We start from the raw sequence: 1153433 nt of genomic DNA, 5'->3' as shown, positions 1-1153433 counted from the left end.
AAAAATTAGGCTGGATATGGAAGCTATGAGGTCTGCATTTACACCCTGAAGACGGAGGTTTTAGAATGAATTAGTCTCTGCTAGGTGTTGCAGAGACAGAAATAATTTTACAGTATGCCTCCTTCCCACAGTCCAAACCATGCTAACGGCAGCTTATAACATGAAAAACTATATAACTACAACATAGCAAAAGTAGTAAAAAACAAAAACGCATTAAAAAAATACAAAACCAAGCTGAACAATTTCCACTTAATTCACAACAAAATCTAAAATGAAGATACAAGAAATCAGCAGCAACAAACCACCTAAACAACTGCCCCCCCGCCCCCCGCAAACAGCAGCCCTTTTTGCTTATTTAGTAGGGTATTTCTAAACTACCAGCTTATGATTCCTATGATCAGCAGGGGAGGTTCTGCTGGTAGTGCCACCTCTGGTTGATGCCCAGTTGGCATTCCCCTGTGGCAAGGCCTTCTCGGTGGTTCCCCATTTGTGGAATGGCTGAATCCCTGCTGAGATGCATCTGTCTCCCACATCAGTGACTTTTCAGAGAAACAGTGTTCCATTTACCCAGGCATTTGATGGCTCATATATACTGGCCAAGGCAACTGTGACATAACTGTGTGGGTATGTGATTGCTATTATTTTATGTTTTTGATGTTCCAGATGTTCTAAATTGTTTTCAAACATTTTAAATATGTCTTTATTTAATTTAAATTGTACTGTTTTAACACCCTGAGCTCCTTAGGGAGGAAGGGAGGGGTGCAATTTTAATAACCAAATAACTAAATAAGAAAAACATCATGGTGGTATACACAAAAAATATCAGCAGTTTTTCTGATCAGGAGGGTAGTGTGTGTGTGTGTGTGTGTGTGTGTGTGTGTATACACTTGAAGAATGATGGACTTGAGACAGGCTTGTTGGCACATATTTACAAGCCCCTCCTACAATGTGACTAATGCAACATGTTTTTGTTGGGCTTGGGCAGCGGCAATTTTTTAAAAAGAAATAAATAAAAAATAGGGGTAACAGTATTTATCCAAAATGAGTTTTCTCCACCAAGAGGAAAATAGGCTTTATTTCAAACCTATATAACCTACTTTTTTTTCTTCTTTGCATATTTTCATTTAATTCATGACATTTGACTAAACAAACCATGAGCATCTGCTCCAGCTGTGCCTCCTGCTGATCTGAACCCCCTCGGGTCAGGAGCATGCTGTGGAGCTGTCGACTCATATGGACTCTCCCTCTGTTGGTTGATTTATTTAACGTCTGCTCTCCCTACTTGATGTTCATTGTTTTCCCCGTTACCCTGTGAAAGTACATGATAGATAAAGCCAAAAAGAATAGAAAAAAGAGTTCACATTCAAAGGCAAGGTGATAATAATAGATAAGAAATGAGTATTACGTAGCTCAGAACTGTTTTGCTCATTAAAGGGTAAGAAAATACAGTATGCTACAACAGCAGCAAGAGTTCTTTTAGCAAAGTATTGGAAGACACAAGAACTACCCACGCTGGAAGAGTGGCAGACGAAGGTGATTGACTATATGGGACTGGCCGAGATGACTGGCAGAATCCGTGACCAAGGGAAAGAGACGGTGGAAGAAGATTGGAAGAAATTTAAAGTTTATCTTAAGAACTGTTGTAAGATTAATGAGTGCTAAAATGTCATGGGTAACGTAAAACAGAATTGCAGCGATAAATGATTGGGTAAGAGAAAAAGGATCAAAGAAATTGAATCATAAGTAATTGAAATTAGGGGTTGCTGAAAAAGTTTAAAACAGGGATGCAGAAAAGGGAGGTATGGGGAAGTCGTTGAAATAAGGTTTAAGAAAAAAAGGTGATGAAATTATACATGCTTATATGTTTGTTTGTTAAAGTGTTATGTTGTGAATTGTTAGTTTTTGTGTGTTAATATATGTTGTAAAACCAATAAAAATTTATTATAAAAAAAAAGAAAATACATGCACTATTAGAAACCATTTCAGTCTGAAAACAGATAGCTCAAAATTTAAGATGTCAGTGTTGCAACTATGTATTTCCCCCCAAACATAGGCCACAATCCAAAACTATGTATCCGATGGCTTTTTTTCAGCCAGAACTCAATGGAATTCAGTTCTGGCACCTCTCAGGTGGGTGTCATTGGCATTCTAAGAGAACCAGGGAGGTGTTCACGGCGAGTTCCTGCACCTCTTTTTCTAGAAAAAGAGCCCTGAGTCTCAGTTACCTGCTTCTCATGATACTGTAAGCACTGTAAACTATGGCCGAATGGGACTGTGTGAAAGTGTCTTGGCTAAAGCCTGTGGTTAAGTGATGAGATAGCTTCACCACAAGCCCAGGTTCAAAAAAACACACTAAACCAAACCTCCCTTTACTTATTTATTACACATATTAGTCACTTGCCACAAAACAGGTTCCCAAGTGGCTCACACTGATGAGCATATGCATAAAGACATTATAAAATAAAACAGGTATATAAACATTAACATCCATTAAATAGAATCACAGAACTATGGAGTTGGAAGGGACCTTGAGGGTAATCTAGTCCAGCCCCCTGCAATTCAGGAATCTCAACTAAAGCATCCATGACAGATGTCCATCCAACCCCTGCTTGAAATCCTCCAAGGAAGGAGATTCTGCCACCTCTCGTGGGAGTCTGTTCCACTACCAAATAGCTCTTGCCGTCAGAAAGTTCTTCCTGATGTTTAGTAGGAATCTCCTTTCTTGTAACTTGAAGCCATTGGTTAGAGTCCTACACTCCAGAGCAGGAGAAAGCAAGCTTATTCCCTCTTCCATGTGACAGCCCTTGAAATATTTGAAGAAGGCTATCATATCTCCTTTCCGTCTCCTCTTTTCCAGGCTAAACATACCCAGGTCCCTCAACCATTCCTCATAAGGCTTGGTTTCCAGACCCTTTTAGTTCCCATCCAGGAACTAAACAGATCCAAACCTGTTTAGCTTCAGCAGGTTAGATGCATCTTCACCTTCAGGTAATGCTTTGCAAGCCTGTAAGGCAGCAGTTTTGTCCTCTTCCTCCCCAATCCCATGCTGTTGAAGCAGTTTTGCATGGGAACTATTTCAGTCCCCTGTTTCCCTGATTAAAATGGCATTTAATTGTAAGGAAAACAAAAGCACTGAGCCCACTTTGAGCTCTTATTTTAAAAAGTGCCCATGAGCAGCGCTGAGATACCAACGACAAGAGGAGGCAACACCAGCTTGATTCACAATGCTGGTATCTCCATTCCTCATTTTCAAAGGGTCTTTAATAATACATGTGGTGTGTTAAATATAACCTTGCTGTCGTGACCTTTGAGCATTTTCTGGTGACCTATAAGCAGACAATTTTAATTTTGCATTTGCCTATTTAGTCATTCCATTTAGGGCTCACTGGAGGAAAACAGGAAAGTGAGAGCTGCTCAATTCAGCTTTTATTGGGAATCTGTTTTTCTCTAAGCCTCATCTCAGTCTGTGGGAATAGAGACATTTTACCTGAAGGAGCTGTTATGTTGTGGGTGAACATATCAGATGACACAGCGATTCTTCAAACAGCTCTTGTTTATTCAGAGGCCAGAAAAGAACTGACTGAAGAGCTCAGTCAGCCTGCTTATATAGAGCTCCAGAACAACGTAACTGTAGCAACTTTCTAAAACTATCTAATCACTGAACGTCACTTTCGATCCTTCATTTGCATACAAAATATCCAATCACTGAACGTCACTTTCGATCCTTCCTTTGCATAACTATCTACAGTATCCCCCTGCTGGCCCAGGGTGAGAACTTCAGTACATAACAGGAGCGTCTCTACCCTCACTGTTCAGCCCAGTTTTGAGGGCCTTTTGTCAGTTCCCTCCTTGTGAGATGTGAGGTTACAGGGAACTAGGCAGGCAGAGAGTGGTTCTTGGTAGTGGCACCCGCCCACCTGTGGAACGATCTCCCATCACCAGATGTCAAAGAAATTAACAATTATATGGCTTTCCGTAGACATCTGAAGGTATCCCTGTATTGAGAAGTTTTAAATGTCAGGTGATTTGTTGTGTTTTTTTATATTCTTTTGGAAGTCGCCCAGAGTGACGGGGCCCACTCAGTCAGATGGGTGGGGTACAAGCATCATCAAACATTGCAATCTGAACTCTAACTCCTCCTGCTGTGTGATGATTCATATCTTACTTACTCATATCACAGATACACATATTGCAACAAGTTTGTTTTCAATACTAGAACTAGAGAGGGAGGAATTAAAACAGCAAGACCTAGGAATTGCAGTCCATCCTCACAATATGAACCCTCGTTCTGACCAAGCAAGCAAAAACAGCTCCAGTGAGCAAGCAGACTAGCAGCGACATCACATAATTTCATTATGGGAATGGGAATAAATGTGGGGTGGGAAATCACCATAATGAGAAAACAAATTCTGAGCAAAACCCAAAACAAGTCAGTGAAGGAGTGAACATTGTGTTCTTGTGTCCCCACTCTTGGAATTCATTCAGGAAGGGAGAACATGTGGGAGATCTCTGCTAGCTGCACCTTACTGTATTCATTTGGGCATTTTTGAGGAATATCTTTATGAGCTTCTACAGCTGATCTAGTCCACAAGGCTAATTACACTACACAAATGAGATGGAGTCATATTCCATCCAATGCAGATTTCATGTGTGGGATGTACAGCTGATGTCCCATACATGGGATAGTGTGCAGTCAAATCCCATCTGGTACAAATTTTATTTTCTGCAGAACGTAAGTAGGGGAAAAGGCAGTACCTCACTATGCAATGGATAATCACAACTGGTAGACCAAAAGGCATAAAGATTATGGAGGCTTGGTAGAAATTTCCACAGTGTTGGTGAAGATGTTGATCATGAAGTAAGTGCATTTAAGGAAACTGATCACTCCAGATCTCCCTTGGTGTGGGAGCCTAACTGCACAAGCTTATGCATGCTTAGTCATGTAAGTAAGACCTACTGTTTAATATGGAAAACGTGGTTTTCACTGTTTAGTTTGGGTTTACCAATGACAGGAATGCACTATAGACAGTGCTTGAGAGAGGATGTGTTACTGCAGACAAGGAGCCCAGCAGTAGATATTTTTTCATTAACACCCTGTAATAGGAATGCACAAATGGAGATGCTAAATTATAATGGACCCTGGAATTCCTTATGGAATTATCACATCAAATGCAGCTGCAGTGTCTGCAGGAGGAATAAATAATGAATTGACACTTGTTAAAGAGTGTCGCCAGCATGCCGACTTACCTCAGCAATATTTGGACAGTGTGTTGTGTTAGTCCATAGCAGTGCTGATTTACAGAAGTTGACAGTGGAGACAAAAAGGCCTCTAAGTATATCAGCCACATACATTTTATTCTTAGCAACTAGTCACTAAAATATTTTCCTATCTGGTTCATTCAGTTTTAAATCACAGAGATAATTTTAATAGGCAAAGGAAGAGCAGAGAAAAGGAAAAGGTCACTGGAGTTGAGAATAACAATCTCAAATGCATTTAAGTTAGATTGGCACACTACTGTCTCATTCACACACACGTACAATAAAAGAAGGATTTATGTTGTCAGTTTTTCATTAGTTGCCTGCAAGTTTATTTCCATTTCAAATCAATAACAGGCTTGAAATAAATACATGATTATCAATCCCTTGTTGATTTTTGGCTCCAATTAATTAACTACAACAGATTTTAATTTCAGCCCAGGCTAGCAATATTTTCTTCCAATGTTTGTTTAGTTGGTGATTTGGAATCCTTCTTTGGACCACCTTGTATTTAAGCCCCAGAAGTAATAATAATTACAGGTTACAATGAATTATGTTTCAGGTGTGTGAACTGTCCCACACCTATTTATCTTTAGAAGCTCTGGGAATTTATAACCGCGTTCTTGGACACTCCGTGTCCCACTGTTCCACAGGGTGCTGCTTGGAATTATTGAAACAGAACCTTTGAATGTTATTACCACAATCACAGATTTGGTAACTTGACCTTCAGAGAACAAACCTGAGGGAGTTACAGAGCCCAGGACTCCTTACTCATGGATGATCAGCCACTGGAAGAAAGCATTTTATAGATTCCTTCACAAAAACCAGGCATGAACAAGCAGGACATAAGCTTTGTAGCATATTAAAGAGGTGTGTGGACTCAGCTCTTAGTAGGCAATGTTCAAATATCTTTGAACAGAAGCACTTTTACGCGAGACATGTAATTTGTTACTCAAATGGTCTTGAAAATTAGTCTGCAGTTAATACCTTGAGCAAATGAAGTATTATCAACTAATAATAACACCAGCTATTTTTTTAATAAGGAGCATATTTGTTATAGCATTAAGTAAAATAATAATTTCTAGGTGAAGATGGATCAAAATTGTGAGCCTATGAGTTAAGGAACAATAGGCTGCTGGACTTTGTTTTAGAAAACCTGTCCCTATGTCTACCTTGGCAGCACAGTTACATAGCTTAATCTTCAGAACCACAACATCTTGGCTGGGAGTCCTGGAAAACCTGCTGCCTGCTTTACGGGCCTTTTCCTCCTGGCCTGGGAGGGAAGGGCCCTGACTGACTCCAGCTACAAAAGCTGCTGAACACATTCCTAGGCTTTGGTATTAAGATGATTGGTTGGTTGGTTGGTTGGTTGGTTTTTTGTAAGTTAATGATATTGATTTCTGTATCTTTATTTTTAGATCTTATTATTCATGAGGAAATTGTTTCAGTTTGGTTGTGTACTTTTTGATGTGTTTTATTTATTGTTTATTACTTTTGTTATGTTTGCGATTGTGTAAACCTTGTCATGTTGTGAGTCACCTTGAGCACAGTTTTAACTATGGAAAGGCGGCATACAAATAAAATGATGACGATTATGACGATGACAACATCGCCTGCTCACCTTCCAGTGTGATACAGGGCATCATCTGCCAGCAGAACACTTCTGCTTTCTGTGTATGCCAAACAAACCATCTCTATGCAAAAGAATAAACAGAAACAAATCTGATACCAGAAATGGTATTTTTAAATAATATTTTTTTAAAAAAACAAACCACCAGCTGGCAGGGAGATATATTTCAGCCGCCCAGGACACTTCAGCTTCCAAGAAAGAAGGTACTGTAAAACTGCTTAATTGCAATTCATCAAGAGGTCCAATGCTATCACTTGTGGAGTGAATCATGACTGTGGGGTATGAAAAAGGTATGTTAAATGTTTTGTGGTCCATCCACTCTGTAGGGAGAATAACTTCAAAACCAAGTTCCAGTTGAGGACAATATAAACAAAGTGCAGCTACCCATGGTCCATGGAGGCTCAGCATTAAGTATGGGACTAAACCCACAACTACACATGTCCTTTCTAGGCAGTATAATCACAGTTTCCCAGTTGGTGTATCCCAAGACACCCCAACAGCCCCTTATCCAAGGCTTCACTGTTTGGAGAGTCAAAGGCCCTGGGGCTTTGCTGCTGGCCGCCATCTAGAACCACTGAAGACAAGCCCAAATGGCCAGGTCCTCCTGAATCATCCAGCTGGCCTTCCATCTAATTGTGGGGGGGGGGTTGCTTGGGCAGAGGTAAGTGGGGGACAGAGAGTGGGGGGGTGCAAGAAACCAGAGGCCTTTCTCCTGGGAATGGTCGGCCAATTGGTGCCAAAGAAGGACAGAACATTTTTTATGTATGCTACAACAGCAGCAAGAATACTCATCGCAAAGTATTGGAAGACACAAGATCTACCCACCTTGGAAGAATGGCAGATGAAAGTGATAGACTATATGGGACTGGCAGAAATGACCGGCAGAATCCGAGACCAGGGAAAAGAGACGGCGGAAGAAGATTGGAAGAAATTTAAGGACTATCTTAAGAAACATTGCAAAATTATTGAAGGCTAGAACGATGTTGATTCAGAAATTAAGGAGTTAAAAGCTGTAATGATTATGTGATTAAGAAAAGAAAGGTTAAAAAGTATACAGAAATTAGGGAAAGGATTTGCTGAATTGACTTAATTAGAGAATGGAATACAGAAAGGGGAGGTATGAGGAGGTCGGGAAAGTAAGTTTTATGAATACAAGGGATGGAAACTAAAAAAGAGAGAGAGAGAGAGAGTGGGGGGGGGGTGCAGCAGCACAGGCCTGCTCCAGTGCTGGTGGAGAGAGATTCCTTTCTGCGCTCGCAGAGGCAGTGGGTGGGTCAGATTCGGAAAGCAAGAGAGTTTGCCATGCACAGGGAGCAAAGAAAAGCCAAAGAGCAAGATCAGTAGAAAAAGAATTCACTGAGCACAGGGGAGCAGCTAAAATGTGAGTGCGCTTGCCCCGAAAACTCCTTCCTTGCAATGGTGATGGTGAGTCAGCTCAAACTCTTGTTCCTTGACTGTATTCATGATACAGTCATGGAAATGAGATTTATGTAGGGTGTAATAATAGTTTCATTTCTAATGTGTGCCATCGTAATGGATTGTTTTGAAGTCATTTCTGCACCAGTTAAAGTAATTTTTAGTTGTCTCCCCCCCCCAAAAAAAACCCCCGTGACCTGTCCTGTATTTTGCCTGACCAAAGGTGGCAACCCTAACTGGAACTTAAAAGGACAGAGCAGAGAGACCAAGACTGGGATGGGAGCTAAAAGCAAAACCACAAACCTAATATCAGGTAAAAAAGAAATGAGAAGAAAAGAGGGGTATGAATGGTATCAAAGGCAGAAAAGGGATTATGGAGGGGGGAATCGATATTGCTGCCTAGAAAGTAAAGGACAAAAAAAGAAAGAGTGAGCAAAAATAATGCAATGTCAGAAGACGGAAGAGGAAAAAATCCAGCTGAAAGAGTGTTGTTATTTTTTTTATAAAAAAAAAAGAAAGGCAAGAGATTGGAGCTAGTCACTTTACATATATGTGGGTATGAACGTATGAAGAGAGGGAATGGGATGGTGCACTCGTGAAGGTTATCTATGCACATAATGGGACATGGGTGCCACTGTGGTCTAAACCACTGAGCCTAGGGCTTGCCGATTGGAAGGTCGGCAGTTCGAATCCCTGCAACAGGGTGAGCTCTCGTTGCTCGGTCCCAGCTCCTGCCAACCTAGCAGTTCGAAAGCACCTCAAAGTGCAAGTAGATAAATAGGTACCGCTCCAGCGGGAAGGTAAATGGTGTTTCTGTGAGCTGCTCTGGTTTTGCCAGAAGCAGCTTAGTCATGCTGGCCACATGACCCGGAAAAATTATCTGCGGACAAACGTCAGCTCCTTCGGCCAGTAAAGCAAGATGAGCACCACAACCCCAGAGTTGTTCGCAAATGGACTTAACTGTCAGGGGTCCTTTACCTTTACCTTTTTATGCACATAATATTACACACATAGCTGAGGACCCTGCAAAATATAGGGTCAAATGGAGAGGGCAATAGTAAAATAGAAAACAGACACTGTACTATGAGAAGTGTTGGATCTAGAGTGTGTGCTGACAGCTTTGTTGATAATGATCCATTTGTGTTTGCTTAGCAGTCATCTTGCTGTATTTTCTTGCCGCACTTCCAGAGTGAATAAACGAAGCATCGGTTTAATGAAGAAACTTACAGACTTATACAAATATTAAACTTCCAATTAGTCTTAAAACAGTGCAGTCTGTAATGAAGCTATTGATTTCTTATAAGGACAGGCAGGTTATTCAGCCAAATGTAATTGCAGAGCAGCAAGGCATACATTTCACCTCACTTTTCTGAGTTGGTCTGGAAAAAAATGTACCATTTGTGAGATAGAAGCTTTTTACACGTTGATCCATAATTACTGAAAATACATGGGTGTAAGAAGAAAATGTAAAAGGCCAAATTTAAAAATGGAGGACCTTTATGAAAGTTACTGTAGCACATTCAAAAGAGAAATTGCATGAATGATGTAAGGGTGTAAAGGGAACCATCATAGAAAATGTACGTTGTTTGAAGACCTTTTAGAGGAATGAGTATTTGAACAAGCCGATGTTCTTCACTAGGGAATTTGGATCTGGTGATCTCACGTCTCCAGTGCTGTTTATGGGCTTCCCATCAGGATCTGGTTGGTCACTGTGACATAGCTGTCAAGTGTCCCTTATTTGGCGGAACAGTCTCTTATCCCAGCGCCATGTCCTGCTGCTGTCCCTTATTGATGAGGCTTCATTTGGCTGCTGGCTGGGCTTTCTGCCTTTGGCTCAGAGGGGCTCAGAAGTTGAACATACCTGTGCCCGGAAAATCCCTTATTTTGGCTGCTGATCCCTTATTTTCGAGGCTGCTGGTCCGTTATTTTCAAATCTGTAAGTTGACAGCTATGCACTGTGAGAACAGGATGCTTAGGACAGTCCTGTGCTGTTTATGGGCTTCCCATCAGGATCTGGTTGGTCACTGTGAGAACAGGATGCTGGGTAGATGGGCCATTGGCCTGATCCAGCAGGACTCTCCTTACGTTCCTACACAGCTGTATTAAGAGGCGGTTGCTTTGCTAGAGTAGTTTCAGATGGAAGGGCTTACCAAGGCACAATCCTATACATGTTTACTCAGATGTAAGTCCCACTGTGGTCAATGGAACTGACTCTGCAGTAAGTGTGCATAGAATCTCAGCCTCAGTGAACCTGTCATGTGCATTGCAAACTGCACAGCTGCTTTGCCAGTCCCGGTACCGAGTCTGCTCCACTGCCCAGAGAACAGCATACTAGAGCTGTACAAGCATTTTGAGAATTGTTAGTGGAGCTTCTGCCTGTTAACTGACTAGGGATGGGTGACTCAGTCAATTTCAGTTCCTCTTGGTTTCTCATTTTTCCAATCTACATTTCCACACCAGTCTGTGGTTTTTAAACAAATTAAATGTCCTCATCAGCATTTAAGTGTGATTTCTCCTAATATACAACTTTTTAATGCAATTTTGCTTAATATAGTCATTTTTACAAAGCACATTCCCCCTAGTATCCACATTTTCCCCAACATAATGTATTTTGCTATGCTATTTTCACCAGTATATCTACATTTCTATGTAAATGCAAACCAGATCGACTTCCTCCCCTATCCCTATTCATGGCTTACTTATAGTTAAGTAGATTTGGATTTTATCAAGCTCTCAGCAGTGTCACTTTGGGTGAAGAAGGAACCACAGCTGGGAAGTGTACTTTTCCATCACACACAGAGGGTCTTCCTTTCTCATCCCCCAGTTGTCTGGACTAGATGGACCAACATCTCATCCTTGGGCACCATTCCTCTGGATGAGTACAGACAACCCTATCTTGGCTTTTATAAGCTGCGTCTTTTGGCCAAACAGGGAAACCCTTTTCTCTTCTCCTCCCTGCAAGCTGGGAACAAACCAGGAAGTTTTCCATTAACTATAGTCCCCCACTTCACCTGAATAAGAAGACTTCACAGCAAGCCAGAATCCTGAACCTACTTCAAACAATGGCTTAAAATCCTTGCTTCTCCCAAGGCTGTTAAGGAAAATTTCCCAGCTTAGACAAAAAGTATGCTTCCCAATTCAGATGTTCATTTGGGACATGCTGGGTGTTGTTTGTGTTGAGGTGTATTATATAGCTCCAAGCCAGGGGCTTAAAGCAGAAGCGTATTGAACATCAGCTATGGAGGAGGCAAAATAGTTTTATTTTTAAAAAGTTTCTTTAAAAGAGCAATTATATTTTATGCTTCCAAAAGCAATGTTAGCCTTTTCAATAACAGCTTATGAGAACTAATGGGCGCTAAGTGCATCAGCTAATCCACTGTGGTCCCTTGTGCTGTTTGAGTTTTATTTATTGGCATAATAAATAATAATGTGGAATAAATTAGATCCAATAAAGCATTTCCTGAATACATTTCTGTAACCGTTTATGATTATTTATTCGCTGATGGGTTCAGTGCATAACAGCCTGCCAAAGGCATGTAGGCTTTGTGACTAGAATATGAGAAACGGGTAAAAACACTATCCAGGAAAGAAATGAAAGCACAAAGGCTGCAAAACATTAATTAAGCAGTTTGTTTTTGGAAACAGAAGCTACTCAAAAAAAACCATGCAACCAAGATGGTACACATATCAATTTTTATACCAGTTCAGGTTGAAGGAGGCATAATTTCACAAGGGCTACAATCCTAAACCCATTGACTTGGGAGAAGAGGCAGTTGGTGGTTACTGGACCAGACAGGGCTGCTAGGAGGTCATGGAGGTGTGGTCAAATTGTTCTGGCTTTCTTCCCACCCTCCTTCTGGATACTGTGGACATGTAAACATTGCAATTGTACAAATACTTAGCACCTAACTAAACTGAAAAGTCTCTTACTTTGGTTCAGGGACCAACACATTTCTGGGGCATGGCTCTTTAGGTGTGGCCCTCAAGGAAACAGCTCTGAACATGCCCAGAACAGATGTATGATTATCAGTGCTGTGATACTGCACAGGGCGGGGGAATGTGCAATTGAGAACACTAATCTGTTGAGGCAAGAGCTACTCTACTACAGTGGTGCACCTAGGCAGTCTCAATAGTCAAAACTAGCCTTTCTCAACCTTGGGTCCTCAGGTGTTGTTGGTCTACAGTTCCCATCATTCCTAGCTAGCTGGACCAGTGGTAAGGGATGATGGGAGTTGTAGTCCAACAACATCTGTGGACCAAAGGTTGGGAAAGACTCCTCTAAGCATTCAGCAGTCTAAACTGAAGCTGGCAGTGAATTTAGGATATCCTCACTTTCCAATCTAGCAGCATTGTGATACCACTGTTTTTAGTCTACAGGAATGCAAGCGTTTTCACATACCAACACATTTATCACAGCCCATAATTCTTTACTGGTTAATATGTTTTATGCTCTTAAAGTGATTTACAGATTCACAAATTTACAGATATTAAGTGCAATGGGGATATTTACTACTGGCTTTAATGGGATGTAGATAGTACAATTAAGCATGCTGAAACTTGCTCTGCTGTGTTATCTTAGGCCTTGACCAAAAGAAAGTTAGCTGATTAGACCAGTTGGAATCAGTGAGACCTGCAAATGTTCTGTAAGTTGTCCCATCAATTTCAACAAGATTTCTGGCTCTGGGCTTTTTCATTAAGGATTATTGTTGAAATGGTCTGTGCATTACAAAAGTTTGGCTGGCCAAAGATTAGTCTAAAAGAGGTATTTCCTTGTTTCTTATGCAACATACATACATTTTTCTCTGAGAACAACCGAAACTGGTCAAACCAAATTAAAATTATTCCAATATACAGCAAGCTGTGCATAAAGCTATATGAACCTGCATGTAAGTTTTTAAAATAATAATGTTAAAGAAGCAATCAGGCAATTACAAATATTTTAAACCTGGATATTTAAAGCCATTAGATACCAAATGTGTTTTAAAATAATTTTTATTAAGGTTTATAGAGAAAAATACAAAACTTTTATCTAGATACAATAAAAACACAAAAGTGGGGGTAGAGAAAGAAATAGAAATAAATAAATAAGTAGAAAACAGGTTAAAAGAGATAGAAAAATAAGATTCATAAAATAAAGAACTTCCAATTCTTCATCTGTCTGCTATATAAAAAGCAACTGGATCCCAAATATTGACTGAGGGCAATAAATATTGCTTTTTAGTAAACAGCAAAATTGTAGGCAGAAAAAACAAAAGGTCAAAATCAACATTTGCCTTGTGGAGTCCATATAGAAACCAAGAGATGCATTTACTTTTCTATTTCTATTTAACCTACATATTTGCAGACAGAGGGGTTGTGTTGTATAATAATCCTTTTTTATATGGACAGAGTCAACAGAAGATTATTTGGGTTTCATTTAAAATATGGATTTTAGAATCAGCAATAAATCCCCTTTTGGCTGAGACAAATGAAAGGCAAAGAAATAACGTGGCATTTAATCTTTTGGCTCCTCAAGTTCTGCGCGATTATTTCGACAGTTAATTCAATGTATTTAATGTAAGCTCCCAAGTTGTTCAAAGAAAATCTTGTTTTGAGCCTGCCTCACTGAAGGAATGGCGTGGTCTGGCTTTGCTGTCTTTGGAAGAATTACCTATGTGAGAGGAAAAGAAAGCGAGCATTATGCATGTTAAAAAAGCATTGATGTTCAAGTTTAAATTTCTCAAACTCATCAGCCTTCTTGCTTCCTTCCTTTGAAGTGAATAATATTTCTCTCTTTGGAAATAAAGTGCTTGCTCATGTATTGTGCTGGGAAGCTGTGCTACAAAGTCCATTTGAAAGCTGATTCCTGACACTTGCAAGGTGCTTGAGAAGGTCACAGATGCAGCAATTTTTGTGCCATTTCCCACTGAGCGAACCCAGCTCTCCTTATGTGAAGTTCGGACCTATTAAACAACACCTGCCATGGTGTTTGACCTTTGGCAAGGAACATGAAACCATGTACCCCGCCAGGTCAACCCTCTTCTCCCAAACTGGCTGCTACAAATTGAAGGCTGCCAGTGCTGTTGACCCCAACCTTCAGCACAAAGCAACATTGTGGTGTTGCAGCCACTGGGACCCTCGTTCGTAATTCTGTGCGCTCTCCATCATTGGAGTGGACCACAAGGACAAACCTTCTTGTTCTTTTAGAACAGTGGTGTCCAATTTTTTTTCAAAGAGGGCCAGATTTGATAAAATGAAGGGCCATGGGGGCCGACCAAAGGGCCAAGGAAAGTTGACCTTTTTTTAGGATTGAAATTGTTGAGCTTTTTTTAGAATTTTACCCCAGGAAATAAACTGCCACAGGGGCCGGATTAAACTGACTGGCGGGCCAGATTAGGCCTCTGAAATGGACTTTGAACATGTCTGTTCTAGAAGGTTCTGGGTCTGAGGCTCTTCCATACCACTGAGAAAGGCTTCTGGAAATGCCTTAGCAAAGGACTTTAAAATACAGCTTTTCTTCAGCAAGCTGGAACTGTTTGGACAGGGGTACTTTATTTATCAAAATTAATATATCGCTTGATTGTAGTAAAACCTCTAAGCAGCTTACAAACAATAAAAATAAAACATGAAAATTATCAATAAAAGACTGTTAAAAACAGGTATTTAAAAACATTCAAAAGATCGGCAGAAAATACAGGTTTTAATCTCCACTTCAATGTGGCTGGAAAGGCTTGCCGAAGCAAAAATATTTTAAGCAGGTGCTGAATAGAGGACTGTGAGGGTGCCTGCCTGATGTCAATAAGTATGGGGCAAGTTGGCTGTCTCCATCTTTGCTCCTCGCAACATTCCATCGCCTCACATTCCTCTGACAGGTCTCAGAGGACTTGGGCCCATTATCCTATTTCACCTAAGGCATTCTGGACAGCAGCAGCAGCAGCTACAGATGTTTCCTTTGCTATCATTCAACAAAGAGGCGTATGCGCAGAGATCAAAAAGCCCTCGTTCATGTTTTGGGGAGCCTGGACAGCAGCTTCTTACATTCTCTCAGCCTATGGCATCAACACTCGCAAATGCATTTTGAGTCTGTGGGGATCTGTGGGACATAGGTGGGCAAAGGTCACCCTCGCCCTCTCCCCCAGATGCTTTTGTTCATAGTTGGGCACTGGCTAGTACATGTGTGCTGTCCTTGACTGAGGGGAGAATTCTGGTAGCATGTGGATACTATGCACATACTGCCTATGGGAAATTTGTCTGGGGTGAGTGAGGTTACTTTGTGCCCTTTTGCCTTCCTTTTGCTTTTTGCAATAAAATAAGCTAAAATCTCTGCCACATGCTACCCAAACACTTTAGCCATCAGCATAAACAGCCAAGGTTGCTGTTGGTAGTTAGACCACTGGGCAATAAGAATTTAATGTTAGCTCCCACATCTGTTGAATTCATCTTTCTTGAAATAGATAACATCCATTCAGTTTAAAGAAGGAGAAGGAGAAGGAGGAGAAGGAGAAGAAGTAACAGTTTTGGTTATATTTTATTTATTTATTTATTTTATAATAATTTTTTATTCAAGATTTTTATAACAACACAAACATATAACACATACATAAACAAACAAAGAACAAAAACAAAACATAAAACATGTACCATTTCATATCTTAATTTCTTATACCTTTCTTCCCCGACTTCCTCATGCCTCCCTTTTCTGTATTCCAAATTCTTATCGATTACTCAGCAAATCTTCCCTTATTTTAAATTAAATTTAAACTAATCTTCCTTATTTTCCTTGTCTTAACCATTGCTAATAGTAACCATTTACTTTCCAGTCCAACATCATTCTAACTTTCGTTAATTTTGTAATATTTCTTTAAATAGTCCTTGAACTTTTTCCATTCTTCTTGCGCTGCTTCTCTTCCCTGGTTTCGGATTCTGCTTGTCATTTCTGCCAGGCCCATGTAGTCTATCACCTTCATCTGCCATTCTTCCAGTGTGGGTAGTTCTTGTGTCTTCCAGTACTTCGCAATAAGTATTCTAGCTGCTGTTGTAGCGTACAAAAAGAAAGTTATATCCCTCTTTAACACCCCCTGTCCGACAATACCCAAGAGAAAGGCCTCTGGTTTCTTAGGGAAAGTATATTTAAATACCTTTTTAAGTTCATTATAGATCATTTCCCAGAATGCCTTAATCTTTGGGCACGTCCACCAAAGGTGAAAGAATGTACCCTCCTTTTCTTTACATTTCCAACATTTATTATCAGGCAAATGGTAAATCTTTGCAAGCTTGACTGGGGTTATGTACCACCTATATATCATTTTCATAATGTTTTCTCTTAGAGCATTACATGCCGTAAATTTCATCCCGGTGGTCCACAACTTTTCCCAATCAGCAAACAAAATATTATGACCAATGTCCTGAGCCCATTTAATCATAGCTGATTTAACCGTTTCATCTTGTGTATTCCATTTCAGCAGCAAATTGTACATTTTTGACAAATTCTTAGTACTGGGTTCTAACAATTCTGTCTCCAATTTTGATTTTTCCACCTGGAAGCCAATTTTACTGTCCAATTTAAACGCTTCATTTATTTGATGATAGTGCAGCCAATCTCTCACCTTCCCTTTTAATTTCTCAAAGCTCTGCAATCTCAATTTGTCCCCTTCCTTTTCCAAAATTTCCCAGTATCTTGGCCACTTCGACTCCATATTTAACTTTTTAACTGCCTTAGCTTCCATTGGCGACAACCACCTTGGAGTTTTATTTTCCAGCATATCTTTATATCTGGTCCAAACATTTAATAGTGCTTTTCTGACAATATGGTTTTTGAAACTTTTATGTGCTTTAACCTTGTCATACCACAAATATGCATGCCACCCAAAAATGTTATTAAAACCTTCCAAATCCAAAATGTCTGTGTTTTCAAGAAGCAGCCATTCTTTCAGCCAGCAGAAAGCTGCCGCTTCATAGTATAGTTTAAAGTCTGGCAGGGCAAACCCCCCTCTTTCCTTTGAATCCGTTAATATCTTAAATTTAATTCTGGGCTTCTTGCCCTGCCAGACAAATTTAGATATATCCTTTTGCCACTTCTTGAAACAGTCCATTTTATCCATTATTTGCAATGCTTGGAACAAAAACAACATTCTTGGCAATACATTCATTTTTATAACTGCAATTCGACCTAACAAGGAAAGCTTTAAGTTTGACCAAATCTCCAAATCTTTTTTCACTTCAGTCCAAGTTTTTTCATAATTATCTTTAAATAAATTCACATTCTTAGCTGTCATGTTTATACCCAAATATTTCACTTTTTTAACCACATTCAACCCTGTCTCATTCTGAAACCTTTCTTTTTCAACCTGTGTTAAATTTTTCTCCAATACCTTTGTCTTTAGCTTATTCAATTTAAATCCTGCCAATTGACCAAACTCTTGGATTATTTCCAAAACTCTTTTCGTACTAGCTTCTGGCTCTTGCAATGTAAGTACTAAGTCATCTGCAAATGCTCTCAATTTGTATTGTTTAGCTCCGACCTGAATCCCTTTAACCAACTGGTCCCTCCTAATCATATTAAGCAAAACCTCCAGGACCGATATAAAAAGTAGTGGGGAGATAGGGCACCCCTGACGTGTCCCTTTTTCAATCTTAAATTCTTCTGTAACCACATTATTTACAATTAGCTTTGCTTTCTGTTCAGAGTATATTGCACCTATACCATTCTCAAACCCTTGGCCTACCCCCATCCCCCGGAGGTTCTTCAATATAAAACTCCAAGAAATGTTGTCAAAGGCTTTCTCGGCATCCACAAATATCAAAACAGCCTTGGTGTTTATATTCACTTCCAACTTTTCCAAAATGTCAATTATATTCCTTACATTGTCCGACAAATGCCTTTTCGGAAGAAAGCCCGCTTGGTCCCCGTGAATCTCCTCCATCAAAACTCTTTTCAGTCTCTTTGCTAAAATGTCAGCAAAGATTTTGTAATCCACATTCAATAACGAGATGGGTCGGTAGTTTTTAAGTTGGGTCTTTTCAGTCTCTGTCTTTGGTATAAGTGTAATGTAGGCCTCTCTCCACGTATCGGGTGCCCTTCTCCCCTCCATAATCTCATTGCAGACTTCCTTCAAAGGTTGTATCAGCTCTTCCTTCAAAACTTTGTAATATTTGGAAGTCAGTCCATCCGGTCCGGGGGATTTACCCAGCGTCAAGCCTTGAATGGCATCTTCTATTTCTTGTGCTGATATCTCCTGGTTCAAAATTGTCTTACTTTCCTGCGAAACCTTTTTCAGTCCATTTTCCTCGAGGAATTGTTGTATATCCATTTCTTTCTGCGGCCCTTGTGTGTATAATTGTCTAAAGTAGCTCTGAAAACAGTTCCTAATTTCCGCTGGGTTACTTATGTTCTTTCCTTCCACTTCTATATTTGTTACCGTGTTGAGTTTTTGTCTCTTCTTTATTTGCCAGGCCAGTAACTTGCCACATTTATCAGCAGATTCAAAGGTCTTTTGTCTCATTTGCTTAATTTTCCACTCTAATTCTTGATTCATCAGTTCCATATATTGTGTTTGATAAAATTTAATTTCTCTTAGAATCTCTTGCGATTTTGGCTTCAATCTTAATTTTTTTTCCCCTTCTGTTATCTTTTCCAGGATTTTTTCCTTCCTCTCATTTTGCTTTCTTTTCTTTAATGTATTTTGTTGTATCAAGAACCCTCTCATCACGGCTTTACTTGCGTCCCAGACTATTCTTTTTTCTACTTTAGTCCTTAAGTTAATTTCAAAATAGTCTTTCAAAGTTTTTTGGGCCTTCTTGCAAATCTCCTCGTCTCTAAGTAAGGTGTCATTCATTCTCCATCTGAAGGAGCCAGTTGTTGTTTGCCTCATCACCATCTTTACTGCATTGTGGTCGGAGAAAGTTTTTGGGCAGATTTCCACTTTCTTTATGTTCGGCGCCATACTGCTAGTCACCCAAATTTGGTCAATCCTTGTCCATGTCATTTTGGCTTCAGAAAAGAAGGTTCCCTCTCTTTCTAATGGATGTTTTGTTCTCCAAATGTCAATCAAGTCCATATTGTCAGTCATTTCAAAAAAAGTCTTTGGTAATCTTCCATCTTTTGTCACTACCTGTCTTTGTGCTTTATCCATATTTGTTGAAACTACTCCATTCATGTCTCCCATCATGATAAAATTGTAATCCATATAGTCCATCAAGGTCTCATGCAACTTCTTAAAAAATTCAGCTTTCCCTTCATTTGGTGCATAGATTCCCACTATCAGATACTTTTCTCCTTGAGATTGAATTTCAATTGCCAAATATCTTCCTTGTTCATCTTTAAAAATTTGTTTCGGTTGCAACTTTTCCTTTGCATAAATCACTCCTCTCTTTTTTTACTCTGTCTGAGGATATAAATTCTTGTCCCAATCTTTTGTTTATTAATAATTTTCTATGTGCTCTTGTCACATGGGTCTCTTGTAAACAAATCAAGTCCAATTGGTCTTTCTTTAAGGCATGAAATATATTTTTTCTTTTTCTAGGAATGTTCAAACCATTACAATTCCAGGTTAAAAGTTGCAGAGCCATGATGGGATTATTTACTCTTTCCTCCTACAGCTCCCAATTTTTGTTCCTCGTTTGTCGGTGGTTCCGTATCCGTATCTAATGAAGGATGCCCTTGTCCTGGAAACGTCTCTTTCTGTAGGTCTTCTTCGTGTTCTCCTAAGAACTTGTCTTTATCACTCACTGTCTTTATTCTTCTTTTCTTCCCCTTGTATTTAAAAGACAAGCCTTGGGGAAACTCCCACCTGAATGGTATGTAGTTCCTTTTCAGCAGTGTCACCAAGTCCTTGTAGAGTCCTCTTGCGTCCAAAATACTTTTGGGAATGTCTTTAAAAATCTCAATATGAAAATCTTCAATTCGAAGGGTTGTTTGGTAATGCAGGTTCAATATTTTGTCTCGCTCCTCCTTTGATCTTAGAGTTATTAAACAGTCTCTGGGTCTGTTCTTCCTCTGCCTTGTTCCCAGTCTAAATGCACTTTCTATTTTAAATTCTTCCTTATCCAACTCCTGCTTCCAAAATTCAGAAAATTCTTTTGTCAGATAGTTCACCAGGTTATCACCTTCCTTTTCCGGCACAAGTCTGATCCTTAAGTTCCTCTCCTTACGTTGCATATCCTGCATAGAAAGTGCCAGCTCATACTCATCTAGTTTCCTGTACACTGGTGGAAACTTTTCCTCAGCAGCAGTTGCAATTTCTTTAGCTTCCTCAGCTATCTTTCGTGTTGTAGATGAGTCTTCCAATAATTTCCCAATTGCTTCTGCATTTGAGTTCACTTTGTTCCCAAGGTCAGTTATGCTTTTTGTATTTAAGTCAATTTTCCCAGAGATTTCTTCAATTTTCTTATTTGTTTCAGCAACTTGTACTTTAGTTTCTGCGCCTTGCTTTTTTAGTTCCTCCAAAGAGTCATTTATCTTCCCCAATACCTTAGCAAATGATTCTTCTGAAGCCCTTCTTTTCACTTTTGCCTTTGAGACAATTGTAGTTCCAGAGGCTCCTGATACAGAAGCCCTTCTTTGCATGGAAAGATCCACTTTGTATTGTCTGCCAGATCTCAAGGTTGTTTCTTGTGAATCCTCTTTCTCTTTACCATCTGCCATAACAAGGACTTTTGCTCAAGGTCATTCCCACACTCTTGAGCTGTCAGACAAAAGTTCTCAAATTTTAAGCTCCACTTGTTGCTGAAACAATTTATAAGTCCTCTAGAGGGCGTAAAGTTAATTCTTTACCTTCAAGTTAATCCCACGCTCTCCAGAAAGCAAGCAAAAGTCCTCCTAGTCCCTTTCAATTATTCTTTTCTCTTTCTGAAGAATCCAAGTCAATAATGTCCTGCAAGTAACTTTACTGTGCAACAAAATAGATGTTTCAAGTTGAGAGTAACCAAAGTCAATTACGGATACTTTTTTACCTTCCTATAGCGACAGTTCTTAGCCGGTTCCTTTTCTCCGGCAGTCCGGACCCCAGGTAAAGAGCAGCGGTAAATAGCTCAATTTCTTTTTAAACAGGCAGGAAAACACTTTAGAGTCTTCTCCCCCCCCCCCCGCCTTCGGGGAGGGAGTTCTTTGCTTGGTGGTGGATTTCTTAGTTCCCACAACTCTCCTTTCAAACAGTTACAGCTTAAATGCCTTTCGCTTTGATCTTGCTACAGAACGGAAAGCAGACTTCCTTTTTGGTGCTTGTCCGTCTCGGTGCCCAATTTCTTTAATTTTAGTGTCCAATTATATTTTAGCGTTCAATCCTACTCACGGATAGTTGTTCTTTTTAATCCAAATTCACCGGAAGAAATCAGCGCTCTCCGCTAATGGCGACGCGGCTTCGCTTCGCAGGCTGGGTGAAAGCGACTCTCAGCACCGCTCCATACACCCTCCGCTGGTCCGCAGCCTTTAAAAAGGCTATTTCACAACATCGGGGGGGCGCAAAGGTGCCCGCTGAGTCTCCAGTTCACAGGCTACGCGTCTGTGATTTTTGAGGGTCCCCGCTCCGCCGTAGCTGCAGGACCCGAACCCACGAAGCAGACCTCTCCCGGAGCTCCGGGAGAGATCCGCCATTAAGCGCTGGCGCTAACCGGAAGTTTTGGTTATATTTTAAATACAAAATCAGCTTATACATTCTATAAAAGTTCCCTTTTGAGGACCTGCACACAGAAATAATTTCATCAGAAATTGCAGCCTGTCAACAATCCCAAACAATCCAGAACACCATTTAAGAACCAGGGAATTGAAATGTAAATAGTATGGATTGAGAGATAAAAACCGACTCAGGATACAAAGTGAGTAGTATTTTTTCTTTGTGAAGTAAAACACGCTAAGATGTAATTAAGTGCTTATGAGTAGCAATACAGAGTAATCATATTGGACATATAATCCTTTGTCCAGAGAGTAAAGTCCTGGTTTCCTATAGTGGTAAGAAAATTTCCTAAGCCCCACAGTAATGAACATTGGGATAATCTCATCATACAATGCTGCATCTGTGACTGCCTTTTTAAAGTCTTTTCTTGAATTACGTGTCTAAGCATTGCCATCAGCTACAAGGTGGTATTCTTTTGTGTACAGCAGAGAATAATGTTGCTGAATGTGATGCTTTCAGGTGCGCTTTGATAAGACAGGACAAAAATAAACCACACTGAGCTCAATAGGGAGAGGTCAGGGCCTTCATTTATTTCAACAAAGCTCTTGCCTTAGATATGATATTTAATGATGTAGCCCTGTGCTTCCGCAGCGCATAAAACTCAGCAAAAACCAAGGGGAAATGCAAGCCATCTCCTTCTGGCAGTATTATAAGCAATGCTGACTGCATGTGGCTCATTACAATTGCCAACAGATTTGATTAAACCTTAGTCCTATTCTCACTGGCTTAGCTGTGTGGAATTTAGGGCCAGAGGGAGCTCATTTAACACCATATCTTTAGGGCTATCTAGTTACCTTGAAGGCATATTTCTTTGTGAAATAAGAGGCTTCTCTACAATCCATCCAGCCGTCGTCTTGATCCTTGTGTAAGTTCAGACAGTCAGCATCTATTTATCCTCAATGACAACTTTTTCACCAAAAACGTGTAAAGAGGACTATGTGCATGCAGGGTAGTCAGGAAACAGAGGAGACGCATCCTTAATCCATGCCTTTCCACTTTATTATTATTATTATTATTATTATTATTATTAATTGAATTTATATACCGCCCTATACCTGGAGGTCTCAGGCAGTTATGAATGTTGACAATATGTTTGCAGTTATGCATCCAACCGTGTGTTCTCTTGATTCCTGTACCTCATACTTGATAAAATCTAGCTGGCATGACATGACTGGGTAGGTCCAGGGTGTGGGTCAATGATATGGGATAGGATGATGCCCACTGCTTTGAAAGAGGCAGTGATGGGCCTGCTCCTATAAAAGCCCACCCTACACCCACCAGTCAACTGATGCATCTTTTCTTGGGAAGGCAATGGAGGGAATTGTGGCAGAGCACCTGTAGGCATTCTTGGACACAGCACTGATTCTATATAATCCTGGTGGCCAGCCAGATGTCTGTGGGAAATTCAGAAGCAGAACATGAGCACCACAGCACTCTCCCCATGCTTGCTCTTCAGCAACTGCTATTCAGTGGCATACTGCCTCTGCCACTGGAGGTACTAGATGTCAGTATATGAGAACATCGGAGCTGCAAACAGCCAGATTGTTGACATCACATGATGCGCCTATCTGTGGGAAAGAAGAATTTCCCAGGAAGTTCACAGGCTGGAAAAGTCTCTGTGAAGAGTGTAATTTGAAACCTTCCATGTGCGCATGTACAGGAAGTTTGTCAGACTTGCTAGAAGAACTGAACTGAAAGGATGTGTTTTTCTCTTGTGCTGTAGTCAGAAATAAAAGAATGTAAAAGACGTTTCTGACTAGTCTCCTTTTCCCTACTAGGGAAGAAGCAGGAAAAGGGGGTGTGCATTTTACCCACGCTTGGGAAAATGTCGCCTATCAAAATCTCCCTGGTCTGTCTGGATGTCAGCCAGAGGAGGTTACCGGTATGCAAGCTCCAAGGACAGTGAGAGGGGCTAGCCTCTGTGGAGGGGGCTTGCAAACCGACACTATATAGCCATCATGAGCAGTCACCACTAATAGCCCTATCCTCCAGGTCGATTCTTGCATGACCACATGAGATCAGGGATCTCTGAAGTTTACTCACAAAATACTGGGCAGGGAAAGCATTCTCACCCAGGATCACCGTAATCCCCCTTCTCCAGATGCTACCACAGCAGAGGGCATGCAGTCTAGAAGTCTCTACTGATACTTTTCCTGTTCTTGGTTTTCACAATGGATGGATTTAGAGGTATTAAAGCCAACAGTTTCCTGACCTAAGTTAAACACTGCAGGACAGTTTAATTAAAAGCTTAATTAAATTGCTCTCCCATCTTTCCTCAGCCTGTAGCTCAGGAACACTTATCTGTAACTTCATTATAGATTCCAACAGTACAGTTTAATTACTGCATTTCATTCATTTGCAGACAAATGCTAATATGGGTTTAGAACCATTTACAAAGCCTCTGACCAGATGAGTAGCAAAGTGGTTTTCTTTTTGCTCTGCAGAAAAGGCCAGACCTTCTTGTATAGGAATAGACCCAAAACTAAGAGGACTTCATGGAATAAAATGATGAATTATGAGATGCTGTATTCAGATTTCCGGTTCTCTGAAGCAGAGTCTTTATGATGGGCTTAAGAGCCAGCATGAAAAAATCCTAAAAATATAAATGGTTGAGAAAGGAATTTGTAAAAATGCCATCTCCTGAAGCTTTTATGAACAAATTTATACTAACGCTGCCACTTTTTTATTGTTCTGTTCATGTGCTTCTCAGTTAATTTCAGTGAAGCTGGCAAAGCTTCTTTTGCAGCTTTGGTGTGTTCTCAACACAACATGAGTGTTGCATCTGGGTGCATGTCTGCACTGTAGGGGTTGTTTGGCTCCTATTTTGTGTAATTTTAGTCTAGATCTCATAAACATAGCTTACTTTGCATAGTCTGTGTTCTTCTTACCATACGTTCACACTCTTCCCATGTGAAGGAATCTTTCCCTCTACATGACGGAGGGGCAATGGGGTTGTGGGGAATTTCCTTGGCTTCTCAACCTGGAGATCTATTATGGTGTGGGTTGAATTGCAATGCTTGGATCATATTATTATTATTATTATTATTATTATTATTATTATTATTATTTCCATTTGTATACTGTAGATATACAATATAAAACAAAAAAATTCATGATGAAAACAAGAACAAAAACCATAAACCAATAAATCTGGAGTTCCCTTCACTCAAGTAGCAGACTTGGCTCATAATGGCACATTTCAGGTACCCATAAAGTTGCAGATGGTATGCTTGTCTTATCAGCATTTCATTTCTATATCAATATCGCCCGCACTGGTGCACACAATCTTGAAACTGTGAGATCATTTAAAAAATGAAAATAAAAAGCTTTAACAATATGCCAATGAGGCAAAGCAAACAATTGGCTCTGCTCATGGGTGATAATTACTGTGACTAATCTGCCAGGATTTCCATCTTCACTCTTATTAGCATCACGAGGTGAAGCAAAGAAATCTGCTCCTCTTCAAAGAAATGCAGTCGTTGCTCAGTAACCCTATATCCTCACCATTTTCTGTGGGGTTTTAGCACAGATAACACCAGTCAGATTGTGTTGTGGTTGGGGAGGGAGACACTTCAGTGAAGAATTGTTCTCCCATCAGCACTGCGGTGTGGTAAGCATCTAAGCAGACAGGCTGCACTTTTAAACCAATTGCTTCCTCAGCGGGTGTAGAGATTATTTTCCAACTCCCTCTGAATCCTTTAATATACATATATCTCCTCACGTTTAATCTTCATCTCTCTAGTCTGGGCATACTCAGCTTCTTCAGCTTCCCCTTCTCTTCTAACCCATATTTCATTCACCCACAACATTTTCTCCATTTTGTCAATGTTTTATTGAGCTGTGGAGATCAAACCAAAACACAGCACAGCTCTTGAGACTCTCTGCATTGCTACTTAGAGCAGATGAAATAGGCTTTGATAAAAATGGCGGACAGTCAGTAAAATGACTTTCTAACTTGAAGTGCTGAATACCGTAGAATAAGATAGCAAAATCAGGGCCGTCTTAAGCATATGTGGCGCTGTGGTGCAAAGATCCATCTGGTGCCCCCAGGTTGCCCAGAGTTGTCAACCTTTTTTAAGGGGGGGAACCCCCAAGTATTTGAGCTTTTTTTAAGGAGCTGACACCACACTTATCTCTGCTCAGAAAAAGGCGTCGGCGTCGGCAACTGAGTGAAGCCAGGCGCCTCATGGTATAAGCAGCATGCCTCTCCACGGCCCTATGCCAATCCCAGACGGCCAGGAGGGCGGAGCTGGCCGGGCACCTAAGCACCTCACTGCCTTGATTGCCCCCATACTCGCAGCGCTCCGACTGACAGGTGGGCCGGCTCTTCCCCGGACTCCAACTCTTGGGCACTGGACTCTTGGCCTGGCGCCCCTGAGAGCCCGCCGCCCAGGTGCCCCACACCCCTGGCACCTGTGGTTAAGATAGCCCTGAGCAAAATGGTTCATTGTTAAAAGTTCATATACAGTCTACCTAAATACACGTTGTCTAGACAAATAGCTTGCTTAAGCTGTTGCTATGATAGCAATAGAGGTAGCTGGAGGGTGGAGATGGCTATCCATGGAGTGGGTTGGTGCTAGGGGACCAGCAGGGTTGCATTGTTGAAATCTAGATATGGCCAGGATGACTGGGGTTTGGGTGATGCAAGGATTGGAAGGCAGTGAGATTTGGAAACAAGGAAAGATCAGAGATGAAGAGGGAGTGAAAGGGAGTTGTTTCCTGAGTTCCACCATGATCTATGGATTTGAGGTTTCAGTCATCTACAGATCTTTAGCAGCAGTTCAATAACTGGGTGGTTGGCCCAATCTTCTAAGTCAAAACAGTGACCTAGTTCTGGGGCACGTGCAGAGGTCCAACACAACCGAACTACCACCCTCCCCTTGCTTTCATCATTCATGTTTGAGTCTGCAAGCAGTGTGCTTCTCACCAATGGTGTTGTGAGGGGGTGGCAATGCATTCTAGCAATGTAAGCAGCATTGCCCACATTATACAGTGTTGCTCCCAGCAGCCAAGTAGAACACGACAGCCTGTCCACACTCTGCTTTCTGCAGCCTTACTGCATAGTCCACTGCCAGCCTGCTGCACTTGGCAGGCTGTGAATGGAGAGGAAGCTCCATTATTCTCCCTTTGTCAGTTTCCGTCTTCTCTCCGCTCCTGCAGAAGTGAGAGGTATTACAAATCAATAATAATACGAATAATTCAATATCTCATCCAGGATATGTATGAAATTGCTAAATGGCGACCAAAAAAATAAAATAAAAAAATGTAAGAAACCAATTCCATCTAAAACCTATTTAGGACTAGGTCTCTTCAATTTAATCCACAGTCTCAAAGTACAAAGGTTATACTCATTGCCTTTGTCTGGACCTGCCAGTAAGCTTTAGTGCTCTGTGACAGGGCAGGGAGGAGGGAACTCCACCAAGATCAATTCCGACTGAATGTTTGTATCACAGAGGTCTTGTAATGCCTCCATGTATCAGTAAGGGAACGAGGGTGTCTAAATTGAGTTCAGTGGGAATTTGAAAGTGGGCCATAAGGTTTAAAAAATGTCAATCAAATATTTTTATAACTTGCTCATGATGCCATGTCCCCCCACTGGAGAGTAACCCTAGATTTCCAGGGCATAACATGAGTAATAGCTTTGCCCAAGTAATTTGCTGGGACAATTGTGTGTGGGGTTTTGGTTGGTTTATTTTTAGAAGGCCAGAGTTTGCAGTATCTACAGACCATGGAGGAAAGTGACTTGGCTAATAGGACTATTATATAAAGATGTAAGCATCTGATGAGCAACACTGCTCTAAAAAGGGAACGAAACAGAAGGAAAACAAAAGCCATTCTTGCCAACAGATTGTAAGTGGGCTAGATGCAGTATACTGGGCCCCCAAATCCTGTTGACACCCCCAGAGCCCAGAGTAAGCTCTAACAGCCAGAGTTTGTATTTTCCCTCTGAAATCAGACTATTAATATTAGTCTATGCAAATTTGCATAACATTTGCACATACTAATTTATATGTATAGATTCATGAGCCTGCGCCCCAACTTTTCAAAGTCCCCCGCAGTGCCCCTTCCTGCATTCCTTCACTGCTTTTTATAAGGTTTTTGGTGTTAGTACTGTTATTTAGAAATACTTTTCTCTATACAGTCAAAAGTTCTGGCAATAGAATTTAAAATTCCCTGTGCCCCTCAGCTTCGCCTAATTAAAACTGACAACTCTTGTTTTGAACTACAAACATAATTACCTGGTTGCTTCCATGAACCTGGATAGCTTCAACTGTCTATTGATAATTTATGAGCATCAGATAAGCCACATAAGAAAAATATCAGGTACTGAGGGGTGGGGGGGAAACCTTGCAGCAACTTCCCTTTGAAGTTGATATGTATGCGAACGGAAGATGAACCTTCTCCGAGAACGTTAAGAAATGTGCCACGTTTTTAAAGTGATATCATGACAAGCACATTGCTTTGCATTTTCACGTTTTACTCAAGCTTCAGGGATAGCTGTTCACCAAGAGACTTTTAAAGCCCATTTAAAAGCCTGTGATTTCCTCCAGTGCTACCCTAGCAGCTAGCCTCAATGTAGTGCAAGGATCATGTTGTGTCCTAAGCCATCCCCATGGAATGGATGGGTGTAAAGTCCTACCTTGCTGCAGGAGGTTACCATTAGCCGGCAACACTTTAAACAAAAGGTGGGGGGAGAAATCAGGATAGAATACAGTGATAACAGCAAGAACCTTTATTGAACTACATAACTGGGAAACAGAGGCAAAGCAACTGCTTATATACATTCCTGAAAGCCTGGGCCACTCCCACTCCCAACGTGATTGGCTGCCTAAACTTCCGAACTGCGAATCACGACTCATAGTTCAAGGGCCAGTGGCTGAGGCCCAAATCCTGAAATGTTCTGTGATTGGACATCATGTATCGAATCAGAACACAGGAGCTCAGAATCCTTAGTCCAGACTCAAGCTCAGGAAAATAAATACCACTGAATACATAACAACAGCTACATTGCACACAGCAGTGGGATATCATTTTAGTTTGGGGTGTTGTTAGGAATGGGTCTATGGAGCATGGCCCCAAATCTTTTTCAAAGTGCCTTGTTTCTGAGTGGGTAATGAATCTGGGGGTGATTGAATGAGTATGTGTATGTTTGGTCTAGCCTACTGGGTATGAAATCAATTTGGATGAATAAATTAATATGAGATGGCTTTATTTAAATATGATTTGGGGGTGATGAATGGGGACAACTGAAAGGGAACTGAATGTATCTGTTGATAAATTAATTGGGGGTAAAGGAATTGAAGAACTGGTATTGGGGTGAACCAAGATGGGGTGCAAAATAGTTGAAGTTAGCTGGCTATCTATAATCTATCTAACTGCATTCGCCTTGATTCTATCAGGTTTCAGTTTACTGAAAGAACCATTTGAAGAAACAAAAATAATATCCATAACTGTTTCAAGATTTCAGGATCACAGAGATGGCACAAGATGATCTTGTAAATAAACCTGACCCTAATCTCGCTTTAATTATTTTCAAGCCATTATTGTAATTAAAAATGGTATTTAATAACTTATAAAGAAAACACCTTAATGTCATGACAGGGTGCTTTATTTAATTTGTTAGAGTGAAACCAGAACCCTTTTTATTCTCACCAGAACTTCCATGTAATACTAGTGTTAATTTTATATATTTATGATTCTAGAATATTATAGAAATCTTTCCAGCTCTTCATTGTTTTGTTATATACTCATCATGGCTCAGAACATTCCCCCTGAATGTTCTTTACTTAGCTGGTTTATAACAATCTACGCAAAGCAGCACACTACAAACTATTTTACCTGATCCAAATGCTGTTCTACCTCAATAAACACAACTGAAGTCTCATGTATACCTACTTGGGAGTCAGTCCTATTGAATTAACTGGAACTAACTTCTGAGCAAACACACATAGAATTGAGCAATGTATCTTACAGCTGGTAAATGGTTCTGGTGGCATCTTTTAGGTTCTCCACAGACAAGTGCCTGTATAGGGGCAAATAAGGACCTGGAAACTGAAGCACTGAAGCACAAAGGACTATTTTGAATTATTCATATAATCCAGGCATCCAAAGAGGGAGACTGTTACCATATGATTAGAAACAAGTTGTTAGAGCTCAGAGATCAAGGTTAAAGAATATCATCAGTGAAGAAGATCTTAAAAATTTAAACGGGAGGATTAAATATTCCATATGATTAATTGAATAACCTGCTGTCCACAAAATGTGGATTTTAATTGCAGCTGGCACTGAGCTCAGAGCTGGTGACACTGTTGCAAATAATGAAGATGCACTTCAGTCTGGCAGCATCTTACATGGTTTTCTAAAGAATGCATCAGTTCGCCAGACAAGTGGAGACCAGTGAGTGTTCATTGTGGGAGGAGGTGATGGGACAGAAAACAAGGGAAGGGGTTTTTTATTCCCTTTGTAACCCACCACACATCCTTGCCTTACATTTGCAGTGGTGGATTTCTCCAGGAACTCTTGCCTCGATGAAGATTGCTCCCAGCAGGGTTCATTGGCGGACATCTGAACAACTCAAACCCTGGCTTGAATATTTCTAGTTTTGCAGGAATATTCTAATGGTAGTTCCATCTGGTCTTCTACTAACAATCACTAACCAAGGCATAGGAACGGTGGTAGCCAGATGAGAAAAGGACAGGCCTCCCTCACCTTTAATAGTTGTGTAGGTGAGGAAATTTCAACAGGTACAGCTTGTCATGACCAATCAGTCCAGACACATTGGTCCTAAAGCCATGGCTTTGTAGTCAGCCCTATGCAGCACTGTGAAATCCATGGACACCATGGACTGCATAGGATTGCTACCTTAGGGTGTCAAGATCACTCTTGCACCTTCAGTAGAGTAATTGTGGGGAAGAGGGAATTTCAGCAGGTGCAGTATGGCATCCCAGTTTTGTAAGGGACCTGTGCTTTCACAAGGACCAGGTTTTGCTGGAGAGAGAGGTTTAGAAGAGAAATTGTTACTCTCACATAGCAGAGTTAGAACAATGGTGAACACAACCATCCTTTGAAATTTGCACTTCTCTGAATTTTGTTCTCCAGCCAGTAGTAGGGTAAAATGTGCATTAAAAGGCAAACTAATGAAAGCAATAGACAAAAAATAATAATCATTATTTTAGGGGGAAATTACTTTGCAAAAATATGTATATTAGTCAAACTTGCATACAAAATTGTGTATATTTAAAGTTCACACTAAAATGCTGAAGAGTTTTCATGAGATTTTTTTAAATATAAAAACCATAATGTGGAAATGTGGAGAACTGAACTTAAGCTTGGGGAAATGAGAATCTGAGGGAAACCAAAATGGACAGATTCACCTGCGCCTAATTGCAGTACAAGCTTCTTTGCAAGTAGGGATCATTATGAATCTTTGAAGACCAGGTGTGGTGAACTTGATTTACAGTTAACCATACATGTTCAGGTTTGGCTAGCTTAGCATTACTGGCCTTTCTTTGAGAACTGACCCAACTCCATTTTGCTTAAAGAGGCAACATCAGTGACGCTTCAGACTGCATTACATGAGAGAGCCAAGCTCTTCGCTGAGAGTGGAAAAGTAGAGTTAATAGGCTCTGTCAGTGCTTGGAATTATAATTGGCTCTGTGATTGGAATTCAGAGTCAGGTGCCACTCTGAATTAGTACTAACATGAGTGGTTTAAAGAGATATTTGCTAGTTAATCTTTAGGTTGGTAAAAGAAGACCATCACTTAATTTATTGCCTGTGGAAAATCAATGTTTTCCTAAGGAGATAAAAGTGTGTGTGTGTGTGTGTGTGTGTGTGTTTTCAGCAAAATCACCAAAGAATAAATCTTCCCATTGCCAAAAATAACCACACTTCTCTGGCAGTAGTTTCATGTCTTGGGGACTACTTTAGAGCAAAAGCAGTGAGCAAAAGCAAATGCTATTTTTAAAAATCATGACTGATTATAGGGAGGGAATTGTAATGGCAACTGAGCATCCAAAATGTGCTAAGCAAAGGGCAGAAGAACCGCTATCCCCTTCCTGCAATAAGCATCCTGAAAGCTGAAGCATAATACAGACAAAGAGTAGAAAGAGGCACATCTTATGTCCTGTTTGGGGATTTCCGCACCACTGTGAAGCTGTCCTCCGTTAACATTGAGGCAGAAGACAAGAAAGGGGGAGGCTCCTGGATTAATTAGGAAGACGCTATTCACGTGCCTTTTTAACAGTCATGTAGCAGAGGGGATTTCAGTTACTGCAGCCTTTCTCACTCCTTTGCAATCAGTGCCCCTAATATTAAAGATAGAAGCACCCTGTTTTTAGCATCTGAAACCTGATGCACTGCCTCCGTCTCTCCCAATCTACTGGTGGATGGCTGAGAGGAAGCCAGACATAAATGTTTTTCTTAGTCCCGCATGTATTTATATGACAGAGACTAAGCGCAAGTGGCCTCCCACCCAAGTGTTGCTCATTTATATACATATTAATGTGCACTAATAATAAAATGTCTCAAAGTGATTTATAGAATATTTCAAAATACAGTGCGACATATCAACATTTAAAATCCAGACCACGATGGAATTCACCATGCATACTAAAAGTGTTCATCCACCACTGGGGAGTTGTTCATCTGTAGTGTTCATGTGCAGCTCCACATTGAACGCACTTCATCAGATTAACTAGCAAATGCCCTTGATGTGTCACAATTCCAGTTGGCAATGGGAACATGATGTCCTCGTCAAATGCTGTAGGACATGCTCATTGGGTGACCATGGGCCAATCACCATCTCTCAGCCTAACCTACCTCACAGGGTTCTGGTGAGGATAATATGGAGAGCAGGGGAGCCATGTATACCACCTTGACCTCCTTGAAGGAAAGGTTTTATATATATATATATATATATATATATATATATATATATATATATAATGTAGCTACTATGTAGAAAATGGCTGTCTGTAGCTAAAACTGGTGGTGACGGCAGTGGTCCTATTTAGCTGAGTATCCAGCATCCATAGATTCAGACTGAAGCAGCCATAAAACAGGATATGTAGAAGGTTCTTTCAATGGCATTTGTAGGATAATTATTTAAAATAAAAGGCATGGCAGAAAAATTACAGTTACTAAATGTGTGGAGACTGACCAAAAAGCAGACAGATTTAAAAACTCTTCCTAGTCTCCATCTATTTAGTAAACTGCTGGGGGAAACTTAGATTTCTTCTCCCAATTACATCTTAAATCTTTAATTGCCATTATAAACTCAGGGTTATAGTTAGATTCTGGTTTCAGAGTGCATTTAATCTCTATTGAATTCATGTTTAAGTATAGTATATTCATACTATCCTTAATACTTACTCAAGGTATTAATCCTTGTAAAGAAGCCCCACTCCGTGCCCAATAAGCATGGGACGCCTTTGCCTGGTGGTGCTGTGGCCATAGATTGCAGCAAAATACTGGGTAAGGTTTTGCCCAGTATCTTGTCTTTTGTGATGGGCTCATGGGAAAAAGTCTATCCCATGAGCCCTTGCTGAAGAGAGAAGGGGAAAGCCTATATAAGCCTGGAGCTCACAGCCATTTTGCTTTGAGAGTTTCCCGCCCGCCCACCCTCGTGTTAGAGCCTTCACTGAGCAATTTTGAGTCATTGGTTGATAGGGCCAGAAAGGAATTTTTTTCTCTCAACCTGACTGGCACTTGGTGGGGGGTTTTCCCACCTTTCCCTCAGCGAAATTATGGCTTTCCTTCGTTAGGGGGAAGAACAGTGTTTGTATGAGGACAGAAATGGCATTGATCAGGATCAACATAGTATGGGGGGGCATAAGGGGCCTGAGAGAAGGATTGACCACAGCAAACCCAAGCTAGGGTTTGGTATCTGCCTGGTTAGAATCTGCACCCTGGTCCCCCAGTGAGACTTTGCTTGCTAGGCTTGCACCAGGGCAAGGTTCAACACTGGCCAACTCCCGTTTTACAGGTTTGGAGCGATCCAAACCCAGCGGATCCATTCCATCAACATGGGACTGTAGAATGATGAACTGATCCTAGGACCCAATGCCATGCAAACCCTTGCCCTGCCTGCTGCTGTCAATAAAGATTTGGCCTGGTTTTATCCCATCACTGTTGCACAATCTGGTTATTTTGCTGCTCTCATGGGTCACATAATGCAGCTGCCTGGGCAAAGGAATTCAGATAATAGTGCAGAAAGCCTTGACAAGTGTTACATGCCTATCAGCTTGTATCCTATTAACTGTAGTAATTGATGTATTTTGCCATGTATAAGACTAGGTCAGGCTTCCTCAACCTCACCCCTCCAAATGTTTTGAGACTAGAATTCCCATCATCCCTGACCACTGGTCCTGCTAGCTAGGGATCATGGGAGTTGTAGGCCAAAAAGATCTGGAGGGTCGATGTTGAAGAAGCCTGGACTAGGATTTTTTCCCTAAAAAATAATGACAGAAATTAGGGGGGCGTCTTATACACGGATAGTGCCAAGGGTGGACTGGCGCCTGGTTGTTGCCGCAAAAATTGGGGGCATCTTATACATGGCGGCATCTTATAGATGGAAAAATACGATAAGTTTCATAGAACAGGTTGGGCTATCTGATATTTCTGCATGAGTCCGTTTAAGACTCTCCGACTGAAATCAGTGAGACCTAACTTTGGCTGGATCATTCCCTTTTAGTTTAACACAATATAAACAATGCTTAACATTTATTATTTAGCTGACCCCTCTACAGATGTCCCACTGAAAGGGGTTGCTAATGCACACAGTCTTCAAATCCCTGCTACTCATTAGATGCAACTGCTTGCTGAGTGATGAATGGAAGTGTCTCTTTATGGGTAAATGCATGTGTGTGCTTTAGCTCTGACAAGATCTTATCTACAGCTTATAAAGGAGGGAGGCAAATGTGATATGCTAAACTCCTGCTCTCCAGTAGCTGTTCAAATACTCCTGCCCCTTGGGATGCTTGTGCAGTGCTGCAGAGCTTTCCCTTGCCCTGCAGTCAATATCTCTTCCATGAACGTTTGCTTTTGAGACCCTCAGGGTTTGGGAAGGCTACTTGTTCATAATAGGAGCTCATCAGACCACGACTGTAGTATTTGCTAAATACTCTGCACACGATCCAAAAGAAAGGCAGTTTCCCTTGAGAGTTAATATCTTCCACTACCTTCTGAAAGGGCTTAACTGTGGCTGGACTCTGTCCTTTGACTTCAGGGACTGGGATCGTATCAATATGTTGCTCTGTGTCACCATGGAATCACACATGGTGGAGAGGAGCCAATTGGGCAGCCCAAGTGCATGGACTATAATTGCCAACTCCAAGGGGCCAAGCTCTTTTGGCATCCTTAGTAATTGGGGAGGGTACCCCAATGTTCAGAAAAATAATGGGGTGGTGGAGGCCAAGCATGGAGCTGAGTGCTGGCTTCAGTGGCCAGCTCTAGCTCCTTTTCCTCCTCATGCCACGGAGGGGATGGAGGGGGAAAGCAACCCCTAGCCAGTGGCAGCTGCAGGAGGAGGGGGTGGTCGCCAAGTGCCAGAGAGGAAGAGCTGCCGGCCATTGAAGCCACACTGCTGCCACATTCGGCTCCACCTCTTGGCTCCTCCTGATGTCCTGACATTGTGCGTGTGATGTCTCATAGATCATTGCCCCACCCTCCAAAAAATGTCCTTCGCAAGTTGGTGCCTCTGGCATGGACCCAGTGAGCTGACAGGCAGTATAAGATAGTTGCAATCCTGTGCACTCCAAACAACAATGCAGAAGACAAAAAAATACAATTTGAAACAACGACTCAGCTGCCATTTTCATTCACAACACTGAGTTGTGATTATGACATAAACACATTCTTGCATACTAGGAAAGCAGCAGTCAATGCCCAGTGAAGTCAGAATGACTCCTGTTGTATCATTCTAGCCACAATACACAAAAAAGATGTGTCTTGCTATTCTTTCCCCCTCACAACCTTCCTAGAAACAATCCACCCTCTACCCCAAATTAGGAAGACACCTGTGATCCCAGCCTTGGTTGCTTAATATTTATTGTAAGGAGTTGGCTCTCCATAGGCTTCTACAACTGGCAGAAATAGATATAGCAAATACTATATGATCACATCAACTGCGTGCATTTAAAGCACTCTTATGCCACTTGTAAGAGTCATGGGAATCTGGGAACTCTAGTTTGTTAAGGGGCTGATCTCACATAACTACACTTCCAGGCACCCTTAACAATCTGTAGTTCCCAGAATTCTCTATGCTTTAAATGTGTGGTGTGGGTATGGCCTTGGTGGTTAAGCAGCTAAAGATGTTTTCAGCCTTTTATAGACATAACTGGTTCCTTTGGAACAAACAGGTTCATTTTAAAACATATACTGTTTTCTGTCCGTTTGAGCTTTCAACTTTGTTAAGCCCAAAGGACAGTTGGAAATATTTTCCTTATCATTTGTCATTATTTGAACCATTGACCTGGAGCGGAAAAAATCCATATCTGCTTAGCAATTTGTCTAGTTCACCGTTCCCGCAGGTTGCCTTTGTATTGCTGATGGGAGTATTGCTGTTTTCCTGAGCAACTTGCTTATTCTTAGGAAAACCAAGGTGGGAGTCAGTGTCTTTAAGCACCAGCTTAAAGTACTTTTCAAGAAACAGCTAACTGCCAAAGTGACAAATGAGAGTAATCTTGTGTTCAAAACTGCTTCTGCACCTAGACATATTGTAAGACTATGGGCAAATTATGTTAGACAGAGACAATCCGCTGCAGAATGCCACCATGCGGACCTTCAAAGCTATCTTCTGGGGGTTGGGCAATGCATATCCCGTATATTGCTAAACCATGGTTTAGCATTGCATGCACAAGCCAAAAGCAGCTTTGTGTTTGCATGCTCACCTTCCTCTCTCCTTGCATGGCTGAGAGGAGAACTTTGCTAAAGTAACTTACATTTTCTGTTATTCCTGGATTACATCACATGTGAACCAAATATCAAGTTTTATAATACTTTCTGGTTAAACAAGTTAGCTTCACAGCACATGGTTTGAAGATGGCTTCTTTTTGATATTGTTTTAAGTCGTGTATGAAGAGAAGGAATGGTGGCAGAGGGAGTAGCAGCCTCCCCAAGCTGGTGATCCACCAGATAGTGAGAGGAACAGGCCTGAAGCTGGGCACCAGGAGTTGGAAGGATCATCTAGTCCAGGAGTTGGCAAGGTTTACCTCGCCTGGGCCTGTTCACTTCAGTGGAGATCCCTTCGTGGCCCAGATTGCACAGGCACCCACAATTTCCAACGTCTGCGCAAACACGATTTCTGGTGTCTGCATCTGTGCAGGCACAATTTTCAGCACCGTGGAAGCGAGTCCCCACACTGCACCATGCCGATTTAGCACAGCGGGCAGGGACTCGCCAAGCGGGTGGCTCGGTTTGGGTGTGGTTCATGGGCCATTAAACCACCCCCGTGGGCCGCTTGTGGCCCATGGGCCTTAGGTTGCCTACCCTTGATCTAGTCCAACCACCTGCAATGCAGGAATATGCAGCTGTCCCTTACGGGGAACAAACCTGCAGCCTTGGTGGTATCAGCACCATGCTCTAACCAACTGAGCTACCATAGGAAAGAGACAAAGAGAGATTTCCAGAGTTTGACATCAACCAGCCATAGCAACAGACCCTGATCCCACCCCGTGTCACATAGTCTCCCTGAATTGCCCTCATAACAACAGGAGAGAGTGGAAACCTGCACAGTCAGGGCTGATTAGCTGGGGGTCCTTTTAATATACAAATATAACCTGGTTTTTCTGTCCGGAGATCCTGAGAGGGACCTCTTTGCCACAGGAATTCTTTTGGATTGACTGAGTGTTGCAGAGGGCTGGCTGGCTTGAGAACAAGAAATTGACAGAATGCCTGCAGGAGCCTCTGTAATTTCAATGTGCAGGGGCACCATCTATAGGGGGCTCTGGGTGCCTGAGCACCCACAAAAAAATTGTTGTGGGTGCTCAGCGCCCACACTGCAGGCCCCCGACATAACTTCTGGTGCTTCACGAAGCACCAGAAATCACATCCAAGGCCTCGCAAGACCTCAGAGATGCTTTCCAAGGTCTCACGAGATCTCAGAACCTGATTTCCGGTGCCGCTGGAAGTCAGGTTCCAATACTGGGGGCGCACGTGATGTTAAGATGTCACACGCACTGGGCACTCATAACCTGGGGCCCAAGTCGGCTCCCCAGGTATGTGGCTCCAGAATGCTTGGCAGGGCTGTGCTCTGGCAGAAGAGCTTCCACTGCTTGCTTTTACACTACACTACACTCTGAACATAAATATTGAAATGATTCTGGAAGTAAAAAAAAAATCACAGGAAAAGAGAGAGCGAAAGTAACCATCTAATTGTTCAGTGACATGGGCTTCGCTGCTTTCAGAGTTATCAGCCCAAGGCATTTAAAAATATTTGCTAGAATGCTCACTTATCTGTGATGCAAGAGAAAGCAATCTTCCCCCACCCCCAAGATAATGCTGAAATCATTATGGATTGTGTGGGTAGAAATCATCTGGGGACAAATTATCTATGGACAGAACTGAGTTGTGACCCAGTTAGAACTATGGGAAGAGCAAAAAGTTAGAAGAAACGCTTAAAAATGTTGTTCTTTTCATCACCTAAAGGCTATTTGGAAGCAAACTCTGACTTTTTAAAAACATGCTTACCTTGTAATTCCAAGGGCCGTGATGAAAAGCATGCCGTGCACAAAACAAGATTTATTATGCCTAGCACTCCACATTATAGCTGCTCCACTAACCATAATAAACAAGATACGAAAAGCGATCGTGTAGATAATGTTAGGGAGGAGGGGCGTAGGCAAGATTTTTTAACCATTGCATGTGGCTTGATCTTCACAGAACCCTCCATTTGAAACAGGATCTAGGTTTGGGGCCCTTGTTTTTAAATGACCTGCACACCATTCATAAAAAGTAACTCTCTTCCAAAGCTCTGATTTGTTAAGCAATAACCATCTCTCCTTATTTAACAGCAGTTAACTCCTGTCGTGCTATCAATGTACATGACCTGTGGCAAGGGAAGGAATGAAATAACGAATGGTATTTAGCCTGGAAAGAGTCACCAGAGAGCACCGCAAGAACGGCAGACATGATTTCCTCCCTATCGAAGTTGACCTTTGCTGTGGTCCCAGTGGGATGTTTGTTTACAGAGCATTTGCTCATGAACCAATCTCAAACATCTGGCTGAAAAGGGTTAAGAGTGAAAAACACACACACGGTAGTTGCTGTTGCATGTTAGGCTAATTTATTTTGCTCCTACTTCTGATGTTTTTTCAACATCCCCCCTGCACCTCACTTTCCATGCTGTTGGTGATCTGTACCTCTTTTTATAACTCCTCAGCAACCACTATCTTGATTCAATAACTCCTACTATTGCGTCACTTGCTATACTAGCCTGGCCTTACAATCGTGACTGGGGAAGGTGAAAAACATGACCTGTCAGGGGTGGTGGGCAAGATATGGTCATCTCTCCTGGCTTCTCACTCTCTACTGAGTACTCCCCACTTTTCTGCTAATGGACTTCATTTTGAAGTTTGTAGGTCTGAGCGCATTTGAGGATTCTTTTGCACTCAAACAAATCTCATCTGAAGAGCTGCATCAACAAGACCGTTGAAATAATAATAAAAAAATCTCAATTTGCTTCCTATGGGCCTTGCCTACTTTCTAGAGAATAAAAGAAATTTAACAGCACCAAAGGAAGGACTAAGCAGTTTAGTGGCTGCTGCTCTCCACTGCTCACATCACTTTTTTTTTTTAGGATTAAATGTGATGGTCTACCTTAGCTGCAGCACAGCACTGCCCCTTCTTGTCTGGGCACCTGAAAGTCACAGCAGTGTGATATGAATGGGAAAAAGCTAAGAATTTGTGGACAGGTTGGATGGCAGATGAATTGAGGTGAGGGGGCAGGCTGTGCTAGGTAGCAATGACAAGAATGAATTTAGGGATGAATGGGCCCATTAAAGCCCAGTCCACCCCATCCAGGTAGATTTTTAATGGAGAAACTTGTAAAATCCACCTGGTAATGCTCATTTAAGGGGGGGTGTCTTGAGGTGATCCAAGAATTATGTGAAGCCTGCTTGCTAAGGCAAGGAAAGCCTTGCCCTGCTTGTGTGAGTGACTCCTGAGTAAACATACACAGCTTTGGACTGTAAGTTTGATGGTGGGAGAAAGGAGCAGATTGTGTTAATGATATTCTCCAGTGAGAGTTCCTTGTTACTTTGGTTCTTCCTTTAAATGGGCCAGAAATCATTAGAAATAATTATGTAACCATCAAAAAAAGAAAACCTAGTGACTGCGGACTGCTTCATCCCTATGAGGGGAAACCTCCTTGCAAAAACCAATGAGCTGTCTTTAGTGGTTGCAGTGTGCCTATCAGAGCATTCTTCTTGGACGCTAAAGTACCAGTCATTCGCACCAGGTAATTTTCTTTCTTTTTTATTAACGTCTTTTCCCAACATAATTGAATAGCTTCATAGAGATTTCTGTGATATCGATTTCACCTAATGGAACGTGTTCATTTCCTTGGGGCATTATGTCTTAATGTAGAAAAAGGGCAAGAAGCAGCTTACCCAGCCTGCGTGTTGCTGATTTGTCAGCATTTAATTAATCTGAGACCTGCAGAGCAGATTATTTTTGTACAACCCCAAATAATAATAATAATGATAATGTAGAGACAAAACATTAATTTGTGCCATGAATGCTCTAGTGCATTCAAGGGCTGCAGCGAATGTAGCGAACACAGACTGAATGCTTGTCACATCTTGTTCCCTTCAGGGCTTTATTCCAGCAACATTTTAACTTGCAGTTCGACACTGTCGTGTGTGTCTCCCCACCCCCCCACCCCGCCGCCCAGCTGCCCACAAAATGGGAGGAGGCTTGTAAGGTGAAACAGTGTGATTTTACACCTTAAGTTCTGCTTATTACTGTTAAGGCTTGGAAGATGACAATTTTCTTCAGACTGGAAAAATAATATTTTTTAAGAAAAGAGACACTACAAAATAAATATTTAAAAGGCTGTGCTTAAAAAAAGGTACGTTTGCCTTGACTATGTATTAAACCTCTTTAATACTTTGGGAATAATGTCACAGATGGGGATAGATATTTTTGCTGAGCTCATGCATGTTCCCCCAATACTAGAGAATTTCTAGTATGTAGTCAACCAATTCAAGTCTTGTTTGTTCATTTTTATTTATATCCCACGTTTATGCATTTATATCCATAGCAGGGTACAAGGTTTCTCTCGCTCTCCTTCTCTCCCTCTCCCTCTCCCTCTCTCTCTCTCTCTCTCTCTCTCTCTCGCTCCTTTCACACACTTCTGCCTCCCGACAACCCTGTGAGGTAAGTGAGGCTGAGGCAGAATAATTGGCCCAAGGTCACCCTGTGACTTTCACAACTAAATGAGGATTTGAACCCTGCTCTGTCAAAGCCTAGTCCAATACTTAACTGCTCTGCTCTCCCTGACCATTGGTCATGCTGGATTGGGCTAATGAGAGGAGTCCAAGAATATATGGAGCACCATAGTTTAGCCACCCCTGGCCTACAGAATATATTGTGTGAATGCTAGTAGTATAATCTTTATTCTGTGACTAACTAAGCATTCTTCAGATTCATTAATGATAAAGAGAAAGAAGAGAGGGTGCACATGCACCTCCAGCATGCACATTTCTTGTACACAGGGACAGAAACAACACGTGGAGAAACATGTGTGAAGTGGACCTCATTTCTCAGATTTCCTCCACAGACTTTGCAAAAATACACACACACAACCCCCCCCCCAGCTGTTCATGCCTCTCAAACCCTCCAGTCTGTCAGGCAGTTTCTTTCAAATGAGGAAAGCGAACACTAAGGAATAGTTGAGAAGTATAATCTTAACCTGTCAAAGAGCGGATGAATAATAATTTCCCATTATATCTCTGTATGGCACTCTTTTTCATTATTCCACAGGGATCAATTACCCATCTTTCTGCATAAGAAATGGACTAGAGACACATAGAAAGAAGCTGCCTCCAACTAAGCTGAGGTATTTGTCCTTCTTGTCCAGGGTTACTTCCTGTATTTGACTGGCAGCAGTGCTCCAGGGTCTCAGGTGGCGGGGGGGGGGACGACACACACAGTCTTTCCTCTCACCTGCTGCCTGATGCTTTTCACTGGAAATGCCAGTTAGTTAACCTGGGACCATCCATGTTGAAAGTGGGGCCCCCTCTGTATGTGGCTTCACTCACGAAAAACATTCCTCGTGTGCTTGCAGAGCAAGTCTTGCTGCATATAAAGAACCATACAATATAAAATCCAATTCACCAAAGGCACAGGAATTCATCCCCAAATCCATTTTTCTAGGGCCAGTTATTAGCAATGGATATAATCCATTGATTAGCAATGCAAGCAGGCCATGCCTGATATAAGAAGGTAAAACTAGTGAAGTCCCTAACACAAAGCAGTGTGATTCAGATTCCCTAAGCAGCAATTTTGTGAGCTATTAGAACATGGCAAAATACCCCCATTTTTTAGCAGGGGGTCAGGCCTGCCACATAGAGGATACAGATGAACCTGCTCTACTGGGACCAGACTCTGCGGTTTGTTCATTTGTTGGTATATTTTCAAAGTTTGTTCATTTGTTGGTATATTTGCAGGACAAGAGACACACAGCAAAATATGCAGATGCCACCCTAGCAAATCACTAAATGTGAGAAATGATCCTCCTCCAACTTTTCACTGTTTTTAGTCAATGGGTAAAGTGACAGCTGTGATTGACAGGGAAGGTTGCTGAGCTGTAGAAAAAAATCCAGCCACACCCACCCACTGTCTGAAGAAGAGACTTCCCGATTCATTCCAAAGCCCCCCTCCCCTCTAGAAAATCCTGCTGACAGGTGGGGGGTAGGTGTGGAAATGACACAGTAAAAACTCATAGGTGAACCTTGCATAAACCTGTGCATAACTGGGATTGAAACAGCACCTTCAGGTGACAAACACGAGCCCAATTGTTTCCAGAAACAGTTAAACCCAGGGCTCACTGTTGGTTTATTTGGACTAAAGTTACCTCCAGGAAATTGCTTGTGCCAATCAGCTCTAGATTCCATCATTTCATGACATAGTCCAAAATTAGACCACTTTCAGGGAACACACACAAACCAATTTACTCAATTACATAGGTGCCAATCACCATTGTAGCCTTTTAACTGTGGACATAGCAGCTGCATTTGTGGGAGTTTCTATAACTCAGTGCCTTAGACTGGCAAGCTTGTAAAATACATTAGAATCAGCTATCTCCACTGTGGCCTACTTCTTGTCGTAGTGAGTGGGGCGGGTGGCACCATTTTAGACTGTAGATGGGAGCTTGCATGCCTCCATAGAAATACAGCTTCTCATATATAAGATAAGCCCTCCTACATGAAAACCTGCTCAGGAGTGGAGGAAGAGAAACAAAATGAATGAGAAAAAGAGGGGAGGGTTTTTTGGAGGGAGGGCAAAGAAAGGAGTCTTTTGGCCCAATCCACTACTGACTTTAGCTTCACCCACTGCCATCATGTGGCCCCTGACAGATTAGTTCCAAGGGAATGTGGCCCTCAACAGAAAAAGTTCCCAACTCCTGCATCACCACCACTATGATGAAGAAGAAGAAGAAGAAGAAGAAGAAGAAGAAGAAGAAGAAGAAGAAGAAGAAGAAGATAATAAATGAATTGCTCCCTACTAATTATGTCCCCCCCCACTTTGTAATATTTAACTTTGGGGTGTTATGGGAGGGTAGTACCTCTGGTGGGGGACACATCATGCTCCTTCTGGGGTAGTTTGTCCACCTTTGGTTTCCATCCTGCACTCAGCTCTCACCTGTAGCTCCTGGAAACTGTCAGCATGCAACAGTGGCCACATCCCAGGAAGCGGCTTTGACTGGCTAGTTAAACCCAGTGAGAGTAGCCAATAAGTCTCAATCCCTTGGTGAGTTAGGGACTTCCCCTGCATGCAATGACTGGCTCCGGTGGGTTGAACAGTGGGTCCAATGGTCAAGAAGACACTTTCTGCATGTGCTGTGGAGGAGAGTGAGGGGCAGATGGGCTTGTTAACCTGGGAAGGTAGCGCATTTTGGAGAAGGAAAACTCTGATCCTAAACCTCTGCTGCCTTGCGGTATATCTTCAGAAGAAAACCATACAGAAATCCAGAGTGAAGTCCCTAAGATGGTTGGATGGCACCTCATATGTCTCCTTCCGGCAACTCCTGTAGCCAAGCTGATGCCAAATGTATTAATCTGTTTTCCTTTGGACCACACCAGCAAGGCTGAGGGGGGGGTGTCTTGTCATCTGGACCTCCATACACGCTGCCCAAACTGGCGCCCCGGAAAGGTCACTTCAGTGCTACTAACACAGCAAAAACAACATAAGAGGCAACAATTAAGAGTTTCTGATCTCTGCAGCCACAGCAGGCGCTGTGATTCTCCCCCAGAGGCACACTCCATTGTCTCTCAAGACAGGTGGATGCCAATAAAAATATATTTAACTTTGCTCATTCATTCCCGGCTGTTTCCTTCCATGGTCTTTATCCAGATTTTTAAAGAACATTTCAGATTAACTTTGCTTTCATGCTACTGAAGATAAGGGCTACAATTCCCCAGGTTTCTTCCCTTACGTCTTGCATGCATATTAATAAGGGATTTACTGGAGGAGGAAGTTTTCATATTCTCTGAGATGCAAGAGCAGCCTGTGCTGCAGATGCAGCTGGCTTACCATGGATGGATCTTGCTGGGGTTTCTGGCTCCCCGTCTTCATTACCCAGCTAAAGAAGGTAGGGAGCACCTGATATATGAGTGTATGGCTTTAGAGAGCAGTTCTGTAGCACCCTTAAGCTTATCTGGATCTGTGAATTTCCCAACAGGCAGGAAGCATAAGAAGAGACCAAAGATCTATCTCGTTCACCATCTGGTTTCCAGCTGTGATGAGGAAGATGCCTCCAGGAAGGCTTTGAACGTGGCAGCTTGTATTCAGCAGCTGGAATACCTCTTAAGTGTCTCTCAACGCTGGGATTTCAACCAGCCCTCATGGCTAATGGTCATCTAAAGCCCTCTCCTCCATAGATGTGTCCTTTTAAAACAGGGATGGGAAAATCTGGTGCCCTCCAATTTGCTGGTGGGACTACAACTCCCATCAACCCCAGCCAACATGGCCAGTGGTCAGGGGTGAGGGAAGTGGTAGTTTAACAAAAAAATTGGGGTGGGGGGAGGTTCTCCATCCCCACTTAAAAGCCATCTAATTTGTCTTAAAATGACCTACGTTTGTGAGAATCAATGAGAGTCTAGGTGTGATGACTGGAGTGGGAAATTAGGGTTCCCCTTGTACACAAATAGAAAAGTCTCCCAGTCTAAGGAGTTCTGAAGATGGCAACAAAGGGTAGAGCGATCACATTTGTCCTCCCTCCCTTGCCCACCGTGTTTATTTAACACTGAAGTGGAATGCTTGAACTAATAATACGTTCGTTTTTCAGCAATAACACTGTGATCAAAGCACTAGCATTGACGGCCAATTTATCTCGAGCTGATTTTCCAGGCAGCAGTCCTGAGTTAACAACAGATTAATTGAGCAAGTATTTGATTAAAACCCACAGCATGACAAAAATCTTAGTATATCCTGAAGGTGAGCTTCCCGCACCTTTGACAGCAGTTGGAGAGTTCCTCTTCCTTTCCTGGCATGCAAAATAATCTGTTGGTTCAAATTCCTTCCTTGCTGTAGCCTTGCTAGCTGAGCCTTAACACTCTGGTTCCACCAACTGCTAGCTTTATTGCAAATCAGGTAGTCATAAAGCAGGGATGGGGAACATCTGTGGCTCTCCAGATGTTGCTGGACTGCAATTCCCATCAGCCCTGACCACTGGCCATGCTGCCTGGGGCTGATGGGAGTTGGAGTCCAGCAACATCTGGCAGGTCACTGGGTTGTCATCCCTCTGCTATCAGAGAGGCAGCTGCTGGTCAGGACCTTGGGAATACTTCCTCATCCCCATTCAATTTAGCTAGAGCTCTAGTTTTTGGTTGTAATGCCATCATAATTTGAAAATGCTTGGCTCAAAATACAAAGTTACCCAGTGTGCAATGCATTACGGTTTTTTGAAGTGAGCTCCCTTGCCCCTTCTCATGATTTAAATCAGGAATATATTAAAGGTTTATGTGCTGGTTTTGTGCCAGCACGGTTTTTATTTCTCAGGCTAGGTGCTCAAAAAGGCAGCTGCTCTGTTGACACAAGTTTGTCGATTGCTGAGGTCGACCTGAACTTTTAAATATACCATATTTTTCTGTCTATAAGACACCCTCATGTATAAGACGCTCCCTATTTTGGGGGACTCAGATTTAAGAAAATCAACCCTCGGCACTATCCGTGTATAAGATGCCCCCTAATTTTGGACATTATTTTTTAGGGGGAAAACCTAGTCTTATACACAGAAAAATATGGTGGGGTGTGTGTAATAATGGGCAGGCACCTTACAGAACCATATCCCCAAAGTCAAGCCAGCAGGACAATCAATTTGGCTGGAAATTTCCAATTCAGGAAGTTGTGGGAAAGGGGCTGCATTGTGCAGATGTGTCCTTCAAAGGAAGCTGGTAGAGTATGGCTGGTAGAAATAGGGTGGGGAAAACACCTCAGAGTCCATATGTTGGAGAGTTTGAGGGGGGGAGATCCTTGTGAATAAAATACATGATGCAGTTCTTTCCCCCCATCTCCACTACCATCCAAACGCCATTTAAAGACTGTGCATACACCTCAGAAAGAAACTGCACGTGTACCCCAAAATATGGGGGGGGGGAGGAATAGGTGCATTTTTTTAGGATTCACAGGTGCCCATTCTCAACCCTTTTTGTTACTGAGCTGGGAAAATTTTGCCCATTTCTAATTTTAGTATATGTTTAAATCACTGACTAATAATAATAATAATAATAATAATAATAATAATAAATTATTCATACCCCACCCATCTGGTTGGGCTTCCCCAGCCACTATGGGCGGTTTCCAACAAAACACTAAAATACAATAACCTATTAAACATTAAAAGCTTCCCTAAACAGGGCTGCCTTCAGATGTCTTCTAAAAGTTTGGTAGTTATTTTTCTCTTTGACATCTGGTGGGAGGGCATTCTGCAGGGCGGGTGCCACTACCGAGAAGGCCCTCTGCCTGGTTCCCTGTAACTTGGCTTCTCGTAGTGAGGGAACCGCCAGAAGGCCCTCGGCGCTGGACCTCAGTGTCCAGGCAGAACAATGGAGGTGGAGACACTCCTTCAGGTATACTGGACTGAGGCCATTTAGGGCTTTCAAGGTCAGCACCAACACTTTGAATTGTGCTCGGAAACGTACTGGGAGCCAGTGTAGGCCTTTCAAGACCGGTGTTATATGGTCTCGGTGGCCACTTCCAGTCACCAGTCTAGCTGCCACATTCTGGATTAGTTGTAGTTTCCGGGTCACCTTCAAAGGTAGCCCCACATAGAGCGCATTACAGTAGTCCAAGCGAGAGATAACCAGAGCATGCACCACTCTGGCGAGACACTCTGCGGGCAGGTAGGGTCTCAGCCTGCGTACCAGATGGAGCTGGTAAACAGCTGCCCTGGACACAGAATTGACCTGCGCCTCCGTGGACAGCTGTGAGTCCAAAATGACTCCCAGGCTGCGCACCTGGTCCTTCAGGGGCACAGTTACCCCATTCAGGTTAGTCACCTAGCCATTCTTAAGGGTGGTTAGGTGATTAAAATACAACAGTAGCGTGAATAATCTTCAATGTTTTTATATTCATACATGGAGCACAACAAGCAGTGTAGCCAGGGGCTCAATCTACCCTGCGAGTACATTCTTTGTTCTTATATCGGTCTTCCCAAATGTGATGTTTGGGAGTCGCCCCTAGAAGAGAGATAACTGGCTCTCGGATGCCAGCCAGGCACATGCAAGCAGAGGCACATTCAGATCTGTGTTTCCTGGCATTGCTAGGAAGCTCATCCTGTTCAAATGGGGGAGGGAAAGCCCAGGGGGGTATTACAAACATGGGTTTATGTGAAACAATCGCTGAAAGGTTTGATATTTCCCCTCTTTTAGCGCTAGGAAGAGGGATGCAATTATCAGAATGTATTTTGGAACACATCCGCCATGCCCAGGGTCAGGCAGGGGTAGGGAGAAGAACAGAGAAAGCTGGGAATGCCATCAGAAATACGTGAAATTCATAGCACGTGTTGAGACTAGTGGAGTCTCGCTCATTATTCGATGTTAATACAAGCTATTTGACCCTTCCAATGAGCTTTCACATCCCAGGGAAAACAGCCATCTGTCATGTACCAAGTGATGATGGTTATTTAAACTGAGGCTCTTATTCCCTTATGCCACTCTGCTGCATTTTCAGTGTAATAAAATGCTTGTACCAGCCCCTTAGCCAAATATAAGTAATTAGACAGCATTAGTTACCTCACACTTAAAAACAACTGTATTTTTCCTTCATTGCCTTGAAAGTTGAGCTTACGTTTTCTTCGTTCAACCTACCTAGCAAAATGAGAACTGAAATTGTGTGGACTTGCCACAGAACTCTGAAAGCAGAAGTCTTCCTGAACATGGTGCCTTCCCAGCAATGTTGGCGGGCGCAAATGGGAATTGTAGTCCCAAAACATCTGGAGGGCACCAGGTTAGGGAAGGCTGTTAAAGGTAAATCCTGAATCCTTAGATTCATTCCCCTCCCATTCCCTTTTTGTACCTTTGGTGGTTAAAATGGGCTTCTAAAATGTAAGTGAGGTCAGGAATAAGAAAAATAGCTTTATTCACAGTATTTGGTGACTGAGGGGAAATAAGCAATAGGCTTAACTGCAAAGCAGTTCTAGGTTGTACGGTACGTTGCTTCTGAGGTCCAGCTGAGAGATGGAATATATCACAGAAGTTCAAATGATGTCAGGACAACATTCTGGGTATAATTGCAGCCACAATTATACACAAGTGTACATTCTCCTACCATTTTGCATAATCTCCAATGGGCTTTGAGGGACGTAGATATCTCCACTGCATTCTCTGGGCAATATGCACATTTTTTCTGGTCAGTATCTTTAAAAGTAAGATAATTTACAAAAATCAGCCGAGATATTCACATTCCTAAGGCATGTTGGGGATTGTGCATATTGACCAGAAAATGTGCACAATTGCCTCTTCAATGAAGATTTATGTTGTGAATCGCCCTGAGATCTATGGGTATAGGGTGGTATACAAATTTAATACATACATACATACATGCACATTCTCCATGAGACTAGTGAATGTGCCCAGTTATTATGCACATTATCTACTCAACTCACCTTAGAAATGGACCTTCTGAATGTTATATTGCGATCTTGGTAGGGCCCTACTCTCCACTTCTCTTTCTAAAGGAATAAAGAGATTCTGAAGTGCTATAATGCTGTCTGGTATCTAAAAGAATAAAATTTGCAGTGCTTTCTGACTTGTGCAGAGTATGTTACTTGCATGCTTAATGCTACAGAAGTGTGCCTATTGTATCCTGTGATTGATTAAACTCGGCTTTTGACAGCTTACAGAGATCATCATACTGAAAAGTTAGAAAAATGACACTGCTTGATTAATTTCCTCTCTTATCTGAATATTCATTTGATCCTCCAGATGTGATAAAGTTCAAAAACCAACCCCTCCTTCCCTTTATCTTAAAATCAAATGTGAAGAGCAATACTTCATCTAAGAAGGAAAAAATTAATTGTCATACTGCCATCGTTATTTCACAGGAATCTATTAAAATTACATTTGCATACTACATTATGAGGCTGAGATATAAACCTAGCTTCCAGTGGGGGAAAAACATGTTTACTCATTACAGAAAAGAATTGTTTACTTATACGAGACACAAAATGCTAAGTGAAAAATGGTGTCCTGGCCTATTAAAGCAAATAGCTTTGTCTGGGCAATGTTGGACAAAATGTACATGGCATGTTTTGGGGGAAGAACTACTATATGTAAACATTTCTTCTTAGGTTTTGTGAGACTCATCATGTGTAGTATTGGTCTTGGTTATGGATGGGAGGAGAGATTCAAGCCAAATTAATCAAATTCACACTTCCCAAAACAATAAAGGTAAAGGGTAAAGGGACCCCTGACCATTAGGTCCAGTCGCAAACAACTCTGGGGTTGCGGCGCTCATCTCGCTTTAGTGGCCGAGGGAGCTGGCGTACAGCTTCCGGGTCATGTGGCCAGCATGACTAAGCCGGTCCTGGCGAACCAGAGCAACGCACGGAAACTCCATTTACCTTCTCGCCGGAGCGTTACCTATTTATCTACTTGCACTTCATGCTTTTGAACTGCTAGGTTGGCATGAGAGCTGAATTGCAACCATCCTTTGAAATTTGCAGCTAATTGGATTTTGAGGTGCAGTTCTCCAGCGAAACCATGTTTACAAAAAAGTCTACATTGGGGGGAAGTGTGTCTAAAAAATTACATATTTTACTAAAAAATACAGTGGTACCTTGGTTTAAGAACAGCCCTGTTTACGAACCATTCAGTATAAGAACTCCACAAAACTGGAAGTAGTGTCCCATTTTGCGAACTTTATCTCGGTCTAAGAACAGAATCCAAATGGTGGAAGGGCGGCGTCAGCAGGAGGCCTCATTAGGGAAAGCGCACCTCAGTTTAAGAATGGCTTTGGTTTAAGAACAAACTTCCAGAATGAATTAAGTTTGTAAACCAAGGTACCACTGTAACGTAATACAATGCATTATATTGGAATAAATTGTTTGCTAAAATGCATACACCAGTCGAAACTAAATACAGAAAGGTGTTTATTAGAAGAAATCCCCACTATAATAATGAATAAATTTCACGAGGATTTTTTAAATAAATAAAAAATAACAGATTGCTGCTGAAATTTGGAAAACTGGTTCCTTTGGCGACTTTGGATTATTTGATTAATTCACAGATATAAAAGGTACAAAGAAGGCTTCTAAAAACAGGCAGCAAAACAGCTAAATCTGCATTGACAGCAAATTGTGCAGCTGCCCCACAATTGTCTCAAGGCTGTGCTCCAGTTTCAGATAGTTCTACTCATTTCTCTCTTTAATACAAACTGCAGACTCCAAACCATTTTCTACTAGCTGGAAGGCATCAGCTTCCCAAACCCTGCTGGGTATTATTTTCCAAAAACCGTTAGCTTCCCTTGATGGACTGGCGACTGATCATTTCTGACCATTGGAACTCTCCTTATTGAAGGATGGTGATCCTCAGCCACCATCCCTTTCTAATGTGCCATAGTACATGATGCCATTTTATTACTGTCAAGTTTCCTTTTTCAAAAAAAATCCATTTCTAAGGGAGGTTCATCATTCACACAGCCATCATTCAATATATTTAACAGCTAGTTAAATGAGAATTCAAAATGAAAGCTACTTGAGCATATTTCTCTGGATTTGATTTCGAACCAGACATGTGACCTGCTATTTTTTGGCAAGGGTATATATTGCTTTTCCTGCTGCTTGCATAATTTTTAGAAAGCTTTGTGTAAGCATATGCCTGCAACCCTCATTAAGGGAAACACATTTTAAAAACTATCTTCTGAATCAAAGTATGAATATCTGGGGTTGATAACAACAAATGCACTCTGATTGCCAGAGCAGGTGCTCAATTTATGCATCATGGCTGAAAAGACATATTAATACCTTACCAAAGGAGAAACCTTTCTAGCAGTCTCCAAATTGCAAATAAAATGACAGTCTGTTTCATTAGTGTAATGGTTATAGGGGTTGCTCGTGCGTAAGTTGCCGTCACTCCTGGCTAGGTTCCCTGGTTAAACCTTTTCTGTCTGGACAGCCCTTCACTTCGTGGCTGTTTCAGTCGCTAGCAGAATCCGTCAGTGGGCGTTTCTTGAACCTCTTCCAGCATAGAAGTTCTTTGACGCCAAGTCTCCGCCTACTCTCCCTGCGCGGAAGTCTTCTGCGCAGGGTGGGTGTGGGCAGCGGAGGACCCGTGCTCTCCCCGCTGGTCTCCGGCGAGGAGTCCTGGAGCCCCCTCGCCGATTCCCCCATCTGCCCCCCTTTATCCCTGGTGTTACGCTGATTTCCTTCCCCAGCCGATGAGATGCCTCTCTCCCTGCTGGGCCCTTCTCCAGCATCGCTTGGGAGCCTTGCCTCCGCCTCTGGCTCCGATGGCAGTTCCCTGACAATTAGTTTAATCTCCTTTTGTTGTGATCAAATCTGTCTATCCTAAGGAAGATTTTACATTTGAAAACATTATTAAAAGGAAGCAATTATATCAGCTCCAAGGAGAGGGAGAGGGAGAGAGAGAGAGAGAGAGAGAGAGAGAGAGAGAGAGAGAGAAAGGGTTTAAGGATTATCTATTTGGGCTTCAGAAATGATCAGATGCCCACTGAGTGGCTTTGAGTCACTAGCATCCGACAGCTAATTCCAAAGGTCTGGTATCAAACATCTGTGCCATGTTACTGCTGGAGCACTGGGGGATTAAAACAGCATCAGAGACGGATGTGGGATATTCATTAAAATGGACAATATTATTATTAAATTTGTATAGACAACACTGTGGACAAAGGAATCCTTGCACTGAGTCTCAGTGATACTGAGATATATTTCATTTCAGCTGCAGTTCTACCTGGGAGAAAGCTCCATAGAAAACCATGTGTCTTATTTCTGAGTTGACACATACCAGATTTGTTTAAGATTTAGCTCCCTTGTGTAGTTTACTCTTTGTGAAACATCTTGTGTTCTTGAGATGTACCATGTATCATAATTGGCAGCTTATCTGGACTACTGGTGTCTGACTACACAACTTGTGCTATACCAAGCCAAACAAACACAGCTTCCTAGCCATGTTTTATGGTCTGTCAAATGCTTGATCACCTCCTATTATTGCAACCTCATGCAGGCAGCAAAAACAGAAGCTTGATCAATCCCCTTTTGAACTGCCATCAACTGGCTGGCAGGCTACATTCAGCCTGGTGGGTCAACAGTTTAGCAAATCTGTCCTACTGTAAAACAGGTAGAAGAGCAGAAGAATACTACAATAAAAAACATACATGGGGTTCCCCACCCATTGTATTTCTTATCATTACTTAGGTACCCAACTTTCTCTTTTTCAATGGGAGCTCAAAGTGGTTTGCAAAGCGAAAGTTACAATGGAATATCAAAAACAGTAAAGAAAAAAATCAAAATACTACAAGAACATGTCCTGAATTTCTGTCTCGCTGACATCAAAGGTGAGCTGGAAGATCTCAGGAAGTGGCAGCTCTTCTGCCACCAGATCTCCCCCCCCCCCCGCCTCCCCTCCATTCCTTTAAGTTTGATTGCTAAATCAGGGAGACCTCTCAGCCAAATCCCTTTTCCCCACTGCCTCTGCTATTTCAGCATTTGCTTAGATAGAGCAATGCACACTGCTGTTCCAAAATGATAATAAAATAATACCATGATTTTCTCACTTTTTATTCCCAGTATAAGAAGTCATCTTTGAGCTTTATTCTTCTGTCTGTTGCAGGAACGTGATGGAAGGTCAAATGCATATTTTCCTCAAGTGATTGACACTTTAATCAGCTATTCTTTCCTTTTTCATATGTGTTTGATACTTCCTTTCAGTGTCAGCAAGATACCCAGGCTGTGCATTGTCTGGGCTGTTAATTATTCCACATACTCCCATGCATGGGTGGAATAAGAGCCACCCTAATTACTGATAAAAGAAAACACTTTGTTAATGTTTGGTAAGTCTATAAAAGTAATTAACATCTTCACCTTACCCTAGCCTCTCCCTGGCATTAGGAATATCAGGTTGTGTTTCAGTATCACTGAGAGCTCCTCTGTAACAACATCAGAAGAAGTTCAATACTCTCTGTCCAAATTAATTAACCCCACCAGCCCAGAAGGAAGATAAAGGATTGTGCATGCTTAAGTTTCATGAAGGGAAACTGAATGATCGAACAAAATTTATTACTGAAGTCATAGCTTTGACGTGTTTCTTTCTGCCTCATTGTTAATTGCTTTCCTTAATGTCCGTTCCTTGATGGTGAACACTAACTAAACTGGCTTGCTATGGGGACAATATATTGTGTCAAGATGGTTGTGTCCACAAGGAATATCCAGAGGGATGTCTTCCAACTCCTGTCCAACCCCACTTCCCATCATCCCCAGCCAGGAAGACCAACAGTCATGAAGGATGACATGAGTTATAGTCCAACGCCATCTGCAGGCACACCACTTTGACTACCCTTGATGTGTAGGCTTCTGTTTATCACTGACAAGTCTCACAGATTTGCAGCAAGCTTTTATAAACCAGAAGTAACTCCTATTGATGATGATGATGATTTATTTATACCCAAACCCATCCGGCTGGGCTTCCCCAGCCACTCTGGGTGGTTTTCAACAAAATATTAAAATACAGTAATGCATCAAACATTAAAAGCTTCTCTAAATAGGGCTGCCTTCAGATGTCTTCTGAAAGTCTGGTAGTAGTTGTTCTCTTTGACATCTGGTGGGAGGGCGTTCCACAGGGCAGGTGCCACTACTGAGAAGGCCCTCTGCCTGGTTCCCTGTAACTTGGCTTCTCACAGTGAGGGAACCGCCAGAAGGCCCTTGGCACTGGACCTCAGTGTCCGGGTGGAACGATGGGGGTGGAGACATTCCTTCAGTTCAATGGGACATTCCCAGATTGAGTACAGGAGTGCGGACTTAATTGCTTGAATGTCTGCTGTTTGAGAGAAAGTTTTGCTTAATTGTAACCTATATCTTTACCTATCTTATCAAAAACTTTACAAATTCATTCTGTCTTTCTGGGCATTGTTCCATCCTAAAGCATTTAAAGTCCATTCTTCAGGCAAAAAGGATCCCCAGAGTGACTGACAAATGTTAACAATAAAACAGCCCCTGTTCTCAGGCTTACCGTCTTAAAGATGCAACACAAAAGGGAAAGCGATTGGGAGACAGGAGGAAAAAAGCAAACCCACACAGTACTTCTTAGCCACACAATTGTTGCAGTGTTCTGGGAGCACATGATTTGCTCCCCTTACTGAAGCTAAGCAGGTCTGGGATGAGAGACCAGTAAGGAACCCCACTGATCTCTGCCTTGAGTTCAGTCATGGAATTAAGGTGAGATTTAAATGTAGTATAGAGACAACCAGTCAGGTTGTATATCCACAGCAATGACCAGAGGAATGACCACTGGGAGGAAGGCAGAAAGAAGGAATGTCATGGTACGCCTGCATCAGCACAACTAGACACCTTCATCTGCCCTAGCTACAACAAAGCATGTCTCTCCCATATCAGTGTCTACAGCCACAGTAGGTGCTGTAACTTTCCAGCAGTTTGACTTCACCTCCAAAGGCACACTCCTCCATTGTCTCCCGAGACAGGCAAATGCCAACCATAAATGTAGTTAATAATAATAATATTCAGATAGAGTCAAGCTCTAACTCATTTCTTGACTATTTCCAGTCAGGCTTGCATCTATTTTTTCTCTATAGATGGCATTTTGCAACACAAGAAAAATCTGTCAAGTATAAGATATTTAAGTACCAGAATAGCAGAAGCAGAAAGTATACATAATCCAAAGTCATGCTGTGAGATATTTCTCTTTGAAATACTTCTATTTTTAATGGAATGCTTCTGCAGGGTTTATCTTGGTTTATGACCTCTTCATACACCACATTTTCATACGCAGAGAATTTCCTTATAAGAAAAAAGAAAGTGTATTTTCTTTCTTGTGGAAGTTGATGCAAATATTTATTTTGCTGCAAGTAGGCGGATTCCAAAGCCACTGGGCTTCCTGCCCTATGTGCTCAAGGCAAAATAAACATTTAAGCTTCACAAATGATAGGGTTCTCTTTTCTTTTTTAGTAAGTGAAACTATTTCAGGAAATGTAATGTGACACAACTTTTAGGAGAGGGATGGGAATTTGTGGGCCTCCAGGTGTTGTTGCTGAACTCCAACTCCCACCATTCCTGACCGCTGGCCATGCTGTCTGAGGTTGTTTTAGAATAACGGAAACCAGTGCTATTTTTCTAGAAAAAAAAGGTGCTGGAACTCATCACGAACATCTCTCTCTTTCTCTTAGAAAGGCAGTAGTGCCCACCTGAGAGGTGCCGGGACTGAGTTCCAGTGAGTTCCCCCTGGGGGGAAAAAAGCCCTGACTGAAATATCCCTTTCATATATTCCCCTTTTTGTATATATAGGTAAATTTTCATAAAGCAAATGCAGTGGAGAGACAGCACAGCTGAAGTTAATAATCTCTTTGGTTTTAGGTTGCCCTGCTCACATTCATTTATGCATAGCAAATTCAAGCACATTGTTCTGGTTCCTTTCAAAATATACAGAGTGGGTTTTGTCAAACCTAAATTTCACTAGCTATTCAGCAGGCAGCTGAAGCCAGAGGTCTGCATGATTTTGTGCAGCCACCTGCAAGGTTTAGTTTACCATTTATTTTTTGGAAGCATCACCCTGCTTTCCAGGTTTGCGATTGTGAATTTACATACTGCTGTCTCTTTGTAAGATAAATCATATTTTCATTTCAATCTGCATCTGCTTGGAATAATATTCTGGTGGGCTTCCACTTGCCAGTGTGATCCAGCTTCCATTCTGTTGACTGTGTGTCGTTGGCAGAGTCCCAGGGTTTCATTCACACACTGCTCATTCTTGCCATTATCAGCTCCATAGGCAGAAGGGCAGAATCTCAGCCTTGAATCAGTATTTGGCAGTTGTAATCAATTGAACAGAGGCTGTGGTTGACCCATAGGAACAGTGATGGGTCTTGCAGTGGGACTGGGGGTTACCCACTGTCAACACCATCTTTCTACCTATGCTGCAGCAAAGGCGCCATCTAGAATGCTCAAGTTCCCTTTACCAACACCACTTTATTTGCAGTTTGCTTTGACTGGAGAGTCCAGGGAATCTGTCAGCCATCACAGTGTTGACTATCACAATGTTTGCTCCTACCTCCCATTCCTTTGAGACAACTGGCAGATTGCAATTCACATACACTTACAAATAATGGCTGCATGCGTAGGTATTGTATAAAATAAAATCTGTATCCATGTAGCTGCTGGGCTCCAGCTGACACGTATCTTATAGACAAAAGCAAGAGGTGTAGATCAGGGATCAGCAACCTAAGGCCCGTGGGCCAGATAAAGCCCAAGGGACTCATTTATCCAGCCCGTGGCAACCCCTGCTGCCCGCTGCCCGCTCTTACTGGCTTGGCGTGGTGCCCCACTTCTGGATTTGAAGGAGCACCAGAAATAGCTTGTGTGCATGCGCAAATGCTATTTCTGGTACTCCTCTGACCCGGAAGTGCACCAGAAATAGCGTGTGTGCACACATATGGGCACGGCTCCCCTGCCCTCCGCACAATCGTCACTGGAGACACCAGCCCAAAGCAAGGAAAGCTTGCCAACGCCTGGTGTAGATGATCAATTTATTTAATCAAATGTAGGCTTGCTTTATAAAATGTCAGTGATGCATGGATCCACTTCATGTAAGCAATTTTTCTCCAGCTGAATAAATATCTCCCTACAATTATGTATTAACTTGAAGCCTAGCAGAAATGCTAAGATAATTTCACTAATTGAATATGGGACTCTCAAACACTCCAGCCCATAGACTCTGAAGTATGTAGGGACAGGACTGAGCCCCCTCCCCCAAATCTTGAGGCCTCCTCACGGTGGTGGAGGGCTTCATTGGGCTTACCCGCGGTGGCGGCAGGCCTCCCTGGGCCTTGTGCCCTGGTCCCAACATGTGTGACATCACGTGTCTCTCCTGAAACTCCCAACATCTATTAAACCTAGAACTACAAGACTGAGCTGCAGGGTAGTCTTTGTGGAGAAAAGGAAAGGATTCCTGCAGATATCCTAACCAATATGAATCGACAGCAAACAGATAAGATTTGCCTTTTGAGAGTCCCTAAGCCCAATATACCTTAAAATATATTAACTAGATAGCGGAGATAAACTCTGTTCAATGCTTGCTATTGAGCTTACGTCTCAGGGGTGGTTTGTGGTGATTTTTCTCTCTCGCCACTAAAAATAATTACATGGGATACAAGCGGAGAATAGCAATGATAAAGATTTAAGCCTGACTAGCCACACACTTCTTCTGAATGCCTGAATGTTAAGAAATAGCAAATGCTACAGACTTCATTCTCAAACCATAATCCATGTGCATACAATAGATGTAAAGGGATTACAGGGAGTGGGAAGAATTTGTGAGTTGTGTTATTTGCAGGACAAATATGTTCATCTAATGAGAAGCATCCAGAAAGGCAGCTTATTTATCAGCCATGCTGCAAAACCTTTATACAGATAACAATTATTTCCCTCTGCTCCCATAAGAAACTAGAGCTGCAGGACTCGCTTGCTGTTTTAAGCCTGTCAAAACTTAGGGAAAGCAGATTTGGGATCGTAAACTATTATGCAGTTCAACACAAACTGCCACATCTTCCAGGGAAGCATTTCTTTAAATTTCATGTTTTGCTGAGAAAGTGAGTATTAAGCACATCCAGGAATATGCTATGCTGGAGTTTGGAATGAGATCAGTGCTTTTTATATAGAACCTGGCGAGTCTGTGCATTCAGCCCTAAATAATGAATGAAACAGCTGCTGATGGTCCTCTGAAAACAAAGCGAGTGGCATCTAAGAAAATGTTGGTTCTGGAATTGGTTATTCCTTTTAGTTATTCTCTGTGCTTAGGGATGGCAAAAGCGCACACTGACTTCCCTGAGCAGCTTTTCTCAGCTTAATAAACAGAACAATAACAAGAGTCAAGGACAGAAAGAAACGCTGGGTATTCAGGCATGACTTTTTTAAAAAGTATGTTTTGCATCTGTCTTTGCTAAATGGCGAATCACAACATCAAAGAACTAGAAGGAACCAAAAGCCACCTGGTCCAATCCTCCTGTTGTTAGTTGGGACTCACCATCTTCTTCTTCTTCTTCTTCTTTTAATATATTTTTTATTAAATTTTCAAATTTTTCCTTTGTCACACTCATATCAAATCATATCATCGCATACAACTTTGCTCGTACCGAGCATTGACTCCCCCACCCCACTCCCTGGCTTTCTTAAGCAATCACAACCATCTTAGCATTTCTATATCACCCTATTTACCTTCTTACTATACTTAAAAAAATTTACTTTAGTATTTGTAAAGCTTCAAAAATTATCATTACAAAATATTTTAAATCAAACCTGCAAATGTTCTCAAATGTTTACAATGTTCCTTCATATACTCACCATCTTCTAATCAACTCGCACAGGCTCCAGAAGACTGCCAGACTCAAGGCATACACTAAAGGAGAAGGCAACCACATTCCTGGAGTCCATAGCCAAAGATGACCTGGGGAAGAAATGCTTTCCTGGATCGAAATATGGCGAATGGTTGGCATTGGTTCACGTATGATGCAACCCCTGTTATCAGCTCAGGAGCATACAGAGTTGTGTTTACATGGAGGCACCACTTATGTGAGCACTAGATCAGGCACGTCCAACTCCCAAGAGACTGCGATCTACTCCAAGTATTAAAAAACTGGCTCTGATCTACCCATTGTCCATACCATGATCACCCTGGGACACCCCTGTGATTGATCTGTTGGACATGCCTGCATTAGATGAATCCAAATATGAGCACTTAAATACTGTAACAAACTGGCAGGACAACAGGGAGGAGGAAGAGGATCCTAAGAGGGGTGTAGCTGGGTCTGGAACACACTGGGGCAAACAGGCAATGGGGAAGGAAGTACTCACATGGTGACAGAGGATGGCAAGGGGGTGGAAGTGAACAGGAACCAGAACAGCAGGATCCATCACCAGGGCCAGTGTGGTCCCTGTCCCCATGAACACAGTAGGATCTGAGGCTTAGGGAGCAGCAGAAGTGGCACTCTAGGAGGCTGAGGCAGGCAAGGGCCCACAGCCCACCTCCCTAGTTGACTAGGTGGGGCTCGCTTGCTCTGGGAGGAGGGGTGTGATTCCTCAGCTGGAGTAGGGTTGAAACAGGGTTACATGCCTCATCAAGCCCAGATGATGCAGTTGGCATGGAAAGTACAAAAGGGAAGCAGAGGTTAGTTGCTGTGTCTGCTCAGCCTTGGACCTCCATGGTACTGTTCTTTGGGTTTGAGACTGGACTGTATTCTGACTGCTGGGTTTCAGACTTGGCTACTTGGATTGACCCTGGATTGTATTTCCTGACCTTTGGACTTGTCTGACTTGACCCACCTGGACTTGGACTTTGGACTGATTTGCTGCCAGGTAGGCCAGGGGTTCAGGACATATACACTTTTCTGTTGGTGCAAGGGGGGAAATAGGTATAAAAAGGATAATTCCTGGATACCAAGATCCAAGTTTTGGGTAGGTACTCTTTGATAAGAGAAACCCACTAGAGATTTTAAAACATAATATATGCAGCAAATATGCCCTTCTGCATTCCAGAACTTCCCTCTTCCCCCAGGATAGGAAAAGACCATGTTTGGTAAATTAAAAACTGGTTTACTTACCAACTCTTCAAAGGTCAGGTTAATGTGTTTTTCCATACATCAGTCAGAAAAGTTGCATAGGCATTAAAACATGGCTTAGTGTTAAAGTGGTGAAGGTTCCTAAATTATTGATACAGGAATGGAAGAGAAGCTAGGCTAGGATGGAGCAACCAGCTTAGCCTTTTCACATGCTGACCTTCTTAGGTAGACGGAGGGAAAACAAAGTCTTGGTTACCTAGCCCTCCCCCCGGTGAGTTAAGCCTGGCAGGACAGCTTACTTTATGGTATTAACCCCTTCATGCATTAATTAGACTTAAGTATGTTGGTTATATGAGGCTGGTTATCCCAAATTTCCATTATAGGGAAATAATAGATCAGATCCTTTTGCACCAGTTCTTTATGGAACGTAAGTACAGTCCTGAAGTAATGTGGTTTATTTTTCTGTGGTGCTCATACATTATCTAAGCTAGGGGTAGGAACTAAAGACTAAGGGTAGGAGCCAAGTGTGGTCCTCCAACCCTCATGACTCTTCTCAGGCCACTTCCCCTTGTCAGCTCTGTCCCCTCCTCAAGTGCTTTTGTCTAGCTGGAATGTGCCCTTCAGCTGTGACAATGCCTTAGGCTTGCCTGGATACAGGCTCGAGACATGTGTATGGTGGTGTGAGCATGTAGAAACGTCTTGTTTTTGTGTAGCTGGAATGTGAGTTAGAAGTTAAGGCTCACACCTGTTCCTCCATTCAGTTTTGCCTCTGGCAACTCAGGATCTAAATCCAGTGCCATCTACCAAAACTACTCAAAAATACGTAACTCTGGGCCCCATAACCCATTGTGGGAATGTTAAGAATAGTAGGAAAGGCAATACTGAATAAGTATTATCCTTCCTTCATTCACACTAGTGAGTGATGTAGCACAGCAGATTCCCCTCAATATAGCAGGAAGCTAGTTTGCAGATTCATTTGGATTACTTAACTAAAGAAATTCAATCTGGTTTGCCCATATGGATTATTCCTGGTGTCCTTTTAAGGAAAGACCCAAGGGTATTTCCTTAAAAGTAACAAGAAATTTACTAACATTCAGTTCACGATTAGATCCCTGAAAGGCAAGCTTTACTTAGTAGTTACAAAACAAACTGTGCATTTATCCCATATGGAGATTGAGCTCATGTGCTCTCAGCCAGCAGACAGCAAAATTACATTAAGAGAACAAAATGGCTGCAGGAGAGCAGCCTGGCAACAAGAGAGCAGCAAGCAAGAGCTCAGCAAGAGAGAGAAAATGGCTGCGTGACTTGGCTCTTTTATGGAGTCAGCCAGGGCCACGCCCATCTCCCAGATCACATGCAGGGTGAGGAAGCTCCAGACCAGTGTAACAGGAAGTTACACTGACTGGAGTAACATCCCCCTGCCTGTGCCCACTCTAGGGAAATAGGAAATGTTGTACTTGACTGTTCCAATGGATTACATTCCACAACACCTCCTGCCCCCCTCTCAGTAAGCACCAGCAATCCACTGTGTTGGGAAGCTGGAAAAGCAATAGTGCCCTACCTGTTCTGCCTCACCAGCCACTACCTGCTACAGGTATTGTGGTCCAACAAGATTTAGAAGGCCAAATATTATCACCATGAGGAACAAACCCATTTGATTAAACTTCACTGTTCTGCTTGTATGGCTTCAGCTCTGATGTTCATTTGATTTAACGAAAGTATTTCATGCTTTGGCCAAGATCCAAAGGTTTGCAAATGGCAGAGTGTGGCATGTAGTTATTAAGAGCCCTGATTTACAAGAGCAAGCTGGTGGTTTAAACAGAAAGCTAAGTGCCTATTAATACAGAGTTTAAAAGCTTCTCTGCCTCATTACTGTTTAGCTAAAAGCCTTCCAACTCCATGCTTCTCATTCCCTCACCCCCTACTTGTCAGAATGGAGAGATTGTGGAATATGTCATCATGGCCTGTCCACAACTTCCATCAGGATTCCTGAGAGCATCCTGTTGAGAGCCTGTTGCAGAAAGTACAGAAATGCCGCGTGACCGAATTTATCCAATTAACAACATGAGAATTTGAAAATATTTTGATACGGAAAGGTTTGGCTAAATTGACTTGAACATACTGTCATTTTAAAAAAAATGTTGAATTTGGGTAGTGACAGATTTAAAATAATCCAATTTGGATTATAAGAATCGTCTGTGGTACTATTTACAGCTTTAGGTCCTATAATAGAATATTACCATGAGTGTCTGAGACTGGTAATTATTGTTTTGAAAGGATATAAAAGTAGAATTGAAGTTTGAGGATGCCTCCATGCTAGCCTTTCCTCCTACCGTTAAAACTATTAACAATTGCTCTCTCATTTTTGCCTGAGAAACTAGCAAATTTCTTACGAACTGTTGCATGTGTGTGTGTGTGTTTCTCAGGAGTCACCCTGTGTTTATTTGCTCTTCATATTGCAGAGGTTTAGTAAGTTTTAGAACTTACCCGGCAAGCCAAGGCAGGCCATTATTTGAGCTCCTCGTGCTCCTGTTTCACTGGAATGGAGATGGAGCTTGTGATGAGGGTGGCAATTCTACTGCTCTCCCTTCCTTGCTGTTCCTGCCCATTGTCCATTAGGGGAACAGGGCACTGTCCCTCCAGAGGTGTATTGAGGGGGAGCACCACTGGTTTGCCCTCACTGGGTGCCAAGCCGAGGGGCTGCTGCCACAATGATGTACAATGGAAGGCGGGGGTGTGCATAGTGCAGATCTCAAATTCTTTCTACATTTAAGATCATCAATGCAACATCAATCCAGACTGAATGCAAATGAACCAAAATGTGTTTCCACAATAACACTTTTTATTTACCTCCCCCTCCGTCAACTTTCACAACTAATGAAAACCTGGGGAGCTTTCTGAATTTGCCAGCCGTTCCTCCTGAATAGCAAATGCTTCCTTTAATTAATAGTTGTTGGCACTTCCAGCTGCTGGTGCTTGATAAGCTGTGGGCAGAAGACCTAAAGCTATGAACACACTATTGATTTTACTATTGATTGGGTATCTTCTTTATTTCTTTCTCACTGCTGCTATTTCACATGCAAATGGATGGTAATGGCTCCACATTATGACTGCTCTATTCGGGTGGCATTTGAGAAGGTGCAATTTAATCCAGTGATCAGGATTTCCCAGTGTCTCATGCCACCCCACCCCACCCCCACCATCCAGCATTGTCAGAGAGAAGGGAGAACTTAGGCTGCTGACAGAAAAGGCTGTTATCTTGAAAGAAATACAGCACTGTCTCCCAGAAGACTAATAGAAGAATTATCAACATGTCCTATGGGAGAACAATGATCACTTTTATGTTGGTTAATGTGACAAGCTGCCTAAGGGCACTTCTGCTTGGCAGCTCCCTTATAATATCAGTTTAGTGAAGGCCTTTTGAATCAATAGCATGGAAAGAGGCCTTTGGCAAAGGAGGCTTGTTTCCTCCACCTTGACATAAGAAAATGGGTTTTATAGGTTCCTTTTGTGGAGAGGTCTGATGGGAACAGAAGGGGACCAGAATAAGACAGGAAGCCTCTGTGTTGGCTTGTTATGAAGCATGTGTGGTGGTGTTATGTATTTAAAAATCCTAAACCACCTAAATTAGAATCATCTAAAGGGTGTGCAAAATACAACAGAAACAAAATATGTAACATAATATAAAATCATCATGTGCGCCATAAAAGCATAAGCAACAGAAATATAAATAAACAAGGTACATAGTCTAACCTCAGAGGTCAGATACAGATAGGTAGCCGTGTTGGTCTGCCATAGTCAAAACAAAAAAAAATTTTTTTTTTCCTTCCAGTAGCACCTTAAAGACCAACTAAGTTAGTTCTTGGTATGAGCTTTCGTGTGCATGCACACTTCTTCAGATACCGCTTCAGATACTTCTTCAGGTATCTGAAGAAGTGTGCATGCACACGAAAGCTCATACCAAGTGTGCATGCACACGAAAGCTCATACCAAGAACTAACTTAGTTGGTCTTTAAGGTGCTACTGGAAGGGGAAAAAAAAATTTTTTTTTGTTTTGACTCAGAGGTCAGAAACAGCCTGGGCAAAAAACTATGCTTAAAGGAGTTGTCTAAAATGAATAAATGAGAGTTCCTCATGAATCACAGAGGGCATTTCAGGCTATAAGACTAAACATGGGAATTGCCTCCTTCTGACTTACTGCCCTACAACAGTCCACAAAGCACAGTGCCACCAACAGGTTTGCCCCTGAGTGATTGTATGGGTCTGGGGAGGAAGTCTTTCACCTGGGCCCAAGTTGTTCAGGGCTTTAAAAGTCAACAAGACCTTGAGCAGGATATCTTAGACCAGGCATCCCCAACCTGTGGCCCTCCAGATGTTTTGGCCTACAACTCCCATGATCCCTAGCTAATAGGACCAGTGGTCAGGGATGATGGGAATTGTAGTCCAAAACATCTGGGGGGTCGAAGGTTGGGGGTGCCTGTCTTAGACTTCTATATAGCAGGCATCAGCCTACAAAATTCATGCCACAAAATATGTCTTAGTCTTAGAGAATTCATCCCACAAATTACTTGCTAATCTTCTATGCTGCTAATTTTTGCAGCAGCGGTTTGGTAGTTTATCAACTGCAAGACAGCAGGTGTGTATATGTGTCTCTGTGGGGGTGGGTGTAGCAAAAGGATAAACAGTTGTCCACAGTAAGGCGTAGAAAATGCAAACTGTTACAGTATAAACTACTGTCATGTTGAAGGACACTTTCAGATTGCCGTTTATTGTGGAATCAAGCACTGTTCATGCACACAAGCCTTTTGCAGTGTCCCCACAGTAGTATCGTCATCAAAATGCCAGGGCATGTTTTCTGTACACTGACTCTGGATTTCCACTTAGTTCAGATAATCGAACAAGTAAAAAAATAACCCATCCAGCTGCTGGTGCTCATTGCTTCCCCTTTCTCTCCACAGGGTACTCTTCCACAGGTACGGGAGTTCATACAGTCCCCGGGCTCCTGCCATCTATGATGAAATCTTGTGCCCGGGGGCAAGGGAAGCCAAATGCTCCATCTTGCATTAGTTGTTTGCTGCTGTGACTGAATGGCTAGGGAGCTGCAGTGGGAGCAGCAGCGTGCATTTCATAGAATCATAGAATTGTAGAGGTAGAAGGGATGCTGAGGGTCATCTAGTTCAACCTCCTGCAATGCAGGAATCTCAACTAAAGTATTCATGATAGATGGCTATCAAACCTGAGTCCCATTTGAAACACACACACACAGTATCCTCTATGTGACAAAAGGATGTCACATAGAGGAGGGAGAAAGGTTGTTTTCTGCTGCTCCAGAGAAGCGGACACGGAGCAATGGATCCAAACTGCAAGAAAGAAGATTCCACCTAAACATTAGGAAGAACTTCCTGACAGTAAGAGCTGTTCGACAGTGGAATTTGCTGCCAAGGAGTGTGGTGGAGTCTCCTTCTTTGGAGGTCTTTAAGCAGAGGCTTGACAACCATATGTCAGGAGTGCTCTGATGGTGTTTCCTGCTTGGCAGGGGGTTGGACTCGATGGCCCTTGTGGTCTCTTCCAACTCTATGATTCTATGATTCTATGATTCTATGAGTATTAGCCCTGCTGGGGCTCAAGGTATCATCTCTTGCTTTCCAGTCTCATGGTCCAAGGAATAAGCTTCTGGAGCCAGTGTGGATTGTGGCTCCCCTTACTGGCTCCGGTTAGGTCTTGAGCCCTTGTTCCTGGGGGGCTGCTTGTGTTCTCTGAAGGTGTGGGTGTTGTGTTGGGCATTGGGTTCTCTTCCTTTCTGCTTGTGTGCTGTGCTCCCGAAAAACAGATTTAAAGCAGCATAAGGGAACTCTAAGCCCTGCTGGTAGGGACGTCTGGCCATAGCAGGGCTATCAAGGATAAAGCCAGGAAGGCTGGTCATGTGCCACCAGGGTGACATTTATTGTGTTGTGGTTGTGGCGGTGCAAAGTTGTATGTATTCTCAATGCATGTCCTCCCTGCCACAAGCACATTTCATTGTTCCTTCCCTTCCTCATTGCGGTCACTGTCCCTGATTGGTGGGTTTTGTCAGCATTTCCAGGACCAATGTGTCTGCTGCTTCTGTATTTCCTTGCTGTGTTTTGTCTCCTCCCCTCCTGGCCTAATATTGTGGCCATTCTACTGCTTGAATTGGTATACACAGGAAATGCTCTGTAAAAGTATGGAAATCAAGGCTTAAGCATTAGTCATCATTTGCACCACTGGTTCCCTTGCAGAAGCATTGAACAAATGTCAAAGAAGGACAACAACTTGGGGCTTTCACCTGTTTCACAGTTATGTAATGTTTCAGGAGTGGGGATGGGGGTAGAAGATGTGTAAGTTATGCAGCACAGGCAAGAGAACTTGAGCTCTAAAACAAAACTGAAATTGCTGGCTTCACATGAAGAACAACTGTTCTATCATTCCAGTGACCATCACAGGTGCCTAGGTTGGGCCATGCAGCAAAATTTGAAGTGTTGCTGGTAGCAACATTCCAGTAACAAAAGTAGGTTTTTCTTTTCCAGAACGGGCAATAAGATTCCTTTTCATCTTGTGATCTCCCATAAGAGAGGCTCTTGTACGTAGGGACAGCTGGCCTCTTTCACAGACTCTGTCCAAAAGGCTGCACTAGACACAGAGGCTGTCCATAAGGAAAATAGGGAACAGGTGTTGCCATACTAGTGAGCCACATCTTTGGGTCCTGGGATGTTTCCAAAGTTATTTTATACCATCGCTGAGAGTGGTGAAGGGGATGCAATAGAAGCAGTACTTCTGCTGCAATTGTTAAGGATGGTCACTAGGGTAAGGATGGTTTCATTATTACATTTATAAACATTTGTGCCTTTTTAGTATAAACCTTTATAGAAGATTATCCTGTTCATAAAAAGCTACAATAACAATAAAATAATAATGAAAAAGAGCATAGCCAGGCAGTTCTATAGGAATTGGCATAATTCCAGGCAATCAGCTATTTGTTTGTTTTTTAAAACAATACATTTAAAAATATTTATACTGTACCTTTTACATACAAAAATCTTTTGCAGGATGCCTTACAAATAGATAAAACACAATACAAGAAAATCTAAATGCTGCAGATTAAAAAGCAGCAGCAGCAGCAGCATAAAAGCCAGAGACTAAACTTTCACATTTAAAAGGTCAGAGAAAATATTTTAAAAGTGTTTCTGCCTAGTGCTGTTGTATCATAGGATGTCATACCATAGCAGGATCAAAATATATATGCATGCAGTCATGCTTACATTTCATTTCTCAAATCTCTCTCCATGTATAAGTATGAATCAATGCCCAAAAAATTAACATTAGAATGATTGCATGAAATTAATCCCATTTAACAAATGACTAGGGTGACACCTAGCATGCTTTGCATATTCTGTTTCAGAATAAATGAATATAACCAGGATGGTTTTCCATTTGCTGGCATGAAGGCATCAGATACTATATCTATATATAGATATAGATATATATCGTCTAATTTTATGAATCATCCATTGATTGTTCAAGACAGCAATTGCAACAACATACTCTGCTTTCTTTCACATTCAGAAATGAAATTGGATTGTTACAATGAGCCATTGTCTGGACATAAAGTCACTGTCTCTCACAACAGCTGCGAGGAGTCTGGCATCACGGCAATTGCCAATACTGTTGCACAGGAGGAATAAGCATGAGCCGTAATGTTAATGCATAGCCTACTTAGTGTGAAGAAAGAGAGATGCTAACATATGCACCTTATTGGAAAAAAGGAAAAAATTGGCAAACAGACCGGGGGGGGCGTCTGTAGAGCCTGGGGATGTTGACCATTTGTTCAGAAAAACCAACAACTCAGAAGTATAAAATATGGATGTGAAATCTAGGGCTATTTCCCCCCCCCTTTTTTTTTTAAATTTTGCAATCAGACTTTGCTGGGAGTGGAAATAAGCCTGAGAAATAGCATCCTGATGTCATTATGGTAGATTTTCTCAGAAGCTGCAATGGAAAAGAATCAATAGGTTTGGAGAAAGCTGGATTTGAAAGCAGGCAGAATGACTGGAAGTTAATTGCTGAGGCTGTGAGACAACTGCCATTTCATGTTGCCATGTAGCTTGTTGCCTCGCTCTTCCTTAGGCATGGAGTTCTTTTTCATATGTGAAGCCTGTTGTACAGTCTTCAGGGGGCAAGCTTGCTTTTGCCAGGTAGTTTATGTTAGGTCTAATTTAAGACAAGCAAACTCTCATCTCCTCATCAACATTTCTGATCTTTCATATTGGTCAGAGTTTGAAAATCCCTGTTCACAACAATACGTCGTGGGGAACTATAGAAGAATAACCAATGTTCTAGAAGAGAGGTATATCCTCAGTATCGCTTGATGTTCTTGCTCTCATTTTGAAAATATATTGGCAAATATGAAAATTACGTTGATACTATACTGTACTGAAATGTTTAAATGTTTCTTTGATTGTGCTTTAATCTTCCTGCCACACCCGTGTGGCACACCACGCCCTTTGAGAACCACCAACCTAAGATAATGCATGTTTATATGCTCTTTTCACCAATGCATACAGTTTTAATGTACATTTTACCCCAGTATATGCACTTTTTGTATGCATTAAATATGGATTGAATCAAATCTCTCCCCCATCCCTACTTTCCATTAGCTTCCATCTGTAGAAAGGAGAGCTGCTGGCAGAAGGTGAATACCTTAAGGGGCTTCTCTCCAGCTCCTTAATTTGAAGTCAGCAGGTGGCAAAGTGTGCTTAAGATCAGAATTGCTGCTAGAACAACATGCTCACGTGGCATGTATTTCAAAAACCTTACTGGGCAAGGGGGCAGGGGTAAATTTCATACGGATGTGCCCATCACGTTTTTATGTGCAGCACCAGGCTCAGCTGGAGAGGTGGGAAGGTGGGGTAGACCTACGGATAGCATCTTCATGGCCAGATATCCAGTACATCTTTGAGGGTCTATACATGGTCTTGGGCTCCAGAGGCAGATAGGGATTTTGCTAGTGCGTCAACCACCCAAACAGTCCTCTTACTCAAGCTGACGGAGGTGGTCTTGGGTGTGGCATTGAGATTGGCATGGGGTGGGGGCTTCAGCAACCGTGCTGTGACTACCTTGTCTAAAGTACCTGAGGAGTCGTCATGGTCACCAAGTCAACCATGGGTCCGTTTCAGAAATATCGGGGCCCAGCACATGTCGCAGGGCAGATTTTAGGTCTGGTTTTCTGCACAGTTATGAGGGAACATATTCAGAAGCTGGGGGAACCAGATATGACTCCAGTTGCTATCTAGTCAGGTTTCCTTTCAGGGCTGCTCAAGAGCTTTGGAGGTCCACCCTGGCTTGACTCTGGTCCAGATGGATTTCTTATGGGCTGGAGGTGGGAAGAGTTTCCTATGAGGGATCTTGTTGAGGCCCTGGTCCCTGCTAGTTGGGATGAGAGGATCATGTGGGTAATCAACACAATCATTCCTAAATGTCCTCATTTAGGAAGCAATGGAGCAAACGGCTTCACACCATTCTTATTAGGGCTGCTAAGTACTGAACAGTGAAAGCTTCTCATTTCTCCACCTGTACTGAGAGAAAATAAAATGCAATAGTGACATCTAGTGATCACATCTTAGTAATGCAATAGAGACATTTGGATTTTAAGGGTTTTACACAAGGTGTTTTTACACAAGTGGCTTGCTAGTTCACTTTCCAGGACGGATAGTGAAATGTAACTTTCATTTTTGTTAAAGTGTGTTTCCTGCCTTCTCTGTTCTTCTGCCTTTCTGATGACCTATTGCCATGTGCGACAAAGCTTTTCCCGGCAGCTCAGTTTGTATTGGGCAGATTTCATGTTCTACAGAACTACAAAAAGCTGAATTGCAAGTGGTTGTGGCACTTCCTTTTCAAATTCATCTAACTTTTGCAATTAATTTTAAATTTGCCTTTTGAATCTATTGGCTCAGATTTAACTGCATGTCATGAAAAGGGTCCTGATCTGATGCAGCAGCAGGCTACTGCACACACATCGTCAGAGAATTAGAGTTAGAATCCTCCAAGCAAGTGATGGGAGCTGAGGGGTGCAGGCTTATACTGTATTAAGCCACATGTTTCAGCCTTTGACTGCCAATGTTGCTGATGATCCACTTGTATCAAGGAAGGTGTCTGGAACACTGCACGCCCAGCACAAACCTAGGCACATTTTCTCTTTGTTAACTCAGGGCACTTCCAGACAACCTGTTTGTTGAGCATCCATCCTGATTTCTTTGCAAGGAGGTTAGGCAATGTCTGCTATTTTGTGAGCATTCATCCTGATTAGTTTGTGGGGAGGTTAGAAAATGTTGTGTTATCATTTCCTTATCTCAAAATATCTGACCTTTTTGGAAAGCAGGTTTGTTGCACAAGAGCTCTAAATCAGCTTGGCCTGAATTTGCCAATATGTGACTGAATCCTACCCAAATATAGAGACCGTTTGCCAGTGCCTTACTTAAGAGGTTATTACACCTCCTCCTTCACCCTGTCATGCTCCTTAATGCATAAGCTACCATTTCTCAGCAAAGCTACCTTTGGGAAAGTCACAAGAACTGCATCTTTCAAAGTACATCTTCTCTCTTTCAAAGTGGGCAGGAAAAAAATCCCCGAACAGTCACCCCAACCCACCCTTTTAACTTTCAATCCAGCTTAAATTTGTTTGGCACATCAGGAGACTGAAGTGATATTTATATCATTCCAAGCAGCAAGCTATTCTGGACCCAGTAGCAGACTCCATGTTAGAAAAAGGCTGTTTTTGCCAAGGCTTCTGGAAAATATTGTCTGGCAGGAAGCGGCGCACCAGAGTGAGAAAAGAATCTCTCCTACGTGCAAGCTCTTGCTGGTGATCTTTGCAGTGGTGCCTACATAGCACTTGGGAACTGATTTGTTAGAAGGACAGAATCTAATTTCACTCTGCCTTCACACACCTGCCAAGACTGCTTAAGAAGCCAGAGTATAAAAGTAGGCATGAAGATGTTTGCTGCCCTCCCCTCTGTGTCATCCCCCTTTCCATGGGCTTGTGCTTCCCTACTTTCCACTCTTAACAGATTCTGGTTTTAACTAAAATGACTTCCAGTCCTGGAGGCATGCACTTTCAGTCTCTCTTGGGTCATTTACCTCTCCACCCACCCACTGCTTATATCCCAGTTCATACAACTGCATTGATAAAACACCGCCAAAAAATGCAGGGATTGTACATATGATTGCCATCGTCATGGTTCTTTTTGTAGGTGGTGCTCCTGCATTTTGGGGAAAGGCCAAAGAAAGATGCTCTTGATACACTGTATGTACAGTTTCATCAAACACTGCCTTTTGGGGGGAGGGCAGTTTTATCAAGACACACATCCATAACTGGTTGGGAGCAGGGGAGGGAAATGAGAGCTTACAGCATATCTTGATGTGTATTGGGTTGGAGGAGGAACCCTCATCTTTTCATTTTAGATGACTGGCTTCAAAATTCAGTTGATGAAAGTCACCAAGATTAGAACCACCAGGCATTCAAACTGCATTGGAAAAAAGAGGAGGGAAATAATAAAAGGGCATTCTATCACACATCTAGGAAAAAGCCCAAATGTGAAAAGTATCTTAAATGAGTATTGCTGGCTTCAAAAGACGGAACATCTTTTTCAGATGTATGATTTCCCTTTTATTTTACCAGAGGTTTGCCACCAGCGACAGCTAGAGTATAACACCAAAGCAAACTGAAGTGTATAGGTATAATCTCATCTGGGCACATGAAGGCTGCTCTAAGCCTCTAGTTTGCAAACCGGACAGGGTCTACCTACCAGGATAAGCAATATATGAACAAATATTCATACCCGTTTGGTGGAGGGAAGCCAGTGTGCTTTACCCATCACTTGAAGGTTACATATAAAGGCCTCTTTAAATATTAAAGGGAGGTTTGGCACTTTTTCTGGTCACCAGAAGCATTCACAAACTTGTTCATTCTTCATTGGCAAGGAAATACACGGATCCCCTCCTTTGAGAAGGTCAGCAAAATCTATGATGTTTCCTAGGAGGCAGGTACAGGACTGTTACAGAAAGGTTTGTTCTTGTGCACCAGCAAGTGCACACTGAAGTATTTTATCTGTACATGTAAACTGTTTTCTGGTTTTTAACTTAAGATGTTATGATTGCTTTGTATAAATGTATTGTTTGGTCTCGACAAAAACTTAACTGATTTAGTGAGACACGGAATTTACCACTGTAGAAGTACAGTGAGGTGCACCACCACTCAGCCAAGCAATAGCTGTTTTTTCGTTCCTTCAGCTCCCTCGTGACACCAGTAAATCCAAAATCAGATTTAAAACACTTCTTCTATTGTCTTCACAAAAGACATAGAGGACCTTGTACTTGCATGAAGGCAATCCAAGTTTTGTTTCCTCTCTGCTGCCAGTTCTGGAGAAATTTTAACAGAAGGGAGCAAGTAGCAATGCGTGGGCCAGTCAATGTTCCATGCACCCACGTCAATCAAACTGCATAGGGCAAGAGAAAGGAGGGCAATAAAAGGGCACTGTCTCTGCCAGACAGAAACAAGCCCTCACTGCAAGAGGACATGTGAAGCACGGCAACTTGAGGCGTTTCCCATTCCAAATCAAGAACAGGCTCTGGAGCTGAAACAAGACCCAGGCTCCAATAAAGTGGATTATTTCCAAGCATTTGAGAAGCTTCAGACAGCTGCAGCTAGGATGAGAAGTCTCACAGTCCAGGGTGAAAGAAGAACAGGGACAAAATCAAAACTGCTTATTACCTAGAACTGAGCCGAATGCCCTTTTCTGATGAGCCTAAAGGATATAAACAATATTGCCGAGGTCTCTTGGAAGAACTGCCCAGATGACACGATGCTTGAAGAAAACCTAGTTTCGAGGCTTTTTAGCAGACCCAAGTGCACAGAAGATTTTGCAGAAACTAACGAGGGCACATCAAATATTTCAGGGCTTCGAGACAGCTTGGACCAAGTCCAAATGAGCAACTGTAGCGAATATCCCCACTCGAGCAATGACAGCTCAACAAGTCAGAGTTCCTGGCAGGACCACTTTGTCAGTCTAAAGCAGCAGATGGCCAGGCAGAAGGCAGAGTACGAGACTAAGATTTCAAGGTAAGAGCTCCGTTCCTGAAATTTCTAATGCATTTTCCTTTGGGTTTCTCAGGGGCTCCTACTACGAAAAGACAAGGAGTTGTGTTGGTTTCTAGATACTGGCAACACCTATTGGTTTTTGCCAGAATAAGTTGGAATGATTTACATATAGAATGCACTAAAAATAAAAATAATCACATGCCGCAAACTTTGAACTGGTGCTGTAGTTTTAGCTATGACCTTTAAAGGAGTAATGAACATAACTGTGCTTTGCCAGAACAGTATTTTCTTCCAGAAAGGCCAACAGAAAAATATGACTGTATGACTGGCGTGTATTGGGTGGCTGTCTGTGGGTGGCTGTCTGAATGCACGTTTGTTGGGTGGTGGTGGTTTTCAATAGAAAAAAGATAGGAGTCTGTGCTTTTCACCCTCCCTCTTTTTCTACCACAATATTACTGCATCTTGCAATGAGACTTGAGCTCCTGGGGATAATATCCCTTCCCCCTGCCCTCCACGGGCCCCCTGTAGTCAGTTTGGTTCTGTAAGTGATGAATGCGTGAATATTGTGATTCCAAACAGCAACAGGCATAATAGATAGAGAGATTGATCTGGTCATAGATGTGATGGTTTTAATAATTTTGTATCGGGGCATGTGAGAAGAGCAACAGTATCCTTCTTTGAATTGTGTCTTATTTATAGGGCCAAGAATGAAGCGCTTGAAAAGTGCTATGCTTTAAAAATCACTATGTCAAAAGACAGGAGAAAGGTGGGCTGCAAAATGCTAAACTACAGTGTCTGTGTTTATGCCAACAGCCTGGAGCAACGGAACAAAGAATTGCAGTTAGAGATTAAAGATCTGCGTTCAAAACTGGGTCAGCAACGGAAGTGGCATTGCTTGGTGGAAATTAAAATGCGCAACACAGAGAGGGCACACAGAGATGCGGAGAGAAGGAATGAAGCACTTCAGAGGGAAATGGAAGAGTTTTTTGATACTTTTGGAGAATTAACACATGAAGGAAAGATAACAGAGCAAATTGGCCAGAGCTTATAGGGAGTGACTGGCCTTGATTCAGGCTCCCCTGCTGCCGCCACTCCCATTTCTTACTACATCCAAATGTAAAAGGTGGAAATCCTGGACTTTTCAGAGCAATATAACATACTATGATTATATAGGATTCTTCTTGCTTATATTTTAAAATATTTCTATATGTTGTAAAGTATGTTGTGCAATGCTTAATTCAAACAGTTAATGCAGAATTCAGGGTTACACACTATGATACCATTGACCGTGGCAGGCTCCTGGATTGGCTCCATGGCATGAATTTGGTGTGGGGGGCGGCATTGGTTCTAGTTGCAACATTGTGCCCAGAAAGTAGCATTGAGAAAATGTTCCTCGGGCCCACGGCAGTTACGTTACAGGATCCCATAAGGCACTCTTTTATCCCCAATGCTATTCAACACTAAATGAAGCCGATGAGAGCAGGCATTTGGCGTTTTGGAACAAGGTGCCGTTCATATGCTGATGATACTCAGCTCGGTTTTTCCATTGCATGTGATTTAGGAGCAGCAGTGAAAGACTGGGACTAGTGCCTGGATGCAGTGATGGGCTGAGTCTGAACTATGGGAAGACAGAGGACTTATGGGTAGGTAGTTCTTTGATCTGGGATGCAGGCCCAATTACCTGCCCTGGATGGGGTTGCACTCCCTCTGAAGGAGCAGGTACTGTACATAGTTTGAGTATGCTGCTTGAACCACCACTGTCACTTAAATCTCAGGTGGCCTTTGTGGCTATTAGTGCCTTTTATCAGCTTCAGCTGATATGTCAGCTACAGCCATTCCTGGATAGGGGTAATGTGAACACTGTAGTTCATGCTACAGTCCTGATTACTAAGCCCTGATTACTAAGAGACCTGCACTGACTTTCCATTTTCAGGTTCACAGTTCTTGTACTCGTGTACAAAGCCCTGAATAACTGAGGCCCACGATACCTTAGGGATCTCCTTACCCTAAGCATCCCAAGTTAACCACTGAGGTCATCCAGGAGAGCATGACTATGGGCCAGAAGCATGACTCATGTCAAAGAGGAGTTACACTTTCAAGGGTCCAACTCGACGGCACTCCTTCCCCCAGGAAGTTAAGACAGGCACCAGCCCTACTGAGTTTCAGATGCATGAAAGTTTTTGAACTCTGAATGCTTCTCAATATAACACTCTACTTTTAATTAAAAAACAATCCTTTGAGAGTTTAAATTCTTGCGATTTTAAATTTTGGAGGTCTTTTTTTTTCCTTTCCAGGGGACAATCCCATATAATGGGGTATAGTCTGCTATCTGTATTACTGCAGTGATGGGCAACATGGATAAAGAAAATGAAGACCCATTCACCAAACTGTGTGGCAATCATTTAGAGGTGTATACTGAAAGAGAAGACAGATCCTCTTATCTCACCACTTCCCATTCCTTAGAATAATTATAATATGGAAATAAAGACAAAAGGAGGAGGAAGAGGCAAGCAGGCAGGCAAACTCAGGAGGAAAGCTGCTTACATGTTCACAGTATCTTTGCAAAGGAGGATGGGGAGAAAACCAGAATAAATTAGTCATGCCTCCATTGACCCATTTGACTGTCCTACCAGCTCCAGTGGTTACTAGCTGCCATTGCCAAGAAGGAAGTCAGGTAGACAGTGGTGGAGGGGATATATTCAGGGACCTAAATGTAAGCACAAGGCATAGTTTGAAGGCACATGAGGCCACCACCTTGCTGAAGCTAAGAAGTTCTAGGTTCCTTCAGCGACTGGCTAAGTGGGAACTACATGTATACTTTGGGTTCAAGGATGGAAAAAAGTGGGATAAATTTAACAAAGTAAAATAAAAATTAATGTTCCATGTGGCATTCCCGGTCCCCAGCATTAGCCACTAACACAACAAAGGAGGTACACGGCCTTCTTTATTACGAAGATTGGGGATGGTGGAATGCTATATATCCAGAAAAGCTACTTCTCATGCAGAGAACCACACTGGAATGAAAAAATTATTTTCCACAACAGAACTCATATAGCAAAAAGTTCTTTTAGTTATAATACAGAAGAGGGTTGTCCCCCCTACCCACTCCAAAAATTATACAAAATGCAACTATGAAATCCAACTGGGTACAAACTTTGCATCATAAAAAATTATTGGGGAATGTAGAGGTTCAATAAATTACAATAAAATTGGGGAATGTAGAGGTTCAATAAATAAAATTTTTATCCCCCCCACCCCAGGCACAGAACAGGCTGCTATCCGCAAGCCTAGGGAGCCCGGCGGGAAGTCGCGCCGGTCTCCCCAGGCTTGCGAATATCTGCCCGAAGTCGCGTAGCTCTCCCACGGCTTGCCGAGAGCTGCACGAAGCTTGAAGCGCTGAGCTCAGCGTGCCCCAGGCTTCAGGATGCAGGCAGCTCTCCGCAAGCCTTGGGAGAGCTGCACGACTTTGCGCAGCTCTCCTACGGCTTGCCGAGAGCTGCGTGAAGCCCGAAGCCTTCAGGCAGCTCTCCGCAAGCCGTGGGAGAGCTGCGTGACTTCACGCCGGGCTCCCACGGCTTGCGGAGAGCTGCCTGAAGCCTGGAGAGCGAGAGAGGTCGGTGTGCACCGACGCCTCTCGCTCTCCAGGCTTCAGCGAAAGCCTGCATTCGCCCCATAGGACGCACACACATTTCCCCTTCATTTTTGGAGGGGAAAAAGTGCGTCCCATAGGGCAAAAAATACGGTAAAACCCATTATTGTCATTTCAAAGATCTGCAATTCCCTACTGAGTTTTTAAGTGTACTGGCCTATGCTACAGAATACCTTAATATTATCCATTTGTAACCAATTCTGTTAACTTTAAAAACCTGTGTGTAATGGGAAACCTTGCCCCAGAAACAAAATGTTGCTTTCCTGTTTTATATTTCAAGCAAGGATAGTCAAGGAAAAGGTTTCTAGAAGTGGTTTTTAATTTTTGTAGGTAGGGCAGCTAACCCGTGTGTCCTCAAGATGTTGCTGGACTATGACTCCCATAAAACCTGACTATTGGCCATGCTGGCTGACGTTGGGAGTTCACAGATTATCTGGATAGCACAGATTAGCTGCTCCCCCTGTTGTAGATGGTCAATAATTTTGCTTGCTTTAAATGCAAAATAAGCAACAAGGGCCTGAAAGAACATCACATGTAGATGATACCGGCCATGTCTCTAAATATCCACAGTGGCATTATTATGGCATTTGTAGTTTTCCTGTTTCACATGATCCTGGAGTATTCTAATAATCATCTACACCACCTCTGAGGTTTCCCCTCTACCCAACTAGTGGTTTAAAAAAATATTTTGCTCTTACCTTTTTATTCAACTTAAAATTGCTCTTCCAAAATTATCCATATTTCCCTCCACCATTCCAAAGAAGTATAGAAATACTCATGTTGAGACACAAAAACCAGCAAGCCAGAATTCTTATATACATTTTGTCCACATTTATTTCATTTTTACAGTGGCTTTAATATAGATGTTGAAAGACAAGACTATTGGGGAGAAATGGAAACCCAAATTAAAATAAGACTAAAAGCTAACACTTAATAATTCACTATTAATAACATTATTTTCAAAAGTCGAGTTCTGAGGGGGGAGGCATCTAATCTTGTTGAAGTAGCCATGGTATAAAATAATTCACTTCCATTTTCCACAGAACATTGCACAAGCATCAAGAATGAAATGTGTCAAGAGCCTCATTTAGTACACAGAACAGGTCATTTGATGTATCAATACACTGAGATTTCCAAGGTTTAGTCTGAAAGCACATTTCAAACTGACACAATAAATGACCCGAGACTCCAAACATGGTGAGGATATTAGGGCTTGATGCCATTTTTCTGTGATAATTTGTATATGTAAATCACTTGAATACAGGCACATACATCGCAGCACATGTTTTACAGGGAATAAACAATATTGTAAAAACAAAGGCTTATGGGGGAAATCTGAAAGATAAAAATGCAGATATGAGGAAACAATTTAAGGCTGTTTGTTAAAAACAATATTTTAATGGAGAGCTCTCCAATAGTTCACCTATGCATGTTACAGGCATAATGTACTGGGACCTTCGATGTAAGCGCCATTTAAATCAATGAAGGCCACCGACAGCTTACTCATTTTGACTGGGCTTGTACAATGGAAGTTCCAAAACATTCTGCCCTAAGCCAAAATCTAGCTGGATTGTTTAAAGTTACTGGAAACTAGGGGAACAGCTGACTATAACATCTGTTAGCACAGGACTGCCAAATTCAACCAGTGTGGCTACAGTTTAACTTCAGTGGCAACACAAGTCTTCAGGCTGATTCACACATCAGCTTTTGGAGCTTTCAAACCACAGTGATGTGGCCGAATTACTACAGTGCGATAACACACCCATAGTGAAGCAACTCCTGGTTTAGCATAGCACTGCAAACACTTGAAAAATGTAATCAGCACGAACAGTCTTAAGGTTGTGTGAATCAACCTCTGGAAATCACTGTAGTCATTCTAGAAAAATTAATGAGGATCTACCACAATATAATATTTTAGTTTTAAGAGGAGGGATACTTGAAAAATGCTCAAAAGTTCACCTAAGGTTTTTATTCAAAAGTTTGGCTAGACTGAAATGCTTTGTGTATTGCCTTTAATTAAATACTTCATTGACTTTTGAATTTAACAGTTACATTTGGCCCTTGAAAAAATGTTTCATGCATTGCCCAGTAAAAGACCCAGAAGAGGAAACAGCATTTTTTTTTTGTAGAAATCTACATTTCCTTCAGTATTCCACAATAACTTTTTGTAAAGAAAACCCAAACACTCTGGAAAAGGACAATAGCTAAACATAAACCAACAACCATTTAAAAATATATGCATATAAAAATGTCAACCATATTGCTATGCCAATTCTTGTTGAAAAAATTCATGTAGGCATCAAAAATTCATTACAAAATTGTGCACATTTCTTTTTTGTTTCAGTCACCACTGTTTCCCCTAAAAGATGATAGCACCTCACAGTAGCATCTGCTATGAAAAAGTGGGAAGGGTACAGCTTCATTTCTCATATGCACTTCTACAGCAATCAAATATGGCCATCATTAACATACATAATTCACCTTCATTATGAATGGGAGAAAGATGATTAAGCTGTCCTCTGTGTTTCAGTCTAAGGCACATAGTGCAGCACTAAAGCCCTATATCTGCAAAAAAAATTATGCGTACTTGTGAGAGAAATACTATGGACAGAACCAGGGCTTGTCACTGAGATGGGATCCCATCTTTGTATACATTTTATATAAATTGCCTGTCTAGCATGCACAAGGGTTTGATTCCTGCAAGCTTATCTGGGTACTTTCATAGTATAAATACTGGAAAGCTAATTTATGATGCATAGCCAAAAATTATTTTTAAAAAAATCTAATGAAGAACCTGATTGCTAGCAGTAATTTCTAATCCAGAAAGACATAATGCACTTAAGTCCCATTAATTTAACAAGCTCACAGCCAAGTGTACACAGATCTTGGACAGTTTGAAAAAGCACTTAGCTATGGATTTTGAAACTCAGCTTTCTATTTCAGGGTTATTTCCACCTGACATTAACGTACACTAACTTTTAAGCCACAAAAAAAAAATGCACATCCAAAATGTTTAAAAATAGTTTTATTTTTTAAAAAAATCAATATATTGGTTTAAACTAGTCTCCTCCCCAGAAGCCCTAACTACAATTAATTCAGTCCACAGCAGGCGCAGCAACACAGTTGACATATGAGCCTGTTTCTCCCAACCTTTCCACAGCACATGTAAAAGATTATGGACAGTCGGCAGGCAAGGCTGTTACAGGGAACTGGGGTACGTGGGTGCACAGAAACACACACCTTCCACATCCCATCTAGCCCTCCTGCTTTACTTGGGCAAGAGAATCTGGCTCCAAGCTTTCATTTTTTGACTAAGCAGAGGGAATACATTAGATGATCATAAGGGATGAATGTTAAAGCACCAATCTCCCATTACATACTAGTGCAGGGCCTATATATCCACCCATAGATGAGCACCAGAGGGGAGAGGAGGAAAATTTCCCTCATATGCATTATGGAGAGCCCTACGTAAGCAGCTACTGCGTTCGTGCTGGACTGCATCAACTCCAAACACTTTTAATAAGTAAAGATTGTGTGATGAGAGAGGAGGCATGGTTGTGTTTAGAAGAGCCCTAAAGTGCTTTAAAAAAAAACAATTAACAAAACAGATTGCTGTGCAAAAATGCAGGCACTCTTTCAGAAAAAATAAGCAGCAGCATGACAAAGTAAAAATTAAAATCTTAAATACACAATTTGAACCTTAAGTACATTTTCTTTTCAATTTTGGAACCATTAGAACCAAATGAATTAAGGAACCAATTAATTTACTACTTCCAAGTAGTATATTTCTACTTTATTTTTACAAATTCATATACGTATTGAAATATAGGACCCAGACTTATCTACAATATGCACAATGAGTTAATGGCAGTGAAATCCACAATCAGAATTACAATTATAAAAATAAAATACAATTGTTTTATAGTTTAAAAATGAGAACATGTGTTTTCCTTTTGCTTTGTTCATATGAGAAGATGGCTTGTAATTCTTTAGCACAAGAGATTCTCAACATGCATACCAAGCATAAAATTTAAAAAAAAAATACATAAAGGTATTAAAAGTAGAATCTAAACAAATTATCTTATAATTTTGGTTCACTGTTTTTCATACCGCAACATATAAAAAGTGATCTCAGCAACATTGATGGTGAAGTTATGAAATTAAAGATCAGGCAAGTCAGCTGAGGGAATTTAACCTACTCCAAGTTCTGTCTCTGGAAACAGATGTGCACATCACATTAACTTCAAGTATGTTATCCAAGTACACACATGTCCAGGAAAACATTTAGCTCCAACAGTATCACTAAATGTAGCATCAAGCCCTGATCAATTCCATACTACATACACTGACTTCATCTGTGTGCAGAATTTTACAGACAACGTTCATACTGAATTTACAAAATGTTGATCAGCCTTTCTTAAGCTTGAAGTTCTGCACCTCAGTTTAACAATCCAGTTCCCTACATAAACTGTACAGTGGAACCTTGGGTTGCGAACGTGATCCGTGCAGGAGGCATGTTCGCAATCCGCAGCATTCGCAACCTGCAGCGCTGCATCTGTACACGTGCGTGATGCGATTCGGCACTTCTGCGCATGTGAAAAGCACAATTTAGCGCTGCGCATGCACGAGCGCCGAAACCCGGAAGTAATCCATTCCGGTACTTCCAGGTTTGGTGCGGTCCATAACCCGAAAACGCGCAAACCGCAGCGTTCGCAACCCAAGGTATGACTGTATTGCTGCCAAGACTGGACCAGTATTCTCTGAGGCATGGTCAAGAAGGATGCCTCTGCACTTGAGGAATAAATTCCAGATATTTATAAGGAATGCTATCCAGCATGCATCTTGCACATTATTATGGCCACCAATTCTGTTTCGAAAAACCGATCTCAATTTAGATACTGCAGCTTTTAGTGCAACCTAGCACAAATTTGCAAACTGCATACTTATCTTCCCGCTTAACTCCTGGGGTGTTAAGTTGTAGACTAAAACTACAGATCCGTTCTTCCTACATCTTAATTACCTTGAGCCTAAATTCAAAGAACCATACACCTAGTTCCACATGTCCCAAGGAGCTTCAGAGCAGCCCCCTCCCACAGCACATGGCAAGTCTGTCTTGAAACTGAAGAGTTTCAAAACCAATTTGTGATATGGCCCATGGTGTGGTGTTCAAAGGAAAATAAGAGTAAAAAGGTCTACTGGGCTCACCTAACTTAGAAATCTGGATCCTAGACCCTCCTTCAAAAGCAAAGAATGAGGAACTGGTGGCCCTCAGATGTTGTTGGACTCCCTCCACCCCAGACAGTATGGCCAAGGGGCAGGGATGATGGGACTTGCAATCCAACAACATATGGAGAGCCATGGGCTCCCCATATCTACTCGGAAGTTCATACATTCCACAGAAAATCATGTAAACCTGTAACAGTAACAAAATGAGTTTAAAATTAAGCAGCTCATGCTGAAACACAGGACTTGAAAGGATGGATCCATGAGGGTACAGCTGTGTTGTTTTTAAGCCCAACACCAAATAGAACACATGCAGATGCCTAGGTTAGCCCAAAAGTAAACATTGGGGTACATAAACAAACCCTTGTTATTAGATTTAACCAGCCTGAACTATTTGATAAATTTAGTTTTACTGAATAGAAAATGACACTATTTCAGAGGCTGTGTATAAACCTAAGCACGCAGGAAGCACTCTTCCACACATTACAGGAAGCAGCAAAAAGCACTAGTGACTTGACTCTCTTTGCATACTTACATTGTAATATTATGGACATTTAAGGTATGCAGAACCCTCTCTTAATTTCCTTTTCTGCCACTTCCCCAAATGTACCAAAGCAGCTGTTATCTATTTGGTATGATCTGTGCAGATACGTGCCTCTCTTTATATAATTAATCATAAATATGCATGTTCACACAAAATCATTTCTTCAAAACACTTTCTACAAACAATTCAGACTGAGAATGGGTTGCTTCTAATTTCCGTAATGTTCTGAACAAATGACAAGGGTACACGCAAAAACAGTTTTTACATCTACTCCATCTCTGCAATGCCATTCAGCTACTCAGTATTATGTTTAAAGAAATATGTAGAATATAAAATCTCAACATTTAATAGCCAATTTTCTTCATTCTCCCTTTCAGGTGAGCAGTTAAGTAGAACTACTGACAAAGAATGGCGGTTTAAATATTTCACAGTATTGCCAGAGCATGCTATAGTAGTCTCATGATGGGATTTTGTTATTGAAGGACAGCCATACTTGATTACATATACACATAAAGAGCTTTTAAAAAGGTGAACATTTAAGTGGCTCAAACACACCAAACTGCAGAAGACAGAAAATATTTAAAGGAATAAACTTGATCTAAATTGTAGGAAGAAATGACCTAACTATATTAGCCTCCACTGCTAGAACTTTAAAAATAGCATGGATAAGTTTGAATCCATGTTATATAATACTTACATTCTTTTGTGGCAACAAGACCAATGTGCAAATTTAGGTTTCAGGTTTAGTCCTAATACATAATTAATAGATATAGATTCTGGATTCTTAAATGAGTAAGTGCTAGAATTATCTATTTTGAAGCTGCTGTAGATACAAAATAATGATAAAGGTAAAGGGACCCCTGACCATTAGGTCCAGTTGTGGCCGACTCTGGAGTTGCGGCGCTCATCTCGCTTTATTGGCTGAGGGAGCCGGCGTACAGCTTCCGGGTCATGTGGCCAGCATGACTAAGCTGCTTCTGGCGAACCAGAGCAGCGCACGGAAATGCCGTTTACCTTCCCGCCGGAGTGGTACCTATTCATCTACTTGCACTTTGACGTGCTTTCGAACTGCTAGGTTGGCAGGAGCAGGGACTGAGCAACGGGAGCTCACCCCGTCACGGAGATTCTAACCGGCGAGCTTCCGATCAGCAAGCCCTAGGCTCTGTGGTTTAACCCACAGCGCTAACTAGTAAAGTTATGGAAGTGGCCCACTGGGTCATGTTTTCCCACTGTCTGCCCCATACTTATGCTAGTTCTACCTTTCGGTAATGAAACTGGTCAAAAAAATAACCTTATCACTTGATTTACTGGAATAACATTTCCTATACTAGAAGAAAACAGTTTGCAAATATGTATCTCACTCATTTACGGCTGGGGTTCATTCCTTCATGCATAACCTTCCAGAGGCTATAAGACAGTGGTGGATGGGCAAAAGTGGGTGGCACAATAGGAGCAATTCTTATCTTTGTACAGTAAGTTACATTCCGACCCTGCAAAAGTCAGAGGCTTCTGCACCCCCACATTGCTCCATCCAGGCAAGCAAGAGGCACTGTCACAGTTCAAGGAAACATTCTAGCCAAGCAAAAGCGCTCAAGGCAGGACTGAGCAGGGCCAATGAGAGGCATGGCCTGGGATGGGGCCTGACCCAGGAAGAATTGCACGGGGCAGGCAGTGAGGCAGGAGGGGCTGCATCTGGGACCTGGGGGTGGGGTTCTCCACCACTGATTTACCGCATCTCGTCCCTTTGACATAGGCAGTTTACAAGAGAATGAAATATTACAATTAACATATTTTAAAATAAGAACTGGAAAAAGTGGAGATGCTAGGTGACAAGGTGACAGTACTTCTAAGTTGGTGAAGATATTACCTGAGCAGAGATGTGTGCGCACGTGTTAACTATATTTCTTTGACATTCTATGTGAAGGCTTATTATAAATTATGAAGGACCACCCAGTCATGTAAGCTCCCAGCTCTGGTCTGAAATGGTACAGCCCAGGTTTGCCACTTGAGAGAACTAAGCCCTATAAAAGCATTATATTGAAGAAAAGTGTTACAAGAGCTTTTAAAAGTGGCCATCTTATTTATTTCCAAACTTAAGAGTATGTGTTTAGACAGTGATGCAAGGCTGCTTTATAATGAACATGACATATCTCACCCAACACTATATAAAAATTAAGCACAAACTTCACTTTTGCTGCCAGTAAGCTATAACCGGAACACATTTACATTCCATTCTCCTCCACACTTCAATCCAGTAATTTTCCTCTTCACTTTCCTTTCAGCAAGAAGTTCTTCACAAATGTTTTTCCCCACAACTGTGTGTGTCCCCCCCCACTCCATTTCTTGTTATAGGCAAGCTCTCCCTTGTCACCAAACTGATGCAAAGAGTCACTAGAGCTCAGCCCATGATTCCTTTTTTCAATATTAGAGATGAGTCTTAGAATACGATATTAAAAGTATTTGTTAGCATGTACAGATTGCCTTTCTTTCACCACTGAACAACAGCAGTCTCCCTCCTCCACACACTTAGCATTCAAGAGCAGTTCAACCCAGGGCTGCTTCTTTAAAAACTGCAAGGTTGATGACTAGACATTTTGGCAGGGCAGACTCCAGAAAACAAGCTGTCCCAACCAAATCAGGACAACTGAATTCCTGTGATCTGAACTAGTTGCTCCTCACACTGTTGAAGCACAAGCCTCTGGTTGCTCTAAGAGCTCCAGTGTCACAGCCTTCACACAACTCACTAGAGTCCTTGTGTACTTCTGCCCCACCCACCCCTTCCCCACCTGGGAAAACTTTGTGTGATAATCCTAAGGTAACGCTGAAGCATGAAACAGAGCCCAGTCTCTGTTGCAGTACAGCACATTCAGAAAAGAATGCTCCAATTACTAGATATTTTATACAAAGTATACATACATAATCCTTGAATGCCCCACATTTACAAACATTTATGAAAATATTTTCATAGTGGTTCTGGAACTACAATGTACATTTTGAAAGATTTAAATCCTATAAAACTAACATACATTAACACTATTTACAGTGACGTTAATTTTTAGGACTAGTTTGTCATCACTTAATTAAGTTATACTGGGATAAATCTGCATATGAATGGGAAACCTCTTTTTTATTAAGCACACATTAAGCATATATTCTTAGTTAAAACATAGATTTCTATTTTTCTATTTGTAGGTATAATCGATAATTTAGACTCTCTTCAAAGAATAGCTTAATAAAAATGCTACTTTAAGCAAGTCAGAGTTGCTCTGCAACACCTCCTTATACAACTTTTTGTTAAATACATTGAGTTGTATCAAACCCAATGGGAGGAAGACTGCATCCCTCACCCTGCAGATGTACTATAGAATTACACTATAGAATGAAAAATAATGCCATAGTTATGCATTGATAGTTTTTTAAAAGGAGTAATTTTCTTTCTGTGTTCAGCTTTAGCAAAAGCAGTCAGGGAGGATTCTTTGCATACTTTACATCTTTAGGTATAGAGATTTAGTAGGAAGTCATTTCAACATTTACAGCCAGTAGAATGTCAGACAACATTATGAATCAAGATTGGGCGGCCAAGATGTCAAACAACTTTAACTTTTAGTCTAGAACTTATTCCTTCACTTGTTCCCTGCTAATCGTCTCTTTCTTCCCTCATGTTCCTCTGCTGTTTTCCCCAATGCTGAGTGTTAATTTGGGACACCAACCTGTCCTAAGTGCCATCCATATGGATCCTGCTATACAAGTACAGGCGTCCCCCCACTTACACGGGGCTTATTCTGGGCACCCACGTGCATAAGTGAAATCACATAAAGTGGGAAGCACCCTCTGAAAAGACTCTAAATGCCTATTTCCCCCTGCTCTCTAGCTCTCTCTCCCACTCTCCACACAACTCTCTCTTCAACTTGAGTTAAAGCTCTGGGGCTGGTTGGAGGCTGAAGGCCACACAGGGAAGTAGCTGTGACTGCGCTACCAGCTGTTAGATGGGGAGGCTGAGCAGCCTAACAAAACCCTGCTGCACATCAGGTCTCTTCGGGGCTTCCTCCACCCTCACTGACATCTTCTTCAGACTCCAGAGAGGATCTCCTCGTGTGTCACAAGGACTTTACAGCTTTCTTCCACCATTTCCTGGTTTGATTCTATTTATTTATTCATTTATTTACCAGCGCTATGCGTTCAAGCAGTCGCACGTGAGTAGAATGTGTGTAAGTGGGGGGGGGATGCCTGTATTAAGATTATAAATTACGTCTAGGTTCCAAAGGTTTACACACCTAGTTTTAATTGTGCACTGGGACTGAACCTTAGAAAAATCACTCCTGAAAGTCAGGTACCCTGACGACCAATGCATTGCGGGGGGGGGGGGGAGGGATAATGTGCATGTGGTTCTTAGGATCCTGGCCAACAGTTTTACAGGGGCTCTTTAAAGAGGTAAGTTTTATTTTTAATAACATACCTGAAATTAAGTTCTACTGAAATGAATGACATACCTGAATAAGCACTCTGGATCGGGGCAATCCATTCATCCAAAAATCAACTCATAGACAAATGTATCACAGCAATTCATCAGCTGCTGGCAGGTGCACATAATAAATAGCTACCACAAACAAATTTCATACCATCTCGCATCTCAAGCACAATATTTAAGGGAGGCAGTTCCCATGTTCAGCCGCAAGTCTCAAGTGAAAAGACAGCAATAAATTTACATGCACATCTGGAAAACCCTAAGAGCAAATTCAAAGAGAAGTCTGTAGCAGCAAATGCAGCAACATGATAGAGCTACTCTAAAATGTATTTGTGGACCATTGCCTGAGAGTGCTTATCCTACAAACATCTATTTAGGCTGCAATCCTATACTCACTCACCTGGGAGTAGACCTCACTGAATTCCTTAGGACATACTTCCAAGTAGTCTTGCATCAGATTTTGATGTTAGTAAAGTGCTGGTGCCAGAGCAGAATGATGGTATATATAGTCTGACTTTGGTTTTCAGTGGAACAAGCAGATGTCCATCACCAAGCCAGAAATCTGCATTGTTTAGAGCTTGCCAGTAAGCCTGTTGCACCACCTTGGGATTGTCTCATAACTCTGTTCCTCCCACCATATCTAATACAAAGTGTTAGTCTGGCAACCCACCTACACATTCACATAAACATTTTTATTTTAAACCCTAGGTGAATAGTTTTAACTCAAGCTCAGGGTGTGACGAATTACAATTTTTTAGAGCTCGAAAGAAACTGAATCATTTCAAACTGGTGTTTGCCTTTGGAATATGCCAGAGAAAGAGGGCGGGGGACACACAATTATGTGTAATAAATGTAGTCCTTCTCATACAGTTTGGTGTTTAAAATAGCCCCTTTCACTTTCTTTTAAAAGTTTCTATTTATTCTGGATGTAGATGTAGTTATTTATACATAGGGAGTAAAGATCCCTTTTAATATACAGACCATAAAAGCAGATATTTTAATGTCTATTCAAAGGGTCAAGGTAGGCCTCCAACCCCTTTGAATGCCCCCATTTTTAATCAAGTTTTCCATGGAAATGCCAGAGTATGAAAAAAGGGGTCAGGATTTCTAAGAGTGTTTTATGAACTGCTTTAAAGACCCCAAAAATCTTATTTTCAAAAGACACACTAATGCATAAATGCATGCAAGAATTAAGAAAAATTCCCACATGGCACGTTTTGCTTATTCCACCTTACCCCTTGAAATGAAAGCACTGAAAGAGTACATTCAGAGAAGCAGAGTTACATTCAGATGTAAAGATGAAGCAAGAATTCACAAGTTTGCTTCTTTTATAGAAAAGTACAGAAATTAGGAGGTGGAGAGGAAAAGGCCCCGAGAAAAGAATGCAATGTAGGTAAACAACTGCCTCGATATTTTACAGTACTGAAAATACCAGCAAAATACACTAATATAGCAAATGCATGTAATTGTAAAGATATACATTCAACACCACTTACAATGGCTTTCTTCTTTTTCTTTGAAATTTATATTGATTAAGTTTCAGATGTCTGACAGAATGCCCATGAACTCATTAGAGCTTCGAGTTACTCTAACTGCTCACCTGATGTAGGTTAAAACAGAATAGGTATAGTAATATTTGTTTCGACCCGAGATATGAAGTTGCTTTCATTTTACAACTATTAAGCAGATAGTCTTATTTCAACTGAGTAAAATCACAGGCATTACTTTAGAAAAAAAACATGCAGAACATGGAGTTTCTTGACTTGGTTCCATAAACTTACAAGCATTTCAGGCTCAACAGAAGCAAAAGTTCTTTGCCAATGTTAAATCTGCAAAGCTGATCACCGGCATCCTTCAAGTGTTCCTGTCAAAGCATCAAGGCTGCTGTCTGTGTCTGAAGCCAATGTTTGTTCTGTCGACATGGATGAAATGTCATTGATAGATGATGACTGGGAAGGGCTGGTGTTGCTATTCACTGCTGCATCTGTGCTAAGTAAACCAAGCATAAGAAAATCTGAGGCAAGACATGGCTGGAACCATAGATTTTACGGAATTGTATTCATTGTTCTGGTGAATTTATTGTGGTTTGTGTTATTTATGTGCTTCTGTGTTTGAACACAAATCGCTTACCGTGGTATTTCTTAAAGGAGTGTATATATATGCAATACTGCAAGCTGTCCACTCAAGGGCATCAAATATTTTATAGGAAGCAAAAGCCCTGTACTTTTGAACAAATGAAAACATGTAGCCAGTATGTTGGGAATGGCAGAGTGTACACACTTACGAAAATGAAATTTCAGTTTCTTCCTTTGGATATGTTTGAAATCTTTGTTTCCTAAAAAATATCACCCATTACTCCACAATAGATTGGATCTAGTGTGCCCCTCTATAAATGAAAGAGCCCCTTCCATTTGTAAAAGAGGCAGATCTACTGGAGGTTTCTGTTAGGGAAAAAGGGGACATGGTTTGCAATTCTAGGCCACTTCCTATACTGCTCCAGAGGATTCATAACCATCTGGTCAGGGTGAATAAAAATCAATTTCTAAAAATAATAATCCAAAAACTGTAAATTAGAAACAATTAGAAAAACAATTAGAAATAAATACGTAATCTAAATACAAATGTGTTGGCCCCCAAATTAATCTCTACATTGAATCAATGCCTCTATCAAAGGCACTGAGCAAAAGGGTAAATGAAGAACCTATGTGATCATTTCTCAAATATGAACATTTGCTTTCTACCTACCAAATGTAGACATTTCATTTTCACTTGATGAAAGCAAACTGCTGTAGTCTGCCAACTAACTACCAAACCTTGCTTTGACTTATCAGTGATGGGCAGTTCATGCTTGCTTCCTACTCTGTTTTTGTGAGGTTGGGCTGGGCCAATGTTAGATGCAGCGCTGTGTGCACGTAATTTTCACAACAGAACCACAGTGCTGTACTTACCTGTAATTTTGCACAGAAAATTAATCTCAAATATTGCTCATAATGCCAGGCCATGGTGAACTAGCTTCCATGAGCAAGAGGAAGCTGGGCTTGCATACTCCCTGCCATCCTTCTGCTCCCACATGGTTGGGAAGCGGATTTCTGTCAAGTGTGGCTTGGTTTTTGCCAAGTTTGGTTGCTATTGAAATGAAATCAATATTGCTGCTACTCACCCCTTGAGTAGGCCTGGCATTGTGTGCAAACATGTGCAATATTTGACATTAATTTACAATCAAGTGATGCATAAATGTTATGAAATAAATAAGTAAATAAAGCATTATATGTGAATTGGGCCATTGGATTTGTGCATGAGACAACCTGCACCCAGAATCTTCCAGAGTTCTGGTACTTTAGTTGTACTTTCCTGTTTCCTGGACAAGCTTTTTGCTACCAAGCATGTCAGTCAAGATGTGGGGACAGCACCTCACTCATTCATTTCATATTTGTAGTCTCTAGAGCAGGGAAAGGCTATGTGACTGTATTGTCTCCTAGAACAGCAGTTACAGGAAAGAGAAATTCTGTTTCCTTTTTTGTGGCCTTTGTGCAGTCCCCTATATGACAACAGTGAGAAGTTCTTACCTGGAGAAGGATGTAGAAATTGTGTCAGCTAAAAATAATCATCAGTGCATCTCCACCAACATCAACCTATTTTGTGGCATCACTGTCTATACTATAGCATAATGCCAGGCAAATGTCCGAAGAGACTGCCAGGTTGCTATCTTGCCTGCATTCACCACTGATATGAAGAAAACATGTTTGTAAAATTTAAATTTCAAGGTCAAGTAGGTATGAGCCCCTACAGTGTTCCCCATTACATTCCTTGGGACCGCAAGCCAAGCCAGACAGTGCTTCCATTCATCATTGTTACGGACTGCCATACAAATTTAAAATAAAAAGGAGAGGGGTGTTGTTCCCCATAAATTTCCTTTCAAAAACCAATGACCTTGCTCCCCTACAGTTCTATGGAATGTGATCCCACCATTTTTGTTTCTCATCATGATGGATCTGCCTGCTGCTAGGAGAGAGTACGAGTGACACAAATGTCACTCAGAGCAATGAGGAAAGACTTCCTATTCTCTCCTGAAACCTTAAAGCCACAGAGAACACAACTTTCATTCCTCAGTGGTGAGGGATGGTGTGTGATGTAGTCCATCGTCACCTGGAGGGTCAGAGGCTCCTCACCTGTGCTTCAGGGGGGAAAGGCATCCCATCCACAGCTCTCAACTTCTTCTATCATCTTTCCCCACAAGCTAGAAATTAATATTATAATTCCATGTAGCTCAATTATTTTATTACTAGGTGTTTGTGCACATTCTGAAACAGGCTGCACTGGAACAAGAATTTGAACAACATAACTTACTTGGAAACTTCCATTGTTAATGACAACAGATTTATAACACAGCACAAAGAACCCCTGAAGACAAAAACAGACTATTACATCAATGACTAACCTGAAGGTTGTTCTTTTACCAAACCATTCTTATTCCTTTCTTCCCAATCCATTACTTCTTTATATATTAGTTCTACATTTAAAAGAAATGACAGAGGAAGGAGGAGAGAAAGAGAAGAAAAATTACAAGAGTACTTTTTAAAATCTTGAAACAGCTACTATGATCTGACACAACACTCTCATGCAAACCCCTCCGTCTCAAATAACCACCCAGTCACTGTAAAAGCATAAAGGTAAAGGTAAAGGTACCCCTGCCCGTACGGGCCAGTCTTGACAGACTCTAGGGTTGTGCGCTCATCTCACTCTATAGGCCGGGAGCCAGCGCTGTCCGCAGACACTTCCGGGTCACGTGGCCAGCGTGACAAGCTGCATCTGGCGAGCCAGCGCAGCACACGGAACACCGTTTACCTTCCCGCTAGTAAGCGGTCCCTATTTATCTACTTGCACCCGAGGGTGCTTTCGAACTGCTATACTTATGTTTAATTTTTGTTTATAAAGCATCTATAGGTTGCCCTATGACAAAGGGTTCTCAAACATCATAGCATATAATAAATCATGGTTACCTTTCCATTCTTCAATGGCATGTTCTCTTTCTTCCAACTGTGCATCATAGATTTGAGGAGGAGGCTACAAAAAAAGGTTAAAAATAAAAGTCTTTGAATTCAATGAAACTTAGATTAATTCCCAAGATGAAATACAAGTGTAAAAAAGAAACGATCGTTTATTGAGCTGGGAAGTTCTCATGTGTTGTTTCCATTGAAACAAACATAAGCTGCATAAGAGAATGTTTCTGTTTAAAAGGCTCTTTATAAACTTTTCATCAAAGCTAGTTTCTACTGTTATCACATGATTTGCTTTTTTGAATACAAGGATTAGTAAATGCTACAATTAATAGGGTAGCAGCCAAATAAAGGAGTTTTAGTCAATCAATCATTGTATGTAGTTGACAAATCAATTGATCTAGCAATAAAATTTGCACAGGAATATGATCAAGTTTTCAACAGAATAAGCAATTTTTAAACTTTTACTCAATTTAGTCAAATTTTCCAGTAAAAACCCCCACAAAGGAGGTCTGTGCTTTTTATTTCATTTAATGAAAAGGCATTATAGCTACTTAGCATGAGTTAACAGGCTTATTTAGTCTCAGCAATATTTCAGTGGCCCTAACTCATCCCTAATATGATCTTAATAGGCTGCTGAATTTTTAGTCACGGAGCTGGTTCTCTCCCTCCCATGGATACTACTATCACAGAACTTCTAAATTCCTTTAGACCGTTTTCCTCCCCTAGGTAAAATTTGGAGCTGTCCATAGGAAACAACAGAGAAGCCCACAATTTTAGCATATATGAGATTAGGAGCAGTATGCCAATCTATACGCAAAGACAGAAGCTCATGCTCCAACTCAGGTCTTATTTGGAATCATTTTTCCTGAACTTCCTCCCATTTCAAGCCCAGTGCTTAGCTGCATGTAGAATCCTTGTACTCCATTAACTTTAACATTAACCTCCCGCAGGGCTGCCTAGGCTGCGGATGCGTTCCCGAAGTGCCGGGCGCTCTGCTTTCAGCGCGCCCGGCGCTCCGGGAATCAGGCTGCTATCCGCAGCCTAGACAGCCCTGTGGGAACTCCCGCAGGGCTGCCTAGGCTGCGGATGTCTTCCTGAAGCCTGGAGAGCGAGAGGGGTCGGTGCGCACCAACCCCTCTCGCTCTCCAGGCTTCAGCGAATGCCTGCATTCGCCCCATAGGACGCACCCAGATTTCCCCTTCATTTTTGGAGGGGGAAAAGTGCGTCCTATAGGGTGAAAAATACGGTAAATATGCCCTCAGATTTTCACCAAGGTAAGTAGCACTGCCATAGTGACATCAACCATAAAATTTCTTTTGAATAAACTTTAAAGGTAAACTTACCGCTTCAGCTTCAGCTGGGTCATACCAAACAGTGATATATGGATGACGCAAAGCTTCATCTACCGAAATTCGTTTGTCTGGATCTACTACTAGCATTTTTGATAGTAAATCTCTAGCTTGACCGGCTAGAAAATGGAAAGGGGGGTGACCGTTAGCTGAAGATCCGAAGCATAAAGGTAAGGTACAAAATGCATATTCATAACAAGGACATACCATAAGGTATTTTTTAGTCTTGGATATTTTGACAAGAGACAGTAAGGATGTTGGAATTCACTCAATAAAAGCAACATGCTTAATGTAAACAGTGGATTAAAAAATTGATAATCTGCATTTTGCTAAGTGACAGACAACAGGAATATGCTGTTTTATCAACTAGAAAAAAGTATCCACCCCACCCCAAACAATTACCATAGCATTCTGGTTAAGATCCCTGAAATTTGTTAGTTTGATTTTTTAAATCTGACAGTTCCTACTGCTCTACTAGCACAGAATGCTGTTTCTTACAATGGGGTTTTTGCCAGGACAGTACAGTGATACCTCTAGTTACGAACTTAATTTGTTCTGGAGGTCCGTTCTTAACCTGAAACTAGAGGTGTGCTTTCGCTAATGGGGCCTCTTGCTGCAGCTGCACCACCGGCACACGATTTCCATTCTCATCCTGGGGCAAAGTTCTCAACTCGAGGTAACTCTTCCAGGTTAGCGGAATTTGTAACCTGAAGCATTTGTAACCTGAAGCGTTTGTAACTCAAGGTATCACTGTAGTATGATTCAATTGCAAAATAAAACACAAATTAACAATGCCAAAGCAAAGAAACATATATTGATAGGCTATGGCATACGGTTATAATGTCCCAAATCAAAAAAATAAGTAATTCCTGTCTTCACCAACCGGTCTGGTAACCTAAACTCTATAATGCAACTTGAAGTATTTAAAGCCTGTACAAAAAAATAATGATGCCTGTTTCACAACCTTGAGAAAAATGAAAATACAAGAATAATGCACACATGAAATCTTACTTTTTAGTTTGTCCCGATCAGATTCCGATGGAAATATCCAGTCTGGGAACAACTCTTCAAATTTGATACCTGGATATTTTGGCCTATTTTCTACATAGTTCCGCACAGTAGGCTGCAGTTTTTTCATAAAATCTGCTGATGGTGTACCTAGTTGTTCAATAACTTTATTCCACTGGTCAATATCTGCAACAGTTTCATTTAGGAAAATAAAAGTATTCCCCCTTTCCCACCAAAAAGCATGTATAGTACAAGTATTAGCTACCGTATGTATTTAATTTATTGCATTTATATCCTACCTTTTTCTCCGAAGAGCTCAAAGTGCCATATATGGCTCTTCCCCTCTTCATTTAATCCCCATGACAACTCTGTGAGGTAGGTTAGGCTGAGAGACTGTAACTGGCCCAAGGTCACTCAGTGAGCTTCACAGCTGAGCAGGGATTTGAACCCTGGCCTCCCAGGTCCTAGTCCAACACTCTAAGCACAATCCCACACTGGCTCTTCACAAAAGGTTGTGAAGCATGTTGGGAATGGCTTGAGAGACAAGTTAGATCCAAACTTTGTTGGCATATTTCTACTCAGGGCTGGCAGAATTTCGAAACGCTTCTGCTTGTCACCTATGTGGATAACTGCCTAGCAGGTAGTCACAGGATGTACTCCAAGTGGATTCTGAACTTAAGCATTTAAAAGGTACATGGAGACAAAATTTCAGAATCAACTTGAAAGTAGTATCTTCTTCAGTTACATCCCTCTTCCCTGCACAAAACCAAATCCCAAATCAAAATACTTGAGTTCCACAGGGTGTGTTGGATTTTTCAACTTACAAAAATTAGGAGTGCTCATTAGGAATTTCAAAAGATATTTTGGTTAAATTAAATTAATATAACTTAGCTGTGCTTGGTAAGTAAAATGTGTGTAGAATTGCACTGAAATCATTAAAAACGATAGCCAAGAACTTGCAGTTATGTTGTTGTTGCTTAGCATTAGCTGACATATTCAGAAGGTAAAATTATAATTTTTTGGTTTTCCGAAAGCAGTTTATGTGCTTCTTCCTCAGATATAGACTTACCAAGCTAAATGTTGTCCAGTCAGAAAAATAATAGCAGATTTGAATTCCTCACACCCAAAAACATACTTTAAAGACCCTTCACTGAAGAAATCTCCAAAAATTAAGTTTCAACCCCTAAAATAACATGTCCTACTGGGGCAGCTTCCTCCCCAACAAATATTTATTTCTGGGGAGCTGTACATTTTAACTGGCAAGATCATGCTTTTAATAGTATTTTTGATCCTCAACAACTTTTTCTCCACCGACTTTTATAGAATGGAAGTGTTTGGCAGAATTTCGCCCTCTCAATTCCCTGCCCCTTCTTTAAAGAACTCACTAGAATTAAATGGAATAGATGAGTTCTTCCAATATGGTAGAGGACATTACCCACAATATTTTCTGTTTAACCTGAGTGAGCACAGCACTGGAATGACAGTACCAGTCTATGGGGCTATATAAGGCTAGCTATACTTCTCTTTTTGGGAGAAGACATGTCCAACATCACGTCTTATCGTACTTCTGTAGCCTTCATAAAGGCAAATCCAGATGTACGTTTAAACCGAGGACACAGTGAAAAACATATTTAAAATCCCATTATAAGATTCTCTATGTTAGTTACTACAATAGCTTAAATTTAGTATGCTGGCAAAAGAAAATCAATTTCATAAATTCTTTAGTAACAATCAATGGATGCCAATTGCAACTACAGGCTTGGCAATTTCAACTATAAAAGGTTAAAACATCACATGCTAAATTGCACAAATAAAGACAGCTTCTTGATCTGCATAGATAAATGGATTTTACTAAAGAACTCCACCAATCTAGAGTTAAAGGAACCTTCATTCACTACACAGTCCTAAAACATGTCTACTCAGAGGTTACTACTACTTAATTAAATAGGATGTACTTTCAGGAAAATAAAACTGCAGCCTTGGAAAACTGTGTACAAACCACGTATTTCATTTCATGTATTTCATTACTGAATTCCAGAATATTTTAAAACAACAATTTTGTGCAGTTTCTGCTCTCTGGTGCATTCAGTAGTCTAGTCTACATTAAATAAATATTTTTGGAATAACTCCGTAGGTGAAAACAATCAAGTTCCACATGGCTGACAAATGCTTAATCAGAAATAGATATCAAGTGAGGTTTTTTGGCCATCACCGTAAATCTTCAACAGCACACACCAGAAGTATCAATAATCACAATCCAAATTACTAAAATGTGCCTCTCATCTAGGAACAAAGAGGCCACATGCAAATATAATTATTAGATAGTGCTTGCTAGTAGAAATTAATGAGGCAGTCCCTTTAAATGTGGCCTTCTATAAAGTCCCTCAAGTTGTTAAACTGCAGCAAATGAAATTTAAAATGGAACAAACCATTCTCATCCCTCACACACCTTCAGAATCCCAAATTGGAGCTGCATGGTCCTAATAATTATTAAAAAGGATGTGCATAAGGTACTACAGATAGCTTGGTGTGCCTAAGATCTATACTGTATATTGCAAACAGAGAACACCGTAGTCTTTTTAATATCCCAAAGCACTGAGGAGAAACTTGCACACACTGTACGTACTTCTGGAAGTAAAATGTTTGACAATACATTTGTGTGTGTGTGTGTGTGTGTGTGTGAGAGAGAGAGAGAGAGAGAGAGAGAGAGAGAGAGAGAGAGATGAAAAGCTCCAAATAGCAAAAGTCAATTTGTGAGTAAGTTTTTGTGCAAATTTGTTCTGTCTCTAAATACTACCTCTGTACTTTGTGAGTTGCTCATTCAGAGACCTACTGGAATTTGCCATTTGAACATTCACTTGCTAACTGTGACAAAACAACTGGCTGATTATTTTAAAGCAAGATTCAAGTAGTAAGGTTCTCCCTGACTTTCTTCTAGGTCACAGATTGCAAACCCAAATTATAAACTAACAACCAAATGCTTATTTCAATAGGGACAATAGCCATTTACATGGCTTCCATGTAAATCACAAAGATGGAAAACAATATGGGTATAAAGAGGGAAAGAAAGCATTAAGATGTCAACACTAAGACCCTTCTCAATTCTCTGCTCAGTCATGAAAAGTACCAGTATCTGTTGAAATATATTAAATTATGTGTTTTCTGAAGAGACTGTGATTGCACCTGAGATTGACTTTCAAGTAATATAAAGTAATGATCAGAGAAACAGATACTAGATTGGTGGAGCTCAAACAAGTAAGATGCATTTTCTGCACAGAAATTTGTTAAGCATGAAACACAGATATATGAAGACAGCAAATATGAAAACTAGTGTTAACATGCAACTTAAAAGAGACACAGCATACATGAAGAATTGTGTTAGGTTGGTCATAAGGCTTTAGAGAATAAAATAATATATATGGGAGAAAATTGAGAAAATGAAAATTCAAGCTTCTTCTATTTAATTGTGTTATTAGGTTAACACATGATCAACCATTAAAATCTCATGAAATTAAGCATTCGGAATTATATTTTTCTAACCTGCATGCCTTCACTATCCTTTTGAAGAGAACAGGATAAGATAAGAACTGACAAGACAAAACCACTGTTGTGAGGCTATTTCCATTGTGCAGAGAAATGCAAAAAAAAGAGAAAACAATAAATTTTGAGCAGTAATTTTGTGGAATTTTCAGTTTAAACAGTGCCAATAACATCAAGGAAATTTGCAGCACCATTAAAACTGCAAAAATGAAATTCCAAACAAGAATGATTAATGTTCAAACACCGAAGTTAAATGTGGACAAAGAAGAGAATAAAAGTTTAAGTGCTTGGTTAATATCACAAATTTTGAACATGCGTGGCAGATCCATTCAGTAAAAAGATGAGGGCAGGGGATTAGCATCTTTTGCGTCCATAAGTGTGTGAAATAACTCTTTGGTAAATGTGGATTAAGATTCAAAATTATTAGGGAAGGATACGATCAGTGCCTTGGAATATCACACAACCTTTCACCAATTCTCCCATGATGCAACCAACTGACCAGATATCAACTGAAAGTAAAAGTGAAATGACAAAATTATGAAGTGTCATGAACTAAAGTGGAAAACAAAAACATTTTTACATTAAAAACACAACAATGCAAAAAAAATGAAACTGCTAACGTGTTGTTGAACAACATGGACAAGAACATTTAATCTAAATGCAAATTTTAACTTTTGACGAAGAAACATTTTGTATTAAAAATATAACGCCACCATATTATGGCAGGTCTGGCAATTCCTCAAAAATTGCTTCAGTCTTATTTTCAGCTGTTCACATTTGTGGTCCATAAAAGTCTTATAAAGGATACAATCTCTTCCTGGAAACAGGACCTTATGGAGGACCATTTCTGCCATTATGCACCCAACAGACCAGATATCCACTATTAAATGTTAGGTGTAATAGGGACAAAAGTTACAAATCTACAAACACATTTTCAGTACACACTAAACATTCATGGCAGCTATTCAGAATAACCCAAACAAAAAATTCACCACAGACTATTTTATACAGTATTCTTTAAACTGAAATAATAGCCAACTAGTCCCTGGTTTGAAAGAGTGTTAAACAGAACTAGCGTTTCCTATATTGAGGTACTTACATACGCATAGTCTCCTTCCTGACTGCGTATTTTTTAGTAAAACCTCCATAAGCCTTTGGAGTTTAATTTTTATAGTGGCATATCTGGGAGGCAACATTAAAAGGGAGCTTACACTTTACACATTTCTGCTCTACCAAGAGAAAAACTCAGCACCATGCACCATTGCCTTTTATTGCCAGATTGGCAACCTAGATAATCAGTTTAGTTAACTCTGCTACTGTAGCCACTGAGTTAGGAGATGAGGTAATCTCCACAGCCTTATCAACATACTGTATACTGAGAGGTGGTGTTGGATGAAGGAGGCTGACTAGCCAGCAGTGCCTCCTGCTTCAGAGACCCTCTCCCTCAGAGGATGCTTAGTGCTGGTGGTGGCTCAGCAGTCCCTCCTCCACTACCTCACCAGCTGCATCTCTCTTTGCATCGGAAGATTTTAAAAGATAAGAAGGTAAAACTAGTTCTTTAGGCTGTGAAAACTTGGCAGCACTGCCTCAGGCAATTACCCCATGATGATTGATGGTGGAAAGCCTACTACAGACAGTTCTCAAATGATAAGAATACATTCAAGAAACAGAGAAATCTAACAACTGGTCAAGTACCCAACAAGACGTAATTCTGTTCTGCAACTTACCATTCTCTTTGTATCCCATGCCAAGAATAACCTCTGGTGCTCTGTAATACCGTGTTACTACATATGGGGTCATCATGAAATTAGTACATGCCGTCCTTGCAAGTCCAAAGTCAAGGATTTTGAGAGTACAATCTGATTTTACTACTATATTGCTGGGTTTTAAATCCTAAGAAAAAATACATTCAATTAAATGTTAAAAATTATATAGGGTGGTGCTGTGTTTGGGGTGGGGGAGAATCTGCATGATTAAGAGTTTCTCGGATGGGGAGTCTTGGTACCTTTCCCCTCCCCCCAGTTAACACATTGAGGCTGGAAGAGACTCTAGAGTGAAATTCATCTACTATTGGAAGGAGGGAATAACTAAGTTTGTGGGAGTTCTATCCTTAGCTCTTGCCCCACCCAACAGTTGGCTGCTGTTTTATAGGAGAGGGGAGGTCGCCAATTTGTGCCAATTACACACAGAGAGACATATGACAGGGGTGGCCAACCTGGCATCCACAAGCAGTGGGCCCAAACCTTTGAGTTTCCTCAGAATAAAATAAAAAGTAAGTCTTTCACACTCCTAGAAAGTTACGAAGCAAAATAAGCAGGTACCATCTAAGTGATTTCTGTGAAATGAGCCAACCTAGCTACTCCCGTCTGTCAGTGTTTCAGTCAACCATAAAGAGCTGTTGCTTTCCCCTCTCCTGCTTTTGTCTTGTTTTCTAGTCTTTGGAATGTCCATAGTTTGTCCTTCCTTTTTCACTAGGAACCAAGATGCATCTTTCCTGTGGTGGGGTCATCTGATATTAAGCAGTCCCTAGAAGTTGTTTTAATGCAAATAATACTGCACAATATGTATGAGTAAATATTAAAGAATCCCTCCTTGCCCCCAAAAAGGCAAGTGTGGAAGCTTTGCTAATGGGTGTAGGCTCCTGCTGTGCAGAAGCTGATGTCCAGTCACTCATTAAGAATTCACTGTATAGTTAATTTATAGTACAACTGTATACATGGCTACTCAGAGCTGAGTTTCTCTGTGTTTAATGAGCCTTACTCCTAGCTAGGTGGGTATAGGATGACAACCTAGGCTTTTCAGCAAGGGCAATGAGCTAAAGTAGAAAGTGAGAAGTGGAAACCCAACAGTTCTGGGCACTGAACGACAAATCTGGTTAAGCTTCACGACCACAGGATATCATTTGTTTCCCTCTTGTATGAGAATATAAAAGGGACTGATCGAACATGGCAAGTCCTAATTGCATGTCATTATTAAAAAAAACCCTTTCAAATATAGCTGAATATTTGAATTAATGAGGTTAATTAATGAAAGTCAGTTATCGATATAATTGTAATAGCACTACGTACTCTATGGATGATACCAGCTGAATGGAGATGTTTGATACCACACAGCATCTGGTACAAAAGGTAGGACATTCTTTCATGATCCAACTCCATATGAATTACTTGGCACAAGTTAGCATCCATTAGTTCCATAACTAAATACCTGAAACATTTAAAAAAGTATTTTTTACAAGAGCAAACGTTGACTACAGCTTGTGGTTAGCAATGAGAGATCGTAACCACAAGCTCAGGTACAGACAACAAACTAAGCCAGATCTTAGCTTAGCTCAACACGGGTGAGAGCATAAAAAAGACATGGGTGGTCTAGGAGCCCACAAGTTTGCACAGTCCCAGTAAGTCATAGCTTAACATGCTGTGGGAATGCAAAATGGAAATTACAGTGGACGCAATTATACAATTTTGTTTTCTTAGCAGAAATATTTTTTAGCAATCCAGACTCAAATAATCTATTATTTTATTACTTTGGGTACAAATCTTCCACTGAAGTTAATTGGCAAAACTCCAACTGACATTAGTTCACATCTCAGTTTGAAAATATTGTCAGGATACTGGTTTGACTGCTCTTTTGGCAAAGGAAAATAAAGAAAGCAACTCCCTCTCCTCAGTGTCAGTTATGTGGCCAGTAAAATTTATTTTTTATTTTAGTTATTTAATTTGGATACCTTCCTTTATCCGAAGATCACAGGGCGGTTCACAACATAAAAATACAAAATGAGAACACATAATAAAACAAAAACAAAACAATAACCCATCTCCTAATGATGAAATGAACACTTGGGGGGAGTGTCATTTTTTGTTCATAAGTCTCAATGCTTACAAGAAGGCTTCAGCGTTTTTCTCCAAAAAGCACAATATATTTTAAAAATCATTTATAGCCCAACTGCTTCCAGGCAGAGAACATCAAGAATCTGGTCTTAAATGGATATTTATCAAGAAAACACAATAAAGTAAACTCACACATCTTGAAATTCTTCTAGTGACTTCTGTGGTGTGAATACATTTAATAGACTAATTATCTGTAAAACCAAAATACAAGAATTATAATCACCATCACAATGATTTGCAAAAAAAAATCAAACAGTACATGGCAATGTCAGCATATAGATCAGATTATTTAATAACTTTTTACCTGAAGCTTTGTAGCAAGAAAAATGAGATTAACATAGTGATTCACAAATATTTTAGAATGAACTCAATATCCTCATTCAGTTTGCATAATGCTATTTTTTTTGTCAAGTTCCATAAGGGACAGTCAATATTTCAACATAAATGAGATAAATCAAGTATATTTGTTTAATGGATTGAATAGCTTTATTTATAATAAATCCATGGATAAATTAATAACCAGAGTTTTGAAGTATGACAATTCTTAGATTATGGGAGGAGCACAGTTGCATCTCAGTAATATATTATTTTGCTAGAAGGCCTATAAAATACATTTCCACATTGCATGTTCAAATATTCAGTGGAAAGAGATCAATACCCTATTGATAAAGTGTTTTTCTTACTGCTTTTTGAAGAAAAACATAATGGTTACTAAGAAGTATACATGCTACTAAATATACATTATAAGCCTGCTAATAATAATAGAATCGTAGAATTGGAAGGGATGAGGGTCATTTTAATGGTCATAAAGAGAAACATACTGGACTGTTTTTTAATACATTTCTAGAAATATTGGTTGCCAATCTGTGGTGTAAGCCATAGATCATTCCTATCCGAGGAACTGTTACCTAAAGCCAACCACAGACCACAAAAAACCACAAAGAGACCTGCATGAAAAAAACCAAATTTTGTTAGCTTTTCAAAGAAATATGACAAACTATGAATAACTAGTCTTCTACATTGCAATTAGGAAATAGTCCTAAAACAACTACAGTGTTTCATTACAGGACAGAGCAAAAATTGATCTCTCTCTCAATTATTTAATTATTTGAATCACAAAATAATGGCTTTAGTTCCAGTTTATTCATCTGACATTCATTCAATTATTATTTTACATTTACTTGTTTCTAATATAAATTAACATTACTCACATTTTTGTGATTGACACATTTTAGAAGCACAAGTTCCCTGTAAGCTCGTTTTGCATGTGTTTGGTTCTGAAAAGGGCGACTCAATTTCTTTACAGCAACATTTATTCCAAGAACTGTATCAAATGCAGCACTGAAAAGTTAAAACAGAAACATCTTAATTGCAGCTTTTTAAAATCAGAGCCATGGGTGCCAGGGTATATGACAGACAAGCTCAGTTACCCCAAGGAAACTACTTCTTATTTTAGGTGAAGGGCAAAGTGCACAAATGAAAACCCTCTCGAGTTCTACTTTATTCAACCAAAAATAAATCAGATCTTATTACTAGACTAATTTTAACACCTCTATGCATGAAGCATTTCATCCTGTTCCATTAGTCAAAGTATAGTTAGAAATTTCTTAAAAGGCAGATGCATTTATATCTCAGTCAAAAACTAAGAGACAATTCTTCTCTAGAACAGGTGTTAAGATTACATAATTTCTTTAATCAACTTGTTGTTTTAGTTGAGCTCTTATTCTGACACAGGACTTTTTAAAGGTTCTGTTCATTTTCAACTTCATCACGGAACAGTACTGTACTTCAAAATAATGTTTAGATTCTGTTGTTTCTATGTATGTGTGGAATTAAGGTATGTGCCATGAGATGTCAAGCAAATAAAAAACTACCTCACTTTTAGAAGACATCTGAAGGCACGCCTATATAAGGAAGATTTTAATGTTTAATGTTTTACTGTGTTTTGTATTTTAATTTCTTGGAAGCCACCCAGAGGGGCTGGAGCAACCCAGTCAGATGGGCGGCTAATAATAATAATAATAATACTTTGTTTTGAGTCCTTGATCAAAATTTTGGTGATATTACAGTTTGATGCTTATACTAGTTTTGTCCAATAACTAGCTACTCACCATACAATGCCTTGAGCCCCAGAGCCAATAGGTTTCAATTGTTGGTAACGTTTTAGTACAGTGAATGTCGAGTCTGAGACTTGAACACTGTAAAACTGACTGTCACATTTACTCTCGCTCATGATGTAGTGTCATGTAGTTTTCCTCCCAGGATTTGGCAGTTTTCAAGATCTGTAGAAAGAGAACCAAAAAAAGTGAAACTTTTTATAAATATGTACCCAAAGCTGCCAACAGCATTTCTCTTTAGATGACTAACTTAAGAGACTTGACTAGCATAATGGATGATCCAAAAGTGATTTTAGCAGAATGACTGATCAGTGCAATGCTATCTTAGCGGAGATAGCATTTCCTGTGCACACATGTCCTATTCTGTGTGGGTTTCCTGCCCTGTCCCAAGTAACAGGCAACAATAGGCAAGTGGCTGCCCCATGGAGTCCAGAAGTCTACCTCTTCTCCTTTTGGCACAGCACCATTCTTTTCCAGTCAGTTCCATGGGTAGAATGTCTTCAAGTGCCTTGGAACAGAGGAAGAAGCATTCTGTTCCATTACTTATCTAAAATCTTCTAGCAGTGGTGCCACACCAGACAGAGAAGGGTGCCTTTTCAAACATAAGAGGCTTTCTTACTCCTTCCCATGGCAGTGATGAAGTAGGAGGAGACAACAGGGTGCTGTGTGTTGGTGCTGAAAAAGCTCCAGTTAAGCCGTTTAAGCTCACTGCAGAAAACAGCCATTTAGGAGAGTTGTTTTTACTAGGCTAATACTGACATATACGACTATACGAACACACACTATTTACAAACATTACAAGTAGCATTCTCTCTCTGAGCCCAGAGAGGGTTCTTTGCTTCAAAGTCCTTGTTGTGTTAAAGCCCACAGTCAAGTCCTAAGGTCAGTTGCTTTCAAAGTCCTGCAGCTGATAAGACAGGCATCCCCAAACTCAGCCCTCCAGCTGTTTTGGGACTACAACTCCCATCATCCCTAGCTAACAGAACCAGTGGTCAGGGATGAAGGGAGTTGTAGTCCCAAAAACAGCTGGAGGGCGGAGTTTGGGGATGCCTGTGATAAGAGTTCTCTAACTTCTGAAGTCCACCAATTTTCCGACTTCTTCCTCAGACGATCTTATCATAAAGTTTTCACTTGAATCCATAGTTCCAACAGACAGCCTTCAGCAATTCTCCTACCATGACCCACACAGTATGCTGTAACCTTGAGCCCTTTTATACACAAAGTCACTTGCCAAATCTGCCCACTAGCACAGATAAGAGAGTCACAAGATGCCTGCAGGTGCATGGTGGGGAATGAGTTATCTCTGCTGATTGATAGAGAATTAACCCATTAACATTAATCCTTAACATATTGCCCCCCCCAAGGAAGAACTGAAACAACTGATGACCCTCATATACCAAAGCTGTCCAAGACAGCAAATACACTGCTAAGTTTGTGTCACTGTCTGTCCTCTGTTTCTTTGTTTATGTGTGTGTTGCCTGTCCCTGCTTCACTTATGTTCAGTACAGTGGTACCTCGGGTTAAGTACTTAATTCATTCCGGAGGTCCGTTCTTAACCTGAAACTGTTCTTAACCTGAAGTACCACTTTAGCTAATGGGGACTCCCACTGCCGCCACGCCGCCGGAGCACGATTTCTGTTCTCATCCTGAAGCAAAGTTCTTAACCTGAGGTACTATTTCTGGGTTAGCGGAGTCTGTAACCTGAAGCGTATGTAACCTGAGGTACCACTGTACTTATTTCAGATAATTCTAAAGTTTAAAGGAATCCCAAGGGTCATCAAGTCCAACTCCCTGAACTAAGTCTGTTCCTCCTCCTTCTGAGTCTGTGTGTCCTGTGTGAGTGTGCATGCATGTGCAAGCTTGTGTGCATGAGTTAAATTGGCTCAGGATGGCATACAGCCCTCAAAAGAGCCGCAAACCAATGTCAGCCACCTCTGCTATCAAGTTGTACATTTTTTGAATGAAATTCTTAACCCACAATTCTTCAGTTTTGAACCCATGTATCTGGGAGTATAAGGCCCATTTAATTTAATGGGACTTACTTTTCAGTAAATATGTTAAGTCAAACAATGTCATGTATGATGTTTCAGTTACAGATAGGTAGCCGTGTTGGTCTGCCATAGTCAAAACAAAAAATTTTTTTTCCTTCCAGTAGCACCTTAAAGACCAACTAAGTTAGTTCTTGGTATGAGCTTTCGTGTGCATGCACACTTGTTTGCACTCCTACCAATGGTCCCAAATCCAGATACATTTTTGTGCAGAAGACTAAGAAGATGATCAGCACAGTCAGTTCAGGCAGCACTGATCTGTTTGCCAGTGCTTTCATGTTGTAAGAGATGCGTGAAAACACATCTTCCTTCCCACACCCTGGTTCAGATGCAGGAGGTAGAGAGATTTCTGCTTCCACAGCAGTTGTTTTGTACTCCTTGGTGGGACGTTTGGTGAGCAGAAAATGTTTGAACTCCTAGATTGTGCTTGCTGGAATATGACAAATATTGTAAAATACTAATAAGTATCCGTGTGGGGAGGAGAGAATTAAGTTACAGCACTAGAAGCAAACAAAAATGAAGTTATCCTCAGCCAAACAGACTGTTTTGTTTGGATCACTCTGCCAACTACAGAAATTTCACTGCCTGCTAGGGGAATGTGCTGCAAAATTTCAAAACAAATCCAGGCAGCAGGAGCTTTAAACGGCTTTTAAAAATAAGATGACAAGCTATATCTAATGTTAATGTGAATTACACGAGAGACTGCACTTATGTGAACAAACATCTCAAGAAACTTGACAGTGTTTCAAGCTAATTATATATCCACAACATGCATAATACAGAAGGACTGGAAAATAAAATTAATTGCAGAAGCTGGTGAATACCACTAGACTATACTATGCCAAAACAATGTTTTAAGTTGGCAATAAGGCCTAGATGACTTGAAGAAACCTGCCCAACTGTATACCACCTCAAAATACTCCTGTCATATCTGAATTTCATGGAAATATTTATGTTAAACTTTCCGTCTTTAGCCTTTCTGGTCCCATCATCATCATCATCATCATCATCATCATCATCATCGCTTCTTCCCATTCCTCCACCAACCTCAACATATTATGTGAAGTATCATTAATATGAGCTGGATTCAACGCTCTATTCAAGAAAAGTTATAGGGTACGGAGAAAAAAAAGAACATGCAACAAAGTACCAGTAACTCACATTTCCAAATGATTATACGTTTGCAGCTGGTTCACACATAGCAAACCATGGTATGGTTATCAGGTCAAAGCCAGCTATAGTTTGCTGCAACATTCAAATTGGCAGGTTATGGATTGTGCTTGCCCTCCAATGCAGAATTGGTGGGTTTAAAGTTCTGGTGTGGAAGGAAAGACAAACCACAGTTAGCATAGTTGGATCTACAGGTAAACTGTGGTTTGCCTGAAAAAGAAAGTAAGAAAGGAATAGGAGATTGAAAATTCAAAACTTTAATCTGATGCCAAATCAGCCTCTCTTATAAATCATTAATACATATGACCAAAACTTTTGGTAAATTTGATCAGTGTTTATTAAATATTGCATTTGTGTAAGTAGCAGAGCTTTAATCTAGTTGGCTTATACTATAGTAAAGTAACCAAAATGGAAACTATTTACAAGTTTAATAAAAAACAGCCTCACTAAAGAGTTTAGATTACATTTCACTATTTATTCAAAATACAATTTAAACAAGTTAAATCTTTCTGTTGAAATGTTCAAAATTGTTTTATTACATTCCACTACAGAACTGGGAAAATGTATTTTTGACAGTGATATACACTCAGTTTCCGTTGCCAGGCATAGATACCAATAAGTCAGTTTCTGAGTGTTTACATCTGTGTGCATAATACACACATATATATACCTTAGCCAACATAGATGTTTCTCTGTTCAGAACTGGGCACATTCAGTAAAAGCAAGTCCTTTCATGTCTAGGTGTAAAAAGTAAAACATAACCTCCAATCTTCAGGTGGGCAACATATGGTCTGTGAGCCACACAAAGCACACCAAGTTAAAAGAAAAAGGTGCTCAAAGCCAAACAAGTGTATTTCAGCTTTCCTTCAGATGATAGATGTTTACTAGAAGCAGCTGAATATATTGGAGGCAGGGCATCAGCTTCAAAAATGTGGGGTGACAAGGCTCACACTGCTTTTGAAATTGCAGCCCATATGTCTTAAAAAAAAAATTAAGTACCCTAAGAACCAAAACATTTTTGTATATATAAGCCTACCCAGACATATATGCTTTAATCTGTTTTTAGTTTATTACTGATTTTATCTTTTGAAAGTTTTAAAGTTGTTTTTATTGCTTTTATTGATAATTATATTGTTTTATTCTCTTTATAAACTGCTATGAGGGTTTTTTTTAAACACTCAAGTTGTGTATAAATTTTATGAAGTACATTAAATCAGTTAATCAATCTTGCAGAATACCTGCGTGGCCCAGGCTTCAGCATGCTATAGGTATTTTCCCCTTCAAACCATTGCAAAGTTGCTTTAAAATCACTATATACACTAGGTAGCAATTGTAGCATGAATGCAGACTTGAAATTATTGTACTGTAACTGTACTGTGTTGTAACTTCTGAATAAATGTTTTTTTTTTTTTATTAAAGTGGGGAAGTGGAGGTTGCCACTTGGATAAAGACAATACCATGTGAAGATGCAAAGAACTTGCACACATGGGGTGCATCTAATCCACTTTAAACTGCGGTGTTTACATAGCCTAGCTGTGCTATTTGCCAAGCCAGACAAATATACTAGACCTGGATGCTTATTTCTTTTTCCTTTTCCTTTTTTTTTTTTTTTTTTGTCCTTCTCCAGAGTCAGGTGCGATGAGGATAGAGAACAACAACAACAACAAGTATTTCAAGAGAAACAAAAAGAGGATAAATTAATCCAACCCCATTCATTAAAAACCTCACCCACATAAAGGTAAAGGTAAAGGGACCCCTGACCATTAGGTCCAGTCGTGGCCGACTCTGGGGTTGAGGCGCTCATCTCGCTTTATTGGCCGAGGGAGCTGGTGTACAGCTTCCGGGTCATGTGGCCAGCATGACTAAGCCGCTTCTGGAGAACCAGAGCAGCGCACGGAAATGCCGCTTACCTTCCTGCTGGAGCGGTACCTATTTATCTACTGGCACTTCAACGTGCTTTTGAACTGCTAGGTTGGCAGGAGCTGGGACCAAACAACGGGAGCTCATCCCGTTGCGGGGATTTGAACCACTGACCTTCTGATTGGCAAGTCCTAGGCTCTATTGTTTATTTAACCCACAGCGCCACCCGCGTCCCACATAATGACTGACTATTCCCTCTCTGGTAGGAAAGAAAGAGTACTAGTCCGTGCTCAGTCTCTGCAGTAAATGATATGGAGGCTACCTGCAAGTAGAGTTTCTTTTACCACAGCTAGTCTTAAATTCTAGCTCCAAGTTGAGGGAAAAGAAAGAGAACAGCTGCCACTAACACCACACTGTAGAGAAGCATCACAATATTGAGGACAGCTGGCTCTCCTGGCTACGCCCAATATTCCAGGAATTGGGGAAGAGTGTTCACTTTGTGTAACAGAACCTTTCCTCGGAACTGAGAGAGTGTCCTTAAATCTGGGATTAATAAAACTCCCATAAAAATCACTGATTTTTATGCACAGACTTGTAAAGCACTGTACAATAGATATAACAGAATTTGCTTAAATTAGCTGTCAACATATTGTTACACTGAGGTCTCAGGAGGTATAAAAACTTTGAAGTCCCCATTTTATTTACGTTACTTGTTTCTAACATTTGTAGACCATTTTTCACCATACAAACTCACAAAGCAGTTTATACAGCAATAAATAAAAACAATCCTTCAGGCAAAATAATTATCATATTTAAAACCAAACAGCAAATGTAAAAATTAAAGTTTAATAAATAGGCACAATAAACAGCACAGCAACAACACAAACCTCTGACTTAGATCATGTTAATCAAATCAAGCATAAGTCTAGGTGAACAGAAACACCAAAGAGGTAGCTATTTGTAGGGACGGACATATCAATCTATTTCCTCTGCAGGTTTAATGCGTACAAAAAAAAGGGGTCAGTCTCATCGTGGTGATGTGGGGATTTTATATCCTTTGAAAATCCACCTTTTTTCAGAGGGAAGGAAATTTGTATTTTCAAAGTAGTCCAATGATCGCCTTTTTCTTTCTTCTTAAAAAAAAACAACTCACTAGCAGTACCTCTGTCTTGCCAAAATTCAGATTCAGCTTGTTGATCCTCATCTAGCCTATAATCACTTCTAGGCACCAGTTCAGCACTGATCCAGCTACATGTGGTTCTGATGGTATGGACATACAGAGCTGGGTGCCCAGCATCACCACTAAGATGGTTCCAGCTAGCTCTGCCAAGGAAGCTGTTGGGCAGTGGAGTGAGGATCCCTGTTCTGTATCCATGACCCAACACTAGGTGCATTCCCTTGACCCTGGTACCCAAGGACACTGGATTACTAATGAAAGAATTTGCAATCCTTGTTACTGTCATACTAAGTACCAGGTAGGCTCAGTTGGGACAGTCAGGCTCACCCAGCTCTATGTAATGCATACCTGGTTAGCACTTTAAGATACTTTATTATGCACCTACCTGGCATTCAGCAATAGCACTTCAAGCTGGGAGGGTTGGCATGACTACCTAGGTTCTATTGACAGGTAAATGTGTGTGGTCAAGTGCCTGCTGCCTACTTTCCCTAACATCACCCCTCCACCAGTGTATTCCAGGGAGTCAATATTACACTGCCTGGGATTCTGTTGATCCCTTCTCTCCACAATACAGTCAGCCAGGCACATATCTAACATTCCTTATCTGCTCTGGATCACCAAAAGAGTCACACAAACTGCTAATGCAAAAAAGAGTGTCAATAAAAAGTACAACTAATAAGGCACAGTGGAATATAAAATGACAACTGCTACCAAAGGTTCTCATTAGAATTTCACTGCAGAATACGTGCAATATAGAATAGAAAAGACAGACAAAAAACTCACTAAATACAGAGCCAGTGCAAAAACTGGGCATTATAATTTAAATAGTCAAATCTTAGTGGTGTACCCTACACACACACACACCAGTACAACCAGCAGCAATAAACACTCATAACACTTTCAACCCAGTGCCAGCATCTTACCCACACATTATTTGCTGCCTACTTGACTGGAAGTTACAGCGCTCACTGGCAGTTACCAAACACTATGCTTTGGTAGTAACCTGGGGATAATCTCAAGCTTTTACAAAGCTGCACCAGTCTTCATATTAACTGTATACTTAAAGCTGAAATCCTATTTTGCCCATTAATAAATCCCATTGGGGCTTACTTCTGAGTCTAGGGATTTATCCAGACTTCTTTATTATCTTCAAGGGCTAGGTATCTGCAAGCTTGGTGGAACATCACTGTTTTAAGCATAGATTCCACTGTAGAAGACCACCAAGTTAAACAAACTGGTGAGGGAAAGAGAAAGAGGAATCGCACTTATGCACATTACAAAGTACTTCCCCTTTGCTGTGGTGGTCATTCAGTCTCTGCAACTGTTAAAGTTGTTCAGCCCTTCTCTGATGAAGATTTGGCCAAAAGGCCAACAGATGCATGGTACTTTATTAAACAGGGAATATTTACAAAATGGTGGCATAGTTATCATAAACAGTGTGTCTGATATTAAGTTTTGTGGACTGTTTCATTTGCAGTGGTTAGCAAGTCTTGCTCTGATGTAGCACTGAACTCCTAAGGTGCCCAGAACACCTACAAAATACAGCCCACGGCAAGGAACAAACCCCAGCCCCCAGATCCAAGTTCAGGAGGGGGCTGGAACTCACCATGTTGTGCTTCCAAGGTGTTTGGAGAGCCCCAAAACACAGAACAATACAAATGAGGCTCAACAGTCCCCTCAAACTTGGAGCTGGATACAAGAGAGATAATATTCACATTATGTTTCCAAAGCATGCCGCAACTGTAAGGACAGTTGCCCCGCCCCCAGCTCCAACCTCAGGAGGAAGAGTTTGTCACATCAGTCAGAGGTGGCATGGACACTCACCCCTGATCATTCCAAGCTGCAGAAGCAGACGTAAATGACTAAAAGCTCTTCATCCTGCACAAAGAAAACTAGCACATCAAGGAGAAGACTGGAGTTGAACATTTCTCACCAAATCTAGTTTTCTATGTGATGGTAACATTTTGACATGGAGAATCATTCATCCACCAGCTGACTGAGACAGAATACTGCCCAAGACCATGCTTGCCACCTTATCTTTTCTTTTCCTCCATCTGTTAAGAGGTGGGCCCAAAATGTCTCATGCATGTCAAAGTAATTTCTGCGGGAGGAATTCAATGCCTTCCTCTTCCGATCCTTCCATCAGCACAAGCATTTCTGCTTGCCAGAACAACAACCCCCCTCCACCCACCCACAGTTCAAAGGGGGGGGGGGTGTTCCTGACCCTACAGAACAAATTTGCGGTTAGTGTGCCAGTAGGGCATCAGGTTAGTTGAATTTGGCCCTAGTGTCTAAAACTGACATAGGCAGCTGTAGAAGTACTGAGAAAGAATCTGAAAGCATATGGGGAGATTCTAAGAGTGAAAAAAAACAGATCTTTTAAAAGTGAAACTTATCATTCTGTCTTGTCTGGCTACCACAGGCAAGCAGAATTTTCATGCAGGCATGGGCAGGCAATTTCATACAGGGAGGTAAGCAAAAGAGAGAAGGGTCACTCCATCCTTCCTCCTTCTCCAGCTCACCTTGTTTTTTTTCTGGCTACCACGGAATGCAAGTCCTTTCACCTTGCCCAGCACAGAGACCTGGCAAAGGAAAGGTTGCGAGTCCTCCTTCTCATCTGCCAGTCCACCTGATAGAAGCCTTTTTCTTTTTCTATTAGTCTCTTAGTAGGCTCATAAAAACAGGATTTCTGGCTAGCTGCTTTTCTGGTCTTATATAGGCATTTTCTGTATGCTGAAGTAGGTTCTAGTGAACAAAAGTTTGTATCATACCAATATTAGTCTTAAAGGTGGCACAATACTCTTATTTTTTCTTTTGTTTTCCTTCCTCATTCTCCCCTCTCCCTCCATTTACTCTGTTGTAACTTCCTGTACATATTTGAAGGCCTTTTCTGTCATCTAGAATAATTAAGTGCAACAAATATATATCTTACCATTGCCCTATTCGGGCATTATTGCTCCTGCATTGAGCATTACGGGAATGGGGGTGCATCAAGTAGCTTCACCTGCTACCATCTATGCAAACAGAACAACTATCTATATCAACACAGCTTTCACACATATAGCTGTAGGTACAAAGTGTCTTTCATTTGATGACTGAGGAAATACTAGGGGATTGGGCACTTTGATGCATCCCTGCAATAACACTAAAAGGGCTTATATTGCAGGGGAAATAAAAACTCATAATGCAACTGAAATTTTCTGAAGTAAATTAGATTTTAGATAGTTCAAAAATTAACTTTAGTCACTGTAAAATGTTTTGCACATGATGAAAATCTGCACATAGAGGCTCCCAATATTACCCAATTCAGATTTATTTAATTCACATTGTCAGTGTGGCTAGGAAATTAGGATAGTAACACTTTCCAAAAAATATTTAAATGCCTGAATAAATCTGATTTACTGTATATATGAATAAGGAATGCTCCAGTTTAGAATTCATCAGTTTAATTCTACTACTCCCTGAAACATGATGTACATTGTGTCTTCATAACTGCATGTACAGAAAGAGAGTGTGGTTATTTGCCACAGATATATTAGCAGTTCCATAGGCTGTGGTTTTACATGCACTCTAAAGTAAGGGCTACCTTATTAATTATGTTTCTCTTAGATGAAATCGACTTCTGTCTGTAGGAATAACATGCAACTCATTTATAAATTATCATTTGTAATTTTGCCGTGATTAATATACTGGAAAGCAACAACACAAAATATTATTATCCATGTTCAGTACAGTGGTACCTCGGGTTACAAACTCCTTGGGCTACAAACACTTCGGGTTACAGACTCCGCTAACCGGGAAGTAGTACCTCGGTTTAAGAACTTTACCTCAGGATGAGAACAGAAATCGTGCAGCGGCAGCAGGAGGCTCCATTAGCTAAAGTCGTACCTCAGGTTAAGAATGGTTTCAGGTTAAGAACGGACCTCCGGAACAAATTAAGTTCGTAACCAGAGGTACCACTGCTCTTGTGTATAAACATAACTTATGAAGTGGCTCTAAACTAAACATTAACAAACAAAATGGCTTCAATCCTATGCACACTTCAGTGTAATTCTCAGTGAACTCAGTGGGACTTCTGAGTGAACTTGCATAAGACAGAGTTGCACATCTCATAGTTCTTAGAAAAATTTCATCAAATGAAGCTAAATGTTGGGAAAGTCAAAACAGAAAAGCAATGAACTGATCTGGTACAAATGCCACACTATGCCAATCTATGGCTTAGCATGAATGCACAAGTGTGTGGACTCTCAAGACATTACAGCCACTTTGCCCCCCCCCCCCAGTCAATCTGCTGCTATGTTGAGTTAAAGTATGGCTTGGCTTAGTGTGTCATGTGAACCTAGGCTCATGCTTTAGCTCTCTAACCATGAGCTGTAACCAATGTTTGTCCTGTGATTAACAGCTCAAGATTTGATTGGGAGAGCTAAACCATGAGTCTGAAGGATGACCAAGGCTTAGCTTAGCACAGCAGTTGAATGACCAGTGAGGAATACAGCAGCTTCAATCTCCTCTTTGAAAGTCTGCACACTCACACATTTGTGCTAAGCAATGATTTTGCTTAGTGTGATGTACAAAGAGGATAGCACATAGTTAAACTGTGGGAAATGGTATCACAAGATGTAGTGACCATCAATTTGGATGGCTTTAAAAAGTATTTAGACAAATTCAGGGAGGTGAGCAATGGCTCCTAGATATGATCATGACATTACCTCCAGTATCAGAGGCAGTATGCCTCTGAATATCTTTTGTTTGGGGTCACAAGTAAGAGAGTGCTAATGTGCTTATATCCTTTTTGTACGCTTCTCATAGGCACCTGGTTGACTTCTGGGAGAATAAAATGCTGAACAAGACAGGCCTCTAGTTTGATCTTATGTTCTTAGGTTAGAGGTGCAGTTCTACCGTGTATATCAGCTGCTTAGACTGTACTATGGACATTTATTTTTAAAACTTACATCTTACCTACTTTCAGAGGAACTCAGTATATGTTTAACATATCACAGTACCAAAACAATATTTCACATTAAAGCTATCTCCAATATATATCTAACAGAAAATGTATTGGATTTGAATATCCATGATTCTGGACAAGTAAAAAATACCCCAGAATCACCTTCCCTTTCTATTAAAAAAAGACTAAACAGAGAGCCTTCTCACAAGAACATGAATACAAGGTCAATAATAATGCACTTTCAAATGCAAGAAGGGATGTATAAAGGTCAATAGTAAAAAAAGAAGCAGAAGAAAAACATCTTCCCTATATGTGACCAAAAAAATGCTCTTAACAAAATAAGCTACCAACAAGTATCATGTAAGTTAGAAGGCAACTTTTAGCTAGCATTCTTAATAATTTCAGTTATGTGTTGGCACATGAAATGGAAAAGTGATCTAACAAGCAGACTTCTCTTAAAAGGTAATTTCTCTATGTGAGGGGTATAATTACACAATCCAACACAACTCAAACTCAACAATTTGACAAGCGGACAGTACACCATACTAATTTTAAAGCACAGTCATTCTTATCCAGAGAAGTATGACATCAAGAGGAGCACTAGTGGCAACCTAGATGTGCTATTCAATTACATTAAACAATAACTGCTGCTTGAATTGTTGATCCTTCTCTCTCCTTTGGCAATAATTTAAGAATAGAACAGTTTACTGCGCCTTCAAGATGGGACAGGGGATATTCAAAGAAAGCTTGGGCAGAAATCCAAAACACATTTCCTTGAAAGTACATCCTACAGAAATCAATGGCTTCTACTTCCAAGTAAACGTGCAGAGCTGGGTTGTTAACCTCCACCTTCCATAGCACAGATTAGATAGCTCTGTTCTGGCATTGAAAATGTGTACCAGGACTGTTGCAAAACGCCCATCTGAAAGCTTAGCGAGGGCAGGACCTGGGGGGCTTGGTTTTCCATCAACGCAATCCTATGCGGGCCTGCTTAGTAAAAGTAAGCTCCGCTGGATTCAATGGGATTTGCTCCCAGGCCAGTGTTTAGAGAGGATGGCAGCTTAGAGCAAACCACCACCACCACCGGGACCCTCCAGTCCGACCCCTGCGTCAGAGCACGAAGAGGCCGGTCCATCCCTGGCATCTCCTGCTCACAAACCGCAAAGGACGAGAATCACTGCGGCAGCAGAAGGGGGTGAGCGGCAGGAGGGAGGCGAGAGAGGCGCAGGTACCAGCCAAGCCGGGTCAGCCCAATGCTGTCAGGCGAGGAGATGCCCCGGGAGCGGGGCGGGAAGGACCTCCTGCGTGTTTCGCGACCCCTGAGCGACGACTCCCCTCCCCGGGCGGCACCAGACCGCTTTTCCCCGGGCGGCTGCTCAGGAGACGAAAACGAGTCGTGGGAACGGGGGGCGATGGCGGGGTGGGAACGGGGGGGGGGGTGAACCCGACCGGGGCCTAAAGCGGGAGCCTCCGCCGCCCCCTCTCCAGGGGCAGGAGGAGGAGGAAGGGGGGCTGCCGAGGTGGCGGGGAAACTTTCCAGCCGCAGCTCCGGGTGGGGGAGGGAGGCTGAAGTCATCACGCAGCCGTCTGCGGGGGTCGCCGCCGCCGCCACGCTCCCACCCACAACCCTCCCGGCGCCAGCCCCGCTGGTATCCCTCGGCCGCACCCACAGCTCGCCCGGCCCCAAGCATGCCCGCTCCGGCGCCCGCCTCACCTCCTCGGAATCCCTCGGGGGAGCCACTCTGCCGCTTCAATTCCTGACCCAGCTCTCGGAGACGCTCCAGCCGCAATGGCCTCCCTCGGTCCCTCACAGGCCGCACCAGGCCCCGAGCGTGATGACAGGCAGCCGCCGCGGCCAATCCACGCCGACATTCTTCGAGGGTCGGCCAACCAGACTTTCGGAGGCGGGTGTTAAAGGCCACTATATAAGGTAAGGAGTGACAAGCGCCTTCCTCGGTGACTGGGCGGGAGAGGGGGGGGAGGGGTGTGTGCTTTGAGGTAACGTCACCTGCCTGTGCGAAAGTGAGCGGTTCCAATATTCACATAGGGTGACACATATGGAAGGCCGTTTCCCTAGTATAATACTGTATTAGATGAAGAAGACAAACCAGCAAATGATCGCATGGCTGATGTCAGGCTTCCACATAATTTTGTTTTTCCGCTCTGAGGTGAAATGACGTTAAGCATGAATGAAGCACTCGACACACAGCTAGTTGCCCAACTCCGCACAGCAGTGGAAACGTCATTTTCATATATCAAAACGCTAGGAGAACGGATTAAGTGCGACGTGTTTGCTTTTGAAATGTATTCATATGCATAAATGCCCTGGACTTTGCAATCCCAGCAAAGGGCTGGAACCGTCGGGTAACCTGCTATTTACCACAATAGGATATTGGAAAAGTGTGGCATACAAGGGTCAGTGACAGTGACATTTGAATCTCGTGCTGGTATATCAAATATGGGGAAAGGAGTTTGAACATCGCCATCCACTGATAGAGGAATGCACACCCAACTGTGAAATTAATCTATATTGTTTCCATTACAATGAGACACCTCTATGAAAAATGGCATCTGGTAATTTTATCCTCACCAAGCATGAGATTCATCTGGCAACAAAAGAACACTAAGCAGATGTTCATCCTGTTCATTTGACACAATAGAAATCAGCAGGAAAGAGAAGGCTGCTTCTTTAAGGTACAGTTTTTTCTATATGGGGGTGGGTATGCATTTAAAGATCCAAAACATAATTATACACTATACAACTTACATCACTGGTGTAAAACACTGCAAGGTTTCAAAAAGGGTAGCAGCACATAAGAGGAACCCACATAATTTATCCTTCTGTAACTTAAGCCTTTGGGGGCAAAAGATAGCAACTCTTTAGGGTAATTCCATACTGTATGGAATGTACTGTATGGAATGTAAGATTTGTAAGTTTCTTCATATTACATTTTGTGTATTAGCTAATATTATTTGAACTCCAATTAACATTAAACCATTTGTTCATTAGCTGACTTGATCCTCTTAATTCAAAATAATCAGTAAGTATACCACTGCTAATTTAAATGCTTACTTTTTACTATGTTTTAAAAACTCTGACCAATGTAACAATTTTGCAACCTTACGAACAAGTGTTTTTGCTAAAAGTATGAGTTGTTTTTTCCCTATCCTTGCCAATAAACATCTAATGCTTCAATAAGTGTCCAACTCATTGTAATGATCATTGGAGACTGTGGAAAGAAATATTTTCTGGCAAATGACCTGTGACCAGTGTTACATGAACAATCTAACTTAGACAATTCATTGATAGACTTCCTCAAATAAATGTCTGCAAAGCAAGACCAAAAGCAAGTGTGCATATGAGGTTAACTATGAATTCACAAGTTGTAGGTCAGCATCAAGCCCACGTGTGATGCTGTAATGCCCATGGGAATTTGCACTTAGCTGTGGCAACACCCTAATAATTTGTTCCTTTGCAACTGAACATATACAATTTGTGAGGAAAACAAATGTCACAGAAATCCCTCTTTTCACAAAGAGGATGAATATTATGTTGCATCACATGGTCAATAAATTTTGTTTTCAAACTCAACAAAGTTGCCAACTGACAACAGTACTTCAGTAGCTGTTTCTGCTTCTTTCTTTCTGCATTTTCTTTCAGGATATTCACACTTCCCATAGGGTCATTATTCCCCCCGTTTGTGGTGTTTATTTTATATTATGTTAAAATTTATTTACGCTTTGTGTTAAATACTGCCTTCAAACATTTACAGTTGTTCACAACTGGACTTAACTGTCAGGGGTCCTTTACCTTTTTACAGTCCCCTGAGGCAAGGCAAGAGAGCTTCAGCTCCTGAGGTTAATTTTTTTATCTCTAGATCAGGTGTGGGGAACCTCTTGCCTATGGGCCAGTCTTGGCATGCCAGACTTCCCCATTTGGCCCACGAGGTTATTTTGGGCAAGCCACAGCCAGCCACCCTAATCCTGATGTCATACAGGTAAGGGTGGGGCTTGACCAATCATATTTTACAGCTCCTTTAAAGGTAAAGGTACCCCTGACTGTTAGGTCCAGTCATGGCCAACTCTGAGGTTGCGTGCTCATCTCGCTCTACAGGCCAAGGGAGCCAGCATTTGTCTGCAGACAGCTTCCAGGTCATGTGGCCAGCATGACTAAGCCACTTCTGGCGAACCAGAGCAGCACACAGAAACGCCATTTTCCTTCCCGCCAGAGCGGTAACTATTTATTTACTTGCACTTTGACGTGCTTTCAAACAGCTAGATGAGCAGGAGCTCGGACCAAGCAACAGGAGCTCACCCTGTCGCGGAGATTCGAACCAGCAACCTTCTGATTGGCAAGCCCTAGGCTCTGTGGTTTAGACCACAGCACCACCTGTGTCCCACAGCTCCTTTAGTCCAAACATAAAGTTTATTTTGTTTACCAAATGAGAAAGCAGAACTATCAGTACAATAAAGGGTCACTAACCTATTCTGTTTTATTGAAGAGGTTTTTAACCAAACTTTAGCGGGTGGGGGATAGAGGAATTTGGGTCGTCTTTCATAGCACACTTCTGGCTGCTTTACTCACATGAAAAAATCTGTTTTGTAAAACTGTTGTCAGATAATAAAACTCTGGAAAATCATCTTCAAAATGATTCAGAACATGTAAACTATATGTGAATATAAAAAATAGGTCTGCAGATTGACCCTTAATCTCTTCTATGGGACAGCCCTTCAGGAGATAAGACAAAAATGGGTACAGCCAATACAAAGTGCTCTTGCCAACATGTGTCTCCTGGCACAGCAATGAATCCACGGGCACCTCTAAGGATGTTTACCTGAGGAACCAGCAAAAACTGAACACTACCGACTATGAGATAAAAATAATAGTAGTGGGGGTAGAGCAAGAAACATCAGAAGAACGGGATGTTTTAATGAAAGGAAAAAAATTATGGAACAGGTTTTGCAGGGGAACAAAGAATGTAAGCTCACTTTATCCCAAATCCCAAGGCTTTTGAGGCTGCCAGTGAACTTGAACTAGTTAAATAAATTGAAGTCACTAAGTAGCAGAGAATCTACATCTCATGTGCAGCCTCTCAAAGTTAAAGGAATTTTATCCAAAAAGGGACATTATTGTACAGACTGCTTATTCTCTTCAGTGAGCTGTAGCGTAAAAATTGCTACTTTGAAAACTGCAGTATGGGAACATATTGAGAAATTATCTTTGTGGCAAAATTTATTTCTCTAGGAAGTGAAGAAGTAATAGAACTTCAGCAACACAGTTGCTAGAAATATAGACAGTCATTTTCTTACTTTGGAAAGTTCCATGAAGCTTGAAGATACACCAGTTAAGTGCACAATATGATTACCTGTCTGCATTGTCAGTGGCACTGATACTTTGTGTCAGTTCATAGTAATCAGAAATTTTGAAACATCCCCATACTGTAGTTAGAATTTTTTTCTTCACCCTGATTTGTCCAAGACTATACTGTGAGCTTCATCCAGAGGCACCACCAGGGCCGAAATATGCAGCAGAACACAGCAGAATGAGAAAAAGGGACCCCCAACAAAGCAAGACTAGCGTACTATATTCTGAAGTAATACACATTACCATCTAAAGAGCCCACATCCCTAATCTGCTCTCCATAAGAATAAGAATTTATTACTTATACCTTATCCACCATTAAGTCCTGGATATGAAATTAACTAATTATACCAGTGGATCCGACAGTGTCCACAATGCCAGGCCAAAAGGTTGAAGAAGAGGCATCAAATCACAGCAGAGCACAGGCTAATTAAGAACATAAGAGCAGCCACAGTGGACCACTGCCTCTGGAAGGCTTGCAATCAGGACATGAAAAAGTAATCCTCTCCTGTTGTTGACCTCCAGGAACTGCAAGTTTCATACATTCATCATAACTAATATCCATTGATAGACTTGTCCTCTGTGAGATGCGTCTAATATACTTTTAAAGCTATGAAAACTAGTAGCTATTATCTCCTCTAGTCCCAGTGAATTCCATCAATTAATTTTTCATTGTGTGAAGAAATACTTCCTTTCGTCTGTTCTAAAGCTACCAGTCAATTTCATTGGAGGACCAGCACAATATCCTCAAATAAATCACTTCTTTCCCCCTCACACCATAACCTACACCCTACCACTGAATATCAGGCCCTGTCCTCTCTACAGAGCTCCACATTCTGGGTTATGGGATTGAGTTCTCTTAAGAGTATTACAAAATTTTGAGAGAGTGATGGAATGTTGGAGACTGGCTTTTATAAATAAAGGTTGTAGAAAAGAACCAGAAAACCCAGTCAAGAACATTTTGCAGTCAATAGTCTCTTTAATTGCATAGCGATTGGTTGTACAATAGTTAAATATAAACATACTGAGCTCACACAACAGCCAATAGCTTACTATGGTTAAACAATACTATTCAAGAACATGAAGATAATTTGGCTCAAGTAAACTGGTATTTTGTCAAAAGGAAATTTTCAGCAAAACACAACTAAATCTGAATGATGTTTAAGAAACTTTAATTCACAATAGTGCAGAAGTTGTAAAGTGTAGATAGATGAAAGGATCTGTGGAAATACAGATACAATCGCATAACAGTAAATAGGAAAGGTTAATATAATAGGAAAGAGAATTCCAGTTAAAAATACAAAGCACAAACAGTAAAAGAACTTGTACACAATTAGTAAAATCAGCCCACTACTACAGGCAACCAACATACTAAAAATAACTTAAATGCTATACATTTGTGTATATATAAATACTTTGTATTTAGAACTAAGGCAGCACTCCTATGCATATATACCAAGGAATAAATCCTACTGATTTCAGAGGGACTTACTTCTGAGTAAACATGTATGGATTCAGGCTGCATGTATAGTGTTGACTTATTCACAGTAACTCAAAAGTTATATACATATATTGCACAGTCGTAGAAATAAAAAAACTGTTCGTTAACCATTTGTAAACAATGCTTTTTCCTTTCTTTGGCAATTTTATTATTTCAGCGATGTGGCAAGAGCACTTAGGTGCAAGGCAAGTAACAAATATTTAAAGGCACATTAAAGATCACATTAAAAAATAACAAAACATTCCCAAATACTTTCCAGTTAGTAACAGATCCATTGTACTGGTTTGTGGTTTCCACAGCCCCAAACCCCACTGAAGTAAACAGAATTATGTTTACTTTGCTTTGTAGAATCAGCATCATCAAAACAGTCTGCTAAAGTCTCACTGACAGAAATTCAATTTTGGATTATGGGTAACAAATATTCTACTGTGCAATGCTTATTCCACAGTCACAGATTTTGCCAAATTCCTCGGAAAATCCACCTGGGGAAAAGAAAAGAAAATTATCCTCAATTCAATTTATAGGAGGCTTTTTCATTTAAGAAATTCATGTGCATCACTCAGTAAAACAGACTAAAAATAATAATCACCATACTAGCTGTATTCCTCCCCAAATTCTGAGAATGTATATGGAAATACAACCACAGATAGCTGCATCCCTTCCCAGCTGGCTTTGCCTGACCACTTTCCCTTGACCACTTCTCCCTTCTGTATTCTCTCTACTGCTGTATTTGAACCATAACCCTGGGTCTCTGCTTCTTTCCCTACTTTCCTTCTGACCTTTCCGGCTATGCATCGTCCCTATAGATAATCTAGCAAAATTATCATCAAAATGTGAGAAAATGTATGAAAACTGAGAGAGATTACATTGAAACTGTGTAGTGTAATTGATCGTGTACACTGTTAACCTGTGATTTAAAAGCAAATACGCCCCAGTTGTAAAACTCCCAAGGCACGAAAAAAAAATTAAAACAAATGTTAGAGAAACAATAGAAGGTTAAAAAACAAGCCAGCAACAGCAATTAAAACAGATTATGCATTATGCATAAAATGAAAGTATTCACTGGCAATGGAGTTTTGGCACCAGACAATCCTTGGGTATGGCATCCCATGGTCAGAACAACAAAACTGACAGGACCCTTTCTTCATTTAGCATCCACCTAAACTCTGAAGGTGGAGCACCTTTGTATCCTATCAGTGACTGACATCACTGTTGTGTAGCAGCAGCAGCAGCAGCTCACCCAGGGGGCAGAGCCAGAATGCTTGCTTCCCAGCTGCTGAGTTGCTCACTGCCACTCATTGAGAGGGGTGGGGCAAGGCAAAGGGGAGGTTGGCATGTCGCACAGGCATCTGCTGCAAACCGCTCCTTATAGCTTGGATAATGGGAATGTGCATGTCAAGAAAAATGGCATGCGCTCCAAAACTATTTTTGTAATTGTGTAAACTTGTTTTCTACGCTTTTAGTATTTGGAGCTTATGTTGCAGGGTAAAAGTAAATTAGATTTGATTTGCACTGAATTTCCATCTAAGAGAGCACAACTAGGTCTTTGTTTAAATTCTATGTAATCATTCTTGTTTCAAGTCTGAAGAAACAGGGGAAGTGTCCAAGTGTGTTTGTATAAGTGCTTTAATTGGAGTGTCTAAATATAGAAGTAACTTACATCATATCCTCTGAGAACAGCCAGGTGGAATGAAAGCAGCTGTAGAGGGATAACACTCAAAACTCCTTGCAGGCAATCAACGTTCTGTGGAAGCTCAATAGTTTTGTAAGCAAATTTTGAGCTCTCTGTGTCTTCTCTAGAACACAATATAACAGGGCGGCCCTGCAAAGCAAGAAATCAAAGTTGATTCAAGGTTACATTTTCATTTCATCTATATTTTGCTGCGCATTTCAGACATTTTGCCAACATGCAGCAATTAATGTCAACTGAGCTAAATTTTAAGTTGAAAGCCATTTTGCATATCTCTGTAAACCACGGTGGTATATATTTTATAATACAACGGTATATAAATATTTTTATAAATTAAATAAACAAATTTCATAAAAAATACTGAAGTCTTTCACAATAATTATATATACACAATAAAAACCATGTAAGAACTAACATCGCAGAACACCTGCTAACTATTACCCACTCCATGTATTTTAATTGTTATGCCTTGAAGCTTATGCAGACAAGTTAGTGTGGAAGACAAGTGCCAAACCTCTACTGGAAAAAACATTCCCTAGGTTTACTGACGATGTAACATTTCCAAACCCATGGGATGGGCCATTAAAAAAAATCCCTACTTTCTCCCTTTCTTTCCAGAAAAATACTAAATAAATAAATAAAAGGCCTTGGGAAAATTGAAATGTGTGCAAACCAAACCAAATGTTAATCAAATCAAACCAAATGTTATGTACAACCTAAGAACATGAAATGTATTTTCCTAGTTCCAGCATAATATGCTTGCAGCAGTGTCTTCTGAGCACGCGCTTCCCTAGGCTGAAAATGTCCAGAGGAGCAACAGCTGCTGAGAGACAGTTTCCACCTCATCTTATATCCAAAACTTTGTTCACTATAGTTCTAATGGCCAATTAAAGATACCTAATGTTGTGGTTATGGGATGTGGGTGGCGCTGTGGTCTAAACCACTGAGCCTCTTGGGCTTGCCAATCAGAAGGTCGGCAGCTTGAATCCCCGCGACGGGGTGAGCTCCCATTGTTCGTTCCCAGTTCCTGCCAACCCAGCAGTTTGAAAGCACGTCAAAGTGCAAGTAGGTAAATAGGTACCGCTTCGGTGGGAAGGTAAACGGCGTTTCCATGCGCTGCTCTGGTTTCGCCAGAAGCGGCTTAGTCATGCTGGCCACATGACCCGGAAAGCTGTCTGCGGACAAACGCTGCCTCCCTTGGCCTGTAAAGCGAGATGAGCGCCGCAACCCCAGAGTCGCCTGCAACTGGACTTAACTGTCAGGGATCCTTTACCTTTTTTATGTAGTGGTTATCGCTGTATCATTTGACAGCAATTCCATAATTTGTGAATAGTGTGAAGACTGGTTGCTTTTGTCTGTCCTTAATCTCTACACCCAATCTATTTCATTAAATGATTCCAAGTTCTAGAGTTACTGAGATAAGGGGGGAAAGGAAATCTCTTTCCATGTCCTCCAAACCAAACATATAGAATCATAGAGTTGGAAGGGACCCCAAGGGTCATACTGTCCAATTCCCCGCAATGCAGGAATCTCAGCTAAAGCATCCATGACAGATTGAGTTTATTGTGAATGGGAAGGCTCCATTCCCTATGGCCATTTTGTTGCCCTTTCTGACCTCACAGTTCTACTTTCTCTTGCCTATGACTACCCTTCATAATGATCATCTTGCAGGAAATGCACAGGCGATCTAGTCCTAAAAGTGACATGCTTACTAGGCAATTTACCTGGCGAGCAGTGACCTGCTGCAGAGCATTCTGGCACTTTGTGAAACAGGGATCCTTCATAATGATCATGATAACTGGCATCTGCTTATCTATAAGAGCCAAGGGCCCATGCTTCAATTCCCCAGCCAGAATGCCTTCAGAGTGCATATATGTAATCTCCTTGATTTTCTGCAAAGCAAATGGAACAAGATCACAACCAAAGCACTGGGATAATAAAAAAGCATTTATTACGTTCAAAAATAATTAAGCGCAAGTAGGTAAAACTGACAGATGTTGGAATCCAAAAGACACTTTCATTGTGCCCAAAGTCCCACAGGCAACATTTCACAAGTTACGTGGTTCTTTGGATCCTGACCTATGTGCACTATGGTTCCCATGCCCATATGCAAAACAGGAAGATCAGAGATGCCTTAAATCTAAGATCATAAACGCCACCTTTATTCAGTTCAAAGTATGTTGTTTGAGGTTTCCTGCACACAAGTCTTGATTTAATTAACGGAAGCTGCAAGGCAGCAATAGCTGATGTACTGAGCTCAAAATGAGAAAAAAGTAACACAGCTCTTAAAGAGTTTTTTGAAACAAAACCCATCAGAAATGCAATTCCCGCCCCCCCCCCCCCCCGAAAAGAAGAAATTTTAATCGGTTGGATCCAGACTTTGCCTTCCATGGAAGGAAGGACTCTTTCTGTCCATGGAAGGCTTTATATGTGCAAAAACCTAATATATGCAAAAATGTTTTACTTACAGATGTAACCATATTTAATTATGTACTTATTTAACATATTCCTAAATTGCCCATCTGCTGATCTCGGGCTGGGGTAAAATACAGACAAGTATTCCAGGTAAAACAATAAAAACAAACAACATCCAATTATGCCAAACAAAGAACAGGAAAAATATCACAAATAAAACTGAGATTATGAATTCATACCAATGCACCTTCCAAGCAAGTGGCATAGTTGTAGCCACGACCCATAACCAAAAGTGATCGTTGTTTATATAGTTCAAGTGCCAGATCATGTATCTTCTCATCCAAGGACAGTACTTCCTTGATCATCTCTGCCAACAGGTTAAAACCAATAATTATTTACGGTATTACAGAGCCAACCATTTCAAAAGTAGTAAAACAGAAGATGTGGCCAGGATTGCATGAATTCAGATTGATCAGCTTTAATTTTATTTACTAGCAAAGCACAGTGTTTTGCTCCTTTAAAAAAAAATAAAGATACACAGGGCCATTTTGAATAAAGATATGGAAAATTATTTTCAGTCAGTCCCTATGCTGAACACTCAATAGCTTTTAAACACATCTGCGAATACAGAGGATGATTTAAAAATCAATTTGGGGATTGATTTGAGACATTAAACAAGAGGCTATTCCATTTTATCTCTAAACTGTTTTCTCAATTGTTATTTTTTCCCTGAAGGTTCTGATCTCAATACAGTACAAACTGGAGCTATGACAGTAAAATATGAGCACCTCAAAATATAAAGTTGGATTAAAAATGGTTAACTTATTTTTTTAAAAATAAAAGCTATGGATATTCCTTACTCACATAATAATTTGAAAAACGTTCTACATATCCCGTTTGAAATGGCCCACATATTCTTGAATTTTAGCATTCCCATATATCTATATATCTATATATCATTTGAATGGTAAAAACATGCATACCAGGTAATGACTTCAGACCGCTTATGATTTCTTGTCTTCTGTTTTGCAAGGAAATTCTGTCTTCTGACATCATCAGACCAAACATTACAAGAGAGATGAACTGGCTGGTATATGCCTGAAGATTTTTAAAAAGACATTAAATTTGGCTTGCTTCATGTTTGCTAACTAAACTACCTGCCTCAGCAAAATAATTTCTTACATTACGATGGAGTGGGAATGGCTATAGGTCAGTGGGCAGATCACATGATTTACACTGAGAAGATGCCAGGTTCAATTCCTGACATCTCTAAGTAGAGCTGCAAAATACTCTTCCTGAAACCCTGGAGAACCACTTCCAGTCAGTGCTGACAATACTGAGATAGATGAACCCATCAGTGGTCTGACATGGCAGCATCCTACAGTGTCATAAAACATGGTGCTCTAGCACCATGCAAGGCTATTATTCCAGCAATCTATGCAGAAATGTCTAGGCCTATGATTTGGTCAAAGAAAAAAACCTACCAGTGACTACATATCAGTTACCTTTGTGCTTGCCACCCCAATCTCAGGCCCGGCATTGATATGCACACCACAGTCTGTGTCCCTGGATATTGAGCTTCCAACAGTATTTGTAATTCCAACTGTCAAAGCTCGGCGATCCTTACAGTACCGCAAAGCCATCAACGTATCAGCAGTTTCCCCTTCAATAAAAGAACATATTGACATTTATGCTTCATTCAGAATTGCAGCAGAATTATTAACCTATCATATAAAGTCAGAAGAGATTGACTTGAAAAGGTTGTATAGCTAGAAATGTATAACCCATTCATAGAAGAACCTGGTGGACTGGCATTTCCATACTGTTTCACCCCTTCTGAGTTGGTGATATTGACACAACTTGTAGTTTCTTGGTTCAGAATATGAAGCAATGTTTTAAATACAAGCTGAGCACTATGATCCTCAGGCTCTCCTCCAGATTGCTTTTTAAGAACTTCTCCTGCCCATCCCCCCAGCTGCTGGTGCACCATTGAAAGCCAGAGGAAAACCCCTCCTACACCAGGAATCTAAGGTCTGGAGCCATAGGAAAAATAGTGCAGTGTAGTAAGCTGGAGTGTCATACTAGGAAGACTGAAATTCAAACCCCCACCCTGAGGGACTTTGGAACAGTCACTGTCAGTCTGCCAAACACACCCTACATCATCTTTTGAGGATAAATCTGGGCTGGGGGTAGAACAGTGTATACCAAGCTGAGCTACTTGGAGGAAAAGAGGGTTTTAAAAAAATGTATCAATAGCCATTTGGATTAATTGTCCAAATCAAATGCACCAGATCAGACGATAGAATGAGAATGTACTTTAGTCCTCCTTGACCCTTTCAGACTGGTTCATGGTACCTTTAGGTTTCATCTACAAAATTTTGCAGATCACATGCTTAAATTGCAACGAAGAGACTTGTAGTACCTTAAAGGAAATGAACACATTTTCATTTCGCATAAGCCCTTGTGGACCAGAGTGCACTTCATCAGATGCATAATTATCTTAAATTGGCAGGAAGATAAATGGCAGGAAATTGTAAAAAGAGGAGTCAAACAGCAAGGAAATGAAGACACACAGACTGTGAAAATTCAATTCAATCTTAAATTATCACCGTTATTATTCACAGCAACAGTAATTGGTGATCCAAGCAATTGCTAACTGGCACCTGTAGCGAACCGAAAACCATTATCCTTATTCATGCCCAGATTTACTATATTAAAACGAAGCTTCATTATTAGGTCTAATTTAGCTATTTCATACTTATGTTGTGCCCATCTTGACCGAAGAGCCTTGAAGTCTTCGTTCCTCTATCCTGAAAACACTCGTACCAATTTACATGTTCTCCCTTTGACCTCAACCTGAGTGTTGCCTGACAGAAAATGTGCATCCTTTAGGACAACTTTGTTCTAATTAGGTTGATGAGATACTTAAAATGTAAACTTGTAACTTGTAAAAGAATGGAGTAATTGGGGGTGACTAATGTTTGCTTATACTGTATCTTCTATTTCCTGGAATATTATCATTGTGTAAGCCCCATTGTCCATTGTTAGCAGCAACAAAAAGAAAAACACCACAGCAAAAATAGCACAGGGACAAAAAGAGGCAAACCTGAAGTTAGTGCCAAATGAAAACTCACTGGACTGAGAAAGCCTAATACATTTTGATAGTGTTTTTCTTCCTCTCTGGTGGGAAACCTGCGACCCTCCAGATGTTGTGGGACTACTATTCTCGCCAGCCCCAGCCGGTATGGCCAATGGGGCAACCCAATCAGATGGGCAGGGTACAAATAAATTAGTTATTAGTAGTAGTAGTAGTAGTAGTAGTAGTAGTAGTAGTAATGAAGCCCAGCAACAATGGGAGGGCTACACATTCCCCACCTCTGCTCTATGCTCTCCTGCTATACCACAAAAGAAGCATTTAAGGTTTCTCTCTCTATTTGACACCAGTTCTTTTGCGTCTCACTGTTAAGAGATAACTTGAGGTATAGTGTCACTCTGCTGCCAAGTGGTTCTTTAGTTAATAAAGGAGGGTTCTGGCCTAACTTATCTACACTGTTATCTAATTGCCTCACCAGATACACTCTGCTTATTACATCCTCTACAAACTCTGAAAAGCCTGCTTTTTCCTTTGCAGTACATGATCAACAGAGAAATCTTACAGCCTTGGCATAGGAATGCTATTTCCCTTTTAACACATAAAGCGAATTAGAGTAGTCATAGAATGTTATTTTATATTTCTACTGTGATATGCTTGTAGCAGTTGACATACAAAGCTCAGCTAGTAAAAAGCATTCAAAAATGTAGCCAGGAATCTATCACCTAGGTATGGAGAAAGGGACTGGGACATAGACTCAGGATGAAATCAAGTATGCCTGATCTCACTTGAGAGTGTAAAAAACTATTCCAGACTGGCTCTGAAGCTGTCACCAGCTCATGATAGATCTGAAAACCAAATAAAAAGCTTTGCCAAGATCAACATACAGCATAGATTAAAGCTCACCGGACTGACTGATGAAAAAGCACACATCGTCTCTAAAGACAGGGGTATTCCGATCCAGAAAATCACTGGCAAGTTCCACCATCACAGGTAACTCAGTTAGTTCCTCCAAAACTTGACGGGTCTGTAACCAACATAAAGATAGTAGAGCAAACTTCAGTCTTAACAAAATAAAGCACACTTAAAATTATCCTTAAAGTAGCTTTAGAACAATGGATTATTTCTAGTGTTTCTTAAATGAATAGCTATTATGTAAAGTTATACAGCATAAGCACAATGCATTTCTTGTGCAGAAATAAACTATATTTGCCGAGATCACAAGTGAGGAGAGTGGTGTTGCATTTACATCCCACTTGTGGTAAATGCTGACCACTGTAAGAAAAGGATGCTGGATTAGATGAGCTTTTGATCCAATCCAGCAAAACTCTTCTTATTTTTGTAGGGTATGTTAGATTATGGATGGTTATTTTATTTTAATTTTTATTTATTTATTTATTTATTTTTATTTAAAGATATGGTGAGCATCTTTGGTGGCATGCTTCTGTCAGCAATGAAAGCCGTTCTTTCTTACCAAGGCATCCACTGAACACTCTCTCTTTTTCTGCCATGTTAACCTGTCTATTATTTTTTTAAAGTAACAAGCAGGAAGTGGGGTAGAGCAGCAGAATGTTGGGGGGGGGGAGATAACTTCTTGCTCTTCCCTCCTAGAACCATCCCACCTCCCTGTGGGCTGAGGCAGGAGGGTCTACTCCAGTGCTGGATTTAAGGTCATGTGGGCAGTTTTCCACGAGCCGAGGGAGCACAAAATAACAACAACAACAACATTTATCCAGGTAGCTACCGAGAAGATCCATAAAAAAGCAATTGTACCAAAAGGAATTATTGTGAAAATAAGAAATAATTTGGGGTGGGGGGAGAGAGGCCAAATTTTGTCCTCGCTCAGGATGCCATATTATCAAAGCCCATCCCAGTCTAATCTATGAGGTCCATGTCAGTGCACTTCAGGCACTGTTTGACGCTCCCCAGGTCCCTTCAGCCACTTTTCAGTCAGCTTCTCAGCCAGGACATCAGTTAAGCTTAGCCTGCAGCCCTACACCTCTCTCACACTGCCCACCACCAAGCATTTTCTCCCTGCTTGTCTTAGCTAGGACTCCACCCACCACTCTATCCGCTATGTCTTCTTCCTGAGTAATAAGGAGTTCTGAGGCCTCAAGGCTGTCCCTCATCCCAGCTGTTTCTGATATGCCTTATCAAGTCACTTAGCAGGGAGGGGAAGCGGTCTATGTTGTCTGCCCACAGGCTCTTTACCCAGCCACCCTCTACCAGCAAGTCTTGTTGACTGGGGGCTGTATTCTATCTCTAACCAGGCAGGAAACACAGGGTACAGCAAGGCCACCCCTAAGTGTCTTTCACAGCTTCTGCCCTGGTATGCAGCAGCAACATGGGGAACACGAGGTCAGGTGAGCGCTGCACCCAACCTCACCAAACACAACTGGGTTTATTATGGTATATTTATGCAGGTCCAATGTATTTTTATTGAGCACCACTTTGTGAAAACTGATCAATAAACCTTTTATAAATAAAAGCAAAATAAGAATAGAAAAGTAAAATCCCTGTAGCCATACGTTTCCATTATCTTTCTTATGTGTTCAAGAGTATGCTGAACTTACAGCCACTGCAGCGTGAAAACTGGTTCCGCAACCAATGATTATTAATCGCCTGCATCTTCTGATTTCTTTCAAATGGTCCTTCAAGCCACCTAAAAGAACTGTAGTTTCCATGAAACAGAAACAAGGAGTTATCTTTAGTTCAGAGTAGGTTGCTAAAAAAAAAAAAAAAAAAAAAGAGTAGTGGCAATGTTGAGTGGAATTAAAATTTCCCCCATGTTACCTGTGTTGCTCTCAAAGTTCACCCTTCCTCTCATGGTATTGAAAACAGATTCCGGTTGTTCAAATATTTCCTTTTGCATGAAAGCACTGAAGTTCCCTGTTTTTATAAAACATGACTAGTTAAGTTTCAGACTGCCTTTCTTATTACTGTTCAAATGAGACTTGAATTTGCAGCAAGAGTAACCAAGCACAGAACAGCAATTTCAACAAAAGTCAAAACGGTTGCTAGCAAAGATTGGGCAAAGAATGCAGAAGGGGTTATGGGAATTCACTTCGTTATAAATATTAAATTCTCCTAAACAATGACAAAGCTTAATTAAAGATGAAGTTCATCTGATTTGGTGGCTGAAGGGCATTAGGGTGAGGCAGAGGGCTATGGATCAACTGCCTCCACAAACAAGACACCAGTGGAAATGCCTCCATGCACTGTGCTAAGACTCCACTGGCTTTTCTACTTCCACCCTTTCCTCCTAAACTGTGCTCCTGCCAGCAGACTGGATGGGGGCAGAGCTCTGCATCTCCAGATTTCTAGCCCTTGTGAAGGAGATATCGCAAGGACAAATGGAAATATTAACAGAAGCTTAACTTCTTTGGTGACGTAGCACATCTCTGTCATGTCATTCTAATCACCCAGGTTGCGGAATGTGTTTCCTTAGGCACATCTACTAGGTGCAAGTGCAACTGATAACTTGCTGCCTATTAAAAAGCCACCTTGTTCACACTCGCATCTGCCAGCTACTGAATTTTCTGCCTATGTTTATTTACTGTTCATTGCTCAGATGCTTTACATGTTTCAAACAACATCATACTAATTTTCATTGTTTTTATTAACCGTTAAACTGAGAAATTTTCTTTATAAAGGAAACTTGATGCCTCAAATATCAGCAGGACCAGTTTACTGTTCTGGGGAAACACCAGCTTCTAGAAATGATACTGAAGTATCCTTATTGTCATTCTTTTTAAACTGTCTTTCTTTTTTTCCTCCCTGCCCATCTCTAGCGCTGTTCCTGTGGCTAAGGTTTGACCAGAAAGGCACCTGGTTTCTAATGGATAAATGTTTTCTTCATATGCCCTTGGACCAGCAAGATTGTTCAGCCACCCTTACCTTTCATGATTTGCTGCAGTTCCATCTGCAAAGTCTGTATGATCCGAGATGGGTCATCGCTAGCGCAACGTTCTAGCCGATGAATAGAAAGCTTCCCTTCAGCCACTGCTGCAATGTCATCGTCTTCTAGAAAGATTACTCTGTTGGTGTGTTCAATTATAGCGCTACAAACAAGAATGCAAAATCAGCTAAGTTACAGAATCTCCAATGTAATTTAAATTTGTTCTACTTGCATGTGCAAATAAAAAGGAGCTTGGATTATGCACTCCCCACATCTTGGTCACAACTCAAAGATGGGAAAGTTGCAACACCAAATGAGCATTTGGTAGCCAAGTTCTAGAAAGGCTCTCACATTCAAAATGTCAGCTCCAGCCAGCATGGCCAATGCCAAAGATGATGGGAAGTGTATTCAAGAAGCAATGTCTGAAAGGTTACAGGTTAGCCATGCCTGGATTAGAAGCTGCAGCCAGCAGCAGCCTGTCCCACTGATTTACATTTCTCCATTGAATTACAAAGGTAGGGTAAATAACTAAACTGATCCTGCTAACATAGATCACACATATTTTTCAGTTACCTTGCATCTGAAGCAAAGAAAAATTCAACCGCTTTATCTCCAACAGCATGAAGGCAGGTAGAACTATCTAGTCTTTTCATTCGTGTTTTGCATCGATTCTTTACATTTTCAATGTTGCCTGAAAATTAAAAACACACACACACACAACTGTGAAGATTGATTCATTATGTAGATCAAATACAGAATTACATAATTTTAAAACAGGTGTAGCAAATGTTCTTCCTCCCTCTTCCCCACAATCTGCCCCCTAAATATGGCCTAGGTTTCCACTCAATGCTCCAGAACGTTTTTGGGGATGCACACAGGAGAAGGGGGTGCTATCACTAATCCTTGTGCTGATGCAAATATTTCACTGCCCTAAATGTCTACCTGTGGGGTTTCTAGTGACATGAGCATTTCTGTGTGTGTTTAATGAACTCACTTCCTCAACAATTCTGTACCAAAAGTAAGACCTGTATGTTTATAATGCTTTAATAACTTACATGTTCTATATAGGACAGGGATTTGTTCAGTGGAAAGCTTAGATTCACTTCGAACTCCAATAAGTAGTGGACTCCCCCTCCTGTCAAATAATGAAACAACAGGCAAATTAGTTATAAAACTTTTATTAAGGATAAACTGAATGTTTCAAACAAAAAATATCTACTAGAAACCTTTCCTGTGTGCTTGTCTATTAATATGGACCCCACCAAATGTAAAAAAACCTCTTAAAACTATCACGTATAAAAAAAACCACAGAGCTTTACATATATTCTCAGCTTCTATTACATAGTAATGGACATTAAATACTTTTACTAACCTGGTAGCAATAGCTTCCCCTGGGTAGTGGATACTTTTGAAAACCAGTGCAAAAGCTCCTTCCTGCAAGGGGGAAAATTAAACATTAGTAGGTTGGGGGGCGGGGGGAGGATGGCATGGATGATAGTTACACACAGGGTAAGATCCTGTCATATTATCTCTAATGACCCTTTGAGGGAAAAATGAATCTTTTGTCATTCGGCATCAAGGAATTGTCAGAAACAAAAGATTATCACAAAATGAAGAGGTCAAAAATGCCCAAGTCAGCAATGCTAAACACACATGTGGGACTAATCCCCATTAAATTTAGTCAGGTTAGAGTAAATATTGAGTAAACAGAGAGGAAGGAATGAACTGTCCCAAACAATGATGGAAGAAAATGTACCTTGACTCTACACATTCAGCTTTGGGATCTATGGTCCCAGGGTTATTAAACTAACAAGGAAGTTTAGAAATCTTTTAACTGGTGCAATAACTTTTCCTCTGAGAACTATAGAGGAGGAAGACAAGAGATGGTAAATGGCAAGATTGTGCTCTGGTTATTGCAGTTTGTTATTTCTGAAGCAAAATAAAATCATTGTGCTCAGAAATACTACAGTTTCCTCTATTTCTTCTGGGTTTGCACTTCATTCTTAACCAGCAGCCACAGGGCAGGTATGTAACAAGATGGTATTTTTATTAAAAATGAAAGCAAAATAAAACATGGAATTGAAAGAATTCTTTAAAGTTTTCTCAATGGAACAAAACTGAGTAGTTATTTCCACATTTTAACTTCATACATGAAAAGTAGTTTCATATTGTCTTAAACATTATTTATTATAGGAAATAAAGAGAGAAAATTTCCCACTCACCAGCTGATGAATGACTCTCTCAACCAAGACAGAAAAACTTATGTCTTCAGACTCCCGGTTGTCATACACATATTTGATCAGCTTTGGAATGGTTTCAGTATCTGTTTCAGATTCAAACTCATAACCTTTGGTTTCCTGGAATAGTGGGGGGTGTTTTTTTTTGAAGAAAATGTTTATATCTGTGTGTTACCATCAGGATTTTAAGACTACATACAACATAATCAGGTGTCATCTACAGTTTCAATCACAATTCCTATCATTCCTATCACCTACCAAAAATCACATAAACTTCATTTAGACTGCAATCCTATAAACACTTGCCTGATCATAAGCCCCACTAAACTAGGTACAAATGGTTTCATTAAGCCAAGGTTTGGCTTAGTGCATTGTGAGAACCAGGCCATAGAGCAAAATCTAACCAGGCCACTGAGCTGAAATGGCACACACACATTTTGGGACATCCCGTTGTTTTCAGCTTACCAAAAACTTCCTTAGGTCTTTGTAATTTGTGATGATCCCATTATGGATAACGACAAATTCTGAAAGAAATAGGAAAACGCACAAAAAAGAGATGAGCTAATCAATAACTGCTTAATTCAATCAAAGATTTAAAGTTGGAACCTTTTCTAAATAGCATTTTAAATCGGCAAAGTGCTTTACGTTATTTTCCTCTTTCAGTGACTGTGTCGGGCTGCTGCCACTAGATTTTTGGTAATGAACACACAGTGTGTAAAGCGGTTTTGTAGGAATTCCAATCTGATTTGTGAATGGAATCCTGGCATTCTAGCCTCAGCTGCTTCAGATTCCCTAATTTCATGAATCCTTGGAGTTGCACCTTTGCAAAACCACAACATTCCTTTGTGTAAGAAGAAAAAATACCTGATGTAATCACCAACCTTATCTAATATGCACAAACAATTCATTTCAGTCTACTGGTTTCAAAAGTTGTTTCTGGGAATTTCTACTCTGGTGCAACTCCAGGTTTTTTTAGAAGGTACCTACCGTTACTTTTATCTGATCGTTGTGGGTGACTGTTCACTGCGTTTGGTGCTCCATGGGTTGCCCAGCGAGTGTGAGCAATACCAAAATGTGTCTCGAAGTCTGCCTTTAAGTCTAGACCATCTTGTTCTGTATACAAAATCAAACCCACACACACACAAATCAATCCCAACAACTTTTAACTCAAATTATAGCCACAAAAATATGTAACTAACAGAGTCTTAACTTTCTATTTAATTATAAAAGGGAGACAATTTGTAAATTCTAAACTGTGTGGAAGTATTTGCTTCTATACTTTCAATAAACCACATGATACTGGTCTGTCCATATTATATTGGCTGCATTTATTTCATCAGTACCAACAGAAGAGAGTTCTTTTTTAAAATGAATTGATTTTCTTGAAATTTGCACAAAAAAATGCAAAGATTAATATCGGCTACCTTTTCGCCAAGCCTAAAAAGCTAATCTAAATAAAAATACCTAACAGAACTAGAGAGAAGAAATGGGGGGGGGGGGAGAGATGAAGGGAGGAAAAAGAGGGAAAGAAAAAGAAAACAGTAAAAAAGAGAACTTCCCGTTCTTAATATGTCAGCTAGATAGGGAGAATTATTTAACATAGCCACTCCAAGATAACACCCAGAAAATCCACCTTCTATAAACCAACATTATTATCTTCAATCCTCAAACCCTGATATCATTAAGTTCTTTTTCTTTTTCATGCATAAAGTCTGTAAGAAGGTTCCAATCTTTAGTAAATGCTGGCAGTGATTTTCCCCAGATTAAAAATGTCAATTTCACCATCTCAGCTAAGTCCAGTAATTCCTCCACTGTAGCTAATGATGAATTTTTCTCAATAGGAGAGAGTTCTGATGACATCATATACACCATGGGTGCCCAAACTTTTTTCAAAGAGGGCCAGATTTGATGCATGAGGGCCAAGAAAAGTTGTTGAGCTTTTTTTTAAGGATTGATTGAAGTTGCTGAGCTTTTCTTAGGATTTTACCCCAGGTAACACCTCAGGTTACAAACACTTCAGGTTACAGATTCCGCTAACCAGGGAGGCCTCATTAGCTAAAGTGGTACCTCAGGTTAAGAACGGTTTCAGGTTAAAAACAGACCTCCGGAATGAATTAAGTTCGTAACCCTAGATACCACTATACTGCCACAGGGGCCGGATTAAATCGACCGGTGGGCTAGATTAGGCCCCCCGAAATGGACTTTGGACATGCCTGATACACAAACCACCACAGTCCACAAAGAAGAGCAATTGATATGCTAGCTTAGAGGTGGGGAACTTCAGCCTGAGCCCTTGTGCTGGTTGTTAGTTGGGCTTGTTAGTTGAATCCCCCCTTTCTACTCACTATGCAGCTCCTCATCAAGAGCCTTCACTTTTCCTCTTTTCTTGACCAATTTAATGTACCTTTCCTTATCTTCATTATCATTCCCATCAATTGCAACACCTGAAATACAGAACACAACTTATCGTACAGTCTAAGTTAACACATACAATTGCTAACAAAGCCAGATGAATGTTTAGGCAACTGGTGTTGAGGTAAAGCATTTGTATTGCTCATCGTACCTTAGACAAGCCCTAATGATTTAAAAGCAGCAAAATTTCATGAGGGCACTGGGTGGAGGAATACCTCTACCTACTAAATAAAATAAGCAGCCCAATGTAAGGATGTTTGGATTGTTCTGCCAAGCTCTAATTATCATTGATGGCTATATCTGCATCTCATTGCCATTCAACTCCCACCTTAAAATCTTCTCCTTTATGCACCTGCCAGCTAAGATGTCATTTTATGCATTTGATGAACTGAACCTGAGTCCACAAAAGCTTATGCCATAATAAATTTATTAGCATTTAAAGTGCCACAAGACTCTTTTGTTCTTCTTACAGTATGAGACCAACTTGGCCACTGCTATGGAAATTTTGAACAACAGGATTGTTCACATACCTGCAGAGTCATATCCCCTGTATTCTAGTCTCTGTAGCCCTTTTATGAGAGTTTCAAATATCTCCTTCCTGGTCCGAGGCACCCTGTAGTTCAGATACGCAAAGATTCCTGTTGGGTATTGAAAAGAAGAATGATAAGCTGGTACTTTAATATGTTTACACAACATACTCAGAAGCACATATAAAGTCTTATAAACTCGAAGGGCTACATTTTACGACAAATGCTACAAGGCTTAATCCCGTCACTATAAAGGTTTGGGAGTTTGTCTTGTTACTCAGATGAAGTTTGTTACGTAGTTAAGCAACAACCTTTAGAATGGGGCAACCCAATCCAGTAATTCATAAAGTGTTGCACAATTTTAGTCAGTATCAAGGATTTAATTTATTTGAGTGACATTCCCAGGTTAGGACACCAATTAACGGGTTGCTTTATGACTGGCACACTTGTCAACTGACTGATCAAATTACTGTCAACTGACCAATAAATTAACCTACTATTTGATCATGGTCAAATATTTCATGAAGTCAAGAACACTAACTGAGATGGAAACTTACTGCATATTATAGTGTATTGTCATTTGTTACCATGGCCAGGGAACAGTTTCATGCTTAACAGTTAAACTAACTTGTTTTTGTAATTAGCATCATATCAAACAGGTTGATGCTTAACAGACAATCCCAATCCTTAAATAAGCCATGCTGGAGAGGGTTTGGATGAGGTGCCCACCTACTCAAACATTGGGTAGGTAGAAGAAACCGCCAACATTACCCTACTGCCAATAGCCAGCAGCATTTTGGGGGCAGGTGGGGGTCAAAGCTGGATCCTTTTTTGCTGCTCTTTGCTACTTCAGATTGGTAGGTGCTGTAACTAAAAGCCAATTTCCCTTCCCTACAGCATTGCCTTAAGCCACAGCTTTGTACCTTTTTTCTTGGCCAAATAAAATTAATGCTTTACAAACAGTTGGCAATTATTTGACAATATCTGACCAGTCAGTTGACAAAATAATTTCAACTGGTCTGAATTCCCAGCCCTAATTTATTCAAACATCCCTTCAGAATGTGAGATGTATTAATTTCACTGATCTTTTCCCACTTTTCTTTTCCATTTTTATTCTTCATCCCAGGTATGCAATCTTTCCAATGATATCTTACAGATTAGTTACAACAGATGTGGGCAAGAGTTGGGCAAGCATATAATTGATTATGTACCTGAAAACTTGGGTATACTCCCTTGTTTGTAATCTGTTTTGTTATGGTTAATTCCCCCCCTTTTTGGTACTGTACATAAAATGAAATTATAAATAAACAAATGAGTATAAATGAGAAACTGTGTATCATTTAGTATCCACATCTGAAGCTATACATGTCATGTCAAATATGTATTATCTGACACCAAGAAGGATTTGTACTTTTGGAGCAAAAGTTCTCTCAAAAGAAGATGTGCAAAGCAGATATTGTTACAACAGACCTGAAAAGGAAAACTTTTTAGAATATAACTGCGATTTCACAAAGCCTGTTACGTAACAACCCCCAGCCCAATGTATTGAAGACTTGTGTTTTTGTTTGATTTTCTGTTAAAACATATCAGTTATAACTCTTGCTTACAAATAGTAACATTAAAAAGTTGCCCCGAGGCAGCAAGAAAGTCTGTTAAATTTATGGCTATTAACATTTTTTCCATGTGCTCAGCTCAAATTCTCTGCTACTTTTCCAGAGAAGTGTTTTAAACATTTCTGCATATCCTCATTTTTAAGAAAAGAAATGACCCTTTTGCTGCTTTCCGAACCAGTGCTTTACAACATGTATATTTCAAGACCTGTCAGATTTCCTACATTAAGGCATCAGGTCTTTATGTGTATTATCACTTCAGGGAAGGCCTCTTTTGAGGGATCTGTCCACAATGCAGCCAGTGTCCTGTGTTTGGTAAAGGTTCCTTGTTTATACTGAACTCTAGCACTGCTACTATTCATGCATACCAGGAGACTCAGAAGCCACTAGAGACTTCACTGAAAATGATAGCAGAGCCTGGGCTGCCAAGGAATATATTACAGATTCTTTGGGTCATGGGAAAGAAATTTTCCTTTCAAGCACACACATTCTATTGTGCCTTCTATTAACTTATTAACTGCTCACTTGCACACACAAGGAGGCCAAAAATTCCCAGCACAGAGTCAATACCATTAAATGTCAATGGGCTTGCATGCTAGGCTGTAGCCAAACCCTCTACTGCTTGTTAAACTCATTCCCCTTCTCACATCCTTCCTTCCACAAACAGATTGTCCTCTCTCTTCTAATTGGGTTTATGTGCTGCTCAGCTGGACACTGTGAGGGCATTAGGAGCTGTTTAGAAATAGCCTATATTTTGGAGCAAGTCAGTATGAACTTGGTAGTGATCAGGCAGGAACCTGAACTTCAGTAGCTGATATAGAGTTTTTAGAGAGGCAAAAATAAGTACTGTGGTACCTCGGGTTACATACGCTTCAAGTTACAGATGTTTCAGGTTACAGACTCTGCTAACCCAGAAATAATACCTCGGGTTAAGAACTTTGCTTCAGGATGAGAACAGAAATTGTGCTCCGGCAGCGCGGCAGCAGCAGGAGGCCCCATTAGCTAAAGTGGTGCTTCAGGTTAAGAACAGTTTCAGGTTAAGTACGGACCTCCGGAATGAATTAAGTACTTAACCCGAGGTACCACTGTATTTTCCTTTTAAAAAATAAGTATTGCTACAATGTGTCACAAACGTTACAAAATCTCAACCAGACCTCTTCCTTTACTGAAACTGAAGAATCTGTTGTTGTTCCATCATAATTATTTTTAAAATAAAACAAAACGTAAGTTCGTTTTTGGCCTGAGCTTCTAGCACAAATTGCAAATACAGTTTTAAGTTTCATTTATTGCTAATGCCATTACCTTTTATGAGTGGCAGAATTAGCAAGGGGGGGGGGGAGCTTGAAACTGAGTGATTATTTTTTCAAGTATACGTTGGTGATAGCAAAAACAGTGATGTGTCTTGCAGCAACTTGGAGACAAACAAAACGTGGCACAAGCTTATGTGGACAGAGCTATAGAAAACAACCACAAACTGAACCATGTTTTGAGTTTTACTGAGTTTTATTGAGTTGTACAATAAACCTGTTATTGTTAACTAGACCATTTCCCTTTTGACCTCATTATCCTCACTTATTTTCTTCTTAGACCCTACTTCCCAGCCAAAGCTCCCAAAAGCACAGCTTCATGTTACAGCCTTCCGCATGCTGTTGTCTTTATCATGCAGGAGATAACAGATGACATTAACTACTCCTACTTACAGCTGACTTAATCATTTGGTTTGATTGAAGAAAAACTGAAAAGAATCGGGTTGCTTTTAAAGGATCGCACAGAAGGAATTCTGTACAGGAAAAGACTCAAGTTACAAAGGCGGGTGAGGGAAAGAGCCTTCATGCTTTGTGCTGGCACTTAAAAAACTGAAGTTCCAGCAAAATAAAATAAAAATTCCTTCCAGTAGCACCTTAAGAGACCAACTAAGTTCGTTACTGGTATGAGCTTTCATGTGCATGCACACTTCTTCAAGCAGAGAGTCAGCTAGAAGTTGCACAAGCTCATCTTTGTTTAAGACAGTTCCCTTTATCTCTCATCAAGGCTTTGAAATTCTTGCTTCCTCTTTGAGGAATGCATCTGGTGGGTAAAGAAAGGGTCATTGAGAGTTTTCCAGTGGGGAAATTCCTCAAGAAGCGTCAGAACTTGTAAGTTTACCAGGATCAAGATAGGGGTGTCTCATAGTTTGAGACGAATGAGTCAACACTCCACTCCTTCAGCTTTTAAATATGTACTGCCTTAGAGTATTATAGACCTACCATTTATCTTCTACACTGGAAACGGTATTCTGCAGCAGTAATTCTATTTGATTATGCTCCCACTCTAGCTACTTTGTCTCTCTGTGGTTCATAGAAAATAGTCCATCTTCAAGTGTACTGATGTCTTCCTGCCATTCTATAATCTCAGAACTGCAGTTTTGTATTAGTAAAGGCAAAGGGACCCCTGATCATTAGGTCCAGTCATGGCAGACTCTGGGTTTGCGGCGCTCATCTTGTTTATTGGCCAAGGGAGCTGGCGTACAGCTTCTGGGTCATGTGGCCAGCATGACTAAGCCGCTTCTGGCAAACCAGGAAACGTCGTTTACCTTCCCGCCAGAGCAGTACCTATTTATCTACTTGCACTGGGGTGCTTTCGAACTGCTAGGTTGGCCGGAGCAGGGACCAAGCAATGAGAGCTCACCCCATCGCAGGGATTCAAACCGCCGACCTTCTGATCGGCAAGTCCTAGGCTCTGTGGTTTAGACCACAGCACCACCGGCGTCCCATCCAGTTTTGTATTATCATGGAGTTAATTTGACAAACTGATTAGTCCCCAATACTTCAGTTGCAGCTGTGCACCATATCCAGGCATGTTACTGAACCCTAAGCTTTAATCCAGTTAAATAGCTTTTAAAAAGACGTTACTCACATTCTCTCGACAGTCATTAGTATTACTGCTACAGAGAACCCTCATGTTCAGAGGCAGTACCTTCAGAACAGAGATGCGAAACCCATAGCCCTCCAGATGATACTGAAGCCCACTCCCATGTTCCCTATTTACTGGTCCTGCTGGCAAAAGTTGGAGTCCTACACCTGGACATTCGTAGGTTTCTCTATCTGCTTGGATTTCAGATGCTGGAGGGCAAGCCAAAGGGCTGCTGCCTTCAACCCCCATTTGAAAACTTCACAGAAACATCTTCCAAGATCAGGCTTCACCAACCTGGTGCCCTCCACATGTTTTGGACTACTATCCATATCCGCTCCAGCCAGCATGGCAAAAGGTTGGCAAAGGTCAGCCTTGAAAGAACCACCTGTAAAAACGCTGGCTTAGGAAATCTGCAGGTAAGTCTTTGAAAAAGGGATCCACAGTCAGATTTTTTTCTCATTTCTCCCTTATTTCATGGAGCTCATGTTTAAGTCTTCCACAAGAGATTGTCACAAAAATCCACCTTGTCCAATCTGGCTTTGTACTAAAAGAGCTTCTATGGATGTTTACAATGGGGGCGGGGGGACCCAATGGCTAAAATGTTTTGATTTGAAAGACAGTTAAATTGATATTTTAATCTACTCCTAGATGATACCTGATGGGTGCTTATTTCCTCTGTTTAAAATTCTATTTTACCTCTCTGATTATTATTTTTTGGGGGGAGGGGGGTTATTGGGTTATTCTTGTTTTTATTTTGATTATGTATTTTGTGTTTTTAATATTGTGATTTTATCCTGTGAACCGCCCTGAGACCTGTGGGTATAGGGCAGTATATGAATTCAATAAATAATAATAATAAATAATATACAATGGAAGAAGCAACATCACCAAAAGCAAGCAAGCAAGCTACAGCTGTGTTCTCAGGACTGAACAAGGTTGTCAACCTCTGTTAAAAGTTTTTTAAAATATATGGCATTTTAATGTATTATATGTTTTGAATTTTTCTTTTGAAAAATAATTATGCTTTTAGAACTTCTTATATAACCATGCTTATTTCGCCAAGAGTATTTTAAAGGAGTTTCAGCTACAAGCAGGAATCTTTCACTCCCCACTTCCAGTGACATTTTTGGAACAGTGTTCTTATTTACATATTCATTTTGCATCACCAAAACTGCCTGGTTGCTATGGCAGCAGTGAAGGGTGTTAGAAAGGCTGAGTGCACTGAAATCACATACTTGTTGTTACTTCACACTGAGTCAGCTATACCACTCCTTAGTTAAAACTTAGTTGAACAGTGTAATATCCCTGTTTCCTGCTCTACAACCACAGATGCATTGCTTTTAGTATTTAGTATTATTTCAATTTCTGGTTACAAAATCTTGAATTGTTAACCACAGGTAATATGGGTCATTCCTGATAAGATCTTCTTTAGCGCAGAAGAGTTGCTTAATGAAATTCAGGTGGAACAGAATCTTCTTAAACTGATAAAATAAGGCACTTTTTGTCCTCCTTTCAAAGATAACACATTGCTTTGACTGCGACGGTGGGTGATTTCCTGTTCTGAATGTAAAAATCTGAAGCAAGCCATCTCCTTTCAGCTTTGGAATTAATAATGTCCAACCCAATTCTCAGACATAGGCTCGGGCATTTATTCCATACCAATTTATTCCATTCCTTTTTACTTGACTTAACATATCTTCAGCATCCTTGGATTTTGTTTCTTTTAAGGGTAAATATCCTAAAGCAATTCTCATTTGCTCAGATGTTCTGAAACAGCAATTATATCATAAGGAATTGCAGGCACAGTTTTAGAGATCTGCTCATATATAGCCATTCTGCATATGGCTAGGCCCTTTTATGAGGATTATGCTGCTATCACACCAACAGTTTAGCCATTTTCAGATGTTCAAAAGTGTATTCGATGAATGCGCATGATAGGGGGGGCATAATGGTAGCAGGCTCCTCCTCCTCCCTCCCAGGCTAAATGAATATAAGAGACCATATGTGCAGAGGGCTCTGTTCTTGTAAACAGGGGCCGTGTGCCACCACCCATGCACATACAATGAACATTCTTTTTAAAAACATTTGACTAAGGAAGGCTATTGTCTGAAAGGTGCAATTCCATGTTTCCTAGCACTGGTTGAACAGTGATGCACAAAAGTGACTTGTGCCCCAGCTGTACCGAGTCAGATGACCCATTTACCATGAACACAGGGCAATCCAGGAAGGGAAAGTTCCTGGCCATGTGATTTCATGAGCCTTTAAATGGCAATCCTTTGGTCTTTGCTTTGTGGCGCCAAGATCTCCCCACGTCTTTACTTGCTTGTTACAAGGGGGCATGAACTGAACATTTCAAATGTTGCTGTCTGCCAGTGTCCCATTGAAAGAAAGCCCTCAAAATACATTTTAACCATGTAGGACAGGTCAGCATCTTCGACCAGAAAACCTCTTTTTATGACTTGTTCAGATTTTCTTCCAAGCAGGAAGGAGACGCTGTTACCAATGCAAGGGAAACTATTACTCAAACATTTGCACGAAAGGACATTAATGTCAATTAAAAATACATTTGGCAAGTCTTTCTGTAATTTCAGTTACTGTACCTGGAGCATTTAAAGGACCAAGATTGGGGGGGGGGAGGGAGAGAGAGAAGAGAAAGAGAGATAAAGAGAGAGAGAGAGAAAGTTCCTCTTCTCCCCCTTTGCTGAGAGAGCTAAGTTTAACAGCTCGGCTTTGCTCTCATAAAGAGCATGGAGCGTTAAACTCCTCCATAAGCAAACAAACAAAACCTCCGGAGGAGGGAAGCCAGGACAGAGCATAATGCTACTACGGTCGCCTTGCAGCTCAATGGCTACCCGGAGGAAGGAGAGGGCACAGCAATAAAAGCATCCGGATGGCGAAGGGTGGGGGGGGGGGGCTTGACTGGGAAAGGAAGCGCTAAGCATCTCTTTCTGGGGGGAGGCGAGGTCAGGGTTTCAGTTCATTCCCCTTTCTGACTCCCTAGAAAATAATACGGCTCTGCTTCCACAAAATCTACACAGGTCCCCCTCCCCGCAAAAATGGAAGGGCCCCTTTGTATGGTTAGAACAGCAGCAAGGCATGCCAAGTCTCCCTTTGCAAAGTGTCCCCCCCCCACCTCTCCGAGTGGATCTGCCCGCAGCCCTTTTCCATGATGCCTGGGCTCCCTCGCGCTCCGCATCTAGAAGCGCAACAAAGCAGCCTCCGAGGCTCGCTCCCTCACTCACCGCACATGGCCGATGCTCGCTCGTCCGCCCGCGCTCGCGCAAGAAACCCTCCTTTCCTCTCGCCGTCTCCCTTCGGGTACCAGCAAAGCACGCCGAGCGCAGCAACGCCTCGCTCCTCCGCCGGCCCCTTTTATAACGTGCCTTGGACCAGCCCCCTCGGCGGGTTCATTGGCTGAACGCGCAAGAAGGGAGTTCAGCGCCGTGTGGGGGGCGGGAGGCGGGGGGTCCCCGCTTCTGGCCGTCGCCCTCTCCTGTGGGGCCGAGCGCAGACGGGGCGAGAGGCGCAGGCGCGGACCCTTCGCGGCCTCGGCGCTTCCCTCCTGGCTTGCAGCAGCCTCAGGGCACCTTCAACCGGCGTGGCGACTCTGCAGTGAGCCGAAGGCGCCCGGTAGCGATGGAGGGAGGCGGGCGTGCCTCTTACTCGCTGCTAGTGGGTTTCATAGACAACGCAGGTCTCTTCCGGGGTGTCTTCGTCTCACAACAACAACCCCGTGAAATACGTGAGGCTGAGAAAGAAGCATAGGAACAGAGCTGTCAACTTTCCCCTTTTCTTGCGAGGAATCCTATTCGGAATAAGGGAATTTCCCTTTAAAAAAAGGCAATCGTTGACAGCTATGCATAGGAAGCTGAGCTGAGGCCTCATCCGTGCTCTTTAACACAGTCAGTCTTCTTGGGCCCATTTTGTTCTCTGAGTAGAACCCCAAGATTTACGAAGCAAGGCCGAGTGCAAAAGACAAAGGATTAAGGAGCAGGGTTGATCTTTTGAGCACATTTTCTGCCTAGGGGTTTTGTTTCCAGTGCCAGAATGAACAGGGGACACAGTCCTTTCACACAACAGGCCACACCTGATGTGATTTCTTCATTTCAGCTGCCTAATTTAGGCATGAAAAAGTTGTTTGGTTGCTGCTGCTGTTCAACACTTGGGTGTCAAAAGCCTGTGCTGTTCTGCAGCAAATCACCCAGAGATCTACATTTTGCATCCTGATCAACATTCTGCCTCACCTCTGGTCTGTCCTGACTATCCATGGATCTGGATTTCAGTGACAGATTCAGTGACAGAAGTGGATTTCCCAGTTCTGTCTGGAGAAGCCAAGAACTGAGATTGAGGCTCCCTGCATGCAAAGATTAAACTATGGTCCGTCATTTGTAGAGAGTAATATAGAAGGCAGATGAAACTTTCCATGTGTTAAATCTGGTGGTGAGGGTGGACATAGCCAGAACTTAAAAATGGAATGCAAAAATGGTCAACAAAAGAGATTTAAAGACTCTCTCAAGGCAAATCTTTAAAAAACTGATTGCCAATGCCAAAGAAGAAGAAAAAGCCAGAATCACAGTGTCAGGCCTCTCTTCTGACTTATCCATGTTTGGTCTGCTGTCACAACAGACCATTTGCATGTTTGTACACAGTGTCTGTTTAGATTGCAGGCAGTATTCTTAGGTTGGTGGGGTGGGAATGCTCAGCCCACTCCCCCTGATCCCCCCCCATACCCATTTGGTCTGAAGAAAAAACTACAGGCATTCAAAATTGAGGCAGAAGTATATCCATTGCATTCGGATTCATTTGTTGTTCAGGGCACTAAATGTGTATTCAGACCAGTTCCGTTCAAATTATCTTGTCTTTACCCTGATTTGTCCAAGGTCATTCTGTGGGCTTCATCCAGCAGGTACAAGTCAGGGCAGGACTATGGGGCAAAAGCCCAGGGCCCCACTCAGCCAAATGAGTAGGGGAGCCCAAAATGCAGCTTGCCACATTTTAAACTGCATAGTATACATTCCCATCAGGTGGGATTCAGGGCATAAAACCACGAAGCTTGAAGAATGTAAGTACCACCGACTTCATCACACTAGCCATCGGTCTGAGTATAGATTTACTTCCTCATGGGTAATAATATAACTTACAGATAATTATATAATGTGCAAATAATTATATAACCAACAAGGAATTCAGTACTGCAACATAACAGTGGTGGCTGCTACCCTTGATTGCTTTAAAATAAGGTTAGACACAAATAAATAGCAGGTTCACTGATTGCTGTGAGCCAAGTCAAGCCAAATAGAGCATCCATGAAGAGAGGCAGTGTACTTATGATTTCTGGATTCTTGGGGTAAACAACAAGCAGTGGCTATTAGATCATTCCCTGAGGTATGTGGCTCCCTGCCTGGACCATTGTTAATATTAAGTCAGGGCTAGGCAACCTAAGGCCTGGGGGCCAGATTGCCTTCTCAATCTGGCCCGCGAATGGTCCAGGTATCAGCTTGTTTTTACATGAGTAGAATGTGTCCTTTTATTTAAAATGCATCTCTGGGTTATTTTTGGGGCCTGCCTGGTGTTTTTACATGAGCAGAATGTGTGTTTTTATTTAAAATGCATCTCTGGGTTATTTGTGGGGCATAGGAATTCGTTCATTTCCCACCCCAAAATGTACTCCGGCCCCCCACATGGTCTGAGGGACGGTGGACCGGCCCACAGCTGAAAAAGGTTGCTGACCCCTGGATTAAGTGCTGGACTAGATGAAGCTAATTGGACTCAGGTTATGTTCTTATCTAGTTCTCTCTCAGTTGCTCTTATCATTTATTGTGTTGGAGCTAATCAGGCAATCATCAGTGCCAGTGTTTTTCATAACAGGCTTCAGCCTTAATCTATGAGGTAATAATAAAGAAACTGACTGTGCTTCATCTTAACCAACTCCCATGCACCTGGCACTGAAGGATTACAGTGTAATCTCCAATGTCACAATGTATAACCTGACATTCCCACTCCTGGCCTGAATAGACATCAGTATGGCACTTATTAATTAATTACCCAAATATGGGATTGCACATCCTTGATTTCTTAAGACACATGGGCCTTTCTCATGTCACCCCTCCAGCTGTCTGCCTCCTACTTTGAAGGAATCATAATGGCTTAAAATACAAAACCATGCAAATTATTTTAAGAGCTTTCCCTACAAAACATTAATTGCATGTAGTTAAAGGCTTAATTAAAGTCTTTGGTAGCTATATTGGTCTGATAGAATAAAAATAGATCAAATGAGGCATAATGTGTTAACCAACTGATGCTGGAAATGTGAGGTTTTTTTTTAATTTTTTTACTTGAAAGCCAGATTCTTGTTTAACCTTTTTTGATGTAATAAAAGCTATTGCTTCCTGAATATATCTGCTTTATTTTCATATTTTTGTGTTCCTTGTAGTTCATATCTTTTTCACTTCACTGTCTATCTGAATACAGTATCTAATTCCTTTTCACTATCTCAGAGCTTGTCCACGTTTGAGCATTACTTAGCTGTTAATCCACATTTCCCCCATTTGAATTGGACCGGAATAGTGCACACCCGCACATATTTGAATGTGTACAGTGGTACCTTGGGTTACATACGCTTCAGGTTACAGACTCCGCTAACCCAGAAATAGTGCTTCAGGTTAAGAACTTTGCTTCAGGATAAGAACAGAAATCAGGCTCCGGTGGCGCAGCAGCAGCGGGAGGCCCCATTAGCTAAAGTGGTGCTTCAGGTTAAGAACGGACCTCCGGAACGAATTAAGTACTTAACCTGAGGTACCACTGTATTTGAGGAGCAACTTTTGTCTTTCCCATTAATTCTTTTTTGTTCTCTTTTGTGTTTGTCCTTGCCTTCTAATCTCTTGATTCCATTATGCCATTTAAGTACCAACAGGGTATGTGCACAGAGAAACCTTGGGTTTTTCTTTTAACTCTCTCACACACACCAAAAGTGTGCAAAAACATAGAGCTGGGCAATTGTAAATTTGCTTGTGTGATTTTCTAGTTTTGTACAGATCTGAGGCATCAAAAAAATATAAAGGACTAAACTCCTGATGCCCATGTATTGAGGTAGAAGTAGATGTGGGAAGGTCCATTGCAGAAAGTGACATTTTATCTACCCACCCTAAAGCACTGAAATAAATTGCCTGAGACCCTGAGTGGAACCTATTTTCACCCATTTTATCAGATTATCTCCTCATCAGGTAAATCCAAATTTACAGAGCAAAGCATTGAGACTGGTCTTGTTTGAAGGCAACATAATCTGGATTGCTCAAACACACAGTAAACTCCTGTATGGGCAGGCCCTCAGTGGAATAGATTAAAAGATTCAGTGCTGGCCAATGAGTTCTGGAATCCCTCTTCTTTGCTTGCCATCATATTTGACTTGCCTCAAGTCCATATCTTAACTTGTACTTACAGTACCTGCTGCCACTAAACTTATTTGTGCTTTTGACTTGTATAGAGAAATCTTTAGAAAATTGTTTGTACTATGCCAGAAAAGCTGGAGAAAAAAAAATGTTTACAGTCAATAGTAACTTTGCCACTGACTTCACCAGTATGCAGATTGCCTCATTGAGGCTTCAGTCCTCTGGACACTAATAAAAATAAATAAATAAATAAATAAATAAATAAATAAATAAAATTTATACCCCACCCATCTGGCTGGGTTTTCCCAGCCACTTATTGGGAGTAAGTGCCACTTGACACAGTGGAGCTGTTTCCTCAGAAATGAGTAAGCATGCATGGAATGACTCTTCCAGAAATACTTGTGCAAAACTAGCCCAACTAGCCACTGTATGAGGAAACAGGAGCACCAGCGCTTTCGCTCAGATGTTCGCTCACTTGGTGTTTTGCTTTTATTTAGATCAATAAATTCAGCATAATTTTGTAATTTCATAAATATGTAAAAGAAAGGAAAACAACTCCTTACAGAAACTTCATCAAATACAAAAGCTCCGGGTGCCGCACAAGCTTTATGCAAAATGTATCAAATTAGTGCTAAGGTAGGATTTTAACCTAGTATATCACACAGCATGGAGAAAGGGACAAAACCGGAGAGTTCAGCCACCAGGGGCTTCCAAAAGCACAGGGAGAAGAAGCAAAGCCAGGAGACAGATATGCTTCAACTCTGGTTTTCATTTATCTATTTAGAGATTTATGTAACCGCCTAGCATTTTTGACAAAAATTCCTAAGTAGTTTACAAAATATATATACTTAAACTACAGCAAATAAAGTATTATAAAATAGAAGTAACAATCAGAATGTGATAAACATATTGTAAGAAATTCATAATTTTAAACAGTCAGCAACTGAACAGGATAACACTCTCAGCCATCCAAATAGCCCAGGGTAAACATCTCAGCTTTTAGGAAACATTTGAAGCATCCAACAAATGGCACTTCCTAAATCTCTTCTGAAAGAATATTTAGAGGGTCAGTGCTACAACTGAAAAGATCCACTTCTGAGAGGCTTCCAGGTGGCAATCTGCTGGCTGCTCTGTGGTCCGCATGTTCTCGGTTGATCATAAAGGTTTCATTGGCCTATAGTAGGGGAAGCAGTCTTCTAGGTCTGCTGGTCCTGAATAAAGCCCTGTTTAGGGCTTTATATATCAATCATAAAATCTTGAACTTGGTTCGGTAGCAGCTAGGCAACAGGCACAAATCCTTAACCACTGTTGTAATATATGCATGGCTAGATGTATCACTCAATGCACTAGCCACATCATTCTGCACTAGGCGCGACTTCCAAACCGAGCACCAGGGCAGCCCTACATACATTGGATCATAGTAACCAGTGTGGACAGACTATCCCTGCCCATGAATTACCAGAGCTGCCATACCAACAAAAGTTGGTAGTACACTTTTCATGCCAGAGAGATTATCTAGGAGAATACTGTGCTCAACTGGATCAAAAGTTGCTGGGAGAGATTCAGCAAGTTTAACAAAGTTACATTCCTCATCTTTCATCCATTAGGATTATCAAGGCCAAATCTGTCCCAAAACCAGGCCTGAACCTAGATTGAAATGAGCCCATATAATCAGTTCCCTTTGAGATTGCTTGCAGCTAAATCGCCACCACTTCAAACACCATTCAACTAGCACTTAAAACGCTCTATCCTGGTGTCAGAAAATATCCTGTGAATGTCTCCTCCATTAACCACAGACCTGATAATCTGATCTTTTTAGCCAGTCCCTCTGCTGAAGATTGCACCAAATGTTACAGAGAATCATATGCTCATGTATAAACACCCTTATTATAATTGTTCAGTTTTGTAATTCTTCCATTACTACTGTCCATTACACTCACGTTGTACATGTAAATAGCTTTTTGAAAACAAGCATAATAAACCAATTCTATGCTTTACCGAATACATACTCTCTTTGCCTAATACATACTTTCATTTCATGAAATTATTTAGCAATCTGGTATGAGTCATCCATGGATTTGCAGATCCATAAATCCAAGAGCCATCTGTTCCATGTTTTAAACGCCGTATATTTCTGTGACAGGGCAAGCAAATAGTTGTTGTGCTTTAGATAATTAGCACTACTTGTATAATGAAGTAAGAGACCTGTGGCTCGTCACTGACAGAACCCAATGTTATCTACTCTTTAAAGAAACTTTGATCCCTTATCTCTGAAAGCCTTCTAAACAGAATGAGGATGGGAATGAAGGGTTGTTTACCAATGAATGTTGATAGAAAGCTCAAATTCCTTTACTTGGGAAAGAAATGCAACAACTACTTCTCATTAGTAAACCATTATTTTATCATGCCAATTTATAGTTGTAGCAGTAATGTAGTAAGAAGGCACCAGATGAAAGGAAGCTATTTGGAAGAGAGCTTGAGAGCACCAGTGGCCAACTGTTCACCCTTCTTCTCACCTGACATTTTTGATCATTTACCTGTATTTCCCTACAGAATACACAAGGGGTTATGTAAATGTAATAGCCAAGAGTACATCCTTCACTATGTTTTCATATGGTAAAGCATTTCTCTAGGGGGAAAGAGAGCTGAGCATCTTAGGTGGCTGGCTGCCACCCAGGGATCTGATGTGGGAGCAGTAGACTGTGGCTATGTGTTGAAGTGTTTAGGTTAAAGACCATGGGCAAAACTTATATTCAATGCAGAAAAGAGTAGGAGCATATTGTTGACGAAAGCAGGCCTCATCCCCACCTTCCAAAAGTACACATGTGAATTCACACTTTTTCGTTTTTGCACATGATAGCACTTTTGTATGATATGAGCAAAAGGGACAAAACAGGATATGAGCAAAAGGGAATGGGCGTCAACTCTTGAAGCCTCAATTGACGCTAAATATCAGGAAAATTCCTAGAAAAAGTTAGGTAATGGCACAAACTGCCAACAGTGACTTTTTATCACTAACACTATTCAAGACACTATGCTTGACACCCTTCTATCATGGATTATATAGTTGTTTATTTTATGAGACATGGGGTGGATCAAGAACAAGCCTTTTCCAGCTCAAACCATGTTGCTAATTAGCTAGCTAACAACAATTGAGTAAAATACTGATGGAATTACTGTTGACCTCATATTCCTAAATATTCAGTCTGCATGAAGCTTTTCTTTCTTACATAGTCAAGACAGATAATTAAATGTTTCCCTTCCTTTACTAACAATGCAGCCAAACATCAGTCTGCTTCAGAAGTTACAGATGTTGCATAGATATTCCTTGGTGTTTTTGTGGGATTCCTGCCACTGATATTGGTCAATATACACAAGGGAATGGGAAAGGCAGATGAGAGAAGAGGGTGGAGATGGTGGGGGAAATGAGGAAATATCTGCTCCCAATTTTGCCCTTCCAAAATGTCAAACATGTGTTTGTTTATCCTGTGCTTTCTTTGTTTTAGGCATTTTTAAACCTGTCCCTATTAGCTTTCCATTCTTCTTTCTGAAATCAATGAAACTGTTTTTTATACATGCATTTTTCAAAAATTGTTGTTAAAGAAATTTTGTGATCATCTCCGCATCATAGGCTACTTCTTATGGGGAATTTTCCTTATGTCCCTATTCCTGTATGTGTGTGGGTGTATGTATTGCCATATACTGTTATGAGCATGTGGGTGCTAGACACTTCTATACTCCTGGAACCAGTAAGTGTTAGAATTTAATCAAAGGCTTCTAATTATGGGAAATAGCCAGACCACTATAATCCCCAGAGCCAGCAAAGTTGTTAGAATCTAATTAAGGTTTGGGGTGCTAAACTGTGTGATAGACCTCTCTAATCCTCAGATCAATAAGTGTTAAAAGCCAATAAAGGCAGGCTAGTTTCCTGATAAGGTAATCGCCTGAGGTGATGGGCCATTAAGAGAACAGAGGATCAAATGGACCTGGTGTGACATGGCAAATGAGTAGGGCCTCTCCCTCAAGAGATAAAGCCAGAGCTTAGAGAGTTAGAAGCACTGTGAGCTAGAAGCTTAGAGTAGGGAGTATGAGTAATATGACGAGGAAAGCAAGCAGTGAGTAGGAGATTCAAGAGCAGCATCTGAGAGGAGTGGTTGGTTTCTGTCTGAATCCAAGGTTACTGCTATGGGAGAAGCAAGATGCTTACAGGGTGTTGATGCTGTGAACCCCACTAGCACAGGCTCAGGTTGTATATATGTGTAAATAAACCATAGATCATAAAGACGCCACAGTCTCCACTGGGCCTCGTTCCCAAAAGTAAACAGGAATCCTGGGTAAAGCACGCCTGGAACCCCTGGAATCCTGCACCGTTTGGAGATTGGGGTGGTGTACAACAATACATTAAAATATAAAGCTGTTGTCATGTGGCAACCAATAGACGACCATGCCCACTGCAGGGTGACAAACAGCAGGCAGGTGAGACAGGAAGCAGTGCTGGTGGCGGGCAGCCCAAGGGAACTGTTTAATGGGGGGGGGGTAGAGGTTCTTGACTTAGCACTTAGCTAGCCACTCGTGAGGAACACTCCCCGCTGTTAAATGTGGTAACAGCGAGGCTTAACAGTGGGGGAGGCACTTCATACAGCAGTTTAGCAAGCTGCTCTGTGAAGTGCCTTTCCTCTCCTTCAAAAGGGGTTGGGAGTTGGGGTGAGCTGTGAGTGGGGACTCAGGGTGGGTTGTGGTGGAGGGAGAGGGGTGAACTGTGAGGAGAGGGGTGGGGTGAGGGGTCAAGGGATAGGCGAGAGGGTGGGTGAGGTAAAAGGAGGGGGACTGGTCAGGTGTCGGGGAGGAAGTACTGGCAAAGTGGTTGGTTAGTAGGCAGGGTTGGCAAGCGGACCAAGCAGGAATAGCAGCGCCTAGCAAAGGCTTCCTCAACCTTGGCCCTCCAGATGCTTTGAGACTACAATTCCCAGCATCCCTGACCACTGGTCCTGCTAGCTAGGGATCATGGGAGTTGTAGGCCAAAAACATCTGGAGGGCCGAGGTTGAGGAAGCCTGACCTAGCATAAGCACACACACATACCTACCTCGCATAATTTATATGATGCCCGTATATATAAACCATACTTCTGTTTCCCAAATTGCAGAAGCAGGAACCCAGTCCTCCAGCCACCGCTCACAGGTATTCAGATTGGAGAAGCTATTATTGGTGCATGTGTGTGTACACTTCAAAGACCGAGGCAAAGGACACATGAATTTTGTGTTGGAGTATCAGAACTGGAGTACAAAATGTACTGTAAGAAGCAGCTCCAAAACAATGGGAATAATTCAGCCAGAGCGGAGCGCATTTAAAACGGCCTCAATTTCAGTGGAGTACATTTAACATATGCCTGTTTCTCCCATTGAACTCATGGGCTGCAAAAGCGATTAGCTTTGACTCGATTGTGCCGATGGTTGGAAACAGAGTTTCTGTACTTAAATACACATCACGCTTTGCTGTGCATCAATGACAATCTTTTAATGATCAAACAGTCGATTCACTGGCCCACTCAGTGGTGGCTGGTGCCCACTGGGACTGGTAGGGCAGAAGGCAGGGCTCCTAACATTGGGCAGAGCCAATGACAGGCAGAACCAACAAATTCTAGTCCCCCTCCCCATCCTTGCTGAGTTCTAGAAGGCCAAGGGAGCTAGGAATGCTAAGAAGGAGGAAGCTGACAGTCAAGTGTCACCCTTTGATCTGCCTGTAAGTTAAGAAGGCAGGTAATTGGCCGCAGACTGAGGATTTCCTGAGGTTGCTGGGGCAGTGCCTCCTTTCCCTTAATGGACCAGCCTCCACTGAATCTACTGACTGGTTTGATAAACATTTACAATCCCAAAACTATCTGTATAATCCTTACATAGGAGTCACCAATGTTGATCAGAACCCATTTTATGACCAGGACCTTTTCACTGAATGCTTTATACAGACAGGCCTATATTTCAGCTGCAGCTCTGTATATACTTAATAAGTTTAAACTTCACTGAATCGCTATGCGAGGTTTTAAAGGAAAACTAGAGATTATCACTGAATTTAATACCTCAGCAGCTGTTGAAGAACTGCCACTGTCACCAGATACTACAGAGTTCAGAGGTTTATCAGTTTTGGAAACCCAAACCTAGAAACTTGAATCCAGGCTTTATACTGCTGAAAATCTCAGCCATCAAAACACAATATTATTGTTGTTAATATTAATGCATTTACACACCACTTTCCCACCATTCCTGTTGCTCTCACAGTGGCTTAATTAAGTACAATTGAAAAATCAACAACTCAATTAAAATTACACAACACCCATATCATTTATAATAAAATAGCAAACAGAGCAGGAACAAACCCTCCCATTTCACCACCTGAGGGGAAATGTGAAAGTGCCTCCCTGTGCCAATGAAGCTATGCATACCAGGGTTGCAATGTGGTGGTCTTCCAGGTTCTGGCAAGATCTTGCAAATCTGCAAAAACTTGTGAGTTTCATGAGATCTCATGGGCTCTCATGATATTTCACAGGGCTCTTGCAAGGTCTCACCAGATCTTGGAAGCCCCTGCTGCTTTTCCTCACTAGTGTGGCAGTTGTGGCGGTGGAGCCCATGATGGCACCCTTTGGATTCCACCACCTGAGGCAGCTGCCTCAGTCTGCCTCATGGATGGGCCAGCCCTGAACCAGAGATTGTGGTCTAGTTTACATGTACAGTAGTACCTCGGGTTATAGACGCTTCAGGTTACAGACGCTTCAGGTTACAGGCTCCGCTAACCCAGAAATATTACCTCGGGTTAAGAACTTTGCTTCAGGATGAGAACAGAAATTGTGCAGCAGTGGCACGGTGGCAGCAGTAGGCCCCATTAGCTAAAGTGGTGCTTCAGGTTAAGAACAGCTTCAGGTTAAGAACGGACCTCCAGAACGAATTAAGTTCTTAACCCGAGGTACCACTGTAATGTTATCTTAGAACAAACCGGGATCAGAAGCGATGGTTTAATGTTGGTTTCAGATTCTGGTTTGTTCTGTACCAAGGTTTCCTGACAGAACAGGAAACTATTGTTAATGAACCCTGGAGGCCTTCAGCTGTGGCATGCTGAGAAGAGAGGAGGGAAGGGGTGGCTTAGACATTTGCCTGACTTGTGCCTGTCTTGGGTTAATAAGCCAAATAGGCTGCATCCGACTGAATCATTAAACAATACATCAGAAGCCACTTTCCCTCCTGTGAACATTCCACCCCAGTGCTATTCCAAGGGAGCAGAGAAACAAAACTAAGGGGTCTAGGTGACCGGAACAAGAGAGATTGTGATTAGGCAGTAGACTGCAACCTGGCTGCTCTAAAGAAATGTGTTTTGCCAGCTCTTGGTTTGACTTCTTTTAATCTGATTAGAGATGGGCCTTCATGCAGAGGTGCAGGAATAAGGGAATCAGAAGGACTTCATTCCTCAGTCAACATTTAGCAGTTAGAGAATGTCCTTTGGATTTCTGAAAATCTACAGCACCTTACAAATCTAGTCTCCCTACCCATAATCTTATTGAAATTGCTCCTTTGTGGTTTTTGATCTTGGCAAATGGTTCTGGTATTGAAGTAATTGTTCATTTTACCTTCATTCACATAGGAAGAGAAGGATATATCTAATATTGAAAGTTGTGCCTGTTCATATAAACATGACCTTAATTTAAAGCTAACTTTGGTAGACAGACATGACAACTGATTGTTTAATCCTGCCTATTCACTATTTAAAGACAATGTATGCACATGTCTCTCTTCCTCTCTCTGAAAGACTCTTTTTACTGCATCTGCTACTGTGAAGATGAAGTCTGAAACTAATATGGTATGAATAGCTTTTTGACTATTTTTTTTAAAAAAGTGTAATTCCTCCCAAAGCAACTTCCAAGCCGGATGTGAATAAAGTAGCCATAAACCAGATGGAGCATGCTGACTCACAAAAGCACTTGTTTATCTCAGCATCAGATGAAAATATTAACTATTAAGGACCTTATATGGTTTTCCTTGCGTGGCCATCCTGATCATGGCACAGTTCTGCATTAATTCCACACACCCACACACCGTGTCCCTTGGTAACAGATTTGGTTTTGTGCAACTCTAGGGACACTCCAGGGAGCCATTTTTCAATCCAGATTTTGCTTCAGCACAATCCAAATCCAGCCTAGGGATACCAAGAGAACACGCACACCAGAAATTGCTTCTCCCACACTGCACCTTAATTAGATTCTTTAGACTGGTAAATTTGGACGTGTCACAATTTATATACAATGAACAAATAATGTGCTGTTAGAGAACAAATGTAAACAGCTATTTCAGACCAACTTCATGAGAAATAGGACCTTGCTGCTGGTTTGATATGGTTGTTGTTTTTTTAATACTAGTTTATGGCAAATGCATTTTCCCCTCAGAGGCAGCACTCAACCATAACAGCCAGCAAGCATTTGAATGCTGTATCAATTATTCTAGCATCCTTGACGTTGAGGTCTAGCATATTTTAAGAACTCTTTGCCAAAATGAATCAAAACCTTCAGCACGCCAAAGGTCTTCTGCTCTTTCCAAAGACTCTGTCCTTTCTCCTTGATTTCCTGTCTGCTTGGAACTGCCACCCAGATCACTTGCACAATGTTGCCTCTCTCTTCAAATCCATCCAGAAAACTTACCTTGAAGCCTTTGGCACAAACTCTCATTTCCCATGTCGAAGCCTAAGTATGGCTAATTGCATTAATCACACATTCTTCCCCTGTTCTCTGTTGTGTCCAATTCCCTCATCATGGGGATGGAGCTCTCAAGTTTTTGAGAAACCTGAAGGTGATAAGCAATAAATATGTTTACAACTAGCCAGAAAGCTAAACTTCCAACGTCTGGCATTCATTTTTCTCTCTCCCACTGTGGCATTTGGTCAGAGAAACATTGCAGGTTGTTGCAGTGATTCTGACACCTGCATAACCTACAATAGTGGGATGTTTTCAAAACGAGCATGTGGACTTTTGACAAGAGCTCTATCATAACTGCCTTCAGTCTCAGAAAAACAGTTGGCTCTTCCTATCCTTAGAAAAAAATTCTATCATTTGTCCTGTCTAATGGCTAAACAAGGGGATGTGAGTGGCCCTGTGGTCTAAACCACTGAGCCTTGGGCTTGCCGATCAAAAGGTCGCGATTTGAATCCCTGCGACGAGGTGAGCTCCCGTTGCTCGGTCCCAGCTCCTGCCCACCTAGCAGTTCGAAAGCACATCAAAGTGCAAGTAGATAGATAGATACCACTCTGGCAGGAAGGTAAACGGCGTTTCTGTGCACTGCTCTGCTTCGCCAGAAGTGGCTTAGTCATGCTGGCCACATGACCTGGAAAAACTGTGTTGGCTCCCTCGGCCAGTAAAGCGAGATGAGCACCGCAACCCCAGAGTCGTTCGTGACTGGACTTAACTGTCAGGAGACCTTTACCTTTACCTTTTAATGGCTAAACTGGCCATGCAACCACACTTTGTAAAGTAGCACTGGACCAGCCAGATTTATTTATTTTTCTCAAAACCCAACTTCCTTTCCATATATATATATATATATATATATATATATATATATAATGTTTTGCTCTACATGTAAAGCTGAATGCATGCAAATTGCAGGCCAGCTCTAGTACTCGCACTCCTTTGGTCTGGTTTACCCAGAATCCACGTGGCCAACCAACCCATTGTCAAAATCTCTCTGTGTATGGGACACATTTGTGTCAGGGTTAGGTTAAATGCATGATCCTTAAGGTACAAGCTTCGCATGTGAGGGAGATTTTGATAGAAGGAAAGCTGGGAGTGGAATCTCCCACATATATTCTACTGTTACTCTTGCAGGTCTTTTAAAGCAAAGAAATAAATCACAAATAAATTTTTTTAATTTTTTTCTCTATTTTCGCAGTTAGCATTCAAAAATGAATGCTATCCAACTATGGTAGCCAAGTGACATAATCTAATTCAGAATGATTAATCAGCTCAGCATTTATTGGGCATTTGTTATGAAAACTAAATGTCAAGCTACACACCTAAAAAAGCTTGTCCAGAAAGTTGTGTTCCTATTGCAATCCCACTGGAAAACACAAATGTCATGACATCTGAATGACTTTTCCTTTCGCAGAAAGTCTCCGCATTAATGCTAATGTCTAGCCCATACCTAGCTCAAGATGGACTTTAACAGTGATCAATACTGTACCAATAAAAAAAAACTGTAGCAGGAGCTTTTCTCTTGCTCTGCACACATCACCAGCTTAATATGCAGCTAGGACATCCCTTTTCTCATTTCAGATAGAAACTGGTTTGGGCGGAAATGCATCAAAATGAAGTATTTCACAAGAAACAACAGGGTAGATATGGATTGTTGTGACAAACATCTTAAGTGTACCACTTCCTAAACCAGTAGTGGGAGCGAACTGGATGCAGAGTAAACAGGATGGTGTACACAGCCTAAACCTCTAGCATTTGGAAATAATTTATGGGGGAAAGGCTTATCAGAGAGTAAAAACGACGTTTATTTTTCTGCGTGTTCATTTTCAGTAAATGAAAACTCTGCAACTCCTCCACACTTGGAGATTCCAGTCCTGTTTGCTTTGACTTCTTGTAACTAAGCCCAAGGAGGGGGGGGGGGGGAGATCTGCAAATTCCCACTAATGAATTCCAGATTTCTGAACTGTACATCCAGCTGCATTCTCTGAAGGTTAGGCTGCAAGCGGAGCCCAGCTGCAGAAAGGGCAGCAAAATATGGACAGAATGGTGATTATGTTTACACAATTTATAATGCACAGACTAGAGTATATATAACAAACCCAACCAGCATCGTAATAGTGAAGCAAATGAAGCGGAATGTGTATGAGATCATTTTTCTTCTATATTGAACTGGCAAAACTATGGCAGTGAACTTTCCCTAGAAGGTGTGCCATTTAAACAAGTTAAATAAACCTGGCATTACTAATTTAACTGACTAAAGTTAGTTGATGCTTTGTGTTAGTGCTAATTAAGAAGTTTGCTCCTTAGAATGAGCGCCAACAAAAATGAAAATTTATTGATATAATATGCTAAATGGAGGGAACTAGCCCATGAATGAATAGAGGCTCCTCCCATCTCCATCCTCACAATGCATGGCAATCTCACTATGAGCCTTGCAGTGATGGATCTACACTTCCTCATGCTGCAAATGGAACAATGCTTTTATGTTTTCTCTTTGCGTGTGTCTTTCTGCATGTAGGACAAGCATTTCTTGGCAGGAAAAAATGGAATGTTTTAATAAATGAAAACATACTCAAGGAGCAGAACTGTGACTGTATGCTAGATATGCAACCCTAGAAATATTTCCATGAATACTGAAACTTACGCAGCTCCACAAATTTTGAAGAACTCATATCGTGTGCACTTACATGTCTTGGACTTATAAGCCACCATTTGTATTCCTACAATATGAATATGATTTTAATTTAAAATTCCACACTGAAATTCTCTCTATCTCTCTTTTTAAAGTAGACGCATTTCTCCATCTTGATGTTTCATCTCATCTTGTTTGAATTCACTGCTATTTATCACTGTTGTTGTTGTTTAGTTGTGTCCAACTCTTCATGACCCCATGGACCAGAGCACGCCAGGCACTCCTGTCTTCTACGTATGCTATTTTAGTTCTCAGGATGTGTTTTTACTACTGCTGTTTTTATTAGTCATTGATCATTTTGGTTGCATTATGTTGTATTTTAATATGTTATATACCCTGTGCTATTTTTCTAGAAAAATAGGTACCGGAACTCGCCACGAACACCCCCCACTCCCCATTCTCTTAGAATGGCAATGGCGCCCACCTGAGAGGTGCCAGAATTGAGTTCTGGCTGAAAAAAAGCTCTGGTGTTATTGACTCCTTACTTCCAGTAACAAGAGCTGCAACTCAAATTACTCATTACTGCCGCTGTGTTTTCTACTGACAGCTCATTTGGGGCAGAAAGACGTCTTCTTTCAAGCTGAAGTGAAAATTGCCATCCAAGCATAAACATCAGAAGGCAGGAGAAGGAACTCTTGTGATCATTAAGCTCCTTGGTGCTGCTCTGAATTAAAGATGTAAGCAGATACATCTCGTCCACCCCTCTCTTCTCTCTGGTCTTTATGCTTCGTGCAGCTGTTCAGCTGCTTTTAGCCCCACTGTGGAAAAGCCATGCTCCAACATGATGTACATCATCATTTATTTTTTACCAAACAACCACCCCCCAGAAATGATTATTCTAGTAATTCCCTGCCTATTGATAGCACCCCTCCACTTTGCTCTTTGATTAATACAACGATAACAAATGCTGGGTACAATTTTCAAGTGAAGATGAAGGCAGACGTGGCAAAAAAAAAGGGGGGGTTTCACCATGCATCTTTGCTACTGGACTGGAATGAAAAGCTTTCTATCCCCGTCAAACAGTAGGCTTTGCCCTTCTCCATCTTTTTCTTCAGTACTCCATTCCCCGCTGTCCCCCCACCCCACCCCTTAGCCTGGTTTGCACATTGTGCTAAGCTAAAGTTAAACCATCGTTTATTAAACCATATTTTATCAAACAAAGCATGCCTTTGGGCCCCATCATTTGCCTCACCATTAGGGTTGCCATATTTCAAACAGTGAAAATCCGGACAGAAAAGTTGTTGAGGGTTTTTTTTTTTTGGTAATGGTGTTTATGAGTTTTACCGATTTCCACCTGGACACTGCTAGAGACAGCAGTATTCTAGATATGTCTGGGAAATTGTGGATGTACAGCAACCCTTCTCACCATGCCAAGTCCTGATGCCAGGCTTGAGCATTGGGGAAGTGCTTCTCAGAGATCTTTATGTCATCCTGATCAGATATATAGTAGTATCTTTAGTTTGATGGAATTCCGAACTAAGTTCCACAATAGAGGTATTTTCTCATTTGTATTTTTCCTGTCATTCTTCAGTTATAATTTTGTTCATTTCAGCACAAAAACCTGCGTGAAAATGTTGGGAAACTGCAGTGCTACCACCTGCTATGGAATGCAATACATATTGCCATTCAAGTGAGAATTTTACAGCAGGAGGAAGTAGAGGGAGATATGCTGGAACCTGACAAGTTTCAATACAACCACAGATTATCATGATAAAGATCTTGGCATGTGCCTTTATGGATTTGGCTCAGTGCTCGTTTTTATTCCAGCAAGCTTTTGACTGCTACATTTTATATCTGATGGTCATTTTTATCTGCTCTAGTTTTAAGTGCATTTTTACTGTTGTTTATTTTTTTATTGTAGTTCACTGTATTGCGATTTTAAAGTGTTGCAAGTCTCCCTAAATAGTGGGTGGGAATTTCACATAAATAAAATATGTTCTATTCCTTGTCTTAAATTTAAGCTGCTGACACGTTGCTGTTGGGGGCACTCCTTGATCTCTCTCTGCCATCTCTGCCCAAGTGACATCTGTGGACAGAAGTGTTTTCACCAGCTGGGTCTGGTATGCCAACTATGATGGTTGCTAGATTGTGACAGCCTGACCACAGTGGTCCATGCTTTGGTAACCTCAAAACTTGATTACTTCAGCACGCTTTATGTGGGGCTGCCCTTGTATCTGGTCCAGAAGCTGCATCTACAGCAGATTGCAGCATTCAAACTGGTCACAGGAACAGATTACTCACAACAGGTTACTCCCCTGCTGAGAGAGTTGCACTGTTTGCTGATTTGCTACTACACCAGGTTCAAGGTTCTTGTATTAACTGGCAAGCTCTTAAACTACTTGGGCCCTTAAGGACCACCCGATCCTTTATACTTTTCCTCAGTCAGTGAGATCATCCGATGGGGCACTTCTGGTGGTTCCTCACTCCCCTGAAGTCCAGTTGCCCTTCACTAGGGACTGAGTCTTTAGTGTGGCAGGCCCTGCCCTGTGGAACTTCCTACCTGTAGAAGTTTGGCATGAATCATCTTTGCCTTCAGACGACTTCTGAAAACTCTGCTGTTCAGACAGGCCTTCACAATATGCATTTTTCTTTAAACCAATTCATACTTTCTATTGATGTTTTGAATTATGCTTTATAGACAGATCTTACAATATTTTATATGTTGTAAACTGCCTTGTTATACTTCATGAAAGGGCAGATTATGAATTGACAAATAGCTGAATAAATAAACCTATTTCCTGTGTTACTGCTGTGGCATGGCAGTTCATTTCTATGATGCATTAGTAACAGATGAAGCCCCTGGTAACATGGTTAGTGCTGTGCAATTCAGCCGTTAGGAGGACAATCCTTGACATGTCTGCTAAGAAGTAAGTCTCACTCAGTTCAAAGGGGCTTACTCACAGGTAATTGATTTAAGGATGATGATTAAAATAATATTTTATTCCCAAAGAAGCCAAGAAGACACAATCTATATTGTGAGAGACATTGGTATGTTCTGAATAATGTAAAGGTAAAGGTACCCCTGACCATTAGGTCCAGTTGCGGACGACTCTGGCGTTGCAGTGCTCATCTCGCTCTATAGGCCGAGGGAGCTGGCATTTGTCCGTAGACAGCTTCCGGGTCATGTGGCCAGCATGACTAAGCCGCTTCTGGCCAACCAGAGCAGCGCACGGAAATGCTATTTACCTTCCCGCTGGAGCGGTACCTATTTATCTACTTGCACTTTGACGTGCTTTCGAACTGCTAGGTTGGCAGGAGCTGGGACCGAAGAACGGGAGCTCACCGTTGAATAATGTAGCTAGCCATAATTCATTTGGGTTAGGAAATCCTTCAGTATTTTTTTTAAGCATTTGAGTGACCACTTTGCAGTGTCTCTTAATTGCTAGTAGCTGTGTGGTTACCTCAGTTGTTTACTATTTCTAGGGAATGTACAATCTCATGTTATATGCAATCAGGGGCAATAAAAAAAATCCATGGATTCAGAAAGATGAGTCAGATTTCACAATAGGAAAAGCAACCATGCCAGAGCTCTCCTTTAAAACAAAATCCCACAAACATAAACCAGTGTCTCTTGAAGTGAAGCTTTCCTTCTGCAAGTGAGTCAGAAATGCTGAGGTCTGGAATTGGGAAGGGATGGAGGCTTTAGCAATAAACCGGAGCTTAGCAATAAACCAGAGGCACCTTTCAATAGTGGACCAAACCAATTTGTATACAGAATGGGAAGGAGTTGATGCTGCTGCGGCAAGGCCACAATCTGTCCTCCCACCCTCAGGAGTTTCTGAGTTGCACCCAATAACTTAGCAGTGGAGCCTAAGCTGTGGTCCTCCATATGGACTCCATCAACCTCAGACGGCACAGCCAATATTCAGGGATTATGAGAACTGGAGTCTAGTCTAGCATCATCTGGAAGGCCATGCCTGCTCTATGGCAACTGCAGCAGTGGCTGAGTTCTGCCACAGTTTTTAGACAGAAATGGCCTTGGTTGCTCTAGCTTAACTGATGGTCTTGATCTGGGAAGCAGGCAGGGGAGGGTGCCCTGGTCAATTCTGCTGGACCTCACAGCAGCTTTTGATAGTATTGATAGTATTGATAGTCTTATTGATTGTCTTCTTGGTTGTCTTTCTGGAATGGGGATTTGGGGGACTGTGGTTCTGGTTCTTGCTGGAGGTAAAGATTCAGAAAGAACATTTTTCGAGGTGTGAGTTTCAAGTGCCACATTCCCTCAAAGTAATCTGTCAGCTATGCTGACCATAGGCTGTGGAACATGAACTATTCCTTATTTAGTTATACTAACTTTTACTGTTATACTGTTCCTTGAAATAAACAATGCTTATCTTCTGCTAGTTCTTTCACCAGGATGAAGAGATTGCTTCACTTCTTCCCCACTTTAACAGAAGAAGAATGCAGAAGGAACAAAGAACCGGGAAGGAACAGGAAAGTTGGATAGCTCCAGGGGGGCAATTTTTCCTCCTACTCAACAATGAAATGTGCAGCCCTCCAGATGTTGGCCTACAGCTTTCATCATCTCTGACCATTGGCCATGCTGGCTAGGGCCCATGAGACCACCCTGCTCTATGGGCTCAATGCAATCAACATGCTGATAGTCTAGAAGGTCTCTGTCAGACCATTTTAGGGTTTTAAATGTATGTTCCTCCATTTATTTCTGCATATAATTTACTTTCTCTGCATGTAGAAACCACTGCCTTAATTATTATTGGGTTATGTGGGGTGTTAGGGGAGGAGGAGTACCTCTGGTGGGGGACATGTCATGCTTCTTCTGGGGTGGTTTGTCCACCTTTGGTCCCCACCCTGCACTCAGCTATCACCTGTGGCTCCTAGAAGCTGTCAGCATGGGACTGCGGCTACACTCTGGGAATGGCTTCGATTGGCTGGCTAAACCAAGTGAGGTAGCCAATGGGTCTCAAACCTTTGGTGAGTTAGGGACTACCCTTGCATGAGAAGACAGGCTCTGGCGGATTGAGCAGATGAGACCAATAGTAGGTCCCACAGTCAAGAAGGTGGTTTCTGCATGTGGTGTATGGGGGAAGTGAGGGGCAGATGGGGTTTATCAACCTGCGAAGGTAACTCATCTAGGAGAAGGAAACTCTGATCCTAAACCTCTATTGCCTTGTAGGATATTTTCAGGAGAAGAAAAAGCTAAGGAATAAATCCTACACAAATCCAGAGTGGAGTCTCTAAGATGGTTGAATAGCACCTTGTTTGCCTCCTTCTGGCAGCTCCTGCAGCCAAGCTGGTGGCAAACGTATTGCTCTGCTTTCCTTAGCACAACATCAGCGAGGCAGAGAGAGGGGTCTTGTCTGGGCAGCCCAGGACCTCCATACACACTGCCCAGGCTTGCACCCTAGGGAGGTCGCTTCAGTGCTGCTAACACAATGGTTTGGCTTCACCCCTGGAGGCACACTCCATTGTCTCTCAAGACAGACAGATGCTATCATCATCATCATCATCATCATCATCATCATCATCATCATTCCAAGCAGCTAGGCACTTCACCAACCAAGTTTGCTATTAGAGGGAATGGCAGCCACATGCTGAATGCATTTCACATAACATCCACTTGCTTGGTGCCACAGGACGGAGAGCCCAGTACGCTTGAAGGTCTACTTTGTGACTGAGCCACTGGATCATAAAGCACAAGGGTGATCATTCAGTTGCGTGAAGTGGAAAGGTCAAAAGTTTGCCTTTGATGTGGTTGGGCCTTGATTTGATTTCACCATGTGGCGCTGCATTTAATAGGAACTGTGTGCAGCCATGAGTAGCCAGAAGGAAATATTGTGATACTTCTGTGTCAAAACGAGCATGTAAATTTGCCCTTGGCAAAATCTAGTTGAAGAGGAGTCCCTGTTTCTTTCCACCACTAGCATAAAAACAAATAGTTGCTTTTAACTCGGGGTTTTTTTTACTCATAATTGTATTGTTTTATTCTTTTAGTAAAGTGCTTTGAAGTGCTTTCTTACTGTCAAGCAGTACATAAATTTTGTGAAATGAATAAAAATAGCGTAATTGGGCATCAGCCAACCAGAAACGTCCTGGCTGCATTCTAACTGCCTAGTGAACCACTAACAAAGAAAAAGTTATCGGAACGGCTAATTCATTTTCAAGTCCTTGCAGCAATTTTTACTCCCACAGAATATGGCTCTCACTTCATCTTTAGTTGTTCAGCTTTGTCTTGGTTAACATTTTTCATAGTTCTTGTACATGGCAGCAAAAAGAGCAGTTCTTCCCACGTCAAGGGCAAATTGAATGTTTGCAGACCCATAATTACTGCTGACCCTCCCCCCTCCTATTTCCCCCTTCTCCCTACAAACCTAATTCCATTCCTTTTCAGCAACGCTGTTGTTACAAGTCCCAAAGTCTGACGCAAGCACTCGGATGAGTTTCCTGTCAGGTTGCAGGCTCCAAGCCTTGCGGGCCAATCCAAAGGCATGTTTAATTTGAAAGCAAGTCCCACAGAGACGCTGGTAGTTCGTATGCTCAGGACTTAGGGAAGCTGGGTTTCCAGCCACATTGCCACACATCCTCATAATATTCCCTTCCTACCGCAAAAGCACAACACAAAACACACACCCTTACAACCTGAGGATAATGAGGGGTTTTATTTTTGTTCTGCTTGTTCCCTATCTGTTTCTCCTAGGCAAAGAAGCAAGAAGAGAACCCTTTCTTATTCTTTTTTGGCCGAACGGGGTTTCTGAGCCTTTGGCCTTCGTTCAAGAAAGACAGCTTTGCGATTTCACCCTTAACATGACTTGCTGAGGTCATCCTGGTTTCTTGTGCCAATGTATACCCCTTCCCCAGCCTCTGTTAGAATTCCTGCTCCATGGTTGCAGTCATAGGATTGTTGTCTTTCACATGACATGATATGTTTTGACTCCACAGAGTGGGAAGTGACGAAGACAGGATGTTTGTGTTACTGTGTTCCATGAAGTGGGACTATTGTCCTTTGTTCTTTTTCTCTTTGCTGTCTGATGCTAGAGAGAGAGGGAGCCATGTTGCAGTGCTCCATGTGTGTTTATATGTAATAAAGTAGATTAGCCAAAATGCTGAGTTGCTGAGGTCTGTCACGCAAGTTGCGCATACTCTGCGGATCCCTAAGTGTCCCGGTGTCGGTTGGCATTGGTCACTGTGATGTTCGGGCAGAAGAAAGCTTTTGAAGCTCCCGAACAATTGACCAGGAGGGAGGAAACATGCCAGCTGGGTCCTACTTGAGTGTAGGCTGAACTCCTGACAGCCTCAAGGACTCTGCTTCAGTGTGGTTTTAATTACAGGCAAGAGTTGTAGAAGGTCTTAATGTTCACTGGTAAGATGTTCTTCAGTACGCAGACGAGGGACAGGCCGAGTGAGGAACTCTTTCGGTTAAGAAATTAAATGATTCAGATTGGTTGGGAAATGAGAATGCTTTTAGATTAGTACTAATGTATGCACAGCTGCTTTCAGGGGTGAAAAAAATACTGGAAGGAGAGTGAATATTGGCTTAGCTAGCGTCTCCAAAGCAGACGTGTGACATAACAGGGACCTTGAGCAGAAGTTTACTTATTCCAGGCATGGCCAAACTTGGCCCTCCAGATGTTTTGGAACTACAACTCCCATCATCCCTAGCTAACAGGACCAGTGGTCAGGGATGATGGAAACTGTAGTCCCAAAACATCTGGAGGGCCAAGTTTGGCCATGCCTGGCTTATTCAGTATACTTTTACATGAATGACTATCTTCATTTATTTAAATTAGTGGCCAAAGGAACACAGGAAGCTGCCTTAGGCCATGGCTCTCTCTAGATCTTTGAAGAGAAGAAGAGGAGTTTGGATTTGATATCCCGCCTTTCATTCCCTTTAAGGAGTCTCAAAGCGGCTAACATTCTCCTTTCCCTTCCTCCCCCACAACAAACACTCTGTGAGGTGAGTGGGGCTGAGAGACTTCAATGAAGTGTGACTGGCCCAAGGTCACCCAGCAGCTGCATGTGGAGGAGCGGAAACGTGAACCCAGTTCACCAGATTACGAGACTACTGCTCTTAACCACTACACCACACTGGCTCTCAATGCTGACTGGCAGTAGCTCTCCAGGGTTACAGACAGGATTTCCTCTCTATCCCCTACCATGTGTTCTGCTGGAATGGAAAAATACTTGACTATGGCTGCCCAAACATCTTTGCACTGGAGCTGCAGAAGTTGCAAATTAAGACTCAGCAGATTTGATAGACCGGAACAGAGTCACAGCCACACGCACACACAAAAGCCACACTTGCTTATCCTAGGATGATGTGGCAAGTTTCCATGTGGTTTGACGTTGCTCAATATTCTCCAGCATTTCAACAAAGGGATCTAGACAAATGCTAAAATCTGATTAAGAACCTCCAGTAGTGTGTCACTTTAAGTAAGTTACCCTTTTCGTTTGGTTTCAACCATATGGTTTAACAATTAAAAAAAACAACAACCAAATTCCAACAGTTAAACTAAAATGCATTGCTGAACAATGGGCCTAAAATAATCTGCTGCTGCAAAAGCAGCTAGCTACCTGGTAACAATCCCTCCAGTCTGTTCCAATTTATTTGCCGCCAGTTGGATGTTAGGGTAAGGAGAGGACTTAAAATATGCTGCAGAAGATCTCAGGTCCATGACCCAAGCACATACAGAACTTTGGTACAAGGAGAGAACTTGGATACATCTAAAGGCAGCCCTGTATCATGAAGTTTTTGATGTTTGATGTCTTATTATATTTCAACATAAGCTGTAAGCCACCCAGAGTGGCTGGGGAAACCCAGCCAGATGGGTGGGGTATAAATAATAAAATTATTATTATTAATTATTACTACTGTCTCAGAAGGTGGTGGATTGTGCATCATTAGGAGATTCTAAGCAAAGATTGGATGGGCACCTTTTTTGTAGATTTATTTATCTGGTTTTTCAATTTAAAGTTTTTCAATCACATATCCAACGTACATCATAAAAACAAGATTCCATAGAAAGGGAAGTAGTTTTCCCCAAGACACTTTCCCCATAGGCTGATAAGACAGCATGAAATAATGTGATGTGTGAAGGACAGTGGTAACCTTTAGTTAATCATCTCTTTTTTTAGAGCTGTATCATTCTTAATTATTACTATTTTTTTAAATTAGCATAACCCCCATCCCTGTTTGTATGAGTTAGAAGTCACACATTGCTCTCATCTTTCGTGAGACCTGGATCATTCCAATTTATCCCTGTGCCTAAAGCTAGCAAACATGTTCGTGTATCAAGGGTGAAAATCTTACACTGAGATACACCCATTTTCAGCTGAAAACTATGTCAGCTCATGGAAACAAATTGCTTCCATTTAAATTGCTTTTAGTCACACCACATTAACCCTTGGATGTATCAAATCTAGTTGTTGTAGATATAGCATATCACAACTAGTTGATGGCTTTATTAAAAATGTAAATTTCTGAAACACCTTCCCTCCCCAGTTTACATTTTAAAATGTAGTATGTTCAGCTTGGAATATCAAAGATTGGGAAGAAAACTGAATGGGAGATGGAAAAGGACTCTAAAAGCGAGAGGTGTGGTAAAGGATGAAAGTAGATGGAGCAGAGTAAAAACAGCTGGAGCGAGTGCATTATATTTTCTTGTCTGATTTTAATTTTGGTTACTGTTATTTGCATTTACATTTTTTTAAATTTAATTTTTATTTATAAGCTTTCATTATCACAATGATCACAATCTTCAGTGTACAGTCAAACATTAATTATATATCAAGATCAGATATGAGACACGATAGTAATAGACAACACATATGTCAAGAAAAAATGTTTAAATTTCAAATACATAATCTCTATTTTACATTTCAGAATATTAACATTACATAGAAGCATGCAGTGTGATCCTATATTAGCAATACCCAGCTTGCTTTTAATGTATGTTGCTATAGGAGTCCAACTGGTCATTTCTTCTTAACTTACTTGATGAGATTGTGTCATTACTGCTACTTTTACAGTTATGGGTCTGGAAGCATCCCTATGCTATAAGTCAGATGGGGTTTCACTCCCAGTCCCAAATCAAAAGAACCCCCCAGCCAACAGTACCTTTGTCATGTCTGGATCAAGCTTCAGCTTGTTCACTTACATCCAGTCCATCACTGGCCTCAGACACTGGTTCAGAACTTCCATTGCCTGCTCCTTGGCATCAGATGGAAAGACATGGCTATCATGAGATCATCAGCATTTCTGATGATATCTCCACCCAAATCTCTGGACAACCTCACCCAAAAGTTTTGTGTAGCTGCAAATGGCATAGGATACAAGATGAAACTGTGGAACAACCCATGCCAAAAAGCCAAGGGGCAGGTCCGCAGGCTCCTAGTAAAACTTTCTGGGACCTGTGCTTCAGGAATGCTTGGAGCTACAGCACCTCACTCCCAGAGCCTGTCCAGCAAGGCAGCCCAAAAAACCACTGAGAGACCAAGGAGACCCAGTAGGGTGTTGTTGTTTAGTCATTTATTCGTGTCCGACTCTTCGTGACCCCATGGACCAGAGCACACCAGGCCCTCCTGTCTTCCACTGCCTCCCGCAGTTTGGTCAGACTCATGTTTGTAGCTTCGAGAACACTGTCCAACCATCTTGTCCTCTGTCGTCCCCTTCTTCTTGTGCCCTCAATCTTTCCCAACATCAGGGTCTTTTCCAGGGAGTCTTCTCTTCTGATGAGGTGGCCAAAGTATTGGAGCCTCAGCTTCTCGATCTGTCCTTCCAGTGAGCACTCAGGCCTGATTTCTTTAAGAATGGATGCGTTTGATCTTCTTGATCTTCTTATTCCACCTCCCGACAGAAGCCATCTACCAAGGCCTTTCCTGTTTGGTAACAGGTTTGAAGCTAGAGTAACAACTCTCTAGATCAGTGGTTCCCAATTAGCTAAGTACTGCGGACCCCCTGCTTTTCAAAAGCCAAGCTCTACTTTTGAAAATGTTGATATCTCCGCGGTAGTTTTTGTGATGGGAATGGTGGCAACATGTCTCAAAACAGAACTGGGACAGGAGTCTTCCAGGCTGCACTCCTGCACGAGCCATGTGATTCACACAAAAGCACAGTGCCCCCAAACACATGTTTTTGGGTGTTGCTGTCTCACACAAGACACACATCAATATAACATGCTTTTGTGTACCATACTTTCGTTCAAGAGCACAGCCCCCTAAGATGGGATCTCCCGGACATTGATGGGTATGTCCCATGTACCCCCTGGGTGGGTTGCACATAACCCTTTTGGTCCATGGACCACCAATTTCGAACCACTGTTCCAGATAATCACAAAAACTTCTGAAAGGGAGAGGCAGCAGGACTTATCTCCTTCCACCTCTCACGTGTGGTGAGTCACGGTGACAACTGTTACAGGAGGCCAGGTAAGTGCCACAAACCCTCCTTGCCTGCTGTTAATGGATAATCGTCTTCTTCCAGGAAAACATATAGTGAAGACATTTCTCATTTGATGGGTGAAAAGGCCCTGGGATAAGTGACACTTTAAAAAAAGTTTCCACCTCTAAGGTGTTTCTTCATTCATATTTTAAAACCCATTCCCCAGGCAGGGCTTGTTTACGGAATCCATCATCCTGAAACAACAAATCCATAACTTACTTCAGTGTTTTTATTTGTGTACACTGTGAAGAAGAAGAAGAAGAGTTTGGATTTGATATCCCGCTTTATCACTACCCTAAGGAATCTCAAAGTGGCTAACATTCTCCTTTCCCTTCCTCCCCCACAACAAACACTCTGTGAGGGGAGTGAGGCTGAGAGACTTCAAAGAAGTGTGACTAGCCCAAGGTCACCCAGCAGCTGCATGTGGAGGAGCAGAGACACGAACCCGGTTCCCCAGAATATGAGTCTTCCGCTCTTAACCACACTCGCTCTCAGAGTGAAGGGGTTAACTGAAAACAGAAGCAAGTGGGAAAGGACTCTAGTTCACTGGGGGCTCTTATTTTGATTCCACGCCATCTTAGCATTTGAGACTATGCAAATTCTTGTTCATGATCATTATCTTGGGCACACATAAATGTATGATCCTTAGAAAGAAAAACAAACAAGGAACAGTCCGGGAGCCAAGATATTGCAACATCTGAAGCACGGTTTGCAGAGCTCAGTGTGCTGATATACAGGAATCCATCGTATCATATAAAGGGCAGCCCCTCCACCTTACATACTGCATCAGGAGTGCAAGCAGTCCAGGTTTTTGCAAGATCCACATAGTGCCCCAAATTATACTTCGGGTGGCTAAAAATTGTGAACAAAAGAGTGCAGTTGAAACACACTGCAATCGCCCCCGTTCATTTTTTGTCTGTTTTGTCTGGAGGACTTTATTTAAAGGAATGCCTTTTCCTACTTTAAGATCATCTTTGGAAGCCTTTCTCTGGGTGCTTACACCAAATGAGGTCAACAAACAAACAATATCATTAATGGCTTGTGCTCATATCTTTTTGACCTTGAGCAGGCCCTTGTAAGAAGGAATATTAGTGTCAGGGAAAGGTGAAGCACCATCTTTCCCTCCTCTTGCCCTCCTCAGAAGGACTATCATGCATAAGATGCAAAGGCAGAATTAGCTCCAAAGGCAGAATTAGAACCAATAAGGGGGATTGCAGTAAAGCAGATTTCAGCTACATATTAAAAGAGCTTTCTGATTGGTAAGAGCTGTCGAGCAGTGGAGCAGCCTGTCTTGAAAAGTGGTGGGCTCTCCTTTTCTGGAGGTGTCCAGATAGAGATGCTGTATCCTCACCCTGCCTTGCAGATCCTGTATTGAGCAGGAAGTTGGTCTACGTGCCCTAGAACAACTTCATTTACTCAAATCTATTTTGAAAGGCCCACAAAGCCAGTGCTTGCACTACTGTGGTCAATTGACATTTTATGCTGAAGGATGTGATTTGTGGCTGTAAGGTTCTTTTTTCAGAGAAGCTTCGAAAGAGGAATAATAATAAACAAAATTCTGGTAGCTCACTCCGATTCCTACCCCCTTTTGTCTTCAGATTCCAGATCAGTATAGAATGACTGCATAATGAGAGGCCAATTGCTTCCAGATGCTGAACTTCCTGAAGCCCTCCCCTTCTCTCTCTTTCACTCTGTCTCACACACTTTGAAATTGCTCAGAAAGAAATGTCTGACCATAATCACAGACCATTACAAACGGTCGCAGACTATGTTTGAACAAGGACATTACTAAACCCATTTTACTTCACTGGATCTATGAAGAAGATCAAGATGTAAGCCTAGGGGGTCCACTGCCCCATTTAAATAGCTCAAATGAAATAATCAAAAACTATCAAAGATGGCCACATTATGGAGTGTAAAGCCAGGGCTTTGGGGTGCATTGGGGTGCATGGAAGTTACTGGAAGGTCCATACAGATACCAAAACAGTCAACTAAAAATAATAGAGAGACAGAGAGACCTATTTGCCATTTCATTTAAATATTTAATTTTGCCATATTGGTTCAGGTGAACCAGGTCTTGTCTTATGTCAACTTCTGGCTCCCGTGTTCTTCCTGGTAGTAGTAGTAGTTGGCTTAAGTCATCTGGGATTCAAAGTTTCTTTTAAAAAGCTGTTGTGCATCTAATGCATCTGCAGCAAGGAGCCGATAACAGTCAGGACATAAACAGGTGGCTGTGCAGCTGAAAATATTGCGGTTTGATTTTGGATGTGGTGATATAAAAGACTAGACCAAGACATTATGCTACATGAGTAAATAGGCATGGCTGGTTCAAATGGTTGACTAAAGGCTGTGTCATCAAGTGTGCTCGTAACTCCACCGCCACTTTAGGTAAGCACTCTTAGCAGCTTAGCTGGCGTATTATGAATGGCTGGCAGCAAAGCACTTGTTTTGGAAACCAGGAGGCCTCACATCACACACATTCCACCCTGCCTTATACTGCTTAAATGCATCTCTGCCATGTTGGCGGCATGTTCCATTTTAAAGGGTCTATGACCGAGGAACCAAACAAAGCTCAGTAGGTGTGAAGCACAGAAACAAAACCACATGGGAAAGACGTTAACGCATACACCCTTCTTCCCCTCTTCAGTCTGCATTCTTGAGGCATTGCTTCAAAGGAAGAATCAACCACAAGCACGAACAATTGTGGCTCATAGTGCATGGCAGAGAACACTTGTTTTATGCAAAAAAGATTTGATGGGAAGTGTTGCAGAACCTGCTTTCAAATCCAGGACTACCGAGTGCTAAATTTTGTTCCATTCTAACTTTTGCACAAAGTTATTGTCTCCGGGCTAGAATCTGTGTATGACTGCTGGCACCAAGGGGAGGTGCCAGAGAATCTGAGGTTCCAATGTACACATAGAAACTGAGGAGACATCAGTGAAACCGAGATGGTTCGGGGTGCAGCAGATTGCTAAAACCAAGCATAAGTGTTGGAATAGGCACTCGGTAATCAAGGCAGGAAGGGGCAGGGGGAGGACTGAGCTCCAGTCAGCTGCACAAGCACCAGAATGGAGAGGTTTTTAAGGTTGGTGAGGGGTTGGCACTGGGGAGAGAAGTTGGGAACTCAGACCACAGGCCAAAGGCTGGATCTGGCACAAATCTTGGCAGTTCCCTGTCCCTGGAATTGATGGACAAAATAGATAATAAAAGCCAAGCACTGGCTAGAGCAGATGAGCAGAAGAATTACAAAAAAAAATATGTAATTATTATTATTAAAATTGCATACTGCCCTTCCTCCGAAGACCATCCAGCATAAAAATACAAAATGAGAACATAATAAAACTAAAGCAAAAACCAACCCAATAACCACACTCATAATAGGATTTTGAGTTTTGTTTGTTCTAAGGCCTTTGGAGCATTACTGCCTTCTTTTTGAGAGAAGGGATTTCTTGCTTTGAACATGTCCCTCCTTCAGTTTTCACTCTTCTCCATTTGCACGGAGCCTTTTGTGGTCTGGATGTTTGGCTCATGCACAGTTTTGAACAGACGCAGTTTTTACAGGGTTTTCTTTCCCCTAAAACAGTATTATGTCCACATTTTGTTTATTCCCTTGTGAGGCTTAGGATTCATGATTCCAATTTTAATTTCCATTCCCCTCTACTTTTACCTGAACCTATTTAACTAGTTTGAACTGGTGGAAGTTTTCAGAAGATTCAATCTGGAGCTTAGTAACATACATGGTTAATTGGTAGCTATTCAGTTATTTTTATCTACCAGTGCAATACTGTATTGTTTTCATTTATAAATTGATTCGTACATCCCTTTTAATCTTATATTTCAGTTACTGCTGGGTTTGTATAACTTCCTCAATTCTGTGCTTTGATTTAAATAAATCTTCCCAGGACCACTGGCCACTTTCAGATGACTACCACTATAGCTCACTGGAGCAAAAGTTAAGAAGCCATTTTCACTTGAGAATCCTATGTATTAAGTTCCACAAGGGAAGAAGCGTGACATATAAATCTAATAAATGATTTCCCCCTTTCCTTTCTGCTTTATGTGTAAATAATATTTTTATACAAGGATGACAAAAAAGAATCAGACTGTGAAGGTTCTGCTTTTATTACAGAGTTGCGAAAGACTCCACAGAAAAGGAACTGAGTTACATGGATGTGTTGAAGGGAGACATTGGGTGGGGTGAAGGCAAGGAAGGATAATTCTCTAGCGAGAGCTGTCAGTAGCTCTTACTCATGTTTCATACACACTTGTCTGCTTAAACTAAGCCAAGAAACATACAAGGCAGGAGGGTCTGTGCCAAGGACACTGAAACTTACTTCACGTCATGACAGAAACTCCTCCATTTAGAGTTTGATCTATGGCCCACTAGGCTTAAACACCACAGATTCGAATGAACTCCAGTGGCCTGCAAACTTAAGTCCCAAAAGAGCACACAATTTACGCAGACAAAATCGCCATCTCAGTCTCTGCAGATAAATTCCATCTGTGAATGAAATGGTTTTTTAACCAATCCAGTTTGAGGGGAGGAGAAATCATACTCGTCTGTTTGGCCTGCTACTCTGGTGTCTGGTACAGCTAACAATGCTAAGGACATATAAATAATTACTGAACTGTGAGGATCTCATTTTTTATTTTTTGAGATGCCCCCCCACTCTGTCAAGGCCACCCCACCCCTTTCCATGAATGGTCAGCATGAGGATAGAGGCCCCATGGAACTACGATGTGTTTTAAGCAGCAGCACTCCTCTCGCAAGCAGCTGAAATATCAGGAAAACTACCATGGAAAAATATTTAGGCAAGGGTTTTTTCAGTAGACAACTTTTTCTGATTCTGATCCTCTGAATGTTATCTGTCAGCAGATGCCTGTGTAGGTTATTTTGTGTTATGAGGAGGACTTTGTTTCAGGGTTGTATAGCTATACAAAAATTCAGCATCTTGGATATTGTAGAGGATATTGTAGAGTTGGAACAGATTCAGAAATGGGCAATCTAAATGATCAAGGGAATGGAAGAGCTCCCCTATGAGGAAAGGTTGCAGCACTTGGGGAAATGTAAGAGGTGGCATGATATAAGTTTATAAAACTATGTATGACGTGGAGGAAGTTGACTGAGAAAAGTTTTTCTCCCTCTCTTATAACACAGGAACATCCACTGGAGCTGAATGTTGGGAGATTCAGGATGGATAAAAGAAAGTACTACTGTACATCTTTACACAGTGCATAGTTAAACTATGGAACTCACTTCCACAGGAGGCAGGGATGCAACTTGCATGACTATGAAAGAGGACAAATTCGCAGGGGATAAGGCTCTCAATGGCTACTAGCTATGATGGTTAGGCTCTGCCTCCACATTTGGAGGTATTTATATATCTGAAAGGGATGCGGGTGGCGCTGTGGGTTAAACCACAGAGCCTAGGACTTGCTGATCAGAAGGTTGGCGGTTCAAATCCCCGCAACGGGGTGAGCTCCCTCTGCTTGGTCCCTGCTCCTGCCAACGTAGCAGTTCGAAAGCACAAAGTGCAAGTAGATAAATAGGTACCGCTCCAGCGGGAAGGTAAGCGGCGTTTCCGTGTGCTGCTCTGGTTCGCCAGAAGCGGCTTAGTCATGCTGGCCACATGACCTGGAAGCTGTACGCTGGCTCCCTCGGCCAATATAGTGAGATGAGCGCCGCAACACCAGAGTCGGTCACGACTGGACCTAATGGTCAGGGGTCCCTTTACCTATATATCTGAATACCTGTTGCTGGAAACCTCAGGAAGGGAGAGTGCTCTTGTGCTCGGATCCTGCTTGTGAGTTGATCACAGGCATCTGTTTGGCCAAGATGCTGGCCTAGATGGGCCATTGGCCTGATCCAGCAGGCTTTTCTTATGTTCTAATGTTATGTTCTTGTTTGTGAAGCTCTGGGGATAAAAACCAGCAAAGGTTTTTTAAAAATCACTAACTGCCCTGGAAATCCCACAATCTTTTAGCCACCTATCTTACAATTGCCATGGATCGCTCTCAATGAACAATGCACTAGCTGTGGATTGTGCTCCCTATTTATTTTACAATTTATTTCGGAAAGCCGGTGTTTCTCAAAGTGATTTACATGTAGTGTGGCATAGTGAGTAAGATGTCGGACCAAGAGAGGACAGGCTTAGGTTCAAAGCCTCACTCAGCCACAATGTTCACTGGGTGGCCTTGGGCCAATCAATATCTGTTGGCTTAAGCTCCCTCACAAGTATTTTAAGAGGGAAAATGGGGTGAAGGGAGAATATGAGAACCTTAAAGGAAGGGGGGCACCAACTTGCAATATATAACAAGAGTGCTCCTATATTTAAGGTGAGCAGCAAAAATAAGGTTCTGTCATCATAACCCTCAAAATTCTATAGCTTATAAAAACGGCATCTGTTGGGTCAATGTGGGCCCTGGCCCTTGATGCTTTGTGTTATTTAGACCAGGCAGCGAATGGTTCATACTGCAAGAGGTACCTCTGGGAAGTCAACAGTGAACGCAAACTCGGTAATATGAGCCAGATGCGTCTTTCTGACAGCCAGCAATTTATAATGAGGGAATTTGTTCCTTTTTGAAAGAAGAAACACCCATTGCTTCTCGTAATGTGACTAAGGACACATGCTTGGCAATGGATCTTAGAATACATTTTGAAATCAAAATTGCATTTCCACTGTCGCTATATACTCAGAATCCAATTTTCCTTCCACAATTAACTACATCCCATATTAATTCTGCTTGGAATCCTGTCATCTCTACATGTTCTTTTAGAGTTCCTCTTTATACTCATTTCACAAAACTCATACCACTGAAATACCAAGATATGTCCTTCCTTGGTGATTTCCCCAACCAGCAGCCCTCAGCAGAAGAAGGTGGTTGCTTCTCACACATTCTTCTTTTGCTCTCCAACACCAGGCTGCCTGTGGCCAAGAGAAATCCCAGAAATCCCATGGCCTCTTCTGCTTCTTATAGGTCAAGCCACACTGTTTCCCATTCTCCCATTCATAGCCACAACTGCATGCTTACTCACAAGTAGGCTGTTGCTTCAGCTCCTGGCTGAATGAATAATTTTGGAGCTGTAGCACTAGCAGTATTGTGCTCTCCTTCTCTGCTGCTGCCTTCGTGGCTGGGAAGTTTCTTCTTCAATTAAGGCAGGGGTTGCCAATGTGATGCCTTCTGGGTGTCATAGGCTACAACTCCCACCACCCCTGACCAGTAGCCCTGCTGGCTGAGATTGATGGGGATTGTAGTCTACAACATCTGAAGTGCTGCCCATGTTCTGAGGTTTGCTCCACTAGAGGTTACCCCCACTCCAACTGGGGTTCTCCTTGTTCCAGGGTGAAATTGAGACAGGGAAAACCTAGTGCATGAGGCTGATGTGCCCCAAAGAACAAACTAGAGACCTGCAGTCCAAGAACTGTACAGTATATTTAATTCAAATCAAAATGTAAAATTCAGCCCCTCTTTGGCATCGAGTATCTCTTGGCCTCTTTGCTCACAATTCCTTTCCCAACCGAGCACAAAATGTCCCTTTGCATTCTTTTAAAATAGAACAATATGGAATCCTCAAATAGTGAAATATTTGCCTTTAGCTTTCTATTTGCCTTTCGACTTAGAATTGTTGTTTAGACAAGATAATTAGATTTTTCATAAACCTTAATCAATAACATAAGAAACCTTAGCACAAAATTCCAGCTTTACAGCAGCAATAGTTTCAAGTGGCATGGTAGGGATATACTGTAATAATAGTTGTTCTTATTTTCATTTTTCAAACACCATAAAGTCCCAAGGTGATTTACAACACATAATATGGAAATCAGTTAAAAACAATCTAATAGTGTCAAAGATACATGGAGATACATGATATTAAAACCAATGTATTAATAATGAACACACTCATAGGCCCAAGCTATGAATGGTTACTCAGAAGTAAGTCTCACTAAGTTCCATTTTTTAAAAAAGCAAAAACATATTTTACAATTTTTTAAACCAAGAGAGTTGCAATATTATATTCCATTTTCCATGCAAATTCAAGACAGTTAGAGAACGTTGGAATAGGTTGTCTTATATATCTATTTTCTGCATTTATATAGCCACTAACGAGAGTTCTTTGGGTGGCTCACAAAGCAAATGCGCGCGCACACACACAATTATCACACAGTACACACAAAAAATAGCTATAAAAAACTACAAAATTGAAACACAGCTAAAAACGAATGCCCTGAGTATAAAAGACCTGGGTGAATAGAATGATCAGTGAACAGGCCATAAAGATCATGCCAGAGGAACCTTTCTAGGAAGCCTGTTTCATAACTAGGGTGCCACTACAAAAAGGGCCCTTCTGTAATAGGACTAGAGACACTATCAGAACTGTTGTAATATAATCCCCTTAATACTAAGCAATACAATTCCAAGTGTGGCATTTGTGCCTTCTCACCCACTTATCCAGGGTTTATCTCTCTCTATCCATAGTCTCCAAAGGAAAACAACAGTAACACAAGCCTTGAGTGAACGAGATGAAAGCAGAAATGGGGACAGGGGTGGGGAGAGAGAGGGGTACTACCTGGACCATTTTGCCACTCATTTCTCTCCCCTTTCCTAGGCTCTCATAGAGTGACCATGTGACTCACTTCTCAGAGGACAGTCGTCTATTAGGGGGGCTGGATGTCTGATAAAGAACCAATAAAAGGGAGAAAGCAGGGCTTTGAGCCCATCAGCAGCAGACTAACCAGGTATCAGTGGCGTAGCGTGGGGGGTGCAGGGGGGGCCGGCCGCACCGGTCGCAACATATGGGGGTTAGGGCAAATCCACGGGTTAGGGGGCGCAAATTACTTGCCTTGCCCCGGGTGCTGACAACCCACGCTACGCCACTGCCAGGTACACAGCTCACCTGGCCTGTCTTCCCCACGGTGGTGCGATGTACTGTATTTCTATTTAAATTATAGTAATTATTTATAAATGTGCATCTCCCCATATGGACTTGTTGCATGTAGATATGACCTCCCCTTTGTCCTCTTTTGAGCAATGCAGTTCCTCTTTGTCAATGATGCACAAGGGCAAACCCGACCTTTTGAGAAAAGTTGGCATAAGCACAAACCAAGTGACACAGAAGAGGTCTGGCAGGGCAAAAGGGGGAACATGGTTGCCCTGCCCCTTCCGCTTCCTTTCACTTCTGAACTTTTGAGTGTGTGAGTCAAATGTTTCCCTGGATACAAAGCACAGACCAATTTCTGTCTGGTGAGCAGCATTTAATCCAAGGATGCATAGGATTAAAGCCTTGGAAACAATGTCAGTTTATGGGGAATCTCATAAAATAAACAGAGCAGATAGCCCCATGAAACAGTGGATGCGTGGTTTTTTTTGGTGCAGACTGTAGCCATGGACATGCTATGTGATCTGATGGTGAAATTGGGGTGACCCAATGCAAAAATCCTGAGGATCCATGGGTTTTTACCTCCCCCCTCCCAAACAGACTCCTTTATCTCTAGCGTCCCTTATCTCCCTCCCCGATCGCTTGCCGATCAGCTGCTTCATTTCAACGCTCACTTCCCTCTTGTTTGCCTTAGTGTCTTTTCCTTAGCTGGAGCAGTTTTTTGCTCCTCCTTTTCTCCTCATTTCTCTCCTCATTGCTTTAATCTTCCTGTCTCCTCTCCTTGCAAGTTCACTGTCTTTACCTCCCCCCTCCCAGGCAGGCTCCTTTATTGCTAGAGTCCCTTATCTCCCCTCCTGATCGCTTGCTGCTCAGCGGCTTTGTTTCAACACCCCCTTCCCTCTTCCTTAAAAAAAAAAAAAAAGCACGATCTGCTTTTTGCCCCTGGGCAATTCAGCTCCAGGGGCCACACATTTGCTCCACAAGACGCACAGACATCTCCCCTTACTTTTTAGGAAGAAAAAAGTGTGTCTTATGCAGCAAAAAATACGGTATTTCTTTATGTAGAGCGTAAACTATAGAACTCGCTTCCACAGGAGGCAGTGATAGCCAGCAACCTAGATGACTGTAAAAGCAGATTAGACACATTTGTGGAGGCGAGGGCTATCGACGACTAGTAGACATGAAGCTATGCTCTGCCACCCCAGTTGGAGGCAGAAATGCTTCTGAATACTAGTTACTGGGAACCACAGGAAAGGAGAAGGTGCTGTGCTCAGGTCTTGCTTGTGGGTTTCCCACAGGCATCTGGTTGGCCACTGTGAGAAAAGGATGCTAGACTAGATGGGCCATTGGCCTGATCCAGCAGGCTATGGAATGCTCTTAAGATTTTGCTTTGAGCCTTTTCCCTTTCTCTTTTATGCAAGTTTGACACGTTAAGTGGCAGAACTCACGAGACAACTCATATCAGGTTACTACAACCCATCAGTAATATTAAATTATACAACGGCAAATAGTATAACTATATATGGCGCACCTAAAACATAAAGCAGAGCTGCTGACCTTGCAGAGATGTGACGCTACCCTCTCACTCTCCCACACAAATATTCTACCTTTAGGACTTGGGTGCCAACTCATTATCTACAGATGCGAAGTTATTCCCCTCCCCTGTAATTTTTAACAGGGTTTCATATAGACTGCAGTAAAGGACACAAATATTTTTATAACACCAAGTGGTTTGTCTGTGTTTGGTCAGTCAAGGAAAGTGGATTAAGCGCCTCCAAGCCATCCCTTCCACTGAGGCTGGAAAAAACATTTTAATACGTCCATGACATGATAAGAAAAATCAACTGGGTGGCAGGACACGCCAATGTTAAGTAGTTGGCTGCCTGTAAATAAATCATTATGTGCCTGAGAAAATGAGACAAACTCTCTACGAGTTTGTGTTTGTACGAGGACATGTCTAGTTTGTGTTCAAAAAGAATCATCCTCAGCCTCGTAAATTTCTTTTGCATCTCTTCGGCACCTCTCTGCCAGAAGCATTTTTCTGGATTTCAAGACTTCTGAAAGAGTCTATTCAGTATTATTTCCATTTTTTTCGTTCCCTCTCTCTTCCCACCTCCCCTAACGCTGTACAGATGGCTTGGGGGAAAGAAGCAGGGGGGATTTAAGTGTGTGTGTGGTCATAATTTATATGTGTTGCTGTAACAGGAGGGTAATCTTATTAGCTGGAAAAGGAGTACACACTGGTCTAGAAAAAACATGGCATGAACGGGAACTTCTCTCCCTTTGTGAATGAGAGGCATGGCATGGTGGGAATCAGGATTCCGACTGGGACCATGAGGACAGCAAAGGGTTAAAAACCCATTCCTCCCATGCTATGGTCCCAACTGAGCTTAGTGCTCCCCTCATCTCTACACCAGGCAAGCTGTTTGCTTAACTGAAACCAGGTACACACTGGCAAACAGCTACCTTGGCCTAGGAGTATCAGTATTGGGCAAATAAAGACTTTGGCCATCAGATATGGATATGGTATATTTCCTGGGCAAGGCGACCCCTGATATTCAGAGTCCACATGCCAACAAGTCTTCAGTCTATATGCCCCATATGGGTTCCAAATGTCTACAGAATTATCATGGGGTCTTTCAATGTCTTAACTTTTTCAGAAGGCTAGGTGTAAAAAGCCTTCCTTTGAAAATAGAAGGAATACCTTTGCAGGCAAACAAAGTGGGGACAAAGTCTTTTATTATTTAGTGTTACTGTATCACCCTGCATTCAGCAGGTTGAGCTCTGAACTCGTCAAGGAGCATGCAGTTTTCACATTGGGTTTATTAATTTCATGCCCACTTATGATTAACTTCAGTTCTCTCTATTCCTTAAAAAAAAAAAGTTTGTTCTGTTTAAAAGCTTTTCTTGGACTGTGCCATTCCAGGCTGCAATTGTATGAGTATGGCATTGCCCTGTTCCTTCCCCCCACCCCGCCACACACCTGGATAATATGGGAATTGGAGATCTGTGTTTGGTATCAATAGCAACATTCGATCCATGCACTCAGTAATGGCTGGGGAAGGAAAGCAAATAAGTTAGGACCACAACCTAGATGGGTTTAATATGAGATTAAACAAATTCCTAGAGGGTGAGGTTTTCTGTGGCTACTAATCATGCTGGTTATTAAATATTCACTGCCTTCAGGTCCAGGATCAGAGACAATATCTGTCAGTGGGGACAAGGGTGGGAGAGGTCATCCTCGTGGGCTTCTCAGAGGCATCTGATTGGCCATCATGAGAACAGGGTGACAGACAAGATGGGTCTTTGGCATGATCCAGCAGGGCTCTTCATGGCAGACATAAACAAATAGTGGAGTGTCGTCCGCATAACTTTATATTTTGTAATAAATATGTTCACCCTTAGGGTTCTACAAGACTCTCTGCTGTTTTGACTGTAACAGAACCACACTGGAAAACAGCCTCAGATGCGAGGGGATAGAAGGGACAGGAACCAGCTTGACAAGTCCCTGCCTAGCACTGGGCCACAGGTGAGGAAAGCAGAGGAGCACCAAGGAGGGGTAAGGATGGACAAGGCAGGTTGAGATGGAGTCCTCCCGGCGCCACCCTCCATGCGGTCCATTAACAAGACTACTGTACTTAAGACTGCCTTTCCCACACTAGCTTGCCTGAACCCTGAGATCACCTGTGGCTCTTCTCTACATGTCACCTTCAAGAGAAGTCCAGAGGGTGGCAGCAACAGGAATGCTTTCTCCACAGAGGCTTGCCTGACACCAGCCTTGTCATTGTTTCAGCACCAAAGTCGTTTTTGTATTCTTGTGCTACAGCGCGACATATTATATTGTTAAATCTGTGTTAATGGTGTTTATTACTGCATCTTTTTTACTTTGGTTGCAAATTGCTCAAGGACCTTTTTAGTGCCAGCAATAAATTTAATAAACATATAATTTTATAAAACTTGTAATCCGCCCTGTGATTTTGGGATGAAGGGCGGTATGGCACAATGGTCCACAGTGGCATCATTGGGTCCTTCCCACTATGTTAGGTGCTAGCGGCTCCTCCCTCTGTCAGTTGGAGTATGGAAACAGCCTTCTTGACTACTCATTAATCCTATTCACTGGGCAGTCCTTTGTGCGTGGGGACCTTCCTCCACCATTGGTATGATGGCTGGCACCTCCATGTGTACACAATCACAGAAAACTGCTGGGCCAAGGGGAATGCAGTCAAACTGTTTAAGAACTGAGGCAGAATTCTGTTTGATCAGGCCATAATTCTGTGTGGTCCAGCATTCTCTTCTCACAGCAGCCAACCAGATGCCTATGGGAAGCCCATAAACAGGAACTGAGTTCAACAGCACTTTCCTGACATGATTCCCAGCAGCTGGCATTCAGAGGCATATTGCCTCTGACCATGAGAGTAGATAATACAGCCTTCATAGCTGGCTTTAGATCCAGCTATTCCAGTTTAGCTAGTTTATGGATTGCACAATGGATCTGAGAGTAAAAAGGATATGGAAAAATGAAAAAGAGAGAACAAGGTGAAATTAAAATAAGTAGAAGGAAAAAAGTATGCCAAACTAAATGACTAGCTCCCAGAAATGCTCAAATTCTCATATCCTTTAAGCATCTTAAGCCTCTCCAAATATGTATTTGTCTTGCTATTACGATTAGCCTGTCTGATTGATGCAATTATTATTATTATTTTGGAACTTTTAACTTTGAAACCCTCCCTAACATCTGCTTGTTTTATTATGTCCTAGGTTGCTATGGAAATGTGGAACTCAGTCTTCTTCAGGAAGATATCGTTCTGCATTACGCAAATGGCTGCTTAAATCTTTCCAAGGTTACATCAGCGAGTCACAAAAGCCATCCACTTTTGACCCATGACCTTCATCATCAATATAAGACTGGACTGGCTTTAAGCTGAAACTAATGATCTTTACACAGTGGAATAACTCCACAATGGATTTTAGCTTACCACTAATGCTTAAGCCATGTCTGCCCTCCTGGAAAAATGTCATAGTCTTGGGGTTCTACTGGCCCATCAGTGTTGTATGAGGCCCAGGTAGTCTCTGTAGCAAGGAGTGCTTACATCCATTTCCAGCTGGTTGGCCAGTCACAGACTCTTCTGGGTCGGCATAGCCTAGCTGCAGCGATACAGCCTCTAGTAACCTCAGGTTTAGACTACTGCAATGTGTTCTATGTGGAGCAGTCCTTGAAGATGGTCCAAAAGTTGCAGCTAGTGCATGATGCAGCTACCAAGCTATTGACTAGCTCTGCAAAATGGTACCACATTGCACCCATCCACAAAGAGGTGAAGTGGGTGCCTGTTTACTACTAGGCCCATTTTAAGCGGCTGACAATTGTCTGCACAGCTTGGAACCCAAGTATTTGAATGAACTTTTTCCATTATCTGCCAACCTGCACCTTGAAGCCTTGCTCGTGGTTCCATCAGTATCTGCAGTTTGCTATGCACCCAAATGGGGCAAGACCTTCTCTGCTATGGCATCCCAGATGCAGAATTCCCTACTCCTTGGAAATGTGACCGTCCTCTAAATTATCCCCCCCCCCCATGTTACATTGAAACTATGTTGAGGCTGATGTAGGAAAAAAGTGTTTCTCCTCGCTGGGTTGCTGTAAACTGGCTTTACGTTTTTATCTTAGGGCTGGACTGAGATAAATTTTATGAAGTGCTTTCTTGGAATATTGTGAACTGCCCCATAATTATTCAGGTTGAAGGACGGGGCAAAAACTAATGACCCCCTGCAAATACTGCTGAATCAAAGCAAGTGTGTAGTAACCAAGACGATGAACTAAATTCAGTTCTGGTAGCCAGTACAAATGTCTGAGCTCAGAAGTCTTTAATTCTAAGTCTACAGTCGTACCTTGGAAGTCGAACGGAATCCGTTTCAGAAGTCTGTTAGACTTCCAAAACATTCAGAAACCAAAGCGCATCCTCTGATTGGCTGCAGAAAGCTCTTGCAGCCAACCAGAAGCCGCGGAAGCCCCGTCAGACGTTCAACTTCCAAAAAAAATTCGCAAACCGGAACACTCACTTCCGGGTTGGAGGCATTCGGGAGCCAAAACGTCCGAGTACCAAGGCGTTCGGGATCCAAGGTACAACTGTATGTCTTTTGTAGCTGGCTCTAGTCGGTGGATCACTGGGTTCTGGTAAAAAAAGAAGGTAGACCCTGAGAGTTTGAAGTCTGCTCCCCTGTGGTCTACAATGATTAGTAGTAGCTCTGCTAGTATTTCCCAGTCCTACGTGGAGATCTTTGAACCTGAGACTTCCCGTGCTTTCTCATAGAGCTGCAGACTATCCCTTAGAAGTCCTCTGATTCTAATCTGCTTGAAACCAACTAAAAGGTATTTTAAGACATCACCAGCTGGATAAACTGAAACTCATTTGTTTGAGCACCTCTCACAAAACAAAAGACCTTGCAGAATGAACACTTGCACTTAAGTCCTATAAAACGTTTAATGCCTTACACAGCCTTCCACCCACTCTGTGTCACATAATTCTACACAATCGCACACCATCGCAAGTGGAAGATGATAAAAACTGGGACATGTTCCAAGTTCAAAAGACAAGTTCTCAACAATGTATGTGAGTAATCTTTGGAAGAGATCACTGAGCTAAGGTATCATTGCTCTTGGTGGGCTTTCCCCAGCAATGATGCAGAAAGAAATGATTTAGTTGATTTCTCCATTGATGTTGCTAAATCAGCTTTCCATTCAAGGATACTTAGTACAGTGGTACCTCGGGTTACATATGCTTCGGGTTATATACGCTTCAGGTTACAGGCTCCGCTAATCCAGAAATAGTACCTCAGGTTAAGAACTTTGCTTCAGGATGAGAACAGAAATCGTGCTCCGGCGGCAGCAGCAGGAGGCCCCATTAGCTAAAGTGGTGCTTCAGGTTAAGAACAGTTTCAGGTTAAGAACGGACTTCCAAAACGAATTAAGTACTTAACCCGAGGTACCACCGTAAGGGCATCAAAACATATGTACTATAGGAAAAGAATGGGAAAGGAAACAATTCATGTTGCAATGATACCAGGTACGCAAAAAGTGACTATGCCTCAGCTACACACACAGACAGTTTGAAGGCTTAAAAGCTCCCATCTTTGTGATAAAATATATTAAGGTTTCTTTGTGTCCAAACAAATAGCAACAAACCACAATGCCCAAAAAACTTGAGACATTTTGTATTGTTAAAAGGAACACAGTAGCCTCTAGTGGTGAACAGTTGCCATTGCATCTAAATACTATGTGGTGAAGCTTTTTCCGTAAAAAATAAAAAAGGCACACACACACGCACCCCTTTCTCTTCAGTGATCCATACAGGTTTGCAGCCCTGTTTTGAGGGGAGGCATGCAGCCCTAAGAAGACATAGTAATTTGTTCAAGGAAACTAGAGCCTTTGCTTTGTGAATGGCAGTATTTAATTAATTACATTCATTCATTTCAGATATCAAACTGACAATAGCCCTCTAAAACCCAGGACAGTAGTCTTCAACCTTTTTTAGACCCAGGATCCACCATCTCAGTTTTATTACCATATGTCTGTATGGTGGTAGTGCTGCTGCCACACTCTCTAGGGTCGGGTTGCAACCCAATTGCTGATCCAAACCAACCAGCTGAAGACAAATTAAGTAGGGGACACTTAACAATACTTTAATACTTGAGGGAATCCTCAAACTGTGGTCTGCAAGCTTCATTCAGGTGGTCTGTGGCATCTGTGGATTTGTAGTTGGAGATGGCGCACCCATGGCATTAAGTAGTCATACTGACTTTAATTGTATTGCGCTGCTTCTTTTATTTCTTATATTGTAACACAATAAAATACAACATAAGAAATAAAATGAATTGCTTTTTGTGCGAATTAGAGACAAGGAGAAACCCACACAAACCGTCTTCAGAGATGCAGGGTAGAATTCAGCGTCACACTATGATATACCTTTTGTCCATGCAAGCATTTTAGTTTGGAAAGATCCCTCCCCACTCCTCCTTCAGTGCACTGCTCTACAGGTTCTCCTGATACACCCCACTCAGTCCATTTCAGGCGGTTTGCAGGTGGGGGGGAGAGGAGGCCAAGTCCCATTGCACAAGTGCAAGTCCTTGTGCAGGTGAATCCTACCTGCAACTCTTAGGGATCCTTGGAAATAGAGTTGCCACGCTTCTGGTTTCAGCCTATCAGCTAGCACAGGGATGGTCAACTTTTAGTTGCAGCCAGCATGGCCGGTGGTCAGGGATGAAGAGAGCTGAAGCCTGATAACATCTGGGAAGACAAAGATTCCCCAACCCTCAGCTAGACCTGGCTGCTAAGCAAACCTTAACACAGCAGGAAAATGGCTTCAGTTCTAGCCACACAAAGGAGTCGCACTGAGCTCAGCAGCACTTACTTCAGAGTAACCATTTTTGGAATTGGCTTGTTAGCACTGACTGTCACATGCAGATCCATATTTTCTAACCATGTCCCAGACCAGACCTTCCGCTCAACCATCTTTAACACGCACACTGATCATAATCTTTCTCCTATGACGTGAAACGAGGAAGCCAAAACATTTCACAATCACTTTGGATTCAGCTAACATTATGTAAGTAACACTGAGCAAAACATCCAGCACACCCTATGACACATCAAATAATACATCTAAGCCAATATTAGCAAGAATTTTCAAAAACTATTTTAAATATGCTTTTAGCTCATGGATGGCTTTAGCACTTAACTGTCAAGATAGCGGGACTTTCCAAATGCTGTTTCCCAGTGCATTATTAATTGCAGAGTGTTACATGCAATCCCAATTATATTTCCTCAAGCTAGCACGTATTGCAGGGAAATCACAGCACTCAAATCGTAAATTTGGGGATCTTTATTCCCAGAACTGCATCCTTTTTTAAAATCCAGTGCATCTTCTATCTTAGTATGTGGGAACACTAACAGAGCCCTTTAAAAACACAGTAAGGTACATACTCAACCCCTACCCAACACAAATTGGCCACATCCACTTTTACACTTGGGCCATGCCTACTCCGAAATTTTGGCCACACCAATTTTGACATGAGATAATAACGTCTGGGTTTGGGTTCAGAGAACTTTAGCATGATGTGAAAGATAATTAAAGCAGATTTTAAAGGAATCTGATCAGCTTTCAGTGTTAACCCAGGTTTGGGGCAAGTACTCTTCGATTAGAGAACCCCAATAGATATAAAACCACAAAATATGCAGATGATAAAGCGTGGAAATATAGGCTGTTAGACGTTTAAAATACCCCTTACTAAGCTGCTTGCAAAGTTCCCTACTTCTCTTCGCATAGAAAAAGACCACACATTTGGTTTGCTTATAAACTATTCAAAGGTCAGATTCATGTGCTTTTCTATATAGCAGCAAGGAAATGCAGGCAGTATAAGTTATTTCTAAATTATTTGTATAGAACAGGGATGTCTGGCAGGTCGATCCCGGGAGGTTCTGGCAGACCTTGGTCAACCGCAGGCTCCTCTTCCTTTTTGGAGTTTTCGCTGTGAGGTAGATTGTTTCCTTAGCGATCTTTTGGTGAGCAACTTTCCCCCTTTTCCCTCCCTAAAAAAAGCTCAACATGTTTGTCTGGAACCCCCCCAAAATGGGACTTCCCTCTCTTAAAAATGCTCAACAAGTTTGACCCGAACCCTCCAAAAACAGGAACAGGATTGTGCTTCCTGAAAAAAGCTCAACAACTTTGACCTGAAACACTGCCAGTTTTTTATTCTGCAGTCTCTTGGCAGTTGGACGTCCCTGGTATAGAAGAACTGTCCTTGCAACCCAGGCCCATGCAGAGCTTCTCTGAGGCCCAGGACCAGAGTCTTGTTCTTGGCAAGGCAGCGCAAGTCCTAGTGGGGCCCTCAGCCAGCTTAGCCCTCTGAGGCCTGGGGCAAGGGTACCTGGATGCTCCCCCCTCATGGGCAACCATCCCAGACTAATCTGCTGGGTAGAGCGAAGATTCAGACATGTGGATTCACTGTGGATTGCTAAAGATTTCAGAGTAAATAATTTGTTATGAGACCAAAACCAAATCAGAGAGAATGTAATTACTTATTTGAAAACTACATATAATTTCACACTGTGGTACGCTAGCTAAGGAATGTTTTGGGGATTCCCCCCCCCACACACACTAGGGCCAAAGTTCTTCTGAAATTAGCTGGAAGTGGAACTAAAATGGGATTTCCACATGACACTAAATATAACACTATGTGCCTCACAACACTCCTGCAATACTTGCAGGATCTTAAATATGCATACTCAAAAGTATGGTAAGTTTCATTTCGTTCAGTCAGCAAAGATTCCTGCCCCCCACCCTAGCTTTATTTTAAAGAGGCTTCTCTGATTTTTGTTGTTGTTTAGTTATTTCGTCGTGTCCGACTCTTCGTGACCCCATGGGCCAGAGCATGTCAGGCACTCCTGTCTTCCACTGCCTCCCGCAGTTTGGTCAAACTCATGCTGGTAGCTTCGAGAACACTGTCCAACCATCTCGTCCTCTGTCGTCCCCTTCTCCTTGTGCCCTCAATCTTTCCCAACATCAGGGTCTTTTCCAGGGAGTCTTCTCTTCTCATGAGGTGGCCAAAGTACTGGAGCCTCAGCTTCAGGATCTGTCCTTCCAGTGAGCACTCAGGGCTGATTTCCTTAAGGATAGATAGGTTTGATCTTCTTGCAGTCCATGGGACTCTCAAGAGTCTCCTCCAGCACCATAATTCAAAAGCATCAATTTTTCGGCGACCAGCCTTCTTTATGGTCCAGCTCTCACTTCCATACATCACTACTGGGAAAACCATAGCTTTAACTATATGGACCTTTGTTGGCAAGGTGATGTCTTTGCTTTTTAAGATCCTTCTCTGACACTGGCCCTTTAATTAGTGTGTATCTGCTTACTGTCAGCAGGAGGAAACATAGATCTTACTTGGTTACCTGAATTAAGCTGACATGTCATTTCCATATTATTCTTACCATTTCGCATAACAGAAAAAGCAGATCTGTGAACACAGATCATGTAATGTGCCACAGAAAGACAGTGTTAGGACTGAGAAGCAACCTGACAGAAAGACGTATAGTAGCTCAGACTCAGATTTATTTCCCTCCGGACTGAACAAAACAAAAAAACTAATTTTTAAAAAGGGGGATCTATGACAAAATGTTGCAAGATGGAGTGCTCCATTTTGGGTTCCAGCCAGCCATGCCCTCTCGCATGATACTCCCTTGCGTTCCATCTCCCACCCAATTCCCCAAGCAGTCAACGCTCTGTAGCCAGGGCATACTCAGGCAGAATTTGGCGGCTTACCGTCCAAGAAGGAACGAGACACTTCCCTGTAATAAAATGGCCTGTCAGTGGCTACTAGCCATGATGGTTGTTTCCTACTGACAATCAGAGGCAGTAGACCTCTAAATGCCAGTTACGGGGAATCACAAGCAGGGTGAATGTTCTTGTGTTCAAGTCCTGCTATAGACATCTGGTTGGCCATTGTGAGCGCAGGATGCTGAACTAGAAGGGACTTTGGTAAGATGCAGCAGGCTCTTCTTAATTTCTTATGAACCACAGGGAACATTCACTTCCAGTTTTAGCCTCAAGTACATTGGGTGACTGTCTGCTTTCCAATTCAAGGTGTCAGTGCTTTAGTTTCAAAGGTCTGGATTTAGAAACCTGTAGAGAACTTCATGGCCCATGCATAACACTGTGCTCTCAACATAGTCTTTGCAGGTCCTTTTCTTTCCTTCAAAATGGGGACAGTGGATCCTCCCCAAAGTCAGTAAAATAGGGTGGGCAACAGATGCAGATGACAGGGAACCACCACCGCCCCCCTTCTTATCACTTTTAAGCCCCTCTCCACCTGGAGTACATTCTCAATTGTCAGAAGTGACCAAGAGTTGCTACTTACTGTTCTAAAATAAACCTCAAGAATTTGAGTTGCCCATTATGGCCATGAAATAAGAATATGATATTGATAAGATAGCCAGCATTCAGCACTGATTGACAACTGGCCAGGCCACCACAAGCAAACAAAATCACCTGTAAGCAGTCACCTGCTAAGACTGGGGTGGGGAACCCCTGGCCATTTCATGAGGCCCTCGGGATCCCCTCCTGCCTATCAGCTGTTCTGCAGTGAGCAGCTGAGTGGGAAACGGCTTTGATGCTGTGCAAATTGTGCAACTGCAGCTCCTTTCTCTGCAAGGATCTGCTGCAAGATGAAAGTAGAGGGGGAAATGTCTCAGAAGGGAGACAAGACATCCGATCCTTCCAAATGTGCAAAAAAAAGAGAGCCCCTGCATTTTGCATCTGCGTGCATGTCATTTTTGGGAGGGAATTGTATTTTGAAGTTTGAGGCTTTGAATAGCTGTCAGGTAGGGCCTGCAGTTCCTCTGCTAGGATTATTGAGCTCTTCTTACCTTTGGAATAGTCAGGCCAATAAAGGGTGTAGGAGTGCTGTTGTTTAAATGAACTTTGTTTTTTTTAAAATGTTTATAGGGAAAATGGAATGTAAAATTCAAGTGGAGTTACTAAGACTTAAACATATGCCTTTGTTTCCATGGCTAATAGTTTTTTTGTGTGTATACTGTATGTGTTAAGTATGTGTGACTATGTGTGGCTCTGGAATGCAGTCCCCAAAAGCTGTCTATCATGGTAGCATGTGCCTCCACCCAGAAAACATTCCCAATCATTGTGCTAATGCTTGCACATTAAAGGCACAACTACAGTAGCTGGCTGAAAGATTTGCAATGCTGCCCAAATAGGCAGCTGATATAATTAGGTCTTGTAAAGCGGTGCTGCTTGATGCATTAAGCGATAAGACCTACTACAGAAAACCTTAGCCCAGCCACAGTGGGGAAGAAGCAAAAAGGATCCATCCCTGCTACAACAAGGATTGCTGAATTTATTATGAAACTCTGATTTTATAGAATTGGCTTTTGGGTTTTCCTTCTGGAACAAGAGATACTCAACTCCTTTTACTTTTACAGTCATTACTCTGTAGCCTTTAGTAAAACCATGTTGTCTCAGAGAGTCTGCTTGAAATGTTTTTACAGTTCTGCATGGCTGCATTGAAGCTGCCAGTTTAAACAGCTATAAAAATCCAGCAATACATGTTCAGTTAATGGAAGATATTTTAAGGTTGAGTCCCTGAAAAGGACTATTAACTTTATCAGCGAGCCAACAGGCAGAAACACACCTATAGCAGAACAGAATACAATAAGCAGGACAAAACTGTGGCTCAGATGATGCCATGACATCTAGACTTTCTTTGATTCTGCCCAGCACCACATCCAAGAGTGGTTCCTGAGCCAGAATCATAAGGCAACATTTCTGTGCCAACCCCATTGCAGCAGCCTGCAGTTACTGCTCATTTCTTTAAAACACACTCACCCACGGGACACCACTGATTTAGGTGTGATGAAAGACGCCTAAAACACTTTTAGGAATCAGGCTGAAAGGCTTAGTCAGTCATTGCAGAATAGTATCATTTTCATTCAGTTAATCATTGCTGAAACCAACTATATTCTGCTTAACTAATAGTTAAATTAGGGGTTGCTTATCCAAAGAAGCAAGAGCTCCCAATTAAGCAATAATCTAGAGCAGGGACATCCAACTCCCAAGAGACTGTGATCTACTTCCGGGGGACGGGCAGTGATCTACCCACTTTGGGGGTGGGGTTCAGAGTTGCTAAGCTTTTTTTAGGGGCGCAGCTCAAAGTTGTTGAGCTTTCTTTTTTTAGGGTAGAAAATCAAAGTTGTTGAGGTTTTTTGGACAGTAAGTGTGAAGAACTGCAATAAATCGCTCACTAAAAACACAGTTGTGAACAGGGGAACGCAGCGCTACAGCAGACAACAAAGGAACACCCATTAAACGTGACGCAGGGAAAGACAGATGGGGGCAGAGACATGATTCTAAACAATGCGAGCAGAAAGGATCCTGCAATTGACCCAGGTCATCTGGGGATCGACCTGTCGATCGCGGTCAACCAGTTAGACACCCCTATTCTAGAGCATATTGTAGGTTGAGGGGCCTATGGCTGCGACAGGGATAAATTTACAACATTCCTATAGTTTATTCTGTTAACAGTGTAGGTTAGATGTGGGGCTGAGGTTGATTTGGATCTTCAGCCAAAAATCTTCCTGATAAAATCTACAGTGGAACCTCGGGTTGCGAACGTGATCTGTGTGGGAGGCACGTTCAACCCGCAGTGCTGCATCTGCACATGTGTGGGTTGCGATTTGGCGCTTCTGCGCAAAGCATGATTGCTGTGATTCTGCGCATGCGCGAGCACCAAAACTTGGAAGTAACCAGGTTTGGCGTGGTGCGCAACCCAAAATCATGTAACCTGAAATGTCTGTAACCCAAGGTACCACTGTACTGTACCTCGGGTTAGACTTGGAAAGGTCAATCTACTTAAATTATTTTCTTAGACTTCCTCCCAATCTAAATCCAGCATTCAAATGCAGGAAGAAGCTTTGTGCTCCATGAACATACTTGCATCTTCTCTGCATGTTTCTGGCTGCTCATGCTTCTGGCCCATCACAGCTATGCTAAAATTCTGGATTTCTGCAAGTCATCCATAGAATCACTTTCATCTCAGGAAAGAAGTGTCTCTTTAAGTTTACTGTTTATTTTATATTTTGAATGATTTACAGAGCTGTTTTTTTATTGCTAATTTAAATGTTTTATTCACATATTAAAAACACACACACACACATTAGAGCAGGTTATAATTAGGTAGTGTACACATTTTATGAAATAAATAGAAGAACCCAGAAGCTCCATTTGTAGATAATGGGGTGAGCTGACTTAGAATATTTTCCTATATGCTGTTGCCTTCAACAGTCCATAAATCCTGGAAGCTGTCCTTCTCAGGCTAACTTGCGGGGGGTGGGGTGGGCGGGCGTTAATCTCATACCTTCTCTGTTAATATTTCTGTGTACTGAAGGAGACCCTCAGGTATGTAGAACCACTACTGTATTTTTATAATACCCTGTTTTGCTTAAGAACAGATGCTTGACCAACAGAGTTTACCCTTAGAAAGAATAAGACAAGTGCTCCTGTTCTGGGTGCCGGAACAGCCCTTCTACAGTACCACATACTGGAAGTTGAAAGGGACACAAATAGGGCAACTAATTTCTTCACGCTGTCACCACAACCCTGTTCCTGTTTTCTTTTTACTGACAAGCAATCTTTCATGCAAACGCCTCCCTCTTGTTTCTTAGTGGCCTTGTTTTGGCTCTAATCCTGGTGGGAGGGTCCAATGATTATCTTCCTTGTATTCTGTAGCTGACAACAACTTTTACTATAGAATCTCTGAATTTTCATATCCCAATAAACACTGTTTTCAAGTTCTATTACAAGTGCAGGACAAGTCTAAGCACGTTTAACTGGAAGTGTACTTTACTCAATTCAACAGGAATTACTCCCTTGTAATTGTGCTTAGAACTACATTTTTTAAAAAACCTACAGTTTTGAAGTGTATTGTTGTGACTGGAGCGACATTCTGAGGTTAGATAAACTTTTTGGTAAAATGTTCATTTTTTTTCCAGGTTAACATTTAGAGTGATACATTGGGATGGGGGGGGAATAGATGCATAATATTGAGCAACATGATCAAACTTAACACGGTAAAGTTACTGGGTAAGACGTACTAAATGAAAGAACCTCACATTACATTCTTAGATCCCATTAAACATCCAGACGAGAAAGCTAATCCTGTCACTAACCATCTGCTCAAAATGCCTTCTTAGGGTATTGATGACAGCTATATGCAGCAAAACAAATTCAAGTGTATGAATGAGCAAAGGTATACTTGGCATGCTTGCATTACACTATCTGCAACACACACCATCCCCAACATGCCTTTGTGCTGCTTCTTAATGCACAGGGTTCCAGCTAGGGAATGCTTTATTGAAGTAAAACCACTTTCCAAACTGAATAAAATGTATAACCTGTAAGATGTTAAATAAACCTATTTGTGGGATTGTAGATTCATGCTGAGCCCTCTATGTACAACTATTTCCTTGGAAAATGTATAGAATAAAGTCATTGGAAGCTCTGATAATAATGTATTTGTTTTATGCATCAAGGAGTTCAAAAAGGTTTCGCTAAAATGGCTGAGTCCCATATGTAAACAAAAGTAAGTGAGCTGCTCGGAAATACTTAAAAAAAATATCTTTTTTACTGGAGACTGAATACCATTTGGGATAGATCCCAATAACTAGCTTATGAAATAACATTCTATAAGCTAGCATGATCCACATCCCAAATGGTATTCCAATCCACAGTAAAATCTGAACTTCTTTTCCAAAATATTTCCATTTCTTCTTCTATAGCTGTTCTGTTTTGAATAATGTTCATGTCTTTTAAGATTAATCCCTGAACATTTACAACAATTAAATTGTTAATAGTTGATTTTATATGTCATGTGTTTGGCTTTAAAATAGCTCAGCTAAATGAATAACTGAACATGCAATGACTATTAACATCAAACTTCTCTCTTCTGTATTATAATGTTAATTTTTATATTTCACCAGTCAAGTGACTGATTCTAACTTTAAAATATCCTAATCTGGATGGTGTGAAGAATATGTTAAAGTTTCTGGGGTTGGTCACTCTGCATTGGGGAACCCCATCTGATCCCAATAAAACTGTTCAGAGCTTGTCCTCTGATTACTATATATAACCTCACACTCTCCAAGAGTTCTTAGACTTCAAAATCCCTACCCTGTATCTTAACCATATTTTTCGCTCCATAAGACGCACATTTTCCCCTCCAAAAATTAAGGGGAAATGTGTGTGCGTTTTATGGAGCGAATGCAGGCTCCCTGGCTTCAGCAATAGCAATGCGAAGCCTCCGAAGCGCAGCGGGAGCGCTCCCGCCGCACTCCAGAGGCTTTGGGTTCCTTTCGCTGAAGGGTAGGTGCCCCTTCAGCTAAGCGGGAGGAGAAACGGAAGCGGCTTCATTTCTCCTGCCGCTTCGCTGAAGGGGCGCTGCGCAGAGAGGGGGAGAATTTTTTCCCCTTGTTCTCCCCCTCTAAAACAAGGTGCGTCCTATGGTCGGGTGCGTCCTATAGAGTGAAAAATACGGTAGTATTTTTCCCATTAGTGCTACTCCTCAAACCATGCAGAGACCTTCAAACCTTGCACTCCCAGATACCCCTACCACTCAACTTGATTAATTCCTTCTTTCAGATCTATCTTCAACAAATAATCAGTACCAAATTCCTGTTTTTTGCAACCTTACCCAAACCAATCCACTCCCTCAATTTCCCTCTCCAGTTTACACCAAAGCCCATTAACAAAGCATTTCACATTAGTCAGATCCTACGCATATCTTACCAATAATTAACAATCTTGTGCTAATGGGATTGTTGTGGACCCAGCAGCTTTTTGAAATAGTTCTTAAACTTTTTAAAAGAGCAAACTTAAGCCACTTAATATTCCAATGTACCATATTTTCAACGGTTAAGATCATTTGTTCTTTGATTCCATTTCCCTTAAAAAAATTTTTTTCAAAGTTAGTTTACTCAAATTGTCAGAGGTCCAATTTATCCCTACTGAAAAGATGAGAAAGTGAAACTATCAAATCACCTAAGATGACTGCAGTCCGCTCCAGCAACTTCTCAAAATGGGGTATGGAAAAATTCATTTTCGCCTGTATCATAAATTTCTTACACCACCTTTAAAGCAATTCAATGTGGGTTTTTTTGCACATTTATTTACCATGAGTGTGGTATCTCATCTAGGCTTTTTCTTTGTTTCTGTCTTGTTCACTTTTGTTAGCAGCCCTTCATCTATGCATCTCGTTTTCTCTTTCTGGTAGCCCAGTGAAGAATTTGTTAACACTATGAGGTCCAAGAAAGATCGTAGCTATCAGGCTTTCACCCTGAAAAAAGTAAACATAGAGTACAGGAGACTCTCAGCTTCAGAAAATCACCTTCCAAGTTGTGGAGGTAGAGCAGAACAATGACAGGGGTGAAACAAGCAGCCTCATCCTCATAGCCCCCCCACCGGAAATGTGTTTCCTAAATTTAAGGCTTGGTTAGGATAGCCATGCGCGACATTTTAAACAGGGGCAAGTACCTTCTCAACAGCCTTTTTGAATGGTAATCTTCAGAGGTAAAGATCATCCTTTCAATATAAGAACTGAGAACCAGGGAGAAGAAGTTAGTATTTATTAACCAATGTGACGTAAAGGCCTCAATTTTGGGTTTGTGACATTACAAGCCGTCAACTTTTTACCGCATCAACACAACCAGAACAACAGAATCGGGTAGCACCGTTGAATCCAACAAATTTATGATGGCTTCATCTTTTGGCTGCCACCCTGGAATTCCAAACAGGAGGTTACCGCTTTTCTCCTTCTCACCACTTAGGGCTGACCTGCGCGCCTTTGGAGCAGGAATTCAACAGATGGGTCCGCAGTGGCGGGATAATCATAATCAAACCGATACTGGCTGCACGTCGTTAATGCCCCAATCGCTCGCATGCACACACTGCAAAATTAAGACGGCGCTGTTAATCCTTGCCCAGAAGGTGGCAGGCATCCCGAGCTCCTTCGCTTTTGCCCTTCAACCCTCCCGCCATTCACTCCACTTCAACCCCTTCCCACCTCCGGGTACCCCGAGCCTGACTGCACGCGTTTCCTCCGGAGCAACCCCCCCCCCAACTTCAGCAACGCTCCCTCCCATGGAGGGTTTTGCAGGCCGCTCCTACTCCGAGGCAAGTCCCAGCGACTTCCTTCCGAGAAAGTGCACTTCTTGCAGCCGGGTCCCAGGCACAAACTGGGCGGGCGAAACCCCGACGGATGCCGGCCTGAGGCGCGCCTAACTGTGCCCCGCCGCAGGGTCGAGGCCTAGCCCTCCTCCAACTGCCCGGCTCCCCGTGCCCGTTTCCTCCGAGGTAAGTGGATCCAGTGGAGCTCCCTCCCGCCGCGCGCGGACCGGGCGCCCGCCTCTCGCTCCCCGGGAAGGCGCAGCGGCGCCCCGGCTGCCCCTCTCCGCCAGCGCTCGCTCCTCGGCCGGGCCAGCGGAGCACCGCCCGCCCAGCGCCAGCCACCCAATCGCGCGTCCTGGCGGCGGGAGGAGGGGGCGGCCTCGGCGCCCGGAGCCTGTGAGCCGAGGCGATGTGGGCCGGGCCTAAGCGCTGCCTCTGCCGTCGCTGCTGCCGCTGCTGCCGCCGCCGCCATGATGCTTGTTTGCTTTCAATGAGTGTGAGAAGGAGGCGGAGGAGGAAGAGAAGGAGGAGGAGAAGGAGGAGGCGGGGGGAGCCCGTTCTCCCGTCCGGCCCGCGGCAGGAAACAAAGAGCCAGGCAGAGGCAGCGCAGAGACGGGGATGCTGCAGCTACAGGTACGGGGGCGGCGGCCGCGCCGACGGAAAAGGCGGCGGCGAGGAGGAGGAAGAGGGAGCGGGGGTCGAGGCGGCTCTTCCTCAACCGCCCCCCCACCCCGTCGAATGAATCTATGGGGCGGGGGTGGCGGCAGCGGCGACCGCGGCCTGAGGAAAGCAGGTTTCTGACGGGAGGGGGACGGTTAGAAGTGCCCCGGGTAATCATAATGGGGGCGCGCGGGGGGGACACCGAAGGATTATTTTGGTGGGAGGCGCGGAGAGCGGCGGCGCATTCGAGGTCCTGTGGGACGCGGAGAGAGATGGCTGACTTTCCGGGGTGGGTGGGGGGGGTCGAGGAGATGTTTGTGGGTCGGTTTGTCGGAGGTGGGTCGTGTTGACAAGGTTAACGGGGGGGGGCTGCTGACCAGAGAGGGGGAGCGGGGGTTGTGTTTGGGTCCTGTGAGGATTGGGGGGGGTTGTCGGTGTTACTATTTTTATAATAATCCAGGAGGGGAAGGGGAACGCGACTCCTCTTCGGGGAAGGGGCGCGGAGGGAGACGGGCGAGGTAAATACGTCGCGAGATACGAAGCGGGGTCTCCGGGCCCTGCGCCTCCGGAGTGCGTGAAATGCATGGCTGGACGAGGACGGGGCGGGTGGGTGGTGGTGGTTGGGCGAGGGCTTTTGAAGGGAGCGTGTTGTGCGGGGGGGGGGGGGCGCCGGGGTAGCAAATAAAACTGCTTGTGTACGAGGCGGGTGAGGCGAGCGGCCTATTGCGCTGAAGGTGGAGAGTGAGTGGTGGCGGCGGCGGTGTTTTGAAACAAAACAAAACAAAAATTACTGGCGTGTGTGGTGGTGCTTTGGAGCTGGCACAGTTGATTTGGAGGGCATTATTGCTCTTCAGGAAACAAAAGGAGCCCTGTTGGGGTTGGCAGGGAGGAGGAGTTCTCCCGAGGAGAAAAAAGTTTTTGGTCTGGGAAAGTAGAGACGGGGGTTGGTGTTTTGCACTTGGAAGGGGCGGCTGAGCCTTCCTAGAAGCTGTGGGAAGGTTCTGGAGGAAGTGACGTGCTCAGTGCCTGTTGACAAGAGCTGTGGGGTGGTGGGAGTAGTGTGGGGGTAAGGGGGGGCAAGGCTCATTTGCTTGAAGTGTCTAATAAGTGTGTTAGGATTCTGGTTTGTGGGGTTGGCGTGGCTCTATACAAATGCACCAAACTGCTATTTTTATTTTTGCACTTAAAAGCAACAAAGATAAAAGTACAGGTGTAGTGGGGGGGAAGCTGGTTTAATAAAAACAAAGTGTAAACACTTCTGGAAATAAGCAGGAAGAAAGGAAAGCTTGCATTGCACAGCTGTTTTTCTTCTCCACACCTCAACAACCTCTTAAAATTAATTTAAATAGAACAGGCAGGTGTAAATTTAAAAACTATAGGTCCGTATTTGCCGTGGATAAATAAGCCTGGTTCTTGGGAACAAAACCTGCACTTCAGGATAAATTTAAGCTTGGTTACATTACCCTTGTATCTGAAAGGGCTAGCTTGCAATAAGAAGGCCACAATAGACAGCCTGTGTCTGAAATAGAAAGGAAAGAGCTTTAGCAGGAATGATTGACAGCTGTGCTGTCCAATGTAATGAGCTGGGGGCAGGAATACTGTTTATATGCAGGTAGCTTGGCTGGGCCTCAGTCTGTAGAACACACACATATACCGTGGTACCTCAGTTTACGAACAGTCCTGTTTATGAACTATTTGGTTTACAAGCTCTGCGAAACCGGAAGTAGTGTTCTGGTTTGCAAACTTTACCTCGGTTTACGAACAGAAGCTGAATGGTGGAAGGGCACCAGCAGTGGGAGGCCTCATTAGCGAAAGCACACTTCGGTTTAAGAATGGATTCGGTTTAAGAACAGACTTCCGGAAAGGATTAAGTTAGTAAACCGAGGTACCACAGTAGGGGTAAACAGGATTAGAATGCAGATCTCTTGGGGTTACCTACAACAGCAAATTTGTTCTATATGTTTTTGTGTAGATGGAGTGCTAAAGTTCTAATGAAGTGCTGTTTTAGGCCGCTAAGAAAGCAAAACTTCAGCAGGCTGTTCCTTATAAGGGTGAGATTCTAAGGGGTAGTATACAATTCTGATTTTGATCCAAAATATATGGTAGGAAAGATATTTTTATGTACAGGTTGCTTGTGAGTTCTGTGTTTTTAGTGGTAGATTTTTATGTTGAATTTTACTTTTGTATTGGTGAAGGGACATAACCCAAAAGTAAAAAATAAAACGATAATTAAAAAATGTAACAGCACCTGTTTTGGCTAACCTTCATCTTTTACTAGTTGAATGATCTGGGAGGTTTTAAAATTTATTTAAGGTGAGTTTTTGTTTTGCGTTAAGCCTTTTAAATATCTGTAGTAAAAGACAAGGATTTTTGGGAAACCTCATAAATTTTCACTATAACTTAAGATAGATAATGGAAATTCCATTATTCTCATATTCTATAATAGTAAAGATCTAACATTTATATGATTATGTTGTTGAGGTTTCCTGCAGAGATTTTTGAATTGTGCTGTATAAGCAGTTGGGGATTTCTACAGTGTCTGGTATGTCTCAGGGTTATTTTCTTATCTGGATTTTACCATATTGGTAACAGAGACTTAAAATTCAAAAGGATTAAGGAATATTTATGGTAATTATTTGGTATGAATGTGAAGGTTGGCAAGTGTTGACTGGTAATTGTATTGTCTCTTGCATTTCTTTTCATCCTAGAGCAGGTCTCGTAATTGGGGATTTGTCAACATTTCCACTGGGGTAATTTTACAGAATTATCCACCCTGTGTTCTTCCTGCTGGTTCAGCTGGACTCTGGAGTCTGCTGCTAGGAATGAAGTCTTCTCTGGGGCTTTATTCACAGTATTGCTGAAATGGAACCATTCACATATGGATTAATGCTTTATTCACTTTTCACTTGAAGCACTTGGATCAGTTCATTTTTCTTTATAAGGGAGATTGTCCTGTGTCATTTTGTAATGAAATCCTAAGTGTAGTCTTGACAAGTTCAGGCTATTTGTGTTTCAGTAATTAAGGAAGAACTTAAATATAAAAATAAATGAAACCACAGTACTGCATGGGCAGGTAATTATTTTTGGTAATGTATATCTTTAGATGTACATATTGGCTTGTGTGGATTAATAAGGTGTATTTTTAGTAAGTATGTTGTAATGCTAGCCCATGCATTTCTCAAATTAGTTTTAAAAACCCACCCAGTGTATAACAGCTTTATTTTAAGAAAGAAGTTGCATTCTTTTGATAGAAAAATGGTCCACCAAAATCCTGTTCTTTGGATATGGTACATTAAATCTGGCTGTTTTGGTATGGAATTTAGATGCAGATTAGTTAAATAACTTGCATCTTAATTTCTGTATAACCCTATGCAGACATTCAAATTGTACATATAATGCATATCTCCATTGAACTCTGCTTGTAGGCAAGAGTTGCATCAACTGTGTAAATGTTAGGCGTGAGTGGGGCTGGGGAGTGGAGATTCTTCCATGTATGGCATTTGAACATTGGTATTTGGCTAAGGTGGCAAAAGCGTATATGGATTAGCTACCAAAAATTACAAGCCTGCACTTTTAAAAAACTTGTACAAGGGACAGTGGAACATGAATGGAGCACTCATTCCCTTCTTTGCCAGTCCTTCTTATGAGTTAAAAGCAGGCTAGTGAAACATATTGCAAGCTGGAAGTGAGCGCACTACCTCCTCTGCGTTCATGCTTGGTTTCTATGATGAGTGTGCAGGAAGAGGTGAAGTGGACTAAGTACTGGGATGAAGTGATCCATGCCTCTACAGCTATCCTGCATGGTTACTATGCCAAACATGCAGGAAGGGGCCACATCTCCCATGCATAGATGCTTAGTAGGCTTGTGGCATTGTCACAGATTGCCCTGTCACTTTGCCACCAGCATGTACATAAAACACAAAAGCCCACCCTTTGGATGCTCAGAATCCATCTGCTGCTAGCCCGCTGTGATAACATGTAGGACATGCAGCATTGTGCTTCACTTCCCATGCATCCAGTATAGAACTGAGGCATGCTGGGGATTGCTTTGTCCCTTTGCTGCCAGTGTGCTGTGTTTCTACAATAAAGGTGTGGGAGATTTGATTGTTAATGTGTCTTGCAGAAGTGCAGCAGGAAGCATTACTTCTTCCTTCCACCACCAGCTTTCTTGGTTTCTGTGCTGGATGCAGGGGAGGAAGCTTCACCACCTACACACCAAATATTGAAATGCAGTGGTCTGCCAGAGGAAGGATGAAGCGCTTCATGTCCTAGACAAGGAAGGAGGGGGCTTACTCTCCTCCCCACCCACTATAGAAATGCAAAGAGCTGCTGCATGGAATGGGGGAAGGAGGGAGCAAACAGGTTCTCTCTTTTGGGCAGTTCATTCTCTCCCCTGTGATAAATTCCTTATCACATATGACAACTGGGCAATGAGTTAAAAACAAGGCTATACTAGGTTTACCGTATTTGGTAACTAGCAATTTATCTTACAAGGCTATGAAACTAGTTAACCCTGAAGCATTTGAGATGTGCACATGTGTGTTAACATTTAAACATGTCATTTTTCACTTGTGGCAACATTCTAATCTGTACCTAAAATACTTCATGGAACCCTGTTACCTACTTCACACTGAGGTGTGGTGCTAAGAGAAATACTTCAAATGCTCATTAGCAGTAAGGTCTTTTTAATATTTTTCACATCTTAGTCCATAAAATTTCACTTAACAAACTCCTTTCTTATGTAGTTTTTACATGTCGTTACCCTTAAAGCTGAGTAGCCTGTGTGTTAGACAAACCTGTTGTCAGTGCACATATAGTTTAAACTGATTGCTAAGCAGCATTAATTTCCCCCCAAAGTCTGTAGCTTAAAAATGAATTTGTGAAGTATAGCCTTGATACATCACATCTCATGTTTTATTCCCAAAAAAGGACCACTGGTGGTGTATCTGAGAACTGATGGTGTCTCTAAGAATTAACTGATAGACACTGACCTGTCTAAACATAACCTCTGTTTTAGAAGTAGCATGTTTTGTAAAAACATGTCCTGTTTCATAATTTTTGGGCACATTGTGTTGTGCATTGAAAATCAGATTCCTGTAAGCTTCCCCTAAAATGTGAGGGTTAAAACAAGAACCATGTCAGAATGATATGATCTCTATACTAATCAATACAGTTGCATTCAAGTATTTGAGCTAAAAAACTGAAATAGAAGATGGAGTTCTGTGATTCTTTCGTTGAGTGTTTTCTCTGTTAGGGTAGTAAGGGATGCAGGATCAATATAGTGTAAGGTCATGCAGGTGTTATCTGTAACAGGGTGAAAATTGAGCCTTCCTATTCTTATGCAGCATAGGAATTATTTGCCCCTTAGTAAATGGCTAAGTGCAAAGTTCTGTATAATTCATGGCATCAAACCAACAGTCGACAAGGCAGAAGATAAAAGATCCTAAGTTATGTGAATGTCTCAGAACCTCAGAAAAGTAGAGAGCCTTTAACTCATTCAGACCAGAATAAATCATGACCACACATTCAGCTAATAACTGAAAGGCTTTGTATGCATCTTGGATTTGTCCAGGCTATACAATCACAAAGGGCTGGAAGGTAGTGTGCAGGATGGGAACCCTCTGCTATTTTACTGCAATCTTCTGTAGCAGACTGTGAAGATTAACAGTCTGTTGGTATTAGTGAGGGGGGATTTCCTTCTGTGCAAAGTGGTTTTCCAGTTATAGTGGTCAGCTCTTAAAGTTGTTGAAATCCTCCACCCCCTAATCTTTGACCTAAAATATGCATAGTGGTCCTTGTAGGGTTCCATCACTATAGAAGCTGTAAGTCTGAGCTTACATGTGCTCTGAGGGGACAAGAGCATGCAGAAGCAGCCATTGTACTTGGCTGCATTTCCACAAGGTAGGAAAGTAGCACAGCACGGTGGTGGCTGCCATTTGTAGGTAAATAGTGACCTGAGCAGTGAGAAAGGGGTTAATAGGCAAGTGTGTTGGGTTGTCAGCTGTTTACCCAACTTCCACAGTTTCTATATTCCCCAGGTAAGTAGCACATCATTTAGGTAATCTATATTGTATTGTCATAATATCTGCAGAAAAATTGCAATGTCTTTATTATGGCATGTATGTTATGCCAACATGGACTTTGAAAATTAAAGTTACATTCCTCATGTGAAGAGGCTGTTACAGGATACAGTAATAAAAGTGTGTTGTAAATTGACACTTCCAAATATGTAAGAAACCAAAGCTAAAGAGGAAGTAAAATTAGGTCCAAGGGCTTCTGGTAGCGTAATTACAATGAAAAACATCTAGATGTTTAGACTATTAAGCTAAATGATGCTAAGTTCTTGATTTTTTGTATAGAGTACATACAAATGTTCATGCATATTCCTTCCTGTCTAGATCTACTGTGTATACTAAATACTAGAAGTAATATCCCCCCCACACATTGTTTGGGGCTTAAACTACTTTTAGATAAATTATGGTTGGAAGAATGAACAGTATGTTGTAGTGCTCTACTGTGATAGACAGGCTGAACACGACCCATATTGTGCATGCTTGTGATAAAAGTGTGTACCGTTGAATTAAAATCCGTATCTTACTCTGTGCAATGATACCTTTCACAGTATGGGGTGGGGATTAATGTCTCTTTGCTTACTTGTAATTTGGATGAGTAACATAGTAGTTTACCCATGAGGCTCATGTTCGAAATGTTTTCACTGCTGAGTAGTATTCATTGGATACTGCTTATAGCTTGCTACAGTTTTTTCTTTCAAAGTTAAGATTGTTTTGAGTTCATAGGGAATGTAGATTGAAGATTCCCTATGCATTTTGAGTGAATACTCATATTAAAAAAGCGAACAGCAATGTCTTACTCTGACAATTTCCCTCAGATAACCATGCACCCTTACAGTTACAATTTCCCATAATGTCCTGCTTGGAAGAGAGTTCATTTCTGCTTATGCATTACAATTTTCAGACCAGGGAGGGAATATGCAGTGCCAGCATGAGTAGCTAGTAACATGCTTATTTCCCAGTATTATTACACAGAAGGTCATCAACTAAAAACAGTTAAGGAGGAAAAAGCCTTTGAGATGGGCAATCCCAGGATGATGATAATACAGCGTAAAAGGAAGGAAACACAGTTTTTGCAGTGTTCGTTTCAGTATGACTAGGGCAGTATTCAGCTGTAAAGCAGTGATGATTCTTCTTTTGGAATATTGTTCAGTTTCTTCATTTTTAAGAAGGATGGATTTCAATTAATGATTTCAAAGGAAAGCAGTCTGAAAGATCTGAACAGAATGTTTTATGTTTGGATGAATAAGAAGGTAAGGGAATTCAGTTGAACCCTGCAATATGCTGCAGATGTGATAGCAGTGATAGGTCATGACTGATCCATAAAAATCCAAACTTTGTCCCATTACCTTTCTTATTGTATTGTGTTTTGTCTTAGCTTTAGCTTCAAACTTATGCTTGTTACTGTAAATTAGTCTTCCACCCATAAAATCCCTGTTCCCTTCCTTTTCATTGTCCTAGCAAGTTGTCAACCTGAAAATGACAGAAAAGGAACTTTACATTTCTTACTGAAGCCACCGGCTCTTTCTTACTTATTTTGCCATTGTTTCAGATCTGTCTTTTCCACTCATGGACCATCTTGGACTTCTCCCTTTCCTTTCCCACTTGCCTGCATCCCGCTCATTAATCCTGTTGCCTTTTCCACATTTCTATGAACCACTTCATTTGTGCTGTATCCACTGCTAAGGCCTATGCCTTTTATCACTAATGCATCCTTCTCCGTGGAGATGCAATGTCAGTGTGTGTTAAGTAGTTGGATTGTAGGGTTCATTACATTTAACTCTACTTAGTATCTGATTAAATAACTGAAAATGAGACCAAAAAAATGAAGAACTTTGCACCAGCCATAGTGTGTTTTGCTTCTTTTGGAACTAGCTCTGCATAGAGCTTCATCTTTCACAGTTTGAAAATGTGGGAGGCAGTGACCTTGACTTTCAGGTAGTTGAGTGTCTTTCTTGCATCTCTTTAAAAAACAACATGACCAAGCCTAACTTGCTTCACCAAAATATTGAAGTACTGTCAAGTGCTTTAGGGGGTGTCAATAGCAGGTGTTACAGATTTTCTGTCTTGATAAGTTAAAACAATGCAAATAAGCTTTTAAGTCTTCCAGTTTTTAGCTTATTTGCTACAATTCCTTTTACCAAAAATAGGAACGTTAGCCTAACTGGATTTCCTCTTCTTTTTCTTAATCTGTTTTGCAGCTCTCCTAGTGGTCAGCCATATGTGGCTTCCAATGTGGATTTGACTGGGAGTACTGCAAATCTGATGGCAGGGAGTACAAAATCCAGAGCAGCGTGAAATTTCCTTATTTTCCTGGCACATTCTTACCGGTAAATATTGTGTAAATTTAGCAGCCTTAAAATAGTCAACTGATAGGGAATTAGACTTAAAGGGGGAAACTCTTGCTTGTTTGATGTAATGCACCACACTATACTTAATAAGTGTACAATAGCCATTGAGATGCTAGGTTTTTGCAAATTAACAAGAATGATGAATATGCATATATCCAGATGCTCTTCTTTCTTACTCAGTTCCAGTATAAGTTAAAATATGGTAATTATGCAAAACATACTTAATAGCATTCGTTCTGGACTAAGTGTTGAATTGATAGGTTTTCCAGTATTGGTGTCATGTGAGATTTTGTTTTTGCAGGGAGCTTTTCACACTTACAGTTCATAGAAAGAAACAGATAAGAGGGGTACTTTGTAGGAGCACCTGGGAATCCATGAAAACCTAATGGATATTAAGCATTAGGCATGTCTGTCCCAATCAGTTGACACCTATTTTTCAAAACTGATGATAGTTGGAGGTTTGCTGAGCTGTTTTGAATGAACTTGCATTTGCAAGGCTGGCTTTATTGCATATGCTTGTTTTGGTTAGATTAGATAGTAGTCTGTGGCTACAAAGTGGAATTTTGAACGCTGTAATCTAAAATGTGACTTCTGCTGATTCAATATTTTTATCCAAAAGATCTTTTAAAAAAATACTGTGAGTTCTTTACAAGCATATTTATTCCTAGAGTTGAAAGGATTTTTCTTCAGAAACATGGTCTGGCAGGGTTGAATTCTGGACTCTTGGTTCACACAAACAGTGATTTATTGGAGGGGGGAACAGGGCAGCAGAAGGGGGGGGGAGATGGGGTTAGAGAAGGAGTGATGACACCATCCTCTGGAGTGCCAAGTGACAAGACAGTTTCTTTTTGCTCTGGCAAATGAATGAGGTGGTAACAAGGCTTTCAAATATTTTTTTAAAAATTGGGATTTCTACTTCATCATAGTAATTTAAACGGTAGCACTTATTTGAAGTACTGTTTGCATTTATAACTAAACACTAATGAGTGCATTCAGATGACTAAAGACCTTTTCTTAAAGTTCACTTTGTTTAGGAAGTTTAAAACGTATGCAGTCAGAAGTAAGCACCAGTAAGTTCAATGAAGCTTACTTCCAGGAAACCGTGCATAGGGCTGCAGTCATGTTACAAAAAAGTTTAGTCCTTATGGTGCCACAGGACTCCTTGAAAGACCAGACTTTCTTTTTTTTAGTAGTAAAATTTATTTACAGTCAGAACTTGCATCTTCTGATTTTTTTTCCTTTGAGGAAGAAAGCTATGAGGGGCGGGGTATGATAGCAGCAAAAACTTATAAAACAACCTGTCGGGTCTAGAACAGACAAATAGCAATTGTTTTTTGTAATGCAGAAATTAAAACTATTGCTGTGAAAATGCAGACAGGTAAATAAGGCAGGTAAATAAACAGACAATTTTATTCTGTTTGAGAGATCTCTGAGGATTAAAAATTCTCTTCATTAATAACCCAAAGTTTTAAAGATCAGCAGATTGCAGAAGTTGTTTACTAGAGGCCTGCTTTGAGTATTCAGCTATGACAGGAATTGGCCATCCATGACATATAGTCATGATAAAGTGAAGCTTACTGCACACTTGGTCTGCAAGAAATGGGGGCCAGAGGCGATGTAAAGTTTACTGGTCGCCAACTTTCTCTGAACGTTCCTTACATTTTGTAAACCCAATAGGTTAAGAAATGAAATAAATGGAGAAAAGGGATTGCTTTTAACCAGGAAATGAGCTTTCTTGGCTACCTATCTAATTAATAGATAAATTCTGGCTACCTGCCCAATTAATAGACCAGTCCTCTATAGTGCTTGTAAAGTTCCAGTCTACAAAAATGACAGGTATTGTGGTTTTTATACACACAACTTGTTTATATGCATATAACCTTATTTATAAATGTCCCTGTTGTCTTAAGGAGAATTGGTTGAAATACAGTAGTCCTTGCAGTATGCATACAGGCTTATAATGTTTGGTGTACAAAGAACAAGGGAAATTTTTCTCTGTTGCCTTGCCTGCTCCCACAGGATAGCAAGTATCTAGTTCAACCCACTTTCCTGTCACAGAACTTTGGTTTATAGGCTGTGTGAAATGGCTGTCACTACTTCTGTTTTAGTAGCTAGTGGGGACTTTAAAAGCCAAAAGTGAAGTCTGAAATGGACTCCTTTCTCTTTGGTTTTCCCTAGCTCCTGGGGCTGAAGAAATGGAAAATAGAGCTTCATTGTACATTCATAGGTAGATTTTCAGCATTATTCAGCTCCCAAGGGAGGGGCATACAACAGTTATGTCACTTTACCTACTAATTTAATTTTGCTTGTATTAGGCGAAACCTGCATCTGAACTGGGTGATGCTGTTCCAACCCCTATTGGAATGGGACAGAGTAAGAGAACTGTGGGAACTACCAAAAGAGATGCCTAAACTTGAAAAAAGGCACAAAGAAATTTTCTTACTCATATTGCACTGACTATCACATTGCTTAATCTTTAATTCTTAGTAGTGTATTCTAGCAGTAAACATGTATGGTAAATTGAACAGTAAAGTCTTTAAAAAATGGTTGTGTGTTAAGATTTTGCTATGTACCAAATTGGTTGCAGTCTTAGGCACAAGTGCACATGCTTACAACTCAGTGAAGCAATGGATTACAGCCTGTCAGACTCCATTCCAGTTAAATCAATCAGAATGGTCTATATTTCCTTTTCATCTTTTTTTTTTTAACCGCTTGCATCAGTTTTGTTAAATTTTTGCTTGCTTCTGTTTTAGGGAGCTTTCTAATAATGCCAGTATTGTGTGGTATTTTGGCACTGCATTTATAAAATTAATCTTAAACTATGTGACCCTCACCCAGATAACGTGTATCCATGCATGGATTACTGATTGATTTAACCGGAATGGCGTCTGCACAAATTGCACAAAAGCCTGCTTCTTTGTAGGAAAATTGTCCAAATCCAGCACAGTGTAAGATGCCTGCAGAAATGGGTATATCTATCTCTCAGTGTGTGCGCACACATGCAAATGCTATGTCCATCATCGAGCCCCAATGGTTGTGTGGCTAGAGCTACTGGTATCTCTGAAACTTTCCAGTGTAGTCCAAAGCTTCTGGAGGACATCGGATTGGCAATGGCTTTACTTTGGAATGCAAATTGCATACACGTTCCTAGCTACTATGACGAGAGGGAAGTTTTTCAGTCTAGGCCCAATTGAAATGTGTGAAAGGGCAATAGTGTTTTAACAGGTCCACATTCCATCTCCTGTATCTTGCCTTCTCTTGCCCTGGGCTGGCCTTCATTATGAGGTGAATTCCATGTCCCGAATCTTACCTGTTGAATGCTAAAATACCGTATTTTTCGCTCTATAGGACGCACTTTTTCCCCTTCAAAAATGAAGGGGAAATGTGTGTGCGTCCTATGGAGCGAAGACGCCATAGCCCTGCGACCCTCTCCCGGCTGGAGAGGTGACCCGTGGCTGTGGCAGGAGCCTCCATACCCGCGCGTCAGCTCTCCACCCGGGAGAGAGCGCGGGGGGCTAAGGAAGCCCCCCGCGACCCTCTCCCGGCTGGAGAGGTGACGCGCGCCCATGGCAGGAACCTCCATAGGCGCGCGTCACCTCTCCACCCAGGAGAGCGCGCGCGGGGCTAAAGCAGCCCCCCGCGACCCTCTCCCGGCTGGATAGGTGACGCGCGCCTATGGCAGGAGCCTCCATAGGCGCGCGTCACCTCTCCACCCGGGAGAGCGCGCGCGGGGCTAAAGCAGCCCCCCGCGACCCTCCCCCGGCTGGATAGGTGACGCGCGCCTATGGCAGGAGCCTCCATAGGCGCGCGTCAGCTCTCCACCCGGGAGAGCGCGCGCGGGGCTAAAGCAGCCCCCCGCGACCCTCTCCCGGCTGCAGAGGTAACGCGCGCCTATGGCAGGAGCCTCCATAGGCGCGCGTCAGCTCTCCATCCGGGAGAGCGCGCGCGGGGCTAAAGCAGCCCCCCGCGACCCTCTCCCGGCTGGAGAGGTGACGCGCGCCCATGGCAGGAACCTCCATAGGCGCGCGTCACCTCTCCACCCAGGAGAGCGCGCGCGGGGCTAAAGCAGCCCCCCGCGACCCTCTCCCGGCTGCAGAGGTGACGCGCGCCTATGGCAGGAGCCCCCATAGGCGCGCGTCACCTCTCCACCCGGGAGAGCGCGCGCGGGGCTAAAGCAGCCCCCCGCGACCCTCTCCCGGCTGCAGAGGTGACGCGCGCCTATGGCAGGAGCCTCCATAGGCGCGCGTCAGCTCTCCACCCGGGAGAGCGCGCGCGGGGCTAAAGCAGCCCCCCGCGACCCTCTCCTGGCTGCAGAGGTGACGCGCGCCTATGGCAGGAGCCTCCATAGGCGCGCGTCACCTCTCCACCCGGGAGCGCGCGCGGGGCTAAAGCAGCCCCCCGCGAACCTCCCCCGGCTGGATAGGTGACGCGCGCCTATGGCAGGAGCCTCCATAGGCGCGCGTCACCTCTCCACCCGGGAGAGCGCGCGCGGGGCTAAAGCAGCCCCCCGCGACCCTCTCCCGGCTGCAGAGGTGACGCGCGCCTATGGCAGGAGCTTCCATAGGCGCGCGTCAGCTCTCCATCCGGGAGAGCGCGCGCGGGGCTAAAGCAGCCCCCCGCGACCCTCTCCCGGCTGGAGAGGTGACGCGCGCCTATGGCAGGAACCTCCATAGGCGCGCGTCACCTCTCCACCTGGGAGAGCGCGCGCGGGGCTAAAGCAGCCCCCCGCGACCCTCTCCCGGCTGCAGAGGTGACGCGCGCCTATGGCTAGAAGCCTCCATAGGCGCGCGTCACCTCTCCACCCGGGAGAGCGCGCGCGGGGCTAAAGCAGCCCCCCGCGACCCTCTCCCGGCTGCAGAGGTGACGCGCGCCTATGGCTAGAAGCCTCCATAGGCGCGCGTCACCTCTCCACCCGGGAGAGCGCGCGTGGGGCTAAAGCAGCCCCCCGCGACCCTCTCCCGGCTGGAAAGGTGACGCGTGACTATGGCAGCAGCCTCTCCGCTGCGCCTTTCCGCTGCTCCCTGACCTGCTCTTTGGGGCTGGTGGTGGGCTTCCCCCCGCCAGCCCCAAAGAGCAGGTCGAAAGGAACCTGAAGCCTGGAGAGCGAGAGGGGTCGGTGCGCACCGACCCCTCTCGCTCTCCAGGCTTCCAAGGTAGCCGCCTGAACGCACCTTAAACGGCACCTTGTTTTAGAGCGGGAAAACAAGAGGGGGAAAATTCTCCCACTCTCTGCGCAGCGCCTCCTGCCACTTCGCTGAAGGGGCGCTGGGCAGAGAGCGGAATAATTTTTTCCCTTGTTCTCCCCCCTCTAAAACAAGGTGCGTCCTATGGTGCGAAAAATACGGTACTACAGTTTTGGACTGTGTGGTACTAACACTCAGGTTTCTAGGCGGTGTACCTTAATTTTGATACAGTGGTACCTCCAGTTGTGCACGGGATCTGTTCCGGAGCTCTGGTCAGATCCCGAGGTGTGCGTATCCGGAGGTGCCGCTTCTGTGCATGCGCATGGTGCAGTTTACCGCTTCTGCGCATGCGTGCGCGACGAAACCCGGAAAAATACTTCCGGTTTTGCCGTCCACATATCCCGAAGGATACGTAACCGAAGGTGAACGTATTTTCGTGAGTGACAAGTTTGTATGAAGTCTAGTTAAGGATGGAGTTTTCAAAAGGTAATTACTTTTATAGAAGCAAGTCTTTGGGGGCTTGTGTCACTAGGAAATTGCCTTTTTAGGTAATATTATCCATCGAATAGTAATAGTATATTGTTAAAGGTTTTTGTGATTGCTTGCCCATCTAAAAATACGATGCTCTAGGAAAGATGTAGCAAGATGTTTGATGCATTCTGAATTAAAATGGTTTAAATTATGAGCTGAAATCTGAGGTTGGTAATACAGTGGTCCCTCGGTTTAAGAGCAGCCCTGTTTACGAACTGTTTTTACGAACTCCGCAAAACCGGAAGTAGTGTCCCAGTTTGTGAACTTTAGCTCAGTCTAAGAACAGAAGCCGAATGGTGGAAGGGCATTGGCGGCAGGAGGCCTCATTAAGGAAAGTGTGCCTCGGTTTAAGAACAGACTTCCGGAACGGATTAAGTTCGTAAACCGAGGTACCACTGTACCTGTGTTAAGGTAAATTAAGGGAAAAGCTAATCGGAGGTCACTCTGTCAGAGCTGTTTTCCTCGCCAAACATTTCAGTAGTTCACTTCTATTTCTGTGATGTGATCAGTTTTTTTATGTTTCCATTTAAAAGTGTGGTATGTGAAAATACTTTTCTAGTGTAAAAGTACTTTAAGAACAACAACAGAAAAACACATGAACTTGAAGATATTTCACATTTGCATTGTTAGCTATCCATTTTCTGCTGCTTTCTGACTCCAAAGTGAATATTAATGAGATAGTTGTATATTCTTATTCTGACAGTGCACAACAAATATCCCTATTCTATAAAGGAACCATTTTACATTAAACAGAAAAAAATGAGGAAAAAGCTGTCTCTGAAATGCACAAATATGAACTGTTGCTCAGAACCTTATTGCAGTAGTGAAATGTCTTCAGTACCTGTTTGTAGCAGAAACATTTCTAAAAATCTAATCCATTAATAAAATGTTAGTGGGGAAAGCAAAACTTTGGTTATGGGGTAAAGTAAAAATATATAAGTAAAAATTAATTAGCAAGGAGCAGTCAGTGTTCATCTTAATGTTTTAATAGATATTTTAGGGTAATTAAATAAAGGTTACATCAGCATATGGAAACTTATCAGACTGGTTTTCAGAATGTATGAAACAAAGGTGCTAATGCCTTGTGAAGATTAATATATGCTATGTAAGTATCGTGAATGATGTAAGAAAATTGTTAATAACCCTCCTACACATTTGACAGTTTCATTAAATAAACTCTGGGGTCAGTTAGATCCTAGTCATGTTCAAATAACTCCAGTCATTATGAAAACACTAATTAGCACATTGCTGCATCAACATAAAACACTGTAGGTACTTTCTTGCCGTTTAGTTACTTTATTCATATCTTTGTATGTTTTTTAGTTGAATGAACAAACATAGCAGTAAGATATTAGGAATCTGTAAGATCCCATAGGAATTAACATTCAGATTCATTCTTGATCCTAATGACAACCCTGGTGATCCTTTGGAAGGAAGGGTGGGATATAAATAAAATAAACCAATTAAATAATCAATCCCTGGATAGTTGTACCTCTATACTTACAAACAATAGTTGTAAGTATAGATTATTTCATACTTGTAACACCACGCTTGGTAATTGTAAAGCTTTTTTAAAAAACAAAAACTTAATTTGGATCCACTTGACCCTAATCTCAGATTAGTAACCTGTTGTTTTTTCTTCTTCATGTGGAATGGTAAATACCATGTGTGCCCTTTCTGATGAAAATTACCCAGCTGTTGTCCTAACCATAAAGTATAGTGAGCCAGCCTCAGGCAACAGATTTTGGAAGCAGTAGACCTGTTTTTGAAAATATTTTAAAAAGTTGTTCAAGTGTTCTCGGAAACCTCTCTAGAATGTACATGCTCAATGCCTTTCTCTTGTGTTGCTTCTCCAGAAAGAGAGAGGCAAGCAGGAGTGACTTCTTGGTGGGCTCAACAGGAGAGAAGATAGTGACTTGGTCCTTTCATCTCAAGTGCTGAAATGGCTAGAGAAAACATTTAGCAACCTGACAAATTTTCCAGTTCTGTAGACGGTTTTAAACTGAAAGGAAATAGTGCTACCTGTTAAGTTTTGTCAAGGCCATCCATGCTTTCATTTGTTGCTATGTTAGGTGAGCCCCCTCCTTTACTTTGCATGAGGCAGTGGCAAATTTGGCAGGAAAGTAAGCAGTTTCCACTTACACTTGCTGACCGTATTGCTGGGTAGAGGGAGAAAAGAATGTGAATGCCAATGGAAAGTTCCCCAAGCAAGGAAATGGAGCTGGGCAGTTTTTACACATAGAACTCTTAACACTGTGGTGCAGAGTGAGTTAATGGAATGAATAGAAATCTATATATGCAATATCAGAAATAAATGGTAGCCAGCTAAATTGTTATTTTAGAGGCTGTTGAGTTTTTAAAATATTGTGGTGTACCCTCAGTGCTTGAGAGGAGTGCTTCTGTTATGAAACAAACCTTGTAACACTGCTTAGGAAACCATTTTTATTAACACCCCTTAAGCCAGTGGTGGCGAACCTTTTAGAGACTGAGTGCCCAAACTGCAAAACCGAAACCCACTTACTTATCATCTCCCTCCCTCTTCCCCCCTCGTGCACTCCCCGGCAAGCTGGCTGGCTCGCTCTTGGGTTACTGAGATGGGGAGGACGGAGCAGCCCTGAGACCAGGTGAGCAGCGGCGGCCAGGAGGAGAGGGGTAGCCCCCACCCCAGCCAGCCAGCCCAACAGCCAAGCCCGCCTGCCTGGTCTCCGCCCGTGATCCTGGCGTGGTCTTCCCCATCTTCCTCCCTCCCTCCAGCAACGTCACCGTGGCAAAGGGGTGAGGCTGGGTTGGGCCAGGTGTGCAGAGACACGGCAGGCGCAGGTGCCCTCCTAGCGCAGGTAGGTCAGGCCCACGGGAGGCGAGGGGCCTGCAGAGGATTGGAGCTGCGGGGGGCAGAAGGGAATGGGCGAGGCCTGGCTTGGAGGGGGGAGCTGGGAACTACCACCCAGCACCGAAAAAACTGCAGAAAAAAATCACAAGGGTCAAATAACGAACACTGTTATGCCCAATCAGAAACAGCCACTGCCGCAACCAATTGAAAAACAGCCCAATCGCCGAACACCAGCAAAAAAAAAAAAAAAAAAAAAGTTCTGGGTTTAAGCAGTGGGTGCACGCAGTAGCATGGGGATGGATGCACGCAGTAGCATGGGGAGGAGCGGGAGCACAAATGGAAAAAACAACAAAACAGTGTGGATGGGCTGGTGGCACGCATGCCAGCAGTGAGAGCTCTGTGTGCCCACTCTGGCACGCGTGCCATAGGTTCGCCACCACTGCCTTAAGCTATGGAGTGCATAAGGGCTCAGGATCCAGACTGGCTGTCAGCTCTAAACCTGAATGCTTTAATGGTATATAGTGTGTGTGAGGAGGATGGAGTCTTAATTTTTCTTCCAAACTGAAGATAATCATGCAGATTTGCTATTGGAGGCAATGACTATTGAGGTTTACACAGTACTTTTAAAAATATTTTTATATTTGTTATAAAACTTTCCTCTAATAGATCTCAGTTCCCTCTACTTTGTATTACAATTGTTCATGCTTCATAGGGGCCATTGAGACTTGTTCTCCTGTACTCAAGGCCAGGAATGTTTGTGTGTGTGACCTGAGGAAAGGATATGGCAGACATTTTCCCTTCTTAAGTCAAGCTGGGAGCGCTTTGTTGAGATTGACCACAAGTGCTATTTCTCTGCACAAAGGAGTTTACACCTCAAATTCTCTCCCATCTTCCACTTGCATAACAACAGAAATAATCAAGCATTGGGGAATCCTGTTTATCAGAAAACTTAGTGCCTATGGGATTAGCTGATAAAATACCAAGCAGTGGCAGTATAATGGATCAGAATAGGTGGATCAGAATAATCCAAACTCTGTTTTTCTTTTTCTTTTTAATGATTCAGGAAAGTACTTCTAATTAGCATGTATTAAATGTCACTGACAGATTAGACATTGTGCGGAACGTAGCAACGTACTGTTCACATTCAGGGAATGCTCAAACCATGGTTTGGAGGATTGGGAATAAGTAGCAGTGAACCTTGGGCTCATGCAGGGGTGGGGAACCTTTTCAGCCTGAGTGCCTCGTTCCTTCATGCTTAGCCTTATGCTAGTAGTGCTTGGGGACAGGGGCAAAATGGGTGTGACAAAATTGGGTGGCGCAACAGTTGCAACTCTAGTCTTGGAACAGTAGGCTACAGTCCAGCCATGCAAAGTTCAGGGGGTTTTGGAGTTACTCACATCAAGCCAACTTCGTTTTTTTTTTAAGCACACTTAAGTGACTTGAGTTTTTACAAGCCATCAAATGTATGGATGTTATGACATTAGCATAGGAGTGAGGTTGCCGCTTTTTCTTGTACAGTGGTACCTCGGTTTACGAACTTAATCCGTTCCGGAAGTTCATTATTAAACTGAGGTACACTTTCCCTAATGAGGCCTCTCACCGCCGGTGCCCTTCCACCATTCGTCTTCCGTTCTTAGACCAAGGTAAAGTTCACAACTTGGACACTACCGGTTTTGCGGAGTTTGTAAACCAAATAGTTTGTAAACAGGGCTGTTCTTAAACCGAGATACCACTGTAATAGTAATTATTGCCTTCAGCAATGATTGGCATTATTCTAGTATTTTAGTCTATAAGAAGGGAGGTGCTTCTTGTAATAATTTTGTTTTGGCAATGTATCCTGGAACCACATGTTATTCTGTTATTTCTGACAGGAATGCCCAAAGAGAAGTACGATCCACCTGACCCACGGAGGATGTACACAATTATGTCCTCAGAGGAAGCAGCCAATGGAAAAAAGTCACACTGGGCGGAGTTGGAAATAAGTGGTAAGTGGAGAGATATTGGATACATGAGAATAGTATGGTAAATAGTCTGGTTTTGTGTTTTTTAAAAAAAGTATGTAGTTTTATTAAATGTTCTAGCACAACAATGTGGTTTAAAATCTAAAGCATGTTAATTTTTTAAATTTCAGTATCTTAATTAAATTTGTCACCCTTTGTCAAACACAGTTTGAAAGCCTCTTTTGCTTTGTAAAAGACTGAATCTGTGCAAAAAATCTGGTTTTTAAAAACATCCCAAACTGCAGTCCAATACACACTTACCTAGAAGTAAGTCTTATTGAACTTGATGACACTTACTTTTGAATAGACATCCAGAGGATTGCATTGTAAATTGCTGAAATACTTGTGGAAGTGAATGCTGTAAGTTAAATAGATGAAGAATTCTTTCTCTCTTCTGTTTTGAGTTTACTTCCAATCTGGATCCTGCCCACAATGTCTTCTGAATCTTCCTGTCTACATGCTTGCTGACAAGCAAAAAAACAATCTGAAAGCTTGATGACTGAGAACTTCACTTTGCAGAAACCACATTCTCTCGAGCAACTTTTATTTTAATGGTTGTGGAGATGGTAATGCGTCATATCAGTTTACCCAATTCTAGGCTGAATAGTCTGTTATTTCCTGATTCCCTTTTTCAAATAGTGGTATGTTTTTTGTCTTCCCAATTCCAGCCTCTCATAAGGTCAGAATTTTGCATACCTAAGTTCTTTAAGAGCTTTCAGGTATATGCCATCCAGACCAAGGTTTCAACTGGTAAATCTCTTATTCTCTCTTTTTTTATTTTACTTGTAGATTTAAAAAACCATCACATTTTGTCCTGGAGGCATTTCAGTTCTTTAAAACTGATCCTCTCTCTCTCTGTATATATATATATGAAAATTTCCTCTTTACAGGCAACTTACCATTAATATATATGTTGAATTTGATAGCACCATGTTCATTTTTTCCAATTGATTCAACAAAACTCCCTTCTCCCAGCCAATTGTGGATACCTCTTTCCATTCAAGTCCAAGGTCTCTTCCCTCCTAGTCAATTCCATGTTCAAGGACAGCCATCTATTACATCTAGACATGTTATGTGTTGCAATTTTGAATGGAGTCCATGTGAGGGTAATTGTAGCCACACTTTCTCCTTTATCTGATTTCATTCTCCATCACTTTTGGTCAGGGGAGGGACATTGCATCAGTACTGCAATCAAATTCATGTTTACATAATGTGACTTATGATCTATTCTGCTTTTTGACATTCTAATTAACACTACCCCAACATGGCCTTCACTGTTCTTTCTGTATATAAAAGGATACCTATATCCCAATGATTCTCATCTTCCTACCAGGTTCCCTTAATGTTGCAACAGCTACATTCTGTTTTAGTACTATGCACCCAGGTTTTTCTCCCCCTGCCTTTGCTTAAAAGCCTCCAACATTAGAATATAAAAGGCTATATAAAGATACATTTCCAAATCTCCTTTTTGTATGCAGTTTCTCCTACAATTCCTTTTTGTCTCTTAAAATCACTGTTATTTTTGTCCTGATAATTTCTAAGCTCTCCATATTCCCTCGTTTAGCCACCTGAGAGTTCCTAAAAGGTGAATCATCCTGAGCCAGATGTTCACCAGCTCCTGTTGTTTTCCCCTCAGAAATCAGTTTAAAAACTGCTTTGCAACCATTTTGATGTTAAGAATCAGCCATTTACCCCGATCTTTAGTTTCTGATTAGAAACATAATAAATAATACATGCTGATGTACTATGCTTTGGCAATTAGCCTATTAGTCAAGTATTCTGTAGGTACTGGTGTAAAGATCTGTAAACTCAAAGGCAGTAAGTTGTCCATGCATGCAGGTATTTTATTCTGGAATTAATGAGTTCAGTGATATTTATTGAACTCAGACTTCCGGGTCGGCGCCATCAGCTAATGGCGGATTTCCTCTGAACTCGGAGGGGATCGGCTCCGTGGAAACCGGGTCTGCACCGCTACGGCGAAGCGGGGACCCTATAGGAATCACAGGCGGGTAAAGCCTGTGAACGTGGACTTGGCGGGCACCTTCTGCGCCCCCCCAACTCGCAAGGAAACGCATTTACGGGCTTCGGAGCGGAGCGGGGTGAGCGGCGCGGTGCTGTGAGTCAATTGCTTCTTTCACGGAGTGAAGCCGCGTAGCCGTTGCTGGAGAGCGCTGACTTTTTCCTGGGACAATTTGAACACAAAAGCAACTACCCGTGAGTAGGGGAAAGTGGATTTAATTGAAAAAGAAGGGAAAAAAGACTCAATTGGATGCCGAAGTGGGGAGGTCTAAACAGGAAGTCCGCCTTCCGCTTTGTAGATAGATCAAAGCAAAGAGACTTTTAAGCTAAAGCTTTGGAACTAAGCTTGAAAAGGACTGTTTTCTAACTCGATAAACCTCTGAATCCCCTTCCTGGGAAGCAGGGAAGGAAGGGGGCTGTGTTTTTGGACTGTACAAACCTGCAAGAGAAAGGGAAATAACTTAAAATCTACTGCTCAAACTTGGGAGCGGACTGCCAGTGAAAAAAAGACTGTTGCTTTTTACTGCGCGCTAGCTGTCAAGAGAAGGTTTTTTGACAGCAAGAGAGATACATTGTGACTAGCTTTTAGAGAAAGCAACTGGAAGGTAACAAAATTGGAATTGCTTATTTCTCCCAGGTGGAGCTTTAAAAAAATAAATAAAGAAGAAAAGCTACTTTCTTTCTGGACTATTGCAACTGTTTCCACCTAGAGGGACCTTTAGAAATTGCTACAAGGGGAATTTACCACTGGTTAACAGGAATTGTGTATCTGAGACTGACCTTGGCTCTTCTATTGTTTAAGTGTTATGGCAAATGGTAAAGAGAAAGTAGACTTGTCATCCCTAGACAGAACAACGAGGTCCGGGAAGACCTTGGGGCAGCGAGGGCAATCAACAGCTGGCCTTACTACTTCATCTGTGACAGTACCAACACAACCTAAGTCTAGAGCAATGTCTTCAGAAGATGTTTTAGCGAATGCATTAACTAAGATTAATGAAACTCTGCAGCAACTCAGTTCGAGGGTTGAAGAGACTAATAAGAGGGTCGAGGAGACAAATAAAGGTTGATACTGCAACTAAAAAAATTGATTTAAACACAGAAACGCTAAGCAGTTTGGGGCAGAAGGTCAACTGCAATACAGAATCTATTCAGAAATTGTTGCAGGAATCCACCTTGGCCCAGGAAAAAGCTGCCGCTGTGGAATTTAAGGTAACGCAATTGGAAACAGACCTACAGAAACAAATTGAAGACCATAAATTGACTTTGTCTATGATTGAATTGAAGGAAAAACAGACGAATTTAAGGATCAGAGCAGTACCTGAATTGGAGAAGGGCACCCTGATAGATTTTTTGACACAAGAATTTGCAGAGTTTTGGAAGTCGGAATTGAAACAAGAAGAATTTAAAATTGTGAGGGCTTTCAGACTAGGAAAAGGAGGAAAGAAGATTAAAATAAGGGATTGTCTGATTACCCTCCGATCTAAAGAAGAAAGAGATAAAATTTTGGGTCTGCATTTCCAGAATCCTTTGATAATTCTGCAATCAAGAGTGGAAATTTTTAAAGATATACCAAAACATCTTTTGGATCTTAGATCCAATTTTGGAGACCTGGTTGCCCTTCTGAGAAAGAACAAAATTATTTTCAGGTGGGAATTCCCCCAAGGCCTATCTTTTAGCTACAAAGGAAGAAAGACAAAAATAAGATCAGTGGAGGAAAAAGACAAATTCTTGGGAAAGCGCGAAGAAGACCTGCAGAAAGGACTTGGAAAAGAGCCAGAAGCTCTAGACAAGAGTTCACCAAAAAAAGGGAAACCAACGCCACCGACTGATATAGACAATCTACTGGGTGCTAGTGGAGGAGAAGCAGAGTAATTACATCATGACACTGCAAACATTAAGCTGGAATGTAAATGGACTGAACTCCCCGGAAAGGAGGCGGAGAGTTTTTCATATATTAAAAAAAGAACATTTGGACTTGATTTGCCTACAAGAAACACATGTGACAAGGCTGCATCGGAAGATTTTGAGTAACAAAAGACTAGGACATGAATTTATTTCATCAGATAAAGTTAAGAAAAGAGGAGTAGTACTTTATGCAAAGGAGAGCCTGTCACCGAAATTTTTATTTAAAGATGATCAAGGAAGATTTGTTGCAATTGAAATTCAATCACAAGGAGAAAAGTTTTTGATAGTAGGTATTTATGTACCGAATGAGGGGAAATCAGAATTTTTAAAGAAGTTACATGAAACTTTGATGGATTACCTGGACTATAATATGATCCTGATGGGAGATATGAACGGAGTGGTGTCTACAAATATGGATAAAGCCCAGAGACAGGTGGTTACAAAAGACGGCAGACTACCAAAGACGTTCTTTGATATGGCTGACAATATGGACCTTGTTGATATTTGGAGAACTAAGAACCCCCTGGGAAGAGAAGGAACTTTCTTCTCTGAAGCCAAAATGACATGGACAAGAATCGACCAAATTTGGGTAACTAGGGGGTTGGCCCCGAAGATTAAAAAAGTGGAAATCTGCCCTAAAACCTGCTCCGACCATAATGCCATGAAAATGGAAATGATATTAACACCAGCTGGTTCCTTTAGATGGAGGATGAATGACTCTTTGTTTAGGAACGAGGAAGTGACTAAAAAGGCCCAAAAAAACTTGAGAGACTACTTTGAGATAAATATGAATACCACTACAGAAAAAAGAGTAATTTGGGACGCAAGCAAAGCAGTTATGAGGGGGTTTTTGATATAACAGTGCAATTAAGAAGAGAGCTCAAAATGAAAAAAAGGAAAAAAATTTGGAGAAAATAAAGGAAGGAGAATACCACTACAGAAAAAAGAGTAATTTGGGACGCAAGCAAAGCAGTTATGAGGGGGTTTTTGATATAACAGAGTGCAATTAAGAAGAGAGCTCAAAATGAAAAAAAGGAAAAAAATTTGGAGAAAATAAAGGAAGGAGAAAACAGACTGAGAGCAAAACCAAAATCACAGGAGATCCTGAAAGAGATAAAGTTACATCAAGTACAATATATGAAATTGATGAATCAGGAAATAGAATGGAAGATTAAACAGATGAGACAAAAGACATTTGAATCGGCTAACAAATGTGGGAAACTGCTGGCTTGGCAAATGAAAAAAAGACAAAAACTCAACACCATTAGAAATTTGGAAGTGGAGGGAAAGAATATACAGAATCCTGTGGAAATTAGGAAGTGCTTTCAGAAATATTTCAAACAGCTATATACACAGGAAACCCAGAAAGAAATTGATATTGACCAATTTTTGGAAACAAATGGACTACAAAAAATCTCTCAAGAGAACAAGTTAATGCTAAACTATAAAATAACAGATCAAGAGGTGGAAGGAGCCATTCAGAATATGAAACTGGGCAAATCTCCAGGGCCGGATGGTTTGACTTCAAGATATTATAGATCCTTGTAAGATTGGCTAGTACAGCCATTGAAGGAAGTCTGTAATGAAATACTGGAGGGGGAAAAGGCACCAGAGTCGTGGAAAGAAGCTTATATTACACTTATACCGAAAACAGAATCGGAGAAGACACAACTTAAGAACTGCAGTCCCATATCTTTGCTTAATGTGGATTATAAAATTTTTGCTGAAATTATGGCTAAAAGATTAAAAAAGGTATTGGTAGAAGAAATCCACAAAGATCAAGCAGGCTTCCTCCCGGGGAGACACTTGTCAGACAATACAAGGAATATAATTAATATTTTAGAAAAATTACAAGTGAGCATTAACACTAAAGCAGTTTTGATATTTGTGGACGCGGAGAAAGCCTTTGACAACATCTCTTGGAGCTTCATGAAGAAAAACTTACAGGGAATGGGGGTAGGCCAAGGTTTTGAAAACGGTATAGGTGCAATTTATTCAGAACAAAAAGCTAAATTAATTGTGAATAATGTAATTACAGAAGAATTTAGGATTGAGAAAGGAACACGACAGGGCTGCCCAATTTCCCCATTGCTTTTTATTTCGGTCCTGGAGGTTTTGCTTAATATGATAAGAAAGGACCAATTGGTTAAAGGTATACAAGTCGGAGCTAAACAGTATAAATTGAAAGCTTTTGCCGATGATTTAGTCTTGACATTGCAGGAGCCAGAATCCAGTAGTAAAAGAGTATTGCAATTAATTCAAGAATTTGGTCAGGTTGCGGGATTTAAGTTGAATAAGCTGAAAACTAAGGTGTTAGAGAAGAACTTAACAGTGATTGAGAAAGAGAGGTTTCAGAAGGAGACAGGATTAACATTGGTTAAGAAAGTGAAATACCTGGGGGTTAATATGACTGCTAAGAATGTGAAGATAATTATGAAAAATGTTGGATGGAAGTGAAAAAGGATCTAGAAATATGGTCAAATTTGAAGTTATCATTGCTAGGCCGAATTGCTGTCATAAAGATGAATGTATTGCCAAGAATGTTGTATTTGTCTCAAACATTGCAAATTTTGGACAAGGTGGACTGTTTCAAGAAGTGGCAGAGAGATATTTCTAGATTTGTCTGGCAGGGCAAGAAGCCTCGAATTAAATTTAAGATTTTAACTGACGCTAAAGAAAGAGGGGGATTTGCCATGCCAGACCTTAAACTTTATTATGAATCAGCCGCATTTTGCTGGCTGAAAGAATGGCTGCTTCTTGAAAACACAGACATTTTGGATTTAGAAGGTTTCAATAATGTATTTGGGTGGCATGCATATCTGTGGTATGACAAGGTCAAAGCACACAAAGCGTTTAAAAACCATATTGTCAGGAAAGCACTGTTTAACGTTTGGATAAGATATAAGGACTTGCTTGAAAATAAAACGCCAAGGTGGCTGTCACCAATGGAAGCCAAGGCTCTGAAAAAGCTTAATATGGAGGCAAATTGGCCGAAATATTGGGAAATTTTGGAGCAAGAAGGAGATAGATTAAAACTGCAGAGTTTTGATAAATTAAAAAACAAAGTACGAGACTGGCTTCATTATTATCAAATTAGGGAGACTTATAATTTGGATAAGAAAATTGGTTTTCAGGTGGAAAAATCAAAATTGGAAACAGAATTGTTAGATCCTAAAACTAAGAATTTGTCAAGAATGTATAACTTGCTGTTGAAATGGAATACACAGGATGAAATGGTTAAATCTGTTATGATTAAATGGGCACAAGATGTTGGACATAACATCGTGATGGCTGACTGGGAACAGTTATGGACCACAGGTATGAAGTTTACGGCATGTAATGCCTTAAGAGAGAATATAATGAAAATGATTTACAGGTGGTACCTGACACCAGTCAAGCTTGCGAAAATTTATCATTTGCCTGACAATAAATGTTGGAAATGTAAAGAGGTTGAAGGTACATTCTTTCACCTTTGGTGGACATGCCCAAAGATTAAGACCTTTTGGGAGATGATATATAATGAAATGAAAAAGGTATTTAAATATACCTTCCAGAAGAAACCAGAGGCTTTTCTCTTGGGCATGGTCGGCCAATTGGTGCAAAAGGAGGATAGAACTTTTTTTATGTACGCCACAACAGCAGCAAGAATACTCATCGCAAAGTATTGGAAAACACAAGATTTACCCACCCGGGAAGAATGGCTGATGAAGCTGATGGACTATATGGAACTGGCTGAGATGACCGGCAGAATCCGAGACCAAGGAGAAGAGTTGGTGGAAGAAGAGTGGAAGAAATTTAAAGTTTATCTTCAGAAATATTGCAAAATTGAGGAATGTTAGAAAGATGTTGGGGGGAAAAAATTTTGTGGTTTTAGCAGAAAGGATATAAAGGATTAAGTAAAAATGAATTGGTGAAAGAGAGAAGGTAAAATTATAATATGTTAAGATAAATTATTAGGATAAAAACAAAGTTGGAAGGATTTGCTGGAATATTTAATTGAATTAGAATACAAAAACGGGAGGTGTGAGGAGGTCACGGAAATAAGTAAATGAAAGACAGGACATGGAAAGATTGAAATGTTTTTAACTGTTTTTTTTTCCCTATCCCTTTTGTGTGTTTTTTCTTTTTTTTTCTTTTTTCTGTCTTTTTTCATATTTGTAATTCTGTTGAAACTTCAATAAATAGTATTTTTAAAAAAACAACTCAGTACAGAGGTTGTTCTACCAAAATGTAATGTCAGATCCTTTTAAAAAAAAAAAAAAGATTCTGGAACCTTGGATTTTTTTAAAAAAATCTGATTCTGTTGGGAGATTTCTTAGCATTTCAAAATATGTATCTTTCTCTTTGCGGGTGAATTAGTAGCTATTGTCTAGATCAGGGGTTCCCAAATGGTGGTGGTGCACAAACTTTACTCAAGTGGTCTGCAGCAAGTCTATAAATACAATTAAATATCATAGAGTATCTAATATAACACATTACAGTTGCTACAACATGCAGAAAAATCATAAAGTGGTCCATCAAGACCCTCAATGATTTTCAAGTGATCTTGGGGGGGGGGGGCGAGTTTGGGAACCTGTTGATCCTGCTTCCCTTACCTCTGATTTCTGCTTTATTATGGAGAAGCATTTGATCACTTTTGAAGCACAAAAGCCTTGAATTCCCATTTCCATAGTGCATCACAAAACTAAACAAAAACAGTGGCGAGTTAAATTTTTGGGCATATATTTCAAATGTATCTGTTGAAATACATTTTAAAATAAAAGACAAATGAGTTGGTGTTTTGGTGGTTGAATTGAAAAGTACCTAACACAAAAAGGGGAAGGAGATATTTGCAGAAACTGTTTTGCTGTTTTGATTCATTTGCAGAAGTACTTTCACAAATGCAAGACGAGACAGAAAATGTTTCCCTCTTGTCTTTCAGGGAAAGTAAGAAGCCTAAGTTCATCCTTGTGGTCACTGACCCACTTAACAGCTTTGCACCTCAGTGACAACTCCTTATCCCGTATTCCTTCAGACATTGCCAAGCTTCACAATCTGGTATATTTGGACCTGTCATCTAATAAAATCCGCAGTTTACCAGCAGAGCTCGGAAACATGGTGTCACTCAGGTAAACAAAATGCATCTGTGAGGCCAGTATGATGTTACTTCAGGTTTCTGTATGGTTTTGTATTGCAGTTTATTATTATTATTAGTAGTAGTAGTAGTAGTATTTATTATTATTAAGCAGAAAGCTATCCCAGGTTAGCTTCTTCTTGGCTGATTTATTTCCAATTTGTATTGCAATCTTTCTGCCTTCTGGTGCTTGGGGAGGGCTGAAATACATTGGTGTTCACTTCTGAACCTGCTCCAAATTTCAGGAGTATATTGCCCAGCTATTCAGAAAGAGGTTAAAGTTCCATTTTAGGCTCTTGGCTTGCTTTATGGCTGCTTGGATAAGGAGTCAATTTGAACCTGGATGACTGGTTTCAAACTCCAAAGTTTTTCTAAAAGTATTTGTCCTTTATGGGAATAAACAGCTGTTCATATTTTTGTTGCTTATTTGAAGTGTTACATTTCCTAAATACCAAATTTGCCATCCTGAGTTGTCTCTTCATGAAATCCTGTGTTCCCCTGAAAAAAATGATAAATCCACTTACTTTAATGGTTCTTTTCCCTGCTGGCTTATTGGTAATCCCCATGGCAAGGTTAAAACATTTCTAAACAAGGATAAAAGCAGCATCCACCTTGATATTCAATGCAATACATAAAGGAGTGGTATCTTATTGGTCATAATAAGTACAGTCACATAAATTTCATAAAGCCTACTATTTTAATTTGTGTGTCATTATTGTGATGCGTTCTCAAAGTTGCTACTAGCAGCTTTCTGAAACTGTTCCGTTATGTGTTACCATATCATTCTTGCATGCATCTGGTATTGGAAGAAGGTGCCAGTGCTGGGCAGTCCAGCTTTTCATACTAAGTGGTCTGCAAGGGTACTTTGACACAGAACCCATGGGCCACACACTGCCTTGTAATGTGGAAGGTGGGAAGTGGGGCCAAAATTTGACCACCACCAGCCCAGCCCTTGCACTGCCTTTCCAAAACTGGCTAACAAAGGTGCTGGGCTTTGGGAAGGAGGTGTAAGGGTCCTAGAGCCCTCCCACTGCCTTCCGAAAGCTGGGAAAGCACTAATTAGGCTTTGAGAAGGAGGATGGAGGATGGAAGACCCTGTCAGAGTCTTCATGCCTCCTTCCCAAAGCCCAGCATCTTGTTTACCCAGTTTTGGGAAGGCAGGTGCAAGAGGACTGCAGCTGGGAGCATCAAAATGTTGCTGAGGGCCACCAAAAAAGGCCTCAGGGAGTGTGTTGGATTGCCTTGTGCCAGTGTATTCTTCATTTTGCTGCAAGGAGATGTCTGGCAGTCTACTAAATGTTTCCACTTCATGAAATGCTGAATGAATGGTGAGGAGAAGAGAGGATCAAAGAAGGAAGAAAAGTCTTGTTCCACCTCACCCTCCTCTCTCCCACCTTGTCTCTCACCTCCTGTTTCTATGCCTTCTTCACAATGCGGGGAAAGAGAAAATTATTGTGGGGGTGGGGGGATTGTGCTCAGTGGAGGAGCACTTCAGGGTGTGTTTCTACAGAGGACCAAGCAGATCCTCAGTTATTAGTTCAGGGGCCAAGGTAGTTGAAAGTGCCTAGCTGATCTAGGCTCCTAATCCAGTCCCTGAGAGGATGGCACAAGGGCAAAGGTGTCCTCTAGATGCTGTTGGACTCCAACTTCCATCAGCCCTGGTCATTATTCTTGTTGCTAGGATCTCAACAACATCTGAAGGGTACCACACTAGGGAATAGGACATCTGTGTGCTTCAAAAGGCTGAGGACTGGATATATTTCTTGGGGGCATGAAGGACTGTTCATCTGTAGTACTCTCCCTTTTGTGCTTACTTAGCTAAGCAATTTTTCAAAGAAGGTAGAGAGGCTCTGCAGTTGGCAGAACCCTCTGATCCTACCTAATAGCCCAGTTTTCAAATGGTCGTAGGAGGTGATTATGACTAATAAAATGAGAGTTGGAGTCCTTTCATAGATGTTCTTAATGAGCAAAGCTACCCGCTTTCACTTTTATCTCTTCTTCAAGAGTTGGGTTGCTGACTGCCTGGTAAACTATCTTCTCTTACCTAGCAGGTTTTCTTAAAAAAACAAAAACTCAGTAGTATATCAGAAGGCTAAAACTATAAAATAGCTCAACTTTCTAGATGCTTGTGATGAAAAGAAGCTCAGGAAATTGTGATTTCAGTGAATTGAGCAATGAATTAAGGTGGGGGGGAGTGGTAAAGAGTCCCAGTAGCTTTCTTATAGTTAGCATATTTCTTATAGTAACCACTTTACATTATTTTGCTTAGTAATTTTGACTGTAGGAGTAATTTCTCCATAGTTTTACTTCATTAATGGTTTAACAAGTTTATGTTTAGAAGATGTGCTAGTCAGTTTGCTTTAATTTATCTTTGTCTTTAACTACTGCAAAATCAATAATCTTTGCTGTTCAGTTTTCCATTGCTTTTGAAATGTGCTATGTTAGCACAGTTTCTCTTTTGTAGTGAAACAATTTTCATTTAAAACAATTAACTGTATATATCTTACTACTTTTGTCTTCATGTGACTTGCTAATAGGGAACTCCATTTAAATAACAACCTGTTACGAGTCCTACCATTTGAGCTGGGAAAACTCTTTCAGTTACAGACGTTGGGTTTGAAAGGTATGAATTTTAACTATTTCCCCCATGCCCTTTGTTTGCAATTTTCAGTTGATCTCCTTCCTCAGCCAGCCATCACTTTCAAGCTGATATTTTAAGAAATAAAATTACTACCTAAACTAGAAATGGCATACTACGATTCAGACACTTTGAACTTAAGGTTTTTACAAATTTCTCTAATCTGCAATTGTTTTGAAAAACATTTTCCACCTTTATAATACGTTGTGTTAATTTTACTGTTTCTTCTTGCCTGTACAACCTTAGAGTCCATATTATATATATAGTGTGTGTGTGTGTGTGTGTGTGTGTCTGTCTGGTTCTTTCTCTCTTCTCTCCTCCCCCCATCCCCACCACCACTCCAGTTTGGTGATATTTCTATAGAGTGAGAGTCTGAGATTTTCAGCAAAAAACAGTTTCCTGAACTAGACACTTTAAAAATAAAAACCTCATGATGTTCTTGAGGTCTCATTTTCTCACCCTCTTCCCCAAACACTTCTACAGGAAACCCACTTACACAGGATATACTGAATCTCTATCAAGAACCAGATGGAACAAGAAGGCTACTGAATTATTTGCTTGATAACCTGGCAGGTACTGCAAAAAGAAGTAAGTAGTGACTTCCTAGAACACTTCTTTGTGGCATGTAGAATAAATATCATTATCTCATTATTATTATTTTGTCTTCTGCAAATAGTTTCAACAGAACAGCCACCTCCCAGATCTTGGATTATGTTGCAAGAACCAGATCGAACAAGACCAACAGGTAGAACTGAATAAATCTGTGCTTTCTTTCCAGCCAGTGAAATTTTGTATTACAGTCATACCTCGGGTTGAATATGCTTAATGTTGAGCGCGTTCGAGTTGCGCTCTGCGGCGACCCGGAAGTAACACATTACTTCTGGGTTTCGCCGCTCGCGCATGCGCAGACGCTCAAAATGACGTCATGCGCAGAAGCGGTGAAAAGCGACGTGTGCATGCGCAGACGTGCCGTCTCTAGTTACATTTGCTTCTGGATGCGAACGGAGCTCCGGAACGGATCCCATTCGCATCCCGAGGTACCACTGCACCTTGCCTGTGCATCTTCTTTCCATTTCACTTTATTTTTTATAGCAAGTAGTATAGACATTTTAAGGGGGAAGTCATATATGTTTAGAAGTTGAAACATCTTGCGTTTCTCATTCTTTTGAAAATATTCTAAATACTACATTATTAATATGGCAGAAATATACTTTTTTTTTAAAAAAAAAGCATTTTCCCATATGTATATATATCCATTGTACTGTTTGGAAATCTGTAAAGCTGTCTGAATAAAAACACCACCACCAAAACTGAATGCTGTCCAAACGATGGCACAGCCATTCACGGCATCTTTAGAAGCAAATTATTAAAGAACATGAGTGGATGTTAAAATCAGAATTAAGTGTGGCCTCAAACCACATAGATCCATTTCGTCATAATGGCAACCCAATCCTATATATCATGTTTGCTCACCAGTTAAGTGCTGAGTTTAGTGTGGCTTATGTCCTGATACATGTGCATAGGATTGTAGCTTAGTTACGAAACAAAGCTTCAATTGATTTAGACCTGAAATTCAATAAGAGCTCCTAAGTAGTTTAAGGGTTACCCTCATCTTGGAAAAAGTTCTTTATATAAGCTGGCTTTATGCTGGCTACAGTAACAGCTATTGACCTTGTAGGGGAAGTTTTGTGCTTCATTCCAACACAGATTGAACCAGTCCATTATATTGCATTGTCTGCCTATTTGGTGAATGGTGGAACTACCAACCTAGTTTCTAGAGAGAGAAACTCTAAATAATGTTGCATTATTAAAGGTCAGCTGCTCAAATATATCTTGGAGCTAAAGTAAGCAAAGCCTAAAGCTGATCAACTTATTTAAAGGGAAAGTGAAAAATGTATGTTTCAAACAGACAATTTCTCTGTCTAAGTAAAACTCTCTTATACTGCAGCCCTGTTTTCTGTCATGTGTTACAATGTCCTCTGTGATAAATATGCTACTCGGCAGCTATATGGCTACTGCCCATCATGGGCATTGAACTGGGAATACAGAAAAAAGGCTATTATGCAGGAAATCTTAAGCTGTAATGCAGACATCATAAGTCTTCAGGTAAGAAATGACTTTGTTCTTTTTTGTTTATGTATGCATCCATTTTTAAACGTTTTTAACTTAAGCAATTTTCTTCCTACATATAAGATGTGAATCATTACAAGACCCCTATAATATCCTCTTAAGCCTGCTCTGAGAACTATTTGGATGAAATTCCAATAATACAGTAAAATGAATAGGGGACTAGTAAAGGATGCCTATGAAGCTTAAATATTTGTTGTTGTCTTTACTCCCCACCCACCCAGTGAGAGTCGCTTCCTGATTTATCATCCCTGTGTCGAGATTCATTTGCTCTCCCATCTGTTAGAAGGCTGGGTTACGTGGCTGCAGATGATGTGCCAAACCAGCAGATGCAGTGAAAAGAGTTGCAGAGCTTTTCTGCCAGGGATTACACGGGCCTTGAAGCAGAAAACAGGAATTAGGGTCAACCCTGCTGGCCAATAGACATTTCACCAAGCCAGGGAAATTCTGTTCTGTTTATTAAAGATCATAGCTTGTCCTGTCTTTAAAAGCTTGAGGTGGGCAACAGTCGATCAAAAATGTATATAAAATATGTAAATTGCTGTTGAAATGGGTCACAACTCTGTCCAGGTATTTTCCCCTTTCCTCCCTTCTGTATGTTCCCCTCCTTCCATTGTCTTTTCCTCCCTTCCATTGTTGCTTGTGCATAGCAGAGTGTTTAATATATTTGTACTGTAGTGTTCTCTGGAAGCTGCTGGTTGCTGCATCCAAGTTTGTGGAGGGGTTTCTACTAATTGCAGGTTCTCCAGCTGTTGAAGATAGTTGCATGTGGAAGCCTTATATTTTTGCTCCTTGAGTTCTTAAAGCTGCCCATTTTGGTCACAGAAAAACTCAGTATTGCTACTAGTATTAAGTATCTGCAAGATTGTTTTTGCAGTTGTTAATGTACTCTGAATTCTTTAATGCAATGGGTGGGGTTCACTTAATGTTTGACTCAAGATGATGATTTTGTGGAAATGAGTTCAGTGACCATGGCATCTGATTTTCTGTGGGCTCCAGATTTAATAGCTTGGCAGGGATAAAGTTTAATTGGCATTTTTCAAACAAATATTTTTGTGGCTTTGTACTATTACTGTTCTCAACAGTCTTCTGCATTGGTCCTTTATATACCCTATAAACTTCCAGCTGTTCTACTTTTATATTTAATTTAATTGCTTACTCCATTGTGTCCTCGGATATGTGGTGCCTTTTGAATTTTAGACTGTTTCCATCAGTCACTATTTAGATGGAGGGGAGGGGAAGCTGCCAGATCAGCTGACAGTGTCTCTATGACTATTCTTACTATTTCACTCACCCTGAGCTACATGCTTTGCAGGCATGCTAAAATGGCACATTTTATTCTGGACTGGCGTTGTGGCTTAATCCATTTCACAGTAATGTAATCTGATGACTACTTGTTATATTGACTTGGAGCATCCACTGAGTGGAGTTTGAATCATGTGACACTTCTGCTGGCAGAAGGGGGTAGTTGACTTTCACAGACTCCTCCTTCCGATTGCAGCTCCTTGTGTCCCCCATCTCCAGATGAGGTATCCCACTCTTCCTTAGAAAGCTCAGAGCAGATTACATGACCCACCAGTGATCTGTTTCCTAGGTGTTTTGATAGTACGTCAACTAGCTTGAACAGTCTTCTAGCATCAGGTCATCCCAGACTGTTATCTATGCTATGGGTTGAACCTGGCTCACAATGCTGTTTTTAGTAATCTGCAACTGTCTTTTGAAATCAGGTGCATATTTTTATCTTTGAAAAGCGCCGCTTCTCCCTTGGGTGCAACAGTATTGTTAGAAGCTCTTAGAGGCTCAGGAAACAGGAAGGTGTGTGTACTTGTGGTGTATTTATGGTGCATGTGTAGCACTGGGCACACCCATTGATGGCATGTGAGCCTCAAAGCCCTCTGGTCAAAAATGTTAGCTATTCCTGTGTTAGGCTCTCTATCCTGAAGGGAGGTACGCTGATGATGGATTCCTGTTGCTGCTTTGTTCCTACTGTATTGTATATGGTTGGCAGACAAGTCAGAGTCCAACATAAGCTGTTCTACAGAAAGGCATATGTATACATGCATAACAGTAAAATAAAATGTAACACTAGTTCTTCTCCCCCATTATTTCAGTTGCTGTCTTTTCACATTATACTTTCTCAATGGACATAACTTCAGAGTCCTGCTTTAAAGGGGTATCCAGAAGAGACTTGATCTTCGTTAGAGACTTGAATTCATTTTCTTTTTAAAAGTTAATTTTAAATTAACTTAATTCTTGCACTGTCTTACATTTTAGGAGGTTGAAACTGAGCAGTACTACAGTTTTTTCCTAGCAGAATTGAAAGAGCGTGGATACAACGGATTCTTCAGTCCGAAATCCAGAGCTAGGACAATGTCAGAACAAGAGAGAAAACATGTTGATGGTTGTGCAATATTTTTCAAGACAGAAAAGTAAGATAAAACTTGTATCTTGTTCTCTGGCTACAGTGAATGAGGTTGCACAGCAACATCAGTTTTTAATCCTCTATGAAACCAGAGGCAGTCCTATAGCTTTGTTTTCAATGTATTTCGTGTCATTATACTATAAATTCTTGTTGCAAAAGGATTATTTCAGTAATTTGGGGAGCCTATCAATACTTTGGCTGTTTAGGACTAGGTAACTTGAGTACTAAAATTGTTCACTCATGAAATATGAATAAAGTAGTGGCCTCCTATGAATTCTCGTCCACAGCTTTTGGTGGAATGGTGAATAGTAATGGTTATATTTATTTAAGAAAATGTCTGCAGGTTGGCTTGTATGTGTTGAAGCATTTATGACTGCCACAGTTGTGGTAAGCTGTCACAGCCATTATGTTCACATTGAGAAGTCTAGTTACCTAATTTCTGTCAGCTGTGCAGATAGAATATGTGAATCATATTGTGATAAAATGAAAAATACGGTGTTATGTGCAGATCTTGCTTTAAATTGATTTTATTGCTTTCAGGTTCACCTTGGTTCAAAAGCATACTGTTGAATTTAATCAGCTGGCTATGGCAAACTCAGAAGGATCAGAAGCAATGCTGAACAGAGTAATGACAAAAGACAACATTGGAGTTGCTGTGTTGCTAGAGCTACGAAAGGAGTTAATAGAAATGTCATGTAAGTAAATGCAAATCCAGTTTTCGACTGGACTCTGCAGCCATCTTCCACATGTACACACATACCCTTTGCTGCTTTGGAAAAGAGTTGAGAACTGGTTTATCTACCAGTTCTGGTGACTGAAACTCATACCCAATGGATAGGAGAAGTCTCTACTTCTAACTTTGAGAACTTAGTGTGAAATGAAAAACCTTCCAAGGAGATGCAGACAGTTGCTTAACCACAAAATTTGTTTTTGCCCACCACCACCAACTAAATTTTTTGCATACTGTTTAAGGTGTATGTGGAGTAGTCATGCTGCCCCAAACTGGAGAATGGTTTTTCATGCATGTACCTGTCAATACAACTTTTAAAATGTACTGTAAACCCCCTCCCCCTATTTTTTTCCCAATTGGTTTTAGTTTAAAAGGGAAGCGAAATGGGATCAAAGTGGAATGAGGAGATGTGAAGATTCTTGAGGCTAGAAAAAGATTTCTAAGTCATCACTATTTTCTCATCTCTGTGTCTGTGCTTTCCTACTGGCCATGATTTGTTCCTTTGACTGCCCTAGTATTTGCGTACATCTGCGGTAAAGATGCTGCTTAGCTTAGTATGGATGACAAACTGTATTTGCAGGTGATGAATGTAGCCTGTATTTTCAGTTAAGTAAATACTAATACACGTTGTCACTGCAAACAGTATCTGTCTAGATTGCAGAATTCTTTTGTGTGGTACTTGTCTTTATTGCTGTATGGGGAAAGGGGAATGACTGACAAATACTGCAGTTAAAATGCATATTATGTTTGCTAGAAAATTGTATATATAGTAGCTTAGAGCTTATTTGCAGTCCATCACAGTAGCTGTTTGTTATCATGTCGATAATGCAATAAAGCCAGCAGAGGGAGCACAGAGCCCTTTTTTGTTTTAAACTCATAAAATGGCTGGTTGAGATAAGGAATCCTATATTTGTAAAGTCCCAGTTAATTACTGCTGATTAGTTTGATATATCTCTTTAGCAGTATTTTTAAAGCCCTTTTCACCAATGCAACCTATTTCACCAATGCAACCTATCACTGCTGTTTTCTGAAGGGTTTTTTATTTTCCATTTTAGCAGGCAAGCCACACCCAGGAATGGATAAACAGCTGGTCCTTGTAGCAAATGCACACATGCACTGGGACCCGGAGTATTCTGATGTGAAGCTGGTTCAGACCATGATGTTCCTTTCTGAGGTAAAGAACATAATAGACAAAGCCTCTCGGAGTCTCAAGCCTGGTATTTCGGGAGAACATGCAACAATTCCGCTTGTATTGTGTGCAGATCTGAATTCTCTGCCAGATTCAGGTAAGTGCAGCCATATTCCACTTGCTGAAGTGTTGTAACACCGCATTTGCTGAAACTGCTGGAAGTTGAATAAAACTTGATAGTGAAAGGGGCTCACAGAGCCATTTTGAAGGCTGTGCAGAAATGAACTTGAAGGATGGCTCTCAGAGCTCACCAGCTGATAGACACTGAAAGCCCTCTTGGCTGCACTAGTGAGTTCCTCATGAAGGGCTCCCCGGCTCAGACTCCCTGGTAAAGTTCCCTGTGTGTGCCAAGAGAGAGTCTGCTTGCCAAGAAACAGTTGCATGCCCGCTTCAAGCTCTCAATTGTTCCATTGCAACCATGTCTTTATTTGTCGACATATAATGGCAGGTGAGCATGATTTTGGGGAAACAGCCTCACAGGACAAATTAGGACCCCTGTGAACTGGAAGTTTACCACCACTAAATCAGAGAAATCTAGTCTAACACTTCACCCTTAATCAAATCTTATGATCCCTAAATTCCAGCCAAGAGAGTGAGTGTATGGGGGGTGGATTGTACTATTGAGATGGATCATCCATCATGAATGTAATACTATTTAAGAGGGATAGGTTGCTTGTTGTTTTTTTAAAAAATATTTCCTTCGCCCTAGGTGTGGTTGAATATTTGAGTACCGGTGGAGTGGAGACAAACCATAAAGATTTTAAGGAACTGAGATACAATGAAAGTCTCACTAACTTCAGTTGTAATGGGAAAAATGGAACCACCAATGGAAGGATTACTCATGGTTTCAAGTTGAAGAGTGCCTATGAGAATGGCCTAATGCCTTATACGAATTACACATTTGATTTCAAGGTGAGAGTTGAAATAAATTCCCATTGCACTATTACTGTTTTATTGCTTATTCAGCATAGGTGTGCAAGAAGTTTGATGAACTATTAAAACAAAAATGAAAGGGTAAAGGTAAAGGGACCCCTGACCATTAGGTCCAGTCGTGACCGACTCTGGGGTTGCGCTCATCTCACTTTATTGGCCGAGGGAGCCGGCGTACAGCTTCCGGGTCATGTGGCCAGCATGACTAAGCCGCTTCTGGTGAAACACAGCAGCACACGGAAACGCTGTTTACCTTCCCGCCAGAGCGGTACCTATTTATCTACTTGCACTGATGTGCTTTCGAACTGCTAGGTTGGCAGGAGCAGGGACCGAGCAACGGGAACTCAGCCGGTCGTGGGGATTCGAACCGCCGACCTTCTGATCGGCAAGCCCTAGGCTCTGTGGTTTAGACCACAGCGCTACCCGCGTCCCAGTTTGATGAACTATTAAAACAAAAATGGAAGGGTTAGTAACAAATTAAATGTCAGGTTGGGGTAGTACTAAATTTTGGAAGCACATTTGAAGAGAAGAAAGCAGGCTGAAAATTGAAAAGGGTGGTCTCCCAATCACAGGAAACAGCTCAACAGCAGTAGCCATTGCTTGTGCTTAAGAGGCCCATGGCCATGGGAAGGTGGTGACCAAAAAGTTGCCTAACTTTACACAATAATTCTTAGCGGCAATATTGCCTCTTCAGAGGTATTAACATAAAATATATGTGAATCTCAGTAGCACAGCTTATGATGAACTAACACCTTATGAACACCTTATGATGACTAACACTTTAAGAATTATCTCAAAGTTTCTCTCCTTTCATTCAATGATTTTATAGCAGTTGACAGTAAAACAAATAGCACATTTTTAAAAAATCATTTATTTACATATTTATATCCCGCTTTCTAAGGCAAGTTGTCATAAAGTATGTTACAATAAGTGTGTTAGCATCTAAATAAACAAGAACATGAAATCTGCAGTGAAATCAAGGGCAAGGCAAAACATAAATGACCACGAAAGGAGCTCATGTTGCAACAAGACTATCTTAAGCTGCCCCCAGAACACTAGAAGGGGTAATACTAAACCTACAGCCTGAAAAGAGGCATTTTACAATTCTGGGGTAGCAGTAGAGATGGACTTGCTTTGAGCATGATGGAATCTGAAGCAGGACATTGCATCTCTTTTCAAACTCTGCAAATAATAATTAATATTATTATTAATTTTATTGAAATCAATTAATTACACAGATTATAAAAACAGAACAAACCACGACCCTTGACCCCCAAAGCAAAATAAACAAGACAGTAAAACAGAACCAAACAGTAAAACAAAAAAGAAAAGAAAAATTTGTCACCTGTATATACCATATTTTCATTCCAAATTCTTCTTTCTTGATTTCCTTCATCCTGTACCAGGTTTTCTATTTTCCTCTCCTAAACTGTCTCTTTTTTGAATTATTTTTATGATTTTTCCAAGTTAATCAGAACAAGACCAGATATTTATTTGGGGGCACTGCTTTTTAAAATATTCTCTACATTTTCCCCATTCTTTCTGGATCTTTCGTTTGGGCTGTTAGTTATTATTTATACCCCACCCATCTGGCTGGGTTTCCCCAGCCACTCTGGGCGGCTCCCAGTTGAATATTAAAAACACAATACAGCATTAAACATTTAAAAACTTCCCTAAACAGGGCTGCCTTCAGATGTCTTTTAAAAGTAGGATAGAATCATATGAGAACAAGTAGTCCTCAGTGTGTCTGGGATCCATACCATTTAGGCACCTGAATTTGTCTTGGGACCATGACCGTAGTCAGGGTAGGTGCTTCAGCACTAGAGTTATGTGGTTACTGAAGTCCATACCTGATATCAGTTGAAATTGCTTCCAGTTGTGTGTCTTCCCTTTCTGAAAATATTGACTCCATTTTCTCTCTTTTCAAAAGGGTATTATTGACTACATCTTCTACTCTAAACCTCAGCTGAATATTCTTGGCATCCTGGGACCTTTGGATCACCATTGGCTAATAGAGAACAATATAAGTGGCTGTCCACACCCGCTCATTCCTTCTGACCACTTCTCACTTTTTGCACAACTGGAGCTGGTGCTGCCTTTCCTGCCCCCGGTAAATGGAATCCATCTGCCTAGCAGGAGGTAGTCAAGTACATTTTAGAGGGCAACCTCAGTCTGATTTGTAAAATTGTAAAATCTGAATATAGAGGAGTGAGGTATGGCCAACAGGGATCTTTCTTAATGATCTTAATTTTAAATCTAATTATTTCATAAAGAAATAGTAAAAGCCAGGTGCTATCAGACACACAATTCTGAGCCCAACATGCTTTATTTACTGTTAGACAGGGACTGGTGCGTTGGCACCTCTCTTAGATTTGTTACAAGTAACCTGTTCTATCCAATGTAATATTTCATGCCTTGAAAATAGGGAATTACTATAATAAATTCTCTTCGCACAGATATCTGTAGCACTACTTTTTTGAGGCCAGTAGTAAAACATCAAAAGACCATTCTTCCATACTTCACTCCCTTCTTTTTCAGACTTGTTTGTTTGTAAAATATAGAATTTGAATTTAGCCTTTATTGATTGTATATGAACAACAGAAAACCTGATTTATGAGATTTTGTACTTTAAAAAAAAAACAACCAGATTTGGAAAATGATTGTATTGTAAACTAAGGCTAAATTTTTATCTGTTTCATGTGTTATAAAGGCCAGCTTGTAAAAGAAGTTGCAGCAGGCTTTCTCTGCTAATGATTTGCACTGTTAGGGTTTTTAGCCCTTATGTACTACTTCATTTTTTAAAATTGAGAACACTGCTTTTAAATCTAAATTTGGTTAAATGATAACAAATTTCTTCAAGCCAGTTAACATACATTCATTTCTTTCTTTCTTTTAACTTAAAGCAACAGCGCAAACTTGTTCTCGGAACAGATAAGCTAAGCAGTGACTGATTAGGCTTTGTGGATTGATAGCCCTTATCGATATCTACATTCTAACCTTTTTCTGCCAGAAGTGGAAGGGCAGAATATTGTGTGAAAGCTTTTTAGTTTCTGTGTTAACTCACTCGTTTCCTATCTCCACTGTGCCTGCTTCATTTTGTTCTCAATTAGCACTGCCTGTGCATGCAGAGAGAACCTGTGCATCCTCTTTTATTTTTTTAAAATAATGTTAACATTTTGTGAAAATTTTATGAAGATACTTTTGTATAAGCTGTGGCATCTATTTTTTTTTTTCCTTTGCGAAGCGTTGAATATCACTTTTTGAACACGTTCAGATGGTGGGTACACAAATTCTAAGCTTCTGATACCCATGCACTGCTTCTTTCAGTGTCATTGCACAATGCTGTTTGTTTGGTTTGTTCTCCCCTCTCCACTTAATACTATCATGTGAAGTCCCCTTTCAGTTGAAGCATCTTCCTCAGTCATTCCTCGGTCGTCATTCCTTGAAGCTAAAAGTATACCGTCTTCTGTTCTATGAAGCAGTGTAACTAGAGATGCATTTTCAGTACAGGTTCCCTAGACAACATTTCAGATCGAGCATTAAAGTGACCAAGTCCTATTCTACAAAGTGTCAACAGAACCAAGGTTGTAGTATGCCCTCATAGTGCCATTAGTGTTTGAAAGCCAAGTATATATACGGTATATATAAATATATATATATATATAAAATCTGTCCATAAAAGGGAAATTCTATCTAATCCTTAGCAAACATACCTTCATTAATAAGTCTGTTTCTTATTTAGAGAGAGAACTTGGTCAAACTGCTTTTGTTTCAACTGCAGGCAGAGAAACAAAAGCTCTTTCTTGAATTGAGAAATTCTGAATATAATGAATTAAAAAATGGGTAATAATGATTGAAAATTTTATAAAGAAACTATAGGCACTTAGAAGTGCGCGACCATTTTGTTTTAAAGAATACAATAAAATTGCAACAAGTTCATGTTTAGCAAACAAGCGTTTAAAAATTTTTAGTAGGAAAAGTCCAGATCTTGAATCCTTGTCTAGGACCTGATTTTTCTTTTGTTACATGTTTTTTTAGTTGTGCAACCACCAAACATGTCCAGTTTATAATCAGTACATCGGAATGCTGGTAATAATTGATGTAGTAGATTCAATTAGTAATGTTGCTTTTTCTGTTCTTGTTTTTTGGGTTTGGGGGTTATTTTGTACAAGTGTGAATAAAAGGTGTTTTACTCATGTTTCCTTAACAATGTGTTGGTAATGTGCATCATGACAATTTTCAGTGGCAATGGAGCCAATTTAGCTTGTCATACTCAGCAACCTATTTTGTTTCCTGATTATCTGGATTATTTAATTGTATGTCCAGAAAGCTTTATGGAAGGGAAGCACTTATTCATTTTATATTCCTTAGAAGGGATTAATTTTTCCTTTTAAGCTGGAGCTTGAGTGCACTTGGTAAATCCTAAAGGTTTAAGCTTTACACATGCATTTTCACCTTTCTTTGTTCAATCTTAAATATCTATCTATCTATATGAATTTATGGCAGCACATTAAAAGGTTACAGCCCGTTCATGTACTCAAGGACTCTGTTCTTGCCTGGACATGTTGCAATCTATGGGCCCTTGAAATTCCTTTTCCATGTTTGGCATAATAAAGATTATTGAAGTATGAGAGCTCAGAAAAATAAAAAAACCTGATCCCCCTTGACTTCAGTGAGCCTTTGGTCACATCCCACAGTACTGAAGTGACACGCTGAGGAAATACTCTGCATGTCTGCAGAATAAGAAGTTGCACCTAATGTGTCTGGCAGTCAATATCAGAATAGTCATACTTTTAATACAGTTTTCTGCATCAAACAAATTCATACATTTCATAAATGAATGCAATAAACTATATGTGTTCACAAAATGCTAATTTCCAATAATCCTAACACTTATCTTACTTAAGGTGGCTTTGGATGTTGCCATAACAAATGTTCAGTGTTTCTTAATGTAATCACATGATTATTATTTTTTAAGGACGTAGAGCATTGGTGGGCATGAGGATCCCGTTCCCCATTCCCCAGTTTAATCAAACTAGATGTCTAACTAGGGATGGTCACATATTGAAAAACCTAATACCTACAGCCTGCCCATTTCTGGATAAAAATGATCTTAAAGCGATAAAATCAATTATGGTGGAATTTAAGCAGGAAATATAAAATATATGGGATTCTCTATTTTAAAGACAGTGACAGAAAAAGCTCTAGGAAATGTGTGTAATTATTCTGTCCCTTTTTTATTTGTGGGCTCAAGCCTCAATTGTAAAGTTAACCATTCAGGATGCAAACTTGCATCTGAAAACTCTGATAAAGTTATTTGAATTCTGCTGTGGCTTAAATGTCTAAAAGTAGCTTCAGATGTCAAGTTCCCACTTTTATCTATGGGGCAAAGAACTCAAAGCCAAAATAATTGCACTAACATTTTCAGCAGAATTAATCGCACTGCAAATTTTTCAAGTCAAATTTACTACTGCTTATGTAGTGACTCTGTTTTTTCCCATCCAGCCTGACTCAGTGTTTTAGTATATGTTAACTCCTGCTATACTTTTTGGTTGTCTAAGCTTTTTTAAAATGTAGGTATCTTGGTATGCTTAAGTAGTATCTAAAAATTAGAATACCTAGTCTTTATTCACAGTACTTCTGTATAACGTGTAATGCACTGGACTAACTCTTGTTTACCATATGTGTAACAAAAAAACAAAAACAAAAACCAGCACATCATCTGCACTAAGCTCAAAGAATGTTGCATTTGTCTATAGGCAGCTCTTCAATAAGATAAATGGGAAATTGAAAATGGTCTGATGGTAAACAAGGGCTTTTACTGTTCTCTTCAGTGGAACTTTCTTCTTGGTCAAATTTTAACTAGCTAGTATTATATTTATATACAGGGTTGTCTTTTTTTTCTTTACCAATGTATTTTCCTACTCATAGCTGACCAATAAATTCAATATCTGTTTCAAATTTCTTTTGAAGTCTAATTTACCTTTTTCACCTCCGCCTGTAAAACAGACAGGGCCGCTGGGTTTGCTGTTACATTAAGTGTTTAATTCCCGGTCCTGACTACAAAAAGAATAAGGCTGCAGATGGAAAGCAGCACATGTCCAGTCCTGAAGCAGAGATCTTTGTGCAGGCCTGTCCAGTTTCTTGGCCTCTAGGCTTTCCTTTTCTGTCTCAAAGAGAATTAAAAACTTTCTCAGGATCCCGGGTAAAGCTGATGGGCAGGACATGCAGGTTCCACTATCAGAACACAATGTGTTCCCAGGGAATTGTTCATTAGGCGAGCTTTCACATAACAAGCTGATGGTTTTCCATAATTTCCCATGAGAACATTTCTAATCTGTGATTTGTCTGATCTTGTTCCTTCTCTTCATGGTTTCCACACAAAATGGCTGCCACTGGCCAACAAAACACAAGTAAGGAAGCGGGCAAACTCCATCTGTTCAGATATCTGAGTCAGCCATTCGTGTATAGTGGTACCTCAGGTTACATACATTTCAGGTTACAGACTCCGCTAACCCAGAAATATTACCTCAGGTTAAGAACTTTGCTTCAGGATGAGAACAGAAGTCTCGCGGTGGTGGTGCAGCGGCAGCAGGAGGCCCCATTAGCTAAAGTGGTGCTTCAGGTTAAGAACAGTTTCAGGTTAAGTACAGACCTCCGGAATGAATTAAGTACTTAACCCAAGGTACCATTGTAGTGAGGTTTGGGTATAAAATTGACATTTTGGATAGCACTCGTTCTGATAGCAGGACCTGCAGGTATGCCACTAACAGTCAGGTGTGCTATTTAATGAACGTGTTACAATAAGGGAAGGCAGCTACTGGAAAGTAACTATCATGCATACCTCGGTAAAACCTATTCTAGCGTTTCAGTAATTGTCAGAATGCAGTCTGGACTACTTTATCCTTTTACAAAACTAGGTTTCACTATCCAGAACCAAAGACCAGCGCTGCCGACATGATCTAATGCAGAGGTGGGGAACCTTTTTTCAACCTTAAGGCCACATTCCCTCATAAGCAACCTTCCAGGGGCTGCACCATTGGGGTGGCGGGGCCAGAAGCAAAAGTGGGTGGAGCAACAAGTGCATGCATGCATTTCCAGAAACTAGTGTGTAGAAAAGGACCCCCCCAGTTTTTTATGGGTGAAAGAGTACCTGTAGTGAAAGGGAAGGGCAAGTGTTGAAACATTTGGGAGGAAGACTGACGTTTTTTCAGTACCAAATAAGGCAAAGCAAGTACCAAATATGTTTAGGAACTGAATACAGTGGTACCTCGTGTTAAGAACTTAATTCGTTCTGGAGGTCTGTTCTTAACCCGAAACTGTTCTTAATCTGAAGCACCACTTTAGCTAATGGGGACTCCTGCTGCTGCGCCGCCGGAGCATGATTTCTGTTCTCATCCTGAAGCAAAGTTCTTAACCCGAGGTAATATTTCTGGGTTAGCGGAGTCTGTAACCTGAAGCGTATGTAACCCGAGGTACCACTGTATTTTCTTCCTCTGTTGGAGGGCTATCATTCAAATTTATCCAGGGGCCTATAGTGTGCATTACAGTGGTGCCTCGCAAGACGAAAAGAATCCGTTCTGCGAGTCTCTTCGTCTAGCGGTTTTTTCGTCTTGCGAAGCAAGCCCATTGACGGATTAGCGCTATTAGCGGCTTTTAGCGGCTTATGGGCTTAGCGGATAAGCGGCTTAGCGGCTTAGAAAAAGGGGGGGAGGGGGAAAAAACCACAGGAACTCGTAAGACATTTTCGTCTTGCGAAGCAAGCCCATAGGAAATTCGTTTTGCGAAGCACCTCCAAAACAGAAAACTCTTTCGTCTAGCGAGTTTTCCGTCTTGCGAGGCATTCGTCTTGCGGGGCACCACTGTAAAGCACAAATATCCATAATGTAGGTGTGATTTCTACATAGGTGAAGCCCCTTTAAGAACATACAAGCAGCAAAGAAATGTTCCATCAATGTTGAAACTTACATATTTGCAGAGAACCTATATATTTATTCAGCTGCTCCAGTGTGGTGTTTGTGTTTCCTGCAGACAGGTTCTTCAGTTTCAAATGGAGCAGTAACTTCATATTTTACTTAGACTTTTCCTGCCCACATCCATCTCTCAGTGGCTTGAGATCCCTGTTGCTTTAGTAGCTGAGTCTTTTCTTTTGCAGAACTTTCTTAAAAGGACTAGGGTTATTTCTAAATCTATGAAAATGGTGGTTCTTTTTTTTATCGCTACTTGAGTGTATAAGTGACATGAATTTTTCAAAAAAAATAATTATACTTGCTTTAGATGTTTAACAGAAAAAAACGCCCAACAGAAGTTATTTTAAAAAAACATCTCTGTGCCAATATGAACCTTCTGAAAATGGTCTGGCAACAGCACACTAAGTACGTTGTGGTGTGTTAGCTGTGCAGTGAAGCACTCTCAGGACTCCTGTATCATGAGCCATCCCAAAAATATGGGCACTTTTGGGTGCAAGAGAACCACAGTTTAATTACAACCTCAGTTACCAGCTTTGGCATTGGTGAAAGAGGGTTCCTTAGACTGGAAACCCTGGCTAGTTGACAAACCAGCTTCTGCAAGAGATGAATACAAACAGCTGCTGCAGGTCAGCCACAATACCTGAAATAGTTCATAGTAGCTAAGCTTTAGGACATAAGAATGAAGAAGTGAAAATAGTCCAGTGGTAGCAAATGGTGTTTTCATGTCTTTTGTCCCAAGAGTGGGGAATCTGTGGACCTCCAAATGTTAATAGGCACTAACACCCATCAGCTCCCACCAGCATCACCAGTGGTTAGAGATGGTGGGAGTTGTGGTCCAGAAACATCTGGAAAGCCACAGGTTCTTTATCCTGCCTTTAGTGCCTAGCCCTCAGAAGGGTTCAGGTTTATATGAAATATCTTGCATATTTTTCTGCTTACTGGAGCTGATTGGAGCTGGAGTCCCAACAACAGCTGAAGAACTACAGGTTCCCCAACCCTGCTGAAATACCACTTCTGTTAACATTTTGCAGCTGTGTTGCATTTCTGCTGTGCTCCACTCTTAGCTGGCAATTAGGAAAGAAATTTATTAGAATCAAACACAGCTGATCTCTGAGATCACCCAAACATTTAGATCTTTGTGGAAGGATGCAGCTGGCAGTGTGCAGAGCAAGGAGAAGAGGTGAGGTCCCACTTAACAAACAATCATTTCTTAGGGAGGTATTCACATAAGAAATCCACAATTTACATTGATTCCTGTGGGAACATTTCTAATCAGCGATTTGTCCAATCTCCCTCCCTGCATGGTTTCTTTCCAAAGATGGCTGCTGCTGACCAACAAAGCATGAAGAAGGGAGTGGGCCAACTCCAGCTGTTCAGATATCTGAATATGTGGTATGTATAGCAAGGTTTGGGCATAATTATGTTTGGATAACTGAATTTTTGCATAAAGAGTGGGCAGATAGCAGGACCTACATGTAATATGGATGTTTACTGTTGATAATACTTTTCTCTCCTTCAGGCACCCTTACTTAAGATTCTTAATCCATTTCTAATTTTGCACCTGTGTGCCCATTCCTCAGACCAAAAGGTGCAGCCAAAAGTTGTGGCACTCCAATTCCCACCAGCCCCAGCCAACATGGCCTGTGGTCAGGGATAATGCAAACTATAGTCCCACAAATTCAGGAGGGTACCAGGTTAGCTCTAACCTTTTAGCATTATTCAGGCATTCTATCCCACATTATGGCAAGCCCCCCTAGCCCTTGTGTCACCATCGCCATTCCCACAGCTTTTTGCGTGTTAGGGACCGAGCCTCTGGAGCAGGGGGGCTTTTTATATACTCGTGCAGGGTCCCAGCACAATTTAGAAAGCCTGAAAGATCTTTCTTTCTCCTATGCAAAGAGAAACGGCTCCTTGCTCAAGTGGTACAGCCCCAGTGCATGATACAGAGGGCTGTGGGAGAGGCAACAATGACGTGAAAGGAGAGGGGCTGTGGAGGGCACCCCTGCTTGGGGAGCCTTGTGGATTGCTGCCACCACATAGTGAGGAAGTTCATTGGTTGTATGGTGGAGTTACAGAAGCTTAGCTAGAACAGACCCACCCCAAAAAAGGAAGGAAGCATGTGTATGTATGTGAAAGTACAGATTCACAAGTGGTAGTGCAGAGATAAAAAAAAAAGTATTGTGGGGTACAGAGTGGGAAAAGAGAGCAATGGGGAGGTAACAGTGCAGAGCAACTTTTCAGGTGAGGAAAGGAAAGGGAAGCGAAGGCTGTCTGAAATGCGAGAATGTAAGGAGATCTGTGGGTGAAGAAACCTGTACTGATGAAGATGGGGGTGGTGTGAGAAAGCACTGGTTTAAATTAGTAACAAAAATGCTTTTCTGAACATAGTGATGCAGCTCTCAATAAACATGTAATACCAATCCTCATAGTGCCTTGTATACCTCTGCTGCAAGGATGGCACTATCTTTTTCAAATGTGAAAGCAGTGGCCTAGCTTCTTATATAGTTGTATGGATAACTTTCCTTTGTACTTAGAGCAGAAACTACAGTGTGGGGGGGGGGGGCGGAATAATAATAATAATAATAATAATAATAATAATAATAATAATAGTTTTTATTATTTATACCCCGCCCATATATACCCCCCCTCTCACACACACTCACAAACACACACACACACACACCCCTGGAGTTCATGTATAACAATGAAACGGGATAGCTCAGTTAGAGCGTGGTGCTAACAATGTCAAGGCTGCAGGTTCAGTCCCGATAAGGGACAGCTGCATATTCTTGCACTGCAGCAGATTGGATTAGATGATCCTCAGGGTTCCTTCCAACACATTGATTCTATGAGAACAAACTGGATTTGAATTTAGTTGTAACAAAAGTAGAAGCAATTTTCTCTGTCTTGGGAGTCCAGCTGGTTCCATGAGATTGCCTTTCCCCATTTCCCTTTTTCATTCTGTGCTTTCTGACAATAAGAGAAATGTGATTTTAATCACCACAGCAAAGAGAGCTTTTACACGTTTATTTGCATAAATTCTCAAAGCGCACACATCGTTATCAGGATCAAAATCCTACATATAGCACAGCAGATTTGCTAGCTAGGCACTGACTTTTCACAAATCCTTTGATAGATGGTATACTGGGGGGAGGATAAACTTCAATGCGGGAGAGGCCTTGGCCAATCTGGTGCCCTCCAGATGTTTGGGACTACAACTCCCATCAGGCCCAGTTGGCATGGCCATGCTGCCAGAGACTGAGGGAAGCTGTAGTTCAGGTTGACCAAGGCTGGCCTATTGGAATCCATTCATATAAGGGCTGTAATCTCCAAACAATATACTTCTGGACTGAAGAGCTTGGGTGTTCTGCAGAGCAAAAACTTGACAACTACTGTAGATGGGGAAAGAATATCAAACACAACGACTGCAAGTGGAATTCAACATCACACAACCAGGGTATGCGGTGGTGGCTTCTGGCCAGATCTCACGAAGAGTTCCACGAGATCTCAGAGATCACGCTGGAAGCCATTGCCACACAATAAGCAATGCAGGAACTCATTTTGCTAGCATCCACTAGTGCAGTGGTGTCCAAACTTTTTTCAAAGAGGGCCAGATTTGATGAAGTGAAGGGCCATGAGGGCAAACCAAAGTTGTTGAGCTTTTTTTAGGACTGAAGTTGTTAAGGTTTCTTTTAGGATTTTGCCCCAGGAAATAAACTGCCACGGGGGCCGGATTAAACTAACTGGTGGGCCTGATTAGGCCCCCCAAATGGATTTTGGACATGCCTGCACTAGTGCAGCAAATTGGTTGAATGCCACTCTAAGTGTCTTAAATCCAATCTGAAGGATACAAAAAACCTTTCAGCATGGTCCAGAGGATGCTGGCCATGCATTTCATTTCACTTGCAAATCACTTTTGACACTGAAGAATCGGATTAAGATATGTGGGAGCAGGGAGACAGGAAGAGGTGCTTAAAAAAAAAGTAAAGCATACTCATAGAAGCATCCTCTATTTAAAAGCTTCCTAGCCGCTTTGGATGGCTAGAGGACTCGACTTTTCTTTGTTTTCAGACAATTCCAGGAAGCTTAAAGGCCATCTTAGATTATTACTTTGGCTGCGACCTTCTTGTGCAAGACTTATATTGCTGCCCTGATTTACAAATGCATTCTCTGTGCTCTGTTGCCTGGCAGCTGAATGTGCAAACCCACGCCATGGTAAAGCAAAGTGGGTGTGTGAGATGATTGGGAACTTCTGTTTGTGGGTATGCCCATACAAGCACACAGGCAGTAACAAGTTTTTGATGTGGCACTCCTGCACGTACAAACTGCCCCACAGAAAGCTACTTCTAAGTAAGTGTGCAAGAATCATAGCTGTGGGGGGGAAATTAAGGTGGCAATTTGTCCCACAGTTTTTGACATTATGGTACAGCAGAAAAATATAAGGGAATAGTCAAATCAGTCAAGCTGTACTCTTGAAAAAAATATAAAAGTAGTGATCTAGCTGTCAATTTCTCCCATATACACTTAACTGCTTTTTCCTGATGGTTTTGTTTTCTAAAGCATTGTTCTTCCAGGGGGGTTTACATCCCAGCTCTAAAATCATGTTTACTTAGAAACCTCAGGGAGTGCGATGGAGCTTACTTCCCAGTAATGCATGTTTACTTGGAAGTGCGTCACACCAATTTCCATGGCACATACTCCTAATTAGCTTTGTGTAGGTTGAAGCTTTAGAGCATAACATTAATTTTATTTTTACCCTGCCTTCTGCTCACGACAGAATCCACAAGGCAGCTCATAAAGACATATGACACTGCGGAGAGTGACTTACGAGCTTTGTCCCACGTATGCTTATAGCAATTTGCATTTTTGGACCATGTAACTGATTTTGTTATCAGTTTTCGTTCCCCCAAAGGCTGCACAAGCTTGATTAGCAGTAAACACCATGGAAATGTCTGTGCTTTTTCATTTCAGCTATTGATTGAACCGAAAGCATGAATGAGCACTGATTCTAGTTAGAACATTTTTGGTAAGCGCATTTCAATAATGACGATATAGTAAATTGCACATTTGATGAGATGTCTCTTTTAAGCTTCTGAAATGCGCAACACAGTTAGCTTGCAATGTGCTATGCTATTAGGAGTTTGACAATGACAGAAATCTATATATGTTACACGGGTCGCTGTAGATGGCACATGGCAAAAATATACAACTCATGTATAATCAACCCTTTGATTCACTGCACATTTAAACAGGAATAAATTGTCATTAGTAGCCTCATTAGAAACTGGGCCATGGAATTACAGGGCTTACTGAAATCAAGATGTTTGCCAGTGGCTAAGCTGGAAAGAGAATTACCCTCCATGATATTTGTAAGTGTGTGAATGTGTATAGGCAAACACAAGTGGGTACTACTTTCAAATGCTCCCTCTAGTTGAACAAAAAAACACCCCACCCTATCACATCAGGGAGAAAAGTTTAATTGCCAGCTATTTCCTTGCTGTCCTGGGTTTCTATTTGCAGAGCGATTGAAGACAAAACATAAGGGAGCCTTAAAAATATTTTTCCCCATCTGAAGTCTGAAGTGATTTAGTGCCCATTGTACCATAAGTATAAAGAAGGCAGCTAGCACAGCAATCCTATAATGTAAGTGCTATTGAGTTCTTCAACTGGGTTTACTCCTAGTTAAGTGACTCGAGGATTGCAGACTATACCACTGAATATACTGGCAACTTTGTTCTTGGACTGAAGTGAGGCTTTATTTCCAGCTGACATCATGATTTTGCACTAATGCTGGAGACAAGATTCCCACTTACCCCATTCAGAATGGAGGCTTCCTTATCAATCAAGGCTGACATGACATGAATGTTCATATCACCTCTTCCAACACAAGGAGGGATGAGTTTGTAAATGCTGATACCCCTCATATGTATAATGTTTAAAAATCAAGGTTTCTTGGAACAGCACACCAAATAATTGGCCTCTTTGGGCCACAATTAACAACAGCCAACTGCACAACATGGCAACTGCAGGGTTTCTCTTTGGCCCACTTCAAACATTGCAAAGTTAGCGGATAGATGACCATATATCCAGCAACAAATCAAAGCGAGACACAGTTCTTGCCTTACGTACATGCCACATGCTAGTTCCGAGTCCACGTTACATGTACATACTAGGAAGAGAGAGAGAGAAATGTGTATCCAAGTTAGATGTAATTAAATTAACCAAAGGCCCATATCCCATACTTGCCAGTGTGATAGCATGAGAAGCAGCCCTTTGAACAGTAATAGCTGGATACTGGACATAATATAAAATTAATTGTTAATATGTTGATGCAGAAAGTAGTAATGCAACATGCTTGGGAGCAGGGGAGGGAATGGCACACTGCCAGCTAGGTTGCAAATGCAAAATGGGTTTGTTTCTTAAAAAAAACAACTAAATAACAACACTAGACAAGTAGCAAGAGAAGTCCAGATAGGTACTGGCAGCCTGACTTCCCTGTTCAGCTGATGCCAAAGAAAATGAGCAGTAACCTCCAGGCAAGTCTTACTTGGGCCCTCCAAATTAGAGCGAAACTAGAGTCACCAGCCTTCTGTTTACGAATTTTATATCAATAGACATAAGCGGCATTAAAACATCACTTTCCATATAAGTGTAAAAAAAGAGGAAAAGGTTCTGGGAGCCACTTAGAGCTGGACACCAAAAGGTGTCAAGCACCAGCTTGTTTCTCTCCCTTGGAACAAGCGACAGGCCTCCTCCTGCTCCTCTCTAAAAGAAACAGGAACTTTGCACTTCAGGTTCAGTACAGTGAAGAAAGTACTGTGTTCCCTTACAGCTTATTCTAGACTAGAGTAACCAAAAGCCAAAAACAATGTTGCTTCATTATTATGCTTACAGAACAAATAAAAAGTATTTGTTTATATGACTTAGCAGATGTAACTTGGCGGAGGTGAAAAGGAGCTGGCTACAGGGTTGTTGGACCATTGTTCAGGAAGCAGCTGGGACCTGACTTCCTCCAAGGAAGTGGCAGCTGAGTGGCAGGGCCAAAGCCCTATAAAAAGGACGGCAGGGAGGGAGAAATGACCAAGGCTAAGAGGAACAGGCAACAGGGAATGTTGAGTAGCTGACACTGCAACTTCTACATATGGGTATATAATCCACCTGGGAACCTGACGATGAAGGGAGACAACTTTTTCACACGGCAGATTAATTAAGTTGTGGGACTTGAAGCTACAATATGTGATTGTCGTTAAATGGCTCTAAGGCAGGGTTAGACAAATTCACGGAGGATAAAGGTTTGTCAGTGGCCATTAGTCATGATGGCTATATCAAGCCTCCATTTTGAGAGGCAGCATGTTGTTTGAATAGTGTGGCACCAACAGGGTGGAGCCTGCGTTATACTGAGCCAGGCAATTGGTCCATCCCATTCAGGGTTGTCTATACTTACTGGCAACCGCTCTCCGGGCTTTCAGGTAGGAATCCTCCCAACTTTCCCTGGAGATGCTGGGGATTGAACCTGGGATTTGTACGTTTCAGTGCATGTAAGGCAGATGCCCAGGCTCTGAGCTATGGACTTTGTGCCTTGCTTGGGGACTCCCCAGGTGGGTCACTGTGGGAAACAGGATGCTGGACTAAACAAAACTGTTGGTCTCGTCCAGCTGGCCTTTTCTTGTGTCCTTATGCCCTTATTAACTTAGGCCTTTGCTTCTAGGCCCTTCTGGATTAGTTTTCTATTTTGCATTGGTAGCGATGATACTATAAATCCAGCAAGACTGAAGTTGCTCTTTGGGTGGGTAGATGAAGCCTATGTATTTCCACTCTGTTTTCTAGATTAATTTTTTAAAAAATGTTTGCACAGCTAATATTTCTGTGCAGGATCTGCACATGCAGAATTATAAAATTCTGCTGTCAAGAAATGCTTCTACAGAACTGTATAGACGAACTCTGAGCGCACTTAAGAGAGGAACTTAATTAGGATAGGGGGGACCATCTATTTCCACAGAGCCAAAGATACAAGGGGTTACAAAATGTATAATCATTACAACTCATTATCTGAATAGCTAAAATCACCGAGTCTGCAATGCATTCTCCTTTCAGCGCTGCAATTTCTTCTCCACACTTGACACTCTGAAGCTCTGAATGTTCTCCAGGTCATCTGGACAATGCACTTTGCAGCAGACAGTGGCTGCACATAAACACTCCGTCTTCTCTTCGCATAAAGCAGCAATTCATGATTCTGCAATGGCAGGCAGCAGGCAAGCTCTCACCTTTGCTTCTTTCCAAGCACTTTGGTATTCTGAAATCCAGTCACAGCTTGTGTTTCTTTTGTCAATGTGGAAGTATCCCACACAGCCTGCTCGGTTGCTCACCTCTCCCTTCACATTTTGATTATAAATGGAAGGCTTTGGCTGCTGCTCTCTTTCAGAGAAAGCTGCTGCCTTCAGAGTCTGCTGTCCCCTTTGCGAATATCTCAAAATCTTGGTGTCTGGAGGAGTTTCTCTGGGTGGGTGCAGCCAGATCGATTTACCATTAACAATGAGCGGGTCAGTCTCTTTCTGATATGGGCTACTTTCCAGAGTTGGCATCTTGCCTTGGTTTTTCAGACCTCTTAGCTCTGGGCAGCTGTTTTCTCTTTGCATTGGTCTTGGGGAGGGAAGTCTGGGGAAGCTGACAGCATCTGGTTTCTCCATAGCTTTTTCTCGAGGTTCAGATACACTGATGCCTTGAAAATTATGCTGTGAATGGTCAGTGTTCTCACTTCCATTAGGACATCTCCACTGATGAGTCCTCTCAGCTTCTGTGTATAACTCCTCTAGTGGGTCGGCTTTAGAGCTCGAGTAGGTTTTGATGCGATCTAGAATGGAGCTATTTCTTTCGAATGTCCTCACATTAGGCAGAATGTCAGTTATTTTATACCTGGAGACCATTTTTGGTGTCTCAGACAAGCTGAAGACCCTGCGACTATTATACAGCGTTCCCAGTTTCTCTGTGTCTTGGACTTTACGCTGACTCTCTGGTAGGACTGGAAAGGTAGGTCTTGCCAGCTGGCAGATAGACTGAAGGTAGTCTTCACCAGAAGAAGAATCTGGACTCGTGCAAGCATTTCCAAAACTTTTTGTGTTGCTTGTTATGTCATCTAGAATATCCTCAAGGGCTTCACTTATGGTGGGAAGAGGCTTTGCTATGTTCAGTCTTATCCGGGGAGCCATTACTGTAAAGAATATGCAGGATATAATTAGCCAATGGGAACGCACTACAAAGATGTTGCTGTAATGGTCACACTTTATAAGCAAGCATCATAGCTTAATAAATGGAAAGTTTCTGCTGAAGCAGAATACGGTTGTGAAAATTATAAGCTGGTTTGCAACTGAAGGGGAGCATGGAGGGAGGAGAGGGATGAAAGCCCTGTTGCATGGAAGTCTTTGTGGGCTTCTAGCAGGGCTGGTTAGTTGTAGCCAGCCCTGATAGTTTAACCCAGAGTTTTCCAAACTAGGGTCTCTAGCTGTTTTTTGACTACAACTCCCATCATCTCTAGCTACCAGAAGCAGTGGTCAGGGATGGTGGGAATTGTAGTTGCAACAACAGCAGGAGACCCAAGTTTGGAAACACTGCTTAACCCTTGGACTGAATATAAATTTCCTGATATATACTGTAAGTGTTTATGCTTGTGGTTTTATATATTTTATTTTTTTAAATAGACATAGTTGATATTTTAAATAAGTTTTTATTTTATTTTTTCACTGTTTTGTTACTTGGTTGGGTGCCACCCTCGGCTCCTATGGGTGTGAGGGAGAATAGGATAGCAATTTGATAAATAACCAGATAGGGCAAAGCGATGAAATGAGGAAAATTTGAGGTGGAGGAACTACTAGATTCAGAAGATTCAGACTGGGACAAGGTGGTGGTGTTTTTCTTTTTCCCCTTCCCCTTTCTGTGGTGTTTATTTGAGAATATGTTTATTTGAGAATAGGGACGCGGGTGGCCGATCAGAAGGTTGGTGGTTCAAATCCCCGCAACGGGGTGAGCTCCCATTGTTCGGTGCCTGCTCCTGCCAACCTAGCAATTCGAAAGCACATGAATGTGCAAGTAGATAAATAGGTACCGCTCCGGCAGGAAGGAAAACAGCGTTTCCGTGCGCAGCTCTGGTTCGCCAGAAGCGGCTTAGTCATGCTGGCCACATGACCTGGAAGCTGTTCGCCAGCTCCCTCGGCCAGTAAAGCGAGATGAGCACCGCAACCCCAGAGTCGTCTGCGACTGGACCTAACGGTCGGGGGTCCCTTTACCTTTACCTGTGTTCTCCCCATGGGCTCCGTGGGGTAGGGATCCATACTCCAGTGGATCCAAATCTCCTTCTGCACAGTGAAGGAGCAACAGGAGTGGGCCTTTCCACCCATAGAAAGGGAAACGTACAAATCATATCCCTCGCACTGCACCTCCCACCACATTTTTAAAAAAGAGTAAGAGAACCATTATGGTTGAAAAACAGCATACAAACGTTGTTAACCAAATATTAGTAATAAACTATTTCCCTGGGTTAGTGTTTTCTTTCTAAAGCAGTTTGTACCTCTGCCAAACTTTGGGTTTCCCCAAGCCTGCAATTATTGTTGTTATAATTTATTAGATTTATATGCCACCCTTCATCTGAAGAGCACAGGGTGGTTTGCAACATAAAAAACATAACAACGCCATCATCAATACTCCCAACACATTTAAAACACTATACATTGTTTAATCAGCCCAAGGCCTGGTTGAAGAGGTACCTAGCAATATGAATGAAACCTCCTTGGAGAGAGCATTCCACAAATGGGGAGCCACCACAGAAAAGGCCCGTTCTTGTGTTGCCACCCTCTGGACCTCTAATGGAGGATGCACACAGAGAGGCCCTCAGAGGATGGTCACAGGGTCTGGGTCCATTCATATGGGGAGAGTTGGTCCTTGATGCATTGTGGTCCTGAGCCATTTAAGGTTTTACAGGTCAAAGCCGTCACTTTAAATTGGAGCCAGAAACTATTCGGTAGCAAGTGCAGTGGGACCAGGATTGGCGTAGTATGCTCAAACCATCTTGCCTCGGTGAGCAACCTGGCTGCTGAATTCTGCACCAGCTGAAGTTTCGCTGAATGATGAGGAACAAGTTTGGGAGTAGGAGTTGGGGATAAATTCAGGAGCAAGGAGCCACAAAATATTGGATATGGCAACAAAGCAAATCTTAGCCAGGGTAATTGCAAAGAACCCTCAGCAGTCTTACCAAACTACAATTCCCAAGATTCTTCCAGGGAATACAAGGCAGATTCAAACCAGTTTAAAAGCCTGGGGTAGTTCTACCTCAAAAGGATAATTCCTTTCTCCTTGATATGGGAAGGATATATGTCCCATAGCAGTTGCCCTGACTTCTATAACACTTTACTCAACAGCTCTCTAGACCTACAACTGCACAACAAATAGCTCTTTCCACCTTTTCCTGTTTACTCACAGGGCCCAGGGGACATTGAATTCAGGTCACATCCACAGCATACATTTAAATCGCATAGCTTCCCCCAAAGAACCCTGGGAACTGCAGCTTTTTAAGAGGAATTGTAGTTCTGTGAGAAATTGAAGTTCTGCGAGTGGTGAACTACAGTTCCCAGGGTTCTTTGGGGGAAGTCATGTGCTTTAAAGGTACGGTGTGAGAGCTTTATTGCTCTTCTCAAACTACTATGTCTAGTTGCTTAAAAGGAAATCTTACTTTCTTTTGAGCTTTCCAGACGCTTAAGAGGACTGCCCTAGGCAGTGGGCTCTTGCCATTTAAATCTCCAGTTGAATCAAGAGAAAATGGAGGTATGTCTCTTTCTGCTCATTCTTCTCTTGGCCCTTTCCTCAGTCCCTCTCCTTCACCTGCTGTGGTGGTCAGGTTTCCTGATGCGCTACGCCAACCTTTGCCAACTTGGTGCCCACCACGCAGTAGTCCCCAAAAGATGGGAGGCTCCAGGCTGAAGAAAAAGGGAGGTGGGCAGATGATAGGAAGATGGTGGGAACCAGCCCCAAGGAGGCAGTGAAGAAATGCAAAATGTAACAGTGGCAACTTGGTAAGAAAAAAAGGCAATAGAATTCAGTATTTACTGGCTGGGGTGGGGAAAGATTACTTTAAAAGCCATTGTAGCATCTTAATCTCTCTCTCTCTCTGTTCCTCTTTCCTTTATTAACTCCCACAGTTGTGCAGTGCCTTTATTAGGAGTATCCAAAATGTCACAAATTACTAAGCTGTTGATTTCTCTTGAAGGCTTCATCAGGCAAGATGCTGCACCAAGTGGGTGTTGGGGAAATGAGGCGGGAACAGGGGAGAAAGTCCTAGAATTAGGCTTGATGTCATAGCCCCACGATGCATCGAAACCCCGATGTAACTGACCTTTTCACCTCAGGTCCTTGGCGCAGCATAGTAGTACACTGGTAGTAAGCCTTGCTTACATCAGTAGGATTGGCAAACACACCAAATAAAGATCTCCCTGGCATTATTGCTCCCGTGGCCATTATGAACAGAGGTCACAATGTGGCTCCCTTCCTCCACTGCTACTCCAGGCACCCTCTGGTTTTTCCTGCTTCCTTGGTCACAAAAATGGCAAGCACTAAGCTGGCAACAGTGGCCTAATCCATACTTGTATATTTATTCCCACCCCCACCCCCCAGCCCTGCCTCCTTTGAGCTCTAAATTCTCACCACAACATTCATTATGACCGACCACATTTTCTGTTAGAACGCTCTTGCTCCCTTCTTACCTGACTGTTGTTTGTGGCAGCTACGGCTGGACTGTTTCGAAATCTCCTGGCTCAGCGTCTCTCTTCTGCGCTGTCTGTTCTCCTTGATTTCCAGCACTGAGTGTGTTGCTGTCTAAACCAAGGCTGCACATCAGGGTAGCAGCTTCCAGTCAGCTGATTCAGCTGCTTTTTGGCTGCCGCTGCTAAATATAGACTGGTAGATGCCACTCTGTTTCCCAAGCATTCTAATATGATAAGTGCCTTGTCTTACTGGAAGGGTAGAAAGCAGGGAATCTGGGCGGGGGGAGCACAACAGTTCAGAGATGATCTCCATGGCAAACAGAAGAGCACAAACTTGTGCTTTATTTTCTGAATTATTCAATAGGCCCAGGGCACTGGAAAAGGAGTGGCTATATGTGCTGTGCATTTGCATCCGTAGGAAGCAGTTAGCAGAGCATTAAACCAAATTCCAAGCTGCTGGCTCTTCTTTTGGTGTGGGAAGTGGAATATATATATATATATATATATATATATATATATATATATATATATGCATGTGGAGGCTACGGTTAACAGGAATTTGCTTTCTGCTTTCAAATAATCTGGGGTGACCAAATTCATCTCTGTATTCCAAAGCACAGATACGAAATCTGTGCCCCCCTCCCATATGTTGGCTGGCTAACTCCCAGCCAGCAGGGCCAATCACAGAATTGTAGAGTTGGAAGGGACCCCAAGGGTCATCTAGGCCAACCCCCTGCAAAGCAGGAATCTTTGGCCCAACATAGGGATTGAACCCACAACCCTGAGATTAAGTCTCATGCTCTACTGACTGAGCTATCCCAGCTCCAATGACCAGGAATTGCAGTCTAGCAATATCTGGAGGGTCAGGTTCCCCACAGAAAATAGAAAACAGTCTCTGTCTGTCTGCCTGTCTCTCTCTGAGACACACACACACATTTAGAGATACTGTCTGTTTAGATGAAAAAATCCCTTCATAAAAAAAAAAAACATTTAAAGAGGTCATTTTTCACATCTAAGAGGAACAATGCATTTCCTCTAATATTCTCAAAAGGACAAATTTACAGAGGTTTTGTTAATATGCAAATTTGTGTACATTTATTTTATAAAAAGACAGAGGATGATTTGACAGCTCTAGTTATAGGCTTTATTGATCCACATACAGAAGTATGTTAATAATGCATTACATCAAGCAGAATGAAGCATTTTCTCTATATGGCTCCGCAGCTTTTAATTATTGATGGCCTAAAAGCATTTTTTAAATGTCTTTAGTGTCACATGCATATTTCAAAAGCACTCGTTCTGCGTCCAAAGCGTTCCTTTAATATAGCATAAAATAGGCTTTTATTTACCTCCTAAGCGACTGTTTTTCTTCTGGTGTTTCTTCAGTTGGTTGTCAAAATCAGAGATGGAACCTTTGAAGAATCCCTTGTTTTTATAGTGCCTGAAGCTGAAGAATGTTTCAGAATTTATACCTTTAAAGGAATGTCATAAATCAGTAGGGGCCTGGAGGGAAGAGGGTGGCAGGGCAGTCCTGGCTCAGACAAGCAGATAACTAGTTAACAGACTGAAACCATGGGGTTGCCCTTTAACTTGTAGCTTTCTGGGTATTTGCTCCTGAGCCCACGGCTGCGGGAGAAGAACACATTCTTGAAAGTGCCCAACATATCTGTAATGGTTATAGGGGTTGCTCGTGCGTAAGTTGCCGCCACTCCTGGCTAGGTTGCCTGGTTAAACCTTTTCTGTCTGGACAGCCCTTCACTTCGTGGCTGTTTCAGTCGCTAGCAGAATCCGTCAGTGGGCGTTTCTTGAACCTCTTCCAGCATAGAAGTTCTTTGACGCCAAGTCTCCGCCTACTCTCCCTGCGCGGAAGTCTTCTGCGCAGGGTGGGTGTGGGCAGCGGAGGACCCGTGCTCTCCCCGCTGGTCTCTGGCGAGGAGTCCTGGAGCCCTCTTGCCGATTCCCCCATCTGCCCCCCTTTCTCCCTGGTGTCACGCTGATTTCCTTCCCCAGCCGATGAGCTGCCTCTCTCCCTGCTAGGCCCTTCTCCAGCATCGCTTTGGAGCCTTGCCTCGGCCTCTAGCTCCGATGGCAGTTCCCTGACATCCACCTCCCCCCCAGGACCCCCTCCACCCCCGGCCCGACCTTTTGATCCAACTTCGTCCTTTTCCTCGGCCGACGATGCGGGGAATCCCCGGAAGGTGCTGTCGCCATCCTCTGAGGATTCAAAACCCGCTTCCCACCCGCTCCGATCTCTTCCCGTGGGGTGGGCCTCCCAGTCTGATTCTTCTCCCTCTGAGGCTTCTCCTCCCTCCTCTTCGGAGGCAGGAAAACCCACAAAGTCCTCCTCGTCATCTGTGGTTCCAAACTGCTCCTCCCAGAATCTCACTAGTGGTTTTGGTTTATCTGGGAACAGGCTGTGGAACTCCTCCACAAGAAACCCGTCATTGATTGCCTCCGCGGGAACCCACGTGTTTTCTGACCCGGGTTTTCCCTCCCAAGCTACCAAGTACTCCACCTTGCGCCCTCGCCACCTTGAATCGAGTATTTCCGTGGCTTGGTTGTGGTGTTCCCTCTCCTCTACCTGCGGGTGTGTGGTGACTTCTCCCTCCCTCCCCGGGAATTCCCGCCCCTCCCTGTACGGTGAGAGTAGGGACCTATGGAACACCGGGTGTATCTTCATGCTGTCAGGCAACTTGAGCTTGAATGCCACAGGGTTCACCTGCTGTGTTACCTCAAAAGGTCCCAGCCACCTCGGCTGCAACGTCTTGCACCCTCCCTTAAAGGGTAACCCTTGGGTAGACAACCACACCCGGTCTCCCACCCTTCCCGACGGTGCTTGTCTGCCTGCCTCTTGTAAATTTCCTTGGCCCGCTCCAAGTTCATCTTGAGTTGCTGGTGCAAGGCCTCCATTTCTTCCACAAACTGCTCTGCCGCAGGTACACTCCATCCTTCCTCCCCCCTCCCCGGGAAGGCCCTGGGGTGACATCCATAACTGGCCATGAACGGGCTCATTCCCGTGGACACATGTTCAGTGTTATCGTATGCAAATTCAGCCAGCACTAGTTTCTCTACCCAGTCGTTCTGTCTCTCGCTGACGTAGCAGCGTAGGTATTGCTGGAGTATACTGTTCGCTTTTTCTGCTTGCCCGTTGGTTTCCAGGTGTCTCGCCGTCGAGAAGCCCACCTCGACCTGCAGCAAGCTCATGAGCTTCCTCCAGAACCGGGAAGTAAATTTTTTCCCACGATCTGAGATGACCCTCGAGGGAGCCCCATGCAGCCTGAAGATGTGATCCACAAACAACCTGGCTGTTTTCTCTGCTGTCACCGCATGTGAGCAAGCTATGAAATGGCACATTTTTGTCAGTAGATCGACTACTACCATGACTGCTGTCTTCCCTCTTGACTTGGGCAAATCTGTCATAAAATCTATGGACACCACCTCCCAGAGTTTTCCCAGTAACCCTGCAGGGGCAGCCCTCTCCCCCTTCGCCCTCTGGCAGCGGTCGCACCCCCGCACATATTCCCGTACATCTTCCGTTACCCTTGGCCACCAGAACTCCCTGGTCACAAGCAGCATGGTCTTGGGCTGACCAAAGTGCCCTGCTGTTGGGTTGTCGTGGAGTTGTTTAAGTACACTTCCCCTCAAGGTCTCCCCTGGTACGTACAGCGCCCCCTTGTAGTACAGTAGCCCTTCCTTTTCCTCAAACCCTCCATGGTTTTCCCTTCCGTCCCGGAGTTCCCTGATTTTAGTTTGAGCGAATTTGTCGTTTCTAGTAAGCCCGGCCAGTTCTCGTTTCCCAACCAACACTCCCCCACACACCCATCGGTTCTCGGGGAACACGTGTCTGACTTCCGGCGGTCCCTCTCCTTCCATGTACTCCGGCTTCCAGGAGAGAGCATCTGCTCTTACGTTTTCCTCTCCCGGCACGTACCGGATCTCGAAGGAAAACTTGGAGAACTCCTGTGCCCATCGAATCTGTCTCTGGTTGAGTACTCGTGCAGTCCTCCAGTATTCCAAGTTCTTGTGATCCGTACACACCTGGATCTTGTGCTGCGCCCCTATTAGCAGATGTCTCCATCGTCGAAATGCTGCATAAATTGCAAGCAGTTCGCGGTCATACACCGTGTAGTTTTGCTCCAACTTGCTCAGCTTCCTCGAGAAAAAGGCGCACGGCCTCCAGCTCTGCTGGGCCCCTGGCTGCAACAGTACCGCTCCGATGGCTCGGTCTGACGCGTCGGTCTCCAGCCTCATGGGCTTCTGCAGATCCACGTGCAGGAGCTGCTCTTCCTAAGCGAACGCCTTCTTCAGTCTTTCAAAGGATTGCTGGGCCCTTTCTGTCCAGACGAACTTCTTTTTGCTACTGAGACAATCTGTGATGGGCACTGTCAAGTGGGCGAAGTTCTTGATGAACTTCCGGTAGAAGTTGCTGAACCCTAGGAACCTCTGCACGTCCTTCCGGGTTTTGGGGGCCTTCCATTCCAGCACCGCCTGCACCTTGCTGGGGTCCATAGCTAGGCCCTTGTCTGACAACTTGTACCCCAGAAACTCAACCTCTCTTGCGTGAAATTGGCATTTTTCCAGCTTGACCCACAACTGGTGCTTCTGCAGTCTCTTTAGCACTTCCCTGACGTCTCTGACATGTTGCTTCTCATTGTCAGAATAGATTAAGACGTCGTCCAAAAAGGCTATGCAGTTCTTGTACAGCAAGGACCCCAACACGTGGTGCATGAATGCTTGAAAGCAGGCGGAGCCCGACTGTAATCCAAATGGCATAACTAAGTACTCAAAGGCCCCCAGGGGGGTGAACATGGTGGTTTTCCATTCGTCCCCCTCCCTCATCCTAATCAAATTGTACGCTCCCCGGAGGTCCAGCTTAGTAAAGATTTTCCCCTGCCTCACCCGTGTTAAAATGTCGTCAAACCTGGGCATTGGGAAGGTCACGGGTTCTGATACAAGGTTCAAGGCCCTGAAATCTACGACTAATCTAGGCTGATTAGTATCCTTTTTGTCCACAAAGAACACCGGACTGCCCCCCACCGCCTTTGATTCTCTTATGAAACCTCTTTTCAGGTTCTTGTCAATAAATTCCTGCAACTCCTGCATTTCCCGGTCAGACATGGCATACAGCTTACCCACCGGCAGCTGAGCCCCTGGGAGTAAGTTGATTTGGCAGTCAAAGGGCCTATGGGGGGGTAGTCTATCCGCCTCCTTCTCGCTGAAGACCTCCTGCAGGTCAGCATAGGGCAGGGAAAGCTTCAGCTGCAAAGGAACAATCTGGAGCCTTAAAGCATGGTCCTGATTTTTCCTTGGCAAGCATGGCTTGCATCTTTTACATTTGGTGCCAAATGCAAGCTCTACTGGGATGGATTCCACTTGGACCAATCCCTTGCCAGGATGGACCATCCCTTGCCAGGCCTTTCTTTGAGGGCAGACCCTGGCAAAATGTCCTGGCCGTTGGCAGAGGAAACACTTCTTGGTGGTTTTCCAATCCTTTCCCTCCCTCTTGCGACCTTCACTAGAGTTTGAAACCTCTCTCTCGCGCGCACCATCTATTTCCATTGGCTCAGCTGGCTGGGAAGGCTGCCTCGGTATTTCAGGAATGTGGTAGTCATGGCAACATTCCCCTCTCCCTTCGCGCTTCTCCTGAGCCCGCGCTTCCTGTCTTACTCCAATCGCAAGCACAGCCTTGGTCAGCTGATCCATCGACTGTGGGCAGGGTGCGCGGGAAAGCTCGTCCTTCACAGTTGGGGACAACCCCTCCTCAAACAACATTTGAATGGGTTCAGAGTCCAGATTCCACCCTAGCCGGTGGATCAACATCGCAAAGCGCGACCAGTGGTCTCTAACTGATTGGCTCCCCTGCTTGCACCCCATCAATTCCCGTCGAGTCACATTTTGCTCCACTCCACTGGAATACATTGCATCCATCGCCTGATAGAATTTCCTAAGGTCTTTCAAGGCAGCATTTTGCGTCGCCATTAGGGGCCTGATCCATTCCCGGGCCCCATCCTGTAGATGCCCGACAATATAGGCCACCCTTTCCCCATCATCAGCAAAGTCATTATGCTGCAATTCCAAAGCGTACTCTATTTCCGTTCGGAACGCGTTATAGTCCTGGGGCTTCCCCCCAAACTTGTGTACCAGTCCCGGTACCTTCCTTGCGACGGGGGTGGGTCTGACTTGTGCATCCTGAGCCCGTTGCGCCGGCTTCTCCGGTTTGGCTCATTATGCTGCCTGCCTGTCGCTGCGCACAAGCAACGTCAGAGACTGACGGATTGCTGTAATGGTTATATATATCCTATGGACTAGAGAAAACCTGTGCATTACTGAAAAGCACTTAAGATACCCCACTGATATTTCTTTTACTCCTTTATTTCTGACATCTCTAGCCTTTCCCACCTTGTTAATAAAGCAGTATAATGAGTATAATCATGGGGGTAGGAATACCTTCCAACTCTACAATTCTATGATTCTATGAAATACCAATGAACAATAACAGAAGGACAAGTTGATCCAAAATGGTGGACAGCAATGTTAAAAGCAGCAGCAGCAAAACAATTAAATACAACAATACCGAAATGGGCAAGATATTTTTGTGGACATTTACTACTATACCTTTCTATACCAGTGGTGGGAGCATGCTGGAGCCAGGAAAAATAGCACTGTGTACGTAACCTCAGTCCTTGAGGTGTAAGAGAGCATTTTAGAGCTCAACGGTGGCATCTAATGGAGGAAGGGGTAGATTAAGAGAGATGAACCTCTGCCCTCCAGATGTTATTGAACTTCTCATGCCACCCTCCTTGAGCCAACCCTGCTTTGCACCCCGTGCCCCCCCCCCCCGCATGCAAACATACACACACCACCCTGGGCAACCTGGCTGTCTTGGGTTGAAGTCCAATAACCCACTGCTCCCGTTTGAAAACAGTTTCTCCCCCAGCCAAGCATTTCCCAAATCTGACCTGGATTCTTATCAGGTGTGGTTGAAATAGTTTGTTGGGCGCAACATTCCAGATATTCTGCATTCAGCCAGACGTTCCAAAATTTGAGGCTAGAAAGCTGCAGCCCTTTCAGCCAACAGGGGCATTTCAACTTCTATGGTGTTTTGAGGTTAAAGTACTTATTGTGGGATACAGCATTTCTGTTTCATTTCACCTATACTTGCTGCTTTTATTGGGAATTTACTTCTTTTGGTTGCTTTTGACAATTGCATTAACTGTCTCACTTGTTTATAATTGCATGGTTAGACAGTATTGTGGTAACTTGCTTTTGGACATCACAGTGAAGGTAATATAATAAATCTTTTAGATCGATGGATTGATAGATGTCATAGCTGTCAACTTTTCCCTTTTCTTGCGAGGAATCCTATTCGGAATAAGGGAATTTCCCTTTAAAAAAGGGAAATGTTGACAGCTATGATAGATGTGCATGTGTACAATGGTGTCCCAAAGAGGAGGCAGACGTTCTAAGATGAGCTGTATATAAGTTTGAGAGGCCACACTGGTCTGACTGCAAAAAAAATAAAAGTTGCTGCAGATTACATGATCCTGCCAGAGCATTTAACGGAAATGTTGCTAAGACACTGATAGCTTCACATCCCACACAAATGCAGGTTGAGGCATGCTGAACTATCGCCCAACTCAAAAAATGTTAGGAGAGAACAGGGGGCAGGGGGGGGGCTGCTTCTCTGGTCTGTTATTCCAAGCTTGGCTGAAAGCTCAGAATGTGCAATTTCTTTAAGTGGCATTCTTTAATCCGGGGGTGGGAGGTCAAGAAACCCTGTGTGGTTGTTACTAAGACATTTTCAGAGACATTTTAACTGGGTGCTTATTGTCCACTTGCCATGAGGCCATTGCTCGGAGGTTGCATGGCAGGAAGCAGACAGGAGGGGAAAGGATCCAGAGCCCTCCACTACCAAGAGCTGTTGAATACACCGACACAGGTCACAGCAGTCCCTCTTGCTAGGGGAAGAGGCAGAGAAGTCAAGCCGGAAGCATGAGAGGAGCATAGGGCAGAGTGAAAGTGAGACACCTTCCTCTAACTCTTGCGCTTGCTCCACCCAAAGAAGCAGCAGCAGCTTAGGTAGACGACCATGGAGGGGCAAGGAAGGACAGGTCCATGTGACAGGAGCTTCCAGTGCCTATACTAGCTCAGTCCTTAAATCGAAACACCATGCTTGCTGTTCTGCCACCTTAGGGGCACCTACCTAAATTAATTGAATCACGCTTGGAAGCAGAACCAGAGGGAGATAGCCAAACTGCTAGTGGCAGCAGCCTCTTTAAGGAGTAGCAATACCCCCACACTTGGCTAATGGGATAAGCCTCTTCTGGTAGGCAGTTCCAACAGGCTGAAGTATGGGTGGGCACTACACATACACCCCACCCCCACCCCCCACACACACTACATAAGAAAATAAGAATACAGTCGTACCTTGGAAGTCGAACGGAATCAGTTCCGGAAGTCCATTTGACTTCCAAAATGTTCAGAAACCAAAGTGTGGCTTCTGATTGGCTGTGGGAAGCTCCTGCAGCCAATCGGAAGCTGCAGAAGCCGAGTCAGACGTTTGGCTTCCAAAAGAACATTCGAAAACCAGAACACTCACTTCCGGGTTTCGATCATTCAGGAGCCGATTTGTTCGGGAGCCAAGACGTTCAAGACCCAAGGTACAAATGTGGTGTGTTGTATCAGCCCAGTGGTCCATCTGCTCAAGCATCCTGTTCTGGCAGTGCCCAACGAGATGCCTGTGGGGAAATGGCAAGCAGGACCCAAGTACAAGAGCACTCTCACCTCCTGTGGTTTCCATCAACTGGCGCTCGAAAGCATTGCTGCTCCCAATGTTTGGAGGTAGAGGTTAGCCATCTTGACTAGTAGCCACTGATATCCTTCTCCTCCGTGAATTTGTCTAATCCTCTTTTAAAGCCATCCAAGCTGCCTCCTGGGGGAGGGAGTTCCATTGTTTGCCTGTGTGCTGCATGAAGAAGCGTTTTCTTTAATCTGTCCTAAATCTTCCAATATTCAGCTTCGTTAGATGTCCATGAGTACTAGTGGCATGAGAGAGGGAGGGGAAAAAAAACTTTTCTCTATCCAATTTCTCCAGGCCTTGCATAATTTTATAGACTTCTATCATGCCCCCTCTTACTCACCTCTTACTCAAACTAGAAACAGAAACAAAACCCAAACGCTGCGACCTTCCTTCATTTGGGAGTCCTGCCATCCCCTTGATCGTTTTGGCTGCCCTTTTCTGAATATTTTGCCATTCAGCAATATCCTTTTTGAAGTAAGGCGACCAGAACTGTACACAATATTCCAGATGCAGCCTCGCCATTGATTTGTTCAACGGCATTGTAATACGGTAATTAGCAGTTTGATTCTCAATTCTGTTCCAAAGGCTCCCTAGAATCTGCCTTTTTCATGGCTGCCACACATTGGGTCGACATCTTCACTTAATCCACCGAAGGCAGCCGTCGTTCCAGGATGAGCACAGCATTTCCATCTGCTCCTTGAATGTCCAAGTATGTCCTGAACAGAAGAATGGAATGGACCATGGTAGAATTTCCGATTCAGGGAGATACAGGTACTGTATTCAAAGGAAGCTATCACTTAACTAATTAGAGAACACTTAACTTCCACCTAGTGGGGGGAGGAGAGGAGCAATGAAAAATTAAAACTTGGCCTGTTCCCTGCTGTTTATCTAAAAATCTTTGTGGACAGCAATCCTGTACCCACTTAGCTAGGAGTAAGCCATATTGAATGCAGTGGAGCTTTCTGAGTAGACATGCATTGAATCACATTGCTAATGCAATTTTTGTTGTGCATAAAAACATAAGTTTAAACAAACCAAGCAGGTGCTGAGAGATATATTAGAAATACATTTTAAACATATATTTAAAAACCAAACAACTGACAAGAGATCAACACAGGATGACCATGGACGGCCTTCACATTTATATTGCATATTAAAAGGAGACAGAGCTAGTGGATAGCATTTGCCTTATCTAATTATATTTACATAGCCTATTAGCCTGTTGTGCTTTATGAGTGATAGATACTCTGGTATGTACCAAAGACAATTGCTGGGAAGCATTAATGAGCGAGTGGGTATTAGCTAGACAGGGCTGGTTTTGTCAGCCATCATCCAGGACTCATTCAGAGCTCTCTGCTAATTACTGAAGTAGCACACCTGTAAAGTCACCAGAGACCCAGATAACCTGGAGGAAAATAACACAAAGGCCATTCTTTTTAAAGACGCACAATGGAAAATGTTGTTTCAAGAGCTCATGTTTAGCTGGAACTGTGAGTTCTCTTGTTAGTGAAAAACAATTTTTTAATGAGAGATTGAGGCAACAGGGGTAATCTTGCAGGCTAACTTTGAATTTCCATGTGTTGATTATTTAAATCATGTGTCTTTTAGTAAACACGAGTAAAAAATAGCAGCCAGTTCCCTTGCAGTATTTCTCTGCCATTTCAGAAACTACCATACATCTTTTATAGTCATATTTACAGACCTTTCCATAAAAATGTCCAAGGCATGCACACACACATGATCTAAATGTTTCTGCTTCCTCCTTTTTCTTGAGTTTGGTGTTGTTCCCTTGTTGTCCCACTAGTCTCACCCTCCAAAGCTGAAACAAAAATTTTTTTTTTCTTCCAGTAGCACCTTAAAGACCAACTAAGTTAGTTCTTGGTATGAGCTTTCGTGTGCATGCACACTTCTTCAGATACACTGAAGAAGTGTGCATGCACACGAAAGCTCATACCAAGAACTAACTTAGTTGGTCTTTAAGGTGCTACTGGAAGAAAAAAAAAAATTTTGTTTTGACTATGGCAGACCAACACGGCTACCCTCCAAAGCTAGTGTGTGATATTGGAGGGAAGCTTTTCTTATTCCTGCCAATAGAAGCTTCTCTCCTGGGGCCAATGCCAGGTTGCTGTAGGTGTGGCAGGACGAAAGTGCACAGGAGACGGTTAAACCAACCATCCTTGTGTGCTGCAGTCCAGATCTAACCCCCTCATCCCATACAGCTGTTGCTGTTAAAGAAAAAAACAGACAGAGACCTCTTAGTGTGGCTATAGCACAAAGGGAAAAGCTGCTCCTACTACTTTTCTCTCTCTCAGCTATCTGTTCCGGCCTTTATAAATGTGTCGGAGTGAGTGGGACTCAAGCTAAGAGTCAGTACAGTGGTACCTCGGGTTACATACGCTTCAGGTTACATACGCTTCAGGTTACAGACTCCGCTAACCCAGAAATATTACCTCGGGTTAAGAACTTTGCTTCAGCATGAGAACAGAAATCGTGCTCCGGCGGTGCGGCGGCAGCAGGAGGCCCCATTAGCTAAAGTGGTGCTTCAGGTTAAGAACAGTTTCAGGTTAAGAACAGACCTCCGGAACGAATTAAGTACTTAACCAGAGGTACCACTGTATCTCCTGTTTAGTAAAAAAAAAAGAGGGGGAGTAACCAATACTATCTCCTTGTGCTCCAAAAACCCAGCCCCCTTCAAAAGCCACAGGAGTCTAATAATGAAGCAATTCTTTCCCATCTGTTCCCTCATTTGCTTTCATGTGCCGACATCTAGTGGCTGATGGGCTATAAAGTGTCCATTATCTGAAGCTCTTTCTTATGCTGCAGAACTGATGCCCACGGTGACGGTGGCGTTGTTTTTACAGATCAATGTCTGTGTGTTTTGGAGTTTTTTTTCAGTGATTTTGGTATGTCCAGTTTATAGTTCTCTGTGTGGAAAAGACTCTAGGAGGATAACCCGGTAAACTACAAGCCTTCATTTGAACCAAGCTGAGTGTTCTGCAATGCAGAAGAGAAACATGTTCTTTGCCTACAAGGCTCAGAGTTTAAGACTGTAGCTATGTGCCTATCTAGGCTGTTTCAAGTTGCCTCCCTGGCTGTCGGCAGGTTTGTAGCCTGGTCCATACATTAGGGGGTGTTATTGGGTTGTTTTTATTTTGATTATATATTTTGTGGTTTTATATTTTGATTTTGTTCTGTGAACCACCCTGAGACCTCTGGGTTTAGGGTGGAATATAAATTCAATAAATAATAATAGTGTTTTTTTCTAGGGGTACGCAGGGGTCTGCATACCCCTAAACATTTTGTGAATCTAAGTTTAGCCTCATTGAGGGGTCGTATTTCAATATGAGTAGGAAAATGGGAGTACCCCCAAACATTTCTTTTTTAGAAAAAAAGCACTGATAATAATAATAATCTGAATGCCCTGGGAGCCTGCTCTGTGTGACTGCTGCTCCTCTCACTCACTTTTGTCTGAAATCACACGTCTGGGCAACTGGTACAGATAGTGTTTAATGACTTGTCTGATTTGTAATCAATATTATTTAATGGCTTTGTGTTGCTGAATAACTTTGTCATTGTGGAATGGTTTACAAAAGTATGTGCAGTGTCTCTTTTTTCAAGTAACATTTTTTATAGATCAGTTCCATTTGTTGAGACATTAGGAAGAAAAGGGGGAAGAGGTGGACAGGGGAAAGGTGAGTGGGGGTGGGGACGGGTGGCGATGTTTCTATTTTACTTAATATATGTGGGGTTTTGTGTCAGCGTCACTTGTCCAGGTTCTCTGCTATTCACTTGTGTTTCTTTGGTGGTGAGAGAGGTTAGGGTTGGCCTAGGGTGTGGTTGTTTCTTTGTGATTGGCTGTGGTGAACTTTGTTTTCATGTGTGAGTGGGGTGGGTGGGTGTTTTAAATCAGGTTAGCCATATTTATTTGTATGTTGTTGGTGGATTTTTGTCATTGTCTTGTTGGGCTGTGTATGTGATAAAGGGGAGCCATACCGGGGTGAAGGCATCTTCTTCTATTTGTTCCTGTGTCAGTTTTAGTTTATTGGTTAATTTTTCTAGTAAGGCTGTTTCCCATACTATTTGGTACCATTGGTCCATGCTTACTCCTGACAGGTCTGGGCGGGGCCTTTGTTATGTTTAATTTTCATTCAGCACCTAGCAGTTACAGACACTATACAGTGGTACCTCAGGTTAAGTACTTAATTCGTTCTGGAGGTCTGTAGTTAACCTGAAACTGTTCTTAACCTGAAGCACCACTTTAGCCAATGGGGCCTCCTGCTGCTGTCGCACCGCCGGAGCACAATTTCTGTTCTCATCCTGAAGCAAAGTTCTTAACCTGAGGTAATATTTCTGGGTTAGCGGAGTCTGTAACCTGCAGCATCTGTAACCTGAAGTGTATGTAACCTGAAGCGTTTGTAACCCGAGGTACCACTGTATATGAATAAATATATTAATGTACATGCTATGGGCTGATTATCTGCTGGTGCATACGGTAGCTTTTCTAGCAGATGCCCAAGGCATTTGGGGTAAGGCCTTTAATCTCACAGGTAAAAAAAAAAACCCTGTGGAAGGGTCCTCACAGGGTGCAAGACAGTGCTGCTTCTCCACCCCATTCTCTGTTCATGTACACAGGCAATGCAGTGGGCTATCTGAGGGCATGCCCTCTTCCTCCACTTGGTCAACAACAGCATCAGAGGATGATTGCCCTCATATCCTGTTTCTGGGCTTCTCTTAGGCATCTGGCTGTTTTTGAAGCGGGACATCCAAAATAGAATAATATACCAGATATTTTATTTAATTCATTTATTTGCTTTGTGATTGTACCCAAAACTGGCTTAATAGTATGGCTGGTCTGTTTTCCTCCGTATCTGTGTGACGTATGTAGGAGCAGCAGTTTATAACAGGATATTCCCAATGTTTTGGATTGCGAAGACCATGTATACTTGGCATACAGGCAATGGCCAAGACAATGTATACTTGGCATACAGGCAATGGGAATTTACATGTTGTTACCTGTACCCCCACAGATTGGGAGCTGTTGTGATGGTTATTTCAGCAATGCCCCATGCCAATTATATCATGTGCCAACCAGCCTCGGGTCTTAGCTTGGGCAACCTTCTTTAATGGGCTTAGTCCAGAGTCCTTTTGCATAACTAGATAGGACCCATCTCTTACTGTCAGATTACTTCTACTGTCAGCTTAAAAATGAATAATAAGAAGTTTTGACTTGTTGCCATCAGGTGCCTACTCTGCCCTTCAAAGGATCAGAGGCGGAACTCAAGGGACAAGCTTAGTACAGCAAAACAGCTTTATACTTTAAAAATGGGGTTTCTAGATTTCCCTAGCTCAGCAATTTTTGTGAAACAGTAGCGGTGAAGCTGTGGGTTTAATTTATGGAGCCAAGGTGGTCAGAAGGAACAAAGTTCGCTTATTGTTTGCCAATATGCCCTCCATGAAACACTCACAATTTGCGGTTACTGGAGGATACAATATGACAATAGGAAGAAAAGGCAGGATTTGTCCTCTTTCGCACTAATGTTTTATGTTAATGCGTCATTTGTTTCTGCTGTCGAAAACAGAAACTATTTTTCTTTCATAATGTTCCTACTGCCAGGAGGTAGGACAACAGAATACAGGAAATGCATTCTGCAAGAAACTTAACTTCTGAGTGTAGCTAGGAATTGCCTGCAAGGACGTGGGTGGCACTGTGGGTTAAACCACAGGGCCTAGGACTTGCCGATCAGAAGGTCAGCGGTTCGAATCGCCGCAACGGGATGAGCACCCGTTGTTCGGTCCCTGCTCCTGCCAACCTAGCAGTTCAAAAGCACATCAAAGGGCAAGTAGATAAATAGGTACCGCTCCGGCGGGAAGGTAAAGGTGTTTCCGTGCGCTGCTCTGGTTCGCCAGAAGTGGCTTAGTCATGCTGGCCACATAACCCGGAAGCTGTACGCCAGCTCCCTCGGCCAATAAAACGAGATGAGCGCTGCAACCCCAGAGTCGGTCACAACTGGACCTAATAGTCAGGGGTCCCTTTACCTTTACCTCAGCATTTGCTTCCATGTGTTGCTGACGCCTGCAAGTTGGGTGCACGGAGATGTTAGCTAGCAACGTATAGAATCAAAAGCACTTTCATAAGGCAGTCTATCTATGTCGGATGGATATAATGCTAATTAAATGCCAAGGATGGCATAACTGCAAAAGTGTGGCATAACTGAAGGTTATGGGCTTAAGCAAAATGAGGCCTAATGAGTCAGTTGGCTGTTACAAAAGGACAGCTATGATCATCTTTAGTAGATTAACCTTTTCAGCTAATGCTAAGTCACAGTTAATCATGAGCTTCATGTAGGTTTGTCTGAGAGAGGGCCATTTGTATGTGCGAACTCTTGCGAACTCTTGAATGAACTATCGGTCTACTAGGGAGACAGCACATTTTATTTATGCCCCAGAGCCACATCTCTTTTCTGATGTGCCACACAGATGCATGTCACAACAGCTGGGTTTCTGCCAGGGTATAAATATGGACTGTGGGCAACTACATTCTACATTGCCCAGTTTTTCCTTTGGAGACTTCTTCTTGCTACTGGTCTAGAGACACTTTCTGCCTGCTGCTGTCTTTCTATGGTGTCTTCAAGTAGTGATTTCTACCCCTTTGAGAGCTTGTCCATATTCCTCTTAGCTGGGTTGGAGGACATCAGACTGGCAATTACGTTTGTCTTTAAGCAAAAGCCTAAGTAGCAGCGAAGCATCATCCCATGGGACCAATTGGAGCACTCTCCTGAGGGCAAGAGCTTTGCATATGTATGGGCTGAAGGCCAACTTGACACAAGACCAATTTGAGGTAAGAACTTTGATGAGGGAAGTAGATGGGTTAAAGAAGGCAGATCTTCTGTTTTTATCGTCACCAGAGGAGGTGTTCAAGGAAGATTTAACTAATGCCCTCTGAGACAGGGAGAAAGAAAGGCTTTATTTCCAGGTGCACTGCACAGTGCTTATGTGAGGCAACTGGAGTGCTGTGGAAGTGAGAAAGTAATATAGGTGAATCTCTTCCAGATCTAAGAGCATAGAGCTGCTGTTGTACTGAATTAGATGATAACTCTGGAAGTAATGGATATTCCTCCCCCCGCCCAACTTTTGGATGAACACTGAAGAGGCAGAAAGTGGGTTAAGAGTCACAGTTTTATTAACTAGAACAAGTAGGACCTAAAATGAGCAGAAGCACAAGGTCAAAGTGTAGACCCCCTCTCACTTGAGGGAATGGGGAGGGGGCAGAGAGATCTGCTGGACAATACCTAGGCTGTGGATAAAATATCCACTGGCACGTATCTTTCAGCCCTCCCCTGCCATAAAGTGGAGCCAAAGGGTCCCTGTCTGTTCTACCCAACCCCTACTGACCAGCAATTGCTTGCCACCTTGGCCTCCTTTGGGAGGAAGGGTGAGCTGTGTATGAAAGTCATCATCAGTTGCACGGCCAATAGTCAGGGATGATGGGAGTTGTAGTCTACTGACTTCTTGGGGATGAGACATTTCTCACCCCATATATCACTGGACTCTTGTGCTTTCATGGCAGATGGTTGTATATTTTATTTTGTTAGAGGACAGGCAGGCTTTCAAGGTTTCAGAGCTTATTGTCAAGCTGAGTGTGGAAGTTGAAGCTGCTTTGAAGTGTTGTGCCACTAACACAGCATCCTTTCAAATAAACAGGGCCTCCACATATCTTATTGTTAAGCAATGCACACTGGGGTGTTTTTTTTAAGGTGTCAAGTCCTGCCCCAGATAATGTGCCAGTGATTTAAATGCTCTGCACTGCCTGTCCTATTCCTCCACCAGTTTTCCTGGTCACCCTCATACCTTCTTGCCACAGTGAAGTATCTGTCAGAGACTGGCTGGATGAAGCTGGGGAACCCCCTAGAGAAGTCCCAGAGGAAGAAGTCGCAGAACCAGGAGACTGCATTGCAGGGGGTTGGACTAGATGACTCTTGGGTCCCTTACAATTCTAAGATTCTATGATTCTATGGTGGTGGGACGCTGAAGACATGTCAGAGAGGCTGCAGGGGGGATGAATGGAGGCTGAAGATACAACAGGCTTTAGTGTTGCGGTGTGAAAAAGGTTAAGCCCCCTGCCTATTGAATGGTACTAGGAGCACGGATGGAGTAATCAAAGCTAAAAAGTCAAACTCCTTTGCAAAAGAACCCAGACATCTGGACTTTAATAAATTATAAAATTAAAGGTTCTGATTTGTATATACATTTTAATATACAATTCATGGCTATTCATTGCAGCTGACGTTAAGGCATATGCATTGTATGTGAATGGCTGTGCCATACGAACATAGGTAATACTGTGCATTGTAGGTGAGTAAATATAGTAGTAGTAAATGCATTACATAGTAAAAGTAAATCACAAAAAACCCTTTGAGTACTGGGTGAAGCACCATTTGGAGATATTTCAAGCAAGGCATTCTGAGGGTCTGTTCACATGACATAGGGCACTTATTGGAAAATGCTTGAAAATCTGGCATGTGCTGGCATTCCCTGCACCCGCCGCCAGCAGGACCCAGCTTTTGTCTGGCAACAAGGAGCATTTTCCTTGCATTTCCAAATGCATGTTGAATCTTGCACTTGGATGTGGGTGCATTTGTACAGCTGGTCTCAGATAATGAGCCAGTAGGCACAGGATTCTCAAGGGCCTAACACATGTCGGATGCTCATGTTTAAAGGCCCCAATTTGGTCTCCGTGGGTGCACAGCTTTTGAATGGCTGTGTTAACTGAGGAGAGAAAATTCTGCATTCAAATGAATAACTTAGTTCTGAAAACTCTTGTACATGAAAACGTAGGGCTTTGATATATGGGGATAGACAGAGTAAAATGATAACAGTGTGGTGCTATAGGCAATGCAGCCACAGCCAGATTTCAACGGGGTAAAAAAAATAACATAACAGGGGGCAGCAGTAATTTACATGAAACACGCTTACTGAGGCAGTTGAACTTAATGAACTAGAAAAATATCCCTGCCTACTCCTTTGCAACACCTTGAGCTGCAGGAACCAGCCACTGAAGCCTTTCACAGGCTGAAGAGAAACATTATTACCTGCTCAGGTCTGCAGATCAAGCAGCTATTAAAGAAGAAGAAGAAAAAGCGAGGGGGGGGGGGAGGATTTGGCAATTCCAGTTGAATGTTATATCCTTCCAAGTGTTTTCAGGACCAAAACTATCACATTTAAGAATAGGGTCTTTTACTATCTTTTGTTTGTGGATTGCGCCAAGGACCCACCAGCCTCTTCTAAAAACTCAGGGCAGCAGTAGTTAGAAGAGCTGTGTCATTCTACTATGCTGCACCAGAGGCATAGCTATGCTTTAAAATGAACAAGTAGCATTAGGCTACTGTGTTGATGGCTAGGTATATAATGAAAAAGAAGACATTGCATGCTCCACAATAGAGTCAACAAATTATGAAAGGTTCGTCGAACACGAATTAACCCAGTTATTGCAGCACAAGAGAAATCAAGTACTGTAGTAGTCTAGGACTCAGCTAGGTTGGTAAAGAAAAAGTGATTTAGATGCGTTGCATGTGATATAACCTTGTGTCACCAGATGGCGCTGTGGAGTCCCATTTTTGCTAACCTGATTTCTCATACAAAGTTTCCAATGCGTTTAACTAAAACGCTTCTTTGATGTGTCTAGATCCAGCCTGGGTCAGGCATGAGACAGTTGGTTTTCACTTGTGGTTTCCCTTTTTGCATTCCACCTCCATATCTAGTATGTATGCTTAGACATATAGTAAGTAATTAGCCTATTCTGTCAACATGCTGGCAGCCACCTCTGTCTATAAAAAGCAACTAGGAAACAGCTACAAAGAAGGGGGATTTTGTTTGGCAGTGCTTTTGTGGGTTTTGCTTTTTGTAGGGTGCCAATACAAAAAGAAATTAAAAGGTGACGGTATTCTGTAGCAGTAAATACTGTCACAAAGAGTGCCTTGGTCAGAGCACAGTTATCTTCTAATACAAAACAACAGATGTAGGGGGAAGCAGCAAGGAAGGAAAAGATCTGTATATGTTTCATAGAAAATAATAATAAGCCCACATTTTAATTTTTGTAAATATAGAAATTCTTGTCCATTAAGAGTTAAACAATAAGTACCGTATTTTTTGCTCTATAAGACTCACTTTCCCCCTCCTTTTTAAGTAAGGGGAAATGTGTGTGCGTCTTATGGAGCGAATGCAGGCTGCGCAGCTATCCCAGAAGCCAGAACAGCAAGAGAGATCGCTGCTTTCGCAGCGCAGCGATCCCTCTTGTTGTTCTGGCTTCTGAGATTCAGAATATTTTTTTTCTTGCTTTCCTCCTCCAATAACTAGGTGCGTCTTATGGTCTGGTGCGTCTTATAGAGCGAAAAATACGGTACTTTTCTCATTATTTAGCTGGCAATGTGCTCCAATGTTACTGGGCAGCAGCACTGTAGGACTTGTACTGTATACAATTACTTTCTTTTTCTTTCTTGTAGGTCTCATATGCCCTGAACAGCAAGACAATAGGCACGAATATAACAGCCGAAGTTCTTCCCAGCACCGAGTTTCAGTTATAAGGTAAGCTGTGCCTCTCAGACTACTACCCATAGGACTTTTAAAGACACAGAAGCCCCATCACTGTATCACAGAGTCTTGTGGAAGAAACTGGATGGGAAAACTTGGTGATAAAATAAATATGGGACAGCAAGATGATTTGCAGTAATGCTCCTTCCCCCATTGTAGCAGGATTATGGGGAAACCATTTTTGAGGGGAGAAATACCAAGGATAGTGGAGCTACTTTAATACATATCTCCCACTGTTGCTTGACTTCCACATTAATAAAGGTTATAGGCACAGTGTTCCCTTTTTCAGTCAAGTGTGCCTTGCTGGGCTTCCTCCCTCATTTCTTTGCCTCACCGAAGCCCCCAACATTTTAAAAGCTGCTTACAATACATCAAAGGGGGGTTAGTATGATACGAGGTGAAAGACCCACTGGGCATGTGAAGCCCTTATTCACACGTGCTTCTAGATAATGGCCTAAACAGACCAAAAGCCACTTTTCTCCATTTGTTTGGAACAAAATAAATGTATGAAATTGTCCTCATTTCCACGAAGTGATGGCATAATATTGTGCTCCAAAGCATTCTGCTGGGTGGCAGCCTTTCCAGAAAAACTGAGCAATTCTATGTCCCTAATTACTAACACATGCCCTTAATTGCTTCCAATATCATTAGCAAGTTCCAATAAAATTAATTAGCTGTCATGGGATTTTTTTTTCAGACACTTCACATTATTATGCTACATATACAGTGAACAGAACAGAACATGCAATTGCCCCTTTTTTTGAGGGGGTGGGGTGGAGAAACTAACTTCTGAATTAAGCAAGATTAAGATTATATCAGGCCTTACACTGGAAAGACCTCTCCCACTAAATAGGCTGTCATTTGGAAAATATTTTCCACCATAGGTGTTCATGAAAGTACATTAATACGAAGGGGGACAAAGAGAAAGTGGAATCAGACTGTTTGGCAAAAAAGCAAACCTATGTCTTTCAGATGAGTTCTACAATTTCAGAGGAAGACCAGCCAGAGCCAGCCCAGGACATTTTGGCTCCAAAATGGTGCTAAGGAACACCAGGATCTGCTGTCCCAGTGAATCCTGTCACCTGAGGCAAATACCTCACTTTGCCTTATGAATGGGCCGGCCCTGGTACTAGTCTTGAGATGTTTACTGTTTCCAGAATGTTCTGCTATGTCAATAGTAGTGTATGTTGGAACCCTCACTCATAGAACAACCAATAAAGATACCTGTGTAGAAGCAGGCTAACATTGCTGTGCTTATGCCGGTAGCTGTTACATGTGGCTAGAATGAGATCAGGAGCAATACATTTTAAAAGGGGAACTCATACTGCTTGAATATAAAACCCATCCTATATTGTATGCCATGATTATAATAGCATGCCAAATTTTCTTCCCAGTGAATGTAAAAGAGTGATGAGGCTAATTATAAGATATCCAGATATTGGTCTCATGAGATCTGGTTGAAATGTAATCTACTCATTAATTAACATGGATGGTTTTGAACAACCACCATCTATTTGCCACCTACAAGGTATGCCAACGAAAACTTTGAATTGCTTAATAAGTTGCCTCTGAAATCTGTGGTTTAACTTGTACTAATGAGCTGCTGTTCAGTTAGATTATGAAGGCAGCAACAGCATTCAGAATCTTGCATTAACTGGTAAGCATTAAGCAGCTCAGATAAACATGGTAGTCAGAGCAGGAAGATATATTTTTTAACACACACCACATACAGGCTTTTTAGTCCATGCAGCCATTGAACTACAAGCAATAGCACCCAAAATATTTCCCTGTGCTCAGCTATTTCCCCCAGCAGCTACTAGATGTGTAAAAATAGCAGATATACCTGGGAGTGTGATCTATTCCACTATCAAGTTAAATTGATGGGGGAACTTTGTTTTCAGACCTGGCTCAAGCTTTAAAGACCATACCTAGTCAGGAATTAACATGGATGTTTTTGAATAACCAATCTAAAGTTGCTGTCCTGAGCACACCTACTGAGAAGTAAGTCCCAGTGCCTGGGCTTACTGATGAATAAACACCTTTAGGATCTGACTGTACATTGATCTTTGATCAAAATGAGCAGTAAACCGACTATGTTGCTGCATGCTTTCTGAAAGTGCTGTGTGGGATGAAACCAGTACTCAAAGGGCTGTCAAACTATACATTGCTAAGCGATTCAGTACTGTGTATACATATATATGCATAATGACATGCGTTTGCTTCTGCTACAGTACAGCTGTCCTAATGAATGGCTGAAAACCCAAGTTGTTCACCATCACAGTTACATAACATTGCACTGTAAAAAAAAAGCCGGAATAACCCAAGTTGTTCACCATCACAGTTACATAACATTGCACTGTAAAAAAAAAAAGCCAGAATAAGCAAAAGCTACATTTTCTTCACACACAAAAAGCACCAACTGAAATCAAAGGGCAATCCAGTCATTTAAATGAATCAGAGTATTGGTAAAAGTTGGGGGAAATGATCTACACACTGTTAAAACTCTGCAGTAATTGCATTGCTAGCATTTAAGATGATGAAATGCAGAACCAGAGGTGACTGGGGCAATGCAGCTTGATCTGGTGAGTGAATATATTAATAATTTAAAACATATTTTCCTGAATGCTATTATTTTAGAACATGGTGCTAAAGTTTAGTGTGCTACTCCTCTAGCTGAAGTTGACTGGGGCTAGTATATTGATTAATGTTAAGAATGCACTGGTCCCTAAGTGTGAGAAAAAGCAGATACAGTGATGATGCCTTTTACTGGAGCAACCCCCAACACTAGCATGTAAATTTTCCTTCTACAAGGACAACAGTGTTAAAAGCTACTTTGGTCCGACTTGTGCTGCATGTAGTAGTTATCATTCTCTTGTTGTTTTTGCTTTCTTATTTTGTACATTACGTGGCATCAATTCTGACCTACTTTTGTCTTTCAAGTGGTTAACAGAAAGCTTGATTTATGCTTGATTCCTGAAACAGGATCTGAATTAGGTCCTTTATATCATGGTAGCCCATTTTTTGCTGCCGTCTGAGTATGGTAGCACCACCATTTAATTCAATGGAAAGACAGGCAAAAATGGTGCACCAGCACACTGACTTTGACATAAGTTCCACTGAAATAAATTGAACTTATTTCCAAATAAGTATAGGTAGGACCTGATTTTTTTTATATATAAAAAAAACAGACATGTGCTTCCCTGAAGCTGAGGTTCTATCAAGAGGCCTCCAAACACTGCTGAGGGATTTGGATCAAGCTATTAGAATCTCTTCTTAATTCTACAGAGTGCACCGAAGAAACATTCTGTTGGACTCAAGAACACACACTGAGGGCGCAAGAGAGCCCACAAAAGAACCCTGCTGACCTTAGCGAGGCACCACCGCTAAGTAGCAGTGAAACCTATGAGGATATTGCACTAGTATCTGTGGCACCTTGTAACCCTAGCCATTATAATATTTATATTAACTTAAATAATCCTAAATTTCCTTTTTATTGCAGGCTATAGCATTTGGCATTTCTGCCATAGCACCACTATTTGTATCTAAGTCTCTATGATGACATGGGCTTTGCTGCAGTGGTGGTAGCATCTCTCTATAAGAGAGGAAAACAACTTTGTGTTATCTTTCCATTTTAATGCAATTTCCTGAGCATTTCTTGTTTCCTTTTTTCAGCCACCAGCTCTTGAATTCTTTGGTTCCTTGTCCGTTCGTAAGGTGGTCTCCTCCGCAAGATGATGTTGTGGTGTGGTACTTCATTTTCCAGTCCGTGAATTTTATACGGAACATCCACTGTGTTGCCTTCTGGCCGATTTTCAGTTGCGTTGGAACCGGTGATGCTTATCTTGGGAACAATGGGTGGGCCTGAAGTGGTATGTGGGATGTGAACGTCAACAGGTGTTGTAAGTGTTGGAGAGGTAGCCTCTTCGATATCGTTAACTTTGCTATGGTTGGGTTCTGTTGAGTTTCCACTTCCTGTTTTGTTACTGTACATTTTACAAGACTTGCAGCATAGTTTATTGTAACCAGGAATTGTACAGTACTGAGAGAGAACTTCCATGCGACAAAACATTGACTTGTCTCCTTGGCAACGTTCTTCTGGAAGAGAAAAACAGGAATTATGTGTATACTATAAAACCAGAGTCAGAATCAAGCAAACTTGGACTTAGAGGCTCTTGTATACAATATTACTAAGACCTGATACTGGGCCTTGACGGAAGCATTCTCACATTTCTTGCAGTGATCTAAAATTTCACATCAGAGTTTTACACACTGCTCCTCCAACCTTTATGATATGTGATGACAAATTAGAAGGGGACCCACTTACATTCCTGAATGTTGTGGTTTCAAGATGCTCTTGGCCTCAGATATATTATGGCTGCTTAATGGGATGTAATTGTGTAGCAATGGATCCATATGGTGTCTGGGAGGGACCACTCACCAGATGGATTACCTTAATCACAGGGAGAATTTCCTTACACTTGTATCAGCAGCTGGCATTGAGTGTGGAAATTCATGAGCATCTCTGACACACTGCAGGGGTTGCATGTCGCTGTCACCATGCTGAAGCATTTCCAATAGCTTCTCTCACACGGTATCCATAACATCAGACCCCTGGCCCTGAACAACCCGCTTTAGCTTGCGCCACTGAAAACGGACTCCTGGTTCATTAAGTTGAAGAACTCCAGGGGCAGTCAATCAATCTATATTGCTGGCCACTAGACTCTGATTTTCCTTAGCCAGGGGCTGCAATGGAAACTTCAGGTAACTTCTTAGAACCTCAAATGGTTTTTTATTGCATCCCTGTTGTTGTTGTTGTTTTGATTACAGCAAGGATTTGTTTTACATTAGTATATTGACATCCAGCTAGCAGATTTGGTAAACTGCACAAAAAGAAGGATTTCTGCTTCATGGCCTCCTAGGATTAAAAGAATTTAACAGCATTGGGATATACAGAATAAGTGGCCAGAATGGGTGGTGAAAAATTGAAGGTCAATGCTAATACATTGTAGAAGTTCTGGAGAACTCCCAAAGCAGGAAAAAAAATACTATACTAAAAAAAAAGAAAGAAAGCACTTTACCACGGCAACAAATGTTACAGTTGTAATGTACAATGCTCCCTATTCAACACACGCCATTCCATTCTCCTTCCCACCTGGGTTTCTGACCTCCCATGCTCAGTTTCCTTGTTAGGAGTCCCCCCCTGAGTTTTTTTCCAGTGCTTTTTCAAACCTTGAGTTTCTCCTGAACCTGCAGACACCTCTCTCACGGCTGTAGATGGTGCCATTTTGCTGCTGTTCTATTGGTCTAACACCAGTGTTTCCTGCACCTATTATATACAGGAGGCAGGTTCTTCCAAACACCTTTGTACAGACAAGGAACTGACAGCGAGATCAAATCCAGGGTCCCTGGGGCATGCACAATACTGCTCAAGAATATGTTCCTGTCACTCATCCCTTTATGTGTTTACTTCTGGAGGACACCCATGCCGCCTTAACATAAGGTAAGCCTGAGTGAAGCAGATATTGAACTGTTGGAAGTGACGTCATGATTTACAATCCACTGAGAAACTTTCCAGTGCAAGCCTCACTGAAATGAACCTTGTTTTGCTCTTGTCCATTTCAATGAAGCCTCCATGGAGTTCACCAGGATGATAGTTCCATTTCTTAATTAGTGGGAGGAGTGCTTCAAGCACCAGAACGTATTTGGCCTGCCCTGGTAATACTAGGGCTCAAATGGTAAAAATCCATTTGTAAAGCTCAATGGCCCTTTTAGAGCAGGAGCAAGTTCTTCCAGTGAGGGCAACAAGGAGCAGAGAAGCGATGAGTGGTGTTTGTGGAGGAGGGCTTAACCCCACCTTCTATTTCCCTGCTTGAAATCCACCCTCCCAGCAGCATCGGTCCCCCATGAGGTTCCAAATGCACATTTTCAAGTGTTCTAAGGGGAAGGGTGCAAGTAACCATGATGTCATCGCAACATCACAAGGCTATTAGAACAGCACTGCAGGCAGGTATAGCAGCAGCATGTGTGTCAGGCTCTCAACCACATTGCAACATAAAGCATCACCTGATCAAATGTAGACGCATTCACTGATTTTAGAAAGGATACACGGCGTCTCTTCACGCATCCTCTACTTAAATAAATTAGGGTATGAGTGTGTTTAGTTGGCAAACATATCAGTCTAGGAAATTTAGAGTTGATTATCAAAGAAGACAACCTTAAATTAGCCCCTTTCTACATGAACTATCAGTCCTTTTGTTTTGAGGGCGAGAGAACAATAAAAAGGTGATTATGGTGTTCTATAAAGATAAGGATAACATGTATTCTTTATATATAAACCCATTCTAAGAAATAGGATGAGAATATTACCAAAGTATTTCAAACTTAAATTAAGTTTGTTGGCTGTTCAATGTAAGAACCTCTTAAAGCATCTTTAGAAAAATGCCTTATTTCAACAACAGTGAAACATTCCCCAAAACATGCAGATCAAATACAGAGCCACATGAAATAATTGACTCTTGTGATACAGTCAAATATATTTCCCATTCATAATTACATTTTATATAAAGAAATCTCCAGAAGGATAGCCATGTTAGTCTGTTGCAGCAAAAACAACAGAATCAGAGTCTTGAACATATTTTTGGGGGGCATAAATGTCTGTCAGCTGCAACCCAGTTGCACACTCAAATGTTTATGCCACAATAAACCTTACTCTTTAAGGTGCACTCTTGGTTGTTTCTCTTGCATATATGTCAGAGTTAAGTTTATTTTGTTTTCCTAAAGCAAAACTGCCAGACCTGCTGAACTTTCATCTTATTTTATTTTGCAGTATGCATGACAGACTGGAAGTATGTCTTCAACTGAGCAGTAAGAAAAAAATAGTCATTTGCACAGTCACTTTGGTACACATTTCAACTGGCCTCATAAAAAAATATTGAAAAGCAAACTGAATTGGCACATCTTTAATAATATGTTAAATACATACAAAACACTAATAAAATATCCCTGATAAACCAAAGTGCATATAGATCTAGTGCACAATGCCCAGATACCTTATTGCACCATTCTCTATAGCCATCCATAGCTTGAAACATCACTCAACAGTTGTCTATTTAAAGGTAACTAACAGTCATGAATAAGTTGATAACAGTTAAACACCAATTATTTTACATAACAGTATTTAGTGCCAGATAACGTGTCTTTGCCTTTTTCGTTGCCATGTAAAATTACGAACAGGTTGCAGGCAATCATCATAGTAACAGCAAAATTTAAATATGTGATCACATGATAATGACAATTTTGAAGTGCTACATTGTTAGAAGATCCACAGGACCACCTTCCTAAGGGATATGATTTGGTGGAGAAAGGTAGCAAGCAATTTGCCATGATCCTCAGGTACTGATATGCGCCTGTTATTTGATGTTTATATAAGTGGTTTTATGAACAGTGAGTTATAGATCTTCAGCACAAACACATGCTGAAGCAAGTATCTACCAGTTAAAACAGGGTAAGTTGGGCAATGGCCCTTTCTTTTAGGTGGGTAGTGATCCTTCCCTTTCTCATACACCCGACTGTGCAAACGGCCGTCCAGTGTTTTAGCATTCAAGTAAAAACACCGTACATGAATATCAATTCATGGTACCAGTGCACTGTTTGTATATTTAAAGCTGGAACTGGTGGTTAATGCCAATGCAATTAAAGTTTAAGGCATTTTTCTAAATGTAGTTTCTTTCTCCCTAAGCAAAATGAAACAAAGCAATAAAAATTGAGGTAATTCTGTCATTGTTCACACTGTTATGTTTGCCAGTTGACACATCTATAGATCACAAACATACACGCGCACGCACACATACACACACACAACTGAACCAGTCAAGTCAAACATGCAAATGGTGAAAAAAGACTGATGGATGCAATGATGTATAAAGAGTTCACTGCTGAACAATTCTTGACATTGCACAGCACGACAATGTCATATTGTCTCAATGATATTGAAATACTGCACACCACAACCTGTAGCATAGACCACATGTTTTGCCATACTGGTTTCCTATTTGCATTATATGTGTTAAAAAATAATAATAACACAAGGAACTTTCTGGCAAAATTGTGTGAAGATTCCCTTGCTGGTTTTGGAAAGAAAAAATATAGGTAGAAGAGCTTCAATAAAAGCATAGCACAGTAGCAGCATTTGACAGGAATATCAAGAGAGTTTCATCTACCTGTAATAATAAACTTTTTTCATGGAAACAAATGAAAATGTTAAAGCCAGGAATTTAAAAAATTGTGATGCATGAGTTAATAAGCAATGAGACTGTAAAGAACCATGATGGAATGAGCACTTTCATTTGACTACCCTGCAAAAACACTGAAGCTAACTTGTTGTAAGATAGAGGACCTTTAGACAAAAGGAGAACTTTTAGCACTACAAGGTGTCATTATTGTGATGTGATCACATTCACAATAAGTTCTCAGTTTCACCATCAAACTGAAATCATGAGCCAGTTAAGAGCCTTTTTTCACCATCACCAACCAACAAGCAAACTGATACCAGCTCACTTTTTAGAGGACTTCCAACACACCGAAGAGATCCAACTTCACACATCCAACACCTTCACGATCGCCACTGCAGCAAGTGCTACTCAATCTCCAGAGAAGAAAGACACTGTGCACCAAGGCCCAGCACAGGGAAAAAAAAGATTCAGCCCAAGGTAAGACTTGGCAGATTCAAGGAAATTTTCCATATAGGAAGAAGAATAGAGCAGAAGGCAAAGTCCACATTTGATGTGGCATGCATTTAAGGGCAAAGGCAGAGTTATAAATGGGTCTTTTACTTGAAGATATTTTCTGGATGGGATAATCTGCGTCCGGTCTTGACAGCCATTGTATCCTGTAAGTTTTCTTTGACGTATCAGATGAATTTCCTGAAAGAGAACATAGTAAGGAAAAAAAATATTAGCACATTTGTAAGCTTCTTAATGCACCATTTTGGTTGACTGAACAGAATTAGTAGCTACTATTCTAAGAAAGAAAATAGCTTTTGAAAAACTACAGCAGTACATTATTAGTTTTAAATAATGTCAGTTTGAGCACCTCTACTCAAAGTCATCACATTGGTGAAATGTCTGCAGAAAAGTCAAGACAAAACAGAACAAATTTGTGCATCACACACATGCTTTTTCATGCAGGCTTCCCACCATTTCAAGGATTTGTCACACATACAATTTTGGTTCTCTGATGACTCTACCTCTCTACTGGTGTGGTACACGTTTTCAAACAGGTCCAGGCTGCAACATGTATGCCTAAAAATGTTGCAGCCTGGACCTGTTTGAAAACATGTGTACCACACCAGTAGAACCAAAATCATAGAACCAAAATTGACACCTGCCCCCTTTTTATGTCTTTTGCCAAGCTGAACACGCAGAAGTTAAATGTGTGTAAGTTGCGGGCTTACTGTATTCTAAAAACCACTACAAAATTTAATTGTATGACTGGCACAATTGTCACAAAGCACCCACCCCAAATAAATAGAAAAGAGGGATCAGCACTCACTGGGACACAAAGGTAGAATGCATAACCTCCTTGTCTCTGGCTTGTCTTCTTTACAGAAGCCAATAACGTTTTCTCTTGTCCTGCACAGAACTTGTCTGTCTTGTGTACCATTACCACAGGTTACAGAGCACTGGAGAGAAAACAGAAACCAGGAGTCAACTTCACTTTTGCTAATTTATTGGCAGTTGGCATTTGTTACAGGTAACATGATTTATATGAAAACGATTATTTATTGTTACTTACCACTGTTCATTGTCGTCATCAGTACAACCAAGAACCCTAAACCAAAGTGGACTCTAACTGCTATATATGGTAGTGTTAGATGTTAGATTACAACAAGCCAGCTTTGTATTTCTTTGGAGCAAAGGAGCTCCAGTAACCACAGAGAGCTTCTTTTCTGCTGTGGACCTACTATGTCCATTGAAATAAAGAGGTAAGCTGTATGCATATTTGTGTTCTATGTGCATAATGAAACCCACAAGGGGCTCTGACTTGGGGTGTTTGCCTGTCTGAAGTGTTTGTAACAATTATAGTAATAATAATAGCAACTGAGTACAGCAAATGCAAAACTCTGCAGTAAGTTAGCATCCTGAATGGCTGGTCCATGCATCTCCTGCTATGTAGGCTACTGCCCTCAGGGTGGCTCATTGTTCCAGATTGCTTCCCTGATCCCATAACTTGATGTGCTCCTCCTCACAGCTTAGCCTTCACATGCTCTCCTCTTCAGATTCTGCATTCATTGAACTGATGACAAACATTTGACTGTTTGTTCCAGTTCCTGGCGTGTGCTTCCACTCATAGAATGGTATTCAATTTTTTTACTCAGAGCAGATCCACTGAAATTGATGGACCCAACTTAATTTCAATGGGCCTACTCTAAGTAAAATTTGGTTGAATACCACCCCTACTCTCAGTGATGGGTTTGTAGTTTCTGCTCTCTTGCACTGACTTCTGGTCCTGGGATCAGTTTTGCATTCTTGTGATTTGATCATATCATGGGCTTTGATGGCAGGTTGCATGGTCCAGTTCTTGCCCACAAAGCCACTCCCAGGATTTTGGGACTATGAAGCCTCACTGCATCCTGACATGGTGCAAAGTAGTACTGGGAATATCCCCAAAGGTTTCTGCCCCTCACCTGTGACCCAGTTACCTAACATTCTGGGTGTCAGCCAAACACAATTTTTATAACTGCACTAGAGGCTGCTGCCTTTAAAACTGGCTAACCCCTCTCCCTCTCTTTACACCTCACCCCAAACCCCTCCCCATGATTTCACAGCTTGCCTGTCCTTCCCCCTCCATCTCACAGCTTGTTCTCAAACCCTTCTGCCATAGCTCACCCAACATCCCCATGCTCCCTGTTGCTGCCACCACAGGTGGGTGGGTACCCTTCTACCCTGCCACTACCGCTGGTGGGAGGGCAAAGAAGGAGAGAAAGTCTTTCCCACCTTGGTCCCCATCCTTACCCTGCCACCACAGCCAAGCCTTTGTGGGCTTCCTTTTGGTGTTGGTACGGCGGCCACTGACGGGGAAAGTCCCTCTTTCCCCCTTCCTCCACCAGTGGCAGAAGCTCTGACAACAACAAAGGAAGTGCAGCAAGGCTTTCTTGCTCCACCTGTCGGCTTACCTGCATTGGCTGCCTGCACCACCATCCTGCTTTCTTCTACCCACCTGGGTCAGCTGGCAGTGGCAAAAGGAAGAACATGGGAGGAGCTGCCTGGGGTGCCCACCTGCCTGCCTGCTTACTCCGCCACACCCACCCACCCCCACACCCACCCACCCACCTGTTTGTCAGCATTATGACAGATGAGTGCAAATATAGTACAGGGACAGGCAAACTAGATTATTTGTTTTTAACAGTATGGTTATATTGCTGCACAATTATGGAAGTTAACCAACAAACATGCATCTTGTGCAATCTTGACATTCGATGCCCCCCCCCCCAATGATGTGAAACACTAAGGCTCACAACCAATTCACTAATGCGAATTTGACACCACCCTTATTAATATAGGCACTTCCAAATGTAATTTGAACAACAGAACAAAATCCTGCTTACCTGTGACCAGGGTCCTATCCGCCACTGCGCAGGGCAAAGCTCCCGGTTGCAAACTCTCCTGCCCTCTGGGCGATCGCTGTTGCAGTATTTGGCATGGACAGAGCGGTTTGTGTTATCGTGCAGCGGTTGGATGCAGCGGACAGAACGTACCTGATATCCTGTTTTCCCACAACTTTTGCTGCAAGGTTCCCAGTCTCCTGTAACCCATCTGGTTCAATGAAAAAGAAGTCCAGGCTGGTGAGTTTATATTGCACATGTTTAAGTCACACAATAATAATTTGATGATTGCTAATTCTTAAAGTCATGGTTTCAGGGCAGCTTCTCCCATCACATCTTGTACATATATTCATGGTGTGCCAATCAGGTAGGATGCACATTGCATTACATCAGCTGCCTATAGGCCCTAATCCCCCACCTACATGTGAGAGTTTTTCACAACTGATGTGGGGCACATGGAGTTGGATTCAGACTTGGTCATGCTTAGAGTGGACCAGTTGAAATCAATGGGACAATTTAGTCATGACCAACATAAGCCACATTGATTTCAGTCAGTCTTCCTCTAAGCATGCCTAAGGAAGGAATTCAAACTCCTGGCAAGGAAACAGAAGGGTCAAATGAAGCTGCTTTCTAGTCTCCTAGAAGTGAACATCTAGGGCAGGATTCAACTAATGAGTTCTGTCAGTGGAAGCACAATACAGCTCCCTCTCTCCCCTAAATTGGCTTGGTTCCAGGGAGATTACGGGGGTGGGGGTTGGATTGTTCTGTCTGGCAAGTTGAAGGCATGCTATGATGGAATGATTGACACAGCATGGGCTGCTCAAGCTGAGGAGGAAGAAAAACCTAGTGGGACGTCTCTAAGAATGTTTAATCATGGCATTATAGCTGTGTAATGTTGTTGGCTTTCATTTGAATAATTAATTGTTTTCTGTCACTGCATGTATTCTTATCTACCCAAGTTATTAATTTTGTTCCATTCTTGAATTATGACAGTTGAAGGAAACAACAAAAACATTCTATGCTAGGAGCTTCACTGATCCTCTTCAATACTTTGTAGTTTTTTAAAACTGTAGTTTAGAAACCATTTTGATGGCCCTCCCTCTTCCTAGTTTGACATCTTTAAACTTTAAACTTTAGCCAAAAATTAAAATTAAATGTAAGGATAACGTATGGAAACTTCACATGGTCACAAAAATACTGAGCCATTAAACCGACAGATATTATTACATAAGCACAAAAGATACGAGATCTCATTATGCACCCTAACAGTGATCTGAATTATTGTGCTAGATCCCTCCCCATGAAACGTTTGTTTGTTTGTTTTGCCTGTGGCAGCTTCGCTGGATTTACAGGAAAAGAATTTCCTTCTAGGCTCCGTAACAACAGCTATTTGTAATGTTCTAAATAATTCATGTGGAAACCAGCAGGGGGATAAACCACTAAAACAAGTGTTGTTGGTAGATGCTGGCATAGGAGCAGCATAATTCTTAGAGATGAATTTGCTGCTTTGGATATGCCGGCAATTCAGCAATCAACCAAGGAACCGCATGAAAAAGAACGAGGGCCACAGCAATGCAGTTTGTCCTGCCATTATAAAGCTTTCAGAGCAATCTTATGTGTTTCTCTCAGGAGCAGTGCTAAAGTCCTTCTAAATCTTTACTGTACTATGCTAATGAATAGAATATTAACCTCTGTACTTTCTGGATTTTTCAAAATTCAGTAGACACCATGATGCAAAAGGGAGCTTGCAACTCCCAGTAGGGTTAAAAGGAGTTTCATTCATCACCCCACTGTTGCTGAAAGCCAGCCTTGGTGACACAGAGGATGGCAATTATGTCCTAAAAATACAAACATTAAAAACTCCAGCATTGCAAACCTCTGGCCCCGAAGCTTTGCCAAGGAAATAGTGGAAAATGTAACCAAGCGCATTAGAGAGTCAGGCTCAGGCTCCATCTAGCCCAGTTTCCTGTACCCGAAAACGTATAAAAGCACACACAGTTCAATAACAGACTGAGGTCTGGGTAACAGGAGCACCCACTGTAGATGGTCTCACACCCCTCCTGATCATTTAGGGCCAAACTAGCTAATGGCCACTCTGTCTCCATGGGAATGCCTAGAAGGTGCCCTCTCAGCCCTTAAATTCAGGCACAATGAACATGTTGTGGGGAGGGGCTAGGATCACGGTGGAGGTGCCACCCCCAACCTACACATGTTCCTTTAAAGACCTTCAAATGAATGTCCATGGTTTGGGACCTCTTTCCTACTAGCTTTTCTCCTAGGACCCTGCCCACAGAGCCCTGTCTTTGATGACTGCTTGTGAGCTCCCACTGGTGTGCAAAGTGACAGAGGGCATTGCACAGATTGTTCCAGAGCTTGCACTGGCTTCCTGCTGTCTTCTAGGCAAAACTGAAGGTCATCTTTTTGAAATGTAAAATGACTTTGATATTATTTACCTTGCGGGAACAGTATTAGGTATGTCGACTCAGAAGTAGGTCCCACCATGTTCCACGGGATTTACTCCCAGCAAGGGTGTGTGGAGCCTTAGAGCCTGCCTACTCATGTTCTTTAAGTTCAGCCAGGAACATCTATACCGCCTGAACATTCTGGACCATACCACAAGCACATATAGGGGGGGGGGGCATTCAGTCACATTTTATTCACAGTAGACCCACTGACCTTAGTTGAATCCAGACAATGAAATCAATCGACCTAACAAGTGCCGCCACTAGCAGAAGCCAACCCAAAGAATCCTGCTAGTGCAAGGGAGCTTTCCCCCATACTCCTCCCTATGCATTCCCCCCCCCCCAAAAAAAATTGGCTTGGGCAGGGGTTTGGAGAACCATACACAGAGCAGAGCACCGGCGGAGGAGAGGGTGGAATTGTTCCATCTGGCAAGCTAAAAGGCTTAGGCTGGCAAAATGACTGCTGTAACCAGTGCTTTTCCCCCCTAAAAAATGTTTAGGGGTACTCTCATTTTCCTACTCCTATTCTAATACTGCCCCTCAATGAGGCCAAACTTAGATTCACAAAATGTTTAGGGGTATGCGTCCCCCCAGAAAAAAGCACTGGCTATATCACTTTGTTGAATTCCTCACAATGGATCTACACTGAGTAAAAATTTAACTGAATACACCCATAGAGATATTTATCAATGCTTTTTATCACTACAGAGGAACTCCTGTCCTTTGCTTACTTACCAAAGTCAGAGTCATTTTTAGAAGCACTGTAAAGACTCCCTTGTCTGAGTTGGCATTTGAGGGCCAGCCAAAGAGCATATGACAATTTTAATTAATTTTATTTATATTCTGTTGTTACTTGCTACAAGCTATGCATTATGGATGCATTAGAAACTTAAACAGAGAATTAAAGTAAGATTCCAACTCCTTGCAGCCTAGTGGTTTGGGACAGAATTGCCAGAATGCAGGCTGGAGCTATCTTTGCCCATCCATTCGCTTTTTCTGTTAATTTGGCTACTCACTTTCAAAATCCAGCAACAATAACAAAAATAAAGCTCTTGATCACTGTACTCCTTTGTTGTGATGCCCACAAAATAATTATACAGTTTTCTAACGGCTAAAGGATGAACAGGCTCCCTCTCTATTTGTGCGTAAACAGAATAATGGCATGATTAGTTGCGTGAGACATGAATGGGGATGCAAATGTGAAAGCACATTGGAATCTGCTCCCTATTTAAAGCAACAAAGTGCAGAATTACTGCATTCTCAGTTGGGTGTGCCCTTGGATGCGCATCTGAGAGTGTGATGGAATTATGTTCATTGTTCTCTATCCAACAAGTGATAATGATCCATAATACTGTTTATACATTCTTAAATTGCATATGGGTATGCATTTCTTTAGGTGGATGGGGCCAAACAGTATCTCATCCATCCTAATCCAAGCCATTAAAAAATAATATCTTTCCCCCCAAAAAACCAAACCCTGTAATAAGAATAAAGCATGAAATTGGAAAATATCATAATTGCTTAAACAGTTATTTTTGCAAGCCAAGAATACCTACTTTCCACCCACTCCCCAACAAACCCACATCTTTAAAAGCTAGGCTGCGAGTTTTATTGGTCTTTCGATTAGGACTAGTCTTTGACATTTTCTGCAATAACAGCCCATAATGGGTATGCAATCCATAAAACAGAAATTACCCCCCGCTGCCGCCGCCACCACCCCCCAAATCAAAATCTACTTTGGAATTGGGGAATCATTAATTTTTAGGGAATTTTCCCCCGCAACAAGCTAAATTCTGGGAATTACATTACATCATTGCATAACTCTGTTTGGGCAATATTCTACACACCACGGCTAGAAAGCAGTTCTAACCTAAAGCAGCCACAAAGGAAGGGAGTGGAGAGGTCATTTGAGGCTAGTTCCAGGCACTTCTTGATTATTATGCAACAGTGATGAGTTATTCCAGTAGAAAGAAATGCTTACATTGGCTGGGAACATTCCTGGAGATTACACACTCTGCGAATGGGCTTTGGTTTCTGGATGGACTCACAGTAACTGCGATGAACCATCTTGTGGTCAGTCTTCCTCCGACAACCATATTTTGTAAACTGATGACCTTAGGAAAGAGACTTTCTGTTATCTTCAGCATTCCACACAACTCAGAATGCCCTGAAACCTGCTATGAGACCTATTAAGCTAGGGGTAAAATGCAAGTTTCTCTGTTTTGCAGAGAGGCCTGATTCAGATGATTATTTACCACCCACGAGATCATCCATGGGAATGTGGGGAGCTGCTCGTAGGCCTGCCTTGTGGCTGGAATCCTGTGGACAAACCAATGTTATGAACTCTACGGCCTGTTTCACTTCCTGCATCAGTTCATACAACAAGAATTTCATGTAACCCCAAGCCTAATGGCAGCTTCTAGGGCTCTCACACACAATCCTGGGGGGAGTGTGGGGGGGGGACACAAAGTGTCTGAACTGTGCCAGAGATCCCACACTTACAAAGATGTGGGATCTTCCAGTGTACTTGCTACCTTCTACCTGGCATGTGGGAAAACGTTACGGTTGGGTAGAGTCAGGGCTGGCCCAAGACATTTTGGAACCTGAGGCGAATCACAAAATGCTGCCCCACCCCCGGCTCACAAGGGGGAAATAGGGGAGTGAAGATCTACATCAGGAACAAGTTAGGGAATAAAGATCAACATTGGGAACAAGGTGGGAGGAGACCAGCAGAGTCTCCTTTTCACCAAGAGGCTGCTACGTAGGAAGCAGGGGGACCACTGCTGAAGAGTTGGCAGATCCAGTCTCCAAGGAGCACATTGCAGTTGCTGCTGGCACCTCAGAAAAAGGCAATGTATTCCTTGGAGGCCGGATCTGACCCCTGTGGATCCTGCTGCCTGAGGCAGCTGCTTCCCCTTACCTAATAGGTGGGGCAGCCCTGGTAAGAGTGGAATGAGAGAGCTTGAGGCAGGTCCTAAATTGCACAGCAGATAGAATTCTGGGAGCCAGGAAATGATCTAGATGCATACATTTTCCAGAAGCAGGTAGCAGAACCCACTAGCAGTTATCCATGGCTCAGTCTTCTATGGGCTACAATGTACATTCTGTGCTGGAATGCTTATACATTAAAACATGTTGCCAGCACTCATTCATTTATATTCTCTCAGTTACTGAATGGAGCTGTCCTCATGCATTCAACCTGCTATCTGCTTTCTAAATGTGCAATACAGTACAGTGGTACCTCGCAAGACGAATGCCTCGCAAGACGAAAAACGCGCAAGACGAAAGGGTTTTTCGTTTTTTGAGTTGCTTCGCAAGACGATTTTCCCTATGGGCTTGCTTCGCAAGACGAAAACGTCTTGCGAGTTTGTTTCCTTTTTTCTTAAAACCGCTTGAAGAGGTGCAGTTGCGACTGCCCATGCTTCGCAAGACGAAAAACCGCGCAAGACGAAAAGACTCATGGAACGAATTAATTTCGTCTTGCGAGGCACCACTGTATGAATAATGAGAAGCAATAAATAGCTTGTCTAGAGAGTGTTTCTAGACCTGCATTTTCATGCTATTCATTCATTTACCCACCCATAAATCACAACTGAGGTCGTTCAGGTACATTTACTCTTTGATTTAGTTTACATGTACAAATTTGTCATTAGTGAATTTGAAATCAAATGGGCTGCAATGGGTGGATAATTCATTACAGGTATCACCACAAACATGGGGATTTTCAGGGAAGGCCTTTCATATGTTCTGCTGTTGATATACATCTGCATGTCTGAGCACATACACAATTACATAGTACAATCCTATGCATGTATACCTGGAAAACAGTCCTATTGAGTTCAGTGGGACTTTCTTCCAGGTAGTGTGCATAGGACACCCCCCCCAAGTAACCCTCAGAAAGCTATGCATATTCATCAGTTAGACCCTTTCTTTACCTCCTCCACAGGGTTTTGAGCACTGTGACCACTTTTTCAAAGCCCACTCAAATGTTACTGAATCTTCCAGAACATTGTTGTTGTCAACATTCAAAGAGTCTTCATGGATCATGTACTTGTACGTCAGTGTAATCTTGACGTTACCATGAGGAATTGCCTGGTCAGACAAATAAGGCATATATTTTCAGCAAGGTCATTTGGAGTATCATAGAGGCACTTTGAAAACAGATTAAAAGCATGAAAAGTAGGATAGGTCCCACCCCCCTTTTAAATTAAGCTTCAGAACACATTTTAGAGATAGAGGGCAACTTTCCTCCCAGTCCATGTGTGGGATTGACCTTCAAGGTCCTGTATTCTTATGATATATACAACTTTTAATGACCATCGGGGCATACACTCATGTGTCCCTTTCTCACAGAATTTGCAAGAAGGGCTTACTATAAGGATGGGCAGGATTAGGACCAAGAGACCGACCACTACTGTTTCCTTGTGGGGAGACACTCAAAACTGTAGAGCCAGGGTGGCCAATGTGTGGTGCCTTCCAGATGTTGGATCACAACTCCAAATACCTTTGGCCTTGCTGCTTTGGCCTGATGGAAGCTGTAGCCCAACAACAACATCCAAAGGGCACCACATTGGCTACCACAGCTGTAGAGAATTTGTTTATTTATTGCGGGTACAATCAAACAATTTAAAAGTAAATGCAATAACAACAACACACCCACCCACCCCAATTAAAGACAGCTTGGGAAAATAAAAGATTGTTTCCAGGCACTAAAAGGACAATGAGCTAGGTACAAGGCGAACCTCTTGGAGTAGAGAAAGAAGAGGAGGTACTGTCCTTCCACGTCTTAGTATAGTTCCACTTCTCTTCCTCCAGAAAATGCTCAATAAATCCTCCCAGCCAGAGTAGTAGTTTTGCCTGGGCAACAGCCAGACTCTGGCCTCACTCTTATGGCTCTCCAGCCTTTCTTTAGGTATATTTGCCTGGGAAGCTGTGTTGTTCTTCCCCTGCTACCTGCTTTCTCCCTTGCAAGTAAGTCAGCTTGTCTGGTTTTTTTGAACATCTAAATCTGAAACCCCTACACACAGATGTAGCAATATATAAAGTTGTTACCATTAAATATGCCCTTGATTCTTAAAACAGATGTCCTAACAGATGCAATCCATAAAATACTGTACGTATGACTCAGTCTAATCTAGACACTCTCATCTTCAAGTTACTTACCAGAACGGTGATTCCATTACGTAAGGGGCCCATAGTTTGCACCATTTCCCTATCCTCATCGTTCCGATACTCCCATTCTATGCCCATGTTGACAAACACTTTGGAGTCTGGCACGTAGTTCTCTTCGTTCAAAATAAATTTCCCTGTTTCTCGGTTCTTGATAGCTAGAAATAACAGGACAAATATAACATCTTCAAGAGACTTCAGTTCACTCTCTCTTTCTCTGCCCTCTGAGACTGGAAGGCTTCAGGAAGAGGTCTGTCTGCGTGCTTTATTTATTAGATGTATTTAGAGAACTTATATACAGTACTGCCTTTCACTTAAAAAAAAGAAGATCCTAATGTGGTTTATATAAAAATTTGAGTAAAAATGTAAAGGACAATTGTCATAAAAGAGAACATAAACACCTAGTAAGACAGCAGACTAGGATCTAAAAACTCCCTAAAAAGGGTGGTGGGGTAGGGGGTAGGTGCGCTTTGCCAATAGGACAACAGAGCAGGTGCCAAGCAGGCCTCTTTAGGGAGAGGACTCTGCAACCAAAAATGCCCTCTTTCTGATGACCATCCACCTTATCTTGGATGATGGGTGGATCCAAGGAAGAACACTGTCAGGTGATCTCAGCATCTGTTGGTTGATATGAAGCTAACCTTCCTTTAGGTACCCAGGGACCCAAGTTGCCTGCAAGGCAAACCCTGTCCACCGTTCCATCTGTAGGAGGTGCTATCTTGCCTGACCAGAAGGAAAATGTAGAGATTGTACTCTTGCATGCCACCCCAAACTCCAAGCAGTGCAGGATTCTGGGGTTCTGGGATATGTGTTTCCTTTGGAAGGTGGTGTCTTTATGATATATGGCTTATTTACACATATATACAACCTGAGCCTATGATGGAGGGGTTCAGAGCATTATCACCCCAAGAGGGTCTTGCTTCCCCCATAGTCACAGCCTTGGATTGCAACAAAAAACAGGCATAGCTCTGTCTCCCAGCTGCCCAACCTAAGGTTACCAGATGTCCCCATTTCCCGGGGACAGTCCCGGGAAATGTCCCCACACAGAATCCATTGAAGTTGAAAAGTGTCCCCGGATTCATTGAAAATTTTTTGGTAACCTTAGCCCAACCTGCAACCTGCCAGCTTCTAACTCGCATAGACCTTCAGGTATAGGGCGGTATAGGCATTAATTAAATAAATAATAAAATCATAATAATCAAATTTGGACTTTATCTTTCTAACTACAAGGAGTTGACGAGGTGCCCCAGAGCCAGAAATTCAATCCTTGCTGGATCCAGAAATTAGAAGGGTCTCAGGCATACAGCCTAGTTCACCCTCTCCTCATAAGGATCCGAGTCTCAGCAAAGTTCACCACAAGGAGCTGCTGTTGCTGCTGCTGTTCTGTATGGTGTGCAGAGATGGAGACGCCGCCTCCCCAACATTTGAAGGAAAATATGTTGGCATTGCAGACTCGACAGGGAGTGACTCTGTCATCAGGCAACAGACACTGCTGACTCTCGCACCCTGCCACAGCCCTCTCCCTTGGAAGGAAGCCCTCAGTGCAGTCAGCTATTTTATCTAAGAGTTGATAAATCGTTTGGGGCTGAGCCTATGTTATGCCATTCATTTGATTTTGCATTGCAGACCAGGAATCGGAGAACCAGCTGGACCTATCTGATAACAGAGCTGTGAAGAAATACATTCGCAAGGAACAACTGGCGTCTATTGTGCATTATTTTACTTTGTGAATTCGGTTCTAACAGACAAAAACAAATACTTGTCCTGCCTCTTCATCCCCAGTATCTTTTCAGCTACCTGGTCTTTTTTATCTGCTTCAATGGTGTGTCTTACATCAGCTCTGAGACGAAAAACAGAGCAAATCATGCATTATGTTTCCAGATCAAGCAGCTGAATTTCTGTTAGCATTGCCCTGCCTGTTGCATTACAAGTCTCCTGCCCCTGTCCCTGTGGATCCCTGCCCTAGAATCTTGTTTTCTTCATGCCTGAAGTAACAAGATAAGAATGCCAGAGAGTATGTGCAGTGATTGATTTCTTTTCACTATATAATACACACACATGTTGGGGCTTTAGTGTGTTTGGAAACAAACCCACCTGTTCTTTGCTGGTGTGTGGGGGTCTCTCTATAATTAGAAAGTGGTTTAGAAAATTCACTCTGCACCTGCTCAGGGGCACCATCTCTTTACTGAGAAATATACCATGTTAGTCATTCTCAAAGTAGATAGTATTATTATTATTATTATTATTATTATTATTATTATTATTATTATTTCAGTGGGTCTACTCTGAGTTTGACTAATAATTTATTACACTCAGAGCTTGTCTACACCAGAGTTCACTATGTGTTTATGGCTGTTGGCATTCCCATTTAATTTGTGTAGTGCACACAATGTTATCCTTGAATAACACCAATCTTGATGTTTCCCTTCTATAAATTCAGGTTTAACCAACACGGGGATAATCAAATGAGTTGAGAGAAAATGGGTTCCAAACCTCTCCACCTGGATGTTTCGCTGCCTTTTGGGGGCTAGATCCATCATCCCTCTGCTACATCTCTTTCCACACCCACTGCTTCCTCAATGCTTCCGTTTCTTTTCTGGTGGTGCTTGTAACTATTTCAGGTACACACCTAAATGGAGCTTAGTCCTATGTATAATTCATTTGATTCCTCATAAAAAAAAAATTTTACAGTGAAATTCTACATGTATCTACTCAGAACTAAGTCCCATAGCGGTAAATCTATATAAGATTGCAACCTGAAAATTTCACGCATAGGAAACAAACAAACAAATGCACAAGTTCAAACTGAGGACTACCCAACACCATCACTGAGAAGGCCTTATACTGGATGAGAAACTGAAACTGAATCAGCAAGGCACGACAACACATGCTATTCTAGGTAAATGTTTCTGTTCCACAGCTCCATGTGCTTTCAGATGCTCAGTTTGTGCCTGGGTGGGCTTCCCCACTGACTTCAAAAGAGGGAGCAGTTTTCCATGTGCACACCATTTAAGGATATATCCCTGTGCTTGAATTTGGATCAATGGCTTAACGTTGCAAGAAGGTAACTTCTGGCCTGAGAGGTGTTTGACAGCTCCCTGTTTTAGCTTCCCCAGGTAGATGGCAAAAACAGGAGGTTAATGACTTCCTAGTTATAAGCTCTACATGGCTAGCAGACTGCAAATGGGTTACATGTGTGCAGGCTGACACTGCGTATGCTGCCTCTGAGTTTTATTAATCTTCAGAAAGAACTTAGCAAATGGAATCAATTACCTAAGGAAATCGCTTCAGCTGAATCATATGGCTGAGATGTTAAGTACAGCAAATCATTCCTCTGTGAAGGTGACTGGATTAGATGAGGCCCCTTTGAACTTGAGGGGTCTACCGTCTCACTCTATCTCTTTTCTGCACTTCAAATGTTGCTGCAGCCTTTGCTGCTGAACCTTGCTGCAGCCAAATTTCCTGGCCAATCTCTAAGAATAATTAAGTCCTCTTTCATCTTCCTTCCTACTTTGACTGTCAAAATAATAATTCCAAATGCGGCAGTTTCATACACTTGTTGCCTTGCCTTCTCTGTTGCTCTGGGGTGGGGGAACCAACCCTCGTGTCCCTTGCGATCCTTTCCTAAAGTGCTGTCAGGGTCGATACCAGGCTTTAAAAGCCGGAGGTTTATATATTGCCCGTGCTTCATCAGAAACAGTTTGCCGAGCATAAGGAATAGGTTTGTACAAAGAATGCTATGAGTCCCATGAGGCTCTACGGAACATCAGTGCAGGGGAAGCATTTCCTAAAGTAAAACTGGGGGTGGGGTGGGGGAGTGATTCATGGCAGTTGCGAAGCTATTGGTTGTGAATCCACTTCTAATTAATAACATTCTGCAAGACATTGTCTATTATTGATCCACTGAATTGGAAGGAGAGGATTTCAATTACTGTTTAAGCTTTGTGATTGATTGAGCATCCTTGCGATGGATGGCTCTGAATCTGAAACTGAATGCACCAGGATGCTATAAAGGCATATGCAAAAGCAGAACCAGTGAGCCCATTGACTACGAAGCACGTTCCCTGTAACAAATAAATATGGAAACTGCATGCAGTGGCGGAGGAAGGGGGTGTGGGGGTGTGGGTCACCCTGGGGGTCATCACTGAGGGGGGTGACAAAATGACTGTATATATGTGTAAATAAACCATATATCCTAAGGACACCACAGTCTCCACTGTCCCTCATTCCAAGGAAACCAAACCCTGGGTAACTGCCTGCAACCTCTGGAATCTCAAACCACTTGGAGATTGGGGTGGTATGCAGCAATTTCATTGTCATAATATTAGTTTTCTCACAAGGAGAAATTCTTCTCTTGATTGATTTTATTTTTTAAACAGACAAAAGATATTTTCACATTGTCAGTAAAAGAAAATGTACAGAAAAAGATGGTGAGAGAACAATGCTGATACAGTGGTACCTCGGGTTAAGTACTTAATTCGTTCCGGAGGTCCGTACTTAACCTGAAACTGTTCTTAACCTGAAGTACCACTTTAGCTAATGGGGCCTCCCGCTGCTGCCACCCTGCCGGAGCACGAGTTCTTAACCTGAAGCACTATTTCTGGGTTAGCAGAGTCTGTAAGTAGTAGTAGTAGTAGTAGTAGTAATAGTAGTAGTAGTAGTTTGGATTTGATATCCTGAATTTGTAACCTTGTAATTTGTAATTTGTTTGGATTTGTAACCTGAAGCGTATGTAACCCAAGGTACCACTGTAATGTAATACTCACCAAGATTATGAATGGAGGCATCCGATTCTTGTATTAGCAAGTGCCGCGCACCTGCTGGGATTTCAAACATCTTGATGTAACCTGCAGGGACACATTAAACCAGTGCAGGTTGTTGTTAATACAGAGAAAGGAAAAGAGGACAAGATTGAGGAGCCATCCTTTGGGGGGCAAGTTCCCTTAGGCTCCACTCCAGCTGGTACCCCTGTTGTTTATGAGATTTTATGACATGGATTAGTATTCTAAAGTATCAAAAACCTCTTTGTAGATGATTTCCTCAAAAATGAAATCATATGTATATATCTGAAGTAAAACAAACGCATTTAAATTCATTTAAACAAACAAACAATGTTTAAATTGCCCATTAGCTCACTTGAAAGCCAAGCAGGTCAAAGTCTAGAAAGGCTGTACAAAAAGTGAATACAGACATGCACAAATGTGGCCCCATAGAAGGTGTTTAGACCAAGAAGGAAGAACAACCCCACCTCTACTTACCTGGAAGTAAGGCCAACTGAGTAGACATATCTAGGATTTAACGATAAGCCCTCAATCCACTGAGCCTTTCTAAGTGCACAAATGGGTACACACACACACACACACACCCCATAGGCCCTATTGGTGTAGCCCATAGTACTTCCAGGAAAGTACTTCTGCTGTTCTGCACCAGAAGCTGTTCAAATACAAGACTTGATGCAGCACCAGAAAAGAGATGTTAAAAACAAAGTTACTATGTCCTTCTGAAATCTTCCTGCATGCTTCTCTGGGGCAGGAGCACTATACTGAAAATGGACTGACCTTGCTTCTTTGGTGCCCTGGAGAATGTGCCTTTCACCACTTTGCAATGGGTGTTGTCTCCACCACACACGCCACACTTGTCCTCTTGCTTTGACGAGCCAATTACCTTGTCACAGCCAACTTTCTGCAAAGAATGAAAAGCAATTACTCCTGCTTGTAAGAGCCTGCATTTTCCTCCGGGTTTTCTTTTCACCAGACAAAGATATAATAAACAGCACATTTGTCTCTTCCTAAAAGGGCATGTTGATATCCACATGAGTTTTTATAATGACATTTCACCCTGATAAATTGGTTTCTAACTGCTTGCTTAACTGAACTCTGATATTAATTCATTATCAAAGGATTTCAAGTACATGTTGCTATTCAGGATTTGAGCATATTGCAGGCATTTAATCCAATTCACATAAATATTTGGCAATTCATGCTCAGAAAATAACACTGAAGACAACAGTACACATTTCTCCACATGAAGAAATGGTACTCCAGAAATGAATGCGGCCTCTAGTCATACACTATGGCGAAGAGCCCCAGTACAAAGACCTCCAGGCAACAGACACAGAATGTTTTGGTGTTTCTTTTCCAATAGCTAAGAGGAGATTAAGAAGCCATTTGGAGGTCTAGTAGATGGACAGAGAAGCTAATAAAATTTTGCATATGTGTGACATTCTCATGCACATGTGACTGTGGCTTGCAACCACTGTGTTTTCCTGAAAAGAAATCAAGTTAGTTGTATGCTCAAGAGCCTTCTCAAATTAGATACTGAATTCACTTTGCAAAGGTACTAGGCATGGCTGAACGGTTATCAGCCCAATTCCAAACCCAACTCCATCCTTCTTAGGCAGGTAACTTTTCAGAGACTCTAGTAAAACAATGAACCATGGCATGATTGATTTTTAGTAAACTTCAGTGATTACACTTAAAATGACTACTTATTTGTAGATGCGTCATGGAGAAAAGTGTCCCATTGAAATATTAATATTATACTCATTCTTGCAAATAAGAAACTGGAAAAAGGAATTAATGCCACCACTTACCAGGCACTCCCCTCGCACACAGATACTATGAGGATCCTTATATGAGCACCTTGTTCCATCATGCACCAGTCTTTTCATATACACAACATCATTAGTTTCCTTGGACTCACAGTAGAGATGGCACCTTTCTTTGGCTACAAGGGAAAAGAGTCCTGTGATTTATCTCTTCAACTGATGGTTCTTATCTGATCAGACTGCAGAAGGCAATTCAGTTAAAATAATGATCTTTGAATAAAAATGTGCAGATTTCCAAAGATTCCAATCAACCCACTAGCAGTAGAATTTAGATCCATGTAGAAGGGTTCCCACTAAGTTCAGCAGAAGTGGACCACACCAAGGTTACCAGACGTCCCTGTTTCCCGGGGACAGTCCCCGGATTTACAAATCAGTCCCCTGACAAAATCCATCTATTTAGTGGGAAGTTGAAAAGTGTCCCCGGATTCATTGAAAAAAATCTGGTAACCTTAGACCACACTCAAGATGTGTATGGCTGTTTATAGAGTACCTGATCAATTTGGCAACCCACTAAAGCAAATTTATATCCACTTTTTTGACGTGCCATTGCAGTAGTGTATGCTTATGCATACTTTATGCACAAAATTCAAAGTAGGTGCCAAGTAATGTATGAACACAGGAGCTGACGACGTACCCACCCTCTCCAAATGAAGCTGAGACTTTTGGCAGAATAACCAATGGGTGGTAATATTTTCTATACACTGGAAATTACAGTCTTCAAATATGGCAGACTGGAACCAAGGCCATTAACAAAGCAATAACACGAAGGAGGAGGAGGAGGAAGAGGAGGAGAAGGAGAAGGAGAAGGAGAAGAAGAAGAAGAAGAAGAAGAAGAAGAAGAAGAAGAAGAAGAAGAAGTGGTATACTAACCATCACTATGCTCATATGCAAGCCAATGGTGCTTCTTGTTCTGATATTCAAAATAAGGATCCCACTGTTTGCACTGCTCCTCTCTGAAATCTTCATTATCTTTAGGACAATCGTTTGTGCTGCAAAGCTGGAACTCATAGCTTGGTCCAAAACATGTACGACCTCCATTAGCTGGGCTAGGAATAAGAACAAAACCAGATTAATAAATAATATCACGTCAGTGACACTTATAAAATTATCTTATTACTAATGAATTCATATTTGGAGCCTGAGAGATCAACTGCAGGAGTAGATTGGCTCCTTCCACTGAAATTAACAGAGACAACTCTACAAAAGCAAGCTACATGTGGAGATTTTGAATCACAACAGTGTTGAAATCAATGGGACCTATATATATCTGGTCCCACAGATTTCAGTAGCAGTAAAAAAAAATACTTAGGTTGAATTCAGCATCACACTCTTCCAGGTGTTCCATCTGGACATGCATTGCAAGACTTCCATTTGCACAATGGGGCTCCTATTGTGTAAGCAGAAGTCCTTGCACAGTGCTTCTGCTGCTGGTGCTGGATAGTTAAATGCCACCCTTAATCTCTCCTCTCCTCTCCTCTCCTCTCCTCTCCCCTCCTCTCCCCTCCCCTCCCCTCCCCTCTCCTCTCCTCTCCTTGGTAGTATGACCAGGGAAAGCTTTCACTTAATGGCTTCAGTCCTGCAAGTACCTAATCCTGCATACACATAACCAGAGTTTGTACTTTTCTTTTTACACCAGCAATGGCGACAAACTGCATTTGTGTCAGGCGGCGGAGGCACCAACTCCCACAGCAGGTTGCCAGGAAGGGACAAGACAAGGAAAAGTCCTTACCATCTGCTTTTATTCAATATTCACATAGAGAGCCTTGGGAATGTAGCCTCTCAGAATAATGGTGTTGCCCTGAGTGAATCTCCATCCCCACCGCCTCTCCCACTTCCTCATGAGTCATCATTATGGGTGCTGAAAAGTGCCCTCTGCCTTTGAGCTCTTTGCTCTCCCACTTTCAAGACCTACCATGTTCTGGGAGGGGGGGTCTGGAATGCTTTCTAAAGACACCGAGTCCATCAGCTGTCGCTCCCCTGGTGCTTCTTCTTCTTTTTCTTCTTCTCCTCTCCCATTATTCCCCAGCTTTCCCCCTCATCTGCCTCTAAGCTGAGACCTTCCTCAAACCCGTTGTAATTCTGAACTGTCTTCTTCTTCTGTGGAAGGATCAGGCAGATCTCCAGTCCCAGGCCAGTCCCTGACAATTTGTAATCCTATTCCAGCTATTTTACATGTGGGTACAGACTGCCTCTTTGAGCAACAGCCAAAAAAAGGCAAGCAATGGCTGTGTGCATAGCAGGAGAACCCTGCATGAGGGCCATGGTGAATTCCTAATCCAGTATACAGTCAATGGTCTGAAGAATGTTTATTGCTCAGATAAGCCTTGGTGTCCAGCCCGCTTTGGTTGCGCAGTTCTGCTGGGCCTCCGGACTTCAAAGGCCACATTCCAAAGGCTCTGAGCAAACGCAGAGTTTAACGCAGCGGCCAGAGAAAGCTGCAAGCTCCAATGCGTTCTTCAGTGTGCTTAAATAAAATCCACTCAGGATCTTAGCAACTAGAAGCAGTTTTTATTTACAGCAGACTATCCATTGTCTATCACAGCGAACAGCATCGTGAAAACACGTCCTCTCTCCTCAAAAGCGAAAGTAGAGAGAAAGAACAAAGGCTGGAGACTCTCGGATATGACAAATCTCCCCCCTCCTCCCAATTTGTAGGCAGGGCGTACACTCTGAGCTGTTTAACCCTGTAAGCTCAGGTTCTCCTCACATGGTCTGCATTATTTCACCCACCTAAGGATGAAACATAGTCTCAAGCAATTGTTTCTGTGCATTTCTGATAGTAATTTAACAGTGTGTCTCTTACAAATGTGCGAGTGTGAGAACCAGTGTGTCTCTCACAAACAGTGTGGTGTGAGAGCCAGTGTGGTGTAGTGGTTAAGAGCGGTAGACTCATAATCTGGTGAACCGGGTTCGCGTCCCTGCTCCTCCACATGCAGCTGCTGGGTGATTCCTTAGGGTAGCGATAAAGCGGGATATCAAATCCAAACTCCTCCTCCTCCTCCTCTTTAGCAGAGGTGGCAGGCATGGTAGGGCAGTTCTGCACCGCCATGGTCCCAACAACAGAATTGCTGCCACTCACTCCACTTGACTCCCCAGTGTGGCTGCACAGTCCACACCTCACCTCTGCCCATTCTGATAAGGGCCACAGACGTTGCTGTTGGGAGAGCAATGACATGGGAAGCCATCCCCACCCCATGCCACCCGCTCCTGGTCTTCAGCTTGCTTAGGTCCAACTTACTGTGGGTTGTCGCATTGCCGTGTTCTGAATTTCACCCCCGTTCCACAGGTTCGAGAACAGGAACCAAATTTACTCCATGCCCCCCAGTTTCCATCTTGCTTCAAGATATCTGGAGTTAACCAGATACAGTGACCTTTAAAACAATGCTAAAAAGAGAAAAGCATAAGTGGATGCATATTTTCACAATGAGTCACATTGCACAGCAAAGTTGTCTTAGTTTTTGGACACAGACTGAAAGCTCCTCAGTCTACATACTATTGCGAACACTGGACTATGATGCAATATCCTCATTCACAGCTTTAGAATAGATGATTCTCTACCTGCCTAGAAGAAACGATAGGCTTCTCACACATGCATGTAACTCATTGGGCAAAACACCACTCAGCTACACATGTAAACAGTTTCAACTGAAAAATATTGGGACAGGTTGGATGATTCTTCTTGCCCAAACTGGCCCATGGATTGGAGAACACACCTGCTTTCCCCAAATACAGGACCTATCTGTCCTTCCTTTGATGTCCTCTCACATCCACAGAGAGATTGCAAGTTTCAGTACAGCCTAGGTGCAAGTTTGGGCATACATGCCTGGCCATTTTGCTTCCCCTGTGTGGGGACACTGCAGGAGGGGCAGATATGTCAGAAAGGGGGGCAGGTGAGTTCATCCTACAATCCACACAGTGGGCTAGATCGGTCGGATAATATCAATCTGCCCCATTATATTTGAGGTGATGAAAAGCAATACCAGATACTAGATTTCTGATGAATCCTTTACACCAATGTTACGTCAGCTTCTTCTACCCCCACTGTCAGGCTCAGTATGCCCCTGAATGTCAGTGGCACGGGAAACCACAAGTAGGGAAAGTGCTGTAGCCCTCAGGTCCCCCTCACTGAGTTCCAATAGGCACCTGACTGGCCACTGTGAGAACAAGATCTTGGCTTCAATGGGCCATCGGCCTGACCCAGCAGGGCTCTTGTTATGTTCCAGCTGAAGCAATAATGTTACCAAAATTCATTTGGATTTTAATTTAATTCATGCCAATATTTCAAGAAGTAAAATTTAGGCTTTTTCTTCCAAAGTTGCTTGGCTATGATTTCTTCTGAACAATGTAACTGCAGTGGTGGGAAAAAGATTGTACACAACAACAAGAGAGAAAGGGTTTTTTCCAGTTTATATGAACCTGCAGTAGAACCTTTAGTATTTGTTATTTCATAGCCCTTTGGGCATTCACAGGACATTATAGATAATAATTATTATGACACCTCTGAGCAGTATTTGTAAACAAGCTGTGGTAGGTATTTTTTTAATACAATGCAAGTTTGATCTAAAAATAGTCCTTCAAAATAAAAATGGAGCACAAAAACATCCTTCATTCTAATGTTATCTATAAACAATGTCTACTCCTTGTCTACTATTTCATCCTATGAAGAAGAATACACGGGGGGGGGAGTGCTAACCCAAATCATTCTGATTTCAGCTACTGACAAATGGATCACTAAGGGAGACTTTTAAAAAGGCTCTTACTTTGCAACACCTGTTGGTCAGGACAGAAAGTGGTGGGCGAGCATGCTCATTCTCACATTCTTATCCCTTGCCCTTGTTTGCCTCCTGGTACCACAGACTGGCACCCATTGGATACCAATGCAAGTTATCATAGAAGTTATCCTAGAGTTGGAAGGAACCATGGGAATCATCTGGACCAAACCCCTGCAATTCAGGAATATGCAGCTGTCCCTTCCGGAGGTTGAACCTGCAACCTTGGTCTTGTTAGCACCACACTCTAACCAACTGAGCTATGCAGCTACCATGCCTTAAACTTTGCAAAAGCCTAGGAAATGTCTGCCCACTTAATTTACATGCTGTACAAAGCAAAACAAATGAAACAGGGACGTTATTTTACGCAGTGTTTAATTTACTTCAAAGTTCTTACTTGAAAGAACTTATCAATAAATATTGCAAGTGGGAGCATGCAATGGCCCAGCAAAAGGCTAGAGAGGATCACAGTTTTAGATGGTTGTGTTTCCAATTACAGGAAGCTAGAAACTGTAAGCTAGAAATCCCACCCCAGAATGGGAAATATTTTCAATGCAATACTGTTGCCTATGCTGATCTACAATTCCAGTTCAAAAACTGATAGAGGAGTGGACTTGCGAGAAGGAATACATGAAAAAAACATTGTTTTGGTATAAATATATCAATATGCAATGAATGAAATTTATAGAGTAAAAGACTAAGAAGAAATGGGTATAAGACAAGACAGTTAAAAATAATATTGATAAGACAGCGAAAAGAAGAAAAGAAATACTGTAAAGGAAGTAACACATAGGTGGAGGGAAGTCAAGATTTTTGTTTTTATGTTTAGTTTCTTTTGTAATTTAAGTTGATACATCTTTTGGTTGATGTATGTTTAATTGTTTTCTTTTGTAGGAATTAAGGAGTTGTATGTATAATAAGTTCGTTTTGTGTTTTGTTTTGTGTTTGTGAGTATTGCATTTACCAATTAAAAAAAAAATACAATTGCAGTTCATGGGTCTTAATGGTTCCTGTCAGCATGGGGAGCTGGGCATGCGCACGACAGACAGATGGCCAGAGCAACAAGTGCAATCATTCACTTGCTCTTCCTAGTAATGAACTCCACAACAAATGTTATTCAGCTTAACCAGCCTTCAGATCTAGGCATTTGGCAGGCACTGTGTGCAAAGCATATGGCTAAACACCCACTGTCAACGAAAACAAAGGAGAAGGGTTTATAAAGTAAAATCTCCCTTAAGCATAAAATGGTGACTAGTGTAACAGAGAAATAGCGGGAATGCTGCCAAATATTAACCCGTAAAGGGAGAGAAAGGCTACAGTTGGTAGAACAGTAACAATGAAAAAACTGTCTGTGACATGGGGGATCAGTAATTGATTAAAAAAAAAAAAAAAGGAGGCACAGGGTGTTCAGAGTGGCTCTTCAGTGTGCCAGTAAGATATTCCAGGTCAAAATATAATTAAGTGAAAGCTGTATCTCACGTTGGAATCGTTTTTTTAAATACTAATATTTGGTCTCCCAGGAGATGTTCACACAAGATCCATTGCCAATTCACACAACGTTATTTCCAGAAATGAGATAACTTCTTTTGGTCCACCCCCACAACTTGAAAGATGAAGAAACATCTTGTGGGAATGTTTCATGCATACTGTTTACTCACTCGATTTTCTTGTGAACCAGAACGGAGATTGCCAGTGGCAATGAGAGAAATTCCAACAATCAACCAGTTCCAGAAGTACCCAGTCATGGGAGTCGATGAAAGGAGTAACCCAGGATTTAAAATAAGGAGGAGGAGGGGAACCATGGGGAGGGTATATGCTGATATAAACAAATTTGGTTCTTAGTGGCTGACCATTATAAGAGACACGGTAAGCAGACACAATGATTCCATTATTATTATTATTATTATTATTATTAAAACTACTAGTCTCATAGTTCATCCTTTTCTTTTGCAGATCTTTTGCAGTAAGGAACTATTTTAAAAAATGGAAAAATCTTGTGGCACCTTAAAGACTAGCACATTTTATTATGGCATAAACTTTCATGGACTTGAGTCCAGTTCATCATATGTGTGAAGTGTTTTATTGAGTTGCAGGCAGTGGAGAATGCCCCGCCCACTTCAGTCTGTCTTCTTACTTACAACCAATTAGGGGGCGGCTCTGCTTGTCACTGGTTCTGGCTCTACCTGTCATTGGCTTTGGTTCTGCCTACTGTTGGGTCTCCCTGTCTTCTGCTCCTCCAGTTCCACTGGGCACCAGGCGCTGCTGGCTGCAGTATTATATGTTGTGACAGGGGCTGTGGCAGCAGGTGTGAGGGAAAGAGTTCTAAGCAGAGGGAAATGAAATGCAAGAAGTACCGGTAGTACAGGTAGAATTCTGGGAGTTGTAGTATGTTAAGGGTGCTGAGAGTTGTCTATTCCCCTCCCAGAGCTTCAGTTTGTAGAGTGGTTTAACAACCAAGCCCTCTTCAGCGAGAGGATTAAGGGTCTCCTAATAACTCCGTATAGTTAAAGCTATGGTTTTCCCAGTAGTGATGTATGGAAGTGAGAGCTGGACCATAAAGAAGGCTGATCGCTGAAGAATTGATGCTTTTGAATTATGGTGCTGGAGAATACTCTTGAGAGTCCCATGGACTGCAAGAAGATCAAACCTATCCATTCTGAAGGAAATCAGCCCTGAGTGCTCACAAGAAGGACAGACCCTGAAGCTGAGGCTCTAATACTCTGGCCACCTCATGAGAAGAGAAGACTCCCTGGAAAAGACCCTGATGTTGGGAAAGACTGAGGGCACAAGGAGAAGGAGACGACAGAGGACGAGATGGTTGGACAGTGTTCTCGAAGCTACAAACATGAGTCTGACCAAACTGTGGGAGGCAGTGGAAGACAGAAGTGCCTGGCGTGCTCTGGTCCATGGGGTCACGAAGAGTTAGACACGACTAAACAACAACAACAATAACTCTTAGTGCTCTTAACAAACTACAGCTCCCATAATTCTTTTGGGGGGGCAGCCATTACTTCATAGTGTTTTAAATGTATGGTGTGAATGTGACCTCTGTACCTTCACAACATACTTATGCATTGACAGGACTGGATAACCCCATTGCATCTGTTAATCTGCTAAAGAATGGTTGCCAGTGAAGGCTGTAGCAACAGAAAAGGCTGTGGCAGCCAGTGCAAATTAATTCTCTTGGAGAGTCCAAGATTCTCTGTCTCTGTGGTGACTAACACAGCACATATTTATCCATCTGACTCCTGTCTGGGAGAAGCTGAGGTCAGCTTTCTCAGTGGGAAATCATCTGGTCTGGACTGATTGACTTTGGAGAACATTTTTTTTTCTTGGTTAATTTCCTCTGCAGTATCTTTTTATTTAATTCCCTAGCTATTATGAAAAAAAAAATCCCAAAAGGACTTGTAGGAACCCACAAAGAAATGCAATGGGATGGGGCAGGGAAGAATAATTTTATTACTTTGCCTCAGGGCCCTGGTCCTCTCTTCTGCAATGAATCAGTTGTTGGAGGGGAACCTGGATTTAGTTCAGGATACATTTTCTCTGAGCCTAATCCCTTCCCAAAATGGCTGCGTCAAAGGGAAAGAACAAAGGCCAAGTCCCCACTTTGCCTCAAAAACAGTCACCTGGAAGGAGGGAACTGGCTTCACAGATGATGCCACCAAAGGGTGCTCTGTCCCTGAGATTAATTATTCTCAGAAACCCTGAGCTTATTTCAGAGCAGGAAGGAGGGCTCAGCCTTCCTCCATCTCCAAAGCGACTGGGCGCAGGGAGGAAATGGTAGGAAACTAATGGGCAGGAAGACTCTGGAAATGACAGCGCTATGTTTGAGAGCTCTTCGAAATGGAATCAGCTTCTCCAGAGTTCTCCTGCTCACTGGCTCCTTGAATTAGATCCAGGGTTAATGTTAGTTGTATTTAGGTCCCATTGTACTACTATGTGGAATCCTAGGATCACAACCAGAACTAGTATGTGGAGGAGCTGCTTCTTATGTCCCTTCAGGCAGGCTATTTCTGGCAACTTTTTTCCTCCTCTTCATACATTCCATTTTAGGTGTATACCTAAATCTACACCCAAAATGTAACATATGAATGTGACAAATATGTGTTCGAAAACACACTTACCATATGCTCTGCTACAGCTCCCTATTGAGTACAGACATGGTGGTAAACCCAGGCCTGATGTGTGAAATGGTCCCAAGTCTGAGGCATGTGGCTGTCAATTCAGTGCATTTCTGTGGAGGCTGGTCCATTAAGGAGAAGTGGGCACTGCCACACCAACCACAGTCTACCCACCTGCTTGCCTTCTTACTTACAACCAGTCCAGAAGCTGGCAGTGGCTGTCACCTTCCTCCTCCTCAGTCTCAGTGCTGCCTTTGTAGAACCGAGCAAGAAAGAGGATAAGTACAAAACTAGAATTACTTGGCTCTGCCTGTCCTTGGCTCTGTTGGCCTACTCTTGGCCTCTCTGTCTTCCACCATACCAGTCCCAATGGACATCAAGGGTGTTCATAAATACAATTCAACCCCCTGGCACACAGGTTCAAGAGAAGTGTTCTCGTGTGCTTTTGAGAGTAATCATGTAAGTGGATGTAAACGTTAAGATCTTTAACTGCTGTTAAAAGGGGGGGGGCAGTAGCTTGCTGTTTCCTTGCATGGTTGCTTTTATAAGCTTCCAGGGGCAAACTAAGTGACTTCAGCTGATGCAAATGTGTCTTAGCATCATGGTTAGGAAGGACACCGCCAGTGAATTTATAGCTTGACGCAACTGTCAAAACACATTTGTACATCTCAATAGGATAGAACTTAAAAGAACAGAAACTAAGGTCAGCCCTGTAATTTGTTCTTGGTTCTCCCCTTAGTAAATGTTCAGCACTAACAAGTGTTTGTGTCGAATTTTAAATGAAAATCAATTAAATGTTCCTCCTCTAACACACCATTGATTTTTCCTTAAAAACGCAACACTACCACTTGGGGTGTGGGGAGACATCACAACATTTAATGGTTCTGTAGTCCCTACCATGTAATCCCTGTAATGTGAAAGGGCAGCATCAGGCAGTGGATAAGCATGAACAGAAGCAACCTGACATGGACCACAAACAACCCAATGTTCACTGGATGCACACTCATCTCCTTACATTCTGCTATGTAAACACACCCTGCCTGTCATGCTAATGCAACCACAGAATGCATCATCCACACAACTGCATTTCCAAGTTCATTGTAACTATAGCAGAATGAGTCAGGTACTTGATTCTTCCCCTGATCTTTCCATAAAACTACCCCCCTCCACACACACCTTCAGATCTCATTGTCCAGGCTAGGCCAAAGAACCCTCCTTTGTCCTTAGAAAATTATAATATGTAATTATTCAGGGCATTAGATTGCTGACAATTTCCCCACTGAAAAGTTAGGTGGGGATCTTTTTGTTCCATACCAGCATTCGTGGCCTGGAAGAGTTAAGACTAATAAGGGAACACTTCTGCAAGCTAGCTAAACAAAACCAACATCATGACTGCTTCTGGCACTTAATTCCTCAGCTGTTGCAAAGCCAGGATATTTTCCTGACACACCAACCATGTTTAGATTGGCTTGCACTTTAATAATGGGCACTGGGAATAGTGGTATGAAATCATGATAACGGCATCTTACTAAAATAGGATGAAATGGATCTCTCTTAAGCAACATCTTTAATTGGTTATAATTCTGTTCTCTCGTTTCTCTGACTTTATTCCAAGCAAAATATTCTGACACAAAGAGAGTTGAGAGCTATTCACTTCCTTCGTGAACACGCTCTTTTTTTTTTAAGCTAAAGAAAAGTGGAAATGTGTGTGACTTGATTTCCAAAAGGGGGGCGTGGGGGGGGGCAGGAACTTGGTACTAATGAAACTAAGAAAGATAGAACAGTTGGGTCTTGCAGCCATGATGCGCTAAGCCTATCTGGTATTAATTAATTTGTTAATTGATTACCCTTGAACCGTACTGAGAGCAGAGCAGCTTGCATATGGTTTCAGGAGTGTTCCATACAGGCACTGCTCGGTTGTCTTGCTTGGCTTAAGAGTGTAAGGTGAGCCCTGGTTCAGGCAAAGGCTCATCTAGTACAGCATCCTGTTCTCACAACAGCCAACTAGACACCTATGAGAAGCCCGCAAGTGGAGTTGGAGTGCAACAGCACTCGCCCCATTTGAGATTTCCAGTACCTGCTATTCAGAGGCCTCCTGTCTCCAAAAGTGGTGACAGAACATAGCCAATGGGGCTAGTAGCTTCAACAGAAAAACAACAACAACCACCCTCCATTTTTATCATTGCCTGTCGTTTACTTCCTGTTCTTAGTAAGTCGTTTACTTCCTGTTCTTAGTAAGTAGGATTGCAAACTAAAATTAAAACAGAAACAGTGAAAGTCACTAAGGAGTTAAGTCATCTGTTTTCGCTTGCAAAGAGGAACATCAAGTAATATAATGATTTCTGTGCAAATTGAAAATAGTCAAGAAAGGTAAGAATGGAAGCCTTATAACTAATACTGTTGTGAAAAGGAGGATTGGCATAATCAGCTGAATGTGATCCTTTCATTTTAAAAATGTTTGAAGAACCCCTTAGAAGATTATAAATGCTTATTTGCAAGCAATCAACTCAGATCTTGCTACCTAGTTCTCACTGAGGTGGTCTATATCACACCTGGACTATACCATGCCAGCCTGCAGGTCCCTTACATAGAAAACTACAGATCAGGAAGAAGTGTTCCAGCCTACCCTTCTGTCAGACATGCTAGCTTTCGACATACATTATTTTGTATGGAAAAGTATTTAAATTATGTAACCTCCCACCTACAATCTGAAATGGCATTGTCTAGAAACAGGCTTATTACCACTTAGATGAGAAATACACTTTTGAAAACATGTTAGTTAAGAAAGCTACCACAAACACACATATGCACTGCCTGACGTGCATTTTTAAGAGGCCTAGGGAAATTGTTGCCTACTTCAATGTTGGCTAAGAACATTTTACCAGCTGAGTTACATAACTTCTTATGCAATGGAAATATTGAACAGACCATTAAAAATAATAGATATTTATAGTGGACATACAAGTCTCACACTTTAACGAAGTGCAAGAGCCTTTTTTATGCCTGCTTCCACTTAAAAATATTTCAGAGAGAGATGGAATCATAGGAAAACAAAGATCTCTTGGTGGTACAAAATGCCATGAAATTCCAATTTCTTCCTGTTACACAAGAGAGAGACAGGCAGTGCAATCTAGTTAACATACGGAACCCATCATCACTTTTAGGAAGCCAGAAAAAAAATCTTGCCAAAATGACACATTAGGCATAACAGCGATGAAATATTGCTACATGATGTTTTATTATATTTGAAAGTCTCTTGCTGTTTTTGGCATCCGTCTGTCTCGGGAGACAACGGAGGAGTGTGCCTTTGGGGGTGAAGTCAAACTACTGGAGAGTTACAGTGCCTGCTGTGGCTGTAGAGACTGATGTGGGAGAGACATGTTTTGTTGCAGCTGAGGCAGATGAAAACACCCACTTCTGCTGCTGCAGATGAACCATGACTCTGAAATCATAAACCCACCAGTATATATGTGAAAATGAAATATTAGTGCTAAAAAATGATACAATTTTTGTACTCCTTAATAAATAACTAAGCAAGTTTTTTTGTTAAATAAACAGATGATTAAAAATATAAGTTGTTCAATGGGCAGATATAAAACTGAGCAGAATATGCTGGATTCATTTTCTCCTCTCCTCCTTGGAGCACCAGTTTCCAGTTGGATGCAGATGACCATTTGCCAACCTGAAATTTACCACAGTCAGCATGAAGCCACTGAAGAGGTAGTGGGCATTTTATTTCCTACCAGATGTAGATGTGCAAGTACCGGTAAATGGTTGTCCATATCCGCTATGGACCAATGAGCCTTCAATAAGAAAAGAGGTTTGTGGTCACTAAGATCATCTGATGGGTCATGCTGCAATCTATTGAGATTCATTTTGAAGCAACTGGGGGGGAGGAGGGCTTTTCAGCTGGGACACATTCTCTATGCAATCTCCTCCATCATAAACTAAGACAATGTAGGAAATGTAGTTTTCCCAAGGGTTACTAGCACCAGGTAGCAGCATCTTTCTCCCTGTTGCATGTTCTCACTGGCTGCCACTGGAGCTAGAGACTAGTCTTGTAAGTGGTGCAAGTAGAAATGGAATTTAGAGGTTGTGGGAAGAAGGAACTAGGAATATAGCGGAAGGTTGGGTCACTCAAGGAAGGACATTAAAACTGGCTTGAAAATGAGACTGAGCACTTGTCTAATCCAGGGGCCAGACCAGCACAGCGCGATGCCGGAAATCATGTCTGTGCATGTCCGCAGTGCCAGAAATTGCTTCTGCACATGCCCAGATGATGAAAATCGTGCCTGCGCAGAAGTGATTTTTGGCGTCTGGGCATGCGCAGAAGCGATTTCCAGAGCTGCGGAAGAGAGTTTCCGTGCCATGCTGCGCTGGTTTAGCACAGTTTGCGGGGACATGCTGAGAGGGTGGCTCGGTTTGGGGGCGGCTCGTGGGCCGGTTAAGCAGCCTTTGTGGGCCACTTCCAGCCCATGGGCCTTAGGTTGCCTACCCCTGGTCTAATCTTTTGGGAAGTAGCTTGATTTATTTCAAAGGCAATCCAACACAAGGAGAGTTGGGTGGTGTGAGAGTTCACGCATCACTATATTTCCAACCCATGGCTTATCTAGCAGTAGGCAGTACAGTTATCACCTTCCCAATTATCTAACAACTGAAAGATAAGATTCCCTACACAAACTCAACTTTTAGGTAATGTGAATGGGTATGATGAAGATGCTACCCGCCCCCCGCCCCCCGCTTCCTCTGCAGCAGCCTAATAACATCATAAAATATGTATACATTCAGGCGGATTGAGAATAATACAAATGAAAAACAGAGACTCCCTGCAAGGTCAAATCTGCCATCTTGTTACACAAGCAATTAAAATATAGTTTTGTATGTTTCATTCTGTGATATTTGGCTTAGGCATATACTGTAACCCTTTCTTCAATGCACTTCAGATTTTATTTTATAGGAGCCATAATTCAGTGGTTGTTAACACATATATTTTGTGCTACACTGCAACAGAAGAAGAAATCCCCAGGGAGAGAGAATTTTCATCACTGCATTATTATTTTTGTTCTTATTAGGCTCATTACTTCCATTTATTTGTTTTTGTCAAGAGTTGTAGTAAACTATCAGGCTTTTTATTAGACTAACTGCATAAGTGCTAATTGTTTTAAGGTGCAAAAAGAAGAAGCTTTGGTTTAGAATTCAGAAGCATTGTCTTCTTGTTAATTTGCTCAATAAAGTGGTTGTTTAAATGTATAGATTCATTTTACAGTGAAAACACTAAAGTCATTAATTAATAGGTGTTCAGGTGGAAAGAAAAACAGACAAGGTATACACAAGGAGTTACTCTAAAGTGAACAAAAAGGCTTTGGAGCAGGCACCCCCAAACTCGGCCCTCCAGATGTTTTGGAAATACAATTCCCATCATCCCTGACCACCGGTCCTGTTAGCTAGGGATGGTGGGAGTTGTAGTCCCAAAACATCTGGAGGGCCAAGTTTGGGGATGCCTGCTTTGGAGGGTCAATTCAAACCTAGAAACAGCAGCATGGAAACATGCCCACCATCCCTTGCATGGCACTGATGCACCACAGCTTGGGCCATCTACCTGAGCCAAGGTTCACTGTTGGCTCCAGCATCAGGCCGATTGTGTCCAAACCTATGCAGTCCTCTGTATTATTATACAGTGGTACCTCAGGTTACAGACGCTTCAGGTTACAGATGCTTCAGGTTACAGACTCCGCTAACCCAGAAATAGTACCTCGGGTTACGAACTTCGCTTCAGGATGAGAACAGAAATCATGTGGTGGAGGCACGGCGGCAGCGAGAGGCCCCATTAGCTAAAGTGGAACCTCAGGTTAAGAACAGTTTCAGGTTAAGAACGGACCTCCAAAACGAATTGAGTTTTTAACCTGAGGTACCACTGTACTAATTTTACAAAATTGTTCTTCACAACTTGTTGTGACACTTCACAAAATTCTGGTATATGCTTCTGGTGTGTGTGTGACCCCCAAATTCCATACACTGCTCATTGTTTATCTTCAGAATTATGCACACAGTTAAAACAAAAAAAAGTAAACTACTTTTGGATGAATCATATACTCCGGGTACCCACGAGATGGCGGACGGACGGGGATCTGACAGCTCCAGCTGAGCGCTGTCAGATTCGGCTCCACAGAGGGTCGAGGGAAGTGTGAGAGCGACATGCACCCCCAAGAAAGCCCCAGGAAGAAATCTGGGGTTTCGAGAAGTCCTGCGACTGGCAACAGCAGTTCGGCAAGCTCCGGTGTCTGCCTCCGTGCTGGAAAGCACAGAGTGGGGGGTGGGGAGCTAAAAAAACCGGTCAGTGAGGCGACATCGCAACCCCGCAAAGCGAAGCTTCTGTGCCAGCCTTCTACAGCAGTTACTTCACCAAAAAAATCCAAGCCAACAGCAAGGGTGAGGATTATTTAATTTTACTAATTCGGCAAAAATGGGAGTTTAAAAAGTCCGCTCCCATCTATGGGCATTTTATTATGCAAGAAAGGCAGTTCAAATCCCTGCGATGGGGTGAGCTCCCGTTACTCAGTCCCAGCTCCTGCCAACCTAGCAGTTTGAAAGCACGCCAAAAAGTGCAAGCAGATAAATAGGTACTGCTCTGGCAGGAAGGTAAACGGTGTTTCCATGCGCTGCTCTGGTTTCACCAGAAGTGGCTTAGTCATGCTGGTAACATAACCCGGACACCTGTCCGTGGACAAACGTCGGCTCCCTCAGCCAATAAAGCAAGATGAGTGCCGCAACCCCAGAGTCGTTCGCAACTGGGCTTAACTGTCAGGGGTCCTTTACCTTTACTGAGTAACAATGATTTCACACAGCTTTTCTTTAAAAAACCCCCCAAAATACCCAACCTGGATCTTTAAAGTTTTCTTTTAACAATGAACTTGACATAAACATGAACTGAACCTGAGATGTGACTTGAATTTGTATCGGAATTTAAACCTAAGATGGATTATAAAATGCCACCACTCTCTAGTGCTCCCAGTTATTGAAGAACACAATAACATAGGAAGAGCCTGCTGGAAGGGCCAAAGGCCCATCTTGTCCAACATTCTGTTCTCACAGTGGCCAACCAGATGCACACGGGAAGCCCATTGGTAGGACCTGGGTGAAACAGCACACTCCTTTCCTAGGATTCCCACCTGTGTTTGATTACGTTTCCCATTGGGACCCCATCCGCACTATACATTTAAAGCAGTATCATACCACTTCAAAGAGCTGCTTTCCTCCAAAGTATCCTGGGAAGTGTCATTCATTTAGGGTGCTTAGAGTTATTAGTCCCCTGTTGCTACAATTCCCCTGCTGCTACAATTCCCAGAGTTCCCTGGGAAGAGGGACTGATGGGTGAACTACAGTGGTACCACAGGTTACAGCCGCTTCAGGTTACAGATGCTTCAGGTTACAGACTCCGCTAACCCAGAAATAGTACCTCGGGTTAAGAACTTTGCTTCAGGATGAGAACAGAAATTGCGCGGGGCAGTGGGAGGCCCCATTAGCTAAAGTGGTACCTCAGGTTAAAAACGATTTCAGTTTAAGAACGGACCTCTGGAACGAATTAAGTTCTTAACCCAAGGTACCACTGTATTCTAAGAACTGTAACTCGGTGAGAGGAAAAGGGATCTCAGCAAAAACATTACACTCCCCAGTATTCTTTGGAAGAAGACATGGCTGCTTAAAGCGATATGATATTACCTTAAATTTATAGTGCAGTTGGAGGCCTATGTTTTTGATTCCAAACATAATTTCTCAGAAGATCAGAAGAGATTATGGTGTTTTGCCATTTCCTTTCCTTCTTCTTATGCCTACTCCTTCACTTCATACAGTAAGGTCCTATCTTACAATATCTTACCTTTCCAGGAGCGCACATGGTTCCATCCAGTGGAGGTCCTTTCTTTGTTTTGCAGAAATAAGGGTTATCGGGATGACTACACCATAGCTGTTTGCATGGATCAAAGGTACGGAACTAGAATGAAAGGATGCATGACCATAAGTTAACCTCTTGATTTTTACATACTAAGAGTGCTCAGTTAGCAAAGGTTGTGTTGGCAAATGGAGTAGATTAGAGTAGACTAGCCTTATGAAGGCAGAAATGAAGGTTGCTAGATTCTGGTCAGCCAGAAGGGGACACAAAATGGTATACACTGCTATGTAGGCTTTCAGAAGCTTTCAGAAGCCATAGTGGATCCAGAAGCGCTCTAGTTCTACATACCAGAATATACAGAGAAGTTTGAGCACTATTTATGTCCCACCATCCCACCTGCCACCCCGGAAGTCATAAATCTGCCAGTCATCATTAAATCAGCGCTGTCAGCTGTTATGTATTGAAGTTCTCACCCTGGCCACCAGGAGTATTGTGTATGTAGTTTTCACTCAGGTCCACGTCAGTTATTTTAGGCGGGAAACCCTGGGTTGTTGTTGCTACAATGTTGACAGCCGGCTGCCTATAAAAGCAGGCCGGCTGAGCTGTTTGCTGTTCAGTTCTGTCCAGCTTACAAATAAAGAGCTGCTTTGGAAGAATCGATGTGTCGTCTGCTATGTCTACCCACTATTCAACATCAGCGTTCCATTTAAGTCAGTTCCCTGGTGCCCAACATCCTCCTCCAACAACACTGGATGGATACTGAATTAAATGAGTATTTATACATTTATTCATAAAATGTCTAAACTACCCTTCGTCCACCCAATTCCAGGCTGGTGTACAATAATAATAGCAAGCCTACTTACTATAATAATAAAGCAACACAACATCTTTTAAAGAACAATTGAGAGAGGAAACAAAAAATAATGGCCATTAAGCAGAACAGAGGGCATAAAAACAAACTGGATGAAAAATGACCCTAATATAGGATTTTGCTCAGTACTATACTGAACTATGCAGCGCAGAGGATCCTACTATTAAGTACAGGTTTGGACTGTAGATCAGTGTAGGTGAATTTTGCAGTTCAACCACAGTAGACTGCCCGCAAAGAAGAGCAGCAAAAGAATGAAGATTATCAGTGTTCAGGCACAAGAAAGAAGAGATATTCTGTTCAGAGCCAGGGGAACATAGCGTTCACAATACACATCACCACAGATGTGGTTTTCATTCCAGAAATCCTTACACATAAAAGAAAGAAAAAACAGACCACACCAGCTGGAAGTTGTTTTGTGTTTTGCTCTAGTCCTCACTGTAGGAGACACACACACATCAGGGTCAGGGATTGGGGGTGGGCAGTAAATTTTTACCAGGTGTCCTAAAGACTACACCACCGAGGAGTTGATCTGGTTTTAACTAGGTCCAAACGTTCTGTTTGTTATGTGTACATGGCAAAAGGAATGCATTGGTCAATGGTCATACAACCAACACAGGAAAGCAATCTGTTTTGTGCCATGCAAATTTGCAAATGGAAATAAACACAGTTCCTCAAAATCACCTTATGTGTGCAATAAGGCAGAAACAACGGGCAAGAAAGTGATGACAGCAAGAAGGGTCTTGTTTGAAGCTCTGCCTCTTCATCATCACGGTTTCACATTCTATACCCCAAGGCTAAGCAACTCAGACTGTTTCTGTATCATCAGTTGAGTACCCCCAAACCTCTATCTAGGGGATGAAAACGACTTAGGGAGAGGCTCATTTCTTTTACAGCAGATTCATTTTTGACATTTAAAAAGTGTTACCTGCTTTAAGCCTGCAGGGACAGAACTGGTTGGAGAGCTAAATGAATGGCTAAATAGTCAGTGCATCTAACAATGAGCAGGATCCCTCCTCATGTGGGTACGATACGATACGATACGATACGATATCTTTATTGTCATTGTCCCTTGCGGAACAATGAAATTGAAAAACTACATAAAACTACATAAAAACTACATAAAACTACATAAATACTACATAAAACATTCAAAAACCCCTAAAAACTCTAAAACCCCATTTTTAAATACACTACACTACAGAGACCCCTTATGCTGCGTTTAGAACCAGAACTGCATTAGCGTAGAAACTGTTTTTCAGGCGGCTAGTCCTGGCCTTTATAACGCTATACCTTCTTCCAGAAGGCAGAAGCTGAAAGAGATCATTTCCGGGGTGTGTACTATCATGTGCTATCTCTGCTGCTTTCTTATGGCACCTGGCAGCATAGATTTGATCTAAGGTGGGAAGAGTGCACCCAATAATTCTCTCTGCAGTCTTTACAACCCTGGATAGCATTGTTTTTTCCCTGGCGGTGCAGCTCCCAAACCACACGCACAGACCGTAAGTTAGTACGCTCTCCACAGTGCAATAGTAGAATGCCATCAACAGGTCCTTTGAGAGATTGTTTTTCCAGAGGATTCTCAGAAAATATAACCTCTGCTGGGCTCTCTTCACCAGGTCTTTGCTGTTCTCTCCCCAGGTTAGGTCGTCTCTCAACTCCATTCCCAGAAATCGAAACACTGAGACCTGTTCCACGTACTTCCCCTCAATACAGTGCCTACACATGGAGGGAACCCTATAAGGCTGTCCCCCACCCCCTTGGTGAGCATGCAGGTTATGCAATAAAGGAAGTCAAACAATGGGAGGTGAATGCATGCAACATCCATATCCTCCATCCAGCCCCACCCCAACCCCACTAAGTCAACTAAATAGCTACGCTAAATACTTTACTGTATATACTAGTTGACCCATCCAGATCTGGCAGCACATTGTATGTTACATAAAGCTAAGTCACAGTGCTCTTTGGAAAGTGATCAAGAGACACTTGGATACACTGATGACAGAGTAAATGCCAACATTGATGATTGAGCACCACCAAGTGGAGGGGCTTCTTTCTTGTGAGCCATCCACACGCATGGGTGCACTGGCTATAATATTTTTGATGGAGCCTGGATTTTGAGATGAACTAGGACTGCTGTTTGGGCTGGGAAACTGTCCACAGAAATATTATTCGGCTGCAAAAAAAAAAAAAAAGGTCTAGAGGAAGCAGAGCGCATGTCATGTACCATGTGCATCCCCTCCTGATGCTAGTATCAGGAAAGAAGGTAAAAACAAGACTCACACAGGAGCAACTGGCCCTTTTCTTATCATTTCAACAGGACATCACAATGGGGGGTGGGGACAAAAGATGGAGGTATATTTTGGGTTGGAATCCCAAGCCGAAAGCAGATGCTATAGTGCTAAGCTAAGCCATCCTGGCAAACTGTTTTTTGAACTTGGAAATGCTGAACGGGTCATGGCAGGGACTGACATCTCTACCCCATAAGAAGAATCCCTGTGCATGCATGTAAGGCTGTCTTTTCATAAATGAGAACAGAAGCCGCTGTAGGGTTTGGAACTCCATTTGGGGGCACTGAAGTGGTGAAATGTGATACTCCCTCTTTACCATATTCATTCGGTTTTCAAAACTTCCTAATAAAATTAGGGCATCATAATTTCTGGATTTTCAATTTCCAAAAGCAGGGTGTTTACACGGCTTTCTGCAACACCTCAGAGCTTATGATTGCGCTTTCTTTCCTGTCAGTCAGACGCATGACCCTTCTTCCGAGGCTCTAGTTTAACGGCTCTTTAAAGCCATTTCAGGGACAGCTGCAAAAAGGCCCTGGACAAGGTACAGCAAAAGTCGGTTAAGTACTCACAGCTGTGCACATCATGTAGCCCAGGCCAAAATCAAAGCGGCACTGCTCGTTCATGGAGTAGTGGATTCCTGGCAGCTGAGGCAGGGAAGGCCAGTCGTGATCAAATGGATCATCACGCAAACAATCGTAGGAGCTGAAACAGGCAAAAATTACAGGCACAGATGGGAATGTGAAACTTTTACAGTGTTTGAGGTTTTGGTTCAAATTTATTCCAAGCAAAATAAAGGGTAGGTTTTCTCAGAAATGAGTTCACAAAGCACAGTTAATACCTTAGGTTCCACTGAACATGGCATTCACTATGCTAGATTTGCCTCTGAGACTGGTCAATGTTCTGTCCATTGTTATGCCCCTAAGTTGAAGGGTAGGTTTATATTCTAATTTATAGCCCTGAGAAACCATCTGAAAAGAATTTTTTTTTTGTTAAGTTCCTATAAGTGGGGATGAGACCATTTCTTTCTGTATAAAATTTTTTATTCTTCATGTTTTTATTGTTTGTTATTGGAGTCATCTGTTTAATAAATAAACAAACCAGTTAACTGATGCTGTTGTTCCCCCTTTCTTTTAAATTCTATTACAATTATTGCTACTTCATTATGTTGTTTAACATTTTATATTTGGCTTTGTATTTGTTGTCTTATGCTGGTTAGGATTTAAAAAAAAAATCTTTTCTGCTAAGCCTGTAATAAATAATGTGTTTGAAAACAAAGTAGCGATAAGGACAAAAGCTTTAATTACATTTCCATTTGTGAAATTTGTGCCAGCACTGTGTCTTTTAAGGAAAAGTTTAGGAGGAAAGGGCAGTGCGATCATCCAAGAATATTGACTGCCAAGCTTCACAAATAAATGATTCTGTGCCTGAGCCAGGAGTACATACATATAAGAAGCCAGGGCTCTTTTTGGCCTTTTGCTTTCTTAAACACACTAAGGTCTGTTTCACTGTTACATTTTCACTTTCTACCTGAAACTATCTCTATAGGTTTCCTTTCCAGGCTGAGGGGGGCAACAGGATTTGCCAGAAGCCTTGCTAAGCCAGCAGAATGCCATATATGCAGCCGCCATGACAGGTATGCCAACAGGGTGGCTGAAATGGAGTCGATCTGTGGGTGAGATGGGGTGGTGTTGGAGAACAGCACACATATGCACCATATCCCATAACCCTTCATTCCACCATCCTACTGGTACTTTACACTAGTTCTAGACCTAACACAAATGATTTCCTTTCCATTGACTTAAACAGGAGGAAACCATTTTTAAAAACAGTTGACCCTATGTTGATTGTTCCACTCACATCACCATGACAGAACAAAGGATATGGGGTAGATCAGCATATGTTCACAGCACAGCAGCACAGGAGGGAATAGGGCATGTGGCAGGAAGCTATGGAACTCTGGTGAAGGGAAACAGGGCAAGAGGACACTTTTGTACGCAACAGCCTGGCCTCACAGCACACATGGGAACTTCAACACACCACTAAGACTCCTCTGCCTAGAACCTCACCTTGGTACTCCAGACACACCAAATAGCTGAAGGTGTTCCTAGAATGGAATTGGTGTCATAATGGACACTACTCCTCTTACCGTGCTGTCTGTTAATCACTGTCCAAGGTCCTGCTGGGGCAATTAGTTATCAAAGCCAAACGTGAGTGTCTTCCCTTTCCCAGATGCTGTTCAGTAAAGACTTTGGTATTGCCACAAGTGTTGTTTCTTGAGGATCCCTTTCCCACTCCCTAGTATGATCTGGCTTTAGCTGCCTGTAGGATGGATTTCTGAAGTGGGGTGGGGGCAGTTCCCCCTACTATAAGGTATTTTTGTATGCTATTTTCTCAGATATATGCATCTTTATGTACACTTTACCCTTGTATATGCATTTTTGTAAACATTACTTGGTTGGAGAATTACATTGCAAATTCAGAAATATGCAAATTTTGAAGGATGGCTGGGTTTTTAGTTGTTGTACTGTTTTGGAATATTAATCATGTTCCTATTATTATTATATTTATTTTAAAAATGCCCTCCACAGTGTCACAAACAAAACTAGGAAATCAATTAGTGTTAATGGCACATCCACTGCAAAGTTTTGTTTTGCTCTTCAGTTCTGCTGGCTTCTAGAAGGAATGAAAATAAGGGAAGGAATATTATGGGATGTAGCTTATAGAGATTGAAAAGGAAGACTGAAGGAGAAAAATGTATTACAAGGTGACTTACAAAGCACAAAGTCAATAAAAATTCCTCAAAACAAGCAGATAACAATTCTAACCTTGACAAGGAGAATAAGCACATTTAAAAAAAATCAAGCAATATAAGATAGTAGAAAAATTATAGTGTATTTTCTAAAAGCAAGTTTCCATAAATGGCATTGCATATTTTCCAAATGGCCAATAAGAGACACATACTGACATGCATCTATCTTCTTATATATAGGAGAAGGCCCTATTGAGTCTTTGAGGGTGGAATTACATATTGCATTAGCAAATGTGTTTCCAAACTTGTCCTGGGAATGTCCAAAGTCATCCCTCCTTCCTCACCACTGCCCCACACTTCCAGTTGATTTATTTCAAATACTAGTGAATAGAGAAAACAATAGATTAAAATAGTCTGGGAGGTCAGATGCAAGGAAGGAGTGCAGAGGAAGGATCTGTCTCCACTTCACTGATTTCTCCTGTACATGCTCACCTCTATAACTGCCTTAATGTTAGAGGGCAAACATTTATAGTTTCACCATAAGCAAGAGCATGGCCCTTTATGCACATCTTCATAAGAATGGAGGGAAGAGGGAGAGACACTCTCTAAGACTTGCAATCCCAGGTCATGAAGGGCTTCATAGCTCAAACTGCATCCTGACAAGGAACAGATGAATTGTTGGTGGCCAGGTCTCAGGTGAGTTTCTCCCTTCTTGGCAGAGCAAGTATGTGGTTTGCAGGTACTCTTAGATCAAGCATTGCTCCTGAAATCTCTAGGAGTAACTGTAGCCAGAAGTGACTCTTCCTAGCTGTTTGCACCACCTCCTTGAGATAGTAACCTCCAATTTCAATTACTGTAATATAGGCCTGCTCTCAAAGGTGGTCCAGAATTTTCTGCAGCCCACTTGTTAACAGGGGTTGGGCTATAGGGAGCATGTGTTGGTGATTCTTCACTTTGTTGTTAAGCCTGATTCAATGTATTGGTTATGACCTTTAAACTTCTAAATGTCCTAGGCTCAGCAAACCAATGGGAGCATCTCCTTCCATATGAACCTGTCAAGCTGTTTAGATTTGCCAATGAAACTTTGCTCCAAAATTCATTCTACATTGAATAATATCTACATTCTATGCCACCAGTTGATGCTTCAGAACTATCTTCAAAAGCAGTGTATTACAATAGGCAATCATCAAAGTTGCAAACGCATGGTGGGTAATTATCTTTCAAAATATCCCCTCCATACCTTTGTTTCATCTTCAAAAGTCAGCACCATACATTCATACTACTGGTGATGATCAAAGGATCATTTTGTTTCTGTTCTTTTTTATTAAAAAGAAGAAGTAGCTGGGGCATGTTCGCTTTATGTAATGAAATGTAGCTTTAAAAAAAGATACTGGCACTGTACAAAACTCACATTGATTCCTGTTTATTTTAATCTGTTCTTGCCAGAAGCCACTCCTTAAAATATTGCTGAAAGAAAACTGAGAAAAAGCTGGTGCTGAACTCTGAGAAAATATGTTTTTGTTTGTTTTTTGCATTGTTGCCCCATGTACAAAAATTTACAGCACATGCCTATCCAGGTCTACTCAGATGTGCATTCCATTGAGTCCAATGCAGCTTACTCTCAAGTCAAGTGGGGTTAAGACTGCAGCATTTATTTATTTTATAGCTCTTATACCCCTTCCCCAATGAAAAATAGTTCCCATATTCCTAGTTCCCTTTTTAAAAAACCCAAGACTCGATTGAATGGTGGTCTATAAACACTGCACTTAGAATTTCACTCACAACCTCATAGGTTCCCACTTCATCAGTGTACTCACTGGAGGTATCGGGTCAACTCCTGCTGACTGCATCGAGACCAGTGGAAGCGGTGGAAGGCAGCCTGCACAAGAGGAGCCATTATGCTTCCCATCCGGACTTCGTCCCCGCACCTGTTTCCTTGGCCATCATGTTCCATGCCTAAACTAGAGGAAAAGGTAGCACAACAAAGCCTGTTAAAGAAGTCTTACTCCTTATCGTTTTAATAGAATGGTGGAGTTGGAAAGAAACTTGGAACCAGGATCTGCAATAAAGGATACGACTACCAGCATCCCTGGCAAGCCTGTAAATGGAGACAAAGCTCAGGAGCTGCAGCAGGAAGCAAGGAGCAGCTGCCATGAATCTGGCCTCCAGGCACTTCTGTGTACTGGGATGGTGAGCAAGGTAGCAGCATCACCTGGCCAGCTTCCTGGCTGCCTTCCTCTCGCCACGCTCCAGATTTTCCATGTCTATCTTAAAACATGGCACGCATAACAAGACACAATATTCCAGATGCAACCTCACTAGTACAGAATACAGTGGAAGTATTTTAATTTAATTTTATTACATTTACATCCTGTCCTTCTTCTATCATGGCAAGGGTCCCACATTGTCCCACATCCAGAGACTGACCAGACCCAGACCTGCTCATCATATTCCTGCAGACTATACTGTAGCATGCATATACCTGGGGCCCACACCCTTCTGATAATGCAGCCTATGATTAAATTAGCTTTTGAGCAGCCCCACTGTTATGCTGGCTCATGTCCAACTTCTGAAGTCTGTCCTTAATTACTCTTCCCATCATGTTTCATTTAATTTTTTTGTATATTCTACTCTTTCTTTGAGAAGCTAAGAGCAGCTTACATGGCCTGTCAATGACCTCCCACCCAGGCACTAATCAGGTCCACACCCACACAGCTTGAGGAGTGCTACAGCGCTCTTGACCGGCCACTAGGCCCATTTGTCAACGAACAAAATTTGGATGAAGTTGGAGACTTCTTAAAGAGGATTTATCATTCCACCACAACACTGCAGACATACACTGTGAAGCAATATCTCATTCCCCTGTCAGAGAAATGACCTTTCATTTCCCTCCATGTTCTTTTTAGAAGAAGATTCAGGAATAAATGAAAAGAAATGCATCAAAGATATAGAGAGCCAAATCATGTGCAGATTCTTAAGAGGCCAGGAAAGTCCTCAGTAATAACTAAGAGAAGAAACAGAAAAGTGTCCACAGGCTATCCTAGTCTAATAGAAAGTGTTGAGGGAAAATGCATCTCTGAGAGTCCTTATTCTATTGAGATGCTGAAGGCATTTCATTCAGGATTAAAAACGAGGATTTACTACTACCTTCCCGCCTAATGGCATCAGCTTTTATCCATCGGGCACTGTCCTCACACAAGATCCCTTGGAATAATTAACATGTTTGTTGTGCAGGAGAAGTGCTTTGGTAAGCTGCGATCACATGCCCATTCCAAGGTAAGGAAATAAATCTAAAGAACCTGTCATCCACCAAACTGAACTGAGTCTACATATTGTAGGTCCAGCCTTCCAGTGTCTGCCAATTGTGGGCAAATAAGAATAATGAGAAAGTTTAAGAGGCCACTGGCAGGATGCCATTTATGCACGGTGGGAGGTATTTGGTTTGATCCAGTTGCGCAAGCCAATCTCTAGTGGATGAATGGTGCATGAATGGAGCCATATACCACACATAAGTGCTACTTACACATGTCCAGTTTCATGGGCTACAACAAAGGCTGAAGAGAAGCCATCTTCATGGTTAAGTGTGCAACTTCGGACTGGATGACACATGCCAGTAACTGGAGCATAGCCTATTAGGGAGAATGTGAAGTATGAAAAGATGCATGTAAAAGAACTATTTAAATATGCCAATCAGTAGTAAGCATTCCAGCAGGTGTCTTATTTAAATAAGTGGGAAATAGAGGAAAACACTGGGGGGCGAGGGGGCAGGGGCAGATGCTCTTAGGCAAAAGGAGCCCGCAATTAACAGCAATTGACCGGAACCTCCTGGGGATCGACCAGTCAATCCAGATCAACCTGCTGGACATCCCTGATCTATAAGATACCATGTTGGCTACCCTTGGTCTGTGGTTAACTGAATGGCCCCATTAAATCCTAGTGTAGGTTTGGGAAAGAGGAAAAAGCAACGATGAGCTACAATTTTAAAATCATGTTGCTGGGTTTTTTTTTAAGGCTCTCTAGAGAAATAACTAGGCACTCTAAGCCCAGTACTTTTGGAAATTCTTGAGTGTGAAATGGGTTCTTCAGTCAGAGTTATATTTGAAGAACTATTCATGCTTTCCAACTGAGAAATCTTGGCTGTTTCCAAAAGCACTTGCACTGTATTTTGGCTAGTCTGCTAACTTGTAAGACTTCTTTGGTTTGGTTAAGATTTAAAAGAAAATATCCCTCAGATGCCTTTGAAGCTGAAAAACAAATATGGATTAAAGAAGTCAGAAACAAACAACAGCAGAGAAATAGCAATGGGCTAAATTTCCCCTTTAAGGCCAAATATCAGATGGTGCTAAAAGATACGAGGGTGAGAGAAGCATGATCTAGGAGCCATACCTTTTGTGTGATGGGCTGCCCTTCAGCATGGAACTTACCTTGCATACCGGAGGGGCCAAAATCCTGTCTAGTGAGAAATATTGCGTGGTCATGATATTCTGCATGCCCAGTATCAGGTTTCTGTTGTAAGTAGGCCCAGCGACACACATTCTCTAAACTTTGAGAAGGGTTACCGATCTCAATCAAACTTGTGGACTAGATCAAGAAAGAAAGAAAGAAAGAAAGAAAGAAAGAAAGAAAGAAAGAAAGAAAGAAAGTTACAATTTGTTTTTTAGCCAGCCTGTCTTAGCCCAGAGCCTCTGGAATATATATGTTTACTTCAGCGCGGAATTACCAATCCATTATGGTAATGGTACAACCACAAACAAAGGCCTTAGTCTTAAGCCCACTTATTTATGGATAAAAGTAATTTGTTCCCTTTTACAGTGGTGGTTACTTATCTCACAAGAAGACAGAATTAGAGTTGATCTTACACAAAGGAGACATAAATCTTCCATTTTAGATGTGTTTTGACAAAGGCATCTCATGTCTATGAAGTCAAGTGGGACTTAACATACCAGAGGATGGGAAAAAACCACGACTAAGTGCAGTGCTTTTTTTAAAGCTCTGAGTTGCCAAACATTTTAAAGAAGGGACCACATCAAATGAATATTGTATTTTGGCTGCTTTACTAGACACACTAATATGGGACAAAGAACAGCTTCTTATGCAATGTTTTGTACCCAGTGCTGGAAAATTAAAATACATAAATGCTGAATCAGCTGTGAAAGCCACAGGCATCTTTTATTTGTTGCTTGTATCACAAGTGTTAAATACGGCATTTATTTAACACTTCAAAAAACAATGAAGTGGGAATATATACAATTTTATACTCGGGGGTCTATACTTTACGTAAGAAGCTGCCCTAAGGCAGGGTGTGCAGGAGACTTGCAGGCTAGATTTGTGATGCCCATCCTCTAACTGCACCTATCAAAATGAAAAAGGAGTAATTCTGCATAAATTCTGTCCCCCTGCCCCAATTTAATATAAGCATAATGGAGTATCCAAATTAGTCTCCATCATAACCTAATCTGTTTTATAATTCAACAGTTACATGTAAAATTCCTGGTAATGTAGAAATTATGGTAGGTATTCCTTTGTGTGAAACAGCCTTATTTGGCCATGATAAACTACTCAAAGAAAAGAACCACCATAGAATTACTCCTTATTGATATTGGTAGGAGTGACAGTAGTCTCCCCACAAGGAGCTGTGCTCCAAATTTCAAAGACTGATGTTTGTGTAAGTAATTTGATCTGAAAACCAAACCGATTGGTCAAGCTGTCTTGTATTCAACTGATGGCTCATCCAGATTTCCTGTTGCCCTGCACTTTCCAGGCACAGATCCGGGATTTAAAACTCTGTTTCCAAGCATAGCTTTTTGTGTGTATATGTGGGTTTGGTTTTTTTGCCCTAGTGCTTTTCCTGAGAAAACCTGTGTTTTACCGCTGAATCAGAGCAAATGGCAATTGGGTCTAAACCTCTAACATTCAATGACAGACCCATCTATTCACAAAAATTTCACAGTACCACTAATGTGACCCAGTTTTGACAGTGCAAACAACTCTCATTCAGCTGAAGACTGAGGAATAATCACATTGTAAATAAATGCTGAGTATACCAACTCACAGGGGCATAAAACTGTGTGACTACTTGGCACATTAATTTTCAAACATACCAATATAATATGATAACCTATGGAATAATTAAAGAAAGTTGATGATATATAAATGGGAGGTTGTGTATGAAACTGAATCTGATTTTATATATATATATACTTCTTGCAAGCTGCCCTGTGAATGAAGTGGAAGGGGAAAGGTATATATTTTGTTAAGAAACAAAGGATACATTTCCACCCCAAATACTCTTGTACAGAGGGGAGAGAAAACTTGCAGTTGGGAGAATTAATATAAGACCTGGCACTGGACACTGGCATTTCCAACCTTTTGCAATGTTCTACTGGCTGTTTCTTACAACATTTAAACCTTCCCAAAATCTGGAAGTGCATCACATGATGCAACTGTTTGGATCCCTTATCCCTTACACCAGAGGAGAGGGGCGTCTTCAGGTGCCAAACCCGCAGCAGCCCTAGCCAATGTGACCAATGGTCAGGGAATTGTAGTCCTTCAACATCTAGCAGGCACAGGTTCCCCAGTGAAATTAAAATCTGGAGCCATTTGCAATGTTGTCGGAGATGCCAAAAAACAATAATATTGCAATAGTAGAAAATGGTACAGATCTGAGGAACCTCCTTTGTTCAGAAGATGATAACCCTGACTGTGCACCAGAAACAACTACAGTATCCCATCACCAGATACCCTGGCTGGCATCTATCTCTTATTTATTTCCCCAGCATGACAACTATGATTAGCACATGAATCCTAGTATCTGCTTCCATGGGGGAGTTTAACACCCACCCACCCACCCACCCATATATATATGGTTGCTGCTTCAAGATGGTTTCCAGTGCTAAGCATAAACTGCAGGACAACAAGCAACTGTTTTTGTTTGTTTGTTACTTTTGCCCTGCAAGATATATTTCAAAATTTCTTCTGGCTTTGAAGAATGTCTCCATCACTACATCTGAAAAAATCTCAGCCAGCTGTCTCTAGTTGAAAACAGCTTGGTTGATCTGTGTTGTCTCACGCAGCTATACCACAGGTAACGAATTGTTATTCAGGAAGCTTCCCAGTGCCCTTACAAATGAGCTTGCGCAGATACAAATGAACTGCCAGTTTTGGTGGTGAGCAGAACCATACTTTTGGGGGTTGGGCAGGGAATACAGATTGAATTCTATCCTGTGGCATTCAATGATGTTTAAGATGTTCTTATAGCATTTTGGATTACAGTATACAGCGGATGCTAGGGTTGATCCGATTCGGCGCTTCTGCGCAAGCGTGACCGCCAAAACCCGGAAGTAACCCATTCCGGTACTTCCAGGTTTCAGCAGTCCGTAACCTGAAAAAACGCAACCTGAAGCGTCTGTAACCCGAGGTACGACTGTATACTATCTGGAACCTTTTAATTCTGGCAAAAAGAAGAGAAAAGGAACAGGTTCTGTTGTTGGCAAAAAAATGAAGACAGCATTAGCATTTATTTAGGCTGCAATCCTGTTGACACCCACCTTCCACCTAGCATTAAGTTTGACTGACCTCAGTCAGGTTTCTGAGTATACATGCTTAAGACTTTCTTGTGAAAACAGAAATTGCTGGTATCCGTTTGTCTGGAGTTATCTGCTTGAATCCCACTATGTCCAATGGAATTGCTAAAGGTTTTTTTTTAACAGGCATCTGGTTGATCACTATGAGAACAGGATGCTGGACTTGTAGGCCACTGGCCTGATCCAGCAGGCTCTTCTTATGCTCCCTAGTGTGTGTGCTTAGGATTGCAGTCATTGTCCGTTCCAGGAAATACTACACTGCAATACACTTGCAGAAATACCAGGTTGTTTACAGACATGTTTCTTGAGTATTCGTCCTGTTTTGTTTGCACAAAGTTTGCAAGGATACTATACTACATCGGTGGTTTACTGAGTATTCACTCTGATTAGTTTAGATAGCATTATACAATGTTGCATTCAAGCAACTGTAATCCCACACGTTTCCCCATCGCTTTCCCGATAATTGAATGAATAAATTGGGCTCGTTGAGCAACAGCAATGAATCCTACCCAGGATGTTGGGCTGTGACCACAGTTCAAATCCCCGCTCAGCCATCAAGCTCACTGGGTGGCATTGGGCCAGTCACTGTCTCTCAGCCTCGCCTACCTCGCTAGGTTGTGAGGATAAAATGGGTTGGGGAGAACCATGTGACCAACCTTGAAGACCTTGAAGGAAAAAGCGGTATATCAATGTAATAAATAGAAACATAGCGACAGTCTGGATGTGGTCCAGCTAGGAAGGTCTTCTCCATTTCCTGCATTGTAGGGGGTTGGACTAGATGACCCTTTAGGGTCCCTTCCAACTCTAACACCAGGGATAACTCCATACGTACATTGCATATGTTAATGTGGCACTAATGCTAACCTTGGGGAAGCACACTGGAGCTTCTCCTATATGCACAAGGAGTTCTAGAAAAGAACATCAGAGGATTCTGTCAGATGAGGCTAATGGCCCACGAAGTCCAGCATCCTGTTCTCACAGCAAGCAAACAGTTGCCTATGGGGAGGTCAATAATCTATGAAGAGTGCACCTCATCTGCTCCCAGCTATTTGTCAGAAAACATCTAAACGTGGGTTTAAACATCCTCGAAACATCAATTGTTCAACGGTTCTTATGCAGTCAAGGGAACACATTGCTTTGCTGAGTGTGACCCAAAACATTAGATTAGATGATATTTGGGTATGAACAACAGAGTCTGGGATTGCTCTAGTGCCCTGTACTGATATTTTCCTTCCTCTAAAGCATCTGGAACCAATTACTGTCAGGAGAAGGATTCCAGATACAATGGAAAACACTGGTCTGAGTCACCAGCACCATGCTGAGGTTTCTGAAGAAATACTGGTTCAAAAATGTAATAATCTATAAAATCTTGATGGGTTACTACATCCCATCATACTGGGGAAATAAATATGAGCACGAGCATTTCCCTCCCTCCTGATCCGCGGGATTCTTAGATCAATAGAAACTCATGTTACGGCAAGTATATTGTAATCGTAAAAGGGACGGAGTCTTGCTCTGTGGCAAGACTCTGTCCCCTTGGCAATGCAGGCAACTGGCTTATACCAGATCACACCAGCCCAGGGCTAGTTGATTGACAAGGTCTGAAGCAGGAGCCTTCCTTTCTATGGCCTGATCCTTTCAGCTGAAGGTGTCAGGTTTTGAATTTGGGACCTTCTTCATGAAAAGCATTGCTGTTCTGCTCACTGATGTCTCTGCCCCAAAACCATGGATTTAAAATAAAGCATTTTAGTATTCAGATATATTTCCTCAGAAGAAAGAACTGAAGCAGCATATCTTACTAGGTTCTACTGCTACAGGCACTACAGCTAGTTATGGCGAAGGAACATCTTCATCTGTGTAGGCCTGACACAAAAGTGACCTTAAAAAGCTCTGTTGAGAGAGTCTCGGCTTTACCGCAGGTCCGAAGGGTGGTGAATAAGGAAGGAACTTCTAACTCCCTGCAGAGTGCAGAAGCAGGCTTGTCTTTCTAACTCACTGAAATCATTTTGGACCACGGTGAAGGCCATCCTGTTTAAAAGAGCCTTTTCTCTTGCTGGGTGTGGTTGCCTGGCACTTAGATGTTAAGGCATGCTTTCATTATTCTCTGCTATTTATTGTTTTTAATGTTTTTTAAAGCAAAATTCTTATTGCTTGGGGGAGCACTGCTGAGAAGCATGGTAAAAAAATTTAAATTTAAACAAATTAAAAATTAAAAATTAAAACAAATATTCAATTTTTAAAGTGAAGGTGTCCGTCCCCCCAAAACCTTTGAATTGAACTGGGCATTAGAAGAATGGGATATGATGGGTAGGATCCTGTTTAGTGCTGCTGTTGAGTTCCAACTAGCCAGCTATACTCCATTGCAGCATACTCCATTCCATTTCCCCTCACCCAGTTTTCTGTCCCCTCCAGTACGTTAGCATTCTGTGCCCACTAAGCATGCTTAGTCCACATTGAGCTGTATATGAAGTCCCCTCCACCCTCCTTTAGGATCCCCCGTCCCATATATTCTGGAATTTCCATGGGTCTGCTGGCATCCCTTTTTGCCTACATAAAAATTCCCACTCAAATAATAAGTTCACTCTTAAGGATATATGGTTATTCAATGCTGGCGGCTGTGGCCAGCTAGTTCCAGAAAGCAATTGGAAGTCCTTTAGATGCCTTTGTTTTATCTTGAAAGGGAGACTTTCAAAACGTATCCATTAGGTGGTGCTCCAGCTGTAACTTCTGACAATTCTATGCCATCCTTGAGAATACATGGAAACTTCCCGGGGATAAAATACTCATCTTGTTAGATTTTAAAAAGAGCATTGATAATACTGTTGATAGTCAAATTGAAGAGCAACATAGCACCCAAGTTTGAGACAATAAAAAAATGTGTTCATTTGCCATCAGAAATGACTAAGGGCACTAGTTCTTTTCAAAACATTTTCCTCCAAATTGTTTACTTGGCTTATTTGATTATTTCCCTCTGTCATATGAACTAGGCAAGTTATTATGAAAAGAAAAGAACAAGGAAAGAAAAACAAAGCATCTGGAACCCATGGTAACGGATCTCACAACAATAACAAACACAATCAGAACAGTGTCATTTTGGGTTTAAAGGATTGTGAGCTTTATTTCATGGCAGTGGCTTATTCGATTTCCCCTCTAATACTGTAATATAAGTATAACGCTCAAGCAGAAACGTTATATCAATAATAAAATATTAGGCAATGCAGTGACTGAAAAGCAATGTAATTTGGGGTGGGAGCAAGGGGAAGAAAACATGGCATGCTGTCAATCTCATAAAAAAGGAAAATAATTTACGATTTACAACTGGGGTGAAGGGAACTGAGTGTGTAATATGTAGCTGTACGGACTACATTACACTTCTACTCTAAAGTATGTACTGAATTCCAGTTGTTTCTGAGGGCATCTGCATCATGCTTTGAAATCTGGCTCTAGAGAGAGGACTTCTCTCCCTCTTTCCACTAATGGGAATAATGGCCGGCCCCAGCATTCTTTCCTCACAGATACAAAATTCCAGCTTTCACTTCTGATTGGAAACGGATTAAGAGAGTGGCTGGAAGATGGCTAGGAAGAAAGATGCGGAAAATGATTCCACTGGAGATTTGGGGAAGATGTCAAGTGGTATGAATGACAGGGAACTGGCAAGCACCTGTGGAGAACTGGCTGAGGAAAAAGAGATGATCTGAAGAACGCAAAGGGAAGGGATACAACTTAAGGATGTCATGCTGAGCAATGAACCCAACAGCCCCTCACTGAACTTTATTCGCACTTGGAATGTCAGATTATTTCATCAGAAATGGAAATGCGAGCAGAAATCGCCACAATTTGCTTGCTCACCCAAGAACAGAAACAAAAATTGCACAAATGAAGACAACTAGTGTTCCAATTCAGTACCACAGATTGTTTTCTTAGTCTGTGAAAGTTACATAAAAAATTATGTCATTCTCTGCCTTGTTTTTGACATTTCCCTTCCATTAAAATGCATTGAATTACGCAGTCGATAACAAAGTGAATGATGAAGGTTTTAGTGGAATCCAAACCATAGCAGAACTGAAGCGGAGCTGATTGCGACAAACACAGGATGGGACAGAAATGTCTGCCTCTTGACATTCCTCATTCTCACCCACACTTGTCCCTAATGCACCCATAATCTCTTACATGAAAAAACCCTGAAGATTTAGGGGTGGGGGGTTAACGTTGGATCACAGCAAAATGCTGCACTCCAGCTTGGCCGGCTTGGCTATTTTGTTCCTATCCAAAATCCATCATAACACATTTTGCTGGAAGCAGTGAACTTGTGGGGCGGGGGAGACAACTACTCAAAGTTGCATTAAAAATAATTTCATGAAATCTTACAGCTGCCTTCCTTGGAACTGCATCACAGTCTAAAGGAGAAAATCGTCTCTCAACATTTGGTTGGTCTCTGTTTCGGGTAACATACATCTTGCAATGAACAATATGGATTATCAAAGGTGTTTAAAAAAAAAATCAAAAAATCACAAGAATAAACAGATATGGAAACCAAGCTCTTGCCGTGATCTCCAACCCTGAAGGCATCACTAAAGCTGCCATTCTAAGCTGAAACAAATCTGGCTAAGCCAGAAGTTAACGCTAGAGAAAGGGTGGCCAATTCTAGAACCCCGGAAGGTCATCTTGACATTGTCCCAATGACCACCAGTGCATTTTGCCACACAATCCAAATCCTCCACATTTCATTGTGGTATTGTATAAAATTTATACAAATTATACTATAAACCCTTCAAGACTGGGCAAAAAAGGGACCACTGAAACTTCAGGATGTTTTCAAACTAATGCATTATGTAAATGCTGTGGACCAATAAGGAAGATCATATTTATATAGCATTTGGAAGAATGGAACATTGTTGCAACAATGCATTATCACCACCTTTGGCTTAAAAACAATATTTTTAAATATTTTATACTGTATCATGCCATCTGTAATCTTCAGCTATGTACTAGCTGGTGTTGGATAACAGAACCATTCAATCAGGCTTGCCTCAATTTCAGTTTAAATTCACTACATACTTTCAAAATACCATAATAGAGATCTTTGAACAACTATACCTGTTTGGTCAATTTTCTAAAATAATGAAATTTCAAGTAACTACATTTTTCTGAGCTATGAGTTTGAATTTACTTACGTATTTGTTTTACTGTGCCAGGTAATATTAGAAACAAATACTGAAGAAAATGGTTTGTTAAGAAATCTCCAAGCCATTGAGAAACTAGTTGCTATGCAACATACAGTACTGTTCAAGTTATCCTCAACATCACAAGGTGCATTGTATGAAATAAAACAATCTTCTTAATAAAAAACTCAAAAAAGGGTTTTGTTTAAAACTTAAATCTCACTATGGAAAAAAGTAGCATATCCTTTTATACATTCTTGACAGCTGCTGATCAAAGATGTGTTTATTGTGATTGCTTATTTAGTATTTTTATTTTTATTGATAATCTGTAATAATTCATTGGTAACATAATGTTGTTTTACTCATATTTTGTTTTCCTTTCCCTGAACTGAATGAGATTCAGATCAACCTTTGTGTGATCCAAGCTGGTCAAGATTAGGGATGCTATAATACTGTAGCATGTTCAGTTTGAGAAACAGGTTGCATCCTATGCCAGTCCTAGTGAGTAGACCTGATGATGTTAACAGACTCGGCTAATTTAGGGTCATTAATGTCAATGGGTCTACTCTGGGTAGACCTTAGTTGAGTACAGTTCTATAGTTTTGCTTGCATATGCAAAAGCAGAAGTAAAGGGGTGCTCATCCTCAGGGTGAATTTATTCCCTTCTCCCACTGCTAGCTGTATCGTACTTACCCCATGAATCTTGCCCAGTTCACAGTGCGTTTCTACAAAAGTACAGGTAGTCTCCACTAGGTGGTGGGATTATGTGATAATAAGCATTCTCTTGGTGAATTCGATTAAACAATGTGGCTGAGAGACCTCAGCAGCTCCATGAGATCTGAACCAGTGCTCAGCTTCCTTTGGAGGAGAGAACTCTGGAAATGTATGCTGAGTTGCTAAAATATCTGCTTATGTACAAATGTAGACAATAAGTGAGGAGTGTAGGAATGCAGCAGCAGCATGCAGAGACTGTGATATTAATCTCAGTCCAGGTCCCAGCAGAAACCTGCAGCTGCTTTTCTCAAGTCTCTGTTTTCAGCATCAGTCACAACCATATTGTTCCAGGCTTCCTACATATCTGACTCTGTGAGCGACTGACTTCCTTCCAATCCCTCCTTGAAACTCACCTTTTATATGAAGCCACTGGCACAAACCCCCCCTATAGTTTTGATATATATTTTTAAGAAATGAAGGGGAAAAGTCAACAAAATCTTCTTCCACAATAAAGACTAAATATTGCCTCGCCCCCCCCCACAAAAGTGCTACTAGAACTTTAATAAAAAAATAAATTGCCCAACAAGTTTCAGTGGAAATCTCTCTGAGGGGCATACGAATGCAATTTGCTGAGTCCCCCTGGTAAGGTAGCATCTCTCCGAAATGAGTGCTGCACTCTTTTCTCTCTCATTCTTTGCAGTGCCTCAAGATTCCTTCTTGTGTTTGATTAAATATGATTACTTTGCTACTAAACTCATTCACAAAAACAAGCAGTATAGGCCACAAGAGAATTGCAAGACATGGTTTAAAAAGATAAAATAGTGTAGGACATTTGAACTGATCATTTAAATTATACTTACTTTCCCGTGGCTCAGCATGATCATTCTCACCAGGACAACATTAATTTGGGCACCTAAGGACTCATCGTGATAGATTTCATTAACCTGCAAGAGGACATAAAAGCATTAATAATGATTCCATGATGACAATAGGACTGAAATAGCTTAAAACAGCATCCTTTAACCTTGGGTCTCCAGATGTTGTTGGATTACAACTTGCACCATCCCTCACCATTGGCTAAACATGATATTGTGGTCGACAAGCTTAAGAAACACTGCATGCCGGCGGGGGGGGGGGGGAGAGGTTTTTAAGAGACACATTTTTCTTTCAAGAAAGAAAGAATCCTTTTTAAAAATTGTGATTTCAGACATGCAACTTTGGAAGGCCTGCTGACTAAGGGATCAAATTGTCTTGGGCGGGGTGGGATATAAGATTGCAAGCGGAGAGCCCAAGTGGTAGAATTTCAAGCTCTTGCTTTGGCCAGAGCAATTGAAGTGTGCCAAGCTGCAGAAATGACACCAAAGGAAGTCGATTTGTTGGAAGGAAGGCATTCTGCTGTGCCTGGTAAACAGGATTATGCCTTCTATTAGCCATAGCAGAACACTAAGAGATATCCTTCCCAAGTTAAGTCTGCAGAGTGCCTACACGACAACAACAGATGGGTCTATGGAAACAAACGTCAAAAAATGAAACACTTTATTAGAGTCTGCAAACCAAATCAGAGTAGTAAGAATAATGTGCAGAGAAGGTTGCAGGAAGAAGGAGACCCGCATTCGTGCACTGCAGCAATCCACATCAGCAAAGGACTAGAATCTTTTGTTGCAGACAAAAATGGCAGCTCAGTGAATTTTGAACTGGGCACTGGATCACAAACAAATGTGCATTCCTGAAAGTGTGTGCTGGGCTGGAGAGACCAGGGTTTGAATAGCAGCCATGAAACTTACTGGGCGACCGTGGGCAGCTGCCCTCTCCCAGGTTAACCTTCCACACATGATTTAAATGAGATAACCATTTGGGGTTCTTGGAGGAAGGGCAGGATCCACAAGCAAGTAAAGGGCAGAATACTTAGATATAAGCTGATTTAAGGCTGGTGCATACTGCCCTGCTCATGGTATTTGGGGATAAGGGTGGAGCATAGTGTTATCTGGTGGGCCTCCTTCTCTACCAGTGTGTGCTGAAGAGCCTACCTGGTAGCTATGACAGCACACTGAGCAGCTATGAAAGGCTGGGGCTCATCACAATTTAAATTTCCCACAATGCCTTAGAATGATGCATTGCTAGGGGCATTGTGGGAAATTTAAATTGTGATCAGACCCAGCAGCTTAGAGTGACAGGCTAGGGAAAAAAATGAAGGGGGCCAAGATGGGACCAGCCAAAGTGGAAGAGTCACGGCATGTGCCCATTGGTTACACACGCAAGGGCCAACCAGATAGGATGGCACCATAGCTCAGTGGTAGAACATGCATGCTAAAGGTTTCTGGCACCTTCAGGAACAAACGACCAGATGGCAACTGCTGTGAAGGAGCTGATGCCAGCCAGAGTACAGAACACTAGGCTAGATGGACAGAGTGACTGACTCTAAGAGAGCTTATTATGTTCCACTTTCATTGGCAGCTTGAGGAAAGGCAGAGGGTAGAAACTGGATAGCAATTGTACTCTGTACAACAGAAACAGTCTGGCATTGCATATACAAATCTGCTCATAAAGTATCAAGAGGCTGGATTACCTTAAATTTCTATGACCGTATAGTAAATGTTCCAAATTTATAGCCAATGTTCCAAAATCTAAGTTATCTGCTTCTGAACAAAGTTTTTAGAAATTCCACAAAACAGATGTCCTGGCAAAGCAAGCTTTTTAACATCGGAGGGATCTTTGTCTCCTCTTTGACAGTAATGTTGGCTTTAGAAAGGTCACAAACTTTCTGCTGGCTTCATGACCGGTTTATATTTTGTTGAGTTCCTCCCTCGAGCTTTTGGCCTTCTCAACTTTTGCCTACAAGCTACAGTACAAAAATGTTCTGAAAACCTGCACTAAGTGCATAAACAGTTTTCACCAGCCTTACATTAACACTGCAGTCTCACGATCACGTCATGTGTTTACAGCACAATGACCCAATAATCTGTGCAGTAACTTCTTACATTGTGAATATAAATTGGGGACAAACCGAGGAGGAGACCCAAAATTCATCAGTTATCTAAATTCTGTCTTCTACTGCCTTGTTATTCCTCCACACTAGTGGTTTGAATGTCAGACTAGGGCTGAGGAGACCCGGGTTCAAATCCCCTCTTGGCCAAGAAGCTCATTGGGTGACCTTGGCCAGTTGCTATCTCTCAGCCTAACCTGTGAAGATAAAGAGAGAAGAATCCATTTTATACTGTCTTGACCTCCTTGGAGAAAAGGCGGAATACAAATTAACAAGTAAAAATAAATTTTATGGGTTTCACGCAACCAAAGGAGTATGCTGGGGGGGGGGTTGTGGAATGGGATAATTGGGATGAGGGAAAGCACTATAAACATTTTAGGGTCTAATGTTGCACAGCTGAGGTGGGGGGGGGGTGTGAGACAGTGGCAGAGGCTGGCACTACTGCTGACATATAGAGACCGAAATTGGGTAAGAACATTACCCAACTTTAACTTTTTTGATGAAGAGCTTTTAAGCCTGCTGCAGGTTGTTTTCTCCACATAACTGCAGAGCTTCTAAAAAGGGGAGGGGTGCTCATTTTCCAGCTAGGAAACTGGCGCATATACCTGTGTCCGGACAATTGCCCACAAGAGCTATTTAAAACAGCCCACCTCCAATGCACAGCCCAAGATAACAAGCATGGGTGACACGTGCAGATGCAGGCAATGCTAAACATTACAAATAGCATCTCATCATCTGGGGAATTGAAGTAGTGCATTGCAGTAGCTATGAAGGCACCATCATGGGATGCATGTTCGAAAAAGATGAATAAGCAAATAAGAGGGAGAGCGCTTAGGGAGGTGAAGCCGAACTGCATGACTCCGGACACTTTTGCAAAGGCTGCAGCTTCGGTTACTTACAGGGGTGACAGGGCAGAATTGGAAGGCCCTTCAATAGCTGCTACTCCAGCAGCTGTGGCACAAGTCTCTGCTCCTGTCACACGAGTTGAAGCAGGGGAAAGGATCAGGCTTTTAGCCCACAGCAGTGAAGGCTGCAGAGGGGGCACCATCCAGATGTTGTTGAACTCCAGCTTCCAGCAGCCATGGCAATGGAAGACACAGTGTTGGAGTTCATCAGGGCAGGGCACCATGTTGGCTCCTTCCACCTTAGAATCTGCTGGACTAATTGCAGCATGAGCCTCTGCCTGATGGTGTGGTCCTGTGGAAGGTCCTGTTCACACCGGAGACTGCTTGGGTGGTAGAGGGCAGGGCAGGTGCAGCTCCCTCCCCCACCAGGCTATTGCCTACTGAATGCATGAACTGGGCTTCTTCTCTAAGGTGCTTTAGGATTTTAAAAGAGACAGGAGAACACCACCCCCTAAGCCTACGCTATCAGAATTCAAGCCACTTTCACAACTGGGACCACAGTACAGTGGAAGATCATTGGCTCTGCATACAGAAGGTCTTATGTTCAATTCCAGACATCTCCAGGGAGGACAGGAAATGTCCCTTGCCTGAAACCCTGGAGAGATGCTGCCAGTCAGTGTAGAAAATACTGAGCTACATGGACCAGTGGTCTGACTCAGTATAAGGCAGCTTGCCATCTTGCAACCATGATTCTGCTTACAAAAAAACAAAAACCATTCAAGTGTAGCACTCATAAGATTCTTTTCCACAGCTGAGCTTAGATTTACTTTATGAGTTTTCTTGAAATTGTCAGTTAGGCAGGGAAAAGTGACATTTCTGCCCTTTGTACCACCTGGGACCTACTGTTCTCTTTCAACCTGCTGCATTTAAATCATCCAGAGAAAGCATCGCTCTCACACCTAGTAGCTCACACTGACATATCAAAGGCAAAACCTGAACTGGAAAATTGCCAGCAAGGAACTCTGTTTCATGATATATTTATTAGCTTCTCATCTCCATATCCAAATCCAGAGGGTCCTCAAGTTGTTGATGGCCTTCATGGCATGACCCTTCATGGTATGCAGGTGTGACTCTGCTCTCTGCGAGATGTGAGAGGACCTTGACATCACACTGAGCACTCGGAGCACGTTCATGGGCTACGCAAAGTCAGAGATGCTACCCCACTCTCTAGCCCCAAGCTCAGGAGAAGGGGACCTCACCAAAGCTGTTGAGGGGTGAGGAAAGAGATCCTCATCATGGCAAGTGTGACAAGTGAATTTATGGACCTCTGTGACATCCAGTTCCTAACATTTCCCCCCAGCCTTCTAATATGCTCAAGAAACAAGAACTCAGACACAGGCAGTTGATCAGTGTCAAGGAACAGGGACTGTTCCACCCAATTTTGTTCCCAAGTACACTCTTTTCTGCTTTCCCAACTCCTGACTAAGGGACACTATTACAGTGAGACAAAATGGCGCTCTTCACCATGGCACTGGGCGGCCCAGTCCTCGCTGATTTTGCCAAGGGTGGGAGGGGAGCAGAGCTTCCAGAGGTGCACTACAGTGCCTGAGGTGCCATGAAGTCTAATGAGCATGTGCCCTCCTTGTCATATAACAATGAATGTTTGGATCATTTCAAAGGTAAGCAAGCTGAAGTTTCAAGATGGGATCCAAACGATCCCTTTGAATACTCATGAAACACAGCGTTCATCCAGCCATAGCTGATGCACAGCACTGGCAGCATGGAAGTGAGCAGCCACTTTGAACTCAAGAAGAAAGATGGCAAGAGTGGTCAGAGGCAGGCCATTCAGAATCCCGGACAGATCCGAGGGAGGAGACCTGTTCTGACAATTGGTTAGGTACTGGTTTCCGGTTCCTATCTGCCTTAATGGAGGCAGCCGCCACAACATTGTGTGGATTGAAGGCAGAGAAAAACAAGAATGACAGAGGGTAAATCATTCTTGGAAAAACCTCACAGGGAAGGGAAGAACGGGCTTCACTCGCAGTCTGTCTTGGTACCTGGCTCTCGCTCCGGCATAGAACGCAGGGGGCAGGGAGGCGCTGAGCGTAAAAGCGCTTTGCCTGCCGAAAACCCTCCTACACTGCCATTAAGAAGCAGAGGTTCTCCTGTTAACTGGATTTTTAATTGGCTTTAAAGTCAGGCACGCTTCGAGAGAAGATGTCATCACAACTGTGGAATTACACACCTGCACTGATTTGAGGTTTGGAACTGAGAAAAAGATTCTATTGGGTGGGGGTGGATGGCGGAGAGGGGAATCTCCAGTTTCCTGTTTACTTTGTGTTTCTTTATTAATGATTCGGTAACTCTCTCCAGACGCAAAATTTTAAAGATACAAATGAGGTTGGATTGCAGTACGGAATAAAACTTGTGATTGAAAGAACATTTTGGTTTAAAGAAATGGGGGGAGAGCTCTAATGCTTGAATGGATCTTGGAAAATTAGAGCAGATACCATCTCTACCCCCCTTAAAAACATCATAGAAGAGATACAACGTAAGTGGACTTTGGCCAAAATGCAGTCATAAAGATGAAAAGAATTTGGAGCCGTGGACAAGGAAGGCATGGAGACTTTGATGGTGATTCATTAAAATGAAAGTACTCCAAGATCCCCTGTGGCGGAAGGTGGATCCCTCTTTCTCGGGCTACGTACATTTCTAGATGTTGACTGAGTAGTGAGAAAGAGTGGAGTGTGTTGTTGTCCAGAAACAGCAAGCGAGATGAGAGCACGGTGGGAGGGAGCTAATGAGGTATTCTGAGAATTCTTCAGGATCGTAGCCCCACCCCAGCTATGCTGAGAGACAACGGCAATCGGAGGAATTTCAAGAACTGGACAGCAGACAAAAGCCAAGGACTTTATAATAGGACATTTTCAGACTAACACACACAGAGAAAAGGAAAATAATTAGAGCACCTCATTTGAAATCTTATGGAAAGTTAGATATGGTTTTAACACAAATAGTAATCACTAAAAATGCAGCTGTTATCCTAATGATTAATATACCAATTGAAATGTAATTAGATGTTAATAAAAAATATGAACCCAGCAATGTAAGAACTGGAGAAAAAACAGTGATCAAGGGGTGCAGGAAACCACTTTGATTAAATTGCATAAATTTGGAAATAACTGGAATTATTTTGATATTAATTGAAATATGTATAATTAGCAAAACTGTGGTAATATTGAATAATTATTGGAAAAATAATAATAAAATATTATAAAAAAGACAATTAGTACCTAAAGAATTGTGTTTTTTATAATAAATATACTGTAACTCAGCCAGCCTACTCCATTTAGGTCTCACCTCCTTGCTAGGAAATGGAAATCCTTAAAGGGGCAGCCCTATGGACTACAATCTGGTCCCCTGTCACCTCTCCGATATCTCCACTTGGGCTGAACAGGGTTGAGAGCCCATGAGGCACTTTGGGGCAATGATACTGGCCTGCTGATGAGGTCGATCTTAGGAGCCATTGTCACTGGGGTGTGTGGGTCTCAGGCCCTCTCTACAATATCTATATATATACAGTTTCTTAACATTTCCTCTACATTTTCCTCAATGGATTATGCTGGAAAGCTCAGTGACAAGCGGAATAAATATATTTCAAAGCTACAAATCTTATAATTTCTTACAATCACTATATCTCTTAAAATAGATTTAAGTGACATGAAAAATAAAAAAGGTTCCATTTCAAAATCTGTTTTTGTGTGTTTGCCACATAACTGCTAGGTTGCTCTGCTTTCCTTTGACTTGAAAATGTAGAAAACCATCTGTTTCATCTGCACACATTATTTTAAGCCATGGACAAAAATAAATCCCTCCCTACATAATTGACTGATATTGACTTTTTAACCTTGAATTATTGGAATATGTTTGCATTATGTCCACCAGGTCACATGTATGAATATGCTGACCTTTACTGCCTTGCCAGCTCTCTCCATTTCTAAGCAATGAATTCAGGTATTTCCAAGGACATTATCAAAGATGCCTCCCTAAATTTCATCCCAGCATTTTGAAGTCAAGACTAAAGGCGGCGAAAGCTCTTGCTGTCTGGGAATGTCCTGCAGCTGCACTCTTCCCAAAGAGTGTATTTCAGCTGGTACAGGGCTGGTGCTCAGCAGCCATTTCAGAGTTTTTGAATCACCATGAGCTTATATGAACTGTTTGATGAATTTGGGGTTGCATTTTTTTTCTTTATATGCTCCTGTGTTTTTGACATCATTATAGCAATTGTAACATTTCTTAATTTTTAAAGCTGCTGTTATTGTGAGTTGCTTTGAGCTCAGCATTTGTCATTGGAAAAATAGAATACAAACATCAAATCAAATCAACTGCAGTCAAATACAAAGGCAAATTATAAAGGTGCAAAATATGTTGCCTCTGTCTGTCACTCTGACTCCAGGATTTGTCAGTCAACGGATTAGATAGATCAGTACCCACCGTACCTTGATAGCAAATTGAGGAGGAATGTTTCTCATGTACGGAGTGAGAAACTGGCTTAAGGCTGTCTTATTGCAGTCAGAACAATAGGGAATTGACCACAGCAACTGGAGTTTTGACAGATTAATCCAGGCAAAGCAATACACAGTGGTGTATTTTCTACACAGTGGGGTAGGAGGAAAAAATTAAATTCAGAGCGTGAACAGGCAATACTCAGTTCTTTATTTGAGAATGAAAGATAGTGGTTCTATTGTTAACTGATGAAAAAAACAACTTTACGAAATAAATGATGGAGCAGGTGGCAACCCATAAAGAGTTACAGATGCTCCTCTCTATAACCTTATTGCTCCTATTTCCCTCCTGTGGTTTCTCTCTTTGCCTTCTGATCTTGTTTTATGTTCCATCCCTGCTGTGTAGACACGCAGAGTCATTCTCTCATATACATAGTCCCCTTCAGTCTCAATAGAGTCAATGTTGTAGCCACATCAGCTAAATAGGTTTCCGTCAACTACCTGCTTTGTTTTAATAATAATAATGTAGCATGAATGAGATTGCTTGTGGAATGGAATCAGAGAATTGTAGAGTTGGAAGAGACCTCGAGGGTCATCTAGTCCAGCACCCCCCCCCTCACCATGCAGGAATATGCAGCTGGCCCATATGGGGATCAAACTCACGATCTTGGCATAATCAGCACCACACTCTAGCTAACTGAGCCACCGTCAATGGCAAACAAGTTCTAATTTGGTTGGGGTAGACTGTGTGGCATCAAATTCTGATACAAACTGGCCTGAACCAATTTTCCTGGCCTAAGGTACAGGTGTCCTTCCAATCTCACACTTCTCTATGCAAGCAAAGCAGCTTGTTCCATTGAAGTAAATGGTGACATGAGAGCTCTGTGAGCAAAGAAGAATGTCAAGGGGCAATCAGCTTAAAATGCCTGCACGCTTACAAGATAATTTCCACAGCTAATTACCAAGCTATATCCTAAGAAGTGAAAACACACTAGCAATCTATCTGTATGCATGTTTGCTCAGCAGTAACTGAGTCCCGTGAAAATTTCTCCTATGTAAGCGCATAATAGGGTTGCAGCCTGAATAAATTACAGTACAGACACATACTAAATGTAGCAGTCAAATGTCAAATACCATTTCCATTCCTAACAACTACTTTTTGGCAACACTGTTAAACTAGTCAAAATTATTTGGTACAAATTTTTGCATGAGAGAAATTCTCTTAAAAATAGTGAATAGCTAGACCTACACTGCTACACTGAACACTTAAGGCAGGGGTGGGAAATCAGGGGCCCTCAGCCTGTTTCATCTGGCCCCAGTTTCTCATACACCACAGAGTTTGGTTGCCAGATGGGGGGGGGGGAGTGAGAGGAAGGTGATGTGGCTGCACATCCTGTCCACTTTTTCCTCTGGCTCCACCCACCATCCACTGCAGTCCTTGATTGAATTTTTCCAGTGAATCCACGTCCCTTCCTAGGAATAAGGGCTCCTTAGCTTGAAGTATTTATTTTGATAAGAGACAGCAATAGCTACATGCAAGACCTGTTCTTAAACATTAGTAAATTACTCACTATGTTCATCAGCGTCAGAAGATACTTCTGAACGTGTTCTTTCCCATGGAATTGTACAACAGAGTCATCAACACCTAGAAGCACTTCAATGTTGTAATCGTCATCCGTCGCATGCCTTGGGTATCTCCTCCTCCTCCTGGAGGTGCTAATTTCATCTTGCAAGAGGTTCACCATGCTGTCTAGATTGCTTAGGTCAGCCGCTGAAAGAAACGAAAAGCTGTTAATTTTAAAAAGTGCCACATTTTATTTCTCAATTATTATTTTTAATCATAAAGACGAGAAATTCCCATTATAGTTCCTCTCTTACAGTATGATCGCATCTTGAATGGGGGTTACTTTCTTGAGGTAGCACCCTTGGAACTGTCCCCATGTGAGCATCCTCACTTTCCAAGCAAGGCAGAGAGTTTTTAAGCTCTCCATCTTGCCCACAATTAATTTGCAGAATTTCAGTCACGTAAGGTTGAAATCACGCAAGTTAATTGCATGCAAGGTGCAATCACACCGTGTAAGTTTGGGACAATTTTGTTAAAGTTCCATTGGATAAACGTGGATTTATGCAGCTAAGGTAAGAAGAGAATTTGATGTAAGATCTCAAATCTGGTAAACAGAGGCATCCAAAACGTTTATGGATTAGAAGTATGGTGTGGGGTCAAATTTGCAGGCTACAGATATTTAAAGAAATAAATAAAAAGCCAGAATAGATGAAGGATGCCTGACACCCTTTCATGAAAGGGGCAACTTTAATGGATACTGCCCTGTGTATGTACACATAGACCCAGACAGACTATTGTATCAGTGAGACTTGAGGAATACTGAGAATTGGAAATATATATGAGCCATTATACTAACAAATGCAGTGCCATCTCTGTGTTGTTCTAAAATCAGCTTATCGACAGATGTGAGGAATACAGGGAGGGAGGAGATGAATGGCATGACTAAGAAAATGCAATCGGCATTATAGGGATTTTGTGGGATAATTCACGTAACTACAATATCAATATAAAAACAAGCAAAGGTGATCACACATTTTTGCTTATACTTTCCTCTACCTCTTGATATTCTAGTGATGTGAATATTGATGTTCTGGAGATATGAATGATTAGAAACAGGTGGTGCCCGCACAGCCGTAAAAGTTATCCCAGCCAAATCAAGAATTGGAAGGAAAGAAGCACTGAAGAGTAAGACTCTAAATATGTAAGTCGAATAATTCTTTTGATCATGCAAGCATGAAATATAAACATTCAAATAACCAAGATAATAACTGATAAGATGAGGGCTTCAATTCCAAAGTTCGTTAAAATGAGATTTTATATTTTGTCTAACAGAAGCAAATGATTTTATGCAGATACCTTGCTATATGATTGTTACAAATGCTTATAAACTTGATTTGTATTCATTCTATTATGTGATTTTAAAATCATTTTATCTTTTTTCTGCAAAAGCCATAAAAAGATGAACTCTACAATTAGTAACATGAAAACTATTAATAAATTAATCTATGCAATTTTTTAATCCTTTGACCTCAAGATAAAATATATGAAGGAAGCTCTGATTACATTACTGTACTTGGTCCTGAGGATTCCTTTGCTGCTATGCAGTGGTCAATATCTAAAATCTACATTAGATACACCCAACATCTTGCCCACACCGTCTTCAGCAGTAAATCTCTATGTTAAATAACCTTCCTCTGAAAACATGTGAAAGGATGAGTGTTTTTTTTGAGAACAGAGGGACTTGTGGAAAGAGGCACTGGGCAGAGGGCAAAACTCATGTCCCACAGAAGTTTTGCTGGTCCATTTGTTGAGGAATGACTTATGACTAATGACATCAGGGTTTGTTTATTTATTTTGTGGATAAAATTAACACACAGCACATTCTAAAAGAACAAAGTTTTCTAAAGGATTGTGACACCTGATCTGTAGGTGCATGATTCTTAAGACTCAGCTCCAAGGTCAGAGATGAACCCACTTGGGATGGGTTTGGGTGGGCGGAAAGGGGCAGGGGAAAGGTTCTCAATTCCTCTTTGGTTCTCTGCTTAAAATGGCTTCCCTGCTGCTTGGTGGGAAGCCATGGTCAAAACCCATCATTTGCATTCCCCCTTTAATACAGCCCAACTGCAGATTTCATTCCCCGCCCCGCCCGGCTACACAGCAATAACCACTAGCCTGCTAGTCATTGTCTGCACATGTCTAATTCCACTCTCTTCCCTGCTAATTATAATTTTGCTCCGTCATTCCTCCTCACCTTTTCCTTATTTTGTATCTAAATGTCCTCTACTTGTCTTTTATCTTGCTAGCTGCATTTCCCTCTAAGCCACGTAAGCCTCTTCATAATTCATAAATCCTCTTTTCACAGTACAGGTTGCACTTGGAACCTTATGCTGCATATCATGCATAAGGAAATTGGACAAATCCCGGAAGCCGAACTGAGCTGCAAGTGAGGTGCTGTGAGGTGAAAGCCTACTGGGCTAAACATTATACATACATACATACATACATACATACATACAGTAAGCCCACAACTTACGCACATTTAACTTGTGAACATTCAGCTTTATGCACTTCTCCCTAAAATAAAATAAAACTAAAAAGTGGGTGGGCATTCTACGTGGGGGTTACTTTCTGGGGATCTCACCTAAAGTCAAAATTGTATAGTCAAAACACATTGGGTGCAATGGTGGTTGGGACTGTCAAAGCCTTTTTTCCTGAATGCCCAATTTTTACTTTAGGCGAGATCCCCAGAAAGTAACCCCCATGTAAGTTGTGGACTTACTGTAATCATGTCTGGACAAAACGCTACCATATTCAGGCCTGATTCAGAAAATAAGGGTAAAAGAATGACTGAAAAGATGTGTTTGGGTGTTAATGACGCACATAGTACTGCTTTTCCTGCACAACATTCCAGTTTCTATGGATGTGAAAAACCTCTACCTGGGACCTTGGAGAGATGTTGCCACTCAGATAATGTCTGAAAAATATTGGGATGGATGGACAGCGGCCTAAGACTGCAATCCTGGCTGTGGGACTTGGCAGAGCAATGCAGCCAGCACTACCAGGGTGATGGTGCTACAGGGAAAACATCCGTTTGTTGCATTAGCTCCCAGGCTGTCACAGCAAAGAGTTGCTGTCATAGGATGGTAGCAGGGACAGTAAAGGAGCCTGTGATGCTCAACCTGCCCACCCTCAAATTTCAGAGGTTTTTGCAGGCAGTCACCAGCAGGGATGCCATGGGTGGAAGCTTCCACCTGCTTTTTGTGCATGTGTACTGGGGTGCTCACCCAGCAATGGGCAGTTCTGCTCCATGCAAAGCCCCTCCAACACAGCAGATCGCTCTGCATCCTGGTATAAAGCAGCACCCTGTGTTAAATAATAATAATAATTTATACCCCACCCATCTGGCTGGGTTTCCCTAGCCACTCTGGGTGGCTCCCAACAGAATATTAAAAACGCATTAAAACTTCAAACATTAAAAACTTCCCTAAACAGGGCTGCCTTCAGATGTCTTCTAAATGTCATATAGTTGTTTATTTCCTTGACATCTGCTGGGAGGGCATTCTACAGGGCGGGCTCCACTACCAAGAAGGCCCTCTGCCTGGTTCCCTGTAACTTGGCTTCTCACAGCGAGGGAACCACCTGAAGGCCCTCAGAGCTGGACCTCAGTGTCCGGGTAGAACGATGGGGGTGGAGACGCTCCTTCAGGTATACTGGACCGATGCAGTTTAGGGCTTTAAAGGTCAGCACCAACACTTTGAATTGTGTTCGGAAACGTACTGGGAGCCAATGTAGGTCCACAATTGATCCACAATTCCAAAATGGATTGTGTCTGTAAGTTTAACTCACAAACAATACCTGGTTCCTTTTATCTCCCTTTTATTAATTGTTTGTTTGTTTTTAAATCACAACATGAAAAAGCAAGATTTCATCAGGCCAGCAACCTACGCTAATGGTGTTTCACATTGTGGTTTAGTGAATGTTATAGTTCTTCAATGAGAAAAGGTCGACAATACTGGAGAAACGTCCCTGAGATGTAGTTTGGCTGCTAACACTGTTGCCATGAGAGAACTTTGGCCATGTTCTATGGTGCATACTCATTGGGCGCTGGCAAGAGCAGCAGGACCAGAATGCAGACTTTCTGTGCTGTAGCAGGGGAAGATCTGTAGAGGATGTAAGAATGCTTCCTGCCATTACTATGGAATCTTTAGAGCTCAAGAATGAACTTGCATTAAAGAAAAATAGTGTACACCAGCAGCAGAGTGCATGAATGGCACCAAGGATCACACGAGCATGTGGTGACGGCAAATAGTATAAGTGGAAATGCAGTTTTCCAAAGCCCCACCCCATCACCTCTTATTTAAAGTCAAAACGGGTTTCATTATAATCGAAACATAACAATTAAAATAGGAATGCATATGGAATTTGCTTTATACTCTCATCCTTCCATAAAATTAATACTTAATTTTACCTGGAATCACAGTAGTATTTGAAATAATTAGCTACTTTGCACAGTGGAGAATTACTCATCATGGAAGTAGAAACATATGATTAAGTGAAAATTGCATAAAAGTGGGATTTCCCACATCCTCCATCAGATTCTACACAAACTATGAATTTATTGCCATTCTCATCTTATTATCCAAAAGGGGTCTTTTTTTGCGAATCCAGTTTTTGTATCATTTTCATAAGGTGAACACGTTCAGGACTATTTTCATTAACCTCTGCCAATGAGACACTTGAATGCTTAGTCCATTCTCCAAAAAACATTATTAAATTACAGGGAATTAGCACATTTAATGATGGTGATAGGTGACCCTTTGGCATTCTGAGTGACATCCCTAACAATCTCATTTGCAATTTAAGGAGAATGAAATGCCAAGGCTCAGAACAAGACTTGAATTACAACAGGCTAATGTGAAACATTAAGCCTTTTATCTGTGAAGCATTCATTTTTCAGAAAAAAGGGAAACTACAATTCATTACTTGTAAAACAAGTAAGCAATTTTAAAAATCCTTCAATAAAAAAAAATAACAGGAAAAAAATCTACTTTATGGGAAAAAATGCTACAAGAAAGCTTATTAAACATACGGTAGCTTTTTGGGGGACAACTGTTTTTGAATACAAATTGTTTATATTATTAGATTTATTTATGTATTTAGGTTACCTTGTACTTGAGACATGGAAGTCACTCAACCATTATTTATGTTTTATTTGTATTTCAAAAGATTAATAATACCTTGAAGAGGAAAGGTTTGGTGAAGTGTTAGAAGATGAAACCGTTCACCAATATTATGTCTATAGATAAAAAATTTCATTTAAAAGTAATTTGAAATGTATGATAGAACCATGACTAATTATTAACATTACTCATTCTTTAAATTTCATTCATACATTATGCTATATCTGTTGACACCCACAGGGCTAAAAAGAAAGCTCCCACTTTTTTCTGCCCCATTTGTGGGCACCAAAATGTGTGGGGCTTCAGTGATTTCTCAGAGGAAATTTCAGAAGTGAGGAATGAACTTAACTCTGGCCACACTGACCCCCTCTCAGTAGCCACCATTTTGTTCCTCTCTGTTGCCCCTGTGAGCAATGAAATGGCCTCCCGTAGTGTCATTCACAGGGGCACTATGGACAAAACAAAATGGTGGCTGTCACCTAGAGGCTGCCAAGAGCTGCGCGATGTGGTCAAGATCAGCTCTGCTGCCAACACCAGCTCCGCAAAGGCAGCTGGAGAAATACAAGAGCGGCAAGTGAATTTTGTCTCTCCTTTCATTCCTCCAGCACTCCAAAACAGGCTGAAAAATACTGAACTTATTACTGATGCTTAGCTCACCACAAGTATGTTTGTAGCATTAGATCTCAAAGTGCAGGGGGTATCTCCAAAAAATTGAAAATATGTGGGGACACATGTCAGGGAGCCACACTTCGTTTGTGGTTCCCAGGTATACTTTATCCACCATGTGCACCTCACCTTATTGTCCCTAGTTAGCTAAAAAAGCAAGTAAGGGGAATGGTTGCATTTAAACAAATTTGTTATTAAAATGTCATATTTTGCAAAGAGTTAAGATGGAGAGTACCAAATGTTGCCAAAACCTTTTATGCAAAAAACCCCCAAAACCTATAGACGTCCAAAGCAAACGAGGGATATTTGGAGCTTTTGAAGCCAGATGGATATAAATATGGCTTTGTTCTCTTGTGCTGTGTGGGTGTGACACTGATCCGGACCTCAGGGCAACAGCTGAGAAGTGAGGCTTTCATAATGCAGCAGCACATATTATGCGAGTGTGTCATAGAAACAAGAAAGGGGTAAATAATGTCTTGATACGTGAACCATGTGGAATAAGCATTGAAGAGCAGAAAGAAAAGGAGGGGGGCGAGAAATGGGAAGGTGGCAGATGAACAAAACACCATCTGAATAAGTAAAGGTTCAGACCAGGCTTGGAAAAGCAGTATTAAGAAAGTAAAAAAGAAAAGAAAAGCCCTGCTGGATCAGGCCAAAGATCCACCTGGTCTGCCATTCTGTTTCCACAGTGGCCAACAAGGTGCCTATGGGGAGCCCCAAAGAAGGACCTGAGTGCAACAGCACTCTCCCCAAATGTGACTCTCAGCAACTGCTATTCAGATACATATCACACTACCTCAGGTGCTGGAGGCACTACACAGTCACTGATAAGTCTAATCCCCCTTTACAGCTGTCCAATTTGATGGCCAACATTGCATCTTGTGTGCGGGAATTTCACAGTTTGCCTATGCAATGGGTGAAGGGGTATTTCCTTTTGTCTACCCTCAGTCTTCCAACACTCAGCTTGACTGGAGGGTTCTATTTTTTTTTTTATAATATTTTTATTTTTCCATATAAACACAATACAACAAACATAAACATACAAAAACAAAAACAAAACAAAAAACATGTATCATTTCATATCCTAATTTCATATCCTATCTTCCCCGACTTCCTCATGCCTCCCCTTTCTGTATTCCAAATTCTTGTCGATTGTTCAGCAAATCTTCCCTTATTTTAATTTAAATTTAGACTATTCTTCCTTATTCTCCTTGTCTTAACCATTACTAATAGTAACCATTTACTTTCCAGTCCAACATCATTCTAACTTTCATTAACTTTGTAATATTTCTTTAAATAGTCCTTGAATTTTTTCCATTCTTCTTGCGCTGCTTCTCTTCCCTGGTTTCGGATTCTGCTCGTCATTTCTGCCAAGCCCATATAGTCTATCACCTTCATCTGCCATTCTTCCAGTGTGGGTAGTTCTTGCGTCTTCCAGTACTTCGCAATGAGTATTCTAGCTGCTGTTGTAGCATACATAAAGAAAGTTATATCCGTCTTTAACACCCCTTGGCCGACAATACCCAAGAGAAAGGCCTCTGGTTTCTTGGGGAAAGTATATTTAAATACCTTTTTAAGTTCATTATAGATCATTTCCCAGAATGCCTTAATCTTCGGGCAAGTCCACCAAAGATGAAAAAATGTACCTTCAGTTTCTTTACATTTCCAACATTTATTATCAGGCACATGGTAAATCTTTGCAAGCTTGACTGGGGTTATGTACCACCTATATATCATTTTCATAATGTTTTCTCTTAGGGCATTACATGCCGTAAATTTCATCCCGGTGGTCCACAACTTTTCCCAATCAGCAAACAAAATATTATGACCAATGTCCTGAGCCCATTTGATCATAGCTGATTTAACCGTTTCATCTTCTGTATTCCATTTCAGCAGCAAATTGTACATTTTTGACAAGTTCTTAGTACTGGGTTCTAACAGTTCTATCTCCAATTTTGATTTTTCCACCTGGAAGCCAATTTTACTGTCCAGTTTAAACGCTTCATTTATTTGATGGTAGTGAAACCAGTCTCTCACCTTCCCTTTTAATTTCTCAAAACTCTGCAATCTCAATTTGTCCCCTTCCTTTTCCAGAATTTCCCAGTATCTTGGCCACTTGGACTCCATATTTAACTTTTTAACTGCCTTAGCTTCCATTGGCGACAGCCACCTTGGAGTTTTATTTTCCAGCAAGTCTTTATATCTGACCCAGACATTTAATAGTGCTTTTCTGACAATATGATTTTTGAAACTTTTATGTGCTTTAACCTTGTCATACCACAAATATGCATGCCACCCAAAAATGTTATTAAAACCTTCCAAATCCAAAATGTCTGTATTTTCAAGAAGTAGCCATTCTTTCAGCCAGCAGAAAGCTGCCGCTTCATAGTAAAGTTTAAAGTCTGGCAGGGCAAACCCCCCTCTTTCCTTTGAATCCGTTAATATCTTAAATTTAATTCTGGGCTTTTTGCCCTGCCAGACAAATTTAGATATGTCTTTTTGCCACCTCTTGAAACAATCCATTTTATCTTGACTGGAGGGTTCTAGTATTTTGGAAGAAGAAGAACAGCTATCCACCTTCCCCATAAAATGCATGATCTTATGCACCTCTATCATGCTCCCCTGCTCGTGTTTTTTTGAAGCTAAAAAGCTCCAAATCCAAACAGGATTTGCTTGGGTTCAGTTCTTTTTCCTGTAGATATCATTTTGCCAAATTACTCTCTCTCACACAAATGTGCACCTCAATTTCCCCCTTTTTATAGTGCCATCACAAGCTTCCAATTAGGTCACATCATATTTTTTTCTACCGTCCTTCAAAAAATTAGCTATGTAATCACTGGATTGAAAGTTTAGTTTTCACTGGTCATCTTACATATCCCCTTCATTTCACCAGCTATGCATAAAATCACTACCTCTCTTATTACGCCTCCCAAACATCAACACATTGCTTAAATTTATGCAGTTTAAGCACTTCAAAATACCACTAACCCAAAATCTTACAAATGTTTTCCTTACAATTAACACTAATGCTGCTTTTTAACAAAATAACATGTTTAGGAAATCTAGACTGCTGTATCGTTGAGCTGGTAATTTGATATTGAAAAATGGTTAAAAGACCACTCAGCTTGGAATGCTACAGCTTGAACTTGCAGGCATGGCCAAACTTGGCCCTCCAGCTGTTTTGGGACTACACTCCCCATCATCCCTGACCACTGGTCCTGTTAGCTAGGGATGATGGGAGTTGTAATCCCAAAACAGCTGGAGGGCCAAGTTTGGCCATGCCCCTGAAGGATAAAATGGGAGTATCAAGGAATAAGCCCAGAACATACCAGCAAGTCAGTAAGTGACAGCACATAGAATCATAGAATCATAGAGTTGGAAGAGACCACAAGGGCCATCAAGTCCAACCCCCTGCCAAGCAGGAAACACCATCAGAGCACTCCTGACATATGGTTGTCAAGCCTCTGCTTAAAGACCTCCAAAGAAGGAGACTCCACCACACTCCTTGGCAGCAAATTCCACTGTCGAACAGCTCTTACTGTCAGGAAGTTCCTCCTAATGTTTAGGTGGAATCTTCTTTCTTGTAGTTTGGATCCATTGCTCCGTGTCCGCTTCTCTGGAGCAGCAGAAAACAACCTTTCTCCCTCCTCTATGTGACATCCTTTTATATATTTGAACATGGCTATCATATCACCCCTTAACCTCCTCTTCTCCAGGCTAAACATGCCCAGCTCCCTTAGCCGTTCCTCATAAGGCATCGTTTCCAGGCCTTTGTCCATTTTGGTTGCCCTCCTCTGGACACGTTCCAGTTTGTCCATGTCCTTCTTGAACTGTGGTGCCCAGAACTGGACACAGTACTCCAGGTGAGGTCTGACCAGAGCAGAATACAGTGGCACTATTACTTCCCTTGATCTAGATGCTATACTCCTATTGATGCAGCCCAGAATTGCATTGGCTTTTTTAGCTGCCGCATCACACTGTTGGCTCATGTCAAGTTTGTGGTCCACCAAGACTCCTAGATCCTTTTCACATGTACTGCTCTCAAGCCAGGTGTCACCCATCTTGTATTTGTGCCTCTCATTTTTTTTGCCCAAGTGCAATACTTTACATTTCTCCCTGTTAAAATTCATCTTGTTTGTTTTGGCCCAGTTCTCTAATCTGTCAAGGTCGTTTTGAAGTGTGATCCTGTCCTCTGGGGTGTTAGCCACCCCTCCCAGTTTGGTGTCATCTGCAAATTTGATCAGGATGCCCTTGAGTCCATCATCCAAGTCGCTGATAAAGATGTTGAATAAGACCAGGCCCAAGACAGAACCCTGTGGCACCCCACTAGTCACTCTTCTCCAGGATGAAGAGGAACCATTGATGAGCACCCGCCAGGGATGGGGGGGGAGAATTCAATTCAGTTTGCCTTTAAAGGGGAATGTAGCTATTTTACACAACCTTGGCACCTCCAGATCAGGGTGGGGGAAATTCCTGCCTTCAACTCTGCCTGTCAGTGTAGACAACACTAAGATAGATGGATCAATGGTCTGACTCAATATAAGGTAGCTTCTTACATTCTTATAGAAGCAAGCACAGCCAGGCACTCTCTTCTCAGCCATATGCAGAGCTGGCTGACCACATGCAGCTTAACAAGTCCAGTTATGAATTCACTATTTTGGGTCCTGTGCTTGGCCTCTTTCCCTGGCCTTGGGCAGAGCCTGAGGATGAGGAGAAAGCAACTAGCTAAGATTATAGACCCTTTTCTTCCAGCTCTGTATCTCAAGACTCAGAGATGCATATATTTCTAGGGTCACAGGCAGGAAGGCCACCACCAGTTAATTATAGGAGAACTTCAATTGCTCAGAAACATTTAATCAATTAATTACACCAATTAATTCAAAACACAGATCTACTGTACCCAAATATTGGGTGTGAGCCACTTTCCAAAGCTGAATCAATGTTGGAGCACTTTGGTTTTGAGCAAGCCGTGCAAACACAGCATGTGCTATACTTTATTATTATTATTATTATTGATACATTCTGCAATAAAAAGAGAGACAGAACAGTTAAAATCAATAAAGCCTTTCTGGTTAATATGTGTCAGAAACCCTCACAGGTCCCACAGAATGTATTATGATCACCCTGCAAGACAGTGCATAGGACTTCTGCAGCGTGGGAGGCTGATGGAGTTTTTATTGAACCTGTCAATCATTTTACTTTCTTCCTTCTTTGAATGCTTTATTACAAAAACACTACTTATCATCTAACTCAACAATCCCACAGAGGGAGCCATACTAGACTGTAGCAGCAAAAAATGGAAAGGATCTTGTGTCACCTTTAAACTAAGATTTGCAGTCCAGTCCTATACATGTTGGAAGTAACTGGCATTATGTTCAATTTAGCTTAATCCCAAGTAAGTGTGCAAAGAATTGCACTGTCATTGTGGTTTGAACCACAAGCAGGCTTTCAAGAGAATGCACAGAGACTGGGAGTATGGGCATAATGTATGATTCCATCTCTCCTATATGTATGTTTATTGAACACCTGAATAGCCCCTATGCTTTCTATGGAAAGCTAAAACACCTAAAAGGTAAGAATAATGACCATTTGTAATAGCGGTGATTACTGCCTTGGATCCAAAGGAGTCTTGTATGATTGGAATGGTCTTTCTGTTTGTGCAAAACATGTGTCAAATTCTTACAATTGTCCAGTTTTCCTGCAGCCCCACCCACACTATTCTAGAGGGTCTCAAGAGGGGCTTTGCGGGAGCACATGGAGGCTGTATGGGAGAGGAACCAGGAAAGTATCATTCTGCTCACTCTTCTCAGGATCCAACCTACAATCCTAGATATGCTAAGGTACTTCAACACACATAACTGGAGATAAATCCATGACCTTAATTAAGACCTAAATGAATAGAATCAAATGTGCTGATATATAAAAGAGAAACACAAAAAAAGAATATAAATAGACCAAAATATGCCAACTTTCAGATACAAATGTGACAGTATTTCAGTCTCCCAGGACACCCTGCTACTGAGCTGAAAGTCACATTTAACTGTGTGTGTTTTTTAATAATAACCTTCAGCAGAATATACCAGCATGAGATTTCTAGAACTAGCAGACCTAATTCATTTTAGAACAGTGATTTGCCTCTCATTATATGTCTGAAATTGGCAAAGCTTACCTAGGAAAATTGTGTTATCACTAAATATTATGTTTATATTATATTTTTATATATATATATATATATATATATATATATATATATATATATATATATGGTAAAGGGACCCCTGACCATTAGGTCTAGTTGTGACCGACTCTGGGGTTGCAGCGCTCATCTCGCTTTATTGGCCGAGGGAGCCGGCGTACAGCTTCCGGGTCATGTGGCCAGCATGACTAAGCCGCTTCTGGTGAACCAGAGCAACGCACGGAAACACCATTTACCTTCCCACTGGAGCAGTACCTATTTATCTACTTGCACTTTGACTGCTAGGTTGGCAGGAGCAGGGACCGAGCAACGGGAGCTCACCCCGTCACGGCGATTCAAATCATCGACCTTCTGATTGGCAAGTCCTAGGCTCTGTGGGTTAACCCACAGTGCCACCCGCATCCCTTTTATATATATACATATACATGCATATAATATCATATTGTATTGCATTGTGGTATTTAGTTGCATTACACATGTGCACACAATCTGCCAACCATGCTATAATGGTTTTTAGTCCTCAAAAGCTTATGCTATAATAAATCTGTTACCTTTTTAGGTGTCACAAGGCTATATTTCTACTACCACATTAATCTTTAAACAGGGCCAGGGAAGCCCATAGTGTAGTGATTCTCCCCGCATTGGTCGGGGTAGGGGGTGGAATGGTTTACATAGCAGCTCATCCTGTGGCCAGCAGAGAATTACCTTCTTAGCATTTTGGACAGGGCCCTATTGCACAAGCAGAGATTCCTGCGCCGAGCTTGCAAAAGGAAGGCTCACCCAGTGATGCTGTTGCTGGAATAGAGAGAAAGTACAGCATCCACAGATCTGTCATCCTAGCCATTCTCGGGGAAAGCACAATAACATGGGTACTCAGACTAAGGCCCGGGGACAGGATCTGTCCCAATCACTTTCTACATCTGGCCAGCGGACGGTCCAGGAATCAGCATGTTTTTACATGAGTAGAATGTGTCCTTTTATTTAAAATGCATCTCTGGGTTATTTGTGAGGCCTGCCTCAGGAAACTACAACTAATCAAGAATGTGGCAGCTAGACTGGTGACTGGGACCGGTCACCGAGACCACATAACACTGGTCTTGAAAGAACTACATTGGCTCCCAGTACATTTCCAAGCACAATTCAAAGTGTTGGTGCTGACCTTTAAAGCCCTAAACGGCCTCGGTCCAGTATATCTGAAGGAGCGTCTCCACCCCCATCGTTCTACCTGGACACTGAGGTCCAGCTTTGTGGGCCTTCTGGCGGTTCCCTCACTGCGAGAAGCCAAGTTACAGGGAACCAGGCAGAGGGCCTTCTCAGTAGTGGCACCCGCCCCTGGAACGCCCTCCCACCAGATGTCAAAGAGAGCAACAACTACCAGACTTTTAGAAGACATCTGAAGGCAGCCCTGTTTAGGGAAGCTTTTAATGTTTGATGTATTCCGGTATTTTAATATTTTGTTGGAAGCCGCCCAGAGTGGCTGGGGAAGCCCAGCCAGATGGGCGAGTATAAATAAATTATTATTATTATTATTATTATTAGGCAGGTTAGGCTGAGATTTGTTGACTGGCCCAAAGTCACGTAGTGAGCTTCATGTCCAAGTGGAGACTTGAACCCTGGTCTGACACTCCAGCCACAACTCCACAGAAGCTCTCATCAGTCTCCATCTCTCCCATAGCACAGGGGATGTGTCTGTTGGAGAATGGGAATGGAAAGCAAATATATGCTCATATCACACAGCCTGTTGGAGTCTGAGATGTTGACCTTTCAAGCTCTTTATTAGCCAGCAGCCCTTAAAGTATTATGCAAGAGAAAGGCTTGAGAGAGGGCAAGTGCTGCTCTCAAGAAAAAGATCTGAGGCCACTGAGTTCCAGGAATAATGTTTTCAATTCAAATAAGTTCTATCCCTGCCTTTTAATCTTGCTTTCCCACTCAAGTTCTGTGCTGGCTCCCTCAGCATTAAGACTTCCTTCCTACAACACTACAGTTTATACTAACAATGGCAGTCAATGCAAGTAACAACTTTGCTTCAGGCTCCAAAGGCCTAATCTCTCCAAGACTGTGTGGCCTGGTGCCGGTGGTGCTGAACCAGAAAGAAAACAAGCTAAAATCCTGTCAACCGTTTGAACATGAGCAGGAATGAGGGAACATCTGGATTTCGGTCACTGTAAATTATAAGAAGGGAAACAAAACATGACTTTGAAACGTCTCAAGTGCCAGGGAACAAACTGGTCTGCAGTTTGAAATCCCAAACCATCACAGAATAGTGGAGTATTGCCTGCGTTTGCCAAACAGAAAGAGCTAAAGGCCATTGCCTGCCAGGAAAGCCAACAAGGCTGTCAGGGTTTTTTATTTTTATTAATATTATTAGATTCCTCATGCAAGATGTTACAATGTGTTTTTAAGAATGGTAGATATTCTTCAGCCTTATAAGAAGCGAATTCCAAACACACCCACACACCAAGGCTTCAGTGCCTATAGCAAACCCAGCATTTGTCCAAGGTGAGACAGAATAAGGCACTGTCCCAGCTAAAGCTAGGCAAGACAAATCTCATTTTCCTTGAATATTTCTGCCTTGCTAAAAAGTGACATTACATGTTTGGGGCAATTATCTACAAAAGCTGTCCTGCCATTTTCCAAATTACTGTCCATTATGCAATATGCAGAACTGTCAAAACTGGTCAGCACGTTCACATCCTAGCATAAGTGTGCCTTGTTCCTCATTCAAAATGCAGACCAGCTTGCTATTTACTGAACATGATGCTGGGCTCTTGCTTATCATTCTTTCTGCCTCAGTCTGCATATACACCACACATTTAAAGCACACCACTTTTCCCCAAGGAATCCTGGGAAATGTAGTTTGTTAAGTGTGTTGAGAACTGCCATTCTGTGAGCGGAAAAACTACAGTTCCTAGGATTCTCTTGGGGAGGTCATGTGCTTTAAAGGCATGGTGTGGATGTGACCTGAGGTCAGTGTCTCTGGTCTTGGGAGTAAAAAAGAAGATAAAGAGAGCTATTTCTTATGCGGTTGTAAGTCTATAGAGTCGACCTGAGCAAGAAGAAGAAGAAATAAGGTAATAATTTCTATATGTTAATGTCCTTTGACCACCCAGAGGCTTCTGTGAATGAAAGGGGAGGGCAGGAGGGCGGGAGTTGCCTGTGTCCACCCCCACAATCTTCTCCAGAAGGTATGGGGAATCACAAGACACCTGTTTCTTGTCTGGCTCCTGAAATCGTGACTGTGGAAAAACCACGTTAGGCATATAAATTATCCCACAACATAGCCCTGCAGCTATGAATATGAATTTTTCATTATATTAATTGTTCCACTTTCAACATGGAACAAGAAACTTTGGATATCTTATGCAACATCTTAATTAAATGTGAAATATTCAGCCTTAATATATATCCCCTCCTAACCTTTCTTAATACTGCAGGGAGCTTCTGCCAACAAACAGGTTCATTTTAGCTAATGTTCAACTTTCTTTTTCAATTCACTTCCCTGACTTTTTTATTTTGACATTTTCAACTCATATATTAATTCCTGCCTGTGCAGAATACCGAGCCATTGTAATTACTTGCACTTAAGCCATTTATTGAAACTTTCTTTTGGTTTTGTTAGGTGGGGGAGGAGGGAACCACATATCAAACAAGAATATATTTCACATTGATCAGCCAGCCTTTAAACAAACACCTTGCCAGTAGGAACAGAAACCAGATTTGTTCCTAATGCTGTATTTCAATCACAAAGACAAACTACCATGTCCAAGAGAGTCTAATATCATTGTTCTAGGCAGCAGAGCTGTGCTGCTGCAGTTGACATAGCAGCCTATGCAGGCGGTGGGGGACAGGACATGGCTGGCTTGCTCTGGTGTGCTAACTGGGAATGACCTATTCTCCACTCTCCTTTAGTATTGGAAATGACTGGTGCATGTGAGCCTCTATAACACCAATAGGATGCCACACAAGGCAATGGGGAAATATCAACAAGAGGGTATGAACTGAATCCCGGTGTGTCAGTTGGGTTTGTTTGAATATGAAGTGAAACCCAGAGTATGAATTGGTGATGCTTAGATATATATTGAACCCCAGACCACTGCCCCTATTGGGAATTAATGTAACATCCAGAGCTTGTGCAATTTAACTCACATTTGTATCATGAGTTGTACTAAACTGTGGCTTTAGCTTCAGAGCACCTGATTCTCACTGGTAACCTCTTCCCCCACTAAAAGCCTCTCATTTCTCCTCTGAAAGCTGTTGCTGAGAGCTGGATGACCTTCTGAAGCAGAATCAGAAGAGAACTGGGGGCTGAAGTAGTGAAATTTGGGTGCCCTGAGTGGTGTGAGCAGAAGCACTTTCCTTTAAGGCAAAGCCACCATTAGATATAACTTCATGTCAAACGAATAAAATCTCGCTACAAATCCAAATATGGAGTACAACAAGGAGAAAGAAGGTGAAGACATGAGAACTGTTTACATATGTTGAATAAAGACAATCCAGATAGAGAAAATGAACCTAATCCCATGGTATGGAGGAACATAGACGTACCTCAGAGTTTCTGACTAATTTGACTCAAAGGAAAATCCCCCACCACCCTAAGATAACAGTTACAGCAGAGCTATCCAGCATGGTGCCCATGGACTATGGCTCCCATCAGCATGACCAATGGCCAGAGTGATGGGACTTGTAGTTCATCTGGAAGACATCACAACGGCTATTACTGAGTTGGAGACCAAATACAGTCTGTTGAACTTCAACAAAATGAATTTATTTTGGGCCTCTAATAAGAGGTTCTAGGGGTCTTATGAACTGCTGCAGTTTTATTATGTTATTGTTCATGAGGTGGGTTTTTTTCATTTTAGAAATCTGGAATTTTATTGTTGTAAGTTGTATATTTTTAATGGTGCTTTATGCATTGTTTATGTAATGTGTGTAACCCATTATACAATCTATTTTTTATGAAGCATGGTTAACAAGTTCCTTCCATAAATGACAACATTAATTTCTACTGTCACATCACTGTAATATCTCTAATATATTATTAGTTCATACTACTTGTGGAACACAGAGCCCAGCACAAACACAGTAGGTTGAATCTACATCAGTGAGTCTATTGTATACCACTCCAACTTGCAGAGCTAAACATTTATGAATGTTTGCAGTACCAAATTTCTTTCCTTGCAGAATAATTTCATGCTTTGCAATGTTTCTTGGAATTCTCTAGTATTCCGAATAGTTCAAGATGCAGTTTCATTATGGATATCACAAATATAAGAGGTCTGGCTCTTTTTGACTTATATTAGCAACATCTATCAGTTTAAGTGAAAGACAATGCATTAGTTTCTCTTGAATGGAGTGGTTGAATATATTGTATAGATTCAAATATTGTATGCATGGAATCAAACTCTGCTGAATGCTTCTGGTTTGAACCACTTCAATGTTTCCAGAGAATCTCCTAAGTTTATGAAGACTGCATAAAGGTAAAGGGACCCCTGATATTTAAGTCCCGTCGCGAATAACTCTGGGGTTGCGGTGCTCATCTTGCTTTACAGGCCGAGGGAGCCTGTGTTTGTCTGCTTCCGCAGACAGTTTTTCCAGGTCATGTGGCCAGCATGACTAAGCCGCTTCTGGCAAAGCCAGAGCAGCGCACAGAAACGCCGTTTACCTTCCCGCCGGAGCAGTACCTTTTTATCTACTTGCACTGCGTGGTTTCGAACTGCTAGGTTGGCAGGAGCTGGGACCGAACCGGGGCCTCGAACCACTGACCTTTCAATCGGTAAGCACAAGCGGCACAGTGGTTTAAACCACAGTCACCATACATCCCATACAGACTGTATATCTAAGTATAATTACTAGCTGTTTTTCATTAACGCCTTGCTTTACATTGCAGCAACGGCAGAATCCTGGAAGTGGTCATAAGGACACTTGAGTTGAAAGAAAAGAGATTTTCAAACAATACACGCAAAAAGCACAGATGTTTCACCATTATTGTTCTAGCTTCCATTCCCCTACTTCAAGGTCCCTGGCTCTGCCATTTGCCATGGAGACCAGCAGCAAACTATGTAATCAGACTTACACATGTGAGCTGCTGTCATCTTGACAATCATACTGAAACAAAAATATGATCCAATGCTGCAAAAGAATACAAAACACAAACTGAAAAAGTCAATTTCAAAGTGATAAAATGACAGTCCCTTAGATATTTCAGCATGAGACTATATTTGGTACAATGCCTCGTGTTTTGCTTTTCTCTGAAAGTTGAAACACATGTGTGCATAAATTTAATAACCACATTTTTTTTGCTTACTGGGTGTGGGTGTGTTAAAAAATGACTCCTTCAAACCTAAGGCCAGCTAAACTAGATATTCTAGTTAAACAAGAATATCACACAATAAACTGCCCACAAAACATTAGGGACAGTTTATTACTGAAAAACAAACTTGAGACTGCTCTAGGGAGGGTCAAGGGGAAGAACCCAACAGGATCAGGGGATGGGATGGTGGGGCCTAGTGTTCAATGTTCTGTCTGTCCAATGTATACAGTTATTTGCATCTGCTTACAGGTCCCCAGCCACAAAGCAATGCATCCATCAATAATCTCAGGCTAACACAGGTCAATCTAACGTAGTTCAGACTCCAGCTGTATCATAAGCACAATACAGGAAATAAAATGTATGCAGAGCATGTAACACAAGCAGGTGGTCCACAGGTGTAGACTTCATGTTAAGTTGAATCTACAGCAAGCATATGATCCAGCTGAGTTAGTGCTGCTGTGGGTTGCTAATTATCACCCACCCACTCCATGGAAGTTGGTGCTTTATGTTTTGATTTCATACTTTAAAATATTGTTGGCTGTCAATAATTTTTTATGTTTTAAAATTTGATTCTAAGTCATACAGAGACGGCCTCCGAGTTAAGTGACGAACAAATGAATTAATGAATATTTAAATACTTGATTGCTCACATCCCTAGCAACATCTCAGTAGCTGATGCCCCCCAAGTACATGCCTCCAAATTGTCGTATACCATCTGATGGTCATGCTCAGTCGTTTGTTTCCAAGATTTCTGAATGTAACACATGAATGCCTCAGAAACGCCTTCTCTTCGGAACTGTGTCATCTGAAATGTAAGCAAACTGATGCTGCCTTATTTAAGTTGGACCTGGTTGCTTCTAAATGGCTGCCTCTAGTGCAGGAGACCCTTCAGTCAGACAATTGGTCCGTCTAGCTCAGTATTGTCTACAATGAATGGCAGTGGCTCTCCAGTGTTTCAATACCCAACCCACCCTTTTCTCCCTGGGCCTGTCCCAACTCCAGGAGTCACTCTGGCTTTCCACTTCCTCTGCAAGACTTGCTCCAGAGGGCTGGGTGGGAAAGCAGAAGTTATTCAGAAGCTAGGGGAAAACCACGGGTGTGTTCATCTCAGAAGTGGGCTGAGAATTCCTGCAGGCCAAATGACCGCTTGTGAAATCTTATGTGATAATTAGGCCGAACTAGTCTTTCTGTCTCTCGCTGAAATAATGAACTTCAAATTTTGATACTATGGCAACAAGAGGGTTTTCATTAAACCCATTTCAGCTTCACACATTGCAAAAAGAAAAGTGATCCTAGACAACTCGAGCACCAAACAATGTTTCTTTCTGCTGCTTCCCGCACATTCAGAACCGGTTTTGAACACATGTTCAGAAACTATCCATTTTAAGTTTCAGTAATCATCTCTGGTAAACAGCAGAAATGAGATTTGTCTCTGAAGGAGGGCTGGTTCTAGATTCTGGGTTGCTAGGCTAAGATAGTCATCCCAAGGTGCACTTAACTTAATGGGACACAAAGCCCATCCTTCTCAACATTTTGCTGAAGCTAAGCAGGTTTGGGTCTGATCAGTGCCTGGATGGATGACCACCTGGGAACCACATAATATGCCACCTTGGGGTCCATGAGGGATAAAAAAAATATGAAAAGAAATTAAATAGACTGATAGATTTATGCACAGATATTCAAACCTCTAAACTCTGAATGTCCCTTTCCTTAGAGAGGATGCTGGCAACATAAAAGAGAGAGCAAAAAGGCTTTCCATGCCTCGTGTGCAGTCAGCACAATGGCTTTCCTTTATCACTGAATTCTGTATTCCAAACAAATACTCAACTATTCCATCATTACATATGAATGTTACTTCCACACTAGAACCCTTTAGTGCTGTGGGGCAATCCTTTTCTGCAAGTACCTGGAAATGAAATTTAAACTGAGGTTCCATGCAGTACCATAATAAAGTGCTAAAGCTTTCTGACCCTAGTTCAGGCATAGGCAAACTCAGCCCTACAAATGTTTTTGGCCTACAACTCCCATGATCCCTAGCTAACAGGACCAGTGGTCAGGGATGATGGGAGTTGTAGTCCCAAAACATCTGGAGGGCCGAGTTTGCCTATGCCTGCCCTAGTTCAATGGCTTAGGCCCATCTCTCCTTCCATCAGGGTAAGTGTACAGTGAGGGCTGGGTGGCAAACACAGTATGAGCAATAACAGGCCCATCTGCATTATTCCAAATGCCATTTCAACATTTCTGAGCAGGCTGAGCGCTATGCCAATTACACAATGTTGCATCAGCACAGCAGGGATGGTATATATCAACAAAGTACCATTAAGTGGATAATATTGCAGCAAATATTTAAGATTGGGGAATTACCATAATTGCAGTCATTACAGTTGTAGAGAGCTAAATGAAAATCCTAAAAAACTTAGGACTGAAAATGAAAGGGGGGGAGCATTACTGATGGACCTAATCTTAGTACTGGACATGTAAGTTGCTTAAATGTCAGATGCATTAAAACTATGTGAAACTGACCCTGTTTTGTTTTGTTTTTGGAAAACTGTTGGCATACATGGCTCTCCCCCCTTCAGCTCATGTACAAGATAAACTTGTAGGATTGTTGCTCTTGGAGACTGCTAAAGAAGGACATGTGTTAAACATTGTGATCATTGGCTGTGCAAGTTAGTGATGAAGCAGCTTCAAAATGAATGTGTTGTTCAGTCAAGACAGCTCTAGAAAATCTAGATATTCACCACATCTTAGCCAAATGTTTAGTGTGACTCCAAGCTGCAAAATTTGGGTGGGATATCTCTATCTCTATCTCTATCTCTATCTCTATCTCTATCTCTATCTCTATCTCTATCTCTTACATCTAGATCTGTTCTGGGTTTTCTCTCAGCCACAGTTGTGAAAAATAGAATCCTCTTTGGAATATTCTTCTGTCCTTAATGTTGGGTCAAATAAAGCACAAATATTTTTTTTTGGGGGGGGGGGAGGAGAGAAAATAGGTAAAATATGGTTCTACTTAGGTTCAGATAAACCACCAGAATAAAATTGCTCTGAAACAAAATTGATTATTTTCTTGTGACTTAAGGTCAAAACTACATGCAACTCAGAAGATCAGTGACTGGATCACTTGGCATCATTTCTCTGTTCTTAAAAGCAGCAGTTCCAGGAGAGATTTGGATCAGGACTACAAGGCAGGAAGACTGGACATTTAAGCACTCCCTCCCTTGCCAATTCTCCAATGCAAATTCTGTCACTGAAGCATCTCTTTGCCATGTATTAGAAAGCACACAGGAGCAATATAAGTGCCTGGATGTTTTCTCCTGCACTGGGAAAGAGCAGAAACTCTGCATTAGAATTAGAAAGCAGTGGTCAGGAGAGGGCCCTAGCTCAGTAGGTCATAAGTACATCAACTATAAATGACAAGCCAACCTAGTGAGAAAGTACAAGTCTTTTTCCCCCCCCCCAATAAATAATTAGTATGCTTTTGAAACCTGGCAGAGGCTGGACAAACTTGAATCTGAACCTGGGCAGGGTTCATGTTTCAGAAGTTACAGGCTTAACCTTGAACCCGAAGGGCAACAAGCAGAAGGTATTATTCTGTTGACCAAAGGTAGAAAGCCAGGAATGTATATCAGGTATGGCCTATTCAGAAGCTTCATACCACCTGCTAATGCAGAGGTTGATGTTGGTTTCTGAGGCTTAAGCACATACAATCATTAGAAGCCTTCTAGGTTGGATCATCATGTGAGAATGAGCTACTCCCAATTGAGGTTTTGAAGAACTTGACATAAATAAGTTTGGTTGGGGGGGTTAATGGATACATACGAGTTTCCTAATGCAACAGTAGATTGCAACATGGTGTCTGCTGACCATGCTGCTTTCTATGTTCAAGAAATGAGAATTTGAAGCCCTCTAGGACTAAATTGTGGAATTGACCAGCCATCCAGTGCCATAAATTCCTGAAAGCAATACCAGTTTGTATCCAACTCAAGTTGTTCTATTAACATAAGAACTTCTGCCTGCAAAATGGGAATTCCTATCTCTTGTGTCCCCCAAATGTACTCTAGAAAGCTGTGGGAAACTTCAGAACAGATTTGGGGTGGGTAGGTTTGCACAGGAAGAGGAAGTCCTGTTGGAAAGGTCTAAACCCTTGTGCTAACAAGACAGCTTCAGTAGATACAACCGCCCAAACTCCATGACTGTAGGAGAGCTTTCAATATAATAATAATAATAATAATAATAATAATAATAATAATAATAATAATAGTAATAATAATAATAATTTATTTATACCCCGCCCATCTGGCCAGGCCTCCCCAGCCACTCTGGGCGGCTTCCAAAAAAATATTAAAATACTGTAATACCTCAAACATCAAAAGCTTCCCTAAAGAGGGCTGCCTTCAGATGTCTTCTAAAAGTCTGATAGTTGTTGTTCTCTTTGACATCTGGTGGGAGGGTGTTCCACAGGGAGGGCACCACTACCGAGAAGACCCTCTGCCTGGTTCCCTGTAACTTGGCTTCTCGCAGTGAGGGAACTGCCAGAAGGCCCTCGGCGTTGGACCTCAGTGTCCGGGTAGAACGATGGGGGTGGAGACGCTCCTTCAGATATACTGGACCGAGGCTGTTTAGGGCTTTAAAGGTCAGCACCAACACTTTGAATTGTGCTCAGAAACATACTGGGAGCCAATGTAGTTCTTTCAAGACCAGTGTTATATGGTCTCGGCGGCCGCTCCCAGTCACCAGTCTAGCTGCCGCATTTCAAGGCCTTTCAGTCTCTATTCGAAGTATCATGGCTTGCTTTTGGGTCTTCCCACATTTCCATTCCTTGCAGAGTGGAAAGACTCAAGAGCAGGGCCAGATTAAACTTCGCTAAGCCTGCAATTTCCTAGCTAAGCAACAAAGCTTACTGGGTGACTTCAGGCCACTCACTCTCTCTTATCTTCCTCATAGGCTTGTTATTAGGAGGCAGAAGTAGGCGGGAAATCTATGTTTATTTCAACTTCCTTCCCCAGTGCAGTTATCAAATGTCTACGTCAGAAATACCCAAATCATCTCCCCGCAGATTTTACAGGAGGGAGGGGGACAGAAGCAGCAATTTGTTGTATCCATACCCTTTCTCAGATACAGAGAGAAAAGACAATGAATGTGGATTTTTTCGAATGAATCTAAGTGTCTTTGACTCCAACGCTAGAGTGTTTCCAAAATGTTGAAACTGCATTGTGGCTGTATGTGTCACAAATCGTTACTAACTGTAATGGATAATGCTCCTTCTAAGAAGGATCAACTATCTTCTGATCTGCCATGGTGCAAGCGCATGAACACTGAAAGGGAATTTGTCAGATCTTTGAATTCGTGAAGTTTGCTACAACCAAAGCCAGGGGGAAAAGGGGGGGGGAGATGTTTGAAGAAATGAGTATAGTGCATGAATTACGATTTGAACACATTATTTTTAAATTTTAGATAACTTCATGATGTTGATACTATTTAAATCTGTTCCCTCCTGTTAGCCTCGGGCCTCTCATACTCTTATCCCAGGCCTGCACAACTACAAAATTCCACCTTCCATCCTTCCTTTGGCTTCAGCTCTAGCACTGTGACACATTTTGTGTAGTTCATCAGCAGTGGCCCGCACTGAACAAAAGCTGGAAGCTCTTAATTAATGGCTCCAAGAAACCAAAGGGATGCTCAGAACCTCAGGATTTCAATAATTATTATTGACTGCAAGTCACTGGCAGCAGCCTATCAGACCGCCCCCCCCCCCAAGTGTTCCAGGGACATCCCTAATTTACAGAAGCCGTCCCAGTTTCTGATTTGATCCTGGAATGTCCCGTTTTCCCTTTGGATGTCCCTATTTTCATTGGAGAAATGTTGAAGGGTATGGCCTATGCATTTCTGCCCCTGCTCCACATCCCTCACTGACACTTCATATCTATTCCTCAACATCTATAAAATCTTTTTGTAATATGTTTTTAAAGCAAGGCAAAATTCCCAACTTTGGGTTGACCTTTTAACACAGTTCCAGCACATATCTAGGCCTCATTCCATGTTACCTTGGCTGACCTTAGCTGTAGCTGCATATTCTTTCACTTCCTCTCACAGGCACCAAAATAAAAGTTTTTAGTTTTGTTCCGATTTCTGCTTCTTTTCTATTGGCCTGTCAAAAGTCACCCAGTTTTGTTGGGTTGAAATAACAACAGACAGGTAGCGAGTGTCATCTGGGAGGCATCTCCCGAGCAAGTCTCGAGGAGCCTCTTTTATTGAATATTACAGCATTGCCACGTATGTGCTTATTGCTGATTGGTTAACACAAGTACAAAGCAAAGGTTGCATATAGGCATTAATCACCAATAGATTAAAGGGTGGGAAAGGGAACACAGAATTGGACAGGCGTGAAAACCTCCTTATTAAACTTTTACTAGTGATTGATATAGCATTCATCCGTAGATGTGGTCAACTATGCATTAAGAAGAGGTCAGTTACGAACTCAATGTGAACTGAACATTCTAGGAATGTTTCAGCTTAGAACGGTTTGCGCAGCATCATATGCAGAAGCGAAGCTTAGAAGCAAGACTTTCCCAAACATGTCACAGTCATGTGCAGAAACAGAGCTTTCCTACATCTCCTCCTTTCTTTTTTTATTTAAAGGTGAGTGGGACAAAAATACTTCGGGATACGTGGTATGCCAGCGCATGCCCGAAATAAGTCTGCCCACCGATGCTGTTAAGTGATTTTCAGGGTGAATGGGACAAAAATACTTCGGGATACGTGGTTTGCCAACGCATGCCCGAAATAAGTCTGCCCACATCTCCCCTAATGTTTACTGTTGGTGCTGCCATTCACACTGAGTTCAGGAAAAACATTGTACTTTGACCCGTTCTTAATGCATAGTTGATCACATCTACGGAACGTGATTATTATGCTCTTTTAAGTTTCTTATATCAATCATTAGTAATTGTTTTAAGTCTTACTATATTAATCATTAGTTATAATTTAATTAGGAGGTTTTCATGCCTGTCTGGTTCTGTGCTCCCTTTCCCAGCCTTTAATCTATTGGTGATTAATGCCTATATGCAACCCTTTGCTTTGTACTTGTGTTAACCAATCAGCAACAATCACGTATGTGGCAATGCTGTAATATTCAATAAAAGGGACTCCCTGAGACTTGCTCGGGAGATGCCTCCCAGATGACACTCGCTACCTGTCTGTCGTTATTTCAACCCAACACAGTTTTAGCAGGAGGCTGCAGATTGCACTGTAATACAATGAGAGTGGTTGGCTGCTGTTGTTTTTAACCTACTGCTTTTACTTGAACAATTTATTTGAACAATTCTGAAAATAATGATGAAAATTATTCCTAGTTTGGGGAAAAGGGGGGTTATTAATTATTTGTAATCCAGTTGTTAATTGAGCCTCTGATTTGCATGATTTAAGTTGGGTAGAGACATCACCCCACCCTCCACTACACAAAATCATTGAAATTAAAGATAATGGATTTAGGCAATCAAAGTGTTCCTTGGAATACAGTGCCTGCAAACTGAATGAAAAACCTATGTTCTAAGTCAACATAGGTACACAATTAATTAAAATCACCCTCTTCCATTTTTCCATTATAAGGTTTGTAATGATGCAGTAAAGAATTCCAAGATTTTGTCCTTGAAGATGGAACAGGTAGTTGCAGTCAAAGAGGGTAAAGGAAGCCAATACTTTCTCCTAGCAGTTCAATTCTCCTTTATATTACATTACAGCTTTACATTAACTCTCCCGTGCTGTCTCTTGGAAATAACCTTTTTATGTATCAGCAGGGGACATCAACATACGGGACTGCCATCAGCGGCTTAGGTTGTCTTCCCCAGAAATTGTAATTACTTTCTTGGTCTCACTAATGAACCAAAATCTGCAACCTATATTCCAGCTATCAAAGCACAGAACATGTTAATATTCATAGACAGTATATCCCCACCTCCCCGCTATACATAGCACAGTCTTAGTAATTAAACACCAAGCAAAAAGGGTGCATTTCTAAACATTTTTTTTCATTTCTTAATCAGGTGTGAATTTGATACAATTCCAAATTCATTCATTCCAAATTTTATAGCAAACTGTCAATTCAATGGCACCACAGTCCAACACAGATTCAAGAGGCTTGACTGCTGATATCAAATGAGCTTCATCACAAATGAATTTACAAAGGTTTGTGGCATAGCATTATGGTGTGAAGCACAGGCTCCTTTAGCCTTGAAGGCAGCCCTGTTCAAGGAAGTTTTTATTATTTTTTATATTTTGCTGGAAGCTGCCCAAAGTGGTTGGGCAAACCCAGACTGATGGGCAGGGTATAAACAGTATTATTATTATTATCATCATCATCATCATCATCATCATCATCCAGAATTTTAATGAATTAATGAGCTGGAGGAAGAAGGAAGGGAGGTGATTTTCACCAAGGAAAAGAGGCCTTCTGTTTGGGGAAGGGATGCTCTGCATCCAGTATTCTGATTTCTATTTGAAGTTAAACTTGATGAAGCTAACAAACCAAGTGTCATGCAGGTGCTTAATTTCACTGAAAAATCAAAGATGAAATAAATCAAGTCAACCATTATCTACTAGTTCGTTCATATCTTTATGCTACAAAGGCTACTTTAAGGCTATTTTTTTCATTCCTATGTTTGTAAGACAAGGAAGGGGAAAGCCCATATTGGCCACTGTGGTGAAATGGTTAGACTTTTGGACTATATCCAGGAAGAACAGGGTTCGAACACCACTCAGCCATGAAGCTCACTGGGTGACCGTGGGCCGGTCACAGTCTCCCAGCCTAGCCTACCTCACAGGGTTGTGGCAAGGATAAAATGGGGAGGGGAGAAGCACATACACCCCTTTGAGCTCCTTGGAGAAAAAGGTGGCATATAAATGTAATAATAATAGTTAAACAAACAAACAAATTTAATCAAAATTCATATATTCATCTTTTCCTTATATAAAAAGCAGGGTTGCTGCTACGTGTTTTAAAGAGTTATACAGTGGTACCTCTGGTTACGTACTTAATTCGTTCCAGAGGTCCGTTCTTAACCTGAAACTGTTCTTAACCTGAAGCACCACTTTAGCTAATGGGGCCTCCTGCTGCCACTGCGCCGCTGCTGCATGATTTCTGTTCTCATCCTGAAGCAAAGTTCTTAACCTGAAGCACTATTTCTGGGTTAGCGGAGTCTGTAACCTGAAGTGTATGTACATGACTCTTTTTCATCTTATGATTCTGACATTGTTCCTTCCACTGATGACCCTTCCCAAGGAGGTCACTCCCATGATTCCATTAACTTTACCAGAGTGATATGTACTGGATCTAATTTGCTCTAATTTACTCACAAACTCTCTTCCTCATCGATGGTTGCTGAACATGCATTATCTTCCATCGGCAGAGGGAACAAGTGGGATTCTATATGTGATAAACTATGAAGAGCAGGCTTATACAACACACTACTCAAGTCACGTCACCCGTTTTCCACTGGGATGGAATGGGGAGAGAAGGGATTGACATGGAAACTTCCAAACCAATATACATCCAAATATGTTTCTGACTGCGGCTCATTTTGATTGGAAACTGTAAATAAGAGTTTATTTCAAATTGGTGGAGTTCAGTTTCCTGGAACTGAATCACAATGATGACCACCTCAGGATTACTGAGCGGATACAGCAATCAAGCAATCTTGCCATCCCAGTGGAAAAATAGAGAGACATCTCTTTCCCTCTGCCAACCGGCAGCTGCTGAATTATTAACCATTACATAACCACAGGAAAGGAAGGCTTATTAAACACAGGCCAAACTCCTGTTTGCCCACAAAATGCCATTAAAAAACTACTTGGTATCTTTGCTGAATCTAGTTATGCAAAGCCAAGTCATTAGTTCAAGGTGAAGGGCGCTGAAGAGACTTTTCAGTGCAACAGGGAGATGCATTTAAATGTCTCCTCCAGAATGTCGTTCATACATATTTATTTTCATATAATATGACTGTTTTCCATATGTTTCTTAGTAAAACAACAAAATGCGAAATAATGCTTGAGACTTTTTATTATTTTGGTACAACGACACAGAGGTCAATTTTAAGCTCTCGGATTTTGCAACCCAGCCAATTCAGTCTTTACGCAGGAAATCTTAGGCCCATCTGCACTATGCATTTAAAGCAGTATTATACCTCTGTGAACATTCGTGGCTTCCCCCAAAGAATTCTGGAAATTGTAGTTTGCAAAGGGTGCTACGAGTTTTTAGGAGAGCCCCTATTTCCCCCTCATAGGGCCACAATTCTCAGAGTGGTTTAACAATTAATCCCTCTTCCCAAGGAATTCTGGGAATTGTAGCTCTGCGAGGGGGAACAGGAGTCTTCTAATGACTCTCAACATTGTTAACAAACTACATTTCCCAGGATTCTTTGAGAAAGCCATGACAGTTTAAAGTGGTATAGTACTGCTTTAAAAGTATGGAACAGACAGGGCCTTAGAGCAGCTCTGGAGATTATATTAAAGGTTGAAAGAGGGCTGAAATAGTTTTCAGTTTCTGTTCTTTAGTCATACTGGACTAGCATCTGTCATATTAGGTGTCTGAGATCCCTTTTTAAATGTTAGAGAAGAAAAATAAGCAGTATTTCCATCTTTAATCAGATAGGAATTATTGCAGATTTAAAATATATTAAAACAAAGAGCTCATCTGCTGCTTTCCAAGCAAACAGACCAACTTCCTTTATTTCTCACAGGTTTTCTGCTATTTGTTTGTTTATTTAAGTATTGAAACACGATTGTATAAAGTGTAGAAATTGTATGAAGGAAATTAGATTCTTGTAACACAGATATCCATAAGTCTAGGAATTTATAGCAGAAATCATATTTTATATGATGTCAAGATAGTACATTACAATTTCTAAAAGTAGCATTTCCATGGTGCATTGGCTCCTCTCATTAACTTTATAAACATAGAGGAAATTTCCAACGTAGCTAGTTCTTAGTTCTTACAGGGGAGGGGAGGGAGTGTAGAGGAGATTGAAGGAAACAAACATTAAGAAATGCTTTCCATCCAATGTTTATTTGCTTTAATTGGATGTTCTGCTATTTTGCAATTGTTTTTATTCACAGTCTTCATGGACAGTTAACTGTGAGTAAATATAGCCTATCTATCTCAAACAAGAACTCAGCTGAAGTTTTATTCAGTTCAGATTGTAACTCTATCTCCACTAACTCAAGAATAAGTCCCATTGAACTCCATGGGACTTCTTTCTTTCCAGCACAAAACATCAGTTGTGCAGTGCATTACATTATTAGAAGCATAACTTACCTTACAAGTTGATGCTTTGTTACAAAAAAACCTGCCAAGCACTAAGATAAAGTGTGGTGCATTGCAAATAAATAAATACTTGCCAAAAGCCAGTTGGCACTGTTCTCCCATGAATAGCTGAACTGGCTTACAGTAATGCTCCACAACACGGCCAACCATCAAAAGCAAGTTCCCCTCCATTCATAGCCAAGGATTCATCTAGCTCAACACTTCTCAAACTATCTGATGTGGTGGACCAACTATTCCCTACCCCACTGCACTGTGCCAGGGACCAGTACCATATTTGCTCCTGAAGCATCCCAGCCAACCAGGGCTGTGGTGGGGTTGCCATAAATTGTCAGCTTGTGGCTCAGGGAGTAGCAGGGGTCTCTGTGCCACCACTTTGGGTAGCACTGAACTAACTGATGATTAGATTACAATTCTTGCACCTAAAGCTTTAGACCATTTAAATTGGGATTTTTAAAAACTGAAAGCTAAAAGTTCAGTCTTTGCGCCATTGGCTAGAGCAGGAGCTGCCCAATTTCTCCCCTGCTTTTTGCCCCTGGTCATTGAGCCACTAGCATTGGCTCTTACGCAAAATAACTGCATTCAGGGCATCACTATTGATAATAAACACCACTTGAGAATGTTCACCAACGATACGGCGCTAACAACTTCCCACCCAGACACAACAGATTGGGCTATCATGGAAGAACTTTATCTCCATAGTTGGATCTTAAGGTGTGCAGTAAATTACAGCAAATCAGAACGTCTCTGTATACATACTGCATTTGATTTGATTTAACTATTCAGATACAATTCAGGCTTAAAATCTATACTTCCTCCCCCCCCCCCCCCGCCATTTCCCCCCTACTTTATTATTTTGATCCCAAAAAATCTAAATCATAAAACCTCAATTTTGGAATTCAAATAACAAAGTTGGAAAAAATCTGGCTGGGTTGGGTAGAGGCACACAAATTGATGCCAGTTTCCAAACCACTCCTCCTTTTTCAAGCTATCTCTCTTAATATTCAAGGGTTTACTCTTAAAATGTAGCAAAAGTTATTACTGAATTTTATCCACCGGGGGAAGCATCCAAAGCTTAGAAATCCAGTCTTGTTTGCCCTGACCTGTCAAGGGAGTTTGGCCATTCCTTATCTTCAGCAATACCATGATGCCTCACATCTTTAAAATGTATTAATGATTCAGGGACATCCACAGATTTTCTGGCTGTCTATGGAATCTGCAGTGGAATGGGGGAAGTTAAAAGCTCTGCCCTTTAAACTGCTATTGGGCTTTTCTTTACAAATAACCATCTATCCATTTTTACTTCACAATCTCCAGATTTGGAAAAAAATGGTTTAAGCTTCCTCTCTACCTCCTATTTCCCCCATGACTCCCATTATTCAATATCCTTCATTTCGAATCCAGATAGTGAATTTATGCACTATTAAAGACTTTTACAGCAGATCAGTACCTTTAACGGGAGTAGCAATTTGTACTAAATTGACTGATGCCTTGTGTAATTGGATACCACGTTCTTCATCTAATAACCCAGCCTGAAGTGAAGTAGCAAGCCAATCGGCCCCTAACTTCATTTGAATCATTGATTTACAACCAAGGAATATTAGATAAAGGCCTCATTTCTAAGATCTATACAATTCGAATTCTGAAACCTTCAGTACTAGGCTGAAAAAATGTTGGGAGGAAGATCTTAGGACACCTATGGCTGATGAAGAGTAGCAGGCAGCATGGGATGGCTTGCCTCTTAAGTCAGTCTTGGCCTGGGTTAAGGAAAACACCATGGAACTTGCCCATCATTGATATATGTATCCACAATGACTTAGTAGATTTTTAAAAATAGGGAACATCAAATGCTGGGAGAGAGCAGATCTTTTTATAAGAAAACAAAATTCATGTGCCTGGTAGAATGGCTAAAGCATTCCTCAAGCATTCTTTTGGGTTGGAATCAGACCCAGCAGTCCGACCCTACAACTGAGACTTTAATATTTTAATTTGTTAAGATGCACCTTAACCGCAGCAAAGAAACAAACACATATATATTACTCATAGAAGGATGGGAATTTTGACAGTGCAATATTTTAGTCATTGAAACAGGTAAACACACAGCTTAAATTCCCCTCACTCATCAGGATCAATCATGAAAATTGCTTCACAAATGCCAACATTAGGCAGTTCAAAGTTTTTCCTCAGATTAGATGGCTTATCATCAAGCACACACAGCCAATGAAACCACTGTGTATTACAACTGGCCTAGCTGATTCTTATTTAAGGCAACAGGAGATCGATCATATCGTGAAAGAAAACCAAGATTTAGTCCAGCTTCTTTCCGAGCTGTTCTTATGAATAATTATAGCTATGTTAAGTGGGCATTTTGGCCTGTTTTCCATCTTGGAAAGAAAGGAAGACAGCTTAATTATCATTGGATCAGAAATCCCACGGATGGAGGCAATACAATACAAATCATGCTTTCAATTAACTTTATGTACAGCTAAGACATCAAAGAGTTCAGCCAAAATATGTTGGGCAAAGTTAGGGCTGGCAGGCCTTTCAAGTAATGGCTTCAATGCTGCACTCTGTGTGAATAGAGGGGAGGCTCTCTGATGCCTCCAGTTTACCTTGTCCTCCACAGCTCGAGATCGGTGACTTCACAGGTTTTTAATTGTAGACCAACCCCCTCCAAGTAGATTATCCAGCAGCCTGCCTTTTCGGAGCTCTGTTCCTGCTCTACTTTAGAGCTGCCTGGGGAAGGAGCCAGACATTGTATATGCTAACATGAGGTCATCTGGGAGATTAAAGCTGAGGTTAAGTTGAGTGGAGGGGCCTCAATTTAAATTGCAGCTGTGGAGTTTTAAGACATGTGGCACAGCAGCAGTGTACTAGGTAGAGAAGCAACCTAGTGAAAACGAAGGGAGATGATTCTCAAACCCTAGGACAAATCTTGCCACAACCAGCCGGCCACTTGCACAAGAAGCAGGATTGTAGTCAGTGTAAACTGAGCTGGAGAAAGATGTGCAAGTAATGGGGGCTGTTCAGCACTGGATCAGGCTGATAGCACTCAGCTGTGGACACACTTGCTCTCTTTTCCCCGTGAAAAAGGTGAGGGGAGCCTCAGGAAGTAAGTGACCAGGGCAAAGGAAATTTCAGAGGCTAAGGGATGATGAGCAAAGGGGTCAAGAGGGTTGCAAGAACGTTAGTAGATCATGACAGGTCTTTTGTACATTTTATGAATTGTACAGAGGAATTCAGACATGGGGACTTCCATACCCACCAAGTGTCCTGGAAAAAAATGGGACACCCTGTTTCTTTACGTGAGATCGTGGCAGTCTTTTTGAGTGCAGCGATCTCACACTTCCTCACCCTGAAAAAAACCACTTTTGGGGGGACAAGAGTGCGGTGTGGGTCACATGACTTGCCCAGAAATTTATCTGAAAAAGTTGGAATGGTATGGACTTCTATGACTTGGTAACCCTGAGGGGGTCAATAATTTCATGTACTGATCTGAATGAAACCACAGTGGCTAAAGGCTACAGACGTCTAGTACAGAGTAATCCACCTTCAAACCTGTATGCATAGGCTCTTGCACTTCCAGGTGACCAGTCCATAAAGTTTGTGGTCACCACCACACATTGTAACACAGGTTACATGTCAATGTTTTTAATAGAATGGCACTAAATTGTGTGTCTTTTACTACTCGTATTGCACATCTCTATATATGCTTTAAAGGAAAAACAAAGAGAAACCATTTATTAATATAAATAACAACAATGCCACCAAATAGTAAGTAAAAAAATAAACACCACAACCTATATTTGGGGGTGGGGGGAAGCATGTCTGGACACTCTAGACAATTGTTATAGTACCCTTCTTACCCGAGGTGAATTTAGGGGAGCACAACCAGTTCGGTCGCACTGGGCATGGAGCCTTGGGGATGCTACAGGGGGCGCCACAAGTATGGTGTAGAATGGAAGGTGAGAGGCACGGGTGCCAAATTTTGGTACTGTACAGGGGCCACTGAAATTTTGAGACCCCAAGGTCTGCCACTGCTTCTTACCATCAACTATGAGAGAGACGTCGGGGCTGAGGAAGAAGAAAAGAAAATGGGAGAAAGTAACAACGGCAAGCCAACAGAGGATTTCCCAGGATAAAAATATGCTCAGATCTCTGCAAAAGCAGCTCTCTCTGAATGCAGAAATGACATCTCCCTCCCTCCCTATCTTCTCCTCATAGCATATCCTATAAGAACGGGTCCTGTGTTCCCAGCATATGTATTAATATTGGACCAAAGCATCCATTTGCAGCCTAGCATCTCAGTTCTCTCAGGTCAAAGCCCTTGCTAGTTTCCAGATGAGTTCATAAGGCAGAATATATCTTACTGAAGGAAAACAGACGGTGCAAGTGTTGTTTTGGAATGAGGAAACTTTTCTTCATCTTGCTCTCCTGCACCTCCCCACCCCCTAGAAACATTGTTCCTCCATGTGCTGAAAGGAGGAGAAATGTGCATGGATATTAGTAAGTGCCGTTCACTCCTAGATTTTTCACTATGTCATACTGTTGAGTTGAATTTTGTGTTAATTTATGTTCCCATCCGTTCCTGCTGACATTCATGATTTAACTGGTTAGAATTTTGCTGAACTGCTGAGCCATCCATTTAAAGCAACAGACTGGATACATTAGCCTGGCATCATTTACTATGTCGTAGTTAGCATATAGCATAGCACCATGATTTATATTTGGCTTTTCAGGAGAAGAACATTTGCTCCATTCCCCCCCTCCCAAAGAAGAAGAAGAAGAAGAAAGAAGAGAAAAAGGCAGATTTATGCTGCCATATAAACCTGGGGTAATTCCTTTGAAGCAAATGGCACTTTACTGCATTTCTGAATTGTCAATATTTCAGTTTTACCAGAAATTTCCTCATAAAGGCCATTAATTAGGATTGATTGGTGCAAGTCGTGGGGTTTTCTGCCTTTAAACAGTGCTATATGTCAGTTCTCTTGTAATATATTGTTTATCTGTTTTAAATATAGAAAAGGTGGCCATTGACCAGACAAAACATTATGGAAAGAAATCCAAAACTTACAAGCACACAAATTTTCTAAAAAGCATCTGGATAACACCCACAGTCTTGACAGAATTACTCACATTTAAACATTGCTTTGCCCTGATTTTACAAGTATAACACACACAGTGATTTAACTAGGATGTTTTAATCACCAATACATAGGTGAGAATATAATTAACTGAATAAAAACCATTCTAGCAAAGAATATTTAGAAAACACCAAAAGCACATCACTGAGTGGATATCGTTCAGGGGCAAAGATTTATTCAGTTGAAAACTGAGTTGCCAAATGGTCTATCTTTATTTATTTAATAAATAAATTGAAGTTGCATAAGTTGCTTGATTACTCCAGATTTCTTAATTTCCCTAATAAATGGCAAACAAAAGTGATACAATTTAAACTTTAAAGTACATGTAACTTTGACAAAAACGGACATTTACAATGACTACAAAAGTAATGGGTGACAAACTACTCTCACACAGACTGGCTGCAGTCACAACAAAAAGGTAAAATTTCTAGATATCTTAAATAACTGTGCTATAGAACAGTTGGTCATGGATATGACCAGAGGGATGGTGACCCTGGACTTGACCTTGAATGGTGCCCACAACCTGCTGTGATGTGTAAGTGACCAGATACTATGCTGCTATTAAACATACATGTAAATGGCCAAGTGCTGAGAAAATCCAGTATGGTCACTTTTGACTTCAAAAGTTGAAACTTCCCCAGAATTTGTAAAAAGGAAGTTGAAAGCTATGTCAAGAGGGCAAGTCTTGTCTCATGAATCTATTAGAGTTCTCTGAGAATGTCAAAATGCATATAGATGGAAGTGATCCAGCTGACACAATTTTTGACAAGGTACCTCACCAAAGACTCCTGAATAGCTTTAGCAGTCATGGAATAAGAGGAGAAGTCCTCTTGTGGATCGGGAATTGGTAAAATACCAGGAAGCAGAGAGTAGGAATAAAATAATTCCATTGGAGTGAGACAGATATGGAAATGCAATATGCTGAAAGATCAACAACTTTTTGGCCCTCCTCTCCTTGAAACTCTTCAATTCCATCTGATTTTTATTTTTTTATTTTTTGGGGGGTGCGCGTGAAGTTCTAAAACCAAGTTTGGGATTTTGAATTGGTTATTTAGCAGCATATGTAAGAATCTGTTTTGGTTTCTTTAAACAACGTGAAAGATGAGGCCAAACCACTATATTCAAATCCAGCTGTAAACTTCAAGGTTTTGAGGGCTTTGGGTTGGAGGCCATGAAGCATGAAAGAAACAATGGAAAATTGGTTGGAATCCTAGAAGAAACACTAGAGAAAACTTTGGTTAAATAAGTATTTGTAATTGGCATTAGAACCTGCAGAATATCCCATTCACTTTAATCTGGCAGTAGTTTAAAACATGGTTTGTGGCTACATGGAACTCATGGATTGAAAGGAATTTCAGGCTGCAAAGTGGTCTCTCTGTTCTGCTCCAATTAAGTTTCAGGAAATGAGGAGGTCAATCCTGTAGTCCCATTGCACCATGCTGCCACTATCCCAAGGCTATACCACCATTCAGCAACATTGAAAGCCATCCCACAGAATCTCTGGCAATTTTGCTGCCACCCACAAATCACAATGTTGCTTGTCGACAACATCCCCGCATTATACAAGAATGGAAGACGCTAGTCAACATGCAGAGATGCCACAGTGATGTTGCTGTACCCGACCACCACGCCACAATAAAATCACACCCAGGAATGGACAGCTGCTCCTCCTGCAGCAGAGTTCCCCATGGCTTGGCAGCCAGGAGGCTCGTGTGTAGAAACTAGAGGCTTCCCCAGAGAATGGTTTGCATCCTGCTGTGATGCCAATGATAGCACACAGAAAATGCTAAGAAAATAGTACAAAATCTCTGTACTGGTGGCTGGGTAGAGGGAAGGTGGCTTTTCTGAGGGGTGGGGGAGGTAGAAAGATGGATAAGAAAGGAAGAGCAACAAGCTCACAGGAGGCAGCTTAGTGAGCTGTGCAGTGGGAAAGATTAATGCAATGAGAAATAAGGAGAAATAAGGAGAGGAGGACAACCAAAATGGTCAAAGGCCTGGAAACAATGCCTTATGAGGAACGGCTAAGGGAGCTGGGCATGTTTAGCCTGGAGAAGAGGAGGTTAAGGAGTGATATGATAGCCATGTTCAAATATATAAAAGGATGTCACATAGAGGAGGCTGCTGCTCCAGAGAAGCGGACACGGAGCAATGGATCCAAACTACAAGAAAGAAGATTCCACCTAAACATTAGGAAGAACTTCCTGACAGTAAGAGCTGTTTGACAGTGGAATTTGCTGCCAAGGAGTGTGGTGGAGTCTCCTTCTTTGGAGGTCTTTAAGCAGAGGCTTGACAACCATATGTCAGGAGTGCTCTGATGGTGTTTCCTGCTTGGCAGGGGGTTGGACTCGATGGCCCTTGTGGTCTCTTCCAACTCTATGATTCTATGATATGCAAATATGGCTTTTAAAAGGCAAAGAGGCTCCTTCCCAATAATTTCAGGTGTGGAAAGGGAAAGGCTGCTAGACTAGAACCTGCCAACCCTACCCTTCAGAGCAACCGAACCACACAGCTACACAAGCCGATAGCAGATGACTTTGTAGTTTCCCAGAAGCCAAGCTCTGCCCTTGCCCTCCCTGCCCTGCAAGAACCCAGTAATATAGAGCCATCAATAGACTTAGCATTCAAGCATTTCTAGTGACAATAGACCCCCAAGGGGAAAGGCTGGGGAAAGACATCATAAGCCCCTGATAACATGTCATAATAGTCAGCCACATTGATTGATAAATGGTCCAACTGCTTCACACAGGTAACTAACTATCTGACCTCCTCATCGCCCAGGACACCATACTTTTATATAAACAACATTAATAGTCATGTAAACAATAAACATATTAGTTTACACAGAACTGAATATGGATGTAAGTACTTAGTAGTTGGGAAGCGGGTGGCACTGTGGGTTAAACCACAGAGCCTAGGACTTGCCGATCAGAAGGTCGGCAGTTCGAATCCCCACGTCAGGGTGAGCTCCTGTTGCTCAGTCCCTGCTCCTGCCAACCTAGCAGTTTGAAAGCACATCAAAGTACAAGTAGATAAATAGGTACCGCTCCGGTGGGAAGGTAAACGGCATTTCCGTGCGCTGCTCTGGTTCGCCAGACGTGGCTCAGTCATGCTAGCCACATGACCCGGAAGCTGTACACCAGCTCCCTCGGCCAATAAAGCGAGATGAGTGCCGCAACCCCAGAGTCGGTCACGACTGGACCTAATGGTCAGGGGTCCCTTTACCTTTACTTAGTAGTTGCTTCACAATATTCCTAATAATATGTTTGGATTTTCTTGCATCTTATCACACCAATCCATCATGAATACATTCAATTTCTCAACAAACTGGTCATAATACTGTATTCCCTCTCTCATAGGGTGACATTATTGGTTAAGTTTATCAGATTTACTGTATCCCATACCTGGTCTTTCCAATCTTCAGGTACCGGAGATAGGATTATCTTTTTTCAATCAGATCAGATAGTCAAGTGAGCAGCCTTTAACAAGTTTAACACCATTTCTCTACCATCCACTAAGACGAGGTCTTTGATATTACTAAAAACAATAATGAATGGGTCTATTTATTCTATTTCTCTTATCATGTCCTCCCAACATTTCCTTATTTTAGGACAAGTATATTGCATGACATCTCCAGCATACATTACAGGACATTTAAATCTTGCAACATTCATCCCATTCCATGATACCTCCACCTCAACAATCATTTATTTCCCGGCAGACCTTGCTGTCTTTTGCTCACTTTTCTCCACGATGCCTGATAACTGGGATTATTGTCACACCCTGTCACTCTTGCCAGTGTTTCAGTGACAAGCCCATGGACAAAATGCACAGAATTGCACTGTTGGGCTGCAGGTCTCATGCCAATAATATAAGAACAGTTTGGAAGTCAAAGCAAGCAGGGTGTGGTTTTTCATCCTTTATATATATATAAGGAAGTTCATTCAAAGATTGAGAAGACCTTTACCCCCAGAGCGAAGAGAAAGCTTTCCTAAATAGATTAAATGTGTATAATCAAATAAGAACAGCAGAAAGGCCTCCTGTGCATAAGATGTTTATATGAAACAGATGTTTGAGATGATGCAGAAGGTGAAAACCTTGTCAAGGCTTCCATGAGAATGGAGAGGATTTAGAGCCTGAACAACAAAAATTCAAATAAAGCAAATATCACTGGCATAGCTAAGGAATATAGGATTAGGGCTCCAGATGGAACAATTTTTTCAAAAATAAAATAAAGTCCATCATATGCTCATCTATAAACCATTGACAGCAATGGCTCAATGCCATTTGAACACAGTAGACTTATGCTCAAGGCACCGTGGTTACGAGAACAAGAATTCTGCATTTATAAACTGTTTTTAAAATCAGACTGGTTTAAATTACAGCAAACGCACAGTTCAAATTAACATAATCTAGGCTGCAATCCTGTACCTACCTATTTGGATGTAAGTCATTATTGTACTCAGCGGTACTGACTTCTGAGTAGGCATGTACAGGACTGTGCTGTTACAACATAATCTTGTGTATATTTTCTCAGAGGTAAGTGGCATTGTACTCAGTGGGGCTACTTCCCAGGAACATGGGCACAGAATTGCAGCCTTTATTCAGAATTTCAAATTGGTCAGGAACTGGGGCAACAGGGGCAGAGGAAACGGATTCAAGGGATGTCTTGGGACAAAACAGATGTGGACTGTGGCTTTAGGGTTATTGTGATGAGACATCTGTTTGGAAGATGTTCATCAATATTTCCTTCTTTTTCTTCATCATCATTAACAAAATATGTGTTTTATAATAACGAAAGCTGAGATTCTCGTGATTCTGAAAAAAGACAGACCCTGTGAGCTAAATGTCCAGATGCTACAATTTGTCATTTGATTTCTCAAGCATGAAGTGTGTGTTGAACGTGCTTTGGTGGGTCGCGCCAACTTCTGTATTTATGGCATTGTTGTTCCTTCATATGACTCAGTGGAAAAGGTTGGCAACTGCTGGTCTATATAAATGCAACCAGGCACCACCTTTCTGAGAAAATAGCTGGTAATATTATTATTGCTGTGGTTAAGTTCCTCCTCCTGGATTGAGATATATATACTAAAATCACATACTGTCCTTTTACCCCAGCTTTCCCCCTTGAAAATCAGACTCACAATGTTATTTCATGTAGCTCTTTGTACCCTGTCAACGTGTACCATTCCTTGACACGAGTTAAGCAATGCACCGATCAGATTGCAACAGGCCAGAGCTCTTGACTGCTGCCATTTGATATTTTCTCACGGGCTTATTTCCTTAGAGCCCCAGAGACAGTGATAGTACAGTACTGCATTGTTGCTCACAAGCATAAGGGATGGTTTCAGCTACCTAGGCCAGAATCCTGCACACACAGCTCAGTTAGTCTTGCTGAGCATAGTGGGACTTGCTTCTAAGCAAACATGTAAAGGATTGCTCTGTGCCAGTATGGAATCCCTCAGCATATCAACTCGAAGAGTTGAAGAATCCTTTATCTACAACCAAAATGGTTGTTATCTCTGGACTACTACCATTATTGCCATATAGGTTGGAAAAATTTAAAAAGAGGTATTGTGGTGTAAAATCAAAATGCATGGTTAAGATAATACTGCTGAATTAATCTTAGGACTCAACTACATTGGTAAAGATGTTGTTGTTTAGTCGTGTCCGACTCTTCGTGACCCCATGGACCAGAACACACCAGGCACTCCTGTCTTCCACTGCCTCCCGCAGTTTTGTCAAACTCATGTTGGTAGCTTCGAGAACACTGTCCAAACATCTCGTCCTCTGTCGTCTCCTTCTCCTTGTGCCCTCCATCTTTCCCAATATCAGGGTCTTTTCCAGGGAGTCTTCTCTTCTCATGAGGTGGCCAAAGTATTGGAGCCTCAGCTTCAGGATCTGTCTTTCCAGTGAGCACTCAGGGCTGATTTCCTTAAGAATGGATAGGTTAGATCTTCTTGCAGTCCATAGGACTCTCAAGAGTCTCCTCCAGCACCATAATTCATAGAATCATAGAATCATAGAATCATAGAGTTGGAAGAGACCACAAGGGCCATCGAGTCCAACCCCCTGCCAAGCAAAAGCATCAATTCTTCGGCGATCAGCCTTCTTTATGGTCCAGCTCTCACTTCCATACATCACTACTGGGGAAACCATAGCTTTAACTATACAGACCTTTGTCAGCAAGGTTGATGTCTCTGCTTGCTGAGAAAGGTCCGTATAGTTAAAGCTATGGTTTTCTCAGTAGCGATGTACGGAATAAAACACTTTATATACTGTGACACCAGATGGCGCCCTAGAGTCCTGTTTTCGCCAACGGGATTTCCCTGTATGAAGTTTACAATGCATTTAACTGAATTGCTTCTTTGATGTGTCCAAGTTCAGCCTTAGTTTGTTAGTTCAATCCTATATGTGTCCTATACACTGCAGTCAATGGGCCTTACTCACAGGTAGGTGACTATAGGATTGAAAACTTCAGGTCAAACTACACCTGATTTTATTTATTTTACAGATATATAAAGCATTTTATAGCCAAAAGCTACTGAAGCAGCATACCATAAGATAAAAGGAAATAAAATACAAAAGATACAAACTCCAAAAACAATGAAACATTTTCTACAATTAATATTCCATAAAATGCTTGGATCAGGGAGAGTCTTTTAAACAAAAATACATCTGAGCTTTTTGTTAAGTGCATAACTTTTGAAGCTATTCTGTCTACTTCAGTGCCATGAAGAAGTAGGTTGTTGTGTACCAAAGAAAAGCATACTGTATAACATACTGTATAAAATAGTCTCTTGTGTGTCAAAGCATACTGGCCTTCTTACCATTGAAACTTAAAGATCTGTGGCTAAATTTTAATTATCCACTAGCCAAAGATGACATTTGACATTCAAAGGGTTCAGATAATCAGATATTTGTCATACATACTTGCAGACTGAAGATACAACGAAGATTTACAAAGAAAATAATCATTACAAGTTGGATAATCAAGGTTCAGACAATGCTGAAACCAGTAGAAAACAAGTTCTAAAACCTCTTTCAAGCCTAACTTATCTGTGTTTTGATTAAACAGCATTAATTTTAAGTGCCAGCGTTGTTCAAACACAATTACTTTTCTACGCTGTTAAAAACTGAAGGTTTGCTTGTTCGTTTGTTTTTTTTAAGAAGACATGTTTCATGATAAACAAATAGATTTTTACCTTGTCTTGATAACCATATTCCGATAATTTAATGGCTTCATGTCAGCCTCTGAAATGTCACACAGTGTTGTCATGGAAATGTCAATACAATCTGGCTCCCTCAACATGACACTCAAGAAAAACACCTGGAGATCACAAATATAACTAATCTAAATGCAATAGCTTCACAACATCCATTCATGAATGCTACAGAATAAGGAAGGGGTGTGGGTGGGTGTCTAAATACTGGGTGTTTTTTCCAAAGTATCTGATATTAAATTTTATTTTTAAGATTAGTTTGCATGTACAGGATAGCTCATTGGTTTATGTCTCTGAACAGTCAAAGAGAGCTTGAACCAAACGCAATAAAGTCCTTCAACTAGTCTAGAGGCTTAAAGCAATACATAGCAATTATATGAAAGGAAAATAGCCTGTGGACCTTCTACGCAATGAGGATAGGTTAAGAGAGACAGAGAAGCTAGTATCAAACTTATTGTTTCCATTGAACTGGTAAGTATTGAGAATGATTTCTGGAAAGAGCTGTTGAGAGCTTCACACAGAAGCTATTCCTTAGCATTTTCTGACATTCAATGTCAGCAGGTGCTTTCTAACAATTATAAAATGCTTCCACATAAACAGGGGAGCAAGCTATCTTGAGAAGCAAATGGATGCAAACAAAAAAAGAAAACAATAGTTGCCAAGACAATCATAAGAATATAAGAAGAGGCCAGCTGAATCAGACCAGGGGTCCATCTCAGGGGCCCATTTCAACAATGACTAGCCAGATGTCTCTAGGAAGTCCACAGGCAAGACATGAAAACAGTGGGGCTCCCTACTGTTGCATTTAGTGCTGTACAGTTTCTGAACAAGAGTTTCCAATTTCCAAATCACTGCCAAATCATGTGGCTAAGTATGTCACCTGCCCCTTCCCTCTGAACTTGGAGTGCAGAAGATCAGTGCCAGAAACTTTATTGTCAGCTAACTTTTGTTTATGTACTTAAGGCTATATTGTGGGGTGGTTTTATTTGTAATATTGAATTTATACTGTATTTGCCAGAATTTTGATTCCCCCCCCCTTCATATGACATGTTCTGTATTTTGTATCTAACGCTCTGTTTTTGCTGTATTTGCTGTATTTTGTATCTAACGCTCTGTTTTTGCTGTAAACCACTTTGGGCTCAGCTCAATGTGTTTACTTATATGCTGCTTTTCCTCAATCAATCAATCAATCAATCAATCAAAACAGACCTGGCAATGATGGGTCATTAGCAACCTCACCAGCCAAAAAAAACAAAATATAAAAGTAGCAAGCTATTATGTGTGAGGGCATGAGAGAGAAGGGAGAATCCCTTTCTCCCCCTAACCATGGTTTCAATTGACACATACCCTGTGGGTCAGCATTTACTTTTAGATAGCTTCCTTTCTGGGGCTAATAGCTGATGTGTGGTGTTGGAGGGTGGGGACTCACAAGGACTTCCCCTACCTATTAATTTTCATTCAGCTAACATGGTTGCCAATGACATGCTTAGTGTCACAGCTAATGTGGCCCCAACTGCATTGTTCCTTGGTTGTCTGACCAGAAAATGCTGACACTGCTTCCTTTCTGTCTCTTTTTCAACTGCTAAGAATTGCAAAATGTGTTTGAGTTGTAGCTATTCAACAATAACCACAACCAGTTCTGCTGTGAGATTAAGCATTGAATTAAATTTTGATTTGCTTATTTGTTTTTCTCAGTAGAGGAATCTCATGCTTATTTCGCTGACACACCTGCTTCAGAAACCACTGGAGTAAAGGGTAAAAAAAAAGGTAAAGGACCCCTGACAGTCAAGTCCAGTTGCAGACGACTCTGGGGCTGCGGCGCTCATCTCGCTTTACTGGCCGAGGGAGCCAGCGTTTGTCCGCAGACAGCTTTCCGGGTCATGTGGCCAGCATGACTAAGCCGCTTCTGGCGAACCAGAGCAGTGGATGGAAACGCCATTTACCTTCTCGCCGGAGCGGTACCTATTTATCTACTTGCACTTTTTGGCATGCTTTCAAACTGCTAGGTTGGCAGGAGCTGGGACCGAGCAACAGGAGCTCACCCTGTCGTGGGGATTCGAACCGCTGACCTTCTGATCGGCAAGGGCAAGAGGCTCAGTGCGCAAACAAATGTTTGATCTTCTTGCAGTCCATGGGACTCTCAAGAGTCTCCTCCAGCACCATAATTCAAAAGCATCAATTCTTCGGCGATCAGCCTTCTTTATGGTCCAGCTCTCACTTCCATACATCACTACTGGGAAAGCCATTTTATTAGTGAAGTGTTTATTAGCAACAAAACAATTATTTGTGGTTATTTGCTTTCCCCCAAAGCCAATGGAAGCAGCTGAACTGGTCATAAATCCTCAGTCCTCAGCCTGAGATCACACTGACCCTGCAACCATCCCCACCTCCATCGCTAGCCAAGCAGAGACACCAACAGCACATCAAAAAGGTTTTTTTCTAGGCGGGTCTCCAGGCAGCGTATCTTCTGCAAACAAACGCACAGCTGAGAATACTCAAAACCAGCTGGAATATCTTATTAATTTTTGCATCACTTAAGACCTTGCACGTGGCTCTTCTTCTTGCAAGCAACGGCAGAAAATAAAACTAGAGCATTTAAGGATTCGCTTAAGGATTTAACGACTCACTCGTCACTATTGGTTTTGTCTTATACCTCATTGTTTATTGGGCTACAATGCTAATGGTTGTGTGTATGCATTAAAACCCACAAAACTCTCTAGGAATGTAACATGTGAAATAGCACATGCTGAGGGAAAATTGTGATTATGGTTGAAACAGCCATCCATTTTTTTGCTTCCTGAATAAACTCTGAGAAATATTTCAACTGGAAAATGCTATTAATTTGATTTTTTAAAGGACTTTTTTATATAAAGCTGGATGGAAATTTGTCTAGACTCTCCAGCACAAATTATTGCAAATACTGCATTGGATTCTATTCCAGAAATGCCACGGAGTTGCCAAACCAAGTCAAATAATTTATATATTATAAATACTTCATGGTGTTACAAAGTTCAATGCATGATATAAGTGATACGATATTGCCACGTACTTACGGTTTTCCTAGTGAATAAAGTATATACGAACTGTCATATAGCATAAAGGCCACAATACTAAACACACACAGTAGGGTTTAAATCCCACTGAAATCAACAGGAGTTCCTTCTGAGTAAATATTTATTTATATAATGTATAAACCACTCATATTGTGGTGGTGTACAAAAAAGAAAAGAAATAAAAACAAAATAAATATTGCAAAGTGCAAACACTAAAAATATGCAAAATCCTTCTGTAGAACCAAAAGAAGCAGCAATGCTACTCTGAAAAAAATACTGATGGAATAAAATAGTCTTAAGAAGTCACCTAAAAAAACAAAGTGTTGGTACCATGCAATTACCCTGTGGCACCTAAAAGTACACTTGCCAGACACTAACCCAGTGCCACTCTCTGAAACTAGCCTCAGAGTTAGGAGTGGAACCACTGCAACACTGTGAAGGATACTGTGGTCAACCCGATAGGGGTTAACTCTCCCTGTCTGTTTCTCAATAAAAGTGATCCATCGGGATCCATCAAATTCAGTCCCAAAGCCAGACCTGAACTAGAATGGTATGGCTCAAGATAGTCAGTATCAATGCCTGTAGCTGGGTCACCAATACCCTCTCAACCACTTTCCCCAAAGAGGAGGTATTAGTGATTGGGCAGTAATTGTCAAATACCACAGGGTGAGCTTTTTTAAAAGGAATGCTACCCTTTTTAAGGCAACCAGGGCCAGTATAGAGACACAATCACTGTGCCCTGTACCCACACTTCCCTCATCAAACTAACATTTGTTTGTTTGTTTGTATACCACCCTATATTTGTAGATTTCAGGATGGTTCACAACATTATATTGCAATATAAAAAACACAAAATACATAATAAAAATAAGAAGAACTTTAATCAGCCATGAGGGGCAGGAGTCCCCAAAGCATGAGGTCAGTTGCTTATTTGCAAGCAACTTGTCCACAATATCTGGTCACATCAACCGAAACTGATCCCACATCAAATCAGGTTGGGCATCGGGCACATCTCTAGATTTGCTATAATAACAGTGTCAAGGTCAATGCAGAGGCAAAAAACCCCCTTTGCCTTCAAACCACCTAGCCAAAATGTCATAGCAGATATTCAGATAGCTGAAGTTCACATCTACCAAAGCTTGTAAAAGATAATGGACCCCCCTAAAGAGTTTTGCAACAAACCAAAGCTTAGATCTTAATTAAGGTCTAATACCAAGAAACTTTACAAATCAACCAAAAATTGTGAGTAAAAATGCAGACTTTGTTGCATAATCAGCTTGTGAAAACATACATTTTATAATGGACTCCAGCTTTCCATCCATGCTCTATGATCACCTCTCTTGTGTTTCTTTCCCTTTGTTTACAAGCACCCTTTAAAGGAGATAGCTATCCACTCAAAGTACATAATGCATAGCAGGTGAAAATGTCATGCCAGGTATGTGTATTCACCAAATATGAGAATGCCTCATTATTAAGATATGACTGAATGCTCACCATCTATTGCCCAGACAGAATTCCATTTTTTTTCTGGAAAACATTTATTCATAGGTTTTGGGGACAAAGTTAAGTTTGCTCAGGTATTAAATTATTATTTCTTAAATGGGGAAGAAAGAGCTCTTCAAACTGAGTTTTAACAGCACGCATGAAAGGATAAAAAACAAATAAGCAAGCAGTGAAAGGCTCAATCCATCTTGCCACATTATCTGAACTATGAGAATAGAACCCCTGTGATGTATCCAAAGTCTGGTGACAAAACCGCTTCAAAGCTTCTATTTATTTTTTAGGAAAAGAAGCTTCATCAGCCACCTTGGTGGTTAGCAATAGTGACAGCCGTTGGCCTAACAATCCCTTGAGACTCATTTCCTCAGAAGAGCATAACCCTGCTTCATATTCAGGGGAGCTGAATCACAGCAAAATTTGCAATCCATCTCATCCCTGAGAAAGCTCTGTGAATCTGCAAACTGAAATTCAGAGGAGGCAGGAGGAGGAGGAAGAAGAGTGAAGGCAGGAGAAAGACAGATGTATTTATCATACACATACAATACAGGAAGGATACAAAAAAATATTGTCCCTGCTGCCTTACTGAGTGCACAATAAGAGAACTCTCATTAATCACCAGGGGTACGCACTGAAAGAGAAATATTGACTGGATTTGAGGAAATGTCGGTTTTCTAATGGAACAATTCCTTTTTAAAGGTAACTGGCAGAGTTTCTTTAAATTAGAATGGCCAGCAGCCAGCCCTCTGGCCAATTTATAAGTCATTTCAGGAATTCCAGAGAAATATACATTTTAAGGAAAACATATGCATTGGTTTCTTAAAAGTAATGTACATACTTTAGAAAAATCAATAGCATTTGTCAGCCTGAGAGACTTTGATGAAAGAGTTATTCGCCTCAAACATCTCTGAGATCTACAGAAAGTTGTCTCAATTTTTATAACTTTGCAGCAACTTGTTTTCCTACCACATGAAAACATGGTGGCATATATTTAAACACCAGATTTGGAGATGATTGCTTAGTGTTGCTGTATATCAAGCTGTAATGAAATCCATTAATATTGTGGTCACACACATATCAACCGAAAGACAGTGTTGCACCACAAGACAGCGTTGTCCAAAGTTATATGAGGACTAATCCAATTTGAGTGACAGGCCCTCTCCTTCAATCACTTCAGTTATTCTATGGGGGAGTGGCCATAGCTGAATGGTAAAGCAAATGATTTGCATGCAGAATGTCTCAGGTTAACCCCCTAGTGTTTCTAGTTTAAAAGGGACCAGCTAGCTGGAGCTATGAAAACCCTCTGACTGACACCTCAGAAACCCACTGCCAAACAGACCCAACAACACTGGGCTAGAGGAACTGACTGTCTAACGTGCTGTAAGCAGTTGCAAACAGTGTGGTGGGGTAGAGCCACCCTCCTGAAACCAGCATCACTGCAGCTCACCTGGACCCTGGTGTGGTTTGGTGGGGCAAGGTGGTGTTGCATGGTGCTCCTGCCCTTGCACCCACACAGGCCTGATCTTGCAGCTGTCCTGCCCCACACCAGCACCATCCAGCGATGCCAATAGCTACTGGCTGCAAGGCCATTTTGTATGTTTGTGTCTGCCATGAAAGCCAGCCTTCTACTGGGAGAAATAACTGTTGAAATCAAGTTCTTGAGAAGCAACTCTCCCAAGTTTCCAAATGTTAACTGAGGGAACTCAATTGTTCAGTGAGCTATGGAATTGGAGCTCTCAATAAATATGATGGTATCCAAAGCATGGTGGGTTTATCTTGATTCTTATACCAAATCAGAAGCAGGTTAGGATGAGAATGGGAAGAACCCACCTGGCAAATACCATTCAGCTTACGTAAAGCATTTCGCTTTCCACTGAAATTCAGCACACGTTTCCTCCAAGGAGAAACTTTTAAATTCACCTCAACATTTGATTTCTAAGAAGAAGAAAACCTTTACCTACAGTATTGAGAAACATGGTGGCAACCCTGATTAAGGTGTCATCACCCAATTCGAATTAAATTTATTTATTTAGACCATTTCTATTCCACCCTGAACCCAAAGACCTTAGGACAGAAGACAACATTTCAATGAAATATAATATTCAAATCAGACAAGTCTCACGAACAGTCTCAAAGTGTTGCTGTGGCTTTCAGGGCTACTGGCACTTTAATTAACAGCTTCCTTTTTGCTTTTCTTAAGTGACTAGTTAGTGGCTTCCTGTCCCTTCATCACCAGCTGTGACTACTTAATTTTTCTTCCTTAGTCAGTTCACGTTCCCTGCAGTCAGAGTGTGTGTGTGTGTTTGTGTGCGCGCGCACATGCACTTAAATTACTGGTTTCTTTTTCGTAGCTAGAACAAGGGCTCACTAATTATTTTTAATTTTATTAGCACAGTTTTGCAGTTATAATCATAAACATAAAATAATCAATTGTTCTGGCTGTAAAGTGCCAAAAATAATTAAAGCTCTGCATGTCCCCCCAGCAACATATCACTGCAAATCCTCCTTACAAATAATTTTCCACTTTATGCTTCCATATATTGGCACACTGGATACTAATGTATCAATGTTGTGGAAGCACCATTAATAATGGTGCTTGTTGGAACAGGATACTCTAATTTCCCTGGTCCATTAATAAAGTAGTGTTGTGTGAGAAATGCTGGAAATTTTATATCCTTTAGCCTCTTACAATCATTAAACCAAATACAGATTGCCCTGCCAAGATGCATTTCCTTTTCTCCTGAAACTCATAAAACATTTTGATTAAAGCTGAAATTATCTCCAGCCTGACACAATCTTGCGCCATCCTATTAGCATATGTTTTCTCCAAGCACATTCCATTGCTTTAAAAGGATAAATCTCTTTTTAAAATTGATGGGAAAGGTTCTCTTGATGTGCCTAGTGTTTTGAGGGAGTCCAAATTCTGTGCAACAGATGGAACAGTTTTGTGTACCGTGGAATGTAGGGGCCTGGTAGAATATGGGTCAGAGAATAACGCTCATAGAGATTGGTGCAAATAAGAGTAGCCTACGCCACACTAATATTAGGCTACTATTCTTGAGAGTCATTTTCCCAAGTAACGTGGCTGATGCCTGATGCCCTAACCTGAAGGTTGCTGGTCAACTGGCTTTTCTTCAGCAACACTGTCCTAGCTGAAATAAAATTAATGGGACAAATCATAAAAGCACAGTGATTAATACAATTGCACTATTAAGAATGGGATGCAAAAGACAGCACACACACAAAATGAACAATATGGTTGTCATGGAAAAGGCATAGCTTTGCTCTTTATCACAGTAAAGAGCAAGATTCCTTAACATATCATTGGAATTCATCACTACCAACAAAGTTCTGGTTCCCATGTGCCATGAGTTTAACTATTCATTTACCTGATAATTTCAAGGCACAGACACAGTTCAACTAATTTAGCAGGTACAACCACATCAGAATATGTAGACCTCAAAATTCAGGAAATTTGGTGACTTTCATTTCACTGCTGGAGTCTGAGCTGGTGGTGAATGACATGGCAGATAGCTCAATGAAAATGTCAACCCTGTGTGATACACAGCCCCTTGAATTTGGTCAACAGTAGGTTTCTAAATGGGCGTTAATTTCAAGTATCTTCAAAATAGGGTAAGCTGCGCCCTCTGTTGTGTATTTCACTCCTTTTCAGATCCATGGCTGCCAAGGGGTATTAATCTTGAGTGACCATACGGCAGCCATATCTGAATGAAATTTGTTGATTTGGGTAACTACTATTTGCTAAGGAATATTTATTTTAACATCTAAGATTTTTTTAAAAAGTAGTGCCATAAGGTGTGAACCATATTCAAGCTCTTTTGTTTCAAGGGAAAATATGTGCCAATTAAATATTTTTCCAATGCTGAAGTAATCTGTGTAAACACATTATTAACGCGGCAATCTACATCAGAGGAATTTCAGCAACTTAAGATATGCGCCGGTTACATGGGCAGCCCAAGCATATGGCCCCGCAGAGTGCTGTGCTCTTTGCACAGATTCAAGTTAGTCAGTGTACTGCTCTTACCAGCAGTTACTCGGCACCACAATAGCAGTGCTTCAGTTTATTGATTCACCAGGGGCTGGGGGCTGAAGTAGCATGTGAGAGAAGATGCACAGACCCCTTCCTTCTAACATGCAGATAAACCCCCATGAAATGTTTATTTCCCCCCATGCAACAGATTGATTTGTTGAAACCCTGCTTTCTGCAGTGGCTCCTCATCTTGCTTGGGGGAATAAATCACACAAATATAAGTTTTGTGCAACTTGATGCTTCTGTGTCTGCGAGATACAGGTGAGGGGGCTCCTGCCACTTCTTCACTGCACTACAAGATTTTGCCGCTGGCTGAGTATATTAACTGGGTCCAGGGGGAAGAAAACGGCAAGTGCCAATAAGGGCAACTGCTCCCAAAGCACCCAAAACAAATCATAGAATCACACTTCTGAAAACTCTCCTAGCAACTGCAAATGAAAAAGCACCCAATTTCTATTTAGCAGCACTGGAACTGCATGGCTGGCAATGCTTAACCCAGTACCCCATTGCCCCACTCATCCCCCCACTTACAGATTGTGGCCAATAATCCTACCGTGATCAGGAGGAGGAGGAAGAGCTCTAACAGTTCAGATGGGAAGCGCAAGTTCAAACAAACAGTGCAATTCTCCCATCTCAGCTCTAACACCTTCCACAGCCTATGATTCCTGAATAATGCACAACTGTCCAATGTCATCAACTCTACTGGCACTGCTTGGTGATAGGCTTCCCACTGTCCTGGTGCTGTGTGCCCATTCATCTTTGTTCCCCATAATCGCTTCACCTTCTTTCCCTATATGGCTAATTGGGGAGCAACAGTTGCTCATTTGGACTCTGCACTCAGCACCATGGTGGCTTTTTCATTTAGTGATTCTTCTCCTGTGCAACAGGTGATTCTGATCCTAGAATAACAGAATGGATGCTGGCCCAACATGTTCCACAAAACTCGCTTTTCCTGGTAGAACATAGGAAGCTGCTTCATACCAGGTCAGTTTATTCATGGCAGGGATTGCTCAGTTGATAGAGCACGAGATTCTTAATCTAAGGGCCATGGGTTTGAGCCCCACAATGGGCAAAAGATTTCTTCATTGAAAGGGGCTGGACTAGACGACCAATTCAACTCCAACTAAATTCCAAATCAACGATTCTAGATTCTATTAGCTCAATATTATCCAGTCTCACTGGTGGCAGGAAAAGGAAGTCTTTGCTCCTGCTCACTGATCCTTTCAAGTGCAGACACTAGGGATTGAACATGGGACCTTATGCATGAAAAACATGTGCTCTACCAATGAGCTATAGCACCTTTTCAAGATACTACACTACTCTGGCCTCTCATTGTCTGCTGCTTGACACTTTGCCAGTCTGACCCTGAACATCCACCAGCAGCAAGATGACATGCAAGGGAGAAAGTCTTTAATCAGATAGATAGATAGACTGATAGACAGATAGAAATATAGAGGTAAAGGAGAAGGACCCCTGGACGGTTAAGTCCAGTCAAAGGTGACTATGGGGTTGCGGTACTCATCTCGCTTTCAAGCCAAGGGAGCCGACGTTTGTCCACAGTTTTCCAAATCATGTGGTCAGCATGACTAAACCGCTACTGGCGCATGGAAGACCGTGACGAGTGCCAGAGCATACGGAAACTCCATTTACTTTCCCACCGCAGCGCTACCTATTTATCTACTTGCACTGGCATACTTTCAAACTGCTGGGTTGGCAGAAGCTGGGACCGAGCAACGGGAGCTCACCCTGTCACGGGGATTCGAACCGCTGACCTAGAGGCTCAGTTGTTTAGACCACAGTGCCACCCGTGTCCATATACACACACACACACACACCACTTGACAGTGCAATGTATGAACAGCATCTACTGAATAAGGTTGTGCTGGAGGTGATACAAAACACTTAATCAGTGGTGATTCTTGCCCATATATAAGCATCACAGCATCGCTGACTGCTACATGAGCATGTGCTAACAGGCACAGACCTCAACACCCCTACCCTGCAGAATGCCATGCCAGTTTATATAAAGTGGATCTGCATTTTTCCTTCCAACTGTAAAGGTCTCCACTCCTCAACCATTTCATGACTGGCCTATGCTACCTATTTCCAACATCGAAAGAATCAAAAGTCTGTTCAGGAAGATGCTGGTTGCTACCATGCTAATTTAACTTTGACTCATATTCCCCCAAGCCCCAGTTCCTGCAAATCTTCCAAACGGTAAAAGCTGAAACACAGAATGGAGACAGAAGGAATTTCTTCCATCAAAGACACAAGCAGATTAACAATTATACTGGCCATTGGACGCATGTTTTTAGCTGAGCTTTAAACATCACTTGTCATTAACATCTCAGCCTTACCTCTATGCTGGATACCTGGTTGCTCACTAGGAAGCGCTTTCTTGGCCGCTGCCCTGCGATACACCACGTGGGTCCTCCCTTCCTCCTCCTCCTGCTTCCCCTTCTGCAGAGGTTCAATGAAGAACTCGTCCTTGTCTGTGCGAATCATGCCAGCCTGAAGTGACAGGGTAAAGATTGAACATTTCAGATTACTGCCCATGCAGCAGCGGACATTTTGAATAAGACTTCACAATATGCTTAAGCACACTTTAGCACTCCCCAGAGAGCAGTTAGGATGCAGAGAGTAAGCAAGGTGAATTCTTTATTAGATACAACATCAGTGTCTCAGCTCGACAAGGAAGGACAACGGTGACACATCTGACTGAAGGGATTTCTCCTGGAATTTAATTAACAAGGGCTGGGATCCAAATATATGGGAGGAGAGGGAGTCGTGATCAAAACACCCCTCCAATGGAAGAATGCTACCAGGTGGAGATACTGGTAGATGCTATACCACTAAGTTACAGCCTTGACACCTTTCAAAATACCTTTTTATTTAAAAAAACCAACACCTGAAAATTCAAACAAATATAAGAACAGGGTAGAGTGACTTTCTGGGGATGTTCCTGGTAAACATTTCAGGGAGGGTCCCAGGCATCTTTTTGTTGCAGGCATGTTCGCGAGCAAAATTTGACACAGCTAATTGAGTTCTGCTCTGATGATATATAAGCACCAAGGTAACTGAATTGTAAAGCCCCGTCATGCAACTTCCCAATGTAATTTAGATAGATTCCACATTCAACACAAGAAGAAAGACATCAGGGCAAAACCAGCCAAAATGATTAACAAGCACTGAACTGAGGAGGCAGAGTTTGATTTCATTTATTTATTTTTAACTATTAGGGCAAGGAAATGTCAACCTGAAATGTAATTCTGCTTCAGATTTCTGCACCTGATGGTAACCAAGTTTGCAAAACAGTGCGTGAATGCTTAGCAAATATGGCCTGAAAAGGACTTCCATGTTCAGACAAAAGAAAACCCCAATTGTTTCACATTTAAATCTCAGCAGTGAGACAAAGCAATTCAGGATGGGTTCTGCATCACAATGCCTTCCCACCCCACCCCAAATACTTCTGCTGGAGACCTTTTATGATATTTCCCTCCTAATGTCAACAAGCAGTTGATACAAACTGAAAACATGATCCATCCATAGTTGTAGCCTTTTAATTTTAATGGGACCATTAAGGTCACTGCAGCAATTATGGCATGGATGAGGAGGAGAAAGAGGAGGGGGCCTGTCCAGATGAGGGCAACCTACCTAGCAAAAGATTTAGTGTCTACTGGCACTGCCGAGATGGGGCAGAAAGACTGGCAAGTGAGTAAGATGCCAACACCCATTTCAGCTGCTACTTGATTTTACCTACTGAGTACAGGATATCTATGGGAGGCCATACAAGGGAACAGTGCCAGGGTAGGGGGACGGCTATACTAAGGATATGGGTGGTATGGAAATGCAATGTTAACTGCAAAAGCTCACGCGAAGAGCTTGCCCTGAGATTTGATGGCAAGGCAGCCTGCAAGAGATTTGCCAGCAAAAAGTATTTCTACTGGCTTCCTTCCCAAACTGATTAGATTTCCTGTCCCTTCTTTTCCAAATATCTGTGCCAAGATTGTCAAGGACTCGGCAGCTTCCTGCAGCAAAGGGATGCTTGAATTGACTGACACTGGCAAAGATTATGTGAAAGAACTAGACTCTATGGGAAGCTCCATGGACTTAACCCCACCAGCAGTCACGCATGGCTAAATCCCACTGGCTTAACTGAGACTTTTGCATGAGTAATTGGACAGCATTGTCTAATGGGTGCCTATTATGCCCCTTCCCCGTTATTCAGGCCTGTATGCCCCCCCCTCAATATACCCACTGTTGAGCCATAAATGTCTACTGGCATCTCCAGGCTCATCAGCTCCAAGTCAGGTGGGTTGCAACATGAGCATGAGCTCAGTCAGTCATCTTCCACCCTCTCCATTTTATTTACATGCTAGGAATCTATACGTATCATTTCCTGGAGTAGTTTTGTGTATTGGTTTAAAAGCAGAGCATAATGCTGTTATGGGCTTTAAAAATAGCAAAGTAAGTAGAAAGAAATAATGAAACAACTTTCGCCCTCTAGATATACAAACGAAAGCAGATCTACAAACAAAAGCAGAAAAGTCTAGCACCCTACAACTGAGCAGGATATTTTTTTAAAAAAAAAAAACCCAGCTTTGACAAAAAAGACCATAATTTGTTACCCAGGGGTATGTGACACTCGCTTGGAAAATAAAATGCAGTTTGTTCTGGTTGAATGCAACTGGATACTGGAGGAGAGAGGGAAGCATATGCTAAACTGAAGAGGCTATGCATTCATACACAAAGGTGAGATAACTGTGGAATAATCCCAAGGTGTGCTGTATTAAAAATAAAATAAAATACACCACATATTTTCTCTTTGATTAGTTCACTTCAAGAACAAGGAGTTTTTATCACACTGCATGGGTTAATTAGCTACCCAAAGCCTGGATATCTGTGCTATCACTGACTGTTTCTTACAAATGGTTCCCTGCCCACCTACAGTTGTGAATACAGCCATCTCAGCAATGTTCACCAATCTGCTGCGGTCCAAGTTGTGCCTATTAAACAAATATTTATGCTCTAATTATCACTGTAAGTTTCTCAACTCATTGACATTGCACCTTACAATTTTCTCCTTGAGATATCTGCCACATATGTTTTGTGGCTTGAGACCAAATAAGCATGTGCCACCATACATGTATTAGTCTTTAAAGAAGCCACAAGACTCTTAGATCATTTTTTCTTGGTAATCATCCTTAAGACTGGTACTGGTGCCTTGTTTTTGTTGCCACTTCTGCCTACAGCCTTGTCTCTCTCCCAAATGTGCCTTACTGATGCCCACCACTTTTACTCCTAGGACATGCATAATCATATGTATAAACCAGGGATTGTCAACCTGGTCCCTACCACCCACTAGTGGGCATTTCAGGATTCTAGGTGAATGGTTGGGGGTTCTACAACACAAGCTGAATCCTTCCATCGAGCACCCCTGGTATAAACCATTAAATAAACCACAACAATGAAGGCCAATGGGGCAGCAACAGTGAGCAGTAACAACAGACAGCTCAAACTGAAACGCGTACTTGGTGCAATCTCTGCTCCACAATCCAATAAACACAGCATTTCCACAAATCCTTTTTCCGTTCTCCCACAAATCTTTCATCTTTCATCAGAATCAGAGCACAAAAATCAACCTTCAAGCATGGCTGGCTGTTTTTTAAATTTTAATCTTGAACTGAAGGAACTTGAGTCTGAACCCCAGCTTTTTCTCACATGCTTGAGAGGAGTGTTGTCAATGACATCACATCAGCAATTTGCAGAGGGACTCAAGATAGCGCTTGAATGTCACAGATAGAAAAACACTGGGTTTTCTCTTGATTTCTGTTTATTGGCCTTATATGCCCGAGTCCTTTGCCAGCTTCCACTCACCTTTCTCAATTAGATGGTAACTTAATTTAAATATATAGTTTGCTGAACTATGGGGCACTGGTTTGTGCGTGTGTGGTTTTTTAGGGCTATCTGTCAGAGTCCTGCATGGCTTTATTTTCCCATTACTGCACCCAGGACCACTGCAAGAAATTCTAGATTTTTTGGAAGATGACGAGGGAATTAAGATTATATGTGTGCACCACTCACATCCTATGCTTCTCACCATTTATCAACCAGGGCCAATGAACAGCACCATGACCCACCTCCAAGCCGGATTAATGTTTTTTGATGCAGGAAAACACACCTTGTGGTGCAGCCAGGTTTTATATTACAACAAGTGGCATAACAGGTGTGACAAGCGCATTGGCGCAGCAGAGAAGGTTTGGCTATTGCGGGAATGCCGCCTTGCCTCTGATGAATTCTTTCCTTCGCTGCTTCCATACTTGTCCCAGGGTTGTTTGTACCAAGAATAATGTCTGAAAAGCACCTAGATTAAATATCACTGCTGCTCATTATAAAGTTATAGCAATTTCCTTACAATGACTAGATGACTAAAACAGAGAAGCCACATTCTGCTTTCAGCACTAGCAAGGTGATGCTCAGCAAAGATTCAACAAAATCACTGGAGTGCTTCTGGAATAGCTCCATAAGACTGAAATCAGCATTAGGCCTTGGAAACATTAAAATTCCAGCTGCTGAAATAAAGGAATAAGACAGCTCAGAAATATCTGCAAATACTACTGCTCCTTGTGTTTTCTTCTGGCTGTATCAAGACCTGTAATTAAATAAGGGTGCAGAGAGCATTCATGAATATGTCTCCAGTGGTCAAAACTGTATCAAGGATGTTATACTTTTTGGTTCTGTTTCTACTTCATGCTAATTTATCTTTCTTTCTTTGCTTACTTTTTTCTAACTTACTGTCCAGTTCAAAGTAAGGCAGGATAAAAATCAATAGTTATTTCGTGTTAATGGGCTTTTATTGGCAAATAGTATTTCTCTTTGCACTCAAATATTTCATGTATTGTATTTGGTTCAGATTAATTTTTTTAAATTATTATTTCATACATTTGAGTGTCATGTAGGATCATAGCCATCAATGTCTCTGTCTAATTGGGGTGCTGTCTTCATTAGTCACAGCCTGACAGCAAAACAGGTTTTTTTAAGGCCATAAGTCATTCACTTCAATAATCTGTGCTGAACCTCTGAAGTTATCAATCGAGAGTAACTGTATAGTGTCATATAATCCTGGTTTACAGGATACTGATCAAAGTGAATGGAGCATGGAGCAGAGGTTTCTAAACTGGTGTATAAACATCAGTTAATACAATTACAAACCATACAGCATCTAGCACAGAGCATTACAATTACTACAACAGATAGAAGAATAATTAAGTGGTCCCCCAAGGCCCTCAGCAATTTTCAAGTGCTCCATGGGGGGGGAGGGGAGTTTGGGAACCACTGATGTAACATAGTGGAGAAACTATATGTGAACAGCTCTCTTCCCCCCAACGTGGTTTTGGTTTTGGGCTGCAGTATTGATCACCAGTGCAATGTATGTCAAAGGGAAGTATAAAAGCTACCCCCAAGATTTTAGATTCGCCAGTGACCTTTACAAGCCAAATAGTCCAAGGCTATGTACACATTCCCATTTACTCGGCATGCAGTGCACCCCAGCGCTGGTTTGGGAAAGCAGTGTACACAAGACACGTGTCACAATCCATTAGCTATCCCATCATCTCTTATTAAATATTGTGTTTTGATGCATTTTCCTCCAAACCAGCTTCGATCCACATTGAACTTTAGCACACCTAAGCTGCATTTAAAGCTGGTAATGTGTACATGGCCTAAATCTGCAAACCTCCTTCTCTAAACTAAATTGACCTACTGATATTAGCCCAAGGGAAGCATTTCTTCCCATTTTCAACTAAGGCAAATCCCCTTTCCTGACTTTAACATATTCCCCCTTTTCCTGGGTTATTTCCGCTGCTGTAATCAACCACACTAAAAAACCACAGTGAACAGGGTGTGTGTGTATGTGTGGATGTGGGTGTGTGATAGCTCAGCCCCTTCAAATTCTACCAATTCCTCATGAATTCACTAGGCTTTCTTTAAAAGTTTAATTTGCTGGTGTGTTTGGAATTGACAGCAATCTCCAGTTTTGCAGCTTGAGGTCCTACCGCTAATTAAATGTCTCCTCTGGCTGAACAGCCAGCAAGTGCCTTAATTGTCTCCTCATTCACATTCACATCACAGCTTCATGTTCTAGACCCGTAATGAAGGAAGCCTGCACAGCTTCTACAGCTGCTTCTCAAACGCTCTGGAGTTCAGACCCATCCTGTAGCCCCGGTTTTAATTAGCGTTCATTTCCTGCCCATTAGGATGAACATATGTACCATCCATTCTCACTACATAAGCAGAGTAGTACCTCTTCTTTTTTAACACATGCAGCGAGGCAAAGAATGACATGTGCCTTCACTTGCATTTGATGTTAGGGTGGATGAGAAAACCTAACAGATGTACGGTATAGAAAAATTATACAAAATACTACTGTAAACTCCTACAAATGCTGACCTATAAAGCTAGTCTTTGATTTCTATTAGCATGGCCGCAGTCAACCAGGAACTACCTGTGGATATGGAGAGGAGAACTCAGAGTAGACAAAGCTGGGGACACTGACAGTGAGCAAAAGACCTCTTAAGGCCTTAGGAGGAATTCTGTTGAAATGAATTGGGCATGCATTCCACAACTCAATTTGAGGATCAGGCCTCCAGGTTCTTACACGTTAAGAAGCTATGACTCCAGGCCCTACAAACTCCATGGTCTGTGCCTGGGAATTAAATCTAGGGAGCAATACATAACATGTATTGGTCCTTGAGCAACTGATGTGATGTCAGCATCCTGGCAGAACCCACAGTATATACCTGCCCTGGGTCCCCATTTAATGCATATGCTACTTGGTCAGCATGCAGCCCGATACTGTGAGTGTGTCATAGTCTTGCAGTGCTAGCAGCATGGTGTGGATGTATATGGGGTAAAGGGTCAACCCCTTTATGCATGGGCTTCACAGACAATTACTCAGGGTGAATAGCTCACCAAGTGTTTACCTGAGGAAGAATGACAACAAATGCATATAAACTGAAGTCGGGGCAGGGGGCGGGGAATGCAGTTGGAACTAGTAATCTCTTAAAACTCATGACCTCTACCCTCTTCCATCCGACAACATTCCAGCCTGAACATTCCCTACTCCAAGCAATCCCCTCCCTCCAACCACAAAGCCCAAACAAGGATCATTTTATGCACATGTTTATCTCCCATGTGTCAATGGGATTTATTCCCAAGGCTAAGGCTGAAACTGGACCATAAAGAAGGCTGATCGCCGAAGAATTGATGCTTTTGAATTATGGTGCTGGAGGAGACTCTTGAGAGTCCCATGGACTGCAAGAAGATCAAACCGATCCACTCTGAAGGAAATCAGCCCTGAGTGCTCACTGGAAGGACAGATCGTGAAGCTGAGGCTCCAATACTTTGGCCACCTCATCAGAAGAGAAGACTCCCTGGAAAAGACCCTGATGTTGGGAAAGATGGAGGGCACAAGGAGAAGGGGACGACAGAGGATGAGATGGTTGGATAGTTCTCGAAGCTACCAGCATGAGTTTGACCAAACTGCGGGAGGCAGTGGAAGACAGGAGTGCCTGGCGTGCTCTGGTCCATGGGGTCACGAAGAGTCGGACACGACTAAACGACTAAACAAACAAGGATGAAACCTGTACAGTGGTACCTTGGTTTAAGAACAGCTTAGTTTATGAACAACTTGGATTAAGAATGCTGCAAACCCGGAAGTAGGTGTTTTGGTTTGTGAACTTTGCCTTGGAAGCAGAACATGTTCCGCTTCCTGTTGAGTGTAAATTGAGTCCCCTGCTGCTATGGAAAAGCGCGCCTTGGTTTAAGAACACTTTGGATTAAGAACGGACTTCCAGAACAGATTAAGTTCGTAAACCAAGGTACCACTGTACAAGATTTCCCCTCCACCCTGACAATATTGGCTTAAAAATAATGAGCATGATAGCATCTTTCTTTCTCTATACGGATTTCTAGAGCCAAAGAAATACCGAATAAACTGTGCAGAATGGAAAACCCATTTCCCCTCCCCTTCTTTAAAGTAACAGAAGCACTGAGAAAGGATTGTAAAGCTTTGGAACCTTCTGCCACATTCCTGCTGGAAGTTAGCAGTACCCTGAAGCTATAATATTTATATAGCCTCAAGTTGGGAGGGGGGAGGTGGAGAGGAAGTTTTAAACTCAAGCCATGCGTTTCTTGTATTTCATTTAAAATTCTATAAGCAGACTATTTTCAAGCTTCTTCTTTTTTTAATGCATGTTTACACTTGTACAAAGTCCCATGAGGACTGGGAAAGAAAATGTTAAAAATATTATAAAAATATTTCCCAGGGTAACATTGCATTGATCTATTAGTCTGCTTTCTACATTAAGCACAGGGCAACCCTGAGCAAATGAAGTGAGGTGATTTATGTTAGGCTACGTCTTCGCTGCTTATGAAAATTTTACTTTTAGCGGCAATACAGTTTTGACAGGATAGCCCCGTAGCTTGCAATCCAAGCCTCAGAGTGCTCTGCCAGCACAAGCCTGGCGGACCATTGGGCTGTTAGTCGTCTGACAATAATTCATGCTCGGTAAATAATAATGACAGCAGGACTAAACTTTGAAAGCACACGTGGGCCATAAGACTCCATAGTTAATAGACGTGGGGGTGTGCTTACCATCAAGCCAAAAATTCTCAACTCTGAATTGAGGAAACCCAAACCCTGAAGAAATAATGAGTTATGAAAACTAAGTATGCTATCTAGTCCCATGGCTCTCAAGCACACACGCGCACACACACCATAGTACACCAGTGGGTCTTCACAGGGCAAAGTGAGGTATGCATGCATAGACTGAGGTCTGCCAGCACAGCAAGGTGGTATTTTTCCTTTCCTCCCCCCTCCCCCGCATGCCCCCTAAACTTGTTCCAAGGTTTCCTCCAACCCTCCAGAGCAAATTTAGAGCACCTGATGAGTGTGTTCAGGGGCAGAAGAGGGGGAAAGTCCTCTTGTGTCAGTGGACCTTGTCCAGGACATGTGGCAATTCAGCCAAATCCTTCCCCAAAATAATAAAATACATAGGATACAATAAAACAGCAAAAGTTTCAATAAAAGCAGTTCAAATTCCTACATATCGTTTATCCATCAAAAATCATTTATCCATCCCTTTCGTCGCCAGCAGTTTGCCTCACAAGGTACTCCAATGGATGGCTGGAAAATCATATGGGAGATACACACAGGCTTCCTGACCATCTGTGTAAGTTATTTTGTACAATTTTCTTTGTGTTAAAGATTCAAGCTTTTGATCAATACGGGCTGGGTATATGTTGTTGGTGTAACAGCAGCCAAGAGGAGAAATAGAAAGAGGTGCTATATACCAAGCCTCCATGCCCTGATCACTGGAAGGGCTCCCAATTTCCCCCCGCTATTTTCCAAAGGCAACCCAATACATTTCCAAACTCTCCTCAGCAACTAAAAGGGCAGCAGTAGAGGGTTGAGAAAGCAGAGATTGATGAGTCAATGGTTATACGTGCTTCAATGTATGCGCCTGCGAGCACAGAATGACAACTGGCAGGCTGAAAGAGAACCAACATCCAACATTTGCAATATGAGCAAAGCAGGCAAGGAATTTTGTGGTATCTTGAAGACTAGCAGATTTACTACGCTGCAATGAACCTGTTTGTCTTTAAGCCAAAGGACACTTTGCAAGGTGTCTCTCCTGCCTGACCTGATACCCTCGCAAAGGCCTACTAGAAGCAGACACTTGGCTTTTCATGTGCTCTTCTGCATCTACCAATTTGAAAAGGAGTCTTGCTATTTCACTCTAAAAACAAAACATTGTATAATTTAACATTATTTCAGTAACTGCATGTATACCGCAGTACACTGCCATCTTCACCACATCTTGGAGGCTCCTAGTGCCATGCAACCAAGGGTAGGCAAGCAGCACAAATGGACACAAGATGGCCCGGGGCCACTGGGCTCCCGCCGCACAGCACACGATGGTCCTGTGGCTCACTGTGACTGTTTCTTTGTACCCTGCTTGTGCCTTGAAACTGACAGCACCATTAAAAAAAATGCAAAAATGTTGAAATATAGCCTAATGATATGAAGAGTACAAATTCCATCATCAATCTGGTATGTTCCAATTCGATACTTAAAACCAATGAAAGAGCAGTGGCCAGAGGGAACCAGAGGATGGTGGTGACTCAGTATGAGCTGCCTGGTGGGGACAAGAGGGGTGGCCAGGCAACAGTGCTGAGCAGAGCTCTAGGCCCACGTGCCTGACCTCACCAACACCACCAGTTTTGGATGGAAGTAAGTCAGGGATGAGGTCTGCATGATTATGAAGGCAGGACTGGTGGTGCAGGCACCACCGCCTTGGGACGGCAACTTATCTGCCAATTAATTAGTAAGCAGCTGGAAGTTGTGGAGAGGTTTTTCCAACCATCACACCAGTGGGGAAGGGCGTCGAGGGCAGCTTACCAACAGCAGATGGGGCTGTTGCCACCTACTTTCCAGCAAGAAAGCTGCTTGTCCAACAGTAAAAGTAAAATCTACTATATAAAAACTTCATATGACTTCAAAAAATAATAATAGTATAATTGGTAAACACTGTTGCAGAGTTACATAGACGTTACCGTGGTGTTTCCTCAGAGGGCTGCAGCCAAATAATTCTGACCAACCTCCCCATCACCTCATGGACCATAGCAGAGGTATATGCTAGCTAACTTGCCATGTTTCTTTACTGTACAAGGACTTTTATCAGACACATTGGATTGGTGTGAATTCCTATCGTCAAGTATAAAAAGTGTTGCGTCCCAGAGCCTGTATTACGTTAGATATGAATTAGCCCTGGCAGATTCCTTTTACCACAAATGGAGGTTAATCAGTCTAAGCAGCTGTTCTGGGTTCTCGTGTGCAGTGTTGGCACAGCACACTAATTAATTCATGGCCGTCGTTTCCTCTCAGGGCAGCTTCACCCAGCTTGTTACAGAGGTCACTGGCTACAGAATCGGGATTGCAAAGAGTTAAACAGCAGGTTTTACATTTCATAGAAAATGGAAGGTGTGAAACAAGAAGCTTTCGGCAAAAAGAAAAATGAAAGGAAGAAAAACGTGCAGCCTGGCAGCCCACAAGCACATGCAGGTACTGAATGTTAAAGGGGAAAAGAATTATTAAAGAACTGGTGAGAGTGAAAAACGATAAATGTGATAGATCAAGGACCCACAGCTTGATTACTATTGTTGCAAGCTGGGCATAATAATTGCAATTCTGCAAAACAGTATTCTCAATCTTAATCGGAGAATTCTGGAGAGGCAGTGCAAAAAAAAAAATCAAGTTCATAAATTTGTTCTTATTAAGATCCTAGGGAGTTGAATTTATCCAATTTCAATGTAAGTCATTACTGCAAAAAAAGGGGGTGGGGGAGAAGAGTGCTCAAGCACAGAAAAAAATCTGCCCTTAGCAGTAAAAAAAAAAAAGGCATGCCTATAGCTTTGTGAAGCACACAGGATTTACAAATAAATGCTGGTTTATAATCCACCACAGAGTTTCCGTAATACTTAGTGTTCAGACATTTTGAAGGATATCAAACAGGTGAAGCCCAAACTGAATTATGGATACTGGGGGAGACTGATGTGAATTAATTTAAGCAGCGACAGTAAGGGAAACAGATTCAATTCTATGGGTCCACAGAGCTCAAAGTCGTGTACATAGTTCTCCCTTTTCTCATTTTATGCTCACAACAACCCTGTGAGGTAGGTTAGTCTGAGAGATGGTGACTGGCCCGAAGGCACCCAGTGAGCTGACTGGGGATGTGAATTTCAGTCTCCCAGGTCCTAGCCCAGCACACTAACCAGTGATGGCATGTACAGGCAGAATTACAGCTGTGGCTTCAGTGGAGCAAACATAATACAATCCCCCCTCACTGACACACTGTAGTTTAAGCCATCCTATGGCTCAGATAACGTTACTGGAATGTAATGTAATGGATGCAACCCTGCTCCCTTCCTTTGAGCTTCAGAATTGGGTTATGTACATAAAATGATTTGTGCACATTGGAAGTGGGGGGAGTCTGATGGGGGAGGATCTGCCTTATTTAGAACCCTGAGCAATCAAGGAGAAGAACCTACATGATAGATGAAACTCTCTACTTCAACCCTATGCATGGATGACGAGGAGCTGAAATGTAGTATAAACAATGACAGTTGGGAAACAGTAGCCTGCAAGTGCTTCAATTGGAGAACAGCCTTTGCCAAAGGTGTCATGGACTTTGAAGACACGCAAACTCAGGACAAAATGGAGAAACGTGCTAAGAGGAAGGCATATTTGGCAAACCCTCACCATGATCAACTCCCACCGGGAAACCTATGTCCCCACTGTGGAAGGACACGTGGATCCAGAATTGGCCTACACAGTCACTTATGGACTCACTGTTAAGACCATGTTCATGGAAGGTGTGACAATATCGCCCCTTTAGGACTGGTTTATGGGAGTGGGTTAGATTAGAACCTCCAAAATAATGAGCTTACATACAGCTGTCCCCCATTAAGGCCAGTGTCACAAGGCAATTGGGTGGAAGTTCCCATAAAACCTGTATTGGTGGGAGCTTTCGGCAGCTAGCCAAGCCGAGGTCAGCATCTATTTGGGCATCTTGTTCCATTGCTCAGCCTACTGAGATTTAAGTGTAAGCATTTATGTTAATTAGCTGGATAAGTTAGTGTTTGTTGTTTTCTTACCTTCTGAGATATTTTAAACTCTGTAATTATTTGGAGTTTTTCTCTCTTGTAGAGTTTTGTTTTAGTAAAGTCGGTGTATGGTTTTATAAAATTTGGTCTGGTCCAAGTTCCTGAACCCTTTAATTTTGACCACGCTTTTCGCAGCAAGGGTCATCCAGCACAGATGACGATCTTACTTGGCTACGAGTGAGCGTCAAAGAAGAAGGAAGGAAGGAAGGAAGAAGTGGCAATGGGGTGGGGACAATGAGTGCAGCTCTGTCTTCCCTTCCCATGTTGGGTAACACGTAACGGTGGACCAAACAGGGTTTAATTGGTGGTGGTGCCTCCGCTCTAGTAATCTATACTGGATGGGGTGTTTTCCTCACTGGAATTCTTCAAGAATAGAGGCTGGGGGTGTTGAGGGTGCAGTAGCCTCTGGATTTCCTGCATCTAATCTAGCAGGACTAGATTGTCTACAAGGTCTACAGCTGCCCAGAGTGGCTGGGGAAACCCAGCCAGACGGGTAGGAGATAGATAGATAGATAACCCCCTCCAACTATAAGATTGTAGGAGACTCTGAAAAAGAAGGAAAGGTTAGAAACAATCACATAAAGAAGCTTTATGAGGACCATGTGCAATCTTTCAATGGTTATATTAGCGTTATCTAAGTATTGCTCCCGCCAAGGTCAGCGCAAGCCTCCTCACTGGATTCACTTAAGAGACACTCCAGCTGCATTACACAAAAAGCAAATCCAGCACCCAAAGAACACCCCCCCCGGATTTCTAGGTTCTGTCCCTGTGGATCTGCACTGCCTGCTCTCCTCCAGAGCAGCTTCATCCCAGATGCTCTAATGTTGCAGCTAATGATGCAAAATATTCTTTAAAAAAAAAAAACAAGAACAAAAACCCCAGCCCTTTCATTTCAGCACACAGGCTTCCCATTTTCACATTGTTCCTTCAACATACCATGTGTGCTATGGCAACAGTAATGAGAAGAGTTCTGACACTTCAGGCAGAAGTGGTGAAACAAAAGCACACTGAAGGAAGGTCCAGCAACATCTAGAGACCGGGAGGCAAGAATATGATAGGCAAGGAGAGTGACAAACAAGGGAAACAGACTGCAATGCTTCCGAGAGGAGAGAGGTGAAAAGTGAATGTTAATAACAGAAATAGATCACAGAGAGGAAAGATACCAGTAGCTGTCCTAAATTGTAGTGGCCGAGAGGCAAAACGGCTGCAGGGCCTAGGCCATGTCCAGAACAGCATTCTTTCCACATTTAATTCATTTCTTCCTTGCTGTGCCATTGCTTACCTACAGCTTTCCCATTCACATGTGCGTACTTCTTCTAGAATTGCAAGATTTTACCTTTCAAATATGCTTTATGCATCATTGGAGCCGATACGTTATATGCAGAAGCCGTGCAAGTGTTGAGTTGTCTCTCAAGAGGACTGGCACAAATGTTGAGAGCAGAAGCTGGGCATGGGCTTCCCAGACAGGGATTAGTAGCAATAATTGCTTCCAAGGACAAATGTCTGGGGCCAGCCGGGTTCTACGCGAAGCGCAGATGTAGGGCATCAGAGAAAAGCCAGAGTCAATAGCTCAAGAATCCATTGTGAACTGTACCAATGCAAGAGTTTCTCCCAATGCAATAGCAGCTTGAAAGGGGGGCCATTTATCAGGACACGATAAAGGGAGAAATGACTAAATTGTTCTTCCCCATCTCCTGAAGTCCCAATGTTGCCCAGGCTGTTGCTATTAACATTTTTTAAAAAGCATGCATATTAACTGATTTATGCAAATAGCAGCAGTTCTAATATTGTCCCGAGAGGGAAGACAGGAGAAGACAAGTACAGGAAGTGGAGATAGGAAGCAGTCACACAGCTTAGGACAAGGAGTTTGTGGGTGCTGGGGAACCAGCAAAGTAACTTTTTGCTCAAGCAATACACTGTAGGCTGCTGAGTATTTATATCTAGCAGGGATCATTTGCAGCAAATCACCTGCCTTAGAGGTGGATACATGTGAAGGGTTGGTGTCACTGCATCAGACAGCCCTGGGCTGGACCAAGTGTGCAGGGAAGGTAGAATATGAGACCCGGCCACTTGCCAAAGCAAAGCTCTCCCTTCCAAACCTTGTCACCCTGACATCCGGTAAATTAGATGCAGAATGCAGACAAGCGCTCCCACTTGCATAACAGATCATGAAGCACTGTCATTCTGAAATTAACCAAGTACTGTGGTTAATTGGAAGGCAAAATTCATCATCTGTCTCAGAGAAGCTGAATTGGTCCAAAGCTGCAATGGTATAAAATTCATTGTAAAAACAATAGTCAACCAACGAAGGACCAAGTTTTGGACAAAGTGAGGCTGGTGTGCAGAGAACTGCCCTCTCCTTCATGGTAATATCAATGCCCAAATGGGGCTTATCTTCCATTCTGATCTTCCTCTCCAACAGGGATGGAAGGCCTGCTGCCTTTCACCAGATATGGATAGACTCCATCTGTGTCAGCATGGCCAGTGGTATGGGGCGATGGGAACTGTAGCCCAACAAAAGACATCACATCTGTGCTATGCAGTGTCTTTTTGGCATAGCGTTTTCAAACAATATAGTGTGACATTACGGAATAAATGTGTCCCCACCCTTGGAAAGTAATCTCTTTGGAGTCTTCCAACTGTTTGGGCACTTGTCAAAGAGCAAGATTTATGGCTCAAGCAAGCCTTAGTGGCAAAAAGTGCATGTTAAAACATTAGGGAAGGGGGGAAAACAAGCAGCAAGAATATGAACCCAGATTCCCCCAGACTGGTTCTGGTACGCTTATTCCACTCCCGTGCACTACATTAACCTTTTGACTGAGGAAACAGCCACTTCATGACAGAAATAAAGTTGCAGAACCCTGGTGGTTAAGTGTAAGCAGAAATCGTGTGCTTTTTTCTAATATGTCTAATGTCATCTTTTCCATCGCAGGAGCAGTTCCATCACTAATTCTGAATCTGCCATAAAGACGCCAGTTTGTGAAGGGTTTTGAAACAGAGCTGTAAACATTTGATCCAGATTGACTATGAGCATGCTTGTTCCAGGTGTGCTTATCCAAAAGCCGCCTCGTGGACTTTAGTATTTTCAACAATGTGGTTTGGAGCACTTAGGGAAAGTATGCATTTCCAGAGGCCATGCAGACATCTGCCCAGCAGCTTGCAGAACCAAATCCTGACGTCAGTACAAGAAAAAAGGACAAGAAAGAAAACGGTCCAAAGGAAATATTATGACACAGATGCAAAATAGCTGGTCCTCCAGCAAGTATGGTGGCATTAAATGCTCAAATGCAAAGCTTTTTAATGCTGGTTCGCTTCGCATGATCTGAACCAAACATGTGTGGAACATGCTTGGGATGACAAACCTTCTCAGAAAAGCAAATGCACCACCATCTATAAAAGCAGGAAAAAGTTGTTTCTTGAAAGTATCCCGAATGGTATTGGTTTCCCTCACTTCCACCAAGCACAGAAAAGTTCCAGGAGCAGCAGGGTTGAAGATTTGGCCTCCTATTGGGGAAGCTGGCATTATGGACCCAAGGCTCAGTGGAGCGGTAGGCAGCGAGCCCAAGGTGAGATTGCAGTAGGCACAAGACAAGCATTTGGGATTTAATTAGGCCACAACTTCACTGATTACATGTGTTAACATGCTTTGGTGCAGACACTGGGTGTGCATCCTGAATCAACCATCAGCCCTGATTTGGGAGTCTGGAAAGAAGCACCCCCACCCTGGTTCCCTTTAAAGGGATACCCCGATTCCCTGGACAAGCAGGATTCCAACCACACTGTCCAACCAGACTAAGGCTCCAACCCAATCCTTTATCCACCATCAAGCTGTGGTGAGTGATATGAGGCGGGCAAAACCCCCAGATGTGCCCAATTAGTCTGGAGGCAAATTCCTCCCTGGCCCCAAATATGGCGAGCGAAGACTTCCATGGAGACAAGTATCTTCACAAAGAAGCTTACACACAAAATAAACAACCAACAACAAATAAAACAAAAACAGTATTCAAAACTTTAAAACACCTCACATCCTCAAAATAGCCAGCACATAAACAACCATCAGCCCAGCACTTGATATTATTGTGGTTTTTATTTTGTTACTTCCACAATACAATGGTACCTCGGTTTTCGAACGTCTCAGAAGTCGAATGTTTCGGTTTTGGAATGCCAAAAACCCGGAAGTAACTGCTTTGGTTTTCGAATGCTTTTCATAAGTTGAATGTGCCACATGGCTTCTGTATTGAGTTTTCCGTAAGTAAATGCTTCCGTAAGTAAATACTTTGGTTTTCGAACATTTCAGAAGTCGAATGGTCTTCCAGAATTGATTAAGTTCGAAAAGCGAGGCACCACTGTACTTGTTATATCTTTGTCTGGGATCATTTGGTGTAAGGTGGGCTATAAAAACAAAGAATGCATGGATGAAATCAGAGCAAAATAGAAAGACAACTCAGCCATGCCACAGTCCAATTAAAATCACCCTATAAAGGCAGCAGTGATGAGTCTTCAGAGCCCACTTAAAAACTTGTAGGGATGGAGCATGTCTAATCTCATGTGAGATGGAATTCCACAAGTGTGGGTTCACTGCTGAGAAGGCCGGTTGAATTGAACAAACATGGCTAAGTTAGGCCCATTAATTTCAGTGGATCTACTCTGAGTAAAACTCAGTTAAATACCACCCTGTGGGTGGAGAGAAGTTGGCAGAAGTGAGTGTATATAAAGCTTAGCTGGGAGGAGAAGCCTGAACAAGTGTTTGGAAACACTGAAATCACCCAGTCTTGCAAACACACAAATGCTCCATATATATAAATATACACAGAGACACACAAAGAAAATAGTCTATATTTAGTTAATGGCAAACATATGAAAATGAACTTTTCCAAATTTGTCATGCACTCTTCAGCCCTCTCTCTTCCCTTGGACAAAGAACAGGCAGCTCCACCCTGGATTATATTAGATCCTTCCCACAGAATAACAAAGAGGGCGCAAAGAGCAACCTCTGAAGTTCCTCCTCTCCTTCTTCTCCTGGGAATTGGAGCAAGTATAGTCCAGCTCACCCATATGGCTGGGTATATGCTGTACTTGTATGCCAATCCTTTTCTCCTTTTCTGGAGTCAAGTTCAAAAGAGCCATCTGTAGTTCTCCAAAGAAGCAGTACAGCCCGGGGAAGAGACACAGGAAACCCCCGGCACAGCAGGGGGCATAGTGGACTCCTTCACAAAGTTTTGTATTTTACATTTTAACACTCTGGCTTACTATGATCATTATTTGGGACCTGCTTTGTATCAGTCAGCATTGCTCTTTCTCATTTATTTTTATTTTCTCATATTCCCTTGAGCTGTACATTTATCGTTTCCATTGTAACTGTGATGGGATGATGAGCTGCTTGTGCGTAAAATCCTGATCCCTCAGAGTTTGGCTAAGTTCCCAAACCTCTGTCTGTGATGGAGCTCCTTAAGCATGGCTCCATCAATCGCTCGTTGAATCGGACAGTGGGCGTTTACGGAACTTCTTCCAGCATAAAAGCTCCTTAACGGAAACACGTCTTCTGGACTCTCGGCGTGACAGTTTCCGCCGAGGAGTGGGTGTTCCTAGGGGAGGTCCTGAAACCCCCCCACTGTTCTCGCTAGAAGTATCTCTGAGCTCTCCCTCCGACTCACTTTCCCTTGGAACTCCACTTCTCCCCCTGCTGGTCCCCTCCTCCGCTGAGTGGTCTCTCTCACCCTCCATGAGCCCTTTCACCTCCTTCGTCTCAGATGACAGTTCCCTGACATCCACCTCCCCTCCAGGGCCCCCTTCACCCCCTTCCCTCCCCTCCTCTGCGGGAGGCGAGGGAGCAAAACCCCTGAAGGAACCTCCCTCATCTTCCGAAGTTTCGAACACTTCCCTCCACCTTTTGCTGTTCCCGGTTTCCAAGTACTCCTCCTCCTCGGAGTCGGTACCTCCTTCCAACTCCGATTCCCTGAATCCCTCCAGTTCCTCCTCATCGTCGGTGGTGCCAAAGTACTCCCTTCGGAACCTCGCTACTGGCTGAGGTTTCCTGGGGAACCTTTGGTGGAACGTTTCGATCAAGACCTCGTCATGGACCTCCTCTGCCTTCACCCAGGTGTTTTCTGACTCTGGTTCCCCTTCCCACGCGACCAAATACTCCACCTGATTCCCCTTCCACCTGGAGTCGATGATTTCCGCCACATAGTTGCGGCTTTCCCTTTCTTCTATGGCTGGCCCCCGTGTGGATACCCCTTCACCTTCCCCCCGGTATGGTGACAGTAATGACCTGTGGAATACTGGGTGCAGTTTCATGTGGTTCGGTAACCGGAGTCTGAAAGCCACTGGGTTGATCTGTTGGATGACCTCAAATGGTCCCAATCTTTTGGGTCTCAATTTCTTGCAACCCCCCTTGTACGGCAACCCTTGGGTTGATAGCCAGACCCGACTCCCCACCCTAATTGTTTCACCTTCCCTTCTGCTCTTGTCTGCCTGCCTCTTATATTCTTCTTTGGCCCTTTCTAAGTGGTGTTGGAGTTGACAATGGATCGCTTCCATTTCTTCTACAAAAAGTTCAGCGGCCGGAACACTCCATCTCTCTCCTCCTTCCCCTGGAAACGCCCTGGGGTGGCACCCATAATTAGCCAAAAATGGGCTCATCCCGGTGGACACATTCTCTGCATTATTGTAAGCAAATTCCGCTAGTGCCAACTTTTCGACCCAATCGTTTTCTCTGTCATTGACATAGCACCTCAGGTATTGTTGAAGGATACCGTTTGCCCTCTCCGCCTGCCCATTGGTCTCAGGGTGCCTGGCAGTCGAAAAGTTGACCTCTACGTGCAACAAGCTCATAAGCTTCCTCCAGAATCTGGACGTGAACTGTTTCCCTCTGTCGGACACCAGCCTCAAGGGGGCGCCATGCAGCCTAAAAATATGTTCTACAAACAATTTCGCTGTCTCTTCCGCCGTGACTGCATGTGAGCAAGCTACAAAGTGACCCATCTTAGTTAACTGGTCTACTACGACTAGTATGGCGGTTTTCCCCTGGGATTTGGGCAGATCAGTCATAAAATCTATCGACACCGCCTCCCACGGTCTTTCTGGTGTGGGTAACGGTTCTAATAAACCCGCTGGTGCCCGCCTTTCTCCTTTGGCTCTCTGGCATTGGTCACACCTTCTCACATACTCCCGTACAGTAACCGACCTGTACAATGGGTTGGTATGATTCAATATTCCTTTATATGGCTGCAGACAAAACTTGCTTTCGTTTTGCTAAGTGTTTAGGAGACAGCTTCTCTTTAGCAGGCAAAGCCAACTTTAAAAATGTCCTAATGGCACATGTGTTCCAGGTTCAGCCTGCCACTGAGCACAGGTCCTTGGATTGGGTTTTGAGAAACTCAAGCACAACATTAAATCCTCATGTACAGGGAATTGTTTTTCCTAGCACCTGCACCTTGCAAACATTTGCCTCTGCAGATAAAAATTAGGATGTTTGCAAAAAGTTGCAGGTTGGGCATTTTCTCTTCAGTGCTCCTCTTCTAAAATGAGAAAGAGCAATGTTGGCTGATAACAAGCAGATCCCAAATAGCATGAATAGTAAGCCTCCCTAAACATTATTTCTATTTCTGCAAACCCTGGAGTTCCCAAAGGATTGCTGGTACCTCTGGTGCCATTTTGGCTGCCAAAGCACTGGCACTTGAAAAAACAAGTTCACTATTATTATTAATGAGTGAGACCTGCAACAAAATGTTGCCGCACAGAATGTTCATGTTCATTCTTCCTTCCCCCTGGTTTTCCATTCCCCACCCCAGCAGTCAATCAGCATTGCATGCCCATTAAGCAATCTCATTTATCACTGAATGATTTTTGGGGTTTTCTCTCCTTAAGAAGTATTTTTCAAACCTTAGTGCTTCTGCAAGTCTTCTGATATCTCCCTCTTATATATGGGTAGTGCTGTTTTGGCTACATAAGGATAGACACCCAGAGAATGAGTCAGTACAGATGATGAGAAGAAGAAAAAAAGATTCCCCCTGCACCTTTCAATGAAATTAACGTCCAAGTATAGAAATGCTGTATCCTGTCTGGCTTCCTGCAGTGCCAAAGAATGAAATAATAATCTCCTGTGTGCATAATATACTCGCCATCACTCTGGCAGCACTGAAACCAGCTTCAGTGCCCACATTTCAGCAGACATCAACATAAGAGCACGGAGGGAAATCAGCGAAGCAAAAAAGAATCGGAGTTGGGAAATGAGGATTAGAGAAGGCTGAGACCCAATTACTTTGCCGCAAAAGCCTCAGGCCAAGGAGTTGTAATTTTTTTGTGTGGTCATATTTCGTCTCCTTAAATAGCAGCTTCTCTCATCCCCATACAGTACGGTCTCATGCATGTGTCTACTCAAAAGTAAGTCTCACTGAGTTCAGTGTAGCTTACTCCTAGATTAAAGGGCATACAACATCAGCTTCAGTCACGCAGCTGGAATTACAACACACATTAGAAACCTGATCTACCTTGGAGAGCCAGAAACTATGATGGGTCCACAACTTCCAAAATTTTATCAAGTCAGGCCTTTCTCGCATTGAATTTTTATGCCAGATTGATCTTGAATTCCAGGGTTAAATGCATCCAACTGGCTTTCTTTGGTCACAGCTGACATTCCTGCAAGTGATGGCTGAGTCTATCCGCGCCAACCAGTTCCACTCCTGTCATCAGTCCGTCTGACTAGCCCTTCCCAATGGCATTTGCGTGTGCACTGTGAACATCTGGAGGGAAAGAGCCTTCATTTTGTCAGCTGTATACTCAAAGGCTTCCAAGTAGATTTGGAACCTTGCACGATACCAGCACAACACTGCGTCCAGTACACCTTCCCCAGTCCTTCCTATTGTGTTTGCATCCAGAGATAATCATATCCCACTGGTTTTCCTCATTCCACCAGATTTCTGTAATGCCCATCAAATCTATGTTCTCCTTTAAAATAAAGCACTCCAACTCACCCACCATCTTGGCTTGGAGGAACCCAGTATTAGCATATCTATACATGGATGGACTTACTTATCCACACTTCCTCTTGTCCCACTGCTTCCCCCTGGGGAAAGCCGCTCTTTAGCACTCAGTCGGAGCAAATGGCAATTCAGGTTTTCCACAGATTGCTGTTTGTTCCAATTCAGTGCTAAAGAGTGGATTTTCCCTGGGAAAGGAGGAGGGCAAGGAGAAAACTGCTCGGACCAGTGCTTTCTAGGCATGGGACAAGTGGGAGACAAGCACTAGGTGTGACATCCACTGCCTTCTCACCAGACAAGCAAGTCACCATGACATTTATACACCCATCACAAAAGCATCTCTCTGCTTAACTTCTATATTCCTGGCTAGTTTCTCCAAACTGTCTAGTTTGTTTATTTCTTAAGAATGGTACTTGCCCTTTTTGCAGAGACTCATGGTGGAAAACAGCAATTAAGAAGAGTTTCAAACGATGGAACATTTCACAACCGAACCATGTGCTAATCATACCATAACCATAATCTAAATGTCCCTCCCTGCCAAAAAGGATTGTCATGAATCCCTTAGGGCAGTGGTTTTCAACCAGTGTGCCGTGGAACCCTGGGATGCCTTGAATGATGGTCAGGGGTGCTACGGGCAACACTGGCCTCTGTCCCTCTTTCCTTCCCTCCATCCTCTGATGCCCTCTCATGTCTCTGAGGGAACACTCCACAAGGGAGGATGTTCAAGAAAGGGTGAGAGGGTGCCAGCTCTGTAGGCAGGAGATAGCATAAGTGCGCAGAAATAATATAGCTGGTCAAGGAAGCTATGGACTCAAAAAGGTTGAAAACCTCTGCCTTAGGGAAGCAGAAAGCTCCACTGTTTGTATACAAGGATCACCCATAAAATTTGTACCATAATGCTCTTATATTGGCCCATTGCAAGGCTATTTATGCAACATTTAAAAGAGCCTTGCATTCTCCATAAACTGCATATCACCTGGGGCAAATATAACATTTCCGCTTCCCAAATAAACTAACCTTATCCTTAGCAAAAAGAATTGATGTAAGGTGTTTTTAAATGTTCCTTTTCAGGAAAGCCAAGTCATACAATGTGCCACGATCCTTCACTGTGAACCTGCCACACATCCATGTTGAAATGGAGCATGACACACAGCAGGAGGGACACATTTTAAGCTGGGAAAGTGAGGACCACCTACGGATGCCTTTTTCTACCCTGCAAAGCTCACACATGGTTCCAAAGTAGCCCAGGCACCTGGTGCAACTGACAGATGTGCACAATGGATGTTTCCAATTTTAGTAGTGACTCATGGGAGGGAAACCATAGAAAAACACACTTGCAATAAAACCTCATCTTGCACTGCAGCCAGTGTAAACTAGACCTCTAGTGGCTCACTATTTGGCACATAAATGCATGTTATATAGTGCTTAAATCATCATGTGAAAATTATAATGTGTCATTAAAAACCCTAAATAATCATAATATACTCAGCTTCATTTAGCCCTACCTAGAGAGGTAGCATATTGCCATGGAAAACAACATACCTGGTAGCTGGACACACATCCAGCTGACATCATCACTTTTCATCTTGCTTTTTTCATGGGAAAGGGGAGTATGCCATACGTACTGGGCTGCCATATTTGAATTTCATTTAGTGTATTTATTAAAATGTCTGTGGTTTACAACAACTATACATAAAACCATACAATACAAGTCACATAAAAATATTGAAATCAGCTAACTGTTATGGAAATATATATTCTTAACCAGTGACATTTTCCTAGAGGTGCCAAAACTCACCATGAACACCTTCTTTGTTCTCTTTGAATGGCAATGGCGCCCACCTAAGAGGTGCCGGAACTGAGTTCCTATGAGTTCCCCCAGGGGGAAAAGCCCTGTTCTTAACTGCCTACATAAGAGCAATGGAATAGAAAGTATTTCAGCAGGCATTTCAAAGCTGAAAGAGAAGGTGCCTGCTGAATCTTTGTTGGCAGGGCTTTCCACAGGACTGGGCCAATGACATGAAAGACTGTTTCTCATTGTTGTTGAATGAGCTTTGCCAACTTGGACAATGACTAACAATGCTCCTGCAGATGGTCTCTGGGATATAAGGGTTCAGGTGGTCCCTGAGGTACCCTGGACCTAAGTTGCTCAGGGCTTTGTGAACTAATGAGCAACTAATCCATGACTGTGGGTTTAAAAGAACAACAACAAAAGAGGAATATCAAGAGAGAAATGCCACATTATTAATGAAATCAGGGCCCTTATCATGAAGTGACTCTAGCTTTGGCTGCGACAAAGTTAGTAAAACATGACACTGATTTGTTGGCGTGGAATCCTGTTAAGACCGATCCACAGCCTGTAAATCAAGACATGCTTCTAGATAAAGGCGTCACAAAAGTATGTGCTTTGAAAGGCATGTTCCCTAAAGCAACAGATGCTTACTGAGATCAGATCTCTATTGCAACAAAAAATAAATAAATGGGTTGTTTAGTTACCTAGGCTGAAGAACTTACATTTGATTTCCACTTATCTTACTTGGAGTTGCGGAAGGTTTGGCTCTCCAGGTGTTGTTGATCTGCAACTCCCATCATCCCTGACCATTGGCCATACTGGCTGGGACAGGTAGGAGTGAAGAACACTAGAGAGCCTGATCTCACTGATCTCATGAGTCCAAGATCAGAGACCTTTTGAAAGGCTGCTAATCATTAATAATATAATAACTTTCATTAAAACATGATTACCTGCTTGATATGACATAGCCCTGAGCAGCTGACCATAACAAAACGGGATATCTTGAGTATGCAGGTAAATTATTGGTCTCATAGAATTTCAGCATCTGCTTCTATGATTGACCAATACACTACACATAATTTGTTTCTAGCATCCAGGTTCAAGTTTGGGATGGTATTAGCCTCACCCATGATGAAGCATATGCCTTTCTAAACAAACAAACAAGCAAACAGGGCACAGGATGTTTAGTTTTATCTTTTGCATACCACAGTGGAAAAATTGAGGGAGAAGCATGGAGAGAAATGGAAATTTAGATTGTAAAGCCTTTGGAAAGCAACATGTACTCCGGAAAGTGCCCTGGATATCTATGTGAATGAATACTAAAGAATAAAGTAAAAAAATGCATGAAGAACGTAAAAGAACGGAGCAATATAACAAGGCCAATTTTTAAATTCAATTTATATAGTGTTACTTGAACCGGCAGAAATGCAAGATAAAAATGGAAATGCTTTTATCCATTTTATTTTAAAGATGGGTAGATGACAGGTCATTCATTACAGGGAAGCTACTGAACTTGTCTTGATCAATTCACTGGGCAGCAGGCCGGGAGGCTCCCCTACCCTTCTTTCCCTAGAGGCAGCTGAATCGATGAACTGGTGTGTGTGTGAAGCTGTGGAAACTGTGGACCTCAACAGAGAGGCATCAGTCTCCTATATGGTGAACAATCTTGTCACCAGGCAATGAGGTCAGAAGAAGGCAAGGAGCACTCTGGTTACTGTCTTTGAGTCTCAGTGTTCTGTGCTTTCCTTCATGGGTCAAAATAATGCTTCCACCTTCCAAAGTATGTTGCTTAAAAGAAAATACAGTGGGTCTGTATGCCAGTCTAACTATCAAATTTCAACACATCTTTCATCACAGAAGTGATCGAAACAAGTTTTTAGAACAGATCAAATGCATCAATAAATAAAAACCCGACGTCTTTGTACTTAAAATGCAATTTCATCAAAACCACATTTATCATCTGGAAAGTGTAAACTTTAAAGAAATGTATGCATTTAGATCTATTGGCAGGAAAAACATACGTCTAAAATGAAAAAGAAGCATAAAAATTTAAAACAAAATCATTCTAGCTCACCAAGATTGTTCTAAAACTTTAAAAAAACATTAAAATATGAACAGTGATTGAAAATACTGACATTTTTCATGTTGGCACTTCCAGATGCAGACATTTCCGAAGTCTTGGGTTTATGAAATATTTTGACATTTCAGCTTTTCATTTCCATTCAAAGTGGAGAAAAATGACTTCCAAATGTCAAATTCTTACAGAACAAAATCTCCAGTTTCACAGAAACCCCCCCCCCCACGCTCTGTCTCTCTCCCTCTGGATCAAGTTCAAAACTAATTAAGAAATGGCTGCACTGAGAATACCATCCTTATCACATCAGAACCAGATCTTCCACTATTACAGATCTTGGCCTTACTAGCAGATCATGATCAGACACAATTTTTGCACAAGACGTACGGTCAGAAGAAATACACGCCTGTTGCCCTTTTTATTGTTTATGCGTTATATTTTATGAGTCATTCTATAAACCATATTTTTATGTCCCCTTATTAAAACAGCATATTCTCTAATTAAAACAGCAGCTTAACAAAATCATAAAATCAATAAACACTAAACGCTAATAACTGAGGCAGCACAATGCAGCTCTGAACATGTCTGCTAATGTAAAAGCTTGAGAGCAACCTCATTAGGCTAAAACACACACGTAGCTGACAGCGACTAAAATTATTCCAGCCCGGTGGCCCTAACTGCATCATTCACTTAAATAAGTACAGTGGTACCTCGGGTTACATACGCTTCAGGTTACATACGCTTCAGGTTACAGACTCCGCTAACCCAGAAATAGTGCTTCAGGTTAAGAACTTTGCTTCAGGATGAGAACAGAAATCACGTGGCAGCGGTGCGACGGGAGCAGGAGACCCCATTAGCTAAAGTGGTGCTTCAGGTTAAGAACAGTTTCAGGGTAAGTATGGACCTCCGGAACGAATTAAGTTCTTAACCCGAGGTACCACTGTATATTATTTTATAGAGTCATTGCTTCCCCCAAAGAACCATGGAAACTGCAGGTTATTAATGACATTGAGAACTGTTAGGAGACACACATCCTCCATTTCTCTCACAGAGCAACAATTCCCAGAGTTTCCTCGGAAGGGGTACTGACTGTTAAACCACTCTGAGAATGTGGTTCTGTGAGGGGAACCGGGGGTCTTCAACAATTCTCAGCACCCTTTGGAAAAAGTTGTGGCTGTTTATAAAGTCATACATATAGTGCAGATGGGCCCTACCTTAAGTAAAATCAATTAACACCCTAACAAGGGCTGGGCACACAAGAACGCTTTATGAAAAGATATTAATGGAGGCTCCAGGAGGCCTTCCCAGGAGAGAGTGTTCCATAACCAAGCGGCCACAAGGCTCCCTCCCTTGAAGCTACCCTCTGGACCTCAAGAGTTTATTAAACAACTTCAGGGTGCATTAAAGTTATGCTTTAATACTGGTTGGCATCCATTTGTCTCAACAGACAATGGAGTGCACCTCTGGGGGTGAAGTCGAGTAACGGCATTAGCAGCACCAAAGTGACCTCCCAAGGCGCAAACCTGAGCAGCGTGTACAGAGGTCCCGTGCTTCCCAGATGACAATGTACAGTGCAATCCTAATCCTCCTGAGTCAGTAGGCATAGGACTGGAGCCTCAGTGAGGGTCCTTTAATATACCACTGTGTCTTTTTGATACAGAATGAAGAAAAGCTTAGGCCAAATTGCCAGTGACTGCCTAATTAATATAAATGCCTCAGTGCACTGACAGGTATGCATTCAGTTACCACAGGAGTGAGGAGACTCAGGCTTGGAGGCCAAACACCACCCTCCAAGCCTCTTTCTCTGGCCCTCAATACTCTCCCCCCTCTCTCCCCGGGCTACACCCCCAACACCTCCCAGGGCCAGCCCATCCATGAGGTGGGCTGAAGCAGGCACCAGAACTGCAAGAGGCAGCGCCTTGCGGACACCCCACCTGTCCCACTGCCTCAACTGGTAGAGAAGCAGTGGTGACAGCAGCAGAACCTTCTGGTGAGTTCTAGGCAGAACTTGCTGTTGCCACTTCGCAGGCGCTGCCACACAACCCAGGTAAGGGAGGCTTCAGGGGGGCAGCACAACAGCAGGACGACACTTCCCATTTCGCCTCAGGTGGCAAAGTGGGATACACCAGCACTTTGCCCCACTTGAGTGTCTTTGTGTGTTTGGAATGTGTCCTTGAACACGGATTGCCTGAATGAAGGACAGAGCGGAATGACAACGCAAAAAAAATGGCCTTTGATTAGCTGGGGTTGATTAGCTTGCTTTGCTTTCAGGTTGCTTCCTGTTTCTTCCACAGAATATATATTTCTTGGAAAAATATTATTTGGCAGGGGGGAAATGTTTTCAAGCGCTATTTGGATTCTCATTTGTTGCCCGGTGCCTAAACTGCACAAGGTTCTCCAAATTGGAGCTAACATCATTCAGACACAAGAGCATACTCATGAAAGGAGACAAAAAACAGACAAAGTGTTATGGGATGTTTTGCAAGATTGATGTCGTGTATGAGCTTGCAGGGCAGATAGCAACCTTAAAACATCACAGGGAGAAGCCTACAAGCAAAGCATGTTACAACAAGAGGATGAAAATGAAAGGTAGGGTTTTTTATATACCCGGTATATATTCAGAAAGATGTATGGTGGAACTTGTGTGATCTAAAGCATTCCTGCGAACAAATATAATATGACTATAGCAAAAACTTTTTAAAAAATGACTTGGAGAGTACAAGCACCTTACAGAATGCACGAATCCCTCTGCCTAAAAAAATAAAAGGAGTGCTTCTCAGAGCTGGAGGCGTAAAGGTGAAGCAAAAATGTTGCATTCCCACATTTAAGAAGCGTTGAAAGCAGTTTGAAGGGAGAATGCCTGGTACCTCCAAAAAAGCTAAGCGAAACCAGGCATTTATTCAGAGGTTTTGTGCATTGCACAGTTCCATTCTTGGTCTTGTTTTTGGTATGCTGACCATAATAGATTGATTGTGATTATTCAAAAAGCTAATCCTGATTATAATAGACAGAGATCAGTGTTGTTGGTGTAGCTATTGGCAGTGGCTTCTCCCTGTTCCAGGTCCATTCTGGATGGTCCTCAGCTTGCCTCTGCCCATAAAAGCTCTAGCTTGAGAATATCTCTCAGAGTTCCTATGCAATAGAAGTGCATTTAGATATGCTATAGGGAGTGGGTGCTTTGAAGCTCTTACAGACACATGGGATGTGGGAACAAATACTCAGCGGAGATGTGTTACTCTTCCCCTGCCTTTTATTAGGAAAATGTGTTAGGGCTTGGCGGCTTTAAATACAGCTGTACCGTAATAAATTGTCTTGACAAGACAACACAGTTATTTGGCAGGGTCTGTTTTTATAACAGATAGATCGGCTTTCTTCTTTAATAAATATGCACATGTTTAGATTCACTAGCAGCAAAACAACTCTGATATTTGGAATCTGATATCTGGCCACTGTGAAAACTCTCTCTCTATCTGATAGTCTACTTTATATTATGATAATCTAAACTAGTTTTTGAAAGAATCAAACATTGGATATCAGATTCTTCTTGAGTGCTCTGTAGACTGACTTTCCAAATGAAAGCAAACGCCACACTGCAACCAGCACATGGTCTTCATGACAGCAGCTTGCTTGCTTTCCTTTGGGAATCCGAATGCATGTTATTCCACCTTCTTTTATATGCCCTACAGGTCATGTTTCAAGAATAAACTGGCATAGGAGACTTGCCCCTTTGCATGCTAACGGTACTTTCTGCTGCTCCCAGACATCTTGAAGGCACAAATAAAAAGTCTGCTGACATTTGAAAGCCAGTCTTAGTTAGAAACACCTTGGGAGTGCTATCCATGAATGCTGCAAGTAACTGAACTGGTCTGCTCAAAAAGGGTACTCAGGATTACTCATGACTAGGTTTCAGGTCAAGCAGTCTACAAGCAGTCTGTTCACCACTGCCTTCCTTTTCACATTCCACCACAACAAACCCTCCCTACCCTACACAATATACACTCATGAGAGGAGGAAGGAGTGGGAGATCCAGCTGCCACCAAGGAGTCCCAATGTCCGCAATGGAACATGATGCTTTTCACATCCGTTTCCACTGATGGAGGCTCTCTGGGCATGCAGAATGGGCCAACTCCCATGGGGGAGAGCACAGAATTTAAAGGTAGCCTATTCCCTTAAATTACCACCACCACCCAATTCTCTCTTGCTATCTCTTATGATCAGAATGGTCTCCCTAATGTGTAGATGGTGCCGCCTTTCTCCACCTTCCTTCAAATCCCTCAAAACTCACCTTCTTAATGCTTCCTCTGGCCTATCTTTGGATGATATTGGCCTGCGGTGCTTCACTATACCTAATTCCCCAGTGTAACTAAACTGCAACGTTTGTCCACATGTGTCCCTCATCCGCCCCTTTCTTTTCCCCACTGTCTATTTTAGATTCTTTGGTAGGAGGGGTTTGTCTGTGTTGGCTCCGTAACTCAGTAAGGTGCCATGTAGAGTGATCATGATCATGAGCACTACCAACAACACACGTGGTTTGGCAGTTCCAAGCAGGTCTCACTCGGTAGCTAAGGCTCCCTCTGAGGATTGTTTGGGACCCTTCTCATGACTAGCATCTGAGAGATGCTGGTGGTGACTGGAAAGCAGAAGCAGTCTTCATCAAGACTCTCTCCAGTTGCAGTGAGGGGATTCTAGCCCATCTTCCATTTGCACATGTGGAAAACAGTGTTCTTGCCTTCCTATCCTTGGGGTTTGTTTATTCTAAGAGAAAGTGAACTTCAAAACATTTAGTGAGATTCAACAGTCAGATACAGTATGCTTCTGAATACCACTTGTGAGAAATTACATAGGGGCAGAGTGCCCTTGTGCTCAGGTCCTGCTTGTAGGCTTCCAATGGGCATCTGGTTAGCCACTGTGAGAACAGGATGCTGGACCAGAGAGGCCACTGATCCACTCCAGCAGAGCTTTTCTTATGCTCTCATGTTCTGTTGAAGTCAATGGGGTTTATTTATTTTTTTAGTTCAGGTCACCATAAATCAGTTTACCAGCTTTCCCCCCCACCCCAGAGGCGTGCTCATACATAAATGGAGACCACCGTATAGAGCGATACAATGACAAGGATGCATTTCTAATGCCAAAAATCCACAGAACATTCCTAACAGTGTTATCACACACTGTACTCAACAGCAGGGACCACAACTAATGAGGTTTCTCTTGATGCAGTCATAAGGAACTGCCAAAATGAATAGCATTTAAAAGATTTAAAGTGAATATTTTGGTTGGACCACTGAGCTGATCAGACAACTTTAAACAATTTGTCATTCACCTAAAAGTAAACTGGATTCCAGAGACAACTGTAGTTGAAGAGCAAATGTATACCTAAGCTGATGTCTGAGACACACCTACTGGATCTGTTTGATGCCAACTGATGAGCCATTCATATTTTAATAGCTGCTAGTTTAGGGAAATTTTCTTTTTTCCACTAGACAAGTTTCTCTTCCAGATATACCTTATCAAGCACAGCTCTGGAACTCATTAGCTGACAAGTCCTAGAGTCCAAGATCCAAGAGCCACGCTGTTCAAAAATCTTTTCAGTGCATTGCAAATCCTGGCTTACAAGAATGTCTCAATTGCAAACTTTTTTATTTAAAAATCCTGTTTTTAATAGCCAATTTCCCATGGGTTGTCCAATGAAATGCACTTTTAAACTCATCTCACATTACACTTCCACAGTATTGCTGCTTACGTGTCCGTCCTTCCATGTTGAGGCACATAAATCACCCCCTGCCCTCTTGTATTCCCGTTACTCATAGGCTTTTACACCTTATTAAGACTCTAATCATGCTTTATTTATTCCCCCCCCCATACATTTACTTATTCTTACTCAAGGAGTTGTACATGGTTCTCCATCTTCCCACATTATCCCCACAAAAATCTTGTGTGGTACATTAGGCTAAGAGAAAATGACTGGACTAAGGTCACTCAGGGACCTTCATGGATGAGTGGGATTTGAACCCGGGTCTCACCGGTCCTTGTCCAAAACTCTAAACCACTGCACCACAGTGTTTCTCAAATTGCCTTATTCTTATCACACTTCCCAGGTAGCAACGCATACATGCACGCACACACACACACACACACACACACACACAGAGCACTTTAGAAAGGACTTCTTTTCTGCACTGCTACACTTAAGTTCCTTTCTCCTTAGTGTTAGTATATGGTGTAGAGTAGAAGAGATCTATCTGATCTCTTGTTCTATTAGCCATTCTTTTATTTTTTTTATTTCTTATCGCTTTTGTGTTGTTCACTGTCATTATATTTCCTTTTTAAGGCTAGCAGTATAGAGGCACTGCAAATTAATGAATACCAAGCTAATAAGGAAAAACTGCAGGTGACCAGGTATTGGAATTACAGGTATCCTTGGCCCTCCACATCGCTGTATTCTTATCAGTCGCTTTATTCGATACGATAACAAAAAGACCACCCGATCCAATTTCAACTGAAGTATGAGGACAGGCGTTCATTAACTTCAAAAGAAACTGAATTAAGTCCCAGTAAGCATATGAGTAAAGTACTTCATTTTGAAGTCGTTGGAGGGAGAGTTCAAACATGTCGAATTTCCAGTGACAGCACCTTTGTGGAGAAAGGCAGCCAAGCAGACATACCATAATAAGCTAAATTAAGATCCTCCAAAATTCCTGTGTGAACTTCCTTTATCGCAGCTGCAGAACAGCCTCCAACTGAAATAAATCTCAAACCTGTTTTAAACAAAAACTCAAGCCTTTATCGAAACACGTTTCAGTTAAGTAAGGCCCCATAGTCTTGCACTTTTGATATACATAGAATGTAACGCCATCATACATTAATAAAAGCAATTCAGAAGAATGTGGTCACATGCTATTGCCATGCACTACATTCTGTTTCTTCTAAATTCAAAGATTAAAGGATGCAAAGTTACCAGAAGAATAACTTCACAGGCAGAAAGAATCTATATGCAGGAGTACAGGGAGGAAAAGCAGGGATTAATGTCGACTGAGGATGGACATATATTTATATTTTGATTCTCTCAAAAGTTTCCCAATCTTAAATTCAGTTCTCCACATTTCTGCAGCAATATGCATTTTTTTTAAAAAAGAAAATTATTTAGCCCTTTGATGTGAATTTTTCCTAATAAACACCTTTTTGAATGCAGTTTTGACTACAGTGCACATATTAACATATGTATTTTTGAGACAGAAATCAAATGCTCCTCTCTGTTGTTTCATCTACCTAATAGATGGCTAATAACTGTTCACAGAACTAGCCATATAGTTCTCTTTCGACAAGTATACCAGTTACCGCTGCAGAGAAATGTGCATAAAAATGAAAAAAGACTGTACCATATAGCAATGCCACTAATGAGAGACCTCACATAAAATATGCCTCATCTTATGAGCTATGAGTGAATAATTACATAGGTACAATCCCCGTGACTTGAATGGGATTAAATCAGTGTAAAACCAATTTGTGACTTGTCTATTTAATAGTTTCCCAGCATGACCTAATAAGCAGCCTTATTTAATTCATGCAGAGAAAATAGTAGGTAATTACAGAAACCAAGTCCTTGATCGCTAAATGCAAGTTTTTGGCTTGCCAAGTCCAACTTTTATCCAAGCACCAGACCACACAGGTGAATTTGACATAATCTTCATAAAATTAAGATAAACAAAATGTACACTTGGGAAGAAAGAGAGGTGGAAATTCCTAAGTATTATTTACATCAAATGCCAAGACATTCTCACGCATATCATGATTTCTGAAAAGGCCTGCCAATTCACAAGCACTAGGTATAATAATCTACTTAAAGTTTAATTATCACCGGACCGAGAACTTTCTCCAGAGATAAGAATGATGTTTCATAGCCAATTATCACTGCTTTATAATAACTGCATTAATATGAGCAATGCTGCAGATGTAAAGGCAGCATTCTTTCCACTGCCCATAGCTAGCCCTCGTTCAAAATGGAGAAGGAAATTGGTGGAGGTGACTCTAGAGAGCAGACTTGTGCTTTAGTAATGAACTAGAATCATATCTCTTCACATTAGCTATGGAAAAGAGTATACTGAAGTCCAAGAAGTCTAGAATAAATTCCATATCCCGATTTTGAGGGGAACTTTAAGTCCCTTTAAGCAACATAAAGGTACCCTGACCGTTAAGTCCAATTGCAAACAACTCTGGGGTTGCAGCGCTCATCTTGCTTTACTGGCTGAGGGAGCCAACATTTGTCCGCAGTTTTTCTGGGTCGTGTGGCCAGCATGACTAAGCTGCTTCTGGTGAAACCAGAGCAGTGCACGGAAATGCTGTTTACCTTCCTGCCGGAGCAGTACCTAGGTTGGCAGGAGCTGGGACTAAGCAACGGGAGCTCACCCCGTTGCGGGGATTCGAACCGCAGACCTTCTGATCGGCAAGCCCAAGAGGCTCAGTGGTTTAGACCACAGCACCACCTGCATCCCTTAAGCAACATACCAAACCCAAATTCTAATGCTCCACTAATGGAGAACCTGGCGCCAGGAGCATCCTAGGTCCCATTCTGCCACATCCAACACAGGAAACTTCATTGGCATAGCTGCCCTGGCGAGTTGTCCTCTGTACCATCTGTTTTCTAGGTAGCCACAGGTGGAGTGGGATCCCCAACAGCATTCTCCATGGGCCTTTAAAGGACCAGGATGCCATGGCTAAATAAAAGTGAGCTTCTGGGCATTAACTGTGCAATCTCATGCATGTCTACTAAGAAATATGCCTCACAGAGTTCAACAGGCCTTACTCCCAGGAAAATGCGGATATAATTACTGCCTAAGCCGTGTAAGCATCTTTAAAATAATTACAGACATTTAAAGGTAAGCCCATAATATCATGTCAAATAATTGCTCTAAAACAGCCACAAGAAAACACCATTTCATACTTGCAAAAGTCTTGATAACAGGAAAGGCAAAAGGAAAGATGTAATTTTGTGACGATACTACAGCAGGTTGTTTAAGTGTGAAATAAAGTATTTTATCAAAGCTTGGATCATTTTCACCAGTTTTTCACAGAGACATGTTCATAGCCACCATAAATATCAAAAGTGCTATTAATCAAGAACTGTAGCCTGCGATAAGAGAGTTGCAGATCCCTGTAGAAGTGTGTTCTGTATTACAGTCAGATGCAGGTGTCCTTTCCAAGAATGGGGGTAGAGAAAACAGGATATGTCTCTGATGGTCTGCATGGAACCTACAACATGCCATGCATAGAGGGCTTTCTCAGTAATCAATAACACTCATTTCCCAACATTTCTAGTCACACAGAGAGAGCCCTACACATGCTCATCTGCGTGCTCTCATCTAGCTATGCAGAGGCTGGTAGTTGGGGAACTGTGATGGCCTGGTTCACTTGTCACATCACATCATAGTTAAACATAAACTATGGTTTAAAGTGATCTGGAATATTCTCACTTCACTCCTACCCTGACGTCACCGCACAACCAGGAAACAAGCCAGGACTTGGCTTTGTCATGTTGTTTGTCTGCTTGCTTGCTTCATAAAAACTTCAAAGCAGTTTACAAAAAGATAACACCATAAAATCAGGACAAATTGACATTAAAACATATAATAAGTTAAAACACTAAAACAGATTTAAATTCCCATCAGTTTTTTTCTAAGCATCTGGGTAGGCTGGACTGGACAAGGAAGTCTTTAGCAAGCGGTGAAGGCACCTGTTTGATATCAGTAAGCAGGGAGTTCCAAAGAATAAGTGATGCCACACCAAACAACTGGGTTCTTACAAATGACGTTTGAACCCATGGTCATGACGTCTTTGCAACTTTATTATTGGCTTACAGCTTGTTGTAATATATATATATATATATATATACATATATTGGTGGGTAAGTGGCAGGAACCCTGAACACCAGCACTCCACACTACAACATTCTGTTGCACATCCCACTCATTGAAGACACAACCTGGTGCAATCCAGATGTTTTTGACTACAGCACTCTTCAGCCCAGCAAGAATGGCCAAGTTTCAGGGATAATGAGAGTTGTAGAAGTGTAAATTGTCATCAGTTGTGAGTTTTCTTTACATACAAATTTTGAGCTGGTTATTGATATAGAAATCATCCTGGATGCTGGGTCATGTCAATATAGACAAAAGTTTGGTAGAAAATGGAACACAAATGTTCAACAGAATTGTACACAGCAGAGGAAGGGTAAGTTAGTGTTCATAAAGTGACAGGATGGAATCCTTCCATCCTTTCAGTCCCTCCACATGCAAGTGGAATGTTTGTCCAGAAACAAGATGCAGGTTTTGCTATAGCAGCTTAAATTAAATCCAAGCTTTTAACTGTAAGGAGTAAATTGCCAGTATGGGGATTTAGGAATAAATCTCAGCATACCACACTATACATTTATTCTTAAGCATTGGGAAAAGTAAAAAGAAAAGGAGCATTATAATGGAACATTATTTGGGTCTTCAAGATAATTCAGAGCATGCATCTAAATATATAGAATTTCAAATTACAGGTGCTAAACAGTAATTTTTATAGTCCATAAACTATTAATGTATTCATTCTCTACCTGCCTAAATGGCATATTCCACACACAGAATGGAGCTTTCAGCTGGCTTGGAAGAACCCCCAAGTTATGTGGAAATTCAAAAAATATTTAGAGTCTCCCTCAGCACCCTAGTCCTACCAAAGCCAAAGGCTGCAGAATAAGGTGAGGGCCATTTAACAGCCAGCCAGCTGAGGAAGGAGGGCTTACACATATAAGCCTTCAGATGGAACTCGGCTCTTATGAAGGATCCTGGAGCTCTCCAAAGTCCTGTAGGTGCTTTGGGTGCCTTGGCCTCCTGACACAACACTGTACACCTGAGATCTCATTGAACAGGACATGGGCTGGGAAAGGGGTCACTGGATCTAGTCAAACACCTTCCTTCCTTAAATGCACACTCACGCCTACCTCTTAGCTGCACTTGTGTGAGGTTCCTGGCACAGTTTAAACACCCACACCTCTGCTGCACTTGCATGTCTAGCACTTCAAAATGCAGCAGTACAAAATATGAACCTAATCCAAACAGACACATGGGGAAGTACACACAAAGTTCATCAATTCATTAATCATATGAAGAGGAATCCAAGTGATCAAAGGCCAGTAGATCTGAACTGTTAGCTCCACACACACCCCGCCCCAGATTCTGGAGCTTCCTTGCCTGATTCCCCAATATCCATCCATTAGGCGCTGATATCTGCAGCTTACAAGCATGTTGGGGGTTCCAGAACATGTAAAGGCCTATGTGTGTAAGTCTCCTCATTGCAGATGTCCACCCATAACATGTAGAAAGTAGAGGTGAAACAAAGAAGCCATGTGACCTTACAGGTGAGGCCAGAGGCACAAACTCGGTGGCCTTTGATTGGGTGGAACTCCCATCTTGTGATGGATGCATAAAAGTTCTTATCCAATTGACTTAAAACCAGGTATATAATAAGTATAGTTTTTTGAACAGAATGTTGCTGTTGACACCAAAAAGGCTAAAGCAGCAGTACCATTAACTGAACCAAATGTTACTGTGAAGAATATGCAATTGTTTCAACTATTTCTGTGAAGCCACAAAGCTTGTACCAACTGATGCCAACTCATAAATAGCAACATCTCAACTACTCCAACTAAGCCATTTTTGATTTACTGTATTTTTCCGTGTATAAGACTAGGGTTTTCCCCTAAAAAATAATGTCAAAAAGTAGGGGGGCCCCATTTTCTTAAATCTGAGTCCCCCAAAATAGGGGGCGTCTTATACATGGGGGCATCTTTTAGACAGAAAAATACGGTGCATACTTGTTGCTGCATTAGTTCTGGAGAATAAAACACTATTTATGATTCAACCAGTGGAAAGCTGACTATTCATTTTATATTTTAGTATTTGTAGTGTAACCTTGATTAGACCAATTTCTGCCAGGATGTTTTCCCTGTTAGACGATTGTCAAGTTAATTACAAAGCCTTGTTAGACAGAAAAGGATAAATGGACTGAAGAGAGGTCATGAGTGAAACAGACTGCAACTCCCTGCTAGTCAAAGTATCTTGTGTGTTTACTAAACTGAAAGGTCTATAATTAGTTAGTTGAGTTGAGCTGATTTATATGTCACTTCACACAAGCAAAAGGAGTTCCAACGCGATTTACAAAGCAAGTATGCTCCACAGAAAGTGCTCTTACTCCTCGTTAAAGTAAATGACTCATGAATTAGCATCGCAGCAGATTTAAGAACTCCCCAAAGATAAAGTTATATGGTAGGGAAACAATGAGAGTGAAGGTCATATACATCGATCCCTTCCAAAATCAAAAGGTAAGGCAAGCCACATTTCCAGTCAGAAGTGTTATTAATTTTATTTGTTGGAATAAGGCGGGAAAAGACAAGAATCCATGAAAAATCAAGCCAATGTTAGAATTTAGCCTTAGGATTTGGCGCAGATTTCTCTGGCCTGGCTTCATTTTCCAAAGTTTATGCAGTCAGGTAAATCATCTGTTTAAATTCCCCCTCAGAGCGACAAGCCATCAGTAAGTTCACCAACAGCCACCAGTTTTCATTTTCCTTGTGGTTAATCGAGAATATACATTAAAGAAGGTAAAGGTTGTTGTTTTTTAAAAAAGGTTCTGAGTAATCATTTTCATAATATGTGAATATATGTAAGTGTGCAATTTTCAGCTGTTTTCCAAAGTGTCTGGTAATGAGCAAACAAACTTTTTCTTAAAAGCAAAGCTATTCCCATCTCTTCTCTCACCCCCCCCACTTTCCCCTCGCTTTCTCGCTTAAATTACCTAATTATTCCCTAGCCCAAGAGGCAGCCTCCTAATTAAGAAATACATCAATTGGCTTGAAAGGACACTATCAAGCAATTGTCATTGCCTATTCATTTTTGCTCGGCTGTTTCAGTTTCACTTGAAATTTGCATATTCACATCCATTTCCAGAGACATTCATTTATTTCTAATGCCAATGGATTCCACAGTGGCTACATAGCTATTTTTCACCTAAAACTTATCCCCCTTTTTTGGTGTTCCAGATCCTTTTCACATAGTCTTCCAGGTACAGTAAATGCTTGTGGGAGGAGCAGGATTGAAAAATGCAGTCCCTGATCATGTGGACTTAACCTGCACATAACTTGTAGGTTCTGAACCTGCAAATGAGCAGCACACACAGGTCAGAGGTGGAGACAGTGGGTGCAATGGTTCTCCCACCCACATGTCCATTGCATATGCTAGGGAACCCGCATGAGAAAGGCCATGCAAACCAATACAATGATCTCATAGCTTCCAACTTTGGGAGATGAACATTTGCACATTTGTGGGGTCTACCAGTTGGCAAGTCCCACAACATCTTGCCCTTGGCTTCAAAACCAAAAGAGTTGGTTCCTCTGCCATTAGGAAACATGTGGCTTTTTATATTAGATACCACCCATTTGTCCCTCTTGGTATATGATTCAAATCTAGACTTCAGAACGTCAAGCTCAAACACATGCTAGAGAATTATGAACAGAACAAGGACGCTTGCACTCATTTGCCTTTGCCTGGACCTCTGCACTCCTCCCAAATTTCCTCCTCCCAAATTTCCTCCGCTGGTTCCACCTTGTTGGTACAAGTGACCTGGCTGTGCTGGGTTAACCCAGCAGTTCTCCCCATCCGCTGTTTGTCAGTGGCATGGAAAAATGCTAAGCCTTCATGTGCTGCCTCAGCTTGACTAACTTAGTTGGTCTTTAAGGTGCTACTGGAAGGAAAAAATTTTTTTTTGTTTTGACTATGGCAGACCAACACGGCTACCTATCTGTAACTGCCTCAGCTTGGTATTTGAAGCTGGATATAAACTGATAGATTTTTTAAAGAAGAAAATGGAAAGGCAATACAGAAGCAAAATATAAAGGAGTAGGAGAAGCAACTATGGCAGCCAACACACAAGAAAAATATCTTTGTTGCTGGCACAGTTTCTGCAACCCAGAGTCCCACTAATCTTTACATCTTGATAGGCTTCAAAAGGGGACTACGGTGGTATCAGGTTTTTCTTCAGGGTCAGAACCACAGTTCTGGGCAAGGACTCTGAATCAGAATTAGGGACATATTACTAAGGTACAACATATGGTTTGATCAGTGGTGTGGAGCAAAGGCAGGTGCCGAGTACTAAGCCAGAAAATTGGGGCTGGATAGAAGGTCCAAGGCAACAAGGCAGTGAGGAGAAGTATCTGATGACAGATTGAACCAGGCATTTGAGTACTGAGGAATCAAGAAAGATTTAGCAGGGAACAAGTAGAGTTGGTTCGTATCAAGTCCTCACAACAGGTTTATCAGACTGGAGAGCGGATGAGTTCTAGGAAGACAATGAACCCTTTAGAGTTTTCTTGATTTAATACCTCTAGATAGTGGCTGCACTAAAATATTTCCTGTTCCTTTCTCTACACAGCAGCACAATAAGCCTGTTGTCAAAACTTGACCTCTCTTTCTCTAAAAATGTTATTTCATCTCTATATTTAAACAGATTAAAGGTCTCACGATGAGTGGTTTGTAACTGTTACTACGAATAACAAAATGTACAAAACCAATAATGAAGAAAGCTCTTCTACCAGTAGCATAATGCTGTGTTTTGTGAAAATGTACGGTCTAGCTGTCAATAAGTGTTCCATCTTAATTTTTTATGCACTGATGCTGCAATTCTCAAGGCAAATTGTCATTTTACTGTATCAGATTCTGAGTTGCAGCTTGCCTTGTATCTGCTGTGAACAAGTTGTCTCAGTATTTTTCTACAAACACAGATCACCATTGACTTCACATTGAACTTGGTGGAGGAATAATTGCTCAGAGAACCAATTCACCATGAATTCAACCACAGACATGCACAGACAGCAACACAGATTTTGACACCGCAAATGACCATACATATCAGCCCTTGTGAGCTTCCACTAAGGGCTACCTGCTTTTTTTTAATCCTTACAGGTTCATGATCCTGTATCTGGATGTGTTTCACAACAGTGGTTGCACCTGTGATAGTTGTTAGTCACCCAAACATTTGTGAAGAAGAGGACAAAGGAATGCACGGCCGTTTCTGCTTTATATGGCATATATCCTTTCATAAAACTATGATACTATACACATGATAATGAATATAGAAATCAGCCCTAAGAAAGCCAGGAGAATCAGACCAAATTCCTGAAATGAGCTTTGGTTTCCAGTTACTTTGAAAATAAAATGCTAGCACAGCTGCACCATCAAGCACAGTGATGGCCAAACTTGGTCCTCCAGCAGTTTTGGGACTACAACTCCCATCATCCCTAGCTAACAGGACCAGTGGTCAGGGATGATGGGAAATGTAGTCTCAAAACATCTGGAGGGCCAAGTTTGGCCATCACTACTCTAGGCAATGGGAAGGGCAGATTCTGAGCCTAAGGCTCCAATCCTAAACATACTTACTAGGGAGCAAGCTCCTTGAGCTCAGTGGGGCTTATTTATAAATAAGCAACCTTAAGTTTGCAACGCTGTAAGTGTTCTTTCTCACTTAAAACTCCTGCTCCACCTCGTTTCAAGCTGTTACTGAGCAGCCGCCTGGGATGATTAATAAATAAAGGATACTTTGTCCATTTCATCAGGATCAAAGCGGGTGGATACCTCCTCCCACAAACAGCCAATCCAGGTTTGCCCCCCTTTCTCCCTCTTGTCTTTTCATAGACACATGGCCGTATGTCACAAAAGAAATATCTGCATTTTATTCAAGCTCTTTTGCCAACAGGATATTCCAAAAGGCATGCGCTCATTTTCCTGAGGGGTCCCCCGGGGGGGGGGGGGGAACAGACAGCATGAAATATCATGACCAAAATACATAAAGAGCAGTTCTTATCATCAAGGTAGAACAGGGAGGCAAAGGAAGAAGGTGATGCAAAAAAGTTTTGTCTGGCTATGGAGATTTAGGCAGTGGCTGGGATGAAATAAATTCAATAGGCTGAACGGTTTCAGTTCACAGATGTTTGGGGGATAACTGAGAAGTTAATTCCACTGAACGAAGCCAGCATAAATAAATGCATGTTGCCAATTCCCCCCTCCCCCTTTTTCATTCTTGACTATATAGAGGCTAGCTATCAAAGAAACTAAGCACAATGGCACAGGAGGTTTGTATTAGGAGAGGAGATACGATAGCTATTTCCACCTGGGAATACACAGAAACCAGAAAACAACCAGAGACTCTAAAATCTAGACCACCACCATGCCAAGCTTCCTGTGAGGAATTAACTAAGCACCCCCTCCCATCCTTTCAAATTGGTTTTCTGATCCCTTGTTCTACCTTGACTTCATAAGAACATTACCACCCAGGCAGATTTAAATTGGCCCAGCTGAGGTTTTAAAACTCAGTCCTCCATATCATGAAATAAGGAAGTAGCAATTTAAATGTTTTGACACATGCAAAAGGAAAATTGTGGTTGTATGTGTGTTTCCTCTGCTAGAAAAGCAGAGTTTTCTATCAAATAATAAGACAAACTCAAACTATGTTAAATGTATAGGAAGTTGGAAGATGGCAGGGGAAATTTGGACAGTTACATATAGGAGGGAATTGAAGGTTCAGCAGCCACTGGGAGAAATCTGATCTGTGTTTAAAAAATAAGCTAAAATAGCCAGCACAGGAGGAGGGGCCAAGCATGAGAGTAAAGGACAGGACCATGGTATGGGGCCATGAGGAATTATCTCTTTGCCTCTGCTGTAGTCCTAATCCAGGCATCCCCAAACTTGGCCCTCCAGCTGTTTTGGGACTACAACTCCCATCATCCCTGACCACTGGTCCTGTTAGCTAGGGATGATAGGAGTTGTAGTCCCAAAACAGCTGGAGGGCCGAGTTTGGGGATGCCTGTCCTAATCCAGATCACCCTGTGACACATGCTATTCCTTCCATTGGAAATAGCAGGTCTGGTTGGGGGGCTTGTGCCTAAGATTGGGAACATACTTCAGGCAAAAGATAAAGCCCTCTTCCCCACCATTTTTTCTTTTTTATGCCACGGTCCTGATCAGGCTTGGGTGTCACTGCAATGGCAGCATTAAAGGTCTAATCACATGGATAACATCACATCTAGTTTGGCCTTTAGAGAAGATTCAGTTTCTCCTTCATTGAAAGTCCACTTAGTTGACAGTTATCTGAGCATGGTGAACTGTTTATAAGATCAGGATGTTTACCGCAATGAGACTACAAGGGCGTCACTCCACAGTGGGAGAAAGCAAGCTGTATGTGGGCCAAATGACCTGTTATGTCCAATATGGGGTCCAAATAGTGTGCTTTGGGATGGCCATGCCTTTTTCTCAACAAAAATAGCAGCTGCAACAATCCAAATACAGAGCAGGACCACTGCATACAAGAGGAGAGCTTAACTGTTCCCCAACACTGCTGAAACACGTCCTCCTCGAAGCTGCTATTTCAGAGTCAAATGGCCACTTGGGAAGGGGAATTTGTGGGGAAACACATGGGCAGGCACTCTTTGGAATGTGTTTTTAAACATACTAACATCTTGCGTGGTTTGATCCCAATACCAACTTTGCCTAAGTGTCTGAAAGAGCCATTGTATGTGTGCTTTAGGGGCAGAAGCACCTGGCATCAAAACAAGAGTAGACATATAAGAAAGAGGTTCCCAATCTAAACTGAAGAGGACTGTCCTCTGTAAAGCAGGGCATCCTATAACATCTTCTCACCCCTGAGATCCATGATCTCACCATTGTGCCCTTTGACCAAGTTGCATATATCATTTATCAATCAGAATTTATATACTGCTTAATCATCCACAGCCTCTAAGCAGATTCCATCTTTTAAAGAAAAAGAAAATGCAGTATGAAGCAGTCTATCAAAAGTAAAGAGAAAACCAGTAAAGTTGTAATGAAAGGCATCATGAAGCAACACATGCACAACAGTTTCTAACACAAGCATAAGGTCTTTTGAAAGCTAATTTCAAAATAACGAGTCACTGTGGACTACCAATTTGCCAAAAGACCAGACACTATTGAAACTGTGTTGTCCTTTCCAAAAAAAATAAGGGCAGGGGGAGAGGGAACAATCAGAACTTTGGAAAATTTCAGACAATCACTTTGATCAACCACGCCTAAGAGGCACCATCTGAAGTAATCTGAGCCATCCCCCATGAGAGACCTTAGTGGAGAATGATTTAATTTTTTAAAAGGTACAAAATAAACAGCTCAGCTACAGTTCTCTTGCAGCAACTGACAGTAAGTGCTTCTCTTAGGCCAAGGGTGGTGATGAGCCACTAGTTAAATCTGACTTCTTACATAAAAACCACAGAGTTTAAATACTTGTTTATAAAAAAAATTAAAACCATCCTTTAGGCTACAATCCTATACATACTTCATAACAAGCCCCATGGAATGGGGCTTACTTCTGAATGGATATACATGGAAGTAATGCAATGTTTCATTCTTCTGACAAGCCATGCATTCTACAATCATTATTTCAGAAACAAAAATATATTTCAAGCACAGCCAGGCAAACCTTTATGGGATGATTTTACTTTTCTTTTTTCCCCCAACATATGCATATACTCCTTGGGAAAATCAGAATGGCATGCAGAACCCATGGCAGAAGCCTATGCAAAAACTCCAAGGTCTGAGTTTGTGTGCAAAAGGATTAAACCAAATCCATTTGTTCAAAATCAAATTATGTTGTCTACAAATATAGATGCCTTACTGGAGAACAACGCACATTTGCTTTATTATTTTCATGAGTTCAAATCCATATTTTATGGATTCTCCACCCCCACACACACATTTTGTTTGAATTTCTTCTATCAATTGAAAATAAGCTTTAATAACTGACCAAAAAAAAAATCACCATAATTGCTTTTATAAGAAAAAGGTCAAAAACTCTGCATTCTCTTTTAAAACTCATTCCTTCATTTATCTTTATTATTACAAAAGAAACTATGGATATTGGAAGACCCAGGAGAAGTTCAGCAAATTATTGACTGCTGCCCATTGTAAGGCTTAATGTTGACAAGACTGTGCATTTCACATTCCAGTCGAAAAGGTCAGAAACACCAGCTGGAATGAAAGATTGTTAGATTTCAGCATGCCAAGTAAAGGAAGGCTGTTATTTCAAGCTGTTTGTCAGCCAGGCAATTAGAAATAATCCAGAGCAGGATAAACTGGGATGTAGCATGTCTATAAATTTATTAAGTGCAAAATAATTACAGGGTCCCTAATCTTTTACTGCATATTTATCTATTACTACATAAATGGATGCTAGTTCTTTTCATCATGTCGGCTGTCAGGTGCTCTGTATCTTCCTCCGTTGCACACCTGAAGTCCAAGCATCATAGAAATCTGAGGAGCGGTGAAGATGATGGAGCTCAGGCAAAGCCACAAGGCCCCTCACAATTTTAGGTCAGACACTCCTTCTCCCATAGAAGTCAATTGTACAGGGGTAAAACAGCAACAATGGAGGTAATGAGAAAACCTGCCTCTGCCCTTTACATTGGGGCTACATTGCCTCAGTTGATTTAATGCTGATGGGTGGTTTGCTAATACTAAGTATGATGTGCCAGAGATGGGGAGAAATGTAAAAATGGTTGCTTTCTTTTTTAAAAAAAGCAACCCAACAACAAAAGATGGAGTCATCTCTAAAGACAAGTTAACTAGTGAAGCATTGTTTCCTAAACACAGATATGTTTCATAGCAAGGTAAATTAGTCACCAGTAGCCTTCTCTCTCATATTATACTATCTTCAGTTGATGAAGTTGTAAAGTAAAAGTGCCACAATGGACTGGTGGGTGGGGGTTCTTGAAGTGGGAACCCCAAAAGCACAAGCAACAGCTCTTGATGTCTCAAGTAAATTGGGTGGAATCTATCTGCTGAGATGCAGCAGGAGTTACTTACACAGCAAGCAAAACTGGGGACACGAACAGCACTTACCTTCCCCCCGCCCATGATGGAACTCAGCCTACTCAGTGGTGGCACCCCAGCTGTGACATGCTCCCCAGGGAGACTCCCCTGATGTCATTCTGGTGGCAGGCAAAGCATATTTCCCCAAGTTTTGTGATTCTCTGTACCTTGTCACTTGTTTTAATTCCACTGGCTGCTTTTATCTTGCTCTTCTATGTTGTGATGCTTTAATGTTGGAGTTTTAATTTTTTTTTTTTGGTAATTTTAACTTTTTGTAAGCCAGTCTGGGGGGCTATTAAATGGCTGGGGTTTACAGTGGTACCTCGGGTTAAGAACTTAATTCGTTCCGGAGGTCCATTCTTAACCTGAGACTGTTCTTAACCTGAAGTACCACGTTAGCTAATGGGGCCTCCCGCTGCGCCGCCACCGTGCGATTTCTGTTCTCATCCTGAGGTAAAGTTCTTAACCTGAGGTACTATATCTGGGTTAGCGGAGTCTGTAACCTGAAGCGTCTGTAACCGGAAGCGTCTGTAACCCGAGGTACCACTATAAATGACATAAAAATTAAAGTTGGTGCTTGCCTTTTAACTATAGGCTGCAAGACTTCAGATCTCCACTGGGAAAGTATTCTGAGATCTGGCCTGTAGGCAGCAGACTTCCCTTATCCTTAAGAACAAGCCTGAGGCACGTGCACACTCAGCTTTTCCTATTTCTGAAGCCAAATCCTCGCTTTCATATCTTGCGTTGCTGTCACAGCAAAGGGACTGCTACCCATCATTTTCATTTCAGCATTCCTTTTAAATGTGGCCCTGTAAAATTCAGTCTTCCATTATTCCAATAAGCAACAGGACATGGGAAATTTATGTTTACACTGTATGATGTGCATATCCTATCAGTAAATGTCCATCTTACCTTGGTACAGTAAGCTGGTTTCTACACACATTCACGCATCCAGGAAAGCAAGAGTCCCCATCAGAGGTCAAAGGGCACAATCCAGCCATGCAAAAACACTCAAGGAAGGTACTACACAAGGTGTTGTTTGGGGAGAGAGGCAGTGTCTGAGGGAAAGGGTGTGGCCTGGAGAAAGACCCAAGAGCCAGACAGAAAGGCCCAGAGGGATGCATTGGGCTTGAGGTTCCCCACTCCTGGTCTATGCTGGGATAAACACTTTTAAACTGGACTTCTAATAGGAAGATGGACTAGCTTGTATTGTAAAGGTATTTCGTTTTAGAATTTCCTATCCCTAAAGTTCTTATTTACAGTTGATAAACTGTTGCACAATTCAATGCAGATTATAACCAGTCAACAATCTACTACCACTGACTTTTTTTATGCCGAGAAACATACACAGAATCCATAGGAATTTTGCTTCCATTTATGCAAATGTCAAGTCATTTCTAGCAAGAAGTAGGGCAACTGATCTTATGCCCCCTAATACTTGGGGCAAAAAATTTTGAGTTCCTTGTATGGCGCTGAACCATAAATTCAAGACATATTAGCATACTCTGGCCTGCTTAAATAGAGGCTGACTCACAAGACTTTGGAAGCTAGTATCGATAAGAGGACATTGTTAGGCTCCTTCACTGTGTTTCTCTCTGGGACAGTCTTTTAACCCACTCATTAAGGAGATTAGCTACTAAAAAGGGAAATGTAAAAGAGAACCAACGGCTAATTAACATGGTGGGCTGGCATCCCACCCCTCCACTTCCTTCCACTGAAATAGTTAATGAGTAAAATGTACTGTTTTCTTTTGTGCTGTTTCTTTAGGAACAGATGTGGCATTTTTTTCTGGCATTTGACTGATATTAACTTTTTTTTACTTTCAAATATAAGATTAAACCTGCATGTAGCCACTTGCTTGCACAGTGAGGCTGGAATCTTTGGTACACTTTCCCTTTAGGTAACACATCAGTGCCCATCCCTCCCCTTTCGCAGTTATCTGCATTTCAGTTTGTCCCTGGTCCTTAATGTTCCAGGGATACACATGGTGATTTTATTTTTTGGAAAGAAAGAAAAAAGGTTTAAGGTGAAAAGGTTTAGCTCTGGGAAAAGAAAACGCTCATGATGCCTTTGAGTCAGAATAAGGCAGCTTCCTATGTAAAGGAAGAACAGCTGCAATTAAGGAAATCCCAAGATGTTTATTCCGACTAATTGCAGGAAGGGTAGTAACAGTTTAATAAGATACCAACTTTTAAATGAAGAAGGCAGGAAGCGGTGTGCTACTTACTGAGTGCTCTTAGGATGAGTTACAGACAGTAGCAGCTATCTATTCAACAAACAGCTAGTGCAGTCATCTCCACAGAAGATTCCTGCCATACATTCAACGGTACTAGAAGAGTACATAAACGGGCCAAATCCTAAAATTATAAATCCTAAAATTTAAGTAAGTACAGGCACACACCCCCCCCCCCGTTTATGCACGTTCAATATGTGTACGACTGCGCATACGCACCTCGTGCCAAACCTAGAAGTGACCCGAAAACATCACAAAAACTTCACAACGTTACAGTTGTGTCTCAAGCACTAAGGATGGTAACCTTTGCAAGAAAAGGAGGGGAAGAGACCTCCTACCACTAAGCAGCAGCATGTGCAGCAGCAACTTCCAGGCAATGGAGGTTAGGGCTCAAGAGGAATTGAGCTTGGAGGTTCATGTGCAACACAGATGCAGAACTCTCAGAAAGAACTTTTTTCTGTGAGTCCTCCATTTCCCCTCATAACTGCTGGTCCCCCATGCAAATATAGCCTGGGGTAATTCACTCCTCACTAGTTTACATGATGCACTGCTACCTACTAAATGCCTTGCACACCCTCTGACCTGGGAAAAGGAATGCAGTCCATATTTGACCCCCAACAAAAGGAAAGGGAAATGATACACAGTATGAAGTAACTTTATTACACTACAGTGCCACGTTCATAGAATAAGAGTACTTGGTTCTACTTGGTTCCAGAATACAGAAGAATCAAGGACTGAAAGTGAGGGTTGGACTGGGGTTGAATTAGAAAACAGCTGTGATTCTTTTGTTAACAGGGGCAGTGATTAAGCATTGGCACAGACTGTAGATTCTCCATCAACTGCAGTCTTTCAATTTTGCACTGGATGCCCTTCCAAAGGTTATTCTTAGACAAACACCATTTAATTAATTTTATGTAACAGCTAAATAGAGAAAGGCACTTAACTTAGGACACATACATCTAAGTGATCTCAAAAGTTCCATCTGACTAATTAAACATCACAGGTAAGAAGACTGGGGCAGAGGGCTCTTTAGGACTGCTCTGTTTTGTGACGGGAATCCCTACTTGGAATAAACTCCATTCCAAGAAAGCCCAAGAATGAATTTTCTAAAGAAGATTCACTCCCTTTTTCTGTATTCCACATGGTTCTTTGACCATATATGTATGTAATAAACCCCCACATGGCTTTGAAAATGTTAACACTTTTGAAGTAGTATAGTATATATATATATACAGAACGTCTTCACATTTGGACTCTTTTCTGGCCTCTCCACCATAGCTGATTCCTTTTATGAATGTAAAGGCAGCCTCCTAGCATGGAACAGAAATGGCTTTCTCCCTATCTGCCACAGGGCCAAGTTATGTACAAGCTTATTCCGAGGACCTCTCCTTGGTCCTTTTATGAGCTAATGCTCCGTGTTTTTTAACTAAACAGTCATATATGGTTGCAAACAGCTTTACAGAAACAAATTGTTTTAATTATGGCAGCCATTGTAAAACCGTATTTAAAAAGCATCAGCTAAAAGGGCGGGGAGAACCTCCGTGCTCCAGAGAGGCTGCAACATTAGCTGGATGGCAACCCCAAAGATCAAACACAGGAAAGCTACACATATATTGATCCCGCAAACTCACCCAAACCCTCTTTCAGTAAAGGCAGAGAATAAACTCATATCCTGATCCATCTTGAGTAGGAAACAGAACATTAGGGCCAAACCAGGAAAGGTACCGGACATCTGTGATCAAAAAAATTATTTGAACTTGAGCTACAGCAGCTATAAGGTAAACAGTGTCTTATTGGGACCATGGCGCAGGGGAAGGTTTAATTTCAAAAACACTTTCACACAGTGCCATTTTTCAGACCAAAGGCCCCCCCAAACCCAAAACCCTTTCCTAAAGTTGATATTTGGAATGTTAGGGGACATGTACACATACCAAAGTTGTATGCAACTTTGGGGGGGGGTACTTTTCATAAGGAAAACAATGCTGGGGAAGAGAATTAAACCCTCTTCCATGCCAGCAATACCATCCAATCTCCCACGTGTCCTGAGGCTGCTAACAGAGAGGTAGACTTTGGTGATCTTTGGTAATATGGCGCCCTGAGCAAGGCCAAAATGTGGTGCCCCCAAATGAAGCGTCTCCATTATGGATCTTCTCCATTTTGTACCCCCACAGCTCAGTGTCTTGTGCAGGGGAACAACCTGCACCGACCTAAATTCGGCACTGGCTAACATTTAAAGCAATAGTGGGGAACTTCTGACTCATTGGGTTATTTTCCTCAAATCACCCGCAACTGCCTCACACCCAGTATTGTATGTGGCATCTGATATGGGTCAAATAAAGACATAGCAGCAAAGGAATCATCAGGAGTTTAACTCCAGATTGTTCCTTGACAGCCTTGTTGGTCTGCAGAGGTGAAAAAAAATGTCCATTTTCAGACTGGCAGCAAGCCCCTTTGAAGCTGTCACCCAAGCTGGTGATGTCAGGTGACTGACACATGTCAAAAATGGCTCACAGAAGGTGGGCCAGTTCTTCATCTGGCTTTTGGGGTGTAAAGTGTTCCTTCCCCTGATTTAAAGAGACTGGAGATCACATCACAGAGATCTCCAACACCTAGTCTAGTCTGGACCTTGCCCCATATTGTAGTCAGAGCCCAGGGACACAATCAGAGATAAGTGCTTTTTATCCCTTCCAGAATAATGTGATAAACAGATGCCTATTTGTGAAGAAAAACAGATGCTGACATAAAGGGTGTTGTCCAACATTAGTCATACAATTAATATTAGTTCACGGATTTCAGTGGGTCTACTCTGAGTATCACCCAAACTATGTTTATTTTCTGTAATTTCTCTGCTACCGGGGAATCTGATGTCTCATCCTGCACTTGGAATTCACATTGAATAAGTACATTAGTGTTGCTTTCGCAACTTAAGCAAAGTGGATACAAGAGACAGAGAGAGAGAGTGAGGAAGGAAGGAAGGAAGGAAGGTAGGTAGGTAGGTAGGTAGGTGCAGGTAGAACTGAAAGAGTGGAATCCGAATCTCTACAAAGCATCAGTGAGTTAAAATTAAGGCTGCCCAACCAGAAAAAATGTTTATTTAACTGTTTTGCTTTTTTAACTAGTTAAACAATAAGCATAAATGTCACTTAAACTAATATATGAGTAATTAATGAGAGAGAGAGAGAGAGAGAGAGAGAGAGAGAGAGAGATGTTAACAACTACAATTACAAAACAATGCATCAAATAATGTCTGAGTACCTAATGAAATCAACACTTCATACTGCATAAAACAAGTCCAAGAATGAATGTTAAACCTAAACAAAAGATGTACATCACATGGAGCACTTAAAACCCTGAGTGCCATTTCATAGAAAACTCTTTTAACATTTCACCTCCTTACTTCGAGACAAGAGCTGCCGCTCTCTCTCTCTCTTGACAACAAATCATTTCACCCACCCTAGAGCAGATCACAGTAAGACAATGAGAAGGCATTGTTGCAGTGCGCTTGCAGTGAAACTGACTAGAACCTAATGGGTTTATACTGTAGAAGTAACCTTGATCTTCCTTCCCTATTCACATTCACCATTCTTTAACAATCCCAGAAACCAGTTTGCCCTTACTACCTACTGTCCTTCCTTAAACTTCGAGCAAACGTGCTAGCCTAATTCTTTAGCAGCTTATAGAGTTCAGCTTAACATGCAAGAAACATTTTTTCCTATAACAATCTCTCTTTGGCAAAGCCTCAGAATACTTTACTGCCACGTCTTAGTTGAAAATGGGAGGATGCCAAGAATGAGATAAGCGCAGACAGCCTTGACTGGGAAACACAAGTAAAACGCCTTCTGCAGAAGGAATTACAGCCTTTAGCAGACACCACTTATTTATTTATTTATTTATTTATTTATTTAAATTTGTCAGCTTTTTTATTCCGCAGCTTTAAAAACAAAAATGTTTCTCCCCCACCCCCACCCCCGCTTATTTTAGTTTCCTCTGCATTGTTCGCAATAGTGCATTAACAGTGCCTAAAGATTGTGTGCAGACATTTGATCTCAAACTGGAATAAACAAGGTATAATTCACTTTCTGACCACTGAGTGTTCCTTCCATTGGCTGCTAATACGCAAATTCTGACTACTACATATCATATCAGCACAAGAGGGAGGGGGGTCTACAATCCACCACCTGTTATTATTCTCTTTCTCTCTCTTTTTCAACAACTGTTTATCTGAAAAGGCTGCATGACTCTATTGGCAATTGATGTTATTACATGTACCCTTCTGATGAAGATGAGATCAAGAACAGCACGTTTACAAAGGCATCAACTTGCATTTAAGGCTGTATGAAACCAATACTCCTGGGCTTGGGCATAGCCGAGGGGGTACAGGGGGGCAGCTGCCCCCCTAAATCAAGTACAGTGGTACTTCGGGTTACAGACGCTTCAGCTCACATACGCTTCAGGTTACAGACTCCGCTAACCCAGAAATAGTCCCTCAGGTTAAGAACTTTGCTTCAGGATGAGAACAGAAATCGTGCAGTGGCAGCAGGAGGCCCCGTTAGCTAAAGTGGTGCTTCAGGTTAAGAACAGTTTCAGGTTAAGTACAGACCTCCGGAACGAATTAAGTACTTAACCCAAGATACCACTGTAAAGCAATAAAAATACTTAACTGAGGTTCTGACCCCCCCAACATAAATCCTGGCTGCGCCCATGCTCCTGGGATCCTCAAAATCTTAGTCAGTTTGAAAACCCAGGGGGTAAATAGGTGGAAACGGGAGCTAAGTTTTTCTCCCCGTCTTGGAGGCCTCATCTGCGCAGCCCTGAAGAAGTTCTGCCCCCCACCATCTGGGCATTGTCCAAATGTGACATGACGGAGCAGCTTTCTACAGAAATTACTTGCCCCATTCCCATATGAAGCAGGGGGTGGGGTCCCACTTTTTATGTTAAAAAGTGCGGCACTACTTCTGCTCTGGCACAGAAAGTGATTTGGAGAAAATTGCAAAACTATCACAAACAGCAAAGGAAGGGAGAGGCAGGTCACAACCCCCCTCTCCTGTGTGCTCATTTGCATGTAGACCCTCACTCAGAGGCACACGTTAAATGTGAACAGTACAAATATACAGTGGTACCTCGGGTTACATACGCTTCAGGTTACGCACTCCGCTAACCCAGAAATAGTGCTTCAGGTTAAGAACTTTGCTTCAGGATGAGAACAGAAATCGTGCTCCAGCGGCGCAGCGGCAGCAGGAGGCCCCATTAGCTAAAGTGGTGCTTCAGGTTAAGAACAGTTTCAGGTTAAGAACTTAAGTACTTAATCCAAGGTACCACTGTATGGGTAAAATATTATCTGAGTCTCTCCCCCTGAGTGCCAAGACACAAACATAAACCAGACCTCACCCATGCAGCCCAGAGAAGTCCTTCTCACAGGAACATACCAAGTGAGACCAGTGGTCACTATTGTCCAGACCAGTACAGCTCAATATGGTCTGCACTGATTGGCAGCAGCAGTAGCTCTCCAGGATTTCATAAAGGGGTTTCTCTCAGCTCAACCTGGGGATGCCAGGGATTGAACCCACAGCCTTCTGCATACAAAGCAGATGCTCAGTCACTGAGCTAAGGCCTTTCCCCACCTCAGTCCTTCAAAAAAACCAACATAAGCAGGCTGCTTCTGCAGATGGCAGCTAAAGGTTTACTTGCTATTTGTGGTAAGGACATGGACACCTATTTTGAATATACATTTTACATATGTATAAAGTTTTACTCCTATTAAAGTGTAATTGTTTTTTTAATTATTGTTTTTCCTATGTTTTAGCAATTATTGCGTTTATCTGTAAGCTGTCCTAAGTCCCATCAGGGAAAAAGGTGTATAAATAAATATATATTATTAATATTATTTCTTAGATGCTACAGGAGAAGAGTAGCATGGCAAAGTTTGAGGCAGGACCAGATGGTTCTTGCTTGTTTTGTTTCTAAATATCTCATTTATTGTGACGGCAATCCAATTTCTCTTAGTCAATATGGTTTTAACACATAATCAGAAAACTGTCAACTTGGAATCCTAGGGCTTAAAATCCCCTATAAGGGTCAAGCAAATAGATATTCTTCATATGTTCCTTCCCCACCCCCACAATGGTCAAGGAACATAATGAAGGAGTAAATCCCCAGCTATGTATGGAGAGGCAGACTCTACATGATGTTGCTGTATGATTTTGAGGAATTAGGAGAGGGGTAGTTCCAAGTTCTTGAAAGAAGTTTTCAGACACATTGAATAACTCCCATTCTTATACGTACATCTCATATAATTAATTCTAAGAGATTGTTTTTTTAAAAAAATGTTTTCCTCCAAATGATGGGGTCAGTTTGTTATAAAGTTTTTCTCAGAAATCAGACAGATTAAGCAAATTTTGGAGTATTATTCATTATTATTCTATCATACCCATCCTTCATCATAAAGTCCCTGGGTGAGTTGCAACAATATTATTACAGTACAGTATCAAAATCAGTTAAAACAATTTGCAATTATCAGATCTACAGCTATATGTGCAGTAACTGAGACCGATCTATGCATTGTTGGCATCCATTTGTCTTAAGAGACAATGGAGCGCACCTCTTCAGGTGAAGTCAAACCGCTGCATCAGAAGCACCGTGTGCCAGTGTGGTGTAGTGGTTAGGAGCAGTAGACTTGTAATCTGGGGAACCGGGTTCGCATCTCCACTCTTCCACATGCAGCTGCTGGGTGACCTTGGACTAGTCGCACTTCTCTTAAGTCTCTCAGCCCCACTCACCTCACAGAGTGTTTGTTGTGGGGGAGGAAGGGAAAGGAGAATGTTAGCCGCTTTGAGACTCCTTCGGGTAGTGATAAAGCGGGATATCAAATCCAAACTCTTCTTCTTCTTCTTCACCAAAGTGACCTCCCCAGGGTGCAAGCCTGGGCAATGAGGTCCTGGGCTTCCAAGACAAAAAGACACACACCCCAAGCCTCACTGATGTCATCCAAAGGAAAACAGAGCAACCAGCTTGGATGCAAGAGTCTCTAGGAGGAGCTGCACAAGATGCCATCCAACTGTCCCTAGAGGCTCTACTCTGGATTTGTGTAGGGTTTACTTCTTGGCCCTTTTCTTCTCCCGAAGGTATCCCTCAAGGCAGCGGCAGTTTACAAGCCCCATCTGCTCCTCACTTCCCTCTATAGCACTTGCAGAAACCGCCTTCTTGACTGTGGGACCCACTGTTGGTCTAGTCTGCTCAATCTGCCGGAGCCTGTCTTTGCATGCAGGGAAGTCCCTAACTCACCAAGGGTTTGAGACCCAATCAGCTACTCTCATGTGGTTTAGCTGGCCAGTCAAAGCCGTCTCCCAGGATGTGGCTGCTGTTGCATGCTGGCAGCTTCCAGGAGCCATGGGTGACAGCTGAGTGCAGGGTGGGGACCAAAGGTGTACAAACTGCCCCAGAAGGAGCATGACGTGTCCCCCACCAGAAGTACGATCCCTTGCCTAACATCCCATACATTATGTAGTAGTAAAACCCACTGATTTGAATGGGACTTACTCCCAAGTAAGTAAAGAACTGCACCCTGATTTATATTTGGGAGGGGGGACAATATTAGACACTGTGAGCCTCCACACGAATCACTACAAAATGGTTCCTGGAAGAGGCAGCTGAATTATCAGAGGGGCTGTGAGATCATGAGTGGCAGGGTGCCTTCACGTAACAACTGGTTTCCTGTTTTCAAAAGCAAAGCAGTACTACATTATGCAGTTTAAGGACAGGAAAAATCTCAACAGGACAGCAAGCTGGAGTGAAATTTATAGACAGTATTACAAATTGCAACTATTTGCAATTTATTTTCATTCTTGTAGTGGGGGAGACTCACACACAGATTCCATCTGTCTGTAGCGATACTTTTAAGTGGTTTCCTCTGTTAACTATCTTCAGTCACACAAATCAAGGCATGACAAGCATTTTATATGGTATGAGTCCATTGTGGAAATTCACCACTATAATTGTGGTTTATGGGCCACAACAGATTCTGCCCATCTAAAGCAGTTTTCTTCCTCATTGTCATATCAAGGATGAATTCAAATGCACACGGACAGTCCCAAAGAGGGAAGCTTTATAAACTGTGCAGTGCCATACAACTCACATGTTCTTCTGTTTGGTATAAACACTGCTCCTTCTCATGGAAACAGTTCACAGAAAGATTCAGGCAAACAACAGCAGATTAAAACAATATATTTGGAGATATACTTCCCCTAGGTGTGAATTTTAATCTCTTAGTAGCCTGGAAATGTCCTATTTTGTTCAGTGTTCCAGCCAATATTCCATTGCATTGTCCATCTGTCCGTTCCCTGCCAGTGCCACAAGAGTCAGCATCCTGTGGGCACTGGGCACAGGATGGTCCTCAATGGACCGGGTATTTTGGGTATGGGCTTTAGGGGCTTTTTTCTATCTATAGATTTTCTGTACTTTGCAAACCTTGGGTCAGGAAACCTGATGATACTTCCCCCTGTTGTCTGTGGGTGATTCCATTTTAACTACGTAAGGTTAGCCACTCAAGGGAACAAATTCACTATTAGTATGTATAGGTAGTATTAAACCAACTTTGGCTCATTAGATCTACTGCAATTAGTGGACCTAGCTTAGGCACTATACATTTAAAGCAGTATCATGCCACTTTAAACAGCCATGACTTCACCCAAAGAATCCTGGGACCTGTAGTCAGTTAAGGGTGAGTTCCAAAACCACTATCCCTTCTTTCTCCCAAAAAACACTAGACTGACTTGGTTAGTCATAATCATGTGAATAAGCTTGTGGACAATCTTTTGCTTTTGCCTTTTGCACAGCATTCAGTTTGGCTGGGATTCAAGTGACTGTCCTGCCACGAGACTCACGCTTCCTCCAAATCCAACCTGGAGAGTCGCAAGAACCCCCAGAACAGCATGCAGGGGAAGAGGGAAGCATTCTGTGCTAGCAAAAGTCCCTATATGTTTTTCATTTGTATCTTTGGGGGTGGTATTTGGGGTTCTTTTGGAGGGCAGCTAGTGCACTTTAATCACATATTACAACTACTCTATCAAAAAAAAAGACTAAAACCTTTTTTGATCATTTTAGCTTCCAAACCGCCACCATAAATCTCAACTATTATATCTTCTGCTCAGTGTCTGGCAGGGGCTGAGGGGTAGGAAGAAACAGGCTTCAGGCTGTTCTCTGGCATGCTAACAACACATCATCTCGTCCTCCTGTTTCTGTATTTCGGCAATCAAACATATGTCTCCAAGCTTTAAAGTTTCAAAAGTCATCTGCTTAATATCGACACATTTGGAACATAAAGACGAGTTGTTTCTATGGAAATATGCACATGTTATCTACACTGCACAAACATGCTCAGCAATCTTTTTTCAAAGAAATAACTGAACATACATCAAGAAATTATCTCTTTCTTTTCTACAGCAGTTCACAGTCTACACTGTACATTGATATGTTTTAGAAACAGATCAAGGAAAAAGTACTTTTTGCTATACAAAGTAATTTTCTGCAATCATTAAAAACAGGAAATAAGTCATTTATAAATGGAATAGGGTTTAGGAATCCATGTAGCATGATGATACCTACATGGTGGATAGATGACCAGATTATTGCTGAACCTTCAATAATCATAATAAAAAGAAGGGACTGGTCCACTTGATGTTGATTCTGCGATTTATGATTCTCTCACGCAGCAAGAAAATGAACTATGGTGTGGCCTGCCATGTTGTGTGAACATGGGCTCATGGTTTGCTTCTCTCCAAACAAACCATCAGCCTAAACCAAGGTTTGTTCTTGGCGTGTAAGCTCATGGTTTGTTTGGGGAAGGCAAACTACAAGCCCCAGTTGGGACAACTTGGCTTGTTTCCTGACTGCATGGCAGGAGTGGGTGAGGAGGAAAGCAAGTTTATTTTAACTGTGATTTACTGTGGCATGCAACCCAGGCTGTTGTTAATATTTTAGGAATTTCCATTAAGCAACCTGAACTTGCAGGTATTTGGATACTGAATAGTGGTGTGTGTTCTGCCTTTGTAGGCATCCTTTAACTCTTGTCTCATATTTATTCATATGATTGCATTGATTAGCAGTGTTATCATCATTAGGTTTGTAGATGTGCCTCCAAAATCATCTAGTGAATTTCAGTGGGGTTTTTTAAAAGCACGCTTAGGTTGCAAGTTGTATATTAAAAGAAAAGACAGTACTTTATGGAAGGTCCAGGTGGAGAGGCTATAAGGCAGCACATACTTTAGCATTGTAGCACATTTCTGGAATTCAGGGTGCTGCTAGTTGCCAAGGACAGCAGAAATATTTTCTCAAAACTGTCAACACCATGAGTAAAAGGAAGAAAAACAATTCAAGCTTATCTGGTTTTGGAAAGTGATTTAATTAGTGTCTATGTGTTGTGCAAAAGGACTTCATGGGATAATCGTCAACTAGATGCGTTGAATCTTAGTGTTTGTTACTCTGCATTTCACATTTATCATTTATGGAATTAAGAAATCTTTTGCAGTAAACTAGAGCTTGAAATTTCTGACCTTGCTTTCTATGAGCTGAACATTTTATGTAAGTAAAGGGGCAGGATGACAGAAAGGTACTGCAAAGCTGCAAATTGCAGACTCTAACATGGCAACCACCAGTTTTAAGGATGCTCAGGTCAGGCAGAAGCATCTGGGGAAGAAAGAACAGGCCTGTAGCCAGAAAGCTTGTGGTGAGGAAACCTACCCACACACCAAGGGTCAGATAGAGGACATAATAAGTCATATTGAAACGGTACAAACCTCAATATGAACCCAATGTAGTTAAAAGTTATTCAGTTTATTAAATTTAATTGAATTGGATTTTGTGTGCCAAGCACCCAGGAGCTCATCTAGGCCTTAGATTCTGACAGGCCTACGTACTTGATACTGGAGTCAAAACAAAGAGGTCCTGAATCCTGTCTGCACAGTTCTCTTTCTGTCTTTAAGGGAAAGGGTGAAAAAGAGACTTATTCCACCCCAAACAAAAGCTGAAATTGTGGGGTCACTAACCCAGAGCTCCTATGACCTTGCCTCACCCCACCCCTGCCCCAACAGTGGGACAGTGCTGTTGCTGTGGGGAGGACATGGCTTGTGAACCATCGTGGGCTCTCTGCAGTCAAAAGCAGCCACCATGGAAATCCAGAATGTGGCAGCTAGACTGGAGACTGGGAGGGCTGCCGAGACCATATATCACCAATCCTGAAATACCTACATTGACTCCCAGTACGTTTCAGGGCACAATTCAAAGTGTTGGTGCTGACTTTTAAAGCCCTAAACGGCCTCGGCCCAGTGTACTTGAAGGAGCATCTCCACCCCCATTGTTCAGCCCAGACACTGAGGTCCAATTCCAAGGGCCTTCTGGCAGTTCCCTCCCTGCGAGAAGTGAGGTTACAGGGAACCAGGCCTTCTTGTAGCGGTGCCCACCCTGTGGAACACCCTCTCATCAGATGTCAAGGAAATAAAAAACTATCTGACTTTTAGAAGACATCTGAAGGCACCCCTCTTTAGGGAAATTTTTAATGTTTGATGTTTTATCATGTTTTTAATATGTTGGGAACCGCCCAGAGTGGCTAGGGCAACCCAGTCAAATGGGCAGGGTATAAATAATAAATTATTATGATTGCTTTTTGAAGATGGGACAACATTTGTCCATCTCCAGTCCACAATAGGTGTGGGAGAAGAATAAAGCACATGCAGTGTGCGCCAGCATGCTGCTTGTTCACATTAAACCACAGCTGCAATTACTAATGACCCCAAATATTTCACGTTCCTCATGTTCAATTAGACATGTTTACATTCTTCTCAATCTCTCTCATCCTTCTTCCAAATCAATTCATCTCCTACCAACCCATGAACACGCCATGTTTCGACTGCACGAATGCACAGCTTTCTGCTTCACAGAACCACAGCCCATTCTTTTCCACTTAAAGTAATATTTCCAACTAATAAAGAGGAAGCTCTTGCTTAGCAGCTAAGATCTTGCTTGATCTTCTCAAGGAAACTGAACTTATAACGCAGTAGATTGGATAGGAATGTGGTTGTTTTTTTTATAGGTAAACCATTTTCTTAACCTAACCACCATTGTCAAGGTGTTAATCAGTCTCACATCCTATGAAGTGACACAGGTGCCAGGGCGGTGAACATGGATAGGCAATAACTGGCATGGTTATAAACATCTGGATAAAAAGTTTTAGAATTCGGGGGGGAGTTTCATCACACAAAAACAAATGGTGATCTCCATAAGAATATGTCATACTTTGCTACACACCAGCACACACACCCCTTGCAGAAGTGCAAACAGACTTAATGGGTTTGTACATATACTGTAAGGTTAAGAATGAGACATCGGCTACCAATATGATATAAGAAGAGACGAACTGTCGCTATATATATATGACTCAAAGGAATGTGCAGGGAGTTGAATCTCCTCCAGCAAATATGCATTTTCAGCTTATTGTGCCAAGCAAAAGCTAATCGCTCTATGTACCAAGCAAGCCCATGAACGGATATGGAGTTTGTTTTTAAGTTTAGTTAATTTGGGGTTTATATAAATGGATGTGGTCTGGCCCCTTGCCTAGAAGGGGCAGCACTAAAGTGAAGCAGACAGCTATGTGACAAGATGTTCAATAAGGTGCTTGAGCACTGAACTCAATCATCTCCCTCCACTACCAAGACAGAACTGCAAGGTCACCTTCCACTAATTAGAAGTAGCCACAAGTAATACTGTGCCGTTCAGCTGAGCAGCATCTAAATGCAATTCTAAACCACTACGTCCCGAGCTCAATAACATTGAACCATTCTTCATAATGATGCCTAGCTGCAGTTTGTAGAACAATTTCCCCCCCAGAGGGGTGTAAGAAAGGATCAGACCCACAGTCTGGGGTGTGTTGTTCAATCCAGCCTTGCAGATGGACGCACAGGGGTATTGTGGCTTGAAGCACCTTTCACCAGTGTTGGTTGGTGTGCCAGCTTCATTGCTTCCTGGAAAACCGCCACTTACTTATGCCCTGACACTGCAAACAGGGGACTGCCTATGAAGATTGTTGAAGTTTTTTCACAGGTCCAGAGGCTAACCGAGCCATATCCACACTATACATCTAAAGCACTATAATACCACTTGAGCGATCATGGCGTCTTCTAACGAATCCTGGGAACTGTCATTTGTAAAGATGCTGAGAGTTGTTGGGAGACCGCTGTTCCCCTTACAGAACTACAGTTCCCAGAATTCCCCAGGAGAGGGATTGTTAAAACACTCTGGGATCAGTGGAACAGATATCTCGCTAATGCTTCATTGGCTACCAGCTTGTTTCTAGGCACAATTCAAAACGCTGGGGTTGACTTGTGGTCTAGAACCAAAGTGTCTAAAAGATTGTACTAAGCGTGCCAAGCAACGTATACAGATAGTCAGTGAAGGCCCTGCTCCAGGTGCCCCTATCTTCTGAGGTGAGATGGGTGGTGGTTCCACTATTGATCTACCATAATCTAACCTGGTAGAGTGTGCCACAAGAGTTAACCGAGTAGAGTATGTAGAGCCAATCATTGTAGCATATTACCTCATTCACAGACTACGCGTCAACTCACAAAATATAACACATGCATCTAAGCTGGAGGGGGGGGATGACTCATTTTACAGATGGAGTACACTAAGAACTAATATGAGTTGCAAGAAATGAGTCAAAACATACAGAGCAGCTGATCAGTCAAGAGATGGCAACCAAGAAGCTACAAACTATAGGTCAACTTCACATATATGCATTTGGTCAAGGAATTAAGCATGTAAATACAGAGGCAGGCTTTCTGAATCTGCCCAAACTTTTTATTTCATTGCCTGAATATTTCATTGGGGGCCTCACTTACTAATCTGCCCCACCCCACCCTCTGCTCTTAGAGAAACACTAGCACTCAGCTTCAATATTCCTGTAACAGCAAGGCGGCCAAGAGCAATTTAAAATGCAAACAAGTGATTTATTAGAGTAATAATGAGGAGGATCCATACAAACCAGGAGGGCAAAAGTTAATGCTTTTTAAACTGTCTGAAATGATCCCCTATCTGATATTGTCAGCTGTGCATAGTACTGGCCTCCCCTACCAGCTTTGGCCTCCAAGCCTTGATGACTTTGCAGAAAAGAACAATGCCACAATCCTACTCAGGGTCAAAGTTTCAAGCTTCCTTCAGTTCCATAGCTGTCAACTTTCGGATTTGAAAATAAGGGATCAGCAGCCTCACCTATCCCAGGGACAGTCTACGGGATATCTAACAATCCGGGATAGCAGCGGGAAACAGAGCTGGAATAAGGGAATTTCCCACAAAAAAAGGGAAGGTTGACAGCTATGCTTCAATTCAGGCTTTTACAGCTCTAACTGGAGAGTCCAAAGAGAAACACACTTCCGGGAGCCAAAGTCTTCTACAGTCTAGGCTCTTCAACCTCCATTTGCTTCTCTCTAACTCTCCTATCCCAAAGGCACAGCTCCTGTGAAATGGGAAACATCTCAGCAATTCAGGCTGAAGAGAAAGACTCACACTTCTGTTATATTCCGCTTCCATCCTTTAGAAATAATAGCTACAATAGAAAATACTCACACAAAGTGATTTTTTAAAGAAAAGTTTTCCCCCCTCCAACAACAACAAAAGTATGGTTTTCAAAAGAATCTCAGAGAAGAAGAAATCCAGAGGCAGAGAACAGAATAAGCTTGTTCTGCCCAGTCATCGCCGAGAAGGGCAGACCTTTCCAAACTGAGCGTTCTCTGCTTCCTGAGTTTCCACCCTCTGTTTAGGCAAACTAGGAGAGCAGGAATCGCCTCAGCCAAAGCGCATTTAGACCAGCTGCTGCTGTGTTAAGACTACTGCTATTATTAATAATGATATATGAATTGGACTGCGTATCTTTCGAGTAAAATAAAATTAATCTAAACTGAAATCTAAATGGCGTTTCCGTGTGCTGCGCTGGTGCTGGCTCGCCAGAGCAGCTTCGTCACGCTGGCCACGTGACCCGGAAGTGTCCCCCGGCCTCTTAAGTGAGATGGGCGCACAACCCTAGAGTCGGACACGACTGGCCCGTAAGGGCAAGGGTACCCTTACCTTTACCTTTAAACTGAATTTTTATTTCTTAAATGTTTTTTGTTGTTTATTGAAATAAAAGGTTAAATACAGAGATCGAACACAATACGAACTAAATAGGCCGGGGCCCTCAAGTCCCCTTGGTGTCTACTTCTGGGCTAGAACAAAACCCTCCACCCCATTTTCACTCATCCAAATTCAAGAACGGTGCACCCCATAGGGGTCTACAACTCCCATCATCCCTAACCACTGGCTGTGCTTGCTGGGGCTGATGGGAGTTGTAGTGCAAAAAAAAGATTTGGAGGGTCTCAGGTTGACTATCACTGGTCTATAGCCTTTATTCCCCACTCCTTTGCCGTCAGAATTTGTATGGTTTTAGAGAAATAAATAGTGAAGCCCATTCCATTAATTCCCAATGTCCATAAATTCAATCCCATTCCTCTCTAGTTGGCAGGGTTAGCATGCATGGGCAAACCACTGTAAAGTGTGCCATGCCCATGCCCAATCCTTTTCCCTAAATAGCCTCCTTGACCATCCCAATAGAGAGCTGCATTTACTAACTGACCATATTAAACGTGCAAGAGAATCAAGAGTTGACACTTTCCCTGTACTGTAAACATACCCCGTTGCAGTTGGGAGACTGACTTTGACAAGAATCAAACAAAAAGGGATACATACAGAAAAAATACAAAAGACTATTATGCATCCCCCCCCCCCACTATATAGAAAACTAGCATGTTCAGCCTAGTCATTTCAATGTACTGTTTTTGTACAAAGGAAGGTTAGTGTGTTTGTTTTCTATAGGAAGGATTGAAGTGTGCAGCCTCCCCACCCTTCCCCACAACCTGACATGCCTTACCGCTTGGTTTCATAGAATCCTAGAATTGTAGAGTTGGAAGGGACCCTGAGGATCATCTAGCTCAGCCCCCTGCAATGCAGCTGTCCCATACAGGGATCAAACCCAGGCATTATCAGTTAGCTTTAACCAGCTGAGCTCTCCCGGCTGTACATCACATTTCAAGAGTGTGCATCTTCTATACCTGACGACTTCTTAATTTTTAAAAAAATCAATGAAAGCCTCAAATACAAAAATTAACTCTGTGGTTATATTGCAAGTTTTTTTTGCTGAAACTATCCCTGACCCTCAGTATTTGTATAGACCCTGGTCCTCTGCATTACTTCCCAAAGCATTTTGTTTTACCAGACCTCACCTACTACAAGGCATAAACAAGATATAAATTTCAGGGTCAGGCAAAACCCAAAACATTTCCAAATATAAGAAGAAGTGCAGATTCTGTTTCATGCAATAAGTGTTTTGGTCATTTTTCCTGCCAACACATAGAATCAGGGTTGCTTATCATGGAAAACTTTGATTTTGCCAGAAGCCCATTTCTCTCAGTAAATTAATCTATCAAAATATTTCCAAACAGACTAAGCACACATGATTTAAAAAAAAAGTTTTTCAGGGTAAAGTATGGTCTTAACTACATTGCACATTCAGAGTTAAAGTATTAAAACAGCCTTACAGACTGTGTTCTGGCCCCATGAAGTCTGTGCAAAAACAGACCATGCATTTTAAAAATCACCGAAAATACCAACGGAGGTGCAAAACATGTAATTTAGGAATATGCTGTTTGCAGCTGGAGCTGCACTGTTTCCCATTTGAGGCAAAGGAAGCAAGGGATTCTGAGAATTCCATCTCTCTCCTCGATCCACCTAATATGGTGCCTGGTACTACTGTTTCTTTAGTCTTCACTGCTACAGACTGCCTATGGGCATGCATGCATCTCCTGTGAACCATTTGCCCCTGAGACTGGTTCAACAGCATCCACATACACCAGATTCTTGGGACTGCTTCCTCCTTTATATACCGGTATTTATTTATTTATTTTATTTACGGCTATTAGCCCATAAATATACTGGTAATAATTTGCTTTCGGCACATTGAGAATATGATAGTGTTTGAAAGGGAAAGGCATTTCTATAAACACATGGGGAAAATGCTGGGAGCCATGATATGCATGGAGACATCTGCTTAATATGGTGTAAAAGTAGCCATCAATGAGTGTGAATTGGAGGAGCTGGCATGTTACGCAATGTTAAAGGCAATTCAAAAGAAGAGTTCAAAAACTGCAAAGAAGGACAGCTTCATAAATTATTTTTCCCTGCTTGCATAGTAAAGATACCAGTCTTGCAGAGCTGGCCCTGGCTGACCATTAGGACATAAACTTGATGCAAGTGCTCATGCCTACAGAAACAATCAAACCCAATGCATCCCCCAAATTCACAGTTACCATTTTGAACTGGCTTAGTCTATATCCATTGCTACAGTCTGCAAATGAGAAAATATTGCCCATTCTGTGCTTCTGAAATAAAATACTACTTGAATGTATGCTTTTCAAACGATATTGCAAAGTCCAACAAATTAATCACTGTGTTGCTCTAGAATATTTTGCGAAGTATCTAAATCCACATTTTGCCCCATCCTAATTAAGCTGTATGCACCATTTAAAAGATGTTTTAGACTTCTCACTTTACATAAGCAGCCACATTTCCACAAAGCTTTAATCATGTGTGTGAGAGAGTGAGTTGCATAGGAAAATATGGAAGGAATTCAACGAAGTGCCATGTTGAACATTCGGTCCCCGCAAGCATTTCAATTTGCCAGATGGAACAATCCCCATTTCCTCCCCTGACTGCCCCTTCTCAGCTCATTGGGGGTGCTAGAGGGAGGGGAAAGGGGAAAGCCCTGTTGCATAAATGGAAGTCCTTGCTCAGAGCTTCCAACAAGAAAGAACATTTTGGGGGTATCAAGGCTTCAGGCTGTCAAACATTCAGATTATTCTTAAATAAATGGACATTCATAAGTTAAGCACCCACATTATGTAGCAGCCAGAATCTCAGACTATGACCTGGGTTCAAATCTCCAGGCTGCCTTGAAGATTGCTGCGTGACCTTGAGCCAGGTATCATCTGTAGTTAAAGATCAAACGGTAGCAGGAATAACCATGTATGCTGCCTTGAGCTTGTTGGATGAACAGATGGGTAAAAATGTAATGCCTAGTCTTTTCAAATTATAATACCAAGTATCTACAACAAAAAGAATGGTCTTTTTCACAAGTAAGAGTGAAGGGTTTAAGGTGGGGGGGACTGAGATAAATTTACCAGAGATTTCAGCCACATTTTAATAGGTCTGGAAGGAAAGAAGGAAATTATAGGACAAACCAGACATAGCATTAATTGTGTGAATGCACTTAACCTGCATACTTTTGTTAGGAAAATAGTAGCCATGGGGAAACTTGTCCAGCCTTGAGATTGTGGACTGAGAGGGCTCAGATGTTTCTCTCTTTCATTCTGTCCCCACCACAGTCCTGACAAAAACCACATCTGAAGCTGCTATTTGCATTTCTATGGAAAGCCTCCATAGAAGCCAATGGTAACAGCCCTTAAAATGCAAATAGCAGCTGAGGATTAAATCTGTAAATTAAAATGTAAACCTCCTGCCACACGTGTGTGGGAGAAAAATGATAGTAAACAGGCTGTGGAGCACTTCATCGCAGAGTGAAAACATTTGTGAACTTCTGCAGTTTCCTGGAAGCTAGAAATTAGGAAATTATACCTTTTATCCCTGTTTATTTTGGGTCTGCTGACCTTTCCCCATTTGTCTCTGTTGCTAAGAATAAACCACACGTATTTGTAAGAATAAAAAGGTTTACTTACATTAAATGAAGGCAGCTAATACTTCTAAGTAACACTGATGTAAAAATGCTGCTTAGAAGAAGAGTTTGGATTTGATATCCCGCCTTTCACTCCCTTTAAGGAGTCTCAAAGCGGCTAACATTCTCCTTTCCCTTCCTCCCCCACAACAAACACTCTGTGAGGTGAGTGGGGCTGAGAGACTTCAGAGAAGTGTGACCAGCACAAGGTCACCCACCAGCTGCTTGTGGAGGAGCGGAGACGCAAACCCGGTTCACCAGATTATGAGTCTACCACTCTTAACCACTACACCACACTGGCTCTCCTTAGTTACAAAATACAAAATTAGTTTCCAAAATGGAAACTCAGGCAGAGCCCAGGCAGGTACATCTGCTCACATCGCTGGCTTGAACAGAAAGAGAGAGCACTTACGCAGGAAAGTAGTACATAGGATTATCTTCCCTCGTTAGAAATACCCACCAAAGTATTACGGAAGTAACCTCATACAGTCCCTTCTATATTGAATCAGGGACTCTATGTGTGTCAGCTCCTCAGGTGCCTGTCTGGCAATCATGCATTTGTGATTTTGACTGGAAATCCCACAGAAACGACTTAGGAAAGCACAGGAGAGGAGAAAGATGCATGACGCTTACGGGGGAAATTATGAAAAGCAGGGGACATGGCAAACGAAGGTGAGGCATAGCTATTTAAGATCAGAGAAGGGATGCTGAGGCTGGCACTCACTTGCCCATTTTTCATGACCCTATGTATTACACATGCCCATTTGGTGAGCATCTTGCTGGTCATTAATAAGAATGACACCGCAGCTCAAAATATACATTTCCTCACAATATACATTTATTGAAACTGCTGCATTAAACAACCATCTTTAAAAAGCCCTTGGAGATTGAACACACTTAACAGTACCCAACAGTCACACAGCTAAACATTATGCAGAAAAGTGATTCAGATTTCTGGTTCCAATTATAGCTTTCTGTCTGGCTGCCCAGATGTGTTTGGATTTTTTTTAACCTCATTCTGGCCCACAGTCTCTGCTCACCCAAGCAGAGGGAAATCCCACAGAAGGTAACACTTGCACACACAAACCTATTTATACAAGCAGAATACTTGGTGCTCTCTACTGTTTTGCCTTTTTTCAGAATTATTTAAATATATAAGGATAAAATCCGGCATGCAGACCAGCATCCTATTGCCAGATATTCCTCTGACAAGAGACGCACTGCAGTCAAACTATTAACAGGTGGAAGGGTGTGTGTGCGCAGGCATATACATCCCTTAAAAGGTGCTTAAGCTGTACTAAGTAGCTGCCTACTTAGTGGGAACAACAAGTGGAAGAAGCTCGGAACACACAACATGGTATTTTTTTTTTGTACGTTACTATATTTGCTGTTGTTTTCCGATGTTATTGTTATGGCTTTGCTATGCTATGAAATCATTACTGTGTTAATATGGATTTGTTTTTGTAGTGTTTGTTTGAAATGCATCCCTGCTTCTTTGTTGTAAGCTGCTTTGAGCATGATCTTCTTCTGGAAAAGCAGCATACAAATGAAATGAAATTATTTCCTGGTCATTTGGTTTAATTCATTGGAAAGCACCATCAACTATCATTATCAGGTGCTCAGAAAAGTAAATTTGCTCATATTCTCTCATCAACAATAAATTGGTGCAATAGCTGAAACCCACTGTCTCCCCCACCCCCCACCGGCCTTTAATCGCTCAAAATAACCCTCAAACTGGGTTGAGCTAGATTAACTAAACATTTGCCGGGTCATTATTGTAATACATGGATCCAGTAAGCAAGGAACAAGATAACAGCTGGGCAATTAATATTGCTCTCAAAAACATCTAGGGTGGTTCACCATCAACATCTTGCCCTAAGTTTGTTTTTCAGGGAGTTGGTATCAGGAGCCCCTGATTTGCACTAATGAGGTGCAAGCGTCACAATTTGTGAAAGTAATAATAAAGTAATAGTACTTAACATTTATATGGCAGTGTGGAGCGCTCTCAGCAGTTCGCATAAGCAGCTCATTATCTCACAAGGTAACATGTTTATAATCAACAGGGTTAGCAGGTCTCTCTGTGTGTGGCAAATGTTAAGCTGCTTTGGGAGCTGTGCTAAGAAGTGGTGGAGTCAACACTACAAAGGAAAAAAAGTATAATTAAGCAGGGAAATCTGAGGGAATCTTATCAGCCATGGGGATTTTATGGGCACAGTCTTTATCATCTGCATAAAGTTTCAAGTTTCTATTTTATCAGGCTGAATGATCGGGATACAAGTCTTATGTAATAATGTTCTCCCATGAAACCTTTTTAGCTGACTAGAAGCAAAAAAAGAGCATTTATTTGTCATAATAGATCATCCTTGTTTTTAAATCATAGGAGAGCATTAAATATAAAAAACAGGAAAAGATTTGTGCAAGCACAGGCTCTGTGCTTTAATCAGAATGTCTTTGAAATGTTACTTTCTCTTTACAATCATCTACTTTCTCTCTTTTTATCTTACCATCAACCCTGCGAAGTTGGTTAAGCTGAGATTTGGCAGATGGTATCCGACTAAGCCAGAGGTGGAGAATCTCAGACTCAGGGGCCAAATGTGGCCCTTGATGCCTTTTATGTGGCCCTTGAGACTCTTCCCAGGCCACACTGCCTTCCCAAGCCACACCAGTCTCCCACCTTGTTTCATACCCTCACCAACTGCTTTTCCTATCTGGAATGTGCCATTGAACACTCTTAATGACTCTCCCTTTCCTTACACAGTGTGTAAGTCTGTGTCTAAATTAGTGTACCGCAGAAAAGCAAAATTTCATTCATTTCACTTCCTACTTTTGCCTCTGCCCACCGCGACCATATGGCCCCTCAAACATGGCCCAGAAGGGGTCCATTCTATGACTCAAGAGTAAATCAATGGATTCAAGTTGTGTCCAAGTCCATTGATTTCAGTGACCTGCTCTGAATATAACTTAGCAGTTAGTACAGATCAGAGGCACCGGCTTGGGCCCCAGACTGTAGGTGCCCAGCAGTGTGCACAATGTGACATCATCACATCACACACACGCCACGGCTGCACTCCTGCACGACTTCTGTGCTTCTGCAGCAGCAGTGGAACGGGGCAGCGGAGAGTGGGTGCATGTCTGCAGCCGCGGTGGGCCCCAACAGAGGTCCCGCAGCAGATACCCTGGCACTGGGGTAAGGCTGGAGACAGAGGGCAGCAGCGGGCAGAGGCTGGGCACCCATAGTGAAAAATTTGTGGGTGCCCAGGGACCCCTGGACTGGAGTTGATGCCAGTGGTGTAAATAATGGGGCTACTCGGTGAACTACATTAGTCTATTTGAATAACTGTCTGTCTTCCCGTCCACAAGATCTGCTCTGCTACACTACATGGTCTGGCTCACAGGCCTGGTTTTGCACCTGGGTAGCCTGGAGACAGCTCTGCAATGTGAGAACAAGAAAGACTCAGTATCATTATACGGGAGGGAGAAAGATAAAAAGAACTGGAGGGGAGGCAATGTCACATATTCTTTGTAAGAAGATGCATTGGGCAGAAGCTGCCAAATCTTTGACATGTATCTTTTTAAGAAACAAGCACTGTTGTGAATAATCCATGCCCTCCTAGTGAGAAGAGTAAAGGGATTTTTGAATACATCCATGTTAGACTAAATTCTCTTGAACTGTCAGCTTTTGACTGAAGCAGCTCTTAAAAGGCCATTGTTTTTATTTCTAAGGCAGGAGATCCATTTAATGCAAACAAAGATTTAACCTTTCATTTCCAGGAGGGGCATTCTTTAATCATCAAAATAGGACAAAGCAGTGTCTGGTGGGGGCAGTCAGGTAAGATATACTGGAAAGGAAAGTAGTAGGTCTCTGCATCAAAGTAATGACACAGCCTCCAGGTATTTCTGGCTCTAACTGAGGCCCCATCTGCACTATATATTTAAAGCAGTATCATACCACTTTAAACAATCATAGTTTCCCCCCAAGAATCCTGGTCAACTGCAGGTTTTCTTTTGCCTGGTATTATCAAGTGCAGGTGGCTGTAGCTATTAGGTTCTCATGAACATGACCAGGAGAGCTTTAAACTAAATCCTGAGGGGGTGGGAGACAACATTACAGGTGACAGGGGATCGCCTGATACAGTCGTACCTCAGATTACATACACTTCAGGTTACATACACTTCAGGTTACAGACTCTGCTAACCCAGAAATAGTACCTCAGGTTAAGAACTTTGCTTCAGGATGAGAACAGAAATCGTGCTCCAGCAGCGTGGCAGCAGCAGGAGGCCCCATTAGTTAAAGTAGTGCTTCAGGTTTAGACCAGTTTCAGGTTAAGAATGGACCTCTGGAACGAATTAAGTACTTAACCCGAGGTACCACTGTACTGGGGCTAATAACTTCATTGATGCACCAGAAACTCGGGTGGTGCTAAGTAAACTTTTTTTAAAAAAAAACACAAAACCCTTGCACAGCAAAGTGTGGCACTGGTGAGATTCCTGCCCACCTGCCCTCTTCAGGCACTCAATAAATCTATGAAATTTGTATTGTCGGCCTGTGTCCTGAGAGCCCTTTTGAGTTCCTAGCAATGCCCCTGGCACATCATGGTCTGAAAGCCAGAGGGCTGCCACTGACACCCCTCAGTTACCTTCCTGCAGTCCTGCAAAGAAGAATCCTGTTATTTTCGGCCCAGAGAAAGAGACACAGTTGACAGAACAAGAACAGACACTTGGTGCAGTCGGAGGTAAAGCGAAGTAACCCCATCATGGCTCTGCAACTTTTAAGTTGGAATTGTAACGGTCTTAATTCTCCTCGGAAGAGAAAAAGTGTTTTTCATTTATTAAAAAAGGAGCAATTGGACTTAATTTGTCTACAAGAAACTCATGTAACAAGGTTACACAGGAAATTACTTATTAATAAGAGATTGGGACAGGAGTTTATCTCATCTGACAAAGTTAAAAAAAGAGGAGTTGTGATATATGCAAAGGAGAGATTATTACCGAAATTTATTTTTAAAGACGAACAAGGAAGATTCCTGGCAATTGAAATTCAAGTTCAAGGAGAGAAATTTTTGATCATAGGAATTTACGCACCGAATGAGGGGAAATCTGAATTTTTTAAGAAGTTGCATGAGATCTTTTGGACTATTTGGATTACAATCTGATTTTGATGGGGGACATGAATAGAGTAGTATCTACAAACATGGACAAGGCACAAAGACAGGTAGTTACCAAGGATGGTAGACTACCAAAAACTTTCTTTGAGATGACAGACAATATGGACTTAGTGGACATTTGGAGAACAAAGAACCCCTTGGGAAGAGAGGGAACCTTCTTTTCTGAAGCCAAGATGACATGGACTAGAATTGATCAAATATGGGTAACTAGAGGAATGGCACCAAAGATAAAGAAAGTGGAAATCTGCCCAAAAACTTGCTCCGACCATAATGCTGTAAGGATGGAGATGAAGCAAATATCAACTGGCTCCTTCAGATGGAGGATGAATGACACCTTATTTGGAGATGAAGAAGTGACTAAAAAGGCCCAAAAAACTTTGAGAGATTATTTTGAAATAAATATGAACACTAATGTAGAAAAAAAAGTAATCTGGGACGCAAGCAAAGCTGTTATGAGAGGGTTTTTGATACAACAGAATGCAATAAAGAAGAGAAGTCAAAATGAGAAGAAAGATAAAATTTTGGAGAAAATAAAAGAAAGTGAGAAGAAATTGAGGGCAAAACCAAAGTCGCAGGAGATCTTGAGAGAAATAAAACTATATCAAGTACAATATATGGAAATGATGAATCAGGAAATAGAATGGAAAATCAAACAAATGAGACAAAAAACATTTGAATCAGCTAATAAATATGGGAAATTGTTGGCTTGGCAAATGAAAAAAAGACAAAAATTAAATACTATTACAAATTTAGAAGTGGAAGGAAAGAACATACATAATCCAAATGAGATTAGAAATTGTTTCCAGAGGTACTTTAAACAATTATACTCACAAGGGCCACAGAAAGAAATGGACATAGACCGATTTTTGAAGACAAATGGATTACAAAAAATCTCTCAAGAAAGTAAATTAATGTTGAACTATAAAATATCTGAACAGGAAGTAGAAGGTGCCATTCAAAATATGCAATTGGGCAAATCTCCAGGACCGGATGGGCTGACTTCTAGATATTATAGATCTTTGAAAGAGTGGTTAGTACAACCTTTGAAGGAAGTCTGTAATGAAATTCTGGAAGGGAAGAGGGCACCAGAGTCGTGGAAAGAGGCGTATATTACACTTATACCGAAAACAGAGACTGAAAAGACTCAGCTTAAGAACTACCGCCCTATATCGTTACTTAATGTGGATTACAAAATTTTTGCTGACATTTTGGCCAAGAGATTGAAAAAAGTATTGATGGAAGAGATTCATAAAGACCAAGCGGTCTTTCTCCCGGGAAGACATTTGTCTGATAATTTGAGGAACATAATTGATATTCTGGAAAAACTACAAGTGAATATAAACACTAAAGCAGTTCTGATATTTGTGGACGCGGAGAAAGCCTTTGACAATATCTCTTGGAGTTTTATGAAAAAGAACCTACAGGGGATGGGGGTAGGCCAAGGTTTTGAAAATGGTATAGGTGCAATATATTCTGAACAAAAGGCTAAATTAATTGTAAATAATGTGGTGACGGAAGAATTTAAGATAGAAAAAGGGACACGACAGGGGTGCCCAATCTCCCCATTGCTTTTTATATCGGTCCTGGATGTTTTGCTGAATATGATTAGAAGGGACCGGTTGGTTAAAGGTATACAGGTCGGAGCCAAACAGTACAAATTGAGAGCATTTGCAGATGATTTAGTATTGACGTTACAGGAGCCAGAATCTAGTACTAAAAGAGTTTTAGAACTAATTCAAGAATTTGGTCAAGTGGCAGGATTCAAACTGAACAAGTCAAAAACTAAGGTTTTAGAGAAAAATTTAACACTGATTGAAAGAGAGAGGTTTCAGAATGAGATAGGTCTGACTGTGGTCAAGAAAGTGAAATACTTGGGGATTAACATGACAGCAAAAAATGGGAACTTATTTAAGGATAATTATGAAAAATGTTGGATGGAAGTGAAAAAAGACTTAGAAATCTGGTCAAATTTGAAGCTTTCCTTGTTGGGATGAATTGCAGCTGTAAAGATGAATGTATTGCCTAGAATGCTGTTTTTGTTTCAAACATTGCAAATTGTGGACAAGATGGATTGTTTCAAGAAGTGGCAGAAAGATATCTCTAGATTTGTCTGGCAGGGCAAGAAGCCCAGAATAAAATTTAAGATATTAACTGATGCAAAGGAAAGGGGTGGATTTGCCCTGCCAGACTTTAAACTTTACTATGAATCAGCAGCTTTCTGCTGGTTGAAAGACTGGCTGCTTCTTGAGAACACAGACATTTTGGACTTAGAAGGTTTTAACAACGTTTTCGGGTGGCATGCATATTTGTGGTACGACAAGGTTAAAGCACATAAAGCATTTAAGAACCATATTGTCAGGAAAGCTTTGTTCAATGTCTGGATAAGATATAAGGATTTATTGGAAAATAAAACCCCAAGGTGGCTGTCACCAATGGAAGCAAAAGCCCAGAAAAAGCTTAATATGGAGGCCAAATGGCCGAAATATTGGGAAATTTTGGAACAAGAGGGAGATAGACTAAAACTGCAGAGTTTTGAGAAACTAAAAAATATCAGATTATTATCAGATAATGGAGGCATATAATTTGGACAAGAAAATTGGCTTCCAGGTGGAAAAATCAAAATTAGAAACAGAACTGTTAGAACCCAAAACTAAGATTTTGTCAAGGATGTATAACTTGCTGTTGAAATGGAATACTCAGGATGAAACGGTGAAATCTCCTATGATTAAATGGGCACAAGATGTCGGACATAATATTATGTTTGCTGACTGGGAACAGTTGTGGACCACCGGTATGAAATTTACGGCATGTAATGCCTTAAGAGAGAATATTATGAAAATGATATACAGGTGGTACATGACCCCAGTCAAGCTTGCAAAAATATATCATTTGCCCGATAATAAATGTTGGAAATGTAAAGAAACTGAAGGTACATTCTTTCACCTTTGGTGGACGTGCCCAAGAATTAAGGCTTTCTGGGAAATGATCTATAATGAAATGAAAAAGGTATTTAAATATACCTTCCTGAAGAAACCAGAGGCCTTCCTTCTGGGCATTGTCGGCCAATTGGTGCCAAAGAAGGACAGAACTTTCTTTATGTACGCTACAACAGCAGCAAGAATACTTATTGCAAAGTATTGGAAGACACAAGATCTACCCACTTTGGAAGAATGGCAGATGAAGGTGATGGACTATATGGGATTGGCAGAAATGACTGGCAGAATCCGGGACCAGGGAGAAGAGGCGGTGGAAGAAGATTGGAAGAAATTTAAAGACTATCTACAGAAATATTGTAAAATTAATGAATGTTAGAATGATGTTGGATAGAAATTAAGTGGTTTCCAGCTGTGATGCTTCAAGAATATGGAAAAAGGGTATAAATAGGTTAAAACATAATTAAAATGATGTTGGATTGGAAATAAGTGGTATTTGTAACAAAGTTAATAAGAATATGCAAAAATGAATTGATAATGGATGAAAATACTGAGTTATAAAATGTTAAGTTATAGAGATAAGATAAACGAAAGAGGGTAAGGATTTGCTGATTTGATTAATTAAATGGGAATACAAGAAGGGGAGGTGTGAGGAAGTCAAAGAAACAAGCAAATGAGTTTTAAGTTATGAAAAAGAATTGTTTTTAATTTTTTGTATTTTTTCTGTGTGTTTATTTTTATTTATTTTTTGTTTTTTTATTATGTGTTTTTGTATATCTGTTTTTGTAAAATCTTAATAAATATTTCTTTAAAAAAAGAAGAAGAAGAATCCTGTTATTTCTCTGAGGCACTGAACAGACGGCAGCTGCTCACAGAGAAAAAAATAAGCAGGGAACTCAAAGGTGGAATACAACTAAGGAAATGATAGCATTGCAGAAAAAATCACTACCTCACAAAGGGTAAAAAGCACGTGCATACAGTAAAAACAGCAATCTGTTTGAAACGGTAGCAGTTTGAGGACTGACGCCAACATTTCACCAACTAGATGTTTTACTTGCCTGCTGAGGTAATTATGATTTTGTCTAAATGAGTTACTATAGTGAGCGCTTAGAGGGAATGAAAGTACAGAGAGGATATGAGCATATACTTGGTGTAATATGCAGAAAAGTTACAAGAGGCCATAAGGCATTCTGGTAGCTTCAACAACTTTGGACAGAAAATTACCTCCTGCATGGCTTAGGAGCTAAACAGGTTTGTGATCACCATAGCAATAGGGCACAATGGAAAAGTCATTGAAGAAGCAAATACCTCCATTTTATCCAGAGGCTTTACTGTGTGACGCTAAGATATGAGCTACGATTGCCTTAGAACATTCCGTCCAGATGGTGTCCACCTGTTTGATGCAGGAAATTATTCCATCCCATTCTCAGATGAAAAGCTAGTGGGAATATGATGCATTCAGAGCACACAACAAGAAAAGTTACGACTTGACAGCAATAACAGGATATTTTCCTCCAAAGGATAATGTATGCCAGCAAAAGTCTGAACTTCTGTTGAATAGCTGCTCTGTTTTGTCAGCTTGCGCTTATGTAATCAAGATGCTGGGAAGGTAGCAGGTTCAGTATACCTGGTGGATCAAAATGTGGAGGCCAGCTAGCCTGAAGACTTGATTCTGGAAACAGGCCAGCTTCGTTTTTAAGCAGGTGCCTCTACAGTCGTGTTGGGATATGGACTGTATCTGAAGGGTCTATAACAAAACAGACTGGTTTCCCAACTGATATTTGCCTAGTGCAGTAGCCCCACTGAGTGTGGCTGTCATTTGTCTTCTGTCTTGTGTGTTTTGTAGAAGAGCAAAGCAGGTTTGCTACAAGAAAGTTCCTGAACGTTGGTCTTAATTTTTTTTTTTTAAAGGAAGCTATTTACCATCAGGTTTCAAGGAGATAAACAACTATGCAACTTTTAGAAGACACCTGAAGGCAACCCTGTATAGGGAAGTTCTAAATGTTTGATATCTCACTGTGTTTTTATATTTTGTTGGAAGCCGCCCAGAGCGACTGAGGCAACCCTGTCAGATGGCGGGGTACAAATAATAAAATTAATAACAATAACAACCATCACAATAATACCAGCTCACCAAGCAGCATCTGGTGAGATGGAACGGAGCTGTCCTCCCAAAACCTGCATCACTGCAGCTTCCCTGGACACAGATGGGGCAGGCCAGGGTGGCAAGGTTGTGGCTGTACGGATGTACCTGCAGAACCAATCCAGCACTCATGCCAGTGCATCCATGCTGCCCTGCCTAGTCCTGCCCAGGTAAGCTGCAAGATTGCTGGTGTTGGGAGAGCAATTGCCTCTGCTGAGTGCTGGCCTGGGACCGGAACCTGTGGTGGTCTGTGTCAGAGCTCCACTTCTAGAGGAGCCTCTGGTGGCACAGTGAGTTAATGCGTCTGGATGTTAACCTGAAGGTTGGTGGTTCAAGCCTACCCAGGGATGGCTCTGGGCAGGATGGCACTTAGGGTCCCTTCTGACTCTACAATTCTATGAACTCACAGGCAAAGAAAGAATGTTGCATGATAATAGCCACCATTCATAATCTGCAGACATACCAGACTCCAAAACATACCCCTGACTGCTTGTTTTATATAAAATAGAGCTGGCATCCTTCAAACCTAAGCTTCCCTTTTTTTGTGCCGCCACCAGCTGGCCCACCCACTGCAGCAAAGAGAAGCAAAGCCTATCACCCTCAAGCATCACAAAGAGATCTAACCAGAATGCTACATTATGATGAAATCTGAACTTTGGTTGTGTTCTCCATTAGTATTTGACACTGGTATGTCAGCTGCTTGAAACATTTTAAAAAATAAGAATGGAAAGAAAAGGTGCATAGTGCCATCAAGAAACAAACAAATAATAGCACGCACATATACATTAAGAGGCATAAAGGCAGACAATTAAGAGTTATATTCCAGGATTTTCTCTGCAGCCGTAAGAACAAGGTGACAAAGTGTGCATCATCGTCACCACCACCACAAAAAAAGACACAGATTGCATATGTTGATTTATACATACAGATGTAAATTCAGAAATAATAGATGTAAATTCAGAAATAATGGCCATAATTTAAATAGAAGCTGGTGCTTCTGCTGCTAAATTGAGAAGAGGCCACGGGTCTTTGGGTGGGGCCCTTCTTGCCCATAGAAGTCAGTTGCTCCAAGGCAGAAGAAAGTGGCACATTGCCTCAGAAGCCCTGTGGTCTCTATTTCTGGTGCCATGTAATAAGTTTGGGTTCAACATCTTGACACAAGACTTGGCTTAGTGACTTCATTAATTAGCAAGCCCTATTTTGTGGTTCACCTCAAGGACCAAAATGCCTTGGGCCAGCTCTGCTGCCCCCTCACACCAGGGATCATCTCTAAACTCCTAAATTCCTGGGAAAGGGACTGCCTCTACTACAATCACTACACCAGTGGTATGTCTGTTCAGTCCTTCTGTGGCTGGGCTGCCCTTCTTTATCATAGCATGGACTTAGACCAGTGGTGTCCAAACTTTTCAAAGAGGGCGAGATTTGATGAAGTGAAGGGCCGTGAGGGCCAACCAAAGGGCCAACCACAGTTGTTGACCTTTTTTTAGGGTTGAAGTTGTTGAGCACTTCTTATGACTGAAGTTGTTAGGATTTACCCCAGAAAAAGGGCCCCAGGGGCCTGATTAAACCAACCGGCTGGCCAGATTAGGCCCCTGAAATGGATTTTGGACATGCCTGTCTTAGACCATGCTGCTCTTCAAGTACAGGACTTTTTCGAGCAAAGGACTGTCCTTTGTAAAGTAGAACACGTGCCCACCCTCCAGGAAGATCTAAGTTGTTTTGTTTGTCTATTTTTCGTCCTTCTCAGTATTCTAGGAGCCACTGGTGATCACATAACTGAGGCTGTGACCCCATTTAGAATGACAAACAGCCGTTTAGAAAGCAATGAAATGCAGTTTTTTGCAAACCGTGTCTACATGTTTCCCATTGTCTAGTTTAATTTGCTACAACACCAAAGAGGTGGTACCCTTTTTCATACTAACACAACAGAACTAAAAAGAAAACCTGCCTCCTCTTCTTCATCTTTTTTTACCATGAATAAATGCCATGAAAGATGTAATGCGGTACAAGGCAAACTTCAGCTTAATGCAAATGTGAGCTGCCGGGTTGTAATAATACGGCCTTGAAGTGTGTGCGCTGACTATGAAGATGCTGAAAATTCAACGATGCAGACAAAACGAATGGAATCATTTGTAGTGCACATCTATTAAACCACGATGAGAACATGACTAGCCTAGGATAATATCCTATTATCCTCCTGACCACAATTTTGCCGTACGCAACGCAAGATAGCAAGGCCGAAAAGCAAAATTAAACAAGATAGCAGAAGATGCTTGACATTTCTGAGGAAGATAGTGCAGACAGAAACTGTTGCCTGGTCTTCATCAAGAGCTTTCATACACTTTAGAAAGGGTGCATAACGTATCTTTATTTTCACAGTCTCTATTTAAAATGCATATATATATATATACACACCCAATGCTTTTCTTGCAACCAAAGACTCCGTTAGCCATGTATGCTGTTACTTATATGTACATCCAAACCCAGTTCTAGTGACATAGAATTATTCATGACTAGTTGCACCATAATGTAGACAGGGACTGTGCACTTTTATTCACCCAAATGCACCTCAAATTGAAAGAAATGTAGTACAAATAAACAAGATGTTTGATTTATATTAATGTTTTGTGATCCAATAAAAATGTTATCTAAATTGGACATGCTCCCCTCACTCACCCACCCACAATTAATGGCAAAACCTATGAAATATGCAATATTAGATTTGAGGTCACTACTTATAAGGTGGGAGAAGTCAAAAGCAAGAGTCACATTGCTTGAACTGCAAAGGAAAAATATTCCTAAGAATTCTCTGCATTGCTGTTTATCTTACAATGCTGACTGCATTTGCAGCGCTTGAAGCTTGTGTCCAACAGCAGGCACTCCCATGGCCTTTCTCAGGCATAGGCAAACTCGGCCTCCAGATGTTTTGGGACTACAACTCCCATCATCCCTGACCACTGGTCCTGTTAGCTAGAGATGATGGGAGTTGTAGTCCCAAAACATCTGGAGGGCCAAGTCTGCCTATGCCTGGCCTTTCTGATGTGTTGCAAACTCTCAAGTAACAATCCTCACTTCCTTCATATGGCCAGTTGCACATTCAAATGGCTCCTCTTCCACTGCCAGCATCATGCAGGCAGGAATCTGGGTGCATGTTTACAGGAGAAAGAAAAGGTTGCGGAGGGTGCAGAATCAAGTGGTCACCCAGCTATTCTGGAACACAACATCCTAAGTGGTAGTTCCACTAACACAAGGACTTCTAGCTGTACAACAGATCTTTCCCTCCCACTCCTCTCCACATGTGCCCCCATGTTGCCCCCAAACCTACTCCAGAGGGTTGGGGAAAACATCAAAACAGATTTGTTGGATATTTTCCAATCAAGTTCAGAAAGGTCTCATCAAAGCAGCCCAACGATATCCATTTGTGAAAACATCACGTCTCCAGTGGCAAAGAGAAAAAGGAATTATTCAAGAGTGAAAGGAAGAAACACGGGGTGTCCTGCCATTCATTCCAAGCTTCTGGCAATGGAAAGTTTAAAGTCTTTGGTAGACTTAATGTTTTGCATGCAGTAGGTTCTATGTTCGATCCTAGCCATCTGTCATTTTCTTTAATTTAAAAAAACAACCAGTAAGCAGCTGGTAACCAGTGAAAGATCCTCTTTATTGCCTCAGTGTCCAAAGAGTTGCTGCTGAAGAAGACTGAGCTAACCAAACAAGCCTGACCTGGTATAAGGCAGATTCTTCCAAGGTCTCTATGGATAACTGCAAACATAGCTCCCCTGATGACCTTGGCTAATAGCCCCTGCTATTCCCACCTACCTACAAAGTCATGCTGTTCAGAAACTCATCTAGTCTTCGCTTCCTTCCCTTCCCTTTTGACCTTTCCGTTGTGGTGTCTCTCTTCGCCCTGGGAAGATGCATGCAAGCGCAGCGCACATGCAAAGGGCTTTGTTAGGTCACTGGGCACACAGGCCTCAAGCAGTCGCAGTCAGAGCACAAGCTCCTTCCTCGATATTAATGACTGGCTGGAAGGCACTGATGGTCATTAACTCACCAAGATGTGCCTTGTACGGCGGTCACTACTATTAAGGAAGCTTAAATAGCACTACTGCTGTACCAGGCATTCCTAGGCAAATTAGCATCTGGGAAAGCAGCCAGGGAATTGGCTTTCCTCAAATATCTTTTAGGGATTATTTTGGAGTGCGTTTTTTCCTATTTTTATAAAAAGGAGCTCGCTTGGTCTCACTCGCCACCTTTGTACAGAAATCCTGTCTGCCACAGCTAGGAAGCTGCCTGGAAGTCAGACTATTGGTTTACATAGCTCAGTATCAGGGGTGCAAACTTGAATAAAACATGGGGGGGAGTAAGCCCCACCTCCATAATTGATCACATGACATGGTGCAAGCACACCATTTGAGTGGCAAAGCCCATAAACTTTGGGGGGACCTGGCTCCCTTATTGGACCCCCTTGCTCCTAGGTGTTGGCTCCTATGTTCTGTATTGTCTACGATCATGAGCTGGTAACACACTCTGAGGAAGTGGAGGAGGATCCCGGCGAGGGGCCTAGCCACAACTGGTACATACCAGGACAAGCTGAATATAGGGAAGGGGAGGTTGGGGACTTAGGAGATACTCACGGGACACTGGACAACATCAAGGGAGCGGCAGGCAGTTCACAGGAGCTAGGAGAAAGAGACACATCACCAGAACCAGAGGTGCCCCCATCTCCAAGGACACAGCAGGCTCTGAGGCACTGGAAACAGCAAGAAGTGCACTCCTTCAGGAGACTGAGGCAGGCAAGGGAACACAGAAGCAGGTGGAGATCATGGGACTCTTTAGGTGTGGGAGAAGGTTGTGGTCACTCAGCTAGATTAGGCTCAGGGCAGGTGAGGATCACATGCTTCGTCAAGGGGAGAGGTACAGCTGCTCAGCTGAAGCAAACTCAGGTGCATCAATCAAGTTTGGGAAGGATGAAAGGGAAGCAAGGCCTTTTTTTCTGTTGATGGACCACAGCTTGGCTGCTTTGGGAACTGTGACTTCAGAACTAACCCCAGGCGTTCCATTGCTCATTGTATTAGACCAGGACTGCTATTTTGCCATTTGGATTGTCTGACTACTCTCTAGTATTACCTGTGGGACTGTGTGCATTCTCAGGACTTACCTCTGGGTATGCCTGGGTTCAGGATATCTGCATCCTGAGTAGCAGTGGATTTCTAGGGGTTCAGACAGGGAGTCTCTCCCAGTGGTACCTGGAAATGCTGGGAGATGAACCTGGGACCTTCCGCATGCAAGGCAAATGCTCTACCACTGAGCTACAGCCCTTAGGCCAGTCTTTGCTTCTCAGCCAATATGTATGTTCTCATGAAAGGCAGCCCTAAACATCTAAGAACACATACCAGGGAGTCTCCTGACTGGCTGCTAGTATCCATATGTCTAGGCCCATATGTCACATTTTCACCTGCTACATGTTTGCTGCAGGGAGATTAAGTTAGACTGCAAAGACAGCTGCCAGGTAAGTTGTGAGGCAGATACGATGGTGGCATTGTGACATTAAGAGTATCAGGTTCAAATTAGATGTTACACCGAATGTATTTCAAACACACATTCAACAGACCCCACAAGAGGACAGCTTTGGAAAGCAACTTACAGTACCCTTAATTCAGCCAGTTGGAATGTGCTTTGCTTGTTTTGAAATTATCTGTCAATGTCTTATCAGTCTTCTATTCCATAAATGAGTGAGACGACATCTTTTAACCCTCTAGCTTGGGAAGAATTTCCTCCCCTCCCCAGCCCTCCTATCATGCTGTGAGTTTGCAGGCTAGTATTGAACAAAAGATTCTTGCATTGCCGGGGGTTGGGCTAGATGACCCTTGTAGTCCCTCAAAACTTTACAATCCTATGATTCTAACCAGTGATTTTTCTGGGGGGGACACAGGGGTACGCATACCCCTAAACATTTTGTGAATCTAAGTTTGGCCTCATTCAGGGGCAGTATTTCAATATGAGTAGGAAAATGAGAGTGCCTCTAAACATTTTTTTTTCAAAGCACTGATTCTAACCATCACAATCATTTTTTTTTAAATCTAGTTTTGGTCTCAGTCACAGCAAGAATGATTTCCCACAAATAATAACTGGAGGGTACAAGCCTGGCTCCAGATTTTGGGATGGGGCTAGGGGCTGGGCAGGTTGCCCTTGATGGATGCCCCACCCCTGCCCCCAGCACCTGTTCCAGCACCCAATGGCAATTGGGCCATCCAGCAGTGACTCTGCTGCAGCTGCAAGCCTCCCCTACCCTCTTGTGCTCATAAGTGAGTGAGATGACTAGGCAGCAGAGCTGCTATTAGGCAAGAACAAGGCCACTTACATGAAGTGAAGGCTCACAGCTGCAGGGTACCCAAAGGGCAGAGAGCACTAGGACTGTCCAGACAAAGTGTCGCCCCTGATGGGACCTGCTAGGGCATGTGAGCCCTAGAAAATGCCCCTGTGTGCTAGGCACTGACACCAGGCACAAATACAGATGACCTTACACTTTCCCATTCTCATCTCAACAAAACTTAACTGTCTGAGACCAGTAACAGAAACACATTTCCAGCAAACACATTTTTCAGTCAAGTCATGGCTCCCAAATTACCCATTTACCTTGTGAACCTCCCTGAGGCCTGCAGCTATAGGGCGGTATACAAATTTATTAAATAATAATAATTTCCAATGTTTAGATTGGTCAGATATCAGCATCTGATCAGGGCAGTTTGGGCATTTAAGCCGTTTCCTCCGATTATAAACATCTCACAGTGAGAGGCTAGAACATAATTGTAAAACTAAAGTTGGTTAGAATGTCCTACTGCACAAACTTCTTCTCTCCTGCATTAATAACAACCACCCAACACAAATACAGCAAGAGACTCAGATGTGCTTCTAAGAGTCTAATGTAATAATTACACAGCATTTGAGCTCAATAGGACTTACTTCTGAGTAAGCATATTACAGATTTTGCTGACAGAACCAGATACCAAGCCCAAGGTATGACATTTAAAAACCTAAGACCAATTCAAAAAAGCAGGACAATGCAGAACTAAGAGCAGAAGCCTTCAGAACAACCAACATGCAAATCCTCACTGCTGAAATAAAATGACCATGACCAAACTCACTAATTAAAAAGTCTGAAATTCATATACAGATTTTTGCCTAGCTTTACATTACAAACCATCTGCAAGAAGTTGAATCGATTTCAATGGAATCACTTTTAAGCAAATGGCTTTCAGAGCTACAACCTTAATCAGCTTTACTTTTGTCTCTCAGTACTGCCATAGGTAAGGTCCAAATCCAACACACATTTTAAAGATGGCCAATTCGGTTGGGAATTGTCAAACTATCTCTGAATTATTCCAATTCACATTTAGCATTCTCCCTCAGCCAACAAAGCGAGATGAGCGCCGCAACCCCAGAGTCATCCGCAACTGGACCTAACGATCAGGGGTCTCTTTACCTTTAGGGATCGAATTATGTATCCATTCATTTATTTGCTACTAGTTTCTCACTGGTGGAAGCAGGTAAGATGATAATGTTGTGGTTTTGAATTAATTCACAAGGGCTGCCATTTCTCATGCAATCATAGAGCCTGAAGGGACCTCCCACAGCCATGTATTCCAAATGCCTACCGATGCAGGAAATAGTCTTATGTGATCATCCAGCTGCTGCTTTAAAATGTATGGCATGGAGAGGGGTTATCATGGAGAATCCTGATGTGGGACAAGAGGAAGAGCTTTGTGATTTTTTTCATCCCATTATTATAAAACAGGCCAGTTTCAAAACTGCATTAGAAATGGGACAAGGTGACCTTTGGCAAATACTCCCTAGTTGCAAAGACAAAGCCTAAGAATATTGCTACAAAGCAAGAGATAGGTAAATCCAGGTGTCTGACACTGCAAATCTATTATGGTATTTCAATTCATCCTTGCGTGAATCTAAAATCCCATAGAGCTTAAAACTTCCTCAGGGAAATTGGGAAATTGCCACAAGGGAGGACAGCAGAGAAGAATTTGCTAGCTCCACACACCCCTCTGTCCACATTTTCATCACCCTCCATGAGCTGGAAGGGGACTCTCAACAGCAAGGAACCTCTTGTATCCATGGAGGCTCCTCACCCATTCTGGTACCCTGGAAAGTCAGGTTCTAAAATGCATAAGAAGCCTCTGCAACACAAGAGGCTCCCCAGCACAGTCAGCCACCTTCCAACTCACGGAAGGCGATGGAAACCAGGGTGGCAGAGGAGCTAACATGCTTGTCCCTGCTGCTCCGTCTCACACAGCAACGTCTCTCTTCCCATAACACCTGAAGATGGCTACAGCTGCCACAGAAGCTTTAAGGGAAGCACGTACATAAAGTATTAGCAGGAAGGAAGTCTCCTGAATAGTTAAGTCCGCAATGTGCAATGGCTGGGAATGGAGATCTCTGGGAAATTCCAGACAGGCTTTGCAGTGGCAGATTTTATTATCCACACCCTCTCACTTCCCTCCTTGTGGATTTGGCGGGATCTTACAGTGACTGCAAACAGCTTTGGAGAGGAGCATGCAAGTAACCAGGTGGTTATTCTCACAACCTGTGAGTCCTATCTGAGGAACAAGTTCAGCAAGTAGGCAGCCAACTAGCTTTTAACTGACCTTACTAAGAAGAAACTAAACATATTTCCAAATAATTGTGGTTTAGGCTCTGGCGTTCTTTCACCATTAGAGGAGCGCCATGGGAAGTGATTTTCCACGGTTTCATCCCCCTGCACTCTTGTAACGTTTAAAGCAGTAATATGGCGTCCTGAGCGAGAACAAAATGATCCCTCCACCCCCAAAAAATATTTCTTATTTTCACAATAATTCCTTTTGGCACTTGATTACACGTCCTGTATAAAGATAAGTGGTGGTGGTGGTGGTGGTGGTGGTGGTGGTGGTGGTGGTGGTTGTTGTTGTTGTTGTTGTTGTTGTTGTTGTTATTATTATTATTATCACTTCCTTGACTCAGCACCCAGTGCAGGAGAACAGCCTGGCTGAAGCCTAGGCACACAGCATCTGTGGCAGCCAAGTTACTTTGGTACCTGAGGCGCATAAAGGACCCATTTTCAGGTGTCTTGTGGGGCTGTATGCAGCCTGTAAACCATGGGTTAGACACCCTTAGTCAAAATCTATCCTAGATCTTCTGCTTGAGTTACAGGATTGGATTTGCCCAAAAAAGATGTTAGATTGTTTTTGTATGCCACTACAGTGGCAAGACTTTTATTGGCTAAAAATTGGAAATCACAAGAAATACCAACAGGAGAAGAATGGCAGGTGAAGATGTTAGACTTTTTGGAGCTAGCCGACCTGACTGGAAGAATTCGCGATCAGAAAGAAGAGGAGTACCAAGAAGAGTGGAAGAAATTTAAAGATTATTTAGCTAAATATTGTAACATACGATAAGTAGAAATTATTTGAAAGTACCAAATGGGCCTAGGACTAGAGTAAGAATTAATTGTAAAATACTATGGATTTGGATAATTATGAAAAGAGAAGAACATTGTAAACTAAAGGTGTTAATTTGATTAGAAAGAGGATATTGGAAAGCTGTTAAAAAGTGTTTCAATGAAATTCAGTAAGGAGGGATTCGAGGAAGTCAGTTAATAATGAAATTTAAATTTGGCTTTAAAGTATTAGGTATTTATATGTTTGTTTTTGTTGTTTTCTTTTTTAGTATTGTAATGTTGTATTTTTCCCTCTTTATTTGTGTGTCCTATTTGTTATAAATTTGAAAAATTAATTTTAAAAAATTGGGGGGGGGATCTATCCCAGATCAAGGATAGCCAGACTGAATATGGCTGCAACAATTTCAACCCTTTAATATTTTTTTAAGGAGATAAAAAAAACTTTAAAAAAACATTAAAACTATGCTATCATTTCATGCATAAGGAAAGAGAAAGCTGTTTTCAAGTTGCATACAATCAGTGGGATTCAACTAAGTTTTGCATGAAACGAGGCACACTTGTGCAATGGAACTAATGGAACTTCCTCCTCCCGTGCCCCCTAAATCTGCTCTGGAGAATTGGGGAACAGGTTATGGTGTACACAGGGGGAGAAGAGGACAGAAAAGTCTTGTTCCATGAGAGACTTTGTTCTGCACACAAATACCTCACTTAGCGCTATTTTGAATTCCACTCAATCATCCGTACCATATATCTATATTACATATTACTCAGTATTACATCTCTTTTTTATTTTATGCATTACATATATGTATGTAATTTTTAATATATGTAATTTTTAAATGTGCATACCTGTACATCAGAAGCGCTTAACCTGTGACCCCAAATGTTGTTGAACTACAACTCCCATCAGTTCCAGCTAATGGGATGAGGGAAGGCACAGGTGAGCCACCCAGGCATGTATAGAATGCTGTGTCTGGCTGCATGTGCTCCATAACTGTGGGTCTTTACAAGTTGGTGGCATCAACTTTGCTATGGAATCTATGTCTGAGGAGCCAGAAAAACACTTGCCATCTCCAGACCATCATCTGAATAACAAAAAGTGGCTCAAATGCATTCTAGGATATAGAAAGAAAAGCATACCTTTCTCTTTTGCCACTGCCCCCCGGCTTTTGCGCTGAAAACACCACTGATTAGGCGTTTGTATACTACTGGTTCATAATTCCATCATGAAGGAGGTTAAATAGGTAGGAGGATAAACTTGTCCAATAGACCTTGTCTTACTGGAAAGCCCAAGTCGATTAGGGTGACCTCCACCCAGCAATGCCAAGAGTTTTCTGCCATGGGATGCAGGAATGGCGCAGGATTTGAAATGGTATCAAACGTTTTATCTGCTATATGCCTTGTGGCCCAAGCTGCTAATAAGAGTACAGGAACACACACCCATCCACAACACCCACAAAAGTTGACAACCACATCTCCACCCCATGCCTCTTTCTTTTTAATCAGATTCTGAACAGAACTCAGACAGCACAGGAAGGTCATGATCTAGGCTTAAGTCCATTTATCATATGAGTAGTACCAGCTGTACATTAGGGAGCCTCTTTTCTCTCTCAAACAATATAAACAAGATGATACTGGATGTAATTAGAAGTTCATTCCCCAAAGTTAAACTAAGCAAACTTTGCTCTGCGTAACAATTGAGTTTTTAAAAATATAGCTTAAGACACACAGTTTGGCCTTGCCACATTGGCTAAGGAATGGAAAACTGGAATTTACTTCTGACTGTATATGTAAAAATAAACAGCTCCTCAAATACATAGAATCACCATATAAGGTACATAAGCATAGGAAGTCCATAAAACCAGTTCCTTCTGGATTTCCCATGACTGAGTAGACAGATAGGAGAACTGTCATGAGGAAGACACCTTCCAAAAGAATAAAGACCTGACCCCAACCTCTGAACAAATTTCATTTCCAAATACAAAAAACCCCAATCAATTTACCACAGAGCCTGTCTTTCAGCCTTATTATCTTGTCTTTTAAACACACACACTTCCATGGCCACTGCTAAATTGAAAATGGCAGAGAATATTGCAAACATGGAAAATGTGCAGATGACGGCATCAGGTCACTGTTTTAGATGTGCTGAGAAGCTTCAGGAGGGCTATCTAGAGTTTCCTGTTGATAATTAGTGATTTGTCACAGCAGTTACGTGTCACTTCAGAGTGAACTGGCTCCTCCGCTACCTATAAAGTGAGCTTTCTGCTTCATCACACCCTAGTTCATGTCAGGGAACATTTATTTGATTTCACAATTAATATAACAACTGAGGTGTGATTTATTTTTATTTTTTGGAAGGCAGAAGATCCACACCTTCCACATAAGAAAGAAAGTCATTCATCCTCTTAGCTACATAAACAACAAAGCATCTTACCAGCCCATCACAATTGCTTATCGCCACAGAAGCATTAGGCAAGTCGGTGATATCCCCAACATAGAAGCAATTCCCATGGAGAGGTTCAACGTAAGTGAGGTCGGAATCCTCCTGCCATTCAACAGTTGCCCCAGGAGCCACCAGCCTAGAGTTTGGTCTCAGTCTAAAGTGAAATTCTCTTCCAAAAACCGTGACATTGTAAAAAATTGGCTCGCTTGCAGCTTTGTGCAGAGAAGCCCCTGCGTCCCTTCGAAAGCGCCTCTTTGCTGCTCCCGATACGACATTGGAGAGGAACCTGCCCTCCGAGTCTGTGCTAGTTGGGATGACAAGACTGTATTCTTCTAGATCTCCCAGAAGGTAATCTAGGGAGAGAGAAAGAGAGAGCATGTGTAAATAATGAGTAATAATTAATGTCACGCTGAGTTTCCCCTCCTTGAGATCACTGCGCTGCATCCCACCATTGCCTGAAGCGGGCATCCCTTCCCTTTCTTAATGTGTCAGGCACCATCAATGTTCATTCAACTACGGGGTTAACACAGAGCAGAGGGAATTTCAGAGAACAGGGCGAGGCAGGCACCCGGCATCATCTCTCCAGCTGTTTTAGCAACAGAGCCCATCTTGCTGACATCCCCATTCAGAGATGGTCAGGCATCAAGGATGCTCCCACCCTTCACTTGGGGAAGACACGTCTCCCAAAAAGAGATCAGCACAGTCTCTCTCGAGCAATTCCGTTTTTCAGCTAGGGCTGCCAAGAGAGAGAGATGCCCTGAGTGAAGCTTTCCAAAGGCAGAAAGTTTACTGTCACATCAACTTTAAAACTTTGACATGCTTAATTTCCTCCCCAATCCCGATGTGGCTGACAAGTGAACGAAGCTTCAAAGCTTGTGGTTAGCAGTCACAATGGAAAGGGTTTTTTAAATTATTATTTATTTATTTATTTATTTATTTTAAAAAATCCATGTCAACCGCTTGACCCAGTTCCCCCTCTCCTACTTTAATTCAAACAACAGCAGGGAAGAAAACTTAAGGCTCTGCCAGGTGTTTTATTCCGCACATGGAATTCCAAGAATTGACACGCTCAGCTCGGATCTTGCCACATGCGCCCGACTGTAAACAGAGTTCATTCGAGGTTCCCACTTCAGCGGGAACTGTCCCCGTCCCGCGCCCCTCTCTCAAGAGATCCAGTGCGATCCAACAAGCGATTTCTTCCCCCACCCCACCCCTCTCTCTCTCGTTCGCCCCCCCCCGATCCCACCCCGCGCCCCACGGGACAGCAAGCCAAAAGTAGCCAGCCCCACGTGGCGGCGCGAAGAACCCCCTCCGAGCCCTTCGGTCCGCGTGGCGCAGAGAAGTCTGGCTGGCGGAAAGGGGGGGAAAGTGCTTCGCCGGCGAAGTTGAGCGAGAGCGAGAGAGCACCCCAGCCGGGGAGACCCGGGCCAGGAGGTGGCGGCGGCGGCTCTCTCCGGGGCTGGGCCCCCGCAGCACTTACCTCCCTGTCCGGGACTCTGCGGGGCTCCCGGGGCCAGAAGGAGCGCCCACGAGCAGCAGCAGCAGTAGGCGGCGGCGGCGAGGAGCGCGGCGATCCCGCCCGGAGGACCCATCGCAGGCGTCGCGCAGCCTGGGGAGGCTGCCGAAAGTGCCCTGCAGGGGGCTCCGGCCACATTGGAGGGCAGCCGGCGCCGCCCTCTTGCCCGCGGCGGGGAACCCTCAGCCCCGCCGGCGCTCGCCCTGGCGCATCCGCCCTCCTCCTGCTCCTCTCCAGCGCTCGCTGAGCGGCCGCTCTCCCCGCCGAAGGCAGCAGAGACACCAGCAGGCGGCTGGCTGGGAAGCGCGCGGCGTGCGGGAGGGAAGTCCGCCTGATTGACAGAGGCGCTGCTGCCGCCGCCGCCTTCGCCGCTTCTGCTGCACAGCCCAGCCTCGCCTGGCCTGGCTCCGGGGAGGCGGTGGTGGCGACGTCGGCGTCGGGCGCAGCAGCTCTGCCCTTTGCTTGGAGCCTCGTGGCTCCCGGCGCCCGCTGGGACCAAAGTCTGCAGCCGCTTCCCGTTACGGGACACTTTTCTCCGCCACGGCTTAGAGGCGGTTCCTGCGGGATCCTGACCATTCCCCACCCCCGCCCAAGCCAACAAAACCCTGGCTCTGCTGCTCGGAGGAGAGAACGCACAGGAGGGATTGCACCAAAAAAAAGGGAGAGAGAAACACACCTAGGAATCTATGAAGTTGTTCGGGAGCGGCTGCTGCTGAAAGGAAGCTCATGATCTAGCATCCCCCACCCCCGCTTTCCTGGGATCTATAGTCTGTTTGGAACGGCTGTGCCTGATTTCCCCCAAACTCAGAGATGTGTTTGCTCTCATGACTACCCCCACAGAATAAAACTTGGGCAATCTTGTGGTGTTGGGGCTTCTTCCTCCCCACCCCACCCTACCCACTGCCCCCAAGAACCCCTGTTATGTTCTGTGGGTCGTGGTGATTATCTCAAGTTATTAGTTTCCCCTGGGCTTTGCATCTGACTGCACGTTGCACCAAACATTCTGGGACCCCTAAGATCTTGGTTTTGGGGATCCCAGCCTACAGCAGGGAAAACCCTACCACCTCCTGAAGGTTTATCAGCCCACCCCCTATATTTCATAACTTAATAGTGTTTCCTTGTTCTGCATGGAGAATCCGCCTGCCCTATCCTGGTTTCACACACAACCAAACTTTCTACAGTGATCTTTCCTACACTTTACTTAGAGGAGCAGGTCCTGCAGAATTCAGTGGGGCAGTTCTCGGTAAACACATCATATGACTGGAAGAATAAAGAGCTGGAGGCAAACGGGGAGAGAGGGAGCGGGCACAGATCTTATCAGGTGGGTTCAACTTAATTCACTCTTCCTCATTTCACAGTCTTCTACCGATCAAATTTGCATTTAAAAACAAATGGAATCACACCCAGATCATTGCTGTGGCACTGAATTAATTACTTTAGTCTGCAGCAGGGATCCTGCAGAATCTCAATACTGTTCATTTGTAGCCTAATATTTTTCTTCACGTTGAAATGCCTGCATTAACTATAGTGGTACATGCTTAATTCTCTTCCCCATTGCTATACATTCTTTGAGTGTGATCCAACCAAAGTGAAATACTTTTGAGCCCCACTGGTTTTAAAGAACATGCTTAAATTATTGTCACTGAAGCCCAGGGGACTTCAAACAGCCTAGCATCCTAAGCACAGTAACTTGGTGGGAAGTCTCAGTTTTATGGGACTTCTTCCTGGAATAATTTCATTTAGGTTACTTAACTTATGTGGGTTCATAGCCCTTCATTTAACAACAACCAGTTGCCTTTGGTTCAGTATAAGGTTACCGTATTGTCAGGGAACTGTCATCTGAGACGAAGGAGGTGAAAGGGCTCATGGAGGGTGAGAGAGACCACTCAGCGGAGGAGGGGACCAGCAGGGGGAGAAGTGGAGTTACAAGGGAAAGTGAGTCGGAGGGAGAGCTCAGAGATACTTCAAGCGGGAACAGTGGAGAGGTTTCAGGACCTCCCGTAGGCACACCCACTCCTCGGCGGAAACTGTCACACCGAGAGTCCAGAAGACGCGTTTCCGTCAAGGAGCTTTTATGCTGGAAGAAGTTCCGTAAACGCCCACTGTCCGATTCAACGAGCGATTGATGGAGCCATGCTTAAGGAGCTCCATCACAGACAGAGGTTTGGGAACTTAGCCAAACTCTGAGGGATCAGGATTTTACGCACAAGCAGCTCACCATCCCATCACAGCAATCGGACAGTCCCTGAAAGCAGCTTGTGCAGAGAGGCATCATGAGCAACCCAGCTGGAGCCGGAGGAGCAGCAGGAGCTGGAGAAGGTCCAACTCTGGAAGAAAGGTGCAGAGTTTTGGAACTCCAGCTAGCAATGCAAACGGCGACGCTAGAAGAAAGGAGGGCGCAGGATGCAGAAAAGGCAAAAGGCGCTACACTAGCAAGAAAGATGCCAGGAATGGTGCAGAAGTTTGGGGGGGACCCCAGGAACTACCAAGCCTTTAGGACAGAGATGCAGTATGCTCTTGAACTGCAGTTTAACGACTTTCCCGATGAGGCATCGCGAGTGGCGTTTGTGATTGGCCATCTCGAAGGGGGGGCGAGAGACTGGGTCCGGCCCCTGATGGCAGGGAATAGTGACATGCTGAAGGACGCGAGGAAGTTTTTTCGCGCCATGGATTTGATGTTTTCCAGCGAGATTGAACAGGGACTGGTGCGCAGACAATTGATGGCTTGCAAACAGGGGAGCCAATCGGTTCGTGAGTACTGGACTGAGTTTACAATGTTGATACATAAATTGGGGTGGGACCTATCGGCGGAACCCATTCAAATGCTCTTTGAAGAGGGGCTTTCTTCGGCGGTGAAAGACGAACTTTCCCGGGCGCCCAGGGCGGAGTCTATGGACCAGCTGACCAAATCAGCGCTGACCATTGGAGCGCGCCAGGAGGCAAGAGCCTTGGAGAAGCGGGAGGGGAAAGGAGAGCGTTGGAGGGATTTCCGCATTCCAGAGATTCCAGAACCCAGTTTCCCGCCCGGAGAGCCGATGGAAGTTGGAACAGCGCGCGCGCGCGCAGTTTCAAATCCCAGTGAAGGGAGGAAGAAGGAGGGAAAGAGCGCCAAGAAATGTTACCTCTGCCAGCAGCCAGGTCACTTTGCCAGAGTCTGCCCACAAAGAAAGGAATGGCAAGGGATGGCGGGAGCTGTTGGGGGGAAGGAGGAGGAAGTCCAGGAGCCAGTAAAAGCCAACGCCTGTCTGCCGCTGTCAGGGCACTGCAGACAGGCCAAGGAGCAGTAAAAGTGCCCACTCCGGAACCTCCAAGACCAGCTCTAGTAATAGAGGTGCTGCTAGAGCTGGCAAACGGATACCCACTAAAGACCAAGGCGCTGTTGGACTCAGCCAGCTCCTGTAATTTTATGAGCAAGGAGTTTGCAGCTGAACACCAGATACAGACACTCCCTTTAAGCAACCCCCTGCAGGTCACCACGATCGATGGGAGGGAGCTGTTGGGGGGAGAAGTTAGCCTACAGACCGTCCCAATGGTTATGAGGGTGGCAAGGCACACTGAAAGGATAGCGTTCAATGTAGCCACCCTGGGAGGGGCGCCAGTCATTTTGGGAATGAGCTGGCTAGCGTTGCATGACCCGCTAGTGGGCTGGCATCAGAGAGTGGTCTCCTTTGGGTCAGCACATTGCCTGGAACACTGCAAAGAGGGAAAGGTGCCAGAAGGGGCAAAAGCCTCCCTAGCAGGGATGGAAGTGGCGGACAAAGGGAAGGTGCCCAAACAATACGCTGACCTGAGCAAGGTCTTCAGCGAAAGGGAAGCAGATAAACTACCACCGCATAGAGACTTTGACTGCCAAATTAACCTGGTCCCTGGGGCCCAGCTCCCCGTGGGCAAGCTGTACGCCATGTCAGACAGGGAAATGCAGGAGTTGAGGGAGTTTATTGACAAAAACCTGAAGAGAGGTTTCATCAGAGAGTCCAGAGCGGTGGGGGGCAGCCCAGTGTTTTTTGTGGACAAAAAAAACACGGATAAACCGAGATTGATCGTGGACTACCGGCGGCTAAATGCCGTGTCAGAACCAGTGACTTTCCCCATGCCCAGAATTGATGACATTTTGACCAGGGTGAGGAAGGGAAAGATATTCACGAAACTGGACCTGAGAGGAGCGTACAACCTGATACGAATAAAGAAGGGGGATGAATGGAAGACAACGATGTTCACCCCCCTAGGGGCTTTCGAATATCTCGTTATGCCCTTTGGATTACAAGCAGGCTCCGCCTGTTTTCAATCGCTCATGAACCATGTACTGGGACCTTTGCTCTACAAGAATTGCGTGGCCTTTCTCGATGACGTGCTGATATATTCAGAGAATGAGGAGCAGCATGTAAAGGATGTCAGGGAAGTGCTGAGCCAGCTGCAAGCAAACCAGTTGTGGGTGAAATTGGAGAAGTGTCAGTTCCACGCCAAGGAGGTGGAATTCCTGGGGTACCGCCTATCAGACAAGGGATTAGCCATGGATCCAGGCAAGGTACAGGCGGTGCTGGAATGGAAGACACCGAAAACGAAAAAAGATGTGCAAAGGTTCTTAGGGTTTGGGAACTTTTACCGTAAATTCATCAAGAACTTTGCCCACTTAACGGCTCCCATCACGGACTGTCTGAGCAGCAAGAAGAAATTCGTTTGGACGGCGGAGGCGGAGCACGCTTTTGAGGAATTGAAAAAGGCATTCGCTTCGGAAGAACAGCTCCTGCATGTGGATTTACAAAAACCCATGAGAGTGGAAACTGATGCCTCAGACCGCGCGGTGGGGGCGGTGCTGCTTCAGCCAGGGAGCAATAAGTCGGAATGGAGACCATGTGCCTTCTTTTCGCGTAAGCTGAACAAATCCGAGAGGAACTACACGGTATATGACCGAGAACTACTCGCCATTCACGAAGCGTTCCGGAGATGGAGACACTTACTAATTGGTGCACAGCATAAGGTACAAGTATGTACGGACCACAAGAATTTGGAGTATTGGAGAACGGCACGAGTGCTCAACCAACGACAAGTGAGATGGGCCCAGGAGTTCTCCAAATTCCATTTTGAAATCTGCTATGTGCCAGGTCCAGAAAACATCAGAGCGGACGCTCTCTCTCGCAAACCTGAATATTTGGAGGGGGAGGGAGCGCCAGAAGAGAGACATATTATCCCAGAGGACCACTGGGTGTGTGGTGCGGCCTGGGTGGGGCAAAGAGAACTGGTAGAGGGAACGGTAAATGATGAGTACGCCCAGGATAAGCTCAGAGGTTTAAGGGGAGAGGGAGAAGACCCCGGAGGTTTTGAAGAAAGAAACGGGGCATTGTATTACAAAGGGGCGCTATATATACCCGAAGGGGAATTGAGGGGGAGAGTACTCAAACAGCTGCACGACAATCCCACAGCGGGGCATTTTGGGCAACACAAGACCATGTGGTTGGTGACCAGGGAGTTTTGGTGGCCCAAGGTGAGGGAGGATGTACGGGAGTATGTGAGAAGGTGTGACCAATGCCAGAGAGCCAAAGGAGAAAGGCGGGCACCAGCGGGGTATTTAGAACCGTTACCCACACCAGAACGACCGTGGGAGGCGGTGTCGATAGATTTTATGACTGATCTGCCCAAATCCCAGGGGAAAACCGCCATACTAGTCGTAGTAGACCAGTTAACTAAGATGGGTCACTTTGTAGCTTGCTCACATGCAGTCACGGCGGAAGAGACAGCAAAATTGTTTGTAGAACATATTTTTAGGCTGCATGGCGCCCCCTTGAGGCTGGTTTCCGACAGAGGGAAACAGTTCACGTCCAGATTCTGGAGGAAGCTTATGAGCTTGTTGCACGTAGAGGTCAACTTTTCGACTGCCAGGCACCCTGAGACCAATGGGCAGGCGGAGAGGGCAAACGGTATCCTTCAACAATACCTGAGGTGTTATGTCAATGACAGAGAAAACGATTGGGTCGAAAAGTTGGCACTAGCGGAATTTGCTTACAATAATGCAGAGAATGTGTCCACCGGGATGAGCCCCTTTTTGGCTAATTATGGGTGCCACCCCAGGGCGTTTCCAGGGGAAGGAGGAGAGAGATGGAGTGTTCCGGCCGCTGAACTTTTTGTAGAAGAAATGGAAGCGATCCATCGTCAACTCCAACACAACTTAGAAAGGGCCAAAGAAGAATATAAGAGGCAGGCAGACAAGAGCAGAAGGGAAGGTGAAACAATTAGGGTGGGGAGTCGGGTCTGGCTATCAACCCAAGGGTTGCCGTTCAAGGGTAGTTGCAAGAAATTGAGACCCAAAAGATTGGGACCATTTGAGGTCATCCAACAGGTCAACCCAGTGGCTTTCAGACTCCGGTTACCGAACCACATGAAACTGCACCCAGTATTCCACAGGTCATTACTGTCACCATACAGGGGGGAAGGTGAAGGGGTATCCACACGGGGGCCTGCCATAGAAGAAAGGGAAAGCCGCAACTATGTGGCGGAAATCATCGACTCCAGGTGGAAGGGTAATCAGGTGGAGTATTTGGTCGCGTGGGAAGGGGAACCGGAGTCGGAAAACACCTGGGTGAAGGCAGAGGAGGTCCATGACGAGGTCTTGATCGAAACGTTCCACCAAAGGTTCCCCAGGAAACCTCAACCAGTAGCGAGGTTCCGGAGGGAGTACTTTGGCACCACCGACGATGAGGAGGAACTGGAGGGATTCAGGGAATCGGAGTTGGAAGAGGGTACAGACTCCGAGGAGGAGGAGTACTTGGAAACCGGGAACAGCAAAAGGTGGAGGGAAGTGTTCGAAACTTCGGAAGATGAGGGAGGTTCCTTCAGGGGTTTTGCTCCCTCGCCTCCCGCAGAGGAGGGGAGGGAAGGGGGTGAAGGGGGCCCTAGAGGGGAGGTGGATGTCAGGGAACTGTCATCTGAGACGAAGGAGGTGAAAGGGCTCATGGAGGGTGAGAGAGACCACTCAGCGGAGGAGGGGACCAGCAGGGGGAGAAGTGGAGTTACAAGGGAAAGTGAGTCGGAGGGAGAGCTCAGAGATACTTCAAGCGGGAACAGTGGAGAGGTTTCAGGACCTCCCGTAGGCACACCCACTCCTCGGCGGAAACTGTCACGCCGAGAGTCCAGAAGACGCGTTTCCGTCAAGGAGCTTTTATGCTGGAAGAAGTTCCGTAAACGCCCACTGTCCGATTCAACGAGCGATTGATGGAGCCATGCTTAAGGAGCTCCATCACAGACAGAGGTTTGGGAACTTAGCCAAACTCTGAGGGATCAGGATTTTACGCACAAGCAGCTCACCATCCCATCACACGTATTTTTTTCAATAAATCCGGGGACACTTTTCAACTTCAATGGATTTTGTATAGGGACTGATTTATAAATCTGGGGACTGTCCCCGGGAAACGGGGACGTCTGGTAACCTTAGTAGTGATTCTTTCTAAACTTAGGTTTTATAAGACACCTGGAATGGGTTTTCGCCAGAAGAGGCAGTAGTTTCTTCTCTTGCCCTCTTCTCTGCCTGCTCCAGTTTTAGTCCCCACCCCCACACTTTTGGTTTAGACTCCAAGCAAAATTGTGTCCATACATCATTGTTCAGAGCTCTCTCTTAACACACATCTACATAAAGTTTGGCAGAATATTGTCAGAGAAACAAGATTTTTATTCCTTAAAAATACCCTGAAAACTCAACCATTTGATAGAAATTGCCCAAGTCCAACTTAATAATACTTAAGATATTAACAGCGCTTTAATGTATTCACAGGGCTGCATGTGCATTATCTAGTTATAATGTTAGGAATCTGATATGAGAAATTGCAGTAGAAGTTGCTCCCAGTACCGGTCACCACATGGAAGCAGCTTTAGATCCAAATAGTTTACTGTTGCAGAAGCTAAGGCTCAGTAAAACATTTCCAAACTTAGATATATACAGCTCATAGGCTTTTGTAGATACAGATACATACAAGTATAAAGTATCTCTGTTGTTCCAAATAAACTCCAGCAATTCAAGATTACACCAAGAGACTAACTAACTCACAGACTAACCAACTGAGCTGACATACATTAATCACAGATATAGTCAGGGCATTGGGTCATAACCAACTGACCTTACACCTGCAATTAACTCATCCATTGGGTGATTTATGCTCATGTAGGAAATTAACCCTTATGTTTAGTTACTCCAACATAGCCAGCCATTTGCCTACATCAGCAGCCCCAGCTGGAGCTTCCAGACCAAGTCCAAGGGCAGTCCCACATACAGCACATTGCAGTAATCCAGGATGGGTCAAAGGTTGAACCTTCCCTCCCTGCACATTGTGGTCCTGATTCACAGGAGGCCACCAGCACCACCCCAAGTTTACTATTATAAGAGTAGCCAAGAAGTTAGTTAGTTTGACTTTCAGAGGTTGGATAAAGTCTCAGAAACCTGTGCTCTTTGGCACCACAAAATCAGCTCTAAGGCTGCTAATTCAAAGTGTTCAGAAATGATGTATCAAATCACCCAAAAGCACTGTACTTTTTTATTTTTACAATGGGTGCTTTGTATTCATGTTTCTTTCTAAGCCTTCTGAGTACCCTGCAAAGCCACAAAGGCTAGATGCTTTAAACATAATAATTATAAGATTCTGTCAATCATACTCCCAGCCTCTTAGAAACCCCTGAAATTCTGAATCTCACCAATTAAACGACAGATGCTGCCAGCTCTGCTCTGGTGCTCTGTCCATGCAAGATAACTATGTTACTCTCAATTTAGCTGGTAAATTTCTGCTTCTGCCCTTCTGGCCTGTCACTTACAATCCCTCAATCACTTTTCCTCTAGTCAATATCCCTAATTTGTGAAGAGTTTCTCTTCTAGTGGTCTGTCTCCTATCTGAAACGGATACATTCCCGAGTTACAGGATGAGCTACATCCTTGTAACTTTTCATCTTCTGTAGCATTTGGCTCACTTGCCTGGACCCAGTTTAATGGCCCATAGCAAATGCTTGATCTTAATTGTCCCTCTATGTTTCATCTCCCATCATCGTTCATAAAATATCATTGTTACCTTATCTTTCATCAGCCATCTGTATTTAATGATGGGTATAATTGTTTTTTGATGACTGGTACAACTCCCTACACCACTCAGTTCCTCATGTGCTGCTGATTTACTGCCTTGGTATTAATATTCCAGCCCTGTGATGTATCTCAGGATGTTTTAGAAATATCTGCTTCCCTTGTATAAATATTTGGATTAATTTAGCTAATTATCAGTGGAGCATTTGATTATCCTCCTAGGAAATGTTGCTATTTGCTGCTTCTGCCTTCTTGATTATATCTTTATTTAGTCAATGAGAGACAGATAACAAGCCAAAGGGGTTTTTTTTTGGGGGGGGGTTACAAAAAAAAATATTCAGTGAAGATTTTACATAGAAATAATTCCTTGGTCCATCTCAGGAACAGTGCCTTATATTAAGTCAAACCATTGGTCCATTTAGTTTAGTACTGTCTACACTGACTGACAACAGCTTGCCAGGGTTTCAGACAAGGTGATGCCAGGCCTGGTCCTGCTAGCAACCCTAATTTTGGATGAGAAAAGGGAATGGCAGTAGAGCTAGAATTCTAAGACTTCTGTTTTACATAGCAAAACCCCAATTCACAAAACAACAGACAAAGGTGCACTGCCAGCTGGAGGGCACAGGCACCACTGTAGTCACTTCTTAGGCAACCAGGTCCAATGGCACACTACTGAAAGGATGCTAGCCACTGGGGACGGGAACTAGCTTAGTGGTAGAGCATCTGCTTTGCATGCAGAAGGTCCCAGGTTCAATCCCCAGCATCTCCATGTAGGTCTGGGAATGTTCCTTGCCTGGAAACCTGGTGGGTCCATCACCAGTCAGTGTAGACACTGCTGAGCTGGATGGACCAATGGTCTGACATGGAACAAGGCATCTTCCTATGATCATAGCACAGCAGCTACGAGGTGCACCAGACTCAGCAGCATCAAGCTGTGGTTCCAGCCTCCCAGCCCAGCTCTGCAGACTCAACTTCAGTTGCACAATGGTTACACTGCCTGACTCCTATTGTTCCTAGGACTCTCGCAGGACCATAAACAGTTCCTGCTTCTCCAGCTACAGTGGCTGCCTTCTTCCCATCAGTGCGGCCCACACATTGCTGTGTCCTATGGATGAAGGGCCAGAATCTCTTTGGTGGGTTTTTTAAAGTCTTGGCTATTCTCCCCTACTTTCATGCTTGAATCTTGTGTCTTGTCCTTGCCCCCACCCCACTTGCTTTCATGCTTGTGTGTGTGTTATACAGAATAATTGTGCTGACGAGCTATAGTTCAGCTCTAGGAAAATGTCTGATAAAGAAAAAAAAAAGAAAAAAAAGCAGGGGATCTTCTCATTGAATAGGTTTGCCTTGGGTTCCATGGCAGGAGAAAGGCAATAATACTGTATAAATAAAATAACTGACCTCACCAACCCAACCATTTCTTAAATAAAAAGCACTCTCCTAAAAGTGACATCTGCATTAGCTTTCCTCTTATTTCTTTTAAAGTTTTAGGCCATTTCCTCATTGCTTGCATTTTCTGCCTGGAGACTCAGGTACAATTGTGTGGTTTTGGTTTGGCTTTGTTGGGAAGACAGGAGCTGGGGGAGCTTGACAAGAAAGGAGCTTGACAAAATGTGGCTTTTGGCACCTTCAGAAAGCAGCCATTTATACGACAGCAGCAGGGGCCGACTCCAAAATAAGTCCTTAAAAATTAGGCTATGGTGCCCAAGAGCACATAACAAAGGCTGAGTGGGTTTTTTGTTTTGTCATGAAGGGAGACATTATTTCTGTGGTCCTTTGGGCCGCTTCATAGTGCAATGCTTCTAGTAGCACCAGAACAATGGCCACCACATTCACACATGGACATTCTCACACCTAGCTGACCAGCACAGCTGTTGAATCAAAGTGCTAGAAAACAGCCTCTTCTGTCTAGTCAGACCTGGAATTTGTCCTTACTGTGCTGCTGGCTTTCTGCCTTTCTGTTGTCTTGTAGGCTGTCAATGAGGTCAGAATGTTATATTTTTGGGAGAGTGGCCACTTCCTGACCCCAAAATGGCTCCAGAATTGTTAGTAGGACCATGGCAGGAGAGTAGGGTCATCATGTTACTTGTTTAAATAAGTTATTATTTAATAGGCATTTGAATTTTTGCTTTCTTTAAATGAGGACCATCATTTTATTTGCTTCCTCTATTTTTGTCCTGCCCTTCCTTCAAGAGGTTCAGGGTGGGCTACATGGTTGCCTCTCCCAGTTTATCCTCACAACAAGCCTGTGAGGTAGATTGCATCCACACCACCCATTTAAGACACATTATTTTAAAGCACATATAAGGCATGTGACTTCTACCAAAGAATCTCGGGAACTGTAATTTACTCCCCATGGAGCTTAACTCCAAGTGCTCTTAACAAACTACAGTTCCAATGATTCTTTGGCAGAAGCCAGGTGATTTAAATGTATGATGCAGAACTGATGGTTGAGGGAGAGTATGAATGTACCAAGGTTACCCAGTGAGCTTCATGGGTTCCCCTGGCGCTGTACTCTTCATAAGTCACTGCAGCATCCCAAAAGAGAAACATCATTCCTGCTCAGCTTCTCCATGCTGTGCTGCTATGAAATGCACAGGAGGAGCACATATGCAGCCAAAACTAGACCCAATAACGGGGAGTGGATGGATTCGGACCTAAGAGGTTGCCTTAATTTGGGTCCATCTAGCACAGAAATACCTGTTTTGACAGGCAGCTGCTCTCCAGGTGTCTAAGGGCTAACCTAGTTCTTAAAAACCACAAATACTTGCAGTCCTATGATTGTAATATGGTGTGTTTATTCTCTAGTGTATTATTGTGCTATGCTATTTTTGTAATCTCATCTGAATTGTAATCTGTGGAAGAGCAGGATATAGATAACAAATAACAATGAGCTATCTAATCATGTTGGCTGGAGATTCCCGGGCTTGAACTTGGTACCTCTGTATGAAAAGCATGCATTCTGCCACTGAGCCATGAGTGACCTCTCCTCACATTAAAAGGGCGGGAGAGATTAATGGAAGAGATAAAAAATGGTGTTGTCTCAAACTGCTGGGTTGTGCAACCATAGTGCGCCTGTGTTACTGAAGTCACTGTGACTTTGGATTTTCGTGGGAGCAGGTGAACGCTCAGCAAATATTGTTCATAGCCACTAAAATCCGACCATTATTTACATCTTCAGATAATGGTTGCTATAGAGTTTCCAGTTTTATTGTGTGTGTTTTTACGTTTTAAGATCTTGTTGCTGTATCAATTGTCACAAAACAATGTGCAAGCCTTCAAGCTCTCCAGAATGCTCCACCAGGCGAAGGCAGTAAATAAAGTGGGGAGGCAAATAGCTTGGCAAATAGCTACTGATAGATTTATCCTCCACAAATTTAGCTACTATTTAAAGCCCCTTTAAAGCTATCTAAGCCAGTGGCTCGCACCCCATTTTCTAGTAGTTGAACTCCATTAGTGAATTATGTGCTCTGTGAAGAAGGTACTTCCTTTCATCTGTTCTGAATCTGCAATATCAGAATAACCCTGTCTTAGAATAACAGAATGGTAGAGTTGGAAGGCACTCTGAAGATCATCAATCTGACCCCCCTGCAATGCAGGAATCTCAGCTAGGTCATACATGACAGATGGTCATCCAACCTCTGCTTAAAAATCTCCAAGGAGAGTCCACAACCTCTCATGGGAGTCTGTTTCACTATTCAACAACTCTTACTGCCAGAAGGTTCTTTCTGATGTTCAGTTGGAATCTCCTTTATTGTAACTAGAATCCATTGGTTTGAGTCCTAACTTCCAGAGCAGGAGAAAACAAGCTTGCTCCATCTTCCATGGAGATATTTGAAGATGGCTATCAGATCTCCTCTCAGTTTCCTCTTTATCAGGCTAAACATACCCAACTCCCTCAACCTTTCCTTATAAATCTTGGTTTCTAGACCCTTGATCTTGATCTTGATCTTCACTGTACATGTTCCAACTTGTCAATATCCTTTTTAAATTGTGGTGCCCAGAATTGGACACAGTACTCTAAGTGTGGCCCAAAGCAGAATAGAGTGCAATTGCTATACAGTATATTTGTCTTTTTCCGGAGAAGGGCATGATAAAAGGTGATGCATGGATTGATGGCTGTGGTCAATGGATAGGGCAGTCAGATTGGTCACTCTGTTAGGCACAAGTTGATGAAGATGTAAAATTAAGGAAACAAATTTGGGATGCATAACAAAGAAGCAATTTGCACCTGGAAACTCAACATCCTGGTGCAAGCACATTCTTGTTGAAGAATGCAAATTCATGCAGAAGGTAGTTTGGTGCCCGCAGGGAGGGAAGGGAAATTGCTGGATGTTTCTAATTACCTTTACTCATTTCCACCATGCAATAAAACCACTTGCATGCAGATATTTAACTTCTAGCAATTCAGATGTTGACTCTAAGTATAACCTTAATAAGCAGGGACAGAGTTCATTTTGTGACCAAGGAGACAGCAGCCTCCTCCTTTGGCTGTTTAGCCCTGGATGCTAATTAGTGTGCCATGAGGCCTGAGGATCCTTAACTTTACACCATGATAAACAGGAAGAAGAGTTACTGCTGGACTCAGTACGCTTGAATTTCTGCCAGTCTGAAAGACATCTTAGAGAATCAGCTTCAAGGTCACAATTAGACTAGATGGACAGAATAATTGCAGTGTCCACATTTGCAAAAAACAACAACAAAAAACTGTTGCCCTGTTACTGGCTCCGAGACAAACTTAGGAGCACCAATCCCCATTTCCAGCATGCAGCTGGGGGTCCATTTTGGAGCCACTGAGCCAAACCACAGCCCACCAGCCCTTCAGTAAATTTCCTATTTCCACTGCCTGCCTGAGACTGCAAATACAGGCAAGTGCAGTACTTTAGCTGCCAGGCTGTATTCAGCACGATGAGATGAAAGTTGTGCTGGGAACTGTAGGCAGCCTCTACAGGACTGCAAAGGTGATAGTGAAGGGTTCTTGCTTCTGTTCCTCTCTGCTTCTCCTTGTTGTCCTTGCTTCTACATCAAGTCCTTGCCAATCCCAAGAGCATTTCAACAGCAATAGTAGTAAGCATTAGGGTTGGGGAAATGGAAACATGGGGCAGTACGGAGACAATGAACTTTCTATTTGCTTCTTTTGGGCGCTATGCATAAATTTTTGGTACGATGGTAGTTTATTGTGTTTTCATTTAGTGGAATGTTTTCATGCACCTTTCTTGTACAAATGGGGACTTAAGGCAGCCAACAAGAAGTTGCTGGGACAAAATTAAAACAAAGGAAAAGCATCAAGAAACACAAACAACAACAACAACAACATGGCACAAATGTTCAAATAAACAAACTGACAATTCCAGCAGCCTATCTGCCAATCCAAAACAGGTTTTTTCTTTCTTTCTAAAACTTGATAAAACAAAACTTCAGGTACTCAAAGCCTAGTGCCTTTGAGCCTACAAGAAAATGAAGGTGTCGGGAGGGTCTCTTGCAGGAGGTTCCACAAATGGGGCGGAACCATAGAAAAGGACCTCTTTCACACTCTCTTTGCCTAAGGCACCCAGAGAAGTATCTCTAATGATGCTCTCAGCAGTTAGGCACATCCATAGAGAAACAGGCGTACCTTCAGGTACCCCTGTGTCACAACATTTAGTGCTGTAGGGGTTCAGGTTCAAAATGGCTCACTAAACTAATGAAGTGGTACTGATCATCTTTTCGTTTCCACACTGGAGCATCATGCCATTTTTGAACTAATGTGAAAAGGTGAATTCCTCTCCTCATAAGAGCGGCAGTGGTAACTCTGGAATGTCCAACTGTCAGAGGAAAAACAAAATGTCCCGTGCACTTTCCTCCATCAAACAGATACTCATTCTTTGAGAACAAAAGTCGCTTTTTGAAGTTATAATCCATCTCTGTTCAGGAGAGCAGTTTGTGCATTTCATCTTCCAAATCAGAAAAATCATTACACAGCAACCCCTGAAAGACCTTTTTTTTTTAGCTTCCAGCTCTGGTTAGAAAAGATGTTTTGATTGTGTGGACAGAGAAGTCAGTCATCAAAATTAGATAAGCTTTTTTTAAAAAAAACAACAACAAACCACAAATAAACAAATGAAACTCCGAAGTCTTTATTTCTTGTTTTCGTTCTATATGGAAATGATTTGTTTGGGCAGATATATATATATATATATATATATATATATATATATATATATATTCTAAAGTGGTTGAATTAATTTAATGGGGAGTTTCCGGATGGGCTGCATCCAGTCCTGTTTTCCGCCATGGTCTCAAGCTGTCTGGAAATCCTGCTATTGAAAGGTCTGTTGCAGGAAGAAATAATGCAGCCACTACCTTGTGCCTTCCACTGGTCCCTTTCCTGAGGTAGGGATGGAGGAGAAACAAGTTGAGACCAGCACCACATAAAGAGTACATAGCTGAACAGAGATTTGCATCCAGGTCTGTCTGATTTAGGGGCCAAACTAGATGAGATGACATTCACACAATTAGCACTTGTGTGAATGGCTTTTCCAAAGCAAATTGAAGACATGCCCCCCCCCCCCCCAACTGGTATGCTGGAAAGTGCAGGGGACTTTACCATGGCTCCGATCTAGATCATCCACCCTTACCTACCCGCTGTTTGCAGTCAAAAAAGCTCCAATTCATGCAACGTCCACCACTTTATGCAGTATGCTACTACACTGACTCCTTTTCCTAACTTTCATCTTGTATTATCAGGTTGTAAAGAAAAAGTGATACATTTGGTGACAGATCTAGGATAATAGGCTTGTTTACATCCGCTAATTCTGTAAGCATGCTCAAATATAAAATTGTGCATTTCACCTAATGCCAAGATGGGGACAAAATGACTAGGCAGAAAACAACAGGCAATCTATATTCAAGCTGAGACCGCTTCACAACCCAATTCCTGCATGCATTTACTTATTTCATAAGGCTGGGGGGGGGACTTTCATGGGATGGGGGTTTCACTGTGTGCCATTATCTCTGGCCATGTTTTATCACTGATTCATGTTTTCAGATATACTGCTGTTGCGTAGTCAGGCCTTATCATCATTTCAAGAATCAAGAGAGAGAGGAACAGAGGGAGGAGATTTATAGAGCAAAAGAGAGAGTGTATGTCAAGACAGATAAACAAATGGCAGGCTCTAAGAAATCCTTTCAAACCCGGGAGAAGATGAAAATGGAAACTGAGCTGTTCAAGACCTGTTTAATGCATTTTTATGTGACTCTGCTCCCACAGATCTGGACTGAAAGAAGTCCAACTTAAATAGCAGCGCCACACTGAACATGATTAGGGAAAGGGGAATTACGGGGACAAGAAAACCTCAGTTAATGGAGAAGAATGAATATTATTTCATTGATTCATCTTGGTTTCCCCACACCTTGTATACATATGTCACTTACATTTTGGGTCCTTCATTGACTAGTGATGACTTTCAAAATTACAGCACTGGTGCCATAGGATAAGGTAGGGCAGTGGTGTGTATAATGAACATATAAAATAAGATCCTTTTTCAACACTGCAGTATGATAGGTCACATCATGCTCCGCATGTGTGGCTGTGCTGCACTTTTTCCTCTGGGTAATGCACTACATCAGGCAAGAGCTTTCTTTCCTCCATTTCACATGCTGCAAATAACATTGTTAACGGTCAGAGCCCCCTTCACTCTGTCATTATCCCATGACTTATTCACACTTACCTTTCCTCCGTATTTTCTAGGCATGGCCTGCACTTTAAAACTCCATGTCTGGAGCCTTCCCACCCTTTACTGCTGAATTGGAGCAAACAGCAATCCATAGACAATCCAAATTCCATTTGTTGCACTTCAGCTTTAAAGAGCAGGTTTTCACAGGGAAAGCTCCAGGGAGGAAAAAAGGAGTGCTCAGACACAGAACTTTAAAGCATGGACCTGTGCCTGGAAAGAGCACAGCAAAAGGTAGGTGAGGATAAGCCCTTAAGTTGGGTGAACTCCTTAGGCAAGCAATTATCTGTCAGTCCCACCTATCCATCTATGGTATGGGGCTAATGATATTGACGTATTTTATTGTATTGTTACAGGGATAATAGATGTGAAGCACTCTGAACAATCACAAAGCCCAATATATGCTAAATATTATTACAAAAAATCTTAAACCAGTCAAGCACCATACAACATCTGTGCAAGGAGGAATTGCACAGGGCTCAACAGAATTCTGTCCCCACCATTGCCACCATTGTGAGAGGAACTTCTGGCACAAGGCAATGTAGAAACAAGTGGGAAATCTTCCTCATCCCCCTCTGTCTTTGCACCAGCCCTAGCAAACAACTAACGCTCCAGGGAATGGGAAGAAGGCTTCTGTTGGGCCTTTCTCATTGTTGGTGCAGTTGGGAGAGCTACTGGGAATGCTACTGAAGCAATGCTTTGCGAGACAAAATGGTGGTTAGATGGCCCTTCAACATGCATGACTCTGAAATACATTAGATGTCTCTGAATTTATTGTTAGTCCTCTATTTGAAATGACCGAACGTGGGTGGGTGACAACTTTTTACTGAGTCTGGAGAGTTTCTCCAACTAAGGTAGAACCACCTTGTTGCTGATGCCCAGCAGTGTTTGGATTTTAGCAAAGCTGCATTCAACACTACCACAGGATGCTATATTGCACTCTTCTGTAACTTGGTGTCTTCCAAATGTTTTAAACCACAACTCTCATCTTCCCTGACCATTACCTATGCTGGCTGAGAGTGATGGGAGGTGTAGTCCCAACACGTGTGGAGAGCACCAGGTAGGAGAAGGTTGATGCAGTCGGATGATATAAAATCATGACCACTAGCTTGCATACATTGTGTCACCATAAGACTTTGTAAGGGCAGTACCAGATGATCACATAACCGTCAGAGAACATGGCTCTCCAATGTATAAGTATTGGGGAGAAATGCATTGTGCAATCTCAAAAGGGAAGTTTTAATAACAGAATGTGAAACTGGTGGAAATCCTGAGGTGTTAGATTTGAAGAGAGGCTGTGAGGAACAAATAATAATAATAATTTCCATCTGAGAAATTCTATTGTTACATAGAATAAGAAATGGAGACACAAGTGGTGCTTTCATGTTACCAACAGATGTTCATTTACAATGTTGAACCCAGTTTTCTGCAGTGCTGCTGCTGTGGGTTCCACGTGACCAACCTCTTCAATGGCCTCCTTTAATTAGCTGGCACCAGGCCTTGGTTCCAAGATAGGAAAGTAACATTTAAACCAGCCAATCACAATAGAGCTTGAAGTGTTTTAAGCCTTCAGAGCCAGATTCACTTCAGTATAATAAACAAAGACAATTTTAAAGGATATATGCAGCATCTGTTTGTTTAAAACCCTACATCAAGGGATTTTTTAAATAAAAAACTCCCCCAAACTAAATCCAATGATCTATTTTATTTTGAATATGAAGTATTCATCTTCAAAGAAGCTTAGCCACCCTTCATTGTGCAACTTGATCCTGCATCTGTCAGTTTTTGTTCTGCTATCTGTTGTAAGCACTTTCCTGAGAGATGCCTTTCTCTGAAAAGGATGGAAGAAAATGAAAGCTTTATTTTCAAGTCAGGATACGGGGGCAGACATTTCCAACTGAGACACAAATGATGGGTGCCAGAAAATCGTAAAAGAATTCAGGAAGCTGGTGAGGCTTGTAGACCTTGGCAATGGGATAGGAACCTCGACGTAAAAGAAAGTGTTGAAAGAGTCTGGGCCAATTTCCATGACCCGAAATTGGCTATTGTTACACAACTTACTAATGTGCTTTATAGGTGGTCATGCAGCTGCTAACCCAGTTAGTTGAAATGTATTGGAGTATTAGGGAGCTTCTCAAGTGCCAAGCTGACACAGGTAACAAGCCGTCTGGCAACCTACCTCTAAGGCATCTACAACTGGCGTTCATAGGTGACCTGATGTGTTAAGCTCTGGACCCTAGCACTACAGTTAAGTGTGGAATAATAATTTATTGTCTAGGAAGAAAATATGCATAAAACAGCTGAATTTGTGGGCTACAGCCTTTTCTTCATTGTAATGAAAATCATAGCCATATTTCCTCGGCAAGGTATCCTTGCTCTTGTAGTTCTGCAAATACTTTTCTTTAATAGAAAAGCAGTGAGCACTGGACGGTTTTAAAACATTCCACAGGAAAACCATTAAGCAGTGGTATTGAAAGTATGTTTTATTAGCAATGCTAACAATCATTACGACAATAATGGAGAAAGCCAATGTTTCCATATGTTGAAGGGAGGAAGTGTGGGTAAATAGACAGATACTTCTAGAACAATGAGAGTGGTGGTTCTGGTCTAACATTCTAAGCATGCATTCCAGCCTCACTCCTGAAAGTTGCTTAATGAAATTTCAAAGAGATCTGATGTATGGGAATTCTTGTTTCTTTGCTGCTTAACAGTTAGGTTAGGCCAAGCCCACACACCAAGCCTGTGGAGTTAAGGGGCTAAAAAAAGGTATTAATCACAGCTTATTTGCCATGTCTTCCCCTCTGTACAGATTTTGTCCAGATGCTGTGGGGGAAATGAACTCACCAAGCAAGTGGCATGAGCAGGTTAGTCCAACACTCCAGTAATGTGAGAATTCCACTTTCCCCTGGGAGCATTAAAGCATTCTGGATGGCATCCAGAGGTTAATGGGAGCAACTCCACTTAGCCTGATCCCATGCATATCTATAAAGCATTTCAACCAATTCCTAACTAGTAGCAATAGTTCATTGTTAGAAGCAAGAAATCTTTGCAATACCCTTTCTGTGAACTTGTGTGACTTGTTAATGGGTTGCACACCTCTGTCAATTTACCAAATCAAACAGGTTCATAAAGTTGGCACCTTGACAGTACAATCCCATGCACTACCACCACTGAATTCAATTGCATCTAGGATTTCAGCCTCAATGCAGTTAAGTTTTTAAAAAAGTCTTTCCTGGTTTTTGGAAAGAGGAGGGAGTGATAGGTTAGAAATCTGAAAGTACAGTACATGAAGCCTGCATATTTCCTTAAAAGAAAGCCCAGTTGTGTTCAATGACATTTATGTGCACTTACATAGAGTAAGCCCCACTGAAAGTGCTAGGATTCACTTGAGAGCTAAACTACATGCAATGCCATTCACATTTTCTTTTGCCCTTGTGTGGTTGGTTGATTTTTTAAACAAAGAGCTAGCACAAGTGAGGAGGAAGCTGGATTGGAACTGTGCTAGTCCATTTGCCCTTGCTGTGGTCCTGGTCAGAATCAGGCCCCTCATGTTAACTGTGGGAAGAATGGGAAGAAAATCATGTGAACAATGCTACATCTTTCTTTGGCCTTGAGATGCACTTTAAATAGGAAATAGAAAAGGAGCCTTCCAAAAATCTATTGTGGTTGACCACCTGCAGGGATGTACAGAGACCTCCCTGAAAAGGAAGCAAAGGGCTATAGATATGGGAACAATACACTGGAATTGTGGATGGAAGGTGCCTGTGGCCCTCTTGTCACGCTGGTTGGGATTAGAGCCAGAAGTCATCTGGAGGTCCATAGGTTCACTACCTTTGATTGATGGAGTAAGACTCATCTAGACAAACAGACCCTCCCACCACCACCACTCAGACCTTATTAGCCATGATGGGCAAGAACTGAGCATGTAGGGCAACTTCCCTGTCCATATTCTTAGGCTGCAGAGAACGGAACTCATCTAAACAATTGCAACAAGCTGAAGGAGCAACTGAACAGCACCCAGTGTGCTATCCAGGCTACAGTAAATGTGATCAATTTTATATACAAAATGCTTCACAAATAGAACCTGCCCACTGTCACCCATCTTGAGTTTAAACATGGAAAAGATCTGCTGGGTGGAAGCAAGTAGACAGAATAATGGTCCTCTTTGCCGCCTGCACTGTTTCAGAATAGGCCTTAAAGTGGACTAAATCCCATGTTTTGTTGCACACATCCTGAGTCTTCCTCCATTTGCAGCCTAGATGTTTCCCCTTGCTGCTTCATTACCATAGAATGAATCTCTTTTCTCTACATCAAATAGGTGCCAGTTGATGTTTGCAGCTGATATACTTAGCTGGTAAGGGGGACGTTGAAGATGAGTCACTCCTGTGCTCCTTCAAACACTTTTGTGTGCACTAGACAATCTTTTTCATCATTTCACAAAAGATAAAATGAAAAGTTTGAGCACGCGCACATACACACACACACACCATGTCCTCATGGCAGTACAAGATTAGCTTCCATTCTGTTCACCTACAGAACAGATGTTCAGTTTCCTAGTCACTTAAGCTCTTGTTGCAAGGCTGCATAATTTACATCCCGCCACATGCATTAGAAATGATAACGATGGGCAACGGAACGATTAACAGATTAAAATGGTTTACAGCACATATGCAAAGTGATTATAATTTTCTGCTTCTATCTGCTCATACTCCACCCCAAATGCCTGCAACTGAAGCATCACTGAGCGGATGAAAGTGGTGCCAGAGTGCTAGTTGTGCTGTGGGTGTGCCATCAACAACATCAAAGACCCCATCCACTGTGGACATCTCCAGTGCAAGACTTATCAAAATGAAAGGGAACTGCAAGGTTTCCATTTATTTCCACTGGTATTGTGTGTTTCCAGTGAGGCTGCACTACGAGTGGTGGTCACATTGATACATTGAGCAACTGGATATGTTAGATGCTTGGGATCCACAAGAACATGCCCCACACCAAACAAAACTGTTTGGAATGAAGTAGGAAACCAAGGAGCCTCTTAGTGCTAAAAACAACAAAAGAAACAGAGACTAACAAGCAAAAAGAAAATGAATAAATCGCTAAAACTGAAAAATATTGCACAAGAACTTATTCATATTTGTAAACTTAATATACATATTACATGATAATACATAATATAAAAACACTGATAATTTTCTGACAAAATTCCTAAATTTAAGTATAAAGACAATAAATATGATTGGATTCAGACATAGCTACAAGAGGACAGTAGCTGTAAAGGTAAAGTAAAGGTAAAGGTACCCCTGACCATTAGGTCCAGTCGTGACCGACTCTGGGGTTGCGGCGCTCATCTCGCTTTATTGGCCGAGGGAGCCGGCGTACAGCTTCCGGGTCATGTGGCCAGCATGACTAAGCCAGTTCTGGCGAACCAGAGCAGCGCACGGAAACGCCGTTTACCTTCCTGCCAGGGCGGTACCTATTTATCTACTTGCACTTTGACATGCTTTTGAACTGCTAGGTGAGCAGGAGCAGGGACCGAGCAACGGGAGCTCACCCCGTTGCGGGGATTTGAACCGCTGACCTTCTGATAAGCAAGTCCTAGGCTTTGTGGTTTAACCCACAGTGCCACCCGCGTCCCTAGCTGTAAAGGTATTACAGCTTAACTAAATACCCAGTCCAGATGGCTTTACATATGAGTTTTAGAAAGCACTGAAATGAAATACAGTACATAAAGATAACTGGTTAGCTCGAAATAAACCTAGTGCTAAACACACCTGATGAGGTAACATCTTAATTAACTCATCTTACCTGCTCTCTCTTTAACTATTATTTCTTTAATAATTTAAATATCACTTTTCATGTAAACAACCTTCCAAAGTGGTTTATAAATACAGCTGCTGACATACAGCTTCATCCCCCCCCTCCCAGTTTCAGCTGGTAAGGCAGAGGATATGCTGAATTGGTGCCTGCCCACTACTATATTTCACTTGTCAGTTCAATTATTTCATCATGCCTTATCAGGAGTGGTAAAATATTGGGTTGGAACCAAAAGAAGTTATGTCACACTTTAGCCATGTTGAAATCATATCTAACTTAAACCTATATGTGTCTGTTCAGATGTCCCACTGCGTTTAGTGGGGCTTATTCCAAGGAAAGGGTTATAGGACTATAGCTAAAAGTATAGCTCAAAGAACACATGGTAGAACACAAGTATGGTAGAACACATACTGTACTTTGCATACAAAGCTCAAGTCTTGGCTTCTCTGGTTAAAGGACTTGAGTAGCAGGTCTGGGAAAGATCCCGGCCTGAAATCCTGTTGACAATCAGAGTAGACACGACTGGGTCCCACATGTGCAGTCATGGGAAATGCTACATATGCCTTCTCCCTTTTGAGCATTTGGAACCATAAGCAACAGGCAGTCGCAAATATCTAAGGTATCTTTTTCTTTTATGAAGGCAGAGTTTTGCTACTGTGGAAAGGGAAGCCAAATCTGAAAAAGCAGAGATGTTCAGTAATTTACACCTCTGTTTTTGATAACAAGATAAGGAGAAACAGATTCTGTCTAGAGCTGCCAAATCACAACCCAGAAAGCACATCCAGATTCACAGCTACAAAAGAGGATACATCCATGGCTTCTTTTGCCTTCCTCATCCACCTATGACCTCAGCACACACACCTGATAAAATGAGGTCCCGGGTTATTCCATCAGGTGTGCAGTGGGACCAGGGAAGGAGTGGAGCAAAGAGACAATTCACGAGATGAATGCAATCTCTAGCTTGCAACCCTAAATATCATTCCTAAAAAACACACAAATAAACCTAAATTTGTTATGTGCCCATTCTGCAATTAAATTACAATAAATACTTAGACCCCTCATATGAAGAGATATAGTAAGAACACTAGGAGTTCATTGTGTCTTTCTTTAGTGCACTCTGAGGCATATTCTAGCTTGATACTGCTAGTTAGACAAAATGCCTGTCTGACCATATGTACAGAGAGCTCAGTCTGTAAAGAATGCTCTCCAGAGCTATTTGACAAGATGATGTTTTAATCAGTATGGGATTTTCAGTACAGGGCATGCAGTGAATAGTTATTTTTCCAAATGTCATGGACGAACTGAGAAACAAATCCTTTTAAAAATTAGCAAAAGCTCTCACAAACTGAAAAAGAATGTGATCATTTGGTGAGTAGAACAATATGTTGCAGAACAACAGAATATTTCATGTTCAGTTGATATGTCAATAAAAATGTATTTTAGCTGATTAATCTCTTGAAATCAAGATGGTTAATGTGTTAATTGGTTAAAACAATTATAGCATCTGAACAGCGAAGATATTGGTGGTTCTACCAAAATGACGCTCTTATCTAACATCAGAAAAATAATAGACGATTGGGAAAGACATTGTCTGTCACAAGCAGCCATTACTTAATGTACAGCAGCCCTATCAGTACGTTCAAATCTCATCTCAGCTTTGAACTTATTTAGGTGGCCTTTAAAAAATCACTCTGACGCCCCACAATTTTATCTAAATCCTGACCTCTATAGTCTTCTGAAAAACAGTAGCTAAGAGGACCATTCCTAAAGGAAAGGGATCTGGTCCCCCTCTGCCACCCCCCCACCCCGAATTGGGGCATAGCACAACCTCAACTGCATTGAGGTTTAGTATCATATGAGCCTCCTCCCCTTTCCAACAGTTGCGAGAAACAGCAGGAAGAGAGATTGTCAGCTAACAGAAAAATGAGTCCTTTGTGTGGCCCAAGACAAAATTTCAGCATTCTCCAAAGCAACAATCCGAAGTATAAACTGCTACACACAGTATAAAAAGTTGCAGCAGGGTGATAAATTTGAGGTTGCTTGTTCAACAAGAAGGTCCTTACCACTGCTCTTCTTGATATTCCTGTCTACTCCTCCACTCCTGAATCTTTCTGACTCGTGTGATTTTGTTTATTGTGCTCTCCCTCTAACAAGTCTGTGAGATTTCCAGGGTTCCCTCTTCTCTGATTCTGTCATGCCTTCTGCCCTCCTGATCCATCGTTAAAAAATTTCTCTCAAAGCTGTCATGCCCTTTCTAGCCTTGACAGTGCCTGACCTTCCTACAGCATGCAATCCAAGTTGAAAGTCTATGAGGGACAAGCAGAGGTGTCACGAGATGAAAGACAGAGGACCAGCTAAGATCAATATGGAATAGGAAGAGTGACTTACAAGGTGTAGGGAGAGGTTTTCATGTCCTGCAATAGAGAAGACTCAGGGAGAAAGCTCAGGAAAGGAGTGCAGGAGAACCTCTGATAGGAGATGCTGACACTCTCTTAACACTTCCTGAACGCCTACAGGCTCCAACTCCAGACAAAGTTCAGGGTGGTGATGTCATAACAAATGGCTCTGCAAATCAATTTTCTAACAGTGACAGTCTCCAAAATTATTTTGAAACAAACATTGAAGAAGATCATTTTTAACCCTCTTCTCCACCACAATAAATTAAGCAATAAGGCCACACCATGTAGAAAAATATTAAAACCATGGCTACTTGCCAGGCCTACTTTCCCTGAATACAGCCAAACTGTGTAAAAGTTGTTCTTGGGGTGCTTCCATGCATATGTTTATTGTGGGGTGGGTTCTACTAATCCATTTAAATCGGGATTGGGGAGTCTGTGGCCCTCCAAATGTTGTTGGACCCCAGCGCCCATCCATCCCAGCCAGCATGACCAATGCCCATGGATGAAGGGAGTTTGAGTACAACAAGATCTTGAGGTCCACAGATTCTCCATTCCCGATGTACATTTTTCACAGTGTTCGCATTGGCATCAAAATGTCAGCCTAATTCCTCAACCCTGCAACCCCCCACTTAATCCAGATTTATCGTTTCTTGGTGAAACCAGAAAAGGTAAGAAAAACCTATTGCTCATGAGTTCTGAAGCATTTACAATGTTAGAGTTCCCCTATATGGAAGTACCCTTGAAGAAAACTCTAAAGTTCACCAAGATCAAAACATAGCTACATGTGCAAAAGGTAAGTTACCTTCTGCATCAGATGCCTTCTAAAAACAGAATCAACAAATGACGGGCCTGTTCAGCTTTGAGCTTGAACACACCTGCTGCAGCCATCTCATTCATTCCTTAAAATGAAGGACATAAGAAGAAATGCCAGATCAATAGATAAAGTCACGTGCATGCTTCTAATCCCACTCAGAACAAGTAGCTCTTATTTGATTTTTATGCAGAGCCAGAGCACCTTTTTATGACTCCTAGTAATTCTGGAAAGATCTGGGGCAAGAGCAGGAATTCAGTTAAGAACTCTTCTATCAGTAATAATATTCATACAGAGTTTAGGAACAATTAAGTGGTTCACCTCCCAATTCCTTTAGGTGAGGACGTGCAAGCCATGGGGAACAAGAGATTAGACGTTAAATATACTTCCCAAGCAACACCAAAAATACCTGTTAAACATTCCAAAGTCTGTTTTGGCCTGTTCTCGTATGCATGGTCCTCACGGCCACCGTGCCTTGTCATGCCTTATTCCATAAGCAGGGATTAATACAATTCTGAAATAGCTGACAACTTAAGTCCAAGTCTGTGTGTCCCAAGGAACTGCACAGACCCTTTCTAGAAAACAGTCTGTACAGGGTGTGGGTCACACAAGGCTACCACTGTACATTTTCCTTCTAATCGCCTATGCATTGCTTAAGCATGGGGGATTTGAAGAATTCCTCAAAGGCTCAGAATATTCATGTGTATTTCACTCCTTGCAATTTTTGTAACAGCTTTATATATAAATTACCTGATTAAGTACAAAGCTGAAATCACCTACGGTAATTAATGTATGTTACACCTGCTGGTAAAGAAAAAGAGCAAATACTGCCAAAAACCTGGAAAATAAAGACATCCTTGACGTGTAGAGCAGGAGCGATCCGCTGCTACAGAACTGAGATGCACTTTAAATTGCAGCTTTCCACATGGGATCTGACTGCTTTTCAATTTTAAAAAAATTCTCCATCATCCCACTGCCCCTTTGACGTTCTGCTGCTCAGCAAACAACCTGGCCATGACTTTTCCTGTGGCAGCTGTGGCAGCCAGTCTATTCAATGGTGGCTTTTTCAATAACTATAATAATATATTTGAGGGGGCTCCCCCCCTCCCGGTTGATGGACATTGCCATTCAAATGGGGTGAACATGCTGCATCCTGTGATTGATTATGCAGGGCAGGGCTTACCTGACCCCACCCCCACCCCAATTTTATTCAAGATGACTTCCCTGGTGAGGAGACTGTGATGGTTTTGTATCCAAGTCATTTTCCAGAACATCCCTGACATTTCCTCTCTTTTTTTGGCCCTTCCAACATCAGGGCTTTTGCGGATCTGTTGGTGGCAAGGAGGAGGAGCCAACACTGGACCAGCCCCTTTTTCCAATATCAAAGCTCTGCCTCTGATGCCAGAGTGGTAGATGCAATCTCCCCTATAGCCCTTGAGGCAGCCTCTGGTGGATCATAGAATTGCACCCTTAAAGCACGAACAGTTCTAATATCTAAGTTTCCTTCATGCCCAAACCACATTGTGACTCTCCATCTCCATTTTGTCATACTGCAGCCCCACTCCAGCATCCACATAAACTAAGCTTTATTCCTGTAAAGACTCCAGACATCTCAATTTCTTGTAATACAATACTGAATCGCAGAAATGTTTAAGGCACTGGAGTGCAATTCAAGGCATCTGGTTTTCATTCCCAGTTTCACCTTCCTATGCCTTGCACAGCCTTGAAAAGGCTTCTAGCAATGAGTCTGAAAAATGGGGTTGGCCAACAGTTTCCTTTCTCCTGTTTCCTTTCGCAAAGGACGTCTCCTATGTCAACTAACAATTAAGAAAAAAAGATGATTTCTCTCAAAAATGCAAGCTTCCGAAGGATAAAATGTAAACACCCTTGAATTTACTGTCTGGGTCATGACACACTGGCACACTTTTCAAAAGCAGAAAGCCGCACAATTTTTTAAGTTTAATGACTTGGTACAACATGTCTCTGCAAGTATCGAGCCACTGCCATTTCTGCAGTGATTGTTACTCATGTTTAACCCATTTTTATTTTTCCTGACCATTTAGGACTTCCCTGCAGTTTCACCGTTTAGGTTGCATATATATGAAGGAGGATTCCCCATCGGGCTCAGGGGGACATTTCTGAGTAAACATACATAAATTTTGGTTTGTCAAACTCCTTAAAGAAGCATGGGTTCTGGATGCAACATAAAGTCTGGACAGTATTTGATCCTGTAGCACAGAGATGGGAAACCTCAGGTTAGGGGCAAAATACAGCTGTTCCCGCTGTTCCATCTGCCCCTCAGGACCGGTCACAGGCCACACCCCTCAACACCCCTGCTTTGTATTGTCACTTAGCATTCTTGCTTGGTTTGAATGTGTTCTTGAACTCTGAAAATGTTTCTTGCATGCCTAGACCAAGGACAGAGAAAGTGGTGTGTGTGTGTGTGTGTGTGTGTGTGTGTGTGTGTGTAGAAACTAGCCTGTTGTACAAGGTAAAACATTCAAATTTGTGCTCTGACTGCTTTTGCCTCTGGCTTTGCCCACCACTGGCATGTGGTCCCCAGAAGAGTGTCCACAAGGGAATATGGCCATTGGGTTGAACAAGGTTTCTGACCCCTGCAGCAGCAGTTTCATGACTGGTTTGCCAGAATTTCCCTAAGGCAGCTTTACATAATACCAGGAAGAGTGTTTCTATGGTCATGAAAGACGGACTTTTACAACTCGCCTACAGGGAGATGTGTGCATTGTCCCCACACGTTCTTTCTTCAACATTTCCCCTGCCCCCAAACACAAAGAAAATGAAATGCAACTGATATCTTCTTTTGATCTCTCCTGGTTAACATGTGAAGCCTCTGAGTGCTAAATATAAATTCCTGCAAAAATCAGGTACGGTTGCCAGAAAGTGCTTCCCATATGGTTTGTGGTGATGAATAGTCTTACAGTACTACTAAAACCTGGAGAGCAGGAGTGTGAAACTAAGGAAGAGTTTGGGGAAAATGGTACTGTTCCTTAGGAGTTGTACATCTAGATGGTAGGCAGCTCCTAAGAAACAAGCAAGCACACAAAATGCACCTCACTCAGTTTCACGCTTGTGGTTAGCAAAAACAAGGCGGGCACCAGTTTGGGAGTTAAAATTTGGCCACATCTGTTTTGATGAAATAGAATAGAACAGAATTGCAGAGTTGGAATAGAATTGCTGAGTTGGAAAGAACTACAAGGCCCATCTAGTCCAACCTCCTGCAATGCAGGAATCCTTTGCCCAGTGCTTTTTTTCCTGGGGGGGATGCAGGGGGACGCATAACCCTAAACATTTTGTGAATCTAAGTTTGGCCTCATTGAGGAGCAGTATTTCAGTATGGGTAGGAAAACAAGAGTACCCCGAAACATTTTTTTTGGGGGGGGAAGCACTGCTTTTGCCCAATGTGGGGCTCAAACCCATGACCCAGAGATTAAGAGTTGCATGCTTTACTGACTGATAAACTAACAAATGATCAACTGGGATAAGTAATATTGAGGTGTGTTAAGACCCTCCCCCAACTCTCAGGTTGATTTCATCCAAGCAACTGGCCTGATTCTCCATGCCACAAATGTTCTTTAGGTTCTATGCTCAATCAAGTTGGCTATGGTGCAGTCATTTGCCCAGCCATACTGTTGGGCTAAGAAGAGGTCCCTTCTCCAGCTAGTTCCCTGGCTTCTCCTGCCTATTACATGGCTGCTCATTCCAGGAATCTCTTCCGTCATGGAGAAGTTCCACTATCCATGTGCTAAGAGCATTTAGGACAGGTACATACTGTAGAGTCCCATGGACTGCAAGAAGATCAAACCTATCCATTCTGAAGGAAATCAGCCCTGAGTGCTCACTGAAAGGACAGATCCTGAAGCTGAGGCTCCAATACTTTGGCCACCTCATGAGAAGAGAAGACTCCCTGGAAAAGACCCTGATGTTGGGAAAGATGGAGGGCACAAGGAGAAGGGGACGACAGAGGACGAAATGGTTGGACAGTGTTCTCAAAGCTACAAACATGAGTTTGACCAAACTGTGGGAGGCAGTGGAAGGCAGGAGTGCCTGGCGTGCTCTGGTCCATGGGGTCACGAAGAGTCGGACACGACTAAATGACTAAACAACAACAATTAGCCAATTCTGGGCCTTTGTTCTTCCTCACATTATTGTCACTCCAGCTAAGTTGTGACGCTTGCTCCAATGACAATCAAGATGCTCCTATCACCTAAAGAAAAATTATCCCAAGGATGGCAAAAAGCATGCCAATTTTCCAGAACCCCAATGGAGTTGGCCATAAGGTGACAGCTCCATATAACTATATGGGTTGCACCTTCCAACATGCCTGACACTGGCTCAGGCACCAGAAAAGGGGTGTTCTTGCTTTGCCTCTAAGGGCTGAGTTCTCTGGTGGCATATTTCAGCACCTTAAATTTTTTGCAGTGACACTGCTTATTTTTTAAACGCAAACAAAGAACATTTTAATAGCAGTTTTTATAGTAGTTGTTTCTGTGGGTGGAGAATTTGGGCCTGCAGCTGGTCCCATAAAAAGACAGCAGGCCTTACTTCAAGAGCAATGTATCTGTGCCATGAAAATAACACATGCAACAGACTAAGGAAATGATAACCAATGCTGTTGTAGCTCCAGGCTCATCCTCTCATTAACAAACACTGTTCTGATTAAAGAAACCTGAAAAGGAAGCTGAGCTTTAACCAAACCAAGGGTTAATACCAATAGCAAGTTGGGAGACAGAAAGCATACCCTTCAACATTCCTCAGATGAAAATAGGGACGTTTCTCACTCCTCACCAAATGACCCTCCTCAAACCCCCATTTTTTGTGTCCCTCTCTCACAGAGCATTTCCTCCAACACTACACCAATGGGACACAGCACACACACCCTCCACAGTCCTGGGGAAAAACCTTGATCCCAATTTGAATTGATTTGATTCTTTGGTGTATTTACAAAAATAAAATGATACACCAATAAATAAATTTTGGAAAGGGGCAAGATTTGACACGGATGCACAAAGAATAAAAAAGGCTCATTGAGCTCTACTCCATTCCTACTTTCTTCCCACCCAGGGCAGCCCTGCCCTCTGCCTACACCTGAAGAGCTTGGTGGTAACACCTTCTCCTCCTTGTCCGGTCTCCAGCAGCTGCTACAAACTGCCCAAGGGGGAAGGCCTGTGGCCATGGAGAGGCGGTGGAGAGGCAACGGGAAGCTCCCTCACAGCTGCCACTGCTGCTCAGGATAAGTGCCAGCTCATTCTCCTCCCCAAGCTCAGTGGCAGTGGTACTGGCAGGGAAAACAGGGACATTCTGGGATCAAATCAGAAGCCAGGGTGGCTTTCGTAATTCCAGGACTGTCCTTGGAAATGAGGGACACTTGGGCATATCCAGTGCAGACTACAGTATAGTGAACTGACCAGCTAATGGTAACTGATAAGCCAGAAGGATGGGAGTAACAGGTTTGTGCTTCTACGACAAAGCTTCGAAAATCAAGAGAAGTCAAGAACTAAGGGGGGAAACATTGAGGGTAGATTTCTCTTTTTAAATACATTGCAATTTGCACTGAATGGATGCATTTGAGTCCAGTCACACACCTGCATTTGTCAAGCCTTCTCTTGATCAAAATGAGGGGTACAGCCTTATCCTATGCATGTACATTGAGCTCGGTGGAGGTTACTCAGTCTATCCCCAAGGAAGTAAGCATAGGACTTCAGTCTGAAGCAGGTATGGCTACAACCCCCTAATACTTACAAACCTTGTTAAAACTAAGCAGCCTTTCTTATGAGCTGCTTCTACCTGCGACGCTCCTTCCCTCCTCCCGATCTGTATCCCAGCAACGGCATGCAAGCTCAATCCCCAGGTCAACAAACGGCATCGAAGCCGGCAAGAAATTGCTGTGGATGCTGCAACCCAAAGCCTAAGAAATGGAACAGAAGGGCAGGTGACTACAAAGTTAAGCATTGGCCTGGGTTCTGAAAAAACACTCAACCATTTTAACAATATAAATGGGCTGGCCTCATCAATGCACCTGCTAACTTTTGTACTCGGTGATAAATATATAATGTGCTGCTTGTAATAAATTCGAACAATTTGAATGGAGTGAACTGCCTTGAAGACCAAAGCTGTCCTCGCTTTTCAGAAACACATGGTTCACCAGTCAAAGTGCTTTGAAAAATGCAAAACACAAAGGTAGGATTCTCTGCCGGATCAAGGCTGAAGGGCTCAGCGTTTTGTAGGATCAACACCTTTCTAGGAACCTTTATGATAGTGAAGGCGAGATTCAATGATAAAAAGCTGTCATTTACTTATCCGGGGGTGGTGGTTATGCATTAGACAGAAAAACACACCACAGCCCTTTACTTCAAGGTAACAAAAGCTATTGGGAATGAAGTATGTTTCTGTACTGAAAAATGTTGTCAATCAAGGCTTTATTGCCCATCACTCTCCCAATCGTTCCATGTTGGCCTTCACATCCGCTCTTCTTTTCTCATTTTCTACTGTCATCCCCTCCCTGGAGTGTTCCTTTAAAGATCAGCTTTGAGAGGGGCGACTTCAAGCACACATTACATTTTTAAAATGTCAAGAGCACACTTTCCAATGCACATTTACTTGGACATCAGTCCCACTGTCTTCAGTGGGCCCTGCTCCCAGCTACGCATGAATGGGACTGTAGCCTGGAAAATGTGACATGTGACCTGAGGTCAGCTTGGAGACTGAGTTCCAAGATGGGAAATGGCTGGCTGAGCAAGTCCCTCACAGGTTACATATCCAGAATTCTGGAATAAAATGGAAATGTCTGCTTTACCTATCATTTGGTAGTAGGGCAGTGATGGCAGCCCACCCACCTCTCTGTTTGTCCTGAGCCCCCAGGCTGGTTCCTTTTTTGAAGGACAATGTTGTAAGTGTCATATGACCTGCTCAGCACCAAATAACTATCCTGCTGTCCTCAAGCATGGTGGAGGACAGTAGCCTATTGCTAGAATTGAAGAGTTTTAACCAACAGAGGGAAATCCAAGCCAACCTAAAAGTCCATTGTCGGTTCTGCCATTGAAATGTTTGCAGCTGAGAACCCAAACAACCACTACAGGGGAAATGCTGTGAGCAGAAAAGGCACAGAGAACGTGAAGAGCATCTGCCTAACCAGTTAGAAAAGAGCCAAACATATGCATATATGCACAGAAGTCATTCCCACTTGATCCACTGAGACTTAGTCCCATGAAAGTGGGTATGGACTGTAGCCTTAGGACACAATTCTGCTAAACTTATTGTAATCCCTGTTGATTTCAGAGGCAAATTATTTAAGCATCTGCTTTCTTCTCCCATCTAAGTCAATGGAAACTGCAAGTTTTTAAATTTTGGCTGGGCTGGGCCCTTACTGACGCAAACCAGCATCCAGAAGAGATGATTTATTTTCCCCCTGAAAAAAAATGTATTTTGCATCATTTAAATTTTGCTCAGCACTCTTAAAATGAACATGACATGTCTGGCTCCATTATTTTATTGGAGTCATAGATGAAAAATTGCCTCTAATTCTTACATAAAGTGAATAGAATCTAGCAATTTGCTTAATCTGGCTTGGATTCAAGTACCCCACTGTGCAAATGGAAAACATTTATATTCATGTAAAGGGAAGTCACATATTTCTCTAATTTTGCACCTCCACAAACTGCCTTTGTAGGGTCAGGGAATGCTCTTTCCACAGCTTCTGCCAGCCACAATTCCTTGTGAGACCCAGTAAAGTAAGCACAATCAGTTGTGAAAATTTCTGATAAATTTCCTGCTCCATCCCTATAACAAAGCAGCAAAAAACCAGGCATCATTGTTGCATAGGAAGGATACATTGGGGAAACAGGGTGGGGGGCTTCCCTAGCTGTACATTTAATTATTGCCCAACAGACTCACCGAAGTTCTAAGTTTAATTTTGTGATGAGCTGGCTAAAAAGTCAATTATATATTAAATTTCTGAAAGTAATTCTCTAAGAAGCAATGTGAATTTTCTGTTGCAAGGCTTGTTAATCCCGTTTCTTCTCAAGGTAGAGAACAAGTAATCTTACAGGAGACCTAGGAGGATTTAGGAAAGAGAAGGCATATGTTCACAGCTCATCCTTAAGCTGCCTGTGTATACAATGGATGTTGGTGTTCTTTAAAAAAAATTCTTCATAACAGTTCATTATTAAAATTAAGAAAGCTGATTCCATGTTTTAGGTAAAACATTGCTTCTCTGGACAGTCGAAAGATATTTTGTCCCAGTTCAAAGCAAAGGATTTTCAAACTGATGTTACTTTTAAATTGGCACAGCCAATGACTTTGTTGTGCTTCCTCCTAACTGGCACATATATATGGCAGTATTCAACAAGGTCCACTTGTGCAAGAGGCCTTTCCACCTTCTGCCCCCCCAATGCGTCCTCTGTACCCTCTAAATGTGCTGTGTGGATTGGGGGGAACTTAGAACAAGTTTAGGGGGTGTATGGGGGAAGAAGGTGGGAAAATATCATTATGTGAGAAGGTTATCATTATGTGAGAAGGTTATATCTAATGAAGTTGTCTCGTTAACACAGGCGCTTCCTCCTGTGCAATGGGACTTCCTCCCCCTCTCCTCTCTCTGTGTTATCCCCACCCCCCCGTGTGTGTGGTATGTGGGTGGGTGTGGGTGGGTGTGAACTTTCTTGGATACAGCCCATGTTTCATAATATTCTTTGTCATCAGTGCAATATTTTGCCATTTTTTTCTATCTTAAAGAAACAGATTAAGGCCAGTTAAGTAATACATAAGCATATTTTAATTCTATTTTTGGCCTAAAACATTGCTTTGCTTGTATACAGTGTTGCTTTTCCCATGCTGCAGAACACTCTTATATCAGAGATGTGTCAGGCACCCTTCACTTTCAACATTCAGGAACCTCTTGAAGACCTTTTCATGCTGAAAGTCTTTGAAGCTGCTTAATTTTAAATTTTTTTAATTTTTAATTTAATTTTTAATTTTTTAATTTTAATTGATTAGCTGCCCACTTTAATGACTATTTGTATTTTTAATGGTGTCTTATGTTTTAAAATTAGACACTGCCCTGATACTTTATGACTTAGAGGTACACAGATACTTTTATAAATAAATAAATAAGAGCATAGCTCAAAATGTGCACACACAATGGGATTTTTGAAAAGGCAATACATCTTCTTTCTCCTGCATCCATAGATGGTTTCCTCTCCTGCCACCCCAACTTATTTTGTACCTGCATATGAAGCCATCAAAATAAATCAGCATCTGCAAAACTAACAGGAAGACCAACCCCAAACTGCGTGAGAACAGTGGCGTAGCGTGGGTTGTCAGCACCCGGGGCAAGGCAAGTAATTTGCGCCCCCTAACCCGTGGATTTGCGCCCCCTAACCCGTGGATTTGCGCCCCCTAACCCATGGATTTGCCCTAACCCCAGATGTTGCGCCCGGTGCGGTCCGCCCCCCCTGCACCCCCCACGCTACGCCACTGCGTGAGAAGCTTGAGAAAACAGGTTAGACTTACTGAGATCAATGCTTTGAATCTTGTTATAGCCTATATAAGTCCTTTTAATTCCAGATTTAGATAATCATTTTGCATGTGTCTTTTTATGTTTAACCGTAACCATAGATGTTTTCAGTGAGTGCAAAGTAAATGAGGGAGAACTGTTTATCATGGACATAATAATGAACAAAAAATCCCTAATTTTTCCTCTCATTACATCCAAAAAAGAGCACAGAGTACAAAACAAGTCTCTCCCTGTAAAATTCCTAATTCAATAAATCGTCCCTAATGAAATCAAAACTGGCATACGTGATTGAACTGGCACAGACCAGATCCAAGGCAAATATACATAAATCAAAGACTGAAGTTAGTTTTTAAGGAGACTGAAGATTGTTTGAGCTGGTATCCCTTTCCACAGAGCCAAATTGGACCAGGAGGTAATGTGAGCTACTAAATAAATCCAGTTGGTTCCTCAAGCGAGCTTCTTATTGCCCTTACAATTGTGAAAAGCTTTTCTACTACAGACTCTGGGCCCATTTCAAGTTATCACCTGTACCACATGTCCACTCCTCCGTTCCTAATTTACACATGAGAACAGGAAAGTGGAAGCATCCACATTGTGAGCTCAAGTTTTGTCATGGCTCATTCTTGACAATCTAAACCATGGGTTTAGGACACGAGTAGTTAAGCTTGTTTTGGTCCAAGAGCTGCCTTCCCCCTCCAGGGGTGATTGATATTAGTGGGTGTGGCCACCCCACTCTCTCTCTCCCACACACACAGGACATGTATCAGTTATTGCCCCCTCTCTTCTCATCAAATTAAAGATCTGATCAGGGAAGCAACAGTTAACACCCCATCAGGGTCCTCAGTGTTGTGCTTAATTTTTTGCTGCCAAAATCAGGGGGCGGGGGAAGGAGAAGGAAATTTTGATTGCAGGCCAGATTAGGTCCCAAACTGAAGATTATCTGAACTGTGCCTTCGGAGACTTTTGAATTTTGGTAGCTTCTTGTAAGAAGTCTATGTAAGTACTGGTTCGGGGTGCTGATTGTCTGAAGAACTGAGTGCTGTACTGTTATCTGTATTGAGAAACTGCAATATAGCAGTCATTTTTGCAGTCATATTGACCAAATTACAATTTGGCTCCTGGTGATGCTTCTGCAGAAACAGGTTCAAAGACCCATAAGCCATCTATCTGTTTGTCTTAAGGGGAGCCCATGTGTAGCAGGCTCCCTCTAGACTCATGCCACAGGGAGCACCAAAGCATGGAAATTGGAGCTTGCCGCTTTCTTTCTTCTTAGGGTGGCCAACTCCATGAGGCTCTGCTGGGCTCCCAGTGCGGAATCAGGATAGCCTTTTCTGGTTGGGCTCTTGCACCAATGTTACCCAGGTTTTAACAACACAACAAATGGAAAAGAAAAACAAAAAGCAAATTCCCTCACCCTCTGTGAGAAAGCTCAGGCAAGGGATATATGAGTCACAAGAAGAAGCCTCCTTGGCTTGAAGTGTTGAATTACTGAAGAAATGAATTAAATCCTTTAACTGAAAGGAGGGGAAGAAAAGGAGTGATATCTATCTATCTATCTATCTATCTATCTCCCAACATGGCTTCGGTCCAGAATACCTTAGAGATCAGACCATCCTGTCTATTTCTGGGATCAGAAAGATATGCCTTCCCTTCATCCTATCTAGGATGGATGCACATTGAGTGGGACAAGGAACAGGGTCTTCTAAGTGGCTGCACCCACTTGCCTGGTGAAGTGCAGTTTGCTCCCTCCTTTGCTCTTTTCAGCCTAGGGCTATTTTCTGCCATTGTACCCCATGAAGAACCATTCCTTTTCCAACCTACCCACAACTCTCTGAGGCATCAAGATTTCCCTGTCTCCCATTTGTTTTCTTCTACCACTAGCTGGGCCTTAGAACCAATTGAGGACAAAAGTTTGTAACCAAGCTGGACAAGGAAGTGGTCTGAGTGACTCAATGAGTTCTCAAAATCATCCTGAAATCCAATGGCTTATCCTGATAAGATAATAGGCTACAAATATAAAGGAGAGAAAACATCTGTACATTCTTTCCCCTGAAAGAAGGGCAATGTGTTTTGATTTACTGGGATCTAGATTTAAGTCCCACATTAGGATATGGCTTCTAACTGCCAGGATCAGCATAACTGTGGGACAGACTGTCTAGAGGAGATGTAGAAATCTCATTCCTTGGGGGTTCTCAAAGCAATATTAGACAAATATCTGGCTAGAACGTCTTAGGTATTGGGTTACTTGCCCCAGACAGGGTGTTTGACTCAGTGGCTGCATCGGTCCCTTATAAGCCTGTAATTCATAATAATGATGTGTCCCAGTTGTTGTTTCTCAGCAGTGGACTGACCACTGCACATTCAAACATGCGCTTAGACTGGGCAAAGTGCCAGGCATCAAGTCTTAGAGATGCAAGTTGTGCTTCTCCAAGCTAGAGTGCTGAGAGAATTGTATCGGAGGCAATGCAATCTCACTGCACCAAATGCAAAAAAATAGTTCACAACATTTTCTTGACCAAATATGTGTTAAGGACCCTGCACTACCTCTTCCCAGCATATGCATGCATTGTTTAAGACATCTGAACCCAATTGCCCAGTCAGTGCCTATACCAGAGATGAGCTGCATATTGAGTCATATGTTGCTGGGGTACAGCTCCCATAATCTCTAACAAGAGTTGAAGTCCAATAACACCTGAAGGTCTGCAGGTTTCCCATCCTTGACCTATGCTGGATGTGTACACACTAGACCTGGGAACTGTAAATCTGAGGGGTAAACTACAGTGCCCAGAATTCTTTGAGGGGGGAAATGTGCTTTAAAGGTACAGTGTGTATACAGCCACAGTCCATCAGAAGTCCTTTAAAGTTGAGCAGAATAGTAACTTTACATGCTCAACCAAACATCATCAGTTCAATCACTTTATTATCCTTCAGTGATTTATTTAAACCAGTGATAACTAACTTTTTTCAGCTGGCTTCGGATGAATGGGATTTCATATTATTAATGAGCTGCAGATTTCACAATTCAAAGGGAAAAAGAAATGTTAAGATCAATTTGCATAATCAAAAGAAGAAGAATGTGAAGCTGGAAACAGCTTTGTGAGGCGATAGGGAAGCCTCAGGAATCCATTCCCTGGCAGATCAGTATGTCTGTATTTGCAAAAGGAGTAACCACATCAACTTGGAGAAAGTCAGAACTGTGTCAGAAATCAAGTGCAGCTAAAGCAGGGTAATTTCTAATTTGATTTCTGGCTGTAAAATTGAATGTATCTGCATGCCTTACTCCTTTGGGCAATTGCTATCATCTTCAACCACACTTCAGTCTCTCTGATGTCATTACAGAGAAAATGAACATAGGAAGGGTGGTCGGGCCATAGATCCTGCTAGTTTGACTAGCAGCAACTCTTTGGTGTCTCAAGCTGCAATCTTTCCAGTATTTTCCCCATGGCAGGTCTAAGAGGTGAGACGCTTTTCCATTGGTGAAAATGCATTCAGACTCTGTGGGATCATGGTGAAAAATGACAAGTGCTTCACAGCCGTGACCATTTTGCCATATTTAACTAAACATTTCGTTAACAGTAGCTATATTTGTATCCTTCTTGTTTTTGTTGTAATTTTGTTTGGAAGTAGCCAGGGATGAATTCCTACTTTGTTGACTTCCGGGTTAGTGCCATCGGCAATGGCGGAATTCCTCTGACTAGGAGGAATTTGCTCTGTGGGAACCGGGTCTGGCCGTCACGGCGAAGGCAGAGACCCCTCAAAAATCACAGGCGGGTGAAGCCTGTGAAAGTGGGATTCGGCGGGCACCTTTCGCGCCTCCCCTACTCGCGGGGAAACCCGATTTCGGGGCTTCGGAGCGAAGTGGGGTGAGTGGCGCGGTGCTGTGAATCGACTGCTTTTTCCACGGAGCGAAGCCACACAGCCGTTGCCGGAGAGCGCTGACATTTTGCTGTGGACAATTTGATCTTAAAAGCAACTACCCGTGAGTAGAATAAATTGGAAGTTTTTAAAGGGGAAAAAAGACCTAATTTGGCACTGAAGCGGGGAGGCTCAAACAGGAAGTCCGCCTTCCGCTTTTGTAAATAGATCAAAGCAAAGAGCCGGCAAGCTAAAGTCTTGGAAAGTCGATCGGAAAGGACTAATTTTCCAACATTAAAGAATAGTGAATCCCCCCCTTGGAAGCAGGAGAAGGGGGGGGAGTTTGGACTATATATACCTGCAAGAGAGAGGGAAGGAAGCTAAAATTCCACCGCTCAGAACCTGGGAACAGGCTGCCAATAGGACAATAAGACTGCCGTACTTTGAAATGCGTATTGACTGTGAATAGACCATCCGCTGACAGCTAGCTGAGTAAGAGAGATACATTGTTTTCAGCTGCCCCCTTCTGATCTTAAAAAGGAGGAAAAGTAACTGAAAATTGAAACTAACTTTCTTGCTTGAGCTGTGTTTTAAAAGGTGTTATTTTGGATTAATACAAGTACAGATAGCAACTGTTTCCCCCAGAGGAAGTTTCTGAAACTGTTACAAGAGTTGGACCAGGGGAATTTTCCACTTGTAAGATAAAACTGTGTGACTGTGGGACTGACCTTGGATTTTTTTAAAAGTGTTATGGCAGATGGGAAAGAAAAAGTAGATCCGTCACTCCCAGACAAAACAACAAGGTCTGGGAAGTCTTGGCAGCGAAGAGCGTCAGCATCCGGCCCTTCTGCCTTATCTGCGGCTGTACCAACACAATCTAAATCAAGAGGAATGTCATCAGAAGAAGCTCTAGTGCTTGCATTAAGTAAGATAAATGAATCATTGGAACAACTTAACAAGAAAGCAGATGCCACAAATGCAAAAGTGGATGCCACAAATGCAAAAGTGGATGCTGCAGTTACTAAAATTGATGCAAATACAGAAAGCATAAATAGTTTGGGACAGAAGGTGAATACTAACACAGAAACCATTGAGAAACTGATACAGGAATCTAATTTGACACGACAGACCGCAGAGGAAGCCAAGGAAAAAGTTGCTGCTGTGGAATTTAAGGTAACACAATTGGAAACAGAGAAAGTCCCAGACCTACAGAGGCAACTTCAGGACCATAAGCTGATGCTTTCTATGATTGAGCTTAAGGAGAAACAGACAAATTTGAGGATCAGAGCTGTACCTGAACTGGAGAAGGACAGTCTGATAGACTTTCTCACTCAGGAACTTGCAGAATTTTGGGAGCTGGATTTGGAACAAGAGGAATTTAAAATTGTGAGGGCCTTTAGATTGGGAAGAGGAGGGAAGAAAGAGAAGAACAGAATAAGAGACTGTTTGATTACCCTCAGATCTAAAGAAGAGAGAGACAGAATTTTGGGTTGGCATTACCAGAAGACTTTGGTAATACAACAGTCAAGAGTGGAAATATTTAAAGATATCCCGAAACATCTTTTGGACCTTAGGTCCAATTACGGAGATTTGGTTGTCCTGCTGAGAAGGAACAAAATCATCTTCAGGTGGGAATTTCCCCAAGGCCTATCCTTCAGTTTCAAAGGAAGGAAAATAAAAATAAGATCAGTAGAAGATAAAGTAAAGTTTTTGAATAACTACAAGGAAGATCTGCAGAAGGAACTTGGAAAAGAGTCAAGAGCATCGGACAGAAGATCACCAGACAGAGGATTAGAGCAAAGAGCATTGGACAGAAGATCACCAAAAAGAGGAATAGTGGACATTGCAACATTACCTTTTGGACTGGACCGCCTAGTGACACCGACACTACCAACAGAAGAAGAGCAGGCATTGGGTGCAGTTGGAGGAAAATCAGAGTAATTACATCATGGCACTGCAAGTACTAAGCTGGAATGTTAATGGACTGAACTCCCTGGAAAAAAGGCGGAGAGTCTTTCCTTTATTGAAAAAAGAACAATTGGACTTGATTTGTCTGCAAGAAACACATGTGACAAGGCTACACAGGAAGATATTGAGTAACAAAAGATTGGGCCAAGAATTTATTTCATCAGATAAAGTCAAAAAAAGAGGAGTAGTCCTTTATGCAAAGGAGAGCCTATCACCGAAATTTATATTTAAAGATGACCAAGGAAGATTTGTCGCAATTGAAATTCAATCACAAGGAGAGAAATTTTTGATAGTAGGCATTTATGCACCAAATGAGGGAAAATCGGAATTTTACAAGAAGTTACATGAGACTCTGATGGACTATATGGATTACAATATGATTTTCATGGGGGACATGAATGGAGTGGTGTCTACAAATATGGACAAGGCACTGAGACAGGTAGTCACCAAGGATGGTAGACTACCAAAAACTTTTTTTGATATGACTGACAATATGGATCTAGTTGACATCTGGAGAATGAAGAACCCTTTGGGAAGAGAGGGAACTTTCTTCTCTGAGGCCAAAATGACATGGACAAGAATTGACCAAATTTGGGTAACTAGAGGGTTGGCTCCGAAGATTAGAAAAGTGGAAATTTGCCCTAAAACTTACTCTGACCATAATGCTGTGAAGATGGAAATAAAACTAACACCAACTGGTTCCTTTAGATGGAGGATGAATGACACTTTGTTTAGGAACGAAGAAGTGACTAAGAAGGCCCAAAAAACCTTGAGAGATTATTTTGAGATAAATATGAACACCACTATTGAAAAAAGAGTAATCTGGGACGCAAGTAAAGCGGTTATGAGAGGATTTCTGATACAACAGAATGCAATTAAGAAGAGAGATCAAAATGAGAAAAAAGATAAGATTTTGGAGAAAATAAAGGAAGGAGAGAAGAAACTGAGAGTGAAACCAAAGTCGCAGGAGATCCTGAAAGAGATAAAGTTATATCAAGTACAATATATGAAAATGATGAACCAGGAAATAGAATGGAAAATTAAACAAAAGACATTTGAATCGGCAAATAAATGTGGGAAACTGCTGGCTTGGCAAATGAAAAAAAGACAAAAACTTAATACCATTACAAATTTGGAAGTGGAAGGAAAGAATATACAGAATCCAGTGGAGATCAGAAATTGCTTCCAGAGGTACTTTAAACAATTATATACACAGGAGACGCAGAAAGAAATGGATATTGATCGATTTTTGAAAACAAATGGACTACAAAAAATCTCTCAAGAAAATAAGCTAATGTTGAACTACAAAATAATGGAGCAGGAGGTAGAAGGGGCCATCCAGAACATGCAATTGGGCAAATCTCCAGGACCGGATGGTTTGACTTCAAGATATTATAGATCCCTGAAAGAATGGTTAGTTCAGCCATTAAAAGAAGTTTGCAATGAAATATTGGAAGGGAAAAGGGCACCAGAGTCGTGGAAGGAAGCTTATATTACACTTATACCGAAAACAGAGTCTGAGAAGACACAGCTTAAGAACTACCGCCCCATATCTTTGCTTAATGTGGATTATAAAATTTTTGCAGACATTTTGGCTAAAAGATTAAAAAAGGTACTAGTAGAAGAAATTCATAAAGATCAAGCGGGCTTTCTCCCGGGCAGAGACTTGTCTGACAATACGAGGAACATCATTAATATTTTAGAAAAACTACAAGTGAATATTAATACTAAAGCAGTTTTGATATTTGTGGACGTGGAGAAAGCCTTTGACAATATTTCTTGGAGTTTTATGAAGAAGAATTTACAGGGGATGGGGGTTGGTCAAGGTTTTGGAAATGGTATAGGTGCAATTTAGTCAGAACAAAAGGCTAAATTAATTGTGAATAATGTAGTGACGGAAGAATTTAAGATAGAGAAAGGAACACGACAAGGTTGCCCAATCTCTCCATTGCTTTTTATATCGGTCCTGGAGGTTCTCTTAAACATGATTAGAAGGGACCGAATGTTTAAAGGTATACAAGTCGGAGCTAAACAGTACAAACTGAAAGCATTTGCCAATGATTTGGTATTGACATTACAGGAGCCAGAATCTAGTACCAAAAGAGTACTGGAACTGATTCAAGAATTTGGTCAGGTAGCGGGTTTTAAGTTGAACAAGATGAAAACTAAGGTTTTAGAGAAAAATCTAACAGTGACTGAGAGAGAGAGGTTTCAGAAGGAGACAGGATTAACATTGGTTAAGAAAGTGAAATACTTAGGGGTCAATATGACTGCCAAGAATGTGAATTTATTTAAGGATAACTATGAAAAATGTTGGATGGAAGTGAAAAAGGATTTAGAAATATGGTCAAATCTGAAGTTATCATTGCTAGGCCGAATTGCTGTGATAAAAACGAATGTATTGCCAAGGATGCTGTTTTTGTTTCAAACATTGCAAATTTTGGATAAAATGGATTGCTTCAAGAAGTGGCAGAGAGATATTTCTAGATTTGTCTGGCAGGGCAAGAAGCCTCGAATAAAATTTAAGATATTAACCGATGCTAAAGAAAGAGGTGGATTTGCCCTGCCAGACTTTAAACTTTATTATGAATCAGCCGCGTTTTGCTGGCTGAGAGAATGGCTGCTTCTTGAAAACACAGACGTGCTGGACCTAGAAGGTTTTAACAATGTATTCGGGTGGCATGCATATTTGTGGTATGATAAGGTCAAAGCACATAAAGCGTTTAAAAACCATATTGTCAGAAAAGCACTGTTTAATGTCTGGATAAGATATAAGGACTTGCTTGAAAATAAAACCCCAAGGTGGTTGTCACCAATGGAAGCGAAGGCTCAGAAAAAGCTCAATATGGAGGCCAATTGGCTGAAATATTGGGAAATTTTGGAACAAGAGGGAGATAGAGTTTCAAAACTGCAGAGTTTTGAAAAACTAACAAATAGAGACTTCTGGGTTGGCACCTCCGGCAATGGCGGAGCTCCTCCGATCGGGAGGAACTTGCTCCGTGGAAAGCAGGGTCTGACCGCCACGGCGAAAGCGGAGACCCACTGAAATCACAAGCGGGAGAAGCTTGTGAACCTGGGATTCAGCTGGCACCTTTTGCGCCTCCCCTACTCGGGGGAAACCCTGTTTTGGGGATCCGGAGCGACGTGGGGTGAGTGGCGCGGTGCTTCGAATTGACTGCTTCTTTCACGGAGTGAAGCCGCATTGCTGTTGCTGGAGAGCGCTGACTTTTTCCTGTGGACAATTGGATCTTAAACAACTACCCATGAGTAGAACAGAAAATTGGATCTTTAAATATCTTAATCTGGCACCGAAATGGGAAGGTCTTAAACCGGAAGTTCGCCTTCCTCTTTTGTAAATAGACTGAAGCAAAGACGTTACAAGCTAAAGTCTTTGAAAGCTTTTGGCAAAGGATTAAATTTCCATTGGTTAAAACTACAAAACCCCCCTTGGAAGCAGGAGAAGAGGGGGGAAATTTTGGACTTAGCGAGCCTGCAGGAGAGAATGAAAAACCAAATTACCACTGCTCTGAACCTGGAAAAGGGCTGCCAGAAAGAGTGAAGTTTTGGGAGAGTTCATTGACGGCGAACAGAACATTTTTGACAGCTGGCTAAATAAGAGAAAGATACTGTTTCCATTGTCCTCTTCTGTGTTTAAAAAGGAGGAAAAGTAACTGAAAATTGAAACTATTTTTATGGCTTGAGTTGTGTTTGAAAGGATTGATACAAGTGGAGACTGTTTCCCTCTAGAGGGAGCTTTTGAAACTGTTACAGGTGTGTAACTGGGGAATCGTCAGCTGCAAGATAAGAAATTGTGAGAACCAGAGATTGACCTTGGACCATTTAAAATGTTGACAGGAGAAGCCATTGTGACGGTATTATGTAAGATAAACTATTCGCTGGAACAGCTTCATAAGAAGACGGATGACATGTCTTTTAAAATTGACAACTTGGAACAAAAAGTGACTAATTGGAGACAAAAAGTGAGCACCAATACAGAAATAATTCAGGACTTGGTACAGGAATCTACTTTGGCAGGACAAATCGTGGAGGAGAAAGAGAAAGCTGTTGTTGTTGAACTTAAAGCAATACAAGCGGGATCCTCAGTCTTACAGAAGCAAATTGAGGACTATAAGTTGAGGCCTTTTATGATTGAATCTAGAAAAAGTCCGATTTTGAGGATCGGATCCCGGCTTGGACGGAAGAAGGAAAGTTGGAAAGATCCCTCTATGCAGGGATTAACTGACTTCTGGGACATGGACTTGGGTCTGGAGGAGATTGAAGTTCTGGGGGCCTTTGGATTTGGAGGAATTTTGAAACATGTCTTGAAACACTTTATGGACCTTAGTTTCAACTATGGAAATTTGGCTGACCTGTCCAGAAGGAATAAAAGCATTGTTAGGTTGGAGTCTTCCCGAGATCTGCTCTCATTAAAGAATATGAAGAAGACCTGCAGAAGGGACATGGAAAAGAGTTAAGAGCCTCGGACATAAGATCTCCAGGTTGATGGACTATATGGAATTGATGGAAAGGACTAGCAGAATCCGAAACCAGGGAGAGGAGATGGTGGAAGAAGATTGGAAAATTTAAAGTTTATATATAGAAATACTGTAAAATTAATGAGTGATAGAAAAATGGTGGAAAGAAATTTTATGGCCTTAGCAGAAATGTTATAAGGAGTTAAGCATATATAAGTATTTTAGTTTTAATGAAAAATAAGGTTAAAAAATATGTTAAGATATTTATAATATGATAGAAAATAGAGAAAGATGGAAAGGATTTGCTGAAAAAATTAATAGAAGTGGAATACAAAAAGGGAGGTGTGAGGAGGTCGAGGAAACAAGGGAATGAAAGATAGAGTAAGGAAAAGGTGTGATGTATGTTTTTAAATTGTTTTTGTTTTGTTTTATTTAGGGTTAGGGTTGGGGATAGGGTTTTGTTTAGTTTAGCTTAATGTGTTTAGGTTAATGTGTTTAGGTTGTGTTTTGTATTGTCTATATATATTGTACTGTATTGTTTTTTTTCCCCTATCTTGTCTTCTTTTCTTTTTATTTCCTTTTTTGTAATTTCTAAAAGTAATAAATATCATTAAAAAAAAAAAGAAAAACTAAAAAATAGAGTGCGAGACTGGCTCCATTATTACCAAATAATGGAGGCGTATAATTTGGATAAAAAAACTGGCTTCCAGGTGGAAAAATCAAAATTGGAAATAGAACTGTTAGATCCCAAAACTAAGAACTTGTCAAGAATGTATAACTTGCTGTTGAAATGGAACACTCAGGATGAAACGGTGAAATCAGCTATGATTAAATGGGAACAAGATGTTGGACATAATATTATGATGGCTGACTGGGAACAGTTATGGACCACAGATATGAAGTTCACGGCATGTAATGCCTTAAGAGAGAATATAATGAAAATGATCTACAGGTGGCACACGACACCAGTCAAGCTTGCAAAAATCTATCATTTGCCCGATAATAAATGTTGGAAATGTAAAGAGACTGAAGGTACATTCTTTCACCTTTGGTGGACTTGCCCAAGGATTAAGACTTTCTGGGAGATGATCTATAATGAAATGAAAAAGGTATTTAAATATACCTTTCTGAAGAAACCAGAGGCCTTTCTCCTGGGCATGGTCAGCCAATTGGTGCCAAAGAAGGATAGAACTTTCTTTATGTACGCCACAACAGCAGCAAGAATACTTATTGCAAAGTACTGGAAGACACAAGATTTACCCACCCGGGAAGAATGGCAGATGACGGTGATGGACTACATGGAACTGGTGGAAATGACTGGCAGAATCCGAGAGCAGGGAGAAGAGTCGGTGGAAGAAGATTGGAAGAAATTTAAAGTTTATTTACAGAAACACTGTAAAATTAAGGAATGTTAGAAGGATGTTGGAATGAAATTATGTGGTTTTAGCAGAAATGTTATAAGGGATTAAGAAAAAATAGACTGTTAATTGGTGAAAAGAGGGAAAGTAAAGTCACATTATATTAAGATAAGGACAAAAATTGGAAAAGATGGAAAGGATTTGCTGAAATAGCTAACCGAACTAGAATACAAAAAAGGGAGGTGTGAGGAGGTCAAGGAAACAAGTGAATGAAAGATAAGTTATGGGAAGGTTTGTTGTGTTTTTTAATTGTGTTTTTTCTTTCTGTTTTTTTTCTTCTTTTTTCTCTTTTTTTCCTTTTTCATTATTGTGATGTGTTGTTTTGTTTTTGTTTAATATGGTGTTTTCTATTCTTTCTTTTTGTAACCTTCAAAACTTTAATAAATATTATTTTTTAAAAAAAAAAGAATTCCTACTTTGTTTATTCTAGGAAATGTAGCATGAAGATAGGGCTAAAATTGTCCTTATTTTTCAGCTAGAAAATGACAGTACAACATCTGACAAGTTGATCTTTCATTTGAAATAATTGGGAGGAGGGGTTTAAGGATTCGTTTGGCATTTCCCACTTCTGCTTCTTGAGATGCTTTAAAGTTAACTAGAGATGCCAGAAACTATATGCGTGCAAAGCATGTATTGTACCACTGAACCATGCTTTCTCCCTGAACCTATGAAGCTGTTTCTGTCCCAGGAAACTAACAAGCATTAGAGGCTAGCCCATAAGATAAATGGGGCTCTGCTCCACTCTGCCCTTCACCTGCTTTCTTACTTAACACCAGGGGATGGCTCTGCTTGGCACTGGCTTTGGCTCCATTTGCTGTTGGTCTCCTAGACTTCCACATTACCAGTCCCAATGGGCACCAGCCACGACTGCTTATAAGATTTTATTATTCATCTTCTTAATTTGGCACTGGATTTCAGTGGGTGTGTGAACTTTGCAACACTCCTACCCAAACAAACCCATATTTGGGGGAAATATTCCTAAACTAGAATACTACTACCACTACTACTTCTTGTTGTACTAAGATGGGCTGCCAGGTGTCAAATTCAACGGTGTCAAAAATACTGACCCTACCAGTTTTTCCGTGTGCAGGAAACTGCCTGGGAGAAGGCCATTAAAAGTGGGCAAAGGGAGAGGTGAAGTGCCATTAAGAAAGCTGTTAAGAAGGTATAGGTTACTTGAGACAGCAAAGGAGTGGAGCCCCTCCTTCCACTGAAAGATAGTTAGCAGAGACAAAGCAGTTGAGTTTAGGATTGCAGTTTGCCTGATGTGAGCTGGGAGGGAAAGGTGTCCGTAAGCAGCAAGCTAGGACAGAGGGCCATGGCTGATTTCTGCTGGCATCCAAGCTGTGGCTATGGGAGTGTAATGCTGTGAGTCCCTCTATCATAGGCTCAGGTTGTATAAATGTGTAAATAAACCATAGGTCATAAAGACACCACAGTCTCCGCTGTGCCTCATTTCCAAAAGGAAACACCATCCCTGGGTAAGTGCCTGGCACTCCCTGGAATATCACACTGCTGTGGTAGTAGTGTGTAAAATTATTACCTGTTCTTTGCCAGCAGGTTCCAGGACAGGTTATAACAATTACAAAAAATCAAAATTAAAAACAGTTAAAACAAAAAGATGAGAAAAACATTGTCCTGAGACTCCACAGTGCCACTGTCAGTCAGCATAGACAATACTGGACAGATGAACATTGTAGGACAATTTCCTAGGGTTGTTTGATAGATGGTCTTGGCCACATCCAGGTAAAACAATATCAGGTAGCAGGACTGGGGAAAGCCGTTCTGCCTGAAACCCCAGAAAGCCATTGCTGCCAGAGGAGGCAATACTGGACTAGAACAGAATCGAACTATTTATCTGCACATGTAAACAAAAGTTATCCAGTAAGTATGATGGCAATTATATGCCTCATCTGCCATAGAAATATTACTGTAATAATAAGCATTGGCTACGAAAGTGATGATGAATGCTTTTTCTGACTATGACCTGTTCTTTTTTTGAGATTGTGGTAAATAGTCATCAAACTATTGTCTATTTGGCACCAGCCCAAAAATGGTACATTCAGAAATGCTGGTTACATACTCAGCCCACGTGTTTCAGAACAGAAACTTGAAAGATGCTGGCGCTACATTTGCAATTTTTGAGGGATTAACACCATGAGTATTCCCTGTAAATATGCAAAGGTACCAACCAGAGCAGGAGAAGTCAGTCTTATTATACAGCCAGGAATCTCTCACAATATCCTGTTGAGGAATTTGCCCACAGTGGGCTTTAAATAGTGACAGGCATACAGGAAAAGAGTATATGAGTGGTGTGGGGATACCACCTAGCTATTTCTGGCATATAAATTGCCCGTGGGCTGCGCTGTAAAAATTTAAGTACCACTCAGTGCTCTCTAGCAGCCATTCATTCCTTTACCGCACACCAGAGCATAGCAAAGTAAGTACCTCTTTGATTCATTCTGTAGTGCAGCAGCCTAGTCTAATGTCTACAGATACATAATAGAGTCAAGAAAATTAAAAGTGACATCTCCTTTCCACTCAGGAACTACCCCTTAGTGTTAAGATGCTTTCAGGCAACCAAAATTGACCTTGAATCAGTTTCAGCAGAATTGAATTAAGACATAAATATGGGAGAGCACACACACACAAACTCAAATGTTTTTCTGCAGTGCAGCACTGCAAAGTTTAATTCCATTTTAATGAGAAAGTACTGAAGACACATGGATTCTTTGTAATATTTGTCTTATTCACAAATATACAAAAAAACCTTTATTTGTATATTTGTATTTAAGGACTCCTCAAAACAGGCAGTCAAACCATGGATCCTTCATCTGACTCTGAGGTGGGCACTGTTGCAGCCTCCCACATCTGCACTCCAGCTTTAGCTAATGCCAGCTCTCTTCCCCTTGCTCCAAATTCAAACAGAGAAACTGCCTGCAACCTGCTCCTCTGCTGCCCCCACCCCTAGTTCAAGGGTGTTGAAGGCTTGGAGGTAGGTTCCAGGTTACCAGGAAAGCCTATTCAAGTGCATTCTTTTGACAAGTCCCTGGCTATCCACTGAGAACACATTAGCTGAACAAATGAAGGCCACCAAGTGTCTGTATTAGTATACTGTAAACACGTGGCAAAATATTAATTGGGGGCCAATGCATATGATCACTTTGCTCATAAAAGGCTATTTTTTTGCCTTGGGGTTCCTTGAAAGCTTAGTGCGGTTCCTCTGTGAAAAGATCATTGCAAAACTATCTGCCTGGTGCTGATGGCAGAGGATTATTGGATGAGTTTTAGGCATGCGTGCAGTTCAAACAGGGCAATTTTAAGTCCCAGTGGTGGCCAAGGTGAACAAAATCATGCATTAGAATGGGACAGCAGGGTTGTGCTTCAGGCCACATGCCTGAGGTTGTGGGGTCCCCCTGACCACCCCCCCAGAGGAATGGACATTGCAAGGGAAAGCCTAGACCCATAGACCTCTATACCCATAGACTTTTCCCATTTTGTGGAACCTCAGTCATTCGGAGTTCCAGAGCTCTACCTGCACACGGCTTCTCCCCTTCGAGACTTTCACACACGGCATCATGAAAAGGGGTTGTTTTTGGAAGGTTTTTTTATCTGGTTGTCGATATAAAAGTTTCTTCTTTTCAGTAACAAGACAACATGAAATTGAGCTTAGACAAACAGGGGGGGGGAATGCAGCATGTCCCTTAGCAAGTTGTATACGAGTTGCAGATTTAAGTTTATTTAAAGATATTCACGGTTTATGAAGTCCCAGCATAGAAGGTCTGTCCCTTTTGTTTATTTTGCCACGTTTTCCCCCTTTGGAATTGCTAATAGGCCACCACATATAGCTAATCAGAGGGAAATATGCTGGACCACTTACCATATGCAACCTGCTGTTAAATAAGTAATATATCAGTGCAATTTGCATGCATTTTCCTCATTTGCGTCCCTCTCCATATCTTGCCTGACAGTAATACGGAGTGGGAAACAAATCTGTCCAAAAAATGCCACTCTTATCTAGAAGCCTTTCAACTGAATCTGGTGTGTGTGTGTTCGCCATAGTCGCATAATAATGAGGAAAACACTTGCTCAGTACCACTTACATCCGTTCTCACATAATATGCACCACAAAGCCTTTGTATGGAGCCCTGGTGTGGCCTCACAGATGCAATCAACAGTATATAACACATGCTTTTAGACACAGGAGGTCCTTGGCATTTCTGGTTAAAAGGGGTAGGATGCAATTGATGGGAAGGACCTCTCTCTGTTGGAGACCCAAAGTGGCTTCTGCCAATTGGAATAAACCAAGTGTGAGAAAGCTATACCTCCCATCATACCTAGCCATTGGCCATGCTTGCTGAGGCTGATAGGAGTTGCAGTTCAGTAACATCTGGAGGGTCAAATGGTCCCCACACCTGGAATAGACAATAGTGATCTAGATGACCTGGTATAAAGCTGATTCCTGTGTTCCTGGTGCAAATTAAGCTCTCCTTACCATTCTTTTTTGTTGCATTTACAGCATGTAAATGTTGAGGGAGAACAGAATACATTGTGGGCAGGGGGGGGGGGGAGATGTAACCAGTCATGAACACCACCACTGTTAATGTGGAAAGGTTGTGTCCAACACGGTTGTAAAGTTTAGAGATTCCAAAAGACACTGACACTCTCAGATTATCAGAAAGATTGCAATTCAGGCCTTCTCATTTCTGGAGCCCATAATTAATCCACTTGTGCATTCTAACTGGATAAAAAGGGAAAATGGAATGCAGTTTGTTTCTTGGTGGCATAACCGGCATGCAGTTGTTAACGCCTACTGCTGTGGCTATATTCCCCAAAAAGAAGTCACTGTAGGCATTGCCCACCCTTCTAGGTAATCTCCAAATAACTCTAAGGATTTATTATGCATGCTCCTTAAGTCCCTCCCCCCACCCATATGCTCCACTTCTGAACAGAAATTTCAGAACTTCAGAAATCAGGAGCACACTAGAGCTGGATAATTATACATATATTCTAAGTGGGTTACATTTTTACCTGTGGAAAGATCAGCACAACTGCTCAGCTTCTGCCAAGCCTCTCTGCAAATCTGGACCTCCAAAAGAAAGTGCTGAGAAAGAGTTATAAATATTTAAAATCCCCCATCCATTGCTAAGCTTGCACACCAACATACATCTATCTTTCTTCAAGACGTGCCTGTCAATCCTATCCCTTCATGTAAATGTCATTGGAATATTCAATAAATCCATGGAGCACAGATTATCCATGGGCCTCTCCCTCTCTCCTGAATCACAATCAACACAAGACTCTGAATTAGAGCAAGTATTTCCCAATAGCCCATTCATGAATCTGACCCTATTTGTCCTTCTGTCATTAAACAGCCAGTGAAGCAAAATACTAGTAAACACTCATAAATGATAGAATAATGTCCTAACCAGAAACATAAGGTGACCAATTGGTTTTAATTTTACAAGAGGGCTACGTACTAGGGGGTGATACATATGAAATGATCACAATATCATTGAGTCCTCTGTAAATTAATCGAGTGAGTTAATTCACAGCGAACATGCACTTGTTTGCTCATCTTCCCCACACCAATTTAGATGACTGCTTCTCAGCCAGTAGGTTGTGGCCCTTGTAGGCAGGAGAAGCCACACCTGCCTCCTCTCCAGATTCAGCAGCAGATCTAAATGTAAGGTGTGGAAGGTGTCTGTGGTGCAAGCAATCTGTCAGCCTTAATGCAGCCCCATCACAATTCAACAAGCCATGGATCTAGGCTGGATGGTGAGGAGAACCAGCTTTGTCCAACAGTTTCAAAATCTACTGCAGAGGGAGTCCTGTCTAAATCCCTCACTTAGGACAAATAATTTAAATGCCAGATATAGGCTCTACACAAAGAAACACACAACAGGGATTAGATTAGAAAAGGATGAACTTTTTGTTTAAGTTAAATCCTAGATATTTGGATTTCACTGACCTGATCCAGAAGCAGAAACTCTAGCTGTATTTTCTACATGCTTAAATAGATTTCATGAGGCATATTGAGAGAATGAATGTCAACTATCACTAAAATCATCTATACAGTTTTTGTGACGTTGCATAAATTGTTTACAACTTGTGTTTCTGATCCATATATACTTCCTGAATTATTCATCCATGGACTTCTATCTGGAAGGACTCTGATGATCATTCACTATGAACTATATATATAGGCTTGCAACACAAAAGAATTACAGGATTACAACTCCAGCAGTGATAGGTAGATTGAAAGACAAACTCATTATGATGATGAAATCTCCTATTCTTTTGCTCAGTATAATGTATTGCTTGTTCATGGCTGATTGATATATAAGTCAGATTAACCTTTAATTCTGAAGTAGCAGGTTTTAAGGGTCAGTGCAGAATTTCACTGTATCCAGCATACTTCTTGGGCATTTTGACTCTTTATCAGCGGTGTCCTATATTTGAACTCATTTTTTCCTTATACATACTATTGTTTTATTTAAAAAAACACCCATAAGCCCTTGCCAACACACTCATGGATGATGGGAGTTGTAGTCCTACTTATCCCTCATCTTTAACTAAAATGAAAACTAAACAATTCCTATTTTAACCAAATAAATATAGTGGACCCGGGGCCTATTTCACAACTGTATATGGAACAAGTATTCTAAGGAAGAAGAAATTTAATTTAAAAATTAACTCCATAAGCCTGAAAAGTGCTAGTCAGGAAGTTGAACATGGCCTGGTTCATGTGATCGTTTAAGACTGTTGCAGCCACACGTTCCCTCGCATTTCCACAGATTAGAGCAGAACTTTCCATGTTGGTAACACACTTTGTAGACGTGCATCATTTCACAACACAGTAGTTCAGTTTACGTAAACTGAACTAAACATAAACTGAACTAAATGTAAACGTAGTTTCAGTATACGTAAATCTGTGCCAGATTTACGTATAAACTAAACAAGCTATAGCTTGGGGCCTCCAAGAAAATGTAAAGGGAAAAAAACAGGATGTACATTTCCAAAATATAATATAAAAAACAAATAAAATAAAACCTGCATACAGCAACAGTGGCAAGTGGCTTTAGATACCCATTGGGTCGATAAATCACCATATAGCATATATCCAACACAAAAAACAGTGACAATTTGTTGTTGACAAGGGACAGCTGGACATATAAAGGGTCCCATTACCTTCAGTTGCTTAGGGTCTCATCAAACCTAAATCCGGCCCTGGTTCAGTTTTACTAGCAGACTGGAGTTTAAACTAACCCCTTTCCAGCCCTGGAAGGAGCACGGGGAACATTTGTGCAACACACCTACACACTGTAGCTGACACACTAATGGGTCATGACACACAGTTTGGAAAGCTCTGGGTTAGAGAGCCATGCGGGGGGCGGGGGAGTAGGTTGCAGGGTGTGCACCACATGCCAAACAGAGCTGGGCTGAGCCAAACATTATCTGTATCATGTATTCAAATTCCTTTCTTGTAATTTGAAGCCATGGGTTTGGAACACACTGGTTTGGGCCACCACAGCAGCAGCAGCAGCAGCGGGGGGGGGGGGGGGACTCTGCCTGGCTGCATTGGGGAACAGGGACTTGCTGGCAGCAGCCCCCAAAGTCTAATGCCAGCTCCAACCCTTGCATCATTTGAACAAATAACAGCTTAATGGTATATTTCATTTCAAGCAAGTGAATTGCAAGCTATGTTTGTGTTTAGACCAAAAAAAGCAGAAAAAACATTAGGTCAATATCAGGCAGAAATGGCAACAATGAAAGAGAAGAAGCATGATGAGCATAAAAGGTGAGGGAATACAGGCAAGCAAAATGCTAAGAAGGGGTATAATATATAAGCAGCTGCATAACATTCCTTCTGTGGACAGCATAATTCCATCTGCTGCAACTTTTCATATTAGAGTTCAGCCCAGACTAGTTTATTGAATGCTATGGCACAGTGACGTTTGTGCTTAGCAACATGTTGTATATTAAATGAAAAGTATTATTAATCCATTAATTGGGCAGCTGGTGTGGGGAGATAGTCTGACAGACACAGAAGCAGCCAACCTGAAGGATTTGTTTCTAACCTGGAGCCGCAGGAAGGGATATGAGATACAAATATGCAATAAACAAACAACTCTACAAGGCAGAATTAAATCAATTTGCAGTTCAGACACACCCAACTATTCACCATGTTATTATTGACTTAGATTACTATTCCTCTAGTGCCATTTTTAAAGTTGATTTATTTTTTAAGACCTTAAATCAATAGAAGTGCTGTATTCATATTACGATGAACTAGGCTGCCTGGACTTTGGTGTCTATAGCTACTCAAGTGAATCTTGTTAGATGCACATACAGGAAATGGATAAAAGGTCTCAATTCCACATATGAACAGAGAAATTGCAATACTGCTGTATCCTATGGAGTTTGGAAAAGCTTCTGCTCAGCAGCTAAAAATTCAGCTACAACAATAGGAACTTAGACACTGAACCCCTAGTTTAAATTAATTTCACATTCCCCTATGGAAAGGCAGGTATATTAATATCTTCACATAGCTCACTTTAGACTTATTTGCCCACTTAACTCTGTGACTGATTGAATGAGTGTGTGACAGCTGTCTCCTTGAACCATTATAAGGGTGGAATGTGTTAGTATTTCATTCTCATCACAGGATCATGTGATCCTTATTTACATTCCATGAGCTAATAAAAAACCCAACTGAGTAAAATGTTTTTTTCTCATAAATTGGATACGACTAAGTCCAACACAGGTTCCTTTTCCCCTCCAAGGTGTACATGCTAGAGGGACCAGATTTCGATCTCTCTTTTCACCATATATATGTCATGCTAAGAACATGTGATATATGAAATGGTCCCAAGTAGTTTTCCTCTGCAGCATTTTACAACTACAGTACAATATACAGCTATAGATTTATCACCTAACAATGCTCTTTTTTACCTCTTGGGTCTTGCTATGAAATTGTGAGTTCCTAATTAGATCTATTCAAACATGAATGTGCATCCTATATGTTAACAGTGCAGGAATTATTTTTTGTTGTTTTTGCATTCCTTGGTTTTAATTGGCTCTGCTGGGAATATATTGGCTTAACATGTTTCATCTGTATGAATAAATTCACCTTTAGAAACGGATTTCCCTTGCCAGTCATTTGCAATCTGTTACCTTTGTGCTGCAAACTGCATAGTGCTCCATAGTATATTCCAGAAGACATTAAACCCAGTAACTATTTTCATCAGGCAGGTACTATGACTATCTGGAAAGCTAGAATATGAGTTGAGAAATCAAGAAACTAAGAGGACTACATCATAGCCCATTAAAGAAATCAGGATACACATTTCAAAAATCAGGATTCTTGAAGAACTATATTGCTGCCCTGGGAAAAAACAAACCAGAATCCCACCCAACCAGGTATGTGACTAGCTCTCTTTGTTCTTAACTTTCTGTTCATGGTTTGTTGGAACAAACATATCGCAATTGTTGGAGTAAAACAAATCACATAAGGCTGAGTCGAGGATTGCGGTATGTTTCCTACATGTGGTACTGGGGAGGAGACAAGCAGCCCAAATAGGCACATTCGTGGTAGACCGGTACCTATGGTTTACTGCAGGGATGGCAAACCTCTTTCTGTCCACATTTCATCATGGACAGCCTTCTGGGAGCCACATATCTGTGTTGCGTGGGGCCAGATGCAAAAGTGGGCAGGGCAATGACTCTTACCTTTACAAAGTAGGTTACATTCCAGCTATACAAAAGTCAGAGGTTTCTGTACACCCACCCACCCCCACCCCAAATCTCTTCATCTTCCTTCCAGGTACTCAAGGAGGGTGTGGCCTGTGGGAGAGGATGTGGTCTGAGGAGAGTTCCAACGGCCAAATTAAGACCACATTGGGTTTCTGGACCTGATGTTCCAAACCCCTGGTTCACTCTGATGTGCCAGTGAGAAGACATCTGAATGACATGAAAATCTATTTCCCTTCCTCTCTTTACAAGCTGGCTTCTTTCTAGTGTTGATCATGTTTCCACAAATATTTATGCAGATAAGCAGATTCTGTAGCCCTGTAGGTAAGGGATGTTTTAAAAAGAAGATGTAGATGTATTTGCATAATATTCATGAGATTTTCATGTAGCAATCAAATCTGAGGAATAAACATTAATGAATTAAATCCTGGTTCTGGAAAAATGAATGGGTTGGTGTTTTTCTTTTTCTTTTTCTTTTCTTTCTGCTGTATGATTCATTGCATCTGTTCTTGGTTTTAGCGAGAAAGGCATGTAAAGAAAACCAGGAGTTTGGGAGGATGCACCCTTTGTTTATGTTTTTTTGTAGTGCAGCAAATGCTTGCCAAACAACTGCCCTATTGCTCATACAGGGAGGAATTCCAAATGTCAGCTGAAAACATTTAAAAGTCAAATGTTTTGAATAATTTTTAAAGCCGTTAGATAAGACAAATATGTACGCATCAGTTCATGTTAATAATACATAGATCTTATGTCCAAGGCCTAGTTATTGGAGCAAATGGAAACTTCCCATCAACAAGTGGGCCCATAAATGGAAGTCTAATAAATACAACTTAGAACTTTCCAAACATCCAGGACAAAGCTAGACAATATAGAAGGGATGGGGAGCCTGTGGCCACCAGATGTTGTTGGACTCCAGCTCCCATCAGCTCCAGTCAGCATGGCCAGTGATCAGGGATGATGGGATTTGTAGTTCAGTAACATCTGGAGGAAGGGACGCGGATGGCGCTGTGGGTTAAACCACAGAGCCTAGGACTTGCCGATGAGAAGGTTGGTGGTTCGAATCCCCACGACACGGTGAGCTCCCTTTGCTTGGTCCCTGCTCCTGCCAACCTAGCAGTTCGAAAGCACATCAAAGTGCAAGTAGATAAATAGGTACCGCTCCGGTGGTAAGGTAAATGGCGTTTCTATGCGCTGCTCTGGTTCGCCAGAAGCGGCTTAGTCATGCTGGCCACATGACCTGGAAGCTGTCTGCGGACAAACGCTGGCTCCTCGGCCTATAGAGTGAGATGAGCGCCGCAACCCCAGAGTCGGTCACAATTGGACCTAATGGTCAGGGGTCCCTTTACCTTAACATCTGGAGGGTCGTATGTTCCCCATCCCTATTATACAGCAATTAGCTGTCATATTCAGGATCAATGACTATCTTGATTCTGGATATGAAATGCCAAATAAAGGAGCATAAACTGCTAGGAAATACCTGAGAGCAACCAGAAGGCTGGAGGTTGCCGGCTGTTCTGATCTCTTCCCTCTTTCCACTCAACTGACCACTGTTTCACTTATCAACAGGGCAGTGACCTTGAAGACATACACAATCTAGCCCTACACATTTGATTGACATGCAAGTTCTTTCCTAGTAGGAATAAAAAATCAACTAAAATTTCGTTTAGGATACGAGTGAATTTGTTTCATAGAATTCTAGCTTTTTAATGCTAATGAGATGTTTATTTGCTTTCTGTATACTAAGCTGTACTATATAAACCCTTCCCTTCAACCTCTTTTTATTGTGCACAATTGGTTTGTTTGGGTTTTGGCTGATCAGGTTCACCCTTATGAGTTTCTGAATACATCATGTTCTAAAATGGGAGACAGATAAACATCTGAGTATAGTAGGCAGGGTCAAATACACTCTACGGGAACGTCACATTGGGGTGTGTAGCACACCAAACTCATAATGCTGCTCTTTGCAAATTCATGGTCTCATTTGGAAGATATTCTATGGAGCTTTCTGTTCTGTGCACTTTCTACCTAGTCATATTGTTGCCTTTGCATGAAAATGAAAATATCAGTGTAATACTGTCACTGTTGTTTAGTCATTTAGTCGTGTCCGACTCTTCGTGACCCCATGGACCAGAGCAAGCCAGGCACTCCTGTCTTCCACTGCCTCCCGCAGTTTGGTCAAACTCATGCTGGTAGCTTCGAGAACACTGTCCAACCATCTCATCCTCTGTCGTCCCCTTCTCCTTGTGCCCTCTATCTTTCCCAACATCAGGGTCTTTTCCAGGGAGCCTTCTCTTCTCATGAGGTGGCCAAAGTATTGGAGCCTCAGCTTCAGGATCTGTCCTTCCAGTGAGCATTCAGGGCTGATTTCCTTCAGAATGGATAGGTTTGATCTTCTTGCAGTCCATGGGACTCTCAAGAGTCTCTTCCAGCACCATAATTCAAAAGCATCAATTCTTCGGCGATCAGCCTTCTATATGGTCCAGCTCTCACTTCCAAACATCACTGCTGGAAAAACCATAGCTTTAACTATACGGACCTTTGTCGGCAAGGTGAAGTCTCTGCTTTTTAAGATGCTGTCTAGGTTTGTCATTGCTCTTCTCTCAAGAAGCAGGCATCTTTGTTGTCTATGAACTCTTCCTGGCTGCTGAGAGGTTTCACGTAGGGAAGGAGTGTCATGGATTCTACACCCCTCCACTATGCATAGGCACTCAATGCAATGAGCCCATGGATGCAGATCCCCAAACCATGTGAGTCTTCCCCTTCCAAAAAAAAGGAGGGAGTGGGGGCAGGTTAAAGACTGTGAATGGGGCATCTCCTTACACAGGCCTCCATATGAACTATAGGTGTGTGGCGGGGAGGAGCACCCTTGCCTATATTATTCTGTGTGAAGCTGTTGGAATCAATGTCAGGAACCAATTTATGTTTTTTTCCTAATCCCCTTTTCTAGCACTTAGCAAGAATGACAATATCAGCTGACTGAGTGTCATCAGTTTCGGGGCCTGAGATGTCACAGAGTGTTTCCTCCTGCTGCTGCTTTCCGCCCACCTCCTCATTTTTCTCCCAACAGAAATGGAGGGAGACTACAGCAATATTATTTGTTAAAGGTAGATAAAGGACCTTCAGCAGAGACATCTGACACACAAATTCACAGATGTGATGTGAATATAAACCTGGTGCAACATTTAAAGATAAGATAGAGTCCCCATAATTGCTAGTAGAAGTTCAGATCCATGTTTGACAAGTCAGTTATTGGCCTTTGCTTTCCCAAGACGTGTAACAGTTTGAACTGGAGATGCCTATGGTCAAGTGGCCCATTTCTTCATATTCCATTTCTTTTGTTGTGGGGCTGCCTGTCAAAGGCAGCCCTGTCAAAGCAGCACAGCATACTGGAAGAGCAAGGTCACATAGGGTAGCTTAGTCCATAGATACCTCAGGAGTTTCCATACTTTTAAACTATCTTTCAGCCTCCACAGGGGGCTTAACTGACAGCTCTTCTCTTCTCCACTTTTCCTTATATGGAATATTGCTGAGTATTTAATAAAGCACCGTAAATCCTTCTTCCTGTCCAGCTGCTTTACCTGATTAAATATTGCTCTCCTCATAACCAAGTCACAGGGTGTAATCCTGAAAGAGCATTAGTTCTCTGGCTTTACCCCACAGCAGCTCCTCTTTGAGCTGCCAGAAGAAGAAATTATCTAATGGCCAAAGCTAAAACTCACTTTTATGGCTCTATAATTCTTAAGAGTGTGAGGAAGATCTTCATAAGGAGATACAGGCAATTGCTAGAGAAGGTGTATAACAGTGCAATCCTAACCAGAAGGAAGTTTTATGGAATTCAGTGGGTCTTTCTCCTGGGTAAGTGAGGTTAGGATTTCGGCTTTAATTATAAAACAGTGTAATGGACTTCAATTATATCATTCAACTAATTAACTGAAATTAGTAGTCCATTATTTTTGTAAAAATACGATCCAGTTCAATGCTTTTCTTAGAAAATTATTTACCCTTCATATGGGATTCCAACTTCTATCAGTTGTGGTTTATACATGTGCTCCTATGAACAACGGTATGTTGGGGAAATATTGGGGTTCAATACCCAGTACCCTTTGGGTTCAGCCTGGATGGCCAATGAGATCCAGACTCCAAATGTCAGTCGAACAGGATGTTTATTTAAGCCTGTGCAGCACAACCTGAACCAGCAGGTAGCTGAAGGGTGGCAACCCAAATTTAACAAAGGCACAAACATTTATTCACTTACAAGCAGAGGGGCAGTTATATCTATATACGTATGGCAGCACTTGCTTCGACTAGCTTCTACTGGTTTAATTACAAGGCATAGCAACTTTCTCATCTTTCCCTCCTTCTTTTGTCTTCAATACTTATAGCAACAGCTCCTCTGAACATGTTGTTCTGTACTTCTCTCATGGTTCTCTTGCAAACAGAACCTTCACATTCCAACCTTCACTTGCTCAACCCTTCTCACACACATTTCGACTTTTAATTGTGTTATTTCTATAATTTCTGTGACAGACCCATTGAAAGCCACAGATAAATAAAGCATTCCAGCAAATGAGTCATGACCAAAGAAAAGTCCCATTGCTTTCAGGGGACCTGGTCTGTGTGCACACCAACACAAGCACAAACACACATGAAATAGAATCCTGGGAACTGAAGTTTTTCAGGGGTGCTGGGAATTGTAGCTCTGTGAGGGGTAACCTACATTTCCTGGGATGCTTTGTGGGGATATGCTTGAAATATGTGGTGTGCACAGTTGTAGTAATGGCTAGCTTCAACACAGGGATAACCAACATGATTCCCTCAAGATTGTTGTTGGACTCAAATTTGGCTCTACTGGGTGGGGCTGATGGGAGCGGGACTCCAGAACAGCTGGAAAACACCACCTGGGCTGTCCCTGCTTTGGCGGCACTGCAGCAATGGCCTTCTAGTGCTATCTGTCCAAACTGTAGTTTAATTCAATTAAGAGGAAGACCAAGGAAGTATTCCACTGCAAACAATAATTGCTATTTGTTACTTTATATTATCCCCCAACATGCAAAAAGCACTTATTCTTTCCAAAATGATGGAGTGTCTATTTGTGAACATAATGTGTGGCATTCATTGTTTCTTTCCAAACACTGATCTTGCAGATTCAGAAATATCAAGTATTCTTAGAGATTAGACTCATCGTCTGTCAGGAAAGTTGCCAATTCTCTTATTCGTGTATATTCAGGAAATTAGACATATTTCCTTGAAAATCCACCAGATGGGTTAAGCATGTGCTTGTTTACTAGAGTGGGTCAAACATTTGCCCAGTTGCAACTGCAGACCATTAAGCAACTTCATGATAATTTATTCCTACCATTTCTTTGGGGATTGTGTCATGTATATGTGTCAGCAGCTGTGAGGTCTGTCAAGCTCCATTCTCAGCTATGTGCTCCAGTTCTCAAACTGTTAATTAACTGGTCCAGAAATGTTTCTGTGAGATTTTACATTGAGCTTGAAGTGACAATTTATGCGAATGAAAACACAAACTTGCCAGTCTTAGGCTGGCATTTACTGATATATAAACAGGAAAAGAAGTGCTTGCTGCCTGGTTGTTAGTGGCTTTTCATTCTGTCCGTAAGAAGGTCCCACCTCCAAATGGAAACAACAAAAGGAATGTACACAAATCTATAGTGAGGTTAACATACCTCACTATACCTCAGAGAGAATATCCACTTTGATAAAGATATATTCCTTTTAGGATCTTTTCTAAAAGAGTAATTTTCATAATTTCACTGTCAGAACCAGAGAAGGGGCAACATGGATTTAGAGGAGGGTTCAAGCCTTATTTCACATGTCATATTTTTGAAAGAGAATCATTCATTCCCTCTAGAATCATAGAATCATAGAGTTGGAAGAGACCACAAGGGCCATCGAGTCCAACCCCCTGCCAAGCAGGAAACACCATCAGAGCACTCCTGACATATGGTTGTCAAGCCTCTGCTTAAAGACCTCCAAAGAAGGAGACTCCACCACACTCCTTGGCAGCAAATTCCACTATCGAACAGCTCTTACTGTCAGGAAGTTCCTCCTAATGTTTAGGTGGAATCTTCTTTCTTGTAGTTTGGAACCATTGCTCCGTGTCCGCTTCTCTGGAGCAGCAGAAAACAACCTTTCTCCCTCCTCTATGTGACATCCTTTTATATATTTGAACATGGCTATCATATCACCCCTTAACCTCCTCTTCTCCAGGCTAAACATGCCCAGCTCCCTTAGCCGTTCCTCATAAGGCATCGTTTCCAGGCCTTTGACCATTTTGGTTGCCCTCCTCTGGACACGTTCCAGTTTGTCAATGTCCTTCTTGAACTGTGGTGCCCAGAACTGGACACAGTACTCCAGGTAAGGTTTGACCAGAGCAGAATACAGTGGCACTATTACTTCCCTTGATCTAGATGCTATACTCCTATTGATGCAGCCCAGAACTGCATTGGTTTTTTTAGCTGCCGCGTCACACTGTTGGCTCATGTCAAGTTTGTGGTCAACCAAGACTCCTAGATCCTTTTCACATGTACTGCTCTCAAGCCAGGTGTCACCCATCTTGTATTTGTGCCTCTCATTTTTTTGCCCAAGTGCAATACTTTACATTTCTCCCTGTTAAAATTCATCTTGTTTGTTTTGGCCCAGTTCTCTAATCTGTCAAGGTCGTTTTGAAGTGTGATCCTGTCCTCTGGGGTGCTAGCCACCCCTCCCAGTTTGGTGTCATCTGCAAATTTGATCAGGATACCCTTGAGTCCATCATCCAAGTCGCTGATAAAGATGTTGAATAAGACCGGGCCCAAGACAGAACCCTGTGGCACCCCACTAGTCACTCTTCTCCAGGATGCGCACCCTTTGGGTTCGGTCAGTCAGCCAGTTACAAATCCTCTAGTTCCACTGTTCAACCTTTTGGTGCCATTGCTGTGGCACCCCCCACAGGAAATATCAGGGGTTCAGGGGAACCCCAAGGTTCACAGAAGTATTAAAAAAAGTTAGGGAGAAAACTAAGGGAAGGAATACTCAGTACAGCCTAGTGAGCACTGAGCATGTTCATTGACATGAGATGTTGTCTTATTGTTGAACCCAAAAAACCAAACTGGAAAGGAATAGAGTATCTAGAACATTTTGTTACTGTTCCCAGTTATAACGGTATTCTTTTCAGACGAACATTCTCATTCTAACCATATTTCTCTGAAGGGTTTGATGGAGTTAACATTAATCAAGAATGCATTGTTATTTACAGGGTTGCATTCATATTTTTATTTATAATATATAATTTCTATGAGAAAAGTGCCTGTCCTTCTGGCAACCACAGACACCAGACAACGAGGAGGTGAGGCACTTGTGTGTCAGGCCCTGCCCCCACCCCCATTGCCAACCTCCTTTGGCATTGCCTATGCAGAAGAATAAAGCTATAATTGAAGACAAGATGAAAGAAGGCCCTGAGCATGTAACAGAGGCTGACAAGGCACTCAAAGGAGTGGATGGACAATCCATCCCTTAGCATCTTGCACAGCACATTACAACTGCTAAGCAACAGGCAGAAAAATCATTAAGTTGTCTGCCAAACCTTCAGCAATTTTCAAGAGATCGGGGGGGGGGCAGTTTGGGAACCACTGCCTTAGGTAATTCCTGTGTGCTCATTAAAGTGATGCTTACTTCCTACTGATTTACATGAGAACATCTGGACTCAACATCCTTCCATAATTCTTTCTTGTCTATGCTACAGTTTTTGTTTTCTTGTTATGTATAAGTAATTAAATGTTGTCTCCCTTAAGACAAAAAAACCCCCACTTTTAATATGCGACCACTGCAGCAAGAATAATATTAGCCCAAAGATGGAAGCAAGAAGAAATGCCAACAAAAGAAGAGTGGTAAATAAAATTGATGGACTACGTCGAGCTGGCAAGACTTACAGGGAAAATTTGAAACCAGCGGGACCAGACTTTCCTAAAGGACTGGAAGAAATTTGTGTTGCATTTGAAAGACAACGGTAACTACTTAACATTGCTTGTAGGATTGCAAGAAGTTTTGTAAGGAGGACTATTCAATTTATTGTGAGAAGCATTAAGATTAGCTGATGTAAGATTGGATTTAAAACAATAAGCATAGTAATAAAATGCATAATTAGAAAGGGATTCAGAAAACCATTAGAAGGAGTTGATGGAAGCCCTAGGCTATGACAGCCAAGGATTTGTTATGTTGTGTTGGAAAAATTGTGTAAAAATCAATTAAAATTATATTTAAAAATAATAATGATAACACTTTTAAACAGACTTAGCCGTCTGGAAATAGTAAGAACAGAATTTTCCCTACCATTGTATTTGCTGTGTTCCTCTCCCTTGCCTCTTCATCAGTTGGCTGCCGTGACATTTCCCCCAGCTTTATACACTTTGCAGGTGCATTTGACGCTGAGCCTTGCAGATCTTTGCATCATCTGGGGGTTGATGTTTTCTCCTTTTAATTTAAGGCTGTTCATTAATTTGTACCCTGCAATGTACAAGAAGGTTAGTCGATAAGGGGCAAATTCTGCTACCTAGAACAAATCTCTTTTTCTTGTCCTTGCATGATGAAGCACTCACTGCCTTGCTGCATGCAAATAGGGTGGTCCAGACTTTCCCAGCCAAGTACAAAGTGCAATGATTTGGAACAGTCCTAAGGACCAGGTGGTATGCTACAAATCTTACATGTTGAGAACAGGAACCCCCTGTTGCATCGTTCCTGTGGACTGCAGTCCTGCGCACAGTTAGGTTATTTGTGGCTCATGGGATTCATTGTGATTCAAGCAGCACAGATGATAAATCTTCTCAGATTAATTAAACTTAATATGTCAGAGGTCCCTTGTAGACTATCAAGCCATTGGCCTCATATGGGCACTAGAGATGGAAAGATCTGCAAATTTTGGCACTCTGAGTTTATCATTTTTCCAATCTGAAATTCAGTTCTTCACATTTCTGTACCAATTTGTGATTTTATTTATTTTTTTAATTCTCTTGAAATTGGTTCAGTATTATAGTGCGAATTCTCCTAGTACACCGTTTTGCATGTAGTTTTTATTATGGTACATATGTTTGCATGCAATTTATCCTAGTATTGTTGTACGTTATTTTCACTAATATATTCGTTTTAATGCACATTTCTCCTTAATATAACACTATTTACAGTTCTGTATGCATGCGTTAACCATTCTTACAGAACACTTAACATAGCTGCATTTTATAAGTACTTAATGGACTTTGGTTGAGGAACTTAGAGAGATGTGGAATAGGGAATTTGAAGGTATTATACAGTTTAAAAAATAGAAAATTGCTTTAGAATTCATATAGAACGTTTCCTTAGATCTGAAACTGAGAGTGATTCAGCAGAATTTTAGTATTTTCTGCCTGCCTCAGGAAGTTCACCACCAGGACCATCAGTGCATACACTATGGGATCCTAGCTCAAATTCTGGTTGATTCTTACAGGACCCAGTTGAAGAAGGATCGTTCTAACCATAGGTACAATTTGCAACTCTTCCTGAGCCCAGTTTCAATGCCCTGCTTTACATTGCTGAGTTACAAATATATTGGTTTGGATCCAAAGGTTCACTTCCTCTGATATGAGCAGAGGCATTATTCCCTTCGGAAATATTTCAACCCACTATGTAGAAAGAGAAGCTGAAATCAGAATTTTGTGGGAGAGAAAAGTGTGTGCCGTAAGTTTTGTTAAGAATGATATATCCTGTATGTCAAGCATCTCTTTCCAAGTAATGAGAGAAACAGGAGCATTATATTTGGTTCTTTCTATTAGCTGTCTTTCTTAGAAAATCCCTTCTCTAACGGTCATCAGGGCTTAATTAATTGTCACCTTTCTCCAGGATCAGATTTTTTTTGGCAGTTTCCCCAGCAAAGCAGGCCAAACAATCCAACTGCATGACAAAAGGCCAGCAATCAAAACGAGAAACAAGGGCATATATTGAGGTTTGATTTCATTCAGATTGGAACTACTGTGACATCTGCTTTGTTTGTTTCTGGCCCTGGTGATGAACAGCCTGGCAACAGCCTACATAGGTGTCAACTCACAAGCTTCCTTTTCCCTGTTAATTAATGGAGGATCAGCAGGTCCTGACCCAAGACAAATATGTTCCTGAAAGGAGGAACAAGGCTGTTCTTGATGCCTAGTAAGGATCCTATTCTGAACTTATTTAACAAAATGCAGTTATATGACAAAAATACTGACTGACTTAAATGGAGAAAGAACTGGGTTTCTATTCATCTTGGAAACCAAATGATAGGTATCCCTTAACTTTTAGCAAGGCTTCATATGGTTTCTCCTCAGAAGCATTTGTTCTGCATTGACCTGCATAAAGGTCCAGTGGCATAGCGTGGGTTGCCAGTGCCACTGCCAGAGCAACCATGCCACTGAAGCCAAGCAAGGCCACACTGCATTGCCCACCCACCTATGCAGTGGGGAGCCTGGCTGCCTGATGTGGCCCTTGGCGGGCAAATTCCCCCAACACCTGTGGAGAGGAGTGTCGGGTTGGATGTGCCAGGTGGCAGACCCCTGATCCCCACTGAAGCTGGTGCCTGCGTGGGGGTGCCCAATTGTGCCCCCTCAGAATTTTGCACCCCCCATGCTAGGCCACTGTAAGTGACCATCCTAGTGGTGACTTTTTGTTCCACGGCTCTCTGAAACCTGAAGTCAGCTTGGCTTTTGCTAAGCTTGCCACTTCGTCCTTATTTCAAGGAACAGTTTATTTAGCAATACTGAATGTTCATACTAACTACAGAACTATTACGGATGTCACTCTCTGCTATTGCAGGCATAATCTTTATTCAACTGAGCCCAAGCATATCAAGGCTTGGTAAAACTCCCCTCCTCAAGGCAACCTGAGGAAAAGAAAAGAAAAATAATGCGTAAATTCCCATAAAATTAACGCTTATTCCCAATGGCATCTGCCTGATCACACTGTAGCGTGAGGCACATATGTTGTTTTAAAGACAAGATGTATTATGAATTAATTCATATGCTCCGGAACATTGCCGAAGGGTTTCCTAAATATTTGGAGCATCAGAACTTTTAAGAGGAATCTGTTTTGGTTTGTTTTTAAAAACTGAAGCTACCAGAAGAACATGTTGGGAATTTGTTTCCAGGGAGTAGATAAACACTTAATTAAAAAATTAATTCCAAGATACTGGGTTGGTGTCCTGAAAATTGATTAAAATATGCCCCTAAAGCCCAATTAGCAAAACTGATTTCTGCACTTGGGCTGTTGTTTTTGTAGCACGCTAAAGTAAAGTTTCCAGATTTAACGGTTTAGTCTGCCTCAATCCCAAGGCATATTTTATAAGAGCTCTAGGCCTTGAAGAAAACATCAAACAAACTAGCAACACAATTTACATAAAAGGGAGGAAATAGCCAAGCTTCCAAATTTTTAAATGAGCATAATCTGAGTCCCTTGAATCTTCCCAAAGAGATTTGTTCCTGTAAGACTGGCACACATTTATGCCACTCTGTGCTTCCCCCTTAAGGAAGCCCCTTCTCCTGGAACATCCGGTTAGATCTGGTAACGATTTGCTGCAGATTCCAGGTGCAAGACCATGTATTGTTAGACTTCTTCAGAAAGCAAGTTTCAGCATGTAAGGGCCAGTTTACATAATCAGCAGAGTATTCTAAGAGTCAAACAAGATGTGAATCTAACTATTGTGTGAATGCAATAATGTGTATAATGCAAATAATGGCTCCCCCCCTCCCCCCAAAAGCCCAACAACTTTCTAGGAAAAAGCCCTGGTGTTCTTGCACTGTGCATCTGTGTGCAATTATTATTATGAGTCGGAGTGGCTTCTTAGTACTCTTTTACCCCACCTTTCTCCCCCTGCCCCATCTTCACCTTTCAACCTGATGAAGGTGGGAGTAAATCTGTGGGAAGGAAGTGTCTTTCATTTTCCTATCAACGATTAGACAGTCATCACAACAGAGTTTTCTATTTAACAATAACACTAATGTTTAATTTGTTGTTGTTGTTGTTTAGTCGTTTAGTCGTGTCCGACTCTTCTTATTTTAATAGTTATGCGCAAATGTTCAGATGCATATGTGTTCCAGATACTTGCTACCACCCTACATAGCGCTCAGTGGCAAGCTATTACCCACTTTAAAACATGTAATTCACAAACCAGCAGATGTTACATCAAGCAGCTAACAATGCTGTAAATATTTGCTTTCATATATTAAAACACCACAGGAGGGAAAGGCAAAAAAAAAAAAAAAAAAAGAACTGCAGACAGAATGGAGCAGAAGATACCCCCGTTTTACAGTGCCATAGATATTAGAGAAAAGTTGGTCCATTTGTAATCCCAGAAGTTTCTGCGCTAGTGCTTAACACATAATTTCACCTAGTTTAAAATGTGAATTATTGCTGCCTGTTAATCCCTAGTAAAAAATCTTTGCTTCATTATTGGATTGTTGCCTATGATCATGCAAAAATGATCAAAATATGAATTGTAGTCAATCTCATATTAAGCTTGACATAATATACCTGACCTCTTGTCTGACTTTTTCACCTTGTCCTTGTTATTTCCTTTCAGCACAGTATTTTCTCATCAGTAATTGCCAACACAGAATCATAAAACTATAGAGTTGGAAGGGACCCACCCAAGGGGATATTTGTTCACTTTTGCATTCATATCTCTGGAAAAGTAAAGAAGACTTAAGTCTTCTGAAGAAGGAACTTGGTTAAGTTAGTATTATTGCTTGCTATCAAGTTACAATGTAGTGAAAATATTTTTGGAGCTTCAAAGCAGTTATACTGTGGGTCACAGGTGATGAACTAGCGGTAGATTTGGGAGTTACTACAATGGAAATTACTTTATTGAGCAATCTTGGTTTCATAAGATTTTTATTTGCAACGAGTTGTCACATCCATTGCCCTGCCATTTACCTGCTGGCAGACTGAGAGGTTGTCCCTTCCACTGGGAGTGAATTATTTACTAATTAACTAGAGTTGTGCCTTTTCTTGGGACACAGTGGGGAAATGAAAGGGTTTAGGACAGGGCATGTAACCTGCAGCAAATCCCTGACATGTCTTGTTCTCCTCCACTCTGCTAGCATAACATCACCAGCTGAACAACTACAATGGCAGATCTTTCTCACAGTGCATGTGGGTGGGGGAACTTCCAGTGGTGAAAGTGCTACTCACAGGTGTACTTCAATCCCTGTTGGCCGAGCAGCACTTATGATACTTATAACCATATCAGTGAGGCCAAGAGGGCGGCCTTGTTGCCCGGGCAGCCCAGGACCTCCATATACACTGCCCAGGCTTGCACCCCAGGGAAGTCACTTCGGTGCTGCTAACACAGCAGTTTGACTTCATCCCTGAAGGTGTACTCCATTGTCTGAGACAGATAGATGCCAACAACAATGAAGTTATGCATAGGATCGCACTGCAAACACTGGGAAATTGAATATTTGCTGATTTGAAAGGGATACCCATTGCAGCTTCAATCCAATTAGAAAAATTATAATTGGATAAAAATGCACCAAATGTTATCAAATCTACCAAATGAGACAAAAATTACAATGAAGAATAACGATAGTAAAGTGCTTAACAGACAGCTCACTATTTAGTGGATCCCAATTGCAGAAGCCATTAATAAAGCGTTTAAACTAAGCATGGGCATGGTTTCAAAATACTGAGGGCATTGCTGCTTCCTCACTGCACAGCTTGGAAAACTGACTGTAGAAACCCTGGGTAATTCTTAAAGAGCAAATCTTCCGTTGCTGAGCAACAGCACACACTGATATAAAGGATGCAGGATATTGGAGGACTTAATATTTGGGAATTGTGATTGCAAAGGGGAAAAATAAAGAACCAATTCAATCTAGTCAGACAAGCTCAGTACAATTGAAATAGAGATTTTATTTTATTTTTAAATCGGATGGAGCAATCATGGTAGTATTAATCTTTGTGTAACAGAACTAAGTTGTTGTTGTTGTTTAAAGTTAACATTGAGAGCTAACCAATACTGGAAATGCATGAAGCAACAGAGAAGAAGGAAATGCATTTCAGAAAAGACCTAACAAGTAGCATTTTTCTTTAGAACCCAATTTCAAGATGCATTTCAGATACAAACCTAGAGCTTCATCCTAAAAGATGTTGAGCCTCCTGATTTAATCCTTAAGTAGAAAAAGATATATTTCTATCCTCAAAACAGGGATGGGGAATCTGCAAGCCTCTAGAACAGAAGTTTCCAAACTTATTTGGCCTACCGCCCCAATTTGGGGGGTGGGGTGGGGAGATACTCAGTGAACAAACAGGAAGATGCAGTGACAAATCTGCATTCTTTTATGTATCTATATTTCTACCTACATCCTACAACGTAATAAAGAAAGATGTTGCAAATAAGACACCTTGAAGCTGCAGCCCACCTGCCATTGGCCAAATAGGCAGGCAAGCTGCAATTTACTTTCCAGGCCTGGGAAAACCACTCATCTGCAGCACAACTGCCAGATCCAGGGGAGGCGTTGTCACCGTCCCACAACAGCACTCGACCTGCCAGTAAGTGGCATCACACAACAGATGAAACATGCATGAACAGTTTTTCAAAATTTTATTTTCTTCTCTGCTTTCTTTATGCTTCCACTGCCCCCTTATTTTTATTCAACCTCCCTCAGTTGCACCCGAGGCTACTACTGCCCCCCTGAATACTTCCAGCACCCCCCAGGGGGCAATATCGACCACAATGGGAAACACTGTTGTAGAAGGACAACCCCCATAAAGGTCATATTATTTATTTGGAAGGCACTGCTTCTACCAGAGTAACCTGGTGGAGGATCTCAATCATGTTTTCTAAAGACAAATGCTATTTTGGTGAACCCTACGTTACTATACTTTAAAGGTCAGATCGATATAAAGTGCAGTCCTATTTATCTAATAGGACTAGGTCATCAAAAACAATCAGAGGAATGGAGTTCAGAGGAAATCTGAGGTCACCGAAATCTGTCTTATTCTAAGAATCCAGAAGTAACATTGTTTACCTGCTGCCTATCTTAAGAACACAAGAAGTGCTGTGGCAGGATCAGACCAAGTGTCCATCTCGATCAACATCTTTCATTCCACATTGACCAACCAGATGTAACTTCCTGCTAAACTCCTGTGACTTTTTATACCACAAATGTTCAGGTATATTTTTCTTCCACTTTTGTTACACTATAGCTCCTCTGGACAGCAATAATATGCTAGCTTTGGAGCACCCTCACAGAACTACTGATAAAACAGAGTAAGTCCACCGCTAACACACTATTATTATGTCAAGCAGTGACGAACCTGGAGATCTCAAATTTCAGTGGCACCCTGGGCAATGCCAAATTTTGGTGCCCCCCACCAGTGTTCAGAACTCCCATTGTTCTAGGCGCATTTTGTGACAGGGAATATCATTAGTGCGAACAGTTTCTGAGCTCTGGGTGCAGTATTGAGCCTAAGATTAAAACTGTAGAGTGGAAGGAAAGGAGGACCTTTTTCTGCCTCCCCACTTCCAGTACTCTCTGAAGACTGGAGAACAGACCCTCTTAAGATTATGAGGGGGGTGGGAAGGGGAAAGATCAGACCATGTGAAAAATGATCATAATATTTTAGCTGCAGTTCATTCATTTTCAGCTTTGTATTATTGTTATATTAAAAAACCCATGCCTAGACATTTCACTTAACCTAGGTTTAAGGTGCCATTTAGCTCTTAGCTTTCATATCTCAGTTTCCAACACTGCCCCCTGCCTCTTGCACTCCATTCTATATCATAGTTGTAGCATCTCCTGCAGTGCCCTTGAGGCTCCGTTTCCAGTGTGACCGAACCGAACATGCTCCCCTAAACCTGCCTCTGTGTCAAGAATATACTGCAAACTACACCTGCAACAAAACAGCAGTCTGGAATGGCCCTTTGTGTCAAGTATCCCCTAAAGTCATGCACATATCAACAATTCTACAACTAACAGTCAGATTCATGCACATATGTACAGCTTAAGTTCCCTCAAAAACCAGCTTACTGCATAGTAAAACTGCTCCCAGAGTCTACCATTTTGCAAATGGGGAATTACATGGCTGACGTGGGAAAATAATTCAATGAACACAGGAATCTGCTCTTAGTGGCTATTCTCTCATGCCTTCTCCCTCTACAACAATCAAAAGTGGTACAATCAAAGAACAGTTTTACAGCAATATGAAAGTTTTGACCATAAAACTTGTCCAGGGTGCCAATTAGCAAGGGTAGCTCTTTGTGCCATCTTTCAGACCAGATGTGGGCTGAGAGCTCAGTTCACAGGAGATATATTGTAGATTGAGACAATGGCACTGAGTGAAAGCCCTGCCCGTGACTGCAATTATTAGCTGCAGAAAAAATTTCATCTCAATAACCAGGCACTCTGCCAGTTGCTAGGGGGAGCCCTGTGCTCTGTGAGGCCCTTGGGGGAGGAAACTGCAAAGGGTCCTGAGAGGTGTTTACCTCTTTGCCATTAAAGCACTGCTTTTCCTTCCCTCTGTGCCTGAAACTTCGCTGTACTCATCATATCCATTCTGCCGCTTCGTGCAGCAGCTCTTATCTAACATGTTTAGGGAAAACACTACAGTGGTACGTCGGGTTAAGAACTTAATTCATTCTGGAGGTCTGTTCTTAACCTGAAACTGTTCTTAACCTGAAGACCACTTTAGCTAATGGGGCCTCCCGCTGCCGCTGCACTGCCGCTGCACGATTTCTGTTCTCATCCTGAAGCAAAGTTCTTAACCCAAGGTAATATTTCTGGGTTAGCGGAGTCTGTAACCTGAAGGGTCTGTAACCTGAAGCGTATGTAACCCAAGGTTCCATTGTACCACACAGCTTCCTTTATGACCTGCAGTATTTTATTTTATTGACCTGTGTTTCTCTAGGTTCACAGTCGGGTCTCGAGCTGTTGTATTCTATGTGAATTTTACCTTCAGATGCTATACTGCTAATTTTTAGCTGTTAGAAGTCTATCTCTGGCTGCTATGAACAGCACCTTTTGTCAAAGGGGAGAAAGAGAGAGAACCTTCTTTTGAGGTGGTTGGAAAGGGAGGGAGTGAATACAGATTGCATAAGCCACAAGACAAATAAACATGCTGAGCTTACTCTGCCTCTCTATTAGTGCTCGGAAGAGATTATATAAATATCAGGCTCTGGGAGGATAAGATATTGAGGAGTTTGGAAGATCACCTATAACTTAAAAGGTTTTAATCATGCACATTCAAATGGCACAGTGATGAGAACCTCCATGTAGCCGAGCACCTGGGAAAACAGATTTCATGTGTTGAAAACGTTGCCTGCTGAAGCGGTAGTGTTTTCTTCCTGACTTCAAGAATGAAAGGAAGCAGAAAATGTGTGGGCCTGACACCACACATCAGCCAGGAAAAGCTGCTGAGAGATGGAGGGTGAAAAGTTCCAGAGGAAGCCAGGCGCAGAGCAATGGTGAGAATTGGCAAATGTATTTTAATACTGTACTGCAGCTTGGTCCAGAGGCTTCCAAAGCAGTGTACAAATAGCTTAAAAGACATAAGCATACTATAGAACAAAAATACAGCCCATAACATCAGGAGAACAGGCTGAAGTACAAGCATTTCAAACAGAACAGGAGACTGACAAACATTAGGGGCTGGAACAATTCCAGTTTTCACAAACAACTCAGAAAAAAGGTGGTTTTTTGCCATCTTACAGAGAAAGGCAAGAGAAAAGGCCCACTATACCTCTTGGTCAAAGGAGCTCTACAGTCTAGGTGTCACAGTCAATAAGACCTGATTCCTATGGCCAAAGACACCAGGAAAAGCCATGAAAAGTGGGATATTCTTCCAAGCAAAATGTTTAGGATTTTGTCATTAGACACCCGCATCTATGTGCTACTACGTGTATCTCTAGCGGGCAGTGTTATGTCTTTTATTTTGCTTTTTTTAAGTGGCCTTTTTCAAGGGTGCTGAAAGTACTTTATAAAATGCTGTTAAGTTCTAGAATAGATATGTATCCTGGTACACTTAGCCCAAAGGCATCTGGCAAAGACAGCATGTGGCATTATAATAAGGTAAAATGCATTTTTTTAGATCCTCTAAGTGTGATTTACATACATTTTAACTTTGGTTCTGTATAGAGCAGTATTTCCAGAGAGAGGAGCGCAATCAACAAAAGCTTGGTGCCCTTTTCAGTTTATAATGTCACCCAAGCTTGTGCCTAAGAAACAGATGTGGACCCATCATTTCACCCTTTATCTTACATTAAGAAGCCTCTTTTGCAGCTAACTGGTCCCATGTGTACCATATAGATGTTGCAAATTCCTAGTGAAGCTACAGAAAGGGAGCTTTTTGTCAACTGCCAAGGCAGCCAGAATCAGTCTTACAAAAATGAGGCTCTTATTCAGAAGTTCAATACTATTATTTATTGTGCTGATGAGAAGTGCACTTCCATGAGAAAAACAGTGGGTCAAAGAAAGGGGTTTGGATTAGATGACCATTAGGGTCCCTTCTAATTCTACAATTCTTTGATTCTATGAAGTTGATTGTATATTCAGAGTCATATCATCCACAAATAATTATATCTGCATTGCTCCAGTGATCTTCCCAAAATGCCAACTAAGCAATAGCCGTTACAGTTTGTGATATCAAGACAGCGAGGAAGAGGGAGAAGGGAACCACTGTAGAAATGCACAATAAAATGATACAAGGTTTTGCAGCCACTCAGATGGACATTTTCATTCATTAAAAACAAATGAAGATCCCTACTGGATCATTGGCCTTGATACAGCTCATTTGGATCATTGGCCTTGATGACATTTCCTCATTTATATGTGGCAAGCAAGCAACATGGATAGCGCCAACACTAGCAGACGATCCCTACAGCAGTCACCATGGGTTCCTGCTTAAAGCAGTTTAAAGATTAAAATTCCCATACAGTACCATCTCAGCATATACGGTAACTTGCTGTGAGAAAGCAGAATAGGCAGAATTAATCTCTTAAGGGGCCCATAGGACTCAAAATAACAATGGTCTTTGTGATCTTCCAATGCAAGCCCTGAAACATCAAGCGATGTTTTATCCAGTGGTGCATTTGATTTGCCCAGTGAATATAACCACAGCATCCAACTAGTCAGTTGTCACACATTATCACCAAATACTGCAGTAGCCTATCAAGATTTGCTATCTGCTTTCCAAATCCTTCATGAAATGTGTCTGTACTCTTCAGCACAGAGAAGGATTCAGTGTTGATATGATATGGTGCAAATCCCACAAGCACTGTGAAACTCTCAAAGAAATGCTACGATTCTTAGGAGACTGGCACAGTGCTGAACGATACAAGAGTAGGATGACCAGGATTTGTATTGCAATGTCTTCCTCCTGCTGGGGATGGAGAGCTCTATACAACAACAACAACAACAATTCTGCCGCAAGAGGAGCATCAGGTTCCTAGGTGTGATAAGATAGTGAATAGCCAATCCAGTACTTTGACACAGGCACAAAATGAGCCTTCAGACAATTAAAACTATGTATTTTCCAAGAAAAGCCATTTTATTTCCTGGATTCTTTTAAAACAGAATGAGCCTATTATTTGCTATTGGTTAACAGGAAGACCAAAAGAAAACCAACATGATGTGATTTCTAATCTATTACTTTCTTTCTCTCTCTTTCAATAAAAAGAACTGGCTAGAACTTCAACAAAGCCAACCTTTCCTTTAAAGAGAAGGAAATAAAAGTTTAGAGCAGATAGCATTTCTCTACCAGCTTGGGCTGGGTTCTCTAATTCCAATTTCAGAAAGTCAACCAGTTCCTCCCCAGCATTATGCTGCATTTTCATTTATGTCAGGTCCTTCTCTAATAACCAAGCTTATTCCCTCAGCTCGGTGAAATAAACATTAATTCTCCAGCAGAGTGAAAGAAATTAAATGTGCAAAGCCCCAAAGTAAGATGGGAAAACAGAATGAAATTAGGTTTGGATATATTTGCAGGCATTTTCAAATTTCCATATTTGTGTAGCGGGGTGGGGTGGGGGAGTTGGTCTTCATTCAGAATTTTAGATTGATGTAAAGAATTAGAGAGCTAAGATATAAAGTTACAGTGCATGGAGTCTGGTAATCATTCTTATAATGAAACCTGGATTTGCCTCTGAATACCAGTTGCTGGGAATAGCAGGTTTGGAAAGTGCTGAAGCCAACAGGTTTTGGTTGGCCACTGTGAGAACTTCTTATGTTCCCATGACACAACACAGCTGCCACAAAGACAGCTGTGATTACTAAGACCCAGCATGGGTTTCTCAAAAATAAGTCATGACAGACCAATTGGATTTCTTTTTTTGATGGAATTACAAACTTGGTGGATCAGGGAAATGCTGTGGACATAGTGTATCTTGATTTCAGTAAGGCTTTTGACAAAGTCCCCCATTATATTCTTGTGAGGAAGCTGGTAAAATGTGGGTTGAACAAGGTAACTGTTAGGTGGATTTGTAGCTGGTTGACTGACCGAACCCAAAGAGTACTCATTAATGGTTTCTCATCATTAAGCGACAAGTGGGGTGCCGCAAGGTTCTGTCCTGAGCCCATTGTTGTATGAAGTCTTTATAAATGACTTGGATCAAGGAACTGAGGGGATGCTCATCAAATTTGCAGGTGACACCAAACTGGGAGGGGTAGCTAATGCCGCAGAAGACAGAATCAGAATTCAAAATGACCTTAACAGATTGGAGAACTGGGTGCAAGCTAACAAAATGAATTTCAATAGGGACAAATGTAAGGTTCTGCACCTAGGCAGGAAGAACCAGATGCACAAATATAGGATGGGGGACATCTGGCTTACTAGTAGTACATGTGAAAAGGATCTAGGGGTCTTGGTGGACCACAAGCTTAACATGGGTTAACGGTGTGATGCAGCAGCAAAAAAAAGCTAGTGTTATTCTAGGCTGCATCAAAAGAAATATAGTGTCCAGATCAAGGGAAGTAATAGTACCACTCTATTCTGCCTTCGTCAGACCACACTTGGAATAATGTGTCCAGTTCTGGGCACCACAATTTAAGAAGGATGTTGACAAGCTGGAACGTGTGCAGAGGAGGGCAACCAAGATGATCAAGGGTCTGGAAGCCTTATGAGAAGTGCTTGAAGGAGCTGGGTATGTTCAGCCTGGAAAAAAGGAGACTGAGAGGAGATATGATAGCCATCTTCAAATATCTTCAGATAGGTTTCACATGGAAGAGGGAGCATGCTTGTTTTCTCCTGCTCTGGAGGGTAGGACTCGAACCAATGGCTTCAAGCTGCAAGAAAGGAGATTCCAACTAAACATTCGGAAAAACTTTCTGACAGTAAGAGCTGTTCAGCAGTGGAACAGACTCCCACGAGAGATGGTGGACTCTCCTTCCTTGATGGTTTTTAAGCAGAGGTTGGATGGCCATCTGTCATGGATGCTTTAAGCTGAGATTCCTGCATTGCAGGGGGTCAGACTAGATGGCCCCTGGGGTCCCTTCCAACTATGATTCTATGATATTGCAGTCATGGTTGAGTCAGCTGAATCACATTCCACCATTATAATGACAAATTGAAGGCAGTAGGACAGAAAAAGGATGGTGCAGGTGGTGGGAAAGGGAAAGAGGAATGTATGGAGTTTTGTTTATTTATTATGGGGCCACATGTGTGGCCCTGTTGTTAAGAGAAGTGTGAGTCAGCTGAAACTCACCCCACCATTATAATGAGAAATTAAGGGTTCTACAGTCTCTAGTTTGCAAGTGGGTCACTGGATTGATTTGGAACTTGGCAGTGTAGGAGAGGAAGGCTTGAAGACAATGCCGAATTTGGGGTAGAAAGGATAAGAAAAGTCTTATTCTGAATGAGTTAAATGTTTGAGAAGAGACTGGCATTTTGCAGAACAGATCTCAGCCTTGAAGAGTTAACATTTCAAATAGGCCCACAGATTAGAACAGGCATAGGCAAACTCCGGCCCTCCAGATGTTTGGGACTACAATTCCCATCATCCCTGACCACTGGTCCTGTTAGCTAGGGATGATGGGAATTGTAGTCCCAAACATCTGGAGGGCTGGAGTTTGCCTATGCCTGGATTAGAAGCTAGGTGTGACAAGTGACAGGGAGAAGAAATTATAGAAGTTGGCATGGGGGTGGGAATATTTCTGAGGTGTACATTTCTGGATTTTCTGAGAAGAGAAAAGGAAGAAGCAGTTTAAGCGGGCCGTGACGATATATGCTTTATCTGCTGAATTTCCTCTTTTTCCATTGCAATCTTTATAGGCTAGGCATGCCAACTTTCCTCGAAATCCCCACCCAGGCCTGCTCCTGTGCCTTTTTAGAACTATTACATAATTTGTGCACTTGCTTCCTCTAAAATGTATAATGCTGTCCCTAGAAAGTGTCAAAGCCAATCAAAACTTTGTGGCTACAGCAAAATTGAGCAGTGACTGAAACTGTGATATTGACTAATTAATCTTCACAGACTCTCATCTGTTTTGTGAAAAACAAGGTCACAGAAAGGATTAAGACAAAAAATAATTGTGTGAACAAGACCTTAAATTTCATTCCCCAAAGGCAGGTTTCTTTTCTTGCATTTATCTTTTCTATCATCCAGTTCTCAAGCCACCAAGAATTTATGTAAAATATATTGAATGCAATTTTCAAAATTATCATAATCCAGAGCGAAGTATGACTAATTCTACCTGCACAGCATGGTCTTTGACTTAGGACTTTTTCAACCTTGATGCTAAAAGTGCCTCTTGTGTAGACTTAGACCAGTCAAAAGAGTCTGAACTTCAAAATAATTGCAAAAAAAATGAGTTTTTGAGAGAAGAATCAGACAAATATAAGGAACTATGTTCAAAAAGTTGCAATATTCCACCTGATGCAAAATGGGTATTTTTCATCCTCAGTTGTTATCAAAAATGGCTGATAAGTAGCCTTCCCTTGGCATTTAATATGTCTGCTTCTATGGGGTCAAATTAGTCCCTTGTTTTTGGTAAACATTTTAAACATTTAATGGGGTCCTTTGTGTCTCTTTATTATCAGAACAATTATGAAAAACAAAACATAAATCTCTAATGCTTCTAAAGCTAATCTTGCATTAGCACCTGTTGATGTTAACAATCACTGTCATAATCTTCTTGCTCCATGACAACACCATTGTTAGTATTCAAATAGTCTCTGGCTTTACACACTTTGCATAATATTATGCACTCAGGTCCTTTTTTTCTGCAGCTGCAGGTGACTACTTTCAGGAGTTGTGCAGGTAGAAGATATGTCATGATCAGGTTCAACATGACATCAAGTTCCTTCCATTCCCATTCGCTACCATTCATGCTTCAAACCTCCTTCCCAATCCAAGCCTGGACCTGATAATACACCCTCAAACTGCGGTGTTTCATAGCAGCAGGTGTTGGGGGCACTTGCTTAGGGTGCACAGATGGTGGAGAGCTAGCCACTTTCTCGGAAAATACCTGGCAAGACTGTCCATCCATTGCTATTTCAGGTGAAGCACCGGAGAGGCTTCAGAGAGCTCTTTCAACAGCTGCAGCAATGTTCCATAGTTTTGACAGCTTCATTGGATGTCCATGGCTTCTAACATTATGAGAGACGGAGGAAAAACTTTTCTCTATCCACTTTCTCCATGGCATTCATAATTTTATATACTGATATAATGCGACCTCTTACTCACCTTTTCTCTAAACTAAAAAGTCCCAGACACTGCAACCTTTCTTCCTAAGGGAGTCGCTCCATCCCCTTCATAATTTTGGTTGCCCCTTTCTGAACATTTCCAACTCTACAATATCCTTTTTTGAGTGAGATGACCAGAACTGCACACAGCACTCCAGAAAGAATCGTACCAGAGATTTGAATCCAAAAAAAGGTCTTGGTGATGAAAGAGCAATATTTGATTTTAAAATGCACTACTGAGTGGCTATCAATGTCAGTACAGTACACTGAAGTCATCTCCAAGTACATAAACCCTGGGAGGATGCCATATGCAATTAGTACAAGAGTCTCCATATCTTTTTCACTGAATTGCTGTTGACCTACTAATGTTCCAAGACTTTGGGACCTGTCCTTTCTTTGGCTCTGGTGAAAAAGGCAATGTCTTGCATTGCAGGATGAGCTGGTCAGTATCATCTCCTACAATGATGGAATCACTGGACCATCAAGGTTAGCTTGGTAGTTATTTGGGAACATAAGAAGATCCTTGGTGGATCAGACCAAAGGCCATGTAGTCCTTCATCCTGTTCTCATAGTGACCCACCAGATGCCTATGGGGAGCTCAGATTATGAGCACAACAGTATTCTCCCCACATTGCCTCCAATGCTGGAGGTAGCACATGAATCCTTTTTTTAAAGCCATCCAAGTTGATGACCATCACTACATCTTATGCTGGCAAATTCCATAGTGCAGCCACTGCGCACTGTGTGAAGAAGTACTGCCTGATTCAGTGTTTGAAAATCCCATTGTTCTAGGCGCACTGTGCGACAGGGAATTTCATTAGAGTGAGCAGTTTCTGAGCTCTGGGTGCGGTACTGAGCCTAAGATTTTAGATTAAAACTGCAGAGTGGAAGGAAAAGAGGACCTTTTTTCTGCCTCCTTACTTCCAGCTACTCTCTGAAGACTGGAGAAGAGACCCTCTTAAGAATATTGGAGGGGTGGGCAGGTGAAGGACTAGACCATGTGAAAAATGAACATCATATTTTAGCTGCAGTTCATTCATTTTCAGCGCTGGTGGCACTGTGGTCTAAACCATTGAGCCTCTTGGGCTTGCCGATCAGAAGGTCGGCAGTTAGAATCCCCGCGATGGGGTGAGCTCCAGTTTCTTGCTCCCAGCTCCTGCCAACCTAGCTGTCAGGGACACGCCCAGCAGAGAAGAATCTCCAGAGGAAAAGGAATTGGCTGCACCTGAGTCTCAAACTTCAGAGGAGGAGGAATTGGCTACACCTGAGTCGCCAAGAAGTAGGAGGTGGAGCAAGAGATTAGAGCAGAGGCGGGCCAGCAGGAGGCAGGGGAAGACGTGGTGTATATCTGGCCTTGGGAGGGGTCAGCAGCCAGTCAAGTCAACTGACTCCGACGGCGAAGGATGAGTTGTGGAAGCTTGGACTGCTGTAAGCCTGTTATTGAGAAATAAACCTCAGCTACTTAACTGCCAGCATTCCGTGTCTTGTGGGGGGGAAGCACTTAACCAAACACTAGCAGTTCGAAAGCACACTAAAAAAAGTGCAAGTAGATAAATAGGTACCGCTCCAGCGGAAGGGTAAACGGTGTTTCCATGCGCTGCTCTGGTTCGCCAGAAGTGGCTTAGTCATGCTGGCCACATGACCCAGAAAAACTGTCTGCGGACAAACGTCTGCTCCTTCAGCCTGTAAAGCAAGATGAGCGCTGCAACCCCAGAGTCATCTGCGACTGGACTTAACTGTCAGGGGTCCTTTACCTTTACTTTTTTTATTCTGGTTATAAAAGAAAGCATGCCTAGAGATTTTGTTGTTTCGCCCATAACCTAGGTTTAAGGTGCCATTTAGCTCCTAGCTTTCATATCTCGATTTCTAACACGGCTCTGGGTAATGGAAGGCTCTAACTAGGGTGGGAACCATTTACTCTGCCTACATGTAAAAGAAGCCCTCTACCTGTCTGTGAAGGGCATCTGTGTTTCAGATGCTGCCAACCCCACTGTGGTTGCCCAAAACAACATCTGTGACACCAACCAAGGCACACAAGGGCCATTTCAACATAGAGTCTGACCACCAGTCATTCGTGAGGAACGCTGTTCAAGGGAAAGGGGAATCAGACTCTTGTGAGACATGCCCACACCTACAGGAATCTTTTGTGTGGCAGCCATGCATTTCTTTCCTAATAATACTTTATTCTATTTTGTTTGGTACATATTCTTATCAGCATTGCCATTCACCATAAACAAGTGACTTTACAACAATTATATTTAGATTAGAAAAACCATATTTTAAAATAACATGAAAGTTATATATACACGTTACTGAATTAATGTCAAAGTTCAATCATAAACAGAGTTTATTAGATTTTGTTTTATTTTTCCCTCTGAATTATTCATCGAGCTGCTATAATTTCCCAAAGAATAATTTCATAAAGCACTGCAGCAATAAGGCTCTCCATATACTGTGCAGCAACCGTGGTTGGTATTTATTATGCATTCACGGAAAAGATCAGCCCATTACATTAATCATGTAAAAGTCCTGGGAAAAAATGTATTTAATCATTTCCATTTGAAAATAAGACCCAATCAGTACTTCAAAACTTCTTGAAACAAAATAATTAAATTTCATGTGTTTCTTATAACAATGCACGTAAATACTCTCAATCTTTTCAACTTTTTCTGGAATTCGGTTCTGCTTTCTCTTTCACATCCCAGAACTTTGATTGCATTTGATCTCTTCAGTTTAGTGTATTTTTCAAACATTTTATTTATATGCTGATTTATTTATTAAAAGCATTTATGATCTGTCCTTCGGCTGAAGATCCCAGGCTGGAAGGTCCATGAATATTGAAAAATAAGCATCAGCAGTATTTGAAAACCAAAAGAAAATAGAGCAACGTCTCATTAAAATTACAATAAATCTCAAAAACCACAAGGCAGGAGTGAAACAGAACAGTCTCAGGCCCCCATAAAGGTAAAGGTAAAGGGACCCCTGACCACTGGGTCTAGTCATGGCCGACTCTGGGGTTGCGGCGCTCATCTCACTTTATTGGCTGAGGGAGCCAGTGTACATCTTCCGGGTCATGTGGCCAGAATGACTAAGCCGCTTCTGGTGAACCAGAGCAGTGCACGGAAACGCTGTTTACCTTCCCGCCGGAGTGGTACCTATTTATCTACTTGACTTTGACATGCTTTCGAACTGCTAGGTGGGCAGGAGCTGGGACCAAGCAACGGGAGCTCACCCCCTCGCGTGGATTTGAACCGCCGACCTTCTGATCGGCAAGTCCTAAGCTCTGTGGTTTAACCCACAGCGCCACCTGCGTCCCTCAGGCCCCCATACACATCACCTATCCAAAAAGACCTAGAAAAAGAGTTTCATGTGGAAGGAGAGCCACGTTGAGGTGTGATACACCTGTGAGGGGAGGCCATTCCATAGGCATGGGGCCACTACAGGGAAAGCCCTGCACTGGATCTCCAAACCACAGTCCAACTGCATGTGTGAACCACCATAGAGCTTCCCCTACAGCTCTTAAGGTGCAGGCAGGTTGGTATGGGAAAGAACATAAGAACTGTCTCATCTGTACTGAATCAGACCCTTGGTACATCTCAGCACCAACACAACTGAACACATCCATTTGCACCTGTGATGGCACAACAGCCATCAGTACATTCCAGACCACTCCTGCATGGCACAGGTACAATACTCTAGCTACAGATTTTACAAAAGTGCAGGTCATGGCTACATATGCTAAGGTTACCAGATTTTTTTTCAATGAATCCGGAGACACTATACATACATACATACTACACACTTGGGATGTTGATGCTGCAGCGATGGTGGTGGCAGAGGGGCGTCCGCCGCCTTGACCTCAGCCGCCACGTTTCCCCTTCTTCTGAGGCTTCTATCTCCTTTCTCCATGAGCCTGGGCAGCCCCTGAGTTGTTGGTTCTTCGGTGGTGGTGGTGGGGAAGCGGTATGCGGTGGGTCAGGCATGGAAGGCGGAGAGGGAGGGCTGAGAGCAGTGGCAGCTAGGCTCGGGCAGCACGATGCCTCCCTTCCCATCGGAGCAGCCCCAATCCCATTCCTACTTGTGTGCAAGCAGGAGAGAGTAGGGATCCCTCAGCTGGGAAGGGAGGCTTCACACTGCCTTTCGGAGCAGTCCCATCCCAACTCCTACTTGCCTGCAAGCAGGAGGGGGCAGGAATCTCTCAGGCAGCACAATGCTTCCCTACCCATTGGAGCAGCCCCAATCCCATTCCTACTTGCATGCAAGCAGGAGGGAGCAGGGATCCCTCAGCTGGGAAGGGAGGCTTCCCATTGCCTAACTGAGAGATCCCTGCCCCCTCCTCCTTGCACGCAAGCTCTGATAGGAAGCGTGAAGCCTCCCTTCACAGCTGAGAGATCTCGCTCCTGCTTGCACGCATGTTGGGAGGGCCTCCGATAGGCAGCATGAAGCCTCCCTTCGCAGCTTAGTTGCTGGGGTCAGGGAAGGTGGAGGCAGCCCGGAAGCTGCATCTTAGAGCCCCTGCACCACCATCATATGGGGACTTCTGAGCAGCTCCTGAAGCCAGCCAGAGCCAACTGCTCTGGGCTGCTGAGACTGCTGCTGCTGCATTTCCCAGGGACATTAGATGAAATCTGGGGACATTCCAGGGATGGAATTTGTCCAGGGACTTATTTGAAAATCTGGGGACTGTCCCCAGGAAACGGGGACGTCTAGTAACCCTAACATATGCAGCACTCACAGGACAGCAGGGTTTTTGCAATGGCCACTCTTAAATACATAGTTATCACTGTCCATACTTTTCTGCATCTCATTTCCTTCTGACCTCACTACAGTGGTACCTCGGGTTACAAACTTAATTTGTTCTGGAGGTCTGTTCTTAACCTGAAACCGTTCTTAACCTGAGGCTCACTTTCGCTAATGGGGCCTCCCGCTGCCGCCATGCTACCGCCAAACAATTTCTGTTCTCATCCTGGAGCAAAGTTTGTAACCTGAGGTACTACTTCCGGGTTAGAGAAGTTTGTAACCCAAAGTGTTTGTAACCCGAGGTACTGTATTTGCAATCTGCCCCCAATGTATAAATGTATCTGCAACCCAGGATAACACTTCATACATCCGATGAAGTAGACTGCAATTCACAAAACCTTATGCCACAATGCATTTGTGAGTCTTTAAGATGCCACATAGTGCTTTGTTGTTTTTGTTGCAAAAGACTTTACAGTTACCCCTCTGTAAAAGGAAGCATACATAAGCTTCCACGCAGCTTCAATTGGTGCCCGCAGAACAGTGCAAAGCAGCTAGACTGAAAAAGGTGACTGACATTTCACATAATTCTTATGACACGTGACTGTCTACTTGCATTACGGTGCCCATTCACACATTATGTATTAACTGCGGCAATCAGTACAGTATGTTCAAGTTCTTATAACACCCCCTTGTGGGAAACCCTATTATTGCAGATTAGGAGTCTCACTTCCCGCTACTTTTAGAAATAATGAAATAATTAAGGAATCACTTTTAAAAAACTATGTGCACTTTCATCTCCATTATGCAAAATATATGAAGTCTTTTAGAAAAGAGCAGCCTTTGCCATTTATCATTGTTATCAGTAGTAATAATTTTATTATCAATCATTTGTTACATCTCTAGGCAACTTACATACACAGTTAAAAAATAACCATGCAGTTTTAGAACAATGAGACAGAATCACTAGCTGTGTGGAGTGTGAAAAGGAAGGAATCCTTTGCTGTACACAGGCTTTGGGGTCATCTTTCCCCTCCCTGTTTTGTCTACGTGTTAGTGCATCACTCTCAGCAAGTAAACAGTTTGATCAATAACTTGTTATGGAAGCAATTAGTTGGTTCTTGCACACTGACAGCGCTGTTTGTATTTAGGACAGGGAAAGGTAAAAACTATATGTTGTTTTCCTCCCTTCCATTGCTATACAAGGCAACTGTGCAAGCTTTGCTGCTGTGGGTCTTGCACATCACTTTGCTTATGTGTAAATCACATGCAAAGGCTTTAGCTCAATATTGCTATGGGCAGTATCTCTCCAGGGTTTCAGAGAGGGCCCAGGGGTGTTTCCCGGGACTGAACTTGGTACTTTCTATATTGACACAGAGCTACAGACCCTTCCATAGCCTGGATGCCATAGTGGTGATGATTGTCTTTCATAAGTTTTCTTTCCTCTCATCTGTAGATGATGATGAAGAAACTGAAAACTGCCTTTTATATATACTGTATGTCTTAAGGTGATTTACAGCAGTGTAATCAAAACAGCTAAGAGAGCTGTTTATACAGTACAAAAGCCAAACTGAAAATAGGTTTTAAAATGATACAAAATGAACAGCTAAGGCAGGGACGTTTTCACCCAGCTTCACTTAACTGAAGCTTGTCTTCAGTTGTTTCTGGAAAATACAGATAGTGGGCACATATGCTTTTCTTGAGCTATGATAGTTTCCCATGTAGGGTGTTCTTCAATAGGCTTGTAGCAGTTTATTCCTAAACAGGAGATAACAAACAAAAAGAAGGGAAAAGCCAACAAAACCTCATCAGTGATTCAAAGGAAGTAAGCAGAACAACAAGTCAGGGGAAAGAGTGATAATGCATAATAATAAGCTCTTCTATAGAACAAAGATTACAAGAATAGGAATGGAGAGGTAACGAGGAAGTTTGTGAGTACAGAATTTGGATTTCTTTGGTGCAATATGTGAAGTCCCTCTCCTTATTTTTTACGTAGAATATGACTGGCTTTTGCTTTTTGTGGTTCATGCTTCCTTTAAGGGACAATTTACATTTATTTACTTATTGTGTTTATTTATATCCCACCTTTTTCTCCCATGCAGCTCAAGATGGGGTACATGGTTCTCCCCTTCTCATTGAATCCTCACAGCAACTCTGTAAAGTGGATTATGGTAAGAGGCAGTGACAGGCCCAAGTTCACCCAATTTGCTTCATGGCCGAGTAGGGATTTGAACCCTGGTCTCCCACAGTCCTAGTCCGACACTCTAACCACTACACCACAAGGTTACTGGTCTGGGGGCAGAGGTTAGATGGTGCCTGTGGTGCAACATATTGTGAAGTTAGTATTCCATCCCTACAGGCAACCGTATTATATGGGCATTTGTGTGCCACCAATCAGACTTTTAATACAGTACCCATGTGAGACAGCAATGCAAGAGCAACCCAGAATATCAAAGGCAAAAACAAAAGAAACAAAAGAAACAAAGCCTCCATGTGCAAACAGCAAAACTCATTTCATTTGTAAACACAACTAGATATGAGAAGGGATAGTGGAATTAGTTCTAACAAGCACAGTGGTAAGGTTGATCATATCACTTAAAAGGCAAAATTAGTTCTGACAAGCACAGTTGTCAGGTTGATCCTATCACTTAACAGGCAAAATGTAATAATTCCAGAAAGATCCCATACAAGAAGGTGAGACCAGCTGTGGAGGAGGGATGGAGGAGAAATTTGACTCCATGTGTGTTTAAAGGCAAATCTACCTTTGCCTTTAAACTTCAAACTTTCCAAAATAATACACAAATCATAATACAGCTATCCTTCAAAATTCACACTTAGCCAAACCTGGTGATGCAGTTTTTGAACCAAATAATGTTTATGAAAATGCAGGTATTAGGGCGAAATTGTACATAAAAATGGATGTATCCCTGAAATCAACATGCAAAAATGCATTGCATTAGGAGAAATTGCTTTTAAAAATGTGTTTGTTAGTCAAAACTCAATACAAACAATGTGCTTATTCGGCGAAATTAGCAGTAAAATGCTAATGAATGTTCATAAGGATTTTTTTTTAAAAAAATGAAATTGCTGCAGAAATGTGGAGAACCAAATTTAAGACTGGAAAAAACAGAAAATTAGTTAACTGAAACTGACACATTCAGCCATCTCTGGTGTGGTGTAATTGTGAGGCTAGGACCAGACACAATTACGTGGGTTCGAATCCCTGCTCAGCCATAGAGCTCGCTAATACTGCAGTCCTATACACTCAATGAGACTTAGTTCTGAGACAACATGCAGCAGTGGGTAACCCTATGGCCTTCAATGTGTTGGATGCCAATTCCCATCAGCCAGCATGGTCAATGGTCAGGGATGATGGGAGATGTGGTCCAGCAACAACTGGGGGGGCGCACAGGTTCCCCATCCCTGTCCTAAGGGGTTGTTTCAGAAGTCCTACACATTTCCCCAGGAGGACCTCAACTAATTCCCAGTATGTTTCCCACAATATCTCATACAGGGGGAAATTTGAGGTTCTGGCTGAGGATTTAGTGGAGAACGCTTTGATGTGATCCCTGCCTGGTTCAGCTCTTGGATGCAATATCTTTGAAGAGTATTAATTCCTTTGACAAGGTTCAGCCCCCTTCAACACAGTCTGTTCCAAAGTGACTTTATTCTCTTTATGCCAGACTCTTTTCAGCTAATTTTCATCTTAGTGTGTGTCAATAAATTTGGTGCCTCTTGGGCAATGACTTTTACTCAGCAAATGTTACGTAGAAATATAATGGCACACAAGAAACCATTCAAGTCTCCATCAGGCTTTTAGCAATATATTGATTGGCTTCTCTTTTTCTCATTATTGGGTCCTTTGAATCCTTGACCTCAAAAAGGAAAAGGTCTAATGAACACCATATGGCTTTTTGTGCATGTGTGCATGAGCATTTAGAAGACGTGTGCACACCTCCCAAAATCTACTGAGATCCTGATCATGATAAGTATTGCCTCCAAGAGCTATTTGCATTATAAAATCATGCATGTTAAATACAGAGATGTATTTAACATTCTAGTTTGGCCTGTTGGCTCCATTCAGCAATTAAATAACTCACCTGTTGGCAGAGATCTGACTCTACAGAATTAAATTTTAGCCAGGCCTCACCAGATCTCAGCCTCTGGCACTGACAATAGGTTTAGAAAGTGCTACAGAGCACATGCTGAATGCCTATCCCTCCCAAGTAAATTGGGAAGGGAACATATTACAGTGACAGACCACATGCTTTGAGACTACAAAAGGTAGTCCAAAAAGACCCCTGTCCGAAACCTTGGAGAGTAAGGATGCACGTCAGTCACCATCATTAGAGTAATCAAAAGAGAGCAAAGTGCTGTAAATATTAGGCAACACTGGCCCCCTAAAATATTGCATATTCACAATGATTTGTGCTAGTGATGATATTGGGGTGATCACATGCATTCCCACTTTCAGTGCTGGAGTGGGAGCAGCAGCAGAGCCAATCTGCCACTCCAAATGATGCCTCCCGCACTGTAATTGCCCTTCTCCGCCACCCTCAGTAACTGGCAGCAATAGGCAGCATTGAGAAGCCAGATCAGAAATGCAGCCCCGCTTAGAGAGAATGTAGCTTTGCCCTTGCTGTCCTGCCAACCACTACTGGCTAGTATATAGCAAGTATGACTAGTAGCCATCAATTGCCTGATCCTCCATGTTCTGGTCTTAGCGCCTTTTAAAGTAGGTGATCATCACTACATCTTGTGGGAGTGGATTCCATGTGCTGTGTAATGAAGTACTTTCTTTTCTCCCATTAATTTTCACAGCTTTTGTCATCTTATTCTAAAGCTGTTTTAAAAATAACCAAAGAGAATTAAAATCAAATACACTTGAGACATGATCAGGGAAGGGTAATTTTAAAAAAAGGAAAAAACTCCACATGTTAGAATAAGCTTGCCAAAAACAACAACCTCAAAGCCAAAACCCTGAAGGCAGAACAGTTTGTTCTCTGCTTTGCCAACAATGAAGCACCATTGACCGTAGACATTTTGAGAACAGATTGTTTACTTCATTTGCTTAATTAAATGAGTGTGGGCCTTGAGCGGGCACTCCAGTGTTGGTGAGTGTCGTTCAATAGCATTTCATGGAAATATTTTCCCATCCAGGTGTGTAAAATATTTCTGTAGCTGGTCATCTGAAGAAGGGTAGGCAGAAAATCAAGGGAGGACCTCAACATTTTGAATGGCCTCAACCATCAGAACAATTAACAGAACAATTCTAACTCCCTGCTGCCATCACTGGGGCACTGCAGAGTGGCAGGCCACCACAACATCTGCAGAAGATGGGAAGCGGTCAAAACAATTCCATTGCTAACTGGCAGCAGCTATGAGAACAACTCTGGATCCAATGGATCTTGGCTCAGCTCTCTCTCCTTGCCACCCTCAGAGTGCTCTATTTTGGTGCTCAGCTGGTGGGCATATAACCAGTGGCCAGCTGCACGCTCATTCTGATGGCCAGAAGGAGCCCAGCTGAAATGGCAGAAGTGAGCAGAGGGATACTGCTGCTCAACCCACAACCCAGCATAAAGGAGATTTGGGTAGTGGCCTAAACCTTCTTATTTAATTGCCACTTTACTATAACAGTATCAAATGAAATTTAAGTTCAGAACCAGCAAAAATTATTCAGAGGAGCTAAATGTTTATAAGCAGCATGGTCATCCTCAAAATTCAAGGGGTTCTTCCTTCATTCCTGCTTGTCATCATAAGCCTCTGCTTCCATTCCATTTAACAGGCATCTTCAACAAGTGCTGAAAAGACAGCAGATGTGATGGGAGGGAGTTCTCAATGAACGGGTTGCAACACTGAAGGTCCAATTCCAATATCCTATGGAACTGACCTCTTCATGACATGGTATCTTCCAATGTGCCTCTGCTGCAGAAGGCAGCGATCACTTGCATATTTAATGGATAAAATCTTCTTTTAGGTATCCTGGTCCCAAGCTGCATAGAGCTTTATATACTAGTGCCTATGAACTGGACTTGGCTCAGACAGCCCTCCAGATGGAGGTCTGCCCTCTGTAAAGTATTTCGCCTGACCACCCTAATCTCCAGTGACATTAGAATCATAGAATCATAGAATCATAGAGTTGGAAGAGACCACAAGGGCCATCGAGTCCAACCCCCTGCCAAGCAGGAAACACCATCAGAGCACTCCTGACATATGGTTGTCAAGCCTCTGCTTAAAGACCTCCAAAGAAGGAGACTCCACCACACTCCTTGGCAGCAAATTCCACTGTCAAACAGCTCTTACTGTCAGGAAGTTCTTCCTAATGTTTAGGTGGAATCTTCTTTCTTGTAGTTTGGAACCATTGCTCCGTGTCCGCTTCTCTGGAGCAGCAGAAAACAACCTTTCTCCCTCCTCTATGTGACATCCTTTTATATATTTGAACATGGCTATCATATCACCCCTTAACCTCCTCTTCTCCAGGCTAAACATGCCCAGCTCCCTTAGCCGTTCCTCATAAGGCATCATTTCCAAGCCTTTGAAATTAGCTGGTGGAGGGGAGTTCAACTGACTTTGCGGGGTCATGGCTGCATCTTTAAATATATCTACATATATGCTAGTTGTTTTTTATCTGCAGAAACAGATGAAAACCAGTAGAAATATCAGAGATCACGGAAAAGCAGAGATTCTATATTTGTATTGGAATACTAATAAAGATGTGGTTCAGCCTCAGTCATATAAAGGGTGTGTCTTTTTTTTTTTTGGTGATGTTTTGTTTGTGTCTTGTCAACTGTGTTTGACTTCAGGTAGAGAGGGGAAAGTGTGGTTTGTGCTTGTCTGTGCAAGCAAACGGCTTATTTTTACATCTTATTTCAGTGACACTTTGCTGTTATTCTAATGCTGAAATTGGCTGGGTTTGCTAATTGGTTCCTTTCTCTCTCCCTTTCTCTCTCCTTCCCCTCCTGTTGTGAATATAAAGGTTTGCATATTGTAGGTTTTTGAACTGATTCATGTTCTCAGGTAAAGGGAAAAGGTCGAAGGTTCAAATCCGCGTGGCGGAGTGAGTTCCCATTGCTCTGTCCCAGCTTCTGCCAACCTAGCAGTTCAAAAGCATACCAGTGCAAGTAGATAAATGGGTACCACTGCAGTGGGAAGGTAAACAGCGTTTCCATGTGCTCTGGCTTCCAGAAGTGGTATAATCATGCAGGCCACATGACCCGGAAAGCTATCTGCGGACAAACCCTGGCTCCCTTAGCCTGAAAGTGGAGATGAGCACCACACCCTATAGTTGAATTCAACTGGACTTAACTGTCCAGGGGTCCTTTACCTTACCTTACCATGTTCTCAGATAAATAAATAAGTAAATAAATAAGTGTGAGATGAACTGCTACACACACAAACACACACTAAGATACCTAAGGCTGTATTTCTTTTGTGGTTATTATGGAAGTCTCCAAAGCCTTTTCACTATCCCAGGGTTTTACATTAATGAAGTTACTTGATGCAGTTTAGACCCCATGTTAAGTAGCTAATGAGTGTCACCTGTTGGGACAGGAACAGGCCCACGTTTCCCACCTAAGAGTGCTTTGAGTGGAGTCGAGGGGTACTGGTGTTAGTCTTTTGGCTTATGCCATGAGCCTCCTGCTGGAGAAATATACTCTGTTTCTCTCTTCCTGCAGTCTTTCATGAGTCCATGACTGTGTACGTGGACAGTCTACAATCTACAGCATATGGGACTCTAGATTGCACCCTCTGTACTTATCCTCAGCTATTGGCTTTTTATTGACTGTGAAATATGCAGATATGCCTTTCCAATGCCTGAACGGTAATTTACTACAACAAAAAATAAAACTACAACTTGAGAAGCACTTTTTAAATTCTGAAGTAGTAAATGTATAATCTTAGGGCCATAAACACTCTTTATGGTATTTTTTGGTCCTCTGATTACTCTGGCTTATAACCCTCCCCCCCCCCCGCTTCTCTCAAAATATTTATTTAAATGGGTGAAGTGAGGAGGGGAATAAAGGTCAACTATCTGGTACATTTTGTTTCTAACATCTGGCTTGAAGAGCAGATGAAAGCGTTATCCAGAGAAAGCCTATAAATTTGCAGAGGAAGGAGAGACGTGGTTGTTAAAGTGCTTTTAAAAAACCGTTTGGAAGCGCACCAGTACTTGCATGCATTTACAAAATTTGAAGTATGTGTTTGTGAAATTTAAAGCAAATATCTGTGTCAAGTGTCTGAAATTAATTGTTTTCAAACATCACTTATAAAATGAATGCAAATATTTATCCAATAACTAAGACCTTAACAGGACTGTGATTCTCTGGCCTTTTGCCCAATGTTGCACTTGCCACGTAAACTCTTCTCTGCAACACATTTTTTAAAGTGTCCCCATATACTTTGTGCCTCGCCTATTTCCTCTCTAAATTATAGACTTCAGGAACTTTCCATTCTAGCGAGTAGTTCTGAAGGATAAATTTAAGCTCCTGCCCCAGTACAATTGTTGAGACATATTCAAGGTCTCCACTTATGTGATCCCGGCAGGTTATCTTCTGGCTGGTTCAAAACAGATGTCACTAGGGAGGCAGAGTGTGTGTGTGTGTGTGTGTGTGTGTGTGTGACCATATATCAGTTAATTAATTTGTTTGTTTGTTTTCCTCTCCACCTTAGTAACAGCTAAGAGCAAATTTAAAAAATTCAAAACAATGAAATGAGATAACATGGAAGAGCAATTGCCTTTTCTTACCATGTGGGAATACTGAAAGGGCGTCGAGATGCTCTGGTGCTCCAAATGTTGTTAGATTCCAAATTCATCAGCCTCAGCCAGTGTAGCCAGTGGTCAGGGCTGCTGAGAGCTGTAGTCCAGCAACATCTGGAAGAACACAGATTCCTCAACCCTGGTTTCACCTCTGCCCTAGCTGTAAATTTTTATCGATGTTTTGTTTTAAGCTGTAAGCTACTTTGAGAGATTGCTTGTATCTGAAAAGCCACATCAACAAGAAAGAAAGAAAGAAAGAAAGAAAGAAAGAAAGAAAGAAAGAAAGAAAGAAAGAAAACTGTTGCATACACATGTTTAGGTTGGGGGTGTCCATGTGAGTCTACTGCGAGGGATAGGCAAGGGCAGAGTCATGTGAGTGAGTGTGTAGACTCCACCGAAAAGCTCAGAGGAAGCAGCACTGTGAGGTAGCCAGCAGCAGCTTAGTGGGAAACAGTGATGCCACAGGCAAGAGGTGGAAGGTTCATTTCCACCTCTGACAAATGGGAGTCTGAACTCAAGAAGAGGAGGGTGGGGGAGACATTTGGCTCAGCACACATTTAAAGGTGAAACAATATGTGGACTGAATCACAACCATCCTCCAAAATTCACACTTCTCTCAGTTTTGCAGTACCGTTCTCCAGCCAAGCAATGTGTACAAAAACCCACATATAAAGGTAAAATGTGCATAAGGAATGAAAATGGTAACACAAATGCGTTATGTTATTAAGCTTATGCTTTGTAAAAAATGTGTATATTAGGCAAAACCTAGGCATACAAACATGCCCGTTTTGGGATACTTTTGCACTAAAATGCTGGTGAATTTTCATGAAGCCTTAAAAAAAAATATGATGTGAAAATGTGAACAACTGGCCTCAAGACTGGGAAAAATGGGAAACCGAGAAAGACTGGAATAGACCAATTCACCTATCCTTACTTGAGAACAACAGTGCTTTTCAGCAGAATACAAGGCAGGCTTTCCATTCAACTGAGCATCTTTCTAACCACACAGCCACAAGAAAGTTATGGAATGAGGCCTTTGCAATCTTCCAGAGGGACTGAGCCCTCCTTCCCCTTCTCCCTCAGCCAAAGAGTCAACAAAGACTAGAGTACACTGTAGCAGGGGCGCTGTGTCCTGTTTTGCTGCTAGAGGTAAAACAGGAAGTGCCACCTTGCCCTGCCGCCACTCCCAGCACTCCCATACCTGCTGCTACTGCTACCACCATCTACACCACCCATTCTATACAAAAGGTCAAGAGAACCTTTTTCTAGCCTTCTTTCTAGCAGCCCTTGCTTGAATATTGGCATGCAAATACAGGTCTCTTTTTCTGGCATGGTGTTGAGCTTCATACCTTTCAAACACCTGTAGCTTTGTTCTCAACTGAGTAAAGTATTTTCATCATGGCTGAGAAACATTGCTGATTTCCTTGTGAAGGTTCAGCGCCATCAAGCCTGACATTCTGTAACTGGAGATGTGATGGTTCAGTGCTTCACAGCAAAATAAGCCAATTTTCTGGCCCTTTCTGGTTTTGCTATAATCTGGAGTGTGAAGCTTCTCAGCTAGTCAGTTCCTGCTCTTTGGAGGAACAAGAGCTCAAATATATTAGCAATGCTTTGGGGAAGAGCAAAGTTTCAGCCCTCCTTATTCCTTCATCAATATCCCCTTTTGTTCTTAAAGAATAAAGTGGGCCACCATCCAGCATGGCTTCAAGACAGCTTGGAATTTTATTTTATTTTTACTAAATGGTCTGTAACCAGTGACTATAGGCTAGAACACCGAGCTAGTGTGAATGAATTTTGCTGTGTGCTCTTTGGAATATTTTATTTTTCCATCATTTAAATTCTGATCTCCTTACTAAATTCCTTAAAAACCTCTTTTATCAGAGATAGTTGTGTCCAGGGGCTTAATTGCCACTCTCCAGCCTACCCACTCCACCACATGGCTTTACACTGCTCAGCTTTGGGGAATCTTCCAAAGCTACAAATGATTATTTTCAAATTGCATGTGGATGCTCAGTTAGAGATTCCCCTATCCACGTCTAAAAGTGGGGTGCTATCAAGATGTTTATTGGCTTTTATTCTACAAAAGGAACTATTCCCAGCACCCAGATCCTATGAGTAAAGAACCTTTATTCACAGGAGCAACACACCACACAGCCCCCATGTGTATGAGTACCGGAAGGTTTAGGCTCAAGCAGCTGGCTGGTTCCTGAGAGCTCAGTATCACCACACTCCTCAAGAATAAAGGGCACCTTAGGAATAACTGCACTCAACAGTAAAGGGATCCCAGCAAGCAGCTTTAAGCATCTGCAGCTGGTTTGGGGCAGGATGTTGGAGGCCAGGATATATAAACCTTCAGTTGAAAGGATCCCTAGCTAGCAGGACCAGTGGTCTGGGATGATGGGAACTGTAGTCTCAAAACATCTGGAGGGTGGAAGTTGAGGAAGCCTGCCACAGAATGATGGTGGATTTGGCTGCCCCTATTCCCCCCCCCCATGGCCTGCATTTCTTCACTTTTCCTTTTTCTCAAGATTGCTCAAGAGGGGGAAAGATATGCTGCGAGTTGTAGAAATTCCTTTCATCCTCATCAAGAATTTTGCTCCATTTCCTTCCTCCTACATTGCATTAGATACAGTTTGCTTAGCGGAAGTTTGCCTCTTCACTCTAGTTAGCTTTACTGACTTCCTAGGCTCCATACCATATTGATTGGCTACGGAGACTAGCCAGACTTATGTAAATCTAGGCAGCAAAGGTTTGTGTAAATAGCAGCAATGGTTGGTTATGACTGTACTAATTCACAGGGCTGAGCTTCATACCGCTCTGATCCATTCCCCAAGCCAAACCTTTCCTGGTTAGAAATAACTGCTGGCCTGAATTTATTTATTAACAATATTATAAACCCCATTTCAGCAGAAGATTGCCTAAAATATACTTCAGAATAATTAAGCAACAACAACAACATGAAAATTGCTTTGCTGGATCAAGTCAAAGGCCCATCCAGAAAAGCAGCCTATTGTCACAATGACCAATGAATGTGCTCCGCATGATGTCAAGACAGCACTCAGAGGAGCCAAAAGCGGCGGCAGCGCAGCGGCAGTGTGGCTCCCATGGCCATGGCTCCTCCTCCTGCTGCTGCTGCTGCCACCAGCTCTTTCCCCGCTCCTTCCCCTCTACTGCAGGAGGAAGAAAAGAAGGAGCTGGGCACTGAAGCTGTGCCCCCCACCATACTCTTCTTCTTTTTTTCTAAACTAAAAAGCCCAAATGTTATAACTTCTTTTCATAGAGGAGATGCTCCAGTCTCTTGATCCTTTTATTTGCCTTTTTCTGAACCTTTTCCAGCTCTATAATATCATTTTAAGGTGAAGGTAACCAAAACAGTATAGCACTGTCTTTTATTTTCTTCATATATTATTTTGGTGGGTTTTTTGTATTTTGGTGTGGATAATTTTAATTTATCTCTATTCTACACTGTCCTGGATTCCATTGGCTCTTTAGAAATGTTTGAAAATGCACCAATAAATTAATGGAAGCAACTAACTGCTTCACCTCATCAGTTTACTGCAGACAACTCACTCCACATCCACAGATTACAGTTTCCAAAGGCTTCAAAGTAAATGCTTAAGAGTAAGGGAGATAAATTTAAATAGCTAGGAACTCCATGGTAATACAAAACACATGCAGAGCCTTCGGAATAAGCCAATGGCCCATCTAGTCCAGCATCCTATTCTCACAGTAGCCAACCAAATGCCTGTGGAAAACCTGCAAACAGGACACAAGCACAAGAGCACTCTCCCCTCCAGTAGTTTATGGCAACTGGTATTCAGAGGCACAGGATAATTCCCACAAGGTTAGGGAGGGAAAACAGTCCCCCAACAGAACTTTCTGTACCATGCCCTCTTAGAAGGAGGTGAGCCACCGCAAAGTATTGCCTATTGCCCTCAGCACTTGGCAACCCAGGTCTTGGTCCAGAATGCAAATCCCTGTTCACACTAAATCTTAAAAGCAAGCAAGATCATGCTGGTTCAACACATTGATAAGATATTTAAACAATGCTGTGTGAGCATGGAGAGATTGGTACTGGGGTGAGATGCTGTGAGCAGCTTTTCAAATACATAATGCATTCTGATCACATCCCAAACCAAACTTCATTGTCAGAGCCAAACCAGACAAGACACAGAAAATGTGTGAGGAGCCTCCTGATTTTTTAAAAAGCTGAAGTACAGCTGGAAAGGGCTGAGATGTGGCTGGAGTAGCAGTACACAGGAGTAGGCAGTGATTTGCTGTTTCCTGTGGGCTGCCATCACTATCCTCACCCCTTCCCTTAAAAAAATCTGTAGAAGAAAATATACTTCCTTGTATTTCTCCTGAGAAAAGCAACAAGGCAATTTTATTCAGAAAGATGGGCCACAGGGAAGGGTTTCCACACCACCACCACCCCAATGCATCTCTGATTGGATTTGCACAGACACAAACATACAAAAAATGCCGCTGCATTTCAATTTAACAAAACAACAAAACTGGGAGGATATTCATGTGCCTTGTCAAATTTCACCCTCAGGCCTACTGAATCAAATCTAAATCTATGTTTCAGATTTAAGGCTTTGGTGAAAAGCAGGACTTTTTTTTTCAGCCAGAACTCACTGAAACTCATTTCCAGCACCTGTCAGGTGGGCACCATTGCCATTATAAGAGAACACGGGATTCATGCATTCATGGTTAGTTCTGGCATCTCTTTTTCTAGAAAAATAGCACTGTGTGTGTGTGTGTGTGTGTGTGTGTGTGCATGTGCGCGCACACAACAAGGCCTTCTCTGTAGTGACACAGCACCAGTGGAACTCCTTTTCTATGGAAGCCTACTTGATCCAATTCCTGTTAACTTTAACAACTTCCTTAAAAACCTTCATTGTAATAGGTGTTGGTTTTTGTTTTAATTTTTTTACTGCTCTTTTTAAACCTTAAGGTTTATGTTTTTGTTGTTTTTACAATTGTAGAGTTTTGCTTATTGTTTTTGCTGGGGTTTGTTGCTCATTGTACTTTGTCCTTATTATGCAGATGACATTGAGAGCTGATAAGCAGAAAGGTAGGGTATAAATAGATAAAGAGGTGGCGACGTAACATTAATTTTCTGTGTGGAAATAAAAAGGTGCTCTTCTGGCTGGCTTACTGTTGTGTATTGAGTCAAAGGATTTTATATCTGTATTATTGTTGTCTGTATTTGCATTAGGGTAAAGTAACTGCCTTTTGGTTCCAGAGGGTACAGCTACTATTGGTTCATTTAAGCTGCTGTATTTGGATCCTCTGTCTTATTGGTTTCCTCCAAAAGGCAGGACTGTGATTGCCTGATATTGTTCCCTCCAAAATGTATCCTTTCTAGCTAGTTCCCTGTCCCTATAAATGTAGCTCTCCCCTCCTCAGTTCTCAGTCTTGTTTGCTGTAATAAAGAAGCGTTACTACAGAACTGTCTCCAGCATATTATGTCAAGAGAGCTGAAATCACAAACCCCACGTCACAACAACTGGCGACGAAGTTGGGATCCGGAATGCTGAGGAGCGGTTAAACGCAGCCCTGCCTCAGAGTCCGGATTGTAGCTAAGAACAAGACTCACTGGCCGGCTGAGAAGACGACCCTGCCCACAGGACAATGGAGAGTCCAAGGGTATTGGAGCCCTTCCAGCCATCAGAGCCCCACACGTGGGAAGACTACGTCGAACGCTTTGAGTTCTTCGCAGTGGCTCAAGGGATCACCGATGCCAGCAAAAGAAGGGCCACATTCCTGAGCTACTGTGGGCCTGAGACCTTCAAGCTGGCCAAGGCATTGCTTGCTCCAGCGAAGCTAAGTGAGACACCTCTCAAAGATATTCTTGCCTGCCTGACAAGCCATTTGGCGCCTACTGAGACCAAGATGGCCCGGCGGTTGGAGTTTCATAAGAGGCAGCAGCGTGCTGGGGAGTCTGTATCTGCATTCCTAGCTGAACTGCGGAAGCTCGCTCAGCACTGCGACTTCCAATGTCTGGAAGAGACTCTCCTGGATCGGTTTATCGGTGGTCTGAGCAGCAAGAAAGCCAGAAGACGCATCGTGGCTAAAGAAGAGGTTACCCTTGCTTCAGCCTTGAAGGAGGCCGCTGCCACGGAGAATTATGAAAGAGAGGAGCTTGATGCCAGTCTCAAGGCCCCTAAGATAGAAGTTGCGCATGCCATGGACGAGCTAGAGGCTACTCCGAGCCAAAGCCCAGTCCGTGGGGTTGAGTCAGTGCGTCAGGCCTGCACAGTGCACAAAGATCACCAAGGCAGGTGCCCTGGTTGTGGCTGAAACCATGAGCGGAAGAGTTGTCGTTTACGGGATGCTATGTGCCGGACGTGCGGGAAGACAGGTCACATCGCCAGGGTCTGTAGATCGGCGGCGCTGGGAGCGACAGGAGCAACTAGACTGGAGCATCGCAGACCGTCCACGGCAAACCATGTTCTAAAGGACTGCCACTACGTAACGGAGATCAACGGGAGGGTCGTGCAGTTTCTAGCACAAGGCAAGGCACACGTCAAGGTGAAGATTGAGGGTCAGCTGTGCGACATGGAGGTGGACTCCGGATCTGGATTCACTATCGTGTCGGACCAGACCGCGAGGACATTCTTCCCCAGGGGTAAGTTGCCCCCTCTGGAGCCCTTCCCGGCAACCTTGCAGTCATACTCAGCGGGCCGCATCCATGTCATGGGAATGTGTGCCGTGAGAGTACAGTTCCGGGACAAACAGGCGGTACTCAAACTGGTGATTGCGAAGGGCAGTCGCCCCAGTCTCCTGGGCACTGACTGGTTCCCCGCCCTGGGACTGAGTATATCAGGGCTTAATTCAATCCAAACCTGCCCTGAGATGAGTGAGGCATTATGCAAAGAATTTGCCGGTCTCTTTAATGGAAAACTGGGTTGTTATAAAGGGCCCCCAGTTGACTTCGAATTGGACCCTGGGGTGGCCCCAATCCGACTCAAACCAAGGCGAGTGCCATTTGCACTGCAACCCAAGATCGAAGCAGAGCTGGATAAATTGGTCAAGCAGGGAGTTCTCTCACCCGTGGACTCTGCTAAGTGGGAGACTCCAATTGTCACGCCCCTTAAAGCAAATGGGGAAGTCAGGATCTGTGCAGATTACAAATGTACTATCAATAAGGCACTCAGGGGAAACTCATACCCCATTCCAGTCGTATCACATCTGTTGGCTAAACTGGCTGGGGGCAAGGTGTTCGCCAAAATTGACCTGGCACAAGCTTACCAACAGCTGCCAGTAACCCCACAATCAGCGGAAGCACAGACTATTGTCACACATAAAGGGGCGTTCAGAGTTAACAGATTACAATTTGGAGTTTGTGTGGCCCCAGGGATTTTTCAAGGGCTCATGGAACGCCTGTTAAGAGGTCTGCCGGGGGTCTTGCCATTTTTTGATGACGTTTTGATTGCTGGAAAAGACCCACAGGAACTGGTTGCGCGTGTCCGTGCAGTGTTGCTCAAGTTCAAAGAGGTGGGGTTGCAACTGAAAAAGGAAAAATGCAGTTTTGGGGTGCCAACCGTGGATTTCTTGGGGTTTAAAATTGATGCATCAGGCATCCACCCCACAGATGCTAAGATTAAGGCCATCATCGAGGCACCACGACCACAGAACAAGACGCAGTTGCAGTCATTCCTGGGACTTATTAACTTTTATCATTCGTTCTTACCCCAGAAAGCTTCGGTAGCTGAACCATTACATCGACTGTTGCAGAAAAAGAATGTGTGGCGATGGGGGCAGGGGCAGCAGAAGGCTTTTGACTCCTTGCGAGGAATGCTGAGTAGCAGGAGCATCCTTGCTCATTACGATGAGTCGAAGCCGCTGGTCCTGGCATGTGATGCCTCTCAATACGGCCTGGGGGCGGTGCTGAGTCATAGGGAACCGGATGGGTCGGAAAAGCCCATCTCTTTCTATTCCCGTACGTTGTCGCCCACGGAGCGCAACTATGCTCAAATTGACAAAGAGGCGCTTGCAATTGTGGCAGGAATCAAAAAGTTCCATGATTATGTGTATGGTCGCCATTTCTCCATTGAAACGGACCACAAACCACTGTTAGGGTTGTTCAACCCGAACAAACAAACGCCACAAATTCTCTCCCCCAGAATGTTGCGTTGGTCTATATTCCTGAACGGGTTCCAGTACACCTTGACCCATGTGCCGGGGAAACGGTTGTGCCACGCTGATGCGCTGAGTCGATTGCCTCTTCCTGGCGGGAGCAATGTGGATCCTGCTCCAGCGGAGCACATAATGATGCTGGAAACACTTCCGGGGGCTCCTGTAACGGCTACTGATATAGCTGAGAAAACGAGGAAAGATGCTGTTCTCTCCCGTGTGCTCACTTGGGTGGGGAGGGGGTGGCCAGGTGGTCCGCATGAAGACAAATTCAGGCCTTATGCGACAAGGCAGCACGAGTTGTCCATGCATAAGGGTTGTCTCCTGTGGGGAGATAGGGTGATCATCCCAGCACCACTGAGAAACAGGGTTCTTGAGACGCTTCACATGGGACACCCGGGAATGGTCAGGATGAAGTCGCTAGCCCGATGTTATGTGTGGTGGCCTGGAATGGACCAGAACATAGAACAATGGGTACGAACATGCAAGGCATGCCAAGAGGTGCGGCCAGAAGTGGCCAGAGCACCAGTTCACTGGTGGGAGCAGTCCAGATCTCCCTGGAGCCGGCTGCACTTAGATTTTGCTGGGCCATTCCAGGGGAAGGTCTTTTTGGTTATTGTCGATGCATATTCCAAATGGTTAGAAGTGGCGATGGTCCCTAGCATGGCATTAGCTGCCGTAATCAAGGTGTTGAGGCAGCTGTTTGCAACCCACGGGTTACCTGAGACCATTGTATCAGATAATGGGGCAGCTTTTGTATCCCAAGAATTCAGGGCATTCTTGGCTGATAACTTCATAAGAGGGGTCACATCCGCGCCCTTTCACCCATCCTCCAATGGGCAGGCTGAGCGCATGGTAAGAACAGCCAAAGAATCCATTGCGCGCTTAATGGAGGGTAACTGGTCAGCTCGCATCGCGCGAATGTTATTTTTGCAGCATGCGACGCCGTGTACTGCGACGGGCAAGTCGCCAGCTGAGCTGCTCTTGGGTAGAAGACTGGTAACGGTGCTGGATTATGTCCACCCCGATAAAATGCCAAACCGTAATTCAAGAGAAACCCCCCAGGCTGAGGCTGACACAACAAGGTATCTCGCCCCTGAAGATCTGGTCTGGGTGAGGAACTATTCACGAGGTCCGCGGTGGGTGGCTGGTGTGGTCACCCGGACTAGTGGACCAGTGTCCTACTATGTGACCTTGGAAAATGGGCAAGTTTGGAAGAGACATATAGATCAGCTGAGGCGCCGGGCGCTCAGCAGGGAGGGGTCAGATAATTCATCCCTGGCTAACGACGCAGAGCTGCAAGACCAGAGTGAAAATGGCCCAGAGGTGCAGTCACCAGGGGCTTCAGCAAATGAACCAGGGTCTGCTAGTCCTCAGGATGACGAGGTACAGGTAGGGGACCCTGCGATGTCTGGGACTCCATCTGTTCCTGACGAAACCCCTATAGCACCCCCCCTACCACAGGTAACATCCAATCCAGAACCGGCAACACCTGTTGTCAGGAGATCAAGTAGAAGTTGTAGGCCCCCACAGTACCTGAGAGATTACGTCTGCAGTGCTCACTAGGGGGGGAGGGGTGTTGTGTATTGAGTCAAAGGATTTTATATCTGTATTATTGTTGTCTGTATTTGCATTAGGGTAAAGTAACTGCCTTTTGGTTCCAGAGGGTACAGCTACTATTGGTTCATTTAAGCTGCTGTATTTGGATCCTCTGTCTTATTGGTTTCCTCCAAAAGGCAGGACTGTGATTGCCTGATATTGTTCCCTCCAAAATGTATCCTTTCTAGCTAGTTCCCTGTCCCTATAAATGTAGCTCTCCCCTCCTCAGTTCTCAGTCTTGTTTGCTGTAATAAAGAAGCGTTACTACAGAACTGTCTCCAGCATATTATGTCAAGAGAGCTGAAATCACAAACCCCACGTCACAACACTTACATTAATAATAAAAAGGAAATATAGCTTTTGTTTTTCAAAAATCTTTGACAAGCATACACACACACAAGTTGTCTTGTTGGTGCAAGGACTTCTGCCTGTGCAATGGGACTTCCTCTCCCTTTCCTAGTGTTCTCCTACAATCTGCTCCAGAGGGTTGTGGGGAAACAAAAACAGATTTGGGGCCATGCGGGGTGGGGGGGGAGAAGGAGAGGAAGTCTTTGTGCTAACAGGATGATTGTACTGGATACAACCCAATGTATTACAGATCACTAAGAAATTCTGATGACAGCAGAAAATATTCCTCTTGTTTCTTTGACAGATGAGTTTCATCTATAGTTTATTCCATTTACAATCAATTTGCTTTTAGTAACTCCAAGACAGCAAGTGAAAAGAATAACATCCACCCTACTATGGAAGTCTCCTGCTAGGTCAGGAGTGTTGTGCCACCCTCCCTCCTCATCCCAAAACTTCCTTCTTGCCTTCACCCTGCAATTTTGGCTCCATCCTCCATTCTCGTTTGTTTGTTTGTTTGTTTGTTTGTTTGTTTGTTCGTTCGTTGCTTAGTTTTTAAAAAACAACTCAAAAACAACCTAACATTTTAAAAAAAATACAAGGAAAGATTTAAAACCATTATTAACTCATGGTGCTCAACCAGCAATAACTGTGTCACTGTCATGTCCATTTGCACAGGTGCTGCAGTCGCTAAGCTACTCCTCCTAACAACCTCTGGGTCAGCTAAGTTACTTGGCAACCACTTGACTCCAAAACAAGAAAGCAAAGTGAGTTGCCAGAGTCACAGGCAACGAATTCAGTTGCTGGGGGGGCGAGGGGAGGATTTCTGATTCACAGACAGTAAAACCACAGGAGTGCAGAGCCAGCTCTAACATGTGGCAGAGTGAGGCACCTCCTTCAGGCAGCAGAAGTTGGAGGGTGGCAAACATAAGAGCTTGCCAGATCAGCCAATGGACCACCTAGTTCCCCCAACCTGCTCTCACAATGCCCAACCAGATGCCTACGGTAAATCCACAAGCGGGACCTGAGCGTAACAGCACCCTGTCTATCTGCGATTCCCAGCAATTGGCATTCGGAGGCATACTGGCTTCATAGTGGAGGTAGAGCAAAACCATTGTCGCTAGTAGCTGTTGATAGCCTTGTCCTCCTTGAATTTGTCTAATCCTCTTTTAAAGCCATCCAAGTTGGTGGCTAGAGAGTAGTGTGTCCAGATTTTTAAAAGCACTACACAGCTAAAGGGGCAGGAGCTCTGTCCTCTCTTGAATCTGTCCACCTACCAGAGTACAGAGATAGTGAAGGAAATGGGGGTGGGGGTCCATTAAAGGAAACTAACATACTTTCGCACCGTTACCAGTCATATAATATTGGAGTTGCATCAGAGTCCTGTGACAGGCCACCATCTAAAGTAGGCAAGCCAGAGATGAGAAGGCAGGTTGTTTCTCTCCGCTGGAGATTATATTATTGCACTGAAAGGAGGGGGGAGCATAATTTGCAGACGTGGTAACACACATTAATTAAAGTGTTAGCAATAGAGTTAGCAATAGAAATATGCTGAGGATACTATTCATCGTGTGGTGCAATGACCAACCTTTTTTCTGGCAGGACTCCTGTGCCTTTAACAACATTAGGTGCTAGAGAAAGCTGCACCAGAATTTATCTCTGGCATGCTGTTGCTCGAGCCACAAAGAACCTGCTCCTATTTAATAGCAAAGTAGAAAATGAAGGTTTGTAACAAAGTGAGCTAGTGCCATCGGAACTTAAGGAGAAATGTGGTGGCGGTGGCTGGTGCTTTGCCACAGCTTATGATGCGGTATGTAAGTGCTATCCCACTTTAAAGCAACAATTCTGGGAATTAAAATACATAAATAAATATGCCTTTCATCTTTATAGGCAAAGGAAATACTAGTCTTTCAACAACCACCCTTTTTTGACAAAAAAAGAAAAAAAGATCACAAAGAATCTCTGTAGCAAATTAGCAGCCTAAGTCTCCAAAATCAAATGGAACATCCGAGCCAAGCCACTGAAACAGATTTTTGTTCAGTTCTTTCTTTTCTTTGTTTAATTATACATTTTCCAAAGCAAATAATAAAAGGCTGACTAGTACAATGGCATCTAAACCCTTTAGTATTTTCACTCTGTGCATTTCTCATTTATTTCTCCTTCCCACTGGCCGTGCTTCTCACACTCTTTTCTTTGTAGAGCTTCCTGGCTGTCTGGGTTGTTTTTGAACAAAACCTTTTACATAAGGAGCTAAAGCAAGAACTAAGAAGAGAAGCAGTGAGCATCGTAACTCAACATTTAAACTTAAATCTGCTTAGCCCCAGTTCATAACTTGTTTCTTAATGAAGAATCACAGAGAAGGAAGCCTGCCAGCTACCATAGTGGCCAATGGCTCCCAAACTACCTCACATACTTCATAATCCTCCTTCAGGGCCTTCCTCCCCACTCCATCTTTCAGGCATGCAGAAAGCCTCTGCCACTCCCCTACTGGCAGTGCATTGCCTGGCTGTTTGGAGATTTCCTTGGCTGTGTCCACAGTAGGGAGCAAATGCATACATGGATCACAGATGGCCCATTATAAGAACAAAGCACCAAAAACGGGTAGACCCTCCCACCACAACAGATACTGCCACAGTTTAGAGTTGAAAGGTTAGGAGTGATGTCACCGAGATAGAAAGCGGCAAGCTTGAGAGAGAGGGACAACAAGGTTAAGAGAGCTATGGCTGATATCTTCTTGAATCCAGCTCTGTGGTTATGGAAGAAGCAAGCCTTGATTAAATTCTAGCACTTACTGGGTCCAGGGATTTAGAGGAGTCTGGCACTCCCAAAATCATAGCAATACTGTGAGCCTGCCTTCAGCAACATCCGGGGGGGTAAGGCAGACTGCATCTTTTCTTTCTGGACTGATGGTGACAACCCAGAGATTGCATCTGATTGTCTGTCGGTTTTTAAAATAGATATCCAGTAAAAATGTAGCCTAAGCCTCTCTTGTCCTGCTTCTTCCCCAGACATCACCCATCATTATCTCCTCAAACACGCAAGCAAAAACAAACAAACCTCCTGTAGGTAAGGAGGAAGGATTGGTGTCAGGATAACGAGAAGACTTACATGGAAGAAACTGTAGCTGCATCCTAGTTCACAACCACCGTTCTGTCAAAGAAGCCGACACAGACGCCAGCTTGTGACCTTACCACCCAAGTAGCAAGAAACAAAGGGTAATTGGTTCCATAATGTCTATTTTCACTTTGCTGCTTCTAATCTAGGCTCTTTAAGGCTATTTCCATAGTCAAGAGAATCCCTTTTATGTTTGAGGTTCCTCTTAGGGGCATATAAAAAAGATAAAAGCTATTGGATTTATCAAAGGGTGAGACAGGTGTAATTTCATAAAAATGAAGGTGGAAAATAATGAAGAGTGGCAATGCCCTCTCTGAAATGAAGGCTGAGATTTTCCTATCTCAGGTGAAACTTCTTTAAAAAAAAAAATTATTCTGCTATTTGAAAGTGAGAAAAGATCACTAATTAAATTGCCTGCCTGAAGTGGGCCAAGAAGGATACCTCCACCGAGTTACTCTGTTTGCTTGAGAGCGAGAATAGTAATTGGTATCCAGCTGTTGAGATTCAATGTCGTGTCATCTTTTCATTTTCTCTTCATCCTATTAATTCCAGAACATTTTATACATTCCATTTCTTGGTTTCTGGAAATATCTGCCTAGTCACTGTAACAATATTTTCTTGCAGTGCGTTTGAATAACACACATCCCCCCCCCAAAAAAAAACTTCACTTGAAAGTGGTTTGGCTCACTGAAGTGTGTAAGAAAGAACACAAGACCATAAAACTAACACAGGACACCGAAAATGGTTTTATTTGTTTTTCCAGAAAACATAAAAATCTCAGGGTTGAAGGTACTCATCTGACCAAGCCTTTGGTTTACGTGAACTGAATTTGTAAATAAAAAATAATGCCATTTATATCGTTGTACTTTATAAAACAGGTTTTTTTTTAAAAAAAATCAGGGTTTATCTGCTGCTTTAAAAAAAGTTTTGAGGATGAGAAATCAAAAGCTTCTGTATTGTTCACTTATTGTTCCAGCTTATACCCTGGTCAAATATAATAAAAAAAGCAGAACTGATCCAGACCATCAGTTATTGTGGAAGACCTCATTATGCCAGGAACATCAGGATGTGGAGGCACTGGCCTGGTGTGTTATTGAAAATCACTGTCTGTCAAGCAAAACTATACACGAGAACCTCTGGCAAGCTGTTGAAATTCATGTTTTGCAAGCACTGAGCTGCACAAATGACTCAAGCAGAGGCATAAAATCTAATGGTGAATTTATAATCGACTTGAGACAGGGGAGAGGTGGGGGGTGCATTTGGAATAAGAACCTAGAAATCATTCCAAAGCTGATACACCTTCTCTTTGCAACAAAAGTATGCATCATTCTGATGCTACAAATTCATGCATTTTCAGATACAGATACCTATTTATCTGGTGGAGAAGGGAGGACTCATGAGCCTCTGATAGGCAATGGGTGCTTTTTAGTAGCCACAGATTCATAGAGTTGGAAGGGACCCTGGTGAACATCTAGTCCAACCCCCTGCAATTCAGGAATATGCAGCTGTCCCTTACAGGGCTCAAACCTGCAACCTTGGTGTTATCGTGCAACTCTTTACCTTGGACTTTGGTGGTAAAAAAAAATTGTTTTGTCTTATGGGGCCCACTTCTCTTATTGAATCTGTACTCTTACGTTCCATCTAGAATAGTTTTACTTGCTTTATAATTTTAACCATTTTATCTGTTTTTAATAATTGTATACAGTGGTACCTCGGATTACAGACTTTGCTTCAGGACGAGAACAGAAATCGCGCGGTGGCAGCACGGCAGTAGCAGGAGGCCCCTTAACTAAAGTGGTACCTCAGGTTAAGAACAGTTTCAGGTTAAGAACGGAGCTCTGGAACGAATTAAGTTCTTAACCCGAGGTACCACTGTATTGCATTGTTGTAATCCACCCGAAGACTTTATGGTGAAGGGTGGGTAAGAAATCTACCAAATAAATAAAACTTTTTGCTTCTGTTTTTGTACCAGAAGCTTGCATCTAAAAGGGTTTCATTCCACACACTAGGCTTGGGCTCCTGCTACAGAGGCTGGAACGCGCCCTAGACATATGAGTTCCTTGTTCAGGCACTCCACAAGTATTTGGAAGACTGTGAAATGTTCCTTGCAAAGTGGGCACTATCTCCCAAGTGTATCTGGGCAGGTGGTGGTAGATTCGGTTGGGACTACCTCCAAAAGAGAGTCTCTGGGTAGACTTTGATGCTTTGAGTGATTTGGGCACCTCACTTGAAGCTAGGGGTAATGATATGTGTGATACAGCACTAGAATCTGCCATTCAAAAGCACATCTTGTATAGCTAGCACCAGCCAGTGACATTAACTGCAACTGCACATATATATATTACTGTTGGCTTCTTGGGGTGTAGGGAGGGGCTGACTGTCTGCAGCTGTGGGAAGCATCATTTGGATGGGTCATATTTTGCAGCTCACAACACAGGAAGAGTGACAGTTTGAAAACCAAAATTTAAATTCAAAATTCAAAACCTCAATACCTCTCCCCTTATTCTAATTTTTTTTAAAAAAAAACCTGTCTCAGCTGAGACATTTTTTTCCAGAGGCTTACTTCAACAATCAATCAGTATATCATTTACCATATTAGGCCTTGCTGCTATATTGCGTTTTCAATATTGATAACTACAATACCATACAATAAAACAAAGTTGAAATGGACAGGAAAAGCCATATTTGGCCAAAAGAAATTAATGTAAATGTTTCCCCAGAAAATATATGTGCAAACAAGTATTATGTCAAAACTACCCGTAACAAATATTGATGCAACAATAGTTGGAACACAGCAGGGTGCCAGATCCCCAGTCTCCATCTTGATTTCAAAAACCATCTACTAGCAGGTAGATCAGGCTTCCTCAACTTCAGCTCGCCAGATGTTTTTGGCCTACAACTCCCGTGTTCCCTAGCTAGCAGGACCAGTGGTCTAGGATGATGAGAATTGTAGTCTCAAAACATCTGGAGGGCCGAGGTTGAGGAGGCCTGAGGTAGATTAACCTTGGGGTGAGAGGGATGAAACTGCCTGAGGCAATGAGAACATAGCTGGGGGGCGGGAATAGAAAGCTCAGAGTGAGAAAAAAAGCAGAGGGATGTTAATTTCTTATACTAATTATGTCTTTGATTTCCCAGTGGAAAAGGACAATGCTGAGAAAAGTGATGATGGAAAAGCCAAAGCCAATTATAGAAAAGTGGTGGGTAGGCTCAGCCCACCTGACATTAACCCCTGGACTAGGTAAGCCCTTGTCTGATCCAGTAGGGCTTATCTGTCATACTCTGAGCCCAGAATTGGAGAACATTTGCATCCCACCCTTCCTACACAGAACAAAAGGTGACAAGGGCATTGATAGGCTAGGATATGTTGAATTTTTCAACTTTCAAATTCCCAAAATGAGGAGAGCTATAAATTTGTAACATGACTTGGGAATTCCAAAGATATTTTGGTTGAATTAATTATTTAATTTAGTTTTGCTTGTTAGGTAGAATGTATGTAAAATTGCATAGAGATCATTAACAACGATTGCCAAGTATTAATATTATTTTTATTATTTAGTATTTAGTATTCAGAAGGTAAAATTAAAATTATTTGGTTTTCCGAAAGCAGTTTATGTGCTTCTTCATCAAACATAGCCTTGCCAAGTTAAATGTTACCCAATGACAACAATAATAGCAGGTCTGAATTCCTCAAATCCTAAAACATATTTTTAAGACCCTTCACTGAATAAATTTGCAAAAATTAAGTTTACCCCTAAAATGACATGTCCCATTGCTAGGTATTTAAAGGACTTGAAGCATGGGCCCATGATAGAAATTTGCATAAAAATTGCATATGCTCATTTATTTGCACAGATACTTCAAGTAAATTCATATGGCAGACAGCTAGGGACTCACCAGTATTATGCTATGCTGTGCGTCCAGCCATCCAATACAAAAAGTGTTTTTTTTAAAAAAAGTTTAATACAACTTAGAAGGGAGGGGCAGGAGATTTGGGTTCCATCACAAAAGCTGTGGGGCTCAGCCCTCTAGCGATGCATATCATTATTCCCCATGCATTTTGTCTTTACAACAAATGTGAGGGCGGTTAGGCTGAGTGTGTGTGACTGGTCCAAGGAAAGCAATGTGGACTTGGAGGGGATTTGAACCCAGGCCTTCCTAGCCATGGTCCAACACTCTAACCACTAAACCACACTGACTTTTACAATGATCTCCATTCGAAGCCCTGTCCTAAAGCCGTCTAAGAAGAATGAGAAGCAGGGTGGAGATGGGATCCCTATCTACTCATCGACAGCACCAATAAACAACAGCTGTAGGCTATGGTGGCCAGCATGAGAGGTGGAGTTGGGATTCTGGAAGCCAAGCAGAGGAATAGGGATGGGTTGGCAACGTTCTCATCCTAGCAGGGCCCCTGTGGATTATTCTCCATAGCATAGGAACCCAGATCTCAGCAGAGTCCTTAAATCCAGTTAAAATCAATGGGACTGAAAGGTGCTGAAATTTGGATTGTGTCCGTACAGTTTCATCTTTATTTATTTTCTGTCTTTGTGGTGTTTGAAATCATTTTAGGAATGTGCTTTGCATTTTCTTGGGTTAACAAAAATATTTAATTTTCTCCCGTAATTCACAACATGTTTATTTTGCATCAACGGAATCATGCTGAGTTCCTTATGAGGGCTATTTATGTCCTGTTTAGTAATTTTCATGGCTGCTAACCAAAGATGTGTCATATTTTTAAAACTATTGCATTCAATTTGTGTGTTTAATCTATATTTATACCCCTTTCTTATCAAATACTTCAGGGCTTTATTAACTGTTACTACCTTTTAGGAAGCCAAAATAAAGAATACTTGACACCTCATGTTCCTCTGTACAATAGAAGCAAAGTTCAATGAATTGGGGGGAGAGGGAAACGCAGTAAGAGCTAAAACAAATAAACAAGCAAAGTAAAACACAAGACAAGGAGTGAAGCAAAAAAAGAAACAACCACATCAGCAAAAACTAGTCCAAAGTATGCAAAAACAATTATAATTGTTAACAGTTCTTCCCTGAAGGGGAATCAATGTAATTTTATCTCACCCAGAGGTGGGGAAGCTTTTTTCAGATCAAGGGCAACATTCCCTCATAGGCAACCTTCCGGGGGCCACAAGTCAGTGGTGGACAGGTCCAGAGACAAAAGTGGGTGCAGCAAAAAGTGTGACTCTGACCTTTGTACAATGAAAGCCAGAGGTCTTTACATTCACCCATGCCCCATGTGCATTTCTCCATCCAGCCCAAGAGCAACAGCACTCAAGGAGGACCTAGGAACAGTCCCCAAGGGCCAGAAAGAGAGGCCTGGAGGGCCACTTTAGCCTTTAGGCCTGAGGCTCCCCACCCCAGCTGTAAATAGTTAGCCATTTCTTCCATTTTCTAGTAGACCTCTGAAAACTTCACACGTTACATACTTTGACCAGATGTATACGGTACACTTGTTTATTTTTAGAAGAAAGTCCCACTTAATCCAGTAGGACTTTCCAACAAGTAAACATGGCTGGAATCCGCCTGCTATTCTGGACTCACTGCCATGGTGGAATTGATAAGTGGTTTCTCCAGCCCAGACTAGGGCTCCTAAACCTTATAACCACCCTTTTTTGTGTGCCTTCAACAGGCAGGCTCACACGCAGGCATTGAACAGATGAGGCTCTTACTCAGACAGGAAAAAAAACACTGGGGGGAATACTGTTTCCTACTACAGGCACAGGGAACTGTGGCCCTTCTTGATTACTAATTGTTGCCAAAACCTCTCTCTTTATAAATAGGGCTGGAACCCTGTCTAGACGTTTCAGGCTACAGCTCCCACCATGCCTCACCATTGGTCGTGCTGTCTGAGGCTGATGAGAACTGGGATCCAACATCTGGAGAGCACAGGTTGAGGAAGGCTGCTCTACACACTTACTTGGAAGAACACCCCGTTGAATTGAACAGGACTTGATTCTGAACAGCTAGACATAGGATTGCACTGTTAAAAGCAAATCTTGTGCATCCTACAGTTAGTGGCCTGGTTTACAAAAAGAGCTGAATCACCAAAAGCAAAACTGATCGGTGGCAGCTGGCAGATTGAAGTTCTCAGCAACTTTCAGTGGAACATCTCTCTGATTAGCGATAAACTTTGTACAGGAGAGTAGGTTTAGGTACCCCAGTATCAATCATTACATCTCTGGCAGTTCTATAAATGTCAGACAGGCTGCTGATTCATTTCCTAAAATGGCTTCCTCTGGTACGGCCAACGTCTCTGGAGATAATGACTTTAAAGGCTCCTTAGGTAAGCGATGACTAGTGTTTCTTTTAAGGTCAAAAAGCAAGATTCTCCCATAAATCATCAGGAGGCTTTTTTAAAAGTGAGAATTTAAGAGAAGTAGCAGAATTTATAGCATCCGTTGCTCCAGCCGCAGAGCAGTAGAAGGTGGAAGCATGAATAAGGTTGCCATATTTTGAAGAGCAAAAAAGAGGACACATTTGCCAACATCTACTTTTAACAATGGATCGCTTTGATGACTCTGCCCATGAAAAAGAGGACAAATAGCAACCCTACAAGCATTTGTGACCCCATTATTGGGCAAATGAAGAGAGGCCTTTTTGGAGTGAATGTGCCCACACCACTTCAGTGGCAGCAGAAAGACAGAAAAGCATGTTGGCCATTCTCTAACAAAACATGAGACCTTAACTACTTCCAAATAAAATCACTGGAAAAAATTTTGGGGGGGTGGAAATTCCAGGTTTACCTGTGTGCTTTATAATATCACTTCACTCCCAAATATAGTATCCCCTCCCAAATCTCATTAAGCAGTGTTTTAGCTTCCCAGTGAGCAGCACAGGTATCTTGACTAAAGCAGCTCCCCTTAGACAAATGTTTCCATGTTTTCCCTCTGAGTCGAACTTCTCTGTTGTGGCTTCCTATAGAGTTGGGACTTATCACAACAGCACAGCACATTCAGCAGGGTTACAATGAATGAGATGAGCTTTAAAAGGATTCGGTATCCGTCCGCTTATTTTGCATTAGCCAAGCAAATGCTTTGAGAGGACACATATTCTTGAACTACCACTATATGGCAAGATAACATACTAAATATGTGAGTTTCTTGATACTTGCAATTTGGAGCTAGCATCTGAAAATGTAGGGGGATATACTGTATATCTTCATAGCGTTAAGATTCTATTGGCTTCATTTAGTATTCCGCCTCCCCTTTTAAAAATAAATTAAAATACTTTTTTTTTTTTTACTCTTCTGTTAAATATTATTTATGAGGAAAATTAGAAGGAAGTGCAGCCTACGTACTATATGGCGGGGAGTTAATGGTGAGCATTATTTTACTCCATTCTCTCCCTGTGAACTAAGAATGTGCCTTAATAAACTAGGGTTGTTTTTAGTAATCTCCTGAGATATGTCAGGGGAATTAGCCTTTGAAAATGGTGTGGTTTTACTAAGCAGCTGTATAGTGGATTTGCTAGAGGTCTGAGCAAGTACTGTAAAGCCTATTCTGTGAAGTGCAGATTTCCAATATGAGTAAGGAAGTGCTACAGTGACATCTATTGGAAAGCACTCTGATCCATCATTACAGGAAACAGATTAATCCAATAATCTATTTTGTTTGTCCGGAAGAATGTACAAGCCACTTAATCAAAGAATCCCTAAGCAGCGTACATAGAACAGTTTTTTTTTAAATTATTAATATGTTTCTTGGTTTGCCATGAAAACCAGTGCTTTGTGAGTGGTAGTTAGGAAATCACTTTCTACTTCATGATACTTTTCATTGGGCTAATCTTTCACTGATGTTCACCACGGTAACACTAAATCCCGGTTGTCTGCACAAAAAGTTCTTCTGAGATGAACTAATGCTATCCAGAGACCTGATGCCAAACTTTAGACAGGAATCAAGCATGGCATCCCAATTCAGTGAATTATGTTGTTGTTGTTGTTGTTTAGTCGTTTAGTCGTGTCCGACTCTTCGTGACCCCATGGACCAGAGCACGCCAGGCACTTCTGTCTTCCACTGCCTCCCGCAGTTTGTTCAGACTCATGTTTGTAGCTTCGAAGACACTATCCAACCATCTCGTCCTCTGTCGTCCCCTTCTCCTTGTGCCCTCCATCTTTCCCAACATCAGGGTCTTTTCCAGGGAGTCTTCTCTTCTCATGAGGTGGCCAAAGTATTGGAGCCTCAGCTTCACGATGTGTCCTTCCAGTGAGCACTCAGGGCTGATTTCCTTCAGAATGGAGAGGTTTGATCTTCTTGCAGTCCATGGGACTCTCAAGAGTCTCCTCCAGCACCATAATTCAAAAGCATCAATTCTTCAGCGATCAGCCTTCTTTATGGTCCAGCTCTCACTTCCATAAATCACTACTGGGAAAACCATAGCTTTAACTATACGGACCTTTGTTGGCAAGGTGATGTCTCTACTTTTTAAGATGCTGCCTAGGTTGGTCATTGCTTTCCTCCCAAGAAGCAGGCGTCTCTTAATTTCGTGGCTGCTGTCACCATCTGCAGTGATCATGGAGCCCAAGAAAGTAAAATCTCTCACTGCCTCCATTTCTTCCCCTTCTATTTGCCAGGAGGTGATGGGACCAGGGGCCATGATCTTCGTTTTTTTGATGTTGAGCTTCAGACCATATTTTGCGCTCTCCTCTTTCACCCTCAATAAAAGGTTCTTTAATTCCTCCTCACTTTCTGCCATCAAGGTTGTGTCATCTGCATATCTGAGGTTGTTGATATTTCTTCCAGCAATCTTAATTCCGGCTAGGGATTCATCCAGCCCAGCCTTTCGCATGATGAATTCTGCATATAAGTTAAATAACCAGGGAGACAATATACAGCCTTGTCGTACTCCTTTCCCAATTTTGAACCAATCAGTTGTTCCATATCCAGTTCTAACTGTAGCTTCTTGTCCCACATAGAGATTTCTCAGGAGACAGATGAGGTGATCAGGCACTCCCATTTCTTTAAGAACTTGCCATAGTTTGCTGTGGTCGACACAGTCAAAGGCTTTTGCATAGTCAATGAAGCAGAAGTAGATGTCTTTCTGGAACTCTCTAGCTTTCTCCATAATCCAGCGCATGTTTGCAATTTGGTCTCTGGTTCCTCTGCCTCTTCTAAATCCAGCTTGCACTTCTGGGAGTTCTCGGTCCACATACTGCTTGAGCCTTCCTTGTAGAATTTTAAGCATAACCTTGCTAGCGTGTGAAATGAGTGCAATTGTGCGGTAGTTGGAGCATTCTTTAGCACTGCCCTTCTTTGGGATTGGGATGTAGACTGATCTTCTCCAATCCTCTGGCCACTGCTGAGTTTTCCAAACTTGCTGGCATATTGAGTGTAGCACCTTAACAGCATCATCTTTTAAAATTTTAAATAGTTCAGCTGGAATACCATCACTTCCACTGGCCTTGTTATTTGCAGTGCTTTCTAAGGCCCATTTGACTTCACTCTCCAGGATGTCTGGCTCAAGCTCAGCAACCCCACTACCTGGGGTGTACGATACATCCATATCTTTCTGGTATAATTCCTCTGTGTATTCTTGCCACCTCTTCTTGATGTCTTCTGCTTCTGTTAGGTCCTTACCACTTTTGTCCTTTATTATGGCAATCTTTGAACGAAATGTTCCTTTCATATATCCAATTTTCTTGAACAGATCTCTGGTTCTTCCCATTCTGTTGTTTTGCTCTATTTCTTTGCATTGCTCGTTTAAGTAGGCCTTCTTGTCTCTCCTTGCTATTTTTTGGAAATCTGCATTCAATTTCCTGTATCTTTCTCTATCTCCCTCGCATTTTGCTTGCCTTCTCTCCCCCGCTATTTGTAAGGCCTCATTGGACAGCCACTTTGCTTTCTTGCATTTCCTTTTCATTGGGATGGTTTTCGTTGCTGCCTCCTGTATAATGTTGCGAGCCTCCATCCATAGTTCTTCAGGCACTCTGTCCAGCAAATCTAAATCCTTAAACCTGTTACTCACTTCCACTGTGTATTCATAAGGGATTTGATTTAGATTGTATCTTACCAGCCCAGTGGTTTTTCCTACTTTCTTCAGTTTAAGCTTGAATTTTGCTATAAGAAGCTGATGATCTGAGCCACAGTCAGCTCCAGGTCTTGTTTTTGCTGACTGTATTGAGCTTCTCCATCTTTGGCTGCAGAGAATATAATCAATCTGATTTCGATGCTGCCCATCTGGTGATGTCCACGTGTAGAGTCGTCTCTTGTGTTGTTGGAAAAGCGTGTTTGTGATGACCAGCTTGTTCTCTTGACAGAACTCTATTAGCCTTTGCCCTGCTTCATTTTGCTCTCCAAGGCCAAACTTGCCAGTTGTTCCTTTTATCTCTTGATTCCCTACTTTAGCATTCCAATCCCCTATAATGAGAAGAACATCCTTCTTTGGTGTCACTTCTATAAGGTGTTGTAAGTCCTCATAGAATTGGTCAATTTCAGTTTCTTCAGCACCAGTAGTTGGTGCATAAACTTGGATTACTGTTATGTTAAAAGGTCTGCCTTGGATTCGTATCAAGATCATTCTATCATTTTTGAGATTGCATCCCAGTACTGTTTTCGCCACTCTTTTGTTGACTATGAGGGCCACTCCATTTCTTTTGCGGGTTTCTTGCCCACAGTAGTAGATATGATGGTCATCCGAACTGAATTCACCCATTCCCGTCCATTTTAGTTCACTGATGCCCAGGATGTCAATATTTATTCTTGCCATCTCATTTTTGACCACATCCAACTTACCCAGGTTCATGGTTCTTACATTCCAGGTTCCTATGCAATATTTTTCTTTACAGCATTGGACTTTCCTTTCGCTTCCAGGCATATCCGCAACTGAACGTCCTTTCGGCTTTAGCCCAGCCGCTTCATCAGCTCTGGGTCTACTTGTACTTGTCCTCCGCTCTTCCCCAGTAGCATGTTGGACGCCTTCCGACCTGAGGGGCTCATCTTCCAGCGTCATAACTTTTATATGCCTGTTGTCTTTGTCCATGGAGTTTTCTTGGCAGGGATACTGGAGTGGCTTGCCGGTTCCTCCTCCAGGTGGATCACGTTTGGTCAAAACTCTCCACTATGACCTGTTCATCTTGGGTGCCCTGCTCGGCATAGTTCATAGCTTCTTTGAGTTCTTCAAGCCCCTTCGCCACGGCAAGGCAGTGATCCATGAAGGGGTCAGTGAATTACAGAATGACTATATTGACGATACATTTTGCCAATAGTGGCTGGCACAGGCAATGATGTGTGGTGTTTGGAAACCAGGTAAGCAACGCCACCCTCTCCACACTGGCCACTAATACATCTGCTCCCGATGCGTGATAAAATTATCCATGAGACCTAAGATTCACAGAATGGTAAAGTTTGAAAGAAATACACAAAGCAGAAGGATAAAAGGTGAGATCCTGGGATACAGATCCTTTTTATCACCAGAGCAATCAACAACCAATGATGGGGTAAGGGTGAGAAGATGTAGATTGGGAAAATAATGAAGAGAAAATCTGAACCCCCCCCCAACTGTTCTAATTTGGAGCCCCCGCTCCACTCAGAAAACAGCTTATAAATGAAACGGGGGGGGGGGGGAATCAGGGAGGTCTGATCACAGATTTCCAATGTAATGTATAGTTTGGTCCAAACTCATTTTCCTTCCCCAACAGTTTGCCTCACCCACAGCCACTCAAGACATCAGTCACAGCTGTTGTCCAGCTTTAAAGTAGAACTTTTAATAAGAACTTCTTGTGGACCTCAGGAAGGAAGGAATTTGCCCCAGTTCTTATTTTTCTGCATGACTACAATGTGTGCAGTTTCATTTAAGCCCTGAAACAAATTGGTGTGACCTAAGGAAGTAACCTATCGCATCCCCACAGTCCCTTGGCTGTTCCTTATTAGTACAGAAGATAACCATCCCCTGAGCAGAAAAAAATAAATAAATAAATCAGCACTTCAAAAAGGACATTCCACGTGAACGGAAGGTATCTTTGTGCAGCAACAAATTCCCCATCCTTTTGAAGCTTGGAGGAGAACCCTGCAACATATATAATCTTTTCTCTTCTAATCTGAAACTCTGAATCTTTCACTTCAACAAGCCAGAATCTCAGGTGTCTGGTTTTTGTGGTGGAAGTCTAAGTCTGCGGGAAGTAAGTTGGTTGTGTCATAGTCTGTCTCTCAGCATTTAGATGATTAAATGCCTTTTGTGTGCAAATTTAATATCTGGAAAAGTTGTATAAAAATAGAGAGAAAGCAAAATCTCTAGGAAACCAGAACCAAGCCTTAAAGATGAAAGAGTAGCCAAATTGAAATTCATCTGAAGAGATACTTTTGACACTTTGAAGTTATGGTGAGCAAAAACAGTTAAGTACAAGCAGTTGTCACATTTTTGAACTGATCATTGAGAGAGGGAGGGAATCTAGGGAACTTTTATTGGGCTAACAATAGGTTCAGTAGGAAGAGCAGCCTTTAAGATATCAGATCTGTAAATAAAACCTAATATACACTGACTGGCCATGGAATGCCTGGGTGGAAGCCAGCTGAGCCTGTGGTTTATTCATTTTTGGGACCACACTGCAGTGTTGCCTCCATGTACAGCCCACAGAAACCTTCCTATAGGAGTGAGTGGCAGCCATTCACGTATATCAGAGAAGGTAAGTAGATACATTAGGGTGGAGGGAGCTAAATTTGCCCCTGTACTCACCATAGTAATCCCACTCTCTGGCACGAGGAACACATTTCCCCCCCCCCCCCCGGCTGAAACTGAGCACTTCTTGGTCATGCTTGAATGCAATGAAACTCAGGAACGAGCTTTTTAAAAATATTAGACTTTTATAACTTTCCTTTAAATAAAATGACCTTTACAGCCAAAAATTACCAATGAGAGGGGCCAACAGTAATAGTTTGCACTTGTCCATCAGTTTCCAGTGGAATAGCAATTACTATGAAAACCCCTCTATGAGGAAAGGTTGCCACATTTGGGGCTTTTCCACCTAGAGCAAGCAGTGGACTGGAACCTCCCGGCGGGCCTTGGGTCATTTTCAGGTGCCTGCCCCATGCCCTCCTTCACTTGCCTGCTCCTTCCCCTGGCCATGCCATAGCTTGTTGGTTGGGCAACTCCTTGAATGCTGATTAAATGTTGGCAGAGATAGAGAAGTTTGTGGGTGCAAGAAGAAGAAAGATAGGTCTCTTTCCTCTGAGGAGAAAAGGTCAGAGAAGGCAATGAATGAAATTAGAAAGAGAAAAGGTTAGTATTTGCTATTAATAAAATGGTGTCAGTAAGGACCAGCCGCCAAACTCTGCCTCTCTCTCCCAATACGATAACTCAGGACTATCCAGCCAAAGCTGGATGATTGAGGACAGGTGGAAGAAAACACTTCTTTACACAATGCAGAATTAAACCTTAGGAATTTGCTCCCGCATCATAAATTGTAGTTAGCTGAATGGCTTTAAAAGAGGATTCGACAACTTAATGGAGTTTAAGGTTATCCATGGATACTAGCAATGGTGGTTATGGGATACCTTTGCTGTGAGAGGCAGAATGCCTTTGAATACTATCTGCTGGGAATTGCAAGTGAGGAGGGGCCTTTTGATCCCAGGCTTCCATAGGTATCTGGTAAGCCACTGTGAGAAAAAGAACCTGGCTGAGATAGTTCTTTGGTCTCATCTGGCAGGACTCTTCATATGCTCTTACTACACATTGGTGTGTTTTGTGACCATACGAAATATGTCTCTAAACTATATATATATACTGCCCAATGACAATAAAATCCACCATAAAAATGATAAATCTGCATAACACAGAACAGCATAAGAGAACAATAGAAAGATTTAACAAACTTAAAAGTTGTTTTTTTCTAAAGGCAAGCAGTTAAAAATAAATTAGATGTGAATTAAAACACATAGAATCATGGAATTATAGAATTGGAAAGTACCCCAAGGGTCATCTCGCCCAACCCCCTGCAATGAGGGAATCTCAACACAGTCCCCCACCCAATTTAAAACCAGTTTGCAAACCTGCTTAGCTTTGCAACTGTGGTAGCAGTTTATGGGGGGGCATCTCTATTTTCTCATGGGAAACCTCATTTGGGGGGGAAATGCTTTTTTCATATAAACCTCTGGCTAAATGCATCCAAATGGTTAGAGCTTTTCTTTATTGCATTTCTGAAGGCTGAGATGTGACTGACGAGTGCCTCAAAACGTGTGTCCGAGGACTGCATGCGGACCCTTTGACGCCCCACCCAGCTCCCATGCTGCCTTCCCAAAGCTGGGCAAGCGAGGTGCTGGTCTTTGGGAAGGAGGTGTGAGGGCTCTGACAGGGTCCTAGAGTCCTCTCTATCCTTCCCAAAGCCTAGTTAGCACTTTCCCAGCTTTGGGAAAGAATGGGGAGCTCTAGGACCCTGTGCCTCCTTCCCAAAGCCCTGTGCCTCACTTACCAGGCTTTGGGAAAGCAGCATTAAGGGCTGGGGTGCCTCAGATTTGGACCTCAACACTCCCCCCCCGCCCCCCCCCCCCGTGACTAGGCAGTGTGCAGCCTGCATGCTCTGTATTGAAGTACTCTTGCAGCCCACTTGGCATGAAATGTTATAGACTGTCCTGGACTAGCCCCTTCATCCAGGTAGATGAGATCATTGTAGTGGTATGAGTATGGTCCACCCACAGAGTCAATTACATAGAAACCTCAGTGCCTTTTTGTTTAGGTTTCAGCAGAGGACACATGAAAGGCATTGAAATCTAATGCTTCACAGCTTTATTGCTTGGTCATTGATTGGTGGCATGCGAGTCATTAAGGGTTCAACCACAGAATCCATTGCAATATTTTATTGCAAACCCCTCCACTCTTTGTTCCTGTTTCCAAAATGAGTACAGTAGTTCCCTAGACAGTGTAATTTACCAGGTCAACCCACTAGGTGGCAGTGAAAGCTCATGGTTCATGATACCGTGCTTGGAACAGCACTGAAGTCCAAGCTAAGCTCCCATGCCAGCAATTTATTCAGCCTTCATCCTGATTTGCTTGCACAGAGCTTACCCCAGTGATTAGACTACCTCTAGTCTTTACTGAGCATTTATCCTGATTTGTTTGCAGGGTACAGTACTTACATGTCTTCCTGTTAATCATTCATTCATCCTACGCTTTTCAGTGTATTTTCCTGTTACTTTCCTAACTGCACTTTCTTTAAAGTCCCTTTAAAGAAAAAAGCAGTTTTGTTATGCTAGTGTTCACTTCCAGATGCCTTGTTTATTGAACATTCATTCAACATGCATGAATAAATGACATTTGACTATTTATTGAGTGATCCTTCTGATTTGTTTGCAAAAACTGCTATGCCAAGCAATTCTTAACCCACACTTCCATTACATTTTATGGGCACTTTCCTTATTTCATCAAGTCCGAACTTGGGGGCAGGGGGGTTTATTGTGCAAGATCTCCAAATCAGTGTTAACTGTGCAACCTGAATTTGCCAGCGTGTAAGTGAATCCTGTCCCAAAACAGCAAGCGTCTGGAAGTGTCCGCTTTAATTGCACAAACTTTCTGGTATGTGCTTGAATCCGTCCCGCAAAATAAATCGTTTCAAGACTGGTGATGGCCTTTCATTTAGATGCTTTTTAAAGAGCATCAGAGGGAGAGATCCATCCCAAACTGAAAGCTTCCAACTTGGGAAGCTTTTCTTACTAGATGCATGCTGGGGGCAAAGGGCAGAAGTTATTTCACCCAGCCTTTCTTGGGTCTGGGCCTTTGGAGACGGTGTTACACTGGATGGACCTTGACCTGGTCACTCCTCAAGGTAGTCCTTAACTCTCGAAAAACAACTTTTGTCCACCCCGCCCTTTGCTGAGAAGCTGCCCACCTGGGAGCTTGCAAGCTTTTAAACTCAGGTCGGTGGGACTCCCGGCTTCCCTTCCCCTAGGCAAAAGCAGCAACCCCAGACCCTGCTCTTCCGCGAGTCGACTCGGAAAAGCAAGTTTCCCTCAGTCCCAGGTGAGTGCAGGCTTGCGGCCTGACAGCGCGGGAATCCCACGTCAAACGAGCCCAAAGGGGCGAAGTTCCTGAGGCAAAAGTCGGCTTCGCCTTGCGCGCGCGAAAGAGGCGCTTCCTCAGGAGTAAGCCCGCCCAAGTTCCTCCTTCGGCGCCAGTGCAGAGCAGCCACACCAGGGCTGTGGGCGAGGAAGCCCGCGAGAGGGACCCGAGAGGGACAGGAAGAAGTTGCCGAGGCCCGAGGGCTCCTGACTCGCGTCATATGACCCAGCAAAGATGGCTGAAGGAGGGCAGAGTTGCGAAGTAGTACCTGCTGCTCCCGCCGCGGGAGAGAGCGAGGGCTGTGAAGCCGCCGCCGCCGCCGCCCGGACCCCCGGCAGCGCGCCTGAGCTGAGGGGCGGCGGCGGCGGCGGCAAAGAGAGGCCGGCCGAGGACTCGCGGTGGCCGGCTCCCATCCTCTCGCTGGCCAAGAAAGCCTCGGAAAACTTAGCAGCCGGCTATGGGAGCGCCCTGAAGTCCGCAGCCTTGGTAGGACTCGTGCCCAAACCGCTCAGCAATGACAGCCCAGCCAACCCAAGTAGGGCCATGCTTATTGCTTGTGATATTGAATTTATTTTTTTAGGGGGGCGGCGGGAGGAGTGCGAAGAAGCAGCAAGTGGTTTTATTTCCTAAACTGCCGGTGGGGGCGGTAGCGTTGGTCGCCCGGCGGAGGGAATACTTTCTTACAGTGTGAGCCAATATAAACATAAGGAGGTGGCTAGGCTTAAGTCAAGGCTGCCTGCATACGATGGATACCTTTATGTTTTTCCCCCTTTTATTTGTGGAGGGTGTGGGAAACATGATAGAAAGCGTATAAAACGCACGTGGTGTGGGGAAACCTGCCGCTTTCCAGATGTTGCTAAACTACAACTCCCATCATCCCTGGCCGCTTGTGCTGATGGGAGCTGTGGTTCTCCACTCCAGAAGCAGAGCGAGAATCCCCCCCCCCCCGTCTGTCATGATGTTAGAACCATGGGCCACGTTCAACAAAGATTCAGGGCAGGGAAAAGGAAGTACCTCTTCACACACCTTCTATTCTGGGATTGGCTACCGCAAGAGCTGCTGATGGTCACAGACTTAGATAGTGTTACCTTCCATCAATTATTCTGCTACCGTCCCCCCCCCCCCCCCGCGCCCTGTAAAGCACTACCAACGGCTGCTAGTCATGATGGCTATTTATTGCCTCCAGTATAAGAGGCAGATAGGCTTTGTTCTTATCCAGCAGGGCTCTTTGTATGTACTTTTGTTTGATTGACCTAGAAACACTCCCCCAAAATTCCAGACTGAGGCTTTGTACTTGGTGTCACAGATACAGAAAAGCCACTCTGCACAGCAGAGAGCAGCAGATCCCTGACTGGTTTGAGGCCAGCGTTTAGAACATGGAGCCTGTTACCACTGCAAAGCACAAGGCTGTTGTGAACTAAAAGTGTGCCCCCTGCAAGAAGATGCTTGCTGCACTGAGAAGTGCAAGGAACAACGCCCAGAGGATTGCCAGGCGATGTGCCAGTGACTACTGGCTAAAGCTGTGTCAGAGCATTTGGCTTGCTGCTGACAGTGGCAGTACTCACAAAATATACAAAGGCATGAAGAAAGCCTTCGAACCAACAGTAGAAAAAACTGCACCACTAAAAACCTCATCTGGAGAGACCATCACAGACCACAGCAAGCAGATGAAGTGATGGGCAGAGAACTATCAAGAACTGTACTCACAGGAAAACATAGTCCTCAACACAGCTGTTGATAGCGTCCAGGCTCTGTCTGTCTCAGGTATGTGGGGAAGCCCTAGGACAGGATGGAATTCCAACAGAGGTGCTGAAAGCATGCCTCAATTTGCTCATGACTCACCTCCATGGACTTCTCTTGCAGTGTTGGGGAATGGGATCTGTGCCACAAGACATGTGTGACCTTCTACAAGAACAAACGTGACTGCCATGACTGTAACAATTACAGTAGCTTGCTGAGTACTTTCACGCATGTAGTTCTCAACAGATTACAGTCACTTGCTGACAAGGTCTATCTTGAGTCACAATGAGGCTTTAGAGCTCAGAGGTCAACAGTCAACATGATTTTCTCACTGCGCCAGAAAAATGCAAAGAGCAGGAATGCCCCATGTACATTGCCTTCATAGACCTGATGAAGGCCTTTGACCCTGTCAGCCAGAAAGGACTCTTCACACTGCTCAACAAGATAGGGTGCCCATCTAAGCTCTACAAGATTACCATGTCCTTCCATGAGAACATGTGTGGCACTGTTCAGTATGACAGTTCATCCTCAGATACCTTCCCTATTAATACTGGTGTGAAACAGGACTGTGCTCTCACTCCAACTCTATTTGGCATATTCTTCTCCCTGTTGGTCTCCCATGCCTTCTGTTTGACTGAAGATGGTGTGCACTTCCATTCAAGGAGTGACAGGGTGTCTGTTCAACCTGTCACGTCTCCATGCCCCAAAAAAGTGTGGTGGGTTATCATCTGCTAAATTTTGTTTGCAGATGAAGCAGCCTTGACAGTCCACTGCAAGAAAACTCTACAGAGACTCATCAACCATTTTGTCCAAGCCTGCATGGAGTTAGACTTACCATCAGCCTTACGAAGACCGACATCTTGGGTCAAAACATCGCCAGCACTCCACACATCAGCATTGGTGACCGCACGCTTGAGGTGGTAGACAATTTTGTCTACCTGGACTCCACCATAACCAGCAACCTGTCCATTGATGCAGAGCTAAACAAGTGTATTGGTACAGCAGCTACAGCAATGGCTTGTCTCCCCAAAAGGGTATGGGAAAATGTGATGCTTAATGACCAGGCCTGAATGTTGAGCATGCTGCTTTATGGAAATGAGTGATGGCCAACTTAACACCTGCCTGGAGCAACACTTCAATGCCTTCCATATGCACTGTGTCAAGATGATTTGGGGCATCCCATAGCAGGACAGTTTCAAACAAAAATGTGCTCTTCTAAGCCCACATTCCAAGTTTTTTCACAGTTTCTCAACGAGGTCTATGCTGGCTTGGTCACATACACAGAATGAAAGATGTCAGGATCCCCAAGGATGTGCTTTACAGGAAGCTGGCTTCAGGCACTAGGCCTGTTGGCAGACCAACTCTGTGTTACAAAGATGTCTGCAAGTGTGACGTGAAGGCTGGCAACATTAAACCCTGCCGTGTGGGAATCTCTTGCAGACCACCATAATGCCTGGAGACAGGCATTCAGGTCATGTATCCACAGCAGCAACCAGAGGAGAAGTGGCTGCTATGAGGAGTGCAGAGAAAAGAAATGCCATGGCACACCTGTAACAGCAAAACCAGGCACCTTCATCTCTCCCTGCTGCAATAAAACATGTCTCTCCCATATTGGTTTCTACAGTCACAGCAAGCACTGTAACTCTCCCAATGGTTTGATGGTGCATTGCCTCTCGAAGCAGACAGATGCAAACAGCATGCTCAGAGTTCATCTCCTTCACATGTTCTAGTGTTGAGGTGTGGAACTGAAAATAGATTCAAGAACTAAACTCTAGCAAACTCTTTGTTTGTTAAAATTTATACACCATTTGATTGTAGAAACTCACAAAGAGGTTTGCAAAAGATAAAACAGTAGTAGCAGACTGCATTTTATTTATTCTGAAGTTCATTAACATTTCTTTCGTCCACCTATTTTATTGATGTATAGATGTCTGGAAAACTGAGGTAATTTTAAACTGTTTTAGTATTTTAATTTTTGCATTGCAGGGGGTTGAACTAAATGACCCTTGGGATACCTTCCAACTCTACAGTTCTATAATTCTGTGTATTTAAGAATGGTTGTTTTCTCCTGGAGTTTAGTTCAGTTGAAAAATGACCTGCACCGGTTTCCGCTTCCCTCTCCTTCCCTCTTTCCGTCCTCATTCTCCGGGGTTTAGAGGACACGAGCTGCCTCAGGTTTGTGGTTGGTGGTGGCAGGATGTTGGCGTCTTGGGCATTTAGTCTTCTTGGCAAGTGGGCCATTTCCACTTCAGTCTGTGTGAGAGCCCATGGGCATGGTATTGCAAAAACGGAAGATTTCAGCCTGTCAGCTTACATCAATGTCGGGATGTTCCATTGCCTGAAGTTCAGTTTACAAAAAGTCTCTCTTCGGAGCAGAAGGCCCTGAAGGATAAAGAGAAGGCATCCTGGACTGCCCTTTCTTCTGCTGAGAAGGTTGCATTGTACTGCATCAAGTTCCATGAGACCTTTGCTGAAGTGAAAAAGGGGTCATCTGAATGGAAGACTATTCTCGGTGGGACACTCTTCTTTATAGACCTCACTGCTTTTGTTGTCATTTGGCAAAGGATGTATGTTTTTGGGCCAATCCCTCACACTTTCACAGATGAGTGGGAGGCCATGCAGACCAAAAGAATGTTAGATATGAGAGTGAACCCAATTGATGGCTTCTCGGACAAGTGGACTACGAAAAGAATGAATGGGAAAAATAAATGCACTCCAGGGACCGCCACTCCTGTTCTGGCTTGAAATGTTGAAACCATTCCTTCATCTCCATGCGACCTCGCTGCTTCTGTGTATGGGGAAGAAAATACCCCTCTATTGAAAGAGAAACCTTTAATAAATGTTTGGTTTGCTTGAATATTAAAAAATTTTTAAAAAATTTAAAAACATGACTTGCACCGATTGCCTGTATCAGGTGACAATGACTTAGATGAATATATAAAAACATAATTGTGTAGAAATAGAGCATAAAGTTGTAACTACTAAATCTAGGCAACCAAAATGTTTTCTTCAATTATTAAAAGTCCATACATTTATAAATAAAGGCTGATGGATGTCAGCTGTAGCTTACTCCAGGGGTCCTTTATCTTTTTTACCTTTACTAGTCTTATATATAATATTTGGAGTATTATCAAATTCCAGTAGGAAAAAATCACTCTAAGGGTAAAGAAAAAGGGATATCCTAGTGTAGAAATGTAACTCTTAAGTTAATTGGAAGGGAACAAGATGTGAGAGAGAGCTGTTACTATCAAGCCAGTTATGTAGGAAAATTAGGAGACCCAAATGTCTTGCCAAATTACCAGTTCCTTTCTGTGCATGTTTACTCAATGGCAAGCCCCATTGCGTTATTTGGGGCTTACTCCCAAACAACTGCACAGTATGTCCACCACTTGAGAATAAATCCCATTGGGCTGTTTTATCATTCTTCTATTCCTGCAAAGGACTGGAAAGCTGATTAAACATTTAGTCCTGGAACTTAAAACAATTTTCCGACACTGGGATGCAGGATTTGTATGAATAGTTGTGTTAATCTGTGTTATGGCAAAAACAGAATATTGTGGTACTGAAAAAATAAAAATAATCTTGTTAGGGTTGTATCAATTGAAGTTCAACTTGGAGTAAACCCACTGAAATGAAGGGACCCAAGTTAGTCATGGCCATCATTTTTAATGGTTCTACTCTGAGTATGACTAACATTAGTTACAAACTTCAGGTTTTTTTAAGATACTGTATTTTTTATCCATGGTGTAAAATATTTTGGAGAAATAGAAGGCAATAAGGGCATGGAGAAATTCCCTACAACTAAATATAAGTACCTAGAAATACACAGAAACCTAAAAATAGAATAGTATGCCATTCCAGTAGTCTTAAATCATGTAAGTTTTCCATAGGTATTTGGTTGACCACTATGAGAATAGGATGCTGGACTAGATAAGACTTTTGGTGTGATCCAGCAAGGCTGTTCTTTATATTCTTACAGACAAAGACTAACTGGGTTATTGTGCCACTTTAGAGGCATGTGTGTACCATCCCACCTAAGCTAACAAGCACATCTTGATTACTGGAGCATTAAATCAGGGGTCAGCAACCTTTTTCAGCTGTGGGCCGATCTACCGTCCCTCAGACCATGTGGTGGGCCAGACTATATTTTGGAGGGGAAAAAATATGAATGAATTCCTATGCCCCACAAATAACCCAGAGATGCATTTTAAATAAAAGCACACATTCTACTCATGTAAAAACACCAGGCAGGCCCCACAAATAACCTAGAGATGCATTTTAAATAAAAGCACACATTCTGTTTAGGGAAGCTTTTAATGTTTAATAGGTTATTGTATTTTAGTGTTTTGTTGGAAACCGCCCAGAGTGGCTGGGGAAACCCAGCCAGATGGGCGGGGTATAAATAAATTATTATTATTATTATTATTACTCATGTAAAAACACCAGGCAGGCCCCACAAATAACCCAGAGATGCATTTTAAATAAAAGGACACATTCTATTCATGTAAAAACATGCTGATTCCTGGACCGTCCGCAGCCCGGATTGAGAAGGCGATTGGGCCGCATCCGGCCCCCAGGCCTTAGGTTGCCTACCCCTGCATTAAACCATATGATACACTGCCAAATGGGCAGGCAATGCACTTTTTGTAGCAAGTAAGAAAATAGCCTTATCAGGCTTTTGAGAAATGCAGGTGCTACAAACTTTTTATGAATTCTGATTTACGTAGGAATTCTTAAAATTTATATGATTCAGTTAAAGTACCATGACAAGAGTATTGTGGCTCAATTTTTTATGACATAAGCTTTCGTGGACTACGGTCCACTTAAGCAGATGGATTTTTGCTGCAATAAACTAACACAAAAAGGGACGCGGGTGGCGTTGTGGTCTAAACCACTGAGCCTAGGGCTTGCCAATCAGAAGGTCGGCGGTTCGAATCCCTGCGACGGGGTGAGCTCCCGTTGCTCAGTCCCTGCTCCTGCCAACCTAGCAGTTCGAAAGCACGTCAAAGTGCAAGTAGATAAATAGGTACTGCTCCAGCGGGAAGGTAAATGGTGTTTCCATGTGCTGCTCTGGTTTGCCAGAAGTGGCTTAGTCATGCTGGCCACATGACCCAGAAGCTGTCTGCGGACAAATGCCGGCTCCCTTGGCCTATAGAGCGAGATGAGCACGCAACTCCAGAGTCGTCCACGACTGGACCCAACGGTCAGCCGTACCTTTACCTTAAACTAACACAACTGGAATTTATGGCAATAAAAAGTGGCAATGCAACCGAAATATTCCCTCACTGATTTCTGCACAATCACAGTTAACTGAGTGTTTCAGAATTACCACCAAGAAAATAAAAGATAAAAACCTCTCATCGTTGCTTGTACATTCACACTTTTTATAATTGATCTGTTCTGCCACTGTAAACTGCTGAAGGATAACTGCTGGCAGATTATTGTATCTGTGAAATGTTTTATTGTGAGTTTCAGGCTGCTGGGCATGCTTACTTAGAAAGAAGCTCCAATGAAAGCAACTAAAGTTGTTTCTGACTAAGGTTGTTGGTCCTTTGTTCTGTATTTTATGGTTTTAGATTTTTTTGATGTTTTAATGATTTTATTATACACCACCATAATATTTTTAATGAGTTGGTGGTTTGTAAATACTCTAATAAATAAACAAGCCTGCAAATCTACCCACACTTATTTAGAAGGAAGCTACAGTGGACTCAAGAGGGAGTTGTGTATGAATACACACTTAAGATCAGACTATTCATGTTTAAGAAAGCAATATATGTATACTTTTATCAATTTCAGAAGTGTCTTAAACTTTTAAGTTATCAATTCTATACAGTGCTATATGAACTACTACCATTAAATGTTTCAGTTTGTATACATAAATTGCCTTTATGCTTAAAGCTGCCTGTGACTGTTTTAAATTAAATGCAACTCAAATTATCTCAAATGCTCTAAAATAGTATTCATTTAAGGAATTGTCTCTCAAACACCCCAGCCGTTGCAAGGGCCTTTACTTCTGATTAAGTCTGCAGTTTTATGCTCACATCTGAAAGAAAGCCCCCATTGAACTCAGTGGAACCTGCTTCTGGGAGACATGCATAGATTTATAGTATCAGTCCGTTGGTGACTATCAATTCATTGGCTTGCCTGCTGCAGTTTTGCAAACCAGAACTCTTGACATTTTTAATTTTAAGCCTAAAAATAGTGAATGATCCGTTTTTACAATTCCTAGAGCTTGCAAAAACCATATTAAGTTCAGAATGCTTTGCTTCTGTCTAGCTGCACTGCAGGCAAAGTACCTAAGCACCTTAGTACCATAACCGTAATGTAGTAAATTCAGTAGAAATTCTTTCAGCTTCACATGACTTGTGTTCACTTCATCCACCAGAAATTTCGCCATATACTAAAGTGTCATTAGGAACACATATCTAACTGTACAAGGCTGCAATATAATTACGAAACATCAAATATTATACAGTATATCCCTTATAGTCCCAGGTGCTGAAACGGAATTAAACATACAGCTTTGCTAAGTGCCTAACAGAAACGAAGTGGTTCGTTTAAAAAGCCACTCACGTGGCTGAAATTGTACTGTTAATTATTCTTAGAGGTCTTGACTTTTATTTGAATTCTAGTGTTACCTTGTTGACAACAGTTCAAATTTTATTTCAAACTGGGAAAGCATTTCCCCCATATAGTTGAAACACATGAAATTGTCCAGTAGCGTCTTGAAAAAGGTTATATTTGTCAGCCACCTAAGCTTTTTGAATGACGTTGAGGTGAGTGGGGGAAGGTGGGGAAAAATCATAATTTGCTACAGGGGGAAAATACACGCAAGTGTAAAAACACAGTATAGTACTATTATCCTCGCGTTTGGTTTTCCACGACGAGAGGAGGAGGCCTTTAAGAAAGTAACAGCGACCAGACAACTAAAATGGCGCCACCCCTCCCTTGTTTACAGTGTCGTGCTACCTCTGCCCAAAGCCTCTTTTCCCCGTTTGCCCAATGAGGGCTGCGGTAGCGGCTGGGCCTTAAAACCATTTCCTGGCCCGTCGGAACATGGGAGGGCAGGTCGGTGGCTGTGACCAATCCGAGACATCGGCTTGTGCACCGGGCGTTCCGATTGGCTTGCAGGAAGGCGATCAGCGGCTTGGGTGCCTTTAACCAATGAAGGGCCTCTCTTTGGATTTTGAGGGGGAGGGAAGTGTTGCTCTGGTAACGCCAGGTGAAGGTGAGATACCAATGGGGAATTAAGCAGGGGGAGGGGGGTTATCGAGGCCTCTGCTTAGGGGTCGTATAAGTGACGGTGGTGGGTGGGAGCCTCCCTGGGGAACCCACGTTGCGGGAAGCTTATTAGTACTGAGCTGCCAAAATGCAGGTGTTTGTGTGTGAGCCAGAAAAAGACTACAGAGGAGAGCAGAAGGCAAAACATGCTCGGAAGCGGCTATTCCTCTGCTCCCCTCCTTCCAGCGTTGATCTCGCTGCTCTGATTTCTCCCTGTGAAGTTAAGATGCTTTCCTTTTCACTGCAGAACGCGGGTCGTACCAAGGCAGAATCCGCGGGGGCTTCCCTTTTAGTCTGACTGGCAGGTGTTTGTTTCTCTGTGTCACCATCCTTATGAGCTCTTCTGTGTGTATTTGGGCATAACTAGGACTGTCATTCTCATACGAGACACAAAATAGAATTAAAACGTTGCACCAAAAATGTTTTCGCTGCTTTCTTTTTAACAGAAATTGGGATGGGAATAAGCGGCGTGTTGTAATGCTTGTGGGTATTTTAGACCTTAAAGGTCTGTGACTGCTCCTTGGTTTGTTAAATGTCTCAATTTCTCTCTCACACACACACCACCTAACTGCACCATTTCAACCCTTTCTAGAGTGCATCTGTTTCATGAACATTCACTGTCATAACAAGAGAGGTGTATATATAGTTCCTGATATATGAACGGAACAAATCTTGGATTGTTTTGGTTTTTCTATTACCTCTTTTCTCCTCCACCACCACCTCTGGCATATTTCTGTTGTGCTAAACTATGAAGCAAGATGTTGTTTTGTGGGGTTTGATGTTTTGAGAATAAGTCTATTAATCTTACATCAGTTTCTTTTCTGATATTTATGTGTATCTACATTTGTTCAGCAGCCAAATACCACATGATGGAAGAACGTTCAAATCTCATGAACATGATGAAATTGAGTGTTAAAGTCTTAATCCAGTCAGCTCTGAGTTTGGGTCGGACCCTTGATTCAGACTTCCCCCCTTTGCAACAGTTCTTTGTTGTGATGGAACACTGTCTCAAGCATGGACTTAAAGGTGAGCTTCCTTCCAATATTGGTTTCAAATAGTATATTTTTCGTATCCTTTTATGTATGTGCCTTTGATTATAGGCTTGCAGCTTTAACTAGTTTATCTGGGACTATCCCCCCCTGAATTCTGAATAGGCATATATAGGATAGCATTGTAAGAGTATTTTAATTGATGTGGATCTTTGCTTTAACTGTGCACATAAGCAGGCTAACCACCAGATATTTCTAGAAGTCATTAAAAAATGTGTGGTTTATGTCACGAGAAAATGCTTAAAAGGAGTAATAGATAAAGCAAAAAGGAATTATGTGTTTGAAGTGGAATTCATAGCCTGATTAATTCATCAATTTACCTATTACTAAGGAAACAGAAGTAGCATTAAAGCAAGTTAATGCGCATCTGCTGGACCACTTACAGACCTTGTTCTAGAACTCTGTAGGATGAGAAATGGAACAAGTTTAATAGCATTGAGAGCATTGTTGTGTGTGGCACTAAAGATGACTCTGAACCCTTCCTCCTGCTACTTGTCTGCAAATGTGAATGTAGTAAATGCGTGACAAAGATGGACTGCCATTTTAAACTAAATGTTCAATCTAGCCACAGAAGTTTTACAATAAAATTGCAGAATGCAATGTTGGGGGGGTTGTTTTCCTACAAAGAACTTCATAGCACAATCATATATTACTTGAAAGTATTATCATACTCTGTTCAGTTGGTTTTACTTCCAGGTATGTGTATGCAGAATTGTAGCCTGAATGTGAGGTGTGAAAATACCTTAATATGCAAGCGTATCCATGTTTACTTAGAAGTAAGTTCCACTATGTTTAATGATGCTTACTCCTTCCCTTGTTAAGTGTGCTTTCTGTGTTTGACATTTGCTTTATGTTTATTGATCTGTTGTGAACCTTTTTACTTTACACACATTAAACTGAAATAAAGCAACGTTATTTCCTTTCCATTGCCTCCCTTTTATCTAGCTAAGAAGAGTTTCATTGGGCAAAACAAATCGTTTTTTGGACCTCTAGAGATGGTGGAGAAACTTTGTCCAGAAGCATCAGATTTAGCTACAAGTGTCAGAAATCTGCCAGAATTAAAGTGAGTTTTAAAAGATTCAGGTTGAGGTTAAGGAAACAAATTGTTATAAGGAATTAGGTTGCTAATAGTATTCATGTACCTTCATAATATTTTATGGGTTGATTTGTTAACAAGATGATGGGCTAATTTCAAGTTAAAAGATGGGGAAAATTTGACTGAAATTATCCTTTATTGACAGGGGTTTTCAGTGCTAATGCTGTTGTTGTATACAGTGACAGTTTAGCTACATTTTCCTGTCATCTAATGCTTTTAACAATACCGGTTTACATTTAAGACTGTCAAAATTATTACAGGTTTCTTTTTTCTTTCTTTATAAGAATTGTTGTGCCAATTCAGAGCAATGGGTTTTCAACAGGTGTCAGATGCCAGAGGGAAACATTAAAGTGGGTACTGGGAAAAAGTACAGTGGTGCCTCGCAAGATGAAATTAATTCGTTCCGCAAGTTTTTTCTTCTTGCGAGTTTTTCGTCTTGCGAAGCACGGTTTCCCATAGGAATGCATTGAAAATCAATTAATGCGTTCCTATGGAGACCGCCTTCAGACCAGGTCCAGGGACAGTCTGTCCCCAGACCTCTTCTGAAGGCTGGGGGGGGGGGGGAGAAGGACTTTTCTCCCCACCGCCAGCCTTCAGAACAGCCTTCTGAAGGCTGGCGGTGGGAAGAAAAGCCCTTCTCCTGCCGCCAGCCTTCAGAAGAGTTCCCCCAGGGCTGCCTAGGCTGCGGATAGCATCCTGCTGCCCCGCGCGAGGGTCGCTCTGCTTCAGAGCGCCCCTCGCGCGGGGCAGACATTCGCAGCTTGGGGAGCCCTGCAGGACTTCCCCGCAGGGCTCTCCAAGCTGTGGATAGCAGCCTGCTGCCCCGCGCGAGGGGCGCTCTTAAGCAGAGCGCCCCTCGCGCGGGGCAGCAGGCTGCTATCCGCAGCCTAGGCAGCCCTGGGGGAACTCTTCTGAAGGCTGGCGGCGGGAGAAGGGCTTTTCTTCCCACCGCCAGCCTTCAGAACAGCCTTCTGAATGTTGGCGGTGGGGAGGAAAACCTTCCTCCCACCACAAGTCTTCAAGACAGGTCCAGGAACAGAGGAGAAGCGCTGCGCGCCTTCCCCTCTGTTCCCAGACCTGTCCTGAAGGCTTGCGGTGGGAGGAGGGCTTTCCTCCCCACCGCCAACATTCAGAAGGCTGTTCTGAAGGCTGGCGGTGGGGAGGAAAAACCCTCCTCCCACCGCAAGCCCCGGGAACAGAGGAGAAGCGCTGCGCGCCTTCTCCTCTGTTCCCGGACCTCCCACCGCAAGCCTTCAGGAAAGGTCCGGGAACAGAGGAGAAGGCGCGCTGCGCTTCCCCGCTGTCCCCGGAGATTTCCCTATGGGCATTCGTCTTGCGAAGCAAGCCCATAGGGAAATTCGTCTTGCGAAGCCGCTAAAAAATCGGAAAACCCTTTCGTCTTGCGGGTTTTTCGTTTAGTGAGGCATTCGTCTTGCGGGGCACCACTGTAATATTGATCTCAGTAGGACCTGCTTCAATATTAACTATTTAGACCTGCCCATATGACTTTCCCAGTAGTCAAACTTTCCCAGTTTGCAGTTCTTAGTACAGAAAGTATTGATCTGATATGTAGAGATCTTTCCTATTCTGATTAATTCAAGAGGGTTCCGGAAGCCTCTCTGTGTGAAAGAAACAAGCAGAAGGTTCATGATGTTTTGGTTATTCCTTCAGAGAAGCCGAGTACAGCTGGCTTAAACTGGTTCTCTTATCTCTTCTGGCAAGGTCATGCTGACTATAAAAATAGGCCAGAAGGAGCCTGGGTTTCACTTTTTCTCTTTCTTTTCCTACTGGTGTGGTATATGCTTAGTATTAAGGTTTAGACTTATTATAGGTTATTGTAAGTTTAAGTTAAGTCTGCTGCAACTGGATTTCTTATGGACAGTGCCAATCCTGAATGTATTGGATTTGTGACCATTATGTTCATTTGCCTTCAGTAGCAGTAAAGCTCTACTGGATGAGGTATTAATTGCCTCTGGTCTATTTTTTTGGAATCCTGCAAAGTGTTTAAGATTTTACTCTACTAACTATACATTGGAATCTGCTATGGGTCAATAAGGGTAGAATTTCATGACAATATTTCCTTTACTTAAATGTTCTTTCCAAATCTTCTGTAATAAGGTATTTCCAGTGCTTTTTTCTAAAAAAAAAATATTTAGGGGTACTCTCATTTTCCTATTCATATTGAAATACTGCCCTTCAATTAGGCCAAACTTAGATTCACAAAATGTTTAGGGGTATGTGTACCCCCAGAAAAAAGCACTGGGTATTACAGTACTTATATTAATTGGTAATTCACTAATCAATCAGTTAAAGGAAAGGCAATGAATAAATGTGTAGGCCTAAATGTTTTTTATCTGGCTCATATAATAAACAGTTATCTGCTGCAGGAAATATGTCCTCATGGTAAACTGCAGAAACATTTATTGGATGCATTTTTATATACCAAGTGGATAGCATGTTTGACACCTGGTGTCCTTGTGGAATTGTAGGACCCCAATTGGAAGAGGCAGAGCTTGGCTTTATCTTGCTGTGATGCAAAAGAAACTGGCAGACTACCTGAAAGTACTCCTGGACCACAAGAATCTATTGAGGTATCTTTTGAACTTTTTATTATTATTCTGGAATAACACATCTTGCCACACAGGGAAGCATCTAAAGTAAATGAGTTTGATCCAGAGAAAAGCCTATGGAAAGGGGGCTGGCAGTCCTCAGCCCACCCCAGTGTCTCCCAACCCTTGAGAGAAGATTTTCAGAGGCTGCTGTTGCACAGGGTGTGGGGTGAGGGAGAAAGCCAGCTTGCATTATCTCCCTTCTGTTACTATTACAGTGGTACCTCGGGTTAAGTACTTAATTCGTTCCAGAGGTCTGTTCTTAACCTGAAACTGTTCTTAACCTGAAGCACCACTTTAGCTAATGGGGCCTCCTGCTGCTGCTGCACCGCCGGAGCACGATTTCTGTTCTCATCCTGAAGCAAAGTTCTTAACTCGAGGTACTATTTCTGGGTTAGCGGAGTCTGTAACCTGAAGCGTCTGTAACCTGAAGCGTATGTAACCCAAGGTACCACTGTATTTTTTAATCTGGATTCAGCCTAGTGCTTGTATTCTGACCATAAAGATGATAGGAAGGACTGAGCTCAGTATAATCTTTACTGAATTGTTCTTAATTGGGTGGATAATACAGTACCCCCCACAATAGTTATTAAATTATCTGTTTTCTTTCCTAGTGAATTTTATGAGCCTGATGCCTTGATGATGGAAGAGGAAGGAGCTGTGATCATTGGTCTGCTTGTGGGACTGAATGTCATTGATGCAAATCTCTGCTTAAAAGGAGAAGATTTGGACACCCAGGTAACTTGGGAGTAATATTTAACATTCACAAACCACCCTGTAGACCAGGAATAACTTGTGTTTTGGTAGTTCAGGCCTATATTATCCTAGTAGACTAAATCTGTCTTGAAGCCAGGGGGGTCATATGGTGGCATTAAGTAAGCAGAAGCAATTCTGCTCATTCAAGGTTGGACACCTGATTTCTACCACTTGTCCCTACTCACTGCCGTATGGGAGAGCCTCCTACTGTGCTAAGGCCACTGTGTGTGAATTGAGTCCCTATGAGTAGCATTTCCAAAAGCACTTGTTGTACTATGAGCCATAGTGTTTTCTTCCTTTCCATTTTGTGGGGTGACCATACCCAGCACTGGTTGGTGCACTCCATGGAGGGTTGGTCAAGGATGAATGCATCCCCCAGGCTGAAAAAAGTTGGCCTCCTGTGCTTTGTTCCCTTAAAACTCATTTATTAGAATGTGAAGGAGAGGATAAGAAAAAAAGTAAAGCATAGCTAATCCTGTTGAGGCACTTAATTCAATTGTAAATAAATCTTATTTGTCTTTTCAGGTTGCAGTGATTGATTTTTCCCTGTACCTTAAAGATACACAAAACAGTGACAATAGCAAAGAGTATGTAAGGTTGAATTTATGTTCCTAATCTTTGTTTAATAGAGTTTTTAATTAAAGTAGATGAATCCATATTTAGGAATTTCTTTAGTTCTTTCTGAGAAAGAGAGGAGTGGGAGAAATGGAATATAGAAAGGCTATTGACAAAAAAAAAATAGGGCAGAGGAAATATATAGAGGATCAAACATGCTACCGGTAATTCTGGCTTCAGTGGCCTTCCCTCCAGTTCCACTCAAATGTGATTTTAAGGGCAGGCATTCTCTACCCAGCCCCTATTTCTACACACAGGTCCTACACACCTATCTTGTTGAACTAATGGGGACTGAAGGAGCTATGCTCTGCTAACTGGGGAACCTGGACGAGCTGCATAGAAAACCTGTACATTTTATATTTGTATAACATGTATAATTCATAACAATGCATTAAAACTGCATCCATTGCAGTCCTGGGTGCTTTTCTGACTGAGCTTTTAAAACTCTGCTTTTTACTTGCTCTTAACTGTGTGGAGGATTAATTTTTTAAAACCCAGTTTCTTTGTGTCTTTACACTTTGGTGTGCTAACTATCTTTTCATATTGATAATGGTTTTTCTCAGCATCTCTATTTTGGGTGCAGCTGCAATTTGACCTTGCTGGCCAGAATGTAGGGCTGATTTTAACCCTTTGGAGTCATTTGTTCCCTATTTTTTTTTTTTAATCCAGCTGCACATCTTGTTGACACCAAACTGGTCCTAATAAAGGAAGAGCATTTGCATATATAATGCATATGTAGCTTTTTGTATGATAACTTTTCTCTAATATAACATGACAGGTCTTGTGGCAAACTGACTATAGTCCACAAAAAAACGTACTCCATAATGCATTTATTAGTCTTTAAGATGCCACAAAGCTCCTGTTGTTTTTGCTGCAAGAGAACCTATATGGCTGCCATTCTGGAATGTCTCTAATATAAATGTTGCACTTGAGAGAATGAGCTGTTCTTTAAAATACCATCTTTATTTCAATATCAGAGATGGAGGCATTACTGCTGTGCTTGATCAGAAACATTATGTAGAAGAACTTAACCGCCATCTAAGGTAGGCTTCCTTGGTGAAAACTTGATTTCCCCTTGTCCTCTTCCCCTCCCCCATGTTTAAAATCACAGCTTTAGCTACTGCAGCAGTTTAAGGAATGCTGTACTATTGAAAAAAGGGTTTCATGCTTATTCCTTCAGAGGGATCTGCCCCTTTTCTTCGTACAGTGGTACCTTGGTTTACAACCATAATTCGTTCCAGAGGTCCAGTTGTAAACCAAAACAGGTTGTAACCCAAGGCATGCTTTCGCCAATGGGGCCTCCAAAAAAAAAATTGGTTGTAATCCAAAAAAATGGGACACAGACTTCCAGGTTTGACGTGGTTGTAATCCAAAACGGTTGTAATCTAAGACAGTTGCAAACCAAGGTACCACTGTACTATCTTGCTCCTCTGGCACCTAGTTCTGCTAGCCTTGTAACTCCCCCACTTTAAACCCCACTATTTGCAATCGAATAATATTGTTTTGCATAGCATCATATTTTTCATTAATTTTCTTAAACTGTGAGCGCTAAGTGTTTGGGGGGCAGGGACAACAGAATAAATTTGGGTTGCTTAGACTTCCCTTCAACACTTGGCATTTTTTTGAGTGGCTAATGTTAAGCAGGTGTTGGTAATCTTTTTGTCACAGTTGCACTGTTGGAGATCTGCAGACCAAGATAGAGTGCCTAGAGAAGACCAATTCAAAGCTCCAAGAAGAGGTTTGTGGTGCTCAAGTTTATTTCAGTCGCTACTGGTGCCTGCTCCTTTTTGAAAATTTTGAAGTGACTTCCTTCTTGAAACTGCGAATCTTATCAAATGGGTTTCCTGAGCAGAGCAAAACTGATATGAATTGGGAAGCTGGAAAGGTCATGGTGAGGAGAGCCAGATAGTTCATTTCCTCTCGTATACAACCTAAAGGTACATGGAACATAGGAAGCTGCTTCTATACCAAGTTAGACCATTGCTGCATCTAGCTTAGTGTTGCTGACGCTGACTAGTAGCAAGTCATCAGCGTTTCAGAGGGGAGCCTTTCTCATCTCTACCTGGAGAAGCAACTGCTCTGCCATTGAGCTACAGCGCTTACACAGTGTCTGAACTAAGAAAGACTTAACCATTTTAAGACTGAGAAGTTTTCCCTCTCATGCATCCTTTCTGAAAGGAATGTTCATCAACTGAAAAACATGCCAGTTTCTGTCTTGGAATAATAAAAGTTATGTGTATCCACCTTAGTGACTGAATTATGAAATATGAGCTTGCCTGGTCTTAATTTCAGACTGCAGTTGAATGGGATGTTTTTAAATATTCATCCAGATGATGCATGGTGGTTTGTCTTCTCTCTTCTCACACTCACCTCTGTTTGTCAGCTGGCAGCAGCAACTGATCGGATCAGGGCACTTCAGGAAGAGCAGCAGGAGCTGAAGCAAGAAAATGAACTAATCCGTGAACGAAGCGAAAAGCATGTCGAGGTCAGATACAGTATGTAGCTGATGTGTGTGGAGGTCCACCTAGGAGCTTGTTTTCCATTTAAACATTAGCATACCTCTGTAGGTCACTTTGTGCAGAAGAGTCTCCTTTAAGTCCCTAAAATATCAGGAGCCTGCAGAAGGACTTTCAGTGTGGCTGCCTCTGTTTCGGGGAACATCTTAGTTGAAATACAACAGGCACTCTGTATTTGTAGCTTTTAGAAACAATTGAAAACATTTTTGTTGCAACAAGCTTTTCCAGGTAGATTATTTTATATATTCAGGACAATTCATAAATTAATAAAACAACAATAATACGAGACACATATCTTCCTGTAGTTAATACCGTCTGTAGATATAAAATCATTTCTAAATAAATATAATTTCTCTTGTGAGAAACTTACCTACTCTAATCTACAAACAGGTTGATTTCTCAAATAACCTTTTATTCTAGGTAACAAAACAGGACACCAAAGTTGAACTGGAAACATACAAGCAGTCAAGGCAAGGCCTGGATGAAATGTACAGTGATGTCTGGAAGCAACTGAAAGAGGAGAAAAGAATCCGAACGGTGAAACACCATAATTCATTAATGGAGCGAATCATTGTTTGTTCGGTTTCTGTATGCACCATCATAGCAAGCTTGCTTGGATGCTGTGCCAGGGGTCCCCTGATCCCTCTTTGCGACTATGGGGGTGGGGACTACTGGGGGGTGCAGAATAGTGTCAGCATGCTTTCAGAAGCAACCTTCAGCTTCTTTTGATTCCAGCCATTGTCACACAATCTATAAAAACACAAGTTCACAAGTTTACACGGGTTAGGTTTTACACAGCTCAACAGAAAATATTTGTTATTTATGCAGATTTGAATTTTATTTTTTAAGGAGCTGGAAAAAGAGCTGGAGCTGCAGATTGGAATGAAAACAGAAATGGAAATTGCTATGAAGCTCCTGGAGAAAGATACTCATGAAAAACAGGACACTTTAGTGGCCCTTCGCCAGCAGCTGGAGGAAGTTAAAGCTATCAATTTGCAGATGTTTAATAAATCTCAGGTAAATTTGTTAAGTAAATGGAGAAGCAACCTATTCACAAGGTATGAGCATTATGAGCATAACACTTTAAATGTGTACAGTGCATTCTGATCAGTAGCTTTGTCCTTGCAACAGCCCTGTGTTGTAGCAAAGGGGTGGCTGTGTGCAGCCCTCCATATATGTTTGGACTTTAACGCCCATCATTCCTGACTGCTGGCCATGCTGACGTGATGGAGTTATGGTCCCCAACACAGGAGGTCACCACACTGGCTACCCTTGATGTCGGATCACTATTGTGCTCAGGTTTATGAATGGGGAACTGAAAAGGAGAGTGGCCTGCCCAAGCCCACACATTCTTCCGTCCCCCTATAAGTTGGCTTCAGTGGAGAGATCCTGGTTTGTTTAAACCAGAGTTCCCCAGTGCACCCAAATGAACCAAAGTGAGCATGGCAGGAAGCGTGCATACAGACCTGATGCTCATTCCTAGCTTCATAAACCATGGCCCTCTGTCTCAACTGCATATGCCTTCTGGTTCAGTTATATAGAAGTTTCTTACATTAATTTTTATTGTGGGGATTTGCCACCCTGTTAGGTACAATGTCAGGATTCTGAGTAGACACAACCAACCTTGCATGAATATGCGTTTTGGGTGGAATTTAACATTGCACTCTTCCAATAAGCATTTCATCTTAGTAGTTGGAACAATCCCCCTCTTTTCTCCCCTTGCACTCTGTTTGGAGTGGGGATTCTCATGACACGCCTTGACTCAATTAGGGCGTATGTTTAGAGGGATCCCCATTGCCCAAGCAGAAGTCCTTGCGCAGGGCTTCCACTGACAGGGCTGATAAGATGAATCCTGCCCTTTTCATGTACTCAATGATGTATAGTGAGCACAACATTCATTCACATTCTTAGTGGCTGGAAGAAAAAGAAAACTTCCTGCTTACGAGTAAGGGCCTCTTAACATGATACAGTTGAAAGGCAGGAGATTGCTTAGCTAAACATTCTTTAGCCATGACAGCCGGGGGAACATGGCTCTTGATTTCTCTCTAATCAGCTTAGTTTTTCAGTCACTTGTTTTGTCCAGGAGGTCTGAAGATTGCAATGTCTGTGTACATCTCTGCTTATTGTTTGGATGATAGATAGTATTAAGGGTCAGTGAGAGAATCCCATTAATCTTTTTTTTCCCTCTGAGATGCCTTAAAAGTATGTGAGAGACTCACGTGGTTTGTATATAGACATAGGATGGGGCTTGCACAATAGTGATTTCTTTGTACTAATTTGGCTTTAGCTTTTGGGAGGCTGTGGAGTATTAAACTTATTTTCAAATGTCTCATTCATCTTTTCTCGATCCCAAGGTTAAGCCAGTTCCTTGATTCTTGCCTCCAGGTTGCCTGTTCTATCATTACAGTAGTGAGGCAACTTTATTCTCTGCCTTTTGAAGTGGGAAAAAAACCTATTTCAGTGTGAAGAGGGAGACATGATGAAGTCTCTGACCTGTTTCATTACTAAGCTAATCATATATGGACCTGGAATGGTTTGGGTTTTGTAGTCACAGAACAATTTTGCAGTGAGCCATTTGATTCTTTCCCTCCAGAATGCAGAAGGTTCGTTGCAGCAGAAAAGTGAAGCAATATCATCCTTTGAAGGCAAAACGGATCAAATGATGTCTTCTGTCAAGCAGATGGAGGGCAGGTAATCCCTTCCATAGGCCTGATTAGCTGTGACCTGCCTAATTCCCCAATTTTTAATGTTTCCAAAGTCCATATTAGTTTCCTTTCATGGGCACAACGTATTTCTAGGAAAGGCATGGATGACCCACTGACCTATTTCCTGTAATCCCCTTTACCTGTCTGTGATCAGGAGTGGCATGGCCAGACTCCCAAGGGCCATGTAGAAAGCCCTGGAGGGCTTAATTTGGCCCCTGAACCTGAGGTTCCTCACCCCTGTGCTAGATGCTGAAGAAGGATAAGGCAGACATGTGAGAAAGTTCAATGTGGTGGGAAAATCAGGGGAGGGAAAGGAGGAGAGCCATGCAGGGGAGGCTTGGGGTGCCCTTGGGCGGAGTGGAAAACTGATGAATTTGCAAGAGGGAAAGGCAAGTTGTACTTTTAAGAGAATTGTTCATTTATATGCTGCGTTTCTGCCAGTGCACCCTAAGGTGATTTATGCTTTTAACATACTAAAACAACAGTTTAAAAGCATAGAACAGGATTCTCTCAGGCCACTCGATGGTCCCTTCAGGAGCTGATGGCATGAGCTGCCTGGCTGCCTTTTCTACTGCCCCCCATCAGGGCACATGGGGCTTAAATAGCTGTTAGGACCGTTCACTGAAGCACCGTTCACTGGTGGTCTCCTTAGGAGCTGAAGACATAAGCTTATTGGCCCAACTTCCCCAAGCTCAGGCTAGGACTGGTCAACATCTGTCTCCTTGCTAGACAGGGTAACTTAGACAGACCCTTGTGGGCCAGAGTGCTGAAGGCTGACCTACCTACCCTGCAGTAGCTACTGACATGGTATGAAATGTTTGTTCATAATATAACATGTTAATGAATGATAAGGGTGTGTTCAAAGGTGGTAGCTTTGGCAAGAGGGAAAGCCTGCTATAGCTCTATGTAACTTGTGTGTGTGTGTTTGTCTTTTTTCTTCTTTTTTAGATTGCAGCATGCAGAAAAGGCCAGGCAGGTTGCAGAAGAAAAAAATGTTAAACTGAAACAAGAACTGGGCGGCAAAATTGTGACCTTGAAACAGCAGCTAATCCAGCTGGATAACAAGTGGTAACCTTGTGTTATGTATTGTTTATCCTTGGTTTTTCTGGAAACAGGGCGTTTAATTCACAGCTTAAATGCCTCACAAAATCAGCTAGCCACAAAGCTAACAAGATGCATCAGCATAGAAAATTAGTTGACACTAAACTTTCTAATATGATACGGGAGCCGTGATCGTTTTGAACTGTCATTTCTTATGCATTCTTCCATATATTCCTTCAGTTTGATTGTGCCTGTAGTTTCTAAAGGCAGGGCCTGGTTTAACTTGTTGCCACTCTTATTGGCTGGGACTAAAGAAATGAAGAACTGCATAGCTATTTTCATGCATGTCCCAAAGGAGCCTATGAATTTGGATTTCTTAGCAGCGCTCAGCTCAAGAAACATGGCAAATGACTCATGAAACAGAGACGTTCCCAAATGAGGGTGTGCTGTTAAAAGAAAAAATCACCCAGAAACTCACATGCCTAAAGTAGCTCTCTGGATCCCAGCCACTCAGTTGGATCCAGCGAAGAGCCAGTGGGAAGGGGTGGGCAGAAGGAGGCTTTCCCATCTCCTTATCCCCCTGGCAGCCCCAGATAAGCTTCCTCATAGCACGTTTCTCCATTTTGTCCTGAGTTTGAGTGTCTTCAAAGTCCATGACACCTTTGGCAAAGGTTGTTCTCCAATTGGAGTGTTTGCAGGCCAGTGTTTCCCAATTGTCGGTGTTTATACTACATTTTTTTAGATTTGCCTTGAGAGAGTCTTTAAACTTCTTTTGTTGACCACCAGCATTACACTGTCCATTTTTAAGTTCAGAATAGAGTAGTCGCTTTCAAAGACGATAATCAGGCATCCACACAACATGACCAGTCTGACAAAGTTGATGTTGAAAAATCATTGCTTTGACACTGGTGATCTTTGCTTCTTCCAGTACACCTGTCTTCCCAAGTGATATCCACTATCTATACAGAAATTCAAAACTCCTCCCTTGTGGCTTCAGGAGCATGCTACCTCACCCCACCCCCATAATTATTTCAAGAATTTCTAGCGAAGTAAATACTGCTGTTAAACAAGCTTTGTTTCTAACTTGGCATTTGTTTATTTGGTCTCTGAATTTAAAACAGTTTAACTCTTGAGAGAGAATTAAAATCCGAGAAAGAGCAGCGGCAGACTCTGCAACATCAGCTGCATCAAGAGAAGGACACTACAGCTTTGCTAAAAACAGAATTGCAGCAAGTGGAAGGGTTAAAAAAAGTAAGTGAGCTGGAAACCCAAATCGTAGCCAGACCAAATGCTGTAGTCCAGAACCTCTGTAGGGCATCAACTTGAAGAATGCAGGACAGGAAACGTGGGGAAGTAACTTGGGTGCCTTTCTACTAGTATGTAACGTGGCAGATTCTCTCCTTTAAGGGTACAGGGTTGTTGTAAGCTACTGGTTCAAGAACACTTAACCACCAGGGAAGAACTGTTCTTTCTCTGATCAGCAAATGATCAAGTGAGCAACCTCCTTAGGCTGAGTAAAGCCAGTCTTTTGGCAACATTGCCACGGCTAAGACTAGGAGCCTTTCCACACGCAGGTTTTTTCGACATATTGGAATGTTGTTCTTAATGGTTAAGGCGAAGTCAACCATTCATTGGCTTAATAGCAAGGTAATACATTTTTACAAACGGCAGGTAGTCAGTTTTTCTCTCCTTCACCCAAAAGTGATAAGGTTGAGATCTTATCAGTCAAGTTCAAAATAGCAGCAGGAGGAGGAGGAATTCCCTAATGAAAATTATATAGCCTTTTTTGTGTTTTGTTTTGTAGGAGTTGCGAAAACTGCAGGAAGAGAAGCAGCAATTGGAAAAGGTCTGCGAAGAACAGGAGCAAGCCCTTCAAGAAATGGGGCTTCACCTTAGCCAGTAAGCATGTTCTGATATTGGGCCCCTTTCTGTTCATCTCTCATTCCCAGAGAAGTTGCATTATTGAGTTAACTTGTGTAAGATAAGAATAATAGAATTGTAGAATTGGTAGGGATGCCAAGGGTCATCTAGTCCAACCCCCTGCAATGCAGGAATCTCAACTAAAGCATGTTTTATATGGCAATTGTTTGTCACGGCTACACCAGTATTTCCTGCAGCAAATTGCAGAGGCTCAGCTGTAAGCAGGAGGATGCACACCATGTGACTCCAATTTCAAACATAATTTACAGACCTGCTGGATCAAAGGCCCATCTGGTCCAGCTTCCTGTTCTCAGTGGCCAGCCAGATGCCTATGGGAAGCCCACAAGCAGGATCTGAGTGTGAACGCTCTCTCCCTGCTTGTAGTTCCTGGCAACTGGCATTCAGAGGCATACGATCCCTTGGGTTGGAGGTAGAGCATAGCCATCATGGTCAGCAGCTTTTGATAGCTTTAGCCATGAATTTGTCTTTCGGTCATCAAAGTTGCTCCTTTGTGGGAGTAAATTCCATGATTTTAGCTATGAATAAGCAGCACCTCATTTTGTCTTCCAAAATCTTACAGTATTGTTTCCTTGGATGGCCCCAGGTTCCTATTATTACGAGACGGGGAGAAAACCTTGCTATTGCACAGCGCGAAACAATAGAGGGTGCTGCTGTTAAAAGTTAGTAAGATGCTGCATAGGGAGCAAGTGATTTGGAAACATGCTACTGGGATGGAAGTTCAAGGCAACTTTTTGGTTCCTTAGATTTGGAATGTGTTTCCTTCTAGAAACATTTCACCAGTCTGAGAGCTTGCATATCAGTAAGAGGATGAGCTACAAATTGGAAGTCACTGGTTTGAAACACTCCTCTGCCATGAACTCACCAAGTTGCCTTCGACTAACCACTATTTCAATCAGTCGCTAGCCCCACTCCATCTGCAGTGCGGAGATGATGATCATCATAATGGACCTTGCGGGGGTTATTGTAAGGATCACCATACAGTGTATGTGGTGTCCTCTGAATACTGTAAAGCACAATACAAATGTAAAATGTTGCTATTTATTATTTTTTCTAGATCCAAGCTTAAGATGGAAGATATTAAAGAAGTGAATAAAGCATTAAAGGTATTGCAGCTTGAACAGCATTCTGGCATTCATTAGCAAGCTGGTTGGTGATGGCTGCTGCTGCTGCTTCATTATTTGCATCTCTGCCCCTGCTAGCATGGGATACTTTGCCTCAGTTATCAGGAGTGTGGCATTTTCAAACTTGTAGTAGCAGCTTTTAAATACCTTAATTATTTTTTTAAATTTTTGTTCTCTAAACATGGCATGCTCTAGTCTGAATGGACACTACCAGTTATAGAACATATAGTCCTCTGGATGCTTATTCAGAAACAAATTCCATTATGTTCGATTGGCGCTTACACCCAGTTAAGTGTGGATAGGGTACCAGCTTAAATCTTTTTTTCCCCCTTTTGGTAGACAGGGAGGGGAATGTTAGATATAACTGATGCTATGGCTAGCTGTGGGTTAAACCAGAGCCTAGGAATTGCTGATCAGAAGGTCGGCGGTTCGAATCCCTGTGACGGGGTGAGTTCCCGTTGCTTGGTCCCTGCTCCTGCCAACCTAGCAGTTTGAAAGCATGTCCAAGTGCAAGTAGATAAATAGGTACCACTCAGGCGGGAAGGTAAACGGCGTTTCCGTGCGCTGCTCTGGTTCGCCAGAAGCGGCTTAGTCATGCTGGCCACATGACCCGGAAGCTGTACACCGGCTCCCTCGGCCAATAAAGCGAGATGAACGCCGCAACCCCAGAGTCAGCCTCGACTGGACCTAATTGTCAGGGGTCCCTTTACCTTATGGCTAGGCCAACGTTACCTAGACAACCATTCAGCCTCTTTGAAGCCTACAGTTCACTGATACCTTACATGAGAAGCTGTATATTGAAATAATTAATTTTGTTTTAGGGTCATACATGGCTAAAAGATGACGAAGCAACCCACTGTAAACAATGTGAGAAGGAATTTTCCATTTCAAGAAGAAAGGTAATATAAAGGGCTAACAAGCCTCCTGGTAAAATTCTGAATTATTCCATGTATCTGGGAGACTTGCCTGGGAGAGAGCAATTTCTAAAGCACAACCTCCCTTTATAGAACAGCAACGAGGAGCATCAGGGATGAAAGTGCAGAAAAAATAAATCTGAGCCTTGAAGCACATCTACTAATTCCACCCTGTGGAATTTAGATTTGTAACATCCCAGTTCAGTCCCGAGACATGCATCAGCAAACAAGTACTTGGTGGATACTATTATGTTTTGGTATCAAAGACCTGATACTAAGTGAGCTTCTGGGGAAAGTATATCAAAATTGGAGTGCCACTGCTGAGGAATTATTTCCTCCGTTGAATTATCTTAATGTACAGACCTGTACAAAAGGAACAGCTCCTCCTCAAAACAATCCAGTAGTAAAATCAGCAGCAACTTGACCACTTTTGAAAACCTCCTCCTAACAAGCAAAGGGACATGGCAAGGGGATGGTATCCACAATATACAAAATACTGCTCCAAAATCCCACAACACTAAGGTCTCACAACAAATGAAACTGTTCTGTAGAAAATGTGAAAAAAGAGGCAATGTGGTACTTTTGTAAACTGAGAAATCTTTTTTAAGGAGCAGCTCCTTTGGGGCTATGTTAAGTTTGCAAATTTAGAATCATTTTACAAAGCCAGGAAACCATACTTTTACCCTAGATAACAAATACGAAATTATCTGAAATGCATTCTGTTGATTGAGACCATAGGCTTTATATTGTTTACAACTCTCCTTTGATTTCAGCCCAAACTCATTTATTGTAGCACTTCAGGAGGGCTGACTTTATTTCCATTTATCTTAGTGAGACTTGAGTTTCCTTTGATTTGGAGCCTATATTTTAAGAACTGCTTTTGCTTATCGTCCTAATACTGTGCTTTCACTACCTTTGCAGCACCACTGTCGAAACTGCGGTGACATCTTTTGCAACACTTGTTCCAGCAATGAACTTGCACTTCCATCCTATCCAAAGCCTGTACGAGTTTGTGATACTTGCCACACGTTACTGCTTCAGAGATGTTCATCTTCTTCTTAAGACATTGGCTTGTCCACAGGAAAATCATTTAAAACTGAGAATGAACCAAATGTTTAATAGGCTTTATTGGGAATCTAAATGCCACCAGTATGTATCACACAACTCTCTTATGGTACTAGTTTCCCATGATAGAATGGGACATGAGGTTTCATTTATACAAATTGGGCTTACAAAAATAATAAAAACTGATAATGCATAGAATGAAGTGCCAGAGATAACCCTAAATGTGCTCAATGTGCTGCAATCTTGAGATGCGGTCATACTTCTGGTTTTGTTTTTAAGATGTAAAAAGCTATCGTTTGTATTTAACTTTGTACTTCGACATTTGTACATTTGACCTCTAAAATACATTACTTTTCTCAACACTTTAATCCCTCTACCTATTATAACAGTTCCACTTAAAAATTCCTCTAGATTTATATGGTAAAGAAAAAATGCCAATCTTAGTCCCTATGGAATAATTTTTTAAGTAATGTATAAAGAATGTGCCTTTACTTCAAAAGTAAATAGCGTATATAGTGTTTCTAAAGCACCTACAAAATAGTGATTACGCAATAAAGACTTAAATGCAATTAAACAAGTTCATCAATATTTGCAAGTTTCTTGTAATTCAGATTTAACAGTGACTTCAACCATGTGCAAAAAATTCATATAGCAAAACTTGCTTACAAGGTGGTGATATGAACTGCAATGGAGTCAGAAGCCAACAAACATGTCAAAGCAAAGTGAAGATCTTTTTCTTTCATTTGTGAAAGTTCAAAGAAATGTGAAACAGTGGTGTATGCAGTGATGATGTCCATTAGCAGGACTTCCACCTGTAAACATCTGTTCTGGGGGTTTTCCCAACCTCCAGAGCAGACTGGTTGGGGCTGTTATAGGGAGATGGGACCCTCCTGTTAGCACAAGATCCTCTTGTAACAGGATGACTTCATTGGAGAGAACCCTGTGTAGCCCTTAAGCCTCCTGGTTTCCATTCAGGTTTAAGTTGGTCTACACCAGTCCTTATAGGTAACAGCAGTCATGTGACACAGGCACATGTGGGAATGAAATGCACCCCAAGTAGTTCCCTGTTCCCTAAATCTACACTAGCTAACCAGAACACCCAACTATTTTAAATAATAGGTAAATAAGAGAATAGTAGTGGGTTATGACTGCTCTTCTTCAGCATTAGCGTTTACATTCTTTGTCAAGTTCTGTTTCAGTGGTTATTGACAACTCTTGACTTTGCAAACAGCAACTTTCTGCTGCTGGATGAAACTACTAAACTGGTGGCAGTAATTAGTGTATCAATTGCTGCTGGCAACACAGTGCACATTTCAAATCAAGAGAGGTTCCAGTTTTTAAAAGGAAGTTTTATTTTAACAATTTTCACTTAAGCGCAAACACCTAAAAGTAAATCACAATACAATGAAAGATTAAATCAAGGCCTCAGATTTCATACGAACACCAAGACCAAAATCCTAAAGGTAGCCGTATTGCGTCTCACATTTCCCCATTAACTTAAAAAGCTTAAATGTGCCTTACAAGATATTAAAAAGAAAAAACTAGAACTAACATGCCAAATGTTCACTTTTGAGATTCCAACACAGCTCCTATATCTTGTTTGTACAAAAAGGCATGTTCTTGAACATGCTCTGAAAACAGCGTCTGGTGTTATATGGTATAAGAGCAACATTTAACATAATTGAAACAGCTTTAACCTAAATACGCTTACTGCTCAAATACACTCCTACAACAAAAACTGGAAAAAAGCTGAAAATTGTTTAACAGGAACTTCTTTACTTGACTTATATCCTAGATGAATGTTTCAGCATATTCAAAAATACTGAACCTGAATGTTTTAAAATGATCCTGATTTCACTTACAAGTAAAGCATAAATCACAAGCTTATATTGCAAAACTGTTAAACTTAGTTTGTTTTGTTTTCTTAAAAAAAGTTGACCAAAAATTAGGAGACCAGTTACATTCCCCAGCCCCCACTCATGTTGGACATGTTCGACATTCCAGCCATGCCATTCACTCCCATGGATGCACGATTCCCACTGCTGTAGTAGCTGCTGTTCATTGCACTCTGGTTACCTAAGACAGATAATAAGACAATTCAGTGCACTCACATACATGGCACCACATTTCCCTCACCCCCAAGTTATCCTTATAACCTGCTTTAGATCCTGTACTATCACACAATGGAAGTGGCAGGCTAACTTCATATAGATTGGATCCAACTCTGCATCACCCAACATCATCTTTTAAGTGTTGTTTTTTAAAAAAATCTAGTCACTGAAAGCTTTTCCTGCTCGCTCATCTAAACTGATTTTCTAGCTGAAACCAAGTACTTGGACAATATTTTAACTTAACTTTTTCAAGACAAGTTGATCCTTGCATTAGGTGGGTAGCTAACTGCATAACACATCCAAGACTAATAAAAACATCTTACCATATCCGCTCATGCTGCTTTGACCACCATAGCCTCCTCCATAACCCCCACTCAACGGCTGGTTAGCTGGACCACCGTAACTGGATTGGCTTCCTTTCAAGTTAAAGACACACATGTTAAGACCTTGGCTACAGTCACCTTCCACAAAAAGCATATGCCTACATGCTACTTTAAAAAGGCAAGTCTGCTCCTAGTTCACTGTGTACCTGAACTTTATTTTGAGAAGATTCTTCCTAATTTGCTCTTCACTCAGGAATTTATTTGCAGATAAGCAATTTATAGATTCTTATAGCACCAGAGTTTTCAAATTATATGAACAATTGAGTTAGAAGCAGAGGAGGGTGTCCCCCCCCCCGAAACTGCTATTTTATTTCATAGAATCATAGAGTTGGAAGAGACCACAAGGGCCATCAAGTCCACCACTCATTTCAAACCTATTGACTTAATCTGAAGCAGCATTTGGCAATATAGAGCATAGCCTTCATTATGTGGCTAACAGACAACACAAATCCTTTTGTATATGTAGCTTTAAACAGCTCAGGGGAGGTGCCAAAAGAAGTTAGTCTTTCCAAGCTGTGACTAGGAAACCTGCACCTGACACACAACACCTTTCTACATTTTTGTACAAACTAAATGCAAAATACAGCTGGTAACCCATTTCACATCTCTGCAAAACTCTTTTGCAGTCGAGGATATGAAGTTTGTTTTTTTAACTTAATTGTAACTTGTAAAGCACAAAGCCATTCTGTAAAGTGCTACTAAAACAGCATATGCACCACATACAAATAAAACGAACCACCACTTCAGAATAAAACTTTTTAGTACAAGCAAACCAAGCTTCTGAAGTTTTGGTTTTACTGAATATTCAAGTTAACAGGACATCCAATAAGAGGAACCACCATTCTGGTACAATCTTTGCCAGTTTAATTCTACCTTCTATTCAACATTCCTACCCTCACCCTCCCAGCAGTGACTGCTGTAGGTAGAAAACTGTAGCAACATTACGGACAACAAGCATCTCTTCTCCCAAGCACCCAATGTTACCACTCTGCACCTTGGAAACCATTCATACTACCATTCACACATGCAGTTCTTATTTAACGGTCTAATTGTCAAAATGTAGACCCAAATGTTTTATATACCTGCCAATGTGTTCGTGTTCCAATCTTGAACTACCCCTTCCGTTTCCTTGACTGTGATTAAGACAGAATGTTGAATATTAGTTTTAGGCCATCGAGAATAAGCAGAACTGTAAAAATTAGCCAGTTTTGTTAAACATCAGCGGGACAACATGAAACTGAATTGCTTACACTTACCCATTGCTCCCATCATTTGACTGCCATATGCACCACCACTTCCTCCAGCTGTGGAATTCAAGAAGAGTTCTACATATCGGTGTTCTAAGGAAAGAAAAAATAGCAATGCTCTGAACACAAGCAGTTCAACTTACCTCATGTACAGTACAAAGAACTTAGCCAACTTGATGCAAAACTCGAAGGCTATTCAATTCTGAGAATCATGAGCAGTAGTGAACATCACACTCTCACCAAGTTAACACAATGTTAACAAGCAAAGCCAGTATAGTAAACTGATTCATTCTACTCTACAGTTTTTTTAAAAAGTGCATACATCTGCAGGGGAGCTTTAACTTACGCATATTTGCTTTGTCTTTGGACATTGCAGCAACAGCATCCTCATGAGTAGCGAACTCAACATCTGCCTCTCCTGTTACTCGACCATCAGGCCCAATTTCAATGTGTACTCTTACAGGATTAAGAGGCGAGAAGAACTAGGTAGAAAAGACAGTCATTAACTCAATGAAAATTTCTCAGGCAATGTTCTGCAGCAACAAATCCAAATAAAAATGTCAAGACAGTCACTTACATTGTAAATGTCGTTCTCTGTAGCTCTGTAAGGTAATCCTCTCATGTGCACACAGTGACCAGTTGTGCTTTGGAAAGTAGAGGATCCATCTCCATACCTGTGGTCTGACATCCCTGTGGAAACAGTCCATTCTAAATCTTTTGTATGTAGGACAAGTTTCCTCAATTGCCCTAATCAAGAATTCTTACCTCTTCCAAATCGATCTGATCCAAAGCCATAGCCATCATTATATCCATTATAGTCATCATAACCACCATAACCTGCAACCCACAATTTAGAGTTATGTTGAAAATGATCTTCCAACAGAACTATCTGTTTTTGAATAAGAAAGCTCTATATATTTACCTCCTCCATATGCACCACGTCTCATTCTTTCAAAACCACTTCCTCTACCAAGGCTGTTGTAGCCTCTTCCCACGCCCGGCCGGTCATAAGGACCTGGCCTCTGCATGGCCATAAGCTTGCGAGGAGGATCATAATGAGTGCGCACTTCTGCTCTGCTACTCTTGAAGATTTCAATGTACCTAAAAGGTTCACACACATAAAACTAGTTGAGTTTTTTTAAAATTTGCATATTAGGTTATACAATATAATACATTACAATACCACAGCCTTGGAACTGGCAATTTTAAGCCAGAATTTTTACGTTTAGTCATAGAAAATAATCCAAGGCTAATTCAGTAAATCAGTTTGAGGTTGCTCATTAAGATATCCCAACCTTAAGGGTTAGGGAGAGCAAACTAGTTTAAGCTTCTGAAGAATCAGAACTTGGAGGGACTAATGTCCACTCAACAGCACCCATATTTTGCTCATATGGCAATATGCAAGAGGGTTAGAAATCCAGCCTCCGCCAGAATTCTAATCCATCAACACACTCCAAAAAGCACTATGTGCTCATGAGCCCATCCTATGCGTTTGCATAGCAAATCAGCAAATGCAAAAAAGGTGCATGCTTCAATTAATAACGTCACAAAACTTAGAATAAATCCCTTTGTGACATTTTTGGAAATTATGTGTTTATGTGAAAAATTATACAAGAAAATGTTACATCAATATATAGAACAAGTTTAGTAATCACATTTTCTTATGGTAATAAAATGCTAAGTGTCTTTAGAGCTAGAGGCATAATTGGTGCTATTAGAAAAATTTAAAGCCATAATCTCTCAACTTCCTTAAATATCATTTAAACTTGTTCAGAATGAACAGTTTTGAGAGGTCTAGGGAAGGGTAGACGAACTAGCCTTTCACAGCCAGTTTGCACAAACATAACAAAAATTAACGTTTCATTATAAAATTGGGGGTGTTAGTAGGGCATGAAATTACATGTTGTGAGGTGAGCACTTAAGAAGAGAGAATATGGATTTAATAACAGTTTACCATAAGAAGAGCGACATATCCAACCAACCATCCATCCCCACCTGTGCCCTATTCTTTCCTTGTGTTTCTTTAGAGCCTTTTCAGCTATTTCCTGTGAAGCAAACTGCACGAAGGCCTCCCCCGTACTCCTCCCCTGGAAGTCCACCGGCAATGTTATCCCATTTGGCACGATTTCCAACCCTTCAACCCAAGGACAAATAACCCCAGTAGGGGGGTAATATTAACATCACAAGCCCAATCATGATTTTCTTATAGCTTTAAAATACACCAGAAGTTATACTTTATAAATTTCAGAATCAGTAAACCATACTATTAAATACTATAAAAGAAACATGTCAACAAGAAACACTTATTATATACTATTTAAAAGATTCTTAACTCAGCCTGCTTGCATAAAAGACATTTCTGTAACATTTTGATTAATATTATTTCCAATTAGTGCAGGATGTGTTAAGAAAAACATTAAAGCAGCAATTTACTAATAAATAAATTCAACTGAACAATTAAAATTCCTCTAAAAATGTCAATTCTAGATCTTAACAAGAATCAAATTAAACTCAAAGATAATTTCATGCAAAATATTTAACAGATCTAGTAACAAAATCAAAGATTTGCATTTTCATAAACACTTCATTTCAAGACACTGCATATACATATTAACTTTTATGAAGAAAAAACAACTTGGGAAAAAATATTTCAACAGAAATCTAATACGGTGCAAGTTGATCTGTTTATCACAATTCATCAGAGTACATTCACACTTATCTGGACTACTGCAATATATTCCAAACATTCTGATGTAACGCTCACTTCCATTTGCTTTAGCATTTCAGTTTCAATAGAGTTTTTAAGAGCAAATTACTTTATGACATACCAAACCTTGAAGCAAATATTTTTAAACCTATCAGACAAATACTTATTTTCTGTATTCCTTTTACATGTCATAAAGAGCTTCTACTACACATGTGAGCATTTCCTTCCATCTATTCAACCAAACTAAAGTTATAACATTTATTCAATAACCTTATTCTAGACAGTCAAATTTAAGAAAGCATTCTAAATGTTTGGCTGAGTGGAGTGGAAGAGTTAAAATGGCAACTTTGCTTCCAATCTTTACTTTATGGTTTAACGATTAGTTAGTCCTTAAAGCTTTGCAGGGTTAGACTGGAATAAAGTTTTACTTGCTACATCAAGTTTTAGAGGCAGTTCTCAAATTATCAAATAATTTAAACTACTGCGTTTGTCTTTAAAAACACCTAAAGCATAACCATACAGAATTGGCCATTCAAGGATTATTTATTATTAGTTGGCTAGGCATTACTTCAGTGCCATTGCAATTCTAATCTTTACCAATACAGCTATAGCTAGAACTTATACCCCACATACCTGAGAAAAACTGAACAATTTCTTCCTTGCTACAACCAAATGGAAGTCCTCTAAGACGTACAAAACCATCATTAGCCGTATCAGGGCTGTTAGGACCAGTATGCTTCAGAACCCAATCCATTTCAACGTTGTTTGACTTGAAGACTGCAAGAGGCACTTAGAATTAATGAATTTTGGAACATGGCACAAAAAGGTCAATGCACGACATTCATTTGGAGAACAGGTTCACATTTACATACACACAGAAGAATAACCATGCATCTAAGCTCCACCCAACTGAAGAGCTACTTAAGTCAGTTACTATGTCAATTCAATCCAAACCTTCAACATATCTGTGTCCCATTGTTTCTCTGTCTTTTTTCAATGCCAGCTTCACATCTTCTTCGGTCTCCAGTTCAACAAATGCTTCTCCGCTTGGTCTTCCTTCCCTTGTGTAGATAAAACGAACCCCTGAAGATCCATTTAGTATTTTGCATTCTAAGAAAGAGCGGAAGAACAAGTTTAACACACTGTCAGAAGCAACACTAACTTCATCAAGGACTTCTAACTGTGCAAAGGCTTGGCTTGTACGGCTACAATCTGATGTGTGTCCTTGAAATCTCAATAGAAGTCAATAAGGTTCTTTCAAGTAAACAGTTTCATCCTGCAGTACAGAATATATTATTTATGTAATTATATGTTTACCTTCAAAAAAGAACAAAAGCAAAATTAACTTAGCCATAATATTATTATGGGGGTGGAAAGTGACAAAGGAAACATAACCTTATGATCTTTATTTCTGTTCTCATTACCATGAGCTGTTGTTCTCATTTCTTTGCAGTTTTAAGCATTGTAGTCCTTAATACTATTTGAAGTACACAGCACAAATCTAACCATGTCTACTCAAAAGTAAGTCCTGAATCCAATGAGGTTTACTCCCAGGTAAGTGGGGTTAGGATTGGAGCCTAAATTGTGAACTGTTATATCCTTGAAGGCAGCTTCCCCTATTACCAGAGGGGAAAGTACTTAATTGTTCATTTTACTCTTTTTCTAATTCAGAGTTCTAGATTTAATCTAACCTGCAACACGGAAGTTCTTACGGAGGAAAGGGTATGGAGAGAGAAAAACAACTCTACAGCTTGTTTACCTTTCACTACAGTAACCGAGTAAGGGAAGGAACCTGCTCCATGGAGACTTGGGGGGGGGGGGAGAAGCAGACACGCGAACGGCTCTTACCGGAGAAAAACCTCTGCACCTCATCCGCGGAGCAGGACCAAGGCAACCCTCGCACTTTCACGACATACCCCTCGCCGCCTTCGGTGTTTAACATCATGCTGGAAGTGAGCGTAGTCTCCGTTTCGCCTTCTGTTGCTACGGGGCAAACAAAGACGTCGCCACACTGAGTGGGGCAGAAGATCGGCAACGGAGCACCTCGCCCGCCCAAACTCGCCGCTCGCCCTCCCTCTTCCCCACTCCTCAAGTCTCTTCCCCACGTACACATGGCAAACCGAAATGCTGGTCCCCCGCGGGCGGGTTTTAGGGTCGCTTCGCCTCTGCGAACCCAGTGGGCCGGGCGGCGGCGGCGGCGCGCTCTAGGTTCGCTTATGAAATGGCGCCGACGGAGGACTTGCGTTTCCGCTCGGCCGAGCCCGGGCGCCGCCTCAGAAAAAAACAGGCCTCGGTCGTCGACAGCAGTCCGAAGAACCGGCTGCGCAGAGAGGCCCCTCGCTAGTCGAAGCAAAAAATACTTGCGGAACCCGAACTGGGACAGGACCAACGGCTACAAAAGTACGAGGGGGCTCACCTGCTTCTTGCGCGGCGTGGCCGAAAACGCAGCTCACGGCGCGTGCGCGCACACCCCCACGCGGCGCATGCGCGGCGCTGCCTGCCCATCCCTCCCCCGCGCCGAAAATACAAGCGCCACTTGCGCATGACTTGTGGCAGACAAAACTCCCCCCGCCCCCTCCCCGCTGCGAGTCCAAGGCTACCAATCGCTGTGCGCTTTTACTTGGGAATACAGTACACCCCTAGTGAACTTAATGGCATTTACTTCCGAGTAAAACAAAGTTGGTGGGATTCCGCCGCCCCCTCCCGCAACAACCGATCCTGTTCTCGTCCTGCTTAGCCTGCCCAACTCAATCCCCGCTCATCGTACGCATGCGCCGAAGAACAAAGCCAACCCCCTCCCCCAAGTTGGCTCTTTTGATTTGCCCTTACACGCAAGACTACGAGGCCTATACCCTTCATTGCATAATCAAGCGGTGGAGTCATCCATGTTGTACGTGCTTTCAACGCATACGGAAATGGCCATCAAACATGGCAGCACCGACAAATCACCACATTTCGCTCAAGACAGCACCAATGGCACCGCAAGCTGTACCAGTATAAGACTAACGTACAATGTCGGTGTAATTAGTCTTTTCCAACTCAAAATGGCACAGGAACACAAATGGCGCTCAAAGTACCTTAGAAAATATGTTGTGGGCTACAGACCTAACGATTCCTTACATGCTTTATACTTTAATGCCACTCCCTTGATGATCGGGGAATTAAGCCCCAACTAATTATTCGACCTCTTTCCACTTTAACCCGATTCCACACGACCTCGTGCGCCCAATTCTGCTTATGGAACATTCTGGTTCCATAATTCATGGAAATTGCAATTTTACCACAACATAGGCGCCAATTGCAAAGCCCCCAATAATACAGCCGAAACAAAAATCCAACCTGAAATTGCGAGTGCCAGAGGCACTTTGTGAAAGGGGAGACACGCGGCAAGGGGCGAGGACTGCCAGAAGCAACTTCAACCGCGTCTCCCCACAAGAAGGGCGGGCGGCGGTTTCCAGAGCGCGGGAGCGAAGGGTCGAGCTCTCCTTGGCAGCAGAGCCAAGAGGGCGGGACAGGGGAAAAAGCAGAGGCGGGTCGCCGCTATGGATTGGCTGAGCACAGGCGGGATTCTTGAAGAGACGCGAAGGCGCGGGAAGAGCTCGCCTCAGTTCCTTCCTGAAGCCAGGCAAACAAAGACCGCTCGCCATGTATCCCCCCGCCAAGCGCCCCTGCGTCGGACCCAGTGCGTTGGACCGCAGCTTCCAAAAACGCCTGAAGAAAATCACCATTGAAGGGAATATCGGTAAGTGCCTGGCCTATGTTTGCTTGATAGGAATGTCTGAACGTTGGTGTCTGCCTTTTAAAAAACTAACTCCTGTAAATTAACGGTGGGAAAAATGAAGCCTTTGCTTCAAGGAGGGCTTCCTATTTATAAAGACAGAGCTATGAGGACTGCAGTGGAGTGCTCTTTTCCCCTCTGTCCCAGTGGCACGTCTTCCGGCGCCAAATTACAGCTAGGAAGACGGACGTTGGTATGGCGGGATTTAAGGCGCTGGCGCCTAAACATTGATAAGGACAGTGCTGTGTTCGCCTGTTACACTCTGCTAAAAACACGGCTCAAGGCTGTCCTTAACTATTTACTGAATAGATTCACAGTACTGTATATGCTTATGGAACATCCGCTTATATAATATTGGGCCTTAATAAATCAATGGTAACAAAACCAGTTTTTAAGACAAGTCACTGCAAAGGTCTGGATTGAAACAGCCAAGTCATACAACGCTTCAATGAAAAGGGTGCACGGGTAAGAAAGCCATAAAAACCTGGAGCTTCTCATACGCAATACATACTCCAATACAGTGCTCTGATGGTGTTTCCTGCTTGGCAGGGGGTTGGACGCGATGGCCCTTGTGGTCTCTTCCAACTCTATGATTCTATGACTTCTCTAAGTACACTTATTTTCTGCCCTCATACCTTCCACACAGCACAATGTTTTGTCATTTGGAGATAGAAAACCAAGTTACACAACGTTATAAATGCATTCCAAATCAGGAGCTTGGGGAAGAAGGGGTAAATAGGATTCATAAGAGAAAGAAGAGCCTAGCCTTGCAAGTGTTTTAATACCTCAGCTTCTGGAAAGGCCAGTGTGTGTCTCTGTATTATGCTACCAATGTCTTATCCTAATACTAGCTGAATTTTCTTAACAGCTGCAGGGAAGTCCACATTTGTCCAACTACTAGCAAGGAACAGTGATGAGTGGGAAATAATTCCTGAACCAATTGCCAAGTGGTGCAACATCCAGACAACTGAAAATGAGTCTGAAGTAAGTAAGCATGCTGGCCCCCTAGTGCTAAATGTTGCAATACCACAAATGTTGCAATAGTCAATGTAACTTAGCAATACTTTATGCTTCTTAGGTTACACTAGATGCTGTTTTACTTTCCACAGCAGATGTTTGGTATGTCTAACAACCAAGTGACAAGATTACTGACAGACTTTCTTTTTTATCATTATCAGGAACTTTCAACATCTCAAAAGAGTGGTGGAAATCTACTTCAGATGTTGTACAGCAAACCTACAAGATGGGCTTATACATTCCAGACCTACGCCTGTTTGAGTAGAGTTAAAGCACAATTAAAACCAATTTCTGCCAAGTTACTTGAAGCAGAACATCCTGTACAGTTTTTTGAGAGATCAGTCTACAGTGATAGGTAAGAGCATGCATACATTTACAGAAATAAGATATTGGTAGAATTAAGGGGCTACTTTACATACACCTTGCTAAAATAAAATATGAAGTATGCATCCAAAATAGTCATTTTAAATGTAAATAGTACAGTGAAAGACCCACTGAGTTTCTCTTCAGGTACACTATCAATTTGCATTTAAAAGCCTTTTCTATTACAGGTATGTGTTTGCCTCCAACTTATTCGAATCAGGAGACATCAATGAAACTGAGTGGGCAATTTATCAGGATTGGCATGCATGGCTTCTGAAACAGTTTGACTCCAGTCTAGAGCTAGATGGTATTATCTACCTCAGGACTACCCCTGAGGTATGCTTCCTTCTCCCCAAACTGACTAGTTTTAGATGCAATACTAGTACCAGAACTAGGAGCTCTTGATACTGAATAGAGTACACGCAACTCCCCATTTGCACAGGGGTTGTGTTCTGAAACACCATACACACAGCAGGATGCACACAAGCTCACCGTTCCGCAGCCAAAAATGGCGCATGTGCCAGTGGTCACACATGCCTTGACGGTATGCAAATGGGGAGTTGCCTGTATTGTGCTAAGCTTTTACTTAATCAAATTTGAATATGTCTTTGGTGGCCCCTGAAGAGTAACTTTTGTCCTAGACACTAAACATGGGCAAATCACAATCTTACCTTTTAGTCCAATATTCATGAACAGCAACTTGATGCTTGATTTTACCCAGAAACAGTCCTGCTCAGTTAAAGAGCACTGTAAACCTAAATCTCAAACCTTTTAACAAGACATTCTGATGTCAACAGAATCTACGTAAACACTGTTGCCGAGAGACAACAATGGGCTTACGTAGTCCTTTTAAACATTCTTATTTGTAGGATATCCATCTAAACTAAAGCATTGTTAAAATCTTCTGTATCCTTCTCTCAATAACAATGTTTTACTTGCATTGTCAGGAGACTGCAATCCATTTTCTTAAGTTTACTAAACATTAAGAAGGCTGGAGTCCTAAGCCTATGTAGTTGGGAGCAAATTCAGTTCATCACACTTGCTTCCAAGTCAGCATGCTTTGAATCATGCTGTGTTTAAGCCAATTGAGAAGTTTTGATATTAAAGTTTAAGAAGCTAGTATACCTAAGTATTTCCACTTCAATAATGTTTCAAAGTCCAACACTGATGATTAGGTAGCACTCATTTTAGATATATGTAAAGTTTAAGTAGATATAAATTTACATCAATTCACTGAAGGTAACAATTAGTTAGATACACGTGAGAACTTTTCATAATAACAATTCAGCGTGCTAAATGTTATATTGTGACATTAAAAATTATAGAAATGCATGGAGAGGCTACGCCATAGAGGCAGAGAAGAAGAACAAGGAATTCCACTGGAATATCTAGAAAACCTTCACTATAAACATGAAACCTGGCTTTATGAGAAGACAATGAAGTAAGAACTCGCATAGCTTTGACACTTTCATTATGCTAGTTTTGCCCCCCCCCCCACAAAAAGCCTGCCATTTTCATCATCGCTGCAATCAAAGTTGTTACTAGATTATTATGTTTAGCTCATTATATTACTACTTTTTCTTAAAGGTAACTTAAAGAATGCCATACTGAAATGGCAAAAAGTGTTATCTTGCAGCACAGTGGCTACATACTTCTAAAAGTGTTTTAGGTGCTGCTGGTGCTTGTTGTCTTTAGGAGATGCAACCCTAACTTGACTCGAAGTTTAAGCCACAAATTCTATAAACATAAGTTTAGAAACTGAGAGGTTAACAAATGGGATGTCATTGAGATTCCTTATTTTTAAGTTAATTGATATTTCTTCCAAGTAAACACTGAACTTTGTGGATTTTGTTTTGTAGGGTGGATTTTGACCATCTTAGAGACATACCAGTTCTGGTTTTAGATGTTAATGATGATTTCAAAAATGATGAAATAAAACAAGAATACTTATTGGAAAAAGTAAGTATCTTCCATCCTATGTTTTTTAAAGCCCATGTGCTTGATTTAGCTCAATCTACCGTTTGTAGTCAGAAATTCCACGAGGGCTTAAATGGCCCATAGCTTACTGTCCTTTTCTTGCTTACAACTTTATTGTTTAAACCATGGGTAGGCAAACTAAGGCCCAGGGGCCGGATCCGGCCCAATCACTTTCTAAATCCAGCCTGCTGACAGTCTGGGACATACGAATTCATTCATTTTTATTTATTTTTCAAAATATAGTCTGGCCCCCCACAAGGTCTGAGGGATCTCTTGCACTAAGCTTGACTAGTGTTTTATACACATGAATCAAATGCCATTAAATTAAAGTCAAATTTCCAAATCAGTGTATTAGATTGCTGCCATGAAAGTTGTCTGCTACAGGTTAGATTATCTAATGTGCAGAATGCTAAACATTATTAGCTAGCTTTTTTCCTCATGTGACCTCCTCCATGGACATTTTATAGCCAAACTCACATGCAAATGTTTAATACCTGGTTTGGCCCTAGGGTTTTGATCAGAATTGTTTTCAATACCTCATTCACGTATCTTGTTTTTACAGGTCACGGCTTTTTTGACAACTTAGCAACTAAAAATACCAGTCTAGGAGGATATTTGGAGAAGTGCCATTTTATCTAGTGTATAACTTTGTACAGTAAACAGTCCCTGCTTTCTTTGTATGGACATAAGGTGAAAGGTTGCTACCCAGCAGAAAAGAAAATCTTTAATACATAGATGTAAAAAGCTATTCAAGATACTGGGATCGTTTTCAGAATGAACTCATCTTGTGGTCTGAGTTTCTCTGAGGTAAAATGAGAGAATTTGTGCATCTTGCACAAATATACAACTTAGAAGAAATTCTACTCATTAGTGGAAGTGTCTAAAAAGCTTACTTCAAAGTTGTTTTGTTCAGATAACTTGTTTTGTGTAAATCAGATATGTTTTAGGTACAATAAACATTTTGTAAATAAAACCTGTGAATGCCTTCATCAGAACTTGACTGCAGCAAATGTTTTCTCCAAGAGAACAAGGCCACTACATTCACATGTACTATTGGCCATGTGCTTTCAGGAACTAAACTGAGACAGATCAGGTATCTCACCAGCATGTGCCCACTCTTTGGTGCATTTAAAGCATATTCTTATCAATATACCCATTTCTTAGTCACAGGGGTTCATAACGTAAGAACTGGCAGGTTGAGAAATGTCAAGATTTAAGACTAGCAGGGTTTTTTGTGGGGTGGGGGTTGTATGAGATTATGGAGGAAAACTAAAACAGTTTAGAACCATGAAATGTATAATCTTTACCTTAGAAGCAAGTCAAAGTTCAACAGTGCTCTGGAGTGAAACTATATACAATACAGAGGAACTTTTTTATTTATATGGAAAGACAAGTTTTCCTTTAAGTTTGATTGGTTTTTTTCCTATAAAGGTCTTACTCCTCACCTTTGCTTAGGTAGATGAAGCAGAGCAATTAAAATACTTCTAAGTAAAGGACAGCTTGGCTAGTTGAGCCTATTGCTAGTTCCATAATTGAAGAGAGGAAGGAATTGGGCACCTTGCTAAAGAGTCACTGCCACGTGCGCCCTGAAACCCGGAACCCAGCACAGCCAATTCTTTATGGCTCGATTAAGATGTCGGGGAGGCTATTATTTTTATTTTCCAAGCGTGCCAGCAACACATGGCAGGGCCATCTTCAGCAGACACGCCGCGGAGCAAACAGCGCGGTGCTTTGTGCAAGGAGACGCGCGGGGGGGGGGCGGAGGACTGGGACAAGTTCGACGCGCGACGCCCGACCAGTCTCCGAACCGCCGTCGGTCACGTGTCGCGCTACCCTCCATTTCGGGGATTTCTACTTATCGAAACAGCTTTTCCCCCCCTCCCCGCCCACTATTTACAGCGCGATCCCCCTCCCGCAGTCCTAGAGCTAGTCACGTTATTCTCTTCCCTGCCGTCGCCTCACTATACGCAAATAAGGGCCCTACGTGGGGGGCGGGGCGGGGAGAGGAAGAGAAACGAGAGAAAGGCGGCCGATTCCTTCCGCGGCGGCCTCCGAGCGCGGCTCTACCGCCTCCACTGCCGCCTAGGCCCCGGAATGGCCGCCGAGCGCGCAGATTGGGCAACACCCACCACAATGGCGGAGGCAGGACGTGGTCAAAGGAGAGAAGGGGGGGGGAGGAGAGAGAAGAAAGGGAAGAGAAAAGGAGGAAGGCGGAGAGCATATAAAGGGAGAGGGCCCGGGAGAGCGAAGGGCGCGCTCCCGCCGCTTTCCCCACTGGGGAGGCTGGTGGCGGCGAGAGGCCTAGAAAGGAAGGGATGAGGGAGCCTCGTTGGACTTACACAGGCAGGCAGAGCGGAGGACCGAGGCGTCTGCGCCGAAGCCCCTCCTCTCCCCCTCCCCCCTCCCCCAATCTGCGCCAGCGCTCGAAAGCCGCAGCAGCAGCAGCAACGGCCTTAACGGCCGCGGATTCCTTCCGCCGCCGCCGCCGCCTCCTTGCCAGTTGGCGGCGCCCACTCACCCAGGCCGGGGATCTCTGGGCCGGTTTCTTCAGTGTGGCAGGGATCCATCGCGTCGGGCCTTTTTTCCCCGCTGTTCTTTTTGTGTGTGCGTGCTCGCGCGCAAGTCTGTCTTTCGCCCCGCGACGATCAAGGCGGCTGGCGGAGTCGATCAACCGAGCGTGGCGCTAAAACAATGAAGGAAGAACACGAGAGGTGGTTAAAAAAAAAAAGCCCTCGTCGTCCAGCTTCCCCATCCGGAACTGGCGTCGCTTCCTTCTCTCCCCCCCCCTCCCCGCTTCCCCATAGCGCACCTCAAATTAAGGAAGATTGTATTTTTCAGAAAAGGCCGAATCCGATCGCGCGCGCGCACCTCCCGCTTCCTCCCTCAGACTCACCAGGCTTCCTCGCAGTTGCTCTCCGCCTCTATAAATAACTCCTTCCCCCCACTTGTAGGCTTGTGACATCAGATTAAGTAACCCCTCCCCATTCCCGTCCAGCGGAACCAACCAATCGCTTGGCTACAGAGGAGCCGGAGGGGCAGCGTCTCCCCCATGCCTTGCTCTCCGTTAAAGCGCCAAGGCTCTTTTGTACCTTCAGGGTAGGAGGGCCTGTGGGGCAGGTGGGGTGGAAGGAGACCTACTGCATCGACCACCCCAGGGCTGCAGTCCCTGATCCTCCCGAGGAAGAAGCGAACGCCGCGGAATGCGCTAGGGCTAAAGTGAACACGCTGTAGCTGCGGATCGAGCCCCCTATCTTGGAGCAGCTGGAATCCTATGGACGTTCTTACTCCGTCACATAATAACTCTGCATCCTTATCTCCGCTGGTGGTTCTGCTCCTCTGAAGAGCCTTTCCATACTTAAATACAGAGGGGCCAAGGAAGGGCAGTCAGTCGTATCCTTTCAGACCCTCCAAGTGTCCCTATTTTCTGATGTCCAGGTTTCTGATTTGATCCCGGAATGTCCCACTTTTCCTTAGGTTGTCCCTATTTTCATTGGAGAAATGTTGGAGGGTATGGCATTATCCAACCCCAACCCCCCAGCCATCTGAAGGCAGCCCTGTAAAGGGAAGTGGTTTTTTTAAATGTTTAATGTTTTAACCATGTTTTTATGTATGTTGGAAGCTGCCCAGAGTGGCTGGGGCAACCCAGTAAGATGTGTGGGTTAAAACTAGTAAAATTATCATTATGGAATGGGACGTCCCTATTTTCATCTGAGAAATGTTGGAGGGTATGTCCTTGGTGCAGGGGAGCCAGGTATTTGCCCCTCAATTTAGCTTCCAGAGTGTTGGGCTAGGAGACTAGGGTTAAAATCCCTGCTCAGCCATGAGGCTCACTGGGGCCACTTAAAGCCTCTCAGCCTAAACTACTTCACAGTGTTGTTGTGAAGATAAAAAAGAGAGGAGGAGAACCACTTGTGCCACCTTGAGCTCATTGGAGACGAAGTGGGATAGAAATGTGGCAAATAAATTTCACCTTTTCCCAACATTCCACACCTGACACACAATCTGTTCACTAGCACATTGATTGCAGTTGATAGGATGTGTGTCATTTTAAGACTGGTGACAAGTGACTCTTTCCCCCCATGCTACTTTGTGAACTTCTAAAACGAACATGGGTGTAGACAGGGAGGGGGAGCTGCCCCCAAAATCAATAAAAATACATAGCTAACTGAGGTTCTGCACCCCCTAACAAAATGCCTGCCCCCCAAAAAAAATCCTGGCTAAGTCCATGAAAAAGCATGTCTGTTGCATCACCACAGTGAAAAAGTATCTGAAGTGTGTAGAGCAAAACAAGACACACCACCAGCAGCTCACAATTTGGGCAACCTTTTGCTTTTGTTTTTTAAAGCTCTTAAAACACTGTACTCCTGTACTCAAGTGCATATCTTCCATAATTTAAGGCAGTGTGCATATGTGAGAAAGAGAAGCAGAAAATGCAAGTATGGCTGTTCCCCAACTGTGGGCCTTATCCCCCTTCCCCCATCTCTGTTACATACAGCCAATTATCTGTTGATCCTAGCTCTGAGCTGGCATAGTAGAGCACTAAAGTTTAAAGTCCAAGTTTGTCCACTTGCAGAAAAGTCTCCGGTTTCTTTTACCAGTCCTCCTACTTTAACAAGTGAATGTATCATCCAAAGGTTAAACTGACAAAAAGTTTGTCCATCTGCTTTTAAAGACTTCCACTGTCTTTAAAAAGTTACATGAATTTCAGTGGGCCTTATCACTAAGTAAGTTTGTATGGGATTGCAATCTTAGGGTTATCTCTTAAAGAATTCAGCAGGTAAAAGAATGTAAGGGGGGGTCAATTATTTGCAAGGACCTGGTGGCTGCACCTCCTAGTAGCAGCACATATGAAGAGAGCAAAGCATTGGAAGATGGTCGGAAAGTATACCATGCAGGTTTTATTCATGTGGCAGGTAGCATTATCATCAGGGAGAAAGACATAGTGGGGAAAATAGGATAACTTTGTGAAGATCTGGTTCCTTTTTTTCTTATACATCAAACAGGGTAGGATGTGTCTCTCCTCTGATCATGCAGAGCTCATTCTGGAGAGACTCAGATGGTATGTGATATAGCCATGATTCCTAGCAAGTATGAGAGAAGTCAGAGGTTGAATTCATTGTACTCAGGCTGATGTTTTATTGTTTTGCTTTTTTATATAAAAAACCCTGTCCCTTAGTTTAATATTTTAAAAGGCTGTCCCATCAGAGCACTTGTCAGACGTATTAGGTGCAAAATATTCTATCCAATCAGAGTTTGATAGCAGATACTCCTTTTAAAAACATTCAGAAAGTGTTTAGAAAGTGGTGTTGGAGGATGAGTGTTCGGACCCCTGGGTGTGGGGTGCCTCAGGGTTCCATCCTCTCCCCATGCTCTAGTTATCTCCCACTTGGACTTCTGCAGTGCGCTCTACACCTTTGAGACGTTTGAAGGTGACACGGAAACTGCAACTAATCCAGAATGTGGCAGCTAGACTTTTGACTGGGAGTGGCTGCCGGGAGCACATAACACTGGTCTTGAAAGAACTACATTGGCTCCCAGTACGTTTCCAAGCACAATTCAAAGTGTTGGTGCTGACCTTTAAAGCCCTAAACGGCCTTGGCCCAGTATACCTGAAGGAGCATCTCTACCCCCATTGTTCAGCCCAGACACTGAGGTCCAGCATTGAGGGCCTTCTGGCGGGTCCATCACTGCGACGTGAGGTTACAGTGAACCAGGCAGAGGGCCTTCTCGGTGGTGGCGCCCACCCTGTGGAACGCCCTCCCACCAGATGTCAAGGAAATAAACAAACTATCTGATCTTTAGAAGACATCTGTTTAGGGAAGTTTTTAATGTTTGAAGTTTTATTCTGTTTAATATTTTTGTGGGAGCCGCCCAGAATAGCTGGGAAAACCCAGCCAGATGGGCAGGGTATAAATAATAATTTTTTATTCTTATTATTTATTTCCTTATTTTTACAAATTTTGGCTGTTCAACAATCCATGCGACTCACAGAAGATTAGAAAAGGAAAGCATTTTACGGCATAAGAGGTAAATTATTAGTCTAGTACAGGTTTCCTCAACCTCGGCCCTCCAGATGTTTTGAGACTACAGTTCCCATCATCCCTGACCACTGGTCCTGCTAGCTAGGGATCATAGGAGTTGTAGGCAAAAAACATCTGGAGGGCCAAGGTTGAGGAAGCCTGGTCTAGTATGAGTTCTACTTTGCTTCTTAGTATCCCTTACGTGAAGTGTGAGTCTCTAATTAAACTGCTATATAGGGCAAAAAGCTGTATATAGGGCAGTGGAGATGTGCAGAAACAAAGCTTATTTAACAGCAGAGATGATGATGATGATGATGATGATGATGATGATGATGGTTTTGATGATGACTCCTATGGTGCCATTTACCAATTTTCTGTGAGCCACATAAAAAACATTTTATTAAAGAAAAACCCCACTAAATCAGCTAAGGAGGGGAAGAGGTACCGGTAATATACATTTGCTTTCGTAGCTAGGGGTTATTTTTAAGTATTATGATGAACCAAAATGTAACAAAAGTTTTTGAGTCTCCAGAACTTTTTATCAAGCTGAATATTATAGCAAAGTGAAGTAGGCTAAAATATTGGTTCCATTAGCATGACAGCTCCTACTTTCTGGAACTCCCTGCTTATGATGCATACTTCTAGCTGTTGATTTGCCTGCACATAAGGCTGAATAATTAGACTTCAATTAGACTTACTTCCAACCTAAAGAGTGCTTAATTTTGGCTGGATAATCCCCACTAGTTTTCTTTTAAAAAAATGTCCAAAGGGACTAATGGCATACAGTGGTGAATTATATTAGAAGTTGTCTGATTAGTTGAAAGATAAACTGGATTTCTACATATCTTTTGCCAGTTTTTCTTCTAAATAAACTGCAACAATCTGTTTATCCATTTGTATCAACAAGGCATGCAATGCGCTAGAAATAATGAAGAAAATATAAAACAAAGCATATTGAATTCTGTATACTGTACCAGTCTGAGAGGGGGGGAATGTCACCAGTTTCTGAAGTACAGTAACAGAACCACAGATCGGAAAATATATCTGAAATACAGCCTTGAATGTTGAGGGAACTGGCACTGTCCTTTCAGCTTCACCTTCTGGCTTTCAGCAACTTTGCCATATGCCCATTCCGTTCATTGCAAAGAGCAACCCTAATACCATTTAAAACAGCTGCAGATGATTTGATAAGAGCTGCTACTTATCTGAAATGGCAAAGAGGCAGAAGCCACTGCTCGGAGCCAAGTCAGCAAAAGATAAGTTTAAAGTATCAACATATAATTTTCCAAGTAAGAACGTTTCCAGTGAAATGTTGTATAACCCCAGGGATGAAGGTAAAAAAAGAGAAGCAGTTGTCACAAATACCAAAGTGGGGGAAGAGCTTTTGAGTAAATTATAATAAAATATTGATGTGTACTATTGTGTTACTGATTAGATTTGGATTTATATATTTGTGAAAGTTTCTTCTGCAGCAATTCTGCCAAGAAAAGTGGATTTGACAGCACGTTATTTTCTCCTGGGCCAACTCAACAGCTGTATCTGCCTGCCTTTATATGGAATGTAATGAGGTTTAGAAATGGAGCAGGCCAGCTACTGGGTTTACCACACGTGCTGTAGCTAGGCCCTCTCAAGGAGACCTGGGCCACTTTCAGTTTTTGAGGCCCCTAGTCAGTGGTGGCTGGTGCCCATTGGACTTGGTGGGGCTGCTAGAGGGTCATGGAGGCATGACCAAGTTGTTCAAAGCAGCATTCATGGTAACATGGACATTCCGGCACTGATAAACTAATTAACACATGTGGTAGGGAAAAAAAACCATTATCTTGATTCAGGCTACAGGCATTAGAATTAATTTATTAAGAAATTGTAGTCCTGTTGTTTCACACTCCCTCTGAAATTCTTCTGTTCAAGAATGGCCCCTTTAAACTCAGAATATCCACAGACACTGAAATGCTCTCCTCCTCCCCCTCTCCCAAAGACCACCCTTTCTGATCTGTAATAATTTATTTTACTTCTATACGGGCCTGTTCGTTCCATAGAGAATGCAGAAAGGAATTGTTGACCGATATCATATTGGAAGATGAGCAGATGATTGAACCCTTGGCTGACATGGTATTTTGTAATAGTGTTGCCTAAGTAGATATTGGTCCAGTGTTTGTGTGCCTGCTCTGTGATTTATTGTTGCTGACAAGTGTTTTAGGTTAGGGTGCTATCTGCCTATCATCATTGATGTAGCCAGGATTTATGTTGGGGGGGGGGTTGAGACTTCGTGTTAGAACCTCAGTTAAGTTTTTTTATTGATTTACTTGACTTGGGGGGGGGCAGCCCTGCCCTGGCTATGCCTATGATTATCATGTTATGTGTGTCCTTGTTAGTTGTGCAAGCTACCTTTTTGCAAAAGGCCCGGTCAAAAATCGCTCCCACTTCTTACTCCCAGTTCTCTACCCACACTGCACATTTTGATACATTAAGATGTTCCCCTGCTGGATCCATGCTGCTGTGCTGTAACTGACTACTGAATTACTAGGAGTCCTGTCCTCTGGTGTTGCTGTGGGGGGTGGAAAGGGAGGGTAAAGGTCAGATTTGGTTGTATGTGGCTCTCCATTGACTTCATTCAGACAATTTAAATTATGTTGCCTCTTTTGCATGTGTGACATTTCATTCTTGAACACCAGTCACAAGTAAGCATAAGAGTCCAGCTAACTTCCATTTATTCCCTACCATGCCCCAAGTCCCACATTATTTCTCCCTTTGCACTGGGGAAATGACAGTGTGATTTCTCTCTCCCCCCTCACCCTGCCCAAATTGGTGTAGCATTGTCTTCCAGCAGCTCAAGGAGTTTTGCAAGCAATTCTATCTCATCCAAGTAATCAGTCAAAAACAGTATCATGCAGTTCATTATAATGCAGTTCATGTATTGTTTCTGATAGCTCTGGACTTCTGTGATTACACATTGCAGTACATAGAAATGAAGTGTGAGATGGATGGGAGAGAATATTATAATTCAGCAGTAGAATTATTTCAGTGATAGCCATGAAATATAGCCTGTCAGTTGGGATAACATATAATGAGCTAGGATATTTTGAATCACAGGTGTAAGTTGGTTTTTAAGAGGCAGGCTCTATCGAGGATATTTTAAGTAGGAAAAAGAGATCAGGTATATTTGTGGCTTGTTTCAGTTATGATCCTTAGATCAAAATATAAAAACCATGTGCTATTCCAGGGAATGGAGCAATAAAAAAAATTGATCCATCAAACGAAATCATTTTCTTCAAGATTTTATTTAATGTCTGGACATGGGAAGGCAAACTTCTTCAGAAATACAATTCTCTCTGGTCTTGGGTCCAAGATGTTTATTAAGACCGGAGCATCAGCACCTTGCTTGGCTTCTTAATCTTTGGGTGCCATGAAGTCATGTCCAGTTTTTTCTCTAATGAGTGTAGTCGTGCTGTGGTCTCTGTCAGCATGTCCATTAGCAGCTCAAGCTGCAGCTTCAAGTAATTGTTCTCTTCCAGTAGGGCTTTGTTTGCTTTCTTCAGGGCCTTGTTAGGTGATTCCTTATCATGATGAGAGGAGGAGGAATATAACTGTAGTAAGGGCATCTGCGGAGGGACACCATCACCCTGCCAGGCACCCCCCTGGAAGACAAACTTGGCTTTGTTCAGCTGAGTACTTGGAGGGCCATAATCCATCCCTAGTTCAGCTTGCCGGGTTTTGTAGTCCAACAGATAGTAAGTGGACAAAGAGGTTGTTTGGCGAAGTGTTGGCCGCCTGGGTAGAAATCTTTGAGAAAAATGGTCAGCCCAGTAATCACGCACATCCTGAAGAATTTGAGAAATGGTTTCCATGATGAGGAGAGCTAGGGATGGAGGATGTCAATAAAAGTCCTACAGAAGAAAGTTCTGGAACAGAAAGCCAACATGTGCAGCATTACAGAGGAGCAGAGAAATTATATGGCATTGCTAAAATGAAAACAACAACAACCAACAAGAAGCAGAAAATAAATATCTACACTATGACATTGAGGGGATGAATGACAGGGAGATAAATTGTCAGGGTAACTATTGCAAAACAGTGCAATCCTAAGGTGATAGTGAGGAGCTTCTGTGGTGGAGAACCTGCCACTTCCTAAGCCCTTCTGGTTGATGCACAACAGGGCAGAAGGGGTGTGTGTGTGTGTGTTTTATTTCTTATTTGCCATTGGGCCTTTTAAATAAATAAAATGTTGCCCCTCCTAGCAGAAGGGGATATAATTACACCCAGGGTGGATTTGATTTAAATCAAATTGATTTAAATCACAATTTAAATCACTAGTCAGTAAGGCTTGATTTAAATCACTAGTCAGTAAGACTTGATTTAAATCTTTTTTTTTTACAGGAAGACTTATTCTTGCTGGTATGATCTTAATTTTTACAACAGCTGGTTTCATTTTTGGAATAGTAAATTTTCAGAGTAGTTTTTATTTGTTTATCTGAATAATTTATATATTGTCTTTCTGATATACAACCTCCCAAGGGATGCATTATTGATAATGATTAATATAATCCTAAAAAAAAAAAAAAAGACAGATTGACCCATAAGTCAACCTTAACCTATTTAAAAGTCTGGGCACATTTTAAAAAGTCTTCAGCCAAAAATTTAATACTTCCTTTGGGAAGCAAGTTCTAAATGTGGAGCACCACAATGAAAGAGGACCTACCCCAAGTCATATCATGTCTCGTCTAGCATCAGGGAGTAGAGAGACCCACAGAAATCCCTTCATTGAGGATCATACCTAGTCATAAGCATGTGGAAAGAGACAGATCCCCAAGTTAGCAATTGCTTGTGAAAGACATATTTTCCTTGTGGTGGCCCCCATTTCATTTTGGACAAACTGAGTAAACACAACAACACTATTTGGTATTCGGGTTGTGTAGAGTTTATGCTCCAGCACCTGAGGAAATACAGTGGGATTACATTTTATTCAACTAGTGCCTGCCACCAATATTACCGGGAGTGGGTGGGCATAAGTATATCTCATAGTTACTTTGGTTTCATACCAGTTTAGCATACATGGCTTCCTCCTAATAATTCTGGGAATTGTAGTTTAGTAAGGATGCTGAGAAATATCTGTTTAGAGGACCCTCCAGCTCCTTCCCTTACAGAACTATCAGGGGGAAGAGAATGACTATTATCCAGTGTATTGCAATGGGGAAATGGGGAACCTGTGGCCTTCCAGGTGTTGTTGGATTCCAGCCCGTATCAGCTCCAGCCAGAATGCCCAATGGTCAGGGATAATGGAAACTGTAGTCCAGAAACACAATAGGGATAATGGACGTTGTACTCCAAGTATTTCTGTGTGACTCACAGTGTCTATACAGTGCTGGTTTTGTTTGGATTTTTTTTTTGCTTGTTTTTCTCATTGAATAAACTGTTTTACTTGTTTTTACTTATGTACCTGCTTTGGGACCTTATGATGAGAGGCAGGTATAGAAGTATTATAAATAAGATTCCTCATCCCTGCCATTGACCTATCTCCTCTCCAGTATCAGTGGATGATATTATTAATGAGCACAGATAGCAGTCATATAATAACCCAGCTTCACACGGGCTGGCAGTGCCATTGTAACATCACCAACACCTTCCCATTCCCTCCCCCCCCCCCCGCTGCCTTTTCTCTTCCTTGCCTAAGTCCTATTCCACGTAAATAACAGCAAGGGATTGATGTAAAATAGAACATTGACTTGAGGGATTGCCGTTGCTCAAATCACTAGCACCTCCATGCAACAACTCGATAGAATTTGGAACATGGATCCTAGTAGCAGCATGAGAAGACCATTTACCCCATTGGATATTTTTTTTAAAAAGTTAAATGAGTCTGACCTGGATAATTTCCTCAATTAAGAAAGTCATACAAATGCATTTTCCCCTTAACTTACCTCCCCCTAGCCCTAAGAAAGCCAACTGCCTCTAGGGCCAAGACTTTAGTGAGCTTGACACAAATGTCAACGTATGACTCATTAACCTTATGCTAGTAAAATAGCATGTCATTTCATGGCAATAGGACCAGTGAGCTACTCTGGTGGATGTGAAGAAATCCCGTCTTCCCACTGTACAGTATTCTGTGGAACTCAGTGCAGCCATAGGAGCTGCTGAAGTTAGCACACGTACGCACCAGTGGAATAAAATTAAGGGAAATATTAAAGAAATGCCGGGTTGAAGTCAACTATCTTCTATTCACTTAGGTTAGCCAATGTTTCAATGGGTCTACTCTGAGTAGGGCTAACATTGGCTACAGCCTGCAGTTTGGATCTCAGTTTAATAAGGATGCATTGTTTTATCTGAGGCATTTCTCCTAATTTAACCCGTCACAACCTTGCCACACCTATTAAAAGGCTTTCTAACAAACATATGGAGGCAGGTCACCCACCAGCCATTAAAAAAACATTTTCTTCCGTTTCTCAAAATACTCTGCTCACCAGACAGTACTTTGTTGCAGTCACTTAATTTTTTGCTTCTGTTGAAACCTCAGAAATGAACAAGTTGGGCATGGGAAATAATCTGTTTGTTGCTTTTCAGTAACACATGCAAAAATTGTGCCTGACATCATGTTGATTGCCTCATGTCATCATGTGGTTTGCAGTGTCTCACAATTACTTTTCTTACTTTGGCCAATCATATTTTTGTAGGTAGTAGACACCCTGATGTGCGTATCTGTGCTTCACTGCTGTCAGCAGTCAGCTCAGTGTTTAGCTTGAACTGATTAAAACAAGCAGGTGAGTTAACTATTTACATATATGGCACCTGTACTGGGCAAAGTACTCAGAATTAATTAATAAATCAATATATTGGACATTTGTACAATAACCTGTTCATTACTGGTGACAGTATAGATTTAATATTCAAAGACTTCCTAACCTTCTTGATGATTGTGGCTAGTAGCTAACTACCCAACATTGGAAGACGGCTATCAACCAGAATTTAGAGACATGGTGGGGTCGACTATGAAAAGTAGCCCAAATGGAGAAACTGACAAAACAACTTGGAGCACTATAGAATATAAAAGGCAAGGAGGACTTTGGAACAGTTTGGCATACGTTTATTCAACATGCTAGAAAAGAGAGGGTTGCTGTATTGCCACTTGTCACCATCAACAAATGGTTCATGTTGGAATAACCTGTTTGGAAGACATGCAAGATACCCTTGATCTGAACAGAGATCAAAATGAATGGCTGAAGTATTTACAAACTTACCTGTTACTTAGCTAACTGGGGAAAAAATAACATTATTGGATTGTCTGGAGGGAGGGGGTTTCCTGTTAGATGTATTTTTGAAAATGCAAAATTAAGTATTTAATTTTTAAAAATGCAGGCTGCTGGTTCATATTTGTCACAAGGATGTATTGTGCAAATGTAGCAATTAATATGTTCTTTGAGTATATTTCCTGCATATATTTTTATCTTTCTGTATATTCCCTAAGATACTTAGTTGGAAAGCTTAAAGCGTGTTATAAGGTCCCAACTCTCTGATGTTACATTCATTTTGAAAACCAACTTCATACAATATAGTAGCTTTCATGCAACTACCGTATTTCAAGGTGTAGGGAATTCAAAGGTCATTATTAGGAAATGTATGGAGTAAGTCAGAGAACAATCTGTAGGATTCCAGCATGTTTGAATCTAATTAGCGCATGAAGAGGTTAAACAATAGAGAAAGCTGTTCTATCAGGCTAAGCCCATGTCATCATTTCCTTGAGATGAAATGGGTCACGTAACCTTTGTTATCTCTCTATGTGGATTTCAGTATGCAGGGAGCTCTGAGCTGGTCACTCCAGCTACCCACATGGCTTTAAGGATCTTCTTTGGTGTTAGACCAGAATGGAGTAGAGTAGACCCATTGAAATTAATTAACATTATTAAATCAGGCCCATTAATTTAAGAAGTATACTCTGAGTAAAACTCATCTATGGTATCATGCCACTTTGAGCAGTCATGTCTTCCCCCAAAGAATCCTGGAAACTGTAGTTTGCTAAGGAGTTATTAGGAGACTCCCTATGTGCTTCTCAGTACTACAGTTCTTAGATCTCCCTGGGGGGAGAGATCGTTAAATCACTTTGGGAACTGTAGCTCTTTGAGAAAATTAGTAAAGGTAAAGGTACCCCTGCCCGTACGGGCCAGTCGTGTCCGACTCTAGGGTTGTGCGCCCATCTCACTTAAGAGGCTGGGGGCCAGCGCTGTCCGGAGACACTTCCGGGTCACGTGGCCAGCGTGACGAAGCTGCTCCGGCGAGCCAGCACCAGCGCAGCACACGGAAACGCCGTTTACCTTCCCGCTAGAAAGCAGTACCTATTTATCTACTTGCACTTTAGGGTGCTTTCAAACTGCTAGGTGGGCAGGAGCTGGGACCGCAGACAGGAGCTCACCCCGCCGCGGGGATTCGAACCGCCGACCATGCGATCGGCAAGCCCTAGAAAATTGGGGATCCCCTAATAACTCTCAGCACCCTTAACAAACTACACTTCCCAGGATTCTTTGGAGGAAGTAATGACTGATTAAAGTGGCATGGCAATAAGTGTACTTATAATGTATAGTGGAGATTGGGCCTCAGTTGAATACCAATCTCAGTATTTTGTGGGAACTTTAGTTTTGCATAATCAAAGTGGACTGAAGTCACCCTAGCATTTTAAAAAATCCATACTTTTCAGTTTGGAAAGAAATGGGGAAAGTGTGGATGAACAAATTATTAATGGGAAGATGTGTAAACACCCCACAAGCAAATCAGAATGAAAGCTCATTATCATATAAGTTCCCCATAAACAAATCAGAACAAAATGCACACCAAAGACCAGACATTGTCTAAGCATTGTGAAAGCTTTGTGCAACCAAATCAGGATGAATGCTGGATAAACAGGTTGTCTGAAGGAGCCCTAGGATCCCCTTCCTTACACGCAAGCACTGTTTGGAGAAAACTGGTCACGGCAAAGCAGCTTTTGGACAAAACCATAGCTGGGGAAAATATTCAGCACCCACCTCCTGATTGACACTTCTCTGCTTTAGATCACGTACAACCCAAACTATATATTTATTTGGGAATGCTTAGAAATCTTACGCAAAAGTCAAATCGCTGTCAGAGCTAGTTAGAGCCTAAATCTTTTGGTCACAGACCAAAGTGGGTCAGAAGAGAATTGGAGTGCAAACCTGTGCACACTCACCTGGGAGGAAGTCCCATTAAATTTAGTCAGATATGCTTCAAGTAAACTGCACATTGGATTGGGCTGTTAACTGTGAGAGGATTTAGATCCCTCTAGAAACAAAATGGAGTTGGGCCGTTTACTACACAATTGCACACTGCTTTAGCTCTGTCTTAAGACAAACTTAATATAAATGTCCAGTTAAAAGATTGCCTCTGAATTTGTTTCTTGGACTGAAAAGAACAAGAAACCTTTTCTCTTTCTCTTTTTTTTTTAACATCATAGGTTTCCATCCTTAACTCTTGTCTCTAGCCTTCCCATTTCTCCTCTTCTTTCCCTCACTGATCTGGATGTGCTTTTTCTGATCAAAGTGAGTATTATTTAGACCAGTCTGACCTACTTCTGCCCTGCAGCTGGCTCCCTTTTGTTATGGATGCAGCTACTATGGCAACCTGTGTAACACATCTGCATCACAAAGAGTAGCTTCAAGTAGACTCATTTCCATTGCTACTTTGGGGTTTCACCGCAGGCTTTTTTCACACACTTGTGGCAGGCTATTTGTTCACATGCTGGGAAATACATTGATGCTCAGTATGAGATGCACTGCATCCAAGATACTGACCTGTATTCTTTTGAAATTACAGCTCTAGGATTCAGGATATTTCATTAGGCCTTCAACACTCTTGATAGTAGAGTGTAAATTGCTACTGTCTGTAAACTGGATGCTTACTAAATGTTAATTTGTGAATATATTACCTGCTTTGTGCTTATAAAAGTTTAGTGACTCTGGAGGCAAACACACACATTTCGCCGATTAAAGCTGAAACTTAAAAACAATAGGCTGTATCCAGGTAAATCATACTAAAAGTAGATCCATTAAAATCAATTGACTCCATAACTCCATTGATTTGAGTGGCTCTATTCTGAGTATGGCTTAGATGGATACAATCCCATAGGGACTATTGTTTTAAGGGGGGGAAACCAAAAGTTTCATGATATACATTTTTGTTAAAATTGTTTTGTTTACATAATATTTAATGTTTAATGCCAAAAGGACTGCTAAAGTAAGAGATGATTCACATGACTCCTATATGCTGGGGCTGTTCACCAATTATCTCTTATTTATTAAATGGATTTTTATTATTTATTAAATAATAAATAATTTTATTATTTATTAAGTTTATTAAATGGATTTTTAATATATACGTTAGTATAAGAAAACAATAGGAAGGAAAAAGTGTCTAAAATGAAGGAATGTATATACATATGAATTGTGCATACACAAACTTATTTTTTAAAGTTACAGATAGGTAGCCGTGTTGGTCTGCCATAGTCAAAACAAAACAAAAAAATTCCTTCCGGTAGCACCTTAAAGACCAACTAAGTTAGTTCTTGGTATGAGCTTTCGTGTGCATGCACACTTCTTCAGATACACTGAAACAGAAGTTGCCAGATTATTTTTTTAAAAAATATGATACCTGGCATTTTTCTACCGAGAAGGTCTTCAACACATTAGAATAACAGAATTGTAGGGTCCACAAGACAGGGACAATTAGAAGGGGCCACTAGGGTCATCCCCTGCAATACAGGAATCTTTTTGCTCAATGTGGAACCCAGGACCCTGAGATCAACAGTCTCATGATCTACCAAAGAAGCTATCCCTTCAGGATTAGTTGAGATGCAGGGAGCTTCAGTCTAGGATATCTGTACAGCCTGTAGAATGGCAAGTCCTTCAGGTATGTAAAATGACTTAAGTTTTGCTTGTTTTCAGCCACACCTAATAATCAAGCAGGGATGAATCTGTGCTTAAAGTTTTGGTTGATTAATTAAAGGCTGCAGATTTAATCCGCACATTAGTATACCAGCGGCAAGTATTCGCATGAGAGGGATAGGGTTTGAATGTCTGTTTTTTGTTTGTTTGTTTGCATTTTCAAAAACAGAAACAGAGAGCATACTTAACCCCCCTCCACCTCCCCCATCCCACTTACAACTTCGTACCAAATACAGCATATATACATATATCATATGGCTTCCCTTCCACCCTTTTCCTGGTTCCTTTGCTTTTCTACTACTCCGCATAATCCACATCTTTTTAATCATCCAATTTGTTATCTATTAAAAACTCTTTATCTATTTCAACTCTGCTAGATTTACTCAAGACCTGCTAAGCTATGTATTTGTTTATAAATTATTCAATAAACATTATCCATTCAAAGCTTTGGTTGATTAATTAAAGCCTGCAGATTTAATCCGAACAAACATACATTAGTACCAGTGGCAAGTATTAGCATGAGAGGTATAGGGTTTGAATGTCTGTTGATGGGTCATGTGAGTATTCTCAAGCTGTGCCCGCCCCCAAAAATCTTGGCTATGCCCATGGTTGGTTGCACAACGTTTAGCTAAACATTACACAATAAACTTTCAGATTTATTCAAGGTTTTGCAAAACAAGTTCTAGGTAACTCCTTGTTTTGACTACACCACATATTCCTAATGCCTTTAATCTTTGCGTCTGTGTTTCGATCTAATAGTGACCACCATGAGAAGTGGCAAAGGTCTCATATATCTTGCACACATACTGAGCACACTGAATCAGTATTCCTGCTGCTACCCACCTTATCCTTATCACAGTATTCTGGAAACACTGCTAAAATATCCCCCACTCCCGAAGAAAAAATTGTAGTAACTACTTTGCCATTGCAGGACTATTGAAATGGTGGAATAATATTGGTTATTATAGATAAGGCACAGTATTTATTTAGGTAAAGGAACCCCTGACTGTTAAGTCCAGTCGCAGACGACTCTGGGGTTGTGGCACTCATCTCACTTTACAGGCCGAGGGAGCCGGCGTTTGTCCACAGCTTACGGGTCATGTGGCCAGCATGACTAAGCCGCTTCTGGCGAACCAGAGCAGCGCACGGAAATGCCATTTATCTGCCTGCCAGAGCGGTACCTATTTATCTACTTGCACTTTGACGTGCTTTCAAACTGCTAAGTTGGCAGGAGCAGGGACTGAGCAACGGGGAGCTCACCCTGTCGCAGGGATTCGAACCACCAACCTTCTGATCGGCAAGCCCTAGGCTCTGTGGTTTAGACCACAGCGCCACCCATGTCCATTTATTTATTTAATAAGCCCCACATTAAATAGATTTGTATAACAAACCATAAATTGTTTTAGCCTCAGGCTTATTAAAAGTGCTTTAAAAATGCTGTGATTTAAATTATTATCCACTTTCTGTCAGCAGCTGCTTTTGGTTTTCCAACCCAAATTCCATAATCCAAGACCTCCTACCCAGTCCAAGTCTAGAACTTGACCGGCTTCAGAAGGCTCCTGCTTTTGTTGACTTACAATCAGAGACATTATGTTTTTGCCCCTAACAAAGCTTCCAATGAAAATTCCAACAGGAAGCTGGGTGATGTGCGTAGTCTGTGTTTTAGTTTTGACACAAACAGGATACAGTACTTTAGTTAAGAAAATCTGATTTGTCTGAAGCGCATAAAAAAACCAATGTGGGTGCTAAACAAGAAGAGCAGGTAAGACACTGTTTCTTAAACTAGCTCCTCAAGTGATGTATCAGCTTATCGTGCCAAATCTGGATACACCCAAATTACAAAACAAGAAAGTTCAATTGTGCCAATAATACTTGGTTCAAGGACTGGTTCAATGTACAGTGTTCAAAGACAGTGCCTTTGTGAACAGTGCCATCTGGCGTGAAGGTGGGGTATTCAGGTATCCCAAAGAGAGCTCTCCTTGGTTTGCCCACTTGAAATGGATTGTTTGACTTACTGGTATCTTTCCTTCAAAAATGAGCAGATACCAAACAGAAAAATTGTAAAGCTATACTAGTAACTTTCCTTGGAGCCATATCTATATGTATGCTTAAAGATTAACCAGTTTATTATGGAATAAGGTTTCTTGGGCTAGAGTCCAGTTCACCAGAAGCATCATTCTTAGTAATCCATGAAACCTATGCATTAATACTGTTAGATGCTTGTTCATTTATGAAAATAAAATATAAAAAACAAATAATTAAAAGACAGGTGATGGATAAAACTGCCCCAAAGGTACACAATAATTTTGTATGTGTGCTTTTCGTACACCATTATATGGATTTATTTATGTAAGATTTATACTCCGCTTGATTGTGTGTGTGTGTGTGTGTGTGTGTGGGAACCCTCAAAACAGTTCTCAAAAGATAAAACAGTAAAATCAAGAAAAAATTGACACATCTCCTTTAATACTAATGCAATTAAAATTACCTCAACTTTTTATGCATCTGGGTAGGCTTGTCTAAACAAGAATGTTTTTAGCAGGCACCAAAAAATAGTGCAGGGAAGGTGCCTGCTTGAGCTCAATAGGCAGGGAGTTCTAAAGTGCAGGCGCTGCCAAAGGTCAGAGTTCTTACAAATGCGGGTATTTTGTGGCACCTGTAGTAATGCCAGTTCCGTCCTATAGCGCATGAGCGAGGCCTTACATCAAGGCATAGGCAAACTTCGGCCCTCCAGGTTTTGCGACTACAATTCCCATCATTCCTAGCTAACAGGACCAGTGGTCAGGGATTATGGGAATTGTAGTCCCAAACATCTGGAGGGCCGGAGTTTGCCTATGCCTGCCTTACATGTTGCAGGCTGAACAGGTGTAGAAATACAGACCACTGCTGCCTCCCTCCCTCACAGTCTTTCCACTTCATTCAAAGAACACCTCCCTGTCACTGCCTACGGAAACGCTCGCTTCGGACCTCTCGGGACTACGCGCGAGACTACATTCTGCCCCGAACGCAAAAAGCGCTTCCCTCTAAGCAAGCCCGCTGTCTCTTTAAAGAATGAATCGGGATCCGATTTACGCTAAATACCCGCCTTCCCCGCCTCTGCCGCCCAATCCGCGGGGTCTTCGTGCCGAGACGGGGGAGCCAATGGGGACGCTCCACGAAGGGCAGCGCCGTAGGGACGTGGCTGAAGGCGAAAGCCTCGGTAAGTGACATGCCCTCCCGGCCAATCGGATCCAGGCGTGAATCCAAGGGCGGGAAGTTAGTACCCGCCGGAATCAATGGGGTAGGGAAGCACCCGAGCGTCGGAGGCGGAGCTCGGGCTGGGAAGAGAGGCGGCGGAGTGGGTGGGCGACTGGCGGCGCCGACTCTCTTTCTCTCTCTCACTCACTCTCCTGAGGGGCACGTGACAGGAGCCGCTGGGGCTACTACAACCGAGTGCTTCGGCGGGTGGGGTGCGCCGAGAGGTGAGCGTTCCAGTCTGTCCCCCCCCCCTCAAAAAATGAAACCATCCCTCGAATCCGACAGGGTGGAATAGAAAAAGCCTTTTGGTGGGCAGCCCCTCACTCGCCCGCGGAGAGAATGCCGGGACTCTGGAGGGGGGCACGTTGACCCCAGGGAGGGCGGTGAGGGGTGGGTTGTACCATTGCATGTAGGGGGGGAGTAGGCCGTGGGGCTTAAAAGAGGGGAGATGAGAGTGACGGGGGAGGGGGCCAGTAAGGCCTAAAGTGTCTGGCCAGGTTGTGGGGTGGGTATTGATGCGGGGGGTCCGCAAGGTCTGGGCGGTTGAGTCTTTTTTTGGGGGGGGCAAGGGCCCGCCAGGAGCAGCCAGGCCTGGCCTGCTGGGGTTTTCTATCTTTTTTTTTGGGGGGGGGGTGCAGAGGAAGGAGAGTTGTCGCAGACGCACCGCGAGTGGGGAAGTCGGGCCTTCCCCGTTAGGTCATGCTGTGGCAACGCCATGAGACCTGCTCGCGAGTAGCACATGCGCGGTATGACTAATCACTTGGTAGGTCTGCGCGGTCATGCTTTGGAGTTTTTTTTGGGGGGGCGCCTCCTCCGACTGGGCTGGGGACACGGGGCGTCGAAGGAGCCCACAGTTTCTCACGTCGCGTATTCTTGAATATCAGAAAAGGAAGAAGGGAGAAATGTGGCGGTTGTGGGAGAGGCCTCACCGCAGGAACCCTCCCTGCCCCCTGTTGGGTTTAAAGAGTATGCGTGACTTTGTGACTTATTTTGTGGCGCTTTTTCACATGAGGAAAGAACATGGGGCATGGGAGTGGATTTGGCACAGGCCAGTTTAATAAAATGGAGTATAAGTCATGTATGGTGACGTTTGAATGGATTGATGACTTGGGAACGGTTTTGCACATTTTGTTGCTGCATATTTTCTAGTGGACATTCTCAAAACTAGAATTTAAGCTATTTTAGTGCTGAACTACTTATGCAGAGTACCAGGGCTCCCAGGACACATATTCTGGAAATAATTGTGTGGGCAGGGAAATGTGCAACATAAAATAATTGAAGTTAAAATGAAGTCTAAAAACCGTCTTGTACTTAATATAGATTACTGGCAACAGTTGCGTGAATGTGATTATATATTTTTTTTTACTGGAATTGGGTAGTCAAAGAAGATAAGGGCAAAAGTCCTGTCTGGTGTGAAGAAGGAAGTGATAATTTTGCAATGTGCCATGTGAAAGCAGAAAGAGGACAAAGGTGAACTGCAAAGGGAGGGTAAGGAATGCTCTAAACTATAGAGGCCTTGAACTTCAAATGGATAACATGCACATGAAAGTTATCAGGTTGCTTTAGTGTAGTAACTTATTGCAGTTCATACAATACTAAGGGGGGAAGTATTGGGGTATTATATTGGCACAAGTAGCAACAATTGCTTATGTTGCAGTTATGTTGAACTGAAAATGACAGAAATTTCCTATATATGTTAAGAGAGTTTTAGGTGTTGCCTTAAACACGATTCACTGCCTTTATTTGGTATGGAGTTAAGTTAACTGGTGGGTGTGGTGTCCTAAAATAACTAAAAGCTGATTTGTATGTAAAGGGACATACAGTGCGTGAGTCTGACTCCATTGCCTTCCTACATTGCTGCCCCACTGTTCACACTCAAACTAATTTTCCCTTCTTGCCCTCGCTCTCAGGAGACATCAAGGGGCAGCTGCTATTGGCACCCTTCTAATCTTCTGTGATGTAGTTCTAAGGGCTGCCGCTCTCCTTCAAGACTGGTGCTGCAGGCTCCAAAGCTGGAAGGAAGAACAGTAGCTTGGAATTTGCATTTTGGAGGCCCTCTGTGGCACCTCAAGCATGAAGCCCCATCTTAAAATAGATTATGTGTATCTCTCCCCCCCTTTTTTAAAAGAAACTCAGATATATAAGCTCTGTGCCAAATGGCTTCCTAAACCAGGTTTACAGTCGCCAAAATGCAATGCGTAGTTGCCATTTTTGTGCCAGACAGAAATAATTTTTCAATATGACTTTTTGGTTCCTGAAATTTATTCTGAATGTGAAGATAAAATACAATGGATAGAATTGTACAGGATGCATTGCTAGTGTGTAAAAAGAGTCCTGATCCAACGATCCCCAGGTATGCACCTCCAGATCATGGAGATCCTGAGGCAACTTAGTCACAAGTGGCCAATAGTCAGGTGCAAAATGTACCTGGCGAATGGTGAATTTCGAATGCTGGCCACAAATACAGCTGAACTGTACCTCCCTTAACAACTGTTTATTGTTATTTATGGAGGCTCGGGTCACAGTTAGTGAACCATGGATTTAAAATATTGATGACTTGCTAGTTCAGTGGAGTGCAAACTTGAATGAAATCTCTCCCTGCTAGTCAGCCTAGTTTGATCTAAGAAATACACTTAATGTGGAACCTAATATCCTCTGTAACCCTGGGAAAGGGGTTAGGCATTATTAGTACAGTGGTACCTAAGTACTTAATTCTTTCCGGAGGTCCATTCTTGACCTGAAGCACCACTTTAGCTAATGGGGCCTCCTGCTGCCCCTGCACCGCCAGAGCACAATTTCTGTTCTCATCCTGAAGCAAAGTTCTTAACCTGAGGTACTATTTCTGGGTTAGCGGAGTATGTAACCTGAAGCGTATGTAACCCGAGGTAACACTGTACTGGGTAAAATCTGGCCTGTAAAACAATTTTACGACTCACTACTGCTGCACCAAATTTAAATAAAGGTGAGAGTTACATGAGAGAATTTATATGGGTTTAATAATAATAATGTCAGAAGTGTTCTCATTTTTTTCACTAGGACTAGGGCAGACGAGGCAATAGCCCCTTGATATTTTATTTATTAAATTTGTATACCACTCTCCATCCGTAAATCTCGGGGAGGTTCACAGCATAAAATAGTTGAGTAGAAACCATGCATTTTGACCATTGTATGTTGGAAAACCTGGTTCAGAAATAAAGACTAAAAAACTACCCCCCCATGAAATACTGTATTAAACTGTATATTTGGGGGGGGGGGAATGTGATTTTGTATGTCGGCTTGCATTTAGAATAGAAAAATTTAGATTTGAAGAAGATAAATTTGTCCAGCTGTTTTCCTTCTGCCTCCTGGTTTCATATTATGCCAAAGTACTTTATGCTGCTCTATTTTATCACACTGTTCTCAGCACAGAACCTCCCAGTGTGTTACTAACTTCACATTCTATTTCTGTGAGCGGTAATACACACATTCAGATACCAACAACTGTACTCTCTTCAGTAGCTGTGAACTGTTTCAGCTAAACCTGAAAAGGCACTACATGGTAGCTCATAACTTGTTACAAATCTCATTTGTAATGTATTTGCAAACATGCAGCTTTTCTCAAAAGAACAGATAAAACAATCTGCAAACACTTTCCCATGTACTCTTAATAACCTTTAACAATTAGTGCTTGGTGTGCACAACATAATAGTATTTGCTTTAATTACTTCAAGACAAGTTATAGAAGATATATAGAAAAGGGGCAACTTGGATGTTAAATATTCATGTGTGTATTTTAAAAACTTCCAGTGTTTGCCAAGTTATAAGGAGATTTTAAAAAGTCAAGAATTCTTCTTGGAAACTCGATCCTCTAAAAGGTCTCATAAGAATTGGTTTATTCCCCCCCCCCCTTGCAACAGCCAGCCATGTGCCTATGGCATACTTAGAATCAGAACATGAAGACTACCCCTTTCCTATTTATCCTCAGCGTTGGATATTCAGAGGCATATTGATTCCGAAGAGAAAGGTTCTATCACTCAAATTAAAACTGTCAGTTACCTCTAGTTCTGTAGGAGCTACACATACCCCGATCCACTTTGTAGTTGGTACCCTAAATTAAATGCTAAAAGCAAATTAACCTGCTTGCTGTGTAGGCCTTGGTTCTTTTTGCTTATAAGGCTATTTTTCTAATGGCAGAAGGACAGAAGTGTTGGTTACCACTTGAGCTGACTAATTTGCTTTTCTTCTGCAGGCGACAAATGCTCATCACAGTAGAAACAATCTGTTTACAAAGCAGAATTTGCTGGAAAGCCAAATTAATCAGCAGGACTGTCGTAGATAGGAAAACAAACACTTGGTAGTAATATCCACAAATCAGAATATGAAGGGAGTGTAGCAGAATACATTTAAAAGACAGAAATCTCCAGGTTTTCCTGTATTCAGTTTCAGCTGAGGTGTTGACTAAGCATCACTGTCCTGTAGATGTACTTGAGCTAAGTACTTGTATTCTGGAAGCAAATGTGCATCTCAGCTATCCATTTCTGGATGTTTTCCCCCCTCCATATAAGACATAGTCTGAGTGAATAGGCAACAAAAGTTGTACATCCCTAGGATTATATCACCTCTACAATTTGGCTTGCTCTGTGCTAGAATGTTGGGGTCATGTCCAAGTTTTGACTGCAAGACCTAAGAAAGACCCAGACTTCCATAGTACTAAGGTCTTGGATTTTGTGTATTACAGCTTTCTCTGTAGCAGAATTCTCACTAATGTGGGAGTAGGCTAAACATTTTGGGATAAGACTGTGTCCCAAGCATCTTTGTATTTATTATAGAAACAAAAATGTTGTCATTCCAGTGAACCGGTCTGCAAGCATATGTCTGTAGCTTCCTTTGCGCTTGATTTTGGACCCCTTAGGAAGTACTGGAATCCCACCCCCTTTTCAGCTGAGACCTGTGGGTATAGGGTGGTATACAAATTTAATTTAATAATAGGCTCTGGAAACAGTTTAGAACACTAGAAATCTTAACAAATGTATGATATAAGATACATGAGAGTGCATGGCAGTCTCTTCTGTTCCCTGGCACTTGGTGAAATGATCAACATCCAGGCTGTTCCCTCCAGAATGTGGAGTTGGAAGGAGCTGTTTGTTGCTGGACATGGACTGGCTAATGGGAAAGATGCCAACCCCCGTGTCTTACCATATCACTTCCAAATTGGGGCTGAGTGCAAAAATGTTTCATTTTAAAATCTTCTAATATATGGTGGTCTAATAAATGTGCACCAAATACAGTCATACCTCGGGTTACAGCCACTTCAGGTTGCGGACCGCCAAAACCTGGAAGTACCGGAACAGGTTACTTCCGGGTTTCAGCGGTCACGCATGCGCAGAAGCGCTAAATTGCGCTTTGCGCAGAAGTGCCGAATTGCAACCCGCGCACGCGCAGATGTGGGTTGCGAATGCTGCGGGTTGCGAATGTGCATCCCGCACGGATCACGTTCGCAACCCGAGCGTCCACTGTACTAGCTTCCTTGTTTTTTCAGAAATAACCATGTAGGGGTGAACTTCAAAGCTCTGGTTTTGGGGGGGAGAGGTGTACTAATGTCCCATTCTCTCCTATGTATGATATTTGTCATGCTTTTAAATGACCCTCTTTTCTAGAATCCTAGAGATATGACTGAAGAATTAGTTTATATCCCATCTTTCCTCCAAGGAGGTCAAAGTAGTGCTCATGGTTCTTCCCCCAACTTATTTTATGCTCACACAACCCCATGAGGTAGAAGTTGGACTGAAAGGCTGTGCCTGTTCGAGGTCACCCACTGAATTTCATGGCTGAGGGGGGATTTGAATACTCATCTCCCAGAATGAATCCAGCGCTCTTTGCACCACACTGGCAATGTGCAATCCTTTTTATATTCCAAAAAGCCCTTCTAGGTGATACATGCAGACGTATGCTGTAAACATTTGTCTTGCTTAGTGGTTTTATTTAGTAAAAGGCTACTTTTCATAGTTCTTGTAATGCAGGGGTAGTGAATTAGTTGGCCTGATTTGGCTCACCAAGCCATTTTCAAAAGACATCAGCCTATGCCGAAGTAGACTGGTGGTGGTATGTTCAGTGGTAGCTTCAGCTATGGTGGTGTAGAACAATCTGCCACCATGACGAACAATCGGGAACCCTCTGGGAACAGGAAGAGGCACTCTGATCTATTCCAGTGTTTCACTAGTACTCTGGTATACTCCTTCCTTTTTTCTGAGCACTCCAAACTGCTCTCAATGGTAGCAGGCTGTTCTGCGCCACCACAGGGAAGCTGGAGGAAGAGAGACTCACCACTGCTCTGCTATCTGTGCTTTTCACCATAACTGCTATTGGTACTCTCAGTAGAGCAAGGGAGCATGATGGAAACAAGTGCTGGGGCAATTCCTTTCAGCTATTGATGTTGCTAGTGCGGCAATGTGTATTGTATATATGGGAGTGTGTAGGTGGGTGTCTGCTTTCAGTTTGGCCATGTGTACCTGGCTTGCGGTGGTCCACTGAGGTTGGCCATCATTGAATAATGCCTTTGGACAAAAAAAGAAACTAGTCACCCCTGAAGGTTGGAAAGAAATATTTATGTAGCAGTAGGCAGAGATTTTCATTGGCCCAGAGGTAAGACCATCTGACCAGTGTCTCCCTCTGTCTCTGCTCCCAGAATATCAATGACAATATGACAATAATAGCATGAAAACAAAACATGAAAAGGAGACAAGACGGAACTTTGTATAAAATGCAGATTTGCTCATAAGACTGGAACAGCCATCAAAAGCTTTTTTTTTTTAAAAGTCTTTCAGTTATGAAACTTAGAGAAATTGATATGCTTGTTTCTAGTATGGCGTTCTTGCTGCTAGTTCTGACTCATTCATGCTGCATTAGCTTTTGCAAGCCTCTCTACAAGTTTTACTTGTTTGGTTGTGATAAATCTCTTCATTATTTGAAGTGAAGGGATGGGGAGGAGCTCCTGTAGTAGTATTAAAAGGAACCAGGAAGTTGCGTCTCCATGGAACCAGCACTGATACTTTACCTTTTTCCTCCTCCTTTGCTTGTCTATGTCAATATTACACGCCAGAAGTAACCATTTCATACTGGAAGCGTGTGTTTTCAGCATGGGAGCTTGAGCTAGTGAAGAGGCCAGTCAGGAGTTAGAACATGGCAAGGCGGAGTTCCTGAGTGATCTTCAAAGCCAAATAAGGAAGGGGGTGGTTGCTATGGGGACTGCTTCCTGTTTCCTCTTGGGTGGGGGTTCTGTGTGCTGTCCCATGGCAACAGCCCCTTACTTGGGCGGGGTGTGTGTGTGTTGTTTGGATACAGTAGCCTCTCCTTCCTGATATTTGTGGTCCACCCTTGGGACACCTGATGTCTCAGAGTATGTGCAGAGTGCCTTTTCATTTTCATGCCCTAAATTGCTGCCAGTTGGGGCTGTTTAATAATCCTGTTTTAGTTTTATTTTACTGGGTGCCACCTTACAAAAAACATTTAGCAGGGCAATGAATGACTAATTTTTTTAAAAAAGTCTTTTCAAAGCTCTACTGTTCAATTTTTAAGCCTTAAAAAAATGATAGGCAGAACGGCTAAATTACAAAACAACACAGGATTTTACCAGGTATCCCACAGGGGAGTAATCGCTTAAGAGAACTGGGGACTCATAAAGGTTGAAAACCACAGGTCTACACCATTAAATAGCATTTTTGTGCATGTATTGGCTGGGACCTAGTGATGAACAGAGAACCATTTTGGTAGCATATGCCTAATAGTGTGCATATATGTTGATTTATGTTGATTAGCCCTTTCCTTTGCTGGTAGGCGTAGTGATATTTCATGCTCATTTTTTACCCTTATGCATAGACCATGAAGCAGAAGTGGTTGCTGTGTGCAGCATTGCTGTTAGCTGGAGCCTCTGCTATCCTGGCACATGAAACTCACGATCACGATCATGATGACGACGACGTAATAGATATTGAAGATGACCTTGATGATGGCGTTGAAGAGGTAGAAGAGTTGAAGCATGAAGTGAGCACTCCACCCCCACTCCCTAAGGTTTGTTTAAATACTTAATTCAAGTGTAGATCTCCAGATGGAAATTATTAGCAAGTTCCTTCATTCTGATGATTGGACCAGGTCTGCAGCTTTCTAGCTATAATTCTAATTTTAACCGGCCCATTATCTGAGTGGGGTGCACTCTTCCAAGTTGTTGCTTTCCTTTGGCTGCTAGAACTTGCTTCTTGAAAAGATGTGGAAAATTCCTGCATCCCAACTTAAGTTGCTGCACTGTCCAGAGAGGCTTCTCCTGTTGTTTAAAGCTTTGTGCTGTTTGCATGGGTGTAGTGTAAAGAAAGCCCATGTGGTGCTATCATATGTTTTGGACTGCATCTCCCAACAGCCCCAGCCAAAATAGCCAAAGGTAAGGCATGATGGGAGTTGTAGTCTGCTGTATCTGGCAGGCGCTACATTGACTGCTGTGGTGTTAGTAAATAGGGATGCTTGGGGAACTTATTCTTCTGAGTTCTAGTTTGAACTGATCCATTCAATGTCTTCTGGATGACTGTGTGGTTCAGAAGATAGTTTTCCTTGTGTGATGTAGTTGTTGGGCCTAAAAACAAACCAGACTGCATGGAAAAATGCATATATGCTTAGAAATGCTTATTTAGTGAGAACACATTCAAAAACATCTGTTTAAATCTGGTTCTGTGCAGATTAATGTGGAAATTGGACAGAGCAGGCTTTGTCGACATGTGAATGTGATACAGATGATATCAGTGGGAAAGTAGTATCATGTACATTGGAATTAGCTATGCTTGGAAACAGTAATACAACTATATTAGCAGTTTATGTCGCCATCATAGAACTATACCAAAACATTATAGCAATGCAACATAGCTTTGTGCTGTACAGTGGTACCTCTAGTTGCGGACATGATCCGTTCTGGGGTGCCATTCGCACCCCGAATAGTCTGTAACTAGAGCGGCGCTTCTGCACATGCACAAAGTGCACAAAACACTTCTGCATGTGCGCGCGCGGCGAAACCCGGGTTTGCCGCGTTTGCAAGCTGAAAAGATGCAACATGAACCTAACACAACACGAGGTATGACTGTATGCCTAGCTCTCTTTCATGTTTGCCTTCTGGGCTCCTAGATCTTTAAGGCAGAAGGAACATGAAAATTGAGCCATGGGTTGCGTTCATCATAGTGCTGAAGAGAACATTTCATCAGCACATGGATTTATCCTCCCACATGCCCCCTAAATTCCACCAAAACTCCAGAGCAGATTTGAGGATGGTGCAAGGGGAGAGGGACACCCCCTTGTGGTAGTTCTAATATTTCATTCACTACTATCCTATGAATTGCTAGTGTAGTGCTACACTACACCCTAAGGTTGGAATCTTCAATAAGAAGTAATGTAAAGCAATGAGTTCAGATTTCTAAACCATTATTTGTAGTGTTTTTTCCAGTGAAGAGCTGTTTCAGTAATTCAGTGGAATAGTTTGGGATATTCAGTGGAATAGTTTGGGATATTAACATACAAACTATGGGCAGTATCCAATATGTTCCATTAGCACAAGGACTTTTGCCCATGCCACAGAACTTCTCCTGCCTCTCCTTTTCCCCAACCCCAAATCTGTTCAGGAGGTTACCCCAGCTCTGAAGAGCCGATTTGGAGAGGGAAGGGAAGTTTTATTGCACTAACGGAAATACTTGTGCTGTCAGAACAAGTGCATTGTGTACCCAAAAGCATATTTGTCAATTCTACTTGATCACAAATGATATAAATTGGTTTATAATATTGTTCAAGATATCACTTACCAAGGTATATCGGACATCTTTCTCAATCAGGTTACCTATAAGGCCCCAGTCCCAACAGGAGACGTTTATTTTGCCGAGAACTTCGATAAAGGAACTTTAGAAGGGTAAGTTTAAGCCCAAGAGGTGTTAGTAGATTTACAGAGAGATGTTTCTGTTGTGTGCATTAAAAGCATTTATATCCCTTTTGCCTCAGTATGAGTAATTCAGTGGGGCTCACATAACAAAAAAGCAATTCTAAACAAAGTCAAAGCAAAATGTACACACGTACTTGGCAGCAACCAATAATCACAGTGCACTACCATGCAAATACATGGTAAAAGATTAAGAAGCGGGTCTTCAGATGCATGTGGGGATTAAAAGCAGGTCCTGGGTCTGAATAGGTTGAAGATGTGTGTCTTAGGGCATGGCATTTCAAAGCCTAGGTGTTGAAACAGAAGGCCCTGCCTTACATCTCTGCCGAAGTATATCTTAGTTATAGTGCACCAATCACAGAGCCAGCAGTTTGTTAGCAGTGAGCCATTCAGTTGCAAGTTCTTAGACTTAAATATTTCAAATGATGGACATGTGGTAATATGCATATTTATTGAATTTGTTGCAAGACATACTAATTCACTAAATTATGTAATTACAGAAGATAAAAAGGTGTTTAAACACATTTAAGCTATGCAACGCTCTCATATCTGGTGCCTCAGTTTGCTTGTCCTCCTTTACCCTTCTTTCCCCCCTTCTCCTTTTTTGCTATGTTTTTTAGATTGTAAACCTGAGGGCAGGGACTGGCTTGCTTGTTAATGATCGCTTGTTAGCCACTCTGGGAACTTTTTTGGCTGAAGAGTGGGGGGGAAATGCTTTAAATAAAAAACAAAAAAACAACTGTTTTTAAATTTTAGGTGGGTTCTATCTAAAGCTAAGAAGGATGATATAGATGATGAAATAGCCAAATACGATGGTGAGTATAATGCTTTGCTTGGTATTTACTGTATGCAATGACTGGGGTTAGTAGTGAAGCACAACTACTTTAACTGGCCCAGCCTCCTCCCAGTACTGGATGGTATTTTTGTTTAGAACTGTTTTATTTGTTTTTATAACAATTGTTTATATTGTTATCATATGCCATGGGACCTTATGGTGAAGGGTGGGTAATAGATCTTAATCTCAGGGTTGTGGGTTCGAGTCCCACGTTGGGAGAAAAATTCCTGCAGTGCAGGGGGTTCGACTAGATGATCTTTGTGGTCCCTTCCATCTCTACAATTCTAAGATTCAAATGTGACTAAATCTCAATTAAACCTTTGTCTTGCTGTGGCACTAGTGGCCTAGTTCTCACAGAGATGATAAACCTACATCTGGAATGTGATTGCATGCATCCCGATAAAAAAATAAAATAAAAATATTTTCCACATAGAAACCATCTAGCCTTATTCCTAAAATGTTTTTTTCTGTGGAAGAAATAGGTTTTTTGTATGGAAGAACACTCAGTCAAATGAGCCCCCACTTGCAAAACTGTACAGATCTGATACAGATTGACTGCATCAGTGAGATCTGGGCCAGAGTCCTGGGAGAGCATTTAAACATTTCTGTGAACTATTCAGCAATACTCATGTGAAAAACACACGGCATAAAGCTGGCATTTATAACACTTGGCACATACCTGATTCTAACAATTTCATTTTCATGTGTATAGAATCTTGTTTATTGTTAGGTTGCAGTTAGGCAGTGTTGTGGATGAGTGGCTCTCCTGAGCAAAGTTCCTTGTGTGTTGTGGAAGGTTGTATTTTCTCATAAAGTAGAGCTGTAGTTTATTGCAGTCAGTGGTAGCTGGATTGTGCGCATGGGTTCTAAAAATGGTAGATATTTTGTGCAATGAAATTTTGGCTGCTTATGTAAATATGGTGAGTAGAAATGACATGGTGTGTGTGTGTGTGGTTTCTTATGAATGGAGTATTAAAACAGCAATGGGCTTCCTGATGTGTTGTCCTGTTTCTTAATAGGCAAATGGGAAGTGCAGGAAATGAAGGATACTAAACTACCAGGGGATAAAGGACTTGTGCTGGTTTCTCGAGCTAAGCATCATGCAATCTCTGCCAAACTCACCAAACCCTTTGTCTTCGACACCAAACCCCTCATTGTACAGTAAGTGATCCTTTTTATTTTCTATCTAGCAGTGAATGGGTGTGTACACTGAGCAGTTAAGTTCAGTGGAAATGCACGCACTCACTGTATTGTATATAGGCCTATAAGGACTGAGCTCTGTGGAAGCAGGTTCTGCCAGTTCACAGCAAAATCCGATGATTCTGTACAATGGATAGAAACTGCCATGGGCTTTTTTTCACAACCAAAGTCAAAATGTCTTGCCTTTGTCACAATCTGGAATATAAGCTTGCTTCACTTGTAATGTTCAAACCATGGTTTGGCAGATGGGGACTTGCTTCGGATTTCCACTCTAGATCTGTCTTTCATTTGGTGCTTTGGGCAAACCAGTATGTGCTGTGATACATGAATTGGTAAAATTATGATTTGTTGCAAGCCAGAATTGAAAAACACGGCTTAAAAGTGGGGTTCCATTTCTGAATTGAGTCGCACCAAAGAAAGAATTGAAGCATATGAGGTGAGACGAGGAAAATGCCGTCTCAGTTGTGAAAGGAGGATGTGGTTGTTGTTTGAAATGAGTCATTGTCTTCAGGAAAAAATGAGGTGGGTTTTCTTTTGAAAATGAGAGTATTATTTTATATTCCAAACTTAGGTATGAAGTCAACTTCCAGAATGGAATTGAGTGTGGTGGTGCTTATGTAAAGCTGCTTTCGAAAACTCGTGAGCTGAACCTGGTAAGTGATGTGCGGACTGTTTTCCAGTTTCATTCATATAGCTGTTGCATTCTGAGTTTTAGCTCCTAATGTGTGTTGGGCTGTATCCACAACTATGTTTACTGTGCACTTACTGCATTTCCAGTGCTGAGTTATGATTTTTATCCAAAATACATATCCTGTACTTTGTTATAAAATACTACTATTTGATGCATTGTTTCTCCAACCAGCTTCAGACTGTTTGGAATCCTTAAGTCATTCCTAATTTGTCTGTAGTTAAGGTGTGCACACCTTTCTTTGCATAGAGTAAATGCATCTCCACCTTCCCACCCTCAGTGTCTCCTGGTGTGTACACAAACAGAGAACCTGACAGTAATGGTCTACCAAGTATGTGTTTGTGGTCTACCAAGTATGTGTTTGCTGAAAAATTATTAATTCCTTGCCTTTTGGATTACTCTAGATGGCACATTTCATACATCTCATATGCTAATACCATATGCTAATACCATGAAAAATGCCCTTGAATCGGTAGCATGAATTTCGCTTTTTGACTAAGCACCCATGACTTATAAGTTGGTCGGTGCAGTGTTAACAGCAGTTTTTGAAACTTCAGGTTCCTGAATTGCATTATTAATACTCCTAACAAGGAAAGCCTTATTTTTTTGACTTTTACAATTTTGGTTGAAGTAAGTCTGCTTATACAGAGGTTATTGATTTCTAGATTTGTAGAATCAAAGTGTTCATAAGATGTAGCTTAGGAGCTTGTCCTGAAAGTTAACGTATGCTGTGTGTTTGAAGCTTGGGCCATATTTATATTTTTAAGGATCAATTCCATGACAAGACTCCCTATACCATTATGTTTGGCCCCGACAAATGTGGAGAAGACTATAAATTGCACTTCATCTTCCGGCACAAGAGCCCCAAAACGGGCATGTATGAGGAGAAGCATGCAAAGCGTCCTGATGCTGATTTGAAGAATTACTTTACTGATAAGAAGACTCATCTTTATACACTGGGTAAAGTAACCACATAATGGATTTCTACGTGAAAGTCTAGTGCAGACGGCTTTTATGGAATGTGGGAGAGGCTGTTTGCAACAATGGAATGTATTGTAAAGCAGGAAGTGAAGAGTTTTTTATTTCCTGTGTAAGAAACCTTTAATGATAGAACAACTTCCTGCAGGAGAAGAGTAGACTATAAAGCAGGGAAATGGACCTTCTTGAACCTATATTTTTATAGGTTCTTTTCAAAAGTATTCAAGTTAACTTTATTTTCCTTGGTCATCCTAGTTCTGAACCCAGACAACAGCTTTGAAATCCTGGTTGATCAAACTGTTGTAAACAGTGGGAATCTTCTTTCTGATATGACCCCTGCCGTGAATCCGCCACGAGAGATAGAGGACCCAAATGACCAGAAGCCAGAGGATTGGGATGAGAGAGCTAAGATTCCAGACCCAGATGCTGTTAAACCAGATGATTGGTGAGTAGCTGTTGAAATTTAAGGAACCTTGGGAGAGGCTTGCTACGACAGCTTTTTCTGAGAGTGGCATGAAAAGAAGCATAAAGGGAAGTAACTGGAGTGTAGTTTTTCTAGCGTATTCTCTGGTTTTCTAGGTAATCCTTAATTACATTCCCATATATCTGCGTGAGCACTGGGCAGAGATTTGATTGTGGTTGAACCTCAGGAAGGTTAGAAATGGGCTGAGGGGAGTTGGTCTGACTATTGTTCTGCAGATTCAGTCACAAATCAGCTGAAGTCTGTGTCTTTTCTGCAGTCTGTGCTGTTTGAAAGGCCTTGAGCTAGCTGCTGCTGATCCCCCTGCTTTTCTGGCTCAGGGGATGCCAGCATGTAGCCCAACTTAGCACCTGAGAGGGGGATGATTGGAAGCAGTTGCTAGAGACTGGAAGAACCAGGTTTATGGCACCACATTTTACCTCTCATGTAACACTGCTATGCTTTCGCTTGCTGATGACATAACTTGGAAGGGAGTTTTCAGCACTTTTGCAAGGCCAATTCTTCTGTGTTGCTTCCCAATCCTTAGCAAAGTGAGAGTGATAGTAACAAAAACATAGCAGTAAGTCCAACTGCCAGCCTGTTAACTTGTTCATGAGCTTGTTTGGCCTGGCTTGGTCCCAGTGGATCAGTCCCTTTTTTTTTCTTTTTTTTTTTTTTTTTTTGGTGAAGAGGTGAAAACTTTAGTCACAGGTTTTTTGGAACCTCCTTGATTTTTGCCTACTTTTCTGAGGAGGGAAAGGTGGCGGGTGGCAACTAATAGGTTTTTCTTTCTTCTGATGAACAAAAGAGGAAGGAGGGTGACTGTGAATTGTACTTGACCCTGAATGTGGGTGTTGGATGCAAGTTGGAAAGACACACCAAAACTCATGGCTCTGAACAGTCAATTAATTAATTAAAGCATGTCCTGGTTGCATTTTGCTTTGCATTTTATGTTATCTAAGCTTCTTGGGACGCTAGAGGCGCTGTGGTCTAAACCACTGAGCCTAGGGCTTGCCGATCAGAAGGTCGGCGGTTTGAATCCCTGCGACAGGGTGAGCTCCCATTGCTCGATCCCAGCTCCTGCCAACCTAGCAGTTCGAAAGCACGTCAAACTGCAAGTAGATAAATAGGTACCGCTCTGGCAGGCAGGTAAATGGCATTTCTGTGCACTGCTCTGGTTTCGCCAGAAGCGGCTTAGTCATGCTGGCCACATGATCGGGGGGGGGGGGAGTCTGCGGACAAACGCCGGCTCCGTCGGCCAGTAAAGCGAGATGAGCACCGCAACCCCAGAGTCGTTTGTGATTGGACTTAACGGTCAGGGGTCCTTTACCTTTACCTTTTTAAAGAGCTCCTTAGCCTCAGGCCAGGAGAGCCAGTATGATCTCTTTTCCCTGTCAGTAGATGGCGGTGGCTGGTTCTTCAGGCACACCCTCTCCTGGCTTGCTAGCTACAGACAACTGGAGACCTGAGGAACAAGTTGAGAGTGGGGACAAAATGGAGGACAACTGGTGTTCTCTAGTAGCAAGGCCTTATTTTGTTAACCATACTTCTCATGCTCTGTCAGAGTGCTCCAAATAGCTTATGATACCCTAAAAAAAATAATGATAAAGTAACATCACAATTATTACAATTGTAAAAGGTATAACTTGCAAATGAAAGACTAAACAGAAGGCAAACCAAAGCTTGCCTAAAGAAGTCTTTATGCCCCTTATCTTGTTACCAGCTGTGGTCATGCAGGTGGGTCTCTCCAGCTGACCACAAGAGATGGGCAGGATCAAAGATACCCTTCTTTTAAATTGTTGGGGACAGTAAGGTGATTCACTCATTGAGTTGCACCCAGAAATGACCTAGAAGGTCCTAACATCTACAGGCCTGGAGCAACATGCTCCCTGAAAGTGTTAATGGTTTCTTCCATCTTTTAGGGATGAGGATGCTCCTGCTAAGATTCCAGATGAGGATGCTGTGAAGCCAGAAGGTTGGCTAGATGATGAACCAGAATATGTTGCTGATCCTGATGCAGAGAAACCAGAAGATTGGTAAGTTAACACTGATTCCACTTTGCAATGTCTTCAAACTAAAATAGTAACTCTGCTGGTGATCCTTAAAATAGGGGGTTTTTTTGTGAGCATTTCAGTAACCACAACTAATATTTCCAGATGTGTGGTACTTAAACTTCTGTTCTGTTTTGTGTTTAATATGTCTACTTGGCATCTAGTTGTATGTATGGAACATAGCCTGATATACTTCAATGTATTCTGTGTGTTTAGGCTCATTTTTTTCACTGATTGAAAAACACAATTCTGTTACTGGTCTAAGACAGACACTTGGCTTGTTTGCCACTTTCAAAAGCAGGTGAGAGCTATTGCCTTAATGTGCTGCTATGGGCTTTCTGGAAAGCTGCTGCTTAGTTCAGCGTTCCCCAAACTGCTGCCCAGCAGCTCTTCTGAACTACAGGGGAAGGCTGGATTGCATGAACCCTTGGTCTGTACCCATTCTTTGACTGAAATGAAATGGGGTAATGGTCATAGTGAACTTGATCATTGAAATATGGCACTTGAAAGACCATACCTACTGGCTCAGATAGTCAGCAAACAAGCAGGTTGGTGTTTGTCATTTTGTATGATGACATACATGGGAGTTGCTGTGTCACTCTCATATTATATATGATCACTCCTGGAGGACATGATGTGTAGTTAGTTCAAGCCCATCTAGTCATGGTTACAGTTGGAACTCTTTTAGATGAGCAGCACAAAGAAAACAGAATGAGGAGTTCAGGAGTATGGATCTGAATTAATATTTAATTATAGTTGACTTGTGACTTCTTGCCCTGACTGGCCGAAGCCAGAAGTTCTTGGATTTGTTTCTTAAAAGACTTTCTTTCAAATGCACAAGTTGATGCAATCAAAGTCTATTGTTCAATCAAAGCTGGAGGTTGCATAACAGCTTTAAGACTTTGCCTGATGAAGAGATTGCTCTAAGCAGCTGTTGATAAGATTAATCAAGAAAGAAAGATAACTGTGAATGGATTTACAGATAGTGTGATCAGCATTGTGTTCCTCACACAAAGAAAGGTGCAAGCAAGTTGTGAAATTTCATGTATTCCCAAATTTTATATTAGCTAGGGTGAGAGAAAACTCAGATATAAGAGGAATTTAGTAGTTGAGGAAAACCTATAAGCTTTGTAACATTACTTGTATCTCACCAGCTTAGAGGCATTGTTAGTGGATGGTTTGCTAGACCGGATGGGTGGAATATATATATGTTTAGAGGTGGCAGTGGTGTTGGAATTGGGCATTTGGTTACCTGATGCAGCCAGTGAGGCAGAGTGAGACACATGACTTGCCTGTTGTTGAGTGGTAACTTGGGGGTAGGAGTTTACATGTCCTTACTGGTGGATGTTATACGAGAGGTAGTGAGTGTTGGCTGAATACAGCCTTCTGCCTGAATTTACTGGCTGCATGTAAAGGCAAAAATTACTCTAGGTTGCTCATTTGATACATTGGTGGTGGGAGATGCTAACCTGCAGGTAGATCTAGTCAGAGTAACTCTGAAAGTGTTGTAGTCCCAGTCAAGTTCTTGCTGTAACTTATTTCTGCAGTAGCTCCCAGATCTGGGAAATTAATGGCCTGTTCTGGATTGAGTCTGACTCCTTCTTGAAAGAGTAGGTTCATAGCCTGGGAATGCTACTTGAGTCGTCTCTCTAATTGGAGGCCCAAGTAGCTTTAGTGGCAAGGAGTAGATTGTTGGCTACAGTCATTCGTGGTTTGGGATAGCCTCGCCACAGTCTTGCATGCTCTGGCAGCCACCTATCTCAACTACTCTAATGTGCTGTTTCTAGGGCTATCCTTGATGAACGCTTTCTGGAAATTGCAGCTAGTGCCAGAATGCTGAGTTGGTGAAATCTGATGGAGCACCTCTTTGCATACCAGCCTGCTTGGGCATTGAGTTCAGCGTAGGAGGCTTTACTTTCCATTCCCTCAATGGTTGAGCCTTCTTGAGGGTTGTTCCCTGCCTTTAGGACTCATTCCCTGGAGGCACAGTTGGCTGTCTAGTTGACGTGTTCCCATTGTCATGGGAAAAGATTTCTGTTCACCCAAGCTTTACAGTGGATTTGATTAGCTTGCTCTGGATCAGAGGTGTTTGTTGCTGTTCCAGTTTAATATGCTTATGTTGTGCTTTTTAATGAACATAGGTTTTCACTTCTGTGTTTTCATTTTATTAAACAGTGTAGATTGGCAAAAGGTGGTCTTTAAATAGTGGAAATAAGCTAAATTACGCATTTTCTGAATTGTTGACACAAGTTGATTGTAAAATGAATTTGCTTAAATTTTGAATTTATTTGATTATGCTAAGGTAAGGAATTCTAGCATAATTGGTGTAATCATTTTGATTTTCAACACTGATAATTATTTCTAGATCAAAATTTCTACCATAGGTCAGAGACCTTTTAAATTTCTTGTTAAAAAGTAAATGGAGTCCTAAAACAGTGTTACCTTTTTCAGGGATGAAGATATGGATGGAGAGTGGGAGGCACCTCAGATTGCAAATCCCAAATGTGAATCTGCCCCTGGTTGTGGTGCTTGGCAACGTCCCACAATTGACAATCCCAACTATAAAGGCAAATGGAAAGCACCCATGATCGATAACCCTAACTACCAGGTAAATTATCTAGTATTACAAATTATATTTCATACTCATATTTCAGGGTACATTCTTTGTATTCTGCTACTTTTTTCAGCTATTTAAGACTAAACTATGATCTGCTTAACACATAACACAGAGTCATGGTTTGTTTAGCCAGAGTTAATTTCTGAATCTAGCACATCAACAAACCACAGTGTGCAGTGGTTTATCGGCTAATAAAATATAGCATTTTAAAACTATGGTTTGGTGTTTTGTCCAAACCAAAGAGCCTCACTTACCCATGGATTGTTTGGCTATGCCACACAAAAAACTTGCCAAGATACAGGGGCATAAGGCAAAGAGCAATTGAAAATCATTTTGGCTAAACAAGCTTGGGGTATCATTATGTGCAAATACAGCCGTTACATGTCGTAGTCTAAGAGCAGGATAGAATTAAAATACTTCCAACAATGTTTTACTGGTGTGTGCCTGAATTTTCCAGGAAAGGAAGCTAAGTGGGTTAAAAAACAACAAAACACACATACATACACAGAGTCCTCATTTGAATTTAGACCTGTATCTATCTCCATATAAGAGAGTTTCTATCTACAGGATCTAGGCAGTGGTCTTTCACAACTCTGCTTCCTGGAGATGTGAAAAGCTGAACCTGGGATTTTCTCCAGACACAGCATGCGCTCTGTCATTGCTCTGTGGACAGACAGAAGTGGGGAAAATAGCAAAACAAGAAACAAAGGGAAATAACAGTACATTGTATATATAGATGTTCAACAAGATTGTGAATATGAGCCAAGAATAAAATGAAGTATTCTAATCTGTTCAGGAATCTCTGAAGGGTCATTAAAATGAATTCTTGTGTTATAATTGTTCTGTTTCTTCATCAGGGCATCTGGAAGCCAAGAAAGATTCCAAACCCAGATTTCTTTGAAGACTTGGAACCTTTCAAGATGACCCCCTTTGCTGCTCTTGGGCTTGAGTTATGGTCTATGACCTCTGACATATTATTTGATAATTTCATCATCTGTACAGATCGGGCAGTGGCAGATGACTGGGGTAATGATGGATGGGGTCTGAAGAAGGCAGCTGATGGCGCTGCTGAGGTGAGAAATAAAAGCTTTGTTTCTGACAACAGCCAGGATAACAGACTAGAATCCAAATGTTATTATTTAATTAAATTTGTATACTGCTCTATACCCACAGGTTTCAGGATAAAATTGGAATATAAAACCACAAAATACATAATCGAAATAAAAACAAGGACAACCCAATAACCCCTCCAACACATTTTAAAAGGGCATAGGATGTCAACCAACCAAAGGCTTGGTTAAAGAGAAACGTTTTTGCCTGGCGTCTAAAGGTGTATAATGAAGGTGCCAGGTGAACCTCCCTGGGGAGAGCATTCCACAGACGCGGAGCCCGTTCTCGTGTTGCCACCCTCCAGACCTCTTGTGGAGGAGGCACATGAAGAAGGGCCTCAGAATATGATCTCAGGGTCTGAGTATGGAAAGAGGTGGTCATTGATGTATTATGGTCGTGAGCCGCTTTAAGGCTTTATAGGTCAAAACAAGCACGTTGAATTGGGCCCAGAAGCTAATGGGTAGCCAGTGCAGTCGGACCAGGATCGGTGTAATATGCTCACACCGTCTTACTTCGGTGAGCAACCTGGCTGCTGAATTCTGCACTAGTAGAAGTTTCCAAACTGTTTTCAGAGGCAGCCCTACGTATAATGCATTGCAGTAATCTAACACTGAGATTACCAGAGCATAGACAACAGTAGTTGGGCTATCCCTGTCCAGTTTAGCTGGACCCCCAAGCCAAAGCTGATGGAAGGCAGTCTGCACCACTGAGGCCACTTGAGCCTCAAGTTACATCAAAGGATCCAGGAGTACCTCCAAACTATAAACCTGCTCCTTCAGAGGAAGTGTAACGCCATCAAGAACAGGTGATCTCCCACCCATCCGGTCTAGGGAACAACCTACTAAGACTGCCTCAGTCTTACCTAGATTGAGTTGCAGTTTGTTGGTTCTCATCTGGGCCATTATCAAGGCAAGACACCGGTCCAGTACTTCCACTGCCTCACCTGTAGATATAAAGGAGAAATAGAGCTGAGTGTCATCAGCATACTGCTGACAATGTACTCCGAACCTCTTTCTGTTCTTTGGTCATTAACAGATTTGTATGTCTTTTTTGAGTTAATAAACACACAGATCCCACTTTACAAATGTTCCCTATGCGAAAATTCATATCGAAACATGAGGAATTAGTATCCAAACCTTGCTATGCACACTGCAGATTCAGTCATTTGAATGGAGAGCATTTTTTTCTTATTTGTTTACCTGTGGCTGAAGAATGGGGAGGTGTGATTGGACAGATCACATAGCTTCTTTTATGGGTTTTCCTGGACTTTTTGGCTTGGAGGGGGGACAAAATTCCATGGTTGGGTGATTGTTAGATCTCTTGGGCAGCTATATTGCCTCATAATCACTGCTAAGTACAGAGAACGTCATAGATTTTGATTTGTCTTCCAGCCCGGTGTTGTGGGTCAGATGATGGCAGCTGCTGAAGAGCGTCCCTGGCTTTGGGTAGTCTACATCCTTACTGTGGCTTTGCCTGTGTTTCTTGTTGTCCTCTTCTGCTGCTCTGGAAAGGTGTGTGCTTTGGAAACAACTGGTTTCAAAAGTATGTTGAGTAGGATTGGAATAGTCAGTGAATAGTCTCTGAGAAACTTACTTGTGGAATTCCTACAACTGTTTCAGAAACAGCCAAGTGCTGCAGAGTACAAAAAAACTGATGCTCCTCAGCCAGATGTAAATGAGGAAGAGAAAGTGGAGGAAAAAGACAAGGGAGAAGCAGAAGCAGAAGAAATACATGAAGAAAAGCCAGGTAAGCAAAGTTGATGATATTCACTAGTCCCAAAATCACTAAAGCTTTATCCTTATAAAGTTACAGATTTTAAAATGTGAAGCTTAATGTTGAATTGGAGAGTAGGCAGCAAAAAACACAAGTATCCTGTAAATAATAGTAATAAAACCTTTTTACACACTTCAGAAGAAAAGCAGAGAGGTGATGGTGATGCAGGAAGTGCTAGTCAAGAGGAGGAGGAAGAAGAGGAGGAGGAGGAAGAAGACGAAGATGAAGAAGATAGCAAACCTATTACAGAGGTAAGGGGTTTTTTTAATTGCAAAGTTGCACTAGAGCAAGCCTGGAGGTGGTAACCTGTTTATAAGAGCAGCCAGCAATGCAGTGCTTCCTAAATATGAATTGCAACCTCAGTTGATGGGATCATTTCACTTCATAACCTGTGGAATCAGTTTTGTGAATTCTGAAAAGCCAGTGTAACCTTCAAATAAATTTTGAAAAACTTGTGCAAACGGGATAAACACAGTTCTGTTGATATGAGTATTGTATTTTAAATAAGTGGATCCTAGTCCAGGGTTGAAGAATTCATGGCCCTCTAGATTGTTGTTGGACTCAACACCCATCAGCCGCTGGTGGAGGAAGAGGAGTGGGGGGGGAGCGCACCGCCCCTGGCAGCGTGATACCATTGGGGTGCCATTGCGGCTGCCCTCCTGCCTGTGCTGGGTGCCACGCCCCTGCAGGCAGCGTGACCTGCCCCCAGGATGCGCATCATACCCCTTGGGCGTGCCAGCCCCGCCCCCACTTGCTCTCTGCCCCCCGGTGCCGGAGCATGAAGCTCCGCCACTGCCATCAGCCCCAATGGTCATAGGAGCTGTAGTCCATCAATATCTAGAGGGCCACAGATTCTGCATCCTTTATCTAGTGCAACTTTCTCACTAGTACAGGAAATCCAGCACTACAGCGTCAAAAAGAAAGAAAGATGGAGAACCACTAATTTAAGGTGATCAGACAACTTTCTTCTATGGCTGCTTTCTGTTGGATAATCCACTATCATAGACATTATGCCAACCAATCACAGCTGCTCACTATTTTTTTTCGGGGGAAGGCATTACAGTTCAATTGAAGAACATAAGCTTTAAATGTTTTTCTTTTTCTTGGTTCTAATGTATTTATGTGAAAGTGTTGTCTGTATGTCTGTTGGAATGTCCTGGGCAAGATAAAAGGAACTGACAAATTCAATAAATAATAATAGATGACCATCTAACCTGTTTGAAAAAACCTCAAACCAAGAATCTAGTACCTTTTAAGATGGGCTTTTCCACTGTTGAACAGTTCGTATCTTCCAGACGTTCTTCCACATGTTTTGTTCAAATCCCAGTGAATAACTTCAAAGATACTTTCTCGTTGCTTTCTAAAGCTAAGAGGAAATTGAACACAGGAAGTAACTTCATATTTATGTAAGAGTTGTGTTCTTTTACCTTTACAGGAGGAAGAAACTGTGAGTAGATCCCCCAGAAACAGAAAACCAAGAAGAGATTGAAATATCCTAAAAACTTGATCTGATTAATTTTCCCCAACATGGTTTTGGGAGAGGACCTTGGATACCTTTTGCTGAAACTCAAATAAAAAAAAAAAACCAACCTCAGACTTCACCATCCACAGGTTCCTGTCAAATGCTCTCCAGTGTAAATGAGTGTTAGCAGTAAAATATTCGCAATTGTGTTTTTAAATAGAGTATTCCTGTAGAAAAAGAATGCATTTAACACAACCCAGCTAAGAATTTCTGGAATGTTACAATAACTAACATTTTTTTGTTTTGAAAAATTTTGTTTTTGAATAGAATGATAGAATTGCCAGTCTCAAAACCTTGGCTCAACTTAATGTATTAATCTATCAATGGAAATGAACAGCAAACCTTAGAAAATTGCTTGGTATACAATTTTTATATGTTTATTTTTTCTTATTTTTCTTTTTTCTTTTACCAAAATGAACATACTTATACATCACAGTTCCCTTAGTTTGATCATGTCAAAGTATGCTGGTCAGTTATGTTAAAACTTGTACTTCAGTCAGATAGGAGAGAGAGAGCTCAAATCCATTTCAAGAAACTATTATCAAGTGCTTAAATAACTTTCCTTCTTATTGGAGGAAGGGCACAATGAGGCCATGAAATACATATATTGGTCATGGGTACTGCCCAGTGAAAACAGTATTCATAATCAACTTGAATTTGAGAGTAAGTTCTGGTTTAGGTTACTAAGACTGAGACTGGATTTAGCCCTTGGAATTCTTTTCAGTATAGAATTTATTTTCATGGTGTTTGGTTTTTTTTATTTTGTTTTTGTTCTTTTTTAAACAATTCCCCCCCTCCGATGGTTTTAAAACTAATTCCTCCTGTTCTAGCTTCTGCTGCTGCTATGCAGTTTGTTCAGAATGCAGCTTAGCTGCTATAGAATGCATATGCTCAGTTCATTAAATCTGTTTGTGATGTGTGTTTTTAATCTCAAAGGTAGAACTACTTTCTGGGGTCCAAACACTGTGGATAGTACAGTGTTGCTAACATTCTCATTATTGCCATTGTATGTACATTCATGCGCAGAGATGAAGCAAAGGCAAGCCAATCTAAAGATTTGCACCAAAAGCAGATGTCAGTATTTTGCGGCTAAGGAAGGAGCATGTGAAAGCTTCCTGGGTATATGTACCATTTTGAGACTCAATCTGCTCTTCATGTATCAAACTATATTGTTAATGTAGGGGGTTCCAATTCCAGCTGAATAAATTTTTTAAAAATGTGTTGCATTTTGTATCTAGCAATTGTAATCCCTTTTTTGTGGAATACACACTCTGCCTCTAAAGATAAAATGTAATCCTGTGCTGTTGTATTGGAAGACTAGGGGGTTGGGAAGAAAGTAAATAAGCTTGTGGGCAAAACTACTGTATGTGCACTGAACAGAAACACTCCAGATTTTTATGTGTGGATAAGAGGTTATCAAAGTCACAGAGGTTTTGCTTCTTTAAGGTATGATTTTCACATTCAAATTTCCATATATGCTTTTCAGGTATGCTTCCTGGCACCTGGTTTGTTTGTTTTTCCACAATAGTGTTGCTGTTCTCATTGGAGGCTACAAAGTTCACAGGCTTAATTAACTCTTTCTAGTTGTTTAGGCAGCTGATAAAAAGAAATTGCTTCCATAGCTGCCTCTTCTGTCTTTCCCCCCTCACATGGTAGACTTGCAGTGCCCCATTCAACACCTCAGTTTGTGCTAATTGTAACATACTTTATTTAATGCTGTGTGTCATGTGAACAATCTTAAGTTATTCTTTATTTCTGGTGTGTTCCTCTTTCTCCAGACTGTGAGGGAAGCTTTCTGATGAAAGTCATAAGGCAATCCTTAATTTGAAGCTAAAAGTAATATATTTTTGGCATTTGTAGGACCTCTTCAGAATATGCCTGTATGCATCTTTTGGCTTTTTTTATATCAGTGAAATTTGCAAAGCGCTACATCATTTTTATCAATTGTTTTAAATGTACTACTTAAAGACTTTGAGCCTGGTGTGTAATTGTGAACCCATATTAAGAAATATTCCACACGAGAGGGTTGCCCCATCAACAATTTCAGATTAAAGCATGAATTTGCATATTATGGAGTAAGTTGAAGTTTCCAAATAATTTGAGGTTCTTATTCTATCTGACTTGAAGATGATTATTTTTGTTTGTTTGAAGACAACATTCAGCTGTAGGAAATCTTTTATTGCCAACACAGATGAATTTATAGTGGGGAAGAAGCTGAATCCTAAAACTGCATTGGTACCTTGATAAGACTTTTAAAGGAAAAGGTTCCCTTTCAAAGAGGATGACTTCAACGTTAATGGGATGTTAGACTACCTATTTGGCTTTTTATTTTATGTAAAAGATAAAACTGCATTCAAGCAATTTCAGATCTATCTGTATTAGTGTGTTGAGTAAAAGGTAGATGATTTTAAGCAAGGTAATGCTATAGAATGAAAAAGTGGTTTTTCATAGGATATTTACACTGCAAACTTGCTTAAATTTTAAAATGCTGATGTTAAAATCCACTGAGATGTGGATGTTACAGATGCCTGGAGTCTTGTGCAATTAGCCATGAATGGGGAAAGGTATCTTGGATCTTCAGTGCTTGGTTCCACTTAATCTGTGGCAGTAAATATGGTGCTAGACTAATTTCTTGGCACCTTGCTGCCTTCTCTTCACTATAGTTTTCTAAATGCCAGTATTGCCTCCATAAAAGTTTCAGATGCAAACCCCTTAAGTGTTGGTAAACAAGACTGTGACTTTCTTTAAAAAGTCCTGACTGTTATTAAAAAATCTAAAGATGCGGTATGCATATAAATATATTGGTTAAGTTATAAACAAATGTAAGCTTGCTCTGATTAATAAAGAAACTTAAATCACCATTTTTCTACTGTCTAGTTTGCTATATTTTTATCTTTTAAAGTTCAGCTGATGTAAGGGCAGAGGATTCAGTAAATGCTAAAGAAAAATCTAGGCTTCTTGGGGCAAAGATTCCCAGAGACAAAATAAGTACTGGAAGACATTACCGTCATACAAAAGGCACAACAGTAAAATGTTCTCCATTCTCTTATGTGCTACTGAAATACCTTGAGTCCAAGCTTAACTGTCTTAAAATCTCTGAATTGCAACATTTGATGAATAACATCCTCTTGTTTGGATTAAGAAAGCTGAACTGTTAAATTACAAAAATGGAATAGTTCAAGTAAGTTGCACCTTGCTTTCAACCCTGGTCATCAAAATGCAGTGGCCTGGCTTGTTCATATAGCTTTTTAAAGATTGATTTGTTTTAGCATTAGCAGTTGTGGACATGGCAGGATTTTAATCTCCCATAACCTTTGTAGAACTGGCTACAGATAAAATTGCCCGAAAACTAACTAAACTCTAATCCGTATTTGCAAGGTTTCATTGCTTGGTCACATCAAAGCAATCACACCACACCTTCAAAGACATTTGGGATGTTAATGTGACGTGTTCCCCCCTCCCCCCACGAGGTAACTGACTAGTCTGGGAGTACCGTATTTTTCGCACCATAGGACGCACTTTTTCCCCTCCAAAAATGAAGGGGAAATGTGTGTGCGTCCTATGGTGCGAATGCAGGCTTTCGCTGAAGCCTGGAGAGTGAGAGAGGTCGGTGCGCACCGACCCCTCACGCTCTCCAGGCTTCGCACACCTCTCTGCAAGCAGCGGGAGCCCAGCGCTGGGCTCCCGCTGCTTGCGGAGACTTGCCTGCATGCCGAAGCCTGCACGCGCTGAACTCAGCGCGTCCAGGCTTCGCGGACCTCTCCGCAAACAGCGGGAGCGCTCCTGCTGCTTGCGGAGAGTTGCCAGCATGCCGAAGCCTGCGCGCGCTGAGATCAGCGCGCCCAGGCTTCGCGGACCTCTCCGCAAACAGCGGGAGCGCTCCCGCTGCTTGCGGAGAGTTGCCAGCATGCCGAAGCCTGCGCGCGCTGAGATCAGCGCGCCCAGGCTTCGCGGACCTCTCCGCAAACAGCGGGAGCGCTCCCGCTGCTTGCGGAGAGTTGCCAGCATGCCGAAGCCTGCGCGCGCTGAGATCAGCGCGCCCAGGCTTCGCGGACCTCTCCGCAAGCAGTGGGAGCGCTCCCACGGCTTGCAGAGAGCTGCCTGTTTGGGGGCTGGGGTCGGGGGAAGCTCCAGCTTCCCCCGCCCCAGCCCCGCGCCTGGGGGGGGAAATAATTTTTCCCCTTTATTTCCCCCCAAAAAAACTGGGTGCGCCCTATGGTCCGGTGCGCCCTATGGTGCGAAAAATACGGTAAGTTGTCTTATTTTGTCCAATTATTATCTTACAGGTTTAATTAAAGCTCAACACTTCTAGGTCATTATTTTGTGTAATGTTCCAGAATTGGTGGCTTCCAATGCTTAACTGAAAATCTGACCAGATCTTTAAAACATTCGTGTATTTTCACTCCAAAAAGTTTGCCTTTCCCTCTCTCTAGTCTAGTACCTTGTTCAAGTGAATTGCATGAGACTAGTTCAATCTTTTACATTCCTTGGATTTAGCGAGGTGGGGGTGGGGCGTGAGGTGGGGCAGTGTTGCCTAAATGGTAAAATGTCTTGATAAAACATTTAAACAGAATAAAAAAATTCCTTCCAGTAGCACCTTAGAGACCAACTATGGTATGAGCTTTCCTGTGCATGCACACCTCTTCAGATACACTGAAACAGAAGTCACCAGACCCTTACATACAGTAAGAGGGTGGGGAGGGGTATTACTCAGAAGGGTGGTGAGAATGTATTTCAATTTATTTATTTATTTACGGCTATTAGCCCATAAAATATGTACAAACATAAAAACACAGGGACATAAAAACAGATATATCCGACAACAGGAGGTGAACACCACGGTGCGAGGGTGGGTCATTAAGCAGAGCCAAGTGACAGCTTGGGGCCAGGAGAGCTCCAAGGGACAGATCACAGAAAAGGAAAACTGAAGACGAACTCCGACATGCACTCTCATCATAACAGTTCGATTAGTTTTGATGTTGTTGTTGGTTTTTGGTGGTTTTTGAGTGTGAGATAACCGCATTCAGAAATCTCGCCACCTGCAGAGTTACAGAAGGATCTGTATCCTGCAAAAGCAGTGCGGCGTGTGACTCAACAGGCCTGCCAACCAAGCGCAGTAAAGCAGGACCCAGGAATTTAGCCCTGGCTACGCTATGTAGGGGACAGTTGAACATTATATGTGAAAGAGATTCAACAGTTTCCCCGTCACACACACATAGCGGAGACACCAAACCCTTAGAAAATCTGTGGTTCAGCAGGTTCGATGGAAAGACATTGAACCTTGCACGAATAAATGCACGTCGGTGTGGTACTGATGAAAGAGATGACATATATGATGGAAGGCCAAGTGGTGGGGTTATTCCGTGATACCTGGGGGAGCAGACACCCCCACCCCTGGCGAGGTTGTGTTGATTTTCAATGTCCGCTAATCTTTGCTCAATAAGGCTTTTGGCTGAGCGTAAGTTCATCTTTAAGGAGTCCGCTGGGGAAATTCCGATGCTCAGAAGTTTGGCATGGATTTTCCCTACCAACGGATTGACAAAGACGTCCCGCCAGAGGCACTGAAAAAGGTAATGGTCGGGAAGCCTATGCCAGCTGGACAGCCAATAGCCAAAGACTCGCTTCCAGATGACAGTCTCCAATGATGCAATCCTTAACTCCAGACGTATGGCTGCGTTGCTCACACACATGGGGAGTTTCAGAAGGCGACGGAGAAACTGATTCTGCAATGTCCCCAGTGATGTTAAATTGGACCCTGGGGCCCAGAGCGGGGCAGCATAACAAAGGGTGGAAACCACTTTTGCGTGGTATACCTTCAATGCAGAAGGGATGTGAGAGGCTCCGTCGGCCGCAAGAAATTGGAGTAGAGTATAAAGTATTGTTTTCCCTTTGTTTAGTAAATACTGTATCTGTGGCTTCCAGCTTAGATTGTAATGAAAAAAGACTCCCAGGTATTTAAATTTGAAAACCTGTTCTAATTGGACTCCATCTAACTTCCAGCTGTAAGTTTTCCGAGACCTGGTAAAGACCAGGACTTTAGATTTCCCATAATTAATTGTCAGATGGTTAAGTTTGCAATAAGCCGCAAAAATCTTTAGAGCTCTGCATAAACCAACTCTAGAGTAGGAAAGGATCGCTGCATCGTCGGCATATAGGAGCAAAGGGCAGCGAAAATCAGCTAGGCGGGGGGCATGAATGTTGGCTTGAGACTCGTTCAGAAAGAGCTTCATATCACTGATAAACAGGTTGAAGAGGAGTGGGGCCAAAATGCAGCCTTGGCGCACACCTCTATTTATTGGGACCTCGTTGGATAGGTTTCCCGCCGGTGTGAGTCTCACTCTAGCCGACGACCCATGGTGTAATTGGGTTATAAGCCATAACAGCCTTCTATCTATGCCCCATCTCTCTAATTTCTTCCATAGGCAATTTCTTGGGATACTGTCGAAGGCAGCCTTTAGGTCTATAAAAGCGACACATAGGCGCCCCCGACTTGGGGCAGAATATTTTCTGGCAAGATGATACATGATTACCATATGGTCAGAGGTTGAATAATTGTTCCTAAAGCCCGCTTGCTCATGGCCAATCAAATTTGAGTCGTTTGCCCAATGGGACAGCTTGGACAGCAAAAATTTTGCATAGATTTTCCCGATGATAGACAAAAGGCTGATGTTCCGATAGTTCTCCGGGTCAGCAGGGGGACCCTTTTTATGGACTGGCACGATCACGGCCTCCTTCCATGACCTAGGGATAAGCCCCGTAGAATTAATTGCATCAAAGACTTTGGCCAGAATTTCAGCCCACCACCTTGGTTGCGCAACAATAGCCTCAGCAGGGACTAGATCCGGCCCGGGGGCTTTGCCCGTTTTCAGATCTAATATCAAGTCCATTATCAGGTCTGGGTCAGTGGAGGGCCACAAAGGTGGATGGTCGGCTCGGAGTTCAGTGGATGAGTTGGATTCCTCTGCCAAGGAGAAATATTTACTCAAGAATTGTTCCCATGTGGGCGCAGGGATAATCGTCAGTGGGTACTTCCTTCCTCTTTTGTTTATCAGAGCCCAAAATTCCTGTGGTCTGCGGGATCTCGAGGCCGCAATCAAGGCTCGCCAACGTTTTTGATACCACTCGCGTTTGGCCAGCTTTAAAGTCTGTTTGTATGCTCTTTTGGCTTGTAAATAGGAAGATGGTAGAGCCTGAGCATTAGAGTTTTTGTATTCATTATAGATGGAACGAAGAAGGGATCTTGCTTGTTTGCAAGAGGTGTTAAACCAAGGGGCCCCAGCACTGCAATGCGCCACTTTCGCCTTTTGAGGAGGTGATGTAAAAAAAGTGGTAAGGTTTGTTATAAGAAGGTTAAAAAGTTTCAAAACCGAATTGGAATCTTGTAAATCAGTAGTTATTTGAGGTAAGTAGGCGTTGATTTCCCTATGGAAGAAAACCTGGTATTTTTGGGCCACAGCCTCCGACCACTTGATCCCTCTTATTTTGCTCGATGATGAGGTTTCCAGAAGGACTGAGTGTTTATTGTCATTCTGGTACCGGAACAATGACAGAGTGGTCACTATTGGGAGGTGATCACTGAAATGTTGGTTTTCAACTTGGAAGGAAAGTACATTAACGGCCAGATTTGCAGAGATCAGGAGGTAATCGATAACACTGTTAGATGTTAGTCCCAGGTGAGTGAACTCCCCCGGTATATCGGGGGGGAAGGTGCCGTTCAAAAATACTAGATTCAGGCGAATGGCCATTTGGTAAAGGGTCACTCCTGCTTTGTTTACTCTGTTGTCCTTTGAAGTTCTAATTCTGGCATGTTCCAAGTCAAAATTGTCCAAACATGGGGAAGTCCACCATTTGGACTTGGTTAGTAAGTCCCAATTTGTGGCAATACGAGCATTAAAGTCTCCCCCAATTAAGGAGTACGAGTTAGGGCATTTAGTATGACATGACAGTAGGTGATTTTCAAATGATTCCCATCTCCAATCAAGATCAGGCGCTGAGCCTTCAGGGGGGAGATAAACATTAGTAATTAGTAATGAGGACTTCCCTTCTGTGATCAGTCCAGATAGAGCAAAAGGCGGGGAAGCCCGTACCAGAGTGAATTTGGCGCGAAGTTGGAGTGAAATCCCAATCAAAAGGCCCCCTTTGGGGCGACCACCTTTCAAAGAAGGGGAGGCCGGAAGTGTTAGAAGATCAAAGCCGTCTATGGTAATCTCTTCCTCATCCCATGTTTCTTGGAACAGAATAATTTTAAATGAATTTATGTACTTCCTGAATTCGGGGTCTGATTTTTTGGTTCTCCAACCAGCAATGTTCCAGCTAAGTATTGATAATGTCGAGTCCTTGTGCTGTCCCGGTAATTGTCACTTTGAGTTGTTTAATGGGTTCTTGGAGGTAGAACGAGGACCCATAAGGAAATCGGTAATTTTAGTTTGTGCGGATAAGGTCTTCTTCTGTGTTAATTGTATCGATGATTTGGTAACATTAACAGGCAGGAAGGGCTTTGCCGGGAAGGAAGAATTAGGCAAAGTTGGTGAGGTCGGATGCTGTTCATTGAGGTGAGTAGTAACAAGTCTTTGATGGGCTACACTAGTAGATCCGTCAGAATTATCAGTCTTAGCCAGGGTAGCGCTAAGAGGTGTTCCAGCCATCACTTGTAGTTGCTGCGCAGATGGAGAGGAATTATCACGCAGATGTGTTAAAGGACATGAACGTGAGGATGGTGCATGCATAGTCATTTCCTGGTGATCTTCAGGCAGGGTAGATTCTAGCTCAGGCATTGAGGCAAAGGAGTCATCAACTTCCATATTTTGATTGGGCATAAGATCTAAGACGGGAGTATTGAGTTTATCAACTTCCTCCACGGTAGGATGGTGCTGTTGGTCAACAGGTGACTGCTGATTCAGATCAGTAGGGGGTAACAAGGTAACAGGTTGAGAAATTATCAGGGCATTTGATGGAGACGCCATGTGGGACGTGGAGCGCCTGCTCTCCTCTCTCATCGGTATAGAGGGGTCCCCTTGCGATAGAAGTCTTTGTTTGAGTAGATCCAATCTATCGAGAATAGCCTGCTGTTCTTCTGAAGGGAGTTTTCCATAAGAGGAGATAAGATTTCTCTCTTCAGGGATATTCCAATCTCCGCTTGCAATTGGATCATTCCTCAACGTAACTAGATGGGCACTTGGGGTCGCAGGTGGAACAGGGGATACCCGGCTAGGTGTTTTTCCCGTTATTATAGGAACAGAAGAAGGAAACGAGCGTTCATTGTCAGTTAAGATGTTGGCAAAAAGAGGTTTAACACTCGTGTCCTTAAAGACTCTAGTTGTTACAATCTCCCAGGGTGCCAGCCGATCTTTTTGTCTTGCAAGAAGATGTGGGATCCTTGCAGACTGGAAGGAGAGCATAAATTTCCTTGGCCAGGGCGTGGCATTTAGGGGTGCTACAGATATAAGATCTATCTGGAAAAAAGGAATATTTAACAAATCACGAAGGTACCCTTTAGCCGTCCTCAGGTTATTCCACCTAAGACTGGGGGCGTCACGGGAAAAAATGGATAAACATATTTTGTTAGGTTGAAAAATCAAAGATTGCTTATTCCTTTGGAGCAGTGGCAGCCTGCATCTTAGGCCCTTAGGGAGAGATTTCTGATCAAGTTGTCTCTTTAAGGCACTTACAAGCTGCACTGGAGATTGATGCAAATTAGATAGCTCAGTTGAGGAAGGTAGGTGAGCCAGAAGGGCCCGTGAAAGTTTGTTCAATGACAAAGAAATCCCCTCCAATTCCTTGAAAATGAAGCTTAAAGTCCTGATTACCAGTTGTATTTGATCAGGTACTAAATCATGGGCAGTTTGCCCTAATGCTTCCCGTTTCAGTGACGGAGGGGTAATTAAGGTGTCAGGGAGGAGGGCTTCCCTATGGCTTCCATCCCCCGCTGAATCAGCTAGCTTTTCCAACTCTCCTTGATCATACAGAGGCCAGAAGCGGTTGTATGTTTCGACCGCAGAAACAATTACTTGCTCCGTTTTGCTGTTATTGTTAGTAGATGGTGGGAGAGATTCAAGCTTTGACTGCTTTGCTCTTGGAGGTGAACAACCTTTCTCAGCAGATCTTGGTCGCTTGCCATGACCCATTTGTCGCTGTCTCACTGACTACGGAGGTTCAAAGTAGAGGTAAACGGAGACAAAAGAGAACTTATCTTTTATGGCCGCAACTCCTCTGCTACTCCTCCTCCACTGCTCAGCATAACCCAATCTTCAAGGCGGCGTTACTAATCAGCAGAAGGTTTGAATATCCTTGTTGATACGTATTGGCCAACCATAGAAGTAAAACGATTAAAACTTCTAACAGAGGTAAAATGATTTAAAAGTCAATTAAAAACAGCTAAAAAGACGGCTGTAAAAGGCTATAAAAGGCTATAAAAGGTTTGTAATCCGGAGGGTTCATGAAGGAGAAGTTGTTACAGCCGCCATCTTCCGTGGTGAGAATGGGTGATTGGCTGATAGGTGTGGTAAAAACCTGTTGTCTGCTTCATAAAAGAAGTCAGAAGTTCTTGTTTGTTTGCTTCTGTGACTAGAGCTTCCAAATTTCCAGAGCCTACAAAAGAAATGTTTTTGCTGCTAGCAGCTGTGTTTTCATTCCTGTGTTGAACCACTATATTGCCCAATTAATGAAGTATTTAGACAGTAAAACTATCAGACCCATACAGCTGCACAAAAGTATTTAATCTTTGGATTGGGGCCTTGCCCTTCTTCACGGCAGGGAGCGAAAGAAGTATCAGTTGCTGCGCGTGGTTTTCCCACACAGGCATCCAATGGGCTGTGCTGGACTTGATGGGCCACTGGGCTGATCCAGCAGGATTCTTATGTTCTCAAGAATAAGGGGGGGGGGGAGTTGATTAAATTGTCGTGTCCTGCTGTATCGACAGAGGCATAAAGCCTACAGATTTTGTGTGCTGCTTTTGCTATGCATCAAAAGCCTCAACCCTAAAATGGTAGGCATTTTGCTTTAAATAAATTGTGGGCGAGAATTCTACATCTTTAATCTTGACCTTAAGCTTTGTATAATACTCCTTTAAGTCACGAGTTGTTGTTTCTATTTTTCAGGCCAAGTCATTCACTAAGTCACTCAAGTACTTCACCATCTCTCCCTTCCTTGGTTGGCGGAGCGGCCGCGAAGTTTCAGCCTCCATCACCTTTTAATCACACCTAAAGCCCCGCCCTTTACCCACTTCCGGAAAGGGCGGGTGGCGTGGGTGAGGGGAAAAGAAGAGATCAGAGGCGGAGGGGAGGGGGAAGGGAGCTCTGCCTCGTCTTTCCACCCACCCACCCCTCTTCCGATCTCGCGTCCGATAGGCTTGCCCTGCTGTCTGTTAAATCCCGTGAGCAATGAGTGCGGGGCCGTGACGTCAGGCACCACATAGGAAACTCCTCCGCCTTCTTCGCTGGGGCTGGCTCTCGGCGGGGGAGGGGAGGGAGGAAAAGGGGTGAAACAATTTCAAGATGGCGGCGACTGAGGCGCGGATAACAATGGAAAGCGGGAGGCTTGGGTGGCTCCGGGCCTGAGCTGGGGTCGGGGCAGGAGTGAGGGAAAGTCGGCGGCGCGTCGCCAGGCTCCCGGCAGGAGGCGGGGCGGCCCCGGCCTGTAAAGGGTGGCGGCAGCGGCAGCAGCGAAGGAGGAGGAGAAGGACGACGACGACGACTACAGGGGAAGAGAGCCGAGGCTGTGAGGGCTGCCCGGTGTCTCTGGCCGCCAGCCATGGCGGAGTGAAGCGGCCGCCTGGTCTCTCGCGTTGCCTTTCTCGCCCTCGGCTCATGGTCCTGCCCCCCTGCCCCATGGCGGAGTTCGTGGTTCCGCGACACAGCGCGGTGATGGAGCGGCTCCGCCGGCGGATCGAGCTGTGCCGGCGGCATCACAGCGCCTGCGAGTCCCGCTACCAGGCCGTGTCCCCGGAGCGGCTGGAGCTGGAGCGCCAGCAGACCTTCGCCCTCCACCAGCGCTGCTTGCAGGCCAAGGCCAAGCGGGCCGGGAAGCACCGCCAGCCGCCTCTGCCTCCCCCGGCAGCCGCTCCGCCGGCCGCCCCGTCCCAGCCGCCTCCCCCTGCTCCGGCCCCGGGCTCCGGGGGCTCCTCTGCCTCTACCTCCGCTCCTCCCGACAGGCCTGGAGTCAACGGCCTGGATGCCGACACCGCGGGCGGTGAGCAGCAGCATCAGCACGGCCGGAGCAGCGCCCTCATCGCGGTAAGGTCCCAGCTGGCGGGCCCCGGGGTTGGTTGGGGCTTTGCCGGGGGGAATCTGCGCCACCCCTTGAAAAGGACCTGTAGGGCCGTGAAGGCTGAGGCCGGTGGTCAGAAAGGAGTCGTAGCTTGGAGTGAACTTTCCTTTAATGAGGCTGGAGAGGTTTGAGGCCTCCCTCAGAGCTCGAGTTCCTCATATTGGGAACAAGATAAGAGGATGTTTGTTTCCACCTCTCCTCGGGCCGCTCCAGCTGTGCATGAAAGAGAAACTTGATTGTTTGCTCTCCTGATTCCATCTACCCCATTCCCCGGAATATATATAAATATATATAGTCTCTTCTCTTCCAGCTTATTAAGGCAGCGTACATATGTAAATAGTCATTAACGAAAAAGCGGGGATCTCTAGCAAAGTATGTAGGAAAAGTAAGAAATGGTAGGCTTCCAGTTCTGTTCTGAGCAAAATAAAGGGTAATGCGATTCTTTACTTCCTTTAGCGTTGCTATATCTTGGCTTTACAGCGAAATGTGGCATGAGAATGATCCATCCAGGCAGGCAGGCAAGTTTGTGAAATGTTCTTGAAGCTCTGCTCATGCCCAGTGTAACAAGCCTGTGCAGATAGTTGTTTGGCAGGAAAAATAAGGACTGTATTTCTCCCTTTTATATATGTATTGTTTTTTATTCCAAGGATCTTAGAGTGGTTCACATGGGAGACACTGTTTTTATTTTCACAGCAACATTGTCTGATAGGTTACTGTATGTGAGCAACTGGCCTAGTCCCTGCCATACTGGCTATGTAACAGAGGGGGAGCTTCAGTATGAAGAGTTTTTAAATGGGGGTTTAGGGACCAACTTGGAGACTGGTATGGAATGTCTGCATACACAGAAATTGAGAATTTTACTCCATATACTGGAGCCTGCTTGTTCTGGTTTTCTAAGCATATTGGTCCAGTGACTCAATCCACCACATCATGTGTATGAGTTGGTGGAAAATGAAGAAGACTGCTTATGACTTTTCCTGCTGTGGGTTTAAAGATGTAAAGATAATACCTGTCTTCCCTGTAAAAGGGTAGGTTTTGCTAACTTTCCCTATAGAATCAGGTCAGTGTTTTGGGACTGAAGCAAGGTGTAGAAAAATCACACAAAGTTAGATGGTGTGTTAAGAAAGCCACAAATAAGAAACAGTAAAGCTGTTGTGAGTAATCCCAAACAGCTGTAGGTGACTATGTTTCATGTTCACTTTGAGATGATGCCTTTGAGTTTGGGTTTGCTCGCCTTTGATCCAGTGTTAGAAACTTAGATATATAAGCTAGGTGCCAAATGGTTCCTTAAACCAGGGCTACATTTGCCAAAACATAATGCCTAGTTGCCATTTTGGGGGTAGACTGCTCAAAAGTAATAATTTTCAATATGACTTTCTGGCTCCTGAAATTCATTCTGATTGTGCAGATAAAATATAGTAGATAGAATTGCTAGTGTGTAAAAACAGTCAAGATCCAAGGATGCCCAGGCATGCACTCCAGATGGTGGAGACATCAGGCGCCATCCTGGCACCCGGGCATCTTCACTTGGTCGCAAGTGGCCGTTAGCCAGGTGCAAAATGTGCCTGGTGCCTGGCAAATTTTGAACGCTGCTTTGATCACAACTGAAAAATAAAATGAAGCTGCAACTGTCTATTCAGCCTAGCACCAGTGCTTCAAGGTCTGAAGTAGAGGCCTTTCCTAGTATTAACTTCTGTGATTATTTCACCAGGATTTAAACCTGGGACTTTTAGACAGGCAAATCACTGTGCTGTGGCCTCTCCCAAATAAGTATCAAAATTTTGGACTCCTATTGGAATTGGAAGATATACTTTCTGACCGTAACTTTTGTGTTGAAATAGTGAAGTATAATTGCAGATACACTGGAGAGGTAGAATACTATAAATTTGTTGGGATTTTAGTTCTCCAAATTTTTCCTCATGTACCCTTACTTGTGTTTTATGTTATAGCTCTGTGAAAGGATGGGTAAAGACTCAGAAACATCACATAAGCATATTTTCATTGTCTTAAGTAAGGGTTGAATGTGTATTTCTAATAGATTCTTAGAATTTATTAATAAACATTGTAATCTGAGTTGCATTTTAGCAGCCTTGAAGAGAAGGACATGCTTTGGGGAAAGTTGTTTGCTTATGTTATTAGTTGTAGATAGCCCCTAAGTCAAAATAAGCAACCATATATCAGATTGTATCCAAAGGGCATATTTTTTCCAACGTTGCTCCTTTCTTTAGGTGTAATATTTTATCATTTAAATACCAAAACCAAATTAATTACAGCAGGAACAATATGGTTGGGGATTATCCAGTGAATCCCCACCCCCAATGTACAATACATTAATTTTCTAGCAAAGCACTGGACTTGGTTCCTCTTCTAGTTCTTTTCAAATAATCATCTAAGCTATCTCCCAAGTGCATTTGTACGAATGCATTAATAATAGAGCTGTAGCACTTTTTCATAAGCAAGGCCCATTAAATCCAGCATCCTCTCTTCAGTGTCCAAGCCTATGGGAAGCCTGCAGGCAGGATCTGAGTGCAGCAGAGAGCTCCCTACTTGTGAATCCCAGAAGCTGGTATTTATAGATATACTGCCTCTGACACTGAAACATGTTATTTTTTCCTACAAAATGTACATTTTAAAAACTGTGTGCCTTCATCCTTTAGGGTAGATAAAATGTTACTAATCTATGCTTCAGTTTTATCACCAGTGGCTATTGGCAAGTCTCCAGTGGGTAAGATTAAGTGGGAAGGAAGAAGTATTCTCTTTATTGGTCACTGAATATTTGGCTAGAAAAATTAAAGTAAAAATTAAAATCTCTCACATTCCTTGTAATATATTGCTATTTATTCTTGATACAAGAGATTGACATATCTAATCTTGAATTTCTTCTGTGCCTGAGCTCACAGTGATACTGAAAACAAAGAAAGTTAACTATTTTAGTAAAGTTAAAGTGAATTGCCAAGCTGTTTAGGTCAGTATGGTTAACAACACATCTGAAAGATGCATCCAAAATGATACTAATACCCTTAGTAAGCTAGGGAATGAGAAAAGGAACAAACCAGGTAACCCTTTCTATGACATTTTAGGTTGTGATCTTTGCATCTGGTAGAGTCAGGAGTTGCCTGCCCTATTAGTCATTTGTCTGTTTTAGAATTTGGCTGGACAGAGCTAGGACATAGTCAGAAGGATGGGTCACTTTAATCTTTTTCTGGCAGTGAGGTTGTAAGAAGGCCCTGTGATCTGACAATGTCTTAAATGGTATGTGTCCCAGATAGAAGGTTGTTCAAAACTTTGTAAGAAGAGCTTGGTAAATTCTTTGATACTTTAAACTTTATGTTGTATTTCAAAGTGTACACTTTAAAATACACACTTCAGAAAGGAAAATGGCTAAGAACATAAAACATAACTCTATACCTTTCTGTTTTATACATATTTTGCATTGTATCCAATGCTGTCAGTGCATGAACAGAACAGATTTCCACTCACACAACTGGAGCTCACTTCCCTCTTTTAACCCTGCAGTCCTCACACACGCTAAAAAACTGCTTTGTAGGTTTGGGAGACCGCCAGAAAACATTTAGGGGTGTGGAGTTGCAGTGGGTAGAAGAAGGTGATTCCTTGTTGCTCTAGTACAGGGGTGCCCAAACTTTTTTCAAAGCAGGAGAGCGGGCCAGATTTGACGAAGTGAACATGCATGAGGGCCGACCAAAGTTGTTGAGCTTTTTTTAGGATTATTGAAGTTGTTGAGTAGCAGTGTTGGGTTCCACCCTTTATTGTCAGAAAAGTAAGTGTTAAGCAGAGCAATTGAATCTTCCATAGAGTTAGAAGCGACCCTGAGGATCATCTAATTCCTGTACACTATGCCAATATTTCACTTACACCCTGTAGCCCTGATGCTGCCTTTCCAAAGCTGGGTAAGCAAGTTGCAAGTCTCTGGCAGGGTCCTATAGCCCTCACATCTCCTTCCCAAAGTTCAGTGCCTTGCTTACCCACAAAGACAGCACATCTGCATGAGGGCTGGGGGGGGGGCATCAAATATTGCTGAGGGCCACCAAAAAAGGCTTCGAGGGCCATGCATTGGACCACCCCGCTCTAGTATTTTCCCTTAAGCCTTTTGGTTTTGAATTTCCACATCACCTGATTATTTTCAGGTGTTGATGTCTATGCCAAAAGGAAAGCAAAAGGGTAAGAAAAGCCTGATTAGACCTCTTAATGACCTTCTAATGACTAACTGTTTTTAACATTGTGTTTTAATTGTTGTAAGTCGCCCTGAGATGTTAGGGTGAAGGGTGGATAATAACAACTTTATGCTTACTTTTGAACAGTTGGACCATACAGAATGTGACCATATAGTATGGGTTAAACTTCTAATTTTTAGATGATCTACAATCTATATTTTAACAGAAAAAAAGCACTTATACGGCTATAAGTACCATACAATCTGGTTATCCGCCCTTTCTGGTTTAGCAACAAGGAACTAATGTGCAAACTATATGCTTGATGGTATTTCTCACCATCAAGGTTTTTCTTTCAAACCAAACAATATTCTTAAGCACTGCTGGAAGTGATGTGGATGGATCTGCCCCTATTTTTGAGCAGTCAAACTCCAAATTGCTTTACCATTAAGTGTGGTAATGAGCAGAAGTTGGGGACATTTTATCAATGAATAAGATACCACCACAACTGAAAATTATGTCAAACCCTACATCCTTAGTTGCCTTTCCACAAATGGAATGGCTTCTTCTGTTCATGAAAGTGACATGAGTCCATCCACCTCCCATGCTGTTTCAGAGGATACGCCAGCCTTCTGGAAGAGATTTTACTGGGGCACAGGGAGTGCATGGGAAGAGGAAATTGGCGAATATCACCTTTCCCCACTTCTGGTAGTCAGGTAGTGGCAGTACCCCAGATGTGGACTTGCACTCATAGGAACTTAGAATCTAAGTCCCTCCCTTGTTTATGTTGAGGCAAGGAACAGATCCAGCAGAGGTTCCTTGCTGTGGGAAGAGAGAGGAGCAGCAATTGCAGTGATTCCTCATTGCCCCAGCATCTCTCATTAGCATTTCCCTTGCTTTTCTGGAGGCCCTCCCTCCCCACTCTGAAACAGCTTTTCAAGGCACACAAGTGGCTGCAAGCACCAGCAGAGCTCCAGTGAGCACATTAGGGTTGAACCCTATGGAAATTATGTTCTGTGTTTATTAAGATTGTGAGCACCTTTTAAAAATTTAGCCAGTATATATCCTTTCCTCGTACTACTGTTGGTACTGTCAACTTGCATCACTTGCAGGCAAGAGCTGTATGTTGTCAACAAGAACACTGTTTGCTTTTATTGCTTATTAGTGTACTGAAACATAAACAAGTTTTAATTAAAGTACTCTCGCAATGGCGATGATCCTGTTGTGTGTTCTGAAATTAGTGTTGTCCCTTTTACATGTAGGCACTTACCAACAAAATAGCGGTATCTACATGTTTCTGGGGTATTCTCTCGTCAGAGGTCTGTCATTGACCTTACTCACTTCTGTAGTTCAGGGAGCCATGGTTTGGTATACATAGGTGAACTTGGGACCCAGAAATTTTGCAGGCAGTCTCACTGCCCCAAGCAGTTGTATTCATCCTGATTGGGAGATTTTGTGATTGATTAGAGACAGGACAGTACTGATAACAGTTACATTGCCTGTAAGCCGTGTGATAGTTGCCTTCCAGGCATGCCTAAAATCTGCTTTGGCTGCCTGAAGTAATGCAAGGTGTGGAGTTGGAATGACTGCAGACCATTTTGTGGGATTACACACACAATTGCTTTCAGTGCTTGGATAGAAGTTTCTGCTAACAAGCTGATTAACTTGTTGCACAACAAGTTGAGGTAGGGTGTTGTTTACTGGTCTGTATGCTATTGGCAGTTTAATGCTGTCTTCTCACAAGTCTCATTTCATTTTACTGTAATGGTGTTTTCTGAGATATAAAGCACTCAGAGCAACTAGTAATGCTGTTCGACTTTGAAAGAGGTGGACAGGCTAGCGTTTTGTTTTACAAGTTACAGAAGTTCTGATATAGAAAAAAAGTTTCTACTGTAGCTGTGAATTAAAGTATTTTTCCGTCTATTAGATGACCCCATGTATAAGATGCCCCCTATTTTGGGGGACTCAGATTTAAGAAAATGGGGGGAGGTGGTCCAGAGTATAAGACACCACCTAATTTTTGACATTATTTTTAAGGGAAAAAACCTAGTCTTATACACGGAAAAATGCGGCACTTCACTAATAGCTTGAGCTCAGGAAAAAAGGCTCTATCATTAAAGTCCATTCAAATTTGTTTTTTCCTTCAGATAGGTCGTTGTGTGTTTGTGCATTGGGAACAAATTGTTAACATGATTCTGAATCTGCTTATATTTCAGTGCTGTTAACTGAAATAAGTAGAATATAGAAATAGGTATTTTAAAATATTTTATATTTACAATATTTTAGAAAACTGTTGATCTCTATTGTAGTTCAAATAACATTTGATCAGGGGAGATAATTTATATTGTGAACTGCTCTGAGACCCCTGCGTATAGGGTAGTATATAAATTCAATAAATAATAATAATAATTGTACTCTTGTAGGAAATAAAGGAATTATGAACACTGTTATTAGCAGATGAATACATTTTTATTGCTCTTCAGACAAATTGTCCAGTATTTCCCTTTTTATTCTGTTCAGAAAGCAGAGAATAGAATATTTTTTAGAAAGACTTATCAGGGTGTTGAGTATACACATATTGCTAGAACAATAATTTAATTAATTTTTAATTCAGTGTAATTGTCTGGCATCAATTAAACTGATCAACAGGATGTAGTATCTCGGCAGATAGTATTAAATTATTTTCCAGTTGTTTCCTCTCCTTTGAATTTTCATCTTAGAACAGGTTTTTCTCGCCTTGACATACTTTGGTGGAGCTGCTATCTGACTCACTTGCCAAACTGTTGTAAACTGCTCTTTGGAGAGAGCTGTACACGGTAGTGTAGATTTTGCCCATTTTTTGTAAACTGCCAAATACATGATTCTTAAAGAATGGAATACAAAGTTCATGCATGTGCAAAGTCATAGAACACTATCGTGATGTTCACAGTATTTTGGTTAAACTGAGACTAATTAAGAGTGACGCACTGTTGCATTCTTTCTTTGTTTGTGTTAAGTTTACAGTGAAATAGTTTTGTAACACTGAAAAACAAATGAGAACCACAACAGTGTGGAGTGCTCCCATGTAGAGTACCAGGCAGCTATTTCTTTTCCCAGAATTCTCCTTTCTGCTGCTGACCCGTAGCATTTTGTAGCCACTGAGGACGCTCAGTCCTTATTGTGTGTTTTTGGAGAGTATTTTTGGCTCCCTTAGGGGGGTCCCCTCAAGTAAGCTGATAGCACCCTCTTGTGGGTGAATGGTATATTTTTTTGCTGCATACAGATCAGCCCTAGAGAATGAGTTTGTTACTAGTAGTATAAGATTTATTTATTATTATACAGTAGCTCATTCTTAAGTGAAATTATTGCAGGTGAGTTCACTCTATACTTGTAGCTGTATGATTTGAAATAGAATTCCTTTCAAGAGTTATAGTGAAGGGGAAACTTGGCAAGTACAGTTTCTTTTATTACTACCGTACTATGATGTTTAAATCAGGCTTATACAAGCCACAAAGCTAAATGTGGACATGTTTGGCAGTGTGCCAGGAGCATCAAGTTCTTGTTTTTGGCTGTCTGACAGAGACTGCAGTATAGTGGGATTGGTGAGCACCTGGCAGGTGACAAGTTGTGAAGGTCTGAAAAGTTAGTAAAGTGGCACAAAAATCCCAGCTCACAAAAGCAGCCACTAGAACTAGAGTGAATATACAATTGTTTTTGCAAGTAAGCAGGAAAATGCACCATCTGAACTGGCTTGAAAATCACAGTTAAGACGTTTGACCTAAGATGCTTCCTCAAAGCCACTTAACACAAGATGGTTTTCACATCTAGATGGCAGTATCAGGTAGGAACAGTAAAGTATAAGTTGTGACAAGGGCACATGTACCTGTTTTTTCTACATATGGGCACATGTAGAAGCTTTGTAAGCTTTTTGCACCTAGCAAAACAGATAATATGCATTTGTCCCAATGTTAAAGTGCAATATTACTTCATTGCGCTAAAGTGATATTCTAGTAGAAAAATGATTTTGTATAACATGTCCCTTTAGATCAATGGTTGCATTTCAAATTAGTGCAGGCTGCTCACAAAAAACTTATATCAGTACAAATCTCCAATATTTCACTGACTCACTGTAGTTTTGTATAACCACAAAAAAGGAAGGCTCTTTACAACGCAGAGTTAGAAAAATGGATGAAGTTGCCTCCGTCTTAAATATTGACAGACTTTGCTTCTTTTTTAGAGGACTCTGATGATAGGACTTTGCCCCTACTACTTACACACAGGCTATACTTTAAAATAGTTTTTATCTTCTTAGGGCAGGTTTACTTAGGATAGGCAGAGGTTTTTATTTTCTCTTCTAATATGTATACAGTACAGCATTTTTCTACAGTATTTTGTGTGCTAAAGCTCTTTAGCAGCATGTAGATTGTATCCAATGCTGCTGTTCTGCTCACCCAGCAGACCTGCACAGTGGAACTTTCCTCCTCTCCTTCCAGCCCCCCATGCCCCCTCAAAATCTGCCCCAGAAGGTTGGAGCACCCTCCAGATCAGATTTTGGGAGCGCACAGTGAGAAGAGGGGGAAGTCTCATTGTGCAAGTGCAAATCCCCTTGCGCAGTGTTGAATGCAACTCGGACTGTATAGACTTAATATCTTCCAGAGGAGTAGCCATGTTAGCTTGCTGCAGAGAAAAGAACAGTCCTGCTACAGACTGAATTTGTGACCATTTAGCCTCACTGTTGTTTTTTTCTTAGTGTTTGTGTGTGTAGTGGGCAGTAGTCCACAAAAGCTTATAGCAGAAACAATCTGTTAATATATTAGATGTCACAACTCTTGTTCTTTTGCCAAGGTAAGATTGTAGTAGGTAAGATTCCATTACCTTAAAAATTGGTAGAAAATCTGATTTTGCAACTGATTCATGGGAGAAGAGATTACTTATTAATATTGTAGCTTGAGGATAGTACCAGAGAACAAATAACACATTGTGGACTTGAAGGGCTAAACAACTTGCTGTTTCCTTTAGTTACATCTAGAGGGCACTACAAAATAAGAAATTGCATCATAGCTCATGAACAGAGCATGGATCGTCAAATGCAATTGGTGTGGGAAGAAAATCTTCACTAGTAAATTTATCATCTTGTGCTATAGGAACATAGACCAGTTAGTTTGTAGTCAGATAAGACTAAGGAAGTGAAAATACATAGCAAAAGTTGATTTTACAAATTGTGTGGAGTAGGTCAGCAATGTGGTCTGCCTCCGAAAATCTAATAGTAACTGAAAGTAATGCATGTTTACGTGTTCTTATATGCGTTTCACTGAAAATACTGTTGCATGGGTTTGGAAAATTACAAGGTAGTAATATTTTATTGATGGGCAGGAGGGTCACCAAAATGCAAATAATATGATAATTGAAAATAAAGGAAGTTCAATATCTTCTTAGTTCTTATTTATTATGGTTGTATTCTGCCCTTGAACCCAAAGGTTCTCTCCAACTGAAGGTAGTTGACTTTAAATGGGGATAAATATTGATCCAGTGGAGGAATAAAACAATAACCAAAGGAAAAGGGGTAAAGGAGGACTGACATAGCATATAGGTGAAAATTGAATAAGAGTTTAATCAGTTAAACAACACTACTTGAAACGCTTGCCAAATTCCACTGAATTTCTCTGCATTCCCTGTTGTGCCACATAACTAGGCCTCTTATAGAGAATTTTAGAATGTCCTTAAAGCAATTCTTAAATATAGGCGTACATTGTGTTTTCCAGAACTGTACCACATCTTGTTTTGCTACTAATTATTGCTTGCATTCCACTAAATAGTAGGTTTTTTTAAAAAAAGTACCCACATTATAGGAATATGTTCCTGAATTAAGAAGTTTGAATGATAATTCTAGTTTTGGAAGCAAAGCTAAATTGGTTTTGCTACTTTTTCTAAATAGATTTAATGGTGTATCAATTCCAAAACATGCAGACAAGACTTGCTGGTGAAGTTCTACGGATTATTGGTTACATGCTGGAGATGCTAAAATGTCCACAAGGGGGTAAAATGGGGGGTCAATACCTAGGGAGTATGAAATTCAATTTCCTGCTGAATAAGCCAATTTCATTGGTCAATTGATGAGATTTGTGTTGAGTGCAAGCTTCCATTGCTGTTATATAATATTTCGCACTAAATACAGTCCTCTCAGGTTTGGGGCTACCTGAAATAAACTGGTATAAAATTACACCTTACCTCAGGAGGAAGGGTTGAATGTTTAAAGTCTAGTGCTTTCAGGAGTTCTGAGGTGAAAACCCAGTCTTTTGAGGTAGACAGAGCTGTAATTGCTTCTGTTAAGGTTTTTATATTTTTTGGAACACTAGTCTGCTGCAAATTTGTAATACTCCCCCCCCCCCCAATTATTATAATAAAATTTTGAAGAGGAATATTATCTACTCTGAATCATTTCTCTTCCTTTTTAAAGTTGGAAGTTAAAGTGTGGATTTGTAAATGCTTGCTTATTAGTCATAAAAACATAGGTTGGTTGAGTGGCGAATTTTCTGAGGAGCATAATGCAGCTTGATACTAGACTCTGGTGAGTAGCAATAGTAGCAATTATCCTCAGTCAACTTTTGTGTGTGTGTGTCAAACTGTATCACCTGTAGTTTGTTTGCTCTGTGGTGAGCTTTGTGCTGCCATGACCTGCTGTGCTGGTGAAGTGCTATTACAACTGTATATTCTACTGTAAAAGCCTGAGTAATTGTTTGAGTAGAAGGGCAAAGAGAGCCGTGAATTGTTGGACAGCTCTTGCATGGCTGCCTTGTGTTGCAATGCAGGCCAGCCCTGTGGGAGTTGCATGTACATGCTCTTTTGCAGCATTAGCCCTTTAGAGTTAACAGGTACATTGTTTGTAAATTCTAAAAACATTTATGTATAATTATTTTATTTTATTATATGGGGCTTCCAGTGCTCTCCCATCCAAGGGATTGATCAGGTCTAAAGCTGCTTCAGCATTTCTGTAACCTCAGATGCTTTCAGACTTTTCACTGAGTTCCCAGGTTATACTTCATAATGGTGTTGGAGGCTGAGCCCAGGCAAACAAAGCATTGTCAGGGGGATGTGGGGGAAAGATATCCAAGGTTGCCTTAGGTGTTACCTTGAAAGATGCAAGTCTTGTTGCATTTTTGTAACTCCAAAGCAAACAGGTTTTTAAATCACATGGTTTTAAGTAGTTAAAGAAAAGGGGATTTTATTTCCCTACAATTTTTCAACTGCAGTGAAAACGATGATGCTTGGTAGCTAAAAGAATGATTTCTAGACTAAAAAACCCAAATGGCACTTGGTGTGAGGTATAAAACTAATTTAGAACTGTCTCTCTTTCAGCAGCTTCATGAAACAGTCAAAAGGAAACTTGATAGTTCCGTTTCACCGCAGAATGGCGACCAGCAGAATGGCTATGGGGACATGTTTTCTGTTCCCAAGAAATTGCGTCATGATGATGGTCTTGTTGGATTGAGTGGCTCTTCTAATGGAATCCCTCCTGCATCACCTCTGCACCAGCTTGACAGCAAATCTTCTGGTGGAGACACCTTACAGCTTAATGGAAAACATTCCATGGGTCTAGATGGCATCAACAAAAAGTGTCTGCCAGACTCGAACCTTCAGCTGAATGGAAACAGTGATGCTGATGACCCCTTTGCTATGGTTATTAACAAGGAGCTTAAACAAGAACCAGATGACCTTCCTTGTATGATTACGGGACCAGGAAGTTCAATATCTCAGAATAATTTGATGTCTGATCTTAACCTTAATGAGCAAGAGTGGAAGGAGCTCATTGATGAACTTAACAGATCCGTGCCTGATGAGGATATGAAAGATCTATTTACAGAAGACTTTGAGGAAAAGAAGGATGTTGATGCTTCAAATTCAGCTGCACAAACTCCATTACCACAGGACATCATTATCAAGACTGAATTTTCCCCAGCAGACTTTGAACAAGAGCAGATGGGATCCCCACAAGTCAGATCTACTTCTGCTGGCACAACGTTCATTGGTACCTCTTCTGTTAGTGCTGCTTCTCCATCAGTTAGTAATTCTCAAACTATGGTTCAGCCTTCCAGTCAGTCAGTAGCTGAAAATTCCAACCAGTCCATGATGCAGCAATCAAGCCAGTCTCAGAATATTCAGAGGCCTCTTCCTAGTTCATTGTTATCTGGTCAAAATACAGGGGGTGCCAAAGAGATGTCATCTGCTAAACAGCTTCAACAGATAGCTGCTAAGCAGAAGAGAGATCAGCTGTTGCAGAACCAACAGCAAGTCCATCAACCCAACCAGATTCCTAGCTGGCAGCAGTCTGGACCTTCACACAGTCCATTAGCTGTTTCATACACTATGGAAAATCCCACTAGCCCTTCAGTTTACCAACAGGACTTCAATAACCAGAAACTCATGATGTCTAGTATGCCAAACAAGAGTTCTCCAAGGGCTGGAGTTAATTATCATGGTGGAAATATGTTAAGCCATCAGCCAAACAGCTTAAACCAGAACTCTGTATCTAGTCAAAACTCTGTGCTAGACTATGGGAATACGAAACCTCTTTCACATTACAAAGAATGCGGTCAAGGAGTTACAGTATCTGGACAGAACAAGTCTCCAATGTTGGCATACATGCAGCAGCGTCAGCAACCCACTCTGCCTCATATGAGCGATGAGCAGAATGGGATGTTTGTAATGAAGAAGTCTGGAAATACTGCTTATAGACCTCTAGGGCCACACAGCCAGGTAAGTGTTTGAAGTAGAAGGTTTGGTAATAGTAAATGAGGAGGGCTGAATAAGTAGAGCAGCCATGCAAAGTAGTTCCATTGTAAGGTGCATATTTTAGAGCTTAATGTAAAATAGTACAATGGACATGACAAATAGCAACAGTCTTAATTGAGAAAGAAACATACTGTTTCGCATATTCTCTGAAAAGATAAATGCCTTGATAATATACTATTTCTGTTCCAAAATAGTCACTGCAATGATCTTTATAAACAGGGGTACAGTTCTTCAAGATCTGATAAATAGGATCTAATTAAATTTTAGGAGATCTTTTTATTGCTCTGATTATTTTGTTTGAATAAGTATGACTAGGATTGAAGTTTCTTATGTGATATTACTAGTTACTCTGAAGACTGGAGAAGGGACCCTCATAAGAATATTAGGGGAAGTGTGGTTTTGTTTTATGCAGTCTTAAGATGAGGACTAGACCATGTGAAAAATGAACATAAGATTTTAGCTGCAGTTCATTCATTTTCAGCTTTGTATTCTTGTTATAAAAAAGCATGCCTAGACACTCCATTGCGGCGGTGCCCATAACCTAGGTTTAAGATGCCATTTAGCTCTTAGCGTTCATATCTCAGTTTCTAACGCTGCATATAGGGCTTTATTAGTCTTCGTTTCCTTGAAATCATCCAAGGGTAAAGATTGAACCTCACACAGCATATTTATGGGAACATAGAGCCAGAAAAAACATGCCTCTTAATGAAGATGGATAACTGTTTTGACCAGTGAGGAGATACATTCTATCTCTGGTGTAAATTGTCTAAAAAGCCACCAGAAATTTGCTTAAAGAATGCTTCCACCTCCTTAATGAATAATATGACTGTTATTACAGTGCAATGTAAGTTATACTGCAAAAGTGGCTTACTTCAGGGGTACCAGATCACATATATTATAGTGGGTACTGTTAAACTGCATCAGAATGTTGGGTTTTCCCCCAGTGAGAGCGCAACCCATAGAGGAAATCAATATCTTTTCCTTATTATTGGAAAGTATGTGTGCTGTGTTTCTGTTCAGTGCTGTATTTAATGAATTCTCTTGGTTATAAATGCCCTTTGGGCTTCTTCTCACAATGAGGTTCCTTGAATCCTGTCACTGGATGGTTGCTGCCCCATGCGGCCATTTCATGGATCTTGGCTTACCACTCACTAGACATTAACAGACTCAGACTTCATTGTGTGGTTTTGTTTCAATATCCCTGTTAGTATGCACGATTGCTGCATCTTCAGAAGTGGCTTTTAATTTAATGAAGATTTTTATTAGACAGGCTTGCTGTACTTTCATTTATCTTCTTTGCTACATTGTAATAGTTGCTGAAAGCAGAACAGTAGTCACTTTTAAAGACTTTTTGAAAGGGTGATCTTTGTGCTGCTGCTGCTGCCACCACCGCAGTCCTCCTCTAGCCGTTGGGCTTGAAAAAGCCTAATTGCTAGGAGAGAGAAGAATGGGGGGGGGAGTGTATGTGTGTGCGCACGCACATACATGTGTTGTGTAAGATATGTGTTGTATGTGTGTTTGTGCAGTGTGTATGTAAGTCTGTGATGTGTGTTTGTGCAGTGAAAGCCACACCTATTTTTCTTTGGTAAGTGGCTCCCACAGGTGGTGAAGAGGGACTGTGACCTGTACTTCCTCACCCACTTCATAATGTATGGAAATATGCTTCTGTGGTCTGTCTGGTTTGTGCTTTTGCACAAAGGTGGCATCATAATAAGAGAGTGAATTTCAATCAAAACTCAGTGGCGTAGCGTGGGTTGTCAGCACCCGGGGCAAGGCAAGTAATTTGCGCCCCCTAACCCGTGGATTTGCGCCCCCTAACCCATGGATTTGCCCTAACCCCAGATGTTGCGCCCGGTGCGGCCCGCACCCCCTGCACCCCCCACGCTACGCCACTGTCAAAACTAAAAGTAAAATTCAATCAAAACTAAAATTACGTTGAGCATCACTTCTTGGCAGATAGCTATGAATATATGAGAAGTCCTCCATCAGAAGCAGAATCATAGATTTAATCCTGTGTTCCCAAATTGAATTCCAGGCTTTCCATCCAATTTATGTGTTTGCTTTTGTAGGATCAAAATCCTTCTGCTGGTGTTCCTCGCATTCCTGTTTCTGTTCCCGGCTCTGGTGTGAATGCACAGTCACCCAATGTTTCCATGGCAGGTAACCATGGCAATCCAGCCTATCTCAACAGCCAGCAGCAAGCAGCTGTAATGAAGCAGCAGCACCAAATGCTACTAGATCAGCAGAAACAGAGGGAACAGCAACAAAAACAACTGTTAATGGAACAACAGAAACAGTTTATAATGGGGCAGAGGCAACTAATTGCTGAACAGGTAGGGGACATCAGAATAAGTGTAACTTTTCCTTTTTGTATTTGTCTTATTATTTTGATGAACTCCTTCCTGTTACCTGATTATTGTATATTAAATAAGGTTTTGCTGATTGTATAAGAGCAGCTCAGTTCTGCCTGTTGATAATACTGAAGACTCTTCCTGCTCCACAAGCAAACAGACAAAAATGGAGGGGATTACAGTCACGTGTTACAGAGAAAAAGTCACATACCACCTTTCTCCTCTCACTGATATCTTTCATTAGCTCCTGACAAAGCACAGAGGTAAATATGAATTCTTATGCAACCAAAATGGTAACCCCTCCCCCGCACACACAGCAAACTTGAATGGATCTCCAAGGTTTGCAAAAAATGTAAAAAAAAATCGTTAGAAAGAAAGGATTGTAATAGCACCTCAAACTGGTTTACAAAAAGAATAAAACAATAAATATTAGTAAGCGCAGTTAAAAACAAGTATCCAAAACATTCAAAAATAAAATAAATAAACTAAAATGAAATTAAAACACTCAGCAGCTTCTACATGTCTGGATAAGCTTGCCTAAACAAAAAAGTATTTAGTAGCTCTACAAAGCACTTGGCAGGACCCGCCTATCAGCTGATTGTCAGGGCTTGATAAGCCTCTTGCAAAGTGCTTTGCAAAATCCATTGATGAGCAGATTGTCACATCTTGTGAAATGTTTTGAAAGGCAGTTTGTTGCAGTTTGATTTCAGACCTTATGGGAAAAAAATGTTCTCCTGATGACATTGTGACATCAAATAATGAGCCGGAGAGCAGTGCTGCCCACTTGTTAAATTATTCCTGTGAGAGGTGGGGGGAGATCTGGCCAGATTCTGTTCTCTAGCCCCCACAGTGCAGTGTAAAAATGGTTCTGGTATACTGTACTACCATATTTATTTAAAATGAAGGTACAGTGGAACCTTGGCTTGCGAATGTGATCCATGCGGGAGGCACGTTCGCAACTTGCAGCCCCGAGTCTGCGCACGCTCATGACATGATTTGGCGCTTCTACGCATGCGTGAAGCATGATTTAGTGCTTCTGCGCAAGCGCCAAAACCTGGAAGTAACCTGTTCCGGTACTTCCAGGTTTCAGCACGTCCGTAACCTGAAAAAGCGTAACCCGAAGCGTCTGTAACCCAAGGTACCACTGTACAGCAATGTATTGCTGGAATTCCAAAGGAATGTTTTCATTGTACTTGAACATGATGAATGAACCTCCTCAGGATTAAAATGTCACACTATTCTTCCCCTTGAATAAATTTATTTGAGAGGAGGCATTGCAATGTGGATGTTGAGTCCCTCAAAATACCGCATTTCCTTTACTTTGGAGCATGTTTACTAGAGAGGAACTACAGCACAAAAATCTGTGAAGAACTCCAGTGAAAGGCAAAATCTGTTATTCTACATTCCCTTCTGTTTTAGATAAAAAGGCTTAACTGTTCTCAAATTCTTCTAGGCAGTTTGCCTAGTGGAATGTCAGTTTATTATTGAGTGGAGCTCATTGTTTTATAGATATGACTCCCTTTCTAGCACCTTCTGTGATATATTCTGCTATGTTTTATTTTAGTGTATACATCAGCCTTGCTTTTCTTACATACTAAGCAGTAGCATTTTTTTCTTTAATTGTTTTTATGATGTTATTAACGTGATTGTAGACTGCTTGAGACAGCAATCAACCTATATACAACATTGCTGTTTACATTAAGGCATTGTTTATGACAAAGTTTAGGCTGTGTTTTCTTACAGTCTTGCATCTGCCCTGTTTTAGGAAAAGCAAAGGCATCATCAGGAACAACAGCAACAGCTCCAGAGGCATCTAACACGACCGCCCCCTCAATACCAAGATCAGACACAGAATCCATATCAACAACAGTTCACAGGTAAATAGGACTGTGGGAATGATTTGTGAAAGACTAGCTGGAAAGCAGGAGAGGTGTGTGCAGAAGCAAAGTGTCTTCAGCTTCTATGGATTTGGTCATTAGTTAACTTTAAAATGTTCTTTTACTGCCATAATTCATAATCTTATGCTCTGGATTTAAGTGCTTGGCCTTTTAAAACAAAAACAAAAAACTATTGCATCCATACAAGTTACAGAGGAATCACTTCTACTGTGAAGTGTGCAAATGATGGATTTAATTTTTTTCTCAGTACTGGTAGCACTGCTAAAGAGAAATGTAAGCTGATAATCTTCCTTACTTGCTACCTATCAATTTAATCAAGTATGTTAATTTTGGGAGGGCTCAGTACTAGGATAGTGGCAGATGAGACAAACTGGATTGGCATATTTTTGCATGTGGTGATGGTAATTTTCATGTTAGTGCATATTCACTGTGCATTTCCAACACAGATTGGCTAGCTTTTCAATATGTGCAAGTGACAGCTGTGAATGAGGACAGAGGTTTCCACATCAGTGGTTCATTTGAATTCACCCCCTGTATTGCAGAACTCATGCATTGTTTTCTTTTTCCTTGCCTTGTTAGGCGGTTAACAAGACTTGCATAGTGCTCCTGTTCTTACCTACAACCTCTTCCTCGCTATAGACTTTATAGCAGCACTAATGAAGTAGACACATATATAATGGTAGAGGTTGTCCTGGCCTCAGAGCTTCTTCATTCTCTAGTACAGCCAAAGTTGTGCTCCCAGTGTTCTAGTAATTTTGCCTAATTACTGTTATTGCAGCAGCTGAGAAAATAGCTGCTGTTGTGATTTTATCTATGTATCATCCAGTTTACAATTACACTGTCTTGTTTGGGCACATGCATGGTCAGGCGTGGCTTGGCTCATGTGTGAAGGAATGTGACGGTGTCAAGCAACCCTATGTTTGCATTAAATTTAAGTAGCCAGCTCAGATAGGTTTATTTGGAACAGTACATAGGTGGCAGTCGTGATTCTGCCCTTGCACCATAATGTTCTGTTTAATTAACAGTCCTTATTCCTGTTCTTAGCTGCTAGCTTTGTGATGTGTGAAATGGTGCCACCACCCAATTTTAGTGATTGCCCTCATCCCCCTGCAAATACCACCTTATTCAAGAGGACCCCCTAACTCTTAAGAGAGGTTTTTCATGGGGCTGCTGGGGGGGAGGTAGCAGTGGCAGGAAAGTCACCTTCTGCTGGCACTTCTCAAGGTTCAAGACAATGAGTCCTAAATACAGCTACAAAATGTTGCATGCTGCAGTATATGTATAATGTTGCACCTAAACTGAGGATATGTTCTGCTTAGTTTTTATAAATGTTGAAACTCTCGTTTTGTGTTATAGGCTCATCTCCAGCAATGGCAGGGGTAAATAATTTAGGCCAGTCTAACTCCAGTAGTCCACGCATGTTTTCTCAGACTCAGAATATGATCCAGATTGGCACAGGACACAGTTCTGTCTCCTCAAGCAGCAATCAGCAAGATCGAGGAGTAAATCAGTATCCTAGTTTGCAGAGCATTCAGCGAGGTACCTTGTACAACATGGCATCTGGTATGACACAGATGGTTCCACAGCATGCAAATCCAAGTGCCAATGGACAGCCACAAATACAAAGACAACCCAGTTTGGCACAGGGCACTGCTCTTCCTGCTGGATATGGACAGAGCACCCTAGGAACTGCCAGCATTTCTCAGCAGCACAGTAAAGGAGCACTGAATCCCAACCTATCCAAGCCACAAATGGCAAGGATGCCAACATCTATTGGGGTCCAAAATCAATCATGGCAGCATCAAGGTATGTCAAATATGAACAACCAGGCACAAGGGAATGGTGGTTTAGGGACATTTACTGCCAACTCCACTTTCCATATGCAGCAGACTCACCTAAAGTTGACCAATCAACAGTTTGCGCAAGGAATGCCTCAGGTAAGCCTCAACACCAGCAGGCCGATGACGTCCATGAACTCTGCTGTCTCTGGACAGATGTTGTCATCTATAAGTGCCCAGCAGAGGACAAACCCTCCTACCCAGCAGGCAGTCCCATCACAGCAGGTCTTGCCAGGCATGAATCAAGGTGTCCCAGATATGACTTCTTTCAGCCAGAATCAAAATCAGCAACTGCCTAACAGAGCCAATCTGCATTGTAGTCAAGGTTATCCGGTGAGGACACCCAGTCAGGAACTGCCCTTTGCCTACAGCAACCCGTCTGGTAGTAATGGACTGCCGAACTTAGCTGGGGATACAGATCTTATAGACACTTTGTTGAAAAACAGGACTTCAGAAGAATGGATGAATGACTTGGATGAGTTGTTAGGGAATCATTAAAAAGAGGTTTGGGGATTCCCCCCCCCCAAATCTTTTATTTTTAATTACAACTATCTTTGGACCAAATACCTGTGGAATTGAGAAAATTCACAGGCACTAGTGGGAATGTATTGGAGCTGCTCCCTTCTGGGTCTAACAGCATGAGAAGTATGCCCCAATTTGATAGGATATAACATTCTCATTTTTGTAGTGGGTCTGGAACACTGCTCATGGAAACAGTCCTGGTCAGTTTGGTGTGCATCCCAGCCAGCCCTTCAGAAGTTTCAATTTTAACAGTGTTTTTCAGTTGAAGGTTTAAATGCGAACCATGCTGTGGTGATTCACAAAGTAAGCCAGCAAGGAAGACTCAAAATACTCAGTGTTAAGGCAATCGTTTCTACAACTAGTACTTGACAGGTTTCTTGATTCTAACTTGACCTGCAAACTAGTGAAAGTTAACACTCTGCAACCTTTTTCTGAGGAAAGATTGTGCAACACTTTCTTTGCAAAATCTACTCTAGTTTGAGAAGTCGTTCTTCTAGTCTCTAGTGATACTTGGCAAGCAAGATATGAGAGTTCACAATAATAATAGCTGATGGCTTTCTGTGCTGAAGATCATTGAGTGTTAAAACTTGTCCAGCAGTAGGTTGCTAGAGCCCTAAACTGGGGACCTCATCCTTAAATAGCTTATGGCTTACTAAGCTAAGCAATTTGCACTCTGCTGTGGGGGAAGACTGAGCTCTTGGTTTTTTGATGATTTTTTTTTTAATCGGAGAATCAGCTTAAAATCAAGTGTGCACTTTTTCTATCTCCTTTTTAGCATCCATTAAATGAGAATGTTGGGTTGATCACAGCTTATTTCTTCTCTTGGATTCAGAGGGCATTTATAATTAGCAATCTTTTGTTGCCACACATAGGCTGTACCAACGAGAACAGGATCTGTTACTTTTGGTCAAGCAAGTGAAGGAAGTTTTGTGCCTTGGAAACTGTTACTAACCTGAAAAACTTTGCAATAATGGCACAGAGAGCCTGGGGAAGCGTAATACTTTATTAAAGGTTCTTCCATTGTGAGAGCCCCCATATTTTGGGGAAATTTTTTTTTTTGTGATTTAATCTCTTTAGAAATATGTAGACTAATCTCCAGTGAAGCAGATGCTGCTATTTCATCACGGTTCATGGAGACCCCTTCATACATATGTAGGGACGGTCCCATGCAGGGCAAGGAAAAGAGAGAATTGTTCTTAACAGGTTACCAAAAATTCTTCTACTTGCCAACAAACCACCTTTTGCCTTAAACTTTCGTTTATAAAGGTAATAAATTTGAAAGTTGTTTTAGATGCACAGATACCTCTGTTCCCTACTCTGGGTCTGGTTTTGTTCTTTAATGAACAGGACTGTTTACCTCCTTAATTCATCACACCTGTCACTGAGAATCAAAGAATTTTCTTCAGGCCTATTCAGGAGCATCTCTACACAAGAAAAGTGTGAAGATTTGAGTTTGGGATATTTTAGACAGGGAAACGGATAAGGGATACAACAGTTGAACCATAGGAAGGAAATATTTTACTGTATCTGCAGTGTTTTTCTCAGATGTGCACTTTGGAAAAAAAAATCCGCTTTAACACTACTTTTATTTAATCTTTTCCCAAATTACACATGGATATTAGTTCTGTTTTATATGCTTGCCACCCATGAGTAGTTATGTATGCCATGCTAAACAGATTTTTGTATTGTATCTTGATGGACTGTTGATGGGGGTTAAATTGTGGAAGCTGCATGTTGATGAATGGTTTTACTGCTGAATGTCCAAACTGAAGCAAATCTCATTATTTGTATATTTTTAAAACACCGTTTTCTAAGAGGCGGCTCATTTTAATGAATGAAACACTGGTATGGCTGATATTATAAGTAAATTAGATTAGAGTTAAATTTACTAATATTTTCGACAAGTCAGCGAGTGAGTGAAATTGTTTGTGAGCTCGGTTTATTAAAAAAAATTGCTCCAAAATGTCAAAATGTCTTTTAATCTCTGTAGATTTTTTTTGGCCTGGGAACACATGCAGGGGCAGGGAGAGGGGTTAGGTATGGAAATAATTGAACTTGGCTTATGAACAGTTTGGAAATTTTGCACCAGCGTGCCTTCCTTTTCTTATTGGAGGTGTTTGGCGCCTCATAGTTTTTTAATTGTCTGGGTTCTGCTGATTTTTTCCTCTCCCTCAGGCACACTGAAAAACAGCAGGTTTTAAGGAATTAAATAATACTAAATTCTAGTTGGATTTCCTAAATATAATTTAGGTCAAAAGAAAATGAAACCCCTTGTGTTTCTAATGCTGCAATCAGATTTTGATGTCCAATAAAATGCTAATGTCTTTTTCAGCTGTGGGCATACGTTGTTTAACTTTGTTCAGATACAGTTTTAAGCAGAATGGCCTAGAATATTTTTGGCAGTCAATTATGAGTATGGAGGCTGGGTGGGGAAGGGCTAAGTGCTGCCCTTCAGCCACTTGTAGCAGTTCATAAATGAATATGCACTTGAGCTTTGCATTTGCTGCAGCTTTAGAGCAATAAGATGTGGCTCCCCTGAGCTTTACCTAGCCTGCTGTCTCAGCTTTATTTATATACTGTGGTCATGGACAGGTGAAAAGGTGTTCAACATCCACTGCCTTCCAAACCCCCTACAACTGAATCGAAAAGGGTGCTCAGTTTTCTATACTACACATTTTTTGTGTGTAAATAAATGTTTACAGTTTTATATTAAAGATTGAATAAGAGTTAGATCTGAGTGTATATTTTTTACTTTTTATAGATTTTAAAACTATAATTCTTTAAATATATATATATAATATGTGCGTGTGTGTGTGTGTGTGTGTGTGTGTCGGGGGTGGTTATGATAAATTTTACATTTGTTTAAATGAACAGTTCAAATTTGATGCTAACCTTTTTTGTCATTGAAATGTATAAAGAGCCCATTAATCCATTTATTTTCTTTAACTACAATTACTGTGGCACACCAAAAAGAAATATTTCACTTCTGTTACGTCATTATAAAAAATAAATATTTTGCTAGTGTATTAAACAAATAGTCGTGTTTTCTGAAGCATCACCTGAACTACATATAGTTTAGCTTTGCTGTGGAGACTGATTGTAAAAATTCTCATTCCTTTTATCTGGCAGAAAACAAACTTAACTCTCTCCCTTTTATTGAACTAACCCTAATATTGAAAGACAGAACTAAAATACGTTTGAAAGTCAAGACCGCTGTTGTTGTTGTTTAGTATTTCAACAATAGGTAGAAAAAGCTTTTACTAATGTTACCCATTTATTTCTGATCACATTTTGGTACCCTTTAACATGAAGAGTTGTTATTATAGGAAACAAGCTATTTTTCACCATTTTGAATTGTTGACCTTTTTGACACTTGTAGGCATTCACCATACAATGTTAGGTTTTGTTAATCACAGAGGAAATGAAAATGTTCAACAGATTTGTATATTGGAAAACATCCAAAATGATATATCTATATCTATCTGTCTATAGGAATATGTATATGTATATGTATATAGGCTTCACTTACCTTAACAGGAAATTGCAAAACAGGCATTTTCTTAACATCATTTTTCACTAGGGAGACATGCAAGTTACATTCTAGAAAACATTATAAAAAAACACTAACACACTGGAAAGAAGTTGGTGTGTTGCTCTAAACTCTTTAAGGGCCATTTCATTCATTTTGAAGAGGCAAACTCCGGGATTGCTACAGAGTTAACCTATATGATGTATATTTGTTTACATTCTTGCTTCTTGTTTTATTTATGTAGGCATTTGTGTAATGCCTTTCAGGGCTATATAGCCCTTTCAAGGCAGTTCACATCATAAAATAATGGGAAAAAGTAATTTCACAAACAGCAATAAGCACACTTCCCGCAGGAGGGAGTGCCATAACAATTGGGCCACCTCTTTTTATTTACTTGACCACCTTAAAGTAAAACGTTTGTACCTGCCAGCCTGATAGACCATGCTAGTGGTCCCTCACACTGGGTCTTCAAGGTCAGGAAAATTCATATGGGTCTCCCTGGTCCCAAGCCATTTAGAGCTTTAAAAGTAATAACAATAGCAGTACAGAATCACAATTAAATATTCCAAGCAACTGGACAGATGCATTTTTATCCAGCTGAAGCTTCCAGATAGTCTTCAAAAGCAGCCCCACGTAGTGTGTGTTATCAGTAATCTAGTCTGCCTGTAAATGAGGAGATGAATTATTGTGGCAATATCTGCTTTATCGAGATGGCGGTGCAGCAGGTGAATCATCCAGAATTGATAAAAGGCGCTCCTAGTCACTGATGCTCTTTGCACCTTCATGGATAGTACCAAGTCTGGGAGAACCCCAGTTATTAAGTACAATAATCCCTCATTTTATGCATAGGCTCAGTTTCAAGTATTCCATGCATACATGAAAAATTGCATATACTCTCAAACCCTTGGAGCCACTCTATGGCTAACGGGTGAGGGAGAGAGAGAGAGAATTCCAAGTACTCACACAAAAGCATGGTAGGCAGCTTAAATGTGTCAGGTCTGCTTGGGGTTACATGGTGCAAAAAGAACCTTTAAGCTCTCAACCTTGCTTGTGACTTGTGCAATTTCAGCCAGGCCACCTTCAACTGCATATTGTTAAAACTGCATAATTCAAATGCACATAAAACGAGGGATTACTATACACCTAGAATGTTAATGTGTGAGGAGTGTATAGGTGTTAATGTGCTATCATGTTATAGGTTAGAGTAAAATCCCATGTACAATTGTGTGTTGTTCTTTTGCATAAAATGTTCTTCTGCTCCTTTCCAAGAAAACTTACTTTGCAGGCTACTGGTTCGCATGACAAATGCACAGACCACAGAATGATAGCAGCCAGCGCTTTGCATGGTAAGTAACTTTTATCTGTTTCCCCTTTCAAACTGAAGAATCATGTTTTGCATCAGATCAAAAATAAAGTATTTCTGACTTCTATCAGTCCATCCAAGCTGAATCAGCGATTTTCACAGTTTTAGTGCAGATCTTTTGCAGAAATCAATTGTGCTTTTAGCTTGAGAATCTATTTTAATCTTTTTTGTGGTTACAGAATATTCATATTCTAGTCTGAACCCTTAATTGATGCAGTATCACTCGGGGCGGGGGGGAATAGACAGTTCCGTTTAAGATACTTACTTTGTAGTCATTCTACAAAGATTTGTGCAATTATTAGATATGGGGTTGCTAACCTCCTTTGGCTTGAGGGCCACTTTCACCCTTGGTTAACTCGCCTGGGTCTGTATGCCAGTGATGGATGCCATCACCTGCATGTACACACACAGAATGGACCCAGCCACACAGAGCTCCCACTCCTCAGCTGATCTGTGCAGACCAGCAGAGGAGGCGCGGTTATTGCCCCCTCCATGCTCATCAAATGTTTGATCTGATTGACTGGGGAAGCAGCAATTCCCATTCCCACCAGGGTGCTGGGCTGGATGGAGAAGTTTAAACAGGGTCTACTTCTCCCCACTTTTTGCTGCTGCTAAATCAGAGGGATCTTGGGGTTGCGTCAGGGTCTTGGGATTGGGGTTACACTTCCTTGGTTTGAGATACTTTGTACATGGATACTCCAGCACAGGATGGAGGAATCCTTTTTGTTCGTAGGGCATTTCCCCTTCCTTCCTGGTCAACCAGGGACTGTATGCAACTGGTGGGTAGGGCCAGAGACCAAAGTGAGCAGAGCAACAGATGTACCTCTAAGCTGTATCCCAGCCGTTCAGAAGTCAGGTGTTTCTCTACATCTGCACATCCATCTCCCCATCTAGCCAACCAAGAGACGGATACATTCCGAACAGGCAAAGCCACTTTGGGGTGGGGTGGAATAGGGCTGGCGAAGAGCATGGTCTGAGCAGAGAGTCTTGTGGTCTGTGGAGAGGCTTTAAGGATCAGATAGGGAGCCTGGATTTTGACCCATAGGCATGAGGTTTCCCATCGCTTCTCTACTGTATCAATCATCTTTTGCATCAGTTTCTCAATTAGGGTCTTGCTAAATGATTTTCCAAACTTTGTTCAGCCATCTGTTGTATATTAAATTAGGAGGCCAGTAGAGGTGCAACTTTTAGCTGTGTGTTTCTCTTATGGTTTTAAACACTGCAGTGCAAGATGCTAAAAAGAGCCGCTTTTTCTGGTGGTGGAAGAGCGGTGCAACATACTGGCCACAAACTGACAGAGCTGGCAAGGATCTTAAGAAAGGTTGGGCTGCGATGCCTTAAGCAACCATCATGAGAATCATACCATGAAGTTGTGGAGTAGTAAGTTGTCCTTTGGCATTCAGAAGAGACTTTATAGCCCCATTTGCCATGGATCCACTTGCTAAAAAGCACACGTGCAGGTTTCTCTAGAGTTCATGGCTGTAGAGTTGGCTGCAGGGTGTTGTGCGGAGAGCCTGACTCTAGTCTGTTCTGCCATCTTAAATTATTGATCTATGAAAAATGGAATAATCCTCATAGGTGTCATGACTTTTAGAATTATTTTGGAATGTGTTTCAACAGAGGTTAAAAAAAAATCTAAAGTAGATTTAAAATTCAGGAGGATACTGGGTCAGTTTTTCACACACACATTTTTGAATTCCTTTTGTATTTCCTAGGGAGAAAGCATTATAAACGCCTTGGAAAATCTTACCTTAGTTGCCACAGATTTTTGATAGTATTCTGATATCAGACCTGCACCCTAGATGGCCTAGGTGGTTCAGGGATGAGCAAGGAAGACATAAGTTCTTGTTTCACTTCCATCCCTCAGTGCACAGGGCTTGCAGAAAAATACTGTAGTCATTTGCGCACCTTGCTGAGCTGCATTATTGAATCCTGTGGGATTTCTAAGCAAATGTAATTTGAATACATCTGCAAATTCCATTTTTTATCAGCTCCTTTAGTGGGAAAAAATGAAACGGAGCAGGAGGATTTTAATATGAAAATATATTTCAAATAAGTCTTGTGTTCTTCGCTTGCCTCCAGTTAAACTACACAGTGGGTGACATCCGGTATTAGTCATACTTACAGCAGACTTATTTAAATCAGTAGGTTTACTCTGATTTTGATATTGCCTCCTATTTCTATGAGATATCTAAAGTTTTGACATTGCTATAAGCTTCAAGAAGTGCTTTAAGAAAGTACATTAGACATTTTAAAAAAGGAAGATTTGTATTCAAGTATAATCTTCAATACAATTTTCTTTACTGCTGCAGATTTGCTATTTGAAAATCTATCCCTGCATCATCAATACCATCTGATGATTTGTTTTTACATTTCCTTCCTCCGCACGTGCATGAGAGCACACAAACAAAGACCACTCTTGAAAAAGCCTTTTCAAATAAGAATTGTGATTTGCATTCCCTGGATTTTGTTTTAACGCTTGACTTGTGCTTGGCACTCATCTTGCCAATCTGTGTGCAGTATTTTCTTACTGTGATAATCTATCAAGGCATTCATAATACCTGAAAAATGCATTGTGAACAGCTTGCTTATGACTATTGATGTGTGGCCCGGGACAGCTGGTGGAAGTGAGGGGAAAATCTTGGCTGCTGGAGCTGATACAGAAAATGAGTTACTTGGAAGGACTGAGGGTGGTCTGGGGTAGTGCAGAGAATAGCAAGAGTTGCACAAGTTTTATTTTGGAGGTCTAGGCATTTATGCCAGTGTGCAGCTCTTGGAGCCCAGAATCCAGATAGGAATGTTTATTTTGGGGGAGCAGCAGCAGCAGCAGCAAGGTGGACTCATTTAACCATGTATGCTGCTGTACTGATAGGTCAATGTCTTTAACTATCCAGAATGTTTATGCATTGGTCAGTGGAGTCTGTGTGTGTAAGACACAGAATGGGAGAGAGAGTTAGAAAGGAAATGATCCCCCCCCCCGACAGTGTGATAGGAGGCAGGGAGGAACAGCAGGAGGGCATAGCCTGGGATGGCCGGAAAAGGGTAGAGACCTTGTTGGCTGCTTGGACATATGAAAAAGTAAGTTATAGATGGCAGAGAAATGGAGATGTATGAACAGTCTTTATCTTCAGGGATCGACAGTAGTGATGCCCTCTAGCCCTGCCCAACTCAGTCACACCATTAAGTTCCAGCATGTTCAATGGGAGTTATCCCAAATTTTCAAAAAGAACCACACATTATTTCCCAGGTAATTGCATCCAGTCCTTTTTGAAGTCATGGGTGGTGACATTTGCACAATTTGCACTATGACTCAGCCACCAAGATGACATGGTCAAGCCCAGCACTGCAGGAATCACAACGGAAGTGTGTTTATACTGAAAATATATCCGTTAAACCTTTGGATCATTCATTGTCCTTTTCTGCTGACGCAGTGAAAATCTTAATGAAGCATATAAGGGCATCATTGGAGAAGTGCAGGTGCATTAAGAGTCTCCTCCCCTTCTACACTAGTGGTGTCCTCCTGAATAAGAAGACCACAGCAGCCATACTCCACTGGCATCAAGCACAGCATCTGAACCTGTGCAGTGTTCTGCAATAAAAGGAGGGCTATAAGGGCAGTAGATGAATGGTTGAAGCATTCTAATCAGTCTCCACTAAATTTGAGGTGAGGATCTAGAAGAACCACTTGATGTGGATGTGGCGTCAGCCATGGTGGAAGTGTCCCTGATTGAGATAATGTCTGCTGCTATTCTACATCCAGTTATATCTAAAACTCAGAAAACAACAGAACAGTATCTTCTACAGCAGAAGAGTTTGGATTTGATATCCCGCTTTATCACTACCCGAAGGAGTCTCAAAGCGGCTAACATTCTCCTTTCCCTTCCTCCCCAACAAACACTCTGTGAGGTGAGTGGGGCTGAGAGACATCAGAGAAGTGTGACTAGCCCAAGGTCACCCAGCAGCTGCATGTGGAGGAGCAGGGACACGAACCCGGTTCCCCAGATTACGGGTCTACCGCTCTTAACCACTACACCACACTGGCTCCAGCACCTTGTTCTGGAAAACAATTTCCTTCTGAAGCAGCCGCAAACCACCACTGCCACAACTATGAAGGCCACTTCCTTTTCTTCTGGCGATAATAAAGTAATGTCACATCCACCACTTCACATCAAGGTGGCACCTACAGCTGCGGCCACGCTAGATGCTGACAAATTAGGCAGCACAGCAAGCATGGCTGGCAAGTGTCCTCCTTTGTATGAGAGCTCAACTTAAATGACAATGGCAAATACCTTATCAACAGCAAGTACTGCAAAGTGATTGTGTGGCTGGGGAGAGCTGGAGGATGTTCAAAGGTTGCTACTACATTCCATGCAGTATCATCTGTCTGCACTACAGGGGACTGCTGCAAAATAAGAGAAGCAGAATGCATCAGCAGCATCTACACATTCTTTCAGGTTCCCCTCCCCAGGGCCATCTCCATGTCCATTGAGCAGGTGGGATATGTGCAGTTGAGTTTGCATCAAGGTATTAACAATGGCTTACAAAGCCCTAAATAGCTTGGGACCGAAATACCTGCAGGAGAGCCTCTTCCATTACCAGCTAACTTGCTCCTTAAAATCAGGTGGCAGCAGTTCTTCTTGTAGTCCCCACTTAGATTGGGGGGGGGGTTGTATATAGAAAGGCCTCCTTGGTGGGACTCAATCTTTGGAACTATCCTCCTACAAATGTATGCCATTATTATTGAACTAAAGATGTCAACTGAATACATTTCTATTTTTCCATAGTTTTGTAGATTGACGGTGGGACATTTAATCCTCAGCAAGAATATGTGAATTGGTGTTTTAATGAGTTGCTGCTATTTCTTTTTAGCATTGTGTTTTTTTGTTTGATGTACATTGCCCTGAATTCCTTTGGAGGAAGGATGGTTTATAAATATTTTAAATAAACAGAAGAACTGCTAGGAAGCAAACCTGACAGCCCAGTCACCCTACATGGTGGAAACAACATGCTTCACAAGGTACAGTCCTGGGTGACGTTCGAGGAGTAGTTGAGGAAGGCCATACAGGAGAATGGGTACCTGCTTGTGTAACTACAAAACAGACATATCGAGGCTGTGGAAGGTACCTGATCACCTGGATGGACCTACAGTTCCACGACACCTCTGGCAACTAGGTGTGGGGAGATGGTCCTCTGGAAATAAAATTGAGAGAGCATGTGACGGCCACCTGTTCTGCAAGAAAAAGGGTAAGAAGAAGCTTCCTCTTGAGTAGCAGCACTTCGTTTGCCTTTCTCCCAGGCGTACAAAGCTGTTTCTTATCATACTGATCTTGGGCTATAGGTTCCAGGAAGCTTACAGCTTTCAGATTTTTCCTCCCTCAAGCAAAGAGATGTGCCACATTTCACAGCCAATGCAATTCTACTGCCTTTACATTTGAGCCTCAGGGCAGATCAGGCTTCACTAGTTAACCCTATGTTCCTCAAATAAACAGACAGGAAAGATGCCCGTTTCTGGATAATTCACAACAACTCATAAAACAAGATCCATGTAAACAATCCAGGACAGCAAAGTTCAAAGGAGCACAAGCACCTTTTTGGTGAAACTGTCAACATCAAGCTGAATAAGTGCATTGAGGCTCTAGCTAATGAAGCGCTGATTGAAGTATCCCATGTGCAGTAGAAGGCCATATCTCCAATCTGGCTGGTTGGGACCACTGCTCACCGCCTTCCTCCTCCTGTCTAGCCTGGAAATCCACTCCTGCTGCTTCTGCCACCGCCCAAATTAGGATGCAGGAGGAGCAGAGCAATGATAAGGAAGATGGCCCAAAGTGGCAGCGAGCAAACCTGCTGATCCACTGTTGTTTCCTCCACAAAGCAGGCAGCACCAACAGGGCTTCTGTTGATTGTAGGTCCTAAGATTGTTGATATTGATGGAGGGGCTTTTTTAAGCACTCTGGTTCCAAGCCAATTAGGACTTGATACACTGATGCTAACACCTTGAAGGGAACCCAGTAGTTCACTGGTGGGCAGAGCAGGCATGCTGGCTAGGGCAAATAGGAGTTGGAGTCCAAGAACATTTGGAGGGCCACAGGATTCTCAGTTGTGGGGCATTTATGATGGTGACTGCCTAATACTGCTCAGAGCAGTAGTTGGGGCACTGTTGCTTCTGCCTGTCATTGCCACCAGAAGGTCCTGCCCAAGCCCCATAAGACGTGAAATGGGCCCAGCAGCCAATGCTGCCTTTCAGACAAAGTGATCAGGAAGGGAAAAGAAACAGGCCCATGATGGCCTGGACCAGGAAATGTTTTCTTGACTTTTTAAGAAAAACCTTGCATACCTAAAAACCTTGCATATACAGGCACAGCCAGTATAATTGGAGAAGGAAGACCTAACCAACTTTGGGATGTGAGTCAATCCGAGATGACTGTCCAGAGGGCAAATTGGATTAAACTGTGTAAATGCACTTGTGCTCACAAGATGTCACTCATTCTCACCTGTTTGTAAGTCACTCATAGGAAGGAAGCAGTGTGACTATATCTGCTTAATCAAATGTGTATATGCTGTGTTTTTACTTTACTCCGAAAGCACACGGTTTCTAATTTTCATTGCTTTAGCTAGCAAGAAAACAAAGGTTGGTCATTGAAGTGGTCATCTGCTGTTACATTGGTTCAGTATTTCACCAGTGAGCAAGTAAATGTCCAAAAAGAAATCTTTGGCCTCAAAACTGAATGACATTTAAAAGAAAAGAAAATATCACTAATTCCTATCATACCATGGCTGAAGTGGTGCATATTGTGCTTATTGTAAAATGCTAGGTATTCAGCCATTGTGAAGTGCCCACATCTTAACAATAGACTATTGAATAGGTAAATGAAGCTCAGAGTGTTTCATTCAATAGTATCACTGTTGACGGGATCCAGTCAAAACCATCCAGCAAGCAGTGAGTTAACTAACCAGCCCTTTGGAAGAGGAAATGGAGGGTTGTGCTGTCTGATTATATTGACAGCCACTGTGGGCATATATTAAGGAGCAGAAAAGTCATAGCTTCAAAGTCTGTGTAGTTTTGTAGCTGCCTTGCTTTTGTCTCGCAGTTTCAAGATCCAGCATGCTGCATCAGATAGCCTTGCTGGCCACTGTTACTGTCCTGGGAGTCTTGGAACAAGGTAAGGAACATGCCAATACTATTAGAGACAAGTTTAATATCTCTTTTTAGGCAATATAAGCCAAATAAGATCTCTCAAGTTAAATAGGAAATATGTACCATTGATGTAGCTTTTGGGCGAAAAAAATGAACTTTAAAGTCTAAAAAGATAATTGACTTGCAACTTTTGCCTTATATTTTAGAGCAGCAGGGAATAGAAACTGGATTGTAAAGCCATACTTGCAATGTTGATAATGGTGTAAACAACTTTTTAAAACATTTGTTCATTAGAATGCCAACAATTGCCTGAAGAAACAAAATGGTAAGAAGGGTCAAGATTAACTGAACTAAATCAAAGGGATAATTTGCTAGGGAATTTAGGCTTCTCTCATGGGAAACCTTGAGTAGTAACAAGATGATTTAAATCTCTGTCTCCAAGAGTTAGAGCAAAATACTGCATAAAGTGAGGACATGGAATGTAAAGTGTCCCTATTGCATCCTAGCAATTTCATATGCAACGGCAGATTAATACATAAAAAGGCACTCAAATCAACTTTATTCTTTTTGCATAATGAGCAGGGGAAAGAATAATGATCAAGGCCGTTCAAACCTGGCAACAATATAAAGAGACTTTAATGCGGACTTGATAGATAGCAGCCTGTTCCGAAAAAAAGAAAAAAGAAAAAACACCCAACCCTTTATTTGTGGTATAAACTGACAGTGAGATTTGTTTTTAATTCCTGAATTGACAGCTTGACCAATTAAAAATGTCAGCTAGAGTGGTGTGTTTATTGTGTGCTGATGTATAATATCTGAAAGTCTGTTCTGGTGATATGCTGGGAACTGTCTTACCCTTTTTTTAAAAAACACCTGTTGATACAAGTGGGGTCTTCATATGAGGGGATAACATGCAGAGCAAACTTGCATGAGTTTATGATTCCCCTTACAACAAAAGTATAACTGTAGGTTGTAGGGTTCCTGCCCCCCCAAAGAGGAGACGGTAATCTCACAGGAGCTGATGAGCCCCACATCATGCAGTTCATGTGAGTAAACTGCCTGTTTTTTGTTATTTTTTTGTTTCAGTTGTCCTAGCATATTTTTAGGAACCAGGTCTGAGTATTAAAAATAGAGTTGTAGAAAATAATCGATTTGATGGAAATCTGATGGCAAATCAACAGTGTGTGTCATTTAAGACTGATCCTAATTGTAGCAAGTGGGACTTGTAACCAGGGCTGGCCCAAGATATTTTGGCACCTGAGGCAAACCACAAAGTGGTGCCCCACCTCCCAGCAAGGAAAGAAGGGGTGACTGAGTATGTACATCAGCAATAAGCAACATAGGGATCAGCTGCCCCTGTGGATCCTGCCACTTGAGGTGGTTGCCTCACCTTGCCTCATGGGTGGGCCAGCCCCGACTAACAGAATTTTGCCGTGTGGAGACCCTGCCATTCCTTGTTCCAGTCCATCAGGCATGTCTCCCCTGTGCTACTCCATTCCCCTGCTCCCCTGGTTTTCCATTCCCCCTCAAAAAAAAACAGTCGAGTCAGTACCTCACTGGGCTGCTCCTGGTTTTTTCCCCTCAATTTTTTTTTCCTTTTGTGATATTTCTGCAAACTTTGGGGTTCCTCCGCATTTGATGATACCTCCAATTTATGCATGGCTATGGCTGTTTTGGCATCTTAAGGAACTGTACACATGTCTAAAAGATAAAGGTAAAGGGACCCCTGACCGTTAGGTCTAGTCGCGAACGACTCTGGGGTTGTGGCGCTCATCTCGCTTTATTGGCCGAGGGAGCTGACATTTGTCCGCAGACAGTTTTTCCAGGTCATGTGGCTAGCATGGCTAAGCTGCTTCTGGCGAACCAGAGCAGCGCACGGAAACGCCGTTTACCTTCCCGCCGGAGCAGTACCTATTTATCTACTTGCACTTTGTGCTTTCGAACTGCTAGGTGGGCAGGAGCTGGGACTGAACAACGGGAGCGCACCCCGTCACGGGGATTTGAGCCACCGACCTTCTGCCAAGCCCTAGGCTCTGTGGTTTAGACCACAGCGCTCCCTCCCCACAAAAACAAAAATAATTAAGTGCTTGTGCAGGAAGCCAGAGCGATCTTATCTTTACCTTGGAAAGGCAGTACCCAGGCTAATATGAGTCATATTTTCTATCTTTTGGCTTTCCCGTTAAAGCCTGACATCCTTAGTCAATTAATAAATCTCTCCCTTTCTTTTCTGGAATAAGTCAGTGGGGGTGGAGGCAGAGAAACATGAAAGTCAGCTGAGGGATGCGGGTCTTATAGAGTGCTTTCTGCAGCAGCTGAAGTATTCCTTAAAGGCACTCACAATTAATAAATGTTGGTTTATTCAGTTCCTGAAACAGCTAGGCTACTTTCCTGGTAAGGTAATGGTCCTCTAAGCATGGGCCATTAAGGTGACAAAGGAAGTCATAGTTAGAAAGACAAAGGCCAGAGTTGAGAGTTGAATTATGTGAGCTAGAAGCTAGATGCTGGCAGGTGGTGCATCTGGGAGACATAGCCATGCCTGATTTCTGTTGGAATCCAAGGCTGTGGCTTTGAGGAAGCAAGATCCTCTTGGGGTGATAATGCTGTGAACCCCTCCATCGTAGGCTCAGGTTGTATATATGTGTAAATAAGCCTTCTATCATAAAGACACCACAGTCTCCAGAGTCCTTCATTTCAAAGGAAACACAAAGGTAAGCACCTTTAACGCCTGGAATTTCACACCGCTTAGAGATCAGGGCGGCATGCCGCGATATGAATGAGACATGCAAGGTATGTGGAAAAATAAGAGAGCTGAGAGATCGAGGAATCAAATTGGGAAAGGGGAGCTGAAAGATACAGTGGAGAAAAAGGAGTGAGAGTAGGCACGAAGTGAAGAAGTAATTTGTAAAGGATGTCTAGAGCATGCAGTAAGATAAAAAGGCTGGAGCAGGCGCATGAATAAAAGTCACACTAAAAGCCTGAGGAGATGATGATGGAAGAGATGAAAGTGGACAGAGAAATGAGCTAAGCATTACCAAGAGATGTTTTGGAGAGGAAGACTGAATCTGAATATAAGAGGCAGAGTGCTGGAGTCAAAAAAGGACATAAAATTAATATAATCTAGGAGAAATGGATTCAGTGCCCGCCCCGCTGTCAAGATGTTGTGCTGCAAGGGCACAGTTCCTAAGCACTTAAAAGAAAGCAGTCAGCACTGAGATGGAGGTCATGGAGAAGGGAGCAAAATCATTGGGGGATTTTGTTTAACAGAGGGGCTTGGTGGTTGTTTGTGAGATATAATCATGTGTATTAACTTTTGTATTTGTGATTCTCTGTGTTTTCGTAAGCTGCTTAGAGGTTCTGGTGCAGGCCATACACATACCCAATTAAATATTCAAATAAAAAAAGAAGACCTTCCAATTCAGAGTAGGGTGTGTCCGTCCGTCCGTCCGTGTCCCCTTTCCCTGGCCAGGGTTGAGCTATCGCATCTCTTTTTTCCAAAAGCGAAGTACCAGGGTGTATAGCAATTGCTGTTAAAGTTTTCACTATTAGATACATTCAGCCCTTTAGCCCCCTAGTTCTCCAGTCATTATATCTTGACTGCCCACCATGGTTATCACTTGACAGTGCAATGCGGACTGAGCATTCCCAGAGACCATACAATTCTTTGTCTATGTTGGTAGAGAAATGGAAAATGCAGGGAGTGGGTGGGCAGGAGATGGAATGGGTATCTTGGGAGAGCACGGCTGGTTGTCACTTCACAGTGCAGGACTCAGGTCTTGATTTTATTGGCCTTCTCGTGTTAAGATAAGCCACAATGCTAGGCTAAGGGCAGCTGGGAGCAAATCTCTGCAGTTGTGTTTCTAAGAAGCGATGGCCTCATTGGCTTGATTCTCTGCTTAATTCAGTGGTCTTGAGGGGCTGCTGAATTATAATTTCACTCCTTACTAGAAACCAGGCATCCTCAACCTCGGCCCTCCAGATGCTTTTGCCCTACAACATCATGATCCGTAGCTAGCAGGACTAGTGGTCAGGGATGATGGGAATTGTAGTCTCAAAACATCTGGAGGGCTGAGGTTGAGGAAGCCTGCTAGAGACTGTCATTCAATAACTGATCTGATGATGGTGCCAGTTCCATTAATGAAGATATAAAGGGAGAGGGAGATGTTATACAGTCAACCATTTTTCTTAATAATCAAGTTTATATCTCAGGTTTTCACCTCTTGATTAGGGTAGATGGAGTGGAATCAAAATGTTAATTTAAATGTTGTCATTTTTATAGCTTTCACTGCTGGGAAAGAAAATGTACAAGCTGTTTCAATTAAATGTTTAAAAATGTGAAAATGGTTTGGGTATTAGGGACCAAAACAACAGAGTTTTGTGGCCCCTTGAAGTCTTAACAGATTAATTGTGGCACAAGCTCAGGATGGAGAAGCTGTGGCCCAAGATGTTCTTTCTTGGACTCCATTTCCCATCATCTTCACTTGGCATGGCCAGTGGTCTGGAATGATGGGCGTTGTAGTTCAGCAACATCTGGAGGGCCGCAAGTTCCCAATCCCTGGGATAACCCTTTTCTAGCCTAGAATCCACTTTGTCAGGTACATGAAGCATAATCTTCAGTTGGCAGGCTATCTTTTTGCATTTCACTGCCACTGAACTCCAACCTTTATCTGTTTTCCCCTTTTACAACTGCATGCATCTGAAGAAGTGGACCTCCCTGTTCAATAGAAATTTTACTTGTTTCTTTTCCTAGTTTTTGGTGGCACTGGTTAGCCTGTTTTTGAGCCTTGAGTCTGTTTTTGTTTTATAGTTCTGATTTTGTGGTTTTACTATTGATAATGAGGTTGTTGTTATTTTACTGCTATCTTAATTGTGTCTTGTAATTATACTTTATTTTTTAATGCAACCCCGCTTTGCCATCACTTGTGATAAAAAGTGGTATACAAGTACATTAAAGAAAGGAGTCATTTTTAGGTGCCACAAGGTGTCTGTCCCTCTTGTTTGTTTGCTGCCACAGGCTATAATGGCTCCTCCTCTGAGTTATGGGTCTTCATGCAGGATCTATACCCATTTCTGTTTTAGCGCCTTTGCACTTATTCCCTTGATATCAAGTGTTTCAAAGCAACCCAAAGCAAAACTGTGAACCCAAAATGAAGTATGCACACCAATCAACAACATAAATCTGCTCAGATTGCACAGTTTAAGCCTCTTGCTGAGAATTGTGGGTTTTTGGCTGCACAATTTTAGAATTTTTCAGGCATCTTTATTGCTGTTGAGAATAATTTAAAAAACAATAGAGAACCCATTGTGCTTCATTGGGTGAAATAACTGGCTTCTCTTTCCTCCTTGTTTTACTTCCCATCCAGCCTATTTTGCCATGCAGGTGATCTACGTTCGGCGGAAGTGCAAAGTCTCTCCTCCTGTGACTTCAGGTCCACCAGAATTTGAAAGGATCTTCAGAGCTCAGTAAGTTAACCTGCTTCCTCCTTCCCTTCCTTTCCTTTCCATGCCACCCCTCTCTATAATTTAATTTTATCCCAGCTTCCCACCCCTGGAGATGTGAATCTAGATTACTCCAAGTAGGCATATCTCCCAACGGCATACTTCCAGTCACGTGGTGACATTGGTTACCATACAGTCATCTACTTAGTTCCTAAACCATACTTAGAACCAACTTCTATTGGCAACAGCAGCTGTAATTCTGCGTACACATTTTATGTGATCAGGGTGTTAACCAACCACATATTTCCTCCGTCCCCATTTCAGTCTCTCCAACGGGCTGCATAGACTGGCAATGCATCATCTCCAAAGGTTGCGTTTGAAAAATTCTTAGAAGAGAGTTGCATCAACAGGAGATGCTGTGGTCTTGTTTGGGGGTTTCCCACAGGCATGTGGGTTGGCCAATGTGAGAACAGGCAAAGACATTTTGATGAAACCTTTGACCAGTTTAAGAGACACTGACATGCTTGTTGGCACAGATGAGGTGCAACCACATACACTTTGCTCTTCAGACTCTTCATATACTACTTCTTGCCGTAGTTGTGTAACAACTGTGTATTTCATTTCATTTCATTTCATTTATTACGGCCATAGGCCCATACAGGTAAAAACAACACATAAATAACAGCTTGTGCCGTAGGAACAAAAAACAAAAAACTGTGTATTATACTCACTGGCTTCATGTCTGTGTGATGTGACTGAGTTTGAACACCAGACCTTCCATACATTGCAACATTTGTGGAACAAATAGTCTTGAGTTTTTGGCAGTTCAGTGAATGTTTAGCATTGAAGTGATTTCGTGGCCCTTGTGATTTTGTCCCTTGGGTAGCATTTTGGCCAGCGTGCAGCTGAATTCTGATGGCAGGGAAGAGCAAGCTGTGACTGAGAGGCTCTGCTTAGCAAAGAATTCCTACCCACTCACCTCTGCACAGCTCACTTGACCACCTACTCTGGTTTCTAACTGACACTTTCAAAGGAGATGCTAAAATTGCTTTTAGAATTCCGCAAAGACATTGTGACAGTCTGCATTCAATGTATGAAAAAAGGGGGTTCCAATTAACACATTCATTTTAAAGGTAGTAAAGCTTGCCATAGACTTAACAGTGATGGTCATATACCCTTGTGTCCACATGGGAAGTCACAAAATATATGGGGGGGGGGACAGGTAAGTTCTATCAGAGAAGATGCTGATGTTTTTACACTGAAATGATAATTGCTTAAGAGCAATCTGTACTTCACACTGACAGCCCCGTATCTTCAAAGTTCAAGGTAGGAGGGAACAATTTGCTTTGAACAAAGGAGAGGGAGAAATGGAGGGCTTCACCTTTCCCTTATTGGATGTTTCCCTTTCCCTCTAAACCCTCCCCCCAGGTTCCAGACCCATTTTTGTGAAGTAAACATGTACCTGGAACACAGTTGTGGGCAAAACCTGCTACCCTCAATTTTCATAGGAAAAGCAAAGTAGCTTTCACCTCTCCAATGCAAATTTTCTCTCCAGTGGGAGTTTTATGAGAGCAAAGAGGACCATGGGCCTTTATTGTACACAGCTGCAGTATAATATGTAATTTGCCTCTCAGCTGAATGTAGCCGCCTGCAGACTTTGCCATTCTAAAAATAAGCATCAGTCCACCCGCATCTGTTCATAAACAGACACACGTGTGTCATTTAAAATTAAATGGGCTCTACTGTGTCCAGCTGTATCCTATTCAGACTTTTAATGATTGATGTGTGTACTGGTAATCACCAGATTGGACTACTGTAACATAACTTTACATCGGCCTGTCTTTCTGAAGACTGAATTGAAACTTCAGTCAGTTCAAAGTGTGCTAGTATGTCTCTCTGATGGATACAGTGCAGAGGAAGCAGATACTACCTGGGCCAAGATAAGTTCATTGGCACAATATCTTTTTTCTGGGCAATTTCAAACCTGAAATGACCTAAACTCTAGAATACATTGGGGAAACAAGTGCCCATTCCCACATGCCAACCTTATCCGAGATCTGGCTGACTGAAATAAGGGACAGGGCCTGCAGGGCCTTGTGAGTGGTGGCACCTATACTCTGAGATTTCTGCTCTGTAATGTACCTTAAGAGCACTGTTTAGAGATGGTGGCTAATCAGATTTTGTTTTATTGTCCTGCTATTTTGAATGGTTTCTAATGGATTTTAATAGCTATTTCATTTTATTATATGTTCTATTTTATATATTTTTTGTTGGGACTGTCTCATATTTCTGCAGTGACTTGTCCCATGGGCTCCGTTGAGCCACAGTGTGAGATTTAAAATGATTAAATAAACCTCGTGTTGTTCTCCCATCGCAGTCCCCTTATTCTTTATTCAGCTCTCCAATGGCAAATATGTCCACCTCTGTTAATGCTGCAGTTCCGTGATACCACTGCTTAGATCTCTTCCCTCTTGGCTTCCTGTCTGCTCTTACATCCAGCGTGACCTCTTCATCCCTTCTCTTGAAAACCTTCAAGCAGACCTTGCCCCCGCCTCTTTTCTTTCATCCCATCACGCTAACCTTTCAGAGTTCCTTGAGAGTGGCAAGTATACAGGCAGAAGTGATCCAGTCAACACAGCATACATAAGACTTTCAAAAAGACTCCCCCATTCAGCTTAGCAGTCACAGAACAATAAGCAAGTTCCTCTTTTGGATCAGTAACTGGTTACAGAACAGAGAGCAGAGAGAGTATGCATCAGTACAAACTTCTGGGAATGGAGGAAGTAGAGCCCCGTTCCCCCCCCCCCCAGGCATTGGGACCTATGCTTTTTCTTGGCTGCTCTGAAGTTCTCCGTTCACAACCTCCACTCTTCTTACCTCTGAAGCTCTTCTCCTCTCAAATGACTCTACCCTTTCCCCCTTGCTGCCCTGTGTGTGCTTCAAACTGCCTCTTAGAACACTTGTAGGGTGCCAGCTGTTCCTTCAAATTTCACCTCTCCTTTTCCATGAATGCTTTGGCACAACCTCCTTTGACCAAACTGCATCTAAGCCTAAGTATGTGCATCACTGTATAGAGTTGCCTATGTGTCCCTTGTTATCTGTCTCCTTTGCTACCCCCACCCAGTTCCTCCCTTGTCTCCCGTTTGTTGAATTTTTGAATGCGAGCCCACTGATGTTTTTTTCCTTAATCGTAACACAAGGCGCATTGATGGCAGTATATAAGCATAGTGAATTACACAGCACAAAATTCCCCCTGTATTTTCAGTATCTCTCAGCAATAGAAGCAACTTCTTTGTTCCTTTTTAACGAAAATCTTAAGATTCTCTGCATTCAACAGGAGTTCCTTGCTGCCGTTCCTCACCTGCCAAGTACCAGAGTAGTATGGCCACAATCAGATAGTACCTGGATTCTTCTCCCTTGTCATGTTCGTGGCAGTGATTGAGCATGTCAGAGCCTTGCATTTGCCTCATGAAATGTCAAGGAAGCATTAAGATAAGCCTTTTAGATATTCCAAATGAACTGGTACCAACTTTCACCTTCTAGCTAGAGGTCAGGAGAGAAAGGTTCTATTCCAGCCTTCTCTCTGACACCCTCATCTCAGGGAAGAGTTTTCTTTGCAGGGACATTCAGTCATGTAAAATGTCTTAAAGTGGTACAGCCCAGACACGGGTCCATTCTCTGCAGTGTGAACTAGACCATAGTGTTGCGGGTTGGAGATAAGGATAGTGTGCCTAGTGTGGGGTGCTTCATGATAAATCCAGTCATTAAATAAGCTGGTTAGGTGGGATATTATCCAGGGTCTAAGCCTCTGTGATCGTTGTGTGTCATCTCCCCACCCCCAAACTACAGATGAATTAATTTTCTTCTTTGTTTTGTTTAGAGCAAATTGCACCGAATACTTCCCAATATTTCTTTCACTCTTGTGGGTGGCTGGAGTCTTTTCCCATCAAGGTAAAAAAGCAAACCTTAATTCATAAAACTCTTAATGTGAAAAGCATAAAACGTTTTTGTCAGCTAAGCTGCTGCCGCTGCGCTACTTACGCAGCTGCAAAATGATGTTTGTTGCTACATAAAGGGTGGCACTCAGCTACCGTGTCATGTCAGTGCAAGAGTTCTGCTTGTGCAATGGGACTTCCCCCCACCCCTCTTCCCTGTCTGGTGTGGGAGTAGGAGAGAGGGAGAACTTTTTCTGGGCAAGTAGAAAACATTGTGCTGGTGGAACTGTTGGATTTCACCCTATGCCAACATTATTGCATATTTTGAGCAAAGGGTTCAAGTCTTCTGCTCTTTTAAATGAGGTGGCTTCATGCTTCAGGTTTGAAGTGGGCAACTTATTTTGCTTCTGAAGATCACAGGTGATGGGTGGCCACTCAGGGGCCTCATTCCACTGGGCTGATGTTGGCCGTTGCCTGTTTTATGTCTCTTATGTGCAGACACATGCGCTCTCTCACTCACTCACATGCACACTCTGTTGCTTGCACACATTCATGGTAAACATGATTGCTGCAAGTGTCTTTCACTGCAAAGTGTGACTAATATAACCTGTAAGTCATGGTCCAATCAGAGATACAGGCACACAGGGGGTTTAAGATGTCAGTATCCTGTCTGTACTTGACTTGCTTGCTGCAGGAAGCAGTGGTGAAACTACAGCAGTTGTTTCTGCCACATGTAATGTGTGAAGCCACTCTAACATGTTTTTACCCTCAGTTTTGCTTGCAAGTTTGTGAAAGGCTGAAAACAAATGCTCATTTGAGCCACTTCTTGAAAATGTTTTGTGTAGCATGTGACATAATGGCCCAATCCACATAGCAAGTCCTTTTCTCCCCAAATTCCCTTAGGTTGTGGTAGCATGGTAATTCCAGAGCCTAGCGGGGAAATGTTTAAAGTTCCAGGAAAGTCACTATGCTGTCAGGGGGAGGGCTAAGTAGAATCCTTCTCCTCTGACCTCTAGCTGGGAGGTGCTATGACCTTCCAAGTTGGTGCTGATTGATTTGGAAGACCTCAAAGGCTTATTTTAATGCTTTAGTCACAGCAAAAAGAAGAATCCTGTGGCAACTTAAAACATTGACAAATTTAATGTGGGACAATAGCACAGGATGCCTTCAAGTAGTGATGGTGTGGTAAATAGTTGTTTTCACTATTAAGGCAAGGCTAATGCAGGGGCTGCTGTGACCTCAGACTAAAGGCCTCCTGCTTTGCTTTGGTTCCCTTCTCCAAATAACTGATGGATGTGGACTTCTGCAGAACTTTGTGTGCTTGGATGTGTCTTGTGAGTTGCTGTAGCGTAGTGCTTAAGAGCAGGAACTGTAAGTGTAAGCTTTTGATGGGTTTTTTGTTTGAAAATAGGGTCAATGTTCCTGAGTCTTTCCATAAGTACTTTGATTGTCTCCTCCTATAGTTTTGGCTGCATGCTGTGGGGTTCTTTATCTGATTGCTCGCTACCAGTACTTTAGTGGATACGCACGGTGTGCTCAAGGAAGGTGAGTTGTTCTAACCACAATGCTCTGTGTTTTTCAGTGTGCCAGTCAGCTTCTCTCTCAAATAGGCAAGTGCCGGTCTGCCATCTCTGGATATTAGCTGGCATCTGCAGTCTTGATGGCAGCCTAACCTTGTATCCCTTCAGGCTACTGATGGGGGGCGGGCATACAGAGCCGAGTGCTCTTCCATACCAAACACATTCCTTACTTATAGAAAACTAAGTATCGGGGGGCATTACCGTTTTCCTGGCATCTAGATTTCTATGTGTAGGCATGTGTTGTAGTTTCTTGATGCAGAGGTGCATTTAAACCCGTGAGCTCCAACTGCAGCCTGAAATGATACACCCCACAAATAGACTCACCACTTTACTGAGAGCAATACCTTGCTCCAGCAACCACAGGTGGCTCATGTTCTTGATCTCCTTTTTACAAAACCTCTTTGGAAAACCCCCACAATCCTGCTGTTCCACAGGTGTATCATTGCATGTGACCTAGTACTGGCAGCCCTGCTTAAGGATGTCACATGTCAGGAGATAACTGCCCTGCAATCATTATAGAGGGGTGGGGCTTGGACTTGACTGATGACTTTCTTAGGAAAGAAAACAGGAAGGGGGTCACTGGACAAGAGCTTCATAAGTCCTGTAAGTAACTGTATGATTACATCCCATACAGGTCCTCCTTGGTTCCCAGTTCCAACAGGATCCTGTGTTATATGGAAAACTTTCTATTTGTTGAAATTCTGTTTGGTGTTGTCATCAGAAAAGTCCAAATAAATTAGAAAAAGATTTAAAACCAGATTTAACAAATGGTACACATGAGGTTGTGAGAGCTAAAACTTTTCAATACTTTCAATTTATCATATTACTATGGAAATCATTACCCAAGAGAAGCTTTTAATAAGTGTCCCAACTGACCACCCGATCCTAATAGCAACTAACATCTTGTGTTCTTGTTCCTCCCCACAGACTCGCCCCCTTGTACCTCAGTGCTGGAGTTCTTTGCATTCTTATCGGCTTGTCTGTGACAGGGCTCCTTGTCTATTTTGTGCCACTCCCACGTTTTTTATTCCAGAAGTGAGCTTCTGAGTCAGCGTCTACTGCCCTTCTGCTGGTAAATTATCCTGCTTATGACACCATAGGTTTCAACTTTCCAACATTCATTTCATTTCTTTAAATTAAAATGATTGTACATTTTTCTTTCTTTTTTAAAAAGCAATTTTGTGACGGTACATTTTCTTAGCTGTGTTGTGGTTGCAACAGCTTTTACATTAAAAGTGACACTGGGTCAACTTCAACTGGTAGGAGAGAGTGAGCGAGAGATTTAGAGTAACAATTATTTGTATGAGCCAGCAAGTTTTGGGAGTCATCAGTGAGCTCTGAGGTGGCCAGCCCAGTTTGCCTTTCAGAAACTCTGCTCCAACATGATGGTTTCTAAACAGTAACTGTCATAACCAAGCTGTCAACTCATAGTGAATTCCTGTCTGAAGCAAGCACTTACTATATCCGGTAAGGGTGAGGGCTAGCCTGTGGTCTTTCGGATGTTGTTGAATTTCAGTTTGTTTTGGAGCTTCTCTTTCCCCCCTCCTTAAGGTTTTCTATCAACCTTTTCCTTTGCTTACATGTGGCTGCCTTATACAATACATTTAACTCAGTATTGTCTTCTGTGTTGCTGCAACTCTCCAATATCTCAGGCAAAGCAGGACCTTCCTCCATGCAAAATGGCTGTACTTTGTGCTCCAGTTGGAAACCACAATGCTGCTTTTATTTATGCCTCAGTGGTGAGCTTCAGTGCCTGTGGGAAGGCAGCCTTTGATTTGGTCACAACTATTTTGCACCCTTTCGCTTGCATTTGTGCACAGCGCTATCCGTCAAAGGGAATCTACTACCATTGTGAGTTCACTAACAGATCACATGGAGAATACCTGTGATAAAGGAGGAGAGCATGCAAGTTTGACGACATTAAGGGCCAGTGTGTTAAATAGGTTACTGTGTTAGAGGAAGTATCTGTAGGTTTTGGTTTAAATAGAAATCCTCCCCATTGCAAAATCTGTCTTAGCTGTGTCTGTACAGAAAGCATGTCTTACTTTTAATAGCCTTATAAAATCACGCTTTGCCTTTGACTTTCCTAATTAATGAAAGAGCCAGTAAAATAAAACATGCAACTTTAAGTTGAATTAAAATTTTACAGTGCACATTTTAATATATATATTTTATATAGATATACTTAAAAATCAAATGTATCCAATAATAAAAAATACAGCACATTAAAGTAGTATAACGCATTCCAGTGTATAGCTAGAGACATTGGGGTTTTTTTTGTTTTAAATTACTCTAATCCCTACCATTTGAGAACTGGCCTACATGGTTTATTTTTCTCCAAAATTCACACCAACCAGTAAATAACAGATATGGATTTAAAAGGATGGACTTTAGCACTCATTCTCAAGGCATGAAGACACTGGAGACTTCGACAGGAACTCTTATTGTATGAAGGGCACATGTACAACCCTGGCAGGCACAGTGTGGTTTTTCATTTCCCTGCCATTCTGTTCCCTCCATACATCCCTTCCCTCCCACCCCAGACCAGTTACCCCTCATATTTAATCCTCAGCTTTAGTCTGGAGCAACTGCTTTTACTTACACACGTGGGGCCGGAGGTGCAGTCTGCTTTGCTCCCAAGATGCATCAGTGCTTCGCTTGACAGTTGAGCTGCCCTCGCAGTTAGCCTTCATAGTCCTTAAACCCGTATTTCTAAATGCACCCTTTAGTGATACATTCAGGAATCAACACCCAAGGGGCCAGGGGTGGGGGTGGGGGGGGAGAGGAAGAGGCATGGGAATAGTGTGTGGTCCTTGCTCAAAGGAAGGGGGGAGAACAAATCTTTTACACGGAAAGTTAGTCTCCAAGGTCCTCTTTTTGTAGCTGCAGAAGCAGCTGGATCCAAGATAGGCCAGCACTAGTGCTTCATTTTTTAAATACAGTCCAGCACCTGTGCATGAAAAAATGCTTCTCTTCTCCCAGTAAATGTGGTCCAGAAACCCTTAAGGCCCTGCCAAGTTTCACCACCAACATTTTCTTCCTGTTCTGGGAGCAGCAGGTGCCCTTCAGCAGGCACCTTTGACTAGGCTGCTCCTATTCTGCTGTGTCTGCAGTTTCATAGACAAGAGGAAGAAGAGGGGAAGAGCTGACAGCCATGTTGTGCATTATCCCTGGGTCTTGAAGTTCAATCAGCTTTCTTCAGGAATATCTGGAAGTACATGGGATTAGCAAAACAACAGAAAAAGGTCAGAGCTGGGCAAATCTGTTTTTCTCCTCTAGAATATTGCCCTATTAATTCATGCCAAGTGCAAGTGAAAAGAGTTTTGCCTCTTCTGGACAAGCATACCTGAAGCAAATCACAGCATGAAATCTCTGTCGGAAATGGGGAGGGATTTCACAGTTAAGACATAAAATCACAGCTGCAGGCGGATGCAACTGCTGTCTAGAGGATCTGACTAAAGGTAAAGGGACCCCTAACCATTAGGTCCAGTCACGCAGCGCTCATCTCGCTTTATTGGCCAAGGGAGCTGGCGTACAGCTTCCGGGTCATGTGGCCAGCATGACTAAGCCGCTTCTGGCGGACCAGAGCAGCGCACGGAAACGCCATTTACCTTCCCGCCAGAGCAGTACCTATTTATCTACTTGCACTTTGACGTGCTTTCGAACTGCTAGGTGGGCAAGAGCAGGGACTGAGCAACGGGAGCTTACCCCGTCACGGGGATTCGAACCGCCAACCTTCTGATCGGCAAGCCCTAGGTTCTGTGGTTTAACCCACAGCGCCATTCGCGTCCCTAGAGGATCTGACTACCAAGCTTCTATTTCACCAACTCAGTTTGCATCACCTCACAAGCCCCATGCAACAACCAAATAAGCAAACCACTCCTGTTCACCTGAGCACCAAAGTGTGTTTTATCTTCTAAGCAACATACATTCTCCTTTCTGGCTTTGGGAGGTGGGTCTCTTGAGTTGGGGGGGGTGGGGGACAGCTCCTGCGAAGGTGGTTGTCAGGAAGCTATGCCTGTCTCTGTGGAGGACTGTGGTCAATTACTGTGGTTACTTACCGAATGCATGCCTGGGGAAAGACCCAGAGAATCCCCGGCAGGTTGCATTGCCAACTGGCATCTGTGCTCAGCCCCTGGCATTACAAGCCACAATTTTAAAATTCCCCACTGTGCCCCAGATAGAATTGTCTGGGGCATTGCAGACAATGGCCCTAAACGGGCACTGTACCTTTCAAGAACTTTCTTTCCCTGTCCTGCCTAGACAGATCAGTTGGCGGAAAGGTTAAGTGGGAGCTCCTGTAACTGCCACCCTTATAAAGGGAGTTTTTCCCAGGAAAACATATTACCTCGCTCAAGATGATCCATACGGGAGAGTCAGTCTGGATGGTTAGCCGTATTGCTTCCAGAGGCCCAAAGGAAGGGTCCACTTCTCCTTCAGCAATGCCCTTTGAAAAAGAGCCTGCACAATGGACGAAGAAAAAAATACTTCAGGACAACTCTCAGTTCCTCTTAGTGGCAGCAACACCACTGCACGCTCAGCTCTCCATGGTGAAACGGGGTCATTTCTGCAGGCTGGCTCCAGCATATGCAGTCACGCCTAGAAATGTCATGGCATGCACTGGAGCCTCTGTGCTCAAACAAAGGGGCGCTGCTTGCAATGTGAGATGCAGTCAGTCATGGTAACTGCTGTGGCTCCTAAGCCACCACCTCCCTCTTTCAGAGATGTCAGTGGAGCTACCTAAAACGGACTCCTCTTTTCAGTTTACGTGACTGGCTGTAGGGGAGCGTGCTCATGAGGAAACATTTCCTACCCACTGTTCTACAAGCTGACCCGGTTTATAAAAACCACGCCTTGTGTGAAATCGCATGACTGGATTTTCAAGTGATGAGCATGTCACACAATATTATTGCCCTACTTGCTGTAGGGTTACTCTCTGTCACGGGCCACTTATCACCCAAATATGTACGGCAAGCCTGGCGTGGTCATGTTAACATTAAAATGCCACACGACACACATCTGAATATTTAGTGATGACCAAGTGATGAACCTCCTGCTAGCTCAGTGTAGATGTTTCAAATGCAGGCAGCCTCCTGGGTTTGGCTTCCCCTCCTGCCTAATTTTTACACACTGACCTCTTCCCTTTTTAACAGAGCTAACAAACATGTAGTATTAAGAATGACTTTGTGAATGAGTTATGCCCTGTAGACACACAAAGGTTTTTTTCTGAAAGAAAATACCATATTGCCCAAGAGGAAGGATGTGGCTATTGACATCTGTTTTAAAAAGAGTTCTTGAGAAATCTTATTCTTAATACATTACATGATGAGGGGGCACAATGTTTGATCTCCATACTAGAAGTCCCCAAATAACAGCTTTCTGGAGGTGGAAGCAACATTCAAACATGACAGTTACAGACCACCAAACAATATCACTACACTAAGTTGTGGTGTGAATGGCTGCAAACGTCAAATCTTCCCTCCCCTGAAGAAACTTAAAAGACTACAGTAGTAGCTCATTTTGCGACCGGGATCCGTTCCGGAGCCCCGGTCGCTGGCCAAAAAGGATGCTGGACAAAGTGCCGCATCTGCGCACGGAGCGGTTTGCACTTCTTCGCATGTGGCGAACCCGGAAGTAACCTGTTCTGGTACTTCTGGGTTTGCCGCGGACATTCGACGGAACAGGCGCTCGGTGAGGCGGATGCTAGACGAGATACCACTGTATTTAGTTCCATGTTTTTATGCTTCGCAAAGCTGCAGCTGTCCAGTAGGTGGCACTGCTTTATCGTATATTATAATCTCTCACTCTCAGTCTCTCTCTCACACAAATAGTGAATTCATTCTCTGTGTACTGATCCTTATGTAATGAAAATGGCACTATCCGTAACATAAAGGGGGTGCCCCTACACACACATGCAACATCCCATCTAAGATGGCACATGGAGAGTGCCAGTTGTCAGTGCTATTTTTTCTAGAAAAAGAGGTGCCAGAACTGAGTTCTGGTGAGTTCCTGCTGAAAAAAGCATTGCTTGTTGTTGATGTAAATGGAAATCTGGAGGGAGGAGGAAAGGAAAGGAAAGGCGTGTCCTCAAAGGCCATTAGGAATCCTAGGAAAATAAGAAGAGCCTGCAGGACCCAGGACCCATCTAGTCCAGCATCCTGTTCTCACAGGGGCCAATCACATACCTGTGTGAAACTTGCAAGCTGGACATGAGAGCAACACCACTCTGCCCGTCTGCATTACCCAGAAAGTGGTAATCAGAGGCACACTGCCTCCAACAGTGAAGGTAGAATATAACCATCATGTCTATTAGCCACTGATAGCCTTGCCCTCCATTAATTTGTCTAATCTTTTAAAGACATCCAAGTTGATGGCCATTACTGCCTCCTATGGCAGTGAGTTCCATAGTTCACTAGGCACTGTGTGAACAAGGACTTTCTTTCATCTGTCCCAACTCTTCCAACATTCAGCTTCATCAAATGTCCATGAGTTCTGGTGTTAGGAAAGAGGGAGAAACACTTTTCTATATCCACTTTCTCCATGCCATGCATAATTTTACAAACTTCTACCATGTCCCCTTTCACTTGCACTTTCTAACACTTTGTGTTCTTTGTGTATACTCTCTTGCCATAAGCCTGCAAATCAGAGACAGTATTGTGTTATATGGCTGAGGCTGAGAGAAGAGCAGTTTGCCAAAATGACAGGTGGTATTTGATGGAGGGATTTCTCAGTTTGTAGCACAATCTCCTAGTTGCTATGCTTTATTTGCAGGGCTCTAATCCTTATAGTTAAAGCTATGGTTTTCCTTAAAGCTATGGTTTTCCCAGTAGTGATGTATGGAAGTAGTGATGTAAAGAAGGCTGATTGCCGAAGAATTGATGCTTTTGAATTATGGTGCTGGAGGAGACTCTTGAGAGTCCCATGGACTGCAAGAAGATCAAACCTATCCATTCTGAAGGAAATCAGCCCTGAGTGCTCACTGGAAGGACAGATCCTGAAGCTGAGACTCCAATACTTTAGCCACCTCATGAGAAGAGAAGACTCCCTGGAAAAGACACTGATGCTGGGAAAGATGGAGGGCACAAGGAGAAGGGGACAACAGAGGACGAGATGGTTGGACAGTGTTCTCGAAGCTACTAACATGAGTTTGATCAAACTGCGGGAGGCAGTGGAAGACAGGAGTCCATGGGGTCACGAAGAGTCGGACACGACTAAATGACTAAACAACAACAAATCCTCATAGACACTGCTACCTGCAGTTCATAATGTAAGAGCCACTTTATTCCTGGCATCTTGTACTTTGGCACAAAAACCAGAAAAAAACATACATGTGAATCTTCTGACACACACACAAAATCACAGGCCTTTTACCTGCTACCTGATCCCTGCTAACTGGTGATGCAAGGACTGAACCTGGTGCCTTTTACATGCAAGGCATAAGCTTGTATATACATACAACACAGTGCTTTGATTTACCCCAATGACAATTGTGAAGGACACAAACTTTCATGCAAACAATTTGTTAGTTTCATCTGAATGTTATTTTATTGCTTCCAGGCATTTTTGTAGTTGCATATGTTCCTGTAACTCTACAAAACTATTAAATAAACAAATTGTTCTTAGCACTGTGCATAGAAGTGGCATCTGGCAGTGGCGGAGCATATGGCTGCACTGCCCAGGGCAGGCGCACTCCTGAGGGGGGCGTGGCACGGAGGGTGCCCTCCCAGGCACAGGATAGCCACTCGGGTGCCCTGCAGCCAGTGGTGGAGCAAGCCACCCATGGCAGACATTCAGCGCGCCACCTGCCTGTGACTCCCAAGCCTCCCCCAAGCTGTCAAAATGAAGGGGGAAGGGGGGAATGCCTCCAGCAAAGCAGCGCAGCTCCCCCCTTACCCCGACGGCTCGGGGTAGAATTGGGAGTCACAGGTGGGTGGCATGCCAAATGTCACCCCCCTCAGTGAGGGCACCCAGGGCGGTCCGTCCTCATCGCCCCCCCTTCCTACGTCCCTGGCATCTCTGGTAAAGGACTGTCCCCACTTCTGCACATTTGAAGGGGAAACAGCTATTGATCGACAGATTTGCCCTTGCTAACTGAAGATATGTATGGATATGATGTACTCTTGAAATCTATGCCTGCATTAAATGAGCAGCCATCTTAAAAGCAGCAAGGAATAATCTTCTTGCCACTCTCTTTCTGCTATCCCAGCCATTACCATGCATTGCCTCTTTTTCCTCTTCAACATCTCCCAAATCAATTATTTTTCTCTCTGCTAAAATTATAATTTGCGACCAGTTCCTGTCTCTCCAAGTCTACTGTAACTTCTTGTCCTGATCAATATGCCTGCAGTCTTTCCTTTCTCGTGTCAACTAGAAACACCTTTGGTAAAATTTCTCCACCCACCTGTCACACCCTGTGCAATCCTGTCACCTCTCTCCTCAAGTCAATGCTGGTACCCTGCTGTTTTGCACTTCAAATCCAAGCTTCTAGCTCTGGCATGGAATGCAGACTCTCTTATTTGCCTCTGCTTCTCTCCTTGCTTTCCCTGTTTTGCACAAGGACATTGTGACATCATCCCACTTTGGCTGCCCTCTCCTGCTGCAGCTATCATGGAGTTTCCTAGGCCTAGCACTTCCTGTCTTATCCAGCTAGTCACCTCCTCTGACTTCAAAAGTCCACCAAATTCTGCAAAGCCTTTCCTGCGCTGCTAGAGTCTCCATTTTTCCTGCCACCACTTAAACTCTTTCCACTCTCAACTTATTTCTCTTAACGTTCCCCAAAGGCCACTTCGATGAGACTTTAAATTACAAGTGAGCAGTGGCCAGGAAAGGACTCAAGGGCATTTTAAAGAGACAGACAACTAAATATACATATGGACTTAGTTCACACTGAGCTGTATAGCACATGTATTTTGTGCTCATAAATCATATTCAAATTCCAAAACAGCCTGTTTTCAAGAGGACTGCAAACCCTCTGGGCTGGGCATATGCAGATCACAGCTTCATAAATGGGGTTTGAAGGCACAGCAAAACCAAACAGCTAATGCACTTTGGGTGAAGACATACCTCTGGTGTGCACAGAAATGTGCAAATATGACTTGGAAAAGTGGCAGGGAAGAATGACTTTGCTATATTTTAAGCCACTAATGTGTACGCAGCCTCAGACTTGGTGCTAAATGAGGCTTAAGCCATTCTGGCAACAAGAATGTGCAGATTGCTTACAAAGAGCAGCTATGATACTTGCTCAGCTATAGCTTGTGCCTCTCAACAATCAAGGAATTCTCTGATTCACACAAAGTAACTGCATAAGCTGAGGACCACTTCTGATGTTATAGCTCCTGCTCCCTTTTGCTTATTCCCTGGAGGTATTGAAACTTTTCAGATACAAAACATCCCTCTTCCATGTCCTCCTTCCCCCAAACCCAGACACACAGACGCCCAGTGAGATCTGAAAGTTACTGGGGCCAGAAGTACGTAATCTTAAGTCCAACCCCTAGCATGGTTTTTGACTTGTTAAAAAGGCAAAAACAACAGGTAACAAATCAACCATGGCACAGCTACTGGCTGGCACATGTGGAAAGTGCTCAGAGTAGGGTTTCAGACCCACAAGATACCATTCCTACAGGCAGGAAGATGTAAACCTGTAACCATTTGCTCCCCTAGTTCCTGCAATTGTTTTCAGAAAGCAAGTAGGCAGAAGAGATGATGCTGGAAGCTGCCCAGAAAGAGCAGCAGGATGAGTAAATGGTTTCTGCCACTGAGTGCCAAAGCTCCAATCATAAAAAGACACCACATGAGAACAGGCTCCACTGATTCCACACATCAATGTGCTTAAGAAGAGAACTAAAGAGAAAACACTTTTCACTTCCTTTCTTTTTTTACTGCCCCAAAGAACAATTTGAGATTAACTGTATAATCAAGCTGTTCTTTCCGTCCTTCAGGTTTATCCGTACTTCTTGACCTCTGCAGTGTTGTCAACATTTGCATTTGCACAGTGTTAGCCGAGAAGATCCACCTCAGCAAAGTCTTTAAAATGAAGACATATGCAAATTCTATTCCTTGGGAAAATGACAAAAATGTCATGTGTGTTCTGAGTGAATGACTTTCACTCTAAATTCCAGGTCAAGGGTGGGGTGGGGGGTGCTAATTAATTCAAGATAAGCTTGTCTCCCACCCCTGAAACCTTCCATGCAATCACTCTCTGCATAATTGTGTTATCTGAACAGCAACATACCACAGTGCATTATCCACAACCAGCAGGCTGCTGTTTGCCTTGAACCAGCAATTTACCTATCTGTATGTAGCCGTCAGATGTCCTGTGGTACTTGAATGCTGTTGCTCTTCCCTCCTGCAGGGCTTCCTTATCTGACTGGAGACTCTGTGCAGGAAAAGAGACAATCTTTGCAAAAAGCCAGCAAGAAGAATTTAGGCAGCCTGCTGCGGGTACAGTTTAAACCACTATGGTCATAAAACATCAGGCAATGTTTACTTTTTCAGAGACACAGAATTACTCTAGCATACCGGGTTGCTGGAAGACCTTCTCTATGCTTTCAAGGACCCCCCCCTCCCCCCAAAAAAGTCTATTAAAATATACCTTGTAAGGACTACCTTTTTCCTGCCACAGGTAGTGTACTTTAAATAGAGAATGAATAAGCAGCCTTGCTCCTAGGTTTCGGAATAATGCCTCAGGAATTAGAATTTGAATTCAGATTAGGTGGCACAGGCTTCTCAGAAGCTTCCACTGCTAAGCCCATTGACCCCATACATATTCTTCTCATGGTATCCAACCACAAAGTAACAAAAATCTGGATTATAATCTCCTAAACCTTGGTCTCCCCCCCTCACCTGAACTCCTATGGTAAGCTCAGTAAACTTACGTCAAAAGGTAACACTTCCACAGTTGTGTTGAAGAGCTTGTCTTCAGGGTGTTCAATATTGCCACTGCGAAAGAAAAACCTGTGGGGCAGGAACCAGCAATGAATGCACAGCTTCATGGGGGATGTAACACAGAAGGACCCCACCAGGCATAAGCTCACCCAACAGGGGCCTCTCTTTCCACAGAAAGCCGCATTTGAGAGAAAGATGGCTCTAAGTGCACAAACAACTAATTATGGATTGATTGTTTGATTGCGCTTGCAAATTAAGCACTCCATCGCATATGAATGAATATCAGTAAGAAGTGCAATTATCTACTCCTGTCATGAGAACAGTTCACTATTCAGTGATACCAAGCTGGAAAAGTAAGAAGTGACTCCTTGTGCTTCCTGAACGGATTCTGGGAAGGATAAAGCCACACACACAAGACATTCCCATGTTAACAAATCAAGACGGAGAGGCAGAGAGAGAGGGAGAACACCCACCCACCCCGGACACTAAATGCTCAGGGAAATTTAACAGACAAACAAATGGACTTCTACATACCACATTCAATTTCCCCCATAATTCCTGCACATGATTTAAGTTGTAGACCAGGGGCCAGATTCAGTTCATGAGTTCTGCTAGTAGAAGCCAGTGCAAGAATCTTCTGCTAGCACAATAGGACTTTTTGCCCTCACCTCCCACCGCCTTCCTAAATTTGTCTGGAGTGTGTGTGTTAGGGGAACCCCTAGACCAGCACATGGGGGAAGGAGAAGGGAGATCATTCTGTCTGGCAAGCTGACGCAATTCCTCCCCTGGAATGGCAACTTGTGGCCCTCCGGAGACTGCTGGACCACAAAAGCCCTGCTTGGTCTATCATTACGCTGTCAGAGGGGCCAGCCCAATGCCTATGGGAAGCTCACAAGCAAGACATGAGTGCAATAGAATTCTCCCACTCATGAGCCTCATATCAATGGCTGGGACTGATGGGATTTGGAGTCTAGTTACATCTGGAGAGCCACAGGTTCCTCATTCCTATTGTAGATGAGTATTTCTTAGTGGTATCAAAATGAGGCAAAACCTCAGTCATAGAGCCACTAAAGGGAGGAAACACACAGAGACAGGCTGAACTTTCGTGAAAGCGCTACACATGATTCACAATGGTATCGGAACCAAAAACTAACAAAACCTAATTAAGCATACCCTGTTAGAAAGCAGGATGGGGTCTAGGTGACTTGGGCACCACTGAGACTTGGGTAGAATTCCCTTTGTAACTGAAAAAGCCAATTAATTTCATCTGTGCTTTATTTTACTATCTGTAAGGCTGTGCAGGCAGAACTGAAAGCTAAAAGGCCGTATGTGGGAGAAGCAGGGCAATGAGTGGCTGAGATGCAACCTGCCTTTCAGATGAACTCTTGTTCTACCACAGGGGAGAGGGGATGAGTGACTTTTATCCCCCACAACTCTCCATATACTCACCGTTCAATGCGTAGGGGCTTAAAGAAGCGAAAGCGTATGAAGTCACCCGCTGTGGGGGTAAATGCCCAAAAGAAATCTTCCCTCAGATACGCTTTCTCTAAGGAGAAGTGCTGGTAGGTTTTCAGACTGGTGCTAACTTCTGCAGGAGGGTTGACGTGTTCTTTTCGAAGCGCTTGCTTTCCAAAATCTTTGTCCTCAACATGCAAGGTAAAAGCAAAACAATTTAAACTATATAAAACTGTGTTTCCTACTTCCATTGCACTTTTATGGAAATACTGCTATTCTGATGGCAGTGGTGGGGCTGCTTTAATTAAGGTATCCCCTGAGCCAATGAACATCATCACCATCCAGGCTGCTGTTTGGGCTTCAAAAAACCTTAGCTTTATCTCTGTTCTCTCCCTCTGCTTTGCTCCCTCTATATATTCAGTCCAACACCAAAGTCATGTCTCTTCTGCCTGCACATGGTGAAAATACACCCCAGCAAGAAACTCTGGTTCACAATCCAGTCATCTCCTGCTTTTATATCTTTTCCTTGCTGGGCTTCTGTTGTCACTGCTCAGGCCCCTCATTTCTATCATTCACCTCTCTCATCACTCCAGTCTCTCAGACGATGTGATGCCTCTCTTTAAATATCAGCACTGGCCTCCTGTCCACCCTGGGATCCAGCACAAACCCCTCACTCTTATCTTCAAAAGCACGCCATGGCCTTGGCTCCCCTTTTCTTTCAATGCTTGTATGTCAATGTATCCCTGACTAAGACTGTTTATTATTATTTTTGTTTAGAAAAAATATATAATCCTCTTAATCAAAAATAAATAAATCTTTAAGGGGTATACATAAAGCAACGAGAAACAGACAAATAAGCAAATATTAGTTTGCATAACTGTTGCTCTTCAAACTCCCTCCCTCCCCATCCCAACTTCTATCTGCCCTTTCTCTCACATTGCCCCACATGCCTGGAAATCCCTTCCAAGAACACATATGCAACATTGCCCTTCTCACTCTGTCTTCAAATCTATCCTCAAAAATCCATATTTCTGTGATGCCTCTGCCAATACCCCGCTCTCCTGAGTCCTCTCCTTGGGAAAGGGAGGAAAAGAAAGAAAGAGAGAGAGACAGAGAGAGAGAGAAGGAGGGGAGAGAAAGGGTGGGGGGGGGAGTTAAGAGAACCAAAATCTGTATGAAGTAAAAGAGAGAGAGAGAAACTTAAGAATCCTAGAACTGGATCTTTAGATCAGTGTTTCCCAACCTTGGGTCTCCAGCTGCTTTTGGACTACAATTCCCATCATCTCTGACCACTGGTCTTGCTAGCTAAGGGTGGTGGGAGTTGTAGTCCAAAAGCAGCTGGAGACCCAAGGTTAGGAAACACTGCTTTAGATTATAGTTTTGGTATAGCTCACTGAAACTAGTACAACTCTCGAATGTGTCGTGATGCCCAAGTTTTACAGTCAAATGTTTGCATGGAGTTCCTGTCCTCTGCCCAGACTCACTTTCCAAAGAACACTGCTGATATGAGGCTTTTAAAGCTGCTGCAACACATAGCTACTGAACGCTGGCTAGCAGCTATTAATCAGAGTTGATACCTGCCATGCTCCAGTTCCCTTGGCTCCTGACCCCAATGCCTCGCCTTTGCTTCCAAGCCATTAACAATTTCTTTCATACTCTGTCAGTGAAGCATCCACTCCTTCTCTGCAGAAGAAGCACAACTGACCTCTCTTCCCTAGGGAAGGCACCTGCATTTGAAAGCACCTGCTTTCCCTGCCTAAACTGCTACACATATTTGAAAACTTATCACATTTTACATATAAATTTGCCCAACGCATAGGGATGCAGTTTCCCAGTGCTATGACGTTACATACTCACTTTCAGCTTCTGTATTTTACCAGCGAGGGAGGAGTGGGTTCCTACGTGCTGGAAGAGTGAGGGCTTGAAGCGTATCCTCAGGTTTGCCTTCTGTCTGTCACAATGTTTCTAAAATAATAATAATAATATATTAAAAAATCAAGATTTGTGCTTCCCGCTTAGGAGGAAGCACGAAGTAGGAAACAGGTTGGTTAACTGCTTTCAGTCAAGTTTGCCATTAGGGACACAATTACTTTTCAACTGTAAGTGTGAAAGAAGTGGCTTCAAAGAAGGCATGTCCAAACCACACTTAAGCTGCTATTACCTTCTTCACCCTAAGGCTGTGTGCACACAATGGGTAGGATTCAACTAATGAGTCCCACTTGAGAAGGATAGGCAACCTAAGGCCCGGGGGCCAGATGCGGCCGAATCGCCTTCTAAATTCCGCCTGCGGATGGTCCGGGAATCAGCGTGTTTTTACATGAGTAGAATGTGTCCTTTTATTTAAAATGCATCTCTGGGTTATTTGTGGGGCATAGGAATTCATTCCTTCACCCCCCAAAAAAAATATAGTCCGGCCCACCACGTGGTCTGAGGGATGGTGGACTGGCCCACGGCTGAAAAAGGTTGCTGACCCCTGCACTAGAAGAAGCCAGCACAAGCGCTCCTGCTAGCACAACAGGGCTTCTCTCCTGTAAACCTGCAGAAATGGGCTCTGGGGCGTGTTGAGACAACCCCAGAAGAGTGGAGCAGAGGAAGAGACAGAGTATTGTTCCATGTGGCAAGCTGAAATGCTTGCGCTGACTACAAAACTGCCACTGCACTACAGTCGTACCTTGGTTTTCAAACGGCTTAGTTCTCAAATGTTTTGGCTCCTGAACACCACAAACCCGGAAGTGATTGTTCTGGTTTGCAAACTATTTTTGGAAGCCGAACGTCCGGCAGGGCTTCTGTGGCTTCAGATGGTTGCAGGAGCTTCCTGCAGCCAATCAGAAGCCGCAATTTGGTTTCCGAATGTTTTGGAAGTCGAATGGACTTCCGAAACAGATTCTATTTGACTTCCAAGGTATGACTGTAATTTGAATCCTTCCTATTACATTTAAGGTAAAGGTAAGGGTACCCCTGCCCGTACGGGCCAGTCGTGTCCGACTCTGGGGTTGCGCGCCCAACTCGCTTAAGAGGCCGGGGGCCAGCGCTGTCCGGAGACACTTTCGGGTCACGTGGCCAGCGTGACAAAGCTGCTCTGGCGAGCCAGCACCAGCGCAGCACACGGAAACACAGTTTACCTTCCCACTATACAGCGGTACCTATTTATCTACTTGCACTTAAGGGTGCTTTCGAACTGCTAGGTGGGCAGGAGCTGGGACCGAGCGACGGGAGCTCACCCCGCCGCGGGGATTCGAACCACCAACCATACAATCGGCAAGACCTAGGCGCTGAGGTTTTACCCACAGCGCCACCCGCGTCCCCACCTATTACATTTAAAGCACATTAAAACACATTCTATCCCTCAAAGAATTCTTGGCCCTGTAGTTTACCCTACACAGAATTACAAATGACCATGCCCAGAATTCTTTGAGAGACAGAATGTGCTTTGAACATGCTTTAAAGGTATAGTGTTCACACAGCCTAAGTGTTGTGAAAGTATTTTGAATACATATTTACTACCCTGAAAACAAATACCTCAGAATGCAGCAAATGTGTGTATAAAATGTTTCTGCCACACTTAAAACAGGTATGCTTTCATCTACATCAAAGTTGGTATGAAGGTTCCAAGTGGACCACAATCTTCCCTTTACTGGTATTGCAACTTCTTAAAAATGTTTAAAAGATGATGGATATGGATTGAGATCAGCTGTCCAGCTCAATTCTGGTGTCACCACTAGTGAGTCAGAATGAAGTACAGCTCAGGAATGTGCTCTTTAATTGGATTTCAACTGAGCCAAGCTGCTAGACTCAACTCTAAGGGAAGTGGATGGGTTAGGATCTCACTAGGAACATAATGATTAGTATAAACATATAAACTTGTGCACACATGTTTGCCCTTCATTTTGTTGATACATGCTTGGCTGTTTATATGGAGCCCGAGTAGCAATGTCTCATGAATGTGTCATTACTGTTAAATTAATTAAGTAGCTGTCGGGATAAATCATGGGCCTTCCTCCCAACTTCATATGTTTGTATTCTTTGTTCATAAAATACTATTTTGCTGATGCTCATTGCAACTGTCTCATTTTGTCTCTCACAGCTAAGAGGAAACTGAGCCACCTTCTGTTTCTACCACCAGTTTGTAAAAGAGAAAATTTTGATCAACTCTAGAGTGGTACCAAGCAAATCTGCGGCACTTTTTCTTAAAAACAAAAAAAATCCCCTGCCCAACTCTGTCACCTAGGAGAGTTTGAGAATACATTTGTGAATGAAAATATGCTGCACGTAGGAGACTTATGAAGAATAGAGACACATAGGCATGAAGGAGAAACTAAGCGCTGAGCAAATAAACTTTTGAAGTTGGCGCATGCGCAGACTATTATTTTACTTATAGTACTGTGAAAAGGAGGTATAATCTGCGTGTAATACCACTTTCACTTCTACCACCACCTTCCTAAAATACAAAACTTGTCTAGATGCAAGTCTGAAGCTGTTTCTCTTCTTGTCTACTCATTATCAACACTTCCTCCTCCGTCACTAGAGGCTTTTTTCTCATTTAAAAGTCTGTAGGTGTATGCCGCTGCACCCTTGCGCCAATTCACCTTGTTAATTTCACTTGCTAATTTTTCTTAGAATAAGCTAAAGCTGCCTACTTAAGAATACTATTTTATTATCTTTTCCCAAGGTCATTCCCCAAGGTCATCCCCCTTTCATGAGGCAAATGGCAAACGGGTGTATAAAAGGTATGATTGCCTGATGCCAGCATTTATTAAGGAAAACATATTTAAAATCTTAGCCTGCAATTTTATGTGAAGGAAAACAGGCAACCATTAGGAGGACTAGAGCAGCAAAAGACAAAGCAAAATGAAATCTGCCCAAACCACCATGTCACTCTCTGACCTTTTTTTAAGGCATCACCCACCCCTGCCCCATTTTTGTCCCTTACAAAAATTCTGTCTGTCACACGTTTGCATTCCCACCTCGTTTCTTGAGGTGTGACATACTTTATGGCTGGTCCCAAGAAGTGGTGGTCTGGATGTACATTCTTATCAATGTGAGGTGCTAAATTAATCTTTAGCTAGGAAATTATTAAACAAATATAACAGAAAGCAATAACAATAGAACTCACAAATCCCGCTGGGTAGGCCTTTTTAAGACCAAGAACTCGCACATTTTAGGAATGACAGTCACCTGTGGTTCCACTGCCAATATAGCTGTCTACCTAATATGTGTAAGAAGGGGGCCCTTGAGACAGCCCTCTCTCACAGACACAGGTTGCTTCGCAAAACCATTTGTACTACCTGCAACACTTGGCATTGCAGTCATATTCCCTGAAGCCCTGCTCCAAGATAATCCCCTAATCCAGCTCTCATTACTTTAGAAAATTAAAAACCTGGCTCCACTCATGAGAGAATTCCTGAATGCAGCTAGCAAAGGGCTTCTTCCTGCCTGATGTTAAGTGGGACACAGCAGTCAAGAGCGGTTCCACTCTCTGCCTTGTGCCTTCTTATTGTTGTTACCGATGCAGCTAATGAAAGCAGCTACAGCGGGTGAACTCTAAAAGTTGGTTTTCAGACAAAAGGAAGAGATATTCAGATCAGGCAAAGCATTTCACCACTAAACCTCAGGTCAGGCAAACTTTCAATCAAGGAGACAAATCCTACAAGTTACCAATTTGATTCTACACAGCAGGATTTACAAGAGCAAGTCTGGTTTAAAAGACTGTTGTGCAGAGTTAATCAGGCAAGCAGCAGGAGTGGGAGCCAGAAATCTATGCTGGAACTAGGTTACATTTTAAAATAGACAATGATTTAGATGCTCTCAGGATCCCCTGGAAAGCATGCCAGGGGGCAGGAGGGGGGAATTTGGAAGGGGAAGGCAAGCGAAGGTGGATGCACAGTGACATTGAAACTACGTTCTAGTTCAAGGCCTTGAAAACAAGATAAACACCAGCAACACCTCATTATATTGACACAGAGCAAACCACAAGGCAAATCCCAGCCCAGGGAAAATCACTGTCCACCCAGCAAACCAGGTATTAGTCAGCCTCAGCTGCAGCGGAAGCAAAGTGTCTCTTTTGGAAAGTAGATATTTCTTTCTGTGGCAACTGCTGGTCTTCCCTGAGCGTTAAGTGCTATGGGGTGAGTGAAAAAGCTTTGTTTGTTCCAGAAAAGGTTACGTGTGGGTGCTAAAGGTAGACTGGAACCAGGCAAGGAGATAGGCAGTAGATGAGTCTTACTCTGGGTGCTAAATGTTGTCTCTTAAGAATAAGCAAGCATTAAGTATGATATCACAAATGATTATCTTCTGACTACCTTGCATCCAGTTGCAATAATTACTTCATCACCCAACTATTTGATGTGTTTTTGTTGGAGAGCATTTTGCATCAAAGCAATGCAAACCAGCCCATCTCTCTCCAGTGCCAGGAACTCTCTTGTTTTGGGCAGCATCTCACAGCATGCCAGAGGGAGGAGTTCTGTGGCTTGTAATAGCTTTTAGGAACCACACATTGTATCCCCTCCAGCCAACACCCAATATTCCTTAACATCTCCGCAAGTGATTCCATCCTTTACAGAATTCAGTTTTTTATTTAAAAGAGACTCAATATACCTTTAAAAAGACCCACTGCAGAATCCCTGCATAATTTCAGTATCATTTTATTAAAAGGCACATCTGCATAAGTTAGAAGGAGACCATTTCAACTAATTTGGGGATAACTTACTGCATCTTTCTCTGGGTTGCAGACTTTTACCCAGAGGATATGATCCAGGAGCCAGTCTATGGGCTTGTCCTTATAGAACATGAGTATGAATTCCACAATAAGACTGAGATCCAAGGACTTGAACATCTTCCCTGAAAGTGTGGACAAGAGAGAAAAATTAGAAATGCATGTTGGATCAGAGAAACAAACCTTTCCTTGCCCTGGAGTATTCTCTACAGATGTGAACTTCTTTTTAAAAAGGCATTCAGCCTGCTGATGCTGAGCCAATTAGCGGAATCTAATACTGGCACACTGCTAACCCCTTACATATGGCCGTGCTCTTACACACAACTCTTGACCAAGACTTTAGGCCAACTTCTATGTTCTCAGGGGCCAGTCTATTCTCCAAACAGTGGTTTGCGGGCCAGAAGTACATTTTGCTACATGTTCTGACCTCCTCACAGGAGGTCAGACACTGTAAATAAAGTTAATGCCTCATATCAGTGAGGGCTTTATAAGAGTGGACTGTATTTGCTCCGGCACAGCCTAAAATCAATATGTGCTATTCTGGGGAGAAATGTAGTATCGAAGCAGTGGTGGCTAACTTGTGGCCCTGCAGATGTTGCTGAACGATGACATCCATCATCCCTGATGACTGGCCACGCTCACTGCCTGGGGCTGGAGATGTAGCTCAGCAACATCTGCAGGGCCAGAGGTCAGTCAGCCAGCCATCCCTGCATTTGAAGAGTGCAGTAGGTCTGCCTCCTACAACTTCTGGAAACAGATTTATTTTTCCTTGCAAATGAACCTAACGAACACACACCTTGTGCTTTAATGGCCTGCCAATGAGATCCTGCTTGGGGTACCATTTGTTGTTTCAAGATAAGCACCCACTCAGAGCAGGGCCTTCTCACTTGCTGCATCAGTATAGTGAAAAGCCCTCTTCCTGGCCCAGGTGATATTGAACAGTGGTACAGAAACACTGCAAATGAATGAATGAGGAGGAAACATCTTAACCCAACCTTGATTAAGTTATAGAGAACCAGTGTGGCGTACCAGTTGGAGTGTTGAACTAGGACCTGGGAGACCAAGTTTCAAATACCTACTCAGCCATGAAACCTACTGGGTGACCTTGGGCCACTTACTCTCGCAGTCCAACCTACTTCACAGAGTTGTTGTGAGAAAAAAATGGAGAGGACAACTATATAAGCCACCTTGAGCTCATTGAAGGAAAGGTAGACTACTAATGCAATTATTATTATTATTATTATTGTTGTTGTTGTTGTTTTGTTTGTCCATGAGCCATTTCTGCTCTGCTCCTTAAATGGAATGGAGGTTTGAAGCAACCTTTCCTGTTAGGCTTCATTCAAGGCCACCTCTCCAGTTCCTGATTCAGTTGCATTCAGTGCCCCCATATCCCTTCCAATACTGTTGCCGCCCAAATAGGAGTGGTATGAAAGACTGGGTTTTTTCCACCTGTAATCAGTGAAGGATCTCTGCTGTTTTAACATCATAGTAGTGGTAGTAATAAATTTATATGGCGCCCATCTGACTCGGTTGCCCCAGCCACTCTGGGTGGCTTTCAACAAATTAAAACACAGTAAGACATCAAACATTAAAAACTTCCCTGTACAGGGCTGCTTAACAAGCATGCACATGAACCAGCTGCTCCTCCCAACTAGTAACTAGAGCCTCTTAAGACGCTTGGCCTGTTTAATAAGCCACATCAATAAAACATTTGTGTCACACAAAAAAGGAAAGTGAAACTAGAGATGGCTGGCTTTGCTGTATGTTCTTTGTGTTCTGCGTTGAGTTTGGAGGAAGCCAGAGTGCAATTGTCACAACTTTTGTGTTCCATTTGTGCCAAAAGAAGCACAATTGAGAACATAGATGGTACTTTTCTTTCTCCTGCAGGCAGAGTTAGGCACAGCACTGAAGCACATGCCGCTGGGAGAGGTTTCTCCTCTAAGCAAAATGCACCAACAAATGTTGGTGTTATGTTGAAGGGAGCCTTACCAATAAACCCAAGCTGCGAGAACTCCAGGATCATCCATTCCTCTGATGGCTGCTGCAGAGCAAAGTTCTTCATTGTGCTGAGATAGTTTGGCTTGGCTACAATATCATCTTCCAGCTACAAGACAAACAGTGGGAGATGCCAGTACTCGTGACAGATCATGCACTCTGCTGAAGAAAAACTCTACCCTACAACATGTCCAACAAGCAAAAATGGGAGGAAGAAGCCTCTAGCCAGGGACAGGATTTTAATAAGGAAGACAAAACCTTCCAGCAGTTTCCTGTTTTTGTTAAACGAACTAAAATAATGAATAATACTCAATCAGTAATGGTCAATTAGCTCCAGGCATGCCAGCATTATACAAGAAAAGACCTATTCCCATAATCAAACACGGATCTTGTTTTTCTAGCCATTGGAAGCAGGCAAACATTAGAAATAGACCCTGCTATCATAAGTCATGTTACATAATAAGGTACTAGCAGCAATATGCTGATTCCACAGTTAGGCTACCAAGGCAAGACCACATAATGTCAAAGCTGAAATGCTTTTTTTAAAAAAACAAAAACCCAAAACATCCCATTCTACCACTCCAGCTAACTCAGGATATATGAAGCTATCTTATACCGAGTCAAACCATTGATCCTTCTGGCTCAGTGCTGTCAACACAGACCGGCAGCCAGGAGCCTGTCCCTGCCAGGAACTGAATCTGGGACCTTCCGCATTCAAAGCAAATGCTTTGGCCCTTAACTATGGCCCTCCCTCAAACCTTGTGAAGGTTAAAGTGATTATTTCCCCATTTAAATCTTAGCAAAATTCATCTGGCCAACTGCTATTAGAACACCAAGGTCTTACCCAAGAAAGAGGCAGAATTAAAAGTAACAGTTTTAATGCAACACATAACAGCCAGATCAAAATAATGAACAACATGGTCTACTGTATGTACCCTCCCCCCCTTCTAAAACACAGCCTCCCCACACATACTTTTGTGTTTTGATCAAGGACCCAGACAAAATGTTCCTTGCTGGGAGCAACAGAATCTATACTTTAGCCAATGTTTAACTTACCTGGACATAATAGATGCCTTTGGACTGTGCATACATCATTAGAAAGCAATAATCTAGGTTCTGTTTAGTCCTCCACCTATAAAATAGAGAAAGGCTATAATGGCACACAAGGCAGAAAGTTGTTCCATTGCTGGCAGGCAGCAGGTGCTTTCAATGGAGAAAAACACAAGTTCAGCAGGGAATTCAGAAACCATAATGAGTTCCAGATCTATTCTGAGTACATAGCTATCATTCTAGCTTGGACTCTAGGTGATTTTAGGACCAAACGACATCTGTTGTTATTCATGGGATTAGCAACGTGTAGTTTTAAAAATCTAAGTAACGGAACAGTCATGGGAGGCGGTTCAGTCCAGAATGTAACTGCAGCATGAGGAGAGGGGTGGGGAGTAAGAGATTTAACCCTTTGTCCTGGCCACAGTCCCTACTTTCGTGGGGAAGGGCCATAGCTCATTGACAGAGCACCTGCTTTACATGCAAAAAGCTCCAGGTTCAATCCCTGGAGCCAGGCAGGGCTGGGAATGTCCTTGGTCTGAATTCCCAGAAAGCTGCTGCCACTCAGTGTAAGCAATATGGACCAACAGCAGTCTTGACTCTGCATAAGGCAGCTTTCTATCCAGCCCCCTTCTGGCTGCTATTTGCATTAAGAAATTTTTTCCCTGTGGGTGCCAGTGGGAGTTTCCTTCCTGATGCAAATTGCCATGGGAGGGACCAACATCTGGATCAGAACTGCCGTGGGAGCAAAGGGTTGTGTCCTCCCCACCTTTTGCTGCGCGGGCTGCTTATGTTAAATTAAAAGAGCTGTCACATGATTAGCAATTGTGTGAATAATGGCATTAGCTCTAAGGCACACATTCCATTGGAGTCACAAGGAAAGAGAAACAGCGCTGTTCACAATCTGAGCAGTTTGCTCAGGCAAATACATTTTGGAAAAGAAATACAGGCCATTCAACAGCCAACAACCTCTACTTGCTCCCTTTAAATGCCTGTTTTCTTCTCTTACAAAGCCATGGTGGTGGGGGCAGGGCAGACAAACACAGAGTGCCGGTAGGTATCCAGTCAGCAGGTTCTCTCTTACCTGACCCTTTCCTTGGGGTCGCCAAAGGATTCCCGGAGGCGAGAGAAGTCTGGGTAGAAGTGTGGAGAAGGGGAAATAACTTCTAGAAGGCCAGAATGTATTTCATTGGGGAACCTGAGAGGGAGGGGGGGAAAAAAGGTAAGGAAGAAGCTGTCACTTTCTGCAAAGAGGAGAATGCAACCCAACACTAGCGATTAATAGCCTGAAAATCATGGCACACCACAGGGCAGGACGGCATTAAAAGCTCTGGGGAAGAAAACCTCCACAGGAGCTACTGTGCTTTCAGGTCCTATTTTAAAACAGAAGAAACAGCAGCAGGGGGAATTGTTGCCATTTTGAAAAGCTCACCCCCTGCCTTGGATTTCTCAAATACCTCACAGCAGCTTGTGGAAGGTGAAGTTAGATTTTCCTACCACACTTGTGCCCTATTCTTACATGATCATTACTTCTGAATGCTGCTCAGTCTGAGGGCTTGTCTGCCTGCTTGTTTGTTTACTGTGAATTTTTACATATTACATGCTAAATGTCCTGATTGTTACAAAAGGCAGCTGGGTACTAGCTCCTCCCCTTAGTTCATGGGTGTGGGGCCTGTAGCCCTCCTGATGTTGTTGGGACTCCCAACTGCCCTCACCCCTGACCACCAGCCATGTGTGTCTGTATGATGCAGAGTGTTGGAGCAGGACCTGGTTGAGAGTGTTTGTAACTGTTTTTAGAACGTTTTAAAACTGCATTTAGTTTTTATTTCTAATGTGTTGTTATTACTGTGTCTGCTGGCTGGGCTCCTTCAGGAGGAAGGGCAGGGTGTAAATAGGATGTAAATAAAATAAATAATTTGTTAAATGTGTGTCCTTTCCTTTCTCCCAAAGGAGCCCAAGGCAGTTTAAACTAGACAGGTTCCCAATTCATTTTATTTCTGATGTTATCTGTGTTATATATGTTATCTGTGTTATATGAATCTTCATTAAGTCAATATTTAATTATTAAATTTGTTAGTCATTTCCCCAGGCAGGCCAAAGCAACATACAATATTCTGTTACAAAGATTACATCACTGCATTTTGTCTCTCTGTTCTTTAGAAAAGTCAAATACTTTGATGTTTTTCCTGTCATGGCAGAGCCACTGCATTATTATTATTATTACTACTACTACTACTATTCCAAGGGTCAATTAATGACTCGTTCGCTTTTCACTTTGTTTAAATGTCTTTTCATAGGGTTACATCAACATACCAGTACACATTCAAATTCCAAAAAGCATCTGTGTTTTTGGCAGCCCTTAAATAATACATGTTTTGACAGTGTTTGCCTGTAGATAATCAGTCTCAGCATGTGCCCTGTAGTAAGTCTTTTTCTTAATCAAGTGATTGCAAGGCAAAAGGGACCAGCAGTGGGATTGAGGAATAAAAAAGTAGCCTTTCTGTCTACGCACTGCCTCATTGTGGGGTGTGGGGTGTGGGGTGTGTGTGTGTGGCTATTTCCTGTTGACAACTTTGTGTTCCTTTCAATTAATCATCTTTCTGCAATATTTGAACGGTGGCTTCTAATTGGGAAAGCTGTTCTCTTGATACAGGAGCAATTGCTTTCCCTCTAAGCCATCTAAACTAAAGATGGCATTTGCCACCACTGTGTTTCCCCTCCCCTCCTGTTCAGTTTAAGGGAGCTAAAACAAGCCATTTGTGCGCATGCACACGCGTGCGTGCATGTGTGTTCAGAAATCAAATTGCTAAACTGATAAAAGGGAAACATTTGAGGCATCTGATAGAGAACTGCTTTCCAAGACAATGTCCATCCATTTCATCGGGGTCCATTACACAGTCAGCCCTATAATGACTTGATAATTGTGTGGTCTCGAACAGAGCCAAAAGGAGTTTGCCAGGCTCCACATAAGCCACAGACTCTTCATCAGCACTGGAAACAAAATGACTCCCACCTTAGCTATTACAAGAGCCTTCTCTCATCACCTGTACAGCTCAGGGAGCAAAACTTTAGCTAGTAGGTCACATCCTTTTTTCCAGGTCTTGATCTTAGCTGCTGTTATTAATAGGCAACATGCAGAATGCAGAAGCGGTAATGAAGTCGGGGACTCTTCTATTACCATTATCTTCTAAATCTTCTGTCCTCTGAGCACTGATGCTACTAATTCCTGCCCAGTGTCTTCTACAAGCTCGCTAATCATTAAAAAAAAAACAACCCGCCAGAGCCTCCCATCCAAATCCTTAAAACCCCCAGAAAATGCCCTGAGCAACTTATTGATGAGAGAACCCTGACACTGCAAAAGGAAACCCACATAATGCTTTGAGACGGAAATTAACTATTAGGTTGACATAGAGCTCTGGAGAAATCAGATGCAGACCTGGTAGGAGCAGCAGGGAGACAGAATATAACCCTAATGCAGCAAAGGACATCATGGCAGGATATTGATGTTGGAACTAAGCCTTATTTTGGTTTGAGGTCTGTGTTGCTGGCAAGCTGCCGCTTCTCCTGCTGTGAACAGGCTGTAGAATGAAGATAACAAGAACTGTCTGCCCAGGACCACTGTAACTCTTAAGGCAGCAGTTAACTGACATGGAGCCCACAAGTAACGTAAATACTGGCCAAAGGCAGCATAGCACATGCTGCTGTTCCAAAATAACGACTCTCCTGATAATCTAAGAAACAAAGGGGAAATAAATGGATGGCATGACTGATGCAGACTCACAACTTGTTTTAACAGAGGAGGGGAAATTAAAGGTTAACCAGCATGCAAACTCAATGCATAGGCTTAGTAAAAAAAGAAAGAAAAACCTTCCTCAGGAAGAAAACATAACATGTAAAAAAAAACCCCAAAATACTTTTGTTCTCATTTTTTAATTAAAGGTAAAAATTGGTATTTTTCCTAAGATGAATGCAGTAGTAATAAAGAATGAAAGAATTCTGCTTACAGGCTTTTGATATTTTCTGCCACTCCTGTTGTATACTGTGGATCTGTCTGCAAAGGAAAATTGAAGAGTATAAGTCAATAAGAACAGGCAGATTTAAGAAGTTGTCAATATGCATATTCTGCACCTCAGAGATCATGCTTACTAGCCCTACTTATGCCAACATGCTTGTCCTGTTGCCAAGTGCTGCTAGTCTTGCCAAGGGCTGCCAGATACACTTTATTTTTAAATTTCCTACTTCAGAAGATGTAGTATGTGTTTACATTCTCAGCGGACTCCTAATAGCAAGATAAGGCAATTTGAAAAGTGAGATCTGGCAGCAAAACAACATAATGAATGAATGAAAGGTCAGGATTTTATGCCCAAAATCAGAACCATCTTGGAAACAATGTTAAGGGAACAATAAAAGTGCATTTGGAGGGGAGGAGGGAAGAATCCAAGGATGCTTTCAGTTTCCCAAACAAGGAGTGGTTTCTGATCTAAGAAAACAGACAGCAAAATGAAGACAAGGTGCTTTATGTTCTTTGTAAATGAAGGCAGCACGCATCTGCTCCAATTACTGCCTCAGAACTTGGCACCAGAAAATGAGAAGTACACATGTGCCTTCAGGAAATGCCACCTTGCCTTGCTCTGTAAGGCACTTCCTCATCAGACACCCAGTTTAGAGGAACTTTGCCTGTTCCATTTCAGTTGTGCCTTAAAGCACCCCAACACCACTTTAGCAGCCATAGGTTCCCCCCCCCCAAAAAATAATCCTAGATTGTCAAGAATGCTGTGAATGTTAGCTCTGTGAGTGTAGGGTGTGGATGTGACCGTAGTCTCTTGGTGAGCAACAGATCTTCAAATTTCCTCACACATTCAAAAGACATATATAATGATATTCTTCTTTCATTTGTGGAAGTGACTTGGTTTTAGCAGAGCCTCCTGCAGAAAAGGGGGGGGGAGAGAAAAGGTGATGTTCACCAATTTAACCTCCCCCTGGCAGCCCCTAGTGCCACTTTCCATGCTTTTCCAAAGGGTTCTCTTACTGTCCAGAGCAGAACTGGGGGAGGAAAAGGGGGCTGCAGAGGCATGGGGAAGTCAGCAAAAATTGCATCCCCCTCTTATGCCCAAGGGAGCAGTTAGTGGAGTTCCACTCTGGGCAACCTGAAATCCAAGTATTTCAAGTTCACTATCTCCTTAAAATTTTCTCAAGATGCACAAACATTCGCTAAAAAGCTAAGATGGAGACATTAAAATGTGTTGTCTGCAGGCAAAGCATGCCAATCAAGCTCCTTAAAATTACTTGACAGGCCATTTTTTTCTTTGAATACTTTGTAAAAAAAAATCAAAAAACAACATGTATCCAGGCAGTAAGTAAAGGACAGCATGAGTATCTTATCCAAAACAAGAAACAAAGGCACACAGAGGCTTTCCAGTGCATGCATGACATGCAAGAGAGACTCAGACAGCCCTTGATACACTACAGATCAACTTAAGTGTAAAGGAAAAAAATATGTGAAGCAGGCCCAACTTCCAGTCTTGGGGGAAATTTGGGCAAGATGGTCTCAATGGTCCCCTACTGGTGGCTGCCCTTCCCCCACCGTGGACAACTTAGTAGCTTGAGGGTAGACTGCCTGCCCATGTCTGCAGCAGTCAATGAGTTAAAGCATGCTGCACAGATCTGGCACTCTATTCAGTGTATTTGCCCCCGCACTGTTCCTGTTGCCACTTAGCTGAGCCACATAAGGTATGGTGGCAACAACATCAGCAGTGCCTCCTCCTGGGCTCCAGAGCCTCGCCATTTGCTGGACTATATTGTGTACTGGGCCTGATGTGAAGCAGCCCTGAGTTCTCCTTTCTGCTAAGCAAAGTATCTCCCGTTTTAGGATAAGAAGCCATTTGCTCCTCAAATGCAGCCATTTTCTTCTGCTTAATTGCAAAGTGGGAAGGAATTCCACATACAAAAATACCATCAATAAATGCTGAAAAAAGGAATCAGTAAAGGGGTCATTAAGGGCTGCTGTTCTCTTCGAAATAATTTGCTACTGAAGGCTATTTTTGCAGAAAGGATTTCTGGAAAGCAAGAAAAACTAATTTGTTTCAAGCTTGAGACAAATAATCCCAATGGGACTGCTACATGAAAAAAAAATATACACACACAAACCCTGAGACAAAAAGTGGCCACAGCGGATTAATGTGCAAAGGTCATCCTAACTCTCAAATCCAGAAGCTGGTTATGATGTGAGGCATTTAGTACAGCAAAATGCATAGGCATTTTTTCAGTTAAGGTTCTTTTTGGGATCTCTAGCAGGGGGCGGCAGCAAATGCACAGGATCCTGAAAGAACACCCTGAAGGCAATTTTGTACCAGGCCCCTTTTTTAGAACAGCTGCCTAGCATTCTGCTGGAGCAAAGGTCAACAAGCCAAGTGCAATTTAAATTAAAGGGACATACACAAGTGCCTTCTTGGCAACAGCCATGCAGCCTTCTGCTAACATATTGACCCTCTACAGCTGAGTGCATCCAAGCATTGTTTCACACTGGAAACAGCCCGCTGGGCCCCATTGGCGGGATGTGCCCGATGATCCTTGTCGGACAGCAGCCTGAGGTTAGACTTATCTCCCTGTGCCAAAGGAGAAGTTGGCCCGCAGCCATGTGGAGAGAGACATCCTGCTGTTTCATGACTACATGCAGGCTTCTGGATCAGCATCAAGTCCCTGTCAGACGGACAATAAAGGGATACGGAGTTATCAAAGCTGGATTTGGAGGTGAGATGATAACTTTACCTCCGCAATCATGACAACAATGACAGAGTCTTCCTTTTCCTGCTGGTTGAGCTCTGAGATCAGAGAGTTTAGGGTATCTGTAAGATAGGAATGCACCTCCCGCTTGACACTAGGGATCCCCATCACTATCGATACTGTAAATGAGCAGAACAAAAATACAGTTAAAGTTAGCTTGCTAAAAAAACCACACACTTTCTCATGTCATACTTCACATCTCAAAGGAGCACAATTTCCTTTTCTACTTGTTTTTGGCAAAGTTCTCCAATAATATATTCTGGATAATGAAGGTGGCTTGTCAAGCAGGACATCAAGAGCTTCATGGAACGTCGATCACCATTGTTCACATGGGGGGGAGGGGCAAGACAGCAGGAATGGGCATAGTGCAAATGCACCAGTGGGCCAAATATGGCAATCCTGCCACTACGTTTGCACCAAACCAACCTCCCGGCCACCTTGTCCCTCCCACTCCCGGTAAGCAACAGTGACCCACATTCCAGAAAGCTAGCAAAGCAGTTCTGCACCACCCAGTAGCTGCTTCTGCTGGAGAATGAACTAATACCCTCAAACACAGTGTAGATGGATGTGTAGCAGTGGCCACCATGGCTGTCCTGGGATTGTAAGCTGGCAGAGAGTCCTCGACTGAGGAAGCAGAATCTGCCCTACACTGCTAGAACAAGATTTGAGGGAATCAAAAGTAGAGTTGTAACTTAAGTACTTTACCTTCTGGAGGTTTGGGTTTGTTCTAACAAAGTCTTAGCCAGATCCTCAAAAGACACTCTATACCAGGGACCCCACAATCTTTTTAGGCCAGTGGGCACACTTGCAAATCTAAGAAATTGTTGTGGGTACCGTAAAATATTTCACAGAAGAAAACCTGGTGATGCACATACCTAATGTCAAAACAACAACAACATAAAGGCAGGCAACACCCTCCTTCCAAAAGAAAGGTAACTCCTGATCAAACAACCTCATCCTAAAATAAAACAACTAAATTAAAAACATTTTGAAAATTGAGGGGGCTTTTCAGACACCAGCAGCAGTACCTGAAGGTCCCTCCTTTATGCAGTAAAGCATTGTCTCTTAAAATAATATAGCACAGGCAATATACCCCTAAGACAGTTTCTGAATGGAAGGTACACAGCACTTGCGCTCAGCCTGGGCAGGTCATCTTGCCCATCTGTGCCACAAAATGGTGTATAATGAGATAAACACAGAAGGAACAGTTCACATAACTGAAAAGAGAGACTCTAGCAAAGCAAACTGCCTGCCAGACCATTTCTAGGAGCTTCCTTCAGTCTCTGCTGGCTTGTGCACACAAACAGAATGAGAAGGATGGGAAGTTCATGTGCATACATGCCCTTGGCAGGTAAAGGGAAGCTGTTTTCCATGGAAGCACCATCTCAACCATATCAGAAGCTGGCCACACAACCGGCTGGCTTCTCAAAAATGGCCACCACAGGAAGCGGCCTAGGTATGGCAGCAGCCGTAACATATAAATCTTATGCATCCTTAGCTTGTCATTTGATAATTCCGTTAGGTCTGGGACAGGGTAGGCATGGGGGAAGAGTTGGAAGGGAAGTGGCCTAAAGAGCAACAAGAAACCCACGGCATCCACTTACCTCCGGTGCGTCCCTGTCCAACATGCACAGCCGGCTGCAGGCTGTTCTCCTTGGACAGCAAATGAGGCAAATGATGGAAGATGGTGGGGAGATGCAACACATTCTTGTTAGTGATATTCCAGAGTTTCAGTTTTGTTTCATCTGTTTGAGAAAAGAAAAGACGAACATTCTGACATTTCCCCCAATGTTATAATGAGGAAGGAGGGAGACTGTTAAGCTTGAGGGCATGCCCACTTCATAGCACCATCTGGCCAGCTGAGATGATCACTTAACTTGGGTTAATCAGTCCAATCTTTTTCACTTGTACCCTATAATCCCATTAAGTTTAGCAGGAATTATTTAAGGCTCAAGATAGATAAGCACACACCCAAGTCATTTGAGAGAAGAATAAAACTTAAACCAAACCTTTGGCAAAAAGGCCTAAATTTGCACCTGGTATTATTGTGCTTTTACCAAATCTCAAGGACCTAATTTTGCCCCATTACTATGTACTAAATCTGTGCTATTTGTGGAGACTGAACACACTAGCGATCAGAAGTTCCAACAAGTCATTAAAAAATCACTTTGTTCAGGGTAGTAAAGTGCTGTTTAAAAGCAACTGTACTGAAACTTTTATTTTAAAAATTGTATTTATATTATCCATCCATCCTGATTAAATTCATGAATTTTTATAAATAATGAAAGGGGGGGGGAGTATTTCACATTCAGCCCCTCTGAAGTGCTTATTCAATCACCACTAGGGAGCACTGAAGGTCATCTTCTGCAGGCTGCCTTTGCTACCAGTGTAACCTATGAAGGCAAGAATGGGCTTTCACTGCAGAAGGAAGCAACATTTATTTACAAGGCTGTCCAAAGCAGGAATGATGAACCTTTGGCTCTCCAGATGTTGTCAGGCTTCAGCTCCAGCTACCATAGCCAATGGTCAGGGAAGGTGGGAACTGTAATTCAACATACTTGGAGAGTCTCAGGTTCCCCATCCTTGGCCTATGGGAAGCTAGGATAATTGCAAAAGAAAGAAGCAGGCAGTCAGGCCATTTGAAAACACAAGTGTACAAGTGGGTGCGAGGAATGATATTTGCGGCAATTCATAAGGGACCAGACTCATAAGGAGGCGGAGACAAGTAACTCGGTTGCCAAAGTTTAAGCGCATAGAAGTATAACTTTCACAGAGATTTCACATACCATGAGACAGTAGATGGCAAGTTGAAGATTACTATGTTTTCACTGGATTTCCAACCTTTTTTTCATCCTATTCACATCACATACATAGTGAGGGTGTGATATAGGTGAAGGGAAATGTCTTAATGCCACTCACACCCGCCCTGCCAATAATATTTTCAGTCTTTATATGCTCAACAAAACATCCAAATGACCTGCTCCCTGTGGAAAGGCATGCCTGTCTATCTGATGATCTGTGTGAATGCGCACACTTCTGTGGAGAAGCTTCCTCTCTGCAGCCTCAGTGTATCATGAGCTCATCCTTGTTAAAGCCAGATTTACCAGATAAGCTGCTCCACGTCCGGTTTATATCCCTCAGGGCCTGCTTCTCAGAGATGGCTCGCTTTATCTCATCCAGGACTAGGTTCAGCTCCTTCGATCGCTTGAGGCTCTCCTGTTCTGCAGCATGCAAGCGGTCTCTTAACGCTAGGAACTCTCTCTGATAGATATCCACAACATCACCTGCACAAAAGAGAAAATGCTGATTGTTATTATTTTGCTGAAAAAGGAAGGATTTCTATAGTGCAGACAAATTGGTTCCATGTGGAGAGGGGGAGGCAGGGAAGAGGGAGCACCCTCCTCCTCTTACTGGTTTGGAAGGAGGGGCACACTTTTGATTCAACTAAAAGTATATTACTCAGTTCAATATCTCATTTGGGTCCTACACACCTCTAAACATTCGCACCTGCATTCATGGTTAATGCCTTTGGGCAGGAGTACAGATAAATTTAGAAGTAGCCGATAGCAAAGTCACTGTTAAATGGTTTATATATAAACTGGATTCCTTCGAAAGTCACCTTGAGCTGGAAGCTTGCTATGCAATACATAGAATTGCCCATTTTGTTAGAATACCTACGAAGGAAAACAGAGGGAAGCAGTGACTGGTTTCTTCTGCTTCACTGTGATCATATATGTAGAACAGCTAAGGGAGTAATTTATTTGAAGTAGTATGTCAGAAATTGGCTCATACACACATTGTAAGGTGGGAGGGGGAGGTTAGCCTACTGGCATGTCCACTGAGGATTTGCAAGTGAAAACAACAAGATGAGCATGTCATTTTTTACCATTCCAAGTAAGTGGATAAATACCACAGAGATCTATATCCCCCTCCCCATCCTCTGAGTTTTGTTTGCTTATGAGTTTTCATGTGTGGGCTAATCCACTGAACTTGGAGTAAGGTTACATTAGTGGATCTGTGCCCTGCCAAGCACATCCTGGCATTTTGAATAAGACTTCAAAAAACATTTCAGAAAATAACCAATGCTAACTAATTTGATATTCCTAATTTCCCAGGTGTTAAGTTCATGTTTTAACTATCCTGAGGAAGTGAACGCCATTTTAAAACATGCCATTTAAGGAAACAGGGAGAACCTACTGTGTCATGGAAATACTGTTCTGGCTTGCCCTTTCAGACCCAGCAATTACAGGAAATGTCACTTTGAAAAACCAAAGGGGGGGGGTTGTGGGGGGGTGTGTGCACGCCTCAGGACTATATTTGAAACCAGGAATGATAAACCAATCTTAAATTTAACCTCATCTCAAACATTCAAATGGGTATTTCACAATGCTAAGTGATGTTATTATTAATATTACTATAGCAACCAGTGTTCCCGAGACCAGCCACCAGAAAGACACAAAAATAGCCTCTCCACACATACACAAAACATGAAAAAAAAAACCCTCTCTGAATTGTTTCCCACACTCCTGATGCATTGTGTACAAACTGGAATTCCAGCAGCGACCAATTTAAAGAGAATGGAAAAGTAATAAAAGGGCTAAATTAAAATTCCAGGCCAAAGGCTCTGTAATGAAAAAAAATGCATGAAGACTACAGAACCAGGATTCTTGCCACCATCACCTCATGGCCAGGTCAGGAGAGGCTCAAAAGTCAGATCTGCAAGGCACCTTTCTCCAGCTGCATCCGAACTGCCAGCTGCTTCCGAACAGACCTGCATGAATAATTAAGGGAAGGATACAGGACCTCAGACTGCCCCCTTAGACAGATGGCACAAGGCAGCTCTTGGGAAAACAAAATCAATGGATGGAGCGAGTATTTAATTAGCAGGCTGTTAGGCAATTCCCTGAGTGTCCTATATGTAAACCATGCTTCTGATTAGCTAGAAGTACACTGCAGGCAAAGTCAAATTCATATTATTTTCAGCAGGACATACCCAGAAGGCAGTGATGGACAAGCAGCTGCTCCCCCAGCCCTGACTTTTATCTACCAAAGGCTTCTGGCTCAGTCCCTCCCTCCCCGTCTTAAAATCAGTGATGAGTGAAGACTGCAAGATGACCCTGCTCAGATCCTGCTGGCACAGAAATCAGAGATATTGCTCCTCCACAGAATTTACACTGATGGAGCACAAGAAGGCACTTGGGCAGAAATAAAGCTGTAGCAAAGGTTGCGATTTTTCACGGCAGATGTATGCTTGGCTTGCCCATTGCCGACTCACAAACTCACCAACAGAGTCATATTTCCAAGGTATTTGTTACCTGAGTGCAACAGTACAGCTACAGAACCATCAAATGGCATTTTATATTCTGCAGAAAATCTCTTAAAGCACCATTCTTGCGCTGTCTAAAGGGCAGCTTTTACATGATCCAACAATCTCTCTGTAAAGCCAAGCCCTTTCCTCCTTTGGACCCCACAAGCTGCAACAGGTAACAACTGTTCAGAAGTGCCAAGGGCAAGGCTTAAGGGAAGAGGCCTTTCCAGGAGCAAGATGTGAAACTGAACTCCACACTAATTGTAAGAATGAACATAGATTCAACCTGTTCAGAGAACCAGAGTACTTTCAAGCCGACTACCAAAATAAAGGCCAAAGACACAATATGATGCAGAGACCCAGAACACAAAGTAGGGGGCAGGAACCTACACCTAGACACACGAGTAGGATTGAACAGAGTGCAACAAGAAATGGTTCCTTGAATGCTTATGTTATTGATGGCTCTCCTGTCCCATCCCAGAGGATATGCTCAGCTCAGAGCAAGGGAGGAAAAATTGTGGCAAGTCCAGCCTTTAAGCACTGTCTAAACATACCCATGTTATAATTCTGGATCAGCCCAGTGCAGTTAAGGAAAGCAAGGTGCAACTTAACTTTTGCTTCAAAAATATTTTACATAAAACCTGGAAGATGAATAGAATTCTCTATTCAGTAGTTTAAAAAGAAGCCAATTCCCCCATCACAGGTACAGTAGGAAGAGAAATGTCACTGATTATTGGTCATTAATGATCTGCCTGTTTCATCAGAGAGTGGCACTGCTCATTAACCTGGAAAGATGAGGCAACATCGGAGAGATTTCCTTTCATTAGCTGGAAATTTCAAATGTGAAACTGTATCTGGTTTTAATGCTTCTGATTTGTAAGGCTCAGAGCTACTTTGCTCCCAATTTCCTGTCTCTGTCTCTCCCCAAACCCCAAACAATTTTAGCCTGTAAAGACAGAACAGGCAATTTATAAGTAGTCCCCTAATTGTGAAAGATGATGATGATCATTATATTTATGCATACCCCACCTTTTTCCCTGATGGCACTCAAGGTCGCTTACAGATAAAATCAAGAATCGCTTAAAACATAGAGAAAGTCATCATTAAAAACAATTAAACATTAATAGAATTAAAACCAGATATATAAATAAAAACTGTTAAATAATGAAACAGCACAGCACCAGCCCTTTCATTAAACGCAATCAGTTCTCAAAGGCTGTAAAAATCAGTTTTACAAAGGCTGTAAAAATATGATTCAGACAATGTCTCCCCCACCTACAAAAGTCAGAAAGAAACAAAGAAATGGCTAAAATCATCATTCTAAAAGTCAGAGGCAGGCCTTCTTATGAAATACTCTTAGTTTCCCCTAATCTGATTTTGAAATGTGGAGCAATCCTTAGCCTTCCTTAGGTCTCTCCCTATGAGGATATTAAAAGCATGCAAGTACTTCGGTGAAGGGCCATAGCTCAGTGGAAGGGCCCCAAATTCACTCTCTGGCATCTCCAGGTTGGGAGATGAAAGAAGTACCAACACCCTATGCTGTACACATGAGGAAGCAGACTATAGAGACACATTAAGAGGTCAAGACTGAATCATTTGGGGTTCAGTTGTTTGCTACGCATACCACTTACAGCAGTGATAGATGCATGAAAGACAGTCTCCCACATTAACAACACACTCACCATATTGATGCCTGTCTGTTTAGTTAATACATACAAATATTTATCTTTTGTTTGTTTAAGGTAAGATGACAATACTAACCAAATATATGGGGCAGGAAGCATGTTTCCTAGGAAACATAATGTAAATAACAGAAAATCAGTCTCAGTGCAACTCAGAATAGGATTGTTCTGAGGCCAAATGTGAAGAAAGTTTGAGGAAATGTGTTGTTGAGCAGGATTTCAGGAATAGTTTCCAACCTGATGCTGTAAATGATATGCCAGAATACAATGCTACAACCATAAAATAAACTAGTTTGAGAAATAGTTCATACATGCCAGCTCTATGCTGGAACACATCAGGCAAAGTATTTTGCCAGCTAATGAACAAACTGTACTGACTTGAAAACCTACACTTGGGGGTCTGTGCCAAGTTTTGCAACCTGGCACATTTGCTACTCAGCTTTTACTGCCTTGAATTTCAAAGCAAACACTGACCAAAATATCTACAGCCACAGCACCACTTGGCAAATGTATTACTGCACTGAACCATTTACAAAACAATCCGGCAGAGCCTAGATGGATAGCACTTCAGTGGGATCAAGGAGAGAACCTGCCAAAGATGACAGAAATGCCCTTGAAATAAGTGCTTTAGGGTTCTGAAATCCAATAAATGTGCCTTTCCACTTCATGTAACAACCTGAAGATATCCCAATAATTAGCTAATTCAGGTGCAGCTTAATGGCTACCATCAAGAAATGGCTCCTGTGAAAATACTAAGAATTTCAGCTAATTATTAAAAACTTTCTAGATTAGTATAAATATATTGAAAACTTGAAATGAAATAGGAATACATATCTGGGAAACATTAAATAAGAGACAAAAGCAGTGACTTACAAGGGATGATCATATTTACCAAACCCACTGCATGGTGCTATTATTTTTTACAGAAAGAGGCCAAGGGTTACCACATGTGTTTAAGATATCAGGAGCTGACTATAACAGCAGGCACCCCTTCATTTTTTCCTTTTCTCCCCTGGACTCTCCCCTTTTTTTGCACTCTTCTCCAGCCAGCTTAAAAAAAAAAAAAGCTCCCTTACAATTAGGATTTGAAAATAAGATTTGACCTTGGATAATATTTAAATGTGCATAGGGACTGCAGCCACTATAACTATATAGATTTACTCACACGGCATCTAAATAATATTTATGCTCTCTATGAATTGGTATCATCATTATTGTCATGGTATGTATCATTTGAGAAAGGGACCTGAGGCTGACAGTACCTTGCCAAAGTCCACTCAGTAGGTTCACACCTTAAGGTAGCAGTGACTAGTGAGGTGAGATGGAAAGCAATAAGCAGTTGCTGAGCAACAAATGAGACTTACCAGCAAGTGTCTGTTGGACGCAGCTGAGTCAGGAGGCTGCTCACACTGCACTGGGCAACCATGCTGCTGGCTGAATAGCTAGTTCTCTTGGACATGTTATATTTAGAATCACAGAATTGTAGAAAGGACCATGAGCATCATCTAGTCCAGGGGTAGGCAACCTAAGGCCCGGGGGCAGGATGCGGCCCAATCAGGAATCAGCGTGTTTTTACATGAGTAGAATGTGTCCTTTTATTTTAAATGCATCTCTGGGTTATTTGTGGGGCATAGGAAATTGTTCATTTCCCCCCCTTCAAAATATAGTCCAGCCCCCCACATGGTCTGAGGGACGGTGGACCGGCCCACAGTTGAAAAATGTTGCTGACCCCTGATCCTAGTCCAATCTCCTGCAATGCAGGAATCTCAGCTAGCTCATACATGACAGGCGGCCATCCAATCTCTGCTTAAAAACCTCCAAGGAAGGAGAGTCCGCCACCCCTCGAGGGAGTCTGTTCTGCTTTCGAACTCCTCACTGCCAGAAAGATCTTAGTAGGAATCTCATTTCTTGCAACTTGAACACACAATGATTTACCTGAATCATCTGCAACCTGAATTATGATGACATAATCCTTCTGAACTTAGAAAAAATGCAATCCGTGTCCAAATAATTCCATGAGGCTGCAATGTCATTCATAATCCAAATGGCACTTAACATGTGGCTCAGCATGCACCTTTAAAAGTTCTCATATACATCTAAATTCAAGCTTAGCCATGAGACACCCCTCCCCATTACACACCATGTTCACCCAAAGCTCACAGTTAAAAAGTAAATGCTGCACATCAGATTTTTAAAAAAATTGAGAAAACGTAATGATGATGATGATGATAATAATAATAATAATAATAATAATAATAATAATAATTTTGCACATGATCATTCAGAGACCAGCTGATCCACATAGCTCAGTCTCTTGAAACGCTCATAAGACCAACACTAAAGCACCATACCATATGGTAAGGGAGGAACAGGAATCTTCCTGCAGTGAAACATCCTGTGTCTGGAGCCCAAGGCAGTTGCCAGGAGGAAGAGGCTTGCTGGAGCGCACAGCTGACAGATGCAACATTGTGATGGATAATAATCTGTGCCATCTCTGACCTGCTGTTTACAGAAATAAGGGGGTGATCATATCACAAGTGCCTTCCAGTTTCCAGACAAGGGGATGGGGGGGGGGGAGAAACCCCTTACGTAGCAAGATGAACATGACTTCTTCTCTGAGAATATGTTGTTTCCACGCTGCCTTTTTGTGAAGCAAGCCTTCACAAGGCAGTTTATTTTTTACTTTTTAAGAGTAAACGCAAAAGATAGGAGTATGCCTGAGCTAATGTCAGAGTATGTCTGAGGCCTTTACAGCTGGTTCTGATGTTATGGTTAAGTCCAGTCAAAGACAACAATTGGGTTGCGGTGCTCATCTCTCTTTTAGGCCAAGGGTCTTTCCAGGTCGTGTGGACAGCTTTCCAGGTCGTGTGGCCAGCATGACTAAACCGCTTCTGGCACAACGGGACACCGTGACAGAAACCAGAGTGCATGGAAACGCTGTTTACCTTCCCACCACAGTGGTACCTGTTTATCTACTTGCACTGGTGTGCTTTCAAAGTGCTAGGTTGGCAGGAGCTGGGACAGAGCAACGGGAGCTCACCCCGTCGCGGGGATTCGAACCGCCAACCTTCCGATCAGCAAGCCCAAGACGCTCAGTGGTTTAGACCAGTGTCCCAGTTCTGATGTGGACCTCTCCTACCCCAAAGACTGCAAGCTGACATTTTATTGCTTCTGTACTCATGTAAAATAATCCATTGTACCCATGTTAGAATAGCAGAATGGACCTGCCACCCCCCCAATCAGTATTTAAACCGATTACGGCTTACATTCAAAGAAGTTCAGTACAGATGTGATGCCAGCTGACTGCCTAACCCTCGGGAGGTGATCCACAGAACCACACCGGTTTATGAGCTGTTCCCCACTCCTTTTCAGTCTTGGAGCTAATGATGGCTAGTATTGTGCCTGCACAAGTGCTTTTGTAGCACCCTACTTCTAACCTCGGTTGCAAACTGTCATTTGGTGCTAACTATGATTAGCGAAACGATAGTGCAGTTGTAACATCAACCACAGTGTACTCCAAAACTGGAAGGGTGGGGGAAATGACGATGCAAGAGTCGGTGCAAGCTCAGGGATGCCTATTCAGCTTTTCCCAACCTGGTGTCACCCAGATGTTTTGGGTGATTAGTTTATATATTTTCATAAACCGCTAAGGGTTTTTCTTGCAATCAAGTGGTATAATTTTTTTGTGAAATAAATAAAATAAATACTCCCACCATCCCTGACCATTGGCTATGCTTGCTGGAGCTGATGGGAGTTGTAATCCAACAACACCAGGCTGGAGAAAGCTAACCTAAGCCAGGGGTTCCCAAATTGTGGTCCATGAGCTTCATACAGGTGGTCCACAGCATGTATGGAAAAAGCAATGAAAAATCCTATAGCATCCAGCACAGCACACTACAATTGCTACAACAGTTAGGAAAACCATTAACTGCTCCACCAAGACCCTTAGCAATTTCAAGTTGTCTGTGGGGTTGGGGGAAGTTTGGCAACCACCAGCCTAAGCAATTGTCTGACAGCTTTAGGCCTTCACTAGGCCAATATTAGGAAAGCAGATCCACACAGTTTAAGCCTCTCCTCCCTTTTACTGTGGATTTTTGCTCTCAAGCCCCCACCCACCCCCACCGGCAGAGCTACTTCATTAACAGACTAATTATTCAAGGCGTGCAGCACAAATAAAAGCTTTCTAAGCATTTTCTCTGTTCTGTACAAAACAGGAGTTTTGTTTTTGTTTCTGTGTTCTCATTTGATTGGGGAATAAAACATGCTGGGAATAAACAACAGAACATATTATGGGGGAAGGGGGGAGCAGATAATCAACATCTAAAAATAACGTAATAGAAAGGATGGATTCCTAAGTTAATGAATGCCTGTTGGTTACCAAAAAGGAGAACATAAGCAATTCTGCATGGTGCAATGGTAATAGTCCTATTTTAAACAGTAAGTGTTCAGCATGACTCACTGCAATTGCTAAAAGAGTGGAGTTGTGAATCTGATGAGGACCCAGTGCTACTTCGGGCTGGAGGTGAAGGAAGGTGTGTAGGATCTAATTAAGCATTCCAGAGATATTTAAGAGATGGTTAAACCCAATGAACTATAGTTAACCAACACCATAGGAAAAGTCTTTTCATAAAGACATATAAGAAACGGCAAGGTTTAAATCCCACTTTCTACACAAATTTCAAATTAGAGCAAAGTTTTAAAATGAGGAGCTGACACTTGTGACTTGTTTAAAAGTCTCACTTCTCAGCTGCTCCTTAACTAATGTAAAATTAACATTCTTGCTAATCTTCTATTTAAAAGCTACTGTACAGATCAGAAAGCATTTTTATTTTTGCAAACTACTGCACACCACTTGGCATCCTGCAGACTAATGAATTCACCAGACAACCATTAAAAATAGAAGGAAGGTTTTCAAAGAAGCAAAAATTCTTCCCTTTGCAACTTATCTATAATTGCGATTTCCCATGAGCAAAAATACATTTTTTAAAAGTGCAATTCAATCATTTCAAAAAATCTCTTAATCAACATACACTAGAAAGTATTAAACAGATATAATTCCTCCTCACACAAAAATTTTTTCAGTACTTGTATATACTCTCAGATTAATAATTCAGTGCCATCTGAATTCTTGGTAATGCAGAGGTAAATTTAAAAGTTCAGTAATTATACTGATCCTACCAATCAGTGACAGCATCTAAGATACTTGAGTCTTCCGAGCAGTTTCAAATTAGCCAGAAAGGGAAAACATAAAGATTTGAAATTAGCATTCTTTGGCATACAAGTACAATCATAACCGACAAAATTCATAGACAAGTTTCCAAGTTTATATTTTCTCTTAGTTCCATAGCCATTCCAAGCTTGATGGGCAGTAAATTATGCCTTATTCTGAGTTTATAAGTGATGCTAGAAGCAACTTGCACACAACTTGTATGGAAATGCTTCTGTAGCAAAACACCATAATTATTCCACAACAAAGCAAAGTTGGCCAGTGTCAGACAGAGGCAGAGCTAGCTGCTCTGGCACCCAGAGCAGAGCACATGCAGTGCACCCAGGAACAGGGCTAGCCATCTGCTGGGGTGGGGCGAGCATCCCAGGGGGGCGGCCTGGCAATGTCACCCCCCTCAGGGATGACACCCAGGGTGCACCACACCCACCACACACCCCTTCCTCCACCAGTGGTGTCAGGAAGTCATAAATGATATCAGATCCCGTATATCTGTACATTGACCACTAATAACAAAACATATGTTATAGATATTTTTCCATATTTATTATGCTATTTTTTTAATTAAGGATTTTCTTAGGTTACAAAAGTGTGTGCGTTGTCTCTATTTTCAGGTTGTGGAATCTTTTCTACAGATCAGTTTTATTCGATGTGAAACATAAATGCAGCATAAGGTTGGGGTAGAAGAGTGGTGTGAAGGGGGGGGGGTAAACTTGCATTTTTTTACTTAGGGCATGTGTGAGGTTTTTTGTGTCAGTGTCACTTGGGTAGGTTCTATTTCTATTCATTTATTAGTTTTCATGGGCAGTGAGAGAATGTTGAGCGGGGAGCTCAGGGCATGCTTGGTTGCCTTTAGTTGACTGTAGTGAGATGTGTTTTTGTGTGTGAGGAGGGGGAGGGGTTGTTGGGCCAAGCTAGCCATATTGATTCGTATGCTGTCAATGGATTCTTGTTGTTGTCTTGTCCGGCTTCGTGTGTAAGAAAGGGGAGCCACACCAGGGTGAAGGCTTCCTCCTTTATTTGTCTCTGTGTCAGTTTCAGTCTGTTGGTTAGCTTTTCTAGTAATGCTGTTTCACGTACAATTTGGTACCAGTGGTCCAGGTTCACTCCTGACAGGTCTCTCCAGTGTCTAGCTACAGTGCTTCTGGTTGCTGAGAGTAGGCGGGTTATAAGCTCTTTATAGTGTGAATGAGTGACTTGGAAAATATTCAATAGGGCCAGTTCTGTGGTGCCTGGTTATTTTGAATATTTCTTATAGGACTGCCGTCCAAAAGGGTTGGATTTGGGGGCAATCCCACCACATGTGGAGCTACATGCCTGTGGAGGTACAGCCTCTCCAGGATTTTGGTGAGGTTCCTCACCAAAATGAGGAACACCAACTCCAATCAGTGCCAATTTCCATGTTGTTAGGTGCTATCTATAAGTAAGATTCAAAGAGAGTTCTCTACATTTGGCTGAGATGGATTTAAGGGAGGTGTAGACCACATTTTAGTCCATTGGGTAGGATTTATTTTGTAGCCTATGTCATGCTCCCATTGTTTTTTTGAATGTGTTGAGGGGGGTTGTGGGATTGTGAAGCAGCATTTTGTATATTGTGGATACCATCCCCTTGCTGTGTCCCTCTGCTGCCAGGAGAAGGTTTTCAAAGGTGGTCAAGAGCCTAGTGGCTGCTGTTTTTACTGCTGGGTTGTTTAGGAAGATGTGTGGTTGGTGGTGTGTTAGCTAGGGTATTTGGGTGTCCCCTAGTTTGTATTGTATGTCTTGTGTTGATATGGGTTTGTTATTTTCATAGAAGTGTGTTAGGCTGTACAGGCCTTTGGCTTGCCAAGTTTTTATTTGGAAGTTTTGGGCTGTGTGATGGGATAGTGGGTGATGAGCCAGGGGGGTCAGTGGGGATGGGGTTGGGGACAGTTTGCCTACTTTCTTCTTCCATGCTTTAAGCATGGACTGTGCAAACCTGCTTAGTATAAACTGCTCTTGAAGCCAGCTGGAAGACTACAGTTGGTGCATGATCAAGAAATGATATTTGGGATACAAAACAGAGTTTAAATTTTTACATTTTACAGTACCCAAAAATGTTAAAATTTGCTAGCACAGAAAAATATTTGGCCCAAACAGTCGACCCAGTACCATCATAAAAGGTAAAGGTAAAGGTACCCCTGGCCGTATGGGCCAGTCGTGTCCAACTCTAGGGTTGTGCGCCCATCTCACTTAAGAGGCCAGGGGCCAGCGCTGTCTGGAGACACTTCCGGGTCACGTGGCCAGCGTGACGAAGCTGCTCTGGCAAGCCAGCACCAGCGCAGCACACGGAAACGCCGTTTACCTTCCCGCTATAAAGCGGTACCTATTTATCTACTTGCACATAGGGGTGCTTTCGAACTGCTAGGTGGGCAGGAGCTGGGACCGAAAGACGGGAGCTCACCTCGCCACGGGGATTTGAACCACCGACCATATGATCGGCAAGCCCTAGGCACTGAGGTTTTACCCACAGCGCCACCTGCGCCCCTTATAAGAAGGTGCTAAAATCCCTAAAGGGCTTGAGATAGAAAAGAACCGTGTTTTTTATGCTTCACTGAGATCCACTAGGTGCAGCTACTTTCCCCCCAGCTTCAGATGGTCTTTGTGGGCAACTATGCACTGCATGCATAATTGACTGGTAGCTTTTAGTTTTCAGCTGGCAAGCATCTGTTAGTTATGTTACCATCACCAGCACGTAATTGCATTTCCCCCTTTGTTCCTCTATGAACAGTATCCTGTACTTTGTGTTCTGTTTTGTTAAGCCCATAAATCCTGCTTTCACTGTATTTTGTCGTCTGTGACAATCATGCAAAAAAGTCCTCTTTTCATGTCCCAGTATAAGATGGTGAACTATTAGAAACTTGTCTCAAAACAAGTCCTCATATTGCCCTGCTTCACTGAAGAATGGCTACAAGAAGAGCTTTCCTTGCTTACACAAATCCTGTTTAAACTCTGGTGAACTTGAGTCAACGTGAGTATAGTGCCCATATCAGTGGAAGTAATAGTACCTTGGTCAGACCCCCACCTGGAGTTCTGTGGCCAGCTCTGGGCACCACAATTTAAAAAGAATACTGACAAGCTGGAACATGCTCAGAGGAGGGTGACCAAGATCGTGAAGGGTGTGGAAACCAAGCCACATGAGGAACTGTTGAGGGAGTTGGATATCTGGAGAAGAAAAAGACTGGGAGGTGGCATGATAGCCACCTTCAAATATCTGAAGGGCTGTCATGTGAAAAATGAAGCAAGCTTTTCCTACTCCAGAGAGTAGGAACTGAACCCATGGATCCAAATTACAGGAAAATGAGATTCTGACGAAACATTAGGAAGAACTTTCTGACAGTAAGACCAGTTTGACAGTGGAATAGACTACCTCAGAAGGTGATAATTCTGTAAAAATAAATAAATAACTGCAATATATAAAGGTCAGCAATATTGACAAATAATCCCATCTATACAAATACAAATTATTTTACAATTTACAGGTTTTAAGCTAGCAAGCTAGCTAGCTTTTATCATGTACAAATGTGCGACTGAAGCACAGAAAATGAATGAAACTCGCCAATATAATTTTTCACCAATAAGATCAGTAGATGCCACAGCCAACTTTAAAAGATTGTTTTGCCAGAATCTGAATATATCCAAGGAGGAAAGAAACCACAGAGCCTTGATATAACCAAGTTTCTTGTACAACTATGGATTTATTCTATGGGAACATCTGTCTCATCAGACACATAAGCCTCTGGCTAGAATTCAGTAGCGCAAGTAACTGCAGAGCCACCATCTCAGGGCCATTTCGCACAAGGCGGAAGTTGTTATACTTTCTGATTGGTGAAGACACTTCTATTCTGGAAGGCTTTTGCCAGCTAAATGCCTGGTGTTTTATTCAGAGGTTGTGTTTTATCGGCAGTCCCTGCCTTTGTTGTATTTTTATTGTATTTTTTATCTAAATGTATCTTTTAAACATGATATTGTGATTTTTAATTGTTGATAGCCCCCTCAGTAGTACATAGGCAGTAGAAGGGCAAGAGATAATATTGTGTGTGTGTGTGTACACAAACACACACACATATATGCATGCTGATATTGCTTTTGTGTCGGAAGTTATACATTCCCTGTCACATACAATTAGCACACAAAGGGTTTTCTGCTGTTTGCACTGAAGTGAGAGAGACGTGTGCTCATTATACTGACAGCATGCACATAAATTTCCTATATAACAGCAAAAGTCATGTAGGAAATCAGACAGTCTCATTAGGTGAAGCACTCCTTCATCTGAACAAAGAGCACTCCTAACTGATTACAATAGTCTTTTCAAAACTTGCATCAATATTGACTGCAGCTGTGTGTGTTTATAAAACACATTTTTTAAAAAACTAGACTTTTAAATAACATTTCTCATATCATTTGTGCTTTCAGATTCCAGGTTAAAAATGAAATAAACTTTCATATGGAAGTAGAATTAAGTTAACACTGAGGGTAGAATTAAGGTAACACTTTTCTTTTTCTTAAATATTTGGCACTTTCTGCTCCCCAAAAAGAACTCACTAAAGTTATGCAATGTTAAGGTTTCAATAAATGAGTCATTTTTTAGTCCTTGGGCATTTGGAGAAGCATTTGAAAAAGCTTCTTCAAAAGTTCAATATCAAGATTAGAGGAATCCAAGTTCAAATACTCTGAAGGTCAAACTTGAGGGGTTTGGGGGGATGGAGGGTACTGCACAACAGCAAGGGTTGACCCTGCTCTTCCTTTACCCCACTTTACATATTTCATCAGGACAAATAACTGAAGTTATATAGCAAAACAAAAAAAACTGATCAAGCTGATAGGTGCCAACACCTTTTAAGCTGTAGCTGTGTGAGCCAACCAAATCTGTTAAATGGTTTGCAAGAGTAACTTTATGTTACAGAATAAGAAAAAAAACCCACACATAATCTAGAGAACGACAAAATTAGCTACACATGCCCATGTGGCTTTGAATCTGTATTTCTTAAAATCAGAAAAAACAGGACTTTTATCTCGATTCCTTAAAAAGCAGCTCTGTTAGTGTAGCAAGCTGCTTTTGAAACTCAGGAAAGCCTTAAAAGCACATGAATGTTTGCTGTCCAAATAAAACAGAATAAAAAACCCCTCTAGTTGTACACAAGGACACACCCAAAAGAAGTAGCTCCCTGGAACGTGGCCAAGATAATAAAAGTCTTAGCAATTTGGAGTGATTAACTTTTCTGCACCAATAAGTCCAGGGACATAATGTCTCTGTGGTGCTTAGAGTTTGCAAATCAATAAATGAGCTCCATTATGATTTCTGATTTTTCCTTTGTTCAGGATATTTTATTGGCAAGAGTAAGAAATATAGCCATTTGCGTTGATTCTGAGTCTAAATATGTACCAAGTGGGCATGCAAATTCTCACCCACATCATCAGCATTAAGAGCTTCTGCAAATCTGTGTAATACCCAGTAGCATTATGGAAATGGATTTTACAAGGGGTGGGGGAAGACAAGAGAGAAGAACAGTTGGAAGGGATTATAAACAAGCATGAAAGCAGGCCTTCTAATAAAAACGAACTCTATGGAAATTAACAAGAGCAAGAGGAAATAATGGCATGGGTGCAGTAAATGCGGGCTCTTATTACCAATCAAACCTAGAGGAGCTGAATGCATTTCTGCCTCTTCTTCACTTTGCTTTCGTTAATAGGTCAACTCAAACAGGCCAACTCACAGAATTTCTGTGAACATTTTCTATTAGTTTCATGAGAGGGAAACTTTCCACTTTACAGATTAACCATAGATAGGAAAATGTGTTGAAGTCATTGTGCAATAAGATTCCTTTGCAGTAAAGGAAAGCTTCTTGGCAGCACTACAGTGGGGTAACTACTGTAACCCACATGCTATAATAAGGATTTCCAATAAATATAGAAGGCTGCAAGGAGCCTTGGGGGTATGTTAACAGGTAGTGTCGGAGGCAGTGCAGCAAGAGATTGTTTGGAAGGGAACAACTACCTAAGCAAAACCAGCAGGAAAGTCCCAAAAGCAGTCTGAAGCTGCAAGGATTGTTTCATCTCCCCACTTTCAAGAGAACACCTGTTTCCTCATGGGAGTAAATCACTGAAAACTTGCAGGACTTATATGCACTAAATAAAAAGGTTGCACTAGCACCAAAGCAGTGTCAGCCCCCCCCATTGCTTCTTGCCCGCCTGCTGTGAACACTAACTTCCAAAATGCAAACCTGCTTCACAAACCGAAAACCTCAGCTGGTATTTCAGCCTCCAGCCAAACAAGAACATGATGTCTCAAAATATGGTCTTTAAAACAAAACATCGCCATCAGAGTTTTAATAGCCACTGCCTCCACCCCAACCTCAAATCAGACCACAAAACCTAAGGGAGGAGGCATTAAATGGAAGAGCCAGTGTGTCAGCAATTAAGGTTTTTAAGTAGAGAGAACTATTTTAAATTCTTTGGCCTAAGTGTTGTATGTTTAGAAACCAAAGACAGCATGAAAGTGTTTCTGGGTGGAGTGGGGCATTAATGTGGCATTCATTTTGGGAACTAAGGAAGCTTCTGCAGCACATCTGATGCTCACACTCCATGCACTTAAGCCTTCCCTTCTTTCCTGTCCATCCACTTGGCAAATCGGAATGGCTGAGGAATTTGGAGACCAAAGGCATTCCAGGATTGGAGGAGAAGAGACGAAAAGGCAGCTTCCTAAACTTGCAATTATGAGCTTCAATGCCCAAATCAGAGTGCAGACAGCTGTAGACAGATGCTAACAGCTCAGGTAACATATGTATGATTTAGTCATGGATTTGCATTTCTGTGCCATCCAAAATACTGAGACACTGTGCTACCTTTCCATAGCCTAGGATGGCAGTATGTGCTCATTTCAGCATTGTGATCAGCTCAGCTATGTGAACCCCAACCCTGTCCTCTTCCTTACAATTTGCTACTTGCAAGTCAGAGACTTTAGAGCAAGGACATCAAAGGGATGGACATCTCTGTGTGTCTCTCACAATGAACCTGATGCTGGAGCGAGACTTGTTTCCCTCATAAAGGAGAGTCAACAGATGAAAGGATGGTGTTTCCTTACTTTTCCTTACCCACCAATGCTTTCCTGCAAATGCGCCCTGGGTTTCTGTACTGATCAATAGCTAGGCTCCAAGACCAGAATTAAGTCCAGCTGGGGAAATGTCTAAGGGGTGGATTTACAATAGATAATTGACAGGAATAGAAGAAGTTAAGAACCACTATCTCTGCTAACCCTCCGGTGCAAATGAGTCCCTACATTTCAGCAAATGCAGATTGGGGAAATTGTGTTTCGTCAGGATGGAGCCCAACACTGAGTCAAGCTAAATGTGCATCAGCAGAAAACAAATATAATTTATTCATATTGGAGGTTTTTTAAGTTGAAGACTGCAGAAAGTGCTGTTCTGGTGAAGTTCTTTAAGCCTTTCATCCCATAGCAATACTTTTCTGATCTTCAAAACAGCCCAGGAAGCTAGTAATTAGCAAAAACAAGCAAAATCATACAAAATATTAATCACAGGTGTCCAGTCTCTTTTAGACTTCTTCAGACATGTTATAGGATTTGGGAGCTGGGGTGGATTATGCCTGTGAGTCCCCAACAAATCTGTGTTATTGTATCTGGAAGACTGTCATCTTCCGCGGAACTTGTCAAATCATTCTCTTTATTAAGGTAATAGGCCTGGCCATGTCTCTTAGGCATTATGTCTAAAGAGTTGGTGAAGAACAGATGTGTTGCCACAGAGGCAACTGGCTGGTGATGCTCTTTCAGAAATGGGTAAACCTCCTCTAAACCTGGCAGGATATGCATCATCCTAGGGGTGGAAGAACCAGTTGTATCTTTGTTTTAAATCAAGTGGAAAACAGTGGTACTTCCCTACAAGCTTGGCTCTCTACATTGATTACATGCAGATTCAATATAGTATGCTGCCAGTGGATTATATGCTGCTGTGCCACAATGTTTGCCCATCACCTAGAATAAAACCCAAGTCAATATCGGGGAAGGTAGTTCACTAGTATAAAGGTACTATAATTTGCAGTCAAGGTTACAGAAAGCAGCACGACAAGTCAAAGAATTATGCGCAAGCAGCTTCTGTCATCGATGCTTTAGATGCATTGCAGGGGGTTGGACTAGATGAACCTGGGGTCCCTTCCAACCCTAAGATTCTATGATTCTAGAAGAACAAATAGTCTTCTTTACTTTTAACAATAACAACTCCTGTATAGAGGTTTTTGCCCTGCAACTTTTAGCTCCCACCCCCTTGTTATTATAAAAACTAAATCTAGGCAAAACTAGTTATTTGTGTTCCCAATTAGTTTCCCCTGCAAATCTGACAGCACTGCCTGGAATGAATCTGTTTTACTCTTTTGAATTAATAGTTTCTGTAGGCCTTCTGCATACACATACAGAAAAGCAACCAAAAACAATGTCATTAAGAAAAGGGGAGTGGCAGACAAAAAATGCTGTTAGAATTACAGAGATGGGAAGAGCCCTCATTGAGCATGAAGTCGATAGTGTTGTCTTCCAAGTATCAGATGCATGGTGCCAGTTCACTGGTAAGTCCCTACAAGAGGTGTCCATTCACAGTGCCAGGCCACAAACATCTGCAAGGTTGTACTTGTGAGTAGCGCAAAGGCAAGGTTGTAAATAGAAACAACAAATAAATCCTGCAAAACACCTGACATTCACATGCTGTACCTCTGCCAACTGAAGGTTTTTCTGCAACCTATAACTATCTCTTTATGTACCTTAATCCCTCTATGTTTTACAAAGCCACAATAATAAGCTTGTTTACCATAACCTTGGAGTGAACTGAAAGTTAACAGAGGCTTTCAAGTAACAGCTGTCCAACAGGACAGCTACCACAATGCGGGCTGCATCTAAAATCAATAGCCCTGTTGCAGGAGATCTAGTTAGCTATAAAGAGTCCTTGCTGTCAAAGTGCCTCAGCAAAACCTTGCCACAACCAGACGCTAATGCCTCCCTCTAGGGAGTCCTATAAGCTTTTATCATTCCTCTGAGGATAGCCCCCCATTTGCTTTCCCCAGAGGCCTTGTGTTGTTTCTGCTGACCATGATATTCAGCACACAGCTTCTTCTAATCCAGTAAATGTCATCTCTATTTCAGATACAGAATGAATCCTAACCACACAGCACACTAAAAATATGTCTAAAAGGCACAGACATCTGGGTGCTGCAACTGACCAGCCTATGCAGGTGTTGTGGTGATTTCAGGGTACCACAATTAGGTGCATTTCCCCATCCCTGCTTTCAGTAAATACAAGAAAAGCAAGCAAGCAAACAAACAAACCACCCTGATGCTGCCAAATTGCATAAGATAATTAAAACAATGCATTAGAAAGAGGGTTTCTATTAAAAGTTGCCTAAAATGGAAGATGGATTCTGGGTCTCAAAACAGGTGGCAAGTTTAGCACAATAGGCTGTTTCCAATTAAGTTCAACAAAGTAAAGCCATTAAAATTAACGGACCTAAGTTAATCATATCCATCCATTTCAATGAGTCTGCTCTGAGTAGGGTTATCACTGGATACAACCCCAGCTCCTTTATAAGGGTCACATCTATTTGGATAAGATACATTAAAAGGTTTTGCTCTGTTCTGCAGATAAAGTGAGAGAGCAAGGCCAAACCTATGACAGACCTAGAAGCAAAAGCAACAACAGGAACAATAACCCACCCATCTCCCAGCTCATAGCCATGCAATCTATTCCCTTTGAATCTTGAGTATCTTAAGACTTCATCCAATTATGAAGTCCTACAGGAATTCACGTGATTTCATGCATGCGATTCCAACCGCCTGACTAGAAAAGAAACTGATACTTCCCATTCTCACATGGAAGTGGTCAGGCCAAATGTTTCTTTGCCACAGATTAGGAAGCACTTTTATAGAACACTAAAATTAGCACTTTCAGACTATGATACATATCCCCAAATGCCTCAAACTGTATATCCAGATTAGCTGCATCTAAGAGATGTTATATAATAAGATGTTTAAAATGTTTAAGCTCAGCACTATTAAAAAAAAAGGTGAACAGGTAGAATGTATAGATGCTGGTACTCTTGTTTCTATGCTTTGTTCAGTGAACAGCATTTTGCTTGTGTTTTGTGCAGCTTTATGACAACCCTTATGAGAATTTCCCTATAGCTTGAAAAATCTCCCCAACATTTCTAAAATCCTACTTTTATTAGTCTGAAAAATAGCATGCAAAATATGAGCAGTTTCTAGTAAAAAAAAAAAAGCTCAAGATAAGTGTTTCATACAACCAAGTGTGTAAGAAAGCTCAGCATTTATTTAAAACAAGTATTCCAGTCCAATTATAAACTCTTGTGTTCTATTGTTTTCTATTAGAATGACAAAAGTCCTGCAGCATCTTAAAGATTAACAATCCACTGCATCCCACCGTGAATGAATATAAACTGGCCAATTTAGAATTTCACTTTGTATGTCTGATAAAGGGGGCTCTGGTCTACAAATGCTAATGCCATGATAGACTCATTACATTTGTAAGATGACACAAGATGGGTTTTTTTGTCCTTGTTGCGACTGACTAAAACGGCTACTTCTCTGGAAATGGAACCATGGATGCACAAATGAGCTCAGGAATATAGCCAAGGAAACCAATGAAGCTAGGCCTGAAATAAAATTACATGTTGATTTTGACAAGCCACTCCAGGTAAATGACATCGCTACCATTTCTATATCTATCCCACTAATACCAAATTCCAGGTACCTTGTCTTTTTATCCCTGCTAGTATGTCTACTAATATATTTCTGAGATTTACCGAGTACAAATAGGATCTCTGCTGGAAGCTGTCTTGTACGAATTCACAATCATAATTCTGCCAGCCTTTTTATTCATCCCATCTGGATGTATTTTATATTGCTTTCTCTGGTTTTATACAAGAGCTCATTCAGATTAATTGTTAAGCAGAAATATTTTGGACATTGGCACGGTCCTCCAGTATGTTTGTGCCACGCTCTCACTTTTTGATAAATAGCTTTTGTTAGGGAAATATTTGTTCATTCTTTGCTCATGTAAGGAGGATGCAGAGATTGACCCTCAGGCCAAAATCATGTGTTGGTTGCAGCAAAAGAGAAACAAAGCAATTAGATTCATAAATCCAGTATGTGGGGGTGGGGATGGGTTGGAAGAGGGAAGAGCAGTGATGCTGTTCGCCCTGGGCTTTGTGGCAGAGGTCTAGGGCCATGCCAGCCCAAGCATCGCCCAAATGAGTAGGAAAGGCAGGTGGCAACATCCAATTTGAAAATGTGAGAGAAATTACTTTGTTGCAGGAAGCCAGGACAAAGATGCCACAACCGTCTGTGTTTGCCCAAGGTACCTCTGGACTCCCATCTGGGGCCCACCAATGCTCTGGAAAATGAAGATGGGAGTGAGAACTCATGACTGGAGCTGGCTCTCAGCTACTCTGCTCCCAGTAATACTTCTGGACTTACCTTTTCCAAGAAATCAGAGGAACAAAACAGAGTCCCTGCTCTTCCCAACATCACCAGGTTGGGTGGGTTGGTGGGGAGAGAACGGAGTAAGCTCAGCATCTGCCCACTGTTCTCTCCTCCACACTCACCAAGCAGTGTCAGGAAAGGGTTTATTACTCTTCCTTGTAAGTAACATGGCAGCAATGTACTGCACGGAAAAACAACACAAACAATAAAAAGGAAACCCTTCCCAACACCATTTGGTAAGCTTGGGGCAGAACAGGGAGCAGAGCAACCAGAGTGGCAGGGGAGAGAGAGAAAGGTGTCAGCTTCATGGGTGAACACAGGATCTGAACTCTGACGTTATTTCCATTATATCATACTGGTGGGTTGAAATGATTCCTTGCCTCTGTTTTATATTCTGTAATGATCTCACTGCCAGTAATGTGTGGTTCTGGGTAGAAATTCTGCCTCCACGTAGAAAAACCCACCTCCCCCAAACCCACCAGCATGAATAGGGAAGCAGAGCCACATGGAAGGAGGCCAGACTTCTGTTTCCCTTACAACCATGAGTCACTTCTGGCTATACATGCCCAGCATAACTCAGCTGTAACTTTGCTTCCCATTGCAAAGTGGGACAAGATACAGATTTTGCCTATTAAAACGACTCCCTTTGATGCATTCACAATCATTTGTTCTTTTCTGAATGCTAGGTCTCCAAACCTAAAGGACAGTTGTAGATTAAGTCACATTCATAAAGGTTTATGACAGTTCTGCTGCATGCAGTTCTAATGCAGCATTTGTATTTAGATCTCTCCCAGGTTGCATTTTAATTAGAGATGCCCAATATGGGTTTCTGCACTCAAAGTTATCTACAAAAAGGGTTTTTAAGAGTAAATGTGCATGGATTGATTGCAGGATGCTGAGTCTCTAGAGAAGCCAGAAATGACATATTATTAGACAGATTCTCAGCAGTTGTGAATTCCAGTCACCATGCAGCCTATTCTATGCACGTATTCTCCAAAGGGACTTATTCTCATGTACCTTTTCAAAGGACTGCAATCTTAAATTGCTAAAGGCTGTAAATCAGCTTTTGTCTGCATAGTCAAATGATTTGTGGGTCACATTGGCCTGGCTCATATCACACGGTAAACCAAACTACAACTTACTCCTGGACTGCACATACTCCTGGAGAGAAGTGTGCAACCCTGGTCCTTTTGCTCCTACACTGCCATGCGCTGAGCCAAGGTTTGGCTTAGTGTGCTATGCACACCAGGACTTGCGGCTAAGCTCTCTCTTCAGTAACTATGAGCTGTAGCCAAAAACAAACCTTCATGTCTCAGCACAGGATGGCAGCAGAAAGGAGAAGGGAGGAGCAAAGTGGCCAGCAGCTCCTCTCTGAGAGCCATACATTCACAAAATCCCACTAAGTTATAGTTTGGTTTACTATGCCGTGCAAACTAGGCCATTATCAGCTTCTCTCTTCGTGTATCCCAATACCAGAGCACTTGAACCTTAGGTGAAAAGCAGGAAACTATAATCTTAGCTAGCAAGTCTATGATTAGATGCATGACAATTCCCTTAGTACACAGTTTTAAAGATATTATTATTATTATTATTGATTTATATACTAAACTTTCCCTAAAGGGTGGCATGGATGGTGTACTCTTGTATGGTGTACAGCCTAGCTTGTGAGGTAGGTTAGGCTAAAAGATTGGAGCAGACCAAGTTCATGTTAACTGAACTGTTGAGTGGGAGGTTTGAACCCATATATTTAGTAAACTTGAATCTGCCACTCTTTAGAAAATACCATGCAGTTCCTACTTCCTACTCTTCTACCCTTCCTTACAAACTGAGACATAACTAGTAAGATAGCTCAGTTGGTTAGAGCCTGCTGCTGATAATGCCAAGATTGCAGGTTAAATCCCAGTAAGGGACAGTTGCACATTCCTGCATTGCATGGGGTTGGACTATATGTGCCTCAGCGTCCCTTCCAAGTCTATGGTCTATGATTCTATAAGAGAGAAAAGGCGCAAACACCATAAGCACACAGAAGTAGAAAACCCCCCTGCAAATAAATGGTTAACACTGCAGCAGCAGACAGGGTGGCTTGTAGGTGACAGCAGCAGAGGGGCCAGATAGGGAGGCTTCTGAACATGCAAAAGAGAAATACAATTCCTGAAATACCATTCCATGATTCAAAAAAGAGATAACCAGTTACATTTTGAAAGTATCTAGGCAGGTTTAGCACTCCAGACTGTGGAAACTGTGTAAAAAGCAAGAGTAACCTACTGAAAGGATGGATAGTTAATGCAGCTGAGATAATTATCTGGATCCTTCTTTATTCCATTAGTAGTTTTCATCCATGTCTGGGAATACCATAAGCGGATTGCGCAAGCATTATTTGTCCTTGTAGCTTCAATCCCGATTGGAATTATCTCTATACCGTTGTATCAAATGAAGATTACACACTTTGTAGGGCTAGACTGTAATGCCTTCTGCTCAAAAGCTTCCCTATCACATGACAGAGAAAAGCGCTGTATTTATTTATTATCAATAAATAAGAAAAGGACTCTACAGCTGAATTTAGAAAAGGCAGATAAAACAGTGGCCAGTTACGGCCTTCAATGTATACCCATGATTAAAATGGGCCTAACAAATGCTCCCTAACATTTACAAGCATCATCATATACAAGAGGGAGGAGAAAAAATGGTGAAACTTAAAGGCAAGGACTACAGTATAAATCTGGGATGGCCAACCTCTGAATTATTTTTCCAGACAATGGTTTGGGGTCAGAAATACATTTTGTGATACCATCTGACCCTCTCACAGGTGTTCTACAGTCATGTTTGCAATGTTTGGCTCATTTTAATTCAAATCCCAATTAAAGCCCCTTAAGCGGGAAAGTGGGGCTAGAGTAAGAGAACGCCTCTCTTTTCCCATCTAGGAATTTTATCAGAAGCTTATCCCTCTGCACTTTCCTGTTACATGGAACGTGTAACATGATCTATTAATTAACTGCAAAACAAATCTCATTTTATTTGCTTAATCCTGCAAACCTATCAAATATGTAGCAACTGACAAGGAAAGCAGCCCACCAGATACGCTGCCATACAACCTCTGCTCACGTAAGTGGGGCTTGGACAGGAACACTGCCAAAGAGTGTGGGCAAATGGAGAATATACTTGGTTGAGCCTCTCAAGCAAGGAGAGAAGTTATATACTTAAGGACCAAGTTATATGTTACACACAGATGCTGGTGATGAAACCCCAAAAGGTTTTTGTTTTTTTAAAATGAAAAGCAGATACAGTAAAAGGTTTTGAGTGGAAGACTGGTAAGGATGTTTGTTTGCTTTCTCCTACTAATCCTTTTAATCCTAAATGTACCTTTATGTCCCCCCCCCCCACGGGATTCCAGAATTCTGGGATTCTTATAAACATGCTTTTGGAACTTCTTCATAAGGAAAACACAGGGGTGATTTTTGTTGTTGTTGTTGCTGCTGCTGCTGCTGTTTTGGAAGTGGGGAGGTTTTGGCTGCAACTTTGCCATTTATCTAGGATTATCCACAAACACAATAGGACTTTTACCACCACTTTTCCACCCATCACCACAACCTTCCAAGGGTACTTTCCATTACAAAAAAACACCACACACATTTGTTTTTCATGTATATTGTGCATCTAAGATATCTCACATTAATATGTGCAAGCCATTTAACAAGTATACATTACAACACTGTAATTGTAGCCGTGGGAGAGTTGTCTTACATAGCGGGATTTACGCTAGCCTATAAAGAAAGGAGAGAGTGAGAGTGATAACAGGTGCCAATTATCCTTAAATCCTCCAGTAGGGGTTCCTTTCACCTTTCACTAAAGAAAGCTGCAATATTACTTGTAAAACTGTTAGCACAGCTTTTCCTCCCCCCTCCCACACAAGCAGTGAATGTTTCTTTAGACACTCCTGAAATAAGCACTAAAATTCCTATGGACACCATGTAAGCAGTCCTCCCATAGATTTCTCTACAACAGCCCACAAGTCAATTTGAAATCAATATAACCTTCAAGGTGTGTTAGTAATTCAACAGGCACTTAAATCTTTCACTATATTGAAAGGTATAGAACCTAGATATCCCTATTAACAAAACTGTCAGCAAATGCCCTGGGTTTCATTTTAACTGCAGGGCTTTGCGTGTCAAAACCCCTCCCCCCGGAAAGAAAGACACAGGACACAGCGTTTAAGATTTAATTGGGCTTGAAATGGCCACAACTTTATTGATTAAAGAATTGAAGGTATTGGCCTTAGGCATTGGCTCCTATCTGCTACCCGGCATGTAGTCCGGGAAGGGTTAACACAAAACCGTGGGGAAGCCCCTGCTGGAGTACGCCAACTAGGGCCCCCGCGGGTGTCACCGCTTGGGCGTGCCGGGGGCCCTTACCTAGACAGGTTTCGGACAAGACAACGCCCCTCGGAGTCCTGTACCGGACTACCCCATTACCTGGGGAAGGTGATGGCGTTCCTTCCCCCCCAACCATTCGACTAACCATAGAACCCCAGCCAATGCCTAACCGCCAATACAAGGAAAGTTGTGACGTTTGCTATGAGGTAGGCGAAAAAACCAACTGGCCGAAGATTGCCAACTTGGAAAAAATTCCTACCAGGCCCCTTGCGGCGACCAACCGGAGTCCATAGCAAGGTCATGCCTACCTACGACTGCCTACGCCTCAAAGGGTGGGCGGGATGGGAAAACCTCTCGGCTGCTCAGGGGAGAAGAGGGTGGACCCTGGGCGTGCCCGGCTTAAATTAGCTTAAGCCCCGCCTCCCCCCGGCCCTCCGATAGGAGGCCAGGGTTGCGAGCACGCCCAGGGATTCCCTCACCTCTCGCGGGGGCTACGACAGCCCCCGCGCCGAAGGGGGGGAGGGGCTAGACCGCAACCCCCTCTCCTGCCCCAGGGACAGAAAGGGCTTTGCGTGTCAAAACCCCTCCCCCCGGAAAGAAAGACACAGGACACAGCGTTTAAGATTTAATTGGGCTTGAAATGGCCACAACTTTATTGATTAAAGAATTGAAGGTATTGGCCTTAGGCATTGGCTCCTATCTGCTACCCGGCATGTAGTCCGGGAAGGGTTAACACAAAACCGTGGGGAAGCCCCTGCTGGAGTACGCCAACTAGGGCCCCCGCGGGTGTCACCGCTTGGGCGTGCCGGGGGCCCTTACCTAGACAGGTTTCGGACAAGACAACGCCCCTCGGAGTCCTGTACCGGACTACCCCATTACCTGGGGAAGGTGATGGCGTTCCTTCCCCCCCAACCATTCGACTAACCATAGAACCCCAGCCAATGCCTAACCGCCACTCGAGCAAAGCTCGCCGCCAATACCTTCAACCCTGCAACCAACTCCTATGCTCGTCTATGGAAACCCCTGAACCCAAGACCTAATTCCTGCGATGATGTCACCCAACCAAATTTCGTTCCCCGCATCAGACAGATGCACGCCATCCTTCCTGTAGAGGGCCTCATTGCTGAACTGGATGCTCGGGTGTCTGATGACAAACCCGCCCAGATCCGCCACTCTACGTTCCACCGCTCGTTCTAAAACCTTTCTCGCCTTGTTGACTCCGACTGGGCTCCCGCAATCTCTCCATGTCCTCCTCTCCAGCAATGAGGACCACATTATTGTAACATGTGGGTATGCAATGACCAACTCTGTCAGGTCGTCAAAAATGTGCCACCTCAGATCAATCGCCTTGCGATATGCGAGATCATTTTCCCCCAATTGAATCACAAGGGCGTCTGGCGGCCCCTCAGCCGCAGCCCTGGCCATCACCACCGGTTTGAATTCGCTCCAGCGCATCCCTCTACGCGCTATCCAAACCAGCTCCACCCTGGGATGTAAACTCAGGTTGCCGCCCAGTCCAGTTCGCAAGGCATGAAACTTGGCCCAGTGCACGATGCTGTGGCCGACCAACCAAATGCGCAGTCTCGAGGGCTCTGAAAAGCAAAGAAAAGGCGGGTGGAGGTCAGGGGTGCAACACACAGTCACAAATTGTTTCTCACGTATGTTTTGTACGCGTTAGATTTCCACCTCCCCATTTCCTTGATTCTCTCCGTGGGGAGCCCCATATGTACTGCAGAGGTGGCTGCACCAATACGGAAGGAGTGTGCAGCAAATTCGGACGCTGGAAAACCACACGTCGACAGCGCCGACCGCATAACCCTGGTGAATTGGTGCCTAGTAAGGCGAGATCCGTCCGCATGTATCAGAAGCGGACCCTGGCCGACAGGCCTTAAGTAAAGAAAACGCCGCGTGTCCCGAACCGGACAAGGGCCCCTGCCATATACCGCCTGGAGCCGAAGCAGGGCCCCCTTGCTTTGCTGATCTGTCTTGGAGTTTCGGACCCGCACCACGAGATCGGTACTAGAGAGGGTCAGGTCGCCCAACAAAATTCCCCTCTGAGGCTGGGTGGCTTCCCCTTCGCACACTACCTCGCCTACGCGTAGTGCGCCAAAGAAAGCAATGGAAAACGCTGCAGAGAATAAACGCGCTTCGTATTTTGACCAGCAAATTTGACGAAGGGCCTTGTGGATCTTACAAAGTATCTCGTAAGTTACGGGTCGCCTACTGTCCGCGCCAGGGGGTTGCTGCCTGCGCCATCCCTGCAAGGCTTTGCGCACGATGAAGGCTGCACATGGGTCCTTTTCAAAAAATGTTTTACAGAAGTACGAGATCCCCGCTGAGTGAATGTTGAGTGTCTTAGGGGCCCGGCCTAACGCCCTCAAGTGTGCCAAGTAGCGGAGCACCTCCCTGGTTGAGGGAATGGAGTGTTTACTTGGGCCAGGGGTGCGCGCCCGAAATTTTAAAAATTCCACCCACGCCTTCTTATACGACCTCATTGTGGACGGGGCCACTGCACCGAATACTCCCTTCATTATATCTCGCTCCCAATCCTCCAGAGATGCTCCGGGAAAGGCATCGATGATTGGTCCGCTTCTGGCGCTAGCGAGCGGAAGCGCTCCATCTGGAAACGAGATAGAGCATCCGCGATATCATTATTAATGCCAGGCACAAATTTGGCCGAGAAATAAATGTTATGTTCCAGACACAGCAGGACAAAGGCCCGCAAAAGGTCACCCACCCTGGTGGACCGCGCAGACTGCCTTGAGAGAACCGCTACAACTGCTTGGTTGTCAGTGTTAAAGCAAACCCTGTGATTCCGAAACTGATCCGCCCACAGATGTACAGCCACAACAATCGGGAAGAACTCCAGGAAGGTAAGGTCCCTGGTAATGGGTTGATTTTGCCAATCTGTGGGCCACCGTTTAGCACACCACTGGCCGCGGAAGTAAACCCCAAAACCCAAGGACCCGGCTGCGTCAGATTGAACTTGAAAGTCGGCACTGAGAAGCAGGGTATCCTGCCATAATGATATCCCATTGTACTTTTCCAAGAATTGTAACCAAACCCCTAGGTCAGCCTTCACCTGTTTGGATAGCCGCACCCTGTGTTGGGGTGCTTTGAGGCCCGCCGCCAGTCGCGCCAGACGCCCGCAAAATGGCCGCCCTGGGGCAACCACCCTGCAGGCGAAATTTAAATGCCCCAGCAGGGATTGGACCTGTCTCAATGTTACTTTCTTTAGGGGCAAGAGCTGCTGTATGGTTGTTCTGAGCGCCACCAATTTTTCAACGGGTAAGCGAGAAGTTTGGGCTATGGTGTCCAATTCGATGCCCAAATAGACTAGGGATGTGGCCGGACCCTCTGTCTTCTCGGCGGCTAGGGGTACCCCTAGTTCGCCGGCTAGGGATGTAAAAGCATCTAGCAGAGATGAGCAACGTGGCTTATTATCCGCGGCCAAAATAAAATCATCCAGGTAATGCGAGACGCCAGACGACCCCGTTCTGTTACGCAGTGCCCAGTCAAGGAACGTGCTGAAAGACTCGAAGGCCGCGCATGCAACAGAGCAGCCCATGGGCATAGCTTTGTCAATGAAATACGCGCCGTCAAATTTAAATCCCAACCATTTGAAGTCCTCCGGATGAACCGGAAGGAGGCGGAAGGCAGACTCTATATCGCATTTTGCAAGGAAAGCACCCTGACCAAATCGACGGATCATCCTCACGGCCTGATCAAATGAAGCGTATTTCACTGTGCAAAGCTCCTGAGGAATCCCATCATTTACCGAACCCCCCCTAGGATAAGAGAGGTTGTGGATCATGCGGAATTCCCCTGGGGCCTTTTTTGGCACAATGCCCAGCGGGGAGAGGTGAAGCCCCTGGAAAGGCGGTTCGGGAAAGGGACCAGCCACCCTGCCAGCCGTGATTTCTTTCTCTATCTTCTTTCTGGCTATGTCGGGCCGTTCCCTCACAGATTTTTGGTTGCCCGCCTCCCTGGAGCTTGGTGGAGTGGCCACCGGGATCCTAAATCCCGAAGAAAACCCCTCCCACAGGTATTTTGCCGCGGCCTTATCAGGATACTGTTCCAAAAGGTCTTTGAGTGGCTGAAGGCGAACGGGGGTGAATGCCAAACCTAAGTCAGTGTTACTGGCGATTGCCGGGACCTTGACGGGATGCACCGGGGGCACCTCTGGGATTGTTATGGAAGTACCCCCTGCCCCCCCGAAAGGGCTGTTGCTTATTCTTGAAGCACGCAGAAGCGGGGTGATTACCCCAGCATTGCTCGCATTCGTGCAGATACTTACAGAAGGGGCGAGAGCATACGCCCCTGTTAAATTCCCAGCATTGCCGACGTTTCTTTGGCTCAATCTTACCCACTTTCGCCGCCTCCTGACTTTTCTTCTCGATGTAGGGGTTTACATCCTCTCCCCAGTAGTTAGGATCTGTAAGGTCCCATCGCGTGGTGGGGTGGAGAGAAGCATTCCTTCGGAAGTTCTCGTCGTACGTCAAAGCAGCATTTTCGCCTGCTAGCGCACGCGCCCGCCTCACATGAGCCTGGTAAGCCACTAAATCCATGGCGCGGTGGGGATAAGCTGCACACACTACACCCATAAAAACCTGGTACCCGTCTAACCAGTTATCGAATGTGCGTTCCGCCCTGGGCGTTCTATACCTCCTTCTACCATAAGATCGTCTCTTCTCACCTTTACCTGTAATTTTTGTTGGAGGGAGTAGAGTGAAAATATCCACGTAATCCCCGTTGAGGATTTTATTCCTCTTCCTATGTGACAAGTGGTTCCCCAAAATGAAGTCCGTGGGTTGATTGGTGGCAACCTTAACATCCTCCACCAATGCCCCATCCTTCCAATACAGCACCCCGTTAAAAACCTTACGGTGGGAATTGGCTCTCCTTTCATGGGCCCATAGGGGGATCCCATGATTCGACTCCCCAATTCCCCAATAACCATCCATAGGCCCCTCAGAATCCGAGTCTGATGAGGACGTACCTGATTCCTCCTCCTCGGTATCCGAATGCCTGCTCCTCTTCTTCCTAGCCGACGTGTGCCTCTTTTTGGCCTTCCTCTTACCCCCCTGTGGCGTGCTAGAAGAGGCGTCGGTCGCTGAGCAAGAAGGCTGATTCTCCACTGTTACCCCTTCGGAGCCAGAACCCGCGCTGTCCTCGGTGGAACTGTGCACCTGCTGCTCCTGAAAGACACTTGGTGTACCTATAGCTTGAGAGATGGTTTTACCGCCGCTCCCTTTCTTGGGTGCCTTCCCCTTACCTTTGCCCTTTGCTGGGGCCTTGCCCTTACTGGCAGCCTGCGTGGTTTTTCTGGAGCGGGCAGATTGCGCCCGCGCTCCGGGACGCCCACTAGCTGCGGCGTCTGGCTGAGCACCCGCTGCCGGGGCAGGCGCCTGGGCGGCAGCCACTGATGGACCCTGTTGGGCCATAGCCGACGGTGCAGCCGAGGAACCAGGCAGGCCCTGGATGGGGGGTGGAGTATCAGGAATTACGTCCTGCGTTGGCTCCAGCGCTGGCAGCGCCGCTGACCCGGGTCTACACTGTCTGTAAAGGGTTTCGAACACCCTGAAGAACTGGTTTAACGTTTGTGGGTCACAAGTTATAACTGCCGTTTGCGCACCATCGTTACTTGTGGAGGGGGCCGGCAGGCTGCTGCCAGTGGTAGACTGCTGGTTTCCGTCGGAAGCCATAATGAACTATGCGTGATTCTTGTTCAGTATTGCCACACAGCACCAAGGCTTGGACTAGCAAAATTTAGGATCTGTATATTTTATTTTATTTATTTATTTATTTAATTTATTTATTTATTTCCGAATTACCTATTGTGGTGAAATGTAGTTCAAAATTATCTACACCGCACTGTTCAGCAATTCCCCCCCTGGTTGCACTACCACCTTGGGACGGGCTAGCTGTGACCAGAGTGCTGATAACCACCACTGGCCCCGCTGTTGAGACACTCAGAGAAATTCAGGCAAATAGCACCCAGTTTGAATGATTGCTAAACGGTTGCCTGCGAAAGTATTAATTAAGTCCCACTTATAAATGTAAATCACAGAAATAACTATGTGTTTTACTTGCCTGAGCTACTCCTCCTACCAGTCAATCTCAATGTATGAGACTAAAAGTGCAGGTATTATACTTTGTAGTAAAACAGTAAAATGAAATATATTCCACCTTTATCTAGTAATCTTCTGTTTAACTTTTCAGCACCTGGTCTCCCATCCAATTTGAGACCACATCGGACCCTGCTTAGCTTTGCAAATGTGCTAGCAGTTTTATTGCTGCACCACCAGGGGGACTCTCTATTATTGAGGGAAACAGGAGCTTAACTTCCAGGAGGTAACAAAGCTTAGCTAGTATTTAATCTGCTAAAGCCAATATACTATCTAGCACTACTGGGCAAATAAGCAAACCTGATAGGTACACAACCACAGGGTAAAATAACTAGGAATTAAGTAATTAAAGGAACAAAATAACTAGGCAAATAAGCAACCTGATAAGGAATAAAATAACTAGGAATTAAGTAATATAAGGAACAAAATAACTAGGCAAATAAGCGACCTGATAAGCACACAATTACAGACTGCTGCCGAATTAAAGTAAAAAAAAATTAACTTAGAATTAGGTGAACAAAGGAACAAAATAACTAGGCAAATAAGCAACCTGATAAGCAAACAATTACAGGCTGCAGGCAAATTAAAGGCATAAAAATAACACTTCCAATAAAGCTGCTAATATCACTGCCGCCGCTAGATGGCGATGTTCACCAGGAGTTTGCGTGAAAACGCTGGAAGAAAAGCTTACAAACGCTCCTCAATTGAAAATAAATGTGCAGCCCTACAACAACCAGCTACATCCAATGAAGCTGCAATGCCCAATGAAAATATCTACAAGTTCTGAGAAATAGGAAGGCGAGAATTAATTTAACGATCAAAAGTAATTGCCAGGCCCTTGCCCTTACACAAAATGGCTGCCCCTGTCCTCACACGTGGTTTCTCAAAATGGCGGCCAGTGCACTCTGCCCTATCTCAAAATGGCCCCTCAGGCTTCAGCATGTGGCGTCAAAACAATGACGCCCTGTGGTTTGGGCCTCCCCCAAAATGGTGGTAGGAAGGTGGGGGTGGTCGCTGTTCCGCCCTCAGTTAAAATGGCTACCAAGCCTTCACCACAAGGCTCCTCAAAGTGGCGGCCGGAGGGTGGATGAGGTTGCTGGTCTGCCCTTAGCTAAAATGGCTTCTGAGCCTTCACCATGTGACGCCCACAAGCTTCTATAGCAACCAGCACGGAGCTCCGCAGAGGTAAGGGGGAAACGGGGGAGCGAGAAAGGAAGCTGAAAATAAACTGCTAGCACCAAGCAGACAGGGTTCGGCACACAAGGATTCAGGGTTTGCTTTTTAAAAGGACAAACAAAAGAAAGGAGGGGGAGGAGGGCTAAAGGAGGGGGAGAAGGACGCACGAAGCGGCAGCAGGCGAGGGGAGGAATCGGCTCCAAAGAGCAAGGAGGTTTAAATGAACCGCACAGCGGAGGGAGACCTGGCAAGCGCGTGTTACCCTTTCCAAGCGCGGGATCGAGATTCCAGCTCCAGCAAAGACCGAGGTCCCGCTAGTGATTTCAGCTCCGGCTGAAGGTGAGGGCAGCTGAACGCAGTTGAAAAAAAAAAAGAAGAAAAAAAAAAAAAAAAGCAAATCCCACGCCGCTCGAACAGGCTTGAGGAAGACCGGGTAAGAGATCCAAAACCTCTCGGCTGCTCAGGGGAGAAGAGGGTGGACCCTGGGCGTGCCCGGCTTAAATTAGCTTAAGCCCCGCCTCCCCCCGGCCCTCCGATAGGAGGCCAGGGTTGCGAGCACGCCCAGGGATTCCCTCACCTCTCGCGGGGGCTACGACAGCCCCCGCGCCGAAGGGGGGGAGGGGCTAGACCGCAACCCCCTCTCCTGCCCCAGGGACAGAAAGGGCTTTGTGGAGGGGAACCTGGTGATGACACAATTTAGTATTTAATTATAGGAAGCACATCCCTCAGAGGTCTTATTTAAGTGGCACAAAAAATATCTTATACAGAAGTTATTCACCTACTAAACTGGCTTCATTTTCCTCATTCAACAAACCTCAATCTTTTTGCTAAAATTGGCTTTGCTATCACTATTTTCTTTTCTTTTTTTAGTCAAGTGACCTGCATTCAGATGATGCCAGACAAAAAACAAAAAGTGAGTGGTCTAAGAAGTAGGTACATAACAGAACGGCACATAACAAGGCAGGCTTTATCAAGCTGCAGATACCAACCCTGGTTTTAAAGACATTAATATCTTTAATTAATTTCTGTTACAACAACTGTTTTAATAGCACATAAGATTGCAGTAGATTACACAGTTACGCATTATTTTAAAAGCAGGCTTATGTAAGGCAGAAGATCAGGAAATAGGCTTACTGCTGTCAAATAAGAGGGAAGGGGGAGAACCAGTGTAGTAGTTACAGTGTCAGACTGAGAACAGGGAAACTCGGGTTCAAATTTCTTCTTCACTATTAAGCTCAGCCACTGGCTGATCTTGAGACACTCACAATCTCTTGGCCTATCCTCACAGGATTGCTGTGCAAATAAAACGGATGGGTGAAACTGTATGAATACCTCCCTGAGATACTTAAAAGCAGGGCAGAACAAAAAAATCTAATAAATAAATAAATAATAAACACCATAGATAAAACTGGTGGCGAGAGTGTTATCATAATGTGTGGCCAAGACACAGGATCCAGCAGGGATCACAGATAAAGTCTCAGCTCACAACTCCACCACACATTTCAAGCAGTCAAAGAATACTGCTTTGGAAGATAAAAATGGTATATAAATGTATAAATCAATCTTTATTGCGGTCAAAGACCAGAGAGCAAAGTTGCCAAGAAAGGTAAGCAATTTGCAAATAAGCAAATTGTTAAGGGTGCTAAGAGTTGTTAGGAGACCTGTCACAGAATTACAGTTCCTAACAAGCTCACTGGGTGACCTTGGGCCACTCACCATCTCTTAGCCTAACCTAGCCACAGAGTTGTTGTGAGGATAAAATGGGGAGGAGAATCATGTACACCGCACCTTGAGATCCTTGAAAGATAAAAATGGTATATAAATGTATCAACCAATCTTTATTGCAGTCAAAGACCATAGAGCAAAGTTACCAAGAAAGGTAAGCAATTTGCCTCCTTGGGGAGGCATCGGAGGAAGCAAAAGATCTAATCTCCAACACAGAACATGCTATACCACACACACAAAGTATATTAACTGCAAGGTTATGAAACGGCTGCATTGTATGAAAGAAATAGGGAATATGAAGGAACTTACACAGTTTAATGTCCTTCCATAAAATTCACTCAGATACGACAAGACTGTGGCTTTGCAATTTAAATACACTCTGAAATACCCAATAATTTGTCTTACATGCAATAAATTTATATAATTCATAGTGATGAAATTAAATGTATTTTACTCTAGTGCCTTCAATACACATGGCACTTTACCAAGTAGCATAAGAAAGAGAGACAGGCCCTGTCCCATGGAGCTTACATTTTCCTTTTTGTTGTGGGTCTTTTGGTTGCAAATTCACATTTTTCCCCCTTCAAGGAAAAAAAAAGTGCTGCAGGAATCTAATCTCTGACCAGTGCAGTTTCTATTACATTGCAACGCTGCTTGTGGGGATTCTTTAATCAGTTTCTTCCTGTGAAGGGAGAGAAGAGGTGAGACTGCAGGACCTTTCCTTTAGCAGAGTGGGGTGGGGAGCACATCTGAACAAGTGAGAATAGCTACAGGCTATGACTTCATTGTCAGGCTGTGTTGCATAGGGAGGACATTTTGGAAGTTTATACCCATAATGCATCCCATTCCAATAGCCTGCTGAAAATTAGATGCTTTCCAGCATCTCGATTCATGCAGACTGGCGTCGATGGGAGATGTATGACTGCATTAAAGTGTAGAGATCTACTCTGTAAGAGAAATAATCTACAGGAAAACACAGAATCTGCCTGGGAATTCTGGATAGTAAAGAAGAGAGCATGTGAAAAGAAGAATAAATTCAAACTAGGAAAAAAAACCACCTGCAGATATATGTTAATAGGCTATCAGGTGATCAAGTAAAATGCCACGAAGGGGACAGGCTTGTCTGACTTAGCAAATGGGAGCCTGAGACGACCTCTGCCTGAGAGCAACATTCCTGTCAGGGAACTGCCATCGGAGCCAAGAGTGGAGGTAAGGCTCCCCAACGATGCAGGAGAAGGGACCAGCAGGGAGAGAGAGAACACTTCCTTTGGGGAAGGAAATCGGCGTGACACCAGGAAGAAAGGGGAGCAGGGAAGGACTTCGGAGAGATGGCTCCAAGACTCTTCCACAGAGACCAGCGGGGCCACGCCCACTCTGTGCAGGAGACTTCCACGCAGGGAGGCTAGGCGGAGACTTGGCGTCAAGCAGCTTTTATGTTGGAAGAAGTTCAGGAAACACCCACTGACGGATTCTGCCAGTGACTGACACAGCCACGGAGAAAGGGCTGTCCAGCCAGGGAAAGGTTTAGCCAGACAACGTTGCCTAGAGCAGCAGCCCCCTTACGCACGAGCAACCCCCAATTCCCTTTACAATTCCCTTGAACTATATGCTAACTACAGTAATAGAGATTACAGCAAAATAAGGAACAAGCGATTAGAAAACACAGGAAATGTTTTATTCCAGAGGGTGGTACCCAAGTAGTAAGGTAAAAGGTTAGTATGTCCCATCAGCACAAAGATCTCCACTTGTATAACTGGACTCCCCCCCCACACACACATATGCCCTGTACCCTCTGCATATCTGCTCTGCAGAGTTGGAGAAACCCCCTAGAACAGATTTAGGGGGCATGCTGGGGTAGGAGAGTGGGGGGGATGGAAATATTCTTCTGGTCAGTGGAGAGAGCAGCATACAGGAAAGAGTGAATGCCTCTTCAGCAGACATAGTGTCAGATGACCAAACAAAAAGAAGAAGAGGAGTATTTCCCCCTGTCTGGCAGGAAGAGACAGGAAACTCCCTCCAGTCACCAGACCTGGCCTCTTCAATAGCAGTAAGAACTCGTCCAGAGGAATATCTATACAGTATCTACTTAACTGAAAAAAAACCCATGCCTATTTGCAATGAGGAAATTGATAAATCCTAAGCAACAGAATAGAACATAAGGGAAAAAATGAGAAAAGACTACAGAAAGTAGTGGAAAGTCCTGACTGTATTACTGGAGTAAACCACACAAACTCAATACACCCTATGTGCAGAATAAAAAGCTACCCCAGGGCAGGTTCAACTTGAAGGGTGGGCAAATGGGGATGTAGAGGTAGGTCTCTGTCAGATCTACGGATTATATTCTGTGAAAGAGATTGTGGATGGATAAGCCTTGGTTTGCTGGTCTGTGTCCCAATGCTTTGTGTATTGGGGGAGGGTCCAGGCAGGAACCCAATGATCCCCAGTTGAAACCAATGGAACATTCAGGCTGCTTTTCAAGCAGTAGGAGGAACAGGAAGCTGAAAACAGAGGCACAACACCTGGGAGACCCAAGAGAGTCCCAGCTACCTCAGCTGTTGTGTACAATCTATTGCAGTATGTGAGGAAAAGCGAGTTTCCCCCACCTAATTCTAACTAAGAGCTGATGGAAGGGGGTCTGTGGCTTCCCTGAGGGAGAAAATAGGAAAAAATAACTATGCTTCGCAAAAGAGAAGAGTCCCTGTACCCAATAATGAAGAGTACAGGAGCAGGAACTCAACTGCAGGAAGATTCTCTCCTCTTCCACCTAGAAACTGAGGGGGGGGGAATCCTTTTCTTATCATATGACCCTGCCTTCTGAAAAGGAGTTAAACCCTTCCTGTATGCTCCACTGTGCATACCTCACTGTACAAGAAGAAATCCTTGCAGTGATTGCACTGATCCTTTGGACGCAGCCCAAAATAATATCTTTGGAATGGCAGGATACAACAGATGATGAGTTATTCTTCTTTCTCAATTGCTGTCTGAGTGTCAAGAAGAAATCTATAAGAATACTGTAGGAAGAAGTGAATATTGCTTATCACTGTTTCTCCTCCTCTTTTCTATCAATTTGCTGCACTGATAATGTCACACAGAATATTGGAGCAAGAATTCTCCATTTTGCCGAGTTCCTTTTACACAGGAATTGTATGTCGGCCAGGAACATCAATCTGGTATTGTATTCATGCTTATGCTATAGAACCAGCTCCTCTGTAAATAAGAATTAATAATGTCAAGTATTCAACATCACCTAAAGAATTCTGGGCTTGGCACAATGGATAGATATATAATGTACCATTGCAGCATATTGAAAGGCCCAAAATAAAAGGAATTGGGCATGGCGCCCCACAGCTCCTTTTGGGGGTGAGGGTAAACAGTGCAATGTCATGCCAAGCATGTTTCCATGGGAATTTGGAGAAAAGGCCATTTGTCTGACTTTTGCAGTTGGTATGCATTGAGAACAAAGTGGAATTAATTCATCTAAAGGGTTCAATACATCATGCTCATTGTACATTTTTGCAGCTTGTCCAAAGGACTGTGGTTACAAATTCATTTTTCCGCTCAGCCTCTTTATACTTGTTCCACTTGGTGCTCAATGCATGGTGGCTACAAAGCTCAGTATTCTGGGAGAACACATTCATCTGTGCATTAATTAACAGCCACCCAAATTTCAAAACTTGTAGACAATGACCTACAATTTAGAAAATACCAGAAGCTGCTTCCCTTCAAAGCTGACCTTCAGAGTTGTTGTTTTTCCTTTCACATATACATATGTGCTCACTGTGCATCACTTTGGCCACACATATTAATGCTCATGGAGAAGAGCCATAGCTCAGTGAAAGAGCATCTGCTTTGCATGCAGAAAGTCCCTGGTTCAATACCTAGTATCTCCAAGTAGGGCTGGAAATGTTGTCTGCCTAAAACTCTAGAGAGCTGTGGCCAGTCAGCGTGGACAATACTAATACAGACAGACCAACAGGAAGCTGTCTTATTTTGAATCAGACTATGTTTTTGCACTGTTCTTTCCTTAGGCACACTTATCACATACTAGCACTTTTCACAAAGCAAAAGCCCTATTTGGAGATTGGGGGTGGGGATGAAATAAAGCATGCAGTGAGCATAAATGGCCTCCACGCCCAACATCCCTGCGTGTACCTGCTCTGCCAGCTCCACTGGACCTTCCCACGCTGAGCGGGAAGGTCTGAAAGGGTATTCTAAGCACATTTGGTGTAATGCTATTAGAAGCCTTCCTGCAATCAGGAACATTGCATGGTTAGAGTTCTGAAGTGCAAGGATTCTAAGCGCATTCAGCTGAGCACACAAAGAATCCTGTTTCAGTTCTTCCACCCAATGAGCAGGAAGGTCTGATTCTTTAGCCGGAGGGGATAGGGATGTTGGCGGCAGGGCTAGTGCTTGCTGCTCTGCTCCTCCCTCAACACATTTTCAGGTGAATGCTTTAATAGGGCTAAAATCACAGGCTGTTATTTATATTATAAATGACCCTGCATAAATAATAAGCTCCCTTCCTCATGGGCACAGAAATCAATGGTCTCTTCTACTGGACATTAAACATTTCACCATGAAAGTCATACCATTATTCCAAAAGGAGATAATACATATACTCAGCTTTTTCTTTGTCTCCTTTGTAAACACCATGAGGTTTATTATTATTATTATTCAGGGCAACCGTTTGGCTACATCTTTTGTAATCCTGTATGTAGTTGCTATTGGTTCAAAAAGCTATACAAATAATACCAAATACCAAAGTACAACTGCCAAACAGGCTGAGCAAACAACATTAGTTGCTCCCCACCCCTGTTTCTGAAAGGGATAGTTCCATCTGAGATGTGGGAAAATGAGTTATAAAAGGGCTGATTTTAAGCCGGGATTAGTGAAACATGACTCTAAGACAATCTGGCACATGTCGTAAGTCAACATTCACATGCAGGTTTTGGTAAGCCAACACCATGGTGAAAATGTTTGCCGCAAGTCTTCATACCAAACAGTTAAGCTACACACCCATTAAAATAAGTAATTCTAGGACTAAACTGATGCAGTCGAGAGACAGCAATTTTTAAGCTTACCCATGTGAAACAACAACAATCAAACCACCCACTCAGCACAAACTAGCACATTAAGGAGAAAGCTAATGTTTATTTTACATGGAGGAATGTTCAAAATGTGACACAAACACATGCACCCCATTTAAAACTGCAAAATTGCACAGTCCCAAAAAGACTTTCCAACCTTATTTTGGTGGATGTTTGTAGATTAACCCTTGGTCAATGTCATATTTTTGGAAAGCCTAGCTTTTCAGATACCATGCTGTCCAGTTAACTTGGAAGATGTAGCAACCAAAGAATAGATGGGTGCAGATGACCACTTTTGCCATATCAAAATTGATTCACAGCCAATTAAGGAGCAAGAGGCTCCAAGATTGGCCTGAAATTCATGCTTCAGACATACCGTATTTTTCGCTCTATAAGACGCACCCAACCATAAGACGCACCTAGTTCTAGAAGAGGAGAACAAGAAAAAAAAAGTTCTCTCCATTTCTGCGCAGTGCCCCTTCAGCAAAGCGGCAGGAGAAGCGGAGCCCCTTCCATTTCTCCTCCTGCTTTGCTGAAGGGGTGCTGCGCAGCTCTCTCTCTCTGTGAAAGCAATGCAAAGCCTCCTGAGCACAGCGGGAGCGCACCAATCCCTCTTGCTCTCCTGGCTTCAGCGAAAGCTGCGCAGCCTGCATTCGCTTCATAAGACGCACACACATTTCCCCTTACCTTTTAGGAGGGGGGAAGTGCGTCTTATAGAGCGAAAAATACGGTAATTAATCCAGGTCTCCACTGGTGGTTCTGATTCAGCCAGTCATGCTGCTGTCAACAATAAGAGCAGTAGGTCCTCGTGCTTGATCACTGGGTTTGTGTCAATTTCCAGCACTAATAGGGCTATGGATTGGTTGGGCTTTAATTCCAAGCTTATTATGCAAACAAATCTTTTCCCAGAGTTTTACACTGTGTTGCAGGCCCACCATGCATGCAAAAAGAACCATAATTCCAACAGCCTCTGCAACATAATGGGGGCAAAGTCTTACTTATATTAGACAGTTGCACTGGGAACCAATGGCAGCGGAGAAGGACCTTAAGGCATGCCTCTTGAAGGTGGGTAGAGATTGCCTTTAATGTGTACAGGGGACTTAAGCTTGTCAGGTTTGTGTTTTTTTGTGCGGCTGCCTGTGCTTGCAAGAGACACAGAACATACTCACTTATTAAGTTGGCACTTCAAAGCACACGTCGAGGTTTGGTTGAGAAAACATCACCTCTGAACCTTCCAAGTCTACAAGTTCCTTAGAAAGCTGTAGTTGGACAAGTTGCAATGTTTGTGATACTGGCAAATGCTGAGCCAAAGTGTAACAAATACCAAAAGGTATCTGGTTAACTGCTAGCCCCAGGAGAACCATTTCACTTTAAACTCTCCAGACAAGGCTCTACAGTAACTAGAAAAGAAAGGGTGCCACAATTGTTCCTGGATAGTCAAGATGAAGAACAGAACACCTATGTTGCAACAGAGGACCTTGAAATGCTTATTATAAGGAAATGTCCTGTGATCTTTAATTAAAAACAGAATCACAAGAAGAGATGCCTGTTGCTACAAGGGGAAAATGCTCCTTTCTTCTTAGGTACTACGTCTTACACTTGCTTATTTTTCAAGCCAGGATACAATCTCCCACACCTTATTTTGGTTACATGAGCACCACTAGTCAACAGCATTTGCTGAGATCTCATAACTAACATTTATCTTCTATTAGAAAAACAGCATGTCAATGAAATATGTGTGGGCAGGATAAAATTAACTACATATAAGAAATGCCACCTTGAAGTAGTTTCAATAATTTTTTCATTACTGCTTTTGTTCTGTTCTTTCAGTTCCCCTGACCTCCTTAATAGTTTTGTAACAGTTAAGAGGGAATCAAAGCAAAAATTTCACAGGGAAAAGAGAGATTTGATAAATTTTTATATTATTATTATTAGAAAACCAGAAGTTTTCAAACTTTACTTTTTAAAAGGAACAAGTGACTTCCGCATAATCTCTCTTAAAACCCCAAAAGGCTGATTACTCAAGGCTTAGCTAACCTAAAGATGGAAGAAAAAGAAGCAAATATTTTTATTCTTAGCGAAAAAAGAAAAGGGGGGTGTTAATGCAATATGGAAACAGTAAGACACTTTTTTAAAAAAATCATTCAACAGGTATTCCCTGCAGTGATGATGGACCACAGGAAATCTCAAGTTCTATGCATACAGCAACTCTAATTTTACTGCAGAAGAATAGGCAACACCTCTGTCACCCAATCTGCCACTCCAAAAGTACAGGGAACCAAATAGCAGACACACACCTTTGAAATGATGCTGAATTAAAATCTTAAAACAAAGCAAGCCTTCTTCATCTTTTTGGTATATGAGGTAAGAAATAAAAGGAGAAATGCAGGGCAGATACTGCCATCATTACATTATCCTAATTTCCCATGGGTTTAAATTAAAGTGTGTTTTCAAGTTTTGTAGTTGCTTAACATACCAAGAAAGCACAAAACTAGCTGGCCAACACCAATTCTTAGAATCACAGAATTGAGGGGGTATCTATTCTGGCCTCCGCTTCCCCAACAGATGGCTGTTCAGCTTCTGCCTGAATGGTTCCAGCAAAAGATCTTACCACCCAACTAGGTAATTGGTTGATCTGCTCTTGCCATGGAGACATTTATCCCATTGTTCAACCAAAATCTATCTTTCCATAATTTCAGCCAATTAAGTCTTTCCCTTTTAGGCATCAGAGAAAAAGTATTTACCTTATTCTAACCAACTGCCTCTCAGATATTTGGAGAGCGCTATCCTGTCTTTCCCCTCAGTCTTCTCTTCTCCACGTTGAATATACCTAGTTCCTTCAACCATCTCACAGGATTGTTTTTACTATTGATCACCTTTGTTGCTCATCTCTGAACCCATTCCAATTTGTCTATATCCTTCTTAGTGTGAAAACTAAGGTTCTACTAATGCAGCCTAAAATCACATTAATTGTTTTTGTAGCTGCATCACACTGCTGGCTCATGGTCACTTTGTCATCTGCTACAATCCTGAGATCATATACTACTGCAAAGTCACGTATACCCCAACCTATGCGGGTTAATTTGCCTAGATGCAGAACTTGTTAGTTGCAGCCCAGCCTTCCCTTCTATCAAGATCATTGTATTACTTTCTTCTGAGGCGTTAGCTATCCATCCCAGTTCTGTGTCATCTGTAAATCTGATGAGGATTCCTACCTGCCTTCTAACCTATTGGTAAAAGGATTAAAGATTACCAGACCCAACCTCCCTCCTGTTTGATGAGGAACCATTAATGAGCACTCTTCAATATGGTTTTCCAGCCAGCTGTGAATCTACCTGATGGTACTATCACGTGGCCCACATGCAGTCGGTTTGCAAACCAAAGGGGGCTTTGTCAAATGCCATGTTGAAATCAAGTTAAATTACAATCATGGCATTCCTACAATCTACATGATAAAAAGAGATTAGTCTGGCAGACTTTATTCTTGAGAAAGTCATGCTGGCAAGAAGAAGAAGAGGAGGAGGAGGGAGGAGGGAGGAGGGAAGGAGGGAAGGAAGGAAGGAAGGAAGGAAGGAAGGAAGGAAGGAAGGAAAAGTTATGCTGGCTCCTACTAATCACTAAAGTTGCTTATATATTTCTTACAAATCGACTCCTCTATAATCTGTTCTATTACCTTTTTAGATATTGAAGTCAGGCTGACCTGTCTGTTAGTTTCTCAGATCTTTGAAAGTTGGGACGCTTGCCCATGGTACCTGTTCTCCAGAATTTCTTAAAAGATTATAAAAAGAGACCCTGATAGTACACCAGCAAGTTCCTTAAAATGCAAGTCATCTGGCTTTAAAGATATGCACTCATTTAAAGAAGCTAGGCACTGCCTGGCCAGCTCCTTATCAATCTTAAAATGAAGTCCTACCCCCATACCAGTTATATTACTTATGTAAGGCTGCACCCCTTTTTGGAAATAAAACAGGGGCAAAATAGGAATTTTTGCCTTCTCTTCATCATTTGTTAACATTTCACCATCCTTACTGAACAACTTCACATTAAATTTTGTGTGTAATTGTGTCAATCCTTCTTTTACTGGATACTGGGGGGAGGAGGGTAATCTCATGTTATCCTGTATAACAGGTAGCCTAAGCAAAAAGCAGATACAGCCACAGACATCCGTATAAGTTATCACCAGCTGGTAATAAGCCTGCACTGGGTAAGTGGATCACATCCTGTTTGAACTTGGTGCTAATTCAGATAAATAATTTGCTGAAAAAAATTCAGAATGTGTGACAAGGAGTCACTCCTTTGTGGAATGCAGCTGCCACATTGGAACATAATGGTTCAAGGGTTTAATTGCTACTTGGCCACCAGAGCATTTCCCCACCTCCAGATCATCAGTCAAACCCGTCACTACAATCAGCAGGAAGAAGTCAAGGCTACCTGGTAGCCTATTAAATAAATGGCTTCCGTCAACTTCCTAATGAGCAGGTTTCAGCTGAAAAAACCCACAACTCTGCTTCCTTCACAGATTCAGTGTGCAGAGAGAGAGAGAGAGTGATAGAGAGAGAGAGCTTCCAGGGGTGAAGGCAAACCACTACATTAGTAGCACTACATTAGCAACATAAGCCTGGGCAGTGTGTATGGAGGTCCTGGGCTGCCCAGACAACAAGGCCCCCTTTCTCAGGCTTGCTGATGTGGTCCAAAGGAAAGCAGAGCAATATGTTTGGCAGCAGCTTGGCTGCAGGAGTTGCTGGAAGGAAGCGTACAAGGTGCCATCCAATCGTCTTAGGGGCTCTACTCCGGATTTGTGTAGGGTTTACTCCTTAGCCTTTTCTTCTCCTGAAAATATCCTGCAAGGCAGTGAAGGTTTAGGGTAAGTTTTCCTTCTCTTAGATGGGCTATCTTCCCAGGTTGATGAGTCCCATCTGCCCTTAAGCAGACAGAAAAGGATGCTAAAAAAATAATTTGAGGAACACATTGCTAAAAACATTGAGACATAAGATGTAAAGACAAGGAGCTCTTTATATTGTTATATGGCTCAGGAGTTGGTTAAGTTGCACAAAACAAAGAGTAGGGATGAATGGACAGTTCTTTGAATGGAGAGTAGAAGTGGACTTCCCCAAGGTTCAGTATTTGAAACTGTGCATTTTAACTTCTCCTCCTCCTCCTCCTCCATCATCATCATCATCATCATCATCATCATCATCATCATCATATTTATATCCTGTCCATCAGGATGGGCTTCCCCACCCAATCAAGAGTTAGGAGTGAGAAATGAGGTGGCCTAGTTTGCTGATGATATTAAATTCTTCAGTCATTAATACAAAAATAGTGAATAGCTCCAAAAGGACGTCTTCAAACCAAGTGAATGGTTAAATGGCAAATGCAGTTCAATGTAAACAAGTGTAAAGTGAGGCATGTTGGGGCAAAATATATTAATTTCACATATGTGCTCATGGGGTCTGAACTGGCAGTGACAGACTAGGGACAAGACCTTGGGGTCATAGCAGATGATAGCTCAATGAAGATGTCAACCCAGTGTGTGGTGGCTGAGAAAGAGGAAATTCCATGCTAGGGATCATTAGGAAAGGGTTTTAAAATAAAACTGCCAATATCATCATGCTGTTATACAAATCTATGGCAAGGCAGTATTTGGAATACTGTACAGTGGTACCTCAGGTTACATACGCTTCAGGTTACAGACTCTGCTAACCCAGAAATAGTACCTCGGGTTAAGAACTTTGCTTCAGGATGAGAGCAGAAATCATGTTCCGGTGGCGTAGCAGCAGCGGGAGGCCCCATTAGCTAAAGTGGTGCTTCAGGTTAAGAACAGTTTCAGGTTAAGTACAGACCTCCGGAACGAATTAAGTTCTTAACCTGAGGTACCACTGTACACATTTCTGGTCACCTCGCCTCAAAAAGGATATTATATAGTTGGAAAAGGCAACCAAAACAATCAAGGGGATGGAGCAACTCCTGCCTGTGAAGAAAGGTTGCAGCATTTGGGTCTTTTTAGCCTAGAGAAAAGGCAAGAGGTGACATGATAGAATTTTATAAAATTATGCATGGCATGGAGAAAAGTGACAAGAGAAAAGTTTTTCTCACTCTCTCATAATGCTAGAACTCATAGCATCCAATGAAGCTAAAGGCTGGAAGATTCAAGCACAAAGACAGTACTCCACAGCACATAGATAAACTATGGAATGCAACCGAGATAGTGTTTAAATTCATGGAGCAGAGGGCTAATAATGGCTACTAGTTGCAGGTGGCAAGGTTTCTGAATACCAGTTGCTTGAAACCACAGGAGAGGAGAGTGCTCTTTTACTCAAATCCTGCCTGTGGGTTTCCCACAGTAATCTGGTTGGCCACTGTGAGAACAGAATGCTGGATGAGATGGGCCATTGGCTTGATCCAGCAGGCACTTCCTACATTCTTCTATAAAGTCAAGGCTTCCTTCTTCCCGCATCCCCCAAATCTGCTCCAGAGTCCCCCAACTCTCCATAGCATATTTTGAGGGTGCTTAGGGGAGAAGAGAGGAAAGTGAAGTCTCTGTTGTGAGGGTGGAAATCCATTCTGCTCACGAACAGACAGCATTAGACACAACCCTATATAAGACACTGCTTGTTATTTGCAAATGGTCAATATGAGCATAGTCCATAGACACATATTTTGAAGAAAGAAAAACTTGAAAGATTAACCCCCTTAGATAATGAGGCAGGGAGAAAATGCTGTTATTTTGATACATGAAGTTAAGAGGAGATGATTAATAGTGTGAACAACAAAAATAAACCGCAGAAAAGACTCTCCCTTTAATCTGGAGGATCATCTCAGTACAGTAGGTATGCTTACCTATGTGCCATTTCTTTTTTAAATAGAAAATCACATTCCTTTATCTTTTGTAGTCATCATACACACAGTCACATGACCATGTTTTCAAGTGTCCAAAAGAGCTGAGTGCCAAAACAGATCATATGTAATATTTTCAAGAAAAAGATCCAAACAGCAATAGCTGCCATAAAGAATTTCTTCACTGATATCAGTCCCCAAATCTCTTTAACTGAAGCTCTGTAGGGAAATGGTTTTAATGAGATTTAAACCACAGCTGAAAGAACCTTTTAGCTGATGAGTAATGCAAAGGAAGCAAGTAACAGAAGCATCACAAAGCCAAAACCCATTATACAGCAGTAACAAAGACGCATTGTTTAAATGGGTAAGGGGAAGTAAAGTAGCCTTGAGACAGATGGATGATGTGGCCCTAATGACTTTTAAAGTGCAGAAACTAGCAGCAAAAGTAGAGACACTAAGTTAATAAAGAGGCTAAGCAGTGTGCAATGCACAATATCCATTAGCTTTGCCAGACTAACACCAAGAGTCATGAATGGCTATTCCTTTAAGCGGTTGCTTTCAAGTGCAGTTTGACAGAGGCCAGGCTTAGCAAAGCTGCCCCCATCCTTTACCCTCAAAGCAGCACTAAGAGCCCATGCCTGTAACTGTCCATTAACAGTATGCACCTTTTATTTTGGGGCATTGTGAAAACAGAGTACTCCATAAAGGAGGCAAAGCTAAAGAAAATCATTATGCACAGTGTCCTTCCCTCACCTTTTCCAGTCTACCCCTGTCACAAAGATAACATGATGTCGACCGCATGATGGATTCGCTCTGCCTCGTAATCAGCGGCTCCCATTATTGTTGGCAACGATTTTGCAGATGCCCTTTCCTTACATGTATTCCCAGTGCAAATGTGATCAATGCAGAAAGGGAATAACATAGTATTTTACTGGCACTTGTACTCTGCTGTGTACATCAATCACCGTGGTTAAGAAGAGGAGCAACAAGTTTCACCAGGTTAAAATGTTAAGCATATACCACCACCAGTGATGCCATTAGGCAGGCCCTGGGGCAAAATTCCACAGCACTCTTCAGCAGAATGAGTAGGAGCACCCATTACTATCAAAACAGTCCCCATAAGAACATAATCTAAAATTACCTAACTGCACTACTGTATCCTCTGCACATCTAGATCCACTTTTAAACACATATGTTCCTCTTCCTAGTTATGCTTCATTCTATTAAAAAGGAAAACATGAGTGATGTGATGGGAACTGATCCTCTTATGCTGTTATAAGATGTAAGGTGCAACATGATAGCCAAATCTAATCCTCAGTAGGCCAGTATGATGATGATGATGATGATGATAATAATAATAATAATAATAATAATAATAATAATAATAATAATAATAATAATGTTAACCATATTATGAACAATTCATGAAAACAAAATACTTTGGGCACTCAGCTTACTGAGAGATGAAGAGCTGAGAAACCAGCTAATAGAAGTTGTATAAACAGCTGGGTAAAGTGGCAAAGAGAAAGAAACCCTGTGTCCAGGTAAGATGATTGAAGATGGTGAGGTTTGGCAGAGCTCTACAAAACACATTCCACACAACTAGGGAAGGGCTATAGCTCAGTGGAAGAGCTTTTGCCTTGCACGCCGAAGGTTCCTGGTTCAATCCCAAGCATGTCCAGATAGGGCTGTCAATGTTCCCTGCCTTAAACCCTGGAGAGCCACTGCCAATCAATGTGGACAACTCTTGAGCTAAATGGTCTAACTCCATAAAAGGCAGTTGCCTACATTCCTAACAGTAAAAAACAAAACAGCACTAAGTTTACTAGACAGAGGCAACAGTTGCCTCTTATTCAGTTAAGCAGCATCTAAAGGAAAACCTTTCTATTCCAAGCACTGATCAATCCATATATACAATGGATTCTTTATGACCAAAACTACTTCAGGACTGTAGCTGTGAGTTATTGACAAGTAAAGAGATCCAATGGCAATCCTCTCTTTTTCATGAGGTGCCCCCCCCCCTTTTAATGTATCATGGTCCTTTGTTTGAGGCTGGTTTATGCATTCCATGCATGTATTAATTTCAGTACCTTTTTTTTTTTTACCTCTGTTGATATTCTGTACCATCATAACAATTATTAAGTGAAGGAAGAAGAGAAAGCTCTCTCAATTTTTCTCAAATAGATAAAAATGTACTAGTCTTGAGAGAGCCTACTTTAGAAATTATTGCTTTCACAATGCAAACTTGTCCTACAACCATTGACAGGGTTTTGCTGCTCTTCCAGCATAACTGATGGGAGCTAGGTGTATATATTAATTAGCTTGTGGGTGGCGGTGCTAATAAGACTAAGGGAGTGAACTGTACAACCAGCATGATATTCCCTCTGTAACTTGATAGGAAAGTTGATTTGATTTATGCTACACTTAAATAGTTTTCTGTGGTGAAGAAAATAAGACAAGTTGCAAAATTATATCTGTGTGATCACTAGAAGAAAGGGGATACTTGTGACCATAAACAGAATATTCCTTAGGCCTTTTGACAAGTAGATAACTAGATATTTCTACAAAAACAAAAGTGAGGTATCTGATAATGCTATAGCCCAATCCTAAAATCCATAGCTCCTTTCGGAACAGACCTCTTTAAACATGTTGTTCTGTTATTCCAATAGCATAAGTAGTTAATAATGGGATCAGGATGCAGGTATAACTCAGTAACTAAACTTTCATCTTGACAGACAACTGATGCTCCTCAGTCATTAAACTTACATCTCAGCAGTCAAGTGTCTACTCATCTGAACTACTGTGCCAGCAATGTGGTGCATAAAACTGAGGACAAGGATTGTTGTGCAACTGTAATATTGCCGAACTGTGGCACTGCAACTCTGATGAGGATTGGGACTGGGTTTACAACAGTATAGCAACCCCGATTCTTAATGCTGTTACACTGGAAATAACCACTACTGCCAGATGTGGTGTAATATAAGGTCATAAAGTGAAATAGAAAAGAACATGAGAAGATGTGCCAGAATGAACTGCGCTTGAAATGGTCACATCTCAGACACCAACATAAAGTGCATTTTTACTACGCCAGAACAAAAATTGCTAGCAGTACCTTTATTATTTTTGTTCACCGTTGCGATTCTTAACTCCCTGTTATCAAGGACCCCAGCAATAGTCCTTGATAAGAATTGTAGCTATAAATTCTTGCCCAAGTTCTTCATGTAATTATCCATGCAAGTCATCCTTAACACTGCCACTACCATACATACCATACATACATCAAAGTGCCCAGAAAGAAGGTTTGGGAGGGACAAGTATAAGCTTTATTATATTTATTCACATCTTGCCCCAACAATGCACAACATTTCCAAGATAGATTTTGTTCCTATTGTGCATAAGGAGCAAGGGTTAGATTGTTCCACTGAGATTATAGGGGAAGACTTTTATTTGTAATACATTAACTGTGACCAATTAAATTCCTTTACAGGGGTATAACTGACTGGCCAGCCACTGTCCTTCATATTTTACAAAACACTTTTTCTTAATATAGAAAATATCTTTTCCAATACAGAGATCCAATTTCTGTTTATGAAAAAGTAATGTATGAAGTGGCCTCAAGAAAAGTAAACAAGTGAGTGGTGATGCAAATATTTTTCATCCTCCCACATTATGAAGTTAGCTGCCAGATAGTCTATCACCTTCCCAGCATATGCACTTTAGAGTGAAAAAACAACACTCGAGCCACCATTCAACACATTATTGTGTTCTTTCCAACTTGAAGCTACAAGTCTCAAAAAGCGGCATGTGAAGCAGTTCTCGAAGACCTTATAACATGCCTCCAACATGGTCTCTTGCTCTACCTGCATCAAATGTGGTCCCTTAATGTGCCATAGTCACCACTTTACCAAAATATAAAGGTAAAGGTAAAGGGACCCCTGACCATTAAGTCCAGTCGTGACCGACTCTGGGGTTGCGGCGCTCATCTCGCTTTAGTGGCCGAGGGAGCCGGTGAACAGCTTCCAGGTCATAAGAGGTAAATTGCTTTTAGGGAGGTTCACGATTACAACTATATTTATTTTATTTAAAACACCAACAGAGGAAGATATGGGGGAAATGCTTAATATTCAGATAAAATGCAAGATGTGGAGAGAGGGATGCAAAGAGGCACTAAATGCGTAAAAAAAAGGAAATAAAACTAGTGGCATAAGAACAAACTGCTTTATTGGATAACTGCTTGGCTGCCCTTAAATAAATACAACAATCACTGACAGCAGTGATGCAATGTCAAGCTAACCCACTTGCCTTCCTTCAACAGGCAAGCTAACAGATATCACACAAAAAGTATTCAAGAGCACAGGTCAAGACTAAAGAACTAAATTTCCTCCCCTTCAGTTCACTTTGAGCAGTATAAAGTTCAGGGCCATTTTGAACACAAGGGTTGCATGACCTGCCTGGCCACTTTGGCTACAGCCCAGAGTCAAAGACCCGCACGCATAAAAACATCCTGTGTAAATGGGCAATGCTGGGACTCTTAGGTGTTCTATCAAAGAGCAGCCTAAACAAAACAAGGGGGAAAAAACAAAGGGAGCTAGGGTGAGAGACAACTACCTGTTCCAAGGAGGCAACCACAGAACAGATTTTGTCACACTCTCTGTGAGGGCACAGAGAAAAATGGTGGTGGGTAGGTGGGAATCGTTAACCACCACTTTCTCAGAAAAGGGGAGATTTTTTGCGTCAGAAGCAGGAAAAGAGGAATTGAGGAAAAAACAAATGACCAGACAGCAATCTGGGATGTGGGAAAGACCTGAAGAGGAGGCAGTGCTAGGTGTCAAGGAATCTGGGAGGTTTTCGGGGGACGCCTCGCCTCTCCAAATCCAACAAAACTCGAAATGCGGTTCAGTTGCCAGAGGCACCCAGAAAAACATTTAAGTTGCATGTCAGGGTCTCCTGGCCTCATCCAGCACGAAGAGGGGACCTTCTCAGCAGGTGCCGGCGGCGGCCTTTTGGGGTCCCCTGGGGCGGGGGGAGATGCTGCCTGGGGTGGGGGCTCCCTCTCCCCTCTCCTCCCGGGCCAGGCGCAGTGCGTAAGGCGGGAACCCTCCCTGGCTCCCTCCCCGCCCGGCTCCGAGCGAGTCCCGTCCTTACCTTTGTGCCCGCCGAAGGCCCCGTACCAGGAGAGCGAGAAGAGCGCGCAGAGGCAGCCGAGCAGCAGCGTGAGGAAGGTGCCATTGCGGAGCCTCATGTCCCCCGTCTCCTCGGCGATGGCTGCGGCTGGAGAGGCCGCATGTCCCGGGCGCTACGCGGCGGCCTCAGCCTCCCGGGCCCGGCAAGGAGAGGCGGCGGCGGCGGCAGGGGCTGCCAGTGCCCGGGCGGGCAGGCGGGCGGGACTCGCCGCCCCCGCCTCCTCCTCCCCCTCCTCCTTCTTCTTCGGCGCCTCCGCCCGCTGCCCTCATGCACTGGCCGCGCCCCACCGGGCCGCCGGCTCCAGCAGGCAGCAGGGGCTGCTCTCGCCGCCGTTTGCCTTTCCCCGGGCCTGGAGGAGAGAGGGGGGCTGCCGTGCCGCCGAGGGAAGAGAAGGGGCGGAGATGATGGCAGCACCGTGTTAAAGGAGCCGTGCGCGCGCGCGCGCCTGGGCGCCGCCGGCAGCAGCAGTCCGCAAGCGGGCAAGGGGGTGCCTAGCGACAGACACGTGCAGGCAGGCGGGCGCGTGTAGAAAACCCGGGTCGACGAGGGTGTGAGGAAGAGCGGCTGCCGAAAGCCGCTGGACTGTAGGGCGACCTGTAGAGCAGGACACGGTCCCACGCCCTCGTGTTCGAGCTTATAGTTGGGTTAGTGGGCAAGACCCCACCCCAGTCGAAAGGAGAGGGGGCTGTCTTATAATGGAGAGGAGGAAATCTTGTCCTACCCCCGGAAATCCTAGTGACACCAGTTACACGGTCCTCGAACACGACGGAGAAACCTGTCAAACTCAGTCCACCATTACACGCACGGTCGGGTTCACACGTGCATTTTAATCTCTTTATGACGCTTTGTAATCACAGGTTCAACACCACTGCTTTCCCATCCTCTCAGAAAAATACTTTTTTTTTTTAGAGGAGCCAGTGCATCCATTAAGTTTCTAGTCATCAAATGCAGATCCATGTGTGAATGGTGCTCAGTAAATGGTCCACCAAGTAGTCTTTTTCTGCAACCCTGATTCACCGAAAATAAAGAGGAGGCATTTGTCATTCAAGCTCATTAGTGGGTTCAGTTCCAAGGGAGACTGAAGACAGGTTCAATTCTTCTGCTTCTTTTCCTTAGCCTGCCCAATATATATGTGGAGGTTGTTGGCACTGGCATAGAGATGCTCCACATGACAGCACCAGCCTTGTAGTGAATTATTTACAAATGTTAGCTACCACATGGGAGCATCACTGCAGGGACCATAATCTTTGAAACGACTATGGACTTTCATATCACACACAGTGGGGAGTCTCTCCAAAGTTATGGCTGTAGATGCATATCCTTCAGTAACATTTGTCTGGTCATTTGATGGCTCCCTGCAGAACACGTGAGCTGGCTCTATGAGGCTGAATTCACACATACAGTTCATTGCTTAATTACTGATACAGCCTAAAGCTCAATACTCTTCAGCAGAGGCAGTTCTCATATTTAGCTTGAGTCATGCAGCATTGAGTAATCAAGTGATGAGTGTCAGAAGCTGCTGGGAGCTTCAGCAGGGAGCATCTAGGGTGAGCCCCATATGGCAGCATCTGATTGAACATCTTGGCATACCAGGTCTGCCACTGGACCCTCCTGGACAGGAAGGTCTATGTGAGGGTTTCCTGTTCCTGTGCAACAAACTCTTTGTGATGAATTCTGGTGTGTTTGTGGATTGTTTGGTTCTGATTCCTATCTTGTCCCTCATTCCTGATTCATGGCTTGCTCCTGGTTTGTCTTTCAGTCCCGACTTCCTCTGTCGGTCCTTTCTACTGGCATTGTCCCACAGCTTCTGACTCACCACAAAAACCACTGCCCATGGCCCAGCCTGACAAATGAGGCAAACATTAAGGCTGCAAGCCTCACCTGAGTGGATATGTATATGACTACAGTACAAGGGTGCATATATGTGTGAACTACCCTAATGCATGCATGCTGTCCCTCTTGACTCCAAAGGGACATTGTGAAAGAAAGTCTTAATTCCATTCTAAAATACTAAATGGCTTTACAGGACTCAAGAGGAAGACATAGGTTTCCCTACAGTATCTCCCAACACAGAAAGCGTGTAAGGAAATGCATGAAACCACATACAGTACTTCTAAACATCAACGGCATAGGAGGAGGAGGAGGAGGAGGAGGAGGAGGAGGTGTATAGGGGAATCAAAGTGTTATTTGGAATTGCCTTCTATCTCAAGAAACTGCATTAAACCTTCGGACTATGTCTTGAGGTTATGGAGCATTCTACATGCAATGCCTACTCCTGTGTGCTTATTATGAAATATGGAGCCAGTAAAAAGAATACAGGATGCTGAGAAACTGTAAGGGAGGTAGGCTTTATTTCACATGGGTCAAAGACCCAATTTGACACACACACAGGCTGGGAGCTTCAATGGAACCCCTCTGGAGGTTTCACCCAGGGCAAAAAAAAAAACCACTGCCAGCCTTCCTGCAGCTATGGCGCTGTTAGTTGGTGGCAGCTGGAGAAGGGGGAAGCTGAAGAGTGGAAGAAAAAGAAGACAATAGAGCCAGTGTGGAATAGTGAGTGGTTAGTGTCAGACTAGGACCTTTGAGAGAAAGGTTCATCTCCCCACTAGGTGACCTTGAGCCAGTCACTGTCTCAGCCTGACTCTCATAGGCTTCTTGTGAGGATAAAATGATAGGACCATGTACACCATATGAAACTCCTTGGAGGAAAGGTGGAATATAAATGGCATAATAAACAAACAAAAGATAAACAGGACTTTAGAAAGACGACAGAGTGCGCAAGAAGGAATGGAACTAACAAACTGAAAATAACTTTCTGTAACAGACACTACTAACCAATTAGTTACAGATAACATAATGCACCATTGTCACTACCATTTGGGGATTTGATTGCGCAATTGGGCAATTGTCAACCAGCCTTTACGCATTTGTAACTGAGCACTGTGTGCATTACATGTAACCAAGGCTGCAATCCTTTGTATGCCTACAAGGGAGGAAGCCAAAACAATAGTTTTGCAAACCTTTGCTACGGATTGAAATAAACACGATAGCTGCCAGTACCAGAAAGGATGGATTTGTGTAGGTGTTCGTCTTGCATAATACTCTTTTCTTCAACTTCAATCACAAATACATTTATAGAAACTACTGAAGCAAAAAATAACTGTCTTGCACATCTACCTTACCTTACATGAGAATTGATGGGGACAGTTCTTAATTTGTGTTTCAGTTATTTTTATTCTGATTCCTTTTGATTTTATTCTGTATCTGATCTATTTGAATAAAAATATTGTGTGTGGTTTTCATTTTTATTTTAAAAGCGAAAGAAACCTGAATCTTGAGGCAAGTGCAAAGACTATTTATGCATTTGTGTCTTGCAGAGAGTAAATCAATTTTAAGGATGGGTTGGGTTTATGAGTGATGTCATGGATTGGTTGGATGCAGAGGAATGGAAGGAGGAACCAGCTGGGGAACCCACAAGAGATGAAGGCTCAGAGCCGAGAGACTGGTGGTGGGATGACGATGAGTGGTCAGAGGGAGAAGACTGGGAGGAAGTGTTGGAAGCTGAAAAGGTAACAGGGCTTAGTTAGCGAGAGGAGTCTGGGGCAGAGAGAGGTCCATACTCAGAGGCAGAAGCTGAAGCAGGACAGGAGGGAGGCCAAGAGGCATGGGTGTCTCCTCCTGCTGCTGCAACAAACGCCCCTCCCCCAAGTCTCCCAGAACCAGGAGAGGCATGAAGAGGGCAGAGGAGAAGTTAGCTTTACACAGGAGCAGTCTTGGATTGCTTGGGGAAAACCCTGGGAAAGAGAGGACTTAGGCAGCTGTGGGAGGCAGGGGCCTTCAGTCTCGGCAACTGCTTCATGGGGGCAAGACCTGCCAGAAAAGAGTTGCTGTGTTCATTAGGCCTGACACTCCTGTGCAGATTTTGTTTTTGGTAATAAAGAGTAAACTCCAACTTGATGGGTGAAATTTATTGCGGGCTTGCTCCTGTCAAGTGGGTAGTGAAAATAGTATGGTTCTCTACTCATATTACTGCCTCTGTTGTGTGGTTTGATAGTAGATTATCACGCTTGCCCTCATCACCATTCTGCTGAATTAAAAACAGGTACTGTTCCAGAGAATGGGTTCACACTGTGGCCCTGATTTGTGCATTTTAAATAGCTTTGTTCAATGGGGGTGTTCTTCATCCCCACTTTTGAGTGTAATAAACCAAAGACAATGGCCAACCAAATGTCTATGGGAAACAGGACACGAACTTCTCCATCTATCCCCTTTCCTACCCTCTCACACTAAATCAACAAGTTTTGCTAGGTTCTACCACTTTATTAACTATCATTACCAGATATGGCCTATCTGCCAATTGTTGTTTTTTGTTATTTAAAAACTACGTTTTACACACAGCTCCCTCGTCTTCTTGCTCCCAGTGAGTAGCACAGCTATCTGGATAATTAAAGGAGTTTGAGAGGTCATAATGCTGCACACATTTGCTTGTACACAGGGTCATACATGTCATGTGCAGATTTTTTAAAATGATGTTTTGCAAAGGAGAAGGCAATTAGAAACAACCCCCTAATGTGGCCAGTGTTATGGTGGTGATAGACCAGGTAGACCAGGAGAGCCCAGAATAAAAATGGGCTTTGGATAATTGCAGGCAGCACCACACAGCAGCAGCACATATATATCAAGAGTGAAAAATAAAGTGTGGATAAAACACATGGTGCCAAAGATAGGCATAATCTCAGTCTAGTTCTAAAACCTGAAACATTTGCAGTGAAGTTTTCTGAGAGTATGGCAAGGTGTGTGTGGGGGGGGGGGAATCTATTTTCTGTCAAGAGTCTTAAACTAAAGGATCAGCACTAGAACATGTTGTGTGCCAGCATACACTCAAGGTTGAATCAGTATGCAAGCAAGGTTGAAAACTGATTTTTCTCCTCCTTTTATAGTTCAGCACTGGCTGTAGCTGGTTTCAGACTGCACTACTGTGCAAAAATTCTAATGCTTATTCATAAACCCACACAAGTATGCACATGATCCCAACTCTCTAATAGTCCCAACAGTACCCAAACAGATATTTATTACAAGCACCAGCTAGGATTAATTGCCCCAGACACACATATGCCCCCCTCAACTGCAGTAGCATACGAACTAGCCTTAATCCCTCCATGTCTCTCTTCCAACTGTTCCTCTCTATCTACTCCTACAGCTGTCAGTCAATCATTGCAGCAATCCCTAGTCTTAAATATCCCAACTGGAAGAGGCAGTGAACAGCTGCCACACAGCCAGTGCAACCCTCCCAATACGGTCTATTGTGGGGAGGGGAAGGGACACAGAGATGCCTGTATAAGTTTTTGAGCAAAGGGAGGCTACTGCAAACTATGATGAGTTTTCCCTACAAATTGCTTAAGTATCCCCAAGGAGGACATTTAATAGCAAAGCTCAGAAAACACTGAAATACAGCATTCCTAGCAAGATATATCGTTACAGTGGCAGAAGATAATTGTATCTTTTTATAGGCTTCAGGCGGATACAAATGCTAGAAGCTAGTCAGAAAAACCCATGTTTTGTGATGATGCAAAACAAAAAGAAGCTAGGAAGGGCTCCTCTCTGTCCTTTCTTGTTTGTACTCTGTGGGCGCAGAATACAAGAGAAAATACTCACGCCTATCATATGTGAACTCCAGCTAAGCCAGCAGCACCACCTGCTGTTCTTACTGTGAATTTTGCAAAGGAGAGATTGAGACCGCCTACGTCCTTGGGTTTATCCACTCCGTCCTAACCTCTCAAACATTTATTCCACCAAGCACTAATAGAGAGAACAGGGATTGGGGATCCTCCAGACATCGCTGGACTCCAACTCCCATCAGCGCTTACCACTAGTGGAATGGACTACCATGGAAGGTGGTGGACTCCCCTTCATTGGAGGTTGGATAGTCATCTGTCAAGGATCCTTTAGTTACAATTCCTGCACTGCATGGAGTTGGATAAGACAACCCTTCAAGTCCCTTCCAGCTCTACAGCTCTATGATCCTTTTAGTCTATGACAAATGGTCAGGGATGATGGGAGTTGTAATCTTAACACCAGCTAAAGAGCCAGAGGTTCCCCATCTCTGCAGCAGCAGAGGAATAGTAGTAATATCTCCGACTCCACATCATGAAAAGAGACAGGGGGCTGGTCTGACTGCTATGAGGCCAAACCAGACTTGCTGCTGTAGCAGGGATGGGGGAAAGTGGAAGGAGTATCTCCACCCCTGTCGTTCAGCCTAGACACTTGAGATATAGCTCCAAGGGCCTTCTGGCGGTTCCCCCACTGCAAGAAGCGAAGTTGCAGGGAGAGGGTAGGCAGAGAGCCTTATCGGTAGTGGCGCCCACCCTGTGGAACACCCTTCCATCATATGCCAAGGAGTCAAATAGCTATATAACCTTTAGAAGACATTTGAAGGCAGCCCTGTATACAAAAGTTTTTAATGTTTTATTATTATTTTTTATAAGCAGGAAGCTACCCAGAGTGGTTGAGGCAACCCAGTCAGATAGGTAAGGTAAAGGTAAAGGGGCCCCTGACCATTAGGTCCAGTCATGGACGACTCTGGGGTTGTGGTGCTCATCTCGCTTTACTGGCCAAGGGAGCCAGCGTACAGCTTCCGCATCATGTGGCCAGCATGACTAAGTTGCTTCTGGCAAACCAGAGCAGCACACGGAAATGCTGTTTACCTTCCCGCCAGAGCGGTACCTATTTATATACTTGCACTTTGATGTGCTTTTGAACGCTAGGTTGGCAGGAGCAGGGACCAAGCAACGGGAGCTCACCCCGTCGTGGGGATTCGAACCGCCGACCTTCTGATCGGCAAGCCCTAGGCTCTGTGGTTTAACCCACAACGCCTCCCGCGTCAGATAGGGTACAAATAATAATAATAATAACAACAACAATTTCTACTACTACATGTGTGGTCATAAATGCCACATTGGAGACCCCTACTCCAAACCTTCTAAAGTGATTAAGACCTGTATGTAATTCTAGCGCTGAACCATACCCTCCAAAGTATACACACACACACAAGCAATGGGGTATTGTGTTTCTCTCGGCTGTGAAGTATAAGTGCCGCCTTTCAGTTTTGCTGCCTCTGTTGTGTTCTCTGTTACTCAGAACTAAGCCCTGCGCACAGGAGCGCAGGCTGTGCCATTGCACAATTCCTCACTCCTTCTGTGAATACAATACATCACCCTTATCACCCAGAGCACATTTCTTAGGGCTTTCTCTAACCCTCTTAATAGTTCATTGCTCCTGGCATCAAATTGGAAATAAACTGCAGTGGTGCACAACAGAACAGGCTGTTGCTGGCAAAGGCTTTGTGTAACCACAAACGCGGTTTATAGCACAAAGAGTGACAAAATATTTCAAGGAAACATGCTTACGAACAAACAAAAATAATTGTTTGATAGGAAGGGAGGGAAGTAGAATGGCACTGCTGCTTAATTTGTCAGTGAAGCACGAGAGGCGCTTGCTAGGTGCTCAGTGTTCTGCAGCAAACGCTGGAATTCTAATTGGAGCCGGCACTCAGTCTCAGAGGCAGCAATTGCTCCAAAGGGACCCAACAATCAGCTTGGATCCAAGTATGTTTACTCAGAAATAAAATACCACTGATTTTAAACGGACTTAATCCTAGTACTATGTGTATAAATTTGCAGCCTTCAGGTAGCACAAACCTTTCATGTTTCAGCCTACAGGGGGAAACTACAGCTTCTGGGAGGTGGGGTAATTTTAATCAGGAAAGCTGTCTGGAAGGAAAGGGTTAATCTCTACCTCCCCAGCACCCTGACCTCAATGCAAATACCTATGCCTGATGCTTACTTTGGCCCCTGAAATAGCTGTCTTTTCCTAATACCAGCTGCGGAATTGCTTAGTGGTACTGTTGGGTACTTTAAGACTCTGGACTTAATTGTCTTACCGGGGTGCTCTTCTTTAGATGACAATGTGCATCACTTCACTCGCTTCAAAATGTGGTAAACTAGCCTTGCTGTGTTTGGAGGATTTCCTGTTCATTCTGTGTGTGTGTGTGTGTGTGCGTGCGCACGCGTGTGCGTTCATGTGTGCATGTGGTCTCCAGGTCCTGCTTCCATGTTTTGTCCTGATGGAACCACTAGGGCAGCTAGCCTTGAATATTGATCAAGAATTTGTGACTATATTTCCCGTTCCACTGTCACTAACTACATAATTAAAAAAATATATTTCCTGAACCATTGTGTAGCGCCTCTCAGCGCCTCTCAAAAGGGGCAAATCTAGTGTAAATAACTACTTGCTACGGGGCTGGAAGCAAAACAGAAATAATCTTAATTGCATTATATATAAAGATATTTTTAAAATATTAAGCGGTTTAGAAATGCTTTTGAATAAAATAAATAAAAATATAATAATCACATGATATACCAATATATTCAGCTTTAAGTCATCAAATATTGAATAATCAAGCGTGTATATGAACAAGAGTGTGTGGACAATGCCCAGGGGGAGATGGGAAGACACAACTGAGGCGTACAAAGAGGTATATGTTGTGGAGGGAATGAAAAATATAGTATATCTCATGATACTCAGGGTCATAATCTGATTAAATTTATCAACAGTCAGTTCAGGACAAGCAACAGGAAGACATTCTTCAAATAACTTATGTAGCTGCTACCTTAGGTGCTTGAAAAGAGTAGACTAACTCATGACAGATAGCTCTGTCTGCTACTGTTAGGAAAAGCAGTGAAATACAATCTCTGCAGTGTTCGAAACTCCTATTGTTCTAGGCGCATTTTGCAACAGGGAATTTCATTAACGTGAGCAGTTTCTGAGCTCCGGGCGCAGTACTGCACCTAGGATTTCAGATTAAAACTGCAGAGTAGAAGGACCTTTCTCTGCCTCCCCACTTCCAGCTACTCTCTGAAGACTGGATAAGAGATCCTCTTAAGAATATTAAGGGGGTGGGCAGGGGAAGTACTAGACCATGTGAAAAATGAACATAATATTTTAGCTGCAGTTCACTCATTTTCAGCTTTGTATCCTTGTTATTTAAAAAGTGCGCCTAGACATTCTGTTGTTGTGCCCATAACCTAGTTTAAGGTGCCATTTAGCTCCTAGCTTTCATATCTTTGTTTCTAACACTGATTCTCTGATACACAACATTACAGCAGGTAATACTGGGGATAGAGTTTAGCTGTCTGTTGCTCCAGAGAGTGGGACTGGAAATGGTGAACATTTCTGAGAGGCAGATTTCAGCTTAACATGGAGGGATGAGTACATCCCGGTGGCAAGAATTGCTCAGCAATGGCAGAGACTGCCCGGAGAGGTGAGGGGCTCTCCTTTGCTATAGTTCTGTGCATCACCTGGTGATTGTTAAACTGGTTTGTCTACAATGCAGGTATGCCTGAAGTGATCAGTATGGGAAATGTAACAGAATAGACACCTGATTTGGAGTAGTTCAACATTCTGAACCAGCATTCTGGTCTTGAAGTGCCCTATAGGTTATTGGGTTTTTTTAAGTACCCCTGGAAATGTATGCATTTATTTTCTTTAAAGCATTTGTACCCCCCCCCCTCTCCAGCTGAAAAGGGCTCCCAGGGTGACTTGCATAGATCAAGAGTAACACAATCCCTGTCCTCAAGCTTACAACTGAAAAGACATCTGCAAGCACTCTCAGAGAAAGTATTCTTATGGCTTCCCTGAGAGCCAGCGAATAATGTCAGATCATACAGAATAAGCAGAGAGCCTGATAGTAGAAGAGCATTAAAAAAACAACAACTTGTAATTACAGCATTCTGCTGTCTGGCATGATGCGATGCAACCAAGTCAAATAATTTGATTGTATTTATTTATTTGAGGGAGCCCATCCCTTTACTCAAGTGTCCCAGGACATCAATACCATTAAAAAAGAATCACAACTAACAATAATAATTAAAAAAACCAAAATAAATCAGCATCATACTATTTATAACCACCACCAAATAAAACAGGCAGCAGAAGTGAAAACAAAACACTATGCCAGAGGTCAGCAACCTTTTTCAGCAGGGGGCCGGTCCACTGTCCCTCAGACCTTGTCAGGAGCCGGACAGTATTTTTTTTTTGGGGGGGGGGGGGGAGAAATGAACATGCCCCACAAATGACCCAGAGATACATTTTAAATAAAAACGCACATTCTACTGATGTAAAAACACCAGGCAGGCCCCACAAATAAACCAGAGATGCATTCTACTCATGTAAAAACACGCTGATTCCCAGATCGTCCCTGGGCCGGATTAAGAAGGCGACTGGGCCGGATCCAGCCCCCGGGCCTTAGTTTGCCTACCCATGCACTATGCACTTCTTTATCCAGGTGTTTGAGGAGGGATGAAGGGGATATTTTACCTGCCATCTACACCTCATAAGGTAGACTATTTCCAAGCTGCAGGGCCATAATAAATAAAGTACACCTCTAGGCCCCTACAATGTGAACCTCACTCCATGGAGGAACCATCAAGAGGGCTTCCCCTGCAGGTCTGGTACTGGAGGAGGCATTCTTTCACATATTTGGAAGCTTTAGGACTTCGTGTCATAATAACCACTTTAAATCAGGCCTGAAATGTCACTGGCAACCTGCGACCAGAAGTTCCCATTCGCACCCTTATCATCACACTCTGCACCAGTTGTAACCTCTGGACTGTTTTCAAGTGCAGCCCCAAGCAGAGTGCATTCCAACAGCCTAACATGGAGGTTATCAGAGGATGGAGAACTCATGGTTAATTAAAAATAGCTGGCCGGGCATAAATGCATTGTTATGCATTGATGGGGGTGGTGCTCGCTATTTTGAAAGAGGCGGTGGTGTGTCCATTCCTAAAAAATAATGTCCACCCTGGATCCCCCAGTCAGTGATAGCTATCAACTGGTTGTTAAAAGGTAAAGGTAAAGGTAGCCCTGACCGTTAGGGCCAGTCGCAGATGACTCTGGGGTTGCGCGCTCATCTCGCTCTATAGGCTGAGGGAGCCAGCGTTTGTCCGCAGGCAGCTTCTGGGTCATGTGGCCAGCATTACTAAGCCGCTTCTGGCGAACCAGAACAGCGCATGAAAACACCATTTACCTTCCCACTGGAGCAGTACCTATTTATCCACTTGCACTTTGACGTGCTTTCGAACAGCTAGGTGGGCAGGAGCTGGGACTGAACAACGGGAGCTCACCCAGTTGTGGGAATTCAAACCGCCAACCTTCTGATTGGCAAGCCCTAGGCTCGGTGGTTTAGACCACATCAGCTGCTTGTTAATAGACCATTTATTTGGCTTAACCTGGAAGCTGCAGCTGGTGCAAAATGCAACAGCTAGGTTGTTGTCTGGGTTCAAGGTTTTGCTCTCAGTATTTAAAATCCCAAACATCTTGAATTGTTTAAGGGGTGCCTCTCCCACTACATTCCTCTCCAGCAATTGTATTCTTCAGATGGGGCACTTCTGACACTACCATCTGCACTAACAGTGTGCTTAGCCTGTACTAGAAATCAGGTAGTGCTACAACTCCACCTCACTGGAATCAGTTAGCAGCCCAAATCAGACAGGTGCCTAGTGTCATGATGCTTAAGCACCTACTTTAAGACATATTTTTTTTGGGGGGGGGGGTTAGCAGGCTTTTCCTGAGGTGTTAACTCAGTCATTTATGGACTATTTTATATCTGATGGAATGTTTTGCTGTTTTTGGAGTTTGTAGGGATGGTTTTTATTGTTTATGCAGTTGGTTGAATTGCTTTTATTGTTGTTGGTGTTTGTGCTTTCTTATTCTTCTTATAATCATGTATAGTGCTTCAACAGTTTTATGAAGTGCATTCGTCTATATATCTGTTTGACAACAACCATTCAATCTAAGAAAGGCCGTAAACTGGCAAAGCAGCCAGAGCTGGGCATAAGCCTCCGAGGCTACCTGGATTGTCGATGGAACATAGGAAATAGCCTTCTATCGAGCCAGACCACTGGTCTATCTAGCTCAGCACTGCCCACACTGACTAGCAGTGGCGCTTCATGGAAATTCTTGTGGAAATTAGAAGCATCATTCCAAACCAAGTCATTTCTAATTGTAACACTATAGCTCAACTTAACCACTATGCTGGCAAATTAATGTTTAGAAGGTAGCGTAACGTTGCTGCGGTTTGTAAGGTGATCCAAGATGGGATACAGATTTCTGCTGCATCTAAAGCTATCCTGATCATTATGGCCAGGCAGTTAGCATTTGTTGTCATGTCAACTCTGTTTATAGCATTTCTTCCTTCCTTCTTCCTTCTCCTTCTTTGGCGATCACTCATAGCCAAGTAAGATTATATTCCATGAACACGGTCTTAACAGTGAGTCCGTAAGTGACTGTGGAAGCCAATTCTGGATCCACACATGCTTCCACAGTGGGGACATAGGTTTTCAGGTGGGAGTTGTGCACGGTGAGAGTTTGCCAAGCGTGCCTTCCTCTTAGCATGTTTCTCCCTTACATCCTGAGTGTGTCTTCAAAGACACCTTTCGTAAAGGCTGTGCTCCAACTGGAGCACTCGCAGGCCAGTGTTTCCCAATTGTCGATGTTCATACTACATTTTTTTTAAGATTTGCCTTGAGAGAGTCTTTAAACCTCTTTTGTTGACCACCAGCATCACGCTTTCCATTTTAAAGTTTGGAATAGAGTAGCTGCTTTGGAAGACAATAATCAGGCATCCGAACAACATGACCAGTCCAAAGAAGCTGATGTTGAAGAATCATTGGTTCAACACTGGTGATTTTTGCTTCTTCCAGTAAACTGGCATTAGTTCGCCTGTCTTCCCAAGTGATATGCAAAAATTCTCAGAGACACTGTTGATGGAATCTTTCAAGGAGTTAGAGATGGCGTTTATAAGTGGTCCATGTTTCACAAGCATACAGTAAGGTTGGTAGTACAGTAACTTTGTAAACAAGCATTTTGGTTTCCCTGTGAATGTCCCAGTCCTCAAACACTCTGCACTTCAGTTGGGAGAAAGCTGCACTCACAAAGCTCATGCGATGCTGGATTTGCATTTCTAGACATTAGCAAACACCCCCCCAAATGTCTGCAGTGCAAAACTAGGAAATGTAAGAGGAAGTACCTCGTAGAAGACTCTGTAATCACACGACTTTAGTATGACCAACGTTGCTAAGGGAAGCAGGATTTCAGTCCCGGAGCAATGCTGCAGGGATAGAAACAGTTGTCATAATCAGATGTCACACAGCTGCACCACAGAATTGCTACACAAAGTAGGACTAGAGTTTGATTTATTTTAATATTATTAAATGTTATTCTAATCCGCTTGCACTAGTGGCCCATTGTGCTAGTGGGAGTCCTTGTTTTGGCTTCCACTACCACACTGAGCTAGTTGAATCTGGCCCTGTAGTTTGTTAAGCGTGATTGGAATTGTTAGGAGACCAATTTTCTCCCAAACAGCTACAATTCCCAGAGTGCCCCGGGAAGAGGGGCTGATTGTTAAACCACTTCTGGAAGTTGTAGCTCTGTGTGAGGGGAATAGGGGTTTCCTGACAATTCTAATCATGCTTAACAAACTATACTTCCCAGCATTCTTTGAGAAAACCTTGGTAATAACGATTCAGGTGGTGCAATTTATTCTGCCAGCCCTGGCTGCAATCCTATACCCATTTACCTGAGAGCAAACCCTATTGTACTCAATCAGATTTATTTCAGAGAAGTATAGGAAGGTGATGTAAGCAGAGCAGGTAGTGGCAGAAGACAGGTAATGAGAGGGCTAATGAATAGATTTAAGACCTTCTGCCAAAACTGCTCCCACCACACCACCAATCCATTTGAAATGTCAAGATCACCAGTGGCATCCTAACTGCAGCTAAGGTTCCAATCTGAGTATAGTTATGTGCATTCAGATACATTTATTTATATACTCTGCCATTCAACGTATTCAAAAAGGCAGCCTTCCAAAAGGGCATAACTGCAGGCCATAACTGCAAGCCAATTTTTACACTAAATGTCCATGAGAGCTGGTATAATGAAGTAGCTAAAAGAGTAAACTCCAAATCAGGAAGTCCCCAGTTCAAATATTGCCTTTGCCATGTGCTCACTACTTAGTTATTCAGTATTGATGTTTCGCTGTACACCTATATGCTTTGCAGGAAAGCAGGATATGAAGACACTCATTCATAAATAAATAAATAAAATATTTGCATGCAGCCCCATATAACAAAGTTTTCTGGGTGGCTTACAGTAAAATATAAAAGCAATTTAAATACAAAATAAACCATGATGCAGTAAAATAGGAAGCAACATGTATACAGTAGGAAGACAAAACTTACCACAACCACAAAGTCGAAACACCAATTTTAAAACTGAAAGGACCAGACCACACATGCTTTTTAACCAAGTACTATGTACATGCTGCAGTTGTACCCAAGGCATTAGGTTCTCTGAGGAAGGGGCAGAGGAGCATCAGTGGATGCTGAGGGGAAAGGGAGACTGACGTTTTAGAGTATGGTTTTATTCTGTATATTTGTTATGTTTGTTTTGAAACTCAGTAAAAAAAAAAAAGTAAAGGAAGTAATTTTAAAGGTAAACAGAAAGATCTTTACCAGGCACCGAAAAGACCCACAAGAATGGTGCCAAGTGAGTTTCTCTGGGAAAGCAGTTCTTATAACTAGGGTGCCTTAGGCAAGCAAGCTACTGTCTGTCTGTCAGCTGAGCCCCACCACTAGCAATACAGATACCTTCCCACACTCCCACTACATAAGCTTATACAAGCCTTTAGCCGCACATCTTGTCTGGCACATTTGCGAGCTTCTTTTGTGGATGTGTGATATTCTCAATGGTCTAAGATATTTTTATCAAGGCTTTTCTGAATTGAGCTGATGTTCCATAAAGACTACCCTTCACCCTCCTCATTTAATTCTCAGTCCATTTTCTCCACAGCCTTTTAAAATTGTGTAGGGACTATCTCACACCTTGCCAAAGGAGCATTTCATAAAGCTTTGAAACTAATCTATTTTCACTGCCTTCTACCTCCATTAGTATTTTACTTAAAATATGTGAAAGCTCTGCTTCCTTGCTCTCTGATATTGTTGTCTAATAAATGCCCCAACTGGCTACCACAGGAAGTATCTTTTAAGCTGACTTCCCTGCAGCTCTTACACAGTCATTGTAAGCAGGATAATGCATCGTAAGAAGATACTGCACCTGAAGTGTGCTAACACTCGAAAATAAAGCTATACAAATTATTGTGTCAACAATTTGATAGAACTAGTCCAGCAGGTGGCCTCAGAACAACTGATGATGTAGAACTGCTGCAGCTAAGCACAAATAGACCTGGGCAGTCCTGTGGATGAGAGGCAAGGATTATGATAGAATAGAAACACAACACAATTCCATCAGACCCAGCTAGCAAAGCCAATGGTCAGCGGTGCTGAGTCTTGTGATACAAAACATCTGTAGGGCACTGAGTTGGGGGAAAGCTGGTGTAAACACCCCAGATAATTTGCCTCTGACACACCCCATATGAAGCAGCCTTATACTTCCAGGTCCATCTAGCCCAGTATCACTTCCTCTAGTTATCTCCCGCTTGGACTACTGCAATGAGCTCTACATGGGGCTACCTTTGAAGGTGACCCGGAAACTACAACTAATCCAGAATGCGGCAGCTAGACTGGCGACTGGGGGCAGCCGCCGAGACCACATAACACCGGTCTTGAAAGACCTACATTGGCTCCCAGTATGTTTCTGAGCACAATTCAAAGTGTTGGTGTTGACCTTTAAAGCCCTAAACAGCCTCGGCCCAGTATACCTGAAGGAGCGTCTCCACCCCCATCGTTCTGCCTGGACGCTGAGGTCCAGCGCTGAGGGCCTTCTGGCGGTTCCCTCATTGCGAGAAGCAAAGCTACAGGGAACCAGGCAGAGGGCCTTCTCGGTAGTGGCACCCGCCCTGTGGAACGCCCTCCCATCGGATATCAAAGAGATAAACAACTACCTGACATTCAGAAGACATCTTAAGGCGGCCCTGTTCAGGGAAGTTTTTAATGTATGACATATTAGTGTATTTTTGGTCTTTGTGGAAGCCGCCCAGAGTGGCTGGGGAGACCCAGCCAGATGGGCGGGGTACAAATAATAAATTATTATATTATTATTATTCCTCTGGCTTGGCAGTTCTCCAGGGTGTCATGCAGAGTAATGCCTTTTTTCAGCCCTATAACCCAAGATCCTACTAACCGGAGATGCCAGGAAGTGAATTGTCCAACCATATGTCCTCTGGAACCCTGCTGATTATAGTTGATATCAAGCTGGAGGACTGAGTTTGCAAGCAGGGTAGGGTGGGGCAGGCTGTCTCTTCACGCCTGCACTGATGGTAGCACATCTTGGCAACAGAACTCATGCCCAGCCCTGACTCTCTCTGCTTCCAATCTAGCCAGCTCTCCTTCCCCTATTGGGATGGCCATTAACCCCTAAGCAGGACCCTCATCCATATCACTGCTGGAGCTGTCTCTGCTCCCTACCCCTATCTCAGGGTTCTCCTCCTTCTCTGTCAAAGCTTGCCATTCCTGCCCCATGCTGCCTAGCGACATAGGGCCCATGACAGATATTTTATATGAAAGTGTAAATTTAAAATATTTAAATAAAATAAACAAATCTGAGACCTTCTGCATGTAACATCTGTGCTGAGATATTATCTATCTCCATAGCTCCTTCAGCACTGGGAATTATTTGTCTCAAGGTATAATTGCGCAGAGGAATCTTTTTCTATGAAAATGATTGATGCAAACAGAGGCAGTCTAGCAGCACAGAAAATGACATTCCTTGTGTCATAACAATGAAGCAAAGCAGTATCAACAGGACAAAATACGTGACAGAGCATTCTAATAATGGAAGGAGAATTCAGAGGCACATTATAATCCTCTTTCAGACTTCTCTCTAGGTTGCAATCATTTTCTGAAATAGCGATGGGATGTGGTGTTTAGTACCAAATTGATTAAATACTGAGCACTGCAGCAGCTTCAAGATTTTAATACCTATATACATAAATAACATGTTAATACCTATACAAATAAACAGCAATGTGGCCTGCAAGTTTCCTTCTTTTATTCCCAAATTCTAAACTAGAGATTGTGTGGCCTACACCGATGCAGATTTGTCTTCTGAATAAACAAAGCCATCCTGTTTATATTTATAGTAATAGGCCTAGCATCTCCTTCTATTATCTTCCTTCAGCTTACACTTTCAGTCATGACTACAACTCAGTTCAACATCCTAATTCTATGCACGTTGTTTTATCCTCCTCCTACCTGGTCTTTTTACATTCACTTTCTCCTATTTATAATAGCCCTTTTTCTTATGTGCATAGGAGGCTTTAAAGAGGTGGGATGTAGGAATTGGCAAGCAAAGCAAGCATAGGCACCACTCCCTAGTATTCCTATATGTTGTTGCCAGGGTGCTCTAAAATACTATCTTCCGACTAGGATACTTTTCAGATACACCTGCAGGAAGTACTCTAGTGTCACTTTTGGAAATAAAAATTCAACACATTTTGTTTTAAAAACCAGTTTGGGGCTTTCTCTCTCTCCTTGCTATTTTACAAGAGAATTATAATAATATTTCAGCCTGAGAGAGATTTTTTCTTGATACAGAGATGCTTTCTCTGTATAAGAAGACTGACTAGTTGAAAACATTCTGATTGAGAATAGGTGGGGGATTGAAATCCTGTGTTGTAGGCCAGACTAACATAAAAGAAACATCTTGCAAACCTGTAATCTGTGCTTTTCTTTCCTCCAACTATCCATATAATTCTTCAGGAGAATAGCAACATCATAAGGAATAGGCAAAGCATAATGTTTTTCCCCCCTTTAAAATATCAGCATAAAATGGAAACATTCCAGTAGATTCTGGAATGCCCTTGACTGCCTCAGCAGGGCTTGAATCACTATGACAGAGCAAGCATATACTGTAGATCCAAGGAAACACAGCTTAGAGCTCCCTCTTTAGGATTTGGGGGGAAGAAAACGATCATGAGACTCAGCTGAGTCATAGTCATCATAGCAATCTGATGTAAGTTCCTTCAAGTAGCCCCAAAGGGCCCAGCAAAAGGGTTTCCAGAGGGCCAACAGTTTGTTGTGAATCTTTTGGTCTGCGAACAAAACGGTCGGTCAAGAAACTAAAAGTACACCACAGGATGTGATGGCATTTAGACTGCCTAGTCAAAAAGATTCCTGTTTAACTCGCTTATACCATATCCCTCATAAGAAAAAGGAACCTGGTGTACAGTCACTACAAGCCCACCTTCAGCACATTCAACTGGAACGTAGTTGCCATTTTTTCCTACTGGGCATGATCCTATGCCTTTGACAATGGTATAACATATATAAATTAACCATAACTTTCCCCCACTTAATTTATGAGGGTCAAACTACATGCAATAGGGAAGGCAAATTTGTTTATTCCTATCTCCATTCACATAAAAAGCTAGGACATGGGTAGGCAAACTAAGGCCTGGGGGCCAGATCTGGCCCAATCGCCTTCTAAATCCGGTCCGTGGACGGTCCAGGAATCAGCATGTTTTTACATGAGTAGAATGTGTCCTTTTATTTAAAATGCATCTCTGGGTTGTTTGTGGAGCATAGGAATTTGTTCATTCCCCTTTCCCCAAAATATAGCCTGGCCCCCCACAAGGTCTGAGGGACAGTGGGCTGGCTCCCTGCTGAAAAAGTTTACTTAGCCCTGAGCTAGGATTTGGGGAATGGATGAGGGCTGATTGTTACAACAAGTGGGCTAAGGGAACAGAACCCCGCACTGCCGGTTGCTGTTGACACTTTTCATTCAGTTCAGCCCCAATAACAGAAGGACTGGGAGAAAATGTCTCAAGTAACACAGCACAGGAAGGCAAGGCAAGGCCCTACCATTACAGAGTGAGATGGTTGCCCCAGGCAGCTGATTTGGGCCAGCAAATAACTAGTTATTTATTATTATGGTATTTTTACTGCCAGTGAGAGGGAAAGGCACTTGTTGGATCTTCTGCCAAAATAATTTTACATGTACCTTGGAGGGGGCATTATTTGCTGCTCTCTTTCAGGCAACAAAATGTCTTGGATCAGTCCTATTGCCATATTTTTTTTACTGACGCTGCTCCTATGTCCTGAACAGCAGTCCAATAAGCAGATACTGAGAGATGACACTTCTCCCAACACTGAAATAAGTGATGGAAAAAATCCCAGCAGCTAAATTCCTGTGGCAGGGCACAGTTGAGGAGACGTAACAACTGTATCCACAATAACAAACAGTGCTAGAAGGAAAGGCCGTATAGATTGAATGAAAGCTAAATTTTTTTTAAGAAGAATTCATTCTGTCCCCCAGGAAGAACGCTATGTAGGATACCTAAGTAAATAGTAGACTGTACTTGAGACATTTATGCATTTTTCTGCTCTGTGATTTCCCACTGCTGCAGAGGCACAGAGAGGCAAAATGACTATGCACAACAGGTACAGGTTTCATTTTCTTACTAGGCCAGAAAGAGAGAAGTAGATGAATTAGAAAGAGAATGGTCATGGGACTCAGGTGAGTCATTAGCAGCTGAGCTAGTTTCCTTTTAGATAATAAGGGCCGCAACAGAGCTGCTGGAGTGGAATGGCAAGTGCTGATGTAATTGTTGTCTTCACTTTAGAAACCTCTAGAAAAAGCATGATGTAATGAGAAAACCAAACATGAATTCACTGATAAAAGAAGGAACTTTCACCCCCAAATCCTGCCCCTAACATAGGATTAAAAATGTTTGTGAGTGTTACCTAAGTGAGCAGTTGCTCATTTAAATGTGGATAGTAAAATTCAATACATCTGAGAAAAAGATGCCCAGACCTCAATTGGGGCAGGATAATAAACTGCCTCCCGCAGTTTGATCAAACTCATGATGGTGTTCTTGAAGCTACCAGCATGAGTTTGATCAAACTGCGGGAGGCAGTGGAGGACAGAAGTGCCTGGCGTGCTCTGGTCCATGGGGTCACGAAGAGTCGGACATGACTAAACGACTAAACAACAACAACAATAAACACTGACTCCAGTATTACTGTTCTAAATAATATTCAAGTTGCTAATAAAGAAATATTGCTACCACTTGATGGAAATGTGATGCGACTAAAAAATACAAAATAGTTTCCTATAACATTCCCTGGTAAACATTCTCCACCTTCACAGTTGGTTCAGTCTCTCCCTTGCTGACACTTCCTCACCTTTTGTGGAATAAATGAAGGACTGGAGTGCTCATCTAATCATTTAAACAGACAATACCTTCACTTTACTGCAATGCTCCCTGTAATTTAGGGCTTCTTTCTTTCTGTTAAAACCAAAGGGAGGGGGGCAGTTGCGATATCTTGAAAATCCAAAGTCCCCATCGCAACCTCGAACTAAGGCCTTACACTGTATGAAACATAGAAAGCCTTAAAAAATTCACAAGAAATCAATGGTCTGTCTGATTCTCTCCATCCCAATGGTGTATTACTCCTAAAGGGAAGGCAGATCCAGGCTACTGTCTTCCTTCCTTCATAATCCCCTGAACATACCACTCCTCTACACAGGAGGTGTTCAAGAGCAACAATGTGCCAAACAGAAATCCATCAGTACAGTGGATTGTGACCAATCTTTTCAAAGTACACAAACAGGAAACCCTGGAGGCCAGTGAAATGTGTAATACAGAGAAACCTGTATCTAATACGTTACTAACTCCATTAACTGGAACTACTACTACTACTTCTCCTTCTCCTTCTTGATTATTATTATTTCTATCCTTCCTAAAGGAGCCCAGGGTGGCCAACAACCAAGCAGTAAAACAATACAATTAAAAGTATATGCATAGTTAGGTAAACATGAATTTGGTCATTTCAATTGGCTTAGAAATGGGCTGCATGTCACTCAAGGTATCACTTTACTACTCTGTAATGCTAAGAAATTTGAGCGGTGGACCCTTAAGAAGAAAGGTTATTAACACTGAAAAGGAGTCCTGTTCACAATTACCCGGTATCTACCATCAGCTACTTAGAAGATTCAGATGGCATTTTCTGTAAACTGCACATTATCTAACCAACTTGAAAAGCATGCCAGCCATTATCTAAACAACATATTGTGCAGCCAAAAACCTTGGGAAGTCTAAAATGTGACCTCTGATGTGAGTAATATTTGCACTGCTATCTCATTCAGGCTCCAGAACTGCACATCCAGAAGAATGCATTAGCTTTAGCTAAGAAATTGTTCCAAAAGTGTGAGGGGGGAAAAGAGGGTCAGTTACCTAAAGGGAAGGACCAGAATGCATAAATATTTTTTTCTTAGCTGTTAACTTATGTTGCTATTGTTATCATGTTGTTTTATTTCAGTAAATGGGTTTAACGGTTCTGACAAGCCCCAATATCAAAACCAACCATCAGTTATTGGATAGTACAGAAGACTGAGTAAATCACTCTCAGGTGAACAAAATTATATTTCAATGCTACCACCAACTTCAACATTAAAACATCTGCATTAATCTGTTAATTTGACAGTACTGCTGTATGTGGAGTTTTTTGTTTCCCCTCCAACATTCAGTTTAACTGTTGCATGTTCAGTCAGGCTTTAGGCCTGGTTTTGGAACGGCAACTGCTTTGGTTTCCTAGAAGCACAACCTTGGCCCAGAGAGGAGAAGGCAGGTTCATGCAACCTCATTAGTTTTCTCGGACCTCCCAGGGACCTCTGAAGCTGTCTGTGTTGTGTGCTGAAGACACTGTGTTGCAATGGTTCCACTCCTACTTGGATGGTAGATTCCAAGAAGTGGTGCTGGGGCATTACTGCTGTACCTCTTGGCTGTATAAAATTCCACAGGGTTCCATTTTATCCCACTTACTGTTTAATATCTGTATGAAACCACTGGGACAAGTTATCTAGAGATGTGGTCTGCTCACTAGCATAGCTGAGGGTTGAGACCAGTGGCACAGTGGGTGGATGTGAGTCCCATCCTGCCTTTCCAGGTAGCACAGTACCTGAAACTGAGGGGAAGGAGGCGGCACCCTACCCTAGCTTGCCCCACACCAAGAGATACTGTTAGTAAATGGTTCTGACCCAACATAGTTTGGAGAGTTGCAGCCCCTTTAAAGCAGGGCCAGGGAAGCTTTTACAGGCCAACAGTTTACATTCTTAACAGGGCAGCCTTCTGGGGGTGGCTAGAAACAAAAGTGGGCAGAATAATTTATACATTGCTTTGTATAATAGGCAACATTATAGTAAGGTTTCTACAGACAACTCTCTGTCCTCCATCCATGCAAGCAAAAAACCACTATCAAAGATAAAGGACACGGTCCAGACCAGCTAGGGAAAAGCGTTCACAGAGGCGAGAGGTGTGACCAGGAGAAAGTCACAAAGGCCAAAAACAAAAGAGTGAATAACAACATTTGGCCCCAGGGTCTAATATTCCCTGCCGCTGCCCTAAAATACCAGGTTACTGTCTCTGGAGACACAGGTGTTATACTAAATGTGACCCTATTGGGATTAAGACAGCCTTGCTAGTTATCCATGCTCCTTTTTTCAATTGCTGCAGTATTATACAGTGGCATTTGAAAATGGCCCAGAAATGTCAGCAGTTCTGAAATACAACAGTAAGATACTTAACTGGAACTGGTCAATATATTATGCCAGTATTTTGCCACTTGCTGCCAACCTGTTTCCAACCCCAATTAAAAGTGTTGGTATTTAAACTTTAAAGCCCTCATGAGCTTTTGGGCCAGGTTACCTGAAGGGTACCCCCCGAGCAATGGGACGCGGGTGGCACTGTGGCCAAAGAGCCTAGGACTTGCCGATCAGAAGGTCGGCGGTTCAAATCCCGCGACGGGCTGCTCTTGCCAACCTAGCAGTTTGAAAGCACGTCAAAGTGCAAGTAAATAGGTACCGCTCCGGCGGGAAGGTAAACGGCGCTTCCGTGCGCTGCTCTGGTTTGCCAGAAGTGGCTTAGTCATGCTGGCCACATGACCCGGAAGCTGTACGCCGGCTCCCTCGGCCAGTAAAGCGAGATGAGCGCCGCAACCCCAGAGTCAGTCACGACTGGACCTAACTGTCAGGGGTCCCTTTACCTTTACCCCCCTCCCCCGAGCAAGTAAATAAATAAAAAACTGACCAATTGTGTTGTTGCAGATAACTCGGTTCTGCCCCCCCCTTATATAATGCCTGCTGCTCCCCAATAAATCCTGGCTATGCCCATGGTGGGAGATTACTAGTGGGGCATCCTAAGTGTTGAATTCATGTCATCTAGAAATATACCGACTGACCCTTCTGGAAGCAGGTAGTTCGGTTGATCCCGTGGCTCCCTTCAGCAGGGACCTTCTTGCTGCTTAAATTGGCACTATGTGCGAGTTGAGGTTATGGAAGACATACCCAAATTAACATGGCACAAAAATGTAAGGAGCATATCTGGACAGCGGGATGGTGTCTGAAGAAGAGTGTTTTTGCTTTAAAGCATTCATACTGAGCCATAACTGCGACACTAAAGAGGGATCAGTTCTTTCCTTGTGTTGCAGTGATAGAGCAATCAATAACCCTTAATTAATAAGGTTCATCGTCATTTTCACTTCGTAAAGAAACCAATTCTTGAGGGGGCTTTTTGTTAGCGACCTTGAGCAACCTCCTACCGCACTTCAGCCCTGGCTGGGCACGAGAGACGGGAAGTTGTCCGAGGCCTACCTCCTCTTGCCCAGCCTCGTATCTATTAGATCCAGCGCACAGTGAGTTAGCAATCCGAAACCACACGCAGGAACCGGAGCGGGCGAGGCAGCAGGAAGAGGTTCCACGTCTCGCGTGTTTGTTTTAGCTCGCCTTTGCCACCTCCCGCTTCAAAAAACAAGCTCGCCTTGCTTTCCTCCGCCCACCTCTCTTTCTGTAGGCCGCGGAGCAAGAAAGTGCTGAGTAATGCTTACACGCGGGGTTTGCAAAGCGAACTAAACGGCGTTGGGGAGATCAAACCTCCTCCTCCTCGCTCACGAGGAGGCAAACGAGACGCCACCTCCAGGGGCACAAAGGATAATTGGTTTGCCTTCCCCCTCCCCGCTTTAAAAATCATACGACTGACAATGACACTTCCCCTGTCCTTGGCGTTCTCCTTCCTGAGCTCCCTTTTGCCCCCCGCCTCCTTTCATTCTAGAAGCAGCTTTTTAGCGCAAGGGTCGCGCACGCCCCCGTTATTGTTGTTGTTGTTGCCGCTCCTCCCCTGCTCGTCTCCCTGGGTGGGGACTTTCCCAGCTCAAGCCCGCCCTCTTTGCAAAAGCGCCTATAAGAAGCCCGGGGACGAGCGGCGAAGCAGCAGGCAAAGCAGGCTCGAGGGCAGAGTTAAAGGAGGCTGCCACGCGGAGCGGTGTCGTCGCGATCAGGTCCGACCTCCCTCCCGCCTTCCTGCGTGAATCAATTCTTGCTGCGCCACTAGATCCAGCTGCCGCCGCCATGGCTCCGATGACGGTGAAGGCCTACCTGCTGGGCAAGGAGGAGGTGACTCGCGAGATCCGCCGCTTCGCCCTCGACTCGCCTGCCCGCTACCTGCCGATACGGGACAAGATCGCCGATCTTTTCCAGGGGCTGCTTCGCAATTCCGCAGCCGCCACGGGCGCCTTTCAGATGTACTATAAGGGTGAGTGGGGACGGGGGACCATTAACAACAGGCCACCGTGGTGTTTTACTTCCAACTCCGGTTTTTTATTTGTGCGACAGGATCGCTGCAGTAGCCTTGCGCGCAGAAAGAAGATTCCGACTAAGCGTCGGGAAGACAGTACGTCTTCAGACAGTTATGTCCGTTTCTGACAGTAAGCTGCTCGATCGCGGAACGGACTCCCACGAGAGGTGGCAGAGTCTCTCTCAATGGAGGTTTTTAAGCAGAGGTTGGATGGCCACCTGTCATGGATTTGAGAATCCTGCATCGCAGGGGTTGGGCTAGATGACCCAGCTCTATAATTCTCTTCCAATTCTATGATTCCATGCAATCCGGCCTGGGAAACTTTTTTCAGTCACTTGATCTCCGGGTCTGGGAAAAGCTTAGCTGTGGTTCAAGGTACCGCAACAAGGCCAGGAAAAAAGGTGTTTACCTTTAAAAGGCACCTCTGCTTTAGTGAATTGATAGTCCTAAGGCTTTTCATGCTAGATCTGGGAGGCAAGGCTCTGTGTAGCCGTTATTGCTGCCTGTCGGGCTGAAATCAACAGGTCAAGGTTTCCCAGACTCCGTTGTGCAATGGAAAAGCAGTTGGAGGTTTTGTCAAGTGCCTGTGTGCATAAAAGGCAAAGCTAACAATATATTCTTTGCTCATTAACCTATCATAGTTGTCACGCCCTTCTGCTATACTTGCTCAAACCAGCTCTTAATCTCTAAACGAAATAAGATTTGGAATTCAGGTCTGTTAGGAAGCAACACACCCTAGTCTAGAAGCCTTACATGTTAATGGAAGCTGTCTCTGATAATGTTTAGGAAAAGGCACTCTGTACTAGTTCAGAGGCAGTCTGTTCCACTCAGTTTACTCCTCCAGTGTTGAGGCCTGAGCACTAAAACTGCTATTAGCTATGTCTCACTAAACCTCAGTGCAGGTAACAACCTCAATTCACCTGTTGAGGTTGGGTGGGGAGAGGGAAGACTCTGTAGTGTGTGGCTACTCTTTAAGTGCTCCAACTCTAAATCTGGTTTCAGTTGCTCGTTTCTAGTCCCACCATGCAATTAACATAGTTCTTGTCGTCTCATACATACAAATAACCAAAAATGTGTGGGTGACCCAGTTCTTCCCAACTAATCAGTGCCTGGGAAGGGTAGACATTAATCAAATAGGAAGGTTCCGTGTGGTTGCATTATTGATACTCATATACATAGTGCGGTGGTGTGGAATTTTGCTCTGATATGTATCAAGAGACCCATGGCGTGAAGCTAAGTTATCTTGAATAATCTCTTCAACAATCTGGGCAAAAAGTATGGCACACAGAGGAGTGACATAAGCAGCAGAAGAAGTCCCACTGCGAAGAGGGGACTGCCACTGCAGGCGTGAATATGGTACTAGCTACTGGTGTCCAAATTTCTGTTTGGGAATTGTCAACGTGTTTCCTGAGGGTGGTGGGATCCCCTTAGTAGTAAGATATGACACGATAGGATATGGAGCTCACTGATACTTCTCATAAATTCATTTAAAATAAGTGCCATTGCGTAACGCTGCACAGTGACCCAACTGCAACCCAGCTGTAAATATTTGTTTAAGCATGTTTGTACACTTGGGCAGTTACATCATACTGGGATATTCCCGTAGCAACCAGAATTTCTTCTAGGGAGCTCTGTCAGTCCTGCAAGTCTTGCACACTTTTCAAAAGAAGTGTTTTTTAAACCACTCATGACTATTGGTATATAAGAGTATAAAGCGTGAGAGAGAACTGCACTGTGTATTGTAGTTTTCAGAGGCTGATGTCTGAGTACACAAGAGCGCAGAAAACTATCAGACTGTTGGTCCATCTGGCTCAGTATTTCTTAAACTTATTGGCAGAGGCTTGCCAGGATTTCAGACAGGTCTAGCCTTTACAGCAGCATTTCTGCATGCAACGCAGATGCTCTGTCATTCCATTAAGTATTACTTCCAGAAGGCAACCTGGTAATGCCTGGGCTTCCCAATTATGAGGAAAGGTAGCAAATGGCTTTTGTACCTGCATGCATGTTGTGCGCTGTTTTCAGTCCTGCCTGAAGGTCAGAACTGATAAGCAATGCCTTATTTTTTTGTACTACTGACAGTGCATGCTGCTTTTAAGGTTCTCTTAAAAGGAATGCCGATTCCCATTAAAGGAAACATAAATGAAGGCTTTTCTCATCTCAAGAATCAGGTGCTAGGAGGTTATTGTCTGTTGCTGCTTTCATTAACAATAAAACCCCCAATAAAACCTGTCCTGATCTGGCACGATGGGAATTGTAGTCCAAAAGCAGCTGGAGGCCACCAGGTCTGGGAAGGCTGCTCTTTTTAATAGCTTTGTATAAATCACTGCCTAAAGCATCGGTGCATCTTTACTAGAGATCAGCTGCTGGAACAGCAATTCAGTTGGTAGCTGAGAACTGCATAGCTTTTTCAGTGGACAGTTACATTTCTTTCATCAGAGCTAGTTTGCATTACATAGCCTGCAATCTGAAGCTTATTTGCCTTTAGATTTTAATTCAAGTAACTGAATAAAAGCTGTAAATCTGTCTTCTGAAAGCACTACTTTGCTATGTGAAATAAATGTGTAACCAAAGGATACTTTGCCACCCTTGCAGATGGTGCTAGGCAACTTTCTTAACAGACTTGCATACAGCCCAACAAGAGGAAGGCAGAGTATATATTGAGCCCAACAGTGTTTTCTGCTGCCCTATTCAGAAATTTCAGGATAAGGCTGAGTATCTGCTGTCAAAGTGAGTTAACTGTTTTCTTATTTCAGATGAAGATGGTGATATGATTGCTTTTTCCAGTGATGAAGAACTGAAGCTGGCCCTGCCCTGTGTGAAAGATGGGATTTTTCGCATTTATGTTAAAGGTAATCTTAGCCAGTTTAGTATTTTCTCTTAACTGCTTTTGGCAGCTATCTTGTAATGTATTCTAGTAGTTATAATTTGTTCAAGAGGAGAAAACATCCCTGCATTTCACAGCTTTTGCACTACACAACTTAAGACACAGCTTTTAACAAGCTAGTGTTTCATGAGAATGGCTGCTATAGGAAATATCACTTGAGAGTAAGGTGAGACTCTATGAACCCCAGTGACTTAATGGGAATTTAAACTGCATTGGCAAAACCAGTCTTAAAAACTAAAAATTCACCCAGAGCCAGTACAAGGGTGGGTTTGTTGGCCAGTGCATTTAAATCCCTTGAAGTAGACTTCCCCCATTTCTCATTCTACCCTTATTCTTTCATTGACCATTGTTCCAAGCTATTTTTTACATGTGTAATTTTGTTTTTCAACTAATACCAATGTATAGTTGGAATGCAGCAACAGTCTGAGGTGGTAGAGCCCATAAACTAGGCCAGTGGGAGATTATGCCTTTCCCATAGAAACTCTAGTAAAGGAGATTTGTTGAAGAATTGTAACAAGAAGCGTATAGCTGATCCAGAGTTTACATGACCAGGCTTCTTTGTTGTGCTGCAAGAGGCTTGAAATTCCTCCTAACAGAGCTATTGCGTACCAATGGGGCACAAGCCACACACTAAAAGAAAGCTCAGTTGGACAGAAGCTGGCAGTTTCATACTAGATTTCTGCAAGAAATGAGGCATTGCCAGACACATGGGAAAGGCTGAGTATCTACCAGAACAGCATGCTAAGAGAGGAATGGTGATAGGCTAAGAGATCTAGAATTTGCCTTCTCTAACTTTCCCCAATATTGGAATTGGTGGTTTTAAAGGCCTAAAATAAGAATGAGCATTTATATTCATAACCTATGAGAACCCATATTTAGAACATTTTTAAATATGCAGAATGGGTATATATTGTATAACCCTCTGCTTATCATTGTTCCCTGCCCATTCCTACCTGCAGAGCAGATGTTGAAAACCCCAAAATTGGGAAGGTTAGAATAGGAAACGTTTTTGGTAGCCCTGATGGAAAACTGAGTCTGGTTTTTTAAAAAAGTTTTAGGATATAATAGAGAAGGCATTTTGCAGACTTGGATAGCAGAGACTGCTGGTGAGCAAAATATATCAATAACAATAATCTCGGGTTACAATAAGAGCCATGCTGAGAAAAAGACTCGGTGGCTACTCTCCTTTGGAGATAGAAAAAAACGTAAGTCATATGTATCTCTGGTAATTGGAACTCATGGATATCTTGTCTGCTGGTACAAACTGTGCCATGAATAACATATTTGAAGATTTAAAAAAATCAGAGTTGGCTACAGTAGTCTGTGGTGCAACTTGATAGGAAAACAAAGTTACGATCACTCATAACAAACAAGTCCTCGATGAGCTGGGTTGTCAACATTTCTGAAAACGATGCTTCAGTCACTTTTTGCAGAATGTGACTTTTACATCTATTGTCATCCTCTGTATGCAAATACTGATTTGACACTCGTATGTTCATGGTTATCCGCACCACAAACACACGGGAGAGAGGTAGTGGCAGACATTAAAGGCTTTTATGAGAAATTGTTTAGTTCACTTCTGGGCAAAACAAAGTTGGAGGTGCAGGGGTGAATAAAGTATGCACGCTTCCGTTTCTGTCCTTTTACAACTGTCTAGTTCTGCAGCTCGATGGGTATTGGTTCATTTATCTTGGGCATATTTCAGCAACACCCTGTGTTTGTGTCCTTCAGAGAAAAAGGAGCTGAAGCGTGACCACCTGCACCGCCAATCCTGCAGCCAGGAGCGCCCACCGAACATGGTGCATCCCAACGTGATCTGTGATGGTTGTGATGGCCCAGTTGCGGGTGCAAGATTCAAATGCACTGTTTGTCCTGACTATGACCTGTGCAGTACTTGTGAGGGAAAAGGTATCCATAAGGAACATAACATGATCATGTTTCAGAGTCCATTGCTCCATCCATTTGAGGTAAGTAACATGAGGAAAAAGCAGTTGCCGAGAGGGGGCTGTAAAGATCATCTTGCCTAAGATGAATTGCAACTATTTTCTAAAGCGACAGTTACCCCTAACAGCGTGTTCTTTTACCCTTTAGTGGCTTCCTAGAGGTCGCTGGCTTCGTAAGATGAAACATGGTGTTTCACCTTTTGCGTGGATGCAAGGCTGTGGTCACCCTTGTCCTGGCCGCAAGTGTCAAAACCCTGGCCAGGCACAAGGTAGCACCACTTCTCAGAGTGCTGCTCCTGAGCAAGGTATGCATTTAGCTTTCTGATGACCATAATGGTGGTTGTAAATGCAAAATAAAAAGACACACTCTGTCCCAAATGCATTGCTTTCAGGAACTTACTTTTGAATAGATGTGTTCAGGATCTCCTTTAAGAATGCTACATTGAGTTATAAATCAAATCATAATTAAGAGCTAAAAGGAACTGAGTTTGTGAATCCTTGTTTGTGAATCCTTTACTGATCAACTTTTCTCTTACAAGATCTATTAGTAACTTTTTTCCCCTTATTAAAAACAGCTTCTAGCAGTCAATCTCAAGATCCCAATGTCACCTTTTTGAAGAATGTTGGAGAAAGTGTTGCTGCATTTCTGGGTCCGCTTGGTAAGCCGTTGCTTTCATCTGGCTATTATTGCCTGCTTTCATCTATGATTTGCCTTCATACTCTGCATGTGAGCTTTCCTAAATATCAAATGGTTTAAGTAGCCTTTTGTGGTTTGATCAATTGGGTCTCTTACTAGCTGCTATATGCCACTATCAAAAGGATATGTGTTACAGTACTGTGCCATTATGGTACCTGTCACCTATACAGGACGTGTGGGCCTTCTGTTTAGTTGGCTATTTTGCCTTACACTTTCCTCCCAAATAGTTTTGTCAAAGTCTTCTAATACTATGGTTAAGCTTTTTTTGGGGGGGGGGAGTGGTCCTAGCAATAGTGTTTCATTTGTGTTTGTCTTGTCAAATACTGATTGCCATTACATAGGAAAAACATAAAGGCAAACGTGGGCATCTCCTGGACCTGTGCTCTGATTTTTGAGTTTGTTGAAGGTGATTGTCCTTCAGATGTATGACTGCACTGTGCAAAGGCAGACTATAAATACTTTAAGCTGTTGTAGAGCAATGTAGTCCGAGGAGAAAGTTGGCACTGCAGGTCAGTCAGCAGTAGGTGAACGTTACAGAATAGCTGGCACATTGTCCATCTCTCATATCAACCAGCTATCAGTCTTCACATTCTCCCCAGTGATTGCTCAGTGGGAACATGAAACTTCTGTCCACAATTCCTAGACAAGGTTATTGGAGAGCTACTTTTGTCTGACCTTCAGAATGGCAAACCGTTGCCATTCTAAGGGGGAGGGGGAATCCCTCCAAGAAGACTGTATTCAAATCCCTAGAGATGTAGATGTAGACAGAAACATAACGTGATCGCAGATTGCCACCAGCTTCCAACTTTTAAATTGTTTTTCTAGGTATTGATGTTGATATTGATGTGGAACATGAGGGACAGAGGAGCAAAGTGTCACCTAGTACAGAACCTAGTTCTGAGAAGAGAGGTTCCAGTGACCAGACCGGACCAGAAGCAAGTACCAACAGCAAACCAGCTGCAGATGCAGATACTCTTACAGACCAGCTGCAGGAAATGGCAGTACATTCTCCTGCTACACAGATGGAAGAGGAGAACCTCTTGTCAGAGGTACGAGTATGAAGATTAAACTGTCACTTCCGAAATGTGCAGTCAGTAGGGTAAAGATGTACACACTGTTCACTGTATGCTTGTCACTAAGATCAGCACTGATGCTTTTTATATTAGGAACTTAAATCAATCTTTCGTTTTCCTATGCAAGAGAGTACTAAATTTATTTAGAGATGGTCATGAGTAGTGGTAATCTTCTAGCCTCTGTACAATAACATACAACAGAAAAATTGTATTATTTCCAAAGAAACTAAAGCTGCAATCCTAACCCCGCTTAGGTGGGAGTCGGCCCAACTGAATTCTGAGTATGCATGGTTACTTGGCAGGGCATTCTTTGTTCGGTTTTCCTGGTGGACATTAGGCTCTGAAAAGGCAACATATTGTATACTTCTAGCTTCAGGACTGGGGGGGGGGGGACCCATGCTAGATATCCTGAAAATAATCAAGAGTATATAATTGAGCAAGAGATGTTTGGTAAGACAGGGTGAAATCCATTATCACATGTGGTCTTCCACTTGCACAAGAGGACTTCCCACTGCAGCTCCTCACTTACACTTGTTCTGGAGGGTCTCCCAGTGTTGAGTGTGGAGGTGCTGGAGAGGCAGGAGGAAGTACTATTGTACATGTGGAAATCCATTTTTATGGTGTATGTTTAAAGCCACAGATTAGTAACATCAGCATGTATCGAAGGGGGTAGTTTTAGATGTGAAGCTAGATCTGTAATACACACTGAAGTCGCTAAAATTTTCATGGAAGGTTGTTAGCAATGTTGCATTTGATGTGTTTTCTTGGGCATCAAATGTCTGTTTAGCAGTCATGGAAAATCCTAGAGAAAGTATATCTGCAATATTCCTTAAGGTGAGGGAGACAGAGAACTTTAGTGTTGGGGAATTATAAGTTAGTTATAGCCAATGAGCAATATGTATGTGCTATTGGTAAGTAACTTCATTAGGTGCAGGTCTTTTAAGGAGTACTTGGTGTTATTCTAAAGCAGGCTCTCCACATTGTGTCTTTGTGCAATCCCAGGAACCAGCTGAATCCAGCAGCAGTTCAGGGGCAGATGAGGACTGGACCCATTTGTCTCCAAAAGAAGTAGACCCTTCAACTGGTGAACTGCAGTCCTTACAAATGCCAGAGAGTGACAACCCAAGCTCTCTGAATCCAGCTGAAGCTCCCACTAACACAGGACCAACAGGACTGCGAGAGGCTGCGCTCTATCCTCACCTTCCACCAGGTAAAAAACGGAGATTGGAAGGCTATATACAGCTCTGGCATGTTAGGAAATCAAATCCTGTTCACCTTGGGTACAGACTAATATTACATGTTTCTTGCTGAAACCTGCATCCCCTTACCCAAGAGTAAGTGCCACTGAACTCAGTGAGCTTATGTCTGGAGTAGACATGCATAGGATTGTATTTGAGTCACATCTCTTGAGTAGTATTATTTACAAGACAAATTGGTCACTTGAACTCAAGTGTGTAGAAAGTTCGTTAGCTGCATTTCGGTATAAGCTTCCATGACAACATACAACTAAAATACAACAAAACAATAAAACATAAGCCCCAAAACTAGTTTATATGAGCTGCTTAAATTCCCAAGCAAATGTCTTTGCCTGATACCAGAAAGACAAGAACGCAGCCCTGTCTGCAGGTCTTGAGCTGCTCAGGGCTTTATAACCATCACGGGTTGCCAGGATAACTAGAAAGGTTGTTACCTAATCAAGGTCAGCCTCAGCTGGTCTTCCTATTGGTAACTTTTCCTGATAAAACTTGTAAGGGTCCAGTTTTTAGAGAACACAACCTAGGCATAGTCAATTGCCCACACCATCTTAAAACAGCCAGCTGTGGATTTGCAAACTGGGGATGGGATGTAGGCAAGGTTGTAGGATAGCTGGGTCAACTAATCCTATTTCTACTTATTTACAGAAGCAGACCCCCGTCTCATTGAATCCTTGTCCCAGATGTTGTCTATGGGGTTTTCTGATGAAGGAGGCTGGCTCACTCACCTGCTGCATTCCAAGAACTACGACATTGGGGCAGCTCTGGATACCATCCAGTATGCCAAGCAAGCAAAAACTTCCAAATAGCACCTGTGTAACTCATAATTCTTAAAGCAAATTGTTAAGGCTGCTGCAACTGAGTAGCCTACCTTTTTATATCTTTTGGCCCCTGCAAGGCTCTGATTGTCTTTCCATATTCTAAGTTCATACTATCAATAAAGATTCACATTAACTTTCCCCACTTAATTCAGTAGTGTGTCTAATTTGTGGTAATACTTCATATTTCAGAGGATACTTGGTAGGTGCCAGTACTCAAAACAATAGATGCTATCAGGCGCAAGTTCTGATAGCTGGTCTGGTTTCTGGGTTTTTTTTACCCTTAGGTGGTGAATCAGCTGCAAGCCTTGCTTTTACGGAAAGGAACGGTTTTGGAAACTTGGCTGAAAGGTGGTTTTGCATTTCACATTACATCGGTGGCACTTTCTGTAATTGGTTACTGCACTCAGGACCTTGTATTCCACAGCTGCACAAGCTAAGCAGCAGCTCTTATATCTTTAAAGAGGAAGTTCTCCTAATCATGGTGAACACGTCATGGACAAATAGCAAAAATCTGCAAGTGGGTTGGTGAGGCCTTGCACTAACTGGCTGCAGCTTGTCTGCCTGGGTCATAAGAAATGAAGGCAGCTGACAAAAAGGGGTACTAGGGTGTGATGAAGCAGAAAAAGAGTTTTAAATACATAGGCTTACCATTGTTGTGGTTTAGCCCATGACCTTGAGAATTCTGTCACGTTCTATGAGACGATAATCAACAGTGACACTGATTTATTAACTACAGCAGGCATAGGCAAACTCTGCCCCTCCAGATGTTTGGGACTACAATTCCCATCATCCCTAGCCAACAGGACCAGTGGTCAGGGATGATGGGGATTGTAGTCCCAAACATCTGGAGGGCCAGAGTTTGCCTATGCCTGAACTACAGTGTACATACAAGTTTCAGCACCACCTGAGCCATCATTCCTCCTTCTACTCCCACTACAGAACCAGATACAAGAAAATCCCCTCCTTGTATGCAAGATAAAACAAAGCTAGCCCCAATTTGGTACTTGGATGCAGAAAAATGCCTTTTTAGAAATTTCTGCCTATACATAGTATACAATGAATACTGCTTTGCTGGTTTTAAAGTCTTGTCCCGACACCACAAATGACGAACAACATCATAGAAGCCATAAATGCCAAAGATATTGACAGTATTTGAGTACAATCTCTTTTATTATACAACATAGCTCTGTGACTTAGGTCAGGCTACAGTTTATCCTTCTAAGTCATCTCACATAGACTAATAATGATAAAAAAGTGTTGAGAAGAAAAAAGGCATTTAAATATCATCATCAAAGTCATCTCCTGTAGAAAAGAGGTTTCTATGCAGATTCTTTGAATTTGAGACACTAATAAGAGTATTTAAAAAAGGAGCCGATTGCTGTTCAGGCAGTCTATTAAGCAGTTTTTCTTGAAGATGAACATTAGTCAAAGGAGGAAAGTGTTTCCCTCTTCCCACAGGTATGTCAGCTATGGGAACATGTTCAGTGTTGGAGAACTTTTGCACTCCAGCTAGTGGAATGGATGCATGATGCCAATTACAGGGGCTGAAGGTTGCTGGCCTTTCAGCACTTGTCCCTGCAGCAAACGTTTGGACTAGCATTCCCTGCCTCTCTTGCATCATGGCAGTTTCATTGCCACTATTACAACTCTTACCAGATAAAAGGAATTTCTCCCACTTTGAAAGTCCAGCAGCTCTTGACTCTGAATCTTTATTCTTCTGGCACACCAGATGCTCTTTGACAGCAGGAATCACATTTCCAGATGTATCATCTCCACAGGTTTTTTTAGCTACTATGGCTGAATCTTTTCTGTTCTATAATAAAAAGCAGGAGACTGAAATAATCAGAAATGCCAGATTGCAAATAAGTAAAGTTACTCTTTATCTGATGCACGTGTAGCTCTTTTGCTCTGTTGCACACTCGGCTAGACTGCATGGGTTGATCTGTTCTAAGGTGGGTAAGTAAGTAGTTGACCTATCTGCAGGGAAGTAACAGGCACCACAGGTGGTGGTTCTGTTATTAAGACAGAACATTCTCCTCAGATTCAGAAAGCAACTGCACAGCTTGCTAAGAAGCCTTGCTGAAGCAGAACCAGCATTGGCTTCTGCAAGGGCAAGTCCAGTTTTACAAACCTATAAAGAGTTATTTGAGAGTTTCACCAAGCATATAGAGGTGATCTGGTTGATATAATAATGTACTTGGGCTTTCAAAACACTTTTGACAAAGTGTCTCACCAAAGACTACTGAGTAAGCTTAATGGCAAAGCGATGAGAGGCTCTCTTGTGGATCAATAATTGGCTGAGTAGCAGGAAGTAGAGAATAGGAATCAACAGACAGTTCTCTGAATGGACAGATGCAGAAAGCAGAGTCCTTCAAGGATTGGTATTGGGACCTGTGCTTTTTAACTGGTTCATAAGGGATCTAGAGTTAGGAGTGAGCAGAGAGGTGGCCAAGTTTGCTGATACTAAATTGTGAGAACAGGATGCTGGACTTAGATAGGCCACTGGCTGATCCTGCAGGCTTTTCATGCATTCTTTAAGTTGATACTCACTGACAATCCAGCTCTTCCATAGCAAGGTTAACATTGCATCCTTTATAGATGTACACTTGTTACATGGTGGGAAAATATTTAGAGTAGGGCCTCATATAATGACTGCAATAACCTCGACAGGCCCACCGCATGATAAGTAAAAAGCCAATTCACTGGCAACGAATACTGTAAAGTTGATTTGTCAGGTAAAAGAGTTGTTTAGAATATGTACGAACACCAATTTCGCTTTCAATGAGGCTTTGATTATACTGAAAGTACTCAGTAAGCTCTACTCATTTGGTAGGCTGCTTTGAGAAGAGCCATGGTAGTTAGGCAGATTTGAGTTCTACCCATTTAAGTAACAAGGCAGGGAATACAACATGAGTGAAACTTTTATGACATTTAAAAGAGGGTCCTGTAATACTATAGAACATTAAGTATTTGCTATCTTGGAGAAAGAGCGATACCTCAAAATGTAGGACATCCTTTGCAAATCCAGAAGCTCTCCTTTTTCTAGACCCCTGGGAATCGTGTAAGCTGGTCTTCTGACACTTCCTAGCAGGTGCAACAAGATTAAAAGTGGTCCAATGAATTCACACAGCATCACGGAGAGAAAAAGCAAGTACCTCTTAGATGAACCTTGTGATTCATTTATAGCATTATGGCATGTTCAAACTAGGCACCATTACTTACAATGTAAAAATAAGAAACTACTACATATCCACCTTAGTGTGTTCTTGGAGGAGTAGCTCTGTTTTTCTGTATGCACCATTATCTCCTCCTCATCTTCCTTCACTTGCTCTTCACATCTTCCATCAAGATATTTAGTCCAGCGGCTGACCAACTTTACCTCCTCCGCCTAGAAAAATTACAGAATGTCTTATCGAGAGTCCTAACTCACTATCCATCTCAGACTAAATGTTCTGTTGCTTTAGTGATCTGTTTTAATCATAGCAAGAAACCTGATAATGATTATTTTTATTAATACCACTGCTACTACTACTGTCCAGTCATCTCAAGTACCAAGAAAAGCTGAATTTGGTGAAGTATGCAAACTGAGATGCATTTATTCTGGTTTTGCTTGTCATGGGGAAGGGCAAGAGCTATGCAGGGCACTAGATGGCTTCTAATTAGTACCCCAGGCTTCTAAGATTTCAATAGGATCTGCCTGTGTTTATTCAAGCCCATCCTCATAACTATTTAAAATGAAAGCACGTATGCTCAGAGAGCTTAATTCTGTGCCCAATCCAGAAGAACTGGGTTCTGGTGAACCATGACCTTTACACAATCCTGCTAATATGCAATTTGCTTCAGTAAAAACAAAGGTTGCCCAATGTCACATGGAGAAATGGGTCCTTACTTAACTAAACAAATGGATAAATTACTGTTATAAACATTTACACAAAAATAAATCCTGAGAGTATCGGGGGGGTCAGCTAAACTGTCATCTCCTTTCCTTGATTTGTATTTTAAGGGCTTGTGACTGGTTGTCCTTCAATTTTGGCTTTGAAGATACACTTTATTTAATCCAAAGGGGTTTACCTGCCTGCCCGAATTCTCTTCCAGTTTAACTATTGTGTTCTCACCATCTCTCTTTATTGGTTCTTCTATAGATCTGAAAATAATCAATGCACTTAATGTTATATCACTATATAAATGTGTGTGTTTTAGAGTTCATATGTACTGAAATGTGAGCACAAACTGCAAAGCATCAGGTCTCTCTCTCACCCACATGATCAAGGTGTCTCCCCTGCCAGGTAAGTATAGAGGCAGAAGAGGCAAATTTGCACAGCTCCAGCTATGTGAACGCACTCCAATTTTAAAATTTAATGTTGTAAATTTCTTTTTATGTTGTAAATTGCTGCAGGCTACGTTTTACAATTTTAGAGGAAAGTTTTCCTTTTATTTTCTGTCATTCGTTGTAAAGACCTTTACAATAAAAATTGACTTGACTCTCACCCACATCCACACCTTTAGAAAATGCAACTGTGGTAATTAATAATTGTTAATAATGGAACAAAGGAAATCTGATACAACATGCAATGAAAAATGTTAAGATGGTGTGCATAAATCCCGCTAGCCAAATCAGTACCAGAAGACACCCACTGAAATCAATGGACTTAAGTAACCTTAAGTCCACTAATTCCAATGGGTCTACTCTGAGTATGATTTTGCTCAATACCACCCATAATATGCAATTTAGAATGAAAATTATAATGCAAATGTATACAAACACAAGACAGCAAATAATCAATTAATACCATACCTAAGCATTTCCGTAGGTCCCTGCTCTACCTGTCCTTGTAGCAAATTGAGTTTTTGCACATGGCGCCTGCAATCAGATCCAGAACCCTGACCAAAAATCTAAAGTAACAAAAGTTTTGTTAACACTTATTTTCACAGTTCTTTAATGTTATATTGACAAGGAAATAGCATCATAGCTATATCTGAGAGGCCCTAGTTCCAGGGACATTACTTAATAATGGGCACTTCCTGTTTGTAAATCTGACATATATATACAACCTTTTGCTTTAACAAACTTGCACTGTACATCTTATCACTCCACATTTTAGCAAAGAATGCAGTATCCTCTTCTTTGTGTACTTTAACCTCCACATAGTTTATATAATCAGAATAATTACTACGACTCCCTTCTTCCAATACATGTTTTATAGTAGCTCTCCTATAGTACTATATTTGGATCACATTTTTTTATCATCAACATGATAACGTATTAAAATCTCTTCTAGTTGAGGAGGTACCAGAAAAAATAGAAACATTCCACTGCTTAACCTATTTTTAACACCAGATTATGTGAACAGATTCCTATTGCAAGATAAGGAGATTTTTTTTTTGAAAAGAGATTAATGTGGGTAACATAGATTTCTAATACTAATACAGCAAAATCCTATTCATGTCCATGCAGCAGTAAGCCCCACTGAATCCAATGAGACTTGTTCCCAGTTAAGTATGTGTAGGATTGCAGTTTGAGAATCTGAGGAAAAAGAATCCACCTACTAAAAAGGCAGTTCATTGATAGCAGGACTTAAATAAAGGAACTGTGGGTACTCACCTTTAGAATTGACTGCTTTTCATCACATACTTTGCAATTCCATTTTTGGCTCTTTTTCATCTAAGACAGAATTGCAGATATAATTCATTAATAACCCACACAATTCATATTACATGGGTGAAACATTCGCCTCTGTGCATGTTTCTGTAACTATTCATCGATTTTCAATAAAAGCCAAGTATGTATTTTAAGGGGCTCAAGAACAGGTCTATGATCAGAGTGTTGTGTGTACTGTGCACTTATACGTATATCAGAATTGTTTATTGTAGGTTTTCTGTTCCTTTTCCCCCTTAGTATTCTTTTGTATTACCTAATAAAAAAAAAGTATATCAGAATTGTGCACCATCATTTGAACTCTTCACCCTGGCCATAATTCAATCATAATCCATAGATTTAATGGCCAAAGGAATCACAACTCTTTAAAGACGAAGTGCAACAGTGACCATTCTACAGATTGGGGCATGTGCAATGCAGGCTACAGTCTGCTATAAGCCACATCTGACTGCCTTGCATGCATTACATTTTATGCAGCCCCAAGTCCCTCCCAAAGCTGCTCCATTCTTCCATCCAATCAGCATTTGTTCCTTCCTGCTTGTTTCCTCCTTAATTTTGGCCAGAGTTAAAACTGAAGCAAGACTATCTTTATTCTGGAAAACACATCCAGAATAATACTGTCTCTTTTTGCCCAATCCACTGCTAGCATGTGGCCCCTGGCGGATTCCGTCCAAGGTAATGTGGCCTTTGACAGAAGAAAAGTTGCTCCACTCATGCTTTGACCAGGGAGCAGGAGCGCTGCAGAATGGCACAGTGGCAGAATAAAGAGCTGCAGCTGGTTCAAGTCAAAGTACATGGAATGGCAAATAATAAAAAAAGGAGTTTCTAGCCCAGTGGTTGCCAAGCTTTCTTCCACGTGGACCAATTGAAAATTGTAGAAAATTGGCAGGCCAATTAATGTTTCTGCCTGTTGCAGCAATTGGTAATGTGCTGTGCAAAATGCTGTATGATTTTTAATTGTATTTTTATTGCTTCTTTTATTTGCTATTTCATGTGTTACTGTATCACCATAGAATTGAAATTATAATACAATAAAATACAATACACAGAAGCAAAATAAATACAATTAAAAAACAATGTGAGTACATATATAAAATGGATGTGCCATTTCTCATCTTCAAACACAAATCCAGAGACACCACAGACCACCTAAATGAAGCTCATGGACCACAGGTGGCCTGTTGACCAGTTTGGGGACACTTGCTGCAGCCAGTGAATGAGGCACAATGATTTGATAGTACTCCAATAGATGCTGGTTTTTAGTACTATATTTACTTAATTCATCAATAAAGACCACTGGTCTCTAAGAAAGGGTAACACCCCCCCTCCCCCTTGGTATACATTTTGGTCCATTTCAGACATTCAGACCTGTAGCAACAACCTTTGTGTAACTGTAGTCAGTGCTTTGGGGGGGGGGATGCAGGGGTACACATACTCCTAAACATATTGCGAATCTTTGTACTTTTGTCCATTCACTGTATTTATTTTCCCCGATTTGAACTATAAAATGGTGATTTTCTTGAGTCAAAGTGAGAGTACCCCTAAACGTGTTTGGTTTTTTTAGGGGGGGAAAAGCACTGACTGTTGTGATGGAAATGCCCAAGTTTGCCCTGAAGGCAAAGCCAGCTTGCAAGACCTCAACTTATGTCTGTTGACCACCTTTCGAATTACTTTCAGCGTCTTGTATGGGACTAGATGACTCTTGGGGGTCCCTTCCAATTCTACAACTCATCTGTTCTGTGAGCCCGAGGAGGACAGAGCTGGGGTTCAAGTAGCCCGCGCGCTCCAGCCGGCAGGTCCCGCTCCCCCGCGGCCTCACCTGCTGCACTTGGAAGACGTTGCAGAAGCAGCACCTCAGCACCTGAAACTGCTGAGCCATCAGGGACCCTGCTCTCAGTCAGCGCTGCTTCTTCACTCGCGTGGGAGAGAAAAACACCCACCTTCCATCTCTCCCAGGGGGCGAGAGGGACTGGCAAGCGCCGCCTCAGCAGCAGCGCATTTCCCGCTTAGGCTCCCCTTAAGCCCAAACATTTGGCGGGAAATAGCGCGCGACGCGCAGATAGGTTCCTCCTCCCCCCATTTCTTACGGCTTTTCATTGGCCTCGTGCATGATCTAATTGGGATGGGCGGGGACGCGGTTCCTCCATTAACTAAGGGCTCCCCTCGAGAGGCAGAGTTGTTTTGGCCGCGGAGTGATTTCCTGGTTACCTTTGAACCCTCCGGCGGCGTTTGGGGGGGTGAGAAAAAGCAAAACAGCTGTGTGCAGGAGGCAGCGAGAAATCCAGAATTAATTAAGTAGTAATGACGAGTCATGGGAGTCATGGGACGCGGGACGAGTCATGGCGTCATGGGTAAAACCTCAGCGCCTAGGACTTGCCGATCGCATGGTCGGCGGTTCGAATCCCCGCGGCGGGGTGCGCTCCCGTTGCTCGGTCCCAGCGCCTGCCAACCTAGCAGTTCGAAAGCACCCCCGGGTGCAAGTAGATAAATAGGGACCGCTTACTAGCGGGAAGGTAAACGGCATTCCGTGTGCTGCTCTGGTGCCAGTTCGCCGGAGCAGCTTCGTCACGCTGGCCACGTGACCCGGAAGTGTCTGCGGACAGCTCTGGCTCCCGGCCTCTAGAGTGAGATGAGCGCACAACCCTAGAGTCTGTCTGCCCGTACGCGCAGGGGTACCTTTACCTTACTTAATGACGAGTCAGACACCACTAATCGACTGAACAAAAATGAGTATTATTATCCCCATTTTACGGGTGGAAGGGACGAGGCTGAGAGATGGGGTGGGTCAGCAGGCTAAGAGTGGCTTATGACAAGTAATCTTCCTGTAGAGTTTATACCCAGGTAGCCAGGTCCCACGTTTTCCCCATTCCCCTCCAGTTTATCAGAGCAACTGACTTCATGCATCCTTTTTACTTTGTTTATATGCCATCTAGTGGGCAGAGTGAAGATTTGACATTTCTTTACATCTTTACATCCCAGCTTGTGAGGCTGGCACTATTTCTGTAAGATCTCTGCTTTATAGGCTTACATACATATGTTCTTTACTGTACATTTGATGAATGGTAGCTGCATGTATCAGCTGGTTCTGCTGAAAGTTTTTGCATTTGAGACAGTATCAAAATGTTATGTCTAGTGGCCCATTTCTGCAGTAAACTCATCACTTGATGCTGCAGTCATCAAGTGAAAGGATGCATGTAGTAGCCAGTTACAAGCAATTCCTAGAGTCAAGATGATTCAATGCCATTAAACATACTCAAGGTCTTCATTACAGTGCTATTTTTCTAGAAAAAGAGGTTCCAAAACTCAACATGAAAACCTCCCTCATTCTCTTATAATGGCAATGGCACCCAATTGAGAGGAGCCGGAACTGAGTTCCAGTTGAAAAAAAGCCCTGCTTCAATAGTTTGCAAGTTTTATTTCTACGCACACAAGAAAACTTCAAAATTGCTTGTGTCCCCTGATCCCATGGCTATTCATTTCATGTATTCTTCCCAAAGGCCATTGTTATGCATATGAAAAAATTAGGAACTGTGGAAGAGAACAGGCATGGTCCTGAAGTTGAAATAAAGGAAAAAGAAGTCTTATGTGTGATTCTGTTCATTTATTGAATACATGATTGATCAGACAAAAACCAATGTAAAATCACATGTATTTGTTTTTTTAAAAAAATTACAATAAATTACTGAATTAATAAAAGCTCTCCAGGTGCATGGCTAAGAAGACAGTCTTAAAACAAATACTGGTTGTGAATACATACAGAGTACGCCACAAAATTGTAGTAACACTGGGTATTGCACCATGTGGTGTGTTCCTTGTATATTCCAAAGTCACTCTTGCTCTTTCTGAACTGCCAGTATGTTCCATATTCATCACTGGTCCAACAACAGCCACACACTAGCATTCACACTGTTTCAATGGTGCTCATATGACTGAGTAAAATAATTATGCAATGAGATGAGCAGGTATACAAATATAAACAAATATAATAGTGCTTCTTTAGAGTGAATGCCTTCCCATAGGGAAGTTATCAATCCCAAAATGGAGCTCCAGTTTTCCTCAGGCCTACAACTGATTCTCAGAGCACAGATCTCATAACCGCACTCTATGCCGCCGGGAAAGAAAGTTGTCTAAACACCACACAACTTTATAAAGTAGGTAACAGACACTATTTGGAGGGTACAACCAGCAAGATTCCTATGGTGTGGAACTTCTGGACCAGCATACAGCCAGTAGGTTAGTTGGTTCAGATAAACTGGACTAATCTCTGCTTTCTGCTTAGTCCTAAACTGTGTACACACTTGCATTACTTGAGCCCAGCACACATACAAAAGCAATAGATCCACTTTCCACCATGGTGAGAAACAGATCAGATAAGCAGCCTGTACAGTGATGCAAGTCTTTTATGATAACTAGCTTACTGGTGTAGGGGCTTAGATCTTCCATGTTATTATTAACTTCTTTAAACCCCACATTTCTGAGCCCTTGTACCATTAAAAATTATGAAGTAAACACTCTAATGCCCCAAAGCACCAAGAATTCCGTTCTTATCAGTGTCTTGCAATTCTCAGGATTTCTGCATTCACTTCGCCCTCTCCAGTCTCCATAGCTTTTGCAATTCTCAGTGCTGCTTTTCCCCCCTCAGGGAAATTAAAACAACAAAAAACAAAAAAATTACATGGCACTGAAGAGTTAAAACTGGGCTAAAACATATTAATATGCATCTTTCTTGGGCAGTGTTGAAAACCACATGCTACTGTGATGGTATATCATCTGGGATAGAAACCAGCTGTCCCAAGACACTGGTACATTCTAGCGGCAGGATGCCAGGCGTAACAGAGCATAACATCCTTTACCTCTGACTAGTTACTGTGTAGCTTCTAGGTTCCTAACAAGGCTCTCTCAGGCAGGCTGGGGATCTCTACAGCATTTTGATACATGGCGTTAAGGTCACAGGGAGGCAGCCAAAGATATAGAGGAAGGAATTCAAGCTAGGCTGCATTTCTTGTGAGCGACTACCAAGGAACCTAAAGCAATAGTGTGACTGAAATCAAGCTTCATTAAAGAAAGATAGGCAGAGGCACACATGCATAATTTACCATAGTAATTCTAGGCCACAGAGGCTATTAGGTTCTAATGGCTTTCATGCTTTTGAGAATGTAATGTAAGCACAGCAAGCAAGGTGTCCTCCAGGGAGGTATCTATACCAAAGAGTCATTGTGATAAGTCCCTTACTCAGCTGAAGTGACTTTAATTGTTGGGTAGCTGTAGGTGTTGGTAAAAAACAAAAAACAAGTGTCCAACTATCTGCCAGGTTTCTAGTTCTCCTGCCTCTATTATTTACATCTATCTCTTGAGTTCAGCCTGATACTGAGGTAAGTTCATAATCACTGGATGCACTGAACTGCCTCTCCACTTTCTTTTGTTCCTTGATCTTCTGTGCAACGTCAACTTTCTTCTCAAAGTAGTTTACCAGTACTGTCTCTGTAAGCATGGAGGCCAAGATCTGTTCAAAGGAAATGGACCAGTCTGTGTCAATGGTACTGCCATATCGCGCAGCTGAACTGCCAGCCTCACAACCGACCAGCACTGTGTCGTCTGCAATATCTTCGCACTGCAGAGAGCCTGTGCTGACCATGGAGTATGAAGACATGGACATATCGTCTTTAGTTTCATCATCTGAAAGCAGCTGTATTGGAGATCCTGGACCCTCACCACCTCCATCTACCAAAATCTGGTTTTCCTGTTGCTGTTTCTCAACCTGAATGTCTCCAGAAGCTTTTTCTTCTGGAGTAGCTTGGGAATACTGCTCCACAGTTGAATTCTGACTCTGGTCAGATGTTGGAGACTCTTCTTCACTTACTGGGTCCTGAACGCTGTTTGCTTTTAAGTCATCAGCTTTCTTAGCAGGCTGGTGGGAGAACTTTTTGCCTACCTCCCCAATGCGCAGGAGAAGGCTGGCAACAGTGGCAATAGCATGGTACAGCTCTTGCTCCACGGGGTCTTCACTGAACATATTGTAAAGGGTCTTGCAGAGCTCTATAAATTGCTCCTTGAAAAGAGACAGATGCACATTATAACAACTGCTTAGAGTTTAGGTACAAAATATTCAAACTGACAATGCTGCAAAACAACAACCTTACCAGTCACAAATTCAAATAAACATTTTTTTATCATCTCAAGCTAGCAATCATGCTGACAACACAGAAAATGTTCCAAAATGTAATGCATTTCCACTTGAGATGTGCACTAATGTTTCATATATGAAAACTGAATGCAAAGAACCAAAATTAGCTGTCTTTTAAATGTTACCAAGTTAACTTGGCTAAACTCCACATTTCTAAGGGTTGGGAAAATCCCATTTCCACCTGTCTGCTCATGAAGATGTGTAATGACAGCAGCAGACAATTCCTCCTTGGGTGGTGCTGAGGTAGGCAGAAAATGAAATGCAGGCCCCCAGCCACCCCACCCTCTTTCTTTCCCTAGAATGTCCCTGAGCTGCACCACCCAGAGGAATTTCTCTCAGGAAAAGAGGATGGTGATGGGGTACCAGGAGCTCCCTGTCTTGGCCAAAGCAGACATGGTCTTCTTCTCTGTTTCTTTGCATTTTATCCTCCTCCAGCAATCAGCCACATATCCCTGGCTTGGCTAAATCAGAGAACACAACCCTTCATGAGGATGTCACCCATGCCAGTCTTAGAACAGCTCTCCTTTATTGCCTGGTAAAATATGGTACAATGATAAAACCACCAACCCTTCTGGCTCATTCAGTATCTTAAATCTAGGCAAATACTATTTCAAAAATTCATCTTAAAAAGCATTACAGATCTTAAAATAAATTCCTACCTGACTCATTTTAGGAAGATCTTTGATAGTTTCTTTTTTGGAATCTTTTTCCTTGGCCCAAATTCGCAGGTGATATCTGTAATCTTGGGGACTGGTGCCCTTTTCCTCTGAAAGGAAAACCAAATCAGCATAACCAATGCAAAACTGTATGATGATGCATTTTATTGACTTCGGTAACCTTGACATACATTTTGAGATTTATTTTATTTATTTTTAAACTTTCTGCCATAATATGCTGCTTCAAACTGGCAGCAATAAGTAAAAGTTCTGCTGAGGCCTGGAACACACACCAAACATAACAAAACTGTTGAAAGGACTATTAAGACGTTGGTTTAATCAAGGCATTTTATTCTATGTTAAAGGGAAATGTTAAAACTAGGAAACGAACTAGGTTGAGGTTCTGGGGAGAGATAATTTATGAGTCACAGTAAGGAAATGTTGGGATACGTCAGCCATTACAAATAATAATTAATTACCTTGGTCTTTGGGGTTCCCATCTCTTGGTGCTTTCTCTTCCTGCATGGCTGCTTCTAATAAAACAGACAATAAAGTAGCAACTACTTTAAGAGAAGTACATAAAACAAAAGATAGTAAAATCATAGAACTGTAGAGTTGGAAGGGACCACAAAGGTGATCTAGTGCAACCCCTACAGGAATCTTTGGCCCAACATGGGGCTCGAACCCACAACCTTGAGATTAAGAGTCTCATGCACTACTGACTAAGCTATCCCAGCAGGATACCAAACACACTGAATGATATATAACAAAGGTAAGGGTGCATCCATAATTTGAGCAATGGCTCTGTTGTGTGTAGACATTGGACACTCATTGTGTTTTATATAGATGCACAGCCTTTTCTTATAGATCAACCTCAGAAGAAACCAGCAGCATGTTTATTACAGAACCAAGATGCACAAAGTGCTGATCGGCCAGAAAATTGTGAAGTCATTTTCCTTAGCCCTCAAAGCAATTTTTCAAGTTTAAAAACCAATCCTACTTTTAAAAAAAAAACAACAACGAAAAAAACAAAATGAAAAGGGGAGATGAACATACATTAAATTGAATAAATGTCAAACTAGTGTTTTTTTAAAAAAAAATTTAATAAGGTAAACAGTATGACTGAGGCATTTGAATAAGCTTTCAAATTATTGACCAATATGTCTGCCAATGAATTCTAATTTACATGTACACACCCAAACACCTTTGATCCTGTACTGCTGGTGGGGGGGGGAGGAAGCAATTCATGGTAAAAACATACACTCAAACAAACAAACAAACAAAATATTTTATTTTAAAATATTTCAGTTTAACTCATCTGCAGTGGTAGAAATCTGACATAAAATGTCATAAGAATATATCAGTTATTTGGAGCTAGCAACAACATGGTTTTTTACTTTAGAAAAAAATGACTACAGTGAGACACAACAGACTACTGGATTGTAAAGTTATAAAATATGTGGAGTGAGTGTGAATTAAGAGAAATTTGTTTCTCTGTTCCTCAAACTACTGGAACTAAAGGTTAAATGAAATTGGTTGATAACTTGCTAAGGGCAAATAAAGTTAATATTTCTGCACATAAAACACAATTAACATGAGATTCATGGCCATAAGACGATACTCACTGCTTAAAGTGTTAGAAAAAACAGGAAAATGATAACCAGTGCTATAGATAAACAACTTCATTTGTGGAATGAATCTTAATTATCAGACATTGTGCCTTTTCTAGGTCAAAAATATGTGCAGTGAATGTGGTATATATGGAGTCAGAGGAACTGATCATAGATTAAGAAAATAAAGCACGCTTGTTATGGTGACAGCTAGGTAGCTTAATCTATGATAGCTATCTATCTATCATCTATCTATCTATCTATCTATCTATCTATCTATCTATTTGAAATTATAAACTATAAATCAAAAAATCCTTACGCAGTATACATAAAACAATCATCAATATACAAATAAAAGCAGCAAAATTTAAAAACAAGTATGCATAACTAAATCATATGTCTGGATAGGCTTCCTAAACCATTTTTATAAGGCATCTGAAACAATATGTGGGTGCCTGCCTAATGTTAACAGGGGGTGAGTTCTATAGCACAGACCACAGCCAAGTGGTCAAACATGTAAGGAAAGGACAAGGAGATCTCCAAATAAAGGGCTGCCAAAGCTCTTAAGGCCTTTGTATGCCAATAAAATTAAGACCTTGATTTTGGTCTGGTAGCAAATTGACGGCCAGTGCTGATCTTTGAGCAGATGATCTCACTCTGTCAGCAATTATGCTGCAGTATTCTGCACTAATTGCTGCTTCTAGACCAGCTGGAAGGGGAGCCCCACACAAAGTGCACTGCAGTAATCCAATCTTGAAGTTAACAATGGCTAAACAACCACTGACAAAGCTTGACTCAGAAGGACCCCCCAGATTGTGTACCAGACTGCTCCTTCACGTGGAGTCTAACACCGTGCAGCACAGGCAACTGGTTGATTTCTTGGACACACGAACGACTCACCCATAGAGCATCCACTCTGCTGCCACGCATTGAAGAGCAGCACTAAAGCAATTCCATTTTAAATGAGCTTTCACTCACATAGTAGGCAGGTAAATTTTAGTACATCAATAGTGGCCCACCTTTCCAAGGGTGGGCAGACTAACCTTGAGAATCACAATGCAGGAAGAGATCCAGTTCTGAGACAAAGGGAGATACTAGAGAAGCAAAGAGAAGAGAGAGAGAGAAAACAAAAAGAGGAAGGGGGGTTGAGGTCAGGGAATAAATTCAAGACAGAACGAGAGAGAGTTAAAATACAGAGCAACAGAAACAAGTGGGGAAAACAAAAATGGAAACAAGATTTGAGCAACAGCCTGGGCAGAAAAAGCCATCTGATAAGTGGTTTTAGTCTTCCTTAGTAGCAGCCAGTCAATGCTTCATATAAAAGGAGAACATCTCTCCACAGTCCACAACAGAGGCTAAAGCATTTCTTTGACACAATCCTGATTAGAGGAATAGCTAAGAAAGCCACCATTGAGTATTCATTCCTACAATCAGATGAGACCAATCCCTGTTACCTTCTGTAGCATTATCTTCTGTGAAGTAACGTGCGGCCTCCAGAGCAGACTCTGCTTCCTCTGGGCTCAGAGCTGTACAAAGAAAGAAAAGTATAAAGCCATGGCCTTTTTATTTATTTTATTTATTCCCTGCTTTATTTGAAGAATTTAAGGTAGCTTACAAACAATAAAAAGCCTAAGCTAGCCTTGGGCTTGTGTGCTTCCCCACTCCACTCCAGCGTGGCCACAATGAGGAGACTCAAAGCTTTTACAACCATTTTTCACAAACTACAGTTAGCTGTATGTCTGAACCTAAAACTGTGGTTGTATGAACTAGCCATCTTCAAGCCATGTTTTATGAAAAAAGCATTTTCCTGGACTGGGACATGGGTGGCGCTGTGGGTTGAACCACAGAGCCTAGGACTTGCTGATCAGAAGGTCGGCGGTTCGAATCCCCGCGACGGGGTGAGCTCCCGTTGCTCAGTCCCAGCTCCTGCCAACCTAGCAGTTCGAAAGCACATCAAAAAGTGCAAGTAGATAAATTGTACTGCTCCGGCGGGAAGGTAAACGGCGTTTCCGTGCGCTGCTCTGGTTCGCCATAAGCGGCTTAGTCATGCTGTCCACATGACCCAGAAGCTGTACACCGGCTCCCTTGGCCAATAAAGCGAGATGAGCGCCGCAACCCCAGAGTCGGCCACGACTGGACCTAATGGTCAGGGGTCCCTTTACCTTTACCTAAGGTTTGGACTTAACAGCAAAATGTGATTTAATGCTTGAGAAGCTCATGTATGCAATGACAGACCACCGTTTATCGTTAAATTCAAATCTGACCTGTGCTATATATGGAAACAAGTATTCAAGTTCTTCAATAGGCAGATTAACATGATAGCAATTTCTAAATAATATTCAGGTCACCTTTTCTGCTCTACTCATTTCAGTAAGCCCAACCCAAGTTTCTTAAAGACAGGAGAAGAGATGACACATACAGGAAGGACTGCAATGAAGAATCACAGAGAGAATCTCCCAAAACACTGGCCCAAACTTAAAAGGCTACTCAGATAAGCCACTGAACTGGCACAGGGACAAGGGACTTCATACAGAGGTGTACTCTGCATGACCCCCAAACTCTTGGGCCAGATATTAATTTCATTGATTAAATCACACCAGTGAAGTGAATTAAAACCTTTAGCTCTTGTAAGTTATTTTAAAATCATTTCTCAATGTAGCTGAAGGAGCTGGTCATGATAAACCAGAACTACATTTCCAATTGGTATAGACTGACACCTTAGGAAAGTGAATCCTCAGTGAACACAGAATACTAAATGCTTTCCAAGATATAATGTATTTGAAAGAACCTATTACCAACTTTAACAGGTTGCAGCATTCAGGTACCACCAATGTACATTTGAAAGAAATAAGTGGTTCACCTGGAGGTAGGTGTAGTTTGTAAAGAAGTTTTAGCTTCTCAGTCAGATCACCATGATACATTCCACCTATTAGGAATAGGGAGGAAGGGAAAATAAATTTAGCATTAGGAGACACTTCAAAAAAATCTGAAAAGGTTATTATGCTTCATATCTGCCTGATATGCAGACATTTAGCAAGTGAAGCTTTCCCATATTCACACTAAAATTTTTGTATGCCGTCACAGAGCTTGTTTATGTTTCCCCTCCCAACAGCCTTGTGAGGTAGGCCACACTATTCTAATTTAGAGATGAAGAGCTGAAGCTCATAGCTATTGACTTGGCCAAGGTCAAACAGTGAATACATGGCAAATGTAAGATTCAAGCCAGGCTTCACAACCAAACCACACTTGTTTGAACATCTATCTATAGATCCTACACAAGCCATTAGAAGCTTTATCTGCTAATTTGGAGTAGAATGTGGCACTAGGAGAACTACCATTTATATTTCTCCCCCTACATCACAGAGTGGGGGAATGAATTGGCCTAATAATGAGAAAACATTTCAACCACAAACATATTATGAGCAAATCATTCAAATATGCAATTGCATCATTCTCTCACAATTGACCAGCAGATAGGAGAAGAGGGGAGGAGGCAAGAATTTATGCTTCAGCAGTACATTGAATCTTTTATATAAGCCACTCACTCATCCCTGTTGCAAACTCCTTGAAGTTAATTAGTGCATCTTTGTTCTCATCCAACAGTCGGAACATTCTTTCTGCTAGCACTGGTGTGTGAAGGCCACAAGACCAAGGAGTTAGAGATGCAAACAACTCCTTGAACTGCTCCATGTTAATGCGGTACTGCTCTAAGTAGGGCAGGCTCTGGTCTTGCTGGGCAGATACAGTGTGATTTCCCCAGTAACAGCTCATTAGGTGTTTTGCCTGTGAAGGGAAGGTGGTACTATAATTATTGTGGTCAGGCAATAATTACATTTTCAAAACTTCAGTCTTGAAGCCAACCCAAACCCATAGGTGATGGTGGGGAAACCTGTGAGCGGAACACCAACATCATTTTACATTTTTCAGGCTTGGAAATAACTTTTAATCAACTGCAACAGGCAGAAAAGATACTACAGTACATCTAAAGGTTAATCATAACAGTAAGATGGAGGTAGTGGTTCTCAGCAGATGTGGCTGAGCTACAGCTCCTATTGCCCCTGAGGACTGGCCATCCTGGGAGTCCAAACACATTTGGAGGGTGCCACATTGACTGCCCCTGCAGTAAGCAACACCACCAACTTGAGATGCAGATTCAAGTAGAAATGTTAATGTGAATGAAAGGTATGGAAATAAATGGCATTTCCTTCTGCAGATCTATAGCCCTTTAAACTTTCAATGGATGCTTGCATCAGTTGGAAGAATTCCACTTAAATCTGTTCAACAAGTAGATAAGTGAAATTAGATTCTTACTTCTCAACTGCAGTGACAGAGGCTATGGTGGGTTCAGCCAAAGAAACTGAATGTATTCATTAAGCTTGGAACAGCAGAGTACAAGTTAACAGATAATACTGTTACTAATAATTCTGGTTCTGCTCTCATGCTGCAGTCGCAAGGATGCTCAGTAGGGAATAAATCCCACTGAAATCAGTGGGCGTTATATATGAGAAAACATGCCAAGATTACACTGTACGTTGGTAAATAAAATACACTAAGGATTACTATGGAGCAAGTCCCAGTGAAATTTACTTCTGAGCAAACATGCTTATGATTATGCTGTATATTGTTAAATAAGCTTTTATGCAGGGTTCCTACCTTAAATACTACATAGAGGTCTTCTAATTCTTGCATAGAAAAACCAATGTCACCAGATATAGCTCGGACCTACAGAAACATAAAGAAACAGATATATTTTAATTATTTTTGCTGTGAACTTGGAAAAGTTAAATTAAAACACACCAGGAAGGTTACTTCAAACAAAACATGACAAAATGACTTTCAAAGTCTGGGGACTTGACCGGAGAAAGGAAGGAACGTGTAATGATTTTGAGCAGAATACTAAAGTCTGCATTTGGGAGCTATTGATCTGAAACAGGAAGATGCAAAAACCTCAACAACAGCTAGAGAAGAGTAGCTCTATTCCCTTGAACTCAGGGGGTAAACACAGCAAAAAAGTGGTCAAAAACATTAAATGCATTTCCTGCTCTCAGTGCACTGTAATTGGAAGTGGGAACAGGAAATGTGTCAACTCCTTCATCCTTTCAGCTTTTATCTATTTGATCCACTCACTGTCAAACATCTACAAGGGCATTAGAGACATTCACTTGGAGACATCTGATCCTATCTGGAGGGAATGAACACCACAATGGCACAAACAACAGGGGGGGGGGAACATAAGCAAGAAGACGTGAAAGCTATTCTTCCCTTGAGATTCTATGGCACAGGAGTTCTGAGGATGAGAAAGGTCAGTATCTCCTGTTGCCACACCCTCAGTGGAGGAAAAGAGGAGAGCTCAGTAGAAGGGTTTTTTTTAAAGCCTGCCAATTTTTTCTCACAACTTTTTCAGGCCAACCTCTCATGTCTTCAGAGAAATATATGGCAATTTCTCAGATGCAGCAGATGCACCCCCAAGATCAACACTCACAATTCCTTAATTCAAAGGTGATACAAAACAACTCTCTGTAGAATAACTTTAAGCAAAGTGTCCTTCAGTGCATGCTAATCAGTTGATTACCTGATTTACTTTTTTAAAAACTCATCCTATCCACAAAGGTAAAAATTAGAAAAACAGCAACATACCCAATACCTATAACAGAAAACTGGGTGCAACATACCACACTTCTTTTAGCTGTGTCCTCTAAAGAATGGATCACTTTCAATCTCTGCTTAAAGCGCATCTGCTCAATGTCATCTGCTTTCAAATGGCCGAATTTCTGTAGTAATAAAAGTAAACAAGATTCATCTTTAGAGCCACAGGGGAATACCACATATTCAATGAAGCATTTGAAGATAATTTCCTAAGCAATGATTTCACTGGGGAGAAAGCAAATCTCTGTCTAAAGCAGGCATGGTCAAACTTGGCCCTCCAGCTGTTTTGGGACTACAATTCCCATCATCCCTGACCACTGATACTGTTAGGTAGGGATGATGGGAGTTGTAGTCCCAAACAGCTGCCTCTAGCAATGTTTGAAAGCCATGAATAGAAATACTAATGGCAGAGGAAGGGGAAGATATATTAGCAAGCAGCAACAAGTCACTGTCTAAACAGGGGAAGTAAATCACTACAGTTTTGCTTCCCTTCTATTGCATTAACCATGCATGTAACATTTTGGAAGACTAGACACAGATTTAATAAGGTTTATATGAAAGGTGGGGCAGAGGGAGAGAAGTAACATCAAGCCCATATCCAGAAATTGTGCATGTATCACAAAGAAGTTTGACTGATTAATACAAAATTTTATATCCCACTTTCCCCCTTCAAAGGAGTCAAAGTAGCTTCCAAAATATAAAAACAAACACAAAGATAAATAGTAATCCCATCTTTTAAATAATTACCCTAAACAACCCAAGATTAAAAGCAGCATGAAGGGGGGGAAAGGGGTGGGTGGGTGTGGAGTTTAACAAGGAATACAAGTCTGGTAAGGTATTTAAATAAAAAGGAGTGAAAAAATAAGACAACACTTGACCTCATAGGCTGTTTTTATAAGTTCAAAGATATCAATTTCAACTGGTGGATCATCCCCACTTGTCAATAAGGCATGGAGGTGGGGAATACGTGGGAAAACATTTTGTCGATTAACTACGTTGTCCAGGTATCTACAGGAAAACCAAAAGTAAAAGACAGAACCTGGGATTAATGCATAACCCAAGTTTAGGGTTACCATTCTGAATAGTTTATATAGTTCTACCTAGCCTGCATAATTCCACTGATGATTAATTCTCATTACTACTGATTCAATCTCTGTACAAATCATTTATATGCTACAAGAAACCAAATGAACATACTATATTGGTGAAAGGTTGAATAACAGCCGTTAACAGGAAAATGTATTTTGTTTATGTATGTGTCATGTATCATATCTATCTACAGCTTTCCTTTTTCAGCAGAAAAACTCAAGGCAACATGCAAAAACTAAAATAAAATATGAATGATCAAAGCAGGAAGTCCTCACAACCTCTCCTCTTTCTTCTGGCAGTTGCAAATGGCTTCTGCTCAGCAGCAGTCTTCACTGTCTCAACCCTCTCCTCCTGTTAGCTGGGGAGTAGCTGGTCACTCATTCAAAGGAGGGGAAGGGCAGGAAGGCAGCTGACCCCTGTACAAGTAAACCCACTGACTCACTGTTTATCTTTTAACATGTGTGAGGAACCTTTGGCCCTCCAGATGTTGCTGAACTACAAATCCCTTTTTCCTTGGCCTTTGGTCAAGCTTGTCATGTTTGCTGAGGCTGATGGGAATTGTACTTTAGCAGCTTCTGGAGGGCCAAAATGTTCCCCGCACCTGTCTCATAAGATGGCTGGTTGCTATTGGAATCTACTCTAAGACAGGATAGGCTGGGTAACAGCTGGTTCCAGCAGAACTGAATTGCTATCTGACGCAAACCCTTCTTGAAAGACTTCATTACGATGATCAAAGTCAGCACTGTGATTGTTCATTTCTGACCCCTGCTAGCCCACATGCTCCTGGCTGAAAGAGATTTAACTAGCCTCTTTCATGGAAACCAGATTTCCTAGTTACATTTCTATTAATTTATCCATAAATTACCGTATTTTTCCATGTATAAGACTAGGTTTTTTAAAACCAAAAAATTAGGTTTAAAATTGGGGCTCATCTTATACATGGATAGTGCTGAGGGGTGTTTTCTTAATTTGAAGTCCCCCCAAATAGGGGGAGTCTTATACATGGGGGCGTCTTATACACGGAAAAATACAGTACTTATAAATTTAGCCACAAATTATCTATTTTGGCTAAACGGATCTTGCAGTTACAATAAATCTTTCTGGGCTTCACTACCTACGGTGGACATATCTCACAACACACTGAAACATGGTGGCTGGCTTTGAGCAAATGGCTTTTTATTATTATCCTTGTAATAACTGGTCCCTGCCAAGTGAAAAGCAAGAAACTTCAGTCATTAGCCAGGGATAAGAAGGAAGAAGGAAGAATTAATGGTAGCTATTACCATATCCATTACCATTCATTTCATTGTGAAACAGAAAAATGAGGCTACCTGCCCAAGACAGTCATGGCCTCGCCTTCATCACAGCAGTTTAGCAGTTTCTCCATGTTGGCATCCAGGATGGCCAGAGATACCTGCAAGATGACCTTGATGCCTTCGTAGAAGAAACAGTCAACAATGACCACAGCACTTTCAAAAGGCATGACACTGAGAAAGAGTGTGAGGAACCAAGAAAGCGATATGCTGGAAATGACTCCCAGGTCTTGCATCTTCTCAGACAGCTGGGGAAGACAGTCCCGTGTGAGCTCCTCAAAGATGCCCTGGTCTACCAAGGCACCTGAACAGGGAACATAGAGAGAAAGAGAGAAAGAGAGAAAGAGAAACAGAGAAACACACACACACACACAGAGAGAGAGAGAGAGAGAGAGAGAGAGAGAGAGAGAGAGAGAGAGAGTTATCTGCAACATGGAACTGGAAGTGTAGCATAGACTCAACATTACAGACAAGGGTCTGAGGTAAACCTAGAGCAAAACAAAAGTGCAGAGAATAACTGATTTGCCTTAGGGTGAAACCACCTGTACACTCACCACTTGGCTTGCAAAGCAATATTGTGAGTGAGCATCCGTCCACTAAAAATTATTGTGCTTGAGGAAGGGATGAAATGAAATGAAAGCCCAACAGAACGTTCTGTAGGGTGCATGGGGCCTGAAATGGGAAGGAGAGAATGAGGAAGTTTCATTGTGCAAGTGGAATTCCACTGGATACAACCTTCTGACTGCAATATTTAGGCTACAATGGCTGTTTTACTCATGGGACATCATTACCTCATGTAGCAATCACTGAGTGTTAAGTATTAATGTGTGAAATATCCCTTATTAGCTTCTTTAAAGGATAAGCACAATACTAAATTTAAAATGAATGTTATGTGTCTTTACTGAAATGACTGAACCTTCCACGCCTTTCAGAGCAAAACACAACCTGTTGGGAGACTCAGCAGTATGCTCATATACAATTAAACAATTCCATATATAAATTAAATATAAGGAATCTATATTTAGTTTAAATTTCTGAAGCCTTAGTAAAGGTCTCACTGCAGCCCAGTACCTATTATATTGTTCTCACTCAGTCAAATATGTATTTTAACATTTCAGAAAACCTTCAATCAATTTTCTATACTTCACCAGTCCTGCTGATATTCCCTGGCAGTACCTGCCAACCTCAATCATTTTGGGCATTTAATTATTCATAACTCTAGTTTCTGAATTATTTTGAGAAGATGATATCAATTTCAGACTTGTGAAGCAATGGTATTGCTCAGTTCAGTGGAAGAGCACATTTTGCTCAAGCAGGCAAAAGCTAAAGAAACTGGGGAGGAGCTAGAGAGGAGATGCTAATATATTGACAGTTTTAGAATATTTGAATTGATTTAAGGAAGTATATTTATTTATTCTATCTGCTAAGGATAGGATTGGCTGTAGCGGATATAAAATTACATAAAGTCAATAGCAGATTAAACTTTAAAAAAAAAAATCCACACAAGAGAAATTAGGAATCAAACATAGTGGTTAGGAAGATACCAGAACTTCTGTCCTTGAAGATTTTTAATCAAAGACTAGACAGGCAAGTGATTTGACTTTTTCAAGGTATCTCGTATTATGACAGGTGATTGAACTGACTCGTTCAGCTTTTTCTCAACTGTATGGATACTTAGTAGCAGCCATCAACAGTGAAGCCAGCTTCCTCTTGCTCTCTGCCCTCCTGTATGCTCACACAAAATCAGATATCACCCTATAATTTTAAGAATATATTCAAAACCTGGTTTTATGAGGCCAAGGCTTCCAATGCACACCTCCTGTTCTAAGGACAAAATAACTTACCTATCCAATGAATTGCTCTGTAAAAACAAATTCTAGCTTTTAAGGTTAACTGGAAGACTTACCAACCACTCTGGTGTTATAATAATCCGGCAGCATCCTCTCACACAGGGCCACAAGGAGCCAGAAAGCTTCTTCTTCATTACAGTACAGAAGCAGTACCGATGTCACAATGTTCATGGCCTGAGAGGAAGTGGGCATGCAAAAGGAGAATAATAATAATCCACACTAGCTGAGAAGCTCGTTTAGGGCAGCAATCATTTATTATATTTTAGTTTGTCAGAGCATAAGACACAAATGATAAATGAGATACCTCGAATAAAAGATTTTACAGCTCAGAACCACATCTTTGCTTCAAGTAACTAGTATTAGTGCTTTTATTAGAAATAATTTAGCAGGTGGAATGGGAAGGGAGGATGCTACACCCCCCCTTCCATAAAAGCTCCTGGAAATTCTACAGAAGAAAGACAGGGGTATTCCATCAGACTGGGCAGAGCCATCAGCCCTGGTTGTGCTCAACCTAGAGTGGTGCTTAGGGCTATGCATGATAATTTTATTATTTATACCCCACCATCTGACTGGGTTTCCCCAGCAACTGTGGGTGGCTTACAGACTACATAAAACATACTAAAGCATCAAAAATTAAAAAGTTCCCGATATAGGGCTGCCTTCAGATGTCTTCTAAAAGGTATATACTGTATCACATTGACATCTGAAGGGAGGGTGTTCCACAGGGAGGGCGCCACTACCAAGAAGGCCCTCTGCCTGGTTCCCTGTAAATTTGCTACTCGCAGTGAGGGAACCAACAGAATACCCTCAGAGGAGGATCTCAGTGTTTGGGCTGAACGATGGGGGTGGAGACGCTTCTACAAGTATACTGGACCGAGGCTGTTTAGGGCTTTAAACTTTGAATTGTGCTTGGAAATGCACTGGGAGCCAATAAACATCCTTTAGGTTATATGGGCCCAGCGGCCACTCCCGGTTACCAGTCTAGCTGCCGCATTCTGGATGAGCTGTAGTTTCCAAGTCACCTTCAAAGGTAGCCTCACGTAGAGCGCATTACAGTAGTCCAAGTGGGAGATAACTAGAGCATGCACCACTCTGGCAAGACAGTCTGTGGGCAGATAGGGTCTCAGCCTGTGTACCAGATGGAGCTGGTAGACAGCTGCCCTGGACACAGAATTGACCTGCGCCTCCATGGACAGCTATGAGTCCAAAATGATTCCCAGGATGCGCACCTGGTCCTTCAGGGACACAGTTACTCCATTCAGGACCAGGGAGTCTCTCACACTACTGGCAGCATTAGTACTGATAGGTAGCTAGAGCTCCAATATGAAATTTAATTGGACTTGGATGTGAAGTGCCAAACTGCAAGCTAACTCTCTTACCTGGCAGTAGCCAATTGTGGGATTCCGAAAAGCATATGCTGTCAGTACTCTTCGAAGTGCAGCAATCCCCAGCTCATTCTGGAAGGCAGGGTGCTCTGGCATTGATCGATGTAAGTCTCGTTCTATTTCCTCTGTAGCAAGGCTATACTTTCCTAGTGACTGTTTCACCATGTCTGCATAATACCCAGGGTGAGTAGCCATCTCGTTCCAGGCTCCTGCAGTAACGCACACAAAAACTAGTCAGTTTCAATTCCTTGTGGCTGTGCTAGACCATGGACTAAATGCATGACATAATGCTGTTATATGTGTATTTAGATATAATTTTTCATGTCAGCTATCCTGCAGTCCATGCATGTGATCTCTCCATTAATCTTTCAAGGGAAGAAAACTCAACATGGGCCACCAATGGTCAGGACAAAAGCAGGGATGGGGAACAGCAGGTGCTGTCAGACTCCAGCTCCCTTCAGCTTCAGCCAACATTGTCACTGGTCAGCAATGATGGGAATTGCAGTCCAGCAACATCAGGAGGATGAAGTGTTCTCCATCCCTGGACCACTGGAAGGAATTATAGATGATTCTTGAGGTCACCCCTACATTGTAACAGTGGCACTAGCCCACAAACATTAACTGAAAAACTTCTATTCCCGTTAAAAGGGAAACCTGTTGAGCATATAATGTCTCACCTGAAAATAGGAGCCATAGCTCTCCACGAAGATTCTCTGGAATCCCTTTTAGCACCAGTTCACGGGTCTTGGCTGTGCGATACATACACATTCCTCTCCCATACTCAAAAAAATGAATGTTCCATGACTCCTCTTTCATCGTCTCCTTTGCCTAAAGAAACAATTACTGTGATCACAATACTGGAAACTTCAGATGACCAAACCCTGGGATTTTCTTTCCACTCTTACACAGCACACTTTGCTCTATAAATAATCTAGTAACATCAATCTCTTATAGTAACTGGCAAAGATATTGCAATAGAAATGTGCAAGATGAAACAAGATATCAAATAGCTCCCCTCTCAACGGGCAGTTTTGTTTTGTTTTAAAAACAGAATAGGCACCAAGGCAGCACATCTCACAGACTATCTGCTTTAATATACACTCAGCAAAATTAAGTTGGGACTCAATGTCTAGCATAGTTATATGGTATATTATTGCTGTGTTCAGAGAGTAGCATTTTTGGATACCTAAAGATTAGTACAGGCATGCCTGAATGGATTATTAGCATTCAGAAGACAAAATAATATGATCAACCCAATTACTTTCTCACATATCTACTTTTATAATACAAGGCAATGCATCATCTCCCCAATGTAGTGCCCCAACAGACTTTTTATGGAACACAAGCACTAGGAACCAACTTTTGCCATTGGCTTCCAGGCCCAATGCAAGATGTTGGTCTTAAGCTAAAAAGTATTAAAAAACCTATCCATGTGAATCCTGAAGGTCTTGGCTGGGGAGGGCAGGGTATAAATAAAATTATTATTATTATTATTATTATTATTATTATTATTATTATTATTAAACGGTGTCTTGCTTAAGATTTCCCTCCTTGGGGGACATGCCTTAGTTTTTTTGTGCCTGGTCTTTCTTCTTTCAAATTTATTGCCAAAGGCCATAAGGTTGAGCCATCCAAAGTTGAGAAAAATAGGTACAGCTTTTGTTAAAAAATATTACCCATGTCTTTAATGCATAGATGAACATCTTTTGAATTCTTTTTTACAAATTAAATCTGACTGACCCCCCCCTTCAATACATATGGTTTTATACAGGATTTTATTGTACTAGTTTTAGAACTATTGACACCCCCCTCCCCCAATAAAAGAGTTGGTGACTTACCCCTTTTGGTCCAATGAGCTCCTCAGTGTTGTTCCCGAACAGTTTAAGCAGTCCCTGGGATGCTGTTGGTACTTCATCTGTGCAAAAATTGGCCAGCTGATTGTTGAGAGGTGAGACAGGGCTGGCTGCAAGTGGGCTGCTGGGAGACAGCTCTGAAATTTCCTTAAAAATGTACAAACTGAAAATTATAAAGGAACAAACAGGCTTCCATTGCAATTTAAATGGCATTTAGTGTGACTAAAAGGTGTTCCAAGGCTTTATAATATAGATACATTAGAGACCACTGCACCATCCTGCCTGTTAGTGCATTTCAATTCATCTTTTTTTGAGGTGGCCATCTATGATGTACAGGAAGGTCACGAACAACAAGGGACGTGGGTGGCACTGTGGGTTAAACCACAGAGCCTAGGACTTGCCGATCAGAAGGTCGGCGGTTCAAATCCCCGCGACGGGGTGAGCTCCCATTGCTCGGTCCCTGCTCATGCCAACCTAGCAGTTTGAAAGCACATCAAAGTGCAAGTAGATAAATAGGTAGCACTCCGGCGGGAAGGTAAACGGCGTTTCCGTGCGCTGCTCTGGTTCACCAGAAGCGGCTTAGTCATGCTGGCCACATGACCCGGAAGCTGTACGCCGGCTCCCTCGGCCAATAAAGCGAGATGAGCGCCGCAACCCCAGTCGGTCACGATTGGACCTAATGGTCAGGGGTCCCTTTACCTTTACCCTGTTAGGAAGCTATGGCCCCTGTCTAAATCATTAGTGGGAAGTGCCCAGCTAATTTTTTAGAAACCAAAAAATTCTGTGATTTTAAAATGGATAGCGCAGTTTGTGAATTTGGATCTGTTATGGCAAATATCAGGTGAACTGAAATCAAAAGTCACGTTTTGGTCCACCATCTTGATTCAAAATGGCACCTGGCACCCAAACATCAACATAGAACCCCACCCCAAGAACCCTATTGCTGAGCTTAGTGACCGTATCTCAAGAGGCGGTTGAAACTATGTCAAAAAATGGACGAAGCCACACCAAAGTGACATTTCAGTCTGCCATCTTGTTTCAAAATGGCACCCAGTGTCCAAATGGCGATGAAGTCTGCTGTCCCACCTTTGGAACCCTTGTGCCAACTTTGTTGATGATATATTGAAAGGTAGCCAAACCTATGCCAAAAAACAAAGTCACGCTCATGTCACGTTTTGGTTCACATGTTGATTCAAAATGGCAGCCCGCATACAAACACTGATGAATGGCACCCCCACCCTGGAAACCCTGGTGCCAAATTTGGTGACTTCTCAAGAGATGACCAGATGTCAAGAGAACAAATGGACAAACCACTTTCCCAAATATATATATGTGTTTGCAAACGTTTATGTCTCAGCATACAGCACATTATTATGCATATGCCTCAAAAAGGCAGCGTGTGAAGCAGCACTGAGTGGTAATGACCAATAAGCTTACCACAACAACAACAGTCAGTCCATGGAGCCTGATGATACTGACCAACAGGCTTATCAACGCTCGATGAGATGCCCAAATTATTGATCAGCATTATGAATATAAAGTGCTGTTCCACCGTCTCAACCAATATGAAATGTCACTGAGTAAGTCTACCAATCAGTGACAGTGGGAACAGTGACCAGCTCATTTTACATTTTCTCTAACCTGTTGGTCCTGGATGCTTAAAAAAAAAAGTTCAGCCAGCTTTCACCAATATGCACAGATTTGCCCCCCTCATATGTGTTCCTCTACCCACTTGCTTCTGAAGTTCATCTTTCTTTATGCCTCCCGACACCGAAGCCATCACACAACACTGTTCATTAACTGGTTCAGTACTATGAAGTGGAATGACAGTGAATTATGAGCCCATTATCCCATGTGGAAAACCATCATTGATGACGTTGCTCCTAGAGAATTTAGCCAGAGTTCTCAGCCACTTTCCCCTTTGCTCAGCATCTGAGGCAGTCAAGTGCTGCCTAATCTGCTTTCCCTTAAGACTAGCATGGTATGATGCATCATTTTTCTCTGATAAAAGCAGAACATGCTGGATAGAATCCAGGGCACTTAGGTATCTCACTCAGTGTGTAGCTCTGAGCAAACAGCACTGAACTGAGCTAAGAAGCAACCGTTAAGCATACCATCTCATGAACCAAGTATATGATGAAGGGTGGAACCATTAAACAAAATGGAACAGAAGACCAGTAATTTATATACACCTACACCACCAGACACATCCAGGATCAACAGGATGAACTGGCCACCTAACTTGTGCATTCACAGCCAAATCAACACACATGCCACACAAGCTATGGTGTACATTTTCCTCCCCTACAGGGAGATTATCTCAGGCAAGAAAATCATTAAGGGAAAACACAATAAGTCACTTTATACCAGCTCATACTATCTGTCCTTCTAGCCCGTTTTACTTTAATAATGCTAGCATCTCTTGATGATTTTGGTAGGCATCATGCTTTGGGGGAAGCTGCTTCCATTTTCCCCAGACCTACCTGATAGCCAAACAGAGGCATCTCTGTTAGTTGTGTGCAAAAGGGGTCAGATGTAGTTAAGCATCTGCTTATCTTCATTGCCTATGATAGTTAAGTATTTTGATATAAGTCTATCTCTCAACAGAAGAAAGGAGGACAGCTAGGGTATGCTACTGCTGACTCCCTCTGTTGGACTTGCACATGCCCTTACATGGCACAGTCACATGAAGAGTGAAACTTTATACGTCAAGACATGAAGGGGTATACTTAAACTAACAGTGAGGCAGGGCACCTGGGGAAAACCTTCAGCATGCAAACATCTGGTCTATCACTAAGCTATGATCTCAGCTTCCCTTAGTCAGAGTTCCCAACCACTTTCTTCCTCATTCTCACATCTGAGGCAGTCAGTGCTGCCTCATGCATTTCCCCTTAGACTAATAGTACCGTATTTTTCACCCTATAGGACGCACTTTTTCCCCTCCAAAAATGAAGGGGAAATGTGTGTGTGTCCCGCTGAAGCCTGGAGAGCAAGAGGCTTCAGGAAGCTATCCGCAAGCCTTGCGAGCCCGGCAGGAGTTCCCGCCGGGCTTGCAAGGCTTGCGGGCGGCAGTCTGCAGCCCGAAGCATGGGGCACGCTCCGGAGTGCACCCAGGGCTTCGGGCAGATATCGGGCAGCCCCACAAGCTCAGGGGACAGCGGGGAGGCGGAGCACCGCCATCCCGCTATTCCCCGACCTGGTTTGGAGCCTGGCGGTGGGGAGAAGCTTGCTTCTCCACATTGCCAGCCCCACAAGCTCGGGGGACAGCGGGGAGGCGCAGCGCCGCCATCCCACTGTTCCCTGACCTGGTTTGGAGCCTGGCGGTGCTTCTCCCCAGCGCCAACCCCACAAGCTCAGGGGACAGCAGGGAGGCGGAGCACCGCCTTCCCGCTATTCCCCAACCTGGTTTGGAGGCTGGCGCTGAGGAGAAGCTTGCTTCTCCACATTGCCAGCCCCACAAGCTCGGGGGACAGCGGGGAGGCGCAGCGCCGCCATCCCGCTGTTCCCCGACCTGGTTTGGAGGCTGCCAGCCCCACAAGCTCGGGAGACAGATATCCACAAGCCTGGGGAGACTGGCGCGACTTCCTGTCGGGCTCCCTAGGCTTGCGGATAGCAGCCTGTTCTGGGGGCTGGGGTCGGCGGAAGCTCGGGCATCCCCCGCCCCAGCCCCGCGCCTGGGGGAAAAAAAATAATTCCCCCCCTTTATTTCCCCCCCAAAAAACTAGGTGCGTCCTATGGGCCGGTGCACCCTATGGGGCGAAAAATACGGTAATAACCTTGTATCATTAAGAAAATGCTTTCTCTCTAACAAGAATAAAAAAATAAAACTCTATTGCATCTCAATATTGAGAATATAGGTCATATCTTACTGAATAAGTAGGTAATTTCCCAAATCTTTTGGATAAAGTTAAAAAAAAACCCAGTGTCCTTTCCATTGTGGGCCACTGGCCACAAATCTAAGCCATTTTCCCTTTCCACCAAATGGAAATGAAGGAGATGGCTTAGCCTTATGTCCAAATCAGTACTCATTGTTTGTTTGTTTTCTCCAAACAAACTACAAGTACTGGTTCAGAAGTAAGACTAAACCATCTACTTTGTGGTTTGATTCCCTGTCGATAAAGGTAGGAGTTTAGTGGAAGAGCTCAAGCTGCATGCAAAAACTAATTTGCTTAACGATGGGCTACGGTTTAGTGCTGCACCTAAACATGGCCACTGTAAGCAAATGAAGCACCAGGGTTCAAGCCATCTAGCTGTAGAAAGAGGGGCTATCTGAAGAGACCACATGTCAAAATATATTTGAAATCTGCAATAGCAGGGGCTTTTCAATGCTCAGTTCTCATACCTCGTGTGCATTGTCACCACAGCTCTTCTTCCGTCCTCCTCCATTGTTACACGATTGCTTGGACGGAGTTTTCTGCAGGAAGTCAGAGATTCTCTGCACCAGGAAATCACGGTCTTTCAGGTTAGCAAAAAGGAAGGTCATTTTGCTTTTGGTACTGATGGACAGTGGGCTAGGCAAGACACTGGAACTGTCAGCTTTTTCAACAATTGTGACCTAGAGAATATACATGGGAATCATTTGGGTGTATCAGGCTCCTCTGTATTAACATAATGTCTAAATTTAACTTTTAATAGATTATTCACAACTATGTCAGTTATCTTATTAGCAACTCCCTAACTGGTACATATGGAGGTGAATGCTGTCAAGATATTCCTGAAGACACTGAGTTTTTTCTGTACAGGTAAGATGCCACAGTGCATGTGAAACATAGAAAACTGAAATGCTACAAGAAGTGTGATAAAGAAAGTCTATTCTACTTAAGTTCCACATTTCTGAAACACCTGCTTTATTTCAGACAGTTCTCACGCTAAACCAAATAATGGTTTGGTTCTTTGACTCTGGAAGCTGCTCTGACAAAAGTGGAGAGGGAGCCCTTGGATAGGTTTGACTCTCTGTTGTGTATATAAAACTGCTTCTTCAAACAGTGGCCACAGTATTCCTATCAGCTCCCATCTCAAAATATAGCCGCAACTGAAAAATATAACTGGATCTTGTCGCCATCAGCCTAGAAAATTATTTAACCAATAGGCCAATCTACTAACACTCAAAAACAAACCTTCAAATATTTCCTGAAAAAACTGAGTAAGAATGCAACTGAGTAACAAGGAGATACTAAGACAATTCATCCTTAAGAAACAGTGTCTCACCTCCCTGAGTGGTATTATGAGATGGCAAGCCTCCTCTGCCTTGCTAGCAAAACAAATATAGTTGTTGGAAACAAACATCTGTCCAGGAATGTGAATTTTGTTGAATGGGGTCCACAAAGTACAATCTGTATGCCCATCAAGACGTTCATCCTTAGGAAGTCGAAATGAAGCACGGTACCATTCATTTTTGGCTCGAGCATCCAAATCTCTGAAGAAAAATGGTAATACACACCAGATACTAAGTGGGAAAATAATACATTTCACTATCCAACCATTACAGGAAATGCCCCTTTTCAATGCAGCTTACTCAAGATTCTATGTCCATCAAACACAAAGTTAGGCCTGAGTATTGAGAGGCAAAAATCCCTAGTGATGATAAATACTTTTCATCCCCCATAATTGTTTGGTTGCCCTTTTCTTAACCTTTTCCAGCTCTATAATATCTTTTGTGGTGCGAAGAACCAGTGCATTGCTGTACAACACCCTGACATTTTATGAGATGGTGGTATACAACTATTTCTATACATAGATTAATACATAAATTGTGAAAAAATGCAGGTGATGACAAAAATAATGCTCAAATAAAAGGAAAATACATTTTGTCAACTTCGGTGTCAAAGTTGGTGGATCTAGTCTAACAAAAGTTCAGTACCCACAAGGGATCGCCATAGGGTATAATAGAACCTTTTTCTCCCCTACTTCTGTGTGCATAGAGACACTCAGCACCCCAAACTGCTATAGAGGATGGGAGGTCTATTCATGCCTCTAACATCCCATCCAGCCCTCACAGCACTACCTGAACAGAGGAATGGATGGGGAGATGCACAAAAACACCCATTCTCCATAATGGCCTGGTCTACCGAGATCTTATGAAATTACATACTAGAGTGGTTGAGATGAGGAGGAAAACAGCCCTATGATGGATTAGTGCAAGCCCATAGTATACAATCAGAAAACTAATATCCTTCCATTGGAATGACACCAAGAGAACAACTTCACAAATATTAATTTTTCTACAGTCCATTTTTCATGTCCAGTACAACATCCAAGTCAAAGGTTCCTGATTCACTTAGTAGGTTCAAGAAATGTAAATAGGATCCATGGGAAGGGGCTGAGAGCTGTCCAATATAAAACCTAAATTTCTGGAAAACTTAATCCACATGGTTTATGTTTCTGTGATTTCCAGACACAATGATACAATCCAGTCCAGGAACATATTTAACTATTCTTAAAATGATTCCTTGTGCCAAGGTGTGTGTGAGTACTGCAGGAGAGGGAGGGAGATGGACAGAAAGACAGACAGACATACCTTTTGAGTGCTGAAATATTTTTGAGAGGCTTGCTGGGCTTAGGAAGCAACATGTCCTCCACATACCCTTTATTATCAAATAGTTGCCGCATGGCAATGTTAGCCAGCTGTTCCATTAACTTGAAGGTCTCGTTGATGTTGAGGAACATAGAGAAGTAGAGCTCACTGTCCCTGGTACTCACTTTGATGCATTCAGGGAATAGAAGGGTGGCATTCTTCTCCAGCTGGGTTACATCTACCCACTGGACTATTAAGGTCACTAGGGAAACATGCAAACGCAAAGCAACAATTACTATCAGATTTCTAACAGACATTTTAAACAAATTAGAACACAACAGATTTGAAGCCTATCTTTTCTTCTTTTTTTAATTATAGCTTGGCTCAGTGAAGTACTTAAGCAGAAAGAAAACAGATTGGGAAGCAAGCCCTGCAAAATATTTTACAAATGTTGTTCAAATAATAATTGGGGGCTGCAGCATGGATGTAGGGCTGCTGATTGCTTAAATATCACTAAAAAAACAAACAAACAGGAGTGCAACCTCCCCTCCCTTCTGGAGTACCAATTTCTTCCACTGCCCCAACTGGGGCTCACTATTAAGACACTATGGATGCACAATCAGATATAAAACCACCTTTAAAAAGGGCAGTTAGAAGTGTTGGACAAAAAAAATTAAGCAGCTGACCACTTACCTTCTTTGCCTAAAAGGAAAGAATAGAAACAAAGGTGATTAACAGTCAGATACAGCCAGCCTTGCCTAGGGACACGCCCTTTCCAATAGCTGCAGGAATAGTAATTCACTAGTTTCTCTACTTCAGGCATTCCGAACTGTTTACGCATCTTCAGTTCAGCTTCTTTAAATTTACCAGGATCTTCTTCTCCCTGAGGCTGCTGATTCTTATTTTCTTCAGCAATAATGCCCTGCAGGAAGGAGTAGCAAAAGTAGCAGATGAAAACATAATGGCCTCTACAATTTTTTGTTGCATTATTTATTTGCTTTGCACAGCTGACAAGTGTACCACTTGAGGTTATGCTTCTGGGTGGATATATTACAATTTCCAAACACTCAAAGTTTAATGTCTGTCGTTGGGCGGCATCTGGAGGGCCAGGGGTTCCTCGCGCCTGATCGAAAGACTGAAAATATATATGTATCTGCACTGTACTCTGAAATATGTGATAGCTCATCCACAACTACTATGCTTGTTGAGTGGTTGTGCCAATGCACATGTGCATACTGAATACTGCCAGGAACATTTGTGACAAGGCCTCCAACGTTGTGTGAACTTCCTTCAAAAGTTGTTTATGTTTATTTGTTTTACGCTGACTGCATGCAAAGTTTTAAATCAGGGCTGGCTGAAAGCATGGTGCTCTTTGAGACACTGCCTCTTCCACCAGCACGTTGAGCCCCATTGCTGCCAAAGGCTCCCCATGTGTAACCTAGCAAGTGCCTGTGCCGTCATTGTGCAAAAGCTTCTTAAGAATTTCAGTGCAGTAAAGTTTAACACTTTTAAAGTAGCACCCTCTGGGGCCGCAATGTTTCACTAAGAGAAAGGGCTCAGCATGTCTAATGAGAGCGCTGGTTTAAGCCTCAAGTGCCCAACCTACTGTAAAGAAAATCATGCAGGCAGTGAAGGTGTAAAACTGCAATGGAAGGCAGAAAAAATACTTCCAGATGGAAAGTAGCAACAGCGTATATATCCTTGCCAGAAGCAAGGATAGATGAAAATATATGGAAGTCTGTTCAAACTGAACCTTGGCTCAAGCACAATCATAATGTTGATCTTTAACTATATGGTAGAATGTTAAACTAGCCAGCCTATTTTATTGTTCCAGGTGAAACGAAAACACTCTAGATAGCTGGCTCTTCAGCTCTTTCATCCCTTCCTCATAGCATATGGCAAATATTTGTCCTACAGCCAGCTTTATGTAGCAATTCACAGCCTGCAGTTCTTATGGATTGCCATTCTGTTGCTAAAAAACTGGAAAAGTTCCATGACGAATAGGTGCCACTTACATGTATCTTGCCCTTGACAAAGGTAGTGATATCTTCTTCATTGTCAAAGATAGAAAGTGTCTGAAGCAGGTTATTTTCTAGCCATTCCCAGTGTTTTGTTATTTCCTTACGCGATGAACCTAAGGAGAAATTCAGAAACAATCAGATAACAGCTACTATAAGGAGCAGGTCGATAGTTTTGGGGTTCTCTCGAATCCACTACTATCACTGGGGACTGAAGTGGCTCCAGTAGCATGGAATGCCTTCTACCAGCTTTTGGCTTGGCGGTCTAGCTATGTTCCTTCCATGGAAAGGGATAATCCAGTGTCAGTAATCTGTAATCTAGAAACCTCTAGATTAGATCACGGCAATGTGGTGTATGTGGGGCTGCCTCTGACGATGGCTAGGAAACTGCAGCTGGTGCATAATGCAGCAGCGAGGCTGCTGGTGGACATGTAGCTATCTGACCACACCAGTTCTGGCAAAATGACAGTGGCTATGTATATTTTCTGAAGCTCAATTCAAAGTGCTGGTTGTAACATACAAAGCCACATACAGGTCAAGACACCAATATCTAACGGAACACATCTCCTGATTGGAACATGCATACTGCATCCGAGGCTTTTCTCCAGGTGCTCTCTATGAGAAAGGTTCAGTGAGCATTTCAATTACGGTACCCTTCCTCCAATTTACTGAATACTCTCTTCTGCAAAGCCTGCCTGGCACCAGCATCAACATCCTTTTAGCACCAGGATCAGATGTACTCTTCTCCCAGGTTTTTTCAAGGATTATGGTAATCATGCTTCCTGCTGGTTCTCTGTCTGCATTTTTGGGGTGGGAGGTGTTGTTCTTTTATGGTTTAACTGTAACTTCGCCACTTAAAAGCAAACTTCAACCTTCTATTCCTTATATTAAATACTTTCTACTACTGGTTAAATTAGATAGCCGGTATTTACTTAATATACCTCTGCTAGCTCCCTGCCAGCCTACCCTCTACTTCACACAAATTTGCTTGCTATCAGCCAATTGGTTTTGAACAGATCCTGGACAATCAGGTTTTTTTTCTACTCCACCTGATACAATTATAGAATATTGGATTAAAACTTTGAGTAAAATGGCCATAATCCAGATGTGCAACCATGGTCCACATGTACAATCAAATTTTTCTAAACTTTTCAGAATGTGCCTCTGAAGAGCACTTGAACTGCTCAAAAATCCTTTTGAGGATATTGTAGTTAAAGAGCATTTAAAAGCTAGCTGTGGGGGACAGCAATCATACACTGACAGAATTTATTTGTTATAGAATGGTATTTACTCACCACATGCCACTGCCCAATAGATTTGAGAATCCTGTGTCTGATGTAAAATTCTGTAAGGAGCAACCCTAGCGCTTGAGTCCAAAACCACATCCAAGGTTCCCACAAGCAGCCCTAAGAAGACCAAGATGCAGAGAGAAACATAATGAATATGATCTGAGCAAATGAGAGAGTGAAATAAATGGTGAGATGATTTAAAATAAAGTGTTTATTGATACAAACGTTTATAAAGGATGTGAGATCCCAAGAAGGGTCTACACAATCAGACAAAAGGCCCATCTAGTCCAACATTCTTCTTAAGAGTGCCTAAGCAGATGCCCAAGGGAAGCCCGCAAACAGGACCTAAGCACTACAGCATTCATCCCACCTGCCATGAACGGCAACTGGTATTCAGGGCATACTGTCTCCAACAGTTTCACTGGATGTCTCTGAGTTCCAGTATTATGAGGGAGGAATAAAAAAACTCTGTGTTCACCTTCTCTACACCATGCATAATTTTATACACCCCTATCATGCTGCCTTTTCTCTGAACCAAAGTCCCAAATGTTGTAACCTTTCTTCTTAGGGAGTTGTTCCATCATCCCCATGGTCATCTTAGGTTGCTTAAGCCACCCCACTTTTTTAAAAAAAAACCCACAGATAAAGCAACTGTCTGAAATGCTTGGTTCAGACACAATGCTAAACCATGCCCCTTGTGCATGGGGAAATTCCACTTTCTTTTTGGGGTTGTGACAAATCATAGTTTCCTAGTTGTCCAAACTATGGTTTGTGCTTTCCCTTCAAACAAAAACTGGGAATAACAAAGGTCAATCCATGGTTTCCAATCCTGATCTGAATGGCAAGCACAAACCACACTTTGCACATTAAGGAGAGACTGAGGTTTCACAAACATTTAAAAAGCAGAGTCACTAAAACAATGCATTCTTAACAGGGAAAGGAACACCGTGAGGCACAACAGCTGAAGGAGAACTGATGTTTATACAACATCAAAACTGGGTTTAATGCAGTATTACAATAGCATACTTGAAGCTCCTTCGGAAATGCCTTCGGAATGCTGTAAGCGGTAATGTTATTTACTATTTTACACAGTGTTAGGCCTGTTGCACATTTTCTGAGTGGAGAAAGACTAGAGAGAACTATGTGATAGTGAGTGGGTGCAGAATTATACTGACAGTATATCATTGCCAATGAAATATTGAAGGAAGTTAAGCTAATGCATTAGCTTTCCAATTGGCACTGTGTACCTGAAAAGAAGTTGTAGTCTCCAAGAGCAGCTGAGAATGTCCTCTTAAATATACTTTGTATATACCACGTCCAAACAACAGAGACGTGCATGTAGGGAGGCACTCTCAGTGATGCATCCCTTTAGAACTAGAACTCTCTTCCTTTAGGGATTTACTAATTTCATATCCTGAGTTATCTTCCATAAATGATGCAGGGCATTCCTATTTGTGTCATTTAGTTGTGGGGAGGGGCAAGACAACAAATAACTGCTTGTTTTTCCAAGATGATAAAACTAAGTTTTTACAAAGTATGCAAGATCTGTATATTTAATCTATGATTATTTTATATAATTAAGATTTGTTGAGGATCGTTAGAAGTTATTTTCAATATGGTAAATTATAAATTTATTAATTTATAAAGATGCTCAGGCCACCCCAAAAGTTTAAACTTGACACAAACAAACTAAAAAATTTGAGTAGCTCACATTTCAAGGCCATTTCTGTTCCAATTTTCTCTTTCAGTCTCTCTCACACACCCTACCCAAATGATACCATGCATCTGGTTAAGTACACAAAAGCTTATGCCACAAGAAATCACATACAGATGCAACAATAGACTTTTATGTTTTTACTGGAACATGACAACCTTATACGTGTAATTCAAAATGTTCACAGTATTGCTAGACCACCCACAAAGCTGAAATCTGGTGCATGTGTAGTCCAAGATACAATTCTTCCTAGATAGCTTGTCCAAACTGGAAATGATGTTTACTTCATAATAGAGGCCATTCTCTGTGCATTCCAGCACAGAGCAAGCCAAGGTATACCTGTGGCAGAATGTTGGGCTACAGGAGTTCTGTTGTGTTGTCCAGCTTGGGGAGGGGCAACTTTCAGTAACAGCCAAGAATACGTACATAAACTTACGGAATGCAAGTTTCATTTGCTTGTAAAATAAACAAAGAATGCCAATGCATAAACCAGTGGTTTAAATTTGGCAACAAATACAAACCTGGCTGTGATAAACTCCTCTTAGGACTTCCTAAGTAGGGCCAGTCCCTGCCGCAAGCTCCAAGCACGAGCTCCGGAAGAGCAGGGTGTTGTTGTTGTTTTTAATGTGTTTGCAATTTTACAAAGAAAAAGAAAAGTCCCTTTACACTGTAGATGCTGACTGCATATGGAATACTCTCCAATTTCTTAACTATGGTTAAGAGAAAAAACAAAAAAAAAAATTTTCTTTCCAGTAGCACCTTAAAGACCAACTAAGTTAGTTCTTGGTATGAGCTTTCGTGTGCATGCACACTTCGTCAGATACACGGAAGATATCAGTCTGTACCTGTGCAAGTTTCTTGGTGAGGTTGATGGACTTCCATTTCATGCGGCTCAATGTGGTGCCTTCCATAGTTCCAGTTACAGATAGGTAGCCGTGTTGGTCTGCCATAGTCAAAACAAAAAAAATTTTTTTCTTTCCAGTAGCACCTTAAAGACCAACTAAGTTAGTTCTTGGTATGAGCTTTCGTGTGCATGCACACTTCGTCAGATACACAGTATCTGACGAAGTGTGCATGCACACGAAAGCTCATACCAAGAACTAACTTAGTTGGTCTTTAAGGTGCTACTGGAAAGAAAAAATTTTTTTTTGTTTTGACTATGGCAGACCAACACGGCTACCTATCTGTAACTGGAACTATGGTTAAGAGATTCAAGGCATTCCACAAGCTTTCTTTCTTTCATTCCAGAATATATTAAAATTTTAACAAAATGACATGGACACTGGGGAGGGAAGACTTTTGTTGTTCATTACTATTATTATTATTATTATTATTATTATTATTATTATTATTATTATTATACCTCCCTATGTCCGTAGATCTCAGGGCGGTTCACAGCACATTATTAGGGATGCGGGTGGCGCTGTGGTCTAAATCACAGAGCCTAGGGCTTGCCAATCGGAAGGTCAGCAGTTCGAATCCCCGTGACGGGGTGAGCTCCCATTGTTCGGTCCCAGCTCCTGCCCACCTAGCAGTATGAAAGCATGAAGTGCAAGTAAATAAATAGGTACTGCTGTGGCGGGAAGGTAAATGGCATTTCCGTACGCTGCTCTGGTTCGCCAGAAGCGGCTTAGTCATGCTGGCCACATGACCTGGAAGCTGTCTGCGGACAAACACAGGCTCCCTCGGCCTATAGAACGAGATGAACGCACAACCCCAGAGTCATCTGCAACTGGACCTAACAGTCAGGGGTAGCTTTACCTTATGCCCGTAGAACTCAGGGGGGTTCACAGCACATTATCAGTGATGTCACAGACTCTGTTTAAAATGTGTTATGGACACTTCTGTAACTAACTAGTGAAATGAAAGCAGAAGAGGGAGGGAAATCACATGTTCTCAGGAGCAAAACTATTTTGAGTGCTAGGCAAATTGTATTTCCTGAATGGCAACTTTACTTTAATAAATCTTTTTGTAACATATAATCATTATACATGCACTACTTTTCTAAATGGATAGATAGATTGTGTGGTGAGATAAACTGGGATCTTTTAAAACACTGTTTGAGAAAACAACACACACATGTATATGAACACTTTCTCCTGATAAAAGAAATGTTAGCATTTTATTGCCACATTACCAACTTAACTTTTGGCTTAATCTCTCTTTCGATATTAAGAGGCCTGTATGCATATACCGCATTTTTCGCCCTATAGGATGCACCGGCCCATAGGACACACCTAGTTTTTTTTGGGGGGGAAGCAAAAAAAAATTATTCCCCCCCCAGCCGCGGGAACTCTCGCAGGGCTCCCTAGGCTGTGGAGATCTGCCCGAAGCGCGGGGCGCTCTGCTTCAGCGCGCCCTGCGCTCCGTGCAGCAGGCTGCTATCCGCAGCCTAGGGAGCCCTGCAGGAACTCCCGCAGGGCTCCCCAGGCTGCGGATAGCTTCCCGAAGTGCAGGGAGCTCTGCTTCAGGGCGCCCTGCGTTCCGGGCAAGCAGGCTGCTATCCGCAGCCTGGGGAGCCCTGCGGGAACGAAAACTCCCGCAGGGCTCCCCAGGCTACGGATAGCTTCCCGAAGGGCGGGGCGCTCTGCTTCAGGGCGCCCCGCACTCCGGCAAGCAATCTGCTGTCCGCAGCCTAGGGAGCCCTACGGGAACTCCCGCGGGCTCCCCAGGCTTATGGATAGCTTCCTGAAGCCTGGAGAGAGAGAGGGGTCGGTGCACACCGACCCCTCTCGCTCTCCAAGCTTCAGCAAAAGCCTGCATTCGCCCCATAGGACGCACACACATTTCCCCTCCATTTTTGGAGGGGAAAAAGTGCGTCTTATATGGCGAAAAATATGGTATGTGGGAATTTGCAATGCTTGAAGCACTTATGACATGAGGGAAAGAACCTGATGAAATATCCCTTCTTATGCAAAGTACTGTAAAGGAACCCAGCTTCACACTAGGTAGATAGCAGCTGAAATACCTGAAATATCACTATATATAAGCATTTTGCAGACTTTTGCAAGATTTGCAGCTGCAAAGATACAGCTACCTCTACCACATACATATCATGTGTGTAAGATCACTAGCTTCTTCTGCCCATATCAAACAAATTACCAGATCCAAGCATATTCAACAAGCAAAATTCACAATTAGGCATGAAAATGACCAAGGCTACGGATCTAAGTTAGCTGAACTTAGGTACCACTGAAATCTGTGGGATAAATTAGTCATGACTTATTGATTCAACAACCAACACAGTGCAAACCTATGTATTACTCAGAATTGAGTCACACTGAGTTCAATGGGGCTTACTGTTAGGTAAGTGGATATAGGACTGCAGTCTTAGTCTGGACCCAATCTATTCTCTACACTGTCCTATGGAGATTAACTTTTGTTGAGGCAAATGAAATAACACAAGAAAGTATACTTTTGCAGGAAGACTGTGACAGAAAACAACACCACAGCAATGCCATTCCTGTGTTTACATAGGTAACACTTACTGTCTTGGAACCAAATTTATCTATAATACAAATATATGCTAAACAGATATGCAGCAATTCACAGAGCTGCTCTGCATTGGGCCTTCAAGAATCTGCAGTGCAGATGTACTGCATATAGTGTGAATAAATTCAGCCTGTGTCTGGGAGCCAAGCGAATGAGTGGGTATGCTACTGGCATACGGGAATTTTACTTGAAATTAGCTTTTATTGTTTAAAACTACCACAAATGTTACAAGTGTAATACTAAGCTGCTGAAATAATGTGGGTTAGAGTGTCAGCCTCTAAAAAGCAAAATAATTAGCTCCCTTGTTTACACTGAAATCCTTTAAAACTGTGCACATATTCTACAAAGCTCTAAAGTAAAATGTTTCAATACCGACATATTATTTACCAAATGAAAATATACAAGTGATGTATTAATCAAAAAAAGCCTTTCAACATTGTTTTTCGTTTGTTTGTTTCCTCCCCACGTCAGACGTTGCGAAACTCCACAGAGCCCCTCCTCTGTATTTCATTGGCACACACGGGAGGGCACATTCAAATATACATATTTACGGGGCACGCATCCCCCAAATTTCACCTGTGTTGGTGGTTGGGGCGGGGCGGGATCACAAGTCAAGAAGAGCCTGCTGATTTGAAAGCCTTGGGAGAAAGGGGAAACCAGTGTCTGTGCTTTTGCGCACAGGCACCTTCACCCAGGGCAGGACCAAACCCGTTCAGCACCCAGAAGCATCCTCTCTGGTCCACCTGGAGAAAGGGTGGGGAGGCAGAGACCATCACAGGCAACGGGCGATGCCACTAGACAACTACTTGGCTGGATGGGGGGGGCATTGGACCGGACACCCGCAAGCCGCAGCGGCCCTGGGCGAAGAGGCCCGACTCCCTGTGCGTTTTAAAGCAGCTTGCGGCTGCGAATGCGCTTTCGGGCGCTGCCCTGACTGGGCCCATTCTCTCCCAAGAGGCCTTCCCAGCAGTTCCTCTGCTGCCCGCGAGGCCCCGGGCGGCGGCCGACGGACTCCCCTCTTCCGGCTCCTCCTCGCCCAGCTGGCGACCGGCGGCTCCACTCACCCGTCAGGCCGCCCCCCTTGCCGTGGCCCCGCCGCCGCTGCAGGAGGAAGAAGGGGTTGGCCCGCTCCGTCACCCACAGCGCGTTGGCCAGCAGCACCTCCTCCGGGCCCAGCCACATAGCGGGGCCGTTGCCGCTGCGGCGCCGTCGCCGCCACCCGGGCACACTCCGCCGTCTCCGAACCGGGGCCGGCCCGACAGTCACAGGTGGGTCACGGGGGCTACGCACGTCGCGGACCGAGCCCGGAGGAGCTGTTGCCTGCCTACTGCGCCCTCTAGCGGCGTGGCTGGCGCACCGCAGCGCAGGGAAAACGGCCATTTTTGTCGTCGTCGTCGTCCCTCTCAGTGCGAGGCTGAGCCGAGTCCAGCCTCTTCCCAAGCCGCCTAAAACCACGACGGCCGTCGCCCTATGGCTACACGGTCCAACGCACACATTTGGGAAGTGGGGGTACATTGCTGCTATACCCGTTCGACCTGAGAATAACCCCCCCTCTGAAGTCAGTGGGGCCTTCTCTTGAGGAGACCTGTCTAGAGGGGCACCGTCAATCCCGTTGCACCTGGCGAGACTTGGAGTGTGTCATGCGGTGGGCAAAGCTGTTTGACCCCGCAGAGAAAGGCCCTCGCCATTCGGGTATTTCAGTTGTTGCAGCTTTGAACCTGGGACTTTAAAAAAAAAAAATCCCGTTTTTGAGTTTGGGCTCAGCCTAGTGTGGCTTTTTGGAGACCCGCCTGCCCTGTTAGCTGCTTTGGAACCAACGCCCTGCTTTTTCTAATGTCATGGACGCACCAGGGCTAAGCTCAGCTGTTTTGCTACATGAGAGAAAGGGCAAGATGGCTCCAGCTCCATGTCCAGGCTGAAAGAGTTCACTGTTGGTTAGAGGCACAGTTCAATGGCCCCTAAGCAGCAGACTCAGGAGGATACAGGACAGCTTACCTGGCACATGAATGCAGCCCTGCAAATACCCTGCTGTTTCTCCCTAGCCCTAGTTGGGGTCTCCGCCTCACTCTGCTAATGGCAGGACCAGCGCTGAGTATCATACGCAACCCCAGTCATTTCTTCACATGATAATAGGAACCCACTTTTAAACCAGTCTTCTGACACCTGAGAATGTCCCATCCCCATTTCACACTGCTGAAGGTCCCACTCCAGCAGTGCATGCCAAATCCATTTGTTGTTCAGCAGGCTTGTGCTGCACTGTTTTTTAAAGGACAGGAAGATGGTGGTTCTTTGGGTTAAAGGTATTTTAGAAAACATATTGTCATTCCACAAGGAGCTCAACATGGGCCTCAGCCATCTGAAATAGTAGGTAATGTATGTGTAAAACCTCACTGCTTGTGGGCATGCATTTACAAGGATAAAAACAGGAGACCGGATGCACTTACTTAGTAGTAAGTGGCACTGAACTCAATGGGACTTAATTCTGAGTAGGTATGTCAGATTGTGCCATCAAGGGTGGTGGTGAATGGAACTTCTAGAGATCCTGGACATGGAGTTGAGCATCTGAAGAGAGTGATCAACTCATGCTAACAAAAACATTTTAAAAAGATGTTGGGAATATCTGAAATGCACAAATAAGTGGTTTATAAGGAACTGGTATCAGAAAATCAGAACCATCCTTGGTTAAATAGAGGCAATTAGAGCATATGGAATCACAACTGGAAGGAAAGCAGTCATCTTTCCAAAATCAGGCTAAAAATAATCACAAATCATCTGACAGAGGAACTGGAAAGGGTACAAAAAATAGTTGTAGAACAGGGCCATCACCTCTTTGCCTGGGCCCTTGCTCCTTTAACAGTAATAATAGGAATTAAGGGCCCAGCAAACAACAGAGACAATGCTGCTCTAGAATAATGTCTCATACACCTGAGCTTCATGCGTTCAAAACCTGGGAAGGCAAAATGAATAAATATTCCCAGAGGCACAAGGCAATCTGATCTGAGGGAAAATTCCTTCTTGACCACAAATACAGCACCATTGCCACTTGAGCTCATTGACTGCCGCAAGCAGCATTTAGGTTTTGGCACACTACTACAAAAAGCACTGTGTGGTGGTGTGCTAGTTTGGCACTGCCCAAAACTAACCACATGGCTGGCTTGAGAACTGGAAACCACCAGGTTTCACTTAGCAATGAAGACAGGACTGAAATGAAAGTTGATTCCATCCAATGACCTGTCTGTGACTGTGACCATCTTTGATGTGCCAGCAGCCCTCCCACCACTGCATAAATAAATAAATATTATATAGGAAGCACTCATTGAACAGGACGGTACCTTTTCCCTCACCACCACTGCTGCTCTGACAGCAAGAAGCTGTTGTTGCAATCATCCCCATCAGTAGCATGGGCAGCTAAATAATAATAAATAGTAATAATAAAAGGGCTAGCATGGTTTGTGCTGAATTAGAGTCAATGTCTGATGCCATATGAGAAGCAATTCCCTGCTGAACGACTGAGGCGACAGATTCTTTTACCACATTACATGTTTTAGAGCACTGCAATATCTATTAATAAGTTCTCATTCTTCTGAATGTAGTGGCACCTACACAGTTACTTCTCCACAACATTCCTGAGCTGCAACAACCCATTTTGTTTTAGTGCTTATTACAATTCTTGAAGCACAAAGGATTGCTCACCTTGTTGTTTTTCTGAAGCTACCGGTAACTTACAGAAGGCATGGATAAATCTTCTGAAATGCCTAGTGTTCACTTAAATGTCTCTCTGCCAGAATGACTGCATTTGTCAGGGCAATTCACAAAACAAAGCAGATGATGGATTAAACAACTCCCTTGGGATGCACTAAACTAAAGCTATTCACTATCCCTGATAAAATAGGAGAAAACATTTAAATTATATTCTATGTTGCATATTGGCAAAAGCCACAAATCTTGGGCTTAATATGCAGTCCTGTTCCTATCTCTAGCTATGCAGTACCAGAATTGGTCTCTTTCTGCCCTCTGCCCTTTTCCTGAATAAATATTAGCTGCCATTTGTTTTAAGCTTACTGAGACAATGACTGCATGACATAGATGCACTGGTTCCAATTTGCTTCTGAACTCAATTCAAAGTGTTGGTGATTCCCGTTAAAGTCCTAAACTGCTTAGGTATGATACCTTAGGTCAGAGGTTCCCAACTCACCCCACCCACCATAGAACACTTAAAATGTTGCTAAATAGGGTCTTAGCGGACCATTTAATAATACTATTGTAACAATTGTAATGCAGTGTGCTAGATGTGCTAAATTTCATTGTTCTTTTATTTTTATTTTAGTGTATTACCATTTTAATTCCATAGAATTAAGATATTTACAATAAATATAAATATTAAAATCAAATTAATGGCTGTGCCATCTCCAGTCTTCAGCCACAAATCCACAGACATGCCTGAATGAGGCTCATAGACCACTAGTGGTCTATAGACAAGAGTTAGACCTTAAGATTCAGGGATTGCTCCTTCTTCCTATATTATCTTGCCTTACTATTCTTCTTAACTGCCTGCTGTAAAATTGCTGAACACCATAGAACACAAAATTGACTATGTGAAAGTACAGTTTGTGAAGTATCATGAGATGAGAATCAGGCAGATGAGTTTATTTTTAATTTGTCCACTGGTTCCTTATCTGCCATGTGGTCACATGATATCTAAGTATAACAGGAAATAGAATGCACAAAGAGCCATCTGAGATACCTAGAAGATAATTTTCTGTGTGCCGAAGATTTCATCCATTTTCTTGAAGCACTGGAGAACAGGTATCTCAGATTGTCTCAGCAGTTGTGCACTGGGATTTTGCCAGGCAGTGAAATTCTCACATATACAGAGCAATGGAACACCATTAAGCAGGCATAGGCTGTTTTTAAATAGCTTTTTATTGAAATGTATTACATTAGCAAATCCTAACTTAAAGGTATACACTATTAACATATCAGCATATACCACATAGCTACAATATAGTAGTATACTTACATCAAAATATGTAGACTAAGAATTTTTGTGGCTGCCAAGCTACAGCTTATCACACAGATTTTAAAGTTTAGATTGTCAAGAGGGTGGCATACTGCCTGCACATGCCTAGATTAGAAACAAGGCAAATAATCCTTTTCACTTTGCCAGACCTCTAGTAGCTTGTTTGTATTTTTCGGCTCTCTGTTGTTCATACTGGTATAATTCACAATATGGCAATGAGGAATTCAAATACATAGGCCCTGCCATTGTATTTTACATACACGCTGTTTGATAGTTTAATCACTTTCACTCATCACATTGCAAAAGACCTGCTAAAAGTTATTCTCACTGCATTTTGTGCATAGTTAATCTTGGCCTGTACCTGGGGATCCTGAGCAGACACATGAGCCTTACGTACAGAGTTATCCACTTAAATTTTCTATCTGGGCTAACAGTCTGGATTCAAGACTGCTGGTTGTAAGTTACATGAGCTCAAATCATGATTAAGCACATCCACTGAACTGTGTGCTGATACAAATGCAAACTGTTGGTTCAGCATAACTAAATATCCATACAAATAGTTTCTATGGATAACCACAAACCTAAGGATTCCATGCATAGCCCTTAAGTGGCACAAAAAGGGCATCTAGCAGATATCCATTTATTTTGCTGCTAAGTTGACCAAACAACTGGGATACCGCTAGCTTTGTGCACTTCAGAAAAAGTTATTTTCTCCCAACATATAAGGCTTAGTGCAGCAATTTTAATCACCAGAGTGAGCAATGTGCAGATGTAGAGAAGAGAGGAAAGCAGGTCAAATGTTTAATTCTGGTGGCAGCATTTCCTCTTAAACCCACAAGTGTTGATTTCCAAATATCCACAGATTTTCTCCTCCCCCTCTTTTTCTTGGCTGGGCTCCTGTGGTTTCAGTTGCTGCATGACAAGAAGGAACTTAGCAACTGCAGCTCCCGCCCCTCCCCCAAATGACTGCATCTTTATGCCAAGAAAAGTTGTACAAGTTGCATTTTAGCCTGGCATGCAGCTGTGAAAGGCACAGGAACTCTTTCAGAAAAAGCTGGCAAAGCCTTCATATACAGCAGAGGTGGTGTACCTACCCCTGACCATTAGCCATACTGTCTGAGACTGATGGGAGCTGGATTCCAACAATATTTGGAGAGTCACAGATTAGCCATCCTTGATATACAGTGTGTGGATAAAGCCCAGGTATGAGGGTTATTCATCATGCTCCTGTTAATTATAACCACCACCATCATATCTAAGACAGCACAGCCTAACTACCACATAGCAAGTGTCTCTTCTCTTCAATTCCCAGAACTGAAGGAAACTTCACTGACCTTGGAAGTGGGGCAGCCAGAGCCATTCCAAATGATTAGATTATATGCTAGAAAAATGGCAACTCTTCTCCAAGCTACAGAGCTGAGTGACAGTTATTTGACATGTGCTTTTCGTTAATGCAGATCAACCTCATCAGTGTGTTAACAAATGTGATAGCTGGTGTGTGTTTTTTAGGTTCTTATACCCTCTTACAGGGATTGTCAGAAGTGCTCAAATTACAGGGAGCTCGGAGAGGGCCTGATCCCCTTCACTACTGTTTTTGGGAGAGTGCAGGGGGCCCATGACCTGACTAAAATTGGGCAGTCTCAGGAGCTGAGGCTTGTGGGTTTTATAAAGGACCACTATCTTCTTTCCCCCCATAATTTGAGCAGATCTCAACATAATAAGAACATGGTTTTAGCAATCTAGGTGCTTGATGGAACACAACTTCAATAGCTGGCATTTGCTAAAATCCCATCATTGATATGACTGGCAATTCTAACGGGAGAATCATTGACCCTTTATACTAGCGTAGACATTCTGAACTCATTGGGAGTATGCCAATTTAGTGAGTCAGCAGATCATCCCTTTAAAATGCCATTCCACTGTATTCTATTGTCTGGATACATCAAAAGAAATAACATTTAGGAGAGTTACAAGCATGGCCCATCAAGCATAAGTGAACAAACACTAAATAATAGAAAGAGAGGCAGACAATCAGAGTACAGATACAATAACAGATCACAACGCTTTAGCCAACATGGTCCAGCACCCCAGAGGGCCTGACATCTATAGGGAAAACTGGGAAGATATATAAGCAAACAAGCGAACAAACATGTAAGCATTTACATAGCACCATCCATGCAAGAAGCTTGCCATTCTTAATAAATATTAATGAATGAAGTCTCACACTATTCCTGTGAGGTAGGTATTATTACCATATTATATATGAGGAAACAGAAGCATTGAACATAACTTGCTTGTTTAGTGCTTGGATGGAACTAGATATTTCCTGTTCAAAAACTCACTTGTTTCCCGCCTGGTGCATGTGAATCCCACACCAGATCATCATCTTTTTACTGAACTGATAGGAAAGGGAGCTAAGCCCCTCCTATAGCAAATGCACAGGTGTGCTAATAGCAATACATCATGTACATTCTGCTAATTGTGCCAGTTTCAGAACACAGTAAAATCTGAGTTTACATACTGCTAGTTTACTGCAGGTCAATTTCAACTGATGTCATCCCTCTGCAGTCTAAGCTGAAATATTAGGGAACTTATGCTTTAAATAGTCATGTGATAGAAGGGAACTCAAGAGGTGCAGCTCCCCCCCATCACTGCAGCTGTATACTAGGATAAGCTTTACAAACGGAGCACTGCCAAAAACAGGCTGTGTGGTTCAAGTGGCACTGTTTTGAAGAGAAGCAGCTATCCTTGGTACAACTGCACTACCCATTAGTGCAGTTGTGCTGCTTCAGTACAACTATAATACAGTTTTGACTGCACCAATCAACTGCAATAAATAAATACAATCTAAGAGGGTGTGAAGCCCTTTCCACACATATGGGAGTGACAGGAGGGTAGACAAGCCTTCTAACTGCAAATGTTTTACAGGCGAAGTACAGCTTGAAAAAGGAACAATAAAACCAAACTATTCTCTTGTTAGCTGCTAAGTTTTGTACAGAAAGGATTATGCCTATTTCATTTATCCCAATAGCACCTAGTAGAAGGCCATCCATAATATGCTGATTTCACCAAATAATACGTCAGTTGAAGAAAAGGTTAAAGGGGGAGGGATACAGCATTGTCTGCTTGAAAAGTTGCTATAAATCTGTTTTTTCTTTCCTATGTAGGCCAAACAATAGGACTCAACGAGTTTTCATTGTTTAAACATCAGCTGAATGCCTGGAGAGCTGATTTACCCCCTTCTTCCCCACTAGATGTCACTGTAAACAACTGAACGTCATGGAACCATGATGCAGATGCTTCTTAGTTACTTTGTTTAATCTCTGTAAATTCACATAGGGCACATCAATGCAGTCTTGCTGCGAAAACAGAGTCTTTGTATAGGCCTACATGTTTTAAATATGTTGATATGCCCTCTGGATAGAGATGGACTCATAACTACTGTGAAAAACAGTATTATTGGGTGTGGGAGGGTGTGGCACACAAGTTGGAACATGAATCAGAAAGTGAGCAAGGGAAATTATTGAGTAGGAGGAATAATTAGGAAGCAACAATGAATGGAACAAGTTACTAAGGGAGTCTCTGTCACTGGGCATTTTTAAACAAGGTTAGAGAAATATTTTTAATGGTGGTTTATATGTAAATACACTTATTCAGGAGTAGATAGATTAGATGCCTTATGACCTTCCAACTCTAAAATTGTGCAAAACAAGCCTACCAGCTTCCTTTATCACAACCAATAAAAACACAGATGCCAAGGGAAAGTGGTTTGCCTATGGAAGGAAGAACACTAGCTGTCTAAAGTCCAGGAATGGATAAAAATGCTCATCTTTAAAAGTGGGAAGGCACCAACGTTTACTATCCTTTTCCATGCTCACACACTTTGCTGATTGCATTAGTCAACGATTATTTTTAGTCCAGGCTAGATTGAATACACCCTTCTCTTTCTGGCACAAAGGTGGCAATAGTGGTATAAAACAGACTTTCATTTATTTGTAGGGTGGATATGTCCATGGGTTACTATTCTGCCTAACTAAAGTATTTGCACTCCTAAATCAACATACCATTTGTCCAAAGTTACTGTTTTACCCACATTTTTGCCCTCACTGCAACCGTCTATTTCTATGTGTATGGTTCCTATTCCTATTCACATTTTTAAAAATCGCATTTTCTTAGGGCTGTTAGTCTTCATTGTGCGTGCCTATCTCCTAGGAATTAACAAGTGAAACAGGCTTTTAATATACGCACACCTTTTAAAAATAGTTTGTGGATAATGGTCTTGTTCATATATTAGCCCTCAATCCTGTGAATACACTGGAGAAGAAGGTGCATATCAGCCTGGATAGCTCTGTTGGTTATGTGGTGCTGATAATGCCAAGGTTGCAGGTTTGATCCCCATCTGGGACAGCTGCCTATTCCTGCATTGCAGGGGGTTGGACTAGATGATCCTCAGAGTCCCTTCCAACTCTATGATTCTATGACTTGACATGCCCTATAACTATCCCTCCTCTCCCTCCCACCCCTGCCCCATGAACTTAAGATGAGACAAAGTGTCTCATGCAGAGGCAAGGGGAAATCATGTGAAACTGGCTTGTGAAATCAAGTTGTGAAATTTGGGCCTTTTAGTGAACTGTTCGCTATATGCGATGCGTGGTGTTATGCGGTGGGTGAGAAGAGTACATGTCTGCTCCACAATGCGAAAATGCCTGTTAAGTGTGTGGACCAGACCACAGTCTATCATTGCTACAATTTCCTCCAGTTGCAATAATAAACCCCAGAAAAGTAACAGGAAAAGGAGAGGACATAGCTTCTATCAACTGAGCCACAGTTTACTTGTAATAGTATAGCCTCTACATACCTGTGCAGTTCTTGAACAAAGCGACAGTTAGGGAATTAGATAATAAAAACAATATAAGTCTTAAGTACTACATCTGCTAAAATGCATTATTAACTAGGTAAATTAGTTATACACATATAGGGGAAAAACATTGAGCAAGGATGTGTGCAATTAACTAATCTTTCAAATGAACTGCCTGAAATCTTTGGGAGTGTAATAAATTTAGAAACAGACATGCCCCACCCCCATACCTGCATTACCTGTTTTTGTGTTACCTATAATAAGTAGCAACACCCAGATATTAATAAAATGCATGCTCTCTAGAAAGTTGCAGAGCAGGACCCAATCTCTGTAGTTGGCTAGGGGTACTTGTGCAATGCTGGATGGCAAGGCACATGAAGAATCCCTTTTGGAAGAGCCACTTTCTCACATTTTTTCCTTACATGGGATAAACTCTGAAGAAAAAAAACATGTATAGCACAATTCTTATATTGGGCTAAGTATTTGCTGCACTTTTTAAGTGAGAAGACTGAACAGCCATTTCACATGTAATATAAACATCTTTAAAAACTATGCAAGCTGTTTTTTTGCTTGGAGTGTAGCCAAATATAAGCAGGATGGGAGTTTTAAAACTTGTGTTTATGTACAAGCCGATTTCCCCAGTTGTCTTTTTATTTTAAAAATACTGTTTTTCACAACAGTGTCAATGGCAAAATAGTAGGTTCACAAGACCAAATCCATCTCAACCCCACCCTACCCACCCCAAATTTGGGCTGATTATGTACAAACATTCTAGTCTTGAGAATGAATCAATGTGTGCTCACATCATGGTCTGACCTGTGTTCAGAAATCTTGATTATTATTATTTTTTTTAAAAAAAACCCATCTTGGGCTAAATAAAAGAGTGGATGATACTGTCCAGATAAAATATATGCCCCTGAACGTAAGCCACCATTGTTCTTAAAGGGCAATACATAATACTTAAATTAGAGCTCACCCCCCTACAGCATTCTCTCTCAAGATAGCAAAATATTTTATGTTTGGGAAGATCTATAGGGGAAGGAGGCCCAATCTTGATGACATCTACTTAAGGAATCATTGAAGTTTAAGCAGCACTAGGCTTTTCCAAAGGGTGCTTTCTTATGAATTCTGGGGGCTGGTTTGTTTGCTTTTATTGTTCAGAGGGATACTACAATTTACAGCTCAGACAAAAGCCACATTTGAAAAGCTACAATTGAAGGCTTTTCTTGATTGCTGCCCATTCCCAAGTTATCAGGACACAGAATATGCTCCAGTAGCAACTGTCAAGGTTCTTCATGAGCCAAGACATGTTGAACGGCTGCAGTAGGGTGCAACATTCTGAGTCAGACAGATAACTCAATAGTAACTACAGTTTGTTTAAGGCTTCCATGTTTCCCTTTCATTGCTCTATTTTCTTAGCTTCAGGCACTGCCACCAATGCCTCAGATACCAAAGAGAAATATTAGTGTAGTGGCCAGCTGTAGTTCACTGAATTCTGATTGCCCTGCCTCATGTTCTAGAAACGAGAGAGGGCAGAGCACAGCTCAGTGATAAAACATAGGTTTCGCATGCAGAAGATACCAAACTCATCCATGGTAGCGCCTCTATTTTAAAGCATTTGGGGCATGAGGCCTGGGATTTGGGGCAGCTGGCAGCCAGAACAGGCAATATGATGCTAGAGGAGCCAATGATCTGACTCTATAGCAGCAGCTGTATGTGTTCAAACAATAGATCTCTCCTTGATTTGGAGAGCAAACATTGTTTATATCTAGCAAACAATGCCCTAAATCATAAGTTGCCTTATTCATCTATATAGAATGATTCCAGCTTGAAAATCCATTACGTTAGGAGGAGGAGGAGGAGGAGAAGCCTGGATCTTGCTAAAAACGGTATAAATTTGGTTAAAATAGTGGCCTGAATCTGTTAAAAACATGACTATGATATTACCACTCACCCGTCAAAATGCAAATACAAAGGAATGTAATTACACTTAAATCTCATTGAAATCAACCACCGATTGAACTACATTTTCTCTGGAATGGGCCCGCTGTGCAATTATTGGTATTTTTGCTTCCAATTAGCATTTTCTAAAAGTTTATCCAGTTAATATATTCTATTGCCTTTCAGGCTATGGGCCTACACAGTGACCTTTGAACATTCCATAAAATCCTGCCAAACACCCAGTCTTAAATACTTCAATGTTACGGCTGTAAGAATTCAGTAAAGTTCAGTAACAGTTCAGTTTTAAAATTAACTTCAGCTAGTTAAAATTTTAAAATCAGGTAAACTACTGTGATTTATTACATGTGAATAATTGCAGATGTATAGTTAATAAAAGGGATTGGGCAGGGGCAGAACCTGTTTTAGGCGTTTTTTAATCAAAATTCTAGCTATGCACTAAAAACTCTGCAATACGAGAGCACTTTACATACACTTCTTTCATAAGATGCTTTCTTGCCATCAGAGAAGTGTATGGTATTGGCAGTTTGTAAAAGGAAAAATGAATGCTAGACTTTGTGTGTCCATTTAAATAATATCATTGTAATCATGTAATCAGTATTACTGATCTTCTCCACTAAATCATCTAACTTTCATTCACAATACTTCAAGACTGTGCTTTTAAATAGATTTTGTAAAGAATCTCTCACAGTTCAGTGGAGTACATTAAAACTTACCTGGCACATATAACAAACAAAACGGCTGCCAGTGCTAAGTCCCTAAGCTCTGTATCACCCAGTTAAGAATGATCAGACACACAATATGGCCATCTCAGCAACACAGAAAGGGCATTCCTGCTAACGAAGAAACACTTAGCTTCACAGAGCTAATTTCAAGTCTTTGCATAAAACTTTCAGCATCACATTTCAGGGCAGGAGAGATCTTGTGAAAGCCCGCCTTCTGCAGGAGAAAAACAAGACATTTTTCATCTGTAAGCTGCCTGAATGGAACGAGACACCCACGCAACATTCCTTACCTTTTCTTTTGGTTTTCAATTTCTTCAACAATCAAGATTCATAAGAGCATTAAGTGTCCACACTACAAGCATACCACTTCTATCTCTACAGCAGCTCAGATTTGCAATGGGGGGGGGGGGACGACTATTCTCAATTGTTACATTTTATGCAGCACCCACAGTAGGAAAAGCTACTTTAGATGCACCATCGCATAATTTTGTTCTGAATTGCTATTTTTTGCTTAAGCAACACTGCCAACTACTTAAAAAAAACACCCTATAGTCTTTGTTCTTTTAGCTGTCCATTTTTGCATCAGTTGGAAAGTTTATTTCCTACAGCCACTGTCCCATTCTAGTAAATATGGATTTGCTCCTGGATGTCAAAGTAGCAACTGCATTTCCTCCATACTGGATTCATACTGTTGATGTCCTCTGGAACAGGTGTAGCTTCAGAAAAGTGTTTGTTGCTTTACGATTAGTTATCTCAGGTAAAAATGTATGAAGGATGCTTCCAGTTCTTTCAGTATGTAACACCAACGTAAGTGGCTTTTTAAAAATCAGAGTGAAAAAGTACACACCTTTTAAAAAAACAAGCAATAACCTATTTCTGATTCCTGGGTTCTTCTTAAGAAGTCTTAATCATCTAAAGATCAAATATTGGTTTTATAAATTTCAGCAGCAGCATCAGTCTGAGATTCCTTCAGCAGGAAGGCTGTAAAAATGGCTGTTTTTGTTTGTTTTTTTGCATTCTTTCTAAGCAGCTTTTGTTCATATTTAACTGCAGCAATGAAGTAGGAACCCTCATCCCCCACCCCTGAAAAATCCTGTACGAATATTGCAGGCTGTAATACTGCTGTAACGTTGGCTTGTTCTGCCATCAGCTTGTTAAATGGAAAGCTGGAACATTAATACATTTCTCATAGATCCCTTTGGAATGGGGATGTTCAGTGTAAGATCAAGGTTAGAATGAAGAATAACTGGAGCGCTTTGGGCATGTAGCCTACCACCTCCTCCATCAGGCAACTAAGCTGGCAAACACTGCAACTTTTTTTTTTTTAAAAAAGAAGAGAAATATCATGTGCCTACTCGAGAGAGGTGACTGTTGTACAAAATTAAAACTGAGAGTAGGGCAAAACCTCTAGCATACCAACACCATCCCGCTGGCACTGCTAATGACAACTTGGTCACTCGGCAACCTCCAACAGCCGACTTTGTGCACACACTTCATCCGTTTACAGATGTCATCCTTGAATATTGCCTCAGCTGAGCTTCACCTTTGCAGCCTGGCAGCCAGGCACATGTTCTGGAAAAGGCAGCTCTTCTTCAGACAAAGGACACCCATGGAAGGAGTACACAACAATAGGAATGAGAAACGGAAAAGGAAAGGGGAAAGAGAGCAAAGCAATAAGAATGCAGATCCCCTTCAGGTCTTGTTCTCATCATACATGTCCAAGACAGGTTCAATGGAAGAGAAGTCATTCTCATAAACCAGGCTCCGAGGAGAGAGGGAATTACGGTGAAAGAAGTGGCCACCTAGGAAAGAAGCAACAATAAAAAGAATCCTATTAGGAATGAGGCAGAAAAAACGAAGCGACTCTGCTAACAACAAAGTTTACGCATTTCAATCTACTTTTATACCAAGGTCACAGAAATGCAAAAGAAACATCAGTTTTTTTAAAAAAATTAACCATCGTTATCTGGGCTATGTGAATTATTGGAAAATTAGAAAGACCTCTCTTTTTCCGGTAATAAACCCATTGCATACTTCTGTATGGACATTGTAATACTACAGGTTTAATAAACTCTCGGCTGATGACATGTAGGTGTGATCTTTGAAGGGCAGTATACAAATTAAATAAAATAAAATTCAAGGTAGCCTGTGTATGAAACAGTTGCCAAGAAGGGCCGCAAGGCCTGTGTGCAGAAACGTGTCACTTGTGTTTTGTGCAGCAAGCAGTCAGTGCTGTTACATATTATACACCTGGAAAATAGAACTTCTGCAATATATCCAGATCTCTTTCATAGGTCACAGTATGAACAACTGCAGAGAGAATGCTCCCCGCAACCCTGCATGAAAGAATATTTTGCTCCAACTGCCTGTTACTTGGGACTGCAGAAACACACTTTGCCCCTTCCCCGACACCAGGCAGATGGCCTATGATCATAAGGCAGGCAGTGACAGTCTTATCTTTAAACATACATATAACGCTTAAAAAGTTTAGGTGTTTTCTAAGTGTTAAATATTAATACCATTCTATCCTTTTGCATCTGTTCAATAAACTGGTTACAGATCTGCCTTGTGTCACATTTGCCTATCAAGTTCTCTCTCCATTTGTTTCCTTCAACACAGACTGTCCATTTTTGTTAGGAAATCCTTGACACTTTCCTCTTTTTTATTTGGGTCATTTTACCCACATTGCTCTGTATTCACCAATTCGTTGTAAGCTTCCAAGACATTTCTACCATCCCTCTCATCCAAACTTTTACCTAGTATTTCCCCCATCCACCCAAGGCCCCGCAAAGAAGCTGCTTACATCACTGTAGCAAGATGCTGGAAAAAACAGATTTCTGCTACAGCTAGTTGACTGACAGTCTAAATTGATTTCGATCAGAGGTTTGCTTCTCACTGCTGTGAAAGCAGCAGTATGGGCTAAATTTAAACACAGCCATGGGCTTTTTGACTACAAATTGGTTCAATTTTCCTGATCTCTGTGATGAAGACTATATGCCTACTCTCAGAGTGCACTAAGAAAAAGCTGTCATCAAATCTTGCTGTTACTAGCATGAGGAAGGCAAACACATGTGTTATGTGCTTATTCTGTTGCCTTAAAGCAATCTGAAGCTTGCTTATAACTATAGCCTCTCCCTGCAACTCCAATTGCCGGAAATGGAGCCTAGTAAAGGACATGTTGCCTTGCAGATTGAAGGTTCTCTTGCCTTTTGACTGGGTTTCACAAGACAAGCCCATATCAAGAGACAAGAAAAGGACTGACCTACATACATTTTCCCCTCCTCCCATTCATTTAAAAATTCTTAGCTTATTTGTTTGCTAGCACAACAACTTCGCTACATGTAATGAATAAAACAGAAATCTAGAAAGAACTGACCAGGTTCATTATGCTCATGAGGTCTGATTCAAATGTTACAAAACTGGCTAATAAAATTTACATGCAGGCATTCAACATACAAAGAACCGTTTTTTCAGCTTTTCAAAAAAAAAAAAAAGGCAAAACAATGTTTTGAAAATTCACGTGGTACTTCCTTCCTCCTCAGTTTGACTTTTTCACATTTTCTAAAGCAAAGTCACTTCCTTATTTGTGACATTTCTCTGAACGTTTCAAAGACATTTTGAAATATTCTATTATGGAAACTTTAACACACTTAATTTCTAATTAATAAAAGCTGCAATCTCAGCTGACGGTTTCCTGACAGCTACAAATTAAGCTACTATTTTAATATAGATGTTGGCTGCTTTCCCAAGTTCAAGAAGTACTTTTAAATCCCCAGCCCCAATATTTCTTTAAAAGAATCATAAAGAGGAACGGCAGCTCCTTTTTTGATAGCTAGAAATGCAAACTGGCTTATTTTAATTAAACACAGTACTAAATTCAAAAGTAGGTTAAACTTTGATTGAACAAAAACACAAAAGGTTCTGGCTTTGGCCAGCTTATGCCTTTTTGTCTGCCTGATTCAATAGTCAATCTCATTAAGTCTGACATTAGCTTTTGGCTGGAAATCAAGAGCCCAACAGCTCTACATTCACTAACAAGGCCACTGTGGATTTTCTTTATAAAGAGCTGAATGATTCTTACTCTATGAGAAAAGAAGAAGAAGAATGTGCTGTGTTCAATGGCTTGGAAGTGCAAGCAAGCACCACTACTGAAAAAGCAGCAGGGACATGAGATTTTGTGTCACTGACCCGATTTGAAATGGAAGAGCTTGCTGTGGAAGCAATCCTATACACCATTCATTTCCAATCACAATAGCTGAACACACTTTCACATTAGTGTTCAGTGTTGATTCCCTTAGAGAATAATTTGTGATGTAGAAGTAGCAGAGAAGGGGCAATTAGGTGGTTTGCAAGGAGTAAATTTTATTTAAATAAATTTCTTTTCCCATCTTTGATACAGTTAAATTTAGAATTGTCAGGGGCAACTGTGCCACACCCTGAAACTGAGGTCTCCCTGCAGGAGGAGCAGAATCCTGCCCAGTTGATTGCGATGCAGCCAGTGATTCTAAAGGGCCACTGGATCTAGATATTCTTGCCCCAAATCAGCTGCCCGAATTCCTGGCCTGCTTGCAACATCCACCCAATGCATTTTCCCCAGTGCCACAGTAGAAGAGTCAAGAGAGAAAAGAGTATGTATAAATGCATGTATACCTATATACATTATACACCTATTCCTTTATTGATACATCATGTTTTTGCCAAACACTCTATTTAACCCCAACAACAATGAAAGCTATCTAACTAGACAATTTCTTCTTTTCCTGAATATTTTTTCGAACAGCAGAGAGCTGAGGTAATTTAGGTTGTTCAAGCGTTAGATTTTGTAATAACTTATCTAAAAACAGACCACAATTGCCATTCTTTATATGCAGAAGTATTAAGGAATGAGAAACGGAAGACAAAACCATGAGGATGCCATGTTGTTGAAGCTTGTATGAGAATAATAATAATAAAAAATATGAAATAACAAAGCTAAATGTTTATGTAGCTATAAAACAGTATATATCCGATACCTGGTATTTCCAGTTGTAATCTCTGAACAAATTTGGAGTTATAATTATTTAAGTCCCAAATATTGCAAGAGGAGTTTCACTTATGGAAAGGCGATTGCTCACCTCTTCTTTTCCATTACAACCCCCAAAAAGCTACCCTTGAGGACTGAGATACCTTAGAGCATTATCGAGATATGATACAGGGAGCTGGAACAAGGGAGGATTAGCAGAAATCAAGCCCTCCTTCCTTTAGCAAGAACTGCTTCCCATTTGTGTTAGTGTTTCGTGGAAATCCATAAAGTGAGTGCCTTTTTCTAATTCATAGGTTAGCTTTGGCTTGTATACTAAGTTAAGCAAGTTCACAGAAGGAATGTTTGCTACCCTCAGACTTCTGAAAAGACTCTGTAGAACAGGCACCCCCAAACTCGACCCTCCAGCTGTTTTGGGACTACAATTCCCATCATCCCTGACCACTGGTCCTGTTAGCTAGGGATGATGGGAGTTGTAGTCCCAAAACACCTGGAGGGCCAAGTTTGGGGATGCCTGCTGTAGAAGATCAAAGGGCCCTCCTGAATAATATAAAATGGAGCATGGTGGGGTACTAGAAGAGGGAAAGAATGGGAAACTTTACTCCTAGATAAGTTAACTTATCTTAGGATCCAACCTCAATTTTAGGCAGTTCGTCCTCTCTGCAGCAGCACCAGGCCTTCACTCCAACATTTCTCCGATGAAAATAGGGATATCCTATTCGATACCCTCCAACATTTATCTGATGAAAGTAGGGACATCCTAAGGAAAAGCAGGACATTCCAGGATCAAATCAGAAACTGGGATGGCTTCTGCAAATCCAGGACTGTCCCTGGAAAATAGGGACACTTGGAGGGTCTACATCTCATGTTGTTTAAGAGGGCCTTCTTGACTTTTCAGAGCAGCTTTCTGCGGAAGAGTAGGCATGCTGGCAGAAGGAAGGGACCAAAAACTTTCCTCCTGCAAAATTCTGTGTTAACTTTTAGTTCAAGGAACTAAGCCTTGAATTTACAGAAGTATAAGATCAAAATATGATACATGTCCATACATTGAACAGAACTAGGTGGAAACATTCACTGAATTGAGGGGGGGACCACTTTCCACTGACAAGCGTATAATAAAATTCAATCTCAGAATCATTTTTTATGATTGACCTTTTATTGAGTCTTTTGTAATACAAAGCTTCAGCATTAGCAAATTATGAAAATAGAATGTACAAAACATATGCTTGTGTTACATGATCAAGAAATGATACATAAAAATAAGCCGCTCTCTCTCCAAAGCGATTAGTCAAAGTGTTTCTTCAATACCATTCAGTTCTGTGGGAAAGTAAAAGAGATTATCAGTAATATTTTATTGTTGCTGTTTAATGCACAAATGTTCAAAATAAATTATGAGCAGAATAAAAACAACTTGCTAGTGCTTTCAGTCAGTGGGAAGGAAGGCATACAGCTATTCCTTTTTCACAAGTGGCAAATCCGTAGATATTACAGTTAAAATAGATGGTTCATAAAAATGGGAACTAAATTATGAATTCTAGCTACCACCTTGACCTCCACACTAGGTTTAATTTATTTACTACACCTTTGGGGGGGGTGAAATAAAGAAAAATACTGTACGTGAACACAATATACAAATTCTCCCGGCTTCCTATTATACTGTGTCATGTCCAAAATACAATCTCTGCATCTCCTCCACCCAAAAGATCAGAGATGGGGCGCTATGTGGGAAACTTGCACATCTTGTTCCAGCATGGCAAAGTAATGACCGAAAGTGGTTTTGGATATCTGTAGTATCCATTTATGCAAGCATCATTTTTACTTTTAGATACAAAAATCTAGGAGGAACCTTCTAGTTTAATGCAGCTATCACCAGTAGGAAATATTGTGTGAAATCCCTAAAAAAATATTCCAGTCTCTTTTTGGAAATATGAAAGTAGCCAACCAAAATGCTACATGAGTAAGTTGTAAGATTATTCCAGACCAGGGTGCTGGTGAACTAGTCAATTACTGTAAAATATGTAGCCTATATACCTCCTTCATGGGGCAGTGTGCGAGAGCAAGCTCTGTGTTCATGCTGCTCACCACATGTAGCGAGAACCATAATTTATTAATGTATATTTGCTTGCAAATATATGTTTGCTGCATAATTTGTCCTCCTTACTTGCAGCAGACTGATCACAGGACCAGGAGTTACTAAGTACACATACATGTATGTTGGTGCACCCCTAGTTCACTCTAAATTCTCGTCCTTAAGCTCTCTCCTATACGGCACTTCTTGTAGGATGTACATCACTGTTGGATCTTTATCTCCCTAAACAATCTTAGACCAGGCTAACTATCTCAAGGATAGTTAGTTTCCATATAAACCTTTGAGATGTGCCTTGGAAGCCCTGCTCTCTGTGCCATTACCTCAAGCCATTAGGCTGGCGGACACAAGATTCAGTGGCTGTGTTTGCACAAATTCAGGCTTAATCTGTTTCATGCACTTGTACACAGCCCCTTTGCTTCAGGTCACTTGTCTCTTCATGTGAGTAAGGAAACAAAGAATGTACGGTTAACCATAACTTCTCCAGTTTGCAGGTAACAGGCAACTATGGTTAACTCTGGTTTCCTGATTTGTTTCCCAGCTTGCACAAAGAAATAAATGAAGCAGGAGCAAAGAGGCTGTGCACAAATGCAGGAAATGATGTGCACAAATGCAGGAAATGATGTGCACAAATGATGTGCACATCATACTACACAAGCCAACACTTGCTTGGTGATAACACTGCGCTGGAATCAGGAATTCAAGAGACTCTCCTCTAAACATAAGCTAAAAAAAGTTTTCCTTTCAACAACTATTAAAAAACATACAGCACTAAGCCTTAACTTGATTCTTCATTGATTGCTGCTTTTAAATTGTTATCAGGAATTGTTTTTAAATTTGTGTTTTAGTGATAAAAATTATTTGTTTTATTGTATTTTTCATTGTAAGCTGCTCTTGGTTCTCTGGGAGCAGAAGAAAAATATTAAATAAAAAATAGCATCCTTACTACTCTCTATGGCACTTCCCTTAAGCTTCCCTATTGGAATATACTTCCTGAATATAATTCCTAGACAAATAAATAACATTCAGTTATCTAAATCTGAACAGGCACTATCTAGGCTTGTTCACTCAAGTCCACATAGGCAATGATCCTTACAATTCTCCCTTAATGATAGGCTTGCTAATATAAACTTAACCAAACAAGGAGTGCATGCACACATATCCACACACAAAATGAATAAAAAGCAGGAGTGCCAGAATACAAAGTAAAATTGAACGATAACGCATCTTCCCCTTAAAAAATAAAAAAATGTACCCTCCCTTTGGAAAACCTATCCTCAGATGTTCTAACAATCTGATACTGCAACTTAGTAAAAAAACGCTGTATTCTGGATGTTTCCCAAATCTCCTTCCTTCTAATTCTTCAACTCATCATTTCTTTACAATGCTGCCATATGGGTAGGCACACTCACAATCTGAACATTTACTTACTCATTAGCATTTAAGCTAGCTGTGGCTTTGATGATCATGTAGCAAAGTGTAAGGGCACTCAGGAGGCCAAAGCTGGCAATAATAAACCATTCTTCTGTTGACAAAGGAAAGGGAGGAAATCACTCGTGGAAGAAGGCTTATGTCAAATCGATGGCAACTGCCCTCAAAGATCAGAAGCAGAAGACAATAATTCTACTCATGTGGGGCACCAGGAAGTGAAGCTCCAGAGGAAAGCAGAAGGCAAAGAAGGTACTAAATGGAGAAGGCCAGCAAACAAGGTTATGGGGAGAAGTGAGAAAAAGAGGAATGATACAATAATATTGATCACAGAGTCCAGACATTAATGATAAATGACTGATCAAAGTAAAATGCAAAATAAGGAAAGCATAAGCAAAATTTTTACCTGCAGTTAAGGAATAAGACTATTTCCAAATGAGACCTGTATTAAAAGAAATATGACAGCACACACAGAGACCCTGTATCATCTCTTCCACTCCTTTATCCACAAATAAAGTGCTCTAGCACTTTTAAAAGGCAGAATTCAGCAGGGAGTCATTAATAATAAAAAATGAAATATAATTTTAGTCTAAAAATATCACACAAAAGTACATCTTAATTTTTTTTTAAGGAATGTGATTGTTTTGGACATCATTTCTAACTAGGTGCATTCTTTGATTTTAACTTTTTGTGGCATAGGAATGTGTGCAATGTACACAAACTAAAATAAATCAGAAAAGTTTTCAGATGACAGTGCTTGAAATGTTGCATGAATTTCTTCTCCTTTATCATGATCTCCATTTTAAATGACTGGAAAAGCAACAGGACTCAAGCCAAGTTAATATGCTTGTTTTTGAAGGTGTATGTATAGCTGTACATGTGTATTTCTCGCAACCAGCAGTATTTGTACACTGAGATTTAACCTATATTAAATGCACAGTTATGTGGTTATGAATATTAAATAAGTCTTTCTGGTCAATGAAAAAGAGTTGTCAATCCATTCTTAGACATGTTCTGGGCTGCAAGCAATAATCAAAACCAACAACAACAGGGTGGGTACATTACCACTGCTCATTCTCAAGATGGTCAAAGTCACTATAAGATATATATCCCACTTTAAGATTATAGAACCAGGACTGTAGAAAGTATTCAATGCTAAGTCTCAATTTTCATGAGGGATATTTAACTGACAAATGAAATTCTTCACACATAGGAATATGATAACACTGCAAACCCAACTTCTGAGGAAATATAGCAAAGCAAAACCTGCTAGCACTAATTCCATGCCTGAAGTTTTTAAATAAATGTGTGGGACGTATGGGGAATGTTAGGGGCAAACGCAGCTCTTTTGTCAAAATTGGCAATCTCCCAAACTACAGAGTGGTAGTATATGTCACATTGGCCCAAACATTTCTCTTAGTTACTGGTCAAATAATATGCAAGTGCTTCTGCTCAGGTGTTCCCACATATCTCCAGGTTCCACCAATTCATTTATAGTGTATGAAAGACATTTAGTTAGTAAAACTTCACATAACCACCAAGTTTGCAAATAGAGGACTAAAAGAAACTTTCATCCTTATTTGTCAGTACCAGGGATCGACTGCTTTTTTTATTTGAGTTTATTCTAACAAGACTTCCACTCCAGGCCTCAGACAAGCTCTGCACAGGCCTGCTAGGCAGAAAGAAAGAAAAGCCATGTGTTGCTACTGATCATGAGGCAGACCAAACAATGCTTAGCACCAGGAAATATGAAAGTTCTACCCTTGATGAGTTGCAGCTGAATTTAACAAAGTAAGGACTAACACCGTTTGTCTGGGGCTTAGACTGTGCAACAGAATTAGAAGCAAAATTCTTATTTATATATCCAGTAAGGGTTCTTTCGCTTTTAGGACCTGGTACTATGACTTCCTTTTTGCCTAAATCATACCCCAAACAGCTAGCTCAACACAGATCCCTGTTCCAGAGTTCATTTAATGCAAGGTTGTGTTCACAGGTAGATTGTTGAATTGGCATACGTGATTTTCATAAACAATTGGCATATGTGATTTTCTGATGGCACTCAAACTATAAACTGCTTGAAGACTGCATCAAGCCCAAAAATAATTATAAAAAGATGGCAGATATAATTGGAGCAATCTACTGAATTTCTAGATCCAGCCATTATGATTTGCAAACATAATTCACTGACGGGGAAAATTGTTAAAATACTTAACCATCTTAACTGTTAGCCATTTAAATAATTGACTTGTATAATCTATTTTCTTACTTGGTAATTAATTTTGAAAAAGATTTTGCCCAAGCTATTTCCAAGTTCATTGTCTTGATGTTCAATATGAGTATTTTTCACTGTCACTTAAAACTAATAGAAAACTTTCGTGCATGTTACAGTAATAGAGCATAAATCTGAAAGCAACATGAAACCTACAATGCTCAGATTAAAACCAAACTTCACTTACTAGTTACAGCAATATTGATCTCTCCTGTTCTTGGAGTCAGCTCCCCATCCTGTGGAAACTGTGATATTCCAGAAGTACGCAGGGGCTCAAGAGTGAGTGAGGTGTCACTGGTAAGGTCACCAAGAACTGATCTCCTGTTGCCTAGTTGGCCTCTGGTGAGCCTTTCCATGTCAAAGGCCATATTGTCAGCACATGGCACATTTGTCTGAAAACACAGTGTTGGCAAGTTAATATATTTCCTTTTTGTAAGCTTCTGGCAAAATCATAAGAGATATTGTAAAATGTCTGCAGAAGGCTATCTGAGGGATGCACAAGCATCCAATAGTGACCAATGATGAAATGTGATTTACAGGAAGAAGCAGTTACTGCTGAGCAACAACCAGTTGGAACAGGGACTGTCAAGCAGTCAGCCACACATCCAAATCAAAGGATTCAGTAATCCCATCATAAGATGTTCTGATAGTGTCCAGATGATAAATTGCACAAAGAGCCAATTCCAAAAGTAATAGTGAGAGGCAAATATACTTGAGAGGGGATAGTAGGTAGGTCTAAACACAATATACTAATGGGAAGGCGGACACCCAGGGCTTGCACAATGCTGACACCAATCACTCTGTGCCTCTGCCACAGTCCTTTTACACCCACTACCAAGGATGCTTCCAATATTTAGAATTGGAACACTGCAATTTCATGCAAGAAAGGAAGAATGGCTAACCCCCTGGAATTCTGGTCCTCTCGTACCTGACTTTACTGATTTATGATCATTTTGGAAAGGAAAGCTCTACATTCCTTACTGTTTAAATAAGACTTGACTCACCACAATTCCCAGAGCCTTCAAAATGTTCAGTTTACACATAGGACAAGTGCAGTGTTCACTGAGCCATGGATCCACACAGGTTTTGTGGAAAACATGTCTGAAAACAGAGCAGCACAACAAATGCTAGTTACTATTAATAACACCAGACATACTGGAGAGGTCATAATAAGAAAAAATATTAGGAATTTTGAACAATTTATTTTGGGAATTCGAATAAATTGGCAATCATCCTTGAGTTGGGTTTAATGCACAACTAACTCCTTAATTGGAAAGCTACATTTAGATCTTCTGAGAATGTATGGATTGCATATTTCACTTATAACTTCTGCTTGTGTTACATTTTTGTACAGAACATACCAATTTCAGGGGTTTTAAGTAACAGCCACACACATACCAAAACGTTATCTTCCATTTTAGTGTGTGTGCCTATAACAAGGAACATGGGAACTGAACTGGGTTATTTATACAGTTCAGTGCCTGTGTCCTTTGCTATATATTAAGATGACCACTCAAAAGATTCAGATAAAGACAGGAGGACACAGGGCAGAAGGAAGAATAAAAACTTCAGGTGCATTTGTTAAAATTTTTTATAGAACAACAGCATGATGTCAAATCCTTGTAAGTTTTGGTATACTGAGAAAATATATGGATCAGAAAAATAATACTTAAATAATTATGAAGGGAAGAAGTCAGGTAGTTTTATAAACTAAATACAGTAATACCAAATGGACTTAATAAGGGAAGTGAACGGATGCCAGATTTGTAATAATTTGAGATCCAAGCTCATTGTAATTATGTAACATGTCTTGCCACTGTTAATTTCATCATGTATTAATATTCAAATAGACTATATACATTTTAGTCTAAGTCTTTACAGATTCCAGCATTTCTTATGTGCTCTGTAGTGAAAAAGAAAGCCCCTTTCCTTCTCACGTAGATACCACATACATTCCCATTGCTTCTGTCTCCTGCTTCCCAAAATAAAATGCCTTTCTGGGCAATAAAAGAAGTGGTGGCCACCACCCTACCTCTCCCTTTCCAGGCCACTGCACAAACTAGTTCAAACATCCTCCATGGCACTTTCAAGATTTCCTTCAAAGAGGAGGGGTTGCCTTCACAACCAATTAGAGTAGAAGGGGATGGGCCTTTCCAGCTACAGGAAGTACTCTGCAATATGAAGGCCACACACAGGTCCCATCTTCATTCAGAGATCTGTTTGAGCGCCTTGGAAGTCACCAAGAAAATTCTTCATGGGTACCATGATTGTCTTATTTGACTACCACCACATCTATTCTCCTAATTCACAAACCACTTTCTTTTCAGGCTATACTAAGTATCTTTCACCACCCAGGCCTTTTTGCATAGTTCTCCCACACTACTCTAAGAAATTGTGTGCACATAAAAGTGCATAAAATTAATACACAGGTTCTAATGAGTTGAGTGAACCCAAGAGTGACAAAAAGGATAATGAAGCTAAGACATATATTTTCAAGGGTAAAGCACTCTCAAAAAGGAAAGAGGAATTACTGGCTTACTTGCATGGAAGAATGCGGACAACATCATTCTGCTTGTAACTTTCAATGCAAACAGCACAATGATCGAAGTCTGGATCCGTTTCCTAAAATGAACAAAGTGAATATTCAACCAATCTCTAGAGCAGACAGTCACAGAAATCCTGGAGTAAGACACATGACCTGGTTTTGTGCTGGGACATGTTGGAGGTATGGTGGTACCATTCACATAACAAAAACCAACACAGAGATATCAACATTTTCAAAAGTCGGGGGTCCATGGTTTGGGGTTTGAGAAACAGGGGTTCGGCAGTACTTAGCTAATTGGGAACCACTATTCTAGAAGACTAGAGGGGACCCACCCACCCTTTCTCATTTTTCCTCATGGTATTATACTCTTCCCTTTTCTACATATATAACAATGAAAACGAGAAACTGCAATACGGGTAAGGTGTTGATATTCAGCTCCCTAAGCATCAACACTTTTACCTGTATAGGGTTTAATGTTTTACTATGTTTTTATATATGCTGGAAGCCGCCCAGAGTGGCTGGGATCAACCCAGTCAGATGGGCCGGGTACAAACAAAAAACCATTATCTACATCAGGGATGTCCAACCGGTTGACTGCGATCAACAGGTAAATCCCTGGATGTTCGCGGTTGATCGCTGGATCCCTATCGTTGGAAGTGAAAGAACTCTCCGCCCCCTCAACAACATTGGCCTCCCCACCCCCACCCCCAAAAAAGCTCAACAACTTCTTTTGTGGAGGACTCCACAAACCAAAAGGATTGGGATAAATTGAGGGGGGAAACAGACTTGCACAGATAAGCGTTAATACTTTTCTCCAGAAAAAATGTGACTAACATTTCATTTGTGTGACTATACCTTATCCCCTTTCTTCACTGTTCTTGTTGTCAATTTACCAACAGCTTTTTTTGCTGCATCTCCAAGTCGACGCTGAATAAAACACAGAGAGAGTTATTAGGTGTTGGAAAAACTGTGCTTCTTCCTCTTAAATCTCCTTTGGTTATATACTAAAATGGTGATTACAGCTTGTTCACTATACTCTGAAGAGTACCAGGTGCACAGTTCATGGCACTTTCAAAACTAAAGTCTCTTTGGGCCATAAACATCAAGCTCATATTTTATGGGAATCCCTTTTAGTTGCAAGCAAGAACGTCTACGCTTAAAGTGCAGATTCACCTTCAACAATATTATCCAAGGCAATTGAGAATGGCCAGCTGCCAAGTGATTCAATAGATTTCTGAGACAGGTCACTTTGAATAGAACAAGCTCACATTTCCTTGCTTCAGTAACCAGGACTCCCAACAGGAGGAGGATTAGGTTTATACAGTGAGGATCAAGCAATGTGTTAGCATTTTTGCTCTTTAAGCTACTGTAATTATGTTGTTATTTAGAAGAGTATGCTGTTACAGAGATGTTTCCTGATATCATCTTGTAGCTATTCTGGAAACACCTGAAACCAGAAATCTCCGATTTTTTTTAATTTCTCAAGTTTGTCAATAATATGTAAAGAGAGATTCAATTTTGTGTTAATCTTTGCTAGATGTATTTCTTTGCTTTATAGGTGGATTGATCCTGAGTGCCCTTTCAGCAAACAAAAAGGCACCTTCCATCTATGGAAAGGCTCCAAATACAATAAAGCTACCTATTAGAATGGGGAGGGGGGCCTTGCACCAATTTCCCCTTTCCCCTTCAGCCCTTTGCAGCATCTTCCATTCTGTTCCAAAGGGTGCCCAAACCCTCCAGATCAGCCTTTCAGGGGGCACAATGGAAGGAGGAATCAGCAATCAAAAGAATCATATTTCAAAGTAACATACGGAAAGGGCCAAATCAGAGGCCATTCCAATGTTTACATTCAACTGGACGCTTAGGATGATGAAATGGAGAAGGAACAAGTAGACCATTTGGAACATATTAATCCATTGTACTAAATACTTTGGCCTGCTTCTGCTTGTTTGTGCCTCTGGATGTCTCCTACATTATTCAAGTATGTATCTTTTATTTTTCTCATTGCCCATCAAATATGAGAAAAATAGGAAGCTCATCAGCACTGTAAAGTCACATAGGCTATAAAGAGAAAAGCAAAAAGGTCCCCAAATCAAGTGTTTCCAGCATACTTCCACTCTTAAACATTGCCATATAATGTACAAGTTTCAACACATTAAAATCCAGCCAGCCCCTTGATAAGCCAATTGCAGGTCTCCTGCAACAAAAAGCTAAGTAAGACTGCCCTTTGTATGCTTCAATCAATACAGCAAACAAGCCAAACAGTCTCTTACTAATCCAATATTATATGGATGGTACTGTGGAGAGAACCATTTACACTCCAACTCATTTTAATGCAAAGTTGCTTACAAAATTAGAAGTACACTAAAAACAGAACAGCTGAAAGCCCAATTTAAAATAGTAAAACCAAAAGATCAACAGCAGCAGAACCTGCCCCAGTAGTAAACATCACAGGTATCATTTGAAAAGGTTTTTAATATTTCAGTCAGTCTCATAATGGGGTAATGGTCATCCCAAAATGGCTAAGAGAAGTGGGTATTGTTTATTAATTTCCATTACGTTTTCCCTAACCTAAGACACGGTGAAATTTCAAAGCTGGCTGTTTTAACTACATATTTGGTTCCATAATGACCAAAAAGTTCAATAGTTCTGCTCATTCAAGGCAGCGATGTAGAATATATACTTTGCCAACTACTGGCTGTGAGTACAGACCAAGCCCAGTCTATTGCTAAATGCTTTCTTTGATTCCAGAATACACGTGAGTTGTAAAATGCATTATTGGCATATCAAAGCAAGCTTCATGATATTTAACCTTTTTTCAGAAGCAGTAGTTTACTTCCAAACTATTGTGTGAAGTCAGCAACAGACTTAAAATGCACAGTTATCCTATCACTTAGCAGCTGTTCCCCCCCTATATAAAATAGCTAAGCTTTTCCAATTGTGCTATAGCTGTTGCTACCTCTTCATAAAATTTTAATAAGACAAGCCTTTTAAACCACATAAAAGTTTTATCAAGTTTCTCCTGACCTTTGTAAAATTCTGAAGGAAAAAGGTCTAAAGACTTTTACTTAAAGAGCAACTGTTCAGGTGTGGATTTTTGAAATCCAGAAACTGCTAATGTATAGGATTGCTACTTTGTCCAATCAGTTGCCTATCTGTTATTCTTTTCAACTGCCAAATACAAGATAGGTAAAAAAGAGAATTGTAACATTGTCAAAAGTCTGGAATACAAAAGTAATGAAGCCGCATAAACACACAGGTTATGAAGCAGAACAGAAAGTATCTCACAACCTCCTCTTTCCTGGGTGTTTCAAGTACAACAGGGCAAAGTGACTATGCTTATCTGATAAAAGGACGTTTTGGCTCCCGAACGCTGCAAACCCGGGAGTGAGTGTTTCGGTTTGCAAATGTTCTTTGGAACCCAAACATCTGATGCGGCTTCCAATTGAAGCCATGTCTTGGTTTCCAAACGTTTTGGAAGTCGAACAGACTTCCAGAACGGATTCTGTTTGACTTCCGAGGTACGACTGTACAGAGTATGGATCGGCAAACTAAGGCCCGGGGGCTGGATCCGACTCAATTGCTTTCTGGATCCAGCCCGCGGACGGTCTGGGAATCGCCGCGTGGATCGGCATGGGGATTCTGATCATTCGGGCTGCGCCATTCCCCCCCCCCCACACCGCAGCGGCGCCTCCTCCCTCCCTCCTCCTGGCTTCTCCCCGCCCTGCCTAGAGGAGGAAGGGGGCTGGGCTTTGTTGAGCCACGAGCACCATTTTAGCAGCCCCTCTCTGGAGCCAGCCATATCATGCCGTTCATTGTCCCGCCACTGCTGCCGCCAGCCCCTGCCACTCACAAGGCACAGGTAAGCAGCCACCAGGGCTCGTCCGGTGCTGTGGAGAAGAGAGGGAAAGTTGGGGGGGGCTTTCCCCCCAAAATATAGTCCGGCTCCCCACAAGGTCTGAAGGACAGTGGACTGGCCCCTGGTACAGAGGATGGAATTCAAACTGAATGGAGAACCATTCCACTTGCACTGTGGGACTTCCCCTTCCTTTCCTCCCCCTACAACTCCCTGGAGAGTTGGGGGACTTGCTGGAGCAGATTTTCTGTTTCTGCAAGTGTTTGCCCCATGACCTGTCATTTACCAGTACAAAACAAATTAAAGTTGTGAGGAAAGAAAATAAAGAAATAAACCAGTGAGCAGGAAAAGATTTGGGGATGTTGGGAAACAGAGAAATGACAGATTCTTCTCTGAACCCCATCTTAGCTTCATCTCTATTTCACAAAAGCAGTTTTTCTTTCTCTCCTGTAACTTTTCTCTAGAATGCAGAAGAGAACTTTGCTTTTTGATTCCATTCTTACAGTTTATGGTAATTTTACACTGGGATTTTTTTCTTTATTCATACCAGTTTTCCAAATACTTTTTGTACAGCTCCAATTAATCTTAATTACTTGTTTTGGGAAGCTTTTACTTCTCTGTTACTAGAATTGTTCCTTGTAATTACTACACAGAACTGGGTTTTTCCTGAGCTCCAGCATTTGGACATCTTTGAATATATGTATTTTTTGCTTGTTCCAAGCTGAGATATACTTCACCTCCCCACCCCCCAAGCTTCTCTCCATCATGTGGATCCTGCCAGCAGGACCCTGCAGTCATGTCTCTGTTCTTCCCTGAACCCACAGAAACTGCTGGGTTGTATTCAGTGAAATGTTACCCAGAGCAGACATACTGAAATGTACCTGGCTTAGTCATGTTCATTAATTTCAACAGTTCTACTCCGGGTAAAACTTAGTTGACTACTACCCTGTTTGGATTGGTAGCTATTTGCTATATCTTCTCTTTTCTTAGTATTTAGAACAAGTGCCTATACGGCTAAAACATAGCACAGCTTTTAGGTCATTTGGACTAGTGAATGTTTTAGAGGAATAGAGTTGCATAACAGTTAAAAATTATTCGTTTTGCATGCCATCATGATTCTTTGTAAAGTTAATTTGAATTATGTTCCTCTGACTAAAGTTAAATATTAAACTAAAATTGCATATTCATATTCATTTTGTTTTTCCATGAAATTATTATTTTCACATACTGTTCCTTATTTCCCCAATATGTATAATGTGCTGTTAATTTCTTCTGGATATTATTAAGATTGTAACTTATTCAGTGGACTTCTGCTGATGTATTTAAAACCAATATTTTGAAACAATGTCTAGCTTCTCAGGTCCTGTTTGGGCACTACCCTTTTGTTCCACTGGGGCAAATGAGACGTTAAAATGAAGGCCTCATTTCAAAATCCAGGCTGAGAAAAATCTTTGCCCTGCCTTGCAATAGGAAACAGTGAGCTACCGTTCAATCCAAAAAATTCTTCTTTTCCATAGCTCTGTAGACCTTGTTTTCAGAACCCCCAAATAAAGGCACACCTATATTCCCCCCAATGCAGTTTACCTACAATGAATGAGAAACACTGAACAGCTACACACACACACCATAAACAAGCAGTCACTCAACAATTTATATTAGAACAGAATCTTGTTAATAATATTTGGCAATTTACAATGCTCCCAACTGGAGGAAAATGTCTGCATTTCAACTCCCGAATGGTTTATAGCATATTACACTGAAATTAATTCCTAACAAATGACACACTGCATTTCAGAAAAATGTTGAAGATCTAGTCTTCCATTACTTAAGACTCTCAGACATATGAAGATTGTCCGTATTTTTTAAAACCAGCACATTATGGGAGTAGTGTTTCTAGGACTAAGGTGAAACAGTGAAGCTCCCTTGTTGTTTTTGCTACTGGATGATTCATGTTATTTAAGTAATCTTGTTATATTTTTGAAAAGTGGTTTTTCGTCTGTTACTATATTTGCTATTGGTTTCTCATGTTATTATGAAATTATTTTTGCAGTACTTGTTTGAAATGTACTCCTGGTATTATTATTATTTTGTAAGCTGCTTTGAGCATGATTTTTTGTGGAAAGTGGCATACAAATAAAATGAATGAAAATGAAGGTTACAAACAGCAGTTTAGTTATGTCATGCTTATTTATTTATTTATTTGATTTGTATACCACCCTCAATAGATCTCAGGGCAGTTCATAAAATACAGTAGAAAAACAAGTAACTACTAATTATTTTAAAAACCCAGCAAAACAAGAACACACCCCTTTCCACAGACACATTTAAAAGGCTATAGAATATTGATAAGCCAAAGGCCTGGTTGAAGAGGAATGTTGCTCAAGAGATTTCTGGAATCCAGGGGAAACTTAAATAGCTTAGCTTACAAACTAAAACTAGAGGTAGTGATTGTGTTCACCAACAGAGAGAACAAAGTAATTCTTGAAGGCTGCCCTCAGTGATATTAGAACCAAGCAACTTAGTTTGGCTAACCCCAACACTGTAACGTACCGGTAAGTCTCATTAACTGAATCCCACCTGCCTGGGATAACACTTATGACCATTCCCAGTGATACCTGTGTGTCATAACCTGGGACCCAGGTGAATGTCATGACCTAAGGCAGATGTCAAGACCCTCAAGTCAGCACAGCACAGCACAGCATGCACTTATGCTCAAATCCTCTGTCACTATGCTTACACTGTTAGGATATTTCCGTTCCACCTTAAAAGGGTGCAGGATGTTTGTATAACACCCTGCGCAAGTTCCTGTCTCACAGGATGTTTATGTTATATGTTCCTTTCGATTTTGCCTGTCTTGTCTGAGCAGTCGGAGGAGACGGTCATGATTTCTTTGTTCTGACCAATGCCTAATAAACTGTAAATATGCATGTTCTGCTCTCTGCTTGTGCAACTTCCTGCTGTGTGAATTCTGCTGATATAGTGTGCACTAAGCCTGAGGTTTAGTGTCGCTGAATTGCTGATATTGCCTGACTACGGGAGGTCGATGGATCGTCCGGCATCCGAGCTTGGGGTCAGATGGATCTTTATCTCCCTGGCATTATCCCAACAACAGGTTTCGGGCCCAGATTCACGGCACTTGCAGGAGAGTAAGGCTGCGACAGACTGCTGAAAGGTATGTTGGAAAAGCGAAAGCAGAGGCTTTTCTGTTTGCCGCGGAAGACGTCTTTGATGTCCGGCTAAACTAATTGGCCTGGGAGCCGAGCCAAGCAGGCTTCGTGATTTATGGGTGCCAAGATAAGGAGTCTCTGAAGTGAAGAAGACTCACGGCTGATGTTAAGAGGTGGAATGGAGTTTTTCCAAGCCTCTGAAGCTGCTGAGTGCCCAAAATTAAATCGGGACAATTATGAGACCTGGGCAAAATGGTGTGAGAGTTTGCTGCGTCAGTTTGGAGTCTGGCATACTGTCTCAGAAGCCACTCCAGTTCCTCGGACAGAGAAATGGCAGGGCCAGGATTCGAAGGCCATGGATATTATTGTCTTATCCGTCTCTCTGGAGGAAATAAAGACGCTTGCTGGAAATCTCACGGCACGTGACATGTGGGATGCTTTGAAAAAGGCCCACCAGCCAATAATCCCAGCCCAGTGTTTGAATGCATCGGAGGTCCTGGCTGTTTCCCAGAATGCGAGTGAATGCAGAGATGCCGAGGGCACCGCTTGCAAGCTGCAGGGGGAGCTGACTGTGATGTCATCCCAGGCAGCATTCCAGCCTCCAGGGGGAGCCAAGGAGTCGGCAGCTGAGAGCTCTGTTTCTCGTGAGAACCAAGGTCAGAGCCTATGCAAAGGCCGGAAGACCAGACGTAAACAGAGCAAGATGTTTCCAGATGGCCCGAAGCAGAAGGGGAGTGGAACGCCAGTGGAAAACAAGGCTATGTTTGCTGGCACAGCTCCACCAAAGGCTAAAGGCACGTCTGATGGCCAGGAGCAGGGGGGCAAGTTGCAAAAGCCCACGCCAGTGGAAAACAAGGCTTTGTTTGCTGGCACAGCTTCACCAAAGGCTAAAGGCAAGTCTGATGGCCAGGAGCAGGGGGGCAAGCTGCAAAAGCCCACGCCAGTGGAAAACAAGGGTTTGTTTGCTGGCACTGCTTCACCGAAAGCCAAAGGCAGGTTTATTGTGGATTCAGGATGCACGCGACATATCACCAAAGACCGCCATTTGTTCATCTCCTTCACACCTCAAGATGGAGAGATCCACCTGGCTGATGGAAGGACTTTGCAAGCTGCAGGAGTTGGGACTGTGAAACTTGCAAGTTTGCGTACTACCATCAGAGATGTACTTTTTGTTCCAGGAGCTGCGGACAATTTGCTTAGTGTCCCACAGCTCAATGGGCGTGGTTTTGAAATTACATTCAAGAGGACTGTCTGTGTCATCAGAAAAGGCAAAGAGGACATTTTGCATGCAAAGTTGTTGGATGGTTTGTTCTGTCTAACTTATGATGATGTTCCTGTTATATCTAATGCTGATACTTGTTGTGTTGCACAAACTAACAAGGTTCTTCATGCAGGTTGCATTCATGATGCACATCGAAGATTTTGTCACCTCTCTTGGCAAGCGCTAGCCAAGATGCCTGAGTTGGTTGAAGGTTTGGACATCAAACCTTGTAAATTTCACATGAAATGTGTATCTTGTGCAGAGAACAAGGTGAAGGTTGCTCCAAAAGGCAAGGAGTCTAGCAGGCAGGCTTCCAAACCCTACCAGCTAGTTCACGCAGACCTGGTAGGTCCTCTAGCGCCCTCTTTGGGAGGAGCAAGGTACTTCATGGTTCTAATTGATTCTTTTTCCAGGTACATTCATGTGTTTATGCTCGAGCAGAAATCGCAAGCATTTCCTAAGTTCAAGGCATTCTGTGCTTGGTTGGAGAATGCTCATGGTAAACGTATTGGCTGTCTGTTTACTGATCGGGGCGGGGAGTTCACTTCTCAGCAGTTTGAAGCTTTCCTGACTGAGAAGGGAATCCAGCATGACTTGTCAACGCCTAGATCGCCATGGATGAATGGGCTTGCGGAGAGAGCAAATCAAACGTTGCTGCAAGGAATAAAAACCTTGTTGCATGATGCCAACCTCCCTGAGAAGTTTTGGGCGGAAGCTCTCTCGAATTTTGTTTATACTGTTAACCGCAGACTGTCATCACCTATTGGCTGCACTCCCTATGAGAAAATGTTTGGTAAGAAACCTAACACCAAGCACTTGAGAATCTTTGGTTCTGACATGTGGGTACACACCCCACAAAGCAACAAGCTTGGGAAGCGTGGGGCACATGGTTTGTTCATGGGGTACGATAAAGGTGCATACAGAGTATGGATGACTAACTCAAAGTCCATAAAGTTCACAAGGAGTGTTGAGTACAATCCTAAGTGGGGGGAAAATGTGGGAATTTTCCAGAGTTACCCAGAGGAGGATGAAGGTGATGTGATGAAAGCAGATCATGCTGAGAAAGCTGAGGAAACTGAGGATGATGATGATGATGATGATCAGAGTTCGGATTCCAGTTCAGTGGGCGGCGCTGCTGCTGCTGTCAGTGACAGTGATGACACAGCAGACTACAAGAGCGCAAAGGCCTCAGTCAGACCATCTGATGCGTCTGACAATGAACTGGAAGAACCACTGTTCACCATTGGTCACTTTTCTCCTAAGAAGGAGGAGATGAGTCCAGAAGACTTGCGTCTAGTTCGCAGGTCTGAAAGGGCGACCAAAGGCAGACCTCCAAAGAGATTTGCTGATGAGTTTGCTAAGATGGCAACTGCTGTTCTTAGTAGCTCAGAGAAGGTGTGGGAACCTTCAAGCTTCAAAGAGGTCCAGGAGTTAACCTCTAAAGATGCTGAGCCTTGGCTTAATGCCATGAAGGCTGAAGTTGATTCCTTAAACAGGAACCAAACTTGGGAGCTGGTACCGGTAGTCCCAGGAATGAGACTGGTTGGCAGCAAATGGGTCTTCAAGGCCAAGACAGACCAGAATGGCAAGGTTGTCAGACACAAAGCCAGATTGGTTGCCAGAGGTTTTTCACAGGTACCAGGGCAGGATTACCACGAGACCTACTCACCCACGGTCAAATATGAGAGCATTCGACTGATGCTCAAGATCGCTGCGGAGGAGAAACTGCATGTTTCCCATCATGACATTAATACAGTTTTTTTGTACGGGATTTTGAACGAGCAGCTGTACATGCTTCCACCTGACGGGATGCAGATACAGAAGGGAATGGTCTGTAAACTGCGGAAATCCTTATATGGTCTCAAGCAGAGTGCCAGGTGTTGGAACACAAAACTCACTGAAACGTTGCTTTCTCTAGGTTTTCACCAGGGCAAAGCTGATCCATGTGTGTTTGTCAAGGAGGAGGGGCAAAACAAACTGTATTGTTTATGTTTTGTTGATGATCTTCTGATGTTTTGGAAGAATCAGGCTTTCTACCAAAGCACCCTAGCTCAGCTGAAGGAGCACTTTGACATGAAGGATCTTGGTGAGGTATCCAACTATCTTTCTCTGCAGGTGGAGAGGGACCAAGCAGGTAATTTTCTGGTACACCAAACACAGAAAATTGCTGATGTATTAACCAGGTTGAATTTGGTTGATGCAAACCCAGCAGACACACCGATGGTGACAGGTTACCAGGTAGACAGTACTGCTGAAGCGTTTTCTGACACAACGCTGTACAGATGCATTCTAGGCAAGTTGAATTTCATTGCTAGATGTTCAAGACCTGACATTGCTGTAAGCACTAACCTGCTTAGCAGACATGCTAACAATCCTACTGTTCAGGATTGGAAAGCTCTGAAGCGCATAGCCCGGTATTTGAAAGGGACTATGCACTACAGGCTGAGGTTCACCAGTCAGAAGACTGGAGGTCTTGAAATCTTTGCAGATGCAAGTTTTGGAAGTGACACCACGGATGGTACAAGCACGTCTGGAGTATGCTACATGTACAACCACTGCCTGTTTGACTGGTTGTGCAAAAAGCAGACGACAGTTAGCCTAAGTTCCTGTGAAGCAGAACTCAATGCTCTGTCATTTTCACTCATGGATTGTGAATGGTTGATGCAACTGTTTAAGGACATTGGGGTTTCTGTGAAATGTCCTATACAAGTGTATCAAGACAATAGATCTTGTTTGGCTTTGCTGAACTCGGAGAGTTGCAAGCAAAGGACCAAGTACTTGCAGATTAAGCTACATCGTGCAAGAGAGTGTATTCAGAAAGGACTTATTCAGGTGTCCTACATGCCAGGAAATGAAATTCCTGCTGATCTGTTGTCTAAGGTTGTTAACAGAGAACAACTGAAGGTTTACGCACAAAAGTTGCAATTGGGTTGAACCACAGGTACTACAGGTTACACGGAAAGGGGGAGGATGTTAGGATATTTCCGTTCCACCTTAAAAGGGTGCAGGATGTTTGTATAACACCCTGCGCAAGTTCCTGTCTCACAGGATGTTTATGTTATATGTTCCTTTCGATTTTGCCTGTCTTGTCTGAGCAGTCGGAGGAGACGGTCATGATTTCTTTGTTCTGACCAATGCCTAATAAACTGTAAATATGCATGTTCTGCTCTCTGCTTGTGCAACTTCCTGCTGTGTGAATTCTGCTGATATAGTGTGCACTAAGCCTGAGGTTTAGTGTCGCTGAATTGCTGATATTGCCTGACTACGGGAGGTCGATGGATCGTCCGGCATCCGAGCTTGGGGTCAGATGGATCTTTATCTCCCTGGCATTATCCCAACATACACAACTGACCACAGCCTGCTAAGTGCCGAGTCTGCATAAACAGGTTCTCACAGGCACAACCACAACTTGTTGCCAAGCTACCGTATATGGAGATAAGAGCATATTTTGAACACACATAAAGATAGCCAGTTAGGATAGTTTAAGCGTTTGCCATTATTGCATATTTTTCTAAAACGCTATAAAAGCTCTGTGAACCCTTCGTTTGAGGGCCCAGTTTCTTTTGGCAGTTATCCAACTGGGTCTCTTTATTCACACTGCAGCATGCAATAAATCTGAACTCTTTCCAAGCGCTGTTATTTGTCTTCTTTTGGTGAGAAGAATCTGTGTTTTTATTTGTAGGTACCTCCTTTTTAGGTAACACCAGAATACTTCATTAAAAAAAAAGAAGGCAAAAAGTAACAGATCAGGAAAGTAGTTCAAAACAAGTTGAACATTCACCTAAGTTTAAGGGTTTTACAGGAAATAGCCCCATTCTCCCCTACTCCAGAAAGTATTACTTTTGTCTTAAAAATATATATGGGTCAACATTTAGTGCAGGCCCATTTATATTCCCTTTAATACTGTATAATTGCATATGATAAAGACCTTCTGCAAAATACCAAAATATATTTTTATCACAGTATGAAACAGCTCACATGTTGCATGCATTAACTTTACAATTTAATTACAAGGGAAAATTAATATCCCACCCTTCCATTGTAGTCATAGCACTCAGGATGGTGTATAGTAGTGAAAAGCAGTTACAAAAACATTTAATAAAAATCTATCAACACAACATAAAAACCCTACACATTTGATATGAAGAATCAAAAGATAGTTACCTGGTTCCGATCACGTGCACTTGTATATCTGATCTTTTGGATGAAGTAAAATATTAACCATGCTGAAGAAATTATCATCAAAACTATGAACGATATTGATACAAAGACAAGAGAACCACGGCTAAAGTTTTTGTTTGGATAGCGGGTTCCAACTGCTATTGCAATAATGACAGACATATTTTTCTCCAAGTAATTCAGAATCTCCTTAACCTTCAATTCTGTGATCATGACAGTGACAATGTCTCCAGTTCCTATCAAAAGAATAAGCAGAAGAAAACAATGAATCAACATCTGACATAACATGTATGTTTATTAAGAAGCAAATCATTTGGCTGTACATATATACATTTAAACAAACTGTTAGGTATCAAAAAGCTGATTCCGAATTGTGAAAAACAGTATGAGATTAGCAACCTCAAATTTTAGAAAATTAGGAAAGCAACATTACTTTGCAAACACTTTTTTACATGCACATCTCTTAACCAACATTTGTTCAAAATGATTTAATTTCAAAACAACACATATATGAACTATTCATACTGATATTTACCAAGAACAAAGCAGTGAGACAAAAAAAGCACCTATATTCCTCCTAAATATAACAGTTTAGTTCTGAGGCTAAAGGAAACTCAAAAACATTGAAAAGAATTGGCCAAGCTATACCTTCACCCTTGAGTAAATGAAAAGATAATCATATTCCTTCCTGAGTGACCTAGAAAGTAATGAATGCTCCACTGAGCCAAGTATACAGGATAATATCCAACTAAGCAACTAAGTCATACTCAGAGTTAATCTCATGAAATTAATGGTCAACAATTTTCCACTGATATGAGTGAACTCCAATCATAACCAACATTGGATATAATACACAATCACTAGCTAGCTAAAGATTTAGTGATGGTTTTTGGTTTTCACTCAATCCAAGAAACAGAACTGAAGGTCCCAGAGTAAAATTCAATGAAACCATCCAGCAGCATTAAAATGCAATTTTAATGGTAGAGCTTATTGGGCAAATTGAGAAAGGAAACTTAAAATAATGTTGTATATATATCTCCTGTGTACAGCATATCTCTGCCTAACAGATACTGGGTGAAAACACTGGACAACTCTGCCACACCCGACTGTGAGCTATAGGAGCATTTTCTTTGATGCTGGAGACAGAATGATGTACTCAAACAATTGGTCTGTCACAGTTCTCTTGCTGCTTATCTACTCTAATCTTAATTTTTTAACAATTGCCACAAATAACCTAGCAACTATATTTTTCTCCCTTACACAAGTCCAGGTAACAATAATTTAGATGGCAACCATGGGAACTAATAAGTATTTGATACTTTTTTGTAGATGCTTTAATGTAGCATTCAGAGACTATGAACTTGAATATAATGCATCTGGTCACAGGTCCATCTAGCCAGTAATGTCTATTTTATGCATTCATGCTTTTTGAGAAGCCCACAGAGTACAAAAACAACAGCCCTCTCCCATTATTACACCACCAGCCATTGGTGTTCAGGTACATGCTGGCTCTGAATCTGAAGGTTTGCCCAGAGCTAAAAACATATCACCAGAAGCAAATAGCCTACTTGAATGTTGTCCACTACTGGACGCCAACTATTCTATATTTTATTGCATTTTGCAGTGGAAAAGCTCCTAGCATTTATTGTCTACTCGACTACCCCTATTACATTAAGGCAGCTAAGATCAGCCAGTGAGGGGCAAACAAGCAGGTTTAGAAAGAAGCAGACCAGGGCTGAAGGTTACAGCAAATCCAATGGATACCTCAATGCCAGCTCCCAGGGAACAACAGGAGAGGACTAACTAAAAATTAGATTAAAAGTATATGCAACTAATACTTGGCTGAGCAAGATTTCCAGCATTAACCTATGTCTAGGAAGAATGCAACTGAAGATTTCCCTTTGTCAGAGAAATAGTATACTATCATAGTTCAACAGCGCAATATGGGCTCCAAGTCTTGTATTTTCAGATACTATGCTAATGGAAAGCTGTCATGAAGGGTTTCTATAGATCATGTATGTTTTGTAGAATATTTGAGCACAGCTAATACAATCATGCAAATATGCGTTGGAAGGGATTGTTGCACAAACCATACTCCGTATACTTATCCTTCTTCCCATCTAGTTTCTGTTACAGGCATTAAACTAAGCACATTATTTTCTTCTCTGTCACAAATAAAGTAGACATGGCAATATGCTATGGTCATGCAGCTAGTGAAGACTGCCAGTCTCAGCACTTTATCCAGCACTTTTATAAATCAAAGAATGAACGACCAACTTCCACGCTTCATAATCACAAAAAAGACAAAATGCTGTTAACTATTCACCATGATGTATCTGAACATGTCTAAAAACAAATCACAAATACCTTTAAAAAGTCTTACAACATAAGAGAAATAAGAAAAAAATGAGGAGAAAGGAATATCTGGTATCTTAGCTTTTACCTGGATGAGTCATGGTGACAGGCTCCTCACTTGACATATTATTGTAAATTACCACAGCTGAAGCATTATGTAAAGCTGCCCGCAGGATTTTTTGTTTAAAGGTGCAATTTCCTCGCTGCAGTAGGGCAACCCACTGCTTGTTTGTAGGAACTGGAAACCGAGTTCGTGGATCACAGCCTAAACGATCTGAAACTAAAAAAAGGAAAGAGATGTCAGTTAAAGTTTGTTGATAAAAATATCTAAAAAGCAGTTCACTGGCTAAAATTATTCTCTAGTTATGAGACCAGAACAATTTGCACAACCCAAAGCAATTTTTAAGCTAAATAATAATCTGTAAGTGTTAACCATATTTGATCATCATGATCATTACACTTAAGGATTTTTTTCAGTTCCAGAATACTTACTAGTGAATATTTTCAATACCTGGTCAGAGGAATGGCAAAACGTTAGGATAAATTTGTTCATGTACCGCTGTCATCTTAAGTTGCCCAAAATTTATGTATATATTTAGAATTTAGAATGGAGATTTGGAAGCGACTCAAAAGGCCATCTGTCCAACCCCTACCTGGAATATCGGAATCACAAATGGCCATCCAACCTCTATTTAAAAATCTCCAATTGCTTGGTACTCCAACTGCTTGGTATAGGGACACGGGTGGCGCTGTGGTCTAAACCACTGAGCCTGGGGCTTGCCGATTGGCAGGTCGGCAGTTCGAATCGCCGAAACAGGGTGAGCGCCCATTGCTCGGTCCCAGCTCCTGCCAACCTAGCAGTTCGAAAGCACGTCAAAGTGCAAGTAGATAAATAGGTACCGCTCCGACGGGAAGGTAAATGGCATTTCCGTGTGCTGCTCTGGTTTCGCCAGAAGCGGCTTAGTCATGCTGGCCACATGACCTGGAAAAACTGTCTGTGGACAGACGTCAGCTCCCTTGGCCAGTAAAGCGAGATGAGTGCCGCAACCCCAGAGTTGTTTGTGACTGGATTTAACTGTCAGGGGTCCTTTACCTTTAACCAATTGCTTGATACTTGGGAGACAGTCCTATTGTAAAAGCTAGCTTATAAACTAAGAATATGCAGTATAGAGAACAGAGCAAAAAAAGATTTTATTTGCTATAGTTTGGTATGATTTTATTAACTATATCAATGATTAAAAAAAATGAGAAAGCCCCCCCCAAAAAATGTATACAACTTGATATGGCAAATTTAGTAAGATGTAATGGTCAATCTTTATGGCAGCTTTGAATCAGTACAATGTCTAATTGTGCCTCTACATGTATCAGAAAGGCAAACAGGCTGGCAATCTCTGTCCTCTTCATAGCTTCTCATAGATTCTTCCAATATTTACTGGAACTAAGGGATACTACCATACACCTTGAGTGCCAGACACATCAATCAGCATTGTAAAGGACACAGACAACCATGTCAGCAAGTTTAATTGTCAATAGTTGTCCATTATCATCTGTCATCTATGATCAGTTATTTAGAATGCATTTCTAATGTATATTTTTCTCAAGCTGAGGACTCTGAATATATATGCTGGAAAGTCTCCATGGCATAATGAAAAGCAATTTAAGAGTAATTTCAAGCTTATACAAATCACTTATTTAAAAATATGTGATCTGAAGTCATTTATGTCATTTCACAATCGTACAAAAGGTTACTATATAAAATGTTTTCTCTTTTCAATAAAGTGCCAAATTCCATCAACCTAGTCTATTTCAAATTCAAGTACCTTCTCTGTACTGACAACCATCCTCTACCTTAGCTCACTCACAATGAATTCTGAACTTCTTGGGTGCAGTGAATTTGCTATGCTTTCCAGTTTCTCAAGCTGCCACATTCAAAGATCATCTGGCTCAGAACATTTAGAGCTAAGCCACTTAAACTTAATTATTATTTAGAATCTGATCTAACATTGCATGCAAAACTGCTATCTAAGGTCTTGTCTTTCAAGCTGGTTAATTCTTTTTTTATTCAGTGGTGGTGTTCAATGCCTACAGCACAGGTGATGCTGTAATACTCAAGTACTCAACAAGTTGCTGTAATGCTCTAATACTCAACAAGTAGTGGATTATTTGGAGAAACTGGTCTGTCCCACAAAACATGCAGAAAATGGGATTTCACCATCCTATTAAGTATCCTTCCTAGTCCTTCCAAGAGCTTGCAATGAAGTATGCAACTGCTTATTTTCTGGTAGCTATTGTACCTGCTAAAGCAAAATCTTCTGCATTTTCTATGTGTTATGTGTGAGAAACTTTTGAGGTTACACCTGGCAAACTTGCATAGTTGTGCTAATTAGAGAAAAATAGAAATCCCCAGGTGTCATCTTTTCAGCTACAGGAAATAAAGACTTGGCAGAAAAGCATGTAAGCTGAAGCAAAACTGTGCTCAGACAGTTGCAATTTATTTTGGGGGGGAAGTAATTTCAGTCCACAGAATTTTGGAGCATAATCCACTCCAAAGGAGAATCTAAATCTCAAAGTAGTACAGTACTCTGTATAACACTGCAGCATCTTGGTTACCAGCTAGCAGACAGTGCTGATCAGATGTTTCTTGTTACAGATGGCTCTCTTGACCTTTACCACTCTGGAAATATCCACACCTGAGATGTACACATTATATAAATTTCAGGGGTGGAGGGAATCAAACATGCCTCTAACTGAATTGCAGGTGCACTTTTCTGCAAACAAGTTTCCCTGAAACACCTTTTCTTGACTACTTAAATACCGAATCATCCAGCCCATGTGACAATCTGTATCACTTCAGATTACAAATGGATGGATGAAATGGTGAATGCTCACATATTACAAAACTGCACAAACGGGTTGGTAAAGAATGTTGGTCAGCAATGAAAGGAATCTGTCAGTGAAATGAAGGAAGATGACAATTCCCTTCCCCACTACAGGTCCCATGCCATCATCTGTTTGAGGATCCCTAATCCCCTGAAGCAGATGGGGGGGCCGAGAGCTATGAGAGAGAGGAGAATTGCCCCCCTCCATTGCCTCCCTTCCTCATTCTGCTAGCAGATTCCTTCTGGAGTTCTAATCATCCATGGAGCTCACTGGGTGACCTTGCACCAGTCACTGTTTCTCAACCCTATCTCACAGGATAGGGGATCTCACAGGATGTGAGGATAAAAAGGGGAGAAGAACCATATACATCACTATCAGCTTCTTAGAGGAAAGGTGGGATATAAATGCAATAAACAAATAAAATAAACATCTAATCTGAGTTGATATAACTGGAGTTTGGTACAGATATTTTAAAAAAATAAACAAGCTAGTAAACACTGGTTTGGTCATGTCCACACAATGAAAGATGGCAGGATCCCAAGGACATGCTCTACTGGGAGCTGGCTTCAAGCACCAGGCCTGCATTACAAGAACCAACTCTGCATTACAAAGATGACTGCAAATGTGACATAAAGGCTGGTAACATCAACCCTGCTGTGTGGGAATCCCTAGCATATGACAACAGTGCCTGGAGACAGTCAGTCAGGTTGTGTATCCACAGCAGTGACCAGAGGAGGAATAGGACCGCTGAGAGGAGCACAGAGAGAAGAAACGCCATGGGGCATCAGCCTCAGCACAACTGGGTGGCTTCATCTGCCTCAGCTGCAACAAAACACATCTCATCCATACCAGTGTCTCTACAGCCACAGCAGGTGCTGTAACTCTTCAACAATTTGACTTCACCCCCAAAAGTACACTCCTCCACTGTCCCCTCAGACAGACAGATGCGGTACACCAAATTTAGTAAACTCCTGATATAACAGATTCAATGTAGGCATTTGCTTAACACAGCAATGTTGTTCAATTTTAAGCTTATTTGGAAGTACAGTACTGTAAAACTGTTGCAATGGAACTTATTTCAGAGTTGGTTGTATTGCATGGAAGTATTAGTTTACTCACTATCTTTCAAAAAAGAGAAACCAGGCGGACCATAAATGTGCAAACATCCCACTATCACAGTGGATTTAAAAGGTAACATTTTGTTGCAGGTCCACTTGTGTTGCAAAAATGTTGTATCAGTATAAAGAGAAAAGACAGAAGCAGCACTAACACCTAGCAGCATACATTGCATTCCCCTCACAATTACAATATCAAATTAACAATTTCATGTAAACATTCAGGTTAATTCCCTGATAAACATATTTTGTTTCCTCTCATTCTCAGTTTTACCACAAAACTGGGGACATGTATTAGATTTAACGGAATGTGTGTTCTCTGGAAAAAAAATGTTTTTGAGAACTCATTCCTATTTTACAGGAATGTCTCAAAAATGTTGATTATTGTGATTCTAAGCCAAGGATAGGGAACCTGTGCCTCTACTGATGTTCTTGGACTCCCATCAGCACTAGCCAGTATGACCAATCATCAGGTAATAAAGGAAATAAAAGAGCTGGGAGTCCAATAGGCTTCCCATCTTGACTGAAATTCTTCCGACAGATGCAACACAGATTATGGCCTTTCCTCTCAGTTATCAGTTTCAGCAGTCACCCAAGTTCTGCCTACAACTGAAATTTACTGAAGAATACGGAAGTACAATTTGCTTAATTCAAAGAGGAAGCAGCAGTGACTGCTCAGCAGTTATTTGCTTATAGTTAACAAATTAGCATTGTGCAACAACTTACTCTTTTCCTCTCCAAAGTGCTTGAACTGAAATAAATGCTTATAACATCCACCTGCTAATATCAAAACCTTGCCCAAAGTATCAAGAAATATGACTACAGTACATGTGGTAGTTTTCACAGCACTGTGGAGAAAATATGTCCTAAAAAGCTTAGAACTAGAACACACATTTATAAATTGAAACAGTTTAAAATTAGGCTACTTTGGATTGACAATATCAGAACATTTAGTCACCTGAGGCTCAAAGTACTTGTTATGAGGAGTTCTAGAATTCTTTCATCCTTGTGCTGGTTAAACACAAAGTAGTCTGGGACAAGGTGGGAGGGGTGGGGAGCTGCTTAATTATTTCTCATTCAGTAGTTGTTTTAGCTCAATATAATACATGCTCAGCTCCTTTTTTAAGTTGTGAGAGAAAAGATGTAGGGTTCCCATATGTTTTCCCCCTATGGAAGGAAAGTAGCTTGGGGAAGGCAGTTGTGAGCAAAATGACCAGAGGGGAAGGGGAAGCAGTTAAGCAGGTCTCCCCAGGCACCTTTTCCCACAGACACAAGTTTGCCCCAGCCTACTTTGGGAATAAAACAAAAGTAGAAATGAAATTTTTAATCTATTTCATTTTTCCTCTAAGTTTTAAAGTATCTTATGTGGGGTTTTTTTGTCTGTCGGGTTTTAAGTTGCTCTGGGTTGCCCTTGGCAAGATAAAGTGACTAACAAATTCAATAAATAATAAGAGGAACAAGAGGAACAAGAGAAAATAATAGAATTTACTTAACATAGTTAAAATCTGTGATACATAAATACTTTTAGCATAGCTTTTTGTTGCCAGCATGTGCATGCGAGTGCAAATATTTCTGCTTCTGAAAAATATTATATGTAAATATGGGATCAGATCAATGTGACCAACATTTTAACAACCTTCATATCACCCTCAAACCAGTTACAGGTACTCCATTCATGACATCACGTAAGAAGTATAACATATTCACTAGCTGTGTTCTGTCATCTCTTATGTTCCTTTTATCTTCACTTCTCAGTTCCCTCTGTAGACCCCTAGCCTTGTGCTGTGGCCCCCCATTTGTGTGATTTTCACCTGTAGCCCCCCTTGGAATATCCTGGGGCCTCCCAGGGGCCATATGGCCCCCAGATAGGAAACACTGGTTTACACAAATAGCTGGTCTCTAAAAATCCACACATCCACGAAAAACAACTAAAGCTTCACTGTGATGGTTCTGATACAATACTACTTACTTCTGACAAAAACACCAGTTACACCAAGGCCAACCCAGAACTAGCTTCAGCTGTAATTTTTGCCAGATAACCCACTCCAGTTCTATTCCAGTTAAAAGTCATCACAAATACCAATATGTTTGGGACCTTTATAATTTTCTTTTGCTTAAAATTAGAGTATCTCTGTTATCTAATCTTGAAGATAATGGTTGCCTTCAATTTGAATAAAGTTTTCCTTAAATTTGATTTATTAAACAAAAACTATCTGACAACATTTTAAAGATTTTCCTGATACATAACAATTTATGGATTAGGATTCATCACATCACATATTATTAAAATTATGTTTTCCATAGCAAACATTAGATATTGTCTGAAATACTTTTCCAAAGGAAAACTATGTCAGGGAATATCTAATGTTTTTACAAAACACAAAAAACCCTCTACAGTATTTCAAAGAACAAGAAGTAGAGATCTCCATCACACTTAACAGCCTTCCCCAACTTGGTACCTTTCAGGTAGAATGAGAAATACATACAAGAACGCTATATAAAGTTATTATAATAAAACAGCAGTAAAAAGATTTAGGAGTTTACCTGGAAATGGAAACACGCAAATCTTAATACTCTTACAAATTGCAAATGCCTTCAGAACTAGAGTTTATCCATGAAATTCAATTCAGTCACTTTACTTAACAAGTGCAATAATTTCAGTGCACTACAACACATATCCATAATCTTTACTACCTATACCAAAGTTCAGGGACAGTAAATTTGATGACAATGTCATTTACCTCAAGAACTTGGACTTCTTATGGAAATAAAAATGATCTAGATGGTTTCCATCCTTAATCACAATGAATGTGGTATCGTGGTTAGACTAGGACCTCTGAGACCAGTGTTCAAAACCATTAAACCATTAAACTGAGTGGCCCAGTCTCAACCTCTCAACCTAACTTCACATGGTTGTTGTGTGAATTAAATAAGGAGGGAAAGAAGCATGTACATCATCTTCAGCTACTTGGAGAACATGGTATATAAATGCTATAAATAAATCCATTCTTCTCAGAGATTATTCATACAGGCATAGTAACAGATCAAGAAACATGCAAGTGCCAGCCCATCTCCACCTGGCGGTATGCATCTACTCCTATGCACAGGGCCCAACTTTTGCTTTACCACCACAAAATGTCACTTGAACATTTACTGTGGATGTAGAAGGTTGAACCTTGCATTTAGAAGATGTACACAACACACTGGCAAACAATTTCAAGTGCCTTTCCTACTCTTACTATGTATCTTGCTATGAAGCACCCAATCAGTGTGTTAAGAGTGTATTCATTTTCACAGTTGACTCACAACAGTGAATGCATGATATAAAAGGGTCACCTGGTACAACTATTGAGATCAGACATATTCAGGTTAACTGACACTCAAAATACTAAAAATAAGCTACATACAGCAGCTTACATGCCTATTCTGAAATGTGTGACTTCAATTTCACTCTCATATTAACTGCTTAAAGACAACGCATCTGATATAGAACAGCCTAAATAGAGCAACACACAAGAAAAAAAAGTGGTAAATAGTTAATGGCTGCTGTGTATTTAGCTTTCCCAGTAATATTGGACTAGGTTGGTAAATGATCATGATACCAAATTTTAATGATTATACCATTTTTAAACTGCAGTAATTTGGAGGGGTGAAATTTCATAACCTATAATGCTGACTAATTGAAAGTAGTCGTTTTCTATTTTAAAATAAAACCACTTTTCTAGCAGTCTATAAGCTGTTTAGCCACACTATTTTCCATTCAGTATCAGAAAAGTAGCATACAAACAACAGATGAAAGAATTGTTTTAAAACAGTTTTAAAATTCTTTAAATAAAATAAAGCCAACTGGAATAGGGGTTCAGTAAAAAAGTGCCCCTAAAAATTATTCAAGTTCTGCCTTTTTTATTCCACCCCACCCCCAAATAAGGAGAAACCTATTCCTGTGATGGAAAGAGGAAGTGATGGAAAGAGTGATGGAAAGAAGAGTCAAAATAGATAACTTCAGAGACGTAAACTGTCCTTCAGAGGCACAAACTGTCCATATGAGAGGTATGAAATGTCACTAATTTGTGGACCTCATACTTACACCCCACTCTTCCCAAATGGTACAATGCAGAAGCACTCTGTGTCCTACTTCTTATTATTTCTGAATTGCTGTCCATGTACAAGATGCTATTCACTATGGTCCCCCACCTTTCGGTTTGGAGTACTGTATATTTATACAGACTTTAGAGTATTCAATACGTTTATGTCAATCAGTTCTTGTCCTGCAAATGTTCACTCTGTCTGGCTAGAATTGGAGACTGGATGCAGAAAAGCTAACTAAAGCTGCATCCAGATAAATAATTATGGCTGAAAATGCTTTGTGCCCATGTCTATTCCTTGGACATTCAGATATACCTGAATCTAAATTGTACTATCAATAGGTCCTTAACAGTCAAGACAGCATAAAACGAAGAACATCTATAACCTCAAACAACTACGTATTGTTTTCTATTAAATTTGTTCCAAATAATCTTTTTAAATGTTTAGGGCATGTCATTCTCAGCATGCACGTAATGTTAGTTTCACAGGACGAAAAAGGAAAAACCTACAGTATTTAGATGAATTACGCAAGGTTTTAGGCAAACTGTTAACATGCAAAGAGCACAAAAGAAGAAGAAAATTAAACAGAAGGTGAGGTATGAAGAAAAAATAGGAAGTAGAAAATGATACAGGCCTAAGGCTGCAATACTATACACATATACCTAGGAGTAAGTCCTACAATGAGACTTGCTTATGAGCAAACATGCATAAGATCACATAACTCAGAGTGCTGACAATTAACTGCACAGAAGTACTAAATTAGAACTTATTCACCACTTAATGCTTACATGTATGTCCTAATTGCAATTTTAAAAATTAGTTCTATAGCACTTTCCACTTTACAATAGCTATAACACTGCATACTTAATGTATGTCTTATGCTTACATTCCAGAGCAACCATTTTTTCTAAGCAAGTTTTCAACTGTGACAAAAAATCAAGCTACTGTGTATAAGAATCTGCTAAATATATACAAAACACTCTTACACAACTTAAAACAAATCTTAAGCATCAATTTATGCTATCAGGTAGAAGAGAACTTTATTGCTCCAAGGTCTTTCAGAACTAAAAAGGTACTCAAGAGACTGTCAGGTTGAGATTTTTTTAAAAAGACTTACTCATGTGTCTAAATTAATGTAACAGTAATTAATGGATTAACTTTCAAAGGACTAGGAAAAACATTCTTTTTATAGAGAGCTGCTATTGGTGGGACTGCCTGTTCCAGATGGAACTTCACTTTAAAGCAAGTTAAACACTAAAGCTAAGACTGACTGGCCTTAGTCTCAGCTTTGTTTTCGAGGGCCAGATGGCATCCAGTCAGATTGCTTGCAATTAGTTCCCTGATATGTTGCCTACCTCCTTAGAGGGAAGAACCTTGCCACTATTATAATTCAAACCTGGAAGGCTGTAGAAATTTGCAGCAGATGCAGAAACCACCACTTCTTGCCTGTTGGCTGAACCTAGTGTGATACCATACTAGATTGTGAGAGGCTTCGAATCAATCTTGTGTTCAATGCCCTTGAATACTCACAAAGAGCCATTTCACACATTACATGGCAGCAAACTCAGATTTACTTCTGAAGGGCAACTTGACAGGCAGTTCCCAGTAGGCTGAAAAGGAGTGCCTATGATACATGTGTTTTCAACGTGTGTATGTATTTTAGGTGTACACCTAAAAAAATGTGTAAAATTGTACTACATTCACCCAAATGTACTTCACAGGTCAGTCCACGAACTGACTTTCATAGTTACAGATTGCTTAAATAAGGAATTACGGAAACCCAATCAGAACCAATGGGCAAGGGAGAAGGCAGAGGGTTTGATAGTTTTTGTGAAAATTTTAATGTGCACTGTAAGGAAAGCTTAACAAACCAAAGCCTCATTTAAACTAAAGAGAAAGAACCAAAGGAAATCCTTACCTCCATTGATTGGCAGAGGTGCCAAAAGTTGGCCTCTGACAGCTACTTTGGGAGAATCTTGTCCATAGCGCCCACGCTCAAGTATCAGCAAAGTAGGTGTTGAACGATCAGGACTCAGTACAGTCACATTTATGAGGGCTGTATAATATGCTTGACTAGCATTATCTGCACTAGCTGGAAGAGTGTAACAATTAAACAGGACCAAAATGGGCACAGAGGATAAATAGCTCCAATAAGGCAAAACCCACTTTAGGAACATTTTCAGCCCTAAAAAATGTAAATTTTATCTTCAAAACGTCTCTTGAACAAAAGATTATTGTGTGCATAAATTCATGTTATTCCATATCACAATAAAAAGGAATTAGAATCGCTACAAGAAGCAAGAGAGCCACCCTGGGTGCCTAGTCCTTTCCATACATTCAGCCACCGGAGGAAGCTTAAAATGATATGGATGGTGGGGGAAAGGAGATTTTTTAAAAAATATATCGGGTTTTAAAAGGTGGAAACGAATCCGAACGAAGAAGCCGGGATAATAACCTAAGCTCTACAGCAGCTGCAAGGAAGACGACACACAACAGCTTATTCGAAGGAGACGAGGAAGGGGGGGCAGTGGGATCCAAATGCTTTAAAAGCAGAGGATGGGGCTCCAGAGGCCGAGCAGTCCGTCACTCGATTCCCGAAGAGAGGGGCAGCTCTGGGCCTGCCCGCTCGCCTCCTGGGGCTTCGCTTTCTGCCAAGGAGATGGATGAAGGTAGGCAGAGAAGCGCAGGTGGCGGCGGTCGCTCCGGCGGGGCTTCGTATCTCCGGGGGCGGCCGCGGGGAAGGAGCGGCCGACAGTCTCGTCCGAGGGGGGGAAGCAGTCACTCAGCGTCGCCGCTCCGCCCGAGGGGCACAGAGAGACAGAAGGCGAACGGTGCCGCCGCCGCCGCTTCCAGGACAGCCTGCGGCTCGGCAAGGAGATCGCTTCGGCGCCGCTGCTTCGGCCGCCCCGGAGCCTTCGGCCCTCCTCAGGCTTGCTGTCGGGTCCCGAGGCGGAGCCCAGTTTCGCGCGCAGCCTCCACAGACCCTCCCCAGCCCCAGGCGGTCGACTGCGGCGGAGTCAGGAGCCGCGGAAGCTCCATGGAGGCCGACTCGGCTCCGGCCGCTTCGCGGGTCCCTCCTCTTCCTCTTCCCACCCCCACCCCCCTCGCTCAGTCCGGCCGCGCGACCAACAGCCGAAAGGGAGCTCGCGGCGCCAGCAGCCCCACCCACCGAGCAACCGTCAAGCCTTTCCCTTTCCCCCCTCAGCTTGGAAACAACGGCAGCCGGCAGCGCCCGGGCGGGTTCTTACGGCCGAACCACCAACCGCAACCTGCCGGGTAGTTTCTCGCGCCGCGTGCGCAGGCGCACTGCGCCAACCCGTTGCTCGCCCTCGTCCTCTCTCCCTCCTCCCCCCACGCACCGCCACGAGGAGGTGGGAGGGAACTCGAGTGAAAAGTCACACCCACTCCTAGGGGAGGGTGCGCGAGCGTTACAGTCAGGGACTGAGGCAGCGGAGGCGGGGCTAGTTTAAAAATAGTTGGGTTGCGCTGGATGCTGAGGAAGAGGCGGCAGCGCGGTCGCTGTTCTTGGGGAGCTGAACAGTCGAAAAGGGAAAAGGCAGCCTGCGAACCAGCTCCACATCTATATGTATCTTCCTTATATTGCTTTACCCCTCCCCCCTCCACACACTCATTGGACACTGAGGCAGGACTGGTGTGTGTGTGTGTGTGTGCTCCCAACAGAAACTGACCCTTTCTCCTCCGCCGTTACCAGTCGATCGAAGCTCAGTGTTATTATTTTTTTTATAATATTTTTATTTTTCCATATAAACACAATACAACAAACATAAACATACAAAAACAAAAACAAAACAAAAAACATGTATCATTTCATATCCTAATTTCATATCCTATCTTCCCCGACTTCCTCATGCCTCCCCTTTCTGTATTCCAAATTCTTATCGATTGTTCAGCAAATCTTCCCTTATTTTAATTTAAATTTAGACTATTCTTCCTTATTCTCCTTGTCTTAACCATTACTAATAGTAACCATTTACTTTCCAGTCCAACATCATTCTAACTTTCATTAACTTTGTAATATTTCTTTAAATAGTCCTTGAATTTTTTCCATTCTTCTTGCGCTGCTTCTCTTCCCTGGTTTCGGATTCTGCTCGTCATTTCTGCCAAGCCCATATAGTCTATCACCTTCATCTGCCATTCTTCCAGTGTGGGTAGTTCTTGCGTCTTCCAGTACTGAAGCTCAGTGTTATTATTATACCCTCTTCCAAGGGAGCAAAAGCAGGGCAGCAACACCCGTCAAGCAAATCACTCCTTCGCTCTGTCCAATTACCTCACACCGGCCATTCCATTTCCCAGCCATAAGCCCCCTTTTCCTTCCCGCATTATGCTGTGCCTTCCACACGTTGACATAATAGTTAACGACACTCCACTCCTCCCCATCATTTTAGGAGGAAATTGCCTCACAAATTCACTTCTCTGATGAGAGCTAGAAATCCCCTCAGGCTTCGCGCAACCCACATTTCTTTGGGACCCAAGTCCCCTCAAGTCCGCATAATTCACCTTGCCTTGCTCCGGTGGAAGGGCCAAAATCAGTGCTAAAGCTGCACATTCAGAAGGTCCTGGGTCCAGCCTCTTTCATCTCCAGGTAAGGCTGGGAAATATTCTTCTCTGAAACCCTGCAAAGATTTTGCCGGTTAGTGTAGACCAGGAATACATGCCAGAGGCCGGTGAAGCCTGAGATCCCTCTTGCATAGACACACACACAGCTTTCCCCCCAATCCCTCTTTCTCACGCACGGGCTAAGCAGTGTGTGTGTGTTGAGGTCTCATGAGGATCATTTGCCTGGGCGTCAAGATTTCTTCTGCAGCTCCTTCTGATATGCCTATGTATTAAGTTGTTGGTGAGTGCATAGTGTAAGCACGTCTCTTCTGGCTCCTTTTTAATAAGTTAAAACCTCATATGCCAAGTTACATTTCATTGGGGTTAAATGTGGCTTAAGCCATATCCTGATAGAAGAGAAACTTTTTGTCCCACTGGCAATATGCTGGCCAGACAGTGGATTCACAAAAATGTCAAGCTACAGATGCTGCCTATTTACCCTCTGCCAGTCTATCTATATAGCACCTTCTGCTCTGACCCTCTTGATTCAAAGGGAAGAGCCTGGACTGTATCACCAGCTGCCAAAACCAGAAGAGACTTCCTGACATATGCCAAATATATCCTTAATTATATTGTACCTTTATGTGGGTTTTAACTGGAACCTGGTGTGAGAGCCAATCCTGACTGAAAAGCAGTACATAAATAAGTTAATATTATGTAGTGCAATCCCATGTATTTTGCTTAGAAGGGACTCTTATCTAGTTACTTAGGAGTAATACAATTAAACACAGCATAATTTACTTATGAGTAAAAGCACTTAGAATTGCACTGTGATTCATTTTACTAAATATAAACATCCCATTCTTGTTATACCTTGTATCATCAACCAGCTTTTCCTCTCTTGGTGCTTAGTAGTCCTTCATTGTGACTACTGTATTGAGAGTGTGGAGAATGAACGCATTTACTTCACAGCAGAAGAATGGGCTTAGCATGTGTTTCATCTACATCCACACGTTTCATACATACAGAATACTCATTTGGCTATTATGGGTGCACATTTTTCAATGTTGGGGTTAAAGATTCATCTCCATCTTGGTCATACACCGATCAATATTTCATAGATGAAGATCAGGGTATCACTGGGGTGGGGGAAGACTTGTGGCTGTCACATGTGCTGGCAATAAAGGGGGAGAGGCTACGGAATTTGTCCATGCTGTAGCACAGTTTTTGTTAGAGTTTTAATCAGCCTTCTACAACTGATTTAAAAATATTTATAGGTTGCCTTTATGACTAAAATCCTCTCCAAGTGGCTTACACAATAACACATAAAACATTTTCTGAAAATATTAAAACAGAATACAATACTAAAACTTCCAATAAAGCTCACAACATTAATAAAAGCCATAATAATAAATACACATGCATCCCAGGAATAAAACATAATTTGCAGAAGTGCAAGGGCAGCATAAGGTATAAATAAGCCATTGAGACTAAGCGGGTTGTCAAGGCCTTTCTGAAGACCTAATAATAATAATAATAATTTTTTATTTATAAACAGTACTAACTGTATAGCAGCCAGCTGGCAGTGAATTCTGGAGTCATGGGCTATCACGGAGAAAGCCCTCCACATTGTGCCCACCATCTTGGTGGCATGCAAGTGAGAATGGCCTCAGTTGTTGGCCATAACATGTGAAAAGATTGGTATTAGTGAACTTGGTCCTTCAAATTACTTGGATCCAATCCCTCTAAGGTTTTAAAAGTTAAAATTGGCAAATTGGGCTTGGAAAGCACACCAGCAACCAGTGCAAGTGGCACAATAATGGTGTCCTATGACGCAAATACTAGCACCCATCAGGATTCATGTGGCTACATTCTGAACTAGTTAAAAGTTTCTGAGTCATGTTAAAGGCAGTCCCCCCAACCCCAACCCCCCCCCACATTTCAATAGTCAAGCCTAGCTTGCCTGTGAGAAGGGCATGGGTTACTGTCTGAACTTTCCAGAGAAGGTTGCAGTTGGTGCACCAGCAGATGCACCATATATATAAATAATACCACCACATGTAACAATGGTAAAGTAGTTGTAATTTTGTTCATCAATATGGAACATCCCATTCATGTGAATCTATCTTGAGATTAGTATCTAAGGTCTTGCCTTGGCCCTGCCATTATCAGAAATACTAGAAACAGGGTCCTCTCAGGGGTGGCTCCCTGACTGTGTATCTCACTACCTAGTGAGATTTGCCAGCCCCCTCACTCACAGACTTTAGGTATGTGCTAAAGACTAGCCTGAGTCTGAAGGCCTTTTAACTGTCATATTGGACTCCTGTTTTATATAGCTGTTGGCTTGTTGTTTTTTGTATTGCTTGCTATATTTAATTGGTTTTAACTTGTATTTATTCCAATTTATTCTTTTAAATTGCTTTCTGAAGGCTTTTTGCTCTGAAAAGTGGGTACACAGATAAATAAAATAAATATGCATGAAACCACTCCGGATCACTTTTTATGTCCTCAGAAATGGATGCCACAAAAAATCCAAAAAGAAAACTCAGAAGCAACCTTCCATCTAACATTTATGATGGTTAAATGCACTGTTTTATTTTTTACTTTTAGTATTTGTTGCAGAAAATATTTGTGTTTTGAAGCAAATAACCACCTGTCTGCTCTGCAGAGACATGTCCTGCCTAGTTATTTTGTTAGCAGCAATGGAAAGCCCCACATTGAAGCAATTATTAATCTTTAGCAGTGTGGTTAAATGTTTCCTTTTGGAGAAGCTAATGTGTTTGTTGTGAATGATACACTTGATCACCAGTGTGAGGAATCTAGAAGCAAATTGCATTGTGCTAGTTTAATTTTTCCTTTAATGAGGGCCAAGTTTCCCTCCTCTTCTTGGGTGGCTTTCAACAAATGCAGTATGCATTGTGCGTGCTTGTGAGAGCAAACATTGACCCACAAAACCCACTAAAGGCAGATAACTTGTGGATCTGTAAAATCCTCAGAGATGTCATTTATGAAAAGCTCTATAGAAATGTCAATATAATACAGGAAATGTTTTTGAAGTGGTAGCTGAATGTTCTGCTTTCACATCACATCTCCCCCACCCCCCCACCCCCGTGCTTGGGAAATGCAAGGTGATGAACCACAGTGGGTCCACTAATGGCCTTTTAAGCATTCTGCAAAAACTCTTCATCCTGTACTCAGGGGACTATGCAGCAACAAAAATGACAAATATTCACATTTCACTAGTGTCCTTCACAAGAAATATTTACTGTGTCTAACCGTGGGCAGATTGCTTGACAACGTTTAATGTTTTCCATGCGTCTTTGCTATTGAAAATAATACACTTATTATTTTAACAGAAAAAATGGGTTCCTGTATTTGTTCTGTCACAGGAATCAGGAGACAGCTCTGTGGGAAAACAGCTTGCATTTTATAGCAAAATTAGAACAACCTTATTAGTTCACGTCTAGCCCACTTGCATTTGCTTTTACTTGAAGCTATAAGAAAATAATAGAGCTATAATGAACCGATCCATTTTCTATCGTTGTACTACATTCTATAATGAGTGTTTGTTACTGTACATTCCATCTTGTATCTGAATTCACACAGATGACTGTGACCAGCTGCAATGCCTAGCAGATCTTGCTAGATCCTTCTGACTACAATGAAGATTTTTATACCTGTTACATACTATAGGTGGTCAGACTCTTGGTCCATCTAGCCTATTGCTGAATATTCTGTCTGGGAAAAGTTATTTCAGATCCCAGAAAGAGATTTTCCCCATCACATTATTTATTTATTTATTTATTTATTTATTTATTTATTTTTCATCTGGAGGTGCCAGGGGTTTAACCTAGGCTCTTCCACATGCAAATCATGTGTTTTATAACTGATGTGTGGTGCCACCCAGTAGCAGAAAGGCACAGAAACAGGCCTAGCTAAAATTATTCTGCTGTTTGGAATCAGTCCTGTGCACATGGCACAGTTTGATTCCTTAGCTCCACATCTGTTCTGCATATAGATGGGCATCCATGATGTCTGATGTGAAGATAATGTAGACTTGGCTGAGCTATCTGCACATTTGTGTGAAGAAACATACCATTAACAATAATTAAATAAGCACGTGAAATCTCTCCTGCCAGTCTTTTCTGATTTTTCATTGCCTTTACACTCCTTTTCAGTATACAGGCATGCTTTTTTCCAGGATACTGTACTCCATTACCTATCAGCAAACCAGCAAAATAAAGCCAGGATCACATCCTCACTTGTTGTCTTGGTTTGCTGACATTTAGACAGAGTTCACTGGTTTGGACATAGCAGGAAACTTTGACTTAATACATCTAGACTTTTCATACCAAAGAACCCAATGCACAGTTGGAGGAGTGGAGAAGCAGAGGAGAAGCATTCATTCCTGATGCTTGTTCCTGGCTTCATAAACCATGGCTTATGACGCTGGAAAGGCTCAATCAAACTGTGCAAATAAAAAAGGGTTACAAAACTACAATCCAGAAGGGGAAATTGCAAAATATCACCTATGCCTCAGGCACCAGAACAAAAGTACTAGTTATACAGAAAATGCCTTGCTGTTCCACTATGATTGCTCAGAACTGGTCTTGTGCTTTCATTGCTGTAGAGAAATTTCACAGTTCTACAGTGAATAATATCTCCCAATCTAGTGCAACTTTATTGACAGCTCAGCTGTACTGTAAAGTGTCACCGCATCAGTGGAGTTGACAGTGTTCACTTTTATGCAAAGCAGAAAATACTTGGGAAGAATGCTGCTTTTCTAAATGTGTAAATGTCACGGTAGCACCTTGTGTCCCTCATGCAAGCAGTAACACCAGAACTAAAATCAGCAGCAAAAGCTGCCTGCTTGTCTCCTTGAAATTCCTTCCTATGCAGAATTTATGAAATCTGTCTATAATATCAGCAACAGAGGATAGAATAGCATCATAGGTGAATATAGAGCTTATGAATATCTAGAGCAGGGATGTAACGAATATCACAACAGTTTATATAACAAGTTTTCACTGCATTTGGTTCTGCTGGGTGACAGCTAAAGTTTTAGAAATGTTTTGGAGATGTAGATTTTGTTTTGTGCTACGTAAATCTCTGAATAGTGGGATGTTCCAGGGAAATCTTATTCTATAGAGCAGTTTTCCTTTGGCTAAAGTAACACTAGAGACTTAGTGTGGCATTTGTAATAAACTGCCTATTTACAAATGTACAAGCTGAGCAGGCAGGAAACCCAAGCAAGTGGACAAAATTCTAGCCTCATCCCAGCACACTATTAAAGATCAGTTCTACTGGTTGGCACCATTTTGTAACCTTTTGTAACCAATTTGCATTATCCATGGATTGGGTCAGCGTCAGAAGATTTTAGCTCTCTTGGCACATCCATTTTTCACACAGATTGAGCAAATACAGCCTCCCTCCAAGAAGGTGTGTCTACCTACATTAGACTAAATAAAGGGCAACAAGACTGATAGTAGTGACTAGCCAGTAAGGAAATACTGTATTTACTCAAAGGTAATGCACATTTTTTTTGGCCAAATTAACATTGCGAAAATTAGGGCACACATTAGATTTGATGGCGCATATTACCTTTGGAAGCAAATACTTTTTTGGTTTCAAGGTTTTGAAAATTGAGGTGCGCATTAGATTCAATGGCACGTTAGATTCACGTAAATACAGTACATACTATCAAACAATTAGAACCTAGAAAGAAAGCTTTGCTCTTTGCTTAGCCCAACAGCACAACATAGCTGTAACACTATTATTTACAGCAAGTGGAAGCTGCAACAAAATGTTGCTCTCCAGTGCTCCAGCCAGTTAGTCACCTATGCTCCCTTCCAGCATACTCCATTCCATACTCCACTCTCCCTGGTCTTTTACCAACCCTACCAACCCCCCCCCAACAAAAAAAACCAACATACACAAAAATTTGGAATGAAGAGTGATTTTAAATGCACTAAATAATAACAGTATTCTGTGGAGCATAGGAAGTTGCCTTATACCAAGTCAGACCATTGGTCTGTTTAGCTCAGTATTGTTTACACTGACTGGAAGCAGCTGGCTAGGGTTTCAGGCAGGGGACATTCCCAGCCCTACCTGGAGATGCCAGTGAATAAAACTGGGACCATCCTTATGCAAAACAGATACTCAGCCACTGAGCTACAGCCCTTTGCTGTGACCACTGAGCATGATCTCAACCCCTTGGGGATTGGGGTTGGTTGGTCTCAATAGTTTATTTTCCTTCTGTTCCTTTGCAATCCTCCTGGTTCTCCCTCCCTCTTGCTTTCCAGCAGCTGTGTTTTGGCTACAATCCTAATGGCACTCACAGTTTTTTAATATAATTCTTCAATGTGCTTATGTACACAGATGGGGCTATATTTGTATGAAGTAAATAATTCTACGACTATTTTGTTTCAAATGAGTCAAAGCACCTTATCAAGTCAGTTCAGCCATTCATTAAGAAATCAAAATGAGAAACAGGTACAAAAACACTGGATGCATTCATACAACAAACCAGACAACTTGATGTACTGCTGTTATTCAGAAGTAAATCTGCAGCACAGCTATATACAAAAGCACAAACACTCCTGCATGGGCAAAGAGAAATGAAAGTAAATCGTCCAATGGGAAATATTTTCATATACAGTACAACAGCATCTTGTGTGCAATTAACTTGTGCGATCTCAACCTTGTATGGTTGAAAACTGGCTGGTTGAAATCGCACAAATTAATTGCATACAAGGTGAAGAGCTTAAAAGCTCCTTTTGTGTTGAGTTTTCCTGGTGGAAAGAGCTTTTAAGCTTGCATACTAGGTTCTGGGATGTTCTTGCTGGAACTTGGAACATCTCAGAGCTGGCACAAAAGCATCCTAGAGCCCACTAAGTAAGGCAGAGAGCTTTTAAGCTTGGAAGGTACAGGTGGTTGCCTGGAAGTAGTTCAGAACTACATGAGTTTGCATATACTCACCATCCTTGGAACATACCCCCCCCATGCACAATTGTACTGTCTTTCTAATCAGGCAAAGCAGCATTCATTAGTGTTTATTACATTACGTACTTTAATTGGTGAACAAACTAAAGTCCTTAGGAAACAAAACACACAAATCAGTGGCAGATCTATTGACAGAATAAAAGGAGCTGAACTCTTCTTGACCCTTCCGTCCTTTAATTTCTTAAATCCCACCACACATACTTTATTCTTAGACCCCTTCTCTCTTTATACTAGGGCAGACCCCAGTCTCTTGGATCCAGTTTCTTCTATGTTGTATTCTTCCACCTGCCTCTCTTCTTTTCCCCAGGTACAGCTTTTATTTCCATTAAGACCTTGTCATCCAAGATTCCCTCTGTAATCATCTTTTCTCTAGCTTGCATGAGCTCAGATTCTCTATGCCTCATCCCTAGTATCGTTTTCACTAGAGGAACAGGAGTGCGCCTAAATGCCCAGACATCAGAACACTAGGACATTCGGCAGAAATTAAATGACTCCACAATATTTTCTTTTGAAGAAGCATTATAATTCCTCTAAGCTTTATGAACAGATATGATTAGTGGATAGTTCTTAATGAAAAGTAGAAAGGCATATAGGCCATAATAGGTTTTCCTTGATGCTAAGGATAAAGAGAAAATGAGGTCTATAGCATTTAAAGATTTGTTTGGGAATACAGTAAATGTAAAATAAAAAAAATAAACCAGGCGTGCCTCATGTACTTTCCATTTACTGACAATCTAACAGATAGCTTTAAGATTTTTTTTTTTTTTACTAAGAAATCCACATATCTGACACTTGCGGACAAGCAATAGTGTGCTGTGCATGAGGCTCTGTGTAGAAATAGCTGCTAAATAGACAGCTATGATTCTTATTGCCAAAATGGTTCCTAAGTGTTTTACAACAATAAAATCAATAAAATCAATGCATCATTAAAACACACAATAACAATTCAATTGTGCCCAAAACATCCTTAATTAAAATATGCAATAAAACAAACAATTAAAAAACTGTTTTTAAAGCAGTTTTAAAAACCAAAACACAGTTGAAACCATCAAACCAGAAGTTCAGTTCAGGGGAATGCTTGCCTAAACAGATGTGTCTTCAGGAGCTGGCAGAATGCCAATACTGATGGGGTCTCTTATATATCAGCAGGGAGGGCATTCCACAACATTGCTGCTGCCAGTGAAAAAGCCCATGTTACCACAAGCCTGTAATTATTGCAAAACTAAATTAGTTCCTTTAGCTGATCTTACTGCCCTTGCTAGGCAGTGAATAAGAATACTTTTTTCAGTTAACCTGGTCAGCTTATTTAAATTTTGTATGTAAGTATCTATCAAATTGACACTTTCTGAAACAAGATGCAAACCAAAGCACAGCTTCAAAATTCACTCATCCAAATTTAGCATTGTATTTTGCCAACCAATATTTACAAAAATGCATGTATTAGGAGAAATTACTTGCACAAATGTGTACATTACTGAAAACTGTATACAATTGTTTATTAGGAGAAATTCACACTGAAATGCTGGTGAATTTTCAAAATTTTCAACAAATTGCTGCAAAATGTGGAGAACTGGGTTTAAGATTGGAAAAATGAGAATCTGAGATGTGAAATAGACAGATTCTTCTATCCCTACTCTGGACCAGCTGCAAGGAAAGCCCAACAAAGCTTGCATTACAATAGTCCAGACAATTTACCAATATATATGCCACAGTAAACACATTACCCATGCCCAGGAAAGCTTTGCTACCTTAGCTCACCTGCTAGAAGGACAAATGGTATGTGTTGGATTGAATTATCACACCCCAAACTGGTGGATGCTTCAGTCAAAAGTGACAGAGCGCAAATGACTCTAGCATTCAGAACTGTGTGTTGGATTAAAGGTCTCACATTACCCTTTTGCATATGCAGGTGACCCAATCCAGAAGTAGTTTGCTCACCCCCACCAACATCACTACACTGAATACATCTATGTCAGTTGTTTGTGTGTGCACAAACATTTTCAGCACAGGTGTGTGTAGCAAAATGCTTACTTCATCATCGCTTAGGTTTTTTGAACAAGAACAGCCGTATTCTGGGGTATATTTTATGGCTTATTTTTTTTAAGCTGGTAAGTACATGAGTTAAGTCATTAAAGTTTAGTGTGGGACAGTTACTGGTCCAGATGTGTGTCTAGTAAAAACAACAACTGATTTGCAAGTTTCAGAGCGATTTGCTGATTGTAATACTGATCAGTCACTAAAGCCATCTTGTGTCTGTCACGCACAAAAGCACACCCTTGTACTCTTCATAAATTAATTTGGAATAAGCACTGCCCATTATGTTCAAAGCTATGAAGGACATACAGTCGTACCTTGGTTTGCGAACACCTTGCAACTCGAACATTTTGGCTCCTGGACACCGCAAACCCGGAAGTGAGTGTTCCAGTTTGCGAACATTCTTTGGAACCCAAATGTCCAGCACGGCTTCCGTAGCTTCTGATTGAGTGCAGGAAGCTCCTGCAGCCAATCGGAAGCTGCGCCTTGGTTTCCGAACATTTTCAGAAGTTGAACGGACTTCTGGAATGGATTCCGTTTGAGAAACAAGGTATGACTATAATACTAACCCCATGTATCTGGAGGTAAGCCCCACTGAATTCATTACAGCTTCTGAGATGACAGTTAGGATTGCGCGGCTACTTCTCAGTAGACACATGCAGGATTACACTACAAATGGATTATCAACAATATGCTTTGAGAGGATAGAAGGCATCCATACTGTTTAACAGCTCTGATTGGGAGAACAATAACCAGGGTTTTATAGCCCTAATCAAACCAGTCAAAGAATGGTAATAAATGCTACTCTTTCACCAGCTTTAAGTGTGCTAACAGTAAATCATACATATTAATTAATATTAATATGTTTGGTTGGTTTTAGCCCATTGCAGGTAATCAATCAGTGTTTAGAATTCACAAGCAGTCTAACATTCACATTCTACACTAGCTGCAACTTCCAGATCACAAGGGGAGACCTACCTAGAGTGCATTGCAGTAATTCCATCTTGTTATTACCAATGCCTGGGCTGCTGTGGTCTAGAAACAGTTGCAGTTGTGACACCAACCACAGCTGGTTGAAGGCACTCTTAGCCACACAGGCCACCTGACCTTCCAGTGACAAAGCAAGATTCAGGAGCACATGCAATGTAGCTGCTCCTTCATGGTATAGTCCCATCTAGGGCAGGCAGTTGACTGACCTCCTGGATCCAGAAGTCATTCATCCACAGAGCCTCCATCTTGCCATGATTCAGACTCAGTTTATTAGCCCCCATCAGCCCACTAATACATCCAGACACTGGGCCAGGGCTTGCACAGCCACTCCTGATTACAGAGAAGTAAAGCTGACTGTCATCAGCGAACTGATGAGACACAGGGGGCCGAGACTCCTAGCTGTCATGATTTGTTTTAAAATAAGCCTCCAGCCCTTTTAAGGAGTGTTATGAAGCAAATCCTGTAGACACTGTTCTAATCAATTCCATTGTGAGAAATGAGCCTTCTCCCACCTTTCAGTGTTTGTAGACAATTAGTGAAGCCAGAGCTAGACTGATGAGTGTTCTAGAGAAAATTAAAGTCATATACTCACCAGGGAAGATCAAAATAGCTTCAATATGAAGATGGAGAAAGGACTTTCTGGCTTATTTTGAAGCCGTTTTGAGATCATCCTGGTGAGTGTATGACTAATTTATCTCTACATTCAGACAATGGAAAAGAAATCTCATTTCATCTTTCTAATTCAGGTCCAATTTAATGAGAAGCTTCCCCCCCACTAAGTATGAAAACATTCTTAAAAACCTTGTGAATATATATAGTTACTAAATTCGTATTAAAGGTGTGGCATTATGAGGGGATCCTCAGCAAAACCTGTCCTGCTTCCTTAGCCTAGTTTGAGCTGAACGTGCACTTCAGAAGGCAATAAAGGATTTGCCAAGGAATGCAAGTGGTAGAGGACCCAACAACATTCTGGAGAATGCTTGGCAACTTTTGCCCACAAACCCATGACTGTCACAAGGCTTCCTCTTACTGCAATAGTTCCTGTTTATAAAAGTGTAGAATTGCTGTATCAAAATTAACACAGCAGCAGTAAAACAAAGTACATTCTGGAACTGTGCTTGGAATTCTATTAAGTGCTATGGAAATATGGATTTTCTTTCAATTCACACACATCTGGTTACATTATGTATGATATGGGGAAGTGCATCCTGTCCATTTTACAGACTGGAAAATGAGACTGGAGAAGAATCCCAAATCACACAGGGTATCTTTGACACCAAAGAGGCCCAACAAAGATCTTGCAAGTTATAGATAACCACTCTATAAATAGCTCATCCTTCTCCCTCTCAAATGTGAATTTGGAGCCTAAGAAACAATTCTTGATTCTTACCAGCCAATTTAAATTAACTCCAGAAGTATTTTTTCCACACAGGGGACTTTTCATACATCTTAATTGATTAAAAATGTATATTACTCCATACAGACAACAGATGCATTTCTACAGTGCCTTTAAGAGGTTACAGCAGTGGCAGAAGATCCAACAGAAAAGAGGTTACTTTTCTGCGGTTTTGTCCTGCGATAGTCCTGTAATTTTGAAGTGCCTTTCTATATATTCATGCTATTTAAGATCTAGAGTCTGCATTAAAATTAGACACTTGCCCATACCGAGGGCAAACTGATTCTTTCTCAGAGTTTCTCAAAACACTGCAAATCTGTTCAAGGGAAATGGGAATCAGATGAATACTACCCAGACTTTTAATGCTTCCACTTAGTGAAAACTAGAGAGATATATTGTAGAATGCAGTAGTGGTAAGGAAGCTGTGGTCCTCCAGATGCTGTTGGAGTCCAACTCCCATCAATTCCAGTCAGCATGGTCAGTGATTTGGGATGATGGGAGTTGCAGTCCAGCTATATCTGGAGGTGCACAGGTCCCTCACCCTTGTTGCAGAAGAAACTGAGGCTGCAGCGTCAAATAAACAAGACATATCCAGCATGCAAGCAGCTTGTATAATCTGCATTACTGACAAGTATGGTCCCTGATCCATTGGGAGTTTCATTCAGGAGTAGAAGTGTTGTCCTGTGCCAGATCTTTCCAACAGATATGTTCTTTTAAAGAATGACTCAGTCAGAATCAGAATTTCAGAGCCATTTTTATCAGAGAATGGGGAAGTGAGAGTAACCCTTGCATCCGGAAGATAGCATATGCTTTAAAATACTCTTTGAAACAATAGAATAGTGGACAAAGAAAAGTTGAATGCTTTATTTTGCAAGTCTGTATTTGCTTTTATGTCCTAGAATACTGCCCACCACCATTCTTTCTGTTATCCATTTATATTTCCAGTTTTGCAGTAATTGTGCTTATGCAGCTGGTGTCCTGAACAGAGAAACTGAGAAACAAGACTTTTTTCTTTGGAGATATAAAATCTGCACACTGTGTGGATGTTTTGTATTACAAATTTAGGAAGACAACAGTACCATTAAAAGACCATGGTGAATTGGGGTGCATCAATCACTTTACCCATCAAATAACATCAGGAGAAGTAACATATTAAAAGTAATAGGCAAGTAGTAGTGAAAGTGCTCAGAACAAGATAAAATAAGGATGGTGAGGAGCTCGCTTCCCCAAAATTGTGTAATTATTTGGGAATTTCTCTCTATGGCCTACTCTTTACAGTGAGCATCAAGAAATCGTAAAGAAACTGCTATCTCACAACAGGGAAGAACTGAACATGTCCTGAGGCACTTGGTTATTTGACCTAGCATGAGCAAATTGCCCCTCCCTACTCACTGAGATATCTATAATTGGTTTTCATTTTTTTCTATTAAAAAACACCCCAGTTTACAATTATTGGTGCATTAATGGGATACCAGTAATACCTTCATCTGTAGAATTGATATGGCCTTCTACCATTGCAGTTTGCTTAACAGAGTTTTACAGAGGTTGCTACTATATTGGTAAACATTTATTTAAATGCTTTATTTAAGCAACTGAAGCCATGTAAAATTCAGCAGATAAACACAGAGGCGAATCAAGGGTCCCTTGCACCCTTGGCAAGGAGCTATATTGGTGCCCCCCCATCACTTTACCACAACACCATATTAGAAATTCCTACATTTTACACAACCAAGTACTGGTACCCGAAGCATCCGGAGTGAGAGTGAGGTGAAGAGGAAGGGTGGGAAAAAAATGTATGCCTTTCTGTTGCGGTGTGAGAAAAACGGGAAGCTTCTCCTGCGTTTGAGCTTGCCACAATAGCAGTGTCATGTTGCCATATATATACGTCATACACTCCATAGCTTGGTAGCTGGTTTTTGGCCCCCCCCCACACCTGGGCCCCTGATTTCGCAAACCCCTAATTATACCTCTGGGTAAACAGGAATATGACCAAATAGAAAAGAGAAAAAAAAGATGATAGTTTTTAAAATAAGTTATTTTAATGAAATGGAAATACTACTGCTAGTTTAGTATTGCAAGAGAATAAAACTGGAAGTGGAATATAGAATGTGGCTTCTTCACACATTAACACTGAGGGCTGCTTTCCTTGTGACATTTTAATCCTGTGAGAGGTGGATGCACACACCCCTCAAGATACACCCTATGACTGGCCACTGTGAGAGGAGGATGCTGGACTAGATGGGCCTTTGGCATCACCCAGCAGGGTTTTTCTTATGTAAACACTGCAGGAACAATGTCACATTTCAAAATGCTCCAATTCCTGAATGCTGTGTAGCTGCACCCCAAAATGACTTAATCGAGAGTTTATCCCCCATTAAAGATCAACCAATGCCTATAGCAATACTACAGGATGAGCAAGTCACATATTGATGTTCATAGAACACTAAACTTGTTATGGTTCCACACTGTCCCTTATCTTTTTAAACTAGGTATTAAGACTAAGGGCACTTCTAGACTGTCACTGTTTTTGAGCGGAATTCAATCACATACTGGAAAATTCAGGTTGCAGAATTACAGCTGATTTTGAAGTATTGTGCAACAACCTGCTCTCCCACCCCCACCCCCCACAGATTTTTTTGCAGTAAGGGAAGTGCCAGGAAGTGTGGGATGACACTTGCTTTGATGCAAGGTCATCTAACCTTCCTGCAAAGAAATGAGAATGAATGCTCAATGAACAGGTTGCTTGGTCCTAAGGCAGCTGCAACATGATCTTTCAGCTTTCCTGTAATCTGGAACACTTGATTAGATTAGATTTACAGCTTTGCATGTGTATCAGGGCAGGGGGACTTCATCTGCATCTGGGTAGTGATTCAGTGCACTAAAAGTACATCTGAAATGGGTCTGGTTTGTGAAGTTCTCAGCTGTTCAGGTCAATGGGATTCTGATAACAGAAAAAAGGAAGGAAATCTTCCATGTAGAATTGTGTTTTCCATTTGTACACCATTTATATACCTCTTTGAGTCCTCCTCCCCCTTTCTACAGAATATGTAATACACAAACAGAGGCAAGAGAACTTTCATCCCTTCCACACCTGATAATAACTAAACCACAACTGTATACTTATGTAGATAGGAAATGTAATAAAAAAGGGGCAAGACATTGAGTGCACTCATAAAGATACAAATGAATGTAGAAAAGGCATGAACAATGATAATTACAAATGTGTAAATGCATAAAGCCCTCTTATGGAGGAATATATATAATCTGGAGGGGGGGAAACATATGCCCAATATGAAAAAAATAAAATAAGCTAAACCAAAACTATCAGTTCTATAAACAGAAGCCTGGCCTGCAAGCAGAAATTCTTTCACATGGAGACACAATTGAGAGTGAGAGCCTCTGACACTGTACAGAATTACAAAGTGAAATTCACAAGCTGGTCAAAAGCCATTTCATAAGGCTTTCACAGACATTTTCCTATGGCAGCGTCCTTCAGAATTAGAGCTGGGAGGGAAAGGCTCGTAGGCTATGCAAGGGAACAACTACACAAACAAGTTCAGATTGACTCTAGACTTATTCATCATTTATGTAAAAAACAAAACCTCATTGATGAAATGGTTTACAATTAGAAGATGGAAAACTATGCTAAGGACTGTGTCAGGGAAGAATGCAAATGTGTGTATATGTTTAGTAATATCCTCAAATTCCAGACTCAGGGCTGGGCTCAGCTAACCAGTTCCACCAGTGGAAGCCTAAACAAGGACTTCTGCGAGCGCAATGGGGCTTTCTTCCCTTCGGTGCCCCATATCCTCCCCCATTGGCTCAGGGATGAGGTGTCAGGAGAACCCCTGGAACCGTGGACAGCAAGAGGATAGGGTAGATTGTTTAATTAGGCAAGCAGAACAGCTTGCACTAACAAAATGACCTGCATTGTATTCCTCCTATTATAAATAATGCAAATTGATACATTTGCAGAAATTTATTTTGTACTATTTATTCTAACATATGATATTTTGGGAAGAGGAAGTAAGGATGTAGGAATTGGGAGGTAGAGAATAATAAGTAGAGGGACAGAGCTAAAAACACCAGTTAAGGGTTTCATTAGATTCTCTATTATTATAAGGTTGCATTCAGTTCCACAAAGACAAAGTTCCATACTTTGCCGTGGGATGATAAGGGACACTAAATTTTTGAAAATGATGGCTGCCAATAAAGAACATTTTATAGCTGACCAGGGATTCAGGGGTGGGGTGGGAGATGACTGAACACATAAATGGGTTCCAAGACTGTATATGTCAGTAGATAGTGAAGGAAATTAATTTCCACCTTGAACTAGTTAACACCAAATCCCCCACTGCACAGAGATAAAGTGGTCCGCTTGTACTAGAGCAGCCAATAATGCCACCACAGACATGGGAATGGTGATGGAATAAAATCTATAATAGGCTTAGTGTCTAACATAAATGAAATATGTAACACCATACAAGAATTAAGTATGTAATATATAGTTTTGTACTGATGTGTCTATAGGGAATGCCTATATCTAGTGAAGCAGGACTCTCCAAGTCTGGAAATACTGCTGCTCCTCCATTGCCCAAATTCATTCATTTGCTTCTTCCCCCTCCCATGATAGCTGAGTTGAAACAAGAGCAGAAGCAAACAAGGCTGCATATCAGGAAGAAACTCAGCTAAGACACATCTATTTTTATCTGACCTGAAATGAAGCTTATTACGGCAAAGTATTTGAATGGAGGCTGAATACTGAGCGGAGGCTGCAGCTCTCTACACACATCCATCTGGTGGCAGAACAGTCCTGTTTCACCCAGGGAACTGCATCCAATATCTAATTGAGGATGGCAGGGCGGTAGGGGGCAAATACAGAATCAGATCAAGGAAGTGTGCTAGTGCCAAATGCAAGGACTATATCCCGCATCAAAATGCTTGGCATCTATCTTCACATCCAAGGAGTTCGCCATCTGTTCCACAGGAGTTCCCTACTGTGGATTCCTCAAGGATGAAGGGAAAGTGGGCTCCACTGAACAAATGTAGTGCTGCATAAGGGGCGAAGTGTAGTCTCTCAGCAGAGTGTCTCCACAATCTGTTCTTCCCTTCAGTATTGGTCTGAAAAGAATGAAGCATGGAGGAGGGAGGGACTGGCTCCCTCAGTGGGTGGAGTGCAGCTGCCTTCCTCCGACTGTTCTGACAGTTCCCCATATTCACTGTTGTAAAAAGTCTGGCCTCTGAGCTGGGACTGGTACGATGGCCGACACCTACCCCTCAGGTCTGATTGATCCACTATTGATTCTGCATTTCGACTGGATCCTTTACTGCTGTTGGGGGTGGGGGAAGAAAGAAAGAGCAAGAGACAGGAAGTCAGTTCTTCTGAGTAAGAGATAGTATTCTAATTGACTGTCCAGGGGGAAAAAAGGTTCTTAGCATCAGAAAGCTCAGGGCAAGCACAGCTAGCCATTTAGCAGGTTGGTAATTCTACAAGATGTATGAAGTTACATGACAGAGGACTTCTGCGAACCGCCCTCAGACCTCCGGGCACAGGGCAGTATGTATGTATGTATGTATGAATGAATGACTGACTGACTGAATAACTAAATAAATAAATGCAGAGAGCATCTTTCTAATGAGAAAGTGAAGGTGGTGCACCAGAAATGAGATGCAAGAATGTAGTTTTTTTGTAAACCTTATTGCTGTCAGGAACTTGATTTCATATAGGAAAACTGGATTCAGCTACTGGCAGATTATCCCTAAACAGACTTACTAGAGAGTAAGCCCCATAGAGTTTATAGGATTGCACTGTAATATCACTTCTTCAAAGCAGGGAGTTTCATTTTAAAAACCCAAAAAAATATGTATCTATGTATACTGATTTTCTTATTGCTTTTAGACCTACCAGCGATGTACCTCATGCTCACCACCAAGGATTTCATTGTTTTTATCCACCATTTCTATGGGAGGATTTGAACGAAGCCAGGAATCATATAGGCCAGTTAAGTATCACCAATGGTTTTGAATATCAGCTGAGTTACACTTTGAGCTTTAATAAATCTTGTATTTTTCCTGTGATTCTTCCCTCCTTTGTCAGACTTCAGAAAGTCTGACTTTTCTCAGTAGTGGTTCTATTTCCACAGGTACAGATGCCTTTAGTGCTACTCTTACATCTTTTTAAAAAGGGTAGAGTATTGACATGGGCAGTGACATATCAGAAAAGTGAACCTATTGCAACTCAGCACATATTCATTATAATTATTACAGTGAATATCATGTTTGTCCCTATTTTTTGTTTATTTCAGTCAATTTTATGCTTAATGAAACATAACAGGATGTATACACAGAACAAGTGCAATACTCCTGATAGTATGGCAAATCAATTGGACTTCCCCTTGTAGCTTAGGAGCTCCCCATCTGGCAGCAGCCTAAGTCTCAATTATTTCAATGGGAGAAACAGATTAATTCTCTCCCTGAAATCAATGGAACCTAGCCTGGTTTTGTTCTATGTGTTCTAAAAGTAGCCATAAAATAGTTCCTTGATGGTTTGAGTTGTCATTTGATGTCATATCCACTGTCAAATGCATAACAACTACAGAAACATTTCACACTAGCTGGGGAAAGAATCACACTTTCCCAATGGCATTATATTGCAGTTTGAGCATTGGGAATATGTGACATTTCCACAAGAAAAGTGTTTTCTTGAAAGAACTGTACCTTTGCTGCTTGATTGTCTGGAAAGCTCCTTGATTTCTTGCTGTATTTCATGCCCGTGTAATATGCTTCCTCTCTTTATTTCCTTGCACAGAGTCAACTGACTCCACTCAAAAGCCATTAAGCTCAATCAACCCTTTTTGTTACAAATGCCATCAGGAATGCTGCCGCCAGCAGCAGGTTACAGGAGAATGGATGCGCTTGCATTTCTGTGCTCCCAGCACATTTACAGGAGGCTGCAGTGAGGTTTGCTGCAGAGGACACTGCTGGGTATGTTACTGAGGGCTGTGAGATATAGCGAGGAGATCTAAATAACCAAGTACCTGAATGCACTTTCTTTTCTGTGTCTATTTTCTATCCTCTCAAACTCCTCAGATGCCAAAACCATCCCACTGTCTGTCTGATTGTCCTGCAAGGGAGCAGAAAAAAAATAAAAAGTGTTAGAAGTGCCAGCCTTGTTGAGCAAGCATTCTGAATTTTTTTTACCAGGAACCTTTCCTCTGATGGATGGAGACTGAAAAGCAAATGTAGGGCAGGGAACAGCTGCAGATGATGAGCTGAGTGGAGCTTAACTCAGCCTTGTATATATGCCTGTAAAACTTAGAAGCCTGTACAAATTTTTATAAGCATGTTATAGAGCATGTTGAATTTTTCAACTTTCAAAAATGAGGGGTGCTAAAAAATTGTAACACAACTTCGGAATTCAAAAGATCTTTTGGTTAAATTAATATAATTAAGTTTTGCTTGGTAAGTAAAATGTGTGCAAAATTGCATAAAATCATTAAAAATGATTGCCAAGTACTTGTAGTTATATTATATATTAGTATTTATTATTATTAGTTATTATTAGTTGTTGTTGTTTTGTTCTTATTATGTTGCATTACCTGACAATTTTCAGAAGGTAAAATTTAAATTCTTTGGTTTTCTGAAAGCAGTGTATGTGCTTCTTCATCAGAAGTAGACTTACCAAACCAAATGTTGTCCAATCACAAAAATAATAGCAGATTTGAATTAACACACCCTACCACCATTAATACAGCAAATACCTTTAACTGGGATGTAGTTGCCTAAATATAATGAGGATGGGGAGTCCCTATATTCTATTTTTAGAAGAGTTTCCTCAATACACATCTAGCTTTCATGCCAACTGTAAATCATCGTGTTAGCAATTTGTGTGAATGTTGAAGTGTGGCAGAAAACACAGTTTAACTTGTCTTTAGACTGCAGTAATGGACAAATATACATTGAACTGTTTATTTTTCATTTTTTCCTTCTGTCTCACTACCACTTTGCTCCACTCACCGGATGTGCTTTATACATGGTTTGTGTCATAGGAAATTCTTCAAAAGTCTTTATTCTGGATGGACACCTTATCTGATTCCCACCAGTTAAACAGCCAGGGAAAGACACACAGTTATAATATCTGGGAGAGGACATAAAGTAAAGGGTGAATCAGAAAAAATACTGGTGGAACATACACATTAAATAAGGAAATCTTCATTTGTGCTCTTCTGGTCAGCAATACTGGGTCAGTTAAGACATAAAATTCTGCAGAAAAAAAGTAGCACAGTCTGAATGTGTTATTACCCTTTCCCCTTGCTCCTCAGGAAGTATGTTTAAGGCCTAAGTAGACATTGCACACAGATTTATGTAGCTTCAGGAAAGGAAAAGTAGCCTGGGAGAAGCCACTTTTCCCAGTCCTCAAGGATGAAAAGCAGGTTGAGGGCTGGTTTAGAACAGGAATATGGATGGCAGAGAAATTTTAAGAATCCCCCTCCCCCTGCCATTCTTCTACTGCTACACATATATTGCATAGAGTGCCTGGTTTAGCCCTTAGAATAACCTTGGTAAGTACAGCAGTGATTTAAATGTAGCAACATGAAGCAGGATTCACCAGCTGTCACTGGGGATGTTGATGCTTTGGGTGGAAATGACATGTCTCTCTTCCTATGCCACCCCCATAGCTACTGTCACTTTGCATCTCCAAGATGAAGACAAATATTGTGCATCAATGGCCTTCCATTTTTTAGTGCTTGGGGTACCCACCTTTTCCAGTCTAGCAAAAAGTATTTATTGTCCCACATGTATATTATCTGGACATGTATAGAGCAAATCTTGCTGTTTTATTATCAAGCAACAGATAAACTGTATTTTGGGGAGGGCAGGGGTCCAAGTCAAATGCATAACATCCATGAGAAGTAGTTATGGTTGAAAATATTGTTCGTAGCCTAATGATATAAAAATGTTTGATGTGAGATAATACTGCCTTTCTAAAAGGCTTTGTTCTTAGTTTGGCCAGCTCTCAGCTTGACTCTTCCAAGATTCAGCAGGGACTTACCTTGCTGCTATATTGTGACAGTGCATCCTCAAGTCAAATTCCTCTTCATCAGAATTCTGCTGGATGGAGGAAGCTACCTGGGAGAAGCCATCATCTTCAGAACTCTGAGAGTCATTAAGTGGGATATAATCCTTCCCTTCCTAATGGGAATTTAAATAAGTAGTTATGTGCCAGGAAAATTGAAGAATTTGCCAGAAGCAGCAACAATGAGAGTGAATAAACGGTAGTTCTCCCCCTGCTCCCATTTTCTCCTCCAGGAAAAAAGAGGATAGCCGTTAACGCCTGTGCAGACACATACTTCTGAGGAATAATAGGTAGATGAATTTCATAAGAAAAGCAAATAGATCAAACTGTTTTATATCGGAAAGTGAAACAATGCTTTCATCTCCCCATCTCCTGACTTGCAAATAAAAGGTAAGGACACCCACTTCTGTCATCCAACCCATTTAACTATTTGCTGGTGGCATCAACTCTACAGTCCAATTGTACCAAATGTCCTGGGATACAAGAAAGGCAAGGGGTACAAGATAAGTAAGGATGTATATTTCTGAAACAATATCTGGTTTTAAGCTTTCCTCCAAGCACTATTAGAAAGGCACTAAGGTAAAAGAGGGCAGCATGTGTGTTGGAAAACCTCTCTGAAGAGAGAGAGAGGAGGAAAGAGATTTGATACTAGTCTTCTAAACTTAATCACATTCAACTGTCAAAGTTGGGCTGCCAGACAAAAAGGCTCCCCATCTCCACTGTATCTAAATGTTTACTCAGCAGCTCACCAAAAAAAATAACTCCTTGCACATAGCTGGCTTTTGCAGCTGGTTTCTGAGCTATGATTACAAATGAGAACTTACATGCTGGACATTCTCCTGAAGAAGGTTCCCCAGGATCTCCACCAAGTCTGAGAATGTTGGTCTTTCCTTGGGATCACCATACCAACAGCTTAGCATTATACGGTAACTGCAGAGAAAAACAGAATAAGCCTTTGCATAAAGCTGGTCAATCTCTTCATCCTATAACTGTCAATCAAATACAAAGCTAGAATTTGGAAACTGCTGCAAAGGGAAAGCCTCTCCTTAAGGTAAATGCTGGACTTGAGCACCAGCAGTGTTACTACAGAAGCAAATGAAACAGTTTAAATGGCTATATCATGTTGAACCTTCAGCACACTAGCCAAAGCAGAGGAAGAAAATATGCTTCAGACCTTGGGAACCTCTATGGAACTATATTTTGTTGACCACAGTATTTTTTATTTTTTATTTTTTGCTGCTGGCCATGTTTTCAAGTGCTCTCACTCACATTTCTGCAGTGGCATATTCTGGAGCTCTCATCCTGGTGCCATCTTTCAGTCTCTGGCAAAATTCTTCATTGATCTGGACTCCAGGGTATGGGGAGGCACCTGAAGAAGATAATCCACAGATTGTCAGGCAGGGGCATGAAGGAAAGATGAAAGAGAAGAAGGCACTCTTGCATCTGTAAAAATGCCCCACCTGTTCTTTTACACTGTGAGAGAAGCTGTTTTTCTTATATTGTGTGAGTGCTCCTCTGTCTCACCTGTTATTTTACACTCGCTTTAAGGAATCTGAAGTAGCCTACTTAGACAGGGCCAAAGCTACAAGTACTGGAATCAAAATGTTGCTCAAGAACTAGTCAATATTGGTTCAGGCCTTTATAAAACTGGAAATTATGCACAAAAAGGAAAGGCTAACTTTCTGTAAAGAAATTCTATAGAATTGAAACCTAGTTGATAAGTTTGAGACAGGAGGTTTCTGGGATATGCATTCAGGGGTGTTAAGATCCAAAAGTAGGCTTTGTAATGCCCGAAGCAGGTGTGCTGCAGGTCACATGTAGCAAAGTGTTGCATCTACCTGCTCAATGGGACTTCCTCTCTTTTTCCTCTCTCTACCTCCCCCCAAGCTCCCTCCCTATTTCCTCTGGATGGTTAGAGGAACCCTCCAGAACAGATCTGGGTAGGTTGGCGTTCATGCGGAGAGAAAGAGTCCTATTCCTTAGGTGGAAGTCCTTGCACAAGCATGACAACCCAAAATAATTAGCAGAATAGATGCAACTGGAGTGGTAAGGTAAGTAAAATAAGGAGATTTAGGGGGCCCTTCCAGCAACCTACCTTCAAAGTCACATGCTTGTAAAAGTATGGGTGGCCCAGGGGAGAGTTCAACTATTCATCAGTGCTCACCTAGTGAGAAGATCTCCCATAGGAGGACTCCAAATGACCAGACATCACTCTGGGTGGTGTAGACTTTGTCAAAGATGCTTTCTGGAGCCATCCACTTTAGTGGGAGACGAGCCTATGGAAGAGAAATAAATGTGAATGGCTATTACAGCTCAGAAAAAGGTTAATAGCAACTAAATAAGAAAACCCACAGAAAAATCTCTGAACATCCTATAGTGGCTCGTGCAGACAGGCACAAAATCAAGTGAATATCTATTTAGGTGCAGATTAGGAAGCTGTAGCCTGATACTATCTACCTAGATCAGAGGTGGTTAATCTGTGGCCATCCAGATGTTGCTGGCCATCAGCCCCAGGCCAATAGTCAGGAATCATGGGAGTTGCAATCCTTAGATGCTTGGGCTTCATTCACTCACTAACTCAATGAGGTTATGAATACTTCCACAACAGATAGAAAGCTGATGTTTTGCACACACGTTTCAAAATACTGTATACAAAGTGTAGCAATAAATAATTGTGAGCAAAAGCAGGGGACCTAGGGACCTAGGGACCTAGGCTTTAATTCGGTTGGGGATGCACAGCTAAGCAGAAAACATATGAACATCTTTCAGGTGAGGGAAGCATGATGTTTATTGCAGATGACAGGTGAAATCAAGTAGCCCTACACTACAGATGGCAAGGCTAAGTGCTACCCTCTATACTGTCTTTCTCTTACACGGAACAAAATGCATATTTTGTGCCAAGGAAGTGCATTAGACAAAGCCTCTTAACCATTTTATTTCTCTACTCCATTCCTCTTCGTATCAACTATAAGAACAGACGATAAACATCCTCTCTGTATTTCAGTAAGAATTGGTCATAAGCAAACATATACTGAAGGCACTGACTGACTATAAACGTTTAAAGCCGATTCCAGTTCCCCATATCCATGACCCACAACTCACGCTGCCCTTCCTGACATAGTCGGGATCCTTATAGATGTCCCGAGCCAGACCAAAGTCACAGATCTTCACCACATTGTTTTCTGATAGCAAGATGTTGCGTGCTGCCAAGTCTCTATGGATGCACTAAAGGAAAAGGAAAAAAGGAGAGACATCATCAGGAATATAGATTCCAGTGTGGAAATGACAGATGGGATATCAGAAACTATGAACAAGTACAGAAATCTCATTCAGGCCTTTTCTCTCAAAGTAAGTCAAAAGCAGATCATTGATCCTACGAAGATAGTCTAGTAATCCTTATGTTCAGCACAAGTAATAGCTCCTTTGGGGAGAGGGACTTTTAATCTATTGCTCACAAGTCACCCAATGTGAGCAGGCAGGGCTTGAAAGCAACAGCCCTCTGTTGAAATACAATCACACAATGGCAGCGTGGATCAATTTTCCAGCCATGCCCTTATCCAGGATATTCCATTCCACCCCTCCTTCATTTTCTGTTCCTCTTCCCCAACAGTCTGTCTGCATCCTGTTGTCTCCACTGACCATGTTCAGTCTTCATTGGACTGTTTTGGGATCCACCCCCTCCCTTTATGGATTTTTGCAAATGATTTTTTTGTACTTCTGCAAACTTTGTGACTGTCCAAGCATGCCACTACCTCTCCCTTGTTTGTGGATGGTGCAGTTTTCACTATACACTCGGAGAACAAGATCACAATTAGCATACAGTGTAAAGGTAAAGGTAAAGGGACCCTTGACCTTTAGGTCCAGTCGTGACCGACTCTGGGGTTGCGGCGCTCATCTCGCTTTATTGGCCAAGGGAGCCGGCGTACAGCTTCCAGGTTATGTGGCCAGCATGACTAAGCCGCTTCTGGCAAACCAGAACAGCGCATGGAAATGGCGTTTACCTTCCTGCTGGAGCAGTACCTATTTATCTACTTGCACTTTGACGTGCTTTCGAACTGCTAGGTTGGCAGGACCAGGGACCGAGCAACGGGAGCTCACCCCGTCACAGGGATTCGAACCGCCGACCTTCTGATCGGCAAGTCCTAGGCTCTGTGGTTTAACCCACAGCGCCACCCGCGTCCCTTAGCATAAAGGGTACTGTCTCTCAAATTGGATGTACTAAATATCATCCACCATGGCTTAAAAAACATGGTTAGACTGCTCCTTCTTGAATGTGTATAAAGTGTGTACATGGCCATCAGCACACCTTGTGGCAGCACAAATTATGCAGTTTGTGAAGTGGTACCGTCTTTTACTTGTCCTGAATCTACTGTCAGTCCACTTCACTGGATGACTCAAAGTTCTAGTACAAGAGAAGGAGAAATGCTTCTCTCTGCCCATTTTCTTCACACCACACATTGTTTTATAAATCTCTTATTATATCCCCTCTGTTAAGACAATAGACCAAACAAAAAACAAAAAAAACGAAAACAAAACGGGGGTGGGGGTGGGGAGTCAGGATAAGTATGTGGAGTGCTTACCTTTCTGGAAGCTAAAAACTCCATACCACGTGCCACCTGGAAACTGTAGCAGATCAGATCTTCCATTGTCAGAGGGCTCTGCCACAAATCATCCACTGTACAAATGTGCAAGAAAGGAAGTTACATTCTGAAGGTTTGTGGCAGTCAAAAAGACAACTATCTCCAGGTCAGCCAGCTTTTTGCCTAGACTAAAGTGATTTTCTTTAGAGTGTCCTAGAGAAATCTTAGACTTGCTGGCTAAGTAGGGACAAATAACTGGGATCAGTGATGGCAATCAAAGACAAAGCTATGCATGGTTAAGTACAAGCTTAACAGAACTTAAGCCTGTGCAGATGTATGCCTGGTATTAAAAATGATTACCATTAACCATTTGTGTTGCTGAAAGCACAGCCTGACTTTATACAATTGATGAGGACTCTGCACTAGGGACATTGTCTCCGCATAAATGGAAAGGTGGTACTGACACCTACAGATATATTCATTTAATTATGAGAGACACTTCAAGCAGATGTGAGGCCTGTAGATGAGAATAAAGACAGGGCTTAATATTTCTGCGAACAAAAAAACTGTATTTCAGTGCCAGACAGATAGGAAAACTGCCTGCCTCTAGGAAAATCATTTTACTTGGCTGAGGTACTGCCTGCAGATTGCTGACCTTTGTAGATTTATAAGCTTGCCATTTGACCAGGGGCTAATCATCTTTAGATAGTCCTGTAGCTTATTGTGGAAAGTTATATATATTCATGGGGTAAGAACAGTGGTTTACTGTACTAGGAAAGCCTAGGAATCATTCTCTTTAGAAGGGATTCCTTTGCTCCTACAAAAGCTTTGGGAGACTAACAGAGAAACAGGAAAGGTCTGAGAACTGGATCTATATTTACTAATCAACATTAAGCACATGCATTTTGCATGAAAGTGATTGAATTTGTTACTGTCCTCATGCAGTGCTTAGAACAATCACTTTTTATGTTTGTGCAGTTGTAAAGCTGTATAAAGCTCTTTAATTTTTACAAATATTGTTAGCATTCAATGTTTTTTAATGCCCTCAAAATTTCTATAAAGGGGACACATTTAAGTTGCAGATGATACATGGTCATCTGACTGCCTGCTGAAGGGAGCTTCAGGCCTCCAAGGGAAGGTCCAGGGCCCTCCATGACTTTGTTCCATACTCTCTAACCTAGATTTTTATGGTCAAGGAACAGAGTGGAATCTTACCCTATGCACCTCTCAATAAACTCAGTGTAGGCTGCTCTGCAGGCTGTACTCCTCTGCACTTGTTACACAGACTAGGGGCGCTAAGGACCAATGCCCCCAGCTTCCTCTTCAGTGCATTCTTTTTGGTTCCTCGAGTTCTTCCCACCTTGCATGTGAACTGTGATGAATACCCATAAAGTCTGGCTGCCTCCCTTTCCATCTGCTTCCAGGTCTCTAAAAGGGAACATTATCCACTCTGCCACTGGCCCAACCCTCACGTGTGCTTAAATCAATCCTGTACACTTCCTTTCAAGTTCCCTAAATGTCAATTCCTCACTCCCCTCCGCCCATGAAGATTCAGTGAGTTCTTTACCTTCTTGTATGAGTGGTGGCGGCGGTGCTGCCTGGCTCTTGTTCATCAGAAGTCTATTAAGAATTGCACTGTCAGTGGTACCAGACCGACTTCTTCTGTCTGCTCTGACAGCTTCCACGATAGAACGAACTTGGACGCGTAGTCGGGGAGATTTTTCCTGGGAAGCACACCACATCACAAGGATTACCATGAGGCAGACTGTGGGCTTATCCACATCTCCCCTAGTCCCACTGCTTTCCCTCTATTTAGTGCTCAATCTGAGCAAACAGCGATTTGGGTTTCCCTCAGATTGCCATTTGTTCCGATCTATCGCTAAACACTGGGTTTTCCTTTGGAAAGGGGCAGGACCAGGGGAAAACTGCTTTAATCCATACTTTTTAGGCATGGTACAAGTGGAAGTGTGGAAAAGCCTTCATGCTTGTGCTGCAGTGATTCAATCTCAGCTCAGGTTAAGCAGCCCAGAAGCTCTAACCTCCACTTAGGAGCGACTGACTAGAAGCGGAGAAGCAGACCCAGCTGTCAGAAGGCTCATTTGTTACTGAGCTGTAAAGTATTATGGTGAACATCAGGAAAGCCCTGAACAAATGTCCCTCTATTCCAGCAGCCTACCAGATGCCCCTGGGAAGGCTGCAAAAACAGGGCATGTGGGCAGCAGTCCTCTACCACTGTTGTTCTCCTGCAACTGACGTTTGGAGGTATGCTGCCTATGGGCCTCCTGGCAGGGGAAAGTGTGAAGCAGGAAGAGCAGAGCAGGTGAGGAAGGATGCTGGATCCTGGTTTGTCCTGTCGCTCTTAACACCACAACCCCTTCATCTCCTTTCTCCAGCACAGGCCCCTAGACTGAATGTGGGCCTAGCAAGGAAAAAAGTAAATTGGGGGGCACAGTAAAGGAGGCAAAACCTGTGGGCAAGGGCAGGGGAAGCAGCAGCTGTTTGTTCAGAGGGACTGAAACATGCTTAAGCAAGTGATCTTTCTTCAATGATATGATGATGATGATGATGATGTTCAGCCTATCCTATGAAAACAGAGTTAGAACTATTGCCAAGATAATGTCAGTCACATACCCTATAAGGACTGAATCCTTCCCGTTTGGTCCGCAGATAATTGGAGAGGTTTCCATATTTACAGAATTCAACAATAACCATGAGGGGACCTGCAGTAGAGAAGTCAAGAAGAAAGTGTGTTTCTTTCAGGCAGGCTTAAGCGTAAGTGTCAGAGCTGCCCGAGGTCCCAGCTCACAAAGGACCAACGCCGCTTCGTTGTTAAGTACGAAAGTCTTTATTGAAGTTCAGTTTCACTTCCAGAGCCGCAGCGTGCAGCTCTACGTCTCAAACTCTAGATCGCTGATGCTCCGTCTGAGTCTCCTCCCCCCAGACACCAGTTTAAGACTCTAGCCTTACTCCACCTCTTCCTCTGCTCTTTCCGCCTCTGGTTCCGCCTGTCCGTCGGGGTCTCGCCCTTTCTAGACTCTTCTGACGCTGAATCCCCTGAGCCTTCCCCCTCCCTCCGGCGGGCTTTGGGAGCTGGTTCCCAATCCGGGTCTCCTGCTGTCCCTCGTGCCTGTACATTTGAACTTGGCACGCGCGCCCAGCCAGCAACTTTCCTCCTGACCGTTTCACTGCTGCTGTCACTGCTTCCCCCTTCGGGGAGGCTAGCTGCAACTGACCTCCCCTCCGTTCCCCCACTCTCCGATGGAGGCGTGGTCAGCCCTGACTCATCTTCTCTCCCCGCTGGAGGAGACGCTGGTCCTGACACCTGTGACTCTTCCCCCCCACTACGCTCTGGTGGGGAAACTGGTCCTGATCCCCCGCTGCTGCTTTGGGGTTCCCCGCTGGCTCCTTGTTTCTGGTGCGTCCCCCCTGGGACCCCCCTTGCCCTGACCATCGGCGCCCCCTTCTGGGAATCTTCTGATTCGCTGGAGAAGCTCATGGAATCTCTCAGGTCACTGTCATACTCCCCTACGCTGCCCTCGGATTCTTCCCCTTCGCTCTCCATTTCCTCTCTCCCCTGTGCTCCTGCTCCCGAGCCCCTGACAGTAAGAAATTTGGATTGCCTTGTCTTTCACACCATACTACCCACATGGTATATACCCTGTGCAAGGCATTCTTCTAGCTGCGTTCCTCTCTAGACAAGCTTCTGAAGGCCACAGGGAGTGGTGGGCAGGGCCAGGAGCAAAAGTGGGTGGCACAACAAATGTTAATTTATTGACACCCCCCCCCATCAGGGTGAGCAAGAAGCATGATCAGAATTCAAATATGCATTATAGCCTGGTAAAAGCATTCAAGGAGGAAGCAGAGCAGGGGCAATGTGGCTTCAGGAGTGTCTCAAGGGACAGAAAGAGTGGCCTGGAGGGCCATATTTGACCTCTGTGCCTGAGGTTCCCTATTCTGTTGTACAGGGACAATGTGGGATGGCTCTCATGCCATTTTTCTTTTACATGCAAGGTGGTCAAGACAGTGGCAGCAGTTGCGGCCTGGTGCGGAACTAGGGAGACCAAGGGTGGGAGGTCATCACCCCACATATCTAGCTGATGTCAGCAAGGCATAAAAGTCGGCCACATTACTATCCAGCAGCACAGTCCGGAATGGATATCCCACTCACCCTCTCTGTATTTTGTGGCTTTGCCCAATGGGAAAAGGGCAGTGCATGTACAGGACCCTGCTGTTGAATTTTTCAGTCATCGTATTCATGAGCAGGAAGGAATTTGCCTGCAGATGTATCGGGCCAGTTTGGGGTTTTTTGCCTTCCTCATAGCAGCTGTCACAACTTTTGTAAAAAAAGGTACTGGGTTGCCTCCTTAGTCAAAAGCTTGGGCTGGGTAGGTGTTCCACCCCCCAAATATCAGGCTAAACTCAAGGTAATCTGGTAAAGGGGGTAGGGTTCTGTCCAAAAACCTGGACCACAGAACATCCTGAATGGCATCCTGGTGGGATTTCCTTGTTAGATTTGCATCAGTGGAGGCTACCCTCTCACCTTGTATGACTCTAATGGCGACATCAGTCAGCAATTGGGTTAGCTGATTCAGGATCCATGCCCAATGCCTGTGCCAATAGAGTTGTGGCTATTTCTATCCCAAGCTGGTGCCATGTCTTTCTAACCGCATTCACACTGTTAACCCCCTCCTCCCTGGCTTTGGCTGCAATATTTACCGTTAGGTTTGGTGCAGGCACCCAGCAGGTTAACCACATTCAGATGGTTTCCAATATGGATGAGGATCTTCAGCTCTGACATAAGCGCTTTGTGTTCACTTGCAGTAGCTCCCTCTGAAAACAATGTTACAATTATCCCTTAATTGCCACTTCTAGCATCCAGATAGCTCATATCTATGTTTGTCACCCCAAACCATTCCTGAATTAGATAGATGATAGATGATAGATAGATAGATAGATAGATAGATAGATAGATATAGCTTGCTTTAAGAAATTGTTTGCAAATGTTACATTGCAGAGCTTGATATGATTCATCCAAAACAAAATATTAACTTCTTCATTCAGCATCCCATCTTGTAAGAGAGAGGAGAGGAAAGCGTAGTCTTTGCAACTACATAGCATGGACAACTTCTCTTGACAGTAAGTTCTTTTTTGTTTGTTGACACCAGTGCAGCAAAGGCTTTGTTATTCAAATATCTGTCTCTTTCAGCTCAGTACATTGGGAGTAAACGTATTCACACTAAACTCAATGGGACTTGCTTCTAAGAAAACATGTATAGGCTTGAACTTTAAGAATGCCATACAATGCAGCCACCATCATACATTCACTGGGCCTGTACGGCAGTGCCAGTACATTAAAATGTGTCATGCTCTGCTATTATATAAGTGAAACTTAAGAAAGCTTAAGAAAAATAATTATAAATATGGGATGGAATTCAGTGTAGTGCTAAGTTATACTCATGCAGCCAGACTTCCCACCCCCACCCCCATGTCCCCTAAGCCAAGTGTGGATGTCCACAAGCCCTGGAGATGAAACAGGAACATTGGGTGGCCTTTGCAGAAATCCCTACCTGAATTGCTCTTGACCATTTGAAATTATGACTACAAACATTAATGGCAAGCTCTAATTTCAAGGGGTTTGGATTCTTTTTGGTTCTGATTGTAACAGATGGAACCACAGCTTAATGCCTGACTGCAGCACCGTGGTTAATTCTGACAAACAGCGCAAGGTATACCCAGAGGTTTCCCTGAACAGCTGCTATATGAAGGTTCCTACCTGGAGAATCTGAGCAACGCTATTCTTGTCTACTGAGCTAACTATTCTATTGTTGTTCCATTAGAGTATGCCACTTACATCTGTTTCCTCCTTGTTATCATCTACATTATCTCAGCTGATCTTTTTCTCTCCTGTAATCAATCTTTGGGCACTGTAACATTTTGTTCTGAGACTCATTGGCCCACTGGGAGAACAGAGATGACAGTTTACCTAGTGGTAACTTACCATAGTATTGAGTACCCATCTGATAATCCAATAACAAAATGGTTTTTACCAATATAAACAGCTGGCTCACCAACTGGTTCCATGCGTGCTATAGTAAGTTATCACTTGAGTCATCTATATTAACCGGTTATGGAGAATCCTCTCTGCCCTCACTTTATTGGATCTGATGTTGATCTGACTTTTAGAGCCTCTGTAGGTCAGCTCTGTTTGAAGAAGGCCACCTTCCCCTTACTCCCTGCCCAGCTGTATTGGGAGGAATGGGACACTGTTTAGCAGTTACTGATTGACAAACAGTCAAAGGCAAAGAAACTGAAGATTCAGAAAAGGCTATAGCTAATTACTTCTACGGAGGAAGATCAGCTTAGTAGATCCTGCTGGCAGAAGTACATATTGGGGTTAGGGTTGGGAGATGATGAGGAATTTGCTTAAATCATGGAGAAATGGACTTTCAGAAAGAAAATATTAACTAAGTGAATGTTTCTAGACAGACAAGTAATACTTCGATGTCATTTATCATGCCTACCTTTGAGCATTTTTACTGCCACTGTCTCACAGCTGTTACTCTTATTAATTCCAAATGCAGAGGCTTCCATCACTTTCCCAAAGGCTCCATGGCCCAGGACTTTACCTGAAAAAAGAAAGTTTTGGGGGGGAGAAGAGAGACAGCGTTAAAAAAAATAAATATGGCCAGTTAGATGAACTCATTTTATGTAATGACTGCAACAGTCACTGAATGGGATCAAAACAAAACAGGAAACTGGGACAAAAAGAAGAAAAGGTGTGAAAAAAGGAAGAGGAAAGAATGGCATTTTCACCATCTCCAGGTGGCTGTATTTTTAGAGAGAGGGGAGGAAGTGAGACAGGCGCAGAGTCAACAAAGCAGAGGAAGGAAACAGATAGCTGAAAATGAGGTGTCGTTTTTGCTGCTGTTGACCAGAGCGCATGGGAAAGGTGAGGCCATACTGCATAGGTATGAGAACTTCATAATCGTTCCATCAATGCCTGCATTTCTGGCAGCCCTACAGAGGCTGGGTGCATGGGCTGTTCTAGAAAGTGCTGCGTTCTGAGACTGAATAAAGAATGGCTTCTTTAGTTATTTTGTGGTGCAAACCAACTTTCATAAATGGCAATTGGATTTGCAATGGCAAGCTGGAAAGGAGAGAAAAAAGAAAGAACTAAACATATTCTTCACTTAGCAGCAAACAACATGCTGAACCTTACTGAGTCGAAGTCGCTCCCGAGGGAATTCCCATTTGCTGGAATCGTAGGGCAGGTATTCACATTGCTCATCCAAGGGAACTTCACCTGGGTCCATGATAATAGAAAGGTAGCCCGTCTTGATATCTGCATGAGCAGGCTGCGGGGAGGGACAGATGCTGGTAAATCTGTTGTTTTGCAATGGGCCCCTATTACTGTGCAATTTTCCTCATGCCTTGAACCTATACATTGGGCTTTGCTTGACAAAGCAAAAGGGCAAAGTAGATGGTCTGACATTTCAACATCCATGTCTCAGTCCCCCCATCCCAGTTGAAAGAAAACTGTTACTATTAGCTCAGGATATATTGCAATTTTATCCATTTCCCTCTAAATCATTTCCTTCACAAGAAATTGTACACAACAAGGGTTCATCCTTCAGCTAAAATAACCAGACTGTTGAAATAAAGGAAACTAACTCTACAATTCTATGATTCTATGGGTCTGCAGTTATTTAAAAAAGGAGAGCCCTAATTTATTTTTTACATTTATATACCGCCTTTCCTTGGTTACCCTCCCATGGCAATGCAATCTGTATTCAGCGGTGGTTACCAAGGTGATTTCTCATTCTGCTGGAAACCAGATACTTTTCTGCCTTAAGTGAATGGGGCGAACTGCAAACATAAGGCAGTGGGAATGTAGAGGAGGGAGACAAAGCCATCCTGTGGCAGGGACGGGGAACCTTTTTCATCCCGAGGGCCACATTCCCTTCTGGGCAACATTTCAAGGGCCACATGCTAGTAGTGGGTGGAGGTGGATTTTGACCTTTGTGTAATAGGCTTGTTTCTACATAAACTTGTACAGCTCTCTCTCTCGCCCATCAAGGCTAGCAAAAGGCACTATCAGAGTTCAAGGACATTTTCCAGCCAAGCAATACCACTTGAAGCATGAAGACTGGCCAGTGAGGAGGTGTGGCCTGCGGAGAGGGCAAGATAGAGAGTCATTGAAGGCCACATTTGGGCCCCAGGCCTGAGGTTCTATGGGTTCTATGGGATCATCTCTTGCTCGTGATTCTGTTTGCTGTTCACCAAATCAGGCTCTGTTGGAAGGATCACAGGAGACTTACTCGCTTGATGTTACAGAAGATGAGGATTAAGAGAATCCAAAAGAAGATGGCAATGACACCTGTCCCAATTAAGATCACAATCTCCACATTGGTCCTGTCATCTGAGCCTACAGGTCAGAAAGAACCACATAATAATTAGCAAGAGAATAAAGTTTAAAGCAGGCACATGACAAAACCAAGGGCATTTTCAAGAGACAGCAGAGGAAACATTATTGAGAATATTCTGGATTTCCTTCCAGTTGGGATAAATATAGGAGAATAGGATTTCTTTTTAATAGTTTGGGTTAAGGAAGATGAATCTTGTACTGTTGTCTCGGCATGGTCTTTATTCTGATGGGATCCCTCTTTCTTTCTTTTGCTTTCTATCCAAATAACATTTCCCTCTGCAGGCTTAGGGGGTTGAAGTTAGTAATAGTACCTTCTACAGAGACACTGGCGGAGGAATTCACACAACCCTTGGCATTGCAGACACTGCACAGGTAAAGGCCAGCATCCTCTTCTCTCACCCTCTGGATACTCAGCCTCTGATTGGAATCTGCCAGGTCAATTCCTGAAACAGGCAGAAGGGGAAGGGCTTTCAGGTGTGAACTAGTGGTGTCTAGGGAGGGCTGGGATCCTCAGGCCTTTGGCCTAGTTCAGGCCTTTGGCCTGGACTAAAATTAGAGTATGGAAATCAAACTGGGACCAGTCCTTTTCACCACTGCTCGCCACATGCTGTTGTAATCAGCACTTGGTCACTTTCATATGCCTCATCCCCCAGCAATGAAGTAATATTTGTGAAAGAGTAGCCCCCAGATGCAGTACGTAGTTTTCACAAAATGCAGTGTGCCAGTACGGAGATATAAACAAATCACAGGTTGTGGCTTCACAATTCACAGTTCTGCAACTCTTTAATTTTTGCAGCTCTTACAATTCCCAATTTTCTTTTGGAATTTATTTTAGCCTACCTCATTATGGATAAAAGTCAGAAACTAGTTAGATAGATCCTGAAGGCTATACAGATAGAAAAAGCTTGTGGAGGTTTTCAGTGGTCAAAGAGTATAACATGACACACATTAATGGTAAAGTAACAAACCATAGAACAAATTGTTTTCTCCATGATCTTTATGGCATAAATCTTCTCTAAGAAAGATTTTAAAATTGATTGGTTTGTCACTGCAGGTCAGTAGAATGAAACTGGGATCCAAATGCACCATTTACTTTGGTGAATGGGAACTGCCCATGTAGTCAAATATTTTCCTGTAGCTTTTAAGCACACAACTGATGAGGTAAGCTGTTTAATCTTATCCAACCCATAGTTATCAGAATTTCAGTAGCAAAAACAGAAGTGACTGCTCAAGCATTGCCTGTGGTTCCTTTACATGCATGCAAGTAGTTCCCTGGGATTGCTGCCCATATTTCCCAAGGGATGGGCTGAAGGTACATGAGGCCACATGACGCTGAAGCTAAGCAGGTCTGGGTATGGTCAATCCCTGGATGGGTGACCACAAGGATTCCACATGTATGCTGCCTGGGGTTCCACAATGGAAGAAAGGTAGGATATAAGTGTAATTCATATAAATGTAATTCAATTTAAGTTTAAAATGAAGATGCAAGTAATTATTTTTGTGGAGAAGAGGAAGCTTAAATTAAATTGCAGGAATAACATCTGTGTTGCCTACTTGTTCTTCGGAAACATCTTACAGTAGCATAAACTTTTATATTTGCTCTGCTCCTGTGCATTAATTACAGCTATAACTGATAATGCCTCTTGGTATAGGTTGGCAGATACATGCACACAGAGGAACAAAGCAGGAAGTATGGAAAGTCTTTATTAATTAATTACACCCTTGCTCTAGTAGGCTTGTGCTGGCACACATGAGTTGTTCTCCACTCTCATTTTATCATCAAAACAGCTCTGTGAGGAAGGGTAAGATGAGAGAAAGCAACTGATCCAAAATCTTCCTAAGAGCTTGATGGCTGGGTGGGATTTCCTTGTACAAATCTAACACTCTGTTCACAACATCACACTGGCTACACCAATGTACTTGTGTTGGTATGGCACCTGGAATGTTATTGAACTGAATGCATCAACACACCGTTGCCTGGGCATACAACCCAGCCTGAATTTTAATTTGAATATCCCAACCCAGAGCCTTGCAAGGCTCCACTAGGAAGCAGGAAAATTCATATGCCACTCATTCCCTCCCCAACAGATATCTTCAACCAGCCATACCTGAGACCTCTTCTACCAGCTTCTCATCCTTATACCAGCTGATGTTTGGAATATGTGTGCCATCCACTTTACAGCGCATCTCTATGGAATCACTCACATTCACCAAGATGTTTGACAGGTTCTGCTTCAACCTGGGGACCTCTAGAGCTAAAAGAGGGATGTTATGGTAAATGAAGGTGATCAACCACAAAAGAACAGTTTGGCAGAACAGTAAAGAAAAAACACTTTATAGCAGGGGTGAGAAACATTTGGTCCTTCTGATATAGCTGGACTACAGCTGTGACAGGGGGCATTTTGTTAATTATGAAACAATATTTGAAATTTTAGTAAGAAGTTTAACAAGATTCCTGCTGTTGCCAGTATGAGACTCCTGGAGTGTTCAGGACCACTGTGAACCTTATTATTGTAAAACTGGATATTTTAAATCATGAGTCAGCCTCATAAAAATACAGAAATAATAAACCAGACATATGAATGGACATAATTTTATTTGGCATTGGAATTATTACTTTCGCCTAGTCTAAGTTTCTCCTTTTCTTGATGTTTCTCCAGCTATTAGGGCTAGCACCTGCCCTTGTTATTTCTTTTGGTGCAAACTATGTTGTCTCAGGATTCTAATAAGAATATATGATCCAAAAAAGAAGTGCCTTCTGGATCAATCTATGGCCCAAAGATTATATCTCAATCTAGGCTGCAGCCTAGTGGCTGCAATTCCCTATAGCCATTGCCACCACATTCTCTTTTCCATACATCTTTCAGCATCATGAAGTCCTGCCAACTAACCTGACTAGTACTTTCAGAGTGGTCCTTACCATGCACAGAGATGTATCTTTTGTGGCAGTGCTTTTCACTGTTCTCCCTGTTTTGCACTTCGCACACATAGTCCCCTTCGTCCTCTAGTGAGATACTTGGAATGGTGAGTGTCAAAGCAGCGTAATTGGAGTTGGGTTTGAAATGCAGCTCTCCTTGCATCTTTGTCGCATAGTGGTGGACATTCTTGCAGTCCAAGACCAGCGGGTTGCCCTCTTCATCATGCAGCGTCGAAAGGTTGAGTCGGTACCACTGCAGGTTCTCATAGGTGTAATTGTCAGCATTGCAGCTTAGCCTCAGGTCTTGCCCCTCAATGGGCTCTTCTGAAGGCTGCGATTCAATTTCAAACCCATTTGGGATGGCTGTCAGGAAAACAAGACAAGGAAACAGATGTGTGACGGAATTGCAAAAGCTGAAATACCAGTCTCAGGCTATGCTTATGGAATTCTATTCTATGTGCTCAATGCTGTATGGTTAAGGAATGGGAGAAACCACTTACTTGTATGTGTTTATTTAAATGCATGCACAATGGTCGCTTCAAATATGCCGAATGAAAGGTTTGGCTTTGTCCACACACAGAGAAGAATGGAAAAAGCCACCAGTGAATAAAGCTACAATCCAAACACTGATAAGAGGAAATCACTACTATTATACTATGACTTAGTATAATATGATTTATGATTTACTATTATACTATGATTTACTATTATACTATGAGTGGCAAGGTCAGGGCTGTGTTGGCACACCAGCAGAGCCACTCTGGAGCTCTCACCAGTGCAATCATGCAGCCCCAACCTTGCCACAGTGCTGCTCTACTCTGGGAAGTGGAAGTGACACCAGTGTCAGGAGGCTGACTCCATAGCACAGTCCACTGGGTGCTGCTGGGAGTTGTAGTCCCAAACTTGGGAGTTGTAGTCCCAAACTTGGTTGAAGAAATCTGTTAAAGAGACAAAAACCCAACTTCCTAAATATGTAGTCTATTCAGAGAGTCTATTCAGCGACAGGGCACTAGGGGGTGCTACTGCACCAGGAACACATGGGAAATGCATGCTCCAGCATTTTCGTGGAAGAGAGCTTTGATCTCTTCACTAGCAAATATCTGCTCACAGGAAGCATGAGAGAGGAACTGAGTTTGTATTTTCTCTTTTCTAGCTCCAGGACATCTCTTGCATACTCTTATTTGCAGTGGAAACCAGCCTGGCTTTTTAACATCTTATAGTGGATATTTTTTATTCTGGATGCAGACTGTACTAAGGAGGTGGAGGCCCATGTTTTTGTTACAGATGAAGCCAGTTTGAAAAAATGAAATCGCAAATGAAACTATGAATGCTCAAATATAAACATCTGCAAAGTGAATTTTTCAAAAGGGCCTTGAAACCAAGCCTTATGAGGAACAGTTGAGGGAGTTGGGTATGCTTAGCTTTGAAAAGATGACAGTGAGAGGAGATATGATAGCCATCTTCAAATATCTAAAGGGCTGTCACTTGGAAGATGGAGCAAGATTGTTTTATCCTCCTCCAGGTTAGGACCCAAAGAAATGGCTTCATGTTATAAGAAAGGAGATTCCAACTAAGCGTCTGGAAGAACTTTATGACAGTAAGAGCTGTTTGACAGTGGAACAGTCTCCTTCTACAGACAGTGGATTCTTCTTCCTTGGAAGTTTTAAAACAGAGGTTGGATGGCTATTTGTTAAGGATGCTTCAGTTGAGACAGCTGCATTGCAGGGGGTTGGACTAGATGACCCTCAGGGTTCCTTCCAACTCTACAATTCTATGATTCTGTGAAATCCCAACTTGAAAACTCATCTTTCAGCTACAAAGCTCAAATTCTGATCATGATGATGAAAGACAAATTGAGGTGGCAAATGTGTGGCTCTACTGACTAAACTATAAGAACCAAAGTTAGAGATTTACCCTCAAACTCAATGTTTTGACAAAGTTTGAGGGAACTCCTATATTATTAAAAATCTGATAATCTGAAACTGTACAGATTTTGAAATCTGAGAAAAAAAAATAATTCACCACTAGCCTTTATTAAAAGGTCCATGTCTTCCAGTGATCTGTATCTTCGGTTCCTGAGGAGGCCATATAAACACACACACACACACACACACACACACACACACACACACACAGAGTGCTGTCTGATTGTGAGCACATCATGGCAGTAATGCTTTTAAAAACACTCATGAACCATTCAAATGGTCTGTGAGCGAAGGTCAGAAGGAAAGACAAAGGATTGACAGCCCCCCCACACACATACATGCTTTATGATACTCACTAGTTACATAGAAATAGATGAGCCGTTCATCACGGCCAACTTTGTTAGAGGCTGCACACTTGTACATGACAGAAACGTTGGCTTCTTGGATGATAAGTTTGCTGACCGTCTGGTAAAGAAACAGAATGGGCAACATGAATGACATTTAAAATGTGGAAACACAAGACTTCTCAGCTTCTTACTAACCTTCCAGGAAGGAAGAGGATGCTCTAGCTTCATTCTTATGCTCTGGGGAATTGCATGATGAAATATTTAAGGGTATGATTGCACCACCCATTCAATTTTTGTCGAGTTTCTCCTATCTCTGCATTTTGTTTCCACTGATAGTTTGCTTATCATTCAGCATTGTCCTGTGATCTCCATTCACCACTTCCCCTACTGAAATGCTGCTGTTGCACTGAGACACTCCCCTCAATAAAAAGGGTTAAATCAGGGGCAGCAAACTTTATTTATGTGCTGCCATTCTGCTTACAGGGAAGTAGGTTGAAAGGGGGTTACTAGCCATACACAAACAGATGGTGCATAATGACCTGACACAGAATTTTGGAGAAGCCGAGGACAGGAACAAAGAGATGTACACCAGACCAATGCCATCTTTTGTCCCTGTTTAAAGAGAGGATTGCAGATGTAGTGCAAACTATAGGAAAAGCAACAGATGAGAAATGTATGGGTGGGACCACTAGGCTTGTCCACACTACAGTTCAGTGTGTTTGCAACTGTTTGCATCCCCATTTAATTTGCTTAGTCCACATGATGTAACCTTCAAACAACACCAATCTCAGGGCTTTCCCCCTGTAAATTTAGGTTTACGCAATACGGGGATACTTTGATAAACTGGGGAAAATTTGGCTGCAAACCACTTCACCCAGGGTTGCAGATCATTTGTTTTGGTGTGTTTTGGATGGGTAAATCAATTGTCACTTTCTGCCACTGTCCTTTCCATGCCTGCTACTTCCTCAGTGCTTTCATTGCTTTTCCAGCTGTGCCCGTAACTGTTTTTGGTGCACTCCTGAATGCAGGATTTCCCCCACCCACCCCCAGCCTTTGATCCCATAGATTTGCACTAAACCAGAAAATTGCACAAAACACATGAAAAAATTCTACACCAATTACATTGGGCAGCCATCTGAAAAGTGGGTGCTGAAATTTTACAATTGATTTCATTTCTTTTCCAGCATCCTAGTAATAGTGAGTCAGGAGCTTAGTGTCTCTCTCTCTCTATCTATCTATCTATCTATCTATCTATCTATCTATATATATATTTCTTTTGATCCCTCAGATTTGCACAGAAATAGAAAATTGCACAAGCAAATTTATGATTGCCTGACAGTGTGTTTTTGCACACTTCTTGGGCAAAGATGTTAAGAAACAACAAAAAAACCCAAGGTGCACATATAAGCTACCTGCATGCGTGTCCTGTCAGTGCTTAACTGGCATAATAGAATCAAGAAATTAGAAGGCTACAACAAACGCAAAAGAGAATGCCTGCTAGTATGAATGGGAAAGACTACTCCAGTCTAATTTGAATGGGGGGGGGGGTAGATTAAGAGCTAAGTAATGCTCAAACGTGGACAAGCCCACTCTAAGATGGATCTGCTCTGCTGACCTTTGCAGATCATCTGTGGAAGGATAGCTCCAGTTCCTTTAATGATATATGCAGTGGTCCATAAAATGTCAACACAGCTGCTGGCTAGTGCAATTAAACCAATATAATATTTAACAAATTCTACAGTACAAAACCATGCAGGGTATGCACAACATCCATCATCTAGATTTAATTCCTATTGCCTCCAAATTGTCTTATAATCTATGCTTGGAAATTAACTATTCTGGTGTTATAAGCCTATTCCACCTATCCACATAGACCTGCTTTCTTCTATTTCAGAAACTACATAGCAGTGGCTTTCAGTCTGTGCTCTAGGGAATCCTTTTTGTAAACTGAAAAGCTGGTTAGAAATTCATTCATCAAATGAAATCAATTAACCCTGGCAAGTTTATTCCTCATTTGTTGTCTTGTAACAGACATTCCATCAGGTTGCAATGAAGGAGGGAAGCAGGGCCATTCCATTAGCTCTGCTGAGAAACCAGCGGCATCAGGTTTCTCCCCGCATCAGTGGTCATTTAATAACAGCCATTCCGTCAGACTGTCACAAAGGAAGAAGAAAGGAAGTAGAGCCACTCTGTTGCTCAGTGGAAAAACCAGCAACTTTGTGTTCTTCCTCTACTTGAATTGGTATCAAATGAAACAAACAAATTTAAATAGCAGTACCCAGAGCTGCATCTAGTGACCTGTTCACAGACAGGAGACTTTCCTAATGTTCTGGAAAATGAGTATCAATTCCATTAGCAAAAGTTTTGAAGGCCAAAAGACTAGCTATTTTCTTATAATGGCATACTTATATTATGAAACATATAGCCCACCTTTCCACCGAATATGATTCAGGTAGCTAACAACAATAAAATAAACAAATGCAAAAATGCCATCACATAATGGAAATGCGAGACAGCTTTTGGAGACACCACTCCAGGAGTGTTACGGCTCTCTTTTCCAAAACCCAAACATTTGAGGGGCTGACAGCTGAGTCAGAATTGGAAGTTATTTACAAATGTTTTCTATTCATGCTTCTTTCCCTACTAGTAACTGGGGGGGGGGGGATAAAGAAATATATATGGGAATGGATCCTATAAAGGACAAAGCAGGGGTGAAATGGGTTAAAGGAGAGAAAGGAAAGTAAAAGAAGTGAATGTAATATATGTTAAATTACTATCACAAATAATATCACCAAATATGACTTGTCTATTATTAGGATAGGTTCAGAAAACAGACTGTCTCTTGGTATAAGCCATTAACACAGCCTGAATCAGAGCACGAAACATGCCTCTCTCCTTCCCATCATCCTTTCCGTTGCTTTCCAACTCCTGACTGAAATTGGAACAGGAAGTGATTTTGGAGGGGTGTATGAAAACAGGAAGTGACTTCAGGAAACTGGGAACCATTTGTTTGTTCTTTAGCCTGCATCACTATTATGCACGCGTGTTTGGTAACTGACATTGTCACCTAGAACAGGAAACTAGTCATAGAAAAGCACACATGACTCTGGCATTTATACAGGGGGGATGGAAAGAAACAGCCTTTAAATGCCAGCTAGTCATGCATCAGGACAGGAGAGAAAGAAAAAAAATCATTCCAGAAAGGAAATATAGTGTAATATCCAATGGAACCTCTCACACTTCAAAGCAACACTTCATACATTTGGATTCACATATTTGTACTGGAATAGTGTACAGGGCCAAACTGTTCATAATGGCCCCCTGAGTCTGGTAGCTGAATCGAGAGAAAGTAGGGGGCAGGTGAGTAGGGCGACTGAAAGCACAGCATGAGCAAGAAGGAAGAGTTGGACTCTTGTTGCCTATGTTTTTTGCCCCTTAAATATCCTAGCTCAGCTGTCCCACCATCTCTGAGTGGCATTATGAAATTTCCACCAGGAGAAAAATGGCTGAAGCACAGTAGTTTGGGAGCAAAAAATAAGGATAGGAAAAGGGTTCTCCTTGCCATTCCACCTCAAGTTCTCAATTCCAATTCCCACCCACCCCTTATATTTAGCAGTACCAAGGTGGTTCTGCCACTGCGACATCAAATTAAATTTCCAGCAGTTTCACTGAATATAGCTTAACGTGGGACAAAGTGTAGTTTAATAATCAGAATGCTGACCTGAGTCGTAAAAACAGTTGTGATATATATTCTTATGGAATGGAGTTGGGAATGAATATTGTAGGGCATCTTCTGTGGTGGCACCCGTTATGGAATGTCTTTTGTCTTTTTGGCACTAACTCAAAATTCATGTATTTCCTCAGCCATTTATAGGATGTCAGCAGTGAATTTATTTTGAAGAATGAAGATTGCTGTACATTCATTGCATTAGAATATTCCACTGCACTCTGCCTTCCATTCAGCTTGCTCATAGATGATCTCATTCCTCTATGAAGAAAGCCATGCTCTGACTCATGGAACTGTCTTTAAACAACCACAGTGGACAATACCTTCTACTTTAATGTTCACCTTTTAAATCACTCTATTGAATAAGCATACATTCAGTACTGAATTCACTGAAAGCAATGCAAATTTAGATCATTATTATCACTGTTTCTAGTATTCCGTCCTTTGCACATTCATACAACGTTTGTCCCCAAATTTGCCAGTGCCATAAATCTGGTGCATTCTTAACCTTTGAGTAACGTCAGCCATATTAGGAGTACATGACAGATATGGAAGTTTCACACTCTGCAGCCTTCATTTCTTCAGAGTCCTCCCCCCCACCCCGCATTGTGAACTATTTTTTATTTCATGTGAATGTATTCAGTAATGTCAGTCTTCACATTTTATACCTCATTTTTCTCTCTAGTATCATAATTGGTAGTAAGGATCTTAACGGGTTATCCAAAACTGGCTTTGGTTTTTCATATAAACGTATAGATAAGACAAAAACTGATTACTAAATGTGTAATCATTTAGCTGCATAACTAACTGACCACATGATGGAAGTCAACTCACAGTTTGGCTTCATGTTGCAAAATCAGCTAAAACGTTTTGGCCTGAGAAGGCTCCGTCTCATGAGCTCGAGGTGCTTCTACCTCTTTCCAGCGCAGAAAGGACAAAGAGAAACATGTGTCCTCACCTTGTTCCTTCCTTCCACAAACTCTGTCCAGGTGTCAATGCTTTCAATGGCATTCACAGCATCCAGCTGCGACACATCCTTCCAGTCCTTACACTCGGGCATCCGGTCTCGCTGATGGCGCCGGACAGTCCTCCTCCTGCTCCTATTTATCCAGAAGCCATGAAAGAAGAAGAGACAGAGAGAAACAGGAGATTTGGTTTGCCAATAAAAGAAGTTATTGGGAAGATTACAGGGCATTAACATACAATGCTGCCTATAATATAATTAGGAGGAGAGGGAAAATGGCTAAGGGGGAGCACGAGATGGCCTTATAAAACTTTAGATGGCACAGAGAAAACGGATAAAGAGAAAATGTTCTCCCTCTCCCACAGTATGAGAAATCAAGGATTGCCAGTGATGGCAAGAGAGTCAGAAGAGATGGAATATAAGCACTTCTCTTCATGTAGTGAACAATTCACTCCATTTCATAACCACTAGCTTAGATTGCTTTAAAAAGGGGTAAAAATGCAAGGATATTTCATATACCCACAGCTATCAGATTGTTATATGGAGCCAGCAGCAGTTGGTGGAGTGGTAAGGTGCAGGAAGCTCAAGGTGGTACAGGCAGGGTGATGGTGTGGCAAGAGCACTGGACTGGCTCCTTTGCCATGCCTGCACAGTTAAGCTCCCTGCACCTTGCCCCTCCCTCTGCCTGGAACCCTGACCATATGGGGTGCCAGTGTCTGGGGAGCAAAAGCAGGAGAAGAATATAGCCTCATGCCATGCTGTGTGGATGTGTGTGTTAAATATATGGTGTGCACACAACCTGAAAGAGTTTTTAATGTGGGAGGTCAGGGGATTGATATGCATCTAAGGGACGTTGACTGAGAGTTAAGAGAGAGTATGCTACAGGGTGTGGTATCCTGCAACATGTGTCAGAAGGTGTCTGCTGGAAAGTCGGGTTCAAATGTAATTCAATGTGGATACCTGGATAAAGTGTCTGCACTGCTGTGTATGCAGTAGACCAGGTATGGACAACTGGTGGCCCAAAACATTTATGAGAGTGTTGGATAGTTCTGGCGCCCAAATTAACATCTGGCAGATAGTGTGCTCCTCCGCCCAAACAACATGCCTTCATTAGAGAAGATGAGGGGACAGATGTTTAGCACACTTAGTGTACCATAACAAGAGTGAGAATCTGTTTAAACAACAGGAAATCATGATGCATCCTCTGAAGCTGGGATAAGCATAAAGATTGTGGCCTTGGGAGACAGTGCTAATAATTCAACAACTCCTCTCCTTCCTGACAAGGCCACAAAGCATTCTGATGGGACTGGAAATGCCCTTGTTTCCTCAGCCCGTCAAGCAGTACATTTACGGCATCAGTATTTTTATAGTTGGCCCACTTCCTCCTGGGTCAATAATGCTTCCCTGTCACATTCCTGTCTATCTTAGAGGCCTCCTTCTATCTTTCTTTCTCAATAATAATAGACCTTTGCTGTAAAATGTCCTGCCAGCAGTACCCAAAGGAACAGGAGGCAGCTTGTCTCCTGCACAATAACCATTGAGACAGAGATAGAGGTCATATAAATTGTCCTTGTTTCTAAGGGCAGTTCCACAACTACTTTCGCCACATCCAGAGTCTGTCACACCTGGTCAAACAGGGCCTTCTCCAGTCAACCAGCAAGAGAAAAAGCAAATAATTCGGCACCCACAAGGGATGCAGGTGGCGCTGTGGGTTAAACCACAGAGCCTAGGACTTGCCGATTGGAAGGTCAGCGGTTCAAATCCCCATGACGGGGTGAGCTCCCGTTGCTCAGTCCCAGCTCCTGCCAACCTAGCAGTTCAAAAGCGTGTCAAAGTGCAAGTAGATAAATAGGTACCGCTCCGGTGGGAAGGTAAACGGCGTTTCCGTGTGCTGCTCTGGTCACATGCTGGCCACATGACCTGGAAAAACTGTCTGTGGACAAACGTTGGCTCCCTTGGCCAGTAAAGCGAGATGAGCGCCGCAACCCCAGAGTCGTTCGCAACTGGACTTAACTGTCAGGGGTCCTTTACCTTTTTAGCAGCCTCCACAGCTCTTTGGGCTACATTGCTTGTGACAGGGAAAATAAGCACCCTGCTTCTCACCCAGTTGAAGCACAGATACTAAACTGTCTGGGAGAAAACAAGCAGTTCAAGCCTTTCTTAGCAAGCTGCCCAAGTTTCCTTGGAGACAGGCCTACTTCACATTCTCAGAACCGTTGCACTAAGGGATTTGTTTTGGATTTAAAATGCCGAAGGCCAGTAAAATTCTCATTTATTAAATGGCTGCTGCCCTATGTTTCAATTCTGTGTTAATGTTTCCAAAAACTGTTTCCCTCCACACAGTGGAAACAAAGTGGACCACTTTGCTTCGTATTCTTGTTCTTTTTCTCTCACACATTCTTCTTCTCCCAATCTAATGGGCTCTTTTTCTCTCTCTGCTTCTTGATGTAGTCACAGGCATCTTGGAGTCCAAAACTTTTTATGAGTCTTCCTATCATTTAGTATTACAACAGCTCCATACATTCTGCCTTATGACTTTAACTTGCGTGAATCTGCTACTTCTACATTCACTCAGCTTTTACTGAAGCTTCATTGTCACTTTGAATCAAATATGATCTTGGGGTCACACAGGGGTGTGGTGTGTGGGGAGCATGGCCCTGGGCACAGTTTTGAGAGGGGGCATGACTAGGCGCCCCTCCCAGACTCCCTCATTGGGCCTGGCTCCGGCTTCTGGGCCAGGTCTGACCCGGGAGGCGGAGAGAAGGAGGAGAGTCACAGCAGCAGTGTTGCTGCCCCTTAGGCCATGCCCCACACACCCAATTTAGGTGGCAGGAGCATACGTTTCACTGCTGGGGTCACATACTGTTCAGTCACTTTTGCAGGCTTTCACACCTTACTTTGACAGATTTGCTATTTCAAGCTTCTGCCAAGGTCTTTGTGGAATTTACTGAAGTAACATAAGTTATTTGTGTGGGATAACCAGCCTCGTATAACCAACTTGCTTAAGTCTAATTAACACATGAAGGGGTTAATACCACAGAGTAAGCTGTTTTGCTAGGCTTAGGTATGCCCACTTCCCCTCACCTTGGGAGGAACTAGGTAATCAAGCCTATCCTTTCTTCCTAGTCTGTGGGAGAAGCTCAGCATGTGAAGAGGCTAAACTGGTTGCTCCAAATTAGCCATATGGCTCTAACAAGCCACTCTTGAGTTCCTATACCAATAATTTGGGAACTTTCACCACTGTAACTAATCCAGGTTTTACTGCCTGTGCAACTTTTTCTGTACTTGCCCAAACCTGGATTTTGTCATCTAGGGAATTCTTTATACAGTATACCCATTTTTTCATTTCACCAACACTTTTGGGTCCAAACATATTCTTATCTAGTTTTATTTTCAACAACCACTGGATCATCTCACTCTGCATTCTGACTATTAAAAAAACCCCTTTATCTATTAGCACTACTAGAACCTTCTGAGGTGCATGAATTACGGTATACAGCAGTACTCATATAGATTTGTTTTTATGAGATATTGTTCTGGTAAGCAACAAGGGCATTGAAACACATCTTTGTAAAACTTTGTATCAGACTCCCATCGATCTTTCTAAGTCTGTTTCTGTTAAATAGAGTATTAAACACCTTAGATGCCACTTCCTACCTAGACATTTTCTGGCAGCTACATAAATTTTCTGCAGGAAAAACCCACACACATTGAAAACCTCACAACTCTGCCATTGTAATAATTTCTGCCTCCATTGTCCCTGCAGACAAGCAGCAGGCAAGTTTTGAGTTCTGCCACTAGCATGCTCAGAAACAAATCTTTTGAAGAGGGTAACAAATCTCTACAGCTTCCTAAGATGGTGCAAACTGCACCAGGCAAAGCAGCATTTGGTTTGATAGATGTCTGTGAAGACTGAAGAGCCACTTATTTATAGGCGATTCTTCATGTTAGACCACTGCATTTCTTGTTCTTTTTCTGTCAAATGGCTGAGTTGAGTCCACTTTACAAATTGCCTTTTCATGCAGCTGCTGGCCTGTTCATGTTTGTGAACAATTGCTTCTCAGCTCCACTTTAAACTGGGCCTAGATCCTAACCAGTATTCAGACACCAAGGCCCAAACTTGAAATTGATGCAGGAGTTATGGGATCAGGTTCCCCAGCTTTTAAAAATATTTAAAAGTAGCCAGAGGGTCCCTCATTCAGATTGTCACTGCCATGTTGTGGGGAAATTATTTGTTTTGCTTTTTAGCACCCCTGTGCCCACATTACATTTCCCTGATTTAAATCAACTCTGAGGCAAAAATGTATATCTACCCATACAGTACTGCTATGTTCTGCCTTCCCAAACACAGCAGTTTTAATCCAAATACGAGCCCTCTGTAGCTGCTTGTCTTTCTTTGGAATAATGAGACATCCAGTTCTTGAAATCTCCCATGTCATGCCCAGTTTAGTCCTCAGTGGCCAGAGAAATCAAAGAAAAAGCACTAGCAGGATATTTCTATGGAGGAGTAATCAGCAACATTTTTACATATTCAACACCAGAAGAAAAACCTGTCTAAACCCCTGCTCTTAACCTTGCTCCTTCATGTTGCTCCATGAGAAATCTAAAATGCACCCCCATGGCACAATTAGTTGCTAGAGAAGCATGGAATCTCTTTTCCAGTAGTCAGGTTTCATGCCACTCCAGTCACACCCATAAGGAGGGAGCATTTTGTGGGCCAAATGAATAGCCCCCTCTCTTGGGACTAGAAGATGCAGGAGGGTAAACCTCATTGTCTACTCCACTCATATGAATAAAAAACTGATGCTCTTGCACAAGGACCACCATTTATACTTTTACCTACAGATGTTGGACAACACTACCTCTCTGAGATCAAGGTGATAATACCAGCTTATTATGACATTTGAATTAGGTCTTATTCATAGGTTTTAAAGTGAAGGAACAGGCTGCGTTTAGCTCCTGGCCAACATTATTTATGGCATGCCCTTCAAATGGACAGGTACTCACACCACTCTCCATGCCACTACAAATGTTCTCCAAAAGGCAGTGTGGAGAAATATTGTCCTGTAAGTGCAAGAAGCCACTGCACACAAATGGCTTCGTTTCTGTCACTGTAAGTTGTTTTAATCCATTTTTAACATTGTGTTTTAATTGTTGTAGCCTGTCCTGGCACCTTAAAGTGAAGGGCAGGCAAGTAACAGCAGCAGCAGCAGCAGCAACAGCAACATGGAGGCTACCCAAATCCAAATTTTCAAGGAACAAATAGGAAAACAAAAAACAGTTTCATTTTTAATGGACTTGCATTAAATTTCAAGGCTTAGTGGATAAAGCCTGCCAAATTACAGAGAAACAGTTCCATTAGTTTTTGTACTAGGCACCTTTAAAAACAAAACCAGAATTGTCTACAATTCTTTTACCTTTTGGCAGAAGTGTATGAAATTTGCTCTCTTGTTTGCCTTTTCTGAGAGGATGCACTCTGGCACTTTTTATCTAGCCATAATGGTTTTCCTGCAAGGGCAGGCTTTTCCATTTTAGGATGGTCAAAAAAGAAATCACTTAAGCTCCCTTCTTATTTTGTATGCAATCTGTATGCAAATAGCATACACCAGACAGCCCCCTCTTTGTAAGAAACCTGCCAAAATACAAAATGTTTTTTGTGCTAGGTGCTTTTGAGGATGGGGAGAACAAAAAAGGATTTGCTTCTCTCCCTCTGGTTTTGTGGGCAACTATTTTATTATGAAAACGGCATACTTTCCTAGGGACACCTCTACAACATAACCAGCAATGTTTTAAATATCCAAATAACTGAAGTGCCCCAAATCCCACTTCGGTTTGGGGCATACTGAAGAGATACCACTTTAGCTCGGAGATGGCTGAAATCTGTCCAAAGTAGCCCGCTTTGGCATTCATCCGATGCACATCCCTAGTGACCCTCTTGTGGTGACCATCTCACATGCATTTGCATGAAGAAACATGCCAAGGTCTTCCTCCCTTACTGAAGCATTAAGAACACGGCAAAGATCAAAGGAGGCCAGTTACTTACAGATTGTGACGGGAGAACATTGGGCAGGGTGTCCAAGGCCTCCACTGCCACTGGATCTTCTCTGGTGCTGGGATGCCATACACAGTGCAGGTGAGCACCTGTCGGCTTTTACGGGAATAGATGTTGGGTGAAGTTGCTTCTTTCTCATGGATTTGTGGAGGAACTGAAATAAGAAGAATGTTGATGTATCAGCCTTGTAAATAATAACTGTTCTGGGATGGTTGCCTCTGCTGCTCTCTCTGCCAATCCTCACCCACACTATCTCCCTCAATCTTCTCCCTCCCCTCCCAACCTCATGTTGCTGCTGTGTAGTAGTAGTAATTATACTCCTTCCTCTCCCTTAGAATTGCTCTAGGTCCCAGCAGCACTAATGTCACTGCAGCTTACCTGGGCAGGGCTGGAGTGGGGCAGCAATGTCAGGGTGGGATCACCTGATTGGCTCAGCTGGTGCTCCTGTACAGCCTCAACCTCACCAGTGCCATGTTCTGTCCAAAAGTGCCTCATCCAGTGGAGTGGAGTTGCAACACTAGCTTCCCAGCAGCAAGGTTGTTGCTGCTTACCAGGTGAGAGTGGAGAAGGGGTGGGGAGGTTCCATACAGGTAAGGTGCAATGTAAGTGATGCTGGCATTGTGAGGGTGGATCTGTGGCTCCACCCCACCCCACAGGCCAATGCTGGTGCTGCCTTCTATTAAGCAGGAGAGCACTATGGAGGCAGTGTACGTTGGTCTTTCCCTGCCCCTGTTGGAAGTCATTGTTTTGAGGAAGAGAATGACACATCATTGCTTGAGGGCAACTGTTACAGGAGAGCAAGCAAATGCTGAACTACCAGCAGGTAATGTACAATTACCTGGCACACCTCTCATTTAAGAAATTATCTACTACATGCAATGGATGAAATGACCTGAGCTTAAGTTACAGGTGCATTTAGAGTATGGCTGGGTGGGCGTCAGGCTTGCGAGATCTACTTTGTTTTCTACTACAACTTCGCGGACCACCAACCAGAACCAGGTGCAAATTAGTGGATCAGGTAGGTGGATGTAAGTTCAGAATTAAGGAACAAGGAGCCTCTGAGCACATGCTCAGTCTAGGAATGAATGAGCAGTTCCCATAACCAAGCTCACAAGTCCTTCACACAAAACACCCATTCATTGGGTGGAATTCAATACTGCACTATTATAGACTTCCAAATGTGCAAGCATTTCAGCTTGCCGAATGACCCCCCCTCTTCTCCCTCAGTGTGCTGTTCTTGGAGTTCTCCAGCCCCCTCTGAACCAAGTTCATGGTGGGTGGGAGGAGAGGTGGGGAAGTCCCATTGCACAGGCAAAAGTCCTTGTTCAAGGCTTCTGCTGACAGGGGTTGTTAGGAGAATCCAGCTCCTGGTGTTCTTTTTCACCTAATTTGGTGCATGGGGGTGAGGGTGTGCAGAGTTTAAACTGTTGCTATTGTTAGACAGCTGGGAATCAGAAGCCCTTGCTGATCTACTGCAAATCATCCAAAGGTCTGCCATCCAAAGGTCTCCCAATCTACCTTCTGCCCAATCCTATTTTAAAACACTGGGAAGTTATTTTCTTCCTCTATAAACACTACAGTGATGTGACTGCCAGGCGTGTTAGGGATTCTGGATTAGCTCCAGGAAAACTCACTTATTGCAATTCGTTCTTCTACATTGACATCATGGAGTCAGAAGACTGCAGATCCTTTGGTAGCCTGAATGAGACCCCCCCCCCCATTTTACTCCTCATACCCCTCCCACATTTCACTCTTCTATGTGCTGCTATTGAGGGCCAAATACAGGGGTCAGTAACCTTTTTCAGCTGTGGGCCGGTCCACCGTCCCTCAGACCATGTGGTGGGCTGGACTATATTTTGATTTTAAAAAATGAACAAATTCCCATGCCCCACAAATAACCCAGAGATACATTTTAAATAAAATGACACATTCTACTCGTGTAAAAACACGCTGATTCCCGGACCATCCGCGGGCCGGATTGAGAAGGCAATTGGGCCGCATCCGGCCCCCAGGCCTTAGGTTGCCTACCCCTGGCCAAATACAATGTGACCCAGACTGGTGGTGCTGAATCCCTACAAAGCAGAGAAGGGCGGGGAGGGGGGATTTAATGTGCAGGATGGGGGGGGGAGAAGTGGAATTGTTTTTCCCACCTCCAAATTACCTTTTAGCCTTTCCTTGGCAATGGTAACAAAGCCCCAATGAATGAGAACTTTGTTTAGAATGCAGTGTCAGTGGGGGTGGGAAGATGGGGGTGGGAGAAGATTTCAGTTTCTCCCACCTGCCTGCACTAAACCTTTTTATATAGGGATTTTTGTGGCAATTAAATCCTAATACATGGATCTGCTGCCATTATGTGCAGTCGGAAACGGTATTTGAACAGAGGGCCCCCCCATTCCAAACCTGACACTCTTTCCTTGCCCTACTCATCATATCATATTTTATTTTTTTATTAAAAAAAGTGACCCAGAGGCATTCATTTTATAACTTTCTGATCTGAAAGGACAGAGAAGTCCCAGAGGGGGAAGGATAACACAAACCGATAAGGAGTCATTCTAGATGCAATGTCATCCTCATTGTTCAGCCTTGTGTGGGGAGAAGAAGGGTTCCAGCCCTTTTGCCCTTGCCATGTTCCCAGACAGAGCCAGCTCCCCTCTTGCCAATGACAGCTCCCCTCCCATTGTGAATAGGATGCACATGGGGCCAATTTGGACTGGGGCGGGGGGGGGGGGCAAAGGATGAAGAGGACTTCATCCTCTATAGCACGGACTTGTTAAAATAAACAGCCACACAAGGCCAAATGACATCAGGTACAAACATCTGTCAAACTGCACAGAGTTTCAGGACATTCCTCTCCCATTAGTCCAACCTCCTTACCATTGACCACCAGCTGGAGACTAATGCTCTTCTCCAGTCCAGCCGGCCCGTTCTTCAGAACCAATGTGTAGGAGCCAGAGTTCTGCTCTGCCACATCCTTGATCTGCAGGGAATATTGAGACTGCCTGTTGGAAATTAACCTTCCATCCTTAAACCTGGGCAGAAGCAGAGAGAGAGAAAGAGAGAGGTGTATGTGTGTGTGGATTAGCACGTTCCTCCCAAAAGGCAGTCATGGGGCTTCAGTCCATGGCAGGAGGCACTTCCTCAAAGGGAGAGCTCTCACGAATTCCTCCCCTTCCAGGAAAAGCTTGCTGCGTTTTCTGGCCAAAGGGAAAACACTGACAACCACCCAAGGCAAAATTCAGATGTATAAAATGCAGGGAAAATTAGGTTTGCAATGTAATGTCAAATTACTTAATTTTCATTTCTCAAAACAATACAAGATCCCAAAACACAGCTTTTCCTCAAAATCCATACTTCTCCAAATTTTGCAATGCATTATCAAACCAAAGAATGTTTTTAAAAAATGTATATGCAAGGGTAAATATGTGCATTTAAAAATACATACGTTAGTGAAGATAACATCCAAAAATGTTACGGAAAATCACTTGCAAAATTATGTTTAATAGGTAAAATTGCATACAAAAATGTACATATGAGAAGTGCGTACTAAAATTCTGATAAATTTTCATGAGAATTTTTTTTAAAAATTGTAAACTGAAATGGAAGTATGGAGAACTGACTGTGAGATTGGAAAAAAAGGGGGGGGAGGAGAGAAATTTAAAATGACAGGCGTGCCCTGCCCTTATGAAGTGACACTTCACTGACTTGTGGTATCTTGCAAAAGTGCCATTTATGGCAAGTCATTGCTACATAGCTGAGCAAGGGGCTGAAGTGAAGGGTTTATACTACTTATAATTTTATACACAGCACAAGCTGATATGACAGAATGAAGAGAGTTTGTGAGAGATGGAATCCACCTCCCTAACTCCACTTTCCTTGCTATCGTGTCACCAGCTGGCTGATCAGAATGAGATCAGGATATATGTGGCACCCCCAGGGAGCTCAGCTATCATCCCCTCTAACTGGGACTGAGGTGCAAGTCTAGACCCAAACACTTGCCACCTCAGTACCAGATTCCACGACTTTCCCTTAGTCAGGAGGGCCTCAGCTTTCTGAAAGTGTTAACAGGTGTTTACATAGCCACAGGGAATGTGAGATAGCACTTGTGTGTGGGTGGAGAACATTTGTGTGTTTGTGTGGCGTGCGTTTGCCAACAAAGCGAATGATGAGAAAGATTGTTTCTTCCTGCCTCTAACGTCTGCCAGAACTCTGGAGAAAAGACGAGGAAGAATTTTTATGTTTCCGGTGAAAAGAATAGCCTGCTTTGCTATACAATGTTAAAATGGTGGGTAATGAGTCAAGCTTAAGGATCACGGCAGTCAAGAAGAATCGCTCAGGTTTTGAAACAGACCTCCAAATCAGAACCCTCAAGCCGTGTGGGAGGGCAGTGTCACTCCTCTCACAAAATCGATTTCAGCAAGACAGGGGCCTTTCTCCTCCTCTTTTCCCCTTCTCTACAAAGGTCAGCCCTGAAGCCTGCTAAGCCCATATGCTAAGAGGGGGAGTGCATTACCACTGGAACTCAGGCTGGGGGTAGGCAACCACTTTCACCGGCAGCTTCGCCATTTCATCTCCTGCTGTTGCTTCAATCACTGGACCCTTCCTCCACTCCACATTGATGAAGGGTTTCTCTGTGAAAACCAGACAGATAAGAGAGAAGAAGAAGAAAGCAGGGTGAAAGCTGTGAGATGAACATGCTGGAGCTACAGCAGAGATTAGATAGCATTAATCCATACACATAGTAGAAGTATGCACTGCTTGGAAATAAACATCACGTATGCACAGATGCCCATTAGATACTGAATCTGTGTATCCATGCATTTGTGCAGACATGAGAGCAGTTGTTCATGCTGATTCACAGTTTGCTCCGTGAAGGTACAGGGACCTGTCTTTCTTAAATGTTGACAATGCTACCATGCCTTATCCTGCAAATAACCTTGCATCGGATGGAGATTTTAACTAATGCTTACCGCTACTTTTGCGAGAACCTTTCTGCTCAAGTAAAAGTTTTCTTTGTATGGGTGGTGGTTAGTTTATAGTTACTACCTATAGAATGACACAGGCATAAGGAGGGCAAGTGGACAGTTTCAGCTGCTATAAAAACGGCAGTCCTTAGAGAGAGAGAAAGGGAACATCTGTTCTGACATCTCAGTGATAATATGGAGTTTGGTATCAGTACTGGTTACCACCATGACTTAATTCAGAATCATGTCAGCTTACTCCTGGGAACGTATCCTTTGCTGTTGTTTAGCAGGAGCATTGGATCTTTGCTCTGTCATGCCATAATCCTAGAGAACATGGTGTGTCACATAATAATCTCTCTCTTTCTTACACACTTACACACACACACACACGTGTTTTCATATGGCAGGGAACAGAGGACAAAAGGTCAGTCTTCACAGGAAGTTCTCCACTGCTTCCTTTATCTTATCTGATCTTCTCCACTGTTTCACAAAGGACACCAGCTGCCTTTAAACTGTTTGCCACCATGCTAACACACCAGAAGCACCTACAAGGTTTTCTTATCCTGAGTTAATGGTTTTTACCATGTACGATGACATCTATGCTCTCCTTCAAGTCTTGCTCCCCATTGCTAGCCTTGCATGTATATTTTCCCAGGTCTTGTAGGCTCACATTTTGGATGATCAGGATGCTAGAAAGTTCAGTGTGTGTCTGCTGGGAGCGCCTCTCAGGCAGTTCTGTGACTTTCCGGTTCATCTGCCAGAAGAAGGCAACAGAAAGAAAGGAATAAACATAAGATATTAGGAAATATTAGGATGCCCTCCCCACTGCAGCAGGCTTCCCCAACCTGGTGCCCTCCTGGTACTTTGGACTACTCACATCAACCCCAGCCAGAATGCAAACAGTCAGGGATGTTGGAAGTTGTAGTCAAACAATATCCAGAGGGCACCAGGTTGGAGAAGGCTGATTTTAAAAGGGGATGACAGAGTAGTCAAAAGCCTAATCCCAGCTGGTAAAGTAAAATTGTATCTGGGCTAAACCACATCAACTTGCAGGCAGAGCTCAGATGATTGGATGTTCCTTCATACAAGAGAATTTTTTGTATATAGGGAAACCACCATTTCAAGGAGAGTTTTAGGCTAAAAAGTTTTCCCCTGACATGTTAGCTTGCTGTGTGGAGGGATATTTTGTGCATGCATAGAAGAACTTCCAGACATATGAGGTGTTGCACAACTGTGCAGATGTGAAGTGTGAACACCTCTGCAAACACATATAACTCCCAGATAAGGAGTCAAGAAGAAAAAGGAGCGATGAAGACAAGCATAGGCAAGTCTACAAGGTGGGTCAATACAGGAGCAAAGACTCTCACTGTGACTTGGAGGAGGCAAGTCTCTTTTCTCTGTCACCCTAGCTTGCTTCCCCAAAGAAACTCCTGCACAGGAGCCTCCCTCTACATCTTTCTTGGTAAACCTTTGATCTCATTTAGCCTGCTCAGCAAAATGTCCCGGAAATGTTGGGGATGGAGCCTATGGGGACAGTGACCTTTGGGGCAGGGCTGGCATACACGTCTTTCTCTACGCCCATTCTTTTAAACATATGAGTAGAGCTGTTGTGACACAGAAAGCTGCCTTTCACCGAGTTAGAACCATTGCTTCCTCCAGCTCAGTACTGTCTACACTGACTGACAGTATCTCTCCAGGGTTTCAGGCAGGGGGCAATTTACAGCCCTACCTAGAGATGCCATGGATCTTCTGCATGCACAGCAGATGCTGTGCCAGAGAGCTGCAGCCCATCCCAGCAGTGATGGAGGTGTCAGGGATATTGTGAACGCAAACATGCCCCAAACTGGACTGAATTGGCATGTACTCTGGAAGGCATTGCTATTTCATTTTTTCTCTGCAGGGAGTAAATTTAGGGGGAAAGGAAGGCTGCAAGTAACAAGGCAGAGAGTACAAGGAACATCAGATGTGACTATACCAGTGTAATTAGGTTTGTCAACTATGCATGAATTGGAGTGTGTGTGTGTGTTCCGCTTCCACTCCATGGATCCAAAATTAAAAGTAGTGCACACAAACCACCCATAGAAGCCAAAACTGAGTAAAATAAATGCCAATTCCTACCTGTTTCGCAGGGTAATCCCACTGGAAATCAACTCCCGAATTAAACTCAGCCCATACTGTACAGTTGAGATACAGTTTTTCTCCCACTAGAAGCTCCATGGCCTTCCTTGGAATCAACTGGATGTCATAAAGTTCATTCCCTGGTGTAAAAGTAAGGCAACTACTTAAACAAATGCAGTTTTTCCTTGGGGGGGGGGGACAGAACTTTTGCTACAAAATTGTAACAAATTTATAAAAAAATAAAATCGAACCACACAACACAGGCTCATTGGTCTAAGATGCCCCCCACCATATATTTGCTTAATTCTGTAGCCATTTGTCTGCGTTATCAAACTACTGTGGTTCTGGATGGTCAAACCCCCTACCTTAAAGTTTGTTGATTACTTCCTTATTCAACTGTCAATTGACATCCTACAGAATATAGCAAGATATATGCAGGGAATAGGAATGAGGGTGTGCCATATCAAAAAAGGCATTTTGAACAAGGAATATGTGCCCATTTGAAGGGGTAATGATGACTGCCATTGTAGATAGAACAGATAGAATGTGAGGGTTTATTTGCACCCAGACATTGCTTATTTTGCTTCCTTATTTTTAAACTTTAATTTCATTTCACGTCATCCTACCTTATTCTGAAACGTTCTCTGATGCCACAGGTTGCCTGTTCCCAAGATTGTGAATGCATGTGTGTTTTGGATTTTAATATGTAAAATTTAGCATTTTCACAATTGTACTTAGACACAAACGTGCATCTATCAGAATTAGGGGCAGGGCGAGGTCATGTTGGAGTGGCAGCACCTCAGACAGCTCCGCAATGACTACTTGTTCTGATGATGCCTGAAACCCACCCAAGTCTCCTACCTTTGGCTTGGTTGCCAGGTTCTGCCCTCACTGAGATGGATGGAGAAGTTTAAAGGGACAGTCCCTGTGCCCGGAGTGATACACTACTCAGCCAATGCCTATCCACATCTAGTGGCATCTTGACCAGGCATGGAGACTAATAAGCCCTTAAGAGTAAGGGCAGTTGTGCTGCCGTAGGGGCCTATGGCTCAGAGGGAACTGGAGGTGATTGTCTGGGTGATTAGGTCCAGAACCGGTGCCTGGAGCCTGTGCCTGGAGCCTTCCTCACCTTCTAAATCAATCCCTCAATCATGGCTTGAAGCCATGCGCATGAAAATTGAAGCTGTTTGTTGATGATGTAGCAGGCAAACCAGAGGCATTTATAATACAAAACAAGGCTTCTGGTCATAGCAGGTTTCATAATCACATTACAAAGGGACTGCAGCAAGAATGGCTGGAAGCCTCATGTGTGAAAAATGGTTGTCGTACTGCCTGAGCACTTTTAAGAGGTTGATTGTCACAGTGACTGACTCTGTTCCAAAATTCACCTGCAATGTGGACAAGGAAGAAACTTGATTTGCGGGGCTTCATATCAATGAAAGTTTCGCACTCAACAAACAAGGAGTCCTTGATCAGGTGAGTGGGGACCAGCATTCCTTTTTTGTTGTCCCAAAGAATGTTCTTCCCGTCTGGATATATGGGAGAGGTTGTCTAGAAACAGATAAAATATTTTTAAGAGACGTGCAGGGTGATATCATTACTGCTGCATCCTCCATTTCTTTGAAGAGCTATTCAAGACCAGTTCCAATATTTCACACCTGATGGGGTGGGGAAATCCCTCCAAACTTATAGACAGCTTTCTGTTACAGTATGTGACCCTGTGGGGGTTTTTTTGTGGGGGGTGGGGAGGTTGTGGCCTTTTTCTACTGACACCCCCAACATAAATCCAAATGCACTTCCAATGAAGCTTTGGTCATGTGACTGTTGCGATTCTAGGAGAGGAAGAGGCAAGAAAAATGGCTGAGAGGACAGCTTGCCCAAAGAGTGAAGGAGACTGAACTACATGGCTAGAAACACAAGGCATGAATTTACGACACTGGTGAGGTTACACTGTGCACAGGCTGCCATTTCCCTCAGATACGGAAATTGGTTCTGGCCTCCCAGAATGTTTCTCTTTGCATTTCATGAGAAGTGTAAATACAGCAGCAGATGAAGCAGTGTGCTGGTCCTTTCCATAGTTTCCCAGGACTCTTATAGGATTTCAAGCATTGTTAAGAACTGGGAAACCCTTTAAAAGATTGCAGCTTATGCATTTTAGCAAAGGGCTGCTTCACATACTATATTTGGGTGTGCACAAAATAGGTTTTAAAACTGTAAAATGTAAGCAAAGATGTATTTTCAAAAACATGCATCATACAGGTACAAACATCACGGGCTATGATTGGATGCATCTCCCAGAAAAGTGTATACTTGGTGGAACAATGCATGTGAAATGGTTCTCACAGCCTGCAGAAAGTGGAGTACGAGCTCCAGAAAAGGAGAACTGCATAAATTGATGCTGGTGTGCCAGAAAATGAAGCCTTAGAGAGAACTGAATATATATATATTCTTGAAACGTTTTCCTCCCCTCCCTAGGAGTTCCACTTCCTTCTCCAGATTATAATATATTATAATGCTGGAGTATCTCTTCATAGAAGATCATTAACACTGTAGAGTTGGAATGGGTAATCTGTAATGTTGTTGGGACTGCAGTTCCCATCCTCCCCCTGACCATGCGCCATATTGGCTTGAGCTGGTGAGAGTTGGAGGGCGGCAGGTCTCCTATCCCTGTTTCAGAGCAATCTGAAGGAACTCTGAAATCAGCAGTGCAAAGGAGTCCAAAATGGGGGAGCCACAACTGTTACTGGGAAACATCCACAGGGGTTACATCCAGGGATTTCATCCAGAATTGCAAGGACAAGACCTTTAGTGGGTTTCTTTCTTTTCTGTTTTTCTTTCACACATACACACCCCCAGGTGTTTTCTCTGTTCCCCTTCAGACTGAAATAAGGCAGATTCCTGAGTCATCCCACAGGGAGATTTCTTACCGAGAGCAAAGTGATGTTAAGGTCTGGAATAGATACCAGGCATGGGACCCAGATATTCTCCTTCTTGTAGATAAGAAGAGCCTCTGGTTTATTGATAAATGGTCGCTCATAATCTGAGAATGAAAGAAGAGCCGCAGAATTGGAGAAAACAAGGAAAATATAGTTATTTCCCCCCCTTGCTGCTTTTTTTTTTTAAAAAAAATAAAGTTAGCTAAAATCTGCAGGACATTGTACTGAGTCAGGTACAAATATGAGATGGGAAATGTATGAACAGTCTTATTGTGCAAATCTATGCATGCCTACTCAAAAATAAGTACCACTTAGTTCAGTGGTGGTACTCCCAGGCAAAAAGGATACAGGATTACAACCTTAGGTTACCAGTTCATTTAATCAACAACAACAATGAAAAGGCACCCAGAAAGCAAAGGGAATCATAGTAAACTTTAGGAAACTGCCTATGTTTCCATTAACTCAAGCAGCAGACCTGTGTGTAGCTATAATATGTTTAGCTGTTTTTGTTAATTTAGGTTGTCTGCTTAATTCTTATTTTGAATTCAGTGCTCTGTGCTAGTATGTTCTAGTAATCACTTCAGATGTGAGTTATAATGGACAGAGTGCTTGATTTGAAAGGGGGAGATCTGGATTCAAATCTCTGCTCAACCGAAGTGTCTATCGCAGAATAACATATACAGGGTTTTTGAGAGGACAGAATAGGACAGCCCCATATATACCTTTCTGAGCCCCTCAGAGAAAGGACAGGATGGAAATTAGTTAAGTACAAGTCTGAATATGGGTACTACTGCTAATCTCTTTAGCATGAATAATGTCTTTCCCCAATCTTTTTAGCTTCATAACTCAGCAATTTTCATGCCCTGACTTGCAGAACAATAACATGAGTCAGGAAAGTAGGCCAACTGCATTTCATGTCTGTTTTGTCAATCCAATTTATCGGCAGCCAAGCTTAGAATGCTCCTGCTTACTGTCTTTCTTGACATTAAGAGAAAACTCTTTTCCCCACAGAAGCATTCAAGAAATTTTTATTGCTCCTTTCTTTTTCAGTATATTTGGAATTAATAGATTATCCTGCAGTGTAGAATTTTAGAAAAGGGAATAAGGAGGCGGGGGGAGCAAGCCATACGATAGCTCAATGGCAACTTGGATTTCATGTGGCCAGATTTCCTTACAGAATTCCTGTAGTTAAGGCTGATCTATACAAATCCATTGTTGTAGCCATGAGCTTAGCATAGCAGAAACAACAAAACCCCTATCCCCCAAATTCCAATTAAAAAACCACAAATTCAAATGCTAAAACGAAGACACAAAGAAAGCTTCAGAGAACCTTCTCCACATACGTGGAGAGGCTGGCAATCTTCTTTAACCCACACAGTCGTATCCAGTGTCAATGTGGACTCCAGATTCCAACTCTGGCTTTAAAAGGCAGAAGAAAAAATGGAAGGTGGGTTTTTTTAAATGTTTGTCACTCATGGGCTACAGTGAAGCTCCCCACCTATGCATGACAACTGTGTGGGTGTCCATGAGGTGCTCTAGCATTGCCCCTAAAGGCAGAGAGACTGCTGGACTCAGGCCCCAGACGCTTTTAAGGTCCTAGCTATCATCATTATATTCTCATAGAGATGAGGAGAATTAATTATCTACTCCCTCCTACTAAAATACCCAGGAAGTACCTGTGAATGGTATTTGGACTACCTATTTATTGGCTAACACAAACAAAATAATGTAATGGAACAATTTGGAATGGAAGATCTCTCTTTCCTGCTGCAGAGAACCATAAAGGGATTGTTTCAGTTTAATTGGTATCTTGATTTGTTTTCATTGTGCCATATACAGTATTTTAAATCAGTGAATATTAGAAACTGTATGATTTTGGTGTTTTAATTTGATTGTACTGGGTCTGTCATAGTATAATAAAACTTGCTGTAGTGGTTGCTTATATTCTCTCTCACACACGCACAGGAAAAATGATCATTTGTCTGAATATTTTTTAAATGGCTGTTCAGTATGTAGGAACATAGGAAACTGCCTTATATAACAAGTCAGACCATTGGTCTACCTAGCTCAATAAGCTGATCTTCTATCCCCTGAGCCACAACCCTTAAATGCAGAGTTAAAACAAGTATAAACTTGGTAGCAAGCACTTGGAGGAAGGCACTTCTTGCCTTTGTAACAATGACATCCTTGAGAAGTTGGAGAAAGGAAGGGAAATTTAAGGTTAGGGTTAGGGTTAGAGACATGATGCAAATTGCAGAAGCTATCCTAGGAGGTCACTGACAATAAATGTACCTGTCAGGGAACTGCCATCGGAGCTAGAGGCGGAGGCAAGGCTCCAAAGCGATGCTGGAGAAGGGCCCAGCAGGGAGAGAGGCATCTCATCGGCTGGGGAAGGAAATCAGCGTGACACCAGGGAGAAAGGGGGGCAGATGGGGGAATCGGCGAGACAGCTCCAGGACTCCTCGCCGGAGACCAGCGGGGAGAGCACGGGTCCTCCGCTGCCCACACCCACCCTGCGCAGAAGACTTCCGCGCAGGGAGAGTAGGCGGAGACTTGGCGTCAAAGAACTTCTATGCTGGAAGAGGTTCAAGAAACGCCCACTGACGGATTCTGCTAGCGACTGAAGCAGCCACGAAGTGAAGGGCTGTCCAGACAGAAAAGGTTCAACCAGGCAACCTAGCCAGGAGTGGCGGCAACTTACGCACGAGCAACCCCTATAACCATTACAGTACCATTCCCCATCCCTTTGACAACTCAGATATCAGACCACAGTTTATGTACTTATTACATTTATAACTTTCCACTAAGAAGCTCAGGCCAGCATACGCTGGTCTTCCTGCCCCGCTTCTTATCCTCACAACAACCCTGTGAGGGAGGTTAGGTTGAGAGATAGCAGCTGGCCCAAGACTATACGTATAATGAATGAGGTTTTGAACTCAGGTCTTCCTGATCCTAGTCTGACATTCTAACCACGCTGCCTCCCGCTGTTCTTCAGAAGTTTGTAACATATACACAAATCTCCAACTTAGGCCCCCGGTATGCTAGCAAAGAGCAAGTTAGCTCTAAACTGAGAGAAGAAACCCATTTCACCATCCTACAATTGTAGCACGAGGTCATGATTGAGACATATTTTCATGGGCAGTGTTGTACATCAGCTTCTTTGCTGCTAAGTGCTCCTGACTAGAGGTTTTGGATTTTATTCCATCTCTGTGTTTTTATATAAATATTCCTCCAGGATGTATTTGAAGAGCAGCCACAGATGTTCATAGCAAAGACCAAGGGCAGATTAGATTAAGAGAGAACTAACATTCATGAGGGGAAATTCCTGCCAAACTTCTAATGCCTCTGGCTATTGTTATTTTGAGTTTGTTATCGGAGAATGATTTATTTTAAAATACCAGCAACAGTTGCTCAGCTGGCAAACCACAGGGGCTCACTATTAATTGCCCATATTATATTTAGACTGGATTCTGAATATCCAAAGTCCATAATCTACACTAATATCCACATAACCCAAAAGCAATTGCAATTCCTCTTTGAACACTGACTCCCTGTTTTCTAAGTATTTGAAGGGTGGACAGTTATGGGGGGACGGGACACATGTAACTTCATGGGGGACATGCTTAGGAGAAAGAAATGATGTATGCATGTATTTATGCACATGTGAAGAAGCAATGATGAACGTTATTATGGAGGAGAAAGCTAAAGTGTGGCTTTGAGTTTGGGGGCTGAGGTGTGGGGCAAGGACTGGGGGCCAGTGCTGAATGAAGACCCTGTCCATCAGCTTATTGCATCTTATAATTTCAAACATCTGAGGGCCAATTCACCTACTGCTGGAATGGCATCAGGACCACTTCTGCATTCCTGGTTCCCGTGGTGCTCCATGTTTTAACATTCATACAGAGGGGGTCACCTGAGTACCAACACCATTGCCTTCTTCTGAGGTCAATGATGCTGGCAAGGAAAGTTGGTCTGAGCAGCATGGGAGCCTACCATGTGGTTGCGATTCCCAGCACATTTTGGTCAGATATTCTCATCCCAAAGTATAGCAAAAATTAAGACCACCCATGAATGGATTGTTGTGCAAAAGTAAAATCAAATAAGTGTCAATAAGCTGTATTAATATACTGTTGTTTACTTTATAAAGAAAAGCAGCATTGCGGGTGGGGAATTTGGAGAAGAGACCAGGCAAGGCTTAGGGGTTTTTTTCCTTCTCGCTCGTTCCTTCTTTGTTCCAAATTGCCCATGCAGGCACTTTCTATCTCCTTCTCTTTGCAGTTCCAAATGCAAGTTTGCCAGGGGGAACAGGCAATTCGAAGTGTGCAGGGGGAAAGAAGTTAGGAGCGTGATTTGGAGTGGAGAAGTGACAGAGAATGCACAGGTTTCACTTATAACAAAGCTGGGCAAACTGTTGGCCCTCTAAATGTTGTTGGACCACAACTCCCATAATCAATAGCCATGCTGGCTGAGTCTGATGGGAGTTGGAGTCCAACAACATCCTGAGGGCTACAGGTTCCCCACCCTGCCTAGTGACATCACAGATGACATGCATCTTCTTGTTGATAATTGTAATGACCACAACTATAGAACTAGAAGTGGCCTGAACTATGTGCCAGGGTAACCAGTATGGAAAGTGCCAGTGATACTTATGTGAGTATTTCTTGCAAGTAAAAGTCCATGTCATTCCATTATAAAATATAATTTCACAAAGGCCCTCAGCCAAGACTCTTAAGAAAATAAGATGAGGCAGAACACCAGTGGCAAAGTCAGTCACCAATTCAGATGTTATGTTCTGCTTTAATTTCTCATTACTGCTTGTACAGGCAGATTTTTGGCACAGAGATGTAATCGTAATACTGCATTGTCATTTTTTTTTTTGGTGCTTGCCAATCTGTGTTGAAACAGATAGATATGACCGGCTCAGCACAGCACTCTGCACAGCACATGCTTGCTCTTCACTTAGCCACCACAAACCAGATGAATGCATTTTTGTGCTTTAGAATTATTATATCTCATTTTGAAACTCATCCCCAAGTTTACTAGGTAGATGGCAGAACAATCCAAACATGCAATCCACTGCCCTAGAGTGGAAGATGTGCCTCTTCATTTGGCGTGGGTGAGGGGGAGAGCAAACTCTAGTCCACCCACTGGTTCCCCACTGCACTTACTAAAAGCAGTGGGTGGTAGTCAGTGTAAACCCTTAGAAAGGGGTATTATTGTGTGGGGAAGGGGTGAGGGGTCTAATCTGGACCTCTCTGCTGTACCAGTCAAGAGCTAGCACAGCAAAACCCGTCTGGGCATTTGGATTGCTCCTTCAAGTTACACTTTTGATCATACAAACAGAGTTGGTGAATGGGGACGAAAGGTTAGGATTTGTTTTTTTGGATAAGTGGAATGCTTTAGAAGGTGTTCTCAGAATCCTACAGCATCTGTGTTTTAAAGAAATCTAGATAATTAATATGTCCTCACAGTCACAAAAATCACAAAGCACTAGTGAGGTCTATATGAACAAGAAAGTCTAGAATTTTTACCCCTAGTGCACAATCTTTCCTAATTTTAAACTAAAATTATTCTTGACTGACAGACTCATTGGATGATTTTAAGGCTTTTAAAAGCAGAAAATGTAGCACATCATGACTTCATTAACTGGCAAAAATCTAGGGAGTTTGGAAGATCCAGCTATATCACACACAAATTATGATTCAGGTGCCAGAGGCAAAACAGTATGCGATTGGGAAAAAGAGAATCTCTGCCTCCTACACTCTCTCTGACTCCAGCACTACAGTTTTTCATCCTTCTCTGCTTCAGTTTTATTCAAAACAGCTCCTGCGTTTCACCCTTCCCTTCCAAACAATTGATTTAATTTCTCTCTTTAAAAAAACAACCAAAAAAACCTAGACAAGGCCACTGCTGTGGTTCTAGGGTGCCATTGAACTAAAAATTCCTGCATTCCAGCCTGACAGAAACATTCACCCCAGGCACCAGTGTAATTGAATCCCCTAGTCAGAGCCTATAATCAGAAATCCCACACAAGAGGATGAATACTGATTTGTTCTCAGCAGAAGACTTGACACCCCTCTTCAACTCCCCTGGATTTAATCATCGTTATGCAGATGAGAGAGGAAGCCAGAATACAGAGAAGCATTTGCAGACGTGAAGGATGACCAGGTGCTAGAGATGGGCGTGGGAGGAACCTTTGCCACCTCAGAACTGGTGGGGATGGGGAAACATCAAATTTCTCTTTCAGATTCCTCTATATACTCTGGGGTTCCCCCTTCTTATTATTCAATTATTTATTTCATTCCATTTATGAATCACTAGAACAACTCAAAGCGATTTCACCATAGAAACCTAAACAATAAAAACTATTTCATGTATGTCCTCAGCCTCTATCACTTTGTGCTGTGCCCAGGGCACAAACAACATCTGAGTAGTCTAGAACAGCCTTCCCCAACCAGGTGCCCTCTCAGTGTCTTCTACACAATAAACCAATAAATACCGTGTGTCTGCATAGGCAGCATGGAGTTTCAGTCATTATGTAGAATTCCTGCTCTTTCAGGTAAACATACACACACACACAGTTTTCAGGTAAACATAGAGACAGTTTTGCTGCAAATAGGTTGGATAGGTGCAATTGCAGCCTCTCTTAACACTGCCCTTCTATCTGATGCACAAAGGTACAGGTGGTGCCCTTCCAGAACAACATATGCAACTATGTATATTTAATGTAATTCCAAGCCACCTAAATCCTTGGTTTCAATTGGTGGTTGGGGACCACGACTGGGTTGTGGCCTGATCCAATGTGGGTTGAAACAGCAGCAATACCGCCATGCAAATATATGGCAAAAGAAAAAAAAGGGGGGGGGAAGAATTGGGTCTCCAAATGTATGTTTAGGTTAAAAGTGGGCTCCCTGGGTCTGAAACCACTGACCTAGATAACAGAGAAGCCTTAACAGCATGGTGTAGGAACTCAGTATCAACGTTGCAAATTGACTGTTGTGCCATGATAGAGTAAGTCAGGATAGAGGCAGGCAGGCAAAACTGTACATGGGCACATCAATCTTACAACATTTGAAACTGTGATAACCTTTCCCTTTCAGAGGACAGTGTAACCTCTGTCTCTTCACAATGATTTTAACTCCAAGTAGCTTTTCCTTAAGCAACCTGCTATGTAATACAGAGTTTCAACAAAAATATATATATTTTTTTTAAGGCTGGAATGCAGTTTGGCCAATACGTTCTTCCACCTGGAGTTCAATCTGTTTTGGCTGTGCAGGTCTTTTACCCTCTTACCTCTCACAAATACATAGGTGCTGACTGCAGTGGTGCCCTCGATTTTGGCATTGATGTACTTGTAGTAACAGCGGTAGTAGCCCGTGTCGTTAGCCTGAGTCCCTGTCAGTGTCAAGACCTTGCAGTAGGGCTTTGTGTCAGTGCCCTCACAATCCTCTTCCTTGACTGTTTGGACACCGTCGAGACTCACCAACACCACTGAATCGCTCTCCTTCCCAATCTGGACGGTGTCCTCTTGGCCTCCAGGCCACGACCACTCCAGGGGGTGCTGCCCTCTTCACCAGAACAAAAGGAATTAGAGAAGCAGAATTAGATGTGTTACTATGGCCTTCTATAATAGCTATGGCATTCTAAAATTCCTTTACTACTCCATTTCTAATGTCTGCATTGCAAATTTAGGGATTCAGCTGCATTCCTCCTCTAATACAGAATCATAGAATCCACAAAATAGATGTGGATTGTGGCTAACATGTCGTATGTACCCTGCTTTCCAAATCAGCAGTAGGAGCACACTGGATGAAGAGTAAATGGGAGTATGTACGCAGCCTAAGTGTGACAACTTCTCACCAGTGAAGAAAGCTTGACCCTTTCTATCTAGCACACTAAGCATGTAGAAGTGAGAAATATTTAGTGTATGATTCTCAGCATATATTATTATTTATTACTATAAAAACAGCATATATATGCTTGTTGTTTTTTCAAAAAAGTGTCACAAATGTAATGCCACCATGGAGAGAATTGCAGAGCTGCAAGATGTCTCATTGCTTTGCAAGCTTCTCCACAGTCCAGCACTTCCAGGGTTAAGCCTGTCTCCCAACTTAGAGCTGGAGAAGGAGAGTGGGCCTGCCTTTGCAGCTGTACTGGACCTTGAAGGTGGGTGAGCATTCCCAAAGTACAGTGAGATGTCACAGGAAAGGCCCACTCATCATCTGAGAGGAAGAGGGAAAGTGGTGGCCACTACATTTGTCTGATTACAAAGGCTGACAGTCCTTGTGTCATCCAATTCACAGAAGTATCCCAGTTAAAGGCTCCCAGCTTCTAGAGATGCTGATAGTTTGGAAAACTGACAATCCACAACAGCAAAATTCCTCCAGGCACTTTTGCAAGGCAGGCCCATCCTGTTATTTCATGCCACTAATTATATTTGGCTACTGCTTATCTTTGCTGGACTCTGTGTGTGTGTGTTCATATTCCCTCTTTTCTATTGTGGCAATTACAAGACTCCACTGTACAGTCACATTATCAAACTGCAGATAGCAGAAGTTCACACTTCTGTCTGAATGCTGACTGATTAGGTACTTGCTTTATCCATGTTGTACAAAGTAAGGCCTGGTAGTACCAGCTTCTTATGCATCTCTTATTGGAGCTCAGCTGTCAGTTTCCATATGCTCTACTTCTCAGTTCTTGAATAAGAATTGCATGCATCTTTTATATCCTCTCTATAATGAAGCTGCCCAAGGCATGTTTATGCAGGAATTTGTTTTAAATCTTTTTGTTTAATCTAGGGATGCTTGTGAAGTTATCCTCATATGAATTTCTCCAGAGATTTTTCTCCAGGGTTCCAAATTACCTAATCATGTTGCAGATTCCTTTTTGCACTGTGGTTTTATCAATGCTCATGTGCCTATATATTCATAGTTGAAACCACAGAACAAAAAGCCTGATGCAAGTATACAATCACATCGAGACTCCTTTTCATGCTGTAGTGTAATCAATGCACATGTAAGTTTCTTCACATCAATAACTAGCACAGGACAGTTTGGAGATATACGGTACCCCAAAGATCACAGAAAACTGAACATGCTCAAGTTATGCAACTAATTTGTATAAATTCTCCAAGTAAAAGTGTGAGGCATGTGGAGTGGAATCAAGGTCAGGATGATAACAAAATAGAATGGGGAATATCCAGTCATTCTGGATTCAACGTTTGGACAGGAACTAGCAGTTGGCGCACTGTGCATATTCTACTGCTACTTAGTAAACGAAAACCAGTATCACATTACATGTGCAAACAGGCAAAAACTTCAGAGGTTTGAAGAGAAAGTTGGGATGGTTAAGGTAAATTTAAATGCTGCTCACAAGCAGCAGCCAGAACATTCTTCTTTGAGTTACAACATGGACAAACAAATCTATCTCCAATTCTCTAGTGAAATCTGAGGAGAGCGTTTGCTTCATACTCATTTGAAATAATTATGTTTTATTTCAGAAATCTCCTACTGGCTCCTCTGAGCATCCTCCCAACCATGTTTTCCCCCACGGCTGAGATGTTGCATATTTCTGCATTTCAACTCCCCTGGCTCTCACTAATGTGAACCATGTCCATTCAGGATGGTCTATGCTCCAGAGGAGAGACTCTGAGGCACAGCTGGGCAAGATTAAAGACATCTGAACAAGTAGGAATTTGATTCAAATTAAGCAGCTGTTGCAGGGAGAAGGTAGTGGAGATGATGGTACTAGGTAAGTAAGAATATGGTAAATCTCCTTCTTGGTGAAACCATTTTGCCCACAAGGCTATTTTCCCCATGTGCCCTACAGCTTGACATCCTATACAACATTTAGATGTGGAGCAAGTAAAGAGATGCAGCTCCCTACTGAAAGCACTGTTTGCATGCAGCACTGACCAACTGTGTCCACACACCCCTGAGCCATTGTCCTCGCTGTTTGCTTTCAAATCACCCAGACAGAACAAGCAGGGTTTGCAGGGATCTAGGTCTGTGGGGTTGAGGCACCAGAGACTGAACTTCTACATGCAATGCATGAGCTCTACCACTGAGCTATGGCTCTTCCACATCATTGAAAGTTAATGAAAAATGCGGAAGCTGAACTTTGGGGGAGGTAAGTGTTGGTGGGGAGGATAGCCATGCTATTGATGAAGGATATGGGCCCCATTCTTTTCCAGTGATCTGTTGACCAGCTTTAAGTAGCATTGAATATGTGGTCTGGAAGCAGGAGATAGGAATACTTCCTTCCTGCTGTTTTCATCCTAGCATGAGGCGGGTTTCTGGTCATATCCCCCTTGGGATTTAAAGATGAGCTGGCTCAAAACAGAGTTAACTGCTATTTGGGAAGATTCCCTTGGATAACTCAAAGAACAGATCAGCCTCTTTGCTTTGGCAAGGGCAGCTTTGCACATAAGAGCTCAGACTGGAAATAAGACACTTTCCTGCTCCCTGTAAGCCTCTGTCAGATAAACCTTAGCATAGTTGCTGCTCTGTCCTTGGGAGGAGGCAATGAAGGAAGGGTTTTACCCAACAGGCTTAGGATAAGGGCATATGTGCAAAAAGGTAATTGGGTACATAGTAGGTTGGAGATGTGCACTCAACCATACTAAACTATGCTACATTTTTCAAGGTGCAGAAAAGAACAGGCAACACAGGCTTTAGGTAGAAGGAATCTGTGGAAAGTGCAGCTACATGACCACATTGCCTCTGCATGCTTGAACGGGCACTAATTTTTAGGTCCTGGCTGCATGGTTGCCTGCCACAGCAAAGACCTACAAACCTAATTCCTGTTCCTTCCAAGTAAACTGGTGGAAAGCATGCAATACTAAGATGGGATTGCTCTTTGTCATGATTACACACTTTTGAAAGCCCTTTTCATTTCCAAAGTAAATTGCTATGTGGGCTGTTCAAGACTCTTTCAGCATGCAGAGTGAGTTGCAATGTTCTTTGGCACTCAGCCATTGATAATATATGCCCTCGAACTTGCTTTTGTTGTTGCTTTTTTGAATTTTGGAGCTCAGGTGAAAATAATACTAATTCCATGCATTTTCTTGAAAGCCTGCTAAAATCCATTGGCCAAATATTACTATAAGCCCTCAAGTGTCTGTAATCAGTAAATGTGGAGGTTGTGATCATAATGTATAGTGTTCCCCCTGATTGTATAATAGGCTATGATTGACAGTTCTTGGCTGCCCTGACCCAGTATTCCCCCATCACAAATGGAGAGCCACAATTCTGTCCCTAGTATTCAAACCAGTCAGCTTAAGTTCAGCTTTTCCACCAGTCCAGAAACCAGAAAGAGGTTTCCCACTGAGTGTCTTTGAAAGGTCTTTCAGAATCTTTGGCACAACAGCTGGCAACTGTAAAAGGCACTGTTCTTTTAATCTTACCTGCAAGTAATATTCAGTGTGTCCTTAGCGTTGATCACGTATTCTTCTTCTGTGATGCTGAGTGTGGGTGGGGTCATAGAATAGCCACTCACTAGATCTAGGGAGAGAAAGAAACAAGTTCATAGTACAGAACAACAGTCACTCATTATTATCTACTCTAGTAGTTCTATCAATCATCCATCATGAGCTAACTACGTTCGATATTTCAGGTTTGACTAATTTTTTTATTCACTTTTATATGTGTTTTTATATTGTTGTTTTATAGGTTTTAGGTTGTGTTTTTGTTTTTGTTTCAGTGTTGTAATTATACATTGTTCTTTTTTAGGGCTTATCCACACTTACCTTTGGCCAAACTGCGGGAGGCAGTGGAAGACAGGAGTGCTTGGCGTGCTCTGGTCCATGGGGTCACGAAGAGTCGGACACGACTAAATGACTAAACAACAACAACACACTTACCTTTGGCCATGCTATTTCCAGGCACAGGTCCACACTTAAAAGATCAGTGTCTGCGTGTTTTGTTTTTGTTTTTTGCCCCAAACTAGAGAAGGGACGGCTGGGGGAAAACCTGGAAAACCAGGTTTCCCCCCTGTTTTTTTCCAAACTGAAAAAAAAAAACCAGCTTTGGGCGGAAAAGGGAGGGACTGGTCCCCTCCCCCCAATTTTTCTTCCCCACTCCAGGCCTTCCCATCTCTACCCCAAACCTACTCTTTAGTGCTCAACTGGAGCAAACGTCCATTTGGATTGCCATTTGCTCTGACTGAGTTTTTAAGAGTGGGAGGGGGAAACTGCAGAGCAAAAAAAACACACAACGGTGCTCAGACACAGAGCTTTAAAGCGCAGATTGTGTCTGGAAAGAGCAGCAGAAAGGTAAGTGTGGATAAGCCCTTAGGCTGCACAAAACTTAAAGAGGTGGTTTTTTTTAAAGTGTTTTATAAATAGAAAATAAATTAACGTTGGAGGAAACACTTAGTAGTAGTATATCAAGATTTGCTTCACGAGTTTCAGTCTACTGGTTACGGGCATCCTGCAAAAGCAGGAAAGATCTGTCACCTTAAATTCACACATTCTCTTTTACAAAAGGAGAAAATATCTGTAAGCACTTGAACTTATGTTGATTCATATCCCAGTAACACTTTTGACTGCCACTTTAATGAATGATTTAAGCAGTACAATATCCCCTTACAGTATTAATAAATGATAAGAAATAAATCACACTTCGAACATCTATATACATGGTGCTTTATAAGTAAAACAGTATTTGTTTTTCAGAAACACCATGGCCAGAGGAACTTAAAATATTTGCATTCCTTGGCCGCTTCATCTTATATGCTTACAACAACAGTGGGATGCTGAGGGGGACGGCAATCAGGAAGAGAAAGGGCATGCTCCCCCAGGCTAAATTAGAATCTGGGAAAGCAGGTAAGAGGAATACCAGGGAATCAGAAGAGAAAAGGCATTTGGGGAGCAATTTCCCACAGGCGGCTGAGAAACGTGCACGGCAGCACCCAGGTCATAAGAATGACCTGTCCAAAACCTAGTTTTGTGTAGACATCCTTGCTCCTTTTAATTGTTTTACACTTCCTTCCTGCCAAGAAGCCACACAGACTGTGGTCATTTGACTAGGTATATCTTTAGAAACTGGGCTGGCATCAGCAGTCTTGAGCTTCTATCTCTGCCGGACATGCTTGTCTCCCAACCATGCTTTTCCTGTAGTAGCGGCCGGGGTAATAGGAGTAATAATGGGAGCGACAGGAGCCACAGCAGCAATACAGAATGGCAGGATGGGGGTGGATCCGTCACATCCCACTCTCAAGTTTCTTATTGTGGCTTCCCCCCGCCCCACTTTGCTCACAAAATTTAGAACCATGATTTCTAAAGTGTGAAGAAATTTCCAGAAGGAAGGGTGGCGGTGGAGGGAACACGCATCACCCTATTGCTAGGGTGGGCTATATTTTAGACAATGCTCAGATTCCCTCCATTTAGAAGACTTTACAGCAGTTGACAAGGACCCAGATGCAACAAGTGGAAGTTATAGCACCTCCACTGTTCATTTCCCACAGTGGGCATAGGTAGGTCCAGAGGGGCCAATGAATGGTCTGAAAGCACATGATGCTCAGCAGATCTGAGTCAGATCAGTGCTCTGATAGGTCAACCATCGGCTTTGGCATACAAGTACCTGGACACTTGTCAGATACACAGTTGTGCTGGTAACATAGCTACTACAGAGGCCTAGTCTTAGGTGGTGAACATTTGACTACTTAGAGGTCAAAATAGTAGAGAAAGCTTTGATCAGGGCATTCAGCTCAGGAAGTGTCCTTAAGCACTAGGAGCCAATACTTGTCATAGGTGGATGAGTTTCTGACGTCTAGTTTTCGGAGGTTCTTTCCCCTATGGAAAACGTTCACTGTGCAAAACTATTGAGGTAGCATCCTTCATGGTGGCTTCCAAAAAAGCAAAACATGTAAAGTAAAGCAAGAATAGACCCTCAGTGGTGCACTTAGCACATGGCCACTCAGCAGCAACCAATGAACCAATGAAGAGAATAATGAGATGGAGAATCAGAGCAAGACTGAGCATCCATGTACATCACGCACAAGGCTGCATGTGAGTGTGTGAGGTGGAGAGATGAAAGATAATGTAGATGGAGAAGGCACTGGGCTGAGAGGTCTGTCCCTATATACATGCATTTTTCCACCACTAACTTTAAAAGGAATCAGGGTCACGGTTACAAATTTTTATTGCCTTCTGCTTTTTGAAGTCCTTCTGGCTTTCATTTTCACCATGTTAGTTAAGAGGAAGGGCTTTAATTTTTTTTTTAATGGATAACTTGTGTCTTTCATTCCTCATATCATTCCTCAATTAAAGCCACACCCAAATCCAGCCCCTGACACTCCAATGGAGTTAGTGGCCTGAACTGTTAGGCCCTGAAGCCAGAAGCAAGAGGAACGCACAGCTCAGTTGAGCAAGCGTAGTCTTGGCTCCTACTATCTGGAGGCTTTGTTCTGTCTGCCAAGCTACACATCTAATTTTCAGTATTGTGGATCTTTGAGCTTTGTGAGCATTCTGGCATGTGCACACAACTCCTGCATTCACATTTCCCACCTCATTTCAATATGAAGATGACTATGGCCATGTGCAATGAGGATGTACATGGAGTATTACCCCTCTCTCACAGAAGTGCATGCAGAACACCGCGTACATCAGAAACTCTCTTATTGCAGACCCAGGTCATTGAGCCTGAGTTTCTGCAGCCACCACCTGCCATGAATTACTATGGGCAGAACTTGGCAGCAACAGCAGAAGATATGTTCTATGTTTATGATAATATTTTATTCTCTTGTTAATTATGATGTTTTAAATGTGCATTTTATATTTGACTTCCTTTAGTAATGCTTTCTTTTGAAATGGTTAAGTTTTTTTGTGAACTTTGCTGTGCTAAATGTGTTTTCTGTAGTTGACCTCCCTCGCAATGTTTTATTTTGAAATCTTTAAAATAATATTTTAGTTTCCTGTTAATTATGTCACTTTTAATGTATACTTTATATTTGACTTTCTTTGGTAATGTTTATTCTGGATGGTTTTATTTCATGTTTTAATTTGTTGTAAACCGCTTTGAGATTTTTCTGTAAAAATATAAAGCGGTATAGAAATGAAATGAAAAATAAATATTAATAACATATGCATATATCTAGAAGTAGCTGGAGTGGGAAGTTGGCTGTGATGCAGTGTACATGAAACACCTCCCCAGTCTCTTCTCAGGCAAGGGTACATTTTGAGGTGCAGAATGGGGATTCAGTCCTTGTGAACATAAATAAATAATTCCCTCCATAGGAAAGCCTGGGCTGCTCATGCTCATGAACAAGTCTATGTGGCTTGAGCACATGTAATCCATGCTTGGCTGCTCACAAAAGTAGATCCTTTCCCTGGACATGAAGATTCCTAGTTCAAGTCCTGGATCCCTGACATTGAGATGGAATTGCAAATGGAAGATGGAAACCTGTTCTAAACTTGCAGTGCAGGATGAAAGAAAACAGAATGACTGAGTGGGAGTAAGGGAAGAGGTACAGTTAGAAAGGGTTAAGCATCCTTTTTCTCCCTGAAGCTATCACTTAACAAAACAGTTAGACTGAAAAGACAGAAGGGGTGGGGAAAACTTTTGGATGTTGTACAAAAAATGTGTTCTGTGTTAATGAAAATAAATGAAAGCATTTTTGTGAAATCCCATGAAAATATAACCATTTTGAAACAAAAATAATTCCGATCCGTCCTGAATACAAATCTTTATATCCAATTTACTGCTGGACATATCTGCCTCCAGTATAAATTCTGGGCTCCAGATGGCTAGACACTATTGACACAGGAACAATTTCACTGTCCCTCAGTACATGTTTAGAGGTGTTCTGAGGAGAATCATAACAGGGACTGAAATCAGTGTACTAAGGGCTTAAGGACCCCCCCCCAATTGAAGCAGGACATTATCACTATATAATGAGAGAACTCCTTGCCTCTAAAACATGGGTCACTGCAGCTGCATCCTAAACAAACTTACTGAGATACAAGCCCCATTACTTCTGGGTAAACATACATAGGATTGCATTCAATGTGTGTGTGTATTAGGAAGGTAATTGGTTCTGAAGGATGACAGCTCTAAGTGTCGTGGGTTAAGTACCCTCTAGAAACATATGTGAAATGTCTTGCTTTCTCATATTTAAGGCACTACACCACCTTGCTTTGCACACTAAACCCTTCTCTATGCTTCCACAAATTTTGCTGCTGGGGCTTCTTTGTTGGTGCTCTCAAAAAGCGGAGCCACATCAGCAGGAAGATGGGGAAACTGCAGATGTAACTGTGTCACTCATGGCTCTCTTGCGAAACAGCTCTCCTCCTTACGAATGCTGGGATTTATTTATTTATCTAACACATTGTTAGAAACAACGTCCCTGCCAGCAACTAACCCATGTTGCTTCCTTTAGGTAAAGGCAAAACACGCAAACAATGGTTGGGGCAGAGATAGGTGCTCCTCTGTTCTGCTCATGAGAACTGATCAGAGGGCTGGGCACAAATATTGTCCCGTGGAACTGGGTGGAGGATACAAGGAAGGATGCAAAATAACAAAAACTGAAGACACCTCTCTTAGCTTTATGACCTGTTAGGCAACAGCACTATACTAGGGTTGCAGGGGGTGGGAGGGGGGAGAGAAAGAAAATGTACAGTCTGTGCAGGTTTAGGTTCTGGGATTCCTGCAGATGTATCCTGTCTGAGGCTCTCCACAAGTACAACAGGAAAAGGAACAAACTATCCTTTGGAATACACCATAAACTGCATTTATTGTACTTGGGGGGGGGGGTGGTGGAATGCGGGAAACATAGGATGACAGTAGTATTGACCAGTCATCTTGGAACCCCCCCTCCTATCAATGTGTCCTACATTCCTTGATTCATCTTTTGTTCCCTTTTAACTGCTGTCTCTTGCCGTAGTAAAAAGGAGCTTTCAAAATAAGTTAGTGACAATCATAATTGCTGCTCTAGGTACATTGCCTTTGTAATAATCTGGAAAAGCACATGTTATAAGTAAGGCTTGTTATTCTGATTCCACATCTGGATGGTTGGCCCTGTTCTTGAGCATCCTGGCACCTCATTCTTAAGTAATGAGCTTGCATGTTTTATCTTCTCCCCTCCCATGCTTGGCTTCAAATAAGACTTCCTGGTTTGTTAAGCCATAGTTTACCGTGATGTCAAGCTGGGAAACTGATTTAAGTGCTCCCTTCAGGATAAGTTTCTGAATTCAGACATCAGAGGAAACTATGTCTTAACAAACCAGGAAAGTTCTTCTGCAGCTAAACATACAAGAAGAAGAAGAGGGAAGGTTTCAGAGCAGGGAGTGGTAGAGCTTTTCACTCATTCCTACACCAGTGAATCATGGTTTCTTGGGCTGTAAATATAACATTTTAAATTGAACCAGTAGCAACTAAAGATGTAATGTTGCATTGGAGGAAGGACCAAACCAGATGCATGTGTGTTTATAGCATTCATGCTTGCCAGTTTGGCTCTAAAGTGATAAACCCTACAAGAATCAAGCCTGTTCTTGCCTTATTCTCTATGCTCTGCTGCTTTAAAACTTTTTCCCCTTCAGCCTAGTTCTGATACCAGAAGTAAGCTGGCTGGAGGGGAAAGAACATTAAAGCAGCAAAGTATGTGGAGTAAAGGAGAGGGCAGGTTTTGTTCCTGTCAACCATGTGCTTACTGTTTACTATTAGATTCTAAAGGATGACTGAATATTGCTTTACGTATTTGATATACGTTATTTTAAATTTATTGTGACTTTTAATATTAGATCAGATTGTTACTGTTACTGTTTGATGTTTTATTATGTTTTTATATATGTTGGGAGCTGCCCAGAGTAGCTGGGCCAACCCAGCCAGAAGGGCAGGGTATTATCAACAACAACAACAACAACAACAATTACTGCTTCTTTAAGACTCAGAAATTAACCCTTACCCTGGCAAACCCATGTTCAATAATCACATGTACATCCAGCTTAGTCTCAAGAGCAATAGGTATTCAAAGTGTTTGTGATACTGAGAATTAAGGCGGCAGCATTCTAGGGAGTTAAAACATCTGTTAAATCAGGCTTCCTCAACCTCGGCCCTCCAGAAGTTTTTGGCCTACAACTCCCATGCTCCCTAGTTAGCAGGACCAGTGGTCAGGGATGATGGGAATGGGATGTCTCAAAACATCTGGATGGCCGAGGCTGAGGAAGCCTGTGTTAAATTCAGCTGAGGGGCAGTGAGTAAAGTTCATTAAGAGAGAAAGTGTGAGAGTTAAAAGAGGAATAGTAAATGATTAGTACATTAACAGCTGTTGTTGTTTATGCTTAATTGGTTCTAATTATCATTTCCAACTTCTTGGGCAAGTGTCTCCACCTCTTCTCTAAAGTCTGTCAATGACAGAGTGTGACATTGCGAGTTCATCACACCAACAACACAGGTTGCTATGCTGTGGTCTAAAGTGTCCTAAAGTATGAAAAAAATAATGGTGAGTGGTGGGATATCCATTGTATGGTATTCTGTACTCCTATAGTTTGGAAATAATTATTATTCATCAGTTACATTGCATTTTTTTAAAAAGGAAGAAGATGCTTTTAAATATTTATCCTATACATATTCACAACAATTATTCAAAAGTTACAACAGAAAGCCAAAGAAGGCTCAAGAGATTCCCTTAGGTGATCTCTAGTTGAACTCATGACTTCTGCATTCAAACATTTTATCTAGTGGACCATGCTAATTCCCTGCTTAAGTGAGAAGCAACTCTTTAAAACAAGGGTGGCTAATACCTGGCCTAGGAGCCACATGACACCCCTCCAAACAAACTTTCTCTGTCGTTCCCCCCACCTAACAGCAGGAAAAAGAGAAGAAGAAAAACACTAAAGTTGACACTGCACTAGAATCCCATGACCCTGATGGGATGGATCTTTCACCCCTTCCTAGTTATCAGATTAATCATTTGATAACTGGGGAGACAGCATCCTATTTAGCTGAGCTACTTGGATCAGCTCAAGAAAGGGGACTGTGAGAGTTGACCAAGGGTGCCCCTCAGGCGAAAAAAGGTGACCATCTCTGCTCTAAAACAAGAAGCCCCTTAAAATGATGGTTGTCTGGCAACAACTGGATGCTTGAGCGCATTTCAGAGGGTTGACCGCAATCTTTGGGTAGTCATTTTGCTGTTACATTCACAGCTTTGGAAGTAAACACAAAGGCAGGATCTGATCCTCAAATTTAAAAATCCCTTCTTCCAGATTCATTTGCAACTCTATTCCCTCTAATCCAAAATCACCACTTTGTATAGACACTTTGTATAGTTGACCCCACCAGGTTGAAATTCTCACTGGTGCCTGCAAAGGCACAATAAGCCCCTCCAGACAGTTGATTTTCGCAGGGAGGTCTGCTATGAAATGGCAGCTGACTGACATGCAGATGGTTTGTGTCTCAAGTAAAACCCCAAGGTGTGAAGGAGATACTCCTGCTAGACTATAATGCCCTTCCTCTCTCTCCAAGATTTATATGCTGTGACCTTCATCCTTTGGGTTTTTTTCTCCAGAGCCTCATGGAGGAAACCAAGTGAGCTCACAGGCATACATGATGACGAGTTAACATATAGCATCCATGCAGCTGTAAAAAGTATGAGTCATTGTGTCTCATATGTGCATATATTATTCTAATATTCACATACTATTAACATGGAGAAAGAATTAGTGTAATTAAAAAGGCATGCAGCAACTCCAGTAATATTTGTTTTCTCAAGATGGTTTCCAAGAGAGCTGGCAGCAGGATAGTAAAATAAACACCACTGGATTGATGGGACATTGAAAAAGGAAGCAGGATTCTGTAGCCGCTGACACCTTGTCTATTTCTGGAAAACTGGGTTTCCTATTCCTATCCTTGATCTTTCAGTTTATGGTTTTTAAAGGGGCAAACTGCAGACAAGGGTCTTTATCCAAAGTGGATTCATTGTCTGCCATTGCTTAAATGTACTTGTCACCAAACGTCTTCTATTAATTGAGATTGTTGACTCAAGATATCTTGTGCATAACCATATCATTATTGGCATGTTTCCATTCCTCTTTATTCTTGATATGGATAGCTCATTGCTGGGAAAGGGGGGATAATTTCCCTAAAACAGCATTTGTTAATGATTGCAACATGCATAATCAGAAAGAGTCCTCGGTGTACTGACAGGTTAGCAACAAGATTTAATGGTCCAGTTACTTTTTTTTTGTTCACTGTAATTTGTTTTTACTAAAACAAAGGAAGGGGGGGAGTGAACATCCCACCTATGTTTTTAGTTGATTTTTAACATTACAGAAAACACCCATGAGAACTAAACAATACCAAGATATGCACAGGTCATGAGTTGTAAAGAGAGAGAGAGAAAATGCACACTTGAGTTCTTTCAGGGGTACCTGTGGCTGTGTTAAGTTTGTGCAGCAAAAGCAAAAAAATCTTGTAGCACTTTTAACTACAGTATTAGCAAAAGCTTGCATGGCCCACACTCCACTTCATCAGTTCATGAAAGCTTAAGCCATGATACATTTATTCCTATCTTTGAGGTGCCACAATACTTTTTTGATTTTTTCTGGAATCAATCTTGTGGTTGGGGTTCTGTCTCTTTTAAAACATGCCCACTTTTTCACAAGCATGCCCACTTTTCACAAGCCCCTCATGTAACCCTTACTACTCTAACCTACATAAGGGAACTCGAACAGATTTATCTGCAACGTTGTGAATGAAGATCTTAAGAAACCACCTGAAAATGTAACAGCTGCAATATTTATTATGATAAGCAAATCTCATTTTTTAATTTTCATATGGGTGGCAGAGAAATCCGTGAATATCAATCTGAAATCCTCCAGTGGGGCCAAATTTTTACTAATGCTGTAGTTGGAAGTTTTGAAGAGGATTATCATGTTTTTCCTCAAGGGCACCATTTCAAATTTTGGTGGTAGAAGTGGGGATAAAGTTCATAGCAAACTTCAAGTCCTGATATTGAATATATTCAACACCAAGTTACAAAGAAGCATTGGACTTTCACAGAGATATTGATGATAAATGATTATGTAGTCATGAGAGAAGGGGTCTGCTTCCTCCTGCCCTCCCTAGGCAGTACCTATTTTTCTATTCATTTGATTCCTTGGACTTACTGTGGAACATTCAGATTGCTCAGTCATAGCGCAGTTTCTTTGCAATTATTCTGTGCCACTGCTCTTATGCCACTTGATGCATGAGTATATTCTTGATGCAACTTGATGCTTATTGCAAGCAGAAACTGATATACATTTGCCATGGATTGTAGGACTGTGCCCACACTGGCATCGTAATGCAGAATCTGCTACAGAAATTCATGCAAACACATAGTTTGCATAGTGCTTTATGATCTGTGACTATTTGTCCTTTACAACCTGGTTATGTGTATGAACCAGAGGAGCCAACTCCAAGGGGCCAAAGTCCCTTCGCCCCCAATAAAAGATTTGAGGGGGCTGTCCCCCCCAAGTTGATGGACATTGCCATTCAAATGGTGTGTGCGTGCCATGGCTTGTGATTGATTATGTGGGGCGGAGTTTATCTGACACACGCTTCCCAATATCTTATTCAAGTTGGCCCTCCTGGACTATGAACCCTTACCCCACAGCATAACATTGGCCAGTGACTAGTACATATCAGAAACACCCTTTGGCAAACTGACAGGTGAGTAAAACAATTGTTCCTTACTGGTCCAAGGATGTTGGCAATTTATTGCAATTTGCCAAAGGCAAATTGTGTGAGTGGCTTACACAGAATTCTTCCTTTGTCCTTCCTGGTTATCCCCTGCCCTTTATTATAGGAGCCTTTGGATTTTCTTTTTTTATGATCAATTTCTGCCTTTCTGTGCTTATCTTCTAAACACTACGTTCCTACCCATGAGCAGCAGATGATATGTGCCGGTTCCCAGTTTGTTCCCAGTGCTCTTGTTGCATGTGCATGTTATTCAGGGAGGGGGCATTTCCATAAAGTCAACCCCTGGCTGCATGACTGTGTCCCCAGCTCCACATACCTATCATCACTCAGCTGCCACAGCTCATGACAGCTCAGTCTAAGAAACTTTCACACTTAATTCCATTTATGCACTCTGCAGTTTCGAAAACAGGTGTTTGGTCAGAGCCAGAGGGATACGGACTCTTTGTTTTGCTAAGTGGGAAGATCACAGAAGCAAATGGGAGCTGTGTAGAATTTCAAAGCTGAGGATGAAATACTCAAGACCTTTCAGAGCCATTTTTAAAAGCTTCCCTTCCTGCCAGCAGGAAATCCTCTCCTGCATCCTCATCCCTAAGTCTCAAAATGCTTCAGCATTTTTTGCACTTCCCTTTGCCTCCCTCTTGGAGGATTTGGCAGATCTGCTGATTCACAGAGTTTCCTCTCAGTGAAGTATTTAGTCCACACTATGCCCTTTGTGCTGACTCCCTTTCCAGTCTGATAATAACTGAAACCATGGGCTGGTTTTGTGACAGGCTTAGAAGAGCAAGCCCTAATTACGGTATTCTTCAAGTCCACTTCGCCCTTCTGATTGAAATAACACAGGCGGGGTTAGGGAACAGGATCTGGTCAGCCACATCTTTGGCTCCCACACTCATGTGGGCCACTCTGACAAGTGAGCAGGGGCACCCACTTGTCAATCACCTGACCCAGCTTCAAAGGAAAGAATTGGGCAAGTGCTCTAAGTGTGATCTCAATTCTTTCCTTTCTTCTTTTGCAGTCTGGTATTGAACTCAAGTCAAGCTGCAAAGCAAGATCCAGAATGAAAACAGGGCTTGCAGGCACTGCCCATCAGTTGATCTTCACTGGATACAAACCTGATTTTCAACAGGGATCAGCAGCACTTGGGAATTCATGAATGCAGCCAATCCCAGCAGAGTTAGCAGCTGCCACTGATCCGCGGAAGATTTATTTTATTTTAATTTTTTTTTTAGACATTAGTTCTATACTTGCCATCGACCAAATCCTCTGGGAAGTTTACAAAACTTAATATATATTTTTTTAAAAAAACCCCAAACAAAATGCAATAAAAAATAAGCTAAAACTAATAATGTCTATGCTATTTTACAAAATTCAGCATAAAACCAACACAGAGAAGTATAACAACACTTTAAACCAGCTTTAATCATTCAGAATTGAAAACCCACCAGAGCATTTAATTGAAAGGCCTGGGAGAATAAAAAGATCTTCACCTGGTGCCAAAAGATCCTACCAAGTACCAACTGAGCCTCTCTTAGGAGGACATTCAACACTACACCACCCCCTCTCTCCCGCCCCCCACTTCTTTTCTTCCCAACCCTATACTGCATATAACGCCAGTGTCTCACAACAAATCTAACTGATCTGTAGAAAACACAACCTCACAGTCAGCAGATGGTGGGGAAATGGGAGGTGCAAGAATCAGCTTTGGCCTAGGGAATGGAATCCATTTTTAAAAAATAACACGGGAAATGGCATTTCCCTTCTCAAGCCTCCTTCTCCCCCTGGTTTGCCTCCAAGTGGATCTCTGAGCATTTCCAGATATTAGTGAATAAGTTGGCAGCCAACTCAATGTCTAGACGGCCTTTGGGGTTTGTTCCTTGTGTCAACAAGAGTAGAGGTTACTGCTGACTAGTGATGTCAGCACCAGAAGTGTCAGGACGAGGCCACAGATTTTGCCTTCCTGGTTCAAAGTGTGTGCGTTCTTCCGCTTCTCCTTTGCAGATGTAGTGGCAGGAATTGTACCTCCACCCTGTCCTGCACCAAATCATTTTTCTATAAACACAAAGTTGGTCCACACAGACAAACACCTTCCAAGGATTTATTTCAGACTTTAACAGCCACAGCTGCCCCAAAGTGGTCTCACAAAATAGAGCTACATTTATAATTAGGGGGCAAAAAAGAGGTAAAACCAACAGCACAATAGTGATGCTACTTGATAGGTACATTTGCTAAAACAGTATTGTATCACAATTTCAGGAAATATAGCTATCAAGCTACAGTTCTAGCTACCATTGTGAACCTATAAAGATCTACATTGTTTGGGCGGTAAATGCCATAAGCGGAAATAAAAGACAAACAGGGCTCCATTCACTATGGCTGCTTCCACAACTCCTGTCAGGTAATCAACACCAGCAAGTACTAATTCAAGCCCATCACTCTTGTTTCCCATCTCCTGTACTGCTTCCTTCACCTGTCCACCACTGCCTCCACCTAGAGACCATTTACAAAGCAGCCTGCAGCCAGCTTTCCATTTCAGTAACCCAGATACTGATGCTTTCTGTAGCAATCAGGAAGAAGAGGCAGTGGGAGAAGGCAAGGTAGTGAGAGGGAAGGGGCAAGGCTGGCAGGCTTGGACCAGAGCTCAGTTTGTTGATATGCTTGTTTGACTCCAGAGCAACTTTTTTCTCTGCAGTTTGATTGGTCAGCCAAGCTAGCTGACTTCTTGATGGTGCCCTCCATGTGTCGGGTGGATACACTTAGGGCTACTGGTCTGATGTACCCTATGTTGACTCCCCAACTCTGAAGCTTGCTTCCACACACAAAAATGTTTCTGGGATGCTGTAAGTTTCAACAAATACAGATAAGAATGAAGACAGGTTTATTCTAACCATGTTACTTATACATTTTTAGTTTATTTTAAAGAATAGATACGGAGATATACAGAGAACTGTTCTGAGTCGTAGCAAGCGAGGAAAATTTTCAAGTATACTAAATATGCATGTAAACAAATAAATCCACGCCAGAGGCACACAATCCATTTATATTGTGTACTATTTTTATAGGATCAGTGCCAATATCCTTTTTCTGTTTCTCACATGAGGGCATCTGACAGTATCCCATGTGTGCTCCACATGGGGTTAATTTTAAGTCTTCCATCACTGTCTTGCCCCGTCTCATACAAGATTAATTGCTAACACGCTCACTTTTAGAAATGTATAGCTAATGTATAGCTAATAGTCACACTTTTGCCATAATTTACAAGGTGTTGATTATAACAAGGTCAAGTCTGCCCACCCATTCAGAGTTAATCATGCCGAGAGTTAGTCCAGAGTCTTTGTTTATCCCAAGTGATGATAAACAAAATAAGTAAAGGATTAGTTAATGTCCTCCAACCTGCTCCACATGGTATTAATTAAACTGTGAGCTCCCAGACCTATCCTAAAATAGTTCCTAACACGAGCAATGTCCGGCTCCTTTCCAAAGTGGAATCTACTCCACAACGACAATATAGAGAAGTTTTAAGATAAACGGTCACCATTAAATTAAAATTCTGGGAGAAAAAAACCACTGAAATGTTGTAAAGTCTACTCATTAACTAATTAAATAAGTATCTCAATATAAGCGATGCTTTGAAGATATGGAATGAAGATTAGAGCTTTTCCCAGCTAAATGACACTTAGAAATAATTTGTGGTCTGGAAAAAAATAAAACTGTATTTATACAAATAAAGAAAAGCACAAAACCTCTAGGTGGAACTTCAGAACATCCAGTGTTGTAAGCAGCAATATTCACAACTTTCCCTGCTCAGAAAGCATAGAGGGCAGGTTTTAATCATCTCACTTTAGATCTCTTTTGCTGCAGATGCCAGCCTCCAGAAACATTCTTCATTAGCTTCAGCTTCTAGGCCATCCTCAAGGGCAGCTCCCCATATAGCACATTGCAGCAGTCCAAGCAGAAAGTCACTACCACATGGAGAAGTGAGGACATTCTCAGCCTAGGAATGACTACAGCTGATGTACTAGCCTAAGGTTGACATAAGCAGGCCTAGTCACAGAAACCACTTGGGACTGCAGTGACAAGCTGAAATCCAGAAGTACTCCCAGAGTCCTAAACTTTTGCTGGAGTGCAACCCCTCCCAGAATAGGCCATCCACCTAATTCAAGGACATGTACTTATCCTTTGTTTTGGTGTATATGGCGACTAACTAGGTGGCCTAAATGAGAGCCCAAACAAATTTGAGAGCTGCTTCCTCTGGCAATGTAGGCCTTACAGAGCAGATGCAGCATCCTAAACCTGGGCTCCTCAAAGTTTGTCATAAAGGACCCTCCTTAAAATAACAAAGGGTGGATGCAGATGGCAGTCAACTTCAGAGTTGGAATTGTCACTGTAGTTTGGGGATGCATGGGCAGATAAAGGAAGGGAAAGGGAAGGTGTCAGTTGGGTATCAGTGCTTTAATGTCCCCAAATAATGAGGTTTGTGGAAGCTAGAAGTCCACATCAATAACTGGCAGAGGTGGCAGCTCCTTTGACCTTTCGGATTAACAATAAAGACATGCAGCACCTGACTACTGCATAGACACCCAAGTTATACTGACGGATATGACAATACATCATGCTGGGCAAGATGAAACACAACTGAAAGGAATTGGTTACTGGGCTGAGTGAGCAGATGTCATATTTCTCAAACCTACCAGCTGCCCATATATTCTCTGGGAGGCCTGTCTCCCATCTGAAAACTGTGAAACTATTGGTTAAATATAGCTACTAGAACAACATGGTGAAATTTGGTCTCAGCTCTTAATACTTTAGGGCAAGAGTATGGGGAAGGGAGGCAGATATTTTAATGCTGTACGTGAAACTGTCATGAAACCACTAGATCAAAATGGGCCATGCCAAGAATCTAGGAGTGCCTGTTTTATGGAGTTGGGATATTTTGAAATATGATATAATAATATGGGAAATCTGGCAACTCTAATTGTTCCTTGAGACAACATTATTATAGTTGGAGAAAGAGACCAGAATCAGTTTGCCTGTTTAGGTTCTTCAAAACTACAGCAACAAAAACCCCACCCCTCCTGGGACTGTCTTGGGAGATAAACAGAATGAAAAAACCTTACAAATGCCAAATTTCCGGGGGCGGGGAGGGGGAGTCTGAGGCCCTTTATTCAGAGCCAATAGTGCAAAAAGAACAAAAAGCAGTACAGCACCTTAAAGGACAACAAATTTATTATAGCATAAGTTTTTGTGGACTACAGTCCACTTCATCAGATGCATTGACAGGATAACACTTCATGCACCTGAACTCAAAAGCTTATGCTATAATAAAGTTGTCACAAGACTTTGCTGTTTTTGCTAAAGAAAACTAACATCCCTACTCCTCTGGAAATTGTTACAGTGGAACACACCACCACAGGCAGTTCATTTATTCTTACAAAACTCAGGCAGAATTAAAACAAGGAATAAAATCCATAGCCTGAATTTGGCTGGTGAACTTATGTGCTCTCATGCCAATAGAAAATGCAGCTACTAAGAAATCTAAGGGAGGTATCAGAATGCTCAGGGCGACCCCAAAGTTTGCCAAAGTACAAACAATATTTAAAAGTCCACAAATACCAAAATGGGGCAACCCCATGCCCCCAAACAGCTCAATGCAGACTAAGCATGCTCCATGATCATCAGGAGCCATGGAATGTTGAATGTCAATTGGAAAAGAAAAATGGAAAACCAAGAATGGAAGAGTGAGAAAGAGTTGGCTTGCTTGAGCCCTTAGCAGAGTTTAGGAAGCTGGAGGAAGACATGGTTAACTGGCTGGCTGGCCCCCTTCCTCAACAGTAACGCTACTGTTAGAGGTGTGTGAGAGAAAATATATTGCAACGTTTTGTTGTAGGTCCCATTTTTTCACCTAAGTTCTCAACACTTATAAAGACTACATTGCAAGAAGGAGATGGGCCCTGCATTTCTTGCTTGCTCCAAGTGCTATAGAGCTCTTGTTGCCTTTCCTGTTTGTTCATTTCCTGTAGAATGGAGCTGAACCCAGCAATACCACACCCAGAAAAAGGTTGCATCCTGAGCCCTACAGCATTAGAACAGGCAACACATATCCTGGATATCCTTCCTTGCAGCAAAGCTTTTGGTAGGAATGCTAGGTTAGATGAGAAATGACAACCCCATGTTCACAATATCACCGTGAGGTAGATCAATAAGTATAATTGTACTGGATAATTTGCTGTTTAACTATAGGTCAGTATAATTTTGTCAAAAAAAATTAAAAACCCACCACCATTGTTATTTTCAATTTACAATAAAAACATCAAACTTCCCCATGCAGGCCTATTATATAACCTATGCATTCTTCATAAAAATAACGTAACAGGAATTATAACTCACCCCTTCTCACCTGGCAGGGAGAGGGGGTGCCGTTTTGTGGTTTGCCTCAGGTTCCAAAACGTCTTGGGCAGCCCTGCAGTAATGTGTACACAGGCAACCAAGATGTGACATAAGAGGCAGCACTACAAGCTGCAGCCTTTAGGAAGCCTGATGGCTGTGTGGCTGAGGAATATAACCTGACCTTTCTAATGCCTGGCCTTCCCTTGAAATATGCAGCATTACCGGCACATTGCTAGATATTATGAACAATATTTAGTGTTTAGAAAACAGTAGTGGGGAGGGGGGTGCAGTGACACCTCTTCTTTCTAATATGTTTGCCATATGTGGAAGTCCTTGAAGTAAAATCAAAAGGCATAAGGAAACAGAGAGAGAGAGAGAGAGAGAGAAAACAGAAACCAGGCCTTGGCAAGTTGCCAGCTGCGTAGCGCCCTCTAGGACTTTGCTCAGGGAACAGCATCCGTTCCTTGGGTCCTCCTGGCTGTTTATCTGTCTGCCTTTCTCTCCAGCCCTCTCCAGGAAACTCTATCTCATCATTCCCCTCACTTTGCTTCAGCTTGACTTCCTGAGTTCTCTTGCCAGGTTTACCCTTCATCTTCCTCCACACCTCCCCCACACCATAACTGCTAGGCCATGTTTGCATTTCTCTCCCTGTCAGCTTTCCTTTCTCTCCCCCCTGCCACACCGCAGTGCACTTTCCCTCCCCGGCTCCATCCTCTCAGAGAGGAGATGTCCTGGGCCAAAGTTAGCCTGTCAGGTAGCCACATGTCCGGCCTAGAGCCACCAGGTCAGCCAGGGCCACCCTGCAGACCTCCTCTCGGATCTGGGCTGTCAGCAGCCTTTCCATCCCTCTGCTGAGCTCAATATGTGCTGCTTTTAAGTTAGAGGGGTAGGGTGCTCTTTGCACATCTGACAGCACGTGTTTCCTTTTGGATCTGGCCTGCCAACAACTGATGGCAATGGGGCTAGCCATCTCTTTCTCTAGGACTGCCAGTTCTCTTTAGTTACATTCACCCCATACTTTCAAAGCACTCTTTGCACCACACATGGAGAATCCAGGGAGCTGGTGCTGGGAACTGTAGGTCTGTGAGCTCAGTGCCTTTACCAAACTACAGTTCCCAGGATTCTTTGTGGAAAACCATTACCATTAAAGCTGAATAAGTACTTTAAATATAGGTGTGGCCTTTTTCGATCAGTGTTCCTGTGACTTCTTTTAACGGCTGCCTGACACAGAAACATAACAGGAGATACTTCATATCTCCATATTGGGAAACACTTCATCTGTTGAATTTGTTCACATCACAAAGGTGTGAAAAATGCTCGAGCACTTACAGAGAGGTGAGAAGGTGCCATCCCTGGTTTGGTCCTTGATTACTTTCATTACTTTTGAGTTACTGGCTAAATTTATAGCCTTTGAAACAGACCATTTCCCCCCAATGTGCAAACATTATTCCCTATTTAGGTTTATAAATGCATTACAGTTTTCTTGAATTCTCTGGTGGAGAGATGAGCTATAATCATAGCAGTATAGAGAGCAGGAAATGGATGGAAAATGCTTTGATCATATAATTAATTCTTAAAGCAATGCATATCTAATATTTTATTCTGCAGCCTCCCAGGATTGAAGTACTTCAGTTACCTCCCCCTTTAATAAAACAATCAAATAGTGCAACCTTTGCAGAGTACAAATCCTGATGATTACAAGTTCAAAGAGACAGTCAATGAATCTGCACAGATACCTCAGGCATCTTAGAACTACTAATAATAATCACAGGCAGGCATGAAATTCATTTTGTCCCTCAAACAAAAAAGATGTCCATTGAAATGCCATGCTATGGCTTTCTCAAGAGGCTACTTGTGTTCAGATCAATCATATTTTCATAGTTAGAACTTCAAGTTGAAAATATTTTTTTATAAATGGTTTGCAGGCCATCATAAATCGCCAATTTTTTTTAAAAAAAATATTCTAATTCTACTGATTGTTGTTTTCCTATTTGAAATTGTTTCCATACACAATAACTCAAACCCCAGAGGTACTCACAAGTAGAATACAATAGCAGGGAAATGTTTATATATGCTAATGACTCAATTAAGGATGGTATTTACTAACAAAGATGTTGTACTTAATAACTGAGTGTGCTTGAAAGGGGTTGAAAATCAGATGAACTAGCTGGTCTCATTCATTCAAGATGTAGCAGAAAGGTATAGGGAAATCCACAACAGTGTGGTCTCCAAAAACTCTATAATCTGTTGTGTTGATGAATTAATTGGACACCTGGTTTGGATAGAACACTAAACCACAATTTAGTGTTATAAAAATGGGCCTAGTCTGGGCCCATGTACCCCCTACTGCAGCTGCAAGGAGGAATTTAGAAACTTTCATTTCTACCAATCTGCTGTATCGGCGATGGATCTGAATCTTTTTCTCAAAGCTTGGTGGTTTGTATGGTAAAGCGGATGATACAGTCTCTCTTCTCTTAAAACATTATAAAACTGTAAATTTAGTGCAAGCAGGAACTGTAGCCATCGATTTTTAATCAAACTTGTCAGACCCAACACATATTTTTGCACTTGGGCAGGTAGCATAGAGCTTGCGCAAGACCACATTTATTTATGATTCCTTTTATCTACTCTTGCAATAAAACATGTTTTCATTGGGATTGGGGAAGGGGTTAGTGAGAGGTCAATGCTCTAAGCAATCTTTCAAATTCATAGCAATACTAGCTAAACAGCAGCTAAGCCAGAGTCTCCAGTCTATTACAAAGAAAGTATTACATTTCTCTTCCAGCCCCCCAAATTAAAAGAATATTCCAATGCTAGCTAATTTCAAGCCATCTCCTACGGATAAATTCTTTGAAATGCCACCCAGTCTTGTTATTGCTGTTGAGGACAGAGAGCTAGGGATTCAGTCGGCATTAGATTTTATTTGTCTAACCAGCTGGGGGTGGGGAGGGAGCTGTAAATACTGGGAAATGCCAAGCCCTGGGAGCACAGTCCTTGTCTGACTCTGCCACTGAACTGCAAAGTCAGGAGCAAGCAGAATGCCAAAGCTACATGAGGCAGTGGATGCTCATTCTTCGAGAATGAGGAAGGCACAAGGAAAGGTACTAACTTTAAAACACACACACACACACGTTTTCCTCCCAAATATATTTTGGACAATACTTTGGGCAAAGCACCTCTTTCAAATACATCTCTACTCTCTTTCCTTTCGGTAAATCTTACCCTGCTCCCTTCATTTGTATTCTTATCTCAAGGATATTTTCCCTGGAATATTAATACCAGCAGAAACAGAGCCAACTCAGGACATTTTGCTGCCCAGAAGTGGAGCAATAAATGGACACACACACACTCAAATCAAGGTGCAGAGTATCCAAAGCCAACCAAGTTATTGGGTATCTGAGGCAGAAAATCTCAAAAGCAAGTCTCCCCTTTCCTGGCAGTAAAAATAGAATAACAAACTAAACAGAGAGAAGGCAGGTTCGGGTTAGGTGTAAAGGGATGGGGATGGGTTTAGTGCCAGGTGTAAGATGAGAGGGGTTGAAAAGGGGAGGTGGTCAGGCAGGGGTTGGTGAGCAACCTAAACAGTGGTGCAGTCCTTAGTATACAGGCAATCCTCGTTTTTGTGGGGGGGGGGGGGTTACATCCCAGATCCTCCCATGTGTTGGCAGAGCACACATAAGCCTGCTCTGCCCGTACCCCATTCCGCCCCTTTTTGTGACGTCTTTATGACATTTTGGGGTATTTCCAGGTTCTGTGCTGTGCGTGTGCACATGTCATTCGGGCCACATAAATTGGTTGTTGCCTGTATAAATAAAAATATAAAGGATGATCCAACCGATAAAATAAATATCATTTTATTATCAGGGGCCGGGATACTGTTTAGGGGATTTTGTTGCGGGGGGTTGCTGCTGTTGTTGATATTAGTTTTTTTATATCTTTATACTGGATCTTATGATTTATGTGGAAATTGTTCAGTTTGGTTGTGTACTTTTTGATGTTTTGTTTATTGTTTATAACTACTATTCTTATGTTTGTAGTTTTGCATTTTTTATATGTTGTAATCTGCTTCGTGCATACTTTTAACTATGGAAAGATGGCATGCAAATAAAATGATTGATTGATCAGAAAATCAAATCACAAGGCTGAAACATTTAGTTCTCAAATCGCATATGTACTTAAATTGTACATTTTATAATTTGCAATATAGACATGTGGAGGAAGGACAACTAAATCCTTGTATACTTTGGCCCTAATACAGTCAGGCTTATTAGGCTTAGCCATGACTAAACTTGACCCACTTATTTCAACAGGACTAAAATACAGCTATTTCCTCCTCTAGATTTAGGGCCTATATTCCATAAGAGCCTTGGCTGTCCATATCATCTCAGTTTTACCTGTGGAAACAGTGCAATTTCAACTTACTAATGTGCAATTTCTGAAAACTTCTGGTTTGCCAAACGTTTTACATACCCCAGGCCCTTGCAGTGATTCTTGGAATTTTCATTCTCAATTTCAATCAGCCAACAGTCCCTCGGACGTCATTGAGTGCAGAACAAGAAAGTTAGGATTTAGCCTAGTAATAAAAACTTCCTTCCTTCTTTCTGTGGAACACTCTGCGGGGCATTGCTATTTTCCTTTCTGCTCTGTCTACATCTCTTGAGACTAGACCCATCAGCTATTCTGGTTGATCACCCTTATTCCTTCCTGCAGATGCTGCTAGGGTGGAAATGAGGAAAGATTTAAAACTGCAAGGAAAACAGAACAACCAGCAAGTTGGAGCAAATATGGTTCCTCTTTGGAATAGGCCGTAGGCTCTTCCAAAATACGTAGGCTATGTACATATTAGTGACTTAAAACACAATGAGACATGCCCGCCTGCTGCATTTCAAGTTGCATTTGCCTGGCAAGGATATATTCATCCAATGCACTACAATCAAGAACTACATGATAGATATGGATTGTGGCTAATGTCAGGTGTACCTCCAGAATGAGAGCACACTGGAGCCAGGGTAATGTACGCGCAGCCATTGTTGGACATAACAGTCACTTATTTCCATGTTGCCTTTTAGAGGTTTATTCAGAAGACATTCAGAAGACATCTTAAGGCAGCCCTGTTCAGGGAAGTTTTTAATGTGTGATATTTTAGTGTATTTTTGGTTTCTGTGGAAGCCGCCCAGAGTGGCTGGGGAAACCCAGCCAGATGGGCGGGGTACAAATAATAAATTATTATTATTATTATTATTATTATTATTATTATTATTATTATTATTAAAGCAACTCAAATAATCCTGTGCACTGTTAATACATAAAGTCGGGGTATATGTACAATTTAACTCAGCAAGCAAAGTCAACAGTGATGCAGCAGCGGGTGTTTACAGAGGAGAATCAGAGGCTGGAAGTGCTTAGCCCTTCCCTACAACCATTCTCCTGGACTTGTTGCTTGACTGATGGGCTATTGCATGGCCTTGGAGCCACCTGGGCAAAGCAAAGAGAGCTGGGAGCTGGGAGAGAAAGAGAGGGGTGGGAAACTGGTGGGAGAGAAGGGTTTGGGGGACATTGGTGAGCTGAAAATGTTTAAGCACTCACTCTTGCCCAGTAACACTCCCTTGCTAATACCCTGCCTATCCATGCATTAACAGTATTAGGCAAACTGGCAACCTGTGTTTGCCTACTAATGTGCAGTTTACAATTCTGCAGCCAGAAAAACCAACATTTGGTGAACAACATGAGTTATGCTAATTGGATATGTTTGCAAAATTGCATGCCCCATCTTGTCTTGTTTTAAATCCAGAGTAACTTTGCCCTCTTCAGTGAAGTAGAAATTGGAGCATGTTTCCTATCTCTTATTTCAAGCAGCCTTTCTTGGATTATTATTTTTAATGTATCAGTCACCACATGGAAAATTAAACCATGGATACAGAAGTGCTTAAGCTTCAAGTCAAAGTTGGGCAAACACTGGTGATCATTAGGATGTCCACAATGAATTTCACCATAGCTACCCCCCAAATCATCAGTGCTTGCCTAGCTCTGACCTGCAGTTTAAGCTGTTCTGTGCTGAGGCTTCATTCTCCAAATGGAGATTGATACATGGGGTAAAGGAATAGCTAAGTGTGCATATGATGACTATTCTCATGGAGCATGTTGCTCCATGAAAAAATGGCAGAAGTCAATACGAATATAGTGGAGTTGCTTTTATTGGAAATATATTTACTTCAGCAGTTCTAATACGGGTTTGTTTTGTATGTAACTGTAAACGTAGACTCTAGTACACAGATCATATCAAAGCACCATGTATGGTGAAAATACACGTCCGAATGTTTTGTTCATGCTGCTTGTACACAGATTCCTTCTTGACTGCCTCTCACTTCTGACAAGCCCTGCGTCACCATGTACCATGCCATTGTTATTGCTGGCCTTGCTGACACATTGTCACCATAAGTCAGTGGAAAACTCTGCCCGGGCCTGGACTCCAGCCAGAAGGCTCTACTCCAGGATCCCCCTCTCCCCTCTCCCCATGAACTCCTCCCTGAGTCAGCTGGCTCAACCGCCCACAGAAAGGGGGAAAAAACACCTCCTTGAAAGACGTCATCATTTCATTGTTGGATTATTTTCAGACTAGAAATGCAGCGTGATTTGTGTACAAGTAAGTGAGCAGATCAACACACTGAAGTGCAGATACTTTCTCCCCCTGGAAAATGTATATTAAATGGCCAGTATCAATCATGCCTGAGTTGGCCGGGCATGCTGTTCTCCTCCCCCATCCTCACCAAAATGAAAACTGACCCATTGCCTACCTAGACACCCATCATAAAGGGGTCCCTGAACTGTTATCAGGCTATGACAGTTTCCGCCATCGGATTCCTCCTGCCCATCAGGAAAGCTAAATAAGGACCGCAGTTCAGGCGGCTGCAGGAAGAGGGGAAATGCAGGACATCCGGCCCAGCTGCCAATTTTTCCTTTCCCATGAACCACTGCTGACCTCCGCCAGCAAAGGCTTGGACATCATGCCTGGCATCATAGCTAAGCATCTTCACTTAACTCTTTGCAGGCTACCTGTTAAAAGCCAGGGACCTGCAGATACCTGGATTAATCATAGTGCGTGACTCAGTTTTACATAAAGTTCAGAGAGCATAATATTGGCACAGTTTGATCTCTATAATGTATCACCCAACTTCAGTTCAGTGCATGCCTATCTCAGCAGTGTATAAATTTAACCCATTTGTAACAGCAAACAGTTGACTATGTACCTCTATTAAGTTTATGCCAGGAAGTTAAGCATATGCATGTCTTGAAAGCATTCAGTGATTATTTTATCTCCTTATAGACAGGTTTACAGTTGCTTGTCTATGTGACAACTATACTCACACACTTCCAGTATGCTGAACAGGTTATTTCCTATTATGAAGCTGACATCTGGCGAACTCTAGGTTTACTACTATGAAAAGATAATCCCTGTATCCTTTAGAAACTTCCTAATGTCTAAAGATAAATTCCAGAAGGTCCACTCTCTTTTCTGTGAATAACATATTGGGTTATTATTTTTTCCTATCTGATCAGATAACTTGGGGTTTTTTATGGAGGAAAGGGGGATAAATCTTTGCTGTAAATTCATAACACAGATGGAGAGAAGTGAAGAGGCATTATTTATATAGGAGGAGTAGCTGTGGAAAAGCAATACTGTTTAAAATATTGGAAATAGTCAGAAGGGCAAGTGGATGACTACAGTTGCAGAATGTGAGGGGGGGCAGATTCAATAAGTTAGTTCGCCAGGTTCTGCCCTTATTGCATTACACAACTTTGCATTCTTTCTTGTCTCTCCAGTGACTGGTGATTCATGATATCCTTGTGATTTTGCAGCAATATTATCTTTGTCTCTTTTTTATGAAGGGCATCAATGGACTGTAGCACAATAACTGGAATTCCATTTGGACACTTGCTAGCTTGTTTTGGATTTTCCATCATCTCTTGGTTTGGCCTCACTGCCAAGTAGCCACAACTGTGCTGCGCTGGCTTTGAATGTCTTAGTCAAGTGTAACATGAGAAGGCTATTGCAAGAAGAAGAAGAAAACTAAAAGGACTGAGGAATTATAAGGTGGGACGGTGGACTGGAAATCTCCCTTTGTAAGCTGTCTGCATGCACAATAGGAGCATAGGAAGTCAGACCATTACAGCCTACACTGTATTGTCTACACTGACTAATAATGACTCTCCAGAGTTTTTGACTTTTTCTGACTTTTACCAGCCCTACTGGTAAAGTGTGCGGGGACTTTCTGGATGCAAAGCATGTGAGTATATGTAGACTTATTATTGTGAGGGGGTAGAAATCAGGGGCATAGCAAGGGGGTGCGGTAGGTACGGTCCACCACAGGTGTCCCCACTGAAGGGGGTGACAAAATGGCGGGTGGCACTCACTGCAGGGCCTGCAGCGTGCCCGAGCCACGCATCTCAGGCACCTACAGGCTCCACAATGTCTGCCCGCTGCCTCCCCCCACCAGTTGTAGGGTGGCTGAGGCCCTGGCCCCCGTGGTGCGCCCCATCCCTATGGGCGCTGCGTGCCCCATCCCATTCCCCCCCATGGGTGCTGTGTGCCCTGCCCCTCCCTATGGGCGCTGTGCGCCCCATCCCTATGGGTGCCGCACTCCCCGTGCCATCCCTATGGGCGGCTTGCCCCGCCCCTATGGGTGCACCACCCCAGGTGCCAGAGAGGCTTCCTGTGCCGCTGGGTAGAACCAGGCTTAAAACACAGAGCCAGCCTCGGCGCTGAGCCTGGCTGTGTCCTTTTAATGACGAGGCACTTTGGAGGAGCAATGATACCACTGCGATTCATTAAGCACCATTACAGTTTTGACCTTAGGAGAAATCCACCAATGGGACTAACACAACCCACCTCATTAGCAACTTGAAATAAGAAACAAAGCTTTAAGATAGCCAGAGGCAATAAAAATCCTGGGATTAATTTAAACAGTCACTGGATATCAGAGCAGCTGCAGAAGTATTTCCATGCCCACAGAGGAGAAATTATGATCATGCTGCAATCCATCGGAATGCCTAGCACCAAGTCCCAAGCTACAAGGAGCAGGGGGTATCTGTTTAACACATTGTGTCAAGCGTCGTCCTTGCAGCAGGTGCTGCGGCAATTGGGGATCTATCGGGGAAAAGTGCGGCAATAATATATTCCATATGCCCTCTGCAATCATGTCAGCGTGCTCCACTACGTCTGCTACAAGGATTTGTCTGCCTCCCTCAGCTACATTCCTGGAAGCGGTAGGTTTGAGTTTTACTTGGCCTCGTGCCAAAAGGATGCTTTTAGCACTCTCACTGTAAATGGAGACTTGATCCATGGAGCCAGGCGAGTCAGTATGATCTGCAGTCCAGCTATGTACTGCAGGCCAAACAAATTGGTGCACCCTTAACCAAGTGGCTGGATGGGCCTGAGGAGAACCGACTGTGCCTGTTTATTTACAACTTATCATACAAAATAAGGAGGCAACAAAGAATGGGCCTTGTCCCACGCTGGTAGGCATTGGCATAGTGTGGGTTGCCAGTGCCCAGGGGCTGACAAGGGAGGGAAGGAGGGAGGGAAAAGGACAGAGTACGCATGCACATTCCTAATGACACCCATGGCACCCAGGAGATCACAGCCGCAGAGATTAAGAAAAGAGAAATAATTCCGCTGCCTGGAGAGGACACTTCCTGGTTTACACGGAGAAGCCATTTTCAACAGAACTCAGCAATGGAAGCATGCAGCTGTATTGAGGCAGCACCGGGTGTTGAAATGTTGCACCTCTAAGAATTTTGCACCTGGGGCAACCACCCCTGTGATTCCCCTCCCCCACTACACCACTACTGCCAGGGGCTGATGAGATCTGCAGTCCAACAGCATCTGAAAGGCCACAGTTTAGACATCCCTATTATAAAGAGCCCAAATACAGGAGTCTGTAAACCTGCTCACTCAAATCACAAAACTTAACATTTCTTAACATTATGTGTGATGATTACCCTGCCACACACAATTCTTCCAGGGAATATGTATGGATCTCCTCATCTCTCCTGCTTTAGCCTCTCGATAACCCAGTGAGATAGGAGAGGCTGACAAAGTGACCGGCTAAAATCACCTGCCCCACCCCTGAACTATGGTGCAATACTGTCCGGATGTAAAAGGAAATATTTACAAATCAAAGCTAAGTATGCCAGTAGTGGCACCTGATCATCAGACATTCATGATAGCATAAGAGACAGAGAAAGAGTGTTAAAGCTACTATAAAAAATTGTGTGCCATTGAAACTAATGTACTCCAATGTCATCAGGTGAGCTTCATGGCTGAACATGGGTTTGAACTTCACCACCATTGGTTTTCAGAACACATTCAAGCCCCTATGCCAGATTTATCTCACACCTATTTATTCTTCATTCCTTTCTAGCTATTTGTTTAGGAAAGGCGGTGTTCTTAATCCACACTGCCCTCCTGCCTTACAGAAACTCTGATCCTTATGAAGGAAGCGTTGTATCAACTCAGTTCTCTTTGTATCAGGACATGAAAAACCAAGCATGTGCGCTGCTTGTGTGCACTCCACCCCAGAGGCAGCAACCCAGTGTGTATTAGCCTTGTTCAGACCCATTAGGTTAGTAGGAGAAAGGTAACATCACCCACAAATAATTCATCACAGTGTCCAATTCCAGCTGCAAAGCACTATGCCTTAAAAGCACCTTTGCTGAGCAGCAGCTGTCTGGACTTGCAATGTGCATGGTGCTGCATTCTGTACCTCTCAGATGCTTAAGACCCTGCTTTTAAATCACTTTTTTGTGGAATAAACAATACACCACAACAGTGATGAATAATGGAGCTGTGATGATAGAAAATGGTCTTATACTGCAAAAATTGATCTTACCGCATGCAAAGCTTCCTGCACTATGACTTTTGCTGTGGTCTCTCTGGTTCCTTATAGCCTCCCACCTGAACGCTAGCAAATCATGTGTCATAGTCCTCCTCCGCAGAAACTTTTTCTGCATCTCAGCAAATGTTACCTACAACTTTATTTTATTAGTAGCTCTGACATGCAGGCAGACCACCTCCCTACTCCCAAGTCTGACAGGCATCTCATGCAGTCTCAGCCAGTATAGATCTACTCAGAAGGAAAGTCCCACTCAGGGGTGCTAACTTGAATAAAATATTTGGGGGGAAGGTAAGCCCCACCCCACATAATAGCAATATGCAGTGTGCACACACCATTTGAATGGCGATGTTGATCAATTGGGAGGGGGGCTCCAATATTTTATTGGGGGAGGGTGAAGGGACCTCAGCCCCTAGGACTTGGCTCCTATGGTCCCACTTTGTTCACTTTGTGACTGCAGCCCTCGTCAATGTGTTTTGGTAATAAATGCAGTAACTTGAACCAACTTATGTGTCTCGGTCTGCACATAGACTATATATCACAGCACACAAACAACAGGCAATGCATTGAAAAGGAAAAGAAAGAAAAAAACCAACACAAAGGCAGGATAAACTGTACAGGATCACACCAGAAGGCACTTCCTGAGGAACCAGCGCAGGTTTGATCCCTGTTGCGGGGTTAAACCAAAGGGATGTCTAAAGCCCCCTTTCCTGCCCGAACTTTGCGTGCAGCTGGAGGAAAAGATTAGTCACCCAAGAGTGCCCTCTGGTGGTTGAATGGCGCTCGGTCATCCAGCTGAAGTCGAAAAAGATGAACAAGTCGTCGAAGGAAGCGGGTACAGCACTACTAAGTTGGCAGATGCTTTGCCCGGAGAGCGGCGGAGTTGAACAAAAGAGGGAAAGGGATGAGAAAGGGAATGAAGGGACAGAGGAAGAGCGCACAGCTGGGGACTCAGAATCCAAAGAAGTGATAAAAGCGGGGAAAGCTGAAAAGTGGCAAATATTATCTAGAGAAGAAAGGGAGGCAAAAGGCAAGGTTGGGGGCCGAGACCACGGAGAGCGTGCAAGTAGCAGCAGAAGGGCGAGAGGAGCCAGGGGATGCCCGTCCTCGCCGGTGCCAGGCGGTTGGGAGCCGCTGGGGCAACTCCGCGCACGCGGGCGGAGGGAGCGCGGAGTTGCTGGGCTGGAGCTTTCCGCCCCGGTTCATCCCGCCGCCAGGCGATGCCCGCCGCCCCCCGCCCCGTCCCATCCCTTGCCAGCCCGCAGCAGCTGCGCGGCGCCGCCGGCGTGCGCTCCGTCGAAGGCGCGCCTGCGCTCACTCACCTGCTTCCGAGACGATGCCGATCCAGAGCCAGAAGGAGAGCATGCACACTCTCTTCATTTCCAGCGAAGGGGCTGCGGCAGCACGTCTGGCAACGGGGGTTCCGCGGCTGCTTCTACTCGAGGGCCGGCGCAAGGCTGTGCCTCCTCCGTCCGCCTCAAGCAAAGCGGACGCGCTCACTCGATGCCTCGGGCGCGCTTCCCTTTCCTTTTCCTCCCGCTGCCGGGAGCAAATCCCGCTGGAGCGGCTTGGCCGAGTTTGCCCCGGCGCAGCAGCTCGGCCGGGAGCTGCTCCGTCTTTGCGCGAGGCAGCCCAGCCGGTGTGAGGGGCGGAAGGAAGGCGGGAAACGCGCGGCGGGGGCGGGGAGCGAAGGTGCTGGTGGGCAAAGGGGGGAAAGTGTGAAGAAGGGGGACGACGACGAGAAGGGCACCGAGTGTGGGGTGGGGCTTGCTGGGTCGGAAAGCGGAGTTTCTCCCTCACCCGCCAAGGGATTGCTGCGGGAGACGGGGGTGGGCGTGGGGAGAGATAAAAGCTCTTCGACGACGGGGTGGGCAGGAGCGTTAAGGTGTGTGAGGGGAGCGCGCGCAATTAGAGCAAAATTGGCGCGGGGGGGGGCCTGGACGGCGGGAGAAATCACGTCGCGAGTCATGATGGGCTCCCCGTGGGAGCCGAGAAGTTTGCTGAGGGAAGCGATGGACAGACGCAGCGTTGTGGGACGGGGGAAAAGCGGCAAGGAGCAGGTGAGAGGCTCCACCACCGCCTTGCTATTATTATACAGTGGTACCTAACCCGAGGCAAATGGCTTCGTCAGGCAAAGGGGCGCGTCTGGAGTCTTCTCTTTTGAGGACGCCGGTTCTGTGTGCGCTTAACAACAACAACAACAACAACAACAACAACAACAACAACAACAACAACAACAACAACAACAACAACAACGGGACAATACCATAAATGAGCAATTTCCTGACACTGGCATTCGATGAGGGGAAAGCTTCACCTGTTGGATTTTATTTTATTTTTATTGCCGACGCTGCCAGTGTTAGAGAAGCAGGAGCTCTACCAGAAAAACAGTGGCATCCATAGTATAATGTGCTTCCTTGCTTATACCCCTTTTCACTCCTGGAACATGCTCTTCCAGTTCCTGCTGTGCTTTTTGTGCAAAGCCAGAAGCACCAGAAATAGTCTCTTCCATGGGACCATGGGAAGAGGGGTGGACTCCACTACCTGCGTGCAGACTTTGTGATTCCACGTGGATAAGCAATGCAGCCTATGCCTTAGAGCAGGCATGTCCCACAGGTAGATCGTGAAGAGAGGCTTGAAGAGGACCCCCAGGACTGAGGTCCACCATCCCTGCTATATAAAAAGTAGTGATGATAACGCAAAGGCAACATAAGACATATAGATAACATAAATAGTGGGTAACTAAGTTAGTTCTTGGTATGAGCTTTCGTGTGCATGCACACTTCTTCAGATACTTCAGAGTGTATCTGAAGAAGTGTGCATGCACACGAAAGCTCATACCAAGAACTAACTTAGTTGGTCTTTAAGGTGCTGCTGGAAGGAAAAAATTTTTTTTGTTTTGACTATGGCAGACCAACACGGCTACCTATCTATAAATAGTGGGTAGAGCTGATGTCAAATATCTGCCCAGCCTTTTATCTTAGTGGGTGACCCTTGGGCAAGTCATGATCCCTCAGCCTAACCTGCCTTTCTGGGTTACTGTGAAGATAAAATCAACCCTACACTACCCTTCGTTCCTTGGAGAAAGGGAAGCATGAAAATGCAGTGTAACAATCCCAGTAACAGAGCAAGTACACTGACAGGAATGCATAGACATGTGGACAGGGGCACTAAGTGACCCTATAAAATCATACTTGCTGACTTTGGTTCCATGCTAACAAACACACTTGCCATGCATATTGCCAGCTGCAGAAATAGATGAGTAGAAGGGGGGGGGGTCACCCAGCCATACAAATGTGCAAATCAGGACAAACTTACGGAATGCTTGACATAAGTATGTGTATCACTTTGCCACTGCATGGCCAGGTACATACACATGGATTCATATGTGTGTCTGAAACACACAGAGATAAGCACACACTGTAGCTCTCACCATGTAAAAGAGCATTTTAAACACATGGGAGTCATTGAAAGATCTCTCTCCATCTGCAGAAACCAGCGCCTCGGGGACCTGACCTGCTATTTCCTCCTCCAGCTGTTTGTTGTTTTGTTTCCTTTCTTCCCCCCCCCCCCCATTTAGAGAAGTCTGCTTTAATAAGTGCATCACTAACCTTTCAAAGCACAGTAAGGACAAAGGCAGCCAAGCTGTGCCAAGGATCAGGACCACTTCTTGGCATCTGCAGCCAAGCTGCTCTTTTGCTGTGATTACTTAAGAGCAGTTATGCTAGAAAACAATGAGTCCAGTAGCCTCTTGCTCTAGTTGGCGGAGAATACAACCAACTTATTCTAAAAGCGGAGCTTATTCCCAATTTTCTTTTTGTGGACTTACAGGTGTTGACAGCCTGTAAAGTGCAGGCTTTGTCCACCATTCTTATGCGATGTTATCCTTTTGAGGATGTCCTGCAGAGAAGACAATTATTCTTAAGTAATTCCTTGATGGCAGATAACAGAATTCCTGGCTTTTTAAAAGCTTAAAGGATTGAAGGCCATTTCACACTTTGCATAGAAAGCATGTTTTCCCATGTGCCCACCATGTGTCTTACAGTCATGTATGAAAGTTAAGCTATGCCTCTGTAAACATATGGGGATACCGCGCGGGGGTTCTGCTGTGGTTGCCTGTGCTCTCCAAGATATATCTAGTGCATCATTGCAGGTGCAAGCCTCTTCAGGAATAATGGTGATCACAGCATGGATATGAGGTGGCAACATGGGACACATATTTGGCTGGGTGCAAAGTAGCTTGTAGCTGTTACCTTGTGTCTTGTTTATATCATAATGAGATTTGCCGCATCAAGCCCTCCTGCATAGTCTTAACTATTTCTGAATGGCCAGTAGTAGTAGTAGTACAGTGGTACCTCGGGTTAAGTACTTAATTTGTTCTGGAGGTCTGTTCTTAACCTGAAACTGTTCTTAACCTGAAGCACCACTTTAGCTAATGGGGCCTCCTGCTGCCGCCGTGCCGCTGGAGCACAATTTCTGTTCTCATCCTGAAGCAAAGTTCTTAACCTGAAGCACCTGCTCTTAACCTGAAGCACTGTTTCTGGGTTAGTGGAGTCTGTAACCCGAAGCGTATGTAACCTGAAGCGTATGTAACCCGAGGTACCACTGTAGTATTAATCATTTTCAGTATACAAATCTAGTTGCCAATGGCATATATAATGTCCAGTTCTTACCTTAATCCCCAGAAGTATTAAACATTCTAAGAGCTGACCCTATGTATGTTTACTCACATGTAAGTCCCACAGAGGTCAACATGGCAACAACAAGTACAGAACACTCTTCCATAATCATGTAAGTTCAGTAAGAAAAGGAAACTTTCTAAACCTGCCCTTCATTTATTTGTCACATGTAAGTCCCACAGAGGTCAACATGGCATCCTTCTGACTAAGTGTATGTAGGAATCCAGACATATATGCCTGTGTAACCTCAATCTACAACCTATTTCTGAATAGTCCTATTAAAATCAGTACAACTGCTTAGGTATATTGTGGATTACACTCTGACCCTGAGTTTCTCTGCCACAGTAAGTAAATGCTTGATTGGAGGTGGATGGGCAGGGGACACAGTGAAGCCTGGTTTGCTTTAGCCTTGCAGAGCAACATAGATTGACAGCACTATGTCAGAGTACAGTATCATGTCCTTTATTTTCTGCCCCTGCAGTGGTTGAAAGACTGCATGTCACAGCAGAAGGCTACAGTGCTCCTGACTTTACTGGGTGACCTACAGTTAAGACCAGCTCAAACCGAGCTTTTTGCAGGACAGAGTCTTGTGTGAGGCACCTCAAACATTGTACCAAAGAACTAATGTAGGTTGTATGAGAAAAAAACAGTGGGGGATGTGTGTATTCAACTAACCTTGTACCTAAGTTAGTCATGGTGAGGAATTTCAGTGGGTTTACTCTGAGTTAGTTGAATAACACCATCTATATATTTTTAAACAGAAGAGGGAGCAAATACAAAAAAGAAAAAGGTAAACATTACAAATCAAAGGCAAAAAGCCGCACACAAATATTGTTCAATTATCAGCTTGTAAAATGTTGAGTTCTGGCTTTGTATAAATGGATACAGTGTCATAATTTCCAAATTAAAGCTACAACAGGCCTGAACAATTGGGAGGCCAACCCTTTCCTTACCATGTGTATCTTTCATAGAGTGGAAGTGAGAGTGGGTGAGTGGTTTGGCTACACAATTTTTTTTATCAATGATATGACCTTGTGGACATTGAAAATGACACCCGGCTGAGAACCACATGCTCAGTTTTTCCAAATGGTATGAGTAGCTTGTGTTCTCAATGTCTTTCATAAACCATTTCAAATACACATCATCCCCTCTTTCTGAAAACACCAGATAGTGATGAAAGTGGGATCCAGCAACAGCCTTCCGCATCTATTACACAAGAAGTAAAAGATTGTTCAGAATTAAATGAGCAGATTCAAAGGCAGAAATAAGGGTTTTAAGCAACACAAGCACACTGTGGTTCTTTATTTCTCACTTTCCTCCACAGATACATTCAAAGTGGCTTAATAATAAAACCATAAATCACACAATAACTTATATAAACAAGAGCAGATTACTGAAATAGCAAAAAAACTACCATAGGAAAAACAGAAAATCACCTGACAAATGCCTTTTACAGGGTCTATGTTTATCACGATATATAATAGTGGATAAGAAGTTTATTCACTAATCAGTTGACTTCATTGAGAGCCAGTGTGGTGTAGTGGTTAAGAGCGGTAGTCTCGTAATCTGGGGAACCGGGTTCGCGTCTCTGCTCCTCCACATGCAGCTGCTGGGTGACCTTGGGCCAGTCACACTTCTTTGAAGTCTCTCAGCCCCACTCACCTCACAGAGTGCTTGTTGTGGGGGAGGAAGGGAAAGGAGAATGTTAGCCGCTTTGAGACTCCTGAAGGGGAGTGAAAGGCGGGATATCAAATCCAAACTCTTCTTCTTCTTCATGGATTTTCCTAGAGGCAATATTATAGTAACTTTTATCATTGTCCATAGCAATCTTCTCCACCTGGAGCCCTCCCAAGGTCAGACTGCAACTCCTGTCATTCCTGACCACTGGCCATGCTAGTTGGAGCAGATGGGAGCTGGAGTACCGTATGACACTGTACATTGAAGGAGTACAGTCCTAACACTATGCACTCATATATAGTGGCTATGTGAATAGAGTTCAGAATCACTTCCTATGTATATAAAAGGTAAAGGACCCCACGACAGTTAAGTCCAGTCAAAGGCGACTATGGGGTTGCGGTGCTCATCTTGCTTTCAGGCCAAGGGAGTCGGCGTTTGGCCACAGACAGCTTTCCAGGTCATGTGGTCAGCATGACTAAACCGCTTCTGGTGCAATGGAACACTGTGACGGAAACCAGAGCGCACAGAAATGCCATTTACCTTCCTGCTACCTATTTATCTACTTGCACTGGTGTGCTTTCGAACTGCTAGGTGGGCAGGAGCTGGGACAGAGCAACAGGAGCTCACCCCGTTGTGCGGATTCGAACCACCAACCTTCTGATCGGCAAGCCCAAGAGGCTCAGTGGTTTAGACCACAGTGCCACCTGCATCCCTTTACCTTCCTATGTATGCCACCAGTATGAATGTGGTGAGTCTAAGAGACATGAGAACTGTTTTCTGCAACTATTAAAATTTCTGCTGCAATTTGTTTCTTTCAAAAACCCTTCATGCAATCTATGCCCTAGTTAGAATCAAATAAATAGGGCTTTCCCCCATGTTTAATATAAATACTTTATACATAATTGTAAGGTTTTACTTCTGCACCTGTTTGCACAGGTTCCAGATTTTTTTAATGTATGTTTTAGTGAATTCTTGTTTTACTGAATTCAGCAGGAACAGAATTGTATACAAGAGTTTTATATTTATGCTCACATCTCTCGCAGATTACTATTACCCCCCTGGAACCAATATTACTGCTGTTATTTATTTCGTTTATGAACTCCCTTTGAGGCATCTCAAAGTGATTTCGCAATACAATAAAAAATGTATATAAAACAACTGCATATAAAAAACCAGTTTCAAATCCAGTACAGATACTGTTGGTGATAAAGACCTCTACTACAGCTATTTTAAAGCTACTAAGATTCTCATTCAACTCAGCCATAAAGAGTAACAGTGCACAATGAGGAAATGTTTCCTGTTCATCTTTTTGAATCTGGGTTATGATAATGTCATTGCATTTCCTAACAGTGCAAGATATTTTCTGTTTGCTTTATTTTTCTTCATCAATTTTGTATGCATCTATGGAACGGATAGAAAACCTGTCACTTTCTAGATCAGCCTTTCCCAACCAGGTGCCCACTAGATGTTGCTGGACTACAGCATCCATTACCCCTGAGCATTGTCCATGCTGCCTAGAGCTGATGGGAACTATAGTTCCATAACATCTGGAAGGCCATAGATTCCTCATCCCTGTTCTATAGTATCCCCCCCTCTCCCCCATCTAACTTCTAAGCTGAAAGCCACTGCCTCATATAGCAAATATTCTATGGTCCAATGTGGTTTATGCATGACACATTTCTAGTCTGTCATATCCTTACAGTACTTGAGGCAGACACTGTGCATTGTGATATTTTCTCCCAATGCCTCATCTGCTTATTTGACAGCTGCAGCCCACTGCATCAAGTCTTCAGGGAGCTGTCCACAATTAAATAATAATCTCTCTTCCATGACAAGACCTACTTCAGAACCCAGAATTCTGTTAAGGACAGTTAAGCCTGTCGAGGGGTTTTTTTGTACATAATTTTGCACTTGTTAAGCATTGCGTTTTATTACCCAGTCTCCTAGCCTTGAGAGGTCCTCCTGTGCACATTTTAATTGCTTTGCTATTCATTCCCTTTCCAGGCCATTAGTCAAGCAAGCCTTCGGAGACGAGAAAACACATTGCTTCAACACCTATATTCATTCCGCATGTCCCTGCTGGTGAGGGGCTTCAGTCGTGCCAGTCAAGATGACAGTGGAGTCTGGAAGGATGCCTGTCAGCAGGGAACTGCTCTAACAAGTTCCATTAAAGAACAGCACAAAGGTCACCTGAGTCTCTTGGGATGTTTCTTGCACAAAAACAAAAACAGCTACTCAACAGACACCGTGATCAAAGAAACAATATGAATTTCACAAACAGTGGAGAGGCGACTGTACGTCTACAGAACTTAGGAAACGCAAGGCTCAACTTCTTTCACTTCACAAAAAGTTATTTATGCCCAGATGAACCAGCAGACTTCTCTATACAAGCTTCTTTTCTGATTTAGCAAGAGGGAGATGTACTGGATTTCATGTTGGGCCATTCTTGTTCTCATTTCTCATGTATTAGATCAGCTATAGTCTTGGCTACTGCCACAGGCTCCTGGTCCAGGCTGAGCAATGTCTTGACACTAGTCATAAATGAGACAAAGACCTGGAAGGCATTCATAGAAAGCAGGGGTGGGGAAGGCACCAAATGTAGCTCTGGCCTCTCTGCCCAGTCTTTCATAACTACTTAAGAATAGATATAACTTATTTCAAAGGAGATCTTCATTGTAACATCCAGGCACATTCTTAGCATATTCTTTTCTTCTCTTTCCTGTTTCCTCTGACTCCTCCCATGTCTCCCATCAACTACCAGGGCCTGGCAGAGGAGACTGACCACTATGCTTCTCCGGTTTTTCTGCTGCTGTGCTGAACTGAGCTAAACCATGGTTTGGCTTAGAGCAGGGGTGCCACTTGAATAAAAGATTGGAGTGGGGGGCAGGTAAGCCCTGCCCCACATAATCAATCACATGACACAGTGGGGGGCCCTCAAATATTTATTGGGGGGCAAAGACTCCTAGGAGTTGGCTCCTATAGCTTAGAGTATCATCAGAGCTCAGGTTTATGGTTTAGGTCTCTCCAAACCATGACCTGCAACCAATGTTTGCATTACGGTTTGCTGTTTATGGTTTGTCTGGGAGAGCTAAACCATGAACCCAAGTTCTGATGACATGCTAAGCCATGGGTAGGCAAACTAAGGCCCGGGGATCAGATCTAGCCTAATCACCTTCTAAATCCAGCTTGCGGACAGTCCAGGAATCAGCGTGTTTTTACATGAGTAGAATGTGTCCTTTTATTTAAAATGCATCTCTAGGTTATTTGTGGGGCATAGGAATTTCTTCACCCCCCCCCCCCAAATATAGTCCGGCTCCCCACAAGATCTGAGGGACTGTGGACTGGCCCCCCGCTGAAAAAGTTTGCTGACCCCTGCTTTTCATGATCCAACAATCTCTCTGTAAATCCAAGCCTTTCCTCCTTTGGACGCCACAAGCTGCAACAGATAACAACTGTTCAGAAGTGCCAAGGGCAAGGCTTCAGGGAAAAGGCCTTTCCAGGAGCAAGATGTGAAACTGAACTTCACACTAGTTGTAAGAATGAACATGGATTCAACCTGTTCAGAGAACCAGAGTACTTTCAAGCCGACTACCAAAATAAAGGCCAAAGACACAATATGATGCAGAGACCCAGAACACAAAGTAGGGGGCAGGAACTTACACCTAGACACACAAGTAGGATTGAACAGAGTGCAACAAGAAATGGTTCCTTGAATGCTTATGTTATTGATGGCTCTCCTGTCCCATCCCAGAGGATGTGCTCAGCTCAGAGCAAGAGTGAGGGACCTGTGGGCCTCCATACATGGTCAGCCTCCAAGGTCTGAGGGACAGTGGACTGGCCCCCTGCTGAAAAAGTTTGCTGACCCCTGTGCTAAGCCAAACCACGGCTTAGCTCAGAGTAGCACAGCAGCAACCTGACCAGAAGTGGAGCAAAGTGGCTGTAATCTCCTCTCTCCAGGAGTGCACACATGTGCTTGTCTGTGCTAAGCCATGGTTTGGCTTAGCATTACCTACAAACAAGGTTACCATGTCTATCTATTCCAGAACCATCTAATCTGACAGGCAGTGGCTCTCCAGGGTCTCAGGAAGAAGGTCTTTCACATCACTTGACACCTTTTATACTTCCTGTCTCTTTGAGCTGATGAAGACTGAAATGCCTTTGTTGCTCTGTTTGTGGCACCAATATGAATCTTTGTGTGTGGAGACTGCTTGCCCCCACGGAATCTGGTGCTACAGTGAGTGCTTTACTGGGCTGTAAAGAGTGAGAATTAATGCAAACATTCGTATTGGGAAAGAGAGGTAACAAAAGTGTGACAGAGAGATAAACAGACCGAGAGATGGCACTGGGATATATTAAAACACCAAAGGAAATAAAGAGTCATTGCGCTGAAAAGAGCGTTGATGGCAGTGGAAAGCAAAGGATGGGGGATCATGAGAACTTGGCTTCAGTTCCACATATTTATCTGGTCTCTTGGCAACTGAGTAACATCTGACCCTCAATAGTGTGACTGTGGGGAGGGGCAAATTGTGTTCAACCTGAAGGACAGGGACAAGGTGTCACCTGGCAGTACAATCTGTTATATGCAAAATGGCTGAATCGCACGCCATGCAAGCAATCGCCAAGGTCTCAATACCCAGCTTTACCACACTGCCACCTAATGGTGGGAAGCAATTAGGACTTTATTTACACATAAGCTGTAGATAAATGGCTATTAGTGAACAACAGGAACTCTTCGTTGTTATAATCTGAAAAATACTGCCCCTGACAAGCCCAGTATGACCAATTAACAACATAAGGTAAAGGACTGAAAGTGCATATTAGTTGCTTGCTGTTTTGAGAGTTGAGATTTATTTATTTTCTTACATTCATATACTACCCTTCTTCCATCATGGAACCCAAGTGGCTTCCAGGCAGCCTTCCATTCAGTCACTAACCAGATCTAGACCTGTTTCGCTTCAGCAATGAGCTTCATGTGCTTTCAGACCTGAGACATGAGATGATGCACAATATTCTTAGTTATAGGTAGGTAGCCGTGTTGGTCTGCTGTAGTCGAAACAAAATTTAAAAAATCCTTCCAGTAGCACCTTAGAAACCAACTAAGTTTGTTATTGGTATGCACACGAAAGCTCATACCAATAACAAACTTAGTTGGTCTCTAAGGTGCTACTGGAAGGATTTTTTAAATTTTGTTTCCACAATATTCTTGCTATCGTTCAGGCTTTTTGAAGAAGCTAATTAGGAAAAGTGAGGCAGCTTAATACTGAAATCAGGGTAGCAAACAACTCAGAGATAAGGGGGAAGAAACAGGACATACATAAAGAGAGTAAGAGAGAGAGAGAGAGAGAGAGAGAGAGAGAGAGAGAGAGAGAGAGAGAGATATTGTACAAATGGCCACACTTTATTTGCACACATACAAATAAAGAGAAGAAAAATATTTAAAATATTTTTGGCAAAAATTACAACCTTTCCCTGAATTATTATTATTTTTAAGGAGAAGAGTTGACTAAACATATTAAAGCATTTTCCAGTTTTATAATGATATTGTACATGAGTCTTACAAAATGAAAAGAATTTTTTTCCAAACCCCAGTACTGCCCTATCTAGAATCACAGAAATGTTTTGCTACAGAGGGTCTGGTAGGCCACACTACATATTTCTAGGCTGTCTCCCCAAGGAGGTCTCCTGATAAATTATGTTTGCCCTCAGTGAAAGCACCCTAAAGCATCCTTCACCAACCTGGTGCCCTTCAGATGTTTTGCAGTGCAACTTCCATCACTGTGCTGGCTGGGACTGATGGGCAGAGGCATACCTGGGGGTTGGAAAAATTGGTCCCTGCTGATGGCACAGTCCCGGTGTGTGTGCAAAATCCACCTATCAGACTATGGATTGTATGATACACGTGTATGTAGCGATGCACCACTGTCATTATAGTAAGATCAAACATAGGAGAAGCTTCCTATCCTTCTTGCACCAGACCACCAAAGGCGTGTGGTAAACTGATTTTTAGGTTGTCATTGCTAACTTAAGCATATGAACCCACAGAGCTGCACTGCAACCCTGTGTTTGGAAAATAAAAGGATTTGCATGATACCCAAAGCAATTCTCATTCTTAATAGGGGGAGCAGGGGGGAGTAAGCACACATCATGGAAAAACAGGAAAGCTTTGGGTTATTTTTAAAATGTGTTTCAGTGTAGGACTAGGTGACACATAAAAGTTCATGAATGGTGCTTGTTTCTGTGAATTTTATTAGATTATACAATTGCCCCATACATCCTCTAACAGATAAAAGCCAGAATTTCATTTGCACATACAGCATGTGAAACACACAATCCACCCACAGCACAATATATTTGTTTCAACCACATTGCCAGCTCTGAAAGGGGCTACAGGGCCCGAATTATGGTATCACCTGGGGTAAACAGATTAATATATAGATATTTTGACATGTTGGCAGGGTTTTGTTTTGTTTTTTAAAAAAATGCTTGTCAGCAACCCATTTCCTCACAGTGACCCCAGCAGGGGCTTCAATGTGCTTCCTCCCCTCCTGACCCAAAGAGCATTCTCTCCCAATACAAGTCTCTTCCTTGTGTGGGAGGCAGATGGGTCAAGGGCATATCCCATGGAGCAAAGAAGAAGTGCATGCTGGGAACTGGAACAAGTCCTTCCAAGTCCATTGCACAGGGAATGTGCATAAAATTATGTGTCCCCCCCCTTTTTAAAAAAAACACACCACAAAACTGTTTAATGCTCTCCCAATACCACAATTTGTCATTCAAGTACAGAACACTCTTCCAGAATCATGTAACGGTAAGTTCAGTAAGAAAAGGAAACTTTCTAAACCTGCTCTTCATTTATTCGTCATCAAAACATGTGCTTAGGGTTATTTCCTTCCCATGACGAGCCGGTGTGTTGCAGTGCCCAATTGCCCTCCATAAAATTCCTGCTCCATAAATATGTTAGGCTACCATAGAGCGCCTGGTTAGCTGAGCGGTGGAAGCAAAAAAAGAACAAAAAACAAAAAAAGGAAGAAAGGCAAGCGGGAGCAGAGCAGGTAACTATCCAGGTACAGTGGTACCTCTGGTTATGTACTTAATTTGTTCTGGAGGTCTGTTCTTAACCTGAAACTGTTCTTAACCTGAAGCACCACTTTAGCTAATGGGGCCTCCCGCTGCTGCTGCGCCGCCTCTGCACGATTTCTGTTCTCATCCTGAAGCAAAGTTCTTAACCCGAGGTAATATTTCTGGGTTAGCGGAGTCTGTAACCTGAGGCATCTGTAACCTGAAGCATATGTAACCCGAGGTACCACTGTAAATGGGTATGTTTTGTTTCTTTTGTCAGAAGTGCTCAGGTCAGGAGATGGATCAGGGCAGCAACAAAATATCACTATGGAGATTGTGATGAGCAGGTGATTTTGAGATTATGGGAGGCTGCAAAATAATCTGGTCAGCCTTGAGAATTTTGCAGCTTGACTTGGGGAGTGGGGCAGTTGGCATTTGTTATTCTGTCACAGGCAGCACAATGCCTTGGGCCAGCCATTTCCAATCCTCCCTCCTTTTAAAGCAGAGATTGAAATTATCTGGCTTCTAAAAAACAGAAGTTAATATTGTTTCGTAAAGTCTTTTGTAAAGGTAAATTCATACAAATCACCCAGGCTAACCCTATATCACTGTTGTGTTGGTACAGCCAGGAAAGAAAAAATGTTTTTTTTTCTTGTTCCAGAGACATTAGATTTAGTCTTGTTGCTGCATATGTGTGGGTCAGCCAGCTTCTTCATTGAATTAAACAGTCTTCACCTTTTCTTATAGGCTGCACACGGACAAAACATCCCCAGGAACTTTATTTTTCCTTTCCCCACAGGAGATCTCAAACAAACAACCCCTTTGCTATTCTGTTTTCATTTCATCTGTGGCCAGCAGGCTGTAAGGGAGCTAGCTCTGTTCCAGGACATCCACAGACAAAAATGGGTTGCATAAACTCCCTGGGTCCCGCACAGGCAACACTGGGTGGTGGAGCTACAAATGGCTTGAGACTCTGGAAGGAACAGGCCAAGACTCAGAGCTGTTGTTTAACACAAAAGAAGCTGATTCTTGGAAGATGACACACTAGCATAACAGCCCGAGAGAACGAAAAATCAAATAAACACCCAGCAGAGACTCTCCCACCGAGAGTATTCCTTCTGTCCAAAAGCAGCTCCCTTTCCGATTTGTACAAATCATACACAGCGGACGCATACCTTGGAGAAAACAGATGGTGGCCTATTGCATGGTCATTGCAGGGGAATGGCAGACTTTGGCCATTTGGCAAGCTGAATGTGACATGTATACTTAAGCTAATACAGTGGTACCTTGGGTTACAGATGCTTCAGGTTACAGACTCTGCTAACCCAGAAATAGTACCTCGGGTTGAGAACTTTGCTTCAGGATGAGAACAGAAATTGCTCGGCAGCCGCGGGAGGCCCCATTAGCTAAAGTGGTACCTTAGGTTAAGAACAGTTTCAGGTTAAGAACGGACCTCCGGAACGAATTAAGTTTTTAACCTGAGGTACCACTGTACAGGTTAGATCAGCTCCTCCATGTAGGATGTTTTGAAGAAGCAACCATGGGATAATGGCCCACTCTTTTTACTTCCTCTGAGGGGATATGGTTTGAAAGCATGCAAAGCTAAGCAGGCTGTGTGTGTGTGTGTGTGTGTGTGTGTGTGTGTGTGTGTGTGTCTCAGTGCTTGGATGGGTGGTTGCCTGAGAATCACATATACACTACTTTGGGTTCCATTCAGTAAGGTGGGACATGAATGTAATGAAATGAATCAGGAGCAGGAAAAGAGAAGCTTGGCTGCTATGGTCCATATTCTTATCTCTTAAGATCTGTGGGTTGTTTATTGCGTGGCTGGGAGGTGCTGCTGCAGTGTGCCTTCTCTCCACTGTCTGTAACCCACATCTCGGACCCTATATGTGTGGAATATGGCACTTATGGAATGCTTAACTCACCATCGAGTGGTGATAAGAGGAACAACAACAAAGACAGGCTTGACTCTTTAATTTATATCATTTATTAACAATAGTACAGTAATCTCCCTTCTGTCTTACAGCAGCCACTTACAACATAAATTATCTTAATGCTTTAGATTGAAGTCTACTCTGTAGATGCAAACTTATTCAGTAATGTACAAAGATTTTCCAAGTTTGTTTTGATGCCATGTGTATGACTGCATACAATACTTAACATCTGTACATGTATTTGTCTTGGAAGACAACACTTTATGTTTGGTAATTGTTTTTAAAATTTTCAATAAAGTTTTTTTTTTTAAAGGGAAATTAGCCTGTATTGGTATATGGATACATCCACTCAGTTTTATGGTGATGTTCACAGCACCAGCACAAGCAGTAAGTTTTCCATTCAGCCTAAGCACTTTCTGGGGAAAGGGTTCTATGACTTTCCCAAGCACTCTTCCTTAATTTTTGACTATATTCTACAGTGCCTAACCAATAACGTGGGTAGCAGTCACATGGATGCACCTCAAAGAGATCCCCACCCCCAACCTTCAAATAATACAGTATCTGCAACACACATTCTTCCATAAATTATTCTCCCCCACCCAATCTGGTTTGCTATACACAAAGTCAGCATCTCTGTCAACTCTAAGTTGCTTTGCTCCACAAGACTTTGCTCCATAAGAATGGGTTAGGTAAATCAATTGAATCAATCAAATATTTATTATGCTTGATCAACCATTAAATAAAGTACAAAAGAAAAAGTAGTGTACAATCACAGCCTCAGTAGAACCAATGATTAATTATTAACAGTGAAAAGTTGGGAACTCACAATCATAGCAGGTATAAGGGAAATTAATTACAACATTCAAATGATGAATGGCACCTGTTTGGTCATAGTGCTTTTTTCAGGGGTACAGATACCCCTAAACATTTTGTGAATCTAAGTTTGGCTTCATTGAGGGGCAGTATTTCAATATGAGTAGGAAACTGAGAGTACCCCAAAAAAATTTTTTAGAAAAAAAAGCACTGGATTTATTAGACCGCTCAAAGTAGACACTTGAAAGGGTCTCCAAGGATCAACCAGGAAACTGCCTCCTAAGGAGATAAATTATGCATTCCTCCACCCGTTATGGGTTCTCTAACATTGACAGAAGCTTTAGTAGAAGACCTAAGAGTGTTTCAAACTCTAAATGGTTACAAGGATCGTATCTGCCATTGAAGGGAACTTGGGTGAATCTGTCATCTAGGATCTTGGAGGGCAAAACTCTTCTGTACTTAGGTATTGTTAGAAAATTTAGATATGGCTTACATGTGTCAGAGGCAGACTGAGCTAAGGCCAGATACCATGATATACATGCAAGGAGATGCACGGACATCTGCAGGGGTGCATGTGTATGAGAACAATGCTCCCCCCAAGGTGAACCATAGTGCCCTGTTCCTCAGCTTTCACTTAAAAAGGAACAAGCTCCTGCCATTTGTAAGAACCTCAGAATTGAGAAAAGCTTAGTACTTTTTGTTTGCTGCAGGAATGCATTTATCCTGCTTCCTTACATGCTCCAAGTCATTACTGAAATATTCCAAACTGTGCAAAAACAAGCACATTGAGTGATCAAAGCCCCAACAAAAATGGGAACCTGCCCTCAAAATAAAGCAAGTAGCAACAAATGCAAAAGGCAATGGGGCCGACCAAAGAAAGGAGGGGATTTGTTGACCTAATATGTTTCAGATGCTATAGGGATTCAGCGATCAGTAATGCAAAATTCAAATGTGCTACCTCTAATTGTTTCCTATGCTGTCCTAAGAAATAGAAGAGGTGTAGCACACCTGAATTTTGAAACACTGTCCTCTGAATGTCCCTGAAGGAAGCGCACTTGGTTGGATCAATTCCTCCGCCACACTTTTTGTCTATTCCACTTACTGCTTTTGTTCACACTTTGTAATCAAGCTTACATTCATTGACTTCACATACATTTGGCATGCTTTATTAAAATTTTGAGTTTTAATGAGGACAAGTTTGAGATGTGAATGTACATTTCCTATGCACTGGGAAAGTGGGAAGGAGCCTTCTCACAAAGCCTTTGGGCCTTCCTGTAACACTTTTAAACCAGATTGATGAGCTTCTGGGAAACGAACAGATCTGCTTCATTCAGTGCCAGGGTAAAATAATAGGACACTGGCAATCCCTGGCTGCTGTTAAGATTAGATAACTGTGACCAATCCATCAAGTACAGTATCTTCAACCAGTGTCTCACCCCTCAAAGCTGCTGGCTTCTGCCAATGGATATGTTTGTTTTGCCCGCTGGGCCTGGATCCACCAGGCTTGTTGAAAGCCTTGAGCTACAGAAAGGCTCCGTATAATCTCACCCATTAGAAAGGCTGCTGACAGACGAGGGTTTCTTAGCCAGGAGGTGATCCCCAACCCCCGCCCCTTTCCTCCAAGTATTAAAGCAGCTCTGAAAAGAGTCCAAACCTGTCACTCCAACCTCCGTCTTAGGAATCTAAACAAATAGCAGAATCAGGCGCCATTTGTTACATTCCTCAAACGAATGGGACTCTCATCTTTCATTTTGAGAACAGTATTTTTTATATTTAAAAAACCCCAAAAGTCAAAAGTTGTGGAGAATAGCTCTAGCAGGTCAAGGAGAAGCAATGGAGCCTGAACAAGCACATTGTGCCTCTAACCCCTGTGCAGTACAGTTGTGCACTAGCCACTAAAGCTGCACTAGGAAGGCTGTGGGGCAGATCTAGATGGGATCTTGTGTTTTCAAAACTCAGTTGAACCACATTGCAGGGGTGGAAGCAATTTCAAGCAGGGAAAGGGCGGGGGGGCTAGCTGATCTCTTCTTGCATCTACTGCCTCCCCCCCCCTTCACATTTGTCCTGGCCAGGTTCAAAGACTAGCAAATTGCCCCCAACAATGTGTGTGTCCTTGGTGGTTAACCCACAGGTTAGATTCCAACTCCCGTCTGCTCCAGCCAGCATGGCCAATGGTCAAGGATGATGGGAGCTGGGAATCCAACTCTATCTGGATGGATACAGGTTGGTAGGGGAAGGGCCCAGCACCAGTTTTGGTCCCTGCTTCAAATTGCCACTGCCTTCATTTAAAAGGGGTTCAGTCAGTCACATCGAGTGAGCACAGCTTACCTCGTGCAGTTGTATGCTTAACACAGAGCAGTTGTGCAATGGCTTCATGCGCATGGGTTGCATGAGACAGGCACTGAATCTCTCAGAGTGGAAGAGTCATGACTATTCAACTATTGATCAATGCTTGTTGCTGAAGCGCATTATCAACAAATACCTTGGCAAGCACAGAGAAGCAGATTCAGGGCTCTCAATGACTTGAAAGCAGACTTTGACTCTATCCCTCCCTAATGCTTTTTGGAGAAAGCTGCAATCAGTAGGTATTTATTTAAAACTATTAAGCTCCTTCATAAGGATGTATTCTGGAATAACTTTACCTGCTAGAACTGTTGCTAGGGATGTACTTTTAAAATTGTTTTTAAAGGATGTAGCGCCCTTCTTAAAAAGCAATCATCTTTGCACTGTGAAAGTAGGCTGCAATTAGATAGTTATCCTTTTATTGTGCTAATGATGTTATTTTAATTTCCGATTCACAGGTTGAACTGTGTAGGCAGCTAAGATAATTTAGTTTGTATTGTGATAAACCCAAAATAATGGTTTAATACAGCGTGTAAAACTGGACATTAGATGGGAAAATATTCATTTAAATACTTAAGTTATTGTGTTCTATCAATTGAGCAGCTGGTCCACCCTGTTTTGCAGGATTGCTGTTGCTGTTGTTGATACCCTGCATTCCCCCCCAAAGGGACTCAAGGCAGCTTACTATAAGAACAGCTAAAAACAGGAAAAAAAATTTAAAAACAAGTAAAAATTAATAGAATTAAAACTATAATTATATATACATATATCTGTATTAAAACTAAATTAATAGTTTTTCAACTCCATTAATTTAATTGTACACTGTCAATTTTTTTTTAAAAAAAACTACTACTGTCAGATCTTGTAAAGAATTCTAAAACACATTGGCAGATTTTTGGATCTTTTATGACCAAGTAAGTCTTGCGGGCAGCGATGGAAGTTACTGTAAAATTTGAGAGGCAGATTTGTAAAATTGCTGTTACTGTAAAATTTGACTGTGGCAGGCAGAAGGAGAACTCAGCCTGCTATACTTTGAAATAGCTAATCTTGACAAGCAGATAACTTTGTTAACCCTTTCTATATGGCTCCTGATAAAGAAAGGCTGCTGCATGCTAGAACAATCTTGCAAATAACTGGCTAAGAATTCAATGCCAAATATGAAAGGCATGCAGCAACTGCTGAGCTTCAACCCCATCACTCAGCGTCTTCTGTTAGCATGCAGAGCCCTCTGCTGGCAAAATGCAGCCCTGCACCAAGAACAGGAACTCCTTATACCCACTGAAAAAACACCCTTGCAAAAGGAAATTCCACTCTTCGTATGAAGAAATTCTTCAGTGTCAACACTGGGTAAAAGACTGATTGATTGAGCATTTTGTGCACTGCTGCAAAAACAATGCCAGCTTGTGAAACTGAAAACTCTTGTGGAAGAATGGGCAGAAGCAAGCATTTATTATTATTTTTAAAAAGCGGTACGGCAAGAGGATGTGAAATATAATGAAAACAAACCGTGGCGTCCTGGCACAGGCCAAAACTGGCACAAAGGCCTCTTATGCATCTCTGCCAAATATACAAGCTACTCTGAACTACTGTGCTGCAATGCGCCAATGCAATTCTATCATCCAATGGTTCGTCCATGGAGCATAGCTCTGCCAATGCGGACTTAGTCCATGAAGGTGCACCGATCCCAATCCTCTCTCCTGCAATCTGCCATTCTTGTTGCCACTTAGGTTGCACTGCTTTATTCAGCACCATTATTCAGCTCTTCACTGTGCCCAGTCTTATTTTGACAATCTAATTTCCTCCACAACTATGTATGACTAGTATGAATGATTATGTTGTGCTGTGTATTGCATGAGTGTATGTGTTGCAGAGCCGGGGGGTAGTTTTAAGTGTGGCGTAGTTGTTAAGAGTGTTGGAATAGGACCTGGGAGACCAGGGTTCAAATCCCCACTTGGCCATGAAGCTCACTGGGTGACCTTGGGCCAGTTACTTTCTTTCAGCCTACCTTACCTCGGAGAGTTGACGTGGAGATTAAACGAGAAGGGGAGGGAACCATATATGTCACATTGAGCTCCTTGGAGAAAAGGCGAGCTATGAATGCAACCAACAAACTATCCTAGTCTCTGCCATTATCACTTTTGGCTCCAGCTTTTCTACACCTGTGTTTTTGTATGTGTCTGTAAGTCAGAATGCAGGTCAAAGTGTCCAATGGTTGTGGTTGTATGTGTTACTGACCCCTAGTGCTTTGGGCTGTATTCCTATCTTATACAGCTGGCAGAAATGACCAGGCAGCACCATCCACAAAGCACAAGGCCCTTTAAGTACACCAGACAGAAGAAGGCATTAACCTGGAGAAGGGGACGTAATTATAATTAGGGGGAAAAATGAACCAGGAACCGACTGATTCTTCTTAATCATCTGCTTTAATATCTATTCTAATACATTCCATCATGTTGATATTGTTTTATGCATTCTAAGAGGTGGTGTTTGTCCTATGAAATAGAAGAGTGGGTTGTGGTTTTCTTAAACCTTTTTGCAAAACCGGTCAGTTTCCCTTAACTTGTTCATCACAGCGGGGAGACACACAGGGTAGAACTTATGTGTTCCCAGGAAACAAGAGGGACCCACCAAGTCTTGCTGAATGGAATCAGACTTCAGGATGTTCCTACAGGTTCAGGTGGCAGATCCTCATGGGCTCAGCATTCTCGCCATCGCCGAAACAAGTGCTGAAGAAAGGGTAGAACCTGCGTGCCCTGACCTGGTGGAAGGTGAAGAGAAGGGACATGTCCTCGGCATTATAAAAGGCCACCTTCCTTGCCTTGCAGTCCAGCAGGACACCTACTTTTCTCAGCAAACGCCCAGGATTCAGGCGCACCCAGGGAGAGGCTGCAGCCCAATAACGAGACTTCTCCCGCAGCCGTATAGCCCAGTAGCCATTCTTGGGGCATAGCTTGACTCTTGCTGCCCGGTCCACTGAGTCCGCTGCCACTCCCAGGTCCCACTTGGTCTTGGTGCCCACCCAGACCTCCCAGTAATGTCTTCCACTCCCAAAGGACTCCTTCGCCAGCACATTCACACACTGCAGGAAGCGGCTGGGGCTTCTGGGCACAGACTGGGGCGTCTTCCTCTCTGTCACTGCCGTCAGGTCTTTGGAGATGACAAGGTTAGGGTGAGCTGATTCAGGGTCCAAGGTCAGAGGAACAGGAGCTGTAGGAAGAGAATATACCAGGATTCAACTATTAATCAAATTAATGATAATTCTAAGAAAGAAACTGGGTAGGGTGTCATCAAACGAGTCTATGAACTCTGTTCTGTTCCCATATCCCCAGTATGCTCTGTTGCAATTGGCGGGTGGGCGTGACTCACCTGTGCAGATCGATTTCAGCATCCTTCTCCAAAATATAAACTGCAGAGGTCCATCATACCGGTCCTTGTGCTGCTCTATATTAAAGGCGGTCAACTCTTTCACCTGCACCGCTGGCCTGGAGCAGAAAAAAGTGTCTGCTGAGCAAAACAAGATTCCAGATAAGGAAGTTCTGGAGTTTAGAAAGTGACTCCTAACCAATCTGAAAGTGCTTCATCCAGCATAAGGATGGGACAATAAGGCAGTTGTGGCTTGGCCAGAGCCATTTGCTTGGTGCACATAATGGCAGGGAGCGTCCTCAAATTATTGTGGGGGCCAAATCATGTCTTTCCCCCTTTCCTTCTAGCTTTCTAAAAACAGTAGCTAAGGGGCCATCACAAAAGATGTGCCTCTCCTGTCCTTGTAATCTGAGTACTCCCTGGGATCCTAGGTCAAAGGGCAAAGCACTATCTCTACTGAACAACCCCTCTTAGGCAGGTATTTCAAGAGTGAGGTATCTTTGGAAAAGGACGCAACTCCTAGGGGTTTCAGTACTCCACCTTGGAGTGGGGTGGATTCTGACATAAGCAGGCCACTGGTTCTCCTCTGCCTCAGTGGCTAAGTAGCCTACTGCCTAGAGAGACAGAAGGTGGTCAGCCACAAGTTCCATGGAAGCCAACTTCCAGAATGGAAACATGCATGATAATAAAATAGAATCCACCAGTTTCACCAAGGAGCAGTCTCAAACCTATCTTATATGGATGTATTTGCTCTCCTTTCTCCCCAGCAAAGTAAGCTGGGAAATGAATTGCTCTGGCAATCTTTCAGCCAAGAGGTGGGATATGGCTGTGCATGCGAGATTCGCCCAAGTTTAGCCATTAGAGAGGCTTGGCAGCTCCACAACTTGAGAGAGCGATAATCATTTTAAGGCAGGCCACCAAAGCACAGCCCCTGGGTGGCTCATTAAACCTGTCCCCTCATCCTTGCTTTCCCAGGCTACAATAAAATAAAATAAAAAAGCCAGGTTTTCAAGTAGCTGACAGACAACATTATATGGCAGGTGAGGTGCATTCACCTTGGTGACCTGCAAAATTTATTTAGGCTCATTTGCCAACCCTCCTTGTTGAACACAAAAAGAGGCCAGCAGGACCAGTCCAAAGGCCCCGATTCCAGCTTCCTTTTCCCACAGCGGCTAACCAGATGCCCATAGGAAGCAGGCAAACAAGACCTGAGCACAACACTCTGCCCACCTGTGATTTCCGGCAACTTGTATTCTGAGGCTATTAGAACATAAACATAGTGGCCCCAGAAGACCATTGAAGTAATGTGGGAGGACCTTATGAAAGCAGTTAAATCCTGGGTGCACCTCAGTGCTTTTGCATTCACATCCTGAACCCTGAGGTCAGCACATCTATGCAACAATGCCCAGAAGGAGAGATCTCCTATATTCCCCAACAGCTTCTCTCCCAATAATTATTTTCCAATGCTTTAAAAGCTACAGCGATAACAGTCCGTCCCCCCACCCCTGCCAGCTGAGCAGGTAAAATAAGAGGCTCATGAAAACAAAAGCTGCTTTTTTTCTTTCCAGGCACGTACCTAACAGACACATTTTCCACCTGCAAAAAGAAAAAGAAAAAAAAGGAGAAAATTAACAAAACCCCTCACTTAATCCTTATTGCAGCTCAAGTAAAGTCTCCTGTCAAGTAAATTCTCCTGTCCATTTTTTGCATCTGTACTGAAGTACAGACAATTAAAAACATAATTATGGCCCTACAATTTGAAGTGGCTGCCTGGGAACCACATGGGATGTTGCCTTGAGTTGCATGATGGATGAAAGTTGGTATATAAATGTAATATAATGAATAAATGAATGAATGAGGTGGCAGCAAATTCTGAAGGGGTATGGGCTAGTTCTGATATATGAACACTGGCTTCTGTAAGCAAAAGAGAGATGCAAGAGAAGGCAAGTTCCTCATATCACCAAGACTCAAAAGCCTGGAACCTAGATGGTATCACTGTCAGCTGTCAGGAGAGCATGCCATACACACATAACAACATTTCCCTAGTCATACTGTACCTCTGGCCCGTAAAGAGGCTGAAAATATGCATAATCTTGACTGAGAAGTGAGGACATACATGTACTTGCCTATCAAAAGAAATGATAACCCACCTTTTGGCTCTAACAAGCACCCTCAAGGCAGCTTGCATTTAAAATTTCAGAATTATACAAGCAGTAAAATAAAAGCCAAGGGAGTATCACTACCAGCCACCCCACAGGAGTCTGATGATGGAAGGAGATAGATAAGGAAAGGAGTATTTGAGACATTTAGAAAAAACACACAAGTATTTTCATGCAGACCTGCACAGCACAGCGCAGTATGGTCCGAAGGCACACAATACAGTAACCTTGGCTGAAACTAAGCACTTCATCCCTACTTCCAAGAGTAGCTAGTTCTTACGACAGAACTGGTCTCCAAGCCCGAACTGCTTCTTCATGCCTGTCAGAGGTTAAGGACCATGATTCTCACAGCATGCACAAGCAGATCCTGCTGGAGAAGCAAGCTTAAACCTCCTAGCAAAGGCTACCTCGGTCACTTCACAGCACAATCCTGCTGCAGTAACCGTGGCAACCAACTATGGAAAAGCATCACACCAAGCAACCAGCAATACTTCAATCTTAGAGGGAGATGGAAAGGGCTGCCTCTTACCATGGGGCAAGAGGGGAGGCTGGGGAAGAAAATGGCAGGCACACGTTTTCCTTTATGTTGGAAGTGGCAAATAGAAAGCTGTAATGTTGGGGGGTTTTTTGTGGTGAGAGAACTGTTCCAGCCACTGTCTCACCTCTGTTTAAAAGAGAGAGGGAATTGGGAAGCCACACTTTTAATGGCAGATAAACTTCTTTACATCTCAATGCAAAGGCCAACAGTTATTTGCCATCTATGACAATGTTATCTGGCAGACATTGACAAGGCCTAATTCTGGTCTAGGGCAGAAAAACATATTATTGATAGAGACAAACATTTTCAGTCCGGAGTTTAAAATATGGAAAGACTTCTTCGAACACGCATTCTCCCCCCCCCCACAAAACCATGACCCACTCCCAGGTCTCACTGCATCTTATACAAAGGCCGAATGGTCACCAATCAGGTATGCTGCCATGGTGGATTTCCTGCACTAGCAAGGGGTTGAACTAGATGACTTCTGAGGTCCATTCCAGCTCCGACTCCAGGATTTTTTAAGCCTCACCCCACTTCCTGAATGCATAGAATGAAATACAAGATGACACCCTTGCTTGGTAAATCAATCCATAGAAAACTATAGGTATCTCTTATTTATTATGGTGCTGGAAGTAATTACAAATAAAATAAGGAAAACTTCAGAAATAAGAGGAATCAGAATTGGAGCAAAAGAATATAAATTAAAGGCCTACGCCGATGATTTGGTAATATCGTTAGAAGATCCAGCAAAAGGTATCGGTAAAGTTCTAGAGCTACTAGAAGAATTTGGAAAACTGTCCGGTTTTAAGCTAAATAAAGTTAAAACCAAGATGTTGACAAAGAACTTGGCTGAAGATTTAAGAACCCAGTTAGAGTTGCAAACAGGAATCAAGGTGGTGAAAAAGGTGAAATATTTGGGTATTTGGGTCTCCACGAAAAACATAAACCTAGTAGAAGATAACTATATTAGGACCTGGAGAGAGATTAAAAAAGACTTAGATACCTGGAGCAGGATAAAACTCTCCTGGTCTGGAAGAATGGCCGCAATTAAGATGAATACTCTTCCAAGACTGCTGTTTTTATTTCAGAACATCTCGTTGATTAGAGGTACAACAATGTTTAAAGATTGGCAGAAAACCCTTTCCAGATTTATTTGGCAGGGCAAAAGAGCAAGAATTAAATTTAAACTACTTACAGATCGAAGAGATAGAGGAGGGTTTGCCGTCCCGAACTTGAAACTATACTATGAGGCCTCGTGCTTGTGTTGGATCAAAGAATGGATTGTTTTGAAAAACACAGATTTGTTGGATTTAGAGGGATTTAACACCAGATTTGGTTGGCATGCATATCTATGGCACAATAAAGAGAGGGTACATAAAGGCTTCTCTAACCATATCATTAGAAGAGCGTTGCTTGAGGTATGGGACAGAAATAAAAGACTTATAGAAAAAGACATCCCCTGGTGGCTATCACCAATTGATATTCTAACAATCAAAAAATTAAACATGGAAAGTCAAAGATGGACCTATGAAGACCTCCTGGTAAGATCAGATAAAGGATGGAAAATTAGAACATATGAAGATTTAAAGGATAAATGAACGGGTTGGCTACAATTTCACCAAATTAATGCCTTATGGAACGAACTTAAAAAAAAAAAAAGGGATGAATGAGAAAAAGTCCAGATACCAGGTGGAAATACTAGAAGGTAATTCCAAACTCTTATCCAAAATGTATAATCAATTAGTAGATTGGGATACTAAGGATGAAGAGATAAAGGAAGTTATGGTCAAATGGGCCATAGACCTTGGATACAACCTAGATTACGATAGGTGGGTGAAACTTTGGAACAAGGACATGAAGTTCACAGCATGTGTTGGACTCCGAGAAAATATGGAAAAAATGATGTACCGATGGTACATCACCCCTGTGAAATCAGAAAAAATGTATAAGACCAGGGACAAAACATGCTGGAAATGCAAAACAAAAGAGGGTGATTTCCACCACATGTGGTGGGCTTGTGAAGAAGTGAAAAGGTTTTGGGGACTTATTTATGATGAATTAAAAAAAAATTTGAAATATACTTTCCCCCCAAAACCCGAAGCCTTCCTCCTAGGAATGGTCGGAGAGGAGATCAAGAAAGAAGACCAAATAATGTTCCAATACGCAATGGTAGCCGCCAGGATATTGCTAGCGCAAAATTGGAAAACCCCTAACATCCCAACTGTTGGAGAATGGCAAATTAAGTTATTCGAATATATAGAATTAGCAAAGATGACACAAAAAATCAGGCATCAAAAAAGCGTAAAATTTATTAACGATTGGAACAAATTCATAACATACATAGAAACAAATTTAGGAAATATTAAAATCACAGTAGGTGTAACATAAAACTTGCGACGTATAGATAGAGGTTGTAAAAAGATACCGCAGAAAGGTATTGTGGTTATATAGCCCAAAACCGAGATGGAGGGAAGTCAATCAATGTTATGTTATAAATTGATGTTGGTTTGTTTTCTTTCTCTATGGGTTGCTTTGTCTTTTTTCTTTTTCTTTTCTTTTTCTTTGTTGTTCGTTTGTATGTTTTTGTTCCTTCACTTTGTATGTTTTTGTTTTTTTAAAAAAAGAACTTAATAAAAAGAAATTTTAAAAAAAGAAAAGAAAACTATAGCGCTTGCCAGTGTGCAGTGTGATACGTGTCTGGGAATGTGGAGAGGGTGGAGCCTATGGCTGAGAAAACGCGAGAAAATACAAATCTGCCTCCGACACCCATGACCCAAACTCCTCCCACCTCAGCCTTGTAAGCATGATGAGTCTCACCTCCAGCAGCAATGAGTTCCCCAGCTCATCAAGCTTTTTCTGAATGTGCTCCATGCTCTTCTTCAGCTCAGTTATCGCCATACTGAGACGTGTGGCATCTCCGTCCAGCTTCATCAACCACTGTTCTTCCTCTCTGGCCAGCCCCGTCAGCACAGCTCTCTCTTCCTCTTGCAAGATCTGATGAAGATACTCAAATTCTGCCCGGATCTTGGAGTTCACTTCACGAGATGTTGTCTGAAACAGCAAAAGGGCTATGTATGAAAGCAGCACGTTCAGCCACATCCACAGACTTCTGTGTAATTCAAGGAGGATTGTAAAGCCAAAACATTTGCGGGACAGAAAACACAATATGGTGTTGGTCAAGGGGAGAGCAGCCTATGGCCCTTCTAATATAAAACATTTGCATCCATGTTCATTGGCTTCATAGCGATTTTTGCTGTCACAAAGCTAGGCTGCTTCCATAACAGATGTGTACCGTATTTTTCGCTCCATAAGACACACTTTTTTCTTCCTAAAAAGTAAGGGGAAATGTCTGTGCATCTTATGGAGCAAATGTGTGGTCCCTGGAGCTGAATTGCCCAGGGGCAAAAAGCAGATCATGCTTTTTTTTTTGAAAGAGGGAAGAGGGTGTTGAAACAAAGCCGCTGATCGTTTGCTGATCAGGGAGAGAGATAAGGGACGCTAGAGATAAAGGAGGCTGCCTGGGAGGGGGGAGATAAAGACAGCAAACTTGCAAAGAGGGGAAACAGGAAGACTAAAGCAATAAGAAGAGAAATTAGAAGAAAAGGAGGAACAAAAAACTGCTCCAGCTAAGACACTAAGGCAAACAAGAGGGAAGGGAGTGTTGAAAGGAAACAGTTGATCGGTGGGATCAGAGGAGAGATAAGGGCCGCTAGCAGAGGCTGCCAGGGAGGGGGGAGGTAAAAACCCATGGATCCTCAGGATTTTTATATTGGGTCACCCAAAATTCTCCATCAGATCACATAGCATGTCCATGGCTACAGCCGGCACCAAAAAAATCACACATCCACTGTTTCCTGGGTGCAAAAATGTGGTTACAAAGCACATGGATCCTCAGGATTTTGCATTGGGTCACCCCAAATTCACCATCAGATCACATGTCTGTGGCCACAGCATGAACCACAAAAATCATACATCCACTATTTCGTTCAGAATATATTTTTTCTTGTTTTCCTCCTCTAAAAACTAGGTGCGTCTTATGGTCAGGTGCACCTTATGGAGCGAAAAATACGGTAATCGGGAATTGCCATCCACCATTCAAGAACTGCTTACAAGAAACTGCTGATGCCGTTTCATTACAATACCATTTTTCTTTGGTCCACCTGTCTTTTTTCAGGACTTACTGGTGGCAACTGTTTGGCCCCATAAAACTTAACTGCATTGCCAGTCTTTTCGGCATGGATTAAACTTTTTCAGAGCTGCTACAGCTTTAATTAGAAGCTACCTTGTGGCGTTTGCCTCCTAGGTGGGTCATAAGGAAAGGGTTAAAATGAGTGTGATGTGATTGGCCAGTGGAAACAGATAGGAGGAGTTGGAGGTGTGTGAAAATCAGTTGAGAGTGGGGAGTTGGAGAAGGAAGAGGGAGGAACAGCCTGTGGGTTGGTCGAGTTGTGTGGCGAGAGAGTGAGAGGAATTGTTAGGTGGAGTCAGATAGTTAGTTGGGATAATCAGTTTGAAGTTGTTAGGAACGAATAGGACAGTTAAGGAACTAAGATTAAGAAACTGACAAGAAAAATTAACTGAAACCATAAGCTTGTTCATGCCTATAAAATAAATTTGATTATTTGTTAATGTTAACAACTGACTGGACTCTGTGTGTACCCGTGAGAAACGGGTTGGTGGCAGCGAAGAAAGCAACCACAGTGGTGGCACAGGGTCAATAGACCGTCAAACGTCCGGGGACCCTGTGTGATCGCCACATACCTCTTTATGGCTTATTCCTCTGATTGCTTCCTGCTGAGTGTACCTGATAAATTTCTGATAAATTGCCTCAGGAGTTGACCTTATGTAATCAGTTCCAGAGATGCCTGCTGTTTCTATCCTTCAAAGCTTCCTGCAAGACCCTGTGTCTCTCTCTTGACAGAGAACTCAAAGAAGAGATAGGAGCATTTTCTGAACTCCAGGAAGGTTTGGAAACGGATAGACATGTCAGCTTTCCTTCTCCACATAAGAAGTGCAGAGGGAGAGGCAGAGTCTCAGATAAGGGGGTAAAGAGTGGAAGAAAAGCCTGCTATCTCTTTCTCTTTTTTTATTGATACGGCAGCATGAGTGAGAGTCTGAGACACTCACTCCTCTCCTGTCAAATGGTGCCGCTGATGCTCATCTCTGCTATGCGGAGTGCAAGAACCCCAATTTGAGCTGAGCTTTGGCCACAGGTGTCTTGTGGAGACCAGATGCACTCCAGAAGCCCATCCTAAAAGCAGCTTCTCAGCAAGATGGTCTAGAATTTGAAGCAGAACCTCCAGCAACTCACCAGTGGGAGCACTTGTAAATTGTGTAGTGCAAAAGCATCTAATTCTGAAGCATAAAAAGCATCTAATTCTGAAGAACAATTTCACAAGGTGGGATGTTCTATCCAGAGCCCACCAGACTGAAATGGAGTGGAGGATGGTGCCCCTATTCTTGGACTGGAGAAGAATAACCAAAAGCTCCCTCACCTCTTCTGTATTCTTGGTAGCACTGGGTTATTTTGTATTGACTATTCTTATTATTTATTATTTATACCCCACCCATCTATTACAGCCTTTGGCCTCTCCAATTTACTGCAAGCAATTCAGGTCTTTTCACTACAGAGACAAAGAAATACTATCAAAGTACTAATCTTTCACATTGTCCATCTTTGACCTCCAACTGTACAGTATTGCATTTCTGATGACATGACTAGTATGAAATATAAAGGCCCAGGTGAAGCCACTTCACGGATGGCATCAAAACAGCCTCAATATATATATATATCCTCTATCCATGTCTCTCATTATTTGATTTGCCATTTTTAAAAAGTCTTTGCTACACATCACATATGAGGGTTTCCATAGTGAACATCAGTATGCATTATCAGTGATTAGAGTTCATTTTGATTTCAAATTATTCCTTCTGAAGTGCACATTACTTGCAGCTTGCCAATGTCAATAGTGTCTAGTAATGCTTCCTAAACTAGGCCACGCAAGTCCTTTTGATGTTGCTGGCAGACTTCAGCCTCAACTAAAACAATATTATGTCTCTTAAAGTTAGGCCAACTCACAGCTCATTCACTTTTCCCTCAACCCTGCTTGTGGTAGGGTATCTTTATCCAACCTTCAATCCCCACCAATTAGAATGGTTGGTGCAGGATAATCCATTTGTGTCGCTAATCATACTACCTTTGCCTCCTGGGAAATTACTAACTATCCCCACCCCAAACCCATGGGGGTCTTCTCGTACAAACAGATAAGAGCATAAGAAAATCCTGTCTGGATCAGGCTAAAGTTCCATCCACTCCAGTTTCCCATTTCCTACAATGGCCAACCAGCTACCTCTGAGAAGTCTACAAGCAGTGTAAGAGTCCAAAAGTCTGCTGGCTCAAACAAATGGAGGATCAAAGGGGAAAACATGTGTGGGAAATGCTTGTTCATATCCTACCTTAAAAAGATCACCCAAGCTTTCCCTTGAAATAGACCACAGTTCCTGAAGTCATATATAACAAGAAACTGTGGTTCAGTCAAAAGTGAAAGCTTTCGCTCTCATCCTGTCATGTGCAAAGAGAGAGCCAGCATGGAACAGTGGTTAGAGTATTGGCTAGGACCTGGGAGACCAGGGTTCAAATCCCCACTCAGCCATGAAACCCATGGGGTGACTTTGGGCCAGTCACGCATCTCAGTCTAACCTACCTCACAGGGTTCTTGTGCGGATAAAATGGAGAGGGGAAGAAGTATATATGCCACTTTGAGCTCTTTGGAGAAAAGGTGGGATATAAACAGAGTAACAAATAAAGGAGAAGATAAGGGAGTGTGAAAGTCAGAAGGTCACCACACTGTTTAGAGACAGATGTCTGAACAGCAACTACACATTGTTGCAACTGCAACCATTTTCTTCCTTCTTCCATGGGACTATAAGGATGTATCTAACCCATTTCCATGTCATAGGTGGCAAAATTATTGCATGTGTGCGCATGCCACTGAGCACTAGCAACAGCAGCTTTCCAGAACAAGCAAACTCAATGCATAACATATGAACACATAACCATCTCTTATCTGCCCATTTGGTCAATCTTCAAAATAAAATAATAATGAAACCAACGAACTCTCTCTCTGTGTGTGTGTGTGTGTGTGTGTGTGTGTGTGTGTGTGTGTAACATCTGTATGCCAGTTACTATAACTTGCTTCATTTGAAAATTTGCGTTTTCTGATCACAGGTTCTGGTTGCTTTCAGATTGGCATTCTAGGCATCCCTGACAATTGTTTTAGAGTGAACTGTTGCATTGTGTCTCCTCGACTGGTGAAAAAGCCACAGTGCACAATGAGCTTGGAAAGAGCATGATAGGCTTAAATATATAAAGAGTGTACCTAAATGCTTTCAGGGACGATGTTATCTTTCAAATGTGTACTATGTTTAAATATGACAATAATTGTAACATATCTAGCATAAAAGGAGGAAAGAATGAGACATGCGAGATCGGGATCCTTTTTAATCAAGGACTGGCAGCTCTCCAAAGCTAGCGCCTGCTCAGGCCGGATATCAGCTGCTTTTAGCAGTCGCTGAACCATCTGGCTCCTGTCTAGGACTTGCCCTACCAGCTAATGATGCTCTACTAAGTGCTCACATTGCCAGGAGTCTTGCTGACATATTTCTTTGCTCTGAGCAGCAGACAGACAATTTTACTGGAGATTCTATGGGGTGCTGTTTTGAATTAGCTTGGCACTGCTCCCTTGGACTTAGAGCTGAACAAATAATTGTGAATGAAAAACACAATTTGGGAGAGTCACTAGTGCCAACAACTCTCAAAGTTGCCAATACACAGAAGTCACTGGGAAGACGCAACCCAAGATGTTAGCCAGGGACTACGCTTAGTTGGCAAATCCCCAGCTGCAAGCTCACCACATAAGAAGTGTCTGCTGGATCAGGCCAGTGGCCCACTGACTCCACCACCCTATTCTCACAGTTGCCAAACATATGCCAATTGAGAAAACACATGAGAAGGACCCAAGCACAACAGTGTTCTCCCCTCCTTTGGTTTCCACAACTGGTATTCAGAAGCATATTGCTTCCAGCAGTGGAAGGAGACCATATCCCTCAGGGTTGGTAGCCACAAGCAGCTTTCCTCTCCATGAATTTGCCTAATCCTATTTTAAAGCCATTTGCATTGGTGGCCAGCACTGCCTCTTGTTTGACTCTGTGCTCTGTGAAGAAGGACATCTATTACACCAAAGCTCTAGCCCTAAGGGGTTTCCATTATTCCACTCGGCATGGCGAGTGAGGAGCTACCCCATGGCGAGCATGAAGAGCGGCCAACCCTTCCTTCCTTCCAACTTTGAAGCTGTGGTGGTGGAGGTGGGTGGGGGTTATCCAAGCAGCTGTGTGGCACTCCCTGCCACCTGTCCAGCTAAGAGCTGTTTAAGAACAGCTGCATGTTCAGTGTAACTCCCACTGCGGTCCTTACTTGCTTTGGTGCTGGAGAGGCTGAGGTGGCTCTGATGCCCCTGCCTGAAGATGCTTGGAAAAGACTGATGGGAGTGTTGATGGGCATTGTTGTCCAAAGGCCCTTGGGGTAATCCCGCCTTCCTTGTCCATGACCCTGAGAAGCTTATAGAAAATCAACTTGTCTTGTTTAATTCTGTGTCATAAACCCTGATGTACAAAAGCTTCCCTCTTCCCTCTATTATTTAAGAGGCATTTTGCTTGTTTCCCCAAGATAAAAACCCAACAGGTTGGATTTGACTAAGTGAAATCTGGCATGTGAAGCCTGGTGACATGGGGAAATTTGAGGTTCTTTGCTGGCTTTCAGCTGTCTCTCTCTATACCACTCCCAAGTAATTTCCCTACTGCTCAGCTCCCTCTGTGAAAGTGCTGCAATTAGAGGTATTAATCTTCTTTTCTGCTGAGGTGCGTCAGCAGATCAATGGTTATCTGGGCAGATAATTAGTTTGCTCCAACCCCAAAGCAACTGTCATTTATTTGGCGGCTTTATCTTTTTGCCTGTGATTTAAAGCAACCATTAAGATGGGCGGTCACAAAACAGCAAGACGCCCCAATTGCAGCCCTGCTGATTTGATAAGCCTGCCGAGGCCCAGCTTTCAGCTGTTTTCTATTTTTGTCCATTCTTTTCTCTAGTTAAGACTCCCCAATTGATCTCTTCCAGCCCTTTCTCACCGGCAATACAAAAGAGCAACACATCTCTTCCTCTGTAGGGAAGCCTCCACCTTTAGAAACTTGGGCATTTCTCATCTGAGCAAGCCAACACGAAACAAAAGCGACCACAGAACGAAAAGTGGGGAATGTACTGGTACCAGCAGGGTGCAGATGTTCTCTTCAGCTGCATGCTTCATTCTCATCAGATTCTCACACTCCACCTGGCAAGACTGAAATGCCTCTTGGAGGTGTGTCTAAGAATGAAATAGATGGATAGATAGAACACTTAATCATTATGTGTGCAACAGTCTCTGCCTATCAATTTTAGAGCCAGGATGGCATAATAATAAACAGAGCAAGGATGCGAAACTTCTGGCCTAGCCTGCTTTCCCACCTCATAGGGTTGATAGAAGAGCAAAATGAGGTAAGTCCTACCTCCCTGAGTTTCTTAAATAAAAGCCAGGGTACTACCCTTAACAATAACTGCCATGTTCTTTTTCTCCTTTAGAATTGACTTCTGCAGCCCCAGCTTTCCTGTTCTTCCATTACTGCTTGATCAACTGCTACCCTTTCCTCTTCTATTCACTTGCCAATCCCAAACCTCACTCTCCAATAACCCCAGCTGTAAATTAAGCTACGAGAGCATGACTTGCTCAATGTCACTGACTTACCTTGAAATCCACAAAGCTGAAAATCCCACACTAGGCCTATGATGGGAATTTACCTTCCCAGAATATTTGACATGCCTTTTAGCCTTTGTGCAGAATCAACAGAATATGAAACCTGTGACCTTTGATTAAGCGCCTCACGTGATGTGGTAGTCCAGTGCAAACAATAGTGTTGCAATGACCCAAGACAGCAAAGAGGAATAACTACAGAAAGAATACAATCAGCCATTGGACTGAAACTCCCAGGGAGTTAAGACGCTGGGGTAGGAGTAAGGCAAATTATGCAGGGAAAAGAAATCCACTGGGCTCTGCACAGCCAAATGACAGGCAAGCCATCTGCTGGCAAACTGAGCTGGAAACAGGGAGTTGAGATTTTAAAAAGACACACAAATATCTTTGTCAAAGTGCTATTTGTCTTTGCTTCAGAGGCTGCAGGGGAGACTGCTTGATGGGAGATTCTGTTAGAATCAGAAGGTGACAAATGGAATTTTCCACTTGTCCAGAATTCTTGGTCCAAACAAGTCTGTCCCACACTTCCTTGAATCTTTCTGTACAGTCCCAAGCAACCCTCATACTACTGTACAAGGTACCCCTGCCTAGTTCATATCTGACCATCCTGTTTTGTAGCTAAGTTGACCACCTGAGAGAAATGCCAAGCCCCACAATTCATTGAGGGAAGCACTCCAGGAGGAAAGGAAGTAATAATCACTGTCTTGCCACCCAGCTGCTCACCTGCATTTTTTTCTTGTGTTCCTCAGAGGTGCACCTCCGAACTGTCTCCACTACTCCAGAAACAAGGTACTGGGGACGGAAGGACCTGGTGGGGAACTTTTGCCGGCATTGGGGGCAGGTGGCAACTTTTGAGCTCTTATCCCAATAGCTCTGGATGCACTCCCTGCAAAAATGGTGCATGCATTCGAGCATGACTGGGTCTCGGAACAGATCATAGCAGATGGCGCAGGTCAGCTCTTCCCGAAGGCTCTGCTCCCCGCTCCTATGGGCCATTTCCTGCACAGACACAAGATACATTCCTCACTCTACCTGCCACAAACTCACAGGCTCCAAGGTCCGAACCTCTCCTGCACGTTCACAAAACCCTGGGGTTGCAACACATGCAAACAAGCCAGCTGTGTGCATGGTTCTGTTGCACACTCATGCTAAAATGAAACAAACAGCTGTCCTTTTAGGCATCCCCAAACTCGGCCCTCCAAATGTTTTGGGACTACAATTCCCATCATCCCTGACCACTGGTCATGTTAGCTAGGGATGATGGGAGTTGTAGTCCCAAAACACCTGGAGGACTGAGTTTGGGGATGCCTATTTTAGGCCTTTAATAGTAGTAATAAAAGAGCTTTAGGACGACCTCTACAAATTCAGATGTGCCAAGGAGAAAAGCAGCACCAGATGCATTTCTGCCTACTCCCATGGTTCCCAATGTGGGGCACATGCCCCAAAGGGGGGCAATTTGATTTTTAAAGGGGGCAATTCGAGAATGAGTTAGACCAAGTTAATGGCCTTTTAGACTTCCTCCAAGTGAACAGGAGTTCACTTTTTGAATAAGAAGAATTATTAGTGGGAACCACTGGCCTACACGCAAAGGCAGTGTAGTGCTTAGAAAGGGTGCCCTCCATACATTGTTGGTCAACTCCCACCAGCCCTAGCCAACTTGGCCAAAAGTCAGAGATGAAGGAAACCTCAGACAAGGGCCCAGGAGACCAGGGTCCAAACCCTCATTCAGCCACCTTGGGCCAGTCACTATCTCCCAGCCTAACCCACCTCGCAGGGTTGTTTTGAGGTGAAGATGGAGAGAGGGAGACCACGAGCTCCTTGGAGGACAGGTGGGCTATAATTATAGTAACAGTAACAATAAATAGGAGGTTGCCACCTTAGCAGCTGCCCTACAGGCAAAAATGCAGCCTGTGGAACGCACAACACCTCCACGGCAAGGAAAGCAACAGCTGTCGAACTGCTGCTCGTTCAAGGCAAAAAGGAGCCTTTACGTCGGAAGACCCACGGAAGGCACGAAGCAGACAGTCGGGAGAGCGGAGACCCCAGCTCTCCCCCCCCCAAATCCCTCTTCCCCCCCTGTGCAGGCCACGGGAGAGGAGAAGGGCTGCGCTGGGGCTCCCTGCCGCCGAGCCCCGGCTCCGGACTCACCGCCTGACGGGGACGCCGCTCTCCTCCGCCGGAACCCCACCCGCCGCCCGCTCTCGCGCTTTGGCTCCCCGCGCGCCACGGACCCTCGGCCCAGGCGCTCCAACTTTCACTTCCCCTGCACGGCGCGCCTGCCCCGCGGTAGCTGAGCGACGGGCGCTCCCCGCCAATTGGGGCAGGCCCTGGGAGGCTGCGTCGCCTTCCATTGGCCGGCGAGGGAGATCTGCTCCGCTGCGGCCCTCGGCGGGTCTCGAGAGCGCGACTAGGACGCGAGGCGGCGGGTTGGCTGTTGCACCAGGCTTGCCCTTGCGGGAGGCGGAAAGGGGCAGTCTCGGCACCTGGTGGTGGTTGTTTTCATAATCGTTTTTATTGATTTTCAAAGATATAAACATAAAACAAAATCCAAATCTCGAGATTACTCTGAATCTCCTGGCTTTTCCCCTGTCCCTTCCATGGGCCCTTTTAATTCTATTTTCAACTGCATATCAGTACTTCTCCAATTTTTCATCTTCTGTTATTCATAACAGTACTTCTCCAAATTTTCATCTTCTGTTTCATAACGTTCTGTTATTTTATTACAAGTGTGTTTAAAATCCTGCTAAGGTTTTGACCTGTTCACAGTGATTTTGTATATACATTATAAACACGGGAAACACCTGGTTGTTTTTAGGCCGGAGATCTCCTTGGTGGTGGTGTGATTCATCAACGTGGGCAGTGTCGCTGAGCAACTGGTGGTGGTGGTACTCCTACTACTACTAATAATAATAATAATAAAAACCTTTGCATCATTCTCGCCCACCAAAAGGAAGGAAGGTTGTTAGAAAGTTAGGACTCAAAAGCCAGCTGCTGGCTGTGGCGTTGATGGTTCTGAAGTACAGGGCAGAAGTACAGGGGAAGCAAACAGAGCAGAGTCATAGGCAGAAGGAGGAATTAAACATCCACAACCATGTCCTACCATCAAGCATATTTGGGCATCATCATATGTATGTGTGTGTATGAGCGCAGCATTTTCTATCTTTTGTACATATCTAACAACAACAAAAATTCCATAACAACCCCACCCCTGCCCACCATCATCTATAATCCTCTACAAAAATGAATTGCTGTTTTTAAGAGCTTGGCCTCTTGAAGAGTCTGCTGAGTTTCACTCTATAAAATGTGTAGTCACATTGCCTTCAAAATGCATCCCAGTGTGGTGAGGAGAGGGATCTCCTTTTTCCAGGAGGGCTTGAGCAGGCCAGTCCTCTGCTTCCAATGCCATCCTGTTCTTCAGCTTGACACATCAACATACCTGTAAAGGCACTTCTAGACACTGTGTTGGTCCCGTACTGGCACATTCAGGTTGCACAATTAAAGATGATTTGACACTTAGCCCAAGAAGCCTTACTTCCCCAGCTAAGGACGTTCCCAGAGACCCTGTTTATTATCAGTGTTCATCCTGATTGGTCTGCAGGAAGATTAGATGATGTTGGCTATTTATTGAGCATTCATTATGATTAGTTTGCAGGGAGGTTAGATGATGCCAAGTCAAGGAAAGTGTTATCCTGCACTTTCCAGCCATTTTATCTGCCACTATCCTTATCACAAAAAAGTCAAATCTTTGGGGAAAGCAGGTGTGTTGCACAATACCTCCTAATCAACAATAATTAATGCTTGAATTTTCTGGTATGTATTGAGTCCAATCCAAAAATACTAGCAGTCTAAATTGGATGGCTTTCAACAAGGAAAGTGGTAGGAAAAGGAACTGGAAAGTTTGACCTTGTCTAACGTTGCAAGCTTTGTGCAAAACCCCCAGAATGAATGCTCAATAAACAGATAATATGGAAGTTAATAGGCCCTTGTCAAGCCATCTTCTACTTTTTTCCGGAGTTCCTTTAATCTACAAGTGTCTGTATTTCAATATACCTGGGGAGTTCTCTTATTTTGGGGGTAACTGTTTTGCATCCAAGCTGCTAGGCATTCAACCATATGACTTGGCTGAAACAAATCGTACTGTTGTTCTGCTCAGAATGCCTTCTCTGACACAAGTCGCCCACTGACTAAAACAGATGCGAAGTTATTTGGCAATCAGTAATTGCTGAGGGATCACCTCTTCTTATACCTAGCTGCCTGCTCATTAATATCAAGCATGGAAGCTATTATCTGTATCTGGTGGAAGCACAGTTGGTGTAGGCAAGAAAGAGGTCATACTCTGTGTCTAGTGAACACAACAGGCTTCCTAATACTGTGGAACACTTTGTCTCATGAAACTGTCCAATCCCCCGTGGTTGTCTTATGTCAGTTGGTTAATACTTTTTCTTTTTTTCTTTTAGTTCAAACAGGCATTTAGCCTGCCAGGCAGATACTGTGTTTTATTTGAAGGTTGTGTTTTACTTGCTGCCTCTGCTGCATTTTGTTTGATATTGACATGGTTTAAATTATTGTAAGCCATGCTGAGTAATGCATACGCATTAGAAAGGCAGGGTTAAAAAAAATCTATATGAATAAATGATTGTGTGAATGACTTTAAAATAAAAAAGTAATTTGTGGTTGCGGGTTCCCTAATTGGGATCAGGATTGTGATGTGGGTAGAATGGGAGCTTTAACTTGGGCTTTGGCCTTGGTCCCAAACTGGAATCCCTTCCCCACTCATACAACTTTTGACCATAGGCATGTTCTATTAAAAAAATTACAAGGTGATGTACTGGTGCCCATTGTCCAAGGGAGGCCCTCAAGAACTAGGGTCCCAGTTCTAGAAAATATAAGCCTTCACTGCATTCTGCCCAATAGGCAGAGGTGGATTTAGGGCATCATGGCTAGTTTGGTTGTACTGGGAGCGGAGTCTCGGGGGTGCCACAGGGGGCACTGCAAGTATAATGTAGAAAGGAAGGTGATAGGTATGGGCACTGCTGAAATTTGGGACCCCAAGGTCCATGGGCAGCTTGTTGTTGTTTAGTCATTTAGTCGTGTCTGACTCTTCATGACCCCATGGACCAGAGCATGCCAGGCACTCCTGTCTTTCACTGCCTCCCGCAGTTTGGTCAAACTCATGCTGGTAGCTTCGAGAACACTGTCCAACCATCTCGTCCTCTGCCTCCCCCTTCTCCTTGTGCCCTCAATCTTTCCCAACATCAGGGTCTTTTCCAGGGAGTCTTCTCTTCTCTTGAGGTGGCCAAAGTATTGGAGCCTCAGCTTCAGGATCTGTCCTTCCAGTGAGCACTGAGGGCTGATTTCCTTCAGAATGGAGAGGTTTGATTTTCTTGTAGTCCATGGGACTCTCAATAGTCTCCTCCAGCACCGTAATTCAAAAGCATCAATTCTTCAGCGATCAGCCTTCTTTATGTTCCAGCTCTCACTTCCATACATCACTACTGGAAAAACCATAGCTTTAACTATACGGACCTTTGTCGGCAAGTTGATGTCTCTGCTTTTTGAGGTGCTGTCTAGGCTTTGTCATCGCTTTTCTCCCAAGAAGCAGGCGTCTTAAGTAAATCAATACAAAATACTTAACTAACTGAGGTTCTGCCCCTGCCAACATAAAGCCTGCCCTCCAACATAAATCCTTGCTACACCCATGCCACCAATTACCATAAGGGAAGGGTTACAAGTGCTATACAGTCCAAACAAATCAAGGTCAAGCACAGAGAATCAGTCTAGGCCTAAACATGATCTAGAGATGAAGTTGCACAGTAGTTCAGGGTCAATAGCACAGGGAATTCTGGCAAGAAATAACACAGCAAATCAGGGAAACAGAAATCAGGAACAAGGAGCCAGTAACTGGAAGGCTCAAATGGGAGGCCTTTTATCATCCGGCCCAAGTGTTCTTCCTTTTGATGCTTTTAAACCTCCACTCCACTGCCTTTTTCTTAGTTCCTTAATGCCCACCTCTACTCCATCTAGCTAGGGCATTCTTTCCTCACCTCTCTCCATCTCTGCGATAGGAACTGCTTAAGCACATGGCCCAGGCAGACGTGCCTTGGGTAGCTTGGGTCATTCGTGACAACAAACCATGTCATTATTTTCTATTTCTGTACTGGCGCTTCGAGCAGCAAAGCCATCTCATTCACAGTCTGCCATTTTATGTGAATAAGCATTTGTATTCATTAAGATTGGCATTTATTGGTTTTTGCTAATTTCCCCAAATTAAGCAAGGCAATGTTGCCATTCACAGAGTAATCATGTCCTGCAGTATGTGTAGTATATTGAATTGGAGCACTGAACTCCTGGAACCCACAAGGAACATGGAAATACTGAAGTGTGCGTGGCTTGCTTTTTTTTTGTTAGCACCCCAGATTTGACCAAAGCTGTTGTGCCCATTTTCCTCTGTGGAAAAATGTGAGATAAACTGACAGAAGTGCACAGGAAACAAACAGAAGAAAGACATAGGCAGGCAAAACAAGCAAACCTCCCATATCCTACCTTCAAGCATATTTGGGTATTACCTTTTTTTAAGCACAGCATTTTCTCTCCTTTGAACATAACAGAAAATAGCCCCATAATAGTCCCCACCTCTATCCCCCATTATCCCCACACCCTCTCCACAGATTTATAATCCTCTACCAAAATGATTCATGTTTTAAGTAATTCATGTCATATACTGTTAAAATCACCTTACTGTTTAAATGACATTTCCTCCCTTTACTGCCATATCTAATAAAGAGTCTTTGTCTACATTTTAAAGTTTATATTTAGTGAAATTGTAAAATTAAATGTTTGCCTACCATGGAAGCCCTTAACAAACCACAGAAATTCATATGTATTTTCCATGTGTAAAGCAAATGTCCAAGAATAATTTTGGAAGCAGAGCATCTTTAACAATAAGGTGTCTCATAATGTGGTACTTCGGGTTAAGAACTTAATTCATTCTGGAGGTCTGTTCTTAACCTGAAACTGTTCTTAACCTGAGGTACCACTTTAGCTAATGGGGCCTCCCACTGCTGCTGCGCTGCCGCCACACGATTTATGTTCTCATCCTGAAGCAAAGTTCTTAACCCAAGGTACTATTTCTGGGTTAGCGGAGTCTGTAACCTGAAGCGTGAGGTACTGTGGTATAATGTGCTGGGTGCAGTACTTACACACCCCATGAGGTGGCAGTACAGGAAACATGGTTAGGCTAGCAAAAGTTAACTGGGGGCAAGATCTGCCCTTCCTTATGCACTTCAGCCACTTAAGTGAAGATACAGACAAAAGGGCTCTTTAACATCCTCTTTTCCAACATGAACAGTAACAGAGGGTCTATTAGTGTCATCCATTTATGCACTTCCACTTCTTGCTTCTGCTCCACAGTAATGAAATAAACAAAGGAAAGGAACCATCTGAGATGAATGAAGAGGGGGCTATTTTCTCCTTTTTTAACTGAGCAACACACCTTTTCAAGAAATATCAATTACTCTTAACAGAAGAAAACGTAATGACTGCAACACACAGGTACTACCTCTAGAAAGAGAACATCCTTTTCCCTTTCACAAAAGGGGGGAAGCTTAGGATGGTGGGTTCGTATGCAGAGGGCAAGGCAACAGGCTGAAAGCATGCCAGGATGTTTGCACTAGTCGCGTCCAGGTGTGTTCTCTGCCCAACAAAAGCTGAAAGTATAATTTTGACTTCCTAAATATTGGCTCATGCCACCCCAGTCTCTGAGCGGTGTGAGATTCCACAGGTTCCAGGCACTTACCTAGGGTTCATGTTTCTTTTTGGAAACAAGGCGCAGCGGAGAATGTGGTGTTTTAAGGTCCACCAGATATGTATAAGTGTCCCTTCTGCTTTACCACACCCCCAACACAGGTTTGCTTTTGTTTTATACATTTTAGCTATTTTGGCAGGTGTTAAGTACCATCTATAAAACATGTTGATTAAATTTTCCCTTAGCGCTTCGCAGGCTGTAAATTTCCTATTCTTTTTCCATAATTCTTCCCATATTTAGTCTTTAACACTTGCTGAATCCAAAGATTCCAATTATCTGGCACCCATCTTAACACCCCAAGCTTTGATTAAATTCTAACCCTTGCTGGATCCATGTATTAAAGTGGCCTGGTACCCACACAAACTTATAACAGCATGTCCCCAACCTTCAATTAATGCTAACTTTCTACAGTGAGATTCAGGTTTAGCCTACCCACTTGAATTTTCTCAGAGCCCAATCCTCTGCCTGTTTGCACCGACCTAACATCTTCATACGATCCATGAGGCTTACTCCAAATTAAGCTCATATTGAATCGCAGCTTCCAAATGACTTATTTTGCCTTTCACAGTTAATGCTAAGCCTCAGTGAAGTTGGACCAAACTATGAATTGCAGATGTTACATTTTTACCAAATGCGCTGGGCTAGGTAGGTGGAAACACGACTGATTTAAATAGGGAAGCAGTAGAGGGAATGGACGTTGCATGGGGGATTCTCAGAATGCCATGAATAAAAACAATCTAATTATTTCTGTGAGCAAAACATTGTTTGTGTTCCACATTAAACATGGCTTGTCTCTCCTCGCTCTTATTTGTACCATAATATGCAGCACCTACTGATAATCTTGTATAACTCATGAGTGGGCTAAGTGCTCTCATTTTATTTATTTCTGCTTTCTATCATTAGGCTGCATTCTTGCTGGGAAGGACTGTGGTTGTGCTTCAGGGTCTAATCCCCTGTTTGTTATTCTTGTGCCATTATCGTACACGGTGGAGAAGCATACAAAACTAAAATAGATCCCATCTTTAAGAAAATACATTCTGAAGTAGATGAGAAAAGCAAAGATAGAATGGAGAATTCAAAGGCTAAAGTGTGAAAAGAAGCCACAATGTACCAACTCTAATTAAAGTGATGCAATCGAGCTGCACAAATGTAGTCACATACAAACAGCTTGATCATGCATGCTTTTGATCAGCAGGAAAAAAGGATAGGATCCAGCAGTAAACGTGCATTGGGGCATCTCATTACTCTGGTCTGTGCACTGATGGAAAAGAAATGGGGTTGGTGACTTCTTGATCTGTTCAAAATGCAAATAAAAACTCCTTGTCCTCTTCTGCCCCGGATAAAGGATGAATCCTGCTTTTTATTTATTATTTCTGTCTGTACAGAAAGATTTAATAATTTTGCTTATATTGTGCTTTTTATTTGTAATGAGTCTGCTGTTTGACCAATGTTGGAGTCTGTTGGGATGGGCAACCATACTCTGTTGTAGGGCAGATATAAACAATTTATTTTAAAAAAATGTATTTATGCCAAAGTGGTGTTATTTATGAAAGGTAAAAAGATTAGAGTTTACAGGTTTTTAAGATATTGAAGTTATAAAGAACACAGCTACACCAAGCTCTCCCCCCCCAAATATGGATAGATAAATTAAGAGAAAATGAGCCTTAAATAATGATGTGAGGAAGAAAGAAATCTTTCCAGTTACCTTAAATGCAGATGCCATTACTGTTGGTAATTTGAACTCTAGTATGACACCATGTTGAATTTGAAATACTTTAAAATAGGGTTGCCAATGTTGTAGTGTTATGGGACTTATGTGGGAAGCAAATCACTTTTTTGCGTTTATTAGCTGCATGAGATGCAGAAATCCAACAGGGTAAGCTTTTCCTATCTCTGTATCTGCATGGTGTGAAAAGCTTCAGCTGCTTTTGTTTGTTGTGCTTTGTTTTCATAAGCTGTTAAAGGTACAGGAGCAATGCATTATATATTTTTGACAAACTTATGCTCACCATACTTCAGATATTATATGTAAAAAAGGACAGGGCTTCTGTACCTTTAATAGCAGGATGAATATGTCATTAAAAAACCTGCATCATCTGAAATTTCCTCTCTTGAACTATTAAAGGTTCAGGAACCCTGTACCTCTAGCTGCATAGAATCATACAGTTGGAAGAGACCATGAGGGTCATCTAGTCCAACCCCCTGTAATGCAGGAATCTTTTTGCCCAAAGTGGGGTTGGAACCCATGACCCAGAGATTAAGAGTCTCATGCTCTACCAACTGAGCATTCCCACATAGCACACTAAAGATGGATGTAGTAAAGCTGTGTAAGCACTTCTGAGCAAAAATCCTGTTCATTTTAATAGAGTTTGTCTGTGAGCTATACATGGTCATTGGCAATTGGTGATAACAAGAATAATGGGAACCCTAACATATCTTAAATGGATCTTAACCTGTCAAGTCCAGAATGACTTTTTAAAATGAATTGATTGTTCAATAATGCAAGTTCTATTCTGCTGGCAGGTGGCTTTGTCATCATAGTTTATGCTTCACTCTTGAGATGTCTGGAGTAATAAACACCTTTAGAGCGAAGAGCCAACCAAGCTCAGCTCATTGCATCTTTGAATAATCCCGTGATTTGTGTGACATTATTTATCTCAGCCTCCTGCAATATAGCACAAGCCTTCTAGCGTTCTGTCCAAGAGAACTGTCTGCAGACAGATTAAAAAGAAATACTGGCATTCTTTTTTAAACATTAACAGGGTTTCAGGGTTTCTATAGGATATGTTATTGCAGGAATGGGTCACCTTTCTTTCTTTCTTTCTTTCTTTCTTTCGTTCTTTCGTTCTTTCGTTCTTTCTTTCTTTTAGAAACACACGCCAGTGCTGAGAACAACCAGAGGCAAGCAAGTGGATGGAGCAAGAGATATGACTTATCTTTGTACCGCATGCTACATTCCAACCACACACAAACCACAGGTTTCTACATGCAAGCCTCTCCATCCTCTGCCTGGGCAAAGAAGAAGCATTATTATCACAGTTCAAAGACCTGTTCCAACCAGGTAAGCCAGGCATAGGCAAACTCCGGCCCTCCAGATGTTTGGGACTACAATGCCCATCATCCCTAGCTAATAGAACCAGTGGGCAGGGATGATGGGAATTGTAGTCCCAAACATCTGGAGGGCTGGAGTTTGCCTATGCCTGAGGTAAGCACACCTGTGGGCGGTGATAACTGCTGCCCATGGGGACTGGTAGGACAGAAGACAGGAAGCCCACCAGTAGGTGGAGCCAGAGCCAACGACAGGTGGAGCCAACTGATTTTAGCTTTTGTCCTGCCTTCCTCCCTGCTGAGTTCTACAAGGGCAGCATGGAAACGAAGAAGGAAGTTGGTAGGCATTGGCACCCCCTGGACTAGTTGTGGGTAGGAAGGTTGGCAGGTGAGGGCAGGTTGAGATTGGAGGACCAGTGCCTCCTTCACCCTAATGGGCCAGCCTCTACCACCTGCAGCCTGCCACCAACTCAGAGCTCCCCTGGCCTCACCCCATCCCACCCCTGTCCTGGCGAGTGTAGCACTGCTGTCAGAAAGGTGCCTCTGTCACCCTGTATCCTCGTGCACTGCGACTGCTTTCAGCATGTACTGTACATGTAAAGCTTATGTTCCAAAAAGGTTGTGACCCTTTCAGAATCAAAAAGAGGAAAGTGGACCGCAGTATAAGTGGTAGGCCTTATACATCACAAGTCTTCCTTGCAACACTGTGTTAACTAGGTTTAACACAGGTTTGTGGGGGGAAAGTTCTATATGATGGTTCAATAGTGCTTTCGAGGAAAAGGAGGAGACACAGGGTTGCAGTTGCCCTTTCAGATTACAGTGGTGCCTCAGGTTAAGAACTTAATTTGTTCTGGAGGTCTGTTCTTAACCTGAAACTGTTCTTAACCTGAAGCACCACTTTAGCTAATGGGGTCTCCTGCTGCTGCCGCTGCCCTGCTGCTGCACGATTTCTGTTCTCATCCTGAAGCAAAGTTCTTAACCCGAGGTAATATTTCTGGGTTAGCTGAGACTGTAACCTGAAATGGGAAGGTGCAGCCTCCGTGCTACCCTCCCCTGAAGCCTTGCTTACCAGGATCCTGTGGGTGTGGTGTCAGCTTCTGTGTGGTTCTGGTGAGATCTCACAAGAGATCTTGCCGCCACAGTTGCTTCTCCTTTCTTCTCTGGTGGTGGTGGTTGCTTGCGGGGGCACTGCCCCTTAGATTCTGCCGCCTAAGACAGCTGCCTCAGTCTGCCTCATGGATAGGCCTGGCAGGGATTTAACCCTGGAAATGTAGGATGTATAGCTGATTTTAAAGTGTGGCCCAAGCCTGTACTAGAGTAGAAACTGTGTGCCATGCATTTATCAATGTTGTGGCAAGTTATTATAAACTGAGATTTCTAAAGAATATCTGGCATTTTGCAATTACCGTACTTCTGGTTTACTATCAGTTCAAAACCTCCCCACACTTCAGAATACTGACTGTGGGGGAAACCATCAAATGCTATATAGCTCATTAGACACATTAAACATCATTTTGTTTGTGTCAGCAGCATGCTGTGGGAATAAAGTATGTATCTAGAACATTGATTTTAATGGGCTGTTTCCTCATTGCTTTCTCTCCCTCTGGCTAATCCTTCCACCACAAGGCGTGTGTACCAGCTGTACATGTAGGTTTGTTTTTGTAAGACATGGACTGATGGTTAAATCTGCAGATTAAAATTTAAACCTCCTATCCCTTGGATGTGGGAGAGATGCAAAAAGTAAGCAGGCTTTGAAGCCTTTTTAGCAGAGTAAAACACTTGTACGTTTTGCAGCTTACTAAATCCTAGCAATAAGGCAATTACATATTTTAATCCTTTTTATTTGTGGTATGTTGACCTCTGCCTCTTCACCCCGCTGCAGAGAATGAACCACATGTTTTCAGCAAAATAAACAAAAAGTTTACTTACATTTCAATGCAGGCAGAAAATACAGTACAGGTAAGAAAACTTCATTAACACAAAATACAAAAGATGGCTTCAAAATAGGCTGTGGGTGTCTGGAGCCCCCAGACACATGTCTGATCAGTTTGGAAGCATGGTGGGGAGAAAGTCTCCTCAAAGCAGGAGGAAGTAGAAAGAATTATCTCCTTTGTTGCAGAATTCCCACCTAGAGAAGGCAAGCACACAGAAGGTCCACTTTGGGGCGGGGGGAGTTATATATCATGGTTCAATAGTGCTTTCGAGGAAAAGGAGGAGACACAAGTTTAAGAAGTCTCTGTGTACTAGCCCTGTGCTTGTCTAGCAAAAATATGCATTTGTGAATTGGCTGCAAACCCCAGTTTCTATCCATACTTTTTGCTTCCGGAGCTGGCGAACCAGACAATATAGCTTATTTAGGAGTGAGTCCAAAACTGCATAACAAAGAGACCTTTATTACTAAGAACCACCATAGATCTCAACACTTGGCACTCCAAGGGCATTTATTTGGTCACATTTTTGCTGAGGTTGTAAATAACTTACAGCAAAGTGACCATCTCAGTTGCAATCCTCCAAAGATGGAAAAGTCCCATTACAGAGCTGGAGCATTAAATTTTAAAAACTTAAAAATGCAACCAAGCACCACTCTGAAACTTTCCAAAGAACAAAACCAGAAAGTCTTGTGGCATATTAAAGGCTAATGGGTTTATTGTGGCCTAAGCTATCATGGGCTACAGCATACATAGGCAAACTTGGCCCACCAGATGTTTTGAGACTACAATTCCCATCATCCCTGACCACTGGTCCTGTTAGCTAGGGACGATGGGATTTGTAGTCCTAAAACATCTGGAGGGCTGAGTTTGCCTATGCCAGGGCTATAGCCTGCTTCATTAGATATATTAAGTATTACCCTCAGCAGATAATACACGAACATATACCCTGGTGTAAAGGAAGATATATAAATAATGGAACTAAAAGGATGCAAAATGCAAGAGGCAATGTTTGTGATTCAGTTGTAGTTCTATGTAAAGCTAAAATGTATAAGCACAGATAAGCACAGAGACCATTTACAACAGCAGTTCTTCACAGGAACAGTAAAGCCTTGTTATATAATAAAGTTTTTCTGTTATAATTTACCACTTGCAGTGGGACAAAAGGTCTTCATCCCAAATGAATCCTAAAAAACTCCTGGTGATAAATTCTAGTTCAGCAATTTCATGTTGGACTCTCCCTTTGATTTGTCAAAGAATAATGGCTTTAAGGTCAGCATAGTGTCCTGAGAGAATGAAATGGCCTTCCATGGGTTTCTGAATTTTGCCAGTTTTTGTGTTAGATTTGTGTCGCCTTTTACCTGTTTGTCCTATAGACAGAGCAGAAGATTGCTGTCAGGGTGATAGCATACCACAAGGCATTTTGTTATATTAGCTTTAAAATCTGGTCCCAATTTCAGAGTAGATCCATATTAGACCAGTTGGTTCATGCAAAATGAAATCAGTTTTCTTCCTTAATGGGCAAAGGGCTCAGGATTCTGAAAAACGAGGTCTGAAAATACTAATGTCTTTGGCAGCAGCAGTCTTAACAGAGAGATGGAGTGTCAACCTCAGTCTAGAAGGATTTGGCTTAATGCTAATGGGCTTCATCCAATATCCTTTAGAATTGTTTGCCCTTTGTTGTAAACAGTCTCATAGCAGCGGTGGAATTCAACTCCATAGAGGCCATAGAATATAAAAAGAACTGCTTTTGCCTTATAAAAATAAGCAACACCAGTATATAATGTGGAGGACTCCACTGTAATTCTAACCCGTTTCCATAAACTGTTGTTATTATAGCTGCATATGACTGAGTGATGGATTTGCTTAGCTCCCCTAACACCACCATTCCCAAGTCAGAGCTGCACTGTGGACAGTTAAAGCCTTTTATCCTTTGTATAACTTAGAATGAAGTAAACATTAAAGCCTTGTTAAGAGGCCTCTTTCAGAACTGTTGCCTGGCTGTTCAGTTCTATCCAGCTGCGGCACACCTGTATTAGGGCAAGCTGCAGCATGTGGAAGTGCAGTTGCTACGGAATTCGTAAGAACGAACGTAGAGCTCTGCTGGATCAGAAAAAGCATTTATATAATCCCTCACACAGTGGCCGGTCAGGTGCCTCCAGGAAGCTGGGTGTGAAGGCAACAGTCCTCTAAGGCTGTTGCCCACCAGCAACAAATATTCAGAGGCATAGGTCCATCCTCCATGAATTTGTCTAAACTCTTTTAAAAGCCATCTAAGCTAATGAACATCAACAAACCTTGTGGCAGTGAAAAATCAATTATGCTTTGCATGAAGGAGCACTTTTCTGAATCAACTGTCAATTCATTTGATTGGATGACCCCAACTTTCCCAGTTTTAAGAAGGGAGGGAGCAGAGGAAAACACCTCCCTCACCACATTTTTCATTACACAGAATTTTATGCCTACATACCAATATGACTGCAAATAAAACTCACACAATATATTGTTACATGCTACCCTACTCTCTGAGCGGTGCAAGATTCCAGGGGTTCTGGGCGCTCACCCAGGGGTTTGTGTTACCTTTTGGACAATGAGGCACAGCGGATACTGTGGTATCCTTATGGTCTATGGTTTATTTACACACATATACAACCTGAGCCTGTGATGGAGGGGCTCACAGCATTAACACCCCAAGGGAGTCTTGCTTCTCCCATAGCCACAGTCTTGGAGCCTGCAGAAATTAGTGATGGCCCTCTGTCCCACTGCCCAGCTCGCCGCATTTAACCAACTGCAACTATTTTTCGTCCAGCCCACAACATCCCTAACTACAATCCTAAAAACAGCTGCTCTCCTTCCAACTCTAAAAACTACTTCAAATATTTTTGTCCTAATTCTGAGTTGGCACAGAACCAATCCCTTTTCTCCCTAATGACTCTTCTTTAACAAGCCATTACCAAGCCGGCTCCTGGCTTTTATTTTAACATGCTAAATCCAGCGTCTGGTACCCAGGAATTAGAAGGGGTGGGGTCCATGAATTAGAAGGGGAATCCAGGCACCCCACAAACTCATAACAATATGTAGCAGGGAATTGTACTGCAGGCTATGGAGCAGCTTCATCTTTATCTTTTCAGTTCATCTGGAAATTTACTCTAAAGAAATGAGTGGCCATTAACTGTTGAGTTTCAGGAAGATCATTAATAATTGAATTCAGGGGTATAAATCAAATTGGTTGTAAGAACATTCAAATTAGGGCAATTTGCTTATTTAAAAAGTATCCCTAAAATTTGTTTCTGCATAGCAACAAGCTAGATGAGCTGCTGTGTGGCTCCTCACTGTAGACCCCCCCCCTTATGATGAAATTACACATTGCAAATTATGTTTTCAACGCCAGCTCCCACCTTGTTTAACTTTTTAAATTTAATTTCCCATAAACAGATAGGTACATATGCCTTTTTATAACCAAATGAAAGCAAGACTTAAAAAAAAAAATAATAGAAAAAGAAAAGAAACAGGGAGGAAAAACACAACCAACGACTACCCTGTAAGGGAAACAAATCCTATTTCCACAATGATTGATGATGGAACTTTGGATCCTGGACTTCCTGCAAAAATCTATAAAAGAACAAAAATGATCCAAAGTTCCATCATCAATCATCACTGTTAGCTGGCAGGCATCAAGTATTTCAAACGCTGGCATATCTCGCCAGAACAGTGTGGATATGGGGAGCAGCCTCATATTTAATTGCCTCCTCCCTTTGTTTGGTTCAATTTATCCCATGCCTGGCCATCATTACAATGTGCTTACCATGGTCTAACTACTGCGTAAGCATAAGCTTTGCGCCTGCTATTAGCCACTAAGGTGAAAACATACATATACACAGTACAGGCGGCTGTATGTTTGGCTTTGAAGAGAGGGGAATACGTGTGTGTTTTGAGGTGGGGAGGAACTCTCACTGTGTTGTGCAATGGCCCATACCAAATTGCCTCAACCCCCCCCCCCGGTTTAACACAGATAAAGCATATATCTTCGAGATGCATTCTGTTATCTGTTTTGTTTCTTAGAATAGAATCCCTCTTCTCCAAAGCTGCACTGATGGCGGGGGAGGGAAATTGCTGGCAAGGGGCTGCCCTTTGGGGTGACAGCTCCTGCCATGTTCCTAGTGTGCCTTGCCACCCTTGGTGCTGCTCTGTGTGTTTAGTTTTAGAGAGGTACACTTTACAGATGTAGAGCTTTTGCCTGGCTTGGCCTCCTTCCTGCAAAGATCACAAGCTGGCCTGTCAAGGAGTCTGGCATTTTAATGAGAGAGATTTACCATACCAGCCCTTCTGTGGACAGTTTGGAATCCGTGTGAGCAGTCCATGTGGAATCCTAGTGCTGCTTTGATCTCAGCTGCAAAGCCAATGTTTTCTGGGAGTACGATATGAGATAACCTCTCTGCTCTTTGCTTAATTTGTTCCAAATCTTGCATGAATTTGTCTGGCATTAGACAAAGCAGGGGCATTTCATACATGCTGCGTGCCAAACTCCAACAGGGAGACCTGTAGGTGAGGCACTGAACTCCCAGCACTCCCAGAGCTGTTAATAGGATTGCTAGCAATCTGCTTTCCATGTAGCCTAGGGTTCTCTTCCCTGTCCAGACTTTTTAAAAAACAGTTCTAAAATGTAAACTGGGCAATTCCAAAAGGGCTAACTGAATAATTATACATACAAATGGGAACCCACTAATTTTTTTCCCTTGCCTTTTGGCAAATTAGCAAGTACCAGTACCTTTATTGTAATGGCTGCATCATTACTGGGAGAAGAGCAAGGCAGGTGGAGAAACTTCTAAAGTACAAGAATAGACAGAATAAAGAGATGAAGTCATGCAGTTTTATTTGTTTATTATCCTTATTACACTGTGGGTTCCACCAGAATCAATTAGATCCACATAATATCCCTCTGTTTGGAGCCTCATTGTTGATCTATTTGTGCTCCCCATCCCACAACAGTGCGTGTTGAAGGCAAACCTATTTTGCTGCTTTGTCTCCAGCTCTAAGTGAGATAGAAACAATTGTTCACACCTCTTGATTTTTCACCATTTCATCTCTCAGTGTCTGATGACCCACAGAATGTATTAATTGATTGCACTGGATTTACTGTGCAGATTATATGAAAATTTCCATCTGCAAAACTCGAACCATGGAATGTGCAAGTTGCTATTTGATGCTGCAATCATTGAGAAGAATGTGGATGCATGACCAGCTCACTGACTCATATTGTGTTACAAATCTAAACCAATCTGAAACCCTAATTTGCTCCGAACTGTGGCTTAGCTAAACTTTCAGAAGGCTTTCTTGCTCATCATGAAAACATGGATTTAATGCCTCCATGATTACTTTTTAAAACATTATGAGATGTTTTTAATTTTAAAGGTTGTGCAGCACAGCAAAGATATCACTAGCATCCCCAATACAAGTTGAAGACAATGTTAAGAAATGAAAGGTCAGAAATGGGGCATCGTCTAATACAGAACAAAGATAATGGTATCTTCTTTCAGCAAGGTAATTATAATAACAATGACAATAACATCTCCAGAACTGTGCTGTGCTGGAACCCTACTGGAATTATCACCATAACAACAAATCTTTGTATAAGATGGAATGAGAACTAAAAAAACAAACACAAGGAAGGTTTCAGCTAAAATTTTAGATAGCCTTCTTTTTAGTAACAATAGAAATTCAAAACAAGTTTATACAAGTTTGTCCAGTTATTCTTTTGATGATCAGAGACATGCTCCTTTGAATTCCTTTGAATTCAAGGCAATTGAGTCAAGATTGTATGATACAAGATTTCAGCCCAAGGTTTGCCTTAACTAGATTTGGGGCAGAAAACACTCATTGATGGTGGATATAAATGAACATTATTTGAGGTTAAGCTGCTGTGGAGGTGTTGTTGTATACAGAATGCTGAACAATTTTCTGTCCAAGGTTAAACTCCATGAAAACCAGCTCTGCCACTTTTCAGTAGAGGTCAACTGAGCACTGCAATAATTGGATTCCACCTGAAGTGTCCCAACCCTACCTCCAATTGCTGCAGTGGTTTTGTAACTTAAAATAGATTTGGGTAAAAAAAAGAAATTAATGGCAAACAAATGCAAAAGAATTATGTGGCAATTATTATTTTTTTATAAGGTGGACTAGGCATCTGAAGCATGCTGGGAGGTGCCAAACATACAACTAAAGGCTGCAATCATGGACAGCGTGAGTCCTTTAAAAGAGGCCCCATGGATACAGAGTACACATGTTCCACGGGGCCTCTTTTAAAAGACTCACCCTGTATAACCTTAAAAAGGTAAAGGGACCCCTGACCATTAGGTCCAGTCGTGACCGACTCTGGGGTTGCGGCGCTCATCTCGCTTTATTGGCCAAGGGAGCTGGCGTTTGTCCGCAGACAGCTTCCGGGTTATGTGGCCAGCATGACCAAGCTGCTTCTGGTGAACCAGAGCAGCGCACGGAAACGCCGTTTACCTTCCCGCCGGAGCGGTACCTATTTATCTACTTGCACTTTGATGTGCTTTCGAACTGCTAGGTTGGCAGGAGCAGGGACCGAGCAACAGGAGCTCACCCCGTCATGGGGATTTGAACCGCCGACCTTCTGATCGGCAAGTCCTAGGCTCTGTGGTTTAACCCACAGCGCCACCCGCGTCCCTTCTGTATATCCCAGTGATCTCAATGTGACTTACTTCTGAGCAAGCATTATAGGATTATGCTGTATATTACCATTAGAATCACTGAGAAGCACATTTGGCAAATGCATTGTGAAAGTTGAGGACAAACCTTAGAAAGTATGCTGATTAGGGGGACTTTTGTGTTCACTATCAGAGGAGAAAGATCTGAAAGCTCAGATGTGCCAACACTACGTTAGCACTTGATTTCAGACACTAACAAACTCTGGGAATGGCTGCAGTAGTCATGGGAACCAAAGAACACCAAATGAGCCTATATTTTATTATGGAGCTTGATAGTTGCTTCTCTATTAAATACCCAAAGTGACAGGCAATAAAACAGAAAATTAAAAGTGTATGTTGATAAAAACATTTTAAACTGGCAGCAGTTGAAAGCCAATAGCAATGCAATACCTATTTTAAAATAAACAATTTAGCTTTCCAGTAATACTTCACTCGAAGTAAATACTCACTTTTCCTGAATTAAAATGTTTCAACTTGCTGATTTTAAAAGTGTTCTTCTTGGCATAGTTTCTTCTACAGGGTGATTGCCACAACCGTGGAAGCCCATGGTCACCTATTTCATTATGGGCTCTTACCTCCCCTATAATTTTAGTGCTACTTATCCCTACCCTTAGATAGATAAATAGATTCATTTGATGGCTAGAGCACTATATGGATGCAGCAGAACCTCTAAAAGAACTTGTGAGTGTACAAATTGTACATGCATAGGAGTGGTACATGCAATCAAAGAACTGTCTTTCGGTGTCTTTCCTGGCTAGAATCCAGGACTCCTTTGAATTTATAGAGCAATATTTATGAAAGAAGTGCAAGAGATAACTAACTTGATCAGCAAGGGCAGTGACTCAAGAAATTCAAGGGCAGAGAGAGTGAGTGAGACAGAAAGAGATAGAGATAGAGATAGAGAGATATATATATATATATATATATATAGAGAGAGAGAGAGAGAGAGAGAGATCTTCAAAAGAAAAGGCTTCATATTTCCTACAGTTTTTTCCAGGATTTTTTAAATGTGATTTTTGAAAACCAAACCTTTACATTTTTCTTCTTATAAATTAATTGATCAGATGCCTTGGTGCCCAGGTTCAGTGTCAAGTTGTAAGGGTGGGGGGCAGAGAGGGCCCACTTCTCCTATCATGAGGTTGGTTTGTGCAGCACGGTGGTGGAGACAGTGTTGTCCTCTTGGCAGTGGTGGTTGTGCACTCAGCAGGGCAGGGATGGGGTGAGATGGAGACAAGACTGGAGAAACTTTGGGTTAGCAGTGGTGCACCTGTGGGGCCACTGCCAACCAAGAACTCCCCCTGAGCCTCCCTCGCCCTGCCCCATCCATTTTCCCGACAAATGCAATACCATTGGATAGCACTGCCACTGCTCCCTTCCTGAGCCACCACTGGATTTAGGTGCACGTGAGCCCCTTGAAATTACTGGTCTTCTGGGAGCAGGTGCACTGCCTCCAGTTTTGGTGCCAAAAAAGTCAGCCTTCAACAAGCACCTGTTCAGCAGCAACTCACGCTTCAAATCTTTTCAGAGTGAGCAAAGCACTTTGGGAAATCCTAACTCTCTGCCTGTCAATCAAGCAGCTTTTCTGAGCCACTGAATCCAAAGGAGTCGTCAACTTACACTTCACTAATAATAGCCCTGATTTTGGTCTTGTGCAGAGCTGTCATTTAGGCAGTGTTTATGCCAGCACCAGCACCCTCCCAATCTTCTTCTGTGCTGCTGCTGCCTTCATCATTACTCCATGTCTAACTTATAGGGTTCACTTTGCATTCCTAAGAGTAATTGCTAGATGCAGGCTTAAAGATCACACCAGTCAGGAAGCTAGGGAACAACTTCACATCTTTTTCCAACCAAGAAACTCCTGGTTTTACCCAGATGCATCTAAGTCCAGTGGAATACAGTACTGACTGCTACGGAACTGGAACAGAACCTGTGCGGCTCCTTTCTCAGTGAAGTTTGGCAAGTGACACATTTCATTGAAATCACCAGCCTTTTAGCAAAGTCCTACTCCTGGTGCTACCCCAACGATGTAGTCTAGCTGCCAAGATGGCCTCTGTTTGAAGCACCCCTGACCTGCTTGAGGTCAGTCTGAAGGCTGAGTGGAGAAAATAACCAGTCTGTATTTCTTGCCTATTTCCCCCCACCCTCTGCATGACAAACATTCTAGAAATATATAAAAGGGGCAGATACTGACAGAACAGCAATCAAAAGTACCTGATGCGGAAAAAAGATTGACTGGACACAGGAACAATGTGTGTTAAATAATTGTGTGGATGGCAACTGTATCTGCATTGGTAGCATGCCCAGGCCTCGGCATCTGAAAGAAAGCTTTGCAAAACAGCTCAGGAACTCCTGCTGTAGAGGCCGGAATCCCGACTGATAGACTGATATGGCTTGTGATATTCTGCCACAAGAATCAATTTTTCCCTGATGCAAGAAATTGCCATATTAACTGACAGCTGATCTAATCTACTGCAGCTCAGGACCAGCCCATCTAGAGCTTCCAACTTTAACCTTTTAAAGTCTGATTCTCTGTTCTTTACTTGGTGCTTTGTGCTTTGCAGTTATGGAAGACACTCTTAACTTCCACGCCTGATTCTTTCCCCTTTTCACAGCTGCAGGAAAAATCTTATTCTTTTATCTGCTCTGTATGCTGGTTTTGACTGTTGACACCTGAGTGCTGCCACACATTCTAGCAAAAATATCTTCTATGTATAGATCCCTCTAGTTATGAAACTGTACAGGAATAAGTTTAATAAGACACTGGCAAAGGGATTTATAAATTCTGGTCTTGAGTGGTTGTATGGGTGTTATCATAGGACTGAAAGGGATGCTGGAACAGCTAATTTAATCTATTTTCTTATGGCAGGGCAATTTATAGTACCTTAGACATTCCCTGTTGATATCTGTCCAATTTTATTTTATTTTTTAAAAAAGATGTTATAACCTTACCAGGTAACACATTCTATTGCTGTATTTTCTCGCAGTTATGAAATAGCAGTACAGAATGGTAGGCAGCCCACTCAATAATCTGAAGCACTGCTTCCTCTATTACCTGCTATCTCATTAGTAGTGGCTTGTATGCTGGCATGGGTGAAGATCCATTGCTCTCAGGGCTGTCTTAGCCATATGCGGCGCCGGGGTGCAAAGATCTGCCCGCCCACCCCAGGTTGCCCAGTCCCAGGTGCGCAGGAGGGTGGAGCTGGCCAGCTGCCTCAGTGTCTCGCTGGCTTGGTTGTCCCCGAACTTGCAGCAGAAGAGCCCGTCACGGCACTCGGGTGGGCTCTTCCCTGGAATCAACTCTCAGGCCCCGAACTCTTGGCCTGGCACCCCTGAGAGCCTGGCACCCCTGGGTGCCCCGCACCCCTAGCGCCTATGGGTAAGACAGCCCTGATTGCTCTCCCAGCTTCCTAAAAACTGTGGGTTGCTGCCGCTTACCAAGAGGGGCAGGAGTGAGGCGCAGGGAAGTCAGCATGGTGTGGCATGCGGTGGCAGGAACATCCTATGCTTTTAGGACTGTGGAAGAGACCCTGCTCATACAGTGGTATCTCGGGTTAAGAACTTAATTCGTTCTGGAGGTCTGTTCCTAACCTGAAACTGTTCTTAACCTGAAGCACCACTTTAGATAATGGGGCCTCCCACTGCTGCTGCGCCACCGCCACATGATTTCTGTTCTCATCCTGAAGCAATGTTCTTATCCCGAGGTACTATTTCTGGGTTAGCGGAGTCTGTAACCTGAAGCGTCTGTAACCTGAAACGTCTGTAACCCAAGGTACCACTGTAGTTCTGTTGGCATCCATAGCTCATGGTGCAACAATGAGGGACAGGGCCTTCTCTTTTGTGGCACCTCAGATTTGAAACACGAAGAGATCCAGCTGTTCACTATGCTAGTGGTTTTTAGGTGTCAGATTAAGACAAATATCCTTACATTGGAGTAAACTGGCAAAAATGTATAAATCAAAATCAAATAAGTGTTGGAAATGTAAAGAGAAAGAAGGTTCTTTTTATCATATGTGGCGGTCTTGTAGTAAGGTTAAAGCTTACTGGGAAATGATATATAATGAATTGGAAAAGATGTTTAGAATAACATATGTAAAAAAACAAACACCCAGAAGCTTTCCTTTTGGGAATTATAGGGACAGTACTAAGCAAACTGTACAGAAATTTGTTTATGTATGCGACTGCAGAGTCAAGAATGTTATTTGCCCAAAAATGGAAAGAAGAAGTCCCAATGAAAGAAGAATGGGAACAAAAACTTATGGAATACACAGAAATGGCAAAACTTACTGGAAAAATAAGAAATCAAGATAAACTTTTTATAAAAGAATGGGAAAGGGTTTATTGAATATTTACAAACAAACTCTAAACAGGTAAGAACATTGGCAGGATTTCTGTAAAAACCTTCAGTTTTATAAGAGTATACATTTAAAGTAGATGAATAAATGCTTAAGTTAAGTTAATTTGGAATATGCAGAAAGAATAAAAAATTAATTTAAGGAATTGCAGAAATAGGGGGAAGGGAGTCAAGTTTTGATATGTTAAAATGATTGTAAAATTATTGAAATGTATAAAATTGAAAATCATAAATAAAAATTAAAAAGAAAAAGACACACCTCTTACATTGACACCTGAGGTGTATATTCTTAGGACACATGCTGTGTTTGTGATTGTTAGCTGTTTTAAATATTCTGTTTTAAATTGGGACTTTAGGGTGATGGGTGGGTAATACATTAAAATAATAACAATACTTATCAAGGTATATTGATTTGGCTGATGTATGGGACAGATTGCTGTGGGATAATCTGAATTTCTGATGTCTTGATCTTTTGATGCTTTGGATCTGATAACTGTTTTATGATTGCTGCCATTCTTATAATAGTTTTACTAAGATTTTGCATGCGAACTTTTTTGTATGTCTTTTTTCTAGTTGTTAAATTGGAGGAAGGATGAAGCACCTACCCGCCCCCAGAGGTGCACTCCATTGTCTCTCGAGACAGATGGATACCAACAATATCACCAAGGTCAGAGAGCTGAGGGGTCCGCCGTTGACGTCGATTGAAAGCAGAATGTACGGAAATATCAGATCAGAGGGTTGGCAGGCAAGGAAACTAACAAAGAAACGGACAAGCAATACAGACGATGAAGGACAGTTAAGGCAAGCAAGGTCAGAGTTACCTGTCTCCTAGAGACCTGATCAGTAAACATGTACATCCAGGCCAGGAAGATGCTGTTTGGGGTGGTTGCCACTGAGGTTGCAGCAGTCATTGCGCTCACTCTGAATTAGGTCTGTTTGTTTTCAGTGACATTGTTATGATACCATATTTGGTCATTGTGACAATGGCACTGTTACTAGGATGAACAATTCTGACTTTAGGAGAAAATAATACGTGAAAACTGCAAGCAATCAGGGTTCTACCCTCTGAACATGTCTTGAAGAGAGGAGGGCCTCAGATGTTGATCATGTGGGTATTAGAATAAAAATAATAATATGAAGTTTGTATCTTGGTTCTCGCACAAAAATAAGATAGCAGTATAGCTTGAACTGCAAACTTTATTAATGAACAACTCCATCTACTCCTTTCTTTTCCTTTCTCTTTCTCCATCATCCCTCATGGCTTCACCTCCTCTTCCTACTGGATCCTTTTGGGGACTAGGGTTACCCAACCTCAAGAATCTCCAGCTTTGCTTATCTCCTTCCATGTGGCAGCTGTTCAGAACAAGCACAGGAACAACTCTTTTAGTTGAGGTTTCTACCTTAATTTCCAACCTGTGACATATTTGTTCCTTTGTTAGACTGTGTGTGTTTTATTTGAATGACATGCTCTCAGTGAATGAAAAGCACCCTTGTTTCACCTTCTTCCTATCATAACTACCCTAATTTCCTTTTTTTAAAAAAAGTCTTAGTTTTTTATAATATTTATCAGCAACTTCTCTGGCATAGGGAGGCATCAGTGCTGGTAGGCTCTACCAAGGCAATGTGGGCACAGTGCCTTAAGATGCTGTCTGTTGATGCAGGGTCTGAAAGTGATGAATGTTAGAATATCATTGGAGGGGGATATCAATGTAGAACATAATGATAGTCTGTGAATCCTAAGCCATGTGTTAGAATTGAAAGCTCTTAAGACCAATTTATTCTATGCTACATATAATCAGTTTCTGTGTATTTTTTCCCTTTGCTTTCTAATCTCCATTTCATTCCCATTGTGCTCCTTTCTCTCACACACTTTTCTTGATGTTCCTTCATGAACGGTGATACCTGGAACTGAACACAGGGTTCTCCATGGAGCTTTTCCAGGGGTGCTATTGTTATTTCTTTAAACTCTGATATAATATTCATACTACCTCTTTTGCCACTGCATCACATCATTGGCTCATTTATCGTTTGATAGCACAATATTCTGCCACATTTCATTCTGTCAACATAGCCCCTTATTGCATCTGTGGGTAATTTTCTTAAGAGTGCTCAGAAACAGCTGAATTAATTGCATTTAGGCATTATTGTGTTCAAAAGGGAAAATTTCTTCAGTTACGTGACGCAATTTCTGCCTATCTGGAGTAAGGCTATGAAGAGCTTGAATGAATATTATAAACACTTGTTGTGATAACATTCACCCACAGAATTAAACAGATGGAGAGGATGCTTTAGAAATATTTGCCAGTCTTATATAACTGAAAACTAGCTTTGTGAAGAAGTATTGAACTCAAAAATCTTGCTTAGAAGAGCTGTGTGACGCTTTTCTCACAGAGTTAAAATACAGTCACAAGTTTCACCACACAGAATCAAGATTGGCCTCATACTTCTGCTGGCTCAACTTTCACCATATTGTGCTTGAGGCAGCTAGTCATTCTATGGAAAATTGTATTAGAACCAAGGACCAGGTACAAAGGTCTAATGGAGGGGTGCACGACATGCGGTCCTCCAGATGTTGTTGGACTAAACCTCCCCTCATCCCTGAACACTGGCTATGCTGTCAGGGGCTGATAGAAGTTGTAGTGCAGAAACATTTGGAGGGCTGCAGGTTGTGCACCCCTGGTCTAATGTGTCCTTATTGCAGATCACATTGGCTTTAAGCACCCCCTACCCAAGAATCCTTGGGCCTTTGGTTGTCTGGGTCAGTGTTTGAATGCTGGAAGTAAAGGTAGGGGGTCTATAGTAAAGCCAAAAAGCTCCACACCCTGACTGTGCCCAATCTTAGCTGAATCATGCTCCTCACAGTCTTCCCTGAAAAAAGCAATGGGAGACAACACAAAAGATAAAGGGGAAGCTTCCTCCTCAGCCCTCCTCTTCTACTTTAAGTTCTGGTCTCCACTTAACATCCATCATGAAACATAGCAGAGATTCAGATCAAATGAAAGGGCACATTATCCTGAAAAACTGAGTTGTTTTTCAAACCCAATTAAAAAGACCTCACAAGCTCAAGCAAACGACACCCCAAACAACTAGACAGACACACAACTGAAAATTTCTCCAAGTTCTTCAAGTTGAAGAAGAGTGGGAAGGATAGAGAGGAATCACAATGGGAAGGAGAAATAAGCAAGTTAGCTAATAACAACAAGATAGGATGATGATGTCCCATTCACCTCACTTCTGGGGTGACTTCTGTGGCATTTTGTGAGATGCAGTTGGCGTGCCGTAGGTGGTTCTTCTCAGTGACAAACCCTAGATGCCAGCTCCTTTCGCCATCAGCACAGGTAACTGGGGAAGAGACAGAAACGACACCTTAGCCATTTCAGATAGTCATTTTTTAAAATACATCACACGATTTCTATACCACTTGATTGTGATAACAGCTCAAAGCAGTTTATAAAAAGGAATAAAACAAAAGCAAGCAAGCAAGTAAATAAATATTTTAAACCTTCAAAAAAGTTAAAAATGAACAATAAGCTGAAAAGGAGATTAGACTAGATGAGCCTTGGGATCCCTTCCAACTCTACAATTCTATGATTCTATCTCCCGATAAGCTTGCCTAAGCAAAAATATTTTTAGCAGGTGCAAAAAAGATCACAGTGGATGAACCTGCCTGATGTCAATAGGCAGGGATTTTCGAAGTGTGGGTGATGCCACACTAAAAGGTTGGTTTCTTGCAAGTGCAGAATGAGTATTACGTGGTATCTGTAACAGCGCTAGTTCTGCAGCTCGAAATGGTCGAGTGGGCATATATAACTCTATAACAAGATAACAGTAGTTTCTCTTCTCCCTATAAAGATAGGGAGCATCAGACAGTCATAGCCTCCACTCTACAAAAGAATTATCCTTTCCTTGACCCAATTGTCTTTGCACTCATATATATATATTCCCAATTCCACATGCACATCTAGGGCAAGAAGTGTCAGCAACGTATACAGTTCCTTCTTCTAATACCTGAGCCATGGTCACAAGTATTACAAAGCATGTCTCTGGTCTTGCCCATTCTGTCTACAGTCCCTCTATTTCAAAGCCTGTAAAAAGGTAAAGGTAAAGGACCCCTGACAGTTAAGTCCAGTCAAACTCTGACAGTTAAGTCCAGAAAACTCTGGGGTTGCTGCGCTCATCTCGCTTTACTGGCTGAGGGAGCCGGGTGTTTGTCTGCAGACAGCTTCCGGGTCATGTGGCCAGCATAACTAAGCCGCTTCTGGTGAACCAGAGCAGCACACGGAAACGCCGTTTACCTTCCCACTGGGGCGGTACCTATTTATCTACTTGTACTTTGACATGCTTTCGAACTGCTAGGTGGGCAGGAGCTGGGACCGAACAATGCGAGCTCACCCCATCGTGGGGATTCAGATCACTGACCTTCTGAACGGCAAGCCCTAGCCTCAGTGGTTTAGACCACAGCGCCACCCGCATCCCTTCAAAGCCTGTCTGACATATAAATAAACTGAATCCAGCTTTGTGGATTAAGGCTGCTTCCAGGCGATCTGTTCATTGACGCATCACCCTGATTTGTTTGCCAAGAATTGCTAACTTCAATTTTCAAAAATAGATATGTTGTAGAAAAAAATGAAAAGCGCTAAATTTAATTTAAATGGCAAGAATAAATAATACAACAATCCTTGATTATCTTTCGCAAATACAAAAGGAAATGTTTCAAGAAGCAAATCATTTTGAATAATCTTGTGAATTGTGAAGTTAAAATTTAAGTCTCTTAATTTTTGTCATCAATTCTTTCAGGTCAAGTGCTGATGCTCCGCATGTTCAGTTGATACAGTTGTCAAGCTAACTAGTCTCTTTTGCAACAATGCTGAGTGTATGTAAATTTTTATAAGTTTGAACTTTGAGAAACTGTTCACCACTTACCGCTGACACTGGAAGTATAAGAAGGATCCTTTAGAGCAACAGAAACATTAGGCACATTATCCAAGAGTTTTTGTTGTAGGATGAAGAGAAGTACTCCTTGTGGCAGATGGACTTTGGATGTCTTTGAGCTTTCATTACAAGTTCACAGCATTGATCTTCAGCATCAATATCTTTGTTTCCATTGTGCACCACAGAACTTCCAAATGCTTGCAGGCCTTAAGACAGTACATCTTCAGTAGATTTTTTTGTTAATACTGTATGATATATACAGGAAAATACATAGGGAATTATATTATTGTAGCTTTTGGAAACTCTCTTTGACTGTGCCTAGGCGGAGGAAAGGGAACGGAAGTTCCATTGCACTTCCAGGCACACACTGATTTAGTTGGCTATAACCCTGTCTCTAAGTTAGAGCAAGACTCTATAGCATTTTGCATTAATTCCTAGTATTGACTGCATTTAGAGACAACAGGATACCAGGCTTGATTTATGACAAGAATGCTGATAAGAGCACATTCTGTGCTGAAGGGCTTATATCAGTGTCAGAATTCTGCAGAATTAAGAGAGTTGTGGTGAGGAGAGGTAAGAGAAGGAGTGGCAATAAGCTTTATGATGCAGCTAGGCCTTGAGCCCATCTGCACCAGCCTGTAAGTTGCTTTCCAGACCTGTTAGAAGTAAGGATATTTATTACAAATCATTCCCTAATTGATCATGGAGGAAAGCTATAGCTAGCTGGCTGGCTTTCTCACAGTACAGACTTTCCTGGGGTTCATATAACTAATTAGAAGCACAGGATGTGACTGGTGCTCTCAGCATGATGTTGAAGGAACAGAAATTCAATCATAATTACTTTACAGTACAAAGAAGATTAAAGATGCTTGTATGCGTCCCGACCCCACAGTGAAGTAAGGAAACAAAGATCTGTAGACAGCGTCATTGCAGAAGCATTTGGTTAGTCTGAATGATTGACTGATTATGCTTTTAGACTGCTTTTCATTCCAAAGAATCACATGGTGGTGGTGAGGAAGATATATATATTAAAACACACACACCCCATTGTGCCAGGTTTAGGGATGTGGGGTTGAAGAAAGGTGGTAGTATTATCCATCACAATGACTTGCTACATGGGTTAGGAATTCTGGGCTCCCTCATCCCCTTCTAAAGCAAGACTTTGTGGGACACAATTTCTCCACAAGATGGAATGTTTAGTGGAAAAGTGATAATAACCAGGTGAAATATGAATTTAGATTTTGTACTGAGTCAGACAACAGTTTTTCAGAGGCCTCCAGGCAGTTTTTTCGGTGCCCATGTTTGCTTGCTTTCTGTTCTATGGCCAAATTTGGGCTTTCAGTGCTAGCTGCACCCTTGGAAAGCTGAAACGAAGAAGAATGGTCACTATTTCTGCAGCAGTAGATGTGATTACATTTTGGAGTGTCATCTAGTAGAGCTTTTCTGAGAGGTGAATGGTCTGGTCAATGCTTGAATTATGGGGGAAAGATTTCTTAGTGGAAATCTTGCCTTTAATTCTCTTCCCAATGTATTTATTGATGATGAAAACTTAACTACCCAGGTCTTCAATCAAATGATTTCCAGGGTGGTTTTTGCTAGTTAAACACATACCAATAAGATTGGTCTAAAATTGATAACAGCAATAGTACCACAACAGCCTCAGCTTAAAACTATAAAAACCACCAGATCTAAGAACTCACTAGTTCACAGAGTGCTGGGCAAAAATAATAATAAAAGAATAAAAATCACCTGGTGCTGAAAAAACATCAAACTCGGTGCCAGGCAAGCTGGTATTGGGGTGCCACCACTGGGGATAGAAGAGAAATTTAATTCAATATGCATTTAAAGCCAAATCTATCTAATTCAGACCTTCTGAAACAATATGCAAACTGAAACACAGCTAGCATACAGTGGTACCTCGGGTTACATATGCTTCATGTTACAGACTCCGCTAACCCAGAAATATTACCTCGGGTTAAGAACTTTGCTTCAGGATGAGAACAGAAATCATGCAGCGGCAGCACAGCGGCAGCAGGAGGTCCCATTAGCTAAAGTGGTGCTTCAGGTTAAGAACAGTTTCAGGTTAAGAACAGACCTCCAGAACGAATTAAGTTCTTAACCCAAGGTACCACTGTATATTACAGAGAGCTCCAGTATGTTTGGTGTTGCGGAATTAGGTGACATCCATGTAGGTATGCCCATACAGAGTGCTTGTCACACAGTTAGAATGTCTTCAATTACACCTGCCCATTCATCCCCCCCCATCCTCCCATACCATCATTTGACTCAAGGTTGTACAGAGATTTCTAAAAGAAATCCAGGTCAGGATAATTATCTGTAACCTACAATCACAGCAGTGTTGAGCACCACAATGGCAAATCAATGCGTTGGCAAAGGTTTATGACCTGTGGCGCGGCTTGCAGCGGATTTCTATATTACGCAGATCAAGAGGAAATTAAGCTTGACCAGGTTTATTATCCTCCAGCAATAATGAGAAGTGCTCCTCGGTGATAAGGTTTTGTTTTTATTCTTCATCTATTTCATTTGCTGGTGTAATGGCCTTGTGCACATAAAACATAAGGTCGTTGGTTTAACACTATTGAGAAGCTTCTCACTGTCCCCTTCTTTGCAGCCTTTTTTGGATGGGCCAAAGCTGTGACCAGGAATGGCTTCTGTGTTCCATCAGTGCTCCATGGTGATTTCTCAATATCCCAGGCCCCTTGACCCTGTGTAGCTGTGGGAGAGGTGGAAACTCAGACTTCCCCTCTGATTAAGCAACTCAGAGTCTGCAACAAAATATGATTTGTTAACTGGCCAGAAAATTTAGAATTAGCCCCCCCCCCAGCATCTAATCTTTGGTTGATAAACCCTCCACTGGGACCCGATTTAGCTGTGGGAGAAGAGAAAGGATTGATTTAAAGGACATATGTAGTCTGGCAGAAGTTTCTGCATTAATATTGCTGGCATCCAAGCTGTCAAGATTCTGTATTGCGCCACCGCCGCCACATTCCCCAAATTAATAAGAGTCCTTCTTGCTTAATTCTCCCTACCCCAGACTGCTCTTGTGACTGAATGAAGAAATGTCATTCCAATTAAGGGGGAATAAGTCCAACAAATGGCTTTGGGTATGGATAATTTTTTTGTCACTGAAATGAGCAGAAGGCAAACCTATTATTCCATTTTAGGACTCTGCGCCTAAATAAATATGTGAAGTGATGCAAGTTTCGATCAGCATGTCAAATTTGGAAAAGAAACTTGCAGGTTCCTTCTCCTTTCGGTTACTTACAAGTACTCTGCATTTGGAGCAGATTTTGAGGGGGTGAGAGGGGAAAATGAGGTTGGGTAAATCCAGTCGCACAAGGGTAAATCTGTTACTTGAGTTGAACAGCCACTTTGCATAAAACCCTTCAATTCTCATGAAGAACCCCAAAACTGTGCTCATTGATCAAAATAAAATAATACAGAAATTAAGCAAAATTCCCTGTACTTTGCTATGCATAATTTATTCTGCTCCTAATGATTTTAATTTCTAAGGACACTGAATGCACTGAGGCAATAGGAAAAGGGAAAGATGAGGAAATGAAGGATAAGTGTAGGTAGGGAAAGCTATGTACTGGAGTTCTATGCTGGAATTTCTGCTCTGCTTTTGAGTTTTGGCTGGACATTGCCCAACATTCTCAGCCTTTTCTTGTGGCCACAAAGACTGGGAACTTGTTTTTTAAAAACCAGAATTTGGATTCTGAGGAGGCTGAATACCATACCAGGCCAGAATCTGACCCTATTGATGTAGTCAACCTCAGAATCCACAAATTACACACACTTCATCAGATTCTCAGGCATATGTACAAGATTCCAGTAGGGTTCAATTGTTTGTTTGTTTGTTTGTTTGTTTAAAAAAACACTTTACAGCATAGTATGGTGCAGTGGTTAGAGTGCCAGACTTGGACCTGGGAGCCCAGAGTTCAAATCCTGGATCCCATGAAGCTCACTGGGTGACTCTGGGCCAGTCACTGCCTCTCAACCTAACCTACCTCACAAGGTTGTTGTGGGGTTGAATGCATGCCACCTTGGGCATATTGGACAAAAAGGTGTGATTTAATGCAGTAAATTAAATAAATAGAATAGAATAGAATAGAACAGAATAGAAAATAGAATAGAATAAAGTGATGTAATTATATACATTCCTACTCAGAAGGAAGTCCTATTGAGCTCAATGGGGCTTACTCCCTCGCAAGTGAGAATAACAGATTGCAGCCTCAGTGTTTCACTTCTTCTCTGCACCATTTATTACTATAGAAAGCAATTTACAAAATCTTCCGAAATCAAAATCTTGCCGTCAAACTACAGTATCCAAATTAAGTAATGTATGCAAATTTGCTTTAAAATGCCTGAATTATTTTTAGTTCCTCCCAACATCAGGATGGAATGCTATGTGTGCTTTTTCCTGGTACAGAGTTGTTGCCTTCCCCCCTCCAAATGTATCTGGCAAAGTTCGGAGCCTTCAGAGAGGCTGCCCGCTTCCTACGCCCCTCCTATGCAGCATATCTACTGTCTGCAATACGGTGGGGGAACGCACAACCAGCTTTCTAGAGGTGAGTTCTTCAGGCACACATTTGAATGGCTGCTAAATGGTATGTGGCAGACCTGATGGTGAAAAGACCTGTGTATATTTGTTTTCTCACACAACCTTGTCAGACCATTAAACTTTGGATCATTAAACTTCATTGTCTTTAGATTATCTCAAGTGAGCACTCATGCTCAAATGCCTTCTCTCAAGGGGCCAAAGACTGACATTCAGTTATCTTCTGCACAATGCTTACAATATCCAAGCAGCCTGCCAGGTGGATGGAGACAGAATGCCGATTCTGTACTGCGTAGTCTAGCTGTTGCCAGATGGAAGGTACGGCTGCTTGGGTCTGACAGAGCATATGGTTAGGGCGCTTGGAAATCTGCTGTGACATATTCACTCCTTGCTCCTGGCTATTCCTACAGAGCATCACAGACTTGGGCAATCTCTAGGCGATCTTTATTAGGGGTACGTATGGTCCCATTTGTTGTTAAAGCACTCATCAGAGACTTCTGAGTAATGCTTGCCTTGTAAATTAACAAGTATGGTTACGCTTATATTTGCTGCATATGCTCATTTACTGAATGGCTGGAGGCCGCAGGTGACTTGAAAAGAGATGCTAATGTGCTAAAGGGAAGGATAATTGCATTTTGAACATGTTTGCTGCTTTCCTTTGTCTGTTGCACCATCTGGCTCCTCTCCCGACAAAGAACCCCTTGCCAGGTTTCCAGCAACGATCTCCTTGGAGCCAGACGCTCGCTATGCCTAGCTTTGCCTCTTTGGCAAGGGCTTGCAGCTTGAGATGCACCTGACTGCATCTTGAAGCTATATCGGCTCATGTTTCTTGAAAGCAGATGAAAGCTCTTCATTCTTGGGTTCTACGTTGCATATTTATCAGGGCTTTTTTCAGCTGGAACTCACCGGAACTCAGTTCTTGGTGGGCGCCCTTGCCATGATAAGAGAACAAGAGCATTATAAGAGAACAAGGCATTCATGGTGAGTTCTGGCACCTCTTTTTCTAGAAAAATAGCACTGATATTTATCCTCTCAATACTAGACTGGGGAAGGGCTGTAGTTCACTGTGTCTCCAGGCAGGGCCAGCAAAGATTCCTGTCCAAAGTCCTGAAGAGCTGCTGTCAGTCAGTCAGCAGTAGTTGGTGGGACAGGGCAGGCAGGACAGCACTGCACACCTCACTTCCCAATCACTGCCACATACTGGGGGAGAGACAGGGCAAGACCAGGGCCGGATTTAGGTTTAATGAGGCCCTACGCTATTGAAGGTAATGAGGCCCTTTATTTGTCCAGCTGTCCTTTGTCAACAACAAATTGTCACTGTTATAGACTTCCAGAATGGATTAAGTTTGAGAACCAAGGTACAACTGTATATAGAAATGAGCAAACCAGTGATATGTTAGGGAGCAGACAGGGCCCATTACTCACATCATAGGCCTAGGACACTCGTACCCACAGGACCGCCTCTCCTGGTATGCCCCACGGAGGACCTTGTGGTCTGCAAATAATAACATCTTGGAGATCCCAGGCCTCAGGGAGATTAGGCTGGCCTCAACCAGCCACAAGAACGCTCTGCCACAAGAGATCAGGGTCCTGCGGGATTTGACATCTTTCCGCAAGGCCTGCAAGATGGAGTTGTTCCGCCAGGCCTTTGGTCAGGGCTCAGCCTGACTCCCCTTCCCTTTTTGTATAAGAACTAGTACAAAAGGGGCCTCCCAGCATTCTCACAGGCCCATATAAGATCAGCGTACACAGTTGGGCCTGATGAGCATTTATTGTTCCTAATCCTGCGGAAAGCCATCTAATTCAGATTTTAATTCTATCCTGATTTGTTTTTAAAAGGTGGTTTAATTATTGTTTGATTTTATATCAGTGTTTATATTTGATGAGCCAGTGTGGTGTAGTGGTTAAGAGCGGTAGTCTCGTAATCTGGTGAACCGGGTTCGCGTCTCCGCTCCTCCACATGCAGCTGCTGGGTGACCTTGGGCCAGTCACACTTCTCTGAAGTCTCTCACCCCCACTCACCTCACAGAGTGTTTGTTGTGGGGGAGGAAGGGAAAGGAGAATGTTAGCCGCTTTGAGACTCCTTAAAGGGAGTGAAAGCCAAACTCTTCTTCTTCTTCTTCTTGATGTTAGCTGCCCTGAGCCCGATCTCGGCCAGGGAGGGTGAGATACAAATACAAGTTGTTGTTGTTGTTGTTGTTGTTAGAGCCTACACAACACAAAACACTGTTGCTGTATGTAGGTTTTATTTTATTTGTTTTTTATCTTATATTTTGGAAATGTACATCCAGGGTTTTTTTCTTTAAATTTTTTTGGGGCCCCCAAGAGAGTGGGGCCCTAAGCTATAGCTTGTTTAGCTTATACGTAAATCCAGCACTGGGCAAGATGTGAAGGGCTCAGTGCTGCTGTGCTCACACTGCTGAGCTCCTTGCTTCTCCCCTCTCTCAGTAAGCAGCAGTAACACTCGGCATTGGGAAGCCAGGTGTGCAATGCCGCCCTGGCTGTGCTGCCCTGCTGAATGCTGCTGCTGCTGCAATCACTTTAGACAATACTGAGCTAGATGGCTCATTGGTCTGACTCAGTCTAAGGCAGCCTCTTTTGTTCCTAGATTTCAAGCTGAAGAGACTGGGCACTTGCAGGCCCTGCCGGCAGGAAGCTCAGCTGCATAGCTGTTATTTGAAAGACTACTCTTTCTAAAGATCTGTGGTTGGTTGCTATGCTGGCTTTCAATCTTGGGTGAACTTCTGCTTCATACCACCTTTTTCCCTGTTTCTTTTTTCTTTATTTATATTGCTTTCTATCTAATAACAGAACAATTGAGAATCAATGCGGTTGCCGTGAAATATATATTTACATGTAAATCATGCACCAGGGTTAGGAGTGCACACAACCCCCTTGAGAAATTTTGATATACTTATCAAAACATCTTCTTTTCTCCCCCCACGCCCCCTTTTGCTTCAGAATTCCTTGAATCATTTGCTCTGGCAGGAGCTTCTGGTTAGTTTTGAAATTTCACATGTGGTGAAACTTGGTATCCATTTTAGGATACTTATTTATGTTATCCAATTCACCAGCACATCATTCCTTTTGTTATCAAGTGTGCTGCCACAATTCCTCCAAATGTTTACCAATTTTCCAATTATGGGGCTGCCTCATACACAACGTTGTCCTCACCAAAATGCCACCCTTTTCTGCAGAAAGTCTAATAAGTAAAACACAAAACAAAACACGGAAACAGTAAATCATGATTAAATTGGGGTAGGGGAGATATGGGGTGGCATTTTGATGAGGATGGCATCGTGTAGATGCTGTGAAAAACTTGCATGTGTGAACCCACAATAAACTGTGGAAGTTCCCTAACTCTGAAAATGGTAAGGACAGGGTATGTGTGTATATCAGTACAGTTCTTAAATGTGAGATTCATGTTCTTAGATGTACTAAGGACCTATGGAACTAGGCCTGGTCCACATTGCTTTTCTTAAAAAATAAATAAATAAAAGGTTTACATGATACTCTGCATTCCATGCACTTATTTCTGGTATTGTGATTGCTGCATGTGTACTTGAAAGTAAGCTGTATGAGTTCAATGGGAGTTCCTCTGAGTAAGTATACATTGGATTATTATAGCGATGAAAATATCATCCTCTCCAAATGAAATCATGAGGCTTTGCCATTAGAAATGCAATAATCAAATAAATAAACAAGTTATTTGAATAGTGCTGCCAGATGCAAGCACATCACATACTGTAGGAAACATTGTGCATATCCAAAATGGCATACTTTGCTATGATATGCTAATATGCAAGCAGACCTACAGTTACTGCAGATATACAACAACTAGGAAAGGTTAATACCTCATGTGTATTTAAAAATATTTATCACGTAATGAGAAGGCATGGATAATGGCACAAAGAAAAGGAGATCTTGCCGAGGGCTATCAAGCTGCTCAGTACCAGGGGCAGACCTAGCACTGATCTTCTGAATGCCATATAGATGGTGCTTTAGCTGATGTGCACCATGCTATCTGTAACCTATATTTCATTGCCAGAGAATCCAGTTTGGTCACCGTCATAGGATGTTTTAGCTCAGTAAGAAGCCCAGTGGGGGCTGAGCAATCCCTGAGCAGCAGCAGCAACCGCTGGCGCTCTCTCTCTCTCCCTCCCTCCCTCTCTCCCTGTGCTTTGCTGTTGGTTAAGCACACTCCCCCTCTCTTTCAGCATCACGGAGCATCCAGCTTTGAGGGATAGGGATTGCCAGTCATGTTCAGAAGTCAAAGCCTCCTTCATCACCTCTCCCTTTGTCAAGAATGAAGCAGGTTCTTGGGGAAAGGGCTCCTTTGTAATTGGGTAGGGGGAGGAAGGCTGCTCTCTGAAAGTAATTACTTTGAGAAAGTGCTTTTGTCTCGGCCACCACGAGATATCACAAAGTGGAAGAAGAGTGCAAAGACAGAAGCAAGGAGCTTGGTTCGTCGCAGCAATGAAACAGTAACTTCAGGTAAGTGGCTTTCCTTTTATTCATCATCCAGGAAGGACAATTAGAACTGCTTTTTCATTTTTTGTGAGTCTTATTTTGTTGGTGGGAGAGAAGAGTTTGTACCTTACTGTGCAGCTGAGAATTAGCATGTTTTATCATCCCCTGCCATCACTTATAAAACAGCATTCTTGGAAAGCTAATTTTAGTCTGAAGACAGACAATAGTTTTTAAGAGAGTTGAAGGTGGGAACATGGAAGCATAGCTTCACTGTGGAGCCATATACCCTTATTTCTTTCGTCTCTGGTTGAACATGTTTTGCAGGGTTTTTTTTAACCACTGCTACACAAATTTGCAAAACCCACGAACTGAGACAATAGGGGAGTGATCGTTCACGCAGTGTAGCCTTGTCACCTTTGTTTCTCTGAAAGGAATATTGTCTGTTGCTAAGCCTCAGGTGGTGGTACAGAGACACGTGCTGCAAGCAATAGTGCTAGGAGTTTCCAAATGTTTGTGGGATGAGATGGAGAAAGATATGCAAAAGGTGGGTCACTCACTGGTCAGCATATATGACTTCTTCCGATCTCCAGAGCACAGCACAGCAATGTTGGAGGGTTCTGGTCTCATTCACCTTCCCAGGCAGCTTTTGTAAAACAGTGCAAAGTCTGATTCTTCTGGTCACTGACTAGTTATAAGCACTCTCCTTTATCTGCAGATGCTGGATTTACAGAATGAGGGACAAGGTTCTTGCTGGTGCACCTTGGCATGCTCTTTTGCCAGCTACATTCAGTCTGCTTCTGGGCTGCATCCTACACATAGAATTAAAAGAATGGGCCAGTTCTTGAGCATTCTGCAGCCTGTAACAGCTTCTGTGTAGCAGTTAAATGCAACAGAGATGGAGTGACTTTTCAGGAGACTCCAGGTGCCTCCAGATATTGCAAATAGGCCATTGAGATATCACAAGAAAGTCATTGGCAACAGGTAGTTTTAAAAAACACAACTTACTGGATTTCCCTCAGAAAGGGAAAATTCAGGTTCAATGGTAGAAAAACTTGGGTTGGCATTTTGATGCCAACGATGTCATGTGAACACAGCAAAAAACAAACTTGCATGCATGAGGAGCATTGGTCCCACAAGACCACCCACCTCCCTGTTGGGATATACAGTACAGACTTCCAGCTGTGCCTTCTTGCTCTCTATTTCCTTCCTCCAACACCATGCTTGTCCTCCCTTTGCAAAGTGCATGGCAGATCACATCCACAGACATAACTCTTGACTTATTCCTGGCAAAGAAAGTATTTCACTAGTCCAACTGCACGGGAAACTCATGCTTGAGGAGCAGTGCGGGCATAGGTTTAAAAAAAGCGAACCCCTACAAGTGTTCCTTACAATGGGAATACCAGATGCATAACCTCCCCTATGCACAATTCATTTGTTTCCCCCCTTCTAGACAGCTTTGCAATTTACTCTAAGTGCCACCAGAAAACAACTGTTTTTCTTGCACTTGTCCTAAGGAGTGAATCCTGTTGAGCTGAATTTCCATGAAATGACATGTTTAAGAATATCTGGTGTCATCTTCAAATGCATTTCAAAATGAGAAAAAAAGCTTGCTCAGATAGAAATATCTGGGTTGGGTTGGTTCAACAGAATGAAGCTATGACAGACGTCATGAATATGGTGTCGGACATAGCTCTTTGTTTTGCTGGATTTGTAGTCCAGAAGTGTGAAGATTGGTTTGGGTTTCTAGCACAGGGCCTTTGGCTTACTGAGCATGGAGGGGGTCCTTGAGGAGTGGGCTGAAGATTGTGCTCTGTGGTGCTTCGGGGCATTCCATTTTAACTTGCAGTTTTGTGAATCCTCCGTACTTTCCCTTTGCCCCTCACTTTCCGTTGTCTGAAAGAAGCATCACACCGAACAAGGAACAGCTGTTTCTGTTGATCCCCAGAGCCAGATGCTTGACATGACGAAACAGCACCGATTTGGAAAAAGCAGAGTGCTGTCTCACGCTAAATGTAAAACATTGTTGTTGCAATCATCAAAAAAACAACACAGCTGAACGGAGAGTGTTGGTGGCTGCCCCCTCCTGGCTGTGTTGTCTGGATCTTTTCACAGAGTATCCTGTCTTCAGAGCACAGCCCTATCTCTCACCTTTCCTTTGGGAATGTGGCTTTAGCCACCTGCCCAATTTTAAAAAAATAATGACAAAGAACTGACTAAAAGGTGTCAGGCAGCGATCAGATGATACCTTTGCGGTGAGTGATTTAGTACAAAGCAATGTACACAAAGCCGTACCAGGCAGACATGAGGTTCAAAGTTGTGCAAGTTGTTATAGGGCTGCTGTATAAATCCCTCATTTGAACTGTGCTGCCTGATCTCACAAATCCCTTGATCTGCTGTTTGGACAAGTAGGGATCATTCAGTGCTGGTACTGGCGTAGTTCCAGATTCCCATGTGGCTCGCAGGTGTCAGATACATCAAAACAAAACAAAACAAAACAAGGCAGCTCCCTTAAAAGCTGTATTCTGCCACTGGATTTCTGAGCCACCTGGGACAAATCACTTAATTAGGCTTCATCATTTCACCTCCCTGGCTGTTTTCTCTTGAGGTCCTGGCAGACACAGACATTCCGCTAAGTTCCTAAGTGCTTTTGAGGAATTGCAGACGTTGTAAGACTGTACAGAGAGAGCAGCTGTGCTTTGAATATCGCTGAAGAGCGACCCAGTGATACTTTGTGAGAGACACTTTCACAATGCACCCTCAGCTTCTTTGGTCAGAAGTAAGTCTCAATCAGTTTGATGGAACTTGCTCCCTAGTAATTTTGCAGAAAGGTGAATGATTAACAACAACAACAACAACATACATACATACATACATACAAATGAATAAAAATGCAGTATTACAGCCTTACAGTGCAATCATATCCAGAAGCAAATGCTCTTGAATCCAATGAGATTTTCTGTCAAATAAGTGTACATAGGAGTGCAGCCATGTGTTATCAGAGTACTTGCTATGCAGCCCCTCCAACCGCCTGGAAAGTCTGAGGGACAAAGGAAGTGAAGACTAGGAACAAAGGCAGTCTTAACTGAATCCTAAGCCCTTGCTCAGCCCTTCTGGAGGGAGTGAGGTGGCTTCATCTCTCCTCCCGTGGGTGGGGGTCAACTGTAGTGGAGAGCCTCCCTACTGAAAGCAAGGGCAGCTGGGAAGATACCACCAGCAGTGTTCTTCTTGACTGTATTAGCTGGGGGTGAGAGCAGAGCAGAACAGGGCTGGTGATGGATCTGCAGGATCCAAAGCCAGTTCATTTCTGCTTTACCAGCACGCCAAGCTTCCACCCTGGTGAGCAGGAGCTGGAGGGCTGTGGATGTGGCAATGAATTCACTGTTCTGTGCCTCCCAGCCCCTTGCTAGAATTGGTCTGCTTGGAAACAATCCTATGAAATGTTACCTGCGAGTAAGCTTGTTGGGGCTTACTGCTGATCTGAGTAAACTTGCATAGGATTGCAATGCTAATCACATTTTATTCTTCTTGCTGGGACCTAATGGTCATTGGTATGCTTCCATTTCTGCCTGCCCCATCCACCAGTACACAGTATTTCAAATGCTTCCAGGATCTGAGGTAAATAGCATTGCACTCCTCCCAGGTGCAAAAAGTTAGCTAGTTGTTCTTTAGAAATATATATTATTCTCAGCATTCCCTCATCCTCTACAAGGCGTGTTTGCTATTTTTAAAGGTACCCCTTACCAGCAACCTGAGGGAAGGGTGAAACAACTGGTGTATAATAACTGCAAGAGTAATAATGAAAGTTGTGATAAGAAAAGGAAATTAATTGCCAGAGGAAAAGGAGCCAAAGTGATAACTGGGAGAGCATGGAGGTAAAGGGAAGCTGTGAAAGTTTAATTTGACACACAAAGATGGGGATTTAGCAGCAGTTTAAGGCTCCTCTTTTATTACTATAAAAAGGCAAAGGTAGATAAACACTATTACACGGAGAGCAGGACAACAGTTGGAGAAATTACCCTGAGTTGGAAGGAAATGTAATGTCTCTTTGTACGTTTCATGGACAAAGCTGGTGATGGAAATGGCTTTCATCCCTTGATAATTAGATATGAAACAGCGAAAGGCGGCTGGGGCGGTTCAAACACCCTTATTTCCAGCTTTTCACTAATGATAACTTGTGATTGTAAAGGGTCCTCTCCTCTTGATGTTGTTTTCTTCTAGTCTATATGCTTCTCCCATTCCATTCACTGGAGGCAATCAAAACTCACTGCTCTTGGGAGGAATTTTTTAATTAAAGTGCTCTGTTTCTACAGAGTGTGTTTTTGGTTATCTCTTCCCCTTTCCCTTGTTTATACGTGCCTTCTGTCACTAAGCTACTGCTAACTTCCAAGTATTATTCCAGGTAACACATTCGGGTAAAGCCCACAATTTGTCATCTACGGAGTAGGGCAACTATAACAAATTGCAGTTCTTTTAGGGGGGAATGTGCTTTAAATATATGGTGTGTACATAGGGCAGGGGTCCAGAAAGCTCTGAGATGTAGAATTAATGTCCAAATTAACAAATTTGGTACATTGGATCAAAAGAGAATGACAAAAGCCTGAAAAGGTTGCCAAAAATGCCCCCTTTAATACTAGTTACCAAACATTGATCACACAGAAAGAACGATATTTACCTTCTCGTGATAATTTTTAAACCTAGAATAATTAATATTCAGCTGTATCACTTGTTATGCCCATTTAACAATATCAAAGGTGGAGAGTATACCAACCATGTTTTCATACAAATATGAATCTGGTGACAAAACACTAACTTCTTAATTGCTTACACACACACACACACACACACACACACACACACACAGTGTTAGAATAAATCCAGAGTCAAAGCAAGCAGAAATGGAGAAATACAAGCATAACCCAGAAATCCTGTGGTAAGCAATTAGAGCTACAGTGTGTTGTGGCAAATCCCCCCCCCCCAAAAAAAAACCCAGCAGAGCCCTGTGGCACCACTAACACCGAAAATTGTATTGTGACATAGATTCCACATCTTCAGTAGGGCAGGATAATTGAGGCAGTGACAGATCAAATCTGGAGCATTAGCAGGAGGCTTTCAGTTATTGCACAGCATGCCATGTCATGAGGTTAGAGGCTCAGGAAATTAGGAGAAAGCCTTGCTAAGAAGGGACTGCAATCCTCTCCTGCAAGTTATCAGTGCCCTAACCTGTTGCCTTCAGAACAACAGCTCTCATTTTAAAAAAATCTGCTCTGAAGGCCTGAATCAAGAGTCAACCTAAGATCTGGGCAAATATTTACATATAGTAAATATTTACTTACTTATACTTATTCACATCAAGAGAAAATTACCCGAAAGTCTACTACTTTTGATGGCAGAGGAAGGGTTGATCCAGCACTAGGGTAATTTCTGATCCCATGCAAATATCAGTAGATCATTATTCCACCAATCACACCCCTAAGGAAGATCGAGAACTTTTAGAATCATATTACTAGGGTAGATCAATTCTACATTAGGGTGCTGTTAGTGTTCAATAAACCTTGTAGTTTTGCAACTGTTTAGATAATCCAAGCTCCACCTTTCATAGATGGCATCTACCCTAGAAGTACATGCCCACTAATGTTATCAGATTTCAATTGTACTGTAGTCACAATATCAGCAATTCAAGTCCTTTGACTTTGTTGTCTGAACTTAGATTATTAGCATAATGGCTTCTAAGCTGTTTCCCTCTAATCTTACGGAGTACCTTAGCCTGATTCTCCAGCCTATATCATCAAAACATATTATGAGATCTTACTCAACTTTAGTTGACCTCTAAAGTACTTTCCTGGCTTTAATTAAATCCATTGCTTCCTAAAAGTCTATCATGTTGGAATCTTATTCCGTTCCATTAAAAGGTCTACTTAATTTATGTAACAATCAACTTATTTCTAGTATAACGTTTCTGAATCATGGGGGCTCACGTTCCTCTATTTCTTTTTAAATCCCTCTAGAGATGCTGGCTTAGACATTCTAGTATTCTTTGTTGCATGGAGGAACATCATCATGCATGCCCACAACTTGCAGTCTGAACTAATCCAGTCCAAATACAGGCTGTGTACACATAACCAGATTGAGTTTGGGACTGAATCTGCCTAGATGGATGACCTCTGTTGGGAGAGCAACAGGGGAACTGCAACTCTGTTACTCTTACTAGATTTTTCATGGGCTTTTGATACTATTGACCATGGTATCCTAATGGATACTCTACAGGAGATGGGTTTAAGGGCACTGTTCTGCCGTGGCTCTGGTCTTATCGCCAGGACAGGTTCCAGAAGGTAGCATTGGATGAGTGCTCCTTGGCCCCCTGGTTATGTGGTGCCACAGGGCACTATCTTGTCTCTGAAGCTATTTAACATCTACATGAAGCAATTGGGAGCAGCCGTTAGGAGTTTTGGAGCAAGATATTTGCTCATGATACCCAACTTTAATTCTCTGTAATTTCTAAATCAGGAATGGCTGAAAAGGCCCTGGACTGGTGTCTGCATAGAGCATTGGGCTGGATGAGGGATAATAAACTGAATCAGACAACTTGCAGGATGGAAGCTCTGTGGGCAGAGGCAGATGTAGGGCAGCGCAATTGTTTTTCCCATGCTGGGTGTTGAACCAAGGGGGAGAGCTGCAGGGCATCGCAACTGTGACATAGTGCACACACAGAACAGAAGGCAAGAAGTGGTGGGCCAACTAATTTTTGCCTCACACAGGGCACCACTACAATGTGAAAGACCAAAGTGGGTGGGGGAGGGGTTTCTGGGTCCAGGAAATCAGTAAATTTCCTGCCATGGCAAATGTATAGTTTGAGAGATCTTCTGGATCCAGTTCTGTCACAAAATGATGGCAGAAGAGTGTGGAATTTGGCATAATCAGCTGGCAATTGCTGACATAGCTTTTAATTGATATCTAATTCCCAGTGCTTTTTTGGTGGGGGGGGGGGGACGCAGGGGTATGCATACCCCTAAACATTTTGTGAATCTAAGTTTAGCCTCATTGAGGGGCAGTATTTCAATATGAGTAGGAAAATGAGAGTACCCCTAAACATTTTTTAAAGAAAAAAAAAGCACTGCTAATTCCTCTTCAAAATGTGCCACAGCGATTTCCTTGTGACAGGGAGTTCCATAGTTTACCTTTCCTCCAGTTGCTTCTGGAGGTGTCATGACTCAGCAGAATTTGCTGACCCAGAGGCTCCCATGTGGAGAAAGCTTGTTATTTTATATTTTTCCTCCCATACTCATGCCTTTCAAAGTATTTTATTCATCTCTATCATTTACCGTTCTCTTCCTCCTCAGTTTGTGGGGAGAAGAAGGAATAAGGTCTACATTCTCTGATCCCTCTTCTCTGCTCCTGTTATGCACACTTATTCCTCCCATAACAGCTTCTCTCTGTTATCTCTTCCTGAGGGCCCTTTCACCTCAGAGAAGGGAGATTCTCTCTTCCCACCCAACTCAAACCTCTCCCTCTCCTGGTCATATTCATTCAGTCTCACCTTCTTTTCCTCTGTCCTAGCACATGACACATGCAAGCACATGCGCACACACCAGTTGCCCACTTCCTAGCACCACTGCCTAATGGCTGGTTGTTTTTCTGAGACAGCTGCCATTTTGAAGGCAGTGAGGGGAGGCTTGCTAGCTAAGAAGGAAGACTGGGCTGTGGGAAAGCGAGTAACTGTACATGTGTGTGCATGAGACGGAAGGGGGCAGAAGATGCAGCAGCAGCACACCACACTTGCTGCTTCTTTTCCTCTTCCTCTGCCTGAGCATCCCTTCTGCCTCTTTCCTGTTTTTTTCCTCCTTCCCTCACACTTTGCCAGCAACTGTGCCCATTCCTAATCTCTTTCCTTCTCTTTTTTTCCTCCCTCCAACTTCATGCACTTCAGTCTCACTCTCTAGTCAGCTCCCACTCCCATGAGTGCCTCTGTACTGCACATGTGGGAAGCTGCTGATGCTGGAATCATGGGTGGGATGAAGAAGCAAGGAAGCACCGGGCAGGCCGCAACACTGAGGCTGCAACCTGAAAGAGGGCTGAGGCTCACTGGTGATCCCTTGCTCACAGTTTATGAAACCCTGCTTTGTATATTCACTGCATTAGCTTAACTTGTCCTAGTATCACCTTAACTGTTTGGCCATGACCCCTGCTAGTTATTGCTTCTATGGGAAAGAAGACACATGAAAGTACCCAAAATGTTTGCCACCAAAAAGTTTAATAGTCTCTTAGAGCTTTTACAACTATATCATGTCACAAATGAATTATTCTCCCTGTGCCAGTCAGCAAGACTGCTTAGCTGTTGCTTGATTCTTACGAAACACCAGCAGTTTCTCCATATACTCAAGGAGCCTGCCTGGCTACAGCTTAAAATTTCAGCATGTCTTCAGCAAACGTGATTTCTGTTTGGGTGAAATCCACTGCATGATATTAACTAGTCTAGAAGCATTGCAAATTATTTTTGATCACACTTATTACTTTGCCTCATTTCTGAAATGCATTAATTAATTCTGAAATGTTAGCCTATTTTTTAAAAAACCCATTAAGACACTTAAAACAAATAATCCGAAATGGTCCGAACAATAATTGTACCTCTGACTGTTCACTAATTGTTAACTTTTAGAAATTGCAGTAATGGTTACTCTGCAGCTAATTGTTTGAAGTGGGAAAAATATGAAGAAGACAACTGAGCAAGCATAATTTGCTGTGCAGCCTTTGTCCATTTCAGCCTACTTGCAAAGGAGATGAGTAAATCAAGTATAATTATCAGATTTACAGTATCATAGAATTGTAGAGTTGGAAAGGATCCTGCAGATCATCTAGCACAACCCCCTGCAATGCAGGAATATGCAGCTGTCCCATATGGGGATCAAACATGCAACCTTGACATTATCAGCACTACGCTCTAACCAAGTGAGCTATCCATGGCTATCAGCATGTGGAAGTCAATGGGACAGTCAAGCCAAATACAGCGGTAAAGGGAATGGTATCATGGACACACATGGGAAAAACCTGCACAATTTATTAATTTATTTTTGCATGGTCTCAATATATTTTACTGGATAAAAGGGTCTTATAGACAAACTATCGCATGCTCACGCATGTTAGGACATCCTGTGTTGCTTCAGCTTGTGTGTATACCTCAGTGTTTATCCTTGGAACCATCAAGAGAGATCTGTGAACCAATAATATATAAGGTGACGAAGAAGCTCAGACCAATCTAAATCAGGGTGGCTGATGTGGATTAATATCTGCAGCTACATAGCTCATCTGAATCCAACTGAACTAGTCAGAAAGAGAAGGATAATTTTAGTCATTTAATTTGTCGTTGTTGAATTTTTATTGCCAGGGTGGGGAAAATGTGCTTGTTGGGTTTGTTGTTGTTGTTTTTGCCTCAGGTGTCGAAATGACTTGGCTGGCTTTGGACATTATGCACATTGACCTTGGGGGTGGCGGTGGAGAATGGGGTGCCATTTGCCACTTCATATCAAGCAACAAAATGTCTTGGGTCAGCCCTCGGTCAGATGCTCCTTTTGATGTGGAGCAGTGATGTGCTACCCCAGCCCAAGCCACTAATGAATGCATGACTAGAGCTGGATTGGGGCTGGATTACTGAGTTTATATACCACCCTTCATCCGAAGATCACTTTATCAATAAAATATAAATGTGCTTAACTTGGGCTAGAACTGCAACCACAGTACTGAACATAGTTTGGTGTCTGTAGGCAATACTTTTAACAGTCAGTGTGGTGGTGAGTCTATTTCATGATAACTTTTAGATGTTATCCTAGACAGCTCTGGCTAAATATGACCACTAGGCTTTTCTGCAATGCCTATAGGCAGTTGCTACAAGAGTAATCTGGTAAAATCAGAAGTGAACTCAGCTGATCATGCAATTAATACCCATTTCCCTCAACTTTACAAATGTCCAGTATGGCAAGTAGTAGGGGTGGAGGGTGGGAAATGGCAAGAAAAATAAGCCATACCAACAGTGAAACTTAGCACATGTTAACACACAAATTTGTGGCCATGAGGGTTAAATACACAGGACAGTGTGGGAGCCTTTGAAACACAATTCCCAACCTTAATCCCATATGTCACCAGCTTTTGAGTTGTGTCATGAGTTATTGTTCATTCTTGCTGAAAAGTTTGGGTCAATATGACCCCTACAGCACAAGGGAGGCTTGAGCCAGAAGAGTGTTTCTGGGCAGCAATGAAGTTGAACTGACAGTCTTTATCCTCACAACTGTACAGAGGGATATTAATTTGTGTTTCATAGAGAATCTACCACAAAAGTCACCATCCCAGATCAACCCATTGGTGTTCATCTCTGTGAGCCAATAATATTTAAGTGAGGAAAGAGCTCAGACCAATCTAAACCAGGCCCCTTCCTCTCTTCCCATACAGCAGAGTTTAGCAGCCAAGCAACATGAATTCCTGCAGCTGCTCCCAAGAGGGATTATGAACTTTGTTCTACCAAGTGATAAATGGACAAAGGGACATTTATTATGAATTGTAACATAACTTCAGCCTTTATCACCATCTGGTCAGCCATTCTCTCTCCCCACCCATTTGTTTAAGGAACCACTGCGTGCATTTCACGGAAAAACTCAAGAGAACAGCCACATGGTGAAAAATAGATGCTCCAGCAACAACCAGGTCAATGATATTTGTGGTCCAAATTACTCAGTTCCACTAGCTTTAAACTAGTTGTTTGCATGTTGCCCCACTGATTTCACTGAGTCTTCATGATCCAATTGTTGAGGAGTGTAGCATGTGAAATGTATAAACGTTTCTTTTGAGAGAATGAATGCAGGTTGCTTAGGAACAAATGCAAAAACACAATAATCACATTTTCAGGTTCACATAACCTTTCTTCAGGCTAAAATGGAATGGTCAGAGCAAATGTTTGGAATGTTCCAAAGGGGAGTGATAAGCAGCTGGGTGTGCTGGATGATGAGATAATTATCATCTGGAAACTCAAGGCGCATTGGGGATATATTCATTTGAGATGAAGCTTAATGGAAGTTGTAAATTAGAAGCTGTGTCTAGCTCTAGGAAAGAAACATTATCTTGTTCAAATCTGCATCTTGGAGCTTGCTCACTCGTGCATGTAACTCACTTGATTTATTATCACAACCTACCGTCAAGTTATGCTAGCTTCCTGAGTCCAATTGTATCCCAGAGTGTAGCAGCCTTTCTTCCTATCCATGGCTACTTTGGCAGAATCATAGGATGATTTAAATCAGGGAAATTGGGAACATTGTCCCTCTTCATTTTATCTTAAAAGAACAAAAAAACAAAAAAACAAAAAAAACCCACAAAAAACAAATGCTGGGAGATCCACTTATATCTTGTTTGGCAATGATAGTAACTGATAAAGTTACTAACCCTAGCATACCAATAATTCACAGATTCAGATTATGAAAACAAAAACAAAAAAATTGAATTCTGTATACTATAATGGGAAAAGTTTACAGTTCCAGAAAGTCCTCCAGGCCTTCCATTTGACAGCCCAATCCTAAGTATGTGTATTCAAAACACAGCCAGCTCCACCTTTGAGGGGGCCCTCAGCTACATGAACTGGTGGCTGCAGCACTCTGATGAAACAACTTTGTAATCCCCCCAGCCCAGTTCCCCCAACAAAGGATCTCTACAAGGTGTTGTGGTAAATTTAAATAGCAGCTCCCATTTAAATTTCCCAGTGCCCCAAAGCAATGCTACTTCAGGGGCACTGTGGGAAATTGAACACACAGCTCCAGAATGCAGCTGATGAGCAACCAGTGGATTGGACTGTCAGTCAAAGGAACAGGCTAAGTGGTGGTGCTCAGCCCAGCCAGGGTTCTGGGCCCAATGGGTGCCTAAGGATGCTACATGACCCCCTGTGACTCAGACGTTGCTTCCCACTGTGTTATTTCACCCAGGTAAGTGTGTGTGGAACTGCAACTTTATGTCACTCTCATGGGCAAACTACCACAGATTCTATTACCTTCCCAGTCCTTTATTGATTTATATATTTATTTGTATTCCTTCCCCATCCTTCTCTCAGATTTAATTATTCTGACAAGCAGAGCCCATGTCACCAGAGACCACGGAGGCAGATTGCAGGCCAAGGGCTGCCTGTTGTTAGCAGCTAAATAGAAGATTTGGTTTATCTGATTACATCAGCATGACCCTTTCAGCCCATTCAATTTCAGACAAATAATTTTTTTGAAGTAAATACATTTTTAATGCAAATAATTCAATTGAGACCAGCCTCTTAGATCTTTGGTCAGCATTAATTTTATCATGTGGATAAAAATGGGAGATGGGGCATCCAACTGAGTCAAAGAACAGCCATGAAAACGTTGTATGGAAACTATGGACAATGAATTTTAATTGAAAGAGTGTTGGTAGGCCTTTGGGAAAGAGCCTAATTTGAAATGCTCTCTTGGATATGCTGTTGAAACCTGAAATATCTAGGGTTTCCCCTCCCTCCTATCTAAAATATCCTTTTTGTGTGTTCTTGTTTCTATGTTCACAGGTGGAGTTGCAAACTTTACATAAATCATTAGCCCAGAAGCGAAAATAAGCCAAGAAATAGGAATGGGGCTGCTTGATCAAGCCAACAGCACTATCATCCTGGAAGAGCATAACTTGGATAAACAACTGCCGTTCAGCTGGCATGCAAAGGGCTTTGCCACCCCTAGCCAGGGGCTTGAAGGATCCAGTAATGTTATGATGGACAGTACCAAGATCCTGGGAGTCCAGATCATATTGATAGCTGCCTACTCCCTAATCATTCTTCTGGGATTCATTGGCAACTCCTTAGTAGTCTACATGATTGTGAGATACAGAACCATGAGGACTGTAACTAACTTCTTCATAGCTAACCTGGCTCTGGCAGACTTGATGGTGGACACGCTCTGCTTGCCCTTCACTTTGGCCTACACTCTGTTGGATGAGTGGAAGTTCGGGGCTGTGCTTTGTCACCTGGTCTCCTACGCTCAAGCTTTAAGTGTCCATGTGTCTACTCTCACCTTAACTGTGATTGCTCTGGACAGGTACAGATGCATTGTTTTCCATTTGGATAGCAGGATATCCAAGAAGGTCAGCTTCACCATCATCGCTTTCACGTGGCTGGTTGCCGCCGTCCTAGCCAGTCCATTGGCCATCTTCCGAGAGTACAGGTACGAAGAAATCCCATCCATCAATCTCAGAATTGCCGTCTGCTCTGAGAAATGGCCTTCTGAAAGCAGGGACGCCACCATATACAGCTTATCCATGCTCCTCTTGCAATATGTCCTCCCTCTTTCCATCATCTGCTACGCCTACATCAGAATATGGTTCAAGCTGAAAAGCCACATCAGTCCCACTGCTAGGAGTGACAGTCACTGCCGGAGGAGAAAGACCACAAAGATGCTGGTCATGGTGGTGGTGGTGTTTGCAGTCTCTTGGCTCCCCTTCCATGTTTTCCAACTTGCCGTTGACCTTGACCTGGTGCTCATCTTCCATGACTATAAGCTTCTTTACACCGTGTTCCACGTGGTGGCCATGTGCTCCACTTTTGCTAATCCTCTGCTCTATGGCTGGATGAACAAGAACTACCGCAATGGATTCCTCATGTTCTTCCGTTGCCAGAACAAGCCGGAGAGGCTCTATACGGAGGGCTCGGTCAGAGGGCGGTCTTACACTTTCCGAGCCACCACCTTGAATGACAGCATCAAGCACTCGACACTCAATGGGCAGCTGCCCACGCCAGTTTAGGACCACAAGTAGCTGTGCCTCCACAAAGGGGCAGGAACCTCGGTGGCATCTACCTAGGACTGATGCCTTTTCTAAAACTCAGTGTGTCGTATTGCCAAAATAGTGTTACTTGTCATAGCCTACATGGGAGCACATTGTCTATCTGTCCAAACAAAGAACCTCATGCACTGTCTATTTTGTCTCATGAAGCAAGTTAACTAAACCTTGCTTTGAATTCTGTGTTGCTTCTTACATAAGCAGCATAAACATGTTGTTCACAGAATGCTTTCAGTTCAGTTCTACCATAATCTGAGAGAGGAGAGAAACGGCGAATAGGACTGGCTGTTTTAGGCAGCCTCCCCCAACCTAGTGCCCTCCTGGCATTTTGTACTACAACTCCCATAGAGTTGGCTCTAGTTACAGTTAGGTAGCCATGTTGGTCTGCCATCGCCGAAGCAAAATAAAATAAAAGTTCCTTCCAGTAACACCTTGGAGACCAACTAAGTTTGTTATTGGTATGAGCTTTCGTGTGCATGCACACTTCTTCAGACACCAGCATGGCCAATTGACATGCTGTCTGGGTCAGATGGGAGCTGTGGTCCCAAACATCTGGAGAGCACCAGGTTGGGAAAGGCTGGTTTTAGGCATCCAGCGGGAATAAAAGTATCTGCCTCCAGTACTGCAAACTACAGGACAGTATGCTATTATATATTAAATGCACTGTATATTCTTCTAAATGACATGTCCTCCTGTTCTTTTGAATTTCTCATGCCAAAGTCATATTATTATTTCCAGTTTTAAAGACTGAACAATTCATGACCCATTGTGTGCAATTTTTAAAATAGGTATTATAAAACAATTGAGAAGCAAAGGCTGGGCGTTCAGCACATGGATTCGGCTGAAATACCAGATTCTTCTAGGTTTCCAAACTATCACAAATGATGACTGCTCAAGGTTTGCATTGGTATCTGAAACTAGAATGGTTGCTGTCCAGAATGGCAGCTTTTCATGTAACCAGATGTGTACCGATAATAGTGTCTTGAGGAAGGGATGTTCATACTGCATCCTTCGCTCAGCCTCTACTTGCACTCCACTTCTAGCTCAAAGGGCAGTATTTAAAAGCTCTTTTCTTTTTAATGCTAATTTTCTTTCTGAGCAGAAATTACAGGCATCCTCCCTGGCTCCTCTTCCTCCTATGGAGTCTTCCTTTCTT

General features: G+C 42.3%; 21 protein-coding genes, 11 long non-coding RNA genes and 1 pseudogene across 101 annotated transcripts; 16 read left to right on the top strand and 17 right to left on the bottom strand.

The window, feature by feature from the left end:
- Positions 1 to 60188: 60188 nt before the first annotated feature.
- LOC310756203 lies at positions 60189 to 61840 on the bottom strand. The gene is made up of 3 exons (XR_014544761.1): positions 61499 to 61840; positions 60450 to 60548; positions 60189 to 60236 (listed from the first exon to the last, which is right to left on the bottom strand). It is a non-coding gene; the product is annotated as an uncharacterized lncRNA (long non-coding RNA).
- A 10772-nt stretch (positions 61841 to 72612) lies between these two features.
- Positions 72613 to 75905, top strand: LOC310752472 (rho GTPase-activating protein 24-like). Its single transcript, XM_083592834.1, has 2 exons — positions 72613 to 73539; positions 74332 to 75905. Exons 1-2 carry the CDS (start codon positions 73220 to 73222, stop codon positions 74567 to 74569), a joined length of 558 nt encoding a protein of 185 aa, XP_083448960.1. The 5' UTR covers positions 72613 to 73219; the 3' UTR covers positions 74570 to 75905.
- A 2070-nt stretch (positions 75906 to 77975) lies between these two features.
- MAPK9 (mitogen-activated protein kinase 9) lies at positions 77976 to 117364 on the bottom strand. 9 transcript variants are annotated; one of them, XR_014542958.1, is made up of 14 exons: positions 117221 to 117363; positions 104298 to 104468; positions 103398 to 103527; positions 102319 to 102377; positions 101365 to 101503; positions 100024 to 100189; positions 98734 to 98805; positions 94760 to 94942; positions 93743 to 93867; positions 92400 to 92463; positions 91838 to 91909; positions 87207 to 89383; positions 85381 to 86913; positions 77976 to 85309 (listed from the first exon to the last, which is right to left on the bottom strand). XR_014542958.1 is itself a non-coding variant. In XM_083592670.1 (13 exons), exons 3-13 carry the CDS (start codon positions 104417 to 104419, stop codon positions 89372 to 89374), a joined length of 1149 nt encoding a protein of 382 aa, XP_083448796.1. In that variant the 5' UTR covers positions 104420 to 104468; positions 107513 to 107666; positions 117221 to 117327; the 3' UTR covers positions 77976 to 89371. The 9 variants fall into 9 exon arrangements, 4 of the variants coding, with proteins under 4 accessions (XP_083448796.1, XP_083448794.1, XP_083448795.1 ...); XR_014542959.1 differs by adding an exon at positions 107513 to 107666 and having other exon boundaries at positions 77976 to 86913; positions 117221 to 117327; XR_014542955.1 differs by lacking the exon at positions 98734 to 98805 and adding an exon at positions 99105 to 99176 and having other exon boundaries at positions 77976 to 86913; positions 117221 to 117364.
- A 4463-nt stretch (positions 117365 to 121827) lies between these two features.
- GFPT2 (glutamine-fructose-6-phosphate transaminase 2) lies at positions 121828 to 146742 on the bottom strand. The gene is made up of 19 exons (XM_083592343.1): positions 146384 to 146742; positions 138643 to 138750; positions 138046 to 138144; positions 136688 to 136813; positions 136166 to 136224; positions 135686 to 135820; positions 134836 to 134897; positions 134519 to 134598; positions 134037 to 134154; positions 133463 to 133626; positions 132359 to 132454; positions 132139 to 132236; positions 130472 to 130592; positions 127980 to 128137; positions 127458 to 127572; positions 126714 to 126841; positions 125784 to 125951; positions 124030 to 124191; positions 121828 to 122851 (listed from the first exon to the last, which is right to left on the bottom strand). Exons 1-19 carry the CDS (start codon positions 146388 to 146390, stop codon positions 122807 to 122809), a joined length of 2049 nt encoding a protein of 682 aa, XP_083448469.1. The 5' UTR covers positions 146391 to 146742; the 3' UTR covers positions 121828 to 122806.
- A 44330-nt stretch (positions 146743 to 191072) lies between these two features.
- On the bottom strand, positions 191073 to 193515 carry LOC310752508. Its single transcript, XR_014542977.1, has 2 exons — positions 192362 to 193515; positions 191073 to 191106 (listed from the first exon to the last, which is right to left on the bottom strand). It is a non-coding gene; the product is annotated as an uncharacterized lncRNA (long non-coding RNA).
- A 6859-nt stretch (positions 193516 to 200374) lies between these two features.
- Positions 200375 to 201068, bottom strand: LOC310752498. Of its 2 annotated transcripts, none has more exons than XR_014542973.1 (2): positions 200931 to 201068; positions 200375 to 200710 (listed from the first exon to the last, which is right to left on the bottom strand). It is a non-coding gene; the product is annotated as an uncharacterized lncRNA (long non-coding RNA). The 2 variants fall into 2 exon arrangements; XR_014542974.1 differs by lacking the exon at positions 200931 to 201068 and adding an exon at positions 200827 to 200872.
- Positions 200926 to 245590, top strand: CNOT6 (CCR4-NOT transcription complex subunit 6). Of its 6 annotated transcripts, none has more exons than XM_083592359.1 (13): positions 200926 to 201116; positions 209863 to 209991; positions 220428 to 220541; positions 229402 to 229588; positions 232131 to 232216; positions 232715 to 232819; positions 232908 to 232976; positions 234180 to 234337; positions 236633 to 236787; positions 237321 to 237475; positions 238566 to 238796; positions 239409 to 239611; positions 241560 to 245590. In XM_083592359.1, exons 3-13 carry the CDS (start codon positions 220430 to 220432, stop codon positions 241770 to 241772), a joined length of 1674 nt encoding a protein of 557 aa, XP_083448485.1. In that variant the 5' UTR covers positions 200926 to 201116; positions 209863 to 209991; positions 220428 to 220429; the 3' UTR covers positions 241773 to 245590. The 6 variants fall into 6 exon arrangements, with proteins under 6 accessions (XP_083448485.1, XP_083448486.1, XP_083448483.1 ...); XM_083592358.1 differs by lacking the exon at positions 200926 to 201116 and adding an exon at positions 201357 to 201563; XM_083592360.1 differs by lacking the exons at positions 200926 to 201116; positions 209863 to 209991 and adding an exon at positions 201354 to 201563 and having other exon boundaries at positions 238569 to 238796.
- A 5021-nt stretch (positions 245591 to 250611) lies between these two features.
- LOC310755819 (uncharacterized protein) lies at positions 250612 to 260620 on the bottom strand. Its single transcript, XM_083599097.1, has 2 exons — positions 260346 to 260620; positions 250612 to 256807 (listed from the first exon to the last, which is right to left on the bottom strand). Exon 2 carries the CDS (start codon positions 256803 to 256805, stop codon positions 255825 to 255827), a length of 981 nt encoding a protein of 326 aa, XP_083455223.1. The 5' UTR covers positions 256806 to 256807; positions 260346 to 260620; the 3' UTR covers positions 250612 to 255824.
- A 19538-nt stretch (positions 260621 to 280158) lies between these two features.
- Positions 280159 to 618201, bottom strand: ADAMTS2 (ADAM metallopeptidase with thrombospondin type 1 motif 2). 5 transcript variants are annotated; one of them, XM_083592179.1, is made up of 24 exons: positions 617831 to 618201; positions 616644 to 616728; positions 559530 to 559703; positions 492891 to 493252; positions 404609 to 404762; positions 351625 to 351824; positions 342581 to 342664; positions 332686 to 332842; positions 331785 to 331890; positions 330079 to 330222; positions 326082 to 326214; positions 322342 to 322455; positions 308811 to 308956; positions 306443 to 306618; positions 305558 to 305691; positions 304524 to 304647; positions 303732 to 303812; positions 298960 to 299123; positions 297732 to 297888; positions 295778 to 295910; positions 291338 to 291545; positions 289282 to 289411; positions 288564 to 288653; positions 282911 to 283827 (listed from the first exon to the last, which is right to left on the bottom strand). In XM_083592179.1, exons 5-24 carry the CDS (start codon positions 404754 to 404756, stop codon positions 283364 to 283366), a joined length of 3093 nt encoding a protein of 1030 aa, XP_083448305.1. In that variant the 5' UTR covers positions 404757 to 404762; positions 492891 to 493252; positions 559530 to 559703; positions 616644 to 616728; positions 617831 to 618201; the 3' UTR covers positions 282911 to 283363. The 5 variants fall into 5 exon arrangements, with proteins under 5 accessions (XP_083448302.1, XP_083448305.1, XP_083448304.1 ...); XM_083592178.1 differs by lacking the exon at positions 617831 to 618201 and adding an exon at positions 617393 to 617526; XM_083592176.1 differs by lacking the exons at positions 559530 to 559703; positions 616644 to 616728; positions 617831 to 618201 and adding exons at positions 280159 to 282028; positions 494380 to 494979 and having other exon boundaries at positions 282090 to 283827.
- LOC310752505 lies at positions 495327 to 601656 on the top strand. Its single transcript, XR_014542976.1, has 3 exons — positions 495327 to 495736; positions 550697 to 550868; positions 601461 to 601656. It is a non-coding gene; the product is annotated as an uncharacterized lncRNA (long non-coding RNA).
- Positions 617531 to 644591, top strand: RUFY1 (RUN and FYVE domain containing 1). Of its 7 annotated transcripts, none has more exons than XM_083592296.1 (18): positions 617531 to 618097; positions 627439 to 627612; positions 628581 to 628698; positions 631221 to 631322; positions 631955 to 632078; positions 632622 to 632683; positions 633689 to 633754; positions 634380 to 634449; positions 635095 to 635196; positions 635648 to 635764; positions 636077 to 636244; positions 637821 to 637918; positions 638881 to 639000; positions 640095 to 640224; positions 640778 to 640872; positions 641969 to 642017; positions 642857 to 642934; positions 643871 to 644591. In XM_083592296.1, exons 1-18 carry the CDS (start codon positions 617797 to 617799, stop codon positions 644009 to 644011), a joined length of 2115 nt encoding a protein of 704 aa, XP_083448422.1. In that variant the 5' UTR covers positions 617531 to 617796; the 3' UTR covers positions 644012 to 644591. The 7 variants fall into 7 exon arrangements, with proteins under 7 accessions (XP_083448422.1, XP_083448423.1, XP_083448426.1 ...); XM_083592297.1 differs by having other exon boundaries at positions 617679 to 618097; positions 627442 to 627612; XM_083592300.1 differs by having other exon boundaries at positions 617915 to 618048.
- Positions 621436 to 622169, top strand: LOC310752466 (cytochrome c oxidase subunit 4 isoform 1, mitochondrial-like; annotated as a pseudogene). The gene has a single exon. The product of its transcript is annotated as a cytochrome c oxidase subunit 4 isoform 1, mitochondrial-like (transcript).
- Positions 644592 to 645348: 757 nt separating the features above from the next.
- On the bottom strand, positions 645349 to 660708 carry HNRNPH1 (heterogeneous nuclear ribonucleoprotein H1). 20 transcript variants are annotated; one of them, XM_083592432.1, is made up of 14 exons: positions 660687 to 660708; positions 660116 to 660280; positions 652311 to 652445; positions 651417 to 651572; positions 651096 to 651239; positions 649751 to 649889; positions 648678 to 648856; positions 648521 to 648592; positions 648333 to 648463; positions 648102 to 648237; positions 647765 to 647848; positions 647591 to 647641; positions 646449 to 646541; positions 645349 to 646090 (listed from the first exon to the last, which is right to left on the bottom strand). In XM_083592432.1, exons 2-14 carry the CDS (start codon positions 660162 to 660164, stop codon positions 645972 to 645974), a joined length of 1488 nt encoding a protein of 495 aa, XP_083448558.1. In that variant the 5' UTR covers positions 660165 to 660280; positions 660687 to 660708; the 3' UTR covers positions 645349 to 645971. The 20 variants fall into 20 exon arrangements, with proteins under 20 accessions (XP_083448558.1, XP_083448556.1, XP_083448545.1 ...); XM_083592430.1 differs by lacking the exon at positions 660687 to 660708 and adding an exon at positions 660491 to 660643; XM_083592419.1 differs by lacking the exon at positions 660687 to 660708 and adding an exon at positions 660407 to 660558.
- On the top strand, positions 654071 to 658592 carry LOC310752460 (deoxycytidine kinase 2-like). Its single transcript, XM_083592777.1, has 7 exons — positions 654071 to 654204; positions 655109 to 655224; positions 655419 to 655612; positions 655809 to 655956; positions 656946 to 657061; positions 657480 to 657579; positions 658160 to 658592. Exons 1-7 carry the CDS (start codon positions 654108 to 654110, stop codon positions 658181 to 658183), a joined length of 795 nt encoding a protein of 264 aa, XP_083448903.1. The 5' UTR covers positions 654071 to 654107; the 3' UTR covers positions 658184 to 658592.
- Positions 660709 to 666876: 6168 nt separating the features above from the next.
- CBY3 (chibby family member 3) lies at positions 666877 to 673871 on the bottom strand. Of its 9 annotated transcripts, none has more exons than XM_083592844.1 (3): positions 670073 to 670287; positions 668654 to 668897; positions 666877 to 667516 (listed from the first exon to the last, which is right to left on the bottom strand). In XM_083592844.1, the coding sequence occupies exon 3, from the start codon at positions 667460 to 667462 to the stop codon at positions 666971 to 666973; it is 492 nt and encodes a 163-aa protein (XP_083448970.1). In that variant the 5' UTR covers positions 667463 to 667516; positions 668654 to 668897; positions 670073 to 670287; the 3' UTR covers positions 666877 to 666970. The 9 variants fall into 9 exon arrangements, with proteins under 9 accessions (XP_083448970.1, XP_083448972.1, XP_083448976.1 ...); XM_083592846.1 differs by lacking the exon at positions 668654 to 668897 and adding an exon at positions 668314 to 668388 and having other exon boundaries at positions 670073 to 670089; XM_083592850.1 differs by lacking the exons at positions 668654 to 668897; positions 670073 to 670287 and adding an exon at positions 673180 to 673871.
- A 3914-nt stretch (positions 673872 to 677785) lies between these two features.
- On the top strand, positions 677786 to 703826 carry CANX (calnexin). Of its 3 annotated transcripts, none has more exons than XM_083592151.1 (15): positions 677786 to 678015; positions 685646 to 685837; positions 687631 to 687704; positions 688488 to 688546; positions 689586 to 689727; positions 690338 to 690419; positions 691222 to 691414; positions 691688 to 691877; positions 693815 to 693928; positions 696395 to 696551; positions 697418 to 697633; positions 699062 to 699181; positions 699290 to 699416; positions 699582 to 699694; positions 700879 to 703826. In XM_083592151.1, the coding sequence occupies exons 2-15, from the start codon at positions 685649 to 685651 to the stop codon at positions 700930 to 700932; spliced, it is 1830 nt and encodes a 609-aa protein (XP_083448277.1). In that variant the 5' UTR covers positions 677786 to 678015; positions 685646 to 685648; the 3' UTR covers positions 700933 to 703826. The 3 variants fall into 3 exon arrangements, with proteins under 3 accessions (XP_083448277.1, XP_083448276.1, XP_083448278.1); XM_083592150.1 differs by lacking the exon at positions 677786 to 678015 and adding an exon at positions 678436 to 678554; XM_083592152.1 differs by lacking the exon at positions 677786 to 678015 and adding an exon at positions 685035 to 685166.
- Positions 703827 to 712311: 8485 nt separating this feature from the next.
- Positions 712312 to 735811, top strand: MAML1 (mastermind like transcriptional coactivator 1). 2 transcript variants are annotated; one of them, XM_083591961.1, is made up of 5 exons: positions 712312 to 713195; positions 724737 to 726131; positions 728237 to 728500; positions 730284 to 730395; positions 731773 to 735811. In XM_083591961.1, the coding sequence occupies exons 1-5, from the start codon at positions 712770 to 712772 to the stop codon at positions 732750 to 732752; spliced, it is 3177 nt and encodes a 1058-aa protein (XP_083448087.1). In that variant the 5' UTR covers positions 712312 to 712769; the 3' UTR covers positions 732753 to 735811. The 2 variants fall into 2 exon arrangements, with proteins under 2 accessions (XP_083448087.1, XP_083448086.1); XM_083591960.1 differs by having other exon boundaries at positions 724734 to 726131.
- On the bottom strand, positions 722111 to 728895 carry LOC310752225. The gene is made up of 2 exons (XR_014542875.1): positions 728070 to 728895; positions 722111 to 727902 (listed from the first exon to the last, which is right to left on the bottom strand). It is a non-coding gene; the product is annotated as an uncharacterized lncRNA (long non-coding RNA).
- A 472-nt stretch (positions 735812 to 736283) lies between the features above and the next one.
- Positions 736284 to 756918, top strand: LTC4S (leukotriene C4 synthase). 4 transcript variants are annotated; one of them, XM_083592067.1, is made up of 6 exons: positions 736284 to 737651; positions 744757 to 744828; positions 750164 to 750263; positions 754120 to 754190; positions 755638 to 755719; positions 756682 to 756918. In XM_083592067.1, exons 1-6 carry the CDS (start codon positions 737552 to 737554, stop codon positions 756791 to 756793), a joined length of 537 nt encoding a protein of 178 aa, XP_083448193.1. In that variant the 5' UTR covers positions 736284 to 737551; the 3' UTR covers positions 756794 to 756918. The 4 variants fall into 4 exon arrangements, with proteins under 4 accessions (XP_083448193.1, XP_083448192.1, XP_083448194.1 ...); XM_083592066.1 differs by lacking the exon at positions 736284 to 737651 and adding an exon at positions 737904 to 742912; XM_083592068.1 differs by lacking the exon at positions 736284 to 737651 and adding an exon at positions 737921 to 742161.
- A 966-nt stretch (positions 756919 to 757884) lies between these two features.
- Positions 757885 to 839280, bottom strand: MGAT4B (alpha-1,3-mannosyl-glycoprotein 4-beta-N-acetylglucosaminyltransferase B). Its single transcript, XM_083591998.1, has 15 exons — positions 838828 to 839280; positions 787735 to 787914; positions 786235 to 786375; positions 784616 to 784749; positions 781852 to 781898; positions 778932 to 779045; positions 777857 to 777932; positions 776795 to 776909; positions 774800 to 774930; positions 769951 to 770058; positions 768088 to 768281; positions 766629 to 766707; positions 766042 to 766129; positions 760103 to 760215; positions 757885 to 758962 (listed from the first exon to the last, which is right to left on the bottom strand). The coding sequence occupies exons 1-15, from the start codon at positions 838922 to 838924 to the stop codon at positions 758939 to 758941; spliced, it is 1641 nt and encodes a 546-aa protein (XP_083448124.1). The 5' UTR covers positions 838925 to 839280; the 3' UTR covers positions 757885 to 758938.
- On the top strand, positions 774926 to 779771 carry LOC310752223. Its single transcript, XR_014542872.1, has 2 exons — positions 774926 to 776013; positions 776693 to 779771. It is a non-coding gene; the product is annotated as an uncharacterized lncRNA (long non-coding RNA).
- LOC310753632 lies at positions 826118 to 829135 on the top strand. The gene is made up of 3 exons (XR_014543405.1): positions 826118 to 826202; positions 827755 to 827910; positions 828997 to 829135. It is a non-coding gene; the product is annotated as an uncharacterized lncRNA (long non-coding RNA).
- A 23441-nt stretch (positions 839281 to 862721) lies between the features above and the next one.
- Positions 862722 to 872324, top strand: SQSTM1 (sequestosome 1). Its single transcript, XM_083591999.1, has 8 exons — positions 862722 to 863464; positions 866260 to 866355; positions 868122 to 868357; positions 868482 to 868638; positions 868909 to 868992; positions 869856 to 870079; positions 871106 to 871313; positions 872005 to 872324. Exons 1-8 carry the CDS (start codon positions 863281 to 863283, stop codon positions 872163 to 872165), a joined length of 1350 nt encoding a protein of 449 aa, XP_083448125.1. The 5' UTR covers positions 862722 to 863280; the 3' UTR covers positions 872166 to 872324.
- MRNIP (MRN complex interacting protein) lies at positions 863471 to 880037 on the bottom strand. 4 transcript variants are annotated; one of them, XM_083592028.1, is made up of 8 exons: positions 879653 to 880033; positions 877780 to 877839; positions 876973 to 877070; positions 876249 to 876321; positions 875432 to 875565; positions 875174 to 875261; positions 873831 to 873990; positions 863471 to 864090 (listed from the first exon to the last, which is right to left on the bottom strand). In XM_083592028.1, the coding sequence occupies exons 1-8, from the start codon at positions 879710 to 879712 to the stop codon at positions 864083 to 864085; spliced, it is 681 nt and encodes a 226-aa protein (XP_083448154.1). In that variant the 5' UTR covers positions 879713 to 880033; the 3' UTR covers positions 863471 to 864082. The 4 variants fall into 4 exon arrangements, with proteins under 4 accessions (XP_083448154.1, XP_083448153.1, XP_083448152.1 ...); XM_083592027.1 differs by lacking the exon at positions 863471 to 864090 and adding an exon at positions 865790 to 869776; XM_083592026.1 differs by lacking the exon at positions 863471 to 864090 and adding an exon at positions 872178 to 872869 and having other exon boundaries at positions 879653 to 880034.
- Positions 880038 to 881414: 1377 nt separating this feature from the next.
- TBC1D9B (TBC1 domain family member 9B) lies at positions 881415 to 915760 on the bottom strand. Of its 3 annotated transcripts, none has more exons than XM_083591929.1 (22): positions 915511 to 915760; positions 909247 to 909357; positions 907949 to 908067; positions 906627 to 906855; positions 905937 to 906195; positions 904628 to 904835; positions 903762 to 903974; positions 899405 to 899566; positions 898244 to 898394; positions 897561 to 897775; positions 896238 to 896355; positions 894350 to 894635; positions 892808 to 892937; positions 891956 to 892054; positions 890937 to 891005; positions 889829 to 890066; positions 889144 to 889209; positions 887738 to 887809; positions 887327 to 887377; positions 885153 to 885206; positions 884677 to 884783; positions 881415 to 883882 (listed from the first exon to the last, which is right to left on the bottom strand). In XM_083591929.1, exons 1-22 carry the CDS (start codon positions 915626 to 915628, stop codon positions 883190 to 883192), a joined length of 3768 nt encoding a protein of 1255 aa, XP_083448055.1. In that variant the 5' UTR covers positions 915629 to 915760; the 3' UTR covers positions 881415 to 883189. The 3 variants fall into 3 exon arrangements, with proteins under 3 accessions (XP_083448055.1, XP_083448057.1, XP_083448056.1); XM_083591931.1 differs by having other exon boundaries at positions 915023 to 915692; XM_083591930.1 differs by lacking the exon at positions 887327 to 887377 and having other exon boundaries at positions 915511 to 915756.
- Positions 915761 to 919351: 3591 nt separating this feature from the next.
- RNF130 (ring finger protein 130) lies at positions 919352 to 966568 on the bottom strand. Of its 3 annotated transcripts, none has more exons than XR_014542859.1 (9): positions 965174 to 966568; positions 955263 to 955454; positions 952805 to 953055; positions 941212 to 941283; positions 940351 to 940433; positions 938816 to 938912; positions 937999 to 938203; positions 935546 to 935797; positions 933194 to 933345 (listed from the first exon to the last, which is right to left on the bottom strand). XR_014542859.1 is itself a non-coding variant. In XM_083592004.1 (9 exons), exons 1-9 carry the CDS (start codon positions 965430 to 965432, stop codon positions 933330 to 933332), a joined length of 1269 nt encoding a protein of 422 aa, XP_083448130.1. In that variant the 5' UTR covers positions 965433 to 966568; the 3' UTR covers positions 933194 to 933329. The 3 variants fall into 3 exon arrangements, 2 of the variants coding, with proteins under 2 accessions (XP_083448131.1, XP_083448130.1); XM_083592004.1 differs by having other exon boundaries at positions 935546 to 935639; XM_083592005.1 differs by lacking the exons at positions 933194 to 933345; positions 935546 to 935797 and adding an exon at positions 919352 to 928810.
- Positions 966569 to 967454: 886 nt separating this feature from the next.
- On the top strand, positions 967455 to 986747 carry LOC310752216. Its single transcript, XR_014542869.1, has 2 exons — positions 967455 to 967858; positions 985134 to 986747. It is a non-coding gene; the product is annotated as an uncharacterized lncRNA (long non-coding RNA).
- FLT4 (fms related receptor tyrosine kinase 4) lies at positions 982358 to 1067928 on the bottom strand. 4 transcript variants are annotated; one of them, XM_083591889.1, is made up of 30 exons: positions 1067538 to 1067928; positions 1038667 to 1038763; positions 1034556 to 1034830; positions 1027254 to 1027366; positions 1025715 to 1025877; positions 1024327 to 1024466; positions 1022791 to 1022962; positions 1021758 to 1021875; positions 1020122 to 1020276; positions 1017239 to 1017401; positions 1011190 to 1011331; positions 1006514 to 1006622; positions 1004236 to 1004595; positions 1003424 to 1003570; positions 1001627 to 1001758; positions 1001209 to 1001315; positions 1000110 to 1000245; positions 999412 to 999516; positions 997607 to 997720; positions 995522 to 995610; positions 994458 to 994614; positions 992891 to 992985; positions 991413 to 991535; positions 990475 to 990586; positions 989580 to 989679; positions 989135 to 989240; positions 988287 to 988426; positions 987251 to 987371; positions 986272 to 986357; positions 982358 to 984564 (listed from the first exon to the last, which is right to left on the bottom strand). In XM_083591889.1, the coding sequence occupies exons 1-30, from the start codon at positions 1067593 to 1067595 to the stop codon at positions 984345 to 984347; spliced, it is 4155 nt and encodes a 1384-aa protein (XP_083448015.1). In that variant the 5' UTR covers positions 1067596 to 1067928; the 3' UTR covers positions 982358 to 984344. The 4 variants fall into 4 exon arrangements, with proteins under 4 accessions (XP_083448015.1, XP_083448013.1, XP_083448016.1 ...); XM_083591887.1 differs by having other exon boundaries at positions 982358 to 984561; positions 1067538 to 1067927; XM_083591890.1 differs by having other exon boundaries at positions 1034746 to 1034830; positions 1067538 to 1067849.
- On the top strand, positions 988433 to 1003486 carry LOC310752221. The gene is made up of 5 exons (XR_014542871.1): positions 988433 to 988700; positions 997952 to 998026; positions 1001179 to 1001321; positions 1001598 to 1001687; positions 1003404 to 1003486. It is a non-coding gene; the product is annotated as an uncharacterized lncRNA (long non-coding RNA).
- Positions 1067929 to 1081522: 13594 nt separating the features above from the next.
- On the top strand, positions 1081523 to 1086181 carry LOC310753444. Its single transcript, XR_014543354.1, has 2 exons — positions 1081523 to 1084511; positions 1084572 to 1086181. It is a non-coding gene; the product is annotated as an uncharacterized lncRNA (long non-coding RNA).
- Positions 1086182 to 1087127: 946 nt separating this feature from the next.
- On the bottom strand, positions 1087128 to 1102973 carry LOC310753440 (zinc-binding protein A33-like; the record flags this gene model as incomplete). Its single annotated transcript, XM_083594751.1, is given in 8 exon segments — positions 1087128 to 1087930; positions 1088090 to 1088205; positions 1089663 to 1089682; positions 1093601 to 1093834; positions 1100104 to 1100199; positions 1101346 to 1101621; positions 1102771 to 1102856; positions 1102859 to 1102973. Coding segments are annotated over 8 exon segments (1485 nt in total). The 3' UTR covers positions 1087128 to 1087388.
- A 27479-nt stretch (positions 1102974 to 1130452) lies between these two features.
- LOC310756231 lies at positions 1130453 to 1139116 on the bottom strand. The gene is made up of 3 exons (XR_014544768.1): positions 1139023 to 1139116; positions 1131163 to 1131220; positions 1130453 to 1130777 (listed from the first exon to the last, which is right to left on the bottom strand). It is a non-coding gene; the product is annotated as an uncharacterized lncRNA (long non-coding RNA).
- LOC310756230 (neuropeptide Y receptor type 2-like) lies at positions 1138183 to 1153041 on the top strand. Of its 2 annotated transcripts, none has more exons than XM_083599936.1 (2): positions 1138183 to 1138489; positions 1151019 to 1153041. In XM_083599936.1, exon 2 carries the CDS (start codon positions 1151081 to 1151083, stop codon positions 1152239 to 1152241), a length of 1161 nt encoding a protein of 386 aa, XP_083456062.1. In that variant the 5' UTR covers positions 1138183 to 1138489; positions 1151019 to 1151080; the 3' UTR covers positions 1152242 to 1153041. The 2 variants fall into 2 exon arrangements, with proteins under 2 accessions (XP_083456062.1, XP_083456063.1); XM_083599937.1 differs by lacking the exon at positions 1138183 to 1138489 and adding an exon at positions 1148467 to 1149154.
- The last annotated feature ends 392 nt before the right edge of the window (positions 1153042 to 1153433 follow it).

Source organism: Podarcis filfolensis (assembly GCF_964270895.1).
Source record: "Podarcis filfolensis genome assembly, chromosome: 2".
Taxonomy (NCBI): domain Eukaryota; kingdom Metazoa; phylum Chordata; class Lepidosauria; order Squamata; family Lacertidae; genus Podarcis; species Podarcis filfolensis.
Note: the sequence above shows the minus strand (reverse complement) of the source record. Positions and strands in the feature narration are given on the sequence as shown.

Coding starts and splice junctions, on each gene's coding strand:
- LOC310752472 (XM_083592834.1), top strand. CDS start 73,220: ATGAGCCTAAAGGATATAAACAATATTGCCGAGGTCTCTTGGAAGAAC. Junction 73,540..74,331: donor TACGAGACTAAGATTTCAAG/GTAAGAGCTCCG, acceptor TTATGCCAACAG/CCTGGAGCAACGGAACAAAG.
- RNF130 (XM_083592005.1), bottom strand. CDS start 965,432: ATGTTCCTAAAGTGGGTTTTGCCTTATTGGAGCTATTTATCCTCTGTG. Junction 955,455..965,173: donor ACCTCTGCCAATCAATGGAG/GTAAGGATTTCC, acceptor TCCTTTTTTTAG/TTTCAGATCGTTTAGGCTGT. Junction 940,434..941,211: donor CAGTGAAGAAAGGGGATAAG/GTATAGTCACAC, acceptor TGTTCATTTTAG/GAAACGGATCCAGACTTCGA.
- TBC1D9B (XM_083591929.1), bottom strand. CDS start 915,628: ATGTGGCTGGGCCCGGAGGAGGTGCTGCTGGCCAACGCGCTGTGGGTG. Junction 891,006..891,955: donor ACACAGCTAAAAGAAGTGTG/GTATGTTGCACC, acceptor ATGTTTCTGTAG/GTCCGAGCTATATCTGGTGA. Junction 885,207..887,326: donor CCTGCATTGTGATTCTCAAG/GTTAGTCTGCCC, acceptor CTGTTTTATTAG/AAGCAGCCATGCAGGAAGAG.
- LOC310752460 (XM_083592777.1), top strand. CDS start 654,108: ATGTATCCCCCCGCCAAGCGCCCCTGCGTCGGACCCAGTGCGTTGGAC. Junction 655,613..655,808: donor AGATCAGTCTACAGTGATAG/GTAAGAGCATGC, acceptor TTTCTATTACAG/GTATGTGTTTGCCTCCAACT. Junction 657,062..657,479: donor CTTTATGAGAAGACAATGAA/GTAAGAACTCGC, acceptor TTTGTTTTGTAG/GGTGGATTTTGACCATCTTA.
- LOC310756230 (XM_083599936.1), top strand. CDS start 1,151,081: ATGGGGCTGCTTGATCAAGCCAACAGCACTATCATCCTGGAAGAGCAT.
- ADAMTS2 (XM_083592176.1), bottom strand. CDS start 494,491: ATGGGTCCTCCGGGCGGGATCGCCGCGCTCCTCGCCGCCGCCGCCTAC. Junction 404,763..492,890: donor TAAGCAATTGTGATGGGCTG/GTAAGATGCTTT, acceptor CTGTCACTTCAG/GCTGGCATGATTCGCACAGA. Junction 289,412..291,337: donor GGATAGGACCCTGGTCACAG/GTAAGCAGGATT, acceptor TTTTCTCTCCAG/TGCTCTGTAACCTGTGGTAA.
- FLT4 (XM_083591889.1), bottom strand. CDS start 1,067,595: ATGAAGAGAGTGTGCATGCTCTCCTTCTGGCTCTGGATCGGCATCGTC. Junction 1,020,277..1,021,757: donor CCCCAGCCTGAGTTCCAGTG/GTAATGCACTCC, acceptor GCTTCTGCCCAG/GTTTAAGGATGGAAGGTTAA. Junction 1,004,596..1,006,513: donor CATCTATTTCTATGTAACTA/GTGAGTATCATA, acceptor TTTTCCTGACAG/CCATCCCAAATGGGTTTGAA.
- LOC310755819 (XM_083599097.1), bottom strand. CDS start 256,805: ATGGCTCCCCGGATAAGACTGAACATAGCAAAGCCTCTTCCCACCATA.
- MAML1 (XM_083591960.1), top strand. CDS start 712,770: ATGGTCCTGCCCCCCTGCCCCATGGCGGAGTTCGTGGTTCCGCGACAC. Junction 728,501..730,283: donor GGCAACTAATTGCTGAACAG/GTAGGGGACATC, acceptor GCCCTGTTTTAG/GAAAAGCAAAGGCATCATCA. Junction 730,396..731,772: donor ATATCAACAACAGTTCACAG/GTAAATAGGACT, acceptor TTTGTGTTATAG/GCTCATCTCCAGCAATGGCA.
- CNOT6 (XM_083592356.1), top strand. CDS start 201,669: ATGAATCTATGGGGCGGGGGTGGCGGCAGCGGCGACCGCGGCCTGAGG. Junction 234,338..236,632: donor CAGACATCATAAGTCTTCAG/GTAAGAAATGAC, acceptor CTTACATTTTAG/GAGGTTGAAACTGAGCAGTA. Junction 237,476..238,568: donor GGAGTTAATAGAAATGTCAT/GTAAGTAAATGC, acceptor CCATTTTAGCAG/GCAAGCCACACCCAGGAATG.
- CBY3 (XM_083592850.1), bottom strand. CDS start 667,462: ATGGAAACCATTTCTCAAATTCTTCAGGATGTGCGTGATTACTGGGCT.
- RUFY1 (XM_083592296.1), top strand. CDS start 617,797: ATGGCTGAAGGAGGGCAGAGTTGCGAAGTAGTACCTGCTGCTCCCGCC. Junction 618,098..627,438: donor TGACAGCCCAGCCAACCCAA/GTAGGGCCATGC, acceptor ACATTTGTTCAG/CAGCCAAATACCACATGATG. Junction 635,197..635,647: donor GAAGCGAAAAGCATGTCGAG/GTCAGATACAGT, acceptor CTTTTATTCTAG/GTAACAAAACAGGACACCAA.
- MRNIP (XM_083592025.1), bottom strand. CDS start 879,712: ATGGCTCAGCAGTTTCAGGTGCTGAGGTGCTGCTTCTGCAACGTCTTC. Junction 877,840..879,652: donor ACGTCTTCCAAGTGCAGCAG/GTGAGGCCGCGG, acceptor ATTCTGTCTTAG/ATGAAAAAGAGCCAAAAATG. Junction 876,322..876,972: donor GGACCTACGGAAATGCTTAG/GTATGGTATTAA, acceptor GATTATTTTCAG/ATCTATAGAAGAACCAATAA.
- MAPK9 (XM_083592667.1), bottom strand. CDS start 104,419: ATGAGCGAGAGTAAATGTGACAGTCAGTTTTACAGTGTTCAAGTCTCA. Junction 100,190..101,364: donor CAGCTGGTATCATCCATAGA/GTACGTAGTGCT, acceptor ATTTTTTCTTAG/GATTTAAAACCCAGCAATAT. Junction 94,943..98,733: donor GATATTCCAAGGCACTGATC/GTATCCTTCCCT, acceptor AAACTGTTGCAG/ATATTGACCAGTGGAATAAA.
- GFPT2 (XM_083592343.1), bottom strand. Junction 134,898..135,685: donor AGAGAGTCATTCATCAGCTG/GTGAGTGGGAAA, acceptor TCCCCCTTGCAG/GAAGGAGCTTTTGCACTGGT. Junction 126,842..127,457: donor CGGTCTGAAGTCATTACCTG/GTATGCATGTTT, acceptor ACCTGTTGGCAG/AGATGATCAAGGAAGTACTG.
- MGAT4B (XM_083591998.1), bottom strand. CDS start 838,924: ATGAGGCTCCGCAATGGCACCTTCCTCACGCTGCTGCTCGGCTGCCTC. Junction 786,376..787,734: donor GACGTGGAGCAGCTTATCTG/GTAAATCTGGCT, acceptor TTTCTCAAACAG/ATGAAACAAAACTGAAACTC. Junction 781,899..784,615: donor TTGTTGTCATGATTGCGGAG/GTAAAGTTATCA, acceptor TTTCCTTTGCAG/ACAGATCCACAGTATACAAC.
- CANX (XM_083592150.1), top strand. CDS start 678,531: ATGCGCGGTATGACTAATCACTTG. Junction 678,555..685,645: donor GCGGTATGACTAATCACTTG/GTAGGTCTGCGC, acceptor CCTTATGCATAG/ACCATGAAGCAGAAGTGGTT. Junction 693,929..696,394: donor GCAGAGAAACCAGAAGATTG/GTAAGTTAACAC, acceptor TACCTTTTTCAG/GGATGAAGATATGGATGGAG.
- SQSTM1 (XM_083591999.1), top strand. CDS start 863,281: ATGGCTCCGATGACGGTGAAGGCCTACCTGCTGGGCAAGGAGGAGGTG. Junction 863,465..866,259: donor CTTTCAGATGTACTATAAGG/GTGAGTGGGGAC, acceptor TTCTTATTTCAG/ATGAAGATGGTGATATGATT. Junction 868,993..869,855: donor TGCATTTCTGGGTCCGCTTG/GTAAGCCGTTGC, acceptor TTGTTTTTCTAG/GTATTGATGTTGATATTGAT.
- LTC4S (XM_083592066.1), top strand. CDS start 742,738: ATGGGTACCTGCTTGTGTAACTACAAAACAGACATATCGAGGCTGTGG. Junction 742,913..744,756: donor CCTGTTCTGCAAGAAAAAGG/GTAAGAAGAAGC, acceptor TTTGTCTCGCAG/TTTCAAGATCCAGCATGCTG. Junction 754,191..755,637: donor TGGAGTCTTTTCCCATCAAG/GTAAAAAAGCAA, acceptor CTCCTCCTATAG/TTTTGGCTGCATGCTGTGGG.
- HNRNPH1 (XM_083592432.1), bottom strand. CDS start 660,164: ATGGATCCCTGCCACACTGAAGAAACCGGCCCAGAGATCCCCGGCCTG. Junction 648,238..648,332: donor CAGAGAACGACATTTACAAT/GTAAGTGACTGT, acceptor TTTTCTACCTAG/TTCTTCTCGCCTCTTAATCC. Junction 646,542..647,590: donor GAACACGAACACATTGGCAG/GTATATAAAACA, acceptor TTAACTTGAAAG/GAAGCCAATCCAGTTACGGT.